Source organism: Gorilla gorilla, chromosome 7 (assembly GCF_029281585.2).
Source record: "Gorilla gorilla gorilla isolate KB3781 chromosome 7, NHGRI_mGorGor1-v2.1_pri, whole genome shotgun sequence".
Lineage (NCBI taxonomy): Eukaryota > Metazoa > Chordata > Mammalia > Primates > Hominidae > Gorilla > Gorilla gorilla.
In genome coordinates this window covers 111,722,094-112,875,526 of record NC_073231.2, presented here as the reverse complement: position 1 = coordinate 112,875,526, position 1,153,433 = coordinate 111,722,094, and the positions used below count along the sequence as shown (strand labels likewise).

Below are 1,153,433 nucleotides of genomic sequence, written 5' to 3'. Positions count from 1 at the left end.
AGCTCTTTAGTGTGATATAATTCCATTTGTCTATTTTGCTTTTGTTGCTTGTGATTTTGAAGTTATATACAAAAAAATTATTACCCAGCTCAAAGTCATGGAGCTTTTCCCTTATGTCTTCTTCTAGTAGTTTTATAATTTTAGGTCTTATATTTAAGTTTTACTCAATTTTGAGTTAAAATTTTTTTAATGTGATGTAAGAAGATGGTCTAGCAGCAGAAGTAGTAGTAGTATTGGTAGTACTGCATGTGAATATCAAGTTTTCCCAGTATCATTTGAAGAGAATGTCCTTGCCATTGTGTGGTCTTGGCACCTTTGTCAAAAGTCAATTTGCCATAAATGCATGGATTTATTTCTGGGTTTTCTATTCTGTCCCACTGGTGTATTGTCTGTCTTATGCCGTTATCATATTGTTTTGATTATTATAGCTTAATAATGGATTTGAAATGAAGTAATAAGATGCTTCTGGCTTTGTTCTTGCTGAGGAATGATTTTGCATTGGGGTCTTTTGTGATTTCATACAAATATTAGGTTTGTCTTTTCTATTCCTATGAAAAAGTCATTGGAATTTTCATAGGGGTTGCATTAAATCTGTAGATTGTTTTGGGTAGTATGACCAATTTAACAACATTAATAATTTCAGTCCCTTAACATGGGATATCTTTCCATTTATTTGTGTCATTCTTAAATTTTTTATCAATGTTTTATAGTTTTCAATATGTCTTTCACCTGTTGGTTATATATATTCCTAAGTATTTTGTAGCTATTATAAATGGGATTGTTTTCTGAAATTCTTTTTCTAGTAGTTCATTACTAGTGTATAGAAATGCTAGTGAGTTTTGTATGTTGGTCTTATATCCTGCAACTTTATTGAATTTATTAGTTTTAACATTTTTTATGGAGTCTTAAGAGTTTTCTGTATACAAGATTGTTAAGTGTAAACAGAGACAATTTAAGTGCTTCCTTTCCTATTTGGATGCCTTTTATTCTGTTCTCTGACCTAATTGCTCTGGCTAGGACTTCCAGTACTATGATGAATAGAAGTGGCAAGAATGAGCATCCTTGCCTTGTTCCTGATCTTGGAGCTTTCAACTTTTTACTGTTGAAAATGATGCTAGCTATGGGGCTTGTTGTAAATGGTTTGAATTGTGCCAACGTACATTTCTTCTATACCTAATTAGTTAAGAGTTTTATTATAAAATGATGCAAAATTTTTTAAATGCCTTTCATGCATCTATTAAGATGATAGTATGGCTTTATCCTTCATTCTGTTAATGTAATATATCGTATTTATTTACATATACTGAACCATCTTTGCATCCCAGCGATAAATCCCACTTGATCATTCTGAATAGTTCTTTTAATATGCTAATGAATTTGGTTTGCTAACACTTTGCTGAAGATTTTTACATCCATGTTCATCAGTGATATTGGACTGTAATTTTCTTCTCTTGCAGTGTCCTTGTTTGGCCTCGGTATCAGGGTAGTACCAGCCTCATAAGTTTGGAAGTTTCCTGCCTCTTCAATGTTTTGGAAGAGTTTGAAACAGTTTGGTATTAGTTTTTCTTTTTTCTTTTTTTTTTTTTTTTGAGACGGAGTCTCACTCTGTCGCCCAGGCTGGAGTGCAGTGGCACTATCTCGGCTCACTGCAAACTCCGCCTCCCGTGTTCACGCCATTCTCCTGCCTCAGCCTCCCAAGTAGCTGGGACTACAGGCGCCTGCCACCACGCCTGACTATTTTTTTGTATTTTTGGTAGAGACGGGGTTTCACCATGTTATCCAGGATGGTCTCTATCTCCTGACCTCGTGATCCACCCACCTCAGCCTCCCAAAGCGCTGGGATTAATTTTTCTTTAAATATTTGGTGGAATATAGCAAAGAAGCCATCAGTTCCTGGGCATTCTTTGATGGAAGACTGTTAATTACTGATTCAATCTCCTGACTTACTCTGTTTAGATTTTATATTTTTTTTATGATTCAGTCTTGGTAAGTTGTATATGTCTAGGAATTTATCCATTTCATCTAAGTTACATAATGTATTGCTGTGTGATTGTTCATAGTAGTCTCTTATGATCCTTTGCATTCGTCTGGTATCAGTTTAAATGTCTTCTTTCATTTCTGAATTTGAGCCTCCTCTCTTTTTTTCTTAGTTTAGCCAGAGGTGTATCCTTTTTCTTTTCAAAAAATCAACTTAGTTTTGATCTTTTGTATTGTTTTTCTAGTCCTTATTTCTGCTGTGGTCTTTATTTCCTTCTTTCTACTTTCTTCAAACTCAGCTCTTTTTCTTTTTCTAGCACCTTAAAGTATAATGTTAAGTATTTTTGTTCTTGTGTGATGTAGGCATCTACTGCTATACACTTTCCTCTTAGAAACTATTTTCCTGCATCCCCTAACTTTTGCTATGTTGCCTATAGATTTTTGTTTCTATGAAGATATTTTTAAATTTCCCCTTTAATTTCTTCTTTGACCCATTGGTTTAGGAGCATGTTGTTTAATTTTTACATATTTGCGAATTTTCCAAAGTTCTTCATTGACTTCTACTTTCATAACATAGTGGTTAGAAATGATACCTGATATGATTTCAGTCTTTTAAAATTTGTTAACACTAGCATTATGGCCATATGATCTATCCTAGAGAAGAATTTCTGTGCACTTAAGAATGCATGTTCTGTTGTTGTTGATAGAATATTCTATATATATCTGCTCACTTATTAGAACTCCTGTGTATGTGATCTCTTTTTCTCTTGCTGCTTTCAGTATCCTCTCTTGTTTTGATTTTTGGCAATTTAATTGTAATATATCTCAGTTGTCTTGTTCTGATTGGAGACCTTTGACCTTCCTGTACCTGGATTATCTTAGAGTTCAAAAGTTTCTTGCTATTATTTTTTTAAATAATATTTTTTCCTCATTTGCTTTTCTTTTCCTTAACTCCTGTAACTTAAACACTTTCTCTCTTAATGCCATTCCATAAATCCCATAAGTTTTCTTCATTCCTTTTTATTCTTTTTTCTTCTGTATATTTACAAATAAACTGTTTTCTGGTTCACATATTCTTTCTTCTGTTTGATCAGTTCTGCTCTTGACATTTTCTATTGCATTTTCCATTTAATTTATTGTAGTTTTCAGCTCCAGAATTTGTTGGCTTTATGTGGAGATACATATAATTCAGATATAGATAGATAGAGATATATATGTATATACACATATAATTATTTTGGTCATTTATTGCTTTTCTGATTTCACTGAATTGTTTTTTGGTATTTTTTGAAGTTTGCTGTGCTGCTTTAATTATTTTTGAATTCTTTGTCAGGGAATTTGTGTATCTATTTCATTGGGTTAAGCTACTAAAAGATCATTTTGTTCTTTTGATGACATTATGTTTCCTTTGGTTTTTTTATGTCTTCTTACTTTGATATCTGCACATTTGATGGAAAAGTCACTTTTCCCAGGCTTTACAGGCTAGTTTCACTATGGAACGACTTTCTCTTATAGGGAGTATGTGACAGTACTTATTGGGGTAGGTGCAGTGGTTAGGGTACTTGTGAAAGTTCCTTTGGTATGGTCTCTGCAGCTCTTTCAGCTAAGGTCAGTATTGATGAAGATTTTGGAGATCCTCAGTAGCTAGGACTGCTATGGTGGAAAGGGCATTGGATAAACATTCCTATTCCAAAAAAGAGAAATCAATCAAAAGAAATGGGCAGCAGGTCCCAATGCAAGTCCAAAAACCAGCAGGGCAATTATTGATTCCATGTCCCACATTCTGGGCACACTTATGCAAGTGGTAGGCTGCCAAGGCCTGGGGTAGCTCTGCCCTGTGGCTTTTCTAGGCTGAGATTGTAAGCTTCTGTGGTCTTAAGGGTGGTGCCCCCATTCCCACAGCTTGTCTAGGCAATGCTCCAGTGCAGACTCTGTGTGGGAACTCCAACCTCACATTCCTCCTTGGTATTTCTTAGTAGATTCTCTCTGCAGGAGCCCTGCCCTGTAGCAGGCTTCTGCCTGGGCACCAAGATTTTCCATACCTCCTGTGAAATCTAAGTGAAAGTTGTCAAGTCTCCTTCACTCTTAAATTACGTGTGCATCCTGACTTAACACCATGGGGATGCTACCGAGGTTTTTGGTACTTTGTGCTCTTCAAAATAGCCCAAGCCATACCTGATGCCCTATGAGCCACAGCTGGAGCTATAGTAGTGGGGATATAGGGAGCTGTGTCCCAAGGTGGAACTGAACAACTAACTCCCTGAGCCTGGGCCCCCAAATCATTCAGTCCTCCTAGGCCTCTGGGCCTGTCAAGGGAGGGGCTGTCTTGAAGATTTCTGAATTGTCTTCAAGTCCTTTTCCCTATTTTCTTGACTATTAGCACTTGGCTCTCTTTTAGTCATGTAGATCTCTCTAGCAAGTGGTTATTCAGCAGCCAACTTGTATTCCTCTCCGGAAAATGCTTTTTCCTTTCTATCACATAGCCAGGTGGCAAATTTCCTGAATTTTATGCTGTACTTCCCTTTTAAATATAAGTTCCAACTTTAAGTCCTTTCTTTCCTCCCATATCTTATCATAGGCTACTAGAAGCAGCCATGTCACTTCTTTAATGTTTTGCTGCTTAGAAATTTCTTCTGCCAGATACCCTAAGTTATCACTCTTACATTCAAACTTCCACAGCCGTAGGGAATAGAGGTAGTGCAACCAAGTTATCTGCTAGGGCATAACAATAGTGACCTTTGTTCCAATTCCCAGTAAATTCCTCATTTCACTGAGACCTCATCAGCCTGGGCCTTTGCCGTTTATATTTCCATCAGCATTTTGGTCACAGCCACTTAAGTCTCTAAGAAATTCCAAAATTTCTCTCATCTTCCTGTCTTCTTCTGAGACCTCACAACTCTCCCAACCTCTGCCTCTTATCATGTTTCAAAGCCACTCCACATCTTCAGGTACTTTATAGCAATGCCCCACACTTAGTACCAATTTTCTGTGTTAATCTCTTCATGTTGCAATAAATCTAAGACTGGGTAATGTATAAAGAAAAGAGGTTTATTTTGGCTCATTATTCTGCAGGCCATATAGGAGGCAGGATGCAAGCATCTGCTTCTGGTGAGGCCTCAGGAAGTTGACAATCATGGCAGAAGGCAAATAGAACAGATGTGTCACATGGCAAGAGAGGGAGCAAGAGAAAGAGGGGGAGGTCCTAGACTCTTTTAAACAATCAGATCTCACATGAACTCAGAGTAAAAAATCATTTATTAACATGAGGACAGCAGTAATACATTCATGAGGGATCTGCCTCTGTGACCCAAACACCTCCCACTAGGCTCCTCACCTCCAGTATTAGAGGTCACATTTCAACAAGAGATTTGGAGAGGACAAAACATCCAAACCATATCACATGGGAACCTGTGGAGGGAGTATAGCTCTGAGATTCAGGACCCTAATGACACTGGTGCATGAGTTGCAGTTATCCCCACTGCCATGTTGGTAACAGAATGCATGGTATAGATGATTTTGAAGCAGCCATGGAGCCAATAATGGAAGCACTGGCATTTGAGAAGCTCCATGCTTGGAGCAGGGTCTAGCTCTCTGTGGCACGTGAGCTGGTATACAGCATGGGCAGGTACAGCAAGTACTTGGTTCCAGGCTTGTGGTGTGAACTAGCTAATTATGGAAATGACTTTGTTGTCTGAGATGTGGGTTGGTGTTTGGCCCAATGCAGTCACAGAATTTAGATCTGGATTATGAGAACTCATGGAGTTGCTGAAGCTTAGGGGTCAAGGCATGCAAGGGGTTGGGAGAAGTGGCAACTGCTTTCCCAAAGCAGCTCAAAAGAGTGACCACTTAATAGGTGGGCAAGGAGTGTGGAGCTCTATGGAATTCCCTGGCAGGAATGGCTGTTGGTTACCTCAGTGACAAAATGTGCTGGTATCCTCTGGAGAGCAGGCCACTGGAGACCAGTGGTTCCCACCATGTGGCTGACACTGATAGCTTTCACCTTTCCTCTTTGCTCCTAGAAATCTCCTGGTGTCTCAGATATGCCAGTCTAACCAGCAATCCTTTCTATGTGGATACTCTCCTTTTCTTGCTCCACTCTGTTGCTGCAGATTCTTTTATGGGTCATGGAGCTGTTCCAAGGCTATTTTCATATGTAAATAGCTCTTTTTGTTATGTCAAGACATGAAGGTTGGTATCTCCTACTCTAATATCTTGGTGACGTCACTCCTTTGGCCATTTTCATATTCTCAGCAACATTGTCTGCCACTTGACAAGAACCAAAAAATCACTGATGGAACTGATTTACACTTGCGTTGTCTCTCAGTTTGTTTTCAAATTACCAAGTCTCATCACATGGTATTAGCAATGATCAGGTCTGAACACTCTTGGCAGCAAGATGCAAGCAATTTTCTGGAAAAGACTAAAAAAAATTGTAAAGGTCATATATGTTTTTATTCACTTCTTGGATCTCAATCAGTAGCACCATTTTCTTAGAATACTATAACAAAATAAAAAGCAGATATATTAATAAAACTCTAAATCTCTTTCAACAATGCTTGCTTTATGGCCTGACTCTGAGAGAAATTTAATCCTAAGCATTGAATAATCAAAAAGATTCCTACTTTCTGTAAAGGTGTGATTCCCCCACTCATACCTAAAGTACAGTCAATTGCCCATTTATCTTTTCTAAGGAGCAAAAATATCTATATTACTCATATATTACATTGATAGTATTTCTATCAATGAGGAACAAAAAATTCTTTGTTTCCCTTTTCAAAGTGCTGCCCAGAGAAAGTAGTAAATTTACTGTTGGAAGTCACTGGGAAACCAAAAAAAAAATTTAAAATCTTGATTAAAACCCAGATGTTGAAAAATCTGTGGCCAAATTCCAGGGCAAAAATCTATAAATTTCAGGGGTACAGATGCCAAAGAAATGTAATGTAAAAACTAGTGTTGACAGGGAACCAGCAGGGCAAGATCATAGGAAGCAAAAAGCATGTAATTAGATATTTGATCTGTGACATGTTATAGTTAAGTCAAAATGATGTCAACCAAGTTATGGCACAGTTTGAAAGGCTTACAATGAAGCTGAAAGTAAAGAACAAAAGGATTATATGGACAAAGGATCCAAAGCAGTAAATAAACCAAGACATGCTCTTGAAGCAGACTAACATCTCTACTGGTGAGGGCCTGGGGGTTACCGTGTCAAGAACAATCACATCTGAGCATAAACTTTACAAATTTATAGCTATACAAGTACTCTATGTATACATACATATGTATGTTGTATATCCAGGCATTCTCTCATTCAGTAAATCCGACGCAAGCAGTTTTTCCTCCAGGCTGAAGGATAGCTGTTTCTTTAGGTGACACTAGAATAAGTTATGTGCTTTGTATCTTGATATACTAGGTAGTAACATGCTTTCAATATAAGAGACTCATGGGATCAAACAAGGAAGGATAACAGATTTACTTCACCCACCTGCCACTCAGAGGCATTGGCTCATCCCCGGGGAAGGAGGACAGCTTTTCCCACATTGTCTTCTTCCCCACTCTTCTCCTTTCACTCTTTTACATTTGAGTAAGTTACATATTGGTAATTGGACTCTTTTGTTTTGATTTGATTTTGAAGTTCTGGCTCTGGGTAGACATGGCCTCTGTAAACATCCTACCTGACTTGACAATTTTGGGTTTGATCCAATATCATTTAATCCAGCCTCCTTTCTCCTAACACCAAGCATCTGTTCTCCATCTCTAGAGGTTAAAACAACAGGAGCTGCTTTCTTCTCCAAATATACTGAGGTTTTGACAGTATAACTTTTTTTTTTCAGAGCTACACCTGACTTAATAAAACAATAATATTGGAGACAATAGAGTTGAAAGAATACTTGGCTTCTAACTTCCCATGGACATTGAGTCACTGTCTTCATACTACAAACCCATGGTTGACAGTAACTATTTAAAAGAGAAAATTGTTATATGAACTTATGAGCTCAGTTTCAAATAATTATTTTCTTTAAAAGTAAACTTTTGCATTATTTTGAACTAGCAAATACAGCCAATACAAGTAGGTATGGACATAGGATGCATCATTTGCAAGTAAAACAAAATAGGTTTGATCAATTTTATCCCACGTTATATTTCCATTCACTTTAATTTGTAATGTCTTCATTTATTGTGTCTCTCATTTGCAGTACTGACTCTGTAATAGTAGTAAATACCAAATTTTTAAGAAAATAAAAAAATGGAACTAACTTAAAACTGGAAAAATTATGGATTTTTTCTTCTAGAATCTAGTAAAGGCTCTGCTGTTTTTTTCTGTAGGAATTTATTCAGCTCAAACACCAGTGTTTTACAAGATCACAGTTTGAGAACTATCATGAAACCATCAGATACTATGATAGTAACCTATTCTTGTTCCATCTCTCCATGATTTGGACACAACTGGTTCTTACAGCCAGTCTCTTCTCTACATGGATTGCAAAGAGCCTAAACTAAACAGAGCAATTTTGAGACCCCAGTGTAGTTCATATTTTATTGAAAGTAAAACTCTAATCTGTGGCCTCTTGTGGATACAGGGCCCCAGGGCAATAGGTTTTGTTGTGTGTTTATTTTTGTTTGTATTGGTTTTTAGTGAAGGACAACCACAACTATGAAGGAAATAGGATTTTAAAAGAATTTCTATCTTGAGGAGATAGCTCTCAGTAGCTCTTAGTCCAAACAATATTATACTTCCTCCCAAAACATATCCAAAAAAGTGTTTCAGGCCTGGTGTGGTGGCTCACGCCTGTAACCCCAGCACTGTGGGAGGCCAAGGCAGGCAGATCACCTGAGGTCAGGAGTTTGAGACCAGCCTGGCCACCATGGCAAAACCCTGTCTCTACTAAAAATACAAAATTAGCTGGGTGTGGTGGTGCATGCCTGTAATCCCAGCTACTCGGGAGGCTGAGGCAGGAGAATCGTTTGAGCCCAAGAGGTGAAGGTTGCAGTGAGCCAAGATCATGCCATTGCACTCCAGCCTGGGCAAAAAAGCAAGACTCCATCTCAAAAAAAAAAAAAAAAAAATTCATTCTTCTTACTTGAGAGCATCTGGAAGGAGGAGCACAAGAGGACTGTCCATTGTGCAACTCCCCTTTGCACTGATTTGAGCAATAGTAGATAGAGAAGTGGCAGTAGAATTACAAGTGACAGGGACCCACGATGTTCACACAGAAAGCATCTTTCCTTTACAGGCTGAAATTTGAACAACTGCAGGCAAGCATCTTCTGTTCTCAACAATGAGCCCTAGATATAGAATACAGAAGCAAACCATATGAGTCAGAGGCAGAAACAGAACTAAGATAAAGACTTAAAACAGACCAAGATTCAAATATGTTATTCCAACCATACCCAGCTAGGGACTTCCCCAGGAGCAAGAAAATGGGTGATAAACAGCTTTCTACTCCAGAACCTGTTCGGATAATTGGGTAGCAGTTGCTGGAGTGCGGTTAGGAAATCTCACCTGATTTCATTCTATATAAGCTCCATGTTTGAGTCCAATGTCTATGCATAGGTGGAAGAGACTTAAAAAGTAACACCTGTGGCCGGGCACGTTGGCTCAGGCCTATAATCCCAGCACTTTGGGAGGCCGAGGAGGGCGGATCACGAGGTCAGGAGATCGAGACCATCCTGGCTAACAAGGTGAAACCCTGTTTCTACTACAAATACAAAAAATTAGCCAGGCGTGGTAGTGGGCGCCTGTAGTCCCAGCTACTTGGGAGGCTGAGGCAGGAGAATGGCGTGAACCCAGGAGGCAGAGCTTGCAGAGAGCCGAGATAGTGCCACTGCACTCCAGCCTGGGCGACGGAGTGAGACTCTGTCTCAAAAAAAAAAAAAAAAAAAAAAGTAAAACTTGTGCTATAGGTTTACAACCCCAAGCCTAGAAAAATACTTCACACAACCTGCAAGCAATTATGTATTTAGGCCTCTGTTAACTATAAATAGAATATTTTAAAGAATGGATTTTATATTTCAAACAATTATTTTGTTGATGTTAAAAAGTATCAAGTAGAAAACCTTGTTCAGACCTTGTTTAGGAAGGGCATGTGAATGAGAAGGCCCCACACGAAATTGCAGTTACCATCCTGGGTCACTGACGGATTTACAGAAATGGCTCCATCACAGGGAAACATGCCTACTGAAACAAGTCAGTAAGTGGTCTCCTTTTGAAATGTGTCTGAAAAGAGCCCAAATGTTTAAAAGCCAGCATGTAGCAAGAAAATACACATAACTGCATCTTTAAATCTAAGACATACATTTACTGTTTCAGAAGTCAGTAATATTAGAACATTGATGTAGTGATAGGTTTTTGCTAAACCACTGCATTGGTAATTAAACTGACCTATTACAAATTATGGCACCTTAAAACTGGGAATATGACAGTAGTTTCATCATGCTATCAAAACATTAAGCCCAGCATTTATCCTGGTATCTTTAAACAGGAAGCTGATTAACCTAACCTTAGGTGATCTGTATAAGCCTGTGATTCAGAAAGTGATTGAGGTGCTGTCGTGGAGAAAATCCAGATGACCTTGATCTCATTTCTGGTTCTATGCTACATGAACTTATTAGAATCTAGTCTTCTATTGATAGTAAGCTTTGATTAGATTATGTCTGTGAGCTTTGCCAAATCTAATCTTGGTTTTTATTAGTAAGCTTCAAAATATCCATAATACAAGAAGAACTGATATTTATAACAAATCATTTATAATTCAAAATATAAATGTATAAATTATCAAGGATTAAACTCTCAGTATAATCTTAATGCTAGATATATTTTTTATTTTCACCTTTAAATTGCCCATCTACTTACAGCGAATGAGCTTTTTCTTAAATATAATTTGCTATCAACTAATTAACTCTTTATTCAATCTGGTTAAATAAGCTAAAATTTATTTTTTAGATATTATAAATTTGATACAAGCGTGGGCTACCACATAAAACAGGTGAGATTTAAATTATTATTTCTAAGTGAAAATAAGGTAGGCATATAGCATCATCATAGATTAATCACTAAGTTATATTTAAGTCACTTTTCATTCAAATTAAGAATCTGTCCAAGAAGAAACATATCAACATTAGAATGTATTCATTATACATAAACACAAAGGACTATCTCTAGAGAATTTAGCAAATAATTAATCCCCCAAATCTGAAATTTATAGATATATCCCAATATGCTTATCATGGACTGTAGCAATAGCTTGGTTTTTAATTCCTAAATGACATTAAATCCATAGGCATCACTTAGCCGAAAAACATCACTAAAGTAGAATTGAAGCTCATATTGTTATTTGGAGAGGCTTAGATTTAGGAACTTTTTGTAAAAGCTCCAAGAAGACTAAAATAGAAATATTGGCATGGGATATACCACTTCTTTGCCTGCTTTAAAAAGAGATGTCTGTGACAAAGTTTATTGACACGGAAAAGAACATTAATGATATCAAATTCTCAATTAGAAATCTTGAAACATGCATTTCTCTGAATTAAATACCAGTTGCACGTTGTCTCTTACCAATGACCATTTCAAATAGTGTTTTAGCAACACTGGTGCATCACAGTCCCATAATATGTTTTCATTCCAAGCACAAACAGTTGTACTTGGAAAATATTAGTAATGTACCCAAAAGTCCTTTTAAAGAGACATTGCAAAATTATGAGACAGTCCAATAAGGGAATTCTTAAATGTGAATAATATTATATTTACAAAAAAATTAATATGGGGAAAACATGACAATCTCATGTCAATGAAAATTTGTAGTACAAAGCTATATGTATAGAATAATGTTCACCATATATAACATCTGTAAATATAAATGTATTAAAATGAAAAAAATTTTAAATTATTCAAATCAGCTCTGGGCATGACCTTGATTATTCCTTTTCATATTTTTAATAGCTTAATTAGCAAGTGAAAATTGTATGTATTCATGGTGTACAGCATGATTTTTTAATTTATGTATACATTCTAGAATGGCTAATTCAAGTAAATTAAGGCATTCATTACATCACATACTTATTTACTTTAGGACAAGAACATTTAGAATATGGTATCTGAGCAATTTTCCAATCTACAGTGTATTGTATAAATTGTAGTCATCATAACAATCTCTTGAATTTATTTCTCCTGTCTAACTGAAATGTTGTATATTTGGCCAAAATCTTTCCAATCTTCCCATTCTCCAACCTCTGGTTAACACCATTTTACTCTGTTTTTATGAGTTCAACATTTTTATAATTCATATATAGGTGATATCATATGGTATTTATCTTTCTGTGCCTGGCTTATTTCACTTAACATAGTGTTTTCCAGGTTCACCTATGTTGTCATAATGACAGGATTTCATTCTTTTTTATGGCTGAATAGTATTTCATTATGTATATATACCACGTTTTTAAAAATCATTCATCTGTTGATGAACACTTAGGTTGATTCCATATCTTGCCTATTGTGAATAATGCTGCATTGAACACAGGAGTTACCTGTGATTTTGGAGTCATATCCAAAAATAAAAATAAAAAAAAAAATCATTGCCCAGAAAAATTTCAAAGTTTTTGCCCTATGGTTTCTTCTACTAGTTTTACAATTTCATATCTTACATTTAGATCTTTAATCCATTTTGAGTTGATTTTTTATATTGTATAAGATATGCATGTAATTTTATTCTTTTGTATGTGGATATCCAGTTTTCCCAGTACCATTTATTGAAGACCCTGTCCTTTCTCCACTGTATGGTTCTTGACATTTTCATTCAAAGTCAATTGACCACAATGTACGTATTTATTTCTGGGTTCTTTATTCTGTTTCTTTGGTCTATGTGCCTGTTTTTATGTCAATACTATGCTCTTCTTCTACTTCTGTTTTAGGTTCAGGAGGTACACGTGCAGGTTTGTTACATGGGTAAGTTTTGTATTGCTGCAGCTTGGTATACAAATGATCCCCTCACCAAGGTAGTGAGCATAATACCTGATAGGTAGCCTTCCAACCCCCACCTCTCTCCCACCCTCCCCACTCAAGCAGTCCCAGTGTCTGTTGTTTTCATTTTTGTGTCCATGTGTATTCAATACATAGCTCCTGCTTTTATGTAAGGACATGCAGTATTTGGTTTTCGGTTCCTCTATTCACTTAGGTTTTGTTCATTTTTTTAAAGTTCTTTATTTGTGTCTGTCTGTGATGCTTTAAAGAAGCGCTCTTCAGGCTCCGAGATTCCTTCCTCAGCTGGGTCTGTTCTGTTGTTAATGCTTGGAACTGTATTTTGAAATTCCTGTAGTGAATTTTTTCATTTCCAAAAGTCCAGTTTAGTTCTTTCTTAAAATGGTTATGTGGTCTTTCAACTCTTTGGATTGTTCTACTGTTTTCCTTGGATTGGGTTTCAACTTCCCCTTATATCTCTGAGCTTCATTGCCATCCAGATGCTGAATTCTATGTCTGTTATTTTAACCATTTCCATCTAGTTGAGAACCACTGCTGGAGAGCCAGTAGATTATTTGGAGGTAAGAAGTCACTCTGGCTTTTAGAGCTGCCAGAATGCTTGTGCTGGTTGTTTCTCATCTGTGAGGGCTGATGTTTTATTATCCTTTGACACTGCTGCCAAAGTGGCTTTTTGGATGGGGCTTTTGTTTTTAAATCCTCTTTATTGTCCTTGAAGGTTTGACCATGGTGCAAGTTGGTATATTGAACGCTTCATTTCTGGGTGCTCTCAGAGGTCCAGGGTTCAGATTTGCACTCATGGGCTGTGTGCTCTAGGACCTGGGACTAGGTCTGTGGCTTTGTCCTCTTGTCCCTTAAGGTCGAGCCCTGGCTGGGCTGGAGGGGCCAAGGAGCTACCAGACCCACTGGCAACAGCATTTTCTAGGAGAGGTGGGGGCAGGTGGGTGTAAGTGCTTCAGTGGTGTCTCCATGGAAAGGAAGCACACCCCAGCAGGGGTTATGGGGGCACTGTAGATGAGCATTCTCTGGAGGGGTGGCAATGGGGTCACCGGCAAATCCATTCTGCTGGGAGGCTGTCAGCAAAATCACTCCAGTGGGGCAGTGGGGTCCTCTGGCAAAAGCACTATGGTGGATGGCCCCTGCCAAAAGTGCTTCAAATTAAGGAGTAGCTGAGGCTGCGCTGCATGCAAATATAGCCAGGCAGGGACTCTAATAGGGGGCTGGCAGAGAGCAGGGGCACAGATCAGACTCTCTCTAGTCCCACAGGATAGACATCCCTGCTGTCTCTCTAGGTCTGGCAGATTACACAGGTCACAGCCTCTCCTTTAGGAGCTGTCCAGGGCCTGGAATGCATCTCAGTGCTTGGCAACCCCATGCAGGATTTACAGCATCCTCCCACTTCAGTCCTGGTGTCTAGGTCATCTCTCTAACCTCTCTCAGTGTCTTCTCTCAGATGATCTGTTCCAAGTATGCCAGTTTACTCAATATTCTGTTCTATCTGGGTGGAATAAGTTCTTCCTGGCTGCGTCTAGTGGGCCATCTTGCCTACGTCTCCATATTATGCTGTTTTCATTGCTATCGTTTTGTAGTGGATTTTGAAATGAGGTAGTGTGATACTTCTAGCTGTGTTCTTTTTGCTTAAGATTGCTTTGGCTATTCAGGGTCTTTTATGGTTCCATACAAATGATAGAATTGTTTTTAAGGTTTCTTTGAAAAATGTCATTAGAATTTGTATAGGATTTCATTTAACCTGCAGATCACGTATGGACATTTTAACAATATTCTTCTAATCCATGAACGTGAGATATCATTCATTTGTGTCAACTTATTTCATCAATGTTTTACAGTTTTCAATTTATTGTCTTTCACTTCCTTGGTTAAACTTGTCGCTAAGTATTTTATTTTTGTAGTTATTATAAATGGAATTGATTTATTGATGTATTTTTTGGGATAGTTTGTTAGTGTATGAAAACACTGCTGATTTTTGTGTGTTGATTATGGTATCCTAGAACTTTACTGAATTTGTTAGTTTTCAGTTTTTTTAGTGACATCTTCAGGGTTTTCTATATGTGGAATCATGTTGTCTGCAAACAGACATTTTTAATTCTATCCTTTTTAATTTGTATGTCTTTTTTTCATAATTGCTCTGGCAAGGACTTCCAGTACCATGATGAATAAAAATGGTGGTAATGGGTATTCTCGTCTTGTTTTGGGTCTTAAAGGAAAAGTGTTAAACTTTTCCCCATCGAGTATGACATTAGCTATGGGCTTGTTGCATGTGGCCTTTAGTGGGTTGAGGCACATTCCTTCTCTTCTTACTTTGATAATTTTTAATCATGAAAGGATATCAAATTTCATCAAATGTCTTTTCTGCATCTGTTGAGATGATCATATGGCTTTGGCCTTCCTTTTATTTAGGTGGTGTACCACACTTATAGATGTGCATATGTTGAACCTCCTTGCAATCCAGAAATAAATCTGACTTGATTGCAGTGATTGTAGTGTGTAATGTGCTACTTAATTAGGTTTGCTTGAATCTTGTTGAGGATTTTTGCATCTATGTTTATCAGATTTAGTGGCCTGTAATTTTCTTTTCTTGTAATGTGCTAGTCTGGCTTTGGTATCAGGGAAATGCTGACCTTATAAAATGAGTTTGGAGTTATCCCCTCTGTTTAATTTCTTTGGAAGTATTTGCGAAGAACTTCTTTTTTAAAATATGTGGTAGAATCTGCATGGAAGCCATCAAGTCCTGGACTTTCCGTTGACAGGAGACTTTATTACAGATTCAGTATCCTACTCATTATTGGTGTCTTCAGATTTTCTATTATGACTCAGTCTTGGTAGGTGATACGGTTTGGGTATTTGTCCTCTCAAAAATCTCATGTTGAAATGTGATCCCCAGTGTTAGAGGTGGGGCCTGGTGGGAGGTGATTGGGTCATAGGGGTGGATTCCTCACAAACGGCTTGGTGCCCTCCCACAGTAATGAGAGAGTTCTCACTCTATTAGTTCACACAAACTCTATTAAAACAGTCTAGCATTTCTTTATATTTCCTCATTCTCTCTCTGGTTCCTTCTCTCACCATGTGACATGCCTGCTCCGTCTTCTCCTTCTTCCACGAGTAAAAGCTTCCTGAGACACTCACCAGAAGTAGATACTGGCACCATGTTTTTTTGTACAGTCTGCAGAACCGTGAGCCAAAATAAACTTCTTTATAAATTACCCAGTATCAGGTATTCCCTTTATAGCAATATAAAATGAATGAATACAGTAGGTATTATATGTAGGTTTTATATTCCCACAAATTTATCCCTTTCTTACAGGTTATTCAATTTGTAATTGAATATGTAATTGTTTGTAGTTGTCTCTTACAATCTTTTGTATTTCTGCGATATCTCACTTGTAATATCTCTCTCATTTCTGATTTTTAAAAATTTGGTTCCTCTTTTTTCTTAGTGTAAGGTTCGTTGATTTTGTTTATCTTTGACACACTTCTTAGTTTTGGTCATCTTTTCTAATGTTTTTCTCATAATCTGTTTCATTTATTTCTGCTCTGATCTTTATTATTTCCTTCCCCCTACTACTTAGCTCAGTTTGTTTTCTTCTAGTTCCTGGAAGTATAATGCTAAGTTGTCTATTTGGGATATTTATTCTTTTTCAATGTAGGCATTTATTGCTATAAACATTCCTCTTAGGACTGCTTTTGTTGCATCCCTTTAGTTTTTGTATATCGTGTGTCCATTTTCATTTCTCTGAAGAAATTTTTTAATTTCCATTTTTTCTTTGACCCATGAGTTGTTTTACGAGCATGTATAATTTCCATATATTTGTGAATTTTCTGAAATTCCCCCTATTATAGACTTCTAGTGTCATACCATTGTGGTCAGAAAAGGTATTTGATATGATTTCAATCTTCCTTGTTCAATTTGTTATGACTTACACTGAGGCCTATCATATGATCTATTCTGGAGTGTGTTCCATGTGCACCTAAAAAGAATGTGTATTCTGTAGCTATTGGTTGGATGTTCTATATATATCTGTTAGGCCAATTTGGTCTAAAGTGCAGCTCAAATCCAATGTTTCCTTATTGATTTCCATCTGAATGGGCTGTCCAGTGTTAAAATCGTGTTATTAAATTCCCTATTACTCTTGTATTGTGGTCTCTCTCTCCGTCCCTCAAATATATTAATATTTGATTTATATATTTTTGATATTCTGATGTCAGATATGTATATATTTACCATTTTAATATTCCTATGATGAATTGACTTTTTATCATTATATATTGACCTTATTTGTCTTTTTTAAAGTTTTTCACTTAAACTCTATTTTGCCTTATATAACCATTGCTACTTCAGCTGTCTTTTGGTTTCCATTTGCAGAAAATATTGTCCCTTTCTTTAGTTTCAGTCTACGTGTGTCCTTACAGGTGAAGTAGGTCTCTTGTTTGCAGCATGAGTTTGCATCTTGTTTTTTATCCATTCATTTACTCTATGTCTTTTGATTAGAGAATTTAACCCATATACATTCAAGGAAGTTATGACAGGTAAGTATTTACTACTGATATTTTGTTAATTGTTTTCTGGTTGTTTTGTAGATTCTTTCCTCCTTTCTTCCTCTTTTGCTACCTTCCTTTGTGATTAGATGATTTTCTTCAGTTGTATGCTTTGATTCCTTTTTATTTTTTGTATATTCTCTTTAGGTTTTTGGTGGTTACCATGAGTCTTACATAAAACATATGATATAATATACTATTTTAAATGGATAACAACTTAACTTTGATTGCATAAAATAATACACTTTTAATCCACCCTTCTCACATTTTTATTGTCACAATTTACATCTTTTTATATTGTATATCCCGTAACAAATTATTGTAGCTGTTTTTAAGAGTTTTGTCCTTAAGCCTTCAAACTAAAGATATAAATGATATAAGTGATTTATACACCACCATTAAAACCTCACTACAGTATTCCATAAAATCATTACAGTATTAGGCTATCTTAAAGTTGGCTGAATACTTTCTTTTACCAGTGAGTTTTATATTTTCATATGTTTTTGTGTTACTATTTGGCATTTTTAAAATTCAGTTGGAAGAACTCCCTTCAGCATTTCTTGTAAGACAGATCTAGTGGTAATAAAATTCCTCAGCTGTTGTTTGGGAAAGTTTTAATCTTTCAATTTCTGAAGTACTGCTTTTCCAAATATACTATTTTTGGTTGCCAGATGTTTTTTTCCTTTATAACATTGAATATATCATTCCATTCTCTCCTAGCCTATAAGATTTCTCTTGCGAAATGCACTGATAGTTATTGAAACTCCTTTTTATGTGATCTGCTTTTTAAAGTTTTGCTGCTTTTCGGCAGTTTGGTCATAACATGTCTTAAAGTAGTCTTGTTTGGATTAAATCTCATTGAAGACCTTTGACCTTCCTGTTACCTGCTTTCCTTATATTCGGAAAGTTTTCTGCTATTATTTCTTTAAATAAGCTTTCTAATACTTTTTCGTAAGCTCCCATAACTAGAACATTTGTTTTTTGAAGCTGTCCCGTAAATTTCATGAGATTTGTTTATTCTTTTTTACTCTTTTGGTTTTCTCCTGACTATATATTTTTAAATAGCCTGTCTTCGAGTTCATAGATCCTTTATTCTGTTTGATCAACTCTGCTGTTGTTGCTCTCTATTGTACTTTTTCATTTCATTATCTATTTCTGCTTCAGAATTTCTGGGTTTTTTAAAAATGTAACTTCAATCTCTGTTAAGTTTCTCATTTTGGTCATTTATTGTTCTCTTGATTTTTTTTTGGTTGAATTGTTTCTCTGTATTTTCTTGAAGTTTGCTTAGCTTCCTTAAAAACAATTATTTTGAATTCTTTGTCAAGCAATTCATATATCTCCATTTCTCTAGGGTCAGTTACTGCTGCTTTAAAGTAGTCCTTTAGTGATATGTTTCCCTGATTATTTTTGACTGTTGTGGCCATGTGTTGGTAGTTATGCATTTAAAGTAGACTTATTTCAGTCTTTAAAACTGGCTTCCTCTGGGAAAGCCCTTCACCAGTTAACCCACCCAGAGATTGTGTAAAGGCTGTCTAGTGTGGTCCATAGGCAGACATGCTGCTGGAGCACTTGGGCAGCCTAAGTTGTGCCTGGGTCAGCAATTTGACTGTAGTGGCCTCCGAATCTATGGGTTTGTTTCTGGAGCTGATAAACAGGCCCACAGAGTGGGACTGGAGCCTGAATTTACATGGGGCCAGCATGAGACCTAGGTCTACAGGTACTACCTGGAACTGGGGTAGGCCTTAAGACTGAGTCTGCAGAGACCATCCAAGCCCTGGGATGGGCCTGGTGCCTGGGTCCACTGGGACAAGCCTGGAACCTGGGTTCATGAGGGCTGGTATGGTGCTAGGGCAGGCCTGGATCCTGAGTTCCTGAGAATAGGCCCATATCCAGGGTCTTGGCAGCTGGCCTGGAAATTGATTTACAAGGGTGGTCTGGAACCTTAATTCTTGATGGCTGACCTGGCACCAGGTCCTACTGGAGTTGGCCTGCATCCTGAATCCACTGGAGTTTGGAGCCACAGGAAATAATCTGGAGCCTGGGGCAAACCTGGTCCTAGGGCAGGTTTAGAGACTGGGACCATGAGGGTAAGCACATGGGATCTGTTCTGGAGGTTAGGTCCAAGAAGGCTGGCCTGGATACTGGATCCAGTTTGCAACCTGGATCCACAGCAGTGGTTCTAGAGCCTGGGTCCATTGGGGGCTAGCCCAGTGATGGGATCTACTGGGATAGACCTGGGTCGACTTGAGTGTGGGATTGCAGCAGCCAGCTTGGGAGCTCCCTAGGGCTCCAGGAACAGGCCTGGTCTTGGGAAGGCCTGGAGCCCATGTCCACAGGTGCTGACCTCATCCTGAGGGCTCCAGGAACTGACCTGGCCTTGGGAAGGCCTGGAGCCTGTGTCCACAAGTGCTGACCTCATTCCTGAGGCCAGGAGTATTGATGGAGACCTGATTCTGGGCTGTCTTAGAAACTGGAGTATGCTTGCATCCTGGGGCTGCAGGGGCAGGCCTGGCACTGAAAAGGCCTGGAGCCTGGGTCTTGAGGTAGGCCTAGTCCTGGAGTGGGCCAGAAACTCAGGACCCCTGGAGCTGGCTCAGTATTTTAGTCTGTCCAGAGCCTGGAGCCACTGGGGTTGGCCTGGCTCGTGGGACAAGCCTGGAATCTGGGATTGTGTAATCTGGCCTGGCATCAAAGAGGGTCTGAAGTTTGTGGCCATGAAGATCTGCACTGTACTGGTTTTTAGTTGGGCAAGCCCAGTATTGGGATCTGAGGCAATGTCCAGTACTCACTTTACTATCCTTCCCCATGCAGAGGCTCTCTCTCTCTCCATTCTGTTCTATCTCTGGTTGGGAGAGGGGTGACATAGGTAATGTAAAACTGTTCTTCCTGCACTCTTAAATGCTATTTTCTTATTTTTCTGCTATGCCCAGGTGCTGTAATCTCTCCTCTGGTTTCTTTATCTCTTATGAAGTATTTTTATGCATGAATAGATCAAATTGATGCTTCTATGGGGGATTAGAGCTAGAAAGCCCTATTCTGCCATCTTATTAACATTCCCTCCTGATTATATTTTTTATACTTTGCTATATTTTTCACATTCTCTTTATGAAAAGGAAATATGGCTAAGGATATAATACAAAATTAATTTTTTTTGTTATTAGAAAGGTTGATAGCGAGAATGATACAAAAGTGAAATCATTTTTATTTATTTATTTATTTATTTATTTATTTATTTATTTATTTATTTTTGAAACAGGGTCTGACTCTGTTGCCCAGGCTGGAGTATAGTGGCCCAATCTCAGCTCACTGCAACCTCCACCTCCCAAGCTCACACAATCCTCCCATCTCAGCCTCCCAAGTAGTTGCGACTACAGGTACTTGCCACCACACCCAGCTAATTTTGTTTTTTTTTGGGATTTTTTTTTTTTTTTTTTGTATAGGCAGGGTTTTGCCACATTGCCCAGGCTGGTCTTAAACTCCTAAACTCAAGCAATCTTCCTGCCTTGGCCTCTGAAAGTGCTGGGATTATAGGTATGAGCCACTGCACCTGGCCTGAAACCATTTAAATGGGGCGAAAGAGTGCCTCCATACTCAATTCAAATAAGACAGAATCAATTCTAGATTAGAAAAAAAATAGTATTTAAAATTCAATAACTAACCAGAAAACAATATCTTTAGTAAAAATGTTTTCTTCCTAATAAGAGAAAGGAATCATTGTCTATATTCAGAATTGGGATTTCAGTCTTTTTTTTCCTAGTTATCTTGTGTTTCTTCTGATTGATGTCTACAACTCAGTGTTTGTGTTACTGAAGTCTGCGTCTTCTTCTCCATTGTTAAATCATATTTGAGACCATGTTATAACATGTTATATGAGAAACCAAGCACAGACAAATCTTGAGTCAGGCACCTGTATTCACATCTTGCCTTCAGCACTTTTTCTGAATGCTAGCCAGTTTCTTAATTTCTATGTCAGTTTCATCTTCAAGATGCAGATTATAACGTCAAAGAGTTTTAAGATGATTAAATGGATAGTTCTTGTAAGCTGGTGATAATCTCTGCCACTCTACTCTGAAACTTCACCCTTCCCACCTCACTTTCATTGCTCAGGTTCAAATCCAGGCCCATCCTAGTCCGTATTTTTCTTTCACACCCCACATCCAACTTGTCAGCCAATTCTGCTCTCTCTGCCTTCAAAATAAATGCAGGCTCTGATCACTTCTCACCATCTCCACTGCCACCAACTGGGTAAAAACTGCCATCATCTCTTTCCTGGATTATTGCAGCAGCCTCCTATCTACCTTGCTTTCTATGATAAATTCTGTGCAAATAATGATGTAAGCCAAGTCATGTTATGCCTCCACCAAAATCCTTCAATGGATGCCCATTCTTGCTCAGAGGAAAAAGTAAATTCTCAACCAAGGTCTAGGAAGGCCTACAAAATCGAATCTCTCACTCTCTCTGAGCTTAATTCCCTGAGCTAATTTTCCCTGTAATACTTTTCTTCAGTCACACAGGTCTCCTTACAGTTTATCTAAGACAAAAGACACATCTTGCTTCAGGACCTTTGCACTTGCTGTTCCCACTCATGCCATGCTTCTACTCTAGAGGGGCCCATAGTTTGCTCTCACTCCTTCACATCTTCACTCAAAAATAATAATCTCAACAAACCTTCCCTATTTAAAATTGCAAATCCTCCTTTTGAATGCTCCATCCCGTTTCCTGGTTCTATTTTTCTCTTAACATGTAATATTCTCTAGCTTATTAATGCTATTTATGCCATTTAGAATACCACTTTATGAAAGTAAGAATTTGATGTAACCCTTGGGCCTAGAACAATGTCTGGCATCTAATATTTAAAAAGCATTTTTTAATGAATGAGTGAGCACATGCCCTCAGAACAGTATCTCGAAGATAGCAGGTACCATCTAAATTTTTAACTACTTTCATGTTTTATGATAATACCATGAAATCACTTAATTGAAAAGAACAAACACTTTATCTAAATTTTTAGAAGATGATCATCTGACCTTTAAGCTCTTTCTCAACAGGGAACCATTAAAATCCCATAAATTTTATAAAATGAGCCAGAAGAATCTACTTATTTTATTTTAAGAAGGTAACATGTATGTTGATTTCTTGGAACTGAGTTTCTATTATGCCACACACATTTATCCACGTGCAACAAGAGATGTCAACTATCAAACTACCCCCTCTGTTTAGACAATAGGTAGTCCAAAGCAAACATGTGATTTAAAATGACATTAGTAAGAAAAGTTAAAGAAGTTTGCTAGGCAACTATAGTCTTTGCAGTAGAGTCAGCTATAGTGATTAATGTTTGAGACAGATTTCTAATCATGACCTCACTTATATTTATGCCAAGCCAGGTAAGCAGCATTTTACTAAAAATGCTTACAGAGATCTCTGCCTGCTGTAAATTAAGAAGTATAGACCAATATTCAGTTTCTAATTTGTTATGGAGTGGCAATGTGGCACTGTTAGTATCTCTAATTCACATTAGCCCCTTATTTTCTACTTATTGACACATTGAGTTGGCCATGCCTATGATTTTCTGCCTGCACAGAAAAAAAATACATCTTATAGGGACACAACAGAGATGTTTCCTGTGGGATACCTTGTACATAGGGATCACTCGTTAAAAAAAAAAAAAAAAAAAAGGACTAGTAATTCTTACCTAAGCCTCCATTATTTGAATCACTGCATTGTTAGATGGTACGGTAATTAAGGAATGAGGGTTTGTGTTCGTCTCTTTTGTGTTGCTATAAAGGAATTCCTGAGCCTGGGTAATTGATAAAGGTTTATTTGGCTCATAGTTCTGCAGGCTGTGCAAGAAGAATGGTGTCAGCATCTGCTTCTGGTGAGGGCTTCAGGAAGTTCCCAATTATGGTAGGTGGCAAAAGGGGGAGCAGGCATGTCACAGGGTGAGAGAGGAAGCCATAGAAAGATGCCAGGCTCTTTTAAACCACCACATCTCACATGAACTAACAGAGTGAGAACTCACTCATTACCATGGGGAGGGCACCAAGCCATTCATGATGGTTCTGCTCCCATGACCCAAACACCATCTACCAGATCCCACCTACAACACTGGAGATTACATTTCAACATCAGATTTGGAGGGGACAAATATCTCAAATATATGAGGGTTATAAATTTACCTACAAGCTGTCAAATTATCTCTCCTGTAAGTTTTGGTTTTATTATTCAATTTCTGGCATAATTTAACTGAAAATTTCACTACATGTTTTCCCTATTGTTAGATTTAAGCAAGGAATCTGAACATCTAAATTGAGAAGCCTAACTTTATAGAAAGAATTACATGTGTAATTGGAACAAATAGTCACACTGGGGATATCACATGCAATTTGTTACATGATGAACTAGAGAATCTAGATCATGTAGGATTTAGTTTTGACATAACATATCCAATATTCAATTAAGTTCCCTATGGATGCTATCAATTGTGAAATCTTTATTATCACATTATTTTCCATGTATAAACAGAAAAGAAACACAGGGAAAAGAGGGAAAAGGCCAAGTGTTTCATGAAGAAAACAAAACAAAAAATAGAAAAGACGACTTGGTCCATGATTTTAGGAAAGCTTTCCACATCTTGGATGTCATCTGCTTCTGAGTAGAAACCTGCCTGGTCAGTTTTACCTTGATCTGCAATGGGTGTAAAGTTCCAAAAGTCTGAAGGTACCCTCTTGGGTTGAGAGATGCGAACCTAAGATTTGAGGCCCTGACGTTTTACTGCAGTTATTGGTGGTGAAAATCTGGCATGGCCTTCCAACAGAGCTCAAGGGCAGTCTTTCTCTGGTGTTGTTTCCAAAAGGCCCAATCTCTGGGTACTAGATGATGAAAGTTCTGATTGTTCCCAGTGGGAGGCGGCTTTTAGTTGGTAAAAGTACATTTTGGCATAATGCGTTAAAGCCTTCTAGTATTTAGTCATAAGCAGAGATTACAAGCATAAGAGATACATGAGGTTCTATTACTAGGTACGAAAGTCTCCCAGTAACTATTTTATTAGGGGTTAAATTGAATATTACAGTAGGAGTGGATCTGATTGCTATCCAGGCCATTGATAATAGCCAAGGGAATCTAGTTGATTTAGTTAGTTTTGTCAATTTGTTTAACATTTTTTAAATTTAGGTTTTTGGGGAACAGGTAGTGTTTGTTTACATGAATAAGTTCTTCAGTGGTGATACCTGAGATTTTGGCACCCCCACCACCCAAGCAATGTACACTGTACCCAATGTGGAGTCTTTTATCCCTCACCCCCCTCCCACCCTTTCCTCTGAATCCCCAAAGTCCATTGTACCATTCTTATTCCCTTGAGTCCTCATAGCTTACCTCCTACTTATGAGTAAGAACATACGATGTTTAGTTTTCCATTCCTGAGTTACTCCATTTAGAGTAATGGTCTCCAATTCCAACCAGATTGCTGCAAATGCCATTATGTCATTCCTTTTTGTGACTGAGTAGTATTCCATGGTGTGTGTGTATATGTGTGTGTGTGTGTGTGTGTATATATATATATACACATATATTTATGTATATATATACATATATGTGTGTGTGTATATATATATATATATATATGTATAAAATCACATTTTCTTTATCCACTAGTTGAGCATTTGGACTGGTTCCATATTTTTGCAATTGTGAATTGTGCCACTAAAAATATGTGAGTGCAAATATCTTTTTCGTATAATGACTTTTTTCTGCTGGGTAGGTACCCAGGAGTGGAATTGCTGGATCAAATGGTAGATCTACTTTTAGTTACTTAAGAAATCTCCACACTGTTTTCCATAGTGGTTGTACAGGTTTACATTCCCACTAGCAGTATAAAAGTGTTCCCTTTTCACCACATCCACCCAACATTTATTATTTATTGTCTTTTTTATTATGTCATTCTTGCCAGAGGAAGCTGGTATTGCATTGTCGTTTTAATTTGCATTTCCCTGATAATTATATTGAGCACTTTTTCCATGTTTGGCCATTTTTATATCTTCTTTTGAGAATTGTCTATGTCCTTAGCTTACTTTTTGATGCGATTGTTTTGTTCTTGATGATTTGAGTTCCTTTGGATTTAGTACTTTGTTGGACACATAGATTGTGAAGATTTTCTCCCACTCTGTGGGTAGTCTGTTAATTCTGCTATTTATTTTGCTGTGCAGATGCTCTGTAATTTAATTAAGTCCCATATATCTTTGTTGTATTCTTGATCATGAAGTCTTTGCCTAAGCCAGTGTCTAGAAGGGTTTTTCTTATGTTACATTATCTTCTAGAATTTTTATGGTTTCAGGTCTTAGATTTAAGTCTTTGATCCATCTTGAGTTTTTGTATAAGGTGAGAGATGAGGATCCAGTTTTATTCTTCCACTTGTGGCTTGCCAATGTCCTTTCCCCACTTTGTTTTGGTTTGCCTTGTAGAAGATCAGTTGACTCTAGGTATTTGGCTTTATTTCCAGGTTCTCTATTCTGTTCCTTCGGTCTATATGCCTGTTTTTATATCAGTACCATGTTGTTTTGGTGACTATGGCCTTATAGTTTGAAGTCGGGTAATGTAATGCCTCCAGATTTGTTCCTTTTTCTTAGTCTTGCTTTGGCTCTGTGGCCTCTTTTTGGGTTCCATATAAAATTTAGGATTGTTTTTTCTAGTTCTGTGTAGAATGTTGGTGGCATTTTACTGGGAATTGCATTGAATTTGTAGATTGTTCTTGGCAGTATCATCATTTTCACAATATTGATTCTACCCATCCATGAGCATAGGATGTGTTTTCATTTGTTTGTGTCATCTATGATTTCTTTCAGCAGGGTTTTGTACTTTTTCTTGTAGAGGTCTTTCACCTTGGTTAACTATGTTCCTAAGTATTTTATTTTTGCAGCTATCATAAAGGGGGTTGAGTTCAAGATTCTCGGCTTGGTCACTGTTGGTGTATAGCAAGGCTACTGATTTATGTACCTTAATCTTGTATCCTGAAACTTTGCTGAATTCATTAATCAGTTATAGGAATCTTTAGAACTCCTAGGGTTCCAAAAAATGAGTTAAAGAACTCATCTTTTTGGATGAGTCTTTAGGGTTTTCTAGTATACCATCATGTCATCAGCAAACAGCAATTTTTGACTTCCTCTTTCCGAATTTGGATGTCTCTTCTTTCTCTTGTCTGATTGCCCTTGCTAGGACTTCCAGTACTATGTTCAACAGAAGTAGTGAAAGTGGGCATTCTTGTCTTATTCCAGTTCTCAGGGGGAATGCTTTCGATTTTACCCATTTAGTATAATGTTGGCTGTGAGTCTGTCATAAATGGCTTTTATTACCTTAAGGTATATCCCTTCTATGCTGATTTTACTGAGAGTTTTAATCATAAAGGGATGCTGGAATTTGTCAAATGCCTTTCTGGGTCTATCCAGATGATCATGTGATTTTTAATTCTGTTTATGTGGTGTATTACATTTATTGACTTTTGTATGTTAAACCATCCCTGCGTCCCTGGTATGAAACCCACTTGATCATGATGGATTATTGTTTTGATATGTTTTGGGATTCAGTTAGCTAATATTTTCGTGAGGATTTTTGCATCTATGTTAATCAGGGATACTGGTCTGTAGTTTTCTTTTTTTTTTTTTTTTTGTTAGGTCCTTTCCTGGTTTTGGTATTAGGGTGATACTGGCTTCTTAGAATGATTTAGGGAGGATTCCCTCTTTATCTTTTGGAATAGTGTCAAGAGGATTGGTACTGATTCTTCTTTAAATGTCTGATAGAATTCAGCTGTGAATCTGGTCCTTGACTTTTTTTGTTATTGGTAACTTTTTAATTACCATTTAAATATCACTGCTTGTTATTGGTCTGTTCAGAGTTTCCACTGATTTCTGATTTACTCTAGGAGAGTTGTGTATTTCCAGGAATTTATTCATCTCCTCTAGATTTTCTAGTTTATTATGTAAAGCTATTTATAGTAGCCTTGAACAATCTTTTATATTTCTATGGTATTGGTTGTAATATCTCCCATTTCATTTCTAATTCAGATTATTTGGATCTTCTCTCTTCTTGGTTAATCATGCTAATGGTCTATCAATTTTATTTATCTTTTCAAGGAACCAGCTTTTGTTTCATTTATCTTTTGTAGTTTTTGTTTCAATTTTATTTTGTTCTTCTCTAATCTTGGTTATTTCTTTTCTTCTGCTGGGTTTGGGTTTGGTTTGTTCTCGATTCTCGAACTTCTTGAGGTGTGACCTTATATTCTCTATTTGTGCTTTTTCAGACTTTTTGATATAGGCATTCAATGCTGTGAACTTTCCTTTTACTACTGCCTTTGCTGTATCCCAATGGTTTTGATACATTGTGTCACTATTATTGTTCAGGTCAAAGAATTTTTAAATTTCCATCTTTATTTCATTGTGTACCCAATGATCATTTAGGGGCAGGTTATTTAATTTCCATGTATTTGCATGGTTTTGAGGTTCCTTTTGGAGTTGAGTTCCAATTTTACTCCATTGTGGTCTGAGAGAATACTTGATATAATTTTGATATTCTTAAATTTACTAAGACTTCTTTTGTGGCCTATCATATGGTCTATCTTGGAGAATGTTCCATGAGCTGATGAAAAGTATGTATATTCTGCAGTTGCAGGTTAGAATGTTCTATAAATATCTGTTAAGTCCATTTGTTCTAGGGTATAGTTTAAGTCCACTTTTCCTTGACTATCTTGATGACCTGTCTAGTACTGTCAGTGAAGTATTGAAGTCCCCCACTATTATTGTGTTGCCATCTATCTCATTTCTTAGATCTAGTAGTAATTGTTTTATAAATTTGGGAGCTCCAGTGTTAGGTGCATATATAGTCCCTCTTAGTCCTTTTTAACTGCTGTTAAAGTTTGTTTTGTCTGATATAAGAATAACTGCTTCTGCTTGCTTTTGGTATTCATTTGCATGGAATATCGTTTCCACCCCTTTACCTTAAGTTTATGTGACTGACTCTTTAGTGTCAAGAGAATCTCTTGAAGACGGCAGATACTTGGTTGGTGAATTCTTAATCATTCTGCCATTCGTTTTTTTTTTTTTTTTTTTTTGATGCTATCTCAGCTCATTGCAACCTCTGCCTCCCAGGTTCAAGCAATTCTCCTGCCTCAGCCTCCTGAGTAGCTGGGATTACAGGCATGTGCCACCACGCCTGGCTAACTTTGTATTTTTCATAGAGACAGGGTCTCTTCTTGTTGATCAGGCTGCTCTCAAACTCCCAAACTCAGGTGATCTGCCTGCCTTGGGCTCCCAAAGTGCTGGGATTATAGGTGTGAGCCACCACACCCAGCCCATTCTGTATCTTTTAATTGGAGAATTTAGGCCATTTACATTCAATGTTAGTATTGAGATGTGAGGTATTTTTCTATTTATTGTGCTATTTGTTGCCTGAATACCTTGTTTTGTTTTTAACTTAAAAAGTTCCAGGATACAAGTGCAAAATGTGTAGGTTACATAGGTATATATTTGCCATGGTGGTTTGCTGCACCTATCAACCTGTCATCTAGGTTTTAAGCCCTGCATGCATTAGCTATTTGTCCTAATGCTCTCCCTCCTCTTGCTCACCTGTTGACTGGCCCCAATGTGTGTTGTTCCCCTCCCTGTGTCCATGTGTTCTCGTTGTCCAACTCCCACTTATGAGTGAGAACATGCAGTGTTTGGTTTTCTCTTCCTGTGTTAGTTTGCTGAAAATGATGGCTTCCAGCTTCATCCATATTTCTGCGAAGAACATGATTTGATTCCTTTTTATGGCTGCATAGTATTCCTTGGTGTATGTGTGCCTATTTTCTTTATCCAGTCAATCATTGATGGGCATTTGCGTTGGTTCCATGTCTTTGCTATTGTAAATAGTGCTGCAGTAAACATATGTGTCCATGTGTCTTTATAGTAGAATTATTTATATTCCTTGGGGTATATACCCAGTAATGGGATTGCTGGGTCAAATGATATTTCTGGTTCTAGATCCTTGAGGAATTGTCACACTGTCTTCCACAATGGCTGAACTAATTTACATTTCCACCAACAGTGTAAAAGCGTTCCTATTTCTACACGGTCTTGCCAGAATCTATTGTTTCCAGACTTCTTAATAATTGCCATTCTGACTGGTATGAGATGGTATCACATTGTGGTTTTGATTTGCATTTTTCTAATGATCAGTGATGATGAGCATTTTTTCATATGTCTGTTGGCTGCATAAATGTCTTTTGAGAAGTGTCTGTTCATATCCTTTGCCCACTTTTTGATGGGGTTTTTATTTTCTTGTAAATTTAAGTTGCTTGTAGATTCTGGATATTAGCCCTTTTACAGATGGGTAGATTACAAAAATTTTCTCCCATTCTGTAAGGTGCCTGTTCACTTTGATGATAGTTTCTTTTGCTGTGCAGAAGCTCTTTAGTTTAATTAGATCCCAGTTGTCAATTTTGGCTTTTTTTGCCATTGCTTTTGGTGTTTTCATCATGAAGTCTTTGCCCATGCCTATGTCCTGAATGGTATTGCCTAGGTTTTCTTCTCGGGTTTTTATGGTTTTGGGTTTTATATTTAAGTCTTAATCCATTTTGAGTTAATTTTTGTATAAGGTGTAAAGAAGGGGTCCGGTTTCAGTTTTCTACGTATGGCTAGCCATTTTTCCCAGCACCTTTTATTAAGTAGGAAATCCTTTCCCCATTGCTTGTTTTTTGTCAGGTTTCTCAAAGATCAGATAGTTGTAGATGTGTGGTGTTATTTCTAAAGGCTCTGTTCTGTTCCATTGGTATATATGTCTCTTTTGGTACTAGTACCATGCCATTTTGGTTTCTGTAGCCTTGTAGTATAGTTTGAAGTCAGGTAGCAGGATGGTTCCAGCTTTGTCCTTTTTGCTTAGGATTGTCCTGGTTATATGGGCTCTTTGTTTTTGTTCCATATGAAACTTAAAGTATTTTTTTCTAATTCTGTGAAGAATGTCAATGGTAGTTTGCTGGGAATAGCATTGAATCTATAAATTACTTTGGGCAGTATGGCCATTTTCACGATATTGATTCTTCCTATCTATGAGGATGGAATGTTTTTCCATTTGTTTGTGTCCTCTCTGATTTCCTTGAGCAGTGGTTTGTAGCTCTCCTTCACCTCCCTGTTAGCTGTTCTCCTAGGTATTTTATTCTCTTTGTAGCAGTTGTGAATGGGAGTTCATTCATAATTTGGCTCTCTGCTTGTCTATTGTTGGTGTACAGGAATGCTTGTGATTTTTGCATATTGATTTTGTATCCTGAGATTTTGCTGAAGTTGATTATCAGCTTAAGGAGTTTTGGGGCTGAGATGATGGGGTTTTCTAAATATAAAATCATGTCATCTGCAAACAGACAACTTGACTTCCTCTCTTCCTATTTGAATATGCTTTATTTATTTCTCTTGCCTTATTGTCCCAGCGAAAACTTCCAATTCTTTGTTGAATAGAAATGGTGATAAAGGGCATCCTTGTCTCATGCTGCTTTCCAAAGGGAATGCTTCCAGCTTTTGCCCATTCAGTATAATGCTGGCTAAGGGTTTGTCCTAAGTAGTTCTTATTATTTTCAGATATGTTCCATCAAAACCTAATGTATTGAGAGTTTTTAACATGAAGGGATGTTGAATTTTATCAAAGGCCTTTTCTGCATCTATTCAGATGATCATATGGTTTTTGTCATTGGTTTTTTTTAGGTGATGCATTATGTTTATTGATTTGTGTATGTTGGACCACCCTTGCATCCCAGGGATGAAGCCAGTTTGATCTTAGTGGATAAGCTTTTTGATGGGCTGCTGGATTCAGTTTGCCAGTATTTTATTGAGGATTTTCACATTGATTTTCATCAGGGATATTGGCCTAAAGTTTTTTGTTGTTGTGTCTCTGCCAGGTTTTGTTATCAGGATGATGTTGGCTTCATAAAATGAATTATAGAGGAGTCCCTCCTTTTCAATTGTTTGGAATAGTTTCAGAAGGAATGGTACCAGCTTCTCTATGTACCTCTGGTAGAATTTGACTGTGAATCTTTCTGGTCCTGGCCTTTTTTAAGTTGGCATACTATTATTACCTCAGTTTCAGAACTTGCTATTGGTCTATTCAGGGATTCAACTTCTTCCTGGTTTAGTCTTGGAAGGGCATATGTGTCCAGCAGTTTATCCATGTCTTTTAGATTTTCTAGTTCATTTGTGTAGAGGTGTTTATAGTATTCTATGATGGTAGTTTGTATTTCTGTGGGGTCAGTGGTGATATCCCCTTTATCATTTTTTATTGTGTCTATTTGATTCTTCTCTCTTTTCTTCATTAATCTAGCTAGCAGTCTATTTTGTTAATTTTTTTTTTCAAAAAACTGTCTCCTGGATTCATTGATTTTTTTTTTTTTTAATTTTGAAGGATTTTTTATTGTCTATCTTCTTCAGTTCTGCTCTGATCTTAGTTATTTCTTGTCTTCTGCTTCTTTTGGATTTGTTTGTTCTTGCTTCTCTAACTCTTTTAATTATGATGTTAGGGGGTCAATTTGAGCTCTTTCTAGCTTTCTGATGTGAGCATTTAGTGGGCATAAATTTCCTTCTTACCACTGCTTTAGCAGAATCTCTGTGTCCCAGAGATTCTGGTACATTGTCTCTTTGTTCTCATTGGTTTCAAAGAATTTCTTGATATCTGTCTTAATTTCATTATTTGCCCAGGAGTCTTTCAGGAGCAGGTTGTTCAATTTCCATGTAGCTGTGTGGTTTTGCATGAGTTTCTTAATCCTGAGTTCTAATTTGATTGCACTGTGGTCTGAGAGAATATTATGATTTCAGTTCTTTCACATTTGCTGAGGAGTGTTTTACTTCAAATTATGTGGATGATGTTAGAATAAGTGCTATGTGGCACTGAGAAGAATGTATATTCTCTTGATTTGGGGTGGAGAGTTCTGTAGATGTCTATTAGGCCCACTTGGTGCAGAGCTGAGTTCAAGTCCTGAATATACTTATTAATTTTCTGTCTTGTCTACTATTGACAGTGGAGTGTTTAAGTATCTATCTTTGTAGGTCTCTAAGAACTTGTTTTATGAATCTGGGTCCTCCTGTATTGGGTGCATATATATTTAGGATAGTTAGCTCTTCTGTTGAATTGATCCCTTTATGATTATGTAATGCCCTTGTCTTTTTTGTTTTATTTTTGTTGGTTTAAAGTCTGTTTGTTTTATCAGAGACTAGGATTGCAACCTCTGCTTTTCTTTTTTTTTTTTTTTGCTTTCCATTTGCCTGATAATTTTTTCTCCATCCCTTTATTTTGAGCCTATGTATGTCTTTGCACATGAGATGAGAGATGAGTCTCCTGAATATAGCACATCAATGGGTCTTGACTCTTTATCCAGTTTGCCAGTCTGTGTCTTTTAATTGGGGCATTTAGCCCATTTACATTTAAGGTTAATATTGTTATGTGTGGCTCTGATCCTGTCATTGTGATGCTAGCTGGTTACTTTGCACATTAATTCATACAGTTTCTTCATAATGCCATTGGCCTTTATAGATGTATATTAGGTCCACTTGATCCAGAGCTGAGTTCAAGTCCTGAATTCCTTTGTTCATTTTCTGATAAGAAGCATTTACAATCTATTCTCTTTGAAGCCAGCCACCTGGAGGCTTTATGTGCATGACAAAACTTTGGTCTCCACAGCCTCTTATCACAACCCAAACATTTCCTTTCTATGACCCCAGGTTTTTAGATAAACTCAGCCAATTATCAACCTGAAAATTTTAAATCTACCAATAACCTGAAAGCCCTGCTTCAAGTTGTCCCACCTTTCTGGACCAAACCAATGTACATCTTAAATGAATTTGATTGAAGTCTTGTATCTCTCTAAATGTGTAAAACAAAGCTGTACCCTGACCATCTTGGGCACATGTTCTCAGGACTTCCTGAGAGGCTGTGTCATGGTTACTTACTTTAGCTCAAAATAAATCTCTTCAAATATTTTACAGTTTGACTCTTCATCAATACAGACATACATAAACACATAGAAACTGATCTTACAGCTTTTATTTTAAAATTTTGGTGATGTGCCTGGTACAGTAATACAAAGCTCACTAATTTATTAAATAAGATCTGAAGCCAAATTGTATTTCTGGATAATCAAACAAGATTTCCTGATGGCTAAAACTGTTTACTAATATTTGTGGAAAATCAATCATTTTTATTTGTCCAGTTTCTAAATACCTATTTTTAGTTCTTCTAATGAGTCATCTCCCCTAAACTTAAATTTTAAAGGGACAGCTGTCAGGTCCTAGAGAAGACAGGTAGAACATTTACATCTCAAAGGCATAGAGCTTAGACTTCAGGCTTAAATACTGCCATTTGCCTAAACCATGAAACAGGAGTGTAGGTAAAGGTCTAGTTAAAACAAGATGGGCCGGGCACAGTGGCTCATACCTGTAATCCCAGCACTTTGGGAGGCTAAGGTAGGCAGATCACTTGAGGTCAGGAATTCTAGAACAGCCTGGCCAACATGGTGAAACTGTCTCTACTAAAAATACAAAAATTAGCTGGGAATGGTGGTGCATGCCTGTAGGGTCCCAGCTACTCAAGAGGCTGAGGCAGGAAAATCACTTGAACCCAGGAGACAGAGGCTGCAGTGAGCCGAGATTGCACTTCTGCACTCCAGCCTGGGCAACAGAGTGAGACTCCACCTCAAAACAAAAACAAACAAAAAAAGACAGCCAGAAAAACATCTTTAAACCAAGGGTAAGGCTTCTTATATAAATTTAAGCCAATGCCTTCTCCATTGTAAGAGTTTCTAGTGACTTACTTAGTCTCTCTTTCTGCACTGGGAAGAAGCTTTGACAAATGGAGATTTCCTTTATACATGTAAATTTCTCTTGCAAAAGGGTTTTAAAATAAGCTAAAAATAGTTCTAATGCCAGAAAGACAAATTTTAGAGAATAATTCAGCTGGATCAGTGGTTTCCCTGCCCAGCTTGTGTTTTAACTATATAACTGAGTTCAGGGTTGAGTCCAGAAAAGAATAGGACAAGCATTTTCTATGCCTGCACTCAGCATGGATACTTCTAATCTTGCCTTATTGTCAGAGATGGGTTAACTTTTGTTTGTTTTGCAAGAAAGAGTTTTGGGGCATAGCAAAGGCAATGATAACAAGAAAGACAATGTTGGCAGAACATATCATTTGTCAGAGAGGGTCCCAGGGGAGAACAGGATTCGAGAAAACAGAGGACTAATTTTTACAAGTGCTTTTCTGAAAATGAACTTTATTTCTGCAATTGGGGTTTCAAATATTTTTTTTTTTTTTTTTTTCTTGGAGGGATTGGTTAATTATTGTCCTGGGAATCAAGCCCTTGGCTTGATTTCCTCTAGTGAGGAAATGGTCCAGGCCAAAGGAAAAATGTCTATCAGATGGCCGGTGTAAGCATGGACAATTTATTTTCCAGTGGCCTGGCTATTTACAATAAAGGAAGACATCTCAGGGCCTAGGGCATAGTTTGGGACCTCTTGGTTTGGTTTAGAATGGTGGTCCCCAACCTTTATGGCACCAGGGACAGGTGCCATGAAAGATAATTTTTCCACAGACAGGGTGGGGGGATAGTTTTAGGATGAAACTGTTCCACCTCAGATCATCAGGCATTAGTCTCATAAGGAGTGCACAACCTAGATCCTTTACATGTGCAGTTCACAATAGGGTTCACACTCCTACGAGAATTTAATGCCACAGTCATTGACCAGAGATGGAGCTCAGGTGGTAATGCTCACTTGCCCACCACTTACCTCCTGAGTGGCCCAGTTCCTAATAGGCCACAGACTGATATAAGTACATGGCCCGGGGGCTGGGGAATCCTGGTTTAGAATGTATACATGGAGGTCCTCTTGGTCCCTGTAGCTGTTGTAGCTATAAAAATACATGTCCTTTTGCAAGGAGTTTCTCCACTGCAATTCTAAGTTATCTTTGATAAGGTCCACCCATCTCACTAGAAAAGCATGTTTTGGGTCCATAGTTCTTGTACATGAAATTAGCCAGAATTCCAGATTGAGGAGTTAGAGATTCCTTGGATCCAAATGATCCCATGATTCCCTGTCTTCTAGTAACCTTCTCTGCTGAAGGTCTCTTAGTGGTCCCAGTCCATTTTCCTTATTGGATGTCATCCAATCCTGAACCCAGTCTGGTCAAAGAATTGCCCAATAAAGTCAGAACAAAAAACAGAAATTTGCAGAGCTTGAATCCAAGAAGAAACTTACCCATGACCTCCAGTTACTGTGAAAGAATGATGGGTCTAGTGGAAACCTTCTCTGGGTCACTGGAAGTCTCCTTCATATCCCACTTCTGATGCCAAACTATTAAGAAGCAACTTTAGAGAAATTAATTTTAGCAATATTTATTTGAACAAAGAATGATTCATGAATCGGGCAGGACTCAGGACCAGAAAAGGTTCAAAGAGCTCTGCCCAGCAGAGTGAGCAACAAGCTTTTACAGGCCAGATGGAGAAGCAAAGTAGAGAAATCACCTGATTCTTTACAGTTAGACATTGCCTTATTTGAGCACAGTGCAGTAAGTTGTCAGCATGTAATTGGCCAAAACTTGGCTCTTTGTTATATTCCTAAGTTAGGTTGTGGTTTGCTATTTAGGAACTCAAACTATGTAGATAGCCTCAGACTAATGATCTACTTATTTAACATCTTCTTCACAAAGACATTGTGAATCCTTTCACATCCTCCATATCACCCCAAAATGAGCACAGAAGTGGTCATACCAATATTAATTTTATCTAGTGTGGTCACACCATTAGCTCATGGTGAATTTGTAGTGACATAAAATGTCGAAATCATGCACTATTTTTCACATTAGCTTCTTTTAAGGTAGTTCTTTTTCATTCCATTCTATGCTTTTCTCACAAACACAACTTAATCTCAATTGAGGTCCTATCCTCTTAAGTTTAAAAATAAAAGTCATTCCAGTGAGACGCTAAGGCTTTGAAAGAAAACAGTAAGTTTAGCTTTTAAAGAAAACGTTTGGTATATATTTAAAGCATCACCAAAGAATTTCCATTAAAAATTTTATTCACCATGTTATTTTCTGCTAAAATTTTCAGAATTTGCAGCTAAGAAGGATCCCATCTTCCATGGCATCCTCTCAAGCACCTCTCTCTCTGTCTACCACAAAGTTCCAAGATGTTAAGAAAACTTTGAGCTGAAAAAAGTCTCCTAATTTAAAATAAAAAATATTAAGTAGAAACTTTAATTTGGTAAACAGCATCCTTATTCTATGATTTTTTGTAACCTCATTGCTCAATCCCTTTATTATTAAAAGTATGAGCATAGCACAGTATCTAACAATATCAACAGTAGAATCAGATAGCCTTAATTGGATGCATTTGTAATGTATTTGAACTCCTTACAAGACATATTATAAGTATTTGAATTAAAGCATAAATGCAAGCAATTAAGAATTGTTTAATAGCAGAGCAAACAGCTTATTTCCTGTAACAAAATATATTAGAATGCTCCCGAAACCAAGCCTCAACATGGCTAATGGAAAACAGGCTTTATTCTAACCTCAAAACAAATTAGTAGCCAGGAAGATGGCAATAGATGTGGTGCTGCTTCTGGGTGTGTAGTATTTGCGATCAAAACAAATTTGTTGAACAGTTATCTACTTTGGACATGAAAGACATATACATATACATACATTAAACCCTGCAGATAATGAAATGTTCATCAAAATGTCTTCCAGTGGCATGTACAGGGCTTTGGCTAAGATACAGTTGCCAGGCTTAGCAAATAAAATACAGACTGCACAAACTTGAATTTCAGATAAATATGAATAATTTTTAGCATATGCATTTTTGAATGGTTCATGGGACATGTATGTACTAAAAATAGTTCATTGTTTATCTTAAATTTAAATGGATGTCCTGTATTTTATTTGGAAATCTTAGTCTAAGATCAAAGTAACATGACTGTCATTGGCGTTCACATCAGTGTAACAGTGCGTTCACTGAAAGTTTTGACCCAGGCAACTAAAAGAAAGGAAAAATATTTTTCCTCCTAACCATCTTAGGTTCATGCCTGAGGCCCCTCTAACAAAAGACAGATTAACAAGAAAAATGCAAACTCATTTATTTAATATAAGTTTTATGTGACACAGGAGCTTTCATAAGGAAATGAAGACCCAAAGTAACTATTAAACCTGAGTGTTTTTTTACAGAAGGTTTGATGAAGAATGGAGAGTTTTGGAACAACATGATAGAGCAAAAAGATTATGATCTAATAGTAATAACCTGGGGGAAACTTAGCAAGGCCTGTTCAGATTCTCCTTAGCAACTCTGTATTTGGAGGTTAAGATGCTTCTTTCCTATGGGTAGCGGGAGCGTACCTCTCACATGAGTGTTTTCTCTGCCTCAGGGGAAGGTCAAAAAATCCCTGGTAGGTTTCATAAACTGCCCCCAAGGGGCAAAGAGACCTTCCTTATTTTGTCGTTTTCTGAAATCTCTTTAGTTTGAAATACTCAAAATGCCAATGTGCCATATTTTGGGGTACCACATCCTGAACTTCATCACAAAGATGCCAAAGCTAAGGCCCAAACAAAATGCAGAATTCACAAACAAAATGTGCAAAAACTGGTTTCACACTTGAGCTTCTGAGACAGATTAAGGATATATTAAAAAGTGACAGTGTGCACAGAATGAAACAGAATGTTGTGGGGAAGGTTCCCATGGGAAAAGCTGGGCTTGAGCCTTACCTCTACTACCCAAGGAAAAGAAGAGTTTGTTGCCCACACATCTCAATGTAAGTAAGGGCTTCACTTGGAGGGCCCGATATTCTCTGCAGGGGGAATAACATGGACTGAGAAAGTTAAATGGCTTGTGCAGGGACAATAGAGAGAAGAGAGGCCTGTGTTTGTGATGTAACTATATTTCCACTGGTAAAAATCAAAGAATGTGTGTTTCCCATGGACCAGATGTGGGCACGTTAGGGAGAGAGCTTGCCTGGAGCACAAAAGGATTTGGATCAGCCCTGAGATGGACAGAGTCTCAGTACCAGGGCTGAGGCGGGAAGAGAAACATTACCTGTGCTGTGGCAGCTGCTGCTGGACAGGGCCAGTCATAGGTCTTCAAATACTCACAAGAAAAAGCATTAGTTGCAAACACCTGCGGAGTAAGAAGTCAGGTTTTGACAGTACCTATCATCAGTTAGGAAAGAACTTGCCTCTTTGTCTCCCTACATTTTTCCCTTCTTTCCTGGCAGAATCTAGAATTACAGCTAGAGAATCCAGGCCCAGGAAAAGGGTGCTAATAAGCTTTTCTTCCTCCTCTGAAAATCCCCCAGACTGCCATCTATAGAACTCAACCTTTTACTCTTGATTAAAGTGCTAATATATTTCTCTGGATTATTTTTTAAATTATGCATTAAGACTATATCTTATCTCTTACAGTAACTACATACCTTAAGTGTGAGCATAAACATTTAGAATCTGCTAAATTTTCATCTAATAGAGGAAAGGTTTCCCCAACTAAATAAAGTTAAAAGGAGTGATAAGAGATAAAGATAAAACTGTTTAGATTATATTCAGTCACTCACATGTATTAATGCATTGCTTATATTGAGACAGGGATTAAAATTGAATGCTTTTTTTGAAAACTTGGTTGGCTGGAACAGCATGCAAGATAAACCCATCTGTTTATCATATTGATTAGCCAAAACAAAATGAAAACTACTGTACTGGCCGCTTTTGCCATGCTACATTTATTTTAATGGCCAAATATAGAGCTAGTTTCAACTTTAGAAGTCTGTACACCAAGATGCTTTTCATGCACTTAAATGCCTACCATTGAACACTTTTTTTCAACTTGTGATTCTCAGCAAGAATGGAAAAGGACTATATATAAAAATACTTCTAAATTTGTCTGCAATTTTTCATACCTAGCAAGGTTTCCCTTTGAGTCAGTTTATAGTTTTCTCTCGAAAAACTTCATTCAGCTCTTTAAAAAAATGTGGCAGTTTTATTCAACTCTCAAGGATTCCTAGATTCCTTTCTGCAAGAAAAGGAAAGATGCTAGGCAGATTAACCTCCAGAAACTGAGAACAAGAAAGACATATAAACATATCTGGAACCAATAACAAAATCTATTGCAATAATGTATACCAAGAAACTCTTGAAACAGCCAAAATGTGCTATTAGCCAAACATTGCACAATGCTGAAGGCAGCAGTCAAATTTGAAAGTAAAAATAGTAGTGTCAGCATAGACAGAATGTACAAATTCCCATAATATAATTATCTCACTGGGTATGCAGAAAAAGAAGAGCAAATATGAAACAACCTGATGGTCTATTACATGTGTCTATCTTCAGCAAATATGAAACAACCTGATGGTCTATTACATGTGTCTATCTTCAAAAATTTTCAGAAGTCCAAAATGCAGACAAAACTATCCTGTCATACTTTCTTTGATATTATCTTTTATAATAAATAACTAATTTCACACTTGGAAAAGGGCAGGAGATACTTTTAAACAAAAGTGAAATTACATATAGCATCTTGTGAGTCCATGGAATTTATATGTATATATCCAAGTATTTGTTTTCCTAAACTTTTGAAAATATATATAATACACTATATATAACATATATTTTAAATATATAGAAAAAACAGTGTGTATATATACATATATGTGTGTGTATGTATATATATATACACATTAAAAGCCTAGTTTTAGGGCAACAACCAAAAAATGCTATTTATGGGGTTTTTAAACATTTCTGAAGAGCTAGGCATTAATAACAACCAGTCCTTCAGAAGAAATTTTAAAAAGTATGTTAGTGGGTCACAAATGAGAAGCCCTGGCTGTCATCTCCTGAGAGAACCTGAAGAAACCTGGTGCAGGTGCACCCACACGCCATTGCTTTTGCACCATAAACAGTTTTGCAAAGGAGTAGTTGTGCCAACAAATAATTCTACCTTGAAGCCATGGCCTAGAAGAGTCTCTAATATAAAACACACTTGTCTGTAATTTCTCCTCACTTCCCACCCTCACCCGTTCCCGATAAAATATTAATTTTTCTTCAGTGGAATAAGCAAGATGGATGCAATCTAACCAAATATTCAGGTTAAATTTCTGCCTGCCCATGCAGGTTAATCACAACAAAGTTTTTCAGCCAACTGATTCAAAATAAACCAAGCTGTGCTACACATTCAGAACATTTATTTATTTTAGGTTATATTATGGGCTTTACTTTGAAAGCTATTCCTGTAACAGCTACAATAGGGGAACATTAAATTACATTTTGGAAGTTTGGGGACTTCACTTTGGCTTTAATTATGTTGGGTTGAAGGGGCTTAGGTTTGTTCATTTGTTTCCCTTTCTTTCTGAAAATTAAATTTACACTACTGTCATTGCATATAACTTAATTTTTTCATTTGAGACATTAACAGACATTTGAAAATTCACACAAGTAGAAACAAAGCAAGGAAAACTATCCATTTTCCTACCAGCTACCTTCAACAACTTTTTTCTAACAACTGTGGTCTTTGTATTCTAATCCTTTGACAAAAAAATAGGTGTACTTCAAAAAATATATATTTGTGTCTTTATAATATGTATCTTACATATGGCATAAATGATTTCATGTTCCGTTCTTTTCACTTACTCTTCCATTAGTGGTAGCCATGTTATTGCATAATCTTTGTAAATACTTTTAGTGGCATTTACTATTTTATTGAGTGGGTATACCATGGTTCATTTATTTATGATTGGATATTCTGTTTCCAGTTTTTCACAATAATTAATGGTGAACCTCTGAACTTCTTTGGGTATAAAGCTCTTTTCTAGATTTGGAATTATTTTATTACAGTAGATTTTCCAGGGTGAAATTACTGTTCAGAGGACATCAGGTTTCTTAGGACTCTTGATAAATACTGATAAATTGCTTTCCAGAAAGGTCGTACCGATTAACACTGCCAGCAGCAATAACTAGTGCATTCCATCACACACTTACTAGTGTTTTCATCCCAGGCTCACTAATATCTTTGCTAATTTGAAAGGCAAAGAATTGGATTCTATTATAACTTTTAGTGCATATTCTTTCATTAGAGACATATATGCAGATGATTGTAGGCTTAAAAATCTTACAAGGACTTTTATGAAAAATGATAATCCCTTAAATCCCTGCCCAACTACTTCCCTACTGCACAAAGGCAATGTGTTCCAGCCACTGATGCTGCCTTATCTTTTAACAGTAAGACCACATGTGTACAGGCTTGGAGCAGCATGACATCCTTCCCTCCCTATTCTGATTGCTGAACTGTCCATCCACCTTGGCATGATAATGAGCCAAAGGAGTGTCCTTATGTTGGTGTGCACTGAAATGCCCTACACATAAGGATGTAAAACAACTTTTGTCTTGGTTTTTGCTCCTTAACATGTCTCACTCAATAGTCTGTCCCTGGGTCATTCTGCCAGCCTTATGCCAATAGCCCAGCAACACATAAGATTAATGACAGGGTCAATTGTTTTTACCTGTCTTTCCTGGCTCTGCTCATGGAGTTGATTTTCTCCATCTTCAGCGGTCCAAGTGCATTCACTTAGTTACAAGATTAATTGCTACTACCTTCCTCTAAAGCAGTGGTTCCCAACCTTTTTGGCACCAGGGACTGGTTTGGTGGAAGACAATTTTTCCACGGATTGTGCAAAAGTACTAGATTGTATGTGCAGGGATCTAGTACTTACATCCGTCAATCTAAGAATAGTATTTAGAGTGCGTGCTCTTATGAGAATCTAATGCCACCGCTGGTCTGACAGGAGGTAGAGCTCAGGTGGTTGGAGACCCCTGCTCTAAAGAGTATCTTGGGGGTATTGAGCTGCTCCATTTCCTGCCTGTACCAGGGTAATTTCTCACATAGCAGAGCTGAAGTCAAAACGAAGAAAAATAGGAGAAAGTAGGGTAGGAGTTCTAACCTCAGTTACTCTCTGGCGTGACCTTATTGCTACTTACTGGTGGGACCTGGGGCAAGTTCTTCAATCTCTCTGATTCCATTTTTGATGTGTAAAATAGAAACAATAATACTTACCTCATAGGGTTACTGTAATGATAAAATGAGCTAGTATGTGTGTGTAGCACTTAGAAAATGAGTGTCTCACACATAGATATACCATATGTGCTAGCTATAACTACAGTTTTATTCCACTTAATTCTTGCCATCTGAAATGAACATCTTGCATTCTGGTTTATGTTTGCTTGCTCCAGACCTTTCACACAACTTAACTATGTCATGCTTCAAAGCATGGTACAGAACCTGGCCACTTCTATTAATTTGTTCCAGCCTTATGCTCCCACCAGGGAGCCTCAGGGATTTAGTGCAGAGACTTTCTGTGTTCTGTGGCATACTTACTGTTAAACTATTCTTACTGACGTTTTAAGTTCTCGGAGGTGTCCAACTGGATTTGTATCAGGACTATTAAATTCATAACTGCTTTCAGGGAGAATTGACACCTGCCCAATAGTTAATCATCTCAGTTTACAACATGACATATGCTACAAATCTCTGGCATCAGAAAGAATTCTATCAGAGAAGCAGAACCACTGCATGTAAAATAAGGGACATGTTATCAGGATTGAATCTTACACAATCATGGGAGCTGGCTCAGTAGTATTTGTAAGGCTGTTGTCTTCCATTTGATGTTGGAGCTTGAAGTCTGCAGGGCAGAAAGTTGGGGACACAAGATGGATGTAATACAGGGGAGATCAAGGACCAACTAGAACCCATGAGGAAAGAATAAAACCCATGCCAGTTCTCACTGCCTGCAATATTGATGACACAGTGTTCTGCACAGAAAGATGGCACCTGTCATGTAGCTAGACACATACCTGCCAAGAGGAGGAGGAGGATCCAGGGGAAGGAATTAAAGCTGCAGACCCAGTTGCTGTCCAAACCAAGATCCAAAACAGCCCCACTGGGTATGAACCACAAATTAAATTTCTGTTTAATTTCCATTCCCCAAACATCCTATGAACATTCTCTAATGGCCCACTCTAACTGGCAATATACAAGAAAGGGAATTTTGGGAAATATTGTTGAGCCTAGCCAAGTTGACAGATGACAAACCCACCCCATCTGTTTGAATTTTTAATAGATCATACATGTTTCACACTCATAATTGTTTATTAGCATATTGCCACCATTGACGTGATCTTTATACACCATACTTACCATATGATTGTAAACACCCTAATTCCTTTTCCTTCTTTCCCTCCATCAGACTATATCCCAATAACTCAAACTTCCTTGTCCAACACTGTTCTCTGTGCACTAAAGTAGCTGAATAATGCTAGAATAAAACCTGAAACTATGCTGAACAGTCCAACTTTAAATTTATGAATAAAAATCTTAGGTAAGCCCTCAGAACTGCCTGCCAAACTTACTATTACATTTCCCTGCTCAAGTCACTTTACTGTTCTCCTATATTACTTTTACATAATTTCTTCTCAAATCTCTAACATATCTTCTTCTGTTTTAGTTTGCTTTAGGTAACAAAATGTCACAAACTGGGTGGCTTAAACAACAGAAATTTATTTTCTCACATTTCTGCAGGCTTGAATTCCAAGATCTAGTTGCTGACTAATGTGGTTCCTTGGTGAGGACCCTCTTTCTGGTTTGTAGACAGCCACATTCTCCCTGTGTCCTCACATGGCAGAGAGAGGGCAAGCTCTCTGGTGTTTCTTCTCATAAGAGCAAGTCATCCAATCATGAAGGCCCCAGCCTCATGACCTCCCCTAAACCTAATTATGTCCCAAAGTCCCCATTCCAAATACTATCACATTGGAGGTTAGGATTTCAACATACAAACTCTCTGGGAGGGGTGGGGTTCTACAACTTAGTTCATAGAATCTCCCTCTTGCTGAAAAAACTCTTCTACTTTTTATGTAGAAAATGGAAACAAAAGAGAATGTGTACGTCATCACACCTACAAATCTATCAACTCACACACGCCTGAATTCATATACTCTCTTCCTCTCCTGTTACAATAGCTAAAATATACACACTTCGTTGTGGGACCAAATGTTCCACTTAGGCACCAGACTTTCTTGTTCACTGAAGAACCTCACTCCAGGAAATTATCTTCTTTCTCCTACAGTATTGATTTTTCAATATTTTCTCTGCTGAATAATTCTCATGAGTATAGCAAGTTGTTGTAATATCACTAATATTGATAAAGCCTTTCCCTTCACCTTACATCCTCCTACAAACAACTGTCTTTAGAACAAAATTTAGGAGTTGATTATACCCACTTTCTCTATTCCTTCTCCTGTTCTCTCGGGCCCATTCCAAACAGGCTTTCATGGACACCAGTGCACCAAAACTGTTCCAGTCAATTTTGCCAGTGACTTCCTCAGCAATAAACCCAATCATTAGTCTCCATCATATGTGGCCTACTGGCAGCATTTAATAATGTTAACTCCTTCCACAAAAACTCTTCTTCACTTTTGAGACACAAGGTACTACAAATCTTTTACCTTCCTGGACACTTTTTCCCAAGATCCTTTAGCTAGTCCCTCTTCATTGCTCCACCTTCTGAAGGTCAGAACACCTTGATAACTCAAACCTCAGTGCTCTGCTCTTCTCTAACCAACTCATTCTGAAGTGATATCATCAAGGCCTTAGTTTAAAAATCTTTCATGATCTGGTGATTCCTAAATGTGCAGCTCTAGCCTCAGTCTCCAGACTCATACATGCAACTATCTACTCAACGTCTGCACTTAGATGCCTAAAAAGCACCTAACACTTGCATGTTCAAAACTTTCCGATTCTCCTTACCTTCAACATGGTTTTTTCCCCAATATTCTCAGTAAATGTCAATTTTATTCATCCTGTTAGGCCCAAATTTATAGCATTATCCTACCTCTTTTTCTCCTGTGCCACAATCTATCAATGAAACTCATTGGTTCTTTCTTCAAAATACACCCAAAATGTACTCACTTCTACCCAGGTGGTAGCCTGTTCCAAGTCCTCTTCATCCTGGAAAATTGTACAACCCACCTAAATAACCTCTCTGCGTTCTACCTTGCAAGTCTACAGTCTGGTTTCTAAAAACTCTTAGAATGGGCCTTTAAGTGTTGGATTATGCCAGACCTATTCTCAAATCTAATAGCTTCCCATACAACATATTGCTGTTTTGCATGTTATACATCTAGCCACTTAAGTTAATTCACCCAAATTTTAATCATTTTTGTGTTCTGATGCTTCTAGGTATCCAAGCATACAAATTTCAAATATTTCCTTATTTTCATATATTTACTATCAAAAGGTATGCTTTGTATCCTTTTTAATTGATTGGAACTTTTATAATAACAACCCTTACTGTTCTTCCATCTCAATTTTAAGAAGGATACATAATAGTGGCTACTGGAAAAAAAAGAAAATATCAATTTTGAAATTTACTAGAATTCCTTTTTAGTGTAAACAGTAGTCAAATAAGTTCTTTCTTATTTAACCTGGTAAAGTGGTAAGAGTTTGTGTGTGGCAGCCAACTGTTGCAATCTAAGCACACAAACCCTGGGATCATACAGACATAAGTTCAACTCCCAGCCCTGACTTCCCAGTCCAATGACTTAGAATCAAAGATTCAGTGACTTGTTCAATTATGTTCCTACTTCCTCAAATGATTACTGTAATAATTGAATAAAATGAAGATAATATGCTTGAATTGATTAACAAATAACCTAACATAAACTATACACTACATGCTAAAGATGTTGTGTCTCTCTTCCCTTCGTTTTAAAGAATCATTTCTGAATACTTACATTCATTTATTTGTGACATGTGTATACAAAGTTTACTAAATATTAGCCATTAATCCAGCCACCGGAATAGAAGTTTCTCACAGTCTGGTAAGAGATAGATCATTAAACACATAAGTATAATGCAATGTAAACTGAGCAGGTGTTCAATTAATGTTTAGTAAATAAATGAACAAATAGTTAAGTAAAAAGCTTAATCTATAGTACCTATCTTTTTCTAGAGATTCCATTTTAAAGTTATATATCCTTTATTGGTGAAGGCTAAAACTTTCAGTTTATGCATATATTAGCACAGTATTCTTCATGTATGTCTGTGGCTAAAACAGGGAAGATGATCTAGGTGATATAGAGTAAGTGGCAACAGTAGAATGACACTATGGTTTTGGTGCCTCAAAAAAGGTTTCAAAATAGACTAATCTTCAGTGTTTATTTTCATAAATATCCAGCTCCATCATTACCGGTATATTCAAACAACAATCACATTAAAAAGTGCCATTAGCACAAAATGAAGAAATTCATATGACTTCTAAATACCCTTCAACTGTTTTCTTTTCTGAGTTTCCAATAAGCACTTAATTGTGAGATAAGGCAAAAGTCCAAAATACCACCCTGGTATTTTTCTAATTCCAGAAAAAAAAATAGACATCATTAAAGTTAAACCTAAAATATTACATTCACCTATCATCATCCATCTTTACTCAGAAAACAATAGTTGACTATCCAAACAGAGAGTTTGATTGATCCTAGGTTCTCAAAACACAGATGAATGATTTTGGACAGATGCTTCATCAATGACAAATTGGCCTTGAGGGAAATCCGACCACCTTGGAAAAACGCCACATATCCAACTACTTTTAGTTCCAGCAGTACTCATTTGAAACTATTTTCCAATCTTAAATTTCTAAGTAAACTTTTGTTAAAATAAATATTAAGGAACTCCATTTAAATTAGATTTAAATAAATCCACTAAAGGCTAAGATTACAGCTTTAAGTAACCCACTAATCAACTCTCCAATTTTTATGGCACTAAAACTATTGGCAAGATTTTGCAAAGCGGTTGATGGCATAAACCACAAAGCTCTGTTTGTAAGTACATATTATCACATTAGGGGCACCCTGTTTTGATTTTTAGAAAATTCCATTGAAGTTTTGACCTTGAACTGATCTCATTAATACTTTTTCTTGTAGTGGTTGTATTTCATTTTTGACAACAGTGGGAACAGACGAAAATTTCCACTTAAAATTAAATTCTCTAAGTATCTATGATTTAGCACTGTTAGCACCAGAAACTGTGAAATTATCTCCTAGATATTCTTCAGAATCTAGGATGGAAGAAATATCTGTAGTAGACTTACACTGTGCTTTCAAGAGGAATGCAAGAATTTCATAGCTAGGTAATCACTGATGACTGAGATATTTCTGCTGAATTTATATTAAATGTTCTCTAATCATAGAATTAGATGCCCACAAAAAAATACTACCACCAAATACGATGAGGGCTCTTTATGCTATGAGATTGTTTTCAATCTACCCATTTTTTTGTTGTTTTATTATTTCATTTTATGGTATGTTTTGTAGTCTTCATTATCTTGAAACCTGTTTTAATGCCATATTCAGGAAATCAGCTGATCAAAGCTTAAATGCAAAGAGCAAATACAAAAACAATCAGTGTGTCTAAGATTCTCTTGACCTCATAACAATGGGTTTGTGGATATGTTTTCACAGATAAACACTTGTACACAGGCATGTACACATGATGCTTCTTGGGTCAAATATTTGATCATTTAAATGCTAATGAAGATACAACAATTTCTAGAGAGCTTACCACTCCTCTTAACTTAAAAACTTTTATGTTTAATAGCACTTACAGGATATTCTCACAAGTGACACAGGATGGGTTGTGATAACTGGGTTCTCGCCCTCCCTACCCACCGGTTTAGACACACTATAGCCTAGTAGAAATGACTCTCCTCACTACACCCTGAGCCAGGGCAGGAAAGATTCTCTTTCCCCCTGCTAAAGGAGATTAATATTCCTAAGATCTTACATTCAAGAAGAGCACCATTAAAAAGTCACGGACTCAAAGCTAGCAAGACCCTCGACACAATCAAGTCCAACATTTTTCACCATTGTCCCAATCAATGACCTGAGCTCTCTTCCTCTTCACCAAACCAACCCCTGGCCATCCTGTGAGTCTCTCTCTGGTTTTTGCTTCTGTAGAAATTAGATTGGCAAGCACCTTTCCTGTGATTTCACTTGGAATTCTTTGCACACCTCTATACCTCTCTCAGGGCATTTACCAAACAATATTGTGTAATCCAAATGTCAACCGTTCCCTCCGCCCCATGGTCAAATTACACTTCTGCAAATAAAAAAATAAAATCACTATTAAATAGGTTTACATCACACAATCTACTACTTATAACTTTAAAATTCTGCTTTTGAATCTGTCTTTTTCAAAGTTCCCTTCTTTACCATTCTCCTTTTGGAAGAAGCATCCTGGCCTCCAGGATTCCCTGGTTATCATCAACACAAAACAATTCCACTTTAAGGCAAACCAGATGCATTTTAATGATTGAAAAAACTACGTCATGCAAATAACCGTATCTACCCTCCCCAGAGAGCAATCACACATCAATCCAGTCTAGTGTTTCTTGAGCATGCTCTTTGACATCTTCCCTCCTACTTGAAAAAACAAAAGTATTTCACCATCAGGACTTTGTAGTTCTTTGGTCCAGTGCTCTACTAATGTAATTCAACTCCCCTTCAGGTTTCTGCTTTGTTTCCCATTCTCCATTTCTCCAACAATTGGCCTCTTCGCTCTGTGCTGTCTGCTTGCCATTTTTCCACCTCGAGGTTGCTGCTAACTCATAGTATCTGCCTCCCTCAAAACTCCAGCCTGTACATTAGGTCATCATGGCTTCTCAGCTTCTGCTTCCAATATAGCCTACTTCAAATATCCAAATTAAGAAACCTGATTGTCCTAGCTCATCTTTGAACCCTGGTCTCATCATAACTCATTGCTCAACATAGGTACCAATTGATCTTTTTCTGAGGCCTACCCTATCAAGCCATATATGGTTTTGATAATCCCATGGTAGAAAAATAAGCATCCAGACCTACCCACTCTGCAGCCATTGCTGACAATTTAGTTCATGTTAGACTGGGCCAGAAGGAAGCAACTATCATGGCTGTTGTCTGCTATGCCAATTGAAGGTCTTTTTTGTCTATTGCAATAGCATGTAATCCATAACCCCTGTCTGCATTGTGAGGCAGTGCACCCTCTCCCAGCTCCTATGAGTATGATTCCCTCCCTTCTCCAGGAACTGTCCTCAGCTGATGGGAGCTGCCTCAACCCACAGGGCACTGCCCTTTCCCCTCTAATTCACCTTCCCTCTCCTGCTTCACTTCCTCTCTTACAGATTTTTTTTCCTGAAGAACACTCCCTCAATAAATCTGCATCTAAATCCTTGTCTCAGGCTCTGCTTTTAGGGAACATAACCTAAGAATCCTGTTAAGTAAACCAGGCTTCTCTTGTAACTCTATTGGAAATAAGCAATTCTGCCAGCTACTTTTGATAGTAATAACTTTGCATTTATTTTTAAATGTCTAGAATGCAGATTGTTTTGATTTCAGACATAGTATCATTCAAATGGGGACATATAATTGCATAATTAATCTATTGAAACACTTTCACGAGTTTGTGAAGGTAAATGAAATCAACTACAACAAGCTTAGCATTTGTATTCATATACATCATATATTTTTAAAAATCAAATTTCCAGGATCAAATTTAATGAAATAGGCTTATGGGAAATAAAATTAAATCATTTATGTCTAAAAAAAATTAAAAACATTTTTTAAAGTGCTTTTAAAAAATGGATCAGAATAGTTAGCCTTAGGAAGTAGACAAGAAAAAGGAACCAAAATAGAATTTCACCTTATACAGATAACAAAAGTTGGTATTATATTTAGATTTCAGTTCTCAAAAGCTAACTTCTTCAAAGATTAATGTTTTGTCTCTTGCACTCTGCTTTATACATTTATTTTTTAACAAAACTGTTTGAGATGGCTAGTTTAGAGTCCGATTAAAAATAATTCCAAGAAAAAAAAATCTCCCTTATGAGGTATATGTCCTTGTTATTCCAATAACTTGTTTCTGGCAAAAATTGATTAAGGAGCACTTAGCTTCGGGCCTAATTTAAAGACCTTTACATATTAGTTTTCATGTTGCCAATTTTAATTAGGTCATTAATGTTACCATTTCTGAAATCTTTAGAAAAGTTTTTCACTTTTACATAAATAACCTCAGCCTTTTGTTGTTGTTACTTGGTATTTCCAATATTAATTTGTCTTCTGTATTCTTGATTAGCTTGCTTTGAGTTACTTTTATATTCCCTGAACTACTGATGGTTTCTTGGTTTAATCCGAGATATAACACAAGTCTAGCAGTTTTCAACAAGATATACTTCCATTCTTTTCAGTTTCTCCATACTATAAAGATGGTAGACCTTACTTTCTACACTTTGAGTCACTCTACATGGAGTCAAGGTGATTAAGACAAATTCCCTCTACTTAAGAGATCATTTATGAATTTAAGAAAACTTTTTGTCAAATACTATAACAAAAAAACACAAATATTAACACCCATCCAGTAGGATACAACACCAATTATCCAGTTGGTGTGTTTTAGTGTTGTTTTATTCACATTATTATAACTATTTACCTAAAATTCTCCTCATTTTAATACAAAACACGTCTAATGTTTACTGAATACCCCTCTGGTAAATAAGAATTGGCTTACCGGTGTTCTGTTCCCTCTACTTTCTAAAGTATGTTTTTGAGTTGCAAATACTGAAAAACTAAAAACTTGTATTTCAAACTCCCTTGCAGCTAGGATTCTAAGATGCCAAGCAGGTTCCACGCATGAGATCCACTCATGCAAGATGCAGAAAACAGAAGTGGGTTGGAGGGCAATGATCTACTTCATTGCTGTCTTCTGTGGACAGCCATAGCCAGAGACATTGGGTCTTTCTGAAATGGTGCTCCAGTGCCCAATCACTGCCACAGGGATGCCCAGCAGCAGTTGTGGAGTCCACTGTTGTAGCCTTGTGATTCCTACCCTTTACTGTGGTGGAGGGAGCCACTTTTGTTTCTTGCAACTGTATTCTTACTGATACTTCCTGTGGAAGAACAGCTTAGAAAAGAGCAACTGAGGTATATTTAAGGTAAATCATTTCCAAGAAATTCAGCCACTGAAGCACTTTATTGTAGTCTTTGGTGCTTGGTGGGCAGGGGCAGGTAATAACTGACTGATCATGCTGATAGGAAGTATAACTGGGTGCAAAAAGCAGAGTCTTTGAAGACAGACAAGAGTGTTAAGTCTAGTAGGTTCACAGTTAGAGTTCTGGTTCCCAGACAGGCTCGCAAAAGGGAGCAAAATCAAGGAAATCTATCCTATGGTAAAAGTTTCATGGTTGTCACTGGAAGATGAGTGTCCCATGTCTGGGAAGGTGACCCCACCATAAGCTAGACCTGGTAGACAGACCATAGCATAATAAAGAAGAGAAAAGACTTTGGTAGGCAACAGTCCTGATGTCTTCCATGAGCTTTGCTACATACTGGCAGCATGATCTTAGGCATTTTGCTTAATCCCTGTGCTTCAGTCTCTGCAACTTTAAATGTGGATTTAATACCATGTGCATATAGTTATTTTATTAGAAATAAAGTATGCAAAGCCCTATACTGCTGGGCACATAACAGGTGTTCAGAAATAATTAACTATCCTTCCCTCAGCTTTTGATTTAATAGCAAATCCAGCCTTGTTTATACAGAAGCAGAAAGAATATGAGAATTTAAACAGAAAAAGTAATAAGATAAATAGCAAGAAATAGAGCCAAAAGGACTCATAGAGTCTCATGGGCTCTGAGACATAGGGAAAAAGGAAACATTCTCTGATGGTGAGAAAAAAGGAAATAAAGTAGTTTGGAGACACAAAGAATCCAGGATAGGGCTCTCCTGCTGCATTAACAATGGGTGACTACAAAAACATGAGGTCTGATCTCAGCAGCAGAGGCATGCATAATGGTTTCTATTATAACTCTGTTTTCACTCAAAACTTGCTAAAAATTTGCAGTATTTTCTACAGCACAAATTGAGTATTTGAAAGTAGCATTGAAAGAAAGTGGAAGAAGAGGCACAAAGTTGTATGCTACCCCTTGTAAAACGTTAGCTGTTAGATTGCCCATCTGGATCATTAAAAAGCACTTGCATTTTTTTTTTCATTGAAATTCAGCATGTGAAAGGGCTTTACAGTGAAGGGTTCTGCACGTTTAAATGTTCTAAGTATGAACAATATTGACTAAAACACAAAACAATGTGAACTCCATGAGTCTAGCAACCACATTCTTTGCTTATTTGGACCAACATGGCTTAATGTACACTGTGTCCACAGCCTATAAGAAACAACTTCTACAGCCAAAACAGCACAAAAATGACACATTCATTCAGTAAAAATCAACCAAACTATTGGATAGTTCAGTGAAACAAAACATGGCACTTGTTTTACCAGGCAAATCAAATTTGTTTGTATATAGACATATCTATAATCTTCTAGTTAATTTAAATTCCATTTAAAAAACCATGTCCAAATAGCATAGTATACATATATTATTATGAACTCTTTAAATATGGATTCAACTATACTTTTTGGAATGACTAACCATATTCAATGAAGTTCAATCTTTGTCTGGTGTCAGTTTTCTTTAAGAAAGTTTACTTTGGTCAGGCAGAGATAGGTCTGAAAAGTACCATTGTCTTGAGCATGACCCAGAAGAATGATGCTTCCTGGGAAAGCCAAGTGCTCTGGACACTTCAGGATGGATCAGCAAGTGATACAGGTAAAACAGATACAACTTGGAGGTCTGGCTTAATTTAGAATGTGGTTCGATGCAGATATTTGAACAGAGTAGGAATTAGAGAATAAGGCACAGATACTGAAACTCGATGGCATTAAGTACCTGGTCATTGGCACTCTTCAGATTAGCAATCCCTTTGAGGCAAGAGGAAGGTGCTATAAAATCTCCTGCACTCATGGATGCCACCCCCACATAGTACCCTGTGCTGACTGACATCAAGTTCAAGCCCTCGGAAGAACTTCCAGCCGAGGATTTGATCCTGCCTCTGGTGGAAGCCATAGACTTCTCCTTTTCACAAGCCAAGGTTTCTCTCCAGCCTGGCAGCTTCAGTCCATTGTTTCTCTCAAGCCACTCCACAGACCCTTGTGGTATATAGCCCTTTAGCAAGAATCCTGCAGCAACCCGTGTTGCCATTTTAAGCAGGAATGTCTGCTGTTCTGTCTCCAGGGGTCCTGTCCTGGCCGCCTCACACAGTTCTGGTAGCCAATAGGTTTTATATGCAATTCATGCTGTCCCCTCAGTCAGTCTGCAGGGTAGATGGCTGGCTTACAGGCCATCCTGGCAGTGGTGAGATCATTGTTCTCTGTGGTATAGGCTCCATGGCAGCCACTGCTTTTTCATTCATTGGGAAAAGTGACAAAAATACTAACACAAATAATGTACTTTTTCTGGTCCTCCCTTCCCTTCCTCCTTCTTTTTCAGGTCTCCTTATCAGCTTTCTCTCAACCTTCTAATCCATTCTAAAGTCCATTTTGTATCTTAATACTAAAACTTCAAAAACTTGGTTTCACCCTGATTCTGCTCAGTCAATATTTACTTAAATCTTACGTCCATAACATTAAATTACATTTAGACTGGTGTAGACTGGAGAGGAGCCTTAGGTCCAAAAACATTAAATAGTTCATAGAATACATCTATTGTGCCACTGAAGTTGTAATTTGACTTGAGAATAATAGTAGTAGTAGTAAAATACATTTGGTATTTACTGAATTCCAGACACCATGTTAAGTACTTTCCATACACAAAGATGGTATAGAATAATGGTTAAAATCTTCAATCTAGTATCAGAAAACAGATTTAAATCTCAGTTTTGCCATGTACTAACTTTGTAATCTAGACAAATTAATATTCCAAAGGCCTCCAATTTTCTTCTCTATAAAATGATACGATTATCTGTTCCACGGCTATTTTTGTTACAGGTAGTTAGGCATGAGCAGGGCAAAAGAAGCCTCTCTCGGTGTTAGGAATGCCAAGTGATGGTTTGACAATTGTCACACTGCCTCTCTAAAAATGACAATTTGCCAGCCCACCCAGGGATCCAGGGAGAGGCCATTCCCTGATGATCCACAGCTATTAACATTAAAGCATTGATTGAATGTAGATGCCAAGGAGAAGAAACTTCTGGGCATGCGCATAGGAGACAAAATAGTGAAATACGATCTTCCCGGTACACTCCTCAGGAAAAAGGAAAAAAGCCTCAGATAGGCATGCAAACAACTTCCTAAACACACTGTGCCTGCTCAATTCCCAAGGGTAAGGAAGGCACCACGCATGCGGGAAGCCCATCCTAAGGGGAGAATCATGGTCTGGCCTGAACAGACCCAGTATCAAGGTTAAATGCCTCGTTTATTCTCTTTAACCTTCACATGCTTGCCTGTGTCTCTTCCAAGTGCACCCCCCTATCTTTCCTTTTCTAAAGCCTTTTTTTTTTTTTTTTTTTTTTTTAAGACGGAGTCTTGCTCTTGTCCCCAGTCTGGAGTGCAGTGGTGCGATCTCAGCTCACTGCAAGCTCCGCCTCCCGGGTTCACACCATTCTCCCGCCTCAGCCTCCCGAGTAGCTGGGACTACAGGCGCCTGCCACCACGCCTGGTTAATTTTTTTTTTTTTTTTTTTAAGTAGAGACAGGTTTCAGCGTGTTAGCCAGGATGGTCTTGAACTCCTGACCTCGTGACCTGCCCGCCCCTGCCTCCCAAAGTGCTGGGATTACAGGTGTGAGTCGCCACGCCCGGCCTCTAAAACCTTTTTAAATAAATTTCCACTCCTGCTCTGAGACTTGCCTCAGTCTCTTTGTCGGCTTTACCCTCCTCATAGTCTTTCTTCTGAGAAAGCAAGGACTGAAGTTGCTGTGGAGCCACACAGATACGCCACCTGTAACTCGGGGTAACTTGGAGCTCCTCTGAGGTAACATATCAAGGATTACCTGAGATATTGTATGCAAAACTCTTAGAGAATGTTGAATGTCTGGCACTTACCAAATCAGAAATGCAGTGTGTGAGCTGTTGCTGACACGAGTATTTTTTTTTTCATCGAATGATGATGTCATGTAACCCCACTATGTAGATGAGGAAACTAAAGCTCAGAAAAGCTAAGTAACTTGCCCAAAGTTATGCTGCTGCTAACTGGTTGCAAAGGAGTTTATTTCTAGTCTGCCCATAGAACCTGGGCTGTGAAACAACGTATTTATGGTTCTTGCCTCATGTTCTTTAAAACTACAGCTGCCCACGTGTACCCATGGGGATTCACATTCATGAGTTTGTTGCAGCTACTCACAGGTGGCATTTTGTTATTACTTTTTAGTTTAACCAATAATATTGATGACAACTACACAATGTACACTGCCTCTTACCTATAAAAGGGCACCAAAGCCTTCCTCATGGCATGCTTTGATTAGGATAAAATGAGAACAAGTATATGAAAACTACTTAAAGTCTCTAAAGACCAGCTTCATGTCAAGAGTTATTATTTTCCTAATTATGGAAATGGACAAACATAATTCATAAGGATAAATGCATCAAAGGAAATTCTTGTTTGTTGGGCAAAAGACATTGCACCTGGCAGAAGGAAAGCTCATGGGCGCTGAGTAAATTATACTCTGGCTCTGAAAATTCAGGAACTTTTCAGGAGATGTTAAACTGTTGTTCCCTGGGACAGAACAGGAATCTGATCCCCTGGGGTGAGTCCACTGTGCCCCCAGCTGATCTTTCCATGAGGAGCCACCTGCTGTTTTTGACTCTGCCCTCCTTACATCCATTGCTGTGCCTCCTTCACTCCAGTCCATCTTTTTCCTCTCCTTTCCCACTGCTTCTACTTTAAATCAAGCTCTCATTAACTTCCCTCCTGGAATATTTTAAGTTTCCAACTATGCTCCTCAATCCATCATTTCTACACACATACCACAGCTCTGCTTAAAATTCTTTTTCCTAACTAAAGCCAAATCTCCTTAGTTGACTAGTCAACAATATCTATGAGCTGGTTCTAGCACTAACTTTCCATTTCTTTCACCACAATCATGCCCCATGATTTCTCTCCACTCTCTGCCATATTTCTGCATGGCCAAGCCCTGTCCTGATCTCTGAGTGGAGTTCCAAAGCCAATTTTTCCACAACTTTTCTGGTTCCTGCAAGCAAATGTGATATCTCCCACCTGTGAACTCATGCCGAGTGTTATTATTCTATTTCTACTAATTTTATGGCACTATAAGAAAGGAAAAAAATATCTGCCTCCACTCATCTTAGGTTCTTCAGCTTAGAGGACTATAAAATGAACTAGGCAAAGACAGATTAATAAGAGAAAAAAAGTTCATTAATATTTGTATCACACAGGTACACAGGGGAGCACCCAGCAAAGAGTAACCCAAAGAGGTGATTAGAACTGTGATTGCACCACTGCACTCCAGCCTGGGCAACAGAGCAAGATCCTATCTCAAAACAAACCCAAAAAGGGTATAACAACAAAATAATTACAACAACATATTGTAATAAAAGTTATATGAATGGGATCCCACTTTCAAAATATCTTACCGTACTATACTCACCCCTCCTGAGAGGATGTGAGATAATGCCTACATGATAAACTGTGGGGACGTGACTGATGTAGGCTTTGTGCCATAGCGTTAGGTTGCTATTGAAGTTCTGATACTACATCAGAAGAACATCATCTGCTTCAGATGATCCTGGGTCACTGAGCCTCAATGATATTGATGACCAATGGGCAGATCCCATCTACCATGTGGATACGCTGGAGAAAGAGACAATTCATGTCTTGGGTGGGACAAAGCAGGACAGCATGAGATTTCTTCAGGGTACTCAGAATGACGTGCAATTTAAAACTTATGAACTGTTTATTTCTGGAGCTTCCCATTTTATATTTTCCGATCACAGTTGCCCATGGGTAACTAAAACCACAGATGAAGGGGAGACTGCTATATCTGCAAACATCTCATCTTGCCTAATATTACTATATGTGGATCATCCTGACACAGATTAAACTTGAAATCTTTCTCCCCTCTCTGCCTCCGCAAGAAAGATACTTTTAAAAAGGGTAAAAGAATAAGGAAACAATGAGTCCTACCTTCTTTGGAAGAGGCTGGGTGGGTGACTGGGGTGGGAATCCTGCAGTCACTCTGGAAACGCCAACTCATCACTCATATTTTCCAGAGAGAAAACTACTTGAATCACTAAAAAATCATTTTACTTAACAAAGATTGGTGTGACTAGGTGGCCCCACTGTCCTTGGTGGGGGGGAAAAAAAGCAGAACTAAGCCTTTCCTGTTTTTTAGTTTAAAATCAGAGCAGCCTCAGGACTGGGACTGTTGGCTCTGAGCCTGGGAGTTGGCAGAGTAGATGTGCATCTCAATCCTGACCCACACTCTGATACTGTCCTGTAGCCAGGGAAGTGACAGAACTTCTTTAAAGAGGCATCACCCCCACCCCCACCCCCACCATGCACCTGACCATGTCTTCAACAGAAGACCCAGTTCAGCCCCTAAGCTCCCAAGCTCCCGAGTACCTGATGACTCTGCCCAGGAGCTTCAGAAGAGGGTGGGCCTTAGCACTCCTGGGGACCGCAGGCTCTGCACATCAGAATTTCCTCTCTGAGGCACTTTCCCATTCCCCAAGGGCAGCACTGGGAGTCTGGCTCTGAGTATGTAGCCCTAGGGGACCTCTGGAAAAAGGATGATTTTGGATTTGCTACTATTCTTAATAGATGAGGAAACGAGTGTCAATCATCTTATCCTATGTTCATAGTAACACTCCTGAAATATAGAGAGAAGACCCACCCCAGTTACAATAATAAAACCACTGTAGTAGATGATCTGTCTTATTCACAGAGGTTCAATAGCACCTTGCACACCAGGTGTTAATACTCACTGAATAAAAAGTTATATAGATACATTTTTGTAATTGGTGTCTTCTTTTCTTAGATATGCAACTCATCTCACTTGGATTTGTTGCTAATAAGTATAAATGCCAAGTTTTATATAAGATATTGCAAAAGTCCTATGATTTAGATAATTCTAAGACATTGTTTGTTTATGCATTCCTTCATTTAATAAAAATTTCAGCTCCTAATATATGTAAAGAACCATGCTTGATACTAGAATAATCATGATGCAAAACCACAGCCCATGAGCCTGAAACTGACAATATATTTAGATAGGCATTCACCAAACATTTACATATGCAACTTCTATTTATTTGGGGAAAACTAAAGAAACAAAAAGCATCTTCCTGGCTGGGCCCTAGTGACACAGCCCTTCCCTCAGCGTAGCCACTAAATAAGTAAAGAAAAATTTAATATATAACTATAAATCTTGATGAGCTCTATGAAGAAAACAAATAAGGTAAAGTAACTGAAAATTACCCACATAAGTGACAGAAGATCTCCATGAAGAGATGAGGTTTCAGCTGAAACCTGAAGGTTAGGAAGTAATTATTTGTGGGAACATCACCCCAGACAGAGAATAGTATGCTGAAGGCTTTAAAGAAATACCTTTTAGACTGATCCAGCAAGACATTATGAGGGATTAAACTGGTACAGTATTAAGAATATTTGTATTCTTTTCAACAAGTGTTTAGTGAGTGAACACAATGATCTAGAAATAACAGTGGTGAATACAGACACAAAAAGGTCTGGCTGTCCTGGAACTTACAATCAGGTGAGGAAGATGAACACTGAGCATGTACTGGGGCTCAGAAAATGATACTCCAAAGCGGCAGCCTCAAAAGCAAAGTTTCTATCTTTGTCCTCCTGTCTCTCACCCCGCATTCTCCACAGAGGCTAGCCATGGAAACTATAATTCCTCTTCCCCATGGTGAGCCATAAAAACCAGAACCCCTTTTCCCCAAAGCCAGCCATAAAACCTAAAAATATGACTCCAACTTTCCCCCACCTTTCTGTGTGAGAATTGGCCATAAAGAAATTCTCTGGCCTCCCTTGTTTGATTGTAGGTCATAAGACCCCCATTTCAAAGAGGGCCCTGCCCCATACTCAGAAGGAAGGAATGCTGCAGGGAGAAGAATCCAAACAAGCAGGGCTTGCTGGGTTTCCCGCCCCTCAGTCTATTACTATTAGATCACACCCTTTTTGTTTAATCATCTTTCTACATGGCTGGCCATGCTTCATCTACCTAAGCATAAAAATGGATAGTTCACCCTGGGTCTTTGGGGTCGTCAGTCTGAAGCCTCCCATGTCATGTAAAACTATGATCAAATAAATTTGTGATGCCTTTTCTCCAGTGAATCTGTCTATTGCCAGTTTATTTCAACAAACTGAAATCTCAGGTCTTCAGAGGAAATGTTTGAACTTCCCTACACATGTAATTACAGGTGTGATGTGGGTCATGTGACAGAATCATAGGGATGTAGGTAGCACGTGGATCTTAACGAGCCTAGAAGGACTGGGGGAGTTCTTTCAGAGGAAATATCTAAACCCCAAATTTTGAAAGACAAGTAGGCATTGATTGGATAAGAAGGGCTGTAATCTCAGGAAATTGTCCCAGACAACAGCCCTTATCTGCTGGTTAAAGAATCTCTGAACGTGGGGACAAGCATATCTGTTATTTCAGGTAAAGGATTGATAGAAGTTTAGGGGCAGTTTAGCACTGGATGATAGAGAAGGAGGCAGTAAACCTCCTCTGTTGAAAACAAAAGGGATAAAGTGCTGCTCATGGCTGGATAAAGAAAGGAGATAAGCACATTTGAGCCTGATGGCCCATTAGTTTTCACTGAAAACCGTTTGTGTAATAATCAGCCTTATGTTTTCTGTTATCCATGCTATTAATAATAAATTTAATTCTTTTCAAAATTGCTGTCAATAGGGCATTTGGGCTCCTCTCCTTAGGGTATAGGTTTTGTTTCTTTTCACTCAGAGTAGATTTCCTTGGGGGAAAAAATGGAGCAGATTTTATGAAAACTAAAGTAGGTCACAAAACATAAACACAAACAAACAAACACAAAACAAAAAAGGTATGTGTTTTCCCCCAAAGGCTTCTAAAGTAATTTTGAACTCAGAACATTTCTGATTTTTTTCCTGTCCAAAGCATCAGACATTCATGAGAGCAAGAAAAAAGGTTGCAAAAGGTAAATGCATTCCTTTAGTGGAAAGCACAATTTGTGGGAAATACTAAAATATTTATTGTTTTCCTAGGAGCTTTACCAAAGGATGGCAAGGCCATAAGATTACTAATCAAGATTTTACCACTGTGACACTGGATTGTCAAAATACTTTAGTTTTTCATTTCAGAAGTTGCTGTTCTAAATATAGTTTTGTGGCATGACAAATTGTCCAGTGATCTATGGAACTTACCATACTGTGGAAGTTGCTGTATTATAAGAGCACAGCTGAATGCCACTTCAGATGGAGATCTTGAGCCCTGTGTCTCCTATTCCATGAAACCTTCCCATCTTCTTTTGAAGACCTGATACTTTCTGTGCTCAGCCTTTCATTCCAGCAGTTATAATTGATTGTAGTTATTGTTCACATGACTATCTCCCTTGCTAAACTGAATCATCAAAGGCAGGGACTATTATTTGTCTTTCCAACTGCATGAACTTGCATATAGTAGATGTTCAAAAATCTGTTTTGCAACTATAAATGTAAGTGAAGTTTCAAGATATATTATTGAGGAAATCAAAAATCAGATTTTTGTCTTAACATAGATAAAACCTAAAAGGAGATGTTCATTTAAAGAGACCACCTCTCCCCGACAAGTGAACCAATATTCAAATATCCCCTCAGCCATTTTGACACCTAGTTCTTTTAAATGTTTCCCTTCCTTGAATGTACTCACTTTCACGATCCAGTGAGCCTAGGAAACACAGCCTTGCTGAAACATCTGGGATTCATCATTCTGGTTCTGTTAATCAAAGTTTTCTAGATCAGTTCCAGATGTTGACTAACTAAAGTTACACAAGCATTGTTCACATTTTTAACTACAATCAGATCTAACTTTCCATATCTTGAAGGTGGCTTAATTTGTATAGGTAGGAGTTACACTCTGTCCTATTTTTAAAAATTAACTCTTAGTACAGAGATAAAGCTGATAGGTTATCCTAGAAGTAAATAAAGATCATTAAAAAATTCAAGATATATTTTCAGAAATTATACATCTAGTCACATAAACTCACGGATGTCATGAGAAGGAAAGAAAAATTAATCCTGTGCAAGTATCTACTATGTGCTGGACACCGTAGTGGGTAATTCCACATGTATGATCTTGTTTAATTGATTTAAATCTCATAGTGACTGTACAAAATAGAAATTATCTCCATTATAGATGAGAAAACACAGGCTCATTATATTGTTGAAAATAATATGCTTAATGTCTAAGCTGAGATTACAGACTATTTTCTGACCCCAAATTCAGTATTTTTTTCCACATTTCCTTTCCTTGTGATCTTAAATAATATGAATTTGGAAAAGAGAAAATATACATACAAGTATGTTGTAAAACATTTTCTCAAGGAAGACTATAAATGTAAAAGCTATATCTACTTTTCATATAATTTAGTATTTTTGTGCATATTTTATTAAAATAATTAGTTTGATGATATATCTGATAACATAATTGGATTTTCATGAAGCCTGAACAAATCTGGCAGGCAAGGAAAATAAAGTGAATCAATGTAATTCCAGAGCTGGAGACTCCATAATAAACACCTTACACCAATCCAGAGATGCTGCAGGGCACTAGAAGAAGGCTGTCAGTTATAATGACTGGCTGACTTCTGCTGTTAGAATTATGAGATAGATGTTTCTAATGGCCCATGGATGGCAATGCAATTTGATCCTGCATAACTACAACAAACTTATTTCTTAAAGCAGTGTTGGGCTTAAAAAAAAACCTGTAGAAATCACCAAAGATGAAGACAAAGAAAATATATAGGAAGGAGAAAGTGGAGAAAGAAGAAAAGAAACAGGGAGCTATACCCTGAATTATGCCAGTAAGCAAACACAAAATCCAAGGTTCCCTGATTCTAAGAACAGTCCCTGGCTCAGGAGATGGCTCGGCCATTCTTTAAGGTCAGGATGCCTAGCATGAAGGCAGGATCCTCCACAAAAGTTAAGATGTACATTTACTTTTACTGGAGCCAAAGGAACACAGATCTATAGTCACTTTATGTGGCAGAAAGCTACTTTACACATTAGGGCTTCTGTTCTCAAAGATTATGTGCCGTTAAAATAAGCTCACAATTTTTTTTTTTTAATTTACCCAACCATAAATAAAATAGGCCACCATGAGTGAGAATCAGCAGAAACCACACAAAAAAACTACCAAATATTGGAGACATTGGAATTAGCTGATGGTAAATAGAAAATGATCACATTATAAAATATCTAGGAAATTTTTTAAATAGTAAAAGTCAGTGAGGAACAAGAAATTATTAAAAATGACTAAGCAAACTGATTATAGAAAGATGAAGTAGAAAATTTTAGAAAAAATAGATTTATTGAAATTAAAAGCTCAGTTTTAATTTAATTTAATTCCGTTATTTAAATTAAATAACATATTAACAGTGAAAAGACAATGAACTAGAAGTAAGAGCTGTAGAACTTGCAGCATTGAGACAAGGACATGAAAATATAAAAAGAGCTATTGAAAACAGAATAAAAATGAGAAGGTCAAACATATATGTAATTGCACTCTAAAAAATAAGAGAATGGAAAAGAGGCAATATTGGGAAGACAGAGACTTAAGCTGAGAATTCCTTGACTTTTTGGATAGGCACACATCTACAATAGAAAATGCACAATATATACCAAGAGGATCAAGCAAAGAAAAATCCACAAGTAAAACATAGTAAAATTTCAGAGCACCAAAGATAAAGTATCTGAAAGAGAGCCACAGAAAAAACCAGAGTGCCTAAAAGGAGGATGATTTACTCTAACAGCAGATTTCCCAATAGCTTCAATGGAAACCAGAGTTCATAGAGTAATATATTCAAAATACTGAGAGAAATACTATCAACCTAGAATTGTGTTATAAAAATTATTTTCCTAGGACATTGTCAAACACATGTCCAAAATTAAAAACTGAGTTTACCACCAGCAAATCTTTACTCACGTACATTCTAAAAGATATATTTAAAGAAGGAAAGACTGTAACAAGTTCTAAAATGCAAGAACTGTTGATCCAAGAAACTGTGAAATATGTAAATTAATCTGAAAAGAAATAATGTAAAATAATACATAATAAAATGAGTAAATTCTGAGTTCATAAAGACAACAAAAATACTACACTGACACTGTCCAATACAGATTCTACTAGCCACAAGTTGCTATTTAAATTTAAATACAATTAAGTTAAAAATTTAGTTCCTGAGTCACACTGGCCACATTTCTTGTGATCAATAGCCATATACCAATAGAGGCTAATGTTTTGGATAAAACAGATATAGGACACTTCTATTATCACAAGAGTTTATATTATACAATGCTGCACTAAATATATACTTGTAATTTGGAATGTGTTAGTCAGAAGTAGATGGTTCTAGGGTCCCTGTGTTCTTTAGTTAAGATACTGGCTCTCTTTAAGACTTTTAAATCACTAAATATGCCTGGTAAAATGTATATAATAATCACTAAGGAATAAAAATAGAGAAGTAAGGTGTGGAAAAATCAAATAAGGAAAAAATAAACCCAAAGTAGAAAAAAAAATAAATGAAAGTGAAACAAATAGAAAGCACAAAGGAAGGTGGTGAAAACAATTTCGAATATATTTGCACACAATAAAATGTAAATAGACTGAAATTGCTAGTGATGAATAAAAATATCTGTCATGATTTTAATAATTTGTTTTTTGGTTCACTATAAGAGGTTTAATTAATCTAAGTATGTAATACTATGAACAATTTTATAATACAAATTTGAAAACTGGGACAAAATGGAAAAGTTTTTGTAGCAATGAAACCAAATAAATGTGACTAAAACCCAAATTTTAACAAATAAAATTTGCCAAACTATATGCTATCTAGTGCTGAGTGGCAAACCACTCCAAAACTTACTGAATTAACATTTATGTTGTTCATGGTCCTTTAGTGTGAGCAGAAATTAATGGAGCTCATTCTTCTCTGTTCCACTCACATCAACTGGAGCAGCTCAAAGGCTGGAGGCTGGAATCCAATCAAAGTTCAATCATTCGCACATCTGGGATTGGTGCAGGCAATTGTCTGAAACCTTGACTGGGTCTGTCAGCCAGAACACCTACATGCAACCACCCCATGTGACTTGGACCTCTCAACATGGTGGCTTTTTCCCAAGTGAGCATCCCAAGAGCATTCCTAGGGCAGGGCACGTGACGTTTCATCACTTAGCCCTAGAAGTCATGACACATCACGTCTGCCTCACTCTGCCTGTTGACTCAGTCACAAAGTTCCGTGACCTTTTAAGGGAAAGGAAAATAGACCTCACCTCCTAAAAGGAGTGGAAAGGTTCTGGTAGATGTTGTGGGACTGAAAAATTGCTGTGGCCATTTTCGGAAAGCACAATCTGCCACGTTTCAATAATTCACAAAATTCATCAGAAATTAGGAAAAAAAATAACCGTTTCTTTGAGTCTAGTTTTACCTCAAATACAAAAATCATGCAAATCTAGTAAAAGAAAAGTAGGCCAATCGCCTTCACATGTATGAGAAAATATTAGTAATTCAGCAGCCATCCCACTACTGGATATGCATATAACAAAAAAATGAAATAAAATATTTGTCAAAGAGATATCCACACTGCCATGTTTATTGTGGCATAATTTGCAACAGCCAGGATATGGAATTGACTTCAGTGTCTTTCAGTGGATGAATGAATAAAGAAAATGTGGTTTATATACACAATGGAATATGCAATGGGATATTCAGCCTTAAAAACAAAATCCTACCATTTTTGACAACATGGACATTATGTTCAGTGAAATAAGCCAGACACAGACAGACAAATACCCCCATGATCTCACTTATTTGTAGACTCTAAAAATGTTGAATTCATAGAAGTAGAGTGTAGAATGGTAGTTAGCAGAGACTGGGGGTGGGAAGGAGGTTGAGAAAATATTGATCAAAATACAAAATATCAGCGTGGATGACCAAGGTTCAGAGATCTATTGTACAATATGGTGACTATAATTAATAACAATGTATTATAATCTTGAAAATTGCTAAGAGAATAGGTTTTCAGTGTTCTCACCATGAAAAATAAGTATGTGAGGTAATGTATTTGTAAATTAGCTCAATTTTGCTATTCCACAGTGTCTAAATTTTGAAGCCATCATGTACATGAGAAATGTATAAAATTTTGTCAACCTTTTAAAAGATAAGAAATTATTAGGTATCCAAATGTAGTCAAGTGTTAGAGAATATATCATGAAGAGGTTGTGTTTACTCCAATAATCAAAGGTTGCTTAACATTAAAATGTTGTAAGTGTAAACCACTATATTTCCAGGTTAAATGAGAAAAAATATAGTCGTCTCAATAGCTGCAGAAAAAACATTTTCTATAATCCAACACCCTTTTCCAACAAAACTAAACTAAATGCTTAGTAAAACAGGAATTGAAGACAGTTTTCCTTATCTGCTAAGAAGCATTTACAAGGAGAAAAAGAACACATAGCAAACACTAATGATGTAATGGGGGCATTCAATTTAATATCATGAAAAAGAAAAAGATGGATACCCCAAATCACTACCTCTATTCAACATTATGCTGAAGATCCTATCCAGTTTGTAAGAGAAGAAAATACTATAAATATGGAAAGAAACCAGGCTGTCACTATTAAAAGGTGATTTGATTGCTTATATAGAAACCCCATCTACCAACAAAATATGAGAATTAATGAGTATTTAGCAAGGTGTCTGACTATAACAATATGCAAATTTTATTGTGTTACTATACAACAACTATAAAACTAGAAAACATTTTAGAATTCTTTGTAATAGCAAAAATATGTAAGTAAAATGAAATAGATATTTTTTAAGAGGATCTGTAAGAAACTAAGGAAGAAAGACAAATTTTTTTGAAAGCTGTTTTTAAAAGACATAAATATGAAAAGGGAAATATGCCATGTTCATGGGATGGGATAACTCAATATCATAAAAATGTCACCTTAAATTGAACTATAGATTTAATTTGTTTCCAATATCATAAATTCAATATCATAAAAATGTCTCCTTAAATTTCTCCTTAAAATGAACTATAGATTTAATTTTTTTTCTAATAAGGTTTTTGAGAAATTTGAGAAGCTAATTCTAAAATTTATTTGAAAAGGCAAAGGCTCAGTAATGGGTAAAGTATTGAAGAAGGATAGGAAAACAAAACTGTGCTACCAGATACCGAGTTTTACTATAAAGCTATGTCAATGAATACAGTGTCAATTAATAAGCAAAAACCAATCAGACACTAGGACAGAATTCCCAGTAAAATAGAGAACCCAGAAACAGATCTATACATAACAGGACCTGATATATGGCAAAGATGACATTACAATATCTGGAGAAAGGAACTAAGATAATAAGATTAAAAAATGCAGGTATTATTTGTTTACATAATAAACAATATTATATATAGGCATATACAGGCATCAATTCCAGGTAGATCAAAAATTTAAGGCAAAAGGGAATATTTTAAAACTTTGAGAGCAAAATATAGAAAATAATCTTTGTGAACTCAGAATAGAGAAAATATTAACTATAAATTTTTAAACAATGCTAAGCTCACCTAGATTAATAGGAAAAACTTCTGCTTATCTAAAGACACCATAATATAAAGTTACAAACTATTTGTAACTTTTATAGTCAACAAATAATTAGTATTCATTAAGTATAATGAACTCTTCCACATTGAGAATAAAATAACAACTTCCTCTCTCCCCTCAAAAAACTAGTAAGTGGCCAAACCGACATTTCAGATCAGAGAAAGTACTAATGACCCAGCCTCTTCAGTAATCAAAGAAGTACAAAGTAGGATCACAATAAGATATCTTGTTTTTGCATTATACTAAAATTAAAAATTGATATATATTGTTGGTAAGAAGTAGATTGATGAAAAAGATATACAGCTCTATAGTATAAGCATAATTGGATACATCTTATTTGAAAACCGCTCATCTTATACATCTAAACACTAACTTATCTATAACCCAGCAATTTTACTCCTAGAAACAAAACCTAGAGAAATTTGCATGTGAGACCCAAAAGATATATACCAGAATTTTATAATTGTCAATAATAACCGTTGTCAATAGTAGCAATAGAAATAGAAAAACATCAGGTAACAAAAGTCAATTTACAGAAAAAAAGTATTGATTATAGCATAGTCACATAATATTATAGAACTGTGAAAATGAATATATTATAGCTACTGGTGACACAATAAACAATGTTGAGTGAAAAAAGTTGAATAAAATTGCATAATATATGAAATGACCTATAGTATGTACATAATTATTACATGTTATCAATTTTGAACTGTTACTTGTTTTAGAAACTGCCTTTATGTAGGGATTGCTACATATTTGGTAAATTTATTGTAGAAAGAAAGAATAATATATACATCAGTTACTTCTGGAAAGGTGGTAAAGGAATGGAATTTTGAAAGAATATGCACATAACTCAATGATGTTGATAACGTTCCAGTTTTTAACCTCAACAGTGGGTTCACCAGTGTTGATGTTATTATGCTTTCTAAAATCTCATAAATTATGTATATATATTGGTTATTACATAATAATGCTTAATCAGAGCTTTTGTTTATTGTTTGATATACTTCATAAATTGTTTTGCTAAAAATAGTAAAGAAGGATTCATTCAATAAATTATATTATAGGTGAGTAAACATAATAGAAGAATGAATTTGAAGCCATATAGATCTGGACTGGAGTTTTTGTTTTGAAGCTTACTAGCTTGAGCTATATACTTATGAACCAGATACTTAAGACCTCTGAATATCACTTTCCTTCAACAGTATTTATTGTAAGTCTGCTGTGTACTAAGTACCATTCAGAACACTGGAGATACAGTGGTGAACAAAATAGACACCATCTCCAGGCGCTGCATAAGTGTATGTAGAAGAGGTTCTATAGGAGCCTGTAAAGGGCTAACCATAAAAGAGCAGCAGCAGTACTTGGTGTGAGGTGTATGTCAGTACCTTCTTATAAAAATATCTGTGGAAAGCGTATCATGAGCCTTTTCTAACTTGCCATATGCTATTCTTGCAACTTGTGCAACATTTTGCACAATATTGGGGAAATTTCCTGCAACTGTGAGCAAAGCAACACAATAAGACTTGACTATGTATTCAGAATATATATCCTGGGAATATATGAAACACAGCTGAGGACATCATGCATCAAACTAATATGAACATAAAATACTATCAAGTAGTTTGCATAAAAGCTGACAATCTGCCCTTTTGCCAATCAAATTATGGTGTGAGGATGGTACAGTGTACAAGGATGTCTCTGTAGAAAACTCTTTATTATAACTTCATCAGATGCTAATAATCCCAGACTGCTTTAGTTGTGTGTTTTTCCTATTTACACTATCACTACCTTGAATCTTCCCTAGTGTTACCAGAAAGAGAAGAATTCACTTCCTCCCAAATTACTTTTGCAGGCGTCAGGAGTCTAGTTCTCCCCACTCCTATCTCACTTTCTGTCTGCTCTCACTGAGCTCCTAGACACTCAATCTGTTCTAGGGTTACTGTAAGTGACTCTATGTGGGTTTATCAATAACTGTCTATCCTCAAGGAACATTTGCTCCAAAGAGGCACATGGCCAATTTGAAAGCAGAAAATGTTTCTATCATCTGCAAAGAACCCAAGGAAAAAATACAGTGATAATCTGATACCAATATCATTACTATGAAAATGAAATTTGAAGAAAAGAGAGAAGAATCAAGTAGATGCAATAAAAAATGATAAAGTGGAGATCACCACCAATCCTACAGAAATACAAACTACCATCAGAGAAGACTATAAACACCTCTATGGAAATAAACTAGAAAATTTACAAGAAATGGATAAATTCCTGGACACACACCCCCTCCCAAGACTAAACCAGGAAGAAGTTGAATCTCTGAATAGACCAACAACAAGCTCTGAAATTGAGGCAATAATTAATAGCTTACCAACTAAAAAAAGTCCAGGACCAGACGGATTCACAGCCAAATTCTACCAGAGGTACAAGGAGGAGCTGGGACCATTCCTTCTGAAACTATTCCAATCAATAGAAAAAGAGGGAATCCTCCCTAATTCATTTTATGAGGCCAGCATCATCCTGATACCAAAGTCTGGCAGAGACACAACAAAACAAGAGAATTTTAGACCAATATCCCTGATGAACATCGATGCAAAAATCCTCAATAAAATACTGGCAAAACCGAATCTAGCAGCACATCAAAAAGCTTATCCACCATGATCAAGTGGGCTTCATCCTGGGATGCAAGCCTTGTTCAACATACGCAACTCAATAAATGTAATCCAGCATATAAACAGAACCAATGACAAAAACCACATGATTATCCCAATAGATGCAGAAAAGGCCTTTGACAAAATTCAACAGCACTTCATGCTAAAACCTCTCAATAAATTAGGTATTGATGGGACATATCTCAAAATAATAAGAGCTCTTTATGACAAACCCACAGCCAATATCATTCTGAATGGGCAAAAACTGGAAGCATGCCCTTTGAAAACTGGCAGAAGACAGGGATGCCCTCTCTCACCACTCCAATTCAACATAGTGTTGGAAGTTCTGGCCAGGACAATCAGGCAGGAGAAAGAAATAAAGGTTATTCAGTTAGGAAAAGAGGAAGTCAAAGTGTCCCTGTTTGCAGATGACATGATTGTATATCTAGAAAACCCCTTTTCTCAGCCCAAAATCTCCATAAGCTGATAAGCAACTTCAGCAAAGTATCAGGATACAAAATCAGTGTGCAAAAATCACAAGCATTCTTATACACCAATAGCAGACAAACAAAGAGCCAAATCATGAGTGACCTCCCATTCACAATTGCTTCAAAGAGAATAAAATACCTAGGAATCCAACTTACAAGGGATGTGAAGGACCTCTTCAAGGAGAACTACAAACCACTGCTCAACGAAATAAAAGAGGACACAAACAAATGGAAGAACATTCCATGCTCATGGATAGGAAGAATCAATATCATGAAAATGACCATACTGCCCAAAGTAATTTATAGATTCAATGCCATCCCCATCAAGCTACCAATGACTTTCTTCACAAAATTGGAAAAAACTACTTTAAAGTTCATATGGAAACAAAAAAGAGCCTGCATTGCCAAGTCAATCCTAAGCCAAAAGAACAAAGCTGGAGGCATCACGCTACCTGACGTCAAACTACACTACAAGGCTACAGTAACCAAAACAGCATGGTACTGGTACCAAAACAGAGATATAGATCAATGGAACAGAACAGAGCCCTCAGAAATAATACCACACATACACAACTATCTGATCTTTGACAAACCTGAGAAAAACAAGCAATGGGGAAAGGATTCCCTATTTAATAAATGGTGCTGGGAAAACTGGCTAGCCATATGTAGAAAGCTGAAACTGGATCCTTTCCTTACACCTTATACAAAAATTAATTCAAGATGGATTAAAGACTTACATGTTAGACCTAAAACCATAAAAACCCTAGAAGAAAACCTAGGCAATACTATTCAGGACACAGGCATGGACAAGGACTTCATGTCTAAAACACCAAAAGCAATGGCAACACAAGCCAAAATTGACAAATGGGATCTAATTAAACTAAAGAGCTTCTGCACAGCAAAAGAAACTACCATCAGAGTGAACAGGCAACCTACAGAATGGGAGAAAATTTTTGCAACCTACTCATCTGACAAAGGGCTAATATCCAGAATCTACAATGAACTCAAACAAATTTACAAGAAAAAACAACCCCATCAACCAGTGGGCAAAGGGTATGAACAGACACTTCTGAAAAGAAGACATTTTTGCAGCCAACAGACACGTGAAAAAATGCTCATCATCACTGGCCATCAGAGAAATGCAAATCAAAACCACAATGAGATACCATCTCACACCAGTTAGAATGGCAATCATTAAAAAGTCAGGAAACAACAGGTGCTGGAGAGAATGTGGAGAAGTAGGAACACTTTTACACTGTTGGTGGGACTGTAAACTAGTTCAACCATTGTGGAAGTCAGTGTGGCAATTCCTCAGGGATCTAGAACTAGAAATGCCATTTGACCCAGCCATCCCATTACTGGGTATATACCCAAAGGATTATAAATCATGCTGCTATAAAGACACATGCACATGTATGTTTACTGCAGCACTATTCACAATAGCAAAGACTTGGAACCAACCCAAATGTCCAACAATGATAGACTGGATTAAGAAAATGTGGCACATATACACCATGGAATACTATGCAGCCATAAAAAAGTATGAGTTCATGTCCTTTGTAGGGACATGGATGAAGCTGGAAACCATCATTCTCAGCAAACTATCACAAGGACAAAAACCCAAACACCGCATGTTCTCACTCACAGGTGGGAACTGAACAATGAGAACACTTGGACACAGGAAGGGGAGCATCACACACCAGGGCCTGTTGTGGGGTGGGGGGAGCAGGGAGGGATAGCATTAGGAGATATACCTAATGTTAATGACAAGTTAATAAGTGCAGCACACCAACAAGGCACATGTATACATATGTAACAAACCTGCACGTTGTGCACATGTACCATAGAACTTAAAGTATAATAAAAATATACATAAAAAAAGAAAAGAAACCTCCAGATTAACTAAAAAAAATAAATAAAAAAGAATGCAATAAAAGCCCTCACATTTAGCAAGAAGACAGCTTATGTGTCACACAAACAGCCTGTGCGAAACCAGTGGTAAATTATTGGAGAAGGGCAGTTAACTGAAACAAATTTGAGTATAAAAGCAGCATGGAGACAATTGATCATTAAATTCTCAGCATCTGCAAAGAAATAGGATGGAGAAGAAAAATAAAAAATTAAGTCAAGGACCTTTTTCACAAGTAATATTTGAGAAATTTCCCACAACTCTGAGCAAGGCAACAAAATTAGACTTGAATATGTATTCCGATAGTTACTGACGGAAAAGAAAAAAAGAGATGAGATTATAATCATTTTAATTTCCTAGGAAAAGTGGTTAGGAGAACACATAATAGAACTCTGTTAACCCAAAATTCAGATGGTAACATAGGCTTTCTTGAAAGGGTACTTCCCATTCTCAAGCAGCTGAAAGGGTAAATGAACCAGGTAATCAGACCACAGAAGAAACTTTAAATATCAGAGGATGGTTTTTAATTGTTTACTTATTTGTATTGTTGAAGCTCAGATTTATACCCCAAAATATGGCCAACTGACATGCTGAACCAAAGAAGCAGCCTAATGGTCTCTGACCTTCCCCATCCCTCAATGTCTTTGCCAAAAAAATTGACGTTCTTTTATCTGTCTGAAGTCCAGATCCACCAAAGGAAACAACTGCTTTTTCCTCCCTTCTCTGTAAGACCAAGAATATAAGACCACACCTGAAGAGACCTTTTTATTGTCAAAGAAAATTATTTACAATCTTTTCCCAGATCCATTCATTCTCCCTAGAATTGCCAATAGAATTCCTTTTCTCCCCCTTCACATATCCTGTTTTGCCAGGATAATATATAGGCTTCTGAATCATGTTGTGGGGTTGTGTCTTCATTCTGAAGGCTCCCCTGTATACACATTAAATAAATTTATATGTATTTTCTCCTATTAATCAACCTGCCTAATGTCAGTGATTTTTAAGCAGATCTCTATGAAGCCAAGGGCTTTGGCCCCCAAAGGGTTTTGGAGTTGTTGTTTTTTTTTTTTTTTTTTTTTTTTTGTGTGTGTGTGTGCATAACACCTAAGCAAAAAAAAAAGTACCACTCTGACTCTATCCCATTATACCACTTTTTAAAAAAATTTTTAAGTTCCATGATACATGTGCAGAACATGCAGGTTACATAGGTGTATGTGTGCCATGGCGGTTTGCTGCACCTATTGACCCATCTTCTAAATTCCATCTCCTTGCCCCCCACCCCCAACAGGCCCTGGTGTGTGTTGTTCCCCTCCATGTGTCCATCTGTTCTCATTGTTCAACTCCCACTTATGAGTAAGAACATGCAGTGTTTGGTTTTCTGTTTCTGTGTTAGTTTGCTAAGGATGATGGCTTCCAGCTTCACCCATGTCCCTGCAGAGGACATGATCTATTCCTTTTTATGGCTGCGTAGTATTCTATGGTGTATATGTACCACATTTTCTTTATCCAGTCTACCATTGATGGGCCCATTATACCACTTTTCTAAGCGGTTAATGATTTCCAACCCATAGGATTAGGAGAACCTAGAACTACTAGGCTACTAGCTCTATCCTGTTTTAGCTATCTTTCCATAGAAGATCAATGAACATTCCAATTCTATTATAGGAGCCTTGAATTTCTTAATCTTATTCGAATAAATGGGATTCTAAGCACAAACAAGCGTCAAAAATCTAAAAAGCGTAAGATTCAGTCAGCACACATAGCTCTATCAAGTAACTGAGATGGATTTTAGCCTGCACAATATTTATATGGTTTACTTATTCTAACACCAAGTAATAAGAATCTTCATGCAAACTATGCTTTTCTCTCACCTGTGTTCTGTATTCTTTGCGTTACTCTGCATAATTAAGCAAACACTTGAAAATATCTAATTGATCTAATACTTCAACCCTTTTGCTGTTTTTACTAGTCCCAGTGGTATCTTGCAGACACAGTTCTAGTTCCTCTAGTCAAAGTATAATTTTTTTCTTAGGATAAACAAAAGAGGCTATTTACATCTGGGTAGTGCGTAGCTGCAGACTTTTGTCAAACAATATTGGAAAACAAAAGGGTCACAAATCCTTTTCTCAATTGAAAATACAAATCGGTTCCTACTTTCTATCCAGGCAGACAGCCAAACATAAAACAAGGGAAGGCATATATCCATATTTGAGAGAAAGGTGCCTACATAAGTAAGGATTTCCCCCAAAGAACAAAGTTAACTTTTTTGATGGCTTTTGGTGGAAGATGGAAATGTAATGGACAGACGACAAAGCGTTAAAATACTTTCCAAATAGCTTGAGGTAGTTTTTGAAGAAGAAACAGCAAGATAAAAGAGCCATAACCTTCATCAAAACTGATTAATGCAAAGAGGGCAGCTATGGTATTTAAAGGTTCACCGGTTTCCTTACACTCAAGCACATCTGAAACTTGTTCCCAGTTATTTTTATCCATGTTCAAAAAAAGAAAAGTCTCTGACTAAACAGGAGAGAACCTGTAAAACTGCCCATCCTTATCCCCTTCCTGATCTTCATCTGTGCTTAAAGATGATTTTGTACACTTCCATGCACTTCAAGTAGACTGATCCTAACATCTCCAGGTTGGGATGAGACTAAAGCTCTTCCAAACAAGTGGCTCTTAACTGGGAACAATTTTGCCCAGAAACAATTTGGCATGTCCAAACTTTCTATGGACACAATAGGAATGGAAGGAGGTACTAGTGGCATCTAATAAATAGAAGCCAGGAATGCTCAAAGCATCCTATAACACATGGGACAGCCCCTCACAAGAAAGAATTCTGGCCCAAAATACAAGAGTAAAGGCTGAGAAATGCCCTGGATCAGCCAATCTGTGAGAAAGGATGGTCCCCTTAATGGATTGATTTCTGACCTAGGAGGCCTGCATGATAAGCAGCTATTTAGAGCCACATTCCTCATGCTGTGTATGCAATTTGTGCAATTTCTTTTCCTGTTTCTGAGTTGGGAGATCCTCCTTGTAAGTAAATATTTGAAGCCCTTAGCATGCACGGCTGCTCTCTCCTAAAGGTTCTGGCTGTCAGATCCTGTCCTGCTGTGGCCTAAAAAGAAAGGCAAAGAAGGGAGGCTAGAGCTGTATTATTTAATAGCTGCTGTTCTTTGGCTTTTCTCAGCCAATCAAGAATATTCTAAATTAAGCGAAAAGACAGAATGTGCTTCCACCCCTAGGTCAAATAGTATGTTTAACGGACTCTAAACAAAAATAAACTTCAAGAAGAGCTTAGCCCGGGCACAGTTGCTCATGCCTATAATCCCAGCATTTTGGGAAGCCCAGATCAGTGGAGCTCCTAAGCCGGGAGTTTGAAACCAGCCTGGGCAATGTGGAGAAACCCCATCTCTGCAAAAAAATAAATAAATAAAAAATAAAAAATACAGAAAAATTAGCCAGGTGTGGTGGTGAGCACCTGCAGTCCCAGCTACTTGGGAGGCTAAAGTGGGAGAATCACCTGAATCTGGGAGATCGAGGCTGCAGTGCCCATGATTGCACCACTGCACTCCAGCCTGGGCACCAGAGTGAGACCCTGTCTAAAATAATAATAGCTTAGACAGTTGGATTCTATTTCACATTATATTATTCTATGCATGAATTCCCAAATATATGAGAATATAATTACGTACCACATAACAAAACATAAAATGTTAAAAAAAATTGTCTTTATTTGAAAAGATTTAAATATATGCTTTAAACAAATATCAGTCCCAAGTGGCTAACTTTTTCTTGAGGCAAAAAACATATGCTGGGATGATATGCTTCATTATTTTAATGTTAAAATGTTACTTATTAAATGGCAGTGGAAATAGGAATTGTCTGGTTTTTTGTGTTTAAGTGTGACAACCTTTATTGCAAAATAGTAAGTTGGAAACTGTTCTTTAATTATAGTTGTCACCCAGTACACACAGGGGATTGGTTCCAGGACCCTTACGTGTCCCCCCAATCTAATGTAGTCAAATCAAGTCCCTACAGAACCTATGGATATGAAATATCGGCCCTTGGTATATGAGGGTTTCGTAACCCACCAACACTGTATTTCTGATTTGCATTGGGATATAAAAAATCCCCATTGGGATGCAAAGTCCCATGCAGTTCAAGGGTCAACTGCATTCATTTGGAGTTTTGCTGATCCATGAAACCCCAAATTCTGGAATCACTGTCCTAGTCTAGATAATAATATCTAATAGTCAAGGTTTTTGCTTAGGAAACTCCAGGGGTGGGGAAAACACTGCTTTCTGAGGAAGACCACATGGTATTTACCCAGTCCTGTTGGAAAGTTACTCTACGTTGAGGTAAAACATAACATTTGCAAGCATTTGCAATTTCCATCGCTTGGCTCTTGTTCTACCCTTCAGGCCACAGCAAACAGGCCCAATTTTACTCATACAGGACAGCAATAAGTAATGATGGTTCCCACGTCTTCCCTGAACCTTGTCTTCTCTAAGGCAAGCATTCCCTACCGCTACACATGACACTACCCCGAATTCTTCTCATCATTCTGGCCATTGTCCTCTAAACAGCTTCCAGTTCCTACAAAATTGAGCAACATAAGTTCTGATTGCTACAGAGTTGAATAGCACTACCATTTTCTATTTTAGACACTTCACATATACTGTTCAACTTTAAAACAAATTAAATTTGTTGGCAGGCCTCAGTAGTGTTGACACATGAAATTGTAGTCGAATCAAATCTATATAGTTAAACAAATTCTTCTTTTAACCCACATGCCCCTACTGTGTATGCATCCAACTGGTAGAGTTTCTATTTGATTCAAACTTAGGATTTTTTTTAACTCCCTCCCTCTTAAATTTTAACTTGTTATTGTCAGCACATTGTTCTACCCTGCTGAGATTTTTAACAATATTTTGCCTATAAAATATTCCAAACATATGGAAAATTAGAGAGACTAATATAATGAAAACCCATGTGCCCAAACCAGATTTAATAAATATTAACATTATACCATATTTTCTTTAATGTTTTTTCTTTTTTGGAAAACTAAATATTAACTACAGTTCCAGTCCCATTGATGACTCTGAAATCTCCTGCCCTTTCCTCTCTCCCCAGTAAAACCACATCTTAAAGGTGCTATGTGTTCTTCTCATACAAGACTTATGTGTCTAAGCCTATATAAGCAGATAGGTGTAAACTAAAAATAGTATAAAAACTTTTATGTTATCATGGTATATGAATCATTCTGTAACTTTTAAAAAATTTACTCAATTTTCATTTTTAACACTTATCCTTGTTGAAACATGAGCCACAGTTCTTTCCTTTTCACTTGTCCATTTACCTACTTTCCTGTTTTCTCTGTTTCAAACAATGGAGTGAACATCTTACACCACATCTTTGTGTAACAATGGCTCTAGAACAGACATCTAGAAGTAAAGTTCCTGAGTTATAATCATGTATCATCACTTTGAATAGGTACTGTCAAATTGCTTTTCAAAGCAATGGTAGTAATTTATGTTCTCATCAATAGTATATGAGAGTTTGCATCACTCTACACCCTAAGGAATGCACTGTATTCTGAGTTGAACTGTGTCCTCTTCCAAAATTTATATGTTGAAGTCCTAACCCCTCATCACTCAGAATGTGACCTTATTTGGAAATGAAATAAAATGAAGTTGAAATTGAGAGGGCAGTATATTAAACAGGGTGAGCCCCTAATCCAATATGACCAGTGTCCTTATATAATAAAAAAGGAGAACTGGACACCGACATGCACACAGGGAGAACACCATGTGAGGATGCAGGCAGGCAGAGATCAGAGTGATGCAGCAAAACCCCAGAAACACCAAAAACTGCCAGCAACCCACCAGAGGCAAGGAGAGAGGCAAGAGACAGAGTGTTCCTTCACAGCCCTCATCAACAACCAATCTTGCTGAAACCTTGATCTCAGATTTCTAGGTTTCAGAACTGTAAAACAGTAATTTTCTATTGTTCAAACCACCCAGTTTGTGGTACTTTGTTATGGAGATCCTAGAACACCAATACACTTGATATTGCCTGACCTTTCAAATGTTTGCTAATCTGAGGGGCATAAAGCAGAATCTTTTAATTTTAATTTCCTTGAACTAAAAATAGTGAGTTCATATATAAGTTGAGTTTCTTCTTCAGAGAACTATCTTTTTACATTTTTATTTACTTTTTTACTAATTTACCATTGCACTAATTTTCATATTAAATATGAAATTTAATATTTTCACATTTTCTTTTACATATATAATTTTAAAAATTATTCCATATATCTTTATGTAATGGACTCTTATTATCATGATTAAAGATATTTTCTGCCCTGTGGCCTTAAATATCTTCTACAAATTCTTGTAAAAATTTAAAGTTTTCACAATCTGTTCTTTAATCTAGCTGGACTTGGATTCTGTATATGGAATGAGAAAGGAATTTAATTTATTGCTTTATCTATTTGGATAATCAATTGTCCAAGGACCATATATAATTATCAGCTCTTTGTTCATTAATTTGTATTTCCACATCAGTCATAATCTATGTTCCCATATATGTGGGATCAGGTTTCTGGGTGCTGTATTCCATTCTCTTTGTCCATTTGTCTAATACTCTTGCAATTCTATAATGTGTTAAGTATTATAGATATGTAGTAAGCCATTCCACATTTTTAATGACACAAAAATCTATCATTTTCTCAATTTCTAATATCATTTTAAATATCATCGAAGCAATTGCTAAATAGCTGATGACAGTCCAATCACCACATCAAGGACAAATATGTAAAATTTAAAGAGGTGAGAAGAGAACATTTCCATGGCAAAACTTTCTAGAACATTGTAGCATTTTCCCCCTCCCACATAGGGGAAAGAAAGAGATGCTCACCTTATAACTTATAAGGAGCTTTAAGAAACCACTGGTAGTTCAACGCCAGTGTTCTGGAGCTCAAATAGCAAAGTGGAAAGAAATGGAGATTTACCACTAAAGGCAGCAGAAGCTGATGTGGAGGGATCAAGCAACAAGCAGCCAGCCAAGGAGGTGCTGCCTACATCAGGGAGCTAGAGCCAAATGGAGACTCTCTGAGGAACCTTTGGAACTACCCTCAAGAGAAACATTCAGATGACTTAAAAAGAGTTAACATGAATGCATGTCAAACTCTTCCAAAAGCTAAAAGCCAAAGGACTACTTTCCAACTTATGTTATGAGGTCATTATTATTCTGATCCCAAAACAGATAAGAAAATTATACAGATTAATATCCTTTATGAATAGAAACCTAAAAATCTTCAACAATTACTAGCAAACCAAGTCCAACAACATATAAAATGTACTGTACACCATGGCCAAGTGGGATTTATTCTAGGAATGTAAGGTTGGTTCAATATGTGAAAATCTAGCCACATAATATACCATAACAGTAGGAAAAAAGACAAAAACACATGATCATCTCAGTAGATGCAGAAAGGCATGTGACAAATCCAGCATTCTTTACTGTCAACAAACTAGGAATAGAAGGGAACTTCAACCAGGGCATCTATGAAAACCTCACAGTTAACATTATACTTAACGGTGAACAACTGAGAACTTTTCTCCTAAGACTAGGAGCAAGAAACGTTCTGCTCTCATGATGTTTGCTCTCATGATGTACATTCAACTTTGTACCAGAGGCTGCAGCCAGAGCCATTAGGCAGGAAGAAAATACAAAAGGCATCTAGATTATCAAGAACTCTTACAAGTGAACAATAAAAGGACAAATAACCCAATTAAAACATGGGCCGGCGGGGCGTGGTGGCTCACGCCTGTAATCACAGCACTTTGGGAGGCCAAGGCAGGCAGATCATGAGGTCAGGAGATCGCGACCATCCTGGCTAACACGGTGAAACCCCATCTCTACTAAAAAAATACAAAAAAATTAGCTGGGTGTGGTGGCGGGCGCCTGTAGTCCCAGCTACTCGGGAGGCTGAGGCAGGAGAATGGCGTGAACCCAGGAGGCGGAGCTTGCAGGGAGCGGAGATCGAGCCACTGCACTCCAGCCTGGGCGACAGAGTGAGACTCCATCTCAAAAAAAAAAAAAAAAAAAAAAAAAAAGGGCCAATAAATTAAATAGACATTTCTTCAAATGGGAAGGAAAAAGTTGAAAAAGTTCTCAATAATATTAGAAATTAGTGAAATAAAAATTAAAATCACAGTGAAATACCACTTTTCACCTACCAGGATGGCTATTAGAAAATAGGTTTTGGCAAAGATGTGGTAGGTCCTAATGTGAATGAAAAAGGTGCAGCTGCTTTCAAAAAGTTTGGCTGCTTTCAAAAAGTTTGGCAATTTGTTAAAAATGTCAACCTAGAGTTACTTTATGACTCTGCAATTCTGCTCTTAAGTATATACCTAGGAGAAATGAAAGCACATATACATGTAAAAACTTGTGTCCAAATGCTCATAGTAGCATTATTCATAATAGCCAAAGAGTAGAAACAACTGAAATCTTCATCGTTATTCGGCTATATAAAAGATTGGAATGCTGATACATGCTACATCACAGATGAACGTTGAAGACTTTATGCTAAGTTAAATAAGCCAGATATGAAAGGCCACATGTTGTCCAATTCCATTTATACTAAATTCCCAGAATAGGCAAATCCACAGAGACAGAAAGCAGCTTGGTGTTTGCCAGGGACTGGTCAGAAGGGACAATGAGGAATAACTCATTAATGGGTAGAGGGTTTCCTTTGGGGATGATTAAAATATTTTGGAACAAAATAGAGGTGATAGTGTCACAGATTTGTCAATATTCCAAAAACCACTTAATTATACACTTTAAAAGTAGATAATTTTAGGTACATGAATTATATCTCATTAAAAAATGATCAATGTAATAGCCCACATGAAGCAGGGAAAAGTAATGTGATTGCTTCAATGGAGGAAAAAAATTTTGAAAAAATTCCAGGTTCATTTATAAGAAAAAACTGGCTGGGTGCAGTGGCTCATGCTTGTAATCCCAGCACTTTGGGAGGTTGGCATGGGAGGATAACTTGAGGCCAGGAGTTCAAGACCAGCCTGGACAAAGTAGTGAGACTGTCTTTGCAAAAAAGTAAAATAAAATAATTTTAACTAAACAAAGAAAAAACTGATCACAAACTAGAAATGGAAAGAAACTTCTTTAGCTTGTTAAACTTCACATTCACACACAAAAAGAAAACCAAAAATGCAACGATCTATGATTAATTATATACTTAAGGTAGAATAACTTTTTCCATTAAGAATACCTACCACTGGCCGGGTGCAGTGGCTCACGCCTGTACTCCCAGCACTCTGGGAGGCTGAGGCGGGCAGATCACGAGGTCAGGAGATCGAGACCATCCTGGCTAACACGGTGAAACCCCATCTCTACTAAAAAAATTCAAAAAATTAGCCGGGCGTGGTGGCAGGCACCTGTAGTCCCAGCTACTCAGGAGGCTGAGGCAGGAGAGTGGCGTGAACCCGGGAGGTGGAGCTTGCAGTGAGCCGAGATGGCGCCACTGCACTCTAGCCTGGGCAACAGAGCGAGACTTGGTCTCAAAAAAAAAAAAAAAAAAAAAAAAAAAAAGAATACCCACCACCAACAATGTTATTTAACATAGTACCAGAGCTCCTGCCCAGTATGATGAATAATGATATAATGATAATGATGATGATGATGTAAACCTTATAAGGGAAGATTTTTAAATGTTGCTTACAGATAATATCACCATCAACCTAGAGAAAAACAACTAAATTAGCAAACATTAAGAATTAGTAGGACAGTTTCACAAGATTACCGGAGATAGAATCAATATATTTATCTGGATAAATGGAGATATATTCTGTGGATGAGTCCATTTAACATTATAAAGATATAAGTTCTCCCCAATTTAATCTATAAACAAACTCAATTGAATCCAATAAACATTGCACTTAGAATTTTTAAAGACAAAACCTCCAAACATATTCTGAAATGTACATAAAGAGAAATATACAAATAACTGTCAGCCTACAAAAATGGTTTAAATGGATAATCATCTCATATGATGCTGAAAAAGCAAATAATTTTTATCTTGCTTAATTCAACAGTTAAGAGAAATTTTTGTTTCAAAGGGGAATCAGTAAGGATGCCTATTCTAACCATCATTATTTCTTGTTTTTCTAAACGTTCTGGCCAATTTCAATAAAAATCAGAAAACATAGATGTAACAACATGGAAAATACAATAAAAATAATTATTTTCTGATTTAAATAATTCTTTACTGATAAAGCGCAAGAAAATTGACTAAAAGCTTACTAGCATTTTACTAGCATTCAGTAAAAAATTCAAATAAAAATGAAATATTCCCAAATGAATAATCATTCTCCTAATTTAATGAAAGGAAAATAACAAAATTATAAGATGAACATAAATGACCTCAATAATATGCTGTGTTCATAAAACTACAAAGTTTCTCTAAAGAATAAAAATTTATATTAAATAATGACAGTGCCAAATATTGTAAAGATATCCATTTTACTAGAATAAAATTTTAGTTAAACCCAAAGATAAAAAGAATATATTTAAATTTTTCTTGATACATTTGAATTTAAAACATCTAGATAATAAGTGTTTTACCAAGAAAAAAGAAAAGAAAAAGTAATTAAAAAGGGATGCATCCTACAAGGTATTCAAATTTATTCTGGAGTTACAGTAACTAAAATAATGTAAGCTTAAACTAAAAAATCAATCAGAGTATATGAAATTTTAATATATGCTAATCATTGTACAATGAAAAATAACTGGGTTATTTCAAGGGAGTTGGAAAAAATTGACTTGTAGAAAATCAGTTGGGTCATACTGTACTCCCAAATAAATTTCATGTTAAATGCTAAGTATTAAAAAGAGTAAGCTAGAATAAAATATAGGAGAACAGTTTTAGATGACAGAAGAAGATTTTTCTATCTGTGCTGAGCCGGGATAAATGGAATAAAGAAAAAATGTGTCTAGGGCCTCTGAGGGAATGCCCAGAAACTAAACGTGGGTTAGATATGGACAGTTTTCCCAACCACCATGCATCTTTCCATAAATGTGGACTTCCTACCCCCAACCCAGAGCACTACACCTAATTATGTCAGCTTCTCTGTGAATCTCTCACATCTTCTTCCAGTAACTCATTTAATAAATGTACATAGCAGAATACACAGGCTCTGACTCTGATGAAGAAAAACTTCTGGTTTTTGGGGTTGAACTGAGGATCTCAAAAAGGTAGCTCATGGAGGAGATACCCCTACTTTTTATGAGAAGTTTATTATTTATAAAATGTTCATAAACAATCCAGTATTTGAGCAACAGGACCTTAACAAAGGTAAACTTTGAATATATGGATGCAATAACAGGGCAGTCCATTACAAAGGAATAGCAATGAGAAAAGGCAAAGAATTGGGAAGGTTTGGGAACACAGATGGGGATATCAAGAGATGGAATGAGCAAAAGGATGAGGAGGTATGTTCATCTGCCAGGGCTACAGTTACAAAACACCACAAACTGACTTAAACTGATAGTCACAGTGTTCTGGAAGCGAGAAGTCCAAGATCAAAGGATGGTCAGGGACATACTTCCTCCAAAGGCACTGAGGAATAATCTCCAGATCCTAGCTAGGTAGTTGTGGCAGAGCTTGGCTTGTGGCAGTGTGTTCCAATATTTTCAATATTCACATGGTGTTTTCCGTATGTGTCTTTTTTTTTTTTTAACAAATTTCCCCTTTATATAAAGACAGCAGTCATATTGGATTAGGGCCCACCCAAATAATCTCATTTTAGCTTGATTACCTCTATAAGATTGTTTCCAAATAAGGTCACATGCTGAGCTACTGGTGGTTAAGACACCAACATACTTTTTTTGTGGGGAGTGGGGGGCACAATTCAACCTCTATAGTAAGCAACAGACCAGGGGGAGCTTTATTTCATGGGCTAGTGGGGTGAAGTACTGATAAACAATATCTGGTAACAATGTAAGTTAAGTGATTTTAGTTTGAGGAACAAACGAAAACGGGAGGAAGAAAAAAATCTAGTCAGCAAAAGCAAAAATGTTAGTGCAGGTAACAAGGTCAGAATAAGCTATAACAATTTACATAGGCTTTGTCATTTCCTTTGGAAATTAGGAATTGGTAGTTCAGGTCAGGGAAGAACTATACCAAGACACAGCTTTTAGCAAAAAAGAATACTGGAGCTACCAAGAAAAGTTGAACCAACAGTCTTAAAAAAAAAAAAAAAAAAAGGAACACAGCAAAGAAATCTGCTGGAGGATATACAACCCCAGGAATTTTGCATGCCCTAACAATGAACAGCAGATGGTACTAAGTCCAAAGAACATCAGTAAATAAAATAGCCACTGGTTTCAATCAGTTGAAAAACTGGAATGTTAACTCCAAATCATATGTAAACCAGTTTCCACAGAGAAATTTTTTTTTTCTTTTTAAGTGAAAACATATTTACATTTCGATGGCACATTTCTTCCATGGCTTTCAAAGCATTTCCATGGATAAGTGTTCAGCTTTATGAGTCATCCAGGGCAGATCACTTTTAAATTGGTATTGTGGGGTTGCTTTCATTATAAAGGGGGTATTTCAGGTCTACTGTAGTTTCTAGGGTTTGGGGATGGCTTTCCTGGGAAGGGAACCATTATTTATAACAACGTTTCTATGTGAAAATGAGTACAACTGTATGAATAAAGTGCAAACTACGTAAGTATAAGCAAACCAGGAAATAAGAGACTTACATATTGCCATAAAATGCATCCAACTCAGTGCTAGTTATAGCTGTTTGCAGAATGTAGAGATGTTGGCACAAATCCATGAATAGTAACTGATTATGCAAAAATTAATCTAACCCATAGAAAACAGTTCACATTAGCACCACAATGAAATCTCTAACAGGCGTTATGTTCCAAAATGAAGTACATGAAAAAAATTCATATTGTCATAATTACCTTCAATAAGCCCCCAAACCACCCATAAAGTACATTGTGTTTTTGTACATTCTCCCAACATAGAATAAAACTGCTATTTTGTTTCTGCTTTTTGTTTTTTAGGTGGGCACCAAGCAGAGATAAAGTAGCTAATATAGAAGGTCCATATTTAATAGATTTTAAAGGTATGTATCTATTATCTATGTCGAGTGCTGTAGTTGAATTTGGATAAGTGATATGACGGCTCTACTTTCCCCTTAAAAATATTTTTTAATATTTTCATGATTAGGGTTCACTTCATTTTTACTCAATAAAGTATCCTTAGGCCCTGACCTAACACTTCTCTTCCTCTCTCTTATTTTCATTGTCTGTTTCTGTTTCTGTTGGATCCCACAGGTCCAACCAGTTCTTGCAGGCATAATGGGAACAGCAGCAGTACTGGAGCTGTGTCAGCCTTAACCAGACTCTGCCATTTACTAATTTTGAGGTCTTGGATCACTAAACCTCTCTGATCATTAGCATAAAGTCAGCATTAGCATCTAATTTATATGGTTTGGGGAAAATAAGGTATTTATAGACAAACAGGTAGCTATAATATATGTGTAAAATGGCACCCATTTTACAGATGAGGAAACTGGAACTCAGAGACATTAAGCCCAAGATTATTCTGATATGAAATTACAATTGACTATTTTAATTCAAGCTGTTATAACTACAGAGCCAGAGTTCTTCACCACTATATGTTCCTAATACAAAAGCCATAGATCCAACATTCCTCAAGATCTGAAATACTGCAGTCAGACTTACACATATTCACCTAACAACTGAGAAACCCAGGCTCTTTTCTCTTCTGCATCCTGCCATCTATTTAAATGTGAAGATTCTGTGCCAAAATTGCCACATTCTGCAAATTCCCCCGATACTTCAGTAAGATGTGGCTCATAGAAAATATTTCAGAAAGAGCTAAAATATACCACATGCTGAATCAAGATTTCAACTTGAACATATGAGATGTTCAACTCAAACATATCAACAAAAACAAATCAACTATTTGTTCCATATCTACATCATCGAAGTGTTAAGACAATTTTTTATAAATTCTCTTAGTATGCCTTCTAAAGGGGCATATAAATTCTATGTTATCTTAAACATTCTCTTACTTTAGTAAAATGAAAAGTATAAGAAAGTGATAAAAGTCAGAATAAAACTTAAGCCATGTTCTCAGTAATATTAAGCACAGATAAAAATAAAATAAATGCATGCCAGAAATCAACTTAGAAAAAAACAACAAAAGCGCTAAAGAAAAAAAAATAAAAATTGAAATGTGCTATTTCCTTTTCATTCCAACTAGCTTACTTTTGCTTATAATAATCTTTTAGAATATATACAGAATTTTCCTGGGGCAAGGATACATTCTGAATCTAGCAATTTCACTTTTTGGCCCTCATAAATACATAGCAAAGAAACATAAAAAGATGACAAATATTGAGATGCTGGATGACCCTGAATTAGTAACACTCCATACTTCATTTGTTAGTGGCATTCAGTATTGATCCTTAGTCCAGATATTCACAATTCCAAACATTAAAAAGCATCAGTAAAACACATTTATGAATTTTTTTTCTGATCACAAGATGAATATGCATGCCCTTCTTGAAAAATTCTACATTAAAAAATATGGCAGGAACAATAAAATCTTCCATAATCCTCCTTGAGATAACCTCTACTTCATTTAAAGATGTAAGGTATTATGGTTAAAAAATAAATAGGCAAATACTTGATTAAATTTGGTTCTAAATTGCAATTCTCAAATTTTAGAGAAGTCTACATAGAAAATATTTGTTTAGGTCATCAGTTAAGATAGAGGTACACATTATTTGTTCCAGGAATCTTTATTTGATTCTTTATTCAACAAATTCCATTTGAAATATACTAAAATTCAAGTACTTTCCTAGGTGATAGGAATGAACTAAACACATGCAAATTTCTGTCTTCACAGAAAAATTACATTTTATTAAAGGGGATGAAACCAAATAATAATTATCTTTAAAAGACAATATTTTACAAGAAACTGAACGTATTGATGAAAAATAAAGCAGAGAAGGGAGAAAGAGCCTGCCAAGGAGTAAACAAATGCTGCAACTTGAAGTAGGGTGGTTAGGGATGGCCTCACTGATAGGATGACGGTTGAGCAAAAAGCTGAAGATGAAGAAATGAGGTATGTCTGTCTAGGAAGCAGATTTCAGATATATCTCACATGCTGTCATGGGATCTTTGGGGTGTCACTTTGCCAGCCAGAAACTTCTGTGGCCAGTGGCGCCCTCTGCTTGAGTATAACTCATGCCCTCTGGGTTCATTCTGCCCACCTGGCCCAGCTGGCTGTGCTCAGTTTGCACTACCAGCTGTAGCTCTTCTCTCTTCATCACCCACAATGTGGCAAGTGGGAGACAGGCATGTTTCAGCCTGGTTTGTTACAGCTCTTTCAGTCCTGCCATTTAGAAGATCCTGAGTTCTGGCCCCACGTCCAGGAAGAATGAGGTACACAGACAACTGGGGGGTGAGCAAGGCAGAGAAGAGCTTTATTGAGTGACAGAACAGCTCTCAAGAGACCCAAAGTGGGTAGCTCCTTTCTGCAGGCAGGTCATCCCAATGAATGTCCAGCTCTCAGTGGAGAGGAGACCTGCAGTGGGTATCTCCTTTCTGCAGGCAGGTCATCCCAATGAATGTCCAGCTCTCAGTGGAGAGGAGACCTGCAGTGGGTAGCTCCTTTCCACAGGCAGGTCATCCCAACAAATCAAAGAGGGTAGCTTCTTCCAGCAGCTGGTAGTCCTGATATCTAACCAAGTCTGGCTGAGTCCAGGGTTTTTATGGGCTCTGATGGGAAGAAGTGCATGCTGATTGGTTTATGGGTGGCCATGAGTGGGCCTGAAAAAAGCAACATAAGTTCTCACTCTGGGCCACAGACTCGACCTGGAACTGGCAGCTCAGCCCCCAGGTTTCAGGCTGTCCCTGGCTTGAAGGTGGGGTCTCACTGGGGACCTGTCCCTTTCCACCCAGAAGCCTGCCTGCCTCCTGCCGCCATCAACATGCCATCCATGGTATCCAGGCTGTTCATTCTGAGGAGCGCCTGCACCAGGCTGCCCTCAGCCCCTCCTTGGCCTCTCTCCTGTGCTCGTTGGCACCCAAAGTTCAGAGGGGACCGAGACAGCAGGGGGCTGGTATGTCAGCACCACCCTAAGCACACGCATACTTGGCCAGGTTGCAACACCACCCAGGCTTGGTCACAGCTTTGCTCCACCGTGGAGCAGACACCAGGAATGGGGAGAGATCAGAGAGCAGGAGCAGGCACTTCCAAGCCTGGACAGTAGCTGAAACTGCCATCCTATCTAGTCTTGCCAGCAACAGAAACATTCTATTCTCTAATACTAACACCAATTACCTCTTAGTGGCCCATATGAGCGGCCTTTAGAGGAATCCTATTGCTAGCTTATGAGAGGGAATATCTGGAAGACACACAGGCTCTTCTTAGTTACAGCAGCTTATTACATTTAGGTCTTCCCATCAAGGGGATGTACAATATTGTTATCAACTTTTCTGACAAGTTTTCACTCTTAGCTGAGATAGTTTTAATAAAAATTTTGGGTCTACCTACCCATATACAAACTGCAAAAGATAAAAAGCTACTTGTCCTATAACTCTCCACCCTTCCTGGGGTCATGATGTATGCACCCAACAAATCAAAGGTCTTTCTTCACCCTTGGGGATAAGCCAGATACTTTGTTCTTTTTCTGGAGCAACGAGCTCTACAGGAATTCAGGAATAAGCATTTCACTGCAAAGCATGACTTCAGAAGCAGAAGAAAGTAGCCTTAAAGCAAAGATGAGGTTAGAAGTGCCCTTGTAGTCAGCATGACTATTAGGCACCAATAGAAAAGAACATTCACATTCATGTCCATCTAATTGCCTTCAACCAAAGTCTAGTTAACACCAGTTTTTTTTTTTTCCATAGGAGATCCCCCTTATGAGTATACCCTTAAAAATCTGGTCTTAAATGACCTCTTGTTTGACCATGCAAATGAGGTCATTAGCAATAGCTCATTAGAACACACCTTAGATTTCAGCCCACTGAGAAAGGGCAAGCAATACTGAGAGCTACCAGAATTTCCAATTATTATGCTTGATGGCTGCAGATCATTGACTATGACCACTTCAGAGGTAAACTGCTTCATCAGGGAACCAGTTTTACTTGTCAAGTCTTAAAGACAAAACTCTTTTTGAGCTAGAACTTTAGGAAAAACAGCTAATGTAGATATTTTTCCAATAGATGGGCAGCTAACTACAGGTGGAGTTAACTGAGTCTGGGAGGAATGGTCTTATTCCTTGACTGGATGTACCATTTTTATTTCACAAGACAGCATCCTCAATTTTGTTTTACCTTATGGGACTTCAACTCAGAAAGTACTTATTATCAAATAGGAATGTGAAATTGAAGAGTCAAAGTTTTCCTTTAATGAGGAAAATCTCTCCACCAAATCTGAAAAGAGGTAAATAGATGCCAACAGTTTTATTATCAAAGACACAAGCCAACCAAGAGCCAGGTTATGTATATCTGCAAATACTTACTTTGAATGACCATAGCAGGTCTTGGTAGCATAGGAAGCTCCTACTGGTGCATTCAGCATCAACACATCAGGTCCTACTGAGGGTCTTCTACAGTATAAATTTCCTTTGCCAATTATGCAGTCTGACAAAGGAAGGGCTATCGTGTCCCATTCAAAAGGTGAAAAATATCAGGTAATTATGATCTGGGCTTATGAGCAATGGCAAACACTAATCTCAAATCAAGAAAAAAAAAAGAATTTATTTTGTAGCTTCTCTGACCCATGGGTAAAAGTTACCTGGGGTTTTTAATCTAGTAAAAGTAGGAATTTGAAGAGTTCAACACTTATGGTGATTCTCCCTGGGAGATAGAAGGACAAGACCTCAACACCAGTTTTTTAATGTGAAAGGGCTCCTACTCAGGGACCAGGATCAGTTTTACAAGATGGTGCTGAAAGCAGCAAGAGTTTCCTCCATGTGCTCCACTTCAGTACCACCAATGTAAATGAGATTGGTTTGACAAAGTCTTTAGCTTCATCTCTTGGATGTACTTTCAAAGATTCAGGGATTTGAGGGTCATGCATGGCTAACATCAATGATGAGAACAAACAATTCTAGTCTTTAAAGGGATCTCCCTTTGTCTCAATCTTCTGAAGGTTCTCCTTCTACTAACAAATTGCTGTAGCTCACAGATTAGTCTTCATTATATCCTATTAGTCTGTTCCTTGTACTTTCTTTAGCTTCCTTTGGGTTTCCATATATGAACAAGCTACCTTGCATCCACAAGTTTGAGAAGCGATCATTTCCTCTGTGTCCATCTCTTTTCATAGGAGCTTTAGTCACATTGTTTGGTGTGAGATAATCTCATAAGGCAGTTTGTAGTCCAGCACTCAATCCCCCACTTCATCTTTATTTCTTACTGTTTTGATAAAAAAAAAAAACATGGACTCGTTTTGAGGATCCTTTGTCTCCATTAACTTCTTAATGCAAGTCATCTACCAGCCTGGAAGAATCATCTCATCCCCATTTAGACATTTAGACACCTATTCCAGGTATATTCAGGTCAGGTAACCAGGTGGGGCTTCATCATGCTGTACTGGTGTTTCCACCTCAGGGCAGATTTGCTGTTCCAGGGCTGCAGTAGTCCAGAGACAAAGACCCCTAATCACTCCCTTGCTGGCATCCCAACTCAGCCAAGTCGTCCTCCATGTCCAAAGGGAGATATTTCTCCCATTTAGGGGTAATATAACACCTTGGGCACTTTGTAAAGGTTGTACCATCAGGACTAGTGGGACTTGTCCTTCACTAGGTGCCACTGGATGTGCAAGTAGAAAGGGCAGATATTACAACCTATGTGCAGGCTCACAGAAATGTATACCTTCAGGGGTAGCAGGAAAGATGTGGTTTGACATCCCAAGGAGAGGCACACATCATCAGCCATAACTAGGAACTTAGTGGATTTCCTCCAGGAGACGGACATACATCCTTGCCTCCTTCCACTTACATGGGGGAGCTTGGAAGGGATGGAGCAGAATCACCTGAACAATGTAGCCTTGGTGGCATCCAAAGTTTCCTGTTTTCTTATACTAATGACATGGAGAGAACAGTTACATATGAGAGGTCTGGCACGGTTCCTTACTGAGCCACAGTATCCAATGAGCATATTTCTGTCTCTCTTGAGTCCACATCCTGGCCCCAGTGGCTCTGGAAACATAGCTTTCATATCAGAAGACATTAGTTGCAGTATTGTGACTTGTTTGCACCCTGAGCTATTGGCTGGCATGAATCTGAGAGGCTATTTGAAGGAGCTTCTCTGTAGCTATAATTCAAGAGGAGAAAGAAAGGATCATTTGCCTTGTAACCACAACATGCTGCTACTTGCTTTCTGGAGCTGGAAAGATTCACCTCAAAGTCTGTAGCCCGTGGCAGGGCATGTGGGGGTGGGTGCCAGGTTTTTCGGTCCTTGCCTGTCACTCACTTGACTGGGTTATGTCTAGCCCAATTATGTCTCTTATATGGGATGCCAAAATTCTGGGAGGTGATGTATATTTTGATAGTCTGGCATTTAGAGATTATGCCAGATTGTGTCTTTTCTGGTATTTATCCTATCCCTTGCTTAACAATCCTAGAAAAGATAAAAACCACATTGCATGGTTAGCCAGGGAAGGTCTCAGGTAGAGTTTTCCACAGCACTGGTGAGATCCAGGAGCAAAGGTGATTGGTAAGCTTAAATGGAACAGTAAGGTAGCTAAGTAAACACAAAGTCTGAAGAAGACTTCTTGTTAGAAACAAGAGATACCTTAGTTATGATCTATGTGGACTATCCTGGACCAATCTGTAGAAAAAGGTGACTCGGCCAGGTGTAGTGGCTCACACCTATAATCCCAGCACTTTGTGAGGCCAAGGCGGGTGGATCACCTGAGGTCAGGAGTTCAAGACCAGCCTGACCAATATGGTAAAACCTCATCTCTACTAAAAATACAAAAATTAGCTGGGCGTCGTGGCATGCGTCTGTAGGCCCAGCTATTCAGGAAGCTGAGACAGGAGAATTGCTTGAACCCGGGAGGCAGAGGTTGCAGTGAGCAGAGATCGTACTACTGCACTCCAGCCTGGGTGACAGAGCAAGACTCCATCTTCAAAAAAAAAAAAGAAAAAAAGAAAAAGGTGACTCAACAGATGCCAACTCAAATAGAGAGAAACCTAGTCCAGCCTCCTTCAATGTCCATGGGGGATTTGTACAGGTGGTAACCCAGAAGCAACCCTGGGAAAGTAGAAAAACTGAACTTAGTGTTTGCCACCATGTGGGATGGGAGTTGAATTAAAAACCAACTTGGTATAAAGAAAAATAAAACTAGTGGGTTCGTTTTCTTCTGCTGTGTAACAACCACAAATTTAATGACTTAAAACAAGATCCACTTATTAAGCCATAGTTCCACAGGTTGTAAGTCTAGCATGGCATGCCTGGGTTTTCTGGTTAGGATATCACAGGCCTGAAATCAAAGCATCGCACAGGCAGACCTTTTGTCTGAAGGCTCTAGGAAAAAACCCACTTCTAAATTTATGCTTACTGTTGGAAGAATTTCATTCCTTTTGGTTGTAGAATCGAGGTCCCTTTTCTTTGCTGACCTTCATACATGGGACTCTCTCAGTTCAAGAATACTCAAGTTCCTTGCCACTTGGCTTCTGCTAACTTCAAGCCATCTTCCTGTGTCTCAAATCTATGACTTCCTATCTCTGATCCCCAGCAACAGCTCTAAAAGGCTCATGTGATTAGTTGAGGTCTACCTGGATAACTCCCTTTCTTAAAGTCAATGGTTCCATGTAGCATAACTTAATCATGGTTTTTCTATTCCATCATATCCACAGTACTCAGGGATTTTGCCAGGCGTGCATGCCAGGGGATATGAATTAGGCAGACTTCTAAGAGGTCCTCCAATCACAAGTATATATTTTCTGTATCCTTGATTTAATGAGCTGGGAGAGATATGTGCTACATGTATATCTAGGCTGGTAGGCCTTTGGGACCAGCAACTGTCTCCATAAAGAGTAAAGTGGATGTTAATGACATAGAACAGGGATAACTTGGCCACTTGAATATAATGCAGGTACTTTAGGTAGGTAGCAAGAAAACACAGCAGCATGTTCCACTACATACCATGAATATCTTTATAAAGTTTTATTCAACTTTTAGTTCCTTTTGTACCTCTTCTCAGCTTTGTCTCACTTTCCTACTTCATTTCCTTTTTTAGCTCTTCATTCTTCCTTTATTTTCCCTTCTCTTGTGTCTGCCTAAGACCTATCATCTGTGGATTGGGATCAGAGGACCTAGCCTCTACATTCTAGTTCCACCAAAATATGGGTGGCCTTGGGCAAGTCTCTTATCCTCCCCATGGTTTGATGCCTCCTCTGATGGTTGTAGTGAGAATAGAGAGGGGGTGCGTGATATTGAAGTATATAATAGGGAGGCTATAGAGTAAAATTGAACCACAGGGGTTTATAATCAGGCTTCTCTATGTAAGTTGCACAAAGTCATACGACAAGTAGGTTGTAGAGGCAAAACCAGTAGGTTGTATGACGTTGTGCAACTCACATGATCTAACTAGTTCTTAGTCTCACAGTCATAAACTGCAAATGATAGTACCTCAACTGTCAGGAGTATTTTCATTATTATACACATAAGGCACTTAACACAATGTCTGTCACATACTAAGTTACCAATAAATGATAGCCACTATTTTAATTAACATATAAATATACATTATTATTTTACCTTTCTGATTTTATTCATAGCTAGAATTATTAATGATATTCTTCCTAGATCCTTTGCAAAAGATCCTTAGTAGCTTTGGGGAAAAAAACACATCATATTGGACTTTCATTTTTCATTTACCACTTTGCATCACCACTATGCATTCAATGTCATCTTCTTTTGGCAATTAAGAATTTCTGCTGACATTGGCTTTTTCTTTTCCTACTTGTATCTGATTAGCTTATCTTTCTCTTACTCATGACTGATTAGGTTATCTGCTCCTTTGGCAACTTGCAAGATTATGTGTTCTCAAGATCTATTGGCTATGTAATCTTTCCCTTGAGTCAATCTAATACATATTTAGTAAACTCCTGTAGCCTCAATAAAGTGAGGGGGCAGAGTAGACTAGATAAAGCACTAGAATGTCATTTCTGTCTTTAGGTGCAGGTGACCAGCTAAAGGTAAGTAGCCATGAAAAGAGGAAGGAAAAAGAAACGTTAAAACATGGGGTCAAATACAACATAGAAATAGAAGTCAGGTCAAAAAAGTAGACAAATGAAAGCTGTGGTAGGCAGAATAATGCTCCCTCCCCATGGATATCTACATCCTAGTTTCCTGAACCTGTGAATCTGTTACATTACATGGCTAAGGGGACTTTTCAAATGTGATTAAGGTTCTTGAGATTGACAGATTAGCCTGTGTGATGCAGGTGAGCCCAATGTAATCATGGGATTCCTTATAAGAGAGAGAGGCAAGACAGTGACTGTAAGTAATACAGCCTGAGAAGGACTCTTCCAGCTATTTCTGGCTTTGAAGATGCAAAGGAGCCATGAACTAAGAAATACAGGCAGCCTCTAGAAGTTGGAAATGGCAAAGAAACAGATTCTTACTCAGAGCCTCCCAAAGGAATACAGCCATGTGATACCTTCATTTTAGCCCAGTGAGCCTCATTTCAGAATTCTGACCTAAAAAACTGTAAGGTAATAAATTTATGTTGATCTAAGCCACCAACTGGGTGGTAATTTGCTACAACAGCAATAAAAATGAATACTAAAAAGGTATCTAATAACTGCAGTGACACTTAGATGGCAGCCAATTCAACAAGAAAAATCAGCATAGGCATTATAGGAGATGTTTCAGTTGTTTACTGTCCCCCATCTTCTGTGCTGTGTTCCCAAAGGCAACTGTGGTTGTAACATTTTGCTGCCACTCCTGTTTATTACAGCAAGAAACAAACACCTGATCAGATATGGGCCAATCAGGATCCATTTCCTAGAAATAAGAGAAGTCTGGCTTTGCAGTGTGCATTGTAATATATGAACCTGAGTGTCATCAGTGATCATTTCCTTCTTACCGCCAATATTGATAACAAAGAAAGCCAGCCTGTCAAGAAAGAAGACTTCAGCCCTGCAGAGAGGAGGAGAAAGGAGGGTGTGTGTGTGTATGTGTGTGTGAATTTGAGAATGAATATTCTCTAGGCTTCCTACCCACCTTCTAGTTCCTGGATCAAATCCATTCTAAGGTCAAGCTGCATTCCTGCCTTTCAATTCCATGCGAGTTCTCATTCATGAACAGTTGCATATGCCAATTTCAGGTGGTTTCTTTTAGTCAGAATGCAAAAAGTCTTAAATATTGCAGAAAGTAAAGAATACAAAAGGAGAAGGGATGGATTAAGACTTGTATCTAAAAACTGTAAGCTAATGAACTATAACCGACTTACTATGTAAGAAAGGATCAGTGGCCTGGATAGCAAAGTATGTAACAAGGTGTTATAGTTAAGCTTTTGTTGTACATACACATATAATTTTGTATGTCACTTTTAAATTTTTGAAAAGAAAATATTTTAATAAGTCACAAAGGTAAAAAAATAGAAATTTACAAAGGTAAAATGTCAAATGGAAATGCAGCACTTAAAAAAATAGTCAAAACTTATTCCAAGATGCTTTGGACAGCATGGACAGAACAAGGATATAAAAAGAGGTCAAATTGGAAAGAGAATATGATTTTTAAAGAGCTACTTCTGCAAAGAGGACTTTCAGAGCATGCCCCAGAAGGCTGGAAGATCTATTCCCTCGAAGGGAATATTGTGGAACCTAGCCCCATACCTCACAAGCTGGCAAAGAGGGATTCCAATCAGACTCCACTGAGAGCTTACTCTGAAGCCCTTGAAGCTTAGGGCATAGTGAATTAGGGTGCTGATAGAGATAAAAGCAGAATATGAGGCAGAGGGCTAGACACTATTTTATGCAGAGCAAAAACTAGAAGGTATAAGCCCAGGTGACTTAGTGCTTTTGGTTGCAGAGCCAGGACAGTTGCCTTGTCACTGGGGTTGGGGCCATCCCCAGAGTTTGTTGAAGCAAAGAATGTGTGAGTGTTTCCCATGTGCCATGAGTGAGAAAGAGCTAGAGAGGGGTCACCTCTGGTGTTCTAGAAAGGTCAAAGAGATCTTTCAGCAAGGGGCTAGAGATGAACATGAGTTCCTGAAGGCCACAGAAGGAAGTTCAAATGACTAGTTAGAATGGACAGGCAATCTCCTGGGTCAAGAACAGCCAAGTGAGAGGTCCTCTACTTGAGATTTTCAAAAGAGCCTATGGAAGACACCACAAGAGAGAGAGTGGGCATAAACCATGCCAAGCCCAGAGAGAATAAAGCCATTCAGCCCAGAGACAATTGTATGCCTTCTGACCTCTCTTCTTTCCCCAAGCCTCACCCCTGGAGGGGTATAAAACATCCACTGGGGGATAGAATTAGGAAGGGTGCAGGTAGTGAGTACACCCCAGACTTTAGCTGGGAGAAGGTGAGAAGGCATGTCTTTCAATAAAGACAGAAGTGTTCATTCACAGCTTGGACTAGATGCTCCTAACTCTTGAATAATGACTGTATTTTGTGACATACATTGACTCTGGGACAGTCTATTATTTCAGTAACTCTATCGAGGAGCTGAGGAAAGTCTTCCTCCACCGAATGAAGTTGAAAGGGACGTCAGGAGACAGAGCTTTTATCCATCTTATGAGTCATACATTCAGTGCATCAGTTACACATACCTACTACATATAGGTAATCTTCATTATAAATGTTGTGGTTTTCACATTTTAAGACATCTGTAAATAATTGGGCATGCTTAATTTAAATGCTGTAGATTTGATCTTACCCATACATTTAGTAAGTAATGAGCTCTCAGTGAGGAATTGATGCTTCTAAGTCTGTACAGAGACAATGCAGCTGATGTAGCTGTTGTCCCACCCCCTAAGCACTGAATCCACCTCTGAATTCACCTCCAGGTTGGGGGAGAAGATCCCTGAAGGCTGATAGTTTCCCTCCTCACAAGGGTGCTGTATCATTTAGTGATGTAGATATAATTAGCAGGAAAATGTAAAGAGAATTTGTATAAAAAGGTAATAATGGTTTCTTCTGGGGAATAGGATGGGATAGAGAGGGGAGAAACCGGTGATGGCTTTCCTTATGAACACCTATCTCCTTTTAAAAAATAATTATTTAAAGTATTTATCTGTGTGATATGGTTTGGCTGTGTCCCCACCCAAATCTCATCTTGAATTCCCATGTATTGTAGGAGGGACCCAGAGGGAGGTAGTTGAATCATGGGGGCAGGTCTTTCCCTGCCCCTGTTCTTGTGGTAGTGAATAAGTCTCATGAGATTTGATTATTTTATAAAGGGGTGTTCCCCTGCACAAGCTCTCTTTGCCTGCTGCCATCCATGTAAGACGTGACTTGCTCCTCCTTGCCTTCCACCATGATTAATTATGTGGCCTCCCCGGCCATGTGGAACTGTAAGTCCATTAAACCTCTTTCTTTTGTAAATTGCCCAGTCTCAGGTATGTCTTCCTCAGCAGGGTGAAAACAGACTAATACATTGTGCGTACTTTCCAAAAGGAAAGCTATACGTTAAGTTACAACTACAAGGTGCAACGAATATATACCTATCCAATTTCAATAGAACTAAATGTATGCATGCGCAGGCACATACACAAACACACTCAGAGGACATAAAATTTTTGAAACTCCTCTTAAAATGAGCCAGTTTCTTTTGTTTCAACTTGACAGCTATTATGATCCAGAGAAAGTCAAGACAGGACACATGCTATCCTAGAAATTTCTTCCAACCCCAGAAGACTGTGGGAAGAAAAAGATTAGTGGGGAGTGGTCAAGACCTCCTCTTTACTTTAAGCCAAAATCTGAAGTTGGGGTAGGAAGCATATTAGATAGGTTGAAGAGAAGCTAAAAGTGGGAGGGCTTTTTGCCAGTTTCACATTTTGTCCTGTGGGAAGAGTCTTGCATGGAGTGGCCACCACACAGTAAACACATGGACATGGTGCAGTGAAGGAGAAGTCAGGTCTGAGTTTATCCTTCTAGAACTTCTGCCAGCAACCTGCACACTATGTAGAAGGTATCCACAGTTCTTAGGTGCCCTGTGGAGGGAGGATGGGCCTTAACTGGTTCTTTCCGAGAAGCAGGACTGGAAGAGGAAGATGGGGGAAGGTATAGAAGAAAAAGTTTGGGCAGGAAGAGGAGAGGAGAAGCAGCTGACCCTAGTCTCCTTACAAATACTTTTGTACAAGTGAGCTTTTTATATGCTCTCCAGCCACAGGCTTCAGCAGGCAGGGGTAGCAGTGAAGTGACCTTGTGGACAAGAGTCACCAGGCTGTAGAGTCCAAAAGGGAGCCAGAAAACAACTCTGGGACTCTCCTGCAGATCTGAAGCCCTCCCTCCTCACACCCCCTCCACCAGCCACCAACACACGGCAAACTGCCCTAAGACTTCGTCATCAATCTGGGAAGGAGAAGAGGTAAGACAATCTGAAAAAGCGAGTATTTCCTCATGAAGGGCTCTGGTACACAAAAAGGAGACTTACAACTACCATCAAAATTTCACAAAATACACCCAGAGGTTGTTTTTTTTTTTTTTTAAAAAAAAAGAAACTGTCAGAAAACTAGTCCAAACATGAAAAATGGTGAGTCATGAAAACACAGTGTGAGCTGTGAACTTTTTTTTTTCTCCAAGACAGTGTAAAATATACGCAGGTTTTGTTAGAATAAAATGGAGAATGGAGAGGATGGAGTGTCCTCTTAGGGGAAGACCTCCCATCCACTGCCTCCTGGGAGCCACCAGCCCTCCTCCACCCCCAACCTATGTTGTCCCAGATCATACATGCATATCAGAGTTAGCTAGTGTCAAACTAATTAATCAGAAGCACATAAGGTTTACATCAGACTAATTAACTTCAAAACAAACATAAATCTTGACAGCACATTCCACATAACAGCAGGGGTGAGTGGAATAAGACATTGTGACCGGGGCCCCAGCTCCAGCTCTATAACACCTCACACAGCCTGGCCATCACTAACAGAAGATGACCAGGTTTTACTTTAAAATTGTTATTTTGGCTGGGTGTGGTGGCTCACCCCTGTAACCCCAGCCCTTTGAGAGCCAACGCAGGTGGATCACCAGAGGTCGGGAGTTTGAGATCAGCCTGGCTAACATGGTGAAACCCTGTCTCTACTAAATAGACAAAAGGAGCTGGGTGTGGTGGCACACACCTGGAATTCCAGCTACTCGAGAGGCTGAGGCAGGAGAATCGCTTGAACTCAGGAGGCAGAGATTGCAGTGAGCCAGGATCGAGCCACTGCACTCCAGCCTGGGCAACAGAGTGAGACTCTGTCTCAAAAACAAAAACAAAAACAAAAAATACTTTTATTTTATACTTGATGACAAAACAATGACCTGAAAACTAAGATACACAGTAAGTCAATGAGCCACTTCCACAATGCTAAGCTTTATTTTTACAGCCATTTTTTGAACTCTTTTTCTCACTAAGTTGAATGAACTGAAGATGGTTTCAGCATCACAGACACCCCTGAATTGAGTTAGGATGAGAAAGCCTGTCCCTGCTCTCATTAGAGGTGCCACTGCAGAAGGGTATACAGGTTTTAATGAGCCAAGAGTGATTTTCTTATAAAATTGGACCCAGAGGCAGCTTTGCTTGGAAAAGAAGCCATCTCTGTAGCACAACATATTAGAAAGAGCATGGACTTTATAGACAAATAGGTCTTCATTAAACTCTGATTTTATTCCCTCCTTGATGATATCAGATTAATAATATTAAATGACTTAGGTTCTTAGATGCAAGCAGCAGACGCTGACTATGGTTTTGTTCAGAAAAAAAGAAAAAAGAAAAGACTTGATTTAAAAGATACTGAGTAGCTGACAGGATTGCAGGGAAGACCAGAGAACCAGGCTTAGGCTAAGGAACTCCACCGGCGACTGGCAGATGCCTCAGCTTGCCTCTCAGATACTATGGCCACCTCTGGAAAATGGATGTCTCTTTCAATCCCTACTGCTTCCATCCGTCACCAGCTCAGTTTTATTTTGTTTTTCTATGGTCTCTGCTTCATCAGGACACTCTCTTCCCATTCAAAGTCTGGGACCAGTGTGCCCACACCTTAGCTAGGAGGGATGCTGAGAAAATGGAGTTGAAAACAGACCCTGCTCATCAGTCAACTACAAATACTTCTTTGGAAAAGTTTCAATAAGGCTAAAATTACAAAGACAGGTGTAAATTCCATCAAGGAAGAGATCTTGACCCCTAGTTTAAGACTGGCACATAATGAATGCTTAAAAAGAGTTGTTAGAGTAATTTTAGAAAACAAGAAATGGATGAAGAATATGGGTAAAAATTCTTATTCTGTGTGGAATATAATAGACAAGTAAGGAAGTAAGACAAGTAAGACAAGTTTTTTTCTTTTTTAGTCTTACGTCACTAACTTCTTTGGAAACCATATTCTATACATTCTTTATATTTGGCAATAAGAAAATAAGTTTTCTGATACATGGCTTAGTATGTTTAAATGGGAACTTTACGTTATCCAAATAATCAATTTTAAAATAACTAGAATGAAATAAATGCACTTATTGCCAAAAGTTTTTTTCATCTTCAGAAAGTTCTATGGCAGGCGGGCATTGTGGCTCATGCCTGTAATCCCAGGACTTAGGGAGGCCGAGGTGGGTGGATCACCTGAGATCATGAGTTCGAGGCCAGCCTGGACAACATGGTGAAACCCTGTCTCTATTAAAAATACAAAAATTACCTGAGTGTGGTAGCGGGCACCTGTAATCCCAGCTACTCAGGAGGTTGAGGTAGAAGAATTGCTTGAACCTAGGGAGGTGGAGGTTGTAGTGAGCCAAGATCACGCCACTGCACTCCAGCCTGGGAGACACAGCGAGACTCCATATTGAAAAAAAAAAATAAAGTTCTATGGCATTACCCACTGGGCATTATTTGTTATCTCTGTAATTAATGTTCTGATAATGAAAGTAAATGTCACATAATAGACTTCTGAATTTTAGATTGCTTCCTAAATCAACTTTTAAATGAATACTTTTCTTAGTGACTATAATTTTAAAAATATTAAAAATTTAAAAAACAAACACCTAGTGACTTTTTTTAAACAATGTCATTTCACTTTTAAGAGAAAGAAATGCTGTTTTCAAACATGCAAATTAGTTTTTAATTGCCTCATTGGCAATGTGTCCTTCATTCACACTATGAAGTGTTTGTGTCCTCTAAACAGAATTTGCTTTACTAATAAAGAAATCTTTATGATGGGCCAAATTCTCACCCTATTCAGTTGTCAGAATTCAAAACTTTTATTATAAAGATCTTATCATTTTCTAGGCAAGGCACTGAAAAATTGGAGGGGAAAGTAATTTACCATAGTAACTCTGAATATCTTTCTACCTCTGAAATTTGCAGGCTTATAAAATTACAAAATAAATACAAAAGTAATTCAAGATGTTCTGAACCATGGTAAATCAGAGTTAAACAGACCATGCAGCAAAGCTATTTACTCAGCATAGAATTTTGGCCATCTGGATCATCTTTAAACTAGACCAGGCAAAATGATAAAACACACAGCAGAAGGACAAAAGCCACATGCAGCAAAGCCTCCACCTCTCACCTACACACTACGTGTGGCCCTATTGCTAGAAATGGCCTAAAAACCAAAAGTTTCAAAAACAAACTTTCAACAAAAAGCCTTGGTTTGTTTTTTTTTTTTTTTGAAAAAAAAACACATCAAATATATGTTAAAGGAAAATGCAAATAAACAAAATCAGAATGAAATTCATTATAATCCTACCAGAAGTAATCATTGTTAACATTTTTGTGCATTCACTTCTAATTTTATGTGCATATATGTGTACGTGTGTTTAGATGTATATGTGCATATTCACAAAAAATGAAGTCATATTGCACCTACTTTACATAACTTAATTTCCTCACCTATCAATATTTCCAGTCTCACAATATTTCATTGCATGGAGCTACAAAATTATTGACCACATCCTCTCCTTGGGTATTTAAGTTGGTTCTAATTCTTTGTCAGTATAAGTAGAATTATGATGAATATATTATAATAAAAAATCTGACTTCCTTTCTGATATTATACCACTGACCCCTTTCAAATCCCATCCCTTATTTTCCCCCAGTTGCCCCACATCTGGGCAAGCCTTTAAGAAAGCCTGGTGCTGCTACTCCTGGCACAGAGAAGAACTTCAAGCCACACAAATCCTGCAGGAACCCTCACCCAAGCTCCAACCCCCAAATGCAATAAAAATCAAAGCCAATTTTTCCTTCTGTTTTGCAAACCATTTTAAATGATCCTATTGCCTGAGTATAAAAACTTTTCCTATCCCATTACTGCATGTGTGGCATCATCAGTCTCAGCATCTGAACCAATTTTGAGAGGTACAATTGGCGCTACAAGCAGGAAGTTCTACATGATGATTCCTGCTTCCTGGGTCTTTCTTCTTTTGCCTTTGGCTTGCCAGCTGGATCATTTGTTGTTACAAACATGCCCTTTGACCTGTTGTCTGCTGACTCCCGCAAGCTTTGAGCTGTGTGGCTGTCTGCTGTCAAGCTTGTATTTTGAGCATTCCCATGTTCGGATCCACTTGTAGAGTCCTACTCTGAGCATCTGTTATAGACTTAACCTACCTAAGTCATATGTTCCAATAATTAGCATTTAGGGACAGGAGTATGAAATTGAGGCCTGCTTTATAGTGAATCTGGGTTGTATGCCTTGGCCAGGACCTATCCATCTGTCTCAGGATGAATCATGTCTCAATCCCAGCATCATCAGTAAATTAAAGTTGGGCCATTCATGTCATCACTGACAAATTGCCCCATTTTGAACTGGGTCCTCTACAAAAAAAGAGGGGGCAGGTGGGGGCAGTAGTCTCTAGAATCCATCCAGATTGCTATGCAACAGGAACTCCCATTAGTATGCCAGAGACCCCTTCCTGTAGAGGCTTTAGCAACCTCCTCTCAGGCCTCCTGGAGCCACTGGACCATCCACAGTGGCCACAGTTGCCCATGTGTTTCTGACGCAAGAAACTGCCCTTCCCAGCCCAATGCCACATTGCAGTGGAGCAGCAATTTCTGGCCTCATACAAGGCCCTTCTGGAGATGAAGGCTTCCACAAGCCCTGAGCCTATGACTCTCCAAACTTAGCTGATTGTTATGTCTCAGGTTGTAGGGACAGAACCCTGAAGTCTTGGCATGGCCAATGACCTCCTAATGAAAATGGAAATTGTGCTTCCAGATAGACCCAAACCTGGACCCTCTGGCATATTCCACCTATGAGAGGAAGCAGCTTCCCCTGTCCTCATTCCCTTGTCATGTACAATGACACCAGAGGAAGGTCATCCCTCTTTGGACCCAGTGACCACTTAGGAAGCCCACAGGAGTCAACTGAGTGATCAGAAAGGGTGTTCATAACCTTTACAGATATCACATGTGTTGAAGCTCCCTGGAGAGTTTTTGCTGTCTATCCCCCAACTGGGATATCCCTGATCAAAGACAAGATCCAAGGGTTACAACAACTGACCAAACTTCGGGCAATCGCCTTAGCACTAGAAGATGACTTGGACAATAAGAAGCTCTTTCTGCACATTTTTACAGACTCTTGGGCTATTGACAATGGTCTGGCTAACTGATCCAATTAATGCTAACAGCAACAGTTCCTTCTCTGAGGTTATCCCATTAGAAAGAACTCTGGGAATTCTTTGTCCCACAGATACCTAAAATACACATCAAAGTCACACCTATCTCTCTGTGCCCTGAGGCATGACACGAGGCCTCACCGAGACACTCCTTATACCCTTCAGTTCTAGTTATTTTTGATGGTGACCAAGGCATTCATTTTATTTCTCAAAATACAAAACACTGGGCCAGTCACCAAAGCCTTGAATGGAACTTTTACATTCCTTACCAGGCTCAGGGTGCAGGCCTCACAGGATGCCAGAATAGCCTACTTAAGTTCAAATTTCATTAAATGAGACATGGCACATTTCCATCATTGATCAGGTATCAGGAATGAATTGTAATAAAGAGTCTGACTCCAGTTTTGGTGTTTGTTCACTAACAGCTTTTAAAGCCCACCCCTTCTCTTGCCCCTTTTGCCCCACATCTGGGCAGGCCCATAAGAAAGTCTTTTGGTGCCAGCAGGAAATTCAAACCACACAAGTGGCTGGCCCTGCACAGGAACACTCACCCCAGCTCCAATCCCTAACCACAATCAGAACCATCACCTCTCACCTCTCGCATCACTCGAGCCTTTGCAGATTGGCTTGGGTTTCTGCCATGCTCTCCCAGAAAGTCCTGTTATGTGAATTAAAAGCCTTTCCATACCATCTTGGTGTGTGTGTGGCTTTATCAGTCTGCACATTCAAAGCTATTTTGGGTGAGGGGTTGATCCCACTCTTCAGTGGCAAACACAAAACGTATACCTATAACTTTGGCCACTTGTCTAATTATTTCCATACGAAAAATTCCTAGAAGTAAAATACTCATGGCTTGTAATTTTTAAAAGTTTACTCTTTACCTAGCAATGTAAATTGAGTATCTGTTTCTTGTAAATATCAAATAAGATACTCTTTATCCTTGCTAGTCTCATAGATGAAAAATATATCTTATTGTTTAACTTAAATTTATTTGATTCTTAGTGGTATTAAGCATGTTTTCCAAATTATTTCCTATTTATCTATATTTTTTATTTCATGTACTTTCTATTTATATAATTTGTCCTTTCTTCCTATTGAAGCTTTTTTTCTTAACTCTGAGGAAATTTATATGTTGATATTAATCCCTTGTATATACTTACAAACACATAGAAATATATAAAAATTTTATATACAAAATATAAACAAAAAATACAAAATAAAAATACAAAAAAATTCTATGTTACAAATATATACAAAATAATGTTTGTCAACTGTCTCATTTAACTATATCTATGGATTTTTGCAATAGAAATATTTTAAAGTTTTTATGTTAAATCCAAAGTCTTCTAGTGTCATTTACTGATACCTTGGTAACCTACAGAGATTTCTTTTTTATAATGAGTTAAGAAAACTTTAAGTTTCTAATTTGTAGTGGGAGGAGAGATGGCATATTTGGATTTACTGTGATTGCTATGAATTTCCTTTAACTATTGAGCACATGAGATATCATACAAGGAGAAGAGATCCTTGAATATGCAAAAAAATTCTCATTGGCAATATCCAGATTTTAAAAATCAGGATCCAATGAATTACAGAAATATTGTATGATTTCTCTCTCTCCAATTTGTACTCAAAATTGCAGCCAGAGTGATCCTATTACATTTTAAATCAGATCTGCAATCTTCCCTTCAAAACCTTTCAGTGGCCTCTCATATCACTTTGAGCAGTGGTTCCCGACTGGGAGTGGTTTTGTCCCCCAGGAGATATTTAGCAATGTCTAGAGACATTTTTAAATTTTCACACTGGGGAAGTGCTACTGTAATCTAATGCACAGAGGCCAGAGATGCTACAAAACATCATGGAATCCCCAGGACAACCCTGTAGTAATATGTCAATAGTGTTCCAATTGGGAAGCCCTGAGTTAGAGTAACAGCCAAAGCCCTTGCTATGACTTGCAAAGTTCTACAGTATCTACCTCCTGTCTTCAACTGTTACTGTCTAACTCATCTTGATCTTCCTCTCCCTTGCTCTACTTCAGCCATGCTGGCCTCCTTGCCTTCCATTTCACAGGAAGCCAAGGACAGAAAGGCACAGAAACTGCAATGCAGAGGTACTGTCACCATAATACTCCTTCCCTCCCAGCATCTCTCCTCAAATGCTGCCTTCTCAACAAAGCCTTCTCTGGCCACAGGCTCTAAACTGTGTCTTCCTCCAATGCTTTCTTCTTGTTCTCTTTAGTGCTTACCACTAACAAGCTATGCGTTTTATAGCATATATTGTCTTCCTCCCTAATTAGAATATGCTATGGTTTGGATGTGTCCCCACCCAAATCTCATCTTGAATTGTAGCTCCAATAATCCCCACATGTCATGGGAGGAACCTGGTGGGAGGTGACTGAATCATGGTGGAGGGTTTTCCCCTGCTGTTCTCATGATAGTGAATAACTACCACAAGATCTAATGGTTTTATAATGGGGCATTCCCCTGCACATGCTCTCTCTCCTGCCTGCTGCCATGTAATTTGAGCTTTTGCTCCTCCTTTGCCTGCCATCATTGTGAGGCCTGCCCAGCCACATGGAACTGTGAGTCCATTAAAGCTCTTTTTCTTTATAAATTATCCAGTCTCAGATATGTCTTTATTAGCAGTGTGAGAACAGACTAAAACAGAATATAAGCTCCAAGAGAAAAGACATTTTTTTGTCCATTTTTTTTTTTCACTGCTGAATCTCCAGTACCTAGAACACTGCCTGGTGTATAGCAGGTAGTCAGTAAATAATTGTTGAATTAATGAATTGATGAATGTCCTAAAATACTGGACACCGTATATCTGCTGTATCCCAGGAACTCTATACCATCCACAATATGTAGTTAGATGTTTTTTGTTTGTTTTCCAATGTTAGTTTAGGTGATAAGAGAATTTAAGGAAAGTATTTGAATTATTTAACTACAGAATCCAATTTTGCTTCAATTATTTGACTATATCAGACAAAATTTTGTTTTTACCTCAAAACAAAGTACTTCAGAAACTACAAATTTAAACAAGTGATTGGGGCCAGAAAAGATGTAGAGAAGCTAACACTCCCACAAACACCTTTCCTAAATCTACACCAAAAATTCTTTGAAGTTTTCTAACCATTTTCTAAGAAGACAATTTCGTTTATAATTTTGAAGATCTGAGCATAGAACAATTGCTTTACTTTGGATGAATTATTTTAACTATATTACTTTATTTCCCAAGACTCATTTTCTACTGCTCTATTCAATTCTAAGATACTCCTTAGCATTCTGCAATATATACCTTCTAAAAGTATTCAGTCCCTACAGACATCAAAAAAAGGAGATAGGATTTGCTATAAAAATATAACCTATTTGTATACTAGCTTCAAATCTGCACTTATATTCCTGGGTCTAAAGTACAATACTATCTACATGAAGCAAATGAAGTAAGAGCCACAATCAAATACTCATGTCTTGATTCTAAATAAATTGAGTTCTCCCTGAACTATGTCAACAGATAAATATTACAGACTACGTACAGCTTAGAAAGCCTATGTCTATCAAAGGCTTCCATCTCTGTTGACCTGTCGTGGAATGGATTGAAGAGACAACTCCCAAAGCTACTTATGTGGAAAATTTGAGAGTGAAAAACATTCTGTGGACTTAAAAAAAAGTAGATTCAAAGCAAAATGTGAATCTGAATCTCATAAAATTGTCTGCCTTCATCAGCCAGCCAACAGATCAAATAAAGTATACACCACCCCTCCATTCTGTCTGATTTTAGGTCAACAGTTTATTAATGCAGGTAGAAATTTTGCATGGTTGAGTGATTTGTACAGATTTGATTTAAAAACAGGAAGAGGGCCATAGTTTCACTTTGGCAGGAGGACTGAATATCAAGTGAAATACTCATCACAGTCCCAAAGTCCAGACTCATAAATGTGAAGGAAAGTTTTATAGAATCAAACTGAGCTCTCAAAGATACTTGTCCAAGTATCCTAAGTTCACAAAGCTGTGTATTCCTTCTTAAAATATAAATTTTAGTCCGCATTCTGCTAATGCTATCTTTTTTTTTTTTTTCTTTTTTTGAGATGGAGTCTTACTCTGTCACCTGGGCTGAAGTGCAGGGGCGCAATCCTAGCTCAACCTCCACCTCCTGGGTTCAAGCAATTCTTGTGCCTCAGCCTCTTGAGTAGCTGGGATTACAGGTACATGTCATCATGCCTGGCTAATTTTTGTATTTTTAGTAGAAATGGGGTTTTGCCATGTTGGCCAGGCTGGTCTCGAACTCCTGACCTCAGGTGACCCTCACCTTGGCTTCCCAAATGGTTGGGATTACAGGCATGAGCCACTGTGCCCAGCCAATTTTTATTTCATTTACTTGGGAGCGATGGGGAAGGGATGAACAAAACAGAAAATAGTTGGGAAAGTAACCTCCTAATACCACAAAAAGAAACGTTTTAGTTCGAGCATGGGATCCAGAGATGGAACTTAAAATCTTCTCCCAGTCAAGTAGGGTTGATCACCAGTGACTGTCAAGAGAGCTCCACTGGGAAGGGGTCTGAGGCTGAGGCGAAGTGCATCTAGGTCATCTAGTTACATAAACTCTCAGTTGTGAGAAGGCTTTAGAGTCAGAGAGATGTGGGTTTGAGGCCTGTTCCCATCCACTGCTAGTTTTTAAACTGGCCGCATCATCTGTAAATGGAGATAATGTTTCCTACATCAAAGGATCTTTGTGAATATTACATAATTTCCATAAAATGGGTGACACGCACTCATGGTGAGTGTGCAAAATGAGTGAATATGCACTCAATACAATGAGAGCTGTTATTTTAGATTGATCAAGTCCTCATACAATTGTTTATTCATAACCTGTCTTGTTCCAAAAAGGACAAGAAAACATTTTGAAATGATATGCTAAGTAGTGGCATAAATTTACCTTTGAAAAGACATGTTGGAGTAAGGACAAATCATGATAAGAAGACAAGTAAGAGGAGGTCAGTAAGAGAGATTAGCTCCCAGAATATATATATATATATAAAGTTTTTAATTTTGCTAAAGTTTAGGGAAAAAAATTGACTTTAAATCTTCTTACAGGAAGCATGAGAAGGAAATCTGAACACATTAAAGATTCACAGGGCCCAAATGTAAAAACATGTTAGTTGTTCAGATGAAACAAAGCCATTCCTAATTTAGCATTAGAAACATTCATATGGTCAATAGAACAATGAGTTTCACACAGGTCTGCTTCTGAAAATACCTTTCAAAATAATTCAATGTCATTAATGCTAATTCATCTATATATACACACACACACACCACCACGCCTGGCTAATTTTTGTATTTTTAGTAGAGACGGGGTTTCATCATATTGGCCAGGCTGGTCTTGAACTTTTGACCTTGTAAACCACCCGCCTTGGCCTCTCAAAGAGGTGGGATTACAGGTGTGAGCCACCACGCCCAGCCAGATCAGCTGATTTTTAACAAAATACTATGAGCTAGCTGAACTGCTCCCTTGCCTATAATATTATTCTCAATATCAAAGAGGCCTTCCCCACTTTTAGACCTTAGTTTTTTGCCTGATTATATAGCATGTGATACCTATGGCCTTCAGTATGTTATTATGGCATTAGTCTTATTGTTCCAACTGGACCATGCATTTCTTGAGTCCAAGGAGAATATCTTACTGTTTAAGACAGAATAGGATTTATATAATTTAATATAAACTCAGTATTTATATAATTTAATAACTGATGCTCTTTTAACACTATATAGATATAAATTAGAGACAGAGTGGCAAAGGAAGATAGCAAGATAGATGACAGCGAGATAGAGATATACAGTGTATTATATCTCTTCATCTTCCTTCTTGGTAGGCTGACGGTACAATGGAAAGAAATTTGGAAAATTACTTCAGGAAGGACTATTGTGATTTAGCACAGATCAATAAATAATACCTAAAATCAGGAGATAAAGAATAGTTAACACATCTGGGTCTGAATTCAATTGCCTCTACTTACACCTCTGTCACCTAGACACAGTAACTTCTCTGAAACTTCGTCTCCTGAATGGCCAAAGAGAGATGATAAAAGAAATCTACCAATAAGGCTGCTGGAAAGAATAAAGAGATGACACATGTAAAATATTTAGTCTAATTCCTGGCACAGAGTAAGTGATCAATAAATGCTAGCTAGTGTTGGTACTCGCCTGTGATGATACTTTGCAAACTGCATTTAGAAAAATTCAAAGATGGAAATGCTCTGATGGTGAGAGCTCTCTCCTCTTTGCTTTGGGCTCTGTTTTTCCCAGGATTCCCCACAATTATATCTGCTAATCTCCTTGACTGACAATTCCTTGAAACAGGAAGTACTTAAGCCCTATCTTGAAGGGATTGTAGCATTAGGTTATACCCAACATGAAAAAGCGACATCCCATCGTTCTCAGCAAACTAACACAGGAACAGAAAACCAAACACCCCATGTTCTCATTCATAAGTGGGAGCTGAACAAGGAGAACACATGGACACAGGGAGGGGAACATCACACAACAGTTCCTGCCGTGGGGTGGGGGGCAAGGGGAGGGAGAGCATTAGAACAAATACCTAATGCATCTGGGGCTTAAAACCTAGATGATGTGTTGATAGGTGCAGCAAACCACCATGGCACATGTATACCTATGTAACAAAACCTACACATTCTACCTATGTATCCCGGAACTTAAAATAACAAAAACCCATTTTTTTTTTTCCAAAGAAAAAGTGGCATCCCCAAGCTTTCTTCTGATTTGCAGCCTGTTCATTACTTTTTGATGCCCATTCATTTAATTCTAGGGCACTTTTGCCTGTCCTCCTGAGACTACATCATAGAAATTTACCCAGATTCACATCATTGTACTTCTGATTCCATGTTCCACTTCTAGAAATCTCTCCCAGGAATGTAATTCCTTGACCATGCTCCCAAGTATCTGAGATTGTCTTCACTCTCTCACAGTGTTCCCTGGCTGTAAGGGTTTAGTCCTACTACACTTGGATGCTCCATGAATGACCATGGTCTACTCACCTGTGCTCAGTCTCCATCCTGCTACCTCTGTGAACCTGGGACTGCCCACATGTGAATACAATTTTGAATGTTCACTGTTCTCCAAACAATGCATATAGTTAGCACAGCAAATTCCAATCTGAGGATTTTAGTTCAGTACCCTCTTGCAGACCTAACACACACACAAAAATAGGGAGTTAAGATAAAACTATTTCAGCAACAAGTACAGATGAATCAGAACAGTTTGTTTTTCAACTTTGCCTATGCAAGATTCATCATGCATTATATGATTCTACCACTCCTAGTTTAACACCTCATCAGCTTAATATCTACACAGATCTGCCCTGCCTCAGTCTAACTAGCATTTCATTTCAAATACTATCTTCCTAGCAGCATTCTCTCTATTCCCTGAAGTGTAGTGTTCTGAGGCAGCTCAGAGAAATCGTTGTGGCAGTGAGGCAGGGATTGTATAGAAACATGTAAGGGCTGAGTCAGGACTAGGAGTTTAGCTACATGGAGTAAGGCCTAATGTTATCTGAGATAGATGTTCAGAGACCAAGCTGAGTGAGGTCAGAGAATCTCCCAACACCAGAAACATAATTTTCTATCCACTCCTTACACAACCATCTATGGAACTTTCTAAAACGCAGACAGCTTGGCCCTAATCTTAGATATTCAGAATCTGTAACTCTGTAAAGGAGGCAGGAAATGATTGCCAGGTTCTGATTTAAAAAGAAAGTAAGTCTGTTGCCCATACAATCATCAATATCATTGCACTACAGATTGAGTATTCATCATAGGGCAGAAACTATCCTAAGTGTTTATGGAAAAAATTAAAGCTTGCCTAAAATTGTGCAACAACCAAAGGTCAAAGCTGAGATTTTAATAATGAAACTCCAAAATCCAAAGCCATTCTCAATCCCTACTCTACACTGCTTTTCAGTGTCTCTGGCTCTTGCTGCTGTTGCCATTTATACAATTTAATCTTTGGGATCTGGCCAGGTGCACTGGCTCATGCCTATAATCCCAGCACTTTGTGAGACTGAGGCAGGTGGATCATTTGAGGTCAAGAGTTCAAGACCAGCCTGGCCAACATGGAGAAACCCCATCTGTACTAAAAATACAAAAATTAGCCAGGCATGGTGGCATGTACCTGTAGTCTCAGCTACTTTGGAGGCTGAGGCAGAAGAAACACTTGAACCCGGGAGGTGGAGGTTGCAGTGAGCCGAGATTGCACCACTGCACTCCAGCCTGGGCGACAGAGTGAGACTCTGTCTATGGAAAAAAAAAATCTTTGGGACCTTAGAATCAAAATTCAGCAGAAGGCTCAGCTCAACCATTTCTCCAAAAGTACTTGGCCTAAACATAACCAAGACAGGAGACAAAGAGCTTTAGATCAAGAACCTGTCCAATTCTTTCTCCATGTCAGCTTGCAGGAGGGAAATAGACTTGACATAAAAAATTACCCCAGTGCTGCTCTCCCAATAGGAGGCTGATATTTCCCCACATTTCCCATAACATTCTTATGGCAGCCACATAAAACACTAGAACAAAATGTTCTGAAGCTCAAACTAGCTAGGCTTGCTGACATTGTGTTATTGTGTATGCATATGAGTGCATGTGTGTGTATTATTAAGGTATTGTTTAACCTAAAGCAAATTTAAATCCATAAAATCAAGGCAAAGCACCACAAACAGCTAAAATTGGAAGTAGAATTTGCCATAATCATCATCTTCAGAATTCTCCAGCTTGGAATATGTTGTTTATTAGTTTGTTTAAATTACAAACAAATTCTATCTGAGCAGGTACTAGAGAAAGAGGCTCAGCTACTTACAGTGTGGCTATTCTCAGATTTCAAGGGCCCTAAACACATGCACAACCTAAGCAGAGAAGAATTCATCACCATTACTGCTCCAACCCACTAATATGAATCATGTAAATTGGAAGGTAATCAGAACTTTTTCTCCAGCCATTAATGGGATAAACGCATGTGCTGAATTGCCCGAAGAGACGAATGAACATACAGCACGAGAAATGTTAGAACACTTTTGTCCCAAATTTATGCTGCCCTGTGTATCCATCCATTCCTGAAGTGAGATGTCAAGACAAACATGTCAATCTTTCTTGGAAGCAGCAGCCAGCAGCACTGTGAGCATCCAGTAGTCTAATCTGTTCAACTTGACCATGAAACAAAGCCTCTGGGGCTTCTCCCAGGCCCATGTCCTAAGCCAGTCTCCTCTCCATTAGTGATCACATTTCCCCCATCTGTGAAATCGAAAAAACCTGTCATTTTGCTCTGCAAGGATGAGATGATGATTAATTATCTACTATCTGTCAAAGGAGCATCAACTACTCTGGGGAAAATATCCAAAACTGTTATGAATAGTAATATACAGAAAAGTGCTCTCCTGCTTTTTTCTTTCTTGGCCAGTTGGCAGCTACTGAAAGATTAAGGGCTTCAGGAAATATTGCCCCAAAGCCCCAGCATTCCAAAGATGTACAGTCACAGCACAAAATATTTCATCTGGTTTTTGGTGTGAATACAAATTCTATCTTATTCTCTTTCTCTCCGAAAGACCCAATGAATGATGGATCCTTTGTCTCTGGAAATAGAACATCCCCAAGTGTGTCAAGCAGTTATTTAGGCATGGTTTTTAGAAATCATAGAGAAACCTTTTAATAGCTTGAGAGTGTTTATTAAACTTCCCACCATCAGTAAGCTTAGATTCTCATGGGCATAGAATGCTTCAGGAGAATAAGTTGGAGACAGGAGTATGCCCCATGACTGCTAAATGATCTCTCCTCTTTTACGGTCTGACACCTGCTGTATTAGTGTGATACACAGTGTGGAAGGCTCACAGGGCTTAGACAGAGGCTGTTTGAACTGCTTTATGTGTGAACACAGACTCCAAAAGACACACTGCCTTGCCTACTCAATTCATGTTTAAATCTGGGTTTCTTTTTTTTTTAAGAAAAGTTTAGGTTCACAGGAAAATTGAGCAGAAAGTATAGAGTCCCCATATACACCTGTCTTCACCTGCCCCCTGCCCTCCCCTCCACACACACAGTATTCCTCACTATCAACATCTCCACCAGAGTAGTATAGTTGTTACAGTCAGTGAACCTACACTGATGTCATTATATCCAAAGTCTTTCATTAACATTAGGTTTCACTCTCGATCTTATACATTCTGTACGTTTAGATAAATGTATAATGACATGTACTCCCCAGTATAGTATGAGAACACTTTCACTGCCCTAAAAATCCCCTAGAAAGAAATCTCCCTGTTCATCCTCACTAACCCCTGTCAACCACTGATTGTTTTCATGTCTCTAGGGTTTTGCCTTTTCCAGAACATCTCATAGTTGGAGTCATACAGTATGTTGCTTTTTCAGATTGGCTTCTCCTAAAGTGAGATGTCAAGTAAGATTCTTTTAATGTTCTTCTGTTTCTCTTCATGGCCTGATAGTTTATTTCTTTTTAGTGCTGAGTAATATTCCATTGTCTAGATGTCCCACATTTATCCATTCACCTACTGAAGGACATTTTGGTTGCTTCCAAGTTTTGGCAATTATCAATAAAACTGCTATAAACATCCATGTGCGGGTTTTGGGTAGACATGAGTTTTAACTTATAAGTACCAAGGAGTGTGATTGCTGGATTGTATGGTAAGACTATGTTAAGAAACTGCCACACTGTCTTCCAAAATAGCCCTCATTTCTTTTTTTATCCGGGGGAAAATTGTCTTGGGGCTCCAAATTTCTCCTGTTTATTACACCATCATACTCAAAGAATGCCTCTGGCTGGGACACTTCTAATACGCTTTGGCTCTGTCTCCACCCAAATCTCATGCCAAAATGTAATTCCCAATGTTGAGGGAGAAACCTGCTGGAAGGTGATTGGATTATGAGGGTGGATTTTCCCCTTACTGTTTCTCATGATAGTGAGTTCTCATGACATCTGGTTGTTCCCCATGGTTCTCTCTCCTGCTCCACATGTGAAGAAGGTACTTGCTTTCCCTTTGCCCTTCTGCCGTGATTGTAAGTTTCCTGAGGCCTCCCAACCATGCTTTCTGTATAGCCTGTGGAACTGTGAGTCAATTAAAACTCCTTTCTTTGTAAATTACCTAGTCTCACCTAGTTCTTTATAGTAGTGTGAGAACAGACCAATACAACTTCCAATTCCTTCCTTCCTTATCCCATCTCTGAGCAAGGCCTCTGGAAGAAGATGCCAGCAATGAACCATGCACCACTAATTAGGTGGTCAAAAATCATATCCAGAAGCTTCCATCATCTGTTTCATGTCAAGAAGAAGCCACATCCCAATCACAGTTCAGTCCGTGTGTTGTATTTACTGGCAGGAGTTTTTCCTATACCCGAACCAACCTTTCAGAGGTTAAGATTTGCAAAACTTCTTCACCAATTTGCCTGTTGGGCTGTCAGGTAACTCACCCATTAGTGGCTGCTTATCGTCCATCAAGCTCTTCAGGATTTTCTCAGTTTGAGAAACACATTGCTGTCATCAGCTACATTGAAGGGTCTGGAGCTAGAAAAAATCTCCAGTTCACTATCTATGGATGCAAGCCTCCATATGTTCACAAATTCTTAATTGAATAAATAAATGGATGAACAGAGTCACTCTGCATCATCACCCACAATGCACAGATGTGGATATGTCTTCCCTTTAGAGCGGATACGCATGCATTCTCTTATGCACTCCAAGAAGCTCCACTGAGCCTGACAGGCTCACGAACAAGGACAAAGTAATAAATTATTGTCACTTAGACCAGCCCAAGATTCTGTTAAACACAAATCATTGACATAAAATGTCAACATGTTAATTCCACAGTCTAAAGAGATAAAGTAGTAAACCTGGGAGCATTCACAGTAATAATACACTGTAGGTTATAATGTCCACATCATAATTAAATGGCCCCTGATTATCCACAAACAAAGCAAGCTATAACTCTGGAAATCAGGATGAGTAAACTTTAATTCTTTGGTTGGCCTGGATTGTGAAAATGTAAGGTACAATTGTATTTGATGAGAATTGTTTTTAGAACTATCTTGTTGACACAAGTTAAAAAGTCCTGTGTTAAAATTGTACTTGTGGATAACATCTAGAAGGTTATAGCACATGGCATCAGTCAGGGGCCTAACAGTAACCCTTAGGCACAAACTAGGCATTGATGAGACCTCAATAATGAATTGCTATGTACAGCTTAGAGCAGAGTGCAGTAGCCAAGGGCTATAGCGGGGCCATTACCATTCACAAGCCAAAAGGTGCACAGGAAAGGGGAGGTTACTGGAATCCAAAGAGAGTTGTATGCAAAGAGGCTGCCGGACAGAAGTCTGTGACTTCCAGAGACAAAAAGCAGCCAACCTATGGCAGTAGGTCAGGGAGGAAGCTGGGGGGATAAATACTCAAAAACTCACTCTCCTCCAGTCTTCAATACCCTGCCACTGCTTCTGCTGGTAGAGCCTAAAGGATGACAGAGAGCAATGTGGCCTGTGATACAGAGGTTAGCCATAAGGAGCAATTGTCTTATTTAAGTTAAAATCTACATGCTCTGTTTCTTATTAGCATGATCAAAGCTCCTCGCCTTAATATTCAACTGCTTAACTAACCTTTTGGTTTAATCACAAAGGAATGTCACTTTTAACCATAAAGCTTTTAATAACCACAAACCTTATGAAACATTTGTTATAGAAAGCCACACTCACCCATGTAAATAAAAAAATGTTTGTTATCAGAAGTTAAAGTTACACACTTCATTTATAAGTGTGCTTACCAGCATCACCCTTATAATCAATCCAGCCCTCTGTAAATGAACTCATCCCTTTTGTGGATTCTCTGTTAAGCAGGGGGCTTTCTGGCTGGCTGCCTTCTCTAGCTGTAGAAAGAAAAAAATCCATCTCACCTCTAAATTGATCTAAATATATCACAAAGTTAATCTGCTTTTTCATATCAGGTAATTTCCTATGTCCTGGTTAGAAAGCTTGTCTGTCCTTCGATATTTATGTCAGTCATGGTCATAATTACTGGACCTTGAAATAGAGAAAATTCTAAATTACCAAGATGTTATACGCTATATTGTTTCTTACTTACGATCACCCAAATACAAGTGACTCCAGACCTTCGCAGGATGTTCAAAGCAATTACCTGGGGCTGGGGAAACAACAGGAAAATCTGTATGTGTATCCATTCAAAACTTATCTGCAGGTGGGAAATGTCAGTGAAGCACAGATCCCAAGTGTTCAGTGCATACTGCTGTTCTCTCTACACTTGACCCTTGGGTCTTACATTAGCCCTATGATACCAGGATTCTGGAAAATTGAGTTAATAACACTCCTTAACACGTATTCATCCAGAACATTTTGAAAATTTTCTAGGCCTCAAGGAACCCAACCAATTGTTATTGGACTCAAGCATCTGTTTTTACACTTTAATTTTTTAATGCTATTTGCAGTTTTCTTTGTATACTTATATACAACAAAATAAAAAGGAATTTATTCTCCTAAGTAGTGTGGCTAAGCAGGCAGCTGTGAGTCAGTTCTAGAACCTTTTCTATGGGACTCGTCCTGAGCTTTGATGTCATTCTCCAATGCCTCCTGAATCCAGGGCCTGTATCCTAAGTCTTTAGGAAGGAGCTGATGGGCAGTTTACCAATGCATTTGCCACAAGTCAGCTGTTATTGAAACCTTATTTTTCTTCCTCCATCCTCACCTGCACCTGATCCTGTACAAGCTGCCCCAGTCCCTTCTAGGTAGCCAATACTAAACACCAGTCTGCAGTCTTCCACGTTTTCCTTTTGCTCATAGAATTACATATACATATGCACATTTACACGTACCTAGGGATGGAAGATTGTTTTACAAAAATTATTTTCACATTATTTTCTCTACATCTATCATTTTGCACATAGAAATCTCTTTTTTCTCAAGAGAGTTGACAGATCTAACTCATTCTTTGGTCATGTATACATATATGATGCATTTAATCTTAAATTCTACCCCATCTAATAATATTGCTGTTCTGTCTCTGCCTTTGTCTGGCTTCTCTTTTTAAACTTTCTTCATAACTTTCAGTGTTTCATTACTGACTATATCTGGGTGGCTTTTTTTTTTTAAGTCTCTCAGTGTCAATTTTTCAATAAGAGAATTTGGCCAAGTCATATTTAACATAACTTTTATTTACTTTGTTTTATTCCTTACATCTTACTGCTTACTACTGTTTAACTTTGTTGTTGCTTCTTTAATATTGCTTACACTATTTTTTTGCTTGCTTTTGATGTTTTACTATTTATTCCTTCTTTTCCTTGGACTTAATATGAAATTCTGTAGTTTTCCATTCTACGAGTGTTTACTTTCTCTTTTCCAACTTCTTACATCTATCTCTTTTTATATGAAACCAAAATAACAACTATTTTCCTGACTGAGATGTGCTATTTCCCCACGGTGGTGGTGGTGGTGGTGGTGGTGGTGTTTTTTTCTTCCCTAAGAAGGCCACTGAGAGACTTTTCTTTCTCTATTCTCCCTTTAAGTGATGAACCCTGTAGAATGAGCCTTCCTAAGTTTTGGTGAACATTTAGTAACTGCAGTTTTTCCTCTCTGAATGTCCCTTCTGTTTCAACAATTTGTATTTAGCACTTAAAACATGCATTCCTTGTTATCTTATCACTACTATTTATTTATAAACATTTTGTATGCCCTTGGTTATATATTTTAGGTACATTGTACACATTTTAAAGTTTATTGCTTGCTTGCTATTTGTTTTTCGACTTATAGTCACCTATGTGGAAGTTTCTTTTTTTTTTTTTTTTTTTGTTTGAGACAAGGTCTTGCTCTGTTACCCAGGCTGCATTGTACAGCACAGTCATGAACTTCCCAGGCTCAAGTGATCCTCCCACCTCAGCCTCCCAAGTAACTGGGACCAGAGGCATGTGCCACCACATGCTGGAGTTTCCTTCTGATGAAAGCTTTATTTTTTTTTTAATCTTTCCCATTTGGGGCATATACATGACATATTCTCTGAATTCTCACAAATCCATAAATATCTTTCTTTTCCTTTAGCAGATGAATTATATCCACATTCCCAGCTTGTAGCCCTCTCCTCCTACTGATCTGCAGCCAGTTAGTCCACCATCTCTTTGCTTCCAGAATTCTAATCTCATTTTTCTTCCACTGTAAGTAGCTTATTAATATTTTTTTGCCTCTTTAGAAACTTGCCAGATTTTCTCTTTGCATCTTTTACCTTCTCAAAAATTTTATAGGCCTATTGTTCACATTTCTTAACTTCTTCTATTATCTTTTACGTTTTCCTGAATGTCTTCTAATTACATAGTAAGGACCATCCCAAACCAAAATTTTTTCTAATTTTAAATTATTTTTTACTTACCCTCTTCTTTCAGCATGTTGCCACACTATTTCTATTCTCTTCTTCTGACACTTCTTAAATGGGAAATGTGCAATTAATGTCTGCACATTTATCCACTGTCCAGTACACGGTAAGTGCTTCCTGCTTCTCATGTACTCTTCCAGGGGCTGGGGGGTCAGTCATACATTTTAAAAAGACAAAAATGCTTGCCCTACTGAAACTTGCTGTCTTCATTTTATTTTCCCCCGTTCACTCTTCTACCTACTGAAATCTGCTTCCATCCCTCTCCCCAAACAGGGCTAATCTAGCAAAGACAGAGAAAGAACTGCAATTGCCAAACTCATGCCTAAGGTTTCTGTGGCATTTGACACTTTTCTTAATGTCTTATTTCAACATGTGCCTTTTTAATTGTATATATTTAAGGTATACAGCATGGTGTTTTATATACATACACAGCAGAAACTTCCATTGTCACTTTGGGTGTGTGAGTGTGTGTCGTAAGAGCACCTAAAATTTACTGTCGTAGCAAATTTTCAATATGCAATACAATATTATTAACTACATTCCTCATGTTGTTCATTTGCAGCTATCAGGGTGCTTTCCATTTCAAACAAAGGAAAACTCAAATAAAATTGGTCTAAATAATAACAACATATAAGTTAATGTAAATGAAATTTCCAGATAAGGCAGAGGTCAGAGCTGATTGGATTAGGCAGCTTGTCCAAGGACCTGGTTTCTTTCCTTCTATTCTGCATCTCTGGTGTCAGTTTTATACTATGTTGTAACAGTTCCAAGCTTCATATTAACATGTCACACCTTTCAGAATGAACAGACTGTCTTTCAGAAGATACACTTTCCCCAGAAACCTCCATCCAGCAAATTTCCCATCATGTCCAATTAAATTTAATTAGATCTTTTGCCCCTCCCATCCTGAAAATGCCATGTTACTTAGGCTTGGGTTATTTGAATTAATCATTATGGCAGTGATATAAGGTTAGTCTGAATGGCTGTATAAACCATGGCTCATCCCTAGAGCTGTGTTTGAGACAGATTCCTAAGGAATCTCGGCAACATAATGGGAAGATGTATGGATACCCAAACAAAAACCTGGGCACAGTTAGGAAGGGGAAAGGGGGAAATTATTGCTCAGCTGACCACAGACAAATGCCAATCATTATAACTCTCTCTCAGCTTCCTTCTTGACCACGAAGTAAATTTTGTGGCTTTGTAGAGTTTCATGTACAGCAATTTTGGGTATTCTCATCCACTACTCCATGGCTTTAACTACCAGCTCTATGATGGACATTCTCAAATCTATATCTGCAATTTCAGCTTCTGCCCTAGAATGAAATACATATTTCTAGCTATGAGACAGTTATCTTGGCTCATCAGTACTTCAGACTTAACTTGTTCTATACCTGCATCAACATCATCAGTAATCCAAGACAGAAGTCTCAGAATAACCTTTTACTAATAACCATTCTTTCGTTGGTAATGCTTTCTCCAAAACCGGGGAGCTTCTTACTCTCTGCACCAAATATCTGGAACTTCTTTATCAATGTGCATCTTGCCTATCCTCATATTACAGTCATTCCAGCACCTGAGACTTTCATCAAGAGGACATTTAATGTTGAGTCTTTGCTCCTGACCGTATCTTTTGTCCTAAAGGTCCATCAATGTTCACAATATCAAGGCAACTTGGTAAACCAGCTTAGTAGTATGGGAAGGTTGATGTCATTACCCTTTGTTATTCAGCCTTCCTTGGAGCCTTGACCAGAGCTAATCAGCTGGAAATACCTTACTCTTTCATGCCTTTGAGTCACCGTCTATTCTCCATGCCTGAAATTTTCTTTCTGCTTGTGCTCTTAGGTGAAGTCTTCCTTGACTCACCCCCAATCCTAACAGAGTTACTGACTCTATCTCTCCAGATGTCTTACACAGACCTAATCCTCTATAACAAACATTATCTATTATTGTCCAGATGCATTGCATCAAAATTATTCAGTTTTGTCTATCTTCATAGCAGATAGCAATATCCTTGTAGGGTAAGTAAAGATAAGCAAAGATGCAAAAACTATTTTTAAGAATGGAAGAAGGGAGGGAAGAAGGAAAGTGTTGCATAATAAACAATGATCTATATTGTGCCCCTTATAGAATTTGCCTTCAATTTTCAGGAGATTTTATATGGGGAGAAAAAAGAATAATTTCAGCATCAAACAGGGATCTGAATCAAAATTCTTCTATTAAGCACAATGTATACCAGGGGCCCCAGAGGAGCCAAATCCCTTTTCTTTCCAGGTCCAGCCTCAGTGATTTACAAATGCAGACAATTCTAATCAGTCAGAAATTTTAGGTTGGCTCTGAGCACTATGAGATATGCAGTTCACTGAAAATGTTGCAAATCAAATGAAGCATGTTACATTGGTAATATGTACCTGGTTTCATGTGCCACAGCACAAATCTACATAGGCATTAAAATAGACACAAATATCACAAGAGGATAGCAGATATCTCTCTGCCCCATTTAACACACACAACTTTTTCTTGTTTCTTGGAGATTGAGCTCTTGTTTCAGTTTTTTATTGCCTATCAATCAGCTTGAGAAGGCTTCTGCAATTGTATTTCGTTCATGAAGATATAAATCCTGGCAGCAGCAGCCTACAGACATCGAAAAGCTCCATTCTAAATTACCTTTGTCAGACTGTATAGAAAGTAAAAGGAACACTTCAGTCTTATTTTATTAAACAGGGGACGTACCAGCCAGCCTAAAAATGGAAAATCCTTTTCATTGACATGCTCCATTAACTGCATTTCTCTGAAAAAAATTATATATCTCAGTGCACTTCTTTACCTCTGCTCCTCTAATTACTGCTTACAAATTATTTTCTCTCAATCATGCTATCTCCCATAAATCAGGAAGCAAAAACATTTGCAGCTGAGTCCCTAGCTATAATTTAACATGATATGCCACAATGCCACTATTATGCCAAAAACTAATAATATACCAGTCACCATGGGAACCAGGGCATGAAAAGGTGAAAGTCCTCCTTTACACAAGATGGGTGGGACTTTTATGGAGCCATGTGTCCCACCAACATCATAAGCCATACTATTCTGGCAAAATTCCTTAGACTCAGCCGATTCTCAATCCCAGAGAAGTGTTCATCCATCCTGCATTTCCTGATATTTAACTTGCAATTCGTCTACACCCCCAATGGAGATAAATTATAGGGTAATCATTCATATTACGGACAGGTTTTTCATTATACATTCACTGACAAGAAAAATAGCATATGACAAAACATTAAAAGATCAACTTAAAAAAGAGAGCAACTGAGAGTTATCACTACCATTAAATTAGTATATTTCACTTTACAAAAGCACTGATGGATCTTAAGGTTCTATACTGTACTTCCCAATTCTTATGGACACATTCAGGATTGATAATTTCAAAGTTGGAAAATGTGGTCACAATGTTAAAGGTTGATCAGAAAAGAATTAAATATCTCTATAGTTATAAATCAGTGGGAAGGAATTATTTTATTTTCCAAAATATTAATTCACATAGTGATTCTGTGATAAGACTTGTTTCAGTGAGGAAAACCTGTTCTAGCACATGCATTCATACCTGTGCCCCCTACATACAAGGAAGGAGCTCCCATATAATTCTGTTCTGCAAATATTTCTTGCTCACTACTCTCCATTTCTATCTTATTTGCTCGGCTTTGGCCTCATGAAAACAGAAAATTTCAATTACAGGGGAAAAAGTAATTGGATTTCTACCATAAGGAAAATATTTCTTAGAGGAGAAAGCAAAGAAAATGCAGGGGACAATACTAAAATGATAATATATAATGACTTTGGATAAAAGTCAACTCAGCTGTACGTATGGTATTGAATGATATGACTCATTTATTTTTCTGCAAAGTTTTGTCCATGATTTCAAGAACTGAGCTGAAATTCTCTTTTGTTATAGTTCTATAAAATTTAAAGTAAAAATTGGTGCAAAAATGCATTGCTGCTTACTAGAGTAGACAAATCTTTGCCACACATGTTGATTTCATTGTGAGTCAAATGATTGCTAACAGTCTTGAGTTCATTAAATTTAAAACATATTTTATGGAATATTTTGTTCCTTCAATGTGAAAACCATGTGTGCTTTAATAAAAAATTTAGTTCAAGAGAGTTCAATTCCATTTCAAATTATTAACATTTAAGTGATTTTCTTGATGTTAACCAATAAAGTCAGCTAAACCTGCAGAATAATGTTGCATGAGATGTTTTGCAGTTAATCAGAGGCCAAAGTTAGAACTAGTGTCCTATGGAAGGAGTGGAAACATTTGTCTATGTACGCCAACAAAGTAACCATGAAATTTTGAAAGATAATGGTGGATTAGAGGGTGCAGATTTATTGCAAATGGTCTTCAAATGATTTGGCACATTTATTTTGCTCTTTTTGTGACTAAATAAATACATATGTCTCTCACATATATCCTTTCTAGTTGTGTGTATGTACGTGTGTCTACATGCTTGTTATAATAAAATATAAATTCATCTAATAGGGTAGTTTTTCAAGTGTTTTTTAAAGTAATTCATTTCTTTTCATGACTGTTCAAGTATCAGTTGAGCTCTAAAGATATCAAAATATATTATGCTTGAAATAATACTAATAAGATAATACTTATTGAGCACTTACCATGTGCCAGACACACTGCTAAAGGCTGCTTAAAAATCATCTCATTTAATCCTCGAAACAATTCTAAGAGGTAAACCTCTACCATACCTCAGATCTCTTCCAAGGTAATATATGTACACATATATATATGTACATACACATACACACACATGCTTGTTAGATTGGTGCAAAAGTAATTGCGGTTTTTGCCATTACTTTCAATGGCAAAAGTGACAATTACTTTTGCACCAACCTAATATATGTGTATATATACATGTATATTTTGTGTGTGTATATGTATGTGTGTATATATACATACACACACATATATGCACACGTATGTGTATGTATGTGTGTATGTGTGTGTATATACACATATGTGTGTGTATATATACACACACACACATATATGTCTTTATAAAGGATAAATATGTCTATCCTTTATAAAGCAGTTTAGAAAAGAGTGCAAAAAACAGGCTACCCTGAGAGGTTTTTATTTTTAATTTTATCCTCTCAAAAAATAGGCATCCTAGAAGATATGAGGGGAGAGAAACGCCATCTATTTGTACCAGAGTCAAAACTAGACAATCTGTAATTGTATATGCTAGAGAGTCAAACAGTCTAGTTATTAAACATTGTACCAGACCCAATCAGGCAAAACCAAAAACACAAGAGATAAAACCCTTTGCTTGCAGCAACGTGATATATTATATTATTTATTCAAAATATTCATTGCTGTCAGTGGGAGGATTATACATCCCCACTCTGCTGATAACAGGTTTAGCCATGTGACTTGCTTTGGACAATGAAAAGTGAACAAAAAGTGAGATATCACTTCTCGGCAGAAGTTTACAATTCAGCTCATGAGTCACCATGATTCTATGTCCCCTCCGTTATGAGCCTTGCAATATCCCTGACAGAATCTCCATCAGCCCGGGTCCAGTTACGAAGTCAACAGATGGCAAAGCCTCAACCAGCCCATGGTGAACATGTAGATGTAAATGAGAAATAAGCTTTTATGGTTTAAAGCCTCTAAGTTTGGGGGTCATTTGTTATTACATATTAACTTCCTACACCCCATCAAATACAAACAATATAGGACAGGTCTTAAAAGAATGGGATAAGCAAACTGCCTGGCCTCTAATCAAAATTCTACCACCGTTATTTATGCTATTGTGATTTGGTTCCAAAAATCTGACCATTGAATTAGCCAAAGTGAATGTACAACAAATTTGATTTGATTCCTTAAATATTCTCATTGGCTAACATGGAAAAACAAGTAGGGCAATTTAATGTAGGGTTTGCATTAAGCAAGGTAGATTACAAAGCTCATACATCTCAAAGGTAACTGTCAAAGTTTTTCCTAAATATATGTAACCATTTAAAAATTTTAAATTCTGACTCTGATGACCTAATTCCTTCTAATAACACATGCATAATAGCATGTGTTATTTTATCATGAATTCACAATTCATGATAACATGAATTGTTTATCAGTTTTTTTCTCCCTTTCCATTACTGGAATAACAACACTAAGATTTTTTCATTTCTGATCTTCATACTTTGGAGTCCGTATTCAGAAAATAATGGTATGTGATTTTTTTATCTGTCATGTTGGCATAGTTGATAATTCATTCCTTGTTACTGTTTATTGCACTTATAAATTTTGATAAGGAAAAATACAACATTTGTTCAGGTAATTATACCCTACGTGCTTTCAAAATGATTTGAATTTTCTTACAGAAATATAGATAATGCAACAGGCTCAAAAACAAATCCAAGAATGAATACAAAGGATAATAAAGGCTGGCCTATTAGATAAATTTAGTACACAAAATTGAATTCCACAGGATATTACACGGTTAAATAAAATGCTTTTCAAATTCAGCTTTGAGATTCCTAGTGTCCAAAGCAAAAAGAGAAACAAAATTGCTCATCAGACATATAATGTCCAAATAATTTTAAAAGGCAATCATTCAAAAGAAGCATAACTTTTCATGTCATGGAAATATGTCAGACATTTCTTCTGTGGGTCAACATAAAAGAAAAAATGTGACATACCATCCTTGGCAATGTCTTTATCAATATCCCTACAAACACAACGGCAATGTGTTTATCAATCGTCCTACAAACCCAATAGGAAAAAGACAGGAAATTTTTCACTCTGCATTCTATTGGAGTTGCAGTTCATTTTGTGACTTGAGGAAATATTCAGTCCAAGCTGATAAATTCTTCCACGATTTTCCTTTACATTAAGCTTATGCAGCCATTTACACAATGTCAGATTCTTTATGTATAACATTCCAAGTGGCATTTCTGAACCAAATACAAAAATTAAGATTGAGACATTAGTTGTTGTTGTAGATACTCTGTGGTTTGTGTACTACAATTTATTCAGGCCAAATGTTAGAAAAACATTCTGATTTATCTCCAAAAGAGCTTTGAATAAGCAAGACCATATTTTTATTCAGTCCAACAGTCTCTACATTTCTTGCTATCAACATCATTTTCTATTGTCATATACAATTGTTTAGTTTTTATTTAGATTTTCTGAAACCAGTCTTCATTTTATAACTGCCATCACTCATCTGTCACTTCACTTAAGGTGACAATCATGTGAAACTAGTACAGGATACTGTGTTCCTAAGTAAGAGTATAACTCCTTAGGGAAACACCCCACTTGTATTAATATAGAGATTTCACAACGATCTCACCATTGGCACTTCTCTACAGAGTCCCTTGCTTTCTATAAAGTTTCCTTGACTTTGCTTATCTTTCTATTAGGTTGGTACAAAAGTAATTACAGTTCTTGCCATTTCTTTTATGGCAAAAACTGCAATTACTTTTGCACCACCCTAATATATATGTCAATGTTTGTTGTAGTAAAACTGGGTCTCATTGAAGAGTATTAACAAGTGCAGTCTAGAAAAACGAAAAAATCAGCAAAATAATGAATTGACTTGAGTAGCTCTTTGAGATTTCATATTTAAAATGAGAAAAATGGTTTCAGAAGCCATATAATACACTGATAGAAAAAAAAAACAGTCCATTTAGATTTCTAAAGTCATTTTTGCTCTGCTATTCATTCCTAAATATATAAGGATTAGTAAAACACTTCATTTTGGAAACTAATATTGGGACATACTGTTCATATTTTAATTGTTTGTTTGACCCAGAGCAAGTAGATCTATCTCTTGCTTCTGTTTCTTCTTCTTTAAAATAGAGATTATAATCGCAACTCGTGGACTTGTTATAAGGATTACATGGATTAAATTCATAAATCACTTAGAGCCCTGCTGGGCACAGTGTGAATACTATAAAGTGCCTGTTATAATTATTGTTCCTGACAAAAATCTAATTCCCTATATTTTTTCTTCAACTATTCAATAGCATATGATGGAAACAAGGGCCATGAAAATTAAACATATTTGTAGATGAATTCCAATTTCTACTTCATTAGGAAGAAATGAAGCTGTAAGTTTTCCTTTTTTTGCACACACTGTTTTAATCAACAGACATCATGACATTTCAATCAGTGATAATTCAAGAAAGATTTGTTATTGCTAACATTTCTTCACTAATTAGTACTTTTTGTTAGAGGCCTAAATGAAGTGAACTACAGTTTTAGATTAAAAAAAAAAAAAAAAAAGACTTATGCTCTTCCATTTAGCTTGTCCCTAAAGGTCCTCTTCACCCATCCCTGTGGGCAGCAGGTTACAATAAAAAAGAGCACCAGTCTGGAAATAAAAACCTTGTGCTGAATTGGCTGTGTGACTCATAAATTCTTCATATTTAAACAAGACATTTTCCCTTATTTAATTGAGTTTCCTGCAGGGGCTAAATGAAGGTGATCATTTTGAATTATGAAAATTATGTAATTCTCAGAAGCCTTTCACACATTATCTACATATGTTGGACAATGTAACATCAACTCCTCTAAAATTATACATCTAAATATATTCAGATTATCATTTATATCATTCATATATTACCCAATTTTTTGCTTTGTTTTGTTTTTTGAGACAGAGTCTCGCTCTGTCACCCAGGCTGGAGTGCAATGGCGCGATCTCGGCTCACTGTAACCTCCGCCTCCCGGGTTGAAGCAATTCTCCCACCTCAGCCTCCAGAGTAGCTGGGACTACAGGTGTGCGCCACCACGCCTGGCTAATTTTTGTATTTTTAGTAGAGACAGGGTTTCACCACGTTGGCTAGACTGCTCTCGAACTCCTGACATCAAGTGATTCACCCGTCTCGGCCTTCCAAAGTGCTGGGATTACAGGCATGAGCCACCACGCCTGGCCAATATATTACCCAGTTTTTTTGCTTTCTAGTAGGAAGGGAAAGTAGTTTATATTTAAAGCTAATTAATACTTTAATAATTAGAATATTCTTAACAGCATGGGAATTATCTTTTCTTTCTTTCCATAAAGCAAACACAAATTTGACTGTATTTTTTTTTTTTTAAGACAGAGGGTCTAGCTCTGTCAGCTAAGCTGGAATGTAGTGGCATGATCATAGCTCACTGCAGCCTTGAACTCCTGGGCTGAAGTGATCCTCCTGCCTCAGCCTCCCTGGTAGATGGGACTACAGGTGCACACCACCATGCCCTGCTAATTTTTAATTTTTTTTATAGAGATGATATCTCCTTATGTTGCCCAGGCTGGTCTCAAACTCCTGGGCTTGAGGGATCCTCCCAACTCAGTCTCTCATAGTGCTGGTATTACAGTCATGAGCCACTGTGCCCCTACCAATACTTTTTACCTTTCCAATGTTGACAAATTTCTGGCTGCTGCTTCTTGTTAGATGGTCACAAATACAAGAAAGATACTAATGCCAACATTTGCCTCTCAAAATATAACATCTTAAATATGGTTCTTTTACTCTCCATATACAAACATAGCTACTTTCTGGGACTGCCACTTGTATATCACAGTGCCAAGACGTCATCACCTTGTTTTTACTTCCAGGGTCACTAGTATTTAAAAGGTATGAGCAATCATTTTATTCTTAACCAGACAAAATACTGCACCTCCTTGGAGACAACCACTGGTGTCACAAAAGGTAGGAAACATTTCCTGGAGTCACCACCACCAGCACCAAAAAGAAAATAGACAAGCCAACAAAAGATTGCTAATTCCAGGACTTCCAGGGCAGGGAGTCTGGGTCAGACTGGATACAAAGCAGGAAACCCTGAAGGCTTCAGGAAAAACATCCTGGAACCCAGCCCAGAGAGAAGGGGAGTCTGAGCTAAAGCAGCAGTTAGTCAGAGCAGTGGGCAGCCAGAGGGCATCGAGCTGGACTAAATCAACAGGTGCCCCTGGAAAGTGGTGCCCCCAGGGAACAATGCTGTAGAGATAGCACCAGGACGGAAATTGAAGTCTCAGAGCCCTCTCCTGAGCCATAACTGAAAGAATAGCAACTGAAGTGTCTGGGATAAATCACCCACAGGCAAAGGCAGAAGCAAGCCCTCCTTGAAGGAAACTTTCCTCAGGTAGGCTAAGTCTCCTACAGATTAAAAGCAAGCATGACCTTTCAAACAAGGATTCTCAAATACACAGAAAATCAAGCTGCTATGTGTGAGAATCATCAGACAAAAAAAACAAAGATTTAAAGTGAAGGAATTGCAGACCTTGAAACTGACATAATAGAAAATAGCTACAAGGGCCTGGTGCGGTGGCTCACGCCTGTAATCCCAGCACTCCGGAAGGCCGAGGCGGGCGGATCACAAGGTCAGGAGATCGAGACCATCCTGGCTAACACGGTGAAACCCCGTCTCTACTAAAAATACAAAAAACTTAGCCGGGTGTGGGTGGCAGGCACCTGTCGTCCCAGCTATTCCAGAGGCTGAGGCAGGAGAATGGAATAAACCTGGGAGGCGGAGCTTGCAGTGAGCCCAGATCGCCCTGCTGTGCTCCAGCCTGGGCAACAGAGCGAGACTCCGTCTCAAAAACAAAAAAAAAACAAAAAAGAAAAAAGAAAATAGCTATGCATGAAATTTGTAAAAGAAAAGTGAAGTTACAAAGAGAAGCATAGAGTAAAAAACATGAGAAATAAGCACATTGAGCTGAAAAGATAGTAATTACAGAAATAAAATATTATAACTGTTGAAATTAAAGGCTCAATAAAGGCCAATAAGTATATTAGGTAAATAGCAAGAATTTTTTTAAAGAATAATAGATCATATGCCTGTAATCCCAGCACTTTGGGAGGCTGAGGTGGGCAGATCACGAGGTCAGGAGATCAAGACCATCCTGGCTAACACGGTGAAACCCCATCTCTACTAAAAATACAAAAAAAACAAAATTAGCCGGGCGTGGTAGCAGGCCCGTGTAGTCCCAGCTACTGGAGAGGCTGAGGCAGTAGAATGGAATGAACCCAGGAGGCGGAGCTTGCAGTGAAGCAGAGATCGCGCCTGCACTCCAGCCTGGGCGACAGAGTGAGACTCCGTCTCCCCATGCCAAAAAAAAAAAAAAAAAAAGAATAATAGATTATGTAATCCTAGCACTTTGACTTTGGGAGGCCGAGGCAGGAGGATCCTTGAGGTCAGAAGTTCTAGACCAACCTGGCCAACGTGGTGAAACCCTGTCTCTACTAAAAATACAAAAATTAGCCAGGTGTGGTGGCAAGTGCCTGTAATTCCAGCTACTCAGGAAGCTGAGGCAGGAGAATCGCTTGAACCTAGGAGATGGATGTTGCAGTTAGCCGAGATTGAGCCACTGCACTCTAGTGAGGTGACAAAGCAGACTCTGTCTCAAACAAATAGTAATAATAATAGAATAGGCTGGGCGTGTGGTGGCCCATGGCTTTAATCCCAGCACTTTGGGAAGCCAAAGCAGGCAGACCACCTGAGGTCAGGAGTCCGAGACTAGCCTGGCCAATATAGTGAAACTCCATCTCTACTAAAAATACAAAAATTAGCCAGGTGTGGTGGAAGGCACCTGTAATCCCAGCTACTCAGAAGGCTGAGGCAGGAACCTGGGAAGCGGAGGTTGCAGTGGGCCAAGACGGCGCCATTGCACTCCAACCTAGGTAACAAGAGTGAAACTCTGTCTCAAAAAAAAAAAAAGAATAATAGATTAGAGGAAGACATAGCAAAATAATTTATCCCCAATGTGGCATAATGAGACAAAACAAGTAAACATTAAAAGATATAGAGGCTGAGTGCAGTGGCTCACGCCTATAATCCCAGCAGTTTGGGAGACCGAGACAGGTGGATCACTTGAGGCTAGGAGTTCGAGACCAGCCTGGCCAACATGGTGAAACCCCATCTCTACTAAAAACATAAAAATTAGCCAGGCCTGGTGGTACATGCCTATAATCCCAGCTACCTGGGAGGCTGAGGCACAAGAATCACTTGAGCCAGGAGGCAGAGGTTGCAATGAGCCGAGATTGCACCACTGCACTCCAGCCTGGGTGACAGAGCAGGACTTGGTCTCAAAAAAAATAAATAAAATAAAATAAAAGATATAGAGGATATAGAGGACAGAATGAGAAGGCTTTGGATTTTTTTGAAGATCCAAAAATATATATAAAAAGAAAGAAAATGAAGAGAACAAAAGAAAGGCAATAATAGCTGTAAAATTCCCAGTAGAGATGCAAAATAAGAAACCACAGATCCAAAAATACATCCATATTTGACAGATCATAATAAAATTATACAAAAAAAATCTTAAACGTGTTAAAGTAAGCCCCTACTTACAGACAAAATACATTCTTTGTGGCTGAGGTGCTCAAAGTTAAAACAGGTGGCCATGGCTGGGTGAGGGAGCAATCACACAGTTTGTGTTCTCAGAAAGTTGTTGTAAAAGTTATCATAGGACCTCCCTTTCTAGAATCAAGGCAGACCAGTTATTGTTGTTAGTGTCAGGATAAACTGCTTCCAGAAATCCTCCAACACCTGGCATTTGAAAGAAGCATCTGACAGATTTCTGGTTTGAGGGTTGGAAACCAACCAATCAGAGCTCATTTGTCCTAGTCCAAGGGCTGAGCTATATCAACCAATTAGGGCTTAACTGTATTGACCAATCATAACTAAGCAAAGTTCAATTCTTCTTTTGCATAAGTGAACCTGGTTGAGAAACTAGACAGGAACGTTTGCTATAAAACCCAAACCCTCTCTTTGTTTTTGGAATGTATCTTTGTCTTACACTGCTATGTTTCTCCAGTTTGCAAACTATTCACTGGAATAAAGCCTCTTTCCTCCAAAATCCTTTCCAAAGAACTCTTGTTCATAAAAGCAACTAGAGAAAAAGCACAGCTCATATTTTTAAAAGAAGAAGATCAATTAAAATGACAGCAGAATTATTTTTGTTTGTTTCAATTGAGATGGAGTCTCACTCTGTTGCCCAGGCTGCAGTGCAGTGGCGTGATCTTGGCTCAGTGCAACCACCACCTCCTGGGTTCAAGTGATCCTCTTGCCTCAGCCTCCCAAGTAGCAGGGACTACAGGCACATGCCACCACACCTGGCTAATTTTGTATTTTTAGTAGAGACAGGTTTTTGCCATGTGGGCCAGGCTGGTCTCGAACTCCTAACCTCAAGTGATCTGCCCGCCTCAGCCTCCCAAAATGCTGGTATACAGGTGTGAGCCCAGCCAGCAGAAGTCTTAACTAAAATTACAGCCTAAAGATTATGGAATAAGAACTTCCAAATGATGAGAGAAAATAACTGTCAACTTGGATTAATTATTGCAGCAGAATAAGGACAAAATAAAAATATTTTCAGATAAAAACTGACAGGGTTTAATCACAAGATCCCATCCAAAATACTTGCCACTACATTGGTAGGGAAGGAAAGATAAAACCTAAAATGTTTTAATATACATTTATCGTATAGAAGAGGGATCAAGATGGTGTTTAGCTTTAAGGCTCTATTGGAGTAAATGTTTACAATACAATTATAAAGCTAAGGACTAAAGAAGAGAAGTTACATGTATAAATTCTAAGCAAATAAGACGTGAGAAAAGGAGGATAAAAACAAATGAAAACTCAATCACAGAAAAGGAAGAGGAGAAAATATAAGTTTTAAATGGTAGAAATAGCTCCAAATATACAAATAATCACAATAAATATAAATGTACTAGAATCATAAATTAAAGGACAACATCAAATTAAAAGGAAATGTAACATATTACATTTATAAAAAGTATCTGGTCTTTGTTTCCAGTCCCTGGCACACAGCTCCTAAAACACATGGAATCTGCATAAAGAAATGAGTGTCTCTTGTATGCTAATTAGATGACTGGTGACTGAGGGTCCCTAGTTAGCTTTGGGCTTGGAACTAGGCAACAGGAAGACTAAGGCATGATTGAAGTATTAGAGCTTTCAACTCCTGGCCTGCAGGGAAGAGAGTGGGGCCAGAGATTGAGTTAATCACCAAAGGGCAATGATTTAATTAATCATGCCCATGTAATGAAACCTCCCTAAACAATGGGGTTCAGAGAGCTTCCAGGTTAATGAACACATTGAGGTCCTGGGAACACCCTGAGAGGGCACAGAAGTTCCACACATCTCGTCCATACCTGACTCTATGTATCTTTTAAACTGGCTATTCATTGGTATCCTGTATGACATCCTTCATAATAAACTAGTAATAGTAAAGTGCTTTCCTCAGTTCTATAAGCCATGCTAGCAAATTATGGAACTTGAGAAGGGGGACATAGAAAACTCCAATTTATAACTGGTTGGTCAAAACCAAAGATGGCAACCTGGGACTAGCATTTGCCATCTGAAGTAGGTGAAGCTTGGTAGGATTGAGCCCTTTAACCTGTGGGCTCAGTGCTAACATAAGAGAGTTAGTGTCAGAATTGAATTCAATCATAGGACACAAAGTTGGTGTCCATAGAGTTGGAGAATATATTGGTATAGAGAAAACCCCCACATATTTGATGTCAAAAGTGTTGATAATAAATATAGGTCAGGAAAAAAGTTGTATCTTGCTTTTTAAAATTAGACATACATAAAGAAAAATTCATTTAGCAGACTTGGAGCCCAGTCTACAACCCTGGCACTCACCATTCTGGTCTTTGCCTCAGGGTTATTGCTCAGGTACCACGTAAGACAAGTTGAAAATGCCTGGCAGTTAATGGCCCATGCTTTAGTCTGCATATTTTCTGTGGGCCTATATTCCGGTTCACTAATCCTATCTTTGGTTTTTCCAGTTGGCTAATAAATGCATCTGTTGACTAATTAATTTCAATTATTGAATTTTTCAGTTCTAGAATTTATATTTAAAAAAAAATTTTTAGAGGCAGGGTCTTGCTCCATTGCCCAGGCTGGAGAGCAGTGATGCAATCACAGCTCACTGTAAACTTCTATTCCTGGGCTCAAGTGATCTGCCCGCTTCAGCCTCCCAAAATGCTGAGATTACAGGCGTGAGCCACTGCACCTGGCCTATAAATATTTTTTTGTCAAAGAAAAGATAAACAAAAAATTCAGCATAATGTTTTCCTCTGAGAGAGTGGCCAAAGACAAGCTGGAGAGAAGGCTATAGGTAGAATGACTGGCTTTGTTATAATTCCTGGTTTAGATAAACTCAGAATGAATATTATTGAGTAAATAAACAAATGAATAAAAAGAATGTGAGGGTCCTGTGTGGAGCAATAATTACAGTACCATTGCTCTCATTCCTCTGCAACAGCTCACCTTTCTTACGAGCTACCAGAAGGAAAGTTTCCTTCCTATTTCAAGAGCAATTGATTCCTTATATGAGACTTTGAAACATATCCAAATTAAATAATCTGTATCTTATTTGAAATCCCACCATTTTATCCCATAATACAATCCTCTCTTCCTTAGAACGAAAAGAAGAAGGAAGAAGGGGGACAATCTGGAATTTAATATATTTTTTTTTTGCCTCAACGCTATGTTTGCATGGCATTGCTTCACGCCTTGAAAATGGACCTTCAGTCACTTTGACACTAAACAACCAAGAGTATAATTGTTTTAATTGCATTGAATAACTGATTGAATTAACAAAAAATCAGGCTTGTGTTTGATATACTTGGCATAAATTGAGGCAGATTTCATTTTTCCATAAAGTTTTAAAAATTGTACTAAAATTAAAAGACTTTTCATCACAGAAGCCACAATATTCCCAATATTTTTTATTTCTCTGAAACCAAAGGAGTTATTCTGCAGACACAAACTTGAATTGAAGAGTCACAGAATCTTACAAAGGACCTATGGTAGACTAATGGACCCCAAAATGTTTATATCCTAATTCCCAGAATATGTGAATGTTCCTTTTTGTGGCAAAAGAGGCTCTGCGGATGTGATCAAGGTTATGAATTTTGAGATGGGGAGATTATGCTGGATTATCATAATAGGCCTAATCTAATCACATCGGCTCTTAAACATAGAAAACCTCTCCCAGCAATGGTCAGAGAGATGTGATGACACATAAAAAAGCAGGAGAGAGAAGGCAGGAGAAGGATGACAACCTACATTGTTGGATTTGAAGACAAAAGGGCCCACAAGTTAAGAAATACAGGCCACCTCTAGAAGCTGAGAATGACCACCAGCTGAGAGCCAGCAAAGAATGGTGCCTCAGTCTAACAACTTCAAGGGAATGAATTTGTATTTGTCGGTTCTCATGCTGCTAATAAAGACATACCCAAGGCTGGGTAATTTATAAAGAAAAGAGGTTTAATTGATTCACAGTTTCACATAGCTGGGGAGACCTCAGGAAGCTTACAATCATGGTGGCATGGGAAGCAAACATGTCCTTCTTCACATGGTGGCAGGAGAAAGAATGAGAACCAAATGAAGGGGGAAGCCCCTTAATAAAACCATCAGATCTCATGAGAACTTACTATATTGAAACCAGGATGTGGGAACCTCCACCAATGATTCGGTTATCTCCACCTGGTCCCGCCCTTGGCACATGAGAATTATTACAATTCAAGATGAGATTTTGGTTGGGGACACAGAGCCAAACGATATCAGGTCCAATTTACTCCCTATAGAGATATAAAATAATATATGTGTGTTGTTTAAACCACTAAGTTTGTTGTAATTGATAAGGGCAGCAATAGAAAATGCATACAGAACCTTAGTGAACAGCGATGTGATTTCCTCAGAGTCTACAACTTTTAGGAAAAATATTAGGGACAAAATACTGTACTATTAATTTATCAATTATCTTTAAATTTATTATTGGGAAAATTGGAATATAACCATAGTTTCCTGGTAATAATTATTAAACTGCTTCCTAATGTACATTAGCAGATTAACAAATGTTTTGAAAAGATGCAGAAAATGATTTTCTTAAATTAACATCAATTAGTTTTCAAGGAAAAAAATTACAAAAACTTTTTGTTTTGGCTTAGATGAAAATAATTTCCAGATTTTAAAAAGTTGTCTCATGTACATCATTTAAGAAATGTTAGCTTTCATAGATGTGTACTCTGACTACTGCTATTCAACATAGTATTAGAAGCCCTAGCCAGAGCAATCAGGTAAGGGAAAGAAATAAAAGGCATCCAAATAGTAAAAGAGGAGGTCAAATTTTCTTTCTTTGCTGACAATACCACTCTATATCTAGAAAACTCTAAAGTCTCCACCAAAAAGCGCCTGGATCTGATAAATAACTTAAGTAAAGCGTTAGGATACAAAATCAACATACAAAAGTTGGTAGCATTTCTATACACCAGTGATTTTCAAGCTAAGAGCCAAATCAAGAACACAATTTTTACAATAGCCATACACAAAAAAATAAAATACATGTAACCAGGGTGGTAGGAGAGCTCTACAAGGAGAACTACAAAACACTGCTGAAAGAAATCACAGATGACACAAATAGAAAAAACACTTCATGCTTATGGATTGGAAGAATCAACACTGTCCAAATTGTCCATATTACCCAAAACAATCTACAGATTCAATGCCATTTGTATCAAATCATCATCATTTTTCACAGAAAAAACTATTCTAAAATTCATATGGAACCAAAAAAGAGCCCAAATAGCCAAAGTAATTCTATGCAAAAAGAATAAAGCTAGAGGCATAATACCTGATGTCAAACTATACTACAAGGCTACAGTGACTGAAACAGCATGATACTGGTACAAAAATAGACACAGACCAATGGAATAAAATAGAGAACACAGGAGTAAAGCCACACACCTACAACCAACTGATCTTCAACAAACTCAACAAAAATAAGTAATTAGCAAAGGACTTTCTATTCAATAAACAGTGCTGTGAAAACTGGCTGTTTGTAGAAGAAGGAAACTGAACCCCTACCTATCACCATATACAAAATGACTCAAGGTGGATTAAAGACTTAAATGTAAGACCGCAAACCATAAAAATCCTAAAACAAAACCTAGGAAATACCCCTCTAGACATTGGCCTAGGGAAAGAATGTATGACTAAGTCCTCAAAAGCCAATTACAATGAAAATAAAAATTGAAAATTGGGACCTAACTAAAGAGCTTCTGCACAGCAAAGGAAACTACCAACAGAGTAAACAGACAGCCTAAAGAATAGAAGAAAATATTCACAAGCTATGCATCCAACAAAGAACTAATATCCAGAATCTACAAGGAACTTAAATCAACAAGAAAAAAATAACCCCATTAAAAAGTAGACCAAGTACATGAACAGATACTTCTCAAAAGAAGACATAAAAAGGCCAACAAACACATGAAAAATAGGCTCAACAACACTAATCATCAGAGAAATGCCAGTCAAAACTACAATGAGATACCATCTCACACCAGTCAGGATGACCATTATTAAAAAGTCAAAAAACAACACATACTGGTGAGGCTGCAGAGAAAAGGGAATGCTTATACTCTGTTGGAGGAAATGTAAATTACTTCACTATAGAAATCAGTTTGGAGATTTCTCGAAGAACTAAAAATAGACCTTCCATTCTACCCAGCAATCCCATTACTGGGCATATAACCAAAGGAAAATAAATCATTCTACCAAAAAAAAAGAAAACAACAAACACACACGCATGCATATGTTTATTGTAGCACTATTCACAATAACAAAGAAATGGAATCAACATAGGTGCCCATCAACAGTGGACTGGATAAAGAAAATGTGGTACATATATACCATGAACACTACACAGCCATAAAAAAGAATAAAATCATGTCCTTTGCAGCAACATGGCTGCAGCTGGAGGCCATTATCCTAAGCAAATTAATGCAGGAACAGAAAACCAAATATCACTTATAATGTCACTTATAAGTGAGAGATAAACCTTCAGTACACACAAACATATAGATGGGAACAATAGATACTAGGGGGCCTAAAGATGGTCAAAGGGATGAAAAACTTCCCATTAGGTACTATGCTGACTATCTGGGTGATGGGACTATAAAAGTCCAAACTTCAACATCATGAAATGTACACTTGTAACAAACCTGCACATGTATCCTCAACTCAAATTAAAATTAAACAAGAAATGTTCATTTTATTAGCAACAGAACTCATGTAGACTTCCAACAAAAAAGCTGTTTGCTGCTGTTCTTATACTACAAGAGCAGCAGGCAGGTTCCCTGGAGAGTTCAGGGTGGACCACTATGGAAATTATTGCTTTATTAATTCAATAAAACATGTATTTTAAAATATTATAAATATAAGAAATCCAAAAAATATGAAGGGGGTTTAAAATAAAAAGATATTTTAGAATTTATTAATGGGCCATAGAGAATGTTTTTAAGTTGGAAAGCCAGCAAATTGTACTGGAAATACCTTAAACTTGGGGGCAAAACATTTCTCGTCATATAGCCTTGGACAAAAACCCCTCTAGGGCTCAATATTCTTATCTGTAAACTAGTGGAGGACCAAATCTGTTTCTGCCTGAATGCCATATTATTTTATGAACCAAATGATACAGTGCAGATGAAGGTGACATGTAAAGAGAGCACAAAAATTACTCTGGACTAGGAGCCAGAAGCCCTGAGTGTTCCTTCCCAATCTGCCACATGACATTGTATTCCATAGCAAGCCATTTCAGCCTTCAAAATTTCAGTCCTATCATCTGAAAAACTAATGAAAAAATAATGTAACATTGCCTTTGAACATCGTAAGATGCTGTCTTTGATATTATTTTCAAATAGCAAAGCTATAATACACCTGAGACTTTTTGGATACATAAGAAGGACAGCTCACTTTCAAGGAGTCAGGTCCAAAGAAATCTGAATACTCTCTGAGTAAATGATGATATAATGTGTTGTGGATGGAGTTGTTGTCCCAGATACATAAATTCATGATTTTAGACTGCTATGTAAACCTACAAGTTTGGATTAATTCCCAAAGGAGCTTAATCCTTAAAGGAAACACTCTTTGAAAGAGAATCATTAAGTATATGTGCAAGATTAATGGAAGAGAGACCTAAAGTGAAGCCAAAAAAGAAAAGCATTGCACAGAAACTTTCTGAAAGTCAAGAGGTAAACACTAACAGCATTGATATAATGAAGAGGACTTCCACATATTACTTTATGAAGAGAGGATTCTGTCTCATGTGTTTTCAGAAATACCTGAAAGGGTTATATGATATCTCAGTAATGAGAAATATCACAAAAGCTAGCGCACTCATCTCTTTGAATGGAATCTGGAGTCTCTAACATGTCATTAAATTAAGAACATAAAAGTAGAATACCACTTTTTGGGGGGTTTTGCCATGCAATTGAGACTCTTTTTCTTACAAAAATGGTCAGAATACTCTAATATTTCTGATTAGGACACAATTCCACCAAACTAATCATACATGCTCAGATGGGCCAGGTATCTTATTTCTAATATAAATTACAAAAGAAAATGTGTATTCTGTCCAGGTGGATCAGAACCCAGAAATTCTAACAACTACTCATTAATTGTACTTTCCACTGTTAAGACCAAAGATGATAATCTGCTGTTAATAATTCTTCCAGAAACCTCCCTGGATGCTGACATACTGTTTCTGAACAAGTTGTGATTATTTATCCCTCTCTTCTTGCAATTGTTTACAAATATCAAGCTTCTCATTCAGAGTTAAAATTTTAATTTCTCCCAACATGTAGTAGAGCATCACTTGGCAAATCCACAGTATGGCATCATTATATCTTCATAAAAGATATGATTTTTAATATAATCACTAGGTCATTAAAAATGTAATGGCAAAATATTAAAAATTTTAAGGAAACTAGCTCAGAAATAAACCAATTATAATTGAATTATAAAAATGAACAATAAAATTATAACACATAAGAGTGTTATTGTATGGGTCTTTAAAATTCCCACCTTGCCTTTGGAATCACTCAGACCTGATTTAAATCCTCTCTCTGACACTAATTCATGTTAGGAACTTAATCATCTTAACCTGTTTACATTACAGTATGCTTGGTAAGACTATCTAGTTTATAGCACTGTGGTGAAAATTAAAAAAGGAAATATGTGCAAAGCTCCTACCATAATATATATTAAACCATCAATAAATAAATGGTAGATATTTCTCTTTAATCAGTCCATAACCATAAAAAGTAGAGAAAATCATTCCAATTTTACAAATGAAAGCTCTGCAGAAATAGAATCTAGAAACCACTTTGGTGACACCAGTGTAATAATCAGAGCAACCTTTTATAACTGTATAGAAGTTTGTCATTTAAAACTTTTAAAGTATCTTATTTGATACATAGCAATAGACAATTCATACACTTTTAGAGAAGAGAAAATTGAGGCTTAGAGAAATTAAGTGACTTTTTAATAATCACTGTTATTGTAGTAGATGTATTTTGGTTGCATAGCGTTTTTCTTTGTCCTAAAACATGTCCTGTCCTCTGCTTCATTTATAGGGTTCCTGTGAGAACTTCCAAGCCTCAGATCATTCCCTTTTCTGTCTAGAGTTGATGGCTCATGAGTGGGAAGAAAACTCAAATAGGGCAATAATAGTAGTCTACATTCACAGAGACCACAATTGATTGGTCCAAGGGTAGACATCTGACTCAATCTGAGCCAATGGGTCCCATCTCAAGATTTTTTGAAAGTTCTCTCTGATGACAGGGGTTTAATATGTTTAACTCTGGAGCTGTGTGTTGGCTTCTGTGACTTCTGTAGAATGTGAAAGATGATTCTGAGCAAAAGAAAAGAATAAAGTAAATAAACAAATTGAAGTAAAGATGTAAGAGAGCAAGAGAGTCCCTGTTCCACTTTTTCATGAGACGCAGGCTCATCACATCCCTGTTCTTGGGTTCCATGTGGTACACCAGTATCCTTGTTCTAAAAAATTCCATTTTAGATGAGGCCAGTTCATACGGTTTCTGTAACCTGGAGCCAAGAGAGACTAAAAGGAGGTTTTCTTATACTAAATTTGGTAATCATCTCACTAGATAAGACACTAATCACCATCGCTGTCTTCCAAATACCTCCTTTTGCCATTTTTATTTATTTAATATTTGGCCCTAAGTAGGAAGTGTGATGAGCTTGAAATTCTATGCATGCATCGAATGTATTACAGTATATATGAAGGAAATGACCCAAAACATAGAGGGAAAGACCCATGCCCTAAAACTGCTTCAATTCATCCAGTATACACTCAATTCAGCTAATGAATGTTGAATTATTTAAGCCTGCCCTTCTCCATATAACCCCAGTTCATTCCATATGTTTGTTGTTTGCTTGCTTTTCCTGCTGTTGGTATTCCCAACCCCCAAACTACAACCTTGACAGCTGTTTACCTAGCAAAGTGTTGTTGCTTGTATCTCAGCAGAGAGGTAATTTCAAGAAGTCTTCCCTTAATTTCCAGCTCTGGGTTCTGTGCACCTCCTTGTGCTCTCTGGGCACCTGTATTTGATCTACTATAACTCTTATTCCTCTGCAGTGAAATTGCCTAATAAGGTCTACCAATATAATGTAAGTCTAAAGGGTAATAACTACCTATTTCAGTAGTGCATTTTTGGTAGCTAGAATATTGTATAACATGTAGTGGGCACTCAACAAATATTTGCGAGAGTCACTCTTTGTGAATAAACTCCCTTGGAGATTTCTAACAACTTCAAAAGTACCCACATGCAAACAAATCACTGATGAGATTATCTCCTTACTGATGAAAGCAACTGAGATTACTCAGTTGTGTTGGGATACACATTAGATTGAAAGCTACTCAATTTTAATATGCCTGAAGTCCTCTTTGGAAATCTGATAAACAGAGTATTAAAGGCAAATTTAAATGGGCACTGAAATAGGAACTGCCTTTGGAGCATGTTTAGACAATTCTATTTAAGGTTGATAATAGAGAATGAAAGATTAATATCTATATTCCAGCAAAGGACAATAAGAATACCAAATATTGTCCCTCTAGAAAAGTAACTTACAACAGGTTAAAATTGAGAATTGCATAATGGTTCTCATCTAACTGGCTATTGACTCATATTGGCAATATTATTGTAGACTATCAATTCTCAAAAAACAAAAAAATGTTTTGCCATATGGGAGTGGACAAAACTGTGTAACTGAATCTCTCTCAGAATCTATTGGAAATGACAGTGATTAAATAAAATAACACAGTTAAAGAAATATATATGCTACTCGGATTCCACCAGCAATTTAAATGGTATGAAACAAATGATCCCCCTCACTAGGTGACATCAATCTCACATAAACAATAGCACTAGGAGAGAAACATACCTAAATATACTCCTGTCAAAAAGACTTAGGTTGAAGAGAGGCAGACAGGAAGTCCAATGTTTTAGTTTCTATCAACTGTTTGACACAGTGTTTTCATCCTACTGCTGATCTTGGCCCTCCACTGTTTTTCTCAAGATTTCTAGAAATTTACAAGGGCATTGTGCATCCTAGGCAGGAGAATGGCAGTGCTTGGTAATGTGGTATGTCTAATATCATGCCTGGCACATACTATGCATTTAATAAATACCATTCAATAAGTGAAAGAACAAAACTAGCCAGCTTATTGCTTGGCTATACACTTTAAACTTATTTTGCAAATGCTTTTCAATTTTTAATTGATTTTTAACAACAACAACAAACCTTGGTAGTACATGAAAGCAAAGCGGTTTTATTCATAAATAGAATAGACGGCCTTTAACACATCTTGAGTTTAAAGCATGCCTCTCCCAAACTATGTCTATGTCTGTCATTAGAGTCACTTTTGGTTTGTTTATAGAAACACACTAGTGAAATCCAAATGTTTTCTCTGGGTCAAGTATTTGAATATAAACATACCTATAGTTCTTAACAAATGGGAAAAGACCAATTTATCCACTTCCCCAGAAAATATCTTTAAAATCAGAAAAGTGACAATAATATATTAATATTGTGCCAACATGATTAGTAAACTAAATAAAACAATTTCCTACAAATATGTGTTTAGTATAAGTCCCTCAAAAAGAAACAGGAAACATAAAAGTCTATAAACCATTTGTGATGGTTAATACTGAGTGTCAACTTGATTGGACTGAAGGATGCAATATTGATTCTGGGTGTGTCTGTGACAGTGTTACCAAAGGTGTTATCAGTGGGGTGGGGAAAGCAGATCCACCCTTAATCGGGTGGGCACCATCTAATCAGCTGCCAGCAAATATAAAGCAGGCAGAAAAACATGAAGAGGCGAGACTGGTCTAGCCTCCCAGCCTACATCTTTCTCCCGTGTTGGGTGCTTCCTGCCCTCGAACATTGGACTCCAAGTTCTTCAGCTTTGAGACTTGGACTGGTTCTCCTTGCTCCTCAAGCTTGCAGACCGCCTATTGTGGGAACTTGTGATTGTGTAAGTTGTGTAAGTTAATATTTAACAAACTCCTATATATATTATATAATATATATAATATGTATTATATGTAATATATGTGTATTATATGTAATATTATATATGTATTATAGGAAATATATAATAGATATAATATATAATATCACATATATTACTGTTATAATATAAATATTAATAATATAATTATAATATAATTTATTTTATTTACATATTACATATATTATTTTATATTATTACATTATATATTATATATTATATAATAAAATAATATAATATATATTTTATATAATATGTATATTTCATATATATATATATATATACTATTAGTTCTGTCCCTCTTGAGAACCCTAATACACCATTAAAGAAATATTAGCAGTTGAAAATCTACCCAGGTCATCTAAAGCATTTCAAACTACATTACAGATAAATTATACTAAATAATAAAGAAAAATTGTTACAAACTTCACAAACTCTTCCAGAAAAAGGAGGAAGAGAAGAAACACGCTGTAACTTTTTTTGAGGATAGCATCACCTTAATATAAATATTAGAGTTTAAAAGGAAACTTTAGACTAAACTCCTTATTAACAGAATTGAAGAAAATGAGTAATACATTTTAGATTTATTCTATCAATACAAGATGAATTTTACAATAGAAAATATTATTCACCACCTAAACAGAGTAAAGAACATTCAGATAATCACAGAAGCAAGGCAAGCATTCAGAAAAATTCTACACCAATGAATGACAAAACTTTTATAAAAGTCAGTAAGAGATTGGAATTTCAGTAAAATCACCATCTAGTGTGATATTTATTGTAAGTTTTATATAGATCCTTTTATGCTTTCAGATAAAAAGGATCTACATAAAACTTACAATAAATATCACACTAGATGGTGAATCATTAAAAACATCCCCTTTAAATTCAGGAATGAATAATATCTGGAATTATCACTTTTAACCCACATAGACCTGAAGGTTCAAGCCATCCAGTAACATGGAAAAATTAATGTTTGAAGGAATAAAGATTGAAAAGGAAGAAACTAAACAATTATTATTCCCACACATAGATACCCCAAAAGTGAACATGGGAAATTTGTGAGAACTAAGAGAATCCATCGAGATTGATGGACATAAGGTAGTTTTAAGTCTCATTTCTGTATACTAGCAACCAATAAAATAAAATTTTAAAACATCAATTTAAATAACAATAAAACATAGTAGATAGAAATGAATTTAAGAAAGAGCTTCATGGAGAAAAGTATAAAAACTTACTCTAAGACATTTTAAAATACCTGGATAAGTTCTTTGCGGGGACATAAATGAAGTTGGAAACCATCATTCTCAGCAAACTACCAGAAGAACAGAAAACCAAACACCGCATGTTCTTACTCACAAGTGGGAGTTGAACAATGAGAACATATGGGCACGGGGAGGGGAACATCACACACTGGGGCCTGTAGGAGGGTGGGGGGCAAGGGGAGGGAGAGCATTAGGAGAAATACCTAATGTAGATGACTGGTTGATGGGTGCAGCAAACCACCATGGCACATGTATACCTATGTAACAAACCTGCACTTTCTGCACATGTATCCCAGAACTTAGGGTATAATAAAAAAATACCTGGATAAGTGAACAAGGATAATAAAATATGGTATTTCTCAAACTTAGCTGTGGCTGCTCATTGGAATCATTTGGAGGATTTTAAAAAACACTGACCTCTGGGCCCCACTCCCAGAAATCATGATTAAATTGATCTGGAGTGCAGGCTAGGCTTTGGAAGTGTGCAGAGCTCCTCAGGAGACTCTAATATGCAGTAAAGGTTGAGAACGAATATTCTAGTGAATGCTGTGGTGCCCACCCAGATCCCCACATATGAAAGAAACACCCCATTCCTCCAGCTGCTTAGAGTAGTACTGGCAACTGATAAGCTGTCAGGTGACTCCCATCCCCAGAACTTGCCCTCAAGTACTTCAGCTGAGGACAGTAGATACGTAAATTACAAAATTGAACAGATTCTGGCATATTTAAACAAGCTCATATAGGTGATCCATAACAATGATCCAGTTCTTCCCTCTTGTGTTGGTCCTGGCAGCCTATGATTTCTAATGTCCTTGTACATGCACGGCATTGATTCATCACCTGGTTTACCTTGTGACATCGCACATCCCTTCCCTTGTCCATCAGTCTCACTAGAGACATCCTGAATGAAACAATTTCCACACCATTATAACTAGGATGAACTTTCATTCTCATTTGCCTGGGACAGTCATACTTTACAGCTATCTCCCAGTGCCATTATTAATAGCACCCTTTTCACTCTCATAAGTGTCCCACTTTGGTAAAATTTATGATTGCCAAAATTGTAATTCAATTTTATGATCACCATAAATGCAATAGTTGAAGACAGGCTTTTGAGAAGGAAACTTCATCTCTTAGAAATAAAGACACTGAAGTAACTTTTAAACAAACATAGCCATTCTTTCCAGCAGTAGAGAGAGATGAATAGCAACCAGTCTTACCAATATTCAGAAAGTCCTTGCCATAAACAGAGACTGCAGGTCCCTACAGCAGATGTTCACTAAGGAGATGGAATGGGACTAGGTGGATGAAAAGAAGCTGTTCTCCATGCTGCCTATTGCAGGAGAAAGAAATGGTTCTCCGACAGCATGACTAATGATCACTTGTCCCAGCCTTGCCCTTTCACTGGCCAAATCACCTGACCTCTGAACTGATACACTACTTTTAGAATCCAGATTCTCAGAATTCTTAGTAACTTGTCCAGCTCCCAAAACTAACTTTGTAATTCCCAGAAAGAAAACATGCTGTGAAAAATGCCTGTAGTACCACCAGTAGTCAGTTCTAAATACACATTTTAAGTGGAAAAGTGTATACTATATTTTCTATGCCTATCTTTGGTACAGTAATATATGAACATTAGAATGGCAGCATTAAGAGTGCTTTCATGATGATCAAAATGTTATAATTATAATCAAATGAAAACTGAACACAGCATTGTTTATATATTAAATGGGGACACAAAAATGAATTAAAGCACACATTAGTGATGTGGAACTTTCAGTGATGCGCAATTCTTCAAAAAAAATGAGACAATCCCAAATTTCCAATCTATGTGTCCACAAAGACAATTTATAAATCTAATAAAGTAATAAATATGAATAAGAAGGAAATGAAGATTTGAAATTGTTTATCCAAATTTAGGAATATATATATACATATATATATATATATAAAATATATGCTAAGCAGAAAGATTATCATTTGAAAATCTCCCCAGAAAAAAATTCCTTTCTTTTAGAAAATTGCCAGAGCTCTAAGTAAATTGAACTAATGTGAACAACTGATACCAGTGAGGGCTAGATAAATATCACTGGAATCCACCTGGCTTAAGGAATAAAAATTCTCTGGTTGAAAGTATTTTATTAAAGGAAGAAAATCATTCAACCATATGATCTCCAAGGAGAAAAATCCTAAGGAACAAGTATCCATCTTACAAAAAAAATCGAATAGGACCTACATTCTGATATACATGCTGATGGTCTCGCCGAATGTTCTCATGCTGCTGAGATTTCCCCTACAGCTTGAAATGAAAATTCAACCATAACTGGCACGTAGGGACATGTTCCTTGTTCAAAAATCCAGTCTCGCCAAGTGAAGTAAAACCCAGTGTATGTCAACCTTGAGGGGATTGGTGTTTTTATTTGGCTCAAGAATTTGATATGTAGAACATGAGCTGGGAACACAATTTAACCCAATTCCCATCTCAAAGCCTAAATCCAAATGAATAAATGAATCCCTTTTGGGTTTTATCTGCCTGGTACAATAAAGACGCTGTCAAGTTAAAAGAAAGCTGTGACATGATGGACCAAGTGGACTCCTCCCACAGCATTGAAGCCAGTGCCAAGGAACTGGAATATTTGTAGGATGAAACCATATCCTGACTGGTTAGTCTTCATTTATATCCAACTGTTCCTTGTTTGGCAATCTGAAGCTATTCCAAAAGGGCATACTATTCTATCAACAACAGTGGAGGCAAGGTTGTTTACAAATGCCACCTACAAAGTTACTAGCTTTTGAAACTTCCATGTGCTTCCATCCCATTAGGCAATGCTGCTTCCCATTTTGTTAACAAGGGCCAGTGTCTCTGGCAGGTGTAGCGAGTTTAGACAGAGATGTCTTGCATAGGCATCCCATAGAGCTGACCCTAGAGCATCATTTTGAATCCCTGGAAAGCCAAAGCAAGAAGTGCTTCTGAAACAACCTCAGGTTCATGCCAAGTCCCTAGCTGTACAAGAAAGAGACATACTTTTTATATATCCCCAACTAGAGTTTTTGTAGCTGAGAATACGATTTTTAGTCCTCAGCATACCAGTGAGAATTAGGTTTTGGACCTCAGCATGGTACCTCATGGAAACTGGAAATACATGACTTTCTACTTTCTCTAAATATCTGTTTTAAGCCCTGCAAAACTTAGGGAATGTTAGGAATCCGGTGACTGCATGAGGAATATAACTTCTGCCACTTTCAGGTGCTTATTAACTGGCATCTGAATATTTTAAGCTATCTAGAAAGCATAGTAAATAATATACTTCTAAAACACCCTTCATTAAAAAGTAGTAACAGCATCAATGAAAACCTGTTTATAATACAAATGGGTACTTATTCATATCAAGTATCTAGTGAGCAAAAATATATATATGTAGGTAACAAATATTATATGTTTACATGGTTTTATGTCTCCTCATTAATTGAAAGTTACCCACTTGGGTCAGCCATGCACTGACCAAAATTTAGAAGGATTTTTTATTGTACTTAGTTCCCCTTCTACACAATATGATAATTAAATTTATCTGTCAACTTAGTGGGCCTCAGGTGCTCAGATAGTTGGTCAAACATTATTCTGGGTGTATCTGTGATGATGTTTCTGGATGAGATTGACACATGAACTGGTAGACTGAATACAGCAGATTGTTCTCCCTGAAGTGGGTGGCCCTTATCTAATCAGTTGAAGGCCTAAATAGAACAAATAGGCTAGCTCCCCCATGAGTAAGAGGAAATTCCTCCTGCCTGACTGCCTTTGAGCTAAAACATCAGTCTTTTTTTGCCTTTGAATCCAAAATGAACATAGGCTTTTCTAGGGTCCCGAACCAAACTGGGTTTTGGACTAGAACTTACACCACTGGCTCTCTTGGTTCTCAGGCTTTCAAACTCGAACTGAAACTACATCATCAGCTCTCTTGGGTCTCTAAGTTGCTGAATGCAGATCTTGGGGTTTATACTCCTCCATAATCATATGAGCCAATTCCTTATAATAAATAAATATATCCTGTTCTGTTTCTCTGGAAAACCCTGACTAATACACATGAGGAAAACCACCGAAATAATTACCAAACCACCAAAGAGTTTCACAACTAGCCTTTGGAATTCAAGTTCAGTTAATGAACGAATATATTTTTAAATATCTAGTGAATCAGAGCTGCTCTGGGCAACACTGAAGAAAAACACAATAAACACAGTCTAGTGAAGAAAAGACAACATATCTAGGCTAGGGAAAGAGATACTTATTATGTAGATAAGAAAACTTCTATACATGAAAAACCAAGGAAAATTTCCATGAAAAAATATAAACAAGTGCTAGATGGTGAAGAAAAGAGTTACTTTAATGTCAGAAATAGCCCTGGGTTAACCAAAATTATTGACACAAAATTCAGTTCTTTCGCACCTGCATTTAGCATTTCCTGCTTTATCTAAATTATTTCATGTCTTCCTTAAATTTGGAAACCTCAGTCATCTACATTATATTACATGTCAAGTTGCAGACTAGGAAACAATAACCTATATACAGAGAGAGGCTATATATATATATATATACACACAATTAAAACCACAATGAGATACCACTACAAACCTACTAGAATTACTAAAATTTTAAAAAGTTGACATTGCCTAACGTTAGCAAGACATGGAGCTATTGGAACACTCATATACCCTGATCATGGAAGTGTAAAGTGTTGCCAACACTTTGGGAGTGGTTTGACGGTTTCTTATAAAGTGGAAAGTAAATTTACATATGATCTAAAAATATATGTCTTCCCAAAGATCTACAAGATAAATAAAAATACATGTCTATACAAAATCTTCTCTTAAATCTTTATAGCAGTTTTGTATGTAATAGTGAAAAAGCAGAAAACTGGGAACAAACTGAATGTACATTAACAAATGAATGGAAATACAAACTAGATATTTTTATGCAATGGAAAATTACACAGCAGTGAAAAGCAGTGAATTGCTGAGGTACACAACAAAAAGATGAACCAAAAGGTATGCTAAGCAAAAGAAGACAGATGCAAAGAAATACATATAATTTTATTTTTCTAAAATTCTAGAAAGATAAATCAAAGTATAGGTATAGAAAGCAAATCAGTAAATACCTGGGGCTAGTGGTGAAGCATAGGGACTGATAAGGAGAGGGCATAAAGAAAGCTTTGGAGGTGTTGAAAATGTTTTATATTTTGTTGCTGATGGCAGTAACATGGAATATATATTTGTCAAAAATCATCAACCTCTACAGTTACCATGGGTGCATTTTACTGTATGTAAATTTTCCCTCAATAAAATTGATTTTAAAAATCCAAAGAAAACCCAAAGTCAAGTCTAATGTTCTTCTAGATACTCACATGAAAGAGTTCCTTACCTCCTTTCAGTCTTTGTTCAAATGTCATCTTCTCAGTGAGGACTTCCCCTACCACTCTATTTAAAATTTCAACCAGGCTTTCCAATTCTTAACCCTTCTTCTACCCTCTTCCCTACGGTGCTTAGTGTCAGCTAATACACTATATAGTTTACCTAGATTGTATATTTATCATTTATTGTCTGCTTTCTCAAACTAAAATGAAATTTCCATAAAGCTGCAAATATTTTATATTTATTTTTATGTTTTGTTCACTAATGCAACCCCAATAGCTATGTACCTTACACACAGCACATGTGCAATAAGTCTGTACTGGATAAATGAATGAAGTTCCAAAGAGCAAATTTTTTCAGAGCAATCCAGTTTTAGCAAGCCACTAGAGGAAATGTATTGGGATACCTTTGGGTAATCACATTTCTATGTTGTCATATCTAAACAGTCTTTCTCAAATGTATTTGCAGTGTTACCGGTTAAGTCTAAGTAACAATTGACACATAATCTTGGTATTAAACAGGAGAAAGACTGAGAAAAATATTTTTTAAAGGACGCAAAGACCATGGTGCCACAGTCAATGATACAACAAAGGAGCTGACACGTACCCTATTAAAATGTCACTTTAATCACATTTACTCTTAGGAATGCTTTCAAAGTTAATTTACTCTTAGAACCATTCAAGAAGGTTTATTTACCTGTGTCAAAGAAGGTTTATTGTATTTACTTTAATCAAGTTATTTAACCTCTCTGGATCCGTTTTCTCAACTGTAAAATGAATAGGGTTTTCAGACTAGGTAGAATCATTGAGTTTTGAAGAAGCTTCTGAGAGATCTAAAGGGTGTTTTTGGCAAGTAGAGCTGGGCTTAGGTATTTAATGAAAAATTTTTGGAGCCAAGTCATCAACATATCAGAACGCTAGAGAGAAAATTCACAAATTCCAGCTAATTCTCTGCTTCCCCAAAGCTAAATTGTCCCACTCTTCTTTTGATTCTATGGGTTACCACAGGGATTCTCCCATAACCTCACCCCCTCTTTTAAAAGTATGTTGACCAGGGTCATCCTCTATCATTTGTCACTGAGAATCCTGACTGATAAAGAAATTGGTCCTTGGTGAGTGGGGTATCACATGCAGCAAATGGTAAAATGTGAAAATAACTGAAGTTTAAATGAGAAACATCAAGGTTTTCTTGCATTAATTGAGAAAATTTCAATTCTTGCTAGTTTAAATAGAAAAAAAGTTTGATTAAGATGCCATCTGTTATATTTTGAAGCCCAGATCAAATGACTAGACTGGACTTCCAGGCTACTGATAGGAAAGGTCAGTATGCTGAAGTGTGTCAGTTACTTCTTTCAAATTTTCATAAAATGTTACAAGACAGCGATGATCCATTGACACAGCTATATGTATAGGTTTTACTACAAAAGTTCATGTGAAATAATTTCTGGGGGTTCCTGTCATTTTTACTGCATTTTCTAAGTATTTGTTGTAATTGTTAAAATTGTGCTAATGAAAAACTAGCACATTTAGATTATAACAAAATTTCAATTGTAAATCACATTACTTTTCTATGTCCTCCAATATTGATCGAGATACAGTACAGAATATTATTAATATAGAAGAGCTTAGCTAATTATAATGCAAAGATCCAGATCTTCCCAAGCATTAAATATGCCATGTTTTTATGACTCTCTGAGAAAACGTGTTATTGTCTCTTTATGTAATTGTACCTTTAACTTTCCTTATTTGCCATTTATAAAAAGCCTTTATAATGCTTAATTGTAGATGTATCTTTCTACAAGTCACATCACTGTTTTATTGTGACAATCAGACAAAACAACTTTAAAGAATTGTAAACAAAGTTTCATCAGCTTATACTTGCATTTTTCTTTTTTTTATTATTATATCTTAAGTTCTAGGGTACATGTGCACAACCTGCAGGTTACATATGTATACATGTGCCATGTTGGTGTGCTGCACCCATTAACTTGTCATTTACATTAGGTATATCTCCTAATGCTATCCCTCCCCACTCCCCCCACCTCACAACAGGCCCGGTGTGTGATGTTCCCCTTCCTGTGTCCATGTGTTCTCATTGTTCAATTCCCACCTATGAGTGAGAACATGTGGTATTTAGTTTTTTGTCCTTGCAATAGTTTGCTGAGAATGATGGTTTCCAGCTTCATCCATGTCCCTACAAAGGACATGAACTCATCATTATTTATGGCTGCATAATATTTAATGGTGTATATGTGCCACATTTTCTTTATTCAGTCTATCACTGATGGACATTTGGGTTGGTTCCAAGTCTTTGCTATTGTGAATACTGCCGCAATAAACATACATGTGCATGTGTCTTTATAGCGGCATGATTTATAATCCTTTGGGTACATATCCAGTAACAGGATCGCTGGGTCAAATGGTATTTCTAGTTCTAGATCCTTGAGGAATCGCCACACTGTCTTCCACAATGGTTGAACTAGTTTACAGTCCCACCAACAGTGTAAAAGTGTTCCTACTTCTCCACATCCTCTCCAGCACCTGTTGTTTCCTGACTTTTTAATGATTGCCATTCTAACTGGTGTGAGATGGTATCTCATTGTGGTTCTGATTTGCATTTCTCTGATGGCCAGTGATGATGAGCATTTTTTCGTTTGTCTGTTGGCTGCATAAATGTCTTCTTTTGAGAAGTGTCTGTTCATATCCTTTGCCCACTTTTTGATGGGGTTTTTTTTTTTCTTGTAAGTTTGTTTGAGTTCTTTGTAGATTCTGGATATTAGCCTTTTGTCAGATGAGTAGCTTGCAAAAACGTTCTCCCATTCTGAAGGTTGCCTGTTCACTCTAATGGTAGTTTCTTTTGCTGTGCAGAAGCTCTTTAGTTTAATTAGATCCCATTTGTCAATTTTGGCTTTTGTTACCATTGCTTTTGGTGTTTTAGACATGAAGTCCTTGCCCATGCCTATGTCCTGAATGGTATTGCCCAAGTTTTCTTCTAGGGTTTTTATGGTTTTAGGTCTAACATGTAAGTCTTTAATCCATCTTGAATTAATTTTTGTATAAGGTGTAACGAAGGGATCCAGTTTCAGCTTTCTACATATGGCTAGCCAGTTTTCCCAGCACCATTTATTAAATAGGGACTCCTTTCCCCATTTCTTGTTTTTGTCAGGTTTGTCAAAGATCAGATGGTTGTAGATGTGTGGTATTATTTCTGAGGGCTCTGTTCTGTTCCATTGGTCTATATCTCTGTTTTGGTACCAGTACCATGCTGTTTTGGTTACTGTAGCCTTGTAGTATAATTTGAAGTCAGGTAGCGTGATGCCTCCAGCTTTGTTCTTTTGGCTTAGGATTGACTTGGCAATGCGGGCTCTTTTTTGGTTCCATATGAATTTTAAAGTAGTTTTTTCCAATTTTGTGAAGAAAGTCATTGGTAGCTTGATGGGGATGGCATTGAATCTATAAATTACTTTGGGCAGTATGGCCATTTTCATGATATTGACTCTTCCTATCCATGAGCATGGAATGTTCTTCCATTTGTTTGTGTCCTCTTTTATTTCGTTGAGCAGTGGTTTGTAGTTCTCCTTGAAGAGGTCCTTCACATCCCTTGTAAGTTGGATTCCTAGGTATTTTATTCTCTTTGAAGCAATTGTGAATGGGAGTTCACTCATGATTTGGCCCTCTGTTTGTCTGTTATTGGTGTACAAGAATGCTTGTGATTTTTGCACATTGATTTTATATCCTGAGACTTTGCTGAAGTTTCTTATCAGCATAAGGAGATTTTGGGCTGAGACGATGGGGTTTTCTAAATATACAATCATGTCATCTGCAAACAGGGACAATTTGACTTCCTCTTTTCCTAATTGAATACCCTTTATTTCTTTCTCTTGCCTGATTGTCCTGGCCAGAACTTCCAACACTATGTTGAATAGGAGTGGTGAGAGAGGGCATCCCTGCTGTCTTCTGCCAGTTTTCAAAGGGAATGCTTCCAGTTTTTGCCCATTCAGTATGATATTGGCTGTGGGTTTGTCATAGATAGCTCTTATTATTTTGAGATATGTCCCATCAATACGTAATTTATTGAGAGTTTTTTAGCATGAAAGGTTGTTGAATTTTGTCAAAGGCCTTTTCTGCATTTTTTGAGATAATCATGTAGTTTTTGTCTTTGGTTCTGTTTATATGCTGGATTACATTTATTGATTTGCGTATGTTGAACCAGCCTTGCATCCCAGGTGTGAAGCCCACTTGATCATGGTGGATAAGCTTTTCGATGTGCTGCTGGATTCGGTGTGCCAGTATTTTACTGAGGATTTTTGCATCAATGTTCATCAGGGATATTGGTCTAAAATTCTCTTTTTTTATTCTGTCTCTGCCAGGCTTTGGTATCAGGATGATGCTGGCCTCATAAAATGAGTTAGGGAGGATTCCCTCTTTTTTTACTGATTGGAATAGTTTCAGAAGGAATGGTACCAGCTCCTCCTTGTACCTCGGGTAGAATTCAGCTGTGAATCCGTCTGGTCCTGGACTTTTTTTGGTTTGTAGGCTAATAATTATTGCCTCAATTTCAGAGCCTTTTATTGGTCTATTCAGGGATTCAACTTCTTCCTGGTTTAGTCTTGGGAGGGTGTATGTGTCCAGGAATTTATCCATTTCTTGTAAATTTTCTAGTTTATTTGCATAGAGGTGTTTACAGTATTCTCAGTTTTTCTTTAATTAAGCCAATGCAGTTAAACTGAGGTTTAAGAAGATATGCAGAGTCCTAGTTCTGTTCTTAAGAAATCATTTTTTTTTACTTAATACACATACATAATGTGCTGTACGCTATTCAAAATGAAGACAAATACTAACTCTTTAAACCCTTATGAGGATGGTACTGTTATCCACCCTATTCTATAGGTGAGAAAGCTGAGACAAAGAAAGCATAAATAAGTGTACCTGATCACACAATTAATAAGCAGTAGAGCTGAGATTTGAACACAGGCAGTCTGGCTTCAGAAAACTTTTTTGGTAAAGCCCATCTTTATATTTATGTCAATGGAAGGTTTTAATACAAGATCTTTATGTACATAATCTTTATGTATATAAAAGACTCCATTTACTAAAATATATAAATAAAGTTATCTGATATATCAAATTATTGTAAGCATTTAAAAACTCAAAATAGCATTGACAATTCCAAGATTAACCAAGCCCCAATGCAAATATTATAATTCAACAACATTTTTAGTATTGATTACTTGGTATCACAGTATTCTAAAAAGGAGACCAGGCCGGGTGCGGTGGCTCACGCCTGTGATCCCAGCACTTTGGGAGGCCGAGGCGTGCGGGTCACGACGTCAGGAGATCGAGACTCTCCTGGCTAACACGGTGAAACCTTGTCTCTACTAAAAATACAAAAAAAATTAGCCGGGTGTGGTGGTGTTTTCCTGTAATCCCAGCTACTTGGGAAGCTCAGGCAGGAGAATGGCATGAACCCGGGAGGTGGAGCTTGCAGTGAGCTGAGATCGCGCCATTGCACTCCAGCCTGGGCGACAGAGCAAGACACCATCTCAAAAAACAAACAAACAAAACAAACAAACAAACAAACAAAAAACCCAAAGGACTGAAGGTAGTTGTGCTGTCAGAAAAATGCCAATTCTGAAAGCAGTCTATTGTTGTTTGATCTTTGTAACAATCTCTTGGAAATGGGTAAATAAGTTTTTATGTACCTGCCAAAATATACTCTACAAATACCCACTTAGAGAAGGCCATCAAAAACTATTATTGGTTTCCTCCAGCCCAAGATCACCAGAGATATGCCCGTGGTCAAAAAAAGTTGGCATGATTGACTAATGTTGCATAACAGAGCACACACACTATGGAGAACCATTGGGCATCTCAGCGAGAGAGGTTTAGAAAATATTCAAAACAGGGTTTTGGCTTGTGTTAGGTGATCTGGGGTGAGGTCTGTGGAAGGAGGGCTTGCTTTATTTTCTCCAGGAAATTAGCATAAATTTCTAATTATCTTAAGTTTTATCTAGAAGGTGGGAAGAATTAAGTGAGGCTAAAGCTATAATTGGTGAAGAAGCAGTTTCTGCTCACAGTAGCCAGGAAATGGGATGTTAGGTTGTTTTTGTGGTTTGGGCAACAATCTTGCATTTTTCTGTGGCTAGATGTGATTATGAAGTGGTCTTAAACCACAGCACAACTGAGCTTTAAGAAATTACTTGTTGAATTATGGTGCAAAAACAAAGAACAATATTCACAATTATCTGAAAAGGCTACTAAAATGCATCTTCCTTTTCCAACAACATATTGTTTTGAGGCTGGATTTTATACAGATCCTTCAACCAAATCAATATATTACAAAAGGTTGCAGAAGCAGAAGGAACAATTCATGTATCTTCTATTAACGCAGACATTGAAGAAATTTGAAGATACGAAACAATGGTACCCTTCTGAATTGTTTTATTTTGAAATATATAGTTTGCCCTTCATAAAAATGTTATTTGTAATAACACAATAGGTTCATGTTGTTATATCAGAAATTATTAAAGTTTCGGATATTTAATTTCCAATGTGGTAGACATATAGCCTATGTCAACAAAGGCTTTTTGGAGTTCTCAATAATCTTTATGAGTATAAAGGAATCCTAAGAACAAACAGCTTGAGAATTCCTGATCTGGGCAAAGGGAGCAATGTGTGCAAAAGTTCAGAGGTCATAAAGGATATAACCTCACTGCAAGAACTGAAAGAAATTCAGTATGGTTTCATCATAGAGTAGGAGGAAGTAGAAGAAGTTGGCAAGAATTGAGGAAAAACATCTGTCAGAATGGCACAAAACTCTCAGGGACGTTAGCATCTCATGGCCCATCACAAAGGCCCAGCATATTTTCTCATTAATCCTTTGATCTTTTTTGTCAGCGCCCATTGGTGATAAGGCAATATCATTGTGAGATCTACATTTAGGCAAAAATCACAATAATAATAATAATAATACAAAACTACTTAGAAGAATTCCTTTCCTCCTCCTTGCTTCAATTATTTGAAAATAAAAAAAATTAAGATCTCTTTCTAATAAGGGGTTTTGGTGAAGGGCGAGAGATTGAATGAGGCAGAAAACTTTATTGCCTTCTTTTCAATAATCACCAGCTAACCATCATGACAGTGTGCAGCATTAAAATACACCTGCTGTTAGATTTCAGGTCATGCAAAATAATGATTGAAATACTTATAAGCTAAGCCACTGACTGCCTGAAAACTCACCACCCATATTTTCATTTTGCCTTAACTTAGGCAGGTATTGTGCTTCTCTCTAAATAAACTGTGAAGAGAGAAACTTAAAGCCTGATACCTCTCTGATGGAAGTGGCAGGCAGGCCTCTAAATTTGAAGATCATTTTGATATGGAAAGTTGAAGATACTTTATTGTACTGTCAAGTATAACCACCTAGTTTTTCTGTAACACAACCCTGATAAGTTTGAGCAATGAATTTTAGTCATAATATATCTTACCCAGGAATAATACATCATGAATTTGTTGTAATTTTTATATTAAAGGACATGGCTTTGAAACTGATAAGAAACTAAAATCTATGAGGTTAAAATAGCTCACGTGACAAAGCAGTATGACCTTATACATATAAAAAAATCAACACAGGGAAATATGTTGAAGATACTTTTAACAGAGTGAATTTACCTGATCAATAAGATCTCCAAACTTCTTTAACTTACCATCCTAGAATTATTCATATTTTATTAATTCTAATGGTAAATATCCACAACACAAAAATGCCTTAAAAATAGTACAAATGGAATTATCTGACATTTATTTGACAAATAATTCCCACATTCTTTTTAGAAATCAGATTTAAAATATGCATAAACTGATCTAATCTTCCAAATGCCCTTCTCTGTTGCTTCAGTTGTCCCGCCATATTTTTAACCAAAGCCAAACCCCTATCTTTTTCTCACAATTGCCATTAATCTTCTTAGGAGAAAGAACATAGCTTCTGTTTTTCACCACAATACTAATATAAGTCATAAGCCTTAAATATAATGAATTCACTGGAAAAATCAGTTGGGAATGTTTTTCACACATGCTACACATTAAAATCACATAAGAGCTTTTTAAAAAAACTTGTATTTGGATCCTACTCAGAAATTTATGATTGTTTGGGGCAGGTAGATAGGTGGTTATGTATCAGTACTTTTAAAGCAATATTTCTCAGCCCCTATTTCATATAAGAATTACTTGGTAGACTTTTAAGCCATGTAATGCCAAGCCCAACCCCAGAATTATTGGTCAGACTTTGGGGGTAGCACCCAGCCATAGTAGTTTTTAAAAGTTCACATTTATTTGTAACTGGCAACACATGTTAAAAACTTCTGGTAGAATTTTTTTTTTTTCTACAAAATAAATGAGCAATCACAAACTTGCCCACAGTAGGAGATCCTATCAATAGATGAACTTTCTGGCATTATGCTGGTAGAACATACTGCGTTCTGCATTCTGTCATCTTGAAGCTGCACTGCAATCAGCTATACGGAATATAGTGGGGTTTTCATATCTGTACAGCTGGACAAATTACAAGCCCATAAGATTTTCAAAACTTAGTGCTAACACATTACTTAAATATCACCATTTAAAAAACAATGTAGGAGACTGAACATTCCCTAAGGAAAGGCCAGCAGTTGCTACACATGAAAACCAAATATATGAAAACAGTAATTCAAGAGATGAATAAGAAGGAGATTATAAGAGGAATGTAGTTGAGGCATAGCTGAAAAGTGCTGACTCAGAGGACATAAGGCTATATGACGGTATGGGCTAAGTTCACCTAGCCTCTATTTCCTCATCTGTAAAGGGGGTTCATATCGATTCCATGTACTTATTGGAGGATTCCATGTCAACATGCAAAAACTCTGTGCCCTTGCTACTCCAAGTGTGGTCCTAGGACAAACAGGATCACGTGGAGCCTTGTTAAAAATGCAGAAACTCTGGCCTCACCAGAAACACCCTGAATCAGAATTCATATTTAATGAGATCCTTCAGATGGCATGTAAACACATGCAAGTTTTAGAAACTGACCTCTGTACATCATCATTGATGCTTCTACTGTTGAAGTCAAATATAGTATCTCAAATTTCTAAATTTAAAACATTTTATATGGGGAGCAAGAATTGCACCGTGAGGCATACACGCAGTCCAGGTGGTCTTTGGTATGTCCAAAGCACAAAGAGAAGGTTGGAGGTCCTATAAAAAGGAGAAATGTTACATACTGTTTTGCAAGAAAGTTCATTGTGACCAGTAAAGTTTTAGGGAGCTAACAAGCTCCAAATGATGGCAAAGGGTAAAACTCTTGTTTCAGAAGCTATTAGATAAAACTGGTTTCAGGTTACAACAGGCAGCTTCAGCAGCCAGGCTTACACAGAATTACATTCTTGGAGCTATGTTAGATGCCCTGAGTGCTTTCCCCCGCTGGCCTCTGGAGTCTGTTTTAGATGGGTATGACAAAAATGACTCAATTTGTATGATCAATTTTCACATTACTAAAGAAGCCATTTGGGGATGCCTTTAACATCAAATCTTCTGATACAGATTCAAACACAAAAACAAAATACATGTACATAGAACTTGCCAGTCACACAGATTTTTCTGAAGCAGCAAGCATCTATGAAGCGTTGAGTTATCTGCAAACGTGTGCTACGACCTTACACTACAACCTTGCAACTTAATAGTGGGAATTTAGTTGCCCCGATAGTCAATCATTGGAATTCCTGTTCTGAGCCAGCTTTGAGGCTCCTGCCCATGTGACCATGACATCTCAGTGGAGAGGGCAGCTTATGTTCAACTGTTTTACATTCAGTTGCCTGAGAAGACGCCTGTCCCTTGTATTCCGGACAAACACACAAGATCCAGAAATCATTTCTAAGGTTAATTGGAGAATGAGACCAGGAAATGGGGCTGAATTATATCAATTTTAAAAGACAGGAACTTGTTCATAAAAACAACAGATAGAGGATCATGAAGTTTTACAGAAAAAAAAAGAAGTTATAATTTTTAACCTTTAACTACATCTCATTTCTTTGTTTTCACAGGAACCGTGCTTCCAGCAGTGAACTGCAGTGGCTAAGCTATATTTTGGTAGGTAAAATATCTTTCGAGAGTAGAACAGAAGTTGCCTGGATCTGACGGAAGCTGTTTATGTTTATATTTGATATAAAAGACGAAATAGACTACATTACATTGTTATGTGACCATCCATCGTTTCTCTAAGAAACTCTCTCTCTCTCTCTCTCTCTCTCTCTCACCACATACAAATGCAACATGTGTCAACAGATAAACAAGTTACTATTTTGTGTTAAAATATCTATATGGAATGGTCATATGACCATTCTCACAAAAAAGTGGGCATGACAAGAAAAAAAGATTTTTTTAAATATAGTAATTTAGCATATCATTGGAGACTAAATGTACATGTGAACATTCTCATGTACTTTAAACATTTGGTCTGCCCCAGACAAAATGATAAGCTCTTGTTAATGCCTGTCTGATGATACATCTGGATGGGAATTTTCAATCTGCTTTGCTTGTAGGCAAACTTTCCTCTATTTGACCAGTCCATGAAAAATGGAAATACAATTACGCACAGAATGAGGAAAACAGAAACTCATTCTCCGCAGGTTTTCCCTTCAAATAAATTTCAATATCTATAAAGATTGGAAGTTTAGGAACAAAATGGAAAAGCACAAAGACTAAAGAATAAGCTTTTATCTAGGGTGTTTTATTTAGATCTCTAAGAATTTTTCAATTTTAACCCTTTCTCACAAGTAACTAATGGTAATATCTTTATGAGCTAGCATTTAAATATTTTGCTCACAGGTTGATATTAAGTATATTCTCCAACTGCTCAATGCAATGCTTTGTTTTGTCATTGAATCTAGTTTCTTAATTGCTGTTCAAAATCTACCATGCACTTAACTGATTTTGGTTTTTTACTGCTTCTTTTACTAGGATCTTATATGATATATTCTCCCTTTTGATTATAGACTTTTCCATTTCTGTTTGTACTACGTCAATTTTAGTTTAGAATTGTTCTTTCTTCCAAGTAAATCAAAGATTTTTTCATTATGGGGTGACTCTATGAAAGAATAAAGTAATCTTACCTTTTAAAAAATTGCCTTTAAAATTATTTTAACCTTAAGGTCTACTTTACCTATTAATTCAGCTTCATTCACTTTCTTTTGGTTAAAATATAATCCTATTTTTCCATTTCTTTTTCTTTCAAAATTTTACTGTTATTTTAGCCAAATCCCTTATAAATATCACAAAATTGAATTTTAAATTATATGCTTACAATTATTGTATTTTAACTTGGGGGTATATTCCATTTATCTTTATTTTGGTTGCTATAAATTTTGACTTTTTTCTGCCCTATTTGCACTTTCTCATTGTCCAATTTTCCTTTTTTTTTCCTCATAGCTTGCCTTCTTTTTATAGGGATATCTTGTTTTCTTATTCTGAATCTATTTATCCCCTCTATTAGTTTGTGAATTAGGCTAATTCTTTTAGTGCTAATTCTTTTAATTATTTCATGCAAACTCAATCTAGACCAAGAGTCATGTTAATAAAGATCCTTATTCTCCTCCAAAGCCATATAAGGGTCTTAGAACACTTTAATTCTGAAAGTCCCTACTAGATCATATGCTATTGTTTTACAGTTTCTTTGTTCTATCTTGTTATATTCATTCCACCAGTCCAGATTGAATGATATATATTCGGCTATATCTCACTATTCTTTTCTTTTAAACTATGAGTTCTACATTTTCTACCTGTCTATGTGATCCAGAAAACTTCAATCATACTCATCAATTTTTTTCACAACAAATGTTTATTTAGACCTGTATCACACAATTACTTATAACTGATTTACCAATTCTCACCTCTTAGAGCTTACCTATAAGTTTTCTTCTGCTTTAAGTATATTCTGTTGAATATACTCTAGTGTGGATTTACTGGCGATAAGTGCTCTCAGTTATTGTTGTCTGGAAGTGTCTTTATTTTACCAACACTCTGTTTATTATTATTATACTTTAAGTTCTAGGGTACATGTGCACATTATGCAGGTTTGTTACATAGGTATACATGTGCCATGTTGGTTTGCTACACCCATAAACTCGTCATTTTCATTAGGTATTTCTCCTAGTGCTATCCCTTCCCCAGCCCCCCACCCCCCAACCGACCCTGGTGTGTGATTTCCCCGCCCTGTGTCCATGTGTTCTCACTGTTCAGCTCCCACTTATGAGTGAGAACATGCGGTGTTTGGTTTTCTGTCCTTGTGATAGTTTTTTGAGAATGATGGTTTCTAGCATCATCCATGTTCCTGCAAAGGACATGAACTCATCCTTTTTTATGGCTGCATAGTATTCCATGGTGTATATGTGCCACATTTTCTTAATCCAGTCTATCATTGATGGACATTTGGGTTGGTTTCAAGTCTTTGTTATTTATTTTACCAATAGTCTTAAATGATATTTTCACCGGATGTACAATTTTAAGCTGACAGTTATTTTCTTCAGCATTTTGAAGACATTTACTTATCTTTGGCTAGGGCTTTTAAGAATTCAATCATCGATCAAATTGTCACATCTTTGTGGTAGTCATTTTTTTCTGTGTTTGCTATTAACATCTTGTTTTTGCCTTTAGCATTCTACAGTCCACTCTGACTCATCTAAATTAGGATTTCTTTTTATTTATCCTGCTGAAAATTGTATTTTATTCTTGTATTTCTTCAAAGGATTGGTATCTTTCTAAAATTCTAGAAAATTCTTAGTATTTACCCTCTCAATTATTGCTCCTTCCTCAGTCTCTGATTTCTTTTAGACTTCTAATTAAATATATTTTAGAATATTACCTTCTCACTATTCCTTTTTTCTCTTACTATCTCTTTTTCATTTTCTATCTCTCTATGTAGTCAAAAATACTCAATTATATGCTTACAGATTTCTCACAGGATTCGAAGTGGTTATGCTTGATGTATTTTTGGAACAAACAAATCACATGAATCCAGACAGTAAATCTGCATGAGGATTAAGTTGTGGTACAAAAAATCAGGGGAGATGTTTTCTTCTCCCAATCTATGTCAGTGTTTTGCCCTCCTCTGTGTGGCAGGGTCATTACTCATCCTCCATTACATTAAAGTGTGGGTCTTTGACATTCCAGCTTCAGCAGCTTTCACCATTAATATCTTATTTTTGCCTTTGGCATTCTACAGTTCACTCTGACTCATCTAAATTATAATTTCTCTTTGTTTATTCTGCTTAATTTTGTAATTTATTCTTGCATTTCTCTAGTCAATGGATTGATATCCTTCCAGAATTCTGGAAAATTATTAGCATTCAGCCTCTCACATATTGCTATTAGATTATTCACATTGAGAATGTCCTAAACTTTATCCCTGAACATCAAGACCTAAGGAACTTTGGAAATTGGGATTCAATTCTCTTCCCCCTTCCTTCCTCTTTTTAATTTTAAAAATATATTGACTTCTTTCCTTCATCAAAAAGCCATTCAAAAGTCCTGAACTTGGTGGTGTCCTATAGAGGCAGACTCCTAAGTGGGTGGGGTGGATTAGCCGCCAACGGAGTGAGAACATTGGCCTCACACAGGGAGACTGAGCCAACAGGAACCAATTTTCTTATTAGACTACGGGGAACAACTATAAAAAAGGGAAAGGTAGAATAAATCTTTTGTTGTTGGACTAGAATTGGAGATACCAGTATGAACTCATGGATTTTAGCAAATATCTAAGTAAAGGAATAAATGTATGTGTTGTGAATATGTGTGTGTGTACACATATATACGTGCATGTATTTCCTAATCTGTCCACTGAGAGCAATGGAGGAATGACACACCAGTAGCACCATGCACAGCTCTTACCCAAATACTGCTTTCTGAATACCTTTCTCCACTAAATGGAACTAAGAGTCCTTGGAATAATAGGTTAATCAAGGGCTTGTACACAGGAAGGGCAAGATAGTAAAGACATACACAAATAATTGGGACATGGCCAAAGAACTCAAAAGGCAACTTGAAGGAATTCCCATTGGCTAAATCAGGGAAAATAAAAGCATCAAAACAAATAGTGGTAGTAATGTATTATATATCGCACCCAATAAAATAGGAGCTCAGAAGCCCACACTAATATAAATTAATAAATAAGAATAGAGAAAAGAAACTTCTCACTTAATAGATACCAGCTAACGAATGTTGAAAAAATAGTAGTATTATTTTTAAAAATCACCGTTTGATAACCATACTAGTAGTCATTAATTCAAGCAAGAAACATTAATGCTAAAATTAGTTGATCAGAGTATTTAAGAAACAGGATTTTGCATAGTCTTTAAATATCTTACCGTAAAATCATTATTAAAACGGAAGGGGTGTCTGGGAACAACTCTACAATGGAGAAACCTGGCAAGTATCACCTTTTTAAAGTAATCATATATAACTCAACCAATAATGGGACAAATAGACATGCACTATCCAATAGGATTTAGTGATATTCAGATGAAAAAACATAACCTGGCTGTAAAAGCATGTATTGCCTTCATAATCAGATTAAAAAATAAAGCTAAAAACAAATTTTTTAAAAATACATAACCTGAGACGGATAAGGCAATACAAGAGTAGCTCAAATTGAGAAACATTCTACAAAATGACTAGCCTAGAGTCTGCAAAACTATTAATGTCATGAAAGTTAAGGACTGAGGTGCTATTACAAATTGAAAGAGAGAGACATACAACTAGTATAAGGCCTAATACAGGATGGAACCTTTTCTATTTAACAAAAAAAAAACAAACAAAAAAACATTATTGGGATGCTTAGCCAAATTTAAATGGGGTCTCTGGAAAAAGCATATTTAGGGATTCTTTGTGATATTTTTACATCTTTTCTTTAGTTTCAAACTATGTCAAAATAAAATAATAACAAATCAAACAACCTGAAGCTCAGGGTCATTTACGGTAGAGCAGGTATCCTCAGGACACTTCCTCACCTCCCAGTATTCCTGCTTTCACTTTGCTTATAGCCTTTGTGGATTTATTTTGTCAGCTCAGTGATACATCCTAAAGATTTTTTTATTGTATTTTACCAAGAATTTTCTGTTGTTTTAAGAGGAAGAAATATTCAGAGTATCTCATCTACAATACTGCCAGAAGCTGTAGTCTCATACCTATTTTAATCTTTTTTTGTTCCATTTTTCCCTTCTGTTAAGAATATCGATAATGTGTGTGTGGTATCTCCTTTGCCTTTCTAGCACATTCTCCCTACTTCCTTTCTCTACGTTCTTTTTATTCACTTTTTTCAATTTCTTCAGCTCTTTCATATCTCCAATTTCATTTTTAGCAGTATCCAATTTTCAGTTTTCTTTTTGTCAATTATTTTATGTTTTTAATTTGTGATACGCTTTTGTTTCTCACATTTCTTTTCTGAGTTCTGCCAACTTACTATTTTTATTACCTTCTCTTGTTCTATCTCTATTTTAAGCATTTAGGGCTTATCTCTATTTTTAGCATTTATTTCAGGGTAGTCGCTACTAAAATAACTTTATAAAGACTTTCTATCCTAATTTGACCTGCTTCATGGTTAAAAAAAAAACTAATATGTACCAATTTGCAATCCTTTGTCACATTTTTGTCCAGATATTTTATACGATTTTAAGAGTCCCATCCTAATTACAGTTATTACTAGCCTTTAAAAGGGGCTGTTCTTTTGTGCCACCTATATTACTGAAAGATGGTCAATAAAGAGCTTCAATTTCAGTAAGTTGTCTCTGTACACTTACTTCCCCATCAGCTTTCTGCAAAATGAGCAAGTTTCCACTCCAGGAGAACAGGAATGTTTTCTGGTTACAATGACGCCCCTAATTCACAAGCCAGTATGTAGTAATTTAATCTACTTCTCTTTAGCTGACAAAGATCTACAGTTGCAGAACTAATTACAACCAGAAGTGTAGTGATATGGCAAAAGAAAGCAAGCAGGTAGTAAATATGGCATATCACTGCATTTGCCTTTTCTCCCTGTCCCCAGACAGTCTGCAGTATCACACGGGGATGTGCACATAGCATATTAGACACACACAAACCCCTAGATCATACTAGAAGTGTTGCCCATAGGTGAGATGAGGTCAGAGGAGTAGGCAGTGGCCGGCCCTCAGAGAGGTAGTGGGGAGTCCAATTTGAATGGTATTCTCATAATCTAAAAAGAAATTGGATTTAGATGGTAGCAGTAAAAAGGAGTGAAGTGCATGGATGCACAATTTGGGAGATACAACCATCAAGACTTACTGATGGATGAGATATGGAGGGAGAACAAAAAAGAGGACTCAGAGATGCTTTGCAGTATTTTTCTAAACAAAGGGGGAAATGAGAGATTATGAGTAAAAATAGGAGGAAACTTTTTAGAAGGAAGGTTAATACTAAGGTTTGGAAATAAATTTAGAAAACCATTGAAGACACATCAGTCTCTGCCCTCAAGGAGCATATATAACTCAGAAGGGGAACATAGAGAAGGAAGGAGGAAATGTCAATAAAATGTGATAAGTGTGATCATTAGGAGAATGTAGAGCACTGTTGCAGGAAGTACATAGAAAGGGCAACTAAACCATTCTTTCCAAGTTGGAGTGGACTACCTGCAGGAAGTTACTATCACTTGAGTGAAGATCAGTGATGAGAAAGAGCTAATGCTTTCAGGAAGGCTCAGGATGGCTGAGACAAATAGCAAGGCAGGAAATAATGAGAGGAGGGCTGAAGGGGTAGAGGCAAACAGACTGTGAGCAAACATTTAAACCATAATCAGAGTTTGGTAATTATCCTGAGGGGAACAGGACACCAGGGCAAGTGACATGCAAGCAGGGAACATATGTACTTCCCTTCTGCTCTCATTTCATTGGCCAGAACCGCTCACTGGCCTCACACCGCTGCATGGGCAGGAGAATGAGGTCTCCTGCAGGTTCAAGGAAGAAAAGAAGGAATAAGTGAGCACTAGCAACCTCTACCACAGAGGGAGATCAATTAGTATGTAGATTGTATGTTAAATACCAGGTCTCCAAACCATTCTTCTTCAGTGGAAAAACCACAGGGACAAGAGTTTTTTTAAATGATCTATTAAAATAAAGTTCCAGTCTATGTGTATATTTTTCTATTGCTATAATATATGGATAAAGATATATACACTGTGACCAAATCTGCAAGCTAAATTTGGGACAATTGATTTTTAATATGAGCTCTGCACCAAACGCCTGAACTGCTGAAATAGTACCAAGGAGAGCCCAGTATGGCTAATTGGAAGAGATTTGCCAAGTATATTAAGATACCATTGACAGAGAAAACAGCAGTTTCAAATCTGATCTCCAAACAGAAAGCCACATACGGAGAGGCCTCGGATTGCTGTGAAATGATTAGACTGTTTCTCCCTGTGACTGTCTGTGTGGTCAGGGGAGAACAGATCAGTGGTTGCTTTTTAATAATGGTTTTGATTCCCCTGAATACCTCTGTAAAAACTAGCTAATTTTTGATATTACAGGGAAAGTCCAGTCTATTGCTGATATGAATCTCTGCTTAAGCTGTTTGACATTGCTTGAACTACATCACCTTTGCCTGCCACTTAGGTAAGCTCTTTTTGAGCTCTAAAATTGTTTTAATTCTTCTACTCCTTTATTCTGCTACATCTGGAGCATTTATATACAGCAATGCTCTCACCATGAAAATAATAGCAGGCACATATTCAGCTGTCTTGTGAAGCAAGTTAGAGTAACTGTTCCTTCCACTTAGGTCCTGGGGCTGCAAAAGCTCTAGCTACTTTCAGCTGGACTCTTGCTGAAAGTTCAAAATATCACTCTCTTGTAGGATCAGATTCTGAAAAACTGAATTCGCTTGAACTTCTCAAAGAGGTAAACAAATGCTAAGTATTCACTTTCTTGTCAGTAAAATGCACCAGTAGCCTTTCACGGATTAATAAATTATAATGATGAAACTGACATTTCTCAGGCTGTGCAGTGCTTCCTATTTACAAAACTGGTAATACACTCTACAAAGTTTACTCTTACTCATTACTGTAGCTAATACACTCTACAAAGGCATGTGCTTTGGTTTGGATAGAACCCAAAATAACCCCAGGTTCTACCATCTACTAGCTGTGTGGTCTTGGATAATAAACTCAAACTTTGTGAGTCTCAGCTTCCTCATCTAGAATATGTCATAATAATATGTATTTTACTATGTTGCTATAAGGATTAATGTTTTAAGGCCTGTAAGTCACATAATACCATGCTTGGCATGTGGTGAAAGTTCAATGAATGCAAGTTCCTACAACCTCATCTTTCAGACCCCTGTGTGCAGTTGTCATTTTTGGATAAAACCCATTTTTTTAGGTCACAAATTTAAAATAACATGTTTTTTTATTTTAAATGTACAAAATAATTATCATAAACAGGAATTTTTATAAAGTTGATTTTAATAAACAAATTTTACTTAAAAAACACAAGTCCTAGTAAGTTCAGATCTTTTTGTTTTTCATGAAGTGTGGACAAGTAAAATCAAATGTTTGTTACATGTTTTATCATCTGCTGGAAACTACAGATGTCCTGGCACATGGTCCAATAACACCCACAGTCATGCCCACAGCCTGAAGGGCTTAAAAAAAAAACCTAATGTTTTCATATGAGCTAATGTTTTAATATGATTCCTAACATATGGAATCAGAGCTCATGGTGCTTGTTGGTTCACAAAGCACCCCAACATCCAGCTCTTAGGCTGGGCTTGGTGCACTAATGGCCCCCTCAGGAACCCCTAAACTTTGGCTGAGTACTAGAGGCATTAACTGCAGATAATGCATTTTTGCAGATCTCCCTGTAGATATGATCTGTTACAGAGTTCATATGGTAGAACAGGTACAAAGAAAGAGGGAAAGTATTAAGCAGCATCTGGACATTTGTGCTTAAATAGTAGTTCTGTAAAACATGAGGATAAATACAAAAGACATGGAAAAAGACTACATCAACATCTATGCAAATTCACCAGGTTGCTAATATTAGGAAAGAAAGAGCAGAAAAGAATCATAAAAGGGAACTCATATTTTGAAATAAGCCTTCAGAGAGCAATAACACTAAAGCAGATGAAGTAACACAGTCCTTGAAACAGTGAGGTTTGGCTAATGAGCGGTTCACTAACTAATGTATGCCTGAGGTCGTTCCTTTCATTCTATTCCTATTCCTTCTGCATGTGTGCAGGGAGAAGGGCAAGAAAAGATTAACTTCCAAAAACAAGCTGAAGGGTAAGAATTCACCTTTGTTCCCATAGTTCCCCCATTATGATTTGCAAAGTTTCCTATCTAGCCTCTCTTGCCAGGTGAGCATAGAAACATGTAAAAGAGTAGTTGGAAAGGAAGGTAACTATATAGGAGAAACAGACACACACACAACTTTATCAAGAGATGACTTTTCTCCTAACTTGGTCCCTGGGGGAATCTGTGACTTCACTAAGTTACAGTGTAGAACTGTGGCTTCTTTTCCTAATCTGTAGCATGACAAGGTTGACAGTTGACCTCTTGGTAAATGACCATACATCCCAGAACAGTCCAGCCTCCACCTGTGTCCTAGAGTTATTATAGCATCTCCTCTCACTCTCAGACATGTTCTGGTTTGAAGTTATATCGCCTGCCGTATTCATTTCAGTTGTCTTTTTGAGCTCTAAAATTGGTTTAATTCTTCTACTCCTTTATCTGCTACATCTGGAGCATTTATATACAGCAATGCTCTCACCATGAAAATAATAGCAGGCACATATTCAGCTGTCTTGTGAAGCAAGTTAGAGTAACTGTTCCTTCCACTTAGGTCCTGGGGCTGCAAAAGCTCTAGCTACTTTCAGCTGGACTCTTGCTGAAAGTTCAAAATATCACTCTCTTGTAGGATCAGATTCTGAAAAACCGAATTCGCTTGAACTTCTCAAAGAGGTAAACAAATGCTAAGTATTCACTTTCTTGTCAGTAAAATGCACCAGTAGCCTTTCACGGATTAATAAATTATAATGATGAAATTGACGTTTCTCAGGCTGTGCAGTGCTTCCTATTTACAACGGTTAATACACTCTACAAAGTTCAGGATTTTTAGATGCTAAAAGTCACTGAAAATATACGTATACAATGCCACATTTTGTGGAAGGTTTTTAAAGGATAAGTCAAACTCAAAAAGTACTTTGCCCATAAATATATTTAAATAATTTTAATATCTTCTTTCCCAAATTAAGGACTATCATGATTCGTTACATGTTTTAATACGCCAACAAAATTGTATAATTAAAATTTTCTGGCCGGGCGCGGTGGCTTACGCCTGTAATCCCAGCACTTTGGGAGGCCGAGGCGGGCGGATCACGAGGTCAGGAGATACAGACCATCCTGGCTAACACGGTGAAACCCCGTCTCTACTAAAAATACAGAAAATTAGCCGGGCGTAGCGGTGTGCGCCTGTAGTCTCAGCTACTCGGGAGGCTGAGTCAGGAGAATGGCGTGAACCTGGGAGGCGGAACTTGCAGTGAGCGGAGATCACGCCACTGCACTCCAGCCTGGGACAGAGCGAGACTCTGCCTCAAAAAAAATTTGTCTCGATTTAAAAAAAATAAAAAAAATCTAAACCTCTAACTTGCCAATTAATTAAAATATGCTTTATCTTAGCGTAGCCTAAAGCAAACAAATCTATTTATTGGCCCTCTTATCCACACTTGATGCTCTTCCTTGGAAACCCTGACTCCCTCTCTTCCTTCTCCTTTTCTTTGGCAGCCATGATTGTTTTCTGGGACTCTCCTCCTCCCTCTGTCTGGGCCTCCTCTGATTGCCTTCATCTGTCCTGCACCCTTTGGCCGGAGCTGATGGAAATTTATAAATGTGATGGCTGCTTTCAGCAAAGCTGAGCTTTAAACGTTGACACAACATGTGTTTGGGGACATCTACAGGCTATCTTCACAGGGAACTCAGATGAATTCTTGGATTAATTAAGGTCACCTCACCTTCATACCTTGCACTCTCATCCTTCCTCCAGCAATTAATCTTCACATTTGTCACCATTCCAAAAGAAGACTTAGACACAAATCTTAAATTTATTTATCATCCACATAAATAATCTGTACTTATTAATTACTTTGACAATAACTTCCTGGAAAGACTGTAAACTCTCCCCTCTATATATGTGTTCCAAAAATATTTAAGTGACTGATTTTATACTTCAAACTGCAGAATATTAATAGTTTGACAAGTTATAGTTCATACTTAAAGATTAAAATACTTTGGAAAGTCAACCAAAAAATGACACATGCATTCAGATAAGATTAAAAAATAGATAAGAAATGAGAGTTTAGTCAATGTTTACAATAATTGTATATAATGTTTACCAGAAACGTTTTATGTACCAGTCCCAGATTTAAGCTTTGAGATGGAGTCCTGCTCTTGTCGCCCAGGCTGGAGTGCAATGAACGGCGGGATATCAGATCACTACAACCTCCACCTCCCAGGTTCAAGCGATTCTCCTGCCTCAGCCTCCCAAGTAGCTGAGATTACAGGCACCTGCCACTACACCCGGCTAATTTTTGTATTTTTAATAGAGAAAAGGTTTAGCCAGGTTGGCCAGGCTGGTCTTGAGCCCCTGGCCTCAAGTGATCCACCCACCTTGGCCTCTCAACGTGCTGGGATGACAGACGTGAGCCACCACACCAGGCCGATTTAAGAACTTTCTGTTGTATAAACTTATATAATCACCATGGCAATACTATGAGTTAATCATTTCACAGATGGAAAAACTAAATCAAACAGAATAGGAATGAATTCCCAAGGTCCTCCCAGCAAGTGGCAGAGATGAGATTTCATCTCAGGGCCAAGTTCATAGTCCTTGCTCTTAAATCATTGTGCCCTTCTACATAGATCAATGATTGTCAACCCTATCAAATCAAATACCCACTTAAAAATAAATATTGTGTAACTCCGTTTTCACTATTCTAAAATATAATTTATAGAAAATGTAATCTGCCTACAAGTATAACTTTTAAAAAACATAGAACATCCTAGTTATCATATAAAAGAAATAAAAAGAAAGCAATTTGCAGTAAAATAATAAATTCAATATGTAAATACTGAGGAAGCAATAATGATCTAAACAGTCAAAACTGCAAGCTGATACAAGTGCATTGCATTTTTAACTCAAATACCACAAGCAGCATTGTCATCAGTGATGAGATTTAACATAATAACAGACAATTCTTGGTAGAGTTCCAAATCAAACAAAGTAAAATCTTTCTCTATATCACAATAATTGCATTCTAGCAGGAATAGCAAATTGAGTTAATAAACTGCATTTTAAAAAACGTGTTTATATGTGAAAAGAAAATTTGGTTATTCCTTCAGATAGTTTTAAATAAATTATTTGCATATATAAATGTCTGAGGGGACTTCAAAAGTCAGCAGTACAGGCTGGGTGCAGTGACTCACACCTGTACTCCCAGCACTTTGGGAGGCTGAGGAGGGCAGATCACTTGAGGTCAGGAGTTTGAGACTAGCTTGACCAACATGGTGAGACCCTGTCTCTACTAAAAATACAAAAATCAGCCAGGTGTGGAGGCAGACGCCTGTAATCCCAGCTATTTGGGAGGCTGGAGGCAGGAGAATGGCTTGAACTCGGGAGGCAGAAGTTGTAGCAAGCCGAGATCTCGCCACTGCACTCCAGTCTGGGCAATACAGCCAAGACTCTGGCTCAAAAAAAAAAAAAAAAAAAAAAAAAAAAGAAAGGTCAGCAGTACATAGGATGATTATTTATTATGTAGGACTCTCCTGAACATTGTTCAACATCTAGCTTCCTGAGTTTCCTACTCTCTAAATGGCAGTAAGACGTTTTAAACATTGGGACAAAAACAAAATACCCGCATAGATTGCTAAAACACTGCTTACTAGGGGGACCGGCCCTAATAAGCACCATTGCTATACATGAGAGAACAGATGATTGCCTTAGATCAGAGAAGGCGCCACCTCCAGAAGAGGAAAGTAAAGCACAAGAACAAATAAAGATGGAAAAGTTTTCTTTAGAATCTACAATCTAAGAAAAACTGAACTTGAATTTTAAATGGATCCTGAAAACAGGTCTTCCAGGGTTTTGGTTTTGACATTTTCCTCCCACCGCTCCAGCAAAAGGCATCCCACCTGGCACAACTGAGTGCATGCCTCTGGGTTTGGTCCTCTTCCAAAAGATCATCTTGGAATGGGCCCACTCTACTCTGAAGTTTATTTGCTCTTTATTCTCCTTCAGTCAAACATCATCACCTTCTCGTCTCTGACCTCTCTTTCCTCATTATTCCATTATTCCTAGCAGATGCTCCCCAGAAAGAGAGAGGAACAGAAATGAACTCCAAGAACATTTTTGTGATAAAGAGATTAGTTGATATAAAAGGGGACTATGACTCTTCTAGAAAGTATTTTATTCATTCATTCAACAAATATTACTAGGCACCTTTGCTATGCTAAACACTGGGTTTGGTACATACTCTCCCTCTAAAAGGAAATTACAACCTAGTGGGAAGGCAAATAATAAACAGGCAATTTCAAGAGACTATCATAGGCCGGGCGTGGTGGCTCAAGCCTATAATCCCAGCACTTTGGTAAGCAGAGGTGGGCGGATGACAAGGTCAGGAGTTTGAGACCAGCAGTGGCCACTTTTGAAAGTTATGATGGACAAAGGAGTTGATAGGACTAGGCAATTGTCTGAATCGGAGGGGTGAGGATGGGTCACATGAAGGTCTCTGGTCCCATAACCTCAGTGGACGATGGTGCCATTAACTGAGGTGGAAACCACAGAAGAAGCAGGTTAGGAATAACGAGAATGCTAAGGGTGGAGTTTGAGGCACAACATCCTGTTACTAACAGCTCTGTTACTAATGCATCTAATTGGTGGCTCAGAAACCAGCTTCTCTATTTAGAGCTATTGACTTTTATAATAAGAGAACCAAAGGAGGCTTTGGATATAAGCAATCTCACTTTAAAAATAAACTGGGTACAGACTAGGAGAGAAAGCAACTTAATCCCAAAAGTACAGCTAATTAATTAATAGAGTGATATGATGAGAGGAAGACACAGAATCAAATCCCTGACCTGCTACTTGTCAGCTATGTGATCTTTCCAAGTTTCCTTCCCTGTCTACCCCTGCTTAGTGTTAAAAGACAAATTAAATCCCAGATGCAAAATGTAGCATAGTGCTTGGCACAGGGTAAGTACTCAAAAATATTTTCCTTGTGTCTCATTCCAGGGAACTTGATTATTAAATTAAGTCTTCTCTAAGTAAAAGGGCAAAAGTACAATATTCCTAAAATTTATTTTTCATCAATCCTCTACTTGAGCATTGGAATTAGGCACAATATGATTTAAATACAGTTTCTGATATCCGTTTACTAGATAAGCTACTTAAACATCTTAAACTAGATGTCCTTATCTGTAAATATGAAGACATCTACCTTGCAGGTTTTCCCAAAGATTACATGAAATAACACATACATGAAAATATCTAAAATATCATATGTCACATAGTAGATGCTCCAGAAATCCTTCCAAGGAGGCAGAGATGGTGGAAATTTCAATCCAGCTGTTAAGAGATCAGGATGAGAGGTGGGGTACTCTAAACAATGACAGTAGATAGAAAATTGAGATTGGGAAGAGAGAGATTAGGAAGACAAGTAGCACCCCCCACACCAAGAAAAACCCCCACAATTAAAAAACCCAAAATGAAAATCATGCACACCCCTGGAAATTAATATTTGAAGTACAGTACATATTTACTGACTCTTTTTCTTCTTTTTTTTTTTTTTTTTTTTGAGACAGAGTCTTGCTCTGTCACCCAGGCTGAAGTGCAGCGGTATGAAAAAGGGAGAAATCTATTAAGTCTTAAGGAGAACCTATACTTAGAGATGAGGGAGAGAAACAAGGGTTAGTCAAACAAAGAAAATAGAACCAAAGATACAGCATAACAGTGTAGAGAGGGAATACAGATTAAGCAAGTAGAAAAAGAGGCACAGAAGTAGATAATAAGAGGTGTGGTGCTAAGAAAAGACTATAAAATATGGAAACCAGTTGTGAAGGATAGGAACATTTAAAAGAGCAGTTTCAGTTGACACTACAAGAGGCTGAACTGGTACAAAGTAAAGAAATAAGTCGTTTGGGAGGCTGAGGTGGGAGGATCACGAGGTCAGGAGATCGAGACAATCCTGGCCAACATAGTGAAACTCTGTCTCTACTAAAATACAAAAAATTAGCCAGGCATGGTGCTGTGCACCTGTAGTCCCAGCTACTTGAGAGGCTGAGGCACAGGAATCACTTGAACCTGGGAGGCAGAGATTTCAGTGAGCTGAGGTCACACCACTGCACTTCAGCCTGGGCGACAGAGCGAGACTCCCTCTCGGAGAGGAGAGGAGAGGGGAGGGGAGGGGAGGTCAGTAAATACATACTGTACTTCAAATATTAATTTCCAGGGGTGTGCATGATTTTCATTTTGGGTGTTTTAATTGTGGGGTTTTTTTTTTTTTTTGGTTGTGGGGGATACTTGTCTTGTGGTCAAAGGATATTGTCTGCACCATTTTTGCTTTGGAAAAGTTGTTGTACATACCAGAATCTCTGAGACACAACTAAGGTAGTGTTAACAGGGAAATTTATAGCACTAAATGATCACATCAAAAAGTTAGAAAGTCTCAAGTTAACAACCTAACATCACAACTTAAAAGAACTAGAGAATCAAGAGCAAACAAATCCCAAAGCCACCAGAAGACAAGAAATAACCAAAATCAGAGCAGAACTGAAGGAGACTGAGATACAAAAAAAAAAAGCATTCAAAAGATCAATGAATCCAGGAGCTGCTTTTTTGAAAAAATTAATAAAATAGACCACTAGCTAGACTAATAAAGAAGAAAGGAGAGAAGTTTCAAATAAACACAATCAGAAACAACAAGAATAAAATACCTAGGAATACAGCTAACTATGGAGGTGAAAGATCTCTACAAGAATGACAAAACATTACTGAAAGAAATCAGAGAGGACACAAACAAATGGAAAAACATTCCATCCTCATGGATAGGAATAATCAATATTGTTAAAGTGGCCGTACTGCTCAAGCAATTTATAGATTCAATGCTATTCCTATTAAACTACCATTGACATTCTTCACAGAACTAGAGGAAACTATTTTAAAATTCATATGCAATCAAAAAAGAGGCTGAATAGCTAAGACAATCCTAAGCAAAAAGAACAAAGCTGGAGGCATCATGCTAACCATCTTCAAACTATACTACAGTGTTACAGTAACCAAAACAGCATGGCACTGGTACAAAAACAGACACATTGACCAATGGAACAGAATAGAGAACCCAAAAACAAGACCACACACCTACAATTATCTGATCTTTGACAAACCTGACAAAAACAAGCAATGGGGAAAGGATTCCCCATTCAATAAATGTTGCTGAGATAACTGGCTATGGCCATATGCAGAAGATTGAAACTGGATCCCTTCCTTACACCATATACAAAAATTAAATCAAGATGGATTAAAGATTTAAATGTAAAACCCAAATCTATAAAAAACCTAGAAGACAACCTAGGCAATACCATTCAGGACATGTTAACATGGTCATTATCCTTTTGAATTTCTTTGTTCCTGACAATTCCTTGCCATTTCTTTTATTCTTAATATTTTTTGTTATTCCACTTTAGCTGTGTCCCTTGCAGTATATATTTGACTTTGGTGGGTTTTTTTGTTTGTTTGTTTTGACACAGAGTCTTGCTCTGTCGCTCAGGCTGGAGTGCAGTGGCACAATGATCTCTACTCACTGCAACCTCCACCTCCTGGTTTCAAGCAGGAGGTTTCAATTATTCTCCTGCCTTAGCCTCCCAAGTAGCTGGGATTACAGGCACGTGCCACCACGCCCAGATAATTTTTGTATTTTTAGTAGAGACAGGTTTCTACTGGCCATGTTGGCCAGGCTGGTCTCGAACTTCTGACCTCAAATGATCTGCCCAACCTCAAAATGATCCTGCCTCAGCCTCCCCGAGTATCTGGGATTACAGGCATGAGCCACCGCACCGGGCCTCCTTCTCTTTTTTATTTAAAAATAGAATCTGTTTATATTTAAGTTACAGACAAGTTTGTTGCTATTTATGTGTATGTCTTTTAATACAGCTCTTGTTTATACTTTTCTATCACCTTGTTTCTTTTTCTTTGTGTATCTGCTACATTTTCTCTGCTTTTATTAAAAGTTATCTAAAGTGTCTTCCAAATGTATTTGAAATCATCTTCTCTAATCGTCAGTATCAAGAATGTAACATCCCTCCCACATAAATAAGAAATTAGCATGTTTTTGTTTCCCTTAATTCTCTTCTACCTACTTGGAATTTTTATAAATAAAATTTTATATAACATGTTTTTCTTTTATTTATAAAATATGGCTTTTTTAGGCATATATTTTATATATTTTTCTTTGGACATGTTTTTATGTTTGAACTATTTTTGTATTTGTTTACAGCAAGAACTTAGGCTTGCATCTACATGTTACTATTTTCAGTATTTAATATCCATCTTTTTATGATCTTATTTGTCCTTTTTTATTTTATTATGTCTTATTCCAAAGTATATTTAAAATAATTTTTTACAAGTAGATGGCTGGTATATTTGAATTTTTTACTTTATGAGACTTTCTTTTTTATTTTATATTTCATATACTTACATTTTCACATTTCACATATACCTTGGATAAAGAGCGAAAAACTGGGTCACAAATTTTTCCCAAGAATGGATAATAGGTTGTGCCTTTAGAGTCTAATGCTAATGTTTTCTTTTTCTTTTTCTTTTAAATAGAGACAGAATCTCACTATGTAGGCCAGGCTGGTCCTGAACTCCTGGCCTCGGGCAATCTTCCCATCTCAGCCTCCAAAAGTGTTGGGATTACAGGCATGAGCCACCACATCTGGCCTTACTCTAATGTAAAGAAGTGTGGGCTGGGCACGGTGGCTCACGCCTGTACTCCCAGCACTTTGGGAGGCCGAGGTGGGTGGATCACTTGATGTCAGGAGTTTGAGATCGACCAGCCTGGCCAACATGGAGAAACTCCATCTCTACTAAAAATACTACTAAAAAAATCAGCAGGGTGTGGTGGCGGATGCCTGTAATCCCAGCTACTTGGGAGGCTGAGGCAGGAGAATTGCTTGAACCCAGGAGGCGGAGGTTGCAGTGAGCCGAGGTTGCGCCATTGCACTCCAGCCTGGGCAACAAGAGTGAAACTCCACCTCAAAAAAATAAATAAATAAATAAAAATGTGAGACCAGTTTCATTTCCGTTCATTTGTAACTACTCTGGTTTGCTTCTGTGTTGTTTTTTTTTTCTGCCTGGGTACTTAAAGAGAGTGCTTTCTCTGAAATTTAGCAATTCATCAGGGTATGACTAAGGGTTGTTTTAATCAATTTTACTTGTTATTTGATGAGCCTATTTTATCTATAAATGGTGTTTCTTAGGTCAGTAAAGCTTTATGTTCTCATGTGTTTTATTTTATTTTATTTATTTATTTTGAGATGGAGTCTCACTCTGTTTCCTAGGCAGGAATGCAGTGGCACGATCTTGGTTTACTACAACCTCTGCCTTCCAGGTTCAAGTGATTTGATTCTGAGGTTATTTTTAATATTTATTGTGTCCTTCATTGCTTCTATTGAAACTATAAGTCATGCTACATCATTTATGGTTTTGTATATGATTTTTATTGTTTTTACCTCCACAAAAGCCATTCCTTTTTCATATTTTCTTGTCTTATATGTATATGCTAAGCATCTTCTTATAGAAGTTTTCTGTGTTTTACACAGAAAAGCTTATAAACTTTGCTTTAGTATTTTTCAGAATTTTCCTCTACAATTTGAAAAAAAAGTTCTCATTCTTTAGACTGTACAATCTTTCTTAAGTACAATATTTATTTTATCTGATTTCTTATCTTTAAATGAAGAGCACTCTATTCAGGTCAACTGTTTCAAAAAAACAAAAAAAAACAAAAAACGACAGCATGAGAACACTCTCCTTGAGATTCTGAACTTGGCATTCAAGTTGACGTCCACAGGCTTTAAAGAAATTCTTGATGTCTAATACTCTTTCAGTGTTAATGTTAATTGTGGTCACTGGAGCATGTTAGAGCATTCCAAAGCCAATGAAGCCTATAAAATGTTCCTCCCACCCAACCCCAAGAGGAGTTCACCAGCAGAAGGCATCTTGATACACCAGAGGATAATGGTTCTGCCCACAGATTCCGGGGCCCGACTGCCCAGGCTCAAATCCTGGCTCCACCCCCCTTAGGAGTATTGTTACCTAGATGCCTGCTTTGGAGAAGGCCCTCTGGGGCTGTGATGAAGGAAGTATTTCATAAGCTTTAATGGTCTCATCTCTACAATAGGGATAATGATAGTTTTTTCCTCGTAGGGCTGTGAGCATAAAATAAATTTATCTATGAGCATAAAATAAATAAATCTGCAAGAATGCCTGGCACGTAGTTATGTTATACAGCATGGTGGCTGTTTTAAGGAAACTTTAGCTTTGAAAGAGATCGTGAGATTGGCAGCCTTAGCATTTGTACAGATCTATGCCCTGTCAAATAGGAACTGAAACAACTAGAGCAATAAATACCACCTGGTGCGCAGATGATCCACTCCACACTGAGGAAACTGCCTCCACAGCACTGTTTCGTCTTTGGCTGTGTGCTACCCATGACGTCATGTTCTAACAATTCTGTAAATCCCAGGGTGTATATTCGCACCCATTAAAATCCTCCCATGGAAAATGGGTCAGTAATGATGTAAGTATCCTTACTATCTGGCTGGCAGTAAGCAACAATGAAATGAAAAGACAGCTGTGTGTTTGGAATTTGAGACCTCTGGAAGGATAGAGAGCTGTACCGAAAAGGCAAATGAGATAGAAGATGGAGAGACACAGGGATGTGGCCCAAGCAACAGAACAGACTTGAAGTGAACTGATTGTTCCAGAGAAACAGACCTATGACGTTTCAAAGGACTCAGTAAAGAGAACACAGGTTGCAAAAGAATAAAAATGCTAAGGAGTCAGCCGTCCCATGAAGGACATTAAAGGACAGGGCAGAGGCGCTGCCTCACTCCGCATTCACACAGACAGCATCTACTGTGTGCGGAACACCATAGAGGCCCAAAGCATCACCAGATATAATCGATCGCTTGCATGGTGGGGCACACCTGTAATCCCAGCTTTTTGGTAGGCTGAAGCAGGAGGATCTCTTGAGTCCAGGAGTTCAAGTCCAGCCTGAGCAACACAGCAAAAACTGTTTCTTAAATTCAAAAACAAAACAAACAAACAAACAAACAAAAAATCAACAGTGAATGTAGAGAAAGGGATTCTCTGCCCCTCTACATATAAAAAAGATTCTGGAAGGGAATAAAATTAAGAGTGGTACAGGTTTGTGTTGATACAGAAGGAGTAGGAAGAGGTGGGAAATGGTTATGCTCACATTTATTTGGCCACAAACCTGGCCCACCCCATTCTGCTCCTCTGATGTTTATACAAAGTAAAAATGCCAAAGGTGAAGCACTTATGTACTTTATACATATGTGCTTCTCTACCTGATCTTCTCTCACTGTTTACTATCAACAGCCTTTTTTGTTTCAAATCTAACCATTATAGATTTTAATGATTTATAGATTTTTTAAAAACTAAACAAACTACCTAAATAAAATATATTTTGACCCATAGATATTAAAGAAGTTAAGAAAACATCATAGATTCTGTATGTTCCTCCAATCTAACCAGATCAAGTATAGTTTTCTGGTAATTTTGTTTGAAATTGCTTCAATAATTTACATATTTAGGTAAAAACTCACTTTGATCTTAACCATCTAAATAATTCATGTCCATTTTTAAAACCACAATATTTCCTCCTTGGTTCAATACACATGGCTTTGCTATTACCTTGAGCAGTCACGGTTTAGATCGAATCTGATGCAATTCTCACTATGTCCTCAAGATGGCAGGCGGGGATTTAGACTGAGCTTCAGGGTTCTAGCAAAGACTTTTTACAGCTTTTTTTCTCTGAGTTAGGTCTCCTGTTACTGAATCTATCAGCAAATCTTTTTGGAATGCATATTATGTGCCAAAGATTATGCGAGATTTTGTTGGGCAATACTATTCGGTTTTTCAAAGTGCCTTAATGCACCACATGGTTAAAAAAAAGCACCGGGTGTTTTTGGTTTGTGGGAGAAAAGGCAGGGACTTTTGTATAATGTCATTATACTGTGCACAGGATGCTGCAACTAAAAAGCATGGATGTAAAGTAACAAACACATAAGACAATAGTCAGCATATGAGAGTGACTGGGAATACCTGGAACATCTTTTAAAACCTACCAGGATTACCACAAAAATCTGGAGATTGACTTCAAAATCCCAACCCTCTTTTGTTCCCAAAAATATTTCCTCTGGAATTTGTTTACAATAATAAAATTATAAAATATTTTTCCAGATACCAATGTTAATCTTGCTTATTGATTACAGTTTGAATGATCAATACTAAGAAATCAATCTTCACTATGTTACAAAAGTCAATAAATAGAGTTATATTTTAAAATAAGGGAAATTTGAAAGGTCAAGAGATACCAGGAAAAACGTTCTTTCCAGAATCTTAAAATTTAAATAAGTTTTCTTTCTACCACACCGATATGAGGCAACCTAGATTTAAGCAAAACTGAAGTCACTGAACAATTATATATAATACAGCTTTTCACGTGTTCATTTTCTTAGCATTCCATGCTGTTTAACATCATTAATTAAATTAAAATTATAAAAGATAAAATTTAAGATTAGTATCCAAGATTAGGGAAGGCTAAAATAACATGACCAAATGCAAAATGGTTTTATGGATTAAATTTATCTGGGAAGAGAAAAAAGGATATTAGTGGAAAAATAGATGAAATCTGAATGAAGTCTGCAGTTAATAGTGTGGTATCAATGTTAATTTCTTAGTTTTGAGGAACTATGGTATGTGACATGTTAATACTAGGAAAACGGGAGCTAAGTGAAGGTTATATAGACACTTCCTATATTTGTAGCTTTTCTATAAATCTAATATTATCTCAAAATAAAAAGTTAAAACAATATTAGTGCCCAATCTATTCAACATTGTTGAGCACCTCCCACATATCAGATAATGATCTGGATGCTGAAGACACACACCCTACCTAAGTTGTTGACAGCCTAGTAGAAAAATTATATTGTTATATTACAAAATATGTCTTTACTATACATTTTGAAAATTTACCATTCTTGTTTTCTTTTTTAATTTTAATTCTTTTTAGAGATGGGTCTCACTGTGTTTCTTGGGCTGGTCTCAAGCAATCCTCCTGCCTCGGGCTCCCTAAGTGCTGAGATTATGAGCTCAACTGGCCAATTTTCTTTGGAAGAAATAAAAATATATCAAATAAATTAATGTGAGTGAGAGAGAAATGGTATAAAAAGCAAAGAAGGGAGAGGTCAAGTGGAGAAACAAAAGGAATAATGGCAGAAACAAAGAAGAGTTGTATTGATGAAGTACACAATCTGGCATGGTGGTGGAAACCCTCTCCACATCGCTTTACCTGTAAACTTGTTTCTTATTTAAAATGTGCAATTATTAATAGCTGAAAAACAAATATGACTAATATGACACCATTCTCGTGGGTAATTTCATGGATACCTTGTTTCACATCCTATCATTTGGCCTGCATGAATGGGGCATGTGTACCCCATTCTAATAATCTGCTTTGTAGATCGTGAGGAAAGAGAGGTTAAAAAGAGAAGAAAAAAGCACAGGAATAAAACATATTGTGGAAAATGAGAAAATAGAAGAGAAATATCAGGGAGGGAAATGGAAAAAGGAAAAGGCATCCTCAATCCAAACATTTTTCTCTAGTTCTTTAATACTCAAATAATCCATCTCTTATCTTAAAATTTTAAAAAGATCCTCTTGAAGACTTTTATTTGGGGGGTAAGTTCAGAGACGGAAATACATTCGTTCATTCATTCATTCATTCATTTAGAGACAGAGTCTCGCTCTGTCACCCAGGCTGGAGTGCAATGGCAAGATCTCGGCTCACCGCAACCTCTGCCTCCTGGGTTCAAGAAATTCTCCTGTCTCAGCCTCCTGAGTAGACGACAGGCACACACCACCACGCCCGGCTAATTTTTTTTTTTTTAGTAGAAATGGGGTTTCATCATATTGGTCAGGCTGGTCTCAAACTCCTGACCTCAGGTGATCCACCAGCTTCAGCCTCCAAAAATGCTGGGATTACAGGCATGAGCCACCGTGCCCGACCAGTTGAAATCTTTATATTGAGAGAAAGATGTTCTTATTTAAAGAAAGTATTTTTAGCTTGACTTTCTCTTCAATGGTTTCATTGTATATAGATGGAGATTCTGATTTAGATATCAAAATATAGATATAAAATATCTATATTTTATAAAATATAAAAATAGATATAAAAATAGATATCAAAATAGATATCAAAATCTGTATCAATTTTGATATCGTATTTTCTTTACACTTTGAAAAGTCATCTCACTAAAATAAAATTTGCTCTTTCAATATGAAAATAAAAAAGGAAAGGCATCCTGCCTTATCCAAAAACTCAATCTTGAAATATTGAAATAAACAAGTCTGGTATATGCTAAGCCAGCCCTACTCAGGATCCAGCTATCACCATTAATTACCAACAGATGGCCCAGATAATGAACTCTAATCTGAAAGGATACAGGAACTCTGAGAAGGGAGGCTAGCAAATTCTGAGAAAGTCACATTTTCACCCTCCTTTATGAATCAAGAATAATTTTGCCTCCTCTTGTCTCTTTTCAAAAATTGAACCATACAAATTTCTTGAACACATCACAGTCTGTAATGAAGTATACTTCTGTACCAGGGAACACGGGATATGATACAGGTAAAATGTATACATTTAAAAATTGAACTGACTGGCCACCTTGAATTTTATAATAAATAACACAACTATTTTATGAGAAATCATTTCTCATGTCAAAAACTCAAAGTTAATAAAGTGGAAAATGCTCAGAGAAGGGCAACCAAAAAGATCAGAGGAGAAAGGGTGCTGACAGTTTGGAATGTGTAGATTTGTAAAGGCAAGGCTGGAAAGGGAACAGGAAAATGAATAAAACAATAGCATGGATAAACAGAGTCACTCATCAGATTCTGTAATGTGAAAATACTGTTTGAAATCTGAATGAAGTAGAGCTATGATATATTTAAATATTTGTTCTTTCAACTGGTTAAATTTTGGAACTGAGAGGGTGATAAAAATCAGAAATTTGTAGAGGCTAAATCAAAACTGGTTTGAGGAAAAGAATTTTGACTACAATATGCTAAGGGATCATTTTGTGATGGTTTGCCCAATGTCTCTCCACAATGTGTGTGATTGTTGTAAGAGCTGTCGGGTTACAATGTGACCTGTCCACCGGCCGATGAGTTTCCTCCCTTTTGAAAAGCTGAACCTAAGTCAAGAGAACTGAGATAGTCTAAGCCCGTGTTGTCATACACAAACCCTGGGAGTTGTGGCCGTGTCCCACCATGTAGACAGAGGATCAAAAAACGCTGGTGTATAGTAAGAGGAAAACGTAAACCCAAACATCGTAAGGAGTAGAAAGAAAGCGCCTTGATAGGGGTTCAGGTCCCTGAATCCCTAAAATGAATTTCCAGAGGCCCAGGGCATTACTATTCTTTGATTCCATGATATACCCAATAACCTTACAGTGAAATTTTTTGCTGAAATTTAAATCGGTTTCTGCTCCTTTTAACCAAAATAATCTCAACTATAACAAAAAGCTGTATACCATTGTCTCTTCCTTTCTCTCTCTCTCCAATCTTTTAGTCCCCTGCTGTAGACTGTTTATGTATACATGTTGAAACCTAACATTCAATTTGATGGTCTTAGGAGGTGGGGCCCTTATAACTGGCATTAGTGCCTTTATAAAAGAGACTCCAGAGACTCGCCACTTAATGTCATGTGAGGACACAGTGACAGGATGGCTATCTATAAACCAGGGAGTGGGTTCTCACCAAATACTAATCTGCTGACACTTTGATCTTAGGACTTTCCAGCCTCCAGAACTATGAGCAATACATTTCCATTTATAAGCCAGTCAGTTTATGGTATTTTGTTATAGAGGTCTGAACAAACTAAGACATGTCCTCTCTCATATCTTCAGTTCCTCTGTATATAACCAGCATGCATAACACAGAGAAAACTATTGAAAGCAGTTACACATCCCTGCTAGTTAGTAAGTAGAGAATGTTAACCACAGCCACAGCTACTTGGGTTTCGGGTGGGTGCAGTGGGATAGCGTCACCTGATAATGCAAGCAAACAAAAGAAAAACAAAGAACAATTACTTTTAGTGATGAGTCTGAGCCTGAAGTAGTAGTCAGCGTAGAAGGTTTTCTGATCTTGCTGAATACAACACGGGTCTTTAAAACCTCTTCCGCCTGGCGCGGTGGCTCACGCCTGTAATCCCAGCACTATGGGAGGCCGAGGCGGGTGGATCAGGAGGTCAGGAGATAGACACCATCCTGGCTAACACGATGAAATCCCGTCTCTACTAAAAATACAAAAAAAAAAAAAAAAATTAGCCAGGCGTGGTGGTGGGCACCTGTAGTCCCAGCTACTCAGGAGGCTGAGGCAGGCAAATGGCATGAACCGGAGAGGCAGAGCTTGCAGTGAGCCGAGATTGCGCCACTGCCCTCCAGCCTGGGCGACAGAGCGAGACTCCGTCTCAAAAAAAAAAAAAAAAAAAAAAAAAAAAAAAAAAAAATTACCGGCCGGGCATGGTGGCTCACGCCTGTAATCCCAGCACTTTAGGAGGCTGAGGCAGGTGGATCATGAGGTCAAGAAATTGAGACCATCCTGGCCAACATGGTGAAACCCTGTCTCTACTAAAAATACAAAAAGAAGAAAATTAGCCAGGCGTGGTGGCGGGCACCTGTAGTCCCAGCTACTTGGGAAGCTGAGGCAGGAGAATCGCTTGAACCTGGGAGGCGGAGGTTGCTGTGAGCCGAGATCGCGCCACTGCACTCCAGCCTGGCAACAGAGCGAGACTCCGTCTCAAAAAAAGAGTACCAAGATAAATCTTATTATATATGATAAAATTTAGCATTTATCCTAAATAAATAGGAACAGAAATATCCAGTCATAGAAATACGGTTGTTGAAAACCCTAAACGAATATGGCAGTTAGTGTATCACCTCTGGCTGCAGAAAAGACAGAGTAGTGTAATCACAGAGGGCATGCCCCAGTCCATGGATCACTGATGAGGTGGAAGTGATCTTATTAGTACCCAATCTACTCAACAGACATCACTGAGCATCTACCAAGCAAGAATCAGAACCAACATTTTATTTAGATTTCTATCGCAATGATTTCATCAGTTCCCTGGGTTATTAAGAGGAGAATTACCTTGCACTGACACTTCTCATTTCTAGGAGGAAGTAAAAGTTCTAGCGCATGGGGCTGCTTGGACTAGATGATCTCAATTTTTCCCTCCAGCTCAACATGTTGCTGTGCTTTTCATATTTCTAAATGTGAAAGGACTTTTTGGTTGACACCATTAAAAAGCTATTTGCAATGACAGTAGAGGATGTGGGAAAGTGGTGACAAGACAGAGGAAATCAGTGTGTATAAAAAGCCATTTATTTCATCAAAAGAGGATTTTTCTTGTTAAAATGTTTGAAGTACTTAGAATATGTCAAACTCAAAATATCTCTGAGGAAGGGATATGATGATGTATAAAGCTAGACAGCACACCAAATTGACTCATTTTATTCTCATCATAGATTCACATGCATTAAAAGATGAATCAGGCCGGGCGCGGTGGCTCACGCCTGTAATCCCAACACTTTGGGAGGCCAAGGCGGGCGGATCACGAGGTCAGGAGATCGAGACCATCCTGGCTAACACCCTGTCTCTACTAAAAATACAAAAAATTAGCCGGGCGTAGTGGCGGGTGCCTGTAGTCCCAGCTACTCCAGAGGCTGAGGTGGGAGAATGGCGTGAACCTGGCAGGCGGAGCTTGCAGTGAGCGGAGATTGTGCCACTGCACTGCAGCCTGGGTGACAGAGCAAGACTCCGTCTCAAAAAAAAAAAAAAAAAAAAAGAATCAAAAATATATATTTCCACGTTAATATCTGAGTGTCTGAATGTGTGTGTGTACTGAGCATATATGTATTTTTTTCACACTTTTTCTACTTTGACACGGCAATACAGGCTGGCAGCCTTCTCTTATAGGAAAAGCTCAATATTAGATTGGAATTAAAATTATTTAGGAATAATAAAATTAACTTTTCTTGAGAAGTCACTGTGTACCAGGCACTTTTATATGTGCTTTATGTATACGTAATCCTCATCATACATCTATGTGTCAAGTACTATAATTATCAGCACCCTTTTATAGATGAATAAACCAAAGCACAGAGAAATCTTCCAACTTGTCCAATGACCCACTTCTAGGAACTTGCAGTGTTGGGATTTGAACCCAGGCATCCTGTGTTCAGACCTACTGTCGTAACTCCCACATAACCAGCTTCTGAGAAGCCATTAGGAGTAGAATTGTATGTGTAGGGGCTTGGTGTGGGCTCTGTAGGTTGTCATAGCTGGGTGCCACAATTCAGGTGCGAGGAGCTGATACAAAATTGGAATGGACTGTTTGGAGAGGGTACAGTGGATATGTATCAACTCTGCAGACAAATCGCATGAATAAAGGACCAAGTACAAGTTTAAAGCCAATTCCACTCTATTCACTTTATGTCAAAGGAAATGACAGAAACCACAAAAGGGAACATCTGGATTGCTCGCCACTTTGCTCATATAAAATTGAAAACTATTATGATGCCAGCAAGACCACCAGCGTACATCGCCTTGGATCATTTAGAGATTGTTCCCATCACTCACTCACTCCCCCATGTGAGAGCTAATAGAGCAATATAAATGCCCTAATGGGATCTGCTGTCTTTTATATACTGCTTGCTGAATTTTTGAAAGTATTTAATAATTTTTGGTAATATATTTTCACATTGCCTTTTAGAATTGCAAATTCTATGAAAGTTACTTATAGAGGGTTAAAAAGAAGACTTTATGTGGAAGCATAGTGTATAAAAAATATTAAAATATGGTGGCTTCACTGAAGGGGCTGCAGAGTTCTGGTCTCCCACCATCACTACCAGCACCACACACACCCCCTCAATCTTTTTTTCTCTCTCCTTTCCCTAAGAGAATCCATAAATGTCTCTATTCAACTCATAGGCCTCCAGATCACAGTTTGAAAAGCACTGGCTTAACTGAATGGGAAGTCTTCCTGAATTCTGGAGGTGATGTATACTGCTTTCTGAGGACCAGAAAGATCATGTTTTGGTGACTCTGGCAAAGTGATTTAGTGTAGTCAATTTCCCAGAAGGTCTCCATGGAAATGGTAGTGGTGAGGAAGGGATAACGTGGGTAATTCTGAAATACGCAAGCACATATGATAGACTAGACACAAGTCCATTTGATTTAGGACTTGAGAAGTGTCTTCAAGTATTCTAAGGAGAGAGGGAGTCAAGCTGAGATGATTTTATGAAGGTTATTAGTGCACATAGGGCAGGGGGAAGGTGAAGAAATAAGTGACTATGGTCAGAGGCAGAATGTCAGTCTGATATTAGTGACAAAAATGCTTCCTGATAGTGATAAGTACAAAGAAGAGTCACTGAAGTAAATTTGAAGATGACTGCTTAAAAGTGAGGAAATTAAAGAATGATGTTAGATTGCTGCCAGGATCATCATCAATATAGATGGAAAGAAGAAAAAGCCAGGGAGTATACTGAAGAGAATAAAGCACATTTGATGGAGAATCAACTGCTATAAGCATTGAGCGATATTTCGGAAAGTTCAAAAGGTTCTTAGCAAGGGTGAGACAAGCATCATATGGATGGAAAGCACAATCACAGGTGGTGGTGGAGGTCTTCATCCCAATTAGGGAGCCTTATGATATCTGTGTAAATTTCATCATGTTACAGACTTTTGCTCTGGCTGAGATGCTTTTTCGATTATATGTCTGTTACTCCAAAATTTTACCATTTTTTTCCATCTTAAATTCATGAAATCAACTTAGGTCTCAACCAGCATTTTTAATAAAATGGGATAAAATATTAAATGTATTTCACAGAGTAAGAGTATTGTTTTGTGAGATCTTTGTATTAAATATATGTGCATACATTTATTATGTGTATAACAATGTGTGTGTGTTCTAAATTACAATATAAAACTTGTCTTTTCTTACTGTTGGGTTATATTCAAGATAATTTGGAAAGCCATTGGATTAGACAAACTTCTGGTAATGATGATGGTGTGGGGGAAAAAGGCATTCTCATAAGCTTCAAGGGAGAACATGAAACAGTACAACCATTTTAGAGGGCAATTTGGCAATAGGTGTACTGAAAGTCTCAACGTTATTCGGAACTTTTGATCTTGTAATTCTGCCCCTCAAAATTTAGCCTAAAGAAGTATTTGATCAAGTACTTAGGCACATATGTTTTTTCACCGCAACATGAATAATAATGAAAACCTGGAAACAACTAAAGGTCAAATGAAGTAATACTCTAAACAAATTTTGTGGCAGGTATATAACATGCAACCAAAGTTGCTAGTTGTTATTTACCAATATAGAAAGATATTTATTATAATATTACATAACACAAATGGCATCATCCAAGTTTTGTGGTTTTCTAAATTTGTGTCCATAGAGACATTTCTGAAAGGATCTATATGCAAAAACTGTAAAAATCAGTAACTCTGTGGGAAGTGGGGAGGCGTTATGGATAAGTTCTGTTTTTCCCATTTTGATTATTTCAAACATGCTTTTTTCTAAAATGAATATGGATTTCTATTTTAGAAACATTGATAATTATTCCAATCTTGTTCAGTCTCAGATACGATGACTTTCAGATCTTATGCCTGGAGACCAGCTTCTGATGCTCAGCCCAATTTCTTAAAAGAGTATTTTGACTTAGGTATGTTATACCCTAAAGTTTGAAAAGGGAAATCAGAATTGTGTATAAAGGAGACAAGAAGAAATTGATCCAACTAGAATAGGAGATGCTTTTCATAATTACATTATAAGACTAGATAATAAAAGGAAATCAATATAAAATCAGGCCTTAAGGTTTAGGATTTGCAACATGGACTTGATCTTCATAAGGTAATGTGGAGTCATTTAAGAGGAAGGCATTGATGATGTTTTACCAAACAGTACATCATAATTTCACCTCAGGTAACTTTAATACTCTGTGAAAACTAGTTCTGAAGGTCAGTGTGAGAGCCATGCTGCAAAGTAAGAGTGGTGGAGTATGGAATGAAAAGTGAAAGTGACACAGGAGGGTTCTTCATGGAACTCTTTTCTCACAAAATGTCATATTCTATTCCAGCTCCTCTTGCAAGTACTTAAATCTTTATGACAAGCTTAAGAACATTGCATTTATACACCTACAAATGTCATCTTGAGTCCTAGGATTAATATTCTACTTGAATATCACCTCCATTCTGTGGGGAAAGATCTTTAAAGATTCCTTTTTTTTTTTTTTGCAGTGTTTCAAGAATTATGTTTGGAAAATACCATGCCCTAGTGAAGACCTTATATTGTTCTAAGAGAAATAACATAGGCTCTACTCAGTATTTCAAAAGATAAGACCACACATATGTTTTGCTTTGACTAAGCCTTAGTCTATGAGTTGGCAAGCTTTTTGTAAAGGGTCAGATAATTATTTTAGGATTTGTGAGACATATGGCCTCTGTTGCAACAGGAGCCATAGACAATGTAAAACAAATGGGAGTGGCTGTGTTCCAATAAAACTTTATTTGCAAAACTTTGTTATTTGCAAAAAACAGATACCGGAACCAATTTTGTCCACAACCAAGGTTTTCCAGCTCCTAACTTAGACAACATAATGTAAACTTTACCAAAACACAAATTTATCCACATTCAGAAGCTTACTAAAAAATAACTGAACAGGATATTTGATCACTTAAGAATTCAATATTCTACTAGATTTCATATAAATCATTTATATAGATTTAGTGATTTTCTAGAAAGTTTTTATATTTTACAAAATCCAACAATATAGAAATGGAGATCAGGTCTCATGTTTACAAACTTACTTAGAATTTTAAATTTAATAAAGGTTGAAATTATTCTAAATCTGTTGGAACCTGCATGTGTTTTAAGTGCATGCTTGGCTGTGCAAAAATGTAGCCTTTTTCTCTATACTGGAAGTTGACTAACTTCATAGCCTTTTCTGCTGATGGTGGAAAATTAGCCAATTCTTGATCAGTTCTCAGTTCAGCTCAAATACTCAGTTCAGGCCCAGGCTCAAAATTCTCTCCCAAATGTTGGGGATTTCTCCTTTATCCAGTTCCTGGATTGACTCTGCAGTCCAGTACCAGGGAGGTACTAGTATCAGCTACTGATTTTTTGTCCCATTTCTCCCCGGGGCACAAATGAGGCATGTTTCTCCCGAATAGTAACCTTAGTGTAACTGACTCCACTTCTTCCCTCTTCCCTGGGTTTTGGGATCTACTAGAATTCTAAAGAAGTTTTCTGATGATACCTGAGATAAACTATATATCACACTCTCTCCCACTTCTATTCATGGCCACCTGGTGGCAGGCCTAGGAACACTTCCTCTTGCATATTCTTTGAGACTCCGCCAGCTCTCCAGAACAGTGAGAAAGTCGGATGGGAGATGAGGACAGGGCAGTCCCTGACCTTCTGATTCTCAAATACGTTACATTTGCATTTTCAGCTCTCTCCCCCCATACTGAGCTCAGTGGTATGGGGAGAAAAGGTATGGCTGCTACTGTTCAAGATCTCAAACAGGCAGTAGACGAGTCCATTCTCTCTCCAGTCCTCAAATCCTATGGCAGTGGAGGGTAGGGGGTGTTGAGGCTGTTGAGTCAGGGTACCACATCCCCACTAACTATTATCTAACTCATTTTATTTCCACAGATAGCTCTTTACATCTGGTAGAATGTACCCTTAGTTTTACACATGAAATTAAGATTTTCAGGTCCTTTATTTTAAATTGGTCTGTCTTTGTCAACTCTTTCTTAGTGGATGGGGTGGGTGATGGGATGACAGGCAAAACAAAACAGGACCTCAGGAATGGAGCCCAAGAATCTCTGAGCCTTTATTCTAAGGAGCCTGCCATCTCTAGTTGTCAACAGCCCAGAAACCCATGGGTGAGAACAGCTGGGAACAAAAATCTTGGCTGGAAAAAGGAAGTAGGAGATTAACAAAATATATTTATCACCACTGGAGGCTTAAATAAAAAATAAAAATAAATTTAAAAAACAATGAAAATATATTCTTATGATTCTTACTTTTTAACACATTTTCAGAAGGAGGCAGGAATATGATATAAAGCCATGAACTAGTAAATTGAGGATAAGGTATTTGAGGAGAGATAGACATAACAGGAAATTCATACTGAATGGTAACTTACAGGAGTATAGAATAATGAATTTAATATGCCATTGTATGGTGACTCAGCAGCAGAAACACCCGCTTCAGAATGCTTAGTTCTCTTTACTTGTCACAGATGAATTTCCAGCTCCTATCCAAGGCCAACCACTCCACTGGTACAATGGATCCTTACATTACCTACCCTTCAGAGATTTTGCTTCTGAATAGACCCCCTTTCTCTCCTACGCCATCCTTTTACTGTCTTGATGGGGTCTTTTCTATCAACATACTTAGGTGCTGTAATATCTGCCACCTTTCTTTTGTTTTTTGTTTGTTTGTTTGTTTTTATTTTCTTGAGATGGAGTTTTGCTCTTGTTTCCCAGGCTGGAGTGCAATGGCACAATCTTGTCTCACCACAACCTCCGCCTCCCGGTTTCAAACGATTCTCCTGCCTCAGTCCCCCGAGTAGCTGGGATTACAGGCATGTGCCATCAAGCCCAGCTAATTTTTTATTTTTTTTAAATAGAGACGGGGTTTCTCCATGTTGGTCAGGCTGGTCTTGACCTCAGGTGATCCGCCTGCCTCAGCCTCCCGAAGTGCTGGGATTACAGGCATGAGCCACCGCGCCCAGCCCCAATATCTGCCATCTTTCAGAAGACCCCTCATCCACTATATTAATCTGCTCTAATGCTGCTAATAAAGATATACCCAAGACTGGGTAATTTATAAAGGAAAGAGGTTTAATGGACTCACAGTTCCATGTGGCTGGGGAGGCCTCACAATCATGGCAGAAGGTAAAGGAGAAGCAAAGGCACTCTCTTACATGGCAGCTGGCAAGAGAGCTTGTGCGGGGGAACTGTCATTTATAAAACCATCAGATCTCGTGAGACTTATTCACTACTGTGAGAACAGTATGAAGGAACCCACCCCCATGATTGAATTATCTCCACCTGGCCCCACCCTTTACACGTGGGGATTATTACAATTCAAGGTGAGATTTGGGTGGGGACACAGCCAAACCATATCATCTACCAACCCTTTTCTCTCTTCCTATTTATAGAAAAATTTCTCAAGATTTTGTCTGTACTCACAGTCTCCATTTCATCACTTCCCATTCTTAGAAAGCCACTGGCTATGCTTTAATTCATTCTAAACAAGTTATCCTAATAACCCTATGGAAACCTCACTTGAGATCACCAGTGGACAATCTGAAGGTCAATTCTCCCAGCTCATCTACTAAAACCATTCAGCAGCATTTGGCATAGCTGATTATTTCCCCTTGAAAAATTCTCTACAGTTGTTCTCCAGGATATTACACTCTGGGAATATGACTCCTATTCATGGATCCATCTTTCTCAGTCTCTTTTGCTGGCTTTGCTGGCTCTTCTTCCTCAACCAACTCTCTTTTTTTAATTATTATTTTTTTAAGACAGAGTTTCGCTCTGTCGCCCAGGCTGCAGTGCAGTGGCACAATCCCAGCTCACTGCAAGCTCCGCCTCCCAGGTTCACGCCATTCTCCTGCTTCAGCCTCCCAAGTAGCTGGGACTACAGGCACCTGCCACCATGCCTGGCTAATTTTTTGTATTTTTAGTAGAGATGGGGTTTTCACCATGTTAGCCAGGATGGTCTCAACCTCCTGACCTCATGATTCGCCCACCTTGGCCTCCCAAAGTGCTGGAATTACAGGTGTGAGCCACCGTGCCTGGCCTTCCTCAGCCAACACTTGTCTATCCTCACTTTCCCTAATGAGCCCTCTCAATGTTCTTGCTTTAAGTGCTTTAAATATCATTTATAAGCTGAAGATTTTCAAATCTTTAGCTCTGTTCTTGACATCTACTCTGAGATCCAGAAAGACTGCTCTGTATCTCTATCCTAATATGTAATAGGCACCTCAAATTTAATTGCCCCAAATAGAACTCAAAATCCTCCCTCAGTCTAAAGATGAAAACAAATGCAAACAAATACTGAACTCTATTTAATAGATTGTTTTTCATGGTGATATGAATTAGCAATTCTGAAACTATTTTATATATATTTCAGGATTGAACAAATGGTTAATATATTGATAATCATGGGAACCAGATATCTCTGTTAGAGAAAAAGCTACAAATATGGGAATGAAAAAGTATAGACTGGAATGGAAAGCATTAGTATGAACTATGGTGTTTGACATAGATAATAGATGGAATGTAAATAGTTACACACAACACACACACACACACACACACACAGACACACACAGCTCTTTCTGCTGAAAAGACAGTAGCATTGACACCCCAGGAGCAATGAGCTCACCTCGCATATACATTTCAGTTTCAAAATAGCATTCCTCACAATAAGGAACCAGGGAATCTTGGAAATCATGGAGCACCAAAAGTATGTCATAAACCTGGAATATCTTTTTCCAGAAAGTAACGAATTGCTCAAAGAATAATGGGAGCATATAAAAAGGCTGCAAGAATTAGCATAAAGATGCTCTCAATGGCTATATTTCTTGGGAAATTGTAGCAGCAAAATAATTAATGAGAATAGATAATAATCCATTGAATAAAGCAAAAATCCATAAACCAACACTTCTATAAATACATAAATGAATAAGTAGTATATGCAGGAAAAAGAATAGCTTTATCTTAGAGTTGAATGACAACTAATAAATGTAAAAGCAATGACAGAGTTAAGGGAAAGTTATCACTTTGCAACCACCCTGTAGGAACTGATTTAGGTCAAAATCACCAGTGGAGTGTTTGATGAGGAACAGGGTATTTACATAACCTCTGAGTATCTGACAAAGGGAAATATAGTAGCTTTACAGTGGACCAAGCTGGTGGACACCTTAATATAGAAATCAAAGTCAATATCACCAATAGTAGGCAACACTTTATCACATGCCTTCTGATATGATATACTGAGAAAAACATATTATTACTCTAGTTTCCCTGCTGAAAATACATAAATGAATCTAAGCATGAGAAAGCTGTAGATAAACCCAAATTGAAGGACATTCTAGAAATTAATTGCCTGTCCTCTTAAAATATTTAAAGCTCAAGAAAGACAAAAAAGACTGAGGAAATGTCCTAGGCTAAGGGAGACTAAAGATATGGGGAAACTAAAAACAAATCATGATAGTGGAATACTAGGCTAGGAAGAAAAAGACATTATTGGGACAACTAGAAATTTGAATATATGAGTTAGATAAGAGATATTTAACATTTAGGATCCTGATTTAGATCATTTTACTGTAGTTATGTAAGTCCTTATTCTTAGGAACTGCACCCAGAAATGTTTAAGGGGTTAAGGGGTACTTTGCAACATAATTTTAAATAAATCAGAAAAAAAAAGAATGAGAAAGCAAAGAGGGCAGAGTGTTAATAAGTGCTGAATGTGAATATGGAGAAGAAAGTTGTTTGTACTATTTTTGCAACTTTCTTATGACATTGAAATTGTATTAAAAGTCAATTGTTTTTAGAAGAGTTGGGAGCAGCAAAGATGTCATAAATAATGCCAGAAGCTAATATCAAGTAAGAATAAGAGAATTCAAGTGTGTGCTGAGAGGAAGGAACTTCAGAGTTTTACCTCATAAAGGAAGCTATTTCAGAAGATACAGTCTAAATTATGGCCTTACTTATGGTAATGATTTTATATATCAACTTGGCAGGGCTAAAGGATGCCCAGATAGCTGGTAAAACAGTATTTGTGGGTGTGTCTGTGAGGGTGTTTCTGGAAGGGATTAGCATTTGGGCAGTAGACTGAATAAAGAAAATTGTTCTCACCAACGTGAGTGGGCATGATCCAATTCACTGAGGGCCCGAATGGAACAAAAAGTCAAGTGGGACAAATTTATTCCCTCTGCTTGAGCTGGGACATCCATCTTGTCCTACCCTCAGACATTCACACTCCTGGTTCTTGGGCCTTCAGACTCAGACGGGGACTGACGCCATTGGCTCCTCTGGTTTTGAGATCTTCAGACTCCAACTGGAACTACACCATCAGCTTTCCTGGGTGTAGCTGCAAGATGGCTGATCATGAGGCTTCTTAGCCTCCATAACGATGAGTCACCTCCTTATAATAAATCTCTTTCTATGTAGAGTTGGTTCACAGTATCCATGGGTTTTGCATTAGCAGATTCAACCCACCATGGATCAAAATATTTAGACTTTAAAAAACAACATTATAGGCCAGGCATGGTGGCTCACGCCTGTAATCCCAGCACTTTGGGAGGCCAAGGCGGGTGGATCACAAGGTCAGGAGATTGAGACCATCCTGGCTAACACAGTGAAACCCCGTCTCTACTAAAAATACAAAAAAAAAATATTAGCCGGGCGTGGTGGCGGGCACCTGCAGTCCCAGCTACTTGGGAGGCTGAGGCAGGAGAATGGCATGAACCTGGGAGGTGGAGCTTGCAGTGAGCTGAGATCACACCACTGCACTCCAGCCCTGCGCAACAGAGCAAGACTCCATCTCAAAAAAAAAAAACACTGTAAAAATAAAAACACAAATTTAAAAAAGTATTAAAAATATTTTAATATCAACTAAAATAGTTGATATACTGCATTAAAAATAATAAAGTATATCAACTATTTAAATAGCATTTACATTGTGTTAGGTATTATAAGTATACTAGAAATGATTTAAAGTATATGGAAGGATGTGTGTAGGTTGTATACCATTTTATATAAGGCACTTGGACATCCACAGATTTTGGTATCCACGGGGGTCCTGGAACCAATACCTCTAAGATACTGAGGGATGAATGAATGTGTATCCTACTTCCTACTGGTTTTGTTTCTCTGGAGAACCCTGACTAATATACTGATAGTTTTAAAAAAGGAAGCCCAAGATCTTGGCATTGTGAAAGTCAAGGAAGAGAGGCCAGTCATCAACACAGTGTTTGAATTCTGCAAATATGATAACAGTGATTAAGCTGTAGAGAAAGACTCTTCTCAAGTTGTTGAAATCTTTAAGATGGAATTAGTGAATCATAGCAATGAGGATGGAGAGAAGGTGGTCTAAGTGGAAAATACTGGGCGTCCAGAGAAAGACACTAAAACAAATTCGAATAAGCTCGAGTACAGTGAGGGAGGAGCAGAAAATGGGAGCTTAACATGTACGATCTTTCCAGGATCCATGAGAAATTATAAATAAATCCTTTATTTAATAGGGCAGCCAGGAAGTGATATATTACTGGGAAGAACTAAAGTTCTTTAAACAAAGTGTTCCAGAGAAATACTGAAACTATGGGGTTGTGTATTAGTCTGTTCTCATGCTGCTCTGAAGAAATACCTGACACTCGGTAACTTAAAAAAGAAAGAGGTTTAATTGACTCAGTTCCACAGGGCTGGGGAGTCCTCAGGAAACTTAAAATCATGGAGTAAGAGGAAGCAAGTACGTCCTTCTGAGAGACAGGACTAGCTGGATTTCCTAGGCTGACTAAGAATTCCTAATCCTAGCTGGGGAAGTTGACCACAACTACCTTTAAACACAGGGCTTGTAACTCAGCTCACACCCAACCAATCAGGTAGTAAAGAGGGCTCACTAAAATACCAATTAGGCTAAAAGCAGGAGGTAAAGAAATAGTCAAATCATGTATCATCTGAGAGCAGAGCGGGAGGGACAATGATTGGGATATAAACCCCAGGCATTTGAGCCGAGAGTGAACAACCCCTTTTGGGTCCCCTCCCATTGTATGGGAGCTCTGTTTTCACTCTGTTAAATCTTGCAACTGCACACTCTTCTGGTCCATGTTTGTTCCGGCTCAAGCTGAGCTTTCACTCGCTGTCCACCACTGCTGTTTGCCGCCATTGCAGACCTGCCGTTGACTCCCACCCCTCTGGATCCGGCAGGGTGTCCACTGTGTTTCTGATCCAGCGAGGTGCCCACTGCTGCTCTCAACTGGGCTAAAGGCTCGCCATTGTTCCTGCATGGCTAAGTGCCCGGGTTCATCCTAATCGAGCTGAACACTAGTCACTGGGTTCCACGGTTCTCTTGCATGACCCACGGCTTCTAATAGAGCTATAACACTCACTGCATGGCCCAAGATTCCATTCCTTGGAATCCGTAAGGCCAAAAACCCCGGGTCAGAGAACAAAAGGCTTGCTGCCATCTTGGGAGCAGCCGCCACCATCTTGGGAGTGGCCTGCCACCATCTTGGGAGCTCTAAGAACACAGACCCACCCCTTAACAGTTCTTCACATGGTGGCAGGAGAGAGAGAGAAGTGTCCAGCAAAGGGGAAGCCTCTTATAAAACCATCAGATCTTGTGAGAACTCACTATCATGAGAACTCACTATCATGAGAACAGCATGGGGAAAACCGCACCCCCTTGATTCAATTATCTCCACTGGTCCTGCCCTTGACATGTGGGGATTATTACAATCAGGGTGGGATTTGGGTGGGGACACAGAGCCAAACCATATCAGGTTGTCTCTTCAACAAATGCTGCTCAGTAAACGGAATAGCCACAAGAATGAAATTGGTCCCTTACCTTACGCCGTATATAAGATAAACTGAAAATGAATTAAAGGCCTAAATATAAGAACTAAAACTATACAACTCTTAGAAGTAAACAGAGTAAAATCTTCCTGACACAGAATTTAGTAATGATTTCTTAAATATGACACCAAAAAGCAACAAAAGAAAAATTGTACTTTAACTGCTACTTCAAAAGACAAACTGTACTTCAGCACAATTTGAAACTTTTATTAAAGAACACTATCAAGAGAGTGAAAAGTCAACCCACAGACTGGGAGAAAATATCGGCAAATCATACTTCAGATGAGGGTCTAGCATCAAGAACACATAACGAACTTTTACAATTTGACAACAAAAAACACAAACAAAACCCAATTGCATGTGTGTGTGTGTATATATATATGGATTTATATACAAGTATACATATAAATTATCGATGGATTCAATAAATTCATATATATAATTATATATAGGATATGTTTATATAAATTGAATGTTCTCTTGTTGAAACTTCTATATGTATTCTAAATACATATTTAAATTCACATAGATACGAATTGAAAACAGATGTTGAGAAACTTGTACACAGATGTACATAGCAGCTATTCACAATAGTCAAAAGGTGGAAATATCCAAAGTGTTCATAATGGGTAAACAAAATTTGGTATATACATACAATGGAATGGGTAAACAAATGGGTAAACAAAATGTGGTATATACATACAATGGAAGAGTCTTCAGTGATATAAAAGGAAAGAAGCACTGCTACATGCTACAACATGGACGAATCTTGAAAGCATTATGGTAAGTAAAAGAAGCCACCTGCATAAGACCATATCTTGTATTATTCCATTTATATGAAACATCCATAATAGGCAAATTTATAGAGACAGAAAGGGCTGGTGTGTGGAGGAGAAAATAGGGGTGGATACTGTGTATGAGCTTCCATTAGCAGTGGTGAAAAAGTTCTGGAACTAGATAGTGGTGATGGCTGTATCACATTATGAATATACTTAATGCACTATATTTTACACTTTAAATGGTTAAAATGGTACATTTTATGTTGAATAAGTTTTACCACAATTTTTTAAATCTGGAGTTCCTTCTGGGAACATAGTAGAGGGCCCTAGAGAGGTGTGAAGTTGTATCAGGTGTTGGAGGGATGGGGAACAAGCTGATGGGAGGAGGAGTTGCATAAAGACACTAGAAAGGAAATTTGGGACCAAATTGGAAGAGGCCTGAACATCATACGAGTTTGCGTATTACCCAAAGACTATAAAGAACCATTAAAGAATTTTAAGCAGCAGGGTAAATGGATCTGGCCGTTCTAAAGTTTCTGTAATTCTCTTTTGAATGGAGTCCTGGTAGGGTATCTAAGCAGCTATCAAACACTCTTTTACTGAGAGTTTCATTAGTAAACATAAGTAAATTATCCCCCACCCTTTTCAGGAAGCCCAGGCTAAAATGTCCTCTCCTAGTATATAATTTTTGCTAAATCTTTCTTCCAACTGTAAGCCAAAACAAGTAGCCAGACTGGTGACCATCTCTGACAAAGTTTTAATACCTCTCAAAGAAAACATTTTGTAAAAAAGTATGAAGACTAATGCCGCCATAAACAATTAGTGGATTAAAGGCCTAGGCCATGTTAAAAGGAAAAAAAAAAAATTAGCAAAAATGTTTCCTCTGCTCCTAGGCAGCCCTGAAACCTCCTCCCAGCTGTGGAATGAGCCTTTGTATGTAAGCACAAAAGCCAGGGCTGTTAACATTACAGGGCAGAAAGTCAACTCTGCCGCCTGCAAGTCTGGCATGTAAGGCATATAGATCTATCTTTAATGAAAACCACAAGCAGCTGGTACTTTGGGCACTCCAAGAACGCAGGCAGGAATTCTCCATGATCCAACCCTGGCCCTAAGTGCGCATGAGCACCTGATGCCAAGAGACTTTGGTAAGATCATTGGTAAGTCTCTACCGTTCTCAATAGTCTAAGCGCTACTCTAAGTTAGATGTGTTCATAAATTTCACACGGAGGCCTCATTACCATAGTCTCCCATTTGCAGGCCTTTAGTAGACTTTAAGTAATGTTATAGTTTCAGATTCAAATATCCAACTAAATAATACTTCTTTTGTTTTAAAAATCAACCACGTTACCCATTGTGTATTCAAGACCCTCCTTGAGTTGCTTAGAGGCATTCTATCCTTCTAGACTCATCTCCCTCTTCTCCCCCAGAGAGCTCCGAATTTACCCACTTATCTTGTTGTGTACCTACTGATGTGCTGGGTGCTGGAATACAAAGATGAATAAGATATGGTTTCTGCTTTCAAGGAACTATCATAGTCCAACAGAAAAACAGACACTGGGCATTCGCAGGAACAAGGTATCTTTCAAATGTATCTCCCCAGTGCTGTTTTAGTGTCTGCCAAAATTATATGCAAAACATTTTAGAAGCTTTACAAAATTAGAGTCACCTCTCCATTCTAGGCAGGGCCTTACTTTGCATTGTTTAATCACAAGGAGATAGAAATGTAGGAAAATTAGAAGAGACTAGCCAAATGGGCTTTAGTGTCTCTTTATGGCTGACAAAATGCTGCGCCAAGCAGTACTTCGATAATACTAGCTTTGCCCCTGCTCTGAGCATGAGGATGTCATCCCCACCCTAGGCCAGGCACACATTCCACAGCCAAACTTCATGGCCTTGACCAAGTTGATGGCATCAAAAGCTGAGGAAGTGCTATATTCTCTTTTATTGTCTCCTGAGCCTCAAACTGTGCTATCTAATCACAACTTTCACTTATTTTTGAGTCGTGAAGGGGCAAGTCTCTAACATCTTCTGGAAACATTAAAGAGCAGGCAATCTCTGGTCCAGGAGCAGTGGCTCACGCCTGTAATCCCAGCACTTTGGGAGGCTGAGGCAGGCGGATCACAAGCTCAGGAGATCAAGAACATCCTGGCTAACATGGTGAAACCCCATCTCTACTAAAAATACAAAAAAAATTAGCCGGGCTTGGTGGCAGACGCCTGTAGTCCCAGCTACTGGGGAGGCTGAGGAAGGAGAATGGTGTGAATCCGGGAGGCAGAGCTTGCAGTGAGCCGAGATGGCGCCACTGCACTTCAGCCTGGGTGACAGAGCGAGACTCCATCTCAAAAAAAAAAAAAAAAAAAAGAGCAGGCAATCTCTGGACAAATAGAGTTTTCTCTCATACATTTTATAAGATCAATATGTTCATTCCCCTGTGCAATATGCAGAATTTATCTCACAATGACTTACTAACGACACTAAACAATGGGTACAGTTAATCCTATTTGTTTCCCATGAAAAGATAAAAATAGCAATTATACACCAAGTATCAGGGATTTTGACTGAGGATCTCGCATAGCAAACATCAAGCGTGGTGCTGGGTGCATAGTTTATATATGTGTTCGTTGTGGGCATGGACGCAAACAATAAATGACAGAGGTCATCTGGAAACACGAGAAGCACACTGTCTGGAAATAGTCAGGCCTGGTTTTGGTCCTCCCTTGCTATTAATGACCTCAAATGACTGTGAGAAAATCCCATCACTTTTTGTGGTTTTGGTTTCCTCATCTGAAAGTTAGAAACTGAGCTTAATTTCCAAACTTCTTTCTAACTCTAAAAAATGTATTATTTTGTATTCTTAAACCAAATCTCCCACCCCATCCTCAGCCTTTCCTCTAAGATGCCCAGTCTTTTTAGTGTGAGCACCAGAATATAATGAGCTCCATTAAATCTTAGTAATATAAGTTCTAATTTCTAATATATGGTAGGCACTCAGTAAATTTAATTTCATCCTACTATAGAACGACAGTAAATTTAGTCCTGAATGTGGGCTTTCATGGAAAACTGATAGGTACTTTTCTCCCAGTTTATACAGATTCTAATTAAATTTCTAAATATAGAACTTTTTTCAGTGCCTATTAGGTCCATCCTATTTGCATGTAGCAATTCTACATAATCATTAATAAATTTTTATCTCTCGCCCTCTCACTTTGCAAACTAAAGTCAATCTGACGTTTTCCACCTAAGGTCATTAAGGCAGACAGCTTTTTTCTGTCTGATATTTCCACCCTATGTGTCAAATATTCCATACCAATGGAATGGAATCACACACAAGGTGACAATTGTGAACTTCATATGCAGTCTTTGGATTAAGACAAAAAGTATTATGGGATACATATTCACCATGAATGAGTTTTCATTTTGGCCTGCATATGTTATAGGATTATTATTCTAAGATTACTATAGTCTTGAGACTAGAGCAAACTCATATGGGAATATTTCTCTTCTCCCTGCACTGCTACTGGCAGTAAGGCAGCCCAAGATCCTCCAAGTAGTTAGTAGAATCAGGTCACTCTATGTTTTGCAGAACCAACCTTCTCCAGGGCCAGTTCAAGGCCATTTGGATGGAGGTAGTAGGAAGCCTCTAATATTGCATTAATTGCCAATCAGGGAGCCATGGGCTTTGGGGTAATAAAACTAATAATTAAATTTTATTTATCTGGATCTGTTTTGTACTTGTTAGCACCCACAGCAGAAGAGAGGTGATTCCTTGGTACGCCTGGATGCCAACAGGTTTAGAAGGCCGTTTCTACATTGGCTCAATTGTACTTTTCAGGACATGTTTTTATAACTTTGTGGGCAAAAGAACATAGAATTAGAGTGAACACTTGAATCCCTTAGCTCTAACTCCTCCTCTCCCTAAATATATGCAAAATCTATCGTTCAGAAGGCAGATCAGAGTCTAGAATACCAGACAAATCTATGTGTCTCCAATTTACTCCCAAATAGCAGGAGTGAGAATCTATTAAAGGGAAAACGATAAGAAATATGAGAGGAAAAAATAGGTACATAGCTATAGAAACTAGAAAATAAATTCAATCTTAGCAAAAACAAAAATTCTAATATTGAGGACCCTTAGCAAAGAAATGAAACTTATCACTAGAAATACAATGCGCAAGCTAGGTGGTCATGTCAAAGGGCTCTAGATGAGCCGTACAATTTGAGGGATAAATTAAAGATTCTCTGAGATCCAAATACATGACACAGTCAGAAGACACCAAGCTGCTGGCCAGCCCAAAGCACAACCTAGAATGGCTTTCTTTCCTCACATAACATGAGAGGCCACCAGGTGTCAGTGAAAGCTAGAAAATAAAAACAAGACTTTGGGCATTTTTGTTGTTTTGTTTGAAAATAGCTTGCCTAAATTTACATGAGGAGATAACATTCTGGACATGTTTGAGATTTTAAAAAATGATGAATCTCAAATATAGGAAATCTCAAATACAGAAATTCACAAATGTCAAAAAAGTTTGTTAATAAACATCATGAGGTACTCCCAATTTTTTACATATCAGAGAATGTCTATTTTAGTTAACCAATGCCACATTTGAGATGAAGAAACAAAGTTTTCAATTTGTTAGAGACGCAGGAGATAGTAAAATTATTTTAATCAATTCGACTGTCAGATGCAGCCCCATCCAGGATCAGCGCAAGCATCATATGAAAGAGGCAGTTGTTTGAGGATCCCGACTATTGATTAACTCCAAGGAATTTTAGCTGGCTTTTCCATACCACACTGCCCTCCCCCAAGCTAATGACCTTGCTTCAGATTCTTAATGACTATTTAGAGAAAGTATTATTTCATGAATTGTTGTGCCAGAAACAATCTAGTGAAAACAATCAACTCCCTTTTCCCCCCATGGATCTTAAACTTACCATGCTTAGAATAGATTAGAACCTCCTAGAAAGTAATTTTCTATCTTTCTACTTTAGAAGCCAATAGGTCCCTGAGGGGCCTCACCTGTGCTTTCAAATTAGCCCTGTTCTTAAGACTTAACTGCCTGTCTTTGCCTCAAAACCAAAATTATTCCTGAGTAAATAAAAACCAGCATTTTTTATCTCACCTTATACTTATAGGACAACACATTCACTCATATTATTTGACATTAGCAGCAATTCTATTTTGCAGGTAAAATAATATCATCCCTGTTTTATAAATGAGATTGAAACTAAATAATTCATCCAAGTTTGCACACTGTTAACTTCTTAGCCTCAATTTCCAATCTGTAAATTTTTCTGACTCAGCTCCAAGAGCAAATATAAATAAAGAGCCATGTTATAAAAAATGTTTTCTGTTTCCAGAGAAAACCACTATACAAAGGTAGAATAGAGACAAATGTGAATCTGGTTATCTGACAGAAAAAAAATTCAATACTGAGAACAAAAGCAATATTAGTCAAATTTTAGCAAGGAGACTAAATTTGTCATGAGGCTATAGCACTATAAACAAAATAGAAAATGGCTACATATTTTTTCATGTCTTTGGCAGAAACAGAGTGGGTTGTGAAACAAACTCAGTGTTTATTTAAAAGGCTAAATTTTAAATTTTTCAATTTTATTACCAGGAAACTCAAAGAAGCAGAAAAGTAAAAATTATGAAGACTTGAGAAGGAACACCAATAATATAAACCGTTTACCCACCTGGATACTGAACTGAGCTAAACAGAGAGGTCAGGCAGATGGGGCTGGAAACATCTGCTTTATCACTATGAGCTGTGGGAGAAGGCAGCATAGGCAGGAGGCAGCGTTACCTAAATGATGGTCTCTAAACAGATCACCTGAAGCAGAACCCAAGCCAATGATCGGACTAGAAGTAGTTCGTCTGGGAATCAATCCAAGAAGGGGAGTGAGGGAGTGAGACAGGGAAGAGAAGAAAGCCTACAAAGAGAATGTTCTAAAGCCAGCTATTGTTGCAGGCAGCCTGAGCTCAATCCATCCGGGTAAGGCTGGGAGAAAGCACAGAACACAACTCCAGGAAGCTGGCATATTTATTCATTAACTCCTAGGCCGTCCTTGTTTGAGGGCTACTTCTAGGGACATGAACTCTTAAGTACAGCTTGTCTTATGCATGGGCCAAGAATACTCGTGTGGCAAGAAAAAAACAACAAAAACATTCCAACATAAAGTGCAGGTGTTTGTGATAAACACTCTTCTGTGTGTAGAGGTGAACACTGGGAGAAGGATGGGGATGCGGCAGCATTTGTTGTATCCATCAAATCACAGGCAGGGGGCCTGGCATGGTGGCTCACACCTATAATCCTAGCAATTTGGAAAGCAGAGGCGGGCGGATCACTTGAGGGCAGGGGTTTGAGACCAGCCTGGGCAACATGGTGAAACCCTGTCTCTACTAAAAATACAAAAGTTAGCCAGGCGTGGTGGTTCATGCCTGTAATCCCAGCTACTCGGGAGGCTGAGGCATGAGAATCCCTTGAACGTGGGAGGCGGAGGTTGGAGTGAGCCAAGATCACATCACTGCACCCCAGCCTGGACAACAGTCAGAGTGAGCCTCTGACTCTGTCTCAAAAAAAAAAAAAAAAAAAAAAAAAATCACAAGCAGAACTGGCCAAACTCAGGATCCCCCCTGCCCCCGTGAACACACACACACACACACACATAAACACACAAGGCAGGCACTTCACTCTAAGCTTACCACATGGCCAAGAGCAGAGAGACGAGACATTAGCTGTTCCTGAGCGAAGAAGAAGCAACTGAGCCATGTATACTCAGGTCTTCACCCAAACTGATTGCTTAAATCACACCTCTGCTGAGTGAATGAATGGCGAGATGAAAGGCGCCAGGCGCATGCTCTGATGGAGCTGGGGAAAAACGGACTTCTCAACAAAGGTAGTTCTGGCTAAGAATTACAGCAGGTGAGGACCATCTAGAAAAATCACCCAGAATGTTTTCACTCACCTTTTTACCTCTTGTTGCTGACTATAAAGAAATCCTGAGAAAACTGCTTTTTCTGGTGTAACTTAGGTTTCACTGAGGTATTAGCACGTCTCAACAGAAATAGCAGAAGGTATATTTTAGGCAGTAGAGATCCAAAATGTATACATTTAATACAGTCAACTGGCATAAACATTACTTTCAGACATTAACATTTTTCCTCTATGGGAGAATTCAAAACTATAATCCAGCTATTGGGTACTAAATTGGGCTATCTTAAAATGTTTTTATAACTCCCAGATATCAAGTAAATTGACTTAAAAAGGTGAGAAAAGAATAAGCAAAAATAAATAAATGCTATGAACAGCAAATAGTCTTATTTGTAACTTGTCAGAATTTTTTTTAAAGTTTTTATAGGATTATAGCATACTTGTCCTAGGACTATTTACATAACATGTGGATATGGCAGGGCAACACTAACCACCCAACTTATTTTAGAAAGGGAAGCCTTTCTGATATAAAATATATTTGGCAGTATCTATATCTGTATATAGATACACACACATATAAAATGTGTGTGTGAATGTATTTATGTGTGTATACCACTGACTTATTGAGCATAGATTTGAATAATAGATGTGAGTGTAGATTTAAATAATAGTCTTTGGCAATTTTCAATTCCATTGAAAGTTGAGACAATCAAAAGAGACCTATAAAATTCCCATAAGAAAAGCAAGTATGTGCTATGAGAGACAATGGACCACCTTTGAGGGCCAAAGACAACTTATTCAGCATTGACAAAGGGAGACTGGGGAAAGGACAGAAAGAGATCATATTAGTTATCTACTGCTGTGTAATGAGTTCACCTAAAATGTAGCAGCTTGGAACAAAAACAGGAATTTATAAAGGTCAGGAATCTTAGAGTGACTTAGCTGGGTCTAAGGACTCTCATGAGGTTGCAGTCACCTGAAGTCTGGGCTGGAGGATTCACTTCCAAAGTCCCACTTCTAGGACTTTTGGCCCTAATACTCAGTTATTCACTGCATGGGCCTCTGCCTAGCACTACATGGAAGCCAGCCTCCATAGAAGCATGTGATCTAAGAGAAAGAGAGAGCAACCAAGAAGGAAGCCACAGTGTTGTTTACCATCACAGAAGTGACACACCTGCACTTCTGCCACATTCCATTGATCATATAGACCAACCCTGGAACAATGTGGGAGGGAACATGTATAAATACCAGTGCCCACATTAGCAGGCAGGATCACTGGGGGCTATCTGGGAAGCTGGAAGAAAATAAGTACATATAGGCCTTGGAGCCTTTTCATCACAGCCAAAGAGATGATAACTTCAGTGAAAGCTTTCTGAAGGATGAGGTCTTGATGCAAGAACAAAAAGATGATCAGAAAAAGCCTGAAAAATTGGAAAAGTAGACTATTGCAAGTTGATAAGACAACACAGAGAAGCTGAAGGAGGAACCTGGTTGGGAAAGCAGTCAGGTCTGTTGTGAACTGATAGTGCAGAAAGCAGGCATTTTCTAAGTAAAATTGTGGTTCTCACTTTGGAAATTTTATATCCGATCCTACTCAGAGAAGAAAAGATGTCTTGGGATTTTCTGGTTTTTGTTTTTCTTTAGTATAGTTCTTCATCTGTCATGCATTTCAAGATGGCCAGCTCTGGCTCCCAGCTAAGGAAGCCCCATAGGTAATCCTTGGGCACACAGAGATGAAAAGGAGGAAAATCCATCAGATTCAGATGGGCCAATAGTTCTAAGCAGACAGAATGCAACTGTATCTCTTCAGATCATTACCAACAATCTCCAGAGCACAAATCATGTATAGAACGGTGATGCATAAAATGTCACTATGGGAATGTTGGGCTCCAGACATTCAAACAATACCACATGCCTGACATGGTACTAAAGGCAAATTTGTTTCTTAAGGCCACAGATCTAAATTACAGGCTCTACTATGAGCGAGGATTTGAGTTTTTTTCATACTAAGAGCAAGGCCTTTGCAAATGAAATGAATTTGACCCTGCGGTGGTTGTAAAACATGCCACCGATTGTTTGGCATGTCGCCCAGCAGAGGCAGATCTTAATCCTGCTTTCCTTAAGCATGGGCCAGGCTTACTAACTTCCTCCTAACAAATAGAATGTGGAAGAAATGACTTCCAGGACCAGGTCATACAAAGCAATATGACTGCTGCTTGGCTGTCTCTTGAGACACATGTGTTTGGAGCCCTGAGTCACCATGTAAGAAGTCTGAAAACTGAAGCCACCATGCTGAAGAGAGCCCTTGGAGAGGCCACAGAGACCCAGAGAAAGATGCCCAGGAGACCCAGTGTGGCAGACCCAGCCTACAGCAGACCTTTGAGTTTGGAGGCCTTCGAGAAGACCCAGCCTCAGCCACTATGGGACTGCAGTCCCATGAGAGAACCTCAGCGAGAGCCACCTACCTGGACTCAGCCAAACCTCAGCACTTTCAGAGATAATAATCATCAGTGATCCTTCTTTAAGCCATTATCTGAGGGAGTTTTGTTACACAGTCATAGATAACCTAAGACAGACTTCATTAAAAGTAAAAAGTCCTTCAACCACAACTAATCAGAAAAGGGGACTGAGAGGGATTCTTTATTTGCATGGAAAAGGACTTCAATTGATGTGTTTTAGTCCGGTTTGGTGACCCTGAAAGCCCCTGATTTCATTCTTCCCGCTTCCTTTCTCCCTCGTAAGTGCAGGCCTCTTACAGCACTTTCTCTCCTACAGAGCTCAGCTGTCAAACTTTCCCAGTACAAAACAAGTCACTTTCTTATCCTTCCGTTTAGAAATTCTAGTGGCCATTACCCTCAGAAATGGCTATTTTAAGGGAGAAAACTACCAAATAACTGTGAAAAAATATATTTTGGAAGAAGACAATATCCAAAGGGTAATTTTCAATACAACATTATTATAAATTGCACTAGTGTCTTCTGTTGTGAGTTTTTTGTTTTGTCTTGTTTTTTGTTTGTTTGTTTTTTGAGACAGAATCTCACTTTGTTGCCCAGGCTGGAGTGCAGTGGCACAATCTTGGCTCACTGCAACCTTCGCCTCCCAGTTTCAAGCGATTCTCCTGCCTCAGCCTCCTGGGTAGCTGGGATTACAGGTGTGTGCCACCACGCCTGGCTAATTTTTGTATTTTCAGTAGAGACAGGGTTTTGCCATGTAGGCCAGGCTAGTCTCGAACTCCTGGCCTCAAGCAATCTGCCCGCCTCAGCCTCTCAAAGTGCTGGGATTACAGGCGTGAGCCACTGCGGCTGGCCTGTTGTTGTTTTTAAGCGACATATAAAGCATTCATACATTCACGGGTGACTCCTTTAGTCACTGCAGCAGGAAGTGTGCGGATTGAAAGACATCAAATGCAGGAAATGGACAGGATGCATTTGCTTCCCAGATCTAATTTAGAGGATGCTAGAAGTGCAGGCAACAAAGCAGTCTCAGGAATGGCCAGTGCAGCACCTGCCAATGAGAGACACTCCAGGAGTGCCAGGAGAGAAGGAATGCCAGGGTGGGGGCCAGCCAGTGAGCAAAATAGGAGGGACTAGGGGGATAGGCAGGGGGAATGAAGTGGAATACCAGAGCTTCTTACTCAAAGTAACATCAACTGTGTCTCCTACATCTGTGTCACCTCTCCTACGTGGAATTCATGTTGTCACATAGGGCAAATATGAACTAAGTGGCCCAGGCCCTCCTTTCTACAGATGCAGAACATCAAAGTGAGCTTTGCCCGAATGTCTGATTTGCTCTGTAGGACTCAGTGGCCTTTGTGGCAGATTTTCGACATTTTCATACTGGCCTTGAACCTTGGGCCAATTCTGCCATTTATTACAAATGCAACATTTAAATGTGGCCATGAAGTTTCTTTTTGAGGTCACAGTTATTCTGCATGTTAACTCCTAGATACTCATATCAACCCAGAAAAGTCCCTTGACTTGACAGTATCTTTACTTCCTAAAGAAGCACTAGAGATGGGCTTTCTTGTGATATATTAAAGCTGAATGACAGAAGGGTGTTGAAGAAAATGTATGAGTTCTCCACACATGTGGCTGATATGCCTGTGGCCTTCATCGGCATGCTTGGTGGTGATAATCTCTACAACAGTGGTCCTCAAGTCTGGCAGCACATTAGAATCACCGGGAGAGTTTATAAAAAATAGTCATGCCAAGCCCTCCCCAGACCAATTATATTCAAATCACTAGGGGTAAGACCCAGGCACTGGTATTTTTTAAATCTCTCTCATGATTCTAATGTGCAGTTAGGTGAACTTATGCTTTATATCATTTTTATCTATAATAAATTCTTCTGGTTTTCAGAGTAAATAACTGTTTTCAATGCCTTCTCATACTATAGGGCTGTTCACCCCTATCATTCATCTTTAGGTATTGCTACAATTGGTACTAAAAATGGCCCTAAATCCTTATTGAAAAGAAACATTGAAGACTATTAGGAAAGACAGAACTCTGAGAAGAAATTGATGCTTGAAAGTGGAGATCTGTACTCAACATGATCCTGAGTCTAGTCATTTTCCTTAAAGACTTGACAATGGCTTCCAAGAATCTTATGTAACCCAAGTTAAACTGGGTACCCTCTAGACCAGAACCAGCATAGTACTGAGTCCACAAGACAGCTCAAAGATACTTCCAAAAAGCCTTAACAGATAGTATAAGTCTTTACTTATATTTCTTGAAAATTGAGAGAGAAAACTATGTAGCAACGTATGCTTTAAAATACTGTCACCTCAAAATCCTACATTATAGTATAGTATAGCAAACACCTCTAATATTGATTCCCTGCTTTGTGTTTATTTATTTATTTATTTATTTATTTATTTTTTTTTTTTTTTTTTTTTTGAGACAGAGTCTCGCTCTGTCACCCAGGCCGGAGTGCAGTGGCGCGATCTCTGCTAACTACAAGCTCCGCAACCCGGGTTCATGCCATTCTCCTGCCTCAGCCTCCCGAGTAGCTGGGACAACAGGTGCCCACCACCACGCCTGGCTAATTTTTTTGTATTTTTCATAGAGATGGGGTTTCACCGTGTTTGCCAGGATGGTCTCGATCTCCTGACCTCGTGATCCGCCTGCCTTGGCCTCCCAAAGTGCTGGGATTACAGGTGTGAGCCACTGCGCCCGGCCAATTCCCTGCTCTTTCTAAATACCCCGTCTTTCTTTCTTTCTTTTTTTCTTTTGGAGACAGAGTCTTGCTCTGTCGCCCAGGCTGGAGTGCAGTGGCACGATCTCGGCTCACTGCAAGCTCTGCGTCCCAAGTTCACACCATTCTCCTGCCTCAGCATCCTGAGTAGCTGGGACTACAGGCGCCTGCCACCATGCCCGGCTAATTTTTTTTGTATTTTTAGTAGAGACAGGGTTTCACCATGTTAGCGGGATGGTCTTGATCTCCTGACCTCGTGACCTGCCCGCTTTGGCCTCCCAAAGTGCTGGGACTACAGGTGTGAACCACCGCGCCTGGCCAATACCCTGTCTTTCAAAAGCTCAGTGTACTCAGGGTTTTTTGTTCTCTCTCCCTTCCTTTTCAAATCCATTCCTTTCTCCTATAAATAGCTTTCTGTCTCTTTAATATTTCACCAGTCATCAATATCTTTTATATTTTATGCCCAGTATCCATAATTTCTTTTTTCCCCAGCTGAATTTAGGTATAATTGATAAAATTGTGTACATTTATGGTATGCAATGTGATATTTTGATATCTATATACATCATGAAATAATTAAATCAAGCTAATTAACATATCTGTTTCCCCTCATGCTTATCTTTTTGTGGTGAGAACATTTAAAATTTACTCTCAGCAATTTTCAAGTGTGCAATATTATTAACTATAATCACCATGCTGCTCAGTAGGTCACCAGAACTTATTCATCCTAACTGAAACTTTGTACCCTTTGACCAACATCTTCCATTTCTTAGTCTAGTAATGATAAAAGCATTTTTCTTAGAGTAATCAACCTTGCCTCTGTTAAAAGTGTTTCCAATGGAGCTGACCAAGCCTGCCTCAAGGGCCAACCATCAGAGGGCCAAGCATGAGATCTGGTCAGCCATCTGCATCCCACAGTGATCTGTTTAAGACGAACAAATGTCCCAGCAAGGTGAATTGAGGGCAATGGAACAATTCCAAGATTGTTATATATTGTTAGAGAAGAAGCTTGCTTTCTTCTGAAGATAATAGTCTTAGGAATAGATAGTCTATAATTGCTGAAAGTGACTATGAGAATTCTAAGAATGAAGCCAATGATAAGGAAATAGAATTTATGGGTAGAAAGAAAGTACACCTGGATATGACATAACTCTAGTAGGTTAATCCCAAACCTACTTAGCTTTTGATGGAATCCAGTTGTGTTTCCAGAAAAACTATCCTGTGTTGTACATATAGAAGACAATGAACTATTTTAAAGTAGACTGAGTTTGGTTGCTATTACTTGACACTGAAAGAGTTACATCTAATACAGAAACCAGTACTTGGAAATAAGGTGTTATAAATAAATCCATAAAATGTGGAACTGGCTGAGCTGTGACATGGTAGATGGCAGTAAAAATACCCATATCCTTACTAAGTTAAGGATTTGGAAATGTTTGTTACAAGGTGCTTGACCTGTCACTTATTGTACCCCAGGATACAGATAATGTGCCTAACAAGGCTAGAATGTTAGAAAACTTGGCAGAAAAACTCTAGAATGTAGGAATACATTGATTACTCCTTGCAGCCTTCACTGAAATCCAGCAAGAGAGAGACTTTGTTTATGAAGAACTTATATGCATGCTAGCCTATCTGGAGACAGAGAGGGAAAACAGTAACATTTTGCTAAGAAAGACTTTTCCTGTCCACAAGTAATTGAAGATGTTTTAGAACCTGTTTGTCTTTTTATAGCAGGGCTAGAGATACTAAATTCTTTGCCCCACATTGAAGTTAGAATTGAGGCTAAAAGTGGAACCGGAGATAAGATAGACACCCAGGAGGAAGAGTCAACACCATCCTCCCTCGGGCTTCTTTTAAGCACCCCGACCTATGAGCTCCTTGTCAACATAGGAGATAACCCCAAGGAAAAAAGCCAATCATTGGTCTGCAGGTTGGCAACGAGGGACAGATAAGATAGAATTTTTGAGCTATCTTGAGACAAAGGTGGAACTGGAAAATATGAAGCTAATCACTGGTCTAATGTGCAGAGCTCTCCTTAGGCCTCATTGTCCCGAATCTAAATTCTGAGACACTGAATTGACAAGATAATTAACCTTATCAGGACTAAAATGGACACACCTACCAAACTTTTAAGAGATGTGTTTTCAGTGAATTCTCAGTCTGTTAAACAAAGGTAAATATGTGTATCATTCTGAAGCTTTTCTTCTTTCAGTTAGTGGTAGGTTGTATCTTGTGAAAAGATCTGTACTAGTCTTTACTGTCTTAACTCTCGCACATTAATTTCTGCAAATGGTATTTCATTGTATAATTTATTTGTCAAATTCACTATTTATCTTTATTTTCAAGTCCACTATTGCTAACCACGACTGCTATCCAATTTAGGTATATCATAAAGAATGATCCCACAGATATACTTTACTGTATTTATGGAAATAGATTTTTACTGAAGGCTCAAACCTGGTACTATTGGAAGGGTTAACATATGCTAGCTGACAACTTCTTTAGGCTCAAAAAAAGCATTTGTTCAATAAACAAATTGATGACTATCATTATTACCATGAGTGTCATACTTTATTCCCTCATCTGAGGGTCTTATAAATATCCTCCATAATACTCCAACCAAATACCCCACTGATGGAAGAGCAAAGTGCCCCATGGATAGTGAGTTGAGGTCCCGGCCTTTTGTGGAGCCCACCAGCACAGTCTCCACACCGGAGTCTGGTTTTTTTTTTTTTTTCACTAGTTGGTTTTGTTAAAGTCCCATGGTTTCCTAATATGCCAGCTGTATGTTTGTTTTTCATTTGCTTGTGGGTTATTAAAGCCACAGATGCGGGTGGGTGGCAGGAACTCAGCACTTTGCTTCCTTAGTGATAAGTACTGCCATCAACTGCACACAAATGGCTCCTATTAAAGTCAATGGAAGGCACGTGTCTAATTTGGAGGGCAAAATTGGCAAAACTGAAACAGCTGTAGCTATTGACCCTCTGTTTTGAATGGGTACTACATGAGGTGGATAGTTCAATTCCTTCTTCTAACCTGTTTATATGACTTCCTCATTGCATAATGGTCATCTCTTTCAACCTCTGTTCACATATCCTGGGATTTTCTCTAGGCTTTTCATGGTTCAGTATTCACTTCTTTCTTTTTCATTATGAAAGAAGAAACCTAGGAAAGCCATTTTGGATCAAGTCTATGAATACCAACGACAAACAATAACCCTCTAGTGCCAACAGAACCTGGGTGACCAATTGTTGAGACATTTTAGAGGAGAATTAAATATCTAATTGGAGCAATGAGTTAAAGGTAATGAGAGGTGAAACCAGCTGGACTTCCTGGGTCGAGTGGGGACTTGGAGAACTTTTCTGTCTAGCTAGAGGATTGGAAACACACCAATCAGTGCTCTGTGTCTAGCTAAAGGATTGTAAATGCACCAATCAGCACTCTGTAAAAACGCACCAATCAGCGCTCTGTGTCTAGCTAAAGGATTGTAACTGCACCAATCAGCACTCTGTAAAAACGCACCAATCAGCACTCTGTCTAGGTAAAGGATTGCAAATGCACCAATCGGCCCTCTGTAAAAACGCACCAATTAGTGCTCTGTGTCTAGCTAAAGGATTGTAAATGCACCAATCAGCACTCTGTAAAATGGGCCAATAAGCACTCTGTAAAATGGACCAATCCACACACTGTAAAATGGACCAATCAGCAGGATGTGGGTGGGGACAGATAAGGGAATAAAAGCTGGCCACCCCAGCCAGCAGTGGCAACCTGCTCGGGTCCACTTGCACAGTGTGGAAGCTTTGTTCTTTCACTCTTCACAATAAATCTTGCTGCACACTCTTTGGATCTGTGCCACATTTAAGAGCTGTAACACTCACCGTGAAGGTCTGCAGCTTCATTCTTGAAGTCAGCGAGACCAAGAACCCACCAGAAGGAACCAACTCCCGAAACAATAAGGCTCCTTTTGCCCTCAATTTGTCTACGATTCATTGGCTAATTTTTTGAACACTTTTTGAACATCTCAACATGCCAACTACTGGTAGAATCAGGACACATAACAAAACAAAGACAATTTCTATATGCAAAGATTTTACATTCTAGGAAGGACAGTCAAAAAAATTATCTCCAACGTGAAACCATGAACAACTTGAGGGCAGGGAACTTATGCCATTACTGTCATGTTGTCAGTTCTCAAGAAATATTTATTATTCTTATTAATAAAATAATTGCAATGTGTGGGAGAAGGTCAACTAGAGACAGTAGAGACAAGGTCTGAGAGTTAAAAGAATGGTTCAAACTTAGATGGAGAATTACAAAGCATCACCATAGAGGTTATAGAGAAAATGTCAAAATGAATAGGGTTGATCATATGAAGCATGGTCAGCTTTGGAGCAGCTGATGACCCCTAGGAGACAGAACAAGAACAAGGAGTCATCAGGACAGATAGAGATGTAGGATGAGAATCTGTAAAAACTAATGCCACAGAAGGCAAGGAAGAGAGAGAAATATCCAAGAGGGTATAATTAAAGATAAGAAAAGTTACAGAGTACATATGTAAAACACAGACTAAAAGTGTATGTTGAATAATGAGGATTGAAAAAACTAAAAGAATGAAAACAAGGCCAAAACTGTAAATAAGAAGTAGATGAGAGAAAGGAAAACATAAGCTTAGAGGAATAAGGGGTTCCTATGCCCATCCTTATGAATAAAAGCTTCTTTTGCACCCCTCCACAGAACCCAACACAAAGATTATCAAAGCAGTCTCCTGTGAAATTCAGATATATTTCAAGGCCAGGCGCAGTGGCTCACAGCTGTAATCCCAGCACTTTGGGAGGCCGAGGTATGCAGATCACTTGAATTCAGGAGTTCAAGACTAGCCTGGCAAACATGGTGAAACCCCATCTCTGCTAAAAATACAAAAATTAGCCAGGTGTGGTGGTGCATGCTTGTAATCCCAGCTACTTGGGAGGCTGAGACAGGAGAAAGGCTTGAACCCAGGAGGCGGAGGTTGCTGTGAGCTGAGATCATGCCACTGCACGCCAGAGTGCAGTGGGCAAGAGAGGGAGACTCTGTCTCAAAAATAAATAAATAAATAAGCTGAGCATGGTGGCACATGTCTGTAATTCCAGCTCGTCATGGGGCTGAGTCAGGAGAATCACTTGAACTCGGGAGGCAGAAGTTGCAGTTAGCCGAGGCGGAGGTTGCAGTGAGCCGAGATCACACCCCTGCACCCCAGTCTGGGCAATAGAGCGAGGAAAGAAAAAGAAAGAAAAAGAGAGAGAGAGAAGGAGAGAGAGAAAAGGAAGGGAAGGGGAGGGGAGGGAAGGGACGGGAAAGGAAGGGAAGAAAGGAAGAAAGAGGGAGAGAAAGGAAGGAAGGAAAAGAGAAATAAAGAAATTGATATATCTCAATAATTCAGGTTGGACAAAAGGCATTGTAGCACCTTAAAATAAAACACTGGTAGTTTTCCCCAATTTGCAAGAAAAAATAAAGGGTGATATCTTGTTAATTTCATTTGTCTCATATATTTGTATTACATTTTTGGCATTCCCTCCATACTTCTGCTCTCAAGTGATAAAGGATGAAAAATAAGGGACTAAATGACAATCAATATTAAAGAAGGAAACCCAGGAAGAAGTTAACCATGTTGGCTTGATGACTTTATTTCATGGACATATATGCCCACGATTGTGATTTTATGCTACAAATTAAAGTATGCTCTTAATACATATGATAGAATTAACTAGTGCTTTTTTTCATGGCGTTCTGAAAAGTACCATAAAATTTGAGCACTGTATCTCCTAAAACAATTTAAGAACCATTAGCCTAACACATTAATTGGTATAAAGTAAGCAAACAAACTTCTAAACTGTCATTTCCCTAGATTTCTATGATAGCAATCAGAGAAATAATGGTGCAACAGTGTCCTGAAACTGAAGAAATGATGGCATAGCCCAGGTCGATTTTACTTTCCCTCATGTTTCTTGTCAGAAACCTCATAGTGAGTTCAGTGTGGAATGCACGCTCTGGTGAGAAGCAGCTTTCTCCTTTGGGCCTACAGGAAGATGATTATTGCCAAGAATGTGGAATCTTCTAGACTGGGAAGTGAGACTATTGGGAGAGATTGGAGAAACTAGATAATTGAAAAGAATCGATATTTTAATAAGTATTACTGTATACTATTGAAACGGGAAAAGTTCCCTTGTCCCCCTTTCAGGGCGTGCAATGGGGTGTGGCTTGCTTCTTCAGTGCCCCACTGCTTAAACCTCTAGGAGAGCATACAGACGGGCAGGCTGTGGGGCTCTGACCCCACCACAGTGTCTAGGGGTGAATGTTTACTGCTCCTGAAGCCCCAGTGGACATGCATTACAGGGTGCTCTTTTTAGTTTTGCTCTTTTTATTTTGCTGTCTATAGGAGGCTTGTGTTAACCAGCTCAATTAGACCCTCTACCTTGTCACAAGGACAGAGGGCTTTCTGTATCCCTGGGTTTCTTGCCATCAGATCACACATGGACTTGGAGAATGAGAGCAAGGTTTTATAGAGTAGAAGTAACTCTCAGCAGATGGGGGAGCCAGAAGGGAGACGGTTTCCCCTGGAGTCAGGCTGCTGAGCAGCCCAGGCTCTCCTCCGACTGCCCCAGCCAAACTCCACGTTGTTGCACCAGTCAGTGGCCTGCCGGCCTGCTGGTGGCTGTCAGTGCACTCTTCTGCCTCGTGCTCCTCTTGACGCCCTCACGACGTCCAGTCACTTCTGTTCTTCTGCTGCCAATGTGTTCCCTGGCCATCCAGCAGCTTCTTCTGTCTCTGCTGTGCTAGGGTCTTGGGTTTTTATAGGCCCAGGATGGGGGCATGGCAGGCCAGGGTGGTCTTGAAAAATGCAACATTTGGGCACGAAGGCAGAAGTGCCTGTCCTCATCTAGGTCCGTGGGGGTAGAGCCCTAGCCAGGGACCATGCCCTCTTCTACCCAGCACTTCCCTTACCCAATTCCATATCATTTAGAAGGACCACACTCTTCCCTTCCCAGCACTCCCGTATCACTATATTCATTCCTATTAATATTCTCAAAGTAGCCCAAATACTTGACTTTTTTTCTAGGTTCCTTTAGAGTGTCTGGATTGTATTTTTTTTAATGTAAAACTACTACTTAAATAGGCCTATATGAGTCTCTTAGTTCAAACACGTTACACATAGAATTTCAGGTTCATTGGGATCACTCTGGCAGGTCTCCAGGTTTAACAAGCCTGACTTCCTGGGTAGAAGACTTCCTTACCAATGATATGCTGATACACACATTCTCTTTGTATAAATGTAGATACGGGGCCCACCACCTCTGAGTGACTAAATCCTGGACAAAGGGCTGTGTCCACCTACCTTGCTTTAATTCGTTACTAAGTTAAAAACCAGAAGGCTTTCTATTTATCAGCAACATGTATAACCTACTTCCTATTAGTATCCAAAGGAAGCTGGATACCATCATGAATAAAATGAAATGTTCTCTAAGACCTTCAAGGAGGCAGAGCTGAAGGAAAGACATTTGAATACTATTGCTATGGTTGGTCTAAATAAAAGAGTTGGTCTCTTTGGCCATGCTCAAAGCTTGTGATCTTTAATATTATATACAAATAGGTGACTGCGTGCCGGGCGCAGTGGCTCACGCCTGTAATCCCAGCACTTTGGGAGGCTGAGGCAGGCAGATCATGAGGTCAGGAGATCGAGACCATCCTGGCTAACACGGTGAAACCCCATCTCTACTAAAAATACAAAAATCAGCCAGGTGTGGTGGCGGGCACCTGTGGTCCCAGCTACTCAGGAGGCTGAGGCAGGAGAATGGCGTGAACCTGGGAGGCGGAGCTTGCAGTGAGCCAAGATGGCGCCACTGCACTCCAGCCTGGGTGACAGAGCGAGACTCTGTCAAAAAAAAAAAAAAAAAAAAAGAGGTGACTGCACACAAAAATCTACATTTAGAAGAAATTGGTGTCCCAGTCTTAATCAAACCTCTCAGGTAGAGAAACCAGAGTCTTGTATCCCATGGTGAAAATGTACTGCTGCATCATTGGTAGGCTATCATTCTCCACACAATCGCCAAATGAGCTAGAGGAGTTTCCCATTTTCTCCACCCTTGGGAGAAGTCGCTGGAAGAAGTAGACCTCAAATTGATTTACAATTCTAGACACCCTTTCCCACCTATGTGAGAAAGTATTTCTCACAGGGCTTTTCTCAGCTGTTGCCTTTTCCTGACACAAGTGTCAAACACTCTGGCAGGTGAATTCTGCGCCCCTTGGTGGCCTTGGGTGTTGGCATTTGTAAACCAGTATATTTCTGACATCACCCACATGCCAAAGCTCAGAAGGAAGCTACATGTGCGTTGGAGGAAAGACAGCTGCCTGGTCCCTGGAAGAAAACGCAATTAAGAAACCTTTCACCACACAGCCTCAGCAGAGTGAAGGGAGTTCAGGTGATGGGAATGGAATCCCTGGGACCAGATATATGTCCCTGACAAAGAAGCCTAAGGAGACAGCAAGGTAGAAGAAAAGGGCAAAAGATCAGTGTCTCATCTTGTTCCTCATTTTGCCCAAACCCTTGTCTGATGCAGCACCCAAAAACTGCTTCCTTTGATTCTGTATGGCAAGGCACCCAGGGTGAAATTAATTTCCATTGCACTTAATGTTTTGTAAACATAGCATGAACTGATTGGAACAAAAGAAGCCAAATCTACACAAAAGAGTCATCTACCCTGAGCCTGGTTACCTGTCAGGTGAAACATCTGACACTTTACTGGAAGACAATTAATGCTTTTTCTACTTTGTCAAACAATAAAGAGAGTGTGTAAAACCATCACAGGGTGAAGTGACACTTTACACACTGAAAAGATTATAGAATGTTAGAGACAGAAATTACCTTAGAATTAAGATTTCTAAGCGCCTCATTTTGGATGAGGAACCTGGGTCTCAGTAAAGTGAATTCACCAAGTTTACACAGCCAGTTAGTGAGAGTCTTAAACTTGATATAGTTATTTAGCAAAAAATCATTTAGTGATATTTCCAGGCCCTATGCTGAGGACTGAGGGTACAAAGGAGATATAAACAAGTCTGAGTTCCTTGAGGTCAGGGGCTGTAGTTTTCCAACTGGGAGGTCAAGGTTGAAGTATTACACTAAGAATCATCCAGGTATGATGACGGATAAATCCAGAAATGGATGAGTTCATTCAGGTAGAATGTGCAAAGGGGAAACAGGGGACTCACAACCCAGTCTCCTCATGAGCAGTCCAAAGTATTTTCCACAAGGTCCACCCCAGCCAATACCTTCAAAAGGAAAACAAAGCAATCCCTGCAGCATCACATTGTAAAATCTTGTGATTTAAGAGAGTTTTCTGTGAATCAGGAATGTCATATATATTACCAAAATGCTCTGAAATCTCATACTTGTACTGATTACTATAAAACAGATCTTGGTACATTACATAAATAGCCCAGACTTCATAATCCGTGAGGTCCCACTTTCCTTTAACACACAAATCACAATAGTTGGAACCTTTTATCCTTCTAATGTTCAGTCTTTTGCCAGGTTTTCTTCTTCTAATAGTTTCTGAATATCTCAGTTTCTGATGTGTTCCCTGTACTAGTCAGGGTTCTCCAGAAAAACAGAAACAATAAGAAATATAGAGATATGTGGCCAGGTGTGGTGGCTCACGCCTGTAATCCCAGCACTTTGGGAGGCCAAGGCAGGCAGATCACAAGGTCAGGAGATCGAGACCATCCTGGCTAACACGGTGAAACCCCATCTACTAAAAATATAAAAAATTAACCAGGCGTAGTGGCAGGCGCCTGTAGTCCCAGCTACTCGGGAGGCTGAGGCAGGAGAATGGCGTGAACCCGGGAGGTGGAGCTTGCAGTGAGCCGAGATCGTGCCACTGCACTCCAGCCTGGGCAACAGAGCAAGACTCTGTCTCACAAAAGAAATATAGAGATATGTAAGAGGAGATTTACTAGGGGAATTGGCTCACAAAATTATGGAGACCAGGACATGTTGTCATATGCTATCTTCAAGCTGGAGAACCAGGAAAGCCAGTGGTGTAATTCAGTCTGAGGCTGAAGGCCTGAGAACCAGGAGCTCTAATGTCTGTGGGCAGAAGATGGATTTCCCAACTCAAGAAGAGAACAAATTTGCCCCTCCTCTGCCTTTTTTACCATTTTGGGTCCTCAAAGGATTGGATGATGCTTGTGCACATTGGCAAAAATGAAGCTTCTTTACTCAGTCTACAAATTCAAATGTCAGTCTCTTCTGGAGATAGCCTCACTGGTACACCCATAAAAAATGTTTTACAAGCTATCTGGGCATCCCTTAACCCAGTCAAGTTGACATATAAAATTAATCATTGCCTTCCCCAGACCCCCTTTAGCAGCCATGTGATTCTGGACTCTGTAGATTGCGTCTTCCCATTCTAGGGGAGCCATCTTCAAGTACAGCAGAAGCTATTTCCTTCCATTTCTGACAGCATTGCAGAAACAAGATACTTTTTTGAAAACCTAAGACTTTTCCAAGATGTTGCACAGTCTCTACCCTCTTCTATGTCCCTTACAAAGTAAGTTGACATCGTGTCTTCTATCCCAGGCCACTTGCTCAGGCCCAGGGGTTTATCCTTCCCCCAACGTCTATATGTGTTCTTGGTTCCTTTCACTCCAGATCTAGGCTAAATTAACCCAGGCCTTGGAGAGAAAAGAAAGGTGTTTTCCTCACCCTTTCTAAGACTCACCCAGGAATGACTTCTTTCCAAAATGATTGACAATTGAAATATCCACTTCCGTTACAGGCAAACTTACTCCTATGCACAAGGCTGCAGTTGAGCTGCTCCCAGGAATCTTCTATGACGTGATATCAGCACATCCCCCAAAGCCTCTGTTCTTTAGTTTGTCCCAGTTTATAGGACAGCAATAGCCCAATGGAAGTTAGGTGGTATCAAAATTAGTCTTATTTTGCGACAGGCAACATAATGGCTCCCAAAAGTATCTATATCCTAATCCCTGCAACCTATGAATATATATGTTACCTTACATGGCAAAAGGTACTTTGCAAATATGATGAAGTTAGGGACCATGAAATGGGGAAGTTATCCTGGGTTATCTGGGTGGGACCAATGTAATCACAAGCATCCTTAAAAGCAGAAGGCTCTTCCTGGCTGTGAGGAAGATATGACTACAGAAGAAAGGTCAGAGAGCTGCACATTACTGGCTATGGAGAAAGGGGCCACAAGCCAAGGAATGCTGGCGCCTAGAGAAGTAGAAAAGGGCAAGGAAATGAATATTTCCTCAGAGCATCCATAATGAATTCTACATTGCCAACACCCTGATTTTAGCCCAGTGAAATCTGTACCAGGCATCTGACCTGCAGAACTGTAAGATAAAAAATTTGTATTGCTTTAAGCTCCTGAATTTGTGGCAATTTGATATGGCAGCAATAGAAAACTAAAACCTATCCCCTTTCAGTCTCTTTACATAAAGAGTGAAGAAGGCATGGAGGAGCAAGTCTCACCCAGAAATATCCTTGTAATGGGAGTTCATCTTGGATGTGGTTTAGTGGGTTTTGATAAGCAGCAGCTCTTTCCTAACCCCAGTCATTGTCAAACTCAAGAAAATCATCTAAATTGGTAAATAAGGTTGAAGTCAATAGAGAGAATATTTAAATCAATTAGAAATAGATTCTCTAACATAGGATTTCTCAACCTTGGCACTACTGACATTTTGGACCAGACAGTTCTTTGTTGGAGGTGGGGATGCTGTCCTCCTCATTGTCGGATTTTCAGCAGAATTCCTGACCTCTACCCACTTGATGCCAGTAGCAACCCTCCATCTGTAACAACCAAAAATATCTCCAAATATTGCCAAATGTCCCCTGGGGGAAAAAAATCACCTGTGGTTGAGAACCACTGTTCTATCCCAAAAATCTCTTGGAGAAAAGCAAGGAAGCTGTCTTATAAAAATAACTAGGCTATTTCAGGATATGAAATGTTTAGTTGAGAAGTAAACACTGAGAGGATATGTGTCAATCCCATAGGCCTTTACATTTCTGGTACGTGAAACAAACAGAATGAGGGACATAAATATCCATTTCCAAGTGATTTAGGAATCAAGACCTTCTTGAATAAATTCTCTGTGCTTTCCTCCACTTTTAATACAAGCTTTCTTTCCATGAGTCAATCATTTTTCCTGGCAAAGTGACCTGGAATGGCATTAAATGAAGCTAGGCACTGTGGTTTCACTTGTAAGGACATGGCATGACTTCTTAGGATATTACACACCAACACAACCAACAGCAGGTGGCTTCAAGTTACACAGCAGAGGCCAATAGACAGTGGGGGGTGTCATCACAGAGCAACCTACTGAGAGGGGTGGAGGCCTCCAACATAGCTAAATTAACTTAGACTAAAACTATTGGGTGGAATCTCTTCCTAGAAAAGAACAAAAACAATTGAATTCAATGTCACAACTACAACCAGCCACATACTTTCATTCCATGAATGAGATTTAGCTACAATAGCCCTCAATGCTGGCACCTCAAGCTGCCATATGCCTAGGAAATCAAAGGTTCTTTATTCTTCTCGAACATGATAATGATCTAAAAATAGGGAAGTGATTTAGGAACTAAACAAAGCAACTGAGTTTGTTGTTTGTAACCTGTAAATAAGTCAGCACATGAATTCAACTGACAGCAATTTGAAAAGGAAGAATTCAACCTAGAGCAAAATGTAATCTATCATCACAATCATATTAACCAAATTAATATATTAATGGAGCAAATGATCCAAGGTTTGAGTCTATAGCAAAACAGCTAAAGATCTGGGTGACTTTTTTTTTCAGACCAATCATAAATTTGTCTGGATCTCTTTTGTGGGATTGAGACTTTTCAAAATTGGAATTTTCTGTAAAGTACATTTCAAGATCTATTACATTAAAGGGGGAATAAGTCCTTATATATTTTTCCAGAACTAGGGCCCATGAATGGAAGTTTTAGAAAATCAGGTTTCAGAACAAAATACCAAAAAACATTTTTGTCCTTGTTGTTGAATAAAAATTGCTTAACAACGGACTGAGCTCTGTTGTGAATCAGTTTTCCAGAAGGAGTTGCATCATCATTTATTTAAAATGGTGGTCGGGCATGGTGGCTCATGCCTGTAATCCCAGCACTTTGGGAGGCCGAGGCAGGTGGATCACCTGAGGTCAGGAGTTCGAGACCAGCCTGGCCAACATGGTGAAACCCCGTCTCTACTAAAAATACAAAAATTAGATGGGCGTGGTGGCATGCGCCTGTAGTCCCAGCTACTTGGGAGGCTGGGGCAGAAGAATCGCTTGAACCTGGGAGGCAGAGGTTGCAGTGAGCCGAGATCACGCCACTGCACTCCAGCCTGGGTGATGGAGTGAGACTCTATCTCAAAAAAAACAAACAAAAAAAGGTGCGTGTGAGAGCCCTGATTTAAATGAGAGGTTAGACTAGCAGCTCTTCATGTGGCCTCTTCATGCTTTTGGGGGGTCTACACTAAGGTAACAGCATCCAAGAAGTGACTGTCATTGAGGGCTTCCAGGTCCTGGGTTCTAAGACACCAGATGACCTTTCCCTGCCCCCAAGTCCCAGAGCAACCTGCTACTGCCCCCAGCAGAATTGGTGACAGGGGGCTTGTCCTCGCTTCTATGATGGAGCCACTGTATGACTGAGCACATAACTCTGTCAGTTTGCACAGGTTAGCAGGGGATGAGGAAGGGCCCATCATCCTCTCTGTTCTCTACCTCTTACTCTTCTCGACAATATTTTTTTTTTGGTGGGGGACGTAATTCAATTAAGGTTCAATCCCTAATAATTTAGTTCCCTTATTGATGTTTTTAAGTTGGCTCAAAATTTCAGCTCTCACTTGTTCCCTTTGTATATTATAAACTGAAACCATTCTTTCAATAAATATTCATTAAGAATCTACTCATGTTGGATACTGCAGCAGGCACTGGAATTAAAATGGTGAGCAATATAGGGTGGTCCCTGCCCTTCAAGGTGTTAACAGTCAACAGAGAATACATGCAAACAAGCAGGCAGCAGCATCAGTGAGTTGTCAGAAGGGCAAAAGAGGGCTTTAGGGGAGTGAAGGGCAGCATGCCTCTCACCTCTGGGAGTGGTTTGCAGGAGCCAGGGCCCTTTAAATTGAGCCCTGGGGAAGGAGTGAAAATTAGACAAAGAAAAGAATAACTGTTCCAAACAGACAGAAAAGCATGAAGGCCAGGAGTCAAGAGAGCTACCTGCTTTTGAGGAGGTGGTAGGCGCTGTCCATGGCTGAGTTGCAGAGGACCCGGGGGCGGGGAGCCCTGAGCAATGAGGATGGAGAGGTGGGTGGATGTCCTTCTTCCCTTTGGTAACCATGTGGTGTAGCCACATTAAGCCTGTTATAGTGGGAACTAGGAAAGCACCACCCTCCAAGTGCTGTAAAACAACCTTGTCTGTGTTCAAGCAACCCCAGGAGGTAATCTGCTCTGGGCACACTTTTCCTCCATGCAGCCTAGAGATGACACTGATGGTGGAGTCGGTGACTGTCCCTTTGCCCCATTTCTCCACAATTCCCACCAAAGGCTACACTTACACTCTCCCCTCTCTCAGAGTGGGCTTACTGGTGATGTACACTGCACAGCACAGGCTCTAGGTCCACCCCACCTCCCTAATTCTGGTACTACCTGCAGGAACATTCCCAGTAGGCAGGCTGGAGCAGGGGCCTTAGTGGGGAGCGCCCACCTATCAACATTGTTCTCAAGACATAGCCTCACCTGGAGAGGGAGGTTGGTGAGGAGAGTGTTAGTGAGACAGCATGTCCCTTCCATACTGAAGGGTTTCCTCTTTGCCTTCCTTGCCAGGGTTGACTGGAAAGGTCTTTCTGGAATGACAGATACCAATGCTAGCCTCTCTCCTGCACCCTTCCTCCCAGGGTACATAATGTGGGAGGGTGGGGAAACCGTGGAGGTGGCTGTAGGCAATGAGGTCTCCCTCATCTAGAATTTGGGCCCGCCCACTCCTGTGCATCACTGAGCTTACTAACAAGGAAAGAGAAAGCTCACTCGATTCTCACACTTAGCCACTAGCGCTGATTCAGGGTCTCATGGGTGAATGTAGATTTTCAGGACATGCCTCTCCCCTTTTTCTCATAGCTGGCAGCTCTCCTGGGCCTTGGCACTCAATATTCCCAGAGAATGCCCCGAGTGGATCAACTTGGTTGCCAAAGGTTCTTGTTAGGCATAAAGTGGCCATCTAGCGGGTGACCACACAGATTGACAATTCGTTCTGGAAATGACACCTGGGGAAAAAAACCTACGATTTTCTGAAGTTAAAAATATGATTCATTTGGTGAAATTTGGACCCTGACTTATTGATCATGATGTTAAGAAAATATTATATTTTAGGCCGGGTGGGGTGGCTCACGCCTGTAATCCCAGCACTTTGGGAGGCCAAGGCGAGTGGATCACGAGGTCAGGAGATCAAGACCATCCTGGCTAACATGGTGAAACCCCGTCTCTACTAAAAATACAAAAAATTAGCCAGGCGCGGTGGCGGGCACCTGTAGTCCCAGCTACTCAGGAGGCTGAGGCAGGAGAATGGCGTGAACCCGGGAGACGGAGCTTGCAGTGAGCCGAGATCACACGACTGCACTCCAGCCTGGGTGACAGAGCGAGATTCCGTCTCAAAAAAAAAAAAAAAAAGAAAATACTATATTTTAGATGTGATTATGGTATTATATATATATATATATTTTAAAATAGATTTATCTTTTAGAAAGTTGGGCTGAAATATTTATCAAAAGAATGATATGCTCTCTAGGGTTTATTTCAATAGAATCTGACAATAGAGAGAGGGTGGGTATGTAGGTAGATGAGACAAGTTTGGCCATTAGCTTATGAGTCTGGGTGATGGGGACTTGGGGTAAATAGAATGTAGTATGCTATACTCCCTACTTTTGCTACATTTGTAACTTTGCCCAATATGGAGTTTTAAAGGATATAATTAGTAAATACATAAGCTCTTCAAAAGCTTTAAAATATCTGAAATCTTTTAAAACACTTTAATAAATACCATTTCACCTCATGAATAAAAGAACAAAGCCTTCATAGTACATGTTGTATTCAACAAATCAAAGATTGATTTTGGAACACCTGCTACTGTGGATTATAGGTAAGTGAAAATTTAGGCTCAGAAAATTAAAATTAGATCACATACAAAGAAGCTAAAATTAGTAAAGAGATCTTAAATATTATATATTCTTTCTTGGCAACAATACTATTGGGTTTACTTGTAGATGATCAGTATTGAACAACAACAAAAAAATTTACATATTTTCTGAAAAGTTTTGAGTCTAGTTCTGCCTAAGGACAGAGATACAGTTCCAAGTAACCTAGGATCTCTCAATTGAGTTTCTGTGTAAATGAGACATAATATGGACTCTCTCAGAGACATTCTTTCTGTTCTATTGAGGGCCTGTTTCATCCAAAAAAAAAAAAAAAAAAGCAGACAGAAGTTTCACTATAGAAGCCCAAGGGACTGGAGATGCCCAGTTTTAAAACAATGGTGTAGACAGATGTGGCAAAATTCAAGCGGCTCCTAACCGTATAGTTTGGGCTTTCTCTCAAATGTAAGAGAAAAGAGACTACTCCAGTGAGCTGATCATTTCATTCTAACTTAGAATTTAGGTGTGTGTCACAATCCAAATTCTTAGAGCTCTGTTTGTAAAAACTCTGGCAAAGTTTTCATGTCACACTTCAACTGCCACTGAGGAACTATATCAAGGGGACAGATAGAAATTGACCACTTGGGCCAGTGCCCAGCCACTTTCAGGTAGGAACAGAGTTTAACAATGAAACATTGAGTACTTGCTGGCTGCTAAGCACTTCGCCAGCATTATCACATGAAAATCTTTCAACACCCTTTATTACTGTCTTCCCAATTTACAAATAAGGAAACTAAGGCACAGAGAGATTCAGAAAGTCACCTGAGATCATACAGCTGAAATCATGGGGTCAATTGAGATCATGGAGAAGCCTGGATTTAAAAGATATGAATAACCCTAGAATACATATTCTTCACCAGCACACAAGCCCATTGTATTAAATACAACAGATATATAAAAAATATATTAGAGACCACGTTCTCTCTGGCATTGACCGAGTAAATATTAATACATATCTTTTTGTTGATTCATCAGGCAAGTCATGGGCTGTGTCCTTTCTCCCTCACTGCAATTAACCTCTAGTGCTGTGAAATTCCTTTTCATGCAGAAGCTCACCGAGCTCCAACCTGGGGTATGGCAAAGAGCCACTCATACATCCAAAAGTAGCCACTTATTTTACACACACATACACACACACACACACACACACACCCCACACTGATTTCAGTGACTTGAAAGAGACGAAGACCAAAGAACCCCTGAACATGATTGCTGAGTCAAAAATAGCTTCTGATTAGAATTCAGAAGAGAGCCCAATCTAAGGCAGAGTTGACTTCTTAACTTGCCAGAGAGTTTATTTCCTACTCTGGGAGAAAAAAAATCTGGGCCTGCAAGTATGTGGGCAAGAAGGCTACATATGACTTGAGAAGAAACTAGGAAAGGAGTAATTCATTCAAATAGAGTCTTTCTCAGGAGTAAGAAGAAAGGCTGATCTTTTCTCTGCAAGTGGACTTTAAGTGGATCTGGTTACAAGGTCCTTGTTAACCCTAAAGGACAAGTTACTTGGCAGAAAGGCCGAATGCAATCCTCACTTTTGAGAGATGTAAATGTTTACCTCTCTAGTACCACTTGAACAGCAATCTTGTGGCAGACAATATCCTCTATGCAAAGATTTACCATAGTACCCAGCACAGTATAGTTGTTAATTAAACAACAGCTTCTCCATGACATAACACTTGTGCCACCTGACAAGAAGCATTTGAAAGTAGATAAGGTATCGTATTTCCTGGTTTTTGATACTTATTTGGGTTGACTATACTCAATTCATAAATTCTTTTTTTTTAGGGGTGGGGGGGCATTATGTTATGTGTTTCAAGAAGACCTATTAGGTTTAGTGTTCTGTTGTACTTTGTGTTGAGATTTTTCGTGAAGGATGGTGGCCAATTTCTTTTATAATGCTTGACCATAAGACATTCTTAGGTGTGGTAAATTCCTTCTTTAATTAAAATCTGAAATAGACAAATTATCACCCAGACTCATGCTCTCCTTAAAAGACATCCCATAGTAATTAGATAAATGGCACAAAATAATATCTAACTGCATTTAAGAAAACAAACATTTACATGATTTTTTTCTTAAAGCAGAATCATGGTTATTCCTAGAATGTCACTCTCACTGGCTTATATTTTATTAAATTCCAGATTTTACTTGATTTTAAATGACAAAATTTTTTGCAAGATGGCTTAAACAAAAAAGGTAATTTATTGACTAACAAACTGAAGAGTCTCAGGAGACTACCACCTTCAGATACAGTTTGGTCAAGGTGCTAAACCAATGTTATCGGGAATCTGACTCCATCTTTTGGCTTTGCTTTCCTTTATGTTGATTTGATTTTTATATAGGCTTTCTCTGTGAACCGGCAAAACAGAGTACCCATTATTTAGCAACACCCACAGTAAGAAAATCTCCCCTTCCCGGTAATTCCAGCAAAACTCAGGGATTGAGTCTCAGTGTATCAATAGAATCATGTGTTCATTCCTGCCTCCAAGGGGGATAAGAGATGCTAATTTCTTAATCCAGTGGGAGGGAAAGAACTAGGTAGCTGGTGGGTTTTCAGTCCCATTCAACTACATAAGTAAGGAGTAAGATGATTTCCCAAAGAAAAATTGAGATTCTATTTCCAGAAACAAAGAAAAATAAGAGACAAACAGACAAAACCAACAGTAGTTAACTCCATACCATAGAGTGGAGTTTTAGCAAAAGCATTTGTGAAATGCATGTACAAGCGAAGCCTATCTTTTTTTTTTTTCTGACTTTCACGATAGCAGCAGCTTTATAAGTTACAGTGGTATTTGTGGGTTATAATTTCATAATTCCTTTGAACTTGTTTTCTCATTTTATTAATAGATAAGCTTTGAACAAGGAAGAAAGGGAAAATGCAGAAAGAGTAAGTAGTATATCCACATCTACATTGACTCTGATGCACTTATGCAAACTTTGCTTCAACTTACATCCACATTGTTTAAATCGCCCTCTATCATGTGTGTGAAAGCAGATAGAAGTTTGACAGCTGCTTTGAAACCTCTGGAGATTAAACCTTAGGGTACCCCAACTCTGCCATAAGGTAAGCCTCCAGCCCACTAAAGATTTTTCTGGACCCTTAGTTTACGGTGTTTTGGAGTATCCTGCATTTTTTTTCTTAGATTTTCAACATACACTAGCACATTATGTAGAAATTGCCATAGATGTGACAGATATCTACTGAATGTAATTAGCATAAAGATTCATGCATTGGCCGGGCGCAGCGGCTCATGCCTGTAATCCCAGCACTTTGGGAGGCCGAGGTGGGCAGATCACCTGAGGTCAGGAGTTCGAGACCAGCCTGGCCAACATGGTGAAATCCCATCTCTACTAAAAATACAAAAATTAGCTGGCCATGGTGGCAGGCACCTGTAATCCCAGCTACTCAGGAGGCTGAGGCAGGAGAATTGCTTGAACAAGGGAGGCAGAGGTTGCAGGGAGCCGAGATCACGCCACTGCACTCCAGCCTGAGCGACAGAGTAAGATTCCATCTCAAAAAAAAAAAAAAAAGATTCACACATGAAAATGAGGGTAGAAATAATTATTTCATTGCTTTATACATGTACTACATGTAGTTGCCTTTTAATGGTCCTAATACAATACTATCTTGTTTAACATTGTCATAAAATGAGATAGATATTCAACATCGGAAATTTTTCCAGTCGATTATTTTAATTACGTGTTTCCTTGACATATTTTTCTAAAATGCATTATTTTCTTTAGTAGCTGGGTTAACATACATATCTGGATCATAGACAAAAAAAAAATTAAATTACTATGACCAGAATCAGTGGCAGCATCAGGGCTTATGTCTTACTCAAGTTTCCAAGGATTGTTAGCCAATAGATTAGATGACTTCAAACTCACACATTATTAGAGTTGTGTCTGCTGTGGCCTCTGCCATTGCAGGATGGTCAACTGAGGCTTCTTAGGGCTATATCTTCTTTTTTGTGGTTTCCAATTTGTTAGAGAAGGGATAATACACAATTGGGTTTGTTAGACTTTTCTCTAAAATAGGAGTACCTAGATTTCATGTGATCATGTAAGGGGCTCTGTAATGAATAAGGTATAACAGTTTCAGTGCATTGGTTGTGTTTTTGTCAACCACTGCACTCTAAAATCTAAGACAGCAGAGGCCGAGTCTACATTAGAGCCTGATAGAGTATCTAATATATAATCAGCACTCAATACATATGTGTAGAATGACTGAATTTTTAGTTTGTCATTTATTCTGTCTGAAAGTTATAAATGTACTTGCATACTCTTGGCTTTGTTCCAGATAGTGAAGATTTAGATAGGTGGATTCTGCATGAACTATTATTGACAGTTCATATGAAGTGAGAAAACGTGTATAAAAACCACCTAGCTTAGTGACGGACATGTAATATAATGGGTGCTCAATAATATTAGTTGAATCAGCATTTTCCTCACCTAGGGTACCCTTTAGTTTGTTTTTAAAATTGACCTTCATTGCTTACAGAATTTTTAGAGTTTGCATGGTATATCAGGAAAACCAGTTAATCAGGTGTCAGAATACCAAGTTCAAGTCCTCCCTTTCTCACATATTGTTTATCTGGCAATTAACATCTTTTTTTTTTTTTTTTTTTTTGAGACAGAGTCTCGCTGTGTTGCCCAGGCTGGAGTGCAGTGGCACAATCTCAGCTCACTGCACGCTCCGCCTGCTGGGTTCAAGCGCTTCTCCTGCCTCAGCCTCCCAAGTAGCTGGGACTACAGGCACCCACCACCAAGCCCGGCTAATTTTTTTTTTGTATTTTTATTAGAGACGGGGTTTCATCGTGTTAGCCAGGATAGTCTCAATCTCCTGACCTTGTGATCCACCCACCTCAGCCTCCCAAAGTAACATGATTTCTTTCAACCTCAGGTTCTACATATGTAAAACAGAAGTAATGATTCAACCTAACAACATGTATTGAACTCTAGTCAGTGTTAAGATGTACAGGATTCAAAAATGATCTATGCTTTGCTACTTCACATGGGTTCTTCTGAAATTCAAATTAAATAATCTATCATATGTAAACTATGAATCAATATTAAAAAATTAAATATGATTAATATTATTTTTCCATGAACTCTGTCGTATTTTTTGCTGCTGAAAATCATCTAAATCCATGAGTTTCCCCCTTCATTGTATTTTTCTGAGACACATCAAAATCAGTAATATTTTGTTTTATTGAAAGCTTGTCTTTATTTGCATTTGATCTGATTTTCCCAAAGTCCAAGTTCTAGTTTGCCTTTCAATTTGTTCCATGGGATTCAGCTAAATATATTATAAAAGTTTTGGGAATGTTAGGAATGAATATTTGCTTAGAGGATCTTGGGGAAAGGTTTGCAGCATTTTACTAGGTAGATTTGATTGATCTAGGGAATCTACTTTCTGTATCGATTTAACAAAAAGCCAAGGAATAAAATATGGAAGGGGATGATTAGCTTCTTCGAGACCAGCCCCTTTCTTTCTCGGATAGAGATTCAGGGTACTGTGCTAGGTTGCCAAATTTAGCAAATAAAAATAGAAGGCAGTTAAATTTGAATTTCAGATAAACAATAAATTTTTAGGGTTAATATTGCTGAATATTGCTGTATTTTATGTGTCAACCCTAGGTGAAACAGTGCTTTTAAGATTCTTAGAATGCTTCTTGCCTAGTTGAAAGGGTCTATGAGTTATGACCTTTAATCTTACAGAAGCCTTAACAAATCTGCACCCTTCAGATGATCTTCACCTTGTTAAAATGTAGGGTAAATTTGCCAACTGGATAGAGGGGTCTGTTCCTTGACTAGGGTCATCTGGAAAGTTCGCTTTGGGCTCTCTCATGGGGTACAACGATATGGCTGCTAGGGCTGGGAATTTCTGATTGCTCAACTAAGGATGACATTTAAGAGAGCTCACTCACAGGGCTGACTGCTGGGCTGGGTGGTGACCAGGAGTTCAGCTGGCAGCTATGGACTGAAGTGCCTGCATATGGCCAATCCCCATAGCTTGGGCTTCTCCCAGCACAATAGCTGTGTTCCTAGAGGAAGCATCCTAAGAATGAATGTTCCAAGAGCTGAGTCCTTTTCTTTTGCCTTCATACTAAAAAAGTCACTGGATTTGGTGATACCACCAGCACCTACTTCTTACAGATGATTGATATTGTTATGTGGCTTGTTACACAGCTTCTACTCTCTAGGAGAATATTTATTTCAATGACCAGGAATATAAAGATACAGAGGAGAGCTCAAAGCCTAAGATGTGAAGTGAGGATTGAATAAGGAGTAGCAGAGGGACTGAGGAAGCAGGTGTCCCCCTAAAATTCATATGTTGAAATCCTAACCCCCAATGTGATGATACTAGGAGGTGGGGATTTGAGGAGGTAATCAGGTCACGAAGGTGGAGCCCTCATGAATGGGATTGCTGCTCTTTTAAAAGAGTCCAGAGATGTCCTTGCCCCTTCTACCATGTGAGGTTATGGAGAGAAGATAAAGCAGGTCCTCACCAGACACAGTATCTGCAGGTGTCCTGAACCTGGGCTTCCCAGCCTCCATAACTGTAAGAAATTAAATGTATGTCATTCATAAGCTACCAGTTTATGGTATTCTTTTACTAGCAGCCTGAACAGATAAGACAGGAAGTTCATAAAGCAGATATATAGTGTTTGAGAAATAGCCACCTCTGCTGGATCAGGGTATTAGGTAAAGTGGGAGAGTTATGGATTACATTGGATTGATACCTGCATTTTCTAGGATAATTCTGAGAATAAAGAGAACAGGTTTAAGAAATAAGTTGATCTCTGGGGAATAAAAACGAAGAACCTAGAATACACTTTTTTTTTTTTTTAAATCTCAGTCTGTCCAAACATTGGGTCTGAAACATTAGAGGTTCATGGTTTATCCTTTTAAAAATTCTCATTTGCTTTTATTTAAATTTTTTTTCATTTAAGTCTATGCCTGGTTTCTTTAAAAAAAAAAGGCTACTTTTACTTAAATGCATTCAAAAATGGCAATTAACTAAAGGAACTTGCCTCTGACACAGATCTTGGCTTATATCTTGAATTGTATTGTAATATTTGGTGCACTTCTATTTCCTTTCCATATTTCATGGATGTCCCACATGTAACCTAAGAGTCCCAAAGGCACTCAGGAGCCTGAGTGAGTATAAATCCCACACTACTGAGGTTTCAAATCACAAGTTCTTGACATGCTTAAGACACACTAGATGTACAGAAAATGTTTGATTGAAGCTCACTATGATTTTACGTTAGCCCCAGAGGTTGCTTTTAGCTAAATAAGTATTAGGTCTGTTAGAAGGGCACCTTTTCCAACCACAACATAGCTGCCTGCTGAGCAAAGCAGTTGGTAGCTAGAAAAGCAATGAATAAGAACGTATTCTGCCTGTTGCTATGAAATGTGAAAGGAGGTAGCTGATAGCTCAATTTGCTCCAGGAGACTCTGAAGAATAGAAAGGTCAAGCAGCTCAGCTTTATTTTTAGACTAAAATGAAACTGAGTTGTTTCTCAAAGCTTAGTCTAGTGAGGGAATGTAACAAGAGGGAAAAATGAGATCATATTGTCCATCTACTGACTGAAAAGTCAGGCTGTGCTCTTAGGGTCTGCCACTGTATCAGAATTGACAGTTTCACCAATAGCATTCAGTAGTGGGACCTGGAAAGCCACCTTGCATAGGCAGAGAAAGGTAATGAGAGTGTGTATTTCACTAAAGCAGAGTACAGGTGGCCCTGGAAAATAGTAAAATAAAACCGGTCATCGGTGAACAATATATACATCTGTGAATGTGGGCTGGCCATTACCAACTAAAATAAAGTTTTACTTGGAAAATGGGGATTAGGGATGCAAAACAATTACTCTCACAGTGAGCAAAGAATCAGTTTGATGCCATAGAGAATACAGGTTGAAATAATTCTATCCTAAGATGGCATTTCTGAACAACCATTGAGATGGATACTAATGCCTAAATATTTAATCTTCAGTCTCCTTCCCTGTGAACTAGTCTTGACATTGGAGCCATTCAGATATGTTGGAAAACTAAGGTGAATCTTTACTACATGAAATGTTGCTTTAACCTTGTCACATTATCGCAGCAGAAAGACGAGTGATTCATTTATAGATATTTGAAACTTCAGTTACCAGTCTTCCCTCACTTAAAGAAAAATAACTCATGAGGTTTATCTAACTCAATTCACAGACTGTCTTTGTTTATCTCCCAGAGAAGATCTCTTCTTTATTCCTATGTGTTTGAGGCCAGCTTATCATAACCAGCAAGGTTTGTTTCTATGCAGCCAAATCCTGGCATTCTCCAAGAAGTGGTTCTGATAATATTTTTGCTCTCATCAGATTACTGTTTTAAAGCATTCAGAGGGACTCAGCAAGAGTTTTTTTAGCAGCTCCATTAAGGTATTCATTTTTCCAAATATCAGGCCCCATGAAGAAGTTTTCCAGGTTGGAACTTCACAGAGCAGAGGCAGATTAGTTGACATTTTTAGAGTTTGAGATGAAAAAATAAGGAAGCACGCTACAACAGAAAGAAGAGCAAACACATCGCAATCTTTTTTAATAGTGCTCTAGGTCTTAAAAAGGTGAATCACTGAAACTTCGCCAGCATCACAACTAGTTATTAAATAACATTGTCCATGGGTGACACTCGAAATATTGAACCACTGGGACAGCCTGAGCACTGAGTTGTAGCTGACTCTCAGGGTGCCACTATGCACCAGGTGTTGACCTTTGAATGCTGGATCTGGGGTGTCCAGGTGGGGTGTTGAACATGGGCACATATTTTAACAATTTAAGCAACTCTGATGGCTGTGACTGTGTTTACCTGAATCACATTATTCCATATTCATATTATTCCTGTTTATCCCATGCTGCCCCCCAAATTGTTTATTACAAGATACAACGAGAAACAAATATGAGCATATAATCTAGATTCTGTACCTTTGTTGTGATTTTCTTATGTGATTGTACAATTTACCTAATCTCTTCGTGTCTTAGTTTCCCTTGTATAAGATAATTTTTCCCACCCTAAGTCAAGGCATTGTGAAAATACAATGATGGTGAAAGCTTTCTGAAGGAAAATACGTCATCTAAAAATATTTTTGTAACTCTCTAGTATTGTTTGTCATTAAAAAGTTCTTTAGGAATTTTTGTCACGTAACTTTCCTAACATAGTCCATTAAAAATGCCTACATACAAATTTAGCTGGATTTAGATTTTTTTAAAAAGGTCTACTTGTTATCATCAATATCATTATTATAGTGTGTGTATATTGTTTAGATATCTTCAGTCTCTAATAATGTTATGAAGAAAAGTTTATGCTCACTTTTATCACTATCACCAAATCAAGTTTTCTTTTTTTTTTTTTTTTTTTTTGAGACAGAGTCTCACTCTGTCGCCAGGCTGGAGTGCAGTGGCACAATCTCGGCTCGCTGCAGCCTCTGCCTCCTGGGTTCAAGTGATTCTCCTGCTTTAGCCTCCCAAGTAGCTGGGATTACAGGTGCACACCACCATGCCCAGCTAATTTTTATATTTTTTAGTAGAGACGGGGTTTTACCACATTGGCCAGGATGGTCTCGATCTCTTGACCTCGTGATCCGCCCACCTCGGCCTCCCAAAGTGCTGGGATTACAGGCGTGAGCCACTGCGCCCAGCCAAATTAAGTATTTTTAAGTAGGTTAAAAACATACTCCATTGTGGCTTTTGTCACCAAAACAACTACAAAACCCATAGTTAGTGATGTTGGCCTCTTAGGGTTAAAATATATTAGGAATCCAGGGACTTATAATACATGGATATGTTAGGTTGTTGCAAAAATAATTGTGTTTTTTGCCATTACTTTTAATGGCATAAACCACAACTCCTTTTGCAACAACCTAATGAATAAATATTTACGTATATGTAGACACCTGTAACCTGTATATTAATTGAGATGTAACTTGTAATCATCAACACTGGCACATTAAATTAATTAGTGAATATGAAATAAATATATGTACATATGAATACAGTCTATTGTATTATCATGCGTATCTGAGGACAACACATAATTTCACAATTCAGCCACTTCTTCAGCAGGCAAAGGTAAGAAAAACATATTTGCATTAGCAACAAAACCTAAAGCTTTAGTTGATAAAAGAATGAAAAGTAAAACATGTACTGAGAGAGATAAACCTGCTTCTTTATCGTATCCTTTAGTGGCTTAGGAAAGGTTTCTGTGGGAAGAAAATGTTGTGGGAATTTGGTTGCACATTGCAAAGGATGATTTATGAAAGTTCTATTATAGAGTGACCTCATCTATGGTATTTGCTAAGAACCAAATGTGAGTGTCTGGTAGAGTAGAACAAAAAGCACTTCTAAATGAATATTGAGTTTCAAAACAAATAGCAATATCACAGGAGGCTCCCAAATACAAGTGTCCTGAAAGGGCATTATAATTAAATATATCTAAACAGAATTCTAAATACAACATACAAGGTCATTCCAATAAGAAGGTAACCCAGGCATTGAAAAAGAATGACAGGGATACTAAGAATGTAGGTGTCTGGAACTGCATTGCATATGAAGGTTCATGTAGAGGCTAAAAAATTAAGCATCAGAAGAAAAGATGGAATTCATCTCCCATTCTAATTTTATTGTCACGACAGCAGTTGTGTTGCCACTCAAAGGTTCAGAGACCTGCCCTCGCCTCTGCATTGTTGACACCTGCAAGCAATGGTGTATAATCAGAACTAACATTTTACAAGTCTCCAAAGTTTCTGTCAAAGAGAAACAATGGATGGTTTATTGATTGGCAGGTTAGGAGGGGTAGACCCAGAAAAAAGACACAAGAGCTGAAATTTTCCCTGAGAAATGTCCATCCTCCGCCTTAATTTGTCCTTTGCCAAATAGCAAATAGCTCATGATGTTGTGAGAATCCAGGCATGAATCAAGATGCAGGACTTCGGCCAGGTGCAGTGGCTCACGCCTGTAATCCCAACACTTAGGGAGGCCAAGGCAGGCGGATCACAAGGTCAGGAGATCGAGACCACCCTGACTAACATAGTGAAACCCTGTCTCTACTAAAAATACAGAAAATCAGCCGGGTGTGGTGGTGGGCGCCTGTACTCCCAGCTACTCAGGAGGCTGAGGCAGGAGAATGGCATGAACCCGGGAGGCAGAGGTTGCAGTGAGCTGAGATCACGCCACTGCACTCCAGCCTGGGCAACAGAACGAGACTCTGTCTCAAGAAAAAAAAAAAAAGATGCAGGACTTAAATTCCAATTCCATTTATGCAATCAATTTCCTCCATGACATGCACAAATCATTTCCCCTGCAGCTCCACCTAACTGTCTATAAAATGAAGATAACGGTGCATATTTTCACACTTTGGATTGTAACCAACAGATACTTCAACAGATTCTTTTAGGTGAACAAGCCTGATACAAACATGGACATAGACTTTAGCAGTGCTTACCTATATTTTTAGTGAAGCTAATTCAATAGACACATTTGGGTTTAATGTCCTAGAAACTCATATGCACGAAATGCAACATAATTTTTTGACCTTCATTCATTTTCCACACTGCTTCAGCTCCCTTAAAAAGCAGTTTTCGGCCAGGCTCCATGGCTCATGTCTGTAATCCCAACACTTTGGGAGACTGAGGCAGGTGGATCACAAGGTCGAGAGATTGACACCATCCTGGCCAACATGGTGAAACCCCGTCTCTACTAAAAACACAAAAATTAGCTGGGCTTGGTGGCTTGTGCCTCTACTCCCAGCTACTTGGGAGGCTGATGCAAGAGAATTGCTTAAACCCAGGAGGCGGAGGTTGCAGTGAGCTGAGATCGCGCCACTGCACTCTAGCCTGGCAACAGAGAGAGACTCTGTCTTAAAAAAAAAAAAAAAAAGTAGTTTTCAAAATAATTAAATCATATAATTGTTTGTATCAGATAAATGCTATAATAATAAAATTTACTGAGTACTTACCATGTGCCAAGCACAGTTTTAGGCATTTTACACATATTACTCATTAATCTGCAAAATAACCCTATGGTTAGTACTAATTTTATACTCTTTTTATATTTAGACAAACCTGTCAAAAGCAGATAAACAAATTGCCCTGGAAGTATTGGTTTTCTATTGTCATGGAACAAATTAGCATAAGTTTAACAGCATAACATAGTATTCATTTATTAACTTATAGTTTCTGTGGGTCAGAACTCCAGGCATATCTTAACTGGCCCTTTGCTCAGAGTCTTACAAGACTGTAATCAAGTTGTTAGTTGAGCTGCATTCTCATCTGTAGGCTCAACTGGGGAAGAATCTGTTTCTCTGCTCCTTTAGGTTGCTAGCAGAAATCGTATCTTGGCAGCTATATGGTGAAGGACCCTGCTTTTTGCTGGCTATTGGCTGGAGGTCACCCTCAGGTCCTAAAGGCCGCCAGCAGTTCCATGTGGGCTTCTCCAACACAAAGCCATTTATTTCATTTATTCCATCAAGCCTAAAAGGAGAGTTTCTCACCTCAAGGAAGGTCCAGTCCCTCTTTTAAAGGCTATTCACCTGATAAAGTCAGGCCTGCACAGAGTACTCTCCCTTTAACTCAGAACCAGTTAATTTGGGAGGTTAATTACATCTGCAAAACCTTTTCACCTTTGCCCTCTTCCATTGGGTAGAAGCAAGTCACAAGCCCCATCCATACCCAAAGGGATGGGGTACACAGAGGCGTGAACAATAGGAGGTGGGAATTATTGGAGGTCACCCAGGGTGTTTCTGTGACACTAGGTTAGTGCTCCTCAAACTTTAATGTACCTACAAATTATCCAAAGATTTTGTTAAATGCAGATTCTGATACAGTAGGTCAGGGATGTGATCTGAGAATCTACATTTCCAACAAGCTCCTACACAATGCTAATGCTACTGGCTGGTCTGGGAACCACCAAAATCCCCTAAAGTTGGGACTGGAACCAGTAGTTTCAGCTCCAGGCCAGATACTCTTAACCACTTCCCCTATACTTGTCAACTCTCCCTGGACTTTATCTAAGGTCGTTATCAATAAGGGATATAGTTTTATTTTTGTTCAACATTTATCCTAAGGTAGTCAATGTAGTTGACATCTAATTGTCTCTTTTCACATTTATGTTTTTTTTTTTTTTTTTTTTTTTTGACAGAGTCTAGCTCTGTTACCCAGGCTGCAGTGCAGTGGTGCCATCGTGGCTCACTGCAAGCTCCACCTCCTGGGTTCATGCCATTCTCCTGCCTCAGCCTCTTGAGTAGCTGGGACTACAGGCACCCGCCACCACGCCCGGCTAATTTTTTGTATTTTTAGTAGAGACGGGGTTTCACTGTGTTAGCCAGGATGGTCTCGATCTCCTGACCTTGTGATCCACCCGCCTCGGCCTCCCAAAGTGCTGGGATTACAGGCGTGAACCACTGCACCCGGCCTATGGGGTTTTACAGAACAAGCTTTGCCACAGGAAACGTGGCCTTTGAATCAAAGCTCAGGCATTCTCCAGCTGGCCCAGATGTCCTCTATCCCTTTCCTCAGGCAAGTGACCATCTGCTCTGGGCTAGGTAACACTCTGAAGGGGGAAGATTTGCCTCTTCTAGAGGCCCCATGTTTTACTTGCTGAGGAGTATTGGACAAGTGTCTAGGCCATCACCACCTTTCACTAGAAGGAAGAAGTTTCTTCTTCTTTTCAAATTTATTTTTCATTGTATATATTTGAGATGTGTGTACAACATGATGTTTTGACATACATATAAATGGTAAAATGATTACTACAGTCAAAAAAATTTACATATTCATCAAAAGAAGTTTCTTCTTGTTTTATAAATTGGGTCTCCTATGGACTTTTCATTTGACCTAAGTGTTTTTACCAGAAAAACATTTCCTTTTTTTTAGAAAATAAAAGAAGCGAAGATTTTAAACACTAGTTGGCTTTTGAAGAGAATAAATATTTACTTTGAAGAAAAGACTTATGAGGACTTAAAACATCTTACTTAACTAGCTACAAATAGCTCCTCCCTGGACTTTATGTAGGGAGTAGAAATCATTCTCACCAAAAGAGTAAGGAAATGTTGAATCAAAGTTTCCTTTTCAGTAATCTTTCCCAGACAGGAAGCTGTTATCTGTCTTCCTTTAAAAGTGCTGCTTATACCCTTGCAACTTAAATTTAGCTCTGAGGCAGCCTCTCCTTTCTCCCTGTGGGGTACAAATGGTGCTAAATGGCAGACAGATGTTAAACAAAGATACCTTCCCACACAGCTTCCTTTGACTCTTTAAGTAAACTCCCATCTCTATTTTTTAAGAAAATTACAATATAAGCCTGTCAGAGGCCTCTGAAATTAACATAATTCAGACCTCCTGCCAGTGTCCTAAATCCTAAAATAGTGAATTTCCAATTGTCTGCTAGCAAGCTGCAAGGCTTTCAAAGCAAAGCCAGCATTCCAAGATTGGAGTAAACCCCCAATGCTAACCTTAGCATTGGGAACTTGAAGGCAGAGGAACCAAGATAAACACCTCCTTGTATAACTTGTATAACCATACATTGAAAAGCTGGAGTCCTCCTGGTCTCTACTGTTAGAGATTGCTAACCACAACAAAATAATATCTTCCATATTTATTGAGCTGCCCTAGGAACGTTACCTTCCATGCCTCATTTAATCTTTACAACAATCCTGTCAAATGCTCATTTACAGCTTCCATTTCGATGGACAACTCAAGCAGAGAGAAGTTAAGTAACATGCCCAAGGTCACACAGCTAGCAGCTTGGCAGAATTCAATCCAAAGTCAACATATAGTGCTTTTAAAGAAGAATAAATACACAAGATGCTAAAAGAAAGAGGACACTTGCTTTCTTCTGAAGTGGCTGAATGGTGTTCCCCTAAAAGACATGTCCATGTTCTAACTCCTGGATTCAATGAATGTGACTTCATTTGGAAAAAGGGTCATCTCAGATATAATTAATTGAAGGATCTCAGGATGAGAATATCCTGGACTATCTGGCTTGGCCCTAAATTCAATGACACGTGTGCCTGTAAGACAAAGGCAGAAAAAGATCTGACTTTGACAGAAAAGAAGACAGAGACACAGAGGAGATGACCACGTAAAGACAGAGGCAGGAATTGGAGTGATGCTGACACAAGCTAAAGAGGCCTGGAGCCACCAGGAGGTGGAAAAGAACAAGGAAGCCTTCTCCCCTAGAGCCATCAGAGGGAGCATGGCTGCGCTGACACCTTGATCTTCTTCTGGTTTCCAGAACCGTATGACAATAAATTTCTATTTTCAGCCACTGAATTTTTGGTAATTTGTTATTTGCAGCCTTAGCAAACTAATATAGTCATGCACCTCCTGTTTCCATCACTGACTGACCACATATAAGACCATGGTCTCATGAGATTAGAATGGATCCGAACATTTCCTGTCACCTAGTGATATCCTAACCATTGCAATATGTCTGGAGTTGGTTCCTTCTGGTGGGTTCTTGGTCTCGCTCACTTCAAGAATGAAGCCACAGACCTTCGTGGTGAGTGTTACAGCTCTTAAAGGTGTCACAGAACCAAAGAGTGAGCAACAGCAAGATTTATTGTGAAGAGTGAAAAAACAAAGCTTCCACAGCGTGGAAGGGGACCTGAGCAGGTTGCTGCTGCTGGCTGGGGTGGCCAGCTTTTATTCCCTTATTTGTCCATGCCCACGGCCTGCTGATTGGTCCATTTTACAGAGTGCTGATTGGTCCATTTTACAGAGCGCTGACTGGTGCGTTTACCATACTTTAGCTAGACACAGAGCACTGATTGGTGTGTTTTTAGAGTGCTGATTGGTGCATTTACAATTCTTTAGCTAGACACAGAGCACTGATTGGTATGTTTACAATCCTCTAGCTAGAAAGAAAAGTTCTCCAAGTCCCCACTTGACCCAGGAAGTCCAGCTGGCTTCACCTCTCAATCCCCCCTCTAAACAGGACACCCCAACTGCTGTTGGGAATTGGGCGATGACTGCTCTAGCTACTTTCTGCTGGATAGGGGTGAAGAAGAGGCCCTGCAGTTGTAGTGTCCTCCAGAGGGGAACTCTTTAGGCCAGTCAAAGGGCCAGCTGGTTGGTCCAGGGGTCCTTGGTAGAAGTTGTTAGTTGAGCTCATTTGGGGTTCCATTTGTAAGACCATCTGTAGCTGGATGGCCTCAATCCTAGAGGAAACAAATTTGACAAGGAGGTTAAAAATACAGGGCCCGAAGGCGAGTAATAGCAAGATGGCTGTCACAGGACCTAGAAAGGGGAGAAGCCATGTCGCCCAACTCCAGAGGTTGGTATAAGAGTTTGAAAGGTATTGTCTGATTTCAGAAGCCTCTTCCTGTAAATGCCAGGCGGCATCTCTGACTGGTCTATCCCTGACTGGTTAGTGTAAAAAGAACACTCTCCCCCTAAGAAGGTGCAGAGTCTGCCTTTCTCAGCAGTGAGGAGGTCTAGGCCTCAGTGATTTTGGAGAGTCACTGCTGCCAAAGAGTCTATTTGGGATTGTAGAGTAAGGATAGATTTCATTATTTCTTGCAAACTGTCTGAGAAATCCTTTGAGGGTGTGCAGTAGTAGGATAATGAAGCAGATAAACTGACTATTCCAGTTCCTGTAGCAGTAGCCATTCCTAACCCTGTAAGTAGGGGTATTAGTTGTATGGCTCTGTGCTGACAGACTTGAGCTTTGAGGGGCACTGATAGGGTTTGATTTCCTGGGGCAATGTTAATGTTGGGACTTAGGAAGACTAAGGTGTAGGTGCCTGTCCAGTTAGTAGGGAGGTAGTTATAGGTTGACGTTCCCCATAAGAAAAATATGCCTTGACTGGGTAGACAGAACTGGTTATGTGTGTTAAAAAGGTATGTGAGTTTGTTGTTTTCATTTTCCCATACTCCTAGAGTACTTGCTAAGGTAGTTCCGGTGAGCGGCTGGAAAGGGGTATTGGGAGCAAACTGAGTGGCTCCCTGTGTTCTATTTTCCCACTGGAGAAAAAACCGTTTTGTATCTACTAGGAACCATTCGAGAGTGTGATTGAAAGAGGGGATGAGAAGGAATTCACTAGTGGTGGGGGTGCTGCTGCAGGGGGTTGAAGGGTGAATTGTCATGCAGGGAGTATATTTGCCATTAGAAAACCTGGACTGTTTGTTAAGTAGGGAGGAGGTGATGAGTCTAAGATCTTGCACTAATCTCCACTGACCGTTTGGTTTTTGTACTCCTAGAATTGGGGTGTTGCAGGGACTGCGGCATTTTCTTACTAAGCCTTGAGCTTTTAAATGTCTAACAATATCCTGTAATCCTTTATGAGCTTTAGGCCTTAAGGGATATTGCCTTTGATAAGGAAAAGTGGTGGGGTGTTTCAGCCTGATTTGGACTGGACAGGCATTTTTTGCGCTTCCGAATTGTCCTTCCAAAGCCCAGACTTCAGGGTTGATTCCCTCCTCAAGCAGTGGACTACAAATGGGTAACTCGTTCCCCATATTCATGTAGATAATGGCTCCAGCTTCAGCTAATATGTCCCTCCCTAATATAAGGGTATAGGACTTTCAGGCATAACAAGAAAGGCATGTGAAAAGAGCAAAGTCTCCCAATTACAACTGAGGAGATGAGAGAAATACCTGGTTACAGGCTGTCCCAGGATTCCTCAGATGGTAACGGACCTTGAGGACTGTCATCCAGGACAGGAGATTAACACGGAGAAAGCCACTCCAGTGTCCAAGAGGAAGTCAACTTCCTGGCCCTCAACAGTTAAACATACCCAGGACTCAGTGAGAGTGATGACATGAGCTGGCGCTTGCCCTGGGCACCCTCAGTCCAGTTGTTGGATCATCTGGTTGGCGGCTTCTGGCCCAGAGAACCTTTGTCCTCTGGGGCAGTGCACCTTCCAGTGATTGCCTCGGTATAGTGGACATGGGCAAGGGGGCGGCTTGTTTCTTGTTGGATAATCTTTTTTAAGGTGTTCTTGCAAACCACACTGGTAACAAGTCCTACTGGGTGATTGGCCTGCTCCATTTTCTGTCCTCTCTGAACCACCAAAGTTTGTTTGTCTGAGGGCCATGACTAAGGCTGCAGCCTTTCTCTGATCTCATTTTTCCTTTTCGGCCTATTCCTCTTGTTCCCTATTATAGAACACCGAGGTTGCCAGGTTTAATAATGCCTCCAGATTTTGTTCAGGGCCCAGGGGTTGCTTTTCGAGCTTTCTCCTGATATCTGCAGCTGATTGGATAATAAACTTATCTTTTAGGATCAATTGACCCTTGAGTGAGTTGGGTGACAGGGGAGTGTATTTTCTTAAGGCCTCCTGTAGCTGCTTGAGGAAGGCAGAAGGATTTTCTTCCTTTCCCTGAGATATGGTGGACATCATTGACCAATTCATGGGCTTTTTCCTAATTCTCCCTAGTCCTTCTAGAACACAGGTGAGCAGATGTTTACGACTCCAGTCTCCATGATCTGAGTCTAGATCCCAGTGGGGATCCATACTGGGGATGGCTTGCTGACTGCTAGGGAATTTGTCCCTTTCTTCGGCTGTCATTCTATCATTTACTTGACTAAGATACCAGGTATCTCCAAACTCTCGGGCTGCAACTAAAGCCACATTCTTTTCATGAAAGGCCAGGGTTTGATCTAACAATAGCATGACATCTCTCCAAGTGAGGTCGAACGTTTGCCCTAGACCCTGTAGGACATCTACATACCTATCAGGATCATCTGAAAACTTTCCCAGGTCTGCCTTGATCTGCTTTAAATCAGAGACGGAGAAGGGGACATGTACCCAGGTTGGGCCAAATTCCTCTCCCCCTACAGCTTGAAGGGGACATAACCAATAGCCCGGGGGTTTTTGTGGTCCCTTGGAGATTTCTTTGCTTGTTTCCTTCCCGGCGGGGGAGATTAGAGGAGGCTTGTCATTAATAGGAAGGGGAGCTATAGGGATGCTAGGATATGGGGGTAAGCTGAGAGGTCCTCTTGTGGGATATAAATTGCAAGCTTTGCATAGCTGTGGATTCTCCTTCAAGGAAAAGAAAGCTTGGACATAAGGTATTTTATTCCATTTGCCTTCCTTCTTACAGAAAAGGTCAAGCTGCAGGATAGTATTGTAATTTATACTTCCTTAGGTGGCCATTTTTCCCTATCAGAGAGAGAATACTGGGGCCAGGCCATAGTGCGGAAAAAAAATGAACCACTTCTTTTTCAGGGTTTGCAGGTCAAATTGGTCCTAATTGTTTAGGATGCATTTCATGGGAACCTGCAACAGTCCTTGAACCCTGCTGATCAGAATAGTTGCGCTCACCGATGCAGCAGCAGAAACCCCTGTTGCCCAAGAATCCGCAATGGTCACTGGACCCTGCTGATCGGAGTAGTTGTGCTCACTGATGCAGCAGCAGAAACTTCTCTTGCCCAAGAACCCAAAATGGTCCCTGGACCCTGCTGATTGGAATAGTTGCATTCACCGACGCAGCAGCAAAAACCTTAATTTTCCTCTTAGACCATAAAGAGGACCGAGGAAGGTCAGATTTATTGGCCCTTACAGATGCATTCTCGAAAACCTGTTAGAGTCCTGTTAGTATTGGGACCTTACTCCCTGTCCTATAAAGATGTTATACCCCAAAAATGAAGTGGAGGGCCATACCCTGAGGGAGGGAAGGGATCTCCAGGGTTGGAAGAGTGATGCCTTTTGTCCTCACTTCTCATCATATGAATAGGAAGGATATCATTTCTGAGGCTCCCCATATCTTAGCTTCAGGAATAGCTTTTGTTAGATCTGTTAGTCTGAGGAGGGATCCTAAAATTCCAGATAGTCCCCCCAACCAACGGGACTTTGGGAAAAAATTATGTCTCTCTGCCTGGTGAGCCTGGGTGCCTAAAGAAGGGAACAGAGTCCTGAAGTTTATACTAGAAATCATTCTTATAGGATAAACTAGAAAAGCACAAGAGACAGGGAGTGGTTTTTAGAAGCGGGACTAGCCTTGGAGAAGGGACGCAGGAAGAAGTTGTCTGACAGGCATTAGGACCCAGGAGGCAAGGGTCAGGATAGACAGGATAGATGGACGAGTCTTACTTGGGTGACATGACTTTGAGAGTTCCACTCATGGCTACAGGGTCAACCAACTTTTTGTCAGGACCCCAGAGCTGAATGGTTTTCCTCTCTGTCAACCCTCGGCTTAGCCCAGAAGTACAGGAAAAGTGTAAGCTGGTTCCAGGAAAACCAACGCTCCCAACTCTGAAGAGTCAGGGGTTGTTAGAGAGTCCTTTCCCAGAAAGCCTGACACCGGTGTCTTTAGTCCAGTGGCTGCACTAGTTGCTTTTAACTGGCCGACAGGTGCCCAGTATTTAGCCCCCAAATTCTAAGGAAAAACAGGACAGAAATAGCAAGCAAAAGGGGTCCAATGGTTCTCATTCCTTGGCAATAGTCCCATCTGGGTCGCCAAGATATGTCCGGAGTTGGTTCCTTCCAGTGGGTTCTTGGTCTCGCTGACTTCAAGAATGAAACCATGGACCTTCATGTAACAGTGAGTGTTACAGCTCTTAAAGGTGGCACAGAACAAAAGAGTGAGCAACAGCAAGATTTATTGTGAACAGCAAAAGAACAAAGCTTCCACAGCATGGAAGGGGACCCAAGCGGGTTGCTGCTGCTGGCTGGGGTGGCCAGCTTTTAGTCCCTTATCTGTCCACTCCCATGTCCTGCTGATTGGTCCATTTTACAGAGTGCTGATTGGTCCACTTTACAGAGTGCTGATTGGTGTATCCTTTAGCTAGACACAGAGCGCTGATTGGTGTGTTTTTACAGAGTGCTGATTGGTGCGTTTACAATCTTCTAGCTAGACAGAAAAGTTCTCCAAGTCCCCACTTGACCCAGGAAGTCCAGTTGGCTTCACCTCTCAGCAACATCACAGAACAACACGGTACTCATGTGTTTGAGATGGTGCTGGTGTGAAGAAACCTACTGAGCTGCCAGTCCTATAAAAGTCTAGCACATACAATTCTCTAGGGTACACAATACTTGGTAATGATACTAAACGACTATGTTACTTGTTTATATATTTACTATAGTATACTTTGTATTGCTATTAGATTGGTGCAAAAGTAATTGCATTTTGTTGCCACTAAAGGTAAAAACAGCAATTACTTTTGCACCAACCTAATATTTTAGAATGTGCTCCCACTACTTATTTTTTTAAAAGTTAACTGTAAAACAGACTTAGGCAGGTCTTCAGAAGGTATTCCAAAAGAAGGCATTATTATAGGGGATGACAGTCCGTGTGTGTTATTGACCCTGAACACCTTCTAGTGGGACAAGGTGCAGAGGTGAAAGGCAGTGATATTGATGATGCTGACCCTGTGTAAGCCTAGGCTAATGTGGATGTCTGCATCCTCATTTTAACAAAAAAGTTCAAAAAATTAAAAAAATTCAAAATAGAAAAATTTTATAGAATAAGGACATAAAGAAAAAATATTTTTGCACAGCTGTACAATGTGTTTGTGTTTTAAACTAAGCCTTACTACAAAAGAGTCCAAAAGGCTAAAAAAAAAAAGGTTTAGCCAGGGTGCAGTGGCTCACGCCAGTAATCCCAGCAATTTGGGAGGCCAAGGCGGGCGGATAATGAGGTCAGGAGATCGAGACTATCCTGGCTAACACAGTGAAACCCCATCTCTACTAAAAATACAAAAAGAAATTAGCCAGGCGTGGTGATGGGCACCTGTAGTCCCAGCTACTCGGGAGGCTGAGGCAGGAGAATGGCATGAACCTGGGCGGTGGGGCTTGCAGTGAGCCAAGATCGTGCCACTGCACTCCAGCTTGGGTGACAGAGTAAGACTCCGTCTCAAAAAAAATGTATATATAAAAGGTTTATAAAGTAAAACAGTTACAGTAATCTAAGGTTAATTTATTATTGAAGAAAACTATTATTTAATCCATTTAGTGTAGCCTGAGTGTCCAGGTTTTATAAAGTCTACAGGAGTGGACAGTAATGTCTTAGGCCCTCACATTCACTCACCCTCACTAACTGACTCACCCAGAGCAACGTATAGTCAGTCCTGCAAGCTCCACTCATTGTAAGTGCTTTATCTAGTGTACCATTTTTAATCTTTTATTCTGTATTTTTACTATACCTTTTCTATGTTTAGATATGTTTCAATGCATAAATACTTACCCTTCTGTTATAATTGCTATGGTATTCAGTGCAGTAACATGCTGTACAGGTTTGTAGCCTGGGAGCAATAGACTATACTGTCTAGCCTGGATGTATAGTAGGCTATACCAGCTAGGTTTGTATAAGCATAGTCTATGATGTTTGTACAATGACAAAATCACCTACCGATGCATTTCTTAGAACATACCCCTGTCATTAAGCAACACATAACCGTACAAAGACTTGAGAAAAAAAAATCTTTAGGTGAACTCCAACAGTCCCCTGTAATTATTATATGTGCCTGTCCTCCTGAATTGCAAGCCCTGAGATGGCACAGATGACATAACATTCACCTTTGTGCCTCTAACATTCATGACACCAACGTGGATCTCAATGAATGCTTGTCGACTTGAAATAGCAGGAACACTGGTGACTGAAGACTGTGGAGACCGCAGGCCTGCAATCATCTAGGAACATACAGAGAAGAATGAAGCAAGTCAAATTATTGTAAAGGAGCCAGATCAGGTGGCAAACATCCATGTGGCTCTTCTACAGAACTGTGAAGAAGGCCAGGAGGCCCTCCGTCCTTTAGGGGCATGTGAAGCTGGCCCCGGGAAGGTCAGAGCCACGAAACATTTTCCGCCCCTGTTTAATCAAAACATAAACATCGAAATGGAGACTGATTTCAACAAATACTGAAATGGGAAAAAAGTGGGAATACATCTACTACTATTCACTTTTTGGTTTTACTTTTAATTTACTTTTCAAAAAAATTTATTATTAAAATATACAAAAGTATGCAGTGAAGTTTCCCACCCCCTTTCCTATTCATTCATTGAACACATATTGGAGTGTCTACTGTGTGTACTATTGTTGGTGCTTGGGACATACCAGGGAATAAAACAGACAAAAGCAATAGTCCTCATGGCCTTCACATTCAACTGGGCAGCTAGCCAAGGTAATCCTCTTTGAGAAGGGAAGATTTTTCTAAAGGCTAAAAGAAGTGAAAGAAATTAGCCAAGAAAGTATCTTTCCCAACAACCTCTATATTTAGATGTTTCTGAGTCCTCCCAGGGTTTCTTAATGGACTTATCCACAAATTCAAACATATATTCTTATTTTCCCTTATTTTCAATTTGAAAGACTGTATATTATATACATCTTGCTTTTCTCATTTAATGTATCTTAGAGCTTTTTATCCAATAACTTTATCAGAAAGTTTGTGTATTTATTTATTTTTGTATTCCTGCATAACCTATTTGGGTAGCTATGCAGTAATTCATTTCACCTTTTCCATATGATAGAATTTAGGTTGTTTTCATTATTTTGAGAAATGTTGTAATGCCTAACTGTGTATAAATATCATTTAAATCCCTTGGATAATTTCCCAGAAGAGGAATTTCTTGGTCAAAGACATATGAATAAATCATTTTGACAAATATTGCCAAATTGCCTTCTGTGGGGTTTTACTAATGTCTGTCTCCCCAAAACAATGGAGAGTTCCTGTTTTCTCACTGGTTGCCAATGGACTATGGTGTCAAACAAAAATTTGTGGAGTTTCTAGCCATTATGCTTAGAAAAAAAATGATAATCCCATGTAATTTTAAATTTTCATTTGTCTTATTTTGAATAACAGTCAACAGTTTTCATGTATTTAAAAGCCATTTTTATTTCTTTTCCAATAAACTTTTACTATTTTTTTCCCAATATAACTGGGCAAGCAATTGGGAAGTTGGTGTTTTTCTCATCAATATCTATGTGCTTTCTATATATGATAGAGATTATTCTGTTTTATGAATTATAAATTTGTTTCCTGTGTGTTGTCTTTTGACTTTTTAAAATAATTTTTTTTGCCTTACAGATTTTTAAGACATAGTAACATTTACCTTTTTTTATGGCTTCTGGATTTTTAGTCATATTTTAAAAGATTATACACACCCCAAATTTAAAAGGCAATTTTATCATTTTCTTCTAGTAGGTTTATGATTTCAGATTTTACATTTAAGTCTTTGATCTATTTAGAATGTATTCTCATATACGATGTGAAAGATGAATCCAACTATTCCCCTAGGTGGCTCTCTGGCTTTTGTCTGTGACCATTTTCTGAGTGGTTTATTTTCCCTGCTGATTTCTGATGACACCCCTGTAACATATGATGTTATTAGTATGTCATTGGGTTTATTTATTTCCTATCTTGTTCTATTTTCTGTTTGTCTGTTCATATGTCAATACAATACTATTTAATATTTTAGCTTTCTTCCTTTTAAATGTTTTCTTGACTATTTTTGGTTGTTTCATTTTTTTATACAACCTTTAGCACCAGTTTGTCTCTTTCTAAAGAAGGAAAAAATTGATACTTTTCATTGGAATAAAGTTAAACTTACCACAGAGAGAAATGGTGTTTCAACTATGTAGAATTCTCCTATCCAAGATTATGGCTTTATCTTTTCTTTGTTTGATTGAATTTAGTATCTTTCAAAGTATTCTTCACATAGTTTTTGAATATTTTCTAGTGAGTTCATTCATAGGTATTTTATTTTTATTGCTGATATTGTAAATGGTTCATTCCTTTCATTCTATCTTCTAAATGATTTTGTGAAATATATGAATGATATTTTCTACATTCTCCTTTTCTACCCTACTATTCAGCTAAATTCTCTTTTTTAATTTTAATTTTTTGGTTTATTCTTTTGGCTTTAGTTTTTTTAGAGTGTCTTGGGTTGATATTATACTCTGAAAAAAAGTATTCATCATTGAATGAGTTAAATTTTTCTGGACTAGCCATTTAAATAAGTTCCTATGGGGAAGGAAGAAGGACCAGAGTAGCTTCCAGGTGTCAAACTCTAAATAACCTTCCAATGCAACCACACAGACAGCTTTTCTTCAAAGATGGCACATCCATGTCATGCATTGTGTGATTTTACTGCCTCTGCATCTTCAAATCCACTGCTTTTCAAAGTTGAAGTCCAGGAGAATTTTTATTCGACTCTTGCCACCAGATTTCTTAACTCACTGTAGCAAACAAGCCATGTAGCTTTTTCACTAGAGGGTGGACCTCTTCCGCTTAGAAAATGTGTTTTTGCAAAATCCATCACTTCCAGGACTTCTAAGTATTCCTTTTGACTTCCTTCTAGATGAAATCTAACCAGGTCTCAGTTAGTTTTAGTGGTCATTGTTAGAATCTGCAGATTGTAGTTTTAGTGGTCGTTGTTAGAGTCTGCAGATTATCTGTGTCCTATTTTACTGAAACTGGAATTTCAGAGTTTTTAAAAATTCTACTTATTACCTTTGGATGGTTTCCAGAAGAGGAGAAAAATCTGGTATACAAATCGATGTTTAATGGGTTATCTCAACTACTTCTCAAAATGAACTGAAAGTAATACTTCTAGCACAATCAGTTTCAGGATTGGGAGTAGATTGTAACCAGATATGAAATATACATGTTTATGCACGAGCTGCATGAGTGTGGCGTAATTATGATTTGCCATTTCCTTCTGGTTTTCTAAACTTTCTATTTCTATCATGACTCCTTCTCCCTCGATACACACGTATAAACACACACACGAGTGTGTGTAGAAAAGGATGTGTACAAAAATATCCAACACTGGGCCGGGCGCAGTGGCTCACGCCTGTAATCCAAGCACTTTGGGAGGCCGAGGTGGGCAGATCATGAGGTCAGGAGATTAAGACCGTCCTGGCTAACATGGTGAAACCCCGTCTCTACTAAAAAAAATACAAAAAATTAGCCAGGCGTGGTGGCAGGCGCCTGTAGTCCCAGCTACTTGGGAGGCTGAGGCAGAAGAATGGCATGAACCCAGGAGGCAGAGCTTGCAGTGAGCCGAGATGTGCCACTGCACTCCAGCCTGGGTGACAGAGCGAGACTCCATCTCAAAAATAAGTAAATAAATAAATATTTTAAAAAAAATCCAACACTGTACTATAAACAGTTAAAATAAGTGAGAACTAAAAATCTTTCTTGGATTTGGCAATGACTTTATGACTTTGACTAAATTGAGTTTATAGGCAGAAACCAGAATTTTTAATGGAGTGAGTTGAAGGGTGAGCAGGAGGTGATAAATTGAGGAGTGTAGACTACTTTTGCAAGACTCTTGGCTATTAAGGAAAGGAAAATTTTACGGAATCAAATAGAAAGTCACTGCTGAGAAACTCTATATTTAGATCCCTGTAAGAAGCTTGTTTAGGGAGTGATGTCACAAGCTTGTAAAGTTCTGCCCTTCAAAGTAGGGGTGGGGAGCAAGGAGGAAGGAAGGAATTTGTGTTAGAGCACAGTTGTCAACAGCCCTGACCCTGGAGCCAGAGTGCCTGGGTTTGATCCCTCCGTAACTCTTCTCTCTCTCTCTCTCTCTACACACACACACACACACACACACACACACACACACACATATATATATACACACACACACATATATATATACATATATATATATATATTTTTTTTTTTTTGACAGAGTCTCTCTCTGTCATCCAGGCTGGAGTGCAGTGGCACAATCTCCTGCTTTCCGCAACCTCCACCTCCCGGGTTCAAGCAGTTCTCCTACCTCAGCCTCCCAGGTAGCTGGCATTATAGGCTCCCACCACCATGCCTGGCTAATTTTTGTATTTTTAGTAGACAGGGGGTTTCACCATGTTGGCCATGGCTGGTCTTGAACTCCTGACCTCAGGTGATCCACCCGCCTCAGCCTCCCAAAGTGCTGGGATTACAGGCGTGAGCCACTGTGCCTGGCCCCTCTGTAACTCTTGTTGGCATATGATTTGGCATGACTTAGTCATTCTGATCCTAAATGATGCCCTAATCTATGTAATAGCTTAGATCTTTTTCCTTAGCTTCAATCTCTGTATACTGGATAATTTCCCGTGGATGTCCTACAGGTACCTCTGAGTCAATATGTCCAAAATGTGATCTAATATTTTGTCCAATCCCCAAGCTTGCCCCTACCCTTTGTATGTTTATTCTTTATGACTAAAACCACCATTTACCTAGAAAACCAGGCCAGGATGCACATACTCATCCCAAATGCCTTCATTTCTTTCATATCTGACATCTAACTGTGACTAGTTCATATCAATCCTCTCTTAGTTTCACCTGTAGGACTTATGTCCTCCTTTCTAACTTTACTGCTACGATTTTAGAGCAGGTTCTAATTATCTCCTAGCCAGGTTGTTGCTATCACTTCCTAATTCTTATCTCAGCTTCTACTCTAGCCCACACACCATTCCTGAATCATACTCTACACCATCAACAAAGTGAGTTTATTAAAATTCTATGCTCATCCTGCCATTCTGCAGGTGAAAACCTACATTTCTTGTCAGGGTATTCATGTTTCTCAACAATCTGATCCTAGCTGTGTGACTCTCCATCCTCAAACCACACTGTATGTCCTTCCTCAGTCTCCATTGCAGACAGACAAAATAAAAGAAGGCACAATTCCACCCCCAACCCCCTATTCTACAGAAAAGGAAGCATTCCTCCTAAGAGGAGAACTTCCCTTGTTTAGAAAAAGATTTTAAGAAGTCTTTTGAATATGCAGGAGCAAGGGCAGCAAGTCTGGTGGGGAATAAGGAGGTTAAGGGGCTAGTGCAGAAGTCCTGAAGCAGGTGCCAACTTGGAGATCAGTATGACTGGGGCAGGACAAATAATGGGGTAGAGGAGGTGACAGCAGAGGTAGTCAGGAAGCTAACAAGGGGAGGGAGTTGTAGGATTTTACATTATGAGGGTTTTGGCCTTTACTCGAAATGAAAGCCATAGAAAGGTTTTGAACAAAGTAATCTGATCTGACAATGTTTTACATAATCTGGCTAATTTTGAAAGCATCCTGTCTGGATAAGAGTGGAAGCAGGGAGACTAGTTAAGTAGACTGTGCAATAATCCATGCAAGGCTTGATGTGGCTTGAGCCATGGACGGCCAGGGTGGGTGCGGTGGAAGACGGTTAATGGTGGTAAAGATGGTGAGAAGCATTTCAAGGTAGATCCAGGATATAGTGGACTGTATGTGAGATATGTTAGAAAAAAAGGAGTCAAATATTTTTTCAAGATTTTTGGCCTGAGCAATGGGCAGAACAAAGTTGACTCTAGGCTGAAAAGGAGAATGCTATGAAAAGCTCAAGCTGGAAAGAAGATTGAGAGTTCACTTTTTTGCACATTAGGGTTGAGCTAGACATTCGACAGATATCCTACAGAGATACCTAGCAAGTTGTTTAGTATACAAGCCTGAAGTATAAGGGACAGGTCAGATTGGGGATACATGTGTGGGAATTGTCATCATAAGATGGTATTTAAAGCCTGACCCCACCAAGGAAGGGAGTATAGATTAAGCAATGAAGAAAACCCAGGCTAAGCCCTGCACACTCCAATGTTAAGAAGTTGAAGAGAGCAAGTAATGACAAAGGAGGCTGAGAAGGAGCATCCAGGGATGTAGGAAGAAAGCCAGAGAGAGAGCTTTGACCCAGAAACCAAGTGAAGAAAACACTTATAGAAAAGGTGAGTGTTCCCGCATGTTCTCACTCATCAGTGGGAGTTTAACAATGAGAACACATGGACACAGGGAGGGGAACATCACACACTGGGGCCTGTTGGGGGGTGGGGGGCTAGGGGATGGATAACATTAGGAGAAATACCTAATGTAGGTGACGGGTTGAAGGGTGCAGCAAACAACCATGGCACATGTATACCTGTGTAACAAAACTGCATGCTCTGCACATGTACCCCAGAACTTAAAATATAATAAAAAAAGAAAAGGTGAGTGTTCTAATGTGTCCAATACTGCTGATAGGACAAGTAAATTTAGGACCAATAATTAATCATTAGATTTAGCAATGTGGAAGGTATTGCTGATAGAACAAAAGGAGTTTTAGTGAATCATGAAGGTAAAACGTGTTTGGACTGGGTTCAAGAGGAAATGGGAGAAAAAAACTGAAGTGGGCAGTACACACAATTCTTCCTAGGAGTTTGCTGCTGTGGGGTGGGGGGAGAGGAATGGGATGGACCATGGGGTCAAGGGAGTGTATTTTTTAAGATGAAAGAAATTGCAGTATTTTTGTCTGATGGAAAAGATACAGAGAGGTTGAAATTGTGATGAAAGAGAGCAAAAAAGACCTAATACAGCAGTATCATGACGGGGTGAGAGGATGTGCCAATAGAGATGATGGCCTTCATCAGAGATCTGACCACTCATTCATAACATCAGGGCCAAAGGCAGGGTGCATGGACACATGCAGGAAGGCGGGTAGACTTCAGAGTGGGAGTTCAAGGGTACTCTTGGCTCTATGTGAAATGGACAGCAAACTCACTAGCTGGAGTGATGATGGTGGAAGAAGCATTGACCATTTAGAGAAGGGAAAACATTAAATAGTCACCCAGGACACTGGAAGAATGAAGGGACAAGGGAAATACAGTAGAGAGCTGAGCAGCATCTGAGGCTGGAGGTCAAAAATTGTAAAGTGAGACAGCAAATTTCCATGTGTTTCTCTAGTCACATTCAGCTGTGTGTGTGGGCATGAAGGATGTGGTACCACATGGCTGTGTTTTGCTGTGCAACTCAATGAGAAAAGAAGTCAGAAGTCAGGGTAGCTTAGGTTTAAGGTGTTCCTCAGTATTATGAGATACACGTTTAAGTTAGTGCAGTGTGGAGTTAATTGGGCATTAATTGAACCAACTTAGTGTTACTAACGTAGCGAAGGCTTAGCAACTGCTACTCAAAGAGAAGTGAGTTTGAATCATAATTGCAAGACCAGTTTCTGAGGCACCATTTTTCAGATTAAATTAGGTTTGCCAGGCGATTATGTGTTCATTTCCTGAATTAAGTTAATGTGAGTATCGTTTACTAGACCATGGGATCCTGTGGCATTTGTTCCCTGAAATGTTCTTTAGGCTCTGACAATGTATGTAAATTGCTATTGTTTATAACATAAAAGTTTAAATGCATTATTCATACTGAAGTTTAGTATGTTGTCTATGAATCTAGGTCATTTATTTACAAAGTGGCATCATTACCCTCAATAATAGTATAAATAACAATATTAACAGCTTCCCTGTGATGCTCCTGTATGGTGTATTAAGCACCAGGCTAATGTTGTCACAGACTTGGGCTCATATAAACCTGATAGCTACATGTTGCAAGGAGGAGGTTAATGTTACTACTATTTTCAGACAAGTCCATCAACTTTCAGAGAAGTTAAATAACTCTTCCAAGGGTAGACACCTTCTAGAAGAATATCCAGAATGCAAAATCAATCTTCCTGAACCCACATCGTGTTACACTCTTGAAACCTGCAAGTCAAGTGTCTGCTAGACCCACAGCACTCCAGCAGCTGGAACCATGGTTCTCAACCCTGAGGCTATGCTTAGATCAAGCTGGTGCCAGCATCCCACGCAGGACTCGTCTCCAGAGACAGCATTTTACCATCTGCAGTTTTGAAAGTGCCACAAGTGATCCTAATGTGATTTAAGATCTCAAATTCTCAGTGATCCCCAGTGGTTGGAAACCGCTGAGCTCTATATTCCAGGAGGCTCCAGGAGAGAGTCTGTGTGCAACACTCCCAAGTAATTGAGACCTCATCTGACCTTATCCACCAGGCGGAGAGAAACCTTCTAGACATAACCTTAAAAGCCACACCATAAATTACCTTAAAATAAAACACTATAAATAAGTTTTCCCTTGCAGCCTCCAGTCCCTACAGGTGACCATACATGACCTTCCTACCTGAAGACTCACCCCTGTCCTTGGTCAAAGAGAATTTAAGGAGTCTGTTTGCTAACTCCCATGACTCAACATTAAAATATTAATAGTAACTGCATATCAAGAATTAACATCTGCCAGGCATGGAGCTAAGTGCTTTACACGTGTTAACTCATTTAATCTTCACACAGGCCCTGTGAGCTAGGTGCTGTGCTAATACTCATTTTACAGAGGAAGAAACAGAACCTTAGAGAAGTTAAATAATACACCCCGGGCCACTGTGCTAACCAGCAGAGCCTGGATTTTCACCTGGTTCTGCCTGACCACGTGGTCCAGGTTCCTGATTAATCTTGCTACTTAACAGCTCCACACGCAAGTCCCAGAGATTCCCCAACTCAACATGAAAACTTTTCCCTCTCACCACAAATCCTGCTCTTCCACTGCCCTCTCCCTGCTGTCACTTAACTCAGAAGCTTCTGGATCACTCCTCACTGCCCTCACTCATGGCGACTTGTCAGTTTCTATGTCATTTTGGTGTTATTCTCAATGGCTCTCAGATCTCTTCTTTCAGACCTTCATTTGTTTCTTTCCAAGATTATTTTAGTAATCCCTATACATAATCTTCCTATCCTATCTTTCTCAAATCCAAACTTTTTTTTTGCTCAAGATCCTCATAAAATAGCTCCAACTTACCTCCTTAGAGGTATCTCTTACCACTCTCTGGCCCCTTGTCCTTACCCCAAAAACACTATGTTCTCCAAAGGTCATAAACTGGGAGCACACAAGCAGGATCCAACCCAAAGACATGCTACATTGTTTTGGTTCACCCAATACCAGTGTGTGTGTACACACAAGTCTTATCATTTAAGGAATGGGAGCACTCAAGCGAAAATACAGATCTCTTAATTCTTTGAAACATTATTTTATAAGTTGTCCACAATTCTCACCACACCCTATTGTGGCTCCAACCCAACTCACTTTGCATCTTTAAGTGACCTGCCTGACATTTGAGTTTGTGATCCCTACTGTAGACCATTAGAAAGTCTCTAGGTATACCAGATATCTTCATGCCTTTGTAACTTTTTTTGTGATATTTCTAATGGAGCTCTTTCCTAACTATCAAAGGTAGTTGTATGTATGTGTTCTCCTGGCTAGATTGGGAAAAATCATGAAAGTAGATTCTCTTTTGTTCATCTTTATACCCTATCCCACATTGTTTACCATCAGTCTTCACCCATTGTATACATTCCACGAACACTGAGCATGGTAAATTCCACTGCAATAAGAAGCTCTTTTTTACTCTATTAAAGTATTTTCATGACCAACTGTGTGAAACTAAGCAAGTTACCTGTTTACCAAACAAATAAGTCCAAACAAGTAAGGGACTTATTTAAGGACCTCACATAAAAAGGATTAATAAAATTATTCTTTCTCAAAAAATATTAGCAAAGAGAATTCAACAATACATCAAAAAGATTACACATCATGATCAAGTGGGATTAATCTCTGGCATACAAGGCTGGTTAAACATGCAAATCAAAGATACATCACATTAACAGAATGAACAATACCACAGTATTGTCTCAATTGATGCAGAAAAAGCATTTGACAAAGCTCGTGATCTTTTCTTGATAAAAATTCTTAACAGTTTAAGTATAGAAGGAAAGTTTCTCAACATAAAAATGGCCGTTTAAGAAAAATCCACAGCTGGCCGGGCGCGGTGGCTCACGCCTGTAATCCCAGCACTTTGGGAGGCGAGGTGGGTGGGTCACGAGGTCAGGAGATTGAGACCATCCTGGCTAACACGGTGAAACCCCATCTCTACTAAAAATATAAAAAATCAGCCGGGCATAGTGGCGGGCACCTGTAGTCCCAGCTACTTGGGAGGCTGAGGCAGAAGAATGGCGTGAACCTGGGAGGCAGAGCTTGCAGTGAGCCGAGATGGCTCCACTGCACTCCAGCCTGGGCAACAGAGCGAGACTCCGTCAAAAAAAAAAAAGAAAAAGAAAAATCCACAGCTAACATTGTAATCAACAAGGAACAAGTGAAAGCTTTTCCACTAAGATCCAGTACAAGGCATGGATGCCCACTGTCACCACTTCTATTCAACACAGTACTGAAAGTACTAGCAAGAACAATCAGACAAGAAAAAAAAAAAAGGAAAAGGCACTCAAATTTAAAAAGAAGAAGTAAAATTATCTCTGTTTGCAGATGATATTATCCTATAGGTAGAAAACCCCCAAAGTTTCGTATAAAAAAACTGTTAGAACTAATAAATGAATTCAGTAGTTGCAGAATACAAAATCAGCATATAAAAATTTTTAGGTATCTATACACAAATAACCTAGCTGAAAAGAAATCAAGAAAAACAATCCCACTTATGATAGCATAAAAATACATGAAATAAATTTAAACAAAACAGGTGTAAGATTTTTACAATGAAAACTATAAAACATTGATAAAAGAAATTGAAGAATACACAGCTAAGTGTAAAGATATCCCATGTTCACAGACCAGAAGAAGTAGGATTGTTAAAATGTCCATACTATCCCAAAAATAATTCAATGCAATCAGTTTTAAAATTCCAATGACATTATTCACAGATTCAATGCAATCAGTTTTAAAATTCCAATGACATTATTCACAGAAGTGGACACAACAATCCTAATATATATATATATATTTTTTGAGATGGAGTCTCACTCTATCACCCAGGCTGGAGTGCAGTGGCACAATCTCGGCTCACTGCAAACTCCACCTCCCGGGTTCACGCCATTCTCCTGCCTCAGCCTCCTGAGTAGCTGGGACTACAAGTGCCTGTCACCGTGCCCAGCTAATTTTTTGTATTTTTAGTAGAGATGGGGTTTCACCATGTTAGCCAGGATGGTCTCAATCTCCTGACCTCGTGATCCGCCTGCCTTGGCCTCCCAAAGTGCTGGGATTACAGGCATGAGCCACTGCGCCCAGCCAACAATCCTAATATTTTTAAGGAACCATAAAAAAAAAAAAAAAACCCAAACAGCCAAAGCTATACTGAGAAAGAAAAACAAAGTTGGAGGCATCACACTTCCTGAATAAGAATTATACCACAAAGCTATGGTAATCAAAACAGTATGGTATTGGCATAAAACAGAAACACAGACCCAAAAACCAGAATACAGAGCTCAGAAATAAATATGAATATATACAGCCAACAAATTTTTGACAAAGGCATCAAGAAGACACAATGGGGAAAGGGTAGTCTCTTTAATAAATGGTGCTGGGAAAGTTGGATTTCCACATGCAAAAGAATAAAATTGGACCCTTATCTTATACCGTACACAAAAACCAACTGAAAGTGGATGAAAGACCTAAATGTAAGACCTAAAAGCATAAAATTCCTAGAAGTGAACACAGGAATAAAGCACCTGGACATTGACTGGCCTTGGCAATGATTTTTTAAATATATTATACTAAAAGCTCAGGCTACAAAATCAAACATAAATAAATGGAACTATATCAAACTAAAAAGCTGCACAGCAAAGGAAACAACAAAACAAAAGGGCAACCTATGAATTGGGGAAAATATCTGTAAAAAAATCTGTAAATTACATATCTGATAAAGAGTTAAGTATTTTAAAAGTATAAATAAAACACAAGTTAATAGCAGAAAGACAAATAACTTCATTAAAAAATAGACAAAGGACCTAAAGAAATATTTATCCAAAGAAAATATAAAAATGGACAGTAGGTATATGAAAATGTGCTCAACATCAATAATCATCCAGGAGATGCAAACCAAAACCACTATGAGATATCACTTCATATCCATTAGGATGACTATTATTGAAAAGTCAAGAGATAATAGATGTTGGCAATGATGTGGAGAAAAGTACATTGTTGGTGAAAATGTAGGGTGTTGCAGTCATTATGGAAAACAGTATGGAGGTTCCTAAAGAAATTAAAAATAGAACTATATATGATCCCACAATCCCTCTTTTGAGCCTATACCCAAAGGGAATGAAATCACTACCTCATAAAGATATCTGCAATCCCATATTTATAGTGGTATTTTTCACAATACCCAAAATATGGATACAACATACATGTCTGTAGATGGACAAATGGATAAAGAAAATGTGGAATATGTATATATGTGTGTATGCATATATATAACATATATAATATACATATTATATAGATGTATGTGTGTATATATATGTGTGTGTATATGTATATGTGTGTGTCTATATATAAAGAAAGAATAATAATTCAGCCAGAAAAAAGAATGGCATCCTGCTATTTGGCACAACATGGATGGACAAGAAGGACATTTTGTTAAGCAAAATAACCCAGACACAGAAAGAAAAATATTGCATGATTTTTTAAAAAAGGTCAAATATATAGAGTATAAAATAGTGGTTACAAGAGTTGGTTTGGGGGATGAAATGGGAAAACATAGGTCAACGGATACAATGTAGCAGATACGTAGGATTAACAAATCTAGAGATTTAATGTACAACAGAGTACTATAGTTAATAAAAGTGCATTAGAAATTTTAAAGTAGATTTTAGCTGCTCTTATCAAAAAAGCAACTACGTGAGATGATAAATATGTTACCTTGCTTTCTTATAGTAATCATTTTGCTATTTATTATACATGTATTCCATAAAATCATGTTGTAAACTTCAAATATACACAATAAAACAACTTAAAAAAGCAGCTATTGTGGCCTGGTGTGGTGGCTCACGCCTGTAATCCCAGCACTTTGGGAGGCCCAGGCAGCTGGATCACCTGAGATCAGGAGTTTGAGACCAGCCTGGCCAATATGGCAAAACCCCGTCACTACTAAAAATACAAAATTTGCCAGGTGTGGTGGAGCATGCCTGTAATCCCAGCTACTCAGGAGGCTGAGGCAGGAGAATCACTTGAACCCAGGGGACGGAGGTTGCAGTGAGCCAAGATCATGGCACTTCACTTCAGCCTGGGCAAAAGAGTGAAACTCCATCTCAAAAAAAAAAAAAAAAAAGCGATTGTTTCATATAGCTTTGAGCAAATGTAGGTTCCTAAAGTCTCTTTAATCAGATTATACAGCTGGCTATGAGGGTTGGTTCTACCTAACTTCTAAGTGTATCATGCAGAAAAATATATAAATACCTCTCCTTCCTCTTTCTACTATTCATATGATCAAAAAATAACAAATACTATTTTCAAGATACTTTCTCACTTATGACAGACTTCTTAGGCGATAATGATTTCATTAATCAGGTCTGCATCTTCACAAACAGTTTCAAATCTCAAGGTTTCCTAGGAAGCTCCCATTGTAAAACACTTAATTCATTTTATTTTTGTCTTTGAGGTTTTATTTTCATTTCTAACATAAATGAAACAGGAAAATCTAGAACTCCCAAGAATTTGAATTTCGATTGAGACAATGAACGTAACATTTCTATAGTAATCAAAGATGTATGGGAGGTAGCATACAGACCTTGCTTTAGGGAAGAAAGGCCCAAAGCACACGTGAGGAGGAAAACGATTTTACACTCTCTTCTGTAGAGTGATGAATGAAGGACTGCAGTTGCCATGGAGGCTAAATCTCAGAAGGAATGACTAGGTTCTTTTAGAAGCTGCTCCTGTTTTTCAGCCAAGACCATCTGCTGACATCCCCAAACCCCAGTAGCTGACTGCAATGCCAGTTAATACGTGAAAGACTGTTAACATTTGCTGTTTCCCTTTCTTCTCCCTCTATCAGGACTGAATCTGGGGCAGGTGTGGACAGGCAAGCAGGAAAATCCCGTTGAAAGCTATAGATTATCCTGATTCTGGGCTAAGCGTATGGGTGTCTTAGAGGAACTCTATTTTTTCCTAAGACCTTCCAAGTGGGATGAAGAGATTCTGATAAGAACCAAACAGGCTGCAGTGAATCTGCATTGCTGGGAGGAATGCCAGAAATTTCAGGCTCAGATTGAAATCTTTGTTTGTAATAGTTTTCTTTCCTTGTGATCCAATTTCCTCTTAATTAATCAAGAGGGATTTTTTTTTTCTCCGCATTTCTGGCCCTCAGTTAATGTTATCAGATGCTGTTGAACTCTGGAAACACCTCTGACAGATTTGTAGATTAAATATTAAATCAATTCCCAATTTTTTTTATCCTAAGAGGTAAATAACCCACATGATGAAAAACGAATAGCAGCCGGGCACAGTGGCTCACGCCTGTAATCCCAGCACTTTGGGAGGCCGAGGCAGGAGGATCACGAGGCCAGGAGATCAAGACCATCCTGGCTAACACGGTGAAACCCTGTCTCTGCTAAAAATACAAAAAAATTAGCCCGGCGTGGTGGCGGGCTCCTGTAGTCCCAGCTACTCCAGAGGCTGAGGCAGGAGAATGGTGTGAACCTGGGAGGCGGAGCTTGCAGTGAGCCGAGATTGCGCCACTGCACTCCAGCCTGGGCGACAGAGCGAGACTCCGTCTCAAACAAAAAAACAAAACAACAACAACAACAAAAAAACTAATACCAACTTTTTTCCAAAATAAATGTCTCACTCTCTGAAATAATTAACTTTTATACCTTTTTGTGCTCTTAAACAGCAGTTTTCAATCAGTATGGTTACTTGCATGCAAGACTGAAGGAAAGGATATAGTTTTTAAGCCAACAGACCTGTTGAATGAAAAAAAATTCTGTCTTACTTTAAGAAATTATTCATTGCTGAGCCCTGGACATTTTTATCTGGTTTAATACACTGCATAGATGTTTCTCTTTCTGTCCACATGCTTGTCTTTCCAGTCCTTTTAAAAAAATATTATATTTCAGTCTCTCTTGTGAGAGTTGAAAACCTGTCTTTGCCTACATGAACATAAAGTCCTGCTAAGGAAGATTGTGTTACTAAAAACAAACGGGGCCAGACATGGGGGCTCACATCTGTCATCCCAGCACTTTGGGAGGCCAAGGTGGGAGGACTGCACAAGCTCAGGAGTTTGAGACCAGCCTGGGCAACATAGCGAGACCCCGTCTATACAAAACAAAAACAAAAACAATTAGCTAGGCATGGTGGCTCATGCCTGTATTCCCAGCTGCTTGGGAGACTGAGGCAGGAGGACTGATTGAGCACAGGAGGTCAAGGCTGCAGTGAGCCATCATCACACCACTGCACTCCAGCCTGGGGACACAGCAAGACCTTATCTCAAAAAACAAAACAAAACAACAACCACAAACCAAACGGTAAGGGTAGGCGGGATGGGGATAAGAGAAGTGAGCTACCGATAGCTTTCATTTATTCTGTCCTTAGAATTCTGTCCTTAGATGATCTTTTCAAACAAAGTATTTCAAAATATGTATTCCAACAATAATTTCTTTCTTTCTTTTTTTTTTTTTTTTTTTGAGACGGAGTCTCGCTCGTCACCCAGGCTGGAGTGCAGTGGCTCGATCTCCGCTCACTGCAAGCTCCGCCTCCCGGGTTCACAGGATTCTTCTGCCTCAGCCTCCCGAGTAGCTGGGACTACAGGCGCCCGCCACTACGCCCGGTTAATTTTTTGTATATTTAGTAGAGACGGGGTTTCACCATGTTAGCCAGGATGGTCTCGATCTCCTGACCTCGTGATCTGCCCGCCTCGGCCTCCCAAAGTGCTGGGATTACAGGCGTGAGCCACCTCGCCCGGCCTCCAATAATAATTTTTAAAATCCAGTGTGTATACAGGTTTTAAAAACATTTTTTAATGATTGGACCAAAATTTTGACTCCCATTTTGTATTTTAATATGAGTTATCTATACAATAGTTCAAAGCTGGGACTAGAAAGTAATTAGTCTTTGACTATCTGGACTTTGGTCTTTCTCATATCTGGGCTTCAATTTTCTCATCTGGAAAATGAAGATTGGATGAGTTGATTTTCTAAGGTCTATTTCTAATGGAGTTGAATGAAAAAGAAAAAGGCAACTTAGGATCTTTGATAACTGGAATAAAAGGAGGCACAAGCTTTGAATTACACAGATATGGATTTGAATCTCAGATTTTATTAGCTGCAGGAAGTTAGATTTTATTTTACTTAGCTATAAAGTGGAACTAATTAGGAGCTGTACTGAGGGCTGCTGGGGTTTAAGTGGGAACAATCCTATAATGTTCCCAGAATAATATGTATGCATCTATAAATGGTAGGACCATATTAAGGTCAGACAAACGTAAGGCTGAGCACATGACTTGATCTAGTAATTTCCACTCTGGCACTTGGAGAAGAGAGTGAGCATATCACTGTTCCTTACCAGCAGAGATGTCCCTCTGCCGTGATGAAACTGGAGCTGTCATGATTTATAAAAAGAACACCATCAGGGCAAAGGCGCCACATCTTGGCAAGAAATGCTTCACATAGTTTCCATCGTCACTAAGCTCTCCTTCCCACCCCGCACCCTGCTTCTATTTAAATCCCAGGCACTCCACTGGACCACACTCATTTTAGCCAGTGCCCAGGCTATCAGCAGAGAAAAGACAGGTGGGCAGCATGGCTCCTGGCGAAAAGGAAAGCGGGGAGGGCCCAGCCAAGAGCGCCCTCCGGAAGATACGCACAGCCACCCTGGTCATCAGCTTGGCCCGAGGTTGGCAGCAGTGGGCGAATGAGAACAGCATCAGGCAGGCCCAGGAGCCTACAGGCTGGCTGCCGGGAGGGACCCAGGACTCACCTCAAGCTCCTAAACCAATCACACCCCCTACTTCACACCAGAAAGCTCAGAGTGCCCCAAAGTCGCCACCCCGCCTGCCAGAAGGACATGGAGATGGACAAAGCTCAGAGAAAGCCCCTGAGGTTTCTCACATCAAAAAGAAAGAGGTGTCCAAAACGGTGGTCAGCAAGACTTATGAGAGAGGAGGGGACATGAGCCACCTCAGCCACAGGTACGAGAGGGATGCTGGTGTGCCTGAACCTGGGCAGCCAGAGAATGACATTGACAGAATCCTCCACAGCCACGGCTCCCCAACGCGGAGGAGAAAATGTGCCAACCTGGTGTCTGAGCTAACCAAGGGCTGGAGAGTGATGGAGCAGGAGAAGCCCACATGGAGGAGTGACAGCATAGACACAGAGGACAGCGGCTATGGAGGAGAGGCTGAGGAGAGGCCCGAGCAGGATGGAGTGCAGGTGGCTGTGGCCAGGATCAAGCGCCCCTTGCCCTCCCAGTAAGTGAATGCATTCTCCCACTCCTTGTGTCAGGATCACTACTGAGCCCCAACCAAGTCTGGGAATCCAGGCAGCAGATGAAGTCCTGCCAGGGTTAGAGTGAGAATCTCAAAGACTGGACAGGCAGTGAGTACTGTAGAGGAGGGATGTCCCTGGGCTGAAGGTCAGTGCCAACCTTAGACATGGACCTTTTGGTCAGGGCCTGCGCTATTTTGTTTCTCCTTTTTGTTTTGAACTGAACACCCAAGTCTTAGCCTCAACAAAGATGAAGCCATCAGAGAGGGAAGCCTGTTTTGCGTGAATTCTTTAAGTCAGTTCTATAATGAGTAACAAATCGGCTTATTTCTTTAGAGATGAGAGTGGTTTCTGATAGACTCATTGGGGAAACTTTTACCTTGTCCCAAATGTCTATGCTATTATCAGGAGATACGTCTGCTTCACTAACACCCATGGAATACAAATCTCTGACTCTAAACAGGTGGAGGCTGCTGTCTAATTTGAAAGCAGGCTCTGAATGAAGTCAGACAGACCCAAGTTCAAATCCTAGTTCTGCCCCTAACTAGTCATTTTTAAAGGTGATTTCATCAGCTGGGCACAGTGGCTCAGCCTGTAATCTCAGCACTTTGGGAGGCTGAGGAGGGCGGATCACTTGAGGCCAGGAGTTTGAGACCAGCCTGACCAACACTGGTGAAACCCCATATCTACCAAAAAACACACAAAAATAGCTGGGCACAGTGTTGTGCATCTGTAATCCCAGCTACCCGGGAGGCTGAGGCATGAGAATGGCTTTAACCCAGGAGGCTGATGTTGGGGTGAGCCAAGATCATGCCACTGTACTCCAGCCTGGGCAACAGAGCAAGACTCTGTTTCACATAAAAAATTAAAAAAGCAGATTTCCTCATTTGTAAAATGACAGCAACAGTAAGCTTTTGGGAGAAGTTCTATCGCATTGGGAAACGTAAATGAGATTAGGGCTACCAAACACAGAGCTTGTCACATACGCTCAATACACGAAAACTATTATTATTCACATAGATTTGGTTACTTTGCAACTTTTCAAATTTTCAAAAACAGTTTGTCCTATTTGTAAACAAAGACAGCAATAATTAAAATATCTAGATGGTAAATACACATACATACACTCACATACACATTTACTCAAACTGAAACATTTATATAGACAAGAAACACGTGCTTTATTTCAAGACAGTAACTCCACATGGTAGAAAGTCAGGATTTCTTATTCCACAATGCCAGGGTATCAAAATATAAGAAAAATGTCTGATGTCATTACATTTATAGACTGACTCCCTTTGGGGACAGTTTGATGTGCAAGTGTGTTTTTCAAGTCTTATGAAACAATAAGAAAATAAAGAAAAAAAATGTTACCTAATTTGACAAAAAGCTGTTCCTTTTTTTTTTTTTTTTGAGATGAAGTCTCACTCTGTTGCCCATGCTGGAGTACAGTGGCACGACCTCGGCTCACTGCAACCTCCATCTCCTGAGTTCAAGTGATTCTCCTGCCTCAGCCTCCTGAGTAGCTGGGATTACAGGTGCACACCACCACGCCCAGCTAATTTTTGTATTTTTAGTAGAGATGGGGTTTCACTATGTTAGCCAGGCTGGTCTCAAATTCCTGACTTCAGGTGATCCACCCACCTCGGCCTCCCAAAGTCCTGGGATGCATGAGCCACCGCACGCGGCCTAAAAAGCTGTCTTAGAGTTTGAGACTGTAAAGGTGTTTTGAAAGAATTAGAACTACTACACTGCCAGCTTTCAAGAAAAATAAAATGGCAAATGGGTAATTACAATAATCTGTCACATGTTTACTGTGTGCTGTAGGTGTTTAAATGCTTTGTCGCTTCACTTCTCATAATCCTCTGAGGTAGCTATTCACTCATTTCAGGGATAGGAACACCAAAGCTCAGAGGGGAAGTTTGCCCAGCAAGTTAGTGACAAAGCTAAGACCTGCCCTACTCCAAATGCAATGTTTTAAAACCAGACATGGTTCCAACCTTCATGCAGTGTCTTGAGGATGCATTCAGAGGTCTGGATTTGTGCTTAATGTAGGAGTTCATGATCAGATGTAACTATGCTACCCGAACATGAGGAACCATATTCGAAATTCTGGCCTTTTGGATCTTGGGACATGTGTGCTAGAAATGGAATAATGGGGTCCAAAAGAATAAAGACTGAGGGGGCACAATGACAAGATCTTTCTCTCAGCACATTTTAAATGAACTAGAAGTAGGGAGGTGACAGCTGGGACCGATCCTGAATGCATAGTAGAGCTAGACATTCTTTGGCACTTGTCTAAGCACTTTTCATATATTTATTTATTTAATCCCACAATATCCTCATATGATAGGTTATAATCATCATCCCTCTTTGATAGATGGAGAAAGGAGATGAAGAAATATTAGGGAATTTGTATGAGATTTTACAGCCCATGAAATCTGAACTCAGTCATTGTGGCTCTGAGTAAACTGTCTCACCTAAAAGCGGTGAGTGGGATACAGGACCCATCTTGGGGTTCCCGAAATCAGGCTGGTACATGGGCACCTTCTTAATGTGTTGAAATGCCTACGCTTGGAATAAGAGACAATTAGATTTGAATCATGGTTACTTTGGTAATCCTGAGTCTCTCGGTCCTCATCTAAAAAATAGATGTGATAACTCATATCTCACGGGGTTATTTTTATATTAGCTAGGTAAAGTGATAGACTCAGGGGAGCTCATGAGTAAATTGTACTCATTATAATACAGGAAGCCAGGCTTGGTGATCCCAGCCCTTCAAGATGCTAGGAGCTTGGCTCTGCAGGTTCAGAGTAGTAGTGGTGGTTAAATCTCTTCTTTCCTTTTTTGGTTCCTTTCCCTCAGTCTTAGAGTACATAGGGTACCAGAATGTTATATGCAGCAACAGCAGCTCTTAATTCCAGTGGTAATCCTAGCTGTGCTCAGGAGACTTCAGCAGAAGCCTCGTGGGAATTTTTGCCCAATGATATTCTCAAATATTGCTTGAGAAATGAAAGCAGCATTACTAAGCCAATTTGGAAAGCCTTTTTGTCCACTTATTTTTAATTATAGGCACCCTTCTCTCCCTGTATCTGACAATAAAGAGACAATTATGTATCATAGATGTTTAGGTGGAAAGAAAGTTTCTTGGTGGTTAAGATGTTCCATGGATAATAGAAACAGATCAACTGTGAAAAAAGTAGATAAATTCTTTACCAACAGTGGTTCTTCTGACTGGAGTTTTACTATGAAAATGGTTTATGTTTTGTCTTACTTTAAAAATATTCAGTCTTTTGATCGTATGTGACTTGTTCAATCCAGTTACTTTAGACAAAAGAAATTACATCTCTCTCCCATAAAGGTGCAAGATTAAAGTACCAATCACTTATGCATCCTGTCCTCCATGTTTAATTCGGTGAAAATAATAGCAGTTGAGCAGGAGGCTGCCATTTTGTAAACAGGGAAACTGACACACAGAGACATTAAGAAACATATAATCCAAGTCACAGAACAAGGAAGGGATGAAGTTGGGAAGGCTGATGCCAGCACTTGTGTTCTTAACCACTATGCTAGACTGTCCCTCTCAATAGAGAACAGACTCAAGGAACAAAATGGAGATCAAAATGTGGGCTTAATTAGTGAAATCCTAATGACTCCCAAAGTTCAGGGTTTTGGTGCAACTGTATTGAAGGACCTCACAAGAAACAAAGGCAAAATTATGCTGTCCTTCTGCCTATGCCCAATTCTAGGGCCACGAACCCTTTCAATAGATTCTGAAGACAGTTCAATCTGCAAGGAGAATCACAGGCCTGGCTCTCAAACGAAGCTGAAAATGACAGACAGCAAAACTGCTGAGCAGAAATGTTCATATTGCCTTTTGAATGCTGTCACTCTGCTTCTGATAAATGTGCCCCTCTTGATGTCACGCTCTCAGTAATCAAATGGGCTAAACTGTCTGTAGGGAAGGACAAGCAAACCAATGCAGCATTTCTCCTAGAAGTTGGAAAGGGTAGCAGAGATTCTTTGCTTTACTGACAGAGGAGGGTGCCTGCATGAGGAGGAGAAATACTCCCTCTACAGGAAGACCTATGGAGTTGGCAATGAGAGCCCATTTTCACTTTCTCCATACAGATCAGAGACAGAAGAGAAAATCATGCCTTTAGGCGTCCCACGCATTTTGAAGCTGGTGATTCAAGTGAAGGGCAACCACCAGGAAATGTTTTCAGTGCCAGTGTTTTCAGTGTAGCTGGGACTATAGACACGTGCCACCAGGCCTGGCTAATTTATATTTTTGATTGACTATAAGAAAGTTTGTTTACTAATAATGAAGAAACTGAGAAGGTGGGTCTGGATTTAGGATTGCTGTTGTAAAATACGGGTGAAATGTTAGCCTTTAAATATTGCTTTGCTTTCTTTCAATTTATGCTAGGTTATCTTTCTAAAGTTCAATCTAAAGTTTCATTCACATTTTTCCCTGAAATTTTTAAAAACAGCATAATCTGGTATCGATTCTTATATTTATAGTACTTATGACCAAAAAAAATTCAGTGTATAAGACTTTCTAACCCTGACTTAAACCAAATACACTTTGACCTTTTAAAAATTGGAGATATAAAAACAATACAGAATGTTTATAAAGTAGAGAAAATTAGATGCTCATTAGGATGAATTTCCTTCTTTTTTATCCTAGCCCTATTTTCTAATTCTTCCTTATGGGACCAACTTTCTTTGGTGTTCTTCCCTCCAATTAGAGGGCATTACGATTTGACAATATAACAAATAGACATTAATATTTAAATGGTGCTTCTTTTAGAAGCTCTTTATAGTTGTTTGTTTGTTTTTAATAGAGTCTGTCACCCAGCCTGGAGTGCAGTGTAGTTGCACCATCTCGGCTCACTGCAACCTCTGCCTAACAGGTTCAAGAGATTCTCCTGCCTCAGCCTCCTGAGTAGCTGGGACCATAGGCATGCGCCACTATGTCAGCTAATTTTGTATTTTTAGTAGAGATGGGGTTTCACCATGATAGCCAGGCTAATCTCGAACTCCTGGCCTCAAGTGATCTGCCCACTTCACCCTCCCCAAGTGCTGGGATTACAGGCGTGAGCCACTGTGCCTGGCCTAGAAGCTCTTCACAGATTTATTGGCACACACCAATCCCAGCTGTTATCCCAAATGACACTAAGTTTCAACATTTAGGGAAACTAAGTTCCTGATTAAAAATTAGAAGAAAAAAAGGCTACATCAAAGAATCAGAGACCCATATAACGTACAGTTTAAACAAATTACCTCTGGATGCAAATTTGAGTATTTACCTATTTTTTGTTTTCTTTGTTACAAAATCAGTATAATACCAACATAAAAGAGAATTTTGAAAAGTGAAAAGAACCAACTGCTATCTGGATACCGACATAATTACTTTCAATTGTGCAAATGTTATTAAATTCTTCAGCCTAGTGCTTATACATTTTAGAGTTGTGATTGTACCATAAACCCAAATTTATATTACTCTATTTTCATTATAAAATATCCAATAAGTACCTTAAAAAGTGCCTGGCACACAGTAAGTATCACAAATACATACTTCAAAGCATGGGAGGGATGTAAACGTGCTCAAAAACTGCTTAAAGCCAGGATGCATTAGGATTTATACAATAGGGCAGAACTACAGTTGGTGCTCAGGAGACAAAGTATGAGTTAATAAATCACACTATTCACTTTCATTTGAGATACTTCAAGCCTCTTCTCTGGCAGGACACCTCAGCTGTTAAGTCTGGCATGAAATTTATGCTCTGCCAAGATGGCCTTGGGCTTGATATTGAAGAATATGCCTTTGATCAACATGGTGATCAGTCATTGATTAGCATGGCTCACAAGGGACAAGGTATTTGCTCTCTTTTGAAATGAGATTGAGCAGCCCACACTTGAGGGCAGCTGAACAGGAAAAGTCGATGGAGAGGCAGGGAATCAACTGACAAGGAGGGGTGAGGGAAATCCATTACACTTCAGCCTGGTGAGCTCCTAGCACTTTTTCACACATATATTTTATAAAGTTGTAATAATTGTGTATATGGTTTTTGTGTGCTTTCTTTTACTAATTAACTTTGTCATACACTGTTATCCATGTGTATAAAGGATAGTAGTGTTATATGTAGGAGTATTTCCAATTCCAATTCTATTGTGCTATGAAACGATATAGCAAGCATATGACTTTGGGAAACACCAAGCATAAGAATTGATGAAAGTTCGCCATCTAGTGGATGTCATTTCTTTTTTGAAAACAATGTTAATATAAGTATGTATTCCTCCCGGTCCACGTGTTTGGTTCCAGCCTTTGGGTAACCAGATTTCGGGAAGTGAGTTTGGATGGTGAGGGATACTCAAATCTGATTGGTTCCTGGGTTTTAAATAGTAAATTGTGAGAGCTGGGATAGCTCAGGCATGCCATTCACACAAGTACTTTCAGCACCACTTGAACATCTGCAATCCCAATGCTTCCAGGCATGAGGCCACTTGTTACTGGGGAGAAAAAGGGAGGGTGGGACGCTTATGATGGTTAGGAGTACAACTCTCTTTTAGATAGTTCAAGAGTTCGTGTTTTAACTGTTAAGTTAGAGACCTAGGGAAAAAGTCTAGACAATTGGAGATAGAGAAATGGCAGGGACGTCTTTTTGAGTTCTGGGATACATGTGCAGGATAGGATGTGCAAGTGTGTTGCATAGAAAAATGTGTGCCATGGTGGCTTGCTGCACCTATCACCCTGTCACCTAGGTATTAAGCCCCACATGCATTAGCTATTTATCCTGATGCTCTCCCTCCCCCTGACCCCCAACAGGCCCCGGTGTGTGTTGTTCCCCTCCCTGTGTCCATGTGTTCTCATTGATCAGCTCCCACTTACAGGTGAGAACATGTGGTGTTTGGTTTTCTGTTCCTGTGTTAGTTTGCTGCCCCATCCTAATATTAGGCTGGCATCCTCATGATACTACTAGTCTACACTTTCCAGAGTTGGTTTTTTAATAGAAAATGCATTCTGAATTCCAAAGATATACACATTTAAAACGCAACTTATTCCTTTATTAGACACTGTATGGGCCTGCTGAGTGGCATCACTACATAGCAGAAAGAGCATTGACCTTGGTCTAAGGCAGTCTTGCGTTTGAATCCTGCAACGTCACCTATTTAGGGCAGTATTTCACAGTTATAGACAGGCTCTGGAGCCAGCTTAACTTTGGTTCAAAGTCTAGTTCTACCACTTAACAGTTTTGTGACTTTAAGAAGTTACTTCATCTCTCTGGCCTCAGTTTCCTCATTTGTGAAGTAGGAATAGTAGTACCTATCTCAGGAAATGGTTGTGGGGAATATTAATAAAGCATTTAGAAGAATGCCAGTACATAGTGTTCAGTAAATGTTACTATTGCTAGCTAGTGTTTTCTATCTGTACAACTTCATATTTCGAAGTTTGTGGCATCATTGATACTAGTCTATATATGCTCTCACTGAAAAATCCACATATGAAAATCTATATATGATTAAATATTAAACTGCATGTGTAGTGGTAGAGTCCTTACCTTTGAGAAATAATTGGTTTCAGAGGTCCTCTAAGAACTAGATTCCTGAAAACACCTACATGATTTCAGTTCTAAAATGTTACCAATACTCAACTTAAAGATATACACATTTGCATTAACTTTGTGTGGGGAAGCTTTTTTCTTAAAATAGATTTTAATATCATTATAATGCTTAAAATAGTTATTCATAGAGAAAACAATCTAGAAGGATATGCACCAAACTAAGAACAATGGTGGGACTATGTATGATTTTTCTTCTTTCATTTCTAATTTTTTTATATTGTGTTTATTTTTGTAGTGAAAAAATTATACTTACATTAAAGATGCATATGTGTGGGAAGTACAAAGGGAAAACAACACTCGGTGTTAACATATCTGAATCTTGATTGTTCACCCTCTCTCTACTTTAGGGTAAACAGATTTACAGAGAAACTCAACTGCAAAGCCCAACAGAAATATAGCCCAGTGGGCAACTTGAAAGGGAGATGGCAGCAGTGGGCTGATGAACACATACAATCCCAGAAGCTCAATCCTTTCAGTGAAGAGTTTGATTACGAGCTGGCCATGTCCACCCGCCTACACAAAGGAGATGAGGGCTATGGCCGTCCCAAAGAAGGAACCAAAACTGCTGAAAGGGCCAAGCGTGCTGAGGAGCACATCTACAGGGAAATGATGGACATGTGCTTCATTATCCGCACAATGGCTCGCCACAGACGAGACGGCAAGATCCAGGTTACTTTTGGAGATCTCTTTGACAGATACGTTCGTATTTCAGATAAAGTAGTGGGCATTCTCATGCGTGCCAGGAAACATGGACTGGTAGACTTTGAAGGAGAGATGCTATGGCAAGGCCGAGATGACCATGTTGTGATTACGCTACTCAAGTGAACCTTCAAAAACAAAAGCCAAATTTGGCCCACTATGGTCTTAATGCTAAATGCTCATGTAGGTAAAATGAAAATGCAAACTCTCTGTAATAAGTTAGTAAATATTAAACAATTTTTACATAAACAACTTTCTGGCATTCTATTTCTATCTAGAATGAGGAATTTTGGAGATTTTGAGAAGGCACAAAGCATTTCAGAAAGCACATAGAATGTTAATGTATAATAATAGTATTAATAGTTGAAATTCCACAGGGTGTTTTTGTTTTTGTTTTGAGACAGGTTCTCTTTATGTCACCAAAGCTGGTCTTTTAACTCCTGGCCTCAAGTGATCCTCTCACCTCAGCCTCCCAAGTAGCTGGGATTATAGGCATGAGCAACAGCACCCAGCCACTTGTATATTTTAGGCAAAATATTTAGCTAGTCATTGTAGAAACTACTATAGATTTTTAATTAAACATTACATCTAAGAAGAATGCTGACGAGATAAGTATCAGTAGAACATATAATAATGTGTCTTTATTTGGAAAAAAGAAAATACCATTAAGTTTGGTAAAACTAAACTTAAAATTTTTTCAGAAGCTTGACTTTGTATTATTGTTTATATCATAGCATCACTTACAAAACAAGCACATATATAAAAAGTTGTCAAGATGTTGATGAAATTGTTGAAGTTCCTCTGTGGGCTTGGATTCTAACAGGTTTCCAGTAAGAGTTCACCTTCCTCTTGTTTGATTTGAGCAAATCACATAAAAACGGACACTTCCTGTCTTAGCACCAACAAAGGAAGGCACACCCTCACTAAAAGTAGAGCAGAGGTGAGAGATTCAGATTTACTTGCCTTTGTAGGACTTCTTGGAGAAGTTTATTGTTTCATTACATGTCAGCATATAATGAGTCAAGCTGCTTGCATTAACATCAATGCAATGATATGTATTTCTCCAACAATGGAGAAATACCGAAAATCTATGAAGTGGAATGTTCAGTATTAGAAAAATCCCATAGAATCATTGGTGAATTAAAAACAGATTTGAGACAGTTTAATGTTCCTCATACTGTAACAAAGAAAACTTTATGAAATGTTTAAGTCATAAAACTGCAATATTAGTTCTGCCAAAGTAAAAAATATACAATGATGATGGCAAGGAGAAAATCATTGGACATTAATGTGCCTATGTGATCTTAAAAACAAACGGAATGGAATGTGAGATTGCAATTCTTACTGGATTCAATGAAATTACTAAAATGCATTGATAGTATAGCACTTTGGTGTTAAATGTAAAAATTAATGTCTAAATATGATACCTCAAAATAATAGGTATTAGACTGCTATAAGAATTATATTTGTTTTCATGTATGAGTCTCTTTCAAACTGAAGGTTCTGGTATCTTAAGAAAGTATGCGTATTTTGTTTCCATACCATATTTATAAAGCTATAAGTTAATGACCAATATTTCTAAGTAGGATTTCATATAAGATGCACACTTCTATTACAAGTGAAACCTATGCCAAATGTTAAAGACAAATAGCATAAAAGATGTTTTCTTGTATTTTCTGTTCTTGTTTTTATAGTATTTATAGGTTATATTCCACATACACTTTCTTCTGTTTGAAATACAATAAAATTATAGTGTGCAACTTAGGTTACTTATAGTATCAGTAGAATATGTGTTAATAGATGAAGGTTTCAAGAGTCTCCTCATATTCAATTCTGAATAATATTAAGTTATGCAGGCACTGACATAGATTATTCAAAGTTCAATTTGTTTGAGTGTAAGGATGGAGTAAAAGGCCTCTTCTCAGACAGCTTCTAAGACATTGACACTCTTCTGAATAAGGCCTGGCTGTAAAGTGAGAAAGCTACTTTCCTTAGATAAAAACGCGTGCTGTGTGATAGGCACATCTTCCCAAGCACCTTGTGAGAGAGATATCATCCTAAGAGGTGTCTTGTGATACTAGCTTGTGGTTTGTAGACTTTTTTCTTTATTGTGTATTATTCTTCTGATAAATATTTTATTTATTTTTAAGGCCATTTGTCATCTTAATGTTTCCTGACTTGGGATCCAAAAATATCTCCTCAAAATATTATCATCCTAAAAACTCCATGATAGGAATATCCATAGTTGGAAAAACTTAGGATATTTTGACAAAAAATTAAAACAAAAAATAAAAGAACTCGGGTGGCAAACAAGGTAATGAAAGTCCTCATATTTTTATAGTTACCAAATAATATATGAAATCATGTATTTTATTACTGATAATTCTAAATTCCCAGTAACAGGCAATATACAACTAATTTCCCAATCTTCAGGATTTTCCTTTTCCAAACTTTCAATCAGATGTTCGGAGGGTTTCTGTGCTGTACTTTATTACCCCTTCTATCTCATAACTTAAAGTTGTGTAAGTTCACCTCATCACTCTGCCCACTTACATCACAAGGAGGGAGGTTCTGAGCATGGGCTTTCTTCTTCCCACAGTGTTGTAAGATGAGGCTGCATCTATTCTTGGTTTGCCTTCTGCTTTTTCCTTTCCCTTCCCAAGCTCTACTTCCTTCTTTTTCTAATCACTACTAACTGATAAAACGTAAGAATACCCAGTGCTGTTTCTCACATGATATAGAAACAATTCTGTGTAAACTAGAATTTTATGTCAGTGGGAACTTCTCTATTACATTACTGAACAGTAATGGGTATATAAGAGGAGAAGGAGACCATAGAGTCCATACTGAAGTGACCCCTTAATGTAGATGTCCCTCAGGATTCCTAGAATATTTTAAATTCATTCCCAGTACCTATGATATATTTTTAGTATAAGAAGTACATAGTCAATTTCTGTTACTTAATTTAAAAATGTGCTCTATGACCTAACCTCTCAGCCTAGAGGTTTTGTGGTCCATCCACCAGCTATCATTCCCATAAGGATTATCTAACAATACTGTATGCCCAGATTTGGGGGGCATGCAGTATCTAACAAAATTACATTGCATTTACTTTTTGACCAACAAATCCCACTCCTAAAATTTCCATAGAAGATACAACTCAAGCAATATGAAAATACATATGCATAATGTGTTGTGCCTTGTTTTTAACTTAAAATACTATAAACAACCTAAAACATATAGGAAATGGTCAAATCAAGTATGGCATATGCACACAATAGATGCAGCCATAAAACAAAAGGAATATCTTTTAAGAAGTGAAATAGAGGGCCAGGCACGGTGGCTCACGCCTGTAATCCCAGCACTTTGGGAGGCTGAGGCGGGCGGATCACGAGATCAGGAGATCGAGACCATCCTGGCTAACACAGTAAAACCCCGTCTCTACTAAAAATACAAAAACAAAATTAGCCGGGCGTGGTGGAGGGCGCCTGTAGTCCCAGCTGCTTGGGAGCCTGAGGCAGGAGAATGGTGTGAACCTGGGAGGCGGAGCTTGCAGTGAGCCGAGATTGCGCCACCACACTCCAGCCTGGGCGACAGAGTGAGATTCAGAGTATACCTCTTTATAGGGTTAGAGGTTTTGACTTTTGGGAACTTAAATATTATGCATGAAATAAAGTAAAATCAAATAGAAGTAGGAGAAAAACTAAAATTGGACACAAAGCAAATAAATTGAATTCTATTTTATCTTATTAAAGTAACTACACAGGAAGAAAAAAGAAACGTACCCAACTTTTGAATACAATACTTTTTGAATAAATACTTTCAGTCTAAAGACATAAAAGAACTACAAAGAAATGTCAAATTCTACTTAATTTTGGTGTTTGGGAGGGCATGGGTTTGGCAATTCTGAAATTCTAAGGTCTGTATCATAAAATGAAGCAAACAAGTAAATACACTGATGTCCTGACTGTGGGGGAAGAGACAAACATGGAATGAGGGAAGACAAGCAAGAACTCTGTGATGTGAGATTGCAAGGAGTGGTATTGGTGTGAATTTATGCTGTATTTAGATGTCTCCTGAAAGGCCCTAAAGTGATACCACCCTAGTAGCAACAAGTGCCCCTGATTCTAAATAATATTCTCCTGCAAAGGAAATATGGGTCCTTTCAGAAATGGCTGATTCTAGGATTGGGTTACAGAAAGTACAAATAAATCTAAAACATTTTTGTTACACGAGGAGCAAGCAAATGCTCAAGAAAATTGAAAAACTCATAGAAGTAAGACTGATGGGGTTCTGACTGGTTAAGTCTAGGATAGAAATTGATTACGTAACCTTTTGGATTAGAAAAAAGAGAATTCGGCCGGGCGTGGTGGCTCACGCCGGTAATCCCAGCACTTTGGGAGGCTGAGGCAGGCAGATCATGAGGTCAGGAGATCAAGACCATCCTGGGTAACACGGTGAAACCCCGTCTCTACTAAAAATACAAAAAAAATTAGTGAGCATGGTGGCGGGCGCTGTAGTCCCAGCTGCTGGGGAGACTGAGGCAGGTGAACGGCATGAACCCGGGAGGCAGAGCTTGCAGTGAGCCGAGATCGCGCCAATGCACTCCAGCCTGAGTGACAGAGCGAGACTCCATCTCAAAAAAAAAAAAAAAAAAAAGAAAAGAAAAGAAAAAGAAAAAAGAGAATTCATTAGTTCATACTGATAATACATATTCATAAATGATGGAGAAAGGAAAGCTCTTCCTTGTAGTAAATGGCAATGGCAACTAATGTGTTGGGAATGAAAAAGTTTAAAAATACGCATCTCTCTACATATTACTTATTACACAAGGAAAACTGATAGCAGGAGAGAAACATGGTAGACACTATCTAATCAAATAATCAAAGCTATTATCACCAATAAACGGATAAACATACATTATGTGCACCCTGATTTGATGCAGAGGACAAAACACTTCTTTGGTTTTCCTATGAAAAATGCATAACAAAAATTTAAGCATAAGGAAAAATTCAGAGAAATCCACATCAAAGCACATTCTACAATCCTGAAATTTTTCAAACACACAACTGTCATGAAGCAATGAATAATGAACTCTTCCAGGTTAAAAGAGATTAAAAAAAAAAAGGGCAGAACAATTGAATGCAATGCAGGATCTTTGGATCATGAACCAGGAAAAATAATGCTTGAAAGGATATTATTAGGGTCACTGGAGAAATTTGAAATGAATTACATATTAGACCATATTATTGTATTAATGTTAAATTCCCTGAATCTGATCATTGTTCTTTGGCTATTTAGGAGGACATCTCTGTTCTTAGGAAATGCATACACATCTCTATAGGTAAAGTGAAACGAGATGCAGTAAATTAATAAGTAGGGTGTGTGGGTATGTGTACAGGAGGAGAGAGGATGGGAAGTGACGAGAGCAAGCAAATAGTTCTGTAAACATTCCAGCACATCTCTTGGTAAACACATATACATATTACTGTTCAGTACATATCACTGTTCAGTACATATCACTGAATTAAATTTGCTGGTCAAAGTCATGTGTATACTTAGCTTTAGTGGATACTGCCAGAAACATTTTCCAAGGTTGTTCCACTCTACATTCCCTTTTAAAACAGCTTTCACAGTTTGGGGTTTTACTTAAGTCTTTAATCCATCTTGAGCTGCTCTTTGTGTATGGTGTAAGGAAGCCGGGGTGATTCTTCAAAGACCTAAAAGCAGAACTACTATTCAACATAGCAATCCCATTACTGGGTATATACCCAGAGAAATATAAATCTTTCTACCATAAGGACACATGCATATGAATGTTCACTGCAGCACTATCCACAATAGCGAAGACATGGAATCAACCTAAATGTTCATCAATGACAGACTGGATAAAGAAGATGTGGTACATATATACCATGGAATACTAAGCAGCCATAAAAAGAACGAGATCATGTCTTTTGCAGGAACATGGATAAAGCTGGAGGCTATTACCCTTAGCATACTAATGCAGGAACAGAAAACCAAATACCACGTTCTCACTTATAAGTAGGAGCCAAATGATGAGAACTTATGAACACATGGAAGGAAACAACAGACAAAATGGTCTACTGGAGTGGGGGTGAGGGAGGATGGCAAGTAACAGAAAAGGTAACTGTTAGGTACTAAGCTTAATACCTGGGTGATGAAATAGTATGTACAACAAACCCCTGTGACACACGTCTACCTATGAAACAAACCTTCACATGTACCCTCAAACCAAAAATAAAAGTTGGAGAAAACAACAGCTTTCACTCTTATTGGACACCTTCTTACTTTCAATGATGTCTTTTGATGAAGTGCTTAAAGTTTTAATGTAGCATAATTTATTTTTTTCCTTTATATTTAGTGTTTTTTGTGTCCCATTAAAGAAATTATATGCTTACCCTAAGGTCACGAAAATATTCTCCTATATAAACTAATGTCTTTATTGTTTTGCTTTTCACAATTATTTTTCAATCTCTGTTTGTGGTGTGAGATAAGACTTTTTGTTCCATATAGATATCCAATTAATCTACCATCTTTTTTTTTTTTTTGAGACGGAGTCTTGCTCAGTCGCCCAGGCTGGAGTGGAGTGGCACGATCTCTGCTCACTGCAAGCTCCACCTCCCGGGTTCATGCCATTCTCCTGCCTCAGCCTCTCGAGTAGCTGGGACTACAGGCGTTTGCCACCACACCCGGTTAATTTTTTGTATTTTTAGTACAGACGGGGTTTCACCGTGTTACCCAGGATGGTCTCGATCTCCTGACCTCGGGATCCACCTGTCCTGGCCTCCCAAAGTGCTGGGATTACAGGCATGCGCCACCACACCCGGCCTAATCCACCATCTTTTATTGAACAGACTGTCTTCTTTACTGAGCAGACAGCAGTATCATCTTCTTTAGAAATCAGTTTCTTTCTGAACTTTTGACCAATATATTGTCTTTCTTACTCAGCTTTCTAATAAATCATGATTATCTGATACTGAAGACCAGACACTCAATTCTTCCATGATGCCTTAGCTATTCTTTGATTTTACATTTCCATATAAACTCTACAATCAGTTTAATTTCCAAAAACTAAGCCTGGGTGAGATTTTCACTGTCAATATAATTTAAGAGAACTGATATCTTTTAATCAATATTGTCTGCCAATAATGAATATGGTATATCCTTCCTATTTTGGTCTTCACTTTGTTATATATCTGATATTTTCAATGTGGTAATACATAAATTTCATATTTGTTTGCATACAAAAAGTGAAAGAGTTTTATTGTTTTTTGTTGACTTTTAAAGTTCATCTTTCAGAATAGTATATAAAATGTCCTACCCCAAAAAAGTTTATTCTCCTGTTTCTCACATCATAACTCTCATACCAAGTGCACGACTAACTTCATTTTGCCACCTGCTTTTTTTTTGTTTTTCCTCTATGTACCCTGCCCATCTTGATAAATAATATAACTAAACTCTTAAATCAAAATCCTGGGAGCTATCCTTAACTTTTTCTGACATCCAATCAATAATCAACTCCTGTTCATCCTAACTCATAAATCCTTTCCAAATCCATGCTTCCTTATTACCATTACCACTATTCTTATTTGGGCCTAATCATTTTTTTTCTGGACTTTATAAAAGGCTTGTTTTCCCCTTGTCTCTAGTTGTTCCTTCTACTCATCTATTTTTCACAGATATTTTCCTAAAGTATACACCTGATCATGTCATTCCTCCTCTCAAATGTTAACTGAACCTATGGGATACAAAATATCAAAATTTCTTGGCATTGCACACACATAACTGTTTATGATAAGGGGCTTAGCTTGTTATGCATTCTCCATCCAAAATGAAAACAATTGTACTTCAAAAATATCAAATAACTTGCACTTTCCCATGTGTCAAGTGCCTTCTCCCATCTCCGTTTTAAAAAATGTAATCTCCCTCTAATTGAATGCATTCTCCTATCACTATTACTCCTAACACCATGACCACCACCACCACAATGTAAGCTATTAGAAGCATTAAAAAAAAAAAAGATAGTAGTAGGCTTAATCAAAGACTTGTTAAGAAAATGAGTATTCAATAAATCCAAACTCATTTGTATTTCTGTATTTGATTTTATTTGGTATATGCCACTATGACCTTATTTTAGTAGAAATCCATTACAGGATTTTTAAATTATCATTAGTCAACTCCACAAAGACAATAATACTGCTGTGGAAGACCAAAGGGGAAAAAAACTGATATATTTATTTACAATTCCCTATATTGTAAACATTTAATCTATATATTGTTACTAACTTATAATGAGACAAGGAAATGATGCCCTGTATTTCTATTCATATTCAGCAATAGCATATTATAATAGAACATAAGATTTTCTTTTCCATTAGCATTATGCTTTCTTTAAATAATTATCTAAACTTTCAAAAGAACTAAATATGTAAGTGCTATACAACTAAATCTACTTAAGCCAAATATTTGGCTTATAATTTCATTTTTAGAATAACTTAAAGTGCTATAAGCAACCTGGCAATCAACACTTTCTATAAGAACAAAACTACCTTTAAACATTAATTTACAAGATATACAATGTTTATCTGGAATAGCTGAAATTTCAGCACAAAGTCATTGTCACATGTATAACAGCAGGATTCTTTTTTGCATAACATGAAGCTTTAAAATCAACTGATGAATTATTGCCACAATGGCTATTATTGGTTTCCTACAAAAGAGGATAAGAACTACTAGTGTATTCTATCTTTTCATTTTTTTTTGAGGTCACTTGACAGTAAGTTTGCATATTCAACAAGTCTACTGAGTTACAATATTGTCTACTATAATCATTGCCCTTTATAAGAGCAAATGCTAATGGTAATTAATAACATATACCACTCAAAGAAAATCACAATTTTTTTTTTCCTTTTGAACAAGAGTAACCTATATTTTGGGAGTTGGTGTGCAACAAGGCTAAAACAACCAAATTATAAAACAGTATACCTGACACAGTATGTTGAGGAAATATGCATCTGTTTCATAGTTTTTGAACTTATGTTAATGCCTTACTAAGCTACACATATGTAAATAGTATGTTTTCTTGCTAATATATTAAATCCAATAGAATCATTAAGTTCTCATTCTCCTTTGTGATTTGTAACTTTATCAGATAATTTAATGATGAAAGCATATGCCCAAACCTGCAGATCTTGTGTACTGTCATCTATTACAACCAGAATTCTCCTCAAATTTCATTTTTCTTAAAAGGAAATTGAGAATACCTGCAACATCGTTAAAGAGAATGTTGTAGTGTGAATAAAAACTAGAACTCAGTGGTCTATGAAGTATGTATTATTTTGGCAAGTGATTTTTTCCTTCCTAAGAATAAGATGAACATGTCCAAATGTTACCTGTGCCAACTTCACAGATACAGAAGTATCTAGTCTTCATTTCCTCAATGCCCCAATTAGACTGTTCTAGTAAACGAATCAATATAGTTTAAAAAAAAAATCAATACAGGTTCAACAAAAGAGCACCATCCTATTAGGGAACTGAGTAACATGTGAAAATGAAGTTGTCATTATAATCAAAACGTTGCCCAAATTCTAACAAACCCAAGCTGTTATACTAGTACATGGACGCAGTCCCTAGTGTTAACCTAAAGAACTCTGGGACAAGAACATGATTTGAAAAATAAACTCCAAAATTATAACTGTAATAAATGGTGATACAGACTAATTTTAAAGCACAAGTGACATGTTACACTGTATTGCTTCTTGAACTTTCCAAACAATGCTTGTCCATGTCAGGTTTGGGCCATTCTCCTGCTAAGACAGAGAGCATTGTATTTATTCAAAAGCCCAGATTTCAATATCTTGGATAAAGAAATCTTCCTTCTTAGAAAGTGTACGATTCCCAAACGTTTTACAAGAATGGCTTCTTCCATGGTAGAGATCTCCATCAAGCCAAAGGGCAAATTCTCCTCTGCAATACATAAATAATAATCTGTTAATATTTATGCCCTAAGTTATAAAACAATTTAAATGAGACTTTGAATACCTAACAACCCTAAAGTTATTAATTTTCTCAAATCCTTCCCTACTCCTTTCCACACTGACACAATTTTGTTTTACTCCTATTCCATTAAAAAATTATTTATGAGCCAGGTGCGGTGGCTCATGCCTGTAATCCCAGCACTTTGGGAGGCCGAGGCCAGCGGATCACCTGAGGTCGGGAGTTCAAGACCAGCCTGACCAAGATGGAGAAACCCTGTCTCTACTAAAAAATACAAAAAAAATTAGCCAGGCGCGGTGGCACATGCCTGTAATCCCAGCTACTCGGGAGGCAAAGGCGGGAGAAACACTTGAACCCACGAGGCGGAGGTTGCAATGAGCCAAGATTGCACCATTGCACTCCAGCCTGTGCGACAAGAGTGAAACTCTGTCTCAAAAAAAAAAAAAAAAAAAAAAGAAAAATTATTTATGATACAGACCAGGAACAGTATCCTCTACAATGAACTTTATATAGGATTAGCTTTTGAGACAGGTACTACTCTGTAATTTTTTGCCTGGTATTATGAGTTTTTCTTTGGGTATTTTTTTTAGTATGGTTTTTATTGTGTGTGTGTATGTGTGTGTTTATCTTTTCGGTATGGTTTTAACATCTTTAACATGACTTTCGCAAAGGCACAAAAACTCAGTATCATCTAAAATAAAATTTGGGGATTCATGTTAAGGACCTAGTAAATAACTCTGGTTTCCTGCATAGGAAGCTGTTTGCAAAAGAACTCAGTTTGAAAGGACTTTAAATGGACAAATATGTGATGCTGAGATTCAAGCAGAAGAACCAAGATATAATCTAGGTATAACAGGAACTTAACAGATAGATTATAAGGTCCAATTTATCTAATTATCTAATACATAACCGAGAGGGGAAAACACCAGGTTATGAGAGGACTTCTTTCTATTCTCTAGAAAATGTTTTCCTACCTAATAGAAGAGGAGAGGGGGCAAAGACTATTAATTAACATAATATCCAGAGAGCTATCCCTTGGGATTCTCTAAATCTAAAGTAAGATATCAAGTCAGCAGAACTGAGCCAGAGTTTAGGAGGAGGAGGCTTTTTAAAAAAATATGGGCAGTTATATTTCATTGAAAGAAAAAAACTGGTCTGGGATCAAGACTTGTCTGTCAACTCAGTGGCCACAACTTATGTCAAACTTAGTTAAGTCACTTAACCTCTCTGGGGTAGAGTTTGTCAATTATATTAAAACACACAAAAAAGAAAAGCCTATTAGGTAATCTGTAAAGACTTACACAACTCTATAATTTGGATGGCTATAACCTCTGACCTTCAGGTTTGCCATCAGGAGTCACATGGCATCACAGAGTTAACTGACTTGTGTGGGAGAGGAACTGACCAATTTTTTTTTTTTTTTTTTTTTTGAGACAGAGTCTTGCTCTGTCATCCTAGCTGGAGTGCAGTGGTGTGATCTTGGCTCACTGCAAGCTCCGCCTCCTGGGTTCATGCCATTCTCCTGCCTTAGCCTCCCAAATAGCTGGGACTACAGATGCCTGCCACCACGCCCGGCTAATTTTTTCTATTTTTTAGTAGAGATGGGATTTCATTGTGTTAGCCAGGATGGTATCAATCTCCTGACCTTGTGATCCGCCCGCCTCAGCCTCCCAAAGTGCTGGGATTACAGGTGTGAGCCACCGTGCCTGGCCTGGAACTGATCTATTTTTAACACTATCTTAGAACAAAAGAAAGGAACTATTTATTTATACTCTGTAATAAAAAACAGCATCAAATATATAATGTATATTAATTACATATATAAATTTTAAGTATACAGATGTGTTTCTAAGTAGAGAAGGTGGCTACAGTGACCATGTAGAATGGTTCCTTTAAGAGTTGGGGCCGGGTGCAGTGCCTCATGCCTATAATCCCAGCACTTTGGGAGGCTGAGGCTGGTGGATCCCCTGAGGTCAGTAGTTTGCGACCAGCCTGGCCAACATGGCGAAACCCTGTCTCTAATAAAAAATACAAAAATTAGCTAGGCGTGGTGGTGGGCGCCTGTAATTCCAGCTGCTTGGGAGGCTGAGGCAGGAGAATCATTTGAACTTGGGAGGCAGAGGTTACAGTGAGCCAAGATTGTGCCATTGCACTCCAGCCTGGGCGACAAGAGTGAAACTCCATCTCAAAAAAAAAAAAAAAAAAAAGAGTTGGTACTTCACAACAAAACAGAAAAGACAGATCAGTATAGTAATTCACAATGACCAGGTAAAGAGATCATCCAGTGTCACTCAAGAAGAGAGTTGACAGTACAAAAATACTGTAATGGGATAACCAGTGATGAGGTTCTGATGAACCTCTTCTATAAATGAAAATGGGACTTTGCTAAGATACAAGATCACCCTGAAAATCATAACAATCCAGAGTCTGTGATACAGAAGCACTGCAAAACTATATCGTCCCCAAAATGACCCCTGCCCCATAAGGAAGCCATCATTTGTTAACGTTCAAATTGAAATTCATATTTGACTAATTTGTTCAACTTTAAACGTGCATTTATCATGTTTCAGACACTAGCACTGGAAAATACAAAGATAAATTAGAAACTGCATTTGAATTAAAAAGTTTATGGTCTTATGACAATAGACTTCTAGAGACTCTAACACTACTGGCAACAACATGCCTTTAAAGAGATATCTGAATCCATGAGCCTTTAAAAGTGCGAATAGACTATCATGGCCAATCTGTTAGAAAGGAGAATATGAAAGGGTCAGACTTCCTCATAAAAACCTTCTGTTAAATATGAAAGGGTTAATAAAAGATTAAGACATCTAATTGTAATCTCAGATGACTACATCTAAGTAGTACCTCAAAATTGACCTTCAAGATGCATGAATGTCACTGATGCTGCAATAAGTTTTATTACCAAGTATGAATAGTTTTTTCCAAGGTAACCTGAATTTTCTGAAGCCCTGAGTAGAAGCTTTCAACATTTTTGTCAATTTCTTAATATCACATATAAAATTGGATTTGTATATTCATTTTAGGACAATGGGTACCTCTGCATTTAATCAGCATTTCAAACAGGTAAGTGATATCCAAATATTTAAGTAAATGTATTTAAGAGGTTACAGATCTGTCCCAGGTGAAACACCCAGAAAGCCAGAAAGTGTATTTTTATATGAGCAATGCTTTCAAAGATGATTCATACGACTTTCTGAAAAAACAATGGCTAAGGAAGTGGAAGGAATAAAAGTAGTCTTCTAAATCTTTAATTAATGTCTTATAGCTTATGCAGCCAATGATACTGCAGGCAGAATTCTTCCTGGTATCAGAAGGGAACAGATCATGTTGGATGAAAGAAAACGAGTAAAGGTGGCTATCAGTTTAGGTGGCTATCAGTTGTTGAGTACTTACTATATGCCAGATACTATACTAGGATTTGCACAAAAATTATATCCTTGTGAATTCCTTATAATCTCTCTACAAGACTGGTTTAATCTCCAATTTATAGCTAAGGAAAGTTCAGATTTGTTAAGGAGTTTGCTCAAGGTACCACATATAGCATATGTTGAAGTGAGAATCTGAATCAGGTCTATTGGACTCCAAAGCCTACATTAAGTCCACTACATCATTATTTTTCTTTTGGGGTGCCTTTTCCTTGGAATTCTGGAATATCAACTCCCTGTAGTTTCTGCTTTCTGAAGCTGTACTCTCCTTCAAACACTGAAAACTTATATTAATTTATTATCAAATAACCCAGTGGTTACTTTAGCTTGGTGAAATCATGTTGTACAATAAAATCTAGTTCCAGCAGACATCTAATGGCATTGTGTATGACATTTTTGAAGACTTAAAGCACCCATAAAATTTTGAAATTATAAGCCACTAGCTTGAGTAGACCTGTTGGAGAGCTAACAGAATCACATGTAAGACTACTGTTTAGGGGAGGGCTGAATGATACCCCCGCAAAAGGTATAATTGGACCATGTAAATACATGCTGAGTTCAACAACTAAAACTAACAGAGAAGGCTACAATAACCATGATCACTTTTTAATCACCCTACTTATATCCTCCAAACACCTACTTACAGAGAAGTTGTAAGAAAATTTGTTAATAATAGAATAACCTGGGATGATGAATATTCTTTGGTGGTCTGAATAAATTATCATTATATATCCTCAACTGTGGGATGCAAATAATGTAACACTTCTACAAGTCTGAAAATTATTTAGCATACCCATGTCTAATACTGAAAGACAGAAATACCAAAGGAAGGAGTTGTTGCTTGCTAAGCCCAGGCTAGGTGGGACCAGAGCAGCCTACCTCCCAACAATGCAAAGATTAAAGGAGGCTGGGATACCAAATAAAAAACAAAGCTCCTCACAGTACTTGCAATGCCAAGATAATCACATTATTGTCTGATTCATAATTGTTAAAAAACAAGCAAGCAAAAACCCCTGAAAACTTGAGGGGTCCCTACAATTTTCTGCAGAAATACCCATTTCTATTATTGTCTAAAATATCATTCCAAATGGTCTCCAGAGTAGAATAACATGAAAACAATTGGACTTGTTCTATGCATTGGGAGAAATAAAATACTCCATCACAGTTATTTAAAAATTAGAGAAGTTCAAAGGTACTGAGATATTTCCCTTTATATTATCAAAGAGCCACTGTGCTCTAAAGAAAAAGATGGGTCTTAATAAACAGTGAATAAACTGAACAGTATTTTAAAATGAAGAAACAAATACTCCACCAATAGTTTCAATAACTACACTTGAGCGACTTCTTGCAAATACATTATACTTTCTTTTTCATAATATACAAATTTGAATTCTAACGTCAACACTTTCTAAAGACAACTGAATTTATAAATAATCCAAATGCATTTTTAAAGTTCTTCAAAAATCTCATAGTGAAATGTTCAAGAGACTTACCCTCCACCACCGAAAGCTAGTGAATCCATGTCTCCTTTGATAAAAAACATATTATCTCCTGTCCACTTAAAGACCTATATAAATTTAAAAAAAGCTTTAAATATATAGATGAAATGGTTATTATAGAGAGTTAGTTCTCCAAAACTCAAACGAGTTAACAAAGCCAAGACTGGCAGTATAAGAATAAGACCACCACAAAAAGCTTGGCACAGAAGGCTCTGGTGATTTGGGTTTCAGTGTTTACATGACTAAATTTGAAAGCACACACTCTATCACTTAACTTTCAATTCCAATTTCTCAAAATTTTGTTAACTTTTCACACATACTTCTTTCTCCTGACTTTACAGACACCAAGAGTTGGACGGTTAATAGAAAAAATTGAGAAAGAAGTAAATGAGTTGAAAAAAAATCGGACACAAATGCCATTAACTTTTACCATTAAACAGAAATGTATGTTAATTTGATAATATTTTAACATAGGGCCAAGGCCTTTTCTTTGCATATATATTTACTGATCACAGTTCTTAAATAAACCATGACCATAATGGGTATTTATGATTTTCAGTTTCAATTTCTTTAAACAGTGAGAACTTAAAATCATTTGAGAAATCCAAGAGCAAACTAGACATGAATATTCTTAAATATCTTTTTCTAACCTTTTATGGGTGTTTTACCTAAACCTAACATAGTAGCAATTTCTAGCAACTTACCTTTATCAAGTTTTTCAAATGTGTTCATTACAGTTTTCAATAAAACTTTCTTTTAGCACTCATTTTTCATAGTTATGTAACATTTAATTGACTACATTATTACACTTATCAGGTAGCAGTAACATAAAAAGTTTGAGAATAGGCACTGCTGATGCTTAGAAAATCTGTAATAACTACAAGCTTTCAAGTAGCTGTTGCTATCAGTTGACATATTTTATGGAAGGAATGAAAAGCATTGGTTATTCTGGTGAGCTAGTTAAGTACAAATTTGCTAAAAGAATTTTTATTGTGTTACCAAATCGTTCCTATTTTGTTCATTTATTTTTATAACCAATGGTGTTGATTCCTTTTCTTGAGATTAAAATGAAGGTTTTACATGCCACACTCCAATGTGCCCGAGATACTAATATTGCACTCAATGTTTTAAGAATAGTCACACATTCACTAAAATTCATTTATATCTTTACATTTTAGATTTTACTGGCATGAGAATGTATTCAACTTGTGTTAGTCAAGCCACAGTAAAGCCACACAGGTAAAGAAAAAGAAACCAGTTAATAACTTTTTATTTAAATCCAAATAATTTATTTTTTATGCTTTCATGACTTACATCATTAAGCTTAGTCATTAAATGTTTCTGGAAATTTCACAGACAATTTGTAAACAGAATAGTAATGATAATGTATATTCTTTACTAAGTCCATAATTTGTGTTTGGTGCCATCCCAAGTATTATATATAAATGATCCTCATTTAATTATTAAATGACCATGCCATATTTTATGATTCCTCATTCTATCTACAGGAAAGTTGAAGTTCAAAATGGTCAAAGAAAAGTTACCAGGGAGTAAAAGGCAAAGACAGGGGTCAGATGCAACTGTGCATGAGTCCAAAGTGCATGTTTTTTTCATTTATGCCATCTCTTTTTTTTTTTCCTTTAACTTTTAAGTTCAGGAGTACATGTGCAGGATGCACAGCTTTGTTACACAGGTAAACGTGTGCCACAGTGGTTTGCTGCACAGATCATCCGATGAACTAGGTATTAATCCCAGCATCCATTAGCTATTATTTCTGATGCTCTCCTCTCCCTCCCCGCACCCTCACCCCGCGACAGATACAAGGTCTGTGTTGTTCCCCTGAAATGTGTCCATGTGTTCTCATCATTCAGCTCTTTCTTATAAGTGAGAACATGTGGTGTTTAGTTTCGTTCCTGCGTTAGTTTGCATGGTGTATATGGTGTTTTCCATGGTGTATATGTACCACATTTTCTTTATCCAGTCTATCATCGATGGGCATTTAGGTTGATTCCATGTCTTTGCTATTGTGAATAGTGCTACAATGAACATTTGTGTGCATGTATCTTTATATTAGGAGGACTTACATTCCTTTGGGTAAATACCCAGTAATGGGATTTGCTGGGTCAAGTGGTATTTCTGCCTCTAGGTCTTTGAGGAATTGCCACACTGTCTTCTACAACAGTTGAACTAATTTACACTCTCACCAACAGGGTAAAAACATTCCTTTTTCAGTTGGGCATGGTGGCTCACGCCTGTAATCCCAGCACTCTGGGAGGCCGAGGCGGGTGGATCACCTGAGGTCAGGAGTTCGAGACCAGCCTGGCCAACATGGCAAAACCCGTCTCTACTAAAAATACAAAAATTAGCCAGGCATAGTGGTGTACACCTGTAATCCCAGCTACTTGTGAGGCTGAGGCAGGAGAACTGCATGAACCTGGAAGGCAAAGGCTGCACTGAGCTGAGATCATGCCACTGCACTCAAGCCTGGGCGACACAGCAAGACTCTGTCTCAAAAACAACAACAACAACAACAAAATAAAACATTCCTTTTTCTCTGCAACCTTGCCAGCATCTGTTGTTATTTGACTTTTTAATAATAGCCATTCTGACTGGAGTGAGATGGTACCTCATTTTGGTTTTGATATGCATTTCTCTAATGATCAGTGATGTTGAGCTTTATTTCACAGGTTTTTTTGGCCATATGTATGTCTTCTTTTGAAAAGTGTCTTTGCCCACTTTTCAATGGTGTTTTTTTTCTTGCAAATTTGCTTAAGTTCCTTGTAGATTCTGGATATTAGACCTTTGGCAGATGGATAGATTGCAAAAATTTTCTCCTATTCTGTAGGCTGTCTGTTCACTCTGATGATAGTTTATTTTGCTGTAAAGAAGCTCTTTAATTAGATCCCATTTGTCAATTTTTGCTTTTGTTGCAACTGCTTTTGGCATTGTTGTCATGAAATCTTTGCCCGTATCTATGTCCTAAATGGTATTGCCTAGATTTTCTTCTAGGATTTTTATAATTTTGGGTTTTACATTTAAGTCTTTAACCCATCTTGAGTTAATGTTTGTATATGGTTTACGGAAGGGGTCCAGTTTCAATTTTCTGCACATAGCTAGCCAGTTCTCCGAGCACAATTTATTAAATAGGGAATCCTTTCCCCATTGCTTATTTTTGTCAGGTTTGTCAAAGATCAGATGGTTACAGGTGTGAGGTCTTATTTCTGAGTTCTCTATTCTGTTCCATTGGTCTATGTGTCTGTTCTTATACCAGTACCATGCTATTTTGGTTACTGTAGCCTTGTAGTATACTTTGAAGTCACGTAACGTGATGTCTCCAGCTTTGTTCTTTATGCTTAGCATTCTCTTGGCTATTTGGGCTCTTTTTGGGTTCCACATGAACTTTAAAATAGTTTTTCCTAATTCTGTGAAGAATATCAATGGTAGTTTGATGGGAATAGCACTGAATCTATAAATTGCTTTGGGCAGTATGTTATGTCATCTCTTTATAAACAAAATATTGAAATAGTGGTTCTTACCTCAAACTCTGGACAGAATGTAAAAACAAAGGTCTCTCCAGTACCATAAAAGCCATCACTCACTTTCAATGCCTCAGATGCTAACGCACCAAAAACCTAAGGATAAAAAAGGCATATTCAATGACATGACTAACAAATTTATTTCAGTAAGCATTATTTCATCATATATGTTTAAATAAAATGCAAAAAATAGAAATCTGGTATGGTTTTATCTAATCATACTGAAAAGGGAAAAATGGCTAGCTGCTATATAATTTACATTATTGTCAAATATGAAGTATATTGGTTTTTCAATGGAAATACAGTTTTCCTAGTTTTTAAATTTTGGGATTTTATTTAAAGTAATTAAGCAGACAATCTTAAAAAGTGGTTAACACATTTCAGGACGACTTATATGTACAATGTATGTATGATATGGATAACATGATGCTATGGGATTGTGGCGCTTAATAAAATAAGTCCTTCAGTATAGGGAAACATTCTATCACTTTTAAAATATGCTATTTTTTCTTTATCATTATACAGTAAATTCCATGAGGGCAGGTGTTATGTGTGAATTGTTTTGTCCTTTAACCCTGTGCATGATCTTATATAAGACACACAGTACCCTAATGAGAAAATTGATGAATAAGAGATTGACTAAGTAATTTCAGTGTTATGGGCTGAAGTTTCCACATCAGAAATGGGAGTGCAGAGAGTCTGACAGATAATCTGTACAGTCACTGTCTATCCTGACATTCTATCTTTATAGTCTTAATTTTGAAAATATTTCCTTATTGAAAGGTTATTTTACATATACATTATAGAAAAGTACACAAAACATAAACGCATAGCTCAGTTTAGAACTATCACAAGGCAAAGTCCCATGCAACATTCATTCAGACCAACAAACAGAACACTACTAGTTCTAGAAGCTCTCTTTGTGCTTCCTCTCATCAATAGTCTCAACTACCTGAAGGAGTTACTAGCCTAATACCACTATAGATTCATTTGGCCCACTGATAAAACTTTCTATAAACGAAATCATAAGAAAGTTACTCTCTGGTGTTTGATTTCTAATTCAATATTATGTTTGTGACATTCATTTATGCCATGGCATGTAGCAGCAGTTCATTCATTTTCATTGGTACCAATACTTTTTCTTGGGTATGTAACCTTGGGCAAGTTGATGAGCTTATGTCATAGTTGACTCATTCTTTAATATAAAGATAACAGTATCAATCTCATAGGGCTTTCATGATTAAATAACATAATGCATAAGTGATTAGTCAAGTTCCTGACACATAAAACACTAAAGGTGTTAGTAATACTAGTGTTTTGTTCTAATATTGCTATTTTACTTTCTCATTAGTTTCCAATTACAACTGACTTGCACTTGCTGTTTGAAGAACATACCAATATTACTCTTATTTGTGCTTTTGTTCTGGCTATCACCTTCAAACAATTATCTTTAATCAAAACTTCACCCATTATTCAAGATTCTGTCAATTTCTACCTTTCCCATGAACTCACTCTTATTTCCTCACTTTTTCTAGGTTCTAAGAAACCTACCATTTTTCCCACCATTAGAGATGTTGGTATGTGCAAATGTTCTTTTCTACCACTCTATAATCCCTTTGAAGGCAGTAACTCTTAATCATCATGCTAATATCTATCCTCCGTAACACTCAACATTGCCTTGCATATTAAAAGTACCCAGTAATTATCAGTTAAACAATAAAATGCACTAATAAAGTAATCTTTATCAAATAAATATGCTAAAAGTTACTGCTCTTAAAGGATAAGCAATCTATGCAGTTGGTGTTTCATACCTGTCCATCACTGTCTTTAATCACCATCAGCACTGGGGTGTCTAAACCTGTCATTGATCGATAAAGAGTTTTCAAGCTTGTGCCATGTTTTCCAGTACCATAAACAAGAGTCCATGGATAGCCAATTGTTCTTGGTGGAAGATGCTTGGTAAGCTTTAAAAAACAAAGTGTTAGTATTTACTTGATAGCTTGTTGTTCATTATGTAGAATACTAATGCCAGCTGGAATGTAATGGTGCCTATATAATATAGGCTATAAAAATAAATTAACAGTAGAAATTATTATTCTCAAAGATACTAAAATGATTGAAAAGTATTACACATTTCTCAGAATAAAATATTAATTGTCTATTAGGAAAATAAAGAATCATCCTGAACCAGACACAGATTAGAACAGAGATAAGAAACAAAGATTACTTAATGCTTTTGCCTTCCATATTGAATTAACAAAAATACTTGATAGACTATTAGCTTGATTATTAAAATATCTCTCAAATAATAGGCTAGGGAGACAGACTATCCAAGTTAGGAATCAAGCTTTAATACTTCTCCCGGTGTGACCTGGAACAAGTTAATCGCTCTACGCTCCCGATTTTTTAACTTAATAAAAAATGTGCATAATAAGAGCATCCAATTTCTACAGCTTTTGTTAACAACTACATGAAATAATCCATATAAAGCAAGTAACAAGCACACAACAATAAAACAAATATTGGCTTTTAGTGTCTGCTTACCTAAATCTCCTAACATCTTAATTAACACTAGTTGCTATGTTTTGCTTACTCTTTCTTTTCACTGGAGTGGAATAGTAATAGCATTAACGCTGTTGCTTCAGAAACAACTAAAAAGAAGCTGTTTTACTCTCATGGGTACACACTCACACTCAGAAATGCACATATGTGAGCATGTCATACCTTTTCAATTTGATCTGGCAGTAAAAGTTCACTGGGATCACTTAGGTTTGGTCGAAAAGATTCAGACTCCAGGTCTGCTTTCACTGGAGCAACCTGCTTTGAATTTATGTCTTCCCTTGTAGTAATCTAAAACAGTAAATAGAGGTAGCGCATTAATGTAAACTTGTGACATGCTTTCAAAATTGTCAGACTTTTCAGATAAATAAAGCTTTATATCGTAGAAAATGTGGCTAAATCTTTAACCTTAAGATTTTATAGGGCAAAAGATGGCCCATATCTAATATCTATGATGTAGCCAATGTAGGAAAAGATTTTATAACAATATAAGCAGACGTTTTCTCATCCACTACATGAGGAACGACTGGTAGGAATGATAAATCCCCAGATTTCTGTGTAAAGAAGATAGGTGCATGCATCTTTAATTAAGCCCTTGAAAGGCAAAACTCAGCTAGCTGGCTTGCGCTGTATGCGTGTGTGTGTGTGTGTGTGTGTGTGTGTGTGTGTGCGCTATTTAAAATAGAATTCTTTCATGCTAAACACAAAATTTGTCAAAAATAATTAACAAAACTTCCTTGGTGCCAAAATTTTAATGTAAAGAATAGTAGAATAAAAAAAATAACTATTTTCTGTGAGTTGTGCATATATTTATTTGTTTCACTGAAAAACGTTACCATTTTTTTAAATGCTTTCTTTTTATAACTTTCTAAACATTTAATTTTTTTCATCTACTTGGACCAAACAATAAATTTTACTGTTAATTTGTTCATAAATTTATTTTTTAAATTAGATTAATGTGTCGCATTACAAAGAATACATGCTTTTGCTTGGTGGAAATGATTTCACTGGTATTCTTAAAACGATAAGAATGTTAACTAACTAAAAATGAAGCTTACTACTGCACAATATATTCTATTGGTGCTTACTTTTTAATATTAATTTTATATTAATATATAAAACATAACAATATTAGAAAAGAAAATAAATGAAACATTATTATTTATGAAACTTTTAAATTGGAAAATATGCAGAATTCTATTGGAGCAGATAACTAAAATGCAGCAATGCTCAGCAACTGTGATTCTATATGGGAATGAAATTCTTGCTAAATTATTTTGTTCCTTTAACAGGTTTCTTAACAAACCTGAGCAGCATATATTTGCAACCAATACATGTTCTATAAGTGTATTGTTTTTTGACAAGAAGCTAAATACTCATTCTTTCATATCATCATGTTTCACCCTTATTTTGATGATGTGAAAGGTAAAAAGAAAAAGAAAAAGAAACCCAAGGCAGCATTAGAAGCATTAAAAGAAAAAATTCAGGTCTAGCAGAGCCATGAAAGCATATCTTATTAAGAAGAAAGAAACACAATATAATAGACAAAACTTAAAAATGAGTTTTCAATTACATTGCTTTCTTGTTTCTAAAAAAAAAATCACAAAGATTATTTCACAGAATTTTAACTAATTTATCCAGTTCTGTGTCTAAACTGTACTATTCCAATGTACTCCTAATACCAACCAAGAATGCCTCAAGAACAGTTTATCCTATTGAGATATTTGATGTGACGCTGATACAAATGAAATAGCCTTAAAGAAAATATTTAAGCCTTGCTATTAAATTTTTTATTAGTTTCCCTATAGTACCATATCTTTCAGATTTTGTTTAGAAAAGATTCAATCTCAAAACCAACACCATTCTTCCAATGTTAAATGAATGAAAACTCCTCACCGCTGAAAGAAACACACAATACTGAGAATAATTCTGAAGTGACAGAACATTCTTCAGAATATTTTTCAAATGAAAAGATGACAGAAAAGATAATCCACAGCTCTTCAAGGCAATACTATAACCTTTAATACAAAAAGGAATTTAATTTTAGTGCTGCAGTCAAAGCAAATTCTTCAAATGAGATTTGCCATGACAAAGAACACTAAAAACAGGGAGTATTTAGTCTCTGGAGGGGTTTAAACTACTGAAGGGGGCACCTGGAGGCGTCTGCAGAGTGTGCGCAGTTCTTCAGTATTTAGAGCATCGATCCTGCGGTGATACTCAGCCACTGACACTACCTAAATATGGAGACAGGAAGACAATAATTCCACTGACAGTTGAGAAAAACAGCAAAAAAAAAAAAAAAAAAAAAAAGAGGAGAAATTAAAATGGGAAGAGAACTGTAATTAGGATTTCTTCCCCACTCTATGTTGAAAATCCAAGAGATTTATATATCAAACTAGAGTGAAATACCCATGAATGATTTTCACTACTACAGCCAACTAGTTGGTATGTAAGGTTTATTTTATGGACTATTCCATATAGATTCAACTTAGTAAATAGAAATTATAGTTTTTTATACAGAAAACACTATATAAAACACATACTTTGCTAACATTAAAGATAACGTCTGAAAACTAAACGGTCTTTCAGTTACAAAGGAAGTGGTAGTTTCAACTACCCCCTCCAAATCAGGTGAGCTCAAACATTATATCCTAATGGCCATGCTGGAATAATTTCTTCTAGGCACAGGTGACAAACATACCCATCTATAACAGAAACAACAGAGGAGAGAAGAGCAAGAAAACAATATAGAAGTACATTTTAAAACCTATGGCAATAAGAAAAATAAGCTCTAGAAAGTAGAAAATTAGATTTTCAAAAGTATGTCTAATCAAAAGTACCTTCTAAGTATGTCTGCTTCGGCCCTTTAAATGACTTTTTTTTTCTAGTTTTTGCCTCTCTCCTGTTTTATTTCTTTATGGTTTTTACTGTATCACTTATTTGTGACTAAAATTTAACAACTTTCCTACATTTTAACTTTCAAAGGAAAACTTTCTATCTTCTATAATTGCCTAGACCAGGCTCTTGCACAGTATTAAATCTGAAAGCCATAAATGACAGATACACACTATTACAGAAAGCCCACAAAAACAGGTAAGTTTCCTCAGGTTGACATAATAGTTACAGCTTTTTCAGATCATGACATAATTCTAAAAACAGTTACCATACTACAGTGAACGCTAATGGTGTCATAAATATGTGACGATTCTCTTGAGCTATGACTAGTTCCTCTTGTAATCAATCAAACATGCACAGAGGCTCTGACCACAAAATGAGTTAATCCAACTGGCTCATAAAGAGTTTAGATTTTGAACCTAGGTTTTAAAGGCTTTTTATTTAGCCAACTAAAAGGAACTGGCTACCAGTAAACATCAAGGTAACTATGAAAAGCTATGTAAACTTGTTGAAAGTTCTGAAAGACATGAGAATAGAAAAAAGGAAAAGAGGCTGGACAGATTTCCATTCTGGCCATTATCATTATATTGAATTTTGTGAAGCAACAAAGCATACAATATGTTAGCTGACTCTGTACTTAGAAACCAGAAGCTGTTATTCTCTCTAGCTCTGGGGGCGGGTGGGGGGGGGGGGTGGTGTCAGATAATCCTGGGTTCCCCATTGCCTATCAATTTTGTTATAAAACAATGAAAATAATAAAAGTGCATATCAAATCTGGTTTTATGTGAATTACTGAGGAAATGCATATTAAGGACTGAGTATAGTGCCCAGAACATATTAATGAGAACTACTATTATTCATATGACTTTTACTTGATTACTTTTCACCAATTACCCTGAAGACTAAATGATAATGGCCAAAGAGCCTCCTTATTAATTTTTGGTTTTTATTTTTGAATGAGAATATTTCAGGTTTGACATCTCAACGATTTTTAACATTTTGATTATTCTGAATTTAATTTTTATATTTCAGTATTAGATAAAAATAATGAAGGACTTTCAATTAAGAACAATAGGATTTCAATAAAGATTAAAGCAAAATTAGGTACTAAAAATAAAAAACATCATGGGCTTGCTTTTCTATGCCCAGCAAAACAGGTCTCTAGAAATATTTAATGGCCAATTATATTTTTCTTTCTTTTTTCATGGCCTTCAATCCAACAGTCTCCTAGACAAGGATTGTCAAAAATAACTTATCTAATTCTCTGCTTTCCTTCTATCCCTCCAGTTAACAATTATCTTATATCTATATTCTAAAACTCCTTCATTTACTATAGGAAAAACACTTCCCTGGGTGGAAGTGAAATTAAATTATGCTTACAAAAGAGATCAGTCATAACCTAATTATATCAGCATTGCTGAGAGTAGGAGTTACTAATAAAAGAACAATAAACCGCCATCATAAGGCTAAGCTTATCTTAGTAACACTTGATAAAGTCATAGTTTCTTTCATGTCACAAATCTACTTTTTCAAATTTATTTTTTTCAATTTTATTTTTTTCTAGGACTTAAAAACTTTCTGCTTCCTTAACCTTAAACATTTACTCATGCCCTGATGGGTGAGGATACAGAAAACTGTAAGAAAAAAAAAAGTCTGTGAGTTAATAGAAAAAAGAGATTTGAATTTGAGTACAGAAATATACTTCCTCCTCTCAAAATAAAGGGATAAAAGAGCTATATATTCCCAGTATATATGAGGAAACTGGAATTAGTCTTACATTAATTTTTATACCCTTGGTAAACCATACTCCATGTATACAATTTATTACTTTACCCAAAAGATTAAACCTAAATAAAAAATGAATACATTTCTCCAAAATATCCCTTATCACGCTCTGAATTATTAGGAGTAAACAGTTGAGAAAACCAAGACCTTCCAATTAAAAGTGCATTCACTGGCTAAAAAAAATCATTTCTTGAGGAATAAAGTATTTGGATATACTGCTAAGTCCTATCTATAGGAACTAAGTACCATGACCTATACTCTGCAGAATTAAATGCCACTCTCTAGTCTTTTCAGTCTTTGACAAAGGACCCTCACAAAGAGAAAGTATTTTCCTAAGCCTTTACTTCTACAGAATTACCAATGGAAAGGCAGGGGTAAATCCACCCATCACTATTACAAATGGACTAACAAAAACAGAGACTAGAGAAAATTCACAGTTGCTGCCAATCCCATGAATAAGAACACGTTCATCTCTTAGATATAAAGAACAATACCTTATGGATGTTCCAGTGTTTCCCCAAGATTACTCCAAAACAAACCCCAAATCTCTCTTCCTTCAATGTCTTGCACACTAACAAAAATCTGCTAGTTATATGTCAATGTGCCATTTTTACTACTTTCTCAGTAAATGGAAATGCAAGAGAAAAAGAAATACTATCTAATCAATGCCACTTACACTTACTTTGGTCCCAAAAAATATGTTAAAGAAGGAAATATAATTCTGAGCTTCTGTATCAAACAAAGAGCATACAACAGCATCCTTGAAGTCACATAAGCCGTTGTTCTACTATATCTCATCATATATTAACAGTCTTTATTACAAAATAAGACCTGAATTATGTTAAACTTTGCCCCATTTTGCCCAAATTAAAACTACTGCTTTCAAAATAACATTCCAGTTTGAGAACAGCCTAGGCAACATGGAGAAATCTCATCTCTACAAAAAAATACAAAAATTAGCCGGGCCTGGTGGCGTGGAAGGATCACCTGAGCCCAGCAGATGGAGGCTGCAGTGAGCCAAGATCAAGCCACTGCACTCCATCCTGGGCAACAGAGCAAAATCCTGTCTTAAAAAAAAAAAAAAAAAAAAAAATCCAGAATTAATTCTATTAGTGAAGTTTGATTTGAAAAAAATCTGCATTTAAAATCACTTCCTGTCTTTCATCAATACTGGGAAAAGGAAAAAAAGGGAAGGAAGAGGGGAGGGAGCCATATCCCCATATCCTTTTTTTTTTCTTTTTTCTTTTCTTTTTTTTTTTGAGATGGAGTCTCCCTCTGTCACTCAGGCTGGAGTGCAGTGGCACAATCTCGGCTCACTGCAATCTCTGCCTCCTGGGTTCAAGTGATTCTTCTGCCTCAGCCTCCCAAGTAGCTGGGACTACAGACGTGTGCTGGGACTACAGGTGTGTGCCACCACGCACGGCTAATTTTTGTATTTTTTGTAGAGACGGGGTTTCACCATATAAACTATACTAAAAAAAATGTGTATTACAAATTCTAGGGGAACCATTTAAAAAAGTTTTTTAAAAAAGTATAACTGAGATGCTAAGAGATGAAAGAATATGGAATCAAATTAAATCTGAAGCACAGGAAAATAAAATTAGAGCAGAAATCAATAGATTAAAAACAAAATCAATAGAAAAACAGCAATGGAACCAGAAGCCAGTTTTGTAATCTTTCAGAAGGTCAATAAAATTGATAAACCTCTACCTCTAGCCAGGATAGATGAGAGTAAGAGAATAAATATCAGAAATGAAGAGGGGCCATCATTACTGATCCCATGGATATTATAAGAATAATGAAGAAATACTATGAACTGTACACTCACTAATTTGATAATCTAGATAAAGCAAACCAATTCCTTGAAAGACACAAACCACCAAAAGTCACACAAGAAGAAACAGGTAATGCACGCCTATTATCTCAGCTACTCAGGAGGCTGAGGTGAGAGGATCACTTGAGCCTACGAGTTCAAGACCAGCCCAGGGAACATAGCAAAACTCCAACTCAAAAAAAGAAAGAAATATATGTATTTAAATAACTAATCAATAATTAATAACCTCCTAAAACAGAAAGCACAAGGCCCAGATAGACTCACTGATGAATACTACCATTTACGAAGAAATTATACAAACTCTCCACAATCTCTTCCAGAAAACAGAAATGGAGGGAATACTTCTTAACTAATTCTGTGAGGACAGCATTACTCTAATAGAAATAAAAACTTTACAAGAAAGAAAAACTACAGGCAATTATCTCTCATTAACATATATGCAAAAATTCTCAACAAAACACTAGCAAACTGAATTATGCAATGTACAAATGTACAGAATTATATACAACGATGAAGTAGAACTTATCCCACCTACGCAAGACTGGTACAACCTTGAAAATCAATTGATGTAATCTATTACAGCAACATGGTAAAGAAGAAAAATCATGTGATCTTATCAACAGATACAAAAAAAGCACTAGTCAAAATCCAACACTAATAAAAATGCTCAGGAAGTTAGGAATAAAGAAGAACTTCCTCAACTGGATAAATAACATGTATTAAAAAAATTCAGTTAATACAACACGTAATAGTGAGAAACAAGATCCTTTCACACTAAGACTGGGAGCAAGGAAAGGATATCCCTTGCCAGTACTCTTACCTGACATTATGCAGGAAGTCCTAGCTAATGTAATAAGACAAAGTTATATAAATTAAATTTAAAGAAAATTAAAGTTATATAAATAGGGAAGAAAGAGATAAAACTGTCTTTGTTAGCAGATGACATGATTGTTGGTATAAAAAATCCCAAAGAATCAACCAAAACTCTACTGGAATAAGTGATCATGGCAGGCTTTCAGAGTGCAAGATTAATATGCAAAAGTCAATGGTCTTTCTATATATCAGCAATGAAAACTTGGAATTTGAAAGTTAAAAAGAATACCATTTATATTAGCATAATGTAAATGAAATACATATAATTCTAACAAAATACATAGAGATCTACGTGAAAAAAAGTAGAAAACTGTGATGAATAAAAGATTTAAATACATATCCCACATTCATAGATAGGAAGACTCAATATTGTCAAGCTGTCAGTTCTTCCCAACTTGATGTATAGATTCAATACAATTTCAATCAAAATTCTACCAGGTTATTTTGTAGATACAGGCAAATTGATTCTAAAATTTATAGAAATAGTTTATATGCAAAGACACAGAATAGCCAAGATAGCAATGAAGAAAAAGAACAAAGTTGGAAGACTGACACTACTCAACTTCAAGACTTACTATACTCTAAAGCTACAGTAATCAATACATCATGGTTTTGGCAAAAGAACTGACAAATACATCAATGATACACAATAAAACACTCAGAAATATCCCACATAAATACAGTCAACTGACTTTTAACAAAGGAGTAAAGACAATTCAGAGGAGAAATAATGGTCTTTACCCCAATAGTATTGGAACAACTGGATATCCACCTGCAGAACAGTCAATTGAGACAAAGTCTTTATACCAAATGGACTACAGAGGAAAACACAAAACTATGGATCTGCTAGAAAATAGCACAGGAAAAAAATCTTGGTGACCCTAAGTCTGAAGGTGCATTTTTAGATAAAATACCACAAGTACAATCCATGAAAAAGAAAATTATTAAGTTGAATTTCATTAAAATTAAAAACTTCTGTGTGAAAGACACTGTCAAGAGAATGAAAAAGACAAGCTACAGACTAGAAAATCTCTGCAACATACACAAATGATAAAGGACTGTTATCCAAAATATATGAAGGAATACAGATAGGAAGGAAGGAGACAATGGTCTGTTCTATCTCTATGTTTATGTAAAACATAACAATAAGATATCAAACAACCTGATTAAAATATGGACAAAAGATATGAATAAACATCTCATTGAAGAAGATATACAAATGGAAAATAAGACTATGAAAGGATGCTCACTATGATATGTCACCAGGGAAATGCAAATTAAAATGATTGAGATATCACTACACATCTATTTAAATAAAAGCTAAAATCCAAAGCACTGACAACAGCAAATGTCAGCAGGGATGTGGAGAACAGGAATTCTCATTTGTTGTGGATGCCATGCAAAATGGGTACAGCCAGATGAAAGACAGTTTGGCAGTTTCTTTTTACTTTCTTTGTTTCTTATCTTTTTTTTTCTTTTTTTTTTTTTTTTCAGAGACAAGGTCTCACTATGTTGCCCTGGCTGATCTCAAACTCCTCCCACTTCAGCCTCCTAAAGTGTTGATATTACAGGCGTAAGTCACCACACTGGCCTAGCAAACACACCCTTAACATAGGATACAGTAATCATGTTACTTGGTATTTATGAGTTGAAAACTTATGTCCACACAAAATCTACATCTAAAAGTTTGTAACAGTTTCTTTTCATAAGTGCCAAAAGGTGGAAGAAAGCAAAATGTCCTTTACCAGGTGAATGGGTAAAGAAGTGGATAAAACCAGAAAATAGAATATTATTCAGCAATAAAAAGAAATGAGCTGTCAAGCCAAAAAGACATGAAGGAGTCTTAAATAAAAATTGCTAAGTGAAAGAAGCCAATCTGAAAAGGCTACGTACTATATGATTCCAACTATATGACACTCTGCAAAACGCAAAACAGTGGAAAGACCGGTGGGTGCCAGGTGTTCACTGGAAGGGAATGAGTGATAAATAGCTGCGGCACAGGGAATTTTTAGGGCAGTAAAATTATAGCATGTGATTCTACAACTAGATACATGTCATTATACACTTGTCAAAACCCACAGAATATACAACTCAAAGAATGAACCTTAATGTAAACTATAGACTCTGCATGACAATATATCAATATTAGTTCATACACTGTAACATATATCACACTAATGTCATATGTGAATAACAGGGAAAACTGTGTTTTGGGGAAAAGAGAGTATATGGAAACTCTCTATATCTTCCATTCAATTTTTCTGTAAACCTAATACTGATCTAAAAAATGAAATCTATTATAATTTAAAAAAGTTAGAGGGACAATAAAACAAAAAAATCCAGAGAGGTGGTTACCAATATGAGGGTGACACAAGATGAGATGAGAAAAAACACACAGACAGATGCAGCTACATTAGTGATATTCTAGTTCTAATATTGGGTAGTGGTACATCACAGATGTTCATTTTACTATTATGCCTCATAACTTGCATACATAAGATATATGCTTTTCAACTACTGAGTCAGTGTTACAGCTCTCTTAAAATTTATCTAGCAGGTTTTCTGGTCTTCAATGGAAAGCCCCCTATGCTATTAAATTTCTTTAAATGAAAAATAAAAAACAATTGAGTCAAATAAATTAAGAAAAAATATTCTACATTGAATATATGTGTATAATTTTTTCAACTAGGTTGTGACTGGAGAGCAGAAGATGTTTCACTTACCATAAGACATACATAAATACTGGTTAATAAATGTCTTATGACTATCTACTATAGATAGGCGGCATAATATTGAAGAATACTGGCTTTGGTTTTAGACTGCTACCTTAATTTTGATTCTGATTTTCATTAGTTTTGTGAACTTAGGGAGCCTCATTTAGTTTCTCCATTTCTGATTCTTCAAATGGAAATACTTTACATTTTATGAGAAATAAATAATATGTATAAAGTATATATAAAATAGGTTCTGATACATTAAATATATGAAATAAATAATTCTCTTCCTCTTGTTATATTCTGAAGATTTTTGAGGGCAAGTATGGCAAAGAGTTTAAGGGCATCAGCTAGAGCCAGAATGCCTAGATTAAAAAATCATCTCTGACTTGCACTAGTTGTAGTGTGATTGCTATGTCCCTGTTTTTTCACTTGTAAAATGGAGATGATAAAGTAATATTCCACAGGGTTGTGAGAATTAAATAAGGTAACTCATATTAAGTGTTTAGAACAATATTTGGTATACACTGTCAGTACAAGTAATTATTTTTATCATTATAGTTATTATCTCAGGCTGAAGTCACTGGAAAGATTTTTACATTTAAATTAGCTCTTCCTAAAAATCCACCTGTCGGCTAATTCTTGAACAGATGTAAACAATTCGACATACGAACTTTTCTCCTGTGTTTTCATATATGAAAGCCTAAATTTAAAAAAAGTCTGTTCATATATGACGGCCTAAACTAAGAAAATGGTGATGAAATTAGTGACTACTGATAAAGGCAACGAAACAATGATGCTATTTAATGACTTGTGACTTTAAGACTAAATCCTTATTATAAAATGGGCTTATAATTTCAAGTAAATTACGATTTATTGACAGACACTAACAAGGTAGAGTATGGCACATGAATATATCAAATACATGAATAGCTTCAAATAAATGATTAAAGTTTAAGTTATCAGAATAAACTATAAAACGGCCTTTAAAAAAATAAAAGATAACAAAACTTAAGCATGCTTGATCAATATGGTTCTCATCGAAGCTAACTGGCAAAAGGTTAATTTCATGCCATGCATTTTGTTAGGAGTGTATGCTGCTTATTAGTTATTAATGTATTTGAGATGTAAATTAACTCACTTATAAAACAAAACAATCTGGTTAACACACAGGGTTACTGTAAGGTCATGTGATACTACATACATAGGCATTTGGAAAATTGTCAAGCTATCTATAGATACCTCAGTGATAATCTCTCTTACAGAGGTAGTAATAATATGGCCATATTATTTGTTGGGTAAAGACGAAGAATTCTAAAAAGCTACACATTATAAACTCCAAAAAGTCAAATTTCATTTGTTCTGAAATACTGGTTATTCTCTTAGATTTTTTTTTTTTTTTTTTTTTTTTCAGTTTAGAAGCATAAGAGCCCCTTGTCAGGCAAAATCTTACAGGGCTCTCAATCTACAAAGCAGGTAAAAGAACTGCTAATCCTTTTCATCCCAATTTTCTTAAGAGCTGCCTGCCCTACAGCTCCTAGAATATCTGCTTTAAAGCAAAGAAAACAACTAGAAAACTGGGACTTCAGCTTGTCTACACAACAAAACACATCATATTGTTCTATTTCAGAAAAACTTCAAAGTCATCCTGGTGAACTACAATATGTGCTAGGGTCAAGCTGTCTCTGTACTACATGACAACTTAGTTCAGTGACCACTCCATGCTTCAACTAGTCTTCAAAATGGGAAATAATTCTACTAAACTTTCAGGGTTACTGTGAGGGTTCAATTAAATAACATATATGTATGGGCAGAGCTAATGACCAATGAGTAGGAAGCATTCTTGCTCAGGCATGAAATAAAGTATCTGACAAAATTATATACCCTCCCATAAGAATGAACAGAACTTGGCTGGGCGCAGTGGCCTGGAATCCTAACACTATGGGAGGCCAAGGCAGGTAGATCTCCTGAGCTGAGCTCAGGAGTTCAAGTCCAGCCTGGGCAACAAGGCAAAACCTAGTCTCTATAAAAAATACAAAAAAATTAGTGGGCTGTGGTGGTGCATGCTTGCAGTCCCAGCTACTTGGGGGGCTGAGGCAGGAAGATCACTTGAGCCCAGGAGGCGGAGGTTGAAGTGAGCCAAAATCCCACCACTGCATTCCAACCTGGGTGACAAAGTGAGACCCTGTCTCAAAAATAAAAATAAAAATAAAGAATGAACAGGACTTGGATGTGGTGACTGTAATAAGTGTAAGTGTTTGATGCACATTAATTAGATTGACCTATAAATTTCAGAATACCCACAATTTATTTTGCTTGTATTTGTAATAAACTGTATTGAAGTCTTTGCAGACTAAGAATGATTATTCAAACTTCAAATAAAAAAATGTATGAATAGCTTCATTGTTCTTGGTTTAAAAAAAAAAACAACGGTGTTAACTGATTTATCTGGTAAATCTAATCACAAATTTTAAAAATTCAATCATTTCAGGTGCCTAAATCCCTCTGTGCTGATGTAACATATAAATGAATTTTGAAATTACAATTAAAAATAACACCTATTAAAATTTTAATATTTTGACACACAACATTTAAGGGCGGCAAGCTGCTTTGGGGGCATCTTCCAAAGTCCTTATTGGATTTTAAATCATCTACAATTAAGTAAAAATAAAATAAACATTCATAAGCAAAATATAATCCCAAATTACCACAGAAAGAGCAATGGACAATACATTTTATAACAATGTACACATACAGAAAAATAAATAAAATTCTTACAATAGTATGGTTGACTGAATTTCCTTACTAGGATATCGTTTAAAGATTTGTATTAGGTAGCAGTGCCTGAAAACTTTTTGAATAGCTTAAAAAACCTTTTAGTCAGATTCTTAAAATTATACCCTTAAGTAAACAATATCATAAAAGAATCTGGTTTGAGATCCAGTCAATAATAATTAATTTACTCTGTTCTATTCAATTTATTTTCAAGCAAGAGAAAATTCTGAATATTTTTCTAAAAAGTTAAGCTAAAATAAAAAAACATTAAGGCAGCAATTAAGATTTGATATCTTCCTGTTGGTGTAGAACATACAAAACACTTAATATGAAACAAAATTACAGTCCCTTATTAATTTCCCTTTTTGAAGATACTCAGAATTAACAGAAACAACTTCAAGGTACTTTGTACAATCATAAAATTTTGTATTCTATAAATATCCTCTATGCTTAAACTTTCAGAAATTGTATAATTTTTCATAATGTCACCATGAAAAGACTAGTATATATACAAATTAAAATAATTGACTAAGATTTACCAGAGTGTATTTATGATTAATTGGTTGATGTCTTCTCCCTTTTTTCCCATACCAGAGACGAGACATTTCCTTTCCAGGGCAAATTAAGTTACATAAAATCACGTAAGAACTGTTTTCAAAAGCATTCTTCCTCTGTCAAAGATAAATTTCCAGCACTAGAGCCTTACTACAGTGACAAAACAGTTTGCTAGAGACAAAGATTTGATTGACAAGAGAGAGAGCTAATCACTAAGTAGTATCCATAGCAATGATAGTCCTGAGTGGAGGCTGTAAAGCTGGGGAGGGAAGAGAGAATTTCCCATGCTTAAGTTTGGTTGCACTGTACCCAAATGTGCAAAGAAAGGGCTCAAAACTTTAAAGATACAGAGCCTATATTTCCAAACATCAGTACATGAATATACTAAAAGTAACCCAGTAACAAAAAAGTAGTAAATATAATTTCCAGAGTCTCTCAAAGCACATGAATGATTTTAATGAACATTTTGTTATTTGTGCATATAGTCATAAAATTATGTTCCTTACTTACAGCTAACAGTACTATAAAATTGTATCTTTTATGTGAACATTTTTTAAGCAATAAGATGCCTTTTGTGGACTCTTCCACCCTAAAATGTTACAGAATGACTGTGTAAAAACCAAGCCAATGTGCTACAAATAAATCCTACACAAATATTCAAAGTGACCTGAAAATCCCTTTGCCTGTTACACAGTCTGTTTTTAAATTGCATTTTCTAACATCTAATTTCTTGAAAAGGTAGTTATATTCACTATGCCTACATATACTTCACTAACCAGTGATATTTTGAATATAAGCAAAGAAGTGAATTTTTTAAAGATTAAATATAAACTACAAATATATATAAACTAAAACTATCTAGAATTCAGTTTTAATTAGAGTATCAATATCATGATGATACATTTGAAAATTTCTTCAATTTTAAGGTAAAGCAGCTCCTTCCACTTCACTTTGTTGTATGCACACATGATGCCACCTTTTCACACACATACTACCTTTCTAACACGCAATACTGCATCCCAACCAAACCCCCACTCCCATCTCCTTCCTCCACATTCCAGCATGCACTCACACAGGGCACAGCACACCCACAGTAACACCCTACCTCCCCCACACACCAGCCATTTCCCCTATTCCTCTCATTCAGCCCCACTACATTTACCCTAAAATCTCTCCCACAGTCCCTCATAGGCACACCATCATTATCTTCACACCAGGCTTAAAGTTCTCTTCTACATACAGTGCATTGTGGTCACACTCCACCCTTCCATCACAGACTCTCCTAACAACCATCAGCAATATTATATAATTTGATGGTGGTGGTGGTGGAAGCAGCATTTTGAAAGCTTGTCATAACTTCCAGCTACATTTTCTAAAATAACAAATACGATGTGTGTTCCAAAATGAGGTTTAAATGAGATATTAAAAACAAAACCAAAAACCACCAAGCATGGCATAGTCTATTCTGTTGGTGGCCTATTCAATATCCACCCTTACAACTCCTTCCTAAAGTGGCCTTGATTTTGCTCAGGTATCCTTCCAGCCATGTGTTTCTGAGGAGGCTGGCTCTCATCTCTGGACAGAACTAGTCATTAGAGACCTAAATCAGTGGCTTTCAAGTTTTAGCCGGCATCAATATCACCTGGAGTATTTGTTATACCAGAATGCTGGGCTCCAAAAACGGTTTCTAATTAATCAGACTCAAATGGGGTCTGAGAATTTGCATTTCTAACAAATTCCCAGGTGCTGCTGCTGCTGATGGTCTGGGAGCTACACTTCGAGAAACAACAGGTTTAAGCTATTCTGAGTGCGGTTTTCTGTTTCTCGAAGTCATCCAAATTTATAAATACAGTGTCAGGCAAACATAAAATGAGCTCAGTAAGTCTCCTTCTTGCCCTTTCTGTTTTTGTAGTATTTATAACACATATTGCTAAGTCATTTAAATTTGCCTAGATATCCAAGAATTTGAAGCAGCAGATGTCAATTGTTATTATTATAACATGATGGGATATAAAACAAAGCACTTTTGAAAACACTACCAGTTTACAAGTTGAACATAATCTGTTCTCATAATTCAGATATTCAATTTAATAATCCTTTTCCTTTACTTTATTCAAACTGAAGTTATTAAATTACCTTATATCTCTTCCTATTTGAGTTGGGAATGGTATGATAGAAGCTATAATATATAATTTACCCTACTCACTATTTATTATTTTATGCCAGGTGAGGTGGCTGTAATCCCAGTGCTTTGGGAGGCTGAGGCAGGAGGATTACTTGAGCCTAGAAGATTGAGACCAGCATGGGCAACACAGCAAGACTCTATCTCTACAAAAAAAAAATTAGCTAGATGAGGTGGCACATGCCTGTAGTCCCATCTACTGAGGAGGATGAGGCAGGAGCACCTCTTGAGCTCAGGAGTTCGAGGATGCAGTGAGCTGTGAGTGTGCCGTTGCATTCCAGCCTGGGCAACACAGCAAGACCCTTTCTCAAAAAATAATAATAAATTTAAAAATAAAGTAATATTTTAGAATTTTAATATTTAAAATCATAAACTAGCCTGTCACCCATAAATCCTCTTCTGACAGTCTATATTAGAGGTTTTTTTGTTTGTTTGTTTTTTGTTTTGAGATGGAGTATTGCTCTGTTGCCCAGGCTGGAGTGCAATGACATGATCTCTGCTCACTGTAACCTCCGCCTCCTGGGTTCAAGTGATTATCCTGCCTCAGAGTCCTGAGTAGCTGGGATCACAGGCTAATTTATATATATATATATATTTTTTTGAGACAGAGTCTTGCTCTGTCGCCCAGGCTGGAGTGCAGTGGCACGATCTCGGCTCACTGCAAGGTTCGCCTCCTGGGTTCATGCCATTCTCCTGCCTCAGCCTCCTGAGTAGCTGGGACTACAGGCATCCACCACCACACCTGGCTATTGTTTTTTATATTTTTAGTAGAGACGGGGTTTCACTGTGTTAGCCAGGATGGTCTCGATCTCCTGACCTCATGATCCGCCTGCCTCGGCCTCCCAAAGTGCCGGGATTACAGGCATGAGCCAACGCACCTGGCCTAATTTTTGTATTTTTAATAGAGATGGGATTTCACCATATTGGCCAGGCTGGTCTCGAACTCCTGACCTCAGGTGATCTGCTTGCCTTGACCTCCCAAAATGCTGGGATTACAGGTGTGAGCCACCACGCCTGGCCTAGATAAAGATTTTTAATGGAAATGTTATAGCTCATAGCTTTGGGCTAGCAATTGAATATTTTTAACAGGGAAAGCAAAACACTAGTTCAAAACTCTCCTGAGGTCGATAACAACTTTAAGATAACATAATCAGTAGTCAAAACAGACCATATTAGGCATAAAACCTGGGTGCCAAATGCTAATAAAAGAAAACATAAACAGTCTAAAAGTTTCATTTGTAACTATACAGGCTCTCAACATAGAAATATAGTCATATATCACATAATGACAGGGATATGTTCTGAGAAATGCATCTTTAAGCAATTTTGTTTTGTGAACATCATAGTGTGTACTTACACAAACCTAAATGGAATAGCCTACCATATAACTAGGTTATACGGTATGGCCTATTACTTCTAAGTCATACCATATAGCACGTTACTGTACTGAATACTATAGGTGACTGTAACACAGTGATAAGGATTTGTGTATCAAAATATATCTAAACATAGAGAGGGTAATGCATTGTACTATGATGTTATGACATCACTAAGAGACAGCTCCATTATAATCTCAGGGGACCAACCAAAATGTCATTATGTGCTGCATGACCGTATTATGAAAGTCAGTACCTATCAACTAATAAATTCTAATTAAGTGTTTAATCCTTCTGATTTCTTTTTTAGATTAAATTTCTTCTGGAGTTATAATTTGTAATATTATTTGATTATTCGATCAGTATTAAAAAAAAGAATACTTAAAAAAATTCCCTTTATCTGAGAAACGTGATTTCTCAATGTAGTGACTTTATACACAAAGAATTCCTTCACTTTTGGACAAAATTAATTCTATGTGGATTTTGCTGGCTAGACTGAGAAGAGATCATGAGGGTTTTGTGCGTTTAACATATTAACTCAGTTTTAATTTTGGTGTTACTTGTACCTTAATAATAATAGAAAACATATGTTTAATAAAATGAACACCAGAATACTCACTGCCTGTCAGCTTAGGAAATAAGATATTAACCAAACAAGGGAAGTCTCCCGATAAGGTGTTTCTTAAAAGTTGCAGCAATAACCACGGTTGTAGAAGTTTTCTGGGAAACCTAATGAATGATCCTGACCATAACTCTACTTAATGATAGCTGTGAAAACAGAACTGGCTCCACAAGGCAATCACCACATAGTAGTGAAAAACCAAATCCAACAATGACATAATGTGATAAATGTTATGGCCTACAATGCTAAGAACAGGTTACATATTTTACACTTATATAACTAAAAGGGACAGCACTAAATACTAAAGTCAAAATGGAAAGACTATAAATTATTTTAAAAACTAAGCTGAAAGGCAGAGTCTAACATATTTTGAATAATGGTATAGAGGTTTACATAGTAAGTAGTTAACATATTTACATTTATACTTAAAATAATCTAAACTTCAATTATTGAGAAAATGTGACTCATGTCATGTACCTAAAAAGATAAAGGTTGTTTCAAAACCCCAAAATTGTACAGAATGTCTTTTTATCAGTATTTTGGCAAAGGTGAGAAGCAAGAGGGAAGCCAGAGCAATTTTATTCAAATACGAATCATTTTAAGAATGAAAAATACTGTTACACACCCTATCAACACATAATCTTAGTAAATTCGTTCTTAAAATTTAATCAAGTAAATCTGTGGGAGACTAAATAAATCAAGTAAAGTTGATTTAATAAAACCAGTTTCTTAGCTGTTTTTATTTATCATCCTAGGAGAACTGGATACTTTAATTAGGTTTGGAGTATGAAAGATACTGAAGTACATGCGGTATAAAATTAGAGATGAAAAATTTTGGAAAGCTTTCTCTGCCAGCTTTTATCCCAAAAGGATTGGAAAAGTCAATCCAAAGGAAAGGAACCAAAAAGCAATGTTAGCATAAAAAGCTCCACCTTTGAGGCCTGTGTGGTCAAGCAGCAAGACTGGCATACTGAACATGTGACACAATGAATCCTTGACTTTCAGAAAATTCTAGTATACAGCCTCTTGAAGTTGGTACTTGGGGTGGATGCTGATATTGTCCAGGGGTATGTAATGCCTCATGATAAATAATGGCAGGATAAAAGTGATTCAACTTATAGTATTACCATTTTGACTTCATGATAAGAAATTCCAAATTCATCTTTATATTACAACAAATAAATTATGAAGCTGAATGAAAAGTTTTACATGAATCTGAGCTTATTGTGGTGGTCACTCCTTTAAGCTACACTACTGGATCCTCAGGCACTTGCCAAATATATTAAATTTTAAAGGGTATTTGATGGACAAAGCTGAAGAAGACAAAGTTCAAAGATCATTGACTTACAGCCTGGTATGTTTTTTGATCTTCCTCTCCTTGTAGTATCTCTGAGTACACAACATGATGGAAGTCCTGTGGTATGTAAGGGAGCTATGACAACATTAATTGTATCTGCATGGCTGTTACTGAGGAGAAAATATGTTTTCTTAAAAATCAAGGCACAAAATGATTAAACAAACCTTTTTCCATAGTGAACCAAATTTATGTTTTTGATGCAGCAGCCCAGATGAAAGGAATATGAAAAATATTTCATATAACTTGCATGACAGGAACTCAAAAGCTGATCTATATTATAATCAATATAGTCTAAAGAGTCTTCCACAGTCTTAATATTGTATATGTTTAACACAACACCTGAAGTTGTGGCATGGTGGTATACTAGTTTTCGCACCTTGACTGCACAATGTAACTACCTAGGTAGCTTTAAACAACACTGATAACTAGGTCCTAGCCCCAATTATTCTGATTTAATTGGTCTAATTTGTGACCTTGGCAATGATATGTTTGAAAGCTCCCCATCATGATGCAAAGGTTCTGCCAAAGTTGAGTACTTGGTATGGTGGAAAAGGTATAGGCTCTGAATTAGAGATTAACCACTAAGAGAATTTTAGCCAAATAAAAAACCAGCTTTAAGAAATTATCTGGGCCAGACGTGGTGGCTCACGCCTGTAATCCCAGCACTTTGGGAGGCCAAGGCAGGCGGATCACGAGGGCAGGAGATTGAGACCATCCTGGCTAACACGATGAAACTCCATCTCTACTAAAAATACAAAAAAATTAGCCGGGCGTGGTGGCAGGCGCCTGTAGTCCCAGCTGCTCGGGAAGCTGAGGCAGGAGAATGGCCTGAATCCAGGAGGCGGAGCTTGCAGTGAGCCAAGATGACGCCACTGCACTCCACCCTGAGCGACAGACGGAGACTCCGTCTCAAAGAAAATAAAATAAATAAAAAATAAAAAGAAATTATCTGTAAAATAAAGATGATAATCTATACTTAAGTGTATTGCTCTAGATCTATCAATCATTCAAGTGGTAGAATAACATGTTAACAAACACTATGGGGATGCAAACAGCAAATTCCAGACTGTGTGACATCTACAGAAAAAAAAATCTGATTTCTTAAAAACTGAAATAAAAAAGCAAAGCAATGGAGGAGGAAGCTACATTTGGAGAGACTTAAGAGATATTTTAACTAACTGCAGCATTTGAGAACTTAGTTGGATCATGACTCAAAAAACAAATTGTAAAAATACATACTGTACATATTACATGTATTCTAAATATTTTTATGACATTTGAATAACTATGAACAATTGGAGAAAAGGAGGGACACAGAAGAAATAAGCTGATGAAGCTGAATGGTACATGTGAATTTGTTTTACTATTAATCTTTTATTTTTGTATATTTATTGAACAAAAGTGCGATCACGAAATAGCAGATGTCAATAGGCATTCTGCCTCATCTTCACCTCAGGACTTGCCTGACAGTTTGTTAAAATGCCATTAGAGCACTTCCCTTTTCAGTGAAAAGGCATAAAAATATCTGTATCAAAAAACAGAAAGTAATATTTATCACAGAACTGCAAAGCCCCACATCAAACAGTATCTTCACAATACTGGATATACTTATTGACTTCCTGTGTTGAATACTGGCAGAAATCAGGGGAAAGACTGTAATAAGTAGTTCCTTCTCAGTTATCAAATAAGGTTATCAGACCCCCAAAAGCAAGACTCATAATGCATATTTCTTTTATTTGGGTATCACACCAAAAACATAAGTTTGGTTCACTATGAAGAAAGGTTTCTTTAATCATTTTGTGCCTTGATTGTTTAAAAACATGCTTTCTTATCAATAGCAGCCATGTTGACGCAATTAATTCAGGCATAGCTCCTTTTTTTTTTTTTTTTTTTTTGAGGTGGAGTCTCGCTCTGTCGCCCAGGCTGCAGTGCAGAGGCATGATCTTGGCTCACTGCACGCTCCACCTCCCAGGTTCACGCCATTCTCCTGCCTCAGCCTCCCGAGTAGCTACGACAAGAAGCGCCCGCCACCACGCCCAGCTAATTTTTTGTATTTTTAGTAGAGACGGGGTTTCACCGTGTTAGCCAGGATGGTCTCGATTTCCTGACCTCGTGATCCACCTGTCTCGGCCTCCCAAAGTGCTGGGATTACAGGCGTGAGCCACCACGCCCGGCCCACACCAAAGTACTCTTTATCATGTGGCATACAAAGTGACACTACAAAAAGAGGAAATTCAGTCCTTTACACATCGTGAACAGTAAGAATAGTATTTCTCAGATCCTTTATCCAAATGCTTAGGAACTGATTTATCATTAGGAACTTTTACTCCTGACCACCTTAAAATTTGGCTAAATTTTCTTTTTCTTAGTAAATATACGTTTCTGTCTGTCTTCAATAGGACTGATCTTCAATGTTCATATTTGGAAATTAAAATTTTTAAAAATATTATGGAATTTTTCCTGCTATCCCAAGTGTACATTTTAGTAATTTGGGGTGCCATAGTTTATGAATTCTTTTAACATATTTTAGGGTACTGATATGAATAATATAAGATCTGAATAGAGTTCATAAAGTTAAACAGTTGAAGTACTGGAAAAAATAATTCTGAAACAAGATTAAAAGGGAAGACAAACATTTTCACACTATCGCAGTAAAAAGAAAATGTTTCTTGTTGTTATTGACTTGCATTGGAAGACAGAATAAAGATAAATGAATCCAATTTACAAAGATATGTTTCCTTAAGCTTACTGTAACAAATAACTTTCTAACAGAGCTGTCCTAAAATGTAAAGTATTGCCCTTTGAGGTAACAAATTCCCTTTCACTGAATATGTTTAAACAGACAAAAAAAATGTAAATGACAGACTGTGGACTATTAGTTAAAATGTCCAGAATCTATGGCTTTATGAAAAAATATTTACTACAACTGATGTAAGAACTTATTTCAGGAAATAGAGCAATCTTGAAAGATTAGAAGCTTTATACCTTAATTTTAATCTACGCCCAAGTTTATCCATTAATAAATATTGAGAATGAACTATATGCCTATACAATTCTTAGTTCTGAAGATATAATAGTGTATGAAATTGACAAATCCCTGCCTTATGACACTTACATAGGGAAAGGGAGAAAAAAGTAAACAATAAGTTTACCAAATTTATCATATACAAACTTCCCGAGTCAATGTATACATTTCTGGCTAGCAATATATTTCTGCTTGAGTAACAGTCAGGGATAATAAAGATCTTTTTTCAGTATCACTAAAGCAGAATAACAGTCAGTAGAGGTGTTAGTTTAAATCTAACTGATGCCCAAGTTGGTAGCCATAACAAGTTCATTCTAAATTCTAGGGCACCTATTCTCCATTCCTTTGTAGAACAAAAAAATAAAAAACATCACGGCACATTCTGAAGTACTACTGTTTTATATAAGGGCTTTAGCCAAATTCTTCCTGTTTTAAAATAAATCATGTTAACATTTAAAATTACTCTTTCACTTAAACGAGTACTCATTAGTTTAACAAACATTTTTTATTTTATTTATTTATTTTTTTTTTGAGATGGAGTCTCACTCTGTTGCCCAGGCTGAAGTGCAGTGGCGTGATCTTGGCTCACTGCAATCTCCGCCTCCCAGGTTCAAGTGATTCTCCTGCCTCAGACTCCCGAGCAACTGGGACTACAGGCGTGTGCTACCATGTCCAGCTAATTTTTGTATTTTTAGTAGAGACAGGGTTTTACCATATTGGCCAGGCTGGTCTCAAACTCCTGACCTCGTGATCCACCCTAGTTTAACAAACATTTTTTATTTGTTACCCTCGGCCTCCCTAGTTTAACAAACATTTCTTTAGGCACTTAGTATCCATGAGGCATAGACCTGCACTGCACAAGAGCAATATAATGTAAGACACATTACAATTGTAAATTTTCTAGACACCACATTAAAAAAGTGAAATTAATTGTATTAATATAGTTTATTTAACCTAATGTATTCAAAATATTATCACTTCAGTATTAATCAGTATAAACAAACAAGATGTTTACATTCTTTTTTCTTTCCATTCTAAGTCATTAAAATCCAGCGTGTATTTTATACTACAGCTCATTTCAATTGAGACTGGCCACATTTTAAATGCTCAATGGTTACATGTGGCTAGTGGCTATAGGAAGTAGAATATTTTACACTACAGCACATCTCAATTCAGGCACTAAATTTTCGTAGGAAATACTTGACCTTAATTAGATTTAGACTGATTTAGATCATATTTAGATTTCATGAAATTTACAGTTGAAAAAGTAGATCATATATCAAAGTTATTCCTAATATATTTAAAAATTGTCCAATAATGGAACCAAGTATCGATTTTTAATTAATAATTAAAACTAAAAATGCAGTCCCTTAGTGGCATTACATGCATTTCAAGTACTCAACAGCCACATATGGCTAGTGCTACTATACTGGATACTGCGGTAATATTTTCAGACAATGCAGCAAGGAGTTTCCAAAATTATTTTTTTCTCTTCCATTTTCTTTTGAACTGCACCAATTCCGGTCAAAGGACTGGTGAGGAGATTTATTTTTTCTTTAGAAATTATAACCTGCAGAGTCTTGCACAGAAACTGAGACAGTTCCTTTGAATCAAAATAGTCAATAGTCTCTTATTTCCAGTTAAGTACTCCAACCCCAATGGAGAGAAAGCTCTCAATTCCCGTTAATGACTGACAATTCTGCCATTTACCGTGCCACCCAAGCTGGAGATAACTTTATGGTTACCAGGTTGTCACTGAATCCTGTGTAATTAGCTAGCTAATACCTTTTCTTCTAGCTTTATTTCATCACCTTCCACTCTACCTTCAACTGTTGCTGCCTTAGTTAGGTACATATCTTTGATCACCTGGGCTATTTTAAGTACCTTCTAAAGCTAATCTTAAAAACACAGCTCAGGGACATAGATGTATATAATATATATACGTATTATATATATTATATATATTTTACATACGTAATCACCCAAGTAACCACTGAGAGTAACATATAGAACATCCCCAGAACGCAATAAAGTTCCCTCCTGTCCCTAAGCCACCCTGTCACAGCCCAGTATCAAGTAGTGTGATGGATTTCTGACTAGTTTTGCCCTTTTGAACTTCGTGTAAATGAAATTACATAGTATATGTTCATTTGTGTCAGGCTTCTTTTACTTAACATATTATTTGTAAAATTCATCCATGCCATTGCCTGTACCAGTAGATCTTTTTTATTGTTATTTGGAATTCTGTAAGTATTCAAAAATGTATTCATCCATTCTCCTGCTAACGGGACTTTCCAATTTGGGGCCATTATGAACAAAGCTGGTATGAAGATTGATAATGTTGGTTTAAGTATTAAAATAACCCAAAATACATGATCGATATGTTCTTCTTTCCCTCCCTTATATTGGAGTCACAGTAGAAACTGATGCTGTATATACTACACAGAATGAAATTAGACACATTCCAAATCAGTTTGCATTTTAAACAAAAGACAAGCCATGTATACCTTCAATTACTATACATGTTAAGTGCATGCAAGATACATTCATATCACATTAACAGCCACAAACATTAACAACCAATGAATAACAAAATTTGATTACATTTATTATAACATTTTAGCATCTGCTCTATATTTTCTAATGCATCAAGAAGAGACTAATCTAGGCAACATCATCAGATATTGCCACCCTACCGACCTTATAAGACAAAGCATGTAAAATATGTAATCTTAAGATATATCTAAGAGGAGTTACAAAAAGTTTGTTAGTATAACTTTGACCATTTAAACAAGTTCAGTAAATTTGAGCATATAAAATTTCTACTACTTTATAAAATTAGTACCTGCTTATTTCCTTAAAAATTATTATTGAAAAATTTAAGTCAAGATAATGCTTAGGTCTGAAACATAGAAAGGAGTAGTAATTTGTATAGATGCTATGCAAATACTATGCACAGATGTGTTAAATGACTGCCGTACCTCCTCCATGAAGGAGATGAAATTAAAACAAATCAGATGTGAAATCGATGTTTTATGAAAATTAATATAACAGCAAAATTAAAATTATTTCCTTCTTTGCCATAATGTTAATCTTTCCTAAACTAAATATTCTATAAGACACTCAATAAAAGTCATTTTATTGCTAGTGGGTTTTCTAATATTTTAAAGCAAAATCAGAATGACAAATATAGTATTAAAGTCACTATTCAGATTCATTCAATAACCACAAATAAACACGGATAGTGAACCTGACCTTTAAAAAAATTTCTCTTTTGTGGAAACATCACTTATACTTTGTACTACCATAAAGCTATAAATTCATACAAACTAAAAAGATGACTAAAATCTTCATATTTTTCTCCTTACCTCCCATTCTCTGGCTGCTGCTTGATTACTAGAATCCTCAATTGTTTCAGACTCCTCAATCTTTTTTACTACTATAAATCCAGGTTCTCTGGTATATTCGCCAGTATCTTCTGCATATATTTCTGGACTCCACTGAATGAAGAAGGCATACAAGTGATCTGTCCTGTTAGGAGAAGTGACTATTAATATACCTAGCATTCTGTGCTGCCAGAATTACAAAATTATATTTGTAAAATATCTTGATAAATCTTGAAGACTTAAAATATACACAAAATATATTGTTTTATATTAATATAAAAGGTCTACTATCAGGGAGGCATTAACTTAAAAATTTTATTTGGCTATATTCTGTCAGGTTGTTCTTTAGAAAACCAAATTAAGATTTTCCTTGGCATGTGTTTGTTTGATTAGTTCAGATGCTGTATATTATAATGCTTTTCTTCTTTAAAGACACTAGTGATGGAAAAGGAAATTAGATACACAACTTTGACCTCATTCCTACAATAATCTAATGATCTAAAATACAAGTAAACAATTTATTAATGGCCTATTTTGAGACATTATATAGAATTTTCCAAGTTAATAGAAATGTAATGTCCTTAAATTTTAAATGATACTAGGAACATACAGTGTTGAGAGACAGATGATCTAATCTTAGAAATCTCAGGTTCCCCTTTTCAATGTTTTGTTTACTACACTAAAGCCAGTTGTTACATTCCCTGATAAACGTATCTGAGAGTCACACACACATTTCAAATATCTATGTTTTATTGGTTTTAATTAACATGTTTTTGAAAATTGATTATACAACTTTCAGCTAACATATACCAGTTAATAACCATGGTTCTAGAAATTATATTTTCAATATAATAATTTTCAAAATTGCCATTCTTTACGTGGCAGCTAACATATTTAAAAGGTGCTACATTTTATCTTTCAATGTAACATCTTACCTTTTTATCAATTTCTCACTATCTATGCAGCAGTTTTCCTAAATTTTATGTCTACAATAAAGATCAGAATCCTAATAATACTAATTTGTAATGAATATTAACCAAGATAAAAGAATGAATATTAAAATAGGGAATTCCATGTAAACATTAAAACCAAGAATAATGAGAAAAACTAAATTTTTATGTCCATTTTAACTAAATATAGTTACATTTCTCATTGTAGTGATTTCAACATCACTGGAACGTTTGAATATCAGGCTCTGTCCCTTTCAGGTATTCATCAATTATGCAAATCATATTTTAAGATTAAGCCAATGTTGTGGAAGACACACATTGTACTTACTCTATATATGGTGGAGTGGGAAAAGGGAAAAGAGCATTATCATTTTATGCCTAAAAGCTGTAGTCTTCCAAAGCAACATATAAAGATTTTCCAAGAGGTACACAAACATGTAAGATGGTACTAAGGGAATCAATTCGCGTATCTCCAATTTACACGTTACTCTTTGCTCATAATAATCTGCCTAAAAACAGTATGGTCAAGATATTTTACAGATTTCCTGTTATCTGCTTTCACTAAAGCACTTTTTCTAATTTATAAAAGTAGGGCATATCTTCACCTATTCAGAATTTACAATGGGATATGCCCTACAGTATAAAAACTTCTAAGCTGCCCAAGATTGGTGTTGAGACAGGAAATGATTATAAAGACTGGGTAATAAGTCCTTCTGTATGTCAGGTTGTTTCTCATTAATTGATTTCCACAAAACTGAAGGAGTTTTCAATGGAGTTGTTCACTGATGATCACTAAAAATATTGTGACAAAAATGATTAATTTTTGGAATTATATAGAAACAAGTTTAAATAATTGAATGACATTATTAAAATGAAACTCTCTTCAGTCTCACTGACTTTTCTATGAACCAAGCTTCTCAGTACTTATAAAGAAAAATAAAAGGTAGAGGCAGAACTGATGCTGAGTCCTATCTCATCCTTTCAATGAAACATATTAATCTATCAATGGATATAGGAAAGGTCTATCTATCTCCTCAAGACAGGCATTTCCTATGATATTTTACTTTTTATGTGTAATACCTTTGCTCAGCAGTATCTTTTCAAGTATGTTAGTGTAGCATTATCTTAGAAGTAGAGATAGTATCTAACTGTGTAGCAAAGGGTAACCATGCTTACTGTCCATTATAAAAATTCAGGTTCCCTAAACTTATGGTTCCTCTTCTGTAAAATAACCCCAGGTATGTGCAGCTGTCACTTGGCCTTCTTCACATCCTTTGTAGGAAAGGAGGTACAGAGAAATCACACAATTGCTGATGCTCTGATTACTGCTATTGTACAGATGTTTGTGCTTTCTCCCAGCATGCACCAAATGGAGGCAGACTAAGTTGTTGGCTTGCAGGTAGCCTAAAACCTTAAACCCTTTACTATTTTTACAAAAGTCACAGAAAATGTTAAAATAAATGCAATTTCAATATACACACACACAGATATGTCAATGTGTTAAGCATATGTAGTTTGTTGCAAAGAACTATAATGGGGATAAAAATATAGTACCTTGTAATGAGTTTGTGTGAGGTGGTATTATGGAAATACAAGTTTAAAGAGAAAAAGTAATGATGCAATGTCTAACTGTTAAAGTAATTTTAAGTGAATAATAGTACAGGGAAAGTTGTTATAATGTTTCAGTTCTACTGGGTATAAGTAACACTATTTACTTAAAATGTAAAAATTGACAAGATAGTACAATAGACATCTTTTACAACCGCTTAAAACTTATGACGAAAAATTTAATTGTGCAAAGGGTACACACAAATATTGTGAAGACCACTACATCCTTTTAGTAGCTAATTTAGTGTCACATATATAGAAGATATTTAATGAATATTTGAAGAATTTTTAATATAAAGGAATTATACACCATTAGCTGCCTTCAGGAAGGAGCTATATCAAATAATATTTTGATGAATCTTCTTGCTCCAAGGTATCTTAAGTCTCTTTACTACCCAAATTGGATATTTGTTCACATTTTTAAATAATAAACTACAAAAGGGAATGCAATTAAAAATGGGGCAAATTATAAAGTAGGGGCAAAATGGTTTAAAATAGACTTACTCTCTGCTTTTAATCATAAACTATGTTTCAATAGTTTATCATGGGTATTTTGACACACAAAATAATTTTAGTTCAAAGAATCTCAATAATGCTCTCAAGGTGTCGTACGGGTTTTTTACCTTTCTTGTGGCACAGCAAACCAATATTCATGTTTCTTATCTCTCTGTGCATACTGTTGCATTGTAGCACTTGCTTGAGATACAAATGTTTTCCTCATTGGTTTTCCAACTCTGAGACACAAGAACTTATGTAATCGATGCCTTCTCTTTTCTTTTAAAAGTGCAGAACCTAGAATTGAGATGCAAACAGTGTTTATTCAATTCTCACACACCAAGTTTAAGTAGTTTAGGTAACTTTACCTTCAAAATTCTGACAAATAATTACAGAATAAAACCTCACTTTAGTGGTGCTAAAGTACATTTTCTTAATTTATATTTTTTTCCTTCAAAGGTAAAGTCACAGATACAACATGACTAAACTTAACAAAAGAGCCAAGTTAATGAACAAAAATTATGTCTAAGGACATTAAGAAAAAAATGTAAAAGTTTCAGAAACATTGTTACATTTTCAACACCCATACTAAAGCAATCATATATATATATACACACACATAGTATATACATAATTTTCTACATATTCTCTATCAGTCTTTTTGAATGACATCTAAATAACTGTAGAAGTTTTAAAGGTATACTTAACATGGTTGTTTCAGACAAAAATGTAATGAAGTTTCTAATGCTTTTACATGTATACAAAATTGTAATAAAACAGTCAATAATATGTTAGATTCTGCCACCTGTTTGGACAGTTAATTAAGAACAAATTAGTTCTAACTCTTTCAACCAGAGGTGCTGATAGAGTATACTGAGGGTCTGAATATATAGGTGAATTTAGGAACCCAGACATTGATTAGCTTACCAAGGCAGCACACTGGAGGAAACAGCACTTATAGTCAGGAGACCTGGGTACTCATCATGGCTTTTTCTGTGCAGTATTACACAAGGTAGATAATCTATGGGAACCCCACTATTTTCATGTGGTTAAAACGATGAGCTTTCACCATTCTTCTCATAATTGGACTAGACAGTTTTATATTTATTACATAATTTTATTATAAAGTCATAAAGATCAGAAAGTTTGAATATTTCTCTATTACAGAATATTAAATAACTTAAAATTACTTAAAACTAATTATTCCGAAAAAAGAAGAAACCAAATGGTAACAGTTTAGAGATGACTGTTTAAAAACATCTATCAATTTTTGTCCTTTTAATATTTGGTTATAATAACCTCCCCTAACCCCATTAAACCCCCAACCCCCACAACAAAATTAGTCCACCACATCATCAACTTAAACAGATTATTTTATCTTTTTCAAAGGTTTTATAATATAAGGTAACTATCAGATGTAGTCAAAGATGTAGTCAAAGATCTTCAAAATATAAGGTAACTATCAGATGCATTTTCTGTCTTTGATGTTTTTAAGAATGCTGGGCAGCATTCTTTAAAATGTCTTAACAATACAGATTGTTAATAACAACTGGATGTCTTAATAAGCAAATGGTTAAATAAATTTTAGGGCCTTTAAAGCCATGTTTTCAAAGAACTGTAATCACATAGGAAAAGGTTCATAACATAAAAAAGCAGGATACAACAGTATAATCTTGATTTGATGTAAATAACAAATTAACACGTATGATTTTGTTCTATAAGAAAGACAGATATATTGAATGTTAACAATGATCATCTCTGGGTGATGAATTCCAGAAGATTTTTATAAATTTTCTAGAATCTTCCTATGTTTGCCAAATGTTCTTTACTGAACATGCATTAGTTTTGAATTAAAAAAAAGTATTACAGAAGAAAAATATTAAATCTTTTATAGAACTTGGTTCAAGTATTAATATATGAATTATTTTAATATCTACTGAACACAGCCCTTAGGTCTTCAGGATATCTCAACTGCATGATGAAAAGAAAATTCGGTATTTTAAAAACTGACCCAAATCTTGTGTACTGCTGCAGGGAAGGTAAAATGGTGCAGCCACTATGGAAAACAGTACGGAGTTTCCTCAAGAAATTAAACATAGAGTTACCACATGATCCAGAATTCCACTCTGGGAATATACCCAAAAAAAACTCCAAGGAGGGATTCAAACAGATATTTGTACACTAATGTTCAAAGCATTATTCACAATAGCCAAAAGGTTGAAACAACCAAAATGTCCAGCAACAAATGAACAGACAAAATGTACACACATACAATGGAATATTATTCAGCCTTAAAAAGATAGGAAATTCTGACACATATTACAGAATAAATGAACTTTGAAGTCATTATGCCAAGTGAAATAAGCCAAACATCAATGGATAAATATTGTATGACTCCACTCACATGAAGTATCTAGAGTAGTTAAATTCAGAAACAAAGTAGAATGTTGGTTGCCAAAAGCTATGAGGAAGGGAGAAAAGCAAGTTACTGGTTTTTGTTTTTTATTTTTTTGTTTGAGACAGCATCTTGCTCTGTTGCTCAGGCTGGAGTGCAGTGGCATGATCATGGCTCACAGCAGCCTCGACCTCCTGGGTTCAATCAATTCTCCCATCTTAGTCTCCCGAGTAGTTGGGCCTACAGGTGTGCACCATCACCATGTCTGACAAATTTTTGTAATCTTTTTTTTGTAGAAACAGGGTTTTACCATGGTGCCCAAGCTGTTCTCCAACTCCTAGATTCAAGCAATCTGCCTGCCTCAGCCTCCCAAAGTGATAGGATTACAGGCGTGAGCCACCATGCCTGGCCAACTTATTGTTTAAGGGGTACAGAGTTTCAGTCTTAGAAGATGAAAAAAGCTCTGGAAATGGACAGTAGTCATGATCTGCATAACAATGTGAATGTACTAATGCCACTGCATTGTAGATATAAAAATGCTTCAAATAATATATTTACGTTACATTTTACCATAATTTTAAAAAGTTAAATGGTAAATTTTTTTATGTATTACAGCAAAACAAAAATCTTTGAATTTAAAAAATGAAAGAAAAGTTCACATGTGAATGGACTAGTCTGGGATAAACATTCTAATAGAATATCAGAAATGTTAGCTAAGTTAGTTGTTATACCCCATTTAACCATAATGTATTAACAGAAGCACAGTATATTAGAAATAAAAGACTGAAAATAGTGTAATTTTCAGAAGTAAACAGTACCAGAAAACTGACAGATAAAATAGTGTTTTTATTTGTCCTGAGGGCAGGTTTTTAAAAGAAAATAATTAGATGATGATGATGAAACTTTTCGATACGTGGAAGAATTCTGTAAGTACACTTTTAGATTTAACTGTACATTTTATAAAAGATGGGATTACAACTTTGGCAATTAAAATGTTATATATGAAAAAAGACATTTTTAATGGTAACATACCAAAAACTTTTTAAGAGAAAATGGAGTGATCAAAGGTTTTATACAGCTTTTGTTCACTTTCTCAAGAAATAAATTGTTTAATGATAGGATGTAGTGAGACAAGAATGTCTAAACATGGTGGGTAGCAATGATGCTCATTATGTGTACGATCCACCTGTGGGATAAGAAAAGACAGTAGACACTGGAGACTGTATATACTTGTCCCCAGAGAATCACCAGTCAAGGGTCACTCACTTATCCTTCAGGTTGGCCTAAGGTACAGCGGCTTTGAGTCAGTGAGGAAAGACGGAGACACCATACAATCGGATGAACTAACTTTATTTACTCTATAACACTTACTTTCTATGTGTCCATCAGCAGATGTAATTTTATGCTTAGCTTCTTTTTGTGACACTTGTTGAATATTTTCCCTTTGCTGTTTAGTTTGTTGCATAGTATGGGTTTTCCAAAGTTTGCGTAGCTCTTCTACCTCTCTCTGTGAGTCCTGATTTTGCTCCTTTCCTTGTTTTCCTTTGTTAACACTTTGCTTTTGTTTAAATTCTGCTGTTTCCCCACAAGGCATATTTTCTTTTTGACTCTCTTCTTGGTGTAACGAATTCTCATGAAGAAAAGAATCCTGGTCTGAATTACCTTTTATACTTGTGCTGTCTTCTTTAGGACCTGATATTCCTTGAAAGTTATCTGCAATCTGATCTTCCTTAATGGCCATTTCAAGATTATTTAAATCAGTTTTATGACATAAAGTCCCAACTTCATTTGTAGAATGTTCAGTATCAGATCTTAAGTGACCAGGAGTACCAGTAGATTCTGATTTGACTGTCAGACTTTCTACTTCAGTCTGATTGACAGTTTGCACAGATTCTGATGACGCACCAGAAGATTTATCTTGTCGCAGTTCATCTGAAGATACAAGCTCCTCTCGTATAGGGGAAAGTTCTGATTCTGTGAACACATCTTCAGAAAGAGACTCCTCAGTGCTCCTAGGAGCAGTGCTGGCACTATCATTACCTGCATCTCGGATTCTTGAGTCTATATCCTCAGTGTTACTTCCCGTCATTTTCTTTGAATGGCAGAAGTCCCTTCCTGATAGCTGATCTATATCTCTGTCATTAAATAAAATTAAAAATAATTAGACTTTTAAAATTGTGGCATTTTACCTTCCACACACTGAACACAGAATTAGTATCACTAAAAAGACTTTTTAACAAAAGGATGTAGCACGTATCTCCAGAGAATATAAAAAATCTGATTTATTCAATACGACCAAATAACCTTATAGACCAAGTAATTCTATAAATCAAGTAATTAGGTCAAACCTTTATATCAATTGCTTAATATTTAGGAAATATCAAAGTAAGATTTCCTTGCAAGTAATCTACTTGAAGGGAACTTGATGACATAAACCCTGGGTAAAGCTGTAATTCTAAACTAAAATTTACTCACTGATGGAATATGGAAAATAAACACAGAGAAATGTTTAATTAAAATTTTAAATCTCCCAATAAAGTAAAAATAAACTGATTTCCATAGACATACACACACACAGTGCTTATTTACATTCAAATAGAACTTAAATTAAAATATATGGCTCAAATGTAAGGCTTAAAACCAATCTGAATAGAACTCAAGCAAAAGTATTTAGAGAAAATCTTCAGGCTAACAACTATACTCTTTAATACCTCTAAGAGAACTTTTTCAGGTGAGAAGTTTAGATACTAGACAAATGAATGGTTCATAACTGGGTCTAGACTTTCAGATTTAATGACATTTGTATATGTAAACACTAATGTTCAAAAGTTAAGTTCTGGAAAGAGGGAGTGTAAACCTCTATACCATGAAATGTAAGTTGCTAATTTAAAATGATGGTTACAAGAAGTCTGTGATAAATGAAAATTATATGAGTTCTTAATGAAAAAAGTATTAACATTTATACATACATAGTTTGAGAACCATGTAAAATATGCTGAAAAGGAAAGATTGTAAAGTAAGTCAACACAAAAATAATTGGCTATCTCTGAATGGTGAAGCTGGGTAACTCTTTCTCTTGTTCCGCTTTTCGGTATTTTCCAATTTTTCTGCAACAAGTATGCATAATTTCTATAACTAGGATGGATACATTTTTGAAGTATTAATTAGTTGAAGTCAATATCTCTGCTGCCTTTGTATCTGATTCATCTTAAAAAAACAAGAATCTAGTTTGTTATTAAATATACAATAGTGTCATCTACTGGTGATGCACTCATACTGCATCTATAGGGTGTTGGAACCGGGCAAAAGTTTTGAGAAATTTTATCTGTACATTTAAAGAATTAGAAGACCCTTAGGTAAGGGATAAATATAACAAACGTGACAGGATATATATTTAGAAAAGTGCTATACTCTTCAGATTTAATATGCTGAAAGGCTAAACATTTACGTCAATGATGTTGCTACTGTTGAATGTAATACCATAATAATACCTTTGAAATCAACCTCCCAAGGAGCATAAGACAGAAGAAAAGCAGTCAAATCTTATACCTCATTTTTGGCATACATTTGTTTTATTTATCTAATTTTGTGCCAAATATTGTTTTTAATCAATCCATAAGGCAGAATTTAAAGATATTTCTTTTTGAAGAAATTACTTTAAATATTTAAATCCAGGTGACACTTTCCAGGTGACAATAAATGACAAAACAGTGATTTGAAAGGGAAGAGCTATACAGCATCCTTGTAGAACAGTGATGGATTGTTCGGAATAAGAGAACCCCAAACTACCATATTGTAAATGGAAAAGGACAAAGCCAGGCATCGTGGCTCACACCTATAATCTCAGCACTTTGGCAGGCCTACGCCAGTGTATCACTTGAGGTCAGGGGTTCGAGACCAACCTGGCCAACATGATGAAACCCCGTCTCTACCAAAAATACAAAAATTAGCCAGATGTGGTGGCAGGTGTCTGTATTCTCAGCTACTCGGAAGGCTAAGGCAGGAGAACTGCTTGAACCCAGGAGGTGGATGTTGCAGATAGTGCTACTGCATTCCAGCCTGGGTGATAGAGCAAGACTCCATCTCAAAAAAAAAAAAAGAAGAAAGAAAAAGAAAGAAAAGGAGGACAACAGAATCTCACCAATGACTCTCTCTCTCTCTATATATATATATACATATATATATATCCTTCCTCTTCTTTGAATGTAATCCTTCACTCTTTTACCTTTGTCTCATCCCATTATCCACCTCTCAATAATCCTTATTTGCTGAAACTGGCCTTGGATGATGATCTACAAATATAACTAATACAGAGGATACTAACACCTTCTAGGAATTATCTGCAGCTCTAAAGTTTAGTCTACCAAGTTAAAATAATATCTGTTGGGTGGAAGGTACAGTGGAGACTTTTGAGCAAAGGATTTTATTCTGTCACAGATATTCTACCAATTCATTTAGTCTTCCTCAGAAACAAAAATAATTTGTCCCTCTTTTCCTTTGTAAGTTGCTCTGCCCCACAAGGGTTAATTTTAAAACAGCTATCATTCCTACGGGCTAATACAGGGATATAAATATCAATATCAGTTACAGTGAATACAATTTTAAAATGTTGGTAGTCATGTATGAAGGAATGAGGAGGTTATTTCCTAGTACATATCAATTTCCTTCCTTGCTACTTCTTCTTCCTTTCTTTTTATACCTATCTTTTATCTTTTTCTCCTTTTATTTCCCATTCCTCCTTTTCTTTCTGGCCATTACTTTGGACAAGCATATTACTTTCAAAAGCTGTGTCCAAACTATAGTCTCACAGCTATCTTAACATATCACACAAATCCTCTGACCAGTATATTCCAAAGTTAACTCTTTATATTTGAGCAAGTTGTGGGTTTTCTTCCCTGTACTTTACACTGTATTTTATACTGGGAGAGAAGACTGCAAACATATAAATCAATCAATTAAAAAAAAAAAGCTGTCTTGCCCACAGCAATGTCAGCTCTTTGCTCATGTGGCCTCTCTCAAATCACAGCTCTTCAGTCACTTCCAAAGGAAATTTGAAAACTATCCCGACAGTGATTGCTCACAGGGGTAATTTAGAAGACTGGAAGCTGTGTCTGAATAAAAAGGCTGGTAAACACTGAATTAAATGGGCACTATAGGTTACTTTTCAAATATCTGGTTCTCTGACCACATACACAAATACAAATCTAAGATAATTACTAACTATCCCAGGTGCAAATTAAGAATAATCTTCTCAATAATGCATATATTTTTGTTTCATTATTGACAAAATAAAAGGCAGCTATAAGAAAACTAGTAAAAATAGTTAAGGTATTAGACAAGGGTCAACTATCTAGATACAATAAAGTTGCAAAGGAATATAAATATCACTCTTACATGGGTAAGGATTCCTTTATTTTGCTATCCAAAATTTCTTTGTACATTGCAGCTGACATCACCTCTTCCATTGGACACATGATGCCATATTCCTCACAGCCATTCTCTTGAACCAAAGGGTCAGTTTTATGTGGATCAAACATTATATTATTTGGTGTAACTAGCAGCACACCACTGACTGTGCCCTAAGGTGAAAAAAGAAAGTAACATTTAATCCTCAAGGTTGATATTTCAAAAATTATCTAGCTATTTTTACTAATTTTCTTCTGATGTTAGGCCATACATAAAAATAGTACACTTAGGAACTGTGGCATTCTCATGAAACCATTTTTATTAAAACCCAAGTTTTCCCAGTAAATTCTCCTCTTTAGGAGAGGTAGAATATCATATTCCCCCAAAGACAATCAAGTAAGGAAATAAAATTGGCAAACTGAGTAAAATACTGAGTTACCTCATATCAGAAAGGTAACTTCAGTAAGGTAAGAAGCGCCACCTTTTATGTTAATTTGCATACTGCTTCCTGTGTTATTCCCTCACTACAAGTACCAAATACAGTGTCATGTATACAGTGCAGACTCAATAAATAATGTTGATAATATTATAAAAGGAAAAGAGTATAGTATCTTTAAAACATCTCTTTAAAAAATGTTTCCACTTGACTCTGCTACTACCTAGATTTGTGACCTTGGGCAAGGAGTCTCTGGGCTTATTTCTTCATCTGTAAAATTAAGTAGATTATATGACATCTAAAGTATATAGTGTATATATACTTTTAACTCACCATGAAAAGCTATAAAATTTTAAATATATTTACATAAATAGTGATACAGGGCAGGCACGGTGGCTTACGCCTGTAATCCCAGCACTTTGGGAGGCCTAGGTGGGTGGATCACTTGAGGCGAGGAGTTCCTGGCCAACATGGTGAAACCCCATCTCTACTAAAAAACACAAACTAGCTGGGCCTGGTGGCATGTGCCTGTAATCCCAGCTACTTGGGAGGCTTAGGCATGCAAATCGCTTGAACCCATGAGGCAGAGGTTGCAGTGAGCTGAAATCACACCACTGCACTCCAGCCTGGGCAACAGAGTGAGACTCCATCTCAAAAAATAAAAATAAAATAAAATAAATAAATAAATAAATAGTGATACAAATCTTAAAAGTTTAACCTTCTTACTTTATAAATGAGCAAACTAGGGTCCACAGGCAGCTGATCATACTAACATGAATATTTATTGAATACTTTATATGTACCATGCTTTATATGCATATTGCTTATTTGATCTTCATAATCATAGCTCGGAGATGGGTAAAACCATTTCCATTTTACTGATAGAGAAACTAATGGTGAGAAACAACTGGAAACTTGTCCTAAACAGCTAGGATTTGAAGTCCAGGTAGTTCATGCTTTATGCTATATATAATTCCTCTGTATCCAAATCACAAACCATAATCACTCCAAGGGTGCAACATTCCTTAATTTCATCTTCAAATTTTCAGTCCACTATATATCCTGTAACTGTAAAAATGAAGAGCCAGAAAGAATTTTAAAAATAAACTAAATAGCTTCTTATCCAAAGAAAAAGAAAAACTCAAATCCTGATTGATTTGGCATCACATCCTCCTCCCAAGTCCATATTCAGCTCTGTGAATTCACCTGGTTTAACTTTAAGAATATAAAAATTAAGTTATGGCAGATATTGCTTTTAAAAATGATAAAATAAAAAGTAAATCTACAGAAAATGGTCATCCAATCGCAAGTGAAAAAAAGCTACTGCGGATGTTCAAGATCATATACAGTTAATGCACACAATATTGGAGAGAAGAGTATATGTGTGTGTGCAGTTTGGTGAGGGAGAGGGAATCCATATGAAACTCTGAATAGCACCTCTTTTAGTTGAGGACGTGGACCACCTAAATAAGGAGTAACTTTATATAACTACAGCCTATTTCTCTTTCAATTAATATTTTAATGAGATCCATACACATCAGTTTGTATTCCTGGGTCACATACCAACTCAAGTCAATGAGAGATGGTAAAGTACATTGTAGAGAACATTTACATTGTCAAGGATAATCCAAGATGTAGATAATCAAGGATAGAGCATATTTGATATTAAAAAAAAACAACTTTAAAGGTTTCTGATCTTTCATAACTTCCTCTCTCCCATCTTCTGTAAACTTATTTGAGAAAGGAAACCAAGCAATCAACTAGAAATAAAAAAAAAATCAAGCTCTAAATTCTCTGAAACACTTCAGGTTACTCTCCATTTCATAAATTTCACTTTTGCATTAGTTTTAACCAATTATTTGGTTCACTAGCATAATACTACATTTTATCTTTTAGGAAGATTTTCACAAAGACAGTGATAACTAGCTATGTATGACAGAAACGTCTCAGTATACTGATGATGCTTTTAATTCTCTATATACCTTAATACCTTAATCCTAGTACTGTAACTATACAAATCATTTGAAAAGCATCTCAAAACCATGCTTCTACTTTTTGGATTAGAAAGAGTTTGAAGTCCTACCCACTAGACTGATCAATCTGCTAATGTTACTTTCCAGGAATCTCCCTTATGTGCTATTACCAAAAAGACACACTGATATATTCTTTAAGTTTCTTTCCCTCTGCTACACACTCAAAGTTCCCATACAGCTGGGGCTTTCTGCGGTAATCTGTTAGACGTCATTCTCCATAAATCAAGAGCTTGCCAAGAGAAACACTTCTTCAACATAAAATTCATGAAAATGTCTTGAAAAAGTAAATTCTCAAATTCATTTGATCAAGTTGAAAATCATAAACTTATACCAAAGCACTCCCATCTCATTATTTTTAAAATATTTCATAACTCCTACATATTATCAGCATTATATTAAGACTATTATGAGTAAGACGTTTTCAATTAAAGTATCTACTTAATCCACATGAACTTCAGAAACTTTAAGCACAGATTATTCTTTTGTATTAACAACTTCCATTTCCTTACGTGCAATTACCTGACTAATCTTCTAAGGAGAAATTATTTCTATTAGAAAATAAAGTAAAAAAAAATCAAGTCTATCTGCAAAAGAAAAATTACCACTTACATTACAATATTTCTGCAAATACTAAGAGATAAAATCATTATAATTGGGAATCCATCCTAGCAAAGAGAAAAGCTTGTACTGATATTTTTTTCAGTCTTACATCCACAATAACTTAGCCATTATAGTTTTTGTTAATAAGTTTCCATAATTGTTACATAAATAATCTTCTGTATAATCAACTTGTAGGAAGATGAAAAAAGAAAAAACGACTTCCATGAGAAAGCACCACTTCCTGCTTATCTCCTTTTGTGCAGCAGAATGCACAGAGCCAGCCTATAACAAGGGATTACGTTCCAAAAACACTAGGCTGCAGATCATTCCTAATCCTGCCAATGACCTTATCTTTGCTTTGATCTTTAAATAAAATTTTTATTCAGATATCAAATGAACTTCTGCTTCTAGTCAAGAACTAATGCTGCCTAAAACTACAATAAACACACACATGCATACACACACCAAACTTACACGAACAAAATATGTGACATAATATTTTCAGACACCGGAATGCTAGGCAATGATACCTGAATAAGGAGAAACACATAAGATCAGCTCTTTGATTACCCAAGCATACTGAGTGGAGAAAGTTTCCAGTCCACAGGCAGAGAAAAAACAAGCAAAACAAACAAACAACCCAGAAATGAGCACTGTCCAGTGAGAAAGCTTTAAAGGTCTACAAAGGGTTCCCTTCCAGCTTTGAACTGAGTACTGATTACCACCTACATGTATCGCGGCTATCCAACGATAAGAAGAGAGTACTTGAAAGGAGCAGAAGAAACAATAGTCAGCGTCCACACAGTAAGAATAGTTCGTGTTCTCACTAAACATTAAAGCAAAAAAAATCTTGTATTTACAAAACCTCAGAATACTTACAAGTGTATTATTGTCTTATTAAGGAGAAAAATTAGCTACACACTAAAGGCTATTCTGGTCCTAACAAAACTTATGAATAAGCCATTACCAAGTGATCATCAAAGAAATAAAAGCCACAATAGGATCAAGAAATAACTGTGTCCCAGATAAAAAGTGCAAGAATATATATAGGAATACAAAAATATTCAGTATCCAATTACATAAAATTCATGATGTCTGGTAGCCAATCAAAAATTACCAGGCATGTAAATAAACAGAAAAAAATGAACCACATTAAAGAGAAAAATCAATAAACGCAAACAGACCCAGAAGTAACAGAGATGAAAGAACTGGTACAAAAAAAAAGACGTTAAAACAATTATTATAACCATATTCAACAATATAGAAGATTATACACAGTATGGATATGGAAAATATAAGGGACCCAGTATGAACTTACAGGGAGAAAAATTGCAACGTGTGAGATGAAATATGCTGGATAGGATTAAGAGTAGATTAGCCATGGAAGAAAAAAAATTGGTGAATTTAAAAACAAGCAATTAAAATTATCCAAAATGAAAAGAGAAGGAAAAAAATGAATGTATGAGGGAGCTGTGAGACCCGATGTTAAGTAGCCTAAAATATGCAGAATTAGAGTTCCCAAAGAAGAGGAAAGAGAGGATGGGAGACAAAAAATATTGGAAGAAATCTGGTCAAATATTTTCCAAATTTGGCATGAACTATAAACCTACAGAACCAAGCTAAAGGAACCCCCAGCAAAACAAATAGAAAAAAATATACCAGGGCACATCCTAATAAAATTGCTCAAAATCAGTGATAAATAGAACATCTTAAGTGCAACCAAAGATAGACACATTTTTTAACAGAACACCAAACATAAAAATAATGCAAGACTTCACTTTAGAAAAACGCAAGCCAGAAAACAATGGAGTAAATTTTTAAAGTTCTGAAAAGAAATAAAACCTCATCAACTGAAAATTCTGTCTAGTGAAAATATCCTTTGAAAATGAAGAGGATATCTGGGTAGAAAATAAGCATATAAGAAGAAGCTCGGCAGCTGCAGCCCTTGCCTTGAGTGAGTGTGCCGCTCTCCAGCCCACTTGAACGCTCCCCGCAGCCACCGCCACCCATTGGAATGGCCAACAGGGGACCTGCATATGGCCTGAGCCGGGAGGTGCAGCAGAAGATTGAGAAACAGTATGATGCAGATCTGGAGCAGATCCTGATCCAGTGGATCACCATTCAGTGCCGAAAGGATGTGGGCCGGTCCCAGCCTGGACGCGAGAACTTCCAGAACTGGCTCAAGGATGGCACGGTGTTATGTGAGCTCATTAATGCACTGTACCCCAAGGGGCAGGTCCCAGTAAAGAAGATCCAGGCCTCCACCATGGCCTTCAAGCAGATGGAGCAGATCTCTCAGTTCCTGCAAGCAGCTGAGCGCTATGGCATTAACACCACTGACATCTTCCAAACTGTGGACCTCTGGGAAGGAAAGAACATGGCCTGTGTGCAGCGGACGCTGAGGAATCTGGGTGGGCTGGCAGTAGCCTGGGATGATGGGTTCTTCTCTGGGGATCCCAACTGGTTCCCTAAGAAATCCAAGGAGAATCCTCGGAACTTCTCGGATAACCAGCTGCAAGAGGGCAAGAACGTGATCAGGTTACAGATGGGGGGCGTCTCAGGCAGGCATGACTGGCTACAGGATGCCACGCCAGATCCTTTGATCCCACCCCAGGCCTTGCCCCTGCCCTCCCACGAGTGGTTAATATATATGTAGATATATATTTTAGCAGTGACATTCCCAGAGAGCCCCAGAGCTCTTAAGCTCCCTTCTGTCAGGGTGAGGGGTTCAGCCTGTCCTATCACCTCTGAGGTGCCTGTTGGCAGCCTCTCCCCCATGCTTACTAATACATTCCCTTCCCCATACCCATCAAAACTGGACTAACTGGCCTCTTCTTTTCCCCTGGGACCAAAATTTAGGGGCCTCAGTCCCTCACCGCCATGCCCTGGCCTGTTCTGTCTCTCCTATTTCCCCCTGGCCTGTTCTGTCTCTGAGCTCTGTGCCCTCCGTTCATTCCATGGCTGGGAGTCAGTGATGCTGCCTCTGCCTTCTGAATCTGGACTGGCCTTGCTTCTACAAGTATGCTTCTCCCACAGCTGTGGCTGCAGGAACTTAATTTATAGGGAGGAGCCTGTGGCAGCTGCTGCCCCAGCCACAGCTGCACTGACTGTGCTCACCACACATCTGGGGCAGCGTTCCCTGGCAGAGGCCCTCGTGGCTTCTCATTTTCCATTCCCTTCACTGTGGCTAAGGGGTGGGGTGAGGGGACGGAGAGGGAGGGCTGCCTACCATGGTCTGGGGCTTGAGGAAGATGAGTTTGTCGATTTAAAGAATTTGTCATTTCTGAATGGAAAAAAAAAGACGCTTAATATAATATGCCATTAGAGAATTTCTAATTAACACAGTGAGATACTACTACTACGGATCTATTAGAATGGCTGAAGTCTAAAACACTGAAAACATCAAATGCTGGTGAGGCTGTGGAATAGGGATTCCTACTGCTTATTGGATACAAAATAGCACAGGTCCTTTGGAGGAGAGTTCTTCAGTTTCTTACTAAGCTAACAATGGTCTTACCATACCATCCAGTAATCATGATTCTTGATATTTTACCTGAGATGAAAACTTACCACACAAAACCTGCAGATGAATGTTTAAAGTAGCTTCATTTACAAGTGCCAAAACTTAACAGTGATCAAGATGTCATTTAATAGGGGAATGGATAAACTACAGTACATCCACTCAGTGGAATATTCAGTAATATTAGTAAAAAGAATTAAGGTGTCAATCCACAAAAGACATGGAGGAATCTTAAACACACATTGCTAAGTGAAAGAAGCCAATATGAATTCATTCAGTCATACTCTATGATTCCAACTATATGACACTCCAAAAAAAGGCAAAACTATAGAGAGAGTAAGACGACCATTAATTATCAGGAGTTCAGGGAAAGAAAGGGAAGGAGGGTTGAACAGGTGGTGCATAGAGGATTTTTAGCCCAATGAAACTAATCTGGTAATACTGTAATGATAGATAAATGTCATTATACATTTGTTATAGCCCACAGAATGTACAACAAGAGTTAATCTTATGGGCTTTCCTTGGTGCCTGAATACTGGTTCATTGATTGAAACAAATGTGGCACACAAAAGCAAGATGTTAATAAGGGAAACTGGGGAAAGGGGGAGAGTATAAATATGAATTCTAATTTCTGCTCAATTCTTCCATCCATTTAAAACTGCTCTAAAAATGAAAGTATATTAATTAAAAAAATTCAATGGACCAAAAAAAGATAAAATGGCATAAAATTTAAAAGTTAGGGATCCTTTTTTATAAACACACATATAATTTTGAAAATGTACATAAACGTGCCGGGTGCGGTAGCTCACGCCTGTAATCCCAGCACTTTGGGAGGCTGAGGCAGGCGGATCACGAGGTCAGCAGTTCGAGACCAGCCTGGCCAACATGGTAAAACCCCCTCTCTACTAAAAAAATACAAAAATTAGCCAGACGTGGTGGCGTGTGCCTGTAGTCCCAGCTACTCAGGAGGCTGAGGCAGGAGAATTGCTTGAACCTGGGAGGCGGAGGTTGCAGTGAGCTGAGATCAGGCCACCGCACTCCAGCCTGGGCAACAGAGTGAGACTGTCTCAGAGAAAAAAAAAAAAAGAAAATATACATAAACATGATAGTAACATTTAATAAAAGAAGGAAAAACAGAGACTTTTTCAAGGCAAATAAACACTGAAAGAATTTATCACTAGCTGACCTACACTGTAAGAAATTTAGAAGTCCTTAAATAAAAGGAAAAATGATACAAATGGAAATCTGCAACTATAAAAAAGGAATGACAAGTGTAGGGAATAAGTAAGTGGATAAATATAATAGACTTTACCCTTATTTTAAAAATTATTTTAAATTAACTTTTTAAAGCAAAAATAATAACAATGAATTGTGTTTATAACATGTAGAAATAAGAGGTGTTACGATAAGAACACAAAGGCTGGAATGGGGAAATAAAAGTATACTGTTATAAGGTGTGTGTACTATATGTAAAGTGGCATATATAATGCTATACTTAAAGTGAGAATGTGACCTATTAAAGATATATATTATAATATACATGTAAACATATAAATATATTTATATATTAAATATATATAAATATATTTATTAAATATAATATATAAATATATAATGTATGGCAAAAACAGATAAATAAAACTGAAAGGCAAAAAACAGATAAATCCACAATAACAGTGAGATAGTTCAAAATTCTTCTATCAACAACTGATAGACAGAAAATCAGAAATACAGGACACTATCACTCAATTTGATTTGATTGACATTTGTGGAATATTCCACCCAACACAAATATAATGTGTCTTTTACAGTGCACACATTACATTTATTAAAACATACGATATTCTAGACCATAAAACAGGTCTAAATAAAGCCTTCAAATAGTAGTATGTTCTCTGATCACACAGAATCAAATCAGAAATTAGTAAAAGACAGTTATCTAGAAAAATAAAACACTCTCAAATGGGTCAAAGAAGAAATCAAGAGAAAATATTTTAAAGTAAATGAAAATGAAAACACAACATTTAAAACAATATTTAGGGCAAAATGCATACCAGTAAATGCTTATTATGTGTTTCAAATACTCATAAATTTATGAACTGTACTACAAAGAAATAGTTCTCATGTGTGACTTCTAAAGGCAGTATCACGTTATAGACATTTTTTGAGCAAAACCTGGAGTTTATTTTCTAACTCTATTATTTTACTATATTCTCTTTTCAGATTAGAAGTTTTTGCTTAGAAAAGCAACAAAGTGAAGTAGACAAAATAGATTCTGGGCTGGGTGCGGTGGCTCACACCTGTAATCCTAACACTCTGGGAGGCCGAGGCAAGTGGATCACCTGAGTGGTCTTAGGAGTTTAAGACCAGCCTGACCAACATGGTGAAACCCTGTCTCTACTAAAAATACAAAAAGTTAGCCAGATGTGGTGGTGAGTGCCCATAATCCCAGCTACTCGGGAGGCTCAGGCAGGAGAATTGCTTGAACCCAGGAGGCAGAGGTTACAGTAAGCTGAGATCACGCCATTGCACTCCAGCCTGGCTGATAACAGCGAAACTTCGTCTCAAAAAAAAAAAAAAAAAAAAGAAAAAGAAAAAGATTCTGACTAGGTTTGAATTCTGGCCATTATAGAGAGATCTTGGACCTATTAACCTTTCCTATGAACCTTTCCTGTTTTGTTTTTCCCTGTGGAAAAGAAATATGACTGCCTATTTCACAGGATTGTTTTGAATTGATAAAATAATTAAGATACCTCAAATACTCTCTGGCATATAGTAGGTACTCAGTAAATACTAGATATCTTCCTATTTGTGTGCTATACTAGTTATACAGAAGTTCACACTCCACACAGTACCCAGCAGCAGTCATTTTATTCACACTTTTGAAATATCCTACCAACAGCAACTTAGCTGTGCCTTAGTGAATTTATTTATATTCCATTACCTTTAACAATTACAACAGATCACCAGACTCTAAGTTATAAGCAACATCCATACTAACCCAAAATAATAGTATCACTAGTACCTTTCTATAATATTCAAGCATTTTCTGACATTGATGACTTAAAATGTAAATGCCAAACTATCATACATTAGTAATAACTAAAGCATGATTAAAGGTCTTCTCTAAAGTGTCATTCTTTACCTTGCCACTGGTAATATATTTGCAATTAATTTTAAGAAATTTCTCAGTAAATGCTTCCTCCTCCTCAGAAGTTGAAGATACAACTCGTGCAGGTTGAATACCAGTGAAAGTAGATGAGGGAGTTGCTTCTGTTGGATGGACATCAGGATTCTTTTTTTTTTTTTTTTAAAGGAAAGAAAAAAAAAGCAGAAAACAAAATAAAAATGAGCACACTATTAAAAAGTCAAATGAATAGCTTTCCCCAATAAGTGTTGTTTCATTTCACCACATTCTGGAAGTCAGCCCGAAATATTTTTACATACAAATTATAGGAAAAAAGTGGCACTATTTTCATATTCAATAAAGATCACAAACACAGGTTAAACTTACATTTATAGTGATTTTTAATAGGGAGATACACATATCTATAAATTTAAAAAATAAAATAATCTGGAGAACAGTGAACACTACATCTCTTGTACCCACACCCAACACATACACACACATGCACACACACTCAGATGCTCCTGAATTAAACCACTGACTCTGATAAGACCATGTAATATAATATCCATCAGGTGCTGGGAGCAGGAAAAAGGTGGAAAGCTTACCTTAGTACCTAAGCATACAGCAGAACCCATTCACTGGAATAGCCTTTTACATCTCGAGCTACAGTTGATAAATCCCATTCCACTAGATCACAAGCTTCTTAACTTTTTTGGTGCTACTGACCATTCTCACAGTGAAGCCTATGAACCAGCTTCTCAGAATGTTTTGGAATGGTCAAATAAAATATAGAATTATAAGGAAAAACAAATGGAAACAACACAGTATTAAAACATTTTTAAAAACAAACTAGAGGTAGAGTTATATATATATGTATATATATGTGTGTGTGTGTGTGTGTATATATATATACACACACACACACACATATACACTTCTTGGTTTTTTTTTTTTGTTTTTTTTTTCTTCTGAGACAGAGTCTCGCTCTGTTGCCCAGGCTGGAGTGTGGTGGCGCCATCTCGGCTCACTGCAAGCTCCGCTTCCTGGGTTCACGCCATTCTTCTGCCTCAGCCTCCTGAGTAGCTGGGACTACAGGCGCCCGCCACCACACCCGGCTAATTTTTTGTATTTTTAGCAGAGACGGGGTTTCACCGTGTTAGCCAGGATGGTCTCGATCTCCTGACCTCATGATCCACCCGCCTTGGCCTCCCAAAGTGCTGGGATTACAGGCGTGAGCCACCATGCCCGGATATATATATATGCTTCTTTATTGATATATTAAATAACACAAGATTTAGTGGTGACTCTGGACTCTGATCATTACAAGTTTGAATCCAAATTGTGATATAATGACGATGAGTAACATTTTGTGTTCTCTGTAACAATTCTAAGGTGATCTGAAAATATCTGTAAGTTCTACTGAGGACAAAGTCACAGGTATGCCAGGTATTTGCTGCTTATATGATATCCTCTTATTTTTAAAAATGTTAGAGGTCACTTAAAATTTTTTACATCTAAGTTCACAGGTCCTTTAAATACTACTCCCCACAATTCCCCCCAAAGTTTAATATTCTGTACATTGTAGGAAAGCTAGACAGATGTGTTTTAAATACTTCCAAAGGCTTTCATACCATATGAATAAATCCACACTGCCTTGAAGAAGTTTTCATAGAAGCAAGATTCTTCTGAGCTTTGAGTTAAAATCTGTCACTTTGTAACTTCTACCTAATAGCTCTGATTTGGCATTTAGAAATAATAAACAATACCGCCTTCTCTTCAATATCATAAACCGAGATATCTGAAAAGAGCTATCAAACCTGAACATAACTTTTTCTCCCCTAATACATGGATCTAATTCCTTCAACCCATATGAGGGCAGAATTATTACACCTCCTTTCATATATCCCACCTAAAATGTAGGGCTATATCCCGAGCACTGGGGCAGATATTCAACAAATGTTTGTTGAAGGAAGGACAGACAAATGCAAAATACTGCAAAACAACTATGTTTGATATACTACAATTCCACTGTTTTAAAAAACGTGAAATGGAATGAGATTTTAAGTTTCATGACACCGTTCAATCATTAATATCTATTAACAAAATCTTCCTCAATTTTTTCATTTTAAAATACAAATAACTTTGCATTCATCCTGTTGTCTTTGGTAGTTATAGCTAAGAGTTTTATAGCACATATAAATTCAGTTAGCACAGATAAATAAGTGATATTAATAATAATCTCAATGATATTTATGAATACTTGTTATTTCTAAGTGTTATATGGACTATTTCATTTAGTTTTTCAATCACTCATATGAAGTATACTATGACCTTCATTTTTAAGGAAACTTAAGCTTAGCCAAGTTCAATAACTTGACAAATGAGTAAGGAGCTAAGATGCAAACCTATGTTATCAACACACAAACCAGTGAGCTTAACTGTAATATTGTATCGCTTCCCTTTCAAATCTTCTACCAAACAATTCATAAATATGCTAAGAAAAAAATAGCTGATGCAGAGCTATAACAGGGTCCCCTGCAAACTGGCAGAAAGCTATCAACGAATTTTGTGATTCCTCAATTCCCCCAAAATTGAGTTAACCGCATTAGTCACACACAAATATAAATATATGTGTGTGTATACATATATGTATATATATGTGCACATTGTCATACGCTTTCCTTAAATGAAGACATGCCTTTTTGAACAATATATGATCTCTGAGGTTACCTGAAAGTCTGAACTCAGTATCTATAGCAATACCAATTTGTCAATGTAATTCTTTTAAAAAGAATATGAGATTAGCAAATGCTCAAAGCAAAGCACAAAAAAGGAGATTACTTTCAAAAAAGATCAAAGTTGTTCAGAGGAATTACCAGACCTCACCGTAACTTACATAAATGTACACTATTCAAAGTATTAGTATCCCTATGTAGATGGTTTTGAATGCTATTTTTAAGCTGTGATTATTAATGCGGTGGTTTTGCAGCTCATTTGAGGGCTTGCTGATTCTTCCCTGTATAATTTTGTTTTAGCCACCAGAGAAGGTCCTTAAAAATATAGAAATATAAACATCTATATCTATCTATCTAGCCTCATTATTGCCCCAAATATTCAAATGTAAAAAAGCAAAGCATTGCCAGGGCAAATGATTTACAAAAAGTTTAACAATCACCTAGAGTTATCTTTTTTTGTAGAATATATTATACAATATGATTTGTATGTTATTATAAACCATTACCATAAATGAATTAGCAACTCCAAACTGTCCACTTCCCTTCTTGCCTTGGCTTTATTGTATTTTTGCTCTTTTGCGATTGAAAATTTGTAGAAATGTTCTCTAGTAACACATAGGTAGGGCAAAGGAAGACTGAGGAGGAAAATCCATACAGGCACAGAAATACCAACATTTGTATTTACTTCATGCAATGTATATACAATATATCCTTTAAAGAAAACATTTACTTTTAAAGCAGTGTATGCTGTATTTTTCTTTCAATCTAATATATACGATGATTGCCATTTACTGTCTATAAATTATGTTCAATCATCTCTACTTCCTGGGACCAAGAACTTAAGAATGTTTAAAATCAAATACAGAATAAAATAATAAAATTAAAATATCAGGATCAATTTTTAATTCTAATTATGGAAATAATGTTTCCATCTGGAATCTAGGGAAAAAAAAACTCTCATCTAGTAATTTACCCATTTCTTGTGATGTTAAAAATACAGGGATTTCTTCTACATAAAATATTTGTTTCCTAAAATCTTCGCAAACACTAAGTCCTATTATGAAGTTTAATTTTTCAGATACTAACCATAAAATTTTGTTCTAAGAATATAAGACCGAGGTATAATTACAGCATAATCTATTAAAAAGCACATATTAAAAAACAATTCCTTACTAAGGTGTTATTTAAAATAGGTTTAAAAACATCAAAGCTAAATTATATGTAATAATATGAATGTAGTATATATGATTTATGTGTTACACATTTGAGTGGTATTGATATTTATAGTTTTATTATAATATATAAGCTTACATTTAATATATGTTATATATCGCATAAGTTGTATATATTTATATTAATATTGAAGTCTAAAAGCATTAAAGTTAAAATCATAATTTAGAAAAAAATTACGATTTATATATTCTATAAAAGAGATAAAACATGTTTTATATATAACATATAATATTGTATGTGATAGATATTAGTGCCTTTAATTTTAAGTTAAAAAATATATATTCTATATATGCACAGAGAGAAAAGAGAGGTTATGTTTGTGAATTGTTAAAGGATGTCATATGTGAGAGCAATTCCTGAAGCACAGGCAATATTTAACCTTTTCAAACTACTTTGATATTCCTAACTAAAATTGTTTTAATTTCTTGTATGTCTGCTATTACTTGTAATTAATGTCTATTTTCAGGTATACAGGCATACCACTTCAAGATGCCAATTAATTATGTGACTATCATGATTAAAAAAGAGAAGTTTTTAAAAAAGTTTTCACAATATTTTACAAATATTCACAAGCTTCCCAAAACCCTATGAGAAATTAACTTAACCCTTCAACATATCTTAAATGAAGAAAATTAACTAAACATCTCTAAAAAAATCTTACTTGACTAGAATTAGAAAGTTTCCTAAATTTCCCCTTTCCTTCAAAGACAAAAAATATAAAATTCTAGAATATAAATAAAGCTCCATAATATAAATTCTATATAATTATAATTTTATGAGGCAATGTTATGGGTTGACTGTCTCCCCCAAAATGATAATGTTAAAGCCCTAACCTCCAGTATCTCAGAATGTGACCTTATTTGAAAATAGGATTTTTCAGACATAATTACTAATTTAAGGTAAGGTCATACATGAATAGGGTGGGCCCTTAATCTGACTGTTTTCCTTATATAAAGAAGAGACCACCATGTGAAGACATACATACAGGAAGTAGATGGCCACTTGTCACAAGGAAGGCAGAAAGTGGTGATATATTTACAAGATAAGAAATGCCAATGATACTTGGCAAACACCAGCTAGAAGAGGCAAGAAATGATTCTCCTCTACAAGTTTCAAAAGGAGCATGGTCGTACCAATAGTCTGAATTCAGACTTCCAGCCTCCAAAACTGTATGGTAATAAATTTCTTTTGTTGTAACCCACCCAATTTATCACCCTTTGTTATGATAATACTAGGAAACTAATATAGGTAATTAAAGAACATTTCTAAATCTTCTACATTTTTATTTTTGCTTTGGCCAAGCAAAAATTTCATGCATGACTTCCACACAGTTCTTTACTACAAACTTCCTAGTTCCTACAAATTGTGACACATATATTTAATTTAGATCGTACGTCTCAGTTATGGAGTACCTGCACTTGCTAGTAGTCATCATTTCATTACTTAGGCAGTACAAAAAGTAGTTAAGAACACAACACAGAATCTAGACCTTGACTGCCAGGTTTTCAATCTCAGTTCTACCACTTACTAACCATCATTCTTCTCTCTATGCCTTATTTTCCTCATTTTTAAAAATACAGATCATGATTATTATACCTACCTCATGGGGTTAAAGATTAATTAAAAGTCTAAAGTAATTAAAATGTTATTAAAGTGTTAAAGATTAAAATTCTGAAATGAACACACTAAATACACAGTAAGCGCTCTTTAAGTAAAAAAACAATAGCCACTGTAGCAGTATAATCACAGCCTATCCTTAAAAAGGAAGATTTAATATGCCTACATTCTATTGCTATTTTATACTTTTTCCTCTTTCCTCCTTTAGGACTTCCTAGGCCTTCCCCAGAATCTCTTAAAAGTATTTTTTTTTTCAAAATTATATTGTCTTATCATCATGTGTATCCAATTCAAGTGTTATTAATATTCTATTTTTATCATATTTTAGATTGATTAGAGTATTATACCATGTTTTATCTTAAAGAGAATATGACTATCTGCATATCCCACCCTTCAATAGAGTATATTAATATAAACATAAGTACTTTAAAATTATTTCATTTTTTTATATTACTCATTTTAAACATTTTTCCACTGAACTTCATCCTGAATATAACACATTAACAGTTTTAGCCTAAAATGGCATTAGCATAACGGGTGAACTTACAGTACAAAGGAGAAAAACCAAAGGTGTACAAAACAAAAGCAGGTTTCTATATTTATTCAAAAAATGAGAGATTTAAAGAATCTTAGGAAGATGATAGTGCGAAATGGTAGCTATTACTATATCGACTTTTATAATGATTAAATATTACTTAACTCTTTGGGTCCAATTATTTATTGGGCAAGAGTAGTGTTTCTGAGTTATCATTTTCCAGGTATAAAGTAGTAATAAAAAATATGGGCTCCGAACCAAGCCCATCTGGGTTAGAATCTTAGCTTAGCTACTAGCTGAGTGACCTTAAACACAAAATAATTAACTTCTCTTCCTCTGTTTCCTCCTTTATAAAACGGATACAATACTTACTGGTCAGGTACTAGAAAAAACAGATGGCACATCAAACTGAGCTTTTTTTTTTTTTTTTGAGACAGAGTCTCACTCTGTAACCCAGGCTGAAGGGCAGTGGCGTGGTTCACTGCAACCCCTGACTCCTGGGTTCATGTGATTCTCCCACCTCAGCCTCCTGAGTGGCTGGAATTACAAGTGCCCACCACCACACCCGGCTAATTTTTGTATTTTTAGTAAAGATGGGTTTCACCAAGTTGGCCGCGCTAATCTTGAACTCCTGACCTCAAGCGATCTGCTTGCCTCGGCCTCCCAAAGTGCTGGGATTACCAGCGTGAGCCACTATGCCTGGTAGAAACTGAGTAATTTTAAGAGGATTTAATTATGGAACTATTTACAAAGGTACATATGGTGTACAAAAACCCAGGGTGAACAATAACAGAAGACTCCTCTATCCCTAAAGAGGTAAGGGGGAGAAACAGATACCTAAATTTAGAGATGGCTCTGTGGAAAGGGCTGACAAAAGATCAGATGAGATGCTGAAGAATGTGGTCACTCTGGAGTAACCTTACAGGGAAGGAGCTAGGAGAATTAATATGTCCCCATCTTATTCTCTCTTTCCTTCTCTCTTATCTTCTGCAACTGCTCCAGAAAGAAAACCACCAACAGAAGCAAAAGGGCAAGAGAGAGTGCACTGATGCAGTCTACCACCCAAAGGACACTAGAGAATACAGAGTAAGTCTGGAGGGACAAACACAGAAACCCAGGCCAAGTGCCTACCTCATAAATTTGAGATAAGGAATAAATGATAATACTTTTAAAGTGCTTAGAATTATACCTGTTGCAATACTACATTTTAGCTATTTTTATGATTTTTACCATTACTTTGGTTCTATCTCCTTCTATGTTTCTTCCTCCATATGTGAACAAAAAAAAGTGAAAAATAAAGAAAAAATAGTTTTCCATGGAAATTCTCAAAATGCAATATTTTTAAGTGAAAACGAATTATTACCAATGAAAGTCTTTATGCTGACAAAGCCAGGAACATATTTTTAGCCTCATAGTAAATCACTACTAAGCTGGACATTCAAAAAATTTATCAGTGGTTGCTGGAAATATAAACTGACAATTTCTGGGAAAAACATATAATAACAACACTAATAGACATTATTTTAATTAGTGTAATGAAAATGTAAACTATATCTAATAAAACATAATATCCTTATTTCTAAGGGATTTATACAGCATGGGAGACATAAAACCCAATAATTAGAATATAGAAATATAGGCACTTGAGATATGCAGAAAGTCACAGAAATATTATCCTGGAGCCTGGTAATGAATATAATCCTAGGTAAAAAAAAATACAACTAAAATTTACACAATCAACTGTTGTAAGAATTATTTCTAACTATTGCCCATAATCTCTTTGATGGCACGTAAAGAGTATCATACCATGTTAAGAGAAGTTCACAAACTCTTCTCTTACCTCTTTTTCTTTTTTTTTTAATTATTTTCCATTTCAATATGTTTTCAGGGAGCAGGTGTGTCTTGTTACAGGAGTAAGTTCTTTAGTGGTGATTTCTGAGATTTTGGTGCACCCATCACCTAAGCAGTGTACACTGTACCCAATGTGTAATCCTTTATCTCTCGCCCTGCTCCCACCCTTTTGCCTGAGTCCCCAAAGTCCACTATATCATTCTTATGCCTTTGCATCCTCATAGCTTAGCTCCCACTTATGAGTGAGTACGTGCGATGTTTAGTTTTCCATTCCTGAGTTACTTCACTTAGAATAAGAGTCTCCAATTCCATCCAGGTTGCTGCAAATGCCATTCTTTCATTCCTTTTTATGACTGAGTAGTATTCCACGGTACATATATACCACATTTTCTTTATCCACTTGTTGATTGATGGGCATTTGGGGTGGTTCCATATTTTTGCAATTGCAAATTATGCTGCTATATACGCATGTGCAAGTATCTTTTTCATATAATGACTTCTTTTCCTCGGGGAAGATACCTAGTAGTGAGATTGCTGGATCAAATGGTAGGTGTACTTTTAGTTCTTTAAGGAATCTCTTACCTCTTTTTTTTTTTATCTATCCCAGGGACAAAGAATTTACTCATATCACTGGACAAATTACAGGAAGTTTTTTGGTCCATCTTTGACAGTGGCTAAGTCACTGAGGATTAAAAGATCATTCACATAACTTTATCCTCTCCATCTCTTTCAGTCAAATGGCAAAAGTAAGAAGGCGCACATTTTCACACAGGTTAAGGCCTGGCCTTGTTGCTCCCTTAACTTTCAACATTTTGTTTTCTTTGATCTTATACCTTCCAAGAAAGCCAGTAGACAGGCAGATTTAGGTTAAAGCCGAGGAACAGGAAGAGACCCCACAGGTTTCTAGTCAGGCATGATGCTACAGCTTAGATTTTCATAATCCTGCTTTAGGGTTTGAAACACAGGCTAAATTAACCTAAGGCTACGTAGTTACTTTGTCATTGCCCCTTATGAGTACATCTCTTTGTAAGTCCCATGGGAAAATGGCATGGCTATGTTCAAAAAGGTATTGTGTCATTTGGTAAGTAATACCTACCATTAAAACCTGACTTCTATTCTTATCAATGATGACAACAAATGTAATATATTCCTTTCATATGACTGCATTCTAAAGCATAGTATTGCCATAATTATATAAATAAGATATCCAACAAATAAATGAAAAACGCCTCATTTCTCTCTCTCTCTCTCTCACACACACACAAACACACACACATGCAGAAAAAAGTTCCCAGGCAAGGAGAAAAATAATTATTAATAATATCATGTAATTTATTCTATGAAAGGCAAATAAATACATAATATATAATTCCTTTCAGAAGATTTTAATCAAAATTATTAAATGAAGTTTAGTTCCCTGAAGTTCATTTGTAAAATGTAAGTTATTAGAACACTCATTCCTTAGAAATGCTAGATAAATTAATCTACTATGTCAATTCTTGGATGACTAAGATGATAAATTATTTTTTAAAAGGCAATGTGTCAAAATTAAACTCACTTAAGAGTTCTAAGTACTATATACTCATTTATTTATAGATGAAATAAACATCAAATTGGACATGAACCTCCTCTACTGTGATAACGTCATGTTTTTTGGGTAAGATTCCTTTGTAAGTTAAATTATATATGTTCTTTAAAAAATAAGAGTTGATGAATATTTTTGGCCCACAACCACCACCTACAAAGGTAAGTCAATTTAAGCTATATGGTTTCATAAGAATGTCTTATTTTTAAAGCTGGGATATACAAACTTAAGCAACAAAATAAAAATGAAATATTTCATTCTAACCATAGTCAAAATGGAATGTAAAAAACAAGACAGTCAATGTAGACAAAGTGAGATTTCTTCATAGCCATCTTTGCAAAGCAGAGATACTTACCATGGTCTTATCAAATTCAGCCTCAGATGATGTTGGTGACAGAGGACTTACAGGGCTTAGAGATGGAGAGCTTTCAACACTGGAGACATATTCAGGATCAGGAACATACAGAACCTGTAAGAAAACATTCACACAAAGATTTAGTTAAAATGAAGTGTTAATAATTAGATGGTGTTCTATAAGCAAGCACTATTAACAATGACCAATTAAAGAGAAAAACACAAAAATTTTCAAATTATAAGAATATAAAAACATTTTTAAAAAAAGAACCTTTAAAATCAGTTTAGACACATTTGATAATATATATGGCTGGAATAGGGTGAGGAAACATTAATTGTCATATACTATAGAGGTGTCACTCCTAAAGGACAATTTGGCAATAGCTAGCAAAATTTAAAGTGCACATATCCTCTGATATAGTAACTTTACTTCTAAGAATTCACCCTACAGAAATACTTAACATTTAAAGAAAAACAGATGTGTACAGGCATGTTTACTACAGCAGTATTGACCTTAGCAAAAGAGTAGAAATAGTCTAATGCTTTAAATAAGTATGATATATCAATACAATGTAATACTATGCACGCATGAAAAAGTCTGAACTAGAACTGTGATTAAATACAACACTTTCCAAGAATCAAAGTTAAATTAAAACACAACAACAACAACAAAAGTAGGCTAGATTTTTCCTGAAAGAAATGCAAACTGGCAACTGGTTGCTTCTGGAAAAGAAATTGAAAGTTTGAGATGGAGGGATGCCTTACTTTGATAAAGTAATTTTTTATCATATGCATATATTGTTCTGAATATTTTAAAAAGCTCTTTGTAACTATATTTAAAAAGAAAAATTTACAATTATTTTCAATGTGTATTAAAAAAGACACTCATACAGACATAAAACAGTTAATTTTCTCTTACATGGCCAATACGATTTGTTAAAAGCACATATAAAATTATTCTCAAATTTTCTATATTATTAACTACAGTACAATAAATAATTTCTGCCTTTCTGTTTAATGTTTCTAAACATCAGCACATTAAAAAAAAGATACTACCTGTCCAGTAACAACTGCTCGGGAGAATAACTTATTTAATTGAACAAGTTCGTTAGGTGTTGTATCAAATTTCAGGGCTATGCTATTCAAAGAATCCCTTGATTCAACCTGTTTAAAAGAAAAAATAAATTATTTCAATGTTTAAAACAGAAAAACTAAACTATAATATTTAATGAGCATTAATATATCTAGGGACCAGCTTACATTTGATTAACAACTGGTATTGTCATCTTTGAAAATAACTGTCAAGAAACACTGTGTTTTGTTAGCAAATGCTCTCAATCTATTACAATACAGAGTACAGGCTTCATCACAATACATTTACATGTAGGTCTCTACTTCAAGTAATTTGAAAATACAAAACATAATTTAAAAGTCAAAAACTGATTATTTTCATTTTACAAAGGTTTTAAAATAATACACTATTCCTTTGAATAGTTTCTAAAATATATGTGACTTCTTGCAACATACTAATTTCATTTTTGCAAAGTACACCTATATTAAACTCAAAATGATCTTTATGCATATATTCTGTCATTGCACATATAGAAAAATATTTGAACTAAAGTTGAGTAATTTAGTTCTGAATCATTCGCACGTTTCCATGATCATATGTGTAGAAATTATAAATAATGAGATTTCATCAATTACCCTAAAAGAAAATGTCACTTGGTCAATATAATATAACCACTTAAAGTCCCCATTACACAAGGCATTAAGAGAGCTCTGAAGAAAACACAAATAAGTGCAACTAAAAGTCGTTTTGCACAAGGAATTTACAATCTAGTTGGAAACTAAGATAGAAAAGGTTATGCAAAAGATGAACAATTTAAAATGGAATAATGAATGCAATAGAAGTTTTGAGTATGAATAAAAGCACCATGTAATCCAAATTTTCCAGAAAAGACTACAGAAAAGAAATGATTTAAAGCTGGGTCTTGAAGAAGGGTTGGGAATTTGAAAAGTAGAGAGAAAGAAATGAACTTTCAAAGTGAAGATAACAGAACTGACATAGTTAAGAGACAGAAAAGTATAACATATTTGTGGGATACTGTCCTCTTCCTCCTAAACCATCCAGAGTAGACTCATGAAGCACAAATTTTTAGGAAGGTGATTACATGGAGTTAAGTCTCTAAAAACGATAAAGAGGCATTCAGAGGTCAGACATGGTGGGTCATGCCTGTAATTCCAGCATTTTGGGAGGCTGAGGCAGGTGGATCACTTGAGCCCAGGAGTCCAAGACCAGCTTGGACAACATGGCAAAATCCCATCTTGACAAAAAATACAAAAATTAGCTGGGCGTGGTGGTGCATGCCTGTAGTCCCAGCTACTCAGGAAGCTGAGGTGGGAGGATCACTTGAGCCTGGGAAGTTGAGGCTGCAGTGAGCTGTGATAGCACCACTGCACTCCAGCCTGGGTGACAAAGCAAGACCCTGTCTCCAGAAAATAAAATAAAATAAAATAAAATAAAATAAGAGGCATTTAGAATTAGGTTATAGAAGATTTCAAAAGTCAGGAAAAGCAGGTGTGTGTGCATTTGTTTGTGTATGTAAAACAATAATATACATATTTTCCTTAATGGTTTTATAAAACCAAATTTATGCCAAATATTTGGGTTAATACAATAACAATCTAGTTCTGCCTACATCCTTCTATGCAAACTTCCCCATCTACACAATGTACTGATATAAAACCTATGTTACCAAGATAATATATATAAAAGGTCTCTGTAAACAAATGATATTTTGCAGTAAAATCTGTAAGTTTACCAAGTACTTTCATAATTAATAATAACACATTTTATTCTCACAGTGATTCTATTAAATGAGATGATGAAGGTAACAAAACAGCCCAAGTGGCATCTCATATTACTGGCATCAGGGCTAGAATTACTGGAACAAGAAAGAGAAAGGATGCAGAAAAACAAAGATAAGGTTTAAAGTAATAAAAATGTAAAGAAAGAAATTAAGGTACAAGATTTCAACTAAGACTCAAGAGAAGACATTCATGGATTGAATGGAGTTGTGGTGACAGCAGTAGCAGTATGTCAGGGAAGCAAATGTGAATGAGCAAACTGATGCTGACTCCAAAGACTGCAACCTGAATGAATAACAAACTGAAAGGGAACGGAAATGAGAAAATCAGGAATTGTGGAAGGATGGAGGAAGAAGAATTGGTAAGAGGTTTCCATAATTTCTTTGGTATGAAGTGATAGTAGGAAATGCAAGCAACTAGAAAGGTAGGGATAGAAAAAAAGTTTGGGTCTCACTCCACATAGTTTATAAAGTTCTTAAGCACTACAAGTAATAGAATGTCAATAGAAAAGCAAAAAGAAACAAGGGACCACTCACATTGGGAATTAAGAAGAGGCAAACACCCAGCAAAGTAGACAGAAGATACAATCAAAATAATAGCAAGGTCAACGAAGCATAATGATAGCAAAATGTAGTGCAATTAGTTTCAATAAAAAATTAGAGTTCTGGAGAAACAAAATAAAGAAAGGAGGAGAAAATGCAATCAAAGATAATTACCAAGAATTTTTCTAGAATTTATGAGTGACATGATTTCTTAGGCTGAAGAAACACAATAAACATGATAAAAACACGTATATATCTAAATTTTTCATATTGGCACTGCAGAATTGTAAAGACAAAGAAGAAATTTTAAAGGTTACCTATAAAAAACTTATTTGAACTTATTTTCTCAATTATGCAGAGAAGGTACAAACACACGCAATTTGAGTTTAAAATATGCTGTGAGATTATCTTGATATTATTAAATTTTATTTCATCCTAAATTATCTGATTCCTAACCTTTTAAAAATATTTAAAATCTCACACTGTCCGCTATATACGAATGGTATATCAAAATAGAGTATAACTTAGAATTTTGATAATTTGTTCAATTTTAAAGATGCATGGAAAATAAGAGTCAAACCAAGACTGGACGGTTTCATAATGACACAAATGCTAAATTAATGTTTAAAATTGCTGTTCTCCTTAATACAGTTATGTTAGAAAAACACAGAATAACAAAACTAAGCTCAGTTAAAAGTGCTTTACAACACGTTAACATTATCCAAATAAACAATCTTTACAGTCAATCAAATATGCAGCATACCATACACCAAAGCTGATTTCTCACTTCAGTTTCCCAGAGTAACCAGAAATGTGAAAAGCCAGCTGACTGCAGGGAGATTTGAAGTTCATTTCAAGAATACAGAAAAAAAAAAAAAAGCTCAATGTTTAGAGCTAAAGGGAGTTAGCTATAAATAAATACAAATGATTTAATGTGGAAGGTTATACTGGAAGATTAACATCAACTTTTCTTTTATGTATCCCATCTGCCATTATAACTATCACTAGCACTGCTGCGAATGTAATGAAGATCACATTTCTAAAAAACTAAATATTTTCCTAAAAGCCTAACCTAATAAAAATTATTGGCCCATGGGAACTCTCTCAGTAAACTATCATCTATATTAAATTAAATTTTCTAGGATAACTACCTTTATATCTCAGTAAAATTTCTCTTTAAAGAAAAAAGCAACAACTAAAAAATAAAACAATTATCCAAAGTGAAATACAGATTTTTAAAAATAAGGCAATTAACAATGCTTGTCTTATTTATAGTATAAACAGAGAATGTCTTGAAGACTCTTACAAAGAAAAATAGCTTTTTCGAAAGCAAATAACTTACAGTATACTCAATAGTCCCTTTAGGTTTCTGAAAAGACATTCGTCTTCCATCTTTCTTGTCTAGGGTCTTCTTTTGGCCAGTGTCTGGGAAAAAAAGGCAAAATTCCTGTTAAATTAATCTTTCTTTCAGAGTAATGTCAAGGACTACTGAATAGAGCTCTTTGGGCAGATGTCTAATTTACTAGTAATACAGCTTACTCCCTGGGATGCTCTGCTGTAAAAATCAAGCAACTGTCAAAAAAAAAGGAACTGAACTTCCTACTTGCTTGCTTTAGGAACTTAACTAGTATGAACCACTAGAATAATTGCAAGTCAATGCAAAACATAATTGTCAACAGAAAGGAAGTCATTAAAAACTAAATTACAATTTATTTCGACAGATTTAACCTGATTATAATACCACCACATTTTAAGATACATTATATATTTTTAAAATACATCTTTCAAGATATATATTATTATTTTCCAAATAAGAAATTGTAACATTAGTTCTCACAGGAAAAAATTTTTCTACAAGTCATAATGAAAAATAGTCTTCTCTATGGAATTAAATTATGAACTTTCATATTAACATGCCATGAAGTAAATCAAGGTGTGCTTTCATATAGAAACATACATTTGAACATTTAATTTCAGATTGAATGCGAATTATTAATATTTTTCATTTGCTTATCAAGACTTCCTTGAATGTTTCATTATCAAGATTAGCGAAACTGTTTCCCTTTAAATTTTGTATTAGTGTTAACCTTCTCATCTATACTTCATGTAATAACAACACTGAATTAATAAAACACCACTCCTACCTAAACATAAAAATTATTAAAATGAAATCTAAAAAACTAAATAAATCACAAAATTAAATAAGATAGTAAACATGGCAAAATGCTACATTTACTTTACCCTCAAAAGTTACCAAAATTAAAAACTACAGTTTTCAAAGAAAATTTAGTTCAACCTAAGACCATATAATCTAGAAAATATCTATTTCATTGTTCTCCCTCTATCTAAACTTCAGTGGCATTTTGACCATACAAGAGTTTATGTTGACCTAATCATCTCAGCTGTCGGGTGAATGGTTCTAAACAAGCACTAAAAAATAATAATAATATCAAAATCCCCAAAAAGGACAATTACCTCTGCAATGCTTTAAAAAACTATCCTAAAACCTTCCTGATCACCCAGCTAACCCAAGTCCCTGTTATTAGTCACATAGCATCTTTATGTCTCCTTCACAGCATCTGACACAGTGTTAAGTTAATATTTGGGCTTTAAATCCCTTCCACTAAATTGTAACCTCCAAAACACTGCCTTTATTCCACAAAGCCTCCTCAGTGCCTAACTAGGGGCCTGACACATGGCAAGCATCTAATAAAGTAATGTTCTGAAGCAACAACTTGAACTATACTTTGAACTACCAAAACTATTATGAACTGCCATTAATTTTCCATAAAGAAAAGTAGAGAAAGAATTATGGTTCATCCATTACAACTCTAGGAAAAAAAGTATGCAGAGATACACACACACACACGCATACGTACACACGTTCTACTTTTGTATCCTAAATATTTAAAGAACTCTTAAAAACTAGGGAAAAAATAATGCAGGTGAAAATATGCACAAAAGATATAATCAGACAATTCACAAGAGGATGCTAAAAATGTCCTTAAACATGTAATAATGTTGTTCAGTCTCACTCATAATTAGATAAATGCAAATTTAAACTCTATTGAAATATCATTTCACACCTATCGGGTTGGTAAAAACTCAAAAGAAGTTTGGTCACATGCTGTTTGACAGTAGGAAATGAGATATTCTTCTGCATTCCTGGTGGCAATGCAATATGGTAGAATTTTTATAAAGAATATTATTTTTGCTTATCAAAGTATTCTAATTCTTCTACACTGAATAGTTTATATTTAAATTTGCTTCTCCAATGAGAAAATGCAAACATTAAAACTATTTTAAGATAAAATAAGTTTTAAAGAATTTGTTTTTATTTTAAACAACTGAAAATGTATTAAAATTCGATTTATTTTTGAATAATTTATGTTTTAAATAATTTTTAAATGATTTCTTTGAATAGCAAAAGAACCAAAAACACTCCTCATTTTGCAATTTAAACTTCTCAAGCAATGCAATATACAATTACAGATTACTTTTAACTAATAATATACCCTTCCTTAATTGATTTTAGGAGTAACCCTTAGTTTGTATTTACTTTGCCTAATAGCTTTTCGATCTGTGTTTCACAATATCCCAAGAATTCATTAAATATGTTTGCAAGTTTGCAATTGCTCTGTAATTTTCAAAAGCTCACCATAGAATGCAGTTCAGGGCAAGAAAACTAATGTACTAACTTTCTAGACTTTAAAGTTTGAAAAACAAATGGAAAATATTCTCTTTACTAATTAAAAATTATAAAATATTATGCAATAATTACATATTATAAAAACAGTTCTAGGCCGGGCGCAGTGGCTCACGCCTGTAATCCCAGCACTTTGGGAGGCCGAGGCGGGCGGATCACGAGGTCAGGAGATCGAGACCATCCTGGCTAACACGGTGAAACCCCGTCTCTACTAAAAATACAAAAAATTAGCCGGGCGTGGTAGTGGGCGCCTGTAGTCCCAGCTACTCGGGAGGCTGAGGCAGGAGAATGGCGTGAACCCGGGAGGTGGAGCTTGCAGTGAGCCGAGATCGCACCACTGCACTCCAGCCTGGGCGACAAAGCAAGACTCCGTCTCAAAAAAAAAAAAAAAAAAAAACAGTTCTAAATTTTAATAATTAATATTAAAATGTTTATTCACAGATATAAATACCAAAGCACATAAAATAAACTATTTGTTTTCTTCCATCAATATGAAAGTACAATCAAATAATCACAACATTTGAGAGCAGCTAGAGAAAAAGGCCAGGTCACCTACAAATGGAAGTCCATCAGACTAACAGCAGACCTCTCAGCTGAAACCCTACAAGCCAGAAGAGATTGGGGGCCAATATTCATCATTCTTAAAGAAAAAAAAATTCCAACCCAGAATTTCACATCTGGCCAAACTAAGCTATATAAGGGAAGGAGAAATAAGATCCTTTCCATAAGAGCAAATGCTGAGAGTATTGGTTAGCATCAGAACTGCCTTAAAAGAACCCTAAAATATGGAAAGGAAAGACCATTACCAGACACTACAAAAACACAATGAAGTACACAGACCAGGGACATTATAAAACCATCACATACACAAGCCTGCAAAATAACCAGCTAACATTATGACAGGATAAAATCCACACATAACAATACTAACCTTAAATGTAAGTGGGCTAAATGTTCCAATGAAAAGACGGAGTGGCAAGCTGGATAACACACCAAGAACATTGATATGCTGCCTTCAAGTGATCCATCTCACATGCAATGACAGACATAGGCTCAAAATAAAGGTATGCAGAAAAATCCGCCAATCAAATGGAAAACAGAAAAAAGCAGAGGTTGCAATTCTAGTTTCTGACAAAACTAGGATTTAAATCTAGTTTTAAACTAAGACTTTAAACCAACAAAGATCAAAAAAGACAAAGAAGGGCATTACATAATGCTAAAGGGTTCAATTCGTAAGATCTAACTATCCTAGATATATATATGCACACAACACAGGAGCACTCAGATTCATAAAGCAAGTTCTTAGAGACCTACAAAGAGACTTATACTCCCAAACGATAATACTCAGAGACTTTAACACCCCACTGACAATATTAGACAGATCACTGAGACAGAAAATTAACAAAGATATTTAAGACCAGAACTCAGCACTGGATCAAATGGACCTAATCTCTACAGAACTCTCCACCCAAAAACAACAGAATATACATTGTCACATGGCACATACTCTAAAACTGATCACATATTCAGAAGTAAAACACTCCTCAACAAATGCAAAAGGACTAAAATCATAACAGACAGTCTCTTGGACCACAGCAAAATCAAATTAGAAAAATTAGACTAAGAAATTCACTCAAAACTATACAATTACATGGAAATTGAATAATCTGCTCCTGAATGACTTTTGGGTAAATAATGAAATTAAGGCAGAAATCAAGAAGTTCTTTGCAACTAATAAGAACAAAGATATAACATACCAGAATCTCTGGGACACAGCTAAGATGGTGTTAAGAGGGAAACTTATTAGATGTATAAATTTTGTAAATGCCCCATATATGCTTGAAAATAATGTATACTCTGCACTGCAGGGTTTAGTGTTTTATATATGTGTATGCATACATGCACACACATTTATTTACATATCCATGAGGTCAAGTTTGTGGACTGTGTTAGTCAAATTATGTGTATTTGTATTGATTTGTTTTTGTCTGATTATTCTGTTACCAATGGAGGTTGTTAATATCTCTCACTCTAAATTATGGGTTATTTGGTTCCCAGTAGGTCTCCCCACTTTGCTTTTTATACACTGGGACCATGTTATTAGGCGCATACAAATCGAAAATTATATCTTCCTGGAAAATTAAACTTTTTCTCAGAATACTGTTTCCATAAAGTATTCTTTGTCTAATACTAATGTACCAATTCTCTTTTCATTAGTGTCTGCTTTTTCTTTCTACTCTCAACATTTCTGTATCCTTATGTATTAGTCCATTCTCACACTGCTGTAAAGAACTGCTCAAGACTGGATAATTTAGAAAGGAAAGAGGTTTAATTGACTGACAGTTCCACATGGCTGGGGAGGCCTCAGCTTAACAGTCATAGCGGAAGGCAAAGGGGAACCAGGCACCTTTTTCACAAGGCAGCATGAGGAAGAATGAACTCAGGAGGAACTACCAAACACTTATAAAACCATCACATTTCATGAGAACTCACTATCACAAGAACAGCATTAGGGAAACCACCCCCATGATCCAATTACCTCCACCTGGTTTCTCCCTTAACACAGGGAGAGTATGGGGATAATATTTCAAGATGAGATTTGGGTGGGGACACAAAGCCAAACCATATCATTCTGCCCCTGGTCCCTCCCAAATTTCATGTCCCTTTCACATTTCAAAGCCAATCATGCCTTCCCAACAGTCTCCCAAAGTCTTAATTCACTCCAGCATTAACCCTAAAATCCAAGTCCAAAGTCTTATCCGAGACAAGGCAAGTTCCTTCTGTCTATAAGCCTGTAAAATCAAAAGCAAGTTAGTTACTTCCAAGACACAATGTGGGTACAGACATTGGGTAAATGTCTCTGTTCCAAATGGTAGAAATTAGGCAAACCAAAGGGACTACAGGTCCCATGCAAGTCCAAAATCTGGCAGGGCAGTCATTAAATCTTAAAGTTTCAAAATAATCTCCTTTGACTCCATGTCTCACATCCAGGTCACACTGATGCAAGAGGTGAGCTCCCATGGCCTTGAGCAGTTCCACCCCTGTGGCTTGGCAGGGTACAGCCCCTCTCCCAGATGCTTTCGCTAGCTGGCATTGAGTGCCTACAACTTTTCCAGGTGCACAGTGCAAGCTGTCAGTGGATTTACCATTCTGAGGTCTGGAGGAAGGTAGGCCTCTTCTCACAGCTCCACTGGGCAGGGCCCCAGTAGAGACTCTAGGTGGGGGCTCTGACCCCACATTTCACTTCTGCACTGCCCTAGCAAAGGTTCTCCAAGAGGGCTCCACCCCTACAGCAAACTTCTTCCTGGACATCCAGGCGTTTGCATACATCCTCTGAAATCTAGACAGAGGTTCCCAAACCTCAATTCATGACTTCTGGGCACCCACAGGCACACCACCGCATGTAAGCCGCCAAGGCTTAGGACTTGTATCCTCTAAATAAATGGCCTGGGCTATATGTTGGCCCTTTTTAGCCACAGCTGGGATTCAGGGCACTGTGTCCTGAAACTGCACAGAACAGCAAGGCCCTGGGTCTGGCCCATGAAACCATTTTTTTCTTCCTAAGCCTCCAGGCCTGTGATGGGAAGGGCAACCACGAAGGTCTCTGACATGCCCTGGAAACATTTTACTCATTGTCTTGGTGATTAACATTTGTCTCCTCGTTACTTTAGTAAGTATCTGCAGCTGGCTTGAATTTCTCCTCAGAAATGGGTTTTTCTTTTCTATTGCATTGTCAGGCTGCAAGTTGTCCAAACTTTTCAGCTCTGGTTCCCATTTAAACATAAGCTTCAAATCCAAACCATCTCTTTGTGAATCCATAAAACTGACTGATTTTAAGGTCACCCAGGTCACCTCTTGAACACTTTGCTGCTTAGAAATTTCTTCTGCTAGATACCCTATATCATCTCTCTCACGTTCTATATATCTCTAGGGCAGGGGCAAAATGCTACCAGTCTCTTTGTAAAGCACAGCAAGAGCCAACTTTATTCCAGTTCCCAACAAATTCCTCATCTCCATCTGAGACCACCTCAGCCTGGACTTCATTTACCATTATCACTATCAGCATTTTGGTCAAAGCCATTCGACAAGTTTCTAGGAAGTTCCAAACTTTCCCACATCTTCCTGTCTTCTGAGCCCTCCAAACTGTTCCAACCTCTGCCTGTTACCCAGTTCCAAAGTCGCTTCCACATTTTTGGGTATCTTTATAGCAGTACCCCACTTTGTAGTTCCAATTTACTGTATTAGTCTGTTCTCACACTGGTATAAAGAATTGCCCAAGACTGGGTAATTTAGAAAGGAAAGAGGTTTAACTAACTCACAGTTCTGCATGGGTGGAGAGGCCTCAGGAGATTTACAATCACAGCAGAAAGCAAAGGGGGAAGCAAGGCACCTTCTTTACAAGGTGGCAGGAGGGAGAATAAAGGCAGGAGGAATTACCAAACACTTATGAAACCATCAGATCTCATGAGACCTCACTATCACAAGAAGAACAGCATGGGGGAAACTGCCCCCATGATCCAATTCCCTCCACCTGGTCTCTCCCTTGATATGTGGGGATTATCGGGATTATAATCCAAGATGAGATCAAGTGGGGACACAAAGCCTAACCATATGATGTTATGTTTCTGGTGTGTATCTAAGCAGGTCCTTTTTGTTTATTTCTTTCTTTCCCTTCTTTCCTTTCTCTTTCTTTTCTTTTCTTTTTCTTTTCTCTCTCTCTCTTTCTCTCTTTCTCTCTCTCTCTTTCTTTCTTTCTTTGATGGAGTCTCACTTTGTTGCCCAGGCTAGAGTATAGTGGCACGATCTTGGCTCACTGCAACCCCAACCTCCCAGGTTCAAGCGATTCTCCTGCCTCCGCCTCCTGAGTAGCTGGGACTACAGGCACACGCCACCATGCCCAGCTAATTTTTTTTTTTTTTTTTTTTGCATTTTTAGTAGAGACAGGGTTTCACTATATTGGTCAGGCTGGTCTCAAACTCCTGACCTCAAGCGATCCACTCACTTCGGCCTCCCGAAGTGTTGGAATTACAGGCATGAGCCACTGTGCCCAGCACTATTTGTTCTATTTTCTATTTGTCTACCTGCTTTTTTAGACTTCTCTCCTTTGTTGCCTTCCTTGGATTCAGTATTTATTAACTCTGTTTTTTCCCCACATATCTGAAAGTTATACATTTTTTTAAACAATTCTTTTAGTGGTCATCCCAGAGATAAAAAGTCTGAATTATTGACTTCTCACAGCCTTTCATTATTATTATTATTATTGTACTTTAAGTTCTAGGGTACATCTGCACAACATGCAGGTTTGTTACATATGTATCCATGTGCCATGTTGGTGTGCTGCACTCATTAACTCGTCATTTACATTAGGTATATCTCCTAATGCTATACCTCCCCCCTCCCCCCACCCCACGACAGGCCCTGGTGTGTGATGCTCCCCTTCCTGTGTCCAAGTGTTCTCGTTCTTCAATTCCCACCTATGAGTGAGAACATGCAGTGTTTGGTTTTCTGTCCTTGTGATAGTTTGCTGAGAATGATGGTTTCCAGCTTCATCCATGTCCCTGCAAAGGACATGAACTCATCATTTTTTATGGCTGCATAGTATTCCACGGTGTATATGTGCCACATTTTCTTAATCCAGTCTATCACTGATGGACATTCGGGTTGGTTCCAAGTCTTTGCTATTGTGAATAGTGCCGCAACAAACATACGCTCACAGCCTAATATTAACTGGTACTTTTATCCTCTTCCCAGACAATGCAAGGATGTTAAAAACTGTGTGCCACTGCCAAGATATACGAAACAGTTTTACACGCTGAATACATGTGTATTTAAAAAACATTATTTTTAAGATAGTCAAGGTTGATTTAGTTTGCTCTCATATTTATGATTATTATTGTATCTCTGGGAAATTTCACAGGTCACAGAATTCTAGGTGGCAGGTATTTTCTTTTAACATTTTAAATCTATAGGTTCCCAGTTTTTTAGTTTTTACTGTGTCTGTTGAGAAATCAATGTCCATCTTAATGCTGTATGATTGAAGGTAGAAAGACTATTTTTTCCTTTTTTTTTTTTGCCTGTGGTGTGGTTTCCACTAGAGGATGACAGGGATGCTTGAATCTGAATTAAAGTTTTTCTTTAGTTTGGACGTTTTCAGCCATTCTTTTTTTTTTTTTTTGAGACAGAGTCTCACTCTGTCACCCAGGCTGGAGTGCAGAGGTGCAATTTTGGCTCACTATAACCTCCGCCTCCCGGGTTCAAGCAATTCTTGTGCCTCAGCCTCCCAAATAGCTGGGACTACAGGCACGCACCACCACACCTGATTTTTATATTGTTAGTAGAGACAGGGTTTCCCCATGTTGGCCAGCCATTCTCTCTTTAAATAATGCTTTTGCCCTTTCTATCTCTCATCTACTTTCAGGATTCATATGTATATGTACATACATATTAGAACTTCTCACTGTATCTTGTATTGAACTTACCTTCTCCTATATTTTCCTTTCTTTCCTGCTTACTCTGAACATTCCCTTTTGACTTACCTTTCAGTTAGGGAATTCTTTCCTCTGCGGTGTCTAATTTGCTGCTAAATCCATCTACAAAGGTCCTAATTAGAGAGGTTGTATTTTTCACTTCTAGAATATCCATTTTTCTTTCTCATAGTTTGTAACTTTCTACAAAATTCTTAATCAGGTCAAAATTCTCAACATAGCTATTTTAAATCTGATAACTAGAATATGTAGAGTTACCGTGGGCCTGTTTCTATTCTCTATTGTGTCACATATCTTGTTGTCATGTGCCTATTTTGTGTGCAGAACATAAAATTTGCAAAATCGTCTGACGAAACATTTTGACATGTAGAAACTGGTAATTCTCCAGAGAGAATTAATGTTTGCTTCTGTCAAGTGCCTGAGGACACTAGTAATACCAGATCTTATTAAGTTACAGAAATTTTGATAATTTGAAGCTGAAGTATCTTCCTAGGGAGGCCTAGCTACTTCGGTTTATCTTTCTCCCTAATGTACAACATTTTGGGGTCCAAAGTGAGAAGAGATCACTAGGGCCACCCATCCCCTGTGACAGGCCTTGCACTCTGGCCCGGTTCCATTATACCCACAGCCTGTCGAATGCACCTTTTGGTCTCTCAGTTCCTGTTTCAGGAATCAACACTTCCCCTGGGGTAAAAAGCAATCAAATTGGAGTTCTCCCTCCTTAGACCTTTGTCCTCATTCAGATCCTATCCTACCCATACCACTTAGCTTTCTGATACCCTTAATAAAGTGTTTGCTTTGTGTCCAGCTTTTTGAATTGTTCTCAGCAGGATAGTCTGAATTACCTAGCTTGCTATTACTAGACTCAGAACTCCTGAAGGACTTTCAAGCAGAGAATTAACAGAGCAGTATAAAACCTTTAAAAAAATCATTTTGGTAAAAAAATGGAAAGGTATGCTGTAGAAAGTCTGGAAATCATCAATGAAAGTACTATGAGATCAGGTTTAATGTAATAAAAGACTCCTATTATAACTGAATATTACAATATTGATAATAGCTATACATAAAAAGTTTGACTATTTAAAACACTGAGCTGCAAGTCAGTATTTTCAAAAATAGTAATATAGATACTAAAACTTCAAACACTTTAAAAGTATCTTCTAAACTAAAAACAAAAAAACAGATTGCTGATTGTAGCTTTTCTAATAATTCTCTCAATAATGAGATACTAGGGGAAAAAACCTGTATTTTCAACATTTCACTATTGACTCCTTATCCACGATCAAAACAAAAACAAAACAAAACCCCTCAATTTTCCCTCAAATCTAGTATCTATCTTTTTCTAGATACTACTCCATCTTTCTGCTTTTCAGTTGAGTTTTTGAAAGTAGAAATCTACTTTTACTGTCTTTACTCCATTATCTCCTACAGAATCCACAATGTATTGTAATCTCTTCCCCAGTTCACAATCCCCACCCTAAAATGAATAAATTAAATAGCAAATTTGATGGGCTTTTCCACTTTTATTTTATCTGATCTCTGTGAAACATCCAAGAGATTTCTTCTGCATGTTCCTCTTTCCCTTTATTTGAAAGTATTTCACACTCCTCTTAGTCTCATACCCATTAATGTTCCTTTTTACTGCCCCTTTTCCTCCATCTAGACCTTAAAGTTGGCTCTCTTCTAAGTGAAAAGATCCATGATATTAAAGAGCTATAGAGCCTTGCTATTTAAAAGTGTGTTCCAGGGACCAGCTGCATTGACATCACCTAGAAGCTTACTGTGAATGTAAGATCTGAGGCTCAGTCCGGACCTACAGATTTACTATTGATTTGCACACACAACACATTTGAGAGACAGACAAATAGAGCTTCTGAAGAGATCAAAGACCTTCAGACTGCGTAAGTGACAGAAGAAATGGGCTTCCCTACATAACTTCATATTTGTGACAGTTAACACTAGCAGTTTTCAAATCTGTCAAACTAATATAATGGTTTCCAAATTAGTCATGGTGATAGACTATATTATTGTTACTAAGCCTGTATTCCTTCCTGTTGAGGAATATAAAATATACTTCACCATCCTATTGATGTCAGACATGGCCAACTTGCTTTGCCCAATGAACCATATGTGTCTTCCAGGTGGAAGTGTTTGGAGCAAAATTGTACTTCTTAGCTCTCTTTTCTATCTCAAAACCAGAGATCTTCCATATAGTGACTGCTCCATCAACATGTATTCCAGAAGAAAGGTGTAATTCCTAAAAGATTATTCCACATAGACACATGTGGGCACATGAGTCAGGTTATTCCCATTTCTACTCTTAGTTAAATTATTATGCTTGGGAGCTTAAAAAAATTATTCAACAATTCATGCATAAAAAGCAAATCATCTACTAGGGGAAATGGAAAAGAATCTGGCTGGCGTGCATGAGACTTCTCTACTGAAACATTATTCAGTGCTATAAGACTGAAATTATGCCAATTGTATCAAAAACTCCAGAATCAAGGAGGACATTCTAAAGGATTACTAGAGAATATAGAACAATAATAAGTTATAAAAAAGTGGTTGAAAAACTAAGTATGAATGTTACAAACATGGACAATGTAAAAATAGTAAAATGAGTAAATATTAGGATGTGAGAAGGAGAAAAATGAGAAATGAAACTGCTAATGTCATACCAAAGCATGGTTAAATATATCCCACCTAAAACTGAAACAAGATTGTAATAACAGTATCTGTAATTTTTTTTTCTTTTTTTTTTTTTAGAATTTGCTTAAATTTAGACACACCTCTTAGGAATTAATCTCTTGTGGTGAATAAGTATTATCTTTCATTCTGTCACTCCCTCCTTCTAACCACCCATCCATCCTTCTATATGTACATACACATAGAAGTGATCTTGGCAGTAATGCCTACCCAAATATTAACAGTATCTCTGGGTGACTGGATTAGAGGTGATTTTTAAAGTTCAGTATTTGCAACATATGACTTATTTATATATAGTATATATCAGGTTTTTTTAAAAAAATTAATTTCTTATAAAAGACTGGAAGCAAATATTCCACAATATTAATGGCTCTTAATTGTGGTATGTGAAAAAAGAATGATCATAATTCCAGTAGTTTATTTATTCCACAAGGACCTTGCCACACAGTCATTTTATCTTCAGCATCTTTCTCTCAGCATACAAACATGTCTTCCTTTTAGGAACTTTTCATTGTAAGTCACCTCAACTTTCCTAAGGTCTCAATACTATCCAGAGGTTGGCAGAAAATTTAAACATGCATTTCTTTTATTAACTTGCATCATAAAATAGGTGCATGCCCCAAGTACTTGTAAAGAAAAATAAATAAATAAAAACCTGCTAAATTCAGCAAGAGTTTGATTGAGAGAAATATCATTAAGGAAAACAGAATGATGTAGAGTCCTTCACGTCCTAAGTCAGTGGTTTTTAACCCTAGTTACATATTAGAATTCCGTAAGAAACTATAAGTGGAGATCTTAAACAGAGATTTCAAGATCAAATCTTTGATTATAATCAGATCTTGGCATCAAAATTTTTTCATGGCTACCCAGGGAATTCTAATGTGTACCCTGCATTGGGACTCATTGCTATCATTGCTGCCCAATAAAACTTTCTGCAATGGTAAAAATGTTTTATATCTGCCTTGTATAATATGGTAGCCACTGGCCATCTGTCTTGTGAGTACTTGAAATGTGTCTAGTGAGACTGAAAACTGAATTTTAAGTTTTACTTAATTAAATTAATTTACATTAAAATCGCTACATGTGCCTAGTCACAAAGATTATTTGCATAGCCAAATTTTAGTCAGGCTGCTGAACCTTCTCCTATGCCAATCTGTTCACTTCCTTATAAAACCCAGTTTCAGCAAGAATCATGTTAAGGTCAGTGTAGCAGGAACCCCCACCCCGATCCTGGATATCTGATTACCTTCCGTATCTGATCAGTTTTCTCATCCTCCACTGTCCAGGTGAAGTCTGATTACTCTGGCCGGCCTTCAGCAAGAATCCTGGTAGGTCAGTTTCACCATAATACCCCTTATTCCTGACGTTATCTCTTAGCAATTGTCCATTCATCTATCCTTACTCTACTCCTTGGCTAGAAATTCCCACTTGCCCATTTTGTATTTGGAGTTGAGCCCAATCTCTCTCCTCAACTACAAAATCTCATTGCCACAGTCCCTATCCCTATTGCAATGGTCCTGAATAAAGTCTGTCTTATTGTGCTTTAGGAAGTATTATCAAATAATTTTTCCTTTAACACTAGTTGCTACCATATTAGATAGAGCAAATACAGAATCCTGAATCCAAATTTCTCAATCCAGTTCCTCATTTGCATTAGCTGCAATTCAGATACTCAATAGCCATATTTGCCTAGTGGCTACCATACTGGCCATCACAGATACTGACCATTTTCACCTCAAAAATACACACACCTCAAAAAATTCTATTGAGTAGTACTCTCAAAAAAACCCAGAACAGAGAGTTGTAACTATCTAAAATCTATAGTTTAAAATGTAAAAACCTACCTCTCAGTTAAGATGGACTGTTAGATAACTGCATATTTGGATTAATTGTTTTCCCCTTGTACAGAAGTGCTTTTACTAACTTGCAGTTTAGAGCTACACCATTGAACTACATTCAAGATTTAATGGGTTTAAAAAAATTAAAAATAGATTTTTGAAACTGAAGTCTGTACTTACCATAAAAATAAGCTTTTTGGTTTGTTTTGCTTTATTACAGAGTTCCATGAGATTTTTTTTGTTATATTCTCACTATAAGGAATAACTGTGTTTCTCCTGGCTGCCTAAGCAACAGGTTTATCTTTATCCTAGGGACACTGTGATTTATGGCTGATTACATTTCCTTCTTTCCATTTACTGCTAGAAAATAAAAGCCAATTTTTGTCCTTTCTCTAATGTATGTATTTGACCCTAAAACATGTTCCTTTTTTGTACTAGTATCACCTATTGAACAACATTTATAAAGAGTCTCCTAATGTAAGTTTCCTAGTGGCCATGAAATAAGCCTTCATACACAGAAAAACACTATCTGCAGTCACTTTACTTTTAATGTTAGATTTCTTGAAGTTAAAAATATAAAAACCTACTTTCCCTTAAGTCTTCTGCCATAAAAAGTGCATTCTATTTATAATCTAGCAAATTTTAACACTTGCTAAGGTGCTTTAAATAGCTGACCAACTCAAACTGGAAAATTAAATATCCCTAAATAATCCTGTTATAAACATGGGTAACTAAGTTCTCTTACATATATTACAGGTCCTTGAATAACATCGTTTTGTTATCATTGTTTTGTTATAACTTTGATAAGAAAAAAAAAAATCAATTCCCAGACAAGGCCACTGTCTGTGTGGAGTTTACACATTCTACCCACATCTGTATAGGTTTTCTCCGGGTACTCCAGTTCCCTCCCACATCCAAAGATGTGCACATTAGCTTAATTAGTGTGTTTAAACTGTCCTAGTATGAATGTGTGTGTTTGTGTGCGTGTGTGTGTGTGTGACTGTGCCCTGAGGTGGAATGGTGTCCCGTCTAGGGCTGGTTCCCACCTTGTGCCATGAGCAGGACAGGATCCAGCCAACAGTGACTCTGAACTGGAATAATTGAGTAAATAATTCTCTTGTCTTTATTAATCTTTCTTTAATGTTTGTATAGTTCACATTTATTTCAATGTTTAATAATGGAAGTATTTTAGGTCTTTACTTACAAGTTTGCTAATGTTTTTGTGACCAGAAATATATGGTAGGAACCTAACTCTTGTTTACACCAATTAGCTTATGGTAAAATTGGTTTCTTTACACATCATTTTGCTTAAAAGTTGCAACTTCCACAAACCTATTGATGATGTCAAAGGAGGACTTACTATACTAAACTGCATTTATAAATTTACTATATTCTATTTTAAACACATTGCTTCTAACAAGTAAACCTCCTGAGAACTTAAATATTAAAAACCCTATACTAAGTTTTAAATATAATAAATGTTAAGTTCTTAAACATTCCAGTGGTTTCTAAGTTTAGCCAAATTGTTGCACCTTTCAACTTAAAATCCCAAGTCAAAAAACAATTACGCAAGTATGCATTTTAAATTATACTCTTAAGACTAATTTGTTGGCCACTTTTATAGGCCTAATTCTATGAAACAGAACAAATACCTTAAAGACCAAAGACACTGATTATTCCTAGACTTAAAACAAAACTATTAATATAAGCATTTAATAAATTTCATCATTTCTATATTTACTTCTAACCTTCCCATGGATAAAAGACTTACCCATTAAGAAAAGTGTGGTTGCCAGACCAGCAGCATCAGCATTACTTAAGAACTTGTTAGAAATGCAAATTCTCAGCCACACAGAATCACAAATTCTAGGAGAGGTATTCAACAATATTTTTCTAACAAGCCCTTCAGGAGATGATTCTGTTGCATGCTGAAGTTTGAGAATCATCAGCTTATTTTAGAGGCAGTTTTGTTCTACAACATAGATAATACAGAACTTCCTATCAGCTATCCTGTGAGACAAGCAGCAATTCTAAAACAGGCAAATCAACCTCATGCCTGAGAACCACTGAACTAAATGATACACTATTAAGAAAGGCTAACTAGTTGGGAGTTACCACTAGAGCCCACTGAGGTTGCCGATCAAGTAGAAAGTATTCTCTTCCTCCCATCCGGCTTTAGGAAAAGAGACTAAAACTGGGGCCAGCTAGGGTTATCTTCTACCAACACTGTGAGTTTTTTGTTTTGTGGTGGTGGTGGTGGTGGTTGTTTTAAACAGTTAGTGTAACAACTGGTACACTCCAGGTCTCTTAGAGCAGTGGTCCCCAACCTTTACGGCTCCAGAGACAGGCTTCATGGAAGACTATGGATTATGGACATGTGGGCAAGGGGTGGGGGATGGGGAGAGAGATGGCTTCTCAATGAAACTGTTCCACCTCAGATCATCAGGGATTAGACCTTGCATGTGCAGTTCACAATAAAGTTCACACTCCTATGAGAATCTAATGTCCCCACTGATCTAACAGGAGGCAGAGCTCAGGCAGTAATGCTGGCTCGCTTGCTGCTTACTTCCCGCTGTGCATCCTGGTTCCTAACAGGCCATGGACCAGGGCTGGGGACCCCTGCCTTAGAGGCACTTGGTCTTCCTGGGTTCAAGATAAACCATCATCTAACTCTTAACACATCATCTGAAGTGGCAATTTCCAACCTAATATATACCTAATTTTTCTCACACCCTCATTGGATTTTGCATTTCCAGCTCTGTCATTTTACTATCTTTCTAACTCTAAAGAACCTTCAATGACAATCCATCCTATCCTTTACAATCTTAACTAATTTAACTTTAATACCTTACATGACAGAATTTTAATTCTTCTCACATTTTTTTCCCTATCTCAAGGACTGTAACTCTTGCAAATACTAAGAAAACACCCAAATAAATTCTGAATTTCTCACTTCTTTCTTTGGCTCAGATTTTTCAAAAGGAAAATAGGATAATAATAGTACTATCTCATCAGGTTTTTATTAGGATTAAATAAAAAACTTTTGCTCAGAGCCTGCCCCATTACAGCTATTATTCTTGCTATAGGTTGAGTACCACTTATCTGAAATGCTTGGGAACAGGAGTGTTTTGGATTTTTTTGAATCTTCCTAAAGGATAGGATGGATTTGGAATATGTGCATTACTGATTGAGCATCCCAAATCCAAAAATCCAAAATGCTCCAAAGAGCATTTCCTTTGAGCATCATGTAGGCCCTCAAAAAGTTTCAGATTTTGGACTTTCTGATTTTGGATGCTCAACCTGTATTACTACTTCTGTTATTACTGCAAGTATCATCATCATCATCATCATCATCATCCCATTTATTGAAATAGACATTACCCCCAATCCAAGTAAAACATGATATTTTACATCCCCCAATATTAGGTTAGAAACCCTTGTTATATACTCCCATAATATATTTTACATTCCATGCCCAATAACCAACACAGTTATAAATTCCTTGTCCAATGTCTATTTTCCCAACTAGACAGGATCATTAATGTACCTCAGTACCCTCACCAGTAAAATGAAAATGCTACTATTAATTACCTCATCGGGTTGTTGCTGAGGGTTAACTTGTGCGTAAGACACAGCAAGCACTATATGTTTTGTCTATTATAATTATTATTCCATGTCTTGGTTTACATTTTCCATGATTATCAAAAGGGAACCAGTAACAAGAATATCAATCTCAGGCTTCTAAACGCTTCTCCTTCAGTTACATACATTCAGTACATAGGATCTGCTTAATGTAAACCTAAAATGAAATTTCAGCAACAGGGATAATCATTTAAGAAATATTATTATTAAATAGTTTTTCCTTGACATGTCAAATAATTCAAGTCATAAAAATGTAATACGTTCCCACTTAACTTCATTTTTCATCAACTCTATTGATATACACACACATACCAGTAATATATATGCTATGAGGCAGAGCAGTTTTAGGTGCCCAGTACAACAATCTGCAACTAAGGTCTATGGTTGGTATTACAAGATGTTAATGTCCCATATTCAAAGTTGAAAGAACTGTTGGCTACTGAAGTCAGCACTTCTGCATAGGAGTAGCCATTTTAGCAGAACTGTTCCATCACTGCTGCTACTACTGCTATCCACCATTGTCATCCTCCCACTAAGGGGCCAAAAAGGACTAAAATGAAAAAGTGGACCCCTGCTTCTATTCCTCCCCACATCCCAACATCAGAGGAGTTAATGCATCAAGAAGGGGTGGAGGGGAGTTTGTGAGAGCTAGACCACACCTCTTCTCCGCTACCAACCTAACCCGGAATGGGAACTGAGGTAGAAAGATAAATGGAGATATAAATTGAATATGAGACTGAAATTTTTAAATAAATGGACCAAGTCTTAAATAACTGAAAGATAGTTTTAATTGCTAAAAATAAATGAAAAGAAAATGTAAAAGGGTTGAGTTGTGCTCAAAGAATCCTGTCACCAAGTGGGAAAATGAGGTTGATATAATAGGACAGCTTATGATAAAAACTATTTCATGTTTATATTACAGTAAGTTGAGAGTCTACACTAGTAAAATTTATCTATATTTATTACAATATAATCTAGTGAAGTGAGTACTTTTAAAGATTATACATTATGAGTTATAGTTATGCCCCCAAACAAGAGCTATATTTAAAGTTCAAAACAATTTTTTAAAATCAAAGCGTAATGTACCCTTTAATCAGGAACAAGCATTGTATTTTAAGATGTTTCCTTTGTAATTGTTATTAACTAGATCGATGGTGTGATAATGTCCTTAATATGTCTAAGTCTCAATTATGGTTTTCCTGAGAGGGCTATAATGGTGGAACCAGCAAGCACTAAAAGCTGGTAAGAGCAAAAGCAGCCACCTTGGAGAGGAGTAAAGGAAGGAGAGACACTAACAGTTCAGTAAGTGGTTTGTTTATAGAAAGGGTAAACTCAGAAACATTGACCAAAGTTTTTTTTGTTTTTGGTTTGTTTGTTTGAGATGGAATCTTACTCTGTCACCCAGGCTGGAGTGCAGTGGTGTGATCTTGGCTCATGGCAACTTCCACCTCCCAGGTTCAAGCAATTCTCCTGCCTCAGCCTCCTGAGTAGCTGGGATTCCAGGAGTGTGCCACCATGCCCGGCTAATTTTTGTTTTTGTTTTATTTTTGAGATGGAGTCTCGTTCTGTGGCCCAGGCTGGAGTGCAGTGGGGCGATCTCACTGCAACCTTGCCTCCTGGGTTTAAGCGATTCTCCTGCCTCAGCCTCCCTGGTAGCTGGGATTACAGGCACGCACCACCACACCCAGCTAATTTTTGTATTTTTAGTAGAGACAGGGTTTCACCATGTTGGCTAGGCTAGTCTCGAACTCCTGACCTCAGGTGATCCGCCCGTCTCGGCCTCCCAAAGTGCTGGGATTACCGACGTGAGCCACCGCAACTGGCTGACATTTGACCAAAATTTTATCTGGTCTATCCTTAATCTGTCAATGGTGAAACTATCTTATCAACATCATTGCTGAACATGACTCCCTCCACCCCTTCTTGATGCGTAACTCCTCTGATGTTCGGTTGTGAGAAGGAACAGAAACAAGGTTCTACTTTTTCATCTTAGTGGATGAAAGGAGGAATAAGATCACTAACAACAAAGGGTTTCCTGGAATGCAGTCAATTTACATGTGTGAAAGTATCTGTAACAAGAAATACTCCTATAATACACAGGGCTTTTTGAAGAACTGAAGAAAGAATGATAGCAGGAAACTTAAGCAGCTATTAAGAAACCGAAATAAGAGTAGAAAGAGCAGAAGAAATCCTTCAAACAGACTGACAGACACTCATTCTAAAGGACGCAAACACAAAGAACAACCCTAGAGCCAAAATCCATCTGAGAAGCAGCTGCAAAGCACAGAATTCTCATTTTAAACAAAGGCTAGCTGGAAACATACGAAGAATCATTTATTTTTTACTTGTGTATATACACGTTGCCTCTCAAAAGTCAGCTAGTTTTCACTAATTCTGCTCCAAATGAAAATGCTCCAGAACAGAGAATTTTGAAATCACCAAATGCAACCTCATTTACAAAGAAGAAAATATAGGCCCAAAGACACTAAGTAACTTGTCCAAATTCTTTCAGGAAGTTAATGCTAGGACGTACCTGCCCACATGACTGTGGTCATACTTTGACCTCACAACGCCTCTCTAATGTGTCAGAGATTTGGGGGCACCATGACTATTAAAGAATATGCAATGAATACATAAGGCAGCTTCAACAGAAGAGGAATACATATCACTTCCGAAGCGCCACTTTGAAGGAGGGTGTCAGATATAGCTGTGTGCTCCACACATATAAACACAAAAGTGTCTCTCTGCTGCCCGGTCTGGATTCTCCTCCTGGGCTCAAAGGATCTTCCCGCCCCAGCCTCCTGAGCAGAGTAGCTGGAACTACAGACACGGGCCACCGAATGAATCAGATACACGTGTTTGGGCATATTTATTAAAATACTAACCATATTCCTTTTTTGGTTAAGTTACCCCACATATTTCTGAATTCTCCATCCATTTCAAGGCTGGTCACACACCAACTGTTTTCAATTAGGCTACTGAAAACTCATTTTAAAAAATCCTTGATTTGAACACTTTAAAGTCCCTTTCCTATGCCTGGTCCCACCTTTAAGAGGATTCTGCATTTGGTTAACGTCCTTCAGAGCAGAAACAAAAAGTATTCCCCTCCCCTTTTCATTTCCTAATTCCATAAACAGCATTTCTAAAGATAAAAAATATTTTATGTAAAGTAAGGAAAATTTATTTTAAAGGGCTACGCTAAAATGAGACTTTAATATTTCTTCAAAGCTTAAATTACATACCTACACACATAGATCAAAAATGTCCTCACTGTTTTACTGCTTTAAAACAACTGGCAGGGCCCAGCATGGTGGTTCAGGCCTGTAATCCCAGCACTTGGGAAGGCCTAGGCAGGAGGATCACTTGAGGCCAAGAGTTAAGACCAGCCTGGGCAACACAGCGAGACTCCATCTCTACAAAAATAAAGTAAGATAAAATTTAAAATAAAATGACTGGCACGATGTGGAGTTACAAACAGATTTTACACACTTTGTGCCTATCTCTATTTTCTAAACTCTCTAATGCTCATTTATTTTCATAACCCTCAAATATTAAAGCAATTAACAAAAATAAAATAAAATAAGACATGGCTAGGATGTCTGCTACCTGTTAAACGAAGCCAAGGACACTGGAAGTTACCCTATGCATTATGCTAAAACTGTTCAGCAGCACTTTCAAAAATTCTTTATCAATATCATGTCGCTACAAATGACTGTTTTAAAGAATGGTACAAAGCCACTGTGGTGAAAAAAATCGGCCAACACAACACAAAATAAACAGGAACTGAGAAAGTTTCTAGGTTCTGCCACCACAAGACAACGTGCAGCCGTTCAAAAAGTACACGACGCAAAATGTCAACTAGCTTCCAATGTTAATGAAGTGTTTTATTTTACAAAGAAGTATCTGGCTTTTTATTTTTCGGTTAGGAAGTGAATCCTAACAACTGAGAAATATCAAGGAAAGACTGACCCAAACCAAAACCAAAGCAGGCACAGCGCTCTTCAAGAATCCAAGACTGAAAACACGGACGTCATAACTGGTTCAGTCTTCACCTCCCAGTGGGAGGGAAAGAGAGAATGGATCTTCCCCTTGAAATACTTGGCGGGGAAAGAAAATCAAGTCTAGGTGGGGAAAGCAGGAAGAGCAGAGCAGGAAGAGATGGCACGCAGTTGAAAGTCTTCCCTCCCCAGAGCCGAACGAGTCCTTCCTTCCTCGCCCCCGGCGGCCGCCACCCCGGCCACGTCGCCCGCCCCGGCCTAGGCACACCTGCCAGAGCCGGGCCGCGACCCCCGCCCGGCGCCACAACCGCCGCCTCCCCACAGCCCTCAGCCCAGGTCGGCCGCGCGGGAGGCGAAAGAAAGGTGGGCTCACCAGGTCCCTCCGGGCTGGACGGCGCCGGGGGCCGGTGGGGCGGGGACCCGCACCCGAGGTCCCCCTGGGCTGGCTCCCTCAGGTAATCTTCGAAGCGCACCTGCCGGGCTTCGCCGCCGCCCCCGAACGCCCACAGGCGGTTGGCCGTGCCCCGCAGAAGGCGCCCACTCTTCTCGGTGAACGTGGTCAGGTAGTCCATGCTGCCGCGGGGCTGGACGCGGAACTGGGGCCCAGGAGGTCGACGGTTTCGGCGGTGGCGGCCACCACTAGCGCGCCCACCGGCCCATCAGACCTGACCCACGGGAGGCGGCTCCGCGCGCCTCACAAGAGGCGGGGAGGGGGAGGGGGCGTCCCTCTCTCTGCCCGGGGACGGACCATCAGGAAACCACGCGTCGGGGGAGCAAAAGACGGACAAAAGTTTTCGAAAAGTTTTTCTTGTGGCTTCTAAATGCAAAATGAGGCAGAACTTAGCTTGTCACATAGGTATATTCTTCCTGGAACCGATGCGGGGTCAGAAAACTAATGGCTTTTAAGCAAGCTGGACGGGTCCTCTCAGCGCATCCCCCCACCCGCCTGGCGCCAATGGAGCTGGCCTGGCCCGCCCAGCCCTTCCCCGCCCCCTCCGCGCTCGGACCGGACTTTCAGGTCTGCAGGGGAAAAGGGTGGAGACCCAGCCTCCCGCCGGGTCAGAGCAGAGGCTAAAAATGGCCCAGGGGAGACTTTGCTGGAGTTGCATGGAGTTCGGGAGCCTAGGAGGGATCTGCAAATAACTGTCAAAAAGTTTGAAGGGTGTGTGTTGGCTTGGGGAAAAAAGAGGGTGGAGTGCATTACATAAAACTTTTGCAGCTTGTATTTCCTTTTTTTTTTTTTTATGTTTAAGGACGGCGGAGATACTTTCAACGTAAGACTGCAATCATAATTAAAACATGAATAGTAACATTTTAAGTTCGTTGTGCCATTATGAACTCATGTTAGTGCTGGACATTCTATGATCCCAGTCCTGTTTAGGCAACGTTATTGAGGGATTTAGTTTGCAGATCTACCTTTCAGGGACAAAGAACCTAGACAGGGAAAGAACAGTAACTTTTGACAGAAATTTTGCTTCCTGTGAGATGTGGTTATTCTCTTCCTTTCACATCTGTTTGTAGTTCTTTTAGTTTTCCCAGGCATTAAATAAATTAAACCCTCTTTCTTGGAATCACCAATATATTAATATATTGGGGGGAAAAAGATTTGAATTACTTAGGAAGTTGATGAACTACCCACTCCAACAATAGAGCCCTGAAAATCAGGCTTAAGCTTTTGGCCAAACTACTAAAGATTATCCCTCCTGACAAACACACACCCTCTTTTTTTTTTTTTTTTTTTTTTTTTTTAACCGGTTGACAGATCTTTTTTGCATCATCACCATTTTCAGTTTAGATTCTTACTAGGTGGGATAAATTTCACCATTCTAATATCAGCCATCACCATTATGCCTGGTGAAAAGTACAGAATGTCTGGGCTGCATCCTCAGAGTGTCTAATTCGGTGTTTATGGGAAAGGGGCCCAGGAGAATCTGCATACCCAGCAATCCATGTTTTCAGGGTTGTGGCTTGGGAAAGAACTGTTCCAGACTTCTGTACTTCCTAAGGACCTATTTCGTAGATGTTGCAGTGGACGGAATGTTTGTGCTTTCCCTTAAATTCATTTGTTAAAATCCTAACCTCAATGTGATGGTATTAGGAGATGGGGCCTTTGGGAGGTAATTCATAGCATAGAGGCCGCATGAATGCGATTAGTGCCCTTATAAAAAAGGGACCCAGAGAGCTGCCTCCATCTTTCTGCCACTTGAGGATACAAAAATACATCAGTTTGAAAACCAGAAGAAGGTCCTCACCAGAAACCAACTATGCTGGCACCCTGATCTTGGACTTCTACCCTCCAGAACTGTGAGAAATAAATGTGTGTTTATAAACCACTCAGTCAGTCTATGGTGCTTTATTATAGCATCTGGAACGAGCTAAGACAGCTACTAAGTAGCATTCCATTTGACAAGGAAGACTTACCATTCACACTACTTCTGAGTTCAACGAAAGAGAGGCTCGGTAAGTTTTAAAAATCAAATTTCAATGACTTAGTCTAATTCTCATTAATAATTTAAATTATTGTTCTAAGATACGTTTTACATCTTCTAAAAATTTACCAGTTTGTTATAAGCATATCCAATTAATGCTTGAGATTTTACCTGATTAGATCTGCACTTTTACATCCAACATTTGCAGGAACCTTCATTCTACCAGTTCAAATCCAGATTTACAGGTAGTTAACCCATCTGTTTTGGGGTTTTTTTTCTGCTTCTATTTCATAGAAGGCTAGAGCTGCTGGAGAAAAATGTATAACCTTGATGACTGAATGCCTTACAATCTTTGATTTAAACTCGGCTGAGTCGTAATGTCTCTAAAATCCTTCTATTCATATAGTCAGTGTTCTCTTTTATTCTCTATATTTGTTGTCTGAACTGTCATCATTCTCCTGAAGTTACCAAATTCATCACTTGAACATGTTACTTTGCCTTCTACATGACCCAGAAAATCATAGGCCATCAAATATGAACATTCATTTTTCTTTCCTTTTTCTCTTCAATCTACATCAAGTTGCTCTCCCTACTTGCTTTAGAAGGAGGTCTTTGTTCCTGTCCATGCCTTTCTTCCAAATTTTCTTTTGATAGTCTAATTATGTTGTCTGTGACTTGCCAGCTTTATTATTCCTCTCTGTTCCTTTTCACTATATTTCCTTTCCTCTTATCCTTCCTCTATCAGCCACATAAGTCACTCAGCCTTAAAAAAAGCTTGCTTATATGCCATGCCTGCTTTTTCACGCTACCTTTTGCCTCATTTAAAAAAAAAAAAACTTTATTCATATGTAATTTAAGTACTGTAAAATTCACGTGTTAAAATTATATAGTTCACCTGATAACAATTCATGGTTATAAAGCCATCATCAAAATGTAATCTTTGAACCTGAGCATTTCCATCACCACAAAAAGAAACTTTTTACCATCTGTAGTCACTCCCCAGTCACACTTGCAGCCCTAGGCAACCACTAGTCTATTTCTGCCTCGGTGGATTTGCCTTTTATAGACATTTCATGTAATGCTTGGTCTTTGGGGTCTGGCTTCTTTCACTTAATGTTTCTGAGGCTTCTTCATGTTGTAACATGTATTGGTACCTCATTCCTTTTTACCGCCAAATAACATTACTTTGTATAAGATATACCACATTTTATTGATCCATTCATCCATTGATGGATATATGGATTGTTCATACCTTGCAGCTATTATGAATAATGTTGTTAGGAACATCTAGGTAATTAAGTTTTTTTGTTGACCTTTTTTCATTTCACATATATACATAGAAGTGAAACTGCTGGGTCAAAATGGTGGCTTTCAATGTGCAAAAAGGTTTAATTTTGATGAAGTCCAATTTATCAATATTTTTATCACATCCGTGCTTTGCATTGTATCTGAGAAATCATTGACTAATCCAAAGTTCGAAGATTAACTATTATGTTTTTTCTATGAGTTTTATTTTATTTAGCTCTTATATTAGGTCTTTGATCTAACATAGGACTTTGATCTAATATAGGTCTAATATAGATCTTTGATCTTATATAGGTCTTTGATCTATGTTGGGTTAATTTTCAGGTTTGATGTGAGGAAGTGGTCCAAATTCATTCTTTTATGTGTGGCTATCCAGTTGTTCCAGCACCGTTTATTGAAAAGATGATTTTTCCCCCATTGTCTTTGCATCTTTATCAAAAATTAATTGACCTTAAATACAAGGTTTTATTTCTGGACTCTCAATTCTATTCCTAAACCCATGCCAATACCATGCTATCTTGATTACTGTAGCTTTGTAGTAAGTTTTGAAATTGGCAAGTGTGAGTCTTCCCATTTTGTTCTTCATTTTGAAGATTGTTTTGGCTATTTTGAATCCTTTTCATTCCATATGAATTTTAGGATTACCTTGTTAATTTCTTCAAAGAAAAAAGTCAGTTGTAATTTTGATAGGGATTGCATTAAATAAGTAGATCAATATGGGAAGTATTGCTATATCTTCTATAAACAAAAGGATGTCTTTCCATTTAGGTAGATCTTCAGTTGCTTTCAGCAATGTTTTGTGCTTTTCATTGTATAAATCTTGTACTTTTTGTGACATACATTAATAAGTGTTTTATTTTTTGTTGATATTGTGAATAGATTTTTTTTTAGATTGCCATTGCTAGTATACAGAAATAAAATTGATTTTTGAATACTGTTCTTGTATCTTACAACCTTGCTGGACTCATTAATAAATTCTATTCATTGTTAAATGGATTTCTTAACATTTTCTCTATATAAGTACATGTTTTCTGTAAATAAAGATGGTTTTGTTTTTTCCCTTCCAATTCAGGTGCCTTTTTTTTCTTGCCTAATTGCCCTGGTTAGAACTTTCAGTACAATATTAAATAGAAGTTGTGAGAGCAGATATCGTTTTATTCCTGAATTTGGAGAAAACGCGTTGAGTCTTTCACAATTAAATATGATATTATACGTCGTTTTTTTGTAGATGCCCTTACTCTAGTTTAGGAAGCACCATTCTATTCCTAATTTCTAATTTTTTTGTCATAAATGACGTTAGATTTTGTCAAATGCTTTTTCTGCTTCTGTTGATATAATATAGTGTTAATATAGTGTTTGCATTAATATTTGTATATTAAATGAATGTATATTGTATATTTGTATATATTTGTATATATTTGTATATTAAATGAACCTTGCCTTCCTTAGATAACCTTCAGAATGTATAATATGATGCTTGATTTGGTTTGTTGGTATTCTGCTGATTATTTTTTGTCTATATTCATAATAGATATTACATTTGTTTATACTTTTCTTCCCTTGTGATATCCTCGTCTGGCTTTGGTATTGGGTAATACTGGCCTCTGACAATGAATTGAGAAGTGTGCCATCCTTTTCACTTTTTTGGAAGAGTCTCTGAAGGATTGTTACTAATCATTCTTTAAAGGTTTGGTAGAATTCACCATTGAAGCCATCTGGCTCTAGGCTTTTCTTTCTGGTAATATTTTAAATTACTATAATCATTTACCATATATATATATATATATTTTTTCTATTTCTCCTTGTGTCAGTCAGTTTTGGTAGTTTTGTCTTTCTAGGAATTTGTTCATTTAATGTAAGTCATCTAATTTGTTGTTCATAGTATTCCTTTATAATCCTGTTCATTTCTCTGATTTATATTAATATCAGCTCTTTTACTCCTAATTTTAGTAATTTGAGTCATCTCTGTTTTTTTCTTGCTCGATCTAAATCTTTGTCAATTTTGTTGCTCCTTGCAGAGAGCCAACTTGAGGTTTCATTCATGAGGTTTCTCTAATGTTTTTCTATTTCCTAGTCCATTAATATCCATTGCTAATCTTTATAATTTCCTTCTATTTGTTTTGTGTTTAGTATCTTCTATTTCCCCCCCACCCAACCTCCCTAGTTTCATAAGGCAGAAGGTTAGGCTATTGATTTGAAATCTTCTTTTTTTAAATAATATAGGTTTTTACAGCTACATACCTCATTAGTTCTGTCCCACAAATTTTGGTATATTGTACTTTAGTTTTATTTATCTCAAAGTAATTTTCCTTATGACTTATTATTTGACTCATTGGCTATTTAGGAGTATGTTGTTTAATTTCCACATATTTGTGAATTTCCCAAATTTCTTTGTGTTTTTGACTTCTAACTTAATTTTACTGTAGTTAGAGAACATACTTGGTACGATTCCCCCATCCTTTCAAAATCATTGAGTTTTTTTATGACCTAGTTTATAGTCTATCCTGGATAATATTCCATTTCCTTCACTTTTAAGCCTTCCATTCATCACTGAATTTCTTGAAAATCCATATTTGCTGCCTCTCTTAAGCTCCTACCCAAGCTCACTCTCAGCAAATTGTCATCCATTCATTCAGCTTTAGTAAATGCCTACTCAGAACTAAGATAGAGAGTCCCTATTTCTATGGCACTTTCAAGCTGATGTTACACTCCCAAAGATCACCAGTGCCAGCACAAGATGTTTTTGTGCGATTAGAAAGAGATACCCTTGCAAATAGACACATTACAAAAAGGCATCTCTAATCCAAAAATGAAATTAAGAAAATAATTCCATTTATAGTAGCATCAAAAAGACAAAAATACTTAGAAATAAATCTATTTCCAAGGAGGAGCAAGACATATACTGAAAAATACAAAACATAATTGAAAGAAGTTAAAGAAAATCTAAATAAATGGAAAGACATCCCATATACATGGACTAGAAAACTTAATATTGTTAAAATGGCAATTCAGAAATCAATATACAGATGCAATACACTCCCTATCAAAATTCCCCTGCTTTATTTACAGATATGGAAAATCCCATCCTCAAATTCATATAGAATTGCAAGGAACCCCAAAGAACCAAAACAATATTAAAAAAGAAAAACAGAGTTGGGGGACTCATACTTCCCAATTTCAAAACTTTCTTCAAAGCTACAGTAATCAAAAACCGTAGTACTGGCGTAAGAATAGATGTACAGATCGATGAAATATAATTCAGGGTTCAGAAGTAAACACATACATTTAGGGAAAACAAACTGATTTTCAACAATGATGCCAAGGCCATTTAATGGGGAAAAATAGTGGCTTCAATAAATGGTGCAGTAACAACTCCATATTCACATACAAAAGAATGAGATTAAACCCTTACCTCACACTGTGGACAGAAATGAACTCAGAATGGATTAAAGACATAAGTGTATGACTTAAAACTATTAAATTCCTAGAAGAAAACATAAGGTAAATCTTCATGATCTTGGAATTGGCAGTGGACTCAGAGATTACACCAAAGGCATAAACAACAAATTTGCTTCATTACTAATAAGAGGAATGCAAATATCTGCCAATAAATACCATTTTCTTCTATCAGGATGGTGAAGATCAAAAAGTTTAAAGCCATTTTGCTAACAGTGGGTGGAAACTACCACTTTCATATATTACTAGTAGGGGAGCGAATAATGGTACTACCGTTTTGCAGGATCATCAAAGAGGGTCATTTTGCAGGATCTATCAACATCTTTAAAGCACACTCCTTTTGACTCAGTGTCCTTACTTCTTGATATTTATCCTATTGATGTATGAAATGATGCAATTTTCTATTTGCAATAGCAAAATGTTGAAAATAACCTAAGTGGTGACTAATAAAGAAATGATTAAGTACAATATGACATGTCCATATAATGGAATATTATTCAGCCATTAAAAATAACTACACAGTTCCTGGTATAACTGATTATGAAAGAATCTTGAAAAAAGTATTTTTAAGGGGGAAAGCAAGATATAGAACACCACATGTGGTATGCTTCAATTTTTGAAAACAATGTGAAGTATGTGTAGTTATCCACATACAAATAAAACATTTCTGTTAGTATATATAAGAACCTAGTAATGGTGGTTGCTTTCTGAGAAAAGAAGTGGGTGGCTTAGGGTGTGATGAGAGAGAGCCTTAATTTTCACTGTGTGTATAATATGCATGTATCACCTATTCAAAAATGATTTTTTAAGTTAAAAAGGACCTGTTTCCCATAAGCCCATTCTATCTTCTAGGAGCTTGCTAGACTGTCCACTGTCAATTTGACTGTCATTCACCTCCTATGAAAGGCATTTGAGATAGACTGCATTTCTCAATCATCAGTAAGAAAAATGTGATCTTTCTTAAGCCGTCTAAGAATTACAGGCATATCAAGTTAGGTCATCTGCAGTCAGTATACCTAAGGCATGTCTCATCATTGAGAACATGGGCCCTTAGTCTAACTTCAGATCCTGGCTTTGCCACTTACTAGCAGCGTATTAATGGGAAAGTAACTGACTTAGCCTCTCTCTCCCTCAGGTTCCTTACCTGTAAAATAGAGATCATATAGAGATGTCGGGAAGATTTAATCACGTCATGCAAGCAATATGCCTGCAAGAGTGTCTGTAAAACATTAAGCCTTGGTAAATGTGAGCTATAATGCTTATATAAAATACCTTATCAAGTTACACCATTAGTGTTATATTCTGAATTTTATTGAAGTTCAATGCAAGAAATAATTGTGTGAGGAACTGATATTGAAGACATTATTCATTATGTTGTTATTTAGTGTATATAATTAAAAAATATTTTTGGCCAGGTGCGGTGACTCACGCCTGTAATCCCAGCACTTTGGGAGGCCAAGGTGGGTGGATCATGAAGTCAGGAGATCGAGACCATTCTGGCTAACACAGTGAAACCCCGTCTCTACTAAAAATACAAAAAATTAGCCGGGCGTGGCGGTGGGTGCCTGTAGTCCTAGCTATTCGGGAGGCTGAGGCAGGAGAATGGCGTGAAACTGGGAGGCAGAGGTTGCAGTGAGCCGAGACCGCGCCACTGCACTCCAGCCTGGGCGACAGAGCGAGACTCCATCTCAAATATATATATATATATTTTTTTTTTTGACAGATATTTAGAATTTTATGTCAGGAAAAACCCTTGTGAAGACAGGACAGGCATTCATTAACCAGATAATACGTGTTATCATCTTGTCTTAAGTTTCAAATACAATGACCATCTTTCCTTTTTTTTTTTTTTCCAAAAAAGTAGAACTACCTTGCCATTTCCTTTGCTTAGTAATTTCTGGTCTGATTGAAATTATTATTTTTTACTAGATGTTTAAATTAAAAGGACAATATATAACTGGATACATGCATATGGGAAAACAAAACTATAGTACAGAAGGCTATATAATAGTAAATTTGTTACATCCTTCCTGAATCAACCTCCACAGCTTTGTGTATATCCTGTAAATTTTGTATGCATATATTTACATAGGGGTTAGTATGTGTATATATGCATGCGTGTTTCTTTAAAAAAAAAAACCCCACACAAATGGGAACATATTGTGTCCACAATTTTGTTGTTGTTGTTGTTGTTTTCTTGTTTGAGATAGGGTCTCACTCTGTTGTCCAGGCTGGCATGCAGTGGTGCAATCAGGGCTCACTGCATCCTCGACCTCCTGGGATCAATCCATCCTCCTGCCTCAGCCTCCTAAGTAGCTGGGACCATAGGCACATGCTATCACACCCAACTAATTATTGTAGTTTTTGTAGAGACAGGGTTTTGCCATGTTGCCCAGCCTGGTCTTCAACTCCTGGGCTCAAACGATCTGCATGCCTCTGCTTCCCAAAATGCTGTGATTACAGGCATGAGCCAAGATGCCTGGCCTATGTCCATAGTTTTATACAAATATTTTTACTTCACTTTGTCTTAGACACCTTTCCATATCAATTTCTATTAGTTCTCCTTCATTCTTTTTACAGTTTCCGAGTTCAATTTATTATTATCTGTTGAAAAAGCCTTTTGTTGTTAGTTGCTAGAATATTTAATTTAATTACATCACATTTACTTCCAAAAAAAATGTAGGAGCTAAAAACTCACTGGAAAGCAACTATTAATAAGTTGGAAACTTGTGCACTACTATATGTAGGTTATTTAGTTAAACCACTCCCCAAAATGCTTTAAGAAATTCTGCCCCTGCCCCCGCAGCACTATTCCTTAAAGGAAACATTGTTCTTTTAATTGTGGAATCTTAAATAGAAAACTTTCAAGTAAGACAACGATTTCTAAAAATATGAAGAAAAATGACATGAAAACTAGGCAAATGGCTCTGATTTTATATTTTTATACTAAAAGTATATCATCAGTAACCTAAAAATAATTAGAACCAGATTAACAAAAACATTGGTTTGTAATGTTTATATTTTCTTAATTGTTAGATGAATTAAATGATTCCTATTTTAAGGGGACTATTCTTTGATTGCTTGTTTACGTTGGCTAATGACTGAAGTTCTGTTTAATGTTCAATCTTCTCAATCTTTTTGTTCCTGCCCCAGCTCCTATCTCTGTCAGTCATCCTATATACCAAGCTCTCTGAATTCAAGCTCACTTCTTTATCTTTTACTGAAGATGACATGAAATGGTTTTTCTACTAACAACCATCCCCTGGCATACTTCCTGATTCACTAAAACTATTATGAGTAGCCACAACATTGTGTTCATTACATTTTAAAATACTTTTTAACACAGATAAAATTATTGAATTTTAGGAAATAAAAGAAGCAGAACTGTAACATCCTGAGAAAACACAGAGACATTGAAGTATATGAGCACAACACATCTGCAAATCTTTAAGCAAAATGGTAAAAGTGAGACCTGTGTTCTCATTATAAGGCTAGCTATGTTAATAAACTCAGAAAATAACAATTGGATCTTAAAAGAACAAAATGAAAAAATAATTTTCTCCAGTAACAAGTTATATCTACCTGTCAACTATTTCATAAGGTAGAAATGTTAGGGTTGGGCATCATAGCCCACACCCGTAATCTAAGCACGTTGGGTGGCTGAGGCCAGAGGAGCACTTGAGGCCAGAAGTCAGCACTCAAATTTCTGATATGACAAGCCAAACCACTGATGGAATCAATAAAGCAGACTGACACTCTGACACTAAACTAAGCAAAGAGATTTTGTAAGTTTAGAAACTAAGGCATGAATCTATTATACAGTCACTACATCTGCATCTGCCAGTAAACCTAAAGCTTAACTTCATAGACAAATTTGATACCCTTAAAATTGACTCTTTTTTTATATAAAGCATTTGTGTGTTTTTCGCCACTAAAATGGTTTATGCTAGCATTCAAATTCCTTATCATATGTGAGACTGCCACCTGTGTCCCAAATGACCACAAAGAGGAAGAATGTGGGTTATCGTTTGAATATAATCATGATCACAGCATTGAAGAGTATATGATAGAGATTTAATATGGCCTTTCAATAGACTGGGAGAGAGTCTAATATTAATTTTCTAAAAAGTTCCCCTCTAGAAGATAGCAACCTTGGATATAATAATTACAAACCCTACTAAAAACCAAGTAATTTTCTCTCAATTCTGAAAATTGTCCAAAAGGTGTTAACTCCTTCACTCATCAGAAAAGCACTGCATGGCAGTCAAGCCAAACAAGGACTCAGCAATAGCATCGTTAACAATTATAATTGAAACTTGGGTCACAATAAGTGACATCAACTTACCATAGAATTATTCCAGTTCTATTTTTAATCCTATTAAAGACAGTAATTACAATGATATAATTACAGCCCCCAAATACTCCATACCTGGAATGTGGCAGCTTCTGGAGCTTTTGGATCAGTTTCACTCAGCTCATTGGACAAGTGCCAACTGGTATTACCAATGGTGCTTAAAGTTCTGAAAACTCAATAAAGCTTTAAAAACCTTGAGGAACAATAGCTCATCAGGACATCCAAAGAGTAATGTTACATCATGAAGACAAACATTCTCATTTTCTTTCTTCTGCAGATTTCTTTTCCTGCCTGCACTTTCTTTGAGGTTGCAGTAGAGAGTGTGTGTCTACAGAATGTACTGTATGCATAGCTATAAGGAGGTCTTACCCTCTGTCTTTTTATCTTTCTGGGCCCTTCTTTACCCTTGTTCTTCCTCTTCTCCTCTCTTAATTCTATAATGGGTCTTCACATGTTGCTGTACCTTCTCATGTTACTTGAATAGAATTTTGATACTTAATCTGAAAAGCTGATAAGTGAAAACATTTGTTTTGTGGTATATTAAGTACTTTATTCAAATTATTAATTTCACATATTTTAAAGTTATATAGCTTTTAGCTAATTTTTTGGATAATTTCCCTATCTTTGTTTTTATTAAAGATAATAGGGCCAAGCGCGGTGGCTCATGCCTGTAATCCCAGCACTTTGGGAGTCTGAGGTGAGCAGATCACCCTGAGGTCAGGAGTTTGAGACCAGCCTGGCCAACATAGCGAAAACCAATCTCTACTAAAAATTACAAAAATTAGTCAGGCTTGGTGGTGTGCACCTGTAATCCCAGCTACTTGGGAAACTGAGGCAGGAGAATCATTTGAACTTGGGGGGCGGAGGTTGCAGTGAGCCGAGATCACACCACTGCACTCTAGCCTGGGCAACAGAGTGAGACTCTGTCTCAAAAAAAGAAAAAAAAAAGATAATAGAGAAAAAAGAAGATGAACAGGCAAAATAATATTGGAAAAACCTAAATCTGTTGCCAGCACATTTCCAGCTTTAACCTGTAACCAGTAGTTAGGTAGTTTTTTTTTGTTGTTGTTCCTTCTGTTGGGGGAAAGTCTATACCTGGGGCTGTGTCAATACAAGATGAAATGAAGTACAACAATAAAAAGAGAGCCTACCTATAAGTTCATCCATCTCAGAGAAAGTGCTGGGCAGCAATGACAAATTTTTATCAATTGTCCAAATGTTTCAGCCATGATGCATGAACAGCAAACTCCTAAGTGCTGTACATAATGTTTGAAAGGAGTAGAACTTATTCCTCTTCCCAAAGTAGATGGGAGTTCCCTAACTCCCCACCTCCCCATACCAAACACAATCTGGGAAAGATGCTAATAACCCCAGGTGAATCATCCCAAAGGCAGTCAGCATATAGGAAGAGAAATTCAAACCTAGATGGTCAATCTTTAAATGATCCAGCACTGACTAGACAGGATTAATTTTCAAACAGAATCATGCACTGGTCATTTTCTTCTGTTGCAGATCTACTCTAAATTCTCAAGTCTTCCTAGAGAACAGTAGACACAGCAATATAACCAGATTCATAACTCAAATCTATGCTGCCCTAACAGGCTTGAAGGAAAGTTGGATCATTTCTAATTGCCTCTCAAGAGAGAAGCAGGGCATGCCTAAGCACCTTAGCCCCACCTACTATCCACAGACTCATATGGGTGCAAAGCTGGCTATACAGCCACCACCACCAGTAGAATTTATCAAATGCATTGAACAAGGACTGGTTGGCAGCCAATTTGTACCTACCCTACTGGTTTTCTAGGAGTCAGGAAGGAAGGGTTGGGGATAAGATTCTTAAATATACAGAGACATCAACAACATTGTTAGGCCCTCAGATTGAGCTAGTTCTGCTAACACACTGCATGATATGTAAGCACATGCATTTGTGTTTGCTCATTAGAGCCTATACATTATGTAGTAAAATGAAATCTCCCAGCTTCTACTTTACCCCCTCTTTAATCGATCTCCAACACTGCAGCCAGGGTAATCTTAAATCCGCCAATCTAAGTATTGCCTTTTCTCCGCTTTACCGCTTTAAAAACACTCCTTGTTCACAGCAGCAGCTGCCTGTTGATAATGAGAATCAGCTGTGGAACTTTTTAAAAAATTAAAATTCTCCAACTATACGCAGAGATTCTGGTTCCATAGCTGTAGGGTGGGGAACTCAGGAACCTCAATTTTTAAATTATAAGCCATGTTTGCGACCTGCTACTTTAGTTCTTCCAAATGGTTTTTGCATATTTAGTTCATATGAGTCACACAATGACTTCCGAAAAAGGTCCACGAGACTAGATCTGGCAACCACCGAGCAGTGATGTATGTGTTTCACATACGTGTGCAAAGAACAGGCGCTGTTTAAAACTGCCAGTGTTTTACGCTCCAGGTGCCTCGGCCCCTGCCTCAGCAGCTAAGGATATGACGTGCACAGGATGGTACAGCTACAAGATGGTGGAGCCTCCATCAGTCTGGATCCCTATGTAACTATATGGATGAGAGCCCCTGCTCCCAATACAACCCAAAATTGGATATGAAAGAGGAACAAGAAATACATCAAGAAATATACACCTATTTCAGCAAGTCACTTAGGTTTAGGGGTTCATTTGGCATCACAGCATAAGCTTAGCTTATTTTGACTGATAGATTTTGCAAATGATTAAGTTACATTTTTAATGATATATTAATATGCTAAAGATCACCTGATTTGTTAATGATTTTGCTTTTCAATTGTCTCTTGCCATGTCTATATTCTGAAAAGTATTCTGAGATTGCAAAACTATTCATTTACCTTTTGTGTATGTGAATAAGTATTTTCTTAATACAACCAGAGGAAAACCAACAAACAACAAAAGCAAAATGGGGAGAATGCGGAGTTGCTAAAGCTAAAAAGAATCTGTCGATCATTTATACTCCCAGTTTAAAAATTTGGTTTCCTATCAGCATTATTCTCTCAATAAATATCTTTATAATCAAAATGTAAATTTGAACTTGTAAAACACATGTAGGCTCATAAAATGCCATTTTTATGTTTTACATACTGTTCTCCCATAAAAGTACACTAGAAAATGGTTGAAAATAATTACTTTAAGAGCCACAAAGAATACATCTCAATTGTCTTTCACACAATGCCCTTAACATACTAATCGCAACCTTAACCATAAGACATGAGCGGGGCCTTGGTGTTTATCTAGTCGAGCCTTTCATTTTTATAGATTGGGTCACCAAGGCCGAGAGAGGTCAAGTGTACCTCTCAAGGTCACACACTTGGAAAAGAACAGAGCCAGAACACAGGGTTTGCCCATGGGAAATGCTGCCACATGACGTTTCCCTCCATCTTTTACTCAAGCAATTAACTGTTACTCTCTCAGTTCACCCAAACATTTGGTTAAAGTGGCATGATGTCCCACAGAGGGTTTTCTGGCTGTGAAACCTAGGTCAAACTATTGACTTATTTATTTATTGAGATGTAGCTTTCTAATCTGTAAAATAAGAGCAAATAGTGCCTAACTTGGAGCTCTTCTATTATTAGAAAGGACATGATGTATGTATTAGGCCCATTGTTCTTTGGCTGTAAATAAAAAAAAAAAAATTCTATTGATTCCCTTCAGAATTTCAGCCTATTCTTCTAGACCAGGGAACAGCAAACTATGGCCCATGAACCAAATCTGGCCGGCCACCTGTTTTTATAAATTTGGTTTCCTTTGAACACAGCCATGCCCATTCATTTATGTATTGTCTGCGGCTGCTTTGGGACTATATCAGCAGAGCTGACTAGTGTGACAGAGACTTTATGGCCCAAAAAGCCTAAAATATTTGCTCCCTGGCCCTTTTCAGAAAAATTCTGTTGGACTATATTCTAAACTGTTGGGATCATTTTGATTCTTTCACCCACAGTGATATTCGGTATCCCTAATTACTGAGTCAACCACAAATTTGCCTCTGTTAAGGTTGTTCATAAAAATATTTAATGAGACATGAGAAAGGAAAGTCACAAGACACAGGTCAACTGACACCTTCAAGGATGACAATGACTACCACTCATTGAACACATTAATCTAAAGAAGTATGAATCCACTAAATGCTACCATCACCCAGAACTCATTTATCAACAATGCCACATATTAGTTAAACATCTTTCTAATACGCAGAAGATGAGGTACAGACTCTAAGTGATCACTGCTTTTCCCTCTGAAACGGTTTCAAGTCTATGATGTTTCTATACCCTTCAACTCCATTTCAATAGCAGTTTAAAAATTCGGGCTACTCACCTAACTACAGTTTTCTGGCAGATGTCTCATTATCCAGCTACAGAATGGCTAGCTGTAACCAAACCTGATTCTTCTTTTTTCTGGGCACATAGTGACCCTACATTTCCCAGATTCCTTTTTGGGCAGCAGTGCTCAAGTGATTATTTTTTAGCCAATGGAAGGACTGCAAAAATGGTGTGTGCTACTTCCAGGCCTGGCCAGAGAGTCCCTATTGGTGATCTCCATGCTCTTTTCTTTTCACATACTTGTAGCAGATGAACATGGTGACTTGAGAAGCTATTTATTAAATATGACAGAGCCTTGAGATAGAAGGTACCTGGGTCCTTGAACCCACCCTTAGTGGAGAGCCACCACCACCCAGGAAATTCAAATGTAGACTCAAACAAGAATAAACTTCTCTTGTATTTAAGCCATTTTATATATTTTGAAGTTTGTCACAGGAGGGAGTATAACTGTCAAAAATACACTATGATTCCTGTAAGGTTACTACCAAAGGTTTTGTGACCACATAGGAAAATATTCTGGTTTTCTGGACCAAGAGGTTTCAATTCATGTAAAGTAGATGTGGGTGTTCTTTCACTGTATCCCTGTGTGCCTTAGCCTAAAAATTTCAATTTTACTGTATTTGTTTTGTACTTCCTTGTAGCTCATTCTTCTTAATTGAGAAAAATAAAGCAAAACTGTGGCCGAGTGTGGTTGTGCACACCTGTAGTCACAGCAACTTGGGACACTGAGCTGGGAGGATCTCTTGAGCCCAGGAGTTCAAGCCTAGCCAGGGCAATATGGCAAGATCCCATCTCTTAAAAAAAAAAGTTAAATAGGCATTAAACTTACTCTTTCTTTTAATAAACTGTTAAACAACACAAGCCTCACCCATCCATCTTGTTCTCCTTTATTGTAGGACTTTCCTTTTCACTAGTTAGTCTTTTTAGTCCTTATATAACCTCACTCTATGTTTTGGCCTGATACTCTTTCACTGTTTTATGCCAGTCTTTTTTGTTTGTTTGTTTTTTGTCCCTGGTAATATGTTCCTCTTTTGTTTCTTCTAAGAACTAAGCTCAGAAAACAGCTTGCCAAATCACACTGGTATCGCCCCATTTTGCTTTCTTATTAAGATTACTCATGACTTTGTTTGCCAGAGTTTGATTTTTTGGGTATGCTACCAACACTCAGTTAAGAAACCCTATTCTACTGGATGTTGAGAAAGATTCAGCACTCCCATAACCACCTTACACCTCTGGCAACTTTTATAGTCTGTTTGTAAAAAGCCTTATTTCATCCTGTATCTAGACACAATATTCAATATTCTTTAACACTCATACTTTAGTGTGCTGTGTGTGGAGATAACATGCTTCTATTGATCCTGATGCTTCTCCATCTCATTTACAGAGAAGATGCAGGGCAGGCTGTTGCCACTTCCTGACATATCTTTCTGGGCTTGCTCTTTCAGCCCCACTTTTTCACTCACTAGCTTCAAAAGCTATGAGGTCCCATTCAAGACATCCTACTCTCTAAAGCCCTCTTTATACCAGTTTGACTTAGCTTCAGTTGGCACAGAAAAATCTGGGAATGAAAGATGTGATTGTAAGCTCATATGGCAAAAAGAAGACAGCTGTGTGAAAAAAAGTTTATGGCTAACAGAATGATGTTTCTTTAGCTAGCAAATTTATATGTTGTAAATGTCATTAGCATGATTGGATGTATTTGATAACTTGTAGAGTTATACTACTGTCTATGTAGATGCTTTCTTAAAATTTTAGTTAAAAAGTATAGAAGTGAGTTTTACCTCAGTGAATTTCTGCAACATGCATATAAGCTTGTCATAAATAAATGAAGTAAATTTACTTTATAGTATGCATATGTTCTAGTTTGATTTTGGAACTAGTAAAAAGCATGCTATGTATTCTTTCAAGTATTGTGAACAAACATAGGGTGTATTTGTTAAAAACAAAGTTGTAACTATTTTTGCAAGAATTTGAACACTGAATCACTGGCAAAATTTGAATTTCAAAATTTTAAATTTGTCTTTCTCAGATGTAATTTAAATATAATCACTTTAGGGTGTTTCTAAAAATTGATTTGCAAAGAAATCAATGTTATTTTTATGCTATCGAAGTTACTTCCCAAAGTAAAGATTACATGTTATTCACACTTTAAATATACATGTACTTATTCTATTATTATTAAAGAGAGGATTCCTCTGCCATTCTCACTACTTTCTCCTCAAAAGAAGAGACCATATGTCTTAGATAAAATAAAAAGAGCGCCATGCAGATGCCTGCTTATCCTTAAGGTCTCAATGATGATTATCTGCATTATAAGGGGAAAATCATAATTAACATGAAAATATAAAATATAGTTCATTAATATATGTATATATACATCTATATACAAATATGCAAATATATGTATTGGTAAATATACACAAATACATATATACAAATGTATATATTTGTATATATGCAAACATATATATATATTTGCATTGGTTGTATGATATAGTAGGTCTTTAATAAATATGAACTATTTTCATTCCCCACAAATTTCATATTGTTTGTAAGATAAAATATGTGAAAGTATACATGTCAGTTCTGAGGCTGTTAACGGTATAAACAAAGAAAGAGAAAGAAACAAGGAGAAACTTTGCCTTGCTAAAAATCAGTGCCTTTTCCTTGATATACCAGAGATAAACCAAAGTAAGACATTCACCATCTTGGAATTCCTGGCAGTGGCAGATGGCAGGGACGTTACGAGATTTGATATACTTGCTCACAAAGTGCACTGTGACTACCTTGATTATACTTACCTTACCATACTAATTTTTTGTTTATGTGTCTGTCTCTGAGAATGGAAACCATTAATATACTTGTCTACATTAACATGACCTTACACTCACTCTACTGTCTCCTAGTTTATTCTAGGAGCATCTGGAATGATACATCAATTCTTCAACAGAAAGCATTAATCAATAGTTTATACACTAGGACTCTTGGAATCCCTTGCCACATCTTATTTTATCAATCCTAAACTATCATATCATGATCCTTACCCAATCTTAGCCAAGTTGCCCTGTTGAGAGATCTGCCTTACATTAGACTTGAAAATCTCAAATATTCCAACTATGTCCCACCCTTTTCCTTCTTTTTAGGCACTACAAAGGCTCTGTTGAAGTGATATTCTCCATACCTCAATGAACTTGTTTTGTCTTACCAAAAAGGTAATATCAGTGATATTTTGGGGAGCCAGCTTTCAACACTCCTGTTAGATTGTGAACTCATGAAGAGCTGGGTATATGTCTCATTCATCTTCTTGTCTGCAGTTTTTTACATGGTTTCTCTGTATAAAATAAAATTTACAGAAGGCCATTGTTTCATGGAAGGTTGGTCATTGTTTAATGGCAATGGTTTAAGGCCATTTATGGAAGCACCTGCAGTAGGCCCCACAAGACCAGAACAAATCAGAATAGAGTGACATGTGCTAGGTGCCGCACAATCAGACTGAAATTTAAAATGAACCAGTTTAAAAGCAAAAACAAAAAAAAAGGGAAGATTCATAGCAACCAGTCAGAAGGGGTCCAGTCAACCTGAAGTGGCAGGATAGGAAAGTCCCCTCTGGTTTAACTCTATAAGGAAAGTAACTTCAAAATGACCAATCTACTTTTTGTTTCCACTTCTTTAGCCCTTTTCTTCCTATAAAGCCAACTCATTCAAGCACCTTTCTATTTCATAGATGGGATGCTGTCCCATTCATGAGCTGCTGAAAGAAAAAAGCCAATTAGATTTTTAAACTGAATTTTTTTTTGATTTTTGATTTTTGTTGTGTTGTTTTATAGGTTTTTTTTTGTTTTTTTTTTTTTGAAATGGAGTCTCACTCTTGCGCCCAGGTTGGAGTGCAGTGGCACGATATCTGCTTACTTGCAACCTCAACCTCCCAGGTTCAAGCATTTCTCCTGCCTCAGCCTCCTGAGTAGCTGGGACTACAGACACGTGCCACCACACCCAGCTAATTTTTGTAGTTTTAGTAGAGACGGGATTTCACCATGTTGGCCAGGCTAGTCCTGAACTCAGGTGATCCGCCCACCTCGGCCTATCAAAGTGCTGGAATTACAGGTGTGAGCCATCGCGCCCAGCCGGGTATTTGCTTTTTGACATCCCTGGGTGGGTGGTTCTTAAAGTGTTGTCCTCAGAGAAGCAGCATCAATGTTATCTTAGAACTTGTAAGAAATGCAAATTCACAGGCCCCACCTCAAATCCAGTGATACAGAGGATAGATGAGGCTCAGCAATCTGTGTTTTAACAAGTACTCTAGGTGATTCTGATGCCTTCAAGTTTGAGAACAGCAGATAGTCAATACAGAAGAAAAGTACTAAAAAATGTGTAAGTATCAAAAGGAGGGTAGTAATTCCCAGTTAGAATAGATAAAATACGACATGGCTTCTTGGTGGAGGTGACGATTTATCAATGACTTGAAAGATTAATTAGAATTTGGGAATATGTAGTTAACTTTGACTGAATAAAATACGACATAGGGATGGTGGGATTCATAAAAGAAAATGTTAGAAAGAAGTTGAAGCTAAATTGTGAACGTCAGCCTAAGGAGGCTGGACTTCTTTTTCTTGGCAGGAGGGACTAACTATGGATATCATGCCCTTAGGAATACAAAACTGCTGGTTAAAAAAAAAATCGGGCCAGGCACGGTGGCTTACGCCTGTAATCCCAGCACTTTGGGAGGCCGAGGCGGGTGGATCACGAGGTCAGGAGATCAAGACCATCCTGGCTAACTCGGTGAAACCCCGTCTCTACTTAAAAAAATACAAAAAAGTAGCTGGGCATGGTGGTGGGTGCCTGTAGTCCCAGCTACTCAGGAGGCTGAGGCAGGAGAATGGCGTGAACCCGGGAGGCAGAGCTTGCAGCGAGCCGAGATCGCGCCACAGCTCTCCAGCCTGGGTGACACAGCAAGACTCCGTCTAAAAAAAAAAAAAAAAAAATCGAAACTATGTAGTGTCTAGAGTATACTCTTAGGGCTATCTGATTCTGATTTGATAGGAGTTAATTTACAACTCTATAAATTGTAAAAACTGGTAGCAAGGCAAAACGGTTTTTGTCTATAAACAATGACATTCTTGTCTATGCAAATTCAACCCAATAGACTTTGAATTGACTTTCCTCCCCAACATTGGAAGAATGTACCGTCTATACTTTCATTTCAGTCATCTTGATTTATAAATATGTCTGGTTTTTGAGTTCTCCTTTGAACTATCTGTAACATCTTACTGGTTCCTTCATTACAGAATGAAATAAAATACTTAACACATGTTCATCTTTATGTCTTAATCTTATGTTTTCTGGGGAAAATGATCCTTAAATGGTACTCATTGTTTTATTTCACTGTAGAATCCATTTTGGATATATATATATACACACACACATTAAAGTTCTTTCTTTTGACATAACATAATTTTAAAATAGCATCATGCTCCTACAGTAGTAGAAGAATTTTAGGTATCTTGAAATGTTATTATATTTTATAATCACGAACAATCTTTAACAGTAGCAACAAGGTTAGGAGAAACAACAAATAATTTTAATTACAATTCTCTAGCCAAGGATGATAATATTGTACCGTAGCAAAACAAACAAGCTGAGGAGTAGATGGGTGTGTGGGGCATGTTTGCAGTATGCCAAAGGAATGATTACGATTTGACTACCAGATTTTGTTTGTACTCACTGAAGGCTAATGAGCAATGGAGAAAATTTTATGCAGGAGCTGCTCTTGTGGATGGAACTGAGAGAGACTAGGTGACTAGAAGAATAAAGAAGAGGGAAAGCAAACAAATATCTACAAAATTGAAAATCATACACATCTAAGAATGTGGCTTCCTATAAATAGGGAGCCTGTCACCATGGGCATACCTAAATGACAGGAATGTAAGTAGCACTGTCTGAGTGTCAGTGACTCTGCTTCACAGTTGAAACCAAAATTCCCTTCACTAGCCTATTATTCTACTCATTTATTCCTCCTAATAGGTATTCATTTAAAGAAAAACTTAGATCCTTTGTATTATCCCAAGAAGCCCAAACAAATAGACCAAAACATAGAACCATATAGGAGAAACTATTTGTATTTTAAATAGGAAGGTTTCTGGAAGCAAATTTTTGCTGTCCCACTGACTCACTCTATAAATACATGGCATCTACTAAACCGGTCAGGCATCAGTGGTTCATCTGCATACAGGATAGTGTCTATCTCTGGGGATGATGGCTGAGTTTATTTTAGTTTTTGAAAACTATTCTCAGGTTTCTATAGGAAGGAGCCACAAAATATAAGACATACTAGCACAAATACTGCCACTTAATAAGTTGCAAAAGGGTTTGGCTGGTAATAGCTTGTGGAATTCCTGTTTGCCCTCCTTGTCCAGAAATAAAAAAAAAAAAAAATGATGTGCTTTACAGTGAGTAAGTACATTAAAGGGTTTATATGATGTTAAAAGGAATGCTTTTCTATATGACAAACACATACCAGCTTAAAGTGTTTCCTATTGATCACATAACATCAAAAGGCCTTAGTTTGCACTTATAAGAATGAGATTAGTACAGGACTCTATTAAATGCTTGATGTGGACAAGTAGGTAGCTCAGCATTCCATTGGTCAACCATTAAAGTGAACTGCCAGTGAAGAATGCCATGAGAGTAAGTACAGGGCTAGAACAGAGCCATCATCAACTGCTTTTTAACAGAGCCATCATCAACTGCTTTTTAAGAAAATCATAACTAAGGCATTAAATCTGACGCAAATGGCCCAAAGTATTCACAAGTATAACATCTACCATGGAATCATTTTTTGTGAAAGAGAATTTGAAAGTTTTTTAAGTCTTCTGGCTTTTACCAAGACTATATCTAAAACTGCCCCAGACCAATGAATTTGTCCTATTGTAAAAAATCCTTTGGAGAAAGATTTTCTGGCATCCCTTTAAGTGATTAATCACTCTTACTATAAGAAACTTCTTTCTTATAGTTATTTCTAAAACTCGGGGCCGGTGCAGTGGCTCACACCTGTAATCCCAATACTTTTGGAGGCTGAGGCAGGCAGCAGATTGCTTGAGCTCAGGAGTTCGAGACCAGCCTTGGGAACATGGCAAAACCCTGTCTCTACTAAAAATACAAAAATTAGCTGGGTGTGGTGGTGCATGCCTGTAATCCCAGCTACTTGGGAGGCTGAGGCACAAGAATTGTTTGAACCCAGGAGGCGGAGGTTGCAATGAGCCAAGATTGTGCCACTGCACTCCAGCCTGGACCACAGAACAAGACTCTGTCAAAAAAACAAAAACAAAAAACAAATGCACCTCTCCTAAGGCATAAACCCATTTCTTTTAATCTTTAAAATAAAAACAAATTTATGAAAAGCTCTATAATATACTCAGAAATAGAGGAGTAGAATGGCCAATCACACATATGCAACAATTTTCAAGATTTTCTCATATTTGCATCACTTATTGCTATTTTCTTTGATAAAACACTGTAAAGAAAATTCTAGACATATACACTTCACTATGCATGCCTAAATTTTAAAAGATTTGGTCATTCATTCATATCCAGGAGGCACCATTATCACACCTCGTGAAATTAACAGTCATTCTTTGGTAGAATCGATGAACAAGTCAATGACCAAATCTCCTCTCTTGGCAAAAATATCTTTTTGCAGCTGGTTCTTTAAATCATTCAAACAAGGTCTACATATTATAACTGATTAAGTCTTTGTCATTAAGACCAGTGCCTCTCAAACTTTAATATGCAAATGAATCACTTATGGATCTTAAGATTCAGTAGGGTCTGGGGAGGGCTAGAGCTACTGCATTTTAACATCTCCCAGGTAGTGCCAATGTTGCTGGACTCAAAGTGGACCACACTAGCAAGATCCTAGCAAAGGACTTTTTTTTTTTTTTTTCTTTGCATGCCAAGAGCTTGTTACAGAAATAGGTCAGTTATCCTGGTCTAGATTTGCATGTTTGCTTCCATGTGGTATTATTTAACATATTCCTCCTTTATTACCCTTAATTTCTAATTAAGTAAATGATCTTAAGTCTAAAAAACTTGAATAGATTCAAGCTCATCTTTTTTGGGAATAATTTATTAAGGGGATATGTGATTCAGTTAACTACTTGATCTGTAGGAATATCATCCTTATACTTTGTAATAACTGTAGCATTAAAAAGAGGGCTCTACAGTCATATTTCTATTAGTCCACTTCCATCTCCATCACTTACTACTCGTATGTGCAAGTTACTTAATTTCCCTAAACCTCAGTTTCCTCATCTGTAAAATGGGTATAATAGTACCTACATTATAGGGCACGTGACAAGTGGTCAATAAATATATGCTACTATAACTTGATTTTGTAACCTTTTTACTCTGAGCTAAAATATTTTAGTTGCTGGGACCTTTCTTCTAAAATTAGCTTTTCAGCCCTTTGTTCATTTGAGGCTCTCCTATAAATCAGCTACAGCTTTGCATACCACAGAACTAGGCAGGACCCTCAGAGGGAGCATATTGTTAGTTTTTGGAGGATTTCCTTTTCATGTTTTAACTTGCCTTTCACGTTATACCGGCTCATAAAGCCTACAAATAAGACTTTCAAAAATCTTATGTTAACGCATTCAAGTAAGTCTTTCAAAGAGTAGTAGTTCTGATAGTTTATCATGGAAATTTTGTAACAAAATGGTACTATGTAAAATGGTTCAAAATCATCATAAGGTGGATATTAGAAAACTAAGGGAGATTATTGTCGATTCAGGTAAATCCAATATGAATTATGTAGCCTTTTTGTATGTCATTATTAATAAGGAAATTGCTGAAGTTAAGCATATGGGACCTCTGATATTTCCTTACTTTTGTTGAATAAGCTCCTGCAGTTTGGAGCAAATCCTCAAATTAAACTTGACACTTTGGGAAATCTAAGAAGCTAGAGAAGGAAGCCTAGGATGACCCAAAATAGCAATATACATTCTGAATTGTCTTATGACTTTAGGAACATAGCAGATGACTTATATGAACTTGAAGTCTGCAATTATAAGTTGACACCATGACTAGGAAATTATTCCTTTCCTTGTAATAAATTCTATCAGCACAGAGTAACTTTGAGCCACCTTTCAAAAGAAGCAACTGCTGGCTCAGATGATCAGGGCCAAAAATAAATTAGATAATAAGCCCAACATTGTTCTACACTTTGGTCTTTTCTTTTTCCTTTTGGGCTTGAGTTTTTCAGATGTCTTTTCTAGAAGACTATGGCTTTCAGAGATATATTGTCTTACTTTAATGATACAAAGAGTAAGATATGATGGTAGAATTGACAAAGAGCACTAAGACCAAAGAAAAATAATTGAAGGGAATATTTTGAAAATCAATAACTTTTGAAGAGTTATTTGTAAGACGGCCATATAATAACAGCAGAGTAGAGTAGTGCTATTACCATAATTTTGTAGTGTTTTTTATTATGCAATATTTTCTTTGGTTGGCTGTTTTTTTTTTTTTGTTTTTTTGTTTTTTTTTTGATGGAATCTCACTGTGTCACCCAGGCTGGAGTGCAGTGGCGCAATCTCGGCTCACTGCAACCTCTGCCTCCCGGGTTCAAGCAATTCTCTGCCTCAGCCTCCCAAGTAGCTGGGATTACAGGTACCTGCCACCATGCCTAGCAATTTTTGTATTTTTAGTAGAGACGGGGTTTCACCATCTTGGCCAGGCTTGTGTTGAACTCCTGAGCTTGTGATACACCCGCCTCAGCCTCCCAAAGTGCTGGGATTACAGGTGTGAGCCACCGCACCCAGCCGGTTGGCTGTTTTTTGAAACAGGGTCTCACTCTGTTACCCAGGCTGGAGTGCAGTGGTGTGATCTTGGTTCACTGCAACCTCTGCCTCCTGGGCTCAAGTGAGCCTCCCACCTCAGCCTCCTGAATAGCTGGGACCACAGCCATGCACCACTATGCCCAGCTAATTTTTTGTTGTATTTTTGGTAGAGACAGGGTTTTGCCAGTTGCCCATGCTGGAATATGCAATATTTTGAATCATACTATTTACATTGTGATGCAAGTAAAGCATAAGTAAAAATTGTATGACAGGCTACAAAATTATGTCTAACTTGACAAAAGGCAGAAAAAATTGAAATAAAAAAAAGAGGTATATAAAGTGTTCCCCTCTTTTGAGTGCCTGGACCAAAATTAAGATCAATACAGAAGAAGCATTAGCCAACAAGAAAAACCCATCAATTATTAGATAGTAGAGCATTTAATTTGACAGCTTGTTTGATTTTCAGACATTTAATTGCATTTAGCCTGAAATTATTGATTAAAAGCTGAACATAAAAATGAATTAGATGAAATAAGATTATCCAGAAACAAACACAATAACATTTTTAAAACATGTTCAGATTTTAGGCCGTAACAGTTTTCCAAAAACTGTCCATATAAAGATAAAAGACACAGAACATGTTTTATGTAATCACTTCAATAATGGATGCTACTGCAAAACTAGGTATGTACTTGAAGACACCACTTGAAGGTAATACTTGTTTTCACATTAAGCTTGAAGAACACTATTTTTTTCTCTCTAAACCTTTCATTAAAATCTGAAGGGTAGCTCTATTTGGATCATGTTGTATCTTTCTTCATTTCATATCTAGAAAACCTTCTGTCTTCCTAATCTATATTTAGGTTTAGCGAGCATATTGACATTTTCTCAATGAGTATACACTTTTTGGTCTCCTTGTCTAGGATAAGAACTAAAATATTCCCAGGGCCTCTGATCATATTTCAGTTTCCAAACTAAGTATTTAGTATATTTTTTTGTACTGTATCTTGATGAGGGATATAGTAGTATATAAGGTGCTGTAATAAATAGCAGACATAGCAATTTTCTCAGAACTTTACTGAAGGGATTTTTTCAGTTGGCAATTAAATCCCTATCTCAGCAATATGTTCTCCAAGTAAATTCACTGAACATCTGTATGACCTTACTAGAATCAAATCTTTCTTAGTAGGCTGATTATGATCCTTTACAACATGATCTAGCTCATTACTGGCATATAGTAACCATTTAATAAATATCTGTGAAGTGAAATAAATACAGTAACAGAATGCAATTAAAACATATTACATGTTCACTTATTGCTCTCACTATAGGCTTACACCATAAAATATTTTACCTTTAACAATTCAGTTTGCAACAACTTAAAAATTAAGACCACAAAAACATTTTAATAGGGCTTTTATGGCAGCTAAACAAAAGACTAATAGATAAATGCAAAGTGGGATGCTTAAACAGTTGAAGGGTGAATATTTCTAAAGGCTTTACATTGCCACCTTAATTTTGTGTTCCATCCATATGCATGTAAAACAACAGGTTAACATCCTCACTTAATGCCATCAAGAACTGCCATAGAATAGCTGTGAGCTTTGAGAAAACCACAGGTGATAATGTAATACTTACATTTATCTCTATTTATAGATAATATATTTACATTTGTATTTATATTCTATTTATATAGATGTGGAAATTAAGGAAATAAAGGAAGGAACTAGGGTATAAGGAGGATTAGTAATGATCAAACATACACAGGGTTAAGTCAGCTCTTACTCTTATCTAAAAAGCTTCAAGCACTTCCACTCTCTTGGTTCCCTTTTCTGCTTCTCGTCTCTCAACCACTCACATATTGGTCTTTCTTACTTTTCATTATTGAATGAGTATTTGACATGTTTAGTCAATATTTTCTTCTTTTCCAATTATCTTCATGCCCAGTAACTATTCCTCATCTCTTTCCGACCAACCCCCAAAAGTCCCTTACATTTTCTCAGTGCACCTTCTGCCCTCAGCCAGCACAGGCAGCAACACAGCATGAAGCAGGGTTTTGGTGCTCATTGTTAAGAGCCACTGAGCCCTAGAACTAGAAGTGTTAGAAACAGAGAAAGCAAGGAATGTGTTTTTGATAATTCTATACGTTAAAAATAATACCCTTAGTAGATATTTAATCAGGTATACAAATCTGGCTAAAAGGTTTTCACTTTTTACTCTATGTTTCGCATGCTGTAAACTCTCCAGTAAATATTCTTCCTTGTACCTTCCTTTTTGCTCATCTGCTATCATGTTACTTTGTGTAAACAACCCGCTTCCCCTTCCAGATAATTTTATCATAGCTTTTACTTCTTGCATGTGCATATGAGTTCTGTTGTGCCTATTAAGTGAAAAGACAAAGAAACCTTACAGCGACACAACAATAAAACACAAAACTAAAACACAACAACATAGTACGGAATCAAAATACTTAGTTTCTAGTCTTATAATAGATGTATAACTCACTGGCCAAGTGTCTTAGACACGCATGACCTTTACCATTCCTGTGCCCCAGTTTTCTTAGCTGAAAAATGGCTAAGTTAGAGTCCATGTTGTAAGAGTCCTTCTCCGTTCAGAGATTGAATGAGTTCAGCCCTATTTACACCTATGTCATTCATCTCTGCAATAACCTTGAGGGGAAGGACAGTAAGTAACATTATCCCCACATTGCAGATAAAGAAACAGAAGCTAAAGGAGATTGTAGGACTTTTCTACTGTTCCACATTTGTCTGGTAGCAGCGCCAGGACCCAAACCCAGGCTTTATTTGCCTTTTATATCTACAGAGAAAGCTAAGCCACAATCTCCCAGAGAAAGCTAAGCCACAATCTCCCTATATAAAGAAGAGACAAAGGGGGTAAATTGGTGAGATTTTAATGTTTGTCTAATAAATGTAAAGGCAGAGGCAGGAGTTTCTCTCTCTCAAGAAAGAGATTGTACTTTATAGATATACTGTATTTAGATCACATTGACTATAATTTTGTTTTACATTATTACTATTTTCTCCCAGAGTACCAAATCTGCTTTGGACCTTATAGTTGTTGAATCTCACTCACAGATGGAGAATCCTACCACACAAGTTTTTTTAAAGAGCAGTTTGTTAAAAATAATGTTTGCGCTCTTCCTTAGCAGAATAATAATGCAGAATGAATATTTATGTGTTTTATTCTATAATTTATGAAATGCCTTTGTGGTGATATTATGTGGGTTCTCTGTATTTAAGGGTATAATGTAAATTATAGAAGTATTTCTGTACTGGTGTTTTTTACATATTATTACATAATAACCAATAGCATACATGCATTAATGAGTTTTTAAATTATGCTACTGAACATGGAAAAATAGAACATGGACAGTGGCAATGACAATGATTTACTTTGTCAGTTATGCCATCTGCTATTTTTACCAAATCCTTCAGGGAACATGGCAGTAGCTAGATGACTAGGACCCTAGACGAGTAGTCAGAAGATCCAAGCCCTATTCATAGAACTTACACTGACTCACTTGGTGACCATGTGCTCATCAGTTGATCTCCTGTAAGTTCTCAGATGTTAGAATTTGGGAGTGTTTCCTCATTTGCCAACCTCTCAGAAATGCCATGAATGTAGGTTTTCCTGTGTTTGCAAAATATTGTTAAAAAGGATCATGAGGAAAAAAAAACAGACTTGAATAGCAGACTTAACACAACGTATAAATAATCTTTAAAAAAATTTAAATGTTATTTTACTATCTAAGCACACCTTTTCTCTCCTTCAACTTTGTCTCTTCCTCATCTGGCAAGACAATCTCTCAAGTTTGGAGGGTGGGGGAGAGGAATGAAGTAAAAGAGGGTGATTTTGTCTTTTCTTCATTCTCTCTTACTCTGTTACCCTCTGAAGTCTGTCTTTGCTCTTTCATAATCTAGCTGAGTGTTAGTTGAAGTGTTAGTGCATTTAAACATTAAATGGAAGCAGAAATGCAGCAGTTGCGAGAAAGGAGAGAGCCCACATATTTTAAAATTATCCTTGGAGTCTGTTTTATTCCTTCAGTTGTTCAACAGATATTGAATGCTGAACATCAAGATGCTAATCCCTGAGGGTACGAAGACAATGGAGACACAGTGCTGCATACGTGAAGTGCCAACAGATCAGAGGCATTAGATATACAGGTCAACCATTACGCTTGAAGTATGATGCGTGTGAAGACGGAAGAGGATAGCAGAGAGGGGATGGGACATCTAGAAAGAGTCCAAGAAGTGAGGTATCAGCTAACCTTGGAGGGCAAGGAAAGCAAACCAAAATATTTTTTAGATACTGTAAGTTTTATAGTAATGGTTTTTAAAAAATGAATATTTAATCAAATGGAATTGTACACTAGGAAATGTGCCAAGCAACAGTAAAATCTATAAAAGCATCAATTTTGGAGTTGGAGAGATAAAATTCAACTCCATGTCTATCTATAGGTGTGACCTTGGGAAAGTTGCCTGACCTCTCAAAATCTGTTTCTTCATTTATAAAATGGAGTTTATAAAAGCACTTACATCTCTTGGGGTTGTAGGAAGATTAAATGAGAGAATATGTGTAAATTCCCTGCCCAGTCCTTGGCACCTGGTAAGATGATAAAGGGTCAATAAATGCTAGCTATTATGAAATATTTCTATATATTTTATCATCGAACCCTTGCAACAATCCAATGGACAGGCATTCCTAATGTCAGCTCTTTGGGAAAAGGACACAGAAAACAGGAGGTTCTAGGAATATAGGTCAGAAACCCTGAAAGACCCACATGTGCCATAATAAGGAGTTTGGACCACATGAAGAAGGCAATAGGAAATCTCCAAAGATTTTTAAAAGAGAGAACCAATGAATTTTATGTTTTAGAAATACTGTTAAGATGGCAGTGTGGATAATGGATTGGAAAGGCAGGGAGAAACCTGAAAGGTAGGAGTCCAGTTAGGAATTCTATGTAGTAAATCTCTCTGTGTAATAGTAAGCATGGGAAATCTGCTAAGTGCAATCATACAGACCTGCAGAAGGGATAGCTGGTGGATCCCCTGTGCCCTCAATCTCCACTTATTCCTATATCAATCCTGCTATGGTAAAGGCTTTAGGACTCACTTCCAAAATGCTTAATGCTTTCCACTATGAATCCCACCAGTAATGGTGGTCTCTTTATTGCTAAGTGGCATGAGGTTTTAATCATCTCTGAAAAAAGAGTAAGTAAGCTTCCTGCTGGAAATGAAAGAACTAAATGTCAGTATAATTGCTTCTTGGCTGCAGGGAAGAAGTAGAAAGATTCCCTAAAAACATTTGGGTATTTCGGTAGCTTAATTTTTTTTGTCATCTTCGTATGTTGATGATGTCATCATCATTAAGCCACTACATTGATTCAAGGGTAAATCAGACATAATAGAATTGATGTAAAACACAAATATAGAATATCTCACGTTACCACTTTTTAACCATCAGATGGCTATCATTTCATCTTTTTTTCTTTCAAAAAGTTGATTTTCCTTATCTCAACAGCATTTAGTATTTCCATTGTAAAACACCAGTCCTTTCCACTATTTTTGTGGGAGAGTCTCCATATTAAAATGCATACACTTAAAAAGTAATGAATGCAAGGGAAGTTTAAGACATGTCGAAGGCTACTCTTCTCTCAAAACACCAGAAACTAAATAATTTGGAAGGAATGTTCTCTTATGTAACAACATCTGAATATATACCATGAGGAATCTGTGAGAAACCAAGTTTTCTTTTGAAATATCACTATTCTATCCTGAATTCTTCCCTTTACGGATGTGCTTCCAATCCAATTTTGCTTAATAGCATGTACTTTTTTTTGCCTTGATTTTAGTTGTTTGCATAACATGTGCATGTACTTTGAGATACAGGTTGTTGTAGACACAAGAGGTTAACTACGGAGAAAAGCATCAAAACATAATAGAGGAAATGTATCCAGGCATTTCATATTTTTCAGGACTCGAATATTTTAAATAATATAAGAAAAAATATATCCTAGTGCTTTACAAAAGTTATTGAGCACATTAAAATCATGATGCATTTAAAACATGATAATTATAATATATATTTAAAAATTAATTTGAAATATTTATCACAACACTAGTGAATAATAACCACAAAATTTTTTCCTCAAGTTTAAGATCTGGTAATAGTGATTTGTAAAAAATTATTACAGGGATCTACAATGTTAAATCAGGAAAGCAGCTTTGAGACTTGGCAGAAAAGTGAAATAATTTTTTTAAAGATATTCTTAAACACATACCTTAAGCTTAATAAATGTGTAAGTGTTAAAAAAAAAAAACCTAAGAAAATGAGCTACTTTTAAGGTAAAAAGAATTTTACAACATGGATTTAATAAATCAGACAGAGAAGGTGTCAATAAACCAGAAAACCAAAGCAAAAATAATTACATTAATATAAAAATATGAAAAGGACTGAATGAAAAGTGAAAAGACACCAAACTTCAATCAAGGCCATGCCATACAGAGAATGACATGTGTAGAAATACAACTAAAATTATAAAAACAATAAGCAAGAAACAGGAAAGACTTTTTTTTTTAGAAAATGAATTTTAAAGATAACCTTCATCTTATCATCTGCATAGGGTGAAAAGGCTTTTTAGTTAATAGTTGAGTCAGTAAATAATATACTTCTATATAATATCTTTTTAAAATTTTTTTTAAAAGGAAAAACAGGATTAGCTATCTTTTGCCTCTAAAAAGTAGGCTTGATAGCTTCAACACTGGAATATTTTTAATGTATCTAGATTGTTTTTTCAACTTAAGAAACTTGTCTTTTTTCTTGTAAGAACTTATGTTATAAGACACACACACACACACACACACACACACACACACAAAACGCAGAACAGAGCACAATAGTACTTCTTGATAGAAAATATTTTTTAATTCTGAAAATTATACATTAGTATTTGAAAAGATATAAAATTAAAAGCAATTTTAAGCATATAGAGGAGAAAAAAATTACATATTAAATATAACTGAAATTCCTAAAAAGACATATATAATCTAATATACGTTTACAATAAAGTAAATATATGAAAAATAGAAGAAAAGTAACTATAGCTCACTTCTTTGAATTTTTAAGTGCTATCACATGTGAGGTCATTTCAACAAGATTGGGAAACATTATTGATTATACAATGCAGACACACCTTAGTGACTAAGATGGCTAAGCGAGGAGACCTAAACTATCATTACCCTAGTTCAGATTGTCAACATATCTCACCAGGCCTAAGCTGTCCTGCTCTCCTCAAATACATGTTTCAGAGAGAATTACTTAAAACTTAAATCTGACAGTGACCAACACATGAATTATAAACTAGCCACCCAGCAGAATCAAAAATGTGGCTGAACAGAGAATGTAGATTCTTGCTCTACACACATGTGCTATTAGAACAAACCAAGGTTGCCTGTTTTTAATTCATTGCAGCAATTCTTTTTGTTTTCCTGTTTTGAGCAATAATGAGCCCTTAGTTATACCAAAGTCACAAATCCATTTTCCATCCAAGCTAAAAGGCAGTTTTGACTTTCTGAAAGGGGGTGGTCTCACTTTGTTGTCCAGGCTGGTCTCAAGTAATTCTCTTGCCTCAGCAAGCTGGGATTACAGGTACACATGACTGCTCCCAGCTTGAAAATTTTGATTTAGCCTAGCAAGTCAAAATGGGTGTCAAGCATAGCATGTCAAAACATGTGGGGTATGGGGAGGGAAGGGGAGTTGACCTTTTTATGGAATTCATGTAACCTTTTGGTATCATAATTTCCTTATCCACAAAACAGAAATAACATTAGGCTTGGCCAGGTGCAGTGGCTCATGCCTGTAATTCTAGCGCTTTGGGAGGCCAACGTGGGAGGATTGCTTGAGCCCAGGAATTCAATACCATCTTGGGCAACGTGATGAAACCCCATCTCTACAAAAAATAGAAAAATTAGCCTGGCATAGTGGCACATGCCTGAAGTCCCAGCTCCTTAGTGTGTTGAGGTGGGAGGATCACTTGAGCTCAGTGAGGTCAAGGCTGCAGTAAGCCATGATTGCGTCACTGTACTCCAGCCCGGCAACAGAGTGAGATCCTGTCTCAGAAACAAAACCAAAAACAAACATCAGGTCTGCAAACTTCAAAGTGATGTTATGAAATGTTAAATAAAATGCGAATGTATGTCAAAGGTTTTTTACAGTGCAGAGCAATGTGAAGTTATTTTCTACAATAAATAATGGTAGATTTACAATTGGGACACACCTGAAAAACAGCAATTCCAGTGCTTGTAGATGTAAACGAAGGTCAGTTTGAGTGGATACCCAGCCCTCAGCTATCTCTGAGACCTCATTTTTGTACCCCTACCACTCTGTCCCATCTTACTGGTATTTGTTCTGTTCCTTGAACAAAGCAAATTAATTTCCACCACCTGGCTTTTCTCTCTACCTGGTTAGCTATTCTTCCCGATCCTTGTTTTTCTGCTTTCTTCTCACAATTTGGGTTTCAATTCTAATGACACCTTCTCAGAGATGCCCCCATCGTTATCCAGGCTAATTGCACCACTGCCCTACCCTACTCCAGTCTCATTACTCTATTATTTTCTTCTTAACATTTGTTATCTAAATATCTTACTCCTTCTTTACTTCCTTATTTGGAATGGCCACCATACAAGGGCACTATGCCCTTTTATCAAAGGACCTGAGTGACCCAGCAGTCTGTCACTAAGCTAGACCATACTGCCAATGGTTTCAATGAAAGGAAGTTCAGAGTGACCTTGTCAAATCAGGGAAATAATCGGTCGAAAACCTGACTTTCCAGAGAAACAAGGGTGGAGAGGAAAGAAAACACACATGTGAATGAAAACACTAAACAGACACAGGATAACACAGGATTGTGTGTGTGTGTGTGTGTGTGTGTGTGTGTGTGTGTGTGCTGTAGGAAGCTGGAGCTGGCTTAATGTGTTAGCAAAAATAACAATTTGGAAAACAGAACTTGTTCTGGTTTGTCAGAAGGAATAGATTGAGGTAGTCTGGGGAAACGAACTGGACAATTTTCTCACATGATGCATTTGGATAAGTAATGATACCCTTTTACAAGTTAAATTCAACACAGCCTTTCAATAACTGATTTTCCTGTAATTTCTATTCTACGGCATATAAAATGTTATTTAAAAACCTTCTCTCATACTAAGTCCCATCCTCTATAGCAAAATAGTGAGGTAAGTCACATTTCTCTTTGGTACTCTCCCACCTCCTCTTTCAGAAACTGTTTTTTCAGTCTCCAGTTCTTCAATCCCTTTCCACCACTATTATTCACCTGCCCCACAACTTACTCTACCAGGCCCCACTTTCAGCTGTCAGAAGACTTCTGTTTGATGTTTTTTTCTTCTGAATTCCAATTTAGAGTTTGTCTGAGTATGTGTCTGTCTCTCTCATTAGACTCCATGTAACAAATATGTCCTCAGAGTGCCGACTTATTACAGAATATAATAGGCATTCAATGCATGTTTTCATTTCATACTTTTCCCTAGTGTTTTTTTTTACTATTGTGTAAGTTAACATTATTATTACTATTTTAATGTCCACAAGGGTGGGATTAGGGTTGTTTTTTAAAAATATACATATATTTTCTATTTTTAAAAGGTCTCATACTTTTTTTTACAAAAAGAAATTAAAGAGGAATGAGAAAAAGGAGCTTTACTATATCTGACTATGTTGTCAGTAGCAGATGACACAATTTTTCCATTTAACTGGATGGAACCCATATTGAAGAAAATCTCAGGGAATAGAGGAATCTATAGGTAGCTCTCTTCTTCTAATTAATCTACTCGGTCAGTGATCTGAACATATAATTTGGAGCCAAGGTCTTGGGTTTGAATCTTAGCTCTGACGCTTGCTTAGCTTGTTTGACTTTGAATAAGTTTCTTAATTTTTCTGTCCTTAACTTACTCATCTGTAAAATGGGGGTAATAATTGTACCTATCGAGGGTACAGGGTTAACTGAGGATATATTCAACAAATAATGTTTGAAGACATTCTACATATTAGGCCCTGCCCTTGGTACAAGGGCTAGAATATGGAGGGAAAAAGACAAAAATTCATTTTTTATAATGTTTGTATTCCAGTAAGGTAGATAAATATGCAAACACCTATATGTGTTAGTGTAAGGAGAAAAAGAAAAAAAGCAGAGAAGAATGTATGTGAACTGTTGATGGGCAGGGGATTTGAAATTTTAGGTACAGTGGCCAGAGAAGGTCTCACTGAAAAGACAATTTTATAAGAACCCGAAGAAAGTGAGGAAGTTGGCTATGTGGATCTCTAGGAGGAGAGCCTTCAAGGTAGAGGGCACACAAATTGCAAAGGCCTTGAGAAAGAAGCAGGCATGGTGTGTTCAAGGAATAGCAAAGAGACTAGTGAAGTCGGAGTGGAGTAATGGCGGGGGAATTATATGAAGTAAGGGGTGTGTGTGTGTGTGTGTGTGTGTGTGTGTGTGTGTGTGTGCGCGCGCTAGGGGTGATCAGTTAGGGCCCTGTGGGCCATGATTAGGACTTTGGGTTTGGACAAAGGAGTGATACAATGAGATTCATGTTTGAACCACATTCCTCCCAGTTGCCTCACTGAAAACTGACTGGGGTGGGGATTGGGGAGCAAGAGCAGAGGCAGGAGGCCGGTTGGGAGCCTCTTGCACAGTGCAGTCAAAAGATGATGGTGTTTGGACCGAGGAGGAAGCAGTGCAAGTGGTAAGGACTGGACAGATTCTGGGTTTATTCTGAGAAGAGAGCCAACAGGATCTCTGGGCTGATTAGATGCAGGGTCAGTAAGAAAGAGAAGGCCTAGAATTACACCAATGTTTCTGGCCTGAATAGCTAGAGAAATGATGCTTCCATTAATGGAAATAAGAATATAGTTTAATATATGAATAATATATTATCATGCCAAAATGTGTTAACATGTTAATGAATTGGTGAATGAAAAGCACTAAGTATAGCAGTTAACATCAAGTGGGCCTGATGTGTTTGTTGTTATTAATAATACATTGAAATGGGAACATTTTTTAAACCCCAGTATATGATTAAATGTTCATGTCAGAGTCACAACTTGTGGTCTTTGGAAATAAAGTGATTTAAATGAGATATTAAAAGACTTTCCACTGACAGATGTAGTATAGGAGAAAAATATAATTTTCAAGTAATGACTAAGAATTCCCTCTCCTTCAATTCCCCTTTTAACCTGCACAGGCCTTTAATATGGCACTTCCTTCTTTTCTTTATTCTTGCCTTTTCAAAGTATCCCTATCCTCAAAAGTAACACATATACTAAATATATTGACTTTTAATGGATAATCTTGTGTTTTATAGTTACTATTGCAATGGAATTTCTATTCAACAGTACTATTTCAAGTGCCATTGAAGTATCCTGTCTTTTAAAGATGCAATAATAACAAGTTTTTTTTTTTTACTCTTATTGAATGTTTTTGAAACTGTGAAAACCAATACAATTCATTTTTGTTTTTGTTTTTTTTTAGAGACAGCATCTCACTCTGTTGCCCAGGCTGGAGTGAATTGGTGCCGTCATAGCTCATTGCAGCCTGGAACTCCTGGACTCAAGCAATCCTCTCACCTCAGTCTTCTAAGTAGCTAGGACTACAGGCATGCACAACCACGCCCAGTTAGTTTTGAATTTTTTGTAGAGACAGGGGTCTCACTTTTAAATGGAAAGAATCAAGGCAGGAAAGGAACTGGGGAATCTAAGTAATCTCTTTTATTTTTAATACCACAGAGATACTGTGGGTTGTGGCTTGCTAATTCAACAAAGGATACAAGCTCTCAGAGATTGGCATGCATTCAGCACTGGAGTTCAGAACAGACAGGACTCTGATATGTAAGAAATAATCTGAAGATAGATTTCACGGTTCTCCTCTAAATTCAGAAAGCTAGTTAATGGGTCATATCATCATGTCCAATGATAATTTAAAACTCTCTAATTTGGAATGAATTATTTAATTTTTCCTTCTTTCCTTTCCCTAACTTTCTACTCACACATTTCTAATAATGTTTCATTTAATGTTGATCCTTATGGTTTATAATTTAACAGTACTTCATGGCTTAAAAAGTACTGTCATACACATTTCATTTTCACTATTTTTACTGGTACAATATTTTTTACTAATTGTCTTAATTCATAGATGAAGAAGTTATTTGTATTATTTCCTTCTTTAGATGTGTAATTTGAAGCTCTGGGAATAATTATCAGATTGCTAAATACACATAGCTTTTAATGAGCAGAAACATAACTTGAATGTGGGTCTTCAGTTTTAAAAACTTGTTCCCTGTCCATTTCATTACAGTTGAATATTGGTAATTACTAATAAAATTCTCTGAGTATTTTCCAGGGAGTTCAGTCAAGACAGTGGCCTAAGAACAGTTAGAACCACAGTGCCAGGAAGCCAGAGTGGAAGAATGTAGTGAGGAGAGACAAAAATTGGCCACAGATAAGCCACATAAGGAAAAAAGAAGACTTTATGAAGTTCCAAATATATGGCCTTTAACATATTATACAAGTCACAAACTTCGGTATATATTTTCACTGCTGCATTTCATCAGTCTAAGATACCACTGATTGTGAGATGCATGACCAAGAAAGAAAGACTAAAAAAAAACTGTCAATTAAATCACAATACAGCTTGATCACAAGGTGATTTCAGATTTTAAAAAGTTAAAATTTGAAAAAAATGTACATCTTAGAATCAAAGAAATATAGTACTAGTAACTGCAGAGGGTATGAAAATTCTCAAAATCAGTTATAATACAATCTCACTAGACAATCAATAAGCACTTATTAAGTGCCTATGGATGGGAACAATGAAGCAAAATGCATAATCTAGATGAAGAGGTTTAAGTGCTATATATGAAATATTCATTGCTATCCTTCAGTTTCACAACAATGACCACTGCTGAAGACAGCAGATCCACTTGTAGATGTCTCAGTGTAAAAGTGCCAAGAGGATATAAGGCATAGGAGGGAGGAGGAGAGAGAGGAATACAGAGGCAGAAGCAGCAAGGGGAAGGGAGAATGGGCTGGGGAGAGGTAAGAAGGATGGGAAGAGGGATCTAATTGAACCAGGAGTTTCATTGAAATTCAAAAGTGGTCTGAATCCTGCTCACGCCAAATCTCCTGATCTTATTAAATATAAATGCTGTCCTGTATATGAAATGATACCTTAAAACATCAGCTTTGAAAAGGGGTTCATACATTTTTATAGCGTTGACAGCTCCATGTTTAATACTAAAAATTTTTCTCCTTTCTTGTGTATTTTTTTATTACAAAGGCAATTTTAGTACCTCTCAAATTTGAACTAGATATAATTGATTAAATATTTGGCATTGCTTAAAAATTAAATTTTGTTATGACTGGTTATCAACCTCCCCAATGACTTAAAAGTTTTAGAATTTGTGATTAAAATTAAAAAATTGTTTGGGCTCAAAACCAATCACCTAAACATTTCACTTGATAATTTTGTATAAATTATGATTATCATCACAGTATCTGTGTGCTGAACTGGAAAAATGAAATTAGATTATTTCTAATTAAAAACACTTTTGTTTCAGCAATGAGAATTTCATAAATAAATTGTCTTATGATATGAAATAATTGCTTTTGAAATTACCCAAATAAAAAGAAAAGATAGTCAACCTCTTAGCTGTGCATTATGCTCATAAATTTATTACTAACTTAAAAAGGGATAATGTCCTGCAACATCATTAAGCCTCATGTCTAAATAAGTGGTAAAGTATATTATACATTCTGATACTGTCACACAGTTGCTTTTGATTGAGGAAAAACTAACCTAGTAATGGTAATTACTTCTTTTGAAAGGCAAAACTATAAATAAATAATAATGCAGAGCAATTTCATTTTTTAAAGTCAATAATGAATTCCATCTGCTGCATGCCATTAAAAATCAAAGAGGTTACTTACACGCCTCAGTTCTTTTTATGTCTTTATTCCTTCCATTTAAAAGTACAGGTCGATCCGTTTAATGATAATGTTATTTTGGCTTGTTTGACCAAAACTTCAACCAAAAAAAAGAAAAAAGGCAAAAAAAAATCCTCCTATTTCTTGCCTCGTTTTTCTGGAGCCTAGAGAATGTAACGTAATAAAACGCTAATGAAGAACAGAGACATTTAAACAAATGTTTAAGAGGATGGTTTGGAGAGTCTTAATGAAATGAATTACAAGTCTTTGAAACCCAGAATACAGTGGTGACAAAAGTGAGAGCATGTGACTTGATCACTGCCATTACCTGAGTTAGGGACAATTTTTGAGTGAAGAATAAGGTAAGGCAACATGGAAATCTTACTGACAAATGTTGTCCTATGAATGAATAAAAAATAAATCGCTAAGGACTTGTTACAAATGGCCACTGGACATGAAGAGACTCAAAATCATTATGTCTGAATCCATTTCTGGGAGTACTTATGGAATCATAATTAGCAGCAGTCTCTACAGCAAATCATAGAGAAATAATTTACACAGGTGAAGTCTTTTTAAAAAGATATTCTATTTAGATTCAGTGTTCTGACACAGTTTAATCCCTCCTGACCTCCCCAACCAAACATTTGCATTTTGGAGGCAGTAGCTATAGAACCTCCAACTGCATCGTCACAGATCCATACAGCTCATCTGGACTTTGAAAATGCAACATAAAGTGTGCCTTTTAATGTCCGCTGTATCTGACTTTCCAAAATAACTTATTTAAAGCCACTAAGAGAGCACTTACACATACCTTTGCGCTGGCAGAACATTTCTGAGGTCCTTCCTTCGAACCTTGCTCAGCTAGCAGTGAGCTGCTTTCAAGAAGAGGAGACAGGAATTTTGATTCCTGTGCTTCTCAGGGTAATATAACACTTCCTTTCTGCCAAAGTGCCTTCTCCTTCCGCCCAGTCCCTGACCCCTGGTGGCAGTGTGCAAGATTCAGAGGTTTCTGTTTCTGCACACAGGAAACTCACTGTACCTGCCCTGTAACTGTGGACTTGCTCTTGGCTCACTGAACATTTTAGAAACGGTGACGACGACATGCTCTGTATGATACGTTACTAAGTTGACACTGTAAAGTCTATCATGGAGTGAGATCACAAGACTCAATATCTAGCCTCTGTACAATTTCTTATCATAAAGTAAATAAATGGCATGGCCACCTTTAACAAATCTCTATTTTATAGTCCTAATAGCAACAACAGGTAGCAGATTTGATAAGCTGAGTGTGAACACTAGCTGAGGCTAGTGTTCTGTACCTTTATAGATATGTAAATACTGCTAGCCATTGTCAGAACATAATTTTGATGTTTTGCATCCAGAACTTCCAATTGCATCATAATGGATATAGTTCACACTGCTTTGCATTATAGTTATTTCTTTTAGTCTTTTTTCCCTAGGAGGGAAAGAAGAAAGTCCACACAACAGCACTAACTGCTTAGTAATTAAAAGAATGGATAAAAGTAGTAATAACTTCCTTCTTTGTACTTAGCACCCACCCCCCTTTTTTTTTGAGATGGAGTCTTGCTCTGTCACCCAGGCTGGAGTACAGTGGCACCATCTTCATCTCAGCTCACTGCAACCTCTGCCTCCCAGGTTGAAGCCATTCTCCTGCCTCAGCCTCCTAAGGAGCTGGGTCTACAGGCACACGCCATCATGCCTGGCTAATTTTTGTATTTTTAGTAGAGATGGGGTTTCATTATGTTGTCAATGCTGGTCTTGAACTCCCGACCTCAGGTGGTCCACTCGCCTTGGCCTCCCAAAATGCTGGAATCACAGGCATGAGCCCTTAGCCCCCTTTTCATCCACATTCCCTGTTATCCCGGTAGAAGTAAAGGGCAGCACCTATAGCCCGGCTGCTTCTGACTTACTGTTTATGTCCTTAAACTTTAGAATCCTGGAGAGGATTGTGGTGGAAATCTGCCTTTCCTTCTTCCCTGTCATCACATTTTTATGAGACCCTTCAACAGCAACTCACTGAGATATATACATACTGTAACATCATATTTTATTTGAGGGCAGAGATCACAACCATTAAGAACAATGTCAAGTCAGTGGGTAGAGATCTTCGTGAGTCTAAGAACTAATGGATGCCCAAATAGGTGGGCTTCAGGGGTAAATTTAAAAGATAAACAAATTGTCAAAAACCACGTGCAGAGTTAGTACAAGGTGATGAAGTGACAATGATCATGAAGAAAATGAAGTTCATGGTGCCACCAGTTCACAACGCTGAAGTTGTATAAATAGTAATAATACTAAGATTTTGCATGTAATATAGAGCTTATGGTCTTGGCCAAGTTCTGACAACTCCATAATAACTGGTCATTGACTAGTAAAGTACATGACCAAGCCAATAAGCTTTTGCAGGAAAATGATATAAATTGGCAAGATGATTCATTCTCAAATGAAAATTCATGATGTCTAATCTTCTCTATGGAGCTACATTTGTATTCAATACGAACTCTATTTAGTTCCTTTAAGAGTTCCAGTATTTCCTATGAATGCTGTTCAATACATGAGATAACTTATGTAAAACTTCTAGTTAAGCTCCTGGTACTCTGCTATAAGAAGGTGTTTGGCTGGGTGCGGTGGCTCACACCTGTAATCCCAGCACTTTGGGAGGCTGAGGTGGGCGGATCATGAGGTCAGGAGATCGAGACCATCCTGGCTAAGATGATGAAACCCTGTCTCTACTAAAAAAAAAAAAAAAAAAAATTCCAAAAAATTAGCCAGGCATGGTGGCGGGCACCTGTAGTCCCAGCTACTTAGGAGGCTGAGGCAGGAGAATGGCGTGAACCTGGGAGGCGGAGCTTGCAGCGAGCTGAGATCGCACCATTGCCACTGCCCTCCAGCCTGGGAGACAGAGCAAGACTCCGTCTCAAAAAAAAAAAAAAAAAAAAAAGAAGGTGTTTCATTGGATATTAATTTCCATTCTCTTCCTTAGTGACATGAATGGCTTATTCCAGTCCTGGATTCCATTCTACTACATTAAAGTAATGCCAATGGTAACAATGACTTACTATGTGTAATGTTTTATCGTTTACAAAGTGCTTCAACGAATATTCTCATGTTATGCACACAACCACCCTGGGAGATGTTGCTTATTCTCCAAGATTTGCCAAGCACGCTATGTATAGAAAATTAATGACACAATGTTTCCTTGCAGCTTTATAAGGTGAGCATAAGGAGAGAGCAGAAATGTTCTGAAGATGCCTTGATGTTCCTGTTCAAATCATTCAGCATAGCTGCAGACTTCTGGAAAACAACAGCAGCAGGTAGAAAGCAAGAATGAATTGGCATATTTTTCCTTTTTTTTTTTTTTTTGAGACAGATTCTGTCTCTGTTGCCAAGAGTGGAGTGCAGCAGTCTGATCTCGGCTTACTGCAACTTCTGCCTCCTGGGCTCAAGCCATCCTCCCACCTCAGCCTCCGGACTTACTGGGGCTGTGGGGCTTTAAGTGCTTGCCACCATCCCGGCCATCTTTTTTTCTTTTTTTTTTTGAGACGGAGTCTCACTCTGTTGCCCAGGCTGGAGTGCAGTGGCGCAATCTTGGCTCGCTGCAACACCTACCTCCTGAGTTCATGTGATTCTCCTGCCTCAGCCTCCTGAGTAGCTGGGACTACAGGCATGTGCCACCACGCCTGGCTGATTTTTTTGTATTTTTAGTAGAGACAGGGTTTCACCATGTCAGTCAGGCTGGTTTCAAAGTCCTGACCTCAAGTGATCTACCTGCCTCGGCCTCCCAAAGTGTTGGGATTACAGGCACGAGCCACCGTGCCTGGCCTATTTTTCCCCATGTTGCCCAGGCTAGTCTCGAACTCTTGAGCTCAAGTGATCCACCAGCCCTGGCCTCCCAAAGTGCTAGGATGACAGGCATAAGCCACCATGCCCAGCCAAATTGGCTCTTTTTTAAAGCAAGACTTCATGTAACAATAAAACTCATACACACAGAAGCAGCACCCCAAACAAAACATAAATACATGTGGTTTTTAGCATCTGCGGAATATGCAAAGGAGGGCTTTTACAATATTTACATCTCACATAGATGGTATAGTAATACTATCCACATTTGCATTGTGTCTGAATATGAATGAGAGAGTTATAAAACCACACACACACACACACTGCCATATCAAACACACCTATGAATTGGTCATATGACAGTATGTATATAAGTAAATATATCTATTTATCTATATGTCATATCTATAAGATACCTATTTCCCAATATTTGGCCATTTGTTCTTTATTCTTTGCTCTCATTAGGAATCTGATAGGAGCTAGACTCAAGTCACTGGTCAGTTAAGTTTACTTCTTTCAAGGTTTTGTAAAACCAAATCAATCTTATAATTGTGCTTAGAGCTGTCCACTAGGTATACAATCAACACCATTTCTGACAAATATTGGCTATCTACCACTTTTGGGATGTGGGCTGCTAAGAAGCTCTGATTTACGGCAGTCAAAAATGCTCTTGCTTCTACATCTCTAGTTTTTATTCTAGATTCTTTTTCTAGTTTAGTTATTTATTTTACTGTAAGTTGGTTCTTTATATCCTAGCTGACTTATCTACTTTCCTTATATCTGTTGTCACACCATGTAGATTGACCAAGTTGTGATAACGTGACTTAAATGTCTAGGTTTATTGATATATTTTTATGGGATTGAAAAATGTCCTTGAGAATATAATTAGAACTTGATCAAACTGAACCTTTTTTAAGATGGTGAAAATAATAGACCTTTTACAAAAGAAAAACATATGGTAAAAACAAGCCTTTCCAAGACTTGGGTAATTTTGAAATCATGTAGTTTTCCTAATTATAGATGTGAATTGTTGGCAGGTAGGATTATAAAAGTACTTTTGCTAATATCACATTGCAATGCTGAGGGTATAGTCTTAGCCTGAGATGTGAATTTCACTTGTAGTGTGTACACGTTTCTCAAAATGCACTCTGCAGAACACCAAAATGAACACTTTCACCCCGAGAAGTGCCAGATGGGGAAACAAATGCGGTCGAGAAGCCAAGCCATATAAATGGTGTCAGTTCTAAAACAAGGCTTTCCAGGGGATGGCTGCAAGGGAAAGAATTCCAGAGAAAACATCTAGTTTTTCTGTGAGAAAGGTTACTTACTAAGTAGTTAACTCATTTTCAGGGGAAGAGAGTAGGTGTTTAAGAGTAATTCTTAGGAGAAATTTTGAACTACTTATACTGACAGTTATGGTTGGCTGATACGTATAGGACATAACAGGCTGGGCGCAGTGGCTCACGCCTGTAATCCCAGAACTTTGGGAGGCCGAGGTGGGCAGATCACCTGAGGTCAGGAGTTCGAGACCAGCCTGTCCAACATGGTGAAATTCTGTCTCTACTAAAAATACAAAAATTAGCTGGGTATTGTGGCACATGCCTGTATTTCCAGCTACTTGGGAGGCTGAGGTAGGAGACTTGCTTGAGCCTGGGAGGCAGAGGTTCCAGTGAGCCGAGATCGTGCCATTGCACTCCAGCCTGGGCAACAAGAGCGAAACTCTGACTCAAAAAGAAGGACATATCAAGTATGTTAGGTTTTGTGGAAATTAAATACATCACAAAATTCCCATAAGTTTAGGTTGCATAAAAGAGCCTTCACTAAACCAGATCAGGTAGCATGCAATGAAAATTAAAGTTTAATGAGCAACTATACGTTTGAGAGCAGCCTACGCTAAGCACTCGGGTTACTGGTGATTCAGCCATCTGATCCAAACAGCCCTTTTCATTTCCTCCTCTTTCCCTCTGTGTGAACATATTTTCTTCTGCTTGAAGGGAAATAGCCAAAGTTCTGTTTTCCCTAGGGAAAAATGTCTCATATTAGGTAAGAAGCATGTTTTCCATTCTGTTCTTCCCTCCTGTTATATTTCTCAGCAATCTGCATGAGCAGTCAACTTGCCTCCTGTTTTCCCTGAGCTGCACTGACTAACGCTTGTCTGAAAGCACGTGATGCAGAGTGATGAGCAGTTATGATTCTGAAGATAGTTGACCGGGGTTCAAATCTCAGTTCCTTCACTTTCTAGCCTTGAGGTGTAGGGCCAATTACTTAACCCACCTGCCTCTCAGTTTCATCACCTGTAAAACTAGAATCTTAGTATTCGTAGGGCTGTGTGAGAATTAAAGTATTTAATACATGTAAGATACTTAGAATAGTACTTGGAATGTAATAAATACTCAATAAATGCTTTAAAATTTTCAAGAAGTGAGAGCCATAAAAGTGTATGTAGGTATTTCACATTTTGCCTGCTCTGTCAAAATAAACAATGTTAATACAGTCCTAAACATATAGAAATGCATTATGATGAACTCCTGAAAACAAAGATTTTCTTAACTATCTGACTTAGAAAATACAAAATTGTCATAAGAGATGCAGAAAGGAAATGAATTAAAGAAAAAATTCTCAGATCATAATAAGAAATGAGTTTTGAGCTTGAAATTCAAGCTTCTATAAAAAGTCATCTGAAGAAAATGAATGATACATATGTAACAAGTTATATATGAAGGTTATTATACCCCCCAAAATTATATAAAGTTATTGTTTAGGTACTTACATCAATCATGCTTTGGAGACTGCTCAATAGTGTATATGTTTACCTTATACAGTTTCACTGGACTTAACCTATATGCCTTATATATACTATTTCATTTCCATATTATTTTCTTCTCCAGTTTCCTTTTTATCTTATATATGTATTTACATTTCTTTCACACAAATTTTAAAAAGTATTCCTATCAGAATAATATTTTTTTCTACAAAAGGTAGACAATCTTTAAGGTATGAACATGAGAAAAGGGAAAAAGCAAAGCTCAAATACAAAAAAAAAACTGAAGGAGAAAATTATGAAATGAGTAGAGACTGATTAACAAGAAAAGAAAATGCAAAGCTATCCTTTTGGAAATAATTCAAGCTCTCTCAGTCATACAGAATTAATCCTGGAAATAAGGCAGTTCTCACGAAAAACAGAATGACCTATTTTTTTTTGTTTTTATGTGTTTTTACCATACAAAGGTATAGAAATTAAAAGTATGCTACATTTGGTCTATTTAGGCCACTGTGCCAAAAACTGATGTAAAAACTGAATTCATTATTTTGTTTTTTTAAACAATGTGTTATACTTCCTTACAAAAGTCACTGCTGTTTACAGGCAACAGGACTCTCCATCCCCACCTAATGCTGGCAAAGAATAAAGATGTTCTAAGTTAATTTTGGAACAGTTAGGAATGAATGGGGGTGGGAAAGGGCAGAGGGGAGAGATTAGATGCCAAGACACTCTGACAAGCGCTGCCAATTTGCGTGGGACAAACACTTTGATCTACTTACTTCTACCTTTCTGACATCACCCTTCTGGTTCTCCAGGGTCTATCCAATTCTCAATCTTTAACCCTTAGGGAAATAACTTTTTACTAGAGATGCTCTCTTTCGATCACCCTTGACCTCCATACAAAATGCAGCCCAGTTTGTGTTCTCCATTCACTCACAAAGTTATTAGGGCAAATGAAATGTGTACAGAGTTAAACTGAACCTGACAAAGTACATTCACTGCTCAACACTCCAGGTTCTGGCCTTCAGGACTCCTTTCCACCAACACATCTTGCTCACTGAGTTGAACACAGACAGGCCTCTTTTCTGGTCCTTGAATGCACCAAGCATGCGCCTGTCTTAAAGCCTTTGCACTTGCAGTTTCTCTTTTCCTAGAATGCTCTTCCCCAGACATTGGCCAGCCCTTGCTCTGCCATTCTATTTAGGTCCCAACTTACATACCTCCTCTTTGGAGGGGTGTTCTCTGACTACTGTATCTAGGTCAGCACCCTGTACAAGTTTCTTCTTCGCACCACTTATCACTAACTGATACTACCCATCTCATTGTTTGTGATTAGTCACCTCTACTAGAATCTAAGTTCTAAGAATGTTCACTGCACCCAAAATAGTGTCTGGAACACTGTAGGAGATCAATAAATAAATATCTGTTCAATGACCCAATCAGAAGTTGCTGGGCATAGAACAGATATTTAATAAATATTTAAGGAAAACCTTATTGACCGAAGGACTGTGTACATGCTTTATGCTAGTTTAAAAACAGGCAGAATCTTGTTACTTTATTTTAAATTTGCATCTAATTATTGGTTGGATCAGACTTGGGATGTCATGATTGTTTCTTCGAATAATGTCATCTAAGTCGGGATTTAAAGGAGGAAAGAGTAAGTCACGCAAGTAGGATTATGTATTGAACAGGTAGTTGGGAGCAGGGGAAAAGGAAAGTGCTCAAGTCAGAGAGACTAGCATGGCCAGAGGCCTGGCAGCCAGAGGAACTTCCACTGAAAGGAGTCGAATGAGACTGTGGCATGGTACGAGACAGGATAGGATAAACGATGGTAGGATGAGAGGAGAGAGATGAGGTTAGAAAAATAAGCAAGAACCAGTGTCTTCACATGCATTGTAATTATATTGAGGATTTGGATTTTGATCTGAGGGTAACAGAGAGACACTTCAGCTTTTAAGCAGAGCATGAACAAGATCAGATTTGAACATTTGAAATTAGCTGCAAATGAGAAGATGGATTGGAGGAGGCACATCCTGAATGCAGGAGACTACTTAGAAGATGATGATTATAAACTGTGTGATATATGAAGCTGAACAATAGCAGCAGTGATCGACAGAAGTGGATCAACTGAAGAGAATTTGCAGGGTTGAATAGACAGAATTTTTGGATTGTAGCAGTGTTGGTGGGGACTTGGGAGGGAGAGGAAAGAATCTAGTTTGGTGCCAAAGAACACTGAAGGCAACTGGCTTAAAGGGGTAAATTATAAAAAAAAAAAATCAAAAGGTTGATTTTAAAACACCTGTGAAATATTTTACTGTATATTACTAGTGAACAATTGGATTTATGGGTCTAGAGTTTATGATAATCTTCTGGGCTAGAAATTTAAGTTTGAGCATCATCTTCCCACAGATGTGAACTGATATCGTTTAGGAAAAACATATACTCTTTACCTATATTCAACCATTGTTCATACTTTATCCCATTTGCTTTATGTTTGTGTTCTCTTTCTCTCATAAATGTGTGTGTGTGTGTGTGTGTTATATACATACCACACACACATATATACTTATTGAACCATTTGAGTGTAAATTACATGCATCATAGCCCTTTACCTCTAAATAGGAAATGTATATTTCCTATAAATATGGGTAGTCTTTTACATAACCATAGTGTAGCTTTCAACTTTGGAAAATTTCACATGAATGGAATACTTTTCTGTAATCTGTCATCTGCATTCTAACTTTGACAATTAACCCAATAATGACTCCAGAGAGCACTTTTAATTTTCAGGTTAAAGTCTTAATTCTTCTGCTATGTTGTTTTCACAATTACACAAAAACCTAAGACCTATGTAGAACAGTTGATTCTGTTTACATTTTCCTTCCGATAAAAAAGTAATAGGTTTGAAAGAGTATTTCCTTATATTACTGAAGACCATTTCTTACAACTTTTCTATTATCTACTTAGAATCCATGAGGGCAAAGCTACCATGTGATTAAAAAAGAGCTGCCCAAACTAACCTCCTGTGTATATAGCACTTGCTTTGATGCTTCTTTGTGAGCAAGAAGACTTCTCAAGGCCCAGGAAGTGCTCTTCCTTTTATTATTATTATTATTGTTGTTGTTATTATTATTACTTTTTTGAGATGGGCTCTTTGTTGTCCAAGCTGGTCTTAAACTCCTGGGCTCAAGCGATCCTCTCCCCTCAGCCTCTCAAAGTGCTGGGATTACAGGCATGACCCACCATGCCCCACTGCCCACACATTCTTCCTTTTACTAAGATCAACTAAGATTGAGTTATGTTATGTTTTTCTCTCGTCAAGAAAATAAAAACAGAAAGCAATCAGGAAAGCATATGGTTGAGTGGTAAGTGGGGAACAAAGTTCATTCTATAAAATGGGCTTTATGATTTCAGTCACCTTTAAGGAGTTGCAGAATTCAAATACTAAAAAATGCAATGCAGCAAGCATCAGCTAGAACTAAATTCACAATGTTGTCACTAAGAATTCAGAGTAGGATGATATAAACCCATCAGCATTCCAAACCTGACATGACCAGAGAAGCACAATGAGCAGCTTTATTTATAGGAATACTTCTGCACCCACTTGCAAAGTTGCTAAACTGGTTTCTGTTTCCTTTGTGGGTGTTTTGGTCAAAGAATAAAAGCATGTTTGGGCCTGTCACGGGGTACTGAGAGTTGATCTCTAATGACAAAGAACAGATTTATCAAGATTACTTACCTCCACAAGAGCTCTAACTTACTGTGACTCAAAGCCTCTCACATATAGAAAAATTACTACCTTCCCTCAGAACCCATCCTTTTCAAAAAATATGAGAAATGTACCTGGATTAATCCACAAGCCACTTCAAAGGCAGATGTCTGACAGTACTAGATCTCTGATAAAAAATAGTACACATAGCACTCTTTAGCTGCCCACAGAAACCACCACCAAGATGACCTAACCACAATATGTTTGTCATTAGGCCACTGAAAGATTTGCCCATAAAGTACATGAGCACAGGTAAGCCTTGATAAAACGGATTTTTTTTTCATCATTTTTGTTTGTTTGTTTTTTGCTTTTTTAGAGACAGAGGACAGGGTCTCGCTCTGTAACCCAGGCTGGAGTCTAGTGATGCAATCATAGCTCACTGCAGCCTTGACTTCCTGGGCTCAAATGATCCTTCTGCATCAGCCTCCTGAATAGCTGGGATTACAGGCACATACCACCATGCCTGACCAGTTTAAAAAAAATAATGGTTTTTTTAGAGATGAGGGTCTCACTGCATTGGTCAGGTTGGCCTCAAATTCCTAGCCTCAAGCTATACTTCTTCCTTGGCCTCCCAAAGTGCTGAGATTACAGGAATGAGCCACAGTGCCCAGTGCCCACCCTAATAAAATAGATACTTTCAAAATAAAGTCAAATGACGGGTCTAATGTAGTGGTAAAACTAGAGGCTTTAAAGAAAGACACAGCCGAGTCTGAACTCTTTGCTACATACTGTGTAGCTTTGGCTGAATTACATAAAGTTCTCTATGTCCCAGTTACCTCACTAGTAAAAAAAAAAAAAAAAAAAAAAAAAAAAAAAAAAAAAAGAAAGAAAGAAAAAGAAAGAGGAAATAACATCAACCTGCTAGGGCATTAAGTTGGGATTAAATGAGATAATATATGCAAAATGTCTAAGCACAATGTCTGGCATATGGTGGCTGCTTAAAAATAGTTCCCTGCACCCTTTGGCATGCTGACAAAGACTTATTTAATACTAAGCAGAAGGGCTGATTTAAGGCAGAAGGATCGATTTAAGGAAGAAGAGATGAGAAGGAGGGACCTGAGACCTCCAGGGAGTGATGACACAAATCAGTGAAGGAAGGCAGGAGATGGTTCCCAGGCTTTGCCTGTAGTCCAGATAAGTGTAAGCAATCCTTGAACTTGGATAGCACAGTGAGGAAGGCTACTTGAGAGGACTGTGAAAGTGTTAGTACAAGAGGGCTATTGACTCCAAATGTTGACTTATGCATGGCAGAAAGAGTGGTGCTGCCCTTGCAATCAGAGGGGAGGAAGGGATAACTTATGTCAAAAATGGTCATTTGAATTCTGGAGATGTTTTCAGAGGCACACAAAATATAAGGGGAAAGTTGCCTAGCTCACAGCTGGATTGTGGTGCTTTAAGCTCGACAGAATGGCTGACATTCAAGTTCCACTTCTGAGGAGTCAGCTACATGTAAATAAGTTGATACCCCAGCAGTAAAATATCTTCAAGAAGGGAAGAGGTATGGAGAAAGAAGAGGAAAGTTACAGACCATGTGTATTTAGGTCAGACATAACAACCCTGCTCTTTGTTTTTCAGCTTGGTAGGCAAAGTGCCAAAACTACTGTTTGTGAAAGGTGTTGAAATGAAGCATGCTAGGGCTCTACACCCATTTGGTTTCTGGGACATTGGTCAGTTGGCATTTTCTTAACTAAACAACAAAAACCATTCAGAGAAGGGCTCTTTCTTCCTTTGGGTTAAGAACAGCAAAAACTACCATTCCTGGTGCTTTTATTTAGTAGCAGGTACTCCAACATGGTAGGCAGAATGATGACCCCTAAAAAATATTCTTGTATTGATCCCTGGAATCTGTGAATGTTACCTTACTTGGCAAAGAGAAATTAAGGACGCAGATGGAATTAAGGTTGCAGCTGACTGTGAGATGGGAAATTATACTGAATTATCCAGGTGGGCCCATTGTAATCAAAAAGGTCCAAGTGGAAGAGGGAAGCAAGAGCTATCATATGATATCAAGAGTATCATAGTGGCCAGGTGCAGTGGCTCATGCCTATAATCCTAGCACTTTGAGAGGCTGAAGCGGGCAGATCATTTGAGATCAGGAGTTTGGTACCAGCCTGACCAAAATGGTGAAACCCTGTTTCTAGTAAAAATACAAAAAAAAAAAAAATTAGCCAGGCATGATGGCACACACCTGTAATCTCCGCTACTAAGGAGGCTGAGGAAGGAAAATCACTTGGACTTGGGAGGTGGTGGTTGCAGTGAGCCGAGATTACACCACTGCACTCCAGCCTGGGCAACAGAGTGGGACTCTGTCTCAATAAATAAATAAATAAATAAATAAAGAGTATCATAGTGATATGCTGTAAGGAAGACTTGCTGGGACATTGCTGGCTTTGACGATGGTAGGTGGCCAAGAGCCAGGGAAAGTAGGCGGCCTCTAGAAGCCAGAAAAGGCAAGAAAATGGATTCTCCCATAGGGCCTCTAGAAAGGAGCACAGACCTACAGACACCTCGACTTTAGCCCCAGTGAGATGCATTTTGGACTTCAGAATGTTGGGACTTAATATAATAAATTTGTTTTAAGCCGCTAACTTTTGCATGACTTGTTACAACTGCAATAGGAAACATAATACATCTGGTAAACACTTTGCATCCCATAGTGAGGTGGGATTATCATCCACATTTTATTATTATCATCCACATTTTATTATTATCATCCACATTTTATTATTATCATCCACATTTTATTATCATCCACATTTTATTGAAAATAAAAATAGAGACTTAGAGAAGTCATATGTTGTTTCAACCTAAGTAGGAAGTGGGAGATATCAGATTTGAGGTGTTTTTTGTGTTTCCTTTTTTCTTTTTCTTTTTTCTTTTTCTTTTTTTTTTTGGAGACAAGGTCTCCCTCTGTCACCCAGGCTGAAGTGCAGTGGCACCATCTCGGCTCACTGCAACCTCCACCTCCCGGGTTCATGTGATTCTCCCACCTCAGCCTCCTGAGTAGCTGGGATTACAGGCGCCCACCATGCCCGCCTATTTTTTTTTTTTTTTTTTTTTTTTTTTTAGTAGAGATGGGGTTTCACCATTGGTCAAGCTAGTCTGGAACTCCCGACCTCAGGTGATCCACCTGCCTCAGCCTCCAAAAGTGCTGGAATTACAGGTGTGAGCCACCATGCTACGCCCAGATTTGAGGATTTTAGGAATGCCTTTGTTCTCACCATTAAATCCTAGCTATTTCTAGCCTGGATCTTCCCCTGCAGAATGTGGTTGGCTCAATTAAAGCAGGTTGGAGAATAAAGTAGAATATCTGTCCTGTACAAATAGACCTAAGACAGAAACCAGATTAGCATTGCAGAAAGTCAACCATACCTTATCTGTGTGTTTTAATTGCTAGAGTTTTGATTTGGATAATGTCTTTTTTAAAAATTTTAGCTTTCAAGTATAAAATATTACAGATTTTATCTTTATGAATTATACAGCAAACTCTTCTAAAAAAGCTTGGCTTTCCCAGTGGCATCTTGTCAGCCACATGTTTTCAGCACAAAGGAACAATTTTGCCCCAGTGCAAATTAAAAGTCCCAGGCTCTCACCTCCTTCAACTTGTAAGATTTTAAGAAATCTAAGTTGAAGAGAGCATTATGTAGCATCTGACCTATTAACTGCTTGTAATCTGAGGTGGCTTTTACCCAGGATGAATGACATCCTGAGTGACCTCAAATCTTTTGTGAAAAGAGATGTGTGAATCACAGGCATATATACATGCCCAGGCCCACACAAACACACTCACAGGCTTTTGCACACAGATAACCAGCTTCAATCATTTCTGAAATGCTTCCTTCTTAGTATAACCTTCAGGCATATTACATAAACTTTTTGCAGACAACTCTAGGAGAACAAACAAGAAAAACTTACGTCACAATTATCGAAAGATAGGCTTCTTCCATGTTATTGCAAACAGCTGTACAACCATTTGTTAAGCAGCTGTTTCCTAGAAATGTTTATTCAATAAAACTCTTCCTCTCTCCTTTTTGTCTCAAGTTTAAGGTCACGCTATCGAAATATGTTAGTAAAGAAACTCAGTTTTGTTACTGGATATATTGTCTGCATCTGTCAGAGTTCAAAAGCAGTGCTTTTTAATGCTGCAAGCTTTAATACCTATAGAATTTTACAAAAAGCTAAATATCCTATCTGGTTTGGAGGATATCAATAATACTGTATATGGGTGGCTCACGCCTGTAATCCCAGCACTTTGGGAGGCCGAGGCGGGCGGATTACTTGAGGTCAGGAGTTCGAGACCAGCTTGGACAACATGGTGAAATCCCATCTTTCCCTGTGAAAGCCAAGACCCCTGACTTCAAGCATCGTGGCTTATCCCTTCACCCATAGGAGTCATAATGCTTTTGACATTTTTGCCCCTGACACATTTTTAAAAGGTGTTTGAAAATATATTTAAAGATTAGTTAGGGGTTTCAAAAGTATACTTGGTTTGTGGCCAAGTGCTATGGCATACAGTTAATAGACGGTATACACCTGCTTTTTAAAAAGTTTTCCCATTTAATCCCTGCAAGTGTTCAGGTTGCTTCTGTTTTTTGTTTGTTTGTTTGTTTTTTGAGATGGAGTCTCACTCTGTTGCCCAGGCTGGAGTGCAGTGGCACTATCTCGGCTCACTGCAACAACCGCCTCCTGGGTTTAAGCGATTCTCCTGCCTCAGCCTCCCGAGTAGCTGGGACTACAGGCATGTACCACCACGCCCAGCTAATTTTTATATTTTTAGTAGAGAGGGGGTTTCACCATGTTGGCTAGGCTGGTCTTGAACTCCTGACCTCAAGTGATCCACCCACCTCAGCCTCCCAAATTGCTGGGATTATAGGTGTGAGCCACTGTGCCCGGCCCTGTTCTTGATTTTTAAAGCAATTTTACAGACTTGCTTTCTAAGACATCTTAAAGTGCTCTTTATTAAAATTTAAAGCTCTATTCAAACCTTTCTTTTTAAGGGGGAATTACACGTTCCATATTAAAAGTTTTGGCAATATAGAAAAGCAACAAAAACAAAATAACAATCACCCATCATAAACCCGTCACCCAAAGGGAACTATTATTAAATAATACACACTCTCATTCACTTAATACACCTCTCATAACTGATTCTTGAAATACGTTATGGAGGTTTTACTTGATAGTTTTAGCTGAAAAAGATGGTAGTATTATCTACCATATACCATTTAAAAAATACAGAAAAGCCAGATGAAAAATGTTACTTTTTTTTTTTGCTTTTTATTTTATATAGGCAAGGTATAAAAATAACTATACACTCTATGTTTTTAGAAAAAAGCTGACTTGTATATGAGGACAGCATCAAGGCTTTCTGATTCTAGATACAATCTCAAGAAATGTCAGAGGTAATACCCATGTTATCACAGAGGATGTGTGACTTAATGGCATCATTCTTGCTAACAACAGGACCTGACTCCAGTCATACGCACGTCAAATACAGTGAGAGATGTTAGGCCAGGCAAGAAGAAATAATACAAAACACTGAAGCATACCTTCAAGATATACAGGTTATGAAACATTAATAGAGAAGTGAGATTTTTTACCTTTAAAATGGCAAAGATGCTTTTAAAATAATAATGCCCAGCGGTGAAAATGGGGTCAACTAGCTTTCTTATATACCATTATGAGGAATGTAAATATAAATCATCTTTCTGAAGGGTAATCTAATACATTTGAATAAACCTGAAAGGATAAGAATATTCACTAGGACAACATAAAAGCAAAAAACAAACAAAACAAAATAAAACAAAAAACAAACAATAGGGGAATAAGGGACTGTACAGGGTAGAATATTTTATAATTATTAATATTTATGTTTTTACTGTTAAGTGGAGAAAAAGTAAAATGAAGAAATGTAATATCATCATAATTTTTATAAAATAAACACATAATCATATGTAATACAACATGCATACATATATACATGTATATATACACATACATATGTATATGAAGTTCACCTAACTTCTAATTTGGTAAAATAGAATATTAATAAAACTGAACACCATCTTCTGTCACTCTTGTTAACTCCACAGAACAAAATATTCCTTCCCTATTCTTTCAATATTTACTAGACAGCACCACCATCCACTCATTTGCTTATACCAAAGTTGTAAGAATCATTCTTGACGATTTCATTTCTTTCACCCTCCAAACTGTATTTATCAGCTAGCTAGCCCGGTTTCACTTCCAAAACATAATTCAAAGTCTGTCTACTTCTTTCCAAGCCACTCCAGGCCATGCTTATTTTTTGCCTAGACCACGACGGTGACTTTCTCAATGGCCTCTACTCTTGTCCCTCTCCAGTCAGTTTGGTTACAGAGAAAATCACGTCATTCCCTTTGCATGAGTTTGCTATTGCTGTGCAACAATTACTATAAATCTAGTGGCTTAGAAAAAACAATTATTTATTCTCTCACAATTTACTACCCACGGTTTTGTGGGCTAGGAATCCTGGCATGGCTTTCCTGGGTTCTCTATTCAGGTTCTCACTAGGCTGAAATCCAGGTGTTGGCTTGGGTTGCAATCTCAGATCTGAGCCTCTTCAAGATCACTGGGCGTCATAACACATTTCCTTTCGGTTGTAGGAGTGAGGCCCTCAGCAATGAAGGGTCACCCATCACTTCTCGCCACTTGGGTTTCTCTACACAGCAGTTTTCTTTAAGCCAACAGTAAAGAGCATCTACTGCTCTGAATCTCTCTGACTTCTGTCTCTGACCTCTAGAGCCTCTTTTAAAGAGCTCCCTTGACTAGGTCAGGCCCACACAGGATAATCTTCTTAAAAAACTTAATATAACTGATCAAACACTTTAATTACATTTCTAAAAAATCCTTTCACCTTTGCTACATAATGAAACCTAATCAAAATAATGATAAATCTTATTCATGTTCACATTCCCATAGGCAGGAGGAAAAGAGTACACAGGGAATGCACACCAGAGGATGGGAATCTTGGGAACTGTGATGAACCGCCTGTTTGTGACTCCCCAGAATTCATATATGGAAACCCATACCCAAATCCAATAGGATAATATTAGGAGATGGAGCCTTTAGAAGGTAAAATCAGGGTTATATTAGGAAATGGGGGTGGAACCCATGAGGGAATTAGTGTCCTTCTAGTATATTAGATGGAAGGGCCCGGGCTCTCTCCATGTGAGGATGCAAGGAAAAGATGGTTTCTACAAGCCAGCTGGAGTGCTTCACCAGACCCAGATCTGCTTGCTCCTCAGTCTTGGGCTTCCCAGCTTCCAAACTGTGAGAAATAAATGTTTGTTGTTTAAGCTACTCAGTCTGTGGTATTCTGTTTTAGCAGCCGGAACAGATAAAGACAGGAGCCATTTTAGAATTCTGGCTACCATACCTCCCATCCTACACCAGACTTGTCTCTGGGTAATGGTCTCTTGCATAATGGATATTCTTTTTAACTTTTTTGGGTATTTTCTCAAATTTCTACACTGAATATATGTTAGTGTTCTCACTTTGCAAACAGTGCCCTAAGATCATGTTATTCTGCTTAAAATCCTTCAGTGGCTTCTCACTATTTTCTTACAATACTCCAAACTCCTAATAGCCTGGAAGTCTACTAGGCTGCATGATCTGGCTACCTCCTGCCTCCCTCCTCCAGCCTCTATTTCCTTCAGAGAATTAGAACATTTAATTACCATGTTTTTGTTTTCTTGATTGTATTTATTTCCCTAACTAAAATGTAAGCCCCAGGAAAGGATAGCCCTTTATGACCTTTTCTCTCCTGTATCCCAGTAATTAGACAGTGCCTAGCATGAAGAAATCAGTCAGTAAGTATGTGATGGGGTGAACCAATGCTAATGGCAAACAGGCCCTTCTGAGATCAGCCTATATGACACGAGCCATGGAAGTAAACTTGGAATAATATAAGAAAAAGTAAGATCACATTGTGCAGTTCTGAAACTGACTATATCTTCCATGAAACAAAGCATTATAATCCTCAACAGGGACAGAGTCTCAAGGAACAATCACAAAACAAAAAGAGGTCCATTGGATCCTTGTTGGTCAGAGCAATCTACTGTTAAAGCTCACCAATCTGTTCTGATTTTATCCTAAAGCACAAAAGATACTACCATCACTACCACCACTAATATGATTGGCAAAGGACTTGACAGTCCCCCAAAATTCTTGCAACTGGAATTGCTCAAACAGAAGCTGAACGGCCACTGGTAGGAGTGCTCAAGAAAGAACCTAGGCCTTGGATGAGAGGTTGGAAGAAACTGTAGTCTAGGCTGGGCTAAACTGTAAGGGGAGAAAACTGGAGAGCCACAGGCCACACTGGGTTTGTGGATGGACTTTGTATGGAAGGCACAACATTTATTTTTAAGTTGATTTGAATATCTTTAAATAGGACATATGCTCTCAAATTCCCATGGTTTCCATTACTCCTATTACTTACAAGTGACAGATATGCTCATTCATTGTAACTGCTTGGCCCCAAATAAGTATATGGGTTTGCTACTCTTGGACTCTCTAAGGCAGGGGTCCTCAACCCTAGGGCCACAGACTGGTACTGGCCCTTGACCTGTTAGGAACCAGTCTGCAAAGCAGAAGATGAGCAGTGGGCAAGTGAGCATTACTGCCTGATCTCTGCCTCCCGTCAGATCACCAGCAGCATTAGATCCTCATAGAAGCATCAACCCTATATAAACTGCACATGTGAGGGATCCAGGTTGCACACTTCTTATAAGAATCTAATGCCTGATCATCTGTGGTGGAACAGTTTCATCCAGAAACCATCTCCCCAACCCCCAATACCACTACCCCAGTTCCCTGGAAAAATTGTCTCTCTGGTCCCTAATACCGAAAAGGTTGGGGACTGCTGCTCTAAGGTTTCTTCTGGCACCTGAATATAAAGGACAAGGTAATACGTTAAAAGAGTTGTTGGCATGGAGGAATATAAACTTTACACTAAGGATAATCATTTTATGGATGACTTGCAAATCCTTCCTCTACGCTTTATCCTTGACATTCTAGCACATGAAATCTAACTTGCATTACTTAAGCTTCTGGCTTACTTTGAAGATTTTATCTGTTATCAAAATATTAACCTAACCTTTTCCAGTAAGAAATTTGACAACAATCCAATACACATGTGGATCAAAAGAAAATTAAAGAATCTCCTTTTGTTCCTGGTTGAAGAATAAATATGATCCAGGTCAGACATTAGAAGGAAAAAATATATATAGTAAGAAGTCTCTCTAATCATGAAATATTGAATTCAGGCTCAGCATCCTTTTTCATTTTTGACCACTGAGTTACAATTACATTTGGTTTTAAAAGTGCACACTTTTAAACTACTCTGGTTGAGTAACTTTGTGTCCTGCCACCAGTTTTCACCATTTGAGGTGCTGCATTAGCTTCTGTAAAAAGAAATACTGACATTTTCATCTTTCAGTAATAAATAGCAGCTGGGGAGAAAGAAAACTACTCATTGTGCATGAGAAGGAGGCAATGTCATCCTCACATTTGCCTTTCAGCTAGCCTCCTTAAATGAAATGAGGCCTACTAAGTGAAGCCACTGAACTTGTCTACAATGTCCCCTCTTTCTCATGTGTTTATAATTTTCTCCAAAATAAAAGCTAATTTTTAAAATAATTTCCCAAGTTTTATCAAATGAAACCTGAAGTAATACTTTTTAAAATTAAGCACACAAGAAATAATTCTTTACAAATTCAGCCTCTATTTCAGGTAATTATATTTGCTTAAAATATCAGGGGCCTCCTGTTATTTTATTTTTTTTCTGAGGCAAAATATCCCTCACTTGTGAGATTAAGTTTTTGAAGATATTGTTCAATGGTGAAGTTTCTACTAAAATTTCATCCTGAATGTATTCCATCTGGACTATGTAAATATGAATATTAATCACTTCAAAGTTAGCAATTGTTCAGCTCATGACTTCTGTTTTCTATGGATATTTGTAAACTTTCCAAAAATATTAAAAGGCATTAGTTAGAATTACTATACAGCTTATATAATACGTAGCTTAAAAACAGTTGTCTTTTGAATTTTGGACATGTCGGTTCCTGAAAGCAGGAATCAAACCACAGTGAGCACACTGGGCTTGCTTCCACAGAGGAAGCAGGGAGGACAATTGCAGCAGAACTGTGAAATTGCCAGACATTGATTGGTAAGTTATTATCAAAACTGGAGGAGTTTTAGAGAGGCCCACAGAAAGAGAGGCAGGAGTTACCTTTCCTCCTGTAGTGATAGAGCTGTGATAAGGACAGGAAGCACCTGGCAGGAAAAACTGAAGTTAGCAGAAGTGAGTCTGAAGGAGATACCTTATAAGACATTAAACTTACAGAGAAGCCATGTGTTAAGCCACTAATCTCTCATCTTGAAAGGTCGAGAAAAAAATTCAAAAAGAGGAGAAAAGGCTGACCTAGATTATGGATTTCACCCTATCTAAGCTTCAAGCTCCTCCACAAGTTTAAAAGGTTTGGATGAGGGGTGGGGACCATCATGTAGGACTCTAAAAGAGAAATATTGAGAGAAACTATAGTGGCCAGGAGGTGCCTGTGGAACAGGGGGAAGGCCCTGGACTCAGATGATTTTGTATGAGAGGTTCTAGCACTGGGAAATAAATGATGCCCAAGTGGAGACTGGGATAATCTTTAGAGGGTGGCCAGAGGAGGTGACAAAAAATAGTATGTGCAAAAGTCCAACGGCAAGAAAGGGAGAGCTCAGCGAATAGTGAAAGGAAGTAGCTAGATATTGGGGGAGTGTGGGCAGTAAAGAGGAAATTAGCAAGAGATGCTGTGGAAATGAAGCAGAAGCCAGATCGTGAAGGGCCTTGTGAATAGTGATCAGAGATCTGGGGAATGGGGAATCCGAGGGGCAATGTGGGATCGCTTAAGGGGGAGTAACTCAAGCAAACCTGTAAGCTTCATCTTTTCACCTAGAATATGGAAATAATTCCACCTGTCTCAATGAGTTATAACATCAAATAAAAATGTGTGAGAAGAACTTTGCAAGCTAAAAGCTTGAGAGAAAACTATTTTTTAAATAGTCCTTTCCCTTATTGTACAAATATAAAATACCCAAAACAGATATTCTTTAAGCAGTTTATTTTGTAGAACTGTTTGTGTTAAATTTGTCTTCCTTTCTTAGTCCATTCAGGCTGCTATAACAAAAATATCATAAAATGATTGTGGCTTACAAAGAACAGAAATCTATTTCTCATGATTCTGGAGGCTGAGAATTCCAAGATCAAGGTGCCTGCAGGTTCTGGAAGGAGCCTGCTTTCTCACAGGCAGACATCATCTCACTCTAACTTCACAGGAGTGACAGGGTCTCTCCTGAGCCTCTTTTGTAAAGACACTAATCCCATTTATGAGGCCTCTGCCCCCATGACTTAATCACCCCTCCAAAGGCTCACCTTTGAACAGCAGCGTCTTGGGGTTTAGGGTTTCAGCATATGAATTTTGGGGAGACACAAACATTCAGACCATAGCACTTTCCCTCTTTGTTTTAAAGATGTGTTCTTGAGGTGTACATACCACGTACTAGTTCTCTTTTTTGTTTGTTTTTGAGGTGCAGTCTCACTCTGTCCCCAGGCTGGAGTGCAGTGGTGCGATCTCAGCTCACTGCAGCCTCCGCCTCCCAGGTTCAAGCCATACTCCTGCCTCAGCCTCCTGAGTAGTTAGGACTACAGGTGCGCACCACCACGCCCAGATAATTTTTGTATTGTTAGTAGAGACGGGGTTTCACCATGCTGGCCACAATGGTCTTGATTTCCTGACCTCATGATCCATCCGTCTCAGCCTCCCAAAGTGCTGGGATTACAGGCGTGAGCCACCGCACCCGGCCCCATCCACATACTAGTTCTTTACCATTTAACGTATACTACTTGGATAAATGGAAAGAACCATTGACTCTATGGAGTGGGAAAGTCAATTAAAAAAACACCAACCTCCTCTCTATGAGTCATGGCTGAAAAGTCACCAAGGCCCACTCTGACCTCTCTAAAAATACAATGTGTACACCCTCTATTTTTGATCCCTCTTAACCTACTTCAATTTTACTTCTTCCATTGCACTCATTTCCTTCTAATTTGCTGATGAATTTATTATTTATTAGTACTGGATTGTAAGCTCCTTGATGGCAGGGCTCTTCATAAGTTTGTTTGTTTTTTTGAGACAGAGTGAGACTCTGTATCCCCAGGCTGGAGTGCAGTGGTGTGATCTCAACTCACTGCAAACTATGCCTCCTGGGTTCAAGTGATTCTCATGCCTCAGCCTCCCAAGTAGCAGGGATTACAGACACGCACCACCATGCCCAGTTAATTTTGTATTTTTTAGTAGAGACAGAGTTTCCCCATGTTGGCCAGGCTGGTCCCAAACTCCTGATCTCAAGTGTGGGGATTGTAGGTGTGAGCCACTGCATCCAGCCCTTTCATCTGTTTTGATAACCTGTTGATCTTGTGTGCCTAGACTGATCTTTGGTATTAGTAGGTGCTCAATAAATATTTATTGAACAAACGGAATGAATAAAAGAAAAGAAGGGTCAGTAGAAAGTTTTGCTAAAATTTATATTTAAAAATAAATTATAACTTGAAATTATAAAATTAGGAGAAGGAAGAAATATTTAGAATTCATTTTTCAAAAATCTAAATCCTTATTCAACACTTTCTTTTTCAAGGGTTCATATTCACCAGTCTCCCCTGACCTGCACCTGTAGCTAGACATGCTACAGATTCCATTTCCAAAAATAGTCAAATGTGTACTGAATTCTAATTTCAGCAAGTTTTGAGAATTTGAATACTGCTCTAGGAGTTTTACCTGGCACAAATGTTTATGGGATATGCTGCCTCTCTATGAGGCATGTGGGATTATTTACAAGCAAGGAAGAAAGGCTATTTCCAGCATTATTCCATGCTGGTAAAAGTGACCAGAAAATAAACAAACAAGATAAATGCTGCCTTTCTTCCTATTTTCCCCCCATGAGTTACAGTTCTAGCACTCTTTCGTTTTCTTTTCTTTTCTTTTTTTTTTTTTTTTTGAGACCGAGTTTCACTCTTGTCGCCCAGGCTGGGGTGCAGTGGCGCAGTCTCAGCTCACTGCAATCTCTGCCTCCTGGGTTCGAGTGATTCTCCTGCCTCAGCCTCATGGGTAGCTGGGATTACAAGCGCCCACGACCATGCCTGGCTAATTTTTGTATTTTTAGTAGAGACGGGGTTTCGCTATGTTGGCCAGGCTTGTCTCGAACTCCTGACCTCGTGATCCTCCCTCCTTGGCCTCCCAAAATGCTGGGATTACAGGCGTGAGCCAGCACACCCGGCCAGTTCTACACTCTTAAGGAGAAATGATACTTCTTTAAACAGAGAAGGTAATGATCAGACTGCTTTTTAACAAAGCAAAAACGATAGTTCTGTGCATGCTTCTTTCTCAGAGTCTAGAGAACAGAAGTTGGTTATAATTTTAAGGCAAGGGTTGCAAACTGGTCGTCCACACAAAGAAGACTGTGGTTTTGCCTATATGTTTCAAAAGCTTTTTTGAATTGATTGACAACATTTAAAGAATAGAAAGTGTTTCATAAAAACGCAGAACATCAACTTCCACTGAAAAATCTAGCAGCAATGGGCAGGCATCTGCAGAGCAACAGCTTAACAGAGCTAAACAAGAGCTGCCTCTTTCATCACTCTGATACTTTCCAGTTCCAACAATTCCCCTGCCAATTTCCCTCTGATGTAGTACTTGCCCTTACAGACAAGGGGCATTGTGTAAATACTGAGCACCTTCCAAGGGAGGAGAGCCCGGCTCTGGTTCATTTGTGCCCACTCTGCTATGTTTCATAGGTCAGTTCTGAGTCTTAGCAGCAATATGAATCAGTTCATTCTTATCAGTATCCCTGGGCTCCAGATTCCATGCCTCACAGTCTTGCTGGTCGCCTCCTCTTATTTTTTTAGGTGCCAAAACTTTATTTTCAACTAAACTTGCTCTGAGAAGAGATTATGTACTCACACTGAAGGCAGAAAGGCAGATGAGAACACTAGGAGGTCTGAAAACAGGAGGTACAACTCTCAACTAATAAGGTTCTGAAAATAAAAGCAGCAGTTAAGGGTGGGTTCCCAAGGCTTCCGTGGGGGTCTGACATGATTCTTCCAGTCTTGCATGTAAGAAAGAGGACTATCCCCAGCTTTGCTGGTTTTAGGACCACTTATACAAACTTCCAGTAGAAATAGACGATGAATTAATCATTTAATTTCAAATTAATTTCAAAGATGACAAGGAGGTCCTCCTACATAGAAACATTGGTGCTGACATACCCTTATTAGAGTTTCACTTTAATGGGGACTAAGAAGAAATCAGCTCTCAAAATAGAGACACATGTCCTTTACACTGCTAGCTGGAGAAAAAAAAAAATAAAGCCTCAGCAATCAAATACACCCTTATATTTTACTTCCCCTGGATATTGTGACCTTTGCTGAAAATATGTCATCAGCAATCTTAACAAAAGTCCTCAAGGTTTCTAAACCATGGTATCATAGACTGTGGTGCACTGCAGTGTCCTAACACTTCAACATAATGGCCTGTTCCAGTTTGACGTACCTTAAATCTGTCATCTACGCTTTGTTTCCCTCTTTTAACACAAACCACAGCCTATCAAGCAATTGAGATATGGTGGCTGTGCAGGGGGGCTTGGCAGGATGTCCAATCCCATTCCTTTCTGCATATAGCCTTGGTAAATGAGTAAAGCATACCATAAACCTTGAGTTTTTCATCTTACTTTCCACAACTGGACTTAGTTAAATCAGAATCTATTATTATTATTATTAGAGATGGAGTCTCGCTCTGTCGCCCAGGCTGGAGTGCAGTGGCACGATTTCTGCTCACTGCAAGATCTGCCTCCTGGTTCACGCCATTCTCCTGCCTCAGCCTCCCGAGTAGCTGGGACCACAGGCGCCTGCCACCATGCCCGGCTAATTTTTTGTATTTTTAGCAGAGACGGGGTTTCACCATGTTAGCCAGGATGGTCTCGATCTCCTGACCTCGTGATCCGCCTGCCTCGGCCTCCCAAAGTGCTGGGATTTCAGGCATGAGCCACCGTGCCTGGCCAAATCAGAATCAATTATTAATAAAAAGGTTTGATAAAATATCTACTATGTATATACTTCTATTGCTAGATGTGATGTGCTGTTTCGGATGCAAAGATGAAAGAAATCAATTCTGGATCCACTATTTTATATGGTATCTCTATACAAATTAGACAAAAAAGGACTCTCCCCTTCATGGGTGCAGCCTGTGTCAGGGAGTTCAGTTTGGTTAGCAAAGTTCCGGCGGGTCGGGTGCCCTTGTGAAGGAGTCAACGTGCATACTTATACAGGATGGCCTGAAAGTCCTAGCCCTTGATCTCAAGATTGGGATCTAACAGTCCGTGAGGTAGGCAGTCAAATAACAGATATCCTAGGACAGAGGTTAACACAGAAAAGCTACACTTGAAATATACAGAGTTCAAAGGATGGAAATTATATAATTGAAGAATCCAGGAAAGCTTCACAAAAGAAATCTTAAAAGGCAGGCTGCAATGGAAAGGAGAGGACTTAAGGAAGGGATTCTAAACAGAGGAAAACACCTCAAAAAGGAACAGGAGACTGTAGGGGTCACATTTAGAAAACATGGAGTTCAGTATTGCTAGCGTTTATGCAATGTCTATATAAATGGTAGAAACAGGAAACTCTTATCCTACCATCTGTTTTCCTTTCAACATCCAGAGTGAGCTCCTTATATCATAAATCAGGTTGCTGCTCTGATTGAAATCCTTCAATGGCTTCCTCTTGCAATTTAGAATAAAATCCAAGCTCCCTACCATGACCTGGCCTCTGCTAGTCTTCTGCATGCTCCTTTAGTACAATCATATGGGATGGTTTTTGTTTGCTTGTTTGTTTTTCCCTATACCTTGCTATACCAAACTCACTTCCACTTCCAGGCCTTTATGCTTGCTCTTCCCTTAGATCTTCAAAAGCCTGGCTTCTTCTCTTCATTTCACTGTTGCCTTCTCAGAGCAGACTACCCTAGACACTTCTGGAGTCAGAAGTGGCTTGGTTTCGAATCTTGGTTCCATCACTTAGGATCATTCTAGCCCTGCCTCAATATCTTCATCTGTAAAGTGAAGTAGCTATTTGCAGGTTGCAGTGAGAATCAAATGAAAGAAATCATGGAAAGCACTGGGAACAGTGCCTTGAATTCCATGTTCTCCTAGTACTCCAGAAATCTTTATCATCATTACTATTTAATACATCTATTATTCTCTTAAATTATTTGATATTTTTCTTATTTATTGGCTGTTTATTCACACAAGAATATGAGTTATGTAAGTGCAAAGATCTTGATTTTCACTTCTCCATTTTGAGTACTTCTACGTAGGCACACAGTAGTTCGTTGACTTTTAATTTAATAGGGAAAAGGCAATATGGTAAAGCAGGAAGAAGTGACTTTTCCATAATCTAAATCTTCTACCATCCATGTCATCCAGATCACTTTCAGGGCCTCAGTTTTCTCCTCAGTATGATTTTATAATCTGGGTGACAGACAGTGTTAATTTTGAGTATACGTGAAGAAGGAAAACGATGTATCAGGCAGCAGGGGGCAGCAGTGTGTCGGAAATGCCGCTGCAGCTCTCACGCCAGGTGTCCCCTCATTTACCATTTTATGAATAACCTTGTGTTTAAATTTCCCATCAAGTTATTACATCCTGTGAGATAAAGAAAGAACTGATGTTTTCAGAGAAATGGATTGTACAATGTGTTTTCTTTCTGTAAAAATGGAGTTTTCAATTCAAGGATCAAGAAAAACTCATTTTTGGTTTCTTATTTCATCCAACTGGGAAACAGTCATGGGACCCTCCGCACTCCCCCAATAATTGGGTGGGTAGTGGTGGTGGTAGCAATATTTATGATTCCCAGCTGTGTTATGTTTACCAGCTGTGTGACCTTTGGAATGTTGGGAATAAGTGGTAAAAGGTAACTTATCTATAATTATACATTTAATTTATGAACTAGACTTGTAACCAAGTACTCCCATTTTTCTAAGAGTAAGAGTTATTTTTTAATAATTTTTCTTTCCTCCTTTCCCCTTGTTTTCTACCTCCTACTTAGTTCTTTTTTTTTAATTATACTTTAAGTTTTAGGGTACATGTGCACAACGTGCACGTTTGTTACATAATGTATACATGTGCCATGTTGGTGTGCTGCACCCATTAACTCGTCATTTAGCATTAGGTATATCTCCTAATGCTATCCCTCCCCCCTCCCCCCACCCCACAACAGTCCCCAGTGTGTGATGTTCCCCTTCCTGTGTCCATGTGTTCTCATTGTTCAATTCCCACCTGTGAGTGAGAACATGCGGTGTTTGGTTTTTTGTCCTTGCGATAGTTTGCTGAGAATGATGTTTTCCAGTTTTATCCATGTCCCTACAAAGGACAAGAACTCATCCTTTGTTATGGCTGCATAGTATTCCGTGGTGTAAATGTGCCACATTTTCTTAATCCAGACTTAGTTCTTTAGAAACACAATGATACCCTTTACATTCCCTTCACCAGATGCTTCCCCACAGGGCAAGCTTATCTAACTATGTACTTATCTCAAAATGTGTACTTATCTCAAAAGCTCCAGGTCCACTCATGCTACCAAAAATAGAGTGGGCTTCCTCAAGGAGATGGGCACACCTGGCTATCGGGGTGAACACATCAATCAGCTCACCCGCCAGCTGAACTAGACCCAGGTGAGGCAGGGCTGAAAACTGCCCTTGGGCTGACTTTTGATAGGCCATGCCTTGCCACTTTACAGGTTCCTTTTGCATTTACTAGTATTTAAGAGTAACCTTGAGATTGGGAGGAAAGAAGAGGCTGGTACAAATAGATGGAGACCTGCTGGGATCAGTGAATGCCTGATTAGGACATGGGGCTATGCATAGTCTAAGAGTTATAGGCTTAAACATGTCGAGTAACTAAAAACTGTATTGCTGGCCGGGCGCGGTGGCTCACGCCTGTAATCCCAGCACTTTGGGAAGCCAAGGCGGGCAGACCATGAGGTCAGGAGATTGAGACCATCCTGGCCAACATGGTGAAACCCTGTCTCTACTAAAAATACAAAAATGAGCTGGGTGTGGTGGCGCATGCCTGTAGTCCTGGCTACTTGAGAGGCTAAGGCAGGAAAATCGCTTGAACCCAGGAGGCAGAGATTGCAGTGAGCCAAGATTGTGCCAGTGCACTCCAGCCTGGGCGACAGAGCAAGACTCGGTCTCAAAAAACAACAACAACAACAACAAAAAAAAAAACACAAAAAACTGTATTGCTGCAGTCATTTAGATTGAAATGGGGAAAGAATAATATTAATAAGTGATTTCAAAAAGGACTTGAAGATATGAATCATCTATTTTGCTGAAGAAATCTTAACTCTTTTGAAATTACTTTTTATTGCTGTTGTCATACTCTTAGGTGCCAAACTGCATTAAATTTTTTATCAATGAAGTGGAAGCATGTGTTTTGTCATTTTCGGAATTTTTATCAAGTATCTTCAGAGAAGATTATTTCCTGCTTTATCTTCAAAAACTGGAAAGGAAGGGTCAAAGAGAAGACAGTAGCTGGCCAGGCGTGGTGGCTCATGCCTGTAATCCCAACACTTTGGGAGGCTGAGGTGGGCGGGTCACCTGAGGTTGGGAGTTTGAGACCAGCCTGACCAACATGGAGAAATGCCGTCTCTACTAAAACTACAAAAATTAGTCGGGCATGGTGGCGTGTGCCTGTAATCCCAGCTACTCAGGAGGCTGAGGCAGGAGAATCGTTTGAACCTGGGAGGCGGGAGTTGCAGTGACCCAAGATCATGCCATTGCACTCCAGCCTGGGCAACAAGCGAAACTCCGTCTCAAAAAAGAGAAAAGAAAAGACAGTAGCTTATGTTCATGTCAAGCACCTCTCATCACAGTCTAGTTCCAAGGAAAAATTCCAGCGTTTTCTACATTGGGTGCTGCGTCGTCTGAAATCGGCACATTCCATGGAGGAAGGAGTCCTGCTTTGTTGGAACTATCCTAGGGTTTACTGTTGGTAAATGAGTCACTCTAGCATTTGTACAAGGCTCCCTAAGACTCCTGCAGCAGTCGACCAAGCCCAAGGACATAATTGAATCTGGAGAGTTCTGGGGCCTTGTTTTGAAAAAGACTTGAAATACACATAGGAAGAAAGGCATAAAAATAAATGTTCACTTGTCTCTGCTGTGAGAAAAAAAAAAAAAAAAAAAAAAAGCTCCAGGGCCAGAACTCTGTCTCACCAAGCTGCCTAGAGACAACAGCCAATTTACAACCTAAGGTGTGCCCTGCGATGGAACTCTCTGCCACCTGGAGGGTGTCTTGAGACAATGGCCATTTTACAACCCACCTCTGCCTGTGATGGTGCCAGCTCACCACCCAGTAGATAAGGCACCAAAATGATCAGCACCTGCTCGCTCTCTCCCCTGTATGCTTTTCACACCAAGTCCCCCTTTAAAGCTTCTGCTTTCTGCCCCAAAAGTGAAGCAGTCCACTAAAGGCAGGAGCCTGCACCTCTTTCCCTAAGCTAAGCTTTGGAATAAAGCCACTTTCTTTATACCAGACATCGCTCTTGTTAGTTGGACTTTGCACACAGTGTGTGATGGAATCTGCATTTTGGTTACAAAGTTATGAGTTAGATATTAAAACATCAGACAGTGAAAGATTAAGTAATTTGCCTAGTATTGTGCAGCTGAGATATACAAGCCCTGATAGGAAGCTTCTAACTATTATACCATATTAAAAGAAATTGCTTGGTTTAAAATTAAATGGGAGGCTGGGCACGGTGGCTTATACCTGTAATCCTAGCACTTTGGGAGGCCGAGGAGGGCAGATCACGAAGTCGACCAGCCTGGCCAAGATGGTGAAATCCTGTCTCTACTACAAATACAAAAATTAGCCAGGCACGGTGGATGCCTGTTCCCAGCTACTCGGGAGGCTGAGGCAGGATAATTGCTTGAACCCGGGAGGCAGAGGTTGCAGTGAGCCGAGATCGCGCCACTGCACTCTAGCCTGGGTGACAGAGCAAGACTGTCTCAAAAAAAAAAGTAAATGAGAAATTATATGAATTTCTTGCACATAAATGAAGAACAAGAACCAATGAACATTTTCCTCCTTGCTTGGCACATTAGATCATTAAAGAAGAGCTTCAGTGCTCAGTTAACCCAATATCTGGCAGTCCTATCAAAGATAACTCAAAATAGGTTGGGAGTCCTTTGAGATATATTGAATTTCCAACCCATCACTGCAGTTTCTTCTTCTATTCAAAAAAAAAAAAAAAAATTGTTGGCCGGATGTGGTGGCTCATGCCTGTAATTCCAGCATTTTGGGAGGCTGAGGTGGGTGGATCACGAGGTCAGGAGATCGAGACCATCCTGGCTAACATGGTGAAACCCCATCTCTATTAAAAATACAAAAAAAAAAAAAAAATTAGCCGGGCGTGGTGGCGGGTGCCTGTAGTCCCAGCTACTTGGGAGGCTGAGGCAGGAGAATGGCGTGAACCCCATAGGTGGAGCTTGCAGTGAGCCGAGATTGTGCCACTGCACTCCAGCCTGGGCGACAGAGCGAGACTCCGTCTCAAAAAAAAAAAAATTGTTTATATTTAGAAGATGGTTCAACTGGTCTTACCTTCATGGATCTATTATTCTAAGTAATTCTTTATCTAAATATCTATCTTTTCCTTCTCTGTACTAGGCATCCTAGTACCATTTTCTTTTCCTCTTCCCCAGCTCAAAATAATGGTTATACTCAGTGATTCAAATATTAATGTTCCAGTCTATACCCTTAAGAAAAAGAAAACATGCAAGAAGAGAGGGAGGTTTCATGAAAAGGAGGGAAGGAAAAACCGGAAAAACCATGCTACGTAGTTTATCCAGGCACAGCAATGGCCACAGGTGTGAACACACCTCAACCAGAACCCCAATGATGATTACAAACCTATCTACTGGGACTTCTCTGAGAAGTGCTGCAGCCCATCATTTGAGAACATTCTTTATTTAAAGTCCACCTTAAAATAACAACCATAACTAAGGTGTCTTTTTATTTTCAAATATAACTCTGTCATAATGATAAGCAAGCTTTGCTAAGATATTTATGAGTGTGAGCTTCAAGTGAACCTTTAGTGCTGCCTGGTCTTTGTAGTATATTTTCATAGTTCATTCACTCTCCTACTCTCCTAGAGGATAATTTCACGCCATTTGTTCTTTCCCTGCAAACCCAAGAAACTCTTCCAACATCCTTAATCTCCACTGATAATCTTGGTCCCTACTTTACTGAAAAAAAAAAAAAATTAGAGAACTTCCACAGACTCAATACCACATCGACCCACCTACCAGTATCTGTGTCCACCAACTCAACCTTCTCAGATGCTTCTACTTTAAGCTAATGTATCCCCATCCTCTCTCACCTATTCAGAGACAATCTTGAAACTCTTTACTCTCTTCTATATCATCAAATTTTCCACCTCTACTGGATTAATCCACATAAAAATACTCTGTTACTTTCTCATCTTAATAAAACCCTCTCCTGACCCAATTTACACTATGGATGAACACTCCTTTCTACTGCTTCTCTTTACAGCGAAAATCCTAGAAATTTTCCCTAATTACCATTTCTAAATCGTCTCTTTCCATGCTCTTTTTAAAATCCATTCTACGTGGGCCTGGAGACCCACCACTGCACTGAACTGCTCTTGCTAAAGTCACCAATGACCTCCTCCTTGATAAACAGTCATCTCAGTTCTCATTCAACACATTTATCTCTATCTTCTTCCCACCTGCTTTCCTCACTCGCCCCCAGGACATCACAATCTCCTGATTTTCCTCCTCCACTGCTGCTCCTTCTCAGTCTCTTTTCCAGGTCTACTTCTTCCTGCCCAACACTGGAAATCCTAGGCCTTAGCACAGATCATCTATCTATGCTTTCTCCTTTGCTGAGCTCTTCCATGGTTTTTGCTATCACCCATGTACTGAAGACTCCTAAATCAATATTTCTAGTACAGATTTTCCCCCAAACTCCACATTCAAATAGCCAGCTGGTTTATTCCATTTCTCAATTTAGAGATTTAGCTAACACCTGAAACTTGACTATGCTCAGAAGTAAACTCCTGAATTCTCTGCAAACCTGTGCCACCTTCACAGTTTCCACTGTATGTGAGGTCAAATCCATTATTTTCTCAGGTCAAAACTTGGGGGAGGAATACATGACTGCTTTATTTGTTTTTCTTCTCTCTTTTTTTTCTTTCTTTCTACTCCTTCACACTCACCCCATCGTATTCATCAGGAAAATGTGTCCGCTCTACCTTTAAAGTATATACAGAATGTGACCACTTCTCACCACCTCTATCACTACCATCTTGGTCTCAACTACCATATTTCTCACCTGAATCATGGCTATAACTTCCTAACTGGTCTGCTTCCAATCTTGATGTTCCAACAGTTTGTTTTCCACGTTCTAGTTAGAACAAGTCTCTCAAAATGTAAGTCAGATTTGTCAAATCATTGCTCAAAATCACTAATCACTTATCATTTCACTGGGAGTAAAAACTCTAGCCCAGAATTAGAGTAAAAAGTCTAATTGGGAGTAAAAGCTTCTAAGATGTCATATAATTTAGCCCCCATTATCTCTCCAAAGGCATCTCCCATATATTCTCCTGTTGTTCATTCTAGTAACATGTACCTGGATATTTCTGAAATATGCAAAGCAAGCCTTACTTTCCTGCTTCTTGGAATGCTATTTCCCGATGTATCTACATTACTAACTCCCTTACCTCCTTCAATTTTTTACTTATTTAAGTCATCTTCTCAATGAGGCTTACTCTTACTACCATTAAAGATTGTGACACATCCCCTCTTTGGCACTTCTGACTTCCTTTACCTGGCTTGGCATTTTCTTTACTCCACAGCATCTGTTACCTAATTTACTCTACAATTTACTCATTCCCTACATTCATGTTCATTTATATAGGTTTTGCCTTCTGCTGATGTGTAACATAAGTTCCATGAGGAACTGAATTAAATTACTATAGCAGGTAGAATGGTGGATAATGAAATAATGTAAAATTTTAAAAGAGTACTGAATTCAATCAGGTAGAAATGAGAAATTCTAATCTGGGTAATGGATATACAACCTAGCAAGTCAGTTTAGACTAAAGTTGCCTGAGATAACAGGAAAATAGTGAATAAAATAACCTGGGATGCACTAGGGTGTAAGAAAAGGAGTGGGCTTTAGAAGTCCCACTGAAAGAAGGGACTTGGATTGCTATCTTGTTTTTAGATAGAATTTTCCTAGAAATATCTCTGAGAAGCCCTATTCTAGAATTGCCATCCACAACACAAACCTATGGTCATAGTTGCTGTTGTAGACTGGAGATGATGATAAAATTCTCCTTAGTCAAATAAGCAACTTTTCACCCCAGGAAAGTATACCATAAAAGTGCAGAGATGATGAAGGAATAACCATTATTCAAGTTGAGTTTATAGAGGAACAGTGGATTTTCTAATTGACATGGCATTTAAATTATGTTTTGTCTCTTTATAAGTTTAGTTTTAATTTTTATCAAAGTTCCACATAAACTAAAGAAGCAAATAGCTAGTTCTAATTGACTTGTAAAATAAAGCAATCCCCCCAATCCCATCCTTTTTCCTACTCTCCAGAGCCAACCACTCTGAATTATTTTCTCTGACCTGCACCAGCCTAGACTGTTTTTATGTGGTATAGCTGTCTTAGAATCACCCTGTGCAGGATTCCCTTCACTTCTTCCTTATGGATATCTCCTATTTCTTGGATTCCATTTTTTTTCTTTCTCATATTGCTGGAGCACTTGAGAAACTGTAATGAGAGGGAAATTTTTAAAATGTGCATATATGAAAATGGCTTTATTCTACTCATAGTTGATTTATAATGACAGTAAAACTATTGATAGGAAATAATTTACCATTTACCATTCAAATTTTAAAGGCATACTCTATTACTTTGTAGCTTCTAGTATTGCTATAGAGAAGTCCTATGTCATTCTGATTCTTGATCCGTTGAATGAATATGTCTCCCTCATGATTTAAGAATCTTTTCTTTGAAACAAGTTTTCTGAAGTTTCATGATAATATGCCTGCTTGTGAGCCTTTTTTTCATTGTTCTTGCTACTGGGCCCTTTCAATTTGGAAACTCATGTCCTTCAGTTCTGGGAAATTTTCTCACATTATTTCTTTGACTTTTCTCCCCCCTCCCCCGAACCCCCCCTCTCTTTTTTTAAGTCTGGTATCTCTTTCTGGAGATCCTGTTTGGATGATGGAGTTCCATGACTGGCCCTCAGGTTTCTCTACTTTTTCTCTATTATTTTCATCTATTTTCTACTTTCAGAAACATTTCCTTCAAAGCTTTTACTGGGTTTTTCATTTATGCAATTATACCTTTAACTTCCTAGAAATTTTTGTTTCCTGAATATCCCTTTTTGCATCACCCTATTTTGGTTTCCTGGATACAATATATTTTATCCTTTTGAGAATGCTAAGAATCTCTTTAGACGGGTTTCTTTCTTCCCAAGTATTTTCTGTTCCTTCCAATTTTTCTTTTCTGTGTCCTTGGTTTAGTCAGTGTTCTCATATTAGGAGTTGAACCTCAATAAATTTCCCATTTAAGAACAAGACACTAAAAAAGCAGATTGGAAGTGAGGAAATGACTGTGGTCTTGACTGTAGCATGCTCTGATTGAGCTGGTCCTAAGAGAATTCTTAATGTCAGTAACGTTAAGTCTTCTCTCCTAGGTCAGTCTGCTTTTCGAAAAGATACTTTAGTTTTATCTTTACTCCTACTTTTTAAAATACTCAACATCACCAACTACTTTCAGGAGTTCCACACTGTAAATTGGGTGCTTCTCAGTTATTCCCATTGTTAGCGTTAGCTGTCTTGGGTCTGCTAAATTGTCTGCCTTCAACCTACGAAATTTTATTACTGTTACCTCCTCTTCTGGTTTTGGTCCTTTTGGCATATGTCTCCTTAGAAAATCCCTTTACTGTCATTTTAGTTGAGGATAAAAATGGAACAGACCTTAATGGTTGCATTTAATCCACCATCTTTTACTGGAACTCTTGCTTCCAGTCCTGATTTTAAGATGTTTGAAATGCTTAGGAGAATCTAATTTACTACATTTATAGGTTTGATTTATTAGTTTTACAGAGGTTAAGTGTTTAGCAAGCATTGGCTTATTACACTTTAAGTTTGTCCTATCAGGCATTTAAAGTGTTTGTTAAAAATCATATAAATTTGTAATTTAGCTTGAAGTATTTAAAGAAGTTTAATAGGCTTGTAAATGAGAGTAAATTTTGGGGGAACTTAATCCATTAGAGTCACGAGTCAGTGGAATCAAGTGACTATATTTTATATGGAAAATACTTAGCCTTATGAGTTGCCCTTAAAGCTTAAGGAAAAACTATACTTTCTAATTCATACTCTGTTTATGAAAGTTATATATTTAGACACAAATAATTTTAGTCTTTTTCAAAAAAAACCCCCTCCTAACAACTAAAAACTTAATAGGAATAAGTTTAAAATAGCATAACTACATTATGTCATAGAAGTGGAGAAGCAATGGAAATGGAACTTTGTTTTAGTTTTGGCTGAGAACTCCAAGGCTGAACACTGTGGGGAGAGTGCCAAATATATTCATATCCTAAAAGTGGTGCCAAGAGACTGTGACATTGGTTTGGTCCATCATGTCCCTGAAATGTATAAGACAATTGATAAGGAAGATGCTTCTCCAAAGTCTTATTATTTTATAAATTAGTAAGTTCTTTGTAAAATAAGCCTGCTTGTCAAGTGATAAGCTTTAGTGGTTATTTTCTAAAAAGAGGAAAAACAACACTTCTGTGGCTTAATAAGCTTTTTTCACTACTTTATAAAATGTGGTGGGTGTTTTTCCTCTAACTTCATTATTATTAAGCTTTGCTCAGAAACTCAATAAGGAATTTGTCTCTTTAATATTAACAAAGACTAAATTAAAATGTTGTAAAAGACTGCCTACTTTTATTTAACGCTCTCCATTGTGGAATACTACCACCAAGAAGAAATAACTGTAAGCTCTACAATGGCAGGCACATTTCTGTTTTAGTCATCATGCCAGCTAACCAGCATAGAGAATATGGGAAGAAAAACCTTGTTGTCCCCAGGTTTGCTATTTTCAGCTGCCACAAAGAAAAAGTGCTTTGTTTTTAGTTTATTCTTAACTCTTACTCCTATAGTTCCAAATAATCTTGTTTTACCTAATAGGTCTTTGTTATTTTTATTTCTCTCCAAGTGAGCTGCCCTGGATTTTGATCAGTATTTACCTTCATATATATATATATATATATATGTTCCTTCATATATATATATATATATGTTCCTTCATATATATATATGTTCCTTCATATATATATATATGTTCCTTCATATATTATATATGTTCCTTCATATATATATATGTTCCTTCATATATATATGTTCCTTCATATATATATATGTTCCTTCATATATATATATATATAATCAATAGAAAAAATCTGTCTTGCTGGTTTTTTAAATCCATTATTGTTATAAATTATCTGATAGCTTCAGAAAATTTACTAGTCACTGGCTAGAAAATGATAATTTTCTTTTTGTTGTTGTTGTTTTTTAGTTTTTTTTTTTTCTTTTTTTTGAGACAGAGTCTCATTCTGTTGCCCAGGCTGTGGTGCAGTGATGCAAACTCAGTTTACTGCAACCTCCACCTCCCAGGTTCAAGCGATTCTCCTGTCTCAGCCTCCCTAGTAGCTGGGATTACAAGCACCTGCCACCACACTCAGCTAATTTTTGTATTTTTAATAGAGACAGGGTTTCTCTATGTTGGTCAGGCTGGTCTTGAACTCCTGACCTCAGATGATCTGTCTGCCTTGGCCTTCCAAAGAGTTGGGATTATAGGTGTGAGCCATTGTGCCTGGCCCTGAAAATGATAATCTTCTTTTCTCCATACAAGCAATTTTTTAAGAATCTCAATATGGTTGTCTCAAGTGTGACATTAAATGTATTAGAAGTTCATTTTATTCATCTGCGTTCATGTTTAAAATGAAAAAAGACATTTACTTCTAGAAGCTTCTATGAATGAAACAGGAATTGGAAACCAGAAAAATCAAGTGACATTAATAGAAATAAGACAAATGTTTTAAAGGTTTTAAAAAAAACCACAGAATCAAAATATTACTGACAACACACATATTAATATTCTTTTCTCAAAGTCAAAAGTTGGCAATTTCTAATACTCCATAAAAGGGCCACTAAACAAATATCTGAATCTACTATTATTTGCATAATACTCTATTTGGTTAATTTATACATTCCAGTAGCAAGACTCCGCTTGCCTCAACAAGTGGTTGACATTTTTTAGGCAAATGAAAAATTAAAAAAAAAAATAGAAAGGCATGATTTCAGAAACTTACTTCTCAGCTTCATGGATATTGGGCATATTTCCTTGGAATTCAGCTTTCTGCAGCAGTGGTTTGTCAAGTTCTCTTTCAAATGTTCTTGCTATTTCACCGGATTATTTCCATCCAAAATTCTAAATCTTTAAGTATAGACTGTCTTTGAATAGCACCATATTTTTCCTCCATCTTTAGCAGACTATTGAAGTGAGAAGTCTACACCTTCCCACTTGTCTTCCTCTGACTAATTTTAAGAAGCTTTTAGCGCTGGGTAAGACAGTGGTAGCCACAAGAATGAAGAAACAAGCATGTGTTTTAGGTTCAAAAGAGCAAGTTATTCATTTACTTAAGGAATGTTCAGGAAAATATTTAGCTTCTGAAAGTGAGCACACTTAAAAGGCTGGATAATATTTAAATATACTGGCCCTGCATTTTTGCTCACAAAATATTAGCTTGTCACATATTTTTTGAAATAAAAATTATATTGCATCATTAAAAAAAGAAAAAGATATAATGTTTTACAGACAATAGCAAGTGTTGGTGAGAATGTGGAGAAATTGGAACTGCCGTGTACTATTGGTAGGATGTAAAATAATGCTACCACAATAGGAAACAGTATGGAGTTTCCTCAAAAAATTAAAAAAATAAATAAATACCATAGGATCCGATAATCTCAGTTCTCGGTATGAATTCCAAACAATTGAAAGCAAGGTTTCTATAAGATATCTGCATATTTATGTTCACAGCAGCACTATTCACTATTGCCAAGAAGTGGCATCAAACTGCTTGTCCACCAATGAATGAATAGATATACAAATGTGGTATATATGTACAATGAAATATTATTCAGTCATAGAAAGAAAACCCTGTCATGTACTACAACATGGATGAACCTTGAGGATATTAGGCAAAGTGAAATAAGCTAGCCACAAGAAGATAACTACTGTATAGATTCCACTTTTCTTAGGTATATAAAGTGGTCAAATAGAAACAAAAGAGTTGAGGGAGGGGAAAAGGAGAGTTGTGATTTAACGGGTATAGAGTTTCAGATTCACAAAACCAAAACAGTTCTGGAGATGGGTTTTACTATTACGTGAATATTCTTCACACTACTGAACCATACACTTAAAGATGGCTAAGATGGTTTAAAAAAGATATAATGCTTTAAAGGATACTTGTTGAAATTATTCTCATGCCTATAGTTCTGTGCATTTAGAGTCACAGCTGCCAGTCAATCACACACAGGAAGAAAATGCTGGCCATCAGTATGCTTTCCAATCTAAATCATGAATAGTGATTTTATGCAGCTGGCGGGAAGTGTGTGGTCAATCAGAATGCACATGCTTCTGCTGTGAGCCTAGGATGATAACAGCATTTGCTCTGCTGCCATGAGACCAGTGAAACTTTTTGGACTTGCAACCAATCATTACTACCCCAAAACTCACTGAATTGAAGAACTAGACAGACTGTGAGGGCTCAATTATATGAAATCAAGCATATATAGCATAGTGATTAAAAAAAAAAAGTGGGACCAGAAACAGCTTGAATTTAATTCCTGGCTCCCCTCCTTAGCTACTGTGTGCTTTTGGACAAGTTACGTAACCTTTCTAAGCTTTAATCTTTCTTTCTTAAGTCTGGATGGTGAAAGGGTGATGCCTACCCTATGGGGTTCTCATGAGCAGTGCATGAGATGAGGCAAGGAAATGCTCCAGAGCCAGCAAGCTCAGTCCCAAGGCTTTGCAACATCCTTCCCTGCACTCTCGTAGATAATCAGACATGCAGAAAGTCACCTAATTCTCCCAGTTCGGCCTATTCTTTCCAGCTCATTTTATTTAGCTAGAAATAGCTTGCTCATTTATTTCAGCAGGCCTGGAAAGCAGCAAGGCCAGAGCTAATCCAGGGCCTCAGGTAAGATGAAAGGACACACAGGAGAGCCAGAAGTTTGAGGCAAATCAGGGATAAGGAGTTTCGAATGTCAAACACTAGCAATTACAGGATTTCAGGCAGGAAGTGATGGGTTTGAAGTGATCACTGTACAACCAACTACAGCCATAAATAGGGAATTACAATGAAACCCAAACTGTAAGCCAGAAATGTGGCCCAAGGCAAGCCAGAAACCCAGAGTCAGTTCAGAAGGGTATAATCAAAATAGTCCAGCTAGAGAAAGGCAAAAAAGGAGAGAGTCAAGAATTTTAGGAGCTTTGAGAGGACAATCCCAGTCAGCAATAAAGAAGGTGGTATTGGGTATATTTTCATACTAGGCAAAAAAAAAAAAAAAAAAAGAAAAAGAAAAAGTGAGGTTACCTAGGTGGTCACTAAAGTCAAAGATGCCACTATAGCAGTGGTTGGAACAGGCTGGGAACAGGGTGGGAATAGGGTAAAGAGTAAATGGGAAGCCTGGATAAACTTGATAAGAGCAATGCAAACACCATGTAAATACCACTGAGCTGATGAATATATAACCAGGTGTGCTGACTATTTTGCCAAGTAATGAATTTAGTGCCCAGAGTCTAGAACTCAGATGCAAGTGGACTAGAAATTAATCTATTTTACAAATTAATAATTGTATTTTACAACCACATTAAATCTGTAAATTGTTTTTCTTCTTGTCCTCCTGTCACAATTTTACAATTACACACACAGTATACATAGTAAGTCCTTAATTCCTTAAAATGTTGATAAAGGAGATATGCTATGCACAAGAATTTACTATGACTTATGTCTCTGAACCACACAGAACTACAAATATTATGTATATGAACTCATTTACTCGCAAGTTAAACAAAGTTTGGATAGCTTCTATCGGAGTTACCACATGAGTATCCCTGTTAACTTATACACAGGAATATTAACTGGTAGGAAAATTATCTTGTCAAATCCCAGTATCTGCTTTAAAAAACTCTACTGTATCAATCAATGTAGTCAGGAGACAGGACAGAATATAAAGAATAATGTAGGTATCAAGTTGATGACACTAAGTTATCACAAAGAAAGCAATAGCAGAAAACAGCTACTGACTCAGGGGCTAGGGAGCAAAGGGAAATGGTTGGAATTATTAAAATACAGAAGCTTAGAGAAGGAACCCTGCACACGGCTGCTGATAAAATACAGTAAGCACAGTTAAATATGCAATATCGGGAACATACTTATACTAAATGTTTATTCATTGTTTACCTGAGATTCAAATTGGGTTTCCCATAATTTTATGTTAAATGTGACATCCCTAGCCCTGTGAAGCCATAACTCAGATTTCTACAAAGGGGCACCGGCCAACTAATGCTGGCGTCTCTGAAGAGCAGGGTACAATGGAGCTGGTTCTGCAAATGTTAGAAAAACTGCAAACTGAATTCAGTAGTCGCTGCTGGAATGAATCCTTGTTGCCACAGCAAGGAAGGGTAGCTGGAGAGGAGATACAGGAACTACAAGCGTACCCGAAGTGAATTCCTCCTCCCAGTTCCGGCCTTGCAGCTTCCTTCTGGAGCCCCCTACTGGCAGAGCCTAGCAGGTGGCTGCTGGCAAAGCAGAAACTTGGGTTGCAGGAACTCAGCCCCAGCATCCTGAGGCTGAAGAGAAAACGGTAGCTTTGGCCGGGCGCAGTAGCTCACGCCTGAAATCCCAGCACTTTGGGAAGCCGAGGAAGGTGGATCACCTCAGGTCAGGAGTTCGAGACCAGCCTGGCCGACCTGGTGAAACCCTGTCTCTACTAAAAATACAAAAAATTAGCCGGGCGTGGTGGCTGGCGCCTGTAGTCCCAGCTACTCGGGAGGTTGAGGCAGGAGAATGGTGTGAACCCGGGAGGCGGAGTTTGCAGTGAGCCGAGATGATGCCACTGCACTCCAGCCTGGCTGACAGAAGAGAGACTCTGTCTCAAAAAAAAAAAAAAAAAAAAATTAGCTGGGCATAGTGGCGGGCGCCTGTAATCCCAGCTACTCGGGAGGCTGAGGCAGGAGAACCACTTGAACCCAGGAGGTGGAGGTTGCAGTGAACCAAGATTGCACCACTGCATTCCAGTCTGGGCGACAGAGAGAGACTCCATCTCAAAAAAAAAAAAAAAAAAAAAAAAAAACGGAAAAACGGATAGCTTTGGGTCTGTGAGACAATAATGTAAAAACTGACATATATATTCATTGTAATTTATAATTTCATGAAGGAAATACTGTAGTTTAATTGTTCATGTTAGTTTAGAAAGTCTGCCGATGACTATTATTAAAGCTCATACATTTAATAATTTTCTGGAAAATACTATAAATTCTTCTAAGTAAAGGTAGTTGAAAGTTACTCCTACAAAATACAAACAAAAAAGTTCGAATTAAGAGATACTACAAAAACAATTTACATAAACATGCCACTCTCATATGCAAGATGAGTGTATATAAAATTTAAAAATATTTTGATTAAAATTGTTGGGGTTCTACCAGCTTGAAATGTAATTTTACTTTCTATAGTGTTTTCAGTATTTACACAGCATGAGCACACTAAATATATGATGATGTTTGACTTACTGAATTTGAGAATTTTCTTTCTAATGCCATCATAGTCACTATGATCATTATTTTATAAAACAAATAATTTAAATATTACTCAAGAGACATCTTCAAAAGACCAATGCCTAAATAATGATTTTTAAAATCACCCCTAACTATGAGTTTTGAATCTCTGTTGTTTACCTTTATATGTTACATAGACTGTATATTTATTTTTACTTTGGATAAAAATCTTCAACAACAGATAACTTTCCCAGGTCTTCTGCAATAAAGCCTGTGGCTCTATTTGATGTTTTCTTTTTTTTTTTTTTTTGAATAACTGTGCTACCATTATAAGCACAAATAATTGTATAATTCTATTTGTTAGTAATATACAAAAGAATAATTTCTACTCCTAAAATTTCCAGAATGTTATTCTAAAAATAACATAAAGTTAATTTTCTTTATTAAAGTAATACATCATATACATTTTAGAAAATTTACAAGATACAGAAAATAATCTTACTGTTCCTAAGAACAGTACTTCCAGGATATCTCTTCAACTTTTAAAACCATATTTGTAATTAAATTCTATCTGCAAAGTTATATCCAGCTTTCCCCCTTAGTATAAAAGCGATTTTTTTCTGTGACATTAAAAGTTCTTGTAAAAATAATATAAGGACTTCTTAATAATCTTTGAATAGATGAGCTATAATTTACTTAAACTCTGTTATTATTAAAAACATCACCATTTTAAAAAACATAATTTCAGGGTTTTGTGTGTGTGTGTGTGTGTGTTATAAACATTTCTATCTCTTCTCTTTGTCATTTTCTCAGTGACCATTATTTGTTGTTAATGTGTCTGCTGCTCCTTTCTACTTTGCTGTTTTTAATCTGCCACATATTTGAAAATCATATAATCAAATGTGTTAGGATTTTATCTAGGTTAAGAATTAATGTGCTTTGAAATAAGAATTTAAAGTCTTTCCTTCTGAGAAAACTGCATGAGCTTTGGTACATAAGTGAGGTGCCATTTATTTCAGTAATCAGTAATTCAATGCCCTTTCTCTCTTTTTTTTTAAATATATTCTTCAAGGTTCTTGGATGGATCAAGTTGATTGCTATCATTAAATCAACTGTATATCATTAAATGTAGGGGTCATTAAATGAGATATCTTCATTTACTTTGTACCTGCCTTCATGCTTAACACAGGCAGGACTGTTCATATTTGCATTAAAACAAGAAATGAATACATGATCAAAATATGAGAATTTAATCATGGTAACATTGCTGGTATATGTGAAACCATAGGAGGTCTCATCAGTCATCAAGGGGCTGTGAATGTCCATTTTCATTTAATCAACTGAGTCAAATTTATTTAATTGTAATAATGCTAGTGAGGGTGATATGAAAAAAACTAGTAGAATTAGTTTAAGAAGAAATTTTCACAACACTTTTTGGAAAGTGATTTAGCAATATAGATTAAGAGCCTTTAAAATTTCCCTACCATTTGAGCTTATTTCACCTTTAAGATTCTATATTAATAAATACAAACTCAGACAAAATTTATGCATAAAGATGATGATAGTAGCATTATTAATACTAATAAAGACTGGAAACTCTAAGCATCTAACATCAGTAATATGTTGAAAAAATTCTGGAACTTCTACAGGTTAAATTAACGTAAATGTAAAATGATATTGAGAATCACATTTTAATGGTGTGAGAAAAATGTATATTATTAATATCAGGTTAAATAATGCAAAACTGAGTCCAATTATGTAAATGAAAAGTCACATGGAGAAAAGCCATAAAAAAAACAACTAAAGATAACTTAATGGTTATCTCTGGCTAACGGAATTGTAGTTGATTGTCATCTTCTTTATTTATTTTTAGTATTTCCCAAACTTTTTAAAAATGGGCATTCAAAAATATCAGAAGCAAAGAGTACATGTTATAATTTTTTACATGCTGGAATCTAGAAGCCATGGTAAGCTGCATTAGAAGCACTATTTTCATAAGTGTATAAGAATCTTATGTTCTTTCCATGGTCATTTCTATTTGGACAACCTGGCACACTTACTGGGAGATCTGGACAGATGCCCCTTACTTAGCTTTGGTGGATGGGACATAGCCCCTGTCCTTCAGAGGCTCTGTGCCAAAGCCTTCTTGCTTTCTCCCTACTGTCTATACTCACCTTTTTCTATGAAGATACAGGGTTTAACTGTGCCCAATGCTGTCCAGTAAAGGATCTTATCTCCTAGACTTACTTGGTGCTAGGTGTGGCCATGTTTGTGGCCAATGAGAGAGAAACAGAAGTGATGTGGCAACATTTGGGTCATGTTTCTACAAGGAGGGTTCTGTGTCCATCTTTCATTTCCCCCCTTTTTTTCCACTGGCAGATGTTGGAGCGGGAGAGAAGTTACCAGCAAAGCCTTTTTAGACCTAGAGATGGGAGTTGAATATTAAGGAAGACAGAGGAATTAGGAGAATCTACCCTTGATACCAAAAAATCTGCCCAGGAGGTTACTTATCTTCAGACTGTTGTGTGAGACAAAAATAAACATTTTGGGGCTTTTTTATAAGAGCAAATTAGTATCCTAACTGTTACTGCTTCTATCTGGCAGAAGCAGCTGGATTTTGTTATTATTCTTAGAATATTAAGTTACCATTAATTACCCCCAAACTAAAATCACTATATTTAGTAGCCATTTCCCAACATTTAAATAGCTAATCTTAAATAGCCCATTCTGTAGGCCAATTAATATAGCAATTTGAGAGTGCAGAGTGCCATGCTACTTGAAACCAGATGTCTCAGAAGCCATCTAAATTTCTTCTAAGAATGAATGCTTTCTTTTTTTTTGAATTAAAAATTACCCATTAAATGCCACATGGCCCAGAATCAACTGATGGAGAACATTCAAGGAATTTATTTATTGAGAAAATGTTGTGAATACTTTTAGGTTACATGGTTTCCCATTCTAGTGTCCAAATAAAAATTAGGTTCTCAAGTCTTCACAGTAGAAAGCTGGGTACTTCAGATCAGACATCTTAAGCATAAAGACATCTTGCTTTACTTATCTTAAAATGCTGCACTACAGTCCCTTCTTAGAGAACTTAAACATGAAGTCACAGCAATAGAATATTGCTCAAGCATTTACAATGGCTTTATTTGAAGAACTAATGGATATATTAGCAATCTAGTCTAGATTCTTCAAATCATGTCTTTCATTAAATTAAAACAAATATGTATAAAAAAGTCAGTATTTGACCAGTGTTTCTGAGCTTTTTTAGCAGAATCATTACTGAATACAGCATCTCTGCTTTTGGCATTTCACTCAATAAACTCTTCCTTGAATTTAATTTCTGAAAATATAACATACACTTCAAGCTTTCTGTGTGTGTGTGTGTGTGTGTGTGTGTGTGTGTGTATGTGATGGTTAATTGTAGGTCTCAACTTGACTGAGCCATGGGGTGCCCAGATATTTGGCCAAACATTATTCTGTGTATGTCTGTGGTGGGGCAGGGGTGGGGTGGTTCTTGATGAATTTCACATTTAAATTGATAGGCTGAGTAAACCATATTGCCCTTGCTAACGTGGATGGACCTCATCCTATCATTTGAGGACTTGAATACAACAAAAAGATTTAGTAAAAGGGAACCCCTCCTGCCTGACTGCTTGAGCTGGGATAATAATCTTTTCTGGCTTTCAGACTGTGACTGAAACACCCAGTTTTCTTAAGTCTCCAATGTAATAACTGTGGACTAGAACTTACACCATCATGGTTCCCATGCCTTTGATCTCAGACTGGAGCTACACATCAGCTCTCCTGGGTCTCCATTGGCTTGCTTGACTACAGATCTTGGGAGTTCTCAGCCTTCATAATTCCATTAGCCAATTCCTTATAATAGATTCTGTACTAATAAGAAGGGGCTGCTGTAACAAATACTTAAATATGTGGAAGTGGTTTTGGAACTGAGCAATGGGTAGAGGCTGGAAGAATTTTGAGATGCATAGCAGGAATGTAGATGTAAAGGGTGATTCTAGTGATGTCTTAGACAGACATGAAGAAAACGTTATTGGATACTAGAGAAAGAGCAGTTTTTGTCATGCAGAAGCAAAAAAATCTTGGCTGAATTTTGTTCTAGGGTTTTGTGAAAGTTAGAACTTGCATGTGATGAAATTGAGTGTTCAGCAGACGAGATTTCCAAGCAAAATATCAAAGGTATGGCTTGGGTCCTCCTTACTGCTAACAGTAAAATGCAAGAAGAGAGAAATAAATTGTACAAGCAATTTTTAAGCATAGATGCAAGAGCTTGGATATTTGGAAGATTTTCAGGCTACCTATATTGTGAAAAAATGAGAAAGCTTTTTCTGAAGAGAACACTAAACATGTGGCCTAAAAACAACTTGATAAAGAGATGGTGAAAACAATGGATTTAATCAGCCATCCCAGTGGAAGCCAGAAATATAGATCAGATTATACCATAGGGGTCATTACCAGTTTGAACTGAAGGGATGGAAGCTAGGTAAAATGAAGGAAGGCTGTCAGACTTTTTGGAATCTATAGGATGGAACCATTGAGTTATTTGGTTGTGAAAATGCACTATTCTTCAAGAAAAGAGAAGGATGATATTGAAGGTGATTCCGAAATCACCAGGGCTGCCACTCCCATCACAGGCAGAGGGGGAAGAGTTGTTTCTTATTCCATTTGAAAGAGTGGGGACCCTGCAGAGAGCCACAGGGGCAGCAATCCCAGGCCAAATGGGCAGGGCTACCCCATCAAGTCATGGGAGTGACATTGCCATCTCTGCCTGGAGGGCAGAGCATCAAACCAAAGAGGACTATTTTTGAGCCTTAAGATCTGATGATATTTGCCTTGCTACATTTTGGACTTGCTTGGGACCCATCATGCCTTCCTTCTTTCCTATTTTTTTTCCTCTTTTGGAATGGGAATGTCTATTCTATGCCTGCCCACTCTTGTATTTTAGAAGTGTATAACTTGTCTGGTGTCACAGGTTTATAGCTGGAAAGCAATTTTGCTTCAGGATGAATTCGACTTCTAGTCTCACCCGTATCTCACCCCTATGATTTACATGAGAGTTAGATAAGACTTTGGACATTAGAGTTGATCTTGGAATGAGTTAATAATTTGGGGGCTGTTGGGATGGAATAAATATATTTTGCATGCAAGAAGGACATGAATTTTGGAAGGTCAGGGGAGGAATGCTGTGGAGTGAATTATGCCACACCCCTGGCCCCCACCCAGTTCATATGTTGAAGCCCTAGCTCCCAGGGCAATGGTATTTAAGGAAGGAATCTTTGAAATATAATTAGGTTTAGTTGAGGTCATGAGGGTCAGGCCTTCATGATGGGCACCAGAGAGGTACCACAGAGCTTTCTCTCTCTCTGTCTCTCTTTCTCATGTAAGAACACAGTGAAAAAGCAGCTGTCTACAAGCCAGGAAGAGAGCCTTCACAAGAACCCAACCACACTGGCACCCTGATCTCTGATTTCCAGACTTCAGATTGTGAGAAAATACATTTCTCTGGTTTAAACCACCAGTCTATGATATTTTGTTACAGCAGCCCGAACTAACTAATGTAAAACCCAATGTTTCCATTTAGTTGTAGCTACCTTGGTGGATATCTGACTTTTTGGCCACCTAGCATATATTCCTCTTGCTCTTGGTGGTAGCACTTCCGTTCGTTTACTGGTTCCAACCCTTTGGAACAATGTGTCCCATGTGCTTCAAGGGTAGCTGGCTTGACCTCTGAATTAGAATCTTTGACTCAAGTCTAAGCTAATTGGCATGACCCCATACCCAGCTGCATTACTGGTATAGAATGGGCAAGTGCTCTAGGGTGATTTGTTTAGGTCAAAACTCAGTAATTTTGTTTGAGAGTGAAAAACCTGTGCTCTTGTTTGCTGAATGTGAATAAGATAGCAGGTATGAGATTCAAGTTCCCAACTGTTCACAGTAGAATGTTGGCTATTTAGATTGGACAGCTTAATCAGGAAGAAACCTGAATGTCAACAAGACAGGCATTTGGGGACAATGAGGTAGGAAGCCTGCACAAAATAGAGTCAGCATGAAGGAAGCAGAGTCAGGAAATGAAGACAGCATGAAAAAGGGTCCTTCTCACAGGATGGAAAAGGGTTCTTCTTGCACCATTTCAGAAGAGAGAACAGTCTCAAGTCAGCTGACCTCTGTACTTCAGGCACATGTGCCTGTGAACTTCTCTTATTATTTATATCAATTTGAGATAGAGTTTCTGTTACTTAATCTTTCTAAATTCTCAATTTTCTCCTCTCCAATTTCACCCTATCACTAAGCCTCCTTCCTAATCGTTCATGTTGGTTACTTCATAAAAAGTGAAATCATATCTAAAGCTCTTGGTAATCATCATTTGATCATATCAAATTGAGCTCTATGCAATACGGCAAGTACAAAGCGGAGCACTATGCAATACAGAAAATACGAAGTCATTGGTCCTGGACTTCCAGGACTATGTATTCTAAAATATCTTCAAAGGGGAAGAAAATCACAAGTATGGAGATGTAGACACAGTGGAAGCAGCATTAATGATTTTTCTGAATGTCAAAGTCAGAGAACATAAGGAAGCACTACTGGATATTATCAGATTTATTGTTCACATTAAGAGTGGATGATAAAAACACAAGCAAGAATCATGGCCAGGGGTCAAACTCAGATCAAAGCATCAAAGCTGCACCATGACAGTGCACTGACAAGAATGCAGCAGCTGTGAAAATTATGTAAGGGCATACTCAGATGCTGTATGTTCTGGTTATTTAAAAGCATTTGCACCTAGAGATATAAATAATAATCTATTTACCTTAGGAAAACAGCTCCCACACAGACATTTCACATTTGATTCCATAATGGGAGACTACTGTACAAGCTACAAATGTTCCACAAGGGTTTTTATGGATTTCATAACAGTTTAGAATTAATTTAAATGGGCATTGTAAAACTATCTGCATGTAAAACATTATTTACTGAAAGTGATACTGACATAGAATGGTAAAATGTCAAAGTGAGAGAATTCATGTGAATGTCAATGGACAATTTATAGGAACTTTCCTGTCATTTCTCCTAAATTAATCAAATTAGTAAGACAAGACAGAACTCTCTTTATACCGATTTAGTGAGACTGCATCTTTGCTGGGTTATAGGATCTTGTATATCTCGAAAAGGGCTTGGAAAGTTGTCGTGGGTTGGTAACATAGCATGAAGAATGGATGTTCTTGCCATTCAACACTTAGGATGCGATGATTTGCTTTTTAAATGTGTTTTTTATTTTTATTTTTCAACATAATACCTATACCTGCAATTGCAGAAAAATGCTCAATCTCAGTTGACTGGATTGTAAATTGATATAATCTTTTAGAGAACAACTGGCAACATGTAATGATTCCCTAAATTGTGAGTAGATTACTTGAACTTGGCAACTCTCCTTTTAAGAATTTATCCAAACAAAATCATTGAGAAGAAAGAAGAAGGGGGGCATAGGTTTGTTTGCATGGGTGTTGATTAAAACACTGTTACGGGGGAACAAAACACAGAAAGCCTGACAAGTCAAAGTAGGAAATAAATTAAGTTTTGATTTTATCTATATTGTAGAATACTATGTGATCATTAAAAGTGATGCTGCAGAATTGTATTTATTGACACAAAAAGATATATGGAATATACTAAGTTTAAAAGGGTATCCAGTACGTACCCTGTGTCCAGCATGTTACTGAAAAACAGATATCAAAGCAAAGCACACCCCAGCCTTTATAGAACACTTATTCTGATGCTTACATTAGAAATATACAGTATTAACTCTTGTTTTGTACATGTTTTACATAATGTTTACATGTAGTTAGAAAATATAGGAAGTTATATAAAGTAGCTCTCCCTGCAGGGTGTGTTTATGCTTAATGTCTTACATTTATTTATTTTCTAGTATTTTGTATAATGAACAAATAATCATGCTGGTATTAATTTTAAAAATTGGGATATACAATAGCAAAAATAATTTAAAAATTGTTGGAAAGGAGCAATGAGGAAAGGTATTCTATCATACAGGAAGCATGCCACTTTCTCATGATTCGGATGTATTTCATTTACAAAAGCAAACTGGATGTGAGACCTCAGTGACAAAAGGAAAAGGGAACAGCAGGAGGGACAACTCTCTTCAAGAGCTGCCATCATTCTTTTTACTAAGACAACTCAGGAGGGGGGGAAAATTGTCTTTTATGTTTTATCTGCTATAATTCTCATCTATATTTTATCATCCGTCTAGTACATTCTCCAGAATTGTAGTCTTTTCTATTGGGAGCAGAGGATGGAAGGTTTCATAGAAAAGGCAGATTTGAGAATTCTAAAACGATGGAATATAAGAAAAGAAATACAGCTTATTGAGGACTTGATAAGTGAAGAATCAGTATTGGAACTTTAAATACTTCCTTGTTTATTTATCATAATCCCATGAGGTACGTGTTCTCCATTTTTTTCCAAATGAAGTAGCTCAGGCAAAGGTGTCTTGTTCATGTACATACAGCTAGGAAGTGAGGAAGCAAGATTTAAATTCATATCTGAGTCTGCAATGAGTCTTCCTTCCGTTACTTGATCGGTAGTGCAGAAGAAAACAAGATATAACAAAGTCACAGAATTTTAGATCAGGAAAGAATCTTGTATTCCTGAGGAAAAGTGTTTCCATTTCCTCATTTTGTAGATGGGAACACAGAGACTCTGGAAGGCTAAGAAACTTTTTCAGGCTCACATTCATCTAGTACTAAAGAGGAATGATTATAACATGTCATAATTTGAATCATGAAGCAATGATTCTACTTTATTTTAGACATTGTTCAGTGGCTGTTAGTAGATTATTCAATGATGACATATCATCCAGATAGATCGCTTCATGCAACGAATTCCATTTACATTTTAATTGAAGATATTCTGTATTTATTAACAAACTGGAATGGAGAGCTGCAGAAAATTATTTAAAAATTATTTAGTTTTCATTACCTTTATTTGGTCTGCATTACCCTTATCAACTCTTCCTGAAAACTTCATGTCCTAAAAGGATGCATAAAAGATACAGCTTTCAAATTATTTACTATTTTGACACACCAATGTAAGCTTCCAAATGTTCCTCATTTTAATAGCATTTGTATTTCGTATTACAATAAATCTTGGCAGGCCAACTCCAGAAAAGTAACTCCTTATTTAGCTAATTATCTGGCCATCTGCTCATAGAAAAAAATGTAAACAGATGAGGCTAAAAAATGAATTTGAACTCATTCCTCACTGAAGTAAGCACAAAACAAAAGCCACGGCATTAAACTAAGTATCTCCCCTTTTCAGGAAGCATCTGTATAAAGCACACACTGCTGATAAAATTTCAGAGCATCTGGTGAAGCGATGAGTAATCATTTTAAAACCTGAGGAATTTACCTGAAGTGTTTGGTCCACCTTTCCTGAATCTAAATAGATTCAATATCTTGGAAATCTCTATGCACACAGCAAGCATGTATAAAAGAAAAAGTTCTTCTCTTCTCTCTCCTCACTGCACCAAATGGAACAAAAGTTTGAAAACAAAATAATTCCATGAGAGGTAACATGAACACGTTCTTTTATTATTCTTTATTTATTATACTTTAAATTCTGGGATAAATGTGCAGAATGTGCAGGTTTTTTACATAGGTATACAAGCGGCATGGTGGTTTGCTGCACCTATTAATCCATCATCTACATTAGGTACTTCTCCTAATGCTATCCCTCCCCTTGCCTTCCAACCCCTGACAGGCCCCAATGTGTAATGTTCCTCTCCCTGTGCCCATGTTTTCATTGTTCAACTCACACTTATGAGTGAGAACATGCGCTGTTTGATTTTCTGTTCCTGTGTTAGTTTGCTGAGAATGATGGTTTCCAGTTTCAAGCCCTGCAAAGGACATGAACTCATTGTTTTTTATGGATGCGTAGTATTCTATGGTGTATATGTGCCACGTTTTCTTTATTCAGTCTAACATTGATGGGCATTTGGGTTGGTTCCAAGTCTTTGCTATTGTGAATAGTGCTATAATAAACATGCGTGTGCATGTGTCTTTATAGTGGAATGATTTATAATCCTTTGGGTATATACCCAGTAATGGGATTGCTGGGTCAAATGGTATTTCTAGTTCTAGATACTTGAGGAATCACCACACTGTCTTCCACAATGGTCGAACTAATTTACACTCCCACGAGCAGTGTAAAAGCATTCCTATTTCTCCACATTTTCTCCAGCATCTCTTGTTTCCTGACTTTTTAATGATCACCATTCTAACAGGCATGAGATGCTATCTCATTGTGGTTTTGATTTGCATTTCTCTAATGACCAGTGGTGATGAGCTTTTTTTTCATGTTAGTTGGCCACATAAATGTTTTCTTTTGAAAAGTGTCTGTTCATATCCTTCACCCACTTTTTGATGGGGTTGTTTTTTTCTTGTAACTTTCTTTAAGTTCCTTGTAGAATCTGGATCTTCGCCCTTTGTCAGATGGATAGATGGCAAAAATTTTCTCCCATTCTGAAGGCTGCCTGTTCACTCTGATGATAGTTTCTTTTGCTGAGCAGAAGCTCTTTAGTTTAATTAGATCCCATTTGTCAGTTTTGGCTTTTGTTGCCATTGTTTTTGGTGTTTTAGTCATGAAGTCTTTGCCCATGCCTATGTCCTGAATGATATTGCCTAGGATTTCTTCTAGGGTTTTTATGGTTTTGAGTCTGACATTTAAATCTTTAGTCCATCTTGAGTTAATTTTTGTATAAGGTGTAAGGAAGGGGACCAGTTTCAGTTTTCTGCATAAGGTTAGTCAGTTTTCCCAACATTATCTATTACATAGGGAATCCTTTCCCTATTGCTTGTTTTTGTCAGATTTTTCAAAGATCAGATGGTTGTAGTTGTGTTATTTCTGAGGCCTCTGTTCTGTTCCATTGGTCTACATACCTGTTTTGGTAGCAGTACCATGCTGTTTTGGTTACTGTAACCTTGTAGTATAGTTTTAAGTCAGGTAGCATGATGCCTGCAGCTTTGTTCTTTTTGCTTAGGATTGTCTTGGCTATATGGGCTCTTTTTTGGTTCCATATAGAATTTAAAGTAGTTTTTTTTATAATTCTGTGAAGAAAGTCAATGGTAGCTTGATGGGAATAGCATGGAATCTATAAATCACTTTGGGGAGTATGGCCATTTTCATGATATTTATTCTTCCTATTCATGAGCATGGAACGTTTTTCCATTTATTTTTGTCCTCTCTTATTTCCTTGAGCAGTGGTTTGTAGTTCTCCTTGAAGAGGTTCTTCACATCCCTTTTAAGTTGTATTCCTAGGTATTTTATTCTCTTTGTAGCAATTGTGAATGGGAGTTTGCTCATGATTTAGCCATCTGTTTGTCTATTATTGGTGTATTGGAACGCTTGTGATTTTTGCACTTTGATTTTATATCCCGAGACCTCACTGAAGTTGCTTATTAGCTTAAGGAGTTTTAGGGATGAGACAATAGGGTTTTCTAAATATACAATTATGTCATCTGCAAACAGAGATAATTTGACTTCCTCTGTTCCTATTTGTATACCCTTTATTTCTTTCTCTTGCCTGATTGCCCTGGCCAGAATTTCCAATACTATGTTGTACAGGAGTGGTGAGAGAGGGCATTCTTGTCTTGTGCTAGTTTTCAAAGGGAATGCTTCCAGCTTCTGCCCATTCAGTATGATATTGGCTGCGGGCTTGTCATAAATAGCTCTTATTATTTTGAGATATGTTCCAACAATACCTAGTTTATTGAGTGTTTTTAGCATGAAGTTGTGTTGAATTTTTTCGAAGGCCTTTTCTGCATCTATTGAGGAAATCATGTGGTTTTGTCATTGGTTCTGTTTATGTGATGGATTACGTTTATTGATTTGCTTATGTTGAACCAGCCTTGCATCCCAGGGATGAAGCCAACTTGATCGTGGTGGATAAACTTTTAATGGCTGCTGGCTTCGGTTTGCCAGGATTTTATTGAGGATTTTCACATCAATGTTCATCAGGGATATTGGCCTGTAATTTTCTTTTTATGTTTTGTCTCTGTCAGGTTTTGGTATCAGAATGATGCTGACCTCATAAAATGAGTTAGGGAGGAGTCCCTCTTTTTCTATTGTTTGGAATAGTTTCAGAAGGAATGGTACCGGCTCCTCTTTGTACCTCTGGTAGAATTCACTTGTGAATCTGTCTGGTCCCAGGCTTTTTTTGGTTGGTAGGCTATTAAATACTGCCTCAAGTTCAGCACTTGTTATTGGTCTATTCAGGGATTTTAGTCTTGGTGGGGCGGAGAGGGGGGGGGTGTATGTGTCCAGGAATTTATAAAATTCTTCTAGATTTTCTAGTTTATTTGCGTAGAGGTGTTCATAGTATTCTCTGATGGTAGTTTGTATTTCTGTGGGATCAGTGGTGATCTCCCCTTTATCATTTTTTTATTGTGTCTATTTGATTATTCTCTCTTTTCTTCTTTATTAGTATGGCTAGCGGTCTATCAATTTTGTTAATCTTTTCAAAAAACCGGCTCCTGGATTCATTGATTTTTTGAAGGGCTTTTCGTATCTTTATCTCCTTCAGTTCTGTTCTGCTGTTAGTTATTTCTTACCTTCTGCTAGCTTTCGAATTTGTTTGCTCTTGTTTCTCTAGTTTTTTAACTGTGATCTTAGGGTGTCGATTCAATGTCTTTCCTGCTTTCTCCTGTGGGCATGTAGTACTATAAATTTCCCTCTAAACACTGCTTTAGCTGTGTCCCAGAGATTCTGGTACATTGTGTCTTTGTTCTCATTGGTTTCAAAGAACTTATTTATTTCTTCCTTAATTTTGTTATTTACCCAGTAGTCATTCAGGAGTAGGATGCTCAGTTTCCATGTAGTTGTGTGGTTTTGAGTGAGTTTCCTAATCTGAGTTCTAATTTGATTGCACTGTGGTCTGAGAGACTGTTTGTTATGATTTCTGTTCTTTTGCATTTGCTGAGGAGTGTTTCACTTCCAATTATGTAGTCAATTTTAGAATAAGTGCTATGTGGTGCTGAGAAGAATGTATATACTGTTGATTTGAAGTGGAGAGCTCTGTAGATGTTTATTAGGTCTGCTTGGTCTAGAGCTGAGTTGAAGTCCTGAACATCCTTGATAATTTTCTGTCTTATTGTTCTGTCTAATATTGACAGTGGAGTGTTAAAGTCTCCCACATTATTGTGTGGGAGTCTTAGTCTCTTTGTACGTCTCTAAGAACTTGCTTTATAATCTGGGTGCTCTTGTATTGGGTGCATATATATTTAAGATAGTTAGCACTTCTTGTTGCATTGATACCTTTATCATTATGTAGTGTCGTTCTTTGTCTTCTTGGATCTCTGTTGGTTTAAACTCTGTTTTACCAGAGACTAGGATTGCAACCCCCTTTTTTTTTTTTTTTTTTTTTTTTTTTTTTTTTTTTTTTTGCTTTCCATTTGCTTGGTAAATCTTCCTCCATCCCTTTATTTTGAGCCTATGTGTGCCTTTGCACGTGAGATGGGTCTCCTAAATACAGCACACCAATGGGTCTTGATTCTATCCAATTTGCCAGTCTGTGCCTTTTAACTGGGACATTTGGCCCGTTAACATTTAAGGTTAATATTGTTATGTGAGAATTTGATCCTGTCATTATGTGGCTAGCTGGTTATTTTGCCCATTAGTTGCTGCAGTTTCTTTGTCGTGTCAATGGTCTTTACATTTTGTTTTCTTTTTGCAGTGGCTGATACTGGTTTTTCCTCTCCATATTTAGTGCTTCCTTCAGGAGCTCTTGTAAGGCAGGCCTGGTGGTGGCAAAATCTCTCAGCATTTGCTTGTCTGTAAAGGATTTTATTTCTCCTTCACTTATGAAGCTTAGTTTGGCGGGATATGAAATTCTGGGTTGAAAATTCTTTTCTTTGAGAATGTAGAATATTGGCCCCCACTTTCTTCTGGCTTGTAGGGTTTCTGCAAAGAGATCTGCTGTTAGTCTGATGGGCTTCTCTTTGTGGGTAACCCGACCTTTCTCTCTGGCTGCCCTTAACATTTTTTCCTTCATTTCAACCTTGGTGAATCTGACAATTATTTGTCTTGGGGTTGCTGTCTCGAAGAGTGTCTTTGTGGTGTTCTCTTTATTTCCTGAATTTGAATATTGGCCTGTCTTGCTAGGTTGGGCAAGTTCTCCTGGATAATATCCTGAAATCTGTTTTCCAACTTGGTTCCATTCTCCCTGTCACTTTCAGGTACAGCAATCTAACATAGGTTTGGTCTTTTCACATAGTCCTATATTTCTAGGAGGCTTTGTTCATTTACTTTCATTCCTTTTTCTTTAATCTTGCCTTCACACTTTATTTCACTAAGTTGATCTTCAATCTCTGATATCCTTTCTTCAGCTTGATCAATTTGGCTATTGATACTGTGTATGCTTCATGAAGTTCTTCTGCTATGTTTTTCAGCTCTATCAGGTCATTTATATTCTTCTCTAAACGAGTATTATAGATAGCCATTCCGCTCACCTTTTTTCAAGGTTCTTAGCTTCCTTGCTATGGGTTAGAACATGCTCCTTTAGCCTGGTGGATTTTTGTTATTACTCATCTTCTGAAGCCTACTTCTATCAATTTGTCAAACTCATTCTTGTCCAGTTTTGTTCCCCTGCTGGTGAGGAGTTGTGATCCTTTGGAGGAGAAGAGGCATTCTGGTTTTTGGAATTTTTAGCCTTTTTGCACTGGTTTTTCCTCATCTTCGTGGGTTTATCTACCTTTGGTCTTTTATGTTGGTAAATTTTAGATGGTGTTTTTGTGTGGATGTCCTTTTTGTTGATGTTGATGCTATTCCTTTTTGTTTGTTAGTTTTCCTTCTAACAGGCCCCTCTGCTGCAGGTCTACTGGAGTTTGCTGGATGTCCACTCCAGACCCCGTTTGCCTGGGTATCACCAGCAGAGGCTGCAGAACAGCAAAAATTGCTGCCTGTTCCTTCCTCTGGAAGCTTCGTCCCAGAGGGGCACCCACCAAATGCCAGCTAGAGCTCTCCTGGATGAGGTGTCTGTCGACCACTGCTGGGAGGTGTCTCCCATTCAGGAGGCACGGGGGTCAGGGACCTACTTGAAGAGGCAGTCTGTCCCTTAGCAGAGTTCGGTCGCTCTGCTGGGGGATCTGCTGTTCTCTTCAGAGCCAGCAGACAGGAACGTTTAAGTCAGCTGAAGCTGCGCCCACAGCCGCCCCTTCTTGCAGGTGCTCTGTCCCAGGGAGATGGGAGTTTTATCTATAAGCCCCTGACTGTGCTGCTGCCTTTCTTTCAGAGATGCCCTGCCCAGAGAGAAGGAATCTAGAGAGGAAGTCTGGCTACAGCAGTTTTGCAGCACCGTGGTGGGGTCTGCCCAGTATGAAATTTCTGGTGAGGGGAAAACAGCCTACTCAAGCTTCAGTAATGGTGGATGCCCCTCCTCCCACCAAGCTCCAGCATCCCAGGTTGACTTCAGACTGCTGTGCTGGCAGCAAGAATTTCAAGCCAGTGGATCTTAGCTTTCTGGGCTTTGGGACGGGGGTGGGATCCGCTGAGCAAGACCACTTGGCTCCCTTGCTTGAGGTGTTCTAGGCGCCTCTGAGGTATGAAAAAAAAAACTCCTGCAGCTAGCTTGGTGTTTGCCCAAATGGCCACCCAGTTTTGTGCTTGAAACCCAGGGCCCTTGTGGTGTATACACCCAAGGTAATCTCCCGGTCTGTGGGTTGAGAAGACCATGCGAAAAGCATAGTATCTGGGCCGGAATGCACCGTTCCTCACGGCACAGTCCCTCACAGCTTCCCTTGGCTAGGGGAGGGAGTTCCCCAACCACTTGCGCTTCCCGGGTGAGGTGATGCCCCATCCTGCTTTTGCTCACCCTCCGTGGGCTGCACCCATTGTCTAACTAGTCTCAATGAGATGAACTGGGTACCTCCATTGGAAATGCAGAAATCACCCGCCTTCTGCATTGGTCTTGCTGGGAGCTGCAGACCAGACCTGTTCCTATTCGACACATTCTTAAGTCAAGCTTGTTGTAGCCTATTGTGTAAAAATGAGATGGCTGAAGTAGAGTGGTTTCATCAGAGAGTGGGATCTACTTGTTGTGGCCCCTGGAGAGTGTTCTGTTACTTCAGTGCTATTTGGAGCCAAAGTCACTCAGGTCAGCACCCCTGCTCAGCAGATGGGACTTCCAGGTCTTACAGATGCTTCAGAAGAATCTCAACCAGTTATCTGTCAAGGTTCAGGATGGGAACTACATCTGGATGTCTGCTTCGAGCAATCCCAGCCAGTTTTACACAACTCCCATAGAAGTAAAATGAGTAAGTAGGGAGTGTTGGTGCTATCAAGATGGGCTTAAGGGTGGATTTATGCAAAAAAAGCACAGAAGAAAAACCCTACCCAGCTTACAGGGCAGAAATCTGTAACCAGTGGATATCTTGAACTTGCCTTAGCAAGCTGCAGTACCTCTCTTTATTATCCAGGTTAGTGCCCTTTTACAACTGCATTTCCTCAGTACAGTGAATAGTTTGTAGCCAATGGTTTTCCAACTTTAGTACCACTAGGAATCGTTTATTTAAAATATAGGCTCCTGGGCTGTACCCCAGAGATTTCTCCATATTACTATATTTCCTCTAGCTTTCTCCATATTATCTCTAGTTTCATGTTTCTCGGTTTTAACCCATGATGTCTTTTGAAATGGGGTGTGTCTCTTTTGCTACTTCAAGAACTGCATGTCTGTGCAAATCTCCACTGGCTTATTTTCTGTTATCTGAAAAAATGGAGGTTTTTGTCCCACTTGACAAATATAATTGCTATATTATTGAAATGCTGAATATGTTTTTTCAAGCTACCCATCTCTCTGTGCCCCACCAAAACTCATATGTTGAAATCGAATCCTCAGTGTGTTGGTGCTAAGAGGTAGAACATTTGGGAGTTGACTAGGTCATGAGGTTCCACCCCATAAATGGGATTAAGACCCTCATAAAAGAGGTGAGGGAGCCAGCTAGCCTTTTTGCCATGTGAGGATACAGCAAAAAGGACCCACACCATCTATGGGTCAAAACCCTCACCAGATATCAAGTCTGCTGGTGCTATGACCTTGGACTTCTCAGCCTCTAGTACTGTAAGAAATAAATTTGTCTTATAGTCTATGATTTTACAGTATTGTTTTTTATTTTCTATGATATTATGTTGTAGCAGTCCAAGTGGACTAAGACAGAAATTGGTACCAAGAAGTGGGGAGATACTGTAACAAATGCCTAAAAATATGGAAGCAACTGTGGAACTGAATAATGGATAAAGGCTGGAAGAGATTTTTATGTACATTACCAGGAAAATAGTTGTAAGGATGATTTTGTTGAGGGCTTAGAAGAAGAGGAGAGCTGTAGAGAAAGCCTCAATCTTCTTAGAGATTACCTGTGTGACTGTGATCAGAATGTTGTTAGAAATATGGACAGTACATGCCATTCTGATGAAATCTCAGATGGAAATGAGGAACATGCTACCGGAAGCTGAAGGAAAGTCCATCCTTGTTATAAAGTGACAGAGAACTTGGCTGAATTGTGTTCGTGTCCCAGTGTTTTGTGGAGGATAGAACTTCTGAGTGATTAAATGGGGTATTTCAGAGAATAAATATCTAAGTAAAGTGTTGAGGGTGTGGCATGGTTTCTCTTCACTGATTATAGAAAAATGAAAGAAAATAAAAATGAATTAAAGGTGAAATTTATAATCAAAAGGGAAGCCAACTTAAAAGATTTGGAAAATTCTCAGGAAAAGACACCATCACTACCACTTTTTCTCCTAAGAATTGTTGCCCTATTTCCAAGAAGTATGTATATAATGTGTGCTTGTTCTTGATGTGGGTTTATCGGCGTTTGGGGTAGGAGGGATGGACAGACACACGGATATAAGCAGTATACTTGTTGTGAAGATATAGGGAATACCAATGCTAATTGGGCCCTCACATCCTATGTGATTCATCTCACTTGTTGAATTCATCATCTTATGATTTTGGAAAAGATTTTCGGTTGTCTTGCAATAAGGTTGTTCCTAATAAAAAAAAGTAGAATTCCACAAAACAGTAGTTTTACTGTGATTTCTGCTATTTTATGGGTATATTAATAAGATATCAAGATGCTTGGGGCAACCTGGACAGGAGAAGGATTGTAATATGAATGGGACAGGGCTAACATAGCCAACATTTAACCATTGTGTATCAGAATACTTTGTACTGGCTAATATATAGCTACTGCCTTAGCCTTCCAATGGCCCTCTCCCTTGCTGTCCTGGATCCTCCATTTGGCCTACCAGGCCACCCGATTATCTAGGAACTAGAGGACTGTCAATCATCTGGCAGGGGGAATCCAGGGTGGTGATTCTGTACCAGGGCAGTGGCTTTGGAATTGCCAGCTCATAGAATTCTGAGTTTGATAAACGGTTGTTGTTTTAAGCTGCTGGCTTTTGGGCTGCTTTGGTACATAGCAATACCAAAAGGCTATGTGCTTTTACTCCCCAGAGTAGCCTCTTCAAGAGGGAAGCTTTTCCTATGCATATGTCCTAGAATTAGGAGTTCATTACTCATGTGATTCTCACAGTAACTCTGTGAAGCCATGATTGTTACGCCCACTCTGTACATGGTGAAACGGAAGTTTAGAGAGATAAAATGACTTCTTCCAAGTTAAAAAAATCTACTCAGTGGTAAAGCAGAAGTTCAAAGCCAGTCTGACTTCAAATCATAGAGATTAACAATCACAGTAAAATGTAATATACTTTGCTTTGCTCATATATCTTCAATTTTCAATTCAGTTTCTGAGTTATGTTTAAATTATCACTTATTGATTTTTCCTTCTTGAGATGGAAGTCTCTTCTTAAAAATAAAAACAAAAGGAACAAGGCAAGTCTCAACAAAGAACCCACTTCTGAGAGAAAAATTCTGTTACCAACATGTGTGGCCTTTAACCCTGCATAGAACAGCAGATTTTATGTACAACTGTAAGGGCTTGTTCTTGCAGCATTTTAGCTAAATTCATCATTAGGTGCCTACAGAGAGAGCGAATAAATGCTAAGTTCCAATATTCCTTTTTGTTGCCAGAGTATCCTATGTGATGAATTCAACATGTGGGATCCAGGAAAAAAAATTGAGTTGCCTTGCAGTAAAGTTATTCCCAATAAAAAAAATAGAATTCTAAAAAACAGTAGTTTTACCATGCTTTCTGCTAATTTATGGGTATAGAATTTTGTAGCTCAGATATACAAGCTTAGTAAATGCTACTCACCTGAGTTGCCTGTCAATCACCATCATTATTGAGGAAAAACTTTAGTCTAGAACTCTATGAATAACATAACCCCAAACTATATGATTTACATAATTAAAATTTCATTTTAACCTGAACATTACCTTACAGCTATGTACGGAATTATTTCCTATGCTTCAGCTTACCTTAAAAAGAACAGAAAGAAATGAAAATGGTTTTAAGTACCAATAAAGTGGAAAGATGTCTTTAAATCCTGTTGATCAGCTTTTCAGGTATATTTCCTCAATTAGAACAGGAAAATAATCTTAATTAATTGGAAGGGCTCAATGTAGGAAATGTTTTATTAACCACAATTAGAGCAAACACGAAGGGAGAAAGGAATTTGAGTTTGTATATTATGTGTGAGAAGAAAAAGAAAGAATTAGATTCATATAAGAGTTTGGAAAAAAAAGAAAACTGCAGGTGAGTATTTGTTCAAACTGCGTAAATATCTTCAAGGTTACAAAATTAATGAGGGAAGGGAATTGCTCAGTCTTGGATGATGAGAGCAAGAAGCCATGGCTCAAAGCTATGGGAGGAAAGCTCAGACTAGCTGTCAGGAAACACAGTGAGTTAGAAAGAACATTTAGTGGTGAAACATATACACAGAAAAGTGACTGTGAAGCAACACCAGCAGAATCATTACATAATCAGTGAGGAAAGATTATGTAAAACAGACTTGGCATTAGCTGGTCATCTTGCATAACAAGGGGCTTCTGATCGGCTTTTGCTGGAGTGAGTTTTCAATTCCTTTTTTGCCTTTTGATTCTTAAGGACATATGACTTCCTACTAAGCTCATCTTTCTGTGCATGATCTCATTTAATTAGAACAATTTGTGAATTAGATCTTTCTATAATCCTGTTTCCCAGATGAAGCAAATGAGGCTGAGAGATATTAAGTATTCCACCCAGCTCACACACACACAATAAAGGCAGAGGCAGGATTCATTTGGGATTCTCTACTTCTTGATGTTTACATGACTGGCTTCTTATCATTTAGGTCTTAAATTAAAAGCAATTTCCTTGGAGATGCTTTCCTTGATGGCCCAATCTCAAGTACCCACCTACTGTCCCACATCTCTCTCTGATGACATCATAAGGAACTTTTAAAAATTATTATTAGTAAGGCAAAATGTGCATAACATAAAATTATTGTAAAGTGGACACTTCAGTGGAATTTAGTGCATTTGTAACATTGTGCAACCACCACCTCTACCCAGTTCCAAAATATTTTCATCACCAAAAAGGAAGTGTCATATCCATTAAGCAGTTGCTCCTCATTTTGGCTACCCCAGGCCCTGGCAACCATCAATACGCATTCTGTCTCCACGGATTGATCTTTTCTGAATATTTCATATAAATTGATTCATACAATATGTGACCTGTTTCTGTCTTACTTCATTTAACATAAGTTTTTTTCAAGTTTTATTTACATCATAGCATCTATCAGTACTTCATTTCTTTTTATAGTTTAATAATATTCCATTGTGTATATATATATATATACACATATATATACGTATGCCTACACCCATATATACAGACACACACACATATATATATATACACACACACATACACATATACATATACACACACACTATAATTTGTCCATCTGTTTATGGATATTTGGGCTGTTTTAAAATTATTTTTTAATAGTAATTTATCTGAAACTATCATATTCATTTATAAATTATTTATCATATTCATTTATACTTATTTATCATTCTATCCCTCTACCACTGGAATGCAAGTTCTATAGGTCAGGGACTTAATTGTCTACTACTCTGTCTTGAGTAATGAGCACAGAAAGTGCTTAGAAAATCATTAGTGAATAAGTAATGGCCACAATTACTTATATTCCATTGGAATTGGGGATTTCTCATCTATAGACTCTTCATTTTCCTGCTACTACCAGCTGTGTGAAAGGTCTCTTAGCAGGGCCTTAAACTTCACTATCAGAAGCTGGACCACACCTAGAATTTCTAGACAGCATATAATACTTCCCAAACTTTTCTGATAATAAAATTCATCTTGAGTGAATGTTAAAATACTATCCTCCCTGAATATTGATTCAGTAGATTTTTAGTGGGAGCCTTTACATTAAAATGCTCATGATCCTGGACCATTCCACAATATACTTATTATCATGCACATTTGGGAACCTTAGCTTGCAGCAGAAGTTCTCACCCATGACTTGCATGGAATTACCTGAAGAGCTTTTAAAAAATATAAAACAGTGGTTTCCAAGGGTAAGGGTAGAGGGAGAAATGGGGAGATGTAGATCAAATAACACAAAATAGCATATGTAGAATGGAGACATCGAAGGATCTAACATACAACATGAGGACTATAGTTAATGTATTGTATTCAGGATTTTTGCTAAATGAGTACATTACAACTGCTAATGCCACAGGGACTAAAACTGGTAGCTGTGAGATGATTAATACATTAATTTGTTTTATTATAATAACCATTTTACTATATAGATATCCTGTTGTATACTTTAAATATATACAATAACATTTTTTCACAAACTTTAAAAAAAATAAAAATGCCAATTCCTTGGTCCTACTCTTGGACATTCTGCTTTAATCTGGGGGTTAAGAATGAGCATTAAGATATTAAAAAATCTTCCCTGCTGATTCTAACGGACAACCAAGGTCAACTAACATTGGCTTAGAGCCCTGGTTCTCATATAATTTGTGGGGATTTTTAAAAGTCCCAATGCCCAGGTTTCACATCTGGGGGTGACATAAGTCACTTTGTAAAAATGCTTAAGTTTCTATTTAAAAATAATTATAGATTACAGTAAAGTTGCAATAATGGCATTAAGAGTCACCATATACACTTCACCCAGATTCCTCTAAAATTGTGTTACCTAACCATAGTGCAATTATCGAAATTAGGACATGTGACAGAATATTTTAACTAATCTACCGGTCTTATTTGAATATTACCAGTTTTCATAGTAATGTCCATTTTCTAGTTCAGGATCCAATCCAGGATCCTGCATTAGATCCTGAAAATGGAGGTGAAATTGATATAACATAAAATGAATCATTTTACCCTTGAAAAATCCCCTGCAGAAAAAAACAATAACCATTTTGAGGAGTGCCGGCTATTTTGTAAGTGTCCTTGAATTACATCTGTCTGATGTTTTCTCAGGATTAAACTGGGTTATGCACTTTTGAGAAGGATACTGCAGAAGCCATGTTGTGGCCCCTCTCTGTATATCACATCCGGGGCACATGATGTTGATATGTCTTATTACAAGCATCCATCTATTTTCAAATTCTCCAGGTGACTCTAATGTTAAGTTTGAGAACCACAGGCATAGAGGATGTTATGGTGAGGGTCTCCAGCAACCCATGGTAACTCAAATCCTGGGACTTGGATGTTACAGAGATGATGAAAAAGAGAAAAAAATTCCAGGATAATGAAAACTCATATATAAATGACTGGCATTTAGGTTTAACATTTTAAATTGAATGTTTACTACATGCTAGGCATTTTGCTAGGTTTTTGGAAACAATGATAAATGAGATATTCACTTGGCCATCAGGGAGCTTAAGATAATGGGTAAGAAAGTATTTTTAGCATAAGATATCCAATGCGGAGGCACTATGAAGGCCTCCTGGAAGCGATGCTACTTGAGCCGAATCTTAAGAAAACTGGAGGCAAGCAGTGAAGTTTATGGTAGGAGTGGTGGAGGTGGATGTATAGATTATACACATTTTGCTCTTAGTATTATATAATGTTTTGGTGATTTTTAAAATCTAATACTGGAATACAAATTATATAAGAATAAAATTGCAGCTGGACATGGTGGCTGACACCCGTAATCTCAGCACTTTGGGAGACCAAGGCAGGTGGATCGCTTGAGCTCAGGAGCTCAAGACCAACCTGGGCAACATGGCAAAACCTGGTCTCTAGAAATCATATAAAAATTTAGCCAGGTGTGGTGGCACACACCTGTAGTCCCAGCTACGGGGGAGGCTGAGGTGGGAGGATTGCTTGAGCCAGGGAATTTGAGGCTGCAGTAAGCTGAGATTGCACCACTGCATTCCAGCCTGGATGACAGAACAAAACCCTGTCTGGAAAAAAATAAAAAAGAAGAAAATTTCATGAAAAGTTTACTTTGAGTTTTGATTTTTAAAGTACAAGACTTTAGGCTTTTTTTTCCCACAGTATGAATATATTTATTTTATTTTATTTTATTTTATTTTATTATTATTGTACTTTAAGTTTTAGGGTACATGTGCACAATGTGCAGGTTAGTTACATATGTATACATGTGCCATGCTGGTGTGCTGCACCCATTAACTCGTCATTTAGCATTTATGCCTACAATTTTTTTTCTCTCTTTGGTTTAGAAAAATTTTCTTTCCTAAGATGCTGGCAAATACTTATAAAATCCTACTGCACACCCAGCACTCTGATCAGTGTGAGGGGAATAAAAGAGAAGGAGAATAAAACAGTCTTTGTTATCCAGGATGATATTATTTATTTGGAGAGACAAGTTGAAATCATCGACCACTATGACCACACTTGGGCTGAGAGAAAACATGTGGATTTAAGTAAACTGAGAACCCACCAATGTCACTATTGTTAAGAGAAATGAAATATTCATACAAATGAACTTAACTGCATTTCAAATGAATTTCATATCTGAAAATCTAAGGATAAATATAGTCTTCAGCCACCTCCGTCCATCAGAAAAGCTATCTATTTTATCTTTTGCAACTGCAAGAGTTACTGAATCCTCTCTCAGGAAGACACAGAGAATAAATGAAATCACCATGCACTTTTGCTTTGTGGCTTTCCATCAATATATATGGCCAATTAAGAGCTAAATTTACAAAATAATCTCTATCAGGAGGCCTTAATGTTTAATGTCTCTAAAGTCCCTATGGATCTAAGAGGCTTGAATATACTGAATTCAAATTTGGTTTTTAAATGTTATAATAGTTTAGGCCCGAGAGCCACATATTTCTGCCTAAGAATAGAAGGCATAGCTAGCTGCCCACACAGAATATTCATATAGAGGTGGGGGACAAGAACAAAATTTATTCATTTGATACATAGAAATGGGACTACTTAGAATAGACTCATAATAGAAAGCATCATCCGGTTTCTCATCTCAGCTGCAAGTCTTCCAACAACATGGATTTCTGCCATGTACTTGATCTACAGGCAAGCAGAAAGGGTGATGGCAGCTTTTACCAGAGGTAAAACTTAGTATCTCAAACTATGAATAAATCCTCCCTGTTCTCTTTATACAAGTATTCCCCTAGTATGAATGATCACCCTAGCTGATTCGGTACAAATGATTATTTATTGAACCCTGCCTTCCTTTTATTTTTACTTTTATTTTTTGAGACCAGGTCTCGCTCTGTCACCCAGGTTGGAGTGCAGTGTTGCAAACATAGCTTACTGCAGCCAGGACCTCCTGGGCTCAGGCAATCCTCCTGCCTCAGCCTCCCATGTAGCTGGGACCACAGTGCGCACCACCATGGCCGCTATATATCTATATATATACACACACACACATATATATACATATATATACACACATATATATATACATATATATACACACATATATATACATATATATACACACATATATATATACATATATATACACACATATATATACATATATATACACATATATATATACATATATATGTGTGTATATATATATATGTAGTGGAGACAGGGTCTCACTTTGTTGCCTAGGCTGGTCTCAAACTCATGGGCTCAAGCGATCCTCCTGCCTCAGCCTCCGAAAGTGCTGGGATTACAGGTGGGAGCCATTGTGCCCAGACATACCCACTCCTTCTAAGTCAAATCTTCTTAAAAATTTAGTTAGCAGAGAAACAAAGAAACATCCCCAGGAAGTCCCTCTCATCCTCTCTCCTCCTTCTCTAAGATATTAAACTAAGACTTGCCTTCAGCATTTGAAACTGAATTGTTATCACAACCAAAAGCCAGTATTCAAATAACAGCCTACTTTATTTTAGCCTATATAAGCAAAAAAGTGAACCATATACTAAAGTAAATAGCTAATTAAAAGTTTATATATTTTTGTATTTATACCTTAAGTGAATAGAACTTTCAAGTGGATTTTCTGTGGCTCATTTAGTTTCTTAATCATTATGTTTCAACCAAATTTTGCTCATTTCAACAAGAAATATTCCCTAATCAGAGCAATTATTGAGCCCTATATGGCTGGTTGTTGGTTGAATACGATGTCTAATTGACTATTTCCTAAAATAGATATAGTGTTCTGGAATGAGTGAATTTTCCGGATAATTTACCTACTTATTTTAAAATGTAACTGCTCTTGATGTTAAACTCTTTGAATTACATTACTCCAATTAAACGCCTAAATAGACAAAGGTATAACAGAATGGAAGCACTGAGGAAGGAAAGATTTATTTGGGACTGGGAGTAGGTTTCAGAGGACAGGTAGAATTTAAGTTAAGTTTTAGAACATTAATAAGCTCTCAGGTCTAGATAGCTGAAGGATAAAAGAAAGGGCCATTCTAGAACAAACAATTGAGTACTTAAACATTTTAACAGTTCTTTTCTGCATTGCTTGGTCATCACTTAGTTTGGACTGTTAATTGTTCTAGACAGGGTGTATTAGTTCATTTTCACACTGCTATAAAGACATACCCAAGACTGGGTAATTTATAAAGAAAAGAAATTTAATTGACTCACAGTTCCATGTGGCAGGGGAGACCTAATGAAACTTACAATCATGGAATCATGGTGGAAGGAGAAGAGGCATGTCTTACATGGCAACAGTTGAGAGAGAATGATCAAGAGCAGGGAAAACTGTCTTATAAAACCATCAGATCTCATGAGAACTCACTCACTATCATGAGAACAGCATGGGAGAAAAAGCCCCCATGATCCAATCACCTCCCACCTCATCCCTCCCTCAACGTGTGGGGATTATGACAATTACAATTCAAGACGAGATTCAGGTGGGGACTCAGAGCCAAACCATATCACAGGGTATTTGTTTCTACCATAGGTGAAATCCAAATGAGTGAGGCTTCTGGAGGTCTTACCCCCTTCCACCATGATTGTAAGTTTCATGAGGCCTCCCCTGCCATGTAAAACTATGAGTCAATTGCATGGAATGCTGTTGTGTGAACACACTGTGATTTCTGCCCTTGCTCTTCTTTGTCTAGTGTACACTCTGTGTTTTCAGAGTAGTGGCTATAACATTTTTCTCCACTGGAATCCTCAGAGAGAGCACTCTGGGACTATCTGCTGGTGAACATCTGATGAATCCATTACCAGTAGGAACCAAAATTAACACCACAGGTGACTGAATTCCACTTCTTAGTGGCATAATGACTTTGGGTAGATACTTAAGCTCTTCAAGCCACGGTTTTCTCATATGTGGCATAGGAATTATAATAGCATCTGCCTCACAGGATTGCTATAAGGATTAAATTAGATATCCAGGAAATGTTTATTAGCACAATGCCAGGCAGACACTAAGAGTTGAGAAGTATCAGTTGTTTTTATTCAAGGTGACCTCTGCTAAACAATGCTCTTCTCCAAAGCAGGAGATAAAATAGGAATGTTTGTGTTGTCCAAAAGTCGTATGTTGACACTTAACACAAGAAGTGATGGTATATGAAGGTAACACCACTGAGAAGTGATTAGGTCCTGAGAGCAGAGCCATCATGAATGGAATTAGCACCCTTATAAAGGGACCCCAGAGAGCTTCCTCATCCCTTGCATATGTGAATACATTGTGAAAAGACAGTCATCTATGAATCAGGAAGCAGCCCTCACCAGACATCAAATCTGCAGGTGCGTTGATCTTGAACTCTCCAGCATCTAGAACCATGAAAAATACATTTCTGTTGTTTATAAGCCATCCAGTCTATAGTATTCTGTTATAGCAGTCTGAACGGATTAAGATAGTGATCATTTTAAAAATAGATATGAGGAAATTAGTAAGAAAAAACCCTTTGTGTACTGTGCAGAAATAAAACTTCAAAGCTTTTAAAAAATTAGAAGCTTCTAAATTGTGTTCATACGTATTTGCTAATATTCAATATTTATTCACAAATTCAACAAGTGTTTACTGACTATTTCCTATATGTCTAGTCTCAAGTAAAGTGCTGGGGAGATAGTAAAAAACGAAGTAGCCATAACTCCTGCCTTCCTGGAGCTTATGGTCTAGATAAGGATGTAGCTAACTGCAAAAAAAAAAAAAAAAGTTTGATATGTTTGTGATGGGAAAATACAAGGGGGCCTGGGGGTTTTGCAGTAGGATTTGTGACGTAAGAATTTCCTCTGCTTCAAGGAGCATTGCTTCTATTTAGGCTGTTTCAATTCTCTGGAGGAAATAGCCATATCTTAGATTTATTTCACTGGTTTTGTTTTTTTTTTTTCCGGTGATCATGACTTTGAGGCAGGTGTAATCTTTGCAGGCAACAGAATTTCTTCTTTATGCCACTTTAATATATTCATGGATGTGCGGAAGTTATTTTTGTGTTGTGATCAATTTCAGTGAAAGGGAAAGATTCTGTGATTGGATGTTTAGACAAGCAATTCTTTTTCTGCAGCTGGTTTTAGGCTGCCAGAAATGGCACATTTTATAATATTCACAGACTACATTACCTCTGAATTCCCAAATATTTTGAGAACTCTAAAAATCAAATCCAAATCTCTTCATATTAATAGAAAATGACAAAGCAATAGTCAATACACATCCCACTAATATGCTGAGCACTCCTTTATATGTAGCCATTCCCTCCAAACTACTTCATCGAGTTCCTAAACATACAGTATACTAATAAATTAAAACTACTTTGGCTGCTTATAATTTATTGTTGAGCAAGAGAGTGTAAACTACTCTTTAATTCATCCTTACTTATTAGTTTGTGGAGGAAATAACATTTGCTCATGTTTCTTATTGAGCTTTTTATATATTATAACATTTTTATAGTTGTTGCCTCTATAGCCTTATAATTTTCTTCTCTCTTTTTTTGTAGTGAGATATTAGAAAATGTTTAGCTATAAAGCAAGAGGGAGGCAAAGATAAAGTTAAAATAGAAAGTTTCTGGCCTGTTCCTCTTTGTGTCTACTTGTATGACCATAGGGACATTTTGGCTTGTTGGGAGGAGCACTGGACCAGGGGTCAGAAAAGATGTTAAGTAGTCGTTTAACCTAGAGTAAATCCCACGAATCTGAGTCTAGGTTTGCTTAAGGTGTAATGAGTAAGTCAAATGAGACAACTGCTGAGATACATTCTAGGTATAAAAATGAAAGATTCATAGCATTTCCCACTCATTAGGATGACTATTATTAAAAACAAATACAACAAACAGAAAATAAGAAATATTGGCAAAGATACGAAAAATTGGACTGTTGTGCATTGGTGTGAGAATTAAAATTCCCACCATGAGAAACAATATGTTGGCTCCTCAAAAAATTAAAAATAGGATTTCCATAGGATCCAGGAAAGCCGCTTCTGCGTATATACCCAAATGAACTGAAAGCAGGGACACAAACAGGTATTTGTACGTCCATGTTTATAGTAGTATCAGTCACATAGCCAAAAGATGAAAGTAACCCATTTGTCCATTGACAAATGAATGGAGTAAGCAAAATGTGACACAGGATGGAATAATATTCATTCCTAAAAAGAAAGGAAATCTGGCCAGGTGCAGTGGCTCACACCTGTAATCCCAGCACTTTGGGAGGACAAGGCAGGTGATCCACGAGGCAGGTGATGAGGTCAGTAGTTCGAGACCAGCCTGACCAACATGGTGAAACCTCGTCTCTACTAAATGCACAAAAATTAGCTGGGCATGGTCATGTGCACCTGTTATCCCAGCTGTTTGGGAGGCTGGGCAGAAGAATCGCTTGAACTCGGGAGGCAGAGGTTGCAGTCAGCTGAGATTGCGCCATTGCATTCCAGCCTGGGCAAGAGTTTCACTCTGTCTCAAAAAAAAAAAAAAAAAAAAAAAAAAAAAGAAAGGAAATTCTAACACATTGCACAACATGGATGAACCTTGAAGATATTATACTAACTGAATAAGCCAGTTACAAATGAACAAATGCTGGGTGAGTCCACTTATATGAGGTACCTAGAATAGTGAAATTCAAGGACAGAAAATAGAATGATGGTTGCCAGTGTCTGGAGGGAGCGGGAATGGGGAGTTTAATGGGCACAAAGTTTCAATTTTGCAAGATGAAAATGTTTTGGAGATGAATGGTGGCGATGTGTACTTCATGCCACTGAGCTGTTCACTTAAAAATGGTTAAAATGGGCTGGGTATGGTGGCTCACGCCTGTAATCCCAGCACTTTGGGAGGTTGAGGCGGGTGGTTCATGAGGTCAGGAGGTCAAGACCATCCTGGCCAGCATGGTGAAACCCGGTCTCTACTAAAAATACAAAAATTAGCTAGGCGTGGTGGTGCACACTTGTAATCCCAGCTACTTGTTAGGCTGAGGCAGGAGAATTGCTTAAAACCAAAGGCGGAGGTTGCAGTGAGCCGAGATTGCATCACTGCACTCCAGCCTGGCAACATAGTGAGACTCCGTCTAAAAAATAAAAACAAACAGGTTAAAATGGTAAATTTCATGTTATATATGTGAAAGGAAAATAAAAACTTGGAACCCCAATTCACTATGCCAAAAGGAGAAAATTAAGTTGAAAGCTGAGTAACGCAAGCAACTGCTTTTCCTTTTATGCCTAAGCAAATAGCTGCAGATGAAAGGTTAACTGTCTGCACAGGTAGCTTCTCTATGTTCACCTTACCTTATGTAGAGCACTGATTTACTGACCATGAGGGGAATACATTATTGACTGTTCCCCTAACTGCTCCCTTTTTCTTGCAACATTTTGATTCAGTAATGTGACCATACCCTTCCTCTTTTCCCTCCAGCTCGCTTTTCCCCTTGAAATACTGAAGGTCTCAAAATCATCTTTGGAGAAAGGTACAGACCTCTCTTCCAGGCACATCCTTTACCTTGGCAAAATAAACTTCTAAATTGATTGAGACCTGTCTCAGACACATGTTGGTTTACATGTATGTTTACCACAATTTTAAAAATGAATGATCCCTTTTATAAATGTACTTAACAAATAACAAGTCCACTGTGTTAGATCCTGGGAATGCAATGACAGAAGTCTCCCCAAAGTGAGCACAGTTTAGCAGAGACAACAGCTAAGTGACATTCACGATGAAAGCTAAGCATATCCCCACGTGGAATTACATGCCAGAGGTATCTAACAAAAACTGTGGTGGGTAAAGCACGAAATGACTCAGCTATGCCCTGGGGTGAGTGTCCTGTAGCCTGGTGAAAAAGACAAGACAGACTCTTGGGTAGAATGAGACCCTACCGAATGACACGTGACAGTCAACATTTATTTTGTTGAAATGTAATGTGTGAAGTGTTTAACATTTTTATTCCAAATGATTAACCAATTATACCTGCATCACTCAATTTTTTTTTTTTTTTTTTGACAGAATCTCACTCTGTCACCAAGGCTGGAGTACAGTGGTGTGATCTCAGCTCACTGCAACCTCTGCCTCCCGGGTTCGAGCAATTCTCCTGCCTTAGCCTCCGGAGTAGCAGGGACTACAGGTGTGCACCACCACAAGTGGCTAATTTTTGTATTTTTAGTAGAGACAGGTTTTTCCATGCTCACCAGGCTTGTCTCAAACTCTTGGGCTTAAGTGATCCACTCACCTCAGTCTCCCAAAGTGCTGGGATTACAGTTATAAGCCTATTTTCCTTCCTTTACCTTTTGATCTGTGGGGCTTCCTTTCAAAACTAACTTTGTTATGTAAATCAAAGTCAGTTTTGAGGCAATTCTGTTCTACTTGTCTAGTCAGATATACTTTAAAGAACATTTAATGAAGGTCTAATGGTTAGTTACTTCATCTGTGTACCACCGTTTTAATTATTATAGGTTTACAGTATGCTTGAGTGTCTGGAAGAGTGAAATGATTTTCATTCCTTTCTCCTTTATAATATCCACACACACTTTGCTTGTGTTCTTTATAGTTTTTTCTTTTGTTTTTGCTACCCAGTATAAAACAGACTTCTAAATTACCTTTGCTAACTTGTTATTGATAGTTATTGATTTTTGTACATTTATGTTGTTTTGGCTACTTTATTTAAGTCATTAGATCAAATAACGTTCCAGCTGAATGTCTTGTTTTCAGACAATCAATCACATTATCTAAAATAATCATTTTTATCTCCCTTTCAGTACCTTTGTTTCAAACTTCTGTTTTGTATTATACTGCAGTGTCTAGAAGAGTAGCTTTCAACCAGGGGTGACTTTGCCCCCAGGGTACATGTGGCAATTCCTGGGGACATTTTTGGTTACCACAACTGGGAGTAGTGCTGTTGGCATCTAGTGGGTATAGGCCAGGGATACTGTAAAACAGCCTGTAGTGCACGGGACCGCTTTCACAGCAAATAATTCTATGGCCCAAAATGACGTTACTGCCAAGTCTAAAAAAGTCTAATGTCAAACTTCCAGAAGATGTTAAATAACAATGGTAAAAGATGGGCAATATTGTTTCTGGATAATCACTTTTGCAGTAATAAACTCTAATAAGCTAATCCAAATCCTGATGGCGAAATTCCAGTCTATGTAAGTGTGCTGGCCATTGTGAAGGTTCTTAAAATAGGATAGTCACAAAAAAATTAATTAAATAATAGGAGATACTTTGGAGCTAATTGAGACTATTGTCTTGTTCCAAACTTTACAAATTGTTCCAACACAACCATATAATCTTTAGTACAAACTTTCAGGGAAAATCCGTCTCTTGTGATGACGAGATTCAGCATTATATATTTTTTTCCATTATTTTTATTTGCAGAGGAAAACAGAATACTTTTTCGTAGTGCTGTCAGTCAAAAAGAATGAAACATCACAAGAAGAGCATTGCTCTTTTCCCTACAGCTCTTTTCACTGATGTTACAGACATAATTGCTTTCCAATAGACAACAAATCAGATATACTGTAAAGAACATTTCCATGATGAGGTATAACCTTTTAGCTTCTAAAGCAAGATAAAGTGAAAACACTGAAATAGGTTTCTGCATGCTTCACCTTTTAATGTGATCAAATTTTCTAACAAAAATGCTCATACAGGCAAAGAAAAGCTGGACATTTCAAATCTCATTGATTGCTAAGGAACTCCCTTATTACCTGTGTGTTGCACATCTGCCTCCCTTTGGATTTATGCTTTGACAAGAACACCATCTTATAAATGAAAAAAAAAAGAAAGAAAAAGCTTATCCTTTCTACAATTAAGAGACAGGATAAGAGTGGGTACATAAACATTCAGAATGTTAATTTATTCAACATTACTCAGGCCAGTGCTTTGGGAAAAAAATAAAACTCTGCATAAGACTTATAGGAGCTGACTAGTGTGCTTTTTATTGTATATATGTCAATGCAGTGTCATCCCTGACCTTTTAAGCACAATGACCCAAAGAGTTAGAAGCTTGAAAACCACATTTTCCAAATTCTCCTAATAGTAAGGGCTCCATTTAAATTCCATCAAGGAGAGTTATTCATAAAAGATTTGGAAAGGAGATGATATGGAGAAGTCATTCCTTTCCTCCATTTGTGACATGGTAGACTTAGGGCTGGATGGCAATGGGAGGTTTTCAAAGGCTTCTTGGTTAGGTCTCAACAAATTATTCACTTTAGCACTGCAGGCAGCTGAAAGCCTGGCTATAGCTTCCTGCCATATTGACATTTCTGGGTTTGTCTAAAATCAGCAATAATTCCTCTGAACTTGACCCTCAGCCCTTTCCATAGCTTTGTAGGCATATAATTCCCTGTATTAAGAAGTTATTTCTTGGTCAAATATCTAGAGCAGTTTCAGTTTTCCTAAGCAAACCTTAGCTGATACACAGTATCAGCTCATCAATGAATATTCATCTGGGGATATTCACCTTACTTGTATCTAAAGAAATCAACTCTCCTCTCTAAGGAAGGAAGGCAGTAGCTTTTCATAAAATTTTAAAGATGCCATACCAGTTGTGGTTAAGAATGACACAATTTCTACAGGATTTTTTTTTGGTCTTATCTTTTGTTTGATGTGAACGCAATGTTCAGAATCATTAACCTCTAACCCCCACAAAAATGAAATAAACATGGAAGAAAAACAAAGATGAATAGACTGCATCTCAGGTGGGGAATTAAAAAAAGGATGAAAAAACAATGACATGAACACACATAAATTAAACTTGTTAAATTAATTCAAAGCACAGTACTTAATAAATAAAACATTCATGGAATTCTGTGAATGATGAGTGCAGTGCTCATTATGAAGTCTCTTTCTCCTTCCTCAATTCTGCTCTGTAGACTCCTCCAATATACAAATTCAGAGCAAGCTACAGTAGGTGCAGCCCCTTTTATCACAGAAAATAAAATAGGACTCATAAAAATAGGAGCTCAGAATTGTGTCTTAAGTCAAAAGCTAATGGACTTACAACCTAAATTTGAAATCAGTTAAGGGCAAAAAATAATATAGCATACCCTCAACTCTTTGGGGGCAATCGTTGACACAAACTATCTATTTATGAAAAGCAGAACAAACCAGAGAATGGTGAGAGTTTGCTAAAAATATTAAAGTAAGATTCTTCTGAGATGCCAGAACTGACACATAATTATATTAATTTTTTTTCTCCTCATGACCCTAGGCATCAAGCTAAATAATGAGAAATTTACTTTCTTGCAGCGACACTACTTCGTGGTTATTGCTAACAGCATGATATATTTGAAACATTTAAACTGAATCTATTTTTATGCAATAATGCTACCACAGTTTTACTGAAGGGAATGGAAATTAAAAAAGAAAAAAAATAGGTGCCTAACCCATACTGGAAATTTACTAAGACAAAATAATTTTATGATTGCATATATGTGAATATATGCATATATATAATTTTCTTAACAAACGTTGGTGGAAATATGGATTGGGAAGTAAAACACGTCTTTTCTTAAGAACTTTTTAAGTTCTTAATAAGAATTTCATGTTTAGGAAGCTCTGCCTCCAAATTTTCCTAGAGTTGCCCTTTGAAGATGAACAAAAATCCATCTAGGTGTAGGGGGAAGTGTTTTCCCCAGTCAAGTGCAACACCAGTTTAATAAACACTAGTTTTAGGCTACTTGTTGCTTTGTTTTGCTTTCTTGTAAACTTGATTCATTTTAGGATTTTGATATTCATAGTAATCTCCAAGTATAAACTTAGCTGCTGAACACTTTGCCTACATCTAAAAAATTATCTCTAAAGGTCTTGGGAAAAAATCTGCCTACCTATTAAAATTGTGAAATAATTGTGCCCTCTTTGTAAAAGAAAGGGTCACTTTATCCACTGAAGGCAGTTTCATGGAGCACAGCTTTTGTACAGAAGCTAGACTCAAGTCCTTACTCTAGGTTACTAACTGGGCTCTCAAGGCAAGCTCCTTAACATGTCTGAGCCTTAATTTTATCCATTTGCTAAATGAAGGTGAAAAACACATAAGTTAGATACTTGAGATTAGACAAAATGATACAGGTAGCCAGGACCAAATACATACAGTAAACACTGGGCCTGGGTAAAATGTTGGTATCTTATCCGTACTTCATTTTATGTGTTTCTTCTCTAGCACTTTTGAAGATCTCTGCTTCCTCCCTAGATTCCCCTTGGGAACTATTTTTAACCACTCAGTGTTAAATCCTCTCCCTGCCTCTCCAACCCTCACTGAAATCAACTGTTTCCATAGCTAATCACACCCTGGGGAACTGCTTCCTTGCTTCTCAGGTATCAGCCACCAATTTACTAAACTCAGTTTTGGCGAGGTACTGGTAAGCAAGAATAAAAAGTTTGGTTTGGGATCAAACTAAAAGAGGAAATATTTGCAGGGTAGATATGGTTTTATGATACTACTTGAAACATGCAGTACATGCTAGCACCAATGTTTTAAATGAATCGTTCTTTCGTTTCTTCACCATTGTATTTCTTTTGGTAGAGGTTAATGTAAACAATACAGTGCTTCTAAGAAGAACATATAGCATGAGTTTATGCTTGTTGGTAGAGGCACATGAAGTGAAAATAAATGATTTGTGTCAGGTCCTCACACATTTGAAACACTGTTTAAGGAGCAGCATTATATGAATTTGTTTCACATTAACATAGTAGTTATTCACTTTTATTTATTTACCACTTACTATGTGTCGGACACACTACTAAATGTTTTAAAACATGAATTATCATACTTTTATAAACTGTTACTTGTGGGTATTATTTTTTAAATATTTAATATATTTTAAAGGATATCCTAATTTAAAAAGCACATAGTCCACTGTCCTGAAACAACATAGTGATATAGAGAATATCTTTTTACTGATGTAGAAAATGAGGGTCAGAGAAATTAAGTGACCTTTCCAACATCACATAGTACGTGGTAAGCCTGGATTTAAATCAGGATATATCTGGCTGTGCACCTGATATGGTTTGGCTCTGTGTCCCCACCCAAATCTCATCTTGAATTGTAATTCCCACAATTCCCACTGTGTCATGGGAAGAACTTGGTGGGAGGTGATTGAATTATGGGGGCTGGTTTTTCCTGCACTGTTCTCGTGATAGTGAATGAGTCTCACGAGATCTGATGGTTTTCACAAAACAGGAGTTTGCCTGCACAAGCTCTCTCTTTTTGCCTGCCACCATCCATGTAAGCTGTGCCTTACTCCTCCTTGCCTCCCACCATGATTGTGAGGCTTCCCCAGCCATGCGGAACTCTGAGTTCTCCATTAAACTTCTTTCCTTTGTAAATTGCCCAGTCTCCAGTATGTCTTTATTAGCAACATGAAAACAGACTAATACAACAGCCATAGCTTTTAGCCTCTTTTATAATGCTAATTGAGGGCAGAAATGCAGAAGTACTAGAGGGAAAAGAAAATAGAAGTGTATCAAAATGCAGACAAGTTGATTGTAACGTTGTGTATTCTAAAAACTGGAATGGTGCAGATATTAGCATGGTTTTGTGCAAAAATGAAAAATGTTATTTTAAAAGAATAAAATAGATTCACTCTAGGACAGAGTTGTCTAGAATCCCTTATATATATTTATTATTTTCATATAGTCCTTTTTTACATTAAGCTAAATAGTGATCTTTCTGGAACTTTTACCCATGGGCTTTAGATTTACCTATGGAACCCATACAAATGATGGTTGATCTTTGCTCCTCGGGTGTTCCACTGTTAACATGTATCTCTGTGCTCCTGATTCTTTAACTTTATTTTCCTTTTTTGGCTTGCTATGTCACTTTATTGACAGTCCACTCCCAAAGAACAAGCTTCCAAATGAACTCACTGGATCTTTTTTAACCAAATTGCTGCTAGTCCAAGTGTTCTGAAATCTGTATATGTATACTTGACTTTTTCAAAGACAGAAAAGAAATAAACATTTAAATTTCTTAAATATTAACTTTTCCATTTGAGTCAATTTTATAAAGTTTGAATCAATCATATAAATATTATTTTTTCTATTTACAGCTATCATTGAAAGTGAACTTATCTTGTCATATGTTGATCTCACTCAGCATTGTGTTCATTCTTTTCTGTATGAGTCAAAGATATGAATGAATTCTAGATGAGACACAGCCCGAAACTCAGGCCCTTTGGCTCAGCACTAGGGACCACTGTCCCATCTGACCCCTTGTTATTACTCTTCAAAACTAGGAGTATTATCTCATGTGCATTTCTCTTTCTTTCTAAATGACAGCCATAAGTTTGTAAAAGGATCTGCTAAAATCAACATACTTCTCTATGGCATTTTCATATTCCTAAGAAAAGTTGTTTGACATGATTCACTCTTAAAGAATTCATACTACATCCCACTGCAGATCCTAACCTTTTCTTTTGGTTTTTCTAATTTACCATTTCCTTAGCAATATGTTTACTGAGCTTAATTTTGATTTTCATCAAAAAAACCACTGTAATTTTATCAGTTCATAATTTACTAAGGAGTAAAATATGCAAATTATAGAAGTCGTATTTAGTTTTTACTGAAGAACACAGACACACACAATTCCCCAGCACAACTAAATCATACAATGAATTTTCAAACCTTGACAATATGGAAAGGGCATGTTCAATGCTTCAGTGGCAGTAATGTATTGATTACAAAATACTGTTTAGATATACACATGAGAAGTAAAATTATGGCAGTAAGACTAAGTGCATAACTGGGCTTATCAATTACTTATTTTTGTTACTTAGGAAGTTTAAATGGCTTATTCACTTTTATCAACTACAGCAACATAAGTGATAGTTATGTAGCACTTTATGGTTTATACAGAGTTGATACAGTCATTATCTCATCTGATAAATAAGTGGCCACAAGATAGTATGACATGTACCCAGAGAAAGTAAAATTTAATGGAAGGAAGACAGGCTTTGAAGTCAAATGTGGATTTAAAGCCTTACTCTACACCTTTACAGGTCGGCAACCTTGGGCAAGCCATAGAATATCATTGAAATTTACATGTAAAATGAAGATGTAAAAAACCTACGGCATAAGGTTTTTAAGATTATTAAATGAGATAATAATGCATAGCATCCAGCATATGCAGTTCCATACTTTTTCCTTTTCCCCACGTTGAAGAATTTCACTCTGCATGCATTTTTGAGCAAACTTTAACTTTGTTTTACTGCATGCAAAAAGCCTGTTTTTATGCTATTCACAATTGTTGAGTTTGTCAGAACTATCTGGGGGCATGAAACCAAAACAAAGAGCATATATCTTGAGAAAAGATCCCTTTCTATACAGATATTTAATTATTACAAAGGTTGCTCATTTTAATCCAGCAATAGAGTTGTGCTAAATAAAGTTTATGAAACTGCAAAACAACAAAATGTGATGAATGGTTAGAATTATGAATGAGCAATAAACAAGTCCAACCTAAATTTGTACATTTTGGAAAATGAGTTAAGCCTAGATTTGTAACAACAAAACTTAATGGGAGAGAAAAAAAATAGCAGAAAAGAGATGATACAAGAAATCGAACATGTTTTTATAAACAAATGTTATTTTGAGCTTTATTTAGAGAGGCGTTGTGCTAAAAAATCAAATCAATGCTGAAGATAATTTCATTTTTACTTGTATCCAAAAATTAAAATTAAAAAGTAATAATTTCATTTGAATACAGCACTAATAATAAAATGAATCTCAGTTAAAAATATTAAAATTCAAGAATTTGAGGCCTAAAGGGGTCTTTGGGATCACAGGATATTAAATCACATAATTTGCCAGATGTGAGATTTAGAATCCCAGGAGAATACCTACATGGCTGCTATGGACTGAATATTTGTGACCCAGGTCCAGGACCCCACATTTGGCAAGGAGTAACTATTTCTCACTATTTATGCCTAATTCAGCCAGGACAAATAACTTAATCCTGTCATCAGTTTCCACAGAAAATCCAATCACAGCCAGAATTTCATGACTTGTATAAACTTTGCTAAAATTTCAGGAGTCACAGATAGAGGAGGTGGGAAGGTGGTATAAGGCTCAGCATTCTCATAATTTCACCCTCCCCTCTTTTTCCTCTCTCTTTCCTCTCTTTATTCAGCGTTCTACTCCAAGACCCATTCTTCTTTTTTGGGATGGAGAGTATATTCCCCCCTCTCTGAACCCTGAACCTATCTACGTCAAGTCTCCATTTGGAACTCCTTCATTATCTTCACTGTAGAAATCTGTGCCTGGCTGTGAATAGTGGCCACTAGGATTCTTCTTCTTCTTCTTTTTTTTTTTTTTTAAATACTTTAAGTTCTAGGGTACATATGCACAATGTGCAGGTTTGTTACATAGGTATACATGTGCCATGTTCGTTTGCTGCACCCATCAACTTGTCATTAGCATTAGGTATTTCTCCCAGTGCTATCCCTCCCCCAGCCCCCGACCCTAGGATTCTTAACTATTACTGAAATCCTTTCCACAGGTGAAGACCCACCTCAGACTTTCCTTTGTTCTGGAGCCATGCTTTATTCTTCCTAAATTACATATGAGCTCCTCCGTTTTTAAACTCTTACAGCATTTTGCACTTGCCTTGGGACATTTACATCCTGTGTGTTATTAGAATCACTGCACCCTCACTCTCTTTGCTCCACTGTACTAGCAGTCAGCTCCTAAAGAAAGGGGCCTTGTCTTACTAGCTTTTGCATCATCTGATGCAGTGCTGCTATGGACTGAATATTGTGTCCCCTTGAAATTCATATATTGAAGCTGAATTCCCAATGTGATGATATTAAGTAATGAGGCCTTTGGGAGGTAGTTATATTATGAGGGTGAAGCCCTCATGAATGGAATTAATGCCCTATAAAGACATGAGGATGCAAGGAGAAGATGGCCATCTGCAAACCAGCATGTGGGTTCTCACCAGACACTGGGTCTGCCAGCATCTATTTTTGGACTTTCCAGCCTCCAGAACTGAAAAATCAATATTCACTGTTTAAACCACCCATTCTAGGGTAATTTGTCGCAACAATTCAAACTGGCCAAGATAACTGCTTTTCAGATAACAGATAATGTTGTGGATTTGAATTCTCATGAGGATTGAATGTTTCCACTGGTGTCAGGGTCCTTTGTGAGTTTGGTTAGAAAAAATACAATCAAAAAACAAATGGCTGAAAAATCTGAGCAACAGAGACAGTCTCAGAATCTTAAAGCATTTGTTAGGCTTTTGTCTCTGCTTTTTCCCCTTTCATGTTTGCAGATTATTTGCTTTGAGTGACCCAGCACCACCTATTTAAAAATGGCTGGCTAACCCAATAAATACATACACCTACAATGTACCCACAAAAATTACAAAAAAATTTAAAAAAATAAAATGGCTGGCGAGATTGCTATGTAAATGCTATTTCCCAGTAGCCCTTAACTTAGTCAAGTTACATCCGACTATGTTCATGGAGACACATGTCCTTTAGCAATTTCCCTTTAGCAACTATCCTTTAGCAATTGCTTGGGTATTAGTCTTCAGTCATTTCTGTGCTTGGCAATGACCATGTGTTCTCGGTGATGCTGATGTTAGGGAGACTGCAAATTCATAGCCTTGCTACTCAAAGCCAATCTGGTTTGTACATTGGTGGGAACCATACAGAGCACAGCCACATCATTTGGTCAGGTGTTATCTGCCTTGTGGTCAAACTAGAGAACTGCTTCCTACATTTTTGAAAATTTGTTTTCTTTCTTTCTTTTTTTTTTTTTTTTTTTTTTGAGACAGAGTCTTGCTCTGTCGCCCTGGCTGGAGTGCAGTGGCGCGATCTCGGCTCACTGCAAGCTCTGTCTCCCAGGTTCATGCCATTCTCCTGCCTCAGCCTCCCAAGTAGCTGGGACTACAGGCGCCCGCCACCACGCCCGGCTAATTTTTTGTATTTTTAGTAGAGATGGGGTTTCATCGTGTTAGCCAGGATGGTCTCGATCTCCTGACCTCGTGATCCGCCCACCTCAGCCTCCCAAAGTGTTGGGATTACAGGTGTGAGCCACCGCGGCCAGCCTGAAAATTTGTTTTCTATCTTTATAACTACTCATGCAATGACAAGGAAAATAGTTCACACATTAGGAATTATTTAGGAGGTATGGAATGAATGACACACACTAATAATGAAAAATCTGAAGGAAATTTATAGAAAGCCTGGGTTTTTCTTATTATTATAATTATCAGAAATGAAGGTTGAGTAGGGGAGGGTTTGCTAGGGATGGTTTTACTTTTTTTCTATTATATGAGGTAGTTAATAATTTTGTTTTTCTCCATTAATGTAACTTTATAATAGGGTTATAATTATCAGGAAATGATGTAAATTTCATGTTGCTACAGGGTCAGGCTTTCTGAACAAAGGAAATTGGCAACTGGGTGAAATGGTGATAGAACAGATAGCTCAGGAGAGAAACAGATTTATCTCCTTGGGGCTTTGTGTTTACATTTCAAAGGAGGCTAAATCCCTGAGCTATTTTTCTTATATTCCAAAGGACTGTAAAAACTTAGGGATCTTTCCCAGAGAAGACTCTTTTACATTAGGGACAAAAGTTTCTCTCCTTCTTTCCAGAGGGGGAGTAGGGCAGCTGTCCAGCTCCTCTACAAATGTCCAGATTCATAATTTCAGCGGTTTTGCAGTAGAAAGCCCTGTAGGTACAGCTGACATCTACCTTCATTGCATCGCCTTGGAGACTGGGGAAGGGGGAGCCAGCCTGCTGTTATTTCTGCAGATCATAGTTCTCATCCAAGAACCTCGTGCTACGAGGTCAGGAGATCGAGACCATCCTGGCAAAAACAGTGAAACCCCGTCTCTACTAAAAATACAAAAAAATTAGCCGGGTGTGGTGGCGGGTGCCTGTAGTCTCAGCTACTTGGGGGGCTGAGGCAGGAGAATGGCGTGAACCCGGGAGGCGGAGCTTGCAGTGAGCTGAGAAGGCACCACTGCACTCCAGCCTGGGCGACAGAGCGAGACTCTGTCTCAAAAAACAAACAAACATCACACTCTGGGGACTGTTGTGGGGTGGGGGGAGGGGGGAGGGATAGCATTGGGAGATATACCTAATGCTAGATGACGAGTTAGTGGGTGCAGCGCACCAGCATGGCACATGTATACATATGTAACTAACCTGCACAATGAGCACATGTACCCTAAAACTTAAAGTATAATAAAAAAATAAATAAATAAAAAAAGAAAAAAAAAACAAAAAAAAAACAAACAAACAAACAAACAAAAAACAAAAACAAAAAAAAACACCTCGTACTAGCTTTCAGGATAAATGAATATAGGTATTAAAAACTTATCAATAATGTATTTTCCCAAGCTAAAACCACTTACTATTGATTAGCTATTACTTCCCCCTATTAACCTCTTTCCATTTTCTTCTGCTTCTTTAATGAAATTGCAAGTATTTGTTAAGTACTTACTAGTCAGATTCAGTACTAAGAGATTTACATGCACTATCTTATTTAATAATCACACAAATCCTATGAAGAAAGTGCTTTTATTCCCATTTAACAGTTGAAAAACTGACCAACAAACTTGACCAACACAGCCAATGACGGATAGAGCTAAAATAGCCAGTGAATTGCTAATTCTAATGTTTCTGTGTGTGTACATCTGAACCTGTGTTATTTTCACTGCTCTACACTACACTATACTGTCACAGCTAACTGCTAATGTGTCTCAAATGCTCTAATTTTAGTAAAACAATTTTATCCATTACTACTTTGTGGTCATTTCTGTCTTTTATAGTATAAAAACTACAGGGATGTCTCTGTAATAATATCCATATTCTTTTTCTTACTCTAAAGGTTTCTTACAGGTGTTAAGGGCTGGAACTGGGTAGTTTGTTCTGGGAAAGGAACACACGTGTTAAGATAAATAGATTCTTGATTCAGGATGATAACTTGGGATCAAATAGTGAAAAGTATTTTATATGTGTTGTTCGATGATGAAAGCCTTCAGGCTCTTTAAATTAGTCTTGCTACCCAGGATTGGCAGCATCAGCATCAGCATCATCTTGAATCTCGTTACAAATGCAGAAAAAATTGTAGGCCCCGCCCCAGATCTGTTGAGTCAGCATCTGTATTTTTGTAAGATCCCCAGTGCACATTAAAATTTGGAATGCAATTCTCTGGAATAGATTTCAGGCTTTAAAACTTTCCCCTCTGAGTCCCTCTGATAAAAGGTAAACCTGGCTGGGCGTGGTGGTTCACGCCTGTAATCCTATCACTTTGGGAGGCTGAGGCAGGTGGATCACCTGACGTTGGGAGTTCAAGACCAGACTGACTAATATGGAAAAACCCTGTCTCTACTAAAAAAATTCAAAATTAGTCGGGCGTGGTGGCACATGTAATTTTAGCTACTCAGGAGGCTGAGGCAGGAGAATTGCTTGAACCCAGAGGGCAGAGGTTTGTGGTGAGCCAAGACTGTGCCACTGTACTCCAGCCTGGGCAACAAGAGAGAAACTCCGTCTCAAAAAAAAAAAAAAAAAAAAAGTAAACTCAACTGCTGCCCTGTTCAGGTAGCATATCATAAAACTGCCTTCAAGTCCTGAGCCATTCATTCTCTGCTGCCTTGCCTTTAAGTCTTCTATAAGTCCCAAAATAATATAGGAGAAAGGTCTCAGTCCGTGTGATGTGGTATGACTCTGCAATACATAGGGTGTTTAAACAGAATGAATCCTAAGTGTGATTTACACTAAGTGCAAAAACTAATAAATACCAAACCGATGTGCTGCTTCCTCTCTCTCTTTGAATAAAGAGTCTTCTCCTGCTACCATCCCCAACATAGCTTTCATAAACACCTTTATTCTCTAATTCCAGGATGTCAAGGTCCCAACCTAATCGTCTTCTTTTGTACTTTTCATCATATGAATGACATAGTTTCATTTGTTTCCCTAATTACTAGCAGAGGCTACGAATTAACAAATTTATTGGATTATAGAGCAGGAAGAAACAACAAAGATTGCCTTCTATGTCTCTGATCATTGGTTCTCAACGTCCTTTCCTATTTGGCTCTTCCTATCCCTTTAGGGCTCTGGTCCAGAAATAGGGGCAGCCAAGAGCTCAACTCTAGCATTGTAACTAGGAAAAGGACACCATAAACTGTCACAGCTGAGAAAAACCCCAGATGTGACAACTAAATATAATTTAGTACCCTGGATAGGATCCTGGAAAAGAAAAACGATGTCAGGTAAAAAGTAAGGAAATATGAATGAAGAACGGATTTAATTAATAGCAATGTATCAACACTGTGCCTAACAGGCTGTCCTCCATATGCTCAATGCATGATGTTTCTGATATTTATGATAAGGTTATTTTAAATTCAATGTATATTAATTCAAAAGGCCTATAGCTTCAACACTCATTTATTGTTATGCATTTTATCCTTTTTCTGGCCCACAGAGATATTTATTTTGTTCATGAAAGAGGATATATCTTTTTAAATGAAAAGGTTAGCTTCTATGGCTTCAAGTATTTAAAGCCTGAAATCACAGCATTGACTGGAAAATCTTCCTCTTACTTATTTCTAGCTGGTCATGAATTCATCTAGATTTATATACTGCATCTGTCTGGAATCTTTTGCTTGTCCTGCTGCCTCTTAGTTTTGGTTCTTGTTACTCCTCTTTATTTTTCTTTTGATAATTTACTTTTTAATTAACATTTATTGTGTGCTTACTGTGTGCCAGGATCATTTAAGCAATTTATATACATTATCTTATATTACAAATCTGAGTAATACCAGGTAATATTCTTAATTTCATGAAAATCAGAAGTCCAGAGAGATTAAGATTAAGTGACTTGTCCAAGGTCACAGAGCTGCCCAGAATAGCAGAGGTAGGATCCAAATCCAATTGTATGTAATTCCAGAGCCAAGGCTCTTAAATAACATATGCTATCTTACACTATATGGCTAAAAGATTCTTCTCTTTGTAGGCACATAAATTCCCAACCATTCTCCATGTGATGCTAGAAATATCTCTCTATAAAACAATCTCATCAAGACACTGCCTTAGGCAAAGCCCTTCACAAGTTCCTAAGATGCCAAGAGTAAGCCCAAATTCCATGGTGCAGCACACAAGACTCCCTCTCCTCTCTCTCAAGCCTTGTTTCCAACTATTGGTAGTTGATAATGTAGGCATTCAATCATGTTTTTAAATGAATGAGTAAGCATTCTTAAAATTGTCCACTGAATTGAGGTTTACACAGGCTTATATGGGATGGAGGTGAAAAAGAAAGAAGACAGCATGGAGAGACAGAATTATTATTTATATTCTCCTTTTCCTTAAGTGCATCTTTTTGGCTATCCCCATTCCATCCCACTTACTATACGTTTATTTACACAAGTGTTTTTCATATCACAAAAAATCTGCAACTTGAGAGAATTATTTAAAGCAGGAAGTAAAAACTTTGTACCTCAAACAGCACACCACATACCTTTTTTCTTTACTTAGAGTAAATATTATTGTGCTGATTTTGCCACATCTTGCCTCCCTTGAAATAGTACTTGAAAAAGACTTCAAAACGGAATCTCTCTAACTGGAAAAGAAATTCTGTTGAATTGGCCTGTAAGACACTCAATAAATCAGAGTCACAAGGTTCAACTCTCTGTGGGCACATATGATATTTTGTCTACAATATGTTATCAAAGATAATTTTTGCCCCCTCTAGCTCAGAAAACTAAGAGAGGATATCAATGCCCTTTCTATCAACATGTATGGAAATTTAAGCAACACAATAACCTCCAAGAATCTTTGAGTACAAATCCTAGCAAATAGAAAACATTGAAATGCAGCAGGGAGGCAAATACTGTTAAAAGTCTTACTGATTTGTATACTGGGTTGGGCTGCCTCTATATGCCTAATCCATAGTGTTTCTCATACTAAGAGGGTTTATAAATATAATAATTCATTCATTAAGAGTTTATATTACATTAGTTAAAAGAGTTCATTTAAATCCAACACATATTAGTTTTTTCTACAAAGCATATTAGTCTTTTTCTATAAGACAGAAGGTTCAAATTTATGAAAGAGGCTTATCAAATTAATGATCAAACAGAATGGAGGAAACAGAATGCTAAGATTTGTTGGTCATAATTAAGGACACATTATGGGCTTTCTCCCTCAAAAGATATCAATCTAAATTAACTAAACTTGTTCATGTAATATTTTGGAGGAATTTCACTTTATTATTTTCAAACATATATGGTAACATAAAATAAACTAACAAATAACCTTACTTTAAAACCAACTTATTAATTTCTCTTAGTACATATTTTTCTCTACCAAAAAACAGTTTTCTAAGCTAAATTGCTGAACCTAATATCTTCTGTGTCCTGAAATCATGTTTCAGTTATAAACCCACATAGATTTTTTTTTCATATTGTACTAACACAAAGACTTTTTATCTCAGTTTGTTCAGATGATCACAAAATTTCAGTTAGTGAATTTTAAAGCTGTTTACTAATAGCTTGCTTGTATGTAGATGTACACATAATATATAGGGAATGTATCATGAATGGTCACTGTAACACTTATAATCTTCAGTTGAATTCACAGTTTTTAACTATAGTAAAAGTAGTTTCAAAACTTTGGCAGAAACAGCAATAGAAGATTCTCCCCCCAACTGTGTCTGGTTTTTACCTATTTTTCCATTCTCATAAGTAATATTCTTTCAGTCATAACTGTTAACATGGTCAAAATTTCATTGACCAGCATAAATCCTGTAGTATTTTTACATGTAAAGAAATATCTTGACTCGGTACGGTTATGCACACCTGTAATCCCAGCTACCCTGGAGGCAGAAGGCTGACTTGCGCCCAGGAATTCAAGGCTGTAGTGAGCTATGATCGTACCACTGCTCTCCAACCTGGATGACACTGAGACTTCATCTCATAAAAGAAGAAAAAAAAATAAGAAAATATATATCCTTAGGTACAACGTGGGAAGAAAAGCAAATTAAAAAAAATCAGGAGATACCAATAGTTTCATTTCTGAATGTGAGCAAGATCCTAGAAGCTCTTTAAATTCATACTCTTAAAAAAATGAAAACATTGGGAAATGTAGACATATTACTTCACTGTTCAAATCGCCATTAGTTCTATCTATAAATGTTTAAAATAGAGTAGGTCTTGCTTAATAATTTGTCATTTTCTTCCCCTCATCATTATTCAGTGAAATGGGATGTTCATAGACGTGTTAGCAGGTTAAAAGGGCAAGTTTTGTTTGCTAACAGCGGTGAAAGACTAATTTTAATAGTGATTTAGGAAATTTCAAACAGGATCATGCTTATTTCTCAACCATGAACAATGTCCATTTTAATTATTCCATAAATTAAACCAGTATAGGTTTAACTGGGCAGTTTAGAAATCATTAAATAAATTGACAGATATAATTTGTTTTTTAATAAGTTATAAGACTATTATGCTGTAGCTCAAACATAATACCAAAACCATTTGCTCAAGGAGACCTCAGTGTTACTGACATTTCTTAATCTGTTTATCATGACCATGATTAAGCTGTGTTTCTTGATTCTGGGTTGATTACTTCTGACAGAGAACAATCACAGAATCAGGGCAAAAAAGAATAAAGCAAATCTATAAAATAAGGTACTAATGCTATAAAACTAGAGTTGGCAAGCTTATTTAACAAATTATAGGCACTACGAATCTATAGGAATATCAAGCAAACATATTTTTTCTCGTTCTGAGAATACATCCGGTTGCTTGGTAAACTTTAGTTAAAATTACATAAATGATTGGTAAAAAAAAATCTAATTTATCTTGAAAGAAATAAAGCTTTCATATTAATTTTAGAGTTGAAAGTAGTTTCAGCTTGTGGGATTTCCTTAATCTCATGTTTTAAAGTAGATATTAAATGAAATAAATGAAAAATGTTGTAAAATAAAATCCGAATCAAATATCGCCCCCAACAAACATGCACACGGAGATGTAGACTGTCAGAAACATATATTGAATCGCATGGTCTTATTAATCCACAAATGAACCAAAAAATTAAACTTGAAATCTTGATATCCTCAAATTCCACTATCTTGATTAAAAAAAAAATTCCATATTGGGTACTTACACAAACTTTGAACCATTCTTCAAAAGCTGTGAAATGCCCAGGTCCACTTAAGGACTTTTAGCTTCCATGTGTAACAAGAAACCTCAGCAAATGAAATAATTTTCCCTAAACATTTTTGTGACCCAGAAAATGTAAAAAGCCATCAAACTGTCAAAACAAATTTCAATTCAAAACAAAGTCATAGTTCTCAAGAATTTAATTTAATTGGAACCCTCAGAGCAGCTATCTGTTTTAGTTTCTGTGCTTATAGACACTGACCTGCATGCCAAGATAGTTCTGTTGATTAAATCACAGAGACTTCCTCCTTTTCCATGAAGAATCTTCTAACTTGGAGAGAACGTTCCAGGTCAGTGGTGACCTAGTTTCACACTGCAGAATGTGCCACCTCTAGCAAGATTAGTTTTTTCCTTTTATTTTTTAACCTCCTGTTATAGTATTGTTACTTTAGGGTTATCTTTTTTATTAAATGAGAGGCATACAAGTTATGTGATGATATTTAAAAGTGTCTGGTGTACCGCAATTAAAAAGCAGTTAAATATGTGTCTTGCTTTTCTCTTTAGAGCTTCCAAACTAGTTATTACTGTTTTAATTTTGCCTACTACTGAGAAGAATTCCCAGGGAACCCCTAATTCCATAGGCTCTCTTTTCAATATGTAAGCAGCCTGGGGTTAGTAAGATACAAATTTGTATTTAACTGTGCATCGTTAAGTTTGGAATGTTGAAGGTATTCTATCCTGCAAGCAGGGCAAAAGACAGGATAATTGCATTGGATTTTAGAATTTGCAATTTCACAGACCATCACAATTTTAAGAGAATATTTTAGGGATCATTTCCCAGCTTAATATTTTGACAAGTAAAATAATTTTAAAAGAACAGACTTAAACAAATATCCTAAACTGATACCATATACTAAGCAGTCATTTCACAAAAGACCATTCATTTTAACACAAGGAGGGAAGGAAAGAAGGAAAAAGAGAGGAAACAGGGTGGAAGAAAGAGCAGAAGGGAGAAAGAAAGAAAAGAGGGAGGGGACAAAAGAGGAAAAAAGAAAGAAAAAACGGAAAGGACAGTCACTTCAACTAAGTATAGTTTTATGAAAAACTACTGTTCTTTTATTATTGCATCGTTTTCACCATCAATGGTATAGACTAGCACTTGGGGAACCACTCAGTGAGATCTCCATCAATGATCTAATTTCATTTTTGTTTTTGAAAAGAGAATTTGACCTGAAAATCAATGTAGAGGATGAACTCTTTACCACTGGCCATTTTACTTAGATTCTTCCCTTGGCTTTGAAACTATTTACAGTAGGACCATGAATAAGTCATTTAACTTTCAGAGACTTAATTCCACTCACTCTATAAAAATGTTATAAGCATTTATTAAATTTATTAAATTCAATATGTTAGTCACCTAAAAGACTGACAATCTGTATATTAAAATGCTTGAAATGTATTCATATTAATCAGATTTAGAGAAGTTGTGGCCAGGTGTAAAGGACGTTTGGATTGAATCCTGGCAAATGAGTAGTTAATCAGAAGGCTAAAAGAGGTGGAGGTATCACTATTCTAGGCAGGAGGAAAAGCCCAAGATACATCATACAGAATTACAACTTTGAGAAACCACAAAGAGTTTTTAGCTTGGCTGGAGTGTAGGGCTGAGGTCTGCAATGAAGCTGATGAAAGGTAAGCGCAGTATGAAAGGTCTATAGAGTAACAACCTTATTTTGTGGAAGTGGGGAACCACTGCCGGGTTTTAAACAGGGGATGACTTGATCAGATCCACAAAGTTCAAGACAAGAGGCTTGTTTCATATAAGCTCCATGAGAGCAGGTACCATGGTGCTTCATTCATACTCTATCCTTAATTCACAACAACAACAAGCTCACTAATATTTACTGAGAACTTGCAAGTCCTAGGCACTAATATAAGTACTTTAAATACATTACCTCACTTACACCTCACCACAGCCCTTTCAGTAAGCAACAGTTTTATTTCCTTTTATAAGCAGGCATACTGAGATTTGAGATTCTAACTACTTTGTTTATGGTCTCATAACTAGCAGGAGGAATATAAAGGTCCAACTTGGACTTTAGATTCTCAAGGCCAAGTTCCTCACCATTGGTTCACCTGCCTTCCTGAGCAAAAGAAGGAGCTCAATAAACACCCACTGAATGACTACACAGCTTTCATGGCCTTGATCAAAAAATTTAGGATCTTTGAGAGCTAATTTTCTCCTACCCTCTGGCAAGCTGACACCTAAACCACTCTGAAGAGACAATAGCTATACATGGCTCGGTGGCTCACGCCTATAATCCCAGGCTTTGGGAGGCCGAGGCGGGCGCATCACGAAGTCAGGAGATAGAGACCATCCTGGCTAACACAGTGAAAACCTGTCTCTACTAAAAATACAAAAAAAATTAGCTGGGCGTGGTGGCGGGCGCCTGTAGTCCCAGCTACTCGGGATGCTGAGGCAGGAGAATGGCGTGAACCCGGGAGGCGGAGCTTGCAGTGAGCAGAGATCGCGCCACTGCACTGCAGCCTGGGTGACAGAGCGAGACTCCGTCTCAAAAAACAAACAAAAAACCAACTTCCCTGTATATACTAATACTTGTTACATTTTCCCTGATATTTAATTTCAATATTCTAAATTATAGCTTAATCCACAGTCCTTATTCATTGTTGGTAGAAATGGACATCTGGATACCTCCTCTTGAAAACAATGTGGGGAAGCATGAGGGTCATTAAATTTCCCCTCAATCATTTTCTCCTTCATGCTGCAAATATCAATTCCATTAGTCTTTTCATAAGCTAATCTGATTCCAAGGAAGGTGAAAAACAACTCTGAAAAATCTATTATTAATGCATCTAATGTCCTGTAATCGAATCCAGCCAATTGAGTTCCCAGTTAGAGCTGAGACAATTCATCATCTAGAATGTCCATAAAAATTGTATAAGATTTAAACATATTTTACGTGAATAACATATCACCTCTCTCACTTAATCTATTTTATTCTTCTTTAAAAACTTATCATTACTTGACAGTGTGTTAAATACCTGATTGTATATTTATTGCCTGCCTTCCCCACTAGAATATAAGCACCTGAGGGCTGGCCTTAGTTTAGTCTTTTATTCACAGGACTTTGAACACAGCCTGGAACATAGTAGGCATTCAATACATATTTATTTAATTCATTTATCTGAATCTAAATGACTATAAATGGCTGTGTAAAGAACATTGGATGATTAATCGTAGACTGTGTCTTACAAGAAGGTGTTACAGTGAGATTAGTTTAGATAGGATAAAAGGGAGAGGTTGATCCTGAAGACAAACAAGATTAAAAGGGACAAATAGACTGTCAATTCCCATGACAAGGTGAGAAACTGAGAGGGAGAGATTTCAACTGAAAGAAAGTTCCAGAGGTATTATTCAAACACCTGTTAGCCGAGGAGCCCCCCTTTCGGACCTATTCAGGAGCCCTGCCGAGGAAAGGCTAAACTGAAAGCTTTTCTGGCTTTTCTACGAAGTTGCAGAGAGCATTTAGGTGGCATAAGTAATCAAAGAGGACTTTTAAAAAATAAACATAAAGGTTGTAATTATCTTACTCATTGTTTGCTACACCAGGTATTCCAATCCTTCTCTAATGGACTACAGACAGAAGAATCTTTTAGCTGTATACTTACGGTGAGGGGTAAACAGCACGTTGTGGTGTTTAAGAGCCTTTGCTCTGCAATTACATTAAACTGGGTCTGGATCCTATCTAGGCTATTTGGGGAAGCTGTGACCTTAGACAAATCTCCTAACCTCTCTGGACTTCTGATTTTCATGAAAGTGAGGCCATCACCCTGTGTCACTGAGCTTTGGATAGTGAGATAATGTGAATAAATTGCTTAAAGATCCTGGCACACAGTAAATGTTAAGCTCGTCCTCCAACTGAATTCTGAGCAGACTCCCTCCTCTCCGCCTCCACTTCAAAGGACAAGACTCATAACCCTTTCTAACTATCCTCTCTGCCCTCCACAGTTATTTGGCACTTAACTGTGTGCCTCACACTGCACTAAGTGCTGGGATTAATAAGATTGCAGGCACCATTCCCTCCTCCTAAGAACTGAGAACCAGTATGGAGACAGACATGCCAACACTAGAAAACAGGAGGCACAGAGAAGTGCAGATGCCAGGGGAGCTCATAAGCAAAAACAGGAGGGTGGTGAGGGTGTCTTGCTCTATGGAGCCCATAAAGGGCCTCTGAGCATCTATACAATCTGAGATTTCTCCATTTTGTGGATTCCAGGACACTCTGAATCTCCCTTGGCTCCTGCTGCCCCCTCCCTCATTCATTACACACACCCTCTCCCCCATCTCTATGGCATTTAGGACATTCTCTGTTGTCTATTTTGCTTACCGGTGTGCTCATTTCAACCAGGCACGCTCTTTCCCAACGCATACGATGGCTGCCTTGAAAGCAGGGTTCTCTGTTTCATTTTTCATTCTATTCTGAGCAGCATCTTCTATGAGGCCTTCACACAGCAGGGATTGATCAGGGACTAATCAGTGTTTGGTGTGTCACTGAGTGATTCTGATTGTGTGGATATTCATTCAAGAGTGGTCCTATTTCCTAACTGTCCAGCAAAAGTCCTCCATATAGAAAGACATCAGGAGCTTTTACTAATAGTTGCAGAAGCTGGACCGTGCTATATGAATTCCAGCTCCAGTTCCCTGATGTGAGGAATCAATATCACATAGAACTGTACAGGTATACCTTAGGGAGCAATGGTACATGCTTGGTTCCTGTGTGCACAGTTTTCTTTACTACCTCCATGCTTAATTTACAATATTTTTCAGAAGTCCTTATATTTAGTTCTTTGAATGAAGGGTAGTGAAATAAACTGATTATCACAAATATCTGAGTCTACTATTTGGCTTCATTATCTATCTTTAAGTAGGGGCTGTGGTTTTGAAGGATATGTTTCTTATGCTCACTGTCAAATTCAAATGGTTTTATGTAACACAAACAATAATTGGAGTGGTAAAAAATTCCACTCCAGGCCAGGGACGGTGGCTCATGCCTGTAATCCTAGCACTTTGGGAGGTCGAGGCGGACGGATCACGAGGTCAGGAGATCGAGATCATCCTGGCTAACCTGCTGAAACCCCGTCTCTACTAAAAAAATACAAAAACTTAGCCGGGCGTGGTGGCGGGCGCCTGTAGTCCCAGCTACTTGGGAGGCTGAGGCAGGAGAATGGCATGAACCCAGGAGGTAGAGCTTGCAGTGAGCCAAGATCGTGCCACTGCACTCCAGCCTGGGCAACAGAGCGAGACTCCGTATCAAAAAAAAAAAAAAAAAATTCCACTCCATTTTCTTCTATTTACCTGTTAGTGCTACTCCACTAAGTTAATGTTTTTTATTCTAGCTCTAATTAACAATTCTATTTTTCAAAGAATAATAGAAGTTTAAGTATCTGAAGGATTTCAAATATCAAGTCCAGTGATTTTTCAAACTTCAGGTCATAGCCCATTAATGGACTATGAAATAAACTTAGTGAGTTGAGACTGTATTTTAAAAAAATGAGATTATTGTATTCTATTTCATATTCTATAGAATATTCCATTCTATAAGTAGTCAAAATAGTAATGGAAGTGCTTTTAAGAAATTTCATCTGAGATATATTGGTATTTGCATGTGTATATATCAGGTGGTGCTGTAAAATGTGATAGGCAGAATTCTAAAATGGTCACCAAGATCTCCCACCCCTCTGGTGTACATACCTGCATAACTCCAGGGTCTGGAATTTATGATGGACTTTATTCCTGTGATTAGGTTGTGTGGACCTTAAGACAGAAAAATTATCTGGGTGATCCTGACTCAATAACATGAATTCTTTAAGAGCAGAGAGTATTCTTGGTTGGTTGAGGCAGAGGATCCAAATGAAATAGATTTGATGTGAAGTTCTTTACTTGAAGGTGGAGGGGGCCACATGACAAGAAAAGCAAGTGGCCCCTAGGAGCTGAGAGTGGTCCCTGGTTGACAGCAAGCAAGGAACGGGTAGCTCAGCCCTACAATTGCAAGGGACTATATTCTGCCAACAATAAGAATTAGCTTAGAAGCAATTTTTCCCCTGGTTGAAACTCCAGATGAAAACACAGCCCAGCTAGCCCCCTGACTTTAGCCTTGAGACACCCTGAGCAGAGAATCCAGTCATACCATGTGGACTGAACTACAGAGCAGTGAGTTCATAAATCGGTGTTATTTTAAACTGCTAACGTTGTGGTATTTTGTTTCACAGCAACACAAAACTTATACAGTACTTTCTATGGTCAGTTGTGATCATAAAAAGAGAGTAAGAAGAAAAACAACTCTGAAAGACAAGATTTGGTTTCTCTCTTTCATTGTACACATGTAAGTATTAAGGTAAAATGATGGTAAATAACTTGTGCAAGATTACACAGTTAGTGATGGAAGCAGGGCAGAAAATGCTCTTTCCTGAACCACAGCCTGACATAGTGATTACTTTCCTTTTATCTGAAGATTCATTTATTTCACATCAATAGTGACTAGCTTTCTCTTACTTATTCTAAATCAATGGAATTTTATTATACAGCCATCCCTCCATATCTGTAGGCTCTGCATCTATGGACTCAACTAACCACTGATTGAAAATATTCCAGAGTAAAAACAATAAACAGTAACAATGCAACAATATAAAACAATACTGGCTAAAAATACAGTATAACAACTATTTATATAACTTTTACATCGTATTAGATATTATAAGTAACCTAGAGATGATTTCCAGTATACAGGAGCATGTGCATAGGTTATATGCATATATTACACCATTTTATATCAGGAACTTGGGCTTTGCAGATTTTAGGTATCTGTGAGGGTTCTGGAACCAATCCCCTCTACTCCCTGAATACTAAAGAATAACTGTACTTCTAAGAAAATAATTCTAGAAAAGCCACTGCAGCCACTAAAAGACACTTCAATGCCTGCAACATTTTTCTAGTTATTATTTTTTATTTGAAAATCCTTTAAGCCCTAAAATTATTGCTTGAATGTATATAGTAACTATAGTATGAAACTTCATTGCTAAATTTAAATGCACGTACTTGGCCACAAGAGGGCTCCTAGAGTTTTCCAGGAGTATAAACTCTAAACTGAGATATTGAAAAATATCTTTCAATGAATGAGAATATTGGCTTGTAGACGGGTTCGTTCGTTGGCAAGGCTTCCTTCAGTGAGATTCTCCGGGACTTGTGGTAAAAATATCACTCCACTATATTATCCATAAAATCTCCTCCAGCTGGCCGGGAGTGGTGGCTCATGCCTGTAACCCCAGCACTTTGGGAGGCTGAGGTGGGCAGATCTTGAGGTCAGGAGATCGAGACCATCCTGGCTAACGCAGTGAAACCCCGTTGCTACTAAAAATACAAAAAATTAGCAGGGCATGGTGGCATGTGCCTGTAGTCCCAGCTACTCGGGAGGCTGAGGCAGGAGAATCGCTTGAACCCGGGAGGTGGAGGTTGCAGTGAGCCGAGATCGCGCCACTGAACTCTAGCCTGGGCAACAGAGCAAGACTCCGTCTCAAACGACAACAACACTCCTCCAGCTTATTATAGCGCAGGGATGGCAACCTTTGAGAGTCAGAGAAAGCCTGATTCTGACGGGTCACAAGAGAAGGTAGATTTAATTTGCAGAGCCTGCTCTCTACAGCTCATGACCCCATCTTTAAATGATCTATGGCTCTATCCTCATCTATAAAAATAGGGTGTAACACTTACCTGTCCAAGCTGTTGTGAGGGTGAATTGAGGATAGAACCCAGGAGCTTAAATTGCCCCTGGCATATGAAATTATCAATAAATGAAAATTTTTATTGTTTATTACTAATACTTTTACTAAGAGACATAGAAGTACATTTGTTTTGTGAAGGGAACTTTCAATACCAGTGATTATACGGTTGCTAATATGTTAGCCTTGAAAATAATGTTTCCAGGTCCAAATTACTAAAAGGGTTATATAGATAGAGTATATTTAACAGTTCAGATGTCTCTTTTAACACAATAGACATGCCACTCCAATTGATTATGAATCAAATTGTTACCAATTCAATAGTAAAGAATTCATGAGTGGTGGTATTATTTAAAATAACTCATCGTTCATCTTTCTGCAATCCACCCCTTTTGAGACTTCTATTTTCTAGGCTTAGCCCATTAGTCATGGTGGCCAAGTTGGTCAGTATCTCCTCCTTTTCTAATTTTTAAGGAACATTGAGTTTGTAGGATAAGCTTTATTTGCTGAAGGAAAAAATACTAATTATGTCTTTTTAGCTAATTAGAAAAGCAATAGAAGGCGACAGACATGTTGCAGAGGAGAGGAGGATATTGGTAATTGGAGAAAGTTATGTAGACTTTGTGAGCTTTTCTAGTCAATTGATTTGAGGAACTGTGCTAGCATAGGTTTTAAAAATGGAAATATGTGCCTGTCTACACTTTTATTAATTCTCATTACCTGACTATGGACAGTCTCATTGACACCATACTTGTTGCCTTTTAGAAAATAAGACTTGACCATCTGGAAAAAGGAAGCCTGAGAATGAATATATAAGAAGAGGACATAAAATGGTGGAAAGAGAAAGCATGGTTTTAGCAGCCAAATTCTGAAATAAGGCTAAACCTACATGGAGGCATTTCTTCAGCTTGAAGGAAGGAATTTAACCCAAAGACATTGGAAAATGACTTGACAAAGTCACACAGGAAATTGTTGTAGGAATTAGAACTAGAAATCTGGTCTCCTGATGATCATTTCTAGGAATGGCTACTAAAATATCAAAGAAAAAGATTTCAATCATCTTAAAGCAAACAGTCTCATATTGGAGTGGTGAGGATGGTAAATTTTAAAGAAAACAGGCCCTCTTTGATGTAACACTGGTTAACCCATTAAGCCACAGTCTCTACTATTACAGCTTTTGGATGTGACCAAATCTCTCCAAATTGAAATAACAAGCAAGGCCAAAGCAGCCACTCTCTTTTTGGGTGGATTTGTCTACCCTACACACCACTCTTTCCCATATACTAGATGTTTAGTAACTTTTGTCTCAGACTGAAGACACTAAAAGCTGCTATTGTTCATTAAAAAGCAAGGCCAAAGACATGCTGGGCTAATATGGTACACTAAAGTTGGTAATTTGATTTGTTTGGACTGATTGCCTACAACTCTCTGATTAAATGTTAAAATACAAAAATTACAGGATATCATTATATCTGGGGGAAATAATGTAATGCCTGCAAAACCCAAGCCATATCCTATTACTCTTCCCTATGAAGGGCCTGGATGTCATTCAATTTTTCCAAAGTAAAGCAAGGTGCAAGGTCAAAATAGACCCACAATGTAATCTGTCCTCTCTCAGAATGTAATAACTTTACTTTCTTACTGGCTTTGTTAGTTACAGGCTAACATCAACCACAGTCTTAACAACCTGACAGAACAGGTTCAGAGACCTGGGAGCCTGAATGGAAAATGAAAATAACAAAAACAAAAAAGAAGAAAGGTGCTGGCTAAACAATGGCTAAAATGAAAATAGCACACAAAGTTAAAAATTGAAAAACCTAAGAGAGAGAGAGAGAGAGATAGTATATGTGTATGTATATGTACGTATATGTATATTTACTTCCCTTAGGTTAGGATATAGAAGGTCCTCAAGCCTGCTTTTATTTAACTTTGCTGAAAGTTTTTCAGTAGTTTTCCATCTTTATGTTCAGACCACATAAGAAAATGTCCAAATAAACCATCAGAAAGATTTACATGTTTTATAACAAGGAGCCACTTAACTAAACAGACTCAGAAATTCTCAAATGCCATTTAGGTAGATTTCATCTATTCACTTGCATAAAACATCTGGTGCTCACCAATTGTGTAGAACCTCTTCAGTTCGCTCCTTCTGGAAGGATGTTTCTGAGTATTTGCTGCATTGTTCTGCTCTTCTTCAATGATGGGGGTCTTGGGTGCCGGGGGCTTACTGGCTTGTGGTGTTTGCTTTCCTGCACCAGCCAAAGGGTTGAACCCTGGAGCATTAATATCCACCGACTGGGACTTTTTCTTCAGCCTACAAGTAAAGAAGACCACATGCTGTGAATCCTGATTCTAGAGACACATTTGTTCCATGTTTATAATATTTTTTTCAACAATTGAGTTATATTTAACCTTGAGATAGAATCACATCTATTCAGAAATGATAGACATTCCCTACAGTTTTTTAAGAAAAATTCTACAAATATTTTTGAAACTAGAAGGAAAAATATCTTCTGCCTAATCATTTTGAAAGATTTCATTAAAATATGAGGTGATAAAGAGCTTTTATTTTTTCAGTAACCAATTAAAATATAGTGTCAAAGATAATGTATTTGACTATAGTATTTAGTTCTGAAAGGAATTTTTTAATACTACAGTGAAACATTAGTTAAAAATAAATGTTAACTCCAAAAAGAATAATAAAATCATTATTTTTTAACCAGAGGCTGCCAGTATTTTTCTGCTTAATCTATACAGCATCTTAGCTGTAAAAATGATAGAATTCATGTTATTTTACTATGCATTCTCAATAACAATAAATGTGTTGCTCACTTCTACATTTTAGATAGCTGACATAAGGCTTAACATGGAAAGCAAAAAGCTATCCAGGAAATATTTCCCTGCTCATGCATATTTCCTTTGGCATAAAAATCATTGTAAATGATGGTGAGTTAACTTCAAACATTTCAAGCTACACAACTAATGTAATTAAACCCTAAGTCCAGTTTACTATTGGCCCTTGGTACTTCTGCAGGCTAATGTTAAGTGTCATTTTTCAAGTCTTCATTCCTTATAAACAAGATGGTGGCAATTTTCTTTATTTTCTGAACACTTGCAATTTCCTAAAAGTTTCATACTTCTTCATACCTTCAAATTTTATTTAGGCTTTTCTAGTACGTTGGCTTCCCTTTTCTGCCTTACTTGCAGACCCTGTTCATGCTTGTTAGACATAGCTTCAACGTGACATCTGGGAAGCTTCCCATGACGTGGACCTTGGTAGCCTCACACCATTCAGCATGGAGGGTTATTCATAATTAACCCACAATTAGCTTCTACTGAACTGAATTTTCCACAGCAAAAGCTTTGTAAAGATAATACAGTCTATCAATTAGTAAAAGAGTCACTAATGAAAGCAATGTTTACTAAATTTTAGTCATTAAATTATGACCTATATGATTTCTACCTTATCCATATACGACCTATATTATCTTAATATCAATGAAAATAGATTCACATAACTTAGATTGGCAACAAGTACATTTTTAAGTGTTCAACAGCAGTAGTCCTGAGGAATACAAATTATAACTACATTGCACTCACACCACACCCACCACAGTGGCTAAAATGTAAAAGACATGATACAAAGTGCAGTGATGAGAAGCGATTGGAATTCTGCTGCCCTGCTGGTGGTGGTGCACACTGGTAACATTACTTTGGAAAAATGTCTGGCAATATATTTTTGAATGAAGTTCAAGGCCTGCATTTTTATGTGTTAACCAAAAGATGCATTCAAGGATGTTCATCTCAGCAGGATTTGTAATACACAAAAATTGAAAAAAAACTCAAATGTCTATCAATGGTAGAATGGAATTTTATACAGCAATGGAAATGCATGAACTATGACTATTAGCAGCAACATGAATGATTTTCATAAAAATAGTTTTGAGCAAAGAATCCAGATATAAAAGAGTGCATGCCCTATGATTCTACGTATATTAAGTCCAAACACAAGCAGTACTATCTATGATAGTAAAATGGTAGGCTAAACATTGGGGAATTATTACATTGACAACAACATGAAGGGGTTTATGGGATTCTGGTAATGTTTTGTTTCCTGATCTGGGCACTGGGTACCAGGATGTATTTACTTTGTGAACATTTAACAATCTACGATTTTTGGATTTTTCTGGGTATATGTTATACTTTCAATAAAACATTTTCATGAGAAATTGACTTTTACCATACAGTAATCACTTCTTATCTGCAGGGGATATATTTCAAAACTTCCAGTGGATGCTTGAAACCACAGAGAGTAACAAGCCCTATACAGTACATACCATGTTTTTTTCAATACATGCATAAATATGATAAAGTTTAATTTATAAATTAGGCACAGTAAGAGATTAACAATAATAACAGAACAACTATAACAATATACTGTAATAAAAGTTACATGAATGAGGTCTCTCTCTTTCTCTCTCTTAAAATATCATATTGTACTATATTGCAGTTAACTGAAACTGCAGAAAGCCAAACTATGGATAAGGTGGTACTACTGTATTCATTTACAATGAAGATTATATATGGTGCCAATGACTACTTGCCACAAAAAGGTGGTAATAAAAATAAATAGAATGAAGCTCTTTTCATTCCAGCCTCCTAGAAACTGACAGAGTAGAGTGACATTTAATGAACAACCCTTTTTTTTTCACTGGGAATGGCTGTTCTCCCTATCCAGCACCCTACTTCTCATGAGCTGAAATGAACTGTTCATTCATTCCTGGAATGGCTACTCTCCACCCCACACTGTTCTGGGCACTAGGGATACACAGTGAACAACACAGGCAAAACAACTGTAGTCCTGGAGCCCTTATTCTTATGGAGGGAGACAGGTGATAAGTAAACAAGCCAATATATAACAAATTAGGTGGCAAAAAGTGCAGTGGACTAAAATCAAGCACAGTAAAAGAGATAGGGAATGAAGGTATGCATTTGTACTGCTATATATGGGACAGCCAAGTAGGGCTCATAGACCATTGGACTTTTGAGAAGAGACTGAAGGAATGAGCTATGATCATAACTGAGGGAGCAGTTATGAGGGAGCAGCATTTCAGAAATAGACTTGTATGTGATGTTAGTGGAGCAGGTAGGGCACAATGGCTGGAACAGAGAAAAAGAGGGGGTGAGAAGCTGGAGATGAAGTTAAACAAGATGGTCCTGAGGGCAGGGGAGTGAGGCCAAATCATATAGAGCTTCAAGGTTCTTAAATGAGGCCAAGAGAGGATTTGAGCAAAGCAGTCATCACATGGTAAAAGAATCACTCTGAGCTGCTTTGTGGAAATTAGGGTGAAAGCTATATCTCACAGTTAAGCAAGCTGAATGGAGTCCTTCAAGGAGTAGTAACCAAAAATCACCTATGTTGTCATATACGTGAGGAAACATGGATTTACACTGTATATCTTTATCTACTTTTTCCTAATGCTTTGTTCCTCCCAATAACACCATTCTTATCTTAGGTGTTTTCAGACTAGAGCTGAAAGCTACAGAAGTACTATATGCACCTAAGAAGGCATTAAGATTAATAATAAAAAAAAGCAGTTTAAGAAATAAGCTGCATGTATACACAACGGAATACTACTGAACTTGAAAAAAAATCTTGTCATTTGCAACATGAATGAACCTGGAACACATTAAATGAAATAAGCCAGGCACAGAAAGACAAATACCACACAATGTGACTTATATGGAATCTAAAATAGTTTAACTCATAGAAGCAGAGTAGAATGAAGGGTATAAGGAATTTAGATGGGTATAATGTTGATCAAAGGATATAAAATTTTATCAGGAGAAATAAGTTCAAGAGATCTACTATACAACATGGGTGACTATAGTAAATACCAATGTAGTGTATTTCGAAAACTGCTGAGAGTAGGTTTTCAGCGTTGTCACCACAAAAAATAAATATGTGAGGTAATGCATATGTTAATTAGATTAAGCCATTGCACAGCATATACATATTTCAAAACATCATTTTCTACCCTATAAATATATATAATTTTTATTTTTCAATTAATAAAAAAGAAGATAAATAAGCTATAGATCACCAAGGCAACAAAGTTTATTTGGACCAGCATGGCTTTCCAGGACAGCACACTTACACACACCAAGACTTAGACTGCACTAACAGTATTATGTTGAACCCGATGAAATCACTAATATTCAACCATTTTTGACATACAAAATGTCAATATTCTATAGTTGATCCTATAAATTTTATTTCAAAATTAAATTTAAGTTTCAATATAAAGTAAGTTATTTTGGGGGAAGGCAGTTTCAGAGGAGTAAATATTTAAAGGAAAGGTGTGAAATTATACAAAAAGCCAGCTGCTCTTTTGTTCTCAGCAATAATTATCATTATTAACAATTATTTACATTTTATAAATGTTTTACCTTCAATTCACATAGCAGATTATTTTGTCACCAGAAACTGTTTGTATTTTACATTGGCCCATTTTAGAATTGATCTAAAGTCTCATATTGGCTTATATGATGGCTTATATTTGATAAAGGGATAGATATGATAACTGATGATGCTCTGCCAGCACTACAAAATATATAAGCATCTCATTGCCCTTTTTATATTCTCCTTAGAATGAGCAAAGGACGTGGCACTGAGCTCCAGACGGCCAAAGACAAACAGAAAATGACACTATTATTCCCCTTCTTCTTTCTCCCCCTCCTCACCAAACACTCTTCCCAACCAAGACTCGAAGGGCATCACGTTTTTGTTCTAAGTTTAGAATACTGCTAGTAGGTTTTCTGGCTTGCATAAGACAAGACTTCCATTTGCACGTTCTTAGAAAGCAGAACTGTGTGGGTAATTGAATTACTGGCTAACAATTCTAAAAATGAGTATTGTGGTTGACAAGGAAATCTGTTAAATGCTACCTTCAATTTCCAAATTTCGTGAAAGGGGAAGTCTTTTTAAATTTTTAACAATGTTCTTAATTAAATGCGTTAAACAAATGTAAATATGGCATAATGGAACATATAGGTGTGCACGAGATAAAATACCCTATTTGATAATAAATGAAACATTAAAAATGAAGACAAAAATAAGCTTTTAATAGGCACTGCGAGGTTCTTTGTTGAATGTGCTTTGCATTCCCAAAGGAAAATGGGTGCTGAAGCCTTAGATAGAGACTAGGAAATAAGGAAAAGAAGCCATCTCTCTTGGCATGGCTCCTATAAGCAGACTGGTTTGTCTTAATTTTTGCTTTTTCTTGTCCTTCTGCTTTTGAGAAGAAAAGAACAATCTTATTCCTCTGCACATGTATTCCAATGCCTTCCTTCAGCATGGTAACAATGTTGGGTGCTTTTCTGAGACTCACTCTCCTCATCTATAAAACGGGCATAAAATATACCCAGAAAGGTTCTAAGAATCAATAAACACCATATGTGAAAGTGCCTAGCACAGCATCTACACAGGAAGCTCTCTATAAATGCAAGTTCCATCATTTTGTAAGAGTATGTAAGATGCTATAATTGTGTTCTGCACAATTCCCAGGGATGCTGAGGAAATTATATCCACTTCTCAGGCTCCTTTCCTCCTGTACCACTTTCGATAAACACTGAACCTGCAGGGACTGCACTGCATTTTGAAGGAGGCTTGACTCATTCTGGAGTGTGGGTTTTGAGGGAGGAGTGAAGAATAACATAAGAGAACTAACTGAATACAAGTCCCTTATGTGGTATGCAATGTGGTATTTCTTTCACGACAATCCCCAAATCTTTCAGAAAACAACTAAACCCATCGGATAGATCACCTGAGTGTGTGTGTGTGTGTGTGTGTGTGTGTGTGTGTGTGTGTGTGTATAAATCCACGCAGGTTTGACCTGAGACAGCAAACTCAGGAGCATAGATGGAGACCAGAGAACCATGAAAAAGTAAGGACAAGAAGTGGTAATGCAATTTGAGGAGGGCTCTTGACTTTCCTACTCTGTGAAAATAGGGTTCAATCCCATTTCAACCAGTTCTCCAAGGAGCAGGAAAGGCCTGGTAGGTTGATAATGAAATCTGAAGTCACAGAAACTAGTGAAAAAAAGAACTGGCAGAAAATATCCAAAACTCACCAATTTTAACAGAATGATTCTTACAGTAATTAGCTAATTTTACTCTTGCATAATTTATTTCTATTTTACTAGAAGCATAGGAAATCTTACACTCACTTTCTAAATCACTTTTTGAGTAGGATAAATGCACTTTTTGGCTTAAATGAATGAACGTACATCCCAAAGCCCAGGGCATAGGCCAACAGTGACTGAATGTGGCTTTACACTGCTCACTGTGGAGGGTTTCTCCCAACATCTGGGTCAATTCTTTATTTCAATAGCTTTCATTATAGCAAATCTTTCTTCAAGCTTCTTCACTTTTAGCCCTTATAAACCATTATTTATCACTTGTCTTACTTTTTTTGTCTTATCTTCCCTTTTCCTCTCACATCTGTGGGGTTTCCTCTTTCCTACTATCTCCACCCTTCTATCATCATCCCCTCACATCATAACCAAGCAATGCTTTTCATCTTTCCTCGTCTATCATGCTCTGCATCTCTTAATAGTTTTGTAATCTGGTCTAAATACTACATGATACAACTCTACCTTGAGCCTAAACTACATCATGATATGACTGAAACGCATAAAAAGGTGTTTTTATTTAATTGAGTTCTTCACTGGAATCACCTCTCCCATCAAGTGGAATTCAAATTGTGCCTGGATTATAACTACTTGGATATGTTCCTGAGTTCTGTAGTTGTCTGGAAAAAAAAAAAAACAGGTCTTCTACTATCCACTTATTATAGTCCTAAGATATTGGTGGTAATAGTAGCAACAGTTGAGAAAACCCACTATAGCATATGGGAATATTCCCTAGGCCTTAGGAATTTAAAGCAGTATAAAATTAGCATATACAACTCACATTTCCATATATCCCACTGTGTACATTGAGAATAACAGAATAGCATTTAAGACTATGGACATGGGGACTGGATTATCTGGAATTGAATCCATAATGTGGCATTTACCAGCTGTGTGACCTTGGGCAATTGGGCAATTTTCTTAACCTTTCCTTGCCTACATTTTCTCATCTGTAAAATGGGAATATTAACAATATCTGTCATAAAATTGACATGAAGATTAGACTAATATTTGAAAAAGTACTTAGATTTGGCATAAGTATTGTATAAATGTTTGCTTTGAAAAAAGCAAACATGAACATTCATTGAGCATTTATAATGTATCAGGTACAAGGCCACATGTTATACACGCAATATTTCATTTATTGATCACAACAAGCTTATGAGGTAGGTAGCATATGTCCTATTGGTAGAGGTATCAACTGAGGCTTTAAGAAAGCAATGGAACTAGAAATTAGAAAAGCTGAAATACAACCAGGGCATTTTGAACCAAAGGCCACATTCTGGAATTAGGAGACAGAGATAAACTTCAGCTCTTACACTTGGGCAAGGACCTGGACTATCTAAGTCTTATCTACAATAATGGTATTCATGCTATATCTACCTGCTCTACCTAAGAAAGCTATTGTAAACATAAAATGTGTTCATTTCTATTAAAGCAGTGTATAAAATTCCACAGAAATCTATATACTAGTAGTAGCTATACACATTCTCGCTTTGCCTTATTCATTTGTATATTCACACAAGTGTGCGTGTGTGTGTATGTGAGAGAGAGAGAGTGTGTGTGTATGTGTGTGTGAGGTGTATGAACGCATGTGAATGACTGTGCCCCAAAGGCCCAACACTCGTAGTCCTTTCCAGTAATTTCCAGCAAGAAGACCATCTGTGGTTTGCACATCTTGTTACTGTTAGGGAAGCTGTCTCTTTGCTTCCTAAAAGAGCTAATGTAAGAATATTATTTAAAGTAGGAAAGCTGCTGAGAATGCAGGTTTTCCAAGTTGGATACTGTGGCTGCTGCAAAAGTCTCAAGTTACTCAAAAATAAGCTTTCGGGAGCAAATGCATAAAGAATTTTCACATTGCAAAATTAAGGGTTTTTGTTACCCCTCCTATACAGTCTGACTAAAAATCAGCAGCTAAAAACAAACCATAAAATCAGCAAAACCCAAGCATGTTCAGAAACTCAACCACAGAAGAAATGATAGATTGGAAACTTATGCTTTAAAAGAAGAAAACAATCCCTTGGGGGTATAGAATATTCCAATTCTAGCCCACTCAGTAATTGCAGTGGCCATACTATTCTTTGTGCCCTTAAACAGGAGGATTAAGACAGAAAGTCTCATTAACGTGGAATCGGGAATTACACAATCTACTTTTGCAATTACAAACCAAAGCAAAAATGCTTCAACAGAAGTATCCTTTGGGAATTCAAATTGGTGTTGGAACAGTTAATGGGATGCTGAAACTAGATAGTTTGTTATAACAAGATGTGTTTCTAACCCTGTATTCACTCTAAGAAATTTATGCTTTTCTATCTTGGAAATTCAGAGAACAGAAAATTTAAGAATTAAGCCACAGGTGCAATGACATGCAGAAATGTTTTGCTAGAAATTCTAACAAAAAAACAAGAAATTCTCTCATTAAATGTAGTTGAATTTAACTCTGTGAAGGGCTAGGCCAGTATAAAGAATAATAATAATTATATAGAGGCATACATAGATTCACTGGTATTATACCAATTTTATGTTATGAATACTAGAAATTAAACCCCAAACTAATTCTGCCTCTTCAGAGTTTAATAAATGCTAACATAAAACGTTAGCATTTCTTACTGACCTTTAATGAAAAGGACATCTAAATCCTCTAAGTTTGCCAGCTGGTTTATTTATATTCCAATTCTTGCATCAGCTCAGAGAAAGAGGTAATACGAGAGAAGCATTTTCTATTAGAAGTGCACACCACCAGATCAACTTAATTACTATATTCATGGAAATTCTAGTCTGTTCATCATTTCATTCCTAGGATTTAGCATATAGCTAGTCATAGAGTAGGCACTCAGGAAATAAATTGTTGAATGAATGAATGGTTTCATTACAGGGGAAAAACCACAAAGAAGAAAGCATATCTACATATAAAAACCTATGAAAATAAACTAAAAAAAGACTTGATATTTGGTAGCGGATATAATGATTAAATTAATGCATCCACATAACATAGCCTCCTCCCTATCACATTATAAGAATATGTGTTGGGGCCGGGTGCAGTGGCTTACTCCTGTAATTCCAGCACTTTGGGAGGCTGAGGTGGGCAGATCACTTGAGGTCAGGAGTTCGCAACCAGCATGGCCAACATGGTGAAATCCCATCTCTACCAAAAATATAAAAATTAGTGGGGCATGGTGGTGTGCACCTGTAGTGCCAGCTACTCAGGGAGGCTAAGGAAGGAGAATTGCTTGAATTCAGGAGGCAGAGGCTGCACTGAGCTCAGATCTCGCCACTGCACTCCAGCCTGGGCAACAGAGCGAGACTCTGATTAAAGAAAAAATAAAGAATGTTTGTTGGACTTAGATAAAAGAAACAGTTTCTTCTCCACCATTAATACTAAGATAAATCCAAATAATACCTCAATTTTTTATTCACTAAGTCATTTTATAATTTCTAAATAAACACTCTGCAGTTTTGATAAATTGATATCATTATGCAAAAATTTTCTATAGTGCCCTGGTGGACAAAACAGGGCAAGGGCTCGAAAATCAAAGATCTAGATTTAAGTCCAGGATCTAATGCTTTCAACAACCTAGTGATCAGATATTTTAATTTTATTGATTAGAAATATGTAGCATGTGTTCTTGGAGCAATCTTTAAGAATTTTGCGTATCATCTTTCTACTATAAAGTTTCAAACACTGAGTTAATAGTAGCAAAATTTGTATGGGTTTTCCCCCATGTGCTTTCTGATTATGTCACTATATCACAAGCATTCACTTTGAAATTACACAAATTTCCAATTTATTTTAGTTTTTGCCTTGGAACTTCAAAGTCATTCAACTGGAAAAGTCTGAAAGTAAGAACACATTATGTAAATCCAAAGATTAGGGCTTGAAGGATTTGGAACTCAAATTCTTGTAAATGTTAAACAGTCTTTTGCAGTAACTCACAGAGATGAAATTTAATTTCATTACCTTTGATGGAGTGATTTGTAACACACTATTGCCACATCGATTTCTTTCTGTTTATTCATTTTAGGAAGAAGGAATCAGAATAAATAAGACTATTTTAAGACTTTAGGCTTTTATCCAATATTGCTGATTAAAGACACCTATTTTTAACAAGGCCTATTACAAACTATCTCTATAAAGCATATGGACAAGCTGATTAAAATGTAGTTTTGCTTATGCACAACATAAGGCAACTCCAAACTTAATCAAGATAGCTTCTGCAGGTAATAATAATCTGGGCCAAAGTCCAGTGGTTTATAGTTAAAATGACAATGTAGTCCAATGATCTACCCTCTTAACTTTCCCCAAAAGAAGACACAAAAGACAGGAAAAGAAGGTACAGAAAATATGTTTCTTAGCTACATTTTAATTCAGGAATTGGATGGAAAACACTCTGGGTAACCCATTGTTTCTTGACTTCTTCAAACTAAATCATCCTATTGATGAATATAAAACATCCTTAAGTCATTATAAATGTTTTAAGTAAAAATGACATTTTGTGGTTTTTAAAAATGTACGATTGCATTACTGATTACATTGTTGATTGAAATGATTTCTTTTGAAAGCTGCCCTACCTAAATTCGGATTAACTACCCTAGACAGGGCATGCCACGTCCTCTTCCTCAGTTTGAGAATCACTAGGTGTATCTGTTCTAGTTTTCTTCTGCTTAGATGATAGTGGCTTCACACATGAAAGCTATGTAGTGCTCCCAATACAACCAAGTTGGATTTCAGACTTTATTCAGAAAAAAAAATTATAAAATCTTAAAAATTACATTACAGAAATCACTTTTCTTCTTCTCAGCAGCGACTCTATAAACATTATCTTTCCCCATTATTTTAAAACTTTTCTTTCTATTACAGAAGAGAACATGATCCTCTTCTTGCGAAAGCCAGTCTCTCCACATGTTCTCTAAACCTAATTGCATTCCCTCTTTATACTGGGGGTTTTAATATACTAACCACTCTCTTCCTTCTGTAAGTCCTGAACTAATTGAGAAATAGACACAGGGGGCAAGGACCCCACCCCAAGCTGGCACTTGGAGAAGCAGTGTCCTGGTGAGATTGCCCCAGGGGGAGCAGGAGTTAAGATGGACATGCTGAGGGCCATCAGTTCCCAAAAGAAGAAGCCAGAGGACGCTGGGTGATGCAGCCAGAGTCCTTCCTTTTCACAGCCTCAGAAGTCACTTTTCTTCCTTTGGGGAGGCATGAGTCAGGGAGAATGAAAGAAAAGCCAACATTCTCTTTGAAATCCTTCAGAAAGGAAGAACATTTCTATTTTATGCACAAAGGAAGCGATGCAGGAAAGGGAGAAAAACTTCCTCCTACACTCCCTTTCCAAGGCTTTACTCCGAAGTGATCTCTCTTATCCTGTTCACTCGCTCCCTGCTCACTTATTCCTACCAGCATTCACCCAGCGCAAACACTTCACATCACTTCAAGTCTGTTTCTCTGTAAGGCCACCATTCCCTTCCTCTAATTTCTTCTCTCCTTCTCAGCACACAGCTTCATCTCCGATTCCCTGCACAACCCTCTCCAAAATACTGCTTTGTACTCACCGCTTTCACAAAACGACTCAGGTTTTCCTAACTTCATGTAGCCAATTTCAAAAGGTACTTTTTGATATTTATTTTTCTCAGTCTTTTACCTGCTGGGTGTATTTGTGGAAGAGAATAGCACAAGGGTTAAGACTATGGACTCTGAAGTTAGAATGCCTGGCATTCGACACTTGCCTTCTTATTATGGGATCTTGGGCAAATTACTTAATCTCTCCGTAGTTTCCTCATTTGTAAAATGGATCTAATAACAGTACTCAACTCAATAGTCTATGGAAGGGATAATACAACACCATCCAGATAAAGTATTCAGCATGATACACACTGGCACATATAAATACTCAACTTTTTTTAACCACTCCCTCTATCTTGAAACATTCTACTTTCATAGATTCCCCGACATAATTCTCCAAATATTCCCTTTTTCACTATTCCTTGAATAAGCCTCTTTTTCTTTTCTTTTTTTAAGAGACAGGCTCTCACTGTGTCTCCTAGGCTGGAGGGCAGCTGTTATAGCTCACTGCAGCCTCTGAACTCCTAGGCTTAAGGGATCTTCCCACCTCAGCCTCCCAAGGACCTGGGACTACAGGGGCACACCACTGTGCCCAACCTTTTTTTTTTTTTCTGGAAGACACAGGGTCTCACTATGTTGCCCAGCTTGGTCTTGAATTCCTGAGCTCAAGCAATCCTTCCATCTCAGCCTCCTAACTTGTTGGGATTAGAGGCATAAACCACCACACCTGACCCAAGTCCTCATTTTCTATTCGACCTCTAAATATTTTGTAATTTTGATTCAATCCCTAAGTATTTTGGAATATCCAGGGGCCTAATCCACTTGGTCCAGTTGGGCCTCCCTCTGCTCTATTTTCACTCTTTCCCTAGATACTGTAGTCTATTCCTTTGGGATTAAATATTTATATCCTGAAGACTCTTTTTTTCTTTTTTTTTTTTGAGATGGAGTCTCGCTCTGTCGCCCAGGCTGGAGGGCTGCGGCGTGATCGGCTCACTGCAAGCTCCGCTTCCTGGGTTCACAACATTCTCCTGCCTCAGCCTCCCGAGTAGCTGGGACTACAGGTGCCCGCCAACACACCCGGCTAATTTTTTGTATTTTTAGTAGAGACAGGGTTTCACCATGTTAGCCAGGATGGTCTCGATCTCCTGACCTCGTGATCCGCCCACCTCGGCCTCCCAAAGTGCTGAGATTACAGGCGTGAGCCACCGCGCCTGGCCAAAACTCTCTGTTTTTACCTCCAAAGTTTTCCTCAAAACTTGGAACTTAAATATTCAACTAGCTACTTGGCATTATCCATTACATGCAACACATTTTATACTTAACATGTCCAAAACAAATTCTCGATTTCTAAACCTGACCCTAACTTTCCTCCTTGTCTTCCCAATCTCTGGAAATGGCACCAGCAGGCACCTACACAGTCGCTCAGGACAGAAACCTTGAAGTATATTTCATCCTTTCCTTTGTAACACTTTCCAACTCTGATTCATCAATAAACCCTTTCTATTATACCTCCAAATTATATCTTAAGTTTCTTCATTTCCTAGTCATCATTTCTCTCGACTGTTACCAAAGCCTCCATGCTGCTCTCTCTGGTTAGACCTTGGTCCCCTACTACCTACTCTGCTACAGCAGCCAGAGCAAGCATTTTTAAACATCAAGCAAATGGGTTGTTCTCTGACTTTAAAGAACTGAATGGCTTTCCGCTGTGGTTGGATGAATTTCTAAGCATCTTTCAATGGTCCGTAGGGCCCTGATATCTCTGTCTTGGGCCACTTTTCTTGCCCATGTCCTAGCTGCCTTGATATCCTTCAAGATTCCCAAACATGTGAATCTCTTTCTGTCCAGAGGGCCTTTGCATATGCTCTTCCCTCCACCTGGAATGCTCTTTGCATTGCTGATTGCTTCTTATTTTTTAAGTCTCCTCTGAAAGACCATCCCTACAATTTTAAGTAGGTTGTCTCTCATCCTCCTTCCCTAGCTCCCACTTCACTCCAGGTTACTCTTTAGCACTGCATTCTGCTCATTTGCTTCTCATGGTGTTTATCATAAAGTCTACCAACAGATTTGTTCATGTCCATTTTGTTCTGTCTCTCTCATTTCATTAGACACTCTGATGGGGAGTGTCTTTTAGAAGTCACTTCTAAAAGGAAGTAGATTTCTTTTATGTATCCAATACAGTGCTTTGCAATTATATGCACACCAAAAACATATACTATATGAATTAATAAATGAATGAATCAATCAATTCATGAATCAATGACCCCCTCCTCATAGGCTTCACACCTGTCTTCATATAGAAGACTTATAGGACATGTGGTTATGTTTATTTTCTCCATCTTCCTTTCATTCTTAGTTTGGCTCAGTCACAATGTTCCAAATCTTTCGCAAGAAATTACTGTCATATCTCTCTGGTTAGAAAACCACAGCATTCCTAATAGTTATGTAAAAATAGAGCTATCTCCTGATCTATAACCTGGACCAATTTTGAAATCCGAAAATTATGACTGAATACACAGTTTAAGAAATAGGGTTAGGTAGAAGATTCTTTTAAACATGTGTTGATTTATTGGTATTGTGCTAATGAGCATTTCACACCTGCATTTTCCAGGCCTCATACTTCTGCAGGTGGTAAATTACATTAGGAGAAAAATCAAATGGAGAGTGAATGCAGAAAAGCAATATATTATACATTAACAAAGCCAGGAAAAAAGGGGCAATAGAAAAAATATGTATCCATATATGTATTTCTAATTGCATGACTGACAGAAATTATGACATAACTATTTAAAGCAGTATATTTTTCAATCCTCATTAGTATATTTAGTCAATCATCATCAAAGAATAATAAAATCTGATGATAATAAAAAGTACAATATTTATTTATCTCTAGATTAGAAGGCTTTTACATCTGTTCGGAAGCCTAGTTCAACTATTAATGTTATAGTGACAGTAATGTAACTATAGAAATGTAAGATTTATTGAGCTCATGCTATACATTAAGTAAATGATAAATAATTGCCTTTAATCCATTCGCTATCAGCCACTTGAGGTCAGGGATTGTCTTATTCTCATTTGAGCCTTCAGTGCCCTGTATTCTGCCAGGCACATAGTAACTACCACTTAAAGCTTGACTTCACCTAAGATAAGCTTAATAACCTGGAACGTAAAAACAGCACAGGAAAGGACGCCTTGAAGCCCTCTCAGAAACACTTAGTTGCTCTACATCACAAACTTGATATTAGCACTATAGTTTCAAGGGTGCTCCTCTGGACTCCTCTTAACTGTGAGTGTAGTAAAATTAAAACAACACTGGTCTGGACTAAAAATTAAATTTTGAAGTGAGGCACCTAACCTGAACCTCATAATTCCTTCATGTGTACAAAGCTGAGAATCATTCCTGTAACATTAGCCTAATGAGGGAATAGGTCTTTGTGTTAACCAACATCTGTTGAGTCCCTTCTATGTTCAAAGCACTGTACTAGATTTCAGGGATCTTACTTGCTGGCATCAGCTCTCTGTATTTTGTTAGGTGTTTAAAGCTGACTCTTTCTTGTTGGGTGGGATATTTTAGGAGTTCTTTGTCTTCTCCTCACTAGAGAGATATCTGCAGTTTGCTCTTTGTGACTGAAAGCAGCTCTTCCCACTGGTCACTCATAGCTCCTTCCCAGGGCTCTGACAGTACACCTCCATGTTCTTTCTGCTCGCATTACCTCCCTCCCCCAGGTAGAAGAGAACTAAGATTCTTGCAGGACAGTTCTGGACAAGATCCAAGACTCTTTCAGGCCAGTTCTCTCTTGTAAGGCCACATCTTGCCAACAGGAAACATTCTTTGCCCCACAGGTTTCAGCATACTCACCGGATGGCAGCTCTTTACATCCCCTTGTCAGGTCTCCAAGCAGCTGTAGTCTCTCCCCCTTTTCATTTCTCATATTTGACTCAAAGTCTGAGCCATTGTTTCCCCCAAGCTCTTTGGTTTGTTTCAATGAAGGCTCTTACCTATTTGGGATAAGGTAAAAGCATCCCTCACCCTTACCCTTAAGGGTTGGGATAGGACAGGATTCCCAGAACATCAACAACAGCCCTCTCTGAAAACCTTGCTCTAATCTCCACACTGTTGTATTGGGCCGTCAGCCAAGGGTCATGAAATCAGTCCCTGACTACCAGCTTTTCAAGGCTTTATTTGGTGGGCTCATGCCTCATTTTGAAATGAGGGAGTAAAAGGTACCTTCTCAGTTTTAGCTGAAACAGAGAAAATGTCTAATTTTAACTTCCTGTTACAGATGTAGTGTATCTTTATTAACATTTCTTACGGTCATTATTGTTCTCTGGCTAAGGAAGGGCTGAAACTGCCAAAGAAGGTGTAAATGGAAGAGAGACATCCTTCCATTTCTAGTTTAAAATTTTTATTTATTTATATTTATTTAGTTTCTATATATTCATTGAAGGATTATTGAGTACAATGCCCTGTGCTAAATGCTGGAGACACAAAGATGAAAAGAAAAATGTTGCTATCCTTTGGGGCATAAAAAGGATGGATTTATAAAATAAAACTATAAAAAAAGATAAGTAGTTTGGTTGCAAGAGGGTAATCCTTCCCTAATTTCAACTTTGCCTTGCCAGAAGTTCTAATATTCATGTGGATTTGTTTCTGATTACCTTTTACTCAGTTGTACAAAACTGAGTTTAGGTATTTGTGAATGGTGAGGCATTGGTATTGAGAATAATTACAATAAGAGAAAAGTGAGGCTGGGATTAGAAAAAACAGGTAAAGGTACAGGAGTGGGATAAAGGACTTCTTCTTTTCTGCCAAGAAGCATTGAGCTGAAATGAGATGGTCAAGTTTTCTTTTACAGAAGGTACTTAAAATACAAAGAAAAAGCTTCTACCTATTGCCAACATGTTATTATACAAAACAAAAATATTTTTACAGCAAAAATTATAGGTGAATCTAATCTCAGAATAAAGAGCAGACATTTGAGTTGAATACATTTAGCTAAAAAATAAGAACCCAATGGCATCATCATTCTTGTGATTTTGCTATGGAGAGGTAAAAATCTGGTGGGCATGGACTGTAAACAGGCACCTGAGAACCACTAGACTAAAAAGTCTCAAATTCTATAATTGATGAATTTGCTTTTCTGAGAATTCCTTTATTCAAGTCTGCTCCTTTCCTGTCTCTATCTTTCTATATCTTATAGCAGACAAACAGGTTTTCATAGAGTGTTTTGAGCCCTGAATTCTGGACTGGCTACATAATTTGTGGTGCCTGGTACAAAAGAAAACTGTGAGGCCCCTTGTTAAAAAATTATTAGGAATTCAAGACAACGAAGGCACAGCATTAAACCAAGTGTGAAGCCTTGCTAAGCACAGGCCCTGGGAAGCTGCATGGGTTGCACATTTATGAAGCTATTGCTGCCTGTAATTCCTGATACAATCCCCCAGATTGATTTCCCAAAGCACAGCTTTTTAAAAATGATGTTTCATTATCTAAGAATCTTATCAAAAAAAAACATTTCTGGAATTAGGTTCCAGCTAGGTGGCGTCTTTGCTACTGGTCAGTAAATTACATCCTGCAAGTCAAAGCTTAACGCCAAAGTACTATAGATTATGAATTGAAATATTGCCTTAATCTTCTGGCAGTTAACATTTCTTTAGTCAGTTTATGTTAATCTTTGTATCTGTAGGGTTATTATTGAAGCTTAAGAATAATATTCTAAGAATATATGATTTGATCAAAACCACCTGGATGTTTCAAAATAACCTCCATGTGGAGAAAAAGCACTGACAGTCCCAAGCCCTGCAACAGGAAACAGATGTGGAGGAAGTACACCATCCTTCCCATTTGCATTAAAACAGGAACTATTTACATGGAAAGGATTTTGTTCTGCAGAGGCAGGAGGCATTTCAGAACAAGGATCATTGGGAGACTCCTAAAAGAGTGCTCTGGCTGTCACCCTAGGCTAACCCACTTTTCCTCTTTTGGATACCACTGTGGCTTCCTTCTCCTGCTTCCACTCTTTCCTCTCACTCATTCCATTCTGCACACAAAGAGCAAAGTGCTTTTAAAAAACATAATTCAGATCGTGTCCGTCACTCCATTGGCTTCTCATCCCACTGAGAGGAGATTGTAAACCACTCACCATACTCTGCAAGATCCCATATAACCTGGCCCCTGCCTACTTCACTGGCTTCATCTCTATGCTCCTCTATGCTCCTCCTCCCTCTCTCTGTTCTGTTCACACTTTCCTTTCTGTTCTGAGAAATTGCACCAACTTCAAGCCAGGCGTGGTGGCAGTTGCCTGTCGTCCTAGCTACTTGGCAAGCTGAGACAGGAGGATCCCTTGAGTCCAGGAGTTTGAGGCTGCAGTGAACCTTGATTGTGTCACTGCACTCCAGCCTGAGCAACAGAGGGAGACTCTGTCCCTTAAAAAAAACAACAAAGAAGCAGTTGTATGAGTTTGTCCTAGAAGATTTTTCTGCTTGAAATCCATCTTCCCTAAAATTTCACATCTGGCTTTTTGTCATGCTGGTCTCAACTCACAATTCCCTTTCAGAAAGACCTTCCTTGATCACCCAACTTCAATTTGTCAGCTCTCTCCATCACCCAATTTTATTTGTGTTTTCTTCAGATGATTTATCAATGATACATTTTCTTGTGAATTATCTGTGACCTTAACCCTTTTACTAATGATGTAAGAGTTGAAAGTTTGCCTGCTTTGTTCACTGATTTATCCCCAGTGCTTAGAACAGAGATTTAGATGATATAGCAATTTTGTTACACATTCAAATATTTCTCTCTGCATTAACTAAAAGGAAAACATTATATACTTGCTATAATTAAAAAATGACAGTTTCTCTGCAGAGATTTTAAATATACAGGGAAAAGAATGACGTCTTGAATATAACGGTTCAATGTATTGTAGCAGGACGAGCCACAGACAAAACCTCTCAGACACCAAGTTGTAGAAGGAAGGGCTTTATTCAGCTGGGAGCATCGTCAAGCTACTGCCTTAAAATCCGAGCTCCATGAATGCACAATTTCTGTCCCTTTTAAGGGCTCACAACACTAAAGATTTTACGTGAAAGGGTCGTGATTGATTTGAGCAAGCAAGGGGTACGTGACAGGGGCTGCATGCACCGGTGGTCAGAGAGAAACAGAACAGAGCAGGGAGTTTCACAGTGTTCTTCTATACGATGTCTGGAATCTATGAATAACATCGGTTTCTAAGTCATGAGTTGATTGTTAACTGCTGGGTTTAGGCCAGGCAGACCCAGGCCTGGTTTCGGGCCTGGCGCCGGACTGCCTGTCTTTGGCTTTACTTCCTTGTTGTTTTTTCTTAAAACAGGTACTGAGTATAAAACAATATAAAATAATATGAGAGGGTCTTTCTCTCCCTTCAGTATAATATATGCTATATTTCTCCTTGATGACTATACTTACTTATTTTATTTCTTTGGCAATTTCACAGGAGCTCCTTTAAGTAGTCTACACTTGATGACAATTTGTAGCACAAAAATCCATACAGCATACAGCCAGCAGCTAGACAGTAGTCACTTGTGATTCCTGGGTCATTGGCTTTTGGCACAGTAAGCAAATGAAAGCTCAGTGACTACATATTTAGCATTCACTTCTCAGCGTCACAGGCCACAGAAATGCTGCTTAATTATTCAGGCAATGATTTGCAATTGCAAGTCACTGCTGAGACAGTGACAAGCAAATCAGAGCTTTAGGGGGAGAACATGTCTTTTTTCTACCACACGTGCTCCTATTTGACTTCAAGGGTATTGCTGGAGTCAGAACCCAAATATTGCTTTATCTCATATTATATTTTTGTGGTTCCTTTCTCCCGTGACATGAAACATAGAATAAAACTCTACCAGTTATTCAAAAGTCAAAGAAGAAAAGAGAAAACTGTGAAACTTGTTAATAATTTCTGTCATGCACTGAGTTGATTAATGGCAGCAGCAATTTTGGAGGTGGTGGTGGGTCTGTTGTGTGTTTTCATCATTCCTACACAGTAAAAGCAAAGTATCACGTAAGTTTATGGAAAAAAAAAACCCCTAAATATACAGAGAAGAATCTATTATGCTATTTGTACTGCTGTCAACATAGACTAAGAAAGAGAAACCAAGCTATACAAAGGTTTGGGTTACAAAGAGGAAGTATATTTTACATGAAACATATACACTCTTTCCCCTGACTTAGGAGGACCCTCACCAACTGGTCTTCAATAAAGACCACTAGAAATAACATTTTTCACAAGAATAAAATATTAGCCCAATAGAAAAATAGTAATTTAGCAGTCATTCTGGTAATCATCTCCCAAGCAAAATTATAGTTGTCAAGGAAAACAGGATATAACATTTAAACATCTCCTAATTCTTTAGCTAAAAAGGTAAAACCTGCATCAGTTGGTTCCTTGTCATATAAGACGATGAGATGAACTAACGGCACATAAAATTACCTTGGAACAAAATTAACTCCAAACTTTTTTTAAAGTTTTTAAGTGACATACTGCAATTAGTGTCCAGATGCATCATGTAATTTACACATACACATGCACACACATGCACTTACCAGCACACACGCCCACACTCACACGCACACTCACACACACAGCTTAACATGTGAGTTGAATGAAAAATAAAGATGCAATCATGATTTAAAACAACAGTCTTGAATTAAAGTCTCTTAAATAAAACACATTTCTATGGTCCATGCTGTGATTTAAAGGATTCTGGATTTCGTATAAAGCTTTTTGATCAAAACTACAATATGTGGGCTGCAAATTGTCTCATGACATTTCTTCATTAGTAAGCAAAATTTTTACTATTTATCACATATAATATTTCCCTCCATATATTTTTATTTTATCTGAGTCACACGCTTGATTGATTTATCTGCAAAGCAAAATGGTGTTGGGATTTATGTTTAAAGGAATACTCCATGTATAGATTTATTATCTAGGCAATAAACCTCAAAAATACATTTGAGAAAAATGTTTGGTGTTAATAAGTGTAGATACTTGATGTTCATGCAATTGTACCACTTTCCTAAAATTATATTTTACTACAATATTGTGAAATGGAATTTATAGCAAACAAAACTTTTGGTGGCTATTGCTTAAGGACGGCTATAAGCAAATTTCTAGCATGGAATTATAATGAGAAGACAAAAGTCAAACATACAAAAGTCAGAGATGAGACAGTACATTTGACCCCAGTTAAAAGTACATTAATTAATCTTATAAATCAGTTTTCCTGAGCAATACACATACATGGTAAGAATGGGGAAAAAAACAGGGCCACAAGTGGGCAGAAATTAAAATGTCCATATTTCATAGTGAGAAGGTGAAACATATGTTTGGCCTCACTCTCTGACATGCAATGAAGACACACACACACACACACACGTGCACGCACACACACACACGCACATATGGTGACCATATAAATTTTTCCACCATAAACCTTTCCCCCAAGGAAGAGGGGTTTAATCATCTAATACACATTACAATGCAACTGAAACAAACATCAGAGTCATTCAATACAAATGTGCACTTCAGAGGTAGATTTTCATCTTCATCAAATACACATTTATGGTGTCATAGTGGCTAAGACTCCAGTAGATATTTCCAAAAGTGTGAAGTAATAAAACCTTCACCGCATGAGCCAGACATTTTCCCAAGACTGTATTATTTCAATTTTTACTATGACTACTTTCTCATCACTACGTGGCTAATACCTTCTCTTTATTTTGAGATGAAAGCAAGGCAGGCAGGGAAAATTATATAACAGAAAAATACTAGCTGAATGTTTGTAAAATTTTCTAATAGATAAAAATGAATTACCTGTCACAATCACAAAAAGTGACTAACTACCAACGACTCATATTTCTCCATTAATTGAATCCCCAATATGAATTTACAAAAATTATAGGTCTCAGGCTTTTCTAAGTCAATATGTCAATTTAGTGTTAAAGTATATGAAGAGTTTATCATCTTCCAAGCATTTATGAAATTCTCCTCTAAACTGCCCCGTGTTAAGTGCTGAACTAGTGCACTTTACACAGATAACAGCTCTAGTGGATATGAACTTTTCTCCCTGTGTTGAAGTGTGTCAGAAATACCACATTTCTCTGAATCAACTTAAATCTAACACTGAGCATCCTGTGGCAGGAAATTCAATCTCAATCACTTTTGTGCTTTCCTCCCTTGCCCAGAATGGTGCAAAAATCCCAGGATCTTAAGCATCTCTAAAGCAAAAGGAAGTGCCCCCTTCCTTGACCCTCCCAGTCTTTGGTTTACATTGGTCTACCTCCGTCACAGATTGCATGGAACACATTGGGCCACACTAGTTCACCCACTGTCTCAGCTGATCCTTCATGGCTGTGATTCTGCTGTTTCTGTGCCTGCTGCAAGCAAGGGAATCATAAGTGCGACTGCAATAGTCTCCCTAGGGATATTAGCAGACCATCTTCTCTGAGATCTTGCTGTATCTTGATAGTGTGTTAGTCATCATTAGCTCCCTGGCTTCCAGGCCCTTCCTTTCCTTGTAGTTACTGGCTGGAACCATGGGACTAGCTCTGGCCAATTAGATGTTAGTAGAAGCGATATGCATCACTTCTGCACCAACAATCACCAATGTGAGACTCTCCAGCTCTCTTTCTCTCCCGGTATATTACTAGTAATGTTGGAGATGATGGCTGTTCTGTCAACCAGGTTCCTGGATTGAGGAGACATGGAGCAGAATAAGTCCATACTATCTGTGATGAAAATGAAGATCAAATGGAAAATAAACCATGTATTTTACACTACTGAGATTTGAGGCTGTTTTTTTTTAATTGTTTGTTTACAAAAGTATAATTTAGCTTAGTGCTTCTAAAACTTGAGCATGTATCAGAATCACCTGGAGAGCTTATGAAAACATACATTACTTGGTCCTGCTCCCAGAGTTTCTGGTTCAGTAACACTCGGATTGGAACTGAGAATTTATATTCCTGATAAGTTCCCAGATGATACTGATATTATTGGTCCAGGGATTAGACTTTGAGAACCACTGACCTAGACTATCCTGACTGATATGCACTGCCTCAAAGTGAAGTACAAGCCCTTCTTCTGAACCTGGGGTCCATCCTCAGGGGTCCATGGACTTGAGTAGGAAAATAATAATGTCCGTTTTTTAATTAACCTCTAACTGAATATTTAATATTTATTTTTTATTATAAATGCAGATAATGAACCACAATAGTATTAGTAGTAACTATAAATCTACAGTGAATAAAAAGCAGATTTTTATATAATTTTATAGTTAAAAATCTGTGCTCATCACTATATGAAGGTTAATTACTTGATCTGCTGCTAGATATTAATATTTTATGAATTAATAAACAAACACATAAGTTACTTATTCCAATCTCTAAAGTATTTTATAAACAATTTTTAATATAATGCTTCCTTTGACATCCTCATCAAACTGCTGAAGGGGATTGCGGTGCAGAAAGGATTAATATTTGAAGTTATCATCCTCTCGCTCAGACCGAATTCTTTGCTGTCTCGGGAAAATTTCTCTTTCCACTAGCTGTCTGCAAAAGAAGCCATCTCTCTTCTATCTTACCCCAGGATACACAGCATAATTTCAGCAAATTTTGGAATTTACAAAACGTGGACAGAACAAACTTCTAGTAACTTCTGCTTTTTGCACTCAAAATTCCCTACAACAGGAAAACTAGGGAACTGGATAATTGATCAGAAATATGGAGATGTCAGGAAGAATAAAACTTAAGAATAAAACCTCAGAAAATTATCCCACTACATTCCATCTACATGGAATACCCTCTTCTCCTTTTCTCTCTCTATTTATAGAATTGTCTGTCTTCTTCCAGGATGAGTGCAAGCTCTAGCTCTTCATTCCTAACACTTTCAATAGTTACCTGATTTCAGTAAGTTTTATTGTATTTGCCCGTAATACTAAATAGACACATATTATTGCATATTTACAACCTGTGGTTGATAACAGATTCCTCAAAATGTTATGTGGATTATGTAAACAATATATAAATATTATATATCTATGTATATTAAACAATAGATAACTATTATATATCTATGCATATTACCAATACCTATATTCATTTACTCATGTACTGAATCACAAATATTACTGAGCAGTGGTGTGCAGGGGAAAATCGGCTATCAGCTCCACTACCCTACTGTGAGTACCTACACGTGTCTGGCACTATTCCAGGTGCTGGGAACACAGTGATGATCAAGGTAGAAAGGTCTGTGCTCTCAAATAACTTAAATTCTACTGGGGGATGTAAGTAATAAATAACAAATGAACAATGAAGAAATGCCAAAAAGTATTACACAGAGATTTAAAAGGCAGAATGGGACACCACAGCGTGTCTCAAACTTAAATGTGCACAAGAATCACCTCGTCCACAGACCAGCAGCTCTGCTGTCATCTAACAGCTTGTTAGAAGTGCAGTCTCAGATCCCATTCTACACCTACTGGACTTTACATTTTGATCACTTCCCAGAAGATTTGTTTATATATAAATGAGAAGCACTGTTATAAGTGACTATATAGTTGCACATAGTAGGTATTCAATATTTATTCATTTAGTCCCAGTCAATATTCATAAGCCAACTACATACTGTAGATGCAGGTGGATAAGTCAGGATACTGATGGGAGTTGGGGAGGGTTAGGACTTACAGACGCCTGTCTTCAGGCTTTAAGGGAACTGGCATCATTTTCAGGGCTCCTTTCATTCCTTACAGTGCACACCTACTGTGTGTGTGGTGAAAGGTCGTCAAATATAAATTTTTCTTTAAAAAATAGGGAAAAGCCACTGTTTTTAGTGAGACCATACACAATATAATCAGCTTTAAGTTTTCATCAAATGCTACAAAAACTGAAACAAAAAGAGCTAAAATCTTAATACTGCAAAAAGTTGATGCTACAGAATCCTCAGCTCCTGGAGGGCAATGAATTATCTGGCAAGAAAAAGCCTATAGAAGGGGGCAGGTAGGGGTGAAAGGTGCCTTCTGGTCCTGTGGTTTATGAGCTATGAACTGCAGCATGTTCTCTTACTTCCTCTGTCCTCGGTTGACTTGACTCATCTGTAAAATGGGTTTGGTAATAATAACGTGTTAACAATTTTCAGAGATTTAAACTCTTTCAAACATTTTCTGGTATAAATCTCATAATGACTATGCAAGGTAGGTATCATCATCTCCTTTTTATAAAGAAATAACTGAGGCTTAGAGTGGTTGAATATATTAGTCAAGACCATGTAAACTTACAGAGCTAGTTTGATAACCAGTTCAGAAAGCAGCCTTCTAAGAGTGTGTCCTTACCTTTAGCTTACACTGCTTCATAGAGCTATTTTGGTAATGTAATACTAAATTAGCCTTCATTCCCAGCTCCATTTTTCTTTCAATATCCTCTCCTATAATAACCATAAATAAAAATGTAGAATGTAAACAAGCATAACCTTGATATTCAATTAGCCGATCCTGAGCCCCCAGAAGACATAAGCATGGCTTGGGAAGATAGTGAAATCTCAGGAAGGGAGAGAAACACATTCATGTGTAGAGAGTCCCAGAAGAGCAAAAAACGTATTTTTTTTTAATGGAGAAATTCAGTGTGGCCCGACATTTTTAGTTAATATAAGCATGAAAGAATCAAACTGGAAGTTAATTAACACTGCTCATTCCTGGGGCCCATCCTCAGAGGTTCTGATTTGGTGGGAGTGCATTTTAAATAGGCTCACAGGCCTGTCTGGTTTCAGATGGTCCATAGACCATGGTCTTGGGTATGGTGGTAACAAAGTGTGTAAAATGAGGTAAGAAGGGAAAAGGTAAGAGATAAGGGGAGGACACTCAAAGGAAAACAAGGAGGAATGAGAAGACACCTGCAGGGAATACAGGTATATGACAAATGCACACTGGAACCCGACAGAGGCAGCATGCTAACATCTGCATGTCAAGCAATATGGTTCTGCAGGCTAGAATAGCTTTTCTCTAAATTGTAATATAGTTGCAACATTGCTTAACCCAAAAGGTCCCCACCAGTTAGCTACCCATATAGCTGTAGCTGTAGCATTTAAGAATGCATAATAATTTATAATGCATTTTAGAAAAATTTACTATGAATACTAGTTCAATTTTTTTTAAAAAAGTCTCCTAGCCTGAAGGTCTACTCCAGGTACTTCTGTACATATAACTACAGCTTCCCAGAATGTGGGAAAATCCACAATGCATTTTAGAAAAAAAAATATTTTTTAACATCAGTTCATATATAAAGGCCTGTGTCCCTGTCTATCCCCCAGATCTTCATAAACATAGACCCTCCTATTTAGGATTCTGGACTGGTGAAAGTTCGTTGAAGTCTTAACAGAATTTGGTAAGCATTAATATGGAACATATACTATTTGAGAGGTTAATTGGCCTGAGAGTTGAAGGTGTATGAGGCATAGCTTCTTATCCCAAAGACCTAATCAGCTTCTTATACCCCAAATACCTGTAGACAGTAACTTAAAAGCTTGTAAAGGATCTGAAAGACAGTAAGCAGACAATGTTATATTGCTGTCTGTTTCCAGAGCCTGGAGGGGGGCATGGTAAACATAAGACATTCCTTTTACACACATCATTGTGCAGGTGACCTTCAAGTAGCTCCTGCTTGGTACGCCTGCCATAGAACCTCAGAGAACCATAAAAGCAGGTATTCCCAGGTTTTAAGAGCAACTGTAACTGATATAGTGAACACACTGAGAATTTAGTCTCTTATTTTCCTCCCATTTTGCTTTAGATTTTCTGAGGCTGTTGGACACAAAACAACACTTTACCCGAAGTTTTAGCTTTCTTTTTAAAGTTTTCCTCTGAGGGCCTTCTGAGCTAACTATCTAAAGAGATCAAAATGTTTTGGAGACAGGGAAGTCATGAATTAGCAGCACATAGCACTTGCTAAAAGTTGGATGAATTAAACAGCAGTCAGAAAGTAAGAGCTGAACAAATGAGTTCCTCCGTCATTCCCAAACTGTGCCCCAGGCACCTCAGGGTATCAGGGGAATTTTAAATTTTCAAAGAAAACACATTGATATCAGATGGACACCAGGCAAAAGTTATCTTTCAGTTGTCTGGACCTAATTATTTCATACACAAAATATTAGATATTTATTTTAGTTTGGGGGCCCCATACAAAATTCTGAGATAAGGATAAACCCAGAAAGTTTGAGAACCTCTGGTGTGTCCCATAAAATGTAGCCAGATAGCATTTTATATCACTTTTGTTTTTTTCATTTATTTTTCATTGTTAAATTGAGAGGTAACATACTAAAGGTGACAACTTAAAGATAACTTAGCATGTGTTAAGCATTGATCTAAACACTCATGTAAACCACCTCAATTGATACCTATGAATTTCTCATTCCTAGCTTCATTTTACAGGAAAGAAATAAAGCACATGAGGTAGACACACTTGCCAGAAGTCGCACACATTAGGAGCAGACCATGTGCCCCTGGAGGTGGTTCTTCTAACCACCATATTGCTGGTCCTCACCCGGCAGAAGTGTATCAAAGTGTGTGACACATAATTCAACCAGCCACCGCTTGCTTTCACAGGCTTGAAAACTAGAAATTTCACACTACCAATATTTGCACACTTCTAAAATGCCACAGATCATATAGGAAGTTTTTATGGGGATTAGGAAGATGAGATATATCACCACATTAATGGTATGTATTGGTTAAAAGAGTTCTATTTTAGATTAGTTAAAATGTGAAAATAAAGGTTACTTAAAAACAAGAAAAACAACATGTTCACACTGGTGTATGGGTATATGTGTTTGTCTGTAGGCAAATGAATATGTTTGTCTGCACATACATATGAATTACAGGTGTGTTAAATGAAATAAAATGTCAACTAAAAACTGTTGAGAGGAATACTCATGGAAGAACAAAGATAAATTAGAAGTCAGAATAAAATGAAAAAGAAACGAAAGCAAGGCCAGTATCTAAGCAAGATTGGCAGAGATAACTCCTCCCAGAAAGGAGGCAGACAAGAGAAAGTCTGTGACTATCACATTGCAAGTCAGTAGAAATCAGGATGCCTGCATATTGAGCAGAGCGTCGAGGAAGCAGATCTGAAAAGAGCAGAGAGAAATGAATGATAACCCCAGATTGAGATTACACTAGTCAGTATAAAGGCAGATAGGACACCCAGGACAAGCGAAGGGGCTGAGCACTATCATTTGTTTAATAACAAATAAATCATATAAATATATAAATATATATATCCCTCAGACTGGCTCACCAACCCTCCATAATGCTATAGGGCATTATCTCCTACAGCTCCCCCCTCCACACACGCTAAACACGCCAAATCCATCTTATCCTTCTCTTGTGCTTTCCAAGCCGAGGTGACAGAATAGAAGGCTTACTCTTGGCCAGAGATATTTCCCCGGGGTGCTTGCCCACTTACATTTCCATCTTGAGTCCTTCTCACCATCCCTCAAGGATCATCCTAAAAAGCACTCTTTTAAAATAGTGCATCCAGCTGGGCTCAGTGGCTCATTCCTGTAATCTCAGCACTTTGGGAGACCGAGGCAGGAAGATCATTTGAGATTGGGGGTTCGAGATCAGTCTGGCCAACATGGTGAAACCCCATCTTCCCTAAAAATATGCACACACAAAATTAGCTGGGTGTGGTGGCGCAGGCCTGTAGTCCCAGCTGCTAGGGAGGCTGAGGCAGGAGAATAGCTTGAACCTGGGAGACGGAGGTTGCAGTGAGCCAAGATCATGCTGCTGCACTCCAGCCTAGGCAGCAGAGTGAGACTCCATCTCAAAAATCAATCAATAAATCAATCAATCAATCAATCAAATACTACATCCTCCTACCTTCCACAAGACATGCTTTCCTTTACCTCTGTTTATCATAGCATTTTAAATCTCTCTCATGACACTGACCATATTCCTGCACTCTAATCCATCAGTGGCTTTCAAATACTTTAAGCAGGTAACGTATTGTTCAAAGAAAAACAAATAAAATACTACATCAAAGCAGAACACTGCTGGCTGGTGGCGAAGATGGCTGGTGAAGGGGAAAGGTATTCCTTTTTAAAAATCTGTGGTCTGAAACACAATGTCTTGGAAATAACAGTACTCAATAAAGATTTGCGGTATTTAATGAAAATGGGGCTATGGTTGGGTGATCCCACATTCCAATTTGCCTGGGATGGTTTAATTTAAGCCAGTTGTCCTGGTATAATTTTTAATAATACTTCATTCTCTCTGAACTATTTCAATCTGGACAAAAATTATATGATCACCTTATGTATAGGAAAAAAGTTATGTGATAGGTGAGAAATATATGCAGTAGAAAAGGTTAAATTATTTTCCCAAAATCACAGCACATAAAAGGACCAAGAATCCCTTGTTAATAAAGCCCATAAAACTCAAGCCAACAGAATGCAAGTATTTTTCATAAAACTAAACATCAGAAGTACAGAAGACTATTTCAAAAAATGAAATAGTTTTTGAAATTTTTTTAAAAACCGTATCAGAACAATTCCCTTAATACATATAAATATTTTGTGTTGTCTATATCATCACTAATTTATTTAATATTCCAAACATATCAATACAGTCCTCAAAATGGCAAAATCAAGCAATCAATAAATATTTACTTAGTATCTACTACATATAAGATATGATATATGTCAGATACACTAATATCAAATGTTTGTATTTTTGGCACATATCATAGTTATTAAAGGAAATCTATCTCCTGGGAAAACTTAACAATGCTGAGCTTTCCTGGCAATTGCTCAAACTCACCCAAGTGAGGCTACTGCTGGGGTGTGCTCTCTCAGGGCTTATCCCGTCTCTGCCAAATCACACAGCAGCATTAGAAATACCTGGTTTAGATCAGGGAGTGGTGGCTAACACCTGTAATCCCAGAACTTTGGGAGGCCGAGGCGGGCAGATCACCTGAGGTCAGGAGTTCGAGACTAGCCTGGCCAACGTGGTGAAACCCCGTCTCTACTAAAAATACAAAAATTAGCTGGGCGTGGTAGCACACACCTGTAATCCCAGCTACTCCAGAGGCTGAAGCAGGAGAATCGCTTGAACCTGGGAGGTGAAGTTTACAGTGAGCTGAGATCCTGCCACTGCTCTCCAGCCTGGGTGACAGAGTGAGACACTGTCTCAAAAAAAAAGTGTCTGGATTAATATTCAAGGAAGGTCTCACAATATTTGGGATATTTACCCACTATTACCCAAAGCTGTTGTTTCGTTGAACTTCAAAATTTTTCAGGTTAAAAACTACATTGATGTTGAAGGTATAATTACAATATAATTATTATAACTTATTATAATACAATAACATCTACCTTGTCATTTCAGTAAGTTATTCTGCATATGAATTTAACTGCTGTACTATACTGGAAACCCACAAATTTTACTTCTTCCTAAATAACAAATGACAAGACGAAAAGAGTCATTTTATGCATATAAATTAAACAGGAATATAAATGAAAATTGAAACAAGAAATCTCAAAACTCTTAATATAAATAAAAATAGGTCTATTTTCCACAGTTTCAGGCAACTTAACATATAAACACAAATTTTACTACTTATGTAATTGAAATACTGCAAAAAAGACAAAGGAATTGTTAAAAATTCACAAAACTACCAGTATTTTTCTCTAATTTATTCCATCTGATTAAACAAATTTAGAAAAGACAAGTAGGTAGACTGTGGAAATTTTTACCAAGATCACATTCCTTAATATGTCTTACTTCTTGACACAGTGGACTCTAAAACCTGGAAGGTCATATCTGAGAGAATACACACATGCACAATTTGCTAGAAGAAAACCAATTTGAAACATGGCGTGCAGCTTGTGAAATTAGCTAAATGTAAAAGTGGAAGCAATTAGAGGTTGTAATGTAACATTTCTTTTAAAAATGTTTTATTTTATTTTTTAGAAAATCACAGATAAAATTTTACATAATTACCATGTACTACATGACGTTTTGAAACAACTATACCTTGTAGAATGGCTAAATCAGGAGAATTAACACATGTATTACTTCACATATCTCATGATTTTGTAATAGAACACATATAATCTACTCTCTTAGCATTTTTAAGAATACAGTATATTATTAATTATAGTCACCATGTTGTACAATAGATCTCTTGAACTTACTCCTCCCATCTAATAAAAAATTTGTATCCTTTGAACAATATCTCCTCAAACTCCACCCCCACCCCCTCTGTCCCAGCTGTTGGTAACCACCATTCTTTTCTCTGCTCCTATGATATCAGCTTTTTTAGATTCCACATACCAGTGACACTATGCAAGTTTGTCTTTTTGTGCCTGGCTTATTTCACTTAACGTAATGTCCTCCAGGTTCATCCATGTTATCCCAAATAGCAGGATTTCCTTCTTTTTAAAGGCTGAATTGTATTCCATGATGTATATATACCTCATTTTCTCCATCCATTCATCCGTTGATAGATCATATCTTAGCTATTGTAAATAGTGCCGTATTAAATATGTAAGTGCAGATATCTCTTTGACATACTGATTTCGCATCCTTTGCCTATATACCTAGTAATGAGATTGCTGGACCATATGGTAAGTAACATTTCTTTGAAATGTATAAAACAAATGGCTGAGACTAACACTCTGAAATAGGTGAACAGTTTTCTTTTGCTTGATTAATCAATGGAATAACTATTTGATAAATGAACTAAAAAACATTGAGTGCTCTGTTCTAGGTCCTACAAAACAAAAACTGTAAGTGAGGCATGGCTCTTCTACTAAAGAGGCTGAACATTTAGGGGGAGATAAGAATGTTACATTTGTTACACTTGATAAACTTATACTAACACATCATAATAATGCAAAGTCCATAGTTTACATTAGGATTCACTCTTGCTCTTGAATATCTATGGGTTTGGAAGAATGTATAGTGATGTGTATCCAACATTGTAGTATCATACAGAGTATTTTCACTACCCTAAAAATTATCCATGCTCTACCTGTTTATCTCTCTCTCCTTTGAACCCCTGGTAACAATGGATCTTTTTGTTGTATCCATAGTTTTACCTTTTTCAAATGTCATATAGTTTCAATCATACAGTAGGTAGTCTTTTCAGATTGACTTCTTTAATTTAGCAATATGAATTTAAGTTTCCTCCCTATCTTTGCATGGCTTGAGAGCTCTTTTATTAGTGCTGAGTAATATTCCATTGTTTGGCTGTATCACAGTTTATTTATCCATTTATCTACTGAAGGATATCTTGGTTGCTTCCAAATTTTGATAACTATAAATATAGCTGCTATAAATATCAGTAGGTAGGTTTCTGTGAGAATTCATTTGGATAAATACCAAGGAGTGTGATTGCTGGGTCATGTGGTAAGTATACGTTTAGTATTTTTTGTTTTCGTTTTTGTTTTTGTTTTTAAAAAAACACCAAACTGTCCCCCAAAGTGGCTGTACCATTTTGCATTTCCATTAGCAATGAATGAGAGTTCCTGTTGTCACACATCCTTGTCAGCATTTGGTAGTGTCAGTGTTCTGGACTTTGGCCATTCTAATAGGTGTGTAGTGGTATCTCAGTATTATTTTAATTTGCATTTCCTTGATGACATATGATGTGAAGCATCTTTTCATATGCTTATTTGCCATCTGTATATTTTATTTAGTGTGGTGTTAAGATCTTTGACCCATTTTTAATTGGTTTATTTTATTTCTTTTGTTTGCTTTCTTAAAAGATTTTAATTATTATGCATACATAATAGTTGTATTAATACATGTTTATGGAGTGCATGTGATATTTTGGTACACGTATACAATGTGTAATGATCAATTCAGGGCAATTGGGCTATCCATCATCTCAAGCATTTATCATTTCTTTATGGTAGAAACATTGCAATTCTACTCTTTTTGTTATTTTGAAATAAACAATAATTGTTAACTATAGTTGTCCTATTTTTTCCTTATACTTGAGTTTTAAGAGCATTTTGCATATCTTGGATAAAGGTCCTCTACCAGGTATGTCTTTTGCAAATATTTTCTCCCAGTCTTTGGCTCATCTTTTGATTCTCTTGACAATGTCTTTCACAGAGCAGACATTTTTTCATTTTAATAAAGTTCAGCTTATCATTTTTCTTCCTTGGATCATGTCGTTAGTGTTGTACCTCAAAAATCATCACCATACCCAAGGGAATCTAGATTTCCTAGTCATACATTTTTACAAACTGAGTGAGAGACTAACAAGTGATTCAAATTCCCTTGGGCTGAGTTCTTCAAAATCAAATGTACATTCAATCATTTTATTTGAGTCTAGGATATAATAGCTTCATTTTGAATGAGAAGGTTTTCAGCAAGGTTATCTGGGGGAGGCTGGTTCCCCAGATAGTCTCCCTTAGCTTATAATGACATCACTATTTCTCAGAATCTGTTCCTCAACTCCGTGGGCTTGGAAATTTGGTTGTTTATCCATGGGAGAAAATCTGCATATAATCAAATTACCATAAGACTAATACATTAAGATCACAATGCCAAGTCATTAATTTATAAATAGAAATGTTTTCAAGTGGACCAGATACTTCATTGGACCATATGCAAACTAATAATTCATAACTATATTATAATTGGAAACTTCTTGGTGCAGATGGGGTTAAGTGGATTTTTTGTTTGTTTTGAGATGAGGTCTCGCTTAGGCTTGCCTCAAACTCCTAGGCTCAAGCAATCCTCCTGCCTCAGCTTCCCAAACAGCTGGGATTACAGGTACATGCCACCGAGCCCAGTTAAGTGGATGGTTTTAATGGCTACATTAAAGTATTTCCTAATAATGACTTATTAGGAAATGCTTTCTAAATTCAATCATGTTTAAATGGTTATATCCACCCTGTCCCCCACTCCAGATGGCACTGGAGGTCAAGCGTCCCTCACAAAGTTGCCATTTTGTCTTTTCATTGCTATTAACTCTCTACTGACTGACACTTTCTTTTGTATAGAAATGCCCATAACCTCAAGTTAAAGCTTGCCTGTGAATCATTCTCAGCTGACTAATGTGAAGCATGATATTTGCTTTACAATATCCAATATACCAATATACCTATTGGTATATTGTATTTCTTTTCCCCTAATGGTTAGAGCTAGCTGTTGCTGCCATATTTTCCTATGGAGTCAGATGACCAAGTGACCTAGGATATTGCCTGACAATTTTCAAAGCACTTTCACATGTTCGGTGTCATTAACTGTGAAGATTATTTTATCTTCATAGTAACTTAAAGCTCATACAACTAAGGTTTAGGAAATGATATCTGGTAAGACACACTGTACTCATTACTAAAAAAATTGATCTAAATGCCTCACATCATGACATGTGTAAAACCACTGCTCATTTGAAAGAGTTTTTGAAGCCTGGAACAGATGGTCCATACTTAATTTGAATCAAAATGAGTGAAAAGAAATTCTACAGTTAATAAGATAGATGAAGGAGATGTATTTTGTCTGTTATTTAAGTCTATGGATATCTGATGCCCATCAAACTATACTACTGATATTGTTGTGTCAATACAGTAATAAGGAAAGTCATATTTATTAATTACATCATATTTATTAATTACTTACCATGGGCCAAAAACTATGCAGGACACTGTGTGCAAGCTTGAGTAGTAGGTATTTTTTAAATTCCATTTCATAATGAAGAAATAGTCGTTCAGAAAATCGACATAACTCTCTCAACATCACAGAGCTTTGCAGGGGCTACGCATGGGATTTGAGCCTTTTTTTTTTTCCCAGTTCCTAACTCTTGTTCTTCCCAATATCCCACACTGCCTCATCATCTCACTCACTCATTGCTAAAACATTTACTTGACTGGATCCCTTGGGGAGGGGTTCTAATTCTTGCTCTTCGTTCTTTTCTGCCAGATAATCTGGGGGCTTGGAGCAGGCATGCCCATACCACAGCCCTTCACAGCCCCTATCACTAATACTTCCTCCACCAAGATGCGGAAGTATAGAAAGGCCATGAGGGCCGCTTGATGTTACTTACTCTAAGTTGTTTTGGCAATTTCATACCTTTTTCCTCATTAAATACCCAAGATATATTTAAATGCAAACCAGCATGGGGTCTGTCTCAGATTTGGCACCCAATAAATGTCTGTTTAATGAATGAATGAAGGCATCCTTGAATACTATGTACAAGTCATTTTTTCATGTGTACTCTCCTATCCCCAATTTTCTGATAACAGCATCTCAAATGTATTTTCTTACATATTCTGCTCATGGAAGCCCAAGAGAAATATAGGAAAATTAGAATTACTTCATCTACCCATAATTCATTTGCATCACTATTAGGAGGAAGATGCTACAGAATACAATAAAAATTAATGGACAATTTAATTCTAAGACACAATATCGACCTAGTAGGAATCAAACTATGAGTCCATCAAGTTATGTTTTAGCATTGTTTTCAAAGTAAAACAGGTTAAAATTTTAAAGTAACAGGTGGCAAAACTGAGTTGGTCCATGTATAGAATGATTTGTACTTTTCCTTCTCAAAAACTAAATTTGAGTGCAAGCTCTCCCCAGTTCTCCATAGCTCATTTTAATAATTTACCCTCCGGGCTCTCTAGCTTAAAGATGCTTCATCTTTTCCTCAATTTCAATCAAGTCCTGCTCACATAGAAAGCAGCCAGTCAGATGTTCTTACTGGAGCTATTAAAACACTTTATTGGAGAACCATTTAATATGGCCTTAGAAAGTTTTCTTATGCTTAAAAAATCAATATTGAAAAGCCTTCTGTATCTGGTTGTCTTATATTTCTGATAGTCGGCCTCTCTTTATTGTTGAAACTCTTTAGTATGATTTTCTAAAAGCTTATTTGTTTAAATTTAACATCCCGAATTAAGTAGGTAGCAGAAAACCATGTTATACAGCTTCATGGTAAGGCCTTCCCATTCAATATCCAGTCTGTAACATTAAGGGTCTTATGTGTGACAAAGGCCCAACTATTTAAGATTCTAAGATCTGAGTGTGTTTTACTAAAGCACTTGCCTGTCTTATGATCAGCACAACATAAATTTTTCAAAGAAATGAGAGGCTACTGTTATCCACCTCATTATTCTTGCTTAGTTCTAGCTATGACCTGGTTTTCTTTATTTTCTTTGTAAGCCATACACTGTCCTAACAGTGCTGGGGATAGTTACGTAGGAGTCAGAGTTACCAATTTATTTTTACTCAGTGACCTGAAGCAATGAATTTTTTATATGATAACTGTCACCTTAATTCATTTGAGAAGTATTCAATCATTCTCTTCCTTGGATTCATATGACATTTTATTGGTCTAAAGAGTTTTTCATGTACATTAAATAATCTGATCCACACAAACTTTTGTGAGATAGGCAAGGCAGGTATTTTTTATTTCTATGAGGAATTTAAGGCTCAGAAATCTTATGTGACTATATAAATTTACATGGCTGGTGATTGGCGGACGGGATGCATAAAGCCAGATACCTCCCCCATTGTTGGAGCACATTTTGCTATGCTACAAAATAAGGGTTTACTGAGGGCTCACAGTAAACCCTTATTGTGTAGCATTATCTAGTTTATAAAACCATATAGAAACACACGAAAGAATGAAGCAAAGCTATCACTCAAGTGGTCTGAAATACTTCTATAGTTTAACACTCAATATCCAGTCAACCAATCAAAGTACATTAGTAGTACAAAGGAAATAGCATTTTAAGGAAAAAAAGGAGAATTATTATGCACATAGCAGTTAATATTTTTCCATATGCCAAGTTGAAGACTAAAGTAAAACCTTCTCCCACAAGGCCTTTACACTGAAATGAGAAAAAATGCAGAAAATGAAGTGGCTATAATAGGTTTGAATTTTAGAAGCAACATAATTGGACAAATATCACAATGCAGAAAAACAAGAGATCAGAGCTGGGTCTGCATATTGGTGTGTGGTATTAACAAAATCAGTTGATCTTTCAAGGTTTTTCCTCTTTTCCATCATCTTTCCATCTTCCCAATTATTTATCACATATAGCTTGAGGATTAATGAAAAAGTAATCAGTTCTTTTGGAACCACTGTGGGGTAACAGAGGATCCCAGAAATTTGAGGCATTGCTACCATAGTTGTTAAAAACATAGAGAAATCAGGGAGTTGCAAAATGCTTGTAATATACTGACTATCACAACTCCTACAGCTCCCGCCTACATAACTAACCAGCTTCACAACTGAAAACATTGCACTGTAAATATGCCAAAACTATTTACATTCCAGTAAAGTCTTTCACGTTTGTTCCTTAAATCAAAGTAAAAACTCTATAATCTTTTGGAGAGTAAATTATAAGGTCCAAACCTTTATATTCCCAAGTGCCGCTTCCACTTTAGGAATAACTATGAACTGCCAAAGAATAAAACAGATGTGAATATTGATTAAATTTATAGCAACTAAGTCATGTTATCAAATTCTGGATCTTTATGAAAATGCTAGTTTATGTAAATCCTATGTCAATTAATTGTCTGTCTCTAAATAGTAAACATAAATACTTCAAATTGTATTCCTCTGTGCTTGTGCAAAGAAAGCAATGTCATGGCTGCTGTGGATGGTCAGGCAGGCTGTGTACTGCACAGTACCAGGGGGATTGGGGTGAGGAGCAATGATGCAATAGTGCTCTCTGGAATTATACAATGCAACAGTGTAAGTGAATTTAGTGGAAGTAATTGTTTCCTATTAGCAGTAGAGAAAATCCAAAGTTATACTACAGAAGGCAATAAAGACTCATTAGGTAGATGAGACAGTGCATAGACTATGTTAATGGGAATTGAATGAAAGATTTTAACTTATGATTCCATTAGGTATCATGACATGATGGCATGCATAATTATTAACAGCATTAGGTTGGTACTAATTTCCAAAAGTAGTTTAAACAGGCACAATCCTAGAGAAACAGACAATATAAGACAGATACTAACACTGTATTATTCTAAATATCTAGGCCAATATTTAGATCCAAAAAGCTAATTATTGTTGTTGTAGTTTTTTATGTTAATGCAGTATTTAGTTAGCATGGAATTGTAAAAGTGAAACAACCTATTGAAAAGTCACTTTTTCTCCTCTGAGGAAGTCACACTTTTTCTCCTCTGGGTATTGAATTGCTATAGTATTTAATGGAGGATATCTATAAATTATCAAAAGTATGGGACTGGAAGAGAATTGGATAAGAAACTAACTATCATAGATTATTTAAATGTAGTTAAATTTAATTTCCTACTTTATAACAAAGTATACACACACAATCACATATACGTATATACACACTGTCCAATTTTTCTTAGAAACCTATTCTAATTTTTAAATCTTGCTTGCAGGAAAACCTTTTCTTACTGCTAAAGTTCATAATGGGTTTATAATGAAAAGCAAGCAGTAGGAAAAATTAAATAATAATACAAATTATTTTTTAGAATTAATCATACGTATTACGTTAAATTTAATGATTACCTCAAAGGCACTGACATCTCACTCTAACTTACCCAATTGTCATCCTAAAATATTCTGTTTTTCTGGATTTAACTAAGTCCAGTGTTTATCTCTAAACAAAAAATTCTCTACCAGCCAAGCACTTCACTTCATCTTTTTTTATATAGATACTCTCTTTGCCAAGAACTTCCTTACTTACTATTCTGACACAAAAGAATTCAACCATGAGATTTTTTTATTGCCCTTTTATTCTACTTTGCAAGTGTGAATTAAAATGTAATCTCTGTCAACTTCTGGTGATTTGAGATGGCCTAAAATATATAATACAATAAAAAGTAATCTACTTTGACTCCAGTAATTTTGAATTCATGGCAATTTGGCTAGAAGGCTTATCAGTTTATTTTTTTTAATATATTAAGGATAGTGTGCTTTGTGAAATAATGATATAAACACAAAAAGTTAAGGACTCCTTCAGTCACACTCAATCTTTGTAGAATGACCAGTTACATAAAATTCGCACACTGATAATAAACTATTCTCAACTATTTATATAACAAGGTCACTAAGGACATTAGCACTAGTTAATAATTACTGTCAAGTTAAGGTCAGTGTCACCGATGATTTTAAATGTAGGAATAAATATTGTATCAATCATATGGAAGGCCTTTAAATTTACTTCCCTTTTACTCCCTTTTATTCTGACAGCCATCCAATCCCCAGTCAACATGAGAATCACAGATACACCTGCACATTACAGCTGGAAATGTGTCTCATCAATAACAAACAATAACAGCTAATATTTATTGAGCCCTAAGTTTCACATGAATTATCACATTTAATTCTTATAATAATCTTGTGAGGTAGATGAAAACAATCACAATACTATCACCAATAATAAAAAAATTACACTATTAAAGCCAGACACTACAGATGACCTTTGAACAACATGGATTTGAACTGTGAGAATCCAGTTATATGTGAATTTTAAAAAATAAATGTACTGGAAAATATTTTGGAGATTTGTGATAATTTAAAAAAACTTGCAGTTGAACTTTGTAACCTAGAAATATTGAAAAAAATAAAAAGGTATGTCACAAATGTATAAAATATGTTTAGATACTAGTCTATTTTATCATTTATTACCATAAAATATACACCATCTATTATAAAAGTTGAAATTTATTAAAACTTACACACTTGAAGACCCTACACAGAGCCATTCGAAGTCTAGAGAAAAGTAAACAAACATAGAGATGCAGTATTCAATCATAACTGCATAAAATTAACAGTAATACATGTATGTACTGTACTACTACAATAATTTTGTACCCACCTCCTGTTGTTATTGTGGTGAGCTCAAGTGATGCAAGTATTGAGTATGCCTTAAAACACCATGAGATGGTAATCTTCTCTGTGTGAGCAGTCTGTCTCTCCAGTAAATTACATGTCACAGGGAAAAAGTGATTTCTCATGGTTCTAGTGTACTTTTCATCGTGTTTGGTACAATACCGTAAACTGTGAATAACACCACAGGACCCATATAAAGTGTAATTAGTGATGCTGAAGTGCTCCCAAGAAGCAGAGAAAAGTCATGACATTACAAGGAAAAGTTTAATTGCTTGATATGTACTGTAGATTGAGGTCTGCAGCTGGGTTGCCCACCATTTCAGGATAAGTGAATCCAGCATAGGGACCATTGCGAAAAGAGAAAAGAAAATTTGTGTAGTCATGGTGCAGCTCTGCTGGCAAACACAGAAACACTGCACTTTGCAAAATGCCTCGAGGCTTTCATGTGGGCACAATATTGCTATAAGAAAGGCATAGCTACAGACTCAAATAGGATTCCAGAAAAAGAAAGGCCATTATATGACAAATTAAAGGAAAAGGAGGGTGAAGAATCTAAAGTTGGAGAACTGAGGTGCCAGGAAAGGACAGTTTGATAATTTTAGCAAGAGGTTTGGCTTTAAAATGTCAGGACAACAGGAGAAACAGCTTCTGCTGACCAACAGGCAGCAGACAAGTTCCCAGACGCCATTAAGAAAATCACTAGGGAGAAAGGATATCTGCCTGAACAGTTTTTTTAGTGCAGATGAAAGTGCCCTATTCTGGGGGGAAAAATGCCACAAAGGACATTTATTAGTAAGAAAGAGAAGTGAGCACCAGGATTAAAGGCAGGAAGGGTTAGGCTAACTCTACCATTTTGTGGAAATGCAGTCAGGTTTATAATCAGGACTGCCTTTATCTATAAAGCTGCTAACCTCTGAACCTTGAAGGGAAATGATAGACATCAGCTACCAGTCTTTTCGTTGCACAACAGGAAGGTCTGGACAATGATAATCCTTTATCTTGATTGGGTTCATCAACGCTTTGAGTTATTGAATTCAAGAAGTATCTTGCCAGAAAGGGACTGCTTTTTAAAAGTTCTTTTGGTATCGGACAATGCCCCTGGCCACCCAGACCTCCATGAGTTCAACTGAAGATGCTCTACTTGCTCCCAGACACAACATCTCTGATTCAGCCTCTAGGTCAGAAGGTCGTAAGGACCTTTAAATTTCATTACACACAGTAGTCTATGGAAAGAGTTGTCAGTGTTATGCAAGAGAAACCTGATAAAGAGAATGTCAAGAAAATCCGGAAGGACTGCACCATTGAAGCTACCATCATTGTTATAGAAAAAGCTGTGAAAGCCATAAAGCCCAAAGCAAGAAATTCCTCCTGGATTAAACTGTGTTCAGAGGGTGTGCACAACTCTATAGAATTTATGACAGAGCCAATCAAAGAACTCATGAAAGAGATTGTGGATATGGCAAAAAAAGAAAGGTGAGAAATAAAGGGTTTCATGGGATGAATCTTGAAGAAATGAAAGAGCTAATCAATACCACAAGACAGGAATTAACAGAAGACAACTTGATGGAGATGAGTGCTTTCGAACCAGTGCCAGACAATGAGGAAGAAGGCATAAAAAAAGCAATGCCAGAAAACAAACTGACATTAGAAAATCTGGCAGAAGGGTTCCAATTATTCAAGACTTCTTTGATTCATTTTCAAAATGGACTCATAAGATATGGGCACTGAAACTAAAGCAAACAGTGGAAGAAGGATTGGTACAGTACAGTACAGAAACATTTTTAGAGACTGAAAAAGTAAAAAACATCAGACAGAAACTATGATATATTTCCATAAAGTTATACCAAGTATGCCTGCCTCTCCTGCCTCCCCTTCCACCTCCTCCACCTCTTCTGCCTCTGCCACGCATGAGACAGTAAAACCAACCCCACCTCTTCCTCCTCCTCCTCAGCCTACTCAATGTGAAGACAAGGATGAAGACCTTTAGGTTGATCCACTTCCACTTAATAAATATTAAACATATTTTCTCTTTTTTAGATTTTCGTAAAGATTTTTCTTTCATTTAGCTTACTTTATTGTAAGAATACAGTATATAATACATATAACATACAAAATATGTGGTAATGGACTATTTATGTTATAAGTAAGGCTTCTGGACAACAGTAGGCTATTAAGTTTTAAGGGGAGTCAAAAGTGATACATGGATTTTGACTGTGTGGGAGATTGGCACCCCTAACTTCTACACTGTTCAAGGGTCAACTGTACAAGAATCACCTATGTTAACTCATTTGATTTTACAGAAATCCTATGAGCTAGGTACTAGTACTATATTTTCCTCATTTTGTGGATAAGGAAACAGGCACAGAAATATTATGTAACTTGCCTAGGCCTAAAGCTATTAAACAGAGGACCAAGATTTAAACTCAGACAGTTTGGGTTCCAGAATCTATGTCTGTGATCATTACACTATACTGCCTCTTCATTCTCTTATAAAAATTCTATGAAAGAGGTACAGTTTATTATCTTCATTTTGCAGATGAAGAAACTGAAGCACAGAGAATCTAAGTAATTGAATAAAATCATCTTGCTCAAGGGTTGGAAAAGCTTTTCTGGAAAGGGATAGATAGTAAATATTTTCAGCTTTGCAGACCATGGGGTCTCTGTCACAACTACTCACCTCTGCTGATGTAGCACAAAAGCAGCCATTGATAATACACAAATGAGTGTGGCTGTGTTCTAATAAAACTTCATTTATGAACACAGAAATCTAAATTTTATGTAGTTTTCATGCGTCACAAAATATTCTTTTGTTTTTTTTTCAACTTTTTACAAAGTACAAACTATTCTTAGGTTGAAGGCCATACAAAAATAGTCAATAGGCCAGATTTAGAATTGCAGCTATCATTTGTCTACCCTTGACATACCTCCTTGAGATTATTGGAGTTTATATATTACTCTCAGGTAATTCACCTCCAGTGTTTGTATCCCAAAACACTGTAATCTAAAGAAGTACTTCTCATACTTGAATGTACATAGGCATCTCCTTAAAATGTGCTTCTTTAGATTACCATAAACCCTCCTAGACACTGGAAGCTACACATCCAGTAGTATGCTGCTGTTCATGATCAGACATTCGAAGGCTCATGACTTCCAAGCATACTTTGAGAAATAAGTTTTACCCCTGTCACATGGGGATGTCAATTTACCCGGTAAATTAAAAAACAAAACAAAACTTTAGATTACGTAGTCCACATATTGTCAGTCCTAAGGGAACATTAGCATGAAATTTACATGAAATACTGTGTGTGTGTGTGTGTGTGTATAAATATATAATACATATATATTATACATAATATATAACTAGATTCATGATACCATAGTACAACTAAGTAAACTTTTGCTTTCAAATTGGACATCCTTTCTGCCTTCCATTCATAAGGGCTATATAGTACTTATAATGGTGGCAAAAAAAAAGAGGAATAGACAGAATATGAAAGAAAATGAGGCTTCTTATCTGATTTTTCTTAAGAGTACTGAGTAGGCAAAACTAAAACTACTGTCCCTGACAAGACCCCAAGTGCTCAAGTTCATGCCTTAAAAAATGAAAATAACTCTCTTAAGAAATCTTCACTTTCCACTAGAAATTATTCACAGTTAACTACTACTTCAGTAACATGGGTTTTTTCATCCTATAGATTTGAGATCATATCACATGGCTCTTTTTAGAGCCTTTTAGAAAATAGACATACGCTTTGTGTAAAAATAAAGCCTTTATGGTTATTTTAGGAGTTTATTATTTTACATAACAAAAGGTTACATTTAATTTTCTTTTAAACCTACAATCTAGTACTCAGAACCCTAACATTTCTTTGATTTTTCTAATGAAAACATGAGATACTTAATGAGGGCATTTTCTGCCTAAACAAAACACATAGTATTTTTTAGACTTTTCAAGTGGCATTTTCAAAGGCACCAGGAGAAAGGCTGATGTTGTGTGATGACTACCATTAGGATGCAGTGATATTCTCTGACCTTTATTTAATCACCATCATCAAAAGGCATTTTCCAGTTGCCCAGTTGTGGCAACAGCCAATTTGTGCTGTGGCATTAAGTTCCATCCTGACTTAGAGCTGAAAAAAACACTTGAGTGGTCATTTTATCCAACATGAGCTTCCAACCAAGAATCCACTTACCCCATTCAGAGAATTTTCTCTCCTTTTCCAAATAGTGTGAACAAATTTTTACACCCTTCCTAGTCAATCGTTTTATGGTAAACTCAACTGAAAGGCAGTGAAAGGCAGATTTTATACTACATACAAGTAATGTATAATTTGGGTAATGCTGGGGAAAAAAAGAATGATGGAGAAACTGGTTAGGAAGTTTGCAACATGGCTTACTGTTAGGGAAAAACAACCAACAAAACAAAAAACTCAAGAGTATAAGGTTAAGAAGAACAGCTGTAAAAATTTAGTCACCTGTAGTCCAGACTAAAAGACCACAGGGAGTGAGACTACTGATTACTCTGGCTTAACAAAGAGAAATTCCTGAGAAATAGAACCACTGGACACTGATATTTACATGGAGGGCAAATGTGGATATTAACATTAGAAAGAAAAAAGACTGGAGTGACAGGGATGACAGAATAATGTAATTTAATTGCATAAGTCTCTTCCTTTACCCAAGCATGGGATAGCAAGTTGTCTGCATGTAGAGATACCTTTTACTGTAGCAGTAAATTTGTCTGTTAAAATGCTTTTCATTTAAACTTTTGTGCATATACATTTTAATAGTGAAGAAATTCATTAACAATGAACATATTCTCTATGTCTTGTCACCTTAGCCTGACTGTACAGTATTTGAAGTAAAGGATTATGTCATATATTTCCTTGTATTTCCTGAAGCATGTAACAGTATGTTTTTACTTCATACTCTCAAGCATTTTTTGCTTGATTTACTGAGTCACCTTTTTATTTGTGAATAGGAAATCCTCAGTAGATTTAAATTGGGGGAAAAAAACAGCCCAAAACTGTTAAAATGTGGTCTTTAAGATTATATTGTTGGCCGGGCGCGGTGGCTCACGCCTGTAATCCCAGCACTTTGGGAGGCCGAGGCGGGCGGATCACGAGGTCAGGAGATCGAGACCATCCTGGCTAACACAGTGAAACCCCGTCTCTACTAAAAAATACAAAAAATTAGCCGGGCGTGGCGGGCGCCTGTAGTCCCAGCTACGCGGGAGGCTGAGGCAGGAGAATGGCGTGACCCTGGGAGGCGGAGCTTGCAGTGAGCCGAGATCGCGCCACTGCACTCCAGCCTGGGCGACAGAGCGAGACTCCGTCTCAAAAAAAAAAAAAAAAAAAAGATTATATTGTTTGCCTATAACATATTACTACTTTTTGCACAAATGCATCCTGGCTCATATATTCCAGAGAGTATTCTCCTACATATCCTGAATCCCGTGATGTGGAAACATCATTCAAACGTTCTTTAAAATAACTGACCCTTACTCTTTGAAAATGGGAACGTCATGGATGATAAGGAAAGACTGACACAGATTAGGGGATACCAAAGAGACATAAAAACAAACTGCAATGTGGGATCCTGAATCAGATCCTAATCCACACAAAAGACAGTAGTGGAAAAACTAATGGAATTACTTAGGGTTGGTAAATTAATTAACTGTATTTCAGCGATGCCAATTTCCAGATTTCAATAATTGAACTATGGTAATGTAAGATATTAACACTAGGTGAAGCAGGGTAAAGGACATATGTCAATGCTGTGACTACTTTTGTAACTTTCCTCTAAGTCTAAAATTATTTCAAAATAAAATGGTAAAGACCAAAAAAAAGTATGTAGCTTGAAAATGCCCCAGTGATTCTGTTGTTTCAAATATTTTTGAAACTTATCTTTCAGAATTGCCTTCAGAGCACATTTAAAAAAAATCTCTTATTACTTTAAAATCAGAAGCACTAGTTTGGTATGCTGCCTTATATACATGAGACCCTTGAACATGGGAACAACATTGGGAACAATCTAGAATGCAATCTAGCTGTATTGTAGCTTCAGCACCAGGTCTATGGTTACTGAATAACCTAGTCTATCGCATGCAATACACAAAGAAACAAAGATTAATGTGAAAGTTCTTTAACTTAGGCACAGGAGGGAGAACTGAAGGAAATGAAGCCAGTAAGGTACACTGAGGTCAGAGTACAACCATCTTGCCTGCTGGGCTGAGGTTCCTAGGCTGGATTGAGTAGGCAATGGGCTGCTACAAAAGGTTTTTGAGCAGTGATGAAAAACTCTCTAAGCAATTAACAGAGAAACACTTTCCCAAATAAATTATTGCTAATTATTAATATTAAAATTATTAATCATCTACTTATGTACTAGATAATATTTCTTATCATCTATTCAAGCCCATTGCTCTAATAATTTCCCCTCTCTCCTCTATAATCCACACTTCCCTTTTTACTAAACTGTTAATATCAGCATATAAACATGCTGTTTTTACTCTCATAAATACTTTCTTTTGATCCTACTTCCGCAGCCAGCTACAGTCCCATTTCTGTGCCTCCTTTGCCAAAAAACACCTCAAAAGCATGGACTCATATTTATTGTCTCTAATTCTCTTTCATTCTCTTTTAAATCCACCCTGCTCAAGTTTTCACTTTACCATACCACCAAAACTGCTCACATCAAGGTCAGCAATGACCTCCAATGGTCAGCAATCACCATTGCTAAACCTAATGGTCAGTTATCAGTGCTTACCTTAGCAGATGGCACAGTTTATCAGTCCCTCTTCCTTCATACCCTTCCTTCACTTAATGTCTAAGATGTCACGCTCATATGTCTTTTCATATACCTCACTGATCACTTCTTCTCAGTCTCTTTTGCTAGATCCACCTCTTCTCCCTGACCTATTAATGTTGGATGCCCCAGAGCAATCTTTGGCCTTCTCTTTTCTATCTACACTTACTGCCTCAGTGAAGCCATGGCTTTAAATACCATTTATATGCAAACAATTTCCAAACTTCTATCTCCAGACCAGATCTCTCCAAAAATCTCAAAAACCTATTGGCATCTCCATTTGGACACCTAACAGACATCACAAGGTTCACATGTCCAAACTAAACTTTTATTTCCCTCCAACTATTCTAACCCCCAGTCTTTCCCATCTTGGTTGGTGGCAAGTCCATTTTTTCAGTTGCTCAGGCCAAAATACTTGGACTTATTCTTGATTTCCTTCTTTTATTCACACTCACCTCCAATCTGCCACCAAAACTTAGCTCTACATTCAAAATACAGAAATAACTGGAAGAATGGTTTCCAGTATATTTTTCTGGTAGTGCATCTTCTGGTTTTTAACATACAAACTTCATAGGATGTATGTACTTTTAATAGGTTTATATGAGAAAATTTAGTATTTACAGATGATGTCTTCTGCTCAAAGTCCTGCAATGACTATCCTTTGCTCTGAAAAATAACCAAAGTCCAGAGAGCCTACAGGCCAATCATGAGATACTTCCTCCAACTCCATTACCTCACTGACTTTCTTTCTTACTATTCTTTCACTAACTCATTGCACTGTAGCCACTCTGGCTTCTTTGCTGCTCCCCAAACTAATCAAGTATATTCCTACCTAAGGGGTTTTGTTCTACCTACTTGCCCTGCCTAAAATGCTTCCCCCACAGATACCTGTTTCGCAGATTCATTTGTGTCTTTCATTCATGCCTTTGTTTCACTTCATTTGCACCTTTGCTTAAACTCACCTTCTTCAATGAGTTCTACAGACCTGTCTGACCAACTTCTTTATTACTGCAACCTGATTTTACCCTTGTCACTCCAGACGCCTATTTCAGGCTTTACCAACATACCGTAAGATATATCTGTTGCCTGTTTTTGAATATCACTTTTGTTTTAACCTTTCTACATGTGGGAACTCCAAGGGAGACCTTGAGGATCCCTAATTTATATAACTTATGATACTGACACTGTTAATCACAAGCTGCCCATTTACTTGACTAAATTGTGCTGCTTACTCAAAACCTGTTACTTTCTGTCAACCCTAGCCAAGCATTCAAGTCTACTAACAGCCAACACATTTGTTCCTTTATATTTCTATAGCTGAGGCAGAAATTAATTGAGCTATAAGCCAATACTGTACATGCTCTTGTATGTATAACTGTGCTCTCACAGCTCCTGCCATCCCAATTTAAGTATTCTAGCTCAGCTCATTTCTGACCAATTGGATCAGAAGTAGACACATGGCCCAGGACAAATCAAGTGAAGAGTTTCTTCAGTGAAATTTGAACATAGATTCAGAGAAGATATGTAACCATTCTCATGCATTCAAACTGGGAAATTACGTAAAGTGGAGCTGAAGAACTTCTGGTTGGCCATAGATTACCACAGCAGAGAAAGTCTATAGGCAAGAAGGGAGGGAAGGAAAGAGGACGAGAAAGAGAGTATGAATACGAATGAATCCCTTGGTTCCTGATAGCTTTCTGTTGACTTTGGTTATCATGTTCACAGAAGACTTCTCTGAGGTGTTAACATTTGAGTGAATATGTAATTATTAGAAGATAGCTATACATATACTACACACACACACAACAACAACAACAAACAAACAAACAATGACCACAACAACACTTCAGGATGAGTAAGTATTCTAGGCAAAAGGAATATGCAGTCAGTTTCTTATGGCGACTGACTACCTTTCTGCCCTTGATTTTCATGAGCTATCTTCCTTACGATAAATTCTTTGCTGTTTCAACTAACTTCAATATATTTTTGTCTCTCATGACGAAGTAATCCCTAAAATGTACTTTCTCTTGGCTCAAGTTCTGCAAACATTATTACACTCTCTGTGTTCTTTCTTGTCCAACTGCAATCCGTTCCACAATCCAAGCCATAAGGAGCCAGTGTAGCCCATATTAACCATAAATCCAAATATATCACACCATAATTTAAAACTTTCAGTGACAAACAAAATTCCTTACCATGACTTCCCCAAAGATACTACCTGACCATCCCCTTGACTACTATTTTTTCTCTATGGCCTCTTAATCTTACCCTTGTTCACTCTCTTTCCACTATGTTGACATACTCGTTCTCCTTCAAACATACCCAGCTTACTTCTGCTTTACAGTCTTTGACTATGTATTCCTTTGGCCCAGAATACTTACTCATCCTGAAGTGTTGTTGTTTTGTGTGTGTGTGTGTGTGGGTGTAGTATATGTATAGCTATCTTCTAATAATCACATACTCGCTCAAATGTTGGCACCTCAGAGAAGTCTTCTGGGAACATGGTAACTAAAGTAAACTCAAAAATTGTTTAGTTTTCTTCATAGCACTTGCCACTTTCTGATCTTATTTACTGTTTGCATGTTTGTTTCCTTACTATACTCATTAAAATGTAAGCTCCTTGAGGGTGAAGACCTTGTTGGTCTTGTCCATGGTTGTTCTCTCCAAGACCTAGAATGGGGGCTGGTGTTGGACAAACATTTGTCATTAAATAGATAAAGAATGAATAAATACACAATGCTACTTATCTTCCTGTCTCATTCCCATAATCATTACCACCACAGACTAATGGATCAAAAATTTATCCATCCATCTCCATCTCTGTCACTCTCTTTCTAGCTCTAAACATACTTTTCCCTCATACTTTAACCTAATTTAATCACCCAGGCCATTTGGGATTAATATCTAAACACAAAGAAATAATTAGCAAAACATTACTATTTTCCATTGGTACTATTTGGATACTTGAAATTATGGTTTTACTAATTTGTCAACATTGTCTCTAAGAAAGATTAGATTCTTGAAGTTCAGAAATACAAGAATCCAGTGGGGAGAGATATCCTCCATGGATGTCTTGTGCTCCTATACATCTCATTAGGAGTGCAAAGCATGTAAGTAAGGCCTTGGCTTTTCTTTCCCTGGCCACTTCTCAGAGTGTATTTGCCATGAACAATCTTGATTAATGAGATAATGTCACCCTTCCAGACAAAGAGCAGGTTTGCTTACTGCTTACAATAAAATGAGTGGATTTCTAAAGCTCAATATTCTTTTGTAAGTATAGCTTCCATCAGGATCATCCCTGTGAGATATGGAGGCCAGAAGCAAGGACTTAGGCTGAGGGTCATGCTGCCTATCAAGCCACCAGTAATAAAGCTCTTTGTGGTCATCCATGAAGCAGTGACAGGCTAACTTGCAAATAGGGTAAAAGCAACTTTGAGACCCGATGAATCCCACTACTATATTTGTTAGCAAGTATTCAAGTTCAGTCAATATAGTCACAGAATACAGCTTCCATCACCAAGACTAGCCCTGAAAATATTAGTACAAAAAAGCCCACTCTTCATGAACATGATAATAATTGCTCGTTGTTTGCTAAACTAGACAGAAGGAAGGAAGTAAGTGAAAAGTGGATTTCAGCTGGTGACCTGACCTTGAGATGTCTTGGTCATCTCATCTCTCAACAGTGGATGAAATACTCTGGAAGGTAGTTTGGAAGTGAAAAAAATGTCAGGCTTTGGGAACAGACTTGGGCTAAAAACTTGAAATTATCACTAGCAGCAACTTTCTTTAACTAAAAATTGGAAAGGATACTCCTTAGTTTATAGTGTTGTGGAATAAAGATGCAAATATGAAATACCAAGTACTATATCAGGTATGTTGTAAGTAATCAATAAGTATCATCATTTATCAGCTGTACAATATCAAATAAAAATATCTATTAGCCATCAATAGTATAAGTTATATTTTAATATGCTTAATCAGGGTTGCATTTTGCATATATTTACATGTATTCAATATCCATTATGAGAATATCGTCTGTATACAGAAAAATGACATCTGTTGAGGCTCTTCCATGACGCAACACTGTGGTATGTGTTTTCCAGTATAACTAAATTACATGATGCAAACTGTAGATTTTCTTAGTGGCAGGCCTTGAGCCTTTCATCATTATTCTATTTCTACATTTATACTTATTATAAAAATGTATTTCCTCTGGGTGGGAAGCCAATAAATGTAAACTGGATTGGAAATACATTACATTCTTATAAATTAAGTTTATAAGACATAAATTATTGAATTAAGAGCAAAAAAATCCAAAGATAACCATGTGATTTCTAAGTTAAAGGTTTAACTTCTGAAGAATAATCACGAGCATGATCAAACTACACTAGTTTAATGTAAACTATTAGGGATAAAATAATTGGCATTGAAAAAGAAGTCCCTCTTGTCTGCCGCACTCTCCCCACAAAAAAAGTGACTCTGGGTGGTATAATCCATATTTCAAAACAATAATATTAATATTTCCTTCCTACTTCTATAATATTTTCTAAAATTATACTATGAACACTGAATTTCATGAAACAATGACAAATGTTCATCTTTTCATTAAATTCAGAAATCATCTAAAGTAAGATTTTAAGTGTCTAACATGTGTTGCTGTACACAGGATGCAAAAACTTATAAGACTCAATTGAGGACCAAATGGTATAGTAAGGAAAACAGATATATCAAGCACAAAATATGTGGACTATTAGAAGTTTATACAAGGTATAGAAGTAGGTCAGTAGAGACATTGATGAATACTCTTTGGACAATGATATTAGAGAAGGCTTCTTAGAGAAGATAATGTCTGAGTCAGTCTCATTTGCAAATGAATAAATTTGAGACTTACAGTAAGTGGTTGAATCATACATCATACGGCTAGTTCATGGAATAGTCAAGAATAGAAACCAATCTCAGAATTCTCTCTTGGATAAAGTACTATAATAGTATCCTGCCATTATGTTCAAATTGGTGAAGTTATCCACTCTAAATCTAGTAATATAAGAGAAAGGATGTTGACAGGTCATGATGTTTCTCATATTGCTAATGACAGCTCTAGTCTTCTAGTTACTGAAAACAAAAACCCTGGTATCATTCCTGTTCTTTCTCTTTTTCTTACACTCCACAACTGGTCCCTCATCAAATCTGGCAGGGTATACTTTCAAAATTTATCAATAATTTGACTACTTCTCATCCTCCCACTACCATTACTCTAGCCGAAGTCAACAGCATCTCTTACCTGGTCTCTCTGCTTTGCCTTAGTCTACTCTTAAAACTGCATCTAAAATGATCATGTTAACATGTAAATCTGATCACATCACTCTTCTGTTCAGTACCTCTAGTGGCTTCCCATATCAATCAGTGTTAAAACGAAAGTCTCTGCAATGAACTACAAGGCTGTACATGGTTTGACCTCTTATTGCCTCTCTGAACTCAACTCCTATTACTCCTCCACCCCTCCTGCCACCTTGATAACACCACTTTAATCACACTGTCCTTCAAGCACATCAGGCATGACCCCACTTCAGGCCTTTGTACCTACTTTCCTTCCACTGGGAATGCTCATCTCGCAGACATCCACAGCTAACTCCCTCACTTCCTTCCAGTATCTATCCCAAATCACCTTCACATTAAGGCTTTCCATGGCTAATCATTTAAAATGTCACCCCACCCAACATTTTACATCCCCCTTCCATTTTTTATTTTTCTCCTTAATACTGAAAATTATTTAACATACTCTATATATTAAGGTACCTTGCTTATCTCCCCTTTCCTCCTGGAATGAGGGCAGGAACTTTGATCAAACTGTTTTCCTTACCACTTTATCCCTAGTACCTAGCATATAGTAACTACGCAATAAATGCTCATTGAATGAATGAATGAGTATAAATGTAGTGACAGCAGAGAAGAGGCCCATCCTCAGTGATACAGAACAAGGAACAGATAAGAGATGACAGTCCATGGTTATTGTGTAATGAAGCCCGAGATATGCTTCGTGCTCAATAAATACTCATCAAATAAATGAACGTTTTTAAAAAAATATTTCTTCCAGCTACAGGATAAGTAAGACCTGCCACTCAACAACTATGAAGTCAATAACAGAAAAGGCAGATGGACTGACTGCCAAGAGTCTGTCTCACTGCTACTTCTACTGCACTAGTGCCAAGCAACCTGGGGATATCTCCTAAGGATAGCTGCGATAGGCTGACATTTGTCACGTCGAAAGCTCCTGCACTCAAGGAGGAAGAGAAAAAAAATACCATAACAGAAGTCAGGAAATGAGTAGTTTCTTCTTTATGTCTTTGTTTCAATTTTTGCATTTTTTAATGCCAAAAAATTGTCACGGGGGCAATAAGCCTCTTCTCACAGATGCACATATCTAATTAATTAATATTTTTGGTCTAGGAATAGACAACTTGGATTTCCTTCCTCATAGCTTGACTTCACTCCATTAACTATGGTATCAGTTTTCTCATCACAAAATAAGAATAAAAATATCTCCATCACAAGATGTTTTGAGGATTAGTGCAATATTGGGCTTGAAAATGTTTTTAAAGCATTAACTGCTATTATTATTCCAAAGGAAATATTTGTGGAATACAGTACATTTCTACGAAGATTCTGGGTTCAGGTCACTAGGCTACAATAAGACAAAACTATGAGAATATAATCAGAGATTTTTAGAAATTTGTAGGCTAAAATAAAATTAATAAGTAACAGAAAAAAATAGGTAAGTTCACTTAACTGTAGAGATAAATAGATGAGACCCCATAACTACATTCTGCAATTGGAAGGATCTGTAGTTTTGAGTGAAATCAATTATGTATCTATGAAGAAACTGAGGCTCTGAGCAATAATTGACTCTGTGCTACACAGATAAGTCAGGCTTAGAGCTCAGGTTTTCCTATTTCTAAATCAGGATTCCATAATATAGCAAAAAAGCATTTATTGAGCTCTTCCTAAATGCCAGTGTTGTCCTAAGCACTTTATATGAGTAACAATATGATGCTGCTGCTCTTACAATCCCTACTTCACGGATAGGCTCGTTTAGACAAAGATCGGATATGTAATTTAGCAAGGTTACACAGCGGGTAAGTGGCTAAACTAGGATTTGAATCAAGACAGACTGATACAGCCTCGCTGTGCTCCCAACATCTATGCCACTTCTCTAAGCAGAGATACATTGCTCAGCCTTCCATCATGTATTCTCATCATACAAAATTAGGTCTTGGGGTGAAAAAATCTTAGCATAATGATTCTGGAACTCCAAAGGGCCAAAGAACATAAACAGACATGAAGTATATTTGTGTTATTAACATTTTATTAAGGGGAGATTATGAAAAACATGTCTAAGAACTCTTCTTATTTGAGAGGCGTGCACAATTATTAACATGTTGAGAAATACTGCCTTCGATTGATTCCTGACTTAACAGAGAAAAACTAAATGTTTATGCATTACATTGAAAATGGATTCAATAAACCGCCCTCCAATTAAATCTCTTCCTAACTCCACTTAGAATACTATTGTAGTTGAAGGTCACATGAAACAGTCATTTAAGTAAGGAGAGCATCGAGCTTTATTAAGGCTGACAACCAGCCTCTCTCCCCATAATTTTTTCTGTGTTCTCCTTGGCTTGCTGTTCTGTTTCTCCAAAGTGTATAAAATATGGGCTTAGGGAAACAGGTATTCACTCAAAAGAGTGGAGGTGACTTACGGGTCAACCATTTACTGGTATTGATAGATCATTTTAAACCCTCTGAACCTCAGATCTCTCACCTGTAAAATGGAAATAATAAACAATGAGGTGTAATAGATAAAGAATTATAAAAATGTTAGGTATTGTTATTATTGGAAAGAATGTAGGTGGTTTCACTTACTATTACCGAACTACAGAAATAATTTAAGCGTACTTATCTATATTGTCCCCACTGACCCTTCCTCAAGATATGGTAGGTTGATCATTATTTGTTCTCTTGAACACATGAGAAAAAATGTGGTTCAAGGAAGTGAATGCATCTCCCAAGGTCACAAAATTAGCAACTATCAGAACCAGGTCTTCTAACTCCTGATGCAGTGCTTCCTGGCAAATGTTTCTGTTTATTGCACATTATCAAAAGGTAAAATTTTGTTGACTTTTGAATATATTAATTAGTTTTAGGAAAACAAAATAAATGATGATGCTGAGAAAACTAGGAAATGTTTTCACCATGATAATGTTTCTGCTGACTGATTCATTCTTCAGAGGCTCTTATTTGACTTTTAAATAGCTCATCCAAGGTCTTGTGCTGCATTTGCTATTCATTCAGAGAAGCAAAGTGTTTTCCCAAAGTTCACCCAGGAATTGAAGAGTATATGAATGGGTAATGATTTAAACAGAGGTGAAAAAACAAACTAACATATTCAATGCAGAAAGAGCAATTAAGAGGAACAACATAATATCTCATTTATACATCTGTGCGCTGCCTGAAGCATAACAATCAGGTAAACCTTGTAACCTTTAAAGTTTAATAAAAACTATTATAGGAATGTGAATACATAAATCTGGGAAATCTAACTTAAGTTCTCTAAATGCTTTTAATTCTGCTAAATTATTTGCAGAGGTAGGATTTTCTGGGACAGATTATTATCCTTTTCCATAATTTCTTTAATGTAAGACATACAAAACAGACCAACAGACCAATAAACCAATAAAAACCAGTCTGTAAGGTCACCCATCATCTTAAACATATTAGCAAAAGAAGACATTAATACAAATGACTAAAATTAAATACAAAATGGAAATAAATTCACTAGTAATCCAAGTCCCTTTAAAGTGAGTCAGGGTCCTTTTCTCTAAACATAGTTTCAAAAATGCAAGTTCATGTTGTATCTTTAGGTGTTTTAATTTGAATGTTTCTTATAGATGATAATGAATAACCTGTGGTATTAGTCACATGTGATTCACACTCAATGAGTAATTTCCTTTGGTGCAATAGAAACACTCATTCCTTATATTTTTGTGACACTGCGCATATTATCTGTTCCAATCTGCACAACAATCTGCAGGTGACAAGACAGGTAATATTATTGTCAATTTACAAATAAAGAAACTGAGAATCAACAGGAATCCTGTATTCCAGGCTTAAAATAGTTTTAAAGGCCATGTATTTAAACTGCATTCCCAATGCTTGATTCCTCTCCAAAATTCCTTTATTTACTTATTTTTATTTTTGAGACCGTCTCACTCTATTGCCCAGGCTGGAATGCAGTGGCGTGATCTCTGCTCACTGTAACCTTCACCTCCTGGGTTCAAGTGATTCTCCTGCCTCCTGAGTAGCTGGGATTACAGGTACACGCCACCATGCCTGGCTAATTTTTGTATTTTTGTAGAGATGGGGTTTCACCATGTTGGCCAGGCTGGTCTTGAACTCTTGACCTCAAGTGATCCACCTACCTCAGCCTCCTAAAGTGCTGGGATTATAGGCATGAGCCACTGAACCTGGTGAATTCCTCTCTAGAATTCTTTTATATTTAAGTACATCTAAGGAAAGAGAACTCACCATCTCCCAGGGGAGACTACTCTTACTCTAGCCAGATCTGAATTTGAGAAAATTTATCTTCATAGTGAGCTAAAATCCATTCCCGTAATCTCAAACCACTAGCCCTAATTTGCTTTTGAGGCCATACAGGACAAATCTAACTGCTCTTGAATAAACAGATTCACAAATACACGTGCTTTGCTATTATGTCCCCCTAGTGTTTTTCCTTCAGGCTAAACATCTGCTTGTTCAGCTCTTCATGTCTTAAATATATAAATATAAAATATATAACTAATATAGATTTTAATTTAATATACACGTGCCCATTGACTTACTTGCACTTTATATATAACTTCTAATATAGAAATATATCATCGAATTATATGTAATTACATATGTATATAAATAGCTGTAGAACATCCTTTTCATATTAGTCTATGATTTTGGCTCATCCATCAGTCATCTGTCTTAGACCAGTGTACATGGCTAGTACATTCTCAGTACAGGGAACGATTTTGCCTTACAGAAAGTCTTTTCCTTAATGATATATGTTAAGGAGAACATGCCCAGAATTTTTGAAACATACCATCAGATGAATGCTTATTAACTTACTTTTATAAAATGACAATATTCTACAAATTGTTTCACCAGCAGTGAACCTGGTTTTGCCCAGGCATGAGGCACAGCCACTTTTAGAGACTTTTAAGCCCCTAGCCACCATTAGAGCTGCTTCTGAAACCAAGGCATCACTTTACTTGGTGCAAATACTTTCAAAGTACCAAGCAATGGAATAGTAGGAAGTAGAACACAGGTCTTTGTGTCTCATTAGAATCCACCTCATTGTCTTCTGTGCAGTCCTCAGATAATTGGAAGCAGAATATAAGATTGCGAGTCATGTTTCTCATACATAAAAAGATGAAGGCACTTAATCCTGTGCATGGAAACTGACAATGGCAGCTTTTAAAGGATAGGGCAGACTCTGATAGTGTAATGAAAGTCTTTACAGATATTTCTAGGTGTAAAGAGATTCTCAGTGATCTATTCTTTGGGTAACTGTCAACTTAGAAGTCAGTGATTGAGAGCAATGGTGTTAAAAGTAAATTTAACGTGAGTAGCAAGTGACAAACTGAAATTCCTAAGGCTAGGACCATCTCTGCCTTGTCAACTATTGCATCTCTTGTACCTAGCACAGTGCTTCCACAAAGCAGGCACTCAAAAAACATTTTATTTTAAAACAAGTAAATGAATTAATGAATAAGTGACTGTGAGGAGTTGACAGTCAACAGTCAACTCTATAGCCAGAGCAAGAGAAACATATGGATGCTCCATCTTCCCTTGATTGTAGCATGTGCTGGCTTGTGGCACCTGATGAAAAATGAGAGTTAACCATGTATCATCTTTCTGACAGCCTTTAGTATAAGGAGTATCTTTTACGAAATTAGTGAATAAGTACACAGGGTGGCAGCTGATGCAATAGGAAACACAAGAAATTTATAAATGAGGCTATATCATGACAGACATATTAAGCAAAAGGAACAACAGATATGCTATGTCCTGGGCTTTTCAAGATTTGGCACTGCCTTCCTTCTAATGAAGAGCTCCTGCATAGAACAGATAATGGTTAGCTTATTGTAGATGGGGACAGGAATAAAGAAGATTTTTCCTAACCTGTGCTAGAAGCTAGATAGTTAGAAGGAAGTAATTATTTTTTTTTTCAGATAAGAGTATGCTAGCTTTATGCATAGGTAATGTGCTTGTCTTAGTCTGCTTTGTATTGCTATAATGGAAAAATACAGACTGGATATTTAATAAAAAAATAAATTTATTCCTCACAGTTCTGGAGGCTGGGAAGTCCAATAATCACAGTGCCAGCATCTTATGAGGGCCTTCTTGCTGTGTCATACCATGGCAGAAGGCAGAAGGGGAAGAGAACATAAGAGAGGGCAGGGAAGGGGGCCAAACTTACCCTTTCATCAGGCACCCAATAATGCAATAACTAGCCCACTCCCCAATAACAGCATTAATTCTTTAATAAGAGGTGATATAACCACCTCTTACTAGGCCCTATCTCCCAACAGTGTTGCACTGGGGATTAAGTTTCCAACACATGAACTTTGGGGGCTATGTTCAAACCACAGAATTCTACTCCAGGCTCACCAAATTTATGTCCTTCTAACAGTGCAAAATACATTCATTCCATCCCAGCAGTCCCAAAAGTCTTAACTCATTCCAGCATCAACTCAAAAGTCCAAAGTCCAGAGTCTCATCTAAATCAGATATGGCTGAGACTCAAGGCATAATTCATCCTTAGATAAATTTCTCTCTAGCAATGAGCCTATGAAGTCCGCAAATTACATGCTTCCAAAAAACAATGGTAGGACAGGTATTGGGTATACATTCTCATTTTAAAAGGGAGGACTAAGCAAGAAGAAAGGGCTAACCGATCCCAAGTAAGTCCAAAACCTAATAGGGAAAACAACATTGCCTGATAGTTCCAGAATTAACCTGGGCATACTGAGGCAGGCATTGGGCTCCTAAGGCCTCAGGCAGTCCCACCCCTGTGGGACTGCTGGGCTCAGTCCACCCAGCAGCTCTCCTAGGTTAGAGTCTCATGCCTCCAGTTCTCCCAGGCTGATGCTGCAAGCTGGTAGCTCTACGGTTCTGAGATCTTGGAAGTGGCCCCACTCTCGTGGCTCCACTAGGTATTGCTTTAATGGGGGCTCTCTGCAATAACTCTACTCCTGTGAGAAATCTCTTCCTGGGCCCCTAGGCTATCCACAACAGTCCTTGAAATCTTGGTGGAGGAAGCCAAACTTCCACAGCTCTTGTAATCTGCATGTCTGTAGAATTAGCACCATGTGGACACCCACCAGGGTTTACAGCTTGTACCTTCCAGAGCAGCAGGTTGAGCCACATCTAGGCCCAACTGAGCCACAGCCAAAGAGCACTGCACCAGAATGCAGGGAGCAGAGTCCCATGGCAGACCTGGGCAGCAAATATTAAGCTTTTAAGGGAACCTCTCTGGAAATCTGGCCCTCAAGTTCCTAGCTTGCCTCAAAAATCTTTGAAATGCCTTTGGGGTCATTCACTCATTATCTTGATAAATAGAACTTGGCTTCCTTCTATCCATATTAATCTCTTTAGTGATCAGTTGCTTGGTCAGACCCTTAGAATTCTCTCCTGAACATGCTTTTTTATTCTTTATGCAGCCAGGCTGAGAGTTTTCCAAATTTTTCTGTTCTTATTTTTTAGCTATAAACTCAGTCTTTAAATCATTTCTCTCCACTCGCATTTTACTATAACTAGTTAAAAGCAGCTACACAGCTCTGTCAAAATTTTACTTAAAAATTTTCTTCCACCAGATATCCTAGTTTATTGCTCTTCAATTCTGTCTTCAATATAGTCCTCAGGCATGGACACAATTCAGCCAACTTCTTTGCCATTTTGCAAGAACGATGGCCTTTCCTTCAGTTCCCAATACCTTGTTCTATATTTCTAATTGGGAGCTCATCAGAATGGCATTTACTGTCTATATTTCTACCAACATTCTGAGACCAACCACTTAAACAATCCCTAAGAAGATTTTGGGTTTCCCTACAGCTCCTGTCTTCTGTGCCTTCATCAGAATTGTCCTTAATGCTCCATTTACAGTAATCTAGCCTTTTCTAGCCTGCTCCTCCGAATTCTTCCAGCCTCTATTTGTTACACAGTTCCAAAGGTGCCTCCACATTTTCAGGTAGTTATGATGGCACAGCCCCACCTCTTGGTACCAATTTTCTGTCTTAGTCTGGCTTTTGCTGCTATAAGAGAATAACACAGTCTGGGTAATTTAAAGAGGAAATACATTTATTTCTCAAAGTTCTGGAGACTAGAAAGTCCAATATCAAGGTGCCAGCAACTTGTGAGGGCCTTCCTGCTGCATCATCCCATGACAGAAGGTAGAATGTAAAGAAAACATTAGAGAGGGCAGGGAAAGGGACCAAAATCATCTTTTTATCAGAAACCTATCCCAAGACAACTAACTAACCCACTTCTGGGACAACAGCATTAATCTTTTAATAAAAGGTGACCTAATCCAAAGTAATTATTGTGCACACCAGTGAATCCCAGTACCTAGCACAGTGATTGGCACACTGACTGGCACATTGGAGGTATTTATCAAATGTCTTCAATAGATAAGTAGGCATTCAACTAATAAATTCTAGCTGAAGAAATGGAGAACTACTAAAAATTTTGATGAGAACTGTCTAAACAATAATGCCACTCAGACGGCTTAGCCACTTAATTAAAGGTCAATTTGATGATGTGTTATTATGTACAATGCATATAATAAATGCAACTGGAATTTTCAGGAAGAATACAAACACATACAACACACACAAACACATGCACACACATGTTTCTTTATTTGGTCTCCTGGATTCCTGAGTCTCCATTCATCTATCATTCCTTTGGTTGACGTGGGACTTAATGTTTAATTTCATGACCAGTTCAAAGAACAGCTGGGCAGAGGGATTAACAAGGCTCAAAAGGTAATCAAATAGCTGCCAATGTATTGTTATGTTATCATGGATGGATATTCTATAGGTTATGCAAGCTGCAAAGAAAACATGTAGGTGAAATCATGGTGTGGAGAAAAAAAACCCACAATAGTTGCTCATCAAGATAGATTCCATTTGTTTCTTCTTCAAATTACATTGATGGCATTAAATAATTTCCAACATACTTATTTTATCAATAAAAATAAAACAAGGCAATGATGCTAGATGTATCAAAATCCATTATTTGATCATTTTTTCAAGTTTTGTTTTTATTTCATAAATAATCCAATGCTTTAAGATAAATAATGTTAATTCTGCTTCTGCTGAGTATACCAGAAGCCCAGAAAATCCTTAATAAAAAGCTATTCAGGAAACAACAACACTATGAGACGGTCATATGACTCAATGAATGAAATTTGAATTGTTGGAGGAAGCAGGCAAGTGGGTAAGGGACAGAAAGACAGTATCTTCGTTCTATTCCCAGCTATATCTTCATCCTCTGGGTGACCTATGATGACTCACATCTCTCTGAGTGCTTGCAGTGACTCAGAATTGTTTTAAAAAGTTTTTTATTTAATTCTATATCATAGATCTTTTCCGCTGGAAAGCATACAATACAAAATGATCTCTTTTTATTTCTTTCTTCTATCTATTCAAAGGAAAAGTTATTAACTTCCTGTATAGATTGAAGTGAAATGTCATTAAGTTTACAGAATTTAATAGTGAAAAAGTAGTTATAAAAATGTTATAGAAAATATTTTTTAAAGTTTTTGAATTATGTGACTAAACAGCATTGAATTGTACTGTCCAGAACCAAGAGCTCTATTGGAATTTGGGTATTAATCTAGGTCTATTGGGAAAACACTAAATATATCTTTCGCGGTATCAGATTCAATGGATCATAATCTAAAAATACAAACTTTCAAACTTCCTTTTCTTTAAGAATTACTCAGAATCCTGGGAGTCAAAAGAGTCCAAAGGTATGAGTCTGACCCCAGGTAGCTGCATTTCTGCCCAGTATCCCAGGTGACTGATTGGACCGACAATATTTTCAGTAACACTGCTCTAGAGGGTCATCACCTGTTCCTTTGTTGGCATCTCTTTGAGAATTACATTAACATCTATAAATAGAATGACTCATGACTAACATCAGGAATTCAGACACAGACTCTTAATTTTAACACTCAGTAATGAAATGAGAAGACAGTTTTAAAGGACATGCATTTGACCTTGGCTAATGTTTTTATCAATAGACAGTATTTCGACTGAGACTTTACACTTGCTCCTGAAAGTTCTATAATTGCTTTTAGTTGTCTTATTTAGGTTCCGGTCTCTGGGATGATTTTAGTGTAAAAATTGTGAAGATATAAATTGTCATTTATCAAATAGATTGTTCAATCCTGATGAAATGCATAAAAATATTGGGTTAGCTTTTTATTTGTTTATTTTGTAAGACATGGGCCTTGGCCAACCCAAAACTTAAATATTCTGACTAACTCAAAATAACAAATCCTTTGTTAAATGATGCTTGACCAAGGGCACCAAGTCATATAAAAGCAATAGTAACAGAAGTCCTCCCTGGACAACTCTGGAACTCTAAATCACTCCATAAGCAAATAAAAGGAAAGAAGTATATCAAACTATATTTAATCAAGTTTTATCAAATAATAGCTGTGTGCAAGCAGCAAGGGTACAGACAAAAGTACTATAGTGTTAGTTCTTATCTTTCAACATGCATACTAAAAATTGTCAGAAGTATTCAAATAAGTATACACAAAATGCTCAGAGGGTGGCAAGGCGGAAGAGACCCCGTCCATCTGGGGAAGTAAGAAAGGCTTGAAGATGACAATTACATTGGAATGAGTCCAACAACACAGAGTCAAAAAAGCATCTGCCCCAGTTCACAAAATCTCATAGTCTGGAGTAAAAGTGTGAGGGATTGAGTAGCAGGAAGAGGAAACTGAAAGAGTATGTAGGGGACAGACTAAAAATACCATATATTGATTCCACGAATAAGATAATTAATATCGTCAATTCTGAGACGGACTTTAGTTATTATTATTTTTTAACATTTTAACACCTCTGAAATGAAGATGCTATTGGGTTGGTAGCAGTTTTGATGTTGTCACTACCTATACATGGACATCAAAACTTGCAAAGTAGGTGTCAGCAACTTGAAATAAAATTACTTTTTAAATTTTATATATATACATATATAATTTTTCTTTTTTTTTTTTTTGAGACAGAGTCTCACTCTGTCTCCCAGGCTGGAGTGCAGTGGCGCCATCTTGGCTCACTGCAACTTCCCCTTCCCAGCTTCAAGCAATTCTCCTGCCTCAGCCTCCTGAGTAGCTGGGACTACAGGTGCATGTCACCACGCCTGGCTAATTTTTTGTATTTAAGTAGAGACAGGATTTCACTGTGTTGCCCAGGCTGGTCTCAAACTCCTGAGCTCAGGCAACCCGCTTGCCTAAAATCACTCTTTTAAGAAATGCTTCAAATCTAATACTCCTGATGAAATGGAGAATACTGTGTGGAAAAACACAAATCTCAATGATTTGCAGGTAGAAAGAGATTCATAAAGGTCAAACTTAAAACGTAAAGTTGTAATAATTACCTTAACCAATGTATTTTTTCTTATGTTTCCCTTTTATTTATGCATTAGAGTGACATATAATAAAATCTTTTTTCCTGAAGTATAAAAATGGTTTTTCAATAAGAATAAAATAAAAATTCAAAGAATAAGAATGCTTTTTGCCTTAGTTTAATTGGCAGATTTTTTTTCTTAGCAGTACGTAAAATAATGGTGTGTTTTCTGATCACCACCACCTTAGATTTGATGAAATGGGCTACTCAGCCCATGTGCATTGTGCACCTAGGCTATGCCAAGTACTATGCTATATGCTGGGGGGATAACAGTGAGCAAAACATGACAATGTCTCACATCTTACAGTGCTTACAGGCTCAGGTCCTGAATGATGGCTGAAAAGCCTGGACTATGTATTATAATTGGATGCCACCATGAGAGTTTAAGAACAGGAGTGATGTGATCAGACACATTTTGAGGGAAGTTAGCTCTAGCAGTGGCATATAGGAGAGAAGGCAGGAAAAGGCACTGGTGGTAGGAGGAATAGTTAGAAAAGTCTTGAAATAGTTTGTGTGAGATATAATGAGTGCCTGAATTAAGGCATGGTCACAGACAGAGAAAGAAAAAAAAGAATTTAATCAACATGATTCCTACTGCTCATAGTTCATGATCAAAGAAATCCAGCAGACAATTTCAACTGCCTTCACATTGATGGAAATATACTAAAGCATTTGAGAGCTATTCTATTATCAAACATATTTTTCATTTTCAAAGTGGTCCATGTACTTTACCTTTGGTTAGCCCAACACTTAGGGCAAGGCACCATGTTACACCCGGGGAATACAAGGAAGAGTCTTCCCAGGTGAGGGAGAGAAAGAGATGCATGGGTGATGTGATGACACCAATGTGATTATGTGCAGTAAAACCAACTGGGTGAGCTCGAAGTGCACAGCACCACTGGAGATGGAAAAGATCTCCAAGGGGCAGTCACATCTGACCAGGCACTTGAAGAAGTAGTACAAGGAAGTCATTGTACATTCTTCTACGATGCAAGAAAGGGCATCCTGGGCAGAGGTAAGCTTGTGCAAAAACAAAGAGGTGAGAAAGAGCAGAGCACATTTGGGGCAATTTTCAATATATGGCTATGGCTTAGTACAAGATGCCTATCAATAGCGGGAGAGGTTCGGGGCAGATAATCCAAAAGGCCTTACATCTATTAAAAGGTTTCAATTTAGCCCTAATACAGGACAGATCCACTAAAGGATTGCCTATGTTTCATTTTATGTTTTTTAAAAAGGCCCTTAAAATGTACTGTAAATTGGATTCCACATAGAAACAATCCTGGGAAGAATTTTCAACAAGTTTCAAAATAAACAACAAAAAGCAAAGGACAAGATTTCAAATGTGACCCTAGTTTAAGGATGCAATTAATTTGAAATGTTCTCATAAAGTACAATTCCAGGAGCAGTAAATTGGTGACCAAGTTAAACTTTTGTTTCTTTAAAAGTCCAATATCAAATAGAGTGGGTGGCCCTATTTTCAGAATAATTCCATGATGCACTTTGATGTAACAGAAAGAAAAGGCATCCATAGATACAGAATGTTGTTGGTGGTGATTTTTATTTTTTGGTAAAGATAACAAGATATGAATCAATTTTCCTGTTAATTAAAACTTACTCTATTTCTGAGCATGATATTTTAAAGAAATTTTATATATATAATGAATATTCGGATATATATGTGGTTAATGGTTATTTTAACAAACATTTTGGTTTGCTGAAATTTTTATAGGCTAAATTAAAAGATAGTGCTGTCTTTAAGTTCAGACTTACATGGATTTCACAGATTTAAGAAAATGCAATGGAATAAAAATTTCAGCTAATATCATGCTTCTCTTTTGGATATTTGTGGAGTTTGGTTTCCATCTTGTATCATATTTAATTTACCATTGAAGAATTAACCACTTCTTTGTCCTGAGTCTGTAATTACACATGAGCTTACCAGACAGAAACCAAATGCAGATGGAGTTAGGAGCTAGACTATGTTCCATGTGTCCTGCATACAATATGTCGGCTAGCCTCTGGGACCCCAAACTGAGCACACAGTGGACATTTAGTCAAATATGCTCCCTTTCCCCAAATCATCTCACGTTCTCATGTTTTTAACTTCCTACTGTTTGAGCAGTAGCAGCCTTCCTGCTGTTACACACATTTGTTTTTAAGCATGTAACTCTCAGTCTCACCTACTAACCTGTAAAATTCTGGAGAGCAGGAATCATGTTTTATTCATTTTTGAATATTCTTATTTTTAAAAAAGTCAAGGGACATGCAAAAAATAAAAGCTAAAGAAATGTATGTTGAACCAAATTGGAAATATATGCAGAATACTTAAAACTTCTATTGCTAATCTCAACAAAGACGATGTTTCTAGAAAACAATCAAAATCTTATACTATATCAAGCAACGTAATGCTTCTGTCTCTGTGCTATTTCAAAATCATAAAGTTTTCAACCAGCATACTTCAACATCATCAAAACTAATATTTGAAAGAAAAAAAGAAAATTTCCTGTTATTCTAAATTAAAAACAATCATTACATAAATTGAAACTGAACTGGCTCCCAAGTGAATGATTATGTATATATAAAATTGCTTAAAATGGCAAAGCTAAAAGAACACATTCTTAACTCTATTCTGATCTGTGTATAAGAATGAAAACTATAATGTATTCTACAGATAACTTTTTTGTTTCTAAATGTGCATAATTCATCTGTATAAATAAAATATATATTAGAGCCAGTATATATGCTTGTAAGATTTCCAATTGCAATGATAATAAGCCAAACTGTTTGCAAGTATCACACACTCAGATGTGGTCCTTGATTCCAGGTAGTCTAGAATGGAATGTTCAGAGTATCAACATGAAAACTCACATGCTCAGGTGACAGCCTTCTTTTCCTCACCTCAAGAGCATATTGTTTTACACTAAACCCTGAGGGAATGAACACAATTTCATTTAGACATTAGAATATTTGTTTCAGACACTGGAGCTGTTAAGAGAGTCAGGCTCAACATCTTTAGCCTTGATAGGTTCTATAGGAGTGCAAAGGATGTGTTATATCCTTTCTCGGTTCCCAATTTGCAGTGAGAACTTCACTGAATATCACAGTTTGCTGCTTTACAGAATACTACAAAATTAGCAAATTTGCTTCAGTTCTAGAAGCAAGAAAAGTTAGGGAAACGACTAGATAAGCTGTTTGTTCTTAAGAAAGGAATTACTTTTCTGAGGTGCACAGGCAAATTATCAATCGGTGCCAAAGCTTTGCTTTGCCTTAAAACTAAAACTTAAAAAAAAAAAAGCACCCTCTTTCAGAGCTCTGGAAAATGAAAGTATAAGAGCATTTAAGGAATCATACTCCTATGCTCAAGAGATACTTAGGTGGCTTTAAAAGGTCTGCTCTGTTTTACTTGGAATGCTAGTTGGCACTACGAGGAGTTTGGGACTGGCAGTTTGTTGTGTACAGTGCACTGCTGCTGCATCAGCCAAGAAGAGCAGACTCTTAGGGAGAATGTCCTAGGCAATGTGTTGATTTCAGAGCTGCCTCTCTTTTCCTGCTTCGTATTTTGATTGCTTTTGCTTTTCCTTTTCAAGCCATAATTTAGAACTGCAATAATTTAGTGTTTTTCTTCCCTTTCCAACAACAAAAATTTAATATTAAATGTACCAATTCCTTCCACTTTGCTACAAAGAATCTAAACTGAAAATACCACACGGACAAACATGAAAAGATTCACCACATTCTTTCAGGTGATATGGAGTAATTTAAGAAATGTGTACTTGGGAGGTAGTCAGGCATAATTTTGATCATTTAATCACTAAGAAATTGCAGCGTTATGAGGAACATCTTCATAATCAGACCTTAGCTTTGGTAAAAGCACCTAGCTCATTTCACTCTTTCTGTCAGGTGTCTATTTAAAACACTCAAGGAATTGATCATTCTCTTATCTGAACATCCATCATTGCATGAATAAATTATGGTTCATTCATCACATGAAATATTATGCATCAATGCAAAGCTCAGCTACAACTTTACTGGCCTGGAGTAAGCACTATGTTATACGACTTGATGAAATATTAAGTTTCAGAGTAATGTTTATATTGTTATTTTTGTTTAAAAGTGTGCATGCCTGTGAGACAGCATACATGTGGCAAGCATGAAGAAAAATGTGAAAGTGCTCTCCATGCCCAGAGAGTAGGATTAGAAAGGGGATGTGGCCCCTACTGACTCCAAGGGACAGCAAAAAACAAATTAAAAGACAAAAAAGTAAAAGAAATCCTCCTAATGTGGCATCATTAAGATTTTTCTTTTATTTGTATCAATATGTACATATTTTGTAATTTGAATATCTAATGATGGAAATGTAAAAGGAATTTTAAACAAGTAATTTGGGATTGGATTTGTTTTAATTTTTAAGAAATCTATTACCAAGCTGCTGTGGACTCTACCATCATCATTTACTAGCTGCGTGGAGCTGGATAATTTGCTTACTCTTTTCTTGCCTCAGTATGCTATCAGTTACAATGGGAATTATAACAATACAAACTTTGCAGGAGTGGTGGTGATGATGCCGTTAATACAGGCAAAGCATACAGAACAGTGTGTAGCCTACATTCAACAATAACTTTGGCTTTGAGTAGAAGTGGTGTTGTATCTGGGACTACTTCTAAAGGAATAACTTGCTGAGGTTTCTGGTAATTCTATTGGTTCTGTGACTAAACCGTATTCTATGTAGCTAGCTGCATTTGGCTCACAGCTATGAATGCTTTTCCTTGTTTAAATATTGATGGAAGTGAGGCAAGAAGAACTGCAAGTTATTTACTTATAATTAAACGAAGAGTCAAAAGTGATCAGAGGGGTAACATCACCTGAGGGAGGTTAATTCTTAACAAGGCAATTTCAACCCCTAAAATATAAGTCAGGCAAAATTTATATTTTTTAAATTAAATTTCCAGATAATTGTTGTTTTCTGGCTTCCAAGATGCAAATTCATGATCAACTATAAATGTCAAGCCAGGCAGAAGAGGGTGCTAATTAAGTAATCTGGTTAAGTACTCAACTTTCAAAAATTGTGTTTTTCTCACCTGCCCACCTATAAACTTTATACCAGAGAACAAAATAGCTTTAATTATATAAGAGCATAATATAATCTTGAAATTTAAATGATGTTAACAACATCAATGATGTTATCTATACCTGACAGAAATAACGAAAAAGAAAATGCATTCTTACAGTCAGGAATAATGAGAATTCATGAGTAAAGGTAGTTTGCTTCTGGGGGCGGTAGATTTCTGCACTTTTGTTTTAACTGATTTTCTAAAAGAGCACCTGGTCATCTACCAAAGCCAATGAGGCCTATTCCTGTAATGAGGTCTATGCCGGTAACAACTGAAAATAAGAATTTCCAATAATTATTTTTTGTTGCTAGACCTATGCTATTATTAGTTTAAAATATTAAGTGGTTGAAACTATTATTCACAGAATAATACAGACAACATTTTTCATGATTTTGTTTTTTTCCAAGTAATTTTAGATTATTTTAAATAATATATTTAAGCTGAATACAACATACTGAAATATATGTGCTTAATATATTTTAATTGAGAATACAAATTATGATTATCTCCCTAAGCCATTTAAAACCGCTTACACCAAACAATAAAACTGTGTTCGTAAATGATAGGTGGTGCCGAGCTGAAATTAGGAAAAACAGCATTTAAAAATACGAAGAACTATGACTTTGAAAGGGATCGTATGCAATGAATACTGCACAGCAAACATATCAGAAGGGTTTTCCCTTTCTTTAGTACCTATGTCTTCGGCAGTCTGCCTTGTTCACGGTCCCACTTCGCCAGGAACCAAATGGCAACAGAAATCCATCTGTTTGGTCCCATAAACACAAAGATTTGATTTCTCACTTGCACAGAAATCAGAGAGCTATTTTATAATAGAACTAGGAAACGTTTTCTTCATAACACAGGAAGTAACAACAGATGGAGGCTGATAGATCCCACCTACCCTGGGCTGTTTTTGTCCTTCGTCATTTCTGTGCAGGCAGGCAGGCAACCTTATAGCTGTGTGGGAGCCGGGGCGGATCTGATCAGAGTTCTGTTACCTGTGAGCCCGGTACTAGATGTCTCGCTAGCTCCACCCACTACCTCCGCCAGGAGCCCGGCTGTTGGGGGGTGGGGCTAGTATCAGACCAACATCTAAGGCAAAAAGAGACCCAAATCCCACATAGCAAGCTGTTATCACCCAAAGAATATGCCGTTCGGTGTGTACAACGAAGGAGGGTATTAAATACGATGACTCTTCAGATATGTATGTGAGAAAGATCTTCTGGAAGTGTATTTTTGTTTGTATGCTACAAGGAAAACACAGAAGCGATTTAGAGATAGTGCCCATATCAGACTTTTAAGCAAAGAACACAAGAATATTGATATTGACATTGCTATCACTGTAATGCATTGTGTTCTTACAATGTGCTAGGCATTATGGTAAGTGATTTAAATGCATGACTTCGTTAATCTCACAGTGGACTCTAAGGGAGGTGCTATTCGTATTTCCATCGAACAGAATAAACAATAGAAAATTACCAAGGTTGAGGAACTTGCCCAAGGTTACATAGCTAGTAAGTGGCAGAGATGAGATTTGAATTTTGTCCTGTAAGAACCCAGACACTGACTTCTTCAGCACTTTACCATACTTCCCTCCCCTTCATACATTGCTTTCAGATCTTTTTATATCATCAGACCATTTTCCCTTTATATTAAAAGAAAAATCAGATAAAGTAGATTAATGATTTCTTGTGAAGCATTCTAATAGAGATTAGCCTCAGTTACCAAAAGTCAAATTAATACCCTCAAAAATTTAAGATGCCCTCAAAGTAACGTTTGACTTTTAGTTTATTTTAGAAATAAGAGATATGTATGATAATACACAAAATTTGTAAACATGGTCTTCAGCTATAAATTACACAGCATTATAACAAATAGAACTACCAGAAAGAATGAACTATGTGTCTTTCAAGGAATATGTTGAGGGTGGGATAAAAGCTTATTAAGTTTTCTTCCACCAGAGGTCATCACAGAAATTCAGTTTCCTTTCTTTGTTTTCTCTGTTTTGGATTGGTTTTTGAGACAAGGCCTTGCTCTGTTGCCAAGATTGGAGTTCAGTGGCACCATCTTGGCTCACTGCAGACTCAGCCTCTCAAGTGATCTTCCTGTTTCAGCCTCCAGAGTAGCTGAGAGTACAGACACATACCACCATGCCTGGCTACTTTTTGTATTTTTCAGTAAAGATGAGGTCCTGCTATGTTGCCCAGGCTGGTCTTGAACTCCTGGCCTTAAGCAATCCTCCCACCTCAACCTTCCAAAGAGCTGTAATAGCAGGCATGAGTCACTGTGGCTGGCCAAAAATTTGATTTTTTAGTTGTTTTTTTTTTTTTTTTTTTTTGAGATGGAGTCTTGCTCTGTTGCCCAGCCTGGAGTGCAGTGATGCTATCTCAGCTTGCTGCAACCTCCGCCTCCCAGGTTCAAGCAATTCTCTTGCCTCAGCCTCCTGAGAAGTTGGGATTATAGGCACACACCACCACGCCTGGCTAATTTTTGCATTTTTAGTAGAGAAAGGGTTTCACCATGTTGGTCAGGCTGGTCTCGAACTCCTGACCTTGTGATCTGCTCGCCTCAGCCTCCCAAAGTGCTGGGATTACAGGCGTGAGCCATGGCACCTGGCCTCAAAAATTTGATTTCTAAGTGGAGAAGTTCCCTGTGGATTCAGAGAAGTAATGAAACAGGATAGCCCCAGGGTATTTCCACACCTTAACTTGTAAAGAAAAGTAGAAGTGAGTTACAGCAATGTTCTTAGACTACAAGTTTATTTGTTAATGAACCACATTTGAACACAAGTGTCCACCTTGCAGATTTCTAGAGGGTATCAGGGATGGGGAGACAAACCACTTCTCATCACCCTCATATTTTTCACTCTAATTCATCTGCCTGGACTGGAAAAGAAAACTTTCACAAAGCCAATCTCTATTTGATAGCCTAGTAAGAAAGGGTTCTTCTTGCTTCCCTCTGCAGATAGTAGGGTCTGAAAAACATTGTAAGGCCCTGGTCTTGTTACTGTTTCCGTTAATCAGCATGTCCAACCCAGGCGAAATTAAAGTCAACTTGTTTTTAAGAAAGGACATAGCCTGGCTCCACAAACATTTCATTTTTGCCACTGTTCTCCAGGAGGAGCTGCACTTTTTTTGCACTTGAAGAGGAGTAGGAAGATATGATTTGCCATGCCTAGAAATTCTTTCTAAAGCCTCGCAGTATGAATAGTGCTAAGCTGCGAATTAATTAGTATGAATGTCCTTTCATTTCTGCCCCTAACATTTATATTCACATAGAATCTGATTAAGTGGACATCTAGAGTATACTTAAAAAGTAAATAAGGTCTAAAATAGGCAACAGATGATGGACATGGTTGGAAATGATGGTAAAAATGATGACTTGGTAAGTAAGTGAGAGGGTGCATAGGAGACAGGCATGGTAATGAGGCTAGTCGTCTTTTAGCACAAGCTGGAAGTGGTGCATCTGGGGTGCTGTCCTGAATCATGACCCAGTTAATAATAAGCAGCTCTCAAACTGCGGGCACCAGACAGTATACTTCAGTATTCTGCAGAAGGATTCACCTGGCACTGTGAAAATTCTAATGTTTGAATGGACTCTTACAATAAAGCTGTTAAGACTCATGGTACTTTTCACCTCTGTATTGTGGTTTGTTTTAGAATGATTCAGATTTCACTCTTCTTTGGTATTTCATGCTACATGAAGCCTCTTAAATGACTGCAAACGTATCACTAGTCTGTGAGGTTATACTAGAAATAAAATAGGTAAGATGAGTGTGTTTGTCTACTTCACTGTAATCCAAGGCTCTTTAATAATAGGACAGCAGGTGGAGATTATCAGGAGTGCTTTAGCAGTTTCCATTTAATTCCCTGTAAATAAATGGCTCTGTTGGTAGAATCATTAGACAAAGGATTTAGAAACACTAGAAGAACTCTCCTTGAATTCCTAATGCCTATTGCCCAGGGTCATATCTAAACTACTCATATTTGTTCTTAAATACTGTGATTTATATTAAATTATCATAATGCTAATATCTGTGTGGTGTATATATATATGGGGGGTATGTGTGTGTGTACATATACATTTTCTACAAGAATTTTGTAGCTAAATTTTTCAGATGATACTACCCTTTTTAATATATCTTCTTAAAAAAATGGGATACATGTGCAGAACGTGCAGGTTTGTTACATAGGTATACGTGTGCCATGGTGGTTTGCTGCACCTATTGATCCGTCCTCTAAGTTCCTGCCCCTCACCCCCCACCCCCAACAAGCCCTGGTGGGTGTTGTTCCCCTCCCTGTGTCCATGTGTTCTCATTGTTTAACTCCCACTTATGAATGAGAACATGCGGTGTTTGGTTCGCTGTTCCTGTGTTAGTTTGCTGAGGATGATGGCTTCCAGCTTCATCCACGTCCCTGCAAAGGACATGATCTCACTCCTTTTTATGGCTGCATAGTATTCCATGGTGTATATGTACCACATTTTCTTTATCCAGTCTATCATTGATGGACATTTGGGTTGGTTCCATGTCTTTGATATTGTAAATAGTGCTGCAGTAAACATATGTGTGCATGAATCTTTATAGTAGAATAATTTATATTCCTTTGGGTATATACCCAGTAACGGGATTGCTGGAACAAATGTTATTTCTGGTTCTAGATCCTTGAGGAACTGCCATACTGTCTTCCACAATGGTTGAACTAATTTACATTCTCACCAACAGTGTAAAAGCATTCCTATTTCTCCACAGCCTCATTAGAATCTATTGTTTCTAGATTTTTAATAATCAATTCTGACTGGCATGAGATGGTATCCCATTGTGGTTTTGATTTGCATTTCTCTGATGATCAGTCATATTGAGCTTTTTTTCATACGTTTGTTGACCATGTAAATGTCTTCTTTTGAGTGTGTCTGTTCATATTCTTTGCCCAGTTTTGATGGGTTTCTTTGTTTTTTATCTTGTAAATATGTTTAAGTTCCTTTTAAATTTTGGATATCAGACCTTTGTCAGATGGCTAGATTTCAAAAATTTTCTCCCATTCTGTAGGTTGCCTGTGAACTCTGATGATAGTTTCTTTTGCTGTGCAGAAGCTCTTTAGCTTAATGAGACCCCATTTGTCAATTTTGGCTTTTGTTGCAATTGCTTTTGGCATTTTTGTCATGAAGTCTTTGCCCATGCCTATGTCCTGAATGGAATTGCCTTGGAAAGCAAAGAAATAAGCAGGGGTTGCAATCCTAGTCTCTTATAAAACAGACTTTAAACCAACAAAGATCAAAAAAGACAAAGAAGGGCATTATAAAATGGTAAAGGGAACAATTCAACAAGAAAAGCTAATTATTCTAAATTATATGCACCCAATACAGGAACACCCAGATTTATAAAACAAGTTCTTAGAGACCTACAAAGAGACTTAGACTCCCACACAATAATAGTAGGAGTCTTTAACGCCCCACTGTCAGTATCAGTCAGATCAACGAGACAGAAAATTAACAAGGATATTCAGAACTTGAATTCAGCTCTGGATCAAGTAGGCTTAGTAGACGTCTACAGAACTCTCTACCCCAAATCAACAGAGTATACATTGTTCTTAGCACCACATGGCACTTATTCTAAAATCAACCTCATAGTTGGAAGTAAAATGATCCTCAGCAAAATGCAAAAAAAGCCTGAAATTATAATAAACAGTCTCTCAATACAACAGTGCCATGAAATTAGAACTCAGGATTAAGAAACTCACTCAAAACCACAAAATTTCATGGAAATTGATCAACGTGTTCCTGAATGACTCCTAAGCAAATAACGAAATTAAGGCAGAAATGAAGTTCTTTGAAACCAATGAGAACAAAGATACAACGTACCAGAATCTCTGGGACACAGATAAAGCAGTGTTAAGAGGGAGATTTATAGCACCAAATGCCCACATCAGAAAGCTAAAATGATCTCAAATCAACACCCTAAAGTCACAAATAAAAGAGCTAGAGAGGCAAAAGCAAACTAATCCAAAAGCTAGCAGAAGACAAGAAATAACTAAGATCAGAAAAGAATTGAAGAAGATAGAGACATGAAAAACCCTCCAAAAAATCTTAATGCAGGAGGTGTTTTTTTGAAAAAATTAACAAAATAGATAGACCGATAGCTAGACTAAGAAGGAAGACGAGAAGAATCAAATAGACACAATAAAAAATGATAATGGGGATATCACCACTGACCTCACAGAAATACAAATTACCATCAGAGAATACTATAAACACTTCTATGAAAATAAACTAGAAAATCTAGAAGAAATGGATAAATTCCTGGATGCATACACCCTACCAAGACTAAACCAGAAGAAATAGAATCCCTGAATAGATCAGTAATAAGCTATGAAATTGAGGTAGTAATTAATAGCCTACCAACGAAAAAAAAGCCCAGGACCAGATGGATTCACAGCTGAATTCTACCAGAGGTACAAAGAGGAGCTGGTACCATTCCTTCTGAAACTATTCCAAACAATCGAAAAGGAGGGACTCTCCCCTAACTCATTTCATGAAGCCAGTACCGTCCTGACACCAAAACCGGGAAGAGACACAAGAAAAAAAGAAAACTTCAGGCCATTATCCCTGATGAATATCGATGCGAAAATTATCAATAAAATACTGGCAAACTGAATCCAGCAGCACATCAAAAAACTTATCCACCATGATCAAGTCTTGGCTTCATCCCTAGGATGCAAGGCTGGTTCAACATATGCAAATCAATAAACGTAATCCCTCACATAAACAGAACCAAAGACAAAATCACATGATTATCTCAATAGATGCAGAAAAGGGCTTTGATAAAATTCAACACCACTTCATGGTAAAAACTCTCAAGAAACTAGGTATTTACGGAACATATCTCAAAATAATAAGAGCTACTGATGACAAACACACAGCCAATATCATATTGAATGGGCAACAGCTGGAAGCATTCCCTTTGAAAACCAGTACACAAGGATGCCCTCTCTCACCACTCCTATTCAACATAGTATTGGAAGTTTTGGCCAGGGCAATCAGGCAAGAGAAAGAAATAAAGGCTATTCAAATAGGAAGAGAGGAAGTCAAGTTGTTACTGTTTGCAGACGACATGACTTTATATTTTGAAAACCCCATCATCTCAGCCCAAAGACTTCTTGAACTGATAAGCAACTTCAGCAAAGTCTCAGGATACAAAATCAATGTGCGAAAATCACAAGCATTCCTTTACACCAACAATTGGCAGGCAGAGAGCCAAATCATGAATGAACTCCCATTCACAATCACTGCAAAGAGAATAAAATACCTAGGAATACAGCTAGCAAGGGAAGTGAAGGACCTCTTCAAGGAGAACTACAAACCAGTTCTCAAGGAAGTAAGAGAGGACACAAACAAATGGAAAAACACTCCATCCTCATGGATAGGAAAAATCAATGTCGTGAAAATGGCCATACTGCCCAAAGTAATTTAGAGATTCAATACTATTCCCATCAAACTACCATTGACGTTCTTCACAGAATTAGAAAAAACTATTTTAAATTTCACGTGGAATCAAAGAACCCCTATAGCCAAGAAAATCCTAAGCAAAAAGAGCAAAGCTGGAGGCATCATGCCACCTGACTTCAAACTATACTACAAGGCTACAGTAACCAAAATAGCATGGTACTGGTACCATAACACACATATAGACCAATGGACCTGAACAGAGACCTCAGAAATAATAATACCATACATCTACAACCATCTGATCTTTGACAAACCTGACAAAAACAAGCAATGGGGAAAGGATCTATTCAGTGAACAGTGCTGGGAAAACTGGCTAGCCATATGCAGAAAACTGAAACTGGACCCCTTCCTTCACCTTACACAAAAATTAACCCAAGATGGATTAAAGACTTAAATGTAAAACACAAAACCATAAAAATCCTAGCAGATGATACTATCTTTTTAAAAAACAATGAAAATTTTAAACAGAAGTTTATAAATCCAAGCTCAGCTATTAAAAATTAAGCAATGGCTAATACTAATACTGGGAATATGGTACGAATGGGGAAGTACCAATTATTTTTATACATTTAACCTGGGAATACACATTGGTGATAAAACACTCCTATCATCTAGGTTAACATGCTATACTGGTATTTTAATTTTAATTTGGTGATGTTTTATATTTCAGTATGTTTTCAAAGACTAAAGCCAAATTATTACTTAAAAATCCCAACTGCTGAATAATCTCTTAAATATTATTTTTCAATTTTCTGTATCTAAGGATATAATAATTACAAACCAAATCCTATGCCTTCCTGAAAAGAAAAAATGAGAGTGGAAACTGTGGCTAGTAATCTATTCAACAGTGGCTTGATATGTTTTAGATGCATGCCTAGGGCTATAGTAAGGTTTAACAATGAAATTTTGATGAGTTGGAAATTATTCTATCACCCAGAACTAGAAAGGAATAGAAGTATCTTTTTTTTTTATTCTTTAACTACATACCAAATAGTTTACCATGTAATAATATACCATATAATTTCTCTACTACTGAAATCAGCAGTACTTTTCAGTATATATAGAAAAAACATCACATTTTCATTAGAGATTGAGCCGATTGCCCTGTGACATTAGGATTGAGGACAAATTGTGCAGTCGTCCTTATGGCAGCACTGAGCACAACTGTCCAGAAAATATTGCACTCTTTTCTTCAAAGCAGAGCCTATTAGACCATAGCTTTTTGGGGTAGGGTGTGGGTGTGGGAATAAATCAATAAATTATAAGACTACAATTATCTGGATAACATCCTAGAGTTTCTAAAACTGCTGTCCACCTTGAAAATTACCAATGCAGTCCCACCGCTGAGGAGCACCACTCTCAGTTCTCTCTATAATATGGAGCAGACTTTTTTCCATTTAGTTGAAGATGAAATAAAAGGTCAATTAAGTGAAATTTTCTTCATGCCTCCAAATATCAGCCACAGTAAAACCTCACTTATCCATTAACTTCAGCTATCCAGAATCTAGTCAATGATTTTAAAAATTCACAAATTCTCAAGGATTTTATTCACATAAGAGCTTTAAATGCAGAACCTAATTAGAACTATATTAAAACTTGATTTCATTATTATTCTTCAAGTAAGTATTTATATCGGGTTTCTCATTCATTCAACAAATTTATTGAACCCTTTGGTGAATACTTGGTGGCATGTTGCTAAGTATTAAGGATTCAGTAGTAAGAAAACAAATGCTCTGCTCGATCTCCTAGCAGGTAGCAGGGCAAGATAAAATCCACAATGTTTGTATGTCAAATAAGAAGGTGATTGAGGTGGGGTGGGCAGTGACTTTTAAAAGCCAGCACATGCCTTTAGCTACATGGGAATTCATAACACATAGTGGTTTAGAATCTCTGAATTTAAAACAAAATATCAGAAAAAAAGGAAAGCAAATATCAGGAAAAACACAAATTGAACTAAATTTTAAAATTTTTAAACTAAAACAACTGTTTTATTTTGGGCTGCTCTAACAAACTACGATAGACTGGCTGTGTTAAAAAACAAACTTTTTTTTTTTCTCACAGTTCTGGAGGCTAGAAATCTGGGATCAGAGTGTAACAGTGTGGTCAGGTTTTTGGCGAGGGCTCTCTTCCTGGTTTCCAGAGAGATACCTTCTTGCTATGTCCTCACATGGTAGCGAGAAAGCTCTGGTCTCTTCAACTCCTTATAAGGGCACTTAATCCCATCACCGGGGCTTTACTCTCTTGATCTAATCTAATCCTTATTGCCTCTCAAAGGCCCCCAACTCCAAATGTCATTTCATTTGGGATTAAGGTTTCAACACATGAATTTTAAAGAGACGCAGAAATTCAGTCCATAGCAGTAACAAACACAAATAGAAATACAATTTTTAAAGAAGCAAATATCTTCTGAATATGAACAATTGCAGTTACAACAATACAAATATAATTTTCCATTATTTTGCTCCACGAAGGTTCTAAACACTGTTCATGGATTATCTCATTTAATTATCCCAAGAACAGCAATGGAGATGCATCTTTTAATAAACCCAATTCATATGCAGGTGGGGGCTGAGGTACTTAGAGGTTAAGTAACTGGCCCAAGGTCATAAGGCTAGTAAATTATGGGAAGCGGAGTAGTGCTAATCTAATTCCACACTTATTGGACAAGCTATATCGTCCTGCACCAACATGTTATGTCTGTATCATAAACATACTGCTCTCATTTATTGAATCCTAACTGTAAGCTGGGCACTGGTAAGTACTTATTAAGTATTATTTGATTTAACACTAAGAACAAATCTGTGAGAACAGCACTACTTTCATCCCCATTTTACAGATGATAAAAGTGAATATCAGAGCAGTTAAATGATTTGCACAGTTCCAAAGCAGGAAACCCAGTGCCATCCAATAGCCATATCATATAAGCCATATATGTAATTTTAAATGTTCTGGAAGCCACATTAAAAAATAAGTAACTTTAATTGTGTTTTATTTAGTCCAGTATATCCAAAATAGTATCATTTCAACATGTAGTCAGTATAGAAATGATTGAGATATTTTGCATTTTTTTCATATTAGATCTGGGAAATTCAGGGTGTGTTTTTCATTTACAGCATATGTCAATACAAACTAGTGACTCCTGTTTTGCATTATAACATAGGTAGATATAACCATTTCTCTGGTTTGTGGTGGGCTTCCCAATCTCTTTCTTTATTTAGATGACTCTGGATTTGAATATAATTAGTTGACAATCTAGTCCTTGTGTCCCTACCTTGATCTCCCACATTTACCTCTATGCTGATACCCATGGACACAACGAGATCCACACATATTACAATGTACGTGTGAACAGTCCCTAAAGATCTGCACTGGTCATTAGAAGCTGAATTTCTAAAGTGGTTGTTTGTCCTGTTCACATGGCACATCACACATCAAATATGCTGCCTTGTTGTGTTTATCTTTCTTTTTGCTTACATCTCTCCAGCTAGTGTATAAGCCCCAAGTAGTTTTCTTTACATCTCTACAGTCCCAGCTTCTGGCACAGTGTCATACACATATTAGACAATGCATTTTAGGGGATGACAACAAATTCCCAGGAGGAGGCATCTTGCAGCTTCACTGTATCTACCACAGTACCTTGTCATAGATTCTCAATTCATTTTGTCTGAATGAGTTTTGCTTTATTGGCTAATATGAAAAACTCTATTGCATTCAACATGAAAACAGCCATTAAAGAGATTATATAAGAGGGTTGTTGGAGATCATCTCAGAAAGTTAGAACCCATTTGCCATCCCTTATTCACAGGGAGCCAATGTCAAATTGGGATCATGATCCTGGTTTCTTGGTTCCTAATAGTGTACTCTTTCCATTGTTTACATGATTTCTTTCTGCTTATATGCTTCCTAATTTCTCCCAAGGGGAGAGTACTGTCCTCTAAATCAGAGGTCAAAGATAATGAAATAAAGATTGTGAGTTGTTGATAAAGACCAGTTGCATTGGTGTAAAAGGCAGAAAATAGTGCAGTCTTATAAGGTAAGAAAAATTCCATTCTATGCTAAATATCCTTTATTTTGGAGATATGAAGAGGGACATTTTACTTAATGCAAAGATATCTATGAAATTAGACACGAAATCACTACATTTTCTTACCTAAAGTTCAGAGTTTCTAGCTTCTAGAAATAGTATTTACCTGTACATTGATAGACTTGCTATTTTAAAAGAGATTAACCACAAGTATGCTGATGCTTTTGAACATCACTTCCATAATAATTTTTTTAACAGAAGTACAAGAGCTTGACAGATACTCTCACAATGAATTTTAAAAGACAATTATATGGAGATAAAAGACAGCATAAAGGGTAAGAGAAAGTATTTTGGAGCCTTATGAATCTGGATCTGAGTCCTGACTATGCCACTTACTGCTATTGCACTGGAGGCACATAGAAAGATTTTTTTGTTTGTTTGTTTTGCTCAGCCAATAGTCACCCCCCTTTCTTTTTGGGGAAGGTACAATGTACCACTTCTCTTCTTATGGGGTTTGAGTTGCACTGAGCTGATCTTCCTGCCCCAGGGGGAGCATGTATTTCAGGTCAAGCCAATCAAGGAAAATGACACTCAATTCCAGAAACTGTAGGAACTACAGGGAGAGAGGCATGGCTGGTCTTCCAGGGTGATCAGAGAGGATGTGAGCCTGTAGCTGCTGGAAGCTATTCTGCTACTTCTGCAGGGAAGGCTATGTGTGAAGGTAGCTGACAGAGAGAAACATACAGTAAAGAGATGAAGAGAGGGAGATTATCTCCTTTAGGCTTAGGCATGACTGAAGCCAGGCCCACCCCTAGACTTTATATGAACCATTAAACCATTAAAACTTAGGTTTTCTGTCACTTGAAATTGTAAGGTCCTGAAGAAAACTTCTCATCTTCATTTTTTTTTTTTTTTGCATAGGCACAAAACACTTTTTTATTAGGCTGTGGTGAGGAGTAATTGAGCTCATATTCTTAAAACTCTTGGGATACAGTACAGTGGTGGCTATTTGGATTTTAAATGGGGCTAGAGAGTGAGGTGATTACAACTTTGGGCTGTTGAGCCAAACAAATCTTGTTTGAATCCTGGATATGCTAATTACCAGTAGTGAAAATTTGAATGAGATTACATAACTTCTTAATTCCAGTTTTATATGTAGACTGAGAATAATAATAAATACTTGATAGAAGCCTCATGCCGACCAGAAATGACATATGCAAGGGTCTAGGTGACTGTATGGTACATAAACAGGAGACATGAAATGGTAGCTATGGCTTTTGCTACTATCAACTTCAATAATTACTAGCTCTAATTTTTTTATGAAGAAAGGCTTATAAACAGTATCTGTTTTTGTTTTTAGACTAAAAGAGATGATTATTTTAAATTTCTCGTTGGAAAGGAAAAAAAATGTGAAGTGGATTTCAAAAAAGCTAGGGTGACCTTAAATAGTGAAAATGGATGTAGCATCCAGAATGTAAAGCTCTACTTTACTCTTCATCCATCTGACCCACTTTTGATTGGTTAGATCACTTTTGGTCATATTTGTATGACCAACAACATCCAATAAAGTAGTGAGTGATCAGAGCACTGAAGGGTGACGAAATATGTCACACAAAGAATGGTTACTATACCTGAGACTGCTAAGCCTTGAGAATATAGAGGGGCTTTGATAGGGCCACATGCTATGGTGGTGAAGAAGGAATGTTCTGGAACACCAGATAGTAAAGGAAAACTATAGTGAAATAGTATCACTCTTATTTCACGTCAAAATGTACCCACTTTCCACAGTTTGATGGTCACCCCATCCCATCATGTAGAGAGAGTGTACTGGTTCTTTACATGGGACATAAATTCATATTCAGAAGTCCCCGATGTGCCTATAAAGTCACATGAACATATGAATATCTCAGGCTTTAAATGTTTAAGTGATTAAACAGATGTACTGGTAATTATTGGAACAGGCACTTGCCTTTCATAGCATCGCAGATCCTCACAATTGAGGGTGATTAGGGAGAAGACCTGACTGAATGACTGACAAGCCCGGATTCAAAGGTAATTTTGTCGTTTTCTATGTTCAAGTAGAGACTCTGTCAAGAGCAATAAGGTCGGCAAGTAAGGTGTTGCTGCCAAGGAGAGCTCTTCGAAATCGGCTTTAAGAAACTCCTTATCAAGTCTCCACGGCCCCCTTCCTGTCATGCCAACCTCACCAACCATTCCCTCCCTCACTTCCTCAGCCACGCTGACCTTTGTCTTCCTCCAACACAGCAAACATGTTCCCATAATCAGCACTGTTCATTTGCTGTTCCTTGTACTGCAGAGTCTGTCACCGGATGTCTGCACAGTGATCCCTCATTCAGCTCTTATCTTGACTGTTACGTCCTTAGAGGTGACACCTGGCCACCACAGCTAAGGCAGCTCCTCCCCACCCCTACCCATTCACCTTCAGTCATGCCGCCCTGTGTTATATGCTTCATAGCAATGGTCATCTCACCATGGGATGCTCTCTCATTGAAACGCGTTTATTATTATCTCTCTCCTCCACTAACAGTAAGCTCAAAGGAAGTAGAGACCTCAATGATTTTATTCATAATTGTATGCCCAGCATCAGGAATAGCATCTGATTCCTAGTAGGCACTAATTACAGAATTGCTGAATTAATGGATTGTATTTTCTGAATCCATTCAACTTTAACATTAGCAAATTTTTAATTTTTCTTAGCACAGATAAATGTAGAAGTAAAGTTTAGATTAACCTCTGTCTAAACTGTTACAAATTACAAATTAAGCTCAGCTTCTTTGTCTCTCAGAATAATTTGACTATGAGCAAGGAAAAATTATCACCCCTGGAAAAGTAATTTTTTTTCTTATCTGTTTTAGTGACATTCATAGCTTCAGAGTCAAAACACATGACATCACCCATAAAGTATGCTTCTTCAGAGCACATAAAAGCTCCTATTCTTTTGGAAACTGTCCGTACTATACTCTAGAATTACAACCCTTAATGAGTTTTTCAATAGTTTCATTTCTTTCTCCTCATCTGTTCAGTTTAATAAAGCTTACAACTCTGTCACAAAATTAGCTTTTTCTTAAACTTTGACAAAATGCAAAACTCTCTGAAAGGTTTCTCTATGATTTAGTGGAAGAGCAGTGTTGCCTATTACCACTGGGGCCACAGTAATTCAAATGATCTTACTGCTATACATGCTCACGAAAACATGCATGCATATAACACCAGAACAAATAATTTAATCACGGGTAACATTATTTCCTAGTTTTTTTAGGAGAAAATATTCACAATTAGGGTATTTTATCAGAAAAGTATGAGATTTAAAGGATAAACATAATATCAAACTTGTTCTTTTAAAAAATGTGATATTATGTTTCCCCTCCTAAAATGACTTTTAGATTTCTATGGGAACATTTGCTGGTAGACCAATCATCAAAGCAAAAAATAATTTAAATGCAATCACTATTATCATGAATGTAATTGTTCAGTGAAAGAAACCAAATTCTTATTCTGTTATACATCTACAAGGAAAAAACAAAGAAGGTAACTATCTTTAAAAGAATGTTCCTTTCAGCATTGCTTACAAAAGTGAAAAACTGTAAGTAACTACAATCTAGCAATAGTGAAATGGATCAATAAACTGTGTGGGATAATGAGCCACAGTTAAAATAACTGGACTAGATAGATTAGATATACAGATAAAGAGCTCAATCTGAATCCGCCTTTGCAAAATTGTAATGGAGAACATTATAACAGTGAAAGTAATCAGACCTAATTGACTCTACCTTGCTTCTAACCCTTAAGCTGTCCTTATTCATTCCTGGGCACAGACGGAACTAAGTTTGGGAAGGAATTCAGTTCATGGTTTGACTCTGAAACAAAATTGATAACAGCCCTTTCCCAAAAAGACCCACTTCTTGCCTGGGGTCCAATCTGCCTTTGCAGGACTAACAAATTAGCTACAAGATTTGAAATCACAATTTAGGAGTCATGCAGCCTCTGGCTCCAAGAGTCTGAACCTCCCCAAATTGCTCCTGGGGGTAACATCACTAATGTAAAACCTAAGATCAGTGCTTGAGATGTTTTGCTGACCCTGCACTGGATGAATCAGCTGACACCACTCAGATTGATAATCTGGCCCAACCAGTTCTGCCATCACACCCAGGAACAGCAGACATTATGAAAACCGAACTTCAGCCCCCTATGATTCAATCTCCAACCTGACCAATCAGCACTCCCCACTTCCCAAGCCCCTATCTACCAAATTATGTTTAAAAACTCTGATCCCCAAATGGGGAAACTGATTTGAGCAATAATAAAACTCCGGTCTCGCGCACAGCCAGCTCTGAGTGAATTACTCTTTATGCATTGCAATTCCCCTGTCTTCATAAATCAGTTCTGTCTAGGCAGCAGGCAAGGAAAACCCATTGGGCAGTTATAGATCAATCTCAATATGGACATACTTTGACATGAGAAAAGCAAATTGCCACAAGATGCATCCAGTATGATAAACTTTATGTACAGTTTTAAAAGCAAAACACTAGATTCCTATATTTTTTCATTCAACACATACTTTGGGGGCACCTACTTTATGTCAGTTATTGTTCTAGGCCCCAAAACAATAGAATAATAGAAGGTCCCTGACCTTACAAAGTTTATAATCTAACGAGGGAATAGACAGCAAACAGATAAATGCATCCTACATGCATGCATACATACAAACATAAGCAAATTCTACCAGGTAGCAGTAAGTTTTGCAGAAAAAAAAAAACCTTGGTATGGGTTTATGAAGGGAGTTCAACTATTAATCAGTTGGTACTGCCCATCCTCATTGGGAGGTGACTTTTGAACAAAAAACAAATGCAGGTTGTAAGCAACTCACGTGAGACAAGACGGTGGGAGGATAAGCCAAGGGAAAGAACGAGCAAATGCAAAGGCCCAGAGGAGGAAATGTGCTCGGTGTGCTCCCTAAACAGCAAAGAGGCCAGTGCACCAGGAGTGCCTGGAGCATGGCAGGAACAGGAGGGCTGGCACTGCAGCATTGGATGAAACAGGGCCTTGAACATGGCAAGGATTGGTGCTGTATTTCAGGTATGATGGAGACCATGGAAGAGTGAGGAGAGGGGAGGATACGTGATCCAATGTTTGTTTTTGAAGGATCAGTCTGGCTGCTGGGTGAAGAAGAGATGGAGTAGTGTTGCACTGATGCTGTGAGAGAGTAAGCAGAGAACGGTTAGGAAGATGTAGCAATTCTGAGAAAAGATCGGGGATGCACTAGGGAAGTAGCAAGGGTAGGTGAAAATGGATTGGAAATATATTATATTTTGAAGGCAGAGCCAAGTAGATATATTATTTGTAGATAAAATTATATGTAGTAAAAGCATAAGAATATACAAGTCAAATATATAACAGTGTTGAGGACAATGAAGAGGGAAATAGAAAAATATACACAAATTCAACCTCCAACTCTAATATTTTATTTCTTTAAGACAAAATCCATGATGTGAACATGTATCATCTTAACATTTGCTACGTTGGGGTTTTAGGTTATCAAATGTTTGCTTTATTACCTTTGTAATATTCTGGTTTTCACATTTTCCCAGAAGAATAATACTCTAAACAGATACAGTGATATTTATGCTTTATTTTCTCTGAGAATCATCTTTCATTAATTCATTCATTTATTCAACAAATACACTGTGAGTGCCTAATCATGCCAGATGCTAGTATAGGTGCTGTTAAAGCTGCAAAGAGCAAAATAAAGTCCTCATAGAGTTTATATCCTGGGAGAGAAAGAAGACAGATGAACGAATAGATACATAACATAATGCCATTTTGGTTAGGAGATATGAAGAAAAATGAAGCATGATGGCAGAGTTATTTTAAATTTCTTCTAGCTTTGTTTTCTTATGAGAGAAATATAACTCATTCGTTTTATTCCTGTAATTCCTATAAATCATAAGTTTAATACAATATCACAGGTACATGGGCAGCTGACAGTTACAGGGAGGAAACTGAGCACAGGCACTAGAGTCAAAAGTTCTGAGTTAGAGTTTTGCAGGTGTTCCAGTTATCCACACCAGTTTAAAACAACAGTTTATCACTATTACTATCTTCATCATCATCATCACCATCATCATTATTATCATTAAATCTCATGAATTTTTAGGTCAGCAATTTAGACTCACATGAGTGGGGACAATTCATCTCTGTTGCATGTTATCATCTGGGATGGCTCAGAAGTCTATGGGCTACAACCCCTATACACTGGCTTAGCATATCTTCAGCATATCTTACAGGATGGTGGCCTCAGGATAGTTGGACTTCTATGTCAGCTCAGGGCTCCAACAGCAAGTGTCCCCTGGGTTGTGTGTAGAAACTGAAAGGCTTCTTATGATCCAGCCTCAAAAGTCTTAGAGCATCAATTCTCCCAAATACTTTTAGTCAAACACATCACTAAGCCAGCCCAAATTCAAGGGAAGGGAAGAAGAGTTAGACCTTACATCTCAATGAGAGAAGTAGCAAATAATTTACTTTACTACAGCAAATCACTGAACTATTCAGAGTTGCATTACTGTAGTCCATAAGATAGACTAAAATGGGTTTGTCCTGTCAGTCTGACCAGGAACTAGCAAGGAGACTGCAAAATTATTTTCCCCTGAGATGAGGAAGGGCCAGGAGATCCTTGAAATCCACTAGTACTAAAGAGTTTAGTATTCATAAGAAGGCTCTATTATTTTCTCCAGCAACTGGAAGACCATGATAGGAAGATAAACTGAAGTACTGGTTATAAAATATCCCAAACTCTATGGATCTGTCTTAGTTTTCAAAGTTTTATACCTTCTACAAAATAAGCAGCAGCTTCATTTCAATAGAGGTAGGGCATCATTTTACACCCAGCAGGTGTTTAGGAGAGTGTTAGGTAATGAAGTCTTTGTTCTTAGGATTATAAAATCAATGAACTTTTCTTCCTGAGGCAGCTGTTAAAACTAGCTCATTTTGAACATATTAATAAATATTCCTTCTCTTAGCTCTGAAATGAAATCAGATAGGTAAAGAGTATAATCTACATTTGAAGAAAGCACAGGATAAACATAACATTCATTCCATCTGTGCTATACAATTGTAGTTTTTAAATGCTAGCTAATTCCATTCCATCATTTCCCTTTTAAGACTATCTAAAAGTTGGCCCATTGGTTTATGTAACACATAAAGTTCCTTTCAATTTTTTGTAATGGGCCTTTGGATGATTAAAAAATACATTCATTTTGCAAGGGATTATGACTTTACAAAAAAGACTTAAAGAGAAATAAAGATACCAACCTGTTATATAAATGAAAGCACTACAGTTCTACACACAACACACAGACACACACACACACAGGCTACAGAAATCCTTCTATTCTTAGTTTCCATGTTAAGGGAACATCAGCCTGTATAACTGTCAATTCAAAGAGAAATTATTACAGAGATTACTGGAAAATATTTACACTGAGCATGCATAAGTTTTAAATATTCTGAATAAAATATTGGAAGATATTTATAAATTCGACCTAAATTTTACAATCATATTTTCTTAGAAAAACTGAGAAACACAAAATCAGTCTGGAAACAAACCAACCATCCCTGGTGGAAAGAGAAAAAAAAAAAAAACATTTGTATATTTTTCTAATACCCCTCCAAAACTGGGAGAATTCTTATATCTATATCACACATTATCTGATAAAGTAAGCATTTTTTTTTTTTTTTTTGAGACAGAGTCTTGCTCTGTCGCCCAGGCTGGAGTGCAGTGGCGAGATCTCGGCTCACTGCAACCTCCACCTCCAGGTTCAAGTGATTCTCCTGCCTCAGCCTCCTCAAGTAGCTGGGATTACAGGCACACACTACCATGCCTGGCTAATTTTTGTAATTTTAGTAGAGACAGGTTTTCGCTATATTAGCCAAGCTGGTCTTGAACTCCTGACCTCAGGTGATCCAACCACCTCAGCCTCCCAAAGTGCTGGGATTACAGACGTGAGCCACTACGCCCGGCCTAAAGTAAGCATTTCTTAAGTGTGTCAGATGCTGTTCTGGGATCTAAAGACAATTAGAAGAAACTGTTAACTCTGGAGGAGCATATGATAGATAGTCTTGGGCAGGCATCCTCCACTCCCTCATTGCAGGCTAGAGGGCAGAGAGTGAGATTGGGGGGCCAACTCAGAACAGCCACTGTGAACGAATTTCAAGCTGGGGAACAAGCGTGAGCAGATGTGGTCATACAAAGATCACATAGAGAGAGGAAGAGGCAGAACGCGAGCCCAGGACAATAAAGCCGTGGCTTCCCTGCCTCCGCCAACTTCGGATCTGAATCCTGACTGTCATATAGCAGTTGAGGTTTTAGATAAGTAGCGTAATGGCTCCAAGCTTCAGTTTCCTGTTCTGTAAAGGGAAGTTTTAAATCTGTGTTTGTGGTTGAGAGGATAAGCATTGGTGTGGGGGTTCCCAGGGTGACCCATGGGCTGGTGTTGCATCAGGCCATGAGTCTCATATATACTGTAACAATGAGATGCTTACTAATGTTGAGATTTTGGTTTTCAATTTCTAACTCTTATATCTTTATTTCCTCGGTATGTGCTAAGTTGTTTTTAATACTTCAAAATCCATTTACACTATCCAGTCATTAGACAGTTTTCCTTAAATGCAATACTCATCATCACTCCAATATATCAAAGTTCTAATCCTATATTCTACGTGCTAAACAGTCTTCAAGCCCAAGTCTAGTGTCATTTACAGTTTGTCAACTAGATGTTTAAAAAAAAAAAAAAGACATTGGCAACTCCAGGCCCATGATTGTGGCATGATTGTGGAATTCCACAGGACAAAGAGTCAAATGTCTGCTATGGTAAAAACTGTAGACCAGTGGCCTCCATATCCATTCCAACCTCTTCCTCCTTTTGCTTTATCTACAACAGAAGTAGCTGAAGGAAATACTTAAACTCCCAGCCTCTCTTGCAGGTAGGGATGGCCATGTAACAAGTCTAGGTCAATGAGAGGTTGGTAAAAGTCTTTTTGGAAAAAACACAGAAGAGCCTTCTGAAAATGTCTACCTTTTACCCAATCCCCTTCTTCCTGTAGAAAATACAGATGAGATGCACCAGGGCACAGCCATCTTGTGACCGTGAGGATGAAAATCAAATGTCAGGCAGGGATGCTGAGGAAGAACATGGAAGGAGCTCATTTCCTTACAACATCCTTAGGCACCCATGGTATCCCTGTGCTTCCCAGTTCTAGATTTCTTCTTATGTGAGGAAAATAAACCTAGTACTCATGTAAGCCATTGCTTATAACTATGCTTCCAATAGGGTAGCCACCAGCCACCCACAGCAACTAAATTTTAAATAATTAAAATAAAATAAAATAATTTGTTCCTAGGTATTAGGCAGCACAAGTATAGAATATTTCCATTATCATAGAAATTTCTATTTAAACAGCACTGGAGAAAATTTTGTTAATTTGCATCCATAATTATGAATGCTACAGATGCTAATATTTTCATCACTAAGCTAAAGGCAGAAACATTTCAGCCTCTGTCCCCCAACTAAGACCATGTGCCCCCAGGTGTCTGACTGTTTATTCTACATTGAGATATCACATATTGATTTATCACTAGCCTTTCATCTAAGACATTTCTCACACTTTCTTAGAGGATTAGATTAGCCTGTCAGAACATAGTCTTCACATAGCCCCAAGTAATCAAGTATTTTTCATAGAGATAATGGAAGACTTAAGAAAATTAATATTCCTATGCTAATATTTCAGGAAGAGAGGGAAAACAGCCACAATCATGTCACAATAACAGCAGCTGCCAAGTTAAAGCAACTGATGACAATATACAGTGACAACAATGTACAGTGATGCCCCTAGTGGTGGTTCTTAGCCCTTTGGAGAATCTATCAGTCTCTTTTATTCTCTTAGAAATCAATTCATGCCTGTAATCCCAGCCCTTTGGGAGGCTGAGGCGGGCAGATCACGAGGTCAGGAGATCGAGACCATCCTGGCTAACATGATGAAACCCTGTCTCTACTAAAAATACAAAAAAATTAGCCGGACGTGGTGGTGGTCACCAGTAGTCCCAGCTACTAGGGAGGCTGAGGCAGGAGAATGACATGAACCTGGGAGGCTTGCAGTGAGCCGAGATCGGGCCACTGCACTCCAGCCTGGGCGACAGAGCAAGACTCCATCTCAAAATAAATAAATAAATAAATAAATAAATTCATGAGGAGAGATGAGTCTGAGACCCATATCATTCACAGCTGCAAGCCTGGTTGTTTGAAGTCTTCTAAGAAGCTTTGCCCTGCAGTCTTTGATTGGGCTTCAGTGAATACAGTCATGAATCAGTATACAAAACGTGCAGCCATGAAGCAGAATTAAAATCAATGGGAGGAAATATCTGATGAGTCCATTTCTTACCATTTTTAACTCAGTAACAGCAGAAGAGAAGGAAATGATAATTTCAAAAATATTTCTAACAAATTTCCTGATGCAGTGATTCTAATTTTAGTTCACTTATATACTTCTAAGTCACAAATCGCTGATTATAATAATAGTATCCAATATTTATTGAATGTTTACTACTAGTCAGGCAGCCTTGCAAATAATGTTCATACACCATACACTTTCATTTAATCCTAAAAAATGTACTGTGAGATAGGTACTATCATCATATTAATTTTATAAAGAGACTGAGGCACAAAGAGTTTTAAAAACTTGCCTTAGGTCACACAACTAAGTAGTGAAGCTCAAATTCAAACCCACACAACCTGTATCTAGGGTCTTCACTCTTAATCACTATACACTTTTAAATTGATCATATTCCTACAGAACGAAGTCAGAAATTACTCAACGACCCAATGGAAAAATATCACTTTCATTCCAGAAGAAATCTAAGACCACACTGAAGCTTTTCTCCATCACTTATAACTCTACTTCCTGAAGAACAGAAAACAGCTATTATAAATACAAATGTTTTTCAAGACATAAGTACTATAGATTCAGGTATGATCTTTCAATCAATTGTTTAAAAAAAAACAAATGTAACAAGGCATCCAAAAGAGGCAAAGTAGAGTGGATATGCCAGAAATTAGAGGCCTTTAGAGGCAGATATCAATTTTTAAAATAACAATAACAAAAAACTACTTAAGTCTTATGGTGCCAGGTCCTGTTCTAAGTACCTCAGATCAACACATTTTATTCTCATAATAGGTCAGAGGGGGAAATATTATTATCCCATATGAGGGAGCAGCTGAGGTATAGAGACGGTTACATAGACAGTAAGCAGGAGTCCCAGGCATCTGGTCCCACAGCCCCTCCACTGTAAGTCAGGGAAAACTGTCTGTCTCTCAGGCCTTTTGTGGTCCAGCCCTTGACTTTGTCTCTGACTTCAGCTCCTATGGCTCTCCCCTTCATTCACTCTGTTGCAGCTCCCTTGCTGTTCCTTACATACCTCCTCTGCAAGAAGTTTGCACTTGCTCTTTCCTCTCTCATCGGAGACAACCTTCCCTAGCCTCCTAAAGTAACAATCCACATACCCAATCCAATAACCTACCCCATGTTTATTGAATGAATGAATAAACAGACCTGTGTCAACTCCACCTCCTGCATTAGGTGCAGTGATGATACCAAGAACTCACTTCTGTAGAGGTGTCTCTATTTGCTTTCCTTTCCTTCCTAGTCTTTGGCACAGTTTTTAAAGAGTGGAAGCTAAGAATTCCAAGATTAAAAAAATCACTCTGGAAAACAAAACATTTCAGAGACAGAAACGGTCCACATAACCATGGTACTGCAGATGGTGTGTCCCTTTTACCATCCCAGACGTTGAAAGAAACAAGACCAATAATGATGCGGACTTACTGATCCCTGGTTCTTTTCTTTGCTGATTATTTTTATCGTCTTCACTTATTGGCAAATCTTGCACTTTCACAAAATACATTCTCAGACAGAAATTATATTCTCTATAAGACTGTATGAAATAAAAGGTAATATTAAAAACTAAATAATCTGTTTAGTTTTTAGTTTTACCACTGGGCACAATGGCCCATGCCTGTAATCCCAGCACATTGGGAGGCTAAGGAGGGAGAACAGCTTGAGCCCAGAAGTTCCAGACCAGCTTGGGCAACATAGTGAGACCTCAGCTCTATAAAAAAAAAAAAAAAGAAAGAAAAAAGAGGCAGGAGGATCCCTTGAGCCCAGGAGGTTTAGGCTGCAATAAGCCCACCATGCCACTGCACTCTTACCTTCCTACCTGGGCGATGGGAGTGAGATCCTGTCTCAAAAAACAAACAAACAAACAAAAAAAAAAAACCAAACCAAACAAAAAACCCTGCTAAATATCTACAAATTAGAGTGAAATTCAGTACTCAGCTTTCATAGCTTAATCCCAAATTAGTCTTCAATTTATTTTTTTGATTAATGATGAAAGCAATAGTTCGAAATACGCTAAATAACTCAATCTTGAGGAGAGTTTTAAAAAATATGTCAAATCAAAAGGAAGAAATGTGAATACAAAAATGCATAAGAAAAGCATTTATCCTCACTAATAAGAAAATAAATAGAAATAAAAATAACACCATTTTTTAACTCCTCAAATTAAAAAATTAAATTATAGTAATCAAAAATAGAGTCCAAGGAAAGTAGAATCTCATAAATTTGCTAGTGGAGATAAGACCTTGCAAGAGGACAAATTGCAAAATTCACTGGAGATTTATAATTTTACATACCCCATGGTCCATAATTTCTACTATTATGAATTCACACTGAGGAAATAATTTTAGATGTTGGAAAATTTTGTCAGATGTATGGTCATTGTAGTGCTCTTCTAAAAGTGAAAAATTAGAAACAATCTAAGTATGACCAAAATGACTGGTTAAATACATAATAGAATCTATACTGGAAGTTTTACTCCCACTTACTAGGCAGCCATTAAAAATAATATTATTGAAGAATATTTCATGACATGGGAAATTACCATACTATATATTTTAGTAGGAAAAAGTAGATGATAATCTGAACCCATTTAAATTTACAGAAAAATCTTAAGAAAATACACATAAAATATTAAAAGTTTACTTGGATTACTAAGTTACAGATAATTCTGATATTTTCCCTTTTATTTACATGTATTTTCTAAGTTTTTCTATAAAGAATCAGACTGGGTGTGGTGGCTCATGTTTGTAATCTCAGCAGTTTGGGAGGCTGAGGGGGGTGGATCACTTAAGGTCAGGAGTTTGAGACCAGCCTGGCCAAAATGGTGAAACCCCATTTCTACTAAAAATACAAAAAATTAGCTGAGTGTGGTGGCAAATGCCTGTAGTCCCAGCTACTTGGGAGGCTGAGGCAGAAGAATCACGTGAACTCGGGAGGCAGAGGTTGCAGTCAGCTGAGATCATGCCACTGCATTCCAGCCTAGGCCACACAGCGAGACTCTGTCTCAAAAAAACAAAAACAAACAAACAAACGAAAAATCAAGACTGGTTTAGGAAAGAAATGATTATTCTATTTAAAAGACTGCTTGGAAGAAGGTAGAGATTTTACATTTTCCCTATATTTTAGCTAAAGTGATATGATGGGATTATATTTCTCTCAACAGAGGCTCCTGAAGGAGGATAAGATTCATTACTCAGAAAAAGGAGAGCTAACTCTTAAGAGATGTATGGTTTTTCATTTTGTCTTCATCTCCAGTGGTTTAAATACTGCCCACGTGCACAAATCAACACCAAGCCAATTTTTCCTCTACTTTTAAGATCTAGTTTTGCCTTAGCAAAAGTTTAAATAATGGCACAAATCCACCGAGTAAACAACTGTTCTGGCACACTAATTAGCAGAACAGAGGCTGAGAGAATAAACTCTGTTTAGAACCATCTTTGGATTAGCTAATTTACCTGCCAGAATTTAGCCCATTTATTTTTTTCAAATTGCTTCTAGAGTATAACCTAGCTATAATTCCAGAAATATAGAAATCGCTCCTTAAATGAACCCCAGTCATTTAGTTTGAATGACAGTTCCAAGAGTGAACACCTGGGACTGCTGCACTGATAAAGTAGGATGGTCAAAAGGATAGTTGATGACTGCGTTTTTGAACAAATCTTTCATCTGAGGGTATCCATCGTGTGCACTTTGGAGATAATCTATATAGTTTTGAAAGACTGAGCTTACAGTGATAAGAGTTGTAGTCTTTTTTGAAATGTTTTTCTCTGTTAATATTTACTTAACTAGATGCTAATTTAATCAATTATGATAAGTAATAAAACTCCCCTGAGGCCAGTCTGTGTATTCATTATGGGAGCAAATCACAATGAGAAGGTGACTTAGTTGAAAACACAGCCAGAGCCAAGGCTGCGGTCCAGTGGGCTGGGTCAGCTTGAGAACTAATGTTATTGTATCTAGAATGTTTGAGAATGCTGGATATTTACGCTGGCCAGCCAGGGGATTGTCTCTCCTGGCCAATCCCAAAGACCATTTTGACCATATCTTTTGTAGGCACTATTCAGACCATTTACCTCTTAAAAGTTCTCTATAATATTAATATCCATTAAGTGCAGTGAAATGTAATGGTGAAGAGCATTGGCTTTCATGTCAAAGAGAAAAGATTTCAAGTTCTGACTCTACAACTGACTGTGACCTTAGGCAGTCTACCTTTAAAGCCCTTCTTTTTTGAATCTGCAAATATGGGGTAATTAAAATACCTGCCTTATAGAGTTGTGAGCATAAAATGAGTGCTCTAAAAATGGTAGTTATTGCTATAAGGGTACGTATGAACTCTGAGAAGTCATACGGCTCTTCGTGTGAAATGATACAAGTGAAAAACAAATGGAAAATTATTAAATGTGATTAAAGTGAAGATATTATTACTATTAGTCTTTTTTTACTATTTTATAGTGCTTTCAATAAGCAAATATTATTTAATATAATGAATAATAAGCAAATATTTATTGTCTTTTTCTAAGACAAAGCATGGAATCTAGGACATTTATATTATCTCAAAAATAGATACAAAGTTATCATTCAGAATTAACTTTTTTTCATGTTTGAAGAGAGGTGCTCTTATTTCCCATTGGGATCACATGTCTTTTAAATAATAAATGTGTGTAATATATACTACAGGACACAGACTTTGTATCTTTGTAGTGGAGCTTATCAATTCTTTAGCTGACTTACAGAATTTTAGCACATTTCCTCCTTAATTTTCAGCCAGTGCTCCGAAAGGAGACTTCCTTTCTCCACTGCGATGTCCTATGTAGAACTAGTAAGCTCTGTCCACATGTGGAACAAATGGATGCATAATTATGATAGTCACAATTCTTCCCTTCTTCTTCCTTAGAGCCCAGACTACCCAAGCCAGTGATAATGAACCCCTTTAAAAATTCAATTTTAAATTTTAAACTTCTAATGAACTGAATTACAAAGATGCAACTTCTCTAGCCTCTATGGCTAGAGAATTACCCCAAACAGCCAAATAATCAGAACACTGGGGTATAATTAGCACTAGCCACTCTTATAGCTATATAGAAATTATCAACTTGCATATATTTAAGGAAAAGAGACTTTCTTATTGCTGTAGATTGATTGCATTAATGACTACAATTCATGGCCTCTCATATTCATGCCTTGTGTCCTTTAATTTTGTGTCCCCCTCCCAGTCTACTGCTGAGCTCCATCACATAACTTGCTTTGGCCAATGGATAGAAGCAAAATTGATATAGTTTCTTTCTTCATGTTTATTTATTCATTTATTTCTTCATGTTTCCAGTCTTGCCTCTTTGAGATCACCATGAGAACATAGCCAGCCTAGACTTCTAAAGGAATGTGATAGACAAGTATGTGAGAAGCATATGGAAGGGAGACCAGTTGTCTCAACTGAAGCAATCCTGAGTTAGGCATGTGAGAACCATGTGACCAGTCCACAGCTAGCCATGTGAGAGAACCCAGCCAAGACAAGCAAAACTGCCTCTCCACCCTGCAGCTAACCACAGGCTTACAATGGGCCCAGAAAACTGGCAGCCAACCTATAGACGTGAAGAATTATAAATGCTTATTTTTTTAAACTATTAAGTTCTAGGGCAGTTTGATGCGTCCTACTATTTTGGCAATAAGATAACTGATACACTTGTCAATTAGCAAAGAATTTTTAATCTTGCAATTTTAACTTCCAATTATGCAGCTCAGAATTATGTCAAGAGGTCTAGAGAAGAGCAGCATTCTTTACTAGTGTTCTATAGAATGTGTGTGGGTTGTAGGGGCCGGGGGACACAAATCCAAGTATTCTAAGAAATCATCTATTTGCCAGTGGTATTAAATATGTTAAAATTTCTGCTTATCTTAATAATTCTATTTTGGAACTATGTTTTACTATGTACATAGTATGTTATTGCAGTAGTTCATATATAATTCATTAATAAATACATGCATACATATTGGAAGGACAGGTTTTATTGATGGGGTACAGCCTCAAAAACACTCAGAGACAGCCGATCTTGACTCTGCTTACATTTGTTAATTTTCTTCTCTAGTAGCAGTTTCCCTTATAGTGTGGGTCTTCATTGTAGGTCATCTATCCAGAAATCAAATAAAGACCAGCTAGATTTTACATTTCTGAATTGTCTGAGACTTTAAATATCTTTAACAATTATTAGCATTAAATTAGGGTAAACTGAAAAAAAGGCAAGTAACTAACACACACACACACACACACACACACACACATAATATTTTAATGCATTGTCAGAGCACGGTCTCTTTGACTTGAGAACATTCCTAAAATATTAATACCTTAACTGGTTGTACTAATTATGATGTGATATCTTCTTAATGCTTTAAGCTATTTTAGGTATTATATATTATATATTTAATACCAAATATTTTATCAATAAATGCCAGTAGACAAAACTATCTTAATGAGTATACATACAGATTTGGGAGTTTGTGATTTTATAAGAGATTGCATATAGCAATGTTTTAAAGTGATTTTAAAACATCACTTATTTACTTAATCAAATAAACCCTAAGTAACTGTAAAATTGGAACTGAAATTAAAAATAAAACTACTAGTAGAGTAAATATATTAGTAAAGAATAATATATTTATTTCTCATACATAAGGAAATTTATACAAAAGAAATTTATAAGAAAAATATATTCTTCAGTACTTCCAACTAAAAATAAATGTTAGAACATGAATTCTACAAACTAAGAAATAAAGATATATGACCTCCAATTCATAACCAATTTAACAAATGCTATAACTTTCAAAGAAAAGTAATTTAAAACCATCAGCTTTGCTTCAGTGTCAGTTTCTTATATGTTAAATTTCTCTCATAATCCTATAATAAATATTTTCCTTTCCCCTTATTCTGCAAAATTCATACATGTTTATACTTAAAGGTATTTTTGAGCACAAGTTATTTTCCTCCTCTTTACATAAAAATGCTTTCCTTCCTTTCTGCCCTAAGAAGTTAAATATTCTGGGCTACTGACTTTCTAAAAGCTCAGTTTCAACCCTTTAAAAAAGGGTTAAAATAACGTGTATGCATTTATCCAGGATGAATTTTTTCCTTTTCTGAAAAAAGTTTGAATGCAGAGTCCAATTCGCATGTTGATTTCCATAGTGTTTGGAGTTATGAGTTATATCTAATTCCATAAAATAAAATAAACCTGTCAGCTAACACTACTGCAGAGGGACTGGCAAAGGAAAACATCCAGTGACTAAGAAAATCCAATTAGTTACTGCCCAAATAAGAAACAAAGAACCAGAGAGAAACTAAAAGCCTGTCTCCCAACAATCCAGCAATCCAGAGGAACACAGAGCTGGGGACTTTGGTAGGCTCTAACTGCCCTGTTGGGAGACCATCCGCAGCCCCACAAAGGGAATGGAATATGATGCAGGATAACAAGTCTCACAGGCTCTTTGGCATTTCCACTCCTCATGCCTCTAGCTATATGATGAGCTCATCTATCATCTGTTTAGCTTTTGAGCCAACAACAGGCTACAGACTAGATCCAGACTCCAGGAACTGGGATGTTCTTTGCAGATCTGCTGACAGACTCATCATGTGACCTTGAACAAACCAATACACCACCCTGTGCTTCAAAGTTCTTTATTTGTAAGTAAATAGAGGATAAGAAATAGCCTGCAACGCGCCTGCCTCACCAGAGTGTCAGGAGGCAGAATGAGCACATCCTTTTAAGTCACCGTGAGTTCTGAGGAAGGAAGATGTCTTGTCAGGGTAAGATGCATGTTCTAGCCCACAGCACTCACAGCAGTCACAACTCTCAATTGCTCACAGTGTTCCTGTGCTTCTATTTCCCAAAACATTACATGCAAATGTGTGTAAATAGAAAATTTGACATTTCAATGGAGTCAGTGATGCCATCAATGAAAACCATAGGAGTGGAATATTTTGCTTATTATATTTTTCTGATAATAGTGCTATATGTGTAATGGTTATAAGCATTGGTTATGAGCATTTTTATAAAACTAAAAATAACTTTTTTCTGAAAACTAATATATGCTCATTGCTAAAAAGAATTTGAATGATACAAAAATGTAAAATGACTCTGAATCCCATCACTCAGAGATAACCACTGTCAACATTTTGGTGACTTTTCTTATAGTCATCTTTGTGGATACATGAACAGAATACATACACACATTCATACATATCTGGAGGTCTGGAGGTAGGTTCAAAGTGGCGCTGAACTATCTATTAACCCATCTAAGTAGCTGCTATTTTGCAGTCTCATTTTTTTTCAGTTGTCTTGTGAACATGAATTCCTCTTCAGTAAATAAATAAACTAATAGCACGATTTTTAATGGCTGCTGCATTATGTTCCATAGCAAGGATATATACTATTTTACTGAATCCCATTACTGAGATCTATTTTAAACCACTCTTAAAAAAAAATGACCAACAAACAACAGGAAGGAGCTTTAGCATCATTAAAAAAAATCAGACATTTTGTTAGAAGAAAAGTCACTAAAATGTTGACAGTGGTTATCTCTGAGTGATGGGATTCAGAGTCACTTTATATTGTAACATTTGAATTTTTGCTCAGCAATGAACAGGGCAATGCCATGAAATATACAGAAAGGAGGTGAGAGGAGACAAACATATTAGTATACTTGCAAATGAATCTTTTATAGCTTATCTTTAGACATATATTATATATATATTAAGTAGTCCATTTACAAAATAAAATAAAAAACTAAAGTTTACAAAATCCCAAATTTGCAGTCTTCATTCTTTGACAATAACACAGCTCCAAATGAACTTCCTCCTCAGTGATTTAATGTCTTTTTTCTACTTCCTTTTAATAAAATTCTATACATTTTTGAGTGATCTGTCACTTTTGTCAAAAGTTGAAATTTAAGATGAGTCCCTTTACTATAGCTGACCACTTGATACTGACTAGGCTACCGCATCCCTGAGAGAAGTCTGAGACTTCAAGCCCTCTCCACAAAGCCCTCAGCTTCTCACCGTCCTTGGCCACTCAGGCCTAGAAGTGGTAAAGCCCACCCCATCACCAATGCTGCTCCTAGTCCCCTGAGGATACTGCACTTTCCTTGCGGTCACCCATACTCTGGTCCAAACCTCTGCAAATAATCCCTTTATTAAACTCTCCTCAAATTACCCGTTTTGAGAGTGCCATCTATTTCCAGTTGGGACCCTGACTGAACAATACTTCATATTTTATGGGTAGAAAAGCACTATAGTAATAACACTGTATGAATGTGGTAAAAGTTGGAACTCCTAGTGGGTCTTGTTGACATCACAAAATTGGGCTGATTGGGAAACTTAAGACATTTTTCTGTGAAAAGTAAGAGTTTTTGTAGACAGTGTATACATTACGCTATTACAGAAACAGAAATTTTAATAAATGATCTTACTGGCCTCAAGGACATGTTTTGAAATTTAGACTATTAGGCATTTTCTAATCACACTTGAAATGAATGAATCTCCTCAAACTCACAGTCTGAAGTGACAAATAATTAGTTCCGGAGAATAAGGACTATACATAACACACTATAGCAAACCTTACTCAGATCTGAGTGATAAATCTATAAATCTAGTTTTAAGAAGTGTACATTCTCTGTTATTTGCACAATTTATCCTCGTAACCATGTCACATTTGCATAATAGTGGAGTTCCAATAGCTAACACCAATAGAATATTTAATGTCTGCCAGCTATCATGTTAAATATGCATATAAATTATTGTATAATTCTCTAGTGATCTTATGACATAGGTACTATTATAGTGATTTTTCAGATGAGATCACACAGCTGATATAAGGCAGAAGTGAACTTGACAATTCAATATATGTTTGTTAAACATAATACATTAAAAAATTCATTAATCACACAGAAATATATTTGATGTGCAATATTCCTAAAGTCTCCTTATAGTACTCATTCTTCCTTCTTATGCATCAACCTTGTTTCTTTGTCATGTTAATTAACATTCTAAGTTAAGAGAAAACTTGATAATTCCTGAGTCAAGGCCCCATCCATCTCACCAACCACAAAAGATTAAGCTGCAAAAAAGTGATTTTGAAATAAAACCTTCAAAAGCTGCTACTTTGGGTTTCAATCTAGAGATAAGCAATGGTGAAATAAGAAGGGCCTTGGACCAAGTGGCAAATATTTAAAAAATATTAGACCAGAATGACGAGCTTTCAAGGGAGCATTGGCCAGATTTATGCATTCTCACCAGGCCAAATATGTTTCATACCTCACTGGATCTTTCCCATGAATACAGACAGAACACTCCACAAAACATACCAATAATACAAATTGAATTCTTACATTTGCTGTGCACTATGGTATTCACTTTGTTTGCATTATCTCATTGAAAATTCAAATTTTAAAGGAAAGTACTATTATTTATATATATATGTATATGTATACATATATATTAGAACTCTAATTCCATATAGATTCTAAATGTGCTTATAAGGTCTAAAATAATGAAATAAAATAATATTATTTTTAAACCAGACAACCTTTTATTTTTTCAAAGAAATACCAATGGATAGCCACAGCAATTGACCCCTTTGTCAAGAATTTAGCAACCAATTAATTTTAAATTGTAGCTTTAAAATGACAATATAGAAATCTGTTTGTAACTGATTTTTTGTGTTAAACCAGATTTATTACTCACCACTCCCCTCAGTCACACAATTAGCCGTGATCTGATCCCATGATTCTCTCTTACACTCATGACTGTGTAGATGCTGTTATAACTATAGCTCCTGTTTTCTCATCTTTACACTTTTCCTTTTTAATTGCATTACAACTCAGATAAAAGGTCACCTCCTCTAATTAGCCATTCTCTAACCTCAAGGTTACCTACACCAATCACACTTATAGACTACATTGTCATTTTCTGATCCTTTGGCTGTAAACTTTCTAAGAGAGGGACTCTGTTCTGTTTACCTGGCAAAATACTTAGGATATTCTCAAGACTTGTGGAATGAGCAAAAGCCCAAGCATGATAGTTCTAAGAAAGGAATACTTACACTCCATGGAATAAATATTTGAAAATATACTATGAGCCAAGATGCCATGCTATCCATCAAACGCATAAACATGTCTTTGAGAGACACACAATCTAGTTAAAAGGAAAAAGGAAGAAGGCTTACTATAATAAATAAATTATATAAGTTCAAAATAATATTGGAATGCAGACAAAGAGGCAAAAATTTATGACTATGTAAGCAATAAGTGTGAGTAGAACTAACCATCAAAATGTATTAAAAAGAGTGTGTCTTATAAGTAACTTAATTATGTAAGTTTTTGGTTTGCCAGGAGCTGTTCCCGAGAAGGAAGCAATTCTCTCTCTGTCTGTCTCTCTGTCTCTCTCTCTCTCAGTCTCACTCTCAGTCTCCTGCCCTTGCATGCATGTAGGTGAGTACACACACAGACACACACACACACACAGTCTTAAAATTACCAAATGGTAAAGGAAACTAATATGTTTTCGTGTAGCTTACTCTCTAAATTTTAAAAAATTATCTTAGTTGCTAGAACTAAATTTGAATGTTGTCTTATAGTCAAAATCAGCTGTTAAATCAAATGGCAGAAAACATAATGATGGCTTCCTTTTTGGCAAAGCCTATTAATACCAATAAAAAATGGCAAAACATTATTACAACTAATAAGACAGATGGCAATAGATTTTAGGCCTGCAGAAAAGCCATAAAAACACACTGAATATTTACAAGGATGAGAGACTTGTTAAATGGTGAAAAGTAAATTATGGCACTGTTAAGGCATTTTAACACCATGCCACTGTGGAGTCAGATAAGTGAAGTCGGCTCCAAAAAGACATGTCACCTGTCACTTCACATACTTGTTTACGTTGCCAGGAGTTTCTACTCCATTGTGAAGGATGACTCAGATTAAATTCAGGCCATCACCCCTCACAGTAATTGGTTTGCTAATTCTGCAGTACAGCGTTTGGCTTCTGCTCAGCAGTTGGCCTAAGGTTATAGACAGTACTATTTATTAAGCCTTATTAAGACTGCTGTCAGCTATAATCATATTGCTCCTCCACACAAAACCCTCAGTAGCTCCCTGGTGCCTTCCTAATTAAGTCCATACTCCTTATCTTGGCATTTGAAAAGTCCTTTACAATATGTTGCTAACCTTCCTTTCCAGTCTGTACTCTCACCAATCTTCCAAAGATTGTTCTGGCCAAACCAAACTACTTCGTGTTTATCAAACACACATTCTAATCTCTATCCTTCACCATGTCACTGTGACTGGAATATTTTTTACTGCTTCCCCTTGTTAACATCCCATTCCCACCCATCCGTCTACATGAGCAATGCTTTACCAAGCTTTCCAGATCTAAAAATACATTGTTTATTAAATAATTTAAGTAGTATAGATGAGAAGACTATCTGCTTCTGGAGAGATAGATTTGATTTTGAATTCTAGCTTTCTCATACTTGCTAGATGACCTTGAACATGTTAAATGAGATCCCATATATAATAATCCTGTCATAATGCCTGAGACAGTGTAGAAAATAAATATACACTAGCTTCCCTTTCCCCAGTCTCTCCAGTTCAACATGGTCCCTTCCCTCTCGGAATTACATAGGATAGACACCACTCTAACTGTGGCAACTGGGAGCTGATCACGGTCTCTCAGCACTGGTCACGTTGGAACTATCTGCCGTCTCTGATAAATCATTGGCAGTGCATTTACAAACCAACACCAAGAAACCATTAATACCATGAAACAAAGTCCCAAATAACACAAATCAGTTCAAGTTCAGAAATTTTACATAGCTCCTTAGATCCTTATTTATACTAAAAGTATTATTGGTTAAGAAAAAAAAGTACTGCACAGTACTAGCAAAAAAAATATAAAACATTAAATTAAAAGAAGATACAGCAGTCTGCGTGCGTTGGCTCACGTCTGTAATCCCAGCACTTTGGGAGGCTGGGATGGGTGGATCACTTGAGTTCTGGAGCTCGAGACCAGCATGGTCAACATGGTGAAACCCTGTCTCTACTAAAAATATTTTAAAAAGTTAGCTGGGCATGGTGGCAGGTGCCTGTAATCCCAGCTACTCTGGAGGCTGAGGCAGAAGAACTGCTCCAACCCAGGAGTTGGGGTTTGTAGTGGGCTGAGATTGCACTACTGCACTCCAGCCTGGGTGACAGATTGAGACTTTGTCTCAAAAAAAAAAAAAGTAGATACAGCATTAGCTATATATTAATCCTATTTCTTTACTTACAATAGGATAACTAGTGTAAGCACTGAGAACTGGATCTACTTTGAAGACTAGAAAGCGTACAATTAAGAATATTTTCTAGATAGTATGGGGGCTAAAATAAAAATCTAATTATTGACCCTTAACCTACTAAAAGTCTTTTCAGTGTTACTGAAAATGTGTCTTACTTAGCTCTTATTCATCTTAACAAATGTTTAGCAATCACTACCTCTGTCTAGGATACCTTAAATTTTCAAAGATTTTAGAGTCTTAAGAAGAAGCCCAAAAGACATTGATGTCTTTCCAAAAATACTAGCACATACATTAGCACATCACAGTGAGTATGGCAAGGGATCGTTAATTCTGAGAGTACATGGAGAGCACAATAGAATTCTCAGGGTCAGCTACCTATATGTGCTTGAATATACATTTAGGACTTACAGCAAATGACTATGTTCAAAAGCAATGTTAGGCCAAACTTGAGGGCAAAGCCAAAAAAAAATCACAGAAGAGCTTACTAAAAACAGGATTCCTATATGATGAATGCTATATATATACTTTTTTTTCTACAAAAGTAGAGCATATATTTAAAAAATTAAATGAGGGCAATGTTGAGCCTTGTATAAAACAAATTTTCCTTGGTTATTTGCCAAAAAATGTTCTAAGTCAGTCATACACAACTAAATGAATTCCCTGGCAAGCAATTAAAATTCATATGGTATTCATCAAGATTAGCTTTCAGAAAAATGCAAGGTATCATGTATCAGTAAATTTCTATAACACATTGTGCATAGGACCATAAAAATAAATAGGATTATAGAAGAGATACATGTATACGTCATTACCCTGTAATGATATATACATCTTTTTTAAGGAAAAATAATTTTTCTGATTCTATAAATAATACAAATTTATTATAAAACCTTTGGAAAATACAGAAAACTACCAGAAGAGAAAAGTTATCCCAAATACATGTAAGAAATAACATGCAGTCTGCTCGCAGCCAATAAAAATTCAGGTGCATATCGCCTGACTTGATCATAAACATAATTTTATTTGAGAATAAAGTTTTGGGTCTAAAATCCTGACTCCCTGTGTACTCCACCTTGAAAAATGATAATGGTTGTTCAGGAACTTTCTGTGCCAACATAAATTTGGTTCTGAAAATTGATAAGAATACTTATGTAGGAATTGTTTACAGCCCAAAGGTCTATTTGTTTCTAATGCTATAAGTTGGCACACTGTTATTATGTGACAATTTTAAAGAAGTCCGGAAATTGTTTCCAAGATTGGGCTTTAAATAGCTTTTATATTTACAGCCCAGTTTGAGAGATGGGCTTTCAGGCCCAGAGACACAATTTCCCCATCCTACCATTTGAAGCACAGGATGCCTACTGGGATTAGGGGAATTGATTTTTGTGCTACTGAATACAACTGAGTAAACTTCCTATTGGCACAAAAAGCCTGGGGCAGCCAGATATAGTCAAGAGTGAAAGTGATCAGAAAAAAAAATTGAGGGTCAAATGTTAGAAACACTAGTATCTCACAGGAATTATGAGAATTACCTAATAAAACAATAATTTAAATGCAGGTAACATTTTCGAGTATTTAATATTAACATGCATCAGGAATGTACTAAGAACTTTCACATTTAATCTTCACAATAATCCTGTGAAGTAGGTTCTGCTTTTCACTCCACTTTATTGCTGAGAAGCTGGGGATAAGAAAATTAAAACATCACAGTGCTTATGAGAAACAGAGTCATGACTGGATCCTGAGCACTTTGGCTCCGAAGTGTTCAATTCCCACACTGCTAGTAAGATCCTGTATATAATACAATAGCTTACTTTTAGTGGCCTAGCACTTACTCAGTCCTGAATGGGTGGGGCCCCCACCATATCTAAGGTGGTATGGTTTAATCACAAAGGTTCAGAGGCAGTAGCCTGAGTCCCAAGCTCTCTAGATTCTAAAAGGCCAAAGTTCTGAGAGTCAAAATCTTGCACAGAAATCAGGGACCTGGAAAGGCAAGGCCTTATCATCACATTATAGGTGTTTATTAAAAATCATGCAATCAATATGTATTATTTACTGCTGAGCAGAAAGTAGGTGTCATCTATTGTGTGAAGGACAGGGAATAAAATGAAGGCTTAGCGACCCTCTCTTCCAGAAATATCACACGAGAGAAAAGGCATCTTTTACTTGTCTCCTCCACGATACCAGAGGCTTCTTGAATGAACCAACTATGTCTTCTTCACTTCTGTGTCCTTCATGGTGCCAATCATATGCCATCATGTGCACATTATGTGCCATTTGTACACTGCACAGTACAAAATGGGTATCTGTTGGGTAAAGGCCAACATATTTAACTTGGCCTGAAATGCTGTGCATGATCTGTCATGCCACTCTCTTCCTACTCCTTATCATCCAGCCTTCTCTTTGGTCTCTTAATTCCTTGAAGATACCAGGACTTTCCCAAACTAGAGAGTTTGCCCACATGCAAGTTTCAGCTTAAGTGTCACTTTCATAGGGCAGTTGTCTCTTTCCTGTACACTAAATCAAATTCTCTATAAATCAGTCCCATATCATAAAATGCTTTTTCTTTATTACACTCATCTCAAATATAATCAGACACTTGTTTATGTAATTAATTATATCAGGGCAAAAACACTGCAGGGTTTATTTGCTGTTATAATCTCAGCACTTAGCATAGTACCAGGTACCTAGCAGAAACTCAATAATGGTGTATTAAATCAATAAAAAGGTGAATAATTGGAAGAATATAAACATTTCTGAACAAATGAGTCATTTCTGGGGAACACATATAAAACCATAGATGCAACAGAAACAGATGAAGCCTCAGAAGCTTTGAGTTTAATACAAAATAGAGTCGTTGGAAATTATTGTTGTCTTCTCTGGGATATTAATTTTAAAGTTGCTTGTTATACACATTCCATCACTCCTCTTTTTCTTATACCAGTAAGTCAACCATATAATGATTTTCTGCTTTGTAAGCCATATCTTATATTGGCTTAGCTACATCTTAGGTTTTCAAATCAGAGACTTTTGACTATTCTCTTGGCTAAGTTTATAAGCACTTGGATCCTCACTTGGCTCAGCATCCATTTTCAGGAATTACCTTGAAAGTCTTTCAATGTTCTAAAAGTCTACTGCCTTCTAAAGGCTCAGGTCTACTTTTGAAAGAAGGTTCCAGGTTGAGTTTGTACTAATGAACTGGTTTACTGAATATTGAAGGAATTACATATTTCTTCTAAGGAAGAGTTACTGATAGCCAACGTCTAACACTACTTCACATATAAAAGATACTTAATAATCACTGGATTTGATTAGAAAAGCAAGTAAGTTACAGGAGTGTTAGCTTCCAAGCTAAAACAAACTCATTTAATTCTTTTGTTTGACAACAAAAGAATCTCTTTACTGGCAAATGAAATATCAAAGCCAAAAATATGCTTAAAGGGATATTAAAACTATAATTCAATCTACAGAAAATTTGGTGTACCTACATTCTTTTCCTCGTAGAAATGGATGAGGCCAAGTGCAAATGCAAACTCAAATTTGTTTTGGCCTTCTAACCTCAGATTGTTATTGAAATAATAGGAAATTATCTATCCATTGTCAGTTTTCAGATTGAGATTTTGTTGGTAGTTTTTTTTAAAAAGTTCATACGTGTGTGTGTGTGTGTGTGTGTGTGTGTGTGTGTGAATTCCTGTAAGCATTTTCAAAAATGAATCCCAATAAATAAAAAGTCTTCATTTCGATATTTAGTGGCATTAGGCCTTGTCATATACTCTCCAAGGTAAAACATTTGCAAAACGATTCTCTAAGGAGAAAAATCAAGTATAAAAACAAATCATTTAATTCACAAAACTCATTTTAAAGGCCATATGTACTTATTTTTATGTACTCCAGAAAAGAAAGTCAAACTAATTCTTTTTCTATCATTAAGCCCAACTGTAACTAAGCCTTTCATGCAGTGCAACTATATCATCCTGCTAAAATAAAGCTAGTGAGTAAATCACAAATATTCTTAAACATTCTCTAGGAGTTGTGAATTAATTTCCATGGATGTCATTCCTTTGAGCTTTAAAGTTACACTAAATGTTTTAAGGTTTTTGTTCATTATTTTTACAATTTCATTGGCTTTGTGTGTTCAGTACATTTAAAATGTCTGGTATTTCTTGTATATGATAATTGTTAAATCCCTTTTGTTAAATCCCTCCTCCCTTCCTGTTTTTTGTTTGTTTGTTTGTTTGGACAGAGTTTTGCTGTTTCCCAGGTTGGTTTCAAACTCCTGTCCTCAGGCGATCCTCCTGTCTCAGCCTCCAGAGTCACTGAGATTATGGGCACCAGCCACAATGACCAGCTAAATCCCTCTTGACAGGCCAAATTCCCCTCCTCTCCATCCTCCCTTTGGCCCCACAAACACCACACCACAGAATATATGGTCGGTCTTTTCTTCCGATAAGCTAATGGGGTTATCCTATTGTGACTGCTATTTTCCTCAGCTAAGTCATGTGTGGGGAATCAGTCAGAGTGGTGGGAAAAATATAGGGAAAGGACACAAACCTCCTGAAAGGTAGGAAGCTTCTGCAGAGCCCCGGGGGAGAATAGCTGAAGGCAGCTATTCTATAACTCTAAGGCAGAAGGCAAGGAGTAGATACAAGGGAGTATGGGGGAATTTATCTTAAACAGGCTTGTTTACTTGTGTTGACCAGGAACTCACCTTTGATCATCCACGTGCCTGACGTTCCCTGAAAGGGGAAAAATAAATGTTAATTACCTACAGGTTGTGTTGGCTCCAGGTTTTTGGCATTGTGCCTCCACTGAATAAAAGCAAGCAGCTCCAGCTTCTTGCTGCTGTTCTCTGGCCACTAGAGCCAGGCAGTCACCTAGCTGCTCTTACACTGCATACCTGTGTCTGGAGTAGTCATTTCATCTGTTGGCCAGGATCTGCAGGACAGATCCGGCAGTCATGATTACACCCACGTGCATCTTGCCCAAAGAGCAGCAACAATTGAATGAATGTATAAAACAAATTTGTTGGTATGTATAAAGTTGACATTAGTGAAGAGAAAGGGACCTGCCCACTGAATTTGCCACCAGTGAGATATTAGTTTGCTCTCATTGGAAGCCAATACTTCTATTTTGGAAGAGGGAAGATAAAGTAATACAGCCATCCCTTATTCCCTCCCCTTGAAAATGTAAGTGAAATATTGTGCATCTAAATCCTTACAAAGTAAGTGAACTTAAGCAGGGGGAGGAGGAGACGAAAGAGAAGTCTCACCATCAAAGAACTGATGCCAATGTAAGTCATATCTGAATACTGTTGAATACAGTTTTAGGTTTTAAAAATTGCAAGAGCAGTGGGAAAAAAAACACACCTTTGAATTAATGTGTGTCTCTTGATGTCCTAAAATGTTCATCTGATTGTTTAGTTTAAAAGAACTAAAAGTAACTATTTCAGAGAGAAGAACCATTCTTGGCTTTGGCAAGTATCTAAAACCATAACTATAATTCAGGGGTTCTCAAGAGCAACGCTATTTGGGGATCGATGATTCTTTGATGAGCATGGGCCGTCCTGTGCATTGCAGGATGTTCAGCAGCATCACTGGCCTGCACCCACTAGGTACTACCTCAAGCCATGACAATTAGGAATATTTCCAGACATTCCTCTATTTCTCCTAGAGAGCAAAAGCACCCCTTGGTTGAGAACTGTGGCTGTAACTGATGGGTAGCACAAAACGTAGTGGGGATCTGGTCAGCAGTGCCTGAGTACACTAGTGAAGGCTTTCCAAACAATATGATGCTTAAACTGAGTTTTGAAAGGTGAGCAAGAATTGTACAGAAGGCCAAAATAAACCCCTTCCTCCATGAGGAAATGTAATTGAAAAACTCAAAATTGAGCACATTCAGGGTTAGTACTGGCAATTCCCAGGTCAATGAATTATCCAAATTATACACGTACAGTTGCTGTGGCATGCTCTCCTTCCACCATCACATGTTTCAGACAGTTTGTACTGCTGAAAGATGTTATCAAGTAATAAATAACAGTACTGGCCCAATCATTACCCAGCTATGTGATCTTGGGGAAACTGTTTAACTCTTGAGAATTTCAGTGCCTGTGTCTATAAAATGAAGGTGTTCAATTAGTAGATGACCTCAACTGGCACTTTAGATTAAGAAATTCTTTGATAAATCTTTCTGTTTTTTAGAGTAGTCTTTCTGCTTATTAAAATGGACACCTTTCATGTTATATTGATTTGCAGCGGGCACTAATCAAACAGCAATTCTAATAAGTTAGGTACAGCAAACTGATTAGAAATGCATTCTGAATTCTCATGCCCCTCTGGGGAAAATTAATCAGATTCAAAGGAGAACTCACTCACCCTTCAGACAAATCCCAGCATTATTACACTGATGGTGAATTAAGTAGCTCAAGATAGTATCAGTTTCAAAGATTTAAATCTTTTTTTTTTTTTTTTGAGACGGAGTCTCGCTCTGTCGCCCAGGCTGGAGTGCAGTGGTGCAATCTCGGCTCACTGCAAGCTCCGCCTCCCGGGTTCACGCCATTCTCCTGCCTCAGCCTCCCGAGTAGCTGGGACTACAGGCGCCCGCCACTGCGCCCGGCTAATTTTTTGTATTTTTAGTAGAGATGGGGTTTCACCGTGGTCTCGATCTCCTGACCTCGTGATCCGCCCACCTCGGCCTCCCAAAGTGCTGGGATTACAGGCGTGAGCCACCGCGCCCGGCCTCAAAGATTTAAATCTTGTCATGTGTTAGCCTGTCACAGATGTACATACATAAGTATACATTAATATACTTCAAAAATTCTGAAATGCTTCCACAAAAAAAGAGAGGGAAACATTTAGTTTAATACACAATCCATAGTCCAGATACTTTTAGTAATAGTCTTTATATTTTAGAGAATTTTTAGGGTAACAGCAACTCTGAGTAGAAACTACAGAGTTTTCATATACCCCCGCTCCCACTCTCGCACAGCCAGAGTATTTAGTTAGTGCAGAAGTAATTGCAGTTTTGCTATTACTTTTAACAGCAAGAACCGCAATTACTTTTGCACCAAACTAACAGTACATTGTTACAAGTGATAAATTTATATGGACGTGCTATTATCACCCAAAGCCCATAGTTTCCATGGGGATTTACTCTTCATATACATTCTAGAGTTCTGACACATGTATAATGACAGGTATCCACCATTATAGTATCATTCAGAGTAGTTTTACTGCCCTTAAAAATCCTCTGTACTCTACCTATTCATCCCTCTCTCCTGAGTAATCCCTGGCAACTGCTGATATTTTTATTGTCTCCATAATTTTGCCTTCTCCAGAGTATCATGTAGTTGAAATCATACAGTATGTAGCCTTTTTGGATTAGCTTCTCTCATTTAGTAATATGCATTTAAGATTTCTTAATAACTTTTCATGGCTTGATAGCTCATTTCTTTTCAGCACTGAGTAATATTCCATTGTCTGAATGCATCAGTTTTTCATTGCTTCATCTACTGCAAGGACATAGTTTTGGCAACTATGAAGAAAGCTGCTATAAGTGTCAGTGTGCAGGTATTTGCAGGGAGACAGGCACTTTTCAAAACATAGTTATATATATATATATATATATATATATATATATATATATATATATATATATGAATAAGTAAAACAGAGAATGGGTATTACATCTTAATTTTTTTATTAAAAAATAAGTTAACTTCTATTAAGTCAACTTTTAATTTACATGTTTCTGAATCAACTCAGCAGTTATATTAGAGGGCCAGAAGTAACAGCCATTTTGGGGATCAATGAGTACAGACTGTGCTCCAGGTACTCATACAAATGCAAAAGCAAACAGTAAGCCAAGCCACCCTATGACAAGATTAGGTCGGGGTAAGATACAGACAGGAGAATCCCAAGTATGTTCTAGCCACACAGCCTGCAGATGCTTACTAGTTTCTTTGGAGGAATAAGAGAATGATTTCAGACTATTCATGCTTTTTAGAGTTAATTATATACAGTATATAAGATAGAGTTATTTAATATAATGTTGATTAGTCTTTTGTTCTGTTAAAGAACTCCTTTGGTGTATCAGTTATCTATTGCTGCATAACGAAACAACCCAAAACTTAGTGGTTTAAAGCAATAACCACTTACTTAGCTTATTATTCTGTGGATAAACAATTTAGGCTGAACTCATCTTGGTGGTTTTGGGTTTTTGTTTGTTTGTTTGTCTAAATTGGCCTCCTTCATCATCTGTAGTCAGTTGCAAGTTGGTTTTGTTGATCTTTGCTATACTCTGTTACATCATCATGGCTGGGATACCTGGGTTGACTCAATTCTGGCCCATATATTCTCTCATCCTCTAGCAAGTTAACCTGTGATTGTTCACATGGTGGCTGGATAGGGTTCCAAAAGAGTAGAAGCATGTAACAACTCTGGTGGGCTAGGCTCTGAACTTGCACAAAGTTATTTCTGCTGGATTTTGTGGGCTGAAGCAAATCACAAAGTCTGCCCCTATTCAAGGGAAGGGGAATCAGACTTCATTTCTTGATGGGACAAGTTTCAAAGTCACCTTTCACAGAAGAGATAAAGAAAGGAGTGAATGATTATGCTCCCAGTTATCAGGTCTTCAGACTTGGACTGGAATCTATACCATCAGCTCTCTGGTTCTTAGGCCTTTGAACTATGCCACCAGCTTTCCTGGATTTGCACCTTGTGGATGGCAGATTGAGGGACTTTCCAGTCTCCATAATCACATGAGCCTATATATATATATATATATATACACACACACACACACACACACACATATATATATATGTGGTTTCTGAATTGGCTCTCTAAACTGATTTGATGTAAATATTTTAATGACTTCCTCTTCAGAAGTGAAGAAAGCACTGATAGTACATGTTTGATCTGGCAACAGAAATACACAAATATTTGCATTGGAAACTCAATCCATCACTTATAAGAACCAAGGAGCAATCCCAGCACTTTGGGAGGCTGACGCGGGTGGATCATGAGGTCAGGTGATCGAGACCATCCAGGTTAACGTGGTGAAACCCTGTCTCTACTAAAAATACAAAAAATTAGCCAAGTGTGGTGGTGGGCACCTGTAGTCCCAGCTACTCAGGAGGCTGAGGCAGGACAAAGGCGTGAACCTGGGAGGTGGAGCTTGCAGTGAGCCAAGATTGTGCCATTGCACTCCAGCCTGGACAACAGAGTGAGACTCTGTCTCAAAAAAAAAGAAGCAAGGAGCTGAGCGACTGCATATAATACCTTCTGACACTTTTGGAAAAGTAACAAACATAGTAAGTTTGGCTGTTCACTCCTAATGTTTCTGGACAAAGTGGTGAAAAAAAAAGAATGAGCTAAGAGGTTCCAATTCCCAGTTTTTATGTGGTAGAAATGACCTTACGTCTTCTATGTGTGTCCTGAAGGAAACCTGTTACTCCTGTAGCCATAGGGCTGAGATTGACAAAAATCAAATGCAGAATCTCATCTTGCAGCTGGCTGAATCATAACACAAGTTGAACTCCTAGTCTCACAGGTTCTCTACTGTTAAAATGAGGGTATTAGTTGAAAAAACAATGGGATCCTGTAAGTTGGGATGGAGATATGTGGGAAAACTCTGATGAAGTTGGGGACATTGAGGCCCTAAATTCTGATAAGTCTTCTTTACCCGTAGAAGAAGTCTCCCCCTGTTCAGTAGAAGAAGCTTCTTCATGCAGCAGAAGTGGCCTCCCCACTCCCAGCAGAAGTGGCTTCCTTACTCCCAGCATCTCCACACCCAGTGGTAGCAGCATCCCTACCCCCAGGTGAATTGATTTGTCCCCCAACAACCTCAAGTGGTATAGGGCTTTCCACCCCCATCTGAAAACCCTATACCACTTTGTCTGAGGGGATTAACCCTGCATTGCCTGAAGAAACTGAAATGGTATCCCCTGAGGCCTCACATGCAAGACAACGCTAGATCTCCTTAGAACCTCCCCCTCTCACATCTCTTTGTTTGCAGATCTATAACAAGATTTAAGACCCAACAGGCCCCTAAAGGTGAGGTTCAAAGTGTGACCCAGGAAGAGTTGTGCTACATTCCAAAAGAAATATTTGAGTTTTCTAATGTACACAGACAAAAATCCAGGGAACATGTGTGGGAATGGATACTAAGGGTGTGGGATAATGGTGAAAGGAACATAAAGTTGGAAAAGGCCAAACTTATTGATCTAGACTCCAGCAGTTTATTTGGATGGCTGAAACATGAACCAAAAGGTGGTCAACAGTGAACAAGTTGGAAATGCCAGACCTGACTTGGTTTATTACAGAGGAAAAAATTCAAAGGCTCAAGGAGATTGGAATGTTAGGGTAGGCTCGTTATTTGTGATCTACCTATCTAAAATGGTAGAATCCAGAAGATATACATTTTACCATAAGTATGAGAAATAAATTTGTGTGGGAGGCCCCATCATTCTTGAAGAGCTCCACAGTTGCTCTTCTCTGTAGACCAGACCTTACAGTGGGAACTACACCCATTGATTTAGGAAAACTTAATTCAATGGGAATAACTGAACTGCAGTGTGGCAGAGGCCAAGTGGCAGCACTCAACTGTCACAGGCAAGGTAGGCAGGGTTTCCCTGATGGACGGAAGTGCCAAAGCAGCAATCAGAATACGCTGAGTCTTGTAGACCTGTGGTATTAGCTAGTTGATCATGATGGTTCTCGAAGAAAAGAAATAGGAAGCCTACTAAATTCTTACTTCATTGGTATAAGCAGAAAAGTCTTGGTCAAGTGAACAAAAGCCTAACCTGAATCATAAAAACAGAGTCATATTCCCTCAATCAATTCCCAGATTTGAGCCACTTTAAAGAATCAGGACCCCTTCGGGAGGCTGAGGCAGGTGGATCACAAGGTCAGGAGATCAAGACCTTCCTGGCTAACACGGTGAAACCCTGTCTGTACTAAAAATACAAAAAATTAGCCAGGCGTGGTGGCGGGCGGCTGTAGTCCCAGCTACTCTGGAGGCTGAGGCAGGACAATGGTGTGAACCTGGGAGGCGGAGCTTGCGGTGAGCTGAGATTGTGCCACTGCCCTCCAGTCTGGGTGACAGAGCGAGATTCTGTCTCAAAAAAAAAAAAAAAAAAAAAAAAAAAAAAGAAAGAAATAAAGAAATAGGACCCTTTCAATGAAGGGGAAGTTGGGTCTCCTTGAGGAAGGATTCCAGCATACTCTCAAAAATTCATGCTGTAATTCTTTTTCCCAGGCTTTTCCAAAGTGACCTATAGCCTTTTACTACAGTAATCTTGCATTGAGGAAAAGAAATAATCAGACCTTTGGAGAAATACTGGACACTGGTTTTGAGCTAACATTAATTTCAGGAGACCCAAACATCACTGTGGTTCACCAAAGTAGGGGCTTATGGATATCAGGTGACCAATGAAGTTTTAGTTCAAAGACGTCTCACAGTGGGTCCAGTAAGTCCCTGAACCTATCTTGTGGTTATTTTCCTAGTTCCAGAATGCATAACTGAAATAAATATATTCAGCAGCTGGCAGGATCCTCACATTGGTTTCCTAACCTGTGAAGTCAGGATCATTATGGTAAAATACCAAGTGGAAGCCACTAGAACTGTCTGTACCTAGAAAAATAGTAAACCAATGGCAATACTCCATTCTTGGAGGGACTGCAAAGATTAGTGCCATCATCAAGGACCTGAAGGATGCAGGGGTGGTGATTTCCATCATATTACTATTCAATTCATCTGTGTGATCTGTGGAGAAGACAGATGGATCTTGGAGAATGACAGTGGATTATCTTAAGGCACTCCTCCAATTGCAGCTGTTGTGCCAGATGTGATTTTGTTGCTTGAGGAAATTAACACATCCCCTAGTACCTGGTATACAGCTATCGATCTGGCAAATGCCTTTTTCTCCATCCCTGTCAATAAGGCCTACCAGAAGCCATTTGCTTTTAGCTGGAAAGGCCACCAATACACCTTCACTGTCCTATTTCAGAGATATATCAACTCTCCAATCCTCAGGCTATAAAACCATAGTTTGCAGGAATCTTGGTCAGTTTTCCCCTTCATAAGATATTATGCTGGTTTGTTACATTGATGACATTATGCTGATTAGACCTACTGAGCAAGAAGTAGCAACTACTTAGACTTACCGCATGCCAGGTTGGGAAATAAAACTGACAAAAATTCAGAGGCTTTCTACTTAGGTGAAATTTCTAGGGGTCCAGTGGTGTGGGGGCATGCTGTGATATCTCTTCTGAGATGAAGGATAAGTTGTTGCATCTGGCCCCTCCTACAACCAAAAAAGAGGTCTCTTGGCTTTTCAAGGTAACATATTCCTCATTTGTGTGTGTTACTCCAACTAATCTACTGAGTGACTGAAAAAGCTGCCAGGCCTTTGTCAGACCCCTACAGGTGAATTACAGTGCAGGCTCTTAAAATTTCAGAGCTGCCAGGCTTTTGTCAGATCCCTACAGGTGAATCACAGTGCAGGCCCTTAAAAATTCAGAGCCCTGGCATCACACGTAGATAACTACTCTGTTTTTGAGAAACAGTTACCAGGCCTTAGTAGACACCGAACGCTTAATCAGAGGAAGATAAGACCATAGGCATGGTCTGCAAATGGTTCAACGTGATATGCCAGTACCACCTGAAAGGGAACAGACAGCTGCACCACTACAGCTTTTTTTCTGGGACATCCCTGAAGTAGAGTGGTAAGGGACATCTTTCTTGTGGGCAGAACTTTGAGCAGTACACCTGGTTGTTCACTTTGCTTGAAGGAGAAATGGCCAGATGCAAGATGACATTCAAGGACTGTGGCCAATGATACAGCTGGATGGTCTAGAATTTGGAAGGCATATGATTGGAAAATTGGTGATAAAGAAATTTGAAAAAACATTTGTCATGTAGTTTCAAATAAAACTCTCTTTGGAAATGTTTTACTTTTCATTTGTCTTTAATTCTCCATTTTCTTTAACTTACTCTTCACCATAATATGTAATAACAGACTGAAATTTTTGAGTAGCAGCTAATAAACCATGTTGACTAAATTAAAAAGTAAAAATAATCATTTACTCCTCCAAAACACATACCTACTTGTATCTATCTGTCATAATCCACCCAGCAGAATTGTGATATTTTGGAGCATGTTTTATTTACATATTGCAATTAGATACTCTGTCTCTAAGTGTGATTCAGAATGAAACCTCATTATGGAGATACTTAATACAGACATTTCATTTTATAACACAACAAATTTAAGTCTTATTTATTTTCCCAGTCTAAATTGGATGTTATAATTCAGTATTTTAGTCACAAGTAATCTGCCAACTCTAGCTATAAAATCATAAGACCAATTTATGTTAATTAAAAAATAAAAGTTTAAAAATATTATTATCAGCATTTTAATACCTTTGAAAAAAGAGGAAACTGATTGGAAGGAATAATTTTGCTACTGTTGGAAAATCCTGGGAATCTTCCAGTCTAAAAATATTCATTGTGTTTCATCCTCTTTTGGGAGTATTTTTAGGAGGGTAGACATTAAACCAGAATAACAAAACCCAACGGAGTTGATTTGCTACAGGAAGATTTGTCATTTAACAAAAAATACTTTTGAACATCTACTATGCACTGCTTGGTGGTGATATAAAGAATACTCCTGACTTAAGGATGTTGCAGTATGCTTGGAAATATGGAGCATGAACACTTTAATGATGTCAGAATATATACAAAGAACATAAACCTCAACAATCATTAAACTAGTGCAACACATTCAACTGCTAAGAGTCACATAGTGAAACAACAATCAAAATAGTTGGAAGGCTTATAATCAAGAAATGATTCAGGAAAAAAAGTGAATTTTGAAAGGGCAAAACACAAATAATTTCTGTGAAAAAATGAAAATAAGTTAGGGTTATTAACAAAAAGTAGAACAGAATGGCCACAAAACATAATTGCTTTATATAACAGCCTGATGATAAGTTTTCTTTAATTAACCAGAAACAAGGATTCTTGATGCAAGGAAAAATGCACTGAGATTTTCTACAGAACCCTTTATCTTATAGAGACAGCAAAACTCAGGGGTAAGAAGCTTGCAATCTGGAATCAGACTGAGTTCAAACCTGACTTTACCACTAATTAGCTGTGTGACCTTGAGTAATTTACTTGACTTCTTTGTGCCCTGTCTCTCATTTGTAAAACACAGATGATAGTAGCACCTGTTTAAGCTAGATTGTGTTACGTCCGTTTGGTTAAAGTGGGAATTACATTTCCTAGAATCCCATCCCTGTATGACTCTGGGTTATTCTGGTCAAAAGAGGGTTTCTAATCACAGTCTGAATGTCACATATAATACTTCAGAGAGGGTTCTTTGGGGATAGTGAAATTCTATTCCAAATGATACTAGTTAACTATTCACATCCATCACTGTAGCACCCATTTTTTTGTAATGAGCTTTAAAATATAATATATTGGATGAGGTAGTTAGCATCAGACTATAAAATCCAAAACAAGCTATAAGAACTCATTTCTATTTTGATTGCTCCTGGCCAGGTAAACAGCTGGGAGCTCAATCAAATAATGATGATGAAATGCTAGGATTGCTATTGTCACAGCTGTATCACTGAATATAATAAAACTGAGAAAATAGAGTATTTTATATTTCCCAAGTCCTTTTTACTATCTTTATTCTTCTAATCTTGATAAGAACACAATGAAGTGCACTAGGACAATTATGGAATTAATGTGTCTGTGTCAGAGAGGGGGAAATATAACTCAGATCATTTAGTAGGCTTAGTGTCTAAGTGGTAGTTACTTCCACTTAAACTTCACAACATTTCAGTATTTTCAAGTGGCCTTTTGGGCACGAAAATCATTATGGAAAGTACAAATAAATAAAGACAGTAGTGAAAAAGTAAAAGATTTAGTATTCCAATTTGGTTGAGATGACTTTGTTGGGGAGGGATTAAACAGAAATTTTAGGGAAAATGAGAAAAAAAAATCCCCAGATGTGCATGTGAAAGGATTATTTTTAGAGAACAATAAGACTCAGTGAGTGAAGCAGTGATTTATCAGCAGAAAGAAGAATAGCAAATAGCTATGTTTATACTCTCAGATGTCCGTATTATTTCAAGCGTAGGCCCCGATGAATGAAAACTAACTGATTCACCAGAGGTGGGGTGGGTGGCACCTGAGCAATTGCTGCTACTCAAACCCCCTTGAACACATTCCCAAGAAGGGAAGAGGGAAACTTAAAGATAGTAGGGTTAAAGAAGGCATCTGGACCAACTAAATTTGCTAAGAGCCATTTAATTTCCCTTAATATTCCTGTGTGCTTGAACCTTACACACACCAGAAGGAAAAGAGGCTAATTAGTTTTATACCTATTCAGTATTCAAAAATAGAAAGGGTTGTGATCACTCACCCACTCATTTCCCATTCCTTGCCCAAGGCAGAATATGCTCATGTGGCAACTGACTCGTTCTTTCTCCTTGAGTGCATGGGGCTTGCAGCAGCAGCTCTCAATCCTGTTGCAAACAGGAATCATCTGGGAAAATGCTTTTAAACACTCTGATGCCCAGGCTGCACTCTGTACCAAATAAATCTAAATCTCTAAAGAGTGAGACTGCTGTGTCAGTATTTTTCAAAGTTCCCCAGGTGACTCTGATGTACAGCTAAGTTTAAGAATAAAGGAAGACCAGGGAAATTCAATTACTGACAGTCTAGACCACAGCTCAGCCAATGAAGAGAATTACTGATACAAACTTTATTTGGAAATAGGATCTTTACAGAGGGAACCGAGTTAAAATTAGTTCATTAGGTAAGCCCTAATCCAATATGACTGGTGTCCTTATAAAAGCAGAATTTGGACACAGACACACACACACAGAGAAGGCCATGTGAAGGAGAAGGCAGAGATCAGACTGATGAATCTACAAGGCACAGAATGCCAGAGATTGCCAGCAAACTGCTGGAAGCTACGAAAAGGAGCTTAAAGAGATTCTGCCTCAGCCTTCAGAAGGATCCAACCTTACTGACATCTTGATTTTGGCTTGTGGTCTCCAGAACTGTGAGACAATACATTTTTGTTGTTTAAGCCACTCTGTTGTACTTTGTTGTGGCAGCTGTAAAAAACTAATGCAAGGTACAACTCGATATCTAACTTATAAGGCCAAGTTGAACATATTAAAACATTCTCCTACTTGGGTCATGTTGACTTTTAAAAGTAATTGTTGATTTACGGGGAAAAAAAAGTTGAGGTAAAACCTTATTAGCTAGCTTTTTTTCAAGGGCAGAAAAAAGAAATCTGTAGATTTAAATCCCCAAACAGGAACTAATAAATACTTTATTTATCTCGTCAAAATTCCCAAGAGTATAATCATCTTCTGCTAAACTCTTAAAAAATCCCACGGAGACTATAACTAATAAAGATTTAGAAAAAAATCTCTTCAGAGAAGTATGACTGGAATGCCACCACTAACTGAGCTTTTTAAAAAGTTAATTGTATTTTTTAAATCAGAAGATACAAAAGTTTATTCAGTAAAAAAGTAAGGCTCCTTCCGACCCATGTACCCTATAGTTGTTATTTAAGATTCAAAGGTGTGACCTTCCTCTCCTCAGCCTTACCCCACCTTACTAGGGTTTACTTACTACCCTTAAGCCCTAAGAGATTAGCTGGGCTTTAAAATTTATATACATATCATTAGTTTATTTTTTCAATAAGAAATGCATGCACAAGTACCAAAACTTAAATGGTGCAACAAAGTGCAAGATATCCAAGTAAATCTCCTTGCCACTCTTCTTCCCAGAAAACCTCAAGGCAATCAGTATCACCAAGTTTTTGGACAAACTTTCCAGGATACTCAATGCAATATGAATAATTTACACATACATATTTTAATATAAATAGTAGCATATTATACATATTGGTCTGCAAATCGCTGGGGGTTTTTCCTTGCACTTAATAATATATATTGGAATTGTTCCAAGTCATTATACATACATAGCATTCATTTGTTTTTAAATAAAATTTTATTTTTAAATAATTTTAGATTTAAAGAACTGTTTCAAATACAGTATAGAGAGTTTCTGTGTACCCTTCATCTAGTTTCTCCTAACGTTAACACTTTACATAACCATGGTATATTTGTCAAAACTAAGACATTAACCTTGGCATATTACTATTATTGGTGCAAAAGTAATAGCGGTTTTTACCATTAAAAGTAATGCCAAAAAGCACAATTACTTTTGCACCAACCTAATAAAAACTACAGACATTATTCACCAGTTTTTCCACTGTCTCCTTACTGTCTGAGAGTGCATTCCAGGGAACCATACTGCATTTAGTTGTCATGTCCCCTTAGTCTCCTCTGGTCTGTGACAGTTTCTCAGTCTTTCCTTATTTTTTTATTACCTTGACAGTTTTAATAATATTTGTCAAGTATTTTGTAGAATGTCCTTCAGTCTTTGTTTCATAATTTTTTTCTCATAATTAGACTAGGACTATGTGTTTGGGGAACACTGTCACAAACATGAGGCACCCTCCTCCCCACATCCTATCAGGGGGTACATGAGATGAATGTCCCATATCACCAGCAATGTTAACTTTGATCACTTGGCTCAGGTGGTGTGTGTCAGGTTTCTCTATTGTAAAGTTACTCTTTCTTCCTTTCCAAACACTATTCTTTGGAAGTGAGACACTAAATATGACCCACTTTCCAGCACAGTGGAATTAAGCTCCACCTCCTGGAGGGGGTTATATCTACATATAGTATTTGGAATTGTTCAAAGTGGAAGATTTGTCTGTTCTCCCTCTATTTATTTATGTATTTATGTATTTATTTATGTATGTATGTATTTATTTATTTATATAAGTAGGAACTCATGGACATTTGTTTTATGCTTTGGGTTGTAAACTAGCACTATTCTATTTATTTTGCTGCTCAAATGGTTCCAGTCTTGGCCATTGGGAACTCATTTAGGTTGGCTCCTGTGCCCCTGTGACATGCCCCATTCTTTTCTTTTTTTGAGCACTTCCTCATTTTTTGACAGTAGAAGACACTCAAGGTCTGTCTTGCATCTCCCCTGCCCAGCCCTAGAATTAGCCATTTTCCCAAAGAGTGCTGAGTCCTTTTATTGGAGAGTGGTATTTAGAAAGTACAATCTAGGCATTGGGTCTGCTCTTTACCAACAGTGTATCATTGCTTCTTGGCCCTCTTGGTAGACAGACCTAGGAAATAGATGTATCTACACCAAACGATGTATACACACATATCTATACTTTTATGTATCCATATCTGATATGGTTTGGCTGTGTCCCCACCAAATCTCAACTTGAATTGTAGCTTCCAGAATTCTCACATGTTGTGGGAAGGACCCAGGAGGAGGTGATTGAATTATAGGGGCCAGTCTTTCCCATGCTATTCTTGTGATAGTGAATAAGTCTCATGAGATCTAATGGGTTTATCTGGGGTTTCCGCTTTGCTTCTTTCTCATTGTCTCTTGCTGCCGCCATGTAAGAAGTGCCTTTCACCTCCCATCATGATTCTGAGGCCTCCCCAGCCATGTGTAACTGTAAGTCCAACTAAACCTCTTTTTCTTCCCAGTCTCAAGTATGTCTTTATCAGCAGCATGAAAATCTTTATCCTGTGCATATTGATGGCTCCAACTCTAATTCAACACCACAGGATTCATTCTAGACTGCCCCCTTTGCTTATTTTAGCTTTTATCTGATAGTGATTTTAGCTTTTATCTGATAGTGATAAACCTGGCTCCCATGATCTAAAACATACACATACATCAAAACACATAACATGGTTTCAGAATTGCCAGAAGGTATCCCTATGCACAGTTCCTTTTGTTTTTAGCTTTTCAGTTTCCAGTGAAAACAATGTTTTCTAAAGTTATTCAGGTCAATTACTTTTCCCCCCACTACTTTTAGTGAGGTTATAACATACATTTGTAAAACGTTAGATTTCTTTCTCAGTCTGCATTCCATCCTGAGATCCTTAGGTTGATCCTTTTGAAAATTTATTTGGATATCTAAAGTTCACACTCACGATGCACAGTTCTGTGGACTTCGAGAAATGTATAGAGTCATATTTCTGCCACCCAAGTAGCATGCGAAACAGTCCCATTACACCAGAGTTCATCTGTGCAGCCTCTTTTGGTCAACTATTGTCCTCTCCCTCAAACCTTGGCAACCACCAAATTGCTCTCCATCCCTAAAATAAGCGAAGTCAAATATGTAGCTTCCCGGGTCTAGCATCTTTCAGTTGACAAAATATATTTAAGAGTCATCCGTGATATTGTTAAAATCAATAGGTCCCACTCTTTATTGCTCAGTAGTATTCCATCGTTTGGCTGTATCATATCAGTTTATCCACTTACCAGATGGAGGACATTCAGGCGGTTTCCAGTTTTTAATGATTATGAATATAAATGATATTCAGAATGCACAATGATATTTATAGTTTTTAATGATAATGATTATCAACATCATAGCACAGGTGTTGGTGTGGATATTGGTTTTAAGTTTTCTTAGGTAATTACCTAAGGGTGAGGTTGCTGGGTTATATGGCAAGCATGTGGTTAATTTTGTAAGAAATTGTTTTATCTTTTTTTTTTTTTTTTACCATTCTAACAGATGTATAGCATGTCTATTAAATATACCCTTTAAAAAGTCCTCTAATTTTAAAGATTTCATCTTTCAAAAAGGGCAACATGTTGTCATGATTTTGGAGTGGCTGTGTGTCAATAGCTGAAAATGTGTTTCCTGCCCCCAACTCTTAGAATAAAATGTTGCAGCTGAAAATGCTCTGTCATTGATTATTTAATCACTGAGTGGATAGTATATCTGTACAACAGTTATGGTCTGCCTTTTCAGGTAGAGATTCCATTTTAAAAATAATTTTCTACTATTTCCCTAAAATTTGTGTCCCATTATTATCTTAAAATGTATCTTAAACAGAAATAGCTAAAATTGTCTTTAAAATGTAGAAGTATCACCTTTTCCTTGGGTAACAATGTTTTAATTGTGTTTCTGATAGTATAAATATATAGGAATATCAAATCCTAATGATAAGTATGTATTATACAAGTTATATCAAGTACTTAGTAAAATTTGATACCAAAATCATATATATGCAGATCATTATAGAATTATTTATAATATGTACATAAAATTTACTAGAAAAGTTACATTTTCGAAATTCCTATATTCTTAAACTATAAAGTACTCCTTACATATCTGACATATAGCACCTTTCAATCCACCTTATGTTATATATTTCATTACTCACAAAAACCATCAAGAAGAAGGAAGGGGAAATAAAGAAGAATTCATAAGATTATTTTAATAGCATTTAAGTGGTTGGAGATTTTTAACTTTTCAGACATAATATGTTTTTTTCTATCAACTGTTTCTTATAGCAATGGAAAGACTTTTACATAGACTGTTAAAAATAGATCACATGTGATTTCTACTTTTATTCATTATGTAAACTAGCAGTTTGAATAAAAACTTCAAAGCACTGATATAAATTGGTGGCTAGATTATGACTCGTAACTGTGTTTTGGGATTATCTGAGTCCAGGCACACTGTAGTAAACTAATGAATAACCATCTCGCGTGGTTTATGATATGCAAAGACAGTGTTATCAATTTACCATTAGGAAATTTGTGTTGACTTACTTCTCTAGTAATAAGGATAAGCTAATATTCGCCCATACTGTTTCTACTAATTTCTCTTTGTCATACATTTGTGAGATTAATTAGAGTTAAAGGTACAGACTGTAGCAATGAAAAGATTACAGGTAATCAGCTTGCTATGTAAGAGGAAGGAAACAGAAACCATATGGAGCTGTGACTCAGAAAGGAAAACAATCTCAAGTTAAGTGGAGAAGTGGGAGAAGGATGGAAAACAGTCACAGGTTCTCCAGATCCCCCGTGTGGGGAGCAATATGGTTCTAAAAGGAGCTTGGGTAATTGTTTTGAAGCTGCGTATGGCAAGAAAATCTAAAAAACAACAACAAAAAGAGCCAGCAAGCTGTTTTTATTTAGATTCAATGTCATTAAGTTGGTACATCTATTGGGTGATAACCCCTATCCTGTGAAGAAATATCACAGCTATATTTACTGTTCCTAGGAAATTACTTTCCTATTTGCTCCCTGTCTTTTAGATATTATTGTCTATGACATACCTAGCTGGTTTAGGGTGATAACTAGGTTACAGGAAAATTATAGAAAATCTCATTCTGAAGCTTCTTGGTTAAAGAATATGAAATTCCCACCCATTACCAATTTTTTATGCTGATAAAGCAATAATATCATCACTGCATATCATATGCAATAATATTATCACCGCATATCATAAGCAACAGGTTTTCCATACTTGGAACTACCTTACCATATTTTGTTGTCAATATAATATTCCCTCATGTCTCTACCTCTGTGACCTTGCGTATGCTCTAACTCACCTGGAAAAAAAATTCTCTTGTCTCTTCACCAACCTAACTTAAATTTTATCTTCTCCAACTGCCTACTTGACATCTTTACTTAGATGTGTTAAAGGCAGCTCAAATTCAACATTTCCAAAACTGAGCTCATGAATCCTTCCCTCTCAAACCCAGTCCTCTTCCATTGTCCTCCACTAGAGTAAATAGGACCATCCTTTGGTCCTTTGCACAAAGCAAACACATATGTGGGGTGAGGATTTCCTACGTACGAGGAACTTTCTAAGCAATGGGAAAAATCAGTCAGTCACCACAAGGGTTGAACATCCATTGGGTTATTTGTAAGTCCTAAGGTCTCACTTGCCAGCAGAGAGTACCAAGAGCCAACTGCCATTGACCACAGATGCACATAGGTTCATGCTCATCACCTGGTTCTTTCAAACGTCCTGCAGCTCTGATGATGCTTTTGTGTCACGCTTTGAGCAAGGAATTATTTGCTGAGGATGAGAGGCCTTTAGGACAGAACATAACAATCCCAGCTGGTGTCTCCCTAATTCTCTGGGGCAGTGCCAGGGTATGGTGTGAAGGTGCCCCTGCCCTCAGTGTTTTGATTGGTACTTCTGGATTACAGATCTGCAGATGCCTTTTTTTCTTTAAAATTTTCCATATTTTAAATGTTTCTCTTATGTAAAGAATGGCTTTAGCCATCAGAAATAAATAAATACTGTATGGAAAAACACTAACAACAACAACAACAGAGATTTTAAATCTGTATGCTAAGATTTAAAAAAAATTCTAAGTTTGCAGAGCTCAAAAGAATGCACAAATAAATTTATCCTTCATAGGACATCAAACGGTGGTTTAAAAAAAACATTTGTTGTGGTATATAAAAAAACTAAAGGGACACAGACTTGAAATCTCATTTTAAATGGAGCATGTGTCTTTATTTGTTACATTTCAGCATTCATTACTCAAAAATATTTCAAAGAAAGAACACATTTTTCCCTCATGACTCAAGTCAAGGAGTGTATGTCGTGGTCATGGAACACAGGCATCATTTTAATAAAGATGATTTATTATTTTTATACTACCACATGCATAATACCATCTACGTAAATTCTTAGCAACTCATGCCCAAAATTTCACATTGGATATTAACCCTGGCTGAATTAGATCTAGAGCAAAATGTTAAAGTATTTTTTGTAAATATAATTTCTGTATCTTTCTAAAACTTTTAATTGTGAAAAAATGGCAAATACAAGCATAGAAAGAGAACCTAATGAATCCTCATGATTCAATAATTACCAAGTCATCACACATCTTTAATAATTATCAACTCACGGTCGGTCTTGTTTTATCTCTGCTTCCACTCACTTTCTCCAATTCCAATTATTTTGAAGACTTCATATCATTTAAGTTTCTATGTTTTTTAAAGGCAAACCCCACAAAAGATAAATGACAAACATAAGCAAATGTTGCCTTTAATTTAATAACACTGAATTTCTCTTCTTGTGCAAAAACTTGAGTCTTACAGGCACAGGGTTGGTAGTTTACTAATGAGAGTATTTGGGGGAGGGGGGCTTCCAAAGAGCAAATTAAAATTTCCAGTGAATCATTCACTTAAGACCAAACTATATTGGAGAGTCTTATGTGTGAGTCTACTTGGGTAATCTATACATATTGACTTACGGAAGAATTTAGGTTTTCTGGAATAGAAATTATAAATTATTTTACTATTATTACCATTACCAAATTAACATCTGTTTTTCAGTAACTAAAATTTTCTACTGAATTGTTTATTCTGCTCATACTGTTATGATTTTTAAAATTCTGCAGAATAGTAATGTAATGATACTGTATGTGCAATACTTATGAACACCCGCAACTAAAGCCAAGTTGCCTGCATTTGAAGCGTTGTTCTGATACTTTCTGTGTGATGTTGGAAAAATTGCTTAACCTCTCTGTATCTCAGTTTCCTTATGCATAAAGTAGGCGATAATAACAGTTTGCATCTCTTAAAGGTGTTATGAGGAACTAACTGAATTAATATATGGAAAGTGTTTAGAACAGTGCTTGGCACACAGAAAGCGTTATATAAGTGTAAGCTATTATTCCATACACTCCCCTTCTCCTCCTCTCCAAGAGACAAACTCTAGAAAGGCTGATGTTTTTTGCCCATTAAGGTGTCCCAGTAGTGTCCCTAGACTGGCCCAAAGCAGACATTCAAATAATATTTGTGGAATAAATAAATCTATAAAACCTTAGTTATCTTATTATAGATTTTTAAACATGAATGTATATTACTTATTATAACATTAAAAATAAAAATACTAAACAATCCTGCTGAAGTAAAAATTACAATTAAGTAAAAATCATGAAATTGCTACTTTCATCCACAATGGATAATTTTTTTTTGAGACAGAGTCCTGCCCTGTCACGCTGGCTGGATTGCAGTGGTGCGATCTCAACTCACTGCAACCTCCACCTCCCGGGTTCAAGCAATTCTTCTGCCTCACCCTCCCAAGCAGCTGGGACTACAGGCACCTGCCACCACTTCCAGCTAATTTTTGTATTTTTAGTAGGGACAGGGTTTCAACATGTGGGCCAGGCTGGTCTCAAACTCCTGACCTCAAGTGATCCACCCACCTCGGTCTCCTAAAGTGCTGGGATTACAGGCATGAGCCACCGCGCTCAGCCCATGATGGATAAATTTAAAATCCAAGAGCAAATGAAACTAATCCATATATACCCCCAAAGATTTGTCTTTCCAGTTAATATCTGAAGGCATACATCATCAAATATGAAATATCAGTTTTATTGAGGTTGAATTTATACTTCTCTTTGGGAGGTAAACTCAGTTCTTTAGGTCAGATCTCTATTTTAAAAACTAACTGGGAAAATGGGTATGATCAGCTTCTCACAAGTCTTCCAAGCATATGGATTATTCCATGAATTACTGAAAAAGGATTTTAAAGTGTTAAGTATAAACTAATTTAGGCTCTATAGACACAGGCCTCATAGGCATGGTAGGGATATAGTATTCATGTTTATTAATTAATAACTTATTGTCTTATGAGAAAACACAGTCAAATACAGACATGCTTCATTTAACCAGCACTGACAGCACATGGGCGTTTCACAGAATTTAACTTACCAAATAGCCTAAAGTTATCTTTCCTTATAGTGTTAAAACATTTTCATGGGCAGTTTTTCAAAATGTATGCAATTCTTCCTTGCTTTTTGCATGTAGCAGGCATTGCTTGATTAAACTTTATGTTGGATGACTTAACCTTTTCATAATGACTCAAGGTCATCATTACAAAAATTAATTATTACTCTGGGTTATAATACAGTATTGTTCTCAGGAGTTTTTGAGGTTTGGAAAGATATTTATCTTACTGAAGGCTCTAGAGTGCTATGATTCTTCTTATTAGAAGGATGAGGGTAAAGAAGGGGTCTAAACTGAATACTCAGTTCCCGTGGCTCTGATTTTAGAGGTCATTATGTAATTCTCAGACACCTAAGTTTTGAGGCTGTCCCTGGAAGAAACTACCCTAAAGTGGGAGAGAACAGAAAGATCTCATTGAGCACAGAGGACATCTACTGAAGCCCAAATAATTTTATACTATCAGCTTTCCAGCCTAGTTTATTGGCCTAAGCCATCAAAGCAGGAACATATGAGCTTCAAGGTGCAAGACAGTAAAATGGTAGAATTTCTTAGGTCCTGTGCTATTGAAGCTCAACTTAAAGAACTGAAAGGCTGGGCACGGTGGCTCACGCCTGTAATCCCAGCACTTTGGGAGGCCGAGGCGGGCGGATCACAAGGTCAGGAGTTTGAGAACAGCCTGGCCAACATAGTGAAACCCCGTCTCTACTAAAAATACAAAAAATTAGCCAGGTGTGGTGGTGGGCACCTGCAATCCCAGCTACTCGGGAGGCTGAGGCAGGAGAATCGCTTGAACCAGGGAGGCAGAAGTTGCCGTGAGCAGAGATCATGCCATTGCACGACACTGTCTCAAAAAAAAAAAAAAAAAAAAAAAAAAAAAAAAAAAAGAACTGAAAGTCCTGTGAGACCTAGGGGCTAACAAATGGCATAAGAGCAGTATTAGGCCAAAGGCAAGGGCTGCAGGTCTTTGAATGCTGGATCCAAATGCACAGGTATTGGATGTGGACATCATTGTTCCAGCACTTGCTATAGGGTTAGCCACAAATTTTATTTACAACTAGGCCTTCAAATAATTTTTCCAAGTCTAGGGAAATAAGGATTCTGTTTCTCTTCATCCTCTTAAAGTGAAACACCTAGCTTTTACTTCTTGATGCACTCACTGTATTTGTCACTGTCACCTTTTCCTTCCCTTTGCAATTTCTTGCTTCTAATTTGTTATGGCCTGGAAAGCCACAATCTTTCTAATATTGGTTCTACAATAAAAGTAATATTTCCCCAAGGGATTCACCCATGGAAAGCATATGAGCTTTATACATTAGACATTGCTATATCTATTTTAGGCTGTAAGAGAATTTTAAACTTGGTTCCTGGTCCTTAATGTGTCCTAGGATGGCTAAAAGTGCAAAATAAATTACCTTGAGAAAAATAAGTTGTTACTGTAAACAGATTTAGAGTCCTTTAAGTCACCAGCTTAGTACTGATGTGATGCATACTACAAAAGAGTTGGAGCATAATGAACACCTTCTGGGTACTTTTATTACCTGGAAAATCGAATGCACTTGTACGACTGGTCTATACCATGTGTCCTCCAATGATCTATTTGAAATTAAATACTATGAGAGATGCAACCCTAGACTTAAAATACTTTTTGTATTTTTAAAATTTTCCATGTGGGAAAAGAAAAAGTAATCTTGAGCTCTGCCGTGACCCTTGCAGTTTTCCATTAAAAGGTAAGTATTCCAATGTCACTTTTATAAAGATTTATAAGCAAAATAAAAACAGAAGTAACAACTGGATAAAGAACCTCAGAGAAACACCCAACAATCTCAAAAGAATGACCTCCTTTTTTCAGACCCATGAGAACGTAACATGAGGTTTCTCCTAGTGCAACCTGGAAAACATAATTGTGTCTAGATGGAGAGAGAGAGTTTCTGTGGTAGACCCAGCAGCTTTTAGATATTTGGTGCTAGTTATTTCAATTGTGAAATAAATAATTTTTCCACTAACAAACAACTCAAAAGAATGAGTGGTCTGTGCAAACCTGCATTCCCTGATATTTGCAATCTTTTTCCAACATTGTATTTGGAATTATGCTTTAAGGATAATTAATCTTCAAGTTCTATAGTTTAATATGTCTGTATTCTTATTTATATGTAAGAGGCATGGCACTAATGCTCACTCTCATTTTTTTAAAACTCTTTTTTTGTACCCAGCTTACATAACAATTTCTTAAGTTAGGCCAGTACATCTTTGCTAACTCTTGTCCTTTCTGTTTCCAGTTTTTTATTTCAGGTGTTTGTTTGCCATTGCTGGCTTACTGAAGCAGCTTCATCACTATTTCTCCTGCTGTTTCATTCCCACCTCCAATCATCTAACTTACTGATTTCATATTAATCTTCTTAAAAAAGCCTTTTTTAAAAGTCTGCTAAAAAATCATCAGCCTATCCACATGATGGAAGACTATCTCCTTAGCTCTTTCTTAGCTCCTGTCCCCATGCTTATTTTCCCCTGCTTCTCCACACTTCCCTTTACACCAGAGAAACTTGCAGACTCCTGTTTCCAAAACATCCTGCCCTTCTCAATGACTGTTCCCTTCCAGGGAGGCTTCCCACATCACCATATCCACCTTCAAGGTCCAGTGCCCTTCCCATTTTCCCCTTGACTTAGGGGTTGGAGGAGGGCAGGAGAAGAAAAACAAAGACAAGAGAGATCAGAGAACTCCCCATTCCATTATTGCTTTTCCAGAATTGATTGGATTCACATAACAGGCAATGTTCATTTGGGCTCTCCTTAATTATTTTGGTTTAGTTATTCTTCAAGACAGTACAAGAGGCACATTTTCTCCCAGAAATGCAATGCTTTTTGTCATATGGCTAACTCAGGAGGGAGGAGATAATTTCTATAGAAAAACTTGCTTAAGCAAATGCATGAACGATCTCCTCTCCACCCTATTCAGAGTCTTCTGTCTTAAAAATCAGAAAAATTTTAAACTTAAAATGAGCCTTCTAGTTCAATTTTCCAGCACTGGATGGGCACCAAAGGTCAGAGACCCTCCTGAACCAATATCCCTTTATAGGCTTGAAGCCCTCTGCATCCACTAGGGATCTTGTTTGCAGAGAATGTAATCTAGCTAGCTTAAGTAGCAAGAATTTTATTACGGGATAGTAAACAGTTACAGAAGCTTCCAACCATACCCTAAGAGTGTTCTAGAGGAAACCTTGCTGCTGCTGCTGCTGCCCACTGCTCAACAGCTATAATGCCAAAGACCAGACCAGCATGCACAAAAGTACCCATCACATGTCTTTGCTGCCATGCCCGTACCTCATTTTCACACATTCCAAGGCTTAGACGTCTGAATCTGCTTGGCAGAGCCTAGAGCACAGGTAGAAGTCTAGCAGTAAAGGACTCTTAAAAATGTGGCTTTCTAGTTTCCAGCCTTTAGAATGCAGGAAGACATTTTAGAATGGGAGCAGGGTGGATATCAAGTGAGCCAATGTGCAGTGACTGCCCCACAGACTCCCCACTTAATGAACAATTTTGCTTCTTTCATGCATAACAAATTGGATAACAAAAGGCCATATAGAAACCTGATTATGTGTGTACACATAACCTGGAACCTGGAAAAAGAATGTTCAGTTTCAAGTCACATTTTAGACACTCACTACCTGCGTGACCTTGGACGGTTACTCATTCTGTGCATTTATTATGTCTATAAAGAGAGAATATTTGTCATTGTTAACTCCCCAGGTTGGTGGGGTGTAAAGTACTTGGAACACTGCCTGTCACATACTGAGTGTTCAACACATTTTAGTTACAATTGCATAATATAGCATTATATAAGTTATATTATAGGAAATGGTGACTTTTAAAAAATTTACGTAAGCTCAACTAAGATCTGGGTGCATCTTTACAAGAAGGCAGTTTATATGAATTGTAACAAATGAAACATATTTGTAAAATATCAATAAGAATTTTCTCTCTAGACTTCCCTCCAGCTTTCTTTTGCAATGTTGCTTTTGAAGAATGGAAAGGAATTGTCATTCATTTGCCTCAAATTAGGTAATTGTCACAGTCAACTGCTGTTCCAGGGAAAGTAATAAAAGCTTTCAGGCATCATTCTTCTTTGAAGGAGTTGCGCAGTCCTGCCCTAAGATGTTCACTTTGAGTTCTGAATGAAACCCTCTATTTCTGTCTCTTAAGAAGAAGAAAAAGCAAGAGTCTAGACTGGAACTAGTATAAGAAATAACAAAATGCTCTTTAATATTATTTTAAGTTAAGAATTTTAAGACAGGCCAGGAGCAGTGGCTCATGCCTGTAATCCCAGCACTTTGGGAGGCTGAGGTGGGCCAATCACTTGAGTCCAGGAGTTCAAGACCAGCCTGGCCAACCTAGTAAAACCCCATCTCTACTAACAACATGAAAATTAGCTGGACTTGGTGGTTCATGCCTGTAATTCCAGCTACTCAGGAGGCTGAGGCAGGAGAATAGCTTGAACGCTGGAAGCAGAGATTACAGTGAGCACTCCAGCCTGGCCAACAGAGTGAGTAAGATTCCAACTTAAAAAAAAAAAAAGAAAGAAAAGAAAAAAGAAAAAAAGAATTTTAAGACAGTAAGACAGCAACGAATGCTTTTGACAATCCTTAGTACCTAGATAACTGGAAATTTCCATCTCTATAGAGAAAAGAAAATAAAAGGAGCAGACCAAAGATAAGAGCTTCCCTTGATTTCGAAATATACCTAAGATAGCTCCTCCTGCCATTTTTTCAGCATCTGCCAAATTTAGCCAATGACTATTTCTGTATCCTTATACTCGATGAAGCTATGAAGTCACTTTCCTTCCTCACACAGTGTTGAAGGCCTAGGATAACACTGTCAAGGACCGGCAACTGCTTATGTTTGATGTAGCACAGCACTGTCATTAAGAACATGGGCTTGAGCTCTCCCGTGTCATGTGATCTCAGGAAGTGCAGTGACTTCTTTGTGTGCATGTCATTATCTGTGAAATGGGTGATCATAAGCATGCCTATTTCACTGGATTGTCAGAACATTAAATGAGATAATGAAGTAAACATTGTCCTTAATGATACTATCATCACAGACTCCAATTGGTCTTAAAGTTAACTAACATTTTTAAACTCAAACATCCTTATGAGATGCAGTTCTATTTTTATTTACTTTTTATAGACAAGCGTCATTTTGTCAGTCTTCTCTGTAAAGTGGTGGTTAGAAATGAGCCCCCTACTCTACATGTGATCTAACTACTACAGCACACAGATGAAGTGTTCCCCCTTGCCCATTTGTTCCTGCCCCAGACTTCTATTCATTCTACCTTTTGTAATAGGTATAGAGGCTCACCACACTTTAGGTGTATATTAACTTTATGAACAAATAAAATCCCTAGGTCTTTTCCTGAGGAGCTGCTATTATGCCAAGTTTTTCTCATTCTATAATTTTGTGGTGATTTTTTTAATCCTAAGTGCTACATGATAAAATGATTTTTATTAAAGGCTGCACTGACTTGACTTATGATGTATGGCTTCAGACCCTGTAGGTAAATAGAATAAACTCAACGAAGTTAATTCCTATGGTATGCTTTTGAAAGCCCAGTCTTATATCTATCTCTTTCACCAGACTGTGAGCTATGTGAAGCTGGAGTTTCAGTCTTGATCATCTTTTTATCTTTTGGGCAAAAGTGTACACTCACTACATGCTGAACTTCTAACCTCTATATTGTAAAGTAATGGTTTGCTCCCTACATTTTAATCAAACACATGCAAAATAATCCTTATAGATTTGTGAGCATTGCATCAATTTCTTCACAATGCAGTATTTCAAATGAGGCAATGACAAGTGCACACACCTGGCTTACAGGCGATGCTTCATTTTAACACAATGCTGTAGCTGCCAAGAGGATATAATACATATCATAGATAATACATTTCCAAACTAACACAACATGGCCTATTATCAGTGCTGAAAATGAATTTAGATATCCAGAAACCAATGATGTTAACTATGTGAAACTCATGGAAACTTTACATAGAGAAATATAAAAACAACTTTAATGCTATAAACCTAATTAAAATACTGATTAACAGTGTTCTTGCATCATTATACAAGCAACTCAAAGAATAACAACTGCCTTCATGATCATTTATTATTAACAATGGGAAAATATGATTTCCATTAGAATAGATACCCTGAAATGAAATGAATGTGCTCTACAAAGATATGGTTACCAATCTTTCCTTTCTCATATTCTTCAAGTCTCCCCACTTCCTTCCTACCTTTCCAGGCACCCAGGGTTACAAAAAAAAAAAAAAAAGAAAAAGTACTCTTCCACCCAAAGTTACTATAGATGCACAAAATCAGAGTAGCTAAGGGCCAACACTTTGGATGTTAGCTGTCAGAGGTTCAGACCATTTCCTTCCACTTACTTGGGTAAATTATTTCACCTGCATTAGCCTTAGTTTTCCCATATATAATGTTGTGATTATCCAGCTGTCAGAGCCAGAAAAGGTATAAACATTTACTGGAATTATATTACAGATCACCTAACACAGTGCCTAGTATATAGCCCCCTGTCCCCCTGACTACCTTCTCTCTCTCCTAAAAAAAAAAAAAAAAAAAAAAAACCAAACAAACAAACAAACAAAAACCTATAGTTCTCAGACCTGGATAGGAGACTTTACAAAAGAAAATACCGGATTGCCGGGACCCTCTAGCAGAGCTGGGCTGTGGGGTTGAGTGTAGTAATCATAATCAGGGTCCACACCAAGCAGGAAGCCTAGGTCCTAACAAGTGCACAAATGCTGTTCAGAAGGCCCGTGACTGGGACAGCTCCACAAGCAGCTCTAGATCAATGTTAGTTATATGTGAAGGAATCCATGGACAGGAAGGAAACACCACGATTTCTCTTTTGAAGACTTGTGGTCAACTGAAGAAATCAGCCATGAGAACATAAGACATTAAGGAACATTATACCTTTAAATCAGGATGCTGCATTTTTTTTTTTTTTTTCACTTGGGGATCTGGGTTAGTAAACAATGAGAGAAAGTTCAACTCCAAACTAACATAAAGACTCACAAAATAACAAAGCTGGAAAGGACTATACACTTAACATTTTGATCTTGTGATTTCACAATGAAGAAGCAAAGTATTCAGAAAGAATGTGACTTGACCAAGGACACAGAGCTAGTTAGCTGCAGAGCCAGGACTTAAAGCTGGATCTCCTGATTTCTGCTGAGTTAAAAGTCTGATTTCCATACATTTAATCTACAGATAGTGAAATCACATCAATAAGAAAGCCTCATATATAAACCACAGAAACAAAAGGAATATCATCTGATGGATGCTCATAATTTAGAAAGAAATGTTTAGACTATTGTTTAATTAAATTTGCTTCGGCTAAGTGATTAATGTTTGTAACCATTTCCCACTTTTATATGCCACCTGGAATTGTAGTATGACTGGAGGTATATTTAAGCCACTAAAATACTGAATTATAAGGGATATCAGGAGAATTTTTGAATTAAAAGCTTGCCTCAAACTTCAGAATGTCACTGCAAAAATAACTCAGCAATACAGAGTATTCCATAATAAGGAACATTTCTTCATGAATGAATCGACCCAACCCTGATGATTAGATAGAAAATTTAGATAAATATATTAGAAGAGGGAATTTAATTAAGATTAGAAACCTCATTCAGGTCAACAGGCCCACATGAACAGTAAAGGTATAACCTGTGTGTTTAGATCCCACATCTGAGCAAGGTTCAGGAACTCTAAGAGGTGACCTAATGGCCATTATTGAACAGCTCCCTGTGAGTTCTGTATTCTTCCCTGCCTACCTCACTGAGATTCTGCCCTACCCTTCTCTTTTATGTTCAATTGATTGGTCCCTCCCTACACACTTTCCTTCCATTCCTTCAAACATGCTCAAATCTTTCAAAGATTTGACCCTCTGTTTCCTTGACCCTAATTCCATCTCCTCACCAGCCTCCTCTCTCCTACTCATCACATTCCAACTTAATGGAGGCAAGTCTTTTCCATCTCCATTTCCATTCCTCTCTCACACGTATAAGATGAGTGCGTTTTGCTTATTGTTCCATCATTCCTGAGAAACTGTGTCACCAATAATTAAGATCATTGTTCACAGGTTGAATAACTTATATTTAGTTCCAGTCCTGTGTGAACTCTTCAGTATTCAGCTATCTATTCTTTATGTGAACTCTCTTTCCTTCAGAACTCTGCACTGGCTTCCTTCTCAACAAATTTCAAGCAAAAATCTCAATTAAATATCCTGCATATATAATACGTAGATTTGGTGTTGAATTGTCGTACTAATGCCCACTGCTACCCTGTGTTTCATTGAAAAGAAAATTAATATTTTTATCTCTCATTAATTTCTCTCTCCATTCACAGGAATCATATTTGATCTTTTAAATCTTCATCCCAAAAAACTTCTATGGAATCATATATCTGATAAGGGCCTGCATCTAAAAGATATGAAGAACTTTTATAATTCCATAGTGAAATACAATAACCCAAGTAAAATATGAGCAAAAAATATGAATAGCATTTCTTCAAAAAAATCGCCAATAAGCACAGGAAAAGATGCTCCACATCATTAATCACCAGGGAAGTAAATATCAAAACCACAGCGAGATTGTACACAGACCCACTAGGATGACTGTAACCCAAAGCAGATAATAACAAGTGATGACAAGGATGTGGAGAAACAGAAACACCCAAACACTGTAGGTGGGAATGTACAATGGGACAGCCACTTTATAAAATAGATTGGAAGTTCCTCAAAAAGTTAAACACAAGAGTTACCAGGTGAACCAGTCATTCTATTTCTAAGTATATACCCAAGAGAAATGAAAACAATGTCCATGTAAAAACTTGTACATGAGTGTTCACAGAAGCATTATTCATACTAGCCAAAATGTACAGACAACCCAAATGTCCCTCCATTGATGAATGCATGAGTAAAGTATGGTATATCCATTCAATGGAATATTATTTGGAAATTAAGAAATTAGGTACTAATATATTTTATGACATGTATAAATCTTGAAAACATTATGTTAAGGGGAAAAAACAGAAAGAGAAGACTATATAATGTATGATATGTATGATATAATTTATCTAAGATATCCAGAATAAGCAAATCCATAGAGACAGAAAGTAAATTAGTAGTTGTTTAGGACTGGGAGAAGGGGAAGGGGAATGGGGTGAGAGTGAGAAAGAAGGAATGACTGCTAACGGGTTCAGTATTTCTTTTTAGGGTGATGAAAATATTTTTAAATTGTGGCAATAAAAGCAAAACTCTGTGAATATACCAAAAGATATTAAACTGCATAGCTTTAATGGGTAAATTGTATGATGTGTAAATTCCATCTCGATAAAGCTGTTATATTAAAAAATATATATGAGAACCAAAATAGGCAGGGATACACATTCCTTTTCAAGTACTTTAAACATGAAGAATCCAGGTTTGGACCGGGTTTGGTAGCTCATGCCTGTAATCCCAGCACTTTAGGAGGGCAAGGCAGATGGACCACATGAGGCCAGGAGTTCGAGACCACCCTGGCCAACTTGGTGAAACTCTGTCTCTACCATAATAAAAATACAAAACTTAGCCAGGTGTGATGACACGCATCTGTAATCCCAGTTACTCAGGAGGCTGAGGCACGAGAATCGCTTGAACCTGGGAGGCGGAGGTTGCAGTGTCTGAGATAGCACTACTGCCCTCTAGTCGGGGTGACAGAGAGAGACTCTGTCTCAAAAAAAAAAAAAAAAAAAGAAAGAAAGAAAGAAAGAAAAAAGTAAAAAAAATAATACAGGCTTATTATAGTAAACTTGTATACAAAAAATTGGTCCAGTGTTTATATCAATTAAATGCCACAACAAATAGGAAAAAAAGCATGATCTTACATGCTTATAATGTTCTTCTCTTGTCAGAAAACAACTTTAAAAAGCAGCTGAAACTGTTAGTTAATATTATCAGAAAGATCTACATATCAATTATGCCTAAAGCCATTATTTTTGGCACTCACACCATAAATCTAGACTCTAGAGTGATAATTTTATACCATCTGCTCTTAAATTTGAACATGCATCAGAATTACCTGGAGGGCTTGAGAGAATACAGATTGCTGAATGCCATCCCAGAATTTCTGATGCAGTAGGGTTGGGATGATGCCTTTAACAGGTTTCCAGGTGATGCTGATTCTGCAAAGCCTAGGAACCACATTTTAAGAGCTCCTTATGCTATACTAATCAACTTAGTTGTCTTGTGGTCATAATTACGGCTAACTTATCCTGATTGGGTCAAATACAGTTATACTAAAAAATCAAACCCATTATATAAGGCATATGGCAGATTAAAGTTGCAATAGTAGAAGCATTGCTTGATTGAAAAAGGATATTGGATAAGACTCAGCAGTGTAATGAATAGGCCAACTCTTGAGTTTGAAATATACAGTAAGACTTAAGCAGCGGTAGCAGGAGCAGAATTGGAAGTCCCAAAGAAAGTCAGATACCAGGCCGGGCACGGTGGCTCACGCCTGTAATCCCAACACTTTGGGAGGCTGAGGTGGGTGGATCACCTGAGGTCGGGAGTTCGAGACCAGCCTGACCAACATGGAGAAACCTCATCTCTACTAAAAATACAAAATTAGCCAGGCGTGGTGGCACATGCCTGTAATCCCAGCTACTCGGGAGGCTGAGGCAGGAAAATCTGGGTGTCAGAAGTTGTGGTGAGCCGAGATCGTGCCATCGCACTCCAACCTGGGCAACAACAGTGAAACTCCGTCTCAAAAACAACAACAACAACAACAAAAGTCAGATGTCAGTGAATGAGATTAATGCCAGAGAACTAGAAGAGACATTAATAGAGTCCTGCTCCTTGAAGAGAGTGGGGGGGAACCAATGAGATGACAGTCACTCGGGCATCACCGCATCTTAATGGGTTTCCAGTTCCTAAGCCACATTCTCATTCCCATGTGGCCCAGTGGTGCAGCAGTAAGAGGTTGTCCCAGCACAACCCCTGACACTTGGATGTGCGGCTATTTCTGCAATGCTGTGAGTTTCACTGTGTCACTAAGATATTTGTCCTCATGATTTCCAGTGTTAATCCCTACAGTAACCTGTCTTTACTTGAGATATTTGAGTAGGTATATTTCTTTGAAAGCTAATTAACAAATTCCACAAAGATCTTAATGTGACAGGTTGATGGACCAGCTCTAACAAGTCGATTCTTAATATAGATATGCACTTATTACAGGATTCTAGTTTGGTATTTGATAACCACATGAAGTACTAGACAAAAAGAACACAACAAAATAAAAATGAACTTCTGTTAATGCTGATAGAAATATACAAATAGAAAAAGAAGATAGCACCTATACTACACTAGGTCAAAACAAATCTGATTTTTGTGTTCAGTTATCACCATAATTTCAACAAAAGCAAGGACAAAACGAGGGCATGCCTAGAGTAAAGTTAAAGGGTATAGAAATCATGTAACTGAGTAAGGGTTAAAGCAATTGACATGTTTAGATAAGAAAAGTTAAAGAAAGGTAGAACAGGAAATGAATATAATGTTTGTTTAATGATTTACTGCTGCCCTAAATAGCATTCGCTGCTTAAAAAAAATTAATTCCATAGTCGAAATTTCAGAAACTCGGATGACTGTATATCCCTCTGAAATATATCCAGCATAGATTAGCAAATAGAACACGGCTGCCCATGAACTCCTTACACTATACTAATCAACTTAGTTGTCTTGTGGTCATACTTACAGCTAACTTACCCTGATTGCGTCAAATATAATTATACTCAAAAATATTTTGTTAGGTCAGTCGCCATAGCTCACACCTGTAATTCTAGCAATTTAGGAGGCCAAGATGGGAGGATTGCTTGAAGCCAGGAGTTTGGGATCAGCCTGGGCAACAAAGTGAGACCTCATCTCTATAATTTTTTTTTTTAATTAGGCAAGTGTGGTGGTGCATGCTGTAGTCCCATCTACTGGGGAGACTGAGACGGAAAGATCGCTTGGGCTCAGGAATTCAGGTTAGAGTGAGCTATGATCATGCCACTGTACTCTAGCCTGAGCCATAGGGGGAAACCCTGTCTCAAAAAAAAAAATAAGTGTGTGTATTATCCCAAAAATGCATTTTTGAAGTACTGAAATAACCTATAGTTTGAACTATTGTTTTCCAAAATAATTTGGCTGTAGTTCTCCCCCCTTTTTGTGGTAATATCTATTAATAGATATTAATTATTCCATAGAGTTCCATAGAATTAATGTTCTGTGGAACACAATTAGGAAAATGTTACATTAGACACAGCATATACAGTTATGGGTAAAATTAAAAAGTAGCAATTAGTATAGAAGACTTAGATCCAATGAAGGGGATACTTGTATTAATTAGAAGAGCCCAAAAGCATAATGGGTAGCCCATCTGGCTGAGAACCCACAGGAAGGGTTTTCAGGGAAGGCTGGATTACCACTTGTTAGCATTTCTGTTGACGGGATACATGGTTTGAGTAATTAGCTGAATTAGATCAGTAGTTCCCACATTCTTAGATCTGTGAAAGCACACATTTGGAAATTAGAGGTGGAACCCCAATTTAGGGCTAACCACTTCTGATTTTATCAATTAGTGACATCAATGATCATTTATTATCACCTTCATTTCACAAAAGAATGTCCATTTTAATAACAAAAAGTCAGGAAGGACATCATTTTCAGACTAAAGGAAGAAAGTAATGTTAGGCCAATAACTATCTTTATTTTTCTCATTTTGAAGTCTTAGGCCAATATTATTTTTATTTTTCTCATTTTGTAACAAGATTCTTTGTCTTCACTAGTCCTTGATCATGAACTCAGGCTTTGCAACCCTGTCTTTTATGATTTCACAGCTTCGTTCTATAAAATTCTCTACAATTTTAGGGAAATGCCCCGTCAATGTCAGGTAATAATTTACGATGATGAGAAAAGGCTAAGGGACAGTTAGAAAGGGCAAAAAATGACAGAACATGAATCGGAGGATATTTCTCCAAAGGGTAGATGTTAAAAATCAACAGGATAGAATGGGAATAGGGTTGTTTTATTTTCTTGAATATCAGGAATGTTTTCACCTTAGCTCAAATGAGCCACAGCGCTAATTCACAGCTGGAAATATATCCTCAAAACTCCTCAGTGACCAGTAAAAAAATGTCGGTATACAGAGACTGAGGTGAGAAGGGCACTTGAGCCCAGGAGTTTGAGACCAGCCTGGGTAACATACTGAGACCCTGTCTTTGAAAATATTTTCAAAATTAGCTGGGTTGGTGGCATGTGCCTGTAGTCCCAGCTACTCCGGAGGCTGAGGTGTGAGGATGGCTTGAGCCCAGGAGTTCGAGGTTGCAGTGAACTATGATCATGCCATTGCATCCTGGCCTGGGCAGCAGAGCTAAGGCACCACATGTCTTTAAAAACGTGTCTGCATATGGAAGGCACAGAATAGCCTTATAGGAACCAAATTATGTCACCTCTTTTTCTAACATTGGGCTTTGCTTTTCTTTTTAACCAAACTCTTCAACCAATATTGTATACACACTCTCTGTTCCAAGGCCTAGCTGGGAGTCAGACTGAAAGCACTAATGAATGTCCAGCCGTTTGTGATTGCAAAGCACCTGTTGAGCACCTGGGACCAGAATTGTGTAACATGACCCCATCCCTTTCCTAGTAGTCAGATGTCTCGTGGATATTTCAACTGGGAAGCTGAGGTTTCATGTGTCTCCCCATATATGTTCTGATGATAACTATAGCTCAAAGTTTGACCTCAATTGATCTCATTTATAACCTGCTAAATATATGTTTTATTCTCCAAATGCTTAAAATTTTAATTAAAAAAAACTATGGAGGACTATCAAACAAACCTTCAAGAAAATTACTTTCTTATTTCATGAGAACCTAGAAGTAAACAATGAATGCTTTCACAATGCAAGCAAACTATTTGTCATTAAAAGTATGATAAAAACCACAATTACTTTTGTACCAACCTAATAATAGATGGCTTTTAAATCTTTTTATATCATCGTCTTTACAGTGACTTAAAATATCTAGCTAGTTTTCCATAAAAACACTACTAGCAATATTACAGATTGAAAAAGATCATCAAAATTTCAACGAGCCTGATTCTATGCAAATTCTGTATCTGAATGTAATTTAATGATACTATAAAAACCTCAGGGAAAAATATCTAAGTGAAAATACACACAGGGACGTCACTTAGTCTGAATTTCAATTTCTTTTGTCATAGTCATGAAAGCACTTTGTATCAGTAATCTAAAACCAAAAAGTAGTTAACCTAATCTAATTTTTTGTCAATTGTTGGAGCAAAACCAATTTTCAATTACAGCGGGAGTCTATGAAGCTAGTGTGCACAACGCTGAAAAACCATCTGGAACAATAATATTCCTCCTACATGAAATTTATCAGCCAGAAAAGATGGTGGACATCTTAGAACCTCAGCCTTCTGCTATGAGCTCATAGCTGAAATAGGGAGGCCTGGTGAATCTGGCTCTTTATAAAATCGTCTGTCAGTGGAGATTATTCTGTCTCTGTTGCTGCTGCTGGGCTGCTCTGATTACTTAGCACTGAAGTTGCTAAAATCATGGACCATTTTATCTAAACAGACCGAGATCAAAGGAAAATGTTCACTTGAATTCAACCTTGTATCTATAATTAATAGTTTGAACTCACTAAATATCATTTATGTGACCTCTGTAAGTATAAATGTGAGAACATTTAACTTTCCAAATTCTGAGAAATTAAAACACATTCAAAGGCTCAAACCTAGTTATTATGAAAAATAGATATTTCTAAATACTTGGAAATAGCATTAGCAAGTTAGATAGTATTGAACAATTAACTGATTTTGACCATAATAAAAATGAGTTTGTCTGACCCATCAGTAGGAAAACTTTAATGCTATCCAATAAAGAAAATGTAATCATTAAAAAGAGAAGGAAAATGCATAAATGTTAAATATGACTATAAAGCAGTAGTAGGAAAAAAGTAATTATAACACTATGGTGTATTTCCCAGACATCAAATGGCAAATATCCAGGGAAGAAGATGATTAGCCATGCTCCTTATATAGGCAGTGATCTATGTGTGTCTAGTAAAAGAAGACTCCAGTAGGCTGTAATATTTGTATGCTTATAAGATCATTTTTAGCCCTTTCTAGGCAATTATGTAATGTTTAAGCTGTTTCAATACACTGAATCTACCAACCTAAGTGCCAAATGAAGGTGGGAGATACACGAGTGACTTCTGTAATACGGATCATATACCATTGACACTACTTTGGCTAAGAGCCGATTTTAAGTAATTCCCATTACATCACTAATTCCAAACTTTTTGATTTTACATTCTGACTTTAAAAAAGACATCAGGGCTGGGTGCAGTGGCTCACACCTGTAATCCCAACAGTTTGGGAGGCCAAGACAGGCAGATCACTTGAGGTCAGGAGTTCAAGACCGGCCTGGCCAACATGGTGAAACCCTGTCTCTACTAAAAATACAGAAATTAGCCAGGTGTGATGGCACACACTTGTAGTCCCAGCTGCTCAGGAGGCTGAGACAGGAGAATCACTTGAACCTCGGAGGTCGAGGTTGCAGTGAGCTAAGATCATGCCATTGCACTCCAGCCTGGGTGACAGAGGGAGACTCTGTCTAAAAAGATATTAAAGAACACCCTATCTTCCATCTATAACCAGTACCACAGAAGAAACCATATTTTACCATGAAAAGTATAGAAAGGTCATAATTTTAGAATAAAGTGAATTTTATCCAAGAAGGATGCCTAGTAATTTTATGCCAACATTCTCTCCATAACATGTTAGCACCTGGATGGGTACTGTGTTATACCTGGTTCCTCACTAAAACCACACGCACATTAAACAACCAGTAAAAAAAATTTATTGTTTAATGCACTTTTGTGTTTACATATTGAAATTAGCCTTAAAGTTTATGGGAGAGGGAGGGGATTTAAAAATAAGCATAAAACACAAGTTGGGCGACTGTAATACAGCCATCCCTTAGTATCTATGAAGGATTGGTTCCAGGTCCTACCAAGGGTACCTAAATCCAAGGATACTCAAGTTCCAGGTATAAAATGATATAGAACTTACATATAACTATATACATCCTCCCAGAGACTTTAAATCATCCCTAGATACTTATAATACCTAATATAATGCCTACACATTACTTCATTCATGTGGATTCAACATAGTACTTGGTGTGGGCCAAATTCAAATTTTTAAGAACTTTGTAAATTTTTTCCCCTGAATATTTGCAATCTGAGGTTGGTTGAATCTATGAATATGGAACTCATGGATATCGAGGGTGACTTGTATATTCTGAATTTCCACAATTTATAAAAACATAATTCATCTACTGATAAAAGGCAAGGTAAAATGTTTCTATAGATGACATCTCTTTTATACAGATTGAGTATCCCTTATTTGAAATGCTTGGGACCAGCAATGTTTTGGATCTTGGATACTTTTGGATTTTGGAATATTTGCATTTATGATGAGATAACTCAGGGGTGGCACCCAAGTCCAAACCCAAAATTCACTTATGTTTCATATACACCTTATACACATGGCCTGGAGATAATTTTATATAATATTTTCAATAATTTTTTGCATGAAATGGTTTTGACTCTGTTTTGACTGTGACTCATCACATAAGGTCAGGTGTAAAATTTTTCATTTGCGGCATCACATCAGTACTCAAAAAGTCTGAGATTTTGGAGCATTTCAAATGTTGGGTTTTCAAATTAGGGATGCTTAACATGTATCATAGGGGGGAGCCAAGATGGCTGACTAGAAGCAGCAGTGTTCTAAGGCTCCCATCGAAAAAAAAAAAACATAATAAGCATGTGAATTCTTTACCAGCAACCAAGGTATCCAGGTTCTCTCATCAAAATTGATTAGAAGGCTGGTGTGACTCACAGAGAGAAGGAAGAACAGTGTGGTGTGGCAGGCCACCTGAGAGCCACAGGGAGATGGGGAACCCCCTCCCCCCAGCCAAGGGAGGTGCTGATTGAGCACACTACCCAACCAGGGAAACTGCTTTTTCCATGAAACTGTGCAACCCACAGATTGGAAGATACCAGTTGCAAACCCATGCCACCAGGCCTACTGTTCCAACCCTGGAACAGGCAGATTCTTACAGCCTCTCAGCTGGAATCTGCCTAAGCTTGCTGAACTCCTGGGGGGAGGGGCAACCAGCACAGTTGTGACTGCCTGCTGTCTAAGTCCTTTGAGCTCCTTGTGGGAGAGGCAGCAGTCAGCACTGGGACTCGCAACTGCGTAACAAGCTAAGCTCCCTGGGCAGGGGAAGGGCAGCACCCATTTCTCTAGTTCCAGGCTGTGCTTTTCCCCTGCTGGAGCCAGGGAGGCTTTGTCTCAAGACTTGTCCCCACAGCCCAACACACCTGCTGTGGCAGTCTGCCACCAGAGTGCTTCTTCAGGCCTATCCTTCCTCATTGGGTGAGGCTTCCCTGCAGGAAGAGTTATTGGAGAACACAGTACAATCAAAGTAGAACTCAGTATCAAGAAACTCACTGAAAACCACATGATTTCATGGAAACTGGAAAACCTGCTTCTGAATGACCCCTGGGTACATAATGAAATTAAGGCAGAAATCAAGAAGTTCTTTGAAACCGATGAGAACAAAGAGACAACATAGCAGAATCTCTGGGAGACAGCGAAAGCAGTGTTAAAAGGAAAACTTATAGCACTAAATGCCCACATCAGAAAGCTAGAAAGATCTCAAATCAACACCCTAACATCACAATTCAAAGAGCTAGAGAGGCAAGAGCAAACTAATCCAAAAGCTAGCAGAAAACAAGAAATAACTAAGAGAAGACTTGAAGGAGATAGAGACACGAAAAAACCCTCCAAAAAATCAATGAATCCAGAAGCTGCTCTTTTGAAAAAACTAACAAAATAGACTGCTAGCTAGGCTAATAAAGAAGAGGTTGAAGAATCAAATAGACACAATAAAAAAAGATAAAGGGATATCACTACTGACCCCACAGAAATAAAAATTACTATCAGAGAATACTATAAACACCTCTATGCAAACAAACTAGAAAATCTAGAAGAAATGGATAAATTCCTGGACGCATACACGCTACCAAGACTAAACCAGGAAGAAGTCAAATCCCTGAATAGACCAGTAACAAGCTGTGAAATTGAGGCAGTAATTAATAGCCTACCAACCAAAAAAAAAAAAGCCCAGGACCAGACGAATTCACAGCTGAATTCTACCAGAGGTACAAAGAGGAGCTGGTACCATTCCTTCTGAAACTATTCCAAACAACTGAAAAGAAGTGACTCTTCCCTAACTCATTTCATGAAGCCAGCATCATCCTGATACCAAACCCAGAAAGAGACACAAGAAAAAAAGAAAACATCAGGACAATATCCCTGATGAACATGGATGGGAAAATTCTCAATAAAATACTAGCAAACCAAATCCAGCAGCACATCGAAAAACTTATCCACAATGATCAAGTTGGGTTCATCCCTTGGAAGCAAGTCTAGTTCAACATATGCAAATCAATAAGCGTAATCCATCACATAAACAGAACCAAAGACAAAATCACATGATTATCTCAATAGATGTAGAAAATGCCTATGATAAAATTCAACATCCCTTCATGTTAAAAACTCTCAATAAACTAGGTATTGATGGAATATATCTCAAAATAATAAGAACATTTATGACAAACCCACATAAAATATCATCTTCAACGGGCAAAAGCTAGACTCATTCCCTTTGAAAACTGGTATAAGACAAAGTTGCCCTCTCTCACCACTCCTACTCAACATAGTATTGGAAGTTTTGGCCAGGGCAATCAGGCAAGAGAAAGAAATAAAGGCTACTCAACTAGGAAGAGAGGAAGTTAAGTTGTCTCTGTTTGCAGATGGCATGATTTTATATTTAGAAAACCCTATCATGTCAGCCTCAAAACTTCTTGAACTGATAAGCAACTTCAGCGCAGTCTCAGGATACAAAACCAATCTGCAAAAATCAAAAGCATTCCTTTACACCAACAATAAGCAAGCAGAGAGCCAAATCATGAATGAACTCCCATTCACAATCACTACAAAGAGAATAAAATACCTAGAAATACAGCTAAGAAGGGATGTGAAGGACCTCTTTAAGGAGAACTACAAACCACTGCTCAAGGAAATAACAGAGGACACAAACAAATGGAAAAACATTCCATCCTCATGGATAGGAAGAATCAATGTTGTGAAAATGGCCAAACAGCCCGAAGTAATTTAGAGATTCAATACTATTCCCATCAAACTATCACTGACATTCTTCACAGAATTAGAAAAAAACTATTTTAAATTTTATATGGAATCAAAGAAGACCTCGTATAGCCAAGACAATCCTAAGCAAAATGGACAAAGCTGGAAGCATCACACTACCTGACTTCAAACTATATTACAAGGCTACAGTAACCAATACAGCATGGTACTTGTACCAAAACAGACATATAGACCATTGGAGCAGAACAGAGACTTCAGAAATAACACGACACATCTACAACCATCTGATCTTCAACAAACCTGACAAAAACAAGCAATGGGGAAAGGATCTCCTATTCAGTAAATTGTGCTGGGAAAACTGACTAGCCATATGCAGAAAACTGAAACTGGACCCCTTCCATCATCTTATAAAAAAATTAACTCAAGATGGATTAAAGACTTAAATGTAAAACCCCAAACCATAAAAACCCTAGAAGAAAACCTAGGCAATACCATTCAGGACGTAGGCACGGGCAAAGGCTTCATGACTAAAATGTCAAAAACAATTGCAACAAAAGCCAAAATTGACAAATGGGTTCTAATTAAAATAATGAGCTTCTACACAGCAAAATAAACTGTCATCAAAGTGAACAGGCAACCCACAGTATGGGAGAAAATTTTTGTAATCTACCCATCTGACAAAGGTCTAATATTCAGAATTTACAAGGAACTTAAACATATTTACAAGAAAAAACAAACAACCCCATCAAAAAGTGGGCAAAGAATATGAAAAGATACTTCTCAAAAGAAGGCATTTATGCAACAAACAAACATATGCAAAATAGCTTAACATCACTGATTATCAGAGAAATGAAAATCAAAACCACAATGAGATACCATCTCATGCCAGTCAGAATGGTGATTATTAAAAAGTCAGGAAACCATAGATGCTGGCAAGGCTGTGGAGAAATAGGAATGCTTTTACACTGTTGGTAGGAATGCAAATTAGTTCAACCATTGTGGAAGACACTGTGGTGATTCCTCAAGGATCTAGAACCAGAAATATCATTTGACCCAGCAATCCCATTACTGGGTATATACCCAAAGGAATATAAATCATTATACTCTAAAGACACATGCACAAGTATGTTTACTGCAGCACTATTTACCATAGCAAAGACATGGAACCAACCCAAATGCCGATCAACTGTAGACTGGATAAAGAAATCATGGTACATATACACCACAGAATACTATGCAGCCAGAAAAAGGAATGAGATCATGTTTTTGCAGGGACATGGATGAAGCTGGAAGCCATCATCCTCAGTAAACTAACACAGGAACAGAAAACCAAACACCGTGTGTGTTCTCACTCATAAGTAAGAGTTGAACATTGAGAACACATGGACACAGAGAGGGAAACAACACACATCAGGGCCTGTTGGGGGGTGGGGGTTGAGGGGAGGGGTCTTAGAGGACGAGTCAATAGGTGCAGCAAACCACCATGGCACACGTACACCTATGTAACAAACCTGAAAATTGTGCACATATATCCCATTTTTTTAAGAAGAAACAAAAAATAAAAATAAAAAATAAAATAAAATGCAATAAAACAAAACAAAACACATACCATGTCCTTAATTATTCAGATGTGTCAGATTTGTCGAATCTCTTAAAATGTATAATAATGAGAAACTGGTTATATTCATGAAAATCGTCTTCCATTACCTTGGTATCTTTTCTTTTTTTTATTATATCTTATTTTTCTGTCATATGTTTATATTAAGGATACAATATGAATTTTTTTCATAAACTTTGAAGAACATAGAGAAATCCTTTTGAATTTAGAAATCAGATCGTGTCAAGACTCTGCTTTCAACACTCAATTATTCCTATCACTGAATTTCTCTAAATTTACATTTCATATGAACTCTCACCTGTAACCTAGGAAGGGAGGGCAAAATTTCCCATCACATTTAGAACACACTCCAGTCTTTCTCTTGGCCTACATGCCTCCCTGCTACCTCTCTAAGCTCAGTTCCTGGGACTCTCCCCTTTATTGGCTGTTTTCCACCTACCTGGCTTCCTAGACAGTTCCCCAAGCATACCAGATACTTTTCAGTCCCAGGTTCTTTGTCCTTTCTGTTTCTCTGCCTGAAATGGTTTTCCTCTAAGAGTTGTATAGTTCATTTCTGCTTAAATGTCACTTCTGAGGAGCCTCTTCATACTAACTCCCCAATCCTCTACCATCATACTCTATCTTTATGAGCTGCTTATTCTTCAAAATACATATCACTATCTGTCATGCTGACATATTTTTTATCTATATCTGTCTTCAGCACAGATATAGATAAAAATTAATCTAAGCTTCATGAGAGCAGAAATTTCTGTCATTCATCATTCTCTCCACAGCATTGAAAATAGTAAATTGTACAATGTAGATGCTCAAAAATTTGTTGAATAAAGAAATGAATGAATATAAATATTTTTAAATTCTAATTTAATAAAAATAATATACTGCCTGTTTAGAAATAAATTATACTAATTTATCTCTAATTGAGCAAGAATTATTCTAAAATTATTCATTCATAAACTAACTTTAAATTATTCTCAAAGCTCATATCAATGAACCTACCCTTAAAAGTGGAACATAGATCGGGCGTGGTGGCTCAAGTCTGTAATCCCAGCACTTTGGGAGGCCAAGGAGGGCAGATCACGAGGTCAGGAGATCGAGACTGTCCTGGCTAACACAGTGAAACCCTCTCTCTAATAAAAATACAAAAAATTAGCCGGGCATGGTGGCACGCACCTGTAGTCCCAGCTACCTGGGAGGCTGAGGCAGGAGAATCCCTTGAACCCGGGAGGCAGAGGTTGCAGTGAGCCGAGATTGCACCACTGCACCCCAGCTTGGGTAACAGGGCAAGACTCCGTCTCAAAAAAAAAAAAAAAAAAAAAAAAAAAAGGGAAACATAAAACTAAGTGTAAATGAATGCATTGAATTCTTTTATTGACCATATAATGGTAATGAAAAGTGATTGCTTAAACTGGAATAGTTTTATAATCAAGCTGGAAATTTTAAAAACAAATAAAAACCAAACAAAATGTAATACATGAAAGAAGATGGAGAATGTATCTATTCTTTTTTTTCTCTCTTCCTCAGTTATTTTCTCTTAATTTATGCTCCCCTAAACTTGAGTTACTCTACTCTGTCTCTTCTCCTTTACAAGCTGACCATTTCCACTTAACAGGAAGATTCTTTGGTTTCAGGCTCTCAAACCCACTTTCTTCTCAGTACCGTAATGGAACAGTCATTCATTCAATATGAACTTACCACTGAGAAATACTCATATTATCTCACAGCTAAGCTTTTCCTATCACACAGAGTTCTCCTTTTAAAAAAAATTAGAAATATCAGCCTTATATTCATGTCTAACCTTTCTCTTTATTTTTTTTTACTAGGATAACACAATGTTGATAATTTTATACACTTACGGAAAATAGTGTTTAAGATTTGACAGTCAATTTTATTTGATCATGCTGAAAGTAACATCTCTTAGCCTACATATCTATTTTGATAACTAAATTATATCGTAGACGATTTGCTGGTCTTTTACCTAATTGTTCAAGTCCACAAATGGGTGGTGTTTAGAAACTCTAGCCTTAAGGTTTGGAATGGACTGCCCAGTTTTATGTTAAAGCTTCTACAGTCTAAGGGAATATTGGTGTGATAATTCACTGTAGATCTTCCACAAGAAAGTAAATTATGATTCATTTGAGAATGATGAAAAGTCTTATTTCAAAGCGTAAATCTAAATTATTTGACCTGGATGATATTCAAAAGGAAGATGATACATGTGACCCATTATCAACCCCTAAAGAACACTTGATTTTCATGTTTATATTTTTCCCCAAACCTGGTTGTAAGCTGGTGATAATCAATCAATTATTTCTAATGACTTATGACCAATGGCAAGTTTGAGAAGGAGGGCTGGTCAAGGTTACAGGTCTAGCAGGCTTTGGAAAAGAAAGAGAATAGAACTTATTAGTCCCTGTGGGGTTAGAACCTGCAACCTCAGGCTCATTAAATGCACAGGAAATCAAACTCCTCTATCTAGACCAAAACTTACCAAGCAATTCCTTTCAAGGATGTGATTTATGTCTAGTTGGCATTAGTTTTTAAAGACAAAATTAAAATATAGTGTTTTACTAATTACTTGACTATTCAAAGAGAAATAATTTGAGGGAGATACAAGAAGAAAAATATCCAAGTCTCTTATAAATGTCTAATTTTTAAAAAGTTATTCTAAAGGCACATAGCTCAAAGCCAAAAAATGGTTGCGGATTCTAAAAATGTAGTGTATTTAATTAAAGTGTCAATCCCAAATCAAAATAGTATTAATCATTTTACTAATGAAAGACTTTCAATTTGAAAAGGCATATTTTGAATAGGAAGACATTGGCATTTTGTAGAATTCATTAAATTTAACTTTAACCCAAATAGTGACACTTTACCTTAAAGTTTTATGTAATTTGGGAGGACACATTTTTTATTCCTCTTGAGCTTTTGTTTTGGCTATTCTATTCTTTTTTTTTTTTCTCTTCCTAGGTTATTTTCTCTTAATTTATGCTCCCCTAAACTTGAGTTACTCTACTCTGTCTCTACTCCTTTACAAGCTGACCATTTCCACTTAACAGGAAGATTCTTTGGTTTCAGGTTCTCAAACCCACTCTCTTCTCAGTACCATAATGAAACAGTCATTCATTCAACATGAACTTACCACTGAGAAATACTCATATTATCTCACAACTAAGCTTTTCCTATCACACAGAGGTCTCCTTCTAAAAAAAATTGGAAATATCAGCCTTATATTCATATCTAACCTTTCTCTTTATTTTTTCCTTCTTGACAACGATAGACCCTTCAAAATTCTGACTTTTCCTCCTTTACTATAAAACTGGGGCTAATAACTTCCCTTACAATCTCTATTTATCCACATTGTTCCCCCTGCAGGTCCTGATTGTTCCACAAATAGAGACAGTTCAAGTCTCTACTTCCTCTGCCATTGCAAATACAAGTACATTAGTATGGTCCCTGAGAGCCTGCAATTTAGCAGCACAAATAGGACAAGTAGTTTGCAAAACAGTGGCTATAGCAGTTTTTGAGAAAAGAGTTTGATTTCCCCATTCCACCTCCTTAAAATGAAGTGGCTGCTTCTGTCTCTCCAGAATTTTCTCATCCTAAATGCAGGTGCCAAAGAACAATATAGAATGATTCAACTTCTTCATTTATTCATTAAATAAGAAGTCAGATATAAATATTATAAGTAATGTGAATAATCTTACAAAGCAAACTTTCCGCATTTCTAATTTTGCATTTTTCTCAACTCTAAAATTCTAAAAAAAATTATTACTTTTTTTGTTTTTTTTGTTGTTGTTGTTGTTTAGAGATGGAGTCTTGCCCTGTCACCCAGGCTGGAGTGCAGTGGTGTCATCTCTGCTCACTGCAACCTCTGCCTCCTGGTTTCAAGTAATTCTCCTGCCTCAGCCTCCTGAGTAGCTGGGACTACTGGTGTGCGCCATCACCCATGCAAATTTTTTGTATTTTTAGTAGAGATGGGGTTTCACCATGTTGGGAAGGCTGGTCTTGAACTCCTGACTTCAAGTGATCCACCCGCCTCGGCCTCCCAATGTACTGGGATTACAGGCGTGAGCCACTGCACCCAGCCTAAAAAGAATCATTATTTTTGGATAAAGAGAATAATTCAAATGTATTTATTTCCTATTAAAGTGTTATTGAAATTGCCAACATTCATAATAGTATTTTAAATGATATACATATGTAATGAAGATCATTCACCATTTCTAAATTTAGTCAAAACATTAATAACTTACCCAACTTAGGCTTTGTTATTTTTCCAATCTGTAGGCATGCAAAACGGAATATTTTGTTGACTTCTGATAAAATTCTACTAACCAACTGCAGTATTTCCCAGTTACCAGCACATTACTTGATGTTTATGAGGAACTAAATCTGGGAAAAGGGTGAGCATACATAATGGACCCTTTTCTAAAACTAAAAAAAAAAAGAAGATGAATTAACAAGACTCTTTCGCAGAAACACTATTTCTTCCAGGGCCTTGATGTCTACAATCCAGGTAGTTGCAACAAGATAGGGCTCTGCTGCATACCCTGAATGGCACAGTACTTTGTGACCAATAATCTCTGAATAATTTTCCCCACAGCAGAAATATTTACAATCATATAAAAGAAAAGTGGAAGCTATCTGAAGGTCCAACCTAGATGGCTAAACAACACTACTGCCCTGCAATGATACACCAGCCTCTATAGGTGATGATGTGGCTCTATATCCACCAAATGGAGTGAGGGCCATAGAAACTGTTCACTAAAAACAGAAGATGGCAAAGTATCATACATGGTTTGAGTCTAATTTTGCAAAAAAAAAAAAAAACAGTGAATATATGCAGAAAATAATATACATAAATGTTTTAAACAATGGTTTTCTGTGAATGATAAGATTTAGGTCATTTTTAGTTTCTGCTATATAATTTTTCTGTAGTGTTTGACCACTTGCAATTAGTTTATTTCTTTATATTTAGGAATAAATGCAAGAGGTGTATTTGTATTTCTGAAAAATAAGTCATTTCATCCCAAGCAGGAAAAACAAATATCCCTTTTGTTTTCAAACACATTCTGCACGTACCTTTTATCTTTTAAAGCGCTTATCACATTAAATCAGAGCTATTTGATCACTTATCAGTCTTCTGGCTTATAAATGAGCTCCAAAAAGAGCAGTCATTACTTTTAACCAATACTGTTTCCCTGTGCTTAGCACAGGACATGGCGTGTTATAGATGCTCACTAGTTTTTGAGTGGTTACTTGGATTCTGCCTTTCATCCAGTGACTTCTTTCTCCCATACATGGCTCTAGAAGAATTACTATCACCTCCACAAGATGCTGTCCAGTCTTTAACAGATTTGGGGACCAAAATTGAAGTGTGTGCAGGCATCATAGTGAAAAATAATTTGGGTCAAAAAGATGTCATCTTGCAAAATCAGTTGAGCCTTCACTAGGATCTCTATCAACATACTGAGACCCTCCACTACTAAACCAATTCCTTGCTAATCTCCAGGCCCTACTACACACTAAGTTCCCACTATTTTAGTGTTACTGTACATATGCTGACCAGTATTTTGTCTCCAATTACTTATCCATGCTACCAGAAACAATTCTTTCCCTCAGATTAGCCTGGAATCTGTCACCTATTCGTAGTTTTCTGCAACAGATTCTGCGCATTCCTTTGTTTCTATTTCAACCAGCATCAACTTACTCATTGTCTCTCTCTGATCATTATTTACTAAATAGGAAGATTCATGAAACAATCAAGTTCCACTATTCCTTTTTTCCAACTGAGATAGTTTCCTGGAAACTTGGAAGTTTCCTAGATTAAATATATTTCTTAGATTTTACATGAAATGGCTAAATTATTTATATATTTTTTTCAAGTATCATACACATAACTATTACAGCAAGAAGTTTTTTTAATGTATAAAAAGATAACTTTCTTATACAGGGTATTTAAAAGCTGGGAGAATTGCTTAGGTATCTGTAAATATGCCTTTAACTATACTAACCTATGCTTTTAAAATTCCTAGGTTTTCTACGAGAGTCACAACAGGCATCCTGCACTTCCCACATTAACCTCAGAGTTACATTTTAAAATCAACACGTGGATGTGGTCAACTAATATGATGTCATAGTAGGCAGACTACACTGTTCACAGATTGCAGGAAGTTTTGACTAGAAGCTCAGTGGCAACACTGACAAGACAGCCAAGCAGACAGAGTCTGGCAGAAGTGGAACTCAGAATCATCGGGGCAAACATTGGCAGTGCTAATCCAACTCCTAGACACGAAGAAGCTGCCCTGCGAGGCTGACCTCTGTGTTCAGCAGGTGGATCCTTTATTGACAGGTGTATCCTGCCAAGTGTATCCTATCCTGATTCCTTTGAACACTGGAAGCACGTAGCTCTCCTTGTTATGATTATATGGTTATCAGCCAAACTTCTGATTTAGATTCCCGTGTAGTTTTCCACAACAGTTAGAGAATGCACTAGTCAGGCTAAATCAAGCATGGCATACACTTAAATGTTACATGTCTTATTTTAAATTAATAATCTTTCAACCCAGTTAATTTTCCCATATCAGTCAATATTTCCATGTCTTTGTTTCTGGATTTCAAAACAGAGAGCCCGATGAGGGACTATAACAGCTTAACTAAATTAATGTAATGATGAGTTACTGTGCATTCCTGTTAAAATATTTATAAAACAATAATCCCCAAAATAAAAATTAGAAGATGTTAGGAATATAGAAGAATTACAAAGGTTATTATAAAAAAAAAAAAAGAAGGTTAACGATGTCTAAACTAGGTATCAGTGACATAAATCAGTGACTCGTTTTGCATGTTTTAGATTTACTTTCTTGTCTCCTTTGCTGCCAGCACTTGGGCAACCCAAATGCTAAGTGGGAGAATGAGGATGCCAAACACCTCACAGCTGCATGGTGGGGGTGACACTGGTAAAACAAATTAATAGCTCCCTGCATGGAAATCTAATGCAGAACACTAGCTAGAATCGAGGATAGTGCTGATAAAAATATCCAAGAATCATTTCTATAAAATCTGAAGCTGTAACATGGAAAGAATTCTTACAAATTCCACATAGATGAATTCTATAATATAGCCTCACAATTTAAAGCTTTCTTTTAGAAGGATAACATTTATTTACCATTGAATTACCTGCTTTGCATTTTTTCACTCATTTCCAAGCATGCACTTACAGAATATCTACTAAATTCTAGGTGCTGTGCTGGACAATTGGGCTGGAACCATGACATGCAGTCTCTCTCTTTGTGGAGTTCACTGTGTTTTGGAGCAACAATCATACCCTCATATCACATCAAAGCAGTTAATAGAAGTATGCGCCGAGGCCAGGCCTCAATGTTAGTCCTGCCCTGACCCTGTGAACCAGGCTGCACTGCACACTATCTTGAAATACAACAATCATACCTGTTTCAATCTCCTGCCCTTTCCTTTTCCTTTCCCCAACCCTCCCCTCCCCCTTCTTTGACATGCTCCCTGCTTTTTGAGAATTCATCTCCTACACACAATTTGCCAGGAGTATAATTTCTTTAAGGAAACGTGTCAAGGTCTCCCAGGAGCTCGAAATGACTCACAGGTTCTACAAAAATTACATTTTTAAAAACTTTTAATTTTAATAATAATATAATAAGAAAACATACTGTGCAGTAATAATTCACAGTTTAAATGAAATTTGTTTGATTATACTTTAGTTTCTTTAATTCTTTTTTTTTTTTTCAAACTGAGATTCTTAGCACCCAGGCCAAAAGATCCAAGGATATCTTCTAGGGAGTCCATGAACAGTGGGTCCTTCAGAAACATGACTCCGAATCTAAACAAATAATTACATCCTTGCCCTAAAAAAATTGCTGACTTCACTAAAAATAAATTTATGGAGCTAAGTTGAGCCAGTAACAACTGTTTAATCTGATGCTATCTACATTTCCAGCACAAATTGAAGAGCAAGGATAAAATGAATTCTTAAAGAAATGGAAAAAATTACCAGATTTTCCTTATATTCATGTATTGAATACTGTAAATTTATATAAATGTCACTTACTCATCTCTTTATATAAAAAAGTCAAAGTTCAATAAAATACCTTCAAATTTATCCCTACTAGTATTGTTCTTCATTGCTACAGAAAAGCTCATTTTTTTGTCAGAAAAATATCCTTACACTTCTTTTTTTAAATCCCAAACAGCTTTTAAACATGCACTGAAAGTCAAAGATTATTTAGAATGCCAGCTATTTAGAGATGTGCATCTATAACAAATTTTTCTCTTCCGTATTTCAGTTCTATTCAGTTTAATCTGGGTAGATTTGTTGAAATATAAAACCTGAAGAAAAGAAGTACTGATGAGCAAATATCTACCCCACACTGACAGCCACCCGTATAGCTTGCTAGTCCTATATCTGGGAATATACCGATAGCAAGGAATACCGAAAGGATATAATATTACTTCTCTCTCCTAGGGTGTGCTGGGAAGAAAGGTATTGGAGGTCACTGGGATTCAGTGCGAGGCTTCAATCCTTTCCAGAGCCCCCCGATATCATAGCACTGAAAGTGTCAGACTTCTAAACCTAGATTGCTTTCTTTACGCTAACATGGGACAATAATCTTTGGAAACCAGATTTTTAAGTTTTCTCTCTGCCCAAGTTCTGCCTGTATGACTCCCTCATAAAACACTGCTCATGATATATTTTCATTTACATTTAAGGCAAGAAAACCATTCACTCACCATGATAGATTAGATACAGACATTGCAGCAACTTGTTGAGGAGTCTTTTCTCGATTCCAGAACAGGAAATTAGCAGGTCAAGTCAACAACACCGCTAAAAATTTTAGCTTTGCTTCTGGAATGATGCACAAACCACTTAGTTACTCACAGTTTGAGAGGACCTATAAAGAAAAGAAATAAATGAATATCTCTAGTACCTGGTCTATGTGGTTTGTCACAGATTTATTTCATCCAAATCAATGGTTTTGTCATGGTATAAGATACACACAAAAAATATGATCTTTTTCTTAAAATATAAGACATGTAATAAACCAAAGATAAAATTAAACCAACCATATGATAAGCTGAATGCTTTACTTTTAAAACCATCTGAACAGTTAATAAAATGTTCAATCCCTGGAGTAGAGAATTCAGGGAAATGAGAGAATGTGATTTGGAGGAACCAAATATTTTCTCATATGGTTATACTCTCCAAATCAGTTTTACATACCTGTGATAAAAAGATTAGAACAAAGATCCAGATTAGCCCATAGCAAAGAAAGAAAGGAAGAAAGAAAGAAAGAAAGAAAGAAAGAAAGAAAGAAAGAAAGAAAGAAAGAAAAGAATTCCATGACACAAGTTGCCATCACACCCAAGGCTTTAACAAAATATTATTCATTAAATAATTTAGCGAATTAAATTATTCGCTAAATAAGATGGTGAATTAAATTATTCACTAAATAATTTAGTGAATTATTCACTAAATAATTTAGTGAATTATTCACTAAATAATTTAGTGAATTATTCACTAAATAATTTAGTGAATTATTCACTAAATAATTTAGTGAATTGAATTATTCACTAAATAATAGGAAAAATGATTTATATTGATTAACATGGAGGAGATAAGCCAGGGTGTTATGTATGTAACAAACATGACAAACATCTCCACACATGTATTTTGACATCCACTATAGTGTCCTATGATTTTGAATCAAAATCAATCAAATTAATTCCATAGTACTGTTAGCACTTTATTCAGTCACGTCATTAACCCAGTGTTTTTCAATTAAACAAATACCTATTGAGCATATCCTATGTGAACGTACACTATCCTAGCTTTAGCTCAGGGATGAATGAATAAGACATTGTTCTTGCGCTCAAATAATGTTTTATGTAAAATAAGATGATTTCAATAAAATAGGGAAAGTGTTCTAATAAAGGCACATACAGGGCATGTGGGAGCACAGAAGAGGGGGCTTCCAGCCCAGTCTCAGGGAGTTGGGAAGGATTTCCAAAGATGTGCCCCAAATGACTACCATTAGGCTTGGCTGCAAGTTTAAGAAAAAGCCACTAAATAAAGTGGCTTAGAAAAAAGTTTATTTTTCTTTCATACAAATAAATCTCGACCTGAGAAGGCCAAGGCATATATGGCAACTCCATGGACACCAGGGAAGGAGGTGTATTCTTTCTTGTAGTCCACCCTTCTCAATCATGTGTTTGCCTTCATGGTCCAAGAGGTTGCTGAGCTCCAGCGAACATGTCTGCATTCCTGCCAGCAGAAAGGAGGAGGAAGAAAAGAAGGATGCTTCCTAACATTTACACATGACATTTCTGCCTACATTTTATTGGCCTGAGTTTAGACACTTGGCCACTCTTACTCTAAAGACAATTGGAAAATGCAGCCATTATTCCGGGCATCTAGTGTCCTAACCGTAAACCAAAGTGCCTGTCGGTAAGGAAGGTGGGGAAGTGGATACTGGCAGAAAACTAGCAGCGTCTGCCACCACGTTTGAGACTTGGTGACCTTGACCCCCAAAGTTTTGTGGTTTTTTTACTTACTGCAAAGCGGAAAACATGGGGCAAAGGAGAGATGGAATCAGTCCATTGTTTACTGACAATTTTACATTTTATATTTATAATTTTAAATATCAAACTTCAGCTTCCTTAAGTCATTCATAAGCAAACAAAATATTTCCCGTGCCCTATTACTCTTAGTATTAATGATACAAGGATTAATAAAATATAATATTTACATATAAAAAAACTCACCATTTAACATAGAGTCCATCATTTTTTAAAAAAGCACAAAAATAAAGCACACTCTGAAAATTGTTGTGTGCATACAAGCGCATATGAGTGGCTATCAAGGAATAAAGCAAGAACCATGATTTTAATGAATTCTAATTTTAGCTGGACCCTGACTGCCAGAATAATAATATTGGCTTGCCAGTGAAGTAAGCAGCTATGAAGTTTCATCCACATCCTAACTTGTCTGTTTACATTCCAAAAGAGGCTGTCTATCCTGTCCTTGGTAAAATTGTTACGGCATATAGACTTACATCTGTAAAGGCAAAGGAACTCCAAATTCTGACACCACAACAGACAGTTAACTTCAAAAGTTTCCAAGCTGTATTGCCTGATTTTTATCGAGGGTTCAGTTTACCAAAAAAAAAAGCATATATATATATAATATATATATATATATATATATATATACACACACACACACACACATATATATACACATATATATACACATATATATGGAATATTGTCTGATGCAATTCATTCTTCTAGATATATTTAATTCCATCTTTAGAGGACTGTGTATCTGGATGTTGTTATTTTCATACCTAATCAAATTGCTTCTACTAAATTACACTGTGGAGTTTTGCCAAGTTTGCATTGAGAGACATCATTTAAAAAAAAACAATCAACGAGCAAAAACCCAGACTATGAAATCAACTATTAGGCTTAGTGGACAAGTTGCCAACACACAAATGTTGCCTTTATGAGCACTTAAAGGAAAAAACTGTGTTAGGTCTGAACACCTGTAAAACTATTATTCTAAATTTCTGGGTTGCTTTTCTCCTAGGGTCATTACTGCAACTTACTACACTTCTTTCCTTGCATTAACTTATGGGAAGCTCTGAAACAAATCTGTGACATTCCTTTAGGAAGTATTCAAGACTTCTGCTAACCTTTTTTTTATTATTATTTTTGCCAACTTCAATTTTAACCTTTTTTAAATAAGCACACAGATATATACAAACATATGCATACATATATATATTATTTAATGTAAATACACATAAAATCCCCCTAAGTCCTTTTTGAAATAAGAAAGTGTAAAACTAAAAACCATAAGTGGAGAATTGTTTGCTTCTGCAGAATGTAAAAATAATACAAAAACAAACTGGATCCTAGAATCTTAGATAGAGCCATATGAACCCATTGCTTTTGTAGGTCAAAAATGGTCAAATATTGTCAATGTACATGGTACAATTTAATATAACTGAAGAGTTGACCAAGATAGCCTTAATGTTTCCCTCAGTTTGACTAAACTTTAAGTGGGTTTCTTCCTGTCTATGGCCTCCTGACTTCCTTTTCCTTAGGGTATTTACTTCAGGAAACTTGGAATTGTAAATCCATTCTCTGCCCCTTTGAGATGCAAATCTTGTGTCAACCACCTGTCAGTTTCATAATCCAGTAATGTATTTCTCAAGGACCTGGGAGCCATCCCTTTAAAATGTAGCCATTGAAAAAGATAGTTTTGCCAGCTGCCTCTCCCTGTGGGAGGGTAGAAGTCTAATTTAAATAAGTGCCAATTAGTAAACAAAGATGGCATAGTCAAATTGACCAACCATGCCCTCACTCAGTGTCCTCTAGAACTTTTCTGCGAGCTCAATCCAGCACTTAAAAACACTTCTGCCTTTTGTTTTAGTGGAGTTGTGTTCAGTCTCTCTCCTCTATTGCAATAATACGGAATCCAGTTTTCCTTGCAGCTGTTTAACTGTCTGATGCATTTTTTCTTTGACAGGGTATTGTTTTTAGTCCTTAAAGTTCAGGATAATTTCCTAAGATCCTAGCCATAATGTTTAAAAGTGCAATCTTTACTCAATGTCCTTTACCTGCAATAACTACCAACTTGGAATTTGATAAGCTTATATGTAGATTTCTAAAATGAAATAAATATTAAAGAATTGCATTTTTTCTGATGACACCAAAAATTAAAAAAAAGAAAAAGAAAAAAAACTTACATGTTTATAAGAAGTAAATATCCAAGCACAAAAAAAATTTATAGTGACCATTCATAGCAATTATACTAATCACTCTAACATTCATTTTGTTGTTATATCATCTTTCCTTTTCTTTTATAACTTATAACTATCTGATTTATTTTGTCAAGAATAGGCACAATGTGCCTAACAGGCACTCAAAGCTTACTGAGTTGAAAAAAATTAAAAAGCCTGTTATATTTACTTTTTTATGATGTGATTTTTTTTTAAAACCCTGTATTGGGCTTGTTATTTTTTTAATTACATGTAAATGATTGATTGCTTATCAATGTAATCTTTCCAGAGAAAACATCTTTAAAATCTTCACATAAGTTTAAATTTTTTGTTCATTTTGGTGATTCATAATCTTAACACAAATCTCCAACATCATTCTCCACGCTTACATACGAATTCATAGCTTTCAGCCACAATTCTAACATTGCTAAGAGTGAGATCTGTCCCTTTTTCACAAGAGAAAGACTATATCTTCATATTAGAGGAAACATTTTAAAATATATGGAGTGATTTGACTTCCCCTGAATGCCCAGCTATGATATAAGCTATAAGCATAAACACAATTGTTCTCTTTAGGTCACTCATTTAGTGCAATATTAAGGAAAATAGGATGTGAATTTAATAAACCCTCTCTCTTTTAACATATTTATTAAAATGTGAAGAGTCCTTGAATACAACAATGGATTATTGGGATGATACTTTACCAAAATAATTATTTTAATCATTTTATTCATGAATGAGATTTTAGGCTTCAAATCCATCTGAAAAAAAAATACTATATTCTAATAAATTTGTTTAGTTGTAATTACTTTGCCATTTCACAAATCTTCTGTGAAGTGATTTTATTTAAGCAAAAGACACATTTTTCTAAACTACTTCTATGCATACCTAGATGCTGCTGTATCATTAAGATCTTAAAATTCTGTGAATATCAGTTTAAGTAACCTACCACATAATAAATATAGGTTTTCTATATTTCATATTTAAAACAGTAAATCTATAAAAACGGTTCTTGGAAGAACCAAAATGGTTCAAGGTTTTGACCATAAGCACCATAAGCATTAAGTGTACACAGTGAATGACATCGCCTTGCCTGCAGAAAATTAGGCTTCAATTCCAAAGGGGATACTAAACATTATAGATAATTTCAAACTGGGATATCCAAGGGTCCATTGGATTTTGTTTTAAGAGATGTACTGTGCAGGTAATGAGGTACATATATATTTGAATTCCACTCAGGGCACTACAAGAGCTAATGGGCATAAAATGAAGAATAAAATGCATGAGGTATGAAGAGAAGACTTTTATGCTAAAGATTCAAATAAATGTTAGCAGAACAAATTATCAAAGAAATATTAGACTCTTTTGAGTTTCACAAGGTGGATTCCTTTTTATTTTCACATAAAATCTAAAGCCTCTTTCTTGTTTTCTGGTTTCCCTATAAACTTAACCTTATTGATATTTCCTAACCTAGGCTCTCTATTCTGCTTGAGCTTGCTTACTTACAATGCTCATACCTGAGCTCTGAATATACTATACATTTCTGATTCTTCTCTGTACTGAAGTTTTCTTTCCCCTCTAATCTCACTTATCCAAATTCTTCCAGAATCAATACAAGGTCCACAGATCCTGTGAATTCTTGCCAGATAGTTTCATGCTTCTCTGATCTCCCCTCTTCTGAAGCAATCTACAACTAAAATACATTCCACATTAAAATGTGTACTTCATTTTTCATATGACTTTTGTTTTTGCAAAGGTCAGTAATTGTGTCTTTTATGTCCAAACTTCAGAGCATCTAGCTAACTACCAAGAACTCTCCAGGTGTTAATACGCTAAGGGACAGCCAGAAAGTCGTTCTGTCTGCCCAGGGACTCAAAGAGACTCACGTCCTGCCTTGCAGGAAGGCCAGCTGACCTAGGTCCCACAACAGATCCTGAAACAACCCTGAGAAGTGGTTCCAGCCGTCTCACCTGCAGCTTGAGACAAGTCTTGCCCACAGAGGGACCTGGAGGGAGATAAGCTGGTCAGTGCTCCTGCAGGCTGACTCTGACCTTGGCCTCCTGTGGGTCTTAAAATAGCACTGCATTAGGCTCCAGCCCCTCTCAACTGCAATCTGAGAGCAGGCTTGTCTGCTCAGGGACCTGCTGGGAGACACGCCTGTCCATGACTCCAGAGACAGACTTGAAGACTTAGTCTCAGCTGGAGATCCTGATCCCCCTCAGCCACAGACCAGGGCAGTATTGGCTGCCTAGGGGCCCCTACAGTGACCCAGATGGAGCCTTCCCAGGGACGTGGAGGATGCCACACTTCTTCCCAGGGACCTGTAAGCCACATTCATCCACATGTAGTAACAGTATAGACGTAGCTTTCCCAGGGACCTGTGAGCCACACTCATCCACACATGTAGTAGCAGTGTAGATGCAGCCTTCCTAGCCACCTGTGAGCCACACTCATCCACACATGTAGTAACAGTCCACCATCTGTGGACCCTGAAGCAGGTCCTTATCCCAGAACCAGCTCTGTGGACCAAGGTCCTGGAGATATCCCAGTCCACCAAGGGACCAGGTGGGATCCGTGCCCACTAGAACCCCTATACCAGGCCTGTCAACCTTGGACCCTGCTGCATACCCAGAAGCAGTAACATGACCCAGATCCAACCCCATTCCACAGTGATCCTGGAGTAATCCCATCAGCCAGGAACCTAACAAGAGAAGGGAGAATGGGAGAAAACATTTTCCAACAGGATAACTGAAAAGGGGTTAATATCAAAAATAGATAATGAACTCACACAAATTCAATAGCAAGAAGGCAAATGACTCCATTAAAAAAAAAAAAAAATGGGCAAAGGGCCTGAATGGACAATTCTCAAAAGAAAGAAATTCTGTCATTTGAAACAATTTGGATAACCTGAAAGATAGCACGCTAAAATCAGCCAGGAACAAAAAGACAAATATTGTATGATCTCAGTCATATGTGAGATCTACAAAAGCAGAACTCATAGAAGCAGAAAGTAGAATGGTGGTTACTAGGGGCGGCAGGCTGGAGGTAGTGGGAAGATGTTAGTCGAGTGACACAAAATTCAGTTAGACTACAGGAATAAGTTCAGGAGATCTATTGTACAACACAACACGGTGACTATAGTTAATAACGATGTATTGCATTCTTGAAAATTGCTAAGAGAGCAGATTTTTTAATGTTCTCACCATAAAAAATGATACATTAGTGAGGTAATGGACATGTTCATTAGCTTGATTTAGCCATTCCACAATGTATACATACATCAAAACATCATGTTGTATATCATAAATAGATACAATTTATATTTGCCAATTAAAAAATAAGAAAAAAAATTTAATGTAAAAAATGAACAAAATAAAATGTTAGCAACAATATGACTTGAATGACTCAAAAATAATAATTTAAATAGTGACATTATTATATTCTTACACTTGAATTATGAATTTTTGGAACTCCAGGACTTTGGAAGGATATAAGTCAATCATTGGGGAAAGATATTATTTTTCCTGTGAAAATTGATTGTCTATATAGTTAAATTATTATTATTATTATTATTTTGAGACAGAGTCTCACTCCGTCACCCAGGCTGGAGTCACCCAGGCTGGAGTACAGTGGCATGATCTCGACTCACTGCAACCTCCACCTCCTGGGTTCAAGCGATTCACCTGCCTCACCTCCCCAGTAGCTGGGACTACAGGCATGCGCCACCACACCCGGCTAATGTTTGTATTTTTTGTACAGATGGGGTTTTGACATGTTGGCCAGGATGGTCTCTCGAATTTCTGACGTCAGATGATCTGCCCTCCTCTGCCTCCCATAGTGCTGGGATTATAGGTGTGAGCCACCATGCCTAGCCCATAGTTAAATTCTTAATGAGGCACAAAATAAACAAGGAAACCAAACTAACAGTTTTACTTTTCCCTTAAGGTAAACTTTCTCTAGAGACAAGATTTTAAAAGAGGGAGTTCTGCCTTGAATTTTTATAATTTGTGCTATCTTGTTATTAATTCTTAATAAGAAATCTATGCTTATAGAGTAAAATCAAAAGGATATTCGCTGAAGAATAATTATCTCTCCCTTTTCTGTCCTCTGTACCCAGCTATCAGATTTATATCTATATCTACTTCGATATCTATCTATCTACTTGGCTTTGATAAAATGGCAGCCTAACATATACAGTTTTACCTGCACCTTTATTTTTTACATACATACAGTCATAAAGTCATGTACATATACAATATTTCCCTATCAATACACATATAGAGATGCCTCATTCCTATTCAGGATTTTAGAGCATTTCATTGAATGGATTTACCTTAATTCATCAGCCAATCTCATACTGAAGGAGATTGAGTTTGTATGCAATATTTTGCAATTACATAAGATGCTGCATTGTATATCCTTATACACATGATATAATATCGGTTTATATTTGTGGATAAATACCTACACATAAAATTTCTGGGTCAATCCTATGCACATTTTAAATTCTAAAACACACTGGTAAGCTCCCTTTCATAGAAGTACTAATTTACATTCCTACCAGAAATGTATAAATGTAATCTTTCTGACATTACTGCTTCTTGGAGAACCAACATATCCAGCGGATTTTACAAATACACTTCCTGAAATATACTCATCGTCCAAGCCAGAAGTATACTGTTCCACCCATCCAGTTAATCACTAAGCCTGGTTGATTCTACCTCTGAGATATCTTTGGAATACATCCACTTTTCTCCATTCTCACTACCTCTATCCACTGTCTTCTGATGCCTGATTAATAACAATGACTTCATAACCAGCCCCCCTTTCCAGTTTAGCTGTCATCTAATACAACATTGCAATACACTGCAAACTGAGTGCTCTTGGTGGAACACAGTCATTTTCTACATAAGAACTGCAGAGTAGAGAGGCAGGGACTACTATGGTGTCAGAAACTCCTGGATGCGATCACCAACTGTGCTTATTGGTAACTGTGAGCTTGGGGAAACTAAGTGCATTCCTTGTTTATTTCTTCATTTGTAAAATAGGAATATTAGATGTAGTAATAAGCTCATGATAAAAATTTTATGTAAAAATGCATGAACTAACTTGATATTGCCTGCCACATAGTGAGTTCATACAACGATGATGACGACAATCATGAGGAAGAACAAGGAGATGCTGGTGGTAATAGATGTCTTCCCCAACACTCTTTAATTGCTCTATATTGCCCTCGCAGTAAAGTATCAGTTCCCTGAGATGGTTCACAAGACTCCAGGTGATCTGACACCTGCTTTCCTTTCCACCTTCTCTCACTGAGACCCTTACCTCCTTTCCCCTGCTCCTCAATACACACTATATTTCAGCTAAGCTGATTTGCATTTTCCCGAATGCATCTGTGTCTCCACAGCTTACAGGCCTTTGATGTGCTATTTTCTCTTTGTCTGCTACACTCATCCCTTTCCTTTCCCCTCTGCTCAGCTAACTTCTAACTCATTACATCTCAACATGCACATCATTTCTTCCAAACTTTCCTAATCGTCATTATGTGCAGCCCCTATGTTCTTTCACAACATCCTGTTCTTATTCCATGACAACCTTCAGAAAGGGTGGTTTAATTACCTGGGCTGGTCTGTTTTCCATCTAGATCGTAAATTCCTTGAGGACAGACAGCAAGTTTTAATGACTTTGCAAACTTATGGCCTAGCATGGTGCCTAGGACAGGGAAGGTATTCAATCAACATTTGCTGAAAAAATGATAAATGTTTCACATTAAGAAATGTTAAGTTCTATACAACTTTGAACTAAGAGCAGTCTCTCTTTTCCTTTTAGACTATCAAAATACCATTTCTTTAATTTGGAGCCTTATTTATAGGTTCTAGACTCCTAAAATGTCTATACTTTTATAAGTTTTTAAATATTTTCTTGAAACTTGAATATTAATTATGAAATAACTATGAAAACTCTAGAGTAGAAGTCATCCAATTTTTCAAATCTGTTTTGCCCCTCAATTTTATCCAGAACGTAGTTCAGTTGTACAACATGTAAATTCACATCTTTTTATTTGTATATGCAAAGTGGAGTCAAATAATCCTGACATTCTATTTCCCCAATCGTTGCACAAAATTTCTAACAGAACACAGATATGTGTCTCTCCAGAACAATTGAATGATTAAGGTCAGCATGGATGTATCCCAAATAAATGCTTAAGTAGCTTCCAAGCTGCTTTTATATCCTATTGATACCTATCCTGAAAATACAGTCTTTGCACAGGTTGAGAAACCCCACACATTGAAACTTCAGATCAGCACAGATGGTAACCTTGGAGACAAACTAATGCAAAGTTGTATGTGTCCTCTCACTGCAGTGCAGCTGTCATTTTACTTGTATTAAAGTCATTTCATGGGAGGTATTAGTATTCAATTGAGCATGTCAGTAATTAGTCTAAAGCATTTATCACAGCAACATGTATATATTTGTGATTAGCCTAAGCACCCCCTTCAGAAATATCCTTATGTTCAAATTACAGGAAGTATTTACCATAGCCAGAGTACTAAACAGTTATGAAACTTACAGCAACTTTTAAATAAATTATTACTTCAAACAAAGATCACCCTAAAACAGTTTGAGATATTTTCTCGAGAATAATTAACTATATCAGATACTGCTATAATTTCCTGAGGAAAAAAAATCATTTCATTCATATATGAACTATAAAGACAACTTCTGTCCCTGTGCGTTGATCTCATTTTCTCCTGAACTTTAATGCGATTGTAAGCTTCTTCGGTGCCTCCATCTTTCATGTCTGCCTCTTACTGGTTCTTTCTCCTCTGTTTCTGATTCTGTACAATCTTTCCTTGCCTCAGCTGTGACTTCAAACTATTGCTTTCTCTCACTTCTTCCCTGTATTCACAAATGCCACCAACTATTACCCTATACCCACAGCCTTCACCTTTTTACATCCACTCTTGTTTTCTGAGCTTCACCCTAACATTCTCATCACCAGTCAACTGGTGTATTGACTTAACTACTGATTCCAATAGGCTTCTGTCAGACTCCACTCTGCCCACTTGTTCCTGATTTCTCCTTTGCATTTTCCTGAGTGCACCTGTGCCTCTATAGCTCATAGGATGTTGACGTGTTACTCCCTTTGCCTGCTATACCCATCCTTTCCTTTCCCTCTCTCTTTGGGCAACTTGTAACCCTTGACTTCCAGGGTGCTGAAACATCGAAACTCTCCAATTTTCACTGTTCTTCATGGATCCATCACCATTTTTCCATATGGTAATATTGTTCAAAGTTCTATCTAATGTGATTTTCTCAGGAGATAATTTTCAAAATTTTAATCGATGGAGTTGATCTTTTTCTTTGGCTTCCAGAATAATTTTCCCTGATTTTTTATTAAATGGTTGCCCGAGGTTGTTTTTGTTTCTGTTTTGTTTTGTTTACTGCTCAATTGCATATCTTGAAGTCACTTTCTCCTCTTTATTCTGATTGCCATCCCCCAAGTTCAAGTCCTTATTATCTTTTGTCTCGACTGGTTTATTTTTTTCAGATTTTTTAAAGCATCTGAATAACATTTTAAAATCTTAAGAATGGACAAACATCCTAATTTTTTTAAAAAGTTAAATTCTTTGGGCAGTTTAAAATCTTCAGTGTTTAATGGGGAACATATAATATAATGATTTTTTGAACATTTGGATCATTTTGATCATTTGGATGATCAAAAAATCATATGATCAAAAACCTAAGAATCAAAAAATCACCCTAATTTTTTTAAATTCTTAAAATTAAAAAATCTTCAGTGTTTGATGGGGAACATATCATTGGCAAATACTTGAATCCTCTCCACTGATCACTGGTGTTCCTGGTACACAGTTTGCACATCACTGGCTGGAAATTAGCTGGAAATTATTGCATTGGCCTTCAAACTTGTCTCTAACCCTCCAATCCATATTACAATGTAATTTTATTAAGGGAAAGCACTTACATATGCAAATTTCTTATTTAGAAAACCTCTGATGACTATTCCTACAACCTAACTATTACGCTTGGGATACTCTTCAGTGTGGCCTGTGCTATATCTTCTGGCTTGTCTTCCCTCGGATTACTACTGCTCAGTGTGTTTGTTTCCACTCTCTGCTGAAGGCCTAGCACAGTGCTCTTCACTTGGAACTAGCCCAAAATTAAACAGAATTCTTGGTTCAAAACTCAAAGTTTTTCAGGTGTACTTTATTGTACTCAAGGGTAGCACTAAATAAATAATCATTTTTTAAAAGTACAATATCTCAAAACCAGCTGTTTTGATATATTTATCAATGTTTTTATAATGTTTTTAGAATCTACAATAAATTTTGATGAGTCATTAAAGGTTCAATCCCATGTGGATTGCCCAATAAAAAAGATTGCCAAAAAACAGTTTAATTTTAAAAAAAGCAGCAGATTAAATTTTTTTAAATAAATGTTTCAAATGAGAAAATATCTTAGGCACATTTAATGAATCTTTCTGTATTCTCAGAACATAAGCATGTTAATGTTCCGAATTAACGTTGGACAAGTCGAGGAAAATCAGCTTTTGAATACAATGCACTTAGGAATGTAATATATAAATAGGTAGGGGTGTGTGCGTGTGTGTTTGTGTGTGTTTTCTGAAGACTTTTCAGACATTGCTTCAATGTTCTTCATAGCACAGCCCAAGTCACCTTGTTGATATTCATCCTAAACTTTCCCACCCCTCGTGCCCCCTAAACCTGGCAACATGTACCTGGTTTCTCTCCAAATAAACTAAATGCATCCATGACCTTATGCTTCACAATGAACAAACTGATCATTATGTTCCCATTTCAAGGAATGTCCTTTCCCTTCTTGAACAGAAATATTAGTCTTGCAAAATCTAGCTCAAAAATCAATACCCACTTTAATTCAAAACTTGGAAAAACTCAGTTCCCTTCATATATGTACTCTTCACATTTTATACATTTTGTACATATTTCTATAGCAAGGTTCATCAGAAAACTCATGTTACGGTTTACCTATCTGTCAAAGGTGAACACTAAATGTTAATAATATGATATTATTTACCTACTTAAGAAATACTTATTATTTAAGAAACACTGAATTTGAAGTTTCTAGCCATGGGAATCAGAGAGCCACCTTTTGTCATAACAAATGACAGTCAATGAAACAGCAGATATAGTAATAGTCACATAAAATATAATTAATCATTTATAGGTATTTTAGAAAAAGTACAAAAGCAAAATAAACCCAATAACTACTTATTTACTTATTTGATCTGGTTTTTACTAATTCCTCAAGAACAATAATTATATCTTAATTTTTTTCCTAGTCCCCGTACAACCTAGTAGAGTTTATCGCCTACAATCAACAATCAATAAATATCTGTTAAGTCAATTTTAGTTGAATTGCTATGTTATAAAGGTCATATAAGTTATTGATATTTCCTCTGTTAGACAGTGAAGGCATCTGCATCTACTGTTTGACTCATACTCAAACAATAGATAGTAGAAAACTAATGTCTACTTCTAAGAGGGTAAGACCTTCTCTGGTGATAACCACTACTCAGCCCCCAGGCACAGGCAGTATTATTTGTTAGGGCATACTGCAATCCTGAAGTGAGGCATTTTTCACAAATACGGATCACAAAAGAAATCTGCATGTTTTCTTCTTTAGGGCATTATTGGAAAATACACAACGTGATAAAAATCAATTGGCTTCTCTTAAACAAGTCCTTTCATTGAGCCTAGAGAAGAATTGCCTATTCTCTAAAAGCCTTTGGCTTTCACTCCACAGACACGGACATGCTTAATTAAAATCGAACACCAAAGAGCTTCCTTTTTTTTTTTTCTTTTCTTTTGAGACGGAGTCTCGCTTTGTCGCCCAAGCTGGAGTGCAATGGCGCGATCTCGGCTCACTGCAAGCTCCGCCTCCTGGGTTCACGCCATTCTCCTGCCTCAGCCTCCCGAGTAGCTGGGACTACAGGCGCCCGCCACCACGCCTGGCTAATTTTGTTTTTGTATTTTTAGTAGAGACGGGGTTTCACCGTGTTAGCCAAGATGGTCTCTATCTCTTGACCTCGTGATCCGCCCGCTTTGGCCTCCCAAAGTGCTGGGATTACATGCGTGAGCCACCACGCCCAGCCAGAGCTTCCATTTTTTGGAACGCAACAGAAAGGGCCTCTAAACCTCAGAGAGTACCACTGAAGATTCAGTGAAGCCACAGCATCCTTGGAGAAATGATGTTGCCACTGGCAAAATGAATTAGAGATGGAAAAATAATTCAGATATTCATGCTGATGTGAAAAAAAAAAAGAAATTTTCTTAGTTTATCATCCAAACTAGATTTCTTCACAGCAACTTTATTAACCATTTATTTTATTAAATGAAATTTACCCAAACCTCAGCCACAATTCTTTATGTTCTAAGATTCTATACCCCTAAAAAATGGACCACTGGAAACAATGACTCCTTGAAAAATGACTGAATACTTCCTTTTTCAACCAAGTTTTAGATTTAAGAACCACATAATAGACAATTTACCCTTCCACATTTCTTTAATAGTCCCGCCTGTTCAGATTTACACAAGTAGAGAGGTTTTAGTTTACTATCGCCTCCACAATTTTCACTTAAAAGTTATGCTAACCTATCTTTGGATGCGTAATATTCTAGCTCTTTTTTATTATCTTCTGATAACACTTATTTATAAAAAGCCAAATTATATCAAGAAAATTTATATTACTGAAAATTTGTTTGCTACCTTTGTCGATAGTTTTCTTCAATTCACTGGGCGGGGCGGGGGGAATAAACTGCTGCAACCCCATTACCAGGAAGTTCCCTCCTCTATGATCTTCATTCCAATGATTCCATCTATCTTGCATAGTTTTAAAATCTTTTGTACTAGTCCAGAATTTCAGCTGAAAGTCAACTTTTTACCGAATGATCAAATTTTTTCATCTCCTTCAGATCTTCAAAGAATTATAGCGCCATCAGTAGGTAATCCATGGTTTCAATTTTTTCTGATTGTCTACCCACCACATGAGATAGGTCTCTAGCTTCTCAAACATACCATGTTATGCTTGAGTGACACAGGGAAGCTTTCAAAAAACCAATAATCATAATATATTTTAAAATTGTCTTACATGTGGAAAATACAAGCATTATAGAGAGAGCCATGTGCATGATCAAACGTATGTTTTATGTGTTAATCTTTCTCTGTATATTTTATGCACCAATATTTCTTTTAATACATGGGATTTTCTAGACCTCTTGTACCCACCAACTTTCTTCACAGGCTTTTCTACTTCCTTAGAAGACACTGGCATGATTCCATATGGAGATACTCTATATCCTCCTACATGGACTCACCTACGACTTAAACATTTCCATTCTTGCACTTATATAAATGTTATGGTAGAATTTTCTATTTGGATACTAAAATTTTTGTGAAAATTCTAGCAAAATGTGACAGTAAATATTTGGATAGCAAAGGCTATCTTTATTGCAGGAATATATGTGTTTAATGGTCTCAAATCTAGAATCTTAGAGTGAGAAGCTTTGCCCAACGCATCCCTCCTAGCTCTAGCCAGCTTTAATTCCTGCCAATTAGGAGTCCTTGTTATATTTTCTGCGTATCTCTTATGTTATTCATTCACTTATCTAATATTTATTGAGCACCTGCTATGTGTTCTTATGTCATTCATTAATTTCTCTAACATTTATTGAGCACCTGCTGTGTGTCAGGCACTTTTCTAAGGATATAAGAAATAATAAAATAGGCTCCCTGCTTTCAAGGATCTTGCAGCATAAGAGAAGCAGACAAACATAAATACAGAAACACAGTAATTACTTACAGAAACTATGGCAAATGTTCTTTTAAGTGCAATTGGACAAAAGGAAGCACAGCTGTTTCCTCACAAGGAGGGTGATTCCAGGAAGGTGTTCACTGAGAAGACGACACTTGACACAACTTTTGAGAGATGATGTGTCAGATGCAGATGGTGTAGAATTTGTCAAGACACAAAAGAATTGTGAAAGGCATGTAAGAGAAAGGCATACTGGACTTTACAATAAAGGATGAATGTGAGGGGTATGTGATAAGATGTAAGACTGGAAAGGAATACAAGAGCGTTACACATAATATACAAAATTTCACTTTTCATGCATCAGCTGGCTAAATTCTTCCTGTCCACTGCTTCTACTGGGAGAAAGGCCGGAATCCTATGTAACTGCCTTTTCACTCAAGTAGAAGTTTAAAAAAATTGGCCGGGCGCAGTGGCTCATGCCTGTAATCCCACCACTTTGGGAGGCCGAGGTGGATGGATCATGAGGTCAGGAGATCAAGACCATCCTGGCTAAAATGGTGAAACCCCATCTCTACTAAAAATACAAAAAATTAGCCAGGCATGGTGGCACGCGCCTGTAGTCCCAGCTACTTAGGAGGCTGAGGCAGGAGAATCGCTTGAACATGGGAGGCGGAGGTTGCAGTGAGCCAAGATTGTGCCACTGCTCTCCAGCTTGAGTGACAGAGCGAGACACTGTCTCAAAAACAAACAAACAAACTAGCTATCTTTGTACCCTGATCCCTGTGGAGGGATTAGGAGAGAAACTGTAGTTCGTGGGAAGCAGATATCTGCTGCAAGCAGCTGGGGACTTAACATCTCCACCCCAACCCAATCCTGAGCTATTAACCTCCTAAAACCAGGGAACCCCAGCCATTTTGACATTTCTATGCACTCTAAAAGTCATCTGGTGCTGTGGAAGACAGGGAATGTGAGAAATCTCCAGTGGTTTTTAGCTCTTTAAAAATGTAACACATTCACTTTATATTATTTAAGTTAGTTTCTGAACTACCAGTCATCTGGCTTACAAATATTCTCAGGAATTTATTAGGTAAGAAAGTAAAGGAAGGCCCATACTCAGAAATTTGTATTTTGCAATAAACACCAGTAATTTGCTGTGTCTAACTTAAACTACCTAAGCCTTCTGTATATCAGTTTTCTCCCTTCCTCATGATGTTGTTTTAAAAATTAAGTTAACACATGCAAAACACTGAAGCACTACCCAAGATATACAAAGCGCTAAATACATATTAGATGCTTTCATTATAAGTAGTAGCTTTCCTACTGTCCATTCTTCCAGCAAGAGTTTGAATTTCCATTTGAGGATACACCCTCCTTAACTTTCATGTGGCTTGGATACAGGCCAATCAGCATATTACAATTTACTAGCAATGGTGATTCCTTTCGGGTAGGCACATGGCCCAGTTGCAATGAGATAATTATGAATCTCTTCATGGGAAGGTTGGAGTTTCTAGTTTCTTTCTTGCTATATGTTAAAGTTGAGACGTTATACAGCTGCAGTGGCAGCCACCATCCTTGCTATCACACCGAACCTGAGACTGAAACCAACACAATAGAAAGCAGAACTGAAATATGAAGAGAAACAAATTCCCGTTGACATCATTCAACCTAGATCCATTCTCTAGAATATTCAGTTGCCATTAGTTCCATTTTGCTTAAGCGATCTGGGCATGGTCCTCTGTTATTTGGAAATGACAAAGTATTATAAAATAAAGACATTATCCCAGAGGCTGTGAAGAGCCAGGGAAGGATTTTGAGTAGGGAAGAAACTTGATCAGGTTTAAATTTTTAAAACACACCATTCCAGTGGCATTGGGAAGAATTGGCTGAGTCTGACAGAAGGCAGGAGGACAAACTGGGAGAAGATTATAACAATCTATGTAAGAAATGGGAAAGACCTGAAAGAAGGTAGCTGGGAGTGAGAATGGAGTGATGGAGGAGGAGGGACAGAAAGATAGTCAGGGACTGACTGGATTTGCAGAGTGAAGAAAAGCAAGGAGTCTAAGATGACTCCCAGGGTATAGGACTTCCAGTAGAGGCAAGGGAAGCTGTCTAGTTTCAGAGATTTGATGTGAAGTGAAGAAGCTGATAGATTTAGAGTAGACTCTTTTCCAGAACATGGTTTTAAGGGAAGGTGAGGGACTACAGCAGCAGTTTGCCTGTAAATGTTTAACAACCGGTGCTGGAGAGTGGAGGGGAATTTGGTTCATAGAATTTGCCAATTTCCCACACATAAATAACCCCACTATAGTGAGGGCAATTTCAATCTACCAGTGTGACACCAAATGCAATGTTGGGAAGAGATGCTCACAATGGACTCTCAGATGCAAACTGGTATGGGCTGCACACAGATGAACTATGAAAAAACAACCCAGAGGTGAGATACAGGGTATGGGAAAGAGCCAGTAGAGAGAGAAAAGCTAAAAAAATATATAAAAGATGAAAAGAGAGGCCGGGCACGGTGGCTCATGCCTATAATCCTAGCACTTTGGGAGGCCGAGGCAGGTGGATCACTTGAGGTCAGGAGTTCAAAACCAGCCTGGCCAAAATGGCGAAACCCCATCTCTACTAAAATTACAAAAAAAAATTAGCCAGGCATGGTGGTGTGCACCTGTAATCCCAGCTACTCAGGAGGCTGAGGCAGGAGAATTGCTTGAACCTGGGAGGCCAAGGTTGCAGTGAGCTGAGATCGTGCCACTGCACTCCAGCCTGAGCAACAGAGTGAGACTCTGTCTCGAGAAAAAAAAAAAAGAAAAGAAAAGAAAAAGAAGCAAGAAAATTCCTGAAGAGAAGACATCAGATTAAGGATATAGACGGGGTCAGGTTCAGTGGCTCACACCTATAATCCCAGCACTGTGGGATCTCATGAAGCTAAGAGTTTGAGACCAGGCTGAGCAACATAGTGAGACACCATCTCTACAAAAAAAAAAAAAAAAAAGAAATTTTTTTTTTTTAATCAGTTGGGCATGGTGGTATGCATCTGTAATCCCAGTTACTCTGAAGGCTGAGGCAGGAAGATTGCTTGAACCCAGGAGTTCAAGGATGCAATGAGCTATAATGGAGCCACTAAACTCCAGCCTGGTAACAGAGCAAGACCCTGTTACCTAAAAAGAAAAAAAAAAAAATAGAGGCGGGGGATATAGATGGAAGGATGATCCTAGTCCAGAAAAAGAGGAGAAAACCTCCTCTGAGGCTTGACAAAAGGAGGTGATCTTGGATGCAGATAGAGAAACACTTTTTAAATACAGAAATGGGAAAATGGGAAACAGTGGTACTTATGACTAAGCAAATGTATGGCCTCCAGTTCCCTTAGAGGTGAGATCATTTGGTTACCAGTCAGGTGGATAGAAGAATAGAGCTTTCAGAGGATAGAAGAACTTGTGTGGGAAGCAGTAGCAGATGGTGAACAGGACAGAACACTAAATATATATATGGTGTATGTGTGTGTGCAGACACATTCACACATATTTGATATTCCTGTCTTCCCCCACTGAAGTCCCTCTAGAGATAAGACAATATTATTTATCTTTGTTTCATTAATATATATTCTATCACATTTAGTTGTCTTTTAATAATACTGTTTGTTAGAAAGTATATATATATATGTAGATTGACTAATTGAATAAATGAGGAAATCAATATGTATTTCTAAAAAGATGTACTATTTTAAATATTTTCCTTTTTCTCAATCTTATTCAAGTCTCATTAACCTGAATTTGTATATCATATTTATACGTAGCATTTACTGTTGTTTTAGATATATGAGCACGTTTATTTGGAAAATAGTAGCCTTAGTCCCAAGATATAAAATTAAGTAAGGTGAAGGCTATAAAATAAACCATATATACAGAGGTGACAGAGAAAAAATATTGGAATGTCTTCACTTTTTTATATAATAAATAAAATGAAATTTTTAGTAGCAGCAGTTGAAATATGTTGACTGCTTTTAAGGCAGACAAGCTGTTCAAGCTTGGGCTTATCACTTAGTATCTTCATGTACTGTGTTTATATTTGCCTAGTCTACATTATGAATAATGCAAGTTTACCCAATGTATCTTTGAGATTACACTAAGATTTGCTATAAACTTTTTGCAAATATCAGTAAATGTTGAATAATACAGAGGCTTTAAGAAAAATTGTTTGAGATTCCTAAAATTATAGTAGATAGTATAAATGTAAATCATTGCTTCCTGCTGTGTTCCTTGGTGGTTTTCTATTCCTTATTCATTCATTCATTCAACACATATTTGAATGTCTATATATGAGAGGCACTGTTCTAAGTGCCATGAATATAGCACAAAACCAGGAAAAAGCTGTTTCACCGCAATTGTCACAAAAAGCTGTTCTGATTTATATCCTAGGGGAGGAAAAAGACAATAACAACTAAATAACAGGGATATATAATATCAAGAAATCATAAATGCTATGAAGAAAAATACAGCAAGTATGTAAGGGGCTAGTGGGTTACAGGGTTACATCTATTTTAGATGTGGTGATCAGGAAAGGCCTATCTAGGAAAATTATACTTAGGCAGAAAACATGAAAGGGGACAATTTAAACTTTCTTCTGAAGTATTTATGGATCTTAAAAGTTGTATTGAAAACATGATAGGGTATTCAGCAGCTCAGGTAGAACTTCTAAAGCATATAATTACACATACCTTTGATTTTTTAATGGACTAAAATAAAGATAATTTAAGTGCTTCATGGTGACTTAGGGTGGCAGGTCATTATTATGATCCATTCAAGTCAGAAGGTTTTTTTTTTTTTTTTTTCTTTTCCCTCACAACTGTTCCAATCACATCCTATCAGTTGACTGCTGCTAATCACTATAGTACAAAAACCGGAGTTATGGTTAAAACGATTCAGGGTAAACAGTTAAAACTTCTGAATGATGATTTTACAGCTTGCCTACAGAAGAGCTTTAGGCTGGAAGCTTATAAAAATTCTTTCATCAGCTAAGAAAATTGTGTTTTGTAAAGTGACTTTGGGAAAAGAAATACAAAAATGCAAAAAATTTACATATCAGATCATAAAAGCTAATATTTATTGACTCACATTTATATACAGTAATATTTATATTGCTTACTACATTTTAAACTTTGTTCTAAGTACTTTATCTCATTTAATCCTTCAAAAGCTAAGGTCTCTGCCTTAGTTTTATTATCTGTAAAATGGAGAAAGCAGTAGTACCTTCTTCAGAGTTTTACTAACGAATTTATGATCTACAAAATATCCCATTTAGCATAGAAAGAAGTATTTTTTTTTATCAAAGGAAGAAAGAATAATGAATAAAGGCCCTGACACAAAAATGGATTTGGCATGTTTTAGGTACAGCTAAAGGGCCAGTATGACTTATTAAATATGAATATCTAAATAGTAGTGCATGCTAGTCTCTATAATGATTATTGAGTATCTATTTTATCTGTGATTTTGTTTTATATATATATATATATATATTTTTTTTTTTTTTTTTTTTGGGATGGAGTCTCGCTGTGTCCCCAGGCTGGAGTGTAGTGGCTTGATCTCAGCTCACTGCAAGCTCCGCCTCCCAGGTTCACACCATTCTCCTGCCTCAGCCTCCCCAGTAGCTGGGACTACAGGTGCTCGCCACCACGCCCAGCTAATTTTTTGTATTTTTAGTAGAGACAGGGTTTCACCGTGTTAGCCAGGATGGTCTCTATCTCCTGACCTTGTGATCTGCCCTCCTCAGCCTCCCAAAGTGCTGGGATTACAGGCGTGAGCCACCACGCCCAGCCAATTTTGTTATATTTATCAATATTTATAGCTGAATACATGCAATTAGGGAATGATCCCCAAAGAGCAGTATTTCAAATAAATTTATCAATGTGGACACAAAAGTATGTAAGTATGTTCTTAAAGGGAAACATGAAATGAAAAATGCAAATTTCCCTTTAAGAAAAGAAGCACCTTTAAACTAAGAGAAAATTGGGGGGAAAACATTTCTGTTCATATATGTAATATGTGTAAATTCCTTCTTCTGATGAGAGCAGCTTGAAGAGACAGAGGGAGTATTTGCAGTCCTATTTGCTAAATAATCAGATAGGGACCAGAGGGTAAATTAAAGAGAGAGAGAGTGGGTGAGTGAGAGAGTTACAGAGAGAGAGAGAAATTCTTGGTATAAATACCAAGAATCACAAAATATGTTTTAGAGAATTACAAGTTATAAAGCATGGATGGCTTAGGATATGTCAAAAGATAAAATTACAACAAATTTAGTGATAGATATAATTGGTTTTTATTTGAGACTCATGAATCAAGTAGCCTCTGTTTTATAAAAAAGAATGAGAGCTCCCACTGGGCTATAGCAGAACAGTGGTTTTTTTAAAAAGTGGGAACAAGGAAAAAATGGATTGGTTAACACTGGGTTGCTTTTTTTTTTTTTTTTTTTTGAGACAGAGTCTTACTCTGTCCCCCAGGGTAGAGTGCAGTGGTGTGATCTTGGCTCACTGCAACTTCCACCTCCCAGGTTGAAGTGATTCTCCTGCCTCAGCCTCCCAAGTAGCTGGGATTGCAGGTGTGGGCCACCACACCCAGCTAATTTTTGTATTTTTAGTAGAGACTAGGTTTCACCATGTTGCTCACCTCTGACCTCAGGTGATCCGCCCACCCCGGCCTCCCAAAGTGCTGGGATTACAGGTATAAGCCACCACGCCCAGCCCTAGATTACTTTTTTTTGTAAGGGGCAAAGCAGACTGGACTTCCGTATTAAGCTGATTCAGATAGAATAGAATCTCCTATTTTGAGGAAAAACTGGTCTGCTTGGGACTGCATATGCTCCTTTAAAGTTTCCGTTTGATTATTTGTCATTTAGCATGAGTGACTCCATTTTGGTTTGGTCTGGTTTGTTGGGGCCCAGAACAGGAGCTCAGTCCAAAACAATGGCCTCCTATAATTTTGTTTAACAGATAAAATAGAAGTTCATGAATTATACTTGTAAATAACTTCAGATATAACCGGAACAATGAATGCTCTGAGTTTTCCCACAAAAGAGTTCAGTATTTGTTCTCCTAAACCTATAAAAAGCCACATTAACTTTTAGTGTTTTAAGTAGCTATTATAATTCTTTATTATGTACAATTTTAACTATTGAAATAAAAATTGTCCTGATAGTGCTTATAACCAGACAAGATATGGAATTCTGTTTATACATCAACATAAGAGAAAGGTGATTTCCAATAGAGACTTTATACTTCCACTTTCTTTGTTAGGAAGAATATTTTATTTTTTTCTTCATATCATGAAGGAAAAGATATGACCTCAAGAACATTTATGTTTGAAACTCTGAGATACTTAAGACTACATATAACACATTCTGACAATGTTTAAGTATCTTTTAAACCCAGATCAATAGGCATCTGAGAAGTTGTTTCATAATGAGAGTTTCCTATGGGGACAACATAAAATTGATGGCTTAGAAACTTGGGTTCTACCCCAGGATGGTGTCAGTAAGTTGTGTGATCCTCGTCTGGCCATTTGAAGAATCTCAAGTTTATTCTCTATTCGTGAAACAAGGAAGTTGAATTAGATCATCAGTCTAATGTGACACAGTAAATGAAATATCTCATAAAATGTCAAGCATTTACAGGCTTTCCTTCCTTCTCTCTATATTTCTTAGTTTATGCTAGTGTCACATTTTCTATAAGCTCTTACTTCCAATTTTTAATTTTAGTCAGTAAGCCCATATCATCTGCAGTACCCATCTAGGCCACAGAATTATTTTTTCATAATAATAATTACTTCCAAATTGTTCTGACTCATTAAATATGCCATATGATAGAGATATTTAAGCCTTAAAAAGCACAATTAAAATCTCATCTGTAAACAGTGAGTTTATGAATTATCTTTGTAATTCTACGCTAATTACAAATTAAATATTTTAAGTCATGCTTTATAATTCACGGATATTTCCCAATTAGAAAACTGACTAAGCATAGCTGCTTGATGTTACATTTATATTTGCAAAATATAAGTACAGTTTTATTTACTAAGGGCTTAAATATCCTATCATAATGGTATACACATTTGCCTAACAAATTTTGAATTAGCTCAGTATCTAAATGACTCTAGGTAATGCCATAAGCCATGGGTTTATGTCAACATTTTCAGGTTATTAAAGAGCCATTATGATCCAGTGTTTATGACATGAAGTACCAGGAAGTTTTGTCAATCTGCCACAGGACCCAAAATTCTCCTATTTGGTATTAATCTAAGATGGCTTTAAGAGTTCACCAAAAATAAAATATCTTCAGAAGAGAAAGCTGAAGTCAATATCTGGGGCTTGCCAGTGCCCCTTCCCCAAAGTAATAAAAGATTTAGTGGGTAGAGGGGGCAAGACACTCCACCTGACGTTAGTTAAAGATAGGTAACATAATTTGATTCCAATTCATCAGTTTGAATGTAGGCACAAGTCTATATTTGAAATGTGAAAGTAAGGTAGCAATATGTTACAAAGGGATTGGTGGGTTAGTTATGCGAAAGCAAATGAATCCCTTAATGACTAGAGTCAGATCTACTGCTTCAATAGGGAGTGATTCATAAGACTATCATCCAGGGTACCCTGATGGAACACACTCAAGTCTCTGAATCTGTCATTGGAATTGCTGAATCTCTACAATATAATTTCTGCCTTTCCCTAAACCACACAATGAAAGTCTGTGTCCTTGGGGATCCACTGGGGTGCCAGACAATGGCTACTCCTGTTCTGCACTGACAACGTATACTTTGCCTTACCTGGAGAAACTGTGATCCTTTTATCTCATTTTGGCTAGCCCTGCCACCACTGCATTCTTTCCAGTGGGCCTCAGGAAAATGAGATTAACATTAAAATTAGCCTTTTTATTTCTATTATTATTATTATGAAGAAACAGTCTCACTCTGTCGCTCAGACTGGAGTGCAGTGGCACGATCTTGGCTCACCGCAACCTCTGCCTCCGGGGTTCAGGTGATTCTCCTGCCTCAGCCTCCCAAGTAGCTGGGCTTATGGGCAACCACCACCACACCCGGCTAATTTTTGTATTTTTGGTAGAGACAGGGTTTTGCCATGTTGGCCAGGCTGGTTTCAAACTCCTGATCTCAGGTGATCCACCCGCCTCGGCTTCCCAAAGTGCTGGGATTACAGGCATGAGCCACCGCACCTGGCCTTAAAATCAGCCTTTTAATTTATATCTCATGTGTCTATATTATCTGAATTAAAAAATCACTCTTTTGTAAGAAAAAAATAAAAACAAAACCCCGAGCATAGTTTTAACTATTGACCCAGAGAATTATAACTTAGATTAGGAATCAAATAATCGGGAAATCACTTAGTTCAAATCAAAATTTTTTTTATTTTTTCTTCAGTGAAGAGTGTACTGTAGTAATTATAACCAAGCAGATAGAATGGGCTGAAAGAGGGATAAAAGAAGGAAAGATTCAAGATGCCATGTCCTTCCATGGAGAAATGTCTGAGTAAAACTCAGTATTTAATTCTGGATACCCAGAAGGGCAGTATGAGTACACTATTAGTACTAAGCATTCATTCAAATATTTTTGAGCATTTACTCCATATCACTGTTCAGCTTGAGATATCCAGAAACCAAAAATAGAATTTGATGTCAAGAAACTCAGGGGGCAAGGTGAGTGGCAGACCCGTAAATCAACAATTAAAATAAAGTGTAATTTTATACTTGGGGGTTAGAAGAGGAAAGTGGAGGATAGAAAGCCATCAAACAGAAAAAGGGAAGCTAGGCAAGCTTCCTAAAGAAGGTAATGTGAGAGTTTGAAAATTTGAGGCACCATAGATGAGGGAGAAAATAAAAGTGTTTCAGCAGACGAAACAACACATGGAAAGGACAGAGAGAGAGAGAGAATGGCATGTTTGTGAAGTGATTAGGACAAGGATGGTTAAAGGAGTAAGGATGTGTGTGTGTGCATTTGTGTGTGTGTGTGTCAATGTATGTGTCTGTATGTGTCTGATGTGAAGGGTAGACCATCAGAAGAAGCAGGGGAGGTAATAGGATGTTTCAAGAAAGGTGCTGAGATGGCAGCCAAGGAGTTTGCATCTGTTATTGAAGTCAGTGCAGAACCACTGAAGGATTTATTAGCAGTAGTAGGATGGTGTGAGATGATATGATCAAATATGCATTTTTCTGCTTTCAGTATGGAGGATAAGCTGGAGGACAGAAAGAATGGAATATCAGGAAATAGTTTTAAAGTTTCTGCAATAGGCCCAGCAAAAATGAAAATAGCTGAAATCAAGAATGGCAGGAGAAGGGGAAGCATGCAATAAATTCCCAAGGTTTTGGAGTGTAGTTTAGATAAGAGTTGATTAATTATTTTGTTAGTGGTTGCCCCAGGGACTACAATCAACATCTAAATTTATAACAATCTAATTCAAGTTAAGTGAACTTAATTTAAATGGTATCCAAATTTCACAGCTAACATCATACTTAATGGTAAAAGACTAAAAGCTTTCCCCTAAGATCAGGAACGAGAAAGGATGGCCATTTTAACCACTTCTATTCTGGAGGCTCTAGTCAGAGGAAGTAAGCAAAAATGAAATAAAAGGCATCAAGACTACAGAGGAAAAAGTAAAAATACTTGCAGATATCCTAAGGATTCCACACACAGAGAAATAACTATTAGAGTTAGTAATGAGTTCAGCAAAGCTGGAGGACACAAGATCAATTCACAAAGTTCAGTTGTATTTCCATACACTACCAATGAACAAACTGTAAATTAAATTAAAAAAAAACTTCATTTAAAATAGCAATCAAGTATAAAAAAGTATTTAGGAACACATTTAACAAAAAAAGCAAGATTTGTACACTGAAAACTATAAAACATTGTTGAAAGCAATGAAGACTTAAGCAAGTACAGACATGTTTATGTTCATGGTCTCAAAGAATTAATGTTGTGAAGATGGTAATCCTCTCAAATTAATCTACAGGTTAAATACAATTCCTCCACAAATTTCAATTGCCTTTTATCTTTTTTACAGAAATAGACAAGTTTATCTATAAGATCGTATGAAAATCCAAGGGACCCAGCAAAGCCAAAACAATCCTGAAAAAGAACAAAGTTGGTAGGACTTAATCTTACTGATTTCAAAACTTACTACAAAGTTACAATAATAAAAACAGTGTGGTATTGGCATAGGATAAGCATAAAGGTCAATAAACTATAATTGAGAGTCCAGAAACAAACTCATATATCCATGGTCAATTGAATTTCAACAAGAGTGCCAAAAAGAACAGTTATTTCAACAAATGCTGAAACAATCATTATCTACATGCAAAAAGAAGTGGATTGGACTTCTACTTCACCATATACAAATATTAATTTAATAATAGATCACAAATATAAGTGTAAGAACTAAAACTATGACAATCTTAGAAGAAAACATAGGTATAACTTTCCATGGCATTGGATTAGAGAAATATTTTTTGATAAGACAGCTAAAGCACAGCCAACCAAAAACAGAAAAAGGTAAGTTGGAGTTCAAAACTAAAAACTTGTACATGTTACAGGATACTATAAAGAAAGTAAAAATGCAACCCACATAATAGGAGAAAATATTTCCAAAGTATATCTCTGATAAGTATCTAATATCTACAATATATGAAAAATTATTACAACTCAGCAATAAAAAGATAAATAACTCGAAATTAGGCAACTGCAAATTAAAATGTTGACTAGAAGGTTAAGAAACTTGAACCTCCATATATTGCTGAGAATAGCTGCTGTGAAAAAGTTTGGCAGTTCCTCAAAAACTCAAAGGTAGAGTTATCATATGATCCAGTAATCCCATTCCTAGGTATCGATACAAGAGTATTAAAAATATATGTTCACACAAAAACTTATACATGAATGTTGATAGAAGTGTTATTCACAATAGCCAAAAAGTGGAATTATTCTAGTTTATCAATTGATAAATGGATAAACAAAATATAGTATATGCACACAATGGAATATTATTCAATCATAAAACAGAATGAATAAATGATATATGTTACTACATGAATGAACCTTGAGAACATTATGTAAAGCAAAAGAAGTCAGACAAAAAAGGGCACAGATTGTATGATTTCAATTATATGAAATGTCCATTATAGGACAAATCCATAGAGATAGGATAAGCAAATCCATAGAGACAGACAGTAGAATATGGTGTCCAGGGGCTAGAAAAGAAGGAAGTAAGAAATGACTACTAATGGGTACAGTTTCTTTTTAAGGTGATGGAAATATTCTGGAATTAGATAGTGGTGATGGTTACAGAGCTTTTTGAATACACTAGAAATCACTAAGTTGTATAAAGTTGTATAAAGAAATCACTTTATAAGGGTGAATTTTATGATATGTATATTATATTTCAAATTTTTTAAAAGAATTAATGTATAGCCAAAGGAAATGCAAACTCTCAGACACACATGGTAGGACTGGGTCTCCGATATAAGGTGCAAGTCTCCAAAACCTAGCTTTATCTTTCTTAGTTTCACCTATAATCAGCCCTTGTTCTATCAAATGTATGCAGTTTCCAACCAATAAGTTACTTGGGCATTGGCAAAAATCAAATTCCTAAGCATTAATAATTTGTAATAAGCATTTTAAGTTTCTTAAATATACATAACAAGATCCTAAGTGTTCATAACATTTAAGATAGTGGATATCCAACTGGAAGATTCAACTGGAAGAAGAAACATGGCAAAGGCAGATTATTGAAACACAGCTTCTTATGTACAGCTCTGATTTTAAAGCTCATGATTTACCATGTGAGCATCCTAAATTTTTCATTGACCCTCTCTCATATTTGCTTCCCAGTTCCTTAATACGTGACTTGATTTCATAAATTCTCAAATCCAAAAAAAAATTATCACTTATTTTATGAAAATAAGAAACTAGTATGCTGAGGATGGGGAGGAAGAAGGGTATTCACACACACACACACACACACACACACACATACACTATGTTCTTTCTAAGAAATAAATATAACAAAGAATGCCAAAAGAATTATCTTTTTTTTTTTTTTTTTTTGAGACAGTCTCGCTGTCACCCAGGCTGGAGTGCAGTGGTGCGTTCTTGTCTCACTACAACCTCTGCCTCCTGGGTTCATCATTCTCATGCCTCAGCCTCCTGCGTACTGGGATTACAGGTGCATGCCACCATGCCAATTTAATTTTTTGTATTTTTAGTAGAGATGGGGTTTCATCATGTTGGCCAAGCTGGTATAGAACTCCTGGCCTGATATGATCTGCCCACGTTGGCCTCCCAAAGGGCTGGGATTACAGGTGTGAGCCACCGCACCTGGCCTCAAAAGAATTATCTTAAAGATATTCTATGTAATGCTTCCCTTTACCATTACAAAGAATAAAAAGTTTGTCAGAATGGGATTTACGACATTTCCTTTTGTAGTTCAATACAAATAATTTCAAAGCCATTATTTATTATATTTTATTATAAAGCTAATATAAATCTTTAAAAAATATTTTATAATTTATTTCTAAGACATCTCTAAGTGCAATTGCAATGAGTTTGCAAAGAAATTAACTTGTATTTTTGTAAGTGTTTCAATGACAAATTAATCTATGGCAACAATAATTTTAATTGTGAAAAATATTTGAAGCAACTTTTCAAACATTTCATTTTAATCAACTAATGAAAAATATCCTATCAAATTTGCATAAAGTTAATTTAAAAATGTTTTGTTATATTAGACAATTAGAATACATTGCTTTTTTGTCACTGGATGAGATGTTTGTTTACTTGGGGACTAATGATAAAATGAACCTAAATATTTATAAAGTAGGGCAAATAGTTTTGTGTTCATACACAAACAAGTAACAAGCATGTCTTGAACAAGACAGTCATTTACTGTATTGAAGCAATTCTGGGCAACTCACCAAAAATAAATCACTGCAATTGCAAATAAAGTAACTCTAACATGAAAGATATTTATAATAAACCTTTATTTCTCTTAGCACTTCATACTTTTCTCCTTTTAACTACCATTTTTGGGGGGTCACTTTTATCAAGACTGGCTATGGAAATCAGGGAAGAATGAATATTTTTGAGTTCTCAGAAGAAGTTGCCAATTAACAACTACACATCTGAGTAGGAGAAATGCTTCTAATGTATTTTACTGCGGACAAATCACCCTGGTTGAATGGTTCAATGCTGATGAAAATGAAAGGGCCAGTGGTTCTTCATACTTTGATGGCAGAGCCCAATACCCTCAATATTAGTGACCTGCACTTGTAGGGGTCATGTTTGTTTTCTCCGGCACAGGGAAGGTGGAGTCTTAAGAAGACAAGTCATAATCTAGAAGAAGTTCTTAACATCCAGCAGTCATAAACCCCATCCAAAACTCCCCAAATCAGCTCCAGAGAAGCTTCTACAATCTCAAGACAATTTTTATATTTTCTCTAATAACCCTATAAATAAACATTATTTCTTTTTTAAATGATCTAATGTTAGCTTTATTTGAAACAGGCCGATCAGACAACTTTTTTTTCATGAAGTCTCTGGGACAACATAGAAAATTTTAAAAGGCTGTCAGTAAAATCACTACACTTAGCCCACAAAACCCATTCTGCAACACTGCAGAATATCCCTGACACTAGGGCAAAATAGTTTTCTTCAATGAGGCTTCTGCACTACCCCACCATGAAGCTGAACTAAGGCAAGTACACAAAGAAGTCAATTCAATTTTGAGAAAGAAATAGTTGTCCTCATCCAGCAGTATTTGTTACAGTCTTCAGCAAAGTGCCTGGCATTGTGTTAAGTATATAAAAGCATGGAAGAGAGAATTACTAACTTTATACTGTTCAGTCTAGTGGAAGAAATAGAAGGGGCAGTATGAATGAAGGCTAAGAAGTGTGAAACAGAGTGGCAAATGAGGAACTCAGAAGGTTGCTGTGGCTAAATCATAGGACAAATTTGGGAGAGTGTCCATAGATGTGGCTACAGACAGAGAGGGGTCAGAGAATAGCCAACGTTCATTTAAAGTTTAGTATTTGCCAAATGCTGTGGTGAATATGTCACATAGTTTTGTGTGTGTGTGTGTGTTTTTTTTTTAATTGAGTTCTCACAACACAAGTCTACAAGGCAGATATTATTTTGATTCCCCATTACAGGTGATGAAACTAAGACCCAGAAAAGTACACTGGATACACACTCACACCCATGCAACCTGCTCACTGACACGTATGCAACCTGCTCATAGGTAGGGGGATGTGAGACTGTCATGTGACTGCTGTTCCCACTCGCCAGAGCCTAGGCATGTATCATAAAAGGTCCTGTGCTCCAAAACGTGTATCTGTAGTTAAGAAAGTGTCACTGATGGCTGGGCGCGGTGGCTCACGCCTGTGATCCCAGCACTTTGGGAGGCCGAGGCGGGCGGATCACGACGTCAGGAGATCGATACCATCCGGGCTAACACGGTGAAACCCCGTCTTTACTAAAAATACAAAAAATTAGCCAGGCGTGGTGGCGGGCGTCTGTAGTCCCAGCTACTCGGGAGGCTGAGGCAGGAGAATGGCGTGAACCTGGGAGTTGGAGCTTGCAGTGAGCTGAGATCACACCACTGCACTCCAGCCTGGGCGACAGAGACAGACTCCGTCTCAAAAAAAAAAAAAATGTCAATGAGTATTACACAGATAAGCAGCATGATTAACCTTGTATTTCAAAATGGTGTGGCCAGGCACAGTGGCTCATGACTGTAATCTCAGCACTTTGGGAGGGCGAGGGGGGCGGATCACCTGAGGTCAGGAGTTTGAGATCAGCCTGGCTAACATGGTGAAACCCCGTCTTTACTAAAAATACAAAACTTAGCCAGGCGTGGTGGTACACACTTATAATCCCAGCTACTCGGGAGGCTGAGGCAGGACAATCGCTTGAACCCAGGAGGCAGAGGATGTGGTGAGCAGAGATCGCACCACTGCACTCCAGCCTGAGCAACAGAGACTCCAACTCAGAAAAAAATAATGGTGAGCCTGACCCCAAGTTGAGCTCCTGACCCCCTCAAAGCAGGTGTGATAAGCAGAGGGCCAAAGTGGTAATCCAGGCTAGGGATGATGAGGTCGAAAATTCTGACAGCAGAAATGAAAAAGGGAAATGGCCCTGCAGGAGCATTAATGCCACTAGGTTATTTCAGTTGCTAACTATTGACTCTGGAATAAGAAATATGCTCTTGATGTATCTCTGAGACTCATTAAATGTGTTGGTCTGAAAGGATGGTGGTGATCTTGTTATGATACTATTCCTGCTCAAGGGTCTTCTTTTTTCTTATTACTTTCTTGCCTTTTATTCTTTATTCTTTGCTCTGAAACAAAATTGTCACCATCTCAATATCTGAATCTCAGAAAGCAGGCAGACTGACATTGAAGTTTCACATACCCCAAACAACCAGCTTCCAGCACAGTAGCCTTACAGAGACTTCCCAGAATACAGCAGGACCGCCTTTGCTTATTAAATTTATTTTTAACTTTTAATGTAGGATATTTTAAAATCTAAAAGAGGATTTTACTGGACAGGGATAAAAACAAACAAATGATAAAAATGTCATCATAATCTTTCCCTTTAATGTGAAACAAATGAAACTAACCCACACTGGAATTTGGTATTGCTGCTGTTCATCTTGCATCTCTGGTTTTAAAGTCTCCCATTCTCTGTTCCTGCCATTTCACCTTTCCTATCTCAGTTGAGCACTTAATCCATATCAGTTTGCCATTCTTCTGGACAAAGACTTATCCAGGGGTGTTCTCATGGCTAAGAATGGCCAAATATAGCCCTTGTGGCCAAATAATAAACACTGGATTGTTAGCTATGAGCCACATAAGCCTGAGACTGACAGGGGCCAATTTGCTGCCATGTGGTGCCTGAAAATGATGCTAAACTCAGGAGTTAGTGAAGTGAGAGAAATGCACAGACAGTCAGCATCCTAGTGATATCATTTGAACACCTAAAGCCGCTGGGTTGGAATCAAACCCACATCCTTTAGTCTCCCCTCATCCTTTTTAAAATACAATAATTCGAATTGGATTTCTGCTACTTGCAGCTGCAATAGTCCTGATGACTAATGCAAGGACAACAATAAATTATGTTCTTTTCTTTGAAAACACAAAACAATAGAATGCTGGTACATTATATGGTGAAGTAAATTTATACTTTGCTTATCGACAGATTAACTTGAATTATGAGCTGGTACTCACAATTCCTCTGGCATGAGTAATCAAATATTAGAGAACTTTGAAGTACAAAGCCAAATGAGTATTCCTTTAAGAAGAAACTTTTATAAAGAAAGCCAATGACAAAACAGACCAAAAGAGATTTTTTTTCACAAGTATAAAAACATTAGGAATCTGAAAATTTCAGCAACATTTAAAACAATGTGGTGAGCTGCATTTAGCAAGACGCATTACAACTGAGGAAGATCAAAACCAGGAGTGAATATATTTCATGAATTATGCATTGTATCAGAATCTCATTTGTTAAGTATTTTGACCTCTGCTATTTTTGTGCTGGTGTCTGTCGTACTCCCAATTAATCAGAAAGGAAATTAGCATGGTAGATAATAGATAATGCTAGAATTAAGGACAGAAAGTTGAAAACCCTTATAGTAATTTAACATTTAAAAGCATGAAATTAGTTTTAAAATTAAAATGAAATCAAAGAGCAGGAACAAAAAGTAACCTTTTCTTGGTTCAAACTATGCTTTTTGAAAGGACATAAAATTGCTCACTATATTTTTAATCTCCACAAAGTAGTTCATTTGCTTTTGAACTACTTTCTGTCAAATAAAAATATAGAAAACAATAAGCTAACTAACCATTGGAGGTTCGGCATTCAAACTGAATATAGCATATTAAAAAATGGTATGATGGTCAAATATAGAAACCAGTTTTTACAAAGGATACTTTACTACTGAAATTATAGGCAAAAATTTTCATCAGAGATGGGAAATTAAAATGATTACATATGTATTTGTGAATTTTCCTAAAAATTAAAATAATGTAATGATTTCTCTCATAAAGGAAGTATTAATTATAAAAGTAATTTCCTTTATAAAAATGCACTATTTTCTAAATACAAAGTTCTAAACAGAGAAATTAATAAAAAGGCACCATCTCCTACAAAGTCCTAGAAAGCTCTCATGATGTCCCTCTACCCTTCCCCACTACCTCTCTGACTCCATTCCCTATTGCTTTCCTCTGCTCACTGTGCACCAATCAAACCGGCCTCCTTCGTGTTCCTCAAATGTTCCAGGCATGTTCCCACCTCATGGTCCTTGCACTGGCTGGTCCCTCTGCCTGGAATGCTCTTTGCCCTATATTCACATGGCTCTCTCCCTTCAAGAATTTGTTCTAGTGTCATTTTCTCAAGAAGTCCTCCCTTGACAACTGTATTTAAAATTGCCCTGCGGCAAAGCTGAAAGATCTCTGGCTGAGATTAAAACAAAATTTTCTAATCAGAAGCAGAAATCAACTGGTTACTTTATTCTTTTTCAATCTTCATTGACTAGAAAAATAATTGACTTGTCTTGCCAGAGGCAGAATTTAGGTTGGAAAACAAGAGTCACTTTTTTCAATATAGTTTACTTACCTTTTTCTTGTCTTATTGGAATTATGCTGCAGGCAAGGTTAACATTTAAGATCCATGTAAACACAAGAAAATTTACCTAACCAGAGTATCCCTGCACTCATCATGGTTGTTGTTTTCTACGCAACACACTAGGGACATCCTTCCATTTTAATAAGACTGCTTTACCTTGGGAATGCTTCTTGGAAGAGTGAGAGGTGAAGGGAGACAGGTAGACATACTGAAATTTTGACAGACGATGTGGTCAAAGATGGTACATTCCCACCAATACGATAATTATCAGCAATCACAGAACATTCACCCAAACCTATTATAATTCCAAAGACAGCAAAGCAACTGACTTTATATACTTGGTATCTAGGGTAAAAGATCAATCACAATCATGATAACTAATGACTATACATATGTCTGTTATTTACTGTTCTTTTACAAGTAACAAAAATACATTGCACTTAGATAACATCACCTAAATGTATTCTTCTTCAGATCCTCAAATACAAATGCTTTCACCTTGAATGAGGATTTTACCTTATAGTAAACTTAATTTTTAAAAGGCACTCTTCTTTTAATAAAGAGCAATTAAAATCAAAATAATCTACGTATATTTGCATAAAAATGTAAATGTAAAATATATTTTAAGTTTTTCTTTTTATGGGTATATTCCTAAAGCATTCAGATCTGAGTGAAAAATATAAATCAAGTAAATAAATGTGACTGGCAAATTTCAGGGTGACTAAAGGACTGACTTGTACTAAAAACAAGAGTGGTCAAGAATCACATGTACTGAGCAAGCTGGAGAGTAACCAGCATGCACACAATGAGTGTTCTCATGCAGTAATCATAACCTTCACAGCAACCCTAGGTCATAGATGCTATTATTATACCCACTCTACAGTTCAGAAATCTAGGCACAGAGAAGTTATTTGATAAAGATTAATAGCAGAGTTGGGGATAAAAAAACTAGGAAATCTCATTTGCGCTCTTGGGCCCTTAACCACTACAGCATATTTTCTCCAATGACTAGCAAGTCTTCCGAAGGAAAAGTGTGGAAATAAATGAAGGAGAACACATGCAGATTATTTTTAAAGAAAAATTTTGTAGATTCAGAAAGAATAATAGCAAAGTAAAGACAGCCAAGTCTTTATACTGTTAGCAGAATATGTTATATGGCAATATGTTAAGAGGTAAGGAAACAATATTAGGACAAGCAATTCATTGTTCTGTTGTGGGAGAAAGATTTCTGTGAAATAAAAAATTCTTCCCAAGAGTTTCTTCCTCTTTGGTCTTCTATTACTTTTATTCTTTTCCTAAAGGGCCTGCTATCCACTTACAGAAGATAAATACATCTCTTTTTAACCTACAAAATTTCCTTTACAGTTTAGGAGGTCACACTATTAGCAGGAATTATGAAAAGATTGTAAAATTTCAAGTTGAACGACCAGGATTCTAGTTCTAATTCCTTTACCTTGTAGTGTGTGAATTTTATTTCAACACAATACACATTGTCTTATGGAATCATTTTCCCCTCATCAGCAGAGATGAGTAATTGTGACAGAGACCTTATGGTTCCAAAAGCCTAAAATATTTATTACCTGACCCTTTGCAGAAAAAAGTTTGCCCAAGCCTAGTCTAAGTAATCAGTGAGAAAATGCACAGGCAATACAGAGTTTCTGGCACAGGGTGAGCACTCAACAGATGGGGGCTCAGCATCCGCAGCAGTGGGTGGTTGATGACGATGGAGGGCACTAGGTGCTCTAAAAAAAAAAGGAAGGAAATTTCACGGTACCCAAGGACTAACACAGGATGCATAACATGTATTGCCAGAGAGTTCTAAAGTTTTTTTTTTCTTTTTTTGTATAGAACCTCCTTTCCTTAAAAAAAAATATTTTAGGTTTGGGGTACATGTGAAGGTTTATTACGTAGGTAAACACGTGTAGGGGGGGTTGTTGTACAGATTATTTCATCACCCAGGAATTAAACCCAGTACCCAATAGTTATCTTTTCTGCTCTTCCTCCTCCTCCCAACCACCTCCCTCAAGTAGACCCCAGGGTCTGTTGTTTCCTTCTTTGTGTTCATAAGTTTTATCATTTAGCTCCCACTTTTAAGTGAGAACATGCAGTATTGGGTTTTCTGTTCCTGTATTAATTTGGTAAGGATAACAGCCTCCATCTCCATCCATGTAGCCACAGAAGACATGATCTCATTATTTTTTATGACTGCATAGTATTCCATGGTGTCTATGTAACACATTTTCTTTATCCAATCTGTCATTGATGGACATTTAGGTTGATTCCATGTCTTTGCCATTGTGAACACTGCTGCAATGAACATTTACGTGCATGCATCTTTACGGTAAAATGATTTATATTCCTCTGGGTATATACCCAGTAATGGGATTGCTGGGTTGAATGGTAGTTCTGCTTTTAGCTCCTTGAGAAATCATCATATTGCTTTCCACAATGGTTGAACTAATTTACACTACCACCAACAGTGTATAAGTGTTCCCTTTTCTCCACAACCTCGCCAGCATCTATTATTTTTTTACTTTTTAGTAATAGCCATTCTGACTGGCATGAGATGGTATCTCATTGTGGTTTTGATTTGCATTTCTCTAATGGTCAGTGATATTGAGCTTTTTTTCATATGCTTGTTGGCCACATGTATGTCTTCTTTGGAGAAGTGTCTGTTCATGTCCTTTGCCCACTTTTTAATGGGGTTTTTGTTTTTATCTTGTAAATTTATTTAAGTTCCTTATAAATGCTGGGTATTAGAACTTTGTCAGATGCATAGTTTGCAAATATTCTCTCCCATTCTGCAGGTTGTTGTTTACTCTGTTGATCATTTCTTTTGCTGTGCAGAAGCTCTTAAGTTTAATTAAATCCCACTTGTCAATTTTTGCTTTGTTGCAATTGCTTTTGTTGTCTTTGTCATGAAATCTTTGCTTGCTCCTATGTGCACGAGGTATTGCCTAGGTTGTCTTCCAGGGTTTTGGGTTTTATATTTAAGTCTTTAATCCAACTTGAGTTGACTTTTGTATATGGTGTAAAGAATCTTCTGCATATGCCTAGCCAGTTATCCCAGCACCATTTATTGAATAGGAAGTCTTTTTGCCATTGCTTGTTTTCATCAGTTTTGTTAAAGACCAAGTGGTCGTAGATGTGCGGACTTCTTTCTGGGCTCTCTACTCTGTTCCACTGGTATGTGACAATTTTTGTACCACTACCAGGCTGTTTTCATTACTGTAGCCTTGTAGTATAGTCTGAAGTCTGGTAAAGATGCCTCCAGCTTTGTTCTTTTGCTTAGGATTGCCTTGGCTATTGAGGCTCTTTTTTGGTTCCATATAAATTTTAAAATAGTTTTTTTTTTCTAGTTCTCTGAAGAGTGTCATTGGTAGTCTGATAGGAATAGCACTGAATCTGTAAATTGCTTTGGGCAGTATAGCCATTTTAATGATACTGATTCTTCCTATCCATGTGCATAGAGTGTTTTTCCATTTGTTTGTGTCTTCTCCGATTTCTTTGAGGAGTGTTTTGTAATTCTCCTTGTAGAGGTCTTTCACCTCTCTGGTTAGCTGTATTCCTAGGTATTTTATTCTTTTTGTGGCAACTGTGAATGGGATTGCCTTTCTATCTTTGGCTCTCAGTTTGGCTGTTCCTGGTGTAAGGAATGCTAGTAATTTTTTTACATTGATTTTGTACTCTGCAACTTTGCTGAAGTTGTTTATCAGCTGGAAGAGCTTTTAGGATGAGGTGATAGGGTTTTCTAGATATAGAATCATGTCGTCTGCAAACAGAGATAGTTCACTTCCTCTCTTCCTATTTGGATGCCCTTTATTTCTTTCTCTTGCCTGATTGTTTTGGTTAGGACTTCCAATACTGTGTTGGATAGAAGTGGCAGTTGTCTTGTGCTGATTTTCAAGGAAAATATTACCAGCTTTTGCCTATTCGGTATAATGTTGGCTGTGGGCTTGATATAGATGGCTCTTGTTGTTTTGAAGTATGTTCCCTCAATACCCAGCTTACTGGGAGTATTTAACATGAAGGGGTGTTGAATTTTATCAAAAGCCTTTTTGCATGTATTGAGATAATCATGTGGTTTTTGTCTTTAGTTCGATTTATGTGATGAATCACATTTATTAATTTGTGTATGTTGAACCAACCTTGCATCCCAGGGACGAAGCCAACTTGATCATAGTGGATTAGCTCTTTGATGTGCTGCTGGATTCTGTTTACAAGTATTTTGCTGAAGAACCTTCTTTTCAACTAAAGTGTTACATTGAAACTCAATATGCAAAACAAAAGCAATGCCCCTCTTGTTGTGGATGGAGATGGCAGAGCTAAAATTCAGGCATATTGGTTATCAGCCTTCAGTTTTTTCCTCTGCATCATATACTATTTTCCTATTTTCTCATGTAATAAAGTTTTGTTATTGCTGAGTTTTTATTTAATTGAGTAATGAAGATATATAAAGTTGTATTAAGAGATGTCATGACAAATTTATCTTTCAACTAATAAACTAGGGCCTCCTCAGCAAAAGGTTCATATCATGTTTTTCCAACATCAAACATCACAGATACTTATTTGATAGTTCCCAATTAATTGTTTAAGATTGTTTTACAACTCTATCATTAATTATCATTCTAGAAAATACCGCCTTATGAAGGGAAGCAAAAGCAATTTCTAACATCAGTCAGAATGCACTTTGGGGTAGAATCTGGAGGCTGTGCCTTTAGTTGGTGGGGAAGCTTGAATGCAAAGGAGGGGCTACACTCTAATTTTCTTCTCGCTCCTCACTCTTACTTCTCACTGCTCACTCAACATCTTTACTAAATAGTCTTAACACCATTCAGAAACTGGTGTCAAATGTAGGGCTGTTTGGCCCATCTGTGTCCTCCTCCACCACTACCACTACCACCACCACCCCTACCTCAACATCAACCTCTGACTTCTGTCTCCTATCTGTCCCTGCTGCACTTTGGACCACATGTTACTACCAGCCACAGGTCCACTGTCCAAGGACCCTCCTCACCATAAAGGTTCCATTTCATTAGTTGTAGTATAAAATCTATACCATATACTATAAAATCCATTATATTTTTTCTTTGAAACATAGTCAACTGAAAACATTTAATGTGGAAAAATTTATTTAACATCAGTTGTCCTATCAACAAATAAAATTTTTCACAAGGCCCTGTTTTGTTAAATTGTGATTTCAAATTACTTTTCATATTACCTAAAAACTATTTTTTAACTTCTTATTTGTAGACATAAAATGGTTCCTATAATAGATTTGAAAAACGTTTGCTCTTGTTACATGAAGTACTACAGATTTGTGTTACTAAGTCTTACGAGCATTAATCAATACTTTCAGCATTCAAAAAGGTATAGGTAATAACTGCTACCAAGAATGAGAGAAAGAGGCTAGGCGTGGTGGCTCATGACTGTAATCCCAGCACTTTGGGAGGCCGAGGCAGGTGGATCACTTGAGGCCAGGAGTTTGAGACCAGTCTGGCCAACATGGCAAAACCATGTCTCAACAAAAAATACAAAAATTAGCTAGGCATGGTGGTACATGCCTGTAATCCCAGGAACTCAGGAGGCTGAGGCCCAAGAATCACTTGAACCCAGGAGGCAGAGACTGCAGTGAGCCGAGATTGTGTCACTGCACTCCAGCCTGGGCAACAGAGCAAGACTCTGTCCCCGCCCCCCCAAAAAAAGAAGAATGAGAGAAAAAGAGAAGAGAAAAGAGATGGGAGAAAATAAGAATTAAAAACACAGGGTAATTTTATACTTAATCACCAATAAATTATTTGTGAAGAGGAATATGCTCAGTAAATTCTTAACTGCTAAAATACTACTTTGCCCTAAAACCTAAACAGAAGGGCATATTTACTTACCACTATTACAGGCAAAGTAATGGAATTATGAGCCTATGAGACAAATGTTAAAGGGTAAGTAATCACAACGATTCCCCCTCCACCCCTTATAAAAATGAGTTTTGCTGCCTTGTCATTGTGGGCTAACCAGAGGTAAAGGGGACAAATACTTGGAGAAACCTAAGTCTACGACAAGGAGATCCTGACGCAGGAGTGGATGTAACCCAGTGAAGGAAAGATCTGTAGGGACAATGGGGGAAGAAAGCGACAGAAGGTGAGGAGAGTCACAGATCATTGTGAAGACGGATGTTGGCACTTCAGAATGAGGGGCTAAACTTCATTCAGAACTTCAGAATGAGGACTTAGCACTTAGATACGACTTCAGAATGAAGATTTGGTCTTGCTATGTGATGTGTGCTTTGACTGCATCATTACATGTCAATCATAGTTACCACTGCTCTAAGGTCTGCAGCCTGAGAGACAATTTCTCGGCAAAGGGGTACAGAGAGTGCACTTCACTCAGTTTCTCAGCCTCCTCCAGTCCACAAAAGGTCACCTCTCAAACTTCTGCAAACTTGGAAACAGAGAAAAGAACCATAACCACCCACAGGACTGTGCTGTGAAACTTCAAAACAAAAAGTACTGCAGACCTGCAACTATTCCTAATCAAAAAGTTGTGTTGACTTTTAGCTTGGGCTAACCAGCAAATTCACAGAAGTGCCCACAGTATGAAAAATAAAGAATCGCCTTTATTCCTCCTGCCCAAGGCTACTGAGGAACCCATTTATCTTCGGGGAGTTATTCTCTCAAATATTCCCTCAGAATGCTGCCTAAGGGAAAACGGCTGCAGCTGCTTCTTAATGCAATTTTTGTCAGGAAGATAAGTTTCCTCATTGAAAGGGTAAGTGGAAGAAGAACAGGCTTCTGCAAACTGTCATATTTCACAACAAAAAGGCCTTTTAAAATTCCCTTGGAGTTTGATTTTCTCTTCTAGACCAAAAGAGCTTTAATTGTTCTACCTCAATATGCCTTGTTTCTTCATTCCAAATCTAGACAAAAAATTTAATTCTCTGAAAGACTACTCCTTTTCTGTTAAATTGCTTTCCTTCTGGATATAAAGTTGGCCAATAATCAGTCTGAAATGGGCTGTCTTTAGTGGAATGTGATTCTCTTTAGTCAAAGGAAAGACAGTTTTCACCCTGTCCTTCTGGCTCTGCGGCAAAGAGGGAAGACAGTCTGCTTTTCTGTCCTCTTTAAGGAGAGCTCCACTTCAATGCTATCTGCTAGACAGACGGCTTTCAGATAGACACCAACCCGAAATTACTTCTGCTAGAAGATCTCATGGAAATAAGAACCCGTGAAGCAATCAGTTTGAAGAAAATGGTATGCTATATTTAGCTAGTTATTAAATTAATTTTGTAAGGCATCTTTATGATGCCCACAGTTTGGGATTAATGGTAAAACACAGAAGCAAAGTAAATTACCTTTGGAATACAGAAGCTAATTAGAAATATCAACTATTCAAATAGTCCATCCACTTAAGCAATAAGATGGATAGACTCACATAAAGGAGAAGAAAAACATTTTGGATATTTTCTCCCTCATTTATTACAATGACTTTTAACATCTGGAGATAGACCTATGATTCAATTCATTTATTTCTGTCCTTTACCATACTGGGCTCTAATGATTAAAAGATAAATAACATTGTATCTGCACTCCAAAAGATTAAGAAACTAGCAGAAAAGCAAGTATCTTATAATAATTGTGTAATCTAAGCCAAACTTGTGATATGAACAAAGGAGCCAGGGAATGCAAGGGAGGAAGAAAGTAATTTGGCCAGAAGTCAGAAGAAAGAAGAATGCAAGATGCCCTCCTCACTAGAGGGTAAATTTGAGCTGACCCTTGAGAATAATAGGAATTTGCTAAGCAGAGAAGTGTTAAGAGGGTATTTCAAAGAAGACTGAAATCTATAACATTTGAGGCAAGGCAGAGAACTTTGTGAACATAGGAAGCAGGGTGGAAGGAGCGGGGAAGAGGCTAGCAAGAGAGGCCTTTGTGAAGCCTTGAATACCATACAAAAAAATTCATTTTCCTCAAGGCTCTGAGGAGCTGCCAAAGATTTCTGAGCAAGGAAGAGATTACCATGACTTTGTCTTTAGGTTAAAGTTGAAGCAAATGATAGCTGCAATAAATACTATACAACATAGCTTTTAAAAAGCATATTGTTTTGGATTTTAACAACTCCCTTCTAGGGCAGGGAACAAGAGAGAAATCGTAACCACTAACTTTTAGCTCTTCATTTTTGTGTATGTGTTTACACTCAAATAACAAAGCCATTGATTTTTTTTAATAATCAATTTTGTTAACAATTATTGTCAAGTTAAATTCTGCTTGAGACGCCTACGTGTATAATAAGCATCACATATGCCTAGTATATCTAAAACTTATGGAAAAGACACTACAGTTTAATGCAATCAGTATTTCCTGTCATGGTCATTAGGAATATATTAATTTTATCTTTTCACATTCAATACTATTCTTTACAGGTTTATTTTCTTTGTTAGTCTTTCCTCTGTGTCCTTTTTCATGAGCAGAAGGAAGATTGGAATATTAATGCACATTATTGTGGCTGAATACAAAAAAAAAGCTATTTTCTAAGTTTTTATTTTCAGAAGAACAATACAAACTCTCCCACTGCCTTTTTTTTTTTTTTTGGAATTTAGTTAGAAAAGATGAAGTAGAGAGAGAATGAGAGAGAGTTTTCCTACAAAAAGATATTCTGAAGCATCCTGCTGTGTCAGTCAGATCCTCAAGCTGCCAGAAATAGGACATACCCAGAAGCACTGTGCTGTGTAATGGGAGAGGGGCCCCCCTGTTTTTGACCACCTTGATCCAATGGTGTCCTAACTAGAAAGTCATCTCGGAAATGAAGCAAGGAAAAATACACATTAAGGTTACACTTTATGCAAAAAGCATTAATAAGATCGATATTTAAAACCAGACCTTACTGAACAAAGTAATGGGCTCATATCCTTTTTTGGTTTTCCTTTAGTAAATAGTTGCCTAAATTTGGTATAGTTTCCTGTATTCCTATTGCTAAAAATAAATAAATGAAAATGGGGGCTACTGTTTGGATACCTCATGGTCAACCACCCATAGACACTTAAGCAAAATTTAGGTCATCCCAATTTCCTGGAAATCCTAACCCTAAACATAAAAATGCAAACGTTATGTTTTTGCCCCTCACAGCATGATTCAGTGAAATTAAATCAATCAGCTATAGACAAATCAGCTTAAATAGCTCTATTTGCCTTAAAAAAGAAAACATGACAGCCAATCACGACAAAGGTGAACACACTTCCTCTTTTATTCCCTGTCAACTGTGCTGTAACTGCTGTAGAATTGAGGCTTGATGCCATTTTTCAGTTTTGAGGCTCCCAGTCTGCAAACTATTGCTCTTAAAATTCAAAATTAGCTGGGCATGGTGACACATGCCTGTAATCCCAGCTACTCAGGAGGCTGAGGCAGGAGAATCACTTGAACCCGGGAGGCAAGGGTTTCAGTGAGCCGAGACTGCGCCACTGCACTCCAGCCAGGGCAACAGGAGCAAAACTCTGTCCCTAAATAAATAAATTAAATAAATAAGTAAATAAATAAAATCAGACCTTAAACTTAGAATTTCTACTTGCACAAAAAATTACATGTCTCTCTCCCTCTCTCTTTCAAGCAATAGATAGATAGATAGATAGATAGATAGATAGATAGATAGATAGATAGAAAAAAAGAGAGAAAAACAAATACATTAAGCCACTAACCTTTCCTAGCCCAATGTTTTACTTAAGTTTTAAAGAAAAAAGTTCAACATTTAATCTTTACAGGGACCGAAATAAAATAAGGAAACAAGGATGTGATTTAATATTGTAGGCTCATTTATCTTCATTTGTAAAAAGAAAAACATTGCTCTAAGTAAATGGTTATAACCCTTAATGACCAACAGAGTTAAGAAGATGGCAGATAAATGCAAAATGCAATGAGGTAGGAATGTCCAAAAAGCCCTGCCTGTCCTCAGTGTAGATTCCTTTCAATAAAGATTGATTGTAGCCTTCAAGGCACAATGTATGTCATCATTCTTCAGACTGCTCTTCCTGGGAGACTGAACTCCCTGGCTATTTTTATTAACCTGGGTTTGTCTATTTTGACAGAGAAAAAGAAAAAAGCTTTGAGTTGTGTATTTTTGAATACACAACTCATATAACCAAAGCAACAGGTTTGCATTGATATAATCATCTGATATGTGTGCCTATATTTCTGAAATTGTCAGATTCTTCTCTACATACTGTTACCAGTGTTGAGCCACATCAGTGAATGCACCTCATGAATGCACTGTCGACTTACTACAGTTTTTTATTTGACAAAAACTGTTAGAAAGTTACACAAATTATCCCAGACGAATTACCTCTCTAAATGGTCTAACCTATAGATTATCTGTTTTTAAAGGCTTTTGAAGAAATACATTTCATGATTATTCTTTAGTTCATGTTGAAGTTTAAAAATAATACACACACATGAAAAAAGTGTTTTCTGATCTACTCCACATGCCTCTTGTTTCCAATTTGGCTCATCCGGATTTACTCCTGTGGAATTACGGACTTGTGTTAAGTGTAAGTAGAGATGATCTTCTCTGAAAAGTGGAATCCGAGTCTTTTCTCTACCCACTGCTACACAGGTGTTTGGAACTTCAGTTTCCTTTCAATGAAATGGAGAAAATAACAATTCATATGTAATAGATTTCAACACATTTCTTTGCTGCATCACCCAGTATGTTTCTGCTATATTTATTCCATTCTAAGGTGCCACTGATTGCAAGTCCCACTATTGAATGAATAACCGCTTTTCTGAACATTTCTGAAATATTAAATGAGTAAAAACATTGTCTTAGTATCAGAAAAGAAGGATTTTTAAGGCAATTTTTAGCCAGGCTTTAAACAGATGTTCAACTACAAATTAGTTTGTTAGGAGGATAACATCTGGTTGTAGAAGGTCTAGGATATTTTATCTTGGGATTTAACGTATATATTAAATGAGTTAATTTCAATGACAAATAAAAATTTAAAATATTACTAAAATAGAGAAAATGGGAAGAAAAATGTGATAGCTATGTGCCTTGTCCTATGTGTTTTATATAAGTTATTTAATATTTACAACAATCCTATGAAATACATACTACCTTACCATTTTAAATTGAAGGAAATTCAGGCTCCAAAGAGGTAAAACAAAAACAAACAAACAAACAAAAAACTTGACCAAAATATAATAATAATAGGATATCTAGTAAGTGGAGAAATGGAAACTTAAAAAGCCTAGGACCCTTTCTACTACAATGCCTCTCAAATAAATGCCCACTCGACAAGTTTACAAAAAAAAAACTAAACCTCTGATAAAATATACTTTCACATGCTTAATACAATTTGCTTAGAAATACACCTTTTATATTATCTTGATCTAATTATTCAGGGATACTTACTCACTGAGCACTACTGTTAAAGCCAATGTCATCACGGAGATAAAATTCTGAGTGTCTATACCGTTATGCTCTAATATACATCATCATTTTTAAAATGCAGATAAAATCCCATTATTTTTACTTAAATTAGGATACTCGTTCTCTGATAAGGCTAAACAATTATTATTAATCGCATTCTATCTGTGCCTATATATGCCAGAGGTAGTTAGGAGCTGTGTGAAGTCAGAATGAACTGGGTTTGAGTCCCTGCTTCACTACGTTACCAGCCACGGGACCCTGGACTAGTTTACTGAGCCTGTTTAAGCCACAATCTCAACATCATTTACAAGTTCATGTTCCTAAAGCTCTGCCTAGCATAGAGTAAACCTGGATGATTCATTCCATAAATATTTTAAATGTTACTGAGGTAAATAGCCTATAAAAGGGAATTCAAATTCTCAACACATTTAACTTCAGCTTAGGCAAACTGTGCTCAGTGTCTTATATATAGAAGTAATTATGCCTAATTTTAGACTCAAGCATATTATAGTCAGCTTCATCACTAATTAACATATCAAATATTGCCTTCTCCATAGAATTAGAGAAGTACTGGTGAAAATGGTATGGTGGCCCATAATAAGCACCTGTTAGAGATCACTTCTTGATCAAGAATATCAAGAACCAAAGTGAACTTCGGTTTGCAATGAGTGAAAATTACCTACAAAGGTGTTTCCCAGATTTTATTCCATAGACACTAACATCATAACATACTCCTAGAGGAAAAAAGGGTCCCTGCAAACTTGGATTAATATAAAAGCTCCCTTTTGGGGATGCAGGCTGCGTATGTGCTCTCTGGTGACCTGCAGTAAGGAAGTCTGTTTAACTTTGTTTACAGATTCACAATTCTCTGAATTTGTATGATGACAGAATTGTTTTTCTTACATGAAACCTATTAAAACTAGTTCCGTGGAAACATAGTCCAGGATTCAATACACTTCTTTTGATTCTCCAATTAAAAAGATGAGAAAAACATTCTTCTTTAATTTCCAGTAACAATAACCGTATGATTGATCTCCTCTTCAGTTTTCAGAAAGTTTCTGCTACAGAGAAATGAAGGTACATGTTAAAATTTCAACTAATTCAATGTTGAGGGTGATAGGATGAGAACAGCATATGGCAGTGAGTCTTACACTTCCTACCTACATGAACTGTTTTAGTTCCATAATTTTTTTTTTATTTTTGGCAATGGATTCCTGCCACAGAAATAATATATCTCTAGGCTATGATATGGCTGGACAAATTCATTTTGTCCTAGCAAAAGGGAGAATAAACGTACATTGGATTGGTAGGTTCTTCCTCATCACAAAACAGCAATGGTGTATCATGCAGTGAATTGCTGTGCTTATTAAAAGAAAAAAAATATCCTTCCACAGTAAAACATGATGTCAGCTTACTGGTCACTAAATCAGGAAAATCTCATTAAATTCAAAACACCCAAATGAAAATCAAACAACCTTGGAAAATAGTGTGCTTCATTTGCATGTTTCTAAAATCTACTACAGGACAGAATATGCTGTACCCTAATTATATTGGTTTCTAGTGGACTTAAAATGGAAATTACAACTCTCTCACTCCCTTACCCCCTAAAAGTCCACATTTAGAGAATTTTTAAGATCCCAAAATTGAATGTGTAGTTTCAACGGCATGATGTAAGGCAATATTAAATCTTCACCAACCTCAAAAGCAGTCATGATAATAGAAATTATTTCTCAAAAAAGAGAAGCCAGTATTGTCTCACCATGCAATGATTCACATATCATTGTGACTACTTAGAGTATTAGGATTAAAAAAAATAAGAAATGACTACTGGAGAAAAAAATAAAGATCCTCTCTATCCTCCTAAAATTTCACATTGGTAAGTGATCTCTGATGCTCCTTATAATCACATGTTTCTAATAATCACTTTTCTTAATAAGAAAGTCCTTCCAAAATACATACTACGTGGTTCAAAACATTAACCCTTCCAAACAGAAGTCCCTATTTGGGTATCATCTGATTCCTGGCCTACCCAGATGAAACACTGGACACATACACAATGTGGATACCCTTTATTAGCATCTTGAAGGATAATTTTATGTTGGGCCAATTTATAGGGTCCTAGTTAGGTGACCACTGTTATTAATAATATATAACAAATTACACAGGTTGGGGTTTTAATTTAAGCTTTATAAATGGCTTTCAAAAAACTGACATTTGTTATTTTCATTCTTCACAAGTAACACCATAAGACTTAATTCATACAGGTGCAACAACCTGAGTCATTCAAGCTTGGATCTGAGTGTAACTTAATAAGTGAGGGAGCCTGAGTAAACATCCAGTGTGGTAGCTAACTTCCAATATGGCCCTCGGTGATTTTTGCCTCTGAGTATTCATATCCCTGTACCACCTCTTCCACAGTGAATTGACTAGCCTATCTCTGTAATTACTAGTATGCTGAATTAATGAAGAAATGTGACATCTGAGGCCAGGGCACAGATGACACTGTGGCTTCTGCCTCGTTTTCCTGTCTTGCTCACTCTGGCGGAAGCCAGCCACCATACCCTGAGGACACTCTTCTAAGACTGCTCTCTATTTCTGACTACAAATGATCCCCCATTGAAACTGAAGCTGGCCTTGGGCTGACTTGAGATTGAATTTGGCTGTTTATCTTAATGTACTCAGGGTAGAATTTGGTACTATGATTGTTAACTACTGCACAAGAAGCAAAAGAGGGTAGAGCAGGAGGTGTATGTTCAAGACATATTTAATTCAAATCACTTTAGTTTATCTCACTGAAATCATATAAAATCGAATCTTTAAAATCTCTTAAAATCGTTAAGACTCCCAGTCAAACAAGTTAGCCTCTGCTCCCTCCTATAACGACACACACAAGTGAAAAAAAGGTCCGCGGGCAGGGGGGTGGGGGTGTAGGTGAAGATGAGGATATAAAAGTCAGAGGCCCAAAAGAACAATGAGAATAAGAAGGGAAACAATAGCAGAGAGAAGAGGCAGGGAGGGAGAGACAGGGTGCAAATTACAAACGCCGGAAAGTGAAAAGATAAAAAACAACTAACTTAGCAGAGCAGATGAAGCTGAAAGTTCAATGCCAAGAATGGGTAGGGAAGAGAAATAGCCAATTAACAAGCAAATTCACTTGACAGAAATCAGAAAAGGGTGCAGGAATAGGGCACGTATTTGTATTTTTGAAGGCAGTGGTATAGGTAGGGCTGAGAAAAATGGTTGGTTAAACATCTAAAAAGCATATAGGCTCTTAGATCCAATCCCTACCCTAAGCAACCAGATGACTACACCTCCTCCACCCAGTAAGACAATAGCAGCTGGGTCTTCTAAAAAGTTAAACCAATAGTCTAGTAGGAATGAGTTCAGAATATTCCTTTCTGAGTAAATTAACACACACAGGACAAAAATACCTAGAATTAATGATAGTTTGGTATATAAACTAAATATACCAAATAAAGTGAACAAGTGATAAAATAGTAATGCTTACCACTCAACAAGTTCTACACATAAATACCAGTTATCTAATTAGCTTTTAAATCCTTGATTTGCAAATATGAATGGACAATTCAGACAGAGACAAAAGAAACCAAAAAAATGAACAATGCAAGAACAGAGGAAAACTTTAGAACACTATAACCGATATGAGAAGACATGCAAACATGAAACAAGAACAGGATACTATTAAAAAATTATCATTGAAATTTAAAATAAGAGCAGAAATAACTCATCCCATAAAGGAATTAGAAAATAAAGCTGAAGAAATCACACTCACAAAGTAGAAAAAGAATGAGAAAAAGATAAAAATTAGAGATAAATAATAAGAAAATTAGAAGACTGATCAAGATGGTCCAATATACATATTGTAGGAACTCCAGAAATGTCAAACAGAAAACCAAGGTATTCATCAGACAATATTCCAGACAATACACTAGAACTGAAGTACATGAATCACCAAGATAGAAAGGATTCACTAAGTATTTTACACAATGGATAAAAAAATGATCCAACCTGAGGCACAAAAATGTAAAATTTAGGAACACTGAGGACAAACAGAAATCCCTAAAAGCTTCAATCAAAGAAAATAAAGCAATTGTAAAAAGCAGACCAACAACAGAATGTTAGGTAGCAGAATAGCATCACACCTCTCAATAATTGAGTGCTAGAAGAAAATGGAGAAATGCTTTCAAAATTTAGGAGGAACTTATTTCTAACCTATATTCCCGTACCTATTATACTATCAATCAAATGTGAGATTAGAATAAAGGCATTTTCAGACCATGTGATATCTCACAAATGTATACTCTCAATTATGGAAGCCTTCTCTACAAGTTCTAAGAGGATATGCCTGACTAAAATTAGGAAGAAAACTAAGAAAAAGGAAGACATGAAACCCCAAGGGGAGAAAATCCAAGACAAGAGAAAAGCAAAGAGAATTGTCGGGATGACAGTGAAGGGAAATGGTGCATGACAGTGGTGCAGCAGAATTACAGAGCAGCCACCCCAGATTGGAATAGGAGGGCAGACAACCAGGAGACAACTGTCTGAGGAATGTCTCCAGGAAAGCAAAACTAAAACCAAAGCCATGACAGAATACCTGATTTTAACAAAGTTATCGAGAAGTTGTTTATATTTCTGATAGAGAGCTTAGGAAAGAGTTCAAAAAAAAAAAAAAAGGTCACAGGAACTGTACCAATTATTAACTCCAGGAAAAACAAAATATTGTTAAAGAAATGTAATCATATAATAAAATATAACATTTTTATAGCCATAATGTGAGTACTAATATTGATTTAACTGAAAATTTATGACTAACTGAAAAATATAGGAAAATATATATATAAAATCATTCCCATTTTCCACAGTAGGAAATCAGAAGACAATATGCAAAACAAAAATGTAAAAAATGAAGATATTCAGAATCACAGAGGTAAACCGGAAGAAAAAGCAGCTAAAAATGTTGAACATGGTTTCCCTAAGGAATAAGAATAGAGAGGTGGGAAGAAAGGGACAGAGTAATGGTACATTTTCTCAAACATTTGTAAAATTACAAACCCTCAAGCTCAATAAATATATGGACAAATATATATATGTGTATATATATATACCTTTATGTATTTATATATGTGTATATATATTTTTTATTTTAAAATTTAGATTTAAAGCAGCAAAGCTATTGGTTTGTCCAAAGAGTACTAAAATTTTATATTTAATAAAATATTAGAAAATTTCACCACATGTGAAAACAAATTTTATCTCTCAAAGGAAAAAAAATTTACTGCTCTAAGATTGAAATATTCGTTTTGTTCATTTTCTCAGGCAGAAAAGTCTTCAATAACTAATTTTTATATTAATAGAGATCCATATATAGTTTCAAATACTCATATGAAAGCTAACCAAAGTGACTGATAATAGGTCCACTAAAATGGCTATAAATAGCTCACGTATACTGGAGTGGGTTCCTGCTAATTTATTGTCTATGTAAATGTCGTATATATGATAGATACACACATACGTATATAATTATTTAAGATGTGTATGTAAGGTTATGAAAGATAATTTTGCTATGATTAGTACAGAATTGATTTTATTTTTCTGAAGATGTTTTGCTCAATATAAGAATTTAGCTGGGAGCAGTGCTCACACCTGTAATCTCAATACTATGGGAGGCTGAAGCAGGAGGATCACGTGAGCCCCAGAGTTTGAGGCCAGCTTAGGCGACATAGTGAGAGTTCATCTCTACCAAAAATAAAAAATGTAATTAGCTGGGCATAATGGTACACACCTTGTTCCTAGCTACTTGTCAGGCTGACGCAGGAGGATCTCTTGAACACAGGAGTGCCAGGCTGCAGTGAGCCATGATTGTGCCACTGCAGCCCAGCCTGCATGACAGAGCAAGACCCTGTCTCAAAAAAAACAAAAAAAAAATTAAAATTTAACTTATAAATCCTCCAGTAGTACCAGAGCTTTTCATTGAGTACTACAAATTAAGTCACATATTGTATCAAACTGAGAACTATTTATGTCTGCTTTGCCAACAATTTATAAAATATAAGGATAAAAAGCAAGTAAATATTGAATATTTTCCTATGTAAATCTACACAATTTTATTTTGTGTAGATCTCTAGTACTACACAGTAGTTTATGCAAGAGAGAATGTTCTAATGCATTCTAGCATTTTTAAATAAGTAGCTTTTAAGCATTAATCAATAGGCGATCATGTAAAAGCTTCCTGATGTTTAGATATTCACCTGCAGTTTCTTTCTTTGGATTTTGATCTAACTAGAAAGCCGTTAATAGCGAGGAACCAGCTAATACACAGGGAAGGCAAGGAATTCTTGGGCCTTCTCCTAGGTCTGGCCAGGTCAGTATTGGGTTATTAACCTAAAGAGGTGTGATGTTTAATTTTATGTGTCAATTTGACCAGGCTAAAGAATGCCCAGATAGCTGGCAAAACATTATTTCTAGATGTGTCTGTGTGGGCGTTTCTGGAAAAGATTAACATTTGAATCGGCAGATTGAGTAAAGAAGATCACTTCACCACTTCACCAATGTGCACAGGCACCCTCCAATCACTGAGGGCCTACATAAACAAAAAGGTGGAGGAAGGGCAAATTTGCTGTCTCCTTGAGATGGAAATTCTGACAACCTGGGACATTAGTGCCTTTAGTTCTCAGGCCTTTAAACTCAGATCAGGACTTAACGCCATCAGCCCCATGGTCCTCAGGCCTTCTGTCCTTGATTGACACTATACCACTGGCTTTCCTGGGCCCCCAGCTTGCAGACAACAGATTGTGAAACTTCTCAGTCTCCATAATCATCTGAGCCAATCTCTCTTAATAAATTTCTGTGTGTGTGTATGTGTGTGTATGTGTTTGTGTGTGTGTGTCCTTTTGGTCCCATTTGTGTGTGTGTGTGTCCTTTTGGTTCCATTTCTCTGAAAATCATTGATTAATATAAGTGGTCCTCATTTATTTTCAGAAAATGGACATATGATAATCACTGCTTTTACTGTATCCTCAGAAATATCACTCCAAGATTTTGTAGCCATCGACCTAACATCTTGAGATCTGTCTACAAACAGGGAAAGATTTAGAATTTGACACTTACATTGCTTCTTAAAGTCATGCTACTATTTTAAAATGTCAAACTATGTACTCATTTTAAATATATGACTGGGAATCAACTACAGCCCTAGGTACCTGTTATAGCTGGTTTGGATGCAACCTTCCAAAAGATCCACATAGGGTTCCTGCCCTTAGGATGCTTTCATTCTGGAGGTAGATACATACAGATTAAAACAGAACAAAAAAAAAAAAAAGGACAAAAAAATCCCTTAGGCCAGTGAGTATGAGAACTGAAGAGTTAAGTGTTTGAACCTGAGAAAACATTATAGGAAAAAGCCCAGGATGAAACAGAGTAAGACACATTCTGGAAACCGGAAGACAAGGGGTGGATGAGGAGTGTGAGGAGGAAAAAGGACTAGCAAATATAAGGCTAGAGGGGCAAGGGGACGCCAGACCATGAAGGATTGAAGCTTTCGAATGTTATCCTGGGGACAATGGGGAAATCATAACATCTTTAAAATGTTATTTTCATCAAAGCACTGTGTATACACAGTAACATATTTGATCCATGGACAAACTTATGCTGAAAAGGAGGTGTGCCCACGCCTCCCTTCACATACCATTCCCAGGAAGCAACCTCTTCTAACGTTTTCTTATTTTAGGTCACTTGTTGGCTACCAACTCTGAATAAAATGCCGTTTCTTGATGATTCATGCTATTCCTTCCTTCTTTTCCCAATTGTTGATAATCCTGTTATTACTTTTAGAAATTTAAGTAGAGTCGGTATCCCCTTCTCCTGCTAGGTAAGGTGAAGCTACAAGTGCTTCTAGTTCTCCCTCCATCTTGGCAATCCTTTTTATTTCTCTCCCTTTGGCTGGCTAACATTTTCCTTTATTATCACAAGCTCGTTAACATCTACAATCTATTTTGAAAATCTACATAAAATCTACACAGAGCAAAATGCACAGTTACCAAGTGTAGAGTTGGGTAAGGGTTAGCAGTTGTACACAACCATGTAACCAACATCCCAATCAAGAAACAGAACATCTCCATTACTCCAGAAAGTTCTCTTGCTTTCCCTTTTAGCCCATAAGTAACTCCTCTTCTGATGTCTGTTCTAGAAATTGATAAAAATCGAATCATACAAAATGTACTATTTTTTCACTCAAAGTAAAGTCATGGAGACATCCATGTTTTTGTGTATAACAGTACACCATTTTCTCTGTATTGCTAAGTAGTATTCCATTTTATGAATATACCACAATTTGTAAAACTCGTTTGGGATTTTTTTTTTAGTTTTTAGCTATTACAATTAAAACTGCTGTGAACATCATGAACAGCTATTTTTGTAAACAAAGCTTTCCATTTGCTTTCGGTAAATATCTTGAACTATTTTAATAGGGAGCTGGCTCCTCCCTATTACCTGCTTTCTAATCATAGGTTAAGTGTATGTTTAATGAGATCAAGATATAATGGATTCCGGAAGCTTTAAAACCCAATGTATTATGATATAAGAATGAAATAAAATTATTAACTTTAAGGATTTGTACATCAGTGCTTTGTGAATCCAAAATTGTTGAATCTTACGTGCAGATTAAATCTGAACACTTATGTCTAATATTGCCCCAGCCATCAGGAAAATTATTCCTTAGATGTCCCCAAAGGAAAACCATCTCAGTACAACTTAAACTAATGTGTATAATAGTATCCCTGGCTCTTCAAAATCTAGATAATCAGATTCATACTGCATTTTAATGAAAAAAAAAAAGAGCTCTGAAGGAATGGGGGGAAATGCACAAGAAGGGTAACCTAAAAATAAGAAATAACTCAAACATGTTGCTTTCTAAAAATCTAAGTCAATTGGGTAGTCTCTTATATCCTCTCCTGAGGTATTTAAGAAGAACAAAGAATCCTCAGTTTTTTCTCTAGTATAAAACTGTGGCTTTGAGTTAGAAATAGCAAATAAAATGCTCTCTATCCTCGTTAGATGTTACAAAACAGAAGGAAGTACCAAGGAATATAGTTACATAATGGTAATGAAGCAGATACATAAAACAGAAATTGAATCTTAGATACAGAACACTGCTAGGAAGAGATATTGGGCCTGGAGAAATCAAAAGGAACAGTGGCAGATAAAAAAACATGAGAAGCAGCCACTGCAGAGGATAATGGGTGTGTATTTTGGGGATGCATGGAATTAAAAATGAATGTAGAAAATTATCATCCATCCACACAGCTAAATAAATCATTAAATATTATTTTAATCAAATGTTTCCCAAGTTAATACAAATAGATCAAAGATCATTTTTATTGTAGTGAGATAATTATTAGCAAAGTCATGAAAAGAATTATTTAAATCTGTCTCCTAAACTAATTTAAATTTAATTTGAGTGTTTGCCTTACCCAGAGCTGTTAACCCTTAAAAGCAGTTATTAGCTAAATTTGACTCTCCAAAGTAAAGTTTGAAAAAGTGTACTTTCACCCATGATGGACCTTAAGCTGTAAATACACATCAACTTTTTTATTATCTCTTTATAAAATATATTTTGGAGATTAAGAAAACTTGTTAACACAAATTTGGCTACCAAAAAAAGAATGAAACATAAAAGTCAAATGATGAAAATACGATTCATTGATGGAGTGCATGGGCAAAGAAAGTAGTGTAACACTTCAATTTCAGTGAATATGATTCTTCTCTACATAATAGTTTTCCTGGACCTAATTTCTTCTAATTTGGAAAGCAAAATCACAAAATCTCTGAACCCAGTTTTTATTCTTTTCTTTATAAAATATTATACTACTTTAAGTGTCATGTAGAAAGGTAATTTTGATATAAATATTTATACTTTTTCTCAACCAAAAATAAGGAATTATTTAAACTAGGCATGTGGACTTCTGCCCATATATTAGCTAAAGTAATAACTATGGTGAGTTACATTATGATTACTACTGATAATTAACGCCAATTAACCATGAAACTAAAATTCCCTTGAGTAAAAGGTAGAACCTGCCAATATATGTTCCATCAAATAGACCTGAGCTGTCCAATAGGGTACCACTAGCCATATGTGGCTAATGAGCCCTTAAAAAGAGGCTAATTTGAGATAATGCTGTAAATTTAAAATATATACCAGATTTTGAAGACTTAATCTAAGAAATGTTAAATTAAATTGCAGTAATGCTTTTCTGTATTCCTTACAAATAGAAAAGAAAATACTTTTTGATACATTGAGCTAGATAAAATGTATTGTTACAAATAATTTCACCTACTTCTTTTTACTTTTTTAATGTTGCTACTAGAAAATTTAAAATTATATATGTGGCTCACATTATATTTCTAGTAGACAGCTCTGGCTTAGAGCCTTTAAAACGAAATGAACTTCTGGTTCTCAAAGATTTTTAAATCTGTGGATTCATCTGACTTCAAATTAAAATGCACAATGATATGTCCAACATTTTTTGAGAATAGCTGGCTAGTCTGACAATTTACTTATTAGATACAATTCTAAGCTTTGACTTCAGACAGAAGAAATGATCAAATTCAAAACACTTTTCCAAGAAAATGTGTCTTCAAGCAAAAGATAGAATCCAGTTTGCCTTTAAAAAAAATAAATAAATATTTAGGAATTTGAGGTGATGAGTCAAGATTTTGGTTTAGCATAGAGTCCAGTTACCACTTAGAGATGAGAGACAGATTAAAACATGGTACAGTAACAAACTAAATTAGAGAGGATTTGATATAAAACACACATTTAGTCAGGATTACAATCACTAGTCAGAAAAGACTTGATTGAATCAATTTTCCTGTGAAAGTAATTAAAACTAAGGCAAAGTTATTTAATGAAATACATAAGGCATTTTAGTGTTTTTTACTATTTACAGATTAATTTGTTAATAATTTGCATAGCTAAAAAAGAGAGAAGTGAATAATGATGTCTTACTTTTGTCTTAAGCGAAAAATTACTGAAATACATATGATACTTATTAAATCACTGGTAGATATCACAATTTTGGAAGGAGAAACACATACACAAATATACTTACCTGAAGGGTATTGGAAAGGAAGCCACACCAATTTAAAAATATTTAGTTAAATTTTAATTAAAACAAGTTTATTGTTATACATTTTATTCCAATATATAAACTATTCCATTATGTAGGTTTTTCTGTTTTGAGCATGTGTACCACAAACGCTATGCCAACGGTGACTTTGAATCCTGGTTTTTAATCTATTTAGTAGGTTTCCTTGAATGATTGAATGAAGTAAGGTATACAAATTGCCAAGTTCCGGCCGGGCTCGGTAGCTCACACCTGTAATCCCAGCACTTTGGGAGGCCAAGGCAGGTGGATCATGAGGTCAGGAGACCGAGATCATCCTGGCTAACATGGTGAAACCCCGTCTCTACTAAAAATACAAAAAATTAGCCGGGCGTGGTGGCGGGCACCTGTAGTCCCAGCTACTCGGGAGGCTGAGGGCAGGAGAATGGTGTTACCCTGGGAGGCGGGGCTTGCAGTGAGCCTAGATCACACCAGTGCACTCCAGCCTGGGCGACAGAGTGAGACTCTGACTCAAAAAAAAAAAAAAAAAAAATTGCCAAGTTTCTGGCAGAGTAAGCATCCAATAAAGTTGATTCTGTCTGTATGTGAAATGCATGCCTTCTAAAAGTTAAAGAAAAATTCAGCCAATCTATACAGAAAAACTGAAATATTAGGCTAACTTATTCAGGGCTTTCGTTTTCATATCTGTAATTAAAAAAAAAAAAAACAGGTTTGCGGCCAGGTGCGGTGGCTCACGCCTGTAATCCCAGCACTTTGGGAGGCCGAGGCGGATGGATCATGAGATCAGGAGATTGAGACCATCCTGGCTAACATGGTGAAACCCCGTCTCTACTAAAAATACAAAAAAAAAATTAGCCGGGCCTGGTGGCAGGCACCTGTAGTCCCAGCTACTCGGGAGGCTGAGGCAGGAGAATGGCATGAACCCGGGAGGTGGAGCTTACAGTGAGCCGAGATGGCGCCACTGTACGCCAGCCTGGGTGACAGAGCGAGACTCTGTCTCAAAAAAACAAACAAACAAACAAAAAAACCCAAACAGGTATGCTTGTTTTTCCCTTTCTTCCCCACAAATACCCAATTTACAACTTTTTTTCTCTGTCGTTATATTTTACTGCCATTATATTTTCTCTGTCATTATATTATACCTAGGTTATAATGTCTAAACGATTCTTGATTTTTTTTTTTTTTTTTTTTGAGACAGCGTCTTGCTCTGTCGCCCAGGCTGGAGTACAGGGGCACGATCTAAGCTCACTGCAAGCTCCGCCTCCTGGGTTCACACCATTCCCCTGCCTCAGCCTCCCGAGTAGCTGGGACTACAGGTGCCCGCCACCACGCCGGGCTTAATTTCTTTTTGTACTTTTAGTAGAGACGGGGTTTCACCGTGTTAGCCAGGATGATCTCGATCTCCTGACCTCGTGATCCACCCGCCTCGGCCTCCCAAAGTGCTGGGATTACAGGCGTGAGCCACCGCGCTCCGCTGATTATTGATTTTTTTTAAGGCATAGATCCACCATTGACTATGAAACTTATTAAACTGAATATTTTGGGAAAACAAATTGTTGAATTCAAATATAGTAGGAAGTTATTTTGACTGAAGAATGATTCTAGAACCTGGGACAAAGAAAACTGACAATAGACTAGAAAATAGCAGCAGATGGCCATGAACTCTTTATAAAGTTAGGAGGCCAACACTCCCAGGTGACTTCAATCTTGCTATAAGTAGACAGGTCTTTCTTTGGTTACTCCTTTCTTATCCCTATTATCAGTAATTTAACAAAATTGACTTTTGTTTTTATCTAATCTGCTTTTAATTCTCACTCGTGATACTTTTATGTTCTTTTAGAAGGAAAAGATGGTCAAGACTACATTTTATTTCTCATTCCTAAAAGGGTTTTTATTTGAAATATAAACAACCTATCTACAATCACTGAGGCATTTACTGAGTCCCTGAAAAAAAAAGGCTCGATATTTCTACCTATTCTGTCATATAACTCCCAGAATATCTCTATAAATCTTGAAAGCTTTCTGAGGAGAATACCATTATTCACTTACCTTTTTAACTGATAAGGAAATTAAAGTTCAAAGAGGTTATTACTTAACTTACCAAAACCAGACAGGTACTATATATTTATCAGATTCTTTGCATCCCTAAAGTCTGGGTACTATTTACAGTCAGTGGTGTCTTGATTGGATAAAATTTGCTAACAAGGGCATCACAGCAGGGATTCAGAGGCAGGTTTGTTCAATACAAACCTTGCTCTTCTACACAACTGAATTACAAAAGTTAGATGGGCCTAAACCTGAAGTTCAAAACCTGACTGAGCTCCCAGTCCCTGTAAATTTCAAAGCCCGAATACATCTTTTTTATTTTCCTACTGACTGAGTATTGAAATCAATCAAAACAGAAAAAACAAATTATTAGAATAAATTTTAAATAGTTGTTGTATTCTGCATATATAACATGGAAGCCACCTCAACTCTCAAATAAATGACTCTATTTTCTAAGTAGTGAAATCAGTACGTAAGCATAGCTGAAATATAAAGTGACTGCAAAATTTATAAACAACACCCTATCAGTGACAAGCGCTGCTTCTTCAAATCTTTGGCTCCAGGTAATGCATTCATTGTTCTTATTCTGGGGCAATTTTACAGTTATGCCCCCCAAAACACTATTGAAAGTCAAAAATGCTGGTTTATAGTCGCATCTTTTATATGACGTGCGTTTTATCACTTACATTTTTGTACCTAAAATTGTCACATTTTAAAACATATGGGTTTGAGTCACTCTGAAATATTCCAGTTCTAAACCCAAACTATCCATCATCTAATCCAGACATAAAAATGAAAAAGAGTTGGGAAAAAGAAGAACATTGTCCAACTAATTTCTGCAGAAATATACCCTGGAAGGCAGTGTATGAAGAGATTGTTCCTCCCTGGTGGAAAGTAAAGCATTGATACATAGTGTTCTCAACCTCAATTCAATTGAGTCTCTTCAAAAAGATAATGCACAGGAGCTTCTTGTGCAATATCCGTACCACTAACTTTTATGAAAAAGTAACTAAAGCAATGATGGTTTTCCTAGCAGGTTACCTTTCAATCTGTTTCTGAAATGTCTGTACAGCACAGTCCTTATGCCACACATGAGTCATTGAATGCCTTGGGTCGAATATTTGTAGAACAGCAGAAAAACAATGATTCACGGTGCATTTCATGTTGCAAATGACTCATTTTGTTGAATTAATTCATTTTTATAAACACGTTAACTGTAGGATCTAGTATAACAGGGGACATTGTATATGTTGGACAGAAATATAGAAATCAACATGAGAAAGTTAGAGGAGGGTCATCTTTTAGGCCACTCATTGGAGCTACGTCACTCTATCCAAATGGAATAAGCCATAATAAAGATGCTGAAGTATAAATCTTAGATAGTCATAGAAAATGGGAAATGCAGGGCTCAAATTAATCAAAGTTAATGCATACAAAGCAACCATGGGACTCACCCTGGGACACTGCTCAATTGAAAAGGGTGAGTAAAAATGAAGAGGTCAGACTGCACAGTCAGAGGTGCCAGTGAGAATACTCAGAAGTTCAGGAAGATTGACCTTTCTAGATAGAGATGATGAATTGTTTCAAATATCTCCAATTTCTCTTATTGCATATATCCAGATGTATCTTTATGCTTTCCCCAAATTCTACACCATAACTATAAAGAACTAGTTTTATTTCTCAGACATGCTTTACATTTATATGCTCTTCTTTATACTGATTTCTTTGCCTAGAAGGCTTTCACCCCACTTCTTCCTTGACTTCTGACAAAATCCCATCAATCTTTCTCTGTAACTGTGGTCCCAAGCACTCTGTAAACTTTTCTACAACGTGTCCGTCTCTTCCCACAAAACTGTGATGTAGTTTGACTCATGCACTATAGTCCTTCATCAATGTGTTTTTTTAATCTAAAATTAACTATTTACTTCAGGCCTTAAATCACTAAGAAACAGTGTTTCTGAATGAGATCAACATATAGTCAAGCATGCGGCAAGGTGCCTGACACAAAGTCAGTCCTCAATAAGTATCTGTTGATTTAAAAATATTGGGAGTGAACTTTATAATATAGAAATAGTGTCACAATGACATTAATATGAAGAATAAAGAGAAAGAGTATATGAGAATAAATGAGGCTAATGCCACAAAGCAAGATTCTGTTACTATCAACATCACCCCAACCACCTGGAAAAAAAAGTACACACATAGTATCAGATGGAACAGTTGCCCTGGGTACAATTACATTCTGAAAACTACAACGCATTCAACACCCACCAATACTTTCTCCAACAGATACAGTATTAGTTTTGTGTATCACTCTAATGTGCTACTATACTGTAGTAGCTTGCATTATTATTCAAAAATATTTTCTACAAGAGGATTATATATACTTGTCCCATGCTGACATTAAATTGCTTTGACAAAATGACATGTAGAAAGAATTGATTCATGTGAGCAGAAGCTCTTAAATCTAGTATGAGGTCTGCCATGTTCTTATCTTTCTCTCTGTTAAAAGATAGGTAATATTACAGGTCTAGGCTACACTGTCAGCCTCAGTCCAGAATGAAATGAGGTAAAGGAGAGGTGCAGTTAATCTGCGATGAACACAAAGTGATAAAGTAAGTTCACATGAGTGAGCAATGAACTTTTGTGGTCTAAAACACTGAGATTTGGGGTTTGATTGTTAACGTACAATATTGTCTAGCTTATCCCAACTCATTGTATATCTGTATATGTGTGAGATTAAATAAGCAATGTTATTACATATAACACACACATACATACAAAATACACACAGACACACACACACACACACATATAAAAATGCATCTTTCTCATGTTTTGTTTTTCAGGGTCACTGGAGGGGAAAGAAAAGAACGTGTTTCAATCTGGACGGATTAGTAAAGGTTTTATCCTTCTGCCAATAAACACAATTGCTTTTGTTCTGGGGTGGTTTTTTGTTTGTTTGTTTATTTGTTTTGTTTTTTTCCTCCAGAAAGTTTTTCTTGCAATAAAAAAGTATTATTTGACACTATAGCTCAAATCAGCTATGTGCATCTTCCATCTGTCAATATTTATGGCTCTGAGTATCCACCTTTGCATATTTTCTATTCCACTGCATTCTATTCCATCCCACTCACTTTCATAAAATACTGCAGAAAACATTGGCATTATAGAGACAGAGACTTTATTATCATGATTGATTCTGATATGGTCTGGATGGGTCCCCAACAAATTCTCATCTTGAACTGTAGCTCCCATAATCCCCACATGTCGTGGGAGGTAACTGAATCATGGGGACGGGTTTTTCCTGTGCTATTATCTTGATAGTGAATAAGTCTCACAAGATCTGATGGTTTTATAAAGGGCAGTTCCCCGGCACACGTTCTCTTGCCTGCCTCCATGTAAGATGTGCCTTTGCTCATCCTTTGCCTTCTGCCATGATTGTGAGGCCTCTCTAGCCATGTGGATCTGTGAGTCCATTAAACCTCTTTTTCTTTATAAATTACCCAGTCTTGGGTATGTCTTTGTTAGCAGCATAAGAACAGACTAACACAGATTCCTATTGTAAGGACTTATTTTTCCCCCATCCCTACTTGTTATGCATAAATAAGCAGAAGCATATCTGATAGAGAAGGCAGAGAAACAAATCATACTTATTATAAGAAAAATTGCTGTTGACTACCAGCCGAATTTTATTGCAATATTCCTTTGCAAGGTTTACATTTGGTTTGTTGCCAGATCATTGCCTCCCACAGGATAAAGTTTATGTATCTGCCAGGGCAATAGCTTGCTGGCAAAGATCTCTTCTCCATGTTAAGCATCTGCTCCATATTCATTAAGTCCCCTCACCACTTTTTGTTCATTTCCTTTATCTTATAGATTTCTCCCTACTCCTTTCCCAAGGTGTTCTTAGGCAAAGAGTTGTGCATGTTTGAAAATACATTCTAAATCCATATTTAACCTAAATCATAAGGTTGGTAGAAATAAGAAACTATTTGGAAACAGCTAGGATAGTGTCCCCCAAACAGCAGGTACAGTCATACGTGGCATGATGACATTTTAGTCAACTATGTATGGCATATAAGACAGTGGTCCCATAAGATTATAATACTGTGTTTTTACTATACCTTTTCTATGTTTAGCAATATTTAGATACACAAATACTTACCATTGTGTTACAACTGCCTACAGTATTCGGTACAATAACGTACTGTACAGATTTGTAGTCTAGGAACAATAGTCTATACCATATAGCCAAGGTGTATAATGGGCTGTACCATCTAGGTTTGTGTAAGCACTCTCCATGATGTTCACATAACAATGAAATCAACTAAAGATGCATTTCTCAGAATGCTGCCCTGTCATTAAGGGACACATTACTGTATTTAATAAGTGGTAGGATCCTCCTCCTTAGGAAAATTATCTAATCCAAGAAAAAATAATATATCTGATATAAGATAAAATAAAATTATATAATCAAAGACAAAGTAAAATAAAATAAAATAAAATCTGAGTCCATTCATCTAATGTCTTCCCAGTCATGCGGTTCAAGTCATTTTATAAAGGAATGAGTAATCAGCCACACGGATTGCTATATACAGATTACTGTATTCATAATACAGTGGAATCAACCTCCTGAGGTTTTTATGAGGATTAAGTGAAATAATGCACATGAAACACATGCAGTTTCAGGCCTAAGTGCCTCTAAACAGCAGTGATAATGTTGAGTAGCGTTACCATCACAGCTCTAGGGTGTGCTTGGACTCCTCCTAGAGGTGAAGACTAACTTTTTCAAGGAAAAGCAATATTCATACAGCATCTGTTACCAATTCAGTTCAAAATAAATACATGACAATTATAAGACAAAAATTAGAAACACTCATACTAGCATGGGCAAAGACAGGTGTCACAACCTGAGACTACTCTTGTCCCAGTGTTATCTTTCCTCTCTTAAACCTGCCTCAGCCTTTGATACAAGCTCAAGAACCATACAAACATTCACTGCTTGTCCAAGGAAAGCATGACAGCCAGAGATGATATTTAGTCCCTAATATGTACACTGGCCTTACTACTATTCATCAACACAAACAGGTGATCACTAGAGTTCAGTCAATCATAGGAAGCTTATGGGAAAACCAGAACTCAATATGGGGCTGGTTTTATAGGTGGTGCTAAGAAATGAGGAAGGTGATAGGCAAGAACTTAACTTCTCTTTGACTAGGTTACTTATCTTAAAATGTAATAATAATGCCATCTTCCTTCCACAGTTACAAGGAACAAATGAGAAAATATCTGCCAATCACTTAGAATGGGAACTCACCTATTTTTAGCCCTCAATACATATTACTAATATCATTATTAGTATTATCATCATCATTATCAATACCTGAAAGAGCTTGGGGCGATCACTAATTCTTTTTATGCCTGCTTTTAGGAACAGGATAAGAAAGAGATCTTTGGAGAACTCACCTGTAGCTAAGCGAAAGTTGATAGAACAATTGATGGCTTCAGGGCAAAACAAGGAAATGAGAAAGGATTAGGAGTACAATGCAAGTTGATTATAAGCCCATGAGACTGGAAGAACTGCAGGTTGGGACAACCAGCAGGAGACTTCAAACAACACTGGCTTTGAAAAGTGCTGTGATAGTTGGGATCTTTCCTAATGAGTGATACACCTACAGGAACAATTTCAAGAACTGAAGAAAGCAGCCACTTCTGGGAACAATCAGTGGGAAGAACAGACATGACACTGTCAGGTTAGAAGACTTTCCAGGCTCTGAGATCTCCACCAAGGAAGCATGACTCACTCTTCAGGACAGAGGTTCAGTTTGCATTATCCTTCAGTATGTGGAGGTATGTGCAACAAAGAAATGGCAGATATTTCATCTCACTCTTCCCTAAGGACAAGATTCATGTCTAATTCATCTTTCTATTCCCCTTTAATGGCACCTGGTACTTTTTCACATGGTAGATGTTCAAAAAATCTCTTGAATGGAAAACACCTTAGCTTCACAAATTGTGATTTGTTAAGAAACCTAGATGCACTGGATGGTAACTGGTCAGCTTGTAAACTATAATCAACTCTTTAGATTCTCAGACGTTTTGCCAAATACCACTTCTGAACTCCAGCTGATACTAAAGCAAATAAGAGAAAAAAATTACTAGATCCCAGCACCTCAAATCTTATGGTAACATTATCTAATGAGTTATGCATATAATGAGTCATGCATAACATGTTGTATAACGTGACAATGAGGTTATTATATGTATACATTATAATATGTATACATCACATATATATGATAGACATATATAGAGTGTATATGTAGGTATATATACACAATATATACTATAATGTCCTTTATTTTTGAGGCACTATCACTCATGCCAGTTGCTCTCTTTTAATAGAGATGGTTAAGTCCAATGTGTAATCCTCATTTAAATCCTAAAACCTCTTATCCTTATATTTGACGTTGCAACTGATATCATTTACCTTGGACTGTCATTAGCCTAATGAAGGCTTTGCCTTGGTAGTTACCCCAAAGTTAAGTGCTAACCATTATGCCCAGCAGTGTACACAATTATCCTTTTGTTCCTTGAAATTAAGATCACACCACTTAGCTTGTAAGGATTTAATTAAATATCTACAATATTCTATACATCCTACTGGGTACTGAAGTTATAAGACACAGTCTTCCTTCTACTTGCTTCCAGTTTAGGAGGAGGCAGGTAAAGGTAAGTCAACCACTCTTGATTTATAATAATGCTATGATAATGGTAAAATACACAGATTGTTATGAAAACACAAAGGAAAAACATGTAGAATGGTTAAAAGATATGAAAGACCGCATAAAAGTGGCACATTAGTTAAGTTTTCAAGAACAAGTAAGGGTTTGCTTGAGTTGCCCTGTGATATGGTTTGGCTATTTGTCCCTGCCCAAATCTCATGTTGAATTGTAATCCCCAGTGCTGGAGGTGGGGCCTGGTGGGAGGTGATCATGGAGGCAGATCCTTCATGGCTTGGTGTTGTCTTTGTGATAGTGAGTTCTCATGACATTTGGTTATTTAAAAGTGTTTGGCACCTTTCTCTCTCTCTTTCTGTCTCTCTGTCTCTCTCCTGCATCTGCCATGTGATGTGCTTACTCCCCCTTCATCTTCTGCCATGATTGTAAGCTTCCTGAGTCCTCCCCAGAAGCTGAGAAGAGGCCAGCACCATGCTTCCTATAAAGTCTGCAGAACCCTGAGACAGCTAACCTCTTCATTATAAATTACCCAGTCTCAGGTATTTCTTTCTTTCTTTCTTTTTTTTTTTTTTTTTTTTTTGAGACAGAGTCTTGCCCTGTCTCCCAAGTTGGAGTGCAATGGTGCATCTCGGCTCACTACAACCTCTGCCTCCCGAGTTCACGTTAATTCTCCTGCCTCAGGCTCCCAAGTAGCTGGGATCACAGGCACATGCCACCACGCCCGGCTAATTTTTTGTTTCTTTAAGAGACGGGGTTTCACCATGTTGGCCAAGCTGGTTTTGAATTCCTGACCTCATTATCTGCCCGCCTCAGCCTCCCAAAGTGCCGGGAATACAGACTGGACTACAGACATTTAAGCCATTGTCCCTGGCCTTTCTTTATAGCAATGCAAGATTGGCCTAATATACCCTGTGACCCTACTTCATAAACACAAAGTAATTCACTTTTTTAAAAAAATGTTTTCCTCAGCTTATTCTATTTGCCTACTTACCAAAAAAAAAAAAAAATCAAACTGTCATATGAAAATCTAGAAATCATAATGCTATGGTCTGAATGTGTCCCCCAAAATTCATTTGTTGGAAGCTTTATCCCCAATACAAAAGTGTTGGGAGGCAGGGTGTTTTGGGAAGTGTTTAGGTCATGAAAGCTCCAACCTCATGAATGGATTAGTGCCTCTATGAAAGGGCTTGGAGGAATGGGTTCTGTCTTTTGCCCTTTTGCCATGTAAGGATAGAGTTTGTCCCTCTCTTGCCCTTCTGTCTTCTGCCACGTGAGGATGCAGTAAAAAGGCCCTCACCAGATGAAGCCTTGATCTTGGACTTTCCAGCCTCCAAGAATCATGAGAGAGAATAAATTTCTGTTCTTCATAAATTATCCAGTCTCAGATATTATGTTATAGCAGCACAAAATAACCCAAGACACATAAGTTTAAGAAGGCATTGCTCCACAAAGTATGTTATAACTTATCTGTGTGCAGTTCCAAGTAATGTTGGCAACCACGACACTCCTGTACAATGACAAAATCAGCAATTCTTCAAGAATGGGACTGGATAAACCACTTGGTAATAATGGCTTTCACTGATGACTTCATCTAATTCAATGTTCCAATGTAAGATCTGCATATGAGGCTGTCTGGAAGTGCTTTCCAGTCTATGACAAGATAAGGGACTGTGCTAGAATGTAAATCAATGTACTTCCTTCCTTGAAAGAATCTTGCCATGGAAAAAAATGTGATTTACATTTTGGCCCAAGCTTCTCATGTTGTTACAGACCAGATAGCAAAATTTCAGATGAATATTTTCTGTAGCATTGATCTAAAGTAGATCGCCCAGTTCTCTTTCCCTCACATCCAATATTGAATCCATCAGTAAATCTTCTGTGTACTACCATTTTTTGCACATTACCTTTGAAATATATCCCAGATCCAGCTACCTTTACCACATCTACTGCTACAATCATAGTCCAAGCAGTCCTTACTTCTCACGTCACAGCAACAGCCCATTAAATGGTTTCTCTGCCTCTGCTCTTACCCTGCTCTAGTCCTGCCCCCTTGGCAACCAGGGCGAAGCTTCCTGAAAGCATCCATTTGATCAAGTCACTCCTGGGCTTAACATTCTTCAGTGACATAAACATTTGCTTAGAACTACTTACTTGATTATCGCTACCTCACAGGCTGCTCCTTCTCAGTTCCCTTGCCTGGTGCCTCCCTGTCTTCTTATCCTCTAGATATTGGTCTACTCTCAGGTCAATCTTCATGTTCCTTCTCTTTCCTATTACTGCTCACCAACCCTCATGCTTGTCATGCTTTATCACATTATCAGAATATGTTTTCTTCAAAGCTTTTATTATGTACAGTAGTTCCTCTTTATCTGCAGAGGAATACATTCCAAGACCCACCAGTGGATACCTGAAACCGACGATAGTACCAAACCCAATTGCCATCAATCAGAACATCTTTCTATTCATGGTTTCCATCCATAAATTTAATGCTTTTTCCATCTTAACTAGTCACTCATCACGCACTCTGGCTGTCACTTTTGCAGTTTTGAGGTGCAACCACAAAACTAACACAAATTTTGTTTTCCTTCTCCACAATTTCTTGGCTAAATTTAGTCTTACTGTAGATTTTTGCAACCTCAGCATGTGATTAGTTTCCCTATCCTTATTAAGTTGAGAACTTTCACCTTTTCACTTAAAGGAAGCACTTTCCAGCTTCTCTTCGGCATATCCAAATTCCAGCATAACTACTCTTGTGCTTTGGGGCCATTATGAATAGTAAAATAAGGATGACTTGAATACAAGCACTACAATACTGCAACAATAGATATGGTAACTGAGGCTATCGGTGGGTAGGATCTATAGCATGGATACGCTGAACAAAAGGATGATTCACACACCCCAGTTGGGCCACAGCAAGATGGCAGATTTCATCACGCATTGATATGGTTTGGCTGTGTCCCCATCCAAATCTCATCATGAATTGTAGCTCCCATAATCCCCACGTGTTGTGGGAGGGACCCGTTGGGGGGTGGGGGTAAATGAATCATGGAGTTGGGTTTTTCCCTTGCTGTTCTCATGGTAGTGAATAAGTCTCACAAGATCTGATGGTTTTATAAAGGGCATGTCCCCTGCACATGCTCTCTTGCCTGCCGCCATGTAAAACATGCTTTTGCTTCTCCTTTGCCTTCTGCCATGATTGTGAGCCCTCCCCAGCCACATGGAACTGTGTCTATTAAACCTCCTTTTCTTCACAAATTACCCAGTCTCTGGTATTTCTTCACAGCAGTGTGAAAATGGACTAATACATGCATACCACTCAGAAAGACAAGCAATTTGAAACTAATGAAATTTATGTATAGAATTTTCCATTTAATATTTTCAGACTGTGATTGACCACTGGTAACAGAAACCTTGAAAAGGAAAACTACAGTTAAGTGGGAGACTGCTGTATGTACTTGTTTTTTGTTTTGTTTGTTTATATTTACTTCCAAGAATGATGCAATTTAATGCTAATACAAATCTTGCATTTTTAATGGTTTCCACTGAGACTTTTTGTTGTACTTTTATTTTAGATACTGGAGTACAAATGCAAGTTTGCTACATGGGTGTGTTGCACCCATGTAGTGAGCACAATACCCAATAGGTAGTTTTTTGAGTCACATCTTCCTTTCTCTTTCCCCCTCTAGTAGTCTACAGTGTCTCCTGTTTCCAGGTTTAGGTTCATGTGTTCTCAATGTTTAGCTCCAATTTATAAGTGAAAACATGCAGTATTTGGTCTTCTACATTCATTCACTTAGGATTATGGCCTCCATCTCCATCCATGTTGCTGTAAAGGACATAATTCCATTTTTTTATGGCTGCATAGTATTCCATGATGTATATGTACCATAATTTCTATATACAATCCACCATTAATGGGCACCTAGGTTGATTCCATGTCTTTGCTACTGTGAATAGCCCAGCAATGAACATACTAGTGCATGTGTCTTTTTGGTAGAATGACCTATTTGCTTTTGGCCATATACCAAGCAATGGGATTAGTGGGTCAAATGGCAACTCTGTTTTAGGTTATTTGAGAAATCTCCAAACTGCTTCCCACTATGGCTGAACTAATTTACATTCCCACCAACAATGTATAAGCACTCCCCTTTCTCTGCAGCGTCACCAGCATCGTCTCTTGTTTGACTTTAATAATAGCCATTCTGACTGGTTGGGGGTGGTATCTTATTATGGTTTTGATTATTTATTTCTACGCTGATTAGTGATGATGAGTATTTTTTCATATGTGTGTTGGCCATTTGTAAGTCTTCCTTTCAGAAGTGTCTGTGAATGTCCCTTGCCCATTTTTTAATGGGGTTATTTGTTTTTTGGCTATTGATTTAAGTTCCTTATAGACTTCGGACATTAGACCTTTGTTGGATGCTTAGTTTGTGAATATTTTCTCCCATTCTATAGGTTGTCTGTTTACTTTATTGATAGTTTCTTTGGCTATGCAGAAGCTCTTTAATTCGGTCCCACTTGTCAATTTTTGGTTTTGTTGCAATTGCTTTTTGGGACTTAGCAAAACATTCTTTGCCAAAGCTAATGTCAAGAAGGGTATCTCCCAGGTTTTCTTCTAGGATTTTTGTAGCTTGAGATCTTATATTTAAATTTTTAATCCAACTTGAGTTAATTATCGTATTTGGTGAAAAGTAAGGGTCCAGTTTCATTATTCTGCATATGGCTAGCCAGTTATGTCTGCACCATTTATTGAATAGGGAGTCCTTTCCCTATTGCTTGTTTTTACCAACCTTGTAGAAAATCAGATTAAGCATGTGGCTTTATTTCTGAGATTTTTACCCTGTTCCGTTCGTCTATGTGTGTATTAGTCCATTCTCACACTGCTATGAAGAAATACCCGAGACTGGGTAATTTAAGAAGGAAAGAGGTTTAATTGACTCCCAGTTCTGCAGGGCTGGGGAGGCCTCAGGAAACTTACAATCATGGTGGAAGGGGAAGCAAACATGTCCTTCTTCACATGGCAGTAGCAAGGAGAATTGCCAGTCAAAGGGGAAAGTCCCTTATAAAACCATCAGATCTGGTGGAACTCACTCACTCACTATCATGAGAACAGCATGGGGGTAACAGCCCCGATGATTCAGTTACTTCCCACTGGGTCACTCCTATGACACATGGGGATTATGAGAACTACAATTCAAGATGGGATTTGGGTGGGGACATAGCCAACCCATATCAGTGTGTCTGTCTTTGTACCAGTACCATGTTGTTTTGGTTACTATAGCTTTGTAGGATAGTTTGAAATCGGGTAGTGTGATCTAATTCTGGGAAGAATTACATTGACGGTTTGATAGGAATAGCATTGAATCTATAAATTGCTTTAGACAGTATGGCCATTTTAATGATATTGATTCTTCCAATCCATAAGCATTGAATGTTTTTCTATTTATTTGTATCATCTCTGATTTCTTCCAGCAGTGTTTTATAATTCTCCTTGCAGAAGTCTTCCACCTCCTTGGTTAGCTGTGTTCCTAAGTATTTCCTTTCTTTGTGGCTATTGTAAATGGGATTGTGATCTTGATTTGACTCTTAGCCTGGACATTATTGGTGTATACAAATGTTACTGATTTTTATACATTGATTTTGTATACTGAAAACTTATTAAAATAGCTTATCAGTTCTAGCAGCATTTTGGAAGAGTCTTTGGAGTTTTCTAGGTATAGAAGCGAAGAGAGATAGCTTGATAACTTATTTTCCTATTTGGATGCCTTGTATTTCTTCCTCTTGCCTGATTGCTTTGGCTAAGACTTCCAGTACTAGGTTGAATAGGAGTGGTTAGAGTGGGCATCCTTGTCTTATTTCAGTTCTTAAGGGGAATGCTTCCATCTTTTGCCCATTCAGTATGATGCTGGCTGTGAGTTCGTCATAGATGTCTCCTATTATTTTGAGGTATGTCCCTTGGATGATTGTCACTATAAACTGGAAAGCAGAGTCTTGAAAACAAGGATTTCTCTGGTGTTATTCACCATTTTTTTCCCAATGTTTGGCAAAGAGTGCACAATCGACATACTTGCTGAATGAAAGAATGAATGAATGAATGAGTTGTGAATCCCTGAAATTCAGAATGAAAATGACTTACAGTTTATTATGCAGGTATCTTAAGAATATACTATATATATGTACACATATATATTTATATACACATATATATACACACAAATACATATTCTCTATATATATTTATATATAAATATATAAATTTGTATATTTAATACATAAATTTAAATATATATATTAATATAGAGCATGTGTGTGTATATATTAATATAGAGTATGTATGTGTGTGTATATAAATATATATAGAGTATGTATGTGTGTGTATATATATACACACTATATATATATATATACACACACACACATATATATATACACACACATATTTAGGTTGTCAAGGGAGGTGTTCTTAAATCAATTCCGATCAATTCTGGTCAGAACCACATTCATGACAGGCTATAGGAAATATTTGGACATTCCTTCTACTTTTGTTGCCCTGATGTTGCTCCTCTGTGGTTCATGCTATTCTGCATTGGAACAGTCCCTTCCTTGCATCAGAGTCTGTACTGTAAATAACAGAATGCTCAGGCTGTCAGCAATGTTCCACATGCAGTGTTCATGAATTCAGAGTCAACACTTGGACTTCTGCAAACCCAGCTCTTAATTTCACAAAATTTAAGGAGGTTCCCACATCTTCCAATACACTTCACCTGCCAGTACTGAATTCTCATAGCCCAGGGACCCCATCTGTTTTCATGGCCAGCTGTCTTCAGGCTGCAGCTACAGGTCCCATCCAGCAGCCTCTGCATTCTGCATGGGTGTGGCCATGGCAAGAGGATATGCTTCATACCTCACTCCTTTTGGTAGAAGAACTTGCAGACAGATCCAAATGCACAGGAAACTCCATCGCACAGAAGTTTGGATTCCAGCCACTTCCCATGTGAGACTATGAAATGTTCCATCTGGCTGGAACAGCTCAGAGGAGCTCTGCTCTGTTAACTATATAGGCTTGTAGAAATAGGAACTAATAACAAATCAAGTATTGGAAGCAAACACCAAATTTAAATGTGAATGCTAATTTTGCTTACTAGAAAAACTTCTTACAGATACAAAGGTCAGAACTTTTTATTGTCACCAAGGCAATAGTTTATTAAGCCATCAGTTCATTAAATACAGAACAGAGTTTCATTATGCTCATGCTACTTTCTTTTGCACAGATTTTTTTTTTTTGAAATGGAATGTTCTTCCCATTAAATTACCTGGGAAGGAGAAATCTATTTTTCCTATTGCAGTATGATAAGGGATAATAAACACCTTAGTACATTCTATGATGCCATGTGGGAAATTGGTGTTTATTGCACTTTTCCCTCTAATTGGAAGTGAGCCAACCAAGGTGTTTCATAATGTACTTGGAGACCATTCAGACCACACCTTGGATGACACTGTTTTCTGGTCACTGAATTAATATGCAGATTATCTCTTCTTATAGCTTAGTAACCATGTTCTATTTTTAGTTAAAAAGCTTATCTTATAACCCGTCTTAGCAGAAATTATTATCCACAGGACAAGTATCAATGTAAGATAAAATGAATCTTAATAATACCTCCAATATCCCTGACCTCCTTTTAGCCATGAACAATCCTAATTTATACATGTTTCACATGTCTTCTCATAAAGAAATCATGAGAAATAAGCCTCTACCATAAACTTATATCAGAAATGTCATTTTAGTTCCTCTGTTTTTCTGCTTTCTACTTTAGGTCTACAGGACATTTGAAATACTCATTTTTATTACCGTATTGGGTATCTTTTCTTTCCTGTGGTTGAAAGGAAATGTCTGTAAGAAACTGATATCTACGATACCAAATGGAATGAAGCTGCGGCAGAATTTTGCATCCGAAATGACTGACTCCTATTTTCTAGCTATTTAATGTCCAAATGAGAACATAAATGGCTTTTATTGCTGAGTTACTAGAAATAGAGAATTGACAAGATAATTTGTCTTTTATTATTTTTACTGCTTGTCCCTCTAATCTTGTTATTCATGTTAGAGACCATTACGGGAGTTGTAATATCTTATTCGTTGAACAATAGACCTTAGAATACCTCATGCGAAAAGCAAATTTATGAGAAATAAATGTATCCATGGATTTCAAATGGCAAAGCTGTAACTAGGATTCATCCAGCTCATTTATGTTTGTTTCTGTAATACACAGCAACACAAAGTCTCTCATTTCTGTATATGAGAAAAACTAGGATTCTAAAACCTCGGAATGTAAACAGGTTTTGTTAAAACATCCAGTGCTACTTAAAGAAAATGGAAACAGGAGAGAAAAGTTACCACCTTCTTTGGTCTTCCTTACAAACTCTTTTTGGCTCAGGGCAACAGAAATTTTTACATCTATACCAGATGATATCTTCAGACCTCTCCCTTCCTGCTGCCACCTCAGTGTAGGGACAGTTTAGGCAGCATTTATGTTTTAATTCTTTTCATTGAAAAAAAAAAAAACCCTAGCTTAAATTAGCTTAAATAGAAGTGAAAAATAATGGGTTAATGCAGCTGAAATATTCAGAAATCATACTGGCTGCAGGTGTGGTGGGATTAATGGGCTAGATGTACTTTTTTACTTTCTGTTTTGTTTTGACTAATTTCTCTTTCAGGCAGGCTTCCTCCATTGGATAACAATGATGGGCATCAGCTGCACTAGGCAAGAATCCTAATAGCTTTGTAACCTGCATGAGAAAGACAGCGTGTTTTTAGTGTTCTGTCAAAATCCCAGGGAATAAGGTCATCATTTTACCAAGTTAGACCATGAATCTATCCTTGAGCAACTCACTGAGACTAGAGGTGAGAGTTATTTGGCTGGATAGGTCACATTAGCCCCACATCTACCACAGGACTGAAAAAGGTGGTTACGGGGCGAGGGCAGTCCACAAAGGAATGCTGCATAGATTAAAGACACACATTCCCAGGAGGAGGGAAGTCCACAAAGGAATGATGCATAAAGACACACATTCACAGAAGTACAGTCTCAAAAACAGAACCTGCTAGAGAACAAGGTCCTCTGATAGTAGTCAGACTCTAAGGCTCTTGTTGACATCGTGTATAAAGATGCCACACACACAGAAAAATAATTCTCTGCAACTGCTCTAGTCACCTCCTCTGAATATCCTTGTTTAAGGGGTCTTTGAAAGTGCATCACGATGCAGAATCAATATGCAACTTCTTACGTCTTCTGCTTACTAGATAATAAGTACCTGGTGAATAATAATGAGCCTCCCAAGTGCAGGTGGAGGCCAGCTGTTTCAGCACAAGCTGTCTTTGCTTCACATGAAACGTTTCAGAAATTGCACATATGGGGACACACAGACCTAGGGTGGCAGCATTAAACGGAAGGACACTTGTTACTGTCCAATGCTCCAAAATACCCACAAACAAACTCTGAGTTTCCATGAGAATAATATAATGAGCTGGAAAGTAATTAATCCCCACTGGTAGTTAACACTAAAAATGAGGCAGAGCTGCCCAATTACTCTGCAGACAAAATTTTCTCATTTAAAAAAATATACGCATGAAATGAAAACTGCATTTTACATTCTTACTCAAATGATCTAAAGATTGCAAGGACTTTTAATTCAGAGGAGTAACTGAGAGGGCCATGTACACAATTGTTTAGTATGACTTTGGCTCATGTTTGCTAATCAAATGGGGACTCAAAATTTTCTAGAACATCACACACCGGGGCCTGTTGTGGGGTGGGGGCAGTGGGGAGGGATAGCATTAGGAGATATACCTAATGTAAATGACGAGTTAATGGGTGCAGCACACCAACATGGCACATGTATACATATGTAACAAACCTGCACGTTGTGCACATGTACCCTAGAACTTAAAGTATTTTATATATATTTAAATGTACTAGCGATTACCATCCCTATAAGGGACTATTTTTCAAGTCAATTCAATTCAATTACAGTAACAGTATCTCCAGCCCTTTATAATAAAGTTCAAATAAACAAGTAAGCTATGGCAATAGCAAGCAAACAGCTGAATAATTTTAACAGCCTTTTTTTTAAAAAAAAAAGATTGAGGTTAATGTTAATAGCTTTTTATAATGGAAACTTTACAAACAATTCTTCAAAGGCAAATGACAACGGCAAGTGGTTTAGAATTCCCTCCCCTCAGAACCTCAGAGAAACTAAGTAATCTAATCCTAGCACTGAAACTGAAAGCTTGCTATCCAGAGGTGAAGGCATATTTGTAATGTTGTATATGTATTATGGTATATGTATCATGTCCATTATGTTTAAATAGAAGACTTTTTTAAAAGTTGCTAGGCATGCTGATTTTGCTGAATACTATCTGTTCTCTTGGAAAATAGATATCATTATGTCTGTGCCAATAAAGGATGGTTGATCATGTCACCCCCTGCTTCAAAGACCAAAATCCTTAGCCTCACCAAGAGGACTCTGGATTATCTGGCACTGGCTTACCTCTTCACCTCCATCTGGTCCCACACTCACCTTGCCCCAGACACTCTGACCATCTTTGGTGTCCTCATATGTGCCAACCTATTTCCTCTGCCTGGAACACCTCTCTACTCCTGCCGCCAGCTCCAAGTGGCCTTCAAACTAGGCAGCCCCTCCATTCTCAGTGTCATGTTCCCCTGCAGCACAACCTGCTGACGCCCTCTGCTTGGCCTTCAGAGCACCTTCCAGGTAGTCTAACTGACATCCTCTCCCCAGCACAAATATTATACTATTAGCTCCATGAAAGCATGGGCCATGTTTGCTTTACCCCTTATTGTATCCCATGTTCGGCTGAGTGCCTGGCACATACTTGGATCCTCAGCATTTGTTAGAAAAATGTTCTGTGCATTTGGGAAGAGGCCGGTCAAAGGGTTAAAAAAAAAAAGTTTCATGCAACCTAAAACTGCTGTTTCCCAGTAAATATATTTTGATTTGGCAGATGTCACTATGATTAGCATTTCTTGAATACATCAGGAAGGCCACAGTAAGAGCATTTTAGTAACTTCAGGAAATTCCTAAATAATTGTGAGGTTTCACTGACCTGAGTTAGGTCAATGACAGAAGTTAAACTGAAGCACATTTTACCCTGAAAGAGCCAAAACTTCCTGTCAGGGAGTCAAAAAAGAAATGAGCTTTATTAAAATGGTTAGGAAGTTTAGCTTTAAAATGGGTATGTATCTAATTGTAAATACGACTCATGGGGAAGCAATTCTCCTACTCCTCAGGGGGAGGCCCTTTGACTACTACCTCCACTGATATTTAAGTCACTCAAATGATATGCTTTGGCATGACAGCCCTTAGAATAAATAAAGTTTAAAAGATAAGAGTATAGATCTAGGCAAGGATGGTATGTTCATTTAAGTCATACCCAGCCTGCCAGGGAACCACATTAAAACTTAGAAAAATATCCCTGATCTATGGGCCTGGAAGTTTGACGTCGGTCCTTCTGGAATTCACAGACACATGAGGTTGAACCCAACAGATTCAGAGCTGCCTCTCTCCATCTAGGGTTCCAGGGATCCAGAGTCATGCATATGGTATGGTCTAAAGCCTAGGCCTCCTGATAGGAAAGGTTACAATGGGTTGTACATGGCACTTAATGCTAAGACTGCATTGCTCCACATAGGAAAAGCCCTGTAGAAAGCCCACAGAGAATCTACAGATGCTCAGAAACATGCTAACTCAGCAAATGGCATGAAACCTGCTAGAACCAGTGTTTCCTATGGAATTGCATAGCTGACATCTGGCAGATCAAGCACAAGTGTGGTCAGAACACCCTCAATAATTCTGGCTTTCTGGACCATGCCAGTGTTCACACTGAATAGAACTTACTACTGCGAGGAATCAAAGAAAGATTTTAGGTTCTTCATCTTTTTTGGTTCTATGAATCCCTCTGGGAGTCTGTAAAACCTATAATACATTCTAAAAATGAGATACATAGGATTTCAAATGAAACTAAATGCAATGAGAAACAGTTATCAAATTTTAAAAGAATGAATTTCTGACACAGTCTATGTGTTTCTTTATTAATACAGTTGACCCTTGGACAACACAGGTTTGAACTGTATGGGCCCATTTATAAGTGAATTTTCTTCCATCTCTGCCACCCTAAGAAAGCAAGACAAGTCCCTCTTCTTTCTCCTCCTTCTCAGCCTACTCTGTGTGAAGAGGATAAGGATAAAGACCTTTATGATTATTCACTTCCACTTAATGTATAAACATGTTATCTTCCTTATAATTTTCTTAATAGCATTTTCTTTTCTCTAGTTTACTTTCTTATAAGAATACAGTATATAATATATATCACACACACAATAGCTATGTTATTGGTAAGGCTTCTGGTCAATAGTAGGCTATTAGTAGTTAAGTTTTTGAGGGGTCGAATGTTATATGTGTATTTTCAACTGTGGGGCAGGTCAGCACCATTAACTCTCATATTGTTCGAATCAACTATACTTGAAATAAAAAGTTCTAACAGCAGGTCTAATAATCATATTTTCAAAGTTGTGATGAGCATAAATGGTTTTTCAAAATATCTGCAAACAACTGTAATGTGATATATTCTCCGTGACTTCTATTGGTGACAAAGTGACAGGTACTGCTAATTACTTATGTGGTTTTTGACCCACACCCATAATTAATGAATATGCCAAATTCCAATTAGAGGTCAGTAACAATAAAGATGTCATTTTCTCTGTCCAGGTTTGTGAATTAACTGAATTCTATCCATGTCAGTGAGCTACAGGTTAAAATCACCTATTTTAGAAAGATTTTAGATTAATTTTTAAAATCATTTAAACTTGGAGACTCTATGATTAACTTGACATAAGTTTGGGGTAGGGGGAAAGTTGTATATATATTGATAAATAGGTTTGAGTTTTAAAAATAGAATATAGCATATAAATCAGTAGTATTTTATGTATGATAATGAAAAAATTCAGATTGTATATAGGATATTTTCCTTACTGAAAAATTATGGTCGCTCATTCCTGGCCTTATATTCTCCCCTTATAATCAGCCCTTCTAAGTACTCCTGCTTTCTATATAAGTGTCTTTTTTTTTTTTTGAGATAGAGTCTTGCTCTGTCACCCAGGGTAGAGTGCAGCGGCACGATCTCTGCTTACTGCAACCTCCACCTCCCAAGTTCAAGCGATTCTCCTCTCTCAGCCTCCCATGTAGCTGGGACTACAGGCGTGCGCCAGTGCACCCGGATAATTTTTATATTTTTAGTAAACATGGGGTTTCACCATCTTGGCCAGGCTGGTCTCGAATTCCTGACTCGTGTTCCACCCACTTTGGCTTCCCAAAGTCCTGGTATTACAGGCGTGAGCCACTGCGCCTGGCATATAACTGTCTTAATCTACTTCCAAACATTTACATTGTCCGAACGTTTTCATGAAACTTTCATGGCTCCTGCCCCAGTGGTTATCCTCAGTGATCACTGGTACAGTAGTGAGGTCTATAAAATTCCCTCTATTCCTTTCTATTGCCAAGTAAAATTCTATTCTGTGGAATCCATGACTATAATTTGTTTATCCATTCCTCAATTGATAGACATCTGGGTTATTTCCAATTTGGAGCAATTATGAACGCAGCTGCTGTAAACTTTTGAGTTCTCTGAGTCCAACCTTACTCTTAGGCCCCATGGACCTGGGCCTTGGGCTGGCTTTTCCACAACTTTTCCGCCCCTCCCTCTTCATGTGGCACCAAACTATGCTCTATATGGCTTGCAGACCTCTGCTTTGGATAAGCGTAGAACCCTGGGCCCTATAGTTTCTGCCCTTCCCCTAGTTGTGTAAGGCTTTTCACATGAGAGAAAAAATCTGGGGTGGTATGCGGGATTTTGTGCCTGTTCCTAAGGGCAGGGTCTCAGTACCTGCACACCTGTGGAACCAAAGGGGGCTTTCTCTGGTCAACTTCTCTGTCCCCAAAATTTCTGATAAGTACTAAGTAAAGGTCCCTGGGAAAGAACTCATGGATGAGCACAGATTTCCCTTGTGTCTGAGGCTCCCAGTTAGTCTCAACTATCCTACTGGCCCTCACTTGATTTTTAAGAATTAGAAATTTTCACTAATTTCTTCTTCTTCACTTTTTACATGTTTTTTTTAATTGTGGTAAAATACACATGATATTACATTTACCATGTGAACCGTTTTTAAGTGCACACTTCAGTGACATCCAGTACCTTCAAACCGTTGTGCAACCATCACCACCATCTATCTCTAGTCTTTTCACCTTTCAGACTGAAACTCTGTACCCATTAAACACTGACTCCCTATGCCCCCATCACCCATCCCCTTGCAACTACCATTCTACTTTCTGTCTCTATGAATTTGAGTCAGAGACACAGAGGAGAAAGCCATGAGATGATGAAGATGGAGACTGGTGGTGTGATGAGTCTATAAACCAACAAATGCCAGGGACGGCAAGCAAAACTAGAAGCTAAGAGAAAGGCATGAAGCAGATTTTCCCCATACAGCCTCCAAAGCCCGAATGGCCGTGTCAACACCTTAACTTTAGACTTCTAGCCTCTAGAACTGTGAGAGAATACATTTCTGTTGTTTTAAGCTACCCAGTTTGTGGTAGTTTGTTATGTAGCCTTAGGAAATGAAAACAGTATTTCTGTTTACCATATAGACATTGTTGAGATAATACACTCAAGCGTTTTGGTTTTCCTTTTCTCTTTCTAGTAATTCATGATCACTAAAGCAAGTTTCTGCATCCTGAATGGACATCAGTCTAATGTGCCTGCCCAGCAGGCACATTATCATTTATTCCCCTCTTCCAGTAGTAACAGATTATAGATTATGCTTTGGGACTATTGGTCAAAATGGCCTATTCTTCCCCCAAACTCTGTCTCTCTCTCTCTCTCTCTGTCCTTTCTAAATGCTGAGTCTTGAGGACAGTGACACAATGATGGAAAATAGCTAGAGCTGATCCATTCCAGCACTGGGATATTATCCTGTCCAAGGTCCTGCTCTTCAGAATTTCCTTCAATTCCATGAACTCCTCCATAACCATCCAATGGATTCCTTTCTGCTTAATCTGAATAGAATACACTTCTATTTAAGTCAGTGAAGGAACTCTGATAAGTTACTTCATAACTTTGAGTTTTGTTCTGTTTTAAGATTTACCTTACTTGGACTTACTACTATTAGTAAGTTCCAGTGAAATTTCAGCCTTACTCCATTCCCTTCCACAAAATAATCTAAATGATTAGCTCAGAGCTTTTCTATGTAGTTATCTATAATGTATCTATTACTGTTTTTGCAAATCTCTGTGCTTCAGTCAGAAGAGGCAGTTGATGGAAAACTTTTTAAAAGTGCATAGTTTCTAACTAAGCTACTAACAACCTTTTATTTTCAGTCCCATTAGACAGCAAAAATAATTTAAAAACTGCAATACCAAAGAAAACTTTACCCATAATATTTAGGGACAAACATAATGTGTGCATGATACTCAAACACAAAACTCTTAATATAGTATATAATCAACAGCTATGCCTTAAAGGCTATGTTAAAATGATTTCTCTCTAGGTATTTCTTAAAATTACAGAATATTTTTACCATGCCAGAATGGTAATTTTTTCTTCTTAGTTGTTCATTTCATATTTCAGATAATTAAAAACTGTATATGAAACATTCACATGACTTTATTCTTTCTCTGTTATACACCCACCAATGTAACTGCTGATTTGAAATTTAAAAACATGCTGGCAAAGAGGTAAATATCTCACTTCAATGATACTTTAGTCGTGTGAAAGAATACCTTTCAACTTCTTTGGTCTTCTTAAGAATTTAAGAACCTAAATAGATGTAACAGAAAATGAAAGTCTGGTTCATTTCTGTGGTTTTTAATTTTTGAACTGCATTGTGCTAAAGTATCTCCCCTACCTCCCATGTTGGAAACTACATATGGAAAAACCAATTGCTACACTGACATACTTACCACAAGCAGACTACATTTTATAGTAGCCTGAAAGCTACTAACTTTAAAAATGCAAAGATATGTGATTTTATTTTCCCATTTTAAGACATTTTAAAATAAGGCACTTACATTTATTTATGTGACTAAACCATTTGGGTGAATGAAAACAGAAGAAAATATTTTTCACTCAAAGCCATTTATCATGGCTGTTAACATTCTTCTGCTTAATATGTGATGTATGACATCCAGTCACTGTGATCTACGCAAAGGGTGAAAAACAAATGAGAGAAAACATCCTTAGTCAATTAATATGTTAATTAAAAAAGTAAGATCACATTTTATCTTAGAAAATGACTGCATTTAAGAGACTGCATTCAACAGCCCTAATGGATGATGTAGAATTTTTTTTTTAATATACAAACATTTAACAAGTTAACCTCTCTGGAATTTTTTTTTAGTTGCCCATGTTTGTAGAGACTGAGACTTGTTTGTACATAAATCTTAGTAGCCTTCCTGTAAAGTGTAATTTGGTATGTAGATGAAGGACCAGAGGTTAGTGAGGTAAGCCAGGAACAAAGGAATAAATCACGGGATGTTAGATTAACAATTTACATGATGACAGCTCCTGACTTTTATCAGAAAACAGTGATTCTACTACCTAGTATCTAATGTAAGAAAATATATTAATTTGTTCCTTGAACAAACAGTTGTTTGTAGCAAAACATAAATTCTACTGTGTACTCAGCCAGTCTAATGATGTAGATTGAAGGAAGAGAGCTAATGTGCACTGCTGTCATTAATCTTGAAAATTCAGATCAATCATTGGAAACACATATTCAGTAATGGTACAGAAAGAATAGTCTAGACTTTAACCATGACCCAGATGAAATAAAACCATGGCTCTAACATTTTTCTCTGGGGCCAAACAGTAACATAAATGCTGTGGTGGCTTCTTACTGTGCTAGCATACAATCAGCATACAAACAGCAATCCCTCAATTTTCTATGGGAAAACACACTTCCTCAACCAGTATATTCCACCTTTCCAGCCACTATGACTGGTGGAGGGCTCTTGACCTGACCAGGGATATTTGCTGGAATTTCTAGGAAGAGCAGCTTCCTCTTTTGTCTGTAAAAGGTACAGGAAGAGACTGTCCTCTTCACTAGGTTTGAACCTGGGAACATGAAGCTCTGAAAGCTTCTGGCAGCCATCTTAGAACCCTGAAGAGTAAGCCTGTCAAGGACATAGCCAAGACTAAGGAAGAGGAGCTAAGAAATCGCAATGGAAACTGCAGTGCAACTGGTCACATGGGTGTGAGCCCTGAATCAGGTCCTGCTTAGAGTCACATAGAGCTCCTGGCTCCACTCACACAGTCATGAATCATGTCTCTCCTTTTTTTCCTCAAGAAACTTGAGATCAGGCTTTATGACTCTTGAGAGTAAAACAGTTGGAACTAATTCAAGCATAAATGATCACTTGCAAGGGCACAGCTGAAGTGTGATGGAATTAGCAGAGTACAAGGACAAAGAGGGTGCCAGACATCATGCTAGCATCTTTACTTGCTTATGTTACCGAATCATCACAGGAATCATAACCTATAATCCGGTGGATATGATTCTCAAAAAGTAGTAAGGTAGAAAGTAATTTGCCCAATTTTTTGTAGCTAATAACTGAGGAACAGAGATTTGAATACAAACTTGTGTGGTGCTAAAGAGAATGTTCTTTCAAAGTTTCCATCTGTTCTGGTTTCCAACTTTAACTCTTTCATTATTCCAACTGATCATATGCATATCAGTCACCATAAATTACAAATAAGAATACATACATTATTTATTTTACAATGAATAACATACAACAGGTTTTCAGATTTTTATTGAATCTGAAACGCTTCAATAAACCATAATGGCAACAACACTAAACTGGTATAAAAACATCTATTAACTTAATAACAGAATTATCAGCAAGGGCCAATCTTCAATTTTCTGATCATCAAAAAATACATCCTAGTTGAAAGACATTATGCATATGGTTTTGTTTGATTTTAGATATCTTTACCTAAAGCTCTACTTATTTTCATCCCAATTAGGAAAAAATAAAAAGGCGTTTAATCTTTTTGACAATTTAGGTGAATACCTGAATTGAACATAATTAGAGACGCATCAGTTACCTTTTTTTTTTTTTTTGCCTCTAACAGAATCTAACAACTGAAAGGAGAAGCTCTTGAGCTAAATATCAGTTCTTGAGCATTTTTAAATAAACAGAAGAAACATGGATTTAACCAAGAAAATAAGCATGCTCTTGAGGAGGTTTGGATGGAGATTTTGAAAACTGTAAACTAAGCTGAAATGATGCAGAGTGACTACTGACCTCAGGCAAATCACTTCATAATTATCTTTATTTTAAAGATGAAGAAATAAAAGTTCCATAAAGTTAAGCTCATCTAAAGTCACAAACTACTAAGCAGGAGTGCCAGATTTGACTGCAAGCTCTTGATCCTCCCTAAATGTCTGTGCCTCTTTCCTTGTAAATGGGTGGTTAGTATTCTGGCTCATCAGTCAGTCTTTCCCAAACACATCAGTTGATTGTCAAACCTGGTCAAAACACTGTTGTTCAAATCAAAATTGCAAAAACCAGCCTTCATGATCCAGAAGGCTGAGTTCAGTGTTTTGGTCAGTGGGGTCCCAGACCAAGGTCAAGCAACATGCATGTAATTGTGTAAAACAGACTACAGCCTGCACCTATTACTGTGCCCCCAATGACAAACAGCATGTCTCTTTTACCTTCTTTAGGAGGATAGAGACAATTCTGAATCACAAAATCAGAAGGAACCACATCAGCCATCTGAGCCCAGGATTCAGATTCCAAACGGCATCCCATAATGAATATTCCAGAGATAGAAGAGATACACTATTTATAAAGAAGACTGAAAGCCTGGGGAAATGTTCCAGGCTATTTTTTTTCTTAAGATGAATAAGCATTTGTAAACAAAAGTAAAATCTTCCACAAACAAGGTTGCCTTTTTCCTGCATTGCTATTACTTATCTTTAACAAAGATAAAATGAAATTTTAAAAAAAGATATTCTCTTTGCCTTTACTACAGCATAAATTTCAAAATCTTGCTGTGTGTGTGTGTGTGTGTGTGTGGGTGTGTGTATGTGTGTGTGTGTGTGTTTGTTGTTGCTCCTGAATTCAACAAGAACAACATAAGGTGTTTGATAAAATTCTCACATGACCCTCCTTCCAGCTGGCACAATAACTGACATGCCAGAGTAAGCAGCAAGTTTGTTTTTAGGTAAATGGAGCTGCCATCTTATCAATATTTCCTTTTCCCCCAAATAAATATGGTTTCTCCAAATAAGTATACTTTAAAGCATAGGTATTCCCTAGTACCCAAAATAACAAAAATGCTCAGTTCTGTAGTCTTTATATTAATCTCCCCAAAATAGTGACACAGAATGTTCAGTGTTTGAAAGCGTGTGGTTAGAGCCTTTGCTGCAAACACCATTAGAACAAAACTGATTTGAAATTCTGCTTCCTCTAACTACCAGTGCCAGCCAGCCCATTGTCTTCTACCATTGTGGCTATCAGAAGTGCAAAAGGGCACACATCCATTCAACAAGTATCTGCAGGGAAGGAAACCACCTCTCCTTGCTCAGATGTCAAACAAAATAAATAATCATTTGCTAAGGAAAGGAAAAGGGAGACAAGAACTGACCCCTTTCACCTCAAATTTCTCATTTCTTCCTTGTCTAGGCTGTACAGAAATCCATGTAACTGTTTTCCCTTTAATGATTTCTTCTGTCTTCTGCATCTCACCAATTGTGTTCTGAAGTCTTTTCAACAATCAGGAAATATCTCTATAATCGCTCCAAATTCAATGAAAATGAATGCCCATCTTATGTTTCTTTGTACAGATACTTTTAAAGATATATCTGGGTATTGCAAGTGCAAGAGTCCCAGTGTCTAGAACAGAACCTGCTACTGCTGAGTTTACAAATGCTTATTGAATTGACAAATATGATTATCATTGGTTCAAATCATATTTATTGGGTTTTCACGTAGTCCAATGACAGGTGCATTCTATCAGTACCAGTGTTGCTTACACTGAAGTCATCTTTTCCTCAGGTCTTTCACTATTCCCTTGGGAAAGAGGAAGCCTCTCTAATAGCAAGAATATGCAATTGAACAAACCAATTCAGTAAATATAGAAGCAGAGAAATTGAGGTTGCCTTTGTGAAAAACAAAGGCTCTCCCCACTGCCTTTTTCCAAGACAGGCGCAAATCCCCATTCCACCTAGAAGCAGAAAAGAGCTGTTTGTGTTTGTATGCACAGGAGAAAGGGCGGGGTCGGGGGGGTGGCGTTGCTGGGTGCCCCAGAGTCTTAGCAGGAGTATCAAGTCTGCTGCCACACAAATCCCTGAGGGACAGTAATAGGTAAGGGTGATTGGAATAGTTATTAGAACAAGAAAGGAAGTAAGCAACCCTAATGATGACACCTTCAGAATGAATTCTGAAACAAACCAATTAACAAAAATGGGTGGAATGGTGAGACAGAAGAGGGGGTAGATACAATGACCAAATTTTAGTTTCACTAGGCCTCATTGTGCTAATGACAAGGCTTTTACCTAATAAGTGCTCTGAGCTCCTGCATGCAGGGGATATTAGAACAGTATCTTACTACATTTATGAGTGTAAGGTATTGTTCCTCCTTTCTAGGCAACGTATTGTGCTACGGAATCGAAAGGCTTGATGCTTCTCAATACGCCCCATGCTGTCAATTTCAAATGGAAATTAAATACAATACGATAAAATTATACAACATTCTTACCTTTCTATGTAGATACCTATAAATACTAAGATTTCATTTTGGAATATTTTGGGGTGTTTCAAATAAATATTTGTCTAACATTTTTCTCTGATTGTTCAATCCCTCACTTGATAAAGAACTTACAAGTTGTAATTTTAATTAAATTCATTTGAATTAAAAATTAAGATTATCGCTTTTAAAAAGCAATTACCAAACAAGTTCAGTGAAATTAGTATAGCAGAATAGTTCTGATTTGGTTTTATCAAACAATGTTTACTTAGCTCACATGCACATATGCATATAATTCACCTTTTAGAAATTCTCAATATGTCTTAAGATTTTTTGTTTGCTTTTTAAAGGCTGAAAAACAGTTCTGCCAAAAGGAAGCCTCTTTAATTTCCTTAAAACAAGTGTTTTTGAACATGGACCATTTTGCAAAGAAAGTCTCTTATTAACTACTCTTGATTTTCAAGATGGACTTCCAATAGGAATATTTGAAAGTATCCTAAAAGGGGTTCCTTTTAATGTTAAGCACATCTTATTGAAAGCCAAGTTTCTCAAATTAAGCATTACTGACATTTGGGCTGGATAATTGCAGAAGGCTTTCCAGTTTATTGTAGAATGTTCGCAGCATCCCTGGCCTGGCCCACAAGACACCAGCAGCACCTCTCCCCCAAAGTTGTGACAACCAAAAATGTCTCCAGACATTGTCAGTATCCCCTAGCGGGTAAAACTGCCCCCAGTGCAAAATCACTGCTCTAAGCCTATCAACAAGATCTATCCCTAAAGTGAGAGAAAGTGATTTCTCTTCTTCCACTTTGACTGACATCTCTATTTCTCATTCTGCCTCCTCAAGCCATTTCACCACCTTTACTTTCTTCTTCTTCTTCTTCTTCTTTTTCTTTTTCTTTGTAATGACTTTATCTTAGGGCAACAAAGATTCCATTGACTATTTTCTAAAGCTTATCAGGATTTAGGGAACAATCCTCCAGAAAAAAAGTGTCCATTTAGGCTTCCACTTAAGGACTAGGAACCAGCCCAAGGGTACAATCCTTTGTATTTCAAATGCAGGAGATGGGGAGTAAAAGATTCTCTCATCTCACATTAAATTTAGCATTCTATAATGAAGCCTTTTCCTGCACACACTCATAAGATCTACCCGGACCTAATCTCTGCTTTTATATGATACCCTAATCAATTTGGCCGACTTTCCCTCTTCCGTGACCCCCAAACAAAACAATACAGGCAAACATATCAGATGATGTTTTATTTGAACAGCATTCTGTGCAGAACAGAATGGCTAAAATGATCATTTATTTTACCTTCACATGATTTATAATAATGACTGAAAAAAATCATAGCCATAAAAGCCAATAATGACAGCAGAAGTCTTTTTATTCAAATTTCCCACCTTACAGATGTCCAGAATAATCAACATATTTCAAAGGGTATATTTCAAAAACGTACTAGCAACTCAGCCAGCCACTGTCACATGGAATAAGAAGACATGCCCTGGCCATTAGAACCATGCTGTCCTCGCTCTTGTGTCCCTCCACGGGACAGACATCACCTTGCAAGACAACTCGTGCCACTGTCCCCAACAGTTTTCCACAGAGTTCTTGTTTCCCTTCATCTGAATCTTCTCTGTGCAATTTGATGTCCTGAACTATTTCTGACGGTTGCACACAAGATCTCAGGGACTGGACTTTTTAGTTATGAGACCAGCCCTCTTAGATAGCAGACAGTAGGTACAGTGCTTGCTCTCCCTTCTTTGCATCCTTCCAGAGTTGCCTTCATCCTCATTTCCTGCATCTGGTAAAGTCTCTCTGGAAATGTGAAACCGACGACAGAACATGGCAAGCTGGATGGAGAAGCCGACAACCCCTCCCCCACTCTCACCCAACGCCGGGCCGGTCCTGTTTCGGATCCTGCACACTGTGGAAGCTTCTTGCTTCCTTGTTTTGGTGGGTGAAATCTTTGCTGTTCAAAAGGGCGTTTTTGCACAGAAATTTTAGGACGTGTTTATTCTAGTAACGTAGTGTTTTCTTTTTTCGCTATATTTACATGTGGAGAACTCCAGGGAGGCCCCCACCAGAGATCCCTTAAATGCTGGTCTCTGTCCCTGCTTCTCGGCCCCGCTGGCCTTTTGGAGCCATCGTGCTTCCCAGTCCGCAGGCAACAATCACAGCATCACCTGCAAGGGGCAGCAGAGTGAACCGCGGACCCCTGGAGTGACGCCTTGGAGATGGACCCTTTGGATTTGGGAACCCCTCTGACGGCCGGGACTCCCAGGATTCCCTTCCATAGAGGGAGTCCACGGTGGTCGCAGCCGGCGGCTGAATCCTCCTTAGAGTGCTGAATCAGAGAAGACCCGCATCAGGTTTGGGATGTAAGTGGAGAGGGAGAGGTTAGAAAGAGGCATCATTGGATAAGCAAAGAATGCTACCCTGGGAAAAGGAGGCAGAAAAGACGTAGGGAAGTATGTTCCCCTTAATCCCTTCCCCGTGCCGCCCGTAGATCCCTGGATCTTCTTGTCACGGAGACAGGCTGCAGCCACACACGCGACCCCGGGCCGGAAACATGCACACGCGCGCGCGCACACACGCACACACACGCCCCGCTGCGAGTTGCACGCTGCAGACTTCTGCCTGACTTCCCGGCCAAAAATACCGCACCTCTGGGGCCAGACCACGAATTCCTGTGGCCTAGAACTGACACCACTCCCCCTACCCCACCCTACCCCCGCAATACACACATTCAGACCCTACACTGCACCCTGAGCGTGCCGGGAACCACTGAACGGAAGCCCGAGCAGCTCCCCCCGTAAACGACTACCTTCCCCACTGCCTAATGTCTATTTAAATCTCCTACAAGCCCGCCTACAGCGAGCCGAGGTGCGTCCAAGCCGGGTAGTAGACGGAGGAGGAGCCAGGGGTGAAAGTGAACCTCAGAGAACAGTACTAAATCACTATTCAAGGGGCGTCACGGGGAAGCCTCCAACCCTCTCCTGAACCTTTTCAGGCCCTACCAGCAGCCCAGTTCCTCCGCCCGATACTGCACAGCTCCCCTCCTCTTCACCCAAATCCCTCAGCGATTTTCCAGTCAGCCCTCCAGACCACTTTCTACATCCATCCTTTCCCCAGCCAGTTCCCAACATGTGGCCTCGGGTACTCTAGCCAGAGACAGATTCCAGGCTGACTCCATCATGATGTGCCCCCTAGCCTTTTACTGATTCCCCAAATTATCCGAATCCACTCGCCCCTCCGGAGCCCACTGTCCCTTCCACCGGCGTCCTTTGCTCTCGTCCAAATCCGCTTTCCACGCGCCCCACTTTCCACCCATCCTCCTGCCGTTCTGTTCAAGACACGCTTGCCCTCCACTCTGCGCCCCCCAACACTGTGCTCTCACGCTGCTCCCACTCTATCCCCCGGCGACACCCCCACTTTCCTTCTGCGGCTGTCCCTGGCCGGGCTCCCGCGCCCCAAACCCAGCCTCCCCGCCCGGTCTCCTCCCTCGCCGCCCGGTCTCCTCCCTCGCCGCGCGGTCTTTCCTTCTTCCCAAGTCCGCCCTCTGGGCCCCCGCTGGAGCTAGTTCTGCCCTCCTGCTCTGCCCGTCGTCCCCGCTCGAGCATCCCAATGGACACCCGCTTTCAAATTGGCTAAGTGGCTCGGAGAGGCGCCAGGCACAGGGGGCAGAGGCCAGCCGGCTCTCCCGGGCGCCAGCCGCGCCTCCCGCTCTCTCTCCTGGACTCCCGCGGGCGCCAAGCCCTCGCCCTAACGCCCAGCAGCCTCACAAACTTACTTGCGGGTCGCCAGGAGGGGGCTGCGGTGAGCGGCGGCGGGCCCCGCGGCGGCGAGTGCGCCCCTCTCGGCGGGGCTGGGCGGCGCGGCGCCGGCGCTGAGCTCCTGTGGCCGCGAGGTGAATGGGCTCAGCCTGACGCAGCCCAGCTCTGCCCCCGCTGCCGCCGGCGCCGCTGAGCGCTTGCAGACATGCTCAGTTTCCGGACCTGCCCGCGTGGAAGCTACCAAGAGCCGGCAGCGGCGGGGGAGACTGAGAGGAGCCGCGGGGCGCCGCGAGCCGGAGGCTACCACGCCGGGGGCGGGGGGGAGCCACGCAACGCTAAAAATAGCTCCTGCGGAAGCCACGCTGGCTTAGCGCGCACCCCTCCCGGCGCGCGGCCTCTCTGGCTGGGGTTCGGGCTTCTGCGCTGGCTACCGCGTTGGGGACCCCAGCTCGCCGAGTCCTGCCAGGCGTCTGCCTGCACTAGGATCCCCATCCCGGTGGAGACGGCGCCTCCAGTTCAGGCGCCCACTCGAATAGCCTGGACTAAGCCAGAGCTGCCCCGATTTCGGGGTCCCGCCTGTCGGGCAGCTCTAATACTAGGCTCTCCCTAGAGAAGCAGAGGAAAGTTTTGTTAAAGCGATAAAAAAGCTTCTGCAAGGAAAGCTGCAAGGAAATTTGTTCAGATTTACGGAGGAAAAAAATGTTCTTCAGATGCTTTGGTTGCTGGGAAAAACAAGGAGGAAAGGAAGGCGAAGTCTGACAGCCTAGAAAGGGACCCAAGGCAGCTTGGAGCGGGCTGAAGGGGGTTCTGCAAAGAGCTTCTAAAATTCAGAATTCTTTGCAAGGCGTTTGTGACTCCTCATTCCGCAGTGTTTTGCATAATTCGTTGACACCCCACCCTGACCTTGGAGATTTTCTTGTTCCTGTCACCTGAACTGTAATTTACTTTCTCCGCATGCTGCCTTCACTCCTTCCCCCTCCAACCCGGTTTTAAATTGCAGAACGAAAAGGGCGCAAACTCTGGATGGGTAGATTCCCAGACCTGAACTGGAACCTGGCTGTTCTGTAACCTTGAGGAAAGGAGCTGGTCCTGTTGCCGAGTTCGGGATGTATCCCAGATCTCCTGTGCATCCAGCAAACACTTCAAGCGTAGGAGCCTTTCAGCCACCTCACCTGCAAATTAGCTATTTCCCGCTATTAGTGTTCACTCTGTTCTACCTTAATTTCTGATCATTTATTATTATTTTTTAATTCTGTTCTTTAAAGTGAGAGGTACAGATATTTCCTGGGTCAAATTTCCGTCTTGTTTCACTCACCTCTCACAGCCACCCAATGAGAGAATCATTATTATTCCCATTTGACAGACAGGGATGTTGAAATTTAGCGACAGGCGCTCATCGCTTGCCTGGAATAATAGAGTGTTGAACCTAGGGTCGGCCAGACTAGAAACTTTCACGGTTTCCGCATAACCTATTTCCCCGAGTCAATAGCTTTACCTGAGATAAGGGATCAAGAAAATTAGATACTATTCTGAGTGGCGTGGCGTGTCAACAATAAGCCGATTGATAAGCCAATTGCGGGTTTTGTTCTCCATTATTTTCACCTAATTTCTTTACGAGCATTCGCAGCTTAAACTTTCTGTTATGTTGAAACTGATAGCGTTTCATTTTTATTCTATCAGAAAGAATTTACTGAGAATCTTCTACAAGCAATGTATAGACTAGGTATGTATTTTATAATTATCTCAGTTCAGACTCTGTGATAAAGCTGCTTTGTTTTCCCAGTATTATAAATTAGTTAGACTTTGCTAACCCTACTAAGTAATGTACGTGTGATTTTTTCATAGAACTGTAGTGGAATCTGTCTATTTGGGTCAAGATGTCCTCCCTCCTAAGATATTTGCGCCCTTCCATCCCCACTTGCAATTTAGTGCCATGTGCACCCCAAAATAAGTAATCAATTAAGGTTTGATCTTTTACTTTTTTACTGAAGCTGCAAATGTCATCTGCAGGACCAGGGCCACTTTATAATGACAACATCATGTTTCTAATTTTCCATAGGTGATTCATTGGGATATCAAAATGTGAATTTCCTTAGACTATCAACACAAATCATTCCTTTCTATCAGTGGTGAAGGAAGGTGAAAAATAAACTTTACTTTCATCCTGGTTGCTTTCATTCTTCCTCTTTCAGTAATTATTCTTAAGGTGGTATGGCACTCTGAACATCTTCATGCTACAGCATGCACACTACCCATAATCATGAAACAGGGAAAATCTTGATTTCAAAGTCTCTTTGGTGTCCTATGGAAAAGTGTAGCTCAAAAACGTACTGCACTGAGGACTCAAAGTAACAAGTGACAGGGATGCAATTCTAACTTAGGCAGAGAAAATGCATTGACCCGTGTAACTCAGAAGTACTAGAAATAGCAGGGTTTGTCCTGGGCTTAACAACATTAGGAAGAATATGATTTTCTCTTTCTCTAACTTGCTTTCGGCATTGCTTCCTGTGTTGGTTTCATTCCCCTCACATTATGTCCATAGTGCCAGCCCTACACAGTTGACGAATTTTGTAACCTTACAAAGAAATCAAGTCTCTTGTTCTGTTGAGCAGATCAATCTTTGAAGGTGTACTCTTATTGGCTGTCCTGGCTCACACAATCAACCACCTGCATCCTCTTGGGGGTGAAAGATTCTCAAAAGGGAAAAAAGTATTTGGTTAGCAAAAGAAGGAATAGGGGATGTTTGCAAGATAGGAATAATGGATATCCAGTAAACTCATAGAGTGGACTGTTTCCCCATGGACAAAAAAAGGACAGCAAGTGTGTTGGAAGGTCTGTTGGTTTCAGTTATTCAGAAATGAGCAAGATAATAATAATACTTTGAAGTGAACTTTTCCCATCTCTTTTTAGGCTCAGTTGCTTTGATTTGCCTGCCTAAGGGTAACAGAGAGTCCCCTCTTTGTTGCCTTTTCATCTTTATTTCAGGGCCCTGGTTATTTCCAGGGTGGTGCCACTCATTAAAGACAGCTAATGAGCCACCCAGCCAACTGACGCTTTCAGTCCCCAGTCTGTCTCTGCAGGAAAAGGATGTTTTCCATATTATTAAAGCCCATTTTTTTTGTTTTGATCTAATGTACTTGATCATTATGTAAACAATTTGATAATAAAAAGTGGGGGTTTTCCCATTGTGCCTCAAAACATGAACAGATAGGGGGAAATGCTGCTGTCCTTATAGTTTTGTATTATTTCTTATGCTAGAATTATTTGAATAATTGGCTGTCTTTTTTCCCTTTACTTATCTTATGCAATTTGTTTGTTACCTCCTTTAATATTTGTTATTCTAGGAATAAATCAATGCAATCCATGAATCATCTCATTTAAACTGCATTCTATAGTTACGTTAAACTTATCAAATCCAGGATCTTTTCCTTGAACTTCTTCTCATGACTTTGTACATTGTCTTCTAGGAACTCCTCCCTTAGCTCTGTCACACCACAGCACACATCTTTTTTTTTTTTTTTCCTCTGAAACGGAGTCTCACTCTGTTGCCCAGGCTGAAGTGCAGGGGCACTATCTCAGCTCACTGCAACGTCTGCCTCCAGGATTCCAATAATTCTCCTGTCTTAGCCTCCCACATACCACATCTTAACCTACACCTCAGATTATTCCTCTTTTCTTTTCCTAGTTCTCATCTCTGTAGTTCTTTGTCCCTCTCTACACCACACTACCTTTTTGTTTTAGTTATCTACATACTTGCTTCTCCTCCCCCACTGAGCGGCAAGTTTCTGGAGGATTGGGACAATGGCAAATTTATATTTGTGTGTATTTTATCTTTGTCAGTGCTCAAATAGGTGCTTGCTGATGCATTGAGGGATTATAGGACAGGAAGTGAATATTAAAGTCTGAAACGGGGAATGCATGAGGTGGGCACTAAGTCATCTGCTTTCGGGGAGTCAAGGAAACATGGAGAGAGCTGATGCTGGAGATAGGCTGACATGCAATATACACTACTTCTTTCACCATTTTGTGTAGGGATACCTCTGTATAGTCCCTTCTTTTCTCCTTTACTTTGTCTTACTTTGAATTCCTTCACTGAGATCTATGCTACACTGCCAAGCATCTGGTATACTTCCAGGTATTGGCACTGACCACTGAGCATATTCTCCTTCCATTGCACAGAGGCAAACCATTTTAGATATTTGGACACTAGCCTGTCTTTCTGTTGCACTTCTTTCATACCAAATTTGCTTTTAGAAAATCAGAACCAAGGTAGAAATGTGAAACAATTTGTAAATGAGTTTTTTAAGGGAAAAGGAAATACCAAGACAGTTTCATTAAAGAGCTATTAAAAGTTTGTCTTCTTGATAGCTATTTTCCCGTTGTGAAAAAAATTAAATTTGGAGAACTAAATAGTAGTAGTTCAAAGTCACTTATGCCCCAATTATTTTTTCATTTCATGACTATAGATAAATGTCACAACAGATTCATTAATGATATATACTAAAGATATAAATGCACATTTCTACCCTCTCTCTGCACTTTCAGGCTGAAACAATTCTAGATAATAGTCATGGGACATTAAGGATCACACAGTATTTGTGAATCAAAGATGCTTCTTGACTAAAAGACTTAGCTCTGATGGCCCTTTCCTCAGGAAAGAAGAATGTGGATAATTATGTACTTCAAATACCAGGCTGCTCTTTTCTTGCCTCTGAATCTAACACAAACATGGCTTAGTTCTTGCAGAAGCAGCAAGATCCTGATAAAGCTACAACTCGTTTCACTTCTCTTTGAGTCCAATGCTACAATAACAAGTATGTTTAATGTGTGATCTCAGATTCTCAAATATAACTACGACCATTAGTTTATTTCCACAATGTTTTTATTATAATGGATTCAAAATACTACTGTGCATCAACTAATATTAATAATAATATTCAACATTTATTGGTACTTCTATGTGTCTCTTTCTGTGGTAGGCACTCCTTTGCATACTACTTATTTAATTCTCATAGCAATCCAATGAGGTATATAGTATTTTAGCCTATTTTTGGTTGGACGTATAGAAATTCAACCTAGACTGGTGTAGGTGAAAAGGGAAATTTTCTGGCACAGTAGTAGAGTGAAATATAAGACAGGGAGCTTCTCTGAGCCTCAGGAGGTGGAAATGCCATCACAATTCTGTCCATATCTCATCAGCAGGTTTATTTTCCCACCTTGCAGACAGGCTTTTTCCACAGCCTGTATAGTCCTTGGATCCCTTCATTAAATAAGGACAGGATCTGTTCAATTGGCTTTGGTTTAGAAGTTTCCAAAGAACTCGGTGGCTTGCTTCCAAAGAATATAGAAAAGGAAGAACAGCAACTTTACAGTGGAAAAGGCTGGCCGAAACTATCTTAACCAAGTGATGAAGGCTTAACATCACCAGTGATGTCATGTGACTATCATTTACTGTCTAATATGATGTAATGACAAAGGCACCTCATCTCTGTGGATTTCTTTCCAAAAACCTACAACTCCAGTTGAATCATGAGAAAATATCAGATAAACCCAAACTGAGAGACATTCTACAAAATACCTGACCAGTACTCCTTAAAACTGTCAAAGTCATAAAAAACAAAAACTAAGCAACTATTATACAACAAAAGAGACCAAAAAGACACAACAGCTAAATCCATTGTGGTATCTTGAATTGTATGCTGGAACAGAAAGAGGGCATTAATGAAAACAATTGGTAAAATATGGAGTTCAATTAATAGTAATGTAACAATGTTAATGTTAATAGTAATTAACCAATGTTAATGTTTTGACAAATGTAAGATGTTAACCATGGGGCAAATTGGGTGAAGGATTACAGGAACTCTCTGTATTATTATTATTACAACTTTTCTAAAAACATAAAACTATTCTAAAATTTAAAAATTTAAAAATGTATATTTTAAAAATACAGAGGAAAAGAAATCCCTGGGGAAAAACATGATCCAAGAAGCTTGGGTTAGGTGCCCATCCAAGACAGATTAACTGAATAGCAGGCAAGTGCATCCAGCAGAAAAATGTCCCCTGGGGTCCAGACTTGGTATTCCAGCCATTCCCAGGGAATGAGAGTGGACAAGAGGGATGGAAGAATACAGCTGTGAAGCAGGCAGGACTGCAGCTGGTAAGTAACATAGATGAAAAAGCTGAAGGTCAAAGAACTAAGTACTGTATTTCATCAATCTAAGATAAAATAATCCACATGTTAACCTTCATGAAATTGGGATGTATCTTTTCTTTCTTGGTGATTTGTCAACAATGTTGTAGATTTGACAAAATATGGTAATTTTCTTAACCATAGTAAATTATAAGACCCAGGATTCCAACACAGGTTCTTAGTTTAACTGTCATTCTTTTCAGGCTTTCCTCGATATTGACCACACTGTCATATAAAACAAATGCTGATTATGTAGACAAAACTGCAAGAACAAAAGTAGAATTGAAACCATGAAAAATTTGACCGAAGAATTTATTAATCTAATAAAGTCATCAAGACACTATACACGTCTAGAGACACCAAATTAGATAGAATTCTATGAAATTAGGATAGTCGAGGACCAAGACGTAAGCTATTTGACATGTAATATACAAGATAAGTTATAACACTCCATTTTAGAAATTTTAAGTTGACATTTCAGTTCAAGTAGCTAGAAAGACGCTAGATATGTTTTTAAAATAACTTTTCTTAGCCCTGCACCTCATTAGTTTAATAAGATACTAATGAAACCAGGTAACATGGCATTTGTGTTTCATTCCTTTAATACACAATAACATACTATTAGGAAAACAACTGAAGACAATGAGGCAGAGCCTCTACCAATTCCACTTTTTAATTCATTATCATTTATTGTACACCTGTTATTAGCCATATACCCTAGTGGTATATATTTTTAAAAAGATAGATACACTTTGTTCCTGCTTTCATGAAACTTGTGTTTCAGCATAAAAGAAAGAGGTTTCAGAGTGTAATTACAAGTGAGGTAAGAATTTTAAAACTGTAGAAGTTTTGGGAGCATATAGCCAGGGAATTTAATCTAGTCCAGAAGGACAGAAATGGCCTAAGGAAGTGATACTTAAGCTGATACTTTTAATAAAATAAGTACAGACATTTATTGAGCACTTGCTGTGTGCCAGGCACTAACTTCAGTGCTTTACCCAACCTGACAGATACAGTCCAGATGGCTAGCTCATTATATGTTCAGACCTCTTTCTAGAGGTTTTATTGTAGGCATAAGTTGAATGGCTAAAAGCCCACCTTTCTCAAACATCCTTGTAGCTGGATCCCCAGGTATAATTTAGGTTCTACCAGTTAGAAGTTTTCGGCTAGCACACTATCCCAAAACTCCGCTGACCTTTACATGCCTGCAGAAACACTTTTTTCTGATTGCTTTACCTATAGCTACCTCATCTGAGGTAGTTGCCTTGAAAGATTGTGTGTATTTTCCATTCATTCAGTTCTACCAATTTTCTTGGCCTCTAAGTCTATAGCATGAGAAAAATTTCAGCAGCCCGAGGAGGTTGGGGAGCAGGGGGAAATTACAAAGTCAACCCAAAGGAAATTCTGCATGCTTACAGAATAGCAATATTTATCTGTTTTTAAATTGTATTTGCATGAAGCATGAGAATATGGAATATGTGTATGTGAATGGATTCGAGTTTGCTAAACCAAGGAAGAAAGAGGAGCATAATTTATTAATGTGGGGTCACTCATCAGAGAGTCTGTCTTTAATGTACTAGCAGTTGGAAAAAGTTCTAACAATTTGTTCACTTGGTTAACTTAATCCTGGTCTTAATGTAAATGTAAAATATGCAGTGAACTGTGATAAGTGAAGATGTTAAAAATTCCTAGCTGTGATATAACAGGGATCTGAGAAGGTGTGGAGATGGGGATGTTGGAGTGGCATTATCCAGGACGATTGGCTCAACAACTCCCTGTTGGTCTCTGGGAAGGCCCAAAAGACCCTGCTTTCACCAAAACACCAAGTGCTGCATTGGCTTCCCTCTTTTGCCAAGAATAAAGGTGGGAGATACTGATATTTAAGTGGTTTCTAAGATTTGATGTAAATGAAAGACTATTAGGGCGGAGGAGGCCAAGGGAGCAATTTAATCACCAGAATCAAGGTGGATGTGATTGTCATGATATCATTATAAATTATCATTATATCATTATCAATCTATTTTATTTATTTGATAGGCCTCTAATGGTTATCATAAAGGTGTGACTCACCTATAAAATATCATAGGGTCCTTAGGATGGAAAAACCTGAGTGTTACTCTGAGGTCCTGCTTAATCTATATAACTGAGATAGCTTTAGTTTTGGTGAACATACACCTGACTTAAACCATCAAAACAGAGAATCATGACTCTTCATCTAAATTCCAGACCTGGATTAAAATGGCAAAGAGGGGGCAGGACTAGCTTGCAGCTCCTGCTTAAATGAACGGAGCAGCATGTGGATTCTCACATCGTGAACTTTTGCTCCAAGAACTACTGCAGGAACATACCAGGAAAGCTGAGAGAATCCACAGACCCTTTGAAGGAACTGGATCACTGCTGCAGGTTCCCTGAAATGCTGAAAAACTATGACTCTGCTTGCATTCTCAATGGGGAGGCTCATGGTCTGGGGTAAGTTCTAAGCCTTGGTCACTGGCTGCCTGGAAATACACTTGGTGCTGTTGCGGCAGGGGGCACGGCGGTAGTGAGACTGGCCTTTAGGACTACCGGCTCCATGGGAATGGGGTGAGGCCTATGACTGCCAGCCTTCCCCTACTTCCCTGGTGACCTTTATGACTCGACAGAGACAGCCATAATCCCTCTGGGAATATAACTCCAATGGGCTGGGAACCATACTACCATCCCCCACAGCAGCTGCAGCAAGCCCCGCAAAAGGAAAAGCTGAGCTCAGACATGCTTATCCCTGTCTCCACCTGGTGGTATTTCTCTACTCACCCTGGTAGCCAAAGACAAAGGTCATAATCCTTTGGGAGCTCTATGGTCCTGTCCACCACCTGAGAAACCAGAATACTTAATCAGGTTTTCCTAGGGCAAGTTTACATCCTTCCTATAGGACTGCAGTTGATGGTGTCTGGAAAGTGCCACCTCCTGGCTGGAGGCCAACAAACACAAAACCAGTGCTCCAAACAAAAACAAAACCAAGGACTCTTGCAGAGTCCACTGCTCTCCCCTGCTACCTCCACCAGAGTACATGCTGGTATCCACAGCTGCAAGAGTTGAAGATAAGTCACATCACAGAACTCTTTGCAAACACTCCCCAGTACCAGCCTGGAGCCTGGTTGCTCCACTGGGTGACTAGACCCAGAAGAGCAAAAACAGCCACTATAATTTGGGTCTCAGGAAGCCAATTAAAAACCAAACCAAACCCAGTTATAAATCACACCAAGGGAGCATTCCATGAGACAAAAGAATGTGAACAGCAGCCATTGATTCCCAGATCTCCCCTCTGACATAGTCCACCCAAATGAGAAGAAACCAGAAAAACAATTCTGGTAATATGAGGAATCAAGATTCTTTAACACCCCCAAAAGATCATACCAGCTCTCCAACAATGGATCCAAACCAAGATGAAATCTGAACTGCCAGATAAAAAATTCAAGGTCAACTAATAAGCTAATCAAGTAGGCACCAGAGAAGGTGAAGTCCAACTTAAATAAATAAAAAACGTGATACAAGATATGAGCGGAAAATTCCTCAGTGAAATAGATAGCATAAATAAAAAACAATCACAACTTCTGGAAGTCAAGGACACACCTGGAGAAATGCAAAATGCACTAGAAAGTCTCAGCAATGGATTCAAACAAGCATAAGAAAGAACTTCAGAGCTCGAAGACAAGGCTTTCAAATTAACCTAACCCATTAAAGACAAGAAAAAGAATAATTTTAAAACAAAGCCTCCAAGAAGTCTGGGACTATGTTAAACATCCAAACCTAAGAATTACTGGTGTTCCTCAGGAAGAATAGAAATCTAAAAGTTTGGAAAACATATTTGAGGGAATAATCGAGGAAAACTTCCCTGAGCTGAGTACAAATACAAGAAGCTCAAAGAACACCTGGGAAAATCATCACCAAATGGCATTGCCTAGGCACATAGTCATCAGGTTATCTAAAGTCAAGATGAAAGAAAGAATCTTAAGAGCTGTGAGCAAAAGCATCAGGTAACCTTTAAAGGAAAACCTATCAGATTAACAGCAGATTTCTCAGCAGAAACCTTACATGGTAAAAGGGATTGGGATCCTATTTTTAGCCTCTTTAAACAATTTTCAGCCAACAATTTTGTATGCAGCAAAACTAAGCTTCATTAATGGCGGAAAGATACAATGTTTTCTAGACAAACATGCTGAGAGATTTTGCCACTACCAAGCCAGCACTACAAGAACTGCTAAAAGGGCTCTAAATCTTGAAAAAATCTTCAAAATACACCAAAACAGAACCTCCTTAAAGCATAACTCTCATAGAACCTATATAACAATAACACAATGAAAAAAACCCCAACATATTCAGGCAACAAATAGCACAGTGAATAGAATAGTACCTCATATCTCAATACTAACATTTAATGTAAATGGTCTAAATGCTCTACTTAAAAGCTATGGAAGGTAGAATTCACCAACCAAGTTTCTGCTGTCTTCAGGAGACTCATCTAACACATAAGGACTCACATAAACTTAAGGTAAAGGGGTGGAAAAAGATATTCCATGCAAACGGACACCAAAAGTGAGCAGGAGTAGCTATTCTTATATCAGACAAAACAAACTTTAAAGCAACAGCAGTTAAAAAATACAAAGAAGGACATTATATAATGATAAAAGGACTAGTCCAGCAGGAAATATCAAAATCCTAAATATAGATGCACCTAACACTAGAGATCCCAAATTTATAAAGCAATTACTAATTGTTTTAGAGCTAAGAAATGAAATAGATGGCAACACAATAATAGTAAGGGACTTTAATACTCCACTGACAGCACTAGATGGGTCATCAAGACAGAAAGTCAACAAAGAAGTAATGGACTTAAACTATACCCTACAACAAATGGACTTAACATATGTTTACCAAACATTCTACCCAACAACTTCAGAATATACATTTTTTTAACCAAGAATTTTATACTTTATGAAGTACAGATGTTTAGAACCTTACTCTTCCTCAAAGTTTATCGTCAAAAATCTGACCTTACAATCAGCCGTAAATATAATTTTCATCTGTCAGCAGCTAATACATGATCAGCAGTAAGGGAGTCCAAGTCTTAAGTCCTTTCCCCTTCTTCCTCCTGTGCTCTATCTTAGAACAATTGCTTCATTTCCCTAGTAAGATCATCCAGGGAGTGAGGATTGTAAAGAATTTCTGTCTTACGTAACTCTGAAGCATTAGTAAGTTCCCATACCCCCAAAAGATTTGTTTCTGGTGCTCTAGTAGTCACTTAGAATACATTGTTTTTAAATTTATTATACTTTAAGTTCTAGGGTATATGTGCACAACGTGCAGGTTTATTACACATGTATACATGTGCCATGTTGGTGTCACTTACATTAGGTATATCTCCTAATACTATCCCTCCCCCTTCCCCCCACCCCACGACAGGCCCCAGTATGTGACGTTCCCCATCCTGTGTCCAGGTGTTCTCATTGTTCAATTCCCACCTATGAATGAGAGCATGCGGTGTTTGGTTTTCTGTCCTTGCGATAGTTTGCTCAGAATGATGGTTTCCAGCTTCATCCATGTCCCTATAAAGGACATGAACTCATCCTTTTTTATGGCTGCATAGTATTCCATGGTGTATATGTGCCACATTTTCTTTCTTTTTTTTTTTAATTTTTAAAATTTTATTTTTTTATTTCTTTTTTTTTTTTTTATTGATCATTCTTGGGTGTTTCTCGCAGAGGGGGATTTGGCAGGGCCATAGGACAATAGTGGAGGGAAGGTCAGCAGACAAACAAGTGAACAAAGGTCTCTGGTTTTCCTAGGCAGAGGGCCCTGCGGCCTTCTGCAGTGTTTGTGTCCCTGGGTACTTGAGATTAGGGAGTGGTGATGACTCTCAACCAGCATGCTGCCTTCAAGCATCTGTTTAACAAAGCACACCTTGCACCGCCCTTAATCCATTTAACCCTGAGTGGACACAGCACATGTTTCAGAGAGCACAGGGTTGGGGGTAAGGTCACAGATCAACAGGATCCCAAGGCAGAAGAATTTTTCTTAGTACAGAACAAAATGAAAAGTCTCCCATGTCTACTTCTTTCTACACAGACACGGCAACCATCCGATTTCTCAATCTTTTCCCCACCTTTCCCCGCTTTCCATTCCACAAAACCGCCATTGTCATCATGGCCCGTTCTCAACGAGCTGTTGGGCACACCTCCCAGATGGGGTGGCTGGCTGGGCGGGGGGCTGACCCCCCCACCTCCCTCCTGGATGGGGCAGCTGGCCGGGCGGGGGGCTGACCCCCCCACCTCCCTCCCGGACGGGGCGGCTGGCCGGACGTGGGGCTGACCCCCCACCTCCCTCTTGGACGGGGTGGCTGCCGGGCGGAGACGCTCCTCACTTCCCAGACGGGGTGGCTGCTGGGTGGAGGGGCTCCTCACTTCTCAGATGGGGCGGCTGCTGGGCGGAGGGGCTCCTCACTTCTCAGATGGGGCGGTTGCCAGGCAGAGGGTCTCCTCACTTCTCAGACGGGGCGGCCAGGCAGAGATGCTCCTCACCTCCCAGACGGGGTCGCGGCCGGGCAGAGGCGCTCCTCGCATCCCAGATGGGGCGGCGGGGCAGAGGAGCTCCCCACATATCAGACGATGGGTGGCCGGGCAGAGACGCTCCTCACTTCCTAGATGGGATGGCGGCCGGGAAGAGGCGCTCCTCACTTCCTAGATGGGATGGCGGCCGGGCAGAGATACTCCTCACTTTCCAGACTGGGCAGCCAGGCGGAGGGGCTCCTCACATCCCAGACGATGGGCGGCCAGGCAGAGACGCGCCTCACTTCCCAGACGGGGTGGCGGCCGGGCAGAGGCTGCAATCTCGGCATTTTGGGAGGCCAAGGCAGGCGGCTGGGAGGTGGAGGTTGTAGCGAGCCTAGATCACGCCACTGCACTCCAGCCTGGGCACCATTGAGCACTGAGTGAACGAGACTCCGTCTGCAATCCCGGCACCTTGGGAGGCTGAGGCTGGCCCATTATTTTCATTAGCATATAAAACAGTCTCCAAGATAGACCACATGATATGCCACAAAACAAGTCTCAGTCAATTTAAGAAAATCAAAATTATATCAACTACTCTCTCAGATGACGGTGGAATAAAATTGGAAATCAACTCCAAAAGGAACCCTAAAAATCATGCAAAAACATAGAAATTAAATGACCTGCTCTTTAACGATCATTGGGTCAACAATGAAATCAAGATAAAAATTAAAAAGTTCTTTGAACTGAACAATAATAGTGACACAACCTATCAAAACCTCTAGGATACAGCAAAAGCAGTGCTAAGAGGAAAGTTCATAGCATTAAATGCTTACATCAAAAAGTCTGAAAGAGCACAAATAGAAAATCTAAGGTCACACCTCACGGAACTGGAGAAACAAGAACAATTCAAACCCAAACCCAGCAGAAGAAAATAAAAAATGAATATTGAAGCAGAATTAAATGAAATTCAAAGAAACATAAAAAAATACAGAAGATAAATGGAACAAAAAGCTAGTTCTTTGAACAGATAAATAAAATTGACAGACCATTAGTGAGATTAACCAAGAAAAGTATCCAAATAAACTCAACTAGAAATGAAATGGGAGATATTACAACAGATACCACAGAAACACAAAAGATTATTTAAGCTTACTATGTATTGGGGGAGCCAGCCCCCAATATTTCAGCGTATGTTCTCTTCTATTTTCCCTAAGTGTCAGCGGGTCTGAGAAATAAAGAGAAAGAGTAGAAAAGAGAGAAATTTTACAGCTGTGTCTCCCGGGGTGACATCACCTATTGGCAGGTTCTGTGATGCCCATCTGAGCTGCAAAACCAGCAAGTTTTTATTAGGAATTTCAAAAGGTGAGGGCTGTGCGAATAGAGAGTGGCTCACAGAGATCACATGCTTCAAAGGGCAAAAAAGATCACAAGGGCAGAAGGGTAGAGCAAGGTCACAAGGCCAGGGTGAAATTAGAATTACTAATGAGGTTTCATGTCCCACTGTGCGCACATTGTCATTGGTAAACATCTTAACAGGAAACAGGGTTCAAGAGCAGACAGCCGGTCTGACTAGCATTTTACCAGGCTGGAATTTCCTAATCCTAGCAAGCCTGAGGGTGCTGCAGGAGACCAGGGCGTATTTCATCCCTTATTTTCAACTGCATAAGACGGACACTCCCAGAGTGGCCGTTTTAGAGACCTCCCCCTGGGAATGCATTCTTTTCCCAGGGCTATTCCTTGATGAGAAAAAGAATTCAGTGATATTTCTCCTATTTGCTTTTGCAAGAAGAGAAATATAACTCTGCTCTGCCCGGCCCCTAAGGCAGTCAGACCTTATGGTTATCTCCCTTGTTCCCTCAACATTGCTGTTATCCTGTTCTTTTAGGATGCCCAGGTTTCATATTGTTCAAACACACATTTTACAAACAATCTGTACAGATAACACAATCATCACAGGGTCCTGAGGCGACATACATCCTCAGCTTACAAAGATGACGGGATTCAAAGATTAAAGTAAAGACAGGCATAGGAAATTATAAGAGTATTGATTGGGGAAGTGATAAATGTCCATGAAATCTTCACAATTTATGTTCAGAGATTGCAGTAAAGACAGGCATAAGAAATTATAAAAGTATTAATTTGGGGAACTAATAAATGTCCAGGAAATCTTCACAATTTATATCCTTCTGCCGTGGCTTCAGCCAGCCCCTCTGTTTGGGGTCCCTGACTTCCTGCAACAACTATGAACACTTTTATGCACATAAACTAGGAAACCTAGAGGAGAAGGATACATTCCTGGAAATAAAAAACCCTCCTTCATTAAACCATGGAGATAGAGAATCTCTGAATAGACCAATAGCAGTAGAGAAATTGAAATGGTAATAAAAAAATTGCCAACAAAAAATAAAATCCAGAACCAGACAGATTCACAGCTGAATTCTGTCAGACATTCAAAGAAGAATTGGTATGAATCCCATTGACAGTATTCTAAAAAATAGAGAAAGAGGGAATCCTCCCTAAATCATTCTATGAAGCCAGTATCACCCTAATACCAAAACCAGGGAAGGACATAACAGAAAAAGAAAACTAAAGACCAATAACCTTGATGAACATAGTTACTAAAATCCTCAACAAAATACTAACGATCCAAATCCAACAGCATATCAAAAAAATAATCCACCATGATCAAGTGGGTTTCATATCAGGGGTGCAGGGATGGTTTAACATACCTAAGTCAATAAATGTGATACATCACATAAACAGAATTAAAAAACAAAAATCACATGCTCATCTCAATAGATACAGAAAAAGCATTTGCAAAAATCCAGCATTCCTTTATGGTTACAACCCTCAACAAAGTTGACATAGAAGGGATTGTACGTGAAGGTAATAAAAGCGATCTACAACAAACCCACAGTCAACATTATACTGAATGGGGAAAAGTTGAAGGCATTTCCTCTGAGAAATGGAATAAGATAAGGATGCCCACTTTTAATACTTCTATTCAACATTGTACTGGAAGTCCTAGCAAGAGCAATTAAAAAAGAAAGAAAGAAAGAAAGGGCATCCAAATCAGTAAAGAGAAAGTCAAAATGTCGCTATTTGCTGATGATATGATTTTATACCTAGAAAACCCTGAAGACTCATCCAAAAAGCTCCTAGAACTGGTAAATGAATTCAGCAAAGTTTCACGATACAAAACGCAAATAAGTAGCTCTGCTATATACCAACAGCGACCACGCTGAGAATCAAATCAAGAAATCAACTACTTTTGCAATCATTGCAAAAAAATACAATATTTAGGAATATACCTTACCAAGTAGGTGGAAAGACCTCTATAAGGAAAACTACAAAACACTGCTGAGAGAAATCATAGATGACACAAACAAATGGAAACACATCTCATGCTCATGGATGGGAAGAATCAACATTGTGAAAATGACCACACAACTAAAAGCAATCTACAAATTGAATGCAGTTCTCATCAAAATACCAATATCTTTCTTCATAAAACTAGAAAAAACAATCCTAAAATTCATATGGAACCAAAAAAGAGTCTGCATAGCCAAAGCAAGACTAAACAAAAAGAACAAATCACATTACCCAACTTCAAACTGTATACTGTAAGGCCATAGTCACCAAAACACCATTGTACAAAATAGGCACATTGTATAAAAATAGGCACATAGACGGATGGAAGAGAATAGAGAACCCAAAAATAAAGCCAAATACTTCAAATCAACTGATCTTTACAAAATGAACACAAAAATAAAGTGGGAGAAGGACACTCTATTCAACAAATGATGTTGGGATAATTGGCTAGCTACATGTAGGATAATTAAACTGGATCCTCATCTCTCACATTATACAAAAGTCAACTCAAGATGGATCAAATACTTAAATCTAAGACCTGAAACCTTAAAGATTCTAGAAGATAACATGAGAAAAACCCTTCTAGATGTTGGCCCAGGCAAAGACTTCATGACTAAAACCCCAAAAGCAAACGCAACAAAAACAAAGATAAATATATGAGACTTAATTAAACTAAAAAGCTCCTGCACAGCTAAAGCAATGATCAACAGAGTTAATGGACAACCCACAGAGTGGGAGGAAATATTCACGATCTATACATCCAACAAAGGACTAATATACAGAATCTACAAAGAACTCAAACAAATCAACAAGAATAAAACAAACAATCCCAACAAAAAGTGGGCTAAGGATGTGAATAGACAGTTCTCAAAAGAAGATATACAAATGTCCAACAAGCATATGGAAAAATGCTCAACATCACTAATTATCAGGGAAATGCAAATCAAAACCACAATGCCATACCACCTCACTCCAGCAAGAATGGCCATAATCAAAAGTAAAAAAAAAAAAAAAAATAGATGTTGGCAGGGATGTCGTGAAAAGGGAACACTTTTATACTGTTGGTGGGAATGTGAACTAGTACCACCACTATGAAAAACAGTGTGGAGATTCCTTAAAGCACTAAAAGTGGATCTACTGCTTGATCCAGCAATTCTACTGCTAGCTATCTAACCAGAGGAAAAGAAGTCATTATACAAAAAAGATACTTGCACATGCATGTTTATAGCAGCACAATTTGCAATTGCAAAAATCTGGAACCAGCCCAAATGCTCATCAACCAATGAATAGATAAAGAAAATGTGATATATATATATATCATATATATATATACATATATATGATATATATATACATGTATATATATCATATATATGTATATATATACACACACACACATAAACACACACACACACACACACACACACACACACATACATACATCATGTAATACTAGTCAGCCATAAAAAGGAATGAAATAATGGCATTTGTAGCAGCCTGGATGGAATTGGAGACTATTATTCTAAGTGAAGTAACTCAGGAATGGAAAACCAAACATTGTACATTCTCATTCACATGTGGGAGCTCAGCTATGAGGCCATAAAGACAAAGAATGATACATTGGACTTTAGAGACTCAGGGGAAGGTGGGAAGAGTAGTGAGGGCTAAAAGAATACACATTGGGTACAGTGTACTCTTGACATGGTTTGGCTCTGTGTCCCCACCAAAATCTCACCTTTTATTGTAGCTCCCATGATTCTCATGTGTTGTGGAAGGGGCCTGGCGGGAGATGATTGAATCATGGGGGCAGTTTTCCCCATACTATTCTTATGTAGTGAATACAGCTCACTAGAGCTGATGGTTTTATAAGGGGTTTCTGCTTTCACTTATTTCTCATTCTCTCTTGCTGCCACCCTGTAAGAAGCGCTTTTTGCCTTCTCCCATGTTTGTGAGGCCTCCCTAGCCACGCTGAATTGTGAGTCAATTAAACCTATTTTTCTTCCAATTATCAGGTATATCTTTATCAGCAGCATGAAAACAGACTAATACAACACTGCTCGGGTGATGGGTGCTCCAAAATCGCAGAAATCACCCTAAAGAACTGATTCATGTAACCAAACACAAGTTTAATTTCAATAGGTTTTATTGAAATCAAAATAAAAAATAAAAATAAATTCCAGACCTAAGATAGGTCCCTGGAGTATGGATATATTCATAGAGGTGTCTTGCATTACAAGTAAATTTCTTCTCCAGATCTTACCCCAAAGGACTTGTGGTTATTGACCAGGATAACTATATCTCAGAAAAGCGAAGTACCCAGACTTTTCTGAGGGTTATTTTGTTCTGATTCTGACCCAGAATGCCACTGTGATCTATTGGAAGGTCATAAATAGAAAGTCTGTGCTGAGTCAGTGTTATACTGGGCCCAATGGTTCAGCAAATTCATCCTATGCTAATTTCCCACTCCCTGAGTGAAGAGTTGGAATAGATATACTTAGCAACTGGTATTAGCTTCTGACATTGTCCATGAATGCTGTGTCAAGGGAGAAAAAAAAGAAAAACCGTCTAGATTTCGACCTCCCTAATAATATCACAACCCTGGGGAATTACAGAGAAAAGTTTCACCACCAAATACATGAAAGATACAAGAATACTGACTGCAATCACATATCCCGTTTAACTCACCTGTTTAATTTATGCACAAGCTATATGCATCCTGGGAAAAAGAGGATTCTCAAAAGCCTAATTAAGTGATTATTCCAATTGCAGTTGATTTTTAAAGGTGACCTCATTACTGGAACAACTCAAGACAGCCTCTGGCATCCAATATGCAGCTATTTATTTTCCAGGTGTGTTTTTCATTGTATCCATAAATGCAGAACTCCAGAAGGTGTTTGCTTTCACCTTCACTTAACATAGAAGCAGAGCAGTATAATTCACTGTCTTGTCTAAGGGAAAGATCAGCTCTTTGGTTCTGTTCCATAATATGTAATCCAGAGGCTCCTTGATTATGTCACCATCCCCAGGTTTTATTCTGGACAACTACACTGATGACATCATGCTAGTGGGATCTGATTATTGGAAAATGGTGGGTACATTAGGTCCCTTAATAAGACAAATGTGTGCCCAGAAGATAGATTCGGACAAAAATCTATTTACCCATTTATTTGATTTCCAATTGTTTTTTAAATATTGCCTCTGTCAACTAGAATGTATGTTCCATGAGAGCAAGGATTGTGTCGGCCTCATTCACCACTATATTTTCAGAACAGTACTGGCACCTATAATAAATAAGTGTTCAATAGATAGGTGTGTTCTTTACCGTACACTCTCTTCCAAAGAATGGTGAAGATTTTATAACAGCTGTCTCCCCAAGGTAGAGATGAAGTTTTGTACTGCTAGGCATTATAATTCAGAAAGATTTTGAATTCTGCTGAAACAAGATTTGATGTGGAATCATTTGGAGGAAGAAGCATGGTTTGGAATAGGTAATAAACATAAATTTCCTCAATTCTCTGTAACTTGTGCATGAAAGAACTCCCATTTATAAGAAAGGACAGAATAATTACTTACTTTGAGAGATGCTAGGAAGTTATTGGTCACATAGGGCAATCATAATATTCTATTGTGTATTTGTTATTTTCTTTTAGCATTTATTATTGAGCAAGGAATCTTGAAACACCAAAATACTGCATATTTATTAAGACAGCAGGTCAAAGCCACAAAAGAAAGGAGTAAACAAAAGTGAAGCATCACTAAGACTATTCACATCATATTTTTTAACAGAAGACATTAATGAGAAGAAATACATTTTTTTGCCTATCTAAATAACAGTTGGTAAAGACTTTTTTGTACTAAAATTTAAATAGCATTTTTAAATGTCTTTAGGAAGAGATACAAGAATGAGACTGTTTCTTAAATAACGCATATATTCTGCCAACGCATACAAATCTACACAGAAAACCAGAATGGGTCATCTGCATGCCACATTTACCAGTGCAGGGCAAATAAATATGCTTCATCTATCCACCATCATCTGTATAGATTGAGCTTACAACTTACATCCCTGACACCCCACTTTTTCTAAGTACTCTCATATTATCATGTTCTGCTCATGCCTCCATAATATTTGATGGTTGCATTTGCCTGTGTTCTTCTCTGCCACCCAAATGTAAGTAAGGGGCTACATCCTGTTTCAGATAATATTCCCAACACTAACATAGTGCTTAAGCACAGAGTAGCCTCCAAAAAGTACGGATTCAAAGGACAAGGATTCAAAACATGACATTTGACTCCCTCTCTACTGACAAAGCATCTTCCTGGATTTTAGGGAGAAGGGCTTGATTATTCCTGATGACACTCTTTAATTCAGAGAAGCAAGGGCAGAGGTGAGGATTGACTAAGGGGCTAAAAGGGCCACAGACGACTTGCACTTTCTTCTGAGGATTAGCAGCATTTTGATCCATTCAGAATTAGGAGAAAGCTCTGTGTTTTGCCCATAGTGCAAACTCTTATACAACAAAGGAGCCACTGCAGTGAGGTAAGAGGATATTTTAAGCATTCTCTGCTGAGCCATAGAGATCAAGTTATTTCCCTACTGCCTAAAGGCTGTGATAATTTTTTTTTTCTTTTGTGGTTTGTACTTATATCCTGTCTACATCAAGGCCATAAGACCCTATTTTTTAATACTATTGTGAATAGTATTTTTTAAAATTTCATTTTCTTTTCTTTTCTGTTTTGAGGCAGGGTCTCACTCTGTCACCCAGGCTGGGGTACAGTGGTGTGATCCTGGCTTACTGCAACCTCTGCCTCCCAGGTTCAAGTAATTCTCCCACCTCAGCCTCCTAAGTAGCTGGGACTATATACACGCACTACCACACCCAGTTAATTTTTGTATTATTGGGTAGAGATGCGGTTTCACCATGTTGGCCAGGCTGGTCTCGAACTCCTGACCTTAAGTGACCCGACCTCCTTTGCCTCCCAAAGTTCTGGGATTACAGGTGTGAGCCACCACACCGAACCACTGCTCCCAGCCTAATTTCATTTTTAATTATTTGCTGCTTATATATGGAAATGCAATTTCTCTTGTATATTGACTTTGTGTTTGGAAATTAACTTGTTAGTTCTAGTACCTTTTTTATACATTGGATTTTCTATCTAAAGTATGATGTTATCTGCAAATAGAGACAGTTTTACTTCTTTCCAATGTTTAGGTCTTTTATTTCTTTTTCTTTCCTTATTACAGTGGCCAGAAATTGCATTATAGTAATAAGAAGATGAGACAAAGTGACATCCTTGCTTTTTCCTGAGCTCAGATAAAGTGTATCTTTAGGTATATCACTAAGCATGTCATTAAGCATGATACGAGTTGTAGTTTCTTCATGCTGTCCTTTATCACATTAAGAGAGTGCCTTCTCTTCCTGATTTATTCATAGATTTTATGACAAATGGGTGCTGATTTTTTGTCAATTTGTTTCATTTTATTTTGAATCACATTGAAATACGTACATTTTTTGAAAGTTTACTCAAGTTGCATTCCTGGGATAAACTTCATTTGATACTAATGTATTATTCATTATTTATGTTATTAGATTCAGTTTGCTAATATTTTGTTGAAGACTTTTGTGTATTCTCATGAGGAATATTTTTCTGTAATTTAACTATATTGCAATGTCTTTTTCAGCGTGTCAGGATTAAGATAAATAAGTTGGAAATTATTCCCACCTTCTGGGATGGTTAATATTATGTGTCAGCTTGACTGAGCTAAGGAATGCCCAGATAGCTGGTAGACATTATTTCTATGTGTAGACACACCTAGAAACAATATGGGAGTGTTTCTGGAAGAGACTAGCATTTTAATTGGTGGACTGAGTATAGCAGATAGCCGTTCTCAAAGTGGGCGCATATCATCCAATTCACCGAGGGCCTGAATAGAACAAAAAGTGGAGGAAGGGCGAATTCTCTGTTTGTCAGAGTAGAGACAGCCATCTTCTCCTGCCCAAAGACATTGGAGTTATTGTAAGTTAACTTACAATAAGCTAAAGTTAATTTATTACTGAAGAAAAGAATTTTGAATCAATTTAGCTTAATGTACAATGTTTATAAAGTCTACAGTAGTGGACAGTAATGTCCTAGGCTTTCACATTCACTCACCACTCCCCGTATGACTCAACCAAAGCAACTTCCATCACTGCAAGCTTCATTCATGGTAAATGCCCTACACAGGTGTACCATTTTAAAAATCTTTTAGACCACATTTTTACTGTATCTTTTCCATGTATACATACACACTTACCATTGTATTACAATTACCTACAGTATTCAGTACAGTAACTTGCTGTACAGGTTTGTAGCCTAGAAGCAATAGGCCATACCATCTAGCCTAGGTGTGTAGTAGCCTATACCAGCTAGGTTAGTGTAAGTCAACTCTATGATGTTCACACAAGGACAAAATCACCTAATGACACATTTCTTAGAACATATTCCTATCACTAAGTGACACATGACTACATGTAGCTATTTATCTATCTATATATTCTATTGATTCTATTTCTCTGGGATACACCTTCTGTATTTTCTGGAATGATTTGTGGAAGGTTGGCATTATTTCCTTCTTAAGTGTTTCATAGAATTCACCCTCTGAAACCATCCAAATCTAGAGTTTTCTTTGTGGAAAGCTTTTTGATTATTAATTTAATTTAATGACTACATGTAAAGCTATTCCCATGTTCTATTTCTTGTTTTGATATTATATTTTTCAAAGAATTTTTCTACTTCTCTAAATTATTAAATGTATTCTTTTAAATATGTTAAAATTCCCTGTTATAACTTAAATGCCTTTAAGACCTGTAGTGATATACCCTCTTTTCTTCCCAATATTAATGCTTTATGTCTTCTTTTACCTGATTAACATTACTAAGGTTTTTTTTTAACTTTTATTTTAGGTTTAGGGGTACATGAGAAACTTTGTTACATAAATGAACACGTGTCACAGGGGGCTGTTGTACATATTATTTCATCACCCAGGTATTAAGCCCCGTACCCAATAATTACCTTTTCTGCTCCTGTCCCTCCTCCCACCCTCTCCCCTAAAGTAGACCCTAGTGTCTGTTGCTTCCTTCTTTGTGTTCATAAGTTCAGTAACGGATTTTTAAGCCAATTTTATTAATCTTTTGAAAAACAACGTTAGTCGTTTTTCTGTTGTTTTCTATTATATTGATTTCTGTTATTCTCTTTTTTCTTTCTTTCCTTCTAAATGCTTTGCTTAATTACTTTCTTAGCTTAAGGTAGTCATTTACACAACTGATTGAACCTTTTTTCTTTTTTAGTATACACATTTAAAGGTATATGTTTACCTTTAAGCACTACTTCAGCTGTATCCCACATATTTTGATGTTATGTTATTGTCATTCAGTTCAAAATATTTTTAAACTTCCTTTTCTTTGACCCATAGGCTATTTTCCAAATATTTGCACCTTTTTCTAGATATCTTCTTGTTATTAATTTCTAATTTAATTCATTTTATAATTTTGAGACTTATTACACATTCTAGTGTATTTTCTATGTTGGAGAATATTCTGTGTGTGCCTGAAAAGTATGTATATTACACAGTTGCTTGGTGTAGTGTTAATAACAATAATGTCAAACTAGTTAATAGCATTGATGAAGCATTGATGAGATGTTCTATTTTCTTACAATTTTTTTGTCTACTTCTGTCAATTATTAAGAAAGGAGTGTTAAATTTTCCTACTACACTGTGAATATCTTTCTTTAGTTGTGTCAGTTTTTGTTCCATTCATTTGAAGATTACAGTGTATATGTCTTACTCATGAATTGCCCCTTTCATAATTAGATAATGTTCATGTTTATCTCTACATCTCATATTGTTATTAATGTAAGTATTAATATAGTAATACCAGCTTTCTTCTCTTTACTGTTAATACAAGATAGCTTTTTCATTCTTTTACTTTCACTGTAATTGTGTATTTGCATTTAATATGCATCTTTTTTAGACAACTTATAGTTGGATCTTGCTTCTTTATGATTTTAATTTGAGTGTTAATATCATTTACATTACATATAATTATTGGTATGATATGTTTTAAGCTGACTATCTTGCTATTTATTTTCCATTAGTGATTTTTTTAAGTTAGTCAAATTTTAAATACTACATTTTCTTTCTCTATTGGTTTCTTAGCTATATTTCTTTTTTATTTTGTGTTTTTTGTTGATACAGAAGGGATGTACATATTTTCAGGATACATTGTGATATTTTGGTACATTTATGTAATATATAACAATCAATGCAGGATAATTGGAATATCCACCACCCTAAACATTTATCTCTTCTTTTTGCTGGGAACATTTGAATTATTCTCTAATAGCTATTTTGAAATATACGATAGATTATTGTTTGCTGTAGTCATTCTACTGATTTATGAAACACTAAGTCTTATTTCTTATATCTAACTTTATTTTTATACCTATTAATCCACCACTCTTTCTCCCTCTCTTTCACCCATTTTTCTAGGCCTCTGGTAACCACCAGTCCACTCTCTATCTTCTAGAAACCCATTTCTTTCTTAGTTTGCACATATGAGTAAGAACATGAGATATTCATCTTTGTGTGCCTGGCTTATTTCACTTAACCTGATGGTCTCTAATTAATAGACCTCTAGTTAACATAATGGCCTACAGCTCCATCCATGTTTCTGCAAATGATGGGATTTTATTCTTTTTATGGCTCAATAATATTCCATTGTGTATATCAGTAATCCCCACCCTTTATGGCACTAGGTACTGGTTTCATGGAAAACAATTCTTCCACGGACTGCTGGGGATGGCTTTGGAATGATTCAAGTGCACTACATTTATTGTGCACTTTATTTCTATTATTATATTGTAATATAGAATGAAATAATTATATAACTCACCACAATGTAGAAGCATTGGGAGTCCTGAGCTTGTTTTCTTGCAACGATTAATAAATGGTCCCATCTAAGGGTGATAGGAGAGAGTGACATGCAAAGTGTGCTGCTTATGCCCAATCTAATTTTTCTATTATTTATTTATTTATTTATTTATATTGTTTTTTTTTTTGAGATGGAGTCTTGCTCTGTCACCCAGGTTGGAGTGCAGTGGCACAATCTCAGCTCACTGCAGACTCTGCCTCCCAGGTTCAAGCGATTCTCCTGCCTCAGCCTCCTGAGTAGCTGGGACTACAGGCATGTGCCACCACACCCAGCTAATTTTTGTATTTTTAGTAGAGACGGGTTTCACCATGTTGGCCAGGATGGTCTCTATCTCTTAACCTCGTGATTTGCCCACCTCGGCTTCCCAAAGTGCTGAGACTACAGGCGTGATCCACCATGCCTGGCCTGTCCAGTCTACTTCTTAATCTCATTTTGGTTGCTGTAACTGCAGAAAACCCTTCTCCACAAGATAGGATATTGGAAAAGGAAACAGCCTTTTCGGCGCTTTTGTGGCAATCTCAGGATACTCCGCCTTAACTTTAATCCAGAACATATGGAGATTTTAAGTTGTTTCAAACATACTTTTAAGACCATCATCATTTGCCATTTCAAGCAATTGATCATTTTCTAACACAGATAAAGTCGATTCACCTGGCTTATTCACACGTGGGTCACCGATCCATTCCTCCAAAGTTCAGGGGTCTTCCATGGTTGGGAAGTAATGCTCAAATTCTTTTGAAAGTTGAGATAGGTGAACAAGCACCAGCTGGGAGAAAGAAGTCTCTGGTTCAGTTTTTTTCAAAATTTCTGCTAATGTTTGAAACATGTCAGAAATCCCTGTGTTGACTTGTCACCCCCGTAATTCCAGTTTGGTTTTGAATGTAGCCACTTTATTTGCTGACTTGAACACAGTTGTCCTTCTCCCCTGAAGTGACAGATTGAGTTCATTGAGCAGGTTGAATGTGTCACATAAGTAAGCAAGTTCTGCAACCCATTCTGTGTCACTGAAGGGTACTGCCAGTGGTGATTGTTTTTCTAAAGGAAATCTATGGAATAGCTCTTGTGACTCAAAAACTCTGGCCAGTGATCTAACTTTAGAAAGCCATTTCACTTCTGTTTATAAGAGAAGATGTGAGTGCTCTGCATCCATCTCCTCGCAGAGCTGTGCGAACAGACGTGAGTTAAGGGTGTGTACTTTAACATGGTTGATAATTTTAATCACATTCTGCAAAACGTTTGTTAGGTTCAGGTGGACATTTTTCGGCTAGCCAGCATTTATCTATGGATGATACAGTGTGTAGACTCACATTCAGAAGTGACCTCTTTAACCCAAGTAGCAAAACCAGAAAGCTGTCCAGTCATGGCAGCCACTATGTCCATGAATATACCAACACAAAATGACCAATTCAGTTTTCCTGACATGTAATCATTCAAAGACCTGAATAGTTCTGTAGTTGTGGTGTTGGTTGGCAATAAAAGTGCACATAACATATCCTCATGCGGCACATCCTCCTGAAAAATATATTGCACAAAAACAAGCATTGTTGTTCTGTTGTCAACATCAGTAGACTTGTCAACCTGGATTGCATACCATGGTGACTCATTCATCCTCTCTAACAATTGTGCCTCAATATTCTCTGCTATCTCATCCATTCATCTAGTTACAGCGCTAGCTGAAACATGAACACATGTCACCTTTTGAAATTTGGCCTCTCCTAAAAGTTCATGACAAATGCCTTTAGCAGCCAGCAAGATCAACTCTTCACCAATTGTAAAGGACTTCTTAGTTAAGAATGATGCTGTTAGTGCAGACACATTTGATGAAGTGGTAGCCTTCAATAACTGCTTCTGTTCTTCGTGTTCACTTCTTTTTTCTTTTGAAAAACTCCAAAGCCTTGCCTTCTAACGCAGGGTGCTTGGTCCCCATGTGGCAAAGCAGTTTTGGAGGTTTCATGCCTTCATTGGGTAGCCTATTACCACATATTATACCAAGTGGGCTTGGAGAATGTGAAGCACTTGTTTCAATGAACCCATAATTTAAGTAGGACTCTTGGGATTTTCTTTTAAATGCAGCTTTCTTTTTGTTGGCAGTCTCGGAGTCTTCTGCAGTCTCATCATTGGGTCTTTCCTCCTTTTCAAAGAAGCTCTCCAGTGACGTTTGTTTTTTTACTACTTTTGGCTAGGGTTAACTTGTGGGCTTACCAAAACTTTGACTGAGACAAGTGTGCAGTGTGGGAAAGAGGCACAGATGGAAGTGGTAAATAAAATAATGGGCAGAGCATGCATGGACTAAAATAAGTGTCGGATTCTGTCTTAAAGCCTGCCACCAGATGCAGCTTAATTGTCACTTGCCACTCACTGATAGGGTTTTAATATAAATTTGCAAACAATTGATTTATGTAGGTCTCTATGCAGCCAAACCTCTCTGCTAATGTTAATCTGTATTTGCAGCCACTCCCTAGGTCTAGCATCCCTACTTCGGCTCCTCCTCAGATCATCAGGCACTAGAGTCTCATAAGGGGCATGCAACCTAGATCCCTCACATGAACAGTCCACAATAGGGTTCATGCTCCTATGAGAATCTAATGCCCTGGTTGATCTGACAGGAGACAAAGCTGAGGAGATAATGTGAGGATAGAGAGTGGCTGTAAATACAGATAAACCTTTGCTCACTTGCTTGCCACTCACCTCCTGTTGTGCGGCCTGGTTCTTAACAGGCCACAGACCAGTACCAGAGGTTGGGGACCCGTGGTGCATATTTATTTACTACATCTTCTTTATCCACTCAATCATTGATGGGTGCTTAGGTGGATTCCATATTTTGGCTATTGTGAACGTTCCAATAAACATGGGAGTGCAGATATCTCTTTGATATATTTATTTCCTTTCTTTTGGATATAAACTCAATAATGAGATTGCTGGATCATATGATTTATTGAGAAACCTCCATACTGTTTTCCTAACTGGCTGTATTAATTTACATTCCCACCAATAGTGTACAGGAATTCTCCTTGCTTCATATCTTCACCGGCATTCTTTATTGCCCGTCCTTTTGATAAAAGCCATTTTTATGGGGTGAAATGATATCTTATTGTCATTTTGGTTTGCATTTCTCTGATAATTAGTGATGTTGAGCATTTTTTATATACCTGTTGGCCATTTGTATGTTTTCTTTTCAGAAATGTCTTCTCAGATCTTTTGCCCATTTTTTAATTGGGTTAGGGTTTTTTTGCTGTTGAGTTGAGTTTCTCATATATTCTGGTTCCTAATCCTATGTCAGATGGATAGGTTGAAAATATTTCCTCCGATTCTGTGGGTTATGTCTCCATTTTCTCAATTGTTTCCTTTGCTGTGCATAAGCTATTTAGCTTGATATAATCCCATTTCTCTGTTTTTGCTTTTGTTGCCTCTGCTTTTCAGGTATTACACAAAGATTCTTTGCCCAGACTCATGTTCTAGAGTGTTTCTGCACTGTTTACTTCCAGTAGTTTATATTTTAGGTCTTAAAGCCTTTAATCCATTTTGATTTGCTTTTTGTACATGGCAGGCAAAAATTGTATATGGAAAGAGATAGGGATATGGTTTAGTTCTTCTGCATATAGTTTTCTAGTTTTCAGAGCACCATTTATTGAAGACACTCATTTTTCCCCAATGCTTGTTCTTGGCACTGTTGTCATAAATTAGTTGGCTGTAAACATGTAGATTTATCTGTTTTGTTTCATTGGTCTATGTGTCTGTTTCTATGCTGGTACCATGCTGTTTGGGTTTCTATAGCTCTGTATATATTTTAAAGTCAAGTTAGCACTACAACTCCAGCTTTGTTCTTTTTGCTCAGGATTGCTTTGGCTCTTATGGGTCTTCTGTGATTCCATATAAATTTTAGAAATTTTTTTCTAATTCTATGAAGAATGTCATGATATTTTGATAGAGATTACATTGAATCTGTAGAACACTTTGGGTTGTATTGGCATTTTAACAATATCAATTCTCCCAATCCATGAATACAGATATCTTTTTATTTTTTTCTGCCCTTTTCTATTTCTTTTATCAGACTTTTATAGTTTTCTTTGTAGACATCTTTAACTTCTTTGGTTAAATTTATTCATAAGTATTTTATATTTTTTGTAGTTAATGTAAATGAGATTGCTTTCTTAATTTCTTTTTCAGAGGATGTGCTATTGGTGTATCCAAATGTTACTGATATTTATATGTTTATTTTGTATCCTGCATCTTTACTGAATTTGTTTATCAGTTTTCATTCTAACCTTTTATGGCAGAGTCTCTGGGGTTTTTCAAGAATACAATCAAGTTTTCTGTGAACAAGCGTAATCTCACTTATTCCTTTGTAATTTGGATATCCTTTATTTCCGTCTCATCTCTGACGGCTCTGACCAGGACTTCTAGTAATATGTTTAACAAAAGTGGCTAAAGTGGGCAGCCTTGTGTTTTTCCAGATTTTAGAGGAAAGGCTTCCAGCTTTTCCCCATTCAGTATGATGTTAGCTGTGGGTTTGTCATATATGACCTTTATTGTTTTGAGCTACATTTCTTCTATATCCAATTTGTTCAACATTTTTAGATCTTTCAGATAAATGATGGAGCAGTGAAAAATATAATTAACCAGAATGCCAAAAGTGGCAATTTTTGATTGGTAACAATATGTCATATTCATTATATACTTTTTTAACTTTTCCAAACAATAACAAAGGTAAACGTTATTATAAAATGTATTTCTCCTTGATGTCATAAATGGCCCCAGACACTGGAAGTATAAAGCAGCTATACTTTTTACTTCACAATATTTCTGTGCAAGAGATGTTTCCTTTGAGTCAATTTAATTCAACCAAAGCCCCCTCCCATCCAGGCTGATGGAAAAATTAACTCTTAGAAAACCCTGTAACTGTCTCTTATGATAAAGTCCTGCAAAGGCCCTGATTGTTGTATAAGCAACATAGCACATGAAGCCCCATCTTTCACTGATACACAGTGGTTACTGCTCAACTGACTGGTGTTCAGAAAGATCTTCACCCTTAAACGCCAAGAGATCTCACTATCTTGCCCCCTAGCATGTAGAAAACCTTTCCATTTTCTCTAAGGTCCTGCTATTCACATAATTTATGGATCTTCTCCGCTTCCTAATGTAGAGTCAGTTATCATCTCTATACTACTTTCCTCACCTCCCCCAAAGCAATGACTTTTCTTCTCTTTTTTTGTGTGTGTTCTTGTGAGATGATTCCCTTTTTAGTTAAGACAGGAAGAGAGCTTGCCTTTGGGCTTCTTATTTCTCCTCCTCCTCCTCCTCTTCCTCCTTCTCCTCCTCCTCCTCTTCTTCTTCTCAAATATCCATTTTGTTTTTAATGAGAGTCAAAGATTTTTGACAGTCAATGCAGTTAAAGGCCTTTTAGCTAGGTGCTGAAGTTGAAAGAAAGTCACAGCCCAGCTGGGAAGACAGGCTACTCATATGGATAATCAGCCAGACAGAGCCAATGTGTAAATGTTAAGTATAAATTGGTGGTGCCGGTTTTATTGTCATCTCTTCCCAAAGTCTTTAAATGTTTTCTACATCTTTTTACTTCTTTTTTTTCTCTTGCATGAACTTAATCGGTATCTTCGGTCCTTTTCCCCCAAATGGAAGCTGACAGATTTCTTCCTTCCTGCACAGTTTACTCAGTCAGTATGTCAGAAGAGTTTTTGTTTTTCTCACAAAGCAAATTAGGAATCTGAAATGTCAGGTAGACCGATGTGTTAAAATTCTTTTCAGGTAGAGGAAGAGAGATGAGTCAACATGTATATAAAGAGGAAGCAAAACAGAATTCAGTTCTATTGTGTTTTGGAGAGTATAAATGTCATAAATTAGAGTTCCAAATTACTTCAACAAAATCTTTGTCTCTTCATAAGATTTCTCAGAAAACACCCCTTGATGATGATGATGATGATGATAATGATGATTTTAGAGATAGGGTCTCACTATGTTGCCCAGGCTGGAGGGCAGTGGCTATTCACAAGTGTGATCATAGCTCACTACAGTCTCAAGTTCCTGGCCTCAATCTTCCTACCTCAGCCTCCCATTAGCTGGAACTATCTTGTTTTTTTTTTTTTTTTAAAGAAGCAAATTGCTGTTAAAACACAACCGACTGGTTCTCTAATTTCGTCCTTTGAGTTTTCAATTTATAAGCATTTCTTTCTTCTTTAAATATGCCTGCTTTAATGAAAGAAACTTAAGCTTTTCCTACATAAGCTAGTTTGTCCAATACAGTATAATCTTGTCTAGCTTTTTAAATTAGTGCCAGTTTATTCAAACCATCAGAAAGAAAAAATATAGAGAAAAAAAGTGAAGGAATAGATAACATTCGCAATGCTCTAGTATTGAAAGATTGGAATGAAACACAGAGACAGCCTCTTAACCCTTACTGTTCCACCCGGCCTTCCTCACACTCACCTTTCTCATGCCTCTTTGTGATCAGTTTGAAGCATTGATTCTCAACATTTCCTATGTTTGAGGTGTCAAGAAACACATGAATATTGTACTATGCATTATTCTTCTGAGTTGAAATTTAGGCAATAGAAGCTATTGTCTTGGACAACATAATTTTAATGCCAGAAGTCTTCAGTTTTAGTTCTAATTCTCGCTTCTTTCTTGGACAAGTAACGTTGTAGAAGGAACAACTATCCTGTGTTTTAGTTTTCCTCATTGGTAAAATAAGGAAAATAATGAAATCTAGTTCCTAGAATGGCAAGGGATACAAGAGGTACTCTGTCTCAGAGCCTGTAAATATAGAAAGTATATATTTGCAATTTTTAAATACGTTCATGAATATAAAGTAAAAAAAAGTTTATAGGTTATATTTAGAAGTTTAGAATTTGTCCGTAGATTTTGCCTCTCTCTGGATATATATATATATATCTCCATATATATGTATATATATATATATATCTCCATATATATATATATATCTCCATATATATATATATATATATATGTATCAGTTCTGTATCTGAGGCTATGGGGAGAGCCTTTTAAAGATAGCATAGTTCTATGGAGTGTTCTCTGCCAGGCATATGATTTGCTTCTAACACTTATTATTTTTTTAAATTTTATTTTGTTGTGTTAAGAACATCTGACATGAAATCTATCTTCTTAGCCAGTTTTTAAGTGTATAATATAGCATTGCTAACTATAGGCTTCTACTTTTTTTTTTTTTTTTTTTGAGACAGACTCTGGCTCTGTCACCCAGGCTGGAGTGCAGTGGCATGATCTGGGCTCACTGCAACTTCTGCCTCTTGGGTTCAAGCAGTTCTTCTGCCTCAGCCTCCTGAGTAGCTGGGATTACAGGCATGCACCACCACACCCTGCTAATTTTTGTATTTTTAGTATAGACACGGTTTCACCATGTTGGCCAGGCTGGTCTCGAACTCTTGACCTCAGGTGATCTGCCTGCCTCTGCCTCCCAGAGTGCTAGGATTACAGGCGTGAGCCAGCGCGCCTGGCCGCTTCTACTATTTTTTGAATTTGACTTCTCCTCATAACCTATTTGTGATATCTTTTGGTGTTTTCCATCTCAATTACAAATTATCAGCTGCCCTTTGCCACCTGTTACGCTTTCCCCTTGACTTTGCCATGGGCTGCCCAAGAAGACCAATTGTCTCTGGTCTTCTCACCTTTAGAGATTACCCTGGCAGTGATATCTAGCAGAGTTCAAGACTGTGCTCTCCAAAGGAGCATGAGAAGTAATTTAAAAGATATTTCAGAGTGAATGTCAAAGGGAGAAGTATTAGTAAGATAATAATAAAGGTTAGTACTTTATAACTCAATGTTTCTTTACTTATTGAATTTATTTCTCTCCTGTTTTTTCTGAAACAAAGCAAGTCTCTGAAACTTCTTTAGTCATAAAATGAAAGATAAACATTATTTGAATTTTAAAAGACAAAGAAGACTTTGAGTGATATCTAAGATAGGATTTTCAGCTCAGTACATTTGCTTATTTGTTTATTTTATGAACTTTAGGTAAACAGTTAATAAAAGAAATGCTTCTGGGATTTTAAAGTTACCATGCAATAAAGAGCAATAACATCAGAAAGCAAATGAAAGGTAAATGTTAGTGGAATAAAGTTTCATGGGAATATAAAGGAAAGAGATTATTTCTAGTTGGGAAAATCCAGAAAGCATGCAGGAGAGGGTTGTCTATTTCCTCTATCATTGTTCAGTAATATTTTGTTGTGAAAAGATAAGTGAAGGGTAAGAAAAATGAAAGAAAGTCAAAGGATAAATACAGGGAAATATAGTTAATGAAATAAAACTTTTACTTCCAAAGTTTTGCAGTGTTGGGTCAGTTAATCTACGGCAAGAGTCAAAATCTGAACTCTAGACTAACAAAGGCAATGAGTTAGGCCATATAACTGAAAAGTCCAGAAGGATGCTGATTTCAAGTATAACTAGATTCAGGTGTTCAAATGATGTCGCTAGGCACTCTCTGTCTTAGCTTGATGGCTGTGCTTTCTTCTGTGTAGTTTTATATTCAGAGAAGTTCCTTGCACAGTGGCAGCTGGTTTTTCTAAGCCACACAGAGCCAGGGAATACAGTGAAAAGAGGTCCTGGAGCTGACTTCTTGGGTCTGTTTGGTAAAGCTTGGATTTTTGCTTGTCCCTAAGCTAATTATTCTGGCCAAAGAAACATGTTTCTTTAACCGTGCCTGCATTATGTGCAAACCTTTAGTACCTGCGAGTGGGTTAGCCCTTAGGTAACCAGGTAGACTGAGAATAGAGAGAGGCGGGTAACCATGAAAAGCAAGGGCGATGTCACCAGCAGAAGAATGACTGTATGCTGAGGAAGCAAGTACACCAAATACTCTATTACCAAGAGGAAACGCCAGGTCATGAGGAAGGAGTGGCTGACCAAGCAGCCCTGACCATCTCCCTGATCTCTGCCATCATCTTGCTGGCACTGCATTGTTCTTTCTCTAGCACTCTGGTTCAAGTATTCTTTCAAAAAAGCAAACAAACCTTTGCTGGGTCTCTTTAGTCCAGATGAGGTAGATGGGATCTTTAAGACACTGAAGAACAGAAGGAAATAGATGAAAAGGAGAGTAAGTATTGGTATTACAAAATAAAGATTTATTTTAAAAAAAATATAGCTTAGGGGGAAAGATTAATTGCCAGCATCATTTCCTGCTTCCTTCTTTCCAGATAATGCCTGTATGTTTATCCCAATTCCTTCAGCTCTCCAATAGTGTCCATGCACTTCCAAGGAAACTGAATGCTTCCTCATCTCCAAGAGAACTGATATAAATGTCCTCACCACAGGGCATGAGACCTCATTCAGAAAAATAAGATCTGAGGAAAAGGTTTCCTGAGGTTTTCTGGAGACAAGTTTCCCCCCTCTTTAGAATGAGCCTTTTGAAGAAATACTGTTTCTGTTTAGGTGGCATTGTATAGCCATTCAATTTGTTACTGTTACTTAGCTACCAGAAAGAAAACCTTCTCCTTCTCCTCCTCCCCTAGTCCTTTTTCTTCTCTTATTCTTTTTCTCTTTACTGAGCAACAAAAAGAACAACTAACCAATGGGAAAGGGATTTCTAAAAAATACTAGCTTTTGGAGCAAAGAGATAGGATTGTCTAACTTTAATGCTATCTCAAAAAGTAGCAATGTTAAACAATGTGTACAAAGAAACTCATCGACTGTGCTGATTTCCTACATTACCAGGTTACTTGGTTCATACCTGGAGCTCAGTTAATGTGATCTGATCTGATTGTTTTATGACCAATTAGATGTGGGCCATTCATTCACAAAGATCTTCAAATGCCACTGGTTAAAACATTTATCGTGGACACATTGACTTCTGCATGTTTTTGTGCCTTTAATTAGATCAATTGCCCAATTATACAAGCTTAAATAAAAACAATTGTCGACCTTTTTATAATACTTTAAACACCGGCATTCTTTAGAGCTATAGTTTTAAAGGTAGAATATTTATCTTCTCTTGGCTTTTCTTTTGTTAGAGTCACTGTTGGCAGCAAAATGTCATTTCTGCGTCCGTTTGCATGTTCAGAGCTTGAGTGATGTCACAGAAAGCAGAGTGGAACAGAATGTGAAAGGTCAGGTCAAAATTGATCTTGCTTTATAATGATGAAGGGCCAGGACGTCTTGGAATGCTTGTTTGCTCATCCCACTCAGATGACACTGGCTGTGATATGTGTTTTCACACTAGTTAAAAATTTGTCAAAAACTTGATGAGAAAAAATAAGATCTAGCAACACTGACACTTGGAAAGAAAATTCTCCACTATACTATGGATCATTCTTTGCATTCATGAAAATAACACAGTATGAAAGGCATTTATGTCTATGTCAAAACATACATGGGGCACTCATTAAACTCATTGGGTGCTTACTACAGAGAGTGTAGTTTTTAATAATGAGTCAAAATAAGACCAATTAGACTAATTTTTGTATTCCTTCATATTTGGGACTTGCTTTCTTTCCCAAAACATAAACCATTTTTGTACATGAAGTCGTTCAAATATTGGAACTATAAATAGGCTTTGAATAAAATATGTTTTAATGTTGTTATAACTCTTTTTTTTTTTTTTTACCCTTGTTAGGTTTTTTGTTTGTTAGTTTATTTGGTTGTTCATGTTGTAGTTCTCAGGTTAAAGCCTTGGAAAAGCTTATATAGAAAGCCCTTTATAAATATAAAATTTTTTGTTACCTGGATTCGGAGGCCTGAAGGAAACCACTAGATTCTCCCCAGGGGAGAAAATGTTTCTATTATCCAATAAATACAGAAAAAATTAAGCATGGCAAAACAGATCTGCCTAACTTCAGCACCTTTTGGAGACTCTACTAAGCTAATGTGCATGAGGAATCTGAGAGGGTGGATCTAACATGCAGCATTTTCCTAGCTGTTTTGACCACCAAATCTTTTGGTAATGACCATCTTATGGAGCATTGTTCCTTAGAGCACATTGTGAGAAAAGCCCATTATAAGTCCTTTCAGAAGTGGGGAGAGCAGGAATTATGGATGACTTGTTTCCTCTCGTTGAGACATTTGGAGTCTATGGTGAATTGATAAATTCTGTGGCTCCATTTATCTATTCCATTTTTTTGTTTACTGCCAGCTCAAAGTTCCCTCTAAAAAATTTCATTATCAAAATGTCACATTCTAATAGCTTAGGCAATTTAGAAAAACTCTTGTAAAACCATACTCATTTTTAAAAGTTCAAAGTAACCAAAAATCTTTTAAAGAGAAAGATGTAAGCTTTTTAAAAAGACCTACATATGTTAGTAACAACATACTTTAATTGTTTGCAATGTATTTTAAATCTTGAAGGTGGTAGCTGTCATAATATCACGGTCTCTAAAATGTGTCTGGAAGAATTTTATAATGAATTATGCAAAAAGCAGAAGTGACAACACTTAAATTTCTATTTTCAATAGCAACATGTGCAGAGACAGTGAAGTGACATTTTAAAACCTCTAATAATTTTTGAAATAGTCAGAAAAAGATTCTGCATTTTCACACTGAAACTCAGAAAGAATATTTACCAAATAATTTTTAGAGCTAGATTTTTTATTAAAGAGAATCTCCCCATGAATAATTCTAGCATCTTTGCAAATACAGACATTGCTACCAGACAGTTGTACTTCCTGGGAATCTTACTGTACATTTCATTTATTCGTATATTCATGTGTACACACATGTGTATATGAATAAAAACCTATTAGAGTGACTTTTTATCTTTCATATATAGTCATTTTGTTCAATTCATTTACCATAATTTCTTCTTCCTCCTGTTATCTGAAAATATCTGAACTACAGAATAGGTACTTCCAATCTTTTTGTGGCTTTACCACTATGTTGGAAAAAAATTTTTTGAAGGTGTTGGGCAGTGTTTTAATTTCCACTTAAAACACCTAAGATTTAAAAAGCAATCGATGTCATAAATGTTGTTTACACAGGAATAAATTAAGTATCCCTCTTCCAGTAGGTTTTTAAAGTACTGCCTTAATAAAGCAATGCCTACATTTGTACCCTACTCTACTCTTACCCTTCCTTTCAGCTTTATTGTGGTATAATTGACAAATTAAAAGTCTATACATTTAACATATACAATGTAATGTTTTGATATACATATGTGTTGATAAATAATTACTACAATTAAGCTAATTAACAAATTCATTACCTCACAGAGTTACAGGTTTTTTTTTAAAGTGTAGTGAGAACATTTAAGCTTTATTTTGTTAGCAAATTTCAAGTATAAAATACATTATTATTAGCTATAATCACCATGCTCTATATTAGGTGTCCAGAAATTATTCATCTTAAAACTGAAAGCTTATACCACTTGACCAATATCTTCCCATTTCCCCCACCCCCAGTCCCTGGCAACTATCATTCTACTGTTTTCTATGAGTTTGACTTTTTACAATTGTACATATAAGTGAGATCATGCAATATTTATCTTTGTGTGCCTAATTTCACTTAGTATAATGTACTCCATGTTCATCCATGTTGTCACAAACGGCAGGTATTCCTAGTTCTTTAAGACTGCAAAATATTCCATTGTATGTATACACAACACATTTTCTTTATCCATTCATCAGTTGGTGGGCAGTAAGGTTGTTTCTATATCTTGGCTATAGTGAATCATGCTGCAAGGAATGTGGGAGTGTAGATATCTCTTCAACATACCAATTTTACTTCCTTTGCTATATACTCAGAAGTGGGATTTCTGGATCATATGGTTGTTCTATTTTAACTTTTTGAGGAACCTCCATACTGTTATCCATAATGACTGTACTAATTTACATTCCCAGAAATAGTGCACAGGGGTTCCCTTTTCTCCATATCCTTGCTACCATTTGCTGTCTTTTGACTCTTTGATAATAGCCATCCTAACATGTGTGAGGTGATAACTCACTGTGGCTTTGATTTGCATTTCCTTGATTTAGTGATGGCAAGAACCTTTTCATTTACCTGTCGGTCATTTGTTTGTCTTCTTTGAAAAAAATTGTCTATTTAGGTTCTTTACCCATGTTTAAATTGAGTTATTGGCTTGTTTGGTATAGATTTATGAGAGTTCCTTATCGATCTTGGATATTAAAGTAAATATCTCTTTATCAGATACATAGTTTGCAAATGTTTTCTACTATTCCATAGATTGCTTTTCCATTTTGATTGTCTCCTTTGATGAGCAGAATGATTTTCTGCATCTACTGAGAAGATCATTTAAAAAATTCATTCTGTTAATGTGATGTATTATTGTTTGACTTACATATATTGAAAATCTTTGCATCTCAGGGGTAAATCCCACTTGGTCATAGTTACAATTCTTTCTTTCTTTCTTTCTTTCTTTCTTTCTTTTTTTCTTTCTTTCTTTCTTTGTTTCTTTTTTTTCTTTCTTTTTCCTTCTTTTTTTAGATGGAATCTCACTCTGTCACCTAGGCTGGAGTACAGTGGTGTGATCTCGGCTCACTGCAGCTTTTGCCTCTCAGGTTCAAGAGATTCTCCTACCTCAGCCTCCCTAGTAGCTGGCATTACAGGCACCCACCACCATACTCAGCTAATTTTCATATTTTTAGTAGAGATGGGGTTTCACCATGTTGGCCAGGCTGGTCTTGAACTGCTGGCCTCAGGTGATCCACCCCCCTTGGCCTCCCAAAATGCTAGGAGTACAGGCATGAGCCACTGTGCCTAGCTGTAGTATACAATACTTTTAATGCACTGTTAAATTCAGTTTGCTAGTGTTTTGTTGAGAATTTTAATCAGGGATATTGGCCTGTAGTTTTCTTTTCTGTTAGTGTTCTTCTCAGTCTTTAATATCAAGATATTGCTGGCCTTATAAAATTAGTTTGAAAGCATTCTTTCTTCTTCAATTTTTTTTTGTAACAGTTGGAGAGGATAGTTATTAGTGCTTCTTTAAATGTCTGGTAAAATATACCAGTAAAGACATCTGGTCCTGGGCTTTTCTTTGCTGGGAGATTTTTAATTACTAATTCAATACCCTTACTTGTCATTGATCCATTCAAGATTTTTCCATTTCTTCATGACACAGCCTTTGTAGGTTCTATGTGTACAGGGATGTATCCATTTTGGAAGCTGATCCTAATCCTGAAAGTCAAAATCCCTAACATCTTAATCCTGAATGTTGAAATCCGAAAAGATCAAAATCCCAAAAACATAATCTGGAAAACATAAACTAACATTTTTTAAAGACATATTTGTTTATATTTTTAAAAGGGGATTGAGAAACACATAAAAACATGATGGAACCCTTCATAGGACAATTTATATAATAAGATAGGCAACAACATACATATTTTTGCAAGCATAAACACTTAGGTGTACTAATGACAGTCACACAGGTACAATAGCTATGAGAAGATGAACTATATTCAGAAGTTAAAAGGTCAACAAGTGATGTATACAAACATATATCACTATGGTTGGTAATTGTGTGCACCCAGCATTATAATTGGTCACCTGAAACACCATGATGGACCACTTAAGTCTTTGACAAGATTGATTAGAAACCACAGTAGGTCACCACTACATATGTAGTCACCCAAGGGGCAAAGCTCTCAAGAAATTTTATTTTTCACAAATGCAGATGGACAAAAAGGACATCTCTTCACTTATGAGGAAGTTTTAGTGTTTTTACATTGAGAACCAAGAAAGCTGATGGTGTGACTCTTAGTCCAAGGCTTCTTTTTTCTCCTGTGACTAGATAATTTTAAATGAGCTGTCTTTGAGTTCACAGGTCTTTTCTTCTGCTTGATCAAGTCTGCTGTTGATTCTCCTTATTGCAATTTTCATTTCATTCATTGTATTCTCCAACTCAATAATTTTTTATTTGTTCTTTTGTATGTCTATCTCTTTGTTGAACTTCTCATTTTGTTTTCCTGATTTAGTTGAGTTTGTCTTTATTCTCTTGCAGCTTGCTGAGTTTCCTTAAAATAATTATTTTAAAATCTTTGTCAGGCAATTCATAGATCTCTAATTCTTGGGGCTCAGTTATTGAAGGTTTATTAATTTCCTTTGTAGTTGTCATGTTTGCCTGATTCTTCATGATCTGTGTAGCCTGACACTGATGTCTATGCATTTGAAGAAACAAGCATCTCCTTCTGTCTTTACAGACTGTTTTCAGCAGGTAAAAACCTTCTCCTGCTGGGTCCCCAGACTGATGGGACTATGTCCAATATTGCATTTAAGTGGGGCTGGAACTGGGCCATGTGGCTGTTACCAGTTCTGCAGTTGAATACACAGTTGGCAGGCATATTACAGGGGGTGTGAGCAGATGTGGATCATGCCAAATCCCCAGGTGGAGAGGACTGCCTCTGGGACCACAGTTGAGCAGGACTGGAGCCAGGTTGTGGTACTCTTCTGGGTCTGTAATTGAGTCTACAGATAGCAGGATAACAAGAGTGTGGGTGCATGTGGCTCCATAGAGACCCTCAGTAGGCTTTTACAGGATCCCTGAGCAGATCCTTGTGTAAGTCCCTGGGAACAATGGAGTGCCTTAAGGACTTTGTTAGAGTGGGGTTTGAGCTTGGTTACAGAGCCACTTTAGAATCTGCAGTAGGGTCCATAGTGAGTGGGCTTGTTACCACGGGAACAGAGAGCGTAGTTCCTCCTAGATCCATGTGCAGATTGGATGTCTTCAGAAATGCAGCAAAATAGGGTTGAAGCTGAGTCCACAGGGGGCTGGGGCTGCCCTTGGTCTGCAGCTGGGGCCACATTTAATGAAACTACCACTGGGTCATGAGCCTGCCTTCTCATAGCATCTCTGCTCAGTCTTGGGCTTCATCAGGGTTTTACAACCTCCTAAATGGATCCTAAAGCTCCCACAAAGGCATTTTTGTCTTTTGATGACTTCTAGATTGTTCCTTGTGGTGGAGGGAAGGTAAGTTGGGGATTCTGTCATCTTGCTCCCTACTCTCTAAAATGTTTAAATAAATATAAATTATATTTTTTAAATGCTCAAGTCCATTGATGGCATATGAAAGACAAAACAAAAAACAAAAATGCTTGCCCTTATCCTCAACATCTCAGTCTTTGGTGAGTCCTTCCCAGAGTTCACAACAGCTTACCTGTCCAGTCTGCCAACCAGCTGCATTGTGTGCATCTGATATGTCACTCTTTTCTGCCCTGTGTTTCCTGGGATTTCACTGTTAACATCTCTTCCTGACCACAGACAGCTTTATCAGTTGGAATGCAGTATCAACCATTGTTTAGTTTATGGGATTACTGTAATGTCAGCTGTTCATGTAATCACAATTTTAGCAGGTGTGAAAGGAAAAGTCACAGCATCTCTTTCTCTAGATGACCATTTCAACTTCTAGATTCAGGCCTTATTTCCTTCTCTTTTTATTTCTTTCCTTTCCTACCATTCATACCCACCATTGCATAGCTGTTTCTGTTCTCTGGTTCTTCAAAGGTATCACGGGATACTGGAAAGAGTAGTCTTGGGATCAAGTAAATCTCGGTTTGAATCTGGGTTACAACTCGTACTAGTTATTTGGTCTTAGTGATTAACTTATTCTCAAGCTCACATGACCAAGACAGACCATATTCTGAGCTATAAAATGCATCTTAACAAATTTAAAACATTAGAAACCATTCAATATCTGTCTGCAGAAAACAATGGAAATAAAATAAAAATCAATAACAGAAAGGAAGCTGGAAAATCCCCAAACACCTGGAGATTAAAAAATGCAGTTCTAAATAATATATGGGTCAAAGAAAAAATCTCAAGAAAAATTTAAAAATAATTTGAATTAAATGAAAATATAACATCAAAATTTGTGGGATGGAGTGAAAGTAAAAGAAAATTTATAGCATTGAATACATATATTGGAAAAAAAGAAAGATCTAAAATCAGTGACGTGTCTACCTTAGAAAACTAGAAAAAGAAGAGCAAATTAAATCCAATGTAAGTTGAAGAAAAGAAATAGTAAAAATTAAGACAGAAATCAATAAAATACTTAGGCATAAATCTAATAAGATGTGCTATATCTATTTGAGGAAAATTACAAAACTCTGATGAACAAAATCAAAGAAGTAAATGAATAGAGAGATATTCCATGTTTGTAGACAAGAAAACTCAACATTGTCAAGATGTCAGTTCTTCCCAGTTTGATCCATAGAGTCAATGCAGTCCCAATCAAAATCTCAGCAAATCATTTTGTATATATCAACAAACTGATTCTCAAACTTATATGGAGGGGCATAGGACCCAAACTAGCCAACTTAATATTGAAGGAGAAGAACAAAGTTAGAACACTGCTACTGCCTGACTTCAAGACTTACTGTTAATCTACATAACCAAGACAGTGTGGTATTGGTGAAAAAACAGAAAAATAGATCAATGGAACTGAACAGAAAGTTAAGAGACAGACCCACATAAATATAGTCAACTGATCTTTGCCAAAGCCATAAAGGCAATACGATGGCAAAGAGAGTCTTTTAAATAAATGGTGATGAAACAACTGGGCATCCATATGCAAAAATAATGAATCTAGACGTAGATTCAGATTTAATTTGAACCAGATCTTATATCCTTCACAAAAATTAGATTATAATGGATCATAGTTCTATACATAAAATGCAAAATTATATAATTACTGGAAGATAACATGGGCAAAAATCTAGGTGACCTTGAGTATGATATTTTAGATACAACTCCAAAGGTACCCATACATGAAAGAAATAATTGATAAGCTGGAATTCATTAAAACTAAAAACATCTGTTCTGAGAAAGACATTTTCCAAAAATAACCTAATAACAGACTATTATCCAAAATATATTTAAAAATTCTTAAAACTCAACAATAGGAAAATGAATAACTTAATTAACAAGTGAAAAAAAGGAACTGAACAGACACCTAACCAAAGAAGATATGCAAATGGAAAACAAGCACTTTTGATTTGGAAACTAAAACAGCAATGAGATACTAATTCACAGCTATTCAAATGCCTAAAATTGAAAGCACTGACAATACCAAACATTGGTGAGGATGTGAAGCAACAGGAACTATCGTTAATTTCAGATGGAAATGTACAATGGTACAGGTACTTTGGAAGACAATTTGGCAGTTTCTTATAAAACTAAACATAGTCTTACCATACCATTTAGCAACTGTTCTCCTTTGTATTTACCTGAATTTGTTAAAAATGTATGCCCACTCAAAAACATGCACATGAATGTTTATAGCAGCTTTATTCATAATTGCCGAAACTTGGAAGCAATCAAGATGTCCTTCAGTAGGTGAATCTGAAGGCACACTGTGGCATATCTATACAATGGAATATTATTCAGTGATAAAAAAGATATGAACTATCAAGTCCTGAAAAGTCATGGAGGAAACTCAGATGGATATTGTGAAGTGAAAGAAGACAATTGGAAAAGGCTACATACCATATGATTTTTCAACTATATGACACCTGAAAAATGTGAAAGTATGGAAACCGTAAAAGGACCAGTATTACCAGGAGTTAGTAGGGAAGGAAGGATGAAGAGGCATATTACTATGGAATTTTTAGGGTCATGAAATGATATGTATTGGTGGATACATATCATTATACATTTGTCAAAACTAATAGAATGTACAACACCAAAATTGAATGCAAATTATGGACTTTGAATGATAATGTTGTGTCAATATAAGTTCACAGATTGTAATAAACGTACCACTTGGGTGTAAGTGTTTGATAATGGGGGGGAGAGGATTGTGCATAGGTGGGTGCAGGAAGGATATGGGAAATCTCCATACCTCCCACTCAATTTTGCTGTGAATCTAAAACTGCTCTAAAAATAAAGTCTCTTTAAAAAATTAACTTAGATTCAATTTATTTAACTGAAGAAAAAGAAAAAGAATACCAGTGTAATAAAATTGTTGGGAGTATTAAATGAGATAAATGTCTGTGAAAACTCTGGCATATAATTGGCATTCAATAAATATCAAGGTTCCTTGGGAAATTCTCTATCTTCCTGAGCCATTGTACAAACTCCATGTCCCTTTCTGGAATCATTTCCTAATCCAAGTAAAAGCAACAGGGGCAAAACTACCTGCTGGTTATTGCATTTTGACCCTTCAATGCAATAAAACAATTAGGAATTAGTTTACTTAGCAACTGATTGTTGTGCAATCTATGTGCATTTTACTGCACTAAGGATACTGTAAAGAAATTTAAGAAACTGCATCTACTCTAGAAGAAACATTAAATCTATTTGGGAAGATCAGAAATGAAATGGCAAAGTATCAATTCATAATTACATATAATTAATTATAAAAATGAGCGCTATAATAAGTCCTGTGGGATTTGTTGTTAAACTGCATGTCTTAGCATAGGAATGCTTGGAGAAGGCCTTTTGGAATTAGTTGATCACCTACAAAAGATACTCGTGGTAAATGGTCCCATAAGACTATCTCCCTTTCCTGTTTCAAGCTTGATGTTTTGAAGTATTTCATGTTTGATAGTCTAAATATTGTCTTCAATTTCTCTTTTAACAAAATCAAATGCTTGCTTCTTAAAAGTAAGATAGCTTTAAATTCTATGAGAAAAATGGTCACCACTTATTGATAAAAGAAACATATTTAAATATTAAGTTATAAAAAAGACAAGAACATATTTTAAGTAGACACAAAACATTTTTCTGACATAATTTTTCAGAATAACTGTTTTGAAATAAGTCATTTACAATCAATAATGATTTAGAAATTATCATGTTTTGATGCTATAATTAAAATTCCTTTTTGATGTATTAATTAATTCATCCACTCAATAAATACTACTAAGTGCCTTTCATATTAGAGATGACTCCTGTCCTCCTGGAACTATGGTTAATGAAGGAGGCAGGCATTTTAATACAAATATATATTAAATAAGTAATTACCTATTTTAATAACAGATAATGGAGGACAAAAATGGGTATTGTCAGGGGAGAGGTGTTGTGGAAATCACAAAAAAGGGGACCACATTTAGATTTGGGAGGGAGTTAGGAAAAGACTCTCAGGAGAAGTATCTGATAAACTGGAGCTTAAAGAATGAGCAGGAGTTAGCTGGTGAAGAGCAGGGAGAAAGAATTCCAAGCACTGGGATTAGCATGTGCCAAAACTCTAATGTTAGGTAGAGCTCAGTACAATGGTTGAAGACAGTTAAAAAGGCCATATGACTAAAAAGAAAGAGCAAGTGGGGAGCGGCATAAAATGAGAGTGAGGAGGGTTTAGGAGGACAAAAGGTTTGGATTTTATTCTAAGTAAAAGAGAGAGCCATTAAAAGTTAAAAGTTGCCTTTATAGACTGGTTTTTATGTAATAGCATATTTACATAATAAATATAACAGTACTTAATATAATAAATATAACAGTAGTTCTTAGCAAGCACTAATAATAAATATAATAAATTATATTATGTAATACAATATGTAATATATTATATAATATGTAATGTAATATATGTAATATATAATGTAATATAATGTATATATGTAATATATAATATGTAATATAATATGTAATACATAGTATATTACATAATAAATAAACTTACATAATAAATATAACAGTAGTTCTTAGCAAGTACTAATAAGTGGTGACTCGTTTTGATATCATTGGCAACATGAAAATGAATTAAATATGAAATTTCAACCCTAAGATAATTGCTATTCTTGAGTCTCCTATTCTATACATTAACATGACAGATTATGACCTAGTTAAATTTTTACTTAAAATATCAGCTTTTAGAGATTCTGATATCCTGAAACCTCAATGCCATAATGATGCCAGGTTTATTCAGTGAATCAGGAGATTGATTTCTTTAAATAGTAATGCCACTTAAAATACTTTGGGGATAGTTTCTTAGAATTCAAAAACTTGAACACTGTCATTATCAATAACGTGTATTCATTAAACACACACTGTGATCAGTACCTGAGCTACAAATGGATATAAGAAAGAGCCCCAGAAGAGCTTAGAATCTGAAGATTCTAATTAAAATTGCACACAAAAAGAGCAGGGCAGATTCACACATTGTAGAAATTCAGACAGGGAGTTACCAACAAGAATAGAAGTAGTCCGAAATTCTCTTCTAGGGACAGTTAAGCTTGAACTTAGAATTGAAAAGAGAGCGGCCCTTTGAGATAACACACTCTGAATGTTTGTAAATGTATACAATGTTATTTCACCATAAGATATTAAAATGTTGTTGACAAAAGCATTTTTGGAGAAAAAAAAGGATCATTCCTATACTTCTCTTCAGTGAGAAAATCCACAATTCGGGAAATTCACCCAGAGCTGGTTAATTAACTGAAAAGAAATTCCACACTTTAAGTAGAAGGAGGAATTATGAGAAGGTCTGTTTTGGATGTAATGTTATCATTAATGAAGGTAAAATCTTCCAAAATATGACTTTATTAATAAAGCGAACATTGATGACAATACCTCATCAAATCTTGGTGCTCTGTTATAGCTGCAGAATCAATCAGTAGCTTTAATTTGGCATCAGTTCTAAACAATGATTGTTAAATTCAATAGAGGTTTTCTGTTAATCTCCTATCTAGTAAACGAATACATTTATGTTGCCCCAAAATTTTAATTTTAATTTTAATGTACATTTTCAGCTTCTGCCATATAAAGAAGTATAACTTTACTTTCATTTTTTCAAGATTACTTAAGTTTCAAAGGAAGACTCCTTATCTAGGATCTGGTGATCAAAGTGACATTCCCTTTATTCATTCTATATAGGATTTTCTCAGACAAATTTGGGGAGAAAGTATTGTCTAACGAAGCAAGTAGAAGATGGATTATGTGGAATATTTGATTAGCTATAAGAAACATACTTAAAGTGTACAAGAGCCAACCTATTTTCCTTTATTTATTTATAATTAAAAAATTATTGTGGGTACATAGTTTTTAATCACATCATGGAAAAATGGAGTATCCATCCTCTCAAGCACTTATTCTTTCTGTTACAATCTAATTATATTCTTTTAGTTAGTTTTTAATGTACAATTAAATTATTACTGACTATAGTCACCCTGTTGTGCTTTCAAATACCAGGTCTTATTCATTGTTTCTAACTATTTTTTGTACCTATTAACCATCCCTACCTTCCCCTCAATTCCCCTCCACCCTTTCCAGCCTCTGATAACCATCTTTCTGTTCTGTATTTCATGAGTTCAATTGTTTGATATTTAGATCCCATAGATAAGTGAAAAAATCTGATGTTTGCCTTTCTGTGTTTTTTTTCACTTAACGTAATGAACCCAATTGTATCAATTTTTAAGATCGTTACACTTTTTTTTTTTTAGAGTTGTTTTAGGTTTACAGAAAAATTGAACAAAAAGTAGTGTTTCCATACAGTCTGTCACCACCCACCTAGTTTCACCTGTTGTTAACACTTTGCATTAGTTTGGCACATTCGTTACATTTGATGAGCCAATATTTTTACATTATTATCAACTAAAGGGTGTAGTAGTTTAGAGTTCATTCTATAATAACATGTATCCACCATTACAGTATCATATAGAATAGTTTCACTGCCCTAAACATTCTCTGTGCTCCACTTATTCATCATTTCTTCCTTTCCTTCAAGCCCCTAGCAACCACTGATCTTTTTACTGCCTCCATGGCTTTGCCTTTTGCAGAATGCCTTATAGTTGAAATCATACAGTACTTCCAGTTTTAGCCCAACTCCATTTCTCTTTCACTTAAGAAAGCATATAGGTTCACAGTAAGTCAGGGAGTTTTTATTATCAGAATATCTTGGACCTGCCCCAATTTAAAGATAAAAAGGTAAATCAGAATCACTTGAACATGAGAGGTGGGGGTTGCAGTGAGCCGAGATTGCGCCACTGCACTCCAGTCTGGATGTAAGAATGAGACTCCATCTCAAAAAAAAAAAAAAAAAAAAAAAGGCAAATCCTTTATAAATTTGAAAAGTCTAATATTAAAGTCACATTACTAAGGGCAGTGTGGCATAATGATGAAATTCAAGGTCCCTGGAAGCAGACTGCCCAAGTTTGAATCCCAGTTTCTCTACATAATCTGGATAACAGGTAAGCTACTGAACACCAGCATGTTGGATAGATTCTGTTTACTGCTCCAGATCATCTTGCCATGGTTCTTCACAATACTCTGTGCTTCTGAGACAGACCTGATGACCTGTATCAATGGGCTCATTTGTCCTCCAGCTTGTGGCTAAGATACTAGGATGAAATTACAGGGTGGAAGGAGAGTGAGATGTAGGCTTTTACCCCTTTGATTTCTTCTCACCATTCTATTGGTTGGCAATATCCAAGTTCCTCAGCCAAAGGCTGTCTCACCAGGCAGCCTTCTCCTTCACCTGTGGTTCCCAAAGTTCCTGCTCCTGTCCCTTGCCTCTTCAGACCCAGAGTTGTAAAGACTCCCAGCGCTGATAGTCCTTGGGTGCTTTACCATCCATTTAGTGTCAACTTTAACCTTTCTTATGTTTTAATAAGCAGTTCCTTTATTAAACTTCTTAAGTTGCCACTTTTGGGTGTTTCCTGTTGGGTCTCTGACACATGGAATTTCTGTCTTTATAAAAAGAATAAGGCCGAGCAAGTGGCTCACACCTGTAATCGCAGCACTTTGGGAGGCCGAGGAGGGTGGATCACTTGAGGTGAGAATTATGAGTCCAGCCTGGCCAACGTGGCAAAACCCCGTCTCTAATAAAAATATACAAATTAGCCAGGTGTGGTGGTACACGCCTGTAATCCCAGCTACTAGGGAGGCTGAGGCAGGGCAATCACTTGAATCCAGGAAGTGGAAGCTGCAGTGGGCTGAGATCGTGCCATTGTACTCCAGCCTGGGCGACAGAGGGAGACTCTGTCTCTAAAATAAAATAAAATAAAATAAAATAAAATAAAATAAAATAAAATAAAATAAAATAAAATAAAATAATAAAAAGAACAATGATATTACCTCATAAAGTTGTGAGAATTGGATATTTATATGTATTTTTAAAACAGTGCCTGGAACATAGTGAGTTCTCTGTGTTACCTCTCATCACAATTCAGTTCACAATTGATTGTTTCACACCCAGCTATCAAGAAAATGCATAAATGAACCACTATCTGGAACTAAAAAACTTTGGGTTTGGGCAGAGATTGCTAGATCTTTAATAAAATTAGTTTTCTCCTCTTCCTGGGCAAACAGTGAATCTTTATTTCCTGGCGTCTTTTCAATTAAATATGGCCAAATACCTGAAAGTTAGGTAAAATGTGAGCAAAATTGATGAATGAGCTTTGCCACTTGAAACACTCAACCACATGTTCCACCGTGGTCTTTTCTCTTCATGGCTAACTGAGATGGCAGCTACAAACACAGTCTTGCTCCTGAAGATAGCAGAGTGGTCAACAGCCTGACCCTGTGACAACCATGTGGAGAGATCATCCCACCAACCGGAACACTTGAGTTGGGCCGTTATATGAGCAACAAATAAACTTCTACTGTCTTTGAGCTAATACACACTTTTATGAAAATTTATTATAGCAGCTCATATGGCTTTACCTTATATGATGGTTACATTATCACCACCACCAAAAATATATTGAGATGTTGTAAAAAGGTACAAAGCCAAAATAAATCAATGTACTTGAAAACTATATATTATTTGACCTGATGCTTTCCAAAATGTCCCTTAAGGGTACAATATGATTACGCATATTATGATTGAACATGACAATGGTAAACACGACTATATTTTTGTTTGTCTTTCTGTTTGGGTCTTATATCAAATTTTAAATAATATCTATCATGGTGATTTGATTAGTTGTATTTTTGTTTTACCACTTGACATAAAAATTTCTCATATTCATACATATCATTTTAAAACATGCATAATATTTTATTTGATTGATACACTACAAATTTCTTAACATTCATTTGTATACAATCAGGTGTCCTAGTTTTTCTTTTTTTTACAAAATAAATATAGGGTCATAATAAATACCTTCTGTGTGTGTTTTCCTTAATAAATCTTGAATACAAATCACTAGGTCCATTTTGCAAACATTTTTATGACTTGATATAAGTTTTCAAAATTAATTTATTATAAAGGTTATTCCAAATGACTACACAAGAATAAGTGAGTTGTTAGGCCAGGTTCACAGTCACTTCTCCAACATTAGGACTTGGCATTTCCAAACGAGTAAGATACATTGATCTTGTGGTAATGACCATGAGAATGAGGTCACATCTTCTATATATTCACAGGAATCATAATTCATCTAGCTAAGTGTCGGCGGTATTAAAGTGCTCAAGAAACACTTGCTGAATGAATGCATGCATTAATGCACTAATGAATATATTGGACCACGTGTCCTAGTGTTGATATCTTAATACATTAAATGGTTTGGAGTATTTTTTAAATTGTTTATCACAAGGAATAGGTGAGTCATCATATGAGGACCCTGGCCAAGCCCACGGGGCTGGATCTCCAGGAATCACTTCTAGGGCTATTTATTTCATTTGAGGCAACCCAGCACAGGAAGAAACACAAAAGGGCCTCTGAGAAAACTCCTTTAAAAAGAACCAAGTTGGAAGGCCACCAACAAGCATCAAGTTCAAAAGTGGGAGTGGTTGCCTTGGTCATCTGTGGGATTGGCCTCTTGGCACTATTTAGGGGTACAGCCTCTTGCCATTTACGTGGTTCCATGGAAGCTGGTATGTGTTTCTATGACTCTGACCTCACCCCAATACCAAGGCATAGTTGATTTGTTTATGGTGGACACATGAGTCACGAGACAAGTGAGTCCTTTTCAAGGGAATTGGGACAAAATAGAACGTGAGATACATTTCTTTGTTGGAATTTGTAGTTTTAAGAGTAAGGCCTAGAGCCTGAGGATGTGAAAATATTCTGCCAAGGATAATATTACATAAGGGGATGCTTTTTTTTAAAAGTATGTTTAGTGTTTGCTTCTTGTAAGGGTCCAAATTAATTCCCAAGTTATTTATTTAGGGAAGGATGTAAAAGTTTCATAATACTAAAAGATGTCAATCAGAAGTGTTTTCTAACACCATCCCTTTATGTTCTTCTCAACTAAAACTATGTAATAATTTGAGTCTTCCCTCACAGGTTTCTTTTTGTTGTTGCTATTGTTGTTTTTTTTTTTTTGAGACGGAGTCTCGCTCTGTCACCCAGGCTGGAGTGCAGTGGTGCAATCTCGGCTCACTGAAAGCTCCGCCTCCTGGGTTCACACCATTCTCCTGCCTCAGCCTCCCAAGTAGCTGGGACTACAGGCACCCGCCACCACACCGGGCTAATTTTTGATTTTTTTCTTTTTTAGTAGAGATGGGGTTTCACCCTGTTAGCCAGGATTGTCTCGATCTCCTGACCTCGTGATCCACCTGCCTTGGCCTTCCAACGTGCTGGGATTACAGGCGTGAGCCACTGCACCCAGCCCTCCTCACAGGTTTCTTGGGATTCTGCTTAGTGAGCTTATTCTCCTTAAACTGTTTTAGAGATTTAATCAGAATTCAATTAAAATGTCCTTACATCAACCCCTGTTTCAGAAGGTGAGTGGTAGGCAAAAAAGATCTTTTACCATTCAATTTTATGGATATGTTCCCAACACAGTATCTCCCACTTGAGATCAACTATCTCTTTCTTTCATACTCAAGGTGATTAATAGGGATATTAGCTCTGGTGAATTGTGTTTTTTTTTTTAACTGTAAACATTTAATTTCTTTTTGTGTGTGTGTGTTTTGTTTACCTTATATTAAGTTCAGGGGTACAAGTGCAGGTTTGTTACATAGGTAAACTTGTGTCATGGGGGTTTGTTGTACAGATTGTTTCATCACCCAGGTATTAAGCCTAGTACCCAGTAGTTCTTTTTCCTGATCTGCTCCCTCCTCCCACCCTCCACCCTCTGATATGCCCCAGTGTATATTTGTTCCCCATGAGTTCTCATCATTTAGCTCCCACTTATAAGTGAGAACACGCAGTATCTGGTTTTCTGTTCCTGCATTAGTTTGCAAAGGATAACGGCCCCATCTCCATCCATGTCCTCACTGGTGACTCCATAAGACCCTTGTCCGCTAGGCTTCTTCTTGGTAGTCCTCCGTGTAAGGGCACTATTCTTTCTGCTCTTTGGCTGTCAAACTTGTCATAACTTGCTTTAGCCAATGGAATGTGAGCTTATGTGATGTATGCCATGTCTGAACAGAAAAGTTATAAACAATTGTGAGATTCAGTCATTGTTCCCTTCCCTCTGCTATGAGAATGGCATACTCCCACTATGGGCTTCTCCTTTAGCCTGGAACTTACTACAGAGAAGACACAGAGAGCAGAGACAGTGGACCTTCAGGCAACACTTAATATGAACAAGAAATAAACCTTGTTATGGTAAGTTACTGATATTTTGGGGCTGTTTGTTACTCTAGCATAACCTAGAGAAAATTGACCCTACAACAGCCAATGACTATTTTTCCCTTCTTACTTGAGGCAGTGATACAGGATCTTCTATTCTTTAGTAGAGAGAAGACAAAATAGCTACATGTGAAAATTCTCAAGATACCATGCAAGAGAAAGACTACAGAATATCTTGTGCTTTTGTCTCATTTCCTTGCTATAAGTTATATAAATTCTTTCCTAGGGAAAACATGGATTCAGCCTTGCTGCATCATACCCTTTTAATGACAGCTTACCAATTCCATATGTTCAAAAAATAAGACAAAGTCATGTGACAAATAGTTCAAATCTCTCTCAGTCTTATTAGGCAGGAATGACCAAGAGACCAAGCATATTCTACATCTTAATTTCTTCTTGTTGACTGTGAACAGACGGGAGCTATGCTATTTAAGGAATAGTAGATTTTGGCATTTGGCCATTATCCAAAGCAAACTGAAAGAAGGGGCAGTATTCATCTGGCTCAGTAACAGAAGACAACTAAAAATAGGCACCCAGCCCAAACCCAGCCAGGCTGTGTGTTGCTAGGCAAGAATGCTTTTTCCACAGAAGTCTAGGGTCCTCCATTCACAAGTTTTCCATTGGCTATAAATTTGTCTAAGATATTCATTTCACTACTGTGTTTGATTAACATCCACCTCTATGGCCTCTCCATTTTATATTAATTTGAGATACAAATTAAGATGACTTACAAACTGAAGCCAGTCTGGTTTTTCTCAACCTATTGAGGCTAAGTGTTGTACTCTCAACTTTCAGAAGTTTCTGCCAAATGCTACTATTAATATTTCATTCTGAAAAGCAACTTTCCCTCTAGCTACAAAAGTTACACTATGACCTTAAAGGTGTGGTCCTCTGATATTAACATTAGATACATTAATTGAGTTGCCATTTATTATTGAGCAATTGCTAGAATTGCTGTCTTTTTCTACAGACAGAGGAGTAGTTGAATATACAATATTAGTCTCTTAGAGCAAGGCCATATTTCTCTGTCTGTGCTGCAGTGACCATGATTTGAGACTCCCAGCCAGAGTCATAAAACAACTCACTGAGAACTAGTGTATATATAAGCATAGTGTTGGTAAATGGGACAGGCTATGGGAAGAACAAAAATGAACTAGAACTCCTGAAGCTCACAAGTGGCTGTTATACCATTCTCAGCATACCTCACTTCTTTATACATATTTGAAATGCTGTTGATAAAATTATACCTTAAAATGAAATAAACAGGCTGAATACAGTGGCTTATGCCTGTAATCCCCGCACTTTGGGAAACCGAGGCAGGAGGATTGCTTGAGTCCAGGAGTCTGATACTAGTCTGGGCAATATATTGAGATCCCATCTCTATTTTAATAAATTAAACATAATTTAAATGATATGAACAAACTACAAAAACACGATACAACATGGAAGAAACACACAAAATAAATATTGAACCAAAGAGACCAGATACAAAAGAATACCGGGTGTATAATAGCATTTATAAAGTTCAAAACCACATAAAAGTAATCTGTACTGTTAGAAGTCTGTCTTTGCAGAGGAAGGAGACACTAGAAATTGGGATGAACGGAGGAGGCCTTCAGGGTTAGTAGTCATATTTTATTTCTTGACCCAAGTGGTAGTTACACAGATGTGTTCCATCCATGATGCTTCCTCAAAGTGTATACTTAGAATTTTTGCACTTTTCTGCAGACATGTTATGCTTTAATAAAAAAGGGGAAAAATCATACTCCATAACTAAAGGCACAATCTTGGGTGGCAATGTATTATTAGCTATGTAGCTATTATTGGTTCTTCTTTATATATGAATTGTGAACTGTATATCATGATTTATTTTGAAACACTGCTTTGTAATTCTGTAAGTCCATTAAACCATGTTTTATTCTTTCGTTAGCTCTTTCTAAGCAATTAACAGCCTCTGTCTCTTGAACATGGGCAAAGTCTGACCTACAATTAAATGTGGACTGACTCAGACGTTTCAAATCACACTAAGGCAATGCTCATTGATTTCCATAACCTCACTGTCCCTGAAGCTAAGCCGACTCATTCTTATGTGTTCCAGTCATTGAGAACATTTATGTCAATTTCACCTAGTTCTTTATTTCATGGAATTTTTAAAGATTAGACGGCTTCAGTGAAAACCAGGTAAATTTCATATCCCAAGATGATTTAGCTCCAAGTAGATTTCTTTTCTTTTCCTTTTATTATTATTATTATTATTATTATTTTGAAACAGAGTCTTGCTCTGTCGCCCAGGCTGGAGTGCAGTGGCGCTGTCTGGGCTCACCGCAACCTCTGCCTACTGAGTTCAAGCAATTCTCCTGCCTCAGCCTCCCGAGTACCTGGGACCACAGGTGCGTGCCACCACGGGCCTGGCTAATTTTTTGTATTTTTAGTAGAGAAAGGGTTTCACCATGTTAGCCAGAATGGTCTTGATCTCCTGATCTTGTGATCTGGCTGCCTCGGCCTCCCAAAGAGCTGGGATTACAAGCGTAAGTCACAGCGCCCCGTCCCATGTAGATTTCTTAACACAGTTCGGTTTTTTTGCTGGATACACTTCAGGATCTTATTCTTTTTTTGGAAACCTCCTTCTTTATCTTGGACTTTTTAACATGACACACCGTATCTACATGCACTATGAACTCTTAAAACCTCAGAAAGTTTACCTGCAAAAGGTGGTCCCAACAACGCAGAGATGCCATTAGCACAGATGATGATGCCGTAGGCATTGGCCAAATGTTCAGTGCCAACCAAGTCTTCAGTCACTATGGGCATTAGGGAGAAATAACCGCTGGAAAACCCTGTCAGTGTGCAGATGACCACCAGGCCAGCGTACATATGCATCAATGGCAGAATTAAAAATACTGAGGAGGCCAGGTGCGGTGGCTCACACCTGTAATCCCAGCACTTTGGGAGGCTGAGGCAGGCGGATCACGAGGTCAGGAGATCAAGACCATCCTGGCTAACACGGTGAAACCCCATCTCTGCTAAAAATACAAAAACAAAATTAGCCTGGAGTGGTGGGGGCCGCCTGCAGTCCCAGCTACTCGGGAGGCTGAGGCAGGAGCATGGCATGAACCCAGGAGATGGAGCTTGCAGTGAGCCGACATCGTGCCACTGCACCCCAGCCTGGGCAACAGAGTGAGACTCTGTCTCAAAAAAACCAAAAACAAAAACAACAAAACAAAAATACTGAGGACAAGAACGAAGCTGGCCAACAGGAAGACATTCCAAACACTGATGCAAGGTAAGTCAGCTATGACGCCCAGGATCACTTTTCCAAAAATGTGAACTATTGCTATAATTGAAGTCAGAGGGAAAACGTCCGTTTGCCCCAATAAGTTATACAAATTGACGATTTCTGGGAGATGAATAAAGGAGATGACAAAGCTGCTGTATGCAAATAAAGCCCAGAAAACAAAGGCTACAAACATTCGATTTGTAAATAGGCTGTCCCAGAATAGCCTGAGTACCAATGCTCGAAGCCCTTCGTGACTCTCATAATGAGCCGGCTGACCGTCTTCAGAACCGGAGAGCGCACATGATCTGGCCTGATCGGGGCACTCCTGGGCTTGCAGGTCACAGAGGGTCTCCTCGTTCCCAGACCCGCCATCCTTCTCTTCTATTCTTCCCTGCTGTCCATTTGACATTACAGACTCTGTGGAGTGCGCGGGCAGGACGCGCAGATCTTTCTCTTCTGGGTCATTTGGGTTTTTCCCAGGAAGGAGGGGCCTCATGAGGGTCCCAGAAACAAACAGGTTTAAGGAAACGGCGCCTTGGATCAACATGGCATTCCTCCAGCCATACTCTGAGCACAAGTACTTCAGTAGCACAGTCATTAGGAACTTACCGAATCTGGTCCCCTTAGTGCTGAGGCCCTGGGCGAGGGCGCGTCTCTTCGGAAATACCTGCTCACCCACCATGACAACCGCTGATAGATAGGCCATCCCGCTGCCCAGGCCAGCTGCCGCTCCAAAAGTAATGAAGAGAAAATGCACGTTTGCAGCGTAGGCACTCAACACCCAGCCCAGGGAGTTGACGAGTCCTCCAATGATCACAGTCTGGAGGCACCCACAGGTGTTAATGAACAAGCCGATGAAAGGGCGGCCCGAGGCCCGCTGGGTTGCGCCTCACTCGGCTCCGCGTCCAGATCCTCGAACTTGCTGCTCTGCTTGGAGCCCCCTGAGCTGCTAGGTGTAGAGATTTCTTGCAATGTCGCCTATCATCCTGGAGATGCGGGTGCCTGCGGCTCAGCTCTCCACTGGGCTCGGTGCGCTGGGTACCGGGCTCCCGCGCTCTTCTGCCGCTCGCTGCCAGGCCAGGTGAGAGTTTGGTGGAGCTGAAAGCTCGACGCCTCAGTCCAGGTGGCTTTAAAAAGGGAGCTTTTGGAGGCGCCCAAACCTAACCTGGGTTTCCTTCCAATCGGAGCAATTTCCAATCTTCATGCTCGTTCATTCCTATACCGGCTATTTCTGGTTTGGCAGGGGGAAAAGATGCAGTCACCTCAAATGCACACTCTTGTGGCCAATTGAAGTTTATAGCTTTGGCTGAGGTTCCCCTAAGGCACTGCACATTTATCACTGGAGGAAAGGTCCTGAAACTGAATCCAGAATGCAGGTGAGACTAGCAGTAACCTCCATTTCTCTGAGATGGGAGAGAAGGGATGAAACAGACCCTCACTGCAATATTTTTGGCCAAAGAGGACTTAATGTGACTCATTTGTCCCTTATTTTTTCTCTCTCGCTCGTTTAGAGTGAGGGGTTTCACTGTGTTGCCAGGCTGGTCTTGAATACTTGGGCTCAAGCGATCCTCTGGCCTTGGCCTTCCAAAGTGCTGGGATCACAAGCTGAGCCACCTTGCCAGCTCAGTCCCTCATTCTTGGTCCCACTCTGGGTTCCACCTCTCCCTGCTCTTTCTGCATGTCCATTACCTACCTTCATGGGCACCAGGCACAACTTTCATCTCAGTGCCTCCCTACCTCATTCCCAGCAGGGAACACAACACAATGCTTTACCTTGGACAATTTTCTGTATTATTGAAGTGAATGCATGAGTCGATGAAGCCTGTGCTGTTTTACCCCTCCTGAAGGTTTTGTAGCAGTTCTCTACTGCTGTTGTAATAAATTACCACAGTAATAGCAGAGGAAAACCACACAAATTCACTATTTACAGTTCTGGAGGTTGGAAGTTTGAAATGGGTCATACTGCACTAAGATCATGGTGTTGGCACCTTGAAGGCTGTGTTCCTTCTCGTGGCTCTAGAGGAGAGCCACCAGCTTCTGCAGGCTGTGCACATTCCTTGGCTGGTGGCTCTTACTCCATTTTCAAAGCCAGCACTGCTGTATCATTCTGTCTTCTTTCCGTACTCACATTGCCTTGTCTCCTCTCCCAGGATCTTATTCTTAAAACGTCTATGTACTTTCCCATTTGTTATTTATTTATTTATTTTTGAGGCATGGTCTTACTCTGTCGCCCAGGCTGGAGTGCAGTAGTATGATCACGGCTCACTGCAACTCCTGCCTCCTGGGTTCAAGGGATCCTTCTACCTCAGCCTCCCAAGTAGCTGGGACCACAAGTGTACACTTCCACACCTGGCTAATTTTTGTATTTTTGGTAGAGGCAGGGTTTGCCACGTTGGTCAGGCTGGTCTTGAACTCCTGACCTTGAATGATTCACCCGCCTTGGCCTCCCAAAGTGCTGGGATTACAGGCATGAGCCACTGCACCTGGCCCCATTTGTTATTTCAATTATATTAGACTGATTATTTACCTGACTTGAGATTATTTTAAAATGGAATTCATTTTGAATTCACTATCACTCAGGGTACTAGCAAATTCTTACTAAATATTATGTCTGTTAACAGAAATAATTTATAGTTAGGCACAGTTGGACGAGATCTAGTGTACTTTATAATTCTGTATTCATATTAGGCACCTTGAGGTTGACTTAGGTGCTATACACACCAATTAACATTAACATTTGTTTATCCTCATAGATTCACTTACCCAGTAACTATACCACTTCTATAAAGCTCAGTTTCCACCTATATATGCTGTGCAGGTATGTGATTAGATGTAATTCAGATTAAAACCCATAGTTGGTTTCTGGCATGGGAGCCGAGTTTTCTTCATTTCTCCAGAAATCCTCGTGAGTAGTTTCCAGATATGCTTTAAAGAGGAATGGGTTTTCTTTCCATGTCCTATAATTATTTGTAGCCAGGGAAATTTGGGTCAATTAAGTCATAATGACAGCCATGATCATAGTAGCTTATCACTATAAGGAACAGGATTAGGGATCCAAACCAGAAAAGTAAACTTTTTGTCAAGTAAAATTTCTTAATATCCAGTAATTTGGGGGTATAAAATTATATTTTTCTTGGGCTCTAAAGCATTACTTCTTTTTGTGTAATTAAGCTATTGCGTGTCTTCTGTATGGTCAAAGGAAATTTTCATTTTTACTTAATATTTTTGATGAATGAAAAGTCATAAGTCCTTGATTTGGTTTAATCAATAAGAAATTTTATATGTTTAATTATTATTTTTTCTGAAGTTTTTGTTTCAATTTCTATGAGGTTTTTTTGGTATGAATGTACTAAATAAGTAAGCTTCACTTTTACTTCCTCCACTTGGGCTTCAACAAAGAAACGTTCGAGTCTTATATGGTAGTACCTCTATGGTTATGACAAAATACACCTGCAGTGGGAGGGTGGTGGGAATTACAGATTAAATTTATTTCCTCCACTTAATTTTTTTCTATTCCTTGGTCTTATCTGGTAGGAGGCAAGTGACTACAGAGATAGCAGCATATAGGAAGGATCTATAAGACAGGACCCCAAAGAAAGGTTCTATTAATAGACTCAAACCTGCTAACATTTTAGAGTGGGGAGAACTTTAATCCATTCCATAGTCCCATTACATCCATTGCTTGAAGATGAGAACAAATAAAAGTTTCATTTTATACATATTCATATTATGAACCCATTAATAGACAATAGTAATTGTGAAGTTTATTTCCTAAGCAGATACATTGGGATCAGAGATTCTGTGTATTTGAACAACATTCTGCACCAGACTACACATTGTTGATACTGCCTTGCTGCTTTAACTGGAAAAGTGTTCCTATAACCTGAATGAGAATAATATATATATATATACACATTTATTTTTATGTGGAAGGCCTAATGTGTCCTGGCAACGGACATACAAGTATTGTTATACATATGAAAAGATAATCTCACTCATAATGAGAGAAATGCAAATTACAGCCAATCTGAGATCCTATTTTTTAATATATAAGACTAGTGATATCAAAACATTTAATAAAATTATGTTAAAGATGGAGGGAATACAAATTCTTACAACTTCTATGGGATGTAATTTGGCAATAGTTATCAAAGTTACAGTGCATTTGTACTATGGCCCACATTTCCCTTTCTAGGAATTTATTTTACAGATTTATTTGCACTATGTAAAATGATATATATAGAATAATATTCATTGAAGCATTATAATTGTAATAATAAAAGACCAGGCCGGGTGCAGTGTCTCACGCCTGTAATCCCAACACTTTGGGAGGCTGAGGTGGGTGGATCACCTGAGGTCAAGAGTTCAAGACCAGCCTGGCCAACATGGTGAAACCCCATCTCTATTGAAAATACCAAAACTAGCCAGGCATGGTGGCAGGCGCATCTGTAATCCCAGCTACTTGGTGGGGGGCTGAGGCAGGAGAATCGCTTGAACTTGGGAGGCAGAGATTTCAGTGAGCCGAGATCACACCATTGTACTCCAGCCTGGGGGACAAGAGTGAGACCTTGTCTCAAAAAAAAAAAAAAAAAAGCAACTTAAATGTCAATCAATATGAAACAAATTAAATATAGAAAGGTACATTCATACAATAGCACAATGCACAGTCATTTAAAAATAACAGATACAATTTTTACGTATTGAATTGGAATGTTTTTTTAAGATACATATGTTATTAAAGCAAGGTGCTGAACAGTATGTGTAATATATTACTATTTATGCAAAAAAGGTAAGAATAATGAGTGTTTGCTCATATAACACAAGTATAGTGTTAAGTATAATAAATCTCTGATGGAATACTGAGAAATTGATAAGGGTGGTGTCCCTGAGGAAAAGTAAATGAGTGGCTGGGGAACAAACAGGGATAGAATGAAGAATTTTCATTATCTGTTCTTTTATTTGTTTTGAATTTTAAAATTTATGAATAAATTACCTACTTAAAAATTAAACACAGGAAAATAAAGAAAAGAATATATTTTCCTGGTCAGTGATCTCATTCAGTTAAGATTTAAAATATCATCCTCATATTAGACATGATTTCAGATCCAGAACAATTGTAGTTGGCACAAACTCATTTAGCTTCCAACCTTCCACAATAAATATGCAGGAACTGTCTTCATATTCAATAAGTTGGTGATTTAACGGCTAGTAAGTTGGATGGATTACCCAGTTCCTCTCACTCTCAAACCCCATTCGTGATTTCAATCCCTTCTTCTGGGTCATGGTACAGTTTCCCATTTATAATTGTGGTGGTATGGGGACAATTCCAGAAGTTTCTGTTTCATGTCCTATTATCAACCCTACTTGGTATCTGCATTTCAAATTCAAGCCACAACTCCTCCTTTCTGCCATGTTACTCTAAACACACACTAAGGGGGAGGTAAATTCACCCCAGGGGATATCTTTAGTCCTCTGTGTCTAACAACAAAAAATATATCACAATTCATAAACTGGATCCTTGCTTGTCCAAATGTGTCCAACTGTGTTGTTGGTCCAAGAAGCCCCTCTTATGAGCGGAATTAGGGCTTCCTCTGAACCTACATCTGAAAGCCCCTAAGATGATTATACTTATATATTTTCCCTGAAATACCTGGGCTCAGGCATAGGACCATCTTTCTGGAAAGACTTGATATTGTATATGGAGAGAATATACATATTTATTCTTCTCCTTAGACTGGGCTATTTATCCTTCCCCTTAGACCGATGAGTCCAGAGAGGATAAATTGAAAATAGTTTTCCTTAGCATTACCCCTTAAAGTTGTAAAGGAGTACTAATACAGTCAATTATTAAACCATTTTTCTCTTTGCTGGTTATACACACATGTAGTATAGAAGAATATACAATGCAAAGCTTTAATTCAGGCTAGGAAGCACATTTTAACCCATACCAGGTACACAAGAATTCTGTGGATTTTCCCTTTATTTGAATATAGATATGATACTTTCAAATTATGCCCACTTAAAACCTTCCATAGAGTTATTCCAATGGAACAAGAAAGAAGTATCCTATTCTTGCCTGACTGATTCATTTAGCCAACATTATTTGTAAATCTCTGACAGCAGTTAGTTCACAAAAGTGAAGTGCATTTGTTTCATGTGCTGCTGCTCCATGTCTCAGCTTTGCCTGTGTGTCGGCCGCTCAGTGGGTGGGTGGGCAGGTCAGCTTGGATATTCTTTTTTTTTTTTTTAAACTTTAAGTTCTGGGATACATGTGCAGAACGTGCAGGTTTGTTACATAGGTATACATGTGCCATGGTGGTTTGCTGTACCTATCAACCTATCATCTAGGTTTTAAGCCCTGCATGCATTAGGTATTTGTCCTATTGCTCTTCCTCCCCTTGCCCCCCACCACCAGAAAGGCCCCAGTGTGTGATGTTCCCCTCCCTCTATCCATGTGTTCTTGTTGTTCAACTCCCACTTATGAATGAGAACAGGCAGTGTTTGGTTTTCTGTTCCCGTGTTAGTTTGCTGCGAATGATGGCTTCCAGCTTCATCGGATATTGCTGTTCTTGATGCATGCAGTTGACCCCTTGTTCTCAGAGACAAATGCATTTTCAAGTTTTCAATAGTTTTTTTTTTTCCTTATTAAACTCAGCTACTGGAGTTACAATTTCTCGCATACTTGGCTTGTTTTACCTATATCAGAGTACTCTTTAGAAACCTTCCCTATTATCTTGTGGTTGGCACTATCATTGAAGCTAATAATCCTGCAGCCTCAAAAACATCTTTCGCCTATGTGGACAGAGGGAGGAGAGGAACCTAGAGGAGATCTGCTTAGCTGCCCATGCACTCCTTTGGCCTTCCTATCACAGCGCTCCTTTAAGGTAACTGCTGCCATTTAGTCATATTCCTTCACTGTTCCATGAGTCTTTTTTCTCATTAAGTCTTCTGCTTACAACTTAATGTTTATACTCTTAGTCCTTGACTATGGCTTGCCTTCCTGTTCAATTTCAGCAAGTTTGACCTTGGCCATAATTAAATGAAAGACAAGTACACAGAAGGATGTATCCTGATCCCACCAGTCTCTGAAGCATAGCTGTGGTAGGAAATACAAACATAAATTCTGAAAATCCACAAAGTTTTCAGTACAATCATGTCAATTTTCTTTTTCTTTTTCTTTCTTTCTTTTTTTTTTTTTTTGAGACAGGGGTCTCACTTTGTCACAGGCTGAAGTGCAGTGGAATGGTCATGGCTCACTGCAGCCTCAACCTCCCAGACTCAAGTAATCCTCCCACCTCAGCCTCCTGAGTAGTGAGCAGCTGAGATCATAGGTGCATGCCATCATGCCCTGCTAATTTTGTTGTTGTTGTTGAGACAGGGGTCTTACTATTTTGCCTAGGCTGGTCTCAAACTCATGGGCTCAAGTGATCCTCCTGGCTTGGCCTCCCAAAGTGCTGGGATTACAGGCATGAGTCACTGCACCCAGCCAATCATGTACAGTTTGTTTCTTTCCCCAGATATTAGATTGAGGTCCCTGAGTTTGGGAATATTTTGAAATATATCTTTATTCCTGGCATCTAGCCCAGTACTTGACACATAGCAAGGACATAGTAGATGTTTACAGAGGAATGAATTTATTTCCTTTGTTCTCTCTATTCATGTACTTGTTAGGCCAGCATGATTTCCTCTTCAGAAATCAGGTTGTCTTAGGTTAGAAAGTGTAATGTGTACTGTGGCCCAACCTCTGAAATGACTCATTGGCTGTAATTTCCATAGTTTCCTGTGGGACTCTTCTCATGTTGAAGGTCTCATTGGTAAGCTCTCATCCTCCAGCATCATTGTGCTTATAAAAAAAGCCTTTTCCATTTTGGCTAACAGTTCAACAATTTCATCCTTGGGTTAATTTAAAATTTTCCGTAGCTACCATATGGTCTCACAGATCTAATACATTTAGTTAGCTTATAATTTTCAGAATGCCTGAACATTTGCCAGCGTTTGCTCAAGTACATTCAACCTGTACACTTCGAAAGCCAATTTGGGAGTGCGAAAACTTTTAATAATTTTCTCTTTAAAAATGTTGACAGATAATTTATTTGTTCTCTCTACTGTCTGTTCTTTTTCTTTAATATGCCCTGTATATCATGATCATCAAAGTGATTGCTCTCTGTATTTAAAGAAATACTTTTCACATTAGGAACAAAGCCTTGTAATCTTCATATTCATATGCCATGCCTGCTATCTTCTTTTCCTTCCTTTTTTTTTTCTGAAACAGAGTCTTGCTGTGTTGCCCGGGCTGGAGAGCAGTGGCATAATCTGACTCACTGTAACCTCCACCTCCTGGGCTCAAGCAATCCTCCTACCTTAGCCTCCTGAGTACCTGGGACTACAGAGGAGTGCCACTACAGCTGGCTGATTTTTGTATTTTTGTAGAGATAGGGTTTTGCCATGTGGCCTAGGCTGGTCTTGAACTTCTTGGCTCAAGCGATCCACCTGCCTCAGCCTCCTAAAGTTCTGGGATTATAGGCATAAGCCACTGTGCCCAGGCTACCTGCTACATTCTAATGTGCTAAAACTCTTTTTACTTTGCCTATATTGATACTTGCTGAAAAAAATAAAAGGGAATATATTCAGGATAGTTCCTTTTAATTTTCCAGCTAAGGATGTCAGGTTTTTCTTGTTTAAATATCTAATAATCTTGATAGTGTATTTAATCTCAAGGTTCTAATCAGCTATCTTGAGGAAGTTTCTAGAATCTGTGTAGATTAATGAATGGATTTTATATAGTTTCCACAAAAATATCCAAACTTTGTTTCCTCATTCATTAAAAAATTGCCTACTTATAGGAAAATATATTAATATAGTATAATGGATTTCAGCAAGACTTGTGACAAGATGTTTGATGGTATAAATACACTCAGATAGAGCAGCATTGGGATAGATGATTGTATAAGCGGATAAGTTTGAGGAGTTGGAAAAAAAATCCCTAAGTGCTTTGAACATAGCACACATGAAATAATTGAAGGATTGAGTCATCTTTAAGGAAGGTATCTGGAGTCAGGACACAGGGCTCTGCAACTGACATTGTACTAATCGAACAAGAGTTTGGGTAACTAATGTAATCTTGGGTCTCAAAAACAGAAACATAAAAATAAAAAGAATCAGACTATGTTCTTATCATATCTGTAGAGTACCCTTCCTTCTGGATGCCAGTACATTTTTTTTTAATTTAAGAATTATGCTGTCAAAACATAGTATATCAGGGTACACATTGCTAAATGACAACTACTTTGAAAACAAGATGAAGTGGCCAAAGTGGGAACATGGACAATAACTTCAAATATTTGTGTGACATCACATGACATAGGGATTTATCTAACTTAACTCTGGAAAAAATACCTAGTCAATAGTTAGAATTTAAGAGGCTGCCAGGTTCAGTTCCATATAAAAAGTGTTTTAAAGAGTATTCCAACAAAATAGTGATTTAGCTTTGTGAGATAGCAAGTTCCCTGCCATTAGACCTATTAAGGCAGACACCGAATAAAGCTTGTCAGGTATTCCATCCAGTTGGGAGTTTAAACAAATTCATAATTTTCCCCTCCAAATTAAAGACAGCATGATTTTGATGCTTCCTGTTTGATTAATTCCATTTTCCACTGCTAAGGAGATAAGGTTGATTTGAAGTGCTGCACTCACTTTCAAAATTCATTCACAGGAACTCACCACACTTACCTGACACAGCAATACCAATCACAGAGATGGCTGGGAGCTAATACTCCCTGGACTCTTGTCTTTAGAGGAAATGTTAACAAACATAGCACACCCACAAGGACCTGAACCTGAACGTGAGAAGGCTGCTGGTTGCCTTCTTTCTTAATCAGCAGATGCAAACATCTACTGCTGGAGGACCATATTTTACAACTGGTATTTCTAGGGAAGCTGAGGCAGACACTTCTGGTTCACTGACCCACCTCCATTTCAACACTCTGCTCCCCCACCGCCCTCTGGGTTGTCATGAAATAGAAGCAGAGTCCTGTGCTAAGGTTCCGGGGAAAGCCTTTGCTTTCCTGATGCAGGCATTGCTACTTCCTCCTTCTAGAGGACTTAGTCATGAAAGCTGATGATGGAGCTGCAGTGGCTAATGTACAGCCAGGCATGAGCAAAAGCCCCTGGGGAACTGCAAAGGCATCAGCACTGACAACAACTGCCTTGCAAACACTCAGCGGCCATTTGTTTAATCATCTCTGCTCAGAAATTTCTGTTGCCAGCAGCTGAATACTTTTCTGACAGAGAGTGATCCTTCATGATTTTCCCCCTTGGGAATGTAATATTTCTAGTCATATGACTGCTTAAGCATCCTGTACAACTAGTTCCTTAAAGCTATCCTCATTTGTAACTGAGAGGTCTGAGGAACATATTGAATGTTTATGGGAATCACAGAATCTTAGTAGTCAGAAAGAATCTTCAGGGTTCATCAATTTTTTAAAAAAAAAATCTCAGAAGTATAGAAATTGTCTTCTATTAAGAACCCAAATAAATGTTGTCTTAGTCCATTTGGGCTATAATGGCAGAATACCACAATCTAGGTAGCTTATCAACTACAGAAACTTATTTCTCACCCTTCTAGAGGCTGGGAAGTCCATGATGATCAAGGCAACAGAAAATTCAGTGTCTATAAAGGACCCACTTTTTGGTTTATAGACATAGACTCTGTCCTCACATGGTATAAGAAGCAAGGGAGCTCTCCTAGGTTCCTTTCTTAAGGGCACTAACCACACTCATGAGGCCCCTGCCTTCATGACCTAATCCCCTCTAAAGGCTCATCTCCTAACACCAGCACCTTGAGGCTTTGAATTTCAACATGTGAATTTTGGGGGGGACACAAACTTTCAGATTATAGGAAATGGTCATTTATTTATTCATACAGTAATTCACAAAATATTGATTGAGTGGCTACTAGATTGAATGCCTTCATTGAAGGATCTCAATAACATATCAAGGTAGCCTTTGAATAGCTCTGATTGAGAAAAATTCTTTTATGAGCCAAAATGTTTTGATTTTATATGGAATATCATTTTTTAAAAGTTATATTTTGGTTTTGTAGAGTGTGTAATTTCTGAAATATTTATTACTATATATATATATATTTTTTTTTTTTTTGAGATGGAGTTTTGCTCTTGTTGCCCAGGCTGGACTGCAATGGCACTGTCTTGGCTCACTGCAACCTCCATCTCCCAGGTTCAAGCAATTCTCCTGCCTCAGCCTCCCGAGTAGCTAAGATTACAGGTGTGTGCCACCATGCCCGGCTACTTTTGTTTTTTTAGTAGAGATGGGGTTTCTCCATGTTGGTCAGGCTGTTCTCGAACTCCCAACCTCGGGTGATCTGCCCGCCTCAGCCTCCCAAAGTGCTGGGAGTTATTTCTGTAAGTTACAGAAAAAACAACTTGTCACATTGGAAACAGTTCACAGAGTTTGTTGGCACTGTCTCTTACTAGCTGTGAGAATTTGGGCAAGTTATTTGGACTCGCTTTTCTCTGTTTGCTCCTCTGAACTCCCTCACCCTCTGTCCTCTCTTTGTACTACATTTCCATTGTGCATCAACAACTGGACTCCCTTGCCTGCTGTCACTGGGGAGCATTGGTTAGTGGAGGCATCTGCAGGAGATTGGAGGATGGGAGGAGAGGGAGAAGAGAGGTGAGGTTATTTGCTCCTTCAATAGACTTTCTTATTCTTTGTTGGTTCTGTCAGTGGCTGCATCCTTCTGCAGCCTTCAAGATGCTGTTTCTTCTCTCAAACCTTCCTGTGGCTCTAGTAACATCCATCTCTCCCCTTTCTCCTTTGGGCCTAGATGTGGTAGTGGCTCCCTGTGGTTGCACATTCTGGTTGACATTATTGTATTTTCTTTTCATGTTACACTGCCTCTTATAAGTTTCCTTTTTCCTAATTTCTATCCTTAAATATTGTTCCTTTTGAATATATCATCTGTTTCTTGTTGGGTCCCCAGTTGCTGCATTATTAAGTCTCTGTGCCTCAGTTTACTCATGTACATGAGAATATTAATAGCTACATCAAAGAGATCCTGCGAAACTTTAATGAGATTAGCTCTGAAATACTGCACAATGTCTGGCACATAGTAAGTGTTCCATAAATATAGGACTATATAAATATTAATCAGCATAGTAAAGAGGGCGTCAAGAGCATTCTTGCCATTTGTACATGCTGGTGGAAACTATTTAAATATAAATATAGCATAACACATAGGAGTAGAGAGAACATACAGTAATATTAATGGCTGCAAGTGTAAGAAGAAGCATTGCTTCTCTTAAGATTCTCACCCTCCCCTACCAAGCCCATCTATCTTTTTCTCCCTGGGTGTCTGCTCATTTAAAGATGAGTAATAGGTAATGCTTCACTAGCTGAAAGCAGTGCCAGCTTCATTCATTTTATCACCAATTTAATTACCTGACTAAATGCAATTTAAAACACATAGCACTACCATTAATTGTGTGTGTGTGTGTGTATATATGTATATATATATATATGCCTTTTCTTGATTTTTGAAAAGCTGAATGAAATGTTTGTTTGTACACACTTTAACATGAAGAAAATCCTTAGCATATTCTTGCCAATGTGTAAATTCTTCCTTTAGAATTTGCACATACCTCTCTGTATCACTTATGAAGTTGTTTCATAGTTACTTGCTTTCCTATTGCTCTTCTCCGTGTAACTTTTTAACCCACATCACCTTGTAGATTGCCTTTCACATAGTAGGCACTCAATAAATGCTTGCTGAAAGAATGACACATATAATAAGTTAGTAGGAACTACTGGTTTTATTTAGAATCCAGAGTAAGACACAGATGGCCTGGCAGATGGCATGTGAGGTCATGCAACGCCCTCCCAGGGAGCCTGAAATTATTCACCAAAAGCCATTGCATCACCACTGTGACCAGCTTGAGCACTCCTGTGAATCTGAGCAGACACATTAGCTAGCAATAGAATGATTAATAAGGGAGAATTCTACATCGGACTCCCTGTTGAGAAAAGACAATATACAGAACTGAGAGAAATAATGGCCTGAGGATACAAGCTTAGGTCAATGAGAGACATATCTTAAATTGAACCATGATCAGGGTAAAGCACACAAGAAATGATGTAGCATTTTTTTCCTCTTAACTGAGATCTTTTGGATTTAGATGTTGAACATGTTAAAGGAATGGACAAACAAGAAAAGGTAGTTATGATGGATTTAAAGTCATGGTTGAAAACATACCAGCAAATAAATCCAAGGTCTAATGGGAATTTCTTCACTGAGATCACATTGATTTATATTTACTGCAGTCATTATTCAAAAGATCTGCAGCATCTCAAGCGATGTAGCTACTTCATACTTCCTGATTGATTTGTCATGGTGCAAAGGAAATACATTTGTAGTTTTAACCTTCCAAACCTTTATTTCTGATGCAAAGAAAACTTCAATATCGAATGCTTTGCAGTGCATGGAATGTGACATATTTCTTTGTGTTGGGCTGCTGTATTGCTGCTTAAAATGCTTTGCTCTTCCTTTGTCTATCTAAATCCTGAATGAGAAGTCTTCCATGGCTACATTAAGACCAGCATAATTGCTCCTTCTATGTACTTCTATGAAAATACCTTTGCACAATAGATTTTGTCCGCAGCCTGAGTAAATAACATCATCTGGAAACTCACATATAGCTAGCTAAAATTGTTTTGATATAGTCTAGTCAATATGCGGTTTATCTAGTCCTTCATTATTTTTTTCCAGTATTCATGGCAGTACTGGAGGTGCCCAGAGGTTATCTGGCTCTATTTTACTCTCCCCGTTCCCAGTATGAGGCATATACCTTTTCGTGGATGCTTTGGTGTACTGTGCAGAACATGACATGAAGAACTTACTCACCTAGTTTCTTGGAGTAATGGCAGGCAACATCAGCTGTCAACCCCCTTTGGAGGTGGCCTCAGCTGAAGACAGCACCCTTAGCAAGTTTGGTGGGGAGACAGTTTTTCTACCCCACTGAGACTGCTGTGAAGGGTTATTCTTTCTTTGGGATTTCCCTTGGAGTTGGCTGAGGCTTTAGCTGAGGCTTCATTATTGCTCCACTTTTTCCTCTGCACAATATGCTTTCTTTCTGCAGGAACTGACTCCAAGAGCACTCCCTAAACCTCCTGAAGGCAAATTTCTATCTGAGAATCTGCTTCTCAGGGAGCCCAATTCATGAGAGGTGGTGGCAGTAGTGGACCAAGAGAGTACACACACGGATAGCATTTGGAGCCAGATCACACAGCTGCCTGGCAGGCAGTAAGGACCCCATCACTGGTGGTAGGTACAGCACAAAGAGCCTTGGCACAAGATAACAAACAGTATAAACTGCAGAGAACAGGGATGGCAGATAGGTAGAAGGGAATGCACTGGATGGTATGATGTTTCCAGTGTTTGAGCAATATAGGAAAAATAGTAACTGTAAGGAGGATAGAGTTGGGTGGCTCTTGTTAAGCTTGATTGATGCTCTGGAAAAATACCACAAAAAGATGAATTGTAGCCTTTGTTCAAAAGCTAAGCTTGAAAGCTAGAGGGCCTCCTTTGTAGCATAAAAGAGACTAATCTTCTGCAGCAGGAGGGGAGAGAAACTGAGGACCAGGGCCAGGACCAAAGAATAGTTGAACCCCCTAAAATATCTAAATCCTACCATTGAAGGTCTACTATGCCAACATCAGGGCTCTGATTGAAATAAACTGGGAACTTGACTCATGGGATGGGGTTGGTGCCCTAAAAATCTTGAATCCCTAGATCCTCTTGAGTCCTCTGAATTTTCAAAAAGGGTTACTTTTCCTAACTACTAACTACTTTCCTAACTTTTCCTAAGTAGGTACCTCCCTCCATTTGAAAATGATGCAGAGGCCTCGCCCTCCCAAGACAATATATGTTCACTCATTTTCCTAGGATCTACCCTTAACTCCCTTCTGTCTACTAGGAGAACAACTGGGGCTGAGTTATAACCTCATCTAGTAATATGCTGGGTCTGACAAGTGAGGAAAGATCTTGCTATCATGTGCCTGGAGGAGTTGGAGGGTTCATATGGTGTTGGATCTGGCGGGTGCTTGATCAGGTTGGGCATGACATAATGGTTGGATAGAGGAGAGTATATTTAAATCTCGCTTAGGATATGTGACTTAACACCCTGAGAAAGACTTGGGGAGATGGTGAGGATAAGCAGAAAGTGATAGATGACACATAGGGAAGAAATGCCAGAATTTCCATGACATATAGTGTAAGAAGAGATTAAAAGGCTCAGAGATGTGGACGTGATAGGATGAATGCACTATGAATATATTATGCAAGGCTAGAAGTTCCATCATGTGACTATGTTCCATAGAAAAGCCCAGGGGATATGTCACTCACCAAAACAATGGAAAATGTACTGGCCAAGGGGCATCAACATCAGTACAACGTTCAAAGTGGCCATCCTCAGTAGGCAAGGGCTAATGGCGAGACTTGCCAGTACAAAACTGGCTCACTATTGCAGTGGAGATGCAAAGATCCCTAAGACAACAGAGTCCATTGACAGTACTTAATAAAAAGTCAGGTAGACACATTTTAATGAATGGCAAATTTGGAAACGGGGCAAGGTGTGGCCTGACTCTGTGGTTGACGGAACATGCTGTCCTTAGTCAACTGGTAACTAGTAAAAGTACTACTAAAACCGTGCAATTAAAAGAAATCACGAATGAATGATTGGGCAGTTGAGGGCAGTTGCCCTCCACAAAACTTACAATCTCATGCGTAGATCTGAGGTGGTGTTAGACCTGGGATCTACTGGCTGAATGAAAGACCTGACCTCAGGAGGAAGGACCCTGAAATACCACAGCAAGTGCATATGTTGTGATTCCCTCAGTTTTTCCCTTGTCCATAGCTTTAAACTACCAAGTTTTGGAATGGATGGTTACACTGCAGTAGTTATCAGCTACTCTGATCATTTTGTGCCTGAGCCCACCAAGCAAACACTGGGGCAACTGGGGAAGGATCTAGAGTGATTCAACTTTCTCCTAATTATGAAACACTTTTTCCAGAGTGGAGGCCTTTGGTGAGAATTCACATGATAGACACCCATCTTCATAGGCTGGATGTGCTCATAACTTTTTCCCAAACTTTGTTTGTTACAAATCCTCTCTCTTTCCCTACTCCCATCCCCCAAATTCCTGACCATCAAGTAACACCATTAGATCTTCACAAATTGGTATAAATCTTGATTTTAGGCTACCTTTTTAGAGGCAAAGAGGACAGTGACATCTACTGCCCAAGGTTTTGTCTACTGATTAGACTTTCTTTATCCACTGCTTTTTAAGTCAGAGGATGTGACTCTGCAGCTGTCCACTTCCAGCTGATAGTAGCACACTGAGCAGAGTCATTCATAAACCACATAGCTATGGGTGGAGGAGGAGGTGATGTGCCAGGACTATGGATTTGAGTCCATGCCTTGAGACAAGGATTTGAGGTTTGAGTGTTTCATTTGCCCTTTCAGCTGACAAGTGCTATTAAAAGCCCTCACTTTATCTTGCCCTGAAGCCATTCAATACCTTATGCCCTTCATTTGGCCTTGCTGACATGAACCCCCAAAATATTGCCTTTGTTGTGTAGTTCATTCATTGCAAGGGAACTTGGATGATAATTTCATTAGCTGTTTTGTTATGGTAGGCCATGGACTATCAGTTTCCTATTCCTTAGATGCTCCCTATCCCTCAGATTTCCTGGAGGTTTTGTGCTACAGTCACTACTGGTACCATTTTCTACAAAGTCAGAGTTTTTCCCTACCAGCAACAGAAGCTGACTTTGGCTGAATTAAGCTGAAAAATAATATATTGAACAAATATTGGGTAACTTGAAGAATTTTGGCAAAGATAAGGAAGCACCTGGAGAATGGGCAAGTTTAAAAGGTAACTGCACAACCAAAAATAGAAAAGCAAAACAAATAAACAAAATTAGTTCTGAGAAGCAGTCCAGTGAGATGACTAGTAATGCAGCCACCAGACATGAATGCTGCAGCTTGCACCCACGCTATCATGGGCTCTGCCTGTCACCATGGCAACACTGCCAATCCTGCCTCTGGACTCTTGATGTTGCTGCTGCTGCTTTTGCAACAGAAATAATTCCCTGGAGTCACTGCTTTTTTATGTTATTAGCTCCAGACTCCAGATCCATGGCATGTGCATTTGGTTAACTGAGCCTAGATCCACATCTGCACATCAGCTGTCTCAGGGGCTTGGAAAACAATGAACTGGCCTTTGTGGGCTTTTTTAGTGAAAGATATGCTCTGATTCCTACCAAAACTCAGGTTCAGAAAATTTCCCAAACATGGAAAAGAAGTTCAGATGTTCGACAAGGAAGAAAAAAAGGCAGATTTCCTCTACGTAAGATCCCTCTGATCTTTCTATCCCTGGCCTAGGTTCCCTACCGTGTTGTATTATACATTCGTCTTCTTCAAGAATCCATTTGTTTTGTAAGATTTGAAATAATCCACTTCCTAAACTTGAACATGTTAGCCTCCAGCCTGAACTTCTAACACGTTCTGAAGAATAATAAAGCTGAATAAATAAGAAATTACATTTGTTTTCAGGTGAAGACGTTTGTACAAGGGGAACTCCAAGTTAAAGGAAAACACATTTGCTTTGAGTATGAGAGTTATGTAAGGTCAGTAACTAAAGTCCACAGTCAGTTCTACAGAGTTGGAAATTGGCACTTTTTGTCTAAATGAAAATGATTTTTGAAGAAGACTTGTGGTAGAGCCATTAAAAATGAAGTTAACAAGCTTAGATTAATAAAACTGTGGGAATATTTTTAAGATATTAGAATCTGAACTTAAGGTTTTTCATAAAAGAGTCAGTCATAATGAATAAAAAATTTTTACTTTTCCTGAGACAACTTCAATTGAGATGGTTAAATGTAATTTAGCCTATGGCCTCCTTCTCATGCATAGATCTTACTAAATATGGAGAAGAGGTGAAAACTCAATTACATACTTCATGAAAGACAGGAAAGGCAGGTCATTTTACATGTGACTCATGGTAGGGGTGGCTAATAGAAAGGTGCCACAGATATATCTAAAAAAATCTTCTTTACCTTTCCATTCTAAATTAAGCTGCTGGGTCAACAGAGGCTGTAATCAGGAAATTTTCTTGAGTGGATACACAAAGTGAGCAGCGGGGTGTCGGCCAAATCTGAAAAGGTCATGGTGCACTTTAGAATCTTTGTAAGAATTGTGTAATAGGTCTGAAATGTAGGTTTAACACCAAAAAGAAATTATGCAGGTGGATCATTGATGTGCATGACACTAGACTTTCAGAAACCATAGAGTTTCTATGATTGTTTTCCCAAGGCCTACTCATGCAGCCCTCACTACGCCATCTCCCAATTGTACATTTTTAGGTTTATGTATTGTCTATTCTGAGATTCTCCCTCTTATCTACTTATCTATCTATCTATCCATCTCTCTATCTATCAGATCTGTCTTTTATTAAAGAGAAATTAGATCACAAACACAAAAAGACAGAGGAATATAAGAAACTTTTAGGTACCATTTTCCAACTTCAATAACAATCAATTTGTGGTCACTTCCACCAATCGTATACTATTTTGAAGCAAATGCCTGACAATATAATTGGATCTGAAAATATTTTAGTCGATATCTCTAAAAGTTAATGTTTTTTTAAAACAACCACAATACCATGATCACAAATAGAATTCACATTTTTTAGTATCATCAATTATCCAGTCAGTATTCTAATTTCCAATGATCTCATGTATCTTATAAATATGAATGTGGTTTTTTTTTCTAAAAGTAGAATCAAAATTCAGACATGACCTGTGCATTATGAGTGGTTGCTGTTTTTTTAATCTTTCTCAATTGGTAAGTTCTTCCTTTATCTCTGTCCTTCTTCTCTCCCTCCTTGAAACTTGTTTGTAGAAGAAACCAGGTCATTTGTCTTATAAATGTTTCCCACAGTCTGGAGTTGTGAATATTTGAGAACAAAAAATAGTAATGTGTGAGATGTGAGTGTTCACAGTCTTGTGGTCCTGGACCCTAAGAGAAATCTGGCTTTGCCATAATAGCAAAGTGAGGATGGGTAAAAAGGTCCTTCTCATCACAAGTCATGCTTACCCCAGCAGGGTTTGAGGATAGAGAGTGTGATAAGAAATAGAGCAAGTGTGTTTGGATGGAATATTAATTTTGTTGTATTTCTTAGAAGCTTGACATAATGGTTAGCAGCTTGATAGGATAGAAAACTAGTGCAGAAGAGGAGGGACCAACTCTTACAATTCAGTTGTTGAAAGACCTTTTAAGGAGAGTGGGCAAGGGAAAAAAGAAAAGAAGAAAGCTTTGACAAACAGACTTGATCATGTAGGCCTCTAGATTCCAGGTACAAAATTTAACATTCTCCCATTCATTCCTTCACAAATATCACAAACACACTGCCTTACTACTTTCCCTCTAGCTATGCTCAGTTTTGTTTGCGTAGATAAACTATGGACTATTTCTGTTGTAAGCTGGGAAAATATTTGCATGCATCTAATTATATGTATAGCATTCATTACTTCTTTGGTTTTGAGTGAATCATATTCTGTATTGAGACAGAATTCTATTTTCCATCCCTACTAAAGCATACAGGCAGGTATCAAATAAAATCATTCCTCCAACATTTCTTTTCTTCTGCTACAGGTTTTCCCTGGATATAATCACCCATTCTGAGACCTTAAAATATAATTTTTTTAAATATAATTTTTACATTGATGACTTTTGTATTAGCATGTATAGCCCAAGCTTCCTCTCATCAAGCCTTAAAATCCTGAAAGCTAATTATTAATATGGGATTCAAGTCTTCTTTCCGAATTCAATTTTTGTCCACTGGAATTCTCATGGTGTTGAGACATTTTTTTCTACTGAATACAGGGAAGCCTTTGTTTTCTCTATCTTGTGTCGCTAACTTACAGCATTTTAAGCCCTTCATGAAAGTTTTCAAGGTCACTACCAATTGGGCCTACCATGCTAAGTTAATATGTCTACCTAAATATCGTGCAGTTCTCACATTCTCCATCTCCAAAATGGACCTTCTCATCTTTGCCCTCTATCCATCTCTTCTTACATACAGTGTGATACATTTATTGACTTGTCTATTCTACCAATCTTGGTGTTTGGTACTTTGAGTAATCAAATGATGCATGCCATAGTTCCCTTTCTTACTATCTTGCTCCATGATTTTACCTTCTAATGAAAAAGAGAGAGGGGGATATCAGTGATAATTGTCTTTGTTTTCTAAAATCCTACATTGTTGGCTATATATTAATTTTAAAAGGGTATGCATTCTAATTAGTGTAGATTTAAGAAAACACTTCTCTTTATTTTCCCAGAGGTAACTTTTTTAATTTTGAAAATTTGTTATGTTTAATTATTATGGATACATAATAGTTGTATATATTTGTGGGGTACCTGTGATATTTTGATGCAGTTATACAATTTGTAATGATCAAATCAGGGTAATTGTAGTATATATTACCTCAAGTATTTGTTATTTCTTTGTGTTAGAAACATTCCAATTCCACTCTTTCAATTATTTTAAAATATACATGTTAAATTACTGTTAACTATGGAACTATGGTAACCTTTTGTGCTACCAAATACTAGATCATAGTCAAGTAATCAAATTGTATTTTTATACCCTTTAACCATCCCCTCCTTCATCCCCCCCATTCCCTGCTACCCTTCTCAGCCTTTGGCCTCCATCATTCTACTCCCGGAGATAACTTTAGTAAGGAATTGGGGTCATGCCAAATAAATAAAAGACAAAATGGCACAATGAAGCAATTTTTTTTTATCAAGATGATAAGCCTGATTGGTGGTGACCTTGAAAGCTTTCATGAAGATTTTAAAGTGACACAATGTTAAATTAGGGACACTAGACAGAGAAAGCAATGGCTCATCTGTATTAAGTTAAAAAGTGTCTTAACAGGAGGAAAATTCAAGTGGACAAAAAATGAATTCAGAAAGAAGACTTGAATCACATAATTAACTTTCAGGGACTCAGTCTACTTTCTCATCTGATAAAATCTTTCAGGATGACATGCTGTAAAGGTCAGCATTCTGTTACTTCTAAGTAGAAAAAGTTCTTATTCTCTAGTTTCTTAGTAAAGATGACTTGCAGATAATGCCTAAATTATGATTCCTGTGAAACATTCTTCTAACCGGGGGTTAGTGGAAATCATAATGTAAATAAAAATAAAATTAATATGACTAAATAATAAGACTAAGAAGAAGTGAGTGTTCATGATGAAGTCTCCAAGGACACAGAGCCTGTCTTTAAGATTAGAAATTGGTAGGGAAAGGTGTATTCACAAGCTCCTCCTATACAGGGCAAATTTTGATAATTTTTAGAAAATACAAACACAGAGCTATGCGAGTTCAAATAAAGGGAGGCCAGATTTAATAGCAGGAACAAGGCAGTATTCATGCAAAAGTGACCACTTGAGCTGGGTCTTGAAGATGAGCTGAGCAGGCAGTATTAGTTATTCAACAACTATTATTGAACCCATTTGCTAGGTACATACAAAAGTGATCATTGAAATTGTGGGAATGAAATCAAGTAATGCTGACTGGATTTAGGGAGGACCTTGAGGGAGTGATTAGGAGGAGAAAGAAGAGCCAGAAAAGAAGCAAGCAGTGGTTAAATGTTGCACGAGGACCAAGGATATACCAACCAGGAAAATAATCATTAAAAAATAAATTTCACTAGAGGATAAAGCTAAATTTTAAAGTGGGATCCTTATAGTTGGGGATGCATATTAGCATGATAATTAATAATGCAACTCTGACAATTACAACTGGAATCCTTAAGTTATTAACTATTATTTTATTCTTGGTATCTTCAAAATACAGAAAGAATAGTTTTTGCTATTTATTAAGTTTATTTGATTTGAAAATGTTTACTTAGAAATCTAGGATCTTGAACAAAGATGTCAAAAATTACAGATATGCCTTTTCTTGGAGTTCTCAGATTGGTTGGAGTTATCAGAACCAGGATATTAGGCTAGAGGAACCGTGGAGGGGAAATTAGCAATGTTAGAACGAGAAACAGAAACAAGATAAGATCCAGGCTTTTACTGGAGATAGTATCCTAATTATCTACCACTGCATAAAAATAGGCTCAAAACTTAATTACTTAAAACATAACCATTTTAGGCCAGGCGCGGTGGCTCACACCTGTAATCCCAGCACTTTGGGAGGCCGAGGCGGGTGGATCACCTGAGGTCAGGAGTTTGAGACCAGCCTGGACAACATGGTGAAACCCCGTCTCTATTAAAAATACAGAAACTAGCCAGGCGTGGTGGCGTGCGCCTGTAATCCCAGCTACTCGTGAGGCTGAGGCAGGAGAATTGCTTGAAACCAGGAGACAGAGGTTGCAATGAGCCTACATGATACCACTGCACTCCACCCTCAGTGACAGAGTGAGACTCTGTCTCAAAAACCAAACCAAACCAAACAAAACAAAAAACAAACAAGCAAACAAAAAACACAAAAACATCACCATTTTATTATTTTTCATTTTTTCTGGGTTGCCTAGGCCCAGCTAGGTGGTTCTTTTGTTCCACATGAGATTGGTTGGGAATGCCATCATCTGAGGAATCCATTGGAATGCAATGACCAAGATTTCTTATTCATGTCACTGAAAGTTAATGCTGGCTTAGATGCATGCTTACCTGGGCTCTGGTGTACTTACATAGTGTGGTCACTGAATACTGAGATGGAGTGTTCCAGGAGCAAGCATTCCAAGCAAGAAGAAGCAGACTCTTCCATCCTCTTAAAGAATAAGGTTAGAACCAGCACAGTGTCATTTTCATTTACACCACAATCTATTGTTAGGCACTTCCAGGGCCAGTGAGAGTCATAGAGGAAATAAAAGTTCACCTCTCAATGGGGAAAATGATCAAAATTTTGCAGCCAACTTTAATCCACCATAGATAGTGGCAGAAGTAATCACGAAATATAGCAATGGCAAGTGAATCAATTAATTAAAGAAAGCCAAGGCAGAAAGCTATTTTGCTATATTTTTAAAACTGTTTATGTATACTGAGCATTAGGAATGTCCTGAAATAGCCAAAAATACATTTTAAAAACTACCTTAGGTAAGTATCAAATTTGGTCGGAAAAGCAAAGGAAGTCTTTACCTAAAAGGACCATTGTATCAAAAGCAAAACATTCAGCAGAAAATAATTAATAAATTTAAAAAAATTAGTTTTTCCCCACCACTAGAGGGAGTAAATCCCCAAAACAGATTCTCAAGAGAGACTGCATAATAGTCTGCCCCAGTAGACTGGAGCTTGAAACTATTTCAAAATTTGCTGCCAAAGTGACTTTCATTGAGAAGTGAAAAAATGTATTTGATGCGATTCTTATGTATGTATTTCATTTCTAAGTGTGGCTTAATATTTTCTGCATGAAAGCAAGGCATTGCTATGGCAAGAACAATGATAAACTCTGTTCAAATGAACTCAAGCCACGAATGAATAGAATGTTCCACGTGGGAGTGGTAATAATGAATCATTAATTATGTCATTTTTTACCTTTTGTGTTTCATCAGTAAAAATACTTCTAAGATCAGAAGTCAGATAGTACATGAGTTTTTTTTAAAAGTGGAAAGCTCTAACATACTGACTTATTAATGTTTTTAATATTTGAAAATATCTTCAGAAGGATAGATCTGAATTCAAACTTGGAACAAGAAAATCCTGAGACTTTCAAATACCCAGGCTTAGTATGAGTTCATGTAGTGAATTGATATTCAGCAAGTTACCATAAATTTATCTCCAAACTGGATAAGAAACCAAGCCACTCATTCATTCATTGAAACAAGTCTTTATGTGTGTCTTCTCTACACCATGTGCTGGACCAGCTCTAGGTGTAAAATGGTGGGTGGGTAATAGAGACATGTTTCCTGGCTCCATAGAGCTGCAGACTGTGGTATTCAGGCCATTATATGGATAATAACACTAACAATTATAATTATTTAATTAAATGGGTCAATCCTAATTTTAGAAGAAACTAAAGAACCCTTAAAAATTAATTTATGCTTCTGCTTCCTTTTTAATCCAGTCTCATATTTTGAGGGACTTGGAACATTATGTTTGTGGAGACAGTGTTTTCTTTAGGATGCCTAGGCAAAATTTTTGAAAAGTTGATCTTTATTGCCTTCGGAATTCTATTGCCACTTCTGCTTATCCTCTGCAGTATTCACAGTGCTTAACACCTACTTCCAGTTGTCCCAGTGCATCTGTGTGGCTCTCTGACTTAATGACTCCACTCAGCCCCTCTCAAACCTACAGAGATTTTTCTGTTTCTTTTTAATCATCCACGTATCTTATGATGAGACCCCTAGTCTTTCAGTGCAGTTAATAAAAGATAGGTGTTGGGCATATCTTCAACTGCTCTGAGTAGACAATTCTGCGATGTATATCTCTGGCTCAGGCCTCCCCGTTCTCTACCGTAAATCCAAATGGCTATTTCATATCCCCATTTGGGTACTTCAAATCCACCATTTTAAAGGCTAAGCAATTTTTTTTTTTTTTTTTTTTTTTTCAGACAGAGTCTTGCTGTGTCACCCAGGCTGGAGTAGAGAGGCGCAATCTCGGCTCAATGCAGCATATGCCTTGAGATTCTCCTGCCTCAGGCCTCCTAGTAGCTGGAACTACAGGCACTTGGCACCATGCCCGGCTAATTTTTTGTATTTTTAGTAGGGACAGGATTTCGCCATGTTGGCCAGGCTGGTCTGGAACTCCTGACCTCAGGTGATCCGCCCCCCTTGGCCTCCCAAGGTGTTGAGATTATAGGTGTGAGCCAACGAGCCTGACCTAAAAGCTAAGCACCTTCTCTACCGCGCTTGCAGCTACTGCTCAGCTTCTTGTGACCACTCAACAGCTATTCATTGAATATTTACTGCAGTCTGTGAGGTGTGGGAAGGTCTGATCAGATCACACTATAACAGGCTCTTTACTTGTCAAACTGTCTCATCTGCCCACTAATGTAAACCTCACGGATTTTCCACGTTTTGGTGCAGATTAGAGGAGCATTAATATTTGTCTTTTTTGGAAGAGAACAAGAATGGTTTTCTTGGAGAACTATTCCCATCAAGGCTCCTGATATTTATTGTCTTTTTAATTTTCCCCTTCACCTTCTCTAAGCTTTGCCATTTGCAGTTATCCTCAATTATCTTTTTAGCATCCAGAGACCTTCCTCAGGTTATCTATTTCTGTGAGGTTAGTAATTATCCTGATTGTCAAGGTTTTTCTATTTCTACCACGTTGTGGGTATTTAACAGTAACTCCTTGTAGGCCAGAGCATGGAAAAAATGTTTAGCTAGTATGTAGGAAGTGGGGCCTATATCTCCATCAGACATTCACAAAAATGGCTTTGTGAGAATAGCTTTTGAGACATGTGTCTTTGAAGGATCCAGTGGTGTGCAGGTCTATACAAATAGATGAAAATGTAGTCATACAACGTGAGAAAGGACTGGAAGAATGGATGGGCTTTTAGAAGGTGATCTCAGCTGGTAAAATATAGAAAAATCCCACGAAGTTGGAGTCAATCACTATTTGGCTTCCAACTTCATGGTTTAAGATAAAAGTAATATGTCAACATTTTTATTTAAGGAAAAATAAAATATTCAGATACATTTGTAAGTGAAGTGAAAAACTTTTTTTTTTTTTTTGGTTTGCCAGTTCCATGACTTACCTGTTATGATTGAAGAAACTTTTCTTTTTTGGCGGGGTCTGGGGGGGAAAGAGTCTTGCTGTGTCACCAGGCTGGAGTGCAGTGGTGTGATCTTGGCTCACTGCAACCTCCGTCTCCTGGGTTCAAGAGATTCTCCTGCCTCAGCCTCCAGGGTAGCTGGGATTACAGGTGTGCACCACCACACCCAGCTAATTTTTGTACTTTTAGTAGAGACGGGGTTTCACCATGTTGGCCAGGATGGTCTCGGTCTCTTGACCTCATGATTTGCCCACCTCATCCTCCCAAAGCGCTGGGATTACAGGGCGTGAGCCATGAAGAAACTTTTACATTCATGTTTGGGGAAGTAGTGATTGTTTAATGAGAACTAAAACTACTTTTGGCTAATTAGCAAGATATATGTGGAAGAATCTACTGTTTAGATCATTCACTCTGCTTGTGACAGTGTTAATTTTCTTAGAACATTATGCTAAAAAAAATCACAGCTGGGTGTGGTGGTATGCATCTGTAATCCTAGTTACTCAGGAGGTGGAGGCAGGAGGATTGCTTGAGCCCAGGAGTTAGCAATCAACCTGGGCAACATAGTGAGACCCCATCTCAAAACAAACAACTTTAGTATCATCAAGTTTAATTATTAGATGAAGAAAAAAAAAGGAAACGAGGGCTTAAGCAATTAGGTGAGTTGTTCAAGTTGACCCAGCTTATAGAAGAGGCCCATGGTACATTTAAACTAGGCTGGAAACACGAGGTCAGAGAGCATGTCTGTTTAATTCACCATTATAGCTTTAGCGCCTGCCATTTTCACTGACACAGGGTGAGTATTTAATACATACATGTTGGGTGAATCAAATAATAAAGAATAGATTATTTCATTCTTCCTTACTTTTCCAAAGTTATTAAGTCCATGAAGTCTCCTTAACCTCAAGTATATGGATAAATATGTGGTCAAGTCTAAGTCTTTGCTACTTATTTCTTACATATACCTAAGGTTATTGGTTTTATTTTATTTTTATTTTTTGCTTAACTGTGGGCTACAAGAAGCATGGCCAGACAAATTCTATTCAGACCCTAAGACTCAAATCCAGTGATAAGTAATCCCTAGCTACAGGAGAAGAAAGAAACTATTCCGTCTGCATCTGAGAACCCAGCAGCATGCAGAGCATGGGTCACAGGTAGGAAAGGAGTCCTACAGAAAGTGAGTTTGAAGGCATTTTGCTGCGTAGTGTGTAGAAAATGATACTAAGGATATTTGGAAACAGCAGGATAAAGGCCATAAGCACAGACATCAGTTGGTTATTCAGCTCCTGGGCTATTGGCTTGGCCCTTGGGGTCAAGATCCTTGTCTCTAAAGAACCAGGGAAGTCCTTGTGACTGTCAAAGAGGAAAGGAAATTGAAATTTTAGCTTACAAAATCAGTACTGTAAGATTTAAACAGGAGTCAAACTACTGAAAAAATAATGAAATTATTGTTCTTGAACAAACTGAATTTGAACAATTAGAATTATAAATAGGTTAAAGTTTTCACATAGACTTTGGGCTCCTTTAGAACAGTATCCTTTTTCGGTAGCACTTTCAACAGAACATGTCCACAGGAAGAAGCCGAGGTGTCAACCTTAGTGTAATATAATACTCAGTAAGTAGGAGCAAATAGAAAATGTGGCAGATTGATGACCAGCATTGCTGTTTCCAGTTTTGTTTTATTCCTCTAATTTATAGTCAAGGTTCCTACTTGGAGACTTTAAAAATTAAAAAAATTTCTTATTTCTTTTAAACATAAATTTCCAAGACAAATTTTAAAAGAATGTTGCCACAAAAATGTTTTGAAAGACAAAATTAGCATGTCCCAAAGGAAGTTTTATAGACATATTATAAAATTTAATGATGATGAAATGATGAATTAATTTAAAACCATTATTGTGCAGTATAGACAGTGATGGAAATTGGATTGTAGAGTCTTACTAATCCTGACATGAAAATAAGCTCAGGCACATAAACCAAGACCTCAACTGAAGAGCAGCAAGCCATATAGCCCAATAGCATTTCCATTTTATTTTGTTAGAAATACGGGGTCTTACAGTAAATCTTTTGAACAGGGATGTCTTTCAAATGGGTTCTCTAGAGGTAACACAACAAGCTACTAATAACTGCTAATTATTGATGAAGCAGATGGCAGTAGTAGGGTGGGATTACTGAGCTAATATAATGCCCAGGAAAAAGGCAAAACTGTAACAGAAATCCAAGATAATTTAGGACCAAATATCAACGGTCTTTTTCCAAGATTATCTGACTATTATTACCTGGTTGTTTAAGTGACTTCAATAATCTTGTTTATCTCCTTATTTTTCCACTCTCATTGCTGCCATAGGACCAGGTTCACAGTTGTAGTCAGGCGTAAAAGTTTCAGGTTAGCAACACACACAGAAGTAGAAAGGCAAAGATTTTCCTGCCTTTTATTCTTGAACCATCTACCGTCACAGAGACCCCATTTTCCCCACCTGTGGGGTTAGCCCCAGATATGATTCTGAGACTATTTATGTGTTGTGATTTAAGGTTCCCTTTTTCAGTGTTTCAGTGGATAAGAATCACATCAGCTTCTAGCTGGGCCTGCTCTGACATTATTCCCATTCTAAAACCTAAGCTTTCACTGCCCTCGTGAATAAGCTCCAAATAGAACTGCAGTTCTAGAGATACTGGCGTATATCTGTTGGCAGGAAAAAGATTTCAGCTCAAGGGACAGAGTAAAGATCTAATAACAAGAATTGTGATTGAAGGTGGGAATTTGTTTTAAGGTTCTAAGGAATACGATGGTAATCCAACTGGTAGAGCCAGGCATAAGGTCTGTCTGAGTACAATTGCCAGCATATTTCACTTGCTGCTAAGTACCCTGAGTATTGACAAGTATCTTCTTTAATCTCATCTGTGTGAGGAATATAGAATTGGGCTAGAAGAGAGGATCAAGCTGTCTTAGTAGTGAGGAGAGGAAAGTAGCTGGTAGGTAGCCAAACATGGACTGGTATACTTCATGCAATGAGTATTTTCAATCCCTTGTTGAGCTGAAAAGTGGTTAAAAAAAAATTGTTATTCTGCACTTGGGCTACATAAATCAATGAAGCATCAGTAAATGATTGAACATGAAGTGCTTCCAACATGTCATCTTTTTAAAAGGTTGTTTAGATAATTGTCATAGCCTTCTCTGCCAGTGACCAGGGTACAGTTATTAGCAATCATTTTGATTGTGATTTCTAGTCTAGATTGTTTATGTGCATGCATGCGTATAAGTGTGTGTATTCCTCCCTGGTGGAGTGATTTTTATATGAGGAGTGAGATTTTGTTTAGAAAAACTCAGAATTGGAACATCTTCTGAAATCTGAGTCTTTTAGTCCTAGATCCCTGCAGCTCTGCCTATCAAATTCTGCATGCTACATTTTTTACTTGCTGACTTTGGAGGTCATTCTTTTTCTTTTTTATATTCCATGCATGATTTTTAGTAATGTAGAGATCTCTCACAATATTCATAGTCAGTGTTGAACAATAAAAACATTCTGTGGTCAAATGCCTTTAGGAAATGCTGTGCAAATAAAGGTGAACACTTTTCTTTATAGGAGGATTTTGCAACAACTAAAAATACTTACAGTTGTTGTAAATCCCTGAGAAGAATTAAAGTGCTGGCTCTTTGAAAACAGAACCCTCCACTGTTCTGATCACCCATGAGGAACTCTTGGAACTATTTTTTGTTGGAGCACATTTTGGGAAAAGCTGCTCTGGAGCCCAAGGGAAAAGGCTTAAATAGAACTTTTCTATCCTTTTACATTTATTCCTCCTTTGTCACTCTAAATCAGGAGAATCTATTTCCTATAAAACAAATTTCATGGGATGATAAAAAAGCAGACCTTCTTTAGAGTGTTAACTTCACATTCCCTGTTCCTCAATCTGGCCCTGATTCCTTCGCTTTGAGGCATGAGTTTCCTTTGCCAAAAATAGAAAAGGTTGCTGTAATCAGTGAAGCACAATCATGGTTCTGAAAGGCTCGTTTTTAGATACTATTTGTATCATAGACATGACAGCTATATGCTAAAACCTACTGGGGATATTTTTATGAAAAACATCTCCAGGCAAGGTAATATTACTAGAATGTTAGAGATGTTTATTTTAGGTAGTAAAAGTACATAATGTAATATATGCATTAAATAATAGCAAGAAGGTTAAAGAATTATGTGAGCTATAAATTTATGTTAACCAATCTCCATGATAAAGAAAGGAATACCTGTTTATAAACTAGTATAATGCTGAAATGAGTAAATTTTATGAGGAATTCACATATGAATTCACATGTGAATTCACAATTAAACTTTTATGTTAAATACTATTTCACTACTTTTTATTCTTATATTTGGTGGTTTTGAAAATATCTTCATTTTATTTTTTGTCCATGACAATAGTAAGATTTAATAGGGCTTTACATATTACCAGATGTACTGATCTCATTTACTTCCAAAACTCTGTGAGTTCTGTTTAATCATTGATTTCCTTACAGAGATGAAAAGGATAGGTAAATAACTCAGTTATAAACAGCTACTAATGTCTTAGAGCCAAGATGCAGATTCACTTCTTACAGTGCCAAATTCAAAAGTCCTTGTGACATTTAAATAGCCTGGTCATTTGATGTATATAATGACTATCCACTTAGTACTTTGAGTCTTCATCTAAAAAACACCTAGCAACTCTCAATTATATCATTGGCTGCCACATTTCAATTAATTCAATAGTAAATCTTTTTAGATTATGATTCTTCTAAATTTTTTCCTCTTCTTTGCCTAATTTTTTTTCCATTTCACTGCAATAGAGGAAAAAAATGTGAGATGATAGAGAAGCTGTTCATCTAAGCGGTTCCTGTAATCTGCTGAATACTTTTGTAGCATATGAATATTATACACTGGGCTATCCAACATTCCAGAAAACTCCAGGATAACCTGCCACATACCTCTAGAACAAATACCAGAGAATGTCCAGGTACATAAAAGTGACCCATTCACCTAGATAAGTAAACCCTTTTGTTGTATATCTGATTTCTAGTTGTTTCTATCCTCATTTAAAAGGATTACACCTATAAAATCCTGCCAGTTTGTGTTAGCACACCTAAAAACCCTATGGTGACCATTCAGACCCTCTCCCCAATTTCCCCTATTCTGATGAACAACTCCTTGTTTTAGTTTTCATTTTTTTTTTTTCTTTTTTTGACTTCTGCCTAGCCCTGGTTGCAGCCCTGGCTTGATGGCCCATTAGGACATGATGCTCTTGAGTCAGCCTGGCATTCCTCTTTGACAGAATGTTTTTTTTCTCTTTTTTGAAACAGGGTCTCACTCTGTTGCCAGGCTGGAGAGCAGTGGCCCTATCTCAGCTTCACGGGAGCATCAACCTCCTTGCGCTCAAGCAATCCTCCCACTTCAGCTTCCCGAGTAGCTTGGACCACAGGCACACTCCACTATTCCTGGCTAATTTTTGTATTCTTTGTGGAGACAGGATTTCACCAGGTTGCTCAGGCTTGTCTTGAACTCCTAAACTCAAACGACCCACCCTTCTGGGCCTCCCAAAGTGCTGGGATTACAGGCGTGAGCCACTGCCCCTGGCCGACAGGATCTTTATTTTCACATTCCCATTCTCATTATATTTAGATGAGAGAGAAAGAAAAAGAACTTATATGTTTATGCAAGCATATTGAGATTACTACAGTTGACCTGTGTTGAATGGCTAAATATCGAGGATGTATTTGGTAGATTTCCAGGCCAATTATTACTGCTGATTTTCCTTCTTTACCACACATTCCTTTTCAAAGTTTGACAGTGATCCCCATGGGAGGAGTGAGGCAGATGGTGGTATTATTTCTTTCCATTTTGACCAAAGATTTCTCATCCTCTTTTTCTCATCAAGACAGAATAAACGAGAAAACACTCTTCTTCCTTAAAAAAGCTTTTCTTCTGTCCATGACAAAGTACTCTATGGTAGTCATTTGAACTTAAATATACAATTTGTTTTGGAATATTTCAAGTGGACCAGATCCACCTGCATCTACTAATCCCACTAACTCCTTTTTGAGGCTATCTATAATGTTCTGCCTACTGTAAATGTATTCCCGGTATCCAACACAGCCTCTGAAGGAAAAATGACACACATTAGATTCTTCCAAATGGACTGGTTAATTCTCATTAGATTTATTCTGTCTCTTTAGGACAAAGACACATGCATGACAGATTATTTCCATGGTTATTTCTATGCATAGTTTCATGAATTTTAAAAATATCTGCATCAAATATTGGCAAACAATTTATTGATGAGAAAAAGCTAGGCCATGGAAGAAGGAAGGTCAGCATAAAGCCACAGAGTTGAACAGAGACAGGTAGGAAGTGAACTTCCGTAGGTACTTACCGTTTTTGACGTTTGACAGAATTTGGGAAATGGTAAGAAAACTGAATATTAGACTTAGATTTAGGAGCCTTGGACCTGAATCCTATTTCTGTTAGTTACTAGCTGTGTGAACTTGGAAAGTTATATAACCTCATGGGCCTTCAGTTTTCTTACCTGTTGTGCTGGAGATAACATATCTAATTTAGAGAGGTGGTAGGAGATTAAGAGAGAAAGCATATGTGAGCCTACATGGCATTGGTAGAAGCCCACTAACTGTTAAATGGTATCTGTAGTTTCCCAATAAGTTTCACTGAGCAAAAATGACACAGTCAGCCTCATTTATATATCTGGCATTGGGATAAGTGGTTATTGATAGAGAGAGCTGTTTCAACTTTAACTCAAGACTGACACATGTATCCAAGCAAATTAGTACCCCAGGCCAGAGTCCCACAGTATGAACATGGGGACAATATATGCACTGAGAACCTGTCTTACTATAGACCAAATTGTCTGGCAGTGCATCCCAGAAAATGAGGGTAATGGGCTGAGCAATTTAATCATATCCTAAAATAAGAAAGAGAGAAAATATAAATTAGGAAAATTTATAAAGACTCTATGAGAAGGGGTACTTTCTGTATAAGGGAAGTAAAAAAATAGTAACAAAAAAGAACAGACCCTGAAGTGCTCCACTGTCTGTGCTGGAGATCTGTGGTGAGCTGCAGGCTCAAGCTGTAGAATCCTCGTTACAGGAGAAAGCCTTGAGTCAGGTTTTTTATGTGACAGTTTCACTGATTGTATTGTGGTAAGAAAGTGTAAAGAGGCTGCAGAAAACTGGGTGGAATTCCAAAGCTGGAGCAGAGAATAATCAGAAATAATGAATTCTGATAATTCAACTAATCATTTGGCAAAACTTTGTTTTTCTGATATTTAGTAATGCAAAGTACCTAATTTTATTTATATGATTGAACTTAAAGTATTCAAATCAGTTTGCAACTGTTGACATTTATAATATGAAAGTACCATGGCTCTACTAGGCCATGTAAGTGGTTAGCAGGGGAATGTCAATTATGAAAGAGTTCTTCTTCAGATAGAGTAGAAAACAATGAGGGATTGACATAATTGCAACATGCCATTTCACTATTGAGGAGAATAAATGCTCATTTGTACTATGTGGCACTACATATTTTAACATGTAACTACAGATCATTAGAGAAGTCTGATCTCAAATTAAATATTTAATTGGTTGGGTGCAGTGGTGGCTCACACCTGTAATCATAGCTTTTTGGGAGTCTGAGGCTGGAGGATCTCTTGAGCTCAGGAGTTTGAGACCAGCCTGGGTCACATGGGAAGACCTTGTCTTACAAAAAAAAAAAAAAAAAAAAAAAAAGGCTGGGCATGTTGTGTTGGTGCACACCTGTAGTTCCAGATACTCAGGAAGTTGAGATAGGAAGAGTACTGGAGCCCAGGAGCTAGAAGCTGAAGTGAGCTTGCACTCTGGCCAGGGTGAGAGAGCAAGGCCCTCTCTCTGAAAAATAAAGAAATAAAAATACAAATAAACAAATATTTAATAAAATTATGTTAAGGCTTCATTTTTTATGGTACATTTTAAAGCCAAACTCAAATATGCAGAAGTTGGAAAAACAATAACAAAATCCCTACTCCTTGAAATAAGTTTTATTTTAAGCAAGCATTTCCACAGTTTTACAGCATGATTAACAATTTATATAATCTCTGTGAGTCACCAAGGGAAGCTGGCATAGTTGACCTAAATGCTTTTGATGTGCAACAAAGGAGACCAGGCACGCAGTGGAATTGCATCTGGAACCCCACGTTAATGTTTACTACTTTGAGAGGATTCTCTCTCAGGTCTCCTTTGCAAGACTCACTGGACACCATGTTGATCACTTAAATTACTATTAATTAAGATTAAGCTTGAATCCCATTTTTCTGTTTTCTTCATTTCAACTTTTGGGAGTGCATTGATTAAGCATATAAAGCAATGACATGATGAATGTATAAACAAAGAAATAGAAGGCAATGAATCAACCTATTTAAGGTATAATAAGGTTTCTTGTTTTTGTTTTTGTCTCCACATTAATGTTTTTTGGCTCAAGGGAATGTCAGTGTTTTCAGGAATGCGTAAAGTTTCTTAATCTGACAATTTGCAGGATGCTTGGGGATTGTTAGTCAGGGAAATGTGGCTACAAAGGAGATGAAGTTTTAAAATTGTGATGGATCCCAAAAAAGTTATGAAAGTTGTAAATGTGTTTTCAAAAATATTTTGTAAAATTCTGAAATATCCACATTAAGAAGTGAAAATCTTGCCCTTAATCTCATTTCCTATTTCCTGTTAACAGTGTGGTGTACATTCTTAAGGACACTTTCCCAGTGTTAATCCAATCCTATATAGTAGTTCTCATGTTGTTGTTGTTGTTTCAAAAAATAATAGAGAATCATACTATGTATTTATTTTATACATTTCTTCCTCAAACAATATAAGCTGTGAAACTGTTCTTTGTTAGAATACAGCTACCTCATTCTTTTTTAATAACTTTAAAATATTCTGTAACAAAAATATACTATAATTAATCTAACCCTTCCTCTGTTAATGAGCATTTATATTAACTCTAATTTTTGAATTTCTACTTTTTCGACTGAAATAAACATATTATATATACAAATAATACTATAAATATTTCTATGTGATAACTTCCTAAATGTGAAGTTATTGGATACAAGGATTGAGTATTTTATATTTGATAATGGCTTCCTAAAAGGTTGTGTTGATTTGCATTTCTGTCCCCGTGTACGAGAATGCCTGTTTCCTCACATGTTTGCCTACCCTTGATAATGCTGTCATTTAAAATCAGTGATAGTGTAATGGGTAATAAATGATATGTAATTACTGTTTTTAATTTCCACAAATGAAAACGTCAGTGTTATTCGCCTTGTTTTATTCACTTTCCTTTCCCTTGGTCAATTCTCTAGATATAATTATTTTATACCGACATGTTTTTAATCCTCCTTTTAGTCCTACTCGATTCATCATTATGGAATCACAGGAATTCAGAATGGGAAGGGGACTTGGTAGAAATGTAGTTCTTCTACTAATTTGGTACTTGGTTCATGCCATGTGGTCAGCTTATGCTTGAATACTTCCAGTGATGGAGAACTCATGATCTTCTGAGACAGCTTGTTCCATCTTTCAGTGGTTTTTCACCATATGAAAAACTTCTAAGAAGTCACAACTCTTTCCCTGTAGCTTCTAGCTATCACAGCTCATGAGTTTTCAATACGAAATCTAAAGCTGAGGCCATTGCGCCCTCTGCTCCAGGAATTTCTTCTGCGGTGCATTTCCTAACACTGGTTTACATGTCTACAAATTGGTTCAAATTAATTGCTAAATGGAAGTCTTGCTTCCATTCCCCAGGACACTTCAAATATGTCAGATTGGAGGTTAATTTTCTTCTTGGGCAACTAATGCTTGTACACTGTGTCTACTTTTATGCCTTCTATCATTCCTATTAAGACATTATAGTTTCAATGTATGCTATTTTCTCAGATAAAGAGAATAAACAGAGGCGTTCTTAGAAAGCTACCTACTTCTAAAAGATATCAGTTACAAGTAATTAGATTTGTTTATTGGGGAGTGGATGGATAAATTTAAATGGGCTGGATATGTTATGGGGTCTCTAAGGTGATAAGTTACAAAAACGAATTCTGAGGATGGGATTAGACTAGGGAATAGACTTTTCTTTCCCTTTCTGTTTTTATTTTTGCATTTTAACCTTTGCATATATATTATCTTATTCTGTATATCTAAGAAGAAAGAGGCATTTATATCTGGGTTGTTACTAATTCTTATTTTTTCTCTTTCCAAATTAAAATAAGATTGTGTAAGATACACATATTTGAGCTCTACTCCTTTGTCCCTGGGTTCATTAAAGCAGAAATTCTGGAGTCAATGAAGGAGACCTTCTTCTCACTTAGGAATGCAGTAGGAGGTGGAAGTGGATGGTCATTTTTTCTCTTTTTTCTGAGTCAGTACATCAATTGTTATTATGGTCAGTACTGGCTAATATTCATCAACCAGATGAACCAGGGAACCTGACTTAGAAATTGTAGATGTGATAATATTTCCCATTTCTTTTGTTTACTTGTGCTGTATTACTGGTAACTGGAATATTAATATGATTTTAGTGCTGGATGAAACCGTTACAGAATTTTATCTGTATTTTCCTTCAAATTTAATAGCTAAATAAAGGGAATAGGAAGTTAGAAAAGCAATATTCTGAAAAAATTTTTAAAGGAATTCAGTACTTCTAAGTTGCTATCTATGTTTGGAACAATCTGTAGAAAGTCTGCTTAACTGAGAGAACCGGTGGTCGTTTATTGAGATATAATAAGTTAAAAAGCTATTTTAGGTTTTCTTCTAAAGAAAGTAGGACTGGCTTAGATACTTCAGATCAATAGAAATCACTTAAACTGAAGCACAGACAGAAAATATAATAAGAAAACTGAAAGAATAGTGTATAAGAGATATGTGGGACCCACATGAAATACCTAGCATATGAACAATTGAAAACAGAGGAGATCTTGCAGAAGCAACATTTGAAGAGATAATGGTTGAAAATTTTCAAAATCTGATGAAAGCATCAACCTGCAAACTCAAAATCTTGGTGAACCAGGATTAACAGACCCAAAGAAGACATCACATTCAAAGAGCTAAAACAAAGAAAAGAAGAAAATGCAAAAAGTAGTGAGAAAAAAGTGCATAGTGATTTAAAAGGAGCAACAGTAAGGCTGATAGTTGTCTTTTCAACATAAAGAAAACAGTGGAAAGCCAGAAAACATTAAAAAGGCATATTTAAAGAACTGAATAAAAGTAGCTTCCAACCTAGTATTCTATATCCGTTGAAAATAATTCTCCGAAATGAAGGGGAAATAAGTATGTTTCAAACAAACTGAATGTAATATGTCACAAGAAGACTTTCACTTGAAACAAAGCACAATTTTAAAACAATAATTAAAAAAAGCAAATACCCTAAAGAGAAATTTCCAATTAGAAGGAATATAATCTCAGACAGAAAAAAATGAAATTGAGAAAGGGTACTTTTGTATGTCATTATAAATTCATATTCACTGTAAAAAATAATTGAAAAAAGTACAACAACAAAAACGTGTAGAGCAAAAACACATAATAAATGATGAAAGACAGCAGGGTAAATGATATTTAAAGGTTTTAAGCTTCTTTAAAATACATGATATAATGAAAGAGAGAAAATAACAATTCCCTAATCAGATTCAGCAATTTTAAAGCCACACTCAGCAACTGATAGAACAACTAGAGAGAAAATCAGTTATGACAATGTTGATCCAAATAACCCTATCAACTACCTTCACCTAATATATATTTATACAACACCAAACCCAACAAGTCCAAAATACACATTTTAAAAAGTGCAAATGGAACACTTACCAAGCTATATATGGTAGCCTATAAAACAAATCATTGGAGAGATTGTATATTTTTTTTCCAAGGGAAAAATACATCAATAGCAATAAGATAATCAGGAAATCACAACATATTTGGAAATTAAATCACTTACCTCTACGTAATTCATTGTGAAAGAGAAAATCAGAAGAGTAACAAAAATATACTTTGAGCTGAATGACAATAAAAATGCATCATGTCAACATTTGTGGGATACAGCCAAAGCACTGCAGAGAGGGAAATTTGTAGATTTAAATGCTTACATCGGTGTAAAAGAAAGGTCTAAAATCAATAACTATTTCTCATAGAAGACATACAAATGGCAAACAGGCATATTAAAAGTTACTCAACATCATGGATTATCAGATAAATGCAAATCAAAACTAAAATGAGGTATCATCTTACCCCAGTTAAAATGGCTTACATGCAAAAGACAGGCAATAACAAATGCAGACAAGGATGTGGAGAAAAGGGAACCCTTGTACACTGTTAATGGGAATATAAATTAGTACAACTATCATGAAGAATTGTTTGGATGTTCCTCAAAAAACTAAAAATTGAGCTACCATGTGATCCAGCAATCCCACTGCTGGGTATATATCCAAAAGAAAGGAATTCACTATATTGCAGAATATCTGCATTCCTATGTTTGTTGCGGCACTGTTTACAAAAGCTAAGATTTGGAAGCAACCTAAATGCCTACCAACAGATGAATGGATAAAGAAAATGTGGTACATATACACAATGGAGTACTATTCAGCCATAAAAAAGAATAAGATCCAGTCATTTGCAACAACATGGATGGAACTGGAAATCATTATGTTAAGTGAAATAAGCCAGGCCCAGAAAGAGAAACATCACATGTTCTCATTTATGTGTGGGATCTAAAAATCAAAACAATTGAACTAATGGAGATAGAGACTGGAAGGATGGTTACCAGAGGCTGAGAAGTGTAGCTGGGAGCTAGAATGGAGGTAGGGATGGTTAATGAGCACAAACAAAATAAAAAGAATGAATAAGACCTACTATTTGATAGCACTATAGGGTGACCATAGTCAGTAATAACTTAATTGTATATTTTTAATAACTTAAAGAATGTAATTGGATTGTTTGTACCTCAAAGGAGAGTGTTTGTGAAGTATTTGGTTAATTTTGCTTACATCTCTGCTGGGCTGTGTAAAAGTGTTTATTTCAGACAAGAAGAAAAATGTTACAACTCTCCAGGTACAAGAGGTATAACATTTTTACATTGCTGTGGCATCTACTGGCAAAACTGTATTTATCTATCTGCCCACATCAAGTCTGGTGTATGCTTGAGGGGATGGATACCCCATTCTCTATGATGTGCTTATTTCACATTGCATGACTATATTAAAGCATCTCATGTCCTGCGTAAATATATACACCTACTATGTAGCCACAAAAATTCTAAAAAATAATAAAAATGAAATGAATAAACTTAACGGCATAAGATTGTATACTAGGAGGCTAGAAAAGAAGAACAGAATAAATGCAAGTAATTACCAGGAAATAATAAAGATAAGAGTAAATAATCAGTGAAATAGGAAGCCAACAATGGATTTTGAAAACATTAACAAAATTGATCAATCCTTAGCTAGACTGATCAAGAATAAATGAATGAACAGAGGAATATAAACTTTTAATATTAGAAAATCCATCAACTTAATTTACCTTAACTGAATAAAGAAAAAATCTATAAGATTATCTCAATATATGCAGAAAAGTGTTTGAAAAAATTCAACCTCCACTGATGATAAATACTCTCAGAAACTGAGAATAAAGAGTAACTTCTCCAACCTGACAAAGAACATTTATTTAAAAACCTGCAACTAATATAATATTTAATAGTGAAGTATGCAACTCTTTCTCTCTAATATTTGGAACAAAGCTAGGATGCTTACTCTCATCACTTCTATTCAAAGATGGACTGTTGTTGAATAAGTGATTATTTTATATTCAGTGCTGGCCATACAGTAAGCACACAGTCCATGTCAGCTATCCTTATTCTTTGTGTATTACTCATTGGATCTTGCTGTGTGCATTTGTGGAAGAGCACCATTTCACTTATTTTATTGGTCATGTCTGCTTGATTTAATGGGATCTTCAGAAAAGAGGAACTGCGCTACAGAAAATATATCTCTCAATCCTAGCCAACAACCATCTTAGATGAAAATGTAGGCAAAAATATATGCTTAGATTCTCATGGAAGCTCATCACTGCTACAGGAAAAGCAATTGCATATAAGTTATGAGTGGTAAATTTGATTGTTTTCATTTATAAAGGGGAGAGTGTTTGTGAAGTATTTGGTTAATTTTGCTTACACTTCTGCTGGGCTGTATAAAAGTGTTTATTTCAGACAAGAAGAAAAGTGTCACAACTCTCCAGGTACAAGAGGCATAACATTGTTATGGCATCTTCCAGCAAAACTTTATTTACCTGCCCACATCAAGTCTGGTGTAAGCTGACAGTTATGAGGCAATGCCTGTCTGCAATCCTAGTTTGGAAGTGATATTATTTCACAAGACAATAGTGAGGGGCTGCCACATGTTAAAAGAAGATGAGACTGATGTCAGATCCAACTGCTTAGTTGTTTGGGGGCATCCTGTATTTACCAGGTCTAGGATTGGAGTTATAAAAATATCAGAATTTTTAAACAGTGTTTTTTTTTTTGAAAGTTTATGGAGGGGGCACCTGTGAGCAGTCAAAGAATATTTCCAAATGAAATTTTTTTTTATGAAATACATAGTGATAGCAATGTGTTTGGCCCCTCTTCTTCATTTCTTTCCTCACATCTGAGATAACAGAAAAAAACATATTTCTGATATTAGAGTGGCTTAATAAAAGTATTCTTACCCTGGAAAACATTTTCTTTCTAGGAACCCTCAGAAACGTTTTATTTTTCTTATAACTTAAATTGGAAACCAGGATTTGGGGAACCATATTTAAATAGATTAAGTGCTAGTTGGCATTTGGTTGCAAACCCGGGTTTCTCTTTTGTTTCATTAAAAATGTTCCAAATGATTGATGGGTAATGCAGTAGTTTTATTTTTCAGTTTTTGAGGAACCCTCAAACTGCTTTCCTTAATGGCTGTGTTAATTTACATTCTTACCCACTGAATGCCCTCACATTTTCTAATAAGATCTCTGCTAAGTTCAGTTTTCTTCAGAAATAAGTACACAAAACTAAGAAGAGGGTAAGTCCTGGGACGCATCCTCCTCTCCCTCGCTTTGTTTTCTGTCCCCTCCTACAGCTCCCACCTGCAGCTTCCACCTCTGCTTCTTATACTTGGGAATCAGGGGAAAAGCTTTTGATAATAAACATGACTTGCATTACCTTGTATTTTATTCCTGCCCATTTCAATGGCATCAAGAATGACAAAGAGAGAAAGAATTAAGGTGGAGAAAGGGAATAGACTTTCCAGAAATTGAGTTAACTATTTACCAATTCTAATGCAAATCCAGAAACTATATCAATATATCAGTTCTAGGATAGACCTTATGGCACTATTTCTCTCTTAAGTCTGGCATTGATTGAAAAAATTTTTTGGAAACTCTTATAAATGTTACCAAAGGTTTGATTTGGAGATGAATGACTGGTTCAAAAAAGAAAAGAAAAAAAAAAAGATTAGCTGGGGTTGGAGTGGCAAGGGGGAAGGTAATTTCTCATGGGTTTAAAAGAACACAGTGAATGAGTTAGAATTGGATAATGATGATGAAGAGGAAGTTTGGTCAGCAACAAATTATTTTAGGCTTCCTCAATTTTTTACATAATAAATTTTAGGCTATGAGACATCCAAGTGAAAATTCCCTAAAGACAGCTGGGATTGTAGGAATAGATCATGAATGATACACAGTAATGAAGATTTCTATTTGAGATTCAGAGAATCACAGTATTTTATTGCTTGAAGGAACTTTAGATGACATCTGGTACATTCTTCTCAACTTAAAGATTATGAAATTGAGTCTCAAGAGCTTAAATAATATGCCCAAGGTCACAAAGCAATTTAGCGTCAGAGTTAGAACTACCTCCCAGATTTTTTGGCCATCAACTAGCCCGATGTTCTTAACATACCATTGAGCTATTATCAGGATACAGATGATTAGTAATGATATGAAAGAAGTGAATAAAAGGGAAATAAAAATATTTTTTAAAAAGAAAAATGAATGGGAAAGAATATGAAGCCCAGGGTTTGGTGATGATATTTATAATTACATTATGTATGCAGAAGGATGAGGAGCACATAAGATAGATGGGTGATTAGGGAGCTGGAAGGAAAGCAGCAAAATTGTTTTCTTAGAAATCAATCATGAAATGCTTCAAAGTCCTTTTCAGCAACTATTTTGTTGTTGTTGTTGAGTTGTCTAGGAAGTATTAGTGACCTGTCAGTTGAGAACATTCAGAATATAAGTTTTAGGGACAGATAACGATTTTGTTAGTTTTGTGCACTTATGTGTCCCACACACATAGTAGGTCCTTAATATGAGAAAATAATTCACTAGTAAACAATACTGCACATTGTTTTAAAGATGCTATAAATATATAACATGATCTATTTTGTGCCTGTTAACCTATACATCATCTATTACTATAGATTACAAAAAAACTTCCTCTAAAAATTATAAGGGCATTTGAAATTGAAGCAGAATAACCATAGACTAAGATTCAATTTTCATGTCATAGATGCTCTGCACGTTTTGGAGCAATATGTTATGCCAAAACAATGTATTGTTATGACTACCATATTTAATATCAATAACAATGGCATTCTGAAAAATTGGAATTGTCATTATGTTTGAATGTAAAAACTACTCATTTAGATTTGTTGAGTTTTAGGATTTGGAAGCATAGGTATAGACAGTTAATAAACACAGAAACTTACAAAGTGCAACTTAGATTCATATACATGAAATTCAAAATTCTTGCATATCATCTTCATAACACCCTGTTTCTCTCTGTACCCTTTCTCTTTTCTCTTAATCAAAGTTTCTACTTTTATTTAAAATTAGATTATTGAGTACTTACTATGTGCAAGGCTATGCTCTAAATGCTTTTCATGTATTGACTCATGTAACCTTCACAACAATCTATAAAATAGTTACTATTAATGCTCTCACATATGTTCTTACATTTGAGTAAACTGAGGTACAGAGGAGCTAAGTGACTTGCTCACATTCATACAACTAGTAAATTAAATAGCTGATATTTAAACCCAATAAATCTATCTATGAAGACACATTCTGAGCCATTACCTTATGCCACTCATTTAAGGAATAAGTATTTACTCCCATTAAAGATACTCATCATTTACCTCTCCTATCTTGGGTTTACCCTATTTGGGGTTTGCTAAACTCTTGAATATGTGGGTTCATATGTTTTGTCAAATTTGGGAGACTTGGGACCATTTTTTTTTCTGCTACATATTTTTATCTTTCTCCTTTCCATCTGGGCTCCCAATTATACATATAATATAGAGCTTATTATTATTTCATAGGTCACTAGGGCTCACTTGATTCCTCCTTTTTCCAGTCTTCTTTCCTCTTTGTACTTCAGTTTGAATCATTTTTATTTACTTGTCTTCAAGTTCACTAATCCATTCTTCTCCAGTGTCTAATTTGCTCCAGTGTCTAATTTTCTTTTAAGTCCATTTAGTGAATTTTTCTTCACAGATACTATATTTCATAGTTCTAAAATTTCTATCTGTTTTTAATAGTTTCATTTATCTGTTCTCAGTCCTCATATGTTTATTCATTACATCTATATTTTACTTTGCATTTTTAAAAATATTTAGAATACTTTTTAATGTGTTTTTTTGCTAACTCCAAAACTTTTTCATCTCACGGTCTGGGAGAAAATGCAGAAATAATAGCTTCAGTCAAGGCAAAGAAGTTGGGACTTCAAATTATACTACAGAGCTATAGTAACCAAAATAGCACGGTACAGACATAAAAACAGTCACATAGACCAATGGAACAGAACAGAAAATCCAGGAACAAGTCCACACACCTACAGTGAACTCATTTTTGATAAAGGTGCCAGGAACATATATTGGAGAAAGAACACTCTTTTCTATAAATAGTGCTGGCGAAACTGGATATGCATATGCAAAACAATGAAAACTGACCCCATACACAAAAATGAAAATCAAAATGAATTAAAGACTTAAATCAAGACCTCAAGCCATGAAACTACTATAAGAAACATTGGGGAGACCCTGCAGGACATTGGTCTGGGCAAAAATTTCCTGAGTAATAAACCACAAGCACAGGCAACCAAAGCAAAAATGGACAGATAGGATCATATCAAGTTACAAAACTTCTGCACAGCAAAGGAAACAATCAACAAAGCGAAGAGACAACCCACAGAATGGGAGAAAATGTGTGCAAACTACCCATCTGACAAGAGATTAATAACCAGAATATATAAGGAGCTCAAACAACTCTACAGACAAAAGTCTAATAATCTGATCAAAAATGAGCAGAAGATTTAAATAGACATTTCTCAAAAGACATACAGATGGCAAACGAGCATATGAAAAGGCGCTCAGCATCACTGATCATCAGAGAAATGCAAATCAAAACTACAATGACATATCATCTCACCCCAGTTAAAATTGCTTGTATCCAAAAGACAAGCAGTCAAGCAGTAACAAATGCTGGTGAGGATGTGGAGAAAAGGAAACGCTGGTACACCATTGGTGGGAATGTAAACTAGTGTGACCACTATGAAGCACATTTTGGAGATGTCTCAAAAAACTGAAAATAGAACTGCCGTATGATCCAGTGATCCCACTGCTGCATATATACCCAACAGAAAGGAAATCAGTATGTCGAAGAGATATCTGCACTCCCATGTTTGTTGTAGCACTGTTCACAATAGCCAAGATTGGAAGCAGACTAAATGTTCATCAACAAATAATTGGATAAATAAAATGTGGTAAATATACAAAATGGAGTAGTACTCAGCCATAAAAAATGAGATCCTGTTATTTGCAACAACATGGATGGAACTGGAGGTCATTATGTTACGCGAAATAAGTCAGACACAGAAAGACAAACTTCCCATATTCTCACCTATTTGTGGGATCTAAAAATCAAAACAATTGAACTCATGGACATAGAAAGTAGAGGGATGGTTACAAGAGGCTGGGAAGGGTAGTATGGGGCTGGGGGAAAGCTGGGGATGATTAATGGGTTCAAAAAATATGTAGAAAATTAGAAAGAATGAATAAGGCCTACTAGCATTTGATAGCACAACAGGGTAACTACAGTCAATAATAATTTAATTGGACATTCAAAAATAACTAAAACATTATAACTGGATGGTCTGTAACACAAAGGATAAATGTTTGAGGGGATGAATAACCCATTTTACATTATGCGATTTTTGTGTATTAAATGCCTATGTCAAATTAATGTACTCCATAAATATATACACCTACATTAAGAATGGGCAGAAGATTTAAATAGACATTTCTCAAAAGACATACAGATGGCAAATGAGCACATGAAAAGGTGCTCAACATCACTGATCATCAGAGAAATGCAAATCAAAACTACAATGACATATCATCTCACCCCAGTTAAAATTGCTTGTATCCAAAAGACAAGCAGTAGCAAATGCTGGTGAGGATGTGGAGAAAAGGAAACATGTAGCCCCCAAAATTAAAACAGAAAAAAAAAAGCAAAGAAGCTGGTGTCTGTGTGTTCTGTGTGACTGTAGAGTTGAATAATCCATTTACACAGTGGGCTTGTATAGAGCCATGAAAATAAATGACCTATGGCTAAACATATCAACATGATTGTATTTCAGTAGCATAGTACTGAATGAAAAAGCAAGTCACTGAGGACTTTTCACAACAATGTACCCTCTTTTATTTTAAGTTTAATTTTATTTTTGTTATTCATTTATTGATTTATTTTTGAGATAGAGTCTCACTCTGTTGCCCAGGCTGGAATGCAGTGGCGCGATCTTGGCTCACTGCAACCTCTGCTTCCCTGGCTCAAGTGATTCTCTAGCCTCAGCCTTGTGAGTAGTTGGGATTACAGGCATGCACCGCCATGCCTGGCTAATTGTTGTATTTTCAGTAGAGACGGGGTTTCACCATGTTGGCCAGGCTGATCTCAAACTCCTGACCTCAGGTGATCCACCCACCTCAGCCTCCCAAAGTGTTGGGATTACAGAGTGAGCCACCAAGCCTGGCGTACCCATTTTTTAGAGTTGAAAAACAGGCAACATCAAACAATATGGTTTAAACATACCAACATGCAATAAAAACAATGTAACAAGAAACATTCTGGATAGTATTTGTCCTATTCTGAATAGGATAGCTGGGGGCACTTTGGGAGGGGAAAATAGGGAGATGTTAATTTTACATGTTCTTGGAAAAATTACCAGAAATTCAATTTATATCCTACAACAATACTCCACAAAAAAATTTTCCTCTCTTGTCCACTAAAATTTCCCCTTTTTCTGCAAGTGCTTTGGAGCTTATTATTTGCTAAATCCTTAGAAGTTCCTCTCCCATCTACCCAAGTTGATAGATATTAGTTTGGCTAGTAGTTTTATGGATACTGATATATTATAAAATAAAAAATGCACAAAATACTAACCAAATAAAGTAAGATAAATGAGGTTCACCATACCAATGAGAACAGAGTATTGTGAAAAAGGATTATGATTATGTATTGGGCAATTCCGAGCCCCTGGGTGACATGCCAAAAATTTAAAAGCAAATTAAGAAACAGGCAATGGGGTATATAATGCAGGAAAGGTGGGAGATAGCGACCCAATATTTTTTCTGCCCCATCATGTCCCTGAAACTCACAGCTTGCTTCATTTACAGGCAGTAAGCAAATATTTAAACTTCATTTGAATTTCTAGGTCCATCCTTTCTAAAGTAGGAAGTACCCCAATGAAGTTGGCATCCCCAACTCTCATTTAAAAGGGGTTCCACTTATGAGCTAATAATGCATCTGGGATCCAGAGGATTAGTCAGAATCACAGGCCTTTCAAGTTACCTGACACATCTGAAATCTTCAGCTTTGTGGGATGACTCTGCACATTTGCCTTATGCAGCCTCCATTTCCTTATCTCCATTTTGGTTTTCTCTGCTACCAACTATCACCACTTCCTGTATCACTCCTGCTGCCTGAAAACACACACACACACACACACACACACACACACACACACACACACACTGTGGCAGCAGTTGATAGCGCTGGGCTGCTTCATTGGTCTCTACTACTGAATTCTTTCTGTGCCTGCTCCAGAATTGTTCAGTTCTCTTTCAATACTGAATCCATGTGCAGGCCAGGAGTTCTGCTGCTTTCTCTTTTTTAAGCCGCTCTGTGGCTCCAGACCTGCAACTATGTTCCATATTCCCAGCCTTGTGACTCAAGTCCTGCCATTGTTTGACTTCTGGGTTTATCCTGTTACCTGCCTGAAATGTGAGGCTTTTCTGACTTTGCTCTCCATGGGTTAACTCATTTGTTCAGGTTCAACTCAGGCATCTCCTCCTCTGGGGAACCATCTCTGCCTGGTGTGCCCCGCTTCCTCCCTGTCTCAGCACTGATAACTCCAGCAAAAAAAAAAAAATTCCTTTGTAATTTTTTATTTGAGGACATGATAATTTTAATATGTCAGCATTCCCAAGTTGCCTTTCTAGTGTTTTTTTTTTTTTTTTTTTTTTTTTTTTTTTTTTTGTAACTCAAGTAGTGTTCTTTCTTTCCCAGCTCCTTTTCCTGGGCTTTTTGTGGGGTAATTGTGACAAAAGGCAGAGACAGACAGGACTAGGGAGGCTGCAGAAAAGGGTTCATTCCTAAGTTTGTTTTTGTGATAAAGAATCCATGCAACTGATTAAAAAATAACATCTAAATCTGAATCCAGAAAGAAAAGTTGAAAAGTCACTTGGGTAAACTGAGGAGGAATTTTTGACAATAGTCTCTAAAGCATTTCCAGGGAAAGAGAGAATTTTAATGGACAAGAGAGGAAAATATTTTTGTGTGTGATATTGCTGTAGAACATAAATTGAATTTCTGGTAATGTTTTCCAGGAAGAACATAGAAAGACTGGAATTACTTTTGAATTACTGTCAACTGACTTAAAAAATTGTTACTACATAACAGTCCTAAGTCTCTTTATTTTTTTTTTTTTGTATTTTGTATTTAAAAGTATTTTGGGGCCTATGATTCTCAACTTGGACCTCATAAGGGCAGAAATTGTGTGCCCCAAGCGGCTATATTGTGTTTAGGCATGAGCATCATGCTCAATAGTTTTTGTTGACCATACAAATACATTGTATTGAGATATATGTTCTAGGCAGGAGTATGAATTCTGTTTTGAGTGCAGTGGAGAGGTACAGCAGGCTTTTTTACTTTTTAACTAGACAAATAACTGGATTAAATTTCTTTTAGAAGTGGTAACTATGGAAACAACCTGGAGGATCACTTGGACATGAGAAGAGAATGGAGAGAGTGAAATCTCTTGTGAGGCTGTAACACTGGACAATGGGAGAGCTTAGCAGGGCTTGAATTAGAGTCTATCAGAATGAAAACAAGTGGATAAATATAAGAAGCATTGTGTGGGCATTGTTGTTAGGGCTGTCATCAACTTGTAGGCATCTTCGAGAAGCTTTTACTTGATCCTTGCATCTGCCACAGCACCTGAGATAATACTTTGTACTTATTTAGATTTAAGTCAGTGGTCACAAGGGCCACGAATGGGTCATGAGTTAGAGGGATAGACAATAACACTTGTATTGTGAATCTTAGAAATAAAAATGATGAAGTGGTTATTGAACCAGACATGTAGAAAAAGGACAAGAGACAGAATTAAGGTGTAAGATGATGTGTTCTGTTTGAAACACTCTGATTTTTATGCTTTAACACAATCATATAAAATGTACAAAGGTTTTCTTACTTGGGGCTTGAAAGAGATTTCAGGGCTTGAGACGTTTTATTTGAGAATGAATTGCATGGAGCTTATTATGACTATGGAAATAGTATTTCTGATGCAATAGCACACACACCATAGTAAGAAACATGATGTGCTGAAGTGTAAACTTTAGGGAACACTTATATTTAAGTGTTGTACAAATGAAAACATGCTAGAAAAGCAGCGTCAGAACTCAGAGGAGGAGGAGAAGTAGGTCATGGTATCTTGTAAAGATGCCAAAGGAGGAAAGAATTTTCGGGAAGGCATGGCCAGTAATGAGGGACCCTGCAGAGGTTGGTGTAAGCTGGAGAGGAGCTTGGCTTGAGAAAAGGGCCAAGAATCAGTGGTGGTTAGAGGCACTAGTAGTCAAGGAAAATGAAGCTTAAGAAAGTTCTATTCAATTTAGCACAGTATTAGTGTACTTTAGTGGAGCAGTTTCATTAGGTGTGAGGACACTGCCCAGATTACAGGAGCCAATATAGAGAATGTGAGAGAAAGGAGAGGCAACAAAGAGTGAAGCTCCTTTGAGAAGTTTTGCAGTCAAAGGAAGAAACTAGCTAGCTTAGGTTGGGAGAGGAGTTGAAGAGATAGATTTGAAACTCTTTAAAGTTTGGCAGAGGGGAGGAAATGAAAAGGAAGAGTTTGAATATATGAAGGAAATGGAACAGGCTGATGCAGCAGGGTCCTGGAGACCCCAGGGAGGACTGAAAGGTTCCAAGAAACAGGGCTGCTTCAGAGTATGGGTCCTTCTCAAGAATAACATTTGGAGGAAAGAGGGAGGAGAGGTAAGGGAGCTCGTATCAGAGGGTCTCTGTTAATCCTGGACAGTAGGTACCCTGACAACCTACCAGGAGGATGCCAGTTGTAAATTTAGAGTTTCATGGTGAATAGAAACAAATTCACGTTATCTCCTTTTGTATGTTTCTAGAACAGTTTAGAGGCTGCTAATTTATCTTTGAGATCCCTCAAAGCTCTTTGGAGAGTATATATTTTATAAAGTCAAAATAGTCCACCTTATTTTACCCATCCCCCAAATGGATTTATAGCCCTTTGCTCATCTTAGAAACTTGGAAGATGCTCATTTTGAATCTGTGTATTATGAAACAGCCATTGCAATCAAATTGATCTCTCCAAGTGGTAATTAGCTCTCCATCAGATTGTTTTCTGCCTATGACATTTTGCCGTGAGTTTTCTGTGGCAGACCTGGGTGAGTGAGTATAAAGCCAGGAGCCAAAGCAACTCCAGGCCAGGCTGCCAGCAAACCGTTTCCTCCCCAAATGTCAATGCGTCTGGTTATAAAGGCTCATCATACATCACTTTAAAAGGACAATTCTCTTTGGATCATATCAAAGTCAGATAACATTATTCCAGACAAATAGCCAAGATTAAAATTGCCATTATACCCTTAGGAGTGGTGTGTATCCAAATGAACCTTATTTATTTATTTATGTTTAAAAACTCCAGCTAAGGAAAGTTAAGGAAAGTTGTTATTTTTTGTTTGTTTTGTTTGTTTGTTTGTTTGTTTTTGAGACAGAGTTTCACTCTTGTCACCCAGGCTGGAGTGCAATGGCGTGATCTCGCTCACTGCAACCTCTGCCTCCCAGGTTCAAGCAATTCTCCTGCCTCAGCCTCCCAAGTAGCTGGGATTACAGGCATGCGCCATCATGCCCGGCTCATTTTTGTATTTTTAGTAGAGATGGGGTTTCTCCATGGTGGTCAGGCTGGTCTTGAAGGAAAGCTTTTAAAGTAAGGATGTGCCATCACCCTTAAAAAATGTCCATACTTTTATTCCATGTAGGAAAACAGATTCCACGGTGGTCTTGCCATTTGGATTACATCTGTGAGCACCATCAGTTGAAATATGTATAAGTTCTCGTCTAATATATATGCTATATCTTGTGTTGTTAGACTAGAAAGGTTTTGCTTTAGGTGTGAGAGATTAAACAACAAACAACCAAAGCAGTCGTTTGAAGAGGATGGAAGTATATTCCTCTCTCATTTAAGAGTCTACAGGTATGTAAACCGTGGTTGTTATGGCAGCTCTTCTCTGTGAAGTCCTTAGGGACTCCAGGTTCTGTCCAGCTCAATGGGGTCTTATGCTCATAATCCAATATGGCAGATTTCACATTCCAAACAGTATTACAGAAGAAGAGATAAAGAAGACCATGGGAAAGAGACACATTGGCGAGAACCACCAAAATTTACCACAAGAATTTTTTGCCAAAATTTAGTCATGCTGCCAGAATTTAGTCACATGGCCATACCTGGCTGTAAAAAAAGGGTGAGAAATATATTTTTTTCTAAATGCTCAGGAACTAACCTAAAATGTAGAAGTTACATTACGGATCTCAACTAGGAGGTGGCCACATAGGCATCTCCTCCTCTGCAAATGCCCTGAAAGGGAATATTCATCAGCATGATTATTAACAAGAAGGTAACCTACTAGATTAGAGAAAAATGTGAGGAAGTTTATTTGACCAGAAAACAAATAGAAACTAGCTCTAGGCCTCAAAAAAGAGCTAAGGGTTCTTCATCATCCCTCTCAAAATACAAATTGGTTAACACCCTCTGTCTTCACTTTTACTCTTGCATGTGTGGTCTCAGCATCCTACCTAAGATCATCAATGCTTTGAAGGTCAGCTGCAGAGGGAAGCGGAATAGTAGCTATGGAGTGACAACTTTGTGCATGTAATTGTTAAGTTGAAAATATATGTTCTATGTATACTTATTTAGCATAACAACAACCTGGAAAGCCAAAACCATTTACTTAATATTAACTTAGCAGCTAACTTGGGATTAGGAACAAAAAATATTGCATTCCAGAGATTAATATTTTTGTGTGTTCTATCATTTTCTATCCTTAAAAATCTGTTTTTAAATTTTGACTCAGGGTTAAAGAAGAAGTAAACCAATATTTAATAACTGGATAGTATCTATGACACATGGAAAACTCTTGGTAGGGAAAGAAGTTGTGGTGTTTACTTATGTCATTAACATGACATTTAAGCACCCATTAGTAATTAGTTCTCTACCATACTAAAGGTAATGAGTGAGTCAATATTCATCTATTTTTATAAAATACATTACTCTTTAAAAAGCCTTTAATCCTATCATTTAGCATGGTTTTCTTTCATCATTATAGTTCTCAGTGCTTATAAATGGCTTTGCCATTGACAACTGAGTTGCTGGGTTTCATCTGTTTGCAAGGGGGAGGGGAGGAGTAGTGGAAATCGATAGTACTTGTCTTGCCATTGATTACTTTTCTAATTCTGCTTGGAAGCTTGTTTCACCATGATAACCAGACTTCTCATCTTCTCTAATGCTGAAGAGCAATAGGAAGATGATTGGTAGCATCTCTTCTTTTAAATTTCTTCCTCTCCTTTTCCCTCCTCCCCTCCTCTCCTGTTTCCTCTTCTCGGTCTCTCCATAAATCTTTCTCTTTCCTTCCTTGCTTCCTTAGTCTTTCTTTTTCTTTCTTTTCCCATTCCCTTCCCTTCTTTTCCTCCCTTTCCTGAGCTTTCTTTAACTTTTCTTTATTTCCCTGTCACTCTCAAACTTAAAGAAAGCAAACACATCCAAATGGTGAATCAGACTTTGCAGCATAGAGATAATAAGTCTGAAGCAAATTCTAGATCTAAGCCTTTCAGTTCTGGATCCAAGATTAGATTGCTTAGACAATCAATGAGAACAGAGTCATACATTAAAAGATAAATGGAAAGAAAAGAGAAACACTGACACATACAAAGAAGAAGGTGAAAATAGCTTCTTTTACTTCGAAGAGAAAGCTCTATACAATGATAGGGCAGGTAGTTTACAAATTTGAAAGTATATTTTATCAGTAAAAAATTTTGATCTCTCATCTCCAATGTATGCATATTTATAAGCTTTTCAATAATATATTCTGGCATTAAAATATTAAACATTAGACAATTAAAAGGATTTGCTGTAAAATATATATGAATGTTTCTTTCTCTATCATCTTACCATTCTTCAATAGACTGCTCTCTCTTTTTTCCCACTCCACCTTAGACACCTTTAATATGTATGTATTTGGTGTGAGCACAAGTTCTGAAAAGTGTTGAACTTTCCAAATGCCAACCCTTAAGCAGTGATTCTCAGACAGTCAGCTGACTGATTGGGGTTTTGAACCACCTGGGAATATATAACTATGAGTGCCCAATAATTTGCTCATAGATTCCAAGAGCTCAACTGAGAAACTTAGGATAGTTGTGTCTAACTGGAATGTAGTTCCTTGATTATTACAAAGCAACAGGAAGGGTGGTAGTGGCGTTTTATATCCTGGGATAGAGGATGGTGGGTTAAGACTCCTTAAAGCTGGAGGAGTTGAACTTTTGTGGGTTATGAGAAGCACCCAAGTGAAATTTTACTACAATATATGTGCATTTCATAAAATGGGACTAGTCAGTATACACAGTATTTAGAAAAGTGTTGATGGGTCTTACTCTCTCTAATTATATTCAACACACATCACTTGTCACCTTCCATGCTTTAGGAACTGCATCAGATGTTATAGAAGTAATAAATAGTTGAGTAAGTCACTGGGACATCCGTGACTTCCCAAGTAACAGAGAGACTCAATATGAAAATTAAAAAGCAATCTAAGAGAATATGATATAGTTGTGAATCAGGTTCAGAAGAAGCAGGTGAGAAATGATTAACTCCAGAAAGAGGCATTTAAAGAAAGGTACATTCGATCTTGGTTTTGAAAAATTCAGGCAATAAACATAAATGGGATGAGGCAAAGAGATACGGTATGACAAAGTTTTGGTTCTAATTTCACCATTAATTAGTTCTGTTGACTTGGTCAGAATATTTACTTGATTGAAACTTCAACTTTTTGTCTTTAAAATTAGACCTTTTGACTTTATGGTCTTCAACAAGTCAGCAAATTTATTTGTGCACCCATTACATTTTAGGGGAAATAACAATGAATAAGACAGTACTTTCCCTTAGGGAGCTTTCAATCTATTAGCGGAAAAAGACAAGCAGACAAATTACTAGACTTAAGGCTGTTTTTGTGAAAAATCTGACAGCCTAGGAAGTCAATAAGGAAACACTGATAATGGTTATCATGATTACAACAACTGGTATTTCCTCATAATTATATGTACCAGCTTTACCTGCATGACTCAAATTACCTCATGTAACTAACATGGAAAGTCTAGAAGTTTCTTCTGCATCCTCTTCTTCATCATCTTCTTCTTCCTCCTCTCCCCGTTTTATGGAAGAAGGAACTAAAGCTTGGACAGGTTAGGCAATGCTCCCAGGTAACAAGGTAGTTAGTGCTAAAGTTGATGTTTGAGTGCAAAACAGCCAATGATAGATTCTGAGATATTTATCACTACACTCTGTGACCTACTTCATTGTTCTCTATAGCTATGATTATGGAAAGCACTCAGGGCTTGATTTGATGAAAGCAAGAAGATAGCATGGTAGACAAGTGATCCATGTCAGAGATTTTTGCAGTTATTAGAGATTCAACCGTAAAACTAAGATTGAGGAGCAGCATATTGGATCCACCACTTAAGAATTGAGGGAAGTTGGAGCAGTGGATAAGATTACAAGGTAGGGATATACAGGCTTTGTAAAAAGAACCAGAAGCACACTTACTGAAACTGGAGTTCAGTGCAAGAATTAACTATTAGGAACAAGGCGTGAACCCAAGTACTGGAAGAGGATACAAAATTAGAGAAGTGCTAATGGCAAATTGTGGTCTAAGAGGTTGTTATAATGCCTCCAGGTAGTGGATCTCTGACTTTGGGTTAGATTGAGCCTAAAGCCTGGAGTAGATTATATTCTGTGAGTGATGATATGGCATGTGGTTTGAGAACACTTGCTTCAAGATGTACACGCCTATTTTGTAATGCCATTTACACCACTTACTCAATGTAAGTTATAATTTGACTTCTCTGAGCCTCAGTTTTGTTACCTGTGAAGTGGGTAAAATGATATCTTTTGAGTTGTTGTATTCATCAAATTATTACATAATGTATATAAAGCACCTAGTATGGAATGTGGCACAAAGTTAGTGTATTGCCAAGAATTACTTCGGGAGCAAGTAACAGAAACCTCAAGATAACAATGGCTTAATTAGATAGAAATTAGATTTTCTCTCACATGAATGCAGGCAAGCTCAAGTGTGGCAGCTCGAAAATCATCAAGGTTTCAAGTTCCTTGGTTACCTCTTCTTCTGCCATGTGTAGCATGTATTCCAGGTTGTGGTCAAGACGTTTACTCCAGCTCCAGCCATTATCTCTGCATTCCAGCCAACAGCAAGGAGGCTAAAGGCACTTCCTGGAAGTTGCAAATACATCCTTTGTTACGTTTTATTTGCCAAAACCTAGTCACATAGATAAACTAGTCACATGTGAATCTGGAAAATGTCTTTAGTCCATGTAACCATGCCCAAGGCTGAATTTTGGGTGTTACATTACTGTAAAAGAAGGAGAGAATGGATATTGAGAGAGAAGTAGAGTCTCTGGCACAGTTTGTAATGATACCACCAGGAGAAGTACTTTAGTAGTTATAGTACTTAATATGGGAGTAGTAAGACACTCCATTTGTGGGAATTAGATGAATTAAATGAAAACTCTAGAGGAAATTGGAATTTTGAATAGCCAGTCCTGAAGAAGCTCAGGTTTATACATAGGACTCTATTAGTAGAAGTCAGGAATTGAAGTTTGACTTTTACAGTTAAATACAGCTAACTAATTACTAAGCCTGTTTCCTCTTTTTACTGAACTCAGAGTTAGCCAATATTTTTCAGTTTCCCTTGAAGTTAGGGATGGGCATAGCATGGAACGCTAGCTGATGAAATATGAGTAGAAATATTATAACCCTCACAGGCCTGGCTCATATAAAACTTTCCTTGAGTGATCTTCCGGGTTCTTTTTCCTTCTAAAAGTAAGCTAGGAATCCACTAGTTTAACATAGCAAAGCATAAAATAGAAGGAGCCTGGATCCCTGCATCACTGCCTGGGGAACAGTAAAATTCAGAAGAGTTTCTTTTGTAGAGATAAAACTTCGTTGATAAAACCTTCTAATGGCTTTCGAGTGTGCTTGGAATAAAATTACAATTCCTAATCAGGGCTTTCAGGACCCTACGTGAAGCAGTCCAGGCTTCTGTCTATACTCACTTCTCATTTGTTGCTCCTCTATCATCACTTCACTGGTTCACTGTTCCCTCATGATATTGACCCTCTATCTGCTTTTGAGACATGATAAGCTCATGCTTATTTCAGAGTCCTCTCATTCTTTCATGGCGGAATCCATTCACTTTATTCCGGTCTAAGCTTAGAACTCTTTTCTAAAATGAGTTTCTTCTTGTACCCAGTCCCCATCTTTCTTGCTTCCTTTAAAAAATTTATCTTTAATGTTTATTGTGATTATCTATCTATCTCTCTATCTATCATCTTTCCATCCATCTGGCCTCCTTAAAGTAGAATGTAATATTCATGATAGCAAGGACCTTGTCTATTTTGTTATTTGTTATTCTGCATCCCAGCACTAGGATAGAGCTTTGTGCATGGTAAACATTCAGTAAATATTCATGGAAAGATTCAAGAAGCTTTTTATTTCTTATTTTTCAAACTGAAAATTTCCCCTTATCAAGTATAGAAACTTTTTCTTCTGCATAATGGGATTTAGAGATCTATGTTATTGCAATGGACTGGAGAGCATAGATTCATGTATGTGCTGGGTGCTATAAGTGCTTGATAAATAACATAGATATTATTTAAATACAATATATACTGTATATGTGTATACATCAAATAGACATAGTATTATTCAGTATATACATAGAGTATACAATAATTGTGAATTGATGTAAAATCTAGACACTTTATGGTTTCCAAATCTCCTCATCTAGACTGTAAGTTATTTGATGTCAGGGGCCAATTCTCCTATGTTGTTCTATCCTCTCAATACATTATAGTTAGTGATTACTGGAAACATCTGCTTATTAACTGAAGAAGAAAGCATTAGTAATAATTTATATTCTCACATGACTACTCTAGAATTATTTCCAACAAAGAAATAATTTACTGACTATCAGGTGCATGATAGTCGTACTTTTCTCTTTGACCTGCTGGAATGAAGTACCAGTCATAATGGTACCCCCTAATAATTTCCAATGCAAAGAAGAGGGTAAGATGTAGTATGGGGGCTTCTGAAGATCGAGGGGGATCTATGTTAGGTGTATTTAGCTAGCTGGTAGGGTTGATTGGCTTATGTGGTAGACAATTTATAAATAAAAGAGAAAATGAGGTTGTGCAAGGTAGACAGAGATACTTCTAAAACAAGTAAATTAATTAAAAATTAATTGATAAAAATGCAAAAAAAAGCCAATAAAAAGCTGGCTACAAAAATCAGCCAGAAGGCCAACATACCAGATACGATACAGAACTTCCAGATTATGCGCAAAAATATCTCTAAAAACCTCAGTTTTCGTGTGGGGACTGCTGCTTTCCTAGCCAACTCTACCTTTGCTATTCAAAATATTAAAGACGGTTTAAACTTTACACATTTATTATTTATTATTTCTTTTGGTGATAACATTCAAAATCCTCTCTTTTAGCTATCTTTAAATATACAATACATTGTTATTAGCTATAGTTACCATACTGTATAAGATTTTTTCTTTAACATATGTGGAAAGTTACTGGTAAAAATAATCCAGAACATATTGTGATTTTTACCTTTGGGTCTATCTCTTATGGGCAAGAATAATTATCCTCTGTCAAGGAAACTGCATCACCTGATCATTGGATCAGCACCTGTTCTTCACTGGCAAAGCAGTTAATAGTCTCAAGTTCCCTGGTGAAAACAACATAAAAACATTCTCTAGTGCGCCTTTTCATTATTTTGCAAAAAAATAAAAAACCCAACCAACGAAACAAACAAACAAAACATGGTCATACATTGCTCATCTGGCTCTAACTATATGGCTTCCTGAGGGCTATTTAGTTTTATGGGAAGACTGAATTCGTATTGCTCCTGAGATAAATGCAGGCATGTCCTTTTCTGAGGGGGAAATATGCTGGCTGAACAAGGAAGCGCTAGCTCATCTTTGATGGGCCCAAGGGAAGTCAATGAGTCATTAAGATGAGCAAAGCTCTAGACTGATCTTAAGAGAAATGTGGGAAAGTTCTGATGAATCTATGTGTAAAGGTTCAGCAAGTGTCTGGTTTGGAAGCATCTTTTTAAGCATAAATGCAGTGTAAAGAATAATGAAGGAAAATGGTTATAGCTCTGACTACCTAATTGAAAAATATTATTTGGAGATTAATATCACAAACATTCATTCATTCTATACACATTTAATGAGGGCTTTATTTTATTTGTTTCAGGTCTTGTGTGAGGGCCTGGATATACTGTGCTGAGTAAAACACAGAGAGGGTCCATGCCTGCTTGGACCATAGAACACCTAGAGAAAAAGACAGACTTTGAAAAATATTCAGGTGGGGTATTCTGGGAATATGGTTACCCAAACACAACTTTCTTCCCATCCCCCTATTTCTATAATCTAAATCCAGGTTACTTGTCTCTACTGATACAAATGGCTCCAGGGTCCTATAAGTAGATGTGTAAAGTTGATGCTATGAGCATTGTCGGCATCCTAGTGGAGAAAACTGGTATCGGGATGTTTTCCCTAAGGCCTAGAATGCAGCTGGAGATAACCATGACAGCTTCAGTGTAAGATCAGAGAGCAGTGGATCCTGTAAGAGCTTGGCCTTCAGAGATGTGTAACCACTCATGTAGAAGGTTCTCACTAGCTGCAGAATAACTTGCCAAGTCTCCTTGAATGCATGAGGCAACTAGCAGCTGAATGGACGACTGAGTACCCTCAAGTTTGGAGAGGACAGGAACACTCAAGAACAAGGAGTCTTCCTGGAAGTCAGCAGTGAACTGGCTTATGTACCATTAGCACATGGGGATAGGACACTTTTCCTTCCACTGCTTATGAGAATGCTGCCACTTAGGGAGCTTTTATGTTGGCAGAGCCCTAATGAACAGATACAGAGAAACAGCCACCCATCTATAGGGACAAAAGCCAGGAAAAGGGAGATCAATTAGAGCAAATAGAACCCATCCCTAGTGAAATGAGAGCATCTGGAAGGGACAAAAAATGAAGAGAAAAACAAGGACACTTTTTGGATCAAAGCATTGTTTTCACAACTCTACAATTCAGTATATAAATGAAGGAGAGAAGGATTTCTGCTAAAACCTGAATTATTAGCCTGAACATCAAGTTTAAAAAAATATCCCAAAGCACAGAGGCAAGTATAGATTAAAGATATAAAATGGAAACCATAAGAGAGTTAGTGGATAGATGTGAGAGAATTAAAAAGTGAAAAATAGAGATTGCTGGAGGAGAATGGAACAGATACAAGAAAGGAAATAACTATCTTAAAGTTGTTTTTTTTTTTTCTGAGCTGAAGAAAGTCCAAGTTACCAATTGAAAAGGCTTAATAAATTCCAGACAGGATGGATGGGAAAATGCACTCACCTAGGCAAATTCTGGTAAAATTCCCAAGCTTGCAAGCATCCATTCAGATAAACTAGTAGTTTATAGAGGCACAGAAAATCAAATTCATGTTGGACATCCCATTCGCAACTGAAATGAAAGCCAGTGAAATAGCAACTATAGATTACTAGGAGAAAAGAACTACCACACAAAAATCCAAACCCAGCTGTCTGTCATTTATTCATCAGGGCAGAAGATTTGGGGGACCTGCAATGTTCTTGAATGATGAGACTCAGTATCACAAAATTTAAGTTTTTCAGAAATTAATTTGTAAGTGTCATACATTTATTACTTGGTAGAGTGCCAACAACTTTATTTGTAAGTAGAGGAAATTGGATTAAATAGCTTTAAATATAAATAGTATTAAATATTAAAATATAGCCAAATATATAAATTATGGTACGACTCTTTAAAATCAGATATCATAATACTAAAAAACAAAGCCTTTATAACCACATCAACATAATATTGACACAGGACTAAACAAGTTATGGAAGAAAATAGAAAATGCAGAAATAGACCATATAATTGTGTACATGAATTTATCACATGCCAAAAGTAATACTTTGATTTAGTGGGAAAAAGATGAATTATTCAATAAGCAATGCTGGGCCAACTGGCTATTCATTTTGGAATAAATAATAGGGAACACAAATTTTACGCCACATACAAAGTACATGTAGATTAACATTTAATTCAAGAGAAAAATATTAAAACATTATCATTCTCAGTAAACTATCGCAAGAACAAAAAACCAAACACTGCATATTCTCACTCATAGGTGGGAATTGAACAATGAGAACACATGGACACAGGAAGGGGAACATCACACTCTGGGTACTGTTGTGGGGTGGGGGGAGGGGGGAGGGATAGCATTGGGAGATATACCTAATGCTAGATGACGAGTTAGTGGGTGCAGCACACCAGCATGGCACATGTATACATATGTAACTAACCTGCACATTGTGCACATGTACCCTAAAACTTAAAGTATAATAATAAAAAAAAATTAAACATCTTGTGAAAAACATTAAAAATGCATGTGAAATCAAAAAGATGCTTTCTTAACCAACACAGAGAAAGCAGTGACGTATAAGGAGGAATAAACATCTTTGACTATTTGAAATGTGAAATTTTTATACAAAATATTACAATATTGATACATAAATGTTTGATCTGGAATAAAAGACAATGTAATATGTATAGCACACAGAGTTAGTATCTATAATATACCAAAAATATTTTACAAAGTGACAAAGAAAAACAAGGCAAAGGAAAATAGTCAATCTAGTACATAGGCAATACACAGGAAAGGATAAATCCAAATAGGCAACAAATTCTTAGGAAGATTTCCAGCTTCATTAACAGTAAGGGGAATGCAAATTTAAATAACCATGATATATAGTTTCATGCTCATTAGGCTGTAAATATATTTATAATTTCTGGCCAGTACATGAAGAAAATAGAATTTTATGTATCATTTGTAGAAATATAAGACTTTACAGCCTTTTAAAAGAACTTGATCTGACCACATCTATAACAATATAAAATACATGTGTTCTTAAAAGTAGTATATAAATCCTTGGATACTAGCTACTAGAGATAAAGCATCAGCACATAGAGTATATATCTGTAAGGATTTTTATTTCATCATTGTACAGAGTAGCTAAAAACTGGGAACAAAGTTAATATTCAATAATAGATAAATAATTTAATTTTTTTTTGAGATGGATTCATTCTATTGCCCAGGCTGGAGTGCAGTGGTGCAAGCATGGCTCACTGCAACCTCTGTTTCCTAGGTTCAAAAAATTCTCCCACCTTAGCTTCCCAATCAACTGGGATTACAGGCAGGCACCACCACGCCTGGCTAATTTTTGTATTTTTACTAGAGATGGGATTTCACCACATTGGCCAGGCTGGTCTTGAACTCCTGGCCTCATGTGATCTGCCCAGCTTGGCCTCCCAGAGTGCTGAGATTACAGGAGAAATGATTGAGTATATTAGCATTCATCTGTAGCATGGAATATCATGTGGCCATAAAAAAATGAATACTTGTCTTAGAGACTATCCTGTAGTATTATTGAATGACAACAGTGAAATACAGGAAGGTGTGTAGAAAAAGGACAAATGATGGAATATTATTCAGCCATAAAAAATAATAAAATCTTGTTATTTGCAGCAACATGTACAAACCTGAAGGAGGTTAAGTGAAATAAGCCAGGCACAGAAAGACAAATGTTGCATGTTCTCACTCATATGTGGGAGCTGAAATAACTGATTTCACAAAGGTGGTAAATAGAACGGTGATTACCAGAAGCAGGGAAAGGAGAGGGTAGGTAGAGTTGAAGAAAGGTTGGTTAATGGATATAAAAATACAGTTAGAAGGACTAAATTCTAGTGTTTGATAGCACAGTAGGGTGACAACAGTTAACTAATTTATTGTATATTTCAAAAGAACTAGAAGACAAGATTTGGACTGTCCCCAACACAAAAAAATGATAAATATTTGAAGTGATCAATACCCAATTATGTTGATTTGATCATTACACACTGTATGCATGTATCAAAATATCATATGTACATAAATGTGTAGAACTATAATATTTTAATGAAAAATAAAATTAAAAAATATATTCTAAAAGAAAAATAATTTCATACATTGTGATAAGTGTTATGAAGAACTTCAGGGAGCTAGAATGGCATATCAAATGTGCTTTCCCAGAGGAAGTGACATTTAAAATAAGACACAAAGAATATATAACTATTGGCTAGGTAAAGAGGGAGGAGAATAGTGTTCCAGATAGAATGGCACATGAGCAGGTTGCATGTTGGGAGAGAATTCATATTGGCACCAAGGAGGAATTATGAGAATTCTAGAATGATACGAACTTTGTAAAGGAAGAGCAGCCCAGCTTCAGATGAGATTGGAGGGGTGGGCAAATGGGCATGTTTTTAACATGTAAAAAAGCTTGGTTTTATCCCAAGAACGATGAGCAGTCTGTAAAGGGCTTAATTACGGCAGGAAACACCATATTATTAGTGTTTTAAGAAGGTGACACTGGCTATTTGGTTAGGTGGCATTTGTATTGTAGTGGGTAACAGCAAATGTGGATTGCTTGGTTTACAGACCTGAAAGTCTTGGCCACTCAAAGGTAAGTTGGATAAGGATAGAGGTAGTGATGTTGGAAAGAAGAAAAATAATTTTATTTTATTTTTATTATTTTTTAAATTATTTTATTTCATTTCATGTTAGACAGGGTCTCTCTGTTGTCCAGGCTACAGTGCAGTGGTGCAATCATAGCTCACTGCAGCCTCGATCTCCTGGGCTCAAATGATCCTCCCATCTCAGCCTCTGAAGTAGCTGCAACTACAGGTATGCACCACTGCACTTGACTATGTTTACTTTTATTTTTTGTGGAGACAGGGTCGTCTTATGCTGCCCAGGCTGGTCTCTCCTGGTCTCAAGCAATCCTCTCACCTTGGCCTTCCAAAAGAAAAAAGATTTCAAATATAATCCATGTTCCAGTTAAAAAGTTTTACAAGTATGTTAGGCAACAGTGTTATTAAAATTAGTAAAATTGGAAACAATCTAACTTTAGAAAATGATAAAAACAAATTTTAGAATACCCTTTTGATATACTATTTGTATTCTACAAAGATTAAAATTATGTCAGCAAAGAAAATATAATGGCAAGAAAAATAATAGTGATAAAATGTTTAAGGCAATGTTTGTACAGTGTATATTGTGATCCTAGCTATGTAAAAAAAGTATTTGTATGTATGTATGTATGTATACGTCAATTCAGAAAGTGATTATGATTTCCCATTATAATTTTTTGTGGTTTCCAAATTTTCTCCAGTGACTACAAATTACTCTCTTAATCAGATTTTTAAATAATAGGAGGATTAAAAGCTGCTTAATCATGGATCTTTCAGATGTTTATTCAGATGGCTGAATTAGTCAACTTTGTTTTATCTTCTTAAAAAAATTCTTCATCTGTACTCAGATTTCAAGTTATTTTCATCATTATTTTCTTTAAGCCTTTTAATATGTAGAATAAGTTCATTTACTAAAAACATAGGCAGATTTTAATTAACTTCAGAATTTAAGAGCCATTTCTTATTTCTAGTTTACTTTGCTGAAATTCTGGAACCCAAGTTACTGAATCCAACATACTATAAATGCCTATTTTTAGAGTGTCATAAAAAATTTCAGTTGTAAAAAGTTCAAAAGCAGTGAGAGAAGCAACAATGGTGAGAGTTAGTTAAATCATAATTCTGAAATCTGCCTATGTGAAGAACAAACTTTTATTCTTAACATAGATGTGGAAACTTTAAACTGGTCTGTGTTGATTAGATAGAATATTCTGTCACAAATAGCAAGAAAAGTCAGTTCTATTTGGATTTTCATAGTTTAGACATGGCTGGGTTCTGACCACAGGGATGATAAACTGAGAAATGTATATTCTCATATGTGAAGTAAGAGAAATTTTACATTTGTGATATATGTTTATAATGCCATATAACACACACATAACAATACATATTAAAGTATTATATATATTTTAAAATTTCCCAACCCTTTTCAAATTTTTAACATGCTTCTAAGATATATAAAAATAAATTCATGAAAGTTAATGAGATTTTCTTCTTACTTATAAAGGTATCAAAAATATATATATGAAAGTATGAATCAGCATTTTACTTTCATTTTGATCTCATAAATATTTCATATTGTGGTTTTCCTGTATTTCATTTAGAATTATATTCCCATGGATATCTCTTTCTAGTTAAAAACTATGTATTTATGATATAATACAGTAAAATAATATTCACATATTTGTATATATTTTACCTGCCTTTGGATTATCACATGGAATTAATTCTCATAGTGAATATCTAAGCTGTAAGAAACAAAAAAAAAGTTGTATTAAGTAGAGTACCTAGGAGAGTACTGTATAAGTTATACATGTACGTACACTGTCATCCTTCCATATCCATGGGGAATTGGTTTCAAGCCTACCCCACCCTAATGCCCCTTTCCACTGGGCAGATACCAAAATCCACAGATGCTCAAGTCCCTTATATGAAATGGTGTATTATTTGCATACAACCTGTGAACATCCCCTTGTATAGTTTAAATCATCTCTAGAGTACTTATAATACCTAATACAATGTCAGTGCTATGTTAAGTAGTTGTTTTACTGTACTGTTTAGGGATTAATAACCAGAAAAAAAGTTTTTACATGTTTTGCACAGATGCAACCACCCATTATTTTATCAAATATTTTTTACTGTGATTGGTTGAAGCTATGAATACAGAACCTATGCTACAGAGGGCTGACTATATGCGAGCACACACACACACACACACACACACACACACTTATATGCATATATATATACGTATAAATATTTCCAAGTATATTTATGTTCATAAATATTCTAAATTATAGGTATGTAAGTATTTATAATTCTTATACATTTAAACATCTATGCATAGAACTAAATCATAAGGTATCAGCTGGGCATAGATGCCGAAAAATATTTTAAATAGCTAACCCTTTGCTTATATGCAAATACTGCAATTAAAGCAGTATTTTTCTTTCATAAATTCTCTAAGTAGTTGGCAGAATTTAACTTTTAAGCAGGTTAAATAGTTCCCTTGTTTACACTATTGGAACTTTCCAACTAAAAGATATTATCTAGGAAGGTAAATTAAAGCTCAATCTGTTTGAACTACTACATATCCCAAAATAATAGAATCAGAAAATGAGATTTTGCTGAATTACGTATTAGTTGATTATAATACAATGGTTTGATAAAGGCATATTTGATTCAGTTAATTCATTGTGTGAATATTCAGTAAATGCCAGTGGGATAAAATTACACTGAAGGAAGGAATTATGAAAGCAAACTTTCCACTTGTTTTACATAAAATTTGCAATTTCACATCTTAAACTAATGATTAAAATATTTGAAATTATATTTACATTGTGTTAACTTGATGGAATATGTTGAAAAATATGATTTATAAATTTTAGTTTACTCAGATTTAAGAGGATTCTCATTCATTTTGCAATATCATATCCTACCCTTTACAACCTAAAATCCCATAGTGAATTGTATATGTTGTTGCTTCTCCTGTTGTAGCCATACATCTAGGACCACAAAACACAGCAAAACAACACAGCAACAGTAAAAACCCTGGAAATTTGTTTGGAAACTAGAACTTACACAGAAAATAGTAGAAGACTTCGATTTTTATCTAGAGAAAATATTCTTTTTAGGACCAGCTAGCAGTTTAATGACTAAAAAATTTCTAAAATTTCTGTTTTTTCTCGTTTTTGCTGGTAATGGAAAACAATTTCCGTTAGAGGAATATAAAGCAAAGTTGGAAGCTGGCATAGTCATAGAATATTAGCGGTTATAAAAGCAATGTGTTAGATTCACTGACTGCTACTATTATTTCTCACATAAGTGTGTTAGACTCAGTTGACTCACTTCTGTTTGCACAGCAACCATTGGTGGGGTAGGATTGAAGCCAAAATTTTCATAGTTTTTCTCTTATTTACCTTCTTTTGTAAAACCAATTTGTTCCATATTAAGAGAGGCATATTCATACAGATTAGCTGTTCATATGTTACTTACCACTAGAGGGGACATGGTGAAATGATTTTAGATGGAAAATAAATACCATGTATTTTAATAGTTAAATATATATTTTGATATGTGCAAATACAACCACACTTATGTTTTCATTGGTGTTGCCTAGGATGTCTGCTTTAACCTTGCTTTAAATAAAATGAGCCATAAAAAATTTTAAACAATATAACAAAAATATTATATATGCAATAGTACAGATGATACATCTATGGTTAGCATTCGAATGACATATATATATTATATATATATATATATATAAAATATCTAGGTTTTCTCATTTTTGCTGGTAATGGAACAAAATTTCCATTGGAGGAACAAAATTTCTATTGGAGGAACAAAATTTCCATTGGAGGAACAAAATTTATAATCTTGGTTTTTGAGTGATTAAAGTTTGTGAAATGTTGTTTTATGTTAAAAATATCCTTAGAACTGTGATGACCATAAAAGTTCCCTAGCAATCTAAACGATTGTGCCAAATAACATCAAAAAATAACATTAGAACTCTGATGACCGTAAGTTCCCTGGAAATCCAAATTATTGAGCCAAAAAATAATTGAAAGACTAATACAATTATTTAATTAAATTAACATGGTTTTTTTTTATTTTTGCCAACAGCATGCCCTTTAGAAGAAAAAAAAGTTACTTTTTCTCTTGTGTAAATTAATTGCCTTCTTTTCATCACCTTTGGTTTATACTCTCAGAATTTCCAAGCTGGACTAATATAAAAATCTTAGAATGATTTTTATGCCTCTAGTCTTGCTCCCTTCCAACTATATTCCATGATATTGAAAGATTTTTTTAAAATAAAACAAATTTAATAACTTTAATCTCCCATTTAAAAGAACCTCTTGGAATGGCATCATTTTGCTTGCAGAACAAAGTCAGGAATATTTAGTGGGACTCCTCTCCAACAGTTTCAGCCTTTGCCTTTGCATTCCCCTTTTTTTCATCTCTCTCACCATTGGAGAACTTTCTGTTTCCTGGTGTTTTTCTGTTCTAGAACTTCATCTAAAAGTTGCTGTATTTCAAGACTCAACTTGTTCATATAATCTTTCCCTCATTTAATGAATATTTATTGAGTGCTCCTTATGTCATTTACTGTGCTAGGCAAAGTGCAAACAGACATGTTTCCTTAATGAAGTTTGCAGTTCAATGCAAGAGAAACATTAGGGTAGTTTATACAATTAAAATGGCACTACGGTTTTTGAAGAGAAAAAAACAACAAATCTCTGGTGATACAACAGAGTAAGAGGAGAAACTTTTATACAAGGGACGAGGGAAAATCTGCAGAGTTGACACTTAAAATGAGAGCTGGAGACCAGCCTGGGCAACATGAAAAAACCCCATCTCTACAAAAAATTAAAAAATTATCTAAGTGCAGTGGTGCATGCCTGTAGTCCCAGCTACTCAGGAGGCTGAGGTGGGAGGATCACTTAAGCCGAAGTCTGTGAGATTGAGGCCGCAGTGAACCGAGATCACATCACTGCACTCCAGCCTGGGCAACAGAGCAATACCCTGTCTCAATAAATAAAATAAATAAATAAAATAAAAAATAAAATGAGACCTGAAGCCAAAAGACTGTGTCTATTAGTTTCCTGTTACTGCTGTAACAAATTACCATAAACTTAATGGCATCACACAACACAAATTTATTATGTTACAGTTCTGGAGGTCAGAAGACATTGTCATGGGTCTTATGGGTCTAGAATCAAGCTGTGGCAGGGCTGCATTCCTTCTGGAGAACCTAGGGAACAACCTATTCCTTATGTTTTTCAAGCTTCCAGAGGCTGACCCTATTTCTTGGCCTGTGGCTGTCTTTCATTTTCAAAGCCAGCAGTCACATCCCTCTGACTTCTGCTTCCCTATCTTCATACCTCCTCTATTATTAAAAATTCATCAGAACTTTTTTTCCTTAGGTTTAAAATAGTGGTTAAGTATGTGGACACTGGCTCCAGGCCACATAGGTTGGAATCCCAGCTTTAATACTTACTGGCTGTGATATTGAACACATCTAAAACACAAACACAAAAATAGACAAAACAACTTTTGATGCCTAGTTTCCTCAAATGTAAAGTGGGGCTGATGATGGCACTGACCTCAAAGGAATGTGCTGAAGATTAAAAGGATTAATGATGTAAAACTCTTAGACTGCTGCAAGGAGTACTAACTGCTATTATTATTATCATTAATAAATATTTATTGAGTGATGATTATAGTTGAGGCAGGTTTCAGCTGAAATTTCAACTATATCTAATTACTGTCTAATCAATCATGATTTCATGGAGCAGAAAAAAGATTTGAGGAACCACTGATACATTCATGTATATTTCATTAGTAGACTTTAAACACATTGAGAACTATGTCATGCAACTAGAAGTACATGGGGATGGAGTTCAGCTTTAGTATTGACACTTTTTACTTGCAAAATGAGATTCTAAATATATACCTTAAAGTAACAATGGGGCCAGGTGCAGTGGCTCACACCTGTAATCCCAGCACTTTGGGAGGCCAGGCAGGTGGATCACCTGAGGTCAGGAGTTCGAGACCAGCCTGGCCAACATGGTAAAACCCCCATCTCTACTAAAAATACAAAAATTAGCTGGGTGTGGTGGGGGCGCCTGTAATCCCAGCTACTCATGAGGCTGAGGCAGGAGAATTGCCTGAACCCATGAGGCGGAGGTTGCAGTGAGCCGAGATCATGCCATTGCACTCCAGCCCGGGTGACAAGAGCAAAACTCCATCTCAAAAAAAAAAAAAGTAACAACTGATTTGTGGCAAAACTTTGGCATTTCCAGAGATGACTAGCTTGGCTCTATGAAGATGGTCCAATGTCACCTAGCCTTTGATAATTTGATTGAAATTAATCTCAGTAATAAAAATAGAGGTTTTGCAGGAACAAGGTCGGATTTTGGGGTTAGGAGGTGGGAGGATCATTGCCTCAGCCACGGATAAGAAGGCTTTCATTGTGCATTATCCTTCAAAGGTTAAAACGCTCTTTCAGTTCTTGTTCTATCCCCATATAAATGCCTCCCAGCACTCTTTTAACTGGTGGTGTTATACTTTTCTTAGTTGTAGGTAAATTACATTTTACTGTGGATGTTTTCCAAGATTTGTGACTAGGCTGTGTGGTTTATTATGTGCTTTCAGTTTTCTGTCAGGTTTTATATGTTTTAATCTTCAGAATTTCAGCAGATGGTGACTCTTTCTGGAGGTTAGATGAGCAATTAAAATGCTGTCTGGTTGCTTTGTGTCAGTGCATATGCTATTCACATTTCATGCTAAATGTGAACAAACCACACAGTCTTCTTTTCCTTACTTTCCTCTTTGGGAATTTAGGAATAGAAATATTCATTCTTCCTGACTGCTGTGAGGAATGAGTCATAGGAAAGATGTGACATCTAGCTCAGCTAATACCCACCAAAGCTAGGCAAAATCATAGGTCCTCAAGCCTGCTTCTAAAAGTAGTTTTACCAGTAACTGTTCTCCATAGGGGTTCACAGCATACAGTCAAATAACATTATGAATGCAGGTTGCAAATTAACCTTCAGAACAAGAAATTAATTATGCAGAAGTACTCCTTTGGGTGCATTAAAGATGAAAGTATCTGGTATAGATATTGTCTTCTGCTTTGTTAATAGTTGATACCCATTTTCAACTTTGCTGAACGTTAGATGCTACTCATATATGGAATTCATTCTAGCCTCACTACCTAGGACTCTGTTAAAAGTCAAAAGAGGTATTAAATTGCATTGGAACAATAGAGGATTTTGGTTAAATTCAGCAAACATTTATTGCACATCACATATACAATGGAAAAGTTCTATACTTAGTATGAAGGGTCAATCTGGAGAATAAACAAAATGCAATATTTGCCCCAAAGGAATTTGCAATGAATTTATAATAGACAGAAATATATTGCCAGTGCCTAGAGGGCACTCAATAAATGTTTATTAAACAATTGTTAAATGTCATGAGAGGAGTAAAGGACTGGGATTGGAGCACAGAGTAGGGATTGATTTTGAATGTGAGTCTTAGAGAAGACTTGACAAAAAGGGCAACATTTAAGATTGACTTTGAACAAAGTAGATTTGGCTGTTGATGAAAAAGTTTCTTTGCATCATAACTGGCACATTGTGGAAAACCATTTTGTGTATTCAGCGACTATGAGTAGCTTGGTGTTGTTGGAGTTTAAGTTTTCTAGGCCACAGAGAATAGTGAGATATGGAGCTAGAAAGCAAGTTTAAGCCCAGACGATAGAGGTCTAACGTGCTAAAGAGTTTGGACTTTAGATAGTGACCAACACTAACCTTTGAAAATACAGGCAGTGGTGTGCTGGTTAACCTCTTGCCTAAAAACTTGATTTGTCACATTTGACAACTTTTATACTGTAAATACTCCCACTGTGACTGACTTCAAGCTGCCAACTGGACATCACTGAACTGTGAGCTGGGAAGATACGCAACCCTTGCCAACCAGCCTGAGCTAGCTGAAGGGCACATTGACAAGATTTGGCATGCTCAAATATCTATTTTAGAATGTTTATCTTGGCTCCTGGTTAATGAATAGATTGGAGACAGGAGTTGGAGGATCGGTTGGGAGACTAAACTATAACTCAAGTGCAAGTTGAAGAAAACTAAAGCTTGGAGTGGGGATGGAAAACTGAGATGGATGAAGGAGAAAATACTTAGCAGGGAAGGGTTTTCAAGTCCGGGGCCTAAAGATGGGTTCCGGGATGTCTGTGAACTCCCTGAAACTGTATATACTTTTTTGTGTGTATTTTTTGGGGAATGAGTTTTTATTAGACTTTCAATAGATCTATTACCTTCACTCTTAAAATTTAAGAATTGTAATTTTCAGGTAGAATACACAGAATTTGCTAAGCAGCTGTATATGGTGCAAAAGGAGATTGGGTGACATGAGAGAGTACAGTTGCTGATGATTTGGAGATTTGTAACTTGAGCAATTGGAAAGATTTTATACCATTTTCTGAGACAGGGAATGAAAAATAGAGGCAAAATCAGAGGATTCAATATCTTACTAAGTAAATGTAATACTTATAAGAGTTTTAGAACAAAATAACAAGATACAGCAGAGCACAATAGGTAAAACACAAGAAAATTGGATGCTAACATGAATTTTATTACTATGTTGAACGCAGATATGGGATCTCAGTATATATTTTGTTATGAAAACATGATTTTTATTATATCTCCAGGCCATCACAAAGACCCTATCTATGAGGAAGAAGAAAAGAAGTAGAAAGAGGAAGAGAAGAAGGAAAAAAAATAAAGGATAGGGAAGAGGAAGAAAAAGACAAAGAGACTCAAGCCCTATCCTAAGTTTGTTTTGTTTTGTTTTCAAAGCAATATGTGATAGCAGGTCTCAGAGTTAGGAGGAAGTGCCGTATAATGGAAAGAACACAGGCTAAGAAGCAAAGTTTAATTTATATCTTATTTGCTTTATGACCTTCAGGAAGTAATTTAACCTCTCTAATTCTCATTTTCCTCATTTCCAAAATGAAACAACTAAAATTTACTTTTCAAAACTATTGTAAATATTGAAGATGAGGTCTATAAAGAATCTGGTGATAATTGTTTAAACAGGCTCTTATAATCAAAACAAGGTAATTCCTTGGTACTTATTATAACAGAACCTGATTCACATAATCTCTCTCTCTCTCTCTCACACACATGCACACACACACACACACACACACACACACACTTTAACTTTTAGCATGCATAAAAAATTAGAAGATATAGGTAAATAAAATTTGACTTCAGTAGGCTTTTGCTATTTCATGATTTCTCTCCAATCCAGTATCACTTTAACTTGTGGATATATAAAAAAACAAAAGAAAAAAAAATCAGTGGGACTCCTGTCTGCTCATCCACTAATTGATTTAAATGAAAACTGACTTTATTGGTTGATAATCAATATGGAGTTGAGAAGGCAGTACCCCAGGGTTTAGGATTTGAGCAATATCATTTTTATGATTTGCCTTTGGCCTTCTTTTATGTTACTGAAACATGACTGTTTAAAATAAATCTTTGTGAATTGAAGAAGCATTTTATTTCTTACCCTGAATAAAAAAAATTACTATAATAGACCCCATGGCTTTCTCCTAGACATATAAAAAAGTTTGAATTTAAGACACAAAGTGGTTCAAGTAGTTTTCTAGGGCTGCCATAACAAATTACTACAAATTTGGTTTAAAACAACAGAAATGTATTGTCCTACAGTTATGGAGACCAGAATCTAACATCAAGGTGTCTATACTCTAAAGAAGAATCTGTACCTTGACTTTTACAGCTTCTGGTCACTGCAGGTATTTCTTGGTGTTCCTTGGCTTGTGACCACATTACTTCAGTCTCTACCTCTGTCTTCACTTCACTTGTATGTGTGTGTCTTGTTTGTGTCTGTATCACCCTTTGCCTCTCTCTCCTAAGGACACTACTATGGCATTTAGGTTCCAGAATGATCCAAAATACTATCTTCATCTCAAGATTCTTAACTTAATCATATTTGCAATGACCCTTTTTCCAAATAAGATAACATTAGTATTTTGACACATAAGATTCTATTCAGGGGTTTCAGGGATTAGAAGGTGACTATATATTTGGGAGGCCATTTTTTTCAGACTACCACAGTGGTTGCCATGAGTTTAAACAGAAGTATTTCCTAAAATAAATTCCTTAAAAAAATTGCTGGGAGTACAACATAAATTATTTGAAAAGAGATAGAAACAAGAGACAAGATTATCTTAGAGACAAGAGATGCCTACTTTACTTTGGTCCTGCTTTAAGTCTCCATGCATTTGTGGATTTGTTATGCCATTAATAACTAGGGATTACTTTTGTCTATGTTCCACAATTTCAAATTTAGTAGGATAAAAGAATCTAGCCACACCATGAGAAGCTACAAAAAAGGTATTGGGAGTTCACACAGCTGGCCTGCAGTGAAGAGCTGAAACATGTCTAGTTCAATTAATTAATTAATATGTTATTTATGAAGGTCTACATGTGCCTTTCATTTATCACCTTCCTCACTGAGATATTTCAGCTTTGCTAGGGAAGCTGGAAATGATTAGTGCCACTGGGTATCATGTACATAGAAGATATTCAATAAACAGCTGATTCCTCCTTGAGGCTTTGACCTTTCCTTTCATAGTGAAACATCAATATTTTAAGTCTAAAAACTAGTTTTTGATTAAGAACCTTGTTACCAACCCAGAAATAAAAATTTTACTTTATTTTAAAGCCCAGGTTAAAAAAAATTCAAAAACAAGTGAAAAGTATTAGAAAAGATAAATAAAGCCAAATTCCAACACTTTAAAAGGTATAATCAAAAAGATAAACTATGGCAATCCAGATTAAGGAAATAAAGAAAGAAAGCAGGCTGGGCGTGGTGGTTCACGCCTGTAATCCCAGCACTGTGGAAGGCCGAGGCAGGCAGATAACTTGAGGTCAGGAGTTCGAGACCAGCCTGGCCAACATGATGAAGCCCCCTCTCCAGTAAAAATACAAAAATTTTCATGGCACGGTGGTGGGCGCCTGTAATCCCAGCTACTCAGGAGGCTGAGGCAGGAGAATGTCTTGAACCCAGGAGGTAGAGGTTGCAGTGAGCTGAGATCACACCACTGCACTCCAGCCTGGACAACAGAGCAAGACTCTGTCTCAAAAAAAGAAAAAAGAAAATTATTCTATATTAAGACTGAGGAAACATAATCACAGATATAGAAGTAATTTTAGAATTATGAGATATTATCTTATGCAACTCTGTATAACTTTAAAATAATATATGGCAAGAAATGTGAGGATCTAGAGAAAATGATTTTTTTCTACTAAAATAAATACTACAAAAGGTTGACCCAAGGAGAGGCAGAACATCTAAATAGATAGATCAATCACTGTTAAAGAGTTTGTAAAGATCATTGAAAAGTCTCCATTTTAAGGGCTAGTTTTGTGATTAGATTTGACCTAACTTTTTTTTTTTTTTTTAGAGGGAGTCTTGCTCTGTCACCCAGGCTGGAGTGCAGTGGCGCGATCTCAGCTCACTGCAACCTCCACTTCCCGGGTTCAAGCGATTCCTTTGCCTCAGCCTCCCAAGTAGCTGGGATTACATGGGATTACCTGATCTGGCTAATTTTTGTATTTTTAGTACAGATGGGGTTTCGCCATGTTGGCCAGGCTGGTCTGGAACTCCTGACCTCAAGTGATCCGCCTGCCTCGGACTCCCAAAGGGCTGAGATTACAGGCATGAGCCACCGCCCTCCACCTAACTTTTAAAGAGAATACACTTCCTATGACGTTTAAATGATTTTAAAACATAGAATAAAGTTGTATGAAGCATAAGCTTAATACAAATATGTATTATGTACTAACTCACGTTTTATGAGTTTGTAGTATATAGTAACTCATGTATTATGAGTTAGTATTATGTAGTAACTCACGTATTATGAGTTAGTATTATGTAGTAACTCATGTATTATGAGTTAGTATTATGTAGTAACTCATGTATTATGAGTTAGTATTATGTAGTAACTCATGTATTATGAGTTAGTATAGAAAACATCAATCAAATTCATTTATATATATGTAAAAACTCATATCCACATATTAAATTCATCAGTATGTTGAGAGTAATCCAACATGGTCAAATAGGGCTTATTCTAAGACCATAAATTTGAGATCACATTAAGAAATATATCATCATTATTAATATGATTAAATATATCCACAAATTATAGGAAGGTGGAATTGTTTATATTAGTTGATAATAAAAAGGCTTCAATAAAATTTAGTAGATATTCCAAATAAAAACATTGACTAAAAAGTAGAATATTATCCATGATTAAATTCAGTTGGTTAGTATAGTTACATTAGTTATCCTTTCCTCAATACGTTATCTTGAATTAAAAAAAATTTAAATTATAAAAAAACACAAATAGGAAAATATTGAAATACAATAAAGACTATTTGTCAAAAGTAAGAGCAAATATTATAACCAATACTAAATAATAAAGCAATTTCCATTAAAATCAGGAATAAGAAAGGAATACCCAAATTTATGTTTTAATATTGAAGGTGATTATGTCAAGCACAGTGATAAAACAAGAAAAAGGTTTTAAATAGAAAAGGAGAGACAAAAATGTGCATTTGCAGATGATATAATTATACAGTCAGGAAATCTAAAATTACCAATAAAATTAACTAAAAAACTAGTGGCAATTCATTAATTTCACTATAAACTTAACAATGCATCTTTCTTACTAGCATCAGTGCTAGGAAGAAACAAACATGTTGAGGGGAAAATAAAGAATGTTAATATATATTTTCAAATGTAAGTGAAAACTCAATATATAGTAATGTTAGCATTTGAATTCTGCAGGAATTAAAATGATTGTTTTATTTAATAAAGGTGCTGGTAAAACTGGCCCTTAATTTAGAAGAAAATAAAGGTAGACTCTATCTCATATGATATGAAAAATAAATTCCAGATGGATTAAGAGTTTATGCCTATAGTATGAAATAAATGTTAGAGAAAATTAGCAGATTTCATTTATCACATTTTGGATAGCTTTTTCATTGTGAAGTGGGAAACTCAGATGCTATCAAGAAAATAAAATGAAACATACCTCACTTAACTACCTAAAACATAAATAAAAAGACGTAACAGTAAAAGACACTATAAGCAACAGCAAAAGATGAATGTTAGCTTGAGAAAAATATTTGCAATCTACCCATAACACTCAAAGGATTAAAATCCCAACTATATAATGCACTTTTATGAATTTTTGAAGCAAAAGTAATTAAAAATGGGTAAAAAATATAGTAATGCAATTCTTTGAAGAGGAAAGAGAGGCAGCCAACATGTATTAAAAGATATTCAATCTTAGCAATCGTCAGGAAAAAGCAAATGAGAAGTAATAGGCAAGGAAGAGATTTAGCCTCTCCCTTCTGTTATTTCTAATGAGTCTTTTCTTTCAGAGAGGCTACCAGGCTGTTCTCCTGAGAATACACTCAGAGTAGATTTGCTGACTCTCCTAATGTTCATTCTTATTCTATCTGTGTTACACTTCTTACAACCTATAATATTTTATACTTTTATATTTTCAAGTTATTTGTTCAGCACCTGTCTGCATACGCTCTTTGTCTAGAGTAGGAGTAAGATATTGTCTTAGTCCATTTTATATTGCTATAACAAAATACCACAGACTGGACAATTCATAATAAACAAAAATTTGTTTGGATCATGATTCTGCAGGCTGGCAAGTCCAAGTGCATGACACCAGCATCTAGTGAGGCCTTCATGCTTCATTATCCCAGGGCAAAAGGAAGAAGAGCAAGAATAAACAAGAGCAAGAGGGCAAGTGTGTAAGAGAACACCAAAGTTGCTTTTATAACAAGCTCATTCTCTTCATAACTAACCCACTTCCATGATAAGGACATTAATCTATTCATGAAGGCAGAGCCTTCTTATTAGGTCTCACCTCCCAACATTGTTGTATTGGGGATTAAGTTTCCTACATGTGAACTTTGAAGGACACATTCAAACTATAGCAAATACATATGGAGATAATTAGAATACAATGGGGTCAATAGAAAAATGCAACAGAGGCCCCAAGAGAGAGCTTCAAACTTTTCCTGTAAAGGCCAGGAGGGGGAAGACCAGTTACCACACAAAGGTATTATTTTTTTCATTCACAGATTAGAAAACTCAGGTTCCCAACTTTAGTTTAACAACAGCTCTGTAGACTCTATAGTGATATTGTCACTCTCACGCTTGTCTTGATTATTTGTGTCTCCCTCTTTTCTGATCATCTGATCCATCTAGTTAGAGATTTATCAATTTTACTGGTAGCCAACTTCAGATTTCATTTATTTTTTCTATTGCTCTTCTGTTTTCTATTTTCTGGATTTTGGTCTGAAATTTATACTTTAGTTTTTTCTGCTTATTTTGAGTTTAATTTGCTCTTCTTTAATCTAGTTTCTTAAGGTGAAAACTGAAGTCATTGATTTGTTATTCTTTTTTATAAAGATATTTATTCCATAAATTTCTCCCCGTTTCCTGCCTTTCAGCATCCCACAATTTTTTGATTTTTGTTTTTTTTACTTTTACTTTAGGTTCAGAGGCACATGTGCAGGTTTGTTATATAGGTAATCTCAGGTCACAGGGTTTGTTGAATAAATTATTTCATCACGCAGGTATTAAGACTAGTACCCAATAATTATTTTTATTCTCCTTTTCCTCCTCTCACCCTCTGCACATGGACACAGAGAGGGAAACAACAAACTTTGATATGTGGCATTCTCATTTTCATTCAGCTCAAACTACCTTGTAATTTTCCTTTTGATTTCTTCCTTAACACATGAGTTATTTTGAAGAGTGTTATTTAGTTTCCAAATAGTTTTAGAACTTTTTTCAGGAATCTTTCTGTTATGAATTTAATTTCAGTGTGGTCAGTGGATAAACTTTGCATGTCTTGAATTCTTGTGAATTTTTTTGAGAGTTGTGTAACGGGCCAGAATGTGGTCTCTCTTGATAAATGCTTTTATGTGCACTTGTAAAGAATGTTCATTCTGGGCCGGGTACAGTGGGTCACACCTATAATCCCAGCACTTTGGGAGGCCGAGGTGGTCAGATCGCTTGAGGTCAAGAGTTACAGACCAGCCTGGCCAACATGGTGAAACCCCGTCTATACTAATAATACAAAAATTAGCCGGGCGTGGTGGCACACCCCTGTAATCCCAGCTACTTGGGAGGCTGAGGCAGGAGAATTGCTTGAACCTGGGAGGCAGAGGTTGCAGTGAGCTGAGATAGGGCCACTGCACTCCAGCCTGGGAAACAGAGCAAGGCTCTGTCTCGAAGAAAAAAAAAGAAAGAAAAAGAAAAAAGAAAAGAGAAAAAAAAGAACATTCATTCAGCTTCTGCTATTTTGGGTAGAATGTTCCATGAGTGTCAAATAGGTAAATTTATTCAAGTCTGGATTATTCTTAGTACCACACTATTTCTGGTTTTCTCAATTTTATAAATTTCATTTGTATTGATGTTTTTAATTTCTACGACATTGGTATCTTCTCTTTAAGTTATTGTGTACAGTGACATATAGCTCCCTCTGGTGACTAAATTAAAACTTTCATATTTCTAAAATCACTTGTTCTAATGTTTAGAGGAATATGTTTAGTAAAAAATAAATACTTCAGAGGTTACAAATTCTTTTTAAATATTTCCAGCCAAATAAATGTAAAGTATTACAAATAATAAAACTTTATGAGGTATATTATATATATATCATATTATATATAATGCCTAACTATATATATATATAATTAGAAAGTCATTTTTATAAATATAGGGGTATAAGTAATTATATCATTTTTCTGTTCTTCTTGTGAGTTCACATATTGCCTAAAACTTTTATGCATAAACTGAAAGATGGGTCCCTTTGGCACAAATACAACAAACTAATCAACCATAACCCGTACTCTATGTCTACCGAGGTGATATACACTCTTAATTACCAAAACCAATTATTCCACTTGTAGTAACTGAATATTCACTATGTGCTGCTTTGAGTTGAATTGTGTCCCTCAAAAATTCATATGTTAAATTTCTAACCCCTAGGACCTCAGAATGTGACCTTATTTGGAGCTGGGTTCTGATATAATTTGGCTGTGTCCCCACCCAAATCTCATCTTGAATTGCAGTTCCCATAATTCCTATGTGTTGTGGGAGGGACCTGGTGGGAGGTAATTGAATCATGGGAGCAGTTTCTCTTATGCTATTCTCATGATAGTAAGTTCTTATGAGATCTGATGATTTTATAAGGGGTTTCCCCATTCGTTCAGCTCTCATTCTTCTCCTTCCTGCCACCCTGTGAAGAAGGACTTGTTTGCTTCCCCTTCCACCATGATTGTAAGTTTCCTGAGGCCTCCCCAGCCATGCTTAACTGTGAATCAATTAAACCTTTTCCTTTATAAATTACCCAGTCTCGGGTATGTCCTTATAGCAGAATGAGAACAGACTAATACAAGTTCATTACCAAATTATAATAAGGTCATTAGAACTGGCTGTAAGCCAATATGACTGGTTCCTTACAAACAGGAAAAAATTGAAGACAGACTCTAATATACAAGAAGAAAACCCTGTGAACATGAAGATGGCCATCTATAAGCCAAGAAAAGAGGCCTGAAATAAAACCTTCTCTCACAGCTCTTATATTTTAAAACAATGTAAGCAAAATTTCTCTTGCAGGTGTATTTGAATAAGATTTCTCAGATTAATTTTTTCTAGGTCAGAGTTGCTTTCTTTTCTTAGATTTCACTATATGTATGATCATGAACTTGTACTTTAAATTTATTTTCTATAACTTAATATACCCAGAATTGATAAATAAATCTTAATTACTAATGATGAGAAATCCAAAAATGCTTATGGCCTTTAGGAAAGCTCAGTTTCAAGAAGCACAGCCATTTCACATTATTAAAGTTTATGCCCTCAGAGTAAGGTTTTTTTGTTTGGCAGAAACAGCCTAACATTGCTTCTTGGAGAACATCAGAGATTCAGGTATAAATGATAGAGTTACAGCAAAGATCCTTTCTTTTTTTACTTTTGCATCTGGAGTCCCCATTAAGTACTGAAGAAGATAGGGCCCAAACTGGTCCAACAGTTCCCAAAATAGAAGCTACTATTTAAGGGAGCTGAGCCATGTTGAAGACCATAGGTTGAGTATCAGAGTTTAGTTTTGCTCCTTAAGCAGATCTGGCCATAACTTTTTGGATTTCCATTCTTTACTATTCCTGTGTTTCCTGTATATTATTTCTTAATTCTGCATGCAAATATTTCTTAACTAAACACGGTTCCTAATGTTCCATGTTTTTAGTTTTGTGTACTGCATTTTAAACAGATGGAATTTCTTCTAGTTATTTTTAGAGAGAACAGAAGAGACTAGGGGAATTAAAATTCCTATATTGGATATGCATTTCAAGTTGCTTTGATTCTCGCAGGTGCTTTAGAGAGAGTTATAAATTCCTCTTCATAGCTAGCTCTTCTGAATCCTACTTACAGATCAATATTCATAGCTGGTTCTCTCATGTTCTTACAGACCAATAAGCGAAGCTCTCAGGCATACTAACCTCTTGGCATAATCAGCTTCTCATTCAAACATGCCATCTGTGCTCCACCAGGGACATCCTTCTCTCATGAAACTGGCAATAGTGACAAAGTTCATTTGAATTCCCAGTACTCATAATCATCATGCAGTTTGAGGTACCCTTTTGGTAAATATGGCCTCTACTTGGAAAACTCCTATTGTCTGCTATAGTGCTTCAAGGTTTACATTCGTTTTCTATGCCAGGAAAAGAATACCTTGTGATAGTTCTCTTAAACCTCTGATTATGTTACAGTGTTTTTCTGTGGTCCCCCAAACAGGCTTCTTCCATACCATCAGGCTCTTTCACATAAATCCATCAACATGGAACTGAAGGCAATTGGATAGAAATCTCAACGGGAGATGTCAGGGCCATTCCTTAATCAGATTTACAGGTTGCTACCGAACAGCATGAGACAGTCGTTCTCTGCCCAGAGATTAAGTACGATCTGCTTAGAGGTGATGTGCAGGGGAGCATCACAGTCGCCTGTGAAAACATGCTAAATCATCAGAGGTTTATTTTCTCCTCTAATCTCTGAAAACAACAAAACAAACAGGTGAGCTTAAATAACAGGCCAGCACCCTTATTAGGTCTAAGTGTATTTCAGGATAGGTTAGGATGCTGCTGTTAAAAAATGTCTCGATCTATTTTGAAGTTAAAGATACAATGGATTCCAATTGAGTTTCTTGTTTGTTATTGTTATTTGTTTGTTTCTGTATTTAATAAGGAATAAACTACTAAAATGCTGCTGAGAAAAAGGTTTCTCTTGGCTGGGGTTTTAAATCTCTCAATATTTCAAGGGAAAATTTTAAAAATGCTACCAGTTATAGGAATGGGAGATTAACCTCCTTGGATAGTCCACAGAAAAGTAGAAAAGATTAGTCAATTAGGAGGAGACATTCTATTTTGTTTTTTCTCAGTGGCATAAGCAATTATCTTTTGGTTTTGTAAATTTTTCTCCATTGTAAAGCAATGAAATCTTCATATCTCCACTGTAAACAAGCTTAACATTTCCTTGTTAATCAAATGCTTATCACCTCTATGATGTCACATTTATGCTTGGTTTCAAAGATTTCATATTAGGAGTCTACAAAAGCTTTCATCCATATTTTCTCTTAAAAGTTCTCAACTTTCAGTAATAAAAACTGAGTATGTGGTTTGGTTTATTGCTGTCACTGCCAGCTGATATTTGGTCAGAAAATATTCATTGATCCATTCCAAAATATTGAAGAAGTACCTATTAAATGTCAAGTGATATATGAGACATTGATGCTGTAGAGGAAAAGCAGATATAGAAATATGCAAAATTAGGTTAGACACAGTGGCTCACACCTGTAATACCAGTGCTTTGTGAGGCCAAGGCTGGAGGATCCCTTGAGTCCAGGAGTTAGAGACCAGCTTGGGCAACATAGAGAGACCCCATCTCTACAGAAAGCAAAAATAAAAAGAAATTAGCTGAGCACGGAGGTGTGCTCCTGTGGTCCTAACTACTTGGGAAGCTGAGGCAGGAGGATCACTTGAGTCCAGGTGTTTGAGGCTGCAGTGAGCTATGATAGTGCCACTGCATTCCAGCCTGGGTGAAAGAGTGAGACTTGAGTCCAGGTGTTTGAGGCTGCAATGAGCTATGATAGCGCCACTGCATTCCGGCCTGGGTGAAAGAGTGAGACTTGAGTCCAGGTGTTTGAGGCTGCAATGAGCTATGATAGCGCCACTGCATTCCAGCCTGGGTGAAAGAGTGAGACCCTGCCTCAAAGAAAAAAAAAAAAGAACTATGCAAAATTATTCTTAGTTTATGTGTTTGTTATTTTATAAATCAGATATTTTTAGAAAAAAAGGGTGTGTAAATCAAACTTTATAAATAGAATTATTTAAAATATAAAAATAAATATATCATATATCTCACATACATACATAGCATATATACGTTATATATATATCTATGTTATACACATGCACGCACACACACATACACACCTAGTATTAGGTAATAAGCAACTTATACCTTTGTATCTAATTCTCTTTCTGTATATAATATATATAACCTCCCAAATTAGATTATTGAAACCATCTCTATAAACTTTATAAAATCAATCAGGGAGAAAGGAGCAAGAGAAACAAAAATAAATAAAGTGTACAGTACATTCAGCATTAATCATTAGGTCAGCTTACTCTCTGGCCTACTTCCTCATAGTTGTTTGGTGCTTATTGTCCTAGAATCTTACAGACCCAGATTATAGTTCCCTTAACTGCTGTAAAGATAACAACTTGAGCATTATAAAACGTCAAGTTTTGTCTTTGAAATATTCTTTCAGGTTCCGCATTCTGATGAAACTACTGAAGGACTTTACTGATACCAGCTGGTCTGAAGGACTCCATGAGGTGCTGACTTAACAAAGAAGACAGAATGCAGTTTCCATATCCTGATGATTTCATCCCCCTTGCCTCAACCAAGCAATGACTCCAATTTTCAGCCTGTCACCCTCCATGATTCTCTTAAAACCCCCCACCCAGAACCCCACTGGGGAGATGGATTTGAGGGTTTCCTCCCACCTCCTCACTCAACACCCTGTGATTATTAAACTCTTTCTCTGTTGCAAACCCTGCTATTTGAGTGTATTGGTATATTAATGTGCAGCAGGCATATGAACCTCTTTGTCCTACAATATTATAACCTGAACTTCTGAGGATACTTAGAAGAATACCTTAAACATTGTAAGTACTCTTGAAATATTAATAGGTTGATGTAAACATACTGATTCAACTGGAATGGTTCAGTGAAGAAAGGCCAAGTAAGTTGTTTTGTCAGAAAGTCGTCTGCAGATTTCTTAATACATATATTTTCTTTTTCTAGGAGTGCACAGAGAATTTCAACACTGAAGCACTTTTTATATTCCATTGAGATGGAAGCTATATTCACATTCCATGCCTGAAATAAGAATTCCTATTAGAGACAAAGTACTTACAAGTTAGTTTCCATCCTTAGAATCTTAAATTCTAAGTGTATTTGTTTCCTTAGTTACAGCCACAGAATTGTGGTCAAGTTAGTGAGGGATGGTAACGAACTTTTCTGTGTCTTTAGTTTGGATAACAGAAGAAGAAATAAAGGTGTGCCCTTTTTGAAGAATTCATGTTTGACAATAGAGGAATTTCTTCCAAGTGAGCTATCAAACATTGAAGAATGGTATGTGCCTTAATCGTTATATTCTTTACATTGTACATCAGTCTTTTGCACACATATTTGTATTCCCCGCAAGAATATGTGTTGCTAGGGAGTTGGTGTCTATGCCTGGTTTAGCTTTTTGTTCCCATCTTATAATACACTATTCAATAAGTCTTTGGGGAATAAATAAATAAATAAATCCATGTGTGATTTGGCCTTAAGCTATGGAAGAGGGTCACGGTTGTAACAAAGGCTGGGTTTGGTTTTCTTCCTCAGTGCTCTCATAACAACTCATTATTATAATTACTTAATCTGGTATCTGTCTCATTCAATAGAAAGGGAGATCTTAGGGATCTGGGACTATTTCTTATTTATCTTTGTTTCCCTTTAAAATCCATCACAATGCTTAAAAATAGTTAAAACTGTTTGTGAATGAATGAATGAATATGATTGTTGGCCAACTCTAAGCTCCTGTGAGGTTCTCATGTTAGGTGTCTTTACAGATAATATGTGTTTATTTTCAGAATCTTCATGTTTATCTAGGAAAACTGCCAGTAATTCCTAGAAACCAATTTGTCCAGAGCAAATAGTGATGGACACTACACTTTTGGTTGTCCCGTGCACCAAGTCCAAGGTAAAATTATGGAAGAAAATAAATTTCCAAGCCTGAAAGTAAGTTGACACAATTTTGAAGGTACACAGAATATGAGGTACTAATGGAAATTTAGTTTTAGTTCTCTCATCTAATATAAGCAAAAAACAAAATTCCACAGAAGAAGGATAATTTTGTTTCATATGATGAAAAATAGCTTTGTCTGTATTGCGTCTTGTATAAATATCCTTCAGTATTTAGAGAGACAGAAGATGAACTTCAGTCTTCCTCAGCAGCAAGACAGCATTTCATATCATTTTTTATTTTATATTAATGAATATTTGTGGGTATTTCAGTTCATTTAGTATTGCTATAACAGAATACCGGAGGCTGGGTAATTTATAAAGAAAAATTGTTTATTTAGCTCATGGTTCTGCAGGCTGGGCAGTATAGGAAGCATGGTGCCTCCTTCTGCTCGGCTTCTGGTGAAGGCTTTTCGTGCTGCATCACAACATGGTAGAAAAGGTCAAAAGGAAAGCAGGCTCATGCAAAGATGCAAAACCCACAGGGGCATCCTGGCTTTATAACAACCCACTCTCACAGGATTAATTCATTCCCATGATAACTTATTCAGTCTTGCCAGAGCAAGAACTCATTACTGGGAGAAGAGTACCAATCTATTCATGAAGGATCCACCCTCATTATCCAAACACTTCCCACTAGGCTCCATCTCCCCAAAACTGCCACATTAGTGATCAAATTTCAACGTGAGTATTGATGGAGACAAACTCAATCCATAGCACTGGGTTACCTTAAAATGGCAGCTTCTACTCCTACTGAATAGCTAGTTATTCCATACACATGTACTATTCATTCATTCTTGGGCAAGAAACTTATAGTCTCAGATTCTCAGTTGCTTCATCTGAAAACAGTTTGTGAAGAATTTATGAGGATTAGAGTTTATCGATGTCAAATATTTAGTGCAATGTCTGGTACATATTTGATGCTTGAAAACTAATAGGTATTTCATCATCAACATCATCAATATCATGAGTCATTATTATAAAAATTTACTTAAAATTTGAAGCAGATTTTAAACTCACAAAATGCAATAAGTAATTCATATTGATAATAGTAAACAAAAATGCCATGGCCTTCCCATGTCTTCTTGCTCTTGATTAGTCCAGGCAATTAATTGATCTATCAATCAGTACCTTAAGTTTAATGGACTCAGAGGGAGACACACATAGTTATACAAGTGCTTACTTTCACTGGGCACCTTGGAAGATTGTATATCATGTAATTCTATTTTAGATACCAAGAAAAATACCGTTTTGAATGAGTCTGCCAATCTTACATTTCTTGAATTGTAGATTTACTTCTGTATTATCAAAAGCGGGATGCATTGATTTTACAATTGCTCAGAATATTATGAAAGACTTCACACAATATTAAATAAACAGCACATTTTACTTAGAAAAAAACATAATGAATTATTTAGCAAACATACTGTAAAAAACCCTTATACTTGTGAATAATCAGAGAAATAAAAATAAAATATTTTATTTAATATTAATCAACAACAAAATAAAAATGGTTAACAATTTTGTCAAATTTCAAAACTAGTGTTTTAATATATATTACTAATTAGCATAATCTTTTTGGAAAGCAATTTGGTTATAGGCCAAAAGTTACAAAATTTGTCTTCTCTTGACTGAGCAAATGCAGTATGTGGAATATATTCTTAAGAAAATAATTTATTCTAAATCAAAATATACATGGAGAGAATATTCATTGAACTTTTTCTATGCAGTGAAAGTGAAATAATAGCCCCAACAGGCAACACTTATATAATACCCTGCATCGGGGATGTTTGCATTTTTGGTGCTGACACACTCATTTAATCCTCACAAATGTCCTTTTCTCATCTTATTGATAAGGAAAATGAGGCGCAAATTGTTTAAATAACTTGTCACTAAGCAACAGGTATCAGACTGTGGATTTTGTACTCTAAATCAATACACTATTTAGCCTTACCAGTAGAGGCAAAGACTTATGACAGCAATAGAAAAATGGTTATGTAAATGATTATTTTAACTGAACAGAATATTACATAATGATTCAAATGAACTATTATGGAGAATATAAAGCAATTTGGACTTCAGAAAAATTCTACTAAACTACAAAATAATATAGTATAGTCAACTCATTATGGTTGCAACTGTGAAAGATGGCTCTCATGACAGGCTTAATATATACTAATGTGCAAGGCCAGCCACTTGCACATGAATATTGAGAGATAATTGAAGTAAGATAAACAAGGAATAAGATCTAGACAACTACTAAATCCTATGGTCAGGAAGACAGCAATCTACATAGTCAGTCCCATCTGATGCTGCACAGGCTTCCCACTCAAAGGGCATTTGAACTGAATGATGGAGAACACCTAGCTTCAGAAGTGTGACATGCAGATGGAGGGCTAGTCAGAGACACAGGAAGAATTTTCCTGAAATATCAACCAAAGAAAAGTCCCAGGAGATTGAAACTGGAGCCTTACCCCTATGCAGATAGAGATTGGAGAGCAAGCTCTAGCCTGATGGCTCAAAAGCCGAGCAGGGCTCTTTTTGGTGTCAAAGACTAGGAAACACTTTGAAACTCTAAATGCTCAAGAGATTCCAGCAGAGGTGAGCAGTTGTTCATGGGAGTGGAAGTCAGATCAAATAGGAAGTTAGGCCTCCCTTTGATTGGAGTAATTTCCAAAAATTTTGAGCAATTAAAATTGTAGAACCCCAATAGCTACAGAACCCTTGAGTATGGAGAAGTAGAAGCTGCTCTAAATCCTACTGACCAGAGCCTTAGAAGCTCCTGCTAGCTTTCCAGATTTTGTTCCTATTGGATTCAGGAGAGGGCCAATGGAAGACATGAGTCAGGAGCATCAGATAGCTGAGATGATGCTAGGCCTGCTCAGGGCTTGACAACAATTAAGTAAAATATGAAAAGTAATGCATTCAATTAAAAGGGTGATAAATTTACAGATATTTTTATTTTATATACCTTTAATGTCATAATATTTCTTTTAAAATTTTAAAAAATCTGGTAATTTATGGAGGGTACACTTTAGCAAGACTTTTAGCTGTGCCCTCTAGCTATCTGCTTAGGTTCTTGTAATTGGATGATTTAGACAAGCATTTCCTTTCTCTTTTTCTCTTTCACTGTCTATTCTCTCACACATGGGCACAATGCTATGGCCCCACCACTGAATGTATTTATTCACAGCAGTGCTGGCTATGATGCAGTCTCTCTCAGTGCATTTTTTGCAAAGGTTTATGGTAATATAGTATGTTGATCTTCTTCTTAGAGCAATGTCGACAAGTTCGTTCCAAGACAGAGGTCACATGCATGATCCTTCATTAAAGTATTAAAAAGCCATGTGTTTCAAAGTTAACAAATATTGACAGGTAGTTAATAATTTTCCTCTTTCTTGTACTTCATGGGACTAGTCATTAACCTCTGACATTCTGTGTAGGAGATTGCAATGGCAGAGAAATCACGTGACATCAGGCCAGGCTGATGTGACTCTGATGGCAAATGATAGCGGGCCTTTCCACCCAACAACAATGTAAATCAGTTGATATAGAAAATGTTGTGTAAATATGTTTGTTCATTTTATCTCTTTCCTCCCTTCCAGTCTCCCTTACCTTCTTCCTTCTCTCCCTTTCTTCATCACTCTCTCTCCCTCCTTTCCTTCTTTTCTAAAAAATTTTGAAGGAGTTACCTGAAAATAAGTGTTTAGGTATGCTTGTTTAATATTTTAATTATACAAACTTGATGAGTCATTTATTGTTTTAAGTTAACTTAGAAGAACTTTAATGTATGCCAATTTCTTATTCCAATCATAAATTTAAACATAAGATATGGGATAAAGTGAGAAAAATATTATATTGATTTCTGTTTTGTTTCAGTGTCAAAAAGCAAACTAATGACTGTGTGGTTTCTGACTTTTGGATTTTCTATGGAATTAATTTTAGTCCCATATAACTGTACAGTATGTACATTTAAAATAATCTTGGCCACAATTTATAGATTCAAGTTCTAACATTGAACCAGTTTTAGTATAAAGTTTTCACTCAGATGTCACTGGATCATCTTGAGGGTTAAAAGATTCAAGTGAAACTGAAAAAGTACCCCATGTCCCTGACTTCTAGACTAATATTTATTAACCTATAGCAGTTGGCCAAATTTCATTTCTATTAAACCACCCATATTATCTAAATTTTTAAAAATTTATCTTCTAAGAAGCAAAATTTAAGTATGGTTGGATTGTATCCAAAATAAAAGTTGTTCTAGGGGATAGGTAATAGGAAATGAAGAAATCCTACTGTTGAGCTTTGCAAGCGTTGTCAAACTACAGTCATAAGGCATAAATAATCTGTCCTTTACTGATGCTGGGCCAGCTTGATGCTAATGAACTTCTTTTCTAAGGCCTTAATCTGTTGCATTTCCTGTGACTCAGCCAATCCTCCCACTCTCTGTTGAAAAGAGTCATGGACCATTTTGGAATCGCTTGCAGTATGCACCCTTTATGCTTTGATGACATCAAAGATAGTTATATTTAGTGACTAAAATGCAAACATTTGCGCGTGGAAGCAGCCACACCACCCCCTTTTAACAAACCAAGACATCGCTTTCCATCAAGCAGCTTTTACTGAACATTCACTGTGGTCAGACACTTTTCTGAGTACTTATTAACTCTATTAACTTTTTCTGAGTACTTATTAACCCTATTAATTTAATCCTTAGTAACTTTAGGAAGTAGATGATGGTGATGATGGTAATGATGATGATGATCATGGTGATGATTATTTTGAGACAGGGTCTTTCTCTGTCACCCATGCTAGAGTGCAGTGGCATGATCAAAGCTCACTACAACTTTCACTGCCTGCTGCCCCCTCAGGCTCAAGCGATCCTCCCACCTCAGCCTCTCTGGTAGCTGGGACCATAGGCACATGCCACCATGCTGGCTAATTTTTGTATTTTTTTTGTAGAGGCTGTAGAGATGGGGTTTCTCCATGTTGCCCAGGCTGTCTCAAAATCCTGAGTTCAAGCAATGCACCTGCCTCAGCCTCCCAAAGTGCTGGGATTATAGGTGTGAGCCACTGCACCTGGACAGAATTAGACATTACTATTACTCCCATTTTTCTTGTGAGTAAACAGAGACACAGAGGTTGAATAATTTGCTCAAGCTCACAGAGGGAAACTGGAGTTCTAAAGCAGGTAATCTGGTGCCAGATTTCCCACATAATAGCCTTGACTCCTATTTGCCCTCTCCTACCCCAGCCATCACCTCCTGGTGCTTTATGTATTATCTGTGCTCTAGCCAAACTGGACTACTTTGCAGTTCTGCAAACACATTCCCATTTTTTCCGTTCGAAGTTAGATTCCCTTCCTGTGCACTGCCATTGCCTCCTGTGCTTGCAGTACCTCTGTCTGATTTCTCCGTGAGGAATGTATGCCTACCTGCCTGCCTACCTGCCTTCAAACTAAGGCATTGAGGGGATCTGTGGAGAAATTTTGTAGCTAGGAAAGCATTTTGGAGGCCATTCAGAAGGAAGAGCTACTTTTCTTTACCTTAGTATCAGCCTGCTCAGTTTGCACAGATGGTTAAGGGGAAGGATACTAGAGAGAAAAATTACAGTAAAGATAGTGTGTTAGTCCGTTTGCATTGCTGTAAGGGAATACTTGAGGCTGGATAATTTGTAAAGAAAAGAAGTTTATCTTGGCTGATGGTTCTGCAGGCTGTAGAAGAAGCATGGTGCTGGCATCTGCTCCTGTTGAGGGCCTCCGAAGCTTCCAATCACGGCAGAAGGCAAAGGGGGAGCAGACCTGTCATACGGTGAGAGTGCGAGCAAGAGAGATGCCAGGCTCCTTTAAACAACCGGCTTGCCCATGAACTGATAGAGTGAGAACTCACTCTTCACCAGGGGGACGGCACTAAGCCATTCATCAGGGATCCTCCCCACCTCAATCACATTTCAACATGACATTGAGATTTGGAGGGGACTCACATCCAAACCATATCAGATAGGTAGGATCAGATGTCCCCTACTGTGCTAGGCATTAACCCCTTAGTTGCTTGATAATAGGAGGTACAGGATTTGATTGGAGGGGCCAGAGTAAATAAGGGAGCTGTAGAGGAATTTGGGGCAGAGTCTGTTATCAATGGGTATGACATTATTTAACGATGTAAGTAACCAGTAGGTCTCTATCAGTGTGTCCCGGCTAAAGATTCTCAATTGGTTGCATCTTGTGTTACTGATCTGAATGGAATTCTAAAACTCCCAAATTCTCTCCTTATTTCTCTCCTTTTCCTCTTTAATCACAAATGAAATACGCTTTTGTTTAGTAATAATCCATTCATATTCTTGTCTCGAAGTAGGGGAACCTGGAATTCTTCCCTGTTTAGCCCTACAGAGGAAAATACATTGAACTCTGATTATTTAATCTTGGAGCCAATATGTATAGGTGTCAAGTTCACAAAACATTTCACATTCTGTATTCCCTGGTTTTATTTTAACCTCTTTCAGAATTATAATATTCTTTTACTTTCTGTCTTAAAAATATGCTGCTTTACCTTTCTGTTTATGACGTATCTAATGTCATCTGTCAGGCCTGGAAGACTAAGAACTGAAATTCAGATTTTAAAGAATGCCTAACTCAGGTGTGCTGGTCCCAGCTTTGTTCAGTGTGTGCTCCAGGTCCCCTGCACTTTCACCTCCTTAACTACTTCTGCCTTGAGACATCTAGTAGCTGGTGCATCATCCACATTGCTGTCTTTAATAGATCATTTCTAGTGGTATTAAGCTATGTTTTTATATCTCTGATCTTAAAACAAATAGTCAAACATGAAGCCCCACATCTTCTAGCTTCTGAATGTCACAGTAAAACATCTCAAAAGAATTGTCATGTCACTCATTGTGTTCACTTCCTCACCTCCCATTCATTCTTTAACTCATTTGAATTTGGTTTCTCTTAGCTTCAATTCATTTGTCAATGACCTCGATGTTCCCTAAATCAATGGGCATTCCTCTCTCATCTTTTACCCAACCTTTCAGCAGCATCCAAAATAGTTTCTTTTGAAGACTCTCTTTTGTGTTTAAGTGACATGCCACCCTCCAAATTTTGTTTCTACTTACTGGCCATGCCTTCTTAGTGTTTGGTTTGCTGGCTTTTCCTCTTTCTTCAATAAAATATTAGAATATATTTTATTTAACTCAATATACAAAAGTATTATCATTTCAACATAATCAATATACAAAATAATTAATAATTAATAAACTATTTTATAATTTTCTTTTGTCCTAAGTTTTTGAGATTTGGTGTAATTTATTTTATTTTTTTGCTTTACTATTATTTTTAATTGACAGATAATTGTACATATTTTTGGAGTACAGTGTGATATTTTGATATATGTATACAATGTGTAATGATCAAATCAGGGTAATTAGCACATCTATCACCTTAAACATCTGTCCTTTCTTTATGTTTGAAACATTCAAAATCTACTCTTCTAGCTATCTGAAAATACACAATAAATGGTTGTTAATTATAGTTATTCCATAATGCTGTAGAACACCAGGACTTTTGACATTTAAAGATTAGTGTACCTCTGGTCAAATTCTGTACTTTTCATACTTATTTTCTCTCACTTAAACTTTCACCTGCCTGATTAGCAAGCTTATGTTAAATAGAACCACATGAAACTGATGTCTTTGTAAGTAAAAATCAGGTGAATAGCAGCAATGTATTGATTCAACCTAATATTTCCAACCGAGAGCTCTCCTCTGCACTACGTATCTAACTGTTTATCCAACACCTTTATTGGATGTCTAATAGACATCTGAAACAAAACTTTCAAAACGGAATTTATGTACCTATTCATCTGCTCAAGTCCAAGTTTTCTCTATGTTATTCAATGCCACCATCTAAGAGTCATCCTTAATTTATGTATTTTCCTTATCTCAAAAATGCAATCAATCACCTAGTCCTTTTTCTTCTTTTACAAATTTATATGTTGGGTTTCTAGGTCTACTCTAAGCTGCTCTAGTCCAAGTGACCTGTGTCTTGACTAAACACTGTAATAACTCTGTTTTTTCTGTTCCTTTCACACCCCCTCTGCTATACAATCTCCATATAGCAACCAGAGTGATCACTTGGAAATATATATCACACTTTCGTGCTAAACAAACAAGCAAGCAGACAAAAAATAGCAGCAACAAAAATACCTCTTCAGAGGCTTCCCAATGTATTTGGAATCGTCCAATCCTTACCATGGTTCTTACCACGGGTTGGCAAATGATACCCTGCAGGTTGTGTTGGTTTCACTGTCTGTTTTTGTAAACAATTTTTTTAGACACAGCCATGCTCATTCATTTATGTATTATGTATGGATGCTTCTGTACTACAATGACAGATTGAGCCATTGCAACAGGGAATGTCTGGGCTGCAAAGCCTATAATATTTGCTATCTGAGCATTTATGGAAAATATCTGCTGATCTCTTGTTTATTCTCTACAATCTAAGTCCTATCTAGCTCTGAACTCGTGTCTAGCCATTCTGCCCTTAGCTCATTTACATCTTTTCCTACAAAGGCCTTATTCCCATTACAGGACCAGACCTAGTAATTTACTTCCATAAAGAATTTCCTTGCATCTGGTCTTCCCTCTACAGGAAATGCTCTCTTTCTGGATCTTTGATTGGCTGCTACTTTCTCATTATCTAGCTTTCATCTCCTTGGAGAGAGGTATTCCTTGACATTCAATCTAATGTTGCCCCTAATTCCTTTCTGTATATCATTGCGCTCTTTCAAATTTCCTACACAGCATTTATCACAGTCAGCAATTATCTTTAAGTTTGTGCTAACCTTTTCTCTTTCTTTCCCTCTAGAAGCTCCATGAAACAGGAATGTTTTCTTCCTTATTCATTTGCTCCACTCCAGCAACTCACACAGACTTATACATTATATGTGCTCAGTAAATATTTATAAATGAATGAATGTGACCATTGTTTTTGGTTTCCCAGATGGGTCTCTACCATAAACTTTCCTACCAGGCACACTTCTGAGCGCCTGCAGCTAACATTCCTGCTCCTACTGAAGATTGCTTGCAGTTCTCTGGACACCAAAAGAGCATTTTGTCCTCTCGACTCCTCTGGGTAGCAGAAACTACGCTATTCCAAGTAAAATTAAGGACACTGTTATGCTCCTCATTTTATTATTATAATTTTCCACCTGGGTCTTGAAGGAGTGTTATTAATGCCACTGTGTTTTATAGTGTTTTTCATAAAACACATTTTTCACTTTCTATCCCTAGCCCCTAACCTCAGCAAAACTTATTATCAGCCTTGTCCAGAATAGGGATAAATTCAAATGACAAGCACATGCTGCACAAGTTCAGAACTGACTTTCATCCTGATGATTAAAGTTTTGTCCTTTTGTTAGGGTTGTCCCATTGAGCCCCTTTTCCTTAGAATGAGTTATCATCAGGAAGCTTCCTTAAGGATTTCTGTAAATAGTATTCTATTGATTCTGCATCAATAGTGTAAGGAATCCCTTCCTTTTGCAAACACGTATTAAATCCCTGTTGTATGAAGCTCTGATTTAAATGCTAAGAATAAATTGTTAAATCTGATACATACGGAATTTACAGTTTAGTGGGTTATCTTAGCTCTGGTGTGTCCAAACATCTTTGAGTCTCAGTTTCCTTATTTGTAACTTGGTATAATATCATCTACACTGAAAGTTCATTGTAAAGATTAAATGACCTTATAAATATAAAGCACTTAACACAGCATCCTATACAATGTAGGTACTCAGGAAATTTATCCACTATGTGGTTTGCAAATGAGAAATAAATACTAGCAATGAAGTAATACTTCCCATATATTCCTACTGATAGAGACAGGAGGCAGCCAAATGCCTAGGCAGATGGGGTGGGTACCCAATAAAACCCCACCTCCAAGCTGAAGACAGTTTAAAGCCTGAAAGCCAAGCTACAAGTTGAATCCTTGGACCAGATTGAGAACTTGTTTTCCTTTTTGGCATGCTTTCCTCTGATTGATTCCCACCCTTCACTTATTTTACATATATCTACCCTTTCCTAATTGGTTTTCTATACTGTCGTGCCCACCTTTGAATGATGCCTTCGCTTTAATCTTTTTTTGCATACTCACAAACCAATCAGCACACACTCCCCATCCTATGCCTATAAAGACCCCACCTCAGTCGTTAGAGGGGGAAATGGTCTAACTTCTCCCCCTCTGAAGAGATGGGCTGACTTCAGGGAAGAGACAACCTGACTTCCGGGAAGGTGACCTGCCCTTCCTGTCCCGTCTCCAGCTCCCCTCTCTACTGAGAGCTATTTTCATCACTCAATGAAATTCTCCACCTTCACCATCCTTCAGCTATCTGTTTGACCTCATTCTTCTTGGATGCCATGCAAGAGCTGTCACACTGGCCCTTTGCCCTCACCAGTGGAGGACAGCTGCCCCACGCAATGAGGCAAGAGGCCAACTGAGTTGCTAACACACCACCATTCGTGGACAGCAGAACTAAAGGAGCACTGTAACACCTCATCTGGGGCTTCAGGGTTGTGGGTACCCCCACATGGGCACTGCTTCATTCTCCTTGAGGCAACACACCCGGTTTGGCCATGGGTCCCAAACGGAGTTTGCTCCTGTGTTGGCACCCAGGACAGCCAGCCGGGTCTTGCACTCGCTTGTTAGTACCTGGTCTGGCCGCAGGCCCCACACAGAGCTTGTTCCTGTGTTGGCCAGATCCGCACTCATTGGCTCATGTGCTCCCTCCTGCAAGGAGTCCAGCTCAGGACAAGTAGAGGGGGTGCCTCTGCTGGGAGTTGGGCGAAGGCGCTGAGAAAATTCCTGCATCACTATCATTATCAATTTTTCCACTCACGTTATACCTCAATATGATGCATTAGGAAGGACAAAACTTCTAACATTCAAACTGTGTAGCTTTTAGATAACTATTGTTCTAGGACTAGGAGAGAGTTAGTAGCATTACATTATATTATTTAGTAACATTTAAAATCAAAATTATAATGTTAGAGTACCCTCAAAATATTTTTGCAATGGATACATGATTGGTTAAAGCATATTATTTTTAACGTATTTGCTTATCGTGCTGGTGTACCTACTCTGAAGTTATCGGTGATCAAACAAGGCAACTAGGACTTCAGAGACTGAGTCCACAAGCTCCAAGAGAGCAGAAAAATCCGATTAGGAGAGCCTTATGTTTGGCTGTATTCCATCTCAGCACTTCCACCCAGTGCATTTACTATGTGATGTCTTGCACCAAAAAAAATTGTTTAGAGCCTGTTGCAGTATCACTGGACTGGGTAAAGAAGGAAAAAACAACCTAAACAAAACAAAATAGCAGGAGCAACAACAAAACTGAAGTTCAGTGCAACCAAGGCAGGCAGGATTTGAGTAGCGAAGGTGTTAGACAAAAGTGAATCACTAAGCAATGAGCCCAGCACTGCACAAAATTTCCCGTTAGGGTATTTCCTGATTCCTAAGCTGTTTGTATATGGAGCAGGATTCTAGAAATCAACTAAACAGCAGCTTAGGCAATCTCATTGTGATGGAGATTTCAAGTCCTACTAATGAGGAGTTGCCTTGAGACCCCACATAATCAGAGCATCTCAAACCCTGATTTCATCAGAGATTGATTGTTTGTACTCTATTTTCCTGGCAAAGAAAAGTATATCACATTGTGAGGAAGATAAATATGTCTAGTGCCTTAAAATGTTTTCTGCCAAAATGTCGGGCATTTAATTCAAAATTACTATGTCTTCCAGGAAACATGACCAAAATGACTAAATGACTAATATTTTCAAAGAAATGATAAAGGTAGTAAAGAAATTCTAATAAGGAAAGGACACATGTTGCAATTGTTAGTTGACAACGGAAAAGAATCATAAAAGAATGTAGACTAATATACTAAAAACATACAAGTATACAACAATAATTAATTTAAAATAAATCAAGAAATATGGGAAAGGGTAATGGATAGAATATTTATGTATCGTACATTGAAATCATGATCTATCAGTACTTACGTAAAAGAAATAAAAAAGGTGGAAAAATATGAACCATATAGACACTAACCAAAAGATAGCTCGTATACCTATTATACTATCAGACAAAGGAGACTTTAAGGCAAGATGTATTACTAGATAGGCAGAACATTTGTCGTCTATCTATAGAGAAGACAGATTTTTGTGGCTATATACCTACCAGACAAAGAACGCTTCACAGCAAGAACAATAAAGAAACTTAAAGAGGTATTTCATAATGATAAAAGGTCAATTCAGTAAGAAGATAAAAGCAATTTTAAATTTGAATGTACCTGAAAACATAACCTCAAAATATATAAAGCAAAGACTGGCAGAGTATAAAGAGAAAAATAAATATTCACAATCATCTGGCTGGAAATTTTAACACTAATTTCAAGAACTCTTAGACCAAGAAGATAAAATATCAGTAGTAAACCCTGTTAATGACATATTACTCTTTTTTAAAATTGCTGATTTTGATTTCTGAAATAATTTGTTTAAAATTTCTTATCTAGGTTAATGAAATATTTTGATTTATGGTATTCTTTTTTTGTAGTACCTTTGTCAGATGTTGGCATTAAGACAATGCTGACCTCATAAAATGACTTGGGAACTAGAGTTCTTTAGCAGTGTTCTTATAAGACTGGTACTATTTCTTCCTTAAATGTTGGAAGATGTTTCAGTGAAGTAATCTGAGCTAGCATTTTCTTGTGGATGGGTTTACTTTTTAGTGATAGATTCAGTTTATTTAATACAAATAGTAGTATTAAAATAACTCAATTTCTTCTTGTATCAGTTCTGCTAAGTTGACTTTTCAGGTAATGTATCCATTTTATACTTTTAAAACTTATTATCATAACATGGTTTGTATATCACACATGGTTATTGTATTTAATGTCTATAGAATCTGTTGTGATGTTTCCCATTTTAGTCCTTGTATTGAAGCTTTCTTCTTGATTAGTGTTTCCAGGCATTAATCAATTTATTAGACATGTAAGATGCCAAATGTTTAGATATATTTGTTAACTATTGCACTGATTTCTAATTTTGTCTTTATTATTTTCTTCTAATTAGGTTTACTTGCTGTCTTTTTTGATCTTCTTGAAAATGATGCTTACATTGTTGGTTTTTAGACTTTTTTCTCTTCTAATAGGGATACTTAAAACTATTAATTTTTCTCCAAGCACAGTTTTAAGGTGCTATATTTTCATTAACATGCACTTTAAATTATTTTCTAATTTTCATGTGGTTCCTTTATTGAACCATGGACAACTTAGGACAACATCGTTTAATGTCCAATTTTAGAAAAATATTTTAGTTACTACTATATTCATTTCTAGCTTGAGTATAGTGATTAGATAATATGTTCTGTAGGATTTTAAGTCTTTGAAATTTGTTGAGACTTGCTTTATGGCCAAACATAAATATTTCATATATACTTACAAAGAATGTGTATTTTTCCATAGTTGTTTACAGTCCCTTATATATTAGGTAAAGAGTGTTAATTAAAATTACAATGTTCAAGGTATGTTTTCATTTCTTGACCTTGGTGGTAATTCCATGAATGCTTGCTTATAATTTTAATTAAATTGTTCATTTATGTTTCATGTATTTTTCAACATATTTCTAGGTAAAAAGATATAATTTTTTTAAAAAGAATGTGAAATAATATCAGAGTATATTGTGATGGGTAGGGATTAAATCAGTAACACGGGTGCTATGGTATGAATGTATCCCCTCCAAAATTCAGGTGTTGCCAATGGATAGTATTAAAAGTTGGGGTCTTTAAGAAGTGAATTGGCAATGAGGGCTTCTTCCTCATTAATGGAATTAAGGCCTTTTTTTCTTTTTTTTAATTATATTTTAAGTTCTTGGGTACATGTGCACAATGTGCAGATTTGTTACTTATGTATACATGTGCCATGTTGGTGTGCTGCACCCATTAACTCGTCCATTAACATTAGGTATATCTCCTAATGCTATCCCTCCCCCTTCCCCCCACCCCACAACAGGCCCTGGTGTGTGATGTTCCCCACCCTGTGTCCAAATATTCTCATTGTTCAATTCCCACCTATGAGTGAGAACATGCGGTGTTTGGTTTTCTGTCCTTGAGTTAGTTTGCTCACAATGATGGTTTCCAGCTTCATCCATGTCCCTACAAAGGACGTGAACTCATCATTTTTTATGGCCGCATAGTATTCCATGGTGTATATGTGCCACATTTTCTTAATCTAGTCTATCGTTGATGGACATTTCGGTTGGTTCCAAGTATTTGCTACTGTGAATAGTGCCGCAATAAACATACGTGTGCATGTGTCTTTAGAGCAGCATGATTTGTAATCTTTTGGGTATATACCCAGTAATAGGATGGCTGGGTCAAATGGTGTTTGTAGTTCTAGATCCTTGAGGAATTGCCACACTGTCTTCCACAGTGGTTGAACTTGTTTACAATCCGACCAACAGTGTAAAAGTGTTCCTACTTCTCCACATCCTCTCCAGCACCTGTCGTTTCCTGACTTTTTAATGATCGCCATTCTAACTGGTGTGAGATAGTATCTCATTGTGGTTTTGATTTGCATTTCTCTGATGACCAGTGATGATGAGCATTTTTTTCATGTGTCTTTTGGCTGCATAAATGTCTTCTTTTGAGAATTGTCTGTTCATATCTTTCACCAACTTTTTGATGTGGTTGTTTGATTTTTTTCTTGTAAATTTGTTTAAGTTTTTTATAGATTCTGGATACTAACCCTTTGTCAGATGGGTAGATTTTAAAAATTTTCTCCCATTCTTTAGGTTGCCTGTTCACTCTGATGGTAGTGACTTTTGCTGTGCAGAAGCTCTTTACTTTAATTAGATCCCATTTGTCTATTTTGGCTTTTGTTGCCATTGCTTTTGGTGTTTTAGTCATGAAGTCCTTGCCCATGCCTATGTCCTGAATGGTACTGCCTAGGTTTTCTTCTAGGGTTTTTATGGTTTTAGGTCTAACATTTAAGTTTTTAATCCATCTTGAATTAATTTTTGTATGAGGAGTAAGGATGGGATCCAGTTTCAGGTTTCTACATATGGCTAGCCAGTTTTCCCAGCACCATTTTATAGGGAATCCTTTTACCATTTCTTGTTTTTGTCAGGTTTGTCAAAGATCAGATAGTTGTAGATGTGTGGTATTATTTCTGAGGGCTCTGTTCTGTTCCATTGGTCTATATCTCTGTTTTGGTACCAGTACCACGCTGTTTTGCTTACTGTAGCCTTGTAGTATAGTTTGAAGTCAGGTAGCATGATGCCTCCAGCTTCTCACTGGGGCTTGTTGGACAGTGGGTGCAGCCCACGGAGTGTGAGCTGAAGCAGGGTGGGGCATTGCCTCACCTGGGAAGCACAGGGGGTTGGGGAATTCCCTTTCCTAGCCAAGGAAAGCCATGACAGATGGTACCTGGAAAATCGGGACACTCCCACCCTAATACTGCACTTTTCCAGTGGTCTTAGCAAATGGCAGACCAGGCAATTTTATCGCAGGCCTGGCTTGGAGGGTCCCACGCCCACGGAGCCTCACTCACTGCTTGCACAGCAGTCTGAGATTGAACTGCAAGGCAGCAGCGAGCCTGGGGGAGGGGTATCTGCTATTGCTGATGCTTGAGTAGGTAAATAAAGCGGCCAGGAAGCTCGACCTGGGTGGATCCCACCACAGGGCAAGGAGGCCTGCCTGCCTGCCTCTAGACTGCACCTCTGGCGGCAGAGCATAGCTGAACAAAAGGCAGCAGAAACTTATGCAGAATTAAACATCTCTGTCTGACAGCTTTGAAGAGAGTAGTGGTTCTCCCAGCAGAGTTTGAAATCTGAGAATGGACAGACTGCCTCCTCAAGTGGGTTTCTGACCCCCGAGTAGCCTAACTGGGAGACACCCCCCAGTAGGGGCTGACTGACACCTCATAGAGCTGGGTGCCTCTCTGAAACAAAGCTTCCAGAGGAAGGATCAGGCAGCAACATTTGCTGTTCTTCAATATTCTGTTCTGCAGCCTCCGCTGGTGATACCCAGGCAAACAGGGTCTGGAGTGACCTCCAGCAAACTCCAACAGACCTGCAGCTGAGGGTCCTGACTGTTAGAAGGAAAACTAACAAACAGAAAGGATATCCACACCAAAACCCTATCTGTACATCACCATTATCAAAGACCAAAGGGAGATAAAACCACAAAGATGGGGAGAAACCAGAGCAGAAAAGCTGAAAATTCTAAAAATCAGAGCACCTCTTCTCCTCCAAAGGAATGCAGCTCCTTGCCAGCAACGGAACAAAGGTGGATGGAGAATGACTTTGATGAGTTGACAGAAGTAGGCTTCAGACAATTGGTAATAACAAACTTCTCTGAGCTAAAGGAGGATGTTCGAACCCATTGCAAAGAAGCTAAAAACATTGAAAAAAGATTAGACGAATGGCTAACTAGAATAAACAGTGTAGAGAAGACCTTAAATGACCTTATGGAACTGAAAGCCATGGCACGGGAACTACACGATGCATGCACAAGCTTCAGTAGCCGATTCAATCAACTGGAAGAAAGGGTATCAGTGATTGAAGATCAAATGAAAGAAATGAAGTGAGAAGTGAAGTTTAGAGAAAAAAGAGTAGAAAGAAATGAACAAAGCCTCCAAGAAATATGGGACTATGTGAAAAGTCCAAATCTACGTCTGATCAGTGTACCTGAAAGTGACGGGAAGAATGGAGCCAAGTTGGAAAACACTCTTCAGGATGTTATCCTGGAAAACTTCCCAAACCTAGCAAGGCAGGTCAACATTCAAATTCTGGAAATACAGAGAATGCCACAAAGATACTCCTTGAGAAGAGCAACTCCGAGACACATAATTGTCAGATTCACCAAAGTTGAAATGAAGGAAAAAATGTTAAGGGCAGCCAGAGAGAAAGGTCAGGTTACCCACAAAGGGAAGCCCATCAAACTAACAGCAGATCTCTCGGCAGAAATTCTGCAAGCCAGAAGAGAGTGGGGGCTAATATTCAACATTCTTAAAGAAAAGAATTTTCAACCCAGAATTTCATATCCAGCCAAACTAAGCTTCATAAGTGAAGGGGAAACAAAATCCTTTACAGACAAGCAAATGCTGAGAGATTTTGTCACCACCAGGCCTGCCCTACAAAAGTTCCTGAAGGAAGAACTAAACATGGAAAGGAACAACAGGTACCAGCCACTGCAAAAACATGACAAATTGTAAAGACCATTGAGGCTAGGAAGAAACTGCATCAACTAATGAGCAAAATAACCAGCTAACATCATAATGACACGATAAAATTCACACATAACAATACTAACCTTAAATGTAAATGGGCTAAATGCTCCAATTAAAAGACACAGACTGGCAAATTGGATAAAGAGTCAAGACCCATCAGTGTGCTGTATTCAGGAGACCTATCTCACGTGAAGAGACACACATAGGCTCAAAATAAAGGGATGGAGGAAGATCTACCAAGCAAATGGAAAACAACAAAAAAGCAGGGGTTGCAATGCTAGTCTCTGATAAAGCAGACTTTAAACCAACAAAGATCAAAAGAGACAAAGAAGGCCATTACATAATGGTAAAGGGATCAATTCAACAAGAAGAGCTAACTATCCTAAATATATATGCACCCAATACAGGAGCACCCAGATTCATAAAGCAAGTCCTAAGAGACCTACAAAGAGACTTAGACTCCCACACTATAATAGTGGGAGACTTTAACACCCCTCTGTCAACATTAGACAGATCAACAAGATGGACAGTTAACAAGGATATCCAGGAATTGAACTCAGCTCTCCACCAAGCGGACCTAATAGACATCTACAGAACTCTCCACCCCAAATCAACAGAACATACATTCTTCTCAGCACATCACACTTATTCCAAAATTGACCACATAGTTGGAAATAAAGCACTCCTCAGCAAATGCAAAAGAACAGAAATTATAACAAACTGTCTCTCAGACCACAGTGCAATCAAATCAAAACTCAGGATTAAGAAACTCATTCAAAACCACTCAACTACATGGAAACTGACCAACCTGCTCCTGAATGACTACTAGGTACATAACAAAATGAAAGCAGAAATAAAGATGTTCTTTGAAACCAATGAAAACAAAGACAACATACCAGAATCTCTGGGACACATTTAAAGCAATGTGTAGAGGGAAATTGATAGCACTAAATGCCCACAAGAGAAAGCAGGAAAGATCTAAAATTGACACCCTAACATCACAATTAAAAGAACTACAGAAGCAAGAGCAAACACATTCAAGAGCTAGCAGAAGGCAAGAAATAACTAAGATCAGAGCAGGCCTGAAGGAGATAGAGACACAAAAAACCCTTCAAAAAATCAATGAATCCAGGAGCTGGTTTTTTGAAAATATTAACAAAATTGATAGACCACTAGAAAGACTAAGAAGAAAAGAGAGAAGAATCAAATAGATGCAATAAAAAATGATAAAGGGGATATCACCACTGATCCCACAGAAATACAAACTACCATAAGAGAATACTATAAACACTTCTATGCAAATAAACTAGAAAATCTAGAAGAAATGGATAAATTCCTGGACACATACCCCCTCCCAAGACTAAACCAGGAAGAAGTTGAATCCCTGAATAGAACAATAACAGGCTCTGAAATTGAGGCAATAATTAACAGCCTACAAACCAAAAAAAGTCCAGGACCAGAAGGATTCACAGCCAAATTCTACCAGAGGTACAAAAAGGAACTGGTACCATTCCTTCTGATATTATTCCAAGCAATAGAAAAAGAGGGAATCCTCCCTAACTCATTTTATGAGGCCAGCATCATCCTGATACCAAAGCCTGGCAGAGACACAACAAAAAAAGAGAATTTTAGACCAATATCCCTGATGAACATTGATGCAAAAATCCTCAATAAAATACTGGCAAACCGAATCCAGCAGCATATCAAAAAGCTTATCCACCATGATCAAGTGTGCTTCATCCCTGGGATGCAAGGCTAGTTCAACATATGCAAATCAATAACTGTAATCCATCATATAAACAGAACCAAAGACAAAAACCACATGATTATCTCAATAGATGCAGAAATGGCTTTTGACAAAATTCAACAGCCCTTCATGCTAAAAACTCTCAATAAACTAGGTATTGATGGGACATATCTCAAAATAATAAGAGCTATTTATGACAAACCCATGGCCAATATCATACTGAATGTGCAAAGACTGGAAGCATTCCCTTTGAAAACTGGCACAAGACAGGGATGCCCTCTCTCACCACTCCTATTCAAGATGGTGTTGGAAGTTTTGGCCAGGGCAATCAGGCAAGAGAAAGAAATAAAGGGTATTCAGTTAGGAAAAGAGGAAGTCAAATTGTTCCTGTTTGCAGGTGACATGATTGTATATTTAGAAAACCCCATCGTCTCAGCCCAAAATCTCCTTAAACTGACAAGCAACTTCGGCAAAGTCTCAGGATACAAAATCAATGTGCAAAAATCACAAGCATTCCTATACAGCAATAACAGACAAACAGAGAGCCAAATCATGAGTGAACTCCCATTCACAATTGCTTCAAAGAGAATAAAATACCTAGGAATCCAACTTATAAGGGATGTGAAGGACCTCTTCAAGGAGAACTACAAACCACTGCTCAACGAAATAAAAGAGGACACAAGCAAATGGAAGAACATTCCATGCTCATGGATAGGAAGAATCAATATCGTGAAAATGGCCACACTGTCCACGGTAATTTATAGATATTCAATGCTATCTCCATCAAGCTACCAATGACTTTCTTCACAGAACTGGGAAAACTACTTTAAAGTTCCCGTGGAACCAAAAGAGAGCCCACATTGCCAAGATTAAGGCCTTTTTAAAAGGGATTTGCTGGCTTGCCATTCCAACTTCTGCCATGTGAAGATGCGGTAAGAAAGTTCTTATCAGACACCATGTGCCAATGCCTTGATCTTGGGCATCTTGGCCTCCCAAACTGTGAGAAATAAACTTCTATTTTTTATAAATTACCTAATCTGTGGTATTTTGTTACAGCAGCACAAAAAGACTATGACAATGGGCATACTTTCTGGTTTCTGATATTTAAAACAGCTGATCCAGAGGTTTTAAATAAATGTGTTTGCCATGAATTCCCTGAACTTAAATTATGTTTGGGTTGTTTTATCTGGCAACGTCACTTTCTGAGTATCACCAAAGAACTCTTGGTTTTGATGAAGTGATTATTCTGTACTTATAATCAATCATTGTCATTCTTTTATAAGGTGAATGCTAGATTTATTTATTTATTATTTAAACATTTGCTGTGTGAATTAAAGGAATAGTTGACAAATTAAACTGTAAGATGGTAATATTTCTTTTTTCTCAAATAAATTAAAAGTTATTTTAATAAGGAATATTTGGTATTTAACTGATTACTTAATCACAGTGAAATGAGTATATCTGAAAGTTCAGTTTCATTGGCTAGAAAATTGACTTAGTAAATAAACCAGAAATATACACTCTCCATAATTCACTACTGCTTAATTTTAAAGAGGCTTCAAAATAACAGGCATGTAGCGTTTAAAGCTTTTTTTTTTTTTTTTGAGGCGGAGTCTCGCTCAGTCGCCCAAGCTGGAGTGCAGTGGGACAATCTTGGCTCTCTGCAAGCTCTGCCTCCTGGGTTCATGCCATTGTCCTGCCTCAGCCTCCCGAGTAGCTGGGACTACAGGCGCCCGCCAACAAGCCCAGCTAATTTTTTGTATTTTTAGTAGAGATGGGGTTTCACCGTGTTAGCCAGGATGGTCTCGATCTCCTGACCTCGTGATCTGCCTGTCTCGACCTCCCAAAGTACTGGGATTACAGGCGTGAGCCACCACGCCCGGCCTAAAGCATTATTTTCTTTTCTTTCTTTCTTTATTTTTGAGACAGCATCTCACTCCGTCACCCTGGCTGAAGTGTAGTGATGGGATCATGGTTCGCTGCAGCCTCCACCTCCCTGGACTCATGGGATCCTCTCACCTCAGACTTCTGAGTTGCTGGGACTACAGGCAGGTGCCACGATGTGGGCTAATTTTTGTATTTTGTGGAGATGGAGTTTCACTGTGTTCCCCAGGCTGGTCTTGAACTCCTGGACTTAGGCGATCCTCCTGTCTCAACTCCCCATTTGCTAGGATTACAGGCGTGAGTCACCATGCACAGCCTAAAGAATTATTTTAAATTAATATGTCTTTAGTGGACCTCCTTTCCTTTGGGATAAAATGCTTTAAATGCTCAGGTGGTTATCAAGAACACTGGTCAGTTTTTAGAATAAACATAGTAAGCAACAAATTCAAGTTCAAAACCATATCCTGTATGCATTCAAAACAAATGTCATTTACTTATAGTGCTTATTGTTTTGTTTTCATAAAAGAACTTAAGTGACTATAAACATCACAAAATGTTTTCCAATTCACAGCTATTTTAGACTTCCACAGTTCTACCTAGTGAGCAAAGCTCAATCCCTATTTTCATATGAAAATACCTAAAATGAACCAAATTTCCATTTAAAAATTAAACATTTAGAAAGGGAGTTGAAAAGCAATAAATGAATTTCTGAATTGTTTTTCACTACTACCCAATGGCTAGTTAACTTACAAGAGAAAAGATGAACAGGAATCTAGGAGTTGACACTTTCAACACCTTTGAAATATGGATGAATGAACATTTGTCATTCAGGGTTGACCAGTGTTTGAGGTTCTGGGTAGCTTTGTTTCTGAGGGCTACACATTGGCAGAATTTATACATTCTCAGCAGTTGTTTCTCACTAGTTAGACTGACCACACAGTGACAGATGCTCTTTCATCCTTTGCCAATATCCAGCAGTGCAAAACTTTATTACAGCAATATTCCCCTTCTACTGAATTGCTTACATTTATTTTTCATAGTGTTTGGTAGCCTGCCTAATCAGCTTTCACAACACCAAGTATCTACCATTATACAGGTTTTGTCCCATAAGCAGGATACCTAAGCCACTTTGTTTTTCTGGAAACCACAGTCAAGGGAACCAAGCACCTAAGGGCCACACAGGGCTTTTGGGCCTTTGTGTGCAGATGCTCCACTGAGAAGGTGAGACTCTAGAAAATATGAATGGACAGATGTAGGTTGTGCCCTATTTACAGCTAGCAAAACTGTTCTTTCTTTGAGCTGTCTTTGGGTGGTTCTGGATCTTGCGAGGACTACTTTGTATTTCTTTGTGGATACCACATGCATCCTTGCAGAAATCATAACCTTGGTTAAGTCTGGTTGGTTTTGGTGAGTCATTTGGGATGGTAAGTTCGAAAGCCAGAAATATCAACTGTTTGTCCTGACTAAAATAAAATATAAAGAGATTTGAAAAAAAAAATTTAAATATCTCTATGCTCAGAAAGCTTAATTTTGATCTTTTTGTTCGCCTCCTTTCTTGTTGGTATAATTTTGCTGAGAGAAATGTAAAATTGGCTGGGCGCGGTGGCTCACACCTGTAATCCCAGCACTTTGGAAGGCTGAGGTGGGTGGATCGCCTGAGGTCGAGAGTTCAAGACCAGCCTGGCCAACATGGTGAAACTCTGTCTCTACTAAAAATACAAAAATTAGCTGGGCATGGTGGCAGGCGCCTGTAATCCCAGCTACTTGGGAAGCTGAGGCAAGAGAATTGCTTGAACCCAGGAGGCGGAGGTTGCAGTGAGCCCAAATCATGCCCTTGCACTCCAGCCTGGGCAACAAAACCAGACTCCATCTCAAAAAAAAAAAAATTTAAAATTGTATTGGTCTTTTAGAAAGCTTAAAATCTCCCCAAAGTGGCTCCTTTAAGAATTGTTCGCCCATTTATTTTTACCATTCCCTCATATTTTATCCTCTTTACCATCTTCAGTACCATATGAATTTATCTACAGTCAATGTCTAATGACTCTGAGACCCCTTAAGAAACACAGAAAAAGATGACATACACCCTCCTTTGGTGGTCTTCTGTTTTCCTTGTGGAGTCCCAAGAGTCATGGGCAGGTTCCTCTCAGGTCTAAAGCTCTGCTCTCTTTTTGCATTGAGTTACCTGATCTCTTTGGATTTGAGGGTGCCAGGATTACTTTATACTATGAGAGAAAACTCAACCTTTGTGTGTGAAATGGCTAGCAAGTCACTAGTGGGAGCAGCAGTTTTGGATGTGGCTGCCTGCAATTGTAAATAAAGATTATTACTGCAGGAGGCTACTCAATTCTTTGAGTGTTTAGTTATAAAATGCATGGTTTGAACACTTGGAGGATGTGGAAATACTCACCACAAAGGGAAAAGACTCCCATGAGAATGAACTGATCACAGGGTGGGCAGAGTGGCACTGGGTAGCCTACTAGCCTTGGGAGAATGTGTTTGGATGCACTATGGAAATGTTGCATGGCTCTGTCCCACGGGCTTTCCCTCTATGGGGGGACCCAAGTTTCAGTGTAAAAAAAATGGAATTCTTTGATTTGGGGACACCTAGGTGTTCTGTCTTCCAGCTGCACCTGCTTTTCATATATGTAAGTATTAGGCTCTGAAAACTACAAATGCTGTATTGGCTCTATTCATTGATGGAATCTTCTCTGATCTCAGTGATCCAGTTAAAAAGCAGAGACAAAATTAGAAGCTTCCTATCTAAATCAAATTAGACTCCTAATAAAATCCTGCTATGGCTATAATGTTGTTACCCTGGCATCCATTTTTAATCTTCCTCTAACACAACCAAATTCCTTCTTGAAAAAGCTGAAATTTTCTCTCTGTGCTTTGAAATATAAATTTGCTACCCCATTTTCTCCAAAATTGAGTAAGGGTTTCAGACATGTGAGGCAGATAAACTTAACGTTCCATTTATAGAGGCATAATTTAATCCAACTGTCCTTTTAAACTAGTTATTTGTATCTGTCTCATGGCCAAAATTTTCTAATCAAAACTATAAAGGTTTATTTGTGTCTGTTGGTATTTTTTACATATATATATATGTATACATGTCTGTTTGTATATTGTCTACATGGGACCAAAATGACCAAATTGACTTATAAATAAATGAACATTCATAAATTAAGTAAATAAGCTCAAATTCTTTTCAAGTTTATATGACTTCAGTAATACTTGGTAGATAAAGCCAGTTCTTAAAATGGTTGGTAAAGTGAGATGGAAATATCTTCTGAATTTAATTTATATCTTTTTGCCTGGGTCTATTGGTCAGACAGGATTATACTGTCTCCAATAGATGTGTAAGGTCATAAAACTGTTTCTTCTGATATTTTGATACTTGCTTAATTTTTCTGTGACCCTTTGTCTTTGGTTTTGAGCCTTTATAGATTCTGGGGTCTAGACAAGTGACTATGTTGAGATCTGGGGACATATGTGTATCCAAAGTGCCTGGTCATTAACTGTCGGGCAGAACCAAAGTTAGTATGTCCTCCCAGACCCAGCTGTGCCTTCTGGCCATGCTAGTTGGATCCACCAGGTATTGTCTCCACACCTCTGTCCTTTTCCTAGCCTTTGCACCTGATATATTACAATTAAAATTGCTTACTTCCTAGGTAGTTTTCATTGAAAATTAGGGTAACTAAGAGTTAGCATTGCACTTGTATACATAATTAAAACTACTACATAAAAAAATTTGATATCAGAGAGTATAAGAAAATTAAGATATATTTTTGGTAACAAAGTTTATAAAGAAGGCATGAGAATGTGCTTTTTGTTGAAGAAAAAGTAATTTTGTCTGGCTTAGAGGTTCTTAGAGGTTGTTTTAATTGAAGAAAGAAATGAAAATGATAGATAAAAACTAAATGGGTATGGAAAGTTGGGGAGAGATAATGGAAAAAATTCTAAGAGGTTATAAAAGGCTTTTGAAAATCTTATCACATGTGGTCAAAGTTGATTGAGATTGGATCAGTATGTGTATAAGGTTTTATTAAATTCAGATTCAATAATAATACACTGATACAAAATTAGAATTTGGCTTTCTCACTTGAACAAATTTTTTATGCAGTATTAATAAGAGACAGTAAAATATTTCATTTGCATTTTGAGTAAATTGCAAAAAGGAGGGAGAGTTTGTCTCATGCTATCATTATTAGGAGTTTTGATTATTTAGCAAACCAAGTTTCTTTTCAATTAAAGAGTAAAGGTTTTGGCTTTTTGAAATCTTTTAATTATCACTTTGCTGAATGAATAGTTATTATTTTACAGTGACCTACGTGATCTTATTTTGATCAAGTATTTTAAACATTTGATATATGATAAACTTCCCAAAATTAAATTTCAAATTCTAAATTAAGTCTTTTTGACCTTGAACTAAGCTTTGGAAATTCCAAAAGTCCAAGAGGATCGTATTAGGCTTATTTGGCTTATGAAATATCATCTGGGAAGCACTGTCAAATAAATGATGTTTAACTTTCTTTGAGTTGTTTTTGTACATATGTGTTATTAGTATGTGTTCCAAAATTGTATGAGCTTCCTAGGATTCTGACATGTCTTGGTATATGTTAATAGTCATAATTATTATGTTAAATTATTGTATGCCACAAAAATAGATAAATTTTCTTCTCAATTACATCTTTAACCATTGATAATCTATCTTTTGTCATCCACAATTATTACTTATTTTTATTTATCTCAAATAGCAGCTTATAATCAGCTATAGTCCAAAATCTGCTGCTTCTTCAAGGACAAGTACTTTTAAATTCAGGTTCCTGATAACTTTTGACATCATACCATTAGACTAGGTAAAAACTTGCAGAACTCTAATTTAAAAACTGATGGGTTCATGAAAATTGCTAACCTAACATGAGAAGAAAAAGAGTTAATTATGTGGGACTGAACTAAGGAAGGACTGAAATAATCTTTTGACTTTTTGTTTGAAACACTGGTTATTCTTTTTATGTTTTGTTTTCCAGAGTCAAGAAAACTTTTTCTTAAACTATTTATGACTTATAACAATTGAGTAAAGTACTTTTATGAGCAAAATGGAAACATTTACCTTCTTCTTTATCTAACTTCTCCAGAATTCAGAAACTATTCATGAGTATTCTTATTTTATGGCAATGTAGTAATTTGCATAAGTTCAATAAGAATCTGTTTCTTTTGTAACAACACATAATTGGAGACACTGGTTATTTTACCAAAGCTTTTACTGGAATGTCACATTTTCAAACATGACCAAATTGCTTTGAAGAATGGAGATTTACTTTCAAGCCAATAGACTTGGAAAAGAAGACTTGGCTGGTACTTCATCTATACTGTTTCCTTACAAGGTTCCTGACCTTGCAGTAAGAAACGAATGTCACAGATGTAGGAACTTCAGGGTATTTTGGGGATCTCAAGAAGAGAGGAATTCACCCAATTCGTACAGGTATTACAGGCACAGTCTGATGTCAAATCCTTGGTTTGGCTTCTTAGACTCAAAAGCTTTTAAAAGTCTAATGAAAAATGTCTTACAAAAAAGTTCCAGCAACCTTAAGTTAAAAAGGTCCTATGTGGCCAGTCACTCTCCTTTCTGCACTTTATACAAATATTCAGGCCAAGAATAATAAGAGTAAAACTTATTTTGAAAATAAATTGGTCCTACTATGAATTATATTTGGTGAAAATGAGGGACTAGAGAGAAAAAAATGTATGTTTCAGAAGAAAGCTACAGCACACCTATTATTGGATCCTAGCCCTGATCATTGCTTTCGAATTCTTACTATTTGCCTACAGATTGGACTGAATTCTGAATTCTTTCCTGGCTACAAGTCTCCAAACTAACATTTACAAATTTGTCTCCCATTTATCTAACTTGAAATTAACAAAAATTAAAACTGTACTTTTCCTGAAGCCCTGAAAACTTGCTATAAACTTTGGGAGAAATTATTATGGCAACTTAGATATGCTTGTTGATATATGGACTACTCAGAAAGTTCATTGAAACACCTGATTCAAATAACGATCCAGAAAAATCTGCCATATTGCCCATGGAATCAGAAGATGCTTCAGAGACTCTAAGAAAAAGCAGTGTACAGACTACTGCAGACATTACCCTTCGTTTTTCTCCTGTTTCCATAGAAATGCCTCTGATTAAAGATCTGTTTTCCTACATTCTATGTAGATGGATCCTAGCCCATCTGCAATGTCACCTCCTAGAATGGGAAACAGCTGTTAAACTTAACTGACCTATTCTCAGGACTAAGACTGATTCAGGAAGATATGTGGCAATATATTTAAATTTGTTATTTTCTATTTATCCCAATTTGTTTTTCTCTTCCTTTGCCTATCTCTTACCTAACAACCTCTAATCTAAATCTCTACAAAGCCATCAAGTTGACTTTTAATATGTGAAACTTCCTAAAAGTAAAGTTTCAGAGGAAGGGACTTAAGGAAATGAGAATATTCACCCCAAAATATATTTCCTTGACATAGTTCAAAGTGGCTATATAGAAGGACTGGAAATACAAATACAAGAATAGCTGAAAAGCTGTCTTTCGTTGCCGGGGATTTGCATGTGTAGAGAAAATCTTCACTGATGTAGCCAGGTTTTCTCTGTGGCCCTTTGCTTGTTCTATCTAGGAAAGTTTGACAGAGAGTATGACATCTTTAAAGGTCTGAAAGAAAACTTTGCCATCTATTCTCTCTGAGGACCTCTATGTGTAAGGTTTCATCTGCATTACAAGGCCACCTTTTCTAGCTAGACCTCCTCTTCTCTCAGTGCCATAGCCTGTCCTGCCACCATAACCTGTTTTGATGATGCGCTGAGCCCTTATTTTTATTTTTATTCTATTTATTTATTTAATTTTTGAGACAGAGTTTCACTCTTGTTGTCCACGTTGGAGTGCAGTGGTGAGACCTTGGCTCACTGCAGCCTCCACCTCCTGGGTTCAAGCAATACTCTTGCCTCAGCCTCCTGAGTAGCTGGGATTACAGGCATCCACCACCATTAGCCAGGCTAATTTTCTGTATTTTTAGTAGAGACGTGCTTTCACCATGTTGGCCAGGCTTGTATCGAACCCCTGACCTCAGGTGATCCACCTACCTTGGCCTCCCAAAGTGCTGGGATTACAGGCATGAGCCACTGCACCTAGCTGAGCCCTTATTTTTTCCATAAACTCAAGATGGTACATAAGCTTCTGAACCCCATCAGGAGTTTGGGGTAATCACTCTGTGCTTCTCCAGTGTTCATGTCAATAGATTTGTATGCAATTTCTCCTATTAATCTGCCTTCTGTCAGTTGATTTTTCAGTGAAGCTTCAGAGGGCGAAGAGGAAGTTTTATGTTGCCCCTTACATTTCTCAGTGGTTGGACTGACCACACAGTTCCAGATGGTATTTCATCCTTTGGCAATATCCAGCAGGGCAAATCTTTATTATAGCAACACTTCCCTTCTACTGAATTGCTTATATTTCCTTTCAAAGTATTTGGTAGCCTGTTGAATGTGCTTTTACAGCACCGAATATCTACCATTATTAAAGAAACATTCTATATTCATCTGTTTACTTAATAGCCTTCCATACAAGACAGATTGAAGGAAAATATTACCAACCTTATTTACAGATAGAGGAATTTGGACTTAGAGAGTTAAATATGTATAGCGAGTCATGCAGACAGTAATCAGGCCGTGTGGCTAAAATATTCAAACCTTGTGCTCTCTGTCCTTTATCTTTTTCCCTAGATTACTCTGTCTCTCTGATGAATGAGTCAGCAGTTTATTGGGGTTTTTTTTCCCTATAATTACTATACATCCTTTTCTTCCTCATTATATATACTCAAATGTAATGCCATAATTAAAGATCTAAAAGATGTAGGGGTGGTGGTCCCTATCTCATCTCTGTTAAATTTGCCAGGTTGCCTCCTGCAGAAATGGATGGATTCTAGAGAATGACTGTAGTATAAACCACTGTGAGCTCAAACAAGTAGTAGCAGCATAGCTGCTATGCTGGATGTAGTGTCATTTCTAGAGCAGATTTATAAAGCCTCACTTTCCTATGGCCATTGGTTTAGTGAATGCATTCTTTCGTATTCTGGTCAGATGACAGGATTAGAAACAGTTTGCATTCGTGAGACTGGGCAAAATATATTCACTTATGATTTTCACTTCAGAGCTTTGCTAACTCTCCTTCCCTCGGTGCTATAAGTCTTAGGAGATTAGGCCTGTCAGAGTCCCTTGGAACATTACATCAATCCATTATGTCAATGACATCATGCTGATTGCACATGAGGAACAAGAAGTGGCGGGCATGCTGAAAGCCTTGTAAGACATGTGTGCTCCTGGTAGTAGAAGATAAAATTCCATGAAGATTCAGGGACCCGCCATTTCAGTAAAATGATTAGGGGTCCAGAGATTAGGGGTATGCTAGGATATTTCCTCCAAAATTAAAGACAAATCAATACTTCTTGCATTTCCTATGATAAAGCAAGAATACACTGGGTTTTCGGTTTTGAGGCCACACATTCCATATCCAAGAATATTGTTCTGACCTAGAGAAGGCTGCTAGCTTTGAATGGAGTCAGAAGCAAGAAAGGGCTGAGACAGGTCAAGGCAGCAGTGTGCAAACAGCCCCACCTCATAAGCCATACCACCTGGCAGACTCTATGGTGTTGGAGGATTCAGTGGTGGAAAAAAGTGCAGGGTGGAGTTTTTCACAAGTTCCTGTGAAAGAATCCCAATTTAGGCCAGTTTTAGATGGGCACATGACTGCCCTAAGACTACTTTTCCCAGCCTCCTATGAAGGTTTGTGTAAATATGTGACTATGTTCTGGCCAATGGAATATGAATGGAATAATGTGTGCTTCTCCTGTTTGTCCCTAAGAAGAAACGTGTGTTCTCTTAATTCCATTGTTCCTTCTTACAAATGACCAAGATAGGCTTAGCATTCCCCTCAGACTGACTATTTCAGGCAGGTTTCTTCTTGATTACAGGCTCTTGACTTTTCTTAGACCATTTGCTTTAGAAAACTTGCAATTGTGAATCATTTTCCTGCCCCTTTAAAATGTAAATTGTTTCCCAGCTTCTTGCTAGATTTGCAACCCAAGGATGTCTTTCTCAAGGACCTGGGACCCAACCCTTAGAAATTTCATCTTCAAGGAAGATATTGCCTCTATCTCTCAGTCTCTCTGGGAGGGTAGGTGACTAACTTCCGTAAGTGCCAATTAGAAAACACAAATGGCCTAATCACATGGAACAATCTGCCCCCTAATATCCTCCAGGACTTTTCCACCAGCTCACCCTAGTACTTCAACACTTTCCTGACTTTCGTTTTAATAACTCTGAATACAATTTTTCTTCTATCTTGCAGTTGTTTTGAATAGGGTCTTCCTTGCTTGTTTAACTCTGTCCAGTGTAATCTTTCTTTGACACAGGCTTCATAATGAGGAGAACTGGGGCAGCTGCTTTGGATGTTTTGGAGATTGCAGAGCTTCCCTTCCCCTTCCAGTGCTGTACCACCTACTTCTTGACCATGACATGAGAGAAGAATAAACATTCACTTTATTTTAGCAGCTGAATTTCATGTCTCTTGGTTGGAGCGGTTTCAACTGTCGTAAGTAATACAAGGGCCATTGGCCAAGCTACTTTAAGAAGAAGAACAAAATGAAGTTTTCAAAAAATATAAAATTTAACTTTGTTTTCCTCCTGTAAGCATAAATTATCACATTACACTTTGCTGAAAGTCAAAACTAAGTAAAACACAGAAGTACATGCAGTATTTCATCACACAATAATTTCAATAAATAAATAAATTTAGTCTCAGACTAAAATCACATTTTTAAGAAACAGGAAAACAAAGAATGAATAAATGTATATCTTAAGGCTCAGGCCAGCTAAATTATATAATGATTTATTTATTAGAAAAACATTACAGGGAACCTACCCTAAAGTCCATTTTTATTTATTCAATAAATATTTAACAAATACTCAGAAGAAGTGAATATAAAGACTTGATATGTGTAAAAAGAAATATTTATCTGTGTTGTTATGGACCTATATATATTTTTTTCTCAATATTCTTTTTTATTTTTAATTTTAATGGATACATAGTAGCTGCATATATTTTTGGGGTACATGGTGCGTAAGATATTCTGATAACGGCATACAATGCATAATAATCACATCAGGGTAAATGAAGTACTCATTACCTCAAGTATATATCATTTATTTGTGTTATAAACATTCCAGTTATACTATTTTAGTTATTTTTAAATGTACAATGAGCTATTGTTGACTGTAGTTACCCTGTTGTGCTATCAAATACTACATCTTATTCATTCTAGCTAGGTATATTTTTGTACCTATTAACCATCTGCACTCCCTCCACCTCCCACTACCCTGCCAAGCCTCTGGTAACCATTGTTGTAACCTCTATCTTCATGAGCTCAGTTGTTTTAATTTTCAGATCCCACAAATGAATCAGAACATGCAAAGTGTGTCTTTCTGTGCCTGGCTTATTTCACTTAACGCAATGTCCTCCAGTTCTATCCATGTTGTTGCAAATGACAGAATCTCATTCTTTTTTAATGGCTGAATGGTACTCCATTGTGTATCTGCACGCCATTTTATCTATCGTTTGTTGATGGCCACTTAGGTTGCTGCTGAATCTTGGCTATTGTGAATGTGTTGCAATAAACATGGGAGTACAGAAATCTCTTTGACATATTTTGTTTCCTTTGGAAAAATACCCAATAGTGGAATTCTGGATCACATGGCAGTTCTATCTTTAATTTTTTTCAGAAACCTCCATACTGTTCTCCATAGTGGCTGTACTAATTTACATTCCCAGCAACACTGTACAAGAGTTCTCTTTACTCCACATCCTAGCTGGCATTCATTACTGCCTTGCCTGCCTTATAGATAAAAGCCATTTTTACTAGGGTGAGATGATATCTTACTGTACTTTTGATTTACGTTTCTCTGATGATAAACGATGTTGAGCACCTTTTCATATGCCTGTTTGCCATTTGTATGTCTTCTTTTGAAGAATTTTCTTCAGATCTTCTGCCCATTTTAAAATTGGGTTATTAGATTCTTTCCTATTGAATTGTTTGGGTTCCTTATATATTTTGGTTGTTAATCCCTTTTTCAGGTCGATATTTTGCAAATATTTTCTCCCCTTTTGTGGGTTATGTCTTTACTTTGTTGATTGTTTGCTTTGCTGGGCAGAAGCTTTTCAATGATGTGATCCCATTTGTCCATTTATGCTTTGGTTCCCTGTGTTTGTGGGGCATTACTTAAGACATCTTTGCCCAGATGAATCTCCTGGGGAGTTTCTCCAGTGTTTCTGTTAGTAGTTTCATAGTTTGAGGTCTTTGATTTAAGCCTTTGATCCATTTTGATTTGATTTTTTTATGTGGTGAGAGATAGGGGTCTAATTTCATTCTTCTGCATATGGATATCCAGTTTTCCCAATGTAATTTATTGAAGAGACTGTCCTTTCTCCATTGTATGTTCTTGTCACCTTTGTTGAAAATGAATTCACTGTAGGAGTGTGGATTTGTTTCTGGGTCCTCTATTGTGTTCCTCTGGTCTACGTGTCTGTTTTTGTGCCAGCACCATGCTGTTTTGGTTACTATAGCTCTGTAGTATAATTTGAAGTCAGGTAACGTGATTCCTCCAGTTTTTTGTTTGTTTGTTTTTGTTTTTGTTTTTGCTCAGGATGGCTTTGGCTATTCTGGGTCTTTTGCAGTTCTATACAAATTTTAGAATTGTTTTTTCTATTTCTGTGAAGAATGCCATTGGTATTTTGACAAGGATTGCATTGAAACTGTGGACTGCTTTTGGTAGTCATTTTAAACAATATTGATTCTTCTAATCAATAAACATAAAATATCTTTTCATTTTTGGGGTCTTCAACTTCTTGCATCACCATTTTATACTTTTCATTACAGAGATCTTTCATTTCTTTAAATAAGTTTATTCCTAGGTGTCTTAACTAACTTATTTGTAGCTATTGTATCGTATGTTTCAAGAAATTTTTCAATTTCCTTTTCAATTTCTTTATTGACCCACTGGTTATTTAAAAGTATATTGTTTAACTCCATGTATTCATATAGTTTCCAAAGTTCCTCTTGTTATTGATTTCTAGTTTTATTCCATTGTGGTTAGAGAAGATGCTTGATATTATTTCAATTTTTGGAATGTTTTAAGATTTGTTTTGTGACCTAACATGTGGTTTATCCTTGACACTAATCCATTCACTGAGGAAATGAATGTTTATTCTGCAGTGATTGGATGGCACGTTCTATAAATATCTCTTGGATCCATTTGCTCTATAGTGCAGATTAAGTCCAATGTTTCTTTGATAATTTTCTGTCTGAATGATCTGCCCAGTGCTGACAATGGGGTGTTAAAGTCTCCACCTATCATTATATTGGGATATATCTTTCTTTTTTGCTCTAATAATATTTGCTTTCTATATCTGGGTGCTCCAGTGTTGGGTGCATATATGTCTTAAAGTGTTATATCCTCTTGCTGAATTGATCCCTTTATCATTACATAATGACCTTCTTTGTCTCTTTTTATAGCTTTTGTCTTGAAATCTATTTTGTCTGACATAAGTATAGCTACTCCTTATCCCTTCTTAAGTATTTGTATGGAAGTTTTTCATCCCTTTATTTTTAGTCTATGTGTGTCTTTATAGGTAAAGTGTGTTTGTTATAGGAAACAGATTGTTGAGTCTCATTTTTTAATCCATTCAGCCACTCTATGTTTTTTGTTTGAAGAGTTTAGTCCACTTAATTCAATGTTTATTATTGATAAGTAAAGATTACTTCTGCCATTTTGTTGTTTTCTATTCTTCTCTTCCTTCCCTCTTGACTTCCTTTTTGTGAAGGTGTTTTTTTCTAGTGGTATGTTTTAATTTTTTGCTTTTTATTTTTTTGCACATCTGATGTAGGTATTCTGATTTGTGGTTAGCATAAGGCTTGCAAATAACATCTTGTATCTCATTATTTTAGTTTGATGACAACTTAACACTGATTGCAAAAAACAACAGACAACAAGCAAAGGGAAAAGTAATAGAAACTCCACACTTCAACTTCATCCCCCTGAGTTTTAACTCTTTGTTGCTTTTATTTGTATCTTATTATATTATGTCTTGAAAAGTTATTGTAGTTAATATTTTTACAGGTTTATCTTTTAGTCTTTCTTCTCAAGATATGAGTAATTTACACACCATAATTACAGTTTATAATATTCTGTTTGTCTGTGTACTTACAATTACCAGTGAGTTTTGTACCTTCAGATGATTTCTTATTGCCCATTAACATCCTTTTCTTTCTGAAGAATTCCCTCCTGTATTTCCTGTAGGTCAGGTCTGGTGTTGATTAAATCCCTCAGCTTTTGTTTTTCTGAGAAAGTCTTTATTTCCCTTCCGTCTTGAAGGATATACTTGCTGTATGTACTATTCTAGGATAAAACTTTTTTTTTTTCCCTTCAGCATTTTAAATGTGTCATGCCATTCTCTCCTGGCCTGTAAGGTTTCCACTGAGAAGCCTGCTGCCAGATGTATTAGAGATCTTTACTATGCTTTTTGTTTCCTTTCTCTTGCTGGTTTTATGGTCCTTTTTTAATCCTTGATCTTTGGGAGTTTGATTATTAAATGCCTTGAGGTAATGTTCTTTGGGTTAAATCGTCTTGGTGGTCTCTAACCTTCTTGTACTTGGATATTGATATATTTCTGTAGATAAGGGAAGTTCTCTGTTATTATCCCTTTGAATAAACTTTCTACCTCTATCTCTTTCTCTACCTTCTCTTTAAGGCCAATAACCCTTAGATTTGCCCTTTTGAGGTTATTTTCTAGAACTTGTCGGTGTGCTTCATTCTTTCTTACTCTTTTCTCTGTTGCCTCTTCTACGTATTTTCAAATAGCCTGTCTTCAAGTTCACTAATTCTTTCTCCTCCTTGATCAATTCAATGGTTGGAGGACTCTGATGCTTTCTTCTGCATGTCAATTGCATTTTTAAGCTTCAGAATTTCTGTTCCATTTTAAAAAACTATTTCAATCTCTCTAAAAATTTATCTGATAAGATTCTGAATTTCTTCTCTGTGTTATCTTGAATTTGGTCGAGCCTCCTCAAAACAGCTATTTTGAATTCTCTGTTGGAAAGGTCACATATTTGTCACCCTGGCATTGGTCACTGGTGCCTTGTGTAGTTTGTTTGGGGAGCTCATGTTTTCCTGGATGGCACTGGTGCTTGTGAGTATTTGTCAATGCCCAAGCATTGAAGAGTTATGCATTTACTGCAGTCTTTGCAGTCTTGTCTTATTTGTATCCAATCTTCTTGGGAAGGTCTTCCAAGTATTCAAAGAGAATTGAGTGTTATGATATAAATCTTTGGTCACTGCAGCCATATCCACATTAGGGGTCACCCCAAGTCCAGTAATGCTGTGTTACCACATTGGTGGTCTTTTGAAACTTCTGGGAGAATTTCCTGAATTACCAGACAGAGACTCTTGTTCTCTTCACTTACTTTCTCCCAGACAAACAGTGTCTCTTTCCATACTGAGCTGCATGGAGCTAGGTAGGGGAAGGGTGACACAAGCACCCCTGTGTCCACCACCCCTGGAAATGCACTGGGTCCAGGCCCAAAGCCAGCATAGCTCTGGGTCTTGCACAAGGCCCACTGTGACCACTGCTTGGTTACTGCCGAGGTTCACTCAAGGCCCAAAGGCTCTTCAGTCAGCAGGTGGTGAATCCAGCCAGGCTTGTGTCCTATCCTTCAGGAAGGTGAGCTCCCCTTCAGCCCAGGGTAGGTCCTAGAATGGTATGAAGGAGCAAGGGCTTGGAGTCAGAAATCTTAGGAATCTACTAGGCACTCTGTTCTATAGTGGCTTAGCTGGCACCCATGCTGCAAGACAAAGTCCCTTCCAGTCTTCCTTCCCCTTTCCTCAAGCAAAAGGACTCTCTCTCTATGGCCACCACTGCCCCAGGCCTGAGGTGACTACAGCCTGGCTACTCGTGATGTTCACTCAAGGGCCAAGGGCTCTTTAGTTGGCTTGTGTGGAATGCTGTGTGGCCTGGGTATCTCTCTTCAGGACATCCTAGGGCAGGCCCTCTGGCCTGGGGTGGGCCCAGAAATACTGTCCAGGAGCCAAAATCTAGAATCAGTGACCCCAAGAACTTGCTTGGTTGTCTGCCCCACTGTGGCTGAGCTGGTGCCCAAGCTACAAAACAAAATCCCCTTTACTCTTCCCTCTCCTTTCCTTGAGCAGAAGATATCTCTCCCCAAAGCCACCACGGCTGGGTATGTGCTGGGTCACACCTGAAGCCAGGACAATCCTGGGTCTCACCCAAGTCCCAAGGCAAGTACTGCCTGGGTACCTCTGATGCTTATTCAAGGCCCAAGGGCTCTTCAGTCAGCAGGTGATAAATCCTGCAGGATTCAGTCCTTCCCTTCAAGGCAGCGGGTTCCCTTCTGGCCCAGAAAGTGTCTCGAAATGTTGTTCAGAAGCTAATGCCTGAAATGGGGTCTTCAGGACTCTGCCTGGTCCTCTGTTCTACTGTGGCTGAGCTGGTGTCCAAGTTGCAAGACAAAGTACTCTTTATTCTTCCTTCTCCTCTCCTTAGGCAGAGGGAAGAATCTCTGCTGGAGCTGCAAGCTATTCTGTCTGAGGTTGGGGTGGTGCAAGCACTCCCTTAGCTGCTCTGGCTGATGTCTCACTAGGTTGCATGCAACCCAAGTCCACTGACTCTAGCCCAGCACAGCACCAGGACTTGCCCAGGAATTGCAGTCCTTGTGGCCTAGGCTGCCTTTAAGATTTATTTAGGAACCCAGAGTGCTTTAGCCAGTAGTGGTACGGCTAGCCAAATTTCAAGTTCCAGCTGCTGGGATAGTGGATTTCCCTCTGACTATGGCTGGTCTAAATGCTCCCTCTTTGGGTACAGGGTGAATTCTGCCCTATATTGCTTTCTGCTGTGACAGGGCAGCACTAAGTTCCAATGCAAAGTCTCAGAATCACTGTGTGCTCTCTCTCCCAAGTGCACATTCCCTCTCTGCAACACACAGCTGCTGCCAGGGATGCAGGAGGGGTTGGTGTCAGGAATTCAAGACTGGCTTTTCAACCTCTTTCAGTGCCTCTTTCTCTGATATATTGTTAAAGCCAGCTACTGTGATTGCTTATCTGATTTTGGTTCTTATGAAGGTGCTTTCTTTGTGGATAGTTGTTCAGTTTAGTGTTCCTGCAGTGGGGTCAGGGGGATGATCACTGGAGGCTTCTATTTGGCCATCTTGATCTGCTTCCTCTCTGGTCCTGTATATTTATTTTCTAATTTCATAATGCATTTTTTTGTCATCATGTCAATATTACAGTTTTCTTGAGATAATGCTAACTTTCCCCATATTACAGTTTTCTTGAGATAATGCTAACTTTCCCCATATTACAGTTTTCTTGGGATAATGCTAACTTTCCCCACGTCCCTCATTGAAGCTCTACTTTCTTTTCTCTCCATTTGCAATTATTCTTTTGTTTACTAACTAATTCATTGAACTCATTCAACAAAAACTTTTGAACACTTCCATTGTGCTAATGAGAACCCTAAAGGGGATTGGACAATAAAAATGAACAAATCAAATAAACAAAATAATTTTAGTTTGTGAGGAATAGGAGGTGGATGCCAGGAAAGGAAGTGCCACGACGATAAGGAGACTAGTGGGATGGGGCACAGAGAATAGATCAGATAAGCTGGATAGAGCAGGCCCCACTGTGGAAAGCTGGGGAAAGTAGATGCCAGACCAAGGAATGTGGCCATACAAAGACCCTTGGGAAGGAAAGAGCTTGATTCTACAGTAGAGAAGAAGGCTAATGAAGCTGGAACATGATAAGTAAGGAAGTGAGTGGGATGAGAAGAGGTGGGAATTGGAATTGGAGATGCCTGATTAAGGAAGGGATTTATGACACAGTGAAGGAGTTTAAATTTTATTCTAAGCACAAAGTAGATTTTTAAGGAGAGCAGTAATAGAATAAGATTTACATTTAAAAAAATATTGGTCTAGTTGGTGGTGGTTCTGGATTACAGGAGAGAGACTGTCTTACCTTTTGTGATTGAGGTCACATGCCTCTGGGAATAGGGGTGGGGATTCAGAAGAGTAATGACTTCCCCATTTGAGGACTTGAGGTGAAATCTCTGAATGCCAGAGTTCATTTGTGTATTACAGTTTGATTGGTCAAAAAAGGGTTCTTTTTGTATTCTGGTCAGACTCCCAGCCAGATGGCTTGTGGCTGAAACTGAAACAAAAAAATCTACTGGGCTATACACAAAAATTTCCTGCCTCCCCACTTGTTAGTAGGGCCTGAAGTTGTCACTGATGAGAGGTGAGGGCCATAGGGCCATTTTGGTCTTTGTACTCCAAGATGTGAGAACAAAGATGAATCTCTGATGATAACATGTTTTTTTGCTCTGGAGCATCAAACAGCCAGCAAGCATCTAGCACAGGTTCTTATTAGCACTCCACTTTAAGTCTGCATGGTGCTATTCTTAGTTAGGCACCCATCTTCTCTGCAGCAAGAATGTTTCTTAAATTTTGTTCTTCTTAAAACTTCTCGACACTGTTTATGAGTATCACCTTGAAGTTAAATGAGTTGGAATTAAGTCATTCATAACTAATTTACATGCAGCAGAAAATCCAAAGCAACTGTTCTAATACTTGGTAAATTATTATGTAGGAGCTAAACACATTTGAATAATTAATATAAATAATTAAGATACTTTGAGACTATTTGTGCTGTGTTGGCATTATGGGAAAAGAGATTTTAACTATCTGTGAAAAATTTATATTCAAAGAAAGCATCCTTGATGATGATTAAAACTCAAAAGGAATTTCCTTTCTCCCTTCCTTCCCTCCCTCCCTCCCTCTCTCTCTCTCTTTCTTTCTTTCTTTCTTTCTTTCTTTCTTTCTTTCTTCTCTGTCTCTCTTTCTCTTTCTTTCTTCTTCTTTTTTTTTATTTTTTTTTTGACAAGGTCTCACTCTGTCACCCAGGCTGAAGTGCCATGGCATGATCTTGGATCACTGCAACCTCCGCCTCCTGAGCTCAAGCGATCTTCCCACCACAGCCTCCCAGGTAACTGGGACTACAGGCTTGTGCCACTATGCTGAGCTAATTTTTGTATTTTTTGTAGAGATGGGGTTTTGCCATGTTGCCCAGGCTGGTCTTGAACTCCTGAGCTCAAGCCGTCTGCCCACTTCGGCCTCCCAAAATGCTGGGATTGCAGGTGTGAGCAACTGTGCCTGACCTTATTTTCTTCTTTAGTAATAAGAAGATAGTCCAGGCATGGTGGCTCACACCTGTAATCTCAGCATTTTGGGAGGGCAAGCTGGGTGGATCACTTGAGGCCAGGAGTTCAAGACTGGCCTGGCCAACATGGCAAAACCCCGTCTCTACTAAAAATATCAAAATTAGCCAGACATGGTGGCATGTGCCTAATGCATGTGGAACTTAAAACCTAGATGAGAGGTTGATGGGTGCAGCAAACCACCATGGCACATGTATACCTATGTAACAAACCTTCACATTCAGCACATGTATCCCAGAACTTAAAGTTGAATTTTTAAAAACAATTAATTAAAAATGAATTTTAAAAAATAAGGAGGCCAGGCATGGTGGCTCACACCTGTAATCCCAGCACTTTGGGAGGCCGAGGTGGGCAGATCATGAGGTCAGGTGATTGAGACCATCCTGGCTAACACGGTGAAACCCCGTCTCTACTAAAAGTACAAAAAAATTAGCCAGGCGTGGGGGCGGACACCTATAGTCCTAGCTACTCGGGAGGCTGAGGCAGGAGAATGGCATGAACCCAGGAGGTGGAGTTCGCAGTGAACCGAGATTGCGCCACTGCACTCCAGCCTGGGTGACAGAGCAAGACTCCATTCTGCTTCATGGCATCCAGAGTTGAATTTATACTTGTGAAATATGCAAATATTTTCAAGGTGTAAACTTTTAACTCCAGTTGAAGTCAACTGAGGCATTACGAAAAACAAAACTAACGTAGCCCATGTATTAGACAGGATTCTCTAAAGGGACAGAACTTATAGGATAGATGTATATTGGTACGGTTTGACTGTGTCCCCACCCAAATATCAACTTGAATTGTGCTCCCACAATTCCCACGTGTCATGGGAGGGACGCAGGGGGAGTTAATTGAATCATGGGGGCCAGTCATCCCGTGCTATTCTCGTGATAGTGAATAAGTCTCACGAGATCTGATGGGTTTATCAGGGGTTTCCGCTTTTGCTTTTTTCTCATTTTTCAATTGTCGTGGCCATGTAAGAAGTGCCTTTCACCTCCTGTCATTATTCTGAGGCCTCCCCAGCCATGCAGAACTGTAAGTCCAATCAAACCTCTTTTTGTTCCCGCTTTTGGGTATGCCTTTATCAGCAGCATGAAAATGAACTAATACATATATGTAAAGGGGAGTTTATTAAGGAGTATTGACACACACAATCACAGGTGAGGTCCCACAATAGGCTCTGTGCAAGCTGAGAAGCAAGAAAGCCAGTCTGAGTCCCAAAACCTCAAAAGTAGGGAAGCTGACAGTGCAGGATTCAGCTGCACTGTCGAAGGTCGAAGGTCCAAGCTGCGGTCGAAGGTCCAAGAGTCCCAAAGCTGAAGAACTTGGAGTCTGATGTTCAAGGGCAGGAAGTATCCAGCATGGGAGAAAGATGCAGGCTGGGAGGCTAAGCCAGTCTAGTCTTTTCATGTTCAGCCTGCTTTTATTCTGACCTCACTGGCAGCTCATTAGATTGTGCCCACCCAGATTAAGGGTGGGTCTGCCTTTCCCATTCAACCAACTCAAATGTTAATCTCCTTTGGCAACACCGTCATGGACACACCCAGGAACAATACTTTGCATCCTTCAATCCAATCAAGTTAACACCCAATATTAACCATCACAGTCTGTAATTTCATTTTTCATTTTAACAATCTTGATTAAACATTTTTTCAAGATTGAGATTTTTGGAGAAAATCAGTTTTAGGTACCACAATCTCGCTTCCTCAAGTTCTTTCTACCAACCTTCATGGGGCTGGACTACCACCCTCAGGATTCCAAATAGGATCATAGTAGAACCCACTTTCCCAAGAAGTCAGGAGCCAGCTCAACAGGAGCAAGTTCTACTTTGTTCTTTCCTTCCTTTGCCTTAATAAATAGACTCTCTTAGAATGCAAATGCCCTCTGGAAAGATGAGAGTTACAACTTTGCAGCACTTACTTGTCCTTCACTTGTTTGTTTATAAAAACATTTAAAATTAAGAAAATGTAACCAAGAGAATGGTATTTTGATTCTACATGTAGTTATTTTCAGAGCTGAGTAGGGTGAGAGGATACATTTTAAAGTCTTACAGCACTACAAGTGAGGGTGTTGGGGGTGTCTGGACATCAATGATAGACAGGGATGAAAAGGAAGAGATAATGAGAAAAGGTCCAGGAATTTGGAAATGGAAGGAAAAAAACATTCGTTGTTGTGAAGGGGAGAGAACTCTGGCTTAGATGTCAGGAAACCTTGATTTTTAGCCCCAGGTTTATAAACAAAGCCATTGTAAATACTAAAGTGAAATAGATCCAAGGCACACCTCATCTTTCTGTGAAGCTTATACATCTCTGGGACCTTCTGGGGGAAAATGATAAAATTATGAATAGAAAATTAGGTATAGAGCTTTGCAGGGGGCCTATGCAAGTGAGGAACCCTGAAGCTTAAACTGTACTCTCACCTTCTCTTCTAGAAATTCTCTTCTAGAAGTAGATATCAGAATTTCAATTCTCACATGACAATAGCTGAGATATGAAGGTAAGAAATAGCTTCAGGCTAGTACATAGATGGAACTAAGCCTTAAATTTGTCCTCATGAGCTGAAATCTCTGCCTTTTTCTATTTTTAATTTTTAAATGTTTATCTGATACATAGTTATGCATATTTATGGGGTATATGTGTTCTTTTGATGCAGATATACAATGTATAATGATCAAATCAGGGCATACCCATTACCTCAAACATTCATCATTGGCCTATCAATTACCTCAAACATTTATCATTTCTTTGTGTTGGGAACATCAAAATAATTTCTTCTGGCTATGTTGAAATAGAGAATACATTTTTTAAACTATAATCCCTACTGTGCTATTGAATACTAGAATTATTCCTTCTATACAACTATAGTTTTCTACTTATTAACCAACCTCTTTATATGCCTTCTTACCCTTCTCTGGTAACCACTATTCTACTTTCTACTTCTATCAGATCAACTTTTTTACTTCCCACATATGAATGAGAACATGCTGTATTTATTTTTCTGTATCTGGCTTATTTCACTTAACATAATGTGCTGCAGGCTCACCCATTTTGCCACAAGTGACAGGAGTTCATTCTTTTTTATGGCTGAATAATATTCCGTTGTGTATATATGCCATTCTTTTCCATTCATCTGTTGCTGAGTGCTTAGGCTGATTTCACACCTCGGCTAGTGTGAACAGTACTGCAATGAACATAGGTTGCAGACAACTGGCATACTGATGAAACTTCTGCTATTTATTACACAGTGAAACCTCCTTATGTGACCTCAGGCAAGTTACTTCATCTCTTGGGTCCTTCTGTCCCACCACGAACAATGAGAGGCAAGACAAAATGAAAGTAAATTTCTTCTCAGTTGAGTAAAAGCACTCCCTATTTACTCATACTAAAAACAAGAAAATTATCCTTCTTTCATCTCTCAGTTTCTTCCTTAAATCTAACATAGCATATAATATGGTGACTGCTAGTTCTGTGGTGATGTCAGCCTCCCAGGGTTTGATTCCTGGCCCTACTGCACACTAACTGTGGTTGCATGGGCAAGTTACCTGTCCTTTCCTCCTTTATAAAATGTTGATAGCCAAGAGCAAAGTCATGGAGTCAACCTGGCTGCCTATCAATGGTTGATTGGATAAGGAAAATATGGTACATATACACTATGGAATCCTACACAGCCAATAGTACAGTATAGCATAAAGTGCAACAATGCCCTTTGCAGCAACTTGGGTGCATCTGGAGGCCATTATCCTAAGCAACTTAATACAGAAACAGAAATTCCAATAACATATGTTCACTTATAAGTGGGAATTAAACCTTGGCCACACATGGACACAAAAGATGCAAATAATGGACACTGGAGGCTACAAGAGGGGAGAGGCAAGGAGGGGTCAAGGGTTGAAAAACTAATATGTACTGTGCTCACTACTTGAGTGAAGGGATCAGTTGTATCCCAAACCTCAGCATCTTGCAATATACCCCTGTAACAAATCTGCACGTGTAACCCCTGGACCTAAAATAAAAGTTGAAATAAAAATTATTGTAAAAGAAAATATGCTGACAGCAATTATAGTACTGACAGCATAAGTTATAGTGATTATTAAATAACTTCACACATAGTAGAGTAAGACTTAACCATTATTATTTTCTACTCAGTCACTAAATCAAGAAAGACTCCTATCTATAACTCTGAACATCTGCCTCCCCTATTTTATCTTTTTTCTCTTATATTTCCAATCAGAATGCTTCGCAGAATTCACTTTAGAATCAAGATAGAAACCACTAGTGCTGGGTCTCATATATCTGTTTCTAGAACTTGCCATTCCTTTTGTCATTCTAGTCAAGTTTTTATTTTCAAAGACCTACTACTGCTAAACTTCCATTCAACAAACTTTTCCTGAATGCTATTCAAGCAACTCATAATCTCATGGTGGTTGTTGATGGTGAGGATGAGAGTAAGAATACAAAATAAAAAGGGTTAGGATGCTTGTGTGCACAGTGGGCAAAAGGACCACAGCCCTTAGCTCGGCTGGGGTCTGGGGAAAGCTCCATGGCAGTGAGCTCAGTCTAAAAGAGGTTCCTCCAGCAATCAAAGAGCATCCAAGACAAGGAAAGAGCTTGGGCAGAGGCATGGACATGCCAGTATAGTCTGTCCCCAGTGGCTTTCCTATAGGATCATTCTCAGCAGGAAAGGGAGGGCTTTACCTCTCCCTTTCTCCAAGTCTCCCAGATTTGTAGTAGCAAAATCAGGCTTTTACAAATATACTTCAAAGTGAAAAGGTTGCAAAGACCTGCAAGAGGCTGCTGGCCGTTCTCAAGATCTCTCTACTCTGTAAGCAAAGACACAAATAAAAAATGACCTTTGTCAGACCCAAGGAACCCTAGTCATCTGAATAATCTGGAAAGGCTTGACTGAGCTCTTTGGATGAGAGGAAAGTTCACAGTGGATATGAGTATAGGCCGTAACAATTTACATCTATAACTTCCTCTTCTTTTTTTTTTCAATTTTTATTTTGAAAAATAAAATGTGCAGGTTTGTTACATGGGTATATTGTGTGGCACTGAGGTTTGGGGTGCCAAATTGATATCATTACCCAGGTAGTGAGCATAGTACCCAAAAGGTAGTTTTTCAGCCCTTTCTTGCTTCCTTCCCTGCTCTGTAGTCCCCAGTGTTTAATTTTTTCCATCTTTATGTCCATACATGCTCAATGTTTAGCTCCCACCTATAAGTGAAAACATGGTATTTGGTTTTCTGTTCCTTTGTTAATTCACTTAGGATAATGCCTCCAGCTGCTTCCATGTTTCTGAAGGGGATGAGTTCCTCCTTTTTTATACTTGTGTAGTATTCCACGGTGTAAAAATTCCACACTTTCTTCATCCAATCCACCATTGATGGGCACCTAGGTTAATTTGATATCTTTGCTACACAATTTTCAATGCTTAATGTAAACTTTAAAAAAAACTCTTAAATTTTTTTCTTCAGTGCTATGTTTATAATGTTTGAATGCAGCCCCAGGAATTTTTTCTCCCCAGCCCTCCTCTTTTTCTATTACAATATTCCCTGAATGGAAACCATTTGCCAAAATGTCTTTTCTGTAAAGGATTATCCAATATTTGCATTCATACTTGATTCTCAATTCTGGGCCAGGGCCAGGTCATCAACTAAGTTAATGTTCAGTCAATTACCATATTTGGTTATTTTAAGTTATTACTTAAAATTTTCAAGTTAAATAGTTCAGCAGTGCTTACAGCTAAAAGCTAAAAGCCTCTGGATCTCCCACCCATTTGTACCTTCCCTAAGGTATAAGAAGTCTAAGAGCACTGCTTTTAATTTTAAATGAGCTTTTTATTTTCTGGAGGATGCCACTTATCTCGAAATAATAAACTTTTTTGAATATGTCAATTTCAGGTGTTGTCTCTTGACTGTCTGCTGTTAGATCCTACTGTATCACAGAAGACTCACTTATACGCTCCCCAGTCATCTTCCGAGTACACTTACATGACTGTTTTCAGTTGCTTTTGCAATTACAAAAATATATACTTATCACCTTTATTTTTTGTTCCTTCAATTACAAATAATGTTGTGGGTTGAATTGTATCCCCCCGCCACCAAATTTATATATTGAAGTCCTCCTAACCCCTAGAACCTCAGAATGTGACTGTATTTGAGGTCTTTACACAGGTAATCAAGTGTAAAGTGAGATTTTTAGGGTGGGCCCTGATCCAATGTATCTCTATCCTTATAAGAAGGGGACATTTGTCTTGTACAGTCTTGTACAGAGGGAAGATGATGTGAAGACACGGGGAGAAGATGCCCATCTACAAGCCATGGAGAGAAGCCCAGAACTGATCATTTTCTCATAACCCTCCAAAGAAACCAACCCTGCCGGCACATTGATTTCAGACTTCTAGTGTCCAGAACTGTGAAACAATATATTCCAGCTGTTTAAGCCACCTAGCCTGTGGCCTCTGTTATGGCAGCCCTAAGAAACTAAGACAGATGATTTCTGTTGATTTCCAATATTGCGAGATGAAGGTATAAATAGCCCTTCCCTTTTTGTTTTTCTTCTGCCCCTTCTATTTCCACATACTAAACATTCAGGTGGGATACCTTTCTCAATATCAAGGGGTCTACCATCTTTCTCCTATTCTGAAGGAAGAGAAAGACCCTCTCATATTATTTTATATTGTTTTATACTCAGTACCTGTTTTAAGAAAAAACAACAAGGAAGTAAAACCAAAGACAGGCAGCCTGGCGCCAGGCCCGAAACCAGGCCTGGGCCTGCCTGGGCTAAACCCAGTAGTTAAAAATCAACTCATGACTTAGAAACCAATGTTATTTGTAGATTCCAGACATTGTATAGAAGAACATTGTGAAACTCCCTGCTCTGTTCTGTCTCTCTCTGACCACCGGTGCATGCAGCCCCGTCACGTCCCCCCTGCTTGCTCAAATCAATCACGACCCTTTCATGTGAAATCTTTAGTGTTGTGAGCCCTTAAAAGGGACAGAGATTGTACACTCAGGGAGCTCGGATTTTAAGGCAGTAGCTTGCCGATGCTCCCAGCTGAATAAAGCCCTCCTTCTACAACTCGGTGTCTGGGAGGTTTTGTCTGTGGCTCCTCCTGCTACAATTCCTCAAGTACTTTCATTTGTCTTCTCATCTAAAAGACCACATGTCTTTGGAACTGCTCCCTCCTTCCTGTGGCATGGCCTCATGAGTCCTGTCTTCCTCAGCAGAGTAAGGGAGATTTGAGACAGCTTCTTTTTCTCCCAGACACTTCCCTCACCCCACTTCCATGCGTGGCCAATGCTTGCCTCTCAATATCTGCCAGGCAAGGCTACAGGTGCATACAGTAAACTACTGACTTGACTGGCAAATATTGAGAAGCACATATTGGCCACACATGGCCTTCGTTGTCTTGGTCATAGATTGGCATAATAATTGTTCCTACTGTGGTGAGGATTAAGTTAGACAAAGCATGTAAATTAGTTAGCACACTGCATGCACTGAGAAGTATTATTATTATTATTATCCTAACAATTGTTCTCTCTAGCAGTTTGGTAGCATCCTGTTTCCCTTTCCTAAGTAAAATACTTTCCCAAATGGATCCAGTGGCATTCCGGTTCCAAGTTCTGGGGATAATGAGCAGAAGGTTGGGTATATCAGTAAAGTTTTCTGCTAATCAGGAACACTCCTCTTTCTGATTGCAGAATACATTCTTATGCTGATATGTAGTGATCGTATTGCATTCTTACAAACCTCTGGTTTTAAAAAAATCTTCAGTGACTAAAAATTCTTAAGAGATGTTTACTTATACTGTGATAGAGATTGCATTTTACTTCTCTAAACAACTTCTTAATAAGTAATTTCAAATCGTATGTTGAAAATAGGAATACCATCAGGGAAATGTTGATGCAGATGGAATGGTTTTTGAACTCAAAGTAATTAGGAGCTCTTGGCAAGAAGAAAGAAACTTTGAAGAAATAGAATCTAATCCTTTACCCACGATAATTTAATGTTGTACCTTTAATAAGCTCTCATTAATAGTTATTATTTTCTGCTTTACCGAAACTTTGGAGAAGTGAATATAAATGAGGCCTTGTTATTCTGAGTGCATACATTTAAAATATTGATTGTGTCAGTTCCGTATTTTGCAAGGTTCTGCTTTAATGCCAGAAATAAAATATCAGCTATCTCTTTAAAATGATACCAAATACTGGAATTGCTACATATCTAGCATGGAAAGATAGTGTGCCTAATAATAAAATTGTTGGCTTGGAAAAATTATTTAGCGTTTCTTACACATTAGTTTTTTTTAGCAGGTTCTGATAACTGACCGCATGCTGTTAACACCTTTGGTTAAATGTAAACACCTTCCCTTATCAATAGAGAGTAACACTTTGCTTACTTGAAAAAATGGGAAATAAGTGAAGGTTTTGTTATTGTAAAACATAATATACAGGGATTCAAAGCAGCCAAATCTCAATTATGATCACTAGAAACTAAAATCTCTATTAAATGTTGTATCCCAGAAACCGTAAATTTAAATCCAGAAAAGTTAATAGAACATTCCGTCTTTCTTTATTGACTTATTCATTCAACAATATGAGTACCAACTTTATGCCAAAACTCAGACTAGTTGCTATATATTCAAATATTAAAGGAAACAGACATAGGACATGCTTTTGGGAAGCTGAAACATTAATGAAGGAGGCAAACAATAAATGAATAAACAAAAAAATTAAACTGTCGTCTGTAGTTTAAAAAAACAACAAATAAAGTAGGATTAGAGATAATGGGAGTGTAGAACTTTGATAGGGTGGTAGTATTTTCAGAGGATATGACATTTATGCTGAGGCCTGAATGATGCCCGGGAGCCTATATTAAGGAGAAATAGGGGCATTCCAGCAGAGGAAACTACACATGCAAAGGCCTCAAAGTATACAGAAGTTTGAGAAATAGCAAGAAGGTCAGATTGGAGCAAGGCTAGTGCATAAAGGAAAAGATGGATTGAAATGACTTTGGACAGATAGACAGGAGTCAGGTTATATGCATGAAATAGTAGGACAGTGATATGTTAACCAGTATGCTGTGGGGACCTTTAATTTCTAGAAGGAAATGGTTGTGCCATTAATATCCAAATTATACATTGTTTTATGTCTTCTAGATAGTAGATATTGGTCTTCTTAAGTCATGGAGCAATTCAGGAGGCAATGTATGTAAGGAAGAAGAGAAAGAGCAGAAGCAGAGTGGTGGTAAAGAACTACCTGGAATGGAACAGAGAAATAGCATGTGCTGTGAGTATAAGATTTTGAGAAAAGATGAGATGCATGGCTGTCAATGTTGAATTTATTTTTTAATTTTAATACTATCCTTCCCAAAGGCTGAAAACCTGGGTTTCCAATAGGGCTACAATTTGTTCAGCAAATTTTTATTGCCCTTCTGATATGTGCCTGGAATTCTTCCATTTAGTGAGATATAATTTAATCAGATTGATAAGACAATAACACAAATGGCAAATGAAGGATGGGGAAAAGTGGAAACCTCTTCGTTGTGGTCAAATAAGTGCTTCAGTTGGGAGACAATATATCATTTATTTGTTTGAAAAGTACTTTGTGTGTTGATCATATGAAACTGTGACCAAGGTTTTCCATAATCTAGGTTACAGGGTTAAGTCTGATCTGTGTCCTTTTGTCAAAGAACTCCCATCCAATGGATGTAAGACAATTACAATAGAATCAGAATTGATATGATTCTGAAGATCCATGTATCTGCTACACAGGAGCTACACCTTCATTCATTTATTCCATAACAAAATGTGTTGAACACCAACTATGTGCCAACTATCACCAACTCTTGTACCTATCTATTTTAGAATATTATTCCTTCATATATATTTTTACAAAGCAAAGACAACTAACATATACTTTGAACATATTTTGTGCCAGACAATATGGTGGATGAGGTTCTATGTTATTCTTATTCATTGTAAATTTATTATCTGTCCTTCTTCTTAAACAGAAATTAAGGTCTATAAAGTATATGTAATTTGCCCAAATTCAACTAAATATTAACTAGCAGAGATGGAATGTGAATTGTTTTTATGTTAAAGCCTCTTCTCTCTCCTATTCCTGGCTATTTCTGGATCTGTGCTTAGGAAAGAAAAGTACTTTTTCTCAGGAAACTGTTACATGTTTTGATGCAAATTTTAGAACAATATATCTGAAGGTAGATGGACACAAGTGGAAAGACATTCAAAACATACACTTAAGTTGGAGAAAAAGTATATTGAAGGTGAAAACATACCCATGTATTAAATAGTAAACCTCAAACCAAACACAAACTGTAGAAACATGTAGAGAAAGGACTAAAAGGTTGTGCACAAAACTGGTAACCAAGTTTGCCTCTTACAGGGCAATGGGTTTACGAGGTGAGAAGGGAACGATTTGCCCTGCACTCTGTATAGTTTAAATGTTTTCACAACAATTAATCCATGTGTTACCTATGTAATTAAAGCAAATAAACATATGCATAAACTTCTTTTGATTTCAGTAACTGTGTAATAAGGAGAACAGTGTGGTTTCACTTATGTCAATGAGAGTTCTAGGAACAGTTTCCTTCATTCTATGCAGAGGTATACTTTCCTGGGGGCTTAATGGATGAAGAGATTAACCATCAAATCACAGATTTAACGGCAGTAGAGCATTGCATATCACCGAAGCTCTCTGAGATGTTACTGTTGATAAAATCAGGCTAAAGATTTTCTGCCATCAGATCTTTACTTAGCAGATGTCAGCTGGGAAGTTAGTCACCACAGAGCCTGCTCTGGGCTCAGGATTCTTGCCTTTAGACCGTATGTTTACACCTTTCAGAGCAGCAGTAACAGTTAAAAGGCCTTTGTTTTCCCGGCGAGTATAGCCTCTTACCTCTCCCAGTGTTTGCAAAGTGCTCTTTCTGACTGTCAGTTTTTAGATGTTTTTATACACCCCTTGAGACAATCTGGTGTGCTGTTTCCATAGCTACTCTTTCTGAAAAGTTGTTTTGGCAACTGTACAACCTGCATGACTCAGGGAATTTTCAGATTTTCATTAGAACAGGCCATCTTTAGAATGAGGCTGTGATTGCCAGTAAACTGGGTGCTATCATATGTTCTGGGTCTAATTCTTATGCTAATATTACTATTTCCTTCTCAAGGCTTTTTCCAAAACATTTACTTTGGATCAGAAGATGCCTGCATATTAAAGAAGCAGATCCCATGATATGAAAAGGAAAACCATGACCTAGAGTCATTGACTATGCCCAGTTTTTAAAATGTGAACTAGAACTCTCAGTTCCTGCCTCCCACCCACTTTAATGCACTTTCCATCTATACTGTGGTATGCACATGTGTAGGTCTTTTTGGTTGATCTGTTTATGTTGAGTCACCAATTATCTCACTATCACAAAGACAAAATAAATGAACATTCATAACCCACCCACAGCAATAGATTGTTTTGTTTAAGATGTAGTAAGGAGAAAATTCTCTTTAAAACCACACTCACAGAAACATAATTTAATTCCCCATTATGTATCTTTCTTTTTTGTCTCTAAAGGGCCCTCTCTAGTGTCATCCTTCACATTATTTTTTCCTTTTCTGCTCCACACAATTTCTGAAAACTTCCTCTTTGTTCTTGGCAATTCAGCTCTGTCTCACAGCTTGCATCTGCAACTCAGAGGGAAGTTTGCTGAAATGCCAGCCTTGGATCAGTATTCAGAAATCTGCCTCATTCAAGCATGCTCCTTGATAGTCTCTTTTATCCTTATACACCCACTTTAGTCCTATGTGACTGACAAAAAGATATAGCAAGAGAATTTCTACATATAGATGAAGGCACGGAGGCTCATTGTATTTTCCGGGTAACTCAGCATGCCTATTTGAAGCAGAGGTTTGACTTTTTATCACTTTTATATCATCTAGTGGTCTAATGCTCTTACAATTCCACCAATCTGAACATGAAATGCCATTTCATTGCCTTAGTTCTGCTATTCTAAAGTCAATAAAACTACATTTGCTTCAAAGGAACTAGGATTCTACCATAATTATGAATTAGGCCTAATTTCAAGGTATGCATAAAACCTTTCTCTTATAAGTATATTCGGTAGAATTGGTTAAGAGAAGAGAGAAAGCCTAAGGGTAATTTTAGTTGGGGATAACTTCCCAGTGGGCAAGTTTGTAAGAGTGTTTTGATAGAAACACCGACTGATGTCTGAAACCCATAGAGGAGGACCCTGAGTTTGGAAATTCACTATTTTCACTTCTCATTTCAGTAGGATTACTGATCTTACAGCCCAAGACAAGAGAACAATAAAACACTGAAATGACTCTTCTGCATCGGACTTGGGGTCTTCCCCTTCTTGCTTAAAAGGATGATGGTAATTTAGATTAGTAAGGTCCTTTGAGCAGTTAATTTGTTTAATTTCATAGCAGAGGGTATTTTTAACTCCAAATGGTATGGGCAAAAGGCAGTGTGAATGAGAACAGACTTTTTTAGTGGAGACTCAGGAATCGCTGCTTCTGGATCCTGATCTTGTAATACTGAAGAGCTTGATAGGAAATATCTGGAGAAGAAGGTGTTAACAGGGTCATTTTGCTTAGAGGACATTGTGTCACTTTGTTGCAGCTGCATCATCAGATACTGTGGTACAGCATATTTTATTCATCCTTTACCAGAACTGACCTAACTGGTAATAGAGACCAGTGAAATTGAGGACATAAATAATATTGTTTATCGAGAGCCATCGTGATTGGTATACATTATCTCATTTAATTTCATAACATGCCTGCAAAGTAGGTATTGTTGTCCCTACTTCACAGAAGAGGAATTGAGACACAAGGACTTTCCCAAGATCACACAGCTTCAAGACTGGCATCAGCCAGATTTCACAGCCAGAGATTTGAGCCGCGTACTACACTGCTTCTCCACTAGGGGTCCCAGGCTGCTTCAATCCTTTTTTTAAATTGTGCAGGATAAAGTTTTGTCATTGAAAACTTGTATTCACATGCTGGGAAAGAAGGAGGTTCTAGGCAGGCCATTTAACATTATCCCTGGATTTTCCACGGAGACACTAGACTTAAGAAAACATGAGTATGATTGTCTTTGAAATCAAAACATTCTTTGTAACCTTGGACAAAATAAAACAGTAAACCAGGAAATGGTCTGAGATTTCTACCTCCCTGTTCACTGACACTAGCTGGAAAGTATGCACACAGGGCAAAACCATTCAGTTAAAGGAGGAAATGAAAGTAAGTTGAATAATATACAAGCTAGAAATTTAGTCCCTAAATCTGCATTGCTAGCAAGGTAATTTATGAAAATATTTTTAAAAATGCTGATTTCTTGTACATGTGTATTTACTTGTATACATATATTCCATATATGTGTATGTAAGTCCATGATCAAATATAATTAGAAAACTTGCATACTATAGTTCACATTTTAAAACATAGAACGAAAGCACCAATAATGTCAAAGAAAACAAATATATCTATCTTTTTTAATTCAGGGTATCCCAAACTTATTTGAGCCCAGAACTCGTCTTTCTTCCTTTAACGCCCATGGATGTCCTGTACAACACACTTTGGCCCCAAAGGAGAGTAAGCTGAGAGTGTGTTCTGCAGCCTTACACACCACTCCAACTATGACACCTTATGGGGTGACTCCGTTTGCTTTGAGAACATATCATTTTTTTTTTAAATAAATGTTTATAATTATCATGTCCTGCCAGTTTTCTCCCAACCGCAATTTAGCCCCTTGATGAGTGCTCACATTTACAAACTTTCTAAAACATCCAGAATGACTAAGAGTGATAGCAGGAACAGGGAGCCTGGCTCTGGGTGCCAGGAGTAGAGAAGGCCAGGCCTGATGTAGGAAAGCTCTCTGTGCATAAGAACATGGACGAGGTGAGAACAATGTTTGTTCCTCCTCAAATATACAATTCTATAACACTGTATTTCTCAATGTCTCAAGACAAGGATCTGAATATAGTAGTCTCAGAATTTGGTAATAGAGTTCCTTGAGGCATTGGGGTATTGGGAGATTACATCAATAGAAATATTAAAGGATATTAAAAGGGTAACTACCAGGGTTACTCTCACAAATAGATCTAAGGAAACACTTGCAATTTCCTGAAGAGATAAAAGGATTGCAAAAGGGAAGGATGTTTTCTGGCCACTTTTCCAGTGAAATAAAATGAATGGGAATTTAGTGGCAGATAATACCTCAGCTAAAATAATGATAGCTTTCACAAATAAATCCTAAAACATCAGTGGTTCACATAATTCAATTTTTGTTCTTGTTCATGTGATGGTCCAAGGCAGGTATTGCTGGTGAGCAGGTAACTTTTATCCAGATAGTGATTCAGGGGGCAAGGCATTTTCCATGTTGTAACTTTGGATTCTTTGCATGTAGCCCTAGAAAGGGAAGGCACACCTATTTAAGTGCTTTGGTCCAGAAGCAATCCAATTTTGGTTGCATGATTTCACAAGATGCAAGGAGCTGGAAAATAGAGCTCCTGGCCAGGCAGCTCCTTAGAGCAAAATCTCTACACTGCAGAAGGGGGAATCACATATTTTGGTGGACAGCTGGGTTTTTCTGCATGGATAATAATAATAATCACAATAATAATAATAATAGTATGTATTAGTTTCCAATTGCTGCTCTAATAAGTCACCACAAATTTAGTGGCTTAAAACAACACAAATTTCTTGTCTTATAGCTCTGGAAGACAAAGGTATGAAATGGATCTCACTATGTTCCTTCTTGGTTGCTCCAGGGGAGCAGCCATTTTCTCACCTTTTCCATCATGTAGAGGCTGCTGGCCTCCTTTGGTTTGTCGCAGGCCAAGTCCTTCACCACCATCTCTCTGGTTGTCTGTATCCCACTTACTTTTTCCCTTGTGATGATATCAGGACTACCTGGATAATCCAAGATAATCCCCCCATCTGAAATCAGCTCCTTAGCAACCTTAATTCCATCTGCAACCTTCCCTTCCCTTTGCCTTATAACCTAGCATACTCACAGGTTCCAGTGATCAAGACATGAACATTTACAGACATGCCATTGTTCTGTAAATACCATAGTAGCAAATAGAATAGTTTTACAATGACATTGAGTATCTTCTGTATACAGGAACCATGATTAGAATAACTCATTTATCTTTACAATACCCCAATAAAGTAAGTATTTTAGTCAGTATTTATAAATGAGAAAATTGTGAAAGAGATGTTTGACAACTTCATGTTTAAAGTCACAGAACCCACAAAGGGAAAAAATAGGATTCAAATCCAGTTCTGCTTTGCCCCAAACTTCTACCTCTTCCCCATCAGATCTTTCACTCCTTATCTTTCTGCAGATGTCCTTGCCTCTTGCCTTTTTGACAAGAGTGAGGCTACATTACTCTCTCCTTTTAAAATATGTTTACATTTTTAGTCCAGGCATGGTGGCTCATGCCTGTGATCTCAGCACTTTTAGAGGCAAGATGGGCAGATCGCTTGAGTCAGGAGTTTGAGACCAGCCTGGCCAACATGGTAAAATCCTGTCTCTACTAAAAATACAAAAATTAGCTGGGCATGGTGGCACGTGCCTGTAATCCCAGCTACTCAGGAGGCTGACGCAGGAGAATTGCTTGATCCTGAGAGGCAGAGGTTGCAGTGAGCCGAGATCACGCCACTGCACTCCTGCCTGGGTGACAGAGCAAGAGTCCATCTCAGAATAAATAAATAAACATATTTACATTTTTAAATGATTGAAATGAAATCAAAAGAAGGGCAATATTGTGTGAAAAGTGAAAATTATATGAATTTCAAATTTCAATGTCTATAAATAAAGTGTTCTAGGGATACAGTGTCTCATCCATTTATATAGTCTATGGATTTCTCAGTATATCCTCTTACCTTTCCACCCAAGTCACAAAGGAAAAGGATTCTATTCCCCTCAATGGTAAGTAATTGAAGCAGAAGTTCTGGTTCACCTTCCCCCAGAAAGCCTCAGGGTGTATGTAGTTAAAGGACAGGCCAATGTTACTCCTTAGAGTAGAGCACAGGTCTGTTTGGAAACTTTGGGACTCCAGGGCTCTAAAAAAACCACATGAACAGGGTTAGAGAAGGCTGGATGGCTCTGCCTTTGCTTTCTTGGGAACAATAAGTACACTAAGAATTGGAGACAGATAATTTAGAGCAGGAGGAAAATTTAAACATGATCAAGTTCATCCTTCTATTTTACAAATGATAAAACTGAGGGCTGAAGGGAACATATCGCTTGTCTCAGTGGCACAGAGTTACTGATAGTGATGATCTGGAGCCCAGGTGTGGGATTCTCAGCTTAGCCTCTTTCATCCATATCAGGGTAAGCCAGCTCCCGATATTCAACGTGGGTCCTTTTCTATTTTCCCTAAGTGTCGGCTGGTCTGAGAATAAAGGGAAAGAGTACAAAAGAGAGAAATTTTAAAGCTGGGTGTCCGGGGGAGACATCACATGTCGGCAGGTTCCGTGATACCCCCCAAGCCGCAAAACCAGCAAGTTTTTATTAGTGATTGTCAAAATGGGAGGGAGTAGATGAATAGGGTGTAGGTCACAGAGATCACATGCTTCACAAGGTAATAAAATATCACAGGGCAAATGGAGGCAGGGCGAGATCACAGGACCAGGGCGAAAATTAAAATTGCTAATGAAGTTTTGGGCACGCATTGTCATTGATAACATCTTATCAGGAGACACGGTTTGAGAGAAGACAACCGATCTGATCAAAATTTATTAGGCGGGAATTTCCTCCTCCTCATAAGCCTGGGAGTGCTATGGGAGACCGGGGCTTATTTCTTCCCTTATCCACAACTGTTAAAGACAGATGTTCCCAAAGCGGCCATTTTAGAGACCTCCCCTTGGGAACGCATTCTCCTTCTCAGGGATGTTCCTTGCTGAGAAAAAGAATTCAGCAATATTTCTCCTATTTGCTTTTGAAAGAAGAGAAATATGGCTCTGTTCCACCCAGCCCACAGGCAGCCAGACTTTAAGTTATCTCCCTTGTTCCTGAACATTGCTGTTATCCTGTTCTTTTTTCAAGGTGCCCAGATTTCATATTGTTTAAACAATTTGTGCAGTTAACACAATTATCACAGGATCCTGAGGCGACATTCATCCTCAGCTTATGAAGATAATGGGATTAAGAGATTAAAGTAAAGACAGGCATAGGAAATCACAAGAGTATTCATTGGGGAAGTGATAAGTGTCCATGAAATCTTCGCAATTTATGTTCAGAGATTGCAGTAAAGACAGGTGTAAGAAATTATAGAAGTATTAATTTGGGGAACTAATACATGTCCATGAAATCTTCACAATTTATGTTCTTCTGCCATGGCTTCAGCTGGTCCCTCCGTTCAGGGTCCCTGACTTCCCACAACACATCCACACCCACTGGACAAATAGAGGACTCCACTTATTTTTGTACCACTTGTGAACTAAAAATTGTTTTTCCATTTTTAAATGGTTGAAGACAATGGAAGTATAATGTTTTGTGAAAAGTGAAAATTATATAGCATTCAAATTTCAAATTTCAGTGTCGGTAAATAAGTTTTATCAGAAAACAGCATACTCATTTGTTTGCATGTTGTCTATAGCTGCCTTCTCACCATAAGAACAGAGGTAAGTAGTTGCAACAGAGACTGTGATACCCATAATCTGGTCCTTTACAGAAATTTTGCTTTATACCAGACCAACAGTATCTACCTTCCCATTACATCATAGCCCAGCCAGGCCACAGTGGGCTCAGGAACCAGCATTGTTGTGGGACAGATGAATATTTCACTCGTATACATGGTCCTATGTGTACTGAAGGCAGGTTAAATTTTTTGAAAATGGAAATAAACTGAATATCATTTCTGTAACCTTCTGGTTTGTGAATAAGGAATCATCCAGACTTTATCCTTAGGGAGAACTGTCTACTTTGGCCAAATACTGTGTATGTGAGAGATCTTTTATTTATAATCTCATTTACTCTTCACAACAACTTTGAGAAATGTTATTATAGCCATTGTATTAGTCAGAGTTCTCCAGAGAAACAGAAACAATAGGATGTATATATATGATGTATATATATATATATATATATGTGTGTGTGTGTGTGTGTGTATGTGTGTGTATTGTGAGCTTATTTCTTGTAATAAAAGATTATTTTATACTAAAAATGATCATAAAAGATATTTTATCTCTTTAAATCTCTTATAACAAAAAGATGGTTTGTTATCTTATAATAAAATATTATTTATTTTAATAAAAGAGATTTATTATAAGGAATTAGCTTACATGATTATGGAGACAGTCAAGTGCAAAATCTGCAAAGCCACATCCTAGCTTGGGTCTGAGGGCCAGAAGCTGCAGCAGAACCAGGAAGAGCTAATGTTTCAGTTTGAAGGCCATCAGGCAGGAGAATTCTCTCTTAGTCTTTTGTTCTATTCAGGCCTTCAATGGATGGCCGCCTTAGAAAGGGCATTCTGTTTTACTCAGTCTACTGAGTTAAATGTGAATCCCATTCAGACATACACTCACAGAAACACCCAGAAGAGTGTTTGACCAAATATCTGGCCACCCTATGTCCCTGTCAACTTGACAAATTAACCATCACACCCATTTTATAGATAAAGCAACTGAGACACAGATAATTTAATCTATTTGCTCTGAATCCTAATCAAGTGTTTGGAATATAGTTTTTTTCAAAAAAAAAAAAAGTCATGGTCCTTGTTCTATATATCCTGCATTGGCTATCCCCTGAACTCCAGAATAAAAATAAATGAATAAAAATGTTAAATTTACATTTTTCATTGTTTTCACCTGTGGCTGTAAAAGAAAGGTTAATTTGTCAGGACTTTGATAGCAGTTACGATTTTACGGTTACTGTGGAACTCTCTTGTATGGGTATCTTTTAAAGCTCAGTACTCACATATTACAGTGTGAAACAATACCAGAGCAAGACAAAGTCCTATTTCCCTGCCCCCACCCCCAAATGGGACAAGGAGGGGAAGCCACACACTCCCTAATGGCTGAAGAGAAGGAGGATCCTTCCAAACTGCAAATTAAAACTGAAGTGCTTGCCAATTGACTCCCAATCGATTATTCCAAGTGTTTGTTCTGCAGCGATGGTGATTTCTCCCAGGGACTCTGAAGAGTGGTGCTTAATTATTCATCATGAAATTTAATTTCAGAGCTTGTAATCATGTAACTGCTGAAAATGGAATTTGTTATTGAAACACGCTGAGAAGAAATAGAGGATTGTTTAGCATCTACTCATCTCACATCAAGATCAGTTTAAAATTGGATGCTTTCTGTGATTTCACTACAGCAATCACATGAGGGCCATGTAAGCTAAACTCCTATATATCTTCTGCTAATTTGGTTGATTTAGGTCATTTCGTATCATGAATTGGAAAGGATATTGCAGATTAGGGTATGTAGATACAAGCCTTTTCTTCCCTCCCAAATGTCCAACTTCACAGAAACATAATTAACTTACTTTGAGCCATTCCTTGAGAAGGTTAGAAAAATATTAGCTGACAAATTAAGTCTAAGATATTAGGTAGGGTAATACATTAACTGTTTTTCTTAAATGTAAGGATGAAGCAATTAAAATTCATTTTAATCTTAGTTAAACAGAGGTAAAAAGATGCTTTTGAATTTGACAATTATCAAAGATTACAGAGAAAATGCTTTTTATCAGAAAATTCCAGTCTTGGGTTTGAATATAATCAGTTATGGGGTGAAGCATCCTATATAGATGTCTCATAATACCCCGCCTGGACATGGATGACAGACAGAAAACCATTCCACATAGTATTAATGGAAAGGGAGCTTAGTGAAGCTGAACTAGAGGCATTTTATATTGCTACTGAAATACAAATAAAACAACAGGTTTCTCTAGGTTCTACAACTATTATTTAAAAAACTGACTATTGTCTAATGATCAATTGTAAAAGTTTTAAACAATCTACCTTTAGAAGATATTATGATATTTCATTATCTTAGGTGATATGGCTCAATGAATAACATAGACTTGGCAAATAAAAAACATAAACACTTTGTATTGTTGGATATTCTGTAATCCATTTTCTACATTCCAGTTAAGCTGAGTTTAAAGAACAAATCAATTTACGTTTCAGTTTAAATCAGATCCACAATTTTTTTGCATGGCCCATAATGCTGTCTGTGGTCTGCGGTCCTGACAATTTCTCCATTCTCGTCTCATGTTACTCTGCCCTCACCTTACTGGCCTTTCTTTAATGCTTCAAAGCTACCATGATTTTATTTTGTTCCCATCTGTAAGCTTTTTCATATACTGTTCCCAGAACCTGCAAAATCCCCTTACTTCCTTTTCATGTAGCTGATGCCTTTCCTCCAGGTCACTCCAGACAGCTTGTTTACCTTGTACTTTTCCCTCCCTCCCTCTAATTTTCTCCATTGCTGATCTTGTCTTTCACAGCACTTATAATCATTTATATATTTCTTGTGCACGTATTTGATAACTTGTGTAGTATCTTTTAACTCAATTACATTTTAGTTTGCATAAACTTTTTGGCATTACATTTTTATCAATGTCTACTCAGTGCCTGATAAACAGGAGGTGCAATGAAGATTTAGGAAATAAATAAGCTCATATATCTCTTTCTATCTCCATGGCATTCCCTTACACACATTTATGAGTAATTGGCCAAATTTTATGTCTTTAGAAAATAGTTCTAAAACTAGTAATCATATTCTGGATGATATAATGAAAGACAATATAATTAAGTAATTTCTCCAAAGTTTATTAACCCCAATTCATTGGTGGGCCATTTTATTCTGATAGTTGAGTTACACACATTGTAAGATACAGTCTGTAATAACAAAAAGCTTATAATTTTGTGGAAGGAGCACCTATATATGTACGACTTAGATAATCAGATACCTATTCAAGACAACTAAATCAGGTGGTAAAATGTTGAGGAAAGTAAAAGTGATGGTCAAAGGATTTTCAAAGAACAGAGATAGGACATTAATGTTGTTCAGGATGTGAGCAGAGAGGTAAAGGCCCAGAAAGATTATTTATTTATTTATTTATTATTTTGAAACAGAGTCATGTTCTGTTGCCCAGACTGGAGTGCAGTGGTACAAACATGGCTTACGCAACCTCAACCTCTGGGCTCAAGCAATCCTCCTTCCTCAGCTTCCTGAGTAGCTGGGACCACAGGTGTGCATCACCATGCTTGGATAATTTTTAAAATTTTTGTAGAAACAGGGCCTTGCCAGGTTGTCTAGGCTGTTCTCAAATTTCTGGGCTCAAGCAATCCTCCTGGTTCAGCCTAAGTGCTGGTATGAACCACCATGCCTGACCAGAAAGACATTTTAGATGGAGATAAAACATGAGAAATGACAAAAAAGAAAAGAATAACATACTATGTAGCAAAAAGAAGCACAATCATTCCAGAGCAGAGAATATCTGTTCAGAGGTACTTTAGGTGGGATTGTGTAGATAGTGTAGCCCCATGGAGGGACACTAATGTAAGACTGAGTTGTGTCAGTATGAGTTCATGGTCAACAAGTTGTCATTGCAGATGCAAGAAAGAGAGAAGATATAATAAAACTGGAATTCCAGGAGACATCTATCAGGACATATCTGAAGACAAAAATGTTGTCTGTAACAAGACAAATGAGGAGGTAAATGAAGCCATGCATAAAGAATGGCAATGAAGATAAAGACAAAGGAACTAAAAATGCACTGAAGATTCTCAATATTCACTTTCACTTAAAGAAAAGGTTTTATCATGTTGGAATAAATGACCTAGAAATTTTAAGAGATTTACAAATTGAAGTTGTAATTTTTCTTAATCATGAGAACAAACTTAAATACTAAAAAATAATTTTAAAGGAAAGTTGATTCAATTTGAGCAATCAGTGGCACACTGATGACTTCTGACAGGCATTCCTCAGGCATTTGCTACTGAGGATTTTATCAGCTGGAATGAGCATGTAGTCAATTGACATTGAAAATAAAAGAAATGAGCAAGGAGTTTAGATTAAAATTCTCTTGACCCAGAATGCTTTAAGCTTTATCTGACAAAATGGACTTAAAAATGTTTAGCTAGTGTATAATAGAAGCTTTCTTATCCTGACATTATTCTTGAAAGTCATCTTATACTTTAATTTATTCCAAATTCCAAATGTCTTTGGTATAAATTAAAGCAAAGCACATAGGTCTTTTTAATGGAGACAAAGCAATGAGGGAACAATGTGTTCTTTTGAAAAATTACAGTAGGACCCTTTGAACCTTTTTTTCCCCTGTCTTGCCTGATTTTATAAGTTCTGATTCTATTTCAATCTTTTCGTGTGTAAAAGTTATTTGCAGAAAATCTTCAGGAAAAATTATTCTTGGGGCTTACAACAAATGTCCACTACATCATCTGAAATTATGATCAAAAGTCACAGAAAAAACAACAGTAGCCCACAAAGTGGTATTGGCTCTGTTCAGCAAAATATGTTTTGTTATCCATTCATTATAGACATATAGAGGTCTGCTTTCTACAAAAGATTACAATATCATTAAACTGCATTTTGATTCATTCCTTTCAAGAGTAATATACTACTATCATTTTTACAAAGTGCATTGGATATTCCTCCTATTATAAAGGCAATACCATTCCTTTGAAGAACATTTGGAAAATACAGAAAAACAACAAAAAGGAAGACAATTACTTGTAATCCTGTCACCTAACTTAGCCACTTCATTTGGCTCTATATCTGGGTCTATATATAAATTAGAATCTCCTTGCATATTCTACTTTGTAACTTGAATTTTCCATTTGATATTTATATAATAAATATTTACCATGTTTTTATGATTCTCATACATTTTAATGGCTGCCTACTGCATCACATGTAGTTGAACCATACTTCATTTTACTAATCACTTATTGTTAAGTAGGTAGGTTTGTGACATTTTATTATAAATAATATTGCAATGAACATCATTGTTTAAAAATGTGTTTATTTCCCTTTTTTTATTATACTTTAAGTTCTAGGGTACATGTGCAGAATGTGGAGGTTTGTTACATAGGTATACATGTGCCATGGTAGTTTCCTGCACCTATCAATCCGTCATCTTCATTAGGTATTTCTCCTAATGCTATCCCTCCCCTACCCCTTATCCCCCCGACAGGTCCCAGTGTGTGATGTTCCCCTCCCTGTGTCCATGTGTTCTCATTGTTCAACTCCCATTTATGAGTGAGAACATTTGGTGTTTGGTTTTCTGTTCTTGTGTTAGTGTCCTGAGAATGATGATTTCCAGCTTCATCCATGTCCGGGCAAAGGACATGAACTCATCCTTTTTTATGGCTGCATAGTATTCCAAGATATATATGTTCCACATTTTCTTTATCCAGTCTATCAGTGATGGGTATTTGGGTTGGTTCCATGTCTTTGCCATTGTGAACAGTGCCACAATAAACATATGTGTGGATGTGTCTTTATAGTAGAATGCTTTACAATCCTTTGGGTATATACCCAGTAATGGGATTGCTGGGTCAAATGGTATTTCTAGTTCTAGACCCTTGAGAAATTGTCACACAACTCCACAATGGTCGCACTAATTTACAATCCCACCAACAGTGTAAAAGCACTCTTATTTCTCCACATCCTCTCCAGCATCTGTTGTTTCCTGACATTTTAATGATCGCCATTCTAACTGGTGTGAGATGGTGTCTCACTGTGGTTTTGATTTGCATTTCTCTAATGACCAGTGATGATGAGCATTTTTTATATGTTTGTTGGCTGCATATATGTCTTCTTTTGAGAATTGTCTGTTCATGTCCTTCACCCACTTTTTGATGGGGTTGTTTGTTTTGTTCTTGTAAATTTGTTTAAATTATTTGTAGATTCTGGACAGTAGCCCTTTGTCAGGTGGATAGATTGCAAAAATTTTCTCCCATTCTGTAGGTTGCCTGTTCACTCTGATGATAGTTTCTTTTGCTGTGCAGAAGCTCTTTACTTTAATTAGATCCCATTTGTCAATTTTGGCTTGTGTTGCCATTGCTTTTGGTCTTTTAGTCATGAAGTCTTTGCCCATGCCTATGTCCTGCATGATATTGCCTAGGTTTTCTTCTAGGATTTTTATAGTTTTAGGTCTAACGTTTAAGTCTTTAATCCATCTTGAATTAATTTTTGTATAAGGTGTAAGGAAGGGATCCAGTTTTAGCTTTCTGCATATGGCTAGCCAGTTTTCCCAGCACCATTTATTAAAAAGGAAACCCTTTCCCCATTTCTTGTTTTTGTCAGGTTTGTCAAAGATCAGATGGTTGTAGATGTGTGGTGTTATTTCTGAGGCCTCTGTTCTGTTCCATTGGTCTATATATCTGTTTTGGTACTAGTACCATGCAGTTTTCATTACTGTAGCCTTGTAATATAGTTTGAAGTCAGGTAGCATGATGCCTCCAGCTTTGTTCTTTTTGCTTAGGATTGTCTTGGCTATGTGGGCACTTTTTTGGTTCCATATGAAATTTAAAGTAGTTTTTTCCAATTCTGTGAAGAAAGTCAGTGGTAGCTTGATGGGGATAGCATTGATTCTATAAATTACTTTGGGCAGTATGGCCATTTTCATGATATTGATTCTTCCTATCCATAAGCATAAAGTGTTCTTACATTTGTTTGTGTCCGCTCTTATTTCCTTGAGCAGTGGTTTGTAGTTCTCCTTGAAGACGTTCTTCACATCCCTTTGAAGTTGGATTCATAGGTATTTTATTCTCTTTGTAGCAATTGTGAATGAGAGTTCACTTGTGATTTGGCTGTCTGTCTGTCTATTATTGGTGTATAGGAATGCTTGTGATTTTTGCACATTGATTTTGTATCCTGAGACTTTGCTAAAGTTGCTTATTAGCTTAAGGAGATTTTGGGCGGAGATGATGGGGTTTTCTAAATATACAATCATGTCATCTGCAAACAGAGACAATTTGACTTCCTCTTTTCCTAATTGAATACCCTTTATTTCTTTCTCTTGCCTGATTGCCCTGGCCAGAACTTCCAATACTATGTTGAACAGGAGTGGTGAGAGAGGGCACCCTTGTCTTGTGCCCGTTTTCAAAGGGAATGCTTCCAGTTTTGGTCCATTCAGTATGATATTGGCTGTGGGTTTGTCATAAATAGCTCTTATTCTTTTGAGATATGCTACAGCAATACCTAGTTTATTGAGTGTTTTTGGCATGAAGGGCTGTTGAATTTTGTTGAATGCCTTTTCTGCATCTATTGAGATAATCATGTGTTTTTTGTCATTGGTTCTGTTTATCTGATGGATTACATTTATTGATTTGCGTATGTTGAACCAGCCTTGCATCCCAGGAATGAAGCCGACTTGATCGTGGTGGATAAGCTTTTTGATGTGCTGCTGGATTCAGTTTGGCAGTATTTTATTGAGGATGTTTACGTCAATGTTCATCAGGGATATTGGCCTAAAATTTTCTTTTTATGTTGTGTCTCTGCCAGGTTTTGGTGTCAGGATGATGCTGGCCTCATAAAATGAGTTAGCAAGGATTCCCTCTTTTTCTATTGTTTAGAATAGTTTCAGAAGCAATAGTACCAGCTCCTCTTTTTATCTCTGGTAGAATTCGGCTGTGAATCCGTCTGGTCCTGGACTTTTTTTGGTTGGTAGGCTATTAATTACTGCCTCAATTTCAGAAGTTGTTATTGGTCTGTTCAAGGATTTGACTTCTTCCTGATTTAGTCTTGGGAGGGTGTATGTGTCAAGGAATTTATCCATTTCTTCCAGATTTTCTAGTTTATTTGATTAGAGTTGTTTAGAGTATTCTCTGATGGTAGTTGTATTTCTCTGGGATTGGTGGTAATATCCCCTTTATCATTTTTTATTGCATCTATTTGATTCTTCTCTTATTTTTTCTTTATTAGTCTGGCTAGTGATCTATCTACTTTGTTGATCTTTTCAAAAAACCAGCTCCTGGATTTATTGATTTTTTGAAGAGTTTTTTGTGTCTCTATCTCCTTCAGCTATGCTCTGATCTTAGTTATTTCTTCTCTCCTGCTAGCTTTTTAATTTGTTTGCTCTTGCTTCTGGAGTTCTTTAATTGCGATGTTAGGGTGTCAATTTTAGATCTTTCCTGCTTTCTCTTGTGGGCATTTAGTGCTACAAATTTCCTTGTATATACTGCTTTAAATGTGTCCCAGAGATTCTGGTATGTGTCTTTGTTCTCATTGGTTTCAAAGAACATCTTTATTTCTGCCTTCATTTCGTTATTTACCCAGTAGTCATTCAGGAGCAGGTTGTTCAGTTTCAATGTAGTTGTGCAGTTTTGAGGGAGTCTCTTAATCCTGAGTTCTAATTTGATTGCACTGTGGTCTGAAAAACTGTTTATGATTTCCATTCTTTTGCACTTGCTGAGGACTGTTTTACTTCCAATTATGTGGTCAATTTTAGAAAAAGTGTGAAGTGGTGCTGAAAAGAATGTATGTTCTTTTGATTCGGGGTGGAGAGTTCTGTAGATGTCTATTAGGTCCGCTTGGTCCAGAGCTCAGTTCAAGTCCTGGATATCCTTGTTAATTTTGTCTTGTTGATCTGTCTAGTGCTGACAGCGGGGTGTTGAAGTCTTCCATTATTATTGTGTGGTAGTCTAAGTCTCTTTGTAGGTCTCTAAGAACTTGCTTTATGAATCTGTGTGCTCCTGTATTTGGTGCATATATATTTAGGATAGTTATCTCTTCTTGTTGCATTGATCCCCTTCCTATTATGTAATGCCCTTCTTTGTCTCTTGATCTTTGTTGGTTTAATGTCTGTGTTATGAGACTAGGATTGCAACCCCTGCCTTTTTGCTTTCCATTTGCTTAATATTCCTCCATCCCTTTATTTTGAGCCTATGTTTGTCTTTGCACATGAGATGGGTCTCCTGAATACAGCACACTGATGGGTCTTGACTCTTTATCCAATTTGCCAGTCTGTGTCTTTTAATTGGGGCATTTAGCCTATTTACATTTAAGGTTAATATTGTTATGTGTGAATTTGATCCTGTCATTATGATGCTAGCTGGTTATTTTGCCCATTAGTTGATGCAGTTTCTTCATAGCATCAATGGTTTTTACAATTTGCAGTGGCTGGTACCTGTTGTTCCTTTCCATGTTTAGTGCTTCCTTCATGAGCTCTTGTAAGGCAGTCCTGGTGGTGACAAAATGTCTCAGCATTTGCTTGTCTGTAAAGGATTTTATTTCTCTGTCATTTGTGAAGCTAATTTTGGTTAGATATGAAATTCTGGGTTGAAAATTCTTTTCTTTAATAACGTTGAACATCGCTCCCCACTCTCTTCTGTCTTGTAGGGGTTTTGCCGAGAGATCCGCTGTTAGTCTGAGGGGCTTCCCTTTGTGGGTAACCCGATCTTTCTCTCTGGCTGCCCTTAACATTTTTTCCTTCATTTCAACCTTGGTGAATCTGATGATTATGTGTCTTGGGGTTGCTCTTCTCAAAGAATATCTTTGTGGTGTTCTCTGTATTTCCTGGATTTGAATGTTGGCTTACCTTGTTAGGTTGGGGCAGTTCTCCTGGATAATATCCTGAAGAGTGTTTTCCAACTTGGTTCTCTTCTCCCTGTCACTTTCAGGCACACCAATCAAACATAGATTGGTCTTTACACATAGTCCCGTATTTCTTGGAGGTTTTGTTCATTTCTTTTCATTCTTTTTTCTCTAATCTTGTCTTCTCACTTTATTTCATCAAGTTGAACTTCAATCTCTGATATCCTTTCTTCTGCTTGATTGATTTAGCTATTGATACTTATGTATGCTTCACAGAGTTCTCGTGCTGTGTTTTTCAGTTCCATCAGGTCATTTATTTTCTTCTCTACACTGATTATTCTAGTCAGCAATTCATTTAACCTTTTTTCAAGGTTCTTAGCTTCCTTGCATTGGGTTAGAATGTGCTCCTTTAGTTCAGAGGAGTTTGTTATTACCCACCTCCTGAAGCCTACTTCTGTCAATGTATCAAACTCATTCTCTGTCCAGTTTTGTTCCCTTGATGGCAAGGAGTTGTGATCTTCTTGAGGAGGAGAGGTGTTCTGGTTTTTGGAGTTTTCAGTTTTTTGCTCTGGTTTCTCCCCATCTTTGTGGATTTATCTACCTTCGGTCTTTGATGTTGGTGACCTTCAAATGGAGTCTCTGAGTGGATGTCTTTTTTGTTCCTGTTGCTACTATTCCTTTCTGTTTGTTAGTTTTCCTTCTAACAGTCAGGCCCATCTTCTGCAGGTCTGCTGGAGTTTGCTGGAGGTCCACTCTAGACCCTGTTTGCCTGGGTATCACCAGCAGAGGCTGCAGAACAGCAAAGATTGCTGCCTGTTCCTTCCTCTGGAAGCTTCATCCCAGAGGAGCAGCCACCAAATACCAGCAAGAGCTCTCCTGTATTAGGTGTCTGTCGGCCCCTACTGGGAAGTGTCTCCCAGTCAGGATACATGGGGGTCAGAGACCCACTCGAAGAGGCAGCCTGTCCCTTATCAGAGCTCGAATGCTGTGCTGGGAGATCTGCTGCTATCTTAAGAGCTGTCAGGCAGGAACATTTAAGTCAGCTGAAGCTGTGCCCACAGCTGCCTCTTCCCCCAGGTGCTCTTTCCCAGGGAGATGGGGGTTTTATCTATAAGTCCCTGACTAGGGCTGCTGCCTTTTTTTCAGTGATGCCCTGCCTAGAGAGGCAGTCTGGCTGCAGGGGCCTTGCTGAGCTGCAGTGGGCTCTGCCGAGTTCCAAGTTCCTGGTAGCTTTGTTTACACTGTGAAGGTAAAACCCCCTACTCAAGCCTCAGCAATGGTGAACGCCCCTCCCCTCACCAAGCTCGAGCATCCTGGGTCAACCTCATAATGCTGTGCTAGCAGCAAGAATTTCAAGCCAGTGGATCTTAGCTTGCTGGGCTCTGTGGGGGTGGGACCTGCCAAGCCATGCACCGGAGGTAATCTGGTCTGCCCGTTGCGAAGACCATGAGAAAAGTGCAGTATCTGAGCCAGAGTGCACTGTTCCTCCTGGTACAGTCTCTCACAGCTTCCCTTGGCTAGGAACGAGAAATCCCCCGACCCCTTGTGGTTCCCGGGTGAGGCGATCCCCCACCCTGCTTCAGCTCACCCTCTGTGGGCTGTACCCACTCTCCAACCAGTCCCAGTGAGACGAAATGGGTACCTCAGTTGAACATGCAGAAATCACCCACCTTCTGCATCAATCTTGCTGGGAGCTGCAGACTGGAGCTGGTCCTATTCAGCCATCTTACCAGCAAGTCCCTTATGTCTCTTTTTTAAGGTTAGTTTCTAAGATTGAAATCACCAAGTCAGAGAGCCTTTATATTTTATTGACTTTTAGTATATTTTGACAAATTGCCTTTCTAATATACATAAAAATATAGTTTCATTTCAGGTTAACTTTTCCTCTATAGTCACACATTTGTGACTGTGTCACATGGAACTAGGTTTTTTATCTGCTGCGTAATTTTGTCTTTGGAGGTGGTCTTCAATGGAAATCATCTTCTGTTGGGATCCTGCACACATTCTAGGGTGTGAATGCATCTGATACTTCAGTTTCCTGACTCTCTGCTGTCAAAAGCCAGTGGGATCATGATACAATATGATATTAAAGAGGTAGTGAAGGGCCAAACCATCCAGGACCATAGGTCATATTTGGGAATTGAGCAGGTACAGAGGAATTAGTCTATGAATAAGACTATCCAGTAACTATATTTCAAATTCTAGAGATACTTAATTGTTTTTATTTCTCTTTGTTTTGCAGTATCTTTTCATGGATTCAGTTGGTATATATTTTCTGTTTCATCATCATTGAATGAGAAAAAAAAAACCTTATTAAGTGCTGTAGTTCTATCCTCCCCCCTCCATTTTTCTCCTTGAATGCCATGCTCAGATGTGTAAATAATCTGATAAAGTTTGTAGCTATGTGTGCTATATGAACCTGAAAATATATAGGAAGATCCCTCTTCTTTCTTGGCTAGTTAATGCCATGTTAGTATCTGTCAAAAAAACTGGGGAAATTATTCTTTTACTATGAGGATTCTTCTTTCTTAGATAATCACACAACAGAATCTTACTTCTCCTCCTACATAAAGAAGGTGCAAATGCAGGAAAAACATCAGGACAGAAAGTTGGGGTAGGTTGGAATTAGTCATGAGTAGGAGTAGGGCAGAGACGGGGAGGTCACGCATAGCAGTTATCATTTGAGGCAGTTTCTCAGATATTCCATTTGTTTAGAAAGTCAGAGAGCTAGCCAAACATCCCATACACTAAAGCATGAGCTTCCTTACATGGTGTGCTCTGGAAACTGGCATTTAAGTTAGCATTTGTACTCATGAAATTCTACTCTTCTCTGAATTCAAGTATGCAGGGTCAGAGAATTAATCCCTAGATTCTGAAAGAGCCTTCCAGATAGCGTTGTTTCATATAATCATTCCTAGCAACCTCTGCAAAATCATTAATAATATATTTTAAGAAGCAGAATGTGAAGACACATGCCCTTATACAAGGAGTCATTTTTAGACTTGAGTACCTGCAATCTGCATGCTTCTATGAAAACAAGTAAACAGTACTAATCTGATTTTATTTTTAATAATGATATTAGGGTTAAAATTATATAACTTTCCACATACACAGCTTATCTTGATTTTTTAACCACACATAATATCCATGTAGGCAAGGAAAAGAAATGCAAAGTCTGGATCCCTACAAAGATATTACCTTAGTAGAATATACAGTTAACTGCAATGTATATAATGTACAATTATTAAAGGATCAATGTTATCGTGCATTCATTCATTCAACAAATATATATTTACTGAGTCCTATTAAGTGCAAGGTACTATTCTAGGGCTTGTCTTATAGTGATAAAATATCACTCACAAATATCTGGCAGAACTCCATTGCTAGTTCACCGTGGGTTCTTTCTGATGGTAAAGGCTGCTTGCTTGTTGATAGTTTTCTTTGGAAACAGATCCCAGGAAACTAAAATGAAATGACAGAGAACACAGAAACAGGGAAAGAAATAAACGCAATTCAAGGATGTATTATTGAGCTCGTTGCCATGTAGGCTCTCTGAGGAACACTGAAAAGAGCATCTCCGAATGGTCTATCCTAGGCATAGGAGTGGGAAATTTTAGCCACTGGCTTCCATCTTCTATTGATCAAATATTGCCCAAGGGTGTAATGACTCCCTTGTACTTCCAGGTATACCGTAAACAGCATGGCTATGTGAACACTTTCAGATTTTCATGTTGAACAACAAAAAAAGCCCAGGACAGCAAGTAAGAGATATACAGCCCAAAGTGCTACAAGGGTAACCCTGCACGCAGCCATTGGTGCAGCAATAGCTGGAAAAAAATATGTTCCAAAAGGACATGTGAGAAACCTTCATGCTCCACTTCATATGCTGGTTGGACATACTCATCATACAGCCTTAAAATATGTAGCTGACTGCAATCTCTACAAAAGAACTCCATTCTAGAATTGCTTGAACCCGGGACACAGAGGTTGCAGTGAGCCGAGATTGTGCCACTGTACTTCAGCCTGGGCAACAGAGTGAGACTCCGTCTCAAAAAAAGCAAAACAACAACAATGACAAAAAAACCATTCTGAAGGCGTGTTAGTTTTCTGGGGCAGCTGTAACAAATTACTGCAAGCTGAGTGGCAAAAAAAACCCCCAAAAAACCAAAAAACCCCAAAAAACCAAACAACCAAACAAAAAACAAAAAACAAAAAAACCCTCAATCCTCCCCAGCCACACAGAGAGAGACACACACACACACAGACACACACACACACACCCCACACATAAAAAAACAGAAGCTTACTCTCTCTCCATTCTGGAGGCTAGAAATCTTAAAATCAAAGTGCTCTCTCTGGAAGCCTCCAGAGTATGATCCTTCCTTGCCTTTTCCAGCTCCTAGGCATTCCTTGGCTTGGGTAGCATAACTCCAATTTCTGTCTCCATCTTCACATGGCTGTCTTCCATCTGTGTCTGTCTTCACGTTGCATTCTCCTTTCCATGCGTCTCTGTCTCTGTGTCTACATTTCCCTTTCTTTATAAGGACACCAGTTATATTGGATCAAGGGCCCACCCTACTCCAGTATTATTTCATCACAACTAATTAAATCTGCAAAAACTGTATTTCCAAATAAGGTCACATTCTAAGACACTGGAGATTAGGATTTTGACATATGTTTTTGGAGGATGCAATTTAATCCATAAGAGTTAGTGGGAAAAGGTAGAGGTCCCACTGCTGCAAATGGTCTTGATGCTATAGCTGATGCTTCTCATCCCTTTTCTCCACCACCCATTCTATACTTTCCTCATACTCAGCCAATATGTCATTGCATCTAAGTTATTTGTGTGGTAGAGTAACTTCCACAGGACAGAGCAGAAGCTCTGTAAGTCTTTACCCTGGCAGGGGGCAGGAATGCAACTCTACATCTGGGATACATGTAATTTTCTTTATAGAATAATCAGTAGAAGCAGTAGCTAGATCAACATTAGGAGGTCCATGCTTTGGGTCTGTGCATAGACTCTATTCCTGATTTTGTGCTCATATATCCACTGTGCATAATCTAGGTGGTTGAGGAGGTTGGCTGATATCCACAGAATAAGTCTTCCTTCCTCCCTAGCTGTTGAGTGCTTCTTATGTAGCAGATGTTCTCCTACAGGCATTAATGTGCCAGCAATCCTCCACACCCTTTGTACTACTCCAATAGGTTCATAAACTTGCCTCAACACAAATTTCATTTTTACTCTCTTCTAGTCTTGCCACTACCAGGCTTCTGCCCATGAAGAAAAGCCCAGCAGTTCCATATATCTTTACCTCAGATTACTCTTCTTTGCAGCCAAGATGAATAACCAGGTTTGCTTGCAGTTCTGCTCATTGAGAGGATGTTCCTTTACCCCCAGTCTTCAGGCAGTCCCTGGGTGGGGCTGGAGTGATGGCATACCATTTTATACTTTTACTAACCTATCAGCCAACTGATCCCATGGACCAAGCTCAGGCTTTTCCCCTTCAGTTAGTTGATTGTAAGGAAGCCCCTATGAGGCCATGGGTTCCAGCTGAGATGAATTATCCTTCAGAGTTCTTTCTTGCTTGTTTCTACTTATATTTGGAATAGGCAATTTGCAAAGGTAGAAAGGAAAAACATCAATTAGGTAGATACTACAATAACTAAAGAGTTAAGTATCAAAATTTTAACTCATGAGGTGATGGTAAGAAGTGAAAACATCGCCTCTAAGAAATATTGGGCAGATAAAATAGAATGCAACAATTCAAAAGAGGAGGACGCTTTAACGTAAGGAGAAAAGCTGTGACTTTAGCTTTAAATATACTAAGATGGAGGTGGTGAGGGTATTCAACCACAAACCTACATTCTATGTGCCCAGGATTGTTCAAGGTATGTGTCAGGTTCTAACTGAGGTCCGAGGGGAGTCAGTGGGTGAGTGGTGGGTAGCCGGAAAAACACTGGGGGAATCGTAGACAGTTTTGACATGGCTTTTCTCTCTCTCTGCGCATAAGCCATATGTACAGCATCAGCAGTGTAGTTATAACTTTTACAGACGATAGTGGCTCCGAATCAAGCACGCGCTCACGTGACTGGTTACTAATGCGTCTCACGTGGCGTGGTTACCTAATGAGCTGAGTTGTGTGAGTGAGCTACAAACTCACTGAGTCATGCTGGACCGGATGTCTGCTTCGACCTATTCTTGACCGCAGCACATCTGTTTTCCTTACAGTATGTAGTACGCATTCTACCTTTTTCTACAATGAATCCACCAGGCAGAAATTCCTGTACACATCTTATCAACAAAGAATTTGAACCTCAAAGAGTAAGTACTTTCTCCAGAGTGTAAGATTGTTAATGTCTGTGATATTCTTTGAAGTGAGGCAAGTAAATACTTCTCAACATGTTTTCTTTTCCTGCTCCTCTTTCTCCTACTTCTTTCCTTCTTTTTTCCTCCTCTTCCTGTTATAGGACTAGCAAGTACACAGGACCACTGTACAGTAACAGATCAGTTACACTGAGACAACAGAGTTTGCAGCAGAGAAAGAGTTTAATGCTCACAGGATACCAAGTGAGGAGATAGGAGGAGACCCTCAAGTTTGTCTCCCCAAGGAGCACTTGGCTGGGGTTTTTAATGGGATCATGGAGGGTGAGAGGTTGGAGCATTGAGATTGTTGATATTTGGGGTAAGGGGGATGACATCATGAGGATGTAGAAACTGCATTCTTTGGTGAGTCAGCTTCTTGTGGGGTCCTTCAGACTAGCTGATGTCAGTAGTTTCATTCTTTTACAGGGCTTGCAGGACTTGAAAGAATAGAACTTATGTTTTCCCTTTGAGGTATTTTAAGTTTTTATCTGTAGAGCAGTGAAGGGGAACTGTAATCTTGTAACAGGGTCTATGTAATTCAGAGGCAATAGGCAAACAACTATGAGGAATGGATCACAGAGCATCTAACCTAATGATTAATGCTGGGTGTGCTGCAAGCCTGCTTTATTTTCATTTCTCCCCGTCCCTTCTTCCCTGATTGAATTTATAAAGTTTATAGGAGCAGTTTCACTCGTGGTAACTATATCTTGGTTTTGAATTAGACTGTCAGTATAGACAATAAATACGGCACTGCTCACAGTTGATGCTTCATAAATATTTTGGGGGAAAAAGTTCTTACACATTACTCCTCCTGATCTCCGAAATTTGAGTTTGAAATAACTTAAGTAAAACCTTTGAACATTGTTATTTACCAGCTGCAAAAGTTTAAAATGTGAAATTTACCTCAGTACAACCCCTCTTGAATGATTTAATTTTATACTCTAAAAGCTACATTTCATCCTATCTGTTTTTTGGCAAAAAGTAATTGAAGCCAACTATTCTTTTCTTTTTCATAATCCCACATGTACAGTTCTTAATTAAGTACAATTAAAATCAGCTTTTTCTGTCTTAATTTTTATTCTCATTCCATATGCTATATGTTCTTTATTTCTATTAAAAAGATGTACTTTTAATAAAAATGGATTTTTCTTCCTTTCTTATATTGCTATGATTTTATAGCTTTCAAATCCGTTCTTAATTAGGTTCTGGTGCTGGTGATTATTAAGTTCTTCACACTTCTCTCATAGTGGAGCTTAAGGTAAGATAAAGGAAATGACAATTCCTAACCTTGTCTAGCCTTGAGGAAGAGGGTCAGAATAATATTGGTGGAACTTGAGCTGGAATGACTCTAGATTTAAGCAAAATTTGCGTTTCTTTGGCCATTAATTCAGAATGAAGGATGAGTTTGTGTCAAGTGTGCCTCCTGAAGTCCTCTGAGATTGCCTATGTACTCACAGGCTCATTCCAGTCTGTGAAAATCCTTTTTAAAACCAGCCTGAAACCCAGGAGCCTCATAAAAAAAGAGAGAAAAATCAGTGCAATTAGTTTTCATGTATACTTATGTCTTCCTTCTGTTGTTTGTTGACTCTACACTTTATTATAATTTCAGGCATAATGCCTCCATCTTTGAGCAGGAAGGAATGGGTTACTGGTGGGCCTTGATGCTGACCTTTTGCCCTGGGAAGCTTGGCTCCAGCTGAAGCAGCTGAGGTTTCTGGGCTGGTTACTTCTGCTCCATACAACCTGCTCTATTTACCCTCAGTGAGCTGTATAATCTGTCACAGTTTTCTGTGTACACCGTGATTTTAAAATGATGGGAAGCACTGGCTTAAACTATGTGATAATGAAGAGAAATGCCATCTACAGATAGACCTGCTAAAAGACAAGCGTATTATATTCTTATTTAAAATATTTATTTATATCTGTGGCTTTTAAACTGTGTTGCATATTAAGTTCAACTGGGGAGCATTTAAAACGGGCCTGCTGTGGGGTGGGGGGAGGGGGGAGGGATAGCATTAGGAGATATACCTAATGTTAAATGATGAGTTAATGGGTGCAGCACATCAACATGGCACATGTATACATATGTAACTAACCTGCATGTTGTGCACATGTACCCTAAAACTTAAAGTATAATAATAAAAAAAAAACAAACTCTTTTTGTTTTGTTTTGAGATGGAGTCTTGCTCTGTTGCCCAGGCTGGAATGTAATGGCACAGTCTCGGCTCACTGCAACCTCTGCCTCCCAGGTTCAAGTGATTCTCCTGCTTCAGCCTCTCGAGTAGCTGGGACTACAGGGGCACACCACCATGCCCGGCTAATTTTTGTATTTTTAGTAGAGATGGGGTTTCACCATGTTGGCCAGACTGGTCTTTAACTTCTGACCTCATGATCCCAAAGTGCTTCCACTGCACTCGGCCAAGCATTTAAAACTCTTGATGCTCAGGCTGTACCCCAAACAAACTGCATCAGAATTTCTGAGGATGGAATCTATCTGGTGGAGAAATAGTGATTTGTAGTTTCTATTACGATTCTTAGTAATAGGGGACAAATACAGAGTTCTCTGAAACAGTCCTGATTTCAACTATCCTTTTATAGTAAATCGATGTATTAAATGTGGAGCTAAATGTGCAAATTATGTGTAACTAGATACAATTCAATTGTTATAGCTTAATACTTTTTCACATGAAGAGATTCACAAAACAGGAGCAAAAATTGCTGATTTAATATACCAAAGTAATATCCAATCAACCAGAGTGGTAGATACAAAAAGCCTTATGTAGTCACTTTAGTTTGTTTAGTTTTGTTTTTGTTATGTGACAACTGAACAAAATGTAAAATGATTTTTCTGGGTTACTTTTTTCTTGTGCTGTTAATCAGGCAGGAAAAATAAAGCATTGGTTTGAGCAAAGGGAATCACATGAGCTTGCACTGTGGGTGCTTTTGTGCCTTGCTTTGCGAGAGCTGTACACACGGCAAGGAACCTGGGTGAAGATTTGATTAAAAGGATGGATAATTTTGTTCTTAGGCTGTGAACATCTGAACAGGATACATGGTAAAAAAATAAATAAATAAAAAACTAAGTAACTCTCTGGGAAGACTGAATTTGGTTTTAGGGGAACAAATTTGGAGAACGGAAGCCTGAAACTCTAGGAATTCTTTAATATAAACTGTGTTTTGCTAAGATATTTAATTATTTTCTCTAATAATGTATATCACTTAAGGAATATAATCACACTGAAGAATCTGTGATGATTATTTCAGTCATTGAAGGAAGATGATTTGTTTTGACCAAGTATTTTTAATTGTTTGACAAATCAACTTCAGTGGGTTCAAAACTTTCTGAATTTGTACAATACAATTTTGTGTTAACATCTTTAGTGAATTTGTTTGGGGTAAGAGTTCACTGTTTTTCATTAGGTTCTCACAGAACTGTCTGACCTAATGGGATTAGACATCACTGTTTACTTGATCCAAAATGTATCATACTGACTTACTAGACTCCAGGTTACTGTTTAAATTTAAGTCCCCAAGGGCTGAATTTGTTTGTATTTGCCTTTTATCTCATTCCCATATTTAGTAATATTTTAAATTGATATAATGAATATATCATACATATTAGGAAACAAAAATAATAAGAGTTGCTTTAGTACTTTTTTTTTTTGTGGAAACTGAGTCTCATTCTGTTGCCCAAGCTGGAGTGCAGTGGCAGGATCTCGGCTCACTGCAACCTCTGCCTCCTGGGTTCCAGTGATTCTCCTGCCTCAGCCTCCCAAGTAGCTGGGATTACAGGTGCCTGCCACCACACCTGGCTGATTTTTGTATTTTCAGTAGAGACAGGGTTTCACCATGTTGGCCTGGCTTGTCTTGAACTCCTGACCTCAACTGATCCACCCACCTCAGCCTCCCAAAGTGTTGGGATTATAGGTGTAGGTCACCACTCCTGGGACTTTAGTCCTTTCTTTGGCTAAATTTTGGTAGAGAAATGCTGAGGGTCAGTCAACATTCACTCTGATACCACAGTGCTACCAGGATCTCCTTTTGTGGCCTTTCGCAAAAGGAAGATGCAGCTGCAGATGCCGCATAATAATGAAAGGGAGAAAAATATCCACAAGCCCACTAAAGAAAAGCAAAAGGAAGGCTGCTGGAGACTGGAAGATGAAAAACCAGAAACATCCTCAAGCCTTCCACTTCCGTATTTTGACTTGCTGTTTTTATTCCTTTTCGTTGGGGACAGCTGTGTTCTCTCAATAGATGAGCAATTGTGTGGTGTTGTTAATTTTAATTTAACCTGTGAATCATGGTGATTAGGAGATCTGTAACCCAGGCATGCTAATTAAAGCACCCTTTGTGTGAGTTCTAAGTGGAGAAAAGCCTTCCTTCAGTGTCTATCAGATAGCCATGTTTCGTATGCCCTTGGCCTCATCTGGCAATCATGACATTACATTGCACTTTATCTTCTAGTACCAATTTTACATCGTGTTCCTGTCCATGTTAAGGCTTTTCAGAAACATCGACTGAGCTGGAGAAAATATATCTTAATGCATTGCCTTGTTGCTCTTTTGGAGGAACAAGAGGCTGTGTGCATGACAAACAACACTGTCTGCAACATACATGCCAAGGCTCATTTATTTAAAGATTTACTATTCATCATTGTCAGAGTTCCTGCAGGCATTACTGTCAATGTCTTATGTGCATTGTGAGTTCCTCCAAGTGTTCAGAAGAAGACTAAATCCCACTGTGACTTAATGCAAGAGTAGGAAATATTTTGTTTGCTTTAATTTTCCTGAAATGGATTTCTTTGGTTTTAGGGGGGGAAAAAAAAGATTACTGTAGGCCACTGAACTATGTAGATCATACTTTATGCCTATGTTTAGTGGTTTCTGATGTTTTATAGTTCTTATTCATTTTGTTTTATATTTCACCTCCCACCAAATACACACAGAGCAAGTTGTGCAAAACTTATACAGGGAATAAGTAATCAACATTTCATCAACATTTCTTATTGACACTACAAATTTAAATCAACAAAATGTATGTCCATTTGCAAACACTTCAAGGAGATGATCCACAAATCAGCAATTGATACTGAATTATTTATGGTGGATTTTTCATAAAACAGGCATCTGCTTTTCTTTGTACTTGGAAAATCTAGTTCATTTCTCAGAGCTTTTTAACCTTTGGGAAAAAATCCACTGAGAAAAAGCTCACAATAAAGAGCAGTGAGTCACCTCTTTGAAGTCATTAGTCAAATACTTGAATTTATATGAATTATATACTTACATAAATTATACGACATATATTTTTGTTGACTACACACTAAAAGCTGTTAAGTTGCTCAGATGTTAAGTTTCCCTCTCCACAATCACATCTCCAACTCTGACTAGCCAGCATCACAAATTTCATGTCTAAGAGATACTCGATGAAGAATAAGCATTGGGGTTTATAGTAAACATCTTCAATTCATCCAGCCTAACTTCAAATAATATTCTATACTTACCCTATATATACTACATTATTATTACAGCATGTAGTATATATAGATAGGTTTACACTATCTCATGTAAGAATCCTGCATGAGTGTAGTCTCAGGTCCTCTCTTCTGCTTTTTCTACTGTTATCCTATACTTTATTTTACATATGATATATATATATGCAATATATTGCTGTTTTTTTCCTTTAGAACAGAGGTTGGCAAACTAAAGCCCAAGGGCCAATAGCAGGTTGCAATTTATTTTTCTGAATAAAGTTTTATGGGAACACAGAACATCCATTTGTTGACATATTTTCCATGGCTACTTTTGACTAGTTGCAACAGGGACCTGAAAAGCCTAAAATATTTACTATCTGGCTCTTTAGAAAAAAGTGTGCTAATCATATTTCCTAAATTTCTGAGTAATTTAAAGTGAGAGAAAAGTCTTTTGCATTTATCTTTATTTTAACCATTCCTAAAGATCTTCACTTTTTTGTATATATGTGTATAGACTCTAGTTTCTATCTGGCATCATATTCCAGAGAGTTTTTCACCTGAAAAATTCCTTCAATAATTTTTTTGTGGTACAGGTCTGCTGGTAATAAATTTTCTTAGTTTTGTTTGTCTGAAAAATATTTCTTTTCACTGTTATTGAATTCTGGATTTATAGGCTTTTGTTTCTGTTTTTGTTTTAGGCACTTTGAAGATGTTATCTTCTGGGTCGCATAATTCATGACAAGATGTGTACCGTATTTCTCACCTTTATCCTTCTTTATGTAATATGTCTTTTATTTCCTCTCTGGCTGATTTGAAGATTTATTCTATCTTCCGTTTCCATCAGTTTAAAGTTGATATGTATAGGTGTTCTGTGTGTTGTCTTTATCATATCTGGGGTTCTATGAGCTTCTTGGATTTGTGATTTGAAGTTCTGGAAAATTCTCTGACCTCTCTCTGCAGGTATTTCTTCTACCCAAATCTCTCTCTCTTCTACTGTAGAATTCCATTACCTATATATTAGACTTTGATATTTTCTCATAGTTCTTGGACGCCCCTTTTTTCTTTTCTGCTTTTTACTTTTTCACCTTTTGGCTCTGTCAAATACATTCTTCCTCTATTTTTATGATTTTCATTTCCAGAATCTCCATTAGACTTTTTTATATATTTTCCATTTCTCTACTAACATTTTCATCTGTTTATGCATGTTATCTACCTATTCGATTAAAGCCTTTTGCATAATAATCAGAATTATTTTAGATAACCTCTCTGACAGTTCTAAAACCTGGGTCTGGCTCTGTTATTTTTATTTTTGCTTTGCCTTTTAATAGAAATTTTTCCTCTTGCTTTTTGTATATCTCATAATTTTGAAATTTAAACTTTGGGCGTTATTTATAGGGTGAATGCCCACATACCCATTTTCTGCCAGACTATTAGTGTGGGGAGACTGAGTCCATCTATTCAGAACTTGAAATGGGTTTGGGTTTTGTTGCTGCTATGCCTTCTTTAATGTACCACCAGCTTCAAATTTCTCTGAAATTACAGATGATCTCTGAATTAGGATGATTCAACTTGGAATTTTTGACTTTGCAGTGGTGTGAAAGTGATCCACATTCAGTAAAAACTACTTCAGGTATCCATTCAACACTTCCGTGTTTCACTTTCAGTACAGTATTCAATAAATTACATGACATATGCAGCACTTTATTATAAAATAATTTTTGTGTGAGATGCTTTTCCCCAGCTGTAGGCCACTGTAAATGTTCTGAGCCTAGTCTAGGCTAAGCTATCATATTCAGTAGGTTAGGTATATGAAACAGATTTTTGACTTCAGGTGTTTTCAATTTACAATGAGTTTATGGAGGCATAACCCCATCATAAGTTGAGAAGCATCTGTATCTTATAATTAGGGTGGGGTATAGGGTGGGGTGGAAGTAGCGGAGTCTTTTTCTCAATGTGCCTGCTTCAGTCTCAGCTTTTGGTCTTCCTTCTGTGCCTGCATGATGGCAGGATTATTTGTTCAGCCTCTTTCTTCTGCAGTAGTAGTTGATTATTTGTGCTTGTTACTTGGAGCTTGCTTGCATGTTACAAAACTTGGAAAGTTTTCTTTTGTCCTGTTCCTGCCCTCATCCTAGGTAAACCTCATGTCACTGAATCTTGGGGTGAGGCTTTCTCAGTGATCTTATACTTCCCCAAATAGCAAAAGACTTCTAATGATCTGAGCCTAGGGTAATTATTTCTCCTCCCCTAGTACCACAGGATTATTTTTCTTTTTAATCCCTCAGGTTTGCCCTACTGAGAGAGGTTTTCTTGGGTCTCCTGTTCAATTTTTTTTATGAGCATCTATTGAGGTTCATGGAGCAAGCATGAACTCTCCTAGTACCTGAGGCTCCTGGAGGATCTATACCCTCACAGTTTAGCAGTTTTTAGCAATTTGGCTTTTAGCAATTTTTGAAAACTGCCAAACTCTTCTCATCCATTTGCTGGTTCTTAGCTTTTGTGTATGTGTGTGTGTGTGTGTGTGTGTGTGTGTGTGTGTGTGTGTGTTGTGTGTGTGCTCTGCAACAGATAAGCCAGTGTTCAGTTCATCTCTTCCTGGAGACATCTCTCTTTCCTTAGATTGCAGGCTACTTGGTTGTTCTGCACACTCAGCTTTCTAATGGTTTCAAGAAAACTTACATTTGTAGATTCTTCAGCTTTTTCCTGTTTTTAGGGAGGAAATGGTGCTTTGTCCTGTTTTCTACAACCTAAGAAGAAGCATAAGCTTGGTCCCTGTAATATTGATTTTGCTCACTTGAAGATGAATATTTCTCTTCAGCTCTGGAAAATTTTGCTTATTGTTGCTTCATAATTTTTCCCTCTTTTCCTTTTCCATTATCCCAGAAATTCTCTTAGATAACAGTTGAACTCTATGATTATTTTTCTAATACATTATGTCTCCTTGAAGATTTCTTCTACATTCTTGGACATTCCTTATCTTTGTCTTCAAATTTTCTTTGGAATCTTGTTTTGGCAGTTTATTTCGTATGTACAAGAGCTCTTTCTTATTTTATTCCCTTTTTACTTAGTGTCCTGGTCTCACCTTATGATGCAAAATTTTTAAATTTTATATCTCTATGAGGATATAATTTTGTTTCTTATTAGGTATTTGACATTTTCCCTTGATTAAGAAAAAAATAAATTTATTCTGTTTATTTTACCTACCTTTATCTTTTCTTATGAAGACTTTCTTGAAATATCTGGTGGGGGCTGGCAATTTACTTATCTTTCAGAAAGAGCATGAGGATGCTGATGAGGTCTCTGCATACATGGGCAGTATATTTCCAGTCAGTTTTGCTTTAAAGTTAGCAGACAAGATCCAGCCATTTTGTCGCAGGCCTTACAAATACCAAAAAGCAAGTGGCCCTGACTCTGAATGTTAATAACAAAATAACTTTCCTCATTCTCCCAGGACAGTTTTTCTAGTTTATTAAAACAACAGCAACAACAACAACAATGTTTTGCCCCAGGAGATGGAGATAATCTATGCTCACTGTGATTTGCATTATAAGAGAAATTATCTGAAACCTTAAAAAAGCAAAAGACAGTATTAAATATTCTTTTAGTGTACTTCTGGGATTTATGCTTTATTGTCTGTGCTAATTTATAACTCTATGGGGGCATTGGTTAATTTTTAGATTTTTGTTTAGTAAAGATGTGAATAATTTCTGTCTAGTAGAACAGATAATCCTAAAGATGGTGGTTTCTGTCCATTACAAATATTAAACAGCTCTGTATCTAACCTAGCACTCTTATCCTGTGATAGTTTTTGTTAAATTGCCTTCCTATAACTTCATTGGTTTCTTCATTTATTGAATTAATATCTTTGACATGAGTTCATTTTATATTTATATGAGAATCATGACTTACCTTTTTGAATGTTATACTTTACCAGTTGCTAAGGCCTAATCAGCCCCAAACCATCTGGGAGGAGTCTACAGTCTGATAAAATAAGATTTATTGATTTGCAGCAAGAGAGTCCACTCCAAGGAGTTCTGCTGGGACCCAGGGAGGAGGGAAGTGTCTTTTGTAAGGTTGGATTTTCACTGAAGGATTCTGAGGCTGAACTAAGGGAAGTAGTAATCAGTCCTGGATTGGTTGCTCCTTCTGAAGCAGGATTGGAAGAAGTGAAATTAACTAGGCACTGGGTGCCATTGCAAAGTGAGGAAGATAGTAATTCAGTATCCCCCCAAATAAATGAAAATTGCAAAAACAGGTCTAGGGCATCACTGGGAAGAAAGCAGTAGTCAGTCAAAAAGTAGCCATTATAAAATTTTACAACCGCTGTATGATCTTAGAAGAAACACCGTTTTCTGTTAATTTTGCAGTTGGCTTTGTCTGTGTGTTGTCTTCACCGCCTTAAAAATGGCCAGGTGATCTTTTCTTCTTCGGTTCAAGCTAATTTTAATTATTTTAGCATTGGTCAGGATCTTAGTCCTTCACAGCCTAAAAAGGTGTAAGATGGAAGATGAGCTGAATGTTGAACAGTATATGTGTCTTTACTTAACTCCTCTTTTAAATCCTATTTCTGGCTGGGCGTGGTGGCTCATGCCTGTAATCCCAGCAATTTGGGAGGTCAAGGCAGGTGGATCACCTGAGGTTAGGAGTTCGAGACCAGCCTGGCCAACATGGTAAAACCCCATCTCTACTAAAAATACAAAAAATTAGCTGGACATGGTGGTGCATGCCTGTAATTGAAGCTACTCAGGAGGCTGAGGCAGGAGAATCGCTTGAGCCCCGGGAGGTGGAGGTTTCAGTGAGCTGAGATTGCACCACTGCACTCCAGACTGGGCGACAGAGAGAGACTCTGTCTCAAAATAAATAAATAAATAAATAAATAAATCCTATTTCTCTCCCTGGTCATTTATGCAACATTCTATTTCTGAATCTAGAGGAGGGGTCAGCAAAGCTTTTTTGTAAAGGGCCAGGTAGTAAACATGTTAAGTTTTGACACATGCACTACTTATCTATGCCATTCTAACATGAAAACAACCAAAGAATATACATAAATAAGTGTGTGTAGTTGTGTTCTAATAAAACTTTGTTTATAAAAGTGGAAAGTGACTAGATTTGGCCTGTGGGCTGTAGTTTGCCTACACTGATCTAGAGTCTCTCTGGGTTTTGACCCACGTGACCAGCTCCTTTTAAGCTGTAGCTTCCTTTACTAATTCATCTTTCAACACTCCCATTTGATTTGATTTTCCAAAAATGTGCTGATATATATCATTTACTAATGGCCCTTTTTTATTTCACCCGTTAGACCTTTTTAATTTCTTTTATCTATTTAGCGGAGTCTTTTGAGGTATGGGAGGCAAATTATTGCACTCACTTTGTCATCTTGAAATGCAGACAATATAAAAACATTTTAATAAAAGTGACTCAAGATGAAGTACTTGCATTACCCATTAGGGTATGCCTAGAATGACAATTTTGTCATCTATCAGCATTTTTTTCAGGTTCAAAATTAGTATATTCCTGCACTATTTAATAAAGCAGGCAGGGTTTCCCATCTGTAAGAGCATCACACACAAAAAGCTAAAAGAAAACTGCAGACAGATTAATAGAGCAAACAAGTCAAACCATAACATTAATGGGTAATAATACATATTTAATCAATACTAGTAAATGTTAAAGTGAGATGATACCCTGCAAAGGAGTTCTAATTCTGATTAACTAGTTTGTTATAGACATAGAAAAAAATTGAAAGCCAAATATTTCTGATTGACTCCCAATTAGCACCCTCCTCTAAGTTCTTTTATGAAGATACAGATGCAAGATGCCAAATGGAGACCAATGTATAAATGTTTTAAGTAGTGGTGCATTAAATTTCTAAAGTACAGGGCATTCTGAAAAATCCAAATAGGAGAACATACTAGGATCTAAGACTAAGGAGTGAAACTGCTACTCCTTACTATAAATCTACTCTTTGATATCATCTATGTGAATGGGTGATTTTTCAAAGCAGACCTCAAATATATTCATTTGGCAAGATGCATGGAGAGCTATGGTCTTCCTCAGAAACCAGTCACCATCAAAATAAACTATACAAGATAGTATATTGGGTGTCTAGGCTGGCTTCCAAAAGGTGCATTTAACATATAGAAGGAGAAATGGCATAACAATGCATGAGACAGATGGTGCAAGAGAGAGTGCAACAGATCGTACTTTAGAGACACAGTAATGCTACCTACTGCTAAAAGTACCTAAGAGATATTAAGTAGTCACCAATTAGATTCACTTTTTTCAACCTTGGGGTAAATAATCTATGGAAAGAAAAAAAAAGATTCTCCTAGATATTCCCCGTATGGTGGAGAGAAGTGGAGACTTCTTTGTTTATGTAAAAAGCAGTGGGGCTAAGAAGAAAAGTGCCCTGCTACCCCTCAAAAAAAGGCATGAGAGTAATTCAGATTATCCTGTTATATCAATGCAACTAACATTCTATTAAATGTGTTACTTAATCTATAATATAGATATGATCAAGTCAAAATCTGTTTAATTTTTACCTTAAAACCTGGAAGATTTTACAAAGGAAAGGAAACTGGAGGATTATAAGTAAATAAATACCTGAGAACGTTAAGCCAGTTATAAACTGGTCACCAATCTACATATATTAATGCTATGAATTTAAGAAGCTCATTAACTTTAGAACTAGCAATTGGCAGGCTAAAGTTACATATATAGAACTTTTAAACTATCCTCTTCAACAGTGTATCAACAGATAGTAATTAGGTTTGGACCCCAGGGGCCTGTAGCTGAGACTGTGTCATCTGGTGAAGGAGGCTTACACATCCCCATTGCAGCATGACTCACATGAGGTAAAAAGTAAAATGAATCATCTTGGCCCCTTGTCCTTATTTTGAAAAAAGTATCATGGAACAAGCTTCCGCTTGAAATAAAATTGAAAGCGAAGCACCCAATGTTCTATGATAAAAGCAGCATTTTAAAGAGGTTTAGCTTTATGAACGTAGCTGAAATCTAATCCAAAATTGTACAGACTTTACCAAGAGCCAATCAACCACTTAATTGCATTTTTTTTCTAATTGAGTTGGTTCTGCGTCACGCAGCAACTCCATTACATGTACAATACATACACTCATCACGATACTGTTTTAGGTTTAAAATCAAACAAAGAGCAAAACCATTGAACTCTCTTTACCTGAACTAATTACTCATGTTGTGTAGGAACAAATTATGCTATTTCTTTGTGGAAGCCATTCAGTTTTTTCACCCTTTTGAAAGTAGGACTTACACTCTTTGTCCATAGCAAGTTGACACTAAGTCACTATGGAACATATACTGACCCCCATTACCATTGTACTCAACTTAGATGCTCTCAAGAGGCAATAATTCATTGAATATTATGAAGATATGTTACCAGATAAATTTTTAAATGACAGTAAAATCATGAGTCTCATACAAATACAAAATAAACTCATGTCAAATATTTCACTAATTAATTAATGAGGGATCAGTGAAGGTGTTAAGAAACCGATTCAAAGAAGTCAAAGAAAGACATATCTAGGGAATAAAGCAACGCTGAAATATTTGTTAACAGATGCAAAACTGGCTCTTTTCATAAGGTTTAAGGAAATCAATGTACTGTCACTGGAAAAAAATTCATTTGCATGTCTATGGACAGGACTAATTTACATTAATATCAGTTTTCTACCACTTACAGGGTTGTAAAATAACTCAAAGAACAATGAAATACAGAGATCACTCTAGATTCAGATATACCGGGAAAGATGAGCTACATAGTTCCTTATGTTCCTGAAGGCAGGTATTCTTTGTTTCCTGACAAACCAAGACTAAATTAAGATTTAAATTAAACAAAACCACTAAGCAAAATATTGTGTCAACTTTTACTCTGATCATACACATTTCAACTTATTCTATTTTGTGTACACAGTAGATATACCTAAAGTTAGCCGAATAATTTCCTTGTAAATATTGATTATAAATATTTGTAAATATGTGTGTGTAAATCTCATTGAAGCAGAAGTCTACTTCTCATTTACTTTTTATTATCTCATACATTTGGGCATCAAGAACTACTCCTGTTGACTCTTCCTTTGTAAGTTATCTTACAGCTGGCCATTATTTTTTATTTTCACTGCTAGAACCTCAGTCCAACTCTTTAGGCAGTAAATAACAGAACATCTGGGTTAGGACACCAATGGATCTCTCTTCCACGAATCTCTTTTCCCTCTGAAGTTTACAGGACTGCTATATCAGCAGCACCATTTTCTTGTAACTAGCCTATCCAAAATCCTTTACTGTTTCCCAGACCTTTTAGCTTCACATTCAAGGGCAATTGGCTATTGGAAAACAAACACAAGATGGATGAGTCACCTTAAATCCCTTTTTTAGCAAGCTGGTGGATAACTAAACAAAGAGAGCAATCAAACCTGATTTATGATGAGTAAGATGTAGATAGGTCAGCAGGTTTGTAAAGCAGGAATTCTTTTCCAAACATGCTTTAGAGGCTACTAGATTTTCATTCTTTCCTTTTTAAGGAATAAGAGTGACTTAAAAAAAAAAAAAAAACTCTGAGTTCACTGACGTGCCAAAGTTCTTTGTCTTTATTGTGACAGTATGTCACAGCTTCAGAGTGACTCAGAAGACCTTAGTGGCATTACTGATTAGTTGTGCGACTCTGGTCAAATTACTTATCCACTCTGAGATAGCTTCCTTTTTTCTAAAATGGGGATGCAAGTGACAACAACCCTATCCAACTTACAGGGTAGTTGTAAGAATTAGTTGAGGTTGTGTACCTTAAAATAATTACTAATTGATAAAATCTTGTTCAAATACTAATAGTAATAAATGAATTAGCGCTGACGTTTCCATATCTCTTCTGCATATTCTTCACTGTACAAATTTTATAATTACCTATAATAAAACCTGATAAAAGTAGCCAGAAAGTGCACTATCTAGGTTGAAGGCTCTTCCACCATTTTCTTTTGTAGGGACAAAGGGAAAGCTTCCCCTTTCCCCTCGGAAGTTCTGTTGAAAAATCAACTCACAAAGAGGCAGATTGATAAAAGCTTTAAAATTTTATTAATACTGTGCACATGGGGAGAATCAGAGTGATTGTTCAATATCCTAATGCGATACAGAAGCTTATGTACCTTAATTCTTAGGGATAAAGGGAATGGGGAAATCTAAATAATTTTAGGGGGATAGGAAATGATTTTTAAGGGAATTAAAGGAGCTTGAAGAACACACAATGGTCTGGGGCAAAGACAGAGTGGATGATGATTTGTGACAAAAGTCTGTCCAGGTTTGTTAACAGACTTCAGTCTTCTTTCCTGCGATATGATTTCAATTAATCTCAGGAAAGGGAACCAGAGGTTAATTGTTTTCTTTTCTGGTAGGTCCAGACATTAGGCAGATAAGGGAACTTCAGCCTGTGGTTTGGGAAAGGTAGAAGATTGAGAGACCGTAGCTGAGAGGTGGAGGCAGGATGCATTTTTCTCCTTGGCATTCTGGTCTGCTCTTTATGTAGATAAGGGAAATGTTTCTTACAGTGTCTGTCTATCTCTAAGGGCCTTTAAATCAAAATACTCATTATACCAGGAGCCACGTTTTGGGGTAAAGTTCCCTGTACTCTTTTACTTCCAAGGACACATATAGAGTTGTTTTCATTTTTCCAAGAATAAAAAGTACGTCAGTGGAAGTCTAGGGTTTGCAAGCATATCATATACCAGTAGTTACAAAGTTTGATGTGACTATTATCTCAGTTTTTTACTCATAATTCTATTAAAAGTTATGCTAGACTTTAAATATTTGAATTTCATTCACAAGAAAATTCCAAAAGAGAAAACTTGGAAGTAGTTGAAGCAGCCATACGTAATATAAAAAAGGAAAAATTTAAAAATGTATTAATTTAGGTTCTAATTTAGAAATACAAATATGCACTAGTTTCAAACAAATAACAAATGACTATGCAAAAGGCACTATCTCATCTTCAAATATAGCTTAATCTCAGTAAATAAATCGTTTCCAAAAAGTGAAAGAATGCAATTAACATTTTATTAAATATCTACTATTTGTCAAACAGCCTTTAATTTCTACTATTTGTCAAACACAGCTGGGTTAAACTTTATGAAGATACTTTACTGAGTTAATAAGAAAGAGTAAGAATAAGCACATTATTTGTCATTAGGGGGTCTCACAAAGCAGATTTTGATGCAAAGATCTCAGTGCAAGTAATTTATTTGGAAATAAATCCATGAAGTACTCTGAAAGAGTATGGAAGTGGGAGAAGGAAGGGTGGACAGGTCATAAAGTGTGCTTTATTGAGCAGGATATCTCTGTGTACAGCATGGGGAAAATCTCAATTGCAAACCTCTAAGAGGCTATACAAAACATGGCTTAGAGTTTTTCCACTGCGAGTAAGGAAGCTGGGTTATTCATCTGCCAGCTCCTGTCCTTCATTGGTTAAGGATTTCTATTGGCGCAGTAAGGGCAATAACTCTTCAGAGATCCAGCCTGCCCAGCAAAAGTACTAACCATACCTGATGCCAGAAAATACTCTTAGGCAGAAAGACACAGGAAGCCTTTGGCCTATAAGGGGACCATCTGCAAGAGAAATAGACCATGGAGATATGGCAGGGCATCACAGAGCCTGCTGCATTAAATCAATGAAACTTGTCCTTATGCTAATCATTGAGGGCGCAGCAAAGAGACAAAAAACCTAATGCATTCTGCTTATGAATTGACATACTTTTAAGAGTTGTATTTGTCATATATAGACCATGTGTCAGGTATTGAGCTAGGCACAAGGAGTACAATAAATAACACAACAATGTATGCCCCAAAAGGATTTTATCAGCATCAGAAGACATATGATAACATTCCAAGATAAAAAGATATAGAATAAAAGAGTTATAGAAATTTATTAAAGATGGAGTCATGGCTGAGGGCCTCTGAAAAACACAAGCATAATTTGAAGTTAGCTTTGAAATATTTAATAAAGGGAAAAAATAAAAGAAAATGAGAGCATCAATTGGAGTGGAACACTCATTAAAAAAAAAAAACAAAAAACCTAGTGCTCAAAACATAGAAGTAATGTTACTAATATGAGCAGCAGCAAGACCTGTATGTTTGAGACAGAGTGGATGGCTGCCAATGAATGGAGGGTGTAGGGCCATTGGTTGGTTACCCAGGAAAAGGAAAGTGTAGTCTCAGGATCTCTAAGTTTAGATGGTATGAAATGAAGGCATCAGTGAAACTGGCTTAGCCTTAGGGAAGGACTTAACTTTCCCTGAGATTAGAAGGCAGTAAGAGTGAGCAGGGTCAGAAATGTGTATTGGTGAAGGATGAAGGAACTCTTCTGCCATTTGCTCTGGACTATCTTTTTAAAGGAGTTTTCATAGCAACACTGTTCATTTTTTTCTCTATTGTGGAAAGATTTAAACTGTTTCACAAATTCATTAATTCAGCCTCCAAGTATACATTGAACATCTACCTGTGCTAGCTATTAAGACAGGTTATGAATTTATGAATTCAGGGAACTAACAACTTTCTGAGGGTGGATAATGAAAAAGAAGCCTTGAAGGCAGTATGGCAAAAATATGCAAAATGTTTTAATTATGTATGAAGATTAACATAAAGCTGACAATAGAGTTTTGACATGTTTTTCAAACTGCAGATCAAAACCCACTGGTTGAGTGTGAAATCAATTTAATTACTTAACTAGGGCCATTTTTCTTTTTTAAAATTATATAGACTAGAATAGAAAGTTGCAGAATGCATTACACAAGGTAAATGATTATTTTTTGTGAAAGGACAGCTTCAATTATATGTATATAGTTGTATATTGTGCCATAATATTAAATACATTTCTTACTGTGGATCATGGTAAAAAAAAAATGCCAGTAAATAATGGTTCAGAACAGTGACCAAATCTGACTTGCCATTCTTTTGGTAAACAAAGTTTTATTGGACTATAGCCAAAGCCATTCATTTACATATTCTCCATGGCTACCTTTCTATTACAGTGGAATGGCTGAGCAGTAACAGGCCATATGCCCTCAAGTCCCAAAGAGTTACTATCTGAATGTTTAGAGAAAAAGATCGCTCACCCCTGGTTTAGGCTATTTTACATTTCTAAAGAAAATACTATATTGATCAACATTGTTGAAAGTTTAAAATACTGTGGGATCTAAGTTACTTAGGTATAATTAGACAGAATTATATTCTTTCCAAATTGATTTGTAGATTAAATTCAGTCCCAATCAAAATTCCAATTTATCTGTAGAAACTGACAAAGTGACCCTTAAGTTCTTGTGGAAATGCAAAAGAACCAGAATAATCAAAACCAGTTTAAAAAAGAAAGATAAAGTTGGAGAAATACCATTATCTGATTTCAAGAGTTAGTGTAAAGCTGCAGTAATCAAGATAGTGTGCTACGGACGTAAACATGGACAAATAGAACAAGGGAACAGAACAGCAATCGTGGAAGTAGTCCTACATATATATGGGCAACTGAGTTTCTTCAAAGATGGAAATGTAATTCGGTGGCGAATGATAGTCTTTTCAACAAAGGATAACTGTATGTAAAAGACTGTACTTCATAATTAAAATTAAATCCACAATGAGATACCACTTCATACTTAGTAAAATGGTTAAAAGTTTGAAAGATTGGATGTACCAAGTTTTGGAGAGTTTGTGAAACAATTGAAACTATCATCCATTGCTGGTGGGAATGTAAAACTGGTACAATCTCTTTGGAAAACAATGTAGCAGTTTCTTGAAAGGTGAAAGGTACATCCACTATATGGTCCACGTATTCCACTCCTAGGCATTTACCCAAGAGAAATAAAAGCATATGTCATTTATGTACTTGAATATTTATAGCAGTTTGATTTATAGTAGCCCAAACTGGAAACAGCTCAAACGTCATCAACCAGTGAATGGATAAAAAATAATGGTATATATCTATACAATGGAACACTACACAGCAATGGAAAGGAATGAGCTGTCGATATAGGCAAGAAGATTAATGACTCTCAAAATAATTACACTGAGTGAAAGAAGCCAGATTAAAAAAGGGTGCATAACATGTGATTCAATTTATACAAAATTCTATAAAATTAAATCCATTTATAGTGACAGAATGTGGATGAATGGCTGCCAGGGGATGGGTGAGAAAGAGGTTTTATTAATCTGTTCTCATGTTACTAATAAAGACATTATCAAGACTGGGCAATTTATAAAGGAAAGAGGTTTAATGGACTCACAGTTCCACATGTCTGGGGAGGCCTCACAATCAAGTTGGGAGACAAAGGGGAAGCAAAGACATGTCTTATATGGCGGCAGACAAGAGAGTGGGTACAGGGGAGCTCCTGTTTATAAAAGCATCAGATCTCATGAGACTTATTCACTATTATGAGAATAGCGTGGAAAGACCCACCTCCATCATTCACTTACCTCACACTGGGTCCCTCCCATGACACATAGGAATTATGGGAGCTACAATTCAAGATGAGATTTTGGTGGCGACACAGCCAAACCATATCAGAGGTATCACAAAGAAGCATGAGGAAAGTTTTTGGGGTGATGGCCATGTTCATTATCTTGATAATGGGGATGATTTCACAGGTCAAAACTTAGCAAATTATATCTTTAAATATACAGTTTAGTATATGTCCGTTAGATTACAATAATGATAATAAAAATACAAGTATCCCTAAAAACCTTCACTGATTTTTTTTTCTATTTGGATATTAAGAGACTGTTCTCCTTTTCTTCCCTGTCTCATCTTAATACCAGATTAGTGAAGTTTATGTAATAGTACTCCTGGAATCAATGAGATTAATATGACCTTCTGACTTTTTAATAAAATTGCTGTTGCTATGGCACAGTGATTCTCAATGTGGTCCCCAGGACAAGCCGCATCACCTGAAAATGCAATTTTGAGGCTGCATTTCAGTGTTTCCCACAATAGTGAATCAGAAACTTGAAATGGGGCCACAATTTGTATTTTAACAAGCACTTCAGATCATTAATGCACACTATAGTTTGAGAACCACTGCTATGGTAGATTACATGTTTGGGTAATAATTTGGATGTCAGTTCTATTTTATCAGATATTTTTATCTTTGAGGTTAGATCCTAATTTATTCATAAGAACAAATTCAAGCTAATTTATTTCTGTCAGTAATGAACAACGTATTTTGAAATCATCATGGGATACCTAGCATAAAATACAATGATAAACAATATGTTGGTTGCCTTTGCCTTCAAGGATCTTCCATTTTATTTTGTGACTTTTAATAGAAGTATATAATGATTCCTATACTGCTCTCCTAAAGTACACTTCAATCATGACTATAAGACATTATTGCTGTATGTAAAATTATGGGCGTTTGCTTTATTCCCTCTGTCTCTACAATGCCAACTTTTACAGTAAAAAAAAAGTGCAATTTTTGCAATAATTTGTGTTGGATTCTCTCTTAATTTTTACTTAACACAGTCCTACACACATTATCTGAACTCAAACCACCAGAAAGGCACATGTGCAGGGAGGAAACAAGCCATTGTGTGTACTCAGCAGGGTCCTCCAGCACACAACCACAGGACCCAGTGCGCTGAAGTTCCCAGCATGTGTGTGTAAGAATCCTTTAACTGCCAATCCCTGTCTTCCCCTTGAAGGTATTTTCAAACTTATCTTCAATGTCCACCTGAGATTAGTGAATGGAGTCATTTTAGAAAAGTTTAGTTTTAGAAAAGTAGAATGCCTATGGTTTTAGGTCTAACGTTTAAGTCTTTAATCCATCTTGAATTGATTTTTGTATAAGGTGTAAGGAAGGGATCCAGTTTCAGCTTTCTACATATGGCTAGCCAGTTTTCCCAGCACCATTTCTTAAATAGGGAATCCTTTCCCCATTGCTTGTTTTTCTCAGGTTTGTCAAAGATCAGATAGTTGTAGATATGCAGCGTTATTTCTGAGGGCTCTGTTCTGTTCCATTGATCTATATTTCTGTTTTGGTACCAGTACCATGCTGTTTTGGTTACTGTAGCCTTGTAGTATAGTTTGAAGTCAGGTAGTGTGATGCCTCCAGCTTTGTTCTTTTGGCTTAGGATTGACTTGGCGATGCGGGCTCTTTTTTGGTTCCATATGAACTTTAAAGTAGTTTTTTCCAATTCTGTGAACAAAGTCATTGGTAGCTTGATGGGGATGGCATTGAATCTATAAATTATCTTGGGCAGTATGACCATTTTCACAATATTGATTCTTCCTACCCATGAGCATGGAATGTTGTTCCATTTGTTTGTATCCTCTCTTATTTCCTTGAGCAGTGGTTTGTAGTTCTCCTTGAAGAGGTCCTTCACATCCCTTGTAAGCTGGATTCCTAGGTATTTTATTCTCTTTGAAGCAATTGTGAATGGGAGTTCACTCATGATTTGGCTCTGTGTCTAGACATTACCATTCAGGACATAGGCATGGGCAAGGACTTCATGTCTAAAACACCAAAAGCAATGGCAACAAAAGCCAAAATTGACAAATGGGATCTAATTAAACTAAAGAGCTTCTGCACAGCAAAAGAAACTACCACCAGAGTGAACAGGCAACCTACAAAATGGGAGAAAATTTTCACAACCTACTCATCTGACAAAGGGCTAATATCCAGAATCTACAATGAACTCCAACAAATTTACAAGAAAAAACAAACAACCCCATCAAAAAGTAGGCAAAGGACATGAACAGACACTTCTCAAAAGAAGACATTTATGCAGCCAAAAAACAAATGAAAAAATGCTCACCATCACTGGCCATCAGAGAAATGCAAATCAAAACCACAATGAGATACCATCTCACCCCAGTTAGAATGGCAATCATTAAAAAGTCAGGAAACAACAGGTGCTGGAGAGGATGTGGAGAAATAGGAACACTTTTACACTGTTGGGGGGACTGTAAACTACTTCAACCATTGTGGAAGTCAGTGTGGCGATTCCTCAGGGATCTAGAACTAGAAATACCATTTGACCCAGCCATCCCATTACTGGGTATATACGCAAAGGACTATAAATCATGCTGCTATAAAGACACATGCACACGTATGTTTATTGCGGCATTATTCACAATAGCAAAGACTTGGAACCAACCCAAATGTCCAACAATGATAGACTGGATTAAGAAAATGTGGCACATATACACCATGAAATACTATGCAGCCATAAAAGTGATGAGTTCATGTCCTTTGTAGGGACATGGATGAAATTGGAAATCATCATTCTCAGTAAACTGTCGCAAGAACAAAAAACCAAACACCGCATGTTCTCACTCATAGGTGGGAATTAAACAATGAGATCACGTGGACACAGGAAGGGGAACGTCACACTCTGGAGACTGTTGTGGGGTGGGGGGAGGGGGGAGGGATTGCACTGGGAGATATACCTAATGCTAGATGACGAGTTAGTGGGTGCAGTGCACCAGCATGGCACATGTATACATATGTAACTAACCTGCACATTGTGCACATATACCCTAAAACTTAAAGTATAATAATAATAAAAAAAAAAAAATCCTTACATTTATAAGCTTAAAAAAAAAAAGAAAAGTAGAATGCCAGGCATAGAGTAAGTCTTCTAAAATAAGTTAAATTTTTTTTAATAAAAGGAAAAATTGGCAGGGCATGGTAGCTCACGCTTGTAATCCCAGCACTTTGGGAGGCTGAGGCGGGCAGATTACAAGGTCAGGAGTTCAAGACCAGCCTGGCTGACACGGTCAGCCTGGCTGACACGGTCAGCCTGGCTGACACCCCATCTCTACTAAAAATACAAAAAATTAGCTGGGTGTGGTGACATGTGTCTGTAGTCCCAGCTACTTGGGAGGCTGAGGCAGGAGAATTGCTTGGACCTGGGAGGTGGAGGTTGCAGTGGGCCGAGCTCATGCCACTGCACTCCAGCCTGGGTGACAGAGTGAGACTCTACCTCAAATAAATAAATAGGAAAAATTAGAGTGGCCTTGGATCACCTGGTATATAACCCATAGAGAGGCCACCAAATTTAAGCAAATAAGATCTTTATAAACTGCTGTAAGGATATTTGGAGGTGAAGTTGAGAGACAAACAGACAAAGGAAAAACACTAGCAATTTTCATTTAATTTAAATTGGGGGTGGGCAGGAGGGAGAGGCGGAGGAAGAGTGAGAGTTGATTAAGACCTGCAGCAGACTATGATGTGCAAAACTTCTATTTTAGTCCTGGCTTCATTTATGTCCTAATACCAGGATTTAATGTCAATAAATATGACAGCTGGATGAAGAGATAGAACCTAAAGTTAGGACTAATCAATTTCTGTCTAAGAAGACTGAAGCCTTAGACATTCATTTTAGGCTTTGGTGATTGCAAAGTATATATAAAATTTTATTTAGGAGAAAAAGCTAGAATTATTCTCTGGATTTACCATAATGAGTCCACAGCCTCGGGGGACGATTGTTCCTTTTTCTGTAGAATTGATTTGAAACTTGAATAATGTCCCACTGGGAGGCAAGGTGATCATAAATGAAGAAACAATAGAAGTCTGGGGTCACTAGATCAGAAGATACTATTTTAAATATCTCAAAGGGCAAAAAAAAATGGCTATAGGAGATGTCTGGGAAAGAAGGAAATAAAGGGTGGTATGAGCTTCAGCAACTCTTATAAAGACGCCAAGTCCATGACAATACCTACCAATATTAAGTAATAACAAGGTTCTATATGTGTGATTTAAACTTGACTGCTGAATCACATAGCACAGTGGTTTCCTGCCTCAGGCTGCAACTCAGACATTCTAATTCCAACAGTTCGGGGTGAGACCAGTGTATCACTACTTTCAAAAACCTCTGCCCATGACTCTAATGTGTTGCCATGTTTGAGAATGGTGGACATAATACGCTGGGTACATGTAGGGATGAAGACATTTAAAAGATGTGGAAAGAAGAATCTGCCATTGCTGCAAGTACCATCATTCATATCTTGCCCTCAAGTGGACATTTTCTATTTTTGAATGAGTTGTAAATGCAAAGAAAAAAAGGTGAGGATTTCATTTTAGGCTTGTTAATAAGGACGTCACAAAATCTGCCTTACTGTGCTGTCCTTGGAAAAGAGAATACATATGTAATAACTCTGTATGCAGCCTACTTTAAGCAAGTAAACATTGTGTGTATGTGTGTACATGTTTGTATATGCATGCAAATATTTATGCTTTGACAAATTTGGGAACTGTTTTGATTGATCAATGTCAGCTTTGTGAAATATATCAAAGACAATATGGACCTGAAAACTTGCTGATATTTTTTCTATTTCTACCTCATTACAAGTAATTCTAACAGTGGGAAGATGCAGGTAATGTTCTTGAATTGCATCCTCCACATTCTTAACCACTAATTCCCATCTTTGCTGAGATAATCCACTGGAGACATGTACAAGCATTTCAAGGGTTCCTACATTTGAAAAGGTGAGCAATGGAAAATCAGGGTTCTAATATAGATGTTTTCTTTGTTCTTCTCTTTTTCCTTGCCCCTAGTTCCTGTGCAAGCAACACATCTTTATGCACTGATGTCAATCTAGTTAATCATGTGTATTTCCCTGAGGGTGTCTTCATGTGCGCTAGAGGAATTACAAGGGACATTTTTTTAAGAACTAGGTCAGGTTCTACGTGTACTGGGGCAAGAAGGGAAGAAGAGACTAAACAGGATGGTAAAAGTCACATATACGATTATAGATTTTTGTTGTTGTTGTTATACTGTTACACTCCTTTGAAGGAATGGATTCAATGTCTCTCAGGGCCTTAATCTGTTTTTAGACTAGAATATATATTATTGCTAATGACTATATCCTATTTGGTGGTCATCTCTTTAATTGCCCTGAGCTGTATTTGATTACAACTTGCTTCTCTTTATTGTCTCATTTTCTGTTGGTATCAAAGTCAGGACCATTCTATCCTTAAATCACATAAATCAGGTTTGTTTAGCTTATGCAAGAAGTTTAATTATTGAAGCGCCCCTTATTAGATTGTCTCAATATAAAAATTTCTAGGTCACCATTATAGGAAGTCTCAAATGTTCACCATATTTTATCTCGTAAGGTAGTTTACCATAAAATTATTTTATTTAGATTAATTTTTCTCTCTAACTCTCATTACTGCTGTTATTCATCCCATATTAGGATATCTTCAGGCAAATTACCATTTTGTTCTGTCTACTGGGTTAAATTTTACTGGTGGAGCTAAGACACACTACTGTGATGATAAATGAAAAATCACAGTAATTATGACACTAGCTATTAAAATTAACTTTGTTAATATGATAGTTTCTAACTTACTCTTCAGTAATTGTTTTCAGTCCTCAGAATTTTGATAGCAAGAATTATTCTTCATTGCCAAAAATAATTTTCATTCTTCTTAAGACATGTTATTACATCTAGATTTCATGTTAGACCTCACAATGATGGTACAAATATACCTAACATTTAGAGTATATCTAAAATAAATAAACTTCTCAGGTCCTACTTTGATCAAGTGTGGTTTTAACTCATGAACAATAGTGAGAAACTATTATGTGTTTCTACTTTAGAGCTCACATCCTCTCATAAAGGCACAGAATGTGACACTGGGGGATACTCAATCTTCCCACACATTGAGCTTTGCTTCAAGGAAACCTTAAAGACAGCAATTTAACATTTAGAAATGTGTGTGGTCAGATATAAAATAAGGCTTGGTTCCAAGCCCTACTATTTTCTCTTCTGTGATCTTGATCTGCAGATCAAGTGATCACCATTCTCTTACCTATAAAATAGAAAAATGATGTCTACTTTGCAGGTTTGTTCTGTGGACTGAAATACTGTTTGGCTTATAAAAGAACTCAAGTGATGATGACTATTGAGCTCTTCAATTCTAACATTTTGCTTACTCTTTTCTAGCATTGGGTTCTTCTATGCTTGGTTGAATTGGCTTGCCATCAAAGTTCTGTAACATTTTTTATTCGAAATAGGTCTCTGACATACCTTTTCATTTTCCCTCTACACCAATGATCAGCTTTGTAAAACATTTTGTGATGTCTTTTAGAAATAATATTTCTAATAAAATTATTCTATCCAAGTTACTTTATGATGTAATGCTCATTTCTGTGTTGATATATTTTAAAAGCAGCAGTTATTTTGAATCTTTCCCATTTTTAAATGTATTTTCTTTGCATTTATAAGTCTTTGAAATGCAGTGCTAATACTGTGCTATGATAGAAGAAACCATTTTTAAAATCCAGCAAAGTTTTAAAGGTAATAAAGTATCTCTATTTTTCTTGCCATCTGGATTGTAAATGATGCCCTGAAATTATAAGGATAATGGCTTCTGAATATATAGGTTAAGTGATTCTGCAGCACATGAATATGAGAGTTAAATTAGACATATGTTTCATTCACAGTGATATCCATCTATTTGTTAGAACAACTGGCCTAGTACATTACAGGTGGTAAGTGCATTGCAAATAATTGCTGATTAACCTTTCTATTTGCATACAAATTATTGAGTGGGCAGTTTAGCTGAAGTTTTACGCTCTTAGTGAAACCTAAATTATTTTCATAGTACCACAATTATAGGCTTTTGTTAGCCACTTTCAACTGGAAAAACATTATGAAACGCAACAAAACAATGCAGGAGAGACTTAACCAAATACATACTCATAGGAATGTGATGAGATTCTCTGACTGCTTGTGCTGGTCTCTGAGTGGTAACTCTCATGGTTCCACCTAAAATCGTCTCAGAACACCAGGGCAATGGAAAATGGCTGAAAGCCAGTCTGTGTGCTCAGCTGGTACAACTACAAGAGGGCAATGTGCCCCTGTTTGAGAGGTAACTAATTAAGACTGTGCTTTCCATGTGTAGAAGTCTCTTAACCACATGCATATGAGATAATGCTTAAAGCATCTGTATTTCCAATAGACACGTTTGGGCTATCAACCTGGTAATGCTTCCATTGAAAAACATGCTTATACATCAGGAAAGTCCAGAGAGACATCTTTACCATTGGATAAATTACATACTTCATGAGTTAATTGAAAAGCTTTTTTTTTCTTTCCAAATAATATTGTTTACATAGATTTGTTTTCAGTAGAGTGTCGTTCAGTCATAAAAACGGAATTATATTCGAACAAATGGCTTTCTTAATATTGATTACACATACAACAATTAGCTAATTACATGAACATTTAAGTTAAATCAGGGAAACAGTCCTCCAATTAACCCTGTGCTGAATGTAATTACAAAGTGACTTTTCAAAACCAACTGAGTTGGCCATTTACAAATTATAATTGCTTTTCTCTTGAGAGTGGAAGAAGCAAGCTTTGTAGTATTTAATGTTATAGTAGCTTTCCACGGCTTTGAAAGTTTGGTCATAATGCTAAGTAAGCTTTGACTAAGTATTTAGTAGTTTATAGCACTTATGACAATTTCATTATTTGCTAAATATCCTTTATCAAAATTTTTTGTGGGGAGTCCTGCCTTTCTCATATAAACACTGCTGTTTACTGTGAACAAATGTGAACTAATCAGAACCTGAGTCTGTTGAACATAAAGAAACTAATAATAGTCATATTAAATGCAATAATCTTATATTTATATTATAGTATAGCTTTTGGATCTTCTTGCAGATGCATACAGTTAATGCAGAACTATAATGCCTGCTGAATTTAATTCATAAGTGGAGAAAAAAATTCCAAAAATTATACTCTATGTTTCTAGAGAAATTGAGTGAAATAGGGGTATTTTTAGATCTCTTCTATGAATTAGGAAATCAAGTCTCAGAGAGATTAAATAGTTTACTCCAAATAACCCAGCTAGAAAGTAGCAGAGCTGGTATTCAAAACTCCCTGTATAAGGAACACCAAGAGAAGAGAGTGTTTTGAACAGTGTGATCTATAGTACTAAAAGCCATTTAGATGTTGGATAAGGTAAGGACAAGAAGGGCCTATTGGAATTGATAACATGGAAGGATTTAAAATGATAATGAGAACAATTTTGGAGGATTGATGGGGTTGGAAACTGGATGGAATGAGTTGTGGAAGAACGGAGGGTTGAGACGGCAGCAATCTCTAGTGCATATGCATTTCAAGAAGTATGACTGTGGAGGTGTAGGGTCTTGAAATAAAGACCATCAAGGCTGGGTGCGGTGGCTCACGCCTGTAATCCCAACACTTTGGGAGGCCAAGGCAGGTGGATCCCGAGGTCAGGAGATCAAGACCATCCTGGCTAACACGGTGAAACCCCGTCTCTACTAAAAATACAAAAAAAAAAAAAAAAAAATAGCGGGGCATGGTGGCGGACACCACCTACGTGGTGGCGGTCCCAGCTTCTCGGGAGGCTGAGGCAGGAGAATGGTGTGAACCCGGGAGGCGGAGCTTGCAGTGAGCCGAGATCACACCACTGTACTCCAGCCTGGGTGACAGAGTAAGACTCCGTCTCAAAAAAATAAATAAATAAAAATAAAAGACCATCAAAATGTAACAACAAAGAGAAAGATTTTATGTATAGCCTCCTGCAAATGTTCTATTTTTATTTCTCAGAAATAGATGGCCCATGGAGATGCAAGCCAACAAAAGTACATATTATGGGTTTGAGTTTAGCAGGAACAAGGGACAGTTTTGCAGTGAGAGAGTATACTCTTTAGTTTTCAGTTTAACTATAAATGCTAAGGCGCTGGGCTTGCAATTCTTGGTGTAGTGTGTTGCAAATATATATACTTCATATATATATATATATGAAGCCATAGCTAGAGGGACTTTTAAGGATGAGAACTATTCGAGTATATTTCTGCTGTTGAAAAGTAACCAAAACAGAAGGATAGATGGATGATGCAAAGAGAAATGAAACAAAGTTTTTGAGGAAGTCAAGAAGAAATGAAATTCAGAACACAGTGTAAGCATTAGCTATTGGTGGGAGGGAGCTCAAGTTTTATACATATTAGTTACAATATGTAGGCAAGTCAAAGGACCTATCAGAATCTGAAGTGTTTTTTGAATCTACAAGATGTAGGAGTTGGATTACATCCTTTAAAGTCCCTTCAAGCCCCTATAGTCTACAATTCTATGCTAACACTGTCTTCTTAGAAACTGCTTTAAAGCTTATAAAATTGTGTTTCTTTTGTTGTTGGCCATACTAAGTTTCATGTCATACTTAGAAGCTCATTAAGTCCTTCTGATATCATAGTTGGAGTAAAAACTTCACCATTAGCTTTGTTACCTTGGGCAAGGAACTATGTCCCAGTTTTCCCATTAGTAAAATAGACACCTGCCTCACAGGATTGCTATAAGATTTAAATTAAATCATTTGCATACTTGGTATAGTGCCTAGCAAATAGTGAATGCAGTAAATGTTAGAGACTGTTACTATTTTTATTCTCAGATAAAGCCACATTCACCTATGTAGGTCTTCTTTTGCTGACTTAATGCTGTTTGCCATTTAATAAATTATTGCTTTCCCAAAGCTATCTGTTTAGTTAATCAGTGAAAGATTCCCTCACGACATTTGCTAACATGTTAAAAATATGTATTACGAGGCAGGCTGTGAGAAATGGTAGAGAAAAGTAGATTGATAAGATTAGGTCCCTGCATCAGAGATAGTTACAAAGACTTCAGCGAAGGATGAAGGGTGATAAATGAGGACTGAGCTATTGATGGATGCTAAGAGGAGAACCTAAGAGATTGGAGTAAGGGAGGTCTGCCAATGGAGTTTTCAAAATGAAATAGGGGTGGAAAAAGATCAAGATAGGTAGGAAATTGACATTTCTTGAGGGCTGAGTATACATGCTTGTGTTTGTGATCTGTCATCTAACATTACATCTGCTCCCAGACTCTAAGGTAGCCTCATGCAAGGAGGGGTGCTTTCTGGTTTCATTTAGCATTGGAACCTCAGTGTATGGTGCTTGGTATATGGCAGACACTCCAACATGTTGGAATAAATAAATTAATAAGTATACACATGCATGAATGTGTATTCCTACCTGTGAACTAAAAAAGATACTTCAAAGCTCTTTTGACGTGTTGAATATTGATATAGGAGTTAAAAAGAAATTATTTAGGCAGATAGTGAGGGTAAGGAGGTCCTCAGTAAGGTTTTCCTTTTAATGAAAAGCAGCCTCCAGATCATTTTCTTTTCTAACAAAGAGCAGCCTGTAGAAGTTAGCTGCAGACATAGACAAGAAGGCTGGAAGCTTGCGCAGGTAAATACTGTCTGTTGTGCCAATAGGAAAAGGCTACCTGGGACTAGGCATGATCAAAATGGTGGCTCCATCATCCCTTCTCTTTGCCAGCCACATGTACAGTAAGGAGCAGACAGGATGGCGCTGGCCAAGTGGAATGCCAGTTTACATAATAAGATTAGGATGGGACAACCAGCTTTCCCAGGGCTTTATGTAAATGTCACACCTGGTTGAACAAATCTGTGGGCCCTACAGAAATCAGACACCACCTCCTCAATCCTGCCTATAAAATCTGTTGCAAACCAGCTTTTCTCTTTCAGATGCCTCTACCCCAACCCCTCCCCTTGAAAGAGAGAACTGCTCTCCTTTCTCTTTCTTTTGCCTATTAAACCTCTGCTCCCAAACTCACTCCTCCTGTGTGTCTATGTCCTCAATCTTCTTGGTGTGAGATTACCCCAGGTATTTACCCCAGACAACAGTGCCACTTCAATATAATACAAAATATAGTTGATGAAAATTGAATCAATTCAAATATAGAACTAATAGTGTGGGGTTTATAATTTAAAAATATTCATCTTATAAATTCTGATGTTATAGAATCTATTCTATAATAGCTTAGATAAAAGGAAATGAAATGCGTCAACTTTCTCATCGTTTAAATAGTAATTAGATACTTTCAAAATTTGAAATGTAATTTTAACGACTCTAAGATTGTAATTTTTAAAATTCTTTTTATTCTCAACTTTAGAGTTATCTCTAAAAAGCTTATTCTATTATGGTAAAGGAATGAATACTGGAAGTTAAGCAGGTCCTTCAGCTTTAGTTTTTTCTATATTAAAGTCATTAAAAGTTACTTTTAAAACATGTATTTTAACATTCCATTTCAAGTTGATTCCATTTTTTTATTATACTTTAAGTTCTAGGGTACATATGAACAACGTACAGGTTTGTTATATATGTATACATGTGCCATGTTGGTGTGCTGCACCCATTAACTCGTCATTTACATTAGCTATATCTCCTAATGCTATCCCTCCCCACTCCCCGCACCCCACAACAGGCCTTCTCATGTCCAAGTGTTCTCATTGTTCAATTCCCACCGATGAGTGAGAACATGCAGTGCTTGGTTTTTTGTCCTTGCGATAGTTTGCTGAGAATAATGGTTTCCAGCTTCATCCATGTCCCTACAAAGGACATGAACTCATCATTTTTTATGGCTGCATAGTATTCCATGGTGTATATGTGCCACATTTTCTTAATCCAGTCTATCATTGATGGGCATTTGGGTTGGTTCTAAGTCTTTGCTATTGTGAATAGAGCCTCAATAAACATACGTGTGCATGTGTCTTTATAGCAGCATGACTTATAATCCTTTGGGTATATACCCAGTAATGGGATGGCTGGGTCAAATGGTATTTCTAGTTCTAGATCCTTGAGGAATCGCCACACAGTCTTCCACAATGGTTGAACTAGTTTACAGTCCCACCAACAGTGTAAAAGTGTTCCTATTTCTCCACATCCTCTCCAGCACCTGTTGTTTCCTGACTTTTTAATGATCGCCATTCTAACTGGTGTGAGATGCTATCTCATTGTGGTTTTGATTTGCATTTCTCTGACGGCCAGTGATGATGAGCATTTTTTCATGTGTCTTTTGGCTGCATAAATGTCTTCTTTTGAGAAGTGTCTGTTCATATCCTTTCCTGCTTTTTGGTGGGGTTGTTTGTTTTTTTCTTGTAGATTTGTTTGAGTTCTTTGTAGATTCTGGATATTAGCCCTTTGTCAGATGAGTAGATTGCAAATATTTTCTCCCATTCTGTAGGTTGCCTGTTCACTCTGATGGTAGTTTCTTTTGCTGTGCAGAAGCTCTTTAGTTTAATTAGATCCCATTTGTCAATTTTGGCTTTTGTTGCCATTGCTTTTGGTGTTTTAGACATGAAGTCCTTGCCCATGTCTATGTCCTGAATGGTATTGCTTAGGTTTTCTTCTAGGGCTTTTATGGTTTTAGGTGTAACATTTAAGTCTTTAATCCATCTTGAATTAATTTTTGTATAAGGTGTAAGGAAGGGATCCAGTTTTAGCTTTCTACATATGGCTAGCCAGTTTTCCCAGCACCATTTGTTAAATAGGGAATCCTTTCCCCATTTCTTGTTTTTGTCAGGTTTGTCAAAGATCAGATGGTTGTATATGTGTGGTATTATTTCTAAGGGCTCTGTTCTGTTCCATTGGTCTATATCTCTGTTTTGGTACCAGTACCATGCTGTTTTCATTACTGTAGACTTGTAGTGTGGTTTGAAGTCAGGTAGCGTGATGCCTCCAGCTTTGTTCTTTTGGCTTAGGATCGACATGGCAAGGCGGGCTCATTTTTGGTTCCATATGAACTTTAAAGTAGTTTTTTCCAATTCTGTGAACAAAGTCATTGGTAGCTTGATGGGGATGGCATTGAATCTATAAATTACCTTGGGCAGTATGGCCATTTTCACGATATTGATTCTTCCTACCCATGAGCATGGAATGTTCTTCCATTTCTTTGTGTCCTCTTTTATTTCATTGAGCAGTAGTTTGTAGTTCTCCTTGAAGAGGTCCTTCACATCCCTTGTAAGTTGGATTCCTAGGTATTTTATTCTCTTTGAAGCAATTGTGAATGGGAGTTCACTCATGATTTGGCTCTCTGTTCATCTGTTATTAGTGTGTAAGAATGCTCGTGATTTTTGCACATTGATTTTGTATCCTGAAACTTTGCTGAAGTTACTTATCAGCTTAAGGAGATTTTGGACTGAGATGATGGGGTTTTCTAGGTATACAATCATGTCACTTGTAAACAGGGACAGTTTGACTTCCTCTTTTCCTAATTGAATACCCTTTATTTCTTTCTCCTGCCTAATTGCCCTGGCCAGAACTTCCAACACTACGTTGAATAGGAGTGGTGAGAGAGGGCATCCCTGTCTTGTGCCAGTTTTCATAGGGAATGCTTCCAGTTTTTGCCCATTCAGTATGATATTGGCCATGGGTTTGTCATAAATAGCTCTTATTATTTTGAGATACGTCCCATCAATACAAAATTTATTGAGAATTTTTAACATGAAGGGCTGCTGAATTTTGTCAAAGGCCTTTTCTGCGTCTATTGAGATAATCATGTGGTTTTTGTCTTTGGTTCTGTTTATATGCTGGATTACATTTATTGATTTGCATATGTTGAACCAGCCTTGCATCGCAGGGATGAAGCCCTCTTGATCATGGTGGATAAGCTTTTTGATGGGCTGCTGGATTCGGTTTGCCAGAATATTATTGAGGATTTTTGCATTGATGTTCATCAGGGATATTGGTCTAAAATTCTCTTTCTTTGTTGTGTCTCTGCCAGGCTTTGGTATCAGGATGATGCTGACCTAATAAAATGAGTTAGGGAGGATTCCCTCTTTTTCTATTGATTGGAATAGTTTCAGAAAGCATGGTACCAGTTCCTCTTTGTACCTCTGGTAGAATTCAGCTGTGAATCCATCTGGTCCTGGACTTTTTTTAATTGGTAAGCTATTAATTATTGCCTCAATTTCAGAGCCTGTTATTGGTCTATTCAGGGATTCAACTTCTTCCTAGTTTAGTCTTCGGAGGGTGTATGTGTCCAGGAATTTATCCATTTCTTCTAGATTTTCTAGTTTATTTCTGTAGAGCTGTTTGTAGTATTCTCTGATGGTAGTTTGTATTTCTGTGGGATTGGTGGTGATTTCCCCTTTATTGTTTTTTATTGCATCTATTTGATTCTTCTCTCTTTCTTCTTTATTAGTCTTTCTAGCAGTCTATCAATTTTGTTGATCTTTTCAAAAAACCAGCTCTTGGATTCATTGATTTTTTTGAAGGGTTTTTTGTGTCTCTATTTCCTTCAGTTCTGCTCTGATCTTAGTTATTTCTTGCCTTCTGCTAGCTTTTGAATGTGTTTGCTCTTGCTTCTCTAGTTCTTTTAATTGTGATGTTAGAGTGTCAATTTTAGATCTTTCCTGCTTTCTCTTGTGGGCATTTAGTGCTGTCAGTTTCCCTCTACACACTACTTTAAATGTGTCCCAGAGATTCTTGTATGTTGTGTCTTTGTTCTCGTTGGTTTCAAAGAACATCTTTATTTCTGCCTTCATTTCGTTATGTACCCAGTAGTCATTCAGGAGCAGGTTGTTCAGTTTCCATGTAGTTGAGCAGTTTTGAGTGTTTCTTAATCCTGAGTTCTAGTTTGATTGCACTGTGGTCTGAGAGACAGCTTGTTATAAATTCTGTTCTTTTACATTTGCTGAGGAGTGCTTTACTTCCAATTATGTGGTCAATTTTGGAATAAGTGTGATATGGTGCTGAGAAGAATGTATATTCTGTTGATTTGGGGTGGAGAGTTCTGTAGATGTCTATTAGGTCCTCTTGGTGCAGAGCTGAGTTCAATTCCTGGATATCCTTGTTAACTTTCTATCTCGCTGATCTGTCTAATGTTGACAGTGGGGTGTTACAGTCTCCCATTATTACTGTGTGGGAGTCTAAGTCTCTTTGTAGGTCTCTAAGAACTTGCTTTTTGAATCTGGGTGCTCCTGTATTAGGTGCATATATATTTAGGATAGTTAGCTCTTCTTGTTGAATTGATCCCTTTACCATTATGTAATGGCCTTCTTTGTCTCTTTTGCTCTTTGTTGGTTTAAAGTCTGTTTTATCAGAGACTAGGATTGCAACCCCTGCCTTTTTTTGTTTTCCATTTGCCTGGTAGGTCTTCCTCCATCCCTTTATTTTGAGCCTATATGTGTCTCTGCACGTGAGATGTGTCTCCTGAATACAGCACACTGATGGGTCTTGATTCTTTATCCAATATGCCAGTCTGTGTCTTTTAATTGGTTCATTTAGCCCATTTACAGTTATGGTTAGTATTTTTATGTGTGAATTTTATCATGTCATTATGATGTTAGCTGGTTATTTTGCTCGTTAGTTGATGCAGTTTCTTCCTAGCATAGATGGTCTTTACAATTTGGCATCTTTTTGCAGTGGCTGGTACTGGTTGTTCCTTTCCATGTTTAGTGCTTCCTTCAGAAGCTCTTGTAGGGCAGGCCTGGTGGTGACAAAATCTGTCAGCATTTGCTTGTCTGTAAAGGATTTTATTTCTCCTTCACTTATGAAGCTTAGTTTGGCTGGATATGAAATTCTGGGTTGAAAATTCTTTTCTTTAAGAATGTTGAATATTGGCCCCCACTCTCTTCTGGCTTGTAGAGTTTCTGCCGAGAGATCAGCTGTTAGTCTGATGGGCTGCCCTTGGTGGGTAACCTGACCCTTCTTTCTGGCTGCCCTTAACATTTTTTCCTTCATTTCAATTTTGGGAATCTGACCATTATGTGTCTTGGAGTTGCTCTTCTCGAGGAGTATCTTTGTGGCTTTCCCTGTATTTCCTGAATTTGAATGTTGGCCTGCCTTGCTAGGTTGGGGAAGTTCTCCTGGATAATATCCTGCAGAGTGTTTTCCAACTTGGTTCCATTCTCCCCATCACTTTCAGGTAGACTAATCAGATGTAGATTTGATCTTTTCACATAGTCCCATATTTCTTGGAGGCTTTGTTCATTTCTTTTTATTCTTCTTTCTCTAAACTTCTCACTTCATTTCATTCATTTGATCTTCAATCACTGATACCCTTTCTTCCAGTTGATCAAATTGGCTACTGAAGCTTGTGTATTCGTCATTTAATTCTCGTGCCATGGTTTTCAGCTCCATCAGGTCATTTAAGGACTTCTCTGCATTGGTTATTCTAGTCAGCTGTTCATCTAATCTTTTTTCAAGGTTTTTAACTTCTTTGCAATGGGTTTGAACTTCCTCCTTTAGCTCAGAGAAGTTTGGTCGTCTGAAACCTTCTTCTCTCAACTCATCTAAGTCATTCCCCCTCCAGCTTTGTTCCGTTAATGGTGAGGAGCTGCGTTCCTTTGGAGGAGGAGAGGTGCTCTGATTTTTAGAATTTTCAGATTTTCTTTTCTGTTTTTTCCCCATCTTTGTGGTTTATCTACCTTTGGTCTTTGATGATGGTGACATTCAGATGGGGTTTTGGTGTGGATGTCCTTTCTGTTTGCTAGTTTTCCTTTTAACAGTCAGGACCCTCAGGTGCAGGTCTGTTGGAGTTTGCTGGAGGTCCACTCCAGACCCTGTTTGCCCGCGTATCACCAGCGGGGGCTGCAGATCAGCGAATATTGCTGAACAGCAAATGTTGCTGCCTAATCGTTCCTCTGGGAGCTTTGTCTCAGAGGGTTACCCGGCCGTGTGAGGTGTCAGTCTGCCCCTACTGGGGGATGCCTCCCAGGTAGGCTACTCAGAGGTCAGGACCTACTTGAGAAGGCAGTCTGCCCATTCTCAGATCTCAAACTTCATGCTGGGAGAACCACTACTCTCTTCAAAGCTGTCAGACAGGGACATTTAAGTCTGCAGAGGTTTCTGCTGCCTTTTGTTTGGCTATGCCCTGCCCCCAGAGGTGGAGTCTACAGTGGCAGGCAGGCCTCCTTGAGCTGCTGTGGGCTCCACCCAGTTCAAGTTTCCTGGCCACTTTGTTTACCTACTCAACCTCAGCAATGGTGGGCACCCCTCCCCCAGCCTCACTGCCACCTTGCAGTTCTATCTCAGACTGCTGTGCTAGCAATGAGCGAAGCTCCCTGGGTATGGGACCCTCTGAGCCAGGTGCAGGATATAATCTCCTAGTGTGCCATTTGCTAAGACCATTGGAAAAGCACAGTATTACAGTGGGAGTGACCCGATTTTCCAGGTGCTGTCTGTCACAGCTTTGCTTGGCTATGAAAGGGAATTCCCTGACCCCTTGTGCTTCCCAGGTGAGGCGATGCCTCGCCCTGCTTCGGCTCATGCTCGGTGCACTGCACTCACTCTCCTGCGCCCACTGTCTGACAAGCCCCAGTGAGATGAACCCGGTATCTCAGTTGAAAATGCAGAAATCACCCCTCTTCTGCATCGCTCACGCTGGGAGCTGTAGACTGGAGCTGTTCCTATCCAGCCATCTTGGAACAGCCACCTTCCATTTTTTAAAAGTAGCTTTACTTTATCTTTTTATCTATATGTGTATATGAACAAATATCAAGTATATATATTCATCTACTGATAACAGATATAGAAAATATGCACATATGTAAGAATATACATATTTATTTATATATGAAACATGTAAATGGTGTTCATGATTTAATGTTCAATATTTAAAATAGTTACTTTGGGATTTGGGATGGTAGTATTTAAGTCAGCTTTTAATTTTTCTTTAAACTTATTTGTTGGGATTTTTAAGTAATACAGTTTTCATGGACTCTTTACATAAAGTCTTAGCTCACATAAACTGTTTCATACAATCAAGTGTGAAAAAGCCAGCAGTCCTTCCTGGAATACACTTTCCAGATTGAACTGATTAATCTCAATAAGAAGGGAGTAATTAATGAGTCTGATAGTACCCTGCTTGCTTAATAATGTTAATAACTTGAATGTGGCCTAATCTTAATGTGTGTTGAATTTTTACTTTCATTTGTGAATTATAATAAAAAAACAGGGCAAAATCACACTGAATTCTAAAAATTACATTGAAAAAATGTTCTATACATTCATCCTCTAAGAGAAAATTAAGAATTAACAAACATTTCTTTAACAGAGTATAAGAAGAACATGTAAAAAAATTTATACAACAGGACTTCAAGTTAACTTTTAAAAGAGTCAATAAATCCAATAAAATCTTTATTTGCTTATTTTTGTTGTTGAAATGTTTTTTTTCAAAATTCCATGTAGCTCTGGTCCTCTCTTGGAAGGCTTTTTGAATTATGTATATGAGATAATTGTCTCAAGACACCCAATAGATTACATTAATTTTAAAACCAAAATAATTGCCATTTATCTCTGCATCTTCACAATCACTGTGATACCACAGTAAAATACAATTTGTGTGTGGGTGTGTGTGTGTGTCTGTGTGACTGTGTGTGTGTGTGTGATTAGTTGGTTAGTTAGCTACTTTTGGTTCAATTGGTTTTGTTTAGTAAATGGATAGAGGACAGAATGAGTAAAGTTATTTCATGGTGTCTCATATTTTAGTTAAGAGAATGAATTATCTGTGCTCATAATCTGGTTTTAATTGCAGAGGAAGACATTCTGTCTCGCGTTTTAAATGCATTTTATTTCTCTTTTGGTATGAGTCTTTTTTATGAACAATTCTGTAACTCATGGGTGGCACATCAGGACAGAGCCCATGGTTGAAATTGGGAGAAAACTCTCACCAGATGGGATTGTTGATTCAAAGTATGGGTAATTGCCAAAATCAAGCTAATTAACATAGTTATCACTTCACATATTTACCTTGTGTGTTTATGTGTGTGTGAGTCTAGAATGCTCTTTTAGCAAGTTTCAAGTATGCAACACATTATTATCAATTATGGTCACGATGTTGTTCATAGCTCTCCAGAACGTATTCATCTACTAATTGCAAGTTTGTACACTTTGACCCACATCTCCCCATTTCCACCCATCCCAGTAATCACCCTTCTACTCTCTGTTTCTCTGAATTTGACTTTTTCAGGTTCCACATATAAGTGAGATTATGCAGTACTTTTCTTTCTGTGCCTGGCTTAGTTCACTTACCATAATGTCCTCTAGTTTCATCCATTACTGTGGCAATTAGCAGATTTTTTTTTAGGGCTGAAAAATATTTCATTATGTATATATACCACATTTTCCTTAACCATTTATCCATTGGTGGACACTTAGATTGTTTTCTTATCCTGGCTCTTGTGAATAATGCTGCAATGAATATGGGAGTGAAGATATCTCTTGGAGATAATAATTTTCCTTCCTTGGGACATACACCCAGAAATGGGATTGCTGGATTGTAAGGCTGTTCTATTTTTAATTTTTTGGAAACCTCCATACTGTTTTCCATGGCGGCTGTACCAGTTTACATTCTGACTAATAAATAATGTGTAAGATCCCCTTTCTCTATATCCTTATCAACACTTGTTATCTTTCTATCTTTTTATAATAGCCATTCTAATAGGTAGGAGGTGCTATCTCATTATAGTCATTTGACAATGTGTATGCATTTCAAAACATCAAATTGCAAAAGTCAAATACATACCATTTTAATTTGTCAATTATACCTCAATAAAGAGGAAAAATAATGCAGGTGACACTGAAGACTGGATGCAGGTGACACTGAAGACTGGTACCATAGGTGGTACAGTTGAAATTTGTCTCTCTTTACCTTAACTACAAAGGTTTCAAGATTTTTTGTTTTGGGGAGTGCATTGCTATTATGCTTCTGGAGTGTTCATTTGCACAAACCCAAGAGAAGAGTGAAGCTGGAGGATTCAGCATTGTGGCCTCTTGGTCAGCTGCTTCCCTCCTCATAGCTCTTTAGGCATTGACTTGAGTGGGCACAGTGGCAGATCAGTAACTTTTGCTTTTAATGTTAGTATCTTTGGATGCTCAATGCCCATGTCCATTAAATCATAAAGAGTTTAAAAATTGTGATATTATAATTCTATTGTCTTGTTTCACTTATTACCTAGAATAATTTAATAGAGAATTGATGGCTTCCCCTCATTTACTATTTGTTTACCCAGTGGTATAGTTTATATTGAAAATCAAGATCAATGTTAATTATTTCCTTGTAACTATCCAGGTTTTAATCTAATGAATGGGTTTATTTTATCCTCAAAAGGTGACCAATTAGGTTTCTTTTTTAATTTAAAAAATGCCATTACAAATCAAGAATTTAAAAATATTGGATGAGTTTCCATTCAGTGCAATTCTTACCTATAATAAAGTTCAAATTGTCTATCAGTTGAACCTCTTCAAATTGGCTCCTAATTCTTTTGGACATAGGCCTGGCAGGAGTCTTTATAGCTTTCTTACTCATGATATATCAAGAAGTTAAAAGCTCATCTTGTATATTTTCTGCCCCAGACCTGGAATCGGCCAAAGCCCTGTTAATGGGAGTGGTTTTTAAGGACCATCTGGATTAGGCATTAGGGAAGGTCATTGCCACTGAGTTGGTCACTCAGTTGGTCACATTTCCCCATAGTTTCCTTGTTTTACTTTTTCAGGGAATCCTAATATTCTTGTGACAATTCTCTTTGATTTCAGCATTTGTTACTGTATCTTGAATAGTTATGTGCTTTTCTCAATTTCTTTTGATTTTTAAAACCTTCTATTTATTCTTCTATTTGTTTTAAGGCTCTGGTCCCTCATACTGTCTACTACAGGCCTCTTGCAATTATCTCCCACTAGAGTGGGCAAAAGTCTACAGATTAGTCACTGTGCTCAAGTTGGCCCTCCATGAAATGTGTGCCTTGGCGATTCTCCTGTTCTCTGATCCATTAGGTGCTCTCTTGCTTCCCTTTGGTCAGCCTCATGTTGAAAATATGGTCTTCTGACTGCTGGTATTTTCTCCTCCACCTCCTTGTATTTTAGAGTTGCTAAGATACCTTGTCACTTTGTTTTGTTATTCATGCTATTCGTATGTTTTAGTTTTACTCTCCAGTTTTGCTGTGTGTTTTGATTTTGCATTTGTGAAAAATCTGAAAGCTATGCTACCATTACCACTGCCACCTCCCTACAATCCTCCTTTGCAAGAACACTTTTGTTCAAATAATAGTACACATTTTCTCCAGTACAGCTTTACGTAACTCATTCCTGAAAGTGGAAGAACTCTAGCCCTTTATTCTTATATAGAGTTTTAAAAAATACTTTACCATTAACCCCACTGAGATTTATTTTTGTTGCTCTGCTCATTTATAGTACCAAAGATTTAAAATTAATTTTAAAATAATTGTTTTGAAATACAGTTAAATGAGAAGCTATCATTATAATGTCTCATATCTCCTCCAGGTTTGACCAGCAACTTGTCACTTCTTTTTACAGTCTACTAATCCCACTATATGTTATGATATGTGAAACTGCTAAGTGCTAATATAATGTCACAAGGTGCTTTGTAGCAATGAAAGTGAACGATGCATGAACCAGAGCTCATATAGATATGAGACTTTTTCCACAGGTGCTATATATATATAAGCATATATAAGCTCTGGTTCTAAATGTAAGTTCTGGTTCATGTATTCTTTATTTTCATTCCTCTAACAGGGGTGTCCAACCTGTTGGCTTCCCTGAGCTACACTGGAAGAAGAATAATTGTCTTGGGCCACACATAAAATACACTAACACTAACAATAGCTGATGAGCTACTGTATTAGTCAGGGTTCTCTAGAGGGACAGAACTAATGGAATATATATATATATTATTGTATTATACTTAATATTATATATTATATATAAGGGAGTTTAATGGAATTTACATATATATCAATTCATATATACACACACACACACACACACACACACACACACACATATATATATATGAGCTTATTAAGTATTAAGTCACACGATCATAAGGTCCCACAATAGGCCATCTGCAGGCTGAGGAGCAAGGAGAGCCAGTCCAAGTTCCAAAACTGAAGAACTTGGAGTCTGATGTTCGAGGGCAGGAAGCATCCGGCACAGGAGACAGATGTAGGCTGGGAGGCTAGGCCAGTCTCTCTTGTTCAAATTTTTCTGCCTGCTTATACTGCAGCCATGCTGGCAGCTGATTAGATTGTGCCCACCAGATCAAGGATGGGTCTGCCTTTCCCAGCCCACTGACTCTGATGTTAATCTCCTTTCCCAACACCCTCAATCCAATCAAGTTGACACTCAGCATTAATCATCACAGCTACCAAAAAACAAACGTCTGTGTATAATTTTTGTGATATCCGCCACCACAGAGAAGCAAAAATGTCCTCATATTCAAAGGGTTTGACACATCTGCTCTAGAATATATATATTCTAGGAGAGAGAGAGAGAGAGAAAATACAACAAATTGACAATTAAAATTTCATTTTAATTTCCCTTGGGAAACATTCTGGGTTTAAATTCCTTTGTGAAATTGTTCTACATTTAGTTCTTATTAATTCCAGGCTTATACTTTATAAATTTACAAAAAAAGAATGATCTAAGTGCTCATTGTAATACATTCTAAGATCCTTGATAATCAGAAATCATTTTGAAATCAGCAAAATGCATTGATCCTATAATTTAGAAATAATCCCAATAAAAACATTTAAAATAAATAGAGCCAATTATTCAAGCAGGGATTAAGTACCTTTGTTTCCTGTAAGGATAAAGATGAAGAGTTGGATAGATCCCCTGCTCTCATATTGCTTACAATCTAGCAGTATAAAAATAGGCTTTTCTGGCCGGGTGCGGTGGCTCACGCCTGTAATCACAGCACTTTGGGAGGCTGAGGCAGGCGGATCATGAGGTCAGGAGATCGAGACAATCCTGGCTAACATGGTGAAACCCTGTCTCTACTAAAAATACAAAAAATTAGCCGGGTGTGGTGGTGGGCACCTGTAGTCCCAGCTACTCGGGAGGCTGAGGCAGGAGAATGGCGTGAACCCAGGAGACGCAGCTTGCAGTGAGCCGAGATGGCGCCACTGTACTCCAGCTCGGGCAACAGAGCAAGACTCCATCTCAAAAAAAAAAAAAAAAAAAAAAAAATACGCTTTTCTTTAAATCCAGTCTATCGATCATGACTTTCCATGAATCTTAATCTTTGGCTCTTAGTTTCTTAATCTGTAAAATGAGGACAATGGCTTTAATGCCTACATATCAGATTTTTTAAAGTGAGGTCTGAAAAGCTAATCAATGTGAATGTGTTCAGCATACAAACGATATATTGCAGCACTTCTCTTACTTGCTAAACCTCTTCATATAGACTTGGGGAATGTCTGAACCCAGATGGAGTCCCGCCATGCAGAGTTCCCTAGAGAAGGAAGAAAACACTGGATTCAATAAGAAGGTACACATTTGAGAGTCATCAGCACAGGGAAGCTATGAAAACAATAGGATGAAATAAGATCAACTTGTCCAAGAGAAGAGATAAGGAAAATAAAGGACTTGGTCATATAATTCTTCAATATTTAGATGTCACATGGAGAAGAGAAATCAGGAGAGAAGACAGAATTTTTTTCCTAAGGGGAAGAGGAAGAAAACCCAGGAGAATATGATGCCATCAAGGGAAAAAATATTTCAAGGAAGGGAAAGTGGTAAACCATGGAAAAAGCAGCTAAGAGGTCTACTAAAATGAAGACAGATAATGTACCATTAGTATTGTCAGTATGCAACTCAGCAGTAACCCTGATAAAGTCATTTCAGTTGAAGGATGAGTCAGAAAGCCTGGAACAGGTTGAAAATATAATGGAAGGCATGAAGGTGAATTCAAAAAGTATATACAAATAGTCAAGGTCATATTAGATTGACAGAATTAGTCGAAGGTATTCAGATTCTGTGCTGACACATTCCCATACAGTGATATAACCATTAAAATGGATGACTTTTAAAAATTTGAGTGAGGTAGGCATGGACAAAAAATTTCTGTGAAAGTACTAATTTATTTAGGAACCAAAGGTAAAATTGCCTGATAGAACTATGTGGAAAGAAACAGTGGTTATGCTGAGTCACCAATGAAGATTATAAAATTAGCACTATTGATGTCACGAAACAAAAATTGCACTTTCATAAAATAGGGATAATCGATCTGAAACACCAGCCTAATTAATATAAGAAGGATGCTCTCAAACATCTCCTGCTTGCCAGAAAGCCACTAGAGTAGGATTTTTTGCTAAATTTAAACAACTGAAGATAATTTCCATTCCAAATGAGCAATAATGCATTGTTAATTTATTTAATTTTAGCTGCTTTATCGAGGCATAATCTATACACAATAAACTGCACATTAAATACAAAATTTGATAGGTTTGGACATGTTCATATACCCCTGAAACCATCACCATACTCAGGATAATGAACATAACTATTATTCCAAATTTTCCCTATGCCCCTTGTCATCCTTCCCAAATGCCAGTCCCTGCATGCCCTCCACCCTCACTCCCAGGTGACCATTTATCTGCTTTCTGTCACTACAAACTAATTTGCATTTCCTAGAGTTTTATACAAATAGAATTGTATAGCATGTACTCTTTTCTTTTGGGCTGGCTTCTTTCATTCAGAGTAATTTTTGACATTTGTCCATTTTGTACTGATTGATGGTTCATTCCTTTTTATGTCTAGAATTGTATTCCATTGTATAGGTATACCATAATCTGTTTATTCATTCACTTGTTGATGAACATTAGTGTAGCTTCCAGTTTAGGGCTTGTCTTAGTTCAGGCTGCTGTAACAAAGTCTGAATATAAGTATAAATAAAGCAGGACTTTATTTCTCATATTCTGGAGGCCAGAATTTCAAGATTAGAGTGTCAGCATGATGGAGTTCTGACCAGGGACCTCTTCTTGGCTACAGACTGCTGACTTCTTGTCATATACTCAATTACAGGAGAGTTAGCCAGCTCTCTGCCCTCTTCTAAGGTCACTAATCCCATTAATCTAGACTCCACTCTCATGACCTAATTACCTTCCAAAAGCCCTACCTCCATGCACCGTCACATTGGGATTAGAGGTTCAGCATATGAATTTTAGCGGGACACAAACATTTAGTCCATCACAGGGCCATTACAAATAAAGCTGATATTTTAAAAAATTACATCAGGTGTTTGTATGAACATAGGCTGTTATTTCTTCTGAGTAAATACATAGAAGTGAAACGCCAGGATCATATGTTAGGTGTTTAATTTTTCAAGAGATTGCCAAGCTGTTTTCCAAAGTGATTGTAACATTTTATATACCCACCAGTAGTGTATGCAAGTTCCATTTTGTCTACATCCTCATCAAAATTTGGCATGGTGAGTATTTTTAATGTTTAGCCATTCTAATGAATTTGTAGGAGTATTTCACTATAGTTCTAATTTTCATTTCTCTAATGACTAATGATATTGAAGGTTTTTTTAAAACATGCTTATTTGCCATCCTATATCTTCTTTGGTAAATTATTCAAATCTTTGGCCCATTTAAAAAATGGGTTATTTCTTTTTTATTACTGACTTTTAAGAGTTCTTTACATATTCTGGCTGCTACCATAACAGACCGGGTAGCCTAAAAAAGAGGAATTCATTTTCTCTTCGTTGTGGAGAGGGAAGTCAATGATCAAGGTATTGGGCATGTTGGACTCTGCTGAGGTCCCTCTCCTTGGTGTGCAGATGGCCGCCTTCTCACTGTGTCTTCACATTGCTTTTCCTCTGGACATGTGCAACTCTGGTGTCTCCTCCTCTTTGTTAGGGAGAGGGGAATCACAAAGTAGGTGCTTCTTCTTAGAATATCAGGGTATTACAAAGCAGGATTTTTATTCTTTGCCTCTCAGCACTCATGCCTTTTAGAGATACCTGAGTCTACATGGCAACAAGGTTAACACAGTGCCCAGATGTTGGAATAGAAATAACTGAAGAATGTGCCAGATAGAAAGACCTGAGAGAGCATTCTCACAGCTCCTACTCTCCACCCTGCTCCCACCCATTCTCACCGTCTTTAAGGGATTTGAAATTCCCAGGTAGATACCTAGGGATGGAATGAGAACCAATAGAAATTTATTTTCTTACTGTTCTGGAGGCTAGAATTCCAAGGTCAAAGTGTAATCAGGGTTGGTTTCTGGTTAAGCATCTCTCCCCATCTTGCAGACAGTACTTCTTATTATGTCCTGATATGGCTTTTTCTCTTGGTGTTTCTTCCTCTTCTTATAAGGACACCAGTTCTACTGGATTAGCCTTCCCCATTAAGACCTCATTTAACTTTACCTCTTTAATTAATTAATTTTGAGACAGGGCCTCCCTCTGTTGCCAAGGCTGGAGTATACCACACAGCTCACTGAGGCCTCCATCTCTGGGGCTTAAGTGATCCACCACCACAGCCTCCTGAGTAGCTGGAACTATAGGCATGGTGCCCAGCTATATATATATTTTAATTTTTTTTAGTAGAGATGAAGTCTCACTTTGTTGTCCAGGCTGGTCTCAAATTCTTGAGCTCAAATGATCTTTCCCACTCAGCCTCCCAAAATGCTGGGATTACAGGAGTGAGCTACTGTGCCCAGCCAGTTACCTTTTTAAAGGCTGTATCTCCAAATACAGTCATATTGGGGATTAGGATTTCAACATGAAATTTTGGGGAGAACACAAATCAGTGTATATCATTAAACTTTAATCAGATGCATGCTTTGCAAATTTTTTCAGTCTGGTTTTCCTTTCATTGTCCTAATGGAATCTTTCAAAGAAAAAAAGTCAGAAAATTTGGTTGTCCAGTTTATCAAATTTTTATTTTATAAGTTTTACTTTCAATGGCATATCTAAGAAATCTTTGCCTAACCCAAAGTCACATTTTATTTTATACTTTCTTCTAAATGTTTTAAAGTGTTCAGCATTTCCTTTAGGTTCACAATATATTTGGGTTTTTTTACATATCTTATGACATATGGTGAAAAATTCATTTTTATGTGAATATCCAATTATTTTAGCAACATTTATAGAAAAGACAATCCTGTCTGCCTATATGATCTTTGTTACATTTCTTGAAATCATTTGTCCATATGTTTGTGGCTCTATTTTCTGGACTCTTGATTGTATCTGATTTATCAATTTGCTTATATTTATACTAATATTACTTTAATTACTGTAACTTTATACTAAAACTTAAATTAGGTAGTCTTAGTTCTCCAACTTTGTTTTTCTTTATCAGAGTTGTTTTACTTTTTGTATATTCTTTGCACTTCCATATACGTTTTAGAATCAGTTTACTAAGTTGCTACAAAAAGACCTTCTGGGACTTTTATTGGGATTAAATTTGGTTTATAGATCAAGTTGGAAATAATTACAATTTAATAATGTTGCATCTTTTGACTCACAAATACTACATATTTTTTGAACTATTTGGTTAGGTTTTCTTTAATTACTCTCAATGTTTTCTTGTTTTCAGCATACAGGTGTAGCACAACTTTGTCAGATTTTATCCTCAGGCGTTTCATTTTTGATGCTATTTAAATTAGTATTGTCTATTTAATTTAATTCCTGATTGTTCATTGCTAGGATATAAAAATATAATTATTTCATATACTGATTTTATATCCTGCAAGCTGCTAAAATACCTATCAGTTCTAGTAGGTTTTGGTAGATTCCATTGGATTTTCTATTTAGATGGTTAGGTTGTCTATGAATAACAACAGTTTTATTTCTTCCTTTTGTTTTTTTTGAGTCAGGATCTTGCTCTGTTGCCCAGGTTAGAGTGCAAGAGCACAGTCATGGCTCACTATAGCCTTGACCTCCAGGGCACAGGTGATCCTCTCACCTTAGTCTCCTGAGTAGCTGAGATCATAGACATGCAGCACCACACCCAGCTAATTTTTTGTATTTTTTGTAGAAAAGAGGTTTTACCATGTTGCCCAGGCTGGTCTTGAACTCCTGAGATCAAGGGATCTGCCCACCTTGGCTTCCCAAAGTGCTGGGGTTACAGCTGTGAGCCACTACACCCAGCCACTTCTGCCTTTTTAACTATATGCCTTTCATTTCTTCATCTTTACTTATTGTACTTGCTAGAATCTCAAAAAAATGTTGATTAGCGATGTTGAGAGTGGATGTCATCATCTCATTTCTCATTTTAGGGGAAAACTATTCAGTCTTTTTTTTTTTTTTGAGACAGAGTCTTGCTCTGTCGCCCAGGCTGGAGTGCAGTTGCATGATCTCGGCTCACTGCAACCTCTGCCTCCCAGTTCAAGCAATTCCCCTGCCTCAGTCTTCTGAGTAGCTGGGACTACAGGCGCCCACCACCACGCCTGGCTAATTTTTTGTATTTTTAGTAGAGACAGGGTTTCACCGTGTTAGCCAGGATGGTCTCAATCTCCTGACCTTGTGATCCACCCACCTCAGCCTCCCAAAGTGCTGGGATTACAGGCGTGAACCACCTTGCTCGGCCCTATTCAGTCTTTCATAACTAAATATGATGTTGGCTGTAGGCATTTCATTTATATCCTTTGTAAAGCTGAGGAAACATTTTTATATTCGTAGTTTGCTAAGGGTTATTTTCTAAGGAATGAATTTTGTGTTTTGTGAAATGCTCTTTTTTTCATCTTGAGATAATCATATGTTTTTCTTTCTTCTATGGTTAATGTAGTTCATTACACTGATTGCTTTTCAATGATAAACTAACCATGCATTCTTGTGATAAATCCCTCTTAGACATGATCTATTATGCTTTTAGTATGTCTTTGATTTCAATCTGCTAAAATTTTGTTTGTTTACATTCATGTTCCTGAGGGTTATTAATCTATTACTGTTTTTCCCCCTTGCAGTATAGCCTAGTTTTGGTATCAGAGTAATACTGGCCTCATGAAATGAGTTGGGAATATTCCCTTTACTTTTTTCAAGGAGTATGATATGGTTTGGCTGTGTCCCCACCCAAATCTCATCTTTAATTGTAGCTCCCATAATTCCCATGTGTTGTGGGGGGGACCCAGTGGGAGATAATTGAATCATGGGGGCAGTTTGCCCCATACTGTTCTCATGGTAGTGAATAAGTCTCATGAGATCTGATGGTTTTATAAGGGATTTCCCATTCGGCTTGGCTCTCATTCTCTCTTGCCTGCCGCTCTGTAAACAGACGTGCTTTTTCACCTTCTGCCATGATTGTGAGGCCTCCCATCCATGTGGAACTGTGAGTCCATTAAACCTCTTTTCCTTTGTAAATATGACACAATCTCGTATTTGGGTATGTCTTTATCAGCAGTGCGAAAACAGACTAATATAGAGGATGTGTAGGATTTATGTTATTTCTTCTTTAAATGTCTGGTAGAATTTACCAATCTATCGATGTGGGCATTGCATTTTCTTTAAGGGAAGTTTTAACTACCAACTCAATTTTCAAAATTGATATAGATACATGTTTATCAAGCTACCTAAATTTTCTGAGTTAGCTTTATAACTTGTGTCTATCACGTATTTTATCCATTTCATCTGAGTTGTCAAATTTATAGGTATGAAGTTGTTAATGATCTTCAAATCTTTAGAATCTGTAGTGATTATTGCTATTCTTGATATTGCTTTTGCACTCATTCTCTCTCTCTCTCATTCCACTTCAAGGCTTATCAGTTTCATTGATATTCTCAAAGAATGAGCATTAAGGTTTGTTTATCTTTCTCTACTGATTTTCTGTTTCTATTTCATTAATTTCCACTGTACTTTCTATTATTTTCCTTTGTCTGCTTACTTTGGACTTCTGTTGCTCTTCCTTCATTAGTTTCTTAGAGTGGAAGCTAATATTGATTTAAGATCTTTCTTCTTTTATAATGTGGGATTTAGTGACAACATGTCCCATTTAAGTACTGTATTAGCAGTAACTCACACTTTTAATATGTTGTATCTTTCTTCAGTTCAAAATACCTTCTATTTTCCTTTTGATTTCTTCTTTGAGCTATTGTGTTTTGTCAGCAATATGTTATTTAGTTCACATAGTTAGGGATTTTCTAGTGATCTTTCTGTTATTTTTTTCTGATTTTATTGTAATCAGAAAATGTACTTTATGTGAATTGAATCCTTTTACACTTTTATGCTTATTTTTGGCCTAGTACATAGTTTATCTTGGGAAACATTCCATGTGTGCTAGAGATAATATATACTCTCTTGTTTAGTAGAGTGTTCTATGAATATCAGTTAGATCTAGGCCATTGATAGTGTTATTCACATCTATACCACATGTCTACTTGTGCTATCAATTTTTTAGGGAGGGTTATTGAAATATCCAGCTCTAATTTAGATTTACTTTTACTTGAAGTTATATATTTTTTTACTTTAAAGTTTCTTATAGTGTGGGTATGCTGGTGATGAATTCTTTGAGTTGTTGCATGTCTGTCAAAGTTCCTATTCCACTTCCTTTTTTTTGGACCTCGTGATGCAACAGTATCACTTTCGTTTTTGAAGGATAAATTCATTGGGCATATAATTCTAGATTGATAATCCCTTTCATACTTTAAATAAGTTGTTCCACTCTCTTTGTATTTGCATTACTTAGGATGAAAAACTGCCATACTTATCTTGGTTCCTTCATATACACAATTTTTTAATTGATTTTAAGATTGTCTTATTTTTAGTAGTTTTGTGCAACTTGATTATAAAGTGCCATAGTGTAGTTTCCTCATATTTCTTGCGCTTGAGATTCATTAAGATTTATGGATCTCTGATTTATAGTTTTCACCAAATTTAGACTTTTTAGAATTTTATAAAAGTATTCAATTAACATTATTGTCCCACTCTCCTTTCCTTTCTGGATTCCAATTATGTATATATTAGGCTTCCAATTATGCATATATTAGGCCTCAACTTACTGATGCTTTTTTAATTTTTAATGTTTTTTCCTTGCTGTTTTTGATAATTTCTATTGTCTTGTGTTCAAGATCATTACTCTTTTCTTCTATAATATATAATTTGCCATGAACGTGTTTATTTCTGTCTCTGAGATAGTAATTTTCATTTGCAGAAGTTCTATTTCAGTCTTTTAATATTTTCCATGTCTTTACCTAACTTTTGTAACCTATGAAATACAGTTTTGTGACTATTTTAAATTCCTTGTCTGCTAATTCTAACATCTGTGTCAGATCGGGGTCATTTTTGATTTATTATTTTTCCTCATCATGGACCATGTTTTCCTGCTTCTTTGTGTGGCCAGTCATCTTTTGTTGGACACCAGGCATTATGAACTTTACCTTGTTAGGTGCTTGGCATATTTGTATTCTAATTAGTATTCTTGAACTTTGGGGATGCATTTAACTTCTCGAAAACAGTTTGTTTTTTTTTTCCTTTTTGGCTGATAGGAACAGACATGTATTCCTGGCCTTTGTAAGCTCTATGCCCACAAAGATAATAATAGATTATTTCTAATCTATTTACATGGTTCTTTTCCCAATCTTAGGTAATTTCATTTCATTCATGAGCCAAATCAGCCCTCTACTGAATACTAAAGAGGAAGCTTCTGTAGATCTTCAGAGTTCTATCTGTGTGCAAGTCTCTCCTCTCTGTTACTCTGTCTTAGGAAGTCTAAAAACTTGGTCTCCTGGATTCCTGATTACCTCTACACAGCTAAGAAAGTCTGCCTGACTCCCAGTGGGTTTCTGCTTCTGTGCTATTGACTGGAAACTCATGGCAATGAGTTGGCCAATAGTAGTGTGTGACTCATTTGTTTCCCATTTTTCAACATCACTGTCCTCCACTGTCTAATGTTCAGTGTCTTAGAAAACATTACTTCTTATATTTTAGCTATTATTTTTCTTCTTTTAGTTGATTCAGTGGGATACTATATCCAGCCTTTGTAATTCCATCTTGCCCAGACCCAAGACTTTTGATTTTGGATATTTTTTCCTTGTTCATTCACCTTAAATTAAACAGTTATGCCTCCAGATTACATTAAATACAACTGAAACATCATTCAGCTCAGTTGTCAGACATTATGTCAAATTATTTCAGAATAAAACCTGACTCACCAAATATTTGTCAGTGAAATTCTATCACCTATGTTTTCCATTTTTCTCAAATTCACTTACCTTTTCTCAGAAGTTAAGAGATGTTTTTGTCATTACATTTATCCTTCAAGGATAAGATATAATAATAAAATAATATTTTCTTTTTTTGTATGTGTTTCATTTGTAATGATATTCTACAACTACGAAAATTCAGAAATCAAGTAGTTTTACTTAGAAAAAAAAAGTATGCCTAGTGTTTGTCAGAAAGTCAAACTGTAGAAGGTTGAAAATCCCAAATCATTAGAAAATCTGAATTTATCCCCAGAAGACTGATTTATTTGTGCATGTTTGTATCTTTCCTTAAACCTGAAAGGGTTGGGGTGGGGAAAGTTTCATGTGCATTAGCCTACTCTACAGCCAATTTAAAAGTCAAAATGTCTATCATATGTTTTAATTTTAGGAATATAAGTCTTAAATGTTCCAATATTTAATGAATATATTAGACGGTTGATAGCTTCTGTATATTAAAAAGCTGTCCTTGTCGACAATCTTTTTTTTTTTTTTTTTGAGATGGAGTCTCCTTCTGTTGCCCAGGCAGGAGTGCAGTGGCACGATCTCAGCTCACTGCAATCTCTGCCTCCTGGGTTCAAGTGATTCTCCTGCCTCAGCCTTCTAAGTAGCTGGGATTACAGGCGCATGCCACCACCCCCAGCTAATTTTTGTATTTTTAGTAGAGACGGGTTTCACCATGTTGGCCAGGCTGGTCTTGAACTCCTGACCTCAGGATGATCTGCCCGCCTCAGCCTCCCAAAGTGCTGGGATTACAGGCGTGAGCCACTGTGCCCAGCTGGCAGTCTTAAAATTGGATTTTTTTTTTCAGGAATTTTAGTAAATTAGAAACAGAAAAGACTATACATAAATTGACACCCTAAAATAAAGTCTAGGGCACTGGATATGGCATATTGCTTCTGGAACTAATATTTAGGGGATACTCAACATAAACCTGTAATTTTTCTTCTTGGATGTCACTATTGACATTGAAAATGATAAGCAGAGGAGAGTGAGAATTAAATTGTTTAGCATGGCCTCTTGAGGACATCTGACTCTGATATTTTGTCATGTCCAAAAGATACATAATACAATATTTTATGCTGTGAATTGAAAAATGATTTATAAGAAATCTCAGGAATGACCTTCTATTTTCTCCTATTACCTTTCTAAAGTCTTTCCCTGTCAGTAATTACACTAATAGCTCTGTCCAGATGCAGGAATTAAATTTCTCTCTTTTCTCAACAACACAGTGCTCATTTCCTATATTCTGAGCATAGGTTTTGAGTTTTTCTTTTTATCCAATGATCAGTTGAAATGACAGAAGAAATGACGTAGGAAATATACTAGCCTGGGTTTTAAATTAGAGATCGATTCCATTGACAGAACTACAATGCTAAAATTCTTATGCTTGAAGTGCACAGTGGGCTTACTGATCAGTCATCATTCACTACATAGACAAGGGAAGCCCAACTTAAATAACCAAAAAGTATCTGTCATTTTCTCTGATGAAATCTGTCTCAACTACTAATATAATGGGACTCCCTCTGAAAGCCTGGGAACAAATAGACACATTTTCCAAACAGGTCGGTAGTTCTAATCTAATAACTTCTAGATTTCCACATCTAGTTAGGATGTAGACAATATGAAATACCTTTATTCCCATTGAAACAACAAGAAATTATTGCTTAAATATCTGTATATGCAGAAAGACAGATTGATAAATAGATATAGATGTACATGTAGATATTCATATACATATTTTCTTTAAAGCGATCTGGGCATAAAGATACCTAAAACCTAAAGGCATTGAACTCAGAGGATGAGCTCTTTAGCAATGATGATGGAAAAGATAGAGGAAATTTTCACACTGAAGATCCACTGGTGAAGTTGGGGATGTGGGAGAAGGTGGGGTCAAGCAGTGAACTAGGCTTCTGGAGAACAAAATCTTGGTTTTACTTCAGAGGAAACAGTCAAATTTGTGACAAACCTGTGGGCTAATGTGTCAGGTTTTAATCTGGAGGAAGCTGAAACTCAAAGATAATGCTCTGCAAAATAATTAGTTTTTAAAAATTTTCTGAATAATCAGAGGCTAGGGACAAGATTGGAAAGCAGAAAGAGCTCTCTGTCTTCACAGTATCACAATTTTGATACCTGGAGATGTCAAAGTCTCTTGTTTGATCTTCTCGCTGTCACTAAGTCTCTCAGTCCTTGACTCCTTAATTACATAGGGTGTTGTCTTGCAGTCTCATAGTAATAAGATCTCACAGTCTCACAGCCTTCCGGTCTTGAAATCCCACACCTTGTAATATGGAAATCTCAGCCTGTTAAACAGATGGTCTCAGAATCTCAGGATCTCACAAGTTCAAGGTCTAACAGGATCAAGGTCAAGCAGTTTTGAGATCTAGCAATATCATAGTGTCTGGTTCTAGGACTCTCCTGAAGGAAGAGCCTAAATTCACTATCACAATGCTTTGGAAGCTATTGTGACCAAATCCTGATACAATCCAACTTATGATATAGTCAAAACCATCAGCCCTTTGGCAGCATAGAAAATGGAGACTGGGCTGACAAATACAATGTCTTAGGCAGCTACTATGAAACATATTTGACAGAATAGCAGGAAAATCAGTAAACTTAAATATAGGTTAATAGAAGTCAAAACTGTAGTATAGAAAGAAAAAAAAGGAAAAATAATGAAATTAGGACAGGCAAAGATTTCTTAAATGGGACACAGAAAATAGTAATCATAAAAGAAAGAAACAGAAAAATAGGTTAGACCTCATCAAAATTAAAAAATGTTCTCAAACTACACTGTTAAGAAAATGAGGAGTTAAGCCACAAAATGAAAGAAAATATTTGCGAAACATTTATCTGTCAACTGACTCATATCCAAATATATATAACAATTATATGAGAAAAGCAATCCAACAAAAGTGGGCAAAACATTCAAGAACAAACTTCACAAAAAGTAGATATGTGAATGGCCAGTAAGCCAATCATAAGTAAAAAAAAAAAAAAAAAAAAAAAAATGACAGTACCAAGTACTGAAAAATACATAGAGCAAATTAAACTTTCATACTTTGCTGGTGGGAGTTAAATAGCCCAGCCTCTGTGGAAAACCACATTTTGTCATAAAGTTAAACATGTATCTACCCTATGACTCAGCATTTCCATTCATAGGTGTTTATCCGAGAGAAGTAAAAATAGGGGCCCGCAAAAAGATTTATCAATGTGCATTTCAATTGCATTCACTTTCCAAACAGGAAATGACCCCAATGCTCATGGGAGTGAAACTGTGGAATAATCATACAATGGAATGCTCCCCTGCAATAAAAATGAACAGACAACTGATACACACAACAGGAATGAATCTGAAAATATTGGGGGAATAAGTCAGACACAAATAGGATCATATAATCCTATTCCAATTATTTGAAATTCTACCACTTCAAAATGGTGGAAGAAATAAAATTAGTGGGTTTTTTTGTTTTTGTTTTTGTTTTTTTGTTTTGACAGAATCTTGCTCTGCTGCCTGGCTGGAGTGCAGTGGCGCGATCTCAGCTCAATGCACTCTCCACCTCCCAGGTTCAAATGATTCTCCTTCCTCAGCCTCCTTAGTAGCTGGGATTACAGGCACCTGCCACCACACCCAGCTAATTTTTGTATTTTTAGTGGAGGTGGGGTTTCACCATGTTGGCCAGGATGGTCTCCAACTCTTGACCTCATGATCTTCCTGCCTCGGCCTTCCAAAGTGCTGGGATTATAGGTGTAAGCCACCGAGCCTGGCCAAAATTAGTGGTTTTGAGGGTGAGGAATTGAATGAAAAAGAGCTGGTGGTGAAAATATTTTGTATCTTGATTCGGGTGGGAGTTATAGGTTATATACATTTGTCAAAGCTCACTGGACTGTTCACTCACTTAAAATATGTACATCATATCATACATAAGGTACATTCAATAAAGCTGATTTAAAATAAACAAGAGAAGAGGACCAGTTTAAGTAATCAGAATGGATGTGAAAAACTTTATAAAGATGCTTATAATTTCTACTCTATAAAATATTAATTATAACCGCCGTTTGTTGTATATTCACTAATGGTCAAAGATTGTATATAATTGTCTTATACATGCTATTTCATTCAAAACGTCACAATAAAACTATAAGTTTACATTAACTGGAACTATCTGGATACAACATTTTTTAGTCAGTCCAATGAAAAATATGACATGTATAAAATTTTCATCCCTAAAATGTTCTATCATTTAGCTAATAGTGTTTTGTCTTTGCCTCATGGAATATGTCTTTCACATTTGCTGCTATGTGATTCTTATGTTAACTAGCTTATGTCTTGAAACATTTATTTCATCAGGTTGGTTGCTTTCAACAGAAACACTCTTACCATATTTTCCATTTTGTTGGCTATCATATGGCCTTGGCCTCCAGAGCTGACTGGATCAGCACTGCTGCTTGACTGTGCAGCCAATGTCTCCTCTAACTCTCAATAAAGCTAAATCAAAGGATACCACCTGTGAGGGAAACAGCTATGAATACAAGACTGGATGTTTTGTTTTGTCTTCTCCTACCATTTATGGCAAAGTGACTAAGGATAGTGTTGAATAATTTTGTTTCCTCTGTTTCCATTCTGTAATCCACTCTTCTGGAAGCAGAGAGGAGTCGTATTGTTTTTCCAGTGTCTCAATGTTCCAAAAGGATTCTCTTTGTCCTCAAACCGATATACCTTTAAACACTGAATTTTAAATCACACATTAGCCTAGAAGAGTTACCATATGCTACTATCACTTTTCTTGAATGCCATATTTGAAGGTGACTTTTCATCATAAATATCCCACACGAAATGGTAGCATTTGCCTTTCTTTTCTTCCTGTTTATTAATCACATAATAAACAAAATTAGAGCTATCAAATTTCTGTGAGCAATGAAGCAATAGCTTGACAAATAAAAAAACAGAATAAAACAAATACGTAACAAATAAAACAAAAATCTGCTTTCAGCACACTGATAAAATCTTAAGCTCTCAGCCCCCCACCATTTACTGTATTGATGTAATTCATATACATGTGGCTTTATAACAAAAAGTGTGTTAGAAATGATTGTAATCAGTAAAACAAAAACATCTGAAGTCAACCTTAAAAAAAAAGTGCTTAATGTAGTCCCAGCTACTCGGGAGGCTGAGGCAGGAGAATGGCATGAACCCGGGAGGCAGAGCTTGCAGTGAGCCGAGACTGCGCCACTGCGCTCCAGTCTGGGCAACAGAGCAAGACTCCGTCTCAAAATATATATATATATGTTTTCTAATATAGAAAATAAATAATATAATTAGGCTACATTTTGAAAAATGTAAAACAATATCTATAATTAGACTACATATCATTGTTAAGGAAAATAGGATAATAGAGCCATATTTGAAGTACAGATAATAAAATATTGGAGATGGCTTTTTGTTCATGAATAAAAAAGCCAGTCATCCTGCCAGGAATATGGATAGAATAGGCAGGCATTTTGTGACCATGAGGAGAAAAGATCCACTTTAGGAACGGCAGATTAGAAAGATGGAAGGCAATTGAATTTTTGAGGGCACACGTGAGCAGATGCACCAAGCCTGGACTATGTACTTCCTAACTTCATGTGAAGCATAAAAACTAAGCCACAGTTGGTTAAGCTACTATGTGCTTTTGTTCCAAGGCCTTCCAGTAACTCCAGCTCCCAAGAGATTAGGGCTTAGCACCTGAGCATTTTGGTATCCTGAAATACCTACTTAGTCTTGAGAACTCATTTTCTTTCCCTAACATTATAGTCTCCTCCAGGACTAGAGGATTGCTTAAGTATTAACCTATTTGAATAAGGATCTGATATTAGGACTGATATGGCCTAATTCTTGTCAGTGTCCTCCTAGAGGAATGGATCATTTCAGCCAGTGAAGGTATGAAGGATGACACTTCACAGCCAAAGACTGGAGTTGTGTAGTGAATGAACAGATTGTCACACTTTACAATGCGGTCATTAACTTACCTAGCTCTAAGTACCCCTAGTCTCCTAGACGTGAACTTCTTGCTGACTGTTACTTACAGCACTGGAGTAACCTTATCTGTCCTCATACATTTCAAAAATTGATAATTGCTAGACCAGAGCTAAGCTTGCTCTGACACTGAATACTATGTTTTGAGCTGTATAAGCGTCTTATTTTGGATCAAATTTTGCAACCATATTTTGTTTGCTTTAGTGTTAGGCAGTCTGAGTTGCTAAGATCACATCCAATAAGCTGAACCCTCTCGTATTATGACTTATCTGTGAAGCAGATATTACCTGTGAATTTATCATGCAATTTGAAATTCAGAATTTCTTATGAAAATAAAAATTTGAACTATAAATAGTTTCAAATTGGAAAGCTCTTTGGAACTAGTATTATCATTTATGTCGTGACCTGAAAATAACAGCTTTTTTATTGAGTTTGGATGTTAAAAACCTTGAAACGTTCAAGAATTAATGAGACATTGAAGTTCAGGAGCAGAGGTTTATTCCTGGCTGAATCATTTGTGTCTAAAACATTTTTATTTCAGGCCAGAAAGAGTCCCCAAAGACTCAGAAGATTTGTACTGGTCTATAGAGTTCAGTACACTCTATGCTTACCACTGTCAAATGGGAAAGACAAGGCTAGAAGATTTAAAATTTTAACTAACAACATTCCCATTGCTAAGATTTCAACACAGGTGAATTGCCGCTTTGTAAATTTTGATGAGAACAACATGAAATATGAATGGTTTGTGTGTGTGTTTGTGTATACAGATCACATATACATGTGTTTAATATATATACATCTGACAATTACTGGGTAATTATTTATATTCACATTTAAAAATTCTATACTGTAATTTTAGTGTGAGTAAAGACAATAGAAGACCATTTTGAAGAAGTATATGGAATATCTGTTACAATATTCAACAGAGTTATGTTTGTTCCGCAAAATAAACCATCAGAAGCACCAAGAAAGAAATAACTGCAAACTATTACCACAGTAAGAAATGTAAATTTTATAGACTTCACCTAATTTAGTCCAAATAATAAAGTGTAAGTTAGATGCACCAATGCTGCTTTATTCACATTTGTTCAACTTCATAATGTTACTTATTGACTTATTTCTTCTATAAGAAAGTAGCTGATGATTATGTATTGAACCTCAGTCAAGGCATGCAATAATAGCTAGAATGTGATTATGAAAGTAACACCTAAAATATTGTACATCTATTTTCATTACCTAAAAAGAGTTGGTTGTGCATTTTTATATTATTTACAAGCAGGCTGAGGAGATGAATGCTCCCAGTGAATCAGTCCTTTAAATAACATTATTTGAACTGTATAAGGAAAAGTGAGAAATTACAAGAGAAAAATACAGCAGGCCGGGCGCGGTGGCTCACGCCTGTAATCACAGCACTTTGGGAGGCCGAGGCGGGCGGATCACGAGGTCAGGAGATCGAGACCATCCTGGCTAACACAGTGAAACCCCGTCTCTACTAAAAATACAAAAAAATTATCCGGGCGAGGTGGCGGGCGCCTGTAGTCCCAGCTACTCGGGAGGCTGAGGCAGGAGAATGGCGTGAACCCCGAGGGGCGGAGCCTGCAGTGAGCCGAGATCGCGCCACTGCACTCCAGCCTGGGTGACAGCGAGACTCCGTCTCAAAAAAAAAAAAAAGAAAAGAAAAATACAGCATAATTCTCTATGGCTTATTCTATTTCAATAGCATTTGCATATAATTTTGAAATACAAGTGACACACATACAAAAATGAAGCCACCAAGTTGTAACAATAAATAAGAGAAATAATTGCTTACTGCAATGGTGTAGAAAAAGTATATATCACTTGATATTATAAAAATAAGATTTAGGCAGAAAGGTTTAGTTTAGGGAAATTGGCATTATTATAATATCCTAGAATGTTTTTAACTTGTATGTTTGTGTCATTGTCAATGTCAAAGCAAATGTCTCCAAGTCATTGTGCAACAAGCTATTGCTAAAACATGACTATCTCACTACTGCATGAGCTTCCCAACCTTATATGAGGTCTCTATTGTCTTCTCCCCCCCAATATAATAACTTCAAATTCCTTAATTTCAGTGTATTCCATAATTTGTCTAGCTAAAGAATTGTATATATACATATATATGCAAAATAGTCATGTACATACACACACAAAGCTTGAACCATCACCATGAAAATATTAGGGAAAAGCAGGAGACTCTTTAAAATACATTTTAAAAGCAAGGAAAAGGAGGTAAAGGCAACACAAGTAGGGAAAACATATTCATTCAGTTTCAGCAGGGAGGCAGAAACCAGATAACATATTTCATTGAATCTAAAAACCATTCATTTTAAGATGAACAGTTTTTCTTGTACCACCAAGAAAGAAAAAAATGCTTCCAATTATACTATGACACATTATTGATGAGAAGATGCATCTTGATTTCTGCAGTACTAACGTGTGAAAAAAAGTTTTTTAAATTGACGAAACATGTACTTAATGTTTTTCGTCTTTCTTTTATTTTGAGGGGCTATCTTCTTTTTAAAGTACCCATTCTTAATATTAATATTTCAGATTAACATTAACGTTAAGTTTTACTTCCAAGTAACTGAAATGGTAAATGAGAATGCTAATAGGCTGTAAACATTTCCTTTTTCTATGAGTTACTTCTGAAATCTAAAGCGTGTTTAGTGCCCCATTCATAAGGAAAAGATTTGCCCTGCAAAAGAACAAGTCATAGATTTGATACAAGTGAGTTTTATTATTAAGTGCCTGGAGCCTTATGGGCTCAACAATCTGAATTAGTAATGCAGAACTGAGAATGAGTTTGTCTATTTTTACTTCTCCTAGACTAATGTTTGAAGTGCAAGTCTCTATTATTAGATTAATTTTCCCTCCATTATAGAACCCTTTAACAAACTCATTAGTTTTCAAAGCAAATGCATCTACCTTACTCAAATTAACGGGATTCTTAGTTGAACATTCTTTTTAAATTCTTATGGCTTTTTTTTTTTTACTATTACATAATTAAACAGTGCAATCTAGTATCTCTCTATGATACAGACACATATTTTAGGTACGAACTATTATTATTCCTTTCCTAACCAATGCTAAAATTAATTTAAGACTTTAAGAGAAAAAAAACAGTCAAAGCCAGTATAAGGTTTTCTGTAAGTCTCATTAATAGCATGACAGCCTTGTATGTATTGACAGCTTTGAGCTATAATCCTAATTTTTAAATTATAGTATGGATCTCATGTTATTAATGCTTCTTTAAACTACAGTATGGATACAAGATTGTTAATGCTTCTTTCTCAGATTATTAATGCTTCTTTAAAGTAGGTTAAAAAAGTGAAAATCTAATTCTAATTAGTGTAAAACTGGAAGAAGTTCTTCTGCATGTTGCTTCTTTAAAACTTCTATTTTAAAAATACGAGATAGTTATCCCATAAATTGGATCTATGTCTGCTGCCTATATATAGCAAAGCACTAAGACTTGCTCCCTTGTCTAAGCTGATGGATAGTGTTATAATGATGCCAATAGCTTGATTAAGACAGCTGCTATTTGAGGAACACAGTGTAAAGGGCATGTAAGTAGCAACTGTTCTCAGACCTTAGCATCTTGTATGTTGGATGTTACATGGCAAGAGAATAACATATGTGAGCTGTATTATAGTGGCTGCCATGGAAACCATTTACCTGAGTTAAGGTACAGTGTTATACTCAGAGCTTTTATAATAGAGTAATTAAAAAACCTCCATTTAAAATTATTTTTTGAATTTATTTTCAAAATCAGCAATCAATAATATGATTTTCTGTATTAATCAACATCACGTTTAATCTCTGTGCTTCAATTTCTTCTACCAAAGGTACAATAATAATATATAAACCATACCCATTTCTTAGGGTCATTATATCAAATAAGATAGTGTACTGGAAAGTACTTTACACTCCTGCCATTAGTTAATATGTAGGAAACAACACAATTAAATTCCATAAAATAAGGAGCTGCATTTTTTCAAGGTTAGTGAACTGACTGGGTGAGCCCAGCTAGCCCCCAAGGAATTCCATCCAAAGTTGTCCATTTCTTATTTATCGTTTAGTGCCACCTGTTGGCAGTTTTGTTTTCTGGCTCAAATATTAGTGGAAGCAATCCCGGGTTCTACTGCTGCTTGAGAAGTCTCAGAGTGCAGCAGGGATTTCAGAAATCTCCTGGTTGTTGGTATTTCCTCCATTCATATTGAGGATATTAGGAACAGATAATAGTGGGAATGGGAGACTCAACTGTACCCCCTCATCTTCTTCTGATAGCTTTCTACTCCATCTTTCTTTTACCCTTCTCCCCACCCCCACGCCTGAAGATAAGAGGTTTTGTCTGTCACAGTTGGAAGGCGTAAGAGAGTGGGTGGAAGACAGGAGTACTGGGGTCAACAATTGGATTATATCAAAATCAGAATGATTAGATGGCTTGTTTCTCTTTGCATGCTTTTTATTTTTCATTTTTCTTATTTTCATTGATTTTTTAAAAATACATTTTATCATGTACACTTAATGTATACAACATGATGTTATGGGATACATATAAACAGTAAAAATGTTACCATAGTGAAGCAAATGAACATATCTATCTATCTATCATCTAACATAGCCTTTCTTTTCATTTAAATCTACTCATTTAGCATGAATCTCCAATACAATTTCATTACCTGTAGTTCTCATGTTGTACATTAGGATCTCTAGACTTGTTAATCACACATACCTGCTCATTTGTATCCTTTGAGCTACATCTCTTCGTTTCTTCCCACCCCCATTTCTAGTAAGCACTATTTTTTCTATCTCTGTATATCTGAATTTTTTGTGTGTTTGACATATAAGTGAGATTGTGCAATTTTTTTTCTGTGCCTTACTGATTTCACTTAACTGGATTATCCATGTTTTGGCAAGTGGCAAGATGCCATTCTTTTTTCGGATAAATAATATTCCATTCTATACAGATGCTCCTTGACAGCAGGTTAAGGCCCAATAAACCAATCATAAACTAAAAATATCCTAAGTGGAAAAATGTATTTAATACGTCCAACCTACCAAACATCATAGCTTAGCATAGCCTACCTTAAACATTCTCAGAACATTTACATTAGCCTACAGTTGGACAGAATCATCTAACAGAAAGCCTATTTTATAGCAAAGTGTTGAGTACCTCATGTAATTCATTGAATTCTGAAAGTGAAAAACAGAATGATTGTATAAGCACTTAAAGTACGTTTTATACTGAATGTATATCACTTTCACAACATCATAGATTTGAAAAATCATAAGCACAACCCTCATAAGTTAGAGATTATCTGTACATCTACCACAGATTCTTTATCTATTTTTTCACCCATGGACACTTGGGTTGTTCCCATATGCTGGCTACTGTGAAGAATGTCTCAGTGAACATGAGGGTGCAGATCTCTTTATGAGATGATTATCTCATTTCCTTGAGTATGTGAATGCTTTATAAACTACAAAGTAGTTTATATGAATACAATATTATAATCACTATCTAAAAACATCTAAACATTTTTATGATAAATTTTACCTAAAGCAGGCTGCCATAAAAAACTGTCTGCATGTTAACTTTTATACTTTTTATTAGCAGAATTTGAGAACCAGCATATTCATATTTAAAAATGTAATAAATTCAAATTGGAGGAAGCTGAAGAGTTGACATAATTGCTAATCGGTGGAAAAGTCACCCAAATTGGCTTGAGAATTTTTCCCATGATGGTTTCTTTTGGGTCCATCATTGCTCCCCACTATTATGACACAAAGAATATGCATAGCAGTGTAGAGTAAAAGCATCAACTAAAATAAGCTTTCGAGAAATCCTGAAAGGGAATTTTTAAAAAGCCAAACAAACTCTGGGAGAGTAATATAATTTAGTGGCTGAGGATATAGACTCTGGAGCCAAATTGCCTGGTTCCAATATCCTAGCTTTGTCAATTACTAGTTATATGACCTTGATCGTGTCACTTAAATCTCTGTGCCTCAGTTTCCTCATCTGTAAAATGGATACAAGATACCTACTTCATAGAGGTGTTACAATAAAAAATAAACTTTCAAAGTATAAGAAGAACTAAATTAATATAAATTTACGTTATATAAAATTTCACAGTAGTGTAGTTTATCTTTAAGTGCATTTTAAAGTGGACATTCTATGCTTGTTATTTTTCCCTACACATGCTCTGACTTTTGTACTGGAGAAGTTGGCATAGAGAGGTAAACTATACTTAATGACGCCTTCTTCTAAATATCTCTTAAAATTTAGAATTTCCTCTGGTCAGTGAAATGGTGGACAAAAATCTGGGTTCAGTAATTCGTTGCATATTAAAAACTCTAAAGCTAGAAGATCAACTTATCTTTTAAAATCTCCTAAATTTACTGAGTTAGTGGAGGCTAACTTTGTAATAATTGGATCTACAAACATGTGTCTTAATCACAATCTTGCAGACAGAACAATCCTGTGTGAATGAGCTGGTGGGTATGATAGTCCATCTTCATGCAATCATATGAGGTCCCAAAATGATGATGCCGTTGTGCTTCTTTCCATTCAACCCAGCCAGAAAGGAAAGAGCACATGGAGGAGGCTTACATGGGTAGTTTCTATGGACCCATCACTTCCATTCACATGCTTTTGGCGAAAACTCCATTTTTTTGGCTTCACCTAACTGCAAAGGATACTGGGAAATTTATTTTCTGCTGAGCAGCCTCTTAGAAGCAACAACTGTGCCCAGCAGAATGGGAAGCATATTCTGTGCTGAGCTCAACATCTTTGACACACCTCAGTGTCAAAGATTTTACATATTTTGAGGGTCTTGTACAGTGTTTTAAAGACTTACAAATTGAATATTAACATTTAATAGTTTGTAGATTTTACAAAAATCTTTCATAATTCTACCTTCTCTTGAAAAATCAGAAGATTTGGACAAAATGGATTTATAGTTCCCCTGGGCAGCAATTGTTTGCAGCTGCCTGCATTCTCCCCAGTTTGCTAGAGAGAGCATTTTGCCAGTGTCACTTTTTAATTTGCCTTCCTGAATTTGGAGGCACTAAATTTGTGACCCTTGCCAGATCATGAGATGAAAAACTTGATTTAAGAAATCTAGGGGCTGGGCGCAGTGGCTCATGCCTGTAATCGCAGCACTTTGGGAAGCCGAGGCGGGTGGATCACAAGGTCAGGAGTTCAAGACCAGTCAGGCCGAGATGGTGAAACCCCGTCTCTACTAAAAATACAAAAATTAGCTGGGTCTGGTGGTGCCCGTCTGTAATCTCAGCCACCCAGGAGGCTGAGGCAGAAGAATCACTTGAACCTGGGAGACGAAGTTTGCAGTGAGCCGAGATTGCGCCACTCCAGCCTGGGTGACAGAGCAAGACTCCTTCTCAAAAAAAAAAAGAAGACGAAAACTAGGAAATTCTAAATTTTAAAGGATCTTCAGAAGAAGAAGAGTCACTTACTGTAGTTTGCCCTTTCTGTGCCAACTTCTCCAAATAGAAAATTCAGAGCATGTGTAGATAAAAGAAAACTAGGTATATAATGTATACTTTAAAATATATTTAAAGAATAATACATTTAAATATAGAAGAAAAGGAGCAGAGGAAGTGAAAGAGGAGAAAAATAGGGGAAGACAAAGACAGAGTCAGGGATAAGCAGAAATTTTAAAAAATAGAACGAGTAAGAGAGAAACTAACTTTTTCAAAGTAAATAAAGATATTGATGGAGAGCAACAAAAAAATTTTGATGAATCTAATATGGAGAGGTTTTCATAATATTTCATATATTTAAGAATGTTTACTAAGAGGTAACAATACAATGATGATGATATTAACCACACGTAATGACAACTAAGATTTATGGTGTATTCACTCTTTGCTGGCATGATGCTAAGGACTTTATATAGATGGTTTCATTTGGTCATTTGAGAATTATGTCTTAAGTCAACAAAAAAAGTGATGATTAGTCACCTACATGACATCAGACAGGCTTTGAAATGCAGAGACGTCCAGAGAGATACCAAAGGCCCCCTCCCTGGGAGGGGAGCCTTAACAATTTTAATAAATTATTGATTGGACACCCCAGTGGGCAAGAGAAGGGAAAAAACCAACAAAGCGACAACAATTCTAAAATTTGCTTCATAATTTATTGCATAATAACACTTTTTAATAGATTGACCTTGAAAATTGTTTTGTGATTTGAATATCATCATTTATTTTTTTCTGTGATGTCTTCTAGCTTCCAGTAGTGATGGTAGAGAGTTTAGAATATTCCAATGTCAAAAATCAGCCAAGATGTCATCATTGTTGGGTGTTGTTTTCAAAGACAATATTGTTTAAATTAGAAATTCAGAAACATGATGTCTCTACCTAGTCATTGTTTCCTTTAACAAATGGTTTTTCCTCCTATTGGACAAATTTTACTTAAATTATTGACTATTATCTAGAGATGTGGAGACATATGTATGATTAATGGACAGGTGTGATTTTACATTTAATATTGAGAAACAAAAGAGGAACTTAAACTTTAGATAGAAATTTAAAAATCAGTTTTATTATTCTGCAGAGAAGTCAGCTCCTTTCTTTTCCAAAATGATATTGGAAATATAAAATTTCTCTAGTAACTTCAAAAAAGTGATTACTCTGGCATTGTTTTGTTTTCTTCTTGGATAATAGAAAAGATACTAAGCTGGTAGAAACTTTCTTTAGTTATTAGTTTATTTATAAACAAAATAGTAAGAGGAATATTGAGATAATGTTTCCAGCAGCAATAATTTCATGTTATAAAAATCTTAAAAAGCATTTTCAATTAGAGAATCTTGAGAAATTATGTATTAGATAACCAAGTAGATTCATAATGCTTTTTACCTAGTTTGAGTGGCAGACAGTTTTAAGGTTAAACAAAGACTCTTGACTTGTTGCCTCTAAGAATCATCAAATTATTTCATTATTCACCTCAAAATCTTCCACATACCCTTTCTTCTTTTCCAAGAATTTTAAACGAATGTATACATAAGGAATTGAATTGTCATCTCTAGAAAATAGTGATGCATTAGATTTTTAAAGTATCTTTTTACAGTTGAAATTGATATGTTTATTTATACTGACAACTTTTTAAAAAATAAAATTGTAATGAGGCATCATACAAAAATAAAAACTCTAAGCTGCCTTTTTTAAACAATAAAAGCTTTTTAAAAAAGTATGTTAAAATAGTTGCCACTTTTATAATAGTTTCACAACAGATAATTCTAAAGTATATTCTCATTATTTTTAACACATGTAAATGATACTTTAAAAATGCAGAACTTCATTTTATGAAAATACACTTAGAATTCTATTAGTTCTTTGTTGTGAAATAAGGTATTTATTTATTCCCCCACTTTTTTCTTATTCAATCTGTGAGCCATTGTATTTTGATCAGTTCACCAATCCATGACATGCATTCATCATATATTCCTCCCACATGCTTTGAAGCTGTTGGACACTTATACCACTGTTTTTGCAAAGTTGGGCTCATTGGCAGGTCAGGGTAAAGTGGGGAACACCTCACTTGGAGTTGCTGCTCCTAAAGGCCCAGCAGTGGACCTTAGAGACTGGCCATTGTTTTATTTATTGATTTAGTTTTTTTTTTTTTTTTTTTTTTTGAGAGTGTCTTGCTCTGTTGCCACTGGCCATTGTTTTAGCTGGGGATTACTGCTGTAGTTGAGCACCAAATATGGCAAAGAAAGGAGAATGGGCCGCTATATCAATCAAAAAGCTGTCAACCCAACCCCTCCTCGTGAACATATTACCAAGGGAGGCACAGAGTTAAGCATCCTGACTGTGGCTGCTCACAGCCCCTCTTAATCCCCTCTCATCATAGCACCTGAATGATAGAAACAACATAAACACCAACATCCAGGCTCCAACTAACTTCTAACTAGGGAATTCAAGTGTATACCAGAGAAGTAAGGCAACTAATCTGTGTCAATTTTCAGAATTTAAGAAAGAGTCACATTTAAAAATGGATAAAGGAAAAACAAGAAGGTCTCTATGCAGTAAGTATGGAGCATAAAGGAAAGCATGATATGCTATGTTTTTGATAAAAAGCATATGTTCAAAGAAGATAACAGAAGAAAGATTGGATGACTTCACCTTAAAGGAAATTAAATAAAATATTAGTTCTATGAAGTTGGAGATGATAGGAAGATGAGAAAGAGACAGGCTGCAACAAAAGGGAAGTTAGCATGAAATAAATTAAGGGGGGGAAATGACACTGATGATCTTAAAACTGCATTGGAAGCAAGAAAGAGAAATAACAATGTAAAAGCCTATGAATGGAGAACAGGCTTGAGAATATCATACCATTCAAAGAATGTGATTGAATAGACGATAATCAAAATTATAGAAAGTAATAGAAATCCATCATTGAGATAATAGTCATGCTGGAATAGGAAAAGAAGAACACATGCAACAGACAAATATTCAAAGATAAAATAGAATAAACCATTCCTGAATTGAATGAGGACCTGAAACTATAGATCAGGGTTTATCATATAGAAAAAACTGTATTAAAGAACAACCAACATTCAGAAACATCCTAGTGAATTTATTGAACTCTAAGAATAAGGAAAGAACACTTCAAATATCTAGACAACAAGAGGTCACCTACAAGTAAAAAAATTAGTCTAGCTTTAAATTGTCAGCCAAATAGCTGACAGATGGAAGTGGAGCAATTTGTATAGAAGGTGCATACACTAGGGGTCTATACAGTCTTGTCAATGCAAAGACAACAGAGAGACTGTCAGTTATGTGAAGATTCAGGAATATAGAATCCATTTATCTTTCCTGATGAATCTACTTGAATATATAATTCGTGCAATGAAAAGTAAAATGTAAACTTCATGAAAGTTGTGCTATGTATATATTTGAACACATACTTATACCTAAATGGTTATGACTACAGATTATATACATAATTATTCCTATCTATCATCTATCTACCTATTCTTTCTTGCTAAGATGAAAAATCTATACATGATAATAATACAATGGAGACCAAAATCCTACAGTACAGTATGAAAACCCCCCAGAAGGAAGGAGATTAAAACTGGCAAGTTTAAATATCTTAATTATTTTCTTACCTCATTAAGTAGGAGATTAATTAGATATTGTTGTTGTGTCCAGAATTGGTTCCTTCCAGTGGGTTCTTGGTCTCACTGACTTCAAGAATGAAGCCGCGGACCCTCGCGGTGAGTGTTACAGTTCTTAAAGATGGTGTGTCCAGAGTTTGTTCCTTCAGATGTTCAGATGTGTCCGCAGTTTCTTCCTCCCGGTGGGTTCATGGTCTCTCTGGCTTCAGGAGTGAAGCTGCAGACCTTCGCAGTGAGTGTTACAGCTCATAAATGTAGTGCGGACCCAGAGAGTGAGCAGCAGCAAGATTTATTGTGTAGAGCGAAAGAACAAAGCTTCCACAGTGTGGAAGGGCACCCAAGCAGGTTGCCTCTGCTGGCTGAGGTGGCCAGCTTTTATTGCCTTATTTGGCCCCGCCCATGTCCTGCTGATTGGTCCATTTTACAGAGCACTGATTGGTCTGTTTTTAACAGAGTGCTGATTGGTGTGTTTACAAAACTTTAGCTAGACACAGCATGCTGATTGGTGCATTTACAAACCATTAGCTAGACACAGAGCGCCAATTGGCAAGTTTTTACAGAGTGCTGATTGGTGCGTTTACAAACCTTTAGTTAGACACAGAGCGCTGATTGGTGCATTTTTACAGAGTGCTGATTGGTGCATTTACAAATCTTTAGCTAGACACAGAGTGCTGATTGGTGCGTTTACAAACCTTTAGCTAGACAGAAAAGTTCTCCAAGTCCCCACCCAACCCAGAAGGCCAGCCGGCTTCACCTCTCATTGTGATACAGGAGTTAAGAAGAAATCATTTAGGCAGATAGTGAGGATATGGGAGTCCTAGGTAAGGTTTTCCTTTTAATGAAAATCAGCCCCCAGATCATTTTCTTTTCTAACAAAGAGCAGCCTGTAAAATCGAACTGCAGACATAGACAAGCAAGCTGGAAGCTTGCAAGGGTGAATGCCGGCAGTTGTCCCAATGGGAAAAGGCTACCTGAGACTAGGCATGTTCAAAACGGTGACTCCGTGTTCCCTTCTTGTTGCCAGCCACATGTACAGTAAGGAGCAGACAAGATGGTGCTGGCCAAGTGGAAAGGCCATTTGCATAATATTAGGGTGGGGTGGCCAGCCTTCCCCGTGTGCTATGTAAATGTCACATTTGGTTAGACCAATCTATGGGACCTATGTAAATCAGACACTGTCTCCTCAAGCCTGTTTAGAAAATCTGCTGTGGTCAGCCACAGGCCGGATTTTCCTCTTGGAAGCCCCTCTCTTTTGCCAGGGAGAAAGCTATTCTCCTTTCTGTTTCTTTTGCCTATTAAACCTCCACTCCTAAACCCACTCCTCCTGTGAGTCCACGTCCTTAATTTTCTTGGTGTCAGATGATGAACGCCAGGTATTTACCCCCAGACAATCACACTGCTTCCATTGCAAGATGGAAAGTATATATTGAAAATCACAGGTTATAAAGATGTTATTTAAAGTTATATACTTTACAAATTATAAAGGAGAAAATAAACTCATTTAAAAATTGGAGAAATGCAATAAAAATAAATTATAATTACATCATAATATCAAAAAAATTGTCTAATAATAGCTATTCTAGTGAGGACTAGGCTCTGATTTTTTTATCTGCCCAAATTCCTATCTAAGGGATCTGGGGAGTCATACCCTACAAACCATAAATTCTTATCAGATGGGTTTTATTTAATCCTATATATTGTGACTTACGTTCCAACCTGACTCCAGCATACCATTACATGACAAAGAAGAAAGTCAAAATATTTTACCCCAAAACATGTTTCTTTTCCATATTTTGAAATGGCCCTGGAAAGCCTTTGTGGGAGGGGGAGGGGGAGGTGGGGGGGAAATTTGCATCTGTAAAGAATCTCTATTAACATAGCTAGATCTTTTTCTTCCAGGCCCTCCCAATCCTGAAGAGATTAACTAAGAGTCTAGTCTACCTTTTAAAGATCTGAATAGGAAACATTTGTCATCTGTTGTCTCTAAGGGCAGCCACTGTAAGACTTCAAAAGAACCTTGGTATCCACAATCTTTTATCCTAACTGGAACATTTCTTTTCTATAGATCCCAGGTCTTTAGACAAACAATCAACTGTCAATCACAAAATGTTTAAATTTACCTATAGCCTGGGAGTCACCCCAACCCCCTACCCCTGCTTTGAGTTGTCCCACCTTTCCGGACCAAACCAATGTATTTCTTAAATGTATTTGATTGATGTCTCGTGCCTCCCTAAAAATGTATAAAATGAAGCTGGACCCCAGCCACTTGGGCACATGTTCTTAAGACCACCTGAAGGCTGTGTCATGAGCCATGGTCACTTATATTTGGCTTAGAATGAATCTCTTCAAATATTTTACAGAGGTTTGACTCTTTTTGTCAACACGAGTCAAAAAAAAAAGTCCTGATCAAACTTATTTGTCTAGGGAGGAGTAACCTACCTATATGTACCTGACTTGTGATATGTTTTAAAAATAAATAAAATGAATCCACAAAAGGAAGTTAAGTTCTAGGCATTGTAAACCAAAATAAAATTCTAAGTCTCCCAACCAAATGAATGGACCCTCTTCTCAGCCAACAGATTCCAAAGAAACCTGAGAAACTAGTTCAGGCCACAGTGGGGGTGACAGGGTTAGACATGCCTCATTATACCTTCTCCGTTTTGGAGTTTAGAAACATTTGACTAGCATTCACATTAAAATAGAGATCTTAAGACTGACAAAACAGACTCTGTAGCAATGAGTTACTAAATTCCAATAGTATAGTATCACATGACAGATAGCAAGCCCTGAAGGAAATCGAAGTATTTTACCCCAAAATATATTTGACATATTTTGAAATGGTCCGGCAAAGGTGTCTCTTGTGGGTGAAATTTACATCCCCCTTCCTGTTCCAGGTCTTTTTCTGATACTGAAGACATTAGCTGAGAGTCTAGCACCTTTTATGGGTCTGAATAGGAAACATTTGCTATCCATTGAGTCTGGGTGCAGCCACCTATGAGGCTTCATCTACATAATAAACTCTAGTCTCTACACCTCCTTGTCTTAACCTGAACACCCTTTCTATCGATTCCAGTCTTTTAGATAATAGAACTCTTTCAACCAATTGCTGATCAGAAAATCGTTGTATCCACCTATGACATATAAGTCCCTGCTTCAAGTTGCCCTGCCTTTTCCAGAGCAAACCAATGTGTATACCTCACATGTATTGATTGATGTCACATGTCTTCCTAAAACACATAAAACCAGGCTGTAACCCAATCACATTGGGTACATGTTCTAGGACCTTCTGAGGCTGTGTTATGGGCCTGTCCTTAACCTTGACAAAATAAACTTCTAAATAGATTAAGACTTACCTTAGATACTTTTTGATATACAGCATACACACACACACACGCATACACTAAGTAAATGTTAACAAAAAGTAAAGTCTTACAATGTCAATATCAAAGAAAGTTATATATTGATGAGAGTTTAAATTCACAATGGAGTTATATTTATATTTTATATAAATATAACTTTATATTGATGAGGGTTTAAATTCACAATGGAGTTATAGGTGTCATGTATCTTTATGTTTCTAAAAATATTGCATAAAATATATAAAGCAAAAATCTCCAGTTATACAAACAAAAATACAAAATAGAGTAATGTTGCAATACTTGTATTTTATTTTTTCAATCTTTGACACACCAAGTAGACAAAATATAAGGATAGTATTTCTTTATATATGTTATATAAATTATTCTAGTGTACTCTAATACAATATAGTGTATTATTCTAGTGTATTCTATATAATATATTCTAGTATATTCTATATAATATATAACTTTCATTTCAGTCATCATTTTATGAATTGATGCCATATAAGCATATAAGTCTATCTGAATAGATTTCTGAAACTATGTAAACCACACAATTTAAATACAATGCTATATAACCAGAAGTAAATAAGAAAGTAAAAAAAAGTCCCAAACATAATTCATATATTAAAAATCTCTCAGAGTTCCACTTCTGGAATAGTGATGTAAGCTCTCACACACAAACCCTACCACTGATAACAAATATCAACTCTGCACAAAAGACTAAAACAACAACAACAATGAAACACCATCTAATATTCCTGAAGAGTAAATCAAAGCATGTGATGGGGAGAAGAGTCTAAACTTGGAGAAGAGGCAGGATCAGAAGTAATTTTCTCAATTATTTGCAACTTTACCATGAAAGCAGACCACAGCTCAGGAGGCTATAACTCTGATAGAATCTCTTTGCCAGAGGCATGAGGGAAGGGACCTTGGGCAGACATGGCCAAACTCCAGACCAGGTGGGGGAGTCCTGGAGAGGAGAAAGCAGGAGGAAGGGCTCCGCTAACTCAGTATGTGGGCATTGTCCTTGTCTTAGGATGAGCCTGATATGCATGAGGCAGAGGATGAATTTAAAATGAGGCCAGATGGTAAAACTGTGCATTTTCTCCATTAAGTTGTTTAGGCTCAGAAATAGAATAGGCAGATAATCAGGTTGCAAGAGATTACAGACAATATGACTTGGTAAACGAATACAAGAGATGCATGGCAGAAGAGAGTCTAAGATAATTCCTAGGATTTGCTTTGTATGGACAGTAGTGCAGAGATGACAACAATTTCCTTGGGAGAAATGTTAGGTTTGAGATGCCTGCAAGATAGTCAAGTGAAACTTGATTTCTAATACTGGCATCTCATGAGAAAGATCACCAGAGGTATGGATTTGGGAGCCACTAAGTATAAGGTATCATTGAAAATATGGGAAAACATAAAAATTTCTCAGGGAGAGAGCCATATATTAGTAAGCATCCTTATTGAGTATCTAAAGCATTGTAACTATGTTCATTCATGTAGCCACTCATTCATTCACTCAAGTACATGTACTCCTTGTAATCTAAGCACTGTACTGGGTGCTAAATACACAATTGTCAACTCTTAGTCAAATGTACTTCACACCTCCCAACTAAGTTTATGGAATGTTTAGTTAACAAACAGATTTCTACAATCAGAATTGGTCTGTTCCAATATTTATTTATGTTTGCAACATAAAAAGTTAATACATACTTAGTGGCTTAAAAGAATGCTCTACACTTTTATCATGTTACAATTTCTGTGGGTCAGGAATATGGACACATCATAGCTGGGCCCTCTGGTCAGGATCTCACAAAGCTACAACCAAGTTATTAGCTAGGCTGCATTCTCATCTCAAGGGTGAACTGGGGAGGAATCAGCTTCCAAGCTAACTCAGGTTGTTGCCAGCTTTTTCTTCCCTGCAGTTGTAAGACCAAGGAGTTGGCTACTTACTGGCTCACAGGTGGAGGGTGCCTTCAACTTCAGAGGCTGCCTGCAATTCCTAAAAACTGCCCACTTTGGGAGGCTGAGGCAGGTGGATCACGAGGTCAGGAGATCGAGACCATCCTGGCTAACACGGTGAAACCCCATCTCTACTAAAAAATACAAAAATTAGCCAGGCGTGGTGATGGATGCCTGTAGTCCCAGCTACTCGGGAGGCTAAGGCAGGAGAATGGCATGAACCCGGGAGGTGGAGCTTGCAGTAAGCCCAGATCAGGCCACTGCACTCCAGCCTGGGAGACAGAGCGAGACTCCGTCTCAAAAAACAACAACAACAACAACAACAACAAAACTGCCTGCAGTTTCTAAGGGCTGGCTGCAGTTCCTAGAGGCTACATGCAGTTCCTAGGTGCTGGCTGCAGTTCCTTGCCATTTGGCTTTTCAAGTATGTCTGCTTAATTTGTCAAGACAAGAGAAGGAATCTCTAGAGAGTGGCTAGTAAGGTGGAATCTTATACAATGTTATAGAATCATGGAAGTGACATGCTATCACTTTTCTCATATTTTATTGATTAGAAGCAAGTTATAGGTCCCACTCATACTCAGCAGGAAGAGACACAAGGCCATGAACACCAGGAGACAGAGCTCATGGGGGGCATCCTTTAAATGCCATTGTACATAGCCATAAGGAAAATGTATACAGCATGTATTATGTCCCAACATGATTGAAAACACTGGTGTTCCAAAAAACACATTCTGAGAAATGCTAACCCAGGCAGAAGTAAGCCACATGTACAACAAATACATTTGAATTTCTGTTCATTTTCATCTGCTTCTCCTTCCCTCCTGCTATTCCTCTATACACACAGAAATCTTATTAAGGTGACTTTATTAAAGGTCAAATCATACTAAGTTGAGTATCATCATAAAAAATTTGTTTTTCCAGCTGCTCAGTGGAATCATTCCTTCTTACCACTATAATTGAGTTTATTCCAAATTTTTTGATGTTATTATTACATTAAGAATAAGAACTTCAATTTTATGGACATCTCTTACTTCTGTCATACTTTTTCATAAAGACTATTTTATTATAAATTGGTAAGGTTTGTATTCCGAGAAGCCTGATTTTTCCTAGTAATTCTTACCACAGCTTTCCTCTGGAGCTCAGGCAGACATCCTGGACCAGCCTGGGGAATAGATGCCATGCTGTTCTCTGTTTTTCTAGAAGCACTAATCCTTGTTCTTCCTTCCCAACAAATCAGTTCATATTGATAGACACATATAGGACTCTGGCTCAATCTTCTCAACAGATCACCTAGAGAGTTTAAGAATGACTTTAGACTCAGCTAATATCCACACTACGCTTTTTCACCACCTTTGACAAATTTGATGTTTCAATGAAAATATCCCCTCTGTGGAGACTTGGAGACTCCATATTAAGCCACAATGGATACCAACTAAGGAAGAGGCTGGAGGCATGCAATACCTACAAGAAATGGCCCTAGATCCAAAGAGTTTGGAAGATGTGTTGGGAATGATAGCTTATACAGTAAAACCAGTGTTAGACTGGAGGTAGGGGGCAGGAGTGGCATTAAGAGGACGCTGATAAATCTCTCCTTTTCCATTTGAGGAAGGTAGAATTTGATAGTTTTCAAATTATGTTATTTGTAGTCCTAAGGTTCAGAAAATTTTCTGGAGTTTGCTTAAGGGACAATTTGGAAAATGAACTAGACCACCCTATCCTCACAGCCAAAGCAGCATAAGAAAATATAAGATTTAGAATGTTGTCAGAGGGTGTCCAAGCAGAAATTGCAGTGGACAAAGTTAAACAGGCAAGAATGACTTTATGCAGCCTGCTGCAATAAGAGAGAGGGACAACTCAATTCCACTAAAACAAAAGTTAGAGGGGTTTTAAGCACAGGGTGAGCTAGTGGAAAAGTACTGAGGGATAACCATTGCCCTCTTCTAACCTATTAGCAGGGGGGTTGATCAATGGGATGTGTTGAGTACATTGAGTTATTCCTAAATTCGCTAATGTTTTTCTCTGTGATTAGGCCATCTGTGTTTGCTAATTGCCGCTCATTGAAGTTAGGCTTCCACCCTCCCATGGAGACTTGGGAGATAGGGGTGTAATGTCCGTTCATGTTTACATTTCAAAGAGATGGTTCCCAGGTCTTTCAAAAAAGACATTCCTGGGTTGTAAAAGTGGCAAGAGGCTATTTAAAAGATTTATATCTCAAAGGGACAGAAAGAATTTACAATCACAAAGTTTTCTAAAGTAAATGCTCTATAAAAATGGAGGTCAGGACCTAGAGTCAGAAAAAAAGTCTCTCTGAACTTGAAGTCAAGCTAAAGAAAATGTTAACTCTTTCTTGGTTAATGGTATGTTGGCTAGGGCCTGCAGGAAATAAAGGATCCTGACCTAAATCGGAAGAAGCTCTCCCCACCGCCTCCCACAAGGAGCAGTCATAAAATAAAGCAAAACAGCCTAATTTAGCTGGGCTTTTCCCCTACATCATAATGCAGAACATAGATAAAGTAGCCTAGAGCATAAGGCTTCACTCCTTCCCTTAAGCCTAAACCCAAACTTTCCACACCCCAGCAAGGAAAGGAGAAACTGGTGAGAAGTGAATGCTGTCAAGCTGGCTGAATGATCTATTATTCTAGCAGAAGATGCATAGAGTAGAGCAGAGACAGAAGTGACAGAAAGTCACATACCTGCTTTATTAATAACTCTGCTTATTAGCAAATATGCATTAATCCATTTTTGCATTAATAACTCTTCTTTGATAGGGAAGGCATGAAAGGAAGTAGAAAGAGAGTAATAAAGGAATCTTAAGATCTTGTATGTAGTACATAATTTTATTTCTGCATGTATTAAGCCATTCTTGCTTTGCTCTAAAGAAATTTCTGAGGCTGAGTAATTTATAAAGAAAAGATATTTAATTGGCTCATCATTCTGCAGGCTGTACAGGAAGCATGGTGCAAGCATCTGCCCAGCCTCTGGTGAGATCTCAGGAAGATTTTACTCATGGCAGAACGTTAAGCAGGAGCAGGTGTCTCACATGGCAAAGTGAGAGCAATGGAGAGACGGGGAAGTGCCACACATTTTTAAACAACCAGACCTCATGAGAGCTAACCCACTATGGTAATGAATGATAGCACCAAGCCATGGGGGATCCACCCCCATGACCCAAACATCTACTATTAGGCCCTACCACCAACACTTGGGATTACATCTCATCATGAAATTTGGAGGGGACATCCAAACTATATCATTCTGCTCCTGGCCCCCTAAGTCTTATGTCCTTCTCACATTTCAAAATGTAATCATCCTTTCTCAATGGTCCCTGAAAGTCTTAATTCATTCCAGCATTAACTCCAAGGTCCCAAGTCCAATGTCCAAAGTCTCATCTGGAAATGAGTTCCTTCTACCTATCAGCCTGTAAAGTAAAAAGAAATTATTTGCTTTCAAGATACAATGGAGTAGAGGCATTGGGGTTAACATTTCTGTTCCAAAAGGGAGAAGTTGGCCAAAAGAAAGGGGATACAGACCCCCATGCAAGTTTGAAATGCAGCACGGCAGTGACTACATCTTAATGCTTAAAAATAATCTCCTCTGACTCCATGTCCCACATTCAGGACACACTGCTGCAAGGAGAGGGCTCCCAAGGCCTTGGGCAGCTCCACTCCTGTGGCTCTGTAGGGCTCAACACATGTGGTTGCTCTCATAGGTTGGAGCTGAGTGCCTTCAGCTTCTCCCTGCTGAGGGTGCAAACTGCCAGTGGATCTATCATCCTGGGGTCTGGAGGATGGTGATCCCTTCCCATAGCTCCAGTAGGTGGTGCCCCAGTGGGGACTCTGTATGGGGCTTCCAACCTCACATTTCCCCTCAGCATTGTCCTAGTAAAAGTTCTCTGTGTGTGTTCTGTCTCTGAGGCAGGCTTCTGCCTGGCCATGCAGGCTTTTACATACATCCTCTGAAATCTAGGCAAATGCAGCCAAGCTCCCTTCGCTCTTGCACTCTGTGTTCCCACAGGCTTAACACCACATGAAAGGTGCCAAGGCTTACAGCAGCTTGCACTCTCCAAAGCAGCAGCGTAAGAGGTACCTGGACCCCTTTGAGCCATGGCTGGACCTGGAGTGGCCAGAATATAGGGAGTAGAGTCCTGAGGCTGTGTAGGGCACCAGGCCCTGGTCCTGGTCCATGAAACCATTCAGTCCTCCTAGGCCTCTCAGAGTGCGATGGGAGAGGCTGCCTCAAAGATCTCTGAAATGCCTCCATGGCCTTTTCCCCATTGTCTTGGCTACAAGCACTGGCTTTTATTTTCAGCCATGCAACTATCTCTAGCAATTGGTTGCTCCACACCCTGCTTCAATTCTCCTTCCTAAAAAGCTTTTACTTTCTTTGCCACATGGTTAGCCTGAAAATTTTCCAAACTTTTACACTCTGCTTCCCCTTTGAATATAATTTCCTACTTTAAGTCATTTCTTTGCTCCCACATCTGAGCATAGGTTGTTAGAAGCAGCCAGGCCACATGTTGAATGCTTTGCTGCTTAGAAATTTCTTCTGCCAGATACTCTAAGTCATCACTCTTAAGTTCAAACTTCCACAGATCTCTAGGACATGAACACAATGCAGCCAAGTTCTTTGCTAAGGCATAACAAAGATGACCTTTGCTTCAGTTCCCAATAAGTTTCTCATTTCCAACCAAAATCAACCATAGTCACAACCATTTAACCAAACTCTAAGAAGTTCCAAATTTCCCTCATCATCCTGTCTTTTAAGCCCTCTGAATTCTTCTAACCTCTGAGTGTTAGTTCCAAAATCACTTCCATATTTTCAGATATCTTTATACCAACACTCTAGTACCAATTTTCTATGATAGGGCTTTCTTACATTGCTATAAATTCCTGAGGCTGGCTAATTAATAAAGAAAAGAGATTTAATTGGCTCACATTTCTGCAGGCTGTACAGGACATGGAGCATGTCCAAGTGTGGAGCTGGCATCTCCTCGGCCTCTGGTGAGGCCTCCAGAAGATTTTACTCATGACAGAAGATGAATCAGGAGCAAGCGTCTCACATGGAAGAACAGGAGCAATAGGGCAGGGGGAGGTTTACTTTTACACAACCAGACCTGGTGAGAACTCACCCACTATGGTGAGGACAGCACCAAGCCATGAGGGATCCACCTTCATGATCCAATCACCTCCCACCAGGCCCCACCTTCAACACTGGGAATTATATCTCATCATGAGATTTGGAGGGGAAATCCAAACTATATCACTGCAGCTAAAAACAATAATGAAAGACCTCTAGGAATTTTTTTAGTTCAAACACATCATACTAGCTATATATCTAGATCTATATATTTGTCTATATCTGTATCTATCTCCTTTCATTGTGGGTTTGAATTTCATTCTGCTTAATATTATTTAAAAGAAATGGCTTATGGCTCACACCCTATATTTTACTGAAGTTTTGAGATTTTTCTGATTTTGCAGGAATGTAAATTGATTGAAATTATTACATAGTTTGACCAACATCAGGATTAGAAAAATGTAGCAAACTCTTTTGAGCACTGAGAATCACATAGATATGAAGCAACTGATAGCATCTGTTAAGAAACTGTGCTGAAATTATTAATTAATGCTTTTTTCCCAATAATTTTTTCCTAATGTGATTTTTCTTGTAAGACACTTGGCTATTCAAATAATAACAGAATAAAAACTGAGTATCTGGGCAGGGCATAGTTTCCAGGATCTGTGGCAGCTGAGTGAGATTGAGCTGAAATCATGTTAGATGTGTGAGTCATCAATTTGAGGTTTGTACTATTAAAGCAAAAGGCCTTGGTTGACACAAAACTGGAAACAGACATTGCAATAACAATCAACTCTTGAATAATATTCTGAGTAAATTTAGCATGCTTTAGACACATTTCAAAATGGTCTTTAAATTGATCTAAAAGGAAAGACTGAAGCCTTGGATTATAGTGTTGGGATAAACATTAATCTCCCAATAGCAAAAGCCTTTTTTTTTTGCCAAGATCTTAAGGCATTTTTTTTTTTTGGAAATTTGTTCATTCATTCTTCTTATTCTTTTTATTGCTATTGTCTCTTTAGCAATTACAAATTGTACATTATATTATATAAGTGTATTATACTAATCTAAAGCAAAATGCTGTCCAAGGTCCGGTACTTTTTAAAATTACCTCATTTAGGCCAGGCGTGGTGGCTCACGCCTGTAATCCCAGAACTTTGGAAGGCTGAGGCATGCTGATCGTGAGATCAGGAGATCAAGACCATCCTGGCCAACATGCTGTCTCTACTAAAAATACCGTCTCTACTAAAAATACAAAAAAATTAGCCAGGCATGGCGGTGCGTCCCTGTAGTCCCAGCTACAGGAGGGTAGCTGAGGCTGAGGCAGGAGAATTGCTTGAACCTAGAAGACGGAGGCTGCAGTGAGCTGAGATTGCACCACAGCACTCCAGCCTGGGTGAAAGAGTGAGACTCCGTCTCAAAAAAAAAAACAAAAAACAAACCTTGTTTAAATTTATTTATAGCACATATCTCTTCTTTTTTCAAGAATACAACATATTGACTATAGTTACCATGTTTTACAGTAGATCTCTTGAAATTACTCTTCTTATGTAGCTTAAATTTTGTGTCATCTAACATCTCCCCAGTCCCTCCAACCACCATCCTCTGGTAACCACCATTCTACTGTCCACTTCTACTAATTCAACATCTTTAGATCCCACATGTAAGTCAGATCATACAGTATTTGTCTTTCTGTGCCTGGCTTATTTTACTTAGTATAATGTCATCCAGGTTCATTGATGTTGTTGCACATGACAGGATTTTCTTCTTTCTAAAGTTTAAATAGTATTCCATACGTACCACATTTACTTTATCCATTTATCTGTTGATGGATACTCAGGTTAACTCCATGCCTTGTTTATTGTGAATAGTACTGCAAGAAATATAGCCATGCAGATATCTTTTTGACATACTAATTTCTTTCCTTTGGATATATTCCAGTGGTGGGATTGCTGGATCATGTGGTACTTGTATTTTTAATATCTTGAGGAATCACTATGAAGTTTTCTGTAATGACTGTACTAATTTACATTCCCACTAACAGTATGCAAGAGTTCCCCTTTTTCCACATCTGCATCAAAACTTATCATTCTTTTTATTTTAATAATAGCCATTCTAATGGTGTGAGGTGATATCCTAGCGTGGTTTCATTTTGCAGAACTTGCATTTCCTTGATGATTAATCATGCTGGGTATTTCTTTAACATGTCTGTTGGTTATTTGTATGTCTTCTTTTGAGAGATGTCTCTTCAGCTTTTTTGTGTGCCTATTTTAAAATCAAATTATTTGGGGTTTTTGGTATTAAATTGTCTGATTCATATATATAAATTTATACCTCTTTTTATACATATATAGTTTTCTTATACTTTAAGTTCTAGGGTGCATGTGCACAATGTGCAGGTTTGTTACATATGTATACATGTGCCATGTTGGTGTGCTGCACCCATTAACTGGTCATTTACATTAGGTATATCTCCTAATGCTATTCCTCCCCCCTCCCCCCATGCCACAACAGGCCTCGGTGTGTGATGTTCCCCCTTGCTGTGTCCATGTGTTCTCATTGTTCAATTCCCACCTATGAGTGAGAACATGCGGCGTCTGGTTTTTTGTCCTTGAGATAGTTTGCTGAGAATGATGGTTTCCAGCTTCATCCATGTCCCTACGAGAGACATGAACTCATCCTTTTTAATGGCTGCTTAGTATTTCATGGTGTATATGTGCCACATTTTCTTAATCCAGTCTATCATTGATGGACATTTGGGTTGGTTCCAAGTCTTTGCTATTGTGAATAGTGCCACAATAAAATAAATATATGCCTCTTATCAGATGTATGATTTGTGAATATTTTATTTCATTCCATAGGTTATCTATTCACTCTGGGGGTTGTTTCCTTTGCTGTGTGGAAGTTTTTTAGTTTGATGTAATTCCATTTGTCTATTTTTGCTTTTGCTACCTATGATTTTGAGGTCATATCCAAAAAAATCATTGCCCAGGCTAACGTGATGGAGCTTTTTCCCATGTTTTCTTCTAGTAGTCTTCTTACAGCTTCAGGCCTTATATTTAAGTCTTTAACCCATTTTGTGTTTATATTCTTATGCATGCGTATATCTGGTTTTCCCAAGACCATTTATTTAAAAGACTATTATTTCCCAAAGTGTATTCTTGGCACCACTGTCAAAAATCATTTGACTGTAAATGCATGGATTTACTTCTGGGTTCTCTGTTCTATTCCATTGGCTTATGAATATGCCTTTATGCTAGGAACATGCTGGTTTTTGAAATTATAGCTTCATAATATATTTAAGAAGTCAGGTAGTGTGATGCCTTCAACTTTGTTCTTCTTATTCAGGATTGCTTTGGCTACTGCTTTGGCTAAGTTATGAGCTTAAAATAGCCTGTTATAAGTATAAGATGGTCTTTTGTGATTCATACGAATTTTGACCTTTTTAAAAAGAAATCTCTGTGGGCCAGGCACAGTGGCTTATACCTGTTATCCCAGTGCTTTGGGAGGCCAAGGCAGGTGTATAACTTGAGATCAGGAGTTCGAGACCAGCCTCACCAACATGGTGAAACCCTCTCTCTACTAAAAATACAAAAAATAGTGGTGGCGCATACCTTCAGTCTCAGCTATTCAGGAGGCTGAGGTGGGAGAATCGCTTGAACCCAGGAGGCAGAGGTTACAGTGATCTGAGATTGTGCCACTGCACTCCAGCCTGGGCAACACAGTGAGACTCCATCTCAAAAAAAAAATCTCTGTGAAAAATGACATTGGAATTTTGATAGGGATTGAACTGAACATATAGATCTCTTTGAATACCATTGACATTTTAACAATATTGATTCTTCCAATCCATGAAAATGAGATGTTTTCCATTTATTCATGTCTTCAATTTTTTTCGTCAATGCTTTATAGCTTTCTATATACACAGGTCTTTCACCTAGGGGAAATGTATTCCTAAGCATTTCTTTGGTAGCTATTGTTAATGGTTTCTTAAGAAATAAAGTTTAGTGTATAAAAATGCTACTAATCTTTCTAGGTTGGTTTTCTATTCTGTGATTTTATTTAATTTGTTTACTAGTTCTAACAGCTTTTGTTGCAGTTTTTAGGGTTTTCTATATAGAAAATTATGTTATCTACAAACAGAGACAATTTAAACTTTTTCCTTTCCAAGTCAGATGTCTTTGTTTTTTCCTCTTGCCCAACTGCTCTGGCTAGGGCTTCCAGTACTATTTTGATTAAAAGTTATGAGAATGGGGACTTTTGTTCCTGATCTTAGAGGAAAACTTTTCAACTTTTCAACACTGAGTATGATGTCAGCTGTTAGTTTGCCATATATGGCCTTTATTGTGCTGAGGCACATTACTTCTATACTTAATTTGGTGAAAGTTTTTATAATAAAAGTATTTTGAATTTTGACAAAGCTTTTTCTGCACCTATTAAGATAATCGTATTGTTTTTCTTCTTCATTCTGTTAATGTAGGGTATCACCTTTATAGATTTGCATATGTTGAAACATCTTTATATTCCTAGATTAAATCCCACTTGATCATGGTGAATGGTTTGTTTAATGTACTGTTGAATTCAGTTTGCTAATATTTTGTTAAGAATTTTTGCATCTATGTTTATCAGGGATATTGGCCTGTAATTTTTATTACTCTATTGTTCTTGTCTGACTTATTATCAGGGTAATGCAGGATTCATCAATTGAGTTTGGAAGCATTAACTCTTCTTTGATTTTTGGAAGAGTTTGAGAAAAATTAGTATTACTTCTTCTTTAAATGTTTAGCAGCGAAGCTCTAAGGTCCTGGGTTTTTCTTTGATGGAAGAATTTTTATTACTGATTTAATCTCCTTATTAATTATTGATCACTTCAGATTTTCTATTTATTAATGATACAGTCCTGTTAGGTTTTATGTGTCCAGGAATTTATCCATTTCTTCTAGATTATCCAATTTGTTGGCATATAGTTGTCCACAATAGTCTCTTAAGATCCTTTGTATTTCTGTGGTGTCAGTTATAATGTAGCCTCTTTGTTTTCTAATTTTATTTACTTGATGCTTCTCTCTTTTTTTCTTAGTCCCAGCTAAAGGTTTGTGAATTTTATCTTTTCAAAAAACCAACTTTTAGTTTCATTGATCTTCATATTGTTTTTATAGTTTCTATTTTATTTATTCATGCTCTAATATTTATCATTTCCTTTCTTGTACTACCTTCGGGTCTTTTTCCCGTCTCCTTCAGATACAATGTTAAGTTATTTATTTGAAATCTTTCTACCTTTTTGATATAGGTTTTTATTTGTATGTACTTCCCTCTAAAACTCTTTGTGCCACATTTCATAAGTTTTGGTGTATTGTATGTCTATTTTCATTTTTCTAAATATATTCTTAATTTTGCTTTTGATTTCTTCATTAAGTCATTGGTTATTTGAAAACATGCAGTTTAATTTTCACATACTTGTAAATTTTCTGAAATTCCTCCTGTCACTGATTTTTAGTTTCATACCAGTGTGGTTAGAAATATACTTGATATTATTCCAGTCTTCTTAAGTTTGTTCAGACTTGTTTTGTGACCTAGAATATGACCTATCCTTGGAAAAGTTCTGGGACTGTTAAGAAGAATGCATATCTGCTGCTGTTGGATGGAATAATCTACATATGTCTATTAGATTCATCTGGTTTAAAGAATACTTTAAGTCTTATGGTTTCTTTTTGTTGTTGTTGTTGTTGTTGTTTTTGTTGTTTGATATGGAGTCTTGCTCTGTTGCCCAGGCTGGAGTGCAGTGGTGCGATCTCAGCTCACTGCAACCTCTGCCTCCCAGGTTCAAGCGATTCTCCTGCCTCAGCCTCCCGAATAGCTAGGATTACAGGCATGCACCACCATGCCTGGCTAATTTTTGTATTTTTAGTAGAGATGGAGTTTCACCATGTTGGTCAGGCTGGTCTTTAACTCCTGACCTCAGGTGATCCGCCCGCCTCGGCCTCCAAAAATGCTGGGATTACAGGCATGAGCCACCGAACCCGGCTGAGTCTTATGTTTTCTTAATGATTTTCTGTCTGGATCATCTGTCCATTGCTGAAGGCGGGATATTGAAGCCCCCTTTTGTTATTGTATTGCCGTTGATCTCTGCATACAAATCTATGAATATTTGATTTATATATCTAAGTGCTCTGATATTGGATGTATAAATATTTATAGTTGTTATATCCTCTTTATGAATTAATCCTTTTATCATTATGTAATGGTCTTCTTTGTCTTTCTTTATAGTTTTTTATTTAAAAAGTATTTTATTTGACATAAGTATAGCTCCCCCTGCTCTCTTTTGGTTTTCATTTACCTGGAATATAATATTCTATCCCTTCACTTTCAGTCTATGCCCTTAAACATGAAATAAGTCTGTTGTAAACTTCACATAGTCGGGTCTTTTCTCTCCTTATCCATTCAGCCACTCTATGTCTTTTGAGTAGACAATTTAGTTCATTTATATTCAAGGTAGGTATTCATAGGTAAAGACTACTGCCATTTTGTTAATTGTTCTCTGGTTGTTTTGTAAATCATTTCTTCCCTTTTTCCTCTCTTGCTGTCTTTATGATTAAGTGATTTTTCTCTAGTAGTATGCTTTGATTCCTTTACCTTTTCCTTTGTGCATCTATTATAGGTTTTTATATGTGATTAAGGTGAAGCTTGCATGAAACATCTTATAACAGGGTATTTTAAGCTTAAAAATTAACTTTGGTTACATTTTTAAAACTCAATATTTTTACCCAACTTTATTCCACATTTTATGTTTTTGATGTCACAATTTACATTGTTTTATATTGGGAATCCCTTAACAAATTATTACAGCTATCATTGCTTTTAATAGTTTTGTCTTTTAATCTTCATACTAAAAACATAAGTGATTTACACACCACCATTTACAGGATTAAAGTCTTCTGAATTTGTGTATTTACTTTTACTAGTCTTATACTTTTACATGTTTTCTTGTTACTAATTAGCATCCTTTTCTTTCAGCTTTAAAAATCTCTTTTTGCATTTATTGTATGACAAGTCTAGTGGTAACATACTCTAAGCTTTTGTCTGTTTACAAAAGTCTTTATATTGCCTTCATTTCTGAAGAATATATTTGCTAGATACAGTATTAGTTGGTATTTTTTTCTTTTAGCACTTCACATATATAATGCCACTCTCTTCTGGCCTATAATATCTCTTATAAGATATATGTTTATTGAACTCCCTCATATGTATTTTTTTTCTCTTGCTACTTTCAGGATATTTTCTCTGTTGTTGATATTTGGCAGTTTGATTATCAAATATGTTGATGTCATCTTATTTGGATTGAATTGGTTTGGAGATCTTTGACCTTCTTATAACTGGAATTTGTAACTTTGCTCAGATTTAGAATGTTTTCTGTAGAAAATTATTTCTTTAAAAAATCTTTGTTTTTCTCTTTTTCCTTTTTTGAGCTCCTATAATTCAAATATTTGCTTTTTTGATTATATCTCATAATTCTTATAAGTTTTCTTCATTCCTTTTTATTTTTCTCCTCTGATTGTATATTTTGAAATAGTTCTCAGCTTTGTTCTTCTGCTTTATTCATTCTGCTATTGATGCTCTCTATTACACTTTTCATTTTGTTAATTGTATGTTTTAATTCCAGATTATCTGGGGTGTGTGTGCATGTGTGTGTGTGTGTGTTTGTGTGTAATTTTTATTTCTCTGTTAAATATCTAGTTTTGGTCATTTATTGTGTTACTGATTTTGTTTAATCTTTTCTTTGTATTTTATTGAAGTTCACTATGCTTCTTTAAAGTAATTATTTTTAATATTTTTTGTCAGACACTTCATATTTCACTATGTCTTTAGGATCAGTTAGGTACTTTATTTTGCGTGAAATCACTTTAGTGGTCTCATATTTTTCTGATTGCTCTTGATCCTTGTGGCTTTATATTGATGTCTGTGCATTTGAAATATCAGGTACTTATTTCAGTCTTTGCATGCTGGCTTTTTGTGGAAAAGCCCTTCCCCATTTGCCCATCCAGACATTCTGGGTAGGCTGTCTAACATGATCTATGGGAAAGCTTGCTTCTGGAGTCCTTGAGCAGGTTGGCCTGGTGATGCATTCGGCAGGTGGGTAGGCCTGTTACCTGAGTCCACAGAGTTTGCCCTAGAGTTCAGCTGCCCTAGGGTGGACTTGTGGATTGGTCCATAGCAGTAGTATTGAGGCTATATCAGTGGAAGCTGTCTGGAAGCCTAGTTCTCCAGGGGCTAATCTGGCACTGGGTATGCTTTGAGCCTGAGTCTGTAGTGGTCAACTATGTGCTGCAATGCCCCTTGCACCAGAGGTCAGTGAGAGAGACTTAGAACCTGAGTCCACTGGGTTCTGGGTTCATGGGGGCTGACCTGGAGGCTCAGTCTCAGGGGTAGTCCTGAAGCAACAGTCTAGGAGGCCTACCCTGGCATCAAGGTCTGTTGGGGTGAACCTGTGCCCTGGCTCTGCTGAAGCAGACATTGTCCTTGGGGGGGTCACTGAATTATTGGGTTATTGAGACTGGCCTGTATCCTGGGCTGGCATGGTACACTGGGGCTGGTGTAGAGCCTGGGTCCATGCAGAATGCTCTTGACCCTGTTCATGAGTGATGGCCTGGTGTCTGGAGCTAGGTAAGCTTTCCTGGAGACTGGGGTGTGGGAACCATCCTGGGTCAGCAGGGGCCAACCTGGAGGCTGAGGGTGCACATGCTGGCCTGGAGGCTAGGTCTGTGAATGCTGGCTTGGGTCCTGGGTTTATAGGAGAAGACCTAGGGTCCTAGGTTAATGGGAGCTGGCTCAGTTCTGGGCCCTCCTGGGAAGGACATTGACTCTGGGTCTGATAGATGGTGGAGTCTCAGGGGCTGGCCTAAAGGATAGGTCTACAGGGACTGGCCTGACACTGGGCAGGCCTGGAGTCTATGTCCATGGATACTAATCTGATGCCTGAGGGTATGGGTGCTAACCTGGTGCTGGAGCTATGTGGAATGACCTGGTTCTGGGATTTTCTGGAAACTAGGGCAGGCCTAGATCCTGAATATGTGAGGGTTGGGAAGGTCTGGGGCAGGCTTTGCACTGGGGCTGGTCTAATGGCTGGCATTGGTTTGGTGGTGGGAGGCTAGGAGACTGAGTCTGTCAGATGGGCCTGGGGTCTGGAGCTGCATGGTCTGGCCTGGTGCTGGGGCAGGCCTGGAGGCTCAGTCCATGGGTACCAGCCTGACGTTTGGGGCCATGGGTATTCTTGTTACTGGGTTTTACTGGGGTGAGCTTGTTGGTGGGGTCTGAGGCAAAATCTATTGCTTACATCTCTCTCCTACCCACAAGTGAAGGGTTTTTCTCTCCACCCTGTACTGTCTGTGGTTGGGTGAGGAGTGATATGGATTAGGTAAATCTTCCTTTTGCCCTGTTCAGCGTGAATCTTTTCTTATTTTGTTGCTGCACCCATGTGCTTGTAATTTCTCATCTGGTTTCCTTAACTCTTATTAGGGTATTTCAAACATGGATAGTTGTTCAAATTGATGTTTGTTCTGGAGTCAAGTGTTGGAAAGCCTATTCTGCCATCTTGCTGACATTTGCTGGATGTGTGTTATTTTAATTTGGTTGAATATATTCTGAATAATCTTAAAAGATGAAGTTATATGAATAGGCTATGGAGAAAGATGTCCTGGACACAAATAGCACCTTCTTCTCTTGTAATGTGGTCAAAGGCAAGCTATTTAACCTTTATGTGCCTCATATTCCTCTCATGTAAAATGGTAACATACAATTGTGTAAAAGCATTAAGACCTGCACAGTGCTAAGCAGAGATCAAGTGCTAAGTGTTTATTATTATTTATAGTCTGCAGTAATAAGAACTTGACAAATCCATTACCAAAAATATTTGACCTCATTTTTCCATGCTATTTGACTTTACTTCTTGCAAATCAGAAAAAAAGTTTTTATACTTATTTGATATGTTTATATGTCTGTACTTTTTATTCTGCTTGTCATTAATTAGCCATTTTAATGATATTTATCATTGTTAATGACCATCATGGCCAATTGCTTAGCAATAGCTAGGTATAGCTATAGAGATATACCATTTTGATGCTAATTATCTGAATTCAGGTTTAATCTAACTGATAAACATAATTTTCAATCTTCATTGAAACTTTTATTACTTTTAAGAATTTCTTGGTTGACATAAAACTAATTCTACATTGATAGAATAAAATCATAGTTTTTCATTCATGTTGTTACTCTTTTTATTTATTTTACTGGCAAGAGGATTTTCAAATTCAAATATATCACCATGTCAATCTATGAAATGTTTGAAACTTGGAGACCTTACAAAATTTTGAGACAGAGGTGATTTGTTTGAATATTAATCAAGGAGGTAGATTGGATCAATGGGCTGCTTCTCAACTCTTACTGAGTTGTTTTCATAACTTAAATTCATTATTTTCCTTAAAATAATTTCCTAGAATACTGTAAACAAGTATATTTAATATAAGCATTAAATATTATATCTGAAACAGATGGGAACATAAAACTTTTAGGGCACATTTTATAAAAACCCTAATCCACCCTACTTTTTTTTCTAATGATGTTACTATGACAACACGTGTTTTATAATACATTGGTTTGTCCCAATTCTTTAACTCAGTAATATAAAATGTATTTTAACCTTATGTTTCAGTTCTGTCATTCTGCAACCCTCCTTTATACCAACCCATAACCTGTCACCAAGTGCAAAAGCTAATGTGCCCTCTTTTAGGTTATTAATTTAAAACATTAAACAAGAATTAGTCCAAAGCCAAATAAAATATAGGATTGCTACCTGAAATTAACACCACAACAAAAAGAAATAGATAGTTCTCTAGGGGTGGCAACTGAGTTGTCAGTACTTCCTGCTTTTTATGGAAATAGTCTTGAAACATAGGAGCAGAACTGCAGCAGTAAGGAAAGTAGTCCATGACTCTGTCCTTTGGCCGTAGCTGATGGACTCGGGTACATCCCTGACCTTTACTGGGCTGATAATACTCCCTTTCTGAAAACCTAGAAGCTTAGGGTGAAGAGACTCGCACACTAAAATCATTTAGAGCTGAATCATGTCAATGTTACAGACTGATAGAGAAAGAAAAATCTTCCACCCTCTCTCTGCCCTTTGAGTATTCTGTTATGAGCATTATGATTATCATTATCTATGTTTATATATATATATATATATATATTTTTTTTTTTTTTTTTTTTTTGAGACAGAGTCTTGCTCTGTCGCCCCGGCTGGAGGGCAGTGGCCTGATCTCGGCTCACTGCAAGCTCCGCCTCCCGGGTTCACGCCTTTCTCCTGCCTCAGCCTCCTGAGTAGCTGGGACTTCAGGCTTCCGCCACCTCGCCCGGCTAGTTTTTTTTGTATTTTTAGTAGAGACGGAGTTTCACCTTGTTAGCCAGGATGGTCTCGATCTCCTGACCTCGTGATCCGCCTGCCTCGGCCTCCCAAAGTGCTGGGATTACAGGCGTGAGCCACCGCGCCCGGCCTGCTCTAATATTTTTTAGCACTATTGTGCTAAGAGCTGTGCTAAGTCATTACTGAGCATTGGGTCATTTACTTCTTTCAACAACCCAGAGAGGTAGGTGCACACCTTCTGTATATTATATATAAAAAGAAACCTGTTAGGCGAGGTTAAATAAATGGTCACATATTCTACAGCTAGTAAACAATAGAAACACTGAACAAATCCAGAGCCTATATTTTACCTATTCAATTATATCTTCTCCCTCTGCAAATACAAATTAGATGACTGCTAAGTGGCAGATGAATTTAAGAGAGAAAAAACATGCACACCTGTATGCTTGAAAATGCTTTTAGAATCCCTGGATTTTTCATCCAAGCCACTCAGTTCTAAGAAGTTATCGTGTAGGTATTTAGGAAAAGTGTACCAGTTTTATTCATCCAAATATTTGATTTCCCTGTGATTTGTCTGAAATCTGGAAATCAAACAGGTAAATTTTCTTTAAAACACCCTTACCCTGTAGTCAATGAAAGACATTTTCCTTAATTCTAAACCACAAGACAGATTACAAAAGAACAGAAACCAATCTGAGGATAAAGTTTAGATGCATGGTGACAAATTAGACAGAGATTTACGTAACAACATCCTTCAGGAAGGAACAAGGCACTTTGAAAATTGCTACAGCCCATCTCATATTTGGAAAATATCAAAATAACAAAGAAAGTGTTATCTCGTAAACTGTGATAATCCACATGTTAACTATAATTTGAATAGTTTACATGAGTTGTTTAAAAATACCTGTAATTAGCTCCAAATTTAATATATCTCATAAAACCAATGAAAAGCTAAAATTGAAGTTAGTGCAATTTCCTTAGCACACCAGGAATTGAAAGCAAAGAATTAAAGGAACATAATGTGCTTTAGTTTTTGGTCACTGACATTAGTTAGCTGTTAGAACAAAATTGCTTGTGATGAATGCTAGTAAGTACAAATGAGCTCCGGTTACTGTGATAATTTTCCCAGCTATTTATGTTATCATTCCAATTTCAGCAGCAGTTCCTAATACTTGAAACATTTAGACAAGAAAATTATAAGCTTTACTGAAATGTATTAGAAAGTAATAGCAGAAGAAAATTAATGGTCTTTAAGCATTTGCTCATTCAGCAATAGCCAAGTAATTAGAAAGCTGACAAAGAAAAGCACGAAGCAGTGGTAGTTTATATATGTGTATCTTTTCAATGTTATCTTTTCAGTTTGTGCATTAAATTGTGGCTGACAGAGCAACCATGCATCTGATTCAAACAATTTATGCAAACAATCTATGGTGTAAGGATAAATACAATTATGTTTAACTCATTTTTATAAATGTAAGTTTACTATATGCAGAATTTGTCTATTCAATGGTCAAAGCACAATATTGGGATTAAGTTCTTTATCCCAAGGAACAAATCTTGGTACAGGTATTAATATCCCCATTTGGCAGATACAAATTAAGATATTTGCTTATTGATGAAAACAAAATAAGATTAAGTGCTTTATCTCAGGGTTACCAACTTGGTATTCTGAATAAGTGAAAAAGGACCCAAATATTTAATATTTCACATAATTATTTATCTTTGCTCAATTTTTTCAATACATTTGGCTCATACTTTTTTAAAAGTTTAATGAAAAAATAATCAAAAAAGCAAAAAGAAAATATAATAAAAGAAAAAATAGGAAGAGAAAATGAAAAGGCAAAAAGTCATGAAGAACATTGGTATAAAGCCATATGTTAATAAAATAAAATGTAATCTTTACTTGGAAAACAGATGAATGATCAATAAATAATAGTATGCCCCCAATAAGCATTTTTTGTCATAGAATTAAATAACCTTAAATACCAATCAACACCATTACTTATATTTTCTATCACTTCATATTTGACATTAAATTTAATGATTTTACATAAAAATTAAGCAAAGAAGTAAAGATGGAAGATTTTGAATGCAGAAAAGAAAGTCTTAACATTGCTTTAACCATACAAGTTCAAAACTGTGGTAAAACACTTCACTTAATGGGAAAAGCAAAAAAACTACATTATGATCCAGCCTTATTATCAAATCACCCAAGGGGAAGATACCAAAAAAGAATCATGGTTTTCTCCTTTTCTCTGTGCATTTGAGAATTAAGTTATTGCAGACTATGAATGAATTTCTAGCCCATAAGTTCTCAGTGGGTAGAGGATGAGGGCTCAAGGAAAATGGTACCATTCCCCTCCCAACTGGAATGTTTGGAAAATCATTAGGGGCACTCTAGTTGTCTCCATTACTAGGCTTGCTACTTGAACTTACAGTCAGAAGGCTAGGGATCCTATCCATATATGTGGAACATTCTTATATGGTGAAGAATCATCTCACCCCAGATTCCATAGAGTCCCCATTAAGAGACATTGGAGGGGTAGCAGTTACCTGCCCCACTTAGACACAGTCTCTGTTATATGTGTTTAACCAAGCATGATGACACTTAAGACAGTAAGTTCCACATTTGTTTTCTATGCCCATCAACCCAAGACCTGGCCTAAGCCAGTGAGTGTACATAGGTGGGGCTCAGTAAAAGTTTGCTAATAACTTTGTGAAAATAATAATAAAATCATTTTTAATGATGAAGAGTGAGAACCAGGCTTGATGTTCAGTCTGGGCCTCAGAGTATTATTATTCATTCAGTGGAGTCACTAAGAAATAACAATTCTTTGCTCACATTTTAAAATTTAGTAACTTTATCTCATCAGCTCATTTAGAAATGGTAAGAATTTGGAGGACTGAATCACATTAATCAAACTCATTAACCAGAAAGTTCCAGTAGTTATTCTACCTTTGGGTGAGTTCCAAATGAGTGCATGAGACTCAGGGCTGCCACACACGGGTGTGCAGGTTGTTCATTGCACAATCCACACAGACTTTATTCACGTAGACTATGATGTAAATGATGTATTTAGAGTTGTGCTACCTATAAGGTTTGATATGTTGTCTATTTTCATTTGTCGCAAGATTTTTTAAATTCTAAAATAGCAATATATTGTTTATAAAACGTATTTGTTATTGTTATTATTTAAAACGTTTATTATCGGTTCACGGGTATGTACATGTGCAGGTTTGTTATATAGGTAAATTCATGTTACAGGGGTTTGTTGTACAGATTATTTCATCACCCAGGTGCTAAGCCTAGTACTAAATAATTATTTTTTTCTGTTCCTCCCAACCTCCACTCTCTGATAGGCTCCAGTGTCTGTTATTCCCCTCTTTCTGTCCATGTTTTCTCATCATTTAGCTTCCACTTATAAATGAGAAAATTCAGTATTTGGTTTTCTGTTCTTGGGTTAGTTTGTTAAGGATAATGGCCTCCAACTCCATCCATGATCCTGCAAAGGACATGATCTCATTCTTTGTTATGGCTGCACAGTATCGCATGGTATATATGTACCACGTTTTCTTTCTCCAGTCTATCACTAATGGGCATTAAGGTTGATTCTATGTCTTTGCTATTGTGAATAGTGCTGTGATGAACACAAACATGCGTACGTCTTTATAATAGAATGATTTATATTCCTGTGGGTATATACCCAGTAATGGGATTGCTGGGTCAAACGGTAGTTCTGTTTTTAGCTCTTTGAGGAATTGCCACACTGCTTTTCCACAATGGTTGAACTAATTTACACTCCCACCAACAGTGTATAAACATTCGCTTTTCTCCACAACCTCTCCAGCATCTCTTACTTTTTTGACTTTTTAATAATAGTCATTCTTACTGGTGTGAGATGATATTTCTTTGGGTTTTAATTTGCATTTATCTAATAATCATTGATATTGAGCTATTTTTCACACGCTTCTTGGCCACATGTAAATGTTTTTTGAAAAGTATCTGTTCATGTCCTTTGTCCACTTTTTAATGGGGTTGTTTTTTTCTTGTAAGTTTGTTTAAGTTCCTTATAGTTGCTGGATAGTAGACCTTTTTCAGATGCAAAATGTGCTAAAATTTTCTCCCATTCTGTGGGTTGTCTATTTACTCTGTTGATAGTTTCTTTTCCTGTGCAGAAGCTCTTAAAATTTAATTAGATCCCATTTGTCAAGTTTTGCTTTTGTTGCAATTGCTTTCGCCATCTTTATTATGAAATCTCTGCTAGTTCCAATGTATAGAATGGTATTGGCTACGTTGTCTTCCAGGGATTTTATAGCTTTGGGTTTTACATTTAAGTCTTTAATCCATCTTGAGTTGATTTTTGTATATGATGTAAGGAATGGGTACAGTTTCAGGCTTCTGTGTATGGCTAGTCACTTTACCCAGCACCATTTATTTAAAAGGGAGTTCTTTCCCCATTGTTTGTTTTTGTCAGCTTTGTTGAAGATCAGATAATTGTAGGTGTAGGGGGCTACTTCTGGGCTCTGTATCCTGTTCTGTTGGTCTATGTATCTGTTTTTTGTACCAGTACCATGCTGTTTTGGTTACTGTAGCTCTGTAGTATAGTTTGAAGTTTGGTAATGTGATGCCTCCAGCTTTGTTCATTTTGCTTAGGATTGCCTTGGCTATTCAGTCTCTTTTTTGGTTCCATATGAATTTTAAAATAGTTTTTTCCAATTCTGTGAAGAATGTCATTGATAGTTTGATAGGAATAGTGTTGAATCTGTAAATTTCTTTGGGCAGTATGGCCATTTTAACAATATTAATTCTTCCTATCCATGAGCATGTAATGTTTTTCCATTTGTTTGTATCATCTCTGATTTCTTTGAGCAGTGTTTTCTAATTTTAATTGTAGAGATATTTTACCTCCCTGGTTAGCTGTAATTCCAGGTACTTTCTTCTTTTTGTGGCATTTGTGATCAGATTGCATTCCTGATTGGCTCTCGGCTTGGCTGTTGTTGATGGGTAGCAATGCTAGTATTTTTTACATTGATTTTGTATTCTGAGACTTTCCTGAAGTTGCTTTTGAGCAGAGACTGTGGGGTTTTCAAGACACAGAATAGTGTCATCTGCAAACAGGAAAGTTTGACTTCCTCTTCTAATATTTGTATGCCCTTTATTTCTTTCTCTCACTTGGTTGCTCTGGCCAGGACTTCCAATACTATTTTGAATAGGAGTGGTGAGAGAGGGCATACTTGTCTTGTGCTGATTTTCAAGGGGAATGCTTCCAGCTTTTGTCCATTCAGATGATGTTAACTGTGGGTTTGTGATGGGTGGCTTTTATCATTTTGAGGTATGTTTCTTCAAAATCTAGTCAGAGACTACTACAAAAACCTCTATGCACACAAACTAGAAAACCTAAAAGAAATGAATACATTTCTGGATACATAAAATCTCCCAAGACTGAACCAGGAAGAAATTGATTCCCTGAACAGACCAATAACAAGCTCTGAAATTGAATCAGTAATAAATAGCCTACCAACCAGAAGAAGCCCAGGACCAGAAGGATTCACAGCTGAATTCTACCAGATATACAAAGAAGAGCTGGTACCATTCCTGCTGAAACTGTTCCAAACAATTGAGGAGGGAGTGACTCCTCCCCAACTCAGTCTATGAGGCAAGCATCATTCTGATACCAAGACTTGGCAGAGACACAACAAAAAAAGAAAACTTCAGGCCAACATCCTTGATGAAATGATGCAAAAATCCTCAACAAAATACTTGCAAACTTAATCCAGCAGCACATCAAAAAGCTAATTCATCACGATCAAGTAGACTTTATCTCTTGGATGCAAGGCTGATTTAACACAAGCAAATCAATAAATGTGATTCATTTATTTCTGTATACATAAATATAATTCATTTATTTCTGTATACAGAACTAAAGACAGAAACAATATGATTATCTCAGTAGATGCAGAAAAGGCTTTTGATAAAATTCAACATCTCCTCATGTTAAAAACTCTTAACAAACTAGGTATTGTCTCAAGATATTTTTCTTTTACCTTTTAATTTCTTCATTGACTCATTGGTTGTTCAGAAGTATGCAGTTTTATTTCCACATATGAGTATTTGTGAATTTCCCAAAATGTGGCAACTCTCAAACATTGCTTGGTGGGCATAGAATTAAAGGCTAATGCACTTAAGAAAAATTATTATCAAGTTACGGGATTTTAATGGCTTGTCATCACTCTATACAAATTTTTGTATGGTCAGTAGCAATCATTAGACTTATTGTTCTTATTCTGAACAGTGGTGGAAATCTAATGACATTTTTTTCCCCTAAAGTCCAGTAAGAATGGCAAATACTTCTGAGCACTTGCTAGGGGTTAGTCTAAGAACATCATATTGTATAATTAATTTAATCTTCAGAGCAATCCTATGAAGTTGTTACTACTATTACTTTAAAGATGAGGAAATTGAAGCACAAAAAGATTAGCTGCTCTATGTTTGTCATAAGAGCAGGTGAAAAAGTACATAAATTATAATACAGGTACATAGTTAATTTTATAAAGGGGTTAACCATCATTGCAGAGAAATAATCTCATCATTTTACATTGGCCTAGTGTTAATTTCATCTAGAAAGGTAACCCTTTTTAAAAACCTCACTCATAAGTGTAGTTTTAAATCCATGGACAATTTCTTGTTCGGAGTTTACAGGTCCCTATTCAGTCACAAGAGTAAAACCTGGTGAATTATACAAATTAACTGAATGCTTGATTTTCATCTGCAACGCTGCCAAATAACACCAAACTGGAAGGGTAGGATTTTAGTTCAAAATGACACGTAGATTGTCTGGGGAAAAATAACAGCAACAACAAGAACTATTTCTTGAATCATCCTAAATAGGAAATGAACGATATAATCCTTAAAATGTACCACTTTTGACTTCTTTTTTGTTGTTGTTATTTAAAATATTTATTTATTTATTTATAGATTTAGGGGGTACAAGTACAGATTTGTTTTTTGTTTTTTTAATTTTATTATTTTTTATTATTGTTATACTTTAAGTTTTAGGGTACATGTGCACAACGTGCACGTTTGTTACATATGTATACATATGCCATGTTGGTGTGCTGCACCCATTAACTCGTCATTTAGCATTAGGTATCTCTCCTAATGCTATCCCTCCCCCCTCCCCCCACCCCACAACAGTCCCCGGTGTGTGATGTTCCCCTTCCTGTGTCCAAGTGTTCTCATTGTTCATTTCCCACCTATGAGTGAGAACGTGCGGTGTTTGGTTTTTTGTCCTTCTGATAGTTTGCTGAGAATGATGGTTTCCAGCTTCATCCATGTCCCTACAAAGGACATGAACTCATCCTTTTTTATGGCTGCATTGTATTCCATGGTGTATATGTGCCACATTTTCTTAATCCAGTCTATCATTGTTGGACATGTGGGTTGGTTCTAAGTCTTTGCTATTGTGAATAGTGCCGCAATAAACATACGTGTGCATGTGTCTTTATAGCAGCATGATTTATAATCCTTTGGGTATATACCCAGTAATGGGATGGCTGGGTCAAATGGTATTTCTAGTTCTAGATCCCTGAGGAATCGCCACACTGACTTCCACAATGGTTGAACTAGTTTACAGTCCCACCAACAGTGTAAAAGTGTTCTTATTTCTCCACATCCTCTCCAGCACCTGTTGTTTCCTGACTTTTTAATGATCGCCATTCTAACTGGTGTGAGATGATATCTCATTGTGGTTTTGATTTGCATTTCTCTGATGGCTAGTGATGATGAGCATTTTTTCACATGTTTTTTGGCTGCATAAATGTCTTCTTTTGAGAAGTGTCTGTTCATATCCTTTGCCCACTTTTTGATGGGGTTGTTTGTTTTTTTCTTGTAAATTTGTTTGAGTTCATTATAGATTCTGGATATTAGCCCTTTGTCAGATGAGTAGGTTGCAAAAATTTTCTCCCATTCTGTAGGTTGCCTGTTCACTCTGATGGTAGTTTCTTTTGCTGTGCAGAAGCTCTTTAGTTTAATTAGATCCCATTTGTCTCCAAGCTTTTAGAAAGAACTGAATTTCATTTGGCAGTTGTGATTTTCATTGGATTGCCTTCTCACACAGTGACTACTCTCTTACCTATAAACATCATGCTTTTTAAAGAGAAGGGTAAGAGCACATGGAAAAAAAACCAACAAATATAAAAGTATTAATATGACAAATCACACATTCATAAACACATATTGAAAATAATCAACAGATCTTTCTCAGAATTAATACATAACATATATGAATTAGTAAAGAAAATATAAGCAGAGTAAGGCATTTTCTAAAAAAAATTTAAAAGTTCTCTTTGCTAGAAGAAAAAATTGTTCCATCGACTAGACTAGAAAGATAGATTTTAAAATTCATTAAAGTTGCTTCCCTTAGGGAAGCTTCTATGTACAAATCAAATTGAATGTCAAACTGGGCTCCTGGGGAGATGCAATTAAAATTATAGCATCAGGGAGCATAACTACACAAGTAAGCCATGGTACATATTCTTTAGAGAGTGTGATGGGGGTTCAGCCTTAACTTGGATACAAATAGAAATTATTGTGAGGTCTTCTACCTTTTAAATAAATGTGAAACTGAATAATAAACTCTTATATTTGCTGAAATACTAACCAAAATGCAAAATGTACAACTTAACAATCAAGTCATAACATTTCATTTGACACCTACTGTGTACAGGGAATAGAACATAGTCTTTACCCTGAAAGGGCTCTAGCTTGAGGAAAGAGGCATATATTCAACATATTGTTATTTAACCTTGTTCCCCTTGCCTCAACGGGTTGGACAAAATATTAGCATCTTATCCATACTAAGTCAAATACATTATATCATCTTTTGACAGAGATGACTAGCTGAAGAGTAAGTTCCTGACCCAAGCTGGACCTCTAGGATCCTTCTGCAGAAGTTAGCATTGTATGACCAAAGAGTCAAGCTAATGCCTCCAAGGAGGCTGAATATATGATATATGAAATTCCAAAACTTGAGGGCAAACAAGAGTTGGATTGAGAGGAAACATTCACCCTCTTAAGCTGTAAACCTGGCCTGATGGTCAGAAACATGCTTTCTAGGGTATTCTCTCCTGCATACATGGTAAGGATTCAGAGATCATGGTTTTCTAGGTGTAATTGAGGTCTGAGATCTTTTTGTACCACTCCTTTGTACTTCAGTTCCTCATCTAACTCAGATATGATTGACCCCCATAATCGCACCTCCAGACATGACATCTAAAGGATGCAATTTTTTTTGTGTGTATTACCTGAACCTGTACTTGTCCTAGTCCATAGTTAAAAATTCTCTCCTCTGAACTTGCAGGAACACAGCATGAAGGAAGCTTCTTTGCGCAAATCAAATTAGGTAACAAACTGTGTATCTGGAGGAATGCAATTGAACTCGTACATCAGACAGACTATCTGTAGGATTCGCTGGGCTGAGTGCATCATAATTTTGAGTGCAAAGTTGTGGGAGTTGGGAAACAGGAACCTACACCATCTATGTTAACTCTCCTTCTTTCATGTTACGATTCTTGCTCCAATCCCCAATAACTAATAGTGCTATTTCAGTAGCACTATTAAAGACCTGAGAGTAGGAAAAAAACAAAACTGCCTTACACTAGAGTACTCTGTACCTCCTAAATAGACCACAGCTCCCTGTAGTATTAGAGGGTGGACAACGTGGAGAGGAAAATCTTCAATCTAAATTACATTGCAATATAGAGACATTCTGTGGAAAGGAAACTTGAATAGCAGTCAGAAGACCCAGGATCTAATTTTGGATATATCATTTAACATGGTGGTTATTCAGCCAGTGTTCCAGTTTATAATCAGTTATGCAATCAGTGTGTCAATGTATAAAACAGGGCAATCTCATTGGCCATATCTTCTTTCTGTAGATGTGTAAGAAGGATCAGTTATGGTAGTGGATATAAGAGTGAAAAATAACTGATTAATAGAATCCAACAGACATCAGTAATTGCATTTTCAGTATCAAGGAAGCTGCACAATAGGGAAAGAGGCAAATTAAGCCACTGAGCAAAGGGAGAGATGAAGGGCTCATTCAGTCATGTGATAAATATATACTGAGTGGTTATAATTGCCAGGGACTCCCTAGTGGCATTCAGTACCTGGATCCAGTTGTCCCTAAGTCTGTCTGCATTATTGGCCTTCCTGAAATTTGATCATTTAGTTACATACTGTAGCATCATTTCAAAAGTTTCCTTTTTTTCTTGCTTAATTTGACAGGTTTTTATCTCTTATAACCAAAGATACCTTAAAAATACAGAGGAGAGATGAAGAGGATAAGAGAAAGTCAAGCAATTTCTATGGCCAAAAAGTGCTTTCAGAAATCATAAATTCAGGCTTGAAGTTCCTAAGGTGCACAGGATGGAACAGGGCACCAGCTCAAAGGAAGGAAACATGTTATAAAGAATGATCAACTCAAAGTATCTTACAGGCCAATGGTTGTCAAAGATTTTTTAGCAATGGAACAAGTGTCCAAATGAAATATAATAATAACCTTTATCTAAAATAGTTACAGATGATATTTCTTTAATATACATTCATTTGTAAGTTCAAATTGTTAACATTTTCTTTTTGTGAAGACAGATAATAAGCATAATGAGCCTGTTTGAGTGAAGACACGTTTGATGTGGAGGATGATAGATAACAGTTTTAAGCATGTCAGCTTTTGTATTTATGAAAATTAAATAAAATATTCTTACACATTCTTCTGAATATAATATGAAAATTATAGATCATGTCCATCCTCCTCTATTGAGAGTTGCATCACAGGTACAGAATTAGAACAAATATCTCCCTCTAGCTAGCTCATGTACTTTCTACAACATTACATGAATCTCAAGGGGTATGGTAATATTTACCAAAAAAAAACTCAATGTATTTAAAATCCCATCAATATTTTATGAAGAAAATTAATGAGTTGATACACTAAAATTCTGGTCAAAAAATGCCAACACATAAGTTTCAAAGGAACACGATAAAATTCTGAGTCAATTCAGGTACACATTTGGTGAAAATGTTCATGAATGCTTTTTGATTCCAGTTGATTAAATTTGATTGGACACTCTGGAATGAAATTATTTGTCCTCAAATGGCTGATAACAGCTTCGCCATGATCAGTGTGAGATAACACTTAAAATTTTGAGCTCCACTAAGAAGTCTTTGAAACATGATTATAATACAGCTACATCAAGCTCTAAGTGGACAGAGTAACTACCAATATGAATTGATTTTCAAGAGCATCTGTTAAGGTACTTTCTCTAAAACATCTCATTCCAGTTTCTTTCCCCCCCTCCCTCCCTCCGTTCCTTCCTTCTCCCTCCCTCCCTCCTTCCCTCCTTCCCTCCTTCCCTCCCTCCCTTCCTTTTCTTGATAAAGTATTACCCCCACATTTCCACTAAAATTTCAAATGGGAGTCAACATTCTGTGCATAAAAATGGAAGTAGCCTAAAAATCTATGTGTTCATTGGCCAGTGTTCAGGGAGCACTTACTATGTATTCAATTTGAACTGGGCACTATTTTAGCTACTAATTACATGGAGCTATTTAAATGGAATAAAACTAAACTTCCTCAGTTGACCTAGCCCCATTTCAAGTGCTCAGTAGTCATATGTGACTAGAGGCTGTAGTATTGGACCATGGAGATAGAGGACATTTCCATCATCAGAGAAAGCTTTATTGGGCAGAACCAGGTGCTGATGCTCCTAGATGCTCTGGGGAATTCTAAAAGTATTAATTTCAGTTCCTGTCTTTAAATATTGCTTTGTTCGGTTAAGAGAACAAGACTAACATACACAAAGCAATAGGCCTGCAATGCAGATAAGTGGACAGTTACATGACAAAACAGAGTAGACTGACTCTAAGTGCATTGGGAACTATATCATAACGTCATAGGTTAGAAAAAATTGGAAGGCAATAATAGAAGGAAAGCCAACGAATGAAGGAGTAACCAAACGAATAACACCATTCTACAACTCTAAGACAGGGAGGAAGGTGGTTCTGTTTATGAATTTGATTAGATGCTCCAAAGCCTAAAACTCAACATTTCAACTGGGTCTATGTGGAGTTAAGAAAGCAAGAATCATCATGTATGTAGCTTAGCACAATGAAGATGCTTCTTATGCCTCGCAGGCTTTACAAGGCAAAGTTGGAAAGAACTGGAGAAGAAGACTGAACACAGTATTCATTCATATCCTCATGCGGAATTATCACAATGAAAAATACCACTTTGCAAATTAAGGGATAGCTAGGAAAGTGTTTCTTTGCCTCTTGATGGGATGAAATCCTGTTTAGAAATTACTGTTTTTGAGAGTCAACATCTGCCCTTGGGACTTGTGTGTGTTTTATGTATGTGCTGTGTCTAATTCAACAAGTATCTGCAGAAAAACTGAAAGAATAAAATATTTCCAACTCCATGGATCCAAAGTCTAGGAAAGGCACTGAATTTTAAAGAACCCACACCTTCACATCTTCCCTGACATTTTCTGCAGGACTTGAAAAACATAAACTACTGCTAATTGTCTTGCTGATGATTCCAGGGCATTATTTTAGATGCACTTACTCAAACACAGGGAAATATATTGTTTGGGCAGTGGGGCTGGATAAGAACTCAAAAGTACATTAACCACAAGGGCTAGCCAGGGTTTCGAATTTTTTCCTTCTTTGATACTTTGTGACATTAAATAGCCCAAGTGGGGATTATATCATAATCTCCCGGTCTTGTTGGGGCCACTTCACCGATGGAAAAAGGTCAAACATTATAAACAATTTTACTTAGAAATTTAGAACAAATACACATGAGTGCCTTCCATCTTGAAGTTAATTGGATCTAGAATTATTTCCTGAGACAATCTCGGCACCTGGAGATTCTGACTCTTTAACCTTGGAACAATCTCAGCCTCTAAGTAGCTTGCTGAGTTACCACTAGACTGCCAATTAAGGTTCAGTGAGACTGGTAATAGAGTATAAAATGTGGTGCGTTTTAAAAATAATTACTATTGTCCCAGGGAAATTGTCTCAGCATTGTATTTGTGTCAATTGATGCATATGAGTGGATATATCTTCAATAATGCAAATACTGTTTTCTGCTTGTTTGTGGGTAGGTTTCATGTATGTCTGTTCTCTCTTCTTCAAAAACAACTCTACTTTTCCTAGGTTTCTGGTTTTTCCATGCTATAGCGTTAGCTTTACAGCATTTTTATATAGCTGTAAAGCTGTATAAATTGTATATATAGCTTGTATAGTTATTTGTTTTCCTGTCTAAATCCATAACATCTCTCTGTTGCTTAAGACTGACAATCATATTTGTATGTCCCATTGCTACTTAGTATAGTGTCTTACATAAAACAGAAGCTCCATAAATATTTGTTGTAGTGGAAATTAAAGATAGGCTGCTACTTTAAAACAAATACAAATTAAACTTGCTTGTTTTCTAATCTTTTAGCTGCTGTTTCTTGTGTTTGTCTGTTAGCATTGGTGTGCATATCTGCACATGATGCACCTTTAATATAATTTAGTCACCACAAACCAGTGATCTGTTATACATAATGGGATGAATTTGCATTATGTATATTACCTTATGTTGGCAGCATCATAGTGCCAAACAAGAATCGTAAATCCAAATAATATTAAGTTTCTCATGTACTAAGGTGATATGATTGATGTACATAAAGTGAGACTTCAGAGTGAGCCAACATATGTAGGTTTTTAGTAATTTACTGATCTTACTTGATTAGTTTACTGGGTACCAAATAGGACTAATTTCAGTGGTACTTTATCACATATTTTTCAGAGGTTTTATGTGAAAGTGCCTTAAAACAGTAAAATACAAAGGTAGGTAACATTACTTTTGTTTTCTAGCAAGAATAATAACTTGCAGTCTTTTTCAAGTTAAAAATCACATGTTTACCTGGTAGGCTTAGGGATATCTGCCATAATCATGAAAGAGAAAAAATCCTGGTTTACATGATACAAGTATCATGATTTTGATCTTGCTATCAAGATCCTCTAAGGAACCCTAAAATACCCTACTTAGGCATCAACCATATAGAATACTAACATGAATAAGGTCAAGGATACTATTATTTGAACCCATTGTGTTTTAGACATTGTCTTAACACATCATAAACATCACTTTTTCTCTTTTAATCCACACAATCACCTCGGGAATCAGGAATTCTTATCCCTGTTTATGGACGAGGCAAGTGAGGCTTAGCAAAAATATATAGCTTGCCCCAAGTCAGATCATGAATATGTCAGACAACTAGTATGATTTGATTACAGGTTTGTCCAATTCCAAAGCTTAATTGCCATATGGCCTTCCAGATTCGGAAATAAAAATTCAAGAGCCATGAAAGTGATACTTCAGCAACGTGGAACTCCTACAATTCTCAGCACACCTCAAGTTGTTTGTTGCCTCCAGTCTTTTCTCCAAGTTTCTCACTCATTCTTGTTTATTCATTCCCTTCCTTTCCCCACACCACACAAACCAGAATGAATTGTTCCAATCTTTGCCACCCTTTAACACTCACTTGAGAACATCTCCACTCCCTGCAACCCTCACTCAGTCTTGACAAAATGGGACCCCTATGTGCAGCCATGGGCACACATCTATCATGACACTTACTGTGGGGAATTGCAGTTATTTCTGATATTTCATTCTCCTTCCCTAGACCATGAACAAACTGAGGGTAATAAAAACATATGTATCTATCTCTTACTGTAGCCCAGTATAGGCTACATGACATATGCTCAAAAATGTGAGTTGAAATAAACTAATTAAATCATTCAATTAGTTGGGTTTCTTTGCATTATGCTTTGCATTTAAGATGATATTAATTTAAACAATAAAATAGATACATACCAAGATTACACATTTGTTCAAACAACATGAATAATAGCCATAATACTGTACATTAGGTTTTGGCAAGAGAAGCTTTAAGTTTAAATATAATCAAATTTAGCTGCTAAATTGGATATATAATAGTGAAAATAATTAATATATTACATCCAATACTATATATTAATTAGATATCTTATGTATATAAACTGCTATATTGTAGTTATGAACAAGGACAGCAAAAAAAAAACCATTCTTACGAGATCAAGTAAGGACTTTGTTATATTTGCAAATTATCAAAGATAAAAATATATTTTTTTCAGAGAAAAGTTTTTCATAAATATCTGTTTATTTGGGAATTTCATTTATGAGGTTAAATAAATTTTTAATTACATAGTATAATAATAAAGGACTGCACATATTAATACAAGTTTAGATCTGAATCTCATTTTCATACAGTTAAGAAAAAGCTTTATATCTATAACTGAAGGTTATTTAAAATACCATTAAGTTTTTAAATATACTTATTTTCAGTCTAAGCAGTTTAGCTTTGTCTAAAAATTATAGAGTACATTAACATATTTGTAGAGAAGTGAGAGAAGGGGAATATAATCTCTATTTTATGGACTACTAGAACAAAAAAATTCCACTTATATGCAGGCAGGAAATTTAAAGTACAAATTATAGAATTAAAAGGTACATATATTTTCTGATTGAATTATGAATAACAAAAGATACCAAAATATCAGGATTAAAATATTAACCATTTGAAAAGATTTACTCAGAAGACCCTTCATGTACATTTCTCATTTGTATTGGTGTTTTAGTAATCTCTTTAACCATGATCTTATGAAGGTACACATAAACTGCAATCCTTGAATTATGCTATTAAAGATGAATATTTATAAGATGATAAAATCTATGTATTTTATTTCTAAGACTAATTAACACTTTACTTTTGTTATATAATAAAGTCCCACTTGTCCAGCCGGTAGACTTCTGCCAAGCACAAAGATATGAGCATAGTTCCAAATAGAGACATTAAAATCATAACCTCTGGTTAACAGGAAATTAACTGCTTTAAGCACTTTGAACCAGAGGAAAGCATAACTCAGATCAGAACTCATTGACTTCTTTTTTTTCTTTTCCTTCCAAATTTGTTGTCTTTAGTTGTTTTTGTTTGTTGTTGTTGTTGTTGTTGTTATACTTTAAGTTGTAGGGTACATGTACACAACGTGCAGTTTTGTTACATATGTATACATGTGTCATGTTGGTGTGCTGCACCCATTAAGTCGTCATTTATATTAGGTATATCTCCTAATGCTTTCCCTCCCCCCTCCCCCTGCCCCACAACAGGCCCCAGTGCATGATATTCCCCTTCCTGTGTCCAAGTGTTCTCATTGTTCAATTCCCACCTATGAGTGAGAACATGTGGTGTTTGGTTTTTTGTCCTTGCGATAGTTTGCTGAGAATAATGGTTTCCAGCTTCATCCATGTCCCTACAAAGGACATGAACTCATTCTTTTTATGGCTGCATTGTATTCCATGGTGTATATGTGCCACATTTTCTTAATCCAGTCTATCATTGTTGGACATTTGGGTTGGTTCCAAGTCTTTGCTATTGTGAATAGTGCCTCAATAAACATACGTGTGCATGTGTCTTTATAGCAGCATGATTTATAATCCTTTGGGTATATACTCAGTAATGGGATGGCTGGGTCAAATGGTATTTCTAGTTCTAGATCCCTGAGGAATCACCACACTGTCTTCCACAAAGGTTGAACTAGTTTACAGTCCCACCAACAGTGTAAAAGTGTTCCTATTTCTCCACATCCTCTCCAGCACCTGTTGTTTCCTGACTTAATGATCGCCATTCTAACTGTTGTGAGATGGTATCTCATTGTGGTTTTGATTTGCATTTCTCTGATGGCTAGTGATGATGAGCATTTTTTCATGTGTCTTTTGGCTGCATAAATGTCTTCTTTTGAGAAGTATCTTTTCATATCCTTTGCCCACTTTTTGATGGGGTTTTTTTTTCTTGTAAATTTGTTTGAGTTCTTTGTAGATTCAGGATATTAGCCCTTTGTCAGATGAGTAGGTTGCAAAAATCTTCTCCCATTCTGTAGGTTGCCTGTTCACTCTGATGGTAGTTTCTTTTGCTGTGCAGAAGCTCTTTAGTTTAATTAGATCCCATTTGTCAATTTTGGCTTGTGTTGCCGTTGCTTTTGGTGTTTTTGTCATGAAGTCCTTGCCCATGCCTATGTCCTGCATGGTATTGCCTAGGTTTTCTTCTAGGGTTTTTACTGTTTTAGGTCTAACATTTAAGTCTTTGATCCATCCTGAATTAATTTTTGTATAAGATATAAGGAAGGGATCCAGTTTCAGCTTTCTACATATGGCTAGCCAGTTTTCCCAGCACCATTTATTAAATAGGGAATCATTTCCCCCTTTCTTGTTTTTCTCAGGTTTGTCAAAGATCAGATGGTTGTAGATGTATGGTATTATTTCTGAGGGCTCTGCTCTGTTACATTGGTCTATATCTCTTTTTGTACCAGTACCACCCTGTTTTGGTTACTATAGCCTTGTAGTATAGTTTGAAGTCAGGTAGCGTGATGCCTTCAGCTTTGTTCTTTTGGCATAGGATTGTCTTGGCAATGTGGGCTCTGTTTTGGTTCCATATGAAGTTTAAAGTAGTTCTTTCCAATTCTGTGAAGAAAGTCATTGGTAGCTTGATGGGGATGGCATTGAATCTATAAATTACCTTGGGCAGTGTGGCCATTTTCAAGATATTGATTCTTCCTATCCATGAGCATGGAATATTCTTCCATTTGTTTGTGTCCTCTTTTATTTCGTTGAGTAGTGGTTTGTAGTTCTCCTTGAAGAGGTCCTTCACATCCCTTGTAAGTTGGATTCTTAGGTATTTTATTCTCTTTGAAGCAATTGTGAATGGGAGTTCACTCATGATTTGGCTCTCTGTTGGTCTGTTATTGGTGTATAACAATGCTTGTGATTTTTGCACATAGATTTTGTATCCTGAGACTTTGCTGAAGTTGCTTATCAGCTTAAGGAGATTTGGGGCTGAGACAATGGGGTTTTCTAGATATACAATCATGTCATCTGCAAACAGGGACACTTTGACTTCCTCTTTTCCTAATTGAATACCCTTTATTTCTTTCTCCTGCCTGATTACCCTGGCCAGAATTTCCAACACTATGTTGAATAGGAGTGGTGAGAGAGGGCATCCCTGTCTTGTGCCAGTTTTCAAAGGGAATGCTTCCAGTTTTTGCCCATTCCGTATGATATTGGCTGTGGGTTTATCATAAATAGCTCTTATTATTTTTGAGATATGTACCATCAATACCTAATTTATTGAGAGATTTTAGCATGAAGGCTGTTGAATTTTGTCAAAGGCCTTTTCTGCATCTATTGAGATAATCATGTGGTTTTTGTCTTTCGTTATGTTTATGTGCTGGATTACATTTATTGATTTGCATATGTTGAACCAGCCTTGCATCCCAGGGATGAAGCCCTCTTGATCTTGGTGGATAAGCTTTATGATGTGTTTCTGGATTCAGTTTGCCAGTATTTTATTGAGGATTTTTGCATCCATGTTCATCAGGGGTATTGGTCTAAAATTCTCTTTTTTTGTTGTGTCTCTTCCAGGCTTTGGTTATCAGGATGATTCTGGCCTCATAAAATGAGTTAGGGAGGATTCCCTCTTTTTCTATTGATTGGAATAGTTTAAAAAGGAACGGTACCAGCTCCTCCTTGTACGTCTAGTAGAATTCAGCTGTGAATCCATCTGGTCCTGGACTTTTTTTGGTTGATAGGCTATTAATTATTGCCTCAATTTCAGAGCCTGTTATTGGTCTATTCAGGGATTCAACTTCTTCCTGGTTTAGTCTTGGGAGGGTGTATGTGTCGAGCAATTTATCCATTTCTTCTAGATTTTCTAGTTTATTTGTGTAGAGGTGTTTATAGTATTCTCTGATGGTAGTTTGTATTTCTGTGGGATCAGTGGTGATATCCCCTTTATCATTTTTTGTTGCATCTATTTGAGTCTTCTCTCTTTTCTTCTTTATTAGTCTTGCTAGCAGTCTATCAGTTTTGTTGATCTTTTCAAAAAACCAGCTCCTGGATTCATTGATTTTTTGAAGGGTTTTTTGTGTCTCTGTCTCCTTCAGTTCTGCTCTGATCTTAGTTATTTCTTGCTTCTGCTAGCTTTTGAATGTGTTTGCTCTTGCTTCTCTAGTTCTTTCAATTGTGATGTTAGGGTGTCAATTTTAGATCTTTCCTGCTTTCTCTTGTGGGCATTTAGTGCTATCAATTTCCCTCTACACACTACTTTAAATGTGTCCTGGAGATTCTTGTATATTGTGTCTTTGTTCTCATTGGTTTCAAAGAACATCTTTATTTCTGCTTTCATTATGTACCCAGTAGTCATTCAGGAGCAGGTTGTTCAGTTTCCATGTAGTTGAGCAGTTTTGAGTGAGTTTCTTAATCCTGAGTTCTAGTTTGATTGCACTGTGGTCTGAGAGACAGCTTATTATAAATTCTGTTCTTTTACATTTGCTGAGGAGTGCTTTACTTCAAATGCTGTGGTCAATTTTGGAATAAGTGTGATGTGGTGCTGAGAATGTATATTCTGTTGATTTGGGGTGGAGAGTTCTGTAGATGTCTGTTACGTCCACTTAGTGCAGAACTGAGTTCAATTCCTGGATATCCTTATTAACTTTCTGTCTCATTGATCTGTCTAATGTTGACAGTGGGGTATTAAAGTCTCCCATTTTTATTGTGTGGGAGTCTAAGTCTCTTAGTAGATCTCTAAGGACTTGCTTTATGAATCTGGGTGCTCCTGTATTAGGTGCATATATATTTAGGATAGTTAGCTCTTCTTGTTGAATTGATCCCTTTACCATTATGTAATGGCCTTCTTTGTCTCTTTTGCTCTTTGTTGGTTTAAAGTCTGTTTTATCAGAGACTAGGATTGCAACCCCTGCCTTTTTTTGTTTTCCATTTGCCTGGTAGGTCTTCCTCCATCCCTTTATTTTGAGCCTATGTGTGTCTCTGCACGTGAGATGAGTCTCCTGAATACAGCACACTGATGGATTTTGACTCTTCATCCAATTTGCCAGTCTGTGTCTTTTAATTGGGACATTTAGCCCATTTACATTTAAGGTTAATATTGTTATGTGTGAATTTCATCCCGTCATTATGATGTTAGCTGGTTATTTTGCTCGTTAGTTGATGCAGTTTCTTCCTAGCATTAATCGTCTTCACAATTTGTCAGGTTTTTGCAGTGGATGGTACCGGTTTTTCCTTTCCATGTTTAGTGCTTCCTTCAGGAGCTCTTGTAGGGCAGGCCTGGTGGTGACAAAATCTGTCAGCATTTGCTTGTCTGTAAAGGATTTTATTTCTCCTTCACTTATTTTCTAGTTTATTTGCATAGTTTGGCTGGATATGAAATTCTGGGTTGAAAATTATTTTCTTTAAGAATGTTGAATATTGGCCCTCACTCTCTTCTGGCTTGTAGCATTTCTGCTGAGAGATCAGGTATTAGTCTGATGGGCTGCCCTTTGTGGGTAACCCGACCTTTCTCTCCAACATTTTTTCCTTCACTTCAACTTTGGTGATCTGACAATTATGTGTCCTGGAGTTGTTCTTCTTGAGGAGAATCTTTGTGGCATTCTCTGAATTTCCTGAATTTGAATGTTGGCCTGCCTTGCTAGGTTGGGGAAGTTCTCCTGGGTAATATCCTGCAGAGTGTTTTCCAACTTGGTTCCATTGTCCCCGTCAGTTTCAGGTACACCAATCAGACATAGGTTTGGTCTTTCCACATAGTGCCATATTTCTTGGAGGCTTTGTTCGTTTCTTTTTACTCTTTTTTCTCTAAACTTCTCGTCTTTCTTCATTTCATTCATTTGATCTTCAATCACTGATACCCTTTCTTCCAGTTGATCAAATCGGCTACTGAAGCTTATGCATTTGTCACATAGTTCTTGTGACACGGTTTTCAGCTCCATCAGGTCATTTAAGGACTTCCCTACACTGGTTATTCTAGTTAGCCATTTGTCTAATCTTCTTTCAAGGTTTTTAGCTTCTTTTTGATGGGTTCAAACTTCCTGCTTTAGCTCGGAGAAGTTTGATCATCTGAAGCCTTCTTCTCTCAACTCGTCAAAGTCATTCTCTGTCCAGCTTTGTTCCATTGCTGGCAAGGAGCTGCATTCCTTTGGAGGAGAGGTGCTCTGATTTTTAGAATCTTCAGCTTTTCTGCTCTGTTTTTTCCCCATCTTTGTGGTTTTATCTACCTTTGGTCTTTGATGATGGTGATGTACAGATGGGGTTTTGATGTGGATGTCTTTTCTGTTTGTTAGTTTTCCTTCTAACAGTCAGGACCCTCAGGTGCAGGTCTGTTGGAGTTAGCTGGAGTTCCACTCCAGACCCTGTTTGCCTGGGTATCAGCAGCAGAGGCTGCAGAACAGCAAATATTGCTGAACAGCAAGTGTTGCTGCCTGATCGTTCCTCTGGAAGCTTCATCTCATAGGGGTACCCAGCTGTGTCAGGTGTCAGTCTGCCCCTACTGGGGGATGTCTCCCACTGAGGCTACTCAGGGGTCAGGGACCCAATTGAGGAGGCAGTCTGTCCATTCTCAGATCTCATACTCCGTGCTGGGAGAACCACTACTCTCTTCAAAGCTGTCAGGCAGGGACATTTAATTCTGCAGAGGTTTCTGCTGCCTTTTGTTTGGCTATGCCCTGCCCCCAGAGGTGGAGACTACAGAGGCAGGCACGCCTCCTTGAGCTGCGGTGTGCTCCACCCAGTTTGAGTTTCCCAGCCTCTTTCTTTACCTACTCAGGCCTCAGCAATGGCGGGCGGCCCTCCCCCAGCCTTGCTGCTGCCTTGCAGTTCAATCTCAGACTGCTGTGCTAGCAATGAATGAAGGTCCATGGGCGTGGGACCCTCCAAGCCAGGCGTGAGATGTAATCTGCTAGTGTGCCGTTTGCTAAGACCATTGGAAAAGCGCAGTATTTCTCAGAGACAGGACTAGCTGGATTTCCTAGGATGACTAAGAATCCCTAAGCCTAGCTGGGAAGGTGACCGCATCCACCTTTAAACACAGGGCTTGCAACTTAGCTCACACCCAACCAATCAGAGAGTTCACTAAAATGCTAATTAGGCAAAAACAGGAGGTAAAGAAATAGCCAATCATCTATTGCCTGAGAGCACAGCAGGAGGGACAAGGATCAGGATATAAACCCAGGCATTCAAGCCGGCAACGGCAACACCCTTTGGGTCCCCTCCCTTTGTATGGTAGCTGTTTTTACTCTGTTTCACTCTATTAAATCTTGCAACTGCACTCTTCTGGTCTAAGTCTGTTACAGCTCGAGCTGAGCTTTCACTCACCATCCACCACTGCTGTTTGCCGCCATCACAGACTCACCGCTGACTCCTATCCCTCCAGATCTGGCAGGGTGTCCCCTGTGCTCCTGATCCAGTGAGGCGCCCATTGCCACTCGTGATCGGGCTAAAGGCTTGCAATAGTTCTGCACAGCTAAGTGCCTGGGTTTGTCCTAATCGAGCTGAACACTAGTCACTGGGTTCCATGGTTCTCTTCTGTTACCCACGACTTCTAATAGAGCTATGACACTCACCACATGGCCCAAGATTCCGTTCCTTGGAATCTGTGAGGCCAAGAACCACAGGTCAGAGAACACGAGGCTTGCCACCATCTTGGAAGTGGGCCACCACCATCTTGGAAGTGTTCCACCACCATCTTGGGAGCTCTGGGAGCAAGGACCTCCAGTAACATTAGGGTGGGAGTGACCCATTTTTCCAGGTGCCGTCTGTCACCCCTTCCCTTGGCTAGGAAAGGGAATTTCCTGACCCCTTGCACTTCTACGGTGAGGCAATGCCTCTCCCTGCTTCGGCTCACGCTCGGTGGACTGCACACACCATCCTGCTCCTGCCCCCACTGTCTGACGAGCCCCAGTGAGATGAACCCGGTACCTCAGTTGGAAATGCAGAAATCACCTGTCTTCTGCGTCGCTCATGCTGGGAGCTATAGACTGGAGCTGTTCCTGTTCGGCCATCTTGGAACTGCCCCCCTTTACAGAACCCATTGACTTCTATAAGAGAGTAGGTAATTGGTTGAGTTGGATTTTGCGCTGCTTCCAAATTTAGCGATTTATTGCTTCTAATACAAACAAAGTCAACCAGATAGCTGAGTTCTTGTGTATTTGTGTACACATCATCAACATTTAAATCTATAGTTAGAATATGTTAATATGTAACTTTATGAGTATACACAAACTCTAAAAATCTAGGAAGCAAATTTCTTCTTTTTTCATCTTATCCATATCTCATCCTCATTAAATATCTCTAGTAAAGTCCCAACAATCCCCTGAAATTTTCTCTGATAAGTTTAGCCCATGTTGCTTCCTCCTCAGTCTGGGATTTTGTTCTTTACACAATTAAAATGTTTTCTTATGACAACTTCTCTAATGTCATTAGCATTTATTTCTGAACATAAGGCTAAGTCATTAATTCTTTTATGTATGTATTTCTTATTTCTATTATAAAACAACAATAATATTATGGATGATAACCCTATCATACTTTTGTGGCACATCACAATAATTTTTGTGGCACTAGGATTATTGACGAAAGAGAAAGCATGATCTTTATGATGTAGTTTATATTCTATTAGAAAAGCTAATACTACATACAGATTATGATGCAATCTTTTGCCTGATTGGATCATATTTAGATGAATAAGATGCCTTTTGAAGTCCTCATCAAAATCTCTGCAGACGAGTGAAGTGCATTTCCAATGCAAGACTGTAAAATACATGAAAATGTATGCAGTATGAATGTAGAAACACTTGTAATAACAATTATAAAGTTGTTTAAATTAAAGACATAATTGTTCTTACTATGCAGCCATAAAAAGGATGAGTTCATGTTCTTTGCAGAGACATAGATAAAGCTGGAAACCATCATTCTCAGCAAACTAACACAGGAACAGAAAATCAAATACCGCATGTTCTCACTCATAAGTGGGAGCTGAACAATGAGAACCCATGGACACAGGGAAGGGAACATCACACACCAGAGCCTGTTGGGGGGTGGCGGACTAGGGAGGGATAGCATTAGGAGAACTACCTAATGAAGATGACAGGTTGATGGGTGCAGCAAACCACCATGGCCTGTGTATACCTATGTAACAAACCTGCACGTTCTGCACATGTATCCCAGAACTTAAAGTATAATAATAATATAAAAATTTAAAAAGCTCTAGTTAAAATGGGAAAAGCCAACATATTACTATTTCAATATGAATACAAAAAAGCCTTTTAAATTGATGCTTTCAAATACTAAGTTTTTATGAGATTAATTTTTATGAAAGAACCCAGTACTTTTGTTAAAGCCATTTGAAATACGCTCTTCTCAATTGTAAATCTCTCTCATTTCAAACACATTACAAAACCAGGGACTTTTAGATCCTCTACTGTGTATTTAAAACTTCCTTTACCTTCATCTTAAGTACTCTTTAGAAGTCCAATACCCACCGTAGATTGTTGTCACTTAGCTTTTATTCCCGACAATAATGAGTGTGGTTGGGGAATACATCTCTGAGAAGGTGGAATTTTAGCTGAGATCTGAATTATGACAAAGAGCCAACCATACGAAGATCTTTAAAAAGCTTGCCATAGTGAGAAAAAGACAGAGAAGACAGAGGTCCCGAGGCAGGTAAAACTGAATAGGTTCAAGGAACTGAAAAACCAGCCAGAGTGGCTGAAACTTAGTAAGCAAGCAGGAGCAGTCTGCAGTGGAGTTGAAGAGGTAAACAAGAGACAGATAATGTAGACTCCCTATGGTGTCATTCTATTCAGCTTCATAAATTAAACCCATGATGAATGATGGCAAGTTCAAGTTCATAAGAGACTATACTGTGTCCTGTGCTCAATGTCGTTGGTTGCCGGATTAGAAATTGCCTGGGATCAATAGTGGAGCAGAATTGGTCATTTTATTATACTTACAAAAGATACTCAGTTATACTTTTCTTCCTGGAGTCAATTTTTTATGTCAGTCTAAAAACTAAAATAAATTGATATGTCAAAATCCATGCCATAAACATTCTTGTTTCCAAGAATGTCTCCTCTAAATTATATATTGGTTATATTTATTATTTTTAATCAGAATTTGATTGCAATACACCCTTCCACTTTGGGTGAAGAATAACATGAGCTAGCAAATGTTTCTGAGAGATGCTTTTTCTTAAGTACATTTTTAGCTAGTTGTATTGAGTTGTACTCTCTACCTCCAGTTGCTCTATTGCAAAGGTTGCAACAAAGTAATAGAGTCTAATTTGATTTTTTTAATTTTAAAGAAGAAATCAATTCCTTTAGTTCGATATATGACAGGATGTCATTTTGATCAATATCCCTTTAGCTACATTGAGGCTGCTTAATTTTGATACAGGTTGGACAGAATATATGTTCAGTGAGGAAATCTGACAGGACATGTAATGCTGTAGTAACAAAAGTAGCATTATTTTAAGGGGACTCTTATCAGCTCCTGATAACAACTTTACATTTCAGTGCCCTGCCAAGTCAGGCTGCTGGGAAAGGGTAGGTGGGGCTGGGAGGGTGGGTGGGGAGGACATGCAATGAGGTTCAGGGGAATGGAGCAAAAATGAGTCAAAAGGCCTGGTTTTGAAGGAGGGATCTATCTCCTAATTGTGTAAATTGGACCTCAATGTTGTATCAGATTCAGTTTTCTGGTCTCAGATATGGTGTTAATAATGATATTTCAAATTTTAATGAACCACAAGAAACTTTACATAATTCTATGCAAAGTAAATTTGAAAACAAGGATAAATACATATAATTTTTTGGCAAATTTTGAATTTACAAAAAGAGACTCTTAAAGAATTAGAACATTTTACCAGACAAATTCCCATAGGAGATCAATTTGTCACAGTGCTTCACCAAATTACAAGGTCAGGTGGCTTCACAGAGAAATTTTACCAAACCTTCCATGAGCCAAAATTCAAATGTTACTTAGGTTGCTTCACAGACTAGTAAGAGAAGGAAAAATTATGAAATAATTTTACAAAATGAGTATATCAATATGTGATGATGTTAGTCTTCAACAGGAGACTACAGACCAATACCACTTGTGCCTATCAATGAAAAAATTCTAAATGAGGAAGCAGAATCCAGCAGCATACTAAAAAATAATATATCTTGAAAAGGCAAGATTTACTTATTCTAATAGTGCAGAAACAGTTGAATATTAAATAATATATTAATCATATCACAGATGAAAAACAATTCTTTGATCATGTCAATAGAGGTTGTAAAGTCATTTGACAACATTCAATAAAAATTCTTGGCAAAAACAGTTAATAAATTTTAAAATGCAGACTTTTCCTTAACATGATAACTATCTCAATCCAAAGACCAACATTCTTAATGGCAAATACCAGATATTTCTCCACTAAAGTCAAAAACAAACAAGATTATCCTCTATCCACATTATTATTTAACATTGTTCAAGAATTACTAGACAATAAAATTAGATAAAAATACATTATAAGTATGAAAATCAGAGATAATAAATTCAGACTATCAGTATATGCAGATTGTATCATTTAATAAACCACAAAAATCTGGGTTTTTTTTCTGAGATTGGGTTTTGCTCTTGCTCAGGCTAACTGCAGTGGCACTATCATAGCTCACTGCAGCCTCAAACTCCTAGGCTCAAGTGATTCTCCTGCCTCAGCCTCCCAAGTAGTTAGAACTACAGGAATGTGCCGCAATGTCCAGCTGATTCCTTAATTTTTTGTAGAGATGGGGTCTCGCTAAGTTAACCAGGCTGGTTTCCAATTCGTGGCCTCAAGGTATCCTCCCACCTCAGCTTCCTTAAGTGCTGGGATTACAAGGTGTGAGCCACAACATGCCAAAAATCTAGTTTAAAACTGGTACGTGCAATATGGTATTTGAGTAAGGTGGTAATATATAGAATATACAAAAATAGTATGACCTTGATATATAATTAGTATAATTTTCATAATGACATAAAAATCATTAGCATAAACTGTTAGAAAATACAATTGAAAAAATAATTTGCAATATCAAAAGAAAAGATCAATAGCTAGAAATAAAGCTAAGACATATTAAAGACATATGAAAAACTTTAAATTACTTCTGAATTATACAAAGGAAAATTTGGATGAATACATACAATATAATAAAATGAGATCCTAATAAAAATATAATGTGATCTCAAAAAATTCACCAAGAGTCTTTTTTAACTAGAAGAACTAATTCTAAATTTTTATTGGAAAATGAGCAAACACAAATAGAAACGGAAACTGAAAAAAAGAAGGGCAATGAGAGAAACGAGTCATGTTGCATATTACAACATCATGTACATCCCATAATTAACACAAGGTGACACAGAAAGAGCAAAAACATCAGAAAACAGATAAAAATATACTCAAGAGTTTAGCATATGAAAATGACATCTAAAATCACTAAAAACATTAGTGCTTTACCCAGTAAATATTGTTGGCACAATTGGACAACTTTCTAAAAAATACACCCGAACCCATACTTTAGAGTACATACCAGTAAAATTCCAAATAAATTAAAATTTTAAATAGAAAACATAAACCATATATGTAATGTGAATTAATTATTTTATACGCTTGGGGTAGTAAAGGACTTTCATAATATGGTTTGAAATCCAGATGCCATGAAAGAGAAAATTAATACATTTTCTACACAAGAGTAAAACATTTCTGCATGGCAAAACATGAAAGTAAAGTCAAAACATAAATAACAAAGAGGTAAAAAACTTTTGTGCTTCATATCCAGATAGTAAATAATTTTTCTAATGTAAAAAGAACTCAAATTACTTCATAGAAGACTAAAATATCAACAAAAAATTAGAGTAAGAATATCAACAGAGGGTTCAAGGAAAAGTAAGTACAAAAACTTATACAATATTTTGAAGTTCTCAAACTCATTTATTGAAAAAGAAATGCTTAAAAATTACATAATGATACCATTTTTACCTCCTAAATAGGCAAAAACTTAAAAGTTTGCTGACCCACTTCTGTGAAAAAATTGTGGCGTATAGATGCTTTAATACTGGTGGAATATAAAAATATACAAAAGTATATTTAGTAAGATCTATCCAAATTACAAATGTACATTCTCTTTGATCTGATAGTTTCACTTGTATAAATTTATTCTACAAAAATAAACTCACGTGTTTAAAATGACTGACATAAAATGGTATCCATTCCCATGTTGTTAGTAATAGCAAAAGAGAAAAAACCCTAAATATCCATCAGTATGAAACTGGTTGAATAGATCATGGTGAAAGTGTAAAATGGAAGACTATACAATTTGTTAAAGAAGAGGAATATACAAATATTGACTACATGAGATCAAATCTTGGTTCTGTCATTTGAATATCTGCACAACCTTGGGCAGCTTGTGTACAGTCTCTGAGCCTTAGTGTACTCACCTTTAAAATGAGGTTAACAAGAGTACCATCTCAGAGGGTTTGACAGAAAAGATTGAGGCTGTTAAAATACATAAAGCAGTTAGAATAGAAGCCCTGCACATAATTAATACTAGTTACTATTTCCAATTTTATGGACATTTATGAAAATATTTGCAAGATAAATTATGTGAAAAAGTAAGTTTAGACAGTGATATAAGATGCAATCATTTGTACAAAAAAGGGGGAATAACAATCTATGTTTACATTTATTTAAATATTAAGAAAAACGTGGAAGAATATAAAAGGAGTCTTCATGTTATGTAATTTTACTGCAGTTTTATATTGCCTATTCAAAAATAAATAAGTAAACATAATGACTCAAAAAGAATAATACCCTCTCATATTTTTGAACAATAAAATAATAGATAAAAAGATAAAAGTGTTTTTGTAAACTCTAGAACTTTGTGCAGATTAAAATAATAAAATCTAATATTTGGCTTTTTGTGTGTTACATGCTGTACTTTTGTCTTACATATATTCTCATTTACTCCTCATAACAATCCTATGAAGTTAGCACTGATTATCATCATTTTCAGTGAGAAGATTGAGGATCCAAAAGATGAAGTACAGATATTTAGGGTTACACAGATAATAAGCAACAGCACTGGGATTCAACTCAGATTTTTCTGACTCCTGCACTTTGGCTCTAAATCATTCTGCTTTGTAAGCCTTGTTCAGGTACGCCCAGTATCATGTCAAGAACCTACTGCAAATGGCTACTTTGAGTCACTGAAGCTCCATGGCCCTGTCTTCTTCTTGCAGACAGGAAGAAGTCTATATTCTGGGCCTCTTTCACTTTCAACAAACAACGGGAGATTTTTATTTGCTACTCTTCATAAAGCCAAATAAAATGGCTAATCCTTTCAGCCTCTTTTACCTAGGAGGTAAATTTGGGGATCTAGGAAGAAACCTTCAAGGGATCTTGCCTGGCTACTGCCATCTCCGGGTTGCCTGAACTGTGACAGGTAAGGGAGATCTGCATTGCAGTGGCCCAATATTACTCTTGCTGCCAGGACTGCTAATCCACCGGGGATTCCCACACTCAGCTCTCACCTCCTTCATGTTTTTGTTCAAGTATCACCTTCTCAGTAAAGACTTTTTCCTACCAAGGGATTTAAATATTTAAAACTGGAAACTGCAATCCACTCCTGGCCACCATTTCATATTCTCCATTCTGTATTTTCCTCCGTAGAGCAGGCATACACACACACACACACACGCACGCACATACACACACACACACAATTTATTTTGTATGTTGTCACCCCTTATTGGGAAGACATTCTATTTTGTTAATGCTGTTCCCCAGTACCTAAATAATGTCAGTCCCATAGTAGATGTGCAAAAAGTATTTATTGGTGAATGAATGAATGTTATTCTTGTGGCTATACTTTTCATTATCATTGCTATATAATGTTTCATTCCATGAATACACCACACTGCTTTATCCATTTTACTATTGCCTGACATTTTGTTCTTCACAATAGTTGTAGGAATGGAATTACTCTGCTGTATAATATATACATTTATAACCTTACTAGATAATGTCAAATTAGTTTCAAAAGAGGTTGTATTAAACTACATTTCCATACATATTGGATGAGTTCTCATTGATCTACTTTCTCAATAACAATTAGAATTTTCAAACTTTTAAAAAAATGTTTGCCAAACTGATGGGTGTAAAATTATAACCCATTTGACCTCAATTTGTATTTTTCTGGATGTTACTGAGGTTAAGCATCTTTTCATACACTGTACTTACTGTCAGTTTGTATTTTCTGTCCTTTGAAACACCTATTTATACGTTTAGATCCATTGCTTATTGTTTGTTATTGTTTTTTCTTATTCTTACTTAGGAGTTCTTTATTTACAGTGTGCTCTCAATGCTAATTCTTTTTAGTTTTTTTTGTGTTGCCAATATTGTCTCTAAGTTTCTGCTTATCATTTTCCTGTCTTTATGGTATCTTGTGATGAACTGAATTTCTTAATTTCAATATAATTTAATTTACTAATCTTTTATTTAAGATTGGAGCTTGTTTTTAAAAGCTCTTTCAAAAATTATGAGTGTATTCTCTAGGAAATTTCTTATTGAAATTTTAACATTTAGTCTTGAATCCATCTGGAGTAACTGAGGATATGGTGGGGTAGGTATTCTTTTTATTTTTCCCTATATGTCTACAAATCATTTATTGAATATCCTATCAATTCCTCACTGATATGCAGTATAACCTGTATATGCACTAAGTTTTCATTTATGTTTCTGGGATCTATACTATTGCATGATCAGTCTTCTCTACATTATTGCATTCTCCTTCCTGTTCATCTTGATTAACTTCGGCCATTTTGCCTTTACATATGAACTTAGACTAATTTTGTCAAATTCTATATAAATTATTTTGACTAACTTGGAGATAATTGATATCTTTTCAATACTGAGTCCTCCTTAACTTGGTTACAGTAAATTTTTTCATTAATTGGTTTATCTTAATATCACACAATGAAGTTTTATAATTTATCCCATAAGGTCTGACCCATCTTTTATAATTTATTCTTGATTTTCATATTTTTGTTGCTACTTTAAAAAATATCTGCCTTAAATCAAATATTTGAGCTGTTGCTCTTTTGTGGAAATTCAACTGAAGTTGAAATTAAGTTTATATTCAGCCAGCTAGCTAATCATTCGTCTTTAAGTTCTGTGTCTTCCAGATAGACTATCATCATTTGAGAATAACAGTTTAATTTTTTCCTTTTCTAGTATTTTACCTTTTATTTGTTTTTCCTGGCATATTGTGCTAGTTGAAAATAAGGAATGTAATTATGCATTTTTTTTTCTTGCTTCTGATTTTGAGGGGAAAGCTTTTAATGTTTCTCTACTGTGTAGGATATGTGGTCTTCATTCTGTGATGACATTTCTTCTTTTCCCAGAATACTAAGAGTTTACATAATGAATTGACTTTAGATATTATCAAAGTTAATTCTTTAAATCTGAGATGATTTAATATTTATGTGATAATTTTTAATATATGAAACAATATTAATAGTTTTTAGATGTAAACTTTTATTTATAGAATAAATCATACTTGATATTAGTGTGTTATTTTAAATAGATTTTTGAGTTTGATTACTGATTTTGTTAGCTAAAATTTTGTTCCAGATTCATGTGTTATATACAATTATAGTTTCTTATTTACTTATTATTCTTGATGGATTTTTGATATTAAGGTAATACTAGACATGTGAAATGCAATTTTTTCTTATATGTTTTTTGAAATAAAACCATAAGACTATTTCTGTTATTTGAACATTGAATAGAACCTGTCTGTGAACATTTGGGCCTTGTCTTTGTGTGTGTGTGTGGCGGGGGGTTGGAATATAAAAATATTCGATTGCATCAATTTCTATAGTTCCATTTTGTAACATTACAAAAATCATTTAGATTTTCTATTTTCCTCCTATGAGATTTTTAAGACTTTCATTCTCCTAATGGTTTCAATTTACTAGTATTCTTATTTTAATAGTTTCATTATCTTTTTAATCTCAGCTATATCTATTTGTATGTCCTTTTTGCTTCCTTATATTATTTATTTGGTCCCTCTCTTTTTCTTTTAGCAATAGTTCTAGATGTTTCTCAATTTTATTAGTCTTGCTAAAGAACTAACTTTAGTATTTTCATTCCTCTCTTTCTTTGTGATTCTTTTCTATTTCATTAATTTCTAGTGCTAGTATTATTATTCCTTTCAACTTTTTGGGAGGTTTTTCTATTGTTCCTTTTCTGATCTTTCAAGTTTGATGGTTAATGTACAACTATTCAGTATTTCTTCTTTTTTTAAAATGTACATTTTATGTTATAAGTATCTTTCTTGTAATGATTTTTCACAGAAAGTCACGTTTCAACACGTATCATTTTAATTATGATTCAGTTCAATTTTAATTTTGACCTATGAGGTCAAATAAATTAAGTAATTGAAGTAATTAATTACAGTCAAGTTTTTAAACATTTTAGATGTATCAAGTTTTCTATTATGTTTTTCTGCTTAATTTCCAACTTAATTGTAATGTAGTCAGAGAATGTAGTTTGAAAGATACTTTTGTTTTTAAGTGTTGAAAATTGCTTGTTTACTTAGTACACTGAGAGTTTTTATATACATTACATGTGCTTGAAGACAATATGTATTCTTCAGATGTTGAATGCAATATTTTTTCTATATCCATTAGATAAAGTTAATTGTGTGCTCCAAATCTGTGGCATCCTTTCTGATTTCTTTTTCTGCTTGATTTATCAATTGCTCAGAGATAGCCCATTGTAATGAAAAGTTGTCAATTTCTTCATGTACTTATATGCGTTTTTGCTTATATATTTTGAAACCATTTTAAAAATTTTATATTAGTTTAGAATTATATAAGCCTTTTAGTAATAGTCAGTGATTTTCTTTAGCATTTGTTTATTTGGCCTGGAAGTCTATTTGATTTGATGGATTAACATTTTTCTGGTATGTTATGCAATACATTTCCTTTCAAACATTCTGTATTGTTATGTTTTAAGTGTATTGCATAAAAGCAGCAAAAGACTAAAATTTGGGTTTTGCAAGATAACTTTTATGTCTTTTCTTCATACTTATCCAGCTAGTTTACTGCCCCAGAAGGCAAGCCTGTATGGACTACATCAGTGGATTCTCACACACCTTCCTTCTGAGATTATTTTCCTTCTTCTGGAGTACATTCTTGAGACATATGTTTAGAGAGGTTCTGTTGGTAGTCAACTTTTTCATTTCTTGTTCTTATGAAAATATTTTCTTTTGGAATGGTTAGGTTCTCCAGCTGCCTAGTAATTTTGGCATCTGGATTCATTTTCTTTAGAGTTATCAGCTACTCTGTCAGGGAATATACAGAGGAAAGTCCAGCACCCGTTCCTGTCAATCCCAAAGAGCTCAGAGGCTGGGATGGAGAGAGAGGAGGCTTGAGGGACCCTTGAGACAGTCTGCACATATGCTAGGGTGCTCTCCCCCATGATTCCTGCCTTTCAATGTTTGTACCCTTGCATTGTACCTTACCCTTGAGTGCAGACATGACATGTGACTTGCTCCTAACCAATAGAATACAAGAAAGGTGACAGGATGTATGTGATTACATGTGTGTGACTACATGCATACATTTATAGTAACCATCTTCCTGGAGTCTCTTCCTCCGCTGTTGTCTCTAAGGAAGCCACAAGTCATGTTGGGAAACTGCACATGGTCAAGTAGGTGATCTCTAGTGTCTGGGGAGGCCCACAGCTGACAAGCTGCAAAGAACTAAAGCCCTCAGTCCTACAAACATTTTTGTTGCTACTTCAAATAATATCTGCCTTAAATCAAATATTTGAGCTGTTGCTGTCTTGTGGAAATTCAACTGAAGTTGAAATTCAGTTTATATTCAACCAGCTAGCTAAACTAATTTATTTTAATCATTCTAATGATTTAATTTATTAAATCATTAATATTTAATCAATAATATTAATATATTAATTTATTTAATCATCTAAATTCTGTGAAGAACTGGAGTGAGCTTGGAAGTGGAGCCTTGCTTAGTTAAGCCTCCTATGAGACCACAGCACCAAGCAACACTTTGATTATGGCTTCCCAGAGAACCCAGCTAAATCATGCCCAGACTCCTGTCCTGTAGTAAGAAATGTATGTTTTCTTAATGGTAATATTGTTTGACAGCAAGAGAAAACTAATATAGATGAAGAGCTCTGTGAACCATGAAACTACAACCACTCTTCTCCACCCATTTTTCTCAGCATCTCACAGGCAAACAACTTCTGAGCTTGTCTGGTTTTATTCTTGAGGGGACCAGGAAACAGGTAGGTGTGGGTCAGGCATTATTCCCCAAGGCAATAGCTGGAAGAAGCAAAAGCAGCTTTCCAAACAGCTCCCCTCTCTATTTTATTTTCTTTAAATCTTTATATATGTTTATAATCTTGACAGGCTATCTCCTATCCTAGGCCAAATCCACACCCCTCCATACACACTAGTTAAAAATAGCTTCCTATCCCCAGCGTCACTCCAGGGGTTTCTTCTGGTTTTCTTCATTTTTCCTCCCTAGTTCCTTTAGAATTGATAAGGCAGAATAATTCGTTCACCATTTTAGCCTCTCTCACAACTTTATACTCTTCATCTTGGCTTGAATATATCTTCATTTCATTCTTTTTCTTAAACAGTAGTTACACTGTTTATAAAAATCTAGGTTGAGAGTTATTTTTTGTCAGTATTTTGAAGATATTAATACACCATCTTCGGACTTTTATTGCTGTTTAGAAATTAGCGCTATGGAAATTATTATTCTTTTGTAGGTAAAGTGTCCTCTTACCACCTCCCTCTGTCCCTTCAACTCCAGCCGGGGTTGTTATACAGAAATAACCTTAAAATAAAATAAAATTTAAATTTAAATTTAAAAAATCTTCTCTTTATCTTTAATGTTCTGCAGTTGAAATACAATATGTGTGATATGGATTTCTTTTTATTATTATGTTTAGTGTTTGTTAGGTTCTGTTAAATATAAAGAATGAGGTTTTTCATTGATTCTAGAAAGTTCTGAGCCACTAACTCTTCGAATATTCCTTCTTCACCATAATCTCTTTTTTCCTCCTGAAATGATAATTAAATGTATATTCGATATTTTTCTTCTCATTTTACCTTTTTATATTTCCTATCAGTACATCTCATTGTCTGCATTCTAAGCAGTTTGCTTGAGAGTTATCACTAGTTGAGAAATTCTTTCTTCATCTCAGATTAATCTGCTAGGCAACACATCCATTGAGTCTCTAGTAGCAATCATTAATTTTTCCCTTTCAGATTACTTTATTGTTAAAGCTTCCTAGTTATTTTTAAAAGTCTTTTATTTATGTGTTATAATTTTAGTATCTAATTTGATTTCTTTAAAGATTAAAAAATTACTACTTTTATGTTCTATATTTGGTAATTTAAATTTAAATACCTGCAGTTTAAGTGAGATTCATTTTTTAAAATTATTACATCGGATTGCTTGGAACATGGTTCTTTCATTTTATTAATTAATTATTTATTTTTGAGGCAAGGTCCCATTCTGTTGCTCAGAGTGGGGTACAGTGTTGCAATCCTAGGTCATTGCAGCCTTGAACTCCTAGGCTCAAGTGATCTTCCCACCTCAGCCTCCCAAATAACTGGGACTACAGGCTCATGCCACTGCACCCAGCCTTATTTCATTTTATTTTTTTATACTCGGGTTTAAGATGCCCTTTCCCAGAAAGGATTTGCATTGGTTTTTCAAGTCATCTAGGATCAACATTAAACTAATGACCCGTAATGGCTTTCACTGTAGAGACATGTATTTTCTATTTCTTCTCTGCAGAGAGTTAAAATATAACAAATAAATAACTTCACTGTCTTCTTTTGTATTTTCCCGTTTTTGTGTTTTATGTTGTGTGGTTTCCATTGGAGGTATATTGATTTTATACAAGAGTCTCTGATCTGAACTCTCAAGTTACAACAAGATTTTGTCTTTTCTCCTTTTTGGGCAAAGTATGTTTGAGTCCAGTCTGTGCACTGCCAGGTATCAGCAGGTGCTAGGAGGAGAATAGCAGCTCCAGCCAATCCTTTTCTCTCCGGATTTGGGTGCCCTCATTCTATCTGAACTTCTGGAATTACTCTTACTTTTATGCCAACTCAGCCATGCAGTTGAAAATATTTTTAAAGTTTTTTTATCCAGAAATTTTAGCTGTTGATACCAGAAATGCTGTCCAGACACCTTATATTATAATTGCCAAATAATGTGTGTGTGTGTGTGTGTATAATTAAATCCATGTATTAGTAAAATCTTTCCTCCCTTCATTAAATATTTATTGAGAAGCCACTATGTGACAAATACTTTAATGGGCCCGGGACATATAAAGCTGATAGAGGCTCTCATGGATCTTACTGTGTAGTGTGTGATATAGATAAGTAAACAGTAATAACAATTCAGTGTGAGAAATAGTATGGCATAGGAAATACAGGAGGTTCCAGGAGTGCCTAAGATGAACATTGCCTCAGACCTTGAGGATTAGTTAGGAAAGGCTTCCAGAAGAAAATGACATCTAACATTATTTGGAAAAAATGCATTCCCTTTAAAGCTTTTTTCCCTCCATCTATTAGCTTCCTTTCACTACTATCCTAACAAAATGCCTGTTTTCACTTCTCTGTGCTCCCCTTTTGAGATCTTATGTTGTGGTTTTTCCTTTGAGAGTGAAAGGAAAGGAAAGAAAATTAGAAATAGGTTCAGCCATTACTCTGTTGTTATTTAATAGCATTTGATTTTATCTGTTCTATTTTCTGGAATGTCCTGCTCTGTTCATGTCCACTGACATGATCATACTGCCTTCTGGAGGGATAATTTAGCAATGATTTTAAAAATATGTACAAAATTTTGAAACATTAAAAAAGAAACAAATTCATTTAAAATGTAACTGAAGTTTGGAAGGAAAGAAAGGGAGCATAATTGTACATAATTGTACTAGCTCAAAATTCATAACCTTATTAGTTATCTGAAAATGGACTTTAGAGAAGTACGACTTACTCTTTTTCATATTGAAGAAAAGCTATTTAATTTTTACTTCATTTTATTTTAGCTTTGAATCTTCATATATCTCAAAGAAAAAGTTAGCATTTGGAGGTATAAGACTGCATAAAAAGGTAAATTTTTGACAAATCCAAATATAGGACTTTTCTAAAAATTTAAAACAAATTCAAGTCTTTGTATTTCTCTTCTTTTATAAGCTTTTAGAATGAAGATTAGAAGAGCCGGTGAAAAAATTCTTTTTTATTTTTAAGATCATACATTTTGTTATTTTATGCTGAAGCTGTTATATTGACAGTGTTTATATAATACTTAATAAATATTAATTCTTTATTTTGTTGGACAAATCAAAAATTGTGGTAATCTGTTTACACCTAAGAAATTTTCCTCATTTTAAAATAAAGAATTTTTTTTTTTTTTTGAGATGGAGTCTGGCTCTATTGCCCAGGCTGGAGTGCAGTGGTACGATCTCAGCTCACTGCAGCCTCCACCTCCCAGGTTCAAGTGATTCTCCTGCCTCAGCCTCCTGAGTAGCTGGGATTACAGGCATGTGCCACCACACCCAGCTAATTTTTGTGTTTTAGTAGAGACGGTGTTTTGCCATGTTGGCCAGGCTGGTCTTGAACTCCTGACCTCAAGCGATCCACCCACCTCGGCCTCCTAAAGTGCTGGGATTACAGGCATGAGCCACTGCGCCTGGCCGAAATAAAAACTTTTGAAATAAAAAGAGTTGGCCTAAAAATATGTATTCACACGCTTTCAGCAAATAACTAGTAACTGAAGATGGCTAAGTTTATCTGAATTCTAGACTATATTCATTTTATTAGATACAAACAGTTTAGTTGCCAAAATGAAAACACCATAGACGTAAACAAAATCCATCGACGGTTTGATTGAAGTGTAGTAAAGACATCAGAGTAATTTCTGTCGAGTGCATTGAAGAGTCAGAGGCTCTTTTAGGTCTGTCCAAATCATGAATTTTATCTTATGCACGGGTGTTCATTATATTGAGTTTTGTCCTCATTTAATTACTACAGGAACAAATTATGTTCTATTGGGACTTTGAGATGGACAGTTGATGACCCTATAGCATTGGGGATTAGAGATAAGATGAAATGGAGTAGGATTTTCACATAAATGATCATATACCCTACCGATATCTCCAGACTCCTGATTCAAGTGTCTCTAAGAGGCTTAACCAGTTATTAAACACATGACCAAAATGACAAGTGATAAACTATAAAAGATATCCTTTAAAATGAAGGTGTAAGTAAAGAAAGTCAATAGGTAAATATAAAGTGGTGTATTCTTGGGATCAGAGGATTTGTGGTTTTGGTTGTCATCTCTTTCTCTCAATGGATGAAGATCACCAAATAAAGATCACCAAATTAAAGTAGATAACTAATATAAATAGTTAAAATGCCCCCAAGCTTTTAAGACAAAAATAATCATTCAAGCCACTTCATTGCAACAACGATGGACAAATCTATTTAAATAACTCTATCTACTTTGTGCTGCCACTCCATCTTGTGGCCAAATTCCAGCCAGTACTTGAAAAGAATTTTAAATGAAAACAGAACACGAACTCTTAGTGAAGAGACGTCATGGGTAAACTAACATCAAGTTTGAACCAGTTCTATGTGCTTCAGCATTTTTACCAAGGTAACCACATTTTAAAAAGATGATTGACAAGCTAATGTACTGCCAGAGGATGAAAGCCATTATGGCAAGATATTAACAAACCATGCTTTATTAGGAAACAGCCAAATGATGCAAGGGACATTCATTTATTTAACAAATATTTGTTGAAAATGTATGTATCAGGCACTGTTTTAGGATTGGACTTTATTGCCATGAATGAAACATAAGCATTTCTGTCCTCATGGAGTGTATATTTTACAAGGGAAAACAGATAACAAATGATTTAAATATCTAGGGTACAAGATAGGCATAAAAAGTTGAGTCTTCTCCTCTCAGTATGACTCTCATAAGAAAAGTTTGCAAGCTTTGGGGGCCATTTTTAAAGTGTAAATAATAATAAAAATTTAGCCAATATCAGTATATTGCACATGGGCTCAAAACACAATTTAAACCAAATGATAGAATTCTGAAATGATGACACAAGAAAGTTTAAAACAAATATTGTGATGTGTTTTTCACATTGGGGCAACTAATGAATTACCAGAAATTTCGTTTCCTTATTAAAAGGAATCTTAATTTCCCACAGATGATTAGTTTTAATGTTTAAATATGTATGAAATGATAGGTATAATGCTCAACAGGTTTAGCCTCCTCATAGGGAAACAGAAGGCCTTTGGTGCAAGAATTTCTCCCTGTCTGAAATGTCACAGTACCCCAAATTTGGATGTGGAGAGGAGGCTTGAGTTAAGTGAAATATACAATGGATGAAAAGAGGAAGGGAGTAGAGATAAGCTGGTGGGCAACTAGATGGGAACCTCAGTTGTGTGGACACGGGGGTAGGCAGCAAGATGGAAGGTATGTTAGGAACAAATGTAGAATGGCCAACTAGTCTAACTAGTTTTTTCCTAGAGCTGATGCTGGGCATAGGAGGGCATACTTAAAGATAGTGGAGCTTTGTCATATTCACGTTCAACTTGGAAGCAATTCAACATTATAAAAATTTAGATAGGTTGGGTGTGGTGGCTCATGCCTCTAATCCCAACACTTTGGGAGGCTGAGGCGGGCAGATCCCCTGAGGTCACGAGTTCGAAACCAGCCTGGCCAACATGGTGAAACCCCGTCTCTACTAAAAATACAAAAATTAGCCAGGTGTGGTGGCAGGCACCTGTAATCCCAGCTATTCAGGAGGCTAAGGCAAGATAATTGCTTGAACCAGGGAGGCAGAAGTGGCAGTGAGCCGAGATTGCGCCATTGCACTCCAGCCTGGGCAACAAGAGCGAGACTTCATCTATGTATGTGTATATATATATATAAAGTTAGATGGTAGTTGTGGAAAGGGTATGGGCCTTGAACTCATACCAAAGAGGCCAGAACTGGTGGCTCACACCTGTAATCCAAGCACTTTGGGTGTTCATGGCAGGCAAATTGCTTGAGCCCAGGAGTTCAAAACTAGCCTGGACAACGTGGCAAAACCCCATCTCTACAAAAAATAATAAAATAAAACCAGCTGGGCCAGGTGGCTCACACCTGTGGTCCCAGCTACTTGGGAGACTGAGGTAGGGGAAATAGCTTGAATCTAGGAGGTCGAGGGTGCAGTGAGCTGAGATTGTGCCACTGCACTCCAGCTTGGGCAACAGAGCAAGACCCTATCTATAAAGAAAAGAAAAGAAAAAAAAAGAAAAGAAAAAAAAGAAAAAAGAAAATCATACAAAAGAGTTTAAATCCTTACTTTTGTCATTTACCCACTGGGTGGCTTTGGAAAAGCCATTCAAAATCATTTGAATGATAGTTTAATCATTTATAAAAAGATGACTGTAATATCTCAGAAGATCATTGAGGCCATTAATGGAAAATATATGCAAAACAACTGAGGATCTGACATGTAATCAATAAATTGCCTGCATAATATTAAATTGGAGTCTGAATGTAATTGCCATCAGCATCTCACACACATCTCAAGACAAAATTGTTTTTTGAACTGTGTACTAGTACTCATTGAGTGGGGCCAATTTTTGGATTCAGAACTTTTCTGACGAAAGCACTGATTGAGTCCTTCAACATTTTCATAGTTTTTTCTTTTTTTTAACACATCTGATTGTCTCCTGGTGATGTAGATTCTATGTTCATAAAATGCTCACTGACTCAATGATACAATTCCCTCTTTAGTTGTTTACTATTAAAAAACATATTTCAAGAGAACACAACTCCAACCACAAAAGCATTTTGAGGAAAGTGAAAATCAATAAAGGAGCAGGACCTGCACTGTGGAATGTATTTCTAGGCATTGACAAGCCAACATATTTGATTCTGTTTAAGAACCTTCTGTAAATTTTGGAGTCCTCATTAAGTATAGAAACAAAAATGAGGAAAAAACTGCCAAGCGGGGTTTGGATTTGTATTTTCATATGTTATCTCATGTATTAGTCTATTTTCACACTGCTATAAAGAAGTACCCAAGAATGGGTAATTTATAAAGGAAAGAGGTTAATTGACCTCTTCCACATGGCTAGAGGAGGCCTCAGGAAACCTATAAACATGGCAGAAGGTGAAGGGAAAGCAAACACCTTTTCACATGGTGGCAGGAGAGAGAAGATTGAGTAGCGAAGGGGGAAGATCCCCTTATAAAACCATCAGATCTCGTGAGAACGAACTCACTATCATGAGAACAGCATGGGGGAAACTGCTCCCATGATCCAATCACCTTCCACTGGGTCTTTCCCTAGACACATGAGGATTATGAGGATTACAATTCAAGATGAGATTTGGGTGGGGACACAGCCAAACCATGTCATATCAATAGATCTGCTCTTGGTTTCAATTGGATAAACTTAGACTTAGATATTGTAAGTATGCATTTCCAGAGCAGCATTACAAATATTTGAAATGGTACATTTGGATCAAGTAAAAAGAACTAGCTTCTTATACACTTTTATTAAGAAGTTATTTATCATCTACCTTTGATCGTATCCTCTTAGGAAAAAACATATTTACATTTTTGTTCATTGGGCAAATATTTATCTCATTTACTTGTGTATTTCTTATAAGCCACCGATTTGCAATATGCTACGTTTACATTTTCTCATTTGTTGCATCAGTTATAAAGGAGGAGGAAAGGAATAATAGGATTTGTTTGGTAATTTGTACTCTTACAGCTTTCTCTGAGTAGTTGTCCCAAAGCATTAAAAAATGCTTCAGAGTCTTGCATAAATTGTAACTGCACTGATATGCTTTCTTTCTTTTCTCACAAGGAGAAAGGTCATTAAAAACAGAAAGAGATCAGACTCTTCAACGCATTCTGAACCGTGTCCCACACAGGGAATAAACTCAATAAGCAGTTGGTTAATATAAAAATGAATAGATGAATGAATCAGAATGTTTAAATATGTTATTTAAGAATCTATTATCTTTTCCTAAAAATATTATTTCTATAGTTCAGAAAACATTAAAAATTCAGTATCATAAGAAAAATGAAGTGTTTCATTAAGCTGAATCATCAAAAAAAAATGAAGCTGACCACTTATAACCCTAAGCATGTTGAAAATGGTATTATTTCCAAAATTGATTATACACTATTCAAGCTGAGGGGGTCACCATTCTCAATGTAAATGATTGTATTGTAATTTTATACAACGAGGCTCCCAGGGCTAATCCAACAGGTAGGACTTAGTCATGGAATATTGGATATTCAGGTTTCCTTTTTTGTTATTTTGCTTTTTGGAGACAAGGTCTTGCTCTTTTGCCAAGACTAAAGTGCAATGGCACAATCATGGCTAATAACAACCTAGACATCCTGGGCTCAACAGATCCTTCCATCTCAGCATCCCAAGTAGCAGGGACCACAGGCATACACCACTATGCCCAGCTAAGGTTTTAAATTTTTTGTAGAGGCTGGGTCTTGCTACGTTGTCCAGTCTAAAATTTCTTACCACCAATTTTTTAGATTTTATTTTTGTCTTCCCCATCACACTTAGGCTGAAAGCACTTACCGTTTGTTGCAAAAGGTATCTGTCTTTAGAAGCTTTCATTTGTCCTCTTATTATTGCTGGCCTTTCATGTTTTTTGAGTTTCTAAACTAGATCATTCAACACTTCAGATCACATGTAAAATGTCATGGGCATTTCTATGAATTAAGTGCATGAATTTTATGATATCTTTTTGTAATGTCCAGATTATTTTGCTCATTTTTTGAGTACTTGGCCAATCTAAGTCACTGAGTTCACCGGACTGGCCAGAATAATTTAAGTATTGCCATCATCACATCTTACAGGTGCTGCTAACTAGCAAGCCGTTCTTAATCATCGACATCTCTCTTTTTTTCTAGGCCAGATCCTTCTGTATAAATTAACAATAATTCGGCTGGGCATGGTGGCTCACACCTGTAATCCTAGCACTTAGGTAGGCCAAGGCAGGTGGATAAGTTGAGGTCAGGAGTTCAAGACCAGCCTGGCCAACATGGCAAAACCCCATCTCTACTAAAAATACAAAAATTAGCCAGGTATAGAGGTGCACACCTGTAATCCCAGCTACTCGGGAGGCTGGCACATGAGAATTGTTTGAACCTGGGAGGCAGAAGCTGCGGTGAGCCAAGGTCGCACCAGCCTTGGTCACACTGCACTCCAGCCTTGGCAACATAGTGAGACTCTGTCTTTAAAAAATAAAATAAATTAGATTAAATTAATTCGCAATAATTCCTCTCTTCTAAGCCTATCCAGATTAGATCTATCTGACCCCACACAAAAAGTCCCAAGCACAGTGACTTCTCAAACAGGTTGTGGAAATATGAGTTTGGGGCTCCTGGGTTAGTACACAGTACTCGGTATGACATACATATGTGAAAAAAGACACAAACTACTATAGTAACAGCTCCTTGAATTATTAGCATTTCCTTCTTGACATTTTAAAAATAAGGAAGTTGATGAGCATTTTTTCATGTGTCTGTTGGCTGCATAAATGTCTTCTTTTCAGAAGTATCTGTTCATATCCTTCACCCACTTTTTGATGGGGTTGTCTGTTTTTTTCTTGCAAATTTGTTTGAGTTCTTTGTAGATTCTGGATATTAGCCCTTTGTCAGATGAGTAGATTGCAAAAATTTTCTCCCATTCTGTAGGTTGCCTATTCACTCTGATGGTAGTTTCTTTTGCTGTGCAGAAGCTCTTTAGTTTAATTAGATCCCATTTGTCAATTTTGACTTTTGTTGCCATTGCTTTTGGTGTTTTAGACATGAAGTCCTTGCCCATGCATATGTCCTGAATGGTATTGTCTAGGTTTTCTTCTAGGGTTTTTATGGTTTTAGGTCTAACGTTTAAGTCTTTAATCCATCTTGAATTAATTTTTGTATAAGGTGTAAGGAAGGGATCCAGTTTCAGCTTTCTACATATGGCTAGACAGTTTTCCCAGCACCATTTGTTAAATAGGGAATCCTTTCCCCATTTCTTGTTTTTGTCAGGTTCATTAAAGATCAGATAGTTGTAGATGTGTGGTATTATTTCTGAGGTCTCTGTTCTGTTCCATTGGTCTATATCTCTATTTTGGTAGCAGTACCATCCTGTTTTGGTTACTGTAGCCTTGTAGTATAGTTTGAGGTCAGGTAGCATGATGCCTCCAGCTTTTGATGAGTTCACGTCCTTTGTAGGGACATGGATGAAGCTGGAAACCATCATTCTCAGCAAACTGTCGCAAGGACAAAAAACCAAACACCGCATGTTCTCACTGATAGGTGGGAATTGAACAATGAGAACACTTGGACACAGGAAGGGGAACATCACACACGGGGGTCTGTTGTGGGGTTGGGGGAGGGGGGAGGGGGAAGGGATAGCATTAGGAGATATACCTAATGTAAATGACCAGTTAATGGGCGCAGCACACCAACATGGCACATGTATACATATGTAACAAACCTGCGCGTTGTGCACATGTACCCTAGAACTTAAAGTATAATAAAAATATATATATAAAAAATAATAAGGAAGTTGAGGGTCAGAGAAGCTATGTATATTGCCAAAAGTCAGAGTTACAAAGCCATGAAGTCAGGATAAAAATTTCAGTTTGTCCGTTTTCAGAGACTGTGCATTTTCCTGGGCTCCACATGGTCTCTACATTTGAATTCAAAATTTATAAATAACTTTATGTGTAATTCTATATGTTGTTGCCTACAGTGACAGAACTTTCTGACTAATTTATGAATTTTCTATTTTGAAGTTATTTATAATGTGTCACCCTGAGGGTTGTTATGAAGATGTATATGAAAAAAATATGCTTGAAGAAATTGTGCACAGTATAAAACCCTGTACTACTTTTACTTATTATTGTATGGTTTTGCCCAGAGACGTTTCAACAGAGGAACATAAATTAAAGGTTTTAAAGTAGAAGCAGCCCGAGTGGCCACATAGGCAGAAACAATTTAAAGGTGACGACCCTATCTAGTGAATTAGGCCAAAGCTGAATTGGCATTTCCTTAAGCTCAAGAATGATGGGCCTTGAGTAGTCAATTCCACAATATCTGAGAAAATGAGATACCTAATCTGGGGCATATACATTTTGCTAGACCTACACCTTAAGCAATTGTCACTATGAACAAGAAATAGAACTAAGGATGTCCCTTTCTTTAGCACTGAAGTGTCTAAAACCCAAAAAGTAGGATCATTCCTAGAAAATCTTGATATCTCTCTGTGACAGTATTACTGTGCCTCTCAGGGCAGGTAAAGACTAAGAATCAAGATGTTGCAATAGCAACATCTGCTGGTACTTTTGTAAAATTACACAAACCAACTGAAAAAGATTTTTTCCTAGTGACAGTTTTCTTTAAATGAGTTGCTGGACTTTGATTTATGGGCTACAGTACACACAGTAATGGAGCATGAGTATTGTGGGGGTGCAAATAGGGAGAATCAGTGGGCTGTTGGAGGAATAAAAGGTGGTGTTTCAGAACAGAGACACACTTTATTTACACTGACATAAAAAAACAGATCAACGAAGAGTAGAACCCAAAAACCTAAAGCTAAATTAAAAAATGAATGAATGAAAAAATTAGGCTTCTATATGACAGTGATTAAAACAAATACACGCAGAACATTCCAATCATCAGAATGAGCATACAGGGGTTCTCAGGTTACCTGCAACCTGTACCCTGCAGTTTCCAGTAACCCACTCATCCACTCACTCTTCCAACAATTATTTATTGAGCACCTACTCTGTGTTATAATTTTTCTGAGTGCTGGAAATACAATAATGAACAAAGCAAGACCTTTCCTTAATGGAGCTTACTTTCTAGACTGGGGTGGGCTGGGAACAGGGAAAATAAATGAGTGAATTTACATCATCTGGCACTAAGTGATATAGGGATAAAGAAGCAGACAGGGGACAGAGTCATGAGGAGAGGCACTCCTTCATATAGGTAAGCAGGGAAATCCTCCCTTATAAGAGACATTTGAGTGGAGATGTGAAGTACATGTAGGGGTACAAGTGAGCCACGCAGTAGGGGAAGAGTGTTCTGGGTAGACAGAACAGCAAGTGCAAAGCCCTGAAACAGGCAAAATTTGAGTACCATCAAGGTTTTGACTGATTTGAGGACAATCAAGGAAGACTATGGAACTGAATTAAAGTAGAAACAGTGGAACATGACAGTGGACTGGCAGTAGGGGGACAGACTCTGGGGTCTTTAGGTCAGAGTAAGAAATTGGCCTTTCCTCTGCATGAGAAAATAAGTCATCAGAAGGATTTGGGACAAAGAAGGAACACAGGGAGGAGAAGGGAAGCTATTGGTTACAATGAATAGAAATGTTTGACATGCGGGAATATATTCAGGTATTATCATTGATAAGTAGAGGAACATGTCATACTACCACCCTCAAGCTGTTGTAATCCTGAAGCCAGTATCCCATCCCAGCCTTTTTTCCTGAATATTCTTCCCCTTGTTAGGCTTGGCTAGAAGATGAATGGGCATAATTTTTCAGCTGTTCTATTATAGTTCATCTACAGATATTAATAAAGTTAATGAGATCATTGCTGACTCAGAATTCTGGCACACAATTACTATGCATTATTACCTGGCTGAGTATTTTGCTTTTCATTAAAATATACACTGAATATTTGAATGCTTTTGACATATTGAAGCAAAGAACAATGCAACATGAACCAATGTGGGATATAAACTAGCATGATGGTAGAAGATTAAAGATCAACAAGAAATAAAAGATGATAGTTCAAATTATACCAGACTTTTCTATTAAATCCCTGCATGCATACACCTCACAGGCCTCTTATGCTTCATTTACCCCAAAGATGAGTTCACGATCTTCACTCCTAGTATTCAAATCTGCTCTTTTTATTGTGATCCCTATTTTGGTAAATGGTACCACCTCTTATCCAATTTCATGTGTCTGAAAATTTTTCTCTACATTTTCCTTTACATTTTCCTCTCTAATACACTATACCCCTAATCAATCACCAAATGCTATTGTTTATCAAATTATTTTTATTATCAAATTATTTTTATCTATGTTAACCCAGACCCCTTTTTACCATATATGTCCAAGCCACTATTATTGCTCACTTAGAGCATTATAATTGATCTATGTTTGACTTCTGTTTTGTTCACTCTGTCCACACCTCTTCTATGTCATTCTCTACCCAGTATATTATGATGTCTCCACTCTGCCTAAAATCCTTATTGGCTTCCAATTATCCTTAGGAAAAAGTTAAAAATCCTTAATATTGTTCCTTCAGAATTACACATCCAAAACTGACAGTTTCCTCTGTGTTGCAGGCTCTTAGCCCCGTGAAAGGTGTATTAAACTCCTTCTTACAGGCTATAAAACCTCATAGTCCACTTAATCCACAATATCCTATCCTAATAAATCCATTTATTTATCTTGATTTGCAAATTTTCTCAAACATCTTTTATTTTAAAAAATATTCTGAAAATATCAACCAGCATCAATGAAAAATTATTTTGAATATAACATTGATAAGTAAAATACCTACCTGCCTAACCATTTTCTTTATTAATGTTACCTTTCTAAGATTATGGACCCCAAACTTACAGCAGTATACTTTTTTTAACTTTTATTTTAAGTTCAGGAGTACATGTGAATGTTTCTAACATAGGTAAACTTGTGTCAAGGGAGTTTATTGTACAGATTATTTCATTACCCAGATTCAGCCTAGTACCCATTAATTATTTCTCCTGATCCTCTCCCTCCTCCCACCTCTACCCTCCCAGAGGCTCCCATGTTTCTTGTTCCCCTCTGTATGACCATGGGTTCTCATCATTTAGCTGCCACTTATAAGTGAGAACATGTTGGCACTTGGTTTTCTGTTCCTGTGTTAGTTTGCTAAAGATAATGGCCTCCAGCTCCAAACATGTCTCTGCAAAGTACATGATCTCATTGTTTGTTATGGCTGCATAGTATTCCATGGTGTATATGTACCACATTTTCTTTATCCAGCCTGTCACTGATGAACATTTAGGTTGATTCCATGTCTTTGCTATCATGAATAGTGTTGCAGTGAACATATGCATGAATGTGTCTTTGTAATAGAATTATTTATATTCCTTTGGGTATATACCCAGTAATGGGATGCAGTGTGCTTTTTCAAGTGCAATTCAAGTATAACTAAATTTGAGATGAGAGAGAGGGCCAGTCCTCACTTGTTTCTCCCTAGCTTTCGTGACAGCACCACACTGATTAATAATAAATAATAACAGCATATTTTGGCCATCCAGGTAATTAGTTTGCCATTTAATTGTCAACAAAAGTGACAAAGAGGAATTAATATTACAGTTGAAATGGAAAAAAAAGGACGTGTTGTCTAGTGTAAATAAATCTCCAACATAATGCAACTGATGAAAACAGACCTAGGTTAGAACCTTGTGTAGACTAATTATTATGTTACTTTAGGCAACTTATTTAATCTCTATGAAATTTTCTATTTCTTCACTTAAAGACAGGATATTTGAAAAGACAAAAACTCTCTTTATGGGATGAAAATAATAAATGAATGAGTACGTATAAAACAAATGATAATTAGCCAATAGTAAGCAAATGTCAAACCTCCTACACCAAATCACATATGAATCACATATATATATGACTTAAAACCTCATAGATTTTGTAGATTAATGACTTTAAAAAGAATAGTAGTATAAATTAAATAAAATACTTTTACCCTTGTAATATGAAATGCCACTGGCTTCAGAATAATTGTATTAGAAACTGGTCAAAAAGAAAACCCAGTGATCAACTGTAAATATCAATCTGTTCTTGATTAGCTGAACACCCATTGCTGCCACTTCCCTGGCTGGAGCTAATCACAGGTGTTCTCATACACTGAAGGGGCTGCTTACCTATGTAGGGCTCACAGGGTAATAATATAAGAGAATTATGTGTCATGTGTTCTAAGTGCACTGTAGCACCAGCTGTTCTTTCCTGTCATTTGTATTCACTAAAGCTGGTATGTCTGTTTTTTATTCCCTTTTAAATATAGACATGATGATGCAATCACATAAAATATCCTATTGCTTTCATCATTATTTTCAATGATTTTTTACTAAAATCTGCAATTTTTAAATTTCTCCACTTTATTTCACATGGAGGTGAAATGACCATTAATTTAAGTGAAAATTATACAGCAAGATTTTTAGGCATTATTGTATGAAAAGACCATGTTTTGCTAACATGGCTCTCCTCTTCTCTGAAATGTAGTGTCTGATAAAGTAAAAATAAAAATGCATTGCAGTTAGGCCCAAAGGTAGTGAATTATCTCAATTGATTGTTCACAGTCAGTTATACATTGAACTCCTTGTTCTGCTTTTTCCCTGCTTGTCACTACTGCACTCAACTAGTCTTAAAATAAACACATTGAAGTAGAAATTGACTACAAATAGATAATTCAAATCTGTGTCAAAATTTGTGGGATACACACAGAGCAGTGCTTGGATGGAAACAGAATTTTATGTACTTATATTGGAAAAGAAGAAAGATCTAAATTCAACAATTTAAGGTTCCACTTCACAAAGCTAGAAAAAAAAAAAGCAAAAATAAAGTAAGTAGGTAGGAGGAAATAATAAAGGGCAGAAATCAAGAGAGTAGAAAACATAGAGACAATGGAAAAAATTAAGAAAGCCAAAAGCTAACTCCTTGAAAAAGTAAGCAAAATTCACAAGCTTCTAGGTAGACTTAAGTAAAAAAGAGAGGAAATAAAAATCATCAATATCAGGAAAGAAAAAGCTTTCCTGTAACATAATATGATAGAATCTGCACCACAGATCCTACAGATATTAAAAGGATAATAAATAAAGAGTGTGAGCAAATTTAGGTCAGCACATTTGACATCTTAGATAAAAGAGACCATTTTTTGTCTTTCATACTGTTCTTGCTACCATTGCTGCATAACAAACCACCTCAAAACTCAGTGGTATCACATTCAACAGTTCTCTGGGTCAGGACTCCAGAAAGGGCACAACAGGGATAGTTTTTTTTTCTGTTCCAAGATGCCTGGAGCCTCAGCAGGAAAGACTAAAAAACTGAGGGCAAATTTAAAGCTGGAGCTGGGAATCTTCTGCAAGTATTTTCACTCACATGTTTGGAAGATGAGCCTGGCTGCTGGCTGGCCCCTGAGAAGTGGGCTGTTAACTGGGAACCCACATGTGACATCTTCATGTGCCGTGGGCTTCCTCACAGCATGGCAACTTCAGAGTAATTGCATTTCATACATGGAAGCTCTGATCTCCAAAGGTACCGTTCTACCCACAAGGAAGAAGCTGTATCGCTTTCTGAAGTAAACTCAAAGTCAGTCAGCTTCACTTCTGCTATATTCATTTCAGATTCCAGAAAATTTGACAACTTAGATAAAAGGGGTCATTTTTGTTTTTCTTACTGTTCTTGCTACCATTGCTGCATAACAAACCACCCCAAAACTCAGGGGTTTCAAGCAATCATTTTTTCACGTTCACCAATTCTCTGGGTCAGGACTCTAGACAGAGTGCAACGGGGATAGGTGATTTTGTTTTGTTTTTCTTCTACTTTTTGTTTTTTTTCTGTTCCAAGATGTCTGGGGCCTCAGAAGGAAACACTAAGAAACTGGAATCATCTGCAAGTATAGGCTATCCACCTTTGATATGATTTTTGGCTTAAGGCTCTTTCTTTGAGAATAGTTTGCTGCTGAAACTATCCTGTAAAGTGTACAGGATAGTTTCCTGTACCTTTCTCCAAATTTTACTCAAAAACTCTTTCCTCTCTCATTCTATTACAGGTGGCTCAAAGAGGTCAGGAGGCACCTTCAACACTTTTATTGGAGATCTCCTTGTCTAGCTCATCAGGTTTGTCAGGTATATATTTTCTATTTTTATGTTGTCACATGGAACAATTTTGCTAAATTTTGTAACACTTTAAAAAAAATCTTTTTTACCCCAGCTTCCAATAACACTTACCTCCCTGTCCTTCCAGCTTGCATAATTGTCTCCCTCGGTATCATCCGGCCTTTACTGACAGCCTTCCCAAGGCTCTTCTGGCTCCCATCTAATCCAGTTTCAAAGCCAATGCCATGTTTTTGTCATGTTAGCTTCCTACTTCCAGCTCCCAAATTTCTGTCCCACTTATTATTACTAAATAACGATGACCCCAAGTTTACTGGTCTAGTTATTGTACTGGCTTAAACCAACTGCTTTATGATTTTCACAAATTTGTGGAACAGAGATTCAAACAAAGCACAGTAAGGATACAGAAGTGACTTTCTCTTGCTCAATGATGTCTAGGGTCTCTTCTGGGAAGACTAAAAAATTGGTAGCTTTTAATGAGTGAGTGCTAGAATCCTCTGGAGGGGTATTTATTCACTTGTCCAGTAGTTGTTACTGACTGTTGTCTGAGTCCTCTGGGGGTGCTGTCAGGCAAACCATCCATGTTTGGATCATGCAGTAGATATATTTCTATCAGTAAGGCATCTGTACTACTATTCTCCAAAGTAATTACACCATTTTATTATCCCACCAAAAATGAATGAGTAATGATTATTCCATATTCTCACCAACATTTGATATTATTAATGTTTTACTTTACCCATTCTTGTGGTCATGAAATAGTATCTCATGCTATAGATAGTGTATTAATCCATTTTCACATTGCTGATAAAGACGTACCTGAGACTGGGAAGAAAAAGAGGTTTAATTGGACTTACAGTTCCACATGGCTGGGGAAGCCTCAGAATCATGGTGGGAGGTGAAAGGCACTTCTTACATGACAGCAACAAGAGAAAAAATGAGAGAGAAGCAAAAACGGAAACCTGTGATAAATCCATCAGATCTCATAAGACTTATTCACTATCACAAGAATAGCATGGGAAAGGCTGGCCCTCATGATTGAATTACTTCCCACTGGTTCCTTCCCACAACATGTGGGAATTCTGGGAGCTACAATTCAAGTTGAGATTTGGGTGGGGACACAATCAAACCATATCAGATAGTATGAAAATTAAAGTAATGATATTATTTTAATTTCCCTGATGACCAATAATGCCAAACAATTTTTCATGTATGTTTTTTGCAATTGCATATATTCTTTTCTGAGGCATTGGTTCAAGTCCTTTCTTTTTTTCAAAAATTGGGTTGTCTTTATTATTGATCTATAGAAGATATAATTATGTTAGATATAAATATTAGAAATATTTTTTCCAGTCTATGGCTTGCTTATCATTTTTAATCTATATTTTTGATGTAAAGAATACTTAATTTTAATGTTCAGTTTTATCAATTTTTTCTTTTGTGTGCTTTTTGTATTCTGACTAATTTTGTGAGGTTTCTTGTCCTGTATTTGCAGCCAAGTTTTTCTATTTTGTTGTTGTTGTTGATTATAAAGTGCTTGTGCTCAGAAGTTTCTTTATTTTACTTTTCTATTTATTACTAAACTCTGACATTTTATTTTAACCTCCTTTATTTACACATTCTACATTTCTCCTTTGAGGTATTTTCTTAAAAAATCATAGAGTCATTTATCTCTTATTATTAAAAAATATTTTCCCAAACACTTTCTCATGTATTTCTTAGTGTGATCTCAGTTCTTTATACATTATTAATCTAATTTTTACTGATAATTATTTCCCTTTAACTTTTGCTGCAGTTTTGTTTGTTTGTTTGTTTTGGTAATAGCCATATGTAACTTTGATGTTAGTTTATTAGTCAGGGTTCTCTACAGGGACAGAACTAATGGAATATATATATGGGAATTTATTAAGTTATTAAGTCACATGATCACAACTTCCCACAATAGGCTATCTGCAGGCTGAGGAGCAAGGGGAGCCCATCTGAGTTCCAAAGCTGAAGAACTTGAAGTCCAATATTTGAGGGCAGGAAGCACCCAGCACGGGAGAAAGATGTAGGCTGGGAGGCTAGGCCAGTCTCTCTTTTCGCATTTTTCTTCCTGCTTATATTCTAGCTGCACTGGCAGTTGATTAGATTGTGCCTACCCAGATTAAGGGTGGATCTGCCTTTCCCAATCCACTGACTCAAATGTTAATCTCCTTTGGCAACATCCTGGCAGACACACCCGGGATCAATACTTTGTATCCTTCAATCCAATCAAGTTGACACTCAGTATTAACAATCACAGCTAGTTTCTATTTAGATTTTCCCAATCTTGATTGGGAGATCTTGTGGAATTTCTGAAGAAGTTTGTATGGCATGGAAAAAAAGAGAATTAGCTGCTGCATTTGGATCCAAAATGGTATGTTTTTTAAACATCAATTATCTTCTCCCCATGTTATTGTTTTCCACTTTGGAGTAATGTTTCTCTCAATTTTGTTGTTGTGAAAGCTATTGGGCTTCACAGTGAAGGCTCAGGATTAAATGCCTATGCCTCTCTCAGTAGAAATAGTCTGGCTGCTTTCTCCTTCTCCTTCATTTCTATCGCACTTTGGGACATCTTCCTGGGCAAAAAGTTTAAGGAATATAAAGTAACAAGAGCATGCGTGTGTGGTTCTTTCCCTGTCAGGTCCAATTATCCTATAGATCTGATGTGTGGGTCCAGGGCCTTAGGGAATATCCTTTGTTTTTGCTGTAGCCCGTCCAAACTTGTGAATTCATCACTTGAAGTCAAGAATTATTAGATGAGTTTTTCAGAACTGTCGCACATACACTATATTCACTGAGCATTGAAAGGTGAGGGTTAACTCTCAGAGCTTAATTCTATTTCGTCCAAATTTACCACCTGTAACAGGTTTTCTTTACATTTCTGTTTTGAAGTCACAGATATTTTCTTGATTCATTTAATATTTTTTGTTTTTATTACTTTTTATTTACATTGTTTATTTATTTTAGATTCAAGGGGTACATGTGCAGATTTGTTACAAGGGTGCATTGCGTATTTCTGGGGTTTGGGCTTCTATTGAACTCATCACTCAGGTAGTGAGCGTAGTACCCAATAGTTTTTCAACCGTTGACCCTCTCTCTCCCTCCCCACTCTAGCAGTACCCAGTGTCTATTGTTCCCATGTTTATGTCCATGTGTACCCATTGTTTAGCTCCCAGGTATAACAGAGAACATGGGGTATTTGCTTTTCTGTTTCTCCATTACATCACTTAGGATAATGGCCTCCAGTTGCATCTATGTTGCTGCAAAGGACAGAATTCCATTCTTTATTACGGCTGTGTAATATTTGATGGGGTATATGTACCACATTTTCTTGATCCAATTCACCATTGATAGGCACTTAGGTTGATTCCATGACTTTGCTATTGTGAATAGTGCTGAGATAAACATGTTGAGAAAAAGCAGGTGTCTTTTTGATAGAAGGATTTCTTTTTCTTTGGGCAATTACTGGTAATGGGATTTCTAGATCAAATGGTAATTCTGTTTTTAGGTCTTTGAGAAATCTCCATACTGTTTTCCATAGGGGTTGAACTAATTTACATCCCACCAACAGTGTATTAGTGTTCCCTTTTCTCCATATCCTCACCAACATCTGTTATTTTTCTACTGTTTAGTAATAGTCATTCTGACTGGTGTAAGATGGTATCTCATTGTGGTTTTAATTTGCATTTCTCTGATGAAAAGTGATGTTGAGTATTTTTTCATATGTTTGTTGACTGCTTATATGACTTCCTTTGGGAATTATCTGTTCATGTCGTTTGCCCACTTTTTAATGGGCTTATTTGTGTTTTTTTCTTATTAATTTGTTTAAGTTTCTTATAGATTCTTGATATTAGTCCTTTGTTGGATGTGTACTTTGCAAATATTTTCTCCCATTCTGTAGGTTGTCTGTTTATTCTGTTGATTGTTTATTTTGCTGTGCAGATGCTCTTTAGTTAAGTCCCAACTGTCAATTTTTTGTTTTGTTACATTTGCTTTTGAGGTCCTAGTCATAAATTTATTGCCTAGGCCAATGTTGAGAAAGTTTTTCCTGGATTTACCTCTAGGATTTTTATGGTTTGAGGAATTATATTGAAATCTTTAATCCATCTTGACTTAATTTTTGCATGGTGAGAGGTAGGTGCCCAGTTTCTTTTTTCTGCATATGGCTAGCCAGTTTTCCCAGCACCATTTATTGAATAAGGTGTCCTTTGCCCGTGATTTATTTGGGTCAACTTTGTCAAACCTGAGTTGGTTGTAGGTGTGTCACTTTATGTCTGGGTTATCTATTCTATTCCATTGATGTATTTCTCTATTTGGTTGTACAAATACCATGCTGTTTTGGTTACTATAACCTTGCAGAATAGTTTGAAGTCAACTAACGTGATGCCTCCAGTTCTGTTCTTTTTATTTAGGATTGCTTTGGCTATTTAAGCTATTCTTTAGTTTCATATAAATTTTAGAATTGTTTTTCCTGACTCTGTGAAAAATGGCATTGGTGGTTTGATGGAAATTGTCTTGAATCTGTAGATTGTTGAATCTGTAGATTGCTTTGGGGAGTATGGTCATTTTAGTGATATTGATTCTTCCAGTCTACACATGAAATGTTTTCCATTTCTTTGTGTCATCTGTGATTTCTTTAAGCAGTGTTTTGTAGTTCTTCTTGTAGAGATATTTTACCTCCTTGGTTAAATGTATTCCTAGATATTTTATTTTTTGTGGCTATTGTAAATGGGATTGCATTATTTATTTGTTTCTCAGCTTAAACATTATTGATGTATCAAAATGCTACTGATTTTTGTACATTGATTTTGTACCCTGAAACTTCACTGAAGTCGTTGATTAGATCTATGAGTCTTTTGGAGGAATCTTTAGGGTATCCTACATATGAAATCATACCACTAGCAAAGAGAAAATTTGACTTTCTCTCCCTATTTGGATGCCTTTCGTTTCTTTTACTTGTCTGATTGCTCTGGCTAGAACATCCAGTACTATGTTGAATATGAGTGGTGAGAATGGATATCCTTGTTTTCTTCTGGTTCTGCTTCCAACTTTTGCCCACTCAGTATGATGTTGGCCGTAGGTTTGTCATAGATGGCTCTTATTATTTTGAGGTATATTCCTTCTATGTCTAGTGTTGAGGGTTCCATTCTTGAAGAGATGTCAGATTTTATCAAATCCTTTTTGTGTCTGTTGAGATGATTATATAGGTTTTGTTTTTAATTTTGTTTATGTGTTGAAGCACATTTATTGATTTGTATACATTTAATTATCCTTACATTACAGGAATAAACTTACCACTTGGTAGTGGTAAGTTACTTTTTTTGATGTGATGCTGGATTTAGATTGCTAGTATTTTGTTGAGGACTTTTGTGTCTATATCCATTAGGGATATTGGCTTGTAGTTTTCTTTTTGTTTTGTCCTTGCTGGATTTTTGTATTAGAATGATACTAGTTTCATAGAATGAGTGAGAAAGGAGTCCCTCCTCCTTGATTTTTTTTTTTTTTTGGAATAGTTTCATTAAGATTGATACCACTTCTTCTTTGTATGTTTGGTAGAATTAGGTCATGAATCCGTTTGGTCCAGGGCTTTTTCTGGTTGGTAGATTTTTTTATTTACTGATTGAATCTCATAATCTTTTTTTATTACTGATTCAATCTCATAATTTGTTATTAGTCTATTCAGGATTCCAGTTTCTTCCTGGTTCAGTCTTGGGACATTGTGTGTTTTCGGGAAATTATCCATTTCATCTAGGTTTTCTAGTCTCTGTGCATAGAGATGTTCATAGTAGTCTCTGAGGATCTTTGGTATTTCTGTGGTAACCTTTATGTAACTGTCCAACATGTACATCTTGCCCATTCCCCAGACAGAGCTGACTAATCAAAACATGGGAATTGCAGTGAAGAAACTAATTCACACAGAGCCAGCTGTGTGAGAGACCAGAGTTTTATTATTACTCCAATCAAATATCCGAGTATTTGAGGATCAGAGTTTTTAAGGATAATTTAGTGAGTGGATGAAGGACAGTGAGTCGAGAGTGCTGATTGGTTGGATTGGAGATGAAATCATAGGGAGTTGATCCTCTTGCACTGAGTCAGTTCCTGGGTGGGGGCCAAAAGATCAGAAGAGCCAGTTAATTGATCTGGGTGGTGCCAGCTAATCCATCAAGTGCAGGACCTGCAAAATATCTCAAGCACTGATCTTAGGAGCAGTTTTGAGAGGGTCAGAATCTTGTAGACTCCAGCTGCATGACTCCTAAGCCATTATTTCCAATCTTCTGGTTAATCTGTTAGTCCTACAAAGGCAATCTAGTCCCCAGGCAAGAAGGAGGTTTGTTTTGGGTAATGGCTATTATTGTCTCTGTTTTAAACTATAAGTTATAAATTAAGTTCCTGTGAAAGTTAGTTCAGCTGGCTCCCAGGAATGAATGAGAACAGCATGGAGATTAGAAGCAAGATAGAGATGGTTAGGTCAGATCTCTTCTACTGTCTCAGTTATAATTTTGCAATGGTAGTTTCATTTCTAATGTCAACTTTGTCATTTCTCATTATATTTGTTTGGATCTTTTCTCTCTTTTTTTTTCTTGGTTAATGTAACCAGCAATCTATCAACCTTTTTTATTACTTCAAAGAACCAACTTTTCATTTTGTTGATCCTTTGTATGTTTTTCTTGGTCTCAGTTCCATTTAGTTTTTTTTTTTTTCTTGTGCTAACTTTAAGTTTAGTTTGTTCTTGTTTTTCTAGTTCCTTTAGGCGCAAGGTTAGATTGTTAATTTGATCTTTCTATCTTTTTAATGTAGGCATTTAGCACTAAAAGCATTCTTCTCAACACTGCTTTAGCTGCATCCCAGAGGCTTTCGTATGTTGTGTCTCTGTTTTGTTTTGAAATATGTTTTGATTTCTGCCTTAATTTTGTTGTTTATCCAAAGGTCATTCAGCAGCAAGTTGTTTGGTTTCCAGGTATTTGTGTGGTTTAAAGTGTTCCTCTTGGTATTAATTTCTAATTTTATTCCACTGTGATCCAATAAGAGGCTTGATATGATTTTTATTTTTATTTATTTTTTTATTGAGGTTTGCTTTATGACTGAGCATGTGGTCAATCTTAGAGAATGTTTCAAGGGCAGATGAGAAGAAGAAATACTCTGTGGTTGTTGAGTGGACTATTCTATAGATATCTGTTAGGTGTGTTTGGTCCAGAGTCCAATTTAAGTCCAGAATCTCTTCGTAATTTTTCTGCTTCACACTGTCTAATGCTCTAAGTGAGGTGTTAAAGACCCCCACTATTACTGTACGGCTGTCTATTTCTTTCCTTAGATCTAGTAGTATTTATTTTATAAATCGAGTGCTCTGATGTTGGGTGCATATATATTTAGGATGGTTAGATTTTCTTGTTAACGTGAACACCTTATCATTATATAACACCCATCTTTGTCTTTTTTTTTTCTTTCACTGTTGTTGGTTTAAAGTCTCTTTCATCTGACACAAAGATTGTAAACTCTGGGCTTTTTTGTTTACCATTTGCTTAAATATCTTTAGACTTCCCTCTACTTTGAGCCTATGGGTAGCATTATATGGAAGATGTTACTCTTCAAGGCAGCAGATAGGTTCTTGTTGTTGTCGTCGTTGTTGTTTTCATTCGATTTGCCACTCTTTCTTTTGAGTAGAGCATTTATACTGTTCATGTTCATGGTTAATATTGATATGCATGGTTTTGTTCCTGTCTTATTGCTATTAGTTAGTTGCTTTGTAGTCTTGATGGTGTGATGACTTTATAGGGTCTGAGGCTTCGTATTTATGTGTGCTTTTATAATAGCAAGTATTGTTCTTTTGTTTCCATGTTTAAAACTTCCTTAAGCATTCCTTGTAGGGCCAATTTTGATGTGATTAATTCCCTTGGTGTTTGTTTTTCTGGGAAAGACTTTATTTCACTTTAATTATGAAGCTTCATTTGCCAGGAATATAAAATTTGTATGTATTAGTCTGTTCTCATGTCTAATAAAGACATATCTGAGACTGGGTAATTTAAAAAGGAAAGACATGTAATAGACTCACAGTTCTGCAGGGAGGAGAAGGCCTCAGGCAACTTACAATCATGGGTGGAAGGGGAAGCATACAAGTCGTTCTTCACATGGTGACAGCAAGGAGAAGTGCCAAGCAAAAGGGGGAAAAGCTTCTTGTAAAACTTGTGAGAACTCACTATCACAAGAACAGCAGAATGGGGGTAACTGTCCCCATGATTCAATTACCTCACAGTGGGTTCTTCCCACGACATGTGGGGATTATGGGAACTACAATTCAAGATGAGATTTGGGTGGGAACACAGCCAAGCCTTATAATTCTTCACCTGGCACCAATTCTCATATCCTCCCAACAGTCCCCCCAAAGTTTTAACTCATTCCAGCATTAACACAAAACTCCAAAGTCTCAACTCAGACAAAGCAAGTCCCTTTCACCTATGAGCCTGTAAAATCAAAAGCAAGTTAGTTACTTCCCATATACAGTGATGGTACAGGCATTGGGTAAATACACTCATTCCAAATGGGAGAAATTGACTCAAATGAAGGGGCTACAGGCCCCATGCAAGTCCAAAATATAGCAGGGCAGTCAAATATTAAAGCTTCAAAATGATCTACTTTGACTCCATGTCTCACATCCAGATCATGCTGATGCAGGAGGTGGGATCCCACAGCCTTGAGCAGCTCTGCCCCTGTGGCTTTGCAAGGTACAGCCCCCCTCCTGGCTTTTTTCATGGGGTGGCATTGAGTGTCTACAGTTTTTACAAGTACACAGTGCAAGTTGTCAGTGGATCTACCATTCTGGGGTCTGAGGGATGGCAGCCCTCTTCTCATAACTCCACTAGGCAGTGCCTCAGTGGGGACTCTATGTGGGGCTCCAATCCCCTATTTCTCTTGTGCACTGCCCTCACAGATGTTCTCCATGAGGGCTCCACCTCTGTAGCAAGCTTTTGCCTGGATATCCAGGCATTTCCATACATTCTTTGAAATCTAGCTGGAGGTTCCCCAACCTTAATTCTTGACTTCTGTGCACCTGTAGGCCCACCACCACATGGAAGCCTCCAAGGCTTGGGGCTTGCCCCCTCTGAAGCAACAGCCTGAGCTGCACTTTGGCCCTATTTAGCCCCAGCTGGAGCAGCTGGGACACAGGACAGCAAGTCTCAAGGCTGCACACAGCAGGGTGGCCCTGGACCTGGTCCAGGAAACCATTTTTCCCTCCTAGGCCTCTGGGCCTGTGATAGGAGGGGTTGCTGTGAAAGTCTCTGACATATCCTGGAGACATTTTCCCCAATGTCTTGGTGATTAACATTTGGCTTCTTGTTACTTATGCAAATGTTTGCAGCCAGCTTGAATTTCTTCCCAGAAAATGGGGTTTTCTTTTCTATTGCATCATCAGGCTGCAAATTTTCCAAACTTTTATGCTCTTTTCCCTGTCTAATGCTTTGCTGCTTAGAAATTTCTTCTCCCAGATACTCATCTCTCTCAAGTTCAAAATTCCACAGATCTCTAGACCAGGGGCAAAATGCCTCCAGTTTCTTTGCATAGCAAGAGTGACCTTTACTCCAGTTCCCAATAAGTTCCTCATCTCCATTTGAGACCACCTCAGCCTGGACCCTATTGTCCATATCACTATTAGCATTTTGGTCAAAGCCATTCAACAAGTATCTAGGAAGTTCCAAAATTTCCCACATTCTCATATCTTCTTCTGAGTCCTAATAAACTGTTCCAATCTCTGCCTGTTACCCAGTTTCAAAGTTGTGTCCACATTTTCAGGTATCTTTACAGCAGCACCCCATTCCTGGTACCAACTTACCATATTAGTTCATTCTCACTCTGCTAATAAAGACATACCTGAGACTGGGTAATGTATAAAGGAAAGAGGTTTAATTGACTCACAATTCTGCAGGGCTGGGAAGGCCTCAGGAAACTGAAAATCATGGTAGAAGGGGAAGCAAACATGTACTTCTTCACATGGCAGCAGCAAGGAGAAGTGCTGAGCAAAACAGGGAAAAGCCCCTTACAGAACCATCACATCTTGAGAGAATTCACTTACTACCATGAGAACAGCAGCACTGGTGTAACCACCCCCATGATTCCATTACCTGCCACCAGGTCCCTCCCATGACACATGGGGATTATGAGAACTACAATTCAAGATGAGATTTTGGTGGGGACACAGTCAAAATATATCATCTTGGTTAGCTTTTTTTTTAAAGAAGGCTAAAAATAGGCCCCCAATTTTTCTGGCTTGTAAGGTTTGTTCTGAGAAGTGCACTGTAAGTCTGATGAGAATTCCTTTATATGTAATTTGGCCCTTTTCTCTAGCTAACGTTAAATTTTTTCTTTTGCTTGGACTTTGGATAGTGTGATGACTATATGCCTTGGGGATTGTTGTATAACACAGTATCTCATATGCATTCTCTGGATTTCTTCTATCTGAATATTGACTCTCTAGCAAGATTAGGGAAGTTTTCCTGAATTATTTCCTTAGATATATTTGCCAAGTTGCTTACTTTTTATTCTACTCTCTCAGAAATGACAAAAAGTCATAGGTTTTGTCACTTTACATAATCCTATATTTCTCGAAGGCTTTGTTTATTCTTTTAATTTTTTTCTTTATTTTTGTCTGACTGAGTTAATTTGAAAGATTAGTCCTCAAGTTCTGAAATTCTTTATTCTGCTTGGTCTAGTCTAGAGTTAAAGCTTTCAACTGAATTTTGAAACTGCTGTAGTGAGTTTTTCAGTTCCAGAAGTTCTTTTGGTTTATTTTTCTTAATATAGCTATGCCATCTTTCATAACCTGAATTGTTTTCCTGCTTTCTTTGTGTTAGATTCCAACTTTCTCTTGGATCTAATTGAGTTTCTTTGCCATTCATATTTGAATTCTTTACCTATCACTTCAGATATTTCAATTGGGTTAGGATCTGTTATTGCTACAGAGCTAGTGTGATCCTTTGGTGGTGTCACAACACTCTGCCTTTTTGTACTGCCAGCATTCTTTTGCTGATTCCTTTTCATCTCAGCTGTTACTTCTTTTTTTAAATTTGATATTGTTTGGATTATTTTTAAAAATTCTTTTTTTCTTGAGTGTATAAATGTGTTTTATGTTGTGTATGGTTTTTTGGCTTAATTTCTATGCATTTTCAGTGGGTCAAGGCTCTGTATGGGTTCCTTGGTTGCAGATAGCTTCTGTGCAGTGGCTTTCTCATATGCTGTTTGTTATAATGGTGTTTTGGACATAAGGGCCGACCCTGTGAGGCTAAGGGTGTGGAAGTCTCAGGAGGCTTATCTCTTGGACTATCATTAAGCCATCTGGTAGCAGGATTTTTGTTTGGTGGTGCAGTGTAGGCTGCAGTCCAGTATATGGTGCTTTAAGAGTGAGAGCTTGCAGGTAGACTGGTGCTGAGTGTACGTGCCCACCCTGATGGGGGTTGTAGGAAGAGATTTTAATGGGGGGGCGGGGCGTACACTGAGGTCTTGGGATAAGGGATAGGGTAGGGTACAACAGCTCCTCATCCTGAGCTGGCAGGAACATAATCCACTTCTCTATCACACCTCTCTCATGGGGCTCATGACCTTCTATTTATAAAGGCTTTTCCTTTTGTTCATTCACCCGCACCCTGCCTGAGTGTAGCTGCTGCAGGCCATCGTTACCCGTGTCAGCTACCATTAAAATGGGGCTTGGGACAGAGCCCAACTCCAAATGGGGCTTGGGCAGGCAACTCCATGGTGTGTTCTCCATTGCCAAGGTGCTACCACTCTGTGTAAGGAGGGTGAGAAGGGCCCCACCCTTCTTGAAAGTCCAAGTGTGCACAGGCTGACGTTCAGAGGGATGGAGCCACCATGAAAACTATGAAAAGCACTTTCTTTGATTACTTAGCAGCCCCTGGTAGGAAGAACTGTGGCTACATCCGGAACATTCCACAATAGTCTTTTAGGGTAGGGGGAGAAGACACCCTCTCCTTTGTCCCCAGGCATCAGTGCTAACTTTCAGTGGTTAGCCCTCCTCCTGTGTTTCCTTATCCCAAGGGGATCTTTGGCAGGCTGCGTTTCCCCTCCCTTAAAGGTGGTCCATACCAAGTGGTAGATCTCCTGAGGAAAGTGATTTAAAAAATAGTGGAATTTTGAGTGGGATCTAGGAAATTTATTGTGTATTCAGTGTATATGTACCCTGACAATGAATAGAGAAAGAACTTTTTGTATAACTATTTTATAGGTTAAGAAACCAAGATTCAGTGAGACCAAGTATTTTGGTCATCTTCTCATATGACAGAGCTGGGAAGAATCCCCTGAGTTTCCTAGTTCATGTTATTTGTACTTTGACTGATCTTCATTATATTTTCCAAGTTCTTTCCCCCAAAATATTTATCACCTGATGAAAAATGCAAAGCATTTAGCAACACAATCGGGGTAGCATATATGAAAACGTTTTGCTTTTCAGAATTTTCTCACTTTGAACACTTAAACTTATTTAGGAAAGTCCACAAAAGCCTCCCAAACTCAATATAGCTTCCTTAGCTTCTTAGTATGATTATATTCAATAGTATTATATTTCCTCTAAGATGGTACAGACTGGTAATAAGGACAGATTTTACAGAAAATTAGCTCTTCTAATCCTGAGACCTAAGTTATGGACAAAAAAGAAGATAAGTGGAAACTGAGTTGCTTTTAGTACATTCACTTGATTTTATTAAATTTTTATTAATCAGTAATTCATTTATTCAATAGATGTTTTTGAAATACCTACCTTTAAGTATATGCGAAACCAGGAATCAAAGCTACCATTTATTGAATGACTATTGTGTGCTAATATTGGGTGAGATATTCTACATACATATTTACGCTGTTAATCAAGTTAGGCCTCCAGTGTCTGACCATAAACAATAATCCTGTTAATTAAGACAGCGTGAGTGAAAATGTCCATGTCCATTCCCATGTTCATCACAATCTTTGAGTATTTGCTTCCATTCTCCACTCCCTCTAACTGGTAGAAATAAGGTGCTCATGAATTTTTCCAGCTGAGTTTGCATACAAACATTGGTAAAACAAGGTTCCAATCAGATTTTTTTGCCTCAGAATTAATGTCGGGACACTGACGGAGTCTGCTGATAGTATTAAAATTCTTAAAAAGTATAGGAAATTCTTGCGTAAGGATTGGTATTAATCTTCCTAATAATTTAATTGCTTTTTTTAACTTATACTAGTTTGAGTACATTTTTGTTCTTTTAAAACAGGTGTTTCCTAAGATAATATATAAACAGAGAAGTAGGCCCATGTGGGAGGGAATTCATCAAGTAGATGAACATCTTTGTAGTAACAATGAGACCAGAGAAAGACATCTACAAATGTGATATTTTAAAAATAATGTTAACAATTCATGTTTATATAAAGCTTTAAATTTGCAATGCATATTTACATAAATAATCTTACTTGATCTTCTCAATTACCTAGTGAAATAATCATCCAATTTCATATGTGAAAATCATCCACAATAAGTTATTTGCCAAAAGTTACAACTAATAAGTGGTTGACCCAGGGTTATATGCCAGATTCTCTCATTATAAACCTTTAGTTCTTTCCATAGTATCGAGGCTTCTATGTTATCACTTGTTCTTTATAAAATGCTTGACTAAATAGAGGTTCCTACATCTTATGATGTTATGATCATCAGTTCCTAAAGGACAGAATTTCAACAAATTGAGATAGTCACATTATGTCAATTATCTGCCACTCTAAAAATAATATCTACACTGCAGTTCTTAAAAGAATAATAGGAAAAAATAGACTTAAGAAACACATATGTTAAGAGGAATATCAGAAAAAGGGATACAGGAAATAATTATTCCCATTACCAAGTATTTGTTCATGTGTAGAATGATTCACTGCCGGCTCCATTAAATAATATTCATTAGATGAACTTTAATTTATACAAATTAAATTTCCGTAAAACGTCATAGAGATAGGTTATTACAGAGTTAAAAAAATGCAAAGTCATCTAATCTAACTAAAACTATTTCGTAAAGTGGAACAAATGTGATTTTATTATCCAACTATTTGCTGTTTGTTATCTTCCAAGGAAACTGTGATTTAATTGATTTCTATAAATGCTTATTGGGTATGCAGGGCATGTACCTAGAAACTAGAAGCATATCATTACAATAACCCATGGGCCCCTGATTTCCAGTGAAAACAATACACAAATGCTTGTATGACAAGGTGGATTTTGGCAAGCACTACACTAGCAGTATAACATGTAATAGAGGAACTGGGAAAGAAAATATTTAATTCAAACTTAAGTGCTCTGGAAACCCTCCAATGAGGAAATATAAGGGAACATGAAGTATTAAAGTCTTAAAGGGTGATCAACACTCATATTTCAATTTAAAGAGATTTTTATTTCTATTTAACTGTTTTTAAGATCCTGACTGGTTAAGCTCAATTTTGTAAATCCAAGCTCTCAGTGATAATTATATTTAACTCTCTATGTATTGACTGTTAATGGAGCAAGCGTGTAAATTATGACCAATATGTTAGGATCTACAATACAATAAACTGCATCCATCTTTTCCAATAAACAAATAGGTAAATATAAAGACAAGTCCAAACTAACATCTATACAATTGACATAGGCCAGTTTAGAAGGTGATGGATTAACGTGGGATCCAAATGCACTACTTTTATGTTATGCAAGCCCCAGAATAAGAAGATTGACTCATCAGTCGCAGCAGCATTGGTCTTCTACCAACCTTTACCTCCCTTCCTGTGAGCAGAGCAGGGAGAAGATGGAAATGGTGGCGAAGGAGGTTGGAGCTCAGCTAAGCAAAGGAGTTAACCCTTCACGAGTTTACTTTGCAAACAACTCACTTCCACTCCCCCGGGGAAATGAAAATAACAGAGAGGTGCAAGGAATGTGAGAATGTGCCTCTTCATGGAAACCAGGAGTGAGGAAATTATATTCCATTGCTAATATCCCATGAGATGATTCTGATTATTAGGGAAGATATATATCTTTTGGGATTATTTGCAGTCTTTTTCCTATAAATTGCCAAGCTTATACTTTTTTAAGAATGGTCAATTTTTTTAGAAAGGTGTTTAATTATCTTTTTTTATATTTGTAAGATCTAAATAAATAGTATGACAGTAGATATAAGAACAAGTGACATAGTAACTGTTGTCTCACATATATAACCTCTAAATTTCTTTTTTTTTTTTCACTTTGTATAATCCACTGCTCCTCTTTGGTGGGAACTGGCCTGAGTTTCAGGAGCGAGGTATCTTTTACTCCGTGGTAGATATACCTGAAACAAAAAAAGGTAAAAAGAAGAGGAAGAAAACCGATGAAATAGGGAAAAGTAGTGAAAGAAAAAATTGACTTGGAGGAATTCTAGAAACACATTTTTACTTTTACCTTCTAAACCAGTGGATGGTTGAGCAGATATGCAGGCATCTAAAGAAGCCAGAGGAGTGGTAATTGTTCCTGGATTCTCTGCAGACAATTCAGTCCATGAATATCAATTACTTTTTTAAAAACTTGAGCTGATATGGCTTGGCTGTGTCTCCACCCAAAATCTCATCTTGAATTTTAATTCCCATAACCCCTAGATGTCAAGGGCAGGATGAGGTGGAAGTAATCAGATCATGGGGGTGGTTTCCCCCATGCTGTTCTCATGATAGTAAGTCTCATGGGATCTGATGGTTTTGTAAGCATCTGGCATTTCCCCTACTTGCACTCACTCCATCCTGCCACCCTGTGAAGAGGTGCCTGTTTCTCTTTTGCCTTCTGTCATGATTGTAAGTTTCTGGAGGCCTCCCCAGCAATGCAGAACCGTGAGTCAATTAAACCTCTTTCATTTATAAATTACCCAGTCTTGGGTATTTCTTCATAGCAGTGTGAGAACGAACTAATACGTGGGCATTTATATATTTCTGTACTATTCATCTATATTGACCACTACTTTTGGTTCTTTTAGACAATACTGTTTCTATGGAGGCATGCATCCTCACCACCTGTATGTGAAACTGCACTTTAAGAATTGTCTGTTTTGCTCTTTGAATTATCCTTATTACAGTCTAATATTTGGGAGCAGGTAAGTCATGACCAAGATGGGCTTATAATTTAAAGCTTGCATGTCTGTGAGTTTTATTCATCAAGTAGAACATTCTCTGTATTGCAGAGAATTATGGTAAGGCAGAAAGTGGAGGAAACAATATATTTTAGAACATTTAATTGTTTAACATGATTACCTAAGTATAGACACTGAAACCCCTAAGTGCATTTTTGCTTCATTTTAGCTTTGATTTGTAACTTTCTTAAGACTAAACCTTACTCACTTGTCAGACCACAGATATACTTTACTTCAGAGTGAAGGCTCAAAACCTTCATGTATTCCCTTTTATATAGAAGCAAATGTGTTCACTTTTATATGGAAGTCACTTCCAATAAGGAAAATACACATCATAGTTATTTTCCACCAGAGGAAATGTTTCCGGAAATAAGAACAATGATTTTCACAGTGATGCATTATGATCATCCTCTGGTTTTCCAAGTCGAGGTTCTGTTTTAAGTGAAGATTTTCATATTTCATTAGTTATTATCACTATTTCTAACTTACCAATATGGGAAGAGTTCTGGCAGGAAAAATTACCTTGCTGGCCTTGAAAAATTTGAAGTTGCAGTTAGTGGAGGATAAGGACCAGTTGTGCCACCTGGAAAATGTTTAAAATTCCTTCCTAGTGAGATGAATATTATTTACCTACAATCATCGTTTCCAGGGTTCCCAATCAACTCACACTATTTTTAGATCCATTCAAATTGGCTAATAATGAGGATTTACATGAATTATGCCTGGTAATGCCATTGTCCAAGTGGCCTTTCAGTTCTGGAATTATCATCTTAGGATTCTACAATAGCTGTGTAAATGAAGGCTAGAAGTGCACCCCGCACTGCATAAAATTATTGAAAAGACATGTCTAATCTTAAAACCAGATCTTGATTAGTAATGCTTTATTTGAGGAGGAAAGTGAGAAGGGATTAGGATGTGTCATGAATGAAACCCCTACACAGTGCTTTCTGAAAATCTCAGGGTTTAGAAGATAATATTTTCATAGAGGTAAAAAAAGGCTACCAACAATAAATTAAGGAAAGTGGCTCAGATTTGATGGAATTTTGTTAGTAATTCTAGAACTCAATGTAAGATAAATATTATTAAAGCCAATTAAGAGGATTGCTAAGTTACATTGCAAACAAAAGCACTAAAATAGTATGGAGTACATAGAGTCTTGATAAGGAATAACAAAAATCACATGGGACAACTCAATGTGTCTACAAGAATGAGGCATTTCCTAAGAGGACACTTTGCTCTTTTAATGAGTAAAGTCTTCTTATGATTGGACCATGTCCCAGGGTTCTCAGAGAGCCTGTGATCAGCCTGCTAATCCCTTCTCTGTGAACTCTGAGCACTGCTAAAGACCAGAAGAGATACCAAATGTTTGGCAAAGAGAGCTTTAATTTCTCAGGGGTGCAGGGAGTAAATTCCATAGACTTGTCAGCTTGAACTTGACCTTGGGCATCATACTGGAATAGATTACCAAAGGGATGATTTGTGATCTTCTACAAAAGGAATATTTAAAGGGTTGCTATGCAGCCTTCCTAAGAACCACTAAAAAGTGGGAGGGGCTACTCCAGAAGGCATTAACTTTTCATGATTAGACACATTCCTGCTAAGGCTAAATAATCATATGGCAGTGATGTGCTCAGAGTGACCGTTAAGATTGCCACAATAAAAACAGGTTCCATGATTCTCTGTATCCAGTCAGGAGAAAGAAGTCACACCATTTATTTAAACAGAGAATTAAATTTTAAAAATTGTTAACTAGGTATATTTGTTTTCTGGGGCTGGCATAACATAGTTTGATAAACTAGGCGCCTCAAACAACAGAAATCAATTGGTTATAAATAAATTTGTTTTTGAAAAAATATTTGTTAAAAAAATAAGTAAAGCAAAATCTATTCACAATAAATCAATAATAGTTCTGGAAGCTAGAAGTTCGAGATCAAGGAGTATTTCTTGCAGTATTTCAGCAGTATTTCTTCCTTCTGAGGGCTGGGAGGGAGAATCTGCTTCATGCATCTTTCCTAGCTTTTGGTGATTTGATGCAGTCTTCGGCACTCCTTGGCTTGTAGTATGTCACCCTGATCTCTGCCTTCATTCTTCACATGGCATCCCCCCTGTGTGCATGTCTGTCCCAGTTTCTCCTTTTTATAAGTACACAATCTTATTGGATTAGAGTCCACCTAATTATCTCATCTGCAAAGACCCTATTCCAAATAAGGTCACATTTACAGGTATTGAGGAGTTAGAACATGGAGATTTTGTGGGGGTGACATGGTTTAGGCTCAGTGTCTCCACCCAAATCTCATCTTGAACTGTAATCCCCACATGTCAAGGGAGGGACCTAGTGGAGGGGATTAGATCATGGGGGCAGTTTTCCTCATGCTGTTCTCATGATAGTGAGTGAGTTCCCATGAGATCTGATGGTTTTATAAGTGGAGGTTTCCCCTGCTTGCTCTCTTTTTCTTACTGCCTTGTGAAGAAGATATTTGCTTCTCTTTTGTCTTCTGCCATGATTGTAAGTTTCCTGAGGCCTCCCCAGTCATGTAGAACCGTAAGTCAACAACTATGAGTAAACCTCTTTCCTTTATAAATTACCCAGTCTCAGGTATTTACAGCAGTGTGAAAGCAGACTAATACAGGTGTCCACAATTCAACCCATAATTTTAGGTAACCTAAAAAGCAAAATGTTTTCACAGAGGTAGTAACTGTAGAAAGAGCTACCACCTCCAGCGCTGCAGGAGCAAAGGGATGTGGCTAAAATGATCAAATCATAGAAACTTGGAAAAACGGCTTCAAGGAGCTGAAACCCAGACACCTGGGACAGGGGCATTTATGCTCAGGTGGTCCTACTGTCTCTGATGGAGGGCTCAATGAGGCTACTTCTGCAAGCGTGCAAAAAACTGCAAACATTGAGCAAACTACAAACGGTGCCCAGGTGCTGCTACAAGAAGCAACTGCCCCTGCTAGAGTGACATCTCATAGGAGTAATTATCATAGGAGCTGCAAACCCACAGAATCTGCAAGTCCTTCAGCCTCCTTCAGCCTCTGGCACCCCCTATTGGTAGAGCCTTGTGGAAGCAGCTGGCAAAACAAAAATTGGTTTCTGCAGTGCCAGCCCTAGCTAGCATCACAAAATAAAGTAGAAAAAAGTGTTTGGAGGACCACAGCCTTGGACAGCTTTCTCTGTTTTTCTCTGGGTCATTTGCTGATCTTGACTCATTCAAATTAGAGTAAAAAGTGTGCCAATTACTAATTTATTCTTTCTCAGCTACAAACCCACATTTTTTGACCCAATAGGCGTCACACAATTCCTAGATTTGTGGAGTTACTGATGTATAAATTATTGCCTTTATTTCTTTATCTATAAAAGGGGTATGCAAATAATAAGTACCTCACAGAGTTGTTGTGAGGACACATGAAAAGTACTTAGAACAGTAGGTCACATGGACTAAGTTGTTATATTAGTTATTATTTTATTACTATTTTGTTTTATTGGATAATTAAAAGTTCAAGAATTAACAACACGTTTCAGGGCCTATCTATTCCTATTCAGGAAATTAATGAAACTTAGGAAAAAATTCAGATGTTTGCTCAGTGCCAATATAGCACCTACAAATAAATATGAATTATTCTACATCTTCATTAACTAAAATCAAGTATCTCAACCTCCTGTTAATACTTAACATTCTATAGCTGATTATTATTTCTAGAACCTCCTAAAAACTTTCAGAAAAGAGAGCTTCTGCTTAAGCAACATGACTGCAAAAGCCAGGATAGCAAATTTCTGCATGACTGTCTACTACTGATTGCTGGTGGCTGCCTGGAAAGCTGAGTTGAGGAGTCTGAGGCTCCCTGTGGGTCCAGAAGCAAAAAGTTGAGGATCATTTAGCAATCTCAGCATCAGGCATGGGAGAGTGCATTTGTGACACTCCTGTCTTCCTCTTGATTTTATCAATATTAGAAGAAAGAGTACGGTTTCCAGGGTCAAAACAGAATTAAATGTCTGGTTTCTATACAAAGCTGAGATTGGAAGTAATAATACCTCAAATGGTTATTGTGAGGATTAAATTAAAGAAATGAAACATTCTTACTGTCTCTGCGGAAGCCAGTAAATGTTAATTGTTCCTTTTCCTATAAATTAGTTTCACTACAGTGTATAAGCCTATAATTGTGTTCATCTTTGTCATATTTCATAATGTTGTCGTGGTTTGATCAATTATATAAAAGTTAACCATTGTGAAACAGATTTCTTCAGGAAAGGCAAACACATTCCAAATGCATTCATGCTATAGCAGAAAATCTATAGTCGTGTTATTTATCCCCACCTAAATGTAAATGAAACTATTTTTGGTGAATGAATGAATATGGATGACGTTTGACTTTTCCACACATATAATTACTTCAGCATCTACAGATAACACAGATTAAATGCAATTTATTTGATTTATCCATGTTTTGTTGAATAGGGAAAAATTTTCTTTTACTTTTTATCAATGTGAAAAGTAATGAAATGCAATTGTTTTTCGTTGCCTGCAAAACAAAAGAAACAATTTCATGGATAAAAATAAGTAGCTCTCATGCACTGAGATTTTATTAGACTAGGACATTTTATTCTTTTGTGAAAAGGTTACTACCTATGTTTAAATTTCACCATTAGATAAATTTCATGAATTTCATGTAGTTCTGTAAAGTATCTGTTCCAGAGAGTGCATTTTCCTCCCCTGGACTTTCTAATGTATTTTTTTAAAGGCCTGCCTCACAGAAATTAAACTCAATTTATACATTCAAAAAATCTGGTGTATATATAAATATGCTTTGAACATGTATTCTTAGATCATTTTTCTCTACTTCGTTGTTTAAATAGGCAGCACCACCTGGTGGCTAAATAAAACAACTGAAATTTTTTGCATCCTGAATATGGAAAAATGTAGATTCAGCAGAGGAAAAATATTTAATTATTTTTTACATTAAATTTGGGTTGCTCATCATAAGTTTCTTCTTTAAATAACGTCTAGTTTTCAAAATGCATACATCTAAACCATGAAGTTTTATCCATTGCTAATATACTTATTTTCTATACTAGCTGTTAATATAATTGAAAAAATCACTTGTATAATTTTAATAATGTGACATTTAAAATAAAGTTTAAACAACTTTTGAGAAAATCATCCTCAGGAGGCACTTTAATTCACTCATTAAAATTATCTTCTTGCAGTTTTCTTTGAAAGTAGTCTCATTTGTAACAAACCACAGTCACAGGAACTTACTATAAAACAACTTTACTCATAAAACACCAACAGAAATTAATAAGAACTATTCAGAAAAAGATGTAATTGTTACACTGTAATTATAGTTTTAGACCCAATATTGAGCTTCAGAAGAGGCATATAATTCAAAATGTAATGCTACTGCCCTCTTGTGGTTTAAAATGCATATTTCCCTCTGGAAATAAAGATACAGTATCCAAATAAATAATAATTTTGATATTTAATGAGAAAATGAAGTATGAACTACTTTCACATTTGTCCACAGACATACAGTAAATAATCCATTAACTACCATAGTTGAAGATTAGAATGTCTAGCAATTTTAGTATCATGATTAATAGAAAGTTAGTGATTAACTTATTTTACCCTCGTTTGGTGAGTGCAATTAACCACAAAAATCCCTTCTCACCTAACTTTTAGCATCTTTCACCAGTTCCATAATATAGATTTTGCAAATGCCATAGGAAACTAACACCCTCCAATTAATACTGGTATAATTAATTTACTTTCCTTATGTTAGGTGAAGAATAAATGGCTTCAAACCACTTAAAAACAAAACAAAAAAATCCTTCCTCATTTTGCTTCTGTTTTCACCTGGGGTGAGTTCAGAAGCCTTTTCCAAGGTCCAGAACATGCATTTACCTTGCTGAAACACTTTTTGGCCCCTTGCAATTGTGGCACTGAATGGAAAACAAGCTTTAGACACACATTCCAAATGGAGGAGCCAAGCTTTTCCTTGTCACGCTGGCTCTGCTGCTAGAAAAGAATGGTGCCTTTCAGATTTCTCCATATGAACAGAACTAATTCTCCAAGAGCGTGCTCTGGCTCTGTGTTTACATCTCTCACCTTGGATTGGGAGTGTTATCATGGATTAAAGGACAACAAGAAGGAAACAAAGAGGGATGATTCTGCCTTTGCTAAAATTCCAGGCACTGTAGGGCAAGAGTTTATTTTCCAACTGTCTGAAATTTCCTTTGGCTACTCCCTTCTCTGCGAAAGCTTGTGATGCACTTCCATTTAGAAAGTAGGATTTTGTTATTATTAAGAAGAGGGAAAAACTAAAGCAATCACTTATATTCTGCTTTCATTTGTTTAGCTACAGAGAAAACAAGCAGAGTCAACAGCAAAAGTGGGTGGTTGGTGCAAGGTACCACTCTGGCACCTGGCCTGGCATTCCTATGCCTCCCATGACCTTGGTATGCTGCTGTCCCCACCAGGGCCTTTTAACACAGGGCTTCACCCAAGTGGTTTTCTTTGATGAGGTAGCATTTCCTTTATTTTTTATTTTTTCCTGGATACATGTCTAGGATTTATCTAGCATGCCATTAACAGTCTTGTCTTCAGGAAGAAGCAAGAAATGACAGCAAGGGACTAAGGGGTCATGCAACTCAACATGTCCAAGGCTGTTTTTCAAAGATCTCCATGCCAATTCCTTTAGGTTTAACTTGAAAGCAGTATCTGCAAGAGGAGAGAGAAGGGCTCACATTACCTGGCTCAGAGTCTTATCCGTACTTGGCATGTCTTGGCCATCCGCTGAAGAAGCTGTTCTTGGTCCTCTATACCTTGCTACATGAAGACACTCATTTTGCTCCACAGTTGTCTTCTGTTCTGGCCTCCTCTCGACAATGGGTGATACAACATGGTAAAAATGTAGCAGCAAAAACTGAGCAGCTCACACCTTGAATACATTTCGATTGCACAGCTACTTCCTGACCTGTATGTAATTCTGCCACATGCCTGAGCTCTAGTGAGTCCTACACTTCCCAGAATTCACTCAGGTCCCTTCTTGGAAGGGGCTCTTACAGACCTCAGGTGAGATGAAGCAAGACCAGGTACTTTTCTGCCTCTCTTCCCCTGGGAGTCTTCATATACAGTGCCAAGATTGTTCTTTCCTTACAAAGCTAGGTTGTTGCTGATACTGTTTTTGAAAGTCAATAATACATTGTTTAGGGATAAGAAATAGTTGGTGCATAGGGTAGCAGGAGTTACCTAAGAAGGGAGAGACAAGATTTCAGTGAAAGGGCTCACAGGGTGTTTCTAAGATCCTGGTAAAAATTTGTTTTGTAATTTCTCTGGGGGAACACAGAGTTTTACTTTATAATTACCTTTGTTTTTCTTTTTTTCTTTAAGACACTGTCTTGCCCTGTCACCCAGGCTGGAATACAGGGCTCACTGCAACCTTGAACTCCTGGGCTCAAGCGATCCTCCTTCTTCAGCCACCCGAGTAGCTAGGCTTCTCCTTTCTCAGCCTCCCAAGTACCTAGGACTATGATATGGTTTGGCTCTATGTCCCCACCCAAATCTCACCTCAAGTTGTAATTGTCATGTGTTGAAGAAGAGGCCTGGTGAGATATGATTAGATTATGGGGGAAAATTTCGTCCTTGCTGTTCTCATGATAGAGTGATATCTCACAAGATCTGATCATTTAAATGTGTGTGGCACCTCCTCCTTCTCTCTGTCTGTCCTTCTTTGCCATGGTAAGATGTGCTTGCTTCCTTCTCACCTTCTGCCATGATTGTATGTTTCCTAAGGCCTCTCCGCCATGCTTCCTGTACAGCCTGTGGAACTGTGAGTCAATTAAACCTCATTCATTGATAAATTACCCACTTTATAGCAGTGTGAGAATGAACTTATATAGAAAATTGGTACTGGGAGAGTGGGGCATTGCCATAAAGAGACCTGAAAATATGGAAGCAGGTTTAGAACCGGGTAACAGGTGGAGTTTGGAACAGTAGGGGGCTCAGAAGAAAATAGGAAGATGTGGGAAAGTTTGGAACTTCCTAGCAACTTATTGAATGGTTTTGACCAAAATGCTGATAGTGATACGAACAGTGAAGTCCAGGCTGAGGAGGTCTCAGATGGAGATGAGGAACTTATCGGGAGCCAGAGTAAATGTCACTCTTGCTATGCTTTAGCAAACAGACTGGCAGCATTGTGCCCCTGACCTAGAGATCTGTGGAACTTTGAACTTGAGAGAGATGATTTGGGGTATCTGGTAGAAGAGGTTTCTAAGCAGCAAAGCATTCAAAAATTGATCTGATTGTTTCTAAAATGTACAGTAATATGCATGAAGAAAGAGATGGTCTGAAGTTGGAACTGATATCTAGAAAAGGAAAACTCATTTTCTGGGGAGAAATTAAAGCTGGTTGCAGAAATTGGCATCAGTGATGAGGAGCCAAATGTTAATAGCTGAGAAAATGGGGAAAAAGTCTCCAGGGCATATCAGAGATCTTCACCACAGCCTGTCCCATCACAGACCTGGAAGCCTAGGAGAAACAAATGGTTTCATGGGCCAAGCCCAGGACTGTGCCACTTTCTGCAGCCTCAAGACATTCCCAGCCACTCCAGCTTCAGCCTTGGCTAAAAGGGGCCAAGATATAAATTGGGCCATTGCTTCAGAGGATGCAAGTCCCAAGCCTTGGTAGCTTCCACTTGGTGTTGGGCCTGCAGATGTGCAGAAATTAAGAGTTGAGGCTTGGAAGCCTCCACCTAGATATCAGAGGATGTATGGAAAGGCCTGGATATCTATGCAAAAGTCTGCTGCAGGGGCGGAGCCCTCATGGAGAACCTCTACTAGGGCAGTGTGGAGGGGATATGTGAGGTTGGAACCCCCACACAGCATCCCCACTGGGGCACTATGTTCTGAAAAGGCTGCAGACACTCAATGCCAGCCTATGAAAACAGCCGTGGTGGCTATATCCTGCAGAGCCACAGGAGCAAAGGTGCCCAAATCCTTGTGAGCCCACCCCTTGCATCAGCATGCCCTGGATGTGAGACATAGAGTCAAAAGAGATTATTTTGGAGCTTTAACATTTAATGACTGCCTTGCTGGGTTTTGGACTTGCATGGAGCCTGTACACCCTTTGTTTTGGCCAATTTCTCCCTTTTGGAATGGGAGCATTTACCCAATGCCTATACCCCCATTGTACCTTGGAACTAACTAAATTGTTTTTTATTTTACAGGCTTATAGGTGGAAAGGTCTTGCCTTGTCTCAGATGGGGCTTTGGACTAGAACTTTTGAGTTAATACTGGAATGAGTTAAGACTTTTGGATCTGTTTGGAAGGCATGATTAGTTTTGAAATGTGAGAAGGACATGAGATTTGGGAGGGGCTGGGGCAGAATGATATGGTTTGGTTCTGTGTCCCCACCCAAATCTCATCTCAAATTGTAATCACCACATGTCTGAGGAGGGGCCTGGTGAGAGGTGATTGGATCATGGGAGCAGATTTCCTTCTTGCTATTCTGGTGATAGTGAGCGAATTCTCAGGAGACCTGATCATTTAAAAGTGTGTGGAAACTCCCCCTTCTCTCTCTTTCTCTGTCTTGCTTTACCATCGTAAGACATGCTTGCTTTCCCCTTGCCTTCCACCATTATTGTAAGTTTCCTAAGGCCTCTCAGCCATGCTTTCTGTACAGTCCGTGGAACTGTGAGTTAATTAAGCCTCTTTCTTTTATAAATTACCCAGTCTCAGGTAATTCTTTATAGCAGTATGACAATGGACTAATAAAGACTATAAGCACACGCCACCACACCCTGCTAATTTTTAAAAAAGATTTTTATAGAGACAAGGTCTTGCCACATTTCCCAGGTTGGTCTGGAACTCTCTCTCAGGCTCAAGTGATCCTCTAGCCTCAGCTTCCCAAAGTGCTGGGAATACAGGTATAAACCACCAGGCCTGGTCTATAATTTCACTTTAAAGTTACATATGAGACTGGGTGTGCTGGCCATGTCTATAATCCCCGCATTTTGGGAGGCCAAGGCAGCTGGATCCCTTTAACCCAGGAGTTCCATAGCAGCCTGGGCAACATGGTTCAAACCCAGATATTCTACAAAGCAACTGCCCAGGATTCTTTCAAAGTGTCAAGGTCATGGGAAACAAGGAGAAATTAAGGAAAGATGATCATACATTGGAGGAGATTAGGGGCATGTGAATACCAAATGCAATGTGGGTTGGAACTTGGAACAGTAAAAGGACATTAGTGAAATTACTGGTGACATCTTCCTTTTGCTCCAGTTGCAAGGGGGAGGCATTGGCTAAAGCAAATCATAGTCTCTGTGGGTACACCTGGGAGGCAATGAAACACAATAGCTGAATGCCCCCATCCCCACAGTGATATTACCCTGTGAAACTGAGTAAATAGTAAGAGCTATATCATAAATAGCTCTTACTATTTTGAGATACATTTCATCAATACCTAGTTTATTGAGAGTTTTTAGCATGAAGGGATGTTGAATCTTATTGAAGGCCTTTTTTGCATCTATTGACATAATCATGTGGTTTTTGTCATTGGTTCTGTTTATGTGATGGATTACGTTTATTGATTTGCATATGTTGAACCAGCCTTGCATCCCAGGGATGAAGCCGACTTGATCACGGTGGATAAGCTTTTTGATGTGTTGCTGGATTTGGTTTGCCAGTGTTTTATTGAGGATTTTTGCATTGATGTTCATCAGGCATATTGGCCTGAAATTCTCTTTTTTTGGTTGTGTCTCTACCAGGTTTTGGTATCAGGATGATGCTGGCCTCATAAATGAGTTAGGGAGAAGTCCCTCTTTTACTATTGCTTGGAATAGTTTCAGAAGGAATGGTACCAGCTCTTCTTTGTACCTCTGGTAGAATTTGGCTGTGAATACATCTTGTCCTGGGCTTTTTTTCATCGATAGGTTATTAATTACTGCCTCAATTTTAGAACTTGTTATTGGCCTATTCAGGGATTCGAATTCTTCCTGGTTTAGTCTTGGGAGGGTGTATGTCCAGGAATTTATCCATTTCTTCTAGATTTCCTAGTTTATTTGTATAGAGCTGTTTATAGTATTCTCTGATGGTAGTTTGTATTTCTTTGGGTTCAGTGGTGATTTCCCCTTCATTAGTTTTTATTGTGTCCGTTTGATTCTTCTCTCTTTTCATCTTTATTAGTCTGGCTAGCAGTCTATCTATTTTGTTAATCTTTTTCAAAAAACCAGCTCCTGAATTCATTGTTATTTTGAAGGGTTTTTCATGTCTCTATCTCCTTCAGTTTTGCTCTGACCTTAGTTATTTCTTGTCTTCTGCTAGCTTTTGAATTTGTTTGCTCTTGCTTCTCTAGTTCCTTTAATAGTGATATTAGGGCGTCGGTTTTAGATCTTTCCTGCTTTCTCCTGTGGGCATTTAGTACTATAAATTTCCCTCTAAACTGTGCTTTATGTGTGTCCCAGAGATTCTGGTACATTGTGTCTTTGTTCTCTTTGGTTTCAGAAAACTTATTTATTTCTGCCTTAATATCATTATTTACCCAGTAGTCATTCAGAAGCAAGTTGTTCGGTTTCCATGTAGGTGTGCGGTTTTGAGTGAGTTTCTTAATCTTCAGTTCTAATTTGATTGCACTGTGGTCCTAGAGACTGTTTGTTATGATTTTCATTCTTTTGCATTTGCTGAGGAGTGTTTACTTCCAATTACGTGGTCAATTTTAAAATAAGTGCCATGTCGTGCTGAAAAGAATGTATATTCTGTTGATTTGGGGTGGAGAGTTCTGTAGATGCCTATTAGGTCCACTTGGTCCAGAGCTGAGTTCAAGTCCTGAATATCCTTGTTAATTTTCTGTCTTGTTGATCTGTCTAATATTGACAGTGGGGTGTTAAAGTCTCCCACTATTATGTGTGGTAGTCTAAGTCTCTTTGTAGGTCTCTAAGAACGTGCTTTATGAATCTAGGTGCTCCCATATTGGGCGCATATATATTTAGGATAGTTAGCTCTTCTTTTTGCATTGATCCCTTTACCATTATGTAATGCCCTTCTTTGTCTTTTTTTATCTTTGTTAGTTTTCTGTTTTATCAGAGACTTTTCTGTTTTATCAGAGACTAGGATTGCAATCCCTGCTTTTTATTTTTTTCTTTCCATTTGCATGGTAAATCTTCCTCCATCCCTCTATTTTGAGCCTATGTTTGTCTTTGCACGTGAGATTGGTCTCCTGAATGAAGCACACCAATGGGTCTTCACTCTTTATCTAATTTGCCAGTCTGATTGGGGCGTTTAGCCCATTTACATTTAAGGTTAATATTGTTATGTGTGAATTTTTTGATCCTGTCATTATGATGCTAGCTGGTTATTTTGCCCGTTAGTTGATGCAGTTTCTTCATGGTGTCAATGGTCTTTACAATTTGGTATGTTTTTGCAGTGGCTGGTACCAGATTTTCCTTTCCATATTTAGTACTTCCTTCAGGAGTTCTTGTAAGGCAGGCCTGGTGGTGACAGACTATCTTAGCATTAGCTTGTCTGTAAAGGATTTTATTTCTCCTTCGCTTATGAAGCTTAGTTTGGCTGGACATGAAATTCTGGGTTGAAAATTTTTTCTTTAAGAATGTTGAATATTGGCCCCCACTCTCTTCTGGTTTGTAGGGTTTCTGCCGAGAGATCTGCTGTTAGTCTGATGGGCTTCGCTTTGTGGGTAACCTGGCCTTTCTCTCTGACTGCCCTTAACATTTTTTCCTTCATTTCAACCTTGGTGAATCTGACAATTATGTGTCTTGGGGTAGCTCTTCTCGAGGAGTATATTTGTTGTGTTCTCAGTATTTCCTGAATTTGAATGTTGGTCAGTCTTGCTAGGTTGGGGAAGTTCTCCTGGATAATATCCTGAAGAGTGTTTTCCAACTTGGTTCCATTCTCCCCATCACTTCCAGGTATGCCAATCAAACATAGGTTTGGTCTTTTCACATAGTCCCATGTTTCTTGGAGGCTTTGTTCATTCCTTTTTATTCTTTTTTCTCTAATCTTGTCTTCATGCTTTATTTCATTAAGTTGATCTTTAAACTCTGATATCCTTTCTTTCACTTGATCAATTCGGCTTCATGAATACTTGTGTATGCTTCACGAAATATTCATGAATACTTGTGTATGCCACACTTGATACTTGTGTATGCTTCATGAAGTTCTCACGTTGTGTTTTTCAGCTCCATCAGGTCATTTATATTCTTCTCTAAACTGGTTATTCTAGTTAGCAATTTCTCTAACCTTTTTTTCAAGGTTCTTAGCTTCCTTGCATTGGGTTAGAACATGCTCTTTTATCTCGGAGGTGTTTGTTATTACCCACCTTCTGAGGCCTACTTCTATCAATTCATCAAGCTCGTTCTCCGTTCAGTTTTGTTCCATTGCTGGTGAGGAGTTGTGATCCTTTGGAGGAGAAGAGGCATTCTGCATTTTGGAATTTTCAGCCTTTTTGCACTGGTTTTTCCTCATCTTCGTGGATTTATCTACCTTTTGTCTTTGATGTTAGTCACCGGATGGGGTTTTTGTGTGGACATCCTTTTTGTTGATATTGATGCTATTCCTTTCTGTTTGTTAGTTTTCCTTCTAACAGTCAGGCCCCTCTGCTGCAGGTCTGCTGGAGTGTGCTGGATGTCCACTCCAGACACTGTTTGCCTGGGTATCACCAGCAGAGGCTGCAAAATAACAAAGATTGCTGCCTGTTCCTTCCTCTGGAAACTTCATCCCAGAGGGGCATCCACCAGATGCCAGCCGGAGCTCTCCTGCATGAGGTGTCTGTCGACCCCTGCTGGGAAGTATCTCCCAGTCAGGAGACACGGGGGTCAGGGAACCACTTGAGGAAGCAGTCTGTCCCTTAGCAGAGCTTGAGCACTGTGCTGGGAGATCTGCTGCTCTCTTAAGAACTGACAGGCAGGAATGTTTAAGTCAGCCGAAGCTGTGCCCACAGCCGCCCCTTCCCCCAGGTGCTCTGTCCCAGGGAGATGGGAGTTTTATCTATAAGCCCCTGACTGGGGCTGCTGCCTTTCTTTCAGAGATGCCCTTCTCAGAGAGGAGGAATGTAGAGAGGCTGTCTGGCTACAGTGGCTTTGATGAGCTGCCGTGGACTCTGCCCAGTTTGAACTTCCCAGTGGCTTTCTTTACACTGTGAGGGGAAAATCACCTACTCAAGCCTCAGCAATGGTGGATTCCCCTCCCCCCACCAAATGAATGTCCCAGGTTGACTTCAGACCGCTGTGATGGCAGCGAGAATTTCAAGCCAGTGGATCTTAGCTTGCTGGGCTCCCTGGGGTTGCTATCCATTGAGGTAGACAATTTGGTGCCCTGGCTTCCGCCCCCTTTCCAGGGGAGTGAATGGTTCTGTCTTGCTGGCATTCCAGGTGCCACTGGGGTATGAAAAAAAACTCCTGCAGCTAGCTTGGTGTCTGCCCAAACAGCCACCCAGTTTTGTGCTTGAAACCTGGGACCCTGGTGGTGTAGGCACCCAAATGAATCTCCTGTTCTTTGGTTTGTGAAGACCATGGGGAAAGCATAGTGTCTAGGCTGGGATGCTCTGTTCTTCATGGCACAGTCCCTCACGGCTTCTCTTGGCTAGGGGAGGGAGTTCATTGACCCCTTGCACTTCCTGGGTGAGGCAATGCCTCATCCTGCTTTGGCTTGCTCTCCTTGGGCTGCACCCACTGTCTAGCCAGTCCCAGTGAGATGAACTGGGTACCTCTGTTGGAAATGAAGAAATCACCTGCATTCTGCGTTGATCTTACTGGGAGCTGCATACCGGAGCTGTTCCTATTTGGCCATCTTGCCAGCCACCCATCTAGTTTTGTTTTTTCTCTTTTTTAATTTTTTTTAGATGTAGTCTTGCTCTGTTGCCAAGGCTGGAGTTCAGTGGTGTGATTTTGGCTTACTGCAACCTCTGCCTCCCAGGTTCAAGCAATTCTCCTGCCTCAGCCTCCTGAGTAGCTGGGATTACAGGCATCTGCCACCACGCCTGGCTAATTTTTGTGTTTTTATTAGAGATGGGGTTTCATCATGTTGGCCAGTCTGGTCTTGAACTCCTGACCTCAGGTGATTCACTTGCCTCAGCCCCCCAAAGTGCTGGAATTAC

General features: G+C 37.3%; 2 protein-coding genes, 3 long non-coding RNA genes, 1 other non-coding gene and 2 pseudogenes across 14 annotated transcripts in view; 6 read left to right on the top strand and 2 right to left on the bottom strand.

The window, feature by feature from the left end:
• Positions 1–229,328: 229,328 nt before the first annotated feature.
• Positions 229,329–243,966, top strand: LOC129524251 (uncharacterized). The gene is made up of 3 exons (XR_008668011.2): positions 229,329–229,443; positions 231,683–231,722; positions 243,542–243,966. It is a non-coding gene; the product is annotated as an uncharacterized lncRNA (long non-coding RNA).
• Positions 243,967–268,088: 24,122 nt separating this feature from the next.
• On the top strand, positions 268,089–281,291 carry ABRA (actin binding Rho activating protein). Its single transcript, XM_004047427.3, has 2 exons — positions 268,089–268,811; positions 276,803–281,291. The coding sequence occupies exons 1-2, from the start codon at positions 268,144–268,146 to the stop codon at positions 277,278–277,280; spliced, it is 1,146 nt and encodes a 381-aa protein (XP_004047475.1). The 5' UTR covers positions 268,089–268,143; the 3' UTR covers positions 277,281–281,291.
• Positions 281,292–285,260: 3,969 nt separating this feature from the next.
• OXR1 (oxidation resistance 1) lies at positions 285,261–768,476 on the bottom strand. 9 transcript variants are annotated; one of them, XM_019032276.3, is made up of 17 exons: positions 768,192–768,476; positions 677,690–677,850; positions 519,827–520,023; positions 358,835–358,917; positions 355,136–355,243; positions 354,081–354,194; positions 344,185–344,334; positions 334,439–334,623; positions 330,416–331,179; positions 326,778–326,946; positions 323,579–323,741; positions 300,371–300,451; positions 298,383–298,508; positions 297,470–297,622; positions 295,659–295,754; positions 292,117–292,190; positions 285,261–287,144 (listed from the first exon to the last, which is right to left on the bottom strand). In XM_019032276.3, exons 2-17 carry the CDS (start codon positions 677,710–677,712, stop codon positions 287,009–287,011), a joined length of 2,622 nt encoding a protein of 873 aa, XP_018887821.1. In that variant the 5' UTR covers positions 677,713–677,850; positions 768,192–768,476; the 3' UTR covers positions 285,261–287,008. The 9 variants fall into 9 exon arrangements, with proteins under 9 accessions (XP_018887821.1, XP_018887824.1, XP_004047474.1 ...); XM_019032279.3 differs by lacking the exon at positions 300,371–300,451; XM_004047426.4 differs by lacking the exons at positions 677,690–677,850; positions 768,192–768,476 and adding an exon at positions 588,906–589,029.
• LOC115935675 (U7 small nuclear RNA) lies at positions 308,128–308,189 on the top strand. Its single transcript, XR_004071295.1, has one exon. It is a non-coding gene; the product is annotated as a U7 small nuclear RNA (small nuclear RNA).
• On the top strand, positions 339,458–340,761 carry LOC101144488 (transgelin-2-like; annotated as a pseudogene).
• Positions 768,477–823,141: 54,665 nt separating the features above from the next.
• On the bottom strand, positions 823,142–825,102 carry LOC101148214 (monocarboxylate transporter 14-like; annotated as a pseudogene).
• An 81,849-nt stretch (positions 825,103–906,951) lies between these two features.
• On the top strand, positions 906,952–956,309 carry LOC129524258 (uncharacterized). Its single transcript, XR_008668021.2, has 3 exons — positions 906,952–907,087; positions 907,591–907,738; positions 956,193–956,309. It is a non-coding gene; the product is annotated as an uncharacterized lncRNA (long non-coding RNA).
• Positions 956,310–980,686: 24,377 nt separating this feature from the next.
• The window catches only part of LOC109028098 (uncharacterized), a 282,602-nt gene continuing 109,855 nt past the window's right edge, over positions 980,687–1,153,433 (top strand). The window contains exons 1-2 of the long non-coding RNA XR_010135026.1: positions 980,687–980,907; positions 1,122,106–1,122,181. This is a non-coding gene — a long non-coding RNA (uncharacterized lncRNA). The remainder of the gene's footprint in view (positions 980,908–1,122,105; positions 1,122,182–1,153,433) is intronic.

Bases quoted from the DNA above. Each gene is read 5' to 3' on its own strand.
- OXR1 (XM_004047426.4), bottom strand. From the start codon at position 588,931: ATGACGAAGGACAAAAACAGCCCAGG. The intron at 355,244-358,834 runs GTAAGTTATTTG...TCTTTTAAACAG, and splicing joins AAGGGACTATTGAGTATACT to GTTGAATCAAGGGATTCTTT. The intron at 298,509-300,370 runs GTGCCCCCTTCA...TTACTGTTTTAG, and splicing joins CACTCTGCAGACGCCTCCAG to ATTACTACAAGGGAAGACAT.
- ABRA (XM_004047427.3), top strand. From the start codon at position 268,144: ATGGCTCCTGGCGAAAAGGAAAGCGGGGAGGGCCCAGCCAAGAGCGCC. The intron at 268,812-276,802 runs GTAAGTGAATGC...TCTCTACTTTAG, and splicing joins AAGCGCCCCTTGCCCTCCCA to GGTAAACAGATTTACAGAGA.